Here is a 1153433-nt window from a genome sequence, read left to right on the forward strand (position 1 = left end):
AATAGATTTGAATTTTATAGCCTGCTTTTTGAAACATCTTCTCCAAAAAAGTGGCTTACAATTATATCCAAAGTCACATATATATTACAAAGTTATATATATATTGCAAATATATAAATAATCATCATTCCATAATTCATCTATCAGAAGAAAATCCACTTTCCGCCCCTCAGAATTTGCTGCCTGAGGCAGTTGCCTCATGGAAGGGCTGGTCCACCCAATATCATTATCAGTATCAAGGATAAGGGCATTTAGTACGTGGACAGAGGTCAGAGGGTAAGACCCAAAGAGATGGATTCAGGTAACAAGAATGGGGATTTCAACAAAAAACCAGGAAGAAAAATTTGACAGTAAGAGCTGTTCAACAGTAAAACAGACTCCCTTGGAAGGTGGGGAACTCTCATTCACCTGTAGTTTTTACGCCAAGGTTGGATGGCCATATGCCATGGATGCTTTAGTTGAGATTCCTACATTGGAGTTGGTTGGACTAGATGACCCTCAGGGTGCCTTCCAACTCTGCAGTTCTGTGGTTCTATGACTTTGAGAAAAGGGCTGTGATCTGCAAAGCTAACAGCAGGACCAGCTTCAGTCCCTCCAGTGGGGCTCCCTCTTGCGTTGAGGTTCTCCTCAAGCTTATTTGGCCGTGGCACTCCAAGGGTGGCTGATAACTGTCACTTCAATTCCCAACAATACCCTGGAGAACACAGTATACAGTGGTATCTCGGGTTACAGACGCTTCAGGTTACAGACGCTTCAGGTTACAGACTCCGCTAACCCAGAAATAGTACCTCGGGTTAAGAACTTTACCTCAGGATGAGAACAGAAATCGCGTGGCGGCAGCAGGAGGCCCCATTAGCTAAAGTGGTACCTCAGGTTAAGAACAGTTTCAGGTTAAGAAAGGACCTCCAGAACGAATTAAGTTCTTAACCCGAGGTACCACTGTAGCTCTCTGGGATATAGTAGGACATCAAAATGGAGTCCCAGCTGCCTGGCCTGGAGGGTTTGGGGCAAGGATCAATGTTGGTGGGTCCTCCTGGAATTGTGGGCCTCCTGCAGCTGCCTCAGGATGCCAGCTGCTGGTGCCAGGTCTCATAGACAGTGAATTTATACCTTTATTTCAACTGTGTTGTTATGTGAGTAATGGTTGGTCCCAATAAAGAGATTTTTATAACCCTCCACATGACGTTTATACACACTGTGGGTGGTTACTTTAGCAAAGAAAGATAACACCAAGTTCCCCCAAGACTGCAGTGTGATCAATTTTAAAAATAAAATAAAATGTGAAACTGAGGTTCAGAACAAAGGAATGATCAGTTCTCCCTTGGACAACTTACTGCAGTAATGGCTCCCTGCTGACAGAGTTGGCTGTTGGCAAGTTGGGCAAACCACTGCTGTTTGTTGAAAAAAGAAACTGTCTGGCTGCTCAGCAAAAGCAGCTTTCCCGCCTCTCTCCAGCAACTGTTGTCTGACCCAAACCAACTTGAAATATAATTGAAGCTAGACAATAAATATTGTGGGGATTTGTTTATTTATTTCATCTATTGTTATACAGTGTAATCACCAGAGTTTCTAAGCAGTGGACATAGATAATTTAAAAAAGCATACAATGGATAAAACTAATTCAAATTAATCACAAAACAGAAAATTTCATTAAAATGCTTGCTGAAACAAAAAGGTTTCCATCAAGCACTGCCTGACTGCCTGATCCCAGCCGGCCACAGAATCAGGCCCACAATAATATGGCGGATACAAGTGATGCAGCTGAGCCATGGGGGGGGGGGCAACTAACAGAAAATCCCCTGTAGATTTCAGCGATCATATTGGGATATGAGGAACTAAGTGGTCCTTAAGCAATCCTGGATCCAACTTGCTAAGGGCTTTGTAAATTAATACTGTAGAAGAATTTTGAACTTTTGAGCTACATATGGATAGCTAGTGCTAGATTTTGAATACAATATTTATGTTCTGGCTAGTCAGTGGGGTCAGGTTATCTCTTGTCCAAGAACAGCTGTAGTGGATGTACCAGCCACAGCTGGTTAGAAGACACTACCTGAGCCTCAGGGAACCAGGCAGAGGGCCTTCTCAGTAGTGGCACCCGCCCTGTGGAACATCCTCCCATCAGATGTCAAGGAAATAACCAACTACAGTGGTACCTCTGGTTACGAACTTACCATAATTTGTTCCGAAGGTCCGTTCTTAACCTGAAACCGTTCTTAACCTGAGGTACCATTCCATGTCTCCCAAATGGTCCCTGAGCTAACCAGAGCTGGAGTAGAACATTCTCTCCTATGAAATCAGTGGGTGGGAGATCAGGCTTAGGCAACATAGTCAAATGAGACAGAGTATAGATAATAAAATAATAATAATTATTATGCTAAAAGGGTGAAACTAAAGCCCCCTGGATGCAATGACTTGACAGGGCACTGTATGCGGTCATTGCTCTGCCATGCTCTGCCAGCATAGGATTGCTCTGTTGGTCCATGACGAAACCTCTGGTATGCTTTGCCACTTAAAGCATCTAGAACAGGGGTCACCAATGTGGTGCCCTCCAGATGTTGTAGGACTACAATTCCTATCACCCAGCACCGTTGGCCCTGCTGGCTGCAGCTGATTGAGAGAGAGAGTTGCCATAGTGAAGGAACTGTTTTGTGGATAAGCCTGCTGTTGTTTTTCTTAATTCACTACTGAAGGCTGGCTGCAGGACTCCTTTCAAAATGGCCCTTCCCAATAGAGAAAATATGATCCATTTTATAATCTAGCTCAGTCTGCTAGTGATTAGATGTATTGACTGCTTTACTGTTTCAAGACCAGCACTTTCCTTTCATACTCCACCTGTGCTTTTTTCATGAGTCAATAAATGTAGTACACAATTACTTGTTAGTGAGTGAGTTATTGCCTGTTCTATGGAAGTTTCAGATTGCACCCTTATCCCACAGAAGCAAAGGTGCAGTACAAAAATGGTAGTCACTTAATAGAGGAGGGGGGGAATGCCGTCTGCCAGATAAGAGGAATGATCCTGCAGAAGAGGATTTATATCAGTGGGAGGCTACTCGGTCAAGTTGACAATTGGGCATGGATGTGAGAAACCTAGGTTAAGAGCCCAGCTCAAACTTCAGTGTGGTGAGTGATCGTGTTACCTCTCAATCTCAGTTTTGCTTTTTGGTTTTCAATAAATAATATATGGAGGTTTATTATTTACAAGAGAGCCAGCGTGGTGTAGTGGTTAAGAGTGGTAGACTCGTAATCTGATGAACTGAGTTCGCTTCCCCACTCCTCCACATGCAGCTGCTGGGTGACCTTGGGCCAGTCACACTTTTCTGAAGTCTCTCAACCTCACTCACCTCACAAAGTGTTTGCTGCGGGGGCGGAAGGGAAAGGAGATTGTTAGCTGCTTTGAGACTCCTTAAGGAAGTGAAAGGCAGGATATCAAGTCCAAACTCCTCTTCCTCCTCCTCCTCCTCCTCCTCCTCCTCCTCCTCCTCTTCTTCTTCAACAAGGCACTTTTTGCCATGTAAAACTCTAGTAGGTTATTGATAATGACATCAGATTCAAAAAGAGGATGCAGACTTAAAAGCATCAGGTTGTTTAAGTAACCCTCAAGAGGGGACACACTAAATAAATTTGAGAGCTGAAATAAAGATTAAAAAGATAAGTTTTGAAAGCAATTATTTGTTTTATTTTTGAAATTTATATATTGCCCTTCATTCAAATGTGGATGGATAGACAGATTGTTTATAGACAGGTTCCATGACATGATATCCAAAGATTATGGCCTCCAAATTATGGCCTCTAAATTACTAAGGGGATTTGGGTAAGTGAATGTGTATAAAAACTAAAATTTCTAAGGCTCCTCCGAGGAAACCATAATTTAACGCAGTGTAAATTTGTATGTACAGTCTACTGCATTGCTACATTTTAACCAGCTAACCCAGCCCCTAACCTAAGGGTAGGAAGCTCAGGTCCAGGCAGGGACAGAGGAAGGGGGGTGCGGTAGGTGTGGACCGCCCTGGGTGTCACCACTAAAGGGGGTGAGAAAATGCCGGGCGGCACTCAACGCGGGGCCTGCAGCATGCCCGAGCCATGCGTCTCTCCTGGGAGAGATGCAGTGGCTTGCGTGTGCGCAGGCTCTGCGTTGCTCAAATGGTCCACCCACTGCCCCCCCCCCAGCTGTAGGGCGACTGAGTGGGATGAGGCACGCAGACCTGGAGGCCCTGCAGTGCGCCCCACCCCTATGGGCAGCTCAGGCCACCCCTGGGCACGCCGCCCCAGGCGCCCAAGTGGCTTACTTCACTGCTGGGCCCAGACACCAAATGCCACTCAAAAATCTAACCAGGCCACACCCACTCCCAAGGTTACTTCCCTCACCAACCTGACTTCACCAGCTTCAAATGTTTTGGCCTAGTTTGCATACTTGCATACTGATAACACCAAGAAGAAGAAGAAGAAGAAGAAGAAGAAGAAGAAGAAGAAGAAGAAGAAGAAGAAGAAGAAGAGTAGTAGTTTGGATTTGATATCCCACTTTATCACTACCCGAAGGAGTCTCAAAGCTGCTAACATTCTCCTTTCCCTTCCTCCCCCACAACAAACACTCTGTGAGGTGAGTGGGGCTGAGAGATTTCAGAGAAGTGTGACTGGCCCAAGGTCACCCAGCAGCTGCATGTGGAGGAGTGGGGAAGCGAACCCGGTTCCCCAGATTACGAGTCTATCGCTCTTAACCACTACACCACACTGGCTCGCAATGCATATTCCTGCATTGCAGGGGGTTGGACTTTGTGTCCGGATTTTCACCTTTTGAAATATGGCAGCCCTTGGATGCAGCTCATGTCTTTCTCATGCATGCTAAGTGGAAAGTCCATGATCTCCAATTGCCTCTTCCCTGTATGAACAGTGTACAATAATCCTGCACAATTTGTGTCCTTCCAAGTCAAACATTGCACAGCCCCCATATATCATGGTCTATCAGGGACCTCATCTAGGTTATGTTTGGTCTCTTGCCTGTCCTGTAAATAATGGGCTGATATGCTTTTAAGCTCCTGGCAAGGCATCATACATAAGTGATAGGTTTCGTAAGGATTACCAAATCACAAATTATGCAGGCCCACACTGTGAGATCATAACACATTTCATATTCCCTGCAATCCTCATATAAAGACTTACAACAGATGTGTGTTTGCCCAGCAATAGAGATTAAAGTATCTATATGCTTAAACACCAACTTAAAAATATTGAAGGAGCCTTTCTAGTCTGCAGCAAAACTATGACCAAAAAATCATTGCAAGTGTACCAAGGTGGGATGTTGTAAAGCCAGATTTGCATAGCAAAAGGGCTTTGTTTTCAGAATTCACTTCGATCTTTAGTTCCTTCCCTAAAGCCATTAGAGAAAGAAAGAAAGAGAAGTGCTTACTATACTGCCGCCACCACAAGGAGGAATCAAATTCTCTGGAGAGAATTTGACCTATGGAAGCCCTTGAGTTGGAAAGATAGAAAGGTATAAGTTAGTTCTAAGAAATTGAGACTCCCTATAAATAATCTGAAGCAGTACCAAAATCCCTTTTGTGAGCAAGAGAGAATGGGAGCAAGAAGAATGAACAAGGTAAGAACATTGAGAATGCGATTCATATAATCCACGCCCACGGGTTCACTGATAGGGCTGATGGTACTCTGAAAGCAGGAGGGAGAAAGCAGAGCATTGACTTAATAGCACAGAGATGGTTGATATCCAGCAACCAAGAACTGCAAACATTTCTCCCTACCAAATGGTAAAATCTGTACTTCTGTACTTCTGCTGTACTTCTTAGCTACAATATAGTTTTCCTAGGGATGTGTGGGATCTGTCCCTTTATTCATATGGAGCTTTTTATGGATATCCTTGGACTTTTTGAAAAATGTGCAAATGCAAACTAGGGACTGCTGCCCTTGCTCACATTGCTTGCCAGCGTCTTCAAGCCCCACATCTTCTCAACTCCTCTGTGTCCCTCCATCCCTGCTTCATTCAAACTCTAGCTGTTGTTTAATACTACCATTTACAAACCTGCCTTCTCTTTCGCTCCCCTCTTCCAATCTAAGTTCATGCAAATCCAGGACTGTGATATGGCACTATAAATCCTCCAATAAGGGCTGCACGATGACAGCCTTACATTTGTGTGTGTGTGTGTGTGTTTATCCCCTCACCCTCTGATTTGAATTTTTGTTTGTTTCCCCTTTTTCCACTGGTTGCTCAATGGTTATAGCTTTGGAGAAGCTACTTAGAGGTCAAATTGACTTGGGCACTACTCCAAATACCTAAAGAGGTGGAGAGATGGAGTTTGTTCAGTTCACTTCTGCTTTGTACAGCCTTGATCTATCAAACAAAGTTTATGGAAGGTGTTACACACCCAGCTGTGCAAAAAGAGCTTATATATGCAGCACCTACCTTTCAACTGGGACACGGTTGGTGCTGTGGGTTAAACAACGGAGCCTAGGACTTGCTGATCAAAAGGTCGGCGGTTCGAATCCCTGCGACAGGGTGAGCTCCCATTGCTCGGTCCCTGCTCCTGCCAACCTAGCAGTTCGAAAGCACATCAAAGTGCAAGTAGATATATAGGTACCATTCCAGCGGCAAGGTAAATGGCGTTTCCGTGCGCTGCTCTGGTTCGCCAGAAGTGGCTTAGTCATGCTGGCCACATGACCCAGAAGCTGTACGCCGGCTCCCTTGGCCAATAAAGCGAGATGAGCGCCGCAACCCCAGAGTCGGTCACGACTGGACCTAATGGTCAGGGGTCCCTTTACCTTTACTTACCTTTCAACTACCACCCACCCAAAAATTAAGCTGGAAAGAAGCAGTCAAAAGGATAACCTTTGATACTTGTCCATATCAGCAGAACTACAATATCCCACACAGAACTTGCTGTATTGCCACAGCGTCCTTAATATCACATAAGAAATATTTTACATATGTGCATTGCAGTGCTAGTAAAGGAGGAACTTCATAATAATTCCAGACTTTCTGTTATTACTGCATTTGCCCAGATAAAAGCCATGCCAAAATATAAGCCGCACATTTAAAATTGGCCACGCTCCTGGCGCTGTTTGCCCCACGCTCCTGGCTGCATACCGTAAGCTCACGACTATAAGCCGCACTTTAACTTTTCACAGTCGGAATTGGGGGGAGGGGGAGAGTGCAGCTTATATTTGGGCCAATATGATTGAGTCACGAACCCATGTATGTACTGATCAGGATGCAGCCAAAGCATTTTAATAAGGACATAAGTACATAAGAAGATCGCTGCTGGATCAGGCCAAAGGCCCATTTTGTCCTGCATCCTCTTCTCACAGCGGCCAACCAGATGCTTGTGTGAAGCACACAGACAGGAGCTGAGGACAACAGCACTCTCCCCTCCTGTCGTTTCCAGAAACTGGCATTCAGAGATATGCTGCCTCCAACAGTGAAGGTCTCTTTGATTTGCTGCTGTGCCAAAAACATATCTAGAAGGTGGTGGTTGTTTAACCATTCCACACCAACTTATGAGAAAAGAAACCGCCTACAAAAATTGTGAACAGGCTGAAACAACTTATGCAAGATTGATATGGGCTGGAAATAGACTGATGCCTCCATCCCTACTTACAGGTATGTTGATTTCCTGCTTACTACACAGTCACCTCAATCTTAGTATTTTCTGCACAGCTACATCACTTCTTTCCACTCTTATGCATCGCCTCTGGCCTTTTAATAGGGAGTTATGAAGCCAGCTGCTCCTCTAATGCAGGAATCATACAGCCAGTTCACTGTATGCGGCACTGTTTCAAATAGCTTGGAGGGATTACCATCATAAGTTAGGATTGTATTGATCTGGGAGGTATAGAGCAAGGAGCTCTTTGATTTCCATTTCAAGCTTCTGTGCAAAGACTTCCTTATTAGCGGAGAGGGCTCCAGACTGTTTCTCTTTATCAGGTTTAGAGATATAGAAGGTTAGAAAAAGGAAAGCTCGACAGGTGAAACAAGAAATGACCCTCTGGAGTGCAGTTTCTTCTGGCTGGGATCAGAAGCATTAGACCAGGATTATACTGGCACAGTGTTGTAATGAGAAAGTAGTATGGTTTAAATACAAATGCTAAGAAACCAGAGACTTGGCCAAAGACTGTCTGTTCACAGCTGCCTGCACATTTCATTTCTATATTTAATGATGAAATATTAAATAAGTCTGGGTGTAAGAGTTCACTTAGACTACTATGCTGTCTCCCTAGGTCATTTGAACTCAGGCACCCATCAGCCCCAGACAGCATGGCCTATGGTCAGAGGTGAAGGGAGTCGTAGTTCAATCACATCCCCAAGGGCCTCAGGTGCCCAACACCTGACCTTGGACTGTATGTATGCTGAACAAGGTAATCACATATCTTGCAGGTAGCATTGTGTACACGTGATCACGGGTTAAACAAATCTACCTGGCCACACGTGTGACTTCAAGCAAAGCTAAATTCTGATTTTATGTTTGTAAATTGCTTACTTGGTTTTATATACTTCGAAAGCAACAACTCTCAGTGGTTATCAGCTCTGTTGTAAATTGTTTGACTTACACTGTATGCATGTCAATTCCATTTCTGGATCGAGGACAGGGATGAGGTAAGACAGTGGTTGGCTGTTACACAAACACATACATAGTTGTCATTGAGGCAATACATCTGAATGATAATGATGCTGACAAGTCATCTTTGTTCTACAAGTGCAACAGGCAAGCATATCCATACATATCCAACACAGTCAGTCAAAGATGTTCCCTGAGACCCATTTATGTGAACCAAGGAATGGATAGTGGGTTGCTGAAAGTGACATATGTCTTAATTGCACTTGTTCACTTCATCACCACTGTGACATTACTGCATGGACTCACGGTGCATACGAAATGTGATTGGCCTGAAGCCTAATATGGATCGGCTTTTATTGCCATAGCAGTCAAAACACAACCCATCACTTCATTTGGGAAAACATGCTGAGCTGCTGATTTGCTCCACTTGCCAAAAGAAACCCCATTACTCCAAGAGGCCAACCATTCTGGCCTTTACCTATGTTTCTTGATCGTAGGCCAGACAGCTTGGAGAAAAGATGTACAATGTGAATGACGATCCCATCAAAAGGCAAGTATCCGCCATTCTGGAAAAGTAACTTCTGAAGTAGAGGTTTACTTTGGAAACTTGGAAATACATCACTGAGTGGTGGGAGTATGAGGGTCCTTCCCAGACAACAATTACACAGCTGGAAGAGTAACAATTGAGTAGGCTGATTACTGACCTTCCAAAATATCCCCAGGCTTCCTTGTATTCCTCCATCTCCTCAGAGTATTGCGAAAGAACGATGTCAATCAACATTTGATGATCTCCTTCTACCAGTCCACAATAGAAAGTGTCCTTTCATACTGCATCACAGTGTGGTATGCTGGTTTGACATCAACTCTTAGGAAGTGCCTACAGAGGGTGGTGAATACAGCACAAGATATTATGGGCTGTCCCATGAATCTGCTGGATGACATTGCGGAAGAATGTTGCCTCCGAAGAGTGAGGAAAATTCTCAGGGATGATTCACACCCTGGCTGGCACTTTCTTGATCTCCTGCCCTCGGGCAGAAAATATAGAAGCATGATTAGTCGCACCAACAGGGTAAAGAACAGCTTTTATCCGTGGGCTGTTAGGCTGCTGAATGAAAAGGTAACAACAGGGCAACTGACTTTTGGGTTTGGTGTGTGTGTGTCAGTAAACGAGGGGAATTAAGACTAAGAGAGCTGAGTGGGGGGTGCTGGTGTAATCTCACTGTATATAAGTTGTACAAATAACAATGAAGTATTTCAATTTCAATTATTAACTTGGCTATGTGGGAAGAAGCAATAGCAAAATAACAATGCTGATAAAGTTCTTGGTGTAGGGTTGAAATGAAAACTCTCCCACATGAAATGGGAACCCCTTCTAGTGGCACCCACCACCGCCATTTCTTGGAATCATAGGACTGTAAAGTTGGAAGGGACCCCGAGGATCATCTAGTCCACCCCCTGCAATGCAGGAATATGCAGCTGTCTCATACAGGGATCGAACCTGTGACCTCTGCATTATCAGCACCACACTCTTGTCAGCACCATGCTCCAACCAAGAAGCCAAAGTCCTCTCACCTTTGCATAGTGAGAAGTGCTCACAAAGCAGCTGGGCCTTCTCAAGTATGCAGCTTGAAAAGATGCTCTTGAGCAGACAAAATGACAGACCCCATCCTCTTAGTAGGTAATGATTGTCTCTAGGAGCACCTTGTCAAGCTCAGGAGTTAAGCAGACAGGTATATCTAGCGAGCACTTCCCAATTATGTTAAGCCATCCACTTTTGTAAAAGAAGGCTGCTTAGGGGTCCCCCCCCCCTTTGGGAAAACCCAAAAAAAATCCTCCAGTGGTTTGCATGTATTACTGCTGAGAGGTTTGGGATATTTAATAGGAATGCCTGCAATCCCCAATATACTTTTAAGCAGAGCTGAGGGGTGTTCATTTATCACTACAGGAAAGCAGCTCCCATGCTACTGAAGTAGCATAAGTTCCCTTTCCTTTATAATCACCTTAGAAATTATAAAGATGTGGGTGGCGCTGTGGACTAAATCACAGAGCCTAGGACTTGCCGATCAGAAGGTCAGCAGTTTGAATCCCTGCGACTGGGTGAGCGCCCATTGCTTGGTCCCTGCTCCTGCCAACCTAGCAGTTTAAAAGCACGTCAAAAGTGCAAGTAGATAAATAGGTACCACTCCAGCAGGAAGGTAAATGGTGGCCGCAACCCCAGAGTCGTCCGTGACTGGACCTAACAGTCAGGGGTCCCTTTACCTTTTACTAGCTGGGAAAGGGAGAATTCCACATACTATCCTACAGAAGGATAGGCAACAGGATATCTTGCAGATCTTGAGAAATACACATTCATCAACACTCACAGCATGGCCTTTGGCTAGGGATAGGTTTAGGTAAATCTGTCAATTTGGGTCTCTCTCTCATTTTCATTTTCCCACTCTTAAGTTCATTTCTCCATTTTTCCACTTCACTGTGTTTTAGAAGTGCTTGCTCACAAAAATTCATTGGCATTTTTGTGAGAATTTCTCCTAATATCACATTTTTGAAGGAACTTTGCCTAATACACTCTTTTTAGCAAAGCAATTTCCCCTAATATACTGCAAATTTGTAAGTTGTTTTCACTAATATATACCCTTTTCATTTCCACTTTACCATTGTGTATGCATTTCATTTGCATGCATTAGTTGGCTGGAAAACTCCACTGCAAAATTTGGAGGGTGCAAATCTTGAAGGATCACTGTGTTTCAGTTTGTTTACTGCTGTGTAAAGGGTGCATTCAGTAGGCTGACTTTTAAATGCAAATTGAATTGAATTACTCCCCTATCCCTTGTCAGAGAAGATGGGACTCCCTAGTCCACAGCATCTGGGGGCACCATGCGTGATAGTTTCACTGAAAGGGCAAATGGACAGAAATAGGGTTCTTCTTGTTTTGCAGCATCCCATGTTTGACGGTGGTTTGTCTCCTGGTTGCATTACAAAATCATTACTGCAGTAAGAAAAGGAACTTGGTACTAGAGGCACAACTGGCTGCAAAAGAACTGAAATGAAGGCATCTGATACCTAAATTAAAGTTTACATTTCCTGACTTAGGGGGGTCATCTCTGCCAGATTTCATGTTCAATGATGAAGAGAAACTTCATTATTATCACTATTCTGGAGGTGGTAATTCAGATAAGTCTTCAGCTCATAAGCTTCTGAAAAAGCTACATTTTTCAGAGCTTGTGAATTAGAACTCTAACAGCACTGAAATGGGAAGCAATGCAAAAGCCCTCTCTTGAATTTCTATCAGTTAAGCAAGATTCAAAGGAAAATTTAAAAAAACCCACCCTAATTTGCATGCTTTCCAGGATTCCATCCTATGTCATTTATGTTTCTGTCTTTCAAGTGTTTATGAAAAAACATAAATGTTTTTAATTTAGAATTTTTTATTGCTGGGGTATTTTCTGATACTTTCCTGAATTAATTATGGTATACAGTTCATCAGGCTAGGAGGCAACATCCTCTTTTATCTTCTTAATGGAAGGTAAACCTAATAAACCATGCCATTCTCCAGTATTTAAATAATATGTGGTTTATTTGACTTAGTTTTAATTTCTGGGGGATAACTGAGTAGTAACAAAAGGCTGACATTTCACAGGAATGTTCCTTTTTCTTGCAAAAAAATTGCCAATCTTCTTACTGTCCAGAAGCTTTCTAATTATCATTGATTAAGCACCCTTTTATATGAAAAGCTCAATACATTACAGAGTCCCTTGATTAAGTATTTTGTAATATGGATCATGGAAGAGTTTAACAGAGACATAAAAAATAATTAGCTCCCAAATCAAAGTTGTGAGATATAGGGAATCAACAAAGGGGGAACATGTGCTATGCATTCAAAAGGAATCAAAAGCTACATGGAACCTTTGGGTGAAGTCATATGGGCGTCTGGAAGATGGTGACATCAATATGCAGGTGACATTTCCCATTTTCATTAGAATCAGGTGTGGTGGTGATGTCCTTAAAACAATACAGAGAGGCAAAAGATGTGTGTTTGCATATTCCAGTTCCAATCAGAACCATGGCATGGGCAAAATTTAATCATCCTTCCCCTGAATTTCCTGATCCTCATGCCTCTTATTGGTTTTTATTTAAAAAAATAAACTACCCACAAAGGCCAAAGAACACGTGACAACCAGAAATGTGTACAAACAGAAATGCACATTGGGTAGCTAATCAGCTGCCAGGCTAGGTTCAATCTGCTGGCATTGGTGCACAAAACTTTGTACGTCTTGGAACCAGGATACCTAAAAGATTGTCTCATCTGTTACATACTCAACCAATCACTGCATTCTGCAGGAGAGGGCATTCCACATGATGCAGCGACTGGACCTTTAGTGCAGCTACACTATCCCTCTAGAGCTTCCTTACATTATATATCAGAGAAGGTATTTCACTATTGTCCTTTCCAACAAACCTTCTAAATGGAGTTTATCCCAGTTTCTATCTGTATTGAATTCGAACCGATTTTCTGTATGGGCTGTTCTTGTTTTAAACTGTTTCTATATTTCTAATTGTTTTTGAGAAACATTTTTTAATATATAATTTATATATATATATATGTCACTACTTTATACATGTGAGTGTACTGCACACCATTCTTCTTCAGCTTTTGGCTGATGGTCAGATGGGTGTTCTAGCGTGCAGCAAAACCAAAGCCATTGTACTACCAACACTACTGTACACTTGCAAAACAATGACCACTTATAAATGCCATGTCCAACTCCTCGAAAGATTCCAACAGTCTCCAAAAAATGTTACACATCACTTGGGAAGAGAGGTGAACTAATGTCAGTGTACTGGAAGAATCAAAGATCACCAGTGTCAAAGCAATGACTCTTCAACATCAACTTCCTTGGACTGGTCATGTTGTTTGGATGCCTGATTATCGTCTTCCAAAGCAACTACTCTATTCCAAACATTAAAATGGAAAGCGTAATGCTGGTGGTCAACAAAAGAGATTTAATGGCTCTTTCAAGGCAAATCTAAAAAAATGTAGTATAAACACCAACAACTGGGAAACACTGGCCTGTGAGCGCTCCAGTTGGAGAACAGCCTTTACCAAACGTGTCATGGGCTTTGAAGACACTCGAACTCAGGACGCAAGGGAGAAATGAGCAAAGAGGAAGGCACATTTGGCAAACCCTCACCATGGTCATCTCCTGCCCAGAAACCTATGTTCCCAATGTGGAAGGATGTGTGGATCCAGAATTGGCCTCCACAGTCACAGACTCACTATTAGGAAGACAATCTTACTTGGCTATGAGTGATTGCCAAAGAAGAATAACATGCAGCACCAGGATGCTACATTCAATAATATTTGATCCATGATAATCTAGGTTGCAGACTATGGATGTACTACTAGCTGTTGTCATTCTGGACAATCAGAGCTTCTATTTCCTGTGGCTATGCAAAGAGAGGCTATGAGCAATCCCTCCATTTTATCGTTTTTTTATTTAAAAAACCCAGAGCACTCTTCTGTGCATATGTAAATTTCCATTCGAAGAACAGCACAAACACCCTGTTGTTGTTTTTTTAAAAAAGATTTCAGTATTGCAACTCTGATAAACACATGTAAAATGTGAAGCTTCCGAATCACCCAGTCATAAATGCAGTGCTGGGCTAATGGCTATATTAACAGTAAATTGGGCATTTAATCTGTCAGATAAATAGTAGGCTGGAACACTCACCAGGCATCCCAGCTATTTTCTAGAAAGAAAGGGAAATGATGAAAAGTAACAGCAACAGAGAAAAAGCCCATAAGCTGTCCAAGATCACAAGCAAAGGGACATCATAACATTGTTGTTGGCTGGTGCTTTCAAACGATTGTTCTGAACTCCAGAGTACCAAAAAAGCTCCCTCTTTGGTTCTTCGTCAAAGTCTTGTTGTCTCTGTATTCCTTTGAATGATACCAGCAGTGCCCAGTTACACTAATTGAAAGAAAACATTTCTGTGGGGACTCACCTCTTGACTGTAAAATTCACAAGACAAATTTATTTACTGGCAAGTTAGAATGCCTCACAGCGAATGATCTGACGCAAAGCGATGAATCTACCCCAGTCCCTGTCTGCTATGTGTAGGCTGCAAATGCTTAATCCCTCGTGAAGGCCTTGTAAATTTGTGACTGCAAAGTCTGCAGGAACGGGTCAAGGGAACATGATTATTGAACCAGTGTTTCAAATCGGGACTGAATGGGGCGTGCTAAATAAGGAACCACTCATTTGATTGTTACTTGGTGTTCCTTTATTTGCTGGAAATATGTTGAACTGTCCTCGGGAGAATTGGCCCAGCACATTAGAGTTACTGTTTATCACTAGCATCAGCTTGGTTAGCAGAATGTTTTCAGCGGGCATTTATAAAAGGCCTTTGAAGAAGCAGAAGCAAAACCGAGTTGAAAATTGAGGGTAAGACCCTGAAACACTGCGCTGCCAACTTTCTTTTATCAGGAAGGTCAACGCAACCAGCCGCCACCACAGAGAAAATCCCAAGACAGTTATTTCTCAAGTGTCACCTAGTAATACGATTCTGTGCAGTCATTGTTTAAAAGAAAAATTGAAAGAAAGAAACAGTGAACCAGGGGGTAAAACGCAGGAGTCTAAGAATCCTGAAATATAAGCACCTCACATTTTTATGCAGACATCACAAACTACTGGTCTGGACATACAAAACATGAAGAACTGCAGCAAGTCATCTCACTATTTGTGGTCAGAAGTTGTGTTCTCTTTAAGAGTCTAACATGGGGCTCATCCATGATCCCATTTGCCCTTTACTTTCTAGGCATGGGGCGGAGAGGTTTTTCATTTACCCTCCAGGAAAACCTGCCGTTTACCACTGATTCGTAACAACCATTAATTGAGTTTTATTCAGATTGACATTTTTTCCCAAGTCAATAGAAAAACCTCTCAGACAAACATGGGACAAATAGAACAACTTCCACTTGTGCAATGGAACGTCTCCTAGCACCCCGCCCTATGTCCACAGTTGGTGTATTGCCAAAACAAACTTGAAGCACGGTCTTGAATCACATCCTCAAGGCACAGTTAAAACATCTGCTTAGCAATGACAATTCTCCCCAAGCAACAGGTGTATTTATCAGGGCATGTCTGGAGGAGAGTGGGTCAGTGGGTCTGCCATAATATGTGAAAGTCTGTGAGCCTGTCTCCAGCCAGATGGCTGAAGGGAGCAGAGATCTGTATATAGTTCTGTTTCTTATTTTATATGTAGACCACTAAGGTTATGCAACTTGTAATGTAAATAATAAAGACTTTAAGAGAAGAGCTGGATAGGTGAGGTGGTTATTCCTGTCATGGGAATTCACCAAGAGAGGACAGGACTACTGCTGCTGCTGCTGCTGCTGCTGCTGCTGTGAAAACTCAGGAAGACATTCCACGTAACTCTGCTGAGATGAATAAAGGAACCCCAAGAATTGGAGCTTATGCACTAACACCCACACCCCAAATATGCTTTAGAAGGTTGGATGAACTCCACAGCAGATTGGGAAGGGGAGAGGAGAGTGCAAATAAATAGTAGGCTGGAACACCCCCCAGGCAACCACCCCACTTCACCACTCCACTGAGCACTATTAAGTTACATCTAACACAGCCAGTGCAGTGTACTGGTCAGAGTGTCAGACTGGGATTGAGGAGAACAGGATTCATATACCAACTTGGGCATGAAGCTCACTGGGTGACCTTGTGTCAGGCACCCTGGACTCAGCTATACAGCTGCAAATAAAACGTATTAAATGTGTCATAAAGTGAAATATACAAATGTGACTCTAGATGGCGAGAGTGAGCTATGCCAAATCCAATGTATTTTTCAAAAGGTTTTTAAGAAAAGCATTTTCACAGCGTTTTTCTTAAATATGTGTGTGGATTCCACCTCTATCTCTGCCTATCTAAACCAACAGGGTTATTATGAGGTTGCTATGCAAAAGGGGAGAACTATGTGCTACTTCAGTTTATCAAGGCTTATCCCCAAATAGGTAGATGAGATGTCTGTGGTCAGTTGATCAATCTCTTGCTAAACCCAACTCCAGACCTGTTTCATATTCTATAGTTATTTTTTCTGCAGATCATACCAGGCCACCATGCAAAATTTGCCCATCTACCAAACAAAATGATTCTCTCCTCTCCTTTACAAGATGATTACATTTGCCTGTCAGAAAAAATTATTCATCTTTGGCAATAAGTGGATGGGTAGACTTCTCCAAGCCTGAGCAAATTAATCTAATTAAGTTAATCATGGTTTGAAGAGTTTCACAAAACAATCGTTGTCGGAGTGAGCTGAATCCAGCAGCATCTTTATATCATGTTATTGTGGTTAAGCTTAATTAACCATAGGGCTTAATTAGCAGACCCAAATCCTCACAGTCCTGGTCAACAGCTCTGAAGACCAGCCAGAGCTTACATCTGCCAAGGGGGGAAAGTGTCACCTTAAGAATGTGTGTCTGATGTATGTTTCCCACAAAGGCATCTTAAAGAGTTTATCCAAGTCCAATTGCATAAAATGAGTTGGCGAATGGTTCAACTTTATTTCAACAGAAACAAGGATGCACAGTTAAACAATGCAGCCCCATATCCCATCCTTGGCCCACACTTTAGTTACCGTATTTTTCGCACCATAGGGCGCACCGGACCATAGGGCGCACCCATTTTTTGGGGGGGAAATAAAGGGGAAAAAATTATTTCCCCCCCCCCCCAGGCGCGGGGCTGGGGCGGGGGAAGCTCGAGCTTCCCCCGACCCCAGCCCGCAAACAGGCAGCTCTCTGCAAGCCGTGGGAGCACTCCCGCTGCTTGCGGAGAGGTCCGCGAAGCCTGGGCACGCTGAGCTCAGCGCGCGCAGGCTTCGCCATGCTGGCAACTCTCCGCAAGGAGCCGGAGCGCTCCGGCTCCTTGCGGAGAGGTCTGCGAAGCCTGGGCGCGCTGAGCTCAGCGCGCGCAGGCTTCGGCATGCTGGCAACTCTCCGCAAGGAGCCGGAGTGCTCCCGCTCCTTGCGAAGAGGTCCGCGAAGCCTGGAGAGCGTGAGGGGTCGGTGCGCACCGACCCCTCTCACTCTCCAGGCTTCAGCGAAAGCCTGCATTCGCACCATAGGACGCACACACATTTCCCCTTCATTTTTGGAGGGGAAAAAGTGCGTCCTATGGTGCGAAAAATACGGTACATAGTGTGGTGCTTTACATTGGTCTTTGGCTTTCCCTTATCATAGAATCATAGAATTGTGGAGTTGGAAGGGACCCAAAGAGTCATCTGGTTGTAGTAGAAATGGGGAGAAATGGGGAGCAGGTCTACTCCACAGGCTATGCTGAGACACCGACTGTCTTTGGCTCAACTTGCTGTGAATCCATCACCTAAACAGTTTAAGGTAATCAGTAGAGCCCTGTTGGATCAGGCCAATAGCCCATCTGGCCCAGCATTCAGACAAGGGGCATTCCTAACCCTACCTGGAGATGCTGGGAATTGAAGCTGGGGTCTTCTGCCACTGAGCTGTGGCACTTCCTGACACACAAGGTTCAAGAAAAACAGCAACATCATTGTAACCAAAGGGAATAAAAACTGGCACAAGTCGTCGAAGAAAACTGGTTGAACACTTGTTTCTACTTAACAGAGAACACACCCTCACCTGCCTAATCTCAACAGGTAGCAATTTTGATATGGTGGGCACCACAACTGAAAAGACCACCCTCCAGGTCCCCACCAGACATCCCTAGGTGTTCATGCTTGCACCATGGAGCCCCTTGAATACAGGTCTATCTCTCTGCAAAATGAATGAATCAATAATTTCTGAGTTGTTTGGCAACCTCAATGAACTATGCCTAGGTCGCAAATGGAGACTGTATTCACATGACAGTTTGTTCTGTTTTCCTGATGTTTCCCTAACTATTGATTTCTGCATTACAGTGGAACCTTGGGTTGCGAATGTGATCCGTGTGGGAGGCACATTCGCAACCTGCAGCGGTCGCAACCTGCAGCGTTCGCAACCCGCAGCGCTGCGTCTGCGCACACGCAGGTCACAATTCGGCGCTTTTGCGCATACACAAAGCATGATTTAGTGCTTTTGTGCACGCGTGAGCGTCGAAACCTGGAAGTAACCCGTTCCGGTACTTCTGGGTTTGGTGTGGTGCGCAACCCGAAAACGCATAACCTGACGCGTCTGTAACCCAAGGTACCACTGTATATTTGAGCTTTCACATAACGTAAAAGCCACTTATAGAAATATGGTGAAATATAGTGCAGCTTTAGTGTTCATTTCTGTGTGTGTGTGTGTGTGTGTGTGTGTGTGTGTATTTCCCTGGAAGCAAGTATCACAGAAATGAAAACTTAACTTGTGCTATATTCTGCTATATTTCTGAAAGCCATTTCTACGTTGTGTGAAAATCAAAACAGAATGCAGAAATTAACAGTTAGGGAAACATTTTTTAAAAATGAAATTGTGGTAACTTTTGTGTGAATGCAGAGTGTTCCATCCCTTTGGTCACAGCATGCGGCATTTGCACTGGCAAAGACAGCAGAGTGAGCAGGGCAGGTGAATCTCAAGAGCCCATCTCGAATGCTTAGCAGGACCCTTCTCCATCTGGAACATTAGCAAAGGGCAAGGCACTTCCTTCTGAGTATCTGCAGAGTCTGTCCTGTTATCTTGAACTTGCTGGTCTTGGCTTGCCCATGGTATTTAAAGAGCCGGCTGCCCTACTCTGTGGGCAGTCTCAGTGGCCAGTCTGCTAGGTCTGCATTAAAATCAACTCCTGCAGAGCTCGGCTCAGCAGGAGCTGGCACACAGTGTGCTCTTTAAGTGCCTTTGCTACATACTTTCCAGTTCCCCAAGTTCATTGTTAGAGTCGCAAATTGTGAAATTTAAAGGTATAACAAAGGGGGGGGGGAAATATGATGATGAAGAGGTTTAGAATGCATTCTTTTTTATATGAAGCTACAAATAATTAGTCCTCAAACATCAATCTTTTTACTCCATTGGTTCATTGGTTTATGCATATACGAAACTGTCAGCTGTCATATTTTATACATGCACATGATGGCTTTGAATAAGGGGGGGAAAAAGAACTTTAGCATTAATCACTCACAGAGCAGATTTCAGCCTAACATTGTTGGTGGATTTGCCTGATGGAATACTGAACTTCCTGATTGTGATGTGACACTTATCAAAAAAGGAGTTTGCATATATTTCTTTTTTGTTGGCTTGCAATTGCCTTTCTTCACACATTCATATTTTAACCCTTGACTTTCAAATTCACAAATACTCAAAACCTGAATGCTGCTGCTTATTCAGTGTTGGTTCTTGGGAATCTAGAACTTGGTTAAATAACACGGAACCATTGTATAAATTGAAAACATGTATGGCTGTCAATTGGAACAACTGATTGGTTCAAATTGGGAAAGGAGTACAACAAGGCTGTATATTGTCTCCCTGCTTATTTAACTTATATGCAGAATTCATCATGCGAAAGGCTGGGCTGGATGAATCCCAAGACAGAATTAAGATTGCCGGAAGAAATATCAACAACCTCAGATATGCAGATGACACAACCTTGATAGCAGAAAATGAGGAGGAATTAAATAACCTTTTAATGGGGGTGAAAGAGGAGAGCGCAAAATATGGTTTGAAGCTCAACATGAAAAAAAAAAAAACGAAGATCATGCTCACTGGGCCCATCACCTCCTGGCAAATAGAAGGGGAAGAAATGGAGGCAGTGAGAGATGTTACTTTCTTGGGCTCCATGATCACTGCAGATGGTGACAGCAATCACGAAATTAAAAGACTCCTGTTTCTTGGGAGAAAAGCATTGACAAACCTAGACAGCATCTTGAGAAGTAGAGACATCACCTTGCCAACAAAGGTCCGTATAGTTAAAGCTATGGTTTTCCCAGTAGTGATGTATGGAAGTGAGAGCTGGACCATGAAGAAGGCTGTTCGCTGAAGAATTTATGCTTTTGAATTATGGTGCTGGAGGAGACTCTTGAGAGTCCCATGGACTGCAAGAAGATCAAACCTATCCATTCTTAAGGAAATCGGCCCTGAGTGCTCACTGGAAGGACAGATCATGAAGCTGAGGCTCCAATACTTTGGCCACCTCATGAGAAGAGAAGACTCCCTGGAAAAGAGCCTGATGTTGGGAAAGATGGAAGGCACAAGGAGAAGGGAACGACAGAGGACAAGATGGTTGGACAGTATTCTCCAAGATACCACAATAAGTTTGACCAAACTGTGGGAGGCAGTGGAAGACAGGAGTGCCTGGAGTGCTCTGGTCCATGGGGTCACGAAGAGTCGGACACGACTAAACGACTAAACAACAACATGGCTATGAATATATGCATTTGCAATTATGACATATATGTATGAATGTATGGAATAGTAATCCATTTCCCAACTGTCCTAGTATTAGGAGTATGGGGAGGGGATGTCAACTATTAGCGTGAATATTTCTGTCAAAAGTTAACTCAATAATTATGAAATAGAATGGATATGCTTTTTTTTTTAAAGCAAGAGTCATTAGTTCTCTAGCATAGTAGTTGTCAAACTGTTATTCCACAGACCACTTGAAAATTGCTGGGGGGCTTGGCAGATCACTTAGCGATTTTTTTGCAACAACACACTGACTGAGCACTGCCAGCTCAACTTATAAGGTATGTTCCCATGTATCAACATTATACATTCTCACAGTATATATGATATTCATTACCCAACTTTTGCATTTTTTTGCAAACAAAATAACAGTGCACAAAAGTATCTGCATATGCAACATTAAGTCTTCAATGTGGGTTTTAAATTGAGGAGACTAAGACTAATCTAAACCCAAGATCTGCCATGATGAGTGAGTTTGACTCTGGGCATAGTAGAACCAGTCTAGATACAATAGGTAGATGGGTTTTCCATAGAAATCCTCCATGTTTTGCTTATGGGTGGGGGAGAAAAATCAATTTTCTTTGCCTTTTTATGAGGTACGACCTAATGCACACTTTTCAAACCAATATGCCAACTGAAATTCAATTATTTTTCAACATTTGCCCTTTTCTGAAAGCTGTGATATAGTTCTCCGACCAAAACATTTCTTCAAAAGTGCATATATTAGGAGAAAGTGCGCAAGACAATGTACATGCTGGTGAAAATAGCATCAACAATGTACTTGCAAGAATGTGTATATTAGTCAAAAACTACATACAAAAACATATCTATTAGGAAAATGAAATTGATAGGTCTATTCATCTCTAGTTAGACTTTGAATCTGGAATTGAAAACAGCTTTCCACTGCAGTTGAGGGACCCAAATATGTGTTTGTACATCACAATGCACCATGGGATTTGAAGACTACATGGCTGGTTTTGTGCAGATGCTTGGGGAAAAAGTACTTTGGCACCAAATTGTTAGAATATCATGGCCAAGTTACGTGTTGGCATGGGAGACGGCAAACCACATATGGAAGAATACAATCACATTGTTTGTTACAATGTCCAACAGTCCAGAGATGAGGCCAGGAGATCATGTAGATTAAAAGTGATGAGTCTGTACCTAATAAACCTATATAGGGAAGGATGAATTCAGAAGGTCCCCCCCTTCTTTTTTAGTATGGAAAAAAATCAGCACAAAATCATGAACAGATGTTAATTCCATTTAAGATATAATTGCCAAAGCTTTGGATTAGAGTTCCTGAGCATTCATTCTCTCCTGGGGAAATGGATTTTTTAATCATACGTAAACTTTCCGTGATGGTCTGTAATTAAAGAAGAGCAGCATAGACTGCAGGTAAATCCTAAAGCTATGCAACTTCATCAGTTTGAACCTAATAACCCCAGATTCATGCATAAAGACCTTTAGCAGTGAAATTGTGTGTAGCATATAAATGAAAAATTTCCAAGCATCCTTATAAACAGCCACGTGGCTTGATGCAAATAGGGAGACTGTGGTTATGTTTGAAGTGAGCTGAAAATTTTGCCCAGGTTTTTTTTTTTTTAAGTATTCATTGGGTAGGGGGGGGGTGAAATAAAGAATACTGGCAGGTGTGAGTGTGTGGAAATTTCCCTGTCTTCTCTGTGAGGATCCCAGTAGTCTTCACTTTTTCTTGACTTTTTAAAAGCTGAAACGACCCGTGCCTCTCAAAGCAATGCAAAGGTGGTTTTTTTTCTGCACAGCTTTCTGCTGGCTGCATATCTTGAAATCCTTCAAGAGTGAGGGCATGTCACACCACACTACATTGCTCCTGAGGTATTCTGGGAAGTGCTGTTGACAGGAAACAGCACAAGGCTCTCCACACAGCCTCTTGCTGACCCTACTTCCTAGCAAGCCTTGGGAGCAATGCAACATGACTTGTGTTATGTTTCATCACTCACAATGCATCCCAGGAAATGCAGCTGGTGGACCATTAGGGAGAGAGCCATGCTGTGAGACAAGAAATAGAAATAAGTACTAGAGACCATGATCAGTGGTTTAGCTTTATTTAATACAATGGGGTCCACCCTAGACACACAGAACATTATGGACGCGTCTCCCAGGGGTAAATTGCATACCATAGGTGGAATTCAACATTGAGTTCTTCCAATCATTCCGTCAGCATTCAGCATTTCAGCTTGCTCAGTGGAACAATGAACCTCTCATCTCTGCCCCCAGAGCCAATTGGAGGGGGGCACATGATGGCAGGAGAAGGGGGACAGTACCATTGCGGCAACTGCCTCCTGCTAGCACACCTACTTAGTTCAATCCAGCCTCATAGTCATGATTTTATGAACCTATATCTAACTTATTTATATCATAAGCAGCACTTTAGTCTTATTCTTTTGCATGATTGGACCAATAAAATATGTAATGGATATTGGTATGAATTGCATGGGTGCTCTGTGTTGCATTCTCGTATTGTTATTCAATTTTATTATAAAAATTGAAATAAAAACATTTATTCTAAAATAAAATAAAAATGTCTGGTCACATCGTAAGGTATGAAGCAACCCCTCAAGATTTTACCCCCCAGGATATTTCTGCCCTCCTTCAGAAAGCAAAAGAAAATTCCCATTTTAGGATACTAGGATGAAAATTTCAGCCCAATTATAGATTATGTAAAGACTTGCTCAGCTAGCTTAACAAACAAGGGTTTACAAATCATATTATGGAACTACGGTCTTGATTTATTATGCAGAAGCTTTTCTGATCTAATGTGTGTGTATTTCAGAGTATTTTTTTGATGCATAACTGGCACACCCAAACTATTGGCAAACTTCTCCTTACAGCGTTTTCCTTTAATTGCCCTGCAAGCTTATCCATGAAAAACAGAGGACTGTAATCAGCATTTCCTTTTCCTCTTTCTTTTTGATGCCTGCATTTTCAACTTTTTCTCAAAAATAAAATTCCATGTTAGAACTTAAATCAGACACTATGCCTTTTAAAAATAAGAAGTATAAAGAAATATCATTACTTCTTCACTTTCCAGTGTCTCTGCAAAGCTTCCTTTCCAGCTATTCGCCTTCTCTTAGTCTGTAAAAAGTTGAAAACTATTGAACAGAATTACTCACATGAGTAGGATTCTGGTTCACCTGCCTTCATTTACAAAATCAGGTACAGTGGTGCCTCAGGTTACAAACGCTTCGGGTCGCAAACACTTCGGGTTACAGACTCCGCTAACCCGGAAGTAGTACCTCGGGTTAAGAACTTTACCTCAGGATAAGAACAGAAATCGCATAGTGGAAGCGGGAGGCCCCCTTAACTAAAGTGGTACCTCAGGCTAAGAACGGACCTCCGGAACAAATTAAGTTCATAACCTGAGGTACCACTGTATTCTCATTTACAAAATCAGGTAAGCTCTCTAAGGAGAATTCCTAAACCTTCATATTATACCATGTGAATTCTTCTCCTTGCTGGCTCTCCGTAAAGTAGGGCTACCAGCCACAGTACAGCGGTACCTCGGGTGAAGAACTTAATTCGTTCTGGAGGTCCATTCTTAACCTGAAACTGTTCTTAACCTGAGGTACCACTTTAGCTAATGGGGGCCTCCTGCTGCCGCCGCGCTGCCGCCGCGCGATTTCTGTTCTCATCCTGAAGCAAAGTTCTTAACCCAAGGTACTATTTCTGGGTTAGCGAAGTCTGTAACCTGAAGCGTCTGTAACCCGAGGTACCACTGTACATTGCTGAGAACACCACCTGCTTCCCCATCAATTCATGAGTCCCCTCCCCCACAGTCCAATAGAGAAGCCTGTGCTCAGAAACAAGCTGCAAAAGAATGGGTTGAGGGGGTTCTTGCAAGCTGGGTGGATTTTGAAAGGGACCATTCGCTCCTCTTCTTGAGAGAAAAGTAAGCAAAAGTGGATAAAAGCACATAAATGCACTCAGAACAAGTAATGCCCCGTAATGACTAAGCCGAACATCTACAAAATCACTTTGAGATTTATTATTTCCCACTTACATAAGACTCAGCAGGTGGGACAGGAGGGAACATAGGAACAAGGCAAAGAGAAAGGATTACATTAGCCCAATCTATAAACTGGTTGAGTACCCTATGGTAAAGACTTTATCAAGGGGGAGGAATGTAGCAAGGAGTGAACATCTATGAACACCTACTGAAGTAAGTCGTGGAAATGTAATCATGCAAGTGCAGGTTTAACCTAAATCAGCTTTTGTTGTTTAGTCGTTTAGTCGTTTAGTCGTGTCCGACTCTTTGTGATCCCAAGGACCAGAGCACGCCAGGCACTCCTGTCTTCCATGCTGGTAGCTTCGAGAACACTGTCCAACCATCTCGTCCTCTGTCGTCCCCTTCTCCTTGTGCCCTCCATCTTTCCCAACACCAAGGACTTTTCCAGGGAGTCTTCTCTTCTCATGATGTGGCCAAAGTATTGGAGTCTGAGCTTCAGGATCTGTCCTTCCAGTGAGCACTCAGGGCTGATTTCCTTAATAATGTATAGGTTTGATCTTCTTGCAGTCCATGGGACTCTCAAGAGTCTCCTCCAGCAACATAATTCAAAAGCAGCTTACATGCAGCAAATAACTGTGTCATGGACCGGTTTCATGAGTGGGATTAGTCCACATGCTTCCACCACTTTGCTCCAGCTGAAACCCTCACTTCAACCAACTTCAGATTATCCTTGGGACATCATGTCAGAGGATGACAGGTTCATGCTCAGGGTTCTCTGCTTAGTCTCAATCCCTTTCTCCATTGTGAAAACCCACATTGCTTGAGAGCGAGGGCAAAGAAAGTGGCTCTGTAAATGAAGCCAATCTTGTAGGTCTGCTTCTACCCATTTAGGATGCTGTTGGGAAGGAAGAAATTGAAAAATAAATATTAAAAACCTCACTTTACCTCATGATTGCTTTAGCCATATGGGCTTTTGATTCACATATTGCTTCAGGAAGTGTGAAATAGGTACGCATGGATTTCTTCCTCATCCCAACTTGTTCTCTGTTCATAACTAGATTCAACTGTTGGAAACTCCTTGAATTAAGGAAGCAGATGATGCATTAATGTTAGGAGAAATTTCCTAATGGGAAATGCTTTTTGACGGTGACACATACTGCCTTGGGACATGGTGGGCTTTTCTTCACTGGAGGTGTTTAAGCACATGCTGAGCTGCAGAGAGTTGGACTAGAAGACCTCTAAAACACTTTCAACTCTAAAAATCTATGATTCTATAATGATGCTAACAGGGGTTAAAATGGGGCAAATTTCACCTTTAGATTCAACTCTCCTCTTTTTGCCTGTATTATTCTTTCAGGAGGAGAAGAATCTTGCAGCATTTTTTGATGTATGGAAATATCTGATTCATTTTGACAAGTGTGTGAAGTGGGACTCCTACCATCCTGTTCCACACAACTTACTGAGTCCAGAGCTTGTTGTTTTCAGCACTGGTTGCCATTAATTTTGAGAGTTACCTTGTTCATATTTCTTTGGAGCAAAATCTATCAGAAGAGATGGGGGGTGAAAACCCCCAGATATGGTGGGTGGGATGTGTACAAATGCATTCTTTCAAGTAACAGCTGTCAAATGGGGGAACAATGAGATGTTGAAAGTGAAGATGTTTGATATGACAGGCCTAACCTTATGTGAAGCATCTGTTTCAAATGTCAAGTGCGGAAAACAAAGAAATCATTTTTCATGAAATCAGTAGGTGTATTAGCAGCAAAGGAAGATTGCAACCCACCCACTGATGTGTGGCCACTGTTGACACTATTCCCCATTGTTGCTACAGTTACTTGGTTAGATCCAGAATTTGGATTCTGCTGAAGCTGCAGAAAGGGGGCATAATTTTTGCAATTTCTCTCTTTCACCTGCAAACAACTGTGCCACCATCTGAGAAGCTAACTCAGATGGCTGGGGGACCCTAGGGATGGAGAGACAGGTAGTACTGGTTACTAGAGGAGAAAGGGGAATTAAGTGAAGGAGAAAGGAGGAATCTGTGAAAATCATCAACCTCTGCTGGATCCTGATTCGCTCCACAGATGGAAGCAGCATGTCTGGCTACAATCTATTGACATCATAGAATCATAGAGTTGGAAGAGACCACAAGGGCCATCGAGTCCAACCCCCTGCCAAGCAGGAAACAACCTCCAGATTGCAAGTTTCCAACAGGCATCTAGTTGGCCACTGTGAGAACCAGATGCTGGACTTGATGGGCTGTTAGCCAGACCTGGTTGGGCTATCTTTATGTTCTTAAGGACAACAGGTGAGCTCTGCTAAATCAGACCAGTTCAGTATCTTCTTTCCCACAGTGACCAACCAAATGCCCCAGAGAACCTAACACATAGGGTATAAAAGCAACTCCCCTGGCTGGTCCCACCAACGGATGAACTACCTGTGAATGTGGAGGTTCTGTTTGTCTACACAGCTAACAGCCATGGATAAATATGTCCTCTTTGAATATGAATAATCCCCTTTTAAAGTCATGATCCCTAGCACAACTTGAGCCTATCCAGCATCTGAGATCTTCAACAGAATCATTTTCTGCGTGCCCTTCCCTTTGGAACTGAGGCATCTGGGCACTGAGGGAAAAGGCCTTTCCTGTGGTCACACCCTGACTGCTGAATTACTTTGACAAGGGAGATTATTTGTATGCTGCCCCATAACATTCCCAGGGAGGTCCCAGGGTGGGAGCTTACAATATAAAGTAAGAAAACAATATAAATGCAAAATAGGACATAAACCCTGAAAATCAAAGGCTACAAAAACACATTGAAAACAAAGCCTACTGTCGTCCCCCCCCCCCCCCGATCCACAAAGTTAAAGCACAGATTTAAAAACTGAGAGGCCCAGATTACATATGTTATTTAAAAAGGAAAGAAAAAAGAAAAAAGCTTTCCGCTATCCACTTTCTCCATACCAAGCATAATCTTGTAAAAATGACCATGTACTGACTTTTAGTTTTTCTCTCTCTAAACTAATAAGTCCATATATTATATTTTTTCCTCATAGTGGAGTTGTTTCATTAGCTGCTATTTCCTGCACTTTGTCCAGCTCTGTCATATCCTCTTTGCGATGTTTCAGCTAGAATCAGACACAGTATTCTATGTGTGGTTGACTTATTCATATGTGCAGAGCTTTAATTTTTAATCCTTTCCTAGGGACTCCTAACATGGAATTCACCTTTTCACAGCTCCTACATGCTGAGTCAATGATTTCACTAAGTCAGTGTGCCTGCCTATATATTCTATGGCACCCCTGAAAATTTTCCATAAATATCCCCCCACAAAAGGCAATGCATGCGAGATTTGTTTGCTTTTCCTGCTCAGTTTCTGTTTCCATTGACTTATTCTCTCACATATTGCACATGGCTCTTCACACATTCCCACATTTTATTCTGAACAGAGGAGGGGTGCATAGAGTTCTGTAGGCGTGGCAAAGACCATTGTTGGTTCCTTTCCCCCATTGATCGGGGGGACATACCAAAACCATTTTGTGGAGCCGTCTCTTCTTCTGCACTTTTAAATGTGGCAGCCATTTTGTGTTCTGATATAAACAAACGGCAGCCATATTGTGACTGGTGCCCAACATTTTCTCCATATGTGTCCACTGGCCCCAAATGGTGGGTGATCACTGATGTGGGTGTTTGGGCAGGATATTTCAGTTTGAACAGATGGTGACAAAAGATGGCTAGGATAATTTAAGAGAGCTGAAGACTTTGGGGCAGCTCATGGTGCTATACTTTCAAGAGCGAAAGTCACATGAAGAACTTTAAGAACACCACCTTAAACCCTTGACGATCAAGCTGGGAAACACACTCAACAAAAATTGTCCTGAACATGAGGAACATACAGGACATTCTTAATTGTTATATTCAGGCTCTTTAAAAACACAGTTCCCTTAGCCAAACTCGTGAGAACAGTCCCATCTGCTTGATGAATTGCTTTCTCTTGTTTCTCAAGATGAACAAAGAGACTTTCACCGTTGGTCACATGGTTGGTACAGCCAGAGTCGATCATGGAGATGGAACTACTAAGTTGTGCCAGAAGCAGAAGGAAAGGAATCCTCTGCAGAGATCTGAGGACATAGCCACAGTCTTCAGGACGCATGTCAAGGTACCCCAAATACAAAACCACTGCTCCATTGAAAGTGTTTCAACACTGTATTTGTCCTTCTTTCCTTCCTTTTTAGGTCCTGCCTTCCCCTCTTTTTTAGAATGGACATCAAAGCAGAGGTGAAGCAACCTCCTCTGGTACCCGGAGTGGCCCTCATCCCAGGGGGCATGGCACACATCCCAGGGGGCGTTGTGTACCACACGCAGAGGGCATGGCGCACATCCTGGGGGGATTGGCGTGTGTCCTGGGGGTTTGCTGCATGTCCCGGGGGGTGCACGGCGAGTGGCGCACGCCCCGGGGATGCCGCCGATCAGGGGTTGGCATTTTGTCACCTCCCTTTGGAATGGTACCCGGAGTGGACCACCCCTCGTCCCTCCTTGGAATGCCCCTGCATCAAAGAACAGCTTCTCTTGTGTATCTTTTATTACATCATGGCAATGTCCTGTTGACTGGAACTGCTTGAGCAAGGCAGGGTGCTGTAGGGTTGAGATATGCCTCTTGGTGAAAAATAAGGCAAATCTCAAACATGTCTTTAGGCTAACGAGATATGAACATGGGAACTCATTATAGCATCCAGTAGTTTTCCTTTCTTCACCTCTCAGCCTGGCTGTGTTCAAAGCTATTACTGCAATTCATACCCAAAGACACAGTCCTGAAATGCCTACATGCTGCATAATAGCTAAGTCAGTGGGAGGCCCTTAATTTTCATTACTGGATGTGGTGGGATTGCCAGGAGAATCTTCATCATACCTCCTGGTAACAGCATGATGTAGTCACACTGTTGATCAAGTTGGTCAGCATTTCATGGTATCACAGAAGCTCAGCCAATATCCCAAGAGACTTGTAAGCACACAGTCCTTATTTAGCCTACTTTACACATCTGTGAAAATGCTGCATACTCTTGCATATACATAGCAGATGAGTGTAGCAGGAGCATCATGCTTGCTTGGCCCAAATAATGCCAACTCTTGATCAGAGGAAGAGTGTTTTTCTTTTAACTTTGTTAAAAGATCCACAACTTTGAGAAGTGCTAGAGCTTGATTTTGTCCTCCCCCTTTGCATCCCTTTTCTTCATGGGCCACGTATTCTGAGGTTGTAAACTGAGGTTAGGGACCACCATATTACTGGTTTTTGTAAGCTTCTCTGGGAACGTTTGCTAAAGGGTGAGTAACTGTCTTAAATAAGTAAATAAAACACTACATTGCCTGAATTTGGAGAGGGCCTAGTCAAATTGCTCTCTAAATAAAATATATAAGAACAGACTATTTAGTGCATCAACATATTTTCATGTTCACACACTTACTTAACAATTAAAAAAAAAAGAATTTTATTTTTAGTAGGATTCACATTGAGGCCATGACCTCATTTTAGACAAATCCATCTGAAAACTCATAAAAGTTTTTTAGTGGAGTGTGTGTGAACACATATTAATACATATTTCATGTTAGATTTTGGCTGCTGTAGCTTAGTGAGTTAAGAAATTGGAAGTCAGTATGTGCATGCATATATATATATATATATATATATGCAGGTTTTGGTGTCCTCGGGTGTCTTCCCGTGTAAAAGTTGGGGTGTCTAGGCGACGTTTCGACGAGGTCTCACTCGTCATCTTCAGGCTGGTGCTTTCGGCTTCTTGTTACTGGAACAGAGCAGGATCTCAGTGTTTGAGTTCCTATAAATACTGTTGAGGGGGTGTGGTGTATAGCCTCCAATGTTCTGGGCAGAGAGGAAGTTCCCAGGCTAGTGTGCCTTTTCTTCTTTTGTTCCTTAATTACTTGAGGGATATCTTGAGTGATTTCTTGAGTGATATCCTGAGTACCACTTAGGTGGGTCATTAGGTGTGGATTAGTTGCTAAAGTCTTTGTGTCTTGACCTCTTGAACTTTGTGAAGAGTTTTTCTGAGAAGATGGCTGTACTGCACTTAGTTGTGCTCTGGCTTGGCTTCGTGTATAGGGGCGAGCTGTGGTTTTGTGGCCTGTGTCAGCCAGATCTGTGTAGGGATTGCAGGGGGGTGCAGCATCCGGAGGTGCCACCATGGTTTGGCTACTGGATGGTGTCTGTAATTTATCTGTGGAGAGGGTCTGGGTTTGGGTCTGGTGTGGTTGATTGGTGATGGCGTTCTGTGTGCCTCTGGATCTGGTGTCAGTTTTTGTGGGGAGGGCTAATTTCCAGATGTCTGGCAAGCGGGATGTGTCGTCACGCTTGTTCATGTTGTGAGGGTGTTTCTCTATCTCGATGGCTTCCATGATTATTCTCGAAACGTCGCCTAGACACCCCAACTTTTACACGGGAAGACACCCGAGGACACCAAAACCTGCATTCCTGTACCCGTGAAAATCTACGAAAGCATATATATATATATATATATATATATATATATATATTGGTGTGATGTGTGAATAATTGCTATGTTGATATTTCCAAATTTGTTTCATTAGTGACGAATCTTATAAAAGGCCAGAAAAATGTGGCAGCAGCACTTTTTTGAATAAACTAATCAAATTTCAAAATAGATGAGCCAGTGAATTTTGTAGCATTTTTTGAGCATGTAAGCTCAGCTACAATGAAGCTTCCCAAACCAACTAAACATCCTACTAGAACAGGGATGGCCAGCTCCCAGGAGACTGTGATCTACTTTCAGAATTAAAATCTGGTAGTGATCAGTGATCTACCCCTAGTTTTTTTAGGCCTCCAGCTCAAAGTTGTTGAGCTTTCTTGGGGAGGAGGGGAGAGGATGGGGGAGAGGGTGGGGGGCTTCTTGAGGAAGGGGAGTTCTATTTTGGGGGGGGAGGAAGGCAAGGGAGCTAGGGGTTAAGTCACTCACAAAAATATCGCTATGAATGAAAACAGCCACACAGAGGGAGCTCCGTCTTCCCTTCCTGAGTTCAAACAACAATGGAGGGTGGGATGAGGGGGCCGGGCAGGAGTCAGATTTACCGACGTAGAGGAAAGGGAGCCAGAGATTGACTGCAATCTACCAAAACATTGTGGGGATCTACCAGTAGATAGTGATCGACCTGTTGGACATCCCTGTACTAGAACATCCCCAAGTCTTCATAAAAGTTGCCCGTACCCTGTTCAGCAGAAAGGCTGCCACTCTAGCTAAGATTGAGTCAGGCTTGAGGAATCCTCCCGCTCCCCCGATGGCACCAAGAAGCAGGGAGGAAACAAGAAAGTTCTTAGTTACAATTTATTCAGTTGTAACAGTGAAATACGAAGAAATCCAGTCATTCCTCAATGACAGTATTGCTCGCACTGAGCTCCTCTCTGCTTCCCTTCTAACAACACCACCTGCTTCTACAGCATCCGCCCGTGGTCAACTGTCGCTGTGCCCTTTGTTCTTGCACCCTTATTGAACATCGTGTTTTGGGAGAAGGGGGGTCGGTTATGCTGTCCGGTGAAGTGTCAGCCAGTTGCTCTGCCTCCCCTCCTCCTTCTCCCAACACCTCATAACTGCTGTTTGCCTGTCTGAGCTGCTATCTTCCTCAAAGCCCTGCTGAAATTCGAAACTGCATTCCTCTTCTATTGAAGCTACAGGAGAATGGGGGGAGGGTGATCTCTACCACTCCTCCTCCTCTTCAGTCCAGTCCAACAGCTTGGAAGAGGGAAAACCAGCCTTTAAAACAGTGTTCTGTACTGAATTGCCAAATCATGTGGCTGCACTGAACAGGCTCAGGATCCAGCCTAAGTCCCTCATCTCTGGTACCACCACATCCTAGAACACCCCTCTTTGGTGACATCTCTGGTTCTGATGCACCATTGGAATGCCCTTTTCTGGGGTTCTGCATTGACCTCAGCTCAGCTGGCTGAGATGGTATAAGCAAGTTACGCTGTTGGGGACTTAGCATTAGCTGACCTGGAAAACCATTTCATCTCAAGCTGCTCACACAGGCAGATATTGCCATAGCATTGCACCTTGGTCTCTTTATTCTATGTTTTATCTCCTATGGGAAAAATGAGGGACATGATTCTGAGCAGGGGCGGGGGGTGGGAAATGTTTAGAAATACAAGGGTAAAACAGCCATCACTCATCCACCCTCTGCTCACTCTGAAACCACCCACAGCTGGTTTACCTGATAAAAAGAAAGTCAGGGGGGTCATGGAACAACACATACAATATGGTCCTCCTATATTTCGATGGGCATTAGAAGCTCATTGGAGAAGCAGGCGGCAGAGAGCTTTCAGCACCTTGGACAGTTCTAAAGGGCCCTCCTATGGCAGCTCCAAGAGAAGTTGTCTCTTCAGAGAGCTAAAGTGGCTTAGTCATGCTGGCCACATGACCCAGAAGCTGTATGCCAGCTCCCTCGGCCAGTAAAGCGAGATGAGCGCCGCAACCCCAGAGTCGTCCATGACTGGACCTAACTGTCAGGGGTCCCTTTACCCTTTACCTTTATGGCAGCTCCAAGAGAAGTTGTCTCTTCAGAGTGCTAAAGCCAAATGATGCCTTATCTTGACTGACCAAGATTGGAGTATGGTAGGTTCTACCATCTCAGAGGAGCTGGTTTCCTGTTAAAAGGCATGCATATTGTTTTGTATACTTTGACTTCAGTGAGGTTGTGAAGAGACAGATAGTGCAGAAGGCTCATCATCTAAGTCAGAAAATGGTAAGAAAATGTCAGAAAATGTTAAAATGAAATTCAACCAAGGGGATTTGAGGAAGTCACTTAATAATGTTACCAAGATTTAAACAGGATGTATGTATGTATGTATGTTAGTTTGTCTGCATGTTTGCTTGTTTTGAATTTTTGAAAATAAATTTGAAAAATTTGAAAAAAAGAAAGAAAAAGAAAATGGTGACAGGATTCTGCTCTCTGGCTGGGAGGGCCCTGAATAAAGTGCTGGTTTTTCTCCACAAAGGACGTAGACTGAACCTCATCTGAAAAAAGGGATGAGGAAGGAAAAGTGGGGGGCAGGGGAGGGCAGTGACAGTAGTTACCAGAAAGAATGGGAAGGGCTAGACATTTAAATCAAACAAGCAGGTGGCGCTGTGGGTTAAACCACAGAGCCTAGGACTTGCCGATCAGAAGGATGGCGGTTCACATCCCCACAATGGGGTGAGCTCCCGTTGCTCGGTCCCTGCTCCTGCCAACCTAGCAGTTCGAAAGCACGTCAAAGTGCAAGTAGATAAATAGGTACCACTCCGGAGGGAAGGTAAACGGCGTTTCCGTGCGCTGCTCTGATTCGCCAGAAGCGGCTTAGTCATGCTGGCCACATGACCCAGAAGCTGTACGCCGGCTCCCACGGCCAATAAAGTGAGATGAGCGCCACAACCCCAGAGTCGGCCACGACTGGACCTAATGGTCAGGGGTCCCTTTACCTTTTAAAATAGGATATAAAAACTCAAATTCCTTTGGCAAGAGCCTCTTACTGTGAAAAGTTCTTAAAACTGTTCAAAATTCAACTTCTTACCTTCAGGCTGATTCAGCCACTCAGAATAGGAAAGCAATGATCAAAAATTGCAAGGTTTTATTGTTTTTGTTTTGTTTTTATAAAACAAGAGTTTTCAAGACTGCTTCCATGGAATGAGCAATCCAACTCTGTAATCATGAACTGTGAAAGGCGGCCTCCTGCCAGGCTGAGAATGCTAATAAATGTTAATAAATGTCTGTTAATAAATGTTGGGCAAGATCCACACAACACCTCTTCGCGCACAAATGTACTGGGAACACCTCTGAAGAAACAATTCCACAGCACTCACTGAGGATTTCTTTTCTGGCATGCTTTGGTAAGAACAACTTGCAGACTGGGACTCTGGAGAGGAGAGGGAGGGAGGGATTTTGTAGATCGGATACATACAGTCTTCAACCTAATCATGTGCCCTCCTTTAAGATCAATTGTGAGGAGTGTGGTGTACTGTAGAGGTCAGTGTGTCAAACTAGGGCCTGGGAGACTAAGGTTCGACTCGACACTGAGCCATAGAGCTCACTGGGTCAGTCCCCTAATCCACCTCACATGTTTGTTCTGGGGATATGAAGAGGGGGAGTATTCCTTGGAGGAAAGGTAGGAGAAATATGAAAATAAATCAATAAATCAATAAATAACGTTATTGATCAATAGAGATCAGGCCTTTTTAATAGTGATGCTTGTTGTTGTTGTTTAGTCATTTAGTCCTGTCCGACTCTTCATGACCCCATAGACCAGAGCACGCCAGGCACTCCTGTCTTCCACTGCCTCCCTCAGTTTGGTCAAACTCATGCTGGTAGCTTCAAGAACACTATCCAACCATCTCGTCCTCTGTCATCCCCTTCTCCAACATCAGGGTCTTTTCCAGGGAGCCTTCTCTTCTCAGCTTCAGCTTCACGATCTGTCCTTCCAGTGAGCACTCGGGCCTTCAGAAACGAGAGGTTTGATCTTCTTGCAGTCCATGGGACTCTCAAGAGTCTCCTCCAGCACCATAATTCAAAAGCATCAATTCTTTGGCGATCAGCCTTCTTTATGGTCCGGCTCTCACTTCCGTACATCACTAATACCCTATGGAATTACCCTCTGAAAGATATGTACCAGGCTACATTGGTTCAAGTATTCTGGAAAGTATTAAAAATTCATCTGTTTTTCCCTGGATTTCGATTGAAGATTTAATTGTAAATCCTGCAGCTGGACTTCTTAATTGCATTTTTTTTGCTCAGTCTCATTTAACTTTATTTACAGTTTAATGATCTTGGTTTGTTGTCCTGTATTACCCTTCTTCTTTTACATGATCGGCACACTGTCTTTATATCTTTTTGATGATGGAAGTATGAAGAAAGCATTTTAAATAAATCCTAGGATGTAAGCAGTGCCAAACATATTGCAGTAATATGCACCCATACATGCATATTTGTAGGCTAGCTGGAAAAGGAATTGGTGGGGAGGTATATGATGAGCTCCTCCTGTGATGGATTGTGCCCAGAGACATTATTTTTCCCAAATTCAATTTTGCCCTGAGGGCAGGCTTTATATCATTTCATGTGTGCTGCGTTTCAATATTCCCCTTTATTATGCAACAGAATGCCACTCTTTCAGTATAGGTAGGCTGCTGTTTCCTCACCCCCTTGTTATTATGAAAGCACATTGGATAAGGGATTCAAAATGGAATTCTAGCCAACAATCCCAATTCCTCCCTTTTATGCTGATTAAAGATGCCAGCTGGACGCCACTTCCTCCTGCATAAACTGAACATATGTTCATAGTCTTTTTCTGAGTGGGAGAAGGGTTACTGCAGAAAATTTACCAACAAATCCCTTGCTTTTCAGCTAGAAAACAGACACAACTGCATTGCAAGGCACTTAAAGCTTCTCCCATGAGTCAAATTGCAGTCATTATCATCATTTTTTTTAAAAAAGGGGATGCTGAGTTTTGCTGAGACTGTGGAGGAGGACAAAAGGTTTACACCCTGCATCCATGAATGCTGCAAGCCCAATCTGCACTGATGGCAAATGACACTTACCTTCAGTTCTATAATGCAGGGATAGCCACCGTAGTGTCCTTTAGAAATTTCAGGACCATAACTCTCACCATTCCTCACCATGTCCATGAAACATGCTGTGTTGTATATTATTTATCTGTGTCTCATTCATTCATCTACAGTATTCATTTATTAATAATGCATTTTAATTGCCTTTTAGATGGTCACAAACTTCTTTAATATTCACTGAGAATAAATAGTAATAGTAGTAATAATTGTAGTAATAATAATAATAATAATAATAATAATAATAATAATAATAATAATAATAATAATATACCACCTTTGGCCATGTCCTGTCAAGGAGAAAGATGGGATAATAATATGAGTAAGGCCATTGGCCCATTGAGTTTAGAGTTGCCTACTTTGACTGAAAGCAGCTCAGCAAGAGTTCAGGCAGAAATTTCCTTAGCTCTGTTACCAAAGTCCTATTGGAGCTACCAAGCTTTAACTGGAGTTATCAGGTGTGCCAGCAGGCCACGCTCACTCTCTTCCAAAGAGAGGTCCTTCCTCTCTTAAGGCATGTAGCTGTATACCAGGAAGACATTTTTAAAATGTTACATGCCTAGAATTAATCATCATCTGAATGCTTGCAATTTTACAGCTGGGACAAGCATCGGGCATGCAAAGAGAACTCACAATGATAAAGTTGATTCTGAAGGATGATGAAGTTGTTAATTCTATTTTTTTTGTAGTGGGCAGGGAGAATCCTGATTGTCCTGATTGACATGTTCCCATGGACCTAGTGACTGATGCTCGATGCCATAATCTCAGATAATTTATGTGACTATTTCTTTGTGACACCCTGGTAAACTTGGAACCCATTTCAGATGAGCTTATTCACGCTATCTGAATTCCATCAGTTTCTAAATTACATTCTAACAGGTCATTTTTAAGCTCAAGGGATTAAAACCAGCTGGCACTCTCTGGGGTCAGCCAGTCTTCTTGCTTGTATAAAACTAATAGGAAGAATTTTGAGCTGGTGGTGAATGGCTCTTATAACGTATCTCCAACTCTTGAGAGTCCCATGGACTGCAAGAAGATCCAACCTATCCATTCTGAAGGAAATCAACCCTAAGTGCTCACTGGAAGGACAGATCCTGAAGCTGAGGCTCCAATACTTTGGCCACCTCATGAGAAGAGAAGACTCCCTGGAAAAGACCCTGGTGTTGGGAAAGATGGAGGACACAAGGAGAAGGGGATGACAGAGGACGAGATGGTTGGATAGTGTTCTCGAAGCTACCAGCATGAGTTTGACCAAACTGTGGGAGGCAGTGGAAGACAGAAGTGCCTGGCGTGCTTTGGTCCATGGGGTCACGAAGTGTCAGACACGAATAAACGACTAAACAACAACAAAAGTTGAGCCATCATGGTAAAGGAAAGCAGAATAGGCAGGCTTTATATACATAAATATTCAATTCTCAATATTTTTATTTTTATAAAATCCACAGTGTTTACATCTGACACAATCAATATCTCTTTGCTACTTATTTCTGCACTGCCTGGTATATCATGCCTGTTCAATAGGTCTAGACAGTCAAATGAAATGGGCAATTCTTTTCAGAACAGCTAATTTTCACTATGTCTAGGATAGTTGTTGTCTCTTCAGTGACAGCATCATTGACTGACACCTCACCTGGACATCTTGCACAAATATTGCCTCTCTTAGAAATAGATACTTGAGAGGGGCATGTCTTATTGATTTTTATTTTTATTTTAGTTGCCACACACATCTACTTTTGTTATCTTCCCAGGGCAGACTGTGTCTCCTTCAAATCCCTCTTGTGCGCCTTCTTTCTTCAATGTAATGTTTGACAAAGAAGGCCAAATGAGTTTTAAGATCCTCTTTTAGAGCAAAATCAAACTTCTCCAAAGTCAGTTAATATGCCGCCAGTGCTTAAAGGACTAGTTGGATCTCCTTGTCTCGGTGTTCCCGCCCTCCGCCACCCCAAAAAATCAATTTCTTAATTAGCATAACCACTTTCTCTCCTGATGTCCCTTCAGGCTGAGCAAGTCTAAACTGGCCAGGTAGAAAACCAGCCTTTAAGATAGAATCCTTTTTACCATCTTAAGTTACTGGACTTTTAACCAGTATCAGGTGGGCATCTTCTGATTATAGGGCAGCAGTAGGTTTGCCTCTCTTTTTTCTAAATTATTTAGAGCTCATATGCCTAGTTTGGAAACAATCTCATATATGTGTTGATATATTCACACATTTTATTTCTAGTTTTAATGATTTGTATTACTAATCATGTTGGGTATCTTCTTTTGCCAGAATATTGTTCTGAAGCCTTGTGTTCAATAACTTATTTGTCACTCTTTTGCATTTAATCTTATGCTCTAAAGGGCATTGATCCATTTGTAAGTTATAGCTCTGCCTTCTATATAACGTTCACATTACCCAGGCATCATTCGACAATGAAAGAACAGATGAAACTCATCCATCACAAATTTACATTTATCAGATGTTTAAAAATAAAAGCGGCAGATGTTGCAATATATAAAAGGAGGGAGAACTAGGTAAAAATAAATGCACACATATGGAAACAGTTTTCCCGCCCAAAAAAACGAAGCAAAGGAATATTTCATTACCCCTTCACTTTGTGAATATATTCACAAACATTGAAAAAGAGAAACTGTCAGTTCCGTAGCATCAACATAGAAAGGCGGGGAATGTCTTTCCTTGATTCATTAATAAGTTATTGGCCACAAATTAGTAGGGCTGTGTGCTGGATTTGGCCAAGGTCCATAGCCTATGCCAAACTTGGTTTATTTGGAGGGTTTGCTGTAGATTGGGTAGGATGACCCAGAGTGATCAGGGCCTATCAAGGGGCGGGGCATCAGGCAGAAGGGAGGGACAAGCATTGGGTGGGAAAAACTCACAAAAGGCTAAGACCTATATGGCAAGAGAGGGTTGGAGGGTGATCAGGATAGGCGAGTATCCCCAGCAGGGGTGGCAGCCTCTAATCAGAGTATATTGGGGTAAAGCAAGCAGTGGCAGTACAGGTATCAATAATAATAATAATAATAATAATAATAATAATAATAATTTATTACTTATACCCTGCCCATCTGGATGGCTTTCCCCAGCAACTCTGGGCAGCTCCCAACAGAATATTAAAAACACGATAAAACATCACACATTAAAAACTTCCCTAAACAGGGTTGCCCTCAGATGTCTTCTAAAAGTCAGATAGTTGTTTATTTCTTTGACATCTGATGGGAGGGTGTTCCACAGGGCGGGCACCACTACTGAGAAGGCCCTGCTACAGAACAGAATAAAACAGTGTTGGAGGAAGAACTGTGAGGGGAGAGACTCCATCAGGCAAGGCCTCCTTCCAACTGCCTTGCCCCACCTTCTTGTCTCTGTTTCTCAATTTGTGTTCTTTTATTTTATGTTGTATTATTTGATTATAGTTTATTTATTGTAACTGTTGAGTGGATTTCTGTTTAACTTTTATATGTTATTATTATTTAATACTATTCTAATGATTGTTGAATGTTACTTTTTTGACGTCGGTTGCCTATTTTAAAGTTATGTTTTATTATCACATTTTTGTATTGCATTAGATTGTTATAAGATGTACATTTTTTGTTTCTTCAACTTTTAAACTGCCTTGAGTATTGTAAGAAAGAAAGACGGTATACAAATTAAAAATGATGGTGATGATGGTTCCCTGCAACCTCACTTCTTCGCAGTGAGGGAACCGCCAGAAGGCCCTCGGAGCTGGACCTCAGTGTCTGGGCTGAACAATGGGGGTGGAGATGCTCCTTCAGGTAGACTGGGCTGAAGCCGTTTAGGCCTTTAAAGGTCAGCACCAACACTTTGAAATGTGCTTGGAAATGTACTGGGAGCCAATGTAGGTCTTTCAAGACTGGTGTTATATGGTCCCGGCGGCCACTTCCAGTCACCAGTCTAGCTGCCACATTTTGGATTAATTGTAGTTTCTGGGTCACCTTCAAAGGTAGCCCCACGTAGAGTGCATTGCAATAGTCCAAGCGGAAGATAACCAGAGCATGCACCACTCTAGCAAGACATGGGCAGGTAGGGTCTCAGCCTGCATATCAGATGGAGCTGGTAGACAGCTGCCCTGGACACAGAATTGATTGTGTGAATCACTGTGGAGCAGGAGTGTTGGAGATGCTGTTAGAATCCCCTCCATGCCTCTGGTGTAGAGAAATGCTGGGTGAGAAACATTGCATACCCACCATACATTTAAAGCACTTATGTTTTTTGGCTCCAGGTACTGTAGTTTGTTAAGTGTGCTATATTTTAAAGAACGTTGTCTCTCCCAAATTCTCCAAATATCTTCTGCCTGCACCCTGCCACCCAGCAACCCAACATACAAAAGTATGAGATCTTCTGCATAGGGGTGGGGAAAGAATAGGGTTTGGTTCACATTTTCATGCCTTCCTACCTTATTCAGACTTCCTTGAAAAAATATGCTAATTTGAAACACAGCTATCCTTCATTATTTGCACTTCCCTGAACTAAGCAAAGTGGTTTCCCAACCAAAAATTGCATGCAAAAATGTGTATAGTCAGTGTGATACACATTAAAGTGCTGATGACTTTTCAAAAGGACTTCTTTTTTAAAAAATTAAATAAATAAATCACAAACTGACCAGGAAATGTGGCAAGTTGAACCCAAAATGGGAAGTTGAGAGAACATGAAATCAACAGATTTCTTCATCTCTCATTCTGTCTGTAATTAACCTTGGTTTCTTTAGGTTTTGGCATAACAAGGAACTGCTGTTACCGTATTTTTCCATGTACGAGACAAGGTTTTTTATTATTAAAAAATGATAAAAATTGGGGGTCATCTTAGACACAGATAGTGCAGAGGTGGGACGGGCGATTGGTGACTGCCATGAGCAGGAGATTGTCAGCGGCATTTGGGCGGGTGATTGGTGGCTGCGGCAAGGTCTGCTGGTGATTGGCTGCTGTGGCAATTGGGCGGGTGATTGGCAGCTGCTGGCGGCGAGCGGGGTGGGGGGGATTGGTGGCTTCTTCAATGCCTGAGATTGGCAGCTGTGGTCCGGCGGGTGAGTGATTGTCAGCATTTCTCACCAAGAAAAGCTCAACAACTCTGGGCAATCTCCCCCCATTTCCTCAATTTGGAATCCGCAAAAATAGGGGTCGTCTTATACACGGGGACGTGTTATACACGGAAAAATACAGTAGTTGGAAAAGGAAGCAAAAGCTTCCAATTTCCTCGTCACAGTTGTGTCACAGGAAGAGAGGGGAGCACATGAACCCCAGGCTCATGCGCATTATGTTCAAATATAGTACAACATTACATACAAAGCACCCCATGCTGGTGAGTTAACTTCAGGCACTTATTAATATGAAAATATATATAACCATGTTGAACCCAACCCCACTATGATTCAACCCAAATCATTAAATTGCTTCTCATGAAATTTGCTTTTTTTTGCCTTTGAGATTTTCCAAAGTACAGAAAAAGGGGGGGGGGAATTGTGGTTGCACCAAAATAAAATAAAATAAAAGCCTGCATGCATTGTCTTTAATAGAGTCCCTGTAAAGATTCATAAATGCATGAATGTCAGGCTGAAATATCACACTGATTATATATAATAGGAAATCACATTGTGGCAGCTTACAGATTTTTTTAAAAAGGTATCTAACACCATTGCACCTTGCTAATAACTCATTCCGACTCTTGAGTGTTACTTTAGCTATTGAATCCTGGTTCTCTGCCTGAATATTAAAGACTTGTTAAACAGACATTTACAGACAAAAGAAATTCACCATGTGTTTCTGCATTACCAAGCATGATATTAATATTCTACTGGTGAGCTACTGAATAAAAAGCAAGGCCTGTTAGGAGCTCAAAATGCTAAAACTATGTCTTCATTGACTGTAACTGCATACTAAAAGCCTTGCTCCATCATACAGGAGAGAGGAAAGTTCACAATCCATTACAATATGGCAACTGTTTGAATTTAAGGCAGTCGCGTCGAGTTCCTAAAATTAATTAAAATCTTGTGCGCGCTGGAGAAAGCAGCCGCGGCAACAACAACAACAAGAGTGCAACCACAGCTCCACCTACGTAGCCCTGTGGTGCTCTCTCTCTCATGAAATTAAAGTTTGCATTAGCTTTCAGATTTGATTAATCAGTTTTCAAAGGGTTTTATTTATGCAATGGCTGAAGAGATCAGGTTGAATTAAATTCAGAGGAGCTTTTCCAACTTTCTATTCTTCCCCGTGGCAACCTGGCCTTTACCCCTGTTATCAGCTGAGCCATAATGGTCAACTTTAGTTTTGTAATCGGACTACTTCACCTATTTTGCAGACAGTATAAATAAAAGGAGAAAGTACAATTGCCCCGGGAATGATTAGATAGTGGATGGTGATAGTTGCCTTATTATTCATTCTTACTTAGCAAATACCTATAGAAATACCTTTAGAAACCAGTTAGTATTGGTGTCTCAACTTTCACTCACCTTTCTGCTTTAATCTTCCCCTGTATTTTCACGTCATATCAGCTGCATAATAAGGGTGAAACAGGGGAAGAGACAAGAGTTTTGTGATCCAATTTCAATGTCTTTAAATTTCTTTAAAAACTAGTCATGGAGTAGCCAAATTGCATCCAGACCAGGGCTTTTCTTTAGCCAAAACTTGCCAGAACTCAGTGCTGGCACCTCTCAGGTGGGCACCATTGCCATGAGATTCAGGCACCTCCTTTTCTATAAAAATAGCATTGATCTAGACCATAGCAGTAGTGAGGTGGGTTGGGTAAGCCTTTCTCCATTTTCTTGATATAAATCTTTGCCTCCCACCCCACCCTGCCCACTAGGGAAAACGTGTTTATATTTATAATGAGGCAAATAGCTACTTGGGATGCCACATTTAGATGAGGAAAATGAGTAGGGATCTCATCCTCACAGCACTATGTCCAAACATAATCGCTTGGCTGGTTTTATAATACTTTGTTTAACTTAGCCCTAGCAGTCTTAAATTCTTAAATTTAGCATTCCTTTTCTATTTTCTCTGTGATCACAGTCTTGTAAACAATGCGCTCACAGTGTTGCTGTTGTTAGCTATGGAAAGAGAATCCTCTTAGTTTTCAATATTGTGGACTTCGTGAACAAATGATGATTTTAAAAGGAATCCCCACATGTTGTTGGGAGTGCAACAGAACGTATTGATTCACTCATTCTGCCTCTTTCCACTCTGACAATTCTATAATATCCATTGAATCCCATAGGTGGGGTGTCAACCCAGATCTATGTCTAAAACACTGCCAAGTACGTTGAATACTGTCTCTTACAAATATACATTCATTTTTAGACCTGAGCCAAAACTGTTCATCATTTTCAGCAAACCCTTTCAGCAGTGCCAAAAATAAAACATAATCTCAAACAAAAACAAAACCTCACATTTTTGTGAGGTGTTACTGCTTTCCAAATTCCCTGAGAAAATGTTAACATATTAGTTTAAACTACTCTCACTATTATTGGTTGGTAGTCAACTGACACTGGTCATGATTTTCTTTAGTGACATCATCACACCCTACATTTCATTACATCATTCCTAATTGGATATGGATTGAAACTAATTAAATATTGGCACTAACTAAATATTCACACCACACCCTCAACACCTTTTTTTAAAAAATATTAATACAATTCTGTTCCACTGTAATATCTAGTTTTCCCCAAACCTGAAACTGTAAAATATTTAGTACATCCTGACTCAGCCTTGCTTGAAAATCCCTACTGGACTTTGGTTGCTTCTCCAGTTCTGCAAGTCTATTACTGAGTTTGTATTACAGAACAAGATTTTAAAATGTCACATTTAGCTTTAATTTACAGTGGAAAACTTTAGTAGGCAGTCATTTTACACTGAAAATAGTAGCTAACAATGGACAAATGAAGTATATGACAGATTTTTTTCTCTCTCTGAAAAGACATAAAGTATAGAAAACATTATTTTAACTAAGATTCATATTTTTTCTTGAGAGAAAGTAATAAAACATGCTGATTTTAGCAATGACTCACTGACGTACCTCATTGTTGAGTACTGATGTCTATATTACTTTTTCATGCACAATGATTTGCAAACTTCTGCCTCAGTGAACCCTTTCTTCACTTACAACTCTGTCAACAAGCCCGTATATGTTGTTGGGTTAAAAGGAAAGCACGAATCAAGTGACTCTCTTCCTTGTCTACATAAGAGTAAGAGAAAAACAAAACAAAACAAACTGATCTTTGCTATTCAGAATGCCCTAGAATTATTTCCAGAAATGTAAAGCCATCTCTGATATCATCATTATAGGTGTGTGTGTGTGTTTTTTATAATAAGGTAGACATTCAGCCTGATATAAATAGCATATAATGGTTAGTATAAAGAGCTTCTACAGTTATAGGACCATACTTCTCAAGGGAACACTATTGCTGGAACAAAAGGCGAGAAGCTTGCCTTCTCGGCAAATTCAGCTATCCCTTAGCGGATGTTGGTTTTCAGCTTGTCCTCTTGTAGAGTTTTCATGATTGAAGTGCAGGTTAGTTTTTTGGCTACTGTTGATGAGAAAACACAGACATGTTTATGCATCGCTGTCTTCAGATGTGTACTGTTCTTGGAGGAATACGGCCAACGAAGCTGGGATGGAGCAGGAATGCATTGGTTCAGAGTCGCAGGGGCTTGAAGATCCATTCCTATTTCTGCAGCAAGGTCCTAGAATCTCACCAGTGAATCTCTATAGCAGTGCAGATACCTGAACTTGGGTTTCCCCACTCCGTAATATGCCATCTAACCGTTATGTCACATTCACTCTCTCCTTTAGATCAGAAACAAATGATCCATGGGATATCAATGGCAGATGTGTACATAATTTCTAAATGCTCCTTGAAGCAAAGCTCTTCTTTCCTTCTGCCTGGAAATGGGTAGGTGTAAGTAGGTAACGCTTGTGTGCTCCATAGTTCGGTAATGTAAAACATTCACAGATAGTTAAATCCATTTGAGACAACTGTCCCCGATACATCTTCTCACACTGGCATTCTATGCCATTCCCTGTCAGATTCTTTTAATCCTGTCTCTCTAGTTTGAGAAATCGTATGATTGGGTGCAGGGGGAGCGAAGGAAAAATAATAATCCTTATGCTGGCTCATGCTACATTTATTAAAGAGGATGAGAATTCTTTTAACACAGCCAAAGCATAAGGTGTTAAGTCATTGTCTTTGATCAATATTTTAAAACCCCACCACTGATAGAAAGGATGGAAAGCAATTATAGAGCATTACAGCCGAGGTGTTATTCAAGGTCCATCATGTTTTTAATTCCTTTTCTCCATTTTTCCAGCTCTAAAGAAGGGGCTGTGTGATATGCTGGCACAAGCAATCACATTTTATACCATGAAACTGGAAGGCTCTTTTCTTTCAATTAAAAATTATTGATAAAGGCATCTTGGCCACTCATTATACTACCCTGATTGGGTTTATAGTTCCCGTGAAGCTGCCTGTTATTTTATTTTCTTTTTTGCTTCAGGTCGTCTCTGTTGTAGACAATGTACAAATCTTTGGAACTTTAACTCCTACCAAGCTATTTATTCACCAAACTCTCTGGAAATGTCCTCGCTTCTACTGGAAGGGTCTGTCACTAACTGGAATGACCTTCTGTCCTTACTGGAGTCTGAAATCAAAACATACCTTTCAGGCATGGCAAAACTACTGGTTCCCAGCTAGCAAAAGTTTCAGTTTAAAAGACTGGAGTCAGTTCAGGTTTTATATTTATGGTGTGTTTTTTTTAAAGAAGAAGTTCAGATGCCTTCCTAAGTTTGCTCAAACTTTTCAGTTTAATGGATGCTAGGCTGAAAAAATGGGGAGAAAGATACCCAGAGGGCTTCAAGACAACCAGGTGCCAAGAAACCAATTGTAAGTATTGTAAGTATTGGTTCATAACTAAGTGGTAGAGCACCTGCTTTTTATGTTGAAAGTCAATGATTCAGTGCTTGGCAACTCCAAGTAGGGCTGTGAATGCCCCTTGTCTGAAACCCTTGTGAGCTGCTGGTGAATGCAATATGTAACTAGATGGAAAAATGGTATAAGGTAGCCTCCTATGTTACTAAGTATGATGAAAAAGAGAGAGAAGACCTGCAATGCTTTTAATCATATGCTGACATATTAATGCTAGGGGTGCCTGAAGACTTTGCATTCATTTGCATTTGTAAGTGAATCAAATTCCTCCACATACACCCAAACTAACATGCAGAACCTAGTGCAAGAATCAGTCAGGGAAACACAATTTTCTAAATTTTGTGATGTGGCTATCATTTAAAACAAAAGAATGCACAAGAATGTATAAAATAGTTGAGGAAAGGAACATCTTAAAAATGCACTCAGAATATTTACAAGGTCAACAATACACACAAGATATTCAAAAATGTGTTTTTATTCATATATGTGATAAATTTTAGTCGTTCTTTGCTACTTTGAGGGGGATGCAGGTGCCGCTGTGGGTTAAAGCCTCAGCGCCTAGGACTTGCCGATCGAAAGGTCGGCGGTTCGAATCCCTGCGGCGGGGTGCGCTCCCGCTGCTCGGTCCCAGCGCCTGCCAACCTAGCAGTTCGAAAGCACCTCCGGGTGCAAGTAGATAAATAGGGACCGCTTACCAGCAGGAAGGTAAACGGCGTTTCCATGTGCAGCTCTGGCTCGCCAGATGCAGCTTTGTCACGCTGGCCACGTGACCCGGAAGTGTCTCCGGACAGCGCTGGCCCCTGGCCTCTTAAGTGAGATGGGCGCACAACCCCAGAGTCTGTCAAGACTGGCCCGTACGGGCAGGGGTACCTTTACCTTTACCTTTGCTACTTTGGAAAACAGTATCTTAAAAAAGAAAAAAAAAATCTGCAGATACAAGAAATGGGATGAATTTGAACACTGAATGGGAAAAGTGAAAATAATTGTAACAGAGCTAAACTGCTCTGTCCATCCATAATTTACTAACTGAAAAGACAGCTACATGATATTTTCTCCAACACGCTCTTTTGATAACACACTTGCAAAATTGTTCTCATTTGTCTCTTACTCTCTTCAGCCACCCACCCATTCTGGGTGTTAGCTGTATACCAGTAATTACTGCACACCAGTGCCAGCCTAAGACATTTTGGTACTTGAGACAGACCCCGAACTGGTGCCCTCCTCCCCACCAGCAGTGGCGTAGGAAGGGGGGGTGCAGTGGGTGTGGTCCGCCCCGGGTGTCAGCACTGAGGGGTGTGTGTGACAAAATGGCAGAAATATGTGTTTTTAAAATTAGAAATTCCCATCAGGAAAGACAGTTTTATGTGCTTATGCTCACAATGTTAAGGAAAGAAACCAAAAAATCACACTTGCAACTGTAAATATCCTATGTGGGGGAGGGGTGACAAAAAAATTTCCACAACGGGTACCACCTGACCTTGCTACGCCACTGCCTGCCAGGGAAGAAGGGTTGAGGGAAGATCAACATCAGGGACAAGGGGTGGGGGAATAGATTGACATTTGGATCTGCTGCCCTGGTGGATCCTGCTGCCTGAGGGTATTGCCTCACCTTTCCTCATGGGTGGGCTGTCCCTGAATAAAGATCTACATCAGGCTTTGCTGCCGTTGTGGACTCTGCCACCTGAAGCGGTCAACTCACCTTGCCTCATGGGTGAGCTGGCCCTGACACCAGTTCAAGTACTGAGTCGATCTGCAGTGATGCAATGGTAGAGTAGCACACTCTGTGACCTATGCACAATCGTGGACAAGTTGATGGCGCTATTCATAGGATCAGGCCATTAGTGGACATTATAGCTTGGCTGGTGATTCTATTGGTCATCCAAAAAAAATGAAATCAGCCCAGGCTGACCAATTTAAAAGTTGACTGCTACAGCAGAAATCAACATCACTCTGTCCCTAATCATTAGCATTCTTCAATGAGAGCCAGTGCAGGTATGGGATAAAACCGTACCTCCTAGCCCAACCTAGTAGTGGCGCCTGCCTGTGGAACGTCCTCCCAGCAGATGTCAAGGCAATAAACAACTATTTTACTTTTAAAAGACAACTGAAGGCAGCCCTCTTTAGGGAAGTTTTTAATGTCTGATGCTGTACTGTTTTTAATATTCAGTTGGAAGCCGCCCAGAATGGCTGGGGAAACCCAGCCAGATGGGCGGGGTATAAATAATAATAATAATAATAATAATAATTCTTATTATTATTAACCTTGACACCATGTCTCTGGCTGGCTTAGTGCTCTGATCCCTGTGCATTCAGCAAAGGTTTGAAGGGAGCTGGAAATGCATGACTTTACTCATATGGTCCCCTCTGTTTAATCAAGAGCCCTGCACAACTAATGCTTTTGATTACATAGGGGACATTGCACAATAGCAGCAAGACGCCCCCTTAGTTGTTTGCTGAACAGAGAGGGAGAAGCTGGTTGTTGTGGAGATGGAAGCCGCAGGAGGTGTGGGTTCTGCAATGGTTTGGGGGGGGGGGGATTGGGATCGCCAAGTGCAGGATCCCTTACCCACCCATCCCCCACATTCACCCATCATTCAGAGGGGGGGGGGTGAGTGAACAGGGCTGAGTTCAGGCATGAAATACGGCTGCCGTTATAGTAAATCTATATAATCTGTTAGCCAAATGTTGGGCGATACTTTTGTCTAACACCTGCGTCCTTTTGCAAATGCAAATGCGGCATTCACTGATTCACACAAATTGTCAAACATGGACACAAAACACATGCGTGTGGCAGACGGTTGAAGACAGGTTTCCTTAAAAAAGGAAGAAACGGAAATGAAACATACTTTGAGTCAACCTTTAATTGTTTATGGGTGGCGTGGCAGCATTTCACCATCTGCATTAAAGGTTCCATAAAGAAAAAGGAAATGAATTACTCAAGTGGGGAGGGAAACTCCTGCAAATTAGGTTTGATGTCTCATGCAGTTTGCCTTTGTTTACAAGTTTACAAGCACACACACACACAAACTTAAAAACACACATATGGGAGAGGAAAAGATGTACTTCTGTTTTCAAGATGTTATATCCTGAGGGAATCGGAACTTCAGCATAAGATTTAGCCTACTGATTCTGTAAATATTGTAGGAAGTTCTGAGACAACAGCTGAAAATATCTGTGGGCAGAATCCGGAATGAGTAACTATGCATGTCTCTATTTTGGGCCCTTATCCAAAGCATAAGCTTCCATGCGTGTTGCAGAAGATTTAGAAACCTCAATTCCATCCCAGAAAGCCTGAACTAGCTCCCACATTATGTAACAGGTTTTTGTGAGCTGTGGCTACATGCACAGTAGACTCTCGTTTGATTCCTTGCTCATTGAGAGCCATTGTGATGTAGTGGTTAAGAGCGGTAGACTCGTAATCTGGGGAACCGGGTCCGCGTCTCCACTCCTCCACATGCAGCTGCTGGGTGACCTTGGGCCAGTCACACTTCTCTGAAGTCTCTCAGCCTCACTCACCTCACAGAGTGTTTGTTGTGGGGGAGGAAGGGAAAGGAGAATGTTAGCCACTTTGAGACTCCTTAAAGGGAGTGAAAGGTGGGATATCAAATCCAAACTACTACTCTTCTTCTTCTTCTTCTTCTTCTTCTTCTTCTTCTTCTTCTTCTTCTTCTTCTTCTTCTTCTTCTTCTTCTTCTTCTTCTTCTTCTTTCCAGTGCTCATATTATGGAGGGAAAACAAGGGGCTTATGAAAATCAAAAGCCAAACCTCATTACATCCTCCGACACTGCCATTTTTGGCCAGACCTCATGATTATTCATCAGTATTTTAGTGTGAATTTCTCCTAATATTCATGCTTTTGTATGTAACCTCACCAGCTATACATTTTTGCATTGTATTTTCCCTCATCTAACACCTTTTGGTATGTTATTTTCACCAATAAATACATCTTTATGCACATTTTACATCAGTACATGCACTTTTGCAGGGCCATCTTTTATGAAAAAAACTTTTTTATTCAAAATTAAAACAAAACATATTATCCAGAAACATATCATCCTTATTTTTCCCCCATTTTCCCTCCCTCCCTCCCCCCACCCTCCCATACAAAACCCACCCACCACCACCCCCCGGCTTCCCTCAGTTCCAGTCTTTGATTTCTCTAAGAATGCTGTTTTCTGCATGTTACACAGTTGTATAGATCCTCAAACATTTTAGCTGTTTATCATCAATAGAAAAGTTTGTGAATGTTTATTCAAAGCCAGCCAAGGAGTCCAGTTCACTTTGTTGTGTCTTCAAAAATTGTATTTTTTAAAAAGATATTTATTGCAATTTTTAAACAATATAACAAACTTCACAATCAAAACCAAAAAAAGAAAGAATAGAAAAAACATTATCACAATAAAATAAAAACAGAAAGATGCAGTACAAAACATAAAAAGTAGAAGAAAAAAGACCTAAAAAACCCCCATATAAATCCAGTTTCTTACTTATTATTTTCATATCCTTCTTTCCTGACTTCCTCACATCTCCCTTTTCTGTGTTCCCTTTTTACACAATCATATTCAGCAGTGCCTTACCCTTTTTCAGATCTTATTCTGTATTATACCTTTCAACTATTATGTCTCCAATTTTTCCCCTTATAACATTTTGTTTAAGTTTGACATATTGTTATTCTAACTTTTTCACCCTTATTTCTCATAAAACATTTTTACATATTCCTTTCAGCTATGTCACTAATGCCATATTGTCTTTATATCCTGCATCATTTTAACATTCAAACGTTTTGCAATGTTTTTGCAGGTAGTCTTTAAATTTCTTCCAATCCTCTTCCATTTGCTCTTCTTCCAGGTCTCGGATTCTGCCAGTCATTTCTGCCAATTCCATGTAGTCTATCACTTGCATCTGCCATTCAAATACTTTGTAAAGGGTTCCCATTCATCTTTAAAAGTTGCAGGGCCGTCTTAAGCATATCAGGCACCGGCGCCCCCATTTCCCAGAGTTTTTAAGGAAGGGCAGCGCTGGAGGAGGTGGACAGTGGTTGGAGGGTGGTTGCTCCAGTGGGGAAGAGGTGGAGGCTGGACACGGCGCCTCCCAGCTCAGCTGGACACTTCATGTCGCAGTTCCCATGGCAGACAGAGGCTCCGGGAGTGGCGCTGCTTTGGCACGGCATGGTGGAGGCGGGCGAGGGCGGCGAGCTGATGCTGGGAGGCGCTGCTTCCAGCCTCGGCCTCTTCCCTGGCTCCCTCCAGAACTTGGCACCCTGGCGCCCCGCATCACTAGCCTCTATGGGTAAGACGCCCCTGCACTTTTGTACCCATTACTTGGCTGGAGCAATGCACTGTGAGCTGAATAGTGAATGTGCATGGAGACTGACTCTTGTGCATGCTTGCCTGACATTGTGGAGAACTGCATGAAAGGACAACTTAGGCAGAGACTATGGCATACTTCCTCCCCAAAGTGCCTAGTCTAAAACATGCTAGTGAACAACTAACATTTATACAACTGAAACAGTATATTTCACATACTGCTTTTCCATTCTCCATTTACATGTATATGTCATTATTAGGCAATTACGTTCCCGACTTCCCACATTTAAGAGCAAGATGTAATGTAATACATTAATCGAACTCAGAAGAATGCATTTATTTCCATTGTCAAAGTGCATGAGCAGCCTGTGCGGGTAAAGTAAATGAAATTGAGAGATGACATTAAATATGTCCAAATCAGTTTTCAAAATGTGGGTCTGATGTAAATGCTTTGAAACAAGCTTAGCAGATAGGGTGTGTTTCTTTCACTCTATCTTTTTTTCTAGAAACAGTTCAAAATTTAAATTTAAATTTAAATTTAAATTTGGATGCTCGAATTAGAGGTGGTTTCTCCAATCTGATCCTAAGAGATATTCATAATTCCCCTTGGAAAACTACAATTAACCTCAAACTCCGCTCTCTTCTCAATCTGAATTGTAAAACTGTTCTTAACTTAGAGTGTATTAGCCCGGCGGCCCTACCTTCAATTAAAAAGAAGCTACAGCAACTTGACTTCTCTAACACAGCTTCCCATGCAAGAGGACCGTGTTCAGGCCTAGCCCTAGCTATTCCACCCCCTGAAGGGATCCCTCTATACTGCCTCACAATTTCTTCGGAGGCTAAGCGAAGGGCCTTTACCTGTGCCCGTCTTAACTGTTTTCCTACAGCAGTTCTGTCGGGTCGTTATTCTAGAGTTCCCATCGCAAATAGAACATGCACCTGTAATGACACGGCTCTGGAGACTATGGAACATGTAATGCTCTTCTGTCCCAACTGGACAGATGAAAGATCTCGGTTTCTAACTCCTCTCGTGAACAAGCTTCATCTCCCAATCCAGCCTTGGATAGTGTCCCTTCTTTTGCAGGATTCTGATTGTTGGATTACCGAGATGACAGCTAACTTCCTGCTTAGTGTGATGAAGAGGAAAGCGGCACCAACTTCTTCTTTAACACCACAGCTGCAGTCGATACGCCACACAATCGAACAAAGTAGCCTTATTGTACAAGGACAAGGAGCTAGGACAAATCTGAGGAGATGAAGGACCCCTTAGCGATCCTCCTCCAGCCTCAGCAGTTTTTTGTCTTTTTGTTTTTGTACTATCTGTCACTCGATGTTTTAAATCCCCTGTCACTTTTGTTATCCCCATTAATTTATTTTTTTAAGTATTCGCCCAGGATGATATCTACTTTTACCTCCCCACCCCCATTTTATGTTGTTATTTCTATGTATATCATGCTATGGCCACACGGCTAATGCAATAAAATCTATTCAATTCTTCAGAACCATTTCCTAAGCATCACTGAGATGCTTAACAGAATGCCTTTGGTCTGTTTGGTGAACAGCCCGTATCAACTGGTGGGGCAGCATGGAGCATTGCTTTCCTGGCTTCCCAGTCACTGCCAAATACCAAGAGGGACTGGAAGAGGAACAAGGCAGTGAGGATCTCAGCGTGGTGCAGCCACGACAGTGGGAGCATTCCCCCCCAATACTTTTTATTGCTTTTTTGTAACAACAACAAATAAAACAAATACTCTTACATTCAAAAATTTGTATGTCTTCTTATTTACCCTGCGCTTTATTGCGCCCGGACTTCCTTCCATCCCTTCAACGGTTTTCATGTCTCAAGTCTTTTCTTACAGTTTCTTATTTACACTTCATCCACATCACAAGATTTACATTAATCCTGCTACAGTTTTTAAATTCTTACCATTACTCCGTATATATTCAACAAATTTACTCCAATCCTTTTCGAACTTTGCTTCTTTTTGCTTCCAAATCTTGTAAGTCAATTTTGCCAATTCTATGTATTCAAACATTTTTGTCTGCCACTCCATTAAAATTGGAATTTCTTGGGATTTCCATTTCTGAGCCACTAAGATTCTAGCGGCGGTCATTGCGTACATGAATAGTTTGTAATCTTCCTTTTTTAATTCATTGCCTGTTATCCCTAGCAAAAATGCTTCTGGTTTCTTTGGGAAAGTGTATTTAAATAGTTTTTTCCCAACAGCGGGAGCATTGAATTGGGTCTGTACCTGTGCTCACACTGCACCCAACTTGGTAACTCAAAGCATTGGGGAACCAGATGAGCAATGCTGTCCCACCATCCATGACCGTGCACAATGCAGCTCCCATTCAGAATGGGCTCTCCCCATACCCATTTATTCAGTACAAAGTTCCTGTGATATGTGGGGAGGGAGGAAGGGAGGGAGAATATGGCTCAAAGTATGGATGGACAAATCTTTCAGTTTCAGTTACTCTCAGATTCTCATTTTTCCAGTCTCAAATTCTGTTCACCACATTTCAGCATCAGTTGATTAGTTTGGGTTGTGTTGTTGTTTTTTCAAAGCCCTTGAGAGAATTTTTCTAGCATTTTAGTGTGTAACTGGTAATATACATATTTCGGCATGCAATTTTGCCCACTTTTCCAATCCATCTTGTCTTGCAGGCATAATTCTTTGCCAGAAGTTTCTTGCAATTGTTATAAGTTACTTTTGCTACTATATGCATTTTAAATGCACACTCTCTCCTAATGTAAGAATACTTTTTTTTAATGCATTATTTGGTTGGAGTACTACACTGCAAAATTCAGAGAAATGTAATTTTCAAGAGATAGCTATGTTCCAGTGTGTGTTTTGCTTTGGAAAGCATGAATTGGGTAATTTCCCAATTTCCCAATTAAAAGGTGAACTGAACCAAATGTCTTCCCCATCCCTAGGCCATAGTCCCTGAGTAAGCTTCATAGTTGAATGTAGAACTGAAGCCAAGTCTCTTCAATTCTACACCAACACTGCAACATCTCATTGGCTGGTGTAATATTATAAACCAATGACCGTCAAAGTTATGATAAGGAGAAATGAGCAATTGCTAAGACAGCAGCAAGCTATTTTCAGAGCCAAAACTACGAAATTGGCATTAGAATGTGATGTCTGCATCCTCCACCTTATTCCCTTGTAACTGGAAAACGGTGGTTAGAATTCAACTGATTACTCTAGAATTCTGGACTACTAATTTTTAACAAGAAGACATCTTTCAAATAGATCCAATTCTATTTTTATTTAATTTTTTTTAAAAAAAAATTATTGTGTTTCCATTTTATAACAATTATGACACATCCTTATTATCCACCTTATACTTTTGCTCTTGTGAGCTTGTCGACTTCCCTCCCTCCCGCCTCTTAGTTTTCAACATTAATATTGTATATCATAGCATTTGTATATTTTCCAATTTACATTTCACTAAATCAAAAATCCTGACTTTTAAATAAATATAAAACAATTATCATTACAAGTCTTCTTACAACCCTGCTAATGTTGTTAGTTGTTTAAAATGCTCCTTCAAATATTGTATAAATTTACTCCAGTCTTTTTGGAACACTTGATCACATTTGTTTCAGATTTTCCCAGTCAGCTTCTCCAGTTCCTCAAAGTCTATCATCTTCATCTGCCACTCTTCTTTCATTGGTATTTATTGTTGCTTCCATTTTGGGGTTAAAAGAATTCTTGCTGCAGTTGTTGCATACATAAACAGTTTTTTGTTTCCTTTTGGTATTTCCTCTTCTACTAGACCTAATAAAAATGCTTCCGGTTTTTTAACAAACGTATTCTTATACCTCCTTCATGGAACACTGCCTTGTCATGGCGAAGGGTTGAATAACTCAGAGAAGCTATGCGCTATGTCATGCAGGGTCACCCAACACAGACAGGTCATAGTGGAGAGTTTTGACTAAATGTGATCCACCTGGAGCAGGAACCGGCAAGCCACTCAAGTAACCCTGCCAAGAAAAGCGATGACAAACCTAGACAGCATCTTAAAAAGCAGGACATCACCTTGCCAACAAAGGTTCGTTTAGTTAAAGCTATGGTTTTCCCAGTAGTGATGTATGGAAGTGAGAACTGGACCATAAAGAAGGCTGATCACCGAAGATTGATGCTTTTGAATTATGGTGCTGGAGGAGACTCTTGAGAGTCCCATGGACTGCAAGTAGATCAAACCTCACCATTCTTAAGGAAATCAGCCCTAAGTGCTCACTGGAAGGACAGATCCTGAAGCTGAGGCTCCAATACTTTGGCCACCTCATCAAAAGAGAAGACTCCCTGGAAAATACCCTGATGTTGGGAAAGATTAAGGGAACAAGGAGAAGGGGACGGCAGAGGACGAGATGGTTGGACAGTGTTCTCGAAGCTACCAGCATGAGTTTGACCAAACAGTGGGAGGCAGTGGAAGACAGGAGTGCCTAGCGTGCTCTGGTCCATGGGGTCACGAAGAGTCAGACATGACTAAGCAACTAAACAACAACAACATTCCTATATATTTTCTTTAACTTTTTCTACAGCATTTCCCAGTAGGCTTTTACCCTATTAAATGGATCCAATTCTAAAGGTACAGCAGAGTTTGCCTTGCCCGCTGGCTCCCACAGGAACCAAGACACAGACAATGTCCCTCCATGTTTCCTAATTGCTGTGACAGTTTCCTCTTTATGTGCCTGTGCATAAATGTCCATTTGCTTGCAATGTGGTCTAAGCTCCACAGCAAGGGAAGCATCCTGCCAGAACCTCTTTTGCTGTTTGCGTGGAGCAGAGTTAGTTATCGAATCAAAGAACTGTAGAGTTGGAAGGAACCACAATGTCAGGGAACTGCCATCGGAGCCAGAGGCGGAGGGAAGGCTCCAGAGGGATGCCGGAGAGGGTCCCAGTAGGGAGAGAGGCAGCCCATCTGCTGGGGAAGCAAATCAGCGTAACACCAGTGGTGAAGGGGGGCAGATGGGGGAATCGGAGAGGAGGCTCCAGGACTCTTCACCGGAGACCAGCGGGGAGAGCACGGGTACTCCGCTGCCCACACCCTCCCTGCGCAGAAGACTTCCGTGCAGGGAGAGTAGGAGGAGACTTGGCGTCAAAGAACTTCTTTGCTGGAAGAAGTCCAAGAAATGCCCACTGACGGATTCTGCCAACGACTGAGACAGCCACGGGTGAGAGGCTGTCCAGACAGAAAGGGTTCAACCAGGCAACCTAGCCAGGAGTGGCGGCAACTTACGCACGAGCAACCCCTAGAACCATTACACACAAGAACCATTTTGTCCAACCCCCTGCAATGCAGGAATCTTTCGCCCAACATTGGGCTCAAACCCACGACCCTGAGATTAAGAGTCTCATGCTCTACGTCTACTCACTGAGTTCAGGAGTTACAGAAACTGCATTTTACTTGGAACTCATCTCAGAAGAAAACATGGGAGAAAGGGGAATCCTTGGGATAAGAGGATATGCTACCAGACACTTGGGAAACCTTTCGAGCCCGATTTGACCTCCAGGCATTCAGTTACCTACCACTACACTTGCATGATATTTGAAATATTTATATTATGGAATCTGATTTAACTTATGTTCTGTTTTAGAGCTGTCCCACAGTTAAAGATAGCATAATATATCATATGAGTTTTAGATGATTCTTTAAGTGCACAAACATTTGAATAGGAGTAAAAAGTGTTCTGAAGCAAAATAAATATACCTTTTTATGATGAACACCTGTATGAGGGAGGCATCAGTTTGTGATTAGTGCTATAAGGAACATTTGTACCACATTTTTTACCATTCTCCATCAATTAATTAGGAAAGACATTATGACATTAATTAGGAAAGAAAATGATCAGAGGGGACAGAAAAAAATAGCAGGAATTCACATTGATGGGGGTGTTTGTGGCACTTACCTTACTTCTGAGATGATCAAGAGATACAAGCGTCATTTTTTTCATTCTAGATATTATTTCTCTAGTGGTTTGTGCTTTGCAGCATCCCTGGCTGGGTGTTTTTCCTGGGGAGGGGAAACTATGATGTCCTCAGCTGGGTGCAATCATTTTGAGCAATCTTAGTATCAAAATTCAGAGTTGTGATTTTGCAAAACTAAAAATAAATGTGCCCATTTCATTTACAAAATCCTCATAAGCACCTCGTGCTCCTTCTCAAACTTACTGGAAACTGTTCCACATCTTCCACTGCCTAGTTAATTAAAATTCCATCATTTCTAAAATGCCTTCATTCATTTCAGAATGTAGAAAAGTGACCTATAATTCTTATATGAGTTATTGCAACAATTACTATCTCCCCAAACTTGACTTTGTTGATTAATCAGCTAATCTTGTTAATTAGTTTACACAAACAAGAAAATTAATTCACATTTAATTATCCTTAAAGAAACAACTGCAATGTTATTGTTTAACAAAATGAAATCCTTAAAGCAATAATGATTCATTACATTTCATGGAATTTATCCACCAAAGTGGATTGCAACAGATTATATTGAACAGAACATCTGTGTGTCAGATTTTATGTTAGGGAACCTGTGACTTTCCAGATGTTATTGGATTCCAGTTCTCAAAAGCAACAAAGAGCGTGGGCAGTGGCCAAATATTATCAGAGTTGGGCTCATTTAAGTAACCCTAAGTAAATGATAGGGAAGCGGGTGGCGCTGTGGGTTAAACCACAGAGTCTAGGACTTGCCGATCAGAAGGTCAGCGGTTCGAATCCCCGTGATGGGGTGAACTCCCGTTGCTCGGTCCCTGTTCCTGCCAACCTAGCAGTTCGAAAGCACGTCAAAGTGCAAGTAGATAAATAGGTACCGCTCCAGCGGGAAGGTAAATGGTGTTTCCATGCGCTGCTCTGGTTCACCAGAAGCGGCTTAGTCATGGTGGCCACATGACCCGGAAGCTGTACGCCGGGTCCCTTGGCCAATAAAGCGAGATGAGCACCACAACCCCAGAGTCGGTCACGACTGGACCAGGGGTCCCTTTACCTTCAATTAAAGGATGCTAGAGGAATTTAAATTAAGTTACCTGTGTTCCAAACTCCATTCTGGCACAAGACTACAGTGGTACCTTGGTTTACAAACCTAATCTGTTCCTAAAGTCCATTCTTAAAACAAATCCGTTCTTAAACTGAGGCACACTTTCCCTAATGAGGCCTCCCACTGCCAGTGCCCTTCCACCGTTCGGCTTCCATTTGTAGACCAAAGTAAAGTTCGCAACCCAGAACACTACTTCCAGTTTTGCAGAGTTTGTAAACTGAATAGTTCATAAACAGGACTGTAAACCGAGGTACCACTGTACTGCCGTTTGAGCTGGCTCAAGCCCGAGGAAAGGAAAACAAACATTCAAAATAGACTTTAACTTACACCACTCCTTTTGGCAGTGCAACTTTTGCCAGGTTGCCAGGTCACAGGACTAAGCTGAAAGAAGTTTTGAATAGGTGCAAGTCTCTCTGGTTCTGCCCTGCCCCATCATGCTCCTTTGAGGGGTGACTTGTGCTAGTGTTGGTTCTGCCAGGTTAAGTTGGTGGAGCAGTAGTGGAGCCCGCATAGACTTGGCTCAGCCAAGTTGAGGAAGTTTTGCTGGCTGAGCTCAAACAGCCTGAGATCTGCCTATTCCAAACTAACTCATCCTGGGTTTGGATTGAGCTGTTAATCACCTAATAAGGCAGACTCTGTCTTGGTTAGTAAATAAAAATCATTTGGGACAGAATAAGATGTCAGACAGATAAACAACTATTTGACTTTTAGAAGGCATCTCAAGGCGGCCCTGTTCGGGAAAGTTTTTAACGGCTGATATTTTTACTGTGTTCTTAATATTTTGTTGGGAGCCACTCAGAGAGACTGAGGCAACTCAGTCAGAAGGGCGACAGATAAATAGTAACAATAAAAAATGTAGAAATTACTATTAGATATGCCAAATATAAGTTCATTGGCTTTGGGTGCCCCTTTGCTTTTTTGGTCGGTGGGGAGATGACATTTGCTGCTCCACCACATGCAGAAAAATCTCTTGGGCTGGTGTGTTGTTTACCTTCATGGAGAGTTCCAGTTTTCTTTAAATATTTGCTATCCTCTGTAGTCTTTCACCGAAAGCAATATAAAAGGTGGATGCACAGAGGATATGTGAAATATCTGAAGGAACAGCAGTTTAAGGAGTAAAGTATACATCAACAGGAGTTGTCAAATCTCCCAGGGTTTATTTGCACACCTCTAGGGCCCAGTGTAATGCAGGCAAAATATTTACATAATTGGAACACCAAGGACTCATTAATCCTCAGTTATGATTTCTGGATTCATAAGAGCTTTGATGTGGGGTTTGGGGTTTGTGGCATATGTTGTATGTGTATGTGTGTGTTTGCCTTTAAGCAGTATCACTGTTGACATACCTGGGTACAATCCCTTTATAATAAAGTGAAAAATGAAGATAGGATAACTTTCTCAAGAAAATCCCATGTTTTTCATATCAAAGACAACTCTTGGCAGATTAGGAAAAAGAGGATGTGACATCACTGAGTCTACTTGAGAAATTTAGAGCTCTGTGGTCCTTAACCCCTTCACTATTCTTTAGCAAATTAACACTTAACCCAAATAGCCTGGTACAGAACCAAAACTTGAACTACGTCCTTGATTTTTTTGACCGGGTTAGCTTAGAATCAGATATTAGCAACAAGAAAATGACATCATCCAATAGGACTCTATACTAAATGCAAATTGCAGCAATATAGAGAATGTTATTTTCCTTTTTAAAACAACCCCCCCCCCCTTATGTTATCAGTGATCCATTTTTAAACCAGGGGTGAGCAACCTTTATCAGTCCATTCTGTGCAACCTTCTGAGGGCAACATGCTGGTGGTAGGCAGCATCAGTGGACAGAGCACAGAAAGAAAATTTTTCATTTGTACAATAGACTAGCTTTGACACACTTATCCACACTCCTCACTAGCCTCCATCCAGGCAAGCGAGAGACATTATCAGAGTTCAATGACACATTCCAACCTGGCCAAAATAGTTGGGGTGAAAAGTAGGGGCAGTGTGAAGTGTGGCTTGAGGAGAAGTTCCAGGGCCAGACAGGCTTGGGGCCAAGGTCCTCCACCCCTATCCTGAACAAACATAGATGCCCACCTTCATCAATAGTTGTGAGTCAGACCTTACTCATCTGCTCTGTTCTTCTGCCTGAAATCATTGTGTGGAAGGGTGGGGAAAATACTTTTCTGGTTAAGAACTTCGCTTTCTTGTGAAAAAAAGAGCCACAGGATAATTCCCCCCTGATATACTCATGCTTCCATTTCAAAAGTCAGGTTTCTTGTTTCCAGTGATCATAAAAGAATCTCAGAGTTCATCTCGGTACAGGGTGCTGAGTATACCCTTACTTTATGGGCACCGTGCATGAAATTTAAATTTTCTGGAGGCGGGCAAGAGAAAGAGATTCAGCTGTTTGGGCTGAAAAATGCTGTTCTGGTGGCAGTGGGGGATGTAATAATAGACTTGGAGGAGAGAGTGGGAGGAGGTTACTGGGAGATCACAGAAAAGAGAAAATTGAGTGGAAGAAAGCAACTGAAGTAGAGACAGGAAGGTTCCGTACCTGTATGAAAGTTATTGGATTTTTATTTTTTAAAAAAATGCCGAGTCAGATGGAATTAAGGACATAAATACTTTGGGGAGAGAAGTTTTTCAAACTTGGGTTCCTTACACTTTAATTTTAAATAATGCTCCAACACCAGTGTGATATTTTCCCCCCTCTTTCTTTGTGATGACCTAGCTGTCCATCAATTCAACATCCTCACCTGATTGACCATCTTCCTCAACTGATGAATAGGTTGCAGCCTGGCACCAAAACTTCACTTTTTGATCAGGGATGGGAAATTTCCAGCTTGCAGAATAGATGCAGCTCATGGGACCTCCTCCTCAGGGGCAGAATCCCCTCCTCATCCCACTCTTCCAATAAGGCTTGGAAAAAAAGGCATCTAGTGTAGCCTCCAAGGTCCATCAAAGGGCCCTCCAAGCCCAATTGCTGTGGGGGAGGGTGAGAAAGAAAGACAGACTCGACTGTCCTTACCCCAGTCATGCCTTCACCCACCCAAAACACTTCCTTGCATAATAATTAAGCTTGTGAGTGACCTGCTGCTGGAGACAATAGCATTCCATTGGGTTTCGAGGAAAGCAAGAGTCATCAGGAGAAAACAAGGACAGCTTATTTATTTATTTTAAAATGCATACAGTAATATAACTTGATCTATAATTTGGATAAACATAAGCGGTGTGTCATATATGAGTGAATATAACACGGGGTGTGTGTGTACATTAACTCTGGTTTTCCTATTCCAATGCATTGTGAATAACACCCATTTTTCCACAAATGTATCTGATCTTGTTTCTTCTCCTAGAATACATTAGTGGGGGGTTAATAATGCTAGAGTTCATACCTGTTTAAATCAACATTTTAAAGACAGTAGTGGTATAGATTCCCAATAACGTGCAGTAAACATTTTTTTGGGGGGGGGGTCAGTTAGTAAAGAAGGGACGCGGGTGGCGCTGTGGGTAAAAGCCTCAGTGCCTAGGACTTGCCGATCAAAAGGTCGGCGGTTCAAATCCCTGCGGTGGGGTGCGCTCCCGTTGCCCGGTCCCAGCGCCTGCCAACCTAGCAGTTCGAAAGCACCTCCGGGTGCAAGTAGATAAATAGGGACCACTTACTAGCGGGAAGGTAAATGGCGTTCCGTGTGCTGCGCTGGCTCACCAGATGCAGCTTGTCACGCTGGCCACATGACCCGGAAGTGTCTGCGGACAGCGCTGGCTCCCAGCCTCTAGAGTGAGATGAGCGCACAACCCTAGAGTCTGTCAAGACAGGCCCGTACGGGCAGGGGTACCTTTACCTTTACCTTAGTTAGTAAAGAAGTAACTGGTTTGCGGTCTTCATGTTCAGTAATCATCATCATAACCATAATCACAATCACAACAACTTAGAAGTAAGAATTTGGGATCATCTTGGTGCTGGGCTGACAAATCATACCCTAGTTTCACAGAACCATTTATCCCTGCCAGCTCCAGGCTTCCTCGGGTCCCATCCATCTTCCATTCCACCCATTGTATGTGACAGCACTGGAGATAACAGTGGTGACCTACCACTCCATATGGCTCCACCATTGAGCGGCTGGGGTTAGGTTCAGCCCCTCAAGCCTTCATTTTCTGCCCTTTAATTTGTGTGGGGTGAATTCAGTTACACCTGCATTTTTTGTGGTGTAAGATATATGTTGTGGGTGGCATCAGCGGATGGAGGAGATTTAGGATACAGTGGTACCTCGGGTTAAGAACTTAATTCGTTCTGGAGGTCTGTTCTTAACCCAAACCTGTTCTTAACCTGAGGTTAAATTAGCACTTTTGCTAATGGGATCTCCCGCTGCTGCAGCAGCACTGCCATGTGATTTCTGTTCTCATCCTGAAGCAAAGTTCTTAACCCGAGGCAATATTTCTGAGTTAGCGGAGTCTGTAACCTGAAGCGTCTGTAACCTGAGGGACCACTGTATACCGTCTTTGCAGGGAACACTGGCAACTGTAGCTCTCTGAAGGAAATAGGGGTGTCTTAACAACTCTCTGAACCCTTAACAAACCACAGTTCCCAGTATTCTTTGGTGGAAGCTGTTTGTGTCATGATGCCTTAAATGTTTGGTGTGAATGCAAACCGAGTTGTCCATACTAGTTTAAGGCTGGCTCAGGTGGGATGAGTTAAGCTAACCCTCATCCTAATCTCTCCCAGATAACATATCTGGGTGTAAGAATCACACTGTAACTTTGCCTTTCCTGTCTCAAAAACAAAGGTAGCAAGATACAGTGTCACTCACTGACTAGATTGGCAGCCAGAACACTGTGTAAGGCAAGTGAAAGCTCACTGTGACAGTTTAGTCGACTGCTAAATTCCTGTCTTGTACAGTTTTCCTGTACTGCACTAAAGCTATAGCAAAGAGAGCAATTTTGCTAATGGGTTGCATTGAATGAACAAAGGCCCTGAATGTTAAATCTTATTTTATTTAACGGAAAAAAGGAGGCTCGTTAAATGAAGATAGAATTTTTTTTCCTTTTTGTCATATGAGTTTATTGTCAAGGAATAAGCACTCAAAGCTTTCTAAGCCTCATTCCACAACCTGTTACAGATTGCTAAAAAGCCTCATCTATCTGCAAAGGATTGTTTTTGCCTATGGCTATGGACATGTGAGTAGAATTGTTTGGGGAATCGTGTACAAAGAGAGGTGGGGGAGAGGAAAAGAGCTGAAAGCAGTTCCTCCTAATGATGACGGAAGGTAAAGAATCAAAGAAATGGCAAGAGATGTTAACCAGCAACTAGCTGAACATATGTTACAAGTGGATAATGTTTTGTTGAACTGCAGGAGGCAGCTTTAGATTTATAGAGCTGAGCAATAACAATGATTAGAGAAGATTTCTGCCGTGAAAAAGGAGATTTTAATGAAATCAATGCTGCACCACGGTGCTCTTGCTGTTGTGACTGAAGAGGCTGATGACAACCCAGTAATGGTCATTGAATGTTCTAAATTAGTATAATTTTAGGCTGTACAATTCCTAGACCAACTCAATGCCCCGTGAAATTGGCATAATTTCTTGATTGATTTATTCATTTAAGAGATTTCTCTCACACACACTTTTAACTGTAGTGGCGTATATGCTACAACAAATGCAACTTTATAAAATAATCGAATTGTCCTAACAGACATCTGTTTGCAGGTATATGCATGTATATATAATAACAATGCCTTGTAACTGCAGCTCAGCCTTATCCTTTTAACTGGTGGTGATGGGAAAACTGAGTCTTTCTACATGACAAGCATGTGCTTGTGGTCCTTACTCACAAGGACTAACACATCATCCTGATTATAGGAATCAAAAGTTGGGGGAGCAAAAAAAAAAACAGCACTAGAAAAAGATTTAAGCAATATGATTATGATGAGTAAATTAATTCTGTCAGCAAATATTAATATTACATTAATATTCAGACTGGCTAAATTAGTGCAATTTGCTGAAAGCTATTACAAATTATGTCTGTAACATTACCTTAATTCTGAAAACCCTTCTGAGATGTTGGCATTAATGACTCATGCCTCTTGTCCTATGCTGAAGCATCCCAAGCACACCTGTGTATCGTATGTAACCAGAGGCAATAAGGCAGCAGATTTATTGCAGGCTTCCCTAAGCAAAGATTTTGTCCCTGGAGTGGGTGGCTTCAAAAGCTGCTGCTAAGATGCCCTTACGTGGACATCCCACAAACCTAAACTACCTGAACAGTGGCTCATTTGGTGGGGTGGAGCTACCCAGGGGCAGATATCCTATGAAACTAAAGAAGATTAAGCTTCAGGGGCCCTACCATATTTTTCGCTCTATAAGATGCACCAGACCATAAGACTGGTTTTTGGAGGAGGAAAACAAGAAAAAAATATTCTGAATCTCAGAAGCCAGAACAAGAGGGATCGCTGCGCAGCGCAAGCAGTGATCCCTCTTGCTGTTCTGGCTTCTGGGATAGCTGCGCAGCCTGCATTCACTCCATAAGACGCACACACATTTTCCCTTACTTTTTAGGAGGGAAAAAGTGAGTCTTATACAGCAAAAAAAAATGGTAATTCCAGAGGGGCCCCCGAATTAACTTTAGTCCACATTGCTTAAAAACGTTGGGTCTAGTAGACCCAGTTTTAGTGTCATGACTCAACCTGATTAATTTTTTGTTGGATATAGTTGAACAATCCCAAAGTTTGACAGTCAGTAGCGCAGATATTGTAAAGGTGTGGTGATCTGTCACGGATCAACCCCGTTGAAGAAGATAACAGTGGTTACCCAGACCTTGTTGCTGGGCCCCCATGACAGTTCAAGCTTCAGGGCCCCCAAAATGTAGGTCTGCCATTGGAGCTGTGCTTTGGCTGGGACAGAGCCACTAAGCTAGCTTCCCAGCAGGCAGGTCAATGATACTTGCCAGGAGGAAGGAGAGACACGACAAGGAGGTTGCTGTGGTGCAAATGCACCAGCAGGAGAGCCAGATTGGCTCTGTTGGTATGTTTGCACCACAGTGGCCTCCCTGTGGCCTCACCTCTTTTACCTCCCAGCAAGCAACTTCTATCCACTAAGGTACTACTACTACAACTAATAGGGTCTTGTTTGTCACACAGTCTTGGAGTCAGGAAGAAATCAGGCATGGCTCGCCTTCACAGGCTTGAGTCTGCTTCTTCTAGCTTCTAGCTCACCTAACTCAACTTGCAGCTTTGGCCTTTTGTCTTTCTAACTACCAGCGAGTTGAAGAAGTGAGGCAGCAATGCTTCTGTATATAACTCTCTGGAAACCACAGGCGGGGAGTGTGCTCTTGTGCTCTGATCCCACTTGCAGTTTTCCCACAGGTATCAAATTGGCTGCTGTGAGAACAGGATGCCAGACCAGATAGGTCATTGGTCTGAGAGAGCAGTCTCGTTTTATGTAAATGAGAGGGAGGAACAAGGAATGAGTGAGTCTGGAGGGGGGAGAGGAAAAACAAGCTCCTTTTCATGCTACAAAACACCCAGGTGTACTCATTCCTGAGTGAGCCTTCAATCCTTAAAATTTACAGCCTCTAATTGTTGCGAAAGGCCTGGTACTTAAATTAACCCCAAAGAAAGGAACGAGGGAAATGACATTTTGATTCCTCAACATGCATGTATAATTAATAATCCTTGGAACATAAATGTTTTGTCAGAAACATGATTCCTCCGATAAGATGCCCTGATACCTTATCAGCCCAGCTGAAAAATCTCTGAAGCACAGTGCAAATAAAAGGAATGGCTTTCAAACGGGGCATTATTAGATCCGGCTAATACAAGAGGCATCAATAACTATCTTTCATGCTTCTAAGAGGCTGGAGAGGCCTTTGGGCAAGAGGAGCGAGTTATTTTCTAAGAGAGATAAAATGGGTAGATAGCCAGTGTCATGCTGATAAATGATATCTTAATGTGCTGTTCTTGTAGGTATAGACTTTGTACATACTGGGAGCCCAATAACAAAATCCTTAAAGTGAAGCCTCTTTATAATCACTGGAGTGTTTTCCCCCCTTCTTTTTTATGACCTCTCAGGACAAAAGACCTGGCAAACCATTTCAAACATATTTGTATGGGTTACAGCCCTCGGTATCTGTTATACTTCCAGTACTTAACTGTAACCTGTGGGAATTGCGACAAAAAGCTGCAGTGTGTCTCCACTTCTGCTGAAAAGTAATCCTGTCCAGAGTCCAGACACCCTGGTTTTGTAGTCCTGTTCAGACCTCATTGGGGAAGGGACGACATTTCTGAACCATCCTGGGGGCTGAACCTGCTCTGCTGCCTGTAGAAGTGCGAGTTATTTAAATTTATATTCTATTCTTCCAGAAATATCACTACATGGCTGGATGCTGCTCCAAACCTGAGCATCCATAGGAGCAAACTAAAATAAATAAAATATTTGAGGGGCTGGGTCCCTACAAAGTAGATGGACATTCCCATTCAAATGGTGGGTCTGCAGTACACCATGTGATCGATTATGTGGGGCGGAGCTTACCTGGGCCCCCACAATATTTTATTCAAGTTGGCACCCCTGTGAGCATCCTACAGCTAAATTGTGTGGGTAAAGGAGGGGAGAATGCAGGGTGTGTCTTTTCGCTTTTTCTTCCTCCAGAAACATTCCCATATTGACCGGGAAGATCAACTTCATGTTGAATATTTCCCAAATCTAACCCTCCCTCCCCTTTTAATACACTGTTAAAGGCTTCAGGGGGCAATTTCCCTATTCCAAATATCCTGGGAGCTCTCAGATCATTGTCTGTGAGCTTTTCAGGTTTTATTTAAGCTTATTGAAGTTTTATTTTTCTCTTAAGTTATACAGGCTTACATACTTCTACTGTGTTTATATAAGAAGTACCCCAGATATTTAGAAACCACTATGCTCTTTTTCAGTGACCTCATTTTGACTTCCAAACTGATAGGCAAATGACCATGTGTATCCTCACCCTTAAAAAGTAGAGACATCACCTTGCCAACAAAGGTCCGTATAGTTAAAGCCATGGTTTTCCCGTAGTGATGTATGGAAGTGAGTGCTGGATCATAAAGAAGGCTGATTGCCGAAGAATTGATCCTTTTGAATTATGGTGCTGTAGGAGACTCTTGAGAGTCCCATGGACTGCAAGAAGATCAAACGCATCCATTCTTAAAAGGAAATCAGCCCTGAGTGCTCACTGGAAGGACAGATCCTGAAGCTGAGGCTCCAATACTTTGGCCACCTCATGAGAAGAGAAGACTCCCTGGAAAAGACCCTAATGCTGGGAAAGATGGAGGGCACAAGGAGAAGGGGACGACAGAGGACGAGATGGTTGGACAGTGTTCTCGAAGCCACAAATATGAGTCTGACCAAACTGCGGGAGGCAGTGGAAAGACAGAAGTGCCTGGCATGCTCTGGTCCATGGGGTCATGAAGAGTCGGACACGACTAAACAACAACAACATCCTCACCCTCTTGGCAGGAGTGCTCCTATTCAGGGTTCCAGCCAGTCAACCACTTCTTCTTCCCTGATACTTCCCTGCAACAGTTGCTGGAAATCACAGGTGAGGAGAGTACTTTTGCACTCAGGTCCTGCTTGTGGGTTTCTTACAGGCATCTGCTTGGCCACTATGAGAACAGGATGTTGGAATACACGAGCCTTTGGCCTAATACAGCAGGTCTCTTATTTTAGGGTTGCTATACGCCAGGAATTTCCCAGACATTGCTAGGATTTGCCTTCGTTAACACTGTCTGGGCAGAAATTGCTGAAATGTCCTGGAAAATCCAGATGTATGGCAACCCATGTCGGAAGTGTAGATTTTGGTGAATTTCCTTAAAAATAGCTCAGAAACTGCAAAAGCTGAAAGAAACAAACTAAAACAATTTCAATTAAAAAGCTCAACAACTTTTGTGTCAGAGTTTTCCCTTTTTAAAATATGGCAACCCTAGACCCCACCTCTGTTATCACATTTTCCCCTTTCATTGCAGATGCCCCTATTGAAATATGGTGGCCACTGGGCCGGTAAGATACAATCTAAATCAAATCCCTTATGAATACACAGTGGAAATGAGGAACAGGTTTAAGGATTTAGATTTGCTGGACAGAGTGCCTGAAGAACTATGGATGGAGGCTCGCAACATTATACAGGAGGCAGCAACAAAAACCATCCCAATGAAAAGGAAATGCAAGAAAGCAAAGTGGCTGTCCAACGAGGCTTTACAAATAGTGGGGGAGAGAAGGCAAGAAAAATGTGAGGGAGATAGTGAAAGATACAGGAAATTTAATGTAGTTTTCCAAAAAATAGCAAGGAGAGACAAGAAGGGCTTCTTAAACAAGCAATGCAAAGAAATAGAGGAAAACAACAGAATGGGAAGAACCAGAGATCTGTTCAAGAAAACTGGAGATATGAAAGGAACATTTCATACAAAGATTACCTTAATAAAGGACAAAAGTGGTAAGGACCTAACAGAAGCAGAAGACATCAAGAAGAGGTGGCAAGAATACACAGAGGAACTATACCAGAAAGAAATGGATGTCTCGTATACCCCAGGTAGTGTGGTTGCTGACCTTGAGCCAGACATCCTGGAGAGTGAAGTCAAATGGGCCTTAGAAAGCACTGCAAATAACAAGGCCAGTGGAAGTGATGGTATTCCAGCTGAACTATTTAAAATTTTAAAAGATGATGCTGTTAAGGTGCTACACTCAATATGCCAGAAAGTTTGGAAAACTCAGCAGTGGCCAGAGGATTGGAGAAGATCAGTCTACATCCCAATCCCAAAGAAGGGCAGTGCCAAAGAATACTCCAACTACCACACAATTACACTCATTTCACACGCTAGCAAGGTTATGCTTAAAATTCTACAAGGTAGGCTCAAGCAGTATGTGGACCAAGAACTCCCAGAAGTGCAAGCTGGATTTAGAAGAGGCAGAGGAACCAGAGACTAAATTGCAAACATGTGCTGGATTATGGAGAAAGCTAGAGAGTTCCAGAAAGACATCTACTTCTGCTTCACTGACTACGCAAAATCCTTTGACTGTGTCGACCACAGCAAACTATGGCAAGTTCTTAAAGAAATGGGAGTGCCTGATCACCTCATCTGTCTCCTGAGAAATCTGTATGTGGGACAAGAAGCTACAGTTAGAACTGGGTATGGAACAACTGATTGGTTCAAAATTGGGAAAGGAGTACGACAAGGCTGTATATTGTCTCCCTGCTTATTTAACTTATATGGAGAATTCATCATGCGAAAGGCTAGGCTGGATGAATCCCTAGCCGGAATTAAGATTGCGGGAAGAAATATCAACAACCTCAGATATGCAGATGACACAACCTTGATGGCAGAAAGTGAGGAGGAATTAAAGAACCTTTTAATGAAGGTGAAAGAGGAGAGCGCAAAATATGGTTTGAAGCTCAACATCAAAAAAATGAAGATCATGGCCACTGGTCCCATCACCTCCAGGCAAATAGAAGGGGAAGAAATGGAGGCAGTGAGAGATGTTACTTTCTTGGGCTCCATGAACACAGCAGATGGTGACAGCGGACACGAAATTAAAAGACGCCTGCTTTTTGGGAGAAAAGCAATGACAAACCTAGACAGCATCTTAAAAAGCAGAGACATCACCTTGCCAACAAAGGTTCGTATAGTTAAAGCTATGGTTTTCCCAGTAGTGATGTATGGAAGTGAGAGCTGAACCATAAAGAAGGCTGTTCGTCAAAAAATTGATGCTTTTGAATTATGGTGCTGGAGGAGACTCTTGAAAGTCCCATGGACTGCAAGAAGATCAAACCTATCTATTCTTAAGGAAATCAGCCCTGAGTGCTCATAGGAAGGACAGATCGTGAAGCTGAGGCTCCAATACTTTGGCCACCTCGTGAGAAGAGAAGACTCCCTGGAAAAGACCCTGATGTTGGGAAAAATGGAGAGCACAATGAGAAGAGGACGACAGAGGACGAGATGGTTGGATAGTGTTCTCGAAGCTACCAGCATGAATTTGACCAAACTGCGGGAGGCAGTGGAAGACAGAAGTGCCTGGCGTGCTCTGGTCCATGGGGTCACAAAGAGTTGGACACGACTAAACGACTAAACAACAACATCTTATTTTATTACTCCGAGTTGCCAAATTTCAAGTACAATTCCTGTCCCACTTCCATTTAAAAAATGGACCTGCATGTTAGGGAGGATGCTTCCTGTAGCAATAGTAACTGACCAAATGCTTGCTCAGTTCCTCATCATTGCGGATGGCAAGTTGCAAATGGTAAAAGATGATTCTGATGTACTTGCTATCTCGGGCAATGTTGCCAACAAACTCCAGGACTGCGGCAGTCTAGGTTTCCTGGAACACAAAAGAGCTGGGGCTGGTTGCTACAAGTAAGTTTTAAGTTTTGAACATATATAACATCACAGACATTGACCAAAAGTCTATAGGATCTGAAGTATAAGGATTTTTTTAAAAAAAATTAGCTAACTAAAATGATCGGCAAGAAATCCCAAAAGTATACACGATGAGCATTTCATGGAAACATTTTTCAATCATGCTTTAACAGACATATTGTACATATCTTTTTTTACTCTCTTTCAAATGTTTGCGCTGTAGATTATTAATAGTGCCAATTTCATTTCTTTGTTTAAACCATTCCCCAAACCTCTGGAGACTGTAAAGATTAACATGTTAATATCTGACAGTTAAAAAGCAATATGCAATATTAGTGATTATCTCCAGCTGAACGTCGCTCACAAAAGATGTAAACAATTATAACAAGTTACAGCAAACAAGGACATACTGTGCAAAGCTATTCTGTCAAGTACATCAGATTTGAAATCTGTTCATTATGTACTAGTGGAAACTACAAGGGCTATAATTTGCTGTCAGAATGACACTTCTTATATTAAATTTAAAAGGAAAAAAAAATATGAAAGACACAACCTGGTAATCTTTAACAAGTTTGGTTACTTGATAAATGACATGTAGAAAATGCAAATGTTCTGTTTTCAGATCTGCATGTATGGATCTCTGCTGAGTCACTGAGCCAGGATAAACAGTTCTTGTGTCCCAGATATAAAGGAACAAACAAACAGCCACAAACAACTGATTGGCCAATGTAGGTTACCACTTCAGCTGAAGCTGGGTAGATCAGCTTGTCTTGTCGCCTCTACCTGCAACTTACTTTGTAGATCTTTGAACGTTCTGTGGCCAAGTCATGCTATAAACTTAGGTCAATAGCCAGACAAATATAAATATGATCACGAGAACTCATGGAAGCAAATATAAATTAGCTGAAAGTTAGGATTGTACTGTTATGAGTTGGTGGGTGCAAGACACCCTAAATCCCAGATCAAGCTAGTCTTACCAAGGCTTAGAGTGTTAAAGCTGTGCTAGACCCATGTGTGTATTTGAGCTGTATACTAGACACTTCTAACCCTCTGGAATTAACATGTGTCTATAGCTAATTAGTGGGACGCGGGTGGCGCTGTGGGTAAAACCTCAGCGCCTAGGACTTGCCGATCACATGGTCGGCGGTTCGAATCCCCGCCGCGGGGTGAGCTCCCATCGTTTGGTCCCAGCTCCTGCCCACCTAGCAGTTCGAAAGCACAATTAAGTGCAAGTAGATAAATAGGTACCGCTTTCTAGCGGGAAGGTAAACGGCGTTCCGTGTGCTGCTCTGGTGCCGGTTTGCTGGAGCAGCTTCGTCACGCTGGCCACGTGACCTGGAAGTGTCTGCGGACAGCGCTGGCTCCCAGCCTCTAGAGTGAGATGAGCACACAACCCTAGAGTCTGTCAAAGACTGGCCCGCACGGGCAGGGGTACCTTTACCTTTACCTATAGCTGATTAAGCTGGGAGTAGCCTTCTGCACGAGCCAATCGCCTTGGGGTAATGAGTGATTAGGACAAGATCAAGGGCAAATCTGATTTGCAAATCAGTGAGCTCCTTCAACTGAGTTAGTTTAAAAGACAATGCCAGAGTTTTAGGATAGCAGTTAGGAGTTAAGCAACGGAGTCAGTAAGCAGTGGACCGGACAGATGTTTGAGAGGACTGGTTGGGGTCTGCTTAAGTCCAAGGCTGCTGTGGCTATGGGAGAAGCCAGAAACTCTTGGAGTGTTAATGCTGTAGACTCTGGTTGTATATAGGGGGAAAGTGGGGCACATTGATGCACAGGGCACATTGATACACCAACAATATTTCAATATCAAGAAATGTTATTCATGTTGCAACATCACAAAAATGTGTCTATACATGTGTGAGTTCAACAGTTGCAACCACGCCACCCGCCAGTTAGCCGTTGGCGTTTGACGAGAGTAGGTTAGCACGGCCAACTAAAAAAATTACATGAAATGTAAAACTGTTCCAACACAGTTTTACGTTGTTTAGTTAAAATTTAAAAATACCAAAGGTAATTGCCTGCAAAAAGAGAGGAAAGGAAACAAAGACCACCACTCAATGCCTGGGAACGGTCTGTTAAGGGACAATAAGATTGCCGTACTGTGAATCCCGCTGTTCATGGAAATGCAACTTTTTGACAGCTAACTCTGCAAGAGAGATACTTTGATTCTGACTGGTCTCTCTGAACTGTAAATTGACTGGAACTGAAACTGTTGCTTATTTTGTTAAATGGGGGACTTGGAAAAGTTGGAAAAGTTACTTTAATGCAATACGTATTGACTGTTACTGTGTCCCCCTAGAGGAACTTTGAAATTGCTACAACTGGCCAGGGAATTTTCCACTCTAAACTGACCTAGGGAATTTTCCACTGCAAAACAAACTCTGGCCGTGGGATTGACCTTGATCCTCAGATAAAGTGTTATGGCAAACTTGCCAGAGGAAAAAACAACAAGATCGGGTAAAATTAGACAGCAGCGAAGAGCATCAGCATCTGGCCTTTCTGCACCACCAGGGGAAGTATCTGCTCAAGTCGGGCTAAAAGGAATGGCATCTGAAGAGGGTTTAGCTTCAGCATTAGGCAAAATTTATGAATCTTTGGAAAAATTAAGTAAACAAGTAGCTGAAGCAACAACTAAAATTGACCAAAACACTATAAGCATCAATAATTTGGGACTGAAGGTGAACTCAAATACAGAATCTATTGAGAAATTGCTGCAGGGATCTACTTTGAATCGGAAGACAGCTGAAGAAGCAAAGGAAAAAGCATTGGCTGTAGAGGAAAAGATACCACCGATATGTAGGCAACTTGAGGATCACAGGTCGATGCTGTCTATGATTGAATTGAAGGAAAGACAGACAAATTTAAGGATTAGGGCTGTACCTGAACTTGAGAAAGATAACCTAAGTGATTTTCTTATGCAGGAATTTGCAGACTTTTGGAACCTAGATCCAGATAAGCAAGACTTTAAGATAGTAAGTGCTTTCAGACTTGGAAGAGGGGGGAGAAAGAACAGGGTGAGAGACTGTTTGATCACCCTCCGAACAAAAGAGGAGAGAGATAAAATATTGAGTCTGCATTTTCAGAAGACCCTGGCAATACATCAATCAAGAGTGGAGATATTTAAGGACATCCCGAAATACCTTTTGGATCTTAGGTCTAACTACGGAGACCTGGTGGCCCTGTTGAGAGGAAACAGTTAGCCGTTGGCGTTTGACGAGAGTAGGTTAGCACGGCCAACTAAAAAAATTACATGAAATGTAAAACTGTTCCAACACAGTTTTACATTGTTTAGTTAAGATTTAAAAATACCAAAGGTAAGTTATTCAACTCAGTAATCAGGATTACACATGATTTTTAAATAAGTTCAGTGGTTGTATTAATAATGGTTAGTTTTTTTGAAAATGTCCATTGGGGCACTTTGATACACTAAGACACAGGGCACATTGATACATATAAAAGTGCCCCGCTAGTGTACAGTAGTGCCCCCAATATGCAAGTTTGCATGAAATCTCTAAACTCATTAAATTTGAAAAGAAAAAAACTGTTTACTAGGTGGCCAAAGTCATTTCTAAATATAATATGACCGATTATCAAGTGTCATATCTCAGGGGAAAAACAGGATCTTGTATGTTTGTCTTCCCCATTGTAGAATATAAGGTAAGTGCTGATTTCAAGGATGTTGTTTTGCCATTGCCAAAACCAAATTTCCCAAAGGCCACATCTCGAACATCATGACTTTATACTTTTCTATTGAGTTAAGTGGATATAATGTGCAATAGAAACTAAACGTTAAGTAATTATCTTATTTTTTATAAGCATTTTGTTTAAATTACTGTTTTTCCAAAGTTTTTTTTTAAAAAATGGGGAAATATTAATATAAGTTTTGATGTTTTGTTAAGAAAACCTGCCATAAAGTCTATGATATGTGTGAAACAATGTTAGTTTTGATACGTAATTTAGAGTTTAAGTAACAAATTGTAAGGCTGATTATGATCTCTCACAATAAAAAAAAAATTCATTAAATTTTTGCAAATAATTACCATTCTCATACAATTTACGCTTTGTATCAAAGTGCCCCGTCCAATTTATCAAAGTGCCCCGTAGATGGGGCAGAATGATACAACCCCCCCTTTTTTACTGAAGTCATTATATTCTCACTATCTTCTAACTTTAATGGTTCTTTTGATTGCTGATATAATATTGATTAGTTATGCCATGCATCAAGCAATTTTTTTATTATTTGACTCATTTTTGTTACATAAAATATGAGATTGATTTTTTTTCTGTATCAATCTTTCTCACTTCCCCCCCCCCATGGGTAAATAAATCATATACCGTACAGGTGCCACAGTCTCTGCTGTGCCTCAGTTTCCCAAAGGAAACATGAAGCCTCGGTAGCATGCCAGGAACTCCCTGGAATCTCTCGCTGCTTGGAGATTGGTGTGTAACAATACATTCATCTATATCTCATCTGCCTTTCCCACACTTGCTATTGACAAGGAGGGCCATGAGAACTTTGCTCCTATTAGAGGTGTATGCTTGGTGGTTTTCCTGAAGCTCTGTGGCATGTACAGTGGTACCTCAGGTTACAGACACTTCAGGTTATAGACGCTTCAGGTTACAGACTCCACTGTTGGTTTCTATTTCACTCACTGAGCAGCAACTGCGTGTCACAAGACATTGTTCACATTCCACAGTCAGAGTTACTGTTGGGTTCCCACGGGAATGGGAGACTGGATGTGACATACACTGGTTTCCTGTTTTTCACTGTTCTCTCGGTTTCTTTGTGTCGAGAAGAGTTGCTTCTCTGCTCTCACAGAGGCAGGATGTATGTTTGTATGCTCTCAGCAAAGAGTGTAAATAAACTTTAGCATGTAGCACAATTACCTGCTTATCCTTTCGTTGCTGGACTACACTCTGCTTGGGCTCAAGATAAGACGAGCCTGTATCAGCTCCAGATGGGCAGGAGCTGATCAAAATCTCACATCCACTAACCCAGAAATAGTACCTTGGGTTAAGAACTTTGCCCCAGGATGAGAACAGAAATCACACGGCGTTGGGAGGCCCCATTAGCTAAAGGGGTACCTCAGGTTAAGAACAGTTTCAGGTTAAGAACGGACCTCCAGAACAAATTACGTTCTTAACCCGAGGTACCACTGTACAGCTAGGTGGAAGGGTCTTTGCACAATAGGCACCTGTATGTTGAACACACAAGTCTACTCTGCATGTCTCGTGGTGGGTATAAGCTGTGTGAGCATGGTGGACGTACGCAAGAAAAGAGGAAATTTCTAGTGCCATTGGCAGATTGAGGACAGAGATGATGAGCGGTTGGGAGGCACAGTGCATCACCCAGTACCTACTTTCTGCAGGAAGAGCTACAGCTCTAGCCTTTCTTGGACCACATTCATACCATACATTGAAAGAACTATGATGCTACTGTTTAGTGATGGGTCCCCCTCCCCACAGAATTATGCGAGCTGTAGTTTGTTAAGGGTGCTGAGTGTTCTTAGAAAGACCCCCCCCCCTTTCTCCTCACAGAGTTACAATTCCCAGACTTCCCTGTGAATTGTAGCTCTCTGTTTTAGGAATGTTGATGTTGATATTATGCAATCCATGGCCATGATATTCTTTTCAAATGTTAGCGGTACGGTACGGAACGCTCTTGCAAATAAAAAATAAACACATCAAGCTGGAAGCATAGGCAATGAAGAATTCATGAGATTATTATTGTTTCTGTTTGTGAATTTATAATTTTGCCTTAGAGCAGGTCATCACACATGAATTTTCTTCTTAATTTACTTTCTGCTAATATAAAAATAGCTGGAATAATTTCTGTTAAGCATAGAAAAATGTATAAAATCATATAAACAGCTGATAAGCTCTTCAAATTGCAATTAGTTTATTTAGATTTGCACTCAGCTGCTTCATTTCGCAGGATGCAGCCCTTTCCCTCCTATCTCTGTTTTTTTTAAAATGGTAAATTTGTTAAAAGTTTGTGAGAAAATTATCTCTGCATTCTTACTCTAACTCAGCAACATAAGAAGCTGCCTTAAGTCTGAATGTGGCAAGTAAGGAGGCATGGCTAGAGCAAAGGCCAAAACTTCTTTTTCTCATGCTGGGCTGCAGTTCCTCGTGCCTTGTGTGCATAGGTTTCTGCTGAAATACTTGACTGCTGTAGTTCTGGAGTATGTTGCATGACCAGGCGGTGACAGCCCCAGCCCCCAGGGATCATAAGGAAGGAATAAAGACTCTGACAACGTTATATGGAATTAAAATTAGGCCACAACTTTATTAAACTTCCAAATGTAGAAAGACCTTGGCTTAGGCCTTGGGTGTGTATCCCTCCCAGCCCCCCAACCGGGGGGAACTGGGGCTCATCAGAGTAAATGGGATATGGGAGTGCTCTGTGAGACATAAGTGTAGCAGGCAGCTAAGCCCATATCCCCACATGCAGGGTAGTTCACTGATGACCTTTCAGCGTATGGCCAGTGACACCTATATATAACCCCTTTAGGAGGGGGACCCTGGAATCCCCGCCGCAGGGGGGTGAGTCACCACTTCATGCCCCCCCCCCCCCAATATAGGGAAGGAAAGGATTCCACCCAAGGCCATAACAGTCGCAGCCTATGAATTCTGGGAAGCATCTTTGCCCTGGAAATGCCAGTGGATGCACAATTTCCTTTGATATCCTGCTTTCAGGTGGTGGTGTATGCGTGTTTAAAGCAGGGAGGGCTCCTTTAATACAAAGGGAAATGAACACATAAAAGGCCCCCATTTCCTGGTATAGCTCTGCCCCCCCCCTGCTTTTTAGTTCAGGCAGGACACTCAAACATCCTTGAAAAAAATATGAAGACTGCTCAGTAGAATGTGCCAAGGCCCATGTATTGCAATTCAAACTGATGGATGCAATTTAACAAAACAAATCCCCAAAGTTACATCTGTGCAGGCATCTTGCCCATTAAAGCGGTTTTGCATATTAAGTTTTTGTTTGCTTGTTTGTTTGCCTCGAGCAATGCAGATTGACCAAAAATATCAAACATCAAAATGGAGGGCCTATAATGAGAATGCAGAGATAACTGCAACCATAAAAGCATTGGCAGTGCTGCTGAAATAAATTAATTAAAGATAATAGGCCTGTAGTTTTGCAAGATATGAGATTGCCCGAGATGAGATCGCCTTTATCATTCCCCACCCCCGGCATTGCTCTAAAGGAAAGAAACCATTGTCTGCATTTCTTGTGTTTTGCGCCCATTAACATTTAAGTAGCTGAACTAAATACCACTGAGCTTGGCAGGGCTAGGAAGACTGGATGGACTGACAAGTATTAAGGAAGCGCTTGGAGCATTTCAGAGATATTGGATAAGCAGCTGGGAGAAAATCACCTTTGACTGTCTCTTGAAGAAATGGAGCTGCATTGCAACACATGCGGGTCTGATTTTTCTTTTGACATTCTTGTTGGCAGTTACTATTCCGGAGTGGTGGCATCTCATGGCTGAAAAAAGTCCTAGCAAAAAGTGGATTGGCAATATTGGACCCATCTGGACCCTCCACATGGTTCCTTCGCCAACAGAAGTGTGGTTAGGATGAGTATCAAAGGAGGATGGGGTACCCAAAGCACATGTTCAGTTAGCGCAAGGATTTCCATTTGTGCAACTGGACTGCCCTTCCTTCTCCTTGCCCCATTCATGTCCAAAGTCCTCCTCAAATATGCTCCAGAGGATTGGGGAAACACCCAGATCAATCTAGTGGGAGAGGTGTGTTGGACCCCGGGGGGGGGGTACCATGAGGTGTGGTCAGAGTCCAGTCCTGGGTCGAGGGTCTGGAGACTGTCCACCAAGGGCAAAGCGGGGTCCAAAGCAAGAAGCCAGGCATGGTCGGGAACTTCGGGAAAACAGGTCTGGGTGCTGGCAGAAACAGGTTTCCAACGATGTTGCTCCCGCAACCTGGGACTGGGCTGACTGGCCTTTATCTCCTCTGGGGCCTAGGCAGTCCCGGCTCACAGATGACTCACCTCTCCTGGCCTTAAGGTGAGCATTCCTCCTGAGAGAACTTCGTTCCCTCCGCCTCTCTGCCCTGAGCCTCTGCAGCTCAGGAGAGGCTGAAGGGTTACTGGACCCAGAGGCAGCCTCACCTTCTCCTGACAGAGCTGGAAGAGGAGCACCTGCAGGCAATGGGCCCTCAATCACCTCCGGAGCCAGAGTGGATTCATCTGGTGTCTGCTCCTGAGGATCCCTGCCCCAGCTCAGCCGGCCCTGGAGGTGGGGGCTCCTGTGCAGGCTGAGATTCCTCCGGTTCAGCCTCTGAATCAGATTCCCAGGCCATTACAAGAGGAGAGGGAGAGAGAGTCCAATTGTGCAGTCAACAGTTCTTATGCTGATGGAATGAATACATTGAATACTGCTCAGGGGTTTTTTTTTTTTGCTGCAACTTTAACGCTCTAAGGAAAATTAATCTCAATTTAAATGTGTGTCTTAAGACCATTTTATTCCAGTGGACATTTTTAAGTTAGAATTTGTGTTGATATGTCTTCGTTTTAATATTGCCGATGATATGAGTTTATTATTACCATGCTGCCTGTTTCCCTTCTTAAAAGTAGAATTATTTTCAATTTGTTGTGAGACTCATTTTCCTTTCAACATGGAGGTATTGTAGGGGGTTGGACTCATAGAATCATAGAATCATACAGTTGGAAGAGACCACAAGGGCCATCGAGTCCAACCCCCTGCCAAGCAGGAAACACCATCAGAGCACTCCTGACATATGGTTGTCAAGCCTCTGCTTAAAGACCTCCAAAGAAGGAGACTCCACCACACTCCTTGGCAGCAAATTCCACTGTCGAACAGCTCTTACTGTCAGGAAGTTCTTCCTAATGTTTAGGTGGAATCCTCTTTCTTGTAGTTTGGATCCATTGCTCCGTGTCCGCTTCTCTGGAGCAGCAGAAAACAACCTTTCTCCCTCCTCTATGTGACATCCTTTTATATATTTGAACATGGCTATCATATCACCCCTTAACCTCCTCTTCTCCAGGCTAAACATGCCCAGCTCCCTTAGCCGTTCCTCATAAGGCATCGTTTCCAGGCCTTTGACCACTTTGGTTGCCCTCCTCTGGACACGTTCCAGTTTGTCAGTGTCCTTCTTGAACTGTGGTGCCCAGAACTGGACTCGATGGCCCTTGTGGTCTCTTCCAACTCTATGATTCTATGATTCTATGATCTTGTCTACCCCTCTGCTTGATGCAAGATAGCCAGAGTTAGAGCATTCCAATGGATAACAACCCAGCCTATATTTTTTCTATCTGCAACAGCCTATGCTTGAAGTCCACTAGTGAGGGAGAGCCTACCACCCCCTAGATAATTGGAGCAATTGCTGAACTGCTCTTTATTAAGAAGTTTCTCCAAAGTTTCAACTAAAATCTACCCTCCTGTAACTTAAGCTCTCCTGTTCTGTGTCCTCTAATGCAGGAGACAGCAAGCCTTTCTCCTTTTCTATGTGACAGGTCTTCAGATCCTGTTTGCAGCACTATGATGAAGGAACGGAGCGCTGGAGAAGCAGAATGCCCAGGTCCTCTGCCCTGCCCTCTCTCTCTGCCACCAACTTGGATTTAAAGTTTAAACGAATTTTGGAGCATAAGACTATCAGTGGATACTAGCCACAATGGCTGTTTTATCTCCACTGTCAGAGGCATTGTGCCTTTGTAGTAGTAGTAGTAATAACAACAACAATAGTAATAAAAATAATATTTTATTTAGATCCCACCCTCCCCAGCCGAAACCGGGCTCAGAGCGGCTAACAGCAATAAAAGTAACACAGCATTCTAAAACCAATTCATTCTAAAATCAATTCAAAATTAAATTAATGGCAACCATTGGGCTAGAGTTCTGTGAGGATTACCAAAGGAGGGGGAGGGGTCACACTGTGCCTTGGCCAAAGGCCTGGTGGAACAGCTCTGTCTTGTAGGCCCTGCAGAAAGATGTCAGATCCCACAGGGCCCTAGACTCTTGTGACAGAGTGTTCCACCAGATCAGGGCCACAGCTGAAAAAGCCCTGGCTCTGGTTGAGGCCTGCCTAACCTCCCGGTGGCCTGGGATTGCCAAGATGCTTTTGTTTGAAGACCGTAGGGTCCTCCATGGGACATTCCAGGACAGGCGGTCCCGTAGGTACGAGGGTCCTAGGCCGTATAGGGCTTTAAAGGTTAGTTCCTGGGAGTTGCTGGTGGGCAGAGTGCTGTTGTGCTCAGGTTCTGTTTGTGGGCTTTCCATGGGCATTCAATGGAACACTGTGAGAACAGGAAGCTACACTAGATGTGCCATTGGCCTGGTCCACCAAGGCTCTTCTTATGTTCTTAGCCTCTGAATTCCAAAAAATATCCAAGTTGTTCAATGCACTTTAACTTTCCATCACATGATTATCACCATGTGACAGTGCAGCTAATCAGCCATTCTCATGCACTCTGCAGAGATTCATCATTCCATCTTTCAATTCATCTACATTCAATGGCCAAAAGGGACATTGGAAATGGTGGTTTCTTTTCACATGCATATTTGCAGAATTATTATAATGTGCCCAATTGCTTTTCATAGCTATTTGGTTACTTATCTCTGGGCAGAGAGCTGTTTTAAAACTTTGTGAGTTCATACATAGCACTCCTTCTGTTTTGTAGAACCTGAAGAGCTATTTTTTTTATTAGAAAATTCTAACACATAAAATGCTTTTTCTATAGGAAGTAAACAACTCTGTACACAACAATTTTAAAACTGATTTCAGAAAGCATTTACAAAAAACAACAAAAACAACAACCGACAACAACCCACAGAGATAAAAAGCTTAGGACTACAAGCATGAATGTTATTTCCATCACCTTTTTGCAAAACAGATTTTGCATAAAAGCCAATTTTCTCCTAATATGCAGCCTGGAGTCAGGTTTCCTACCTACAGTTACCAGCCAGATGCTTATTGGAAGCCAAGGAAAAGGCATGGAAAAAAACAGCCCTGTTCTTCTGACCCAGTAACTGACATTTGTGATACGCTGCTTCTGAGCCTGTAAATTTTATGTAGCTATAGCTACCCGCTCCATTTTCACTAATGTATTTCTTTTTGTGCACATTCTTCTCTCACATACGCAAGTTGCATGAACACTGGTCGGATGGAAAACTGCTTTGCAAAATTCAAATAAGTGACATTTCAAAGAACAGGAAATTTCAAAATTTTGGGAAGTGAGGATCTGATCGATTTACATTTAAATGCTGACTGAACCAACCCCACCTCCCTACTTCCTAATCTCATCAGCCCCTAAGCACATAGCCAATGGTCAGGGCTGATAGAAATCGTGGTCAAGAAACACTCAGAGGGCCACGTTAGCCATCCCTGATATACTGAGTTAAACTTCTAGGTCAGTATTGTCTACAGTACACACCATACTAAGCAGCAGCTGCCTTTCAGAAAGGGGTCTTGAAGAAGAAGAAGAAGAAGAAGAAGAAGAAGAAGAAGAAGAAGAAGAAGAAGAAGAAGAAGAAGAAGAGGAAGAAGAGGTGGAGGAGGATGATTTTGGATTTGATATCCCGCTTTATCACTACCTGAAGGAGTCTCAAAGTAGCTAACAATCTCCTTTCCCTTCCTCCCCCACAACAAACACTCTGTGAGATGAGTGAGGCTGAGAGACTTCAGAGAAGAGAGACTAGCCCAAGGTCACCCAGCAGCTGCATGTGGAGGAGTGGGGAAGCGAACCCAGTTCACCAGATTATGAGTCCACCGCTCTTAACCACTACACCACGCTGGCTCGTGCCTTCTTGCCAATGCCAAAGACTGAACCTGACATCTGTTTGCATAGTATGAGCGATGGTCTCTGCTGAGGGGTGTGTCGCTCTTAAAAATGTAACTGATAATAAAGGGAAGAAAAAAAAATGTAACTGTGGGCCATACGTAGAAGGTAAAGAGGAAAGTAAGAACAAGTCTACAGGATTTTGCTGTTATTTTAAAATAAAGATGCCACTCTGCAGGGTGGGTTTGTTTGTTTTTTGTTTCGTTCTCGTTTTTATCATGTATTTTATATCTTTATTTTGTATTTTTATGTTGTGAACCACCCTGTGATCTACAGATGAAGGCTATATACAAATCTAATAAAGAAATAAAGAAATTTGTAAAACCCTCCTTTTTGTGAGATGCAGATGATTTAACATTTGCATACTTTTATATTACACATTCTTATGCCTAAATGGAAACACAACATAGGATTGTTCTCTCACTGCAGGAAGGCAACCTCTACATGAAAGGTTAGGCTGGCTCTAGACACATTAAAAAAAAAAGTTTCAGGAAAATGTGTTGTAAAGCTCATAATGGGAAATCACATTCCCGAAGGATTGGACTCTACAGCGCCATCTGGTGTCACAGTGTTATAACGGATTTAAAACACTTTCCCCCTTCTAATGTAGCTGAGTCCCCAGTGATCTCTTCTGTTTAGTTAAATACCACTTGTATTCTTCATAAAATTAATAGAATTTCTTTCTGGTGCTATTGACCGTTTTCGTTCACCTTTAGCTCTCCTAATAAAACCAATTCATCGTTTACATCTACATTCACTCTTGGATTAAATTACTTTGATGATTCTCTCTCACACACCCTAATCTTGTCCCCTGTGAAGTTCTGCATCTCAACGGATCCTTTGTAAATGTTGTTCCATTAAAATAAAAAATATTGAAGACATGGTTGCATATTAGGCATATCATTATCTCTACATACTAATCAAACTTCAAGAGGCTTATCTCAACATTCTGCTTTGTTCCTAGATTTCAGAGGATATTGGGCCATAAACTTGAATCAACACAGAAGGGAGAAAGAGCCAGCCTGAGATCTGGCGTAGCTCTTTCTAGGAAAAGCAACGGCTACTTCTTTGAAGCATTCTTAAAAAACCCTTGATTAATGGCTTATACATAAAAGAAATTAATTAACTGGCAATTGCTCTTCTTATGTACAAAGACGATAGTTAACCATTGTAATGAAGTAAGTTGGTGAATTTGTTTATGTGATGTCTAGGACCAGCCTTGTGAACCAATGATTACTTTGCTGTGAATATTACACTAGTACTGCTTTTTGACTAGGAAACAGGATATCAGCGATCCAGCTGCAGAAATTTGCACACGTCAACAGCATAGTTGTCAACTTACAGATTTGAAAATAAGGGACCAGCAGCCTTGAAAATAAGGGATCAGCAGCCAAAATAAGGGATTTTCCGGGCACAGGTATGTTCAAATTCTGAGCCCCTCTGAGCCAAAGGCAGAAAGCCCAGCCAGCAGCCAAATGAAGCCTCATCAATAAGGGACAGCAGCGGGACATGGCGCTGGGATAAGGGACTGTCCTGCCAAATAAGGGACACTTGACAGCTATGGTCAACAAACAACAGAATTTCCAGTCCCTGGCCACTAACTGTAGTTTCAAACATATCCACCCACAAATCATAGATGGTAGTTAACAGATACCTAGGTGTAATGCTTCTGTTAAATGCCTTGAAGACCTGTTTCCAGGACACACTAGTTGAACCACTGTCGTAGTAAAGTACAGTGCAGTACAGAAATTTACTTATGTGAATGCGGCTTTGGGCAGGTGGTGAGGAAATAAGTAATTATAATAACGTCCACTGCTTAACTGTTACTGCTGTTTTTATTTTATTCTTGAGATTGTATGTTTCATGCTGCTTTTAATATTGGCTTTTAAATCATTATAACTCACCCTAGCACTTCAGGGTGAAGGCCATGTAATAAATGAAGTCAGTAACAACAGCAGCTGTCTTACATCCAATATTTAATACTTATTTGGAGTTTTCTGTACACAACTCCAATATTCTTTAATGTGACGTACTGTATATACATGTACAGAAGATGGGTCAGATCCCTGAAGGCAAAATGTAACAAATGTTGGCGCTAAACACATCCAGTTGGATAGTGATAATTTAACTGTGAGCTCTGCTAGCACTTATGGAATAAGGTTTCTCTCTCTCTCTCTCTCTCTCTCTCTCTCTCTCTCTCTCTCTCTCTCTCTCTATATATATATATATATATATATATCATGACATGTCCCTGCCAAACCAGTCCTTATGGAAATAGCAGCCATTAATATGACAATATTTCATGCATTTAATATTTGTTGGGAAAACTTAACAAATTTGAAACTGCACATGTACATAAATTATGCAATCACAACTCGGAGACAATATGGCCATCTTGACCTCTCCAGTATTCTGCTGTAGGACCTTTACCATAACGTGTTCTGGGACTTGAATCAATTTAAATAAAATGCTAACTTGATCAAATAGGTTGAAACTGCAGCATACCATATGTCACCCATATGCATGGGATGGGTACTTTTCCCACCTGAGAGATGCACTTTGTTGTGGCTAAGGTTGTGGAGGCTGCATGCCAAAGGTGGATGTGGCCAGAGGAAAAAATGGGTGGAGCAATATGAGTGTGGTTCTTACCTTTGTACAGCTCAATACATTCCAACCACACAAAAGTCAGAGGTTTAGATAGAAGATGATAGATATTCATAGAGACAGATAGATGATAGATAGATAGATAGATAGATAGATAGATAGATAGATAGATGATAGATAGATAGATAGATAGATAGATAGATAGATAGATAGAGTGCTTTTTTCTGGGGGGACGCAGGGGGACACATACCGCTAAACATTTTGTGAATTGTTGTACTTTTGCCCATTTACTGTATTTATTTCCCCCGATTTGAACTATAACATGGTGATTTTCTTGAGTCAAAATGAGAGTACCCGTAAACATTTTTTTTAGAAAAAAGCACTGGATAGATAGATGATAGATAGATAGATAGATAGATAGATAGATAGATAGATGATAGATAGATAGATAGATGATAGATAGATAGATAGATAGATGATAGATGATAGATAGATAGATAGATATAGATGATAGATAGATGATAGATAGATAGATAGATAGATAGATAGATGATAGATAGATAGACAGACAGACAGACAGACAGAAAGACACAAACACATCTCTTCATTCACCATCCTTGTACTCTGTGCAGAGACATATAAATTGGTGTGTGGTGGCGGGGATTAAAAGTTTTTCAATCAATCAAACAAGCAGTCAAAACTTTGTGTGTTCACTGCTCTCCACAAGGAGTGGGACACAGAGTGTTAGTTGTAAAAGGAAAACTGGAAAACTGGAAGAGGGAGTGAAGTTGAGCCTTCCAGCATCCTGGAGAAAGACCTTGCTGGTTGTTGACACCTTGAATAGGAGATTTCTCATTAGAAGGTGAAGATGCACTGCAGTGCTTTGTTGCAGCCCCCCCAGGTACTATACCAGTTTCAAACCTCCGGCTAGATTTCCCTACAGACCTGAGTTTTTGAAAATCCTAATTTTTCAGATTCAGAAACCTGATCTTAAAAGGGGAAATGTATATAACATTTAAATTGAAACAATTGTGTTTCTGGTAAAGCATTATGGATACAAATCTAATACTATTTTCTTGGATTCCAGTGTCATAGAATTCACACGCTAGTTCCATCTTGGCAGTGGCTCTTCCTACCTGCTTTGTCAAATTCTTTTGTATTTTTCCTATATATTGTATTTGTTTGTTTCTTGTGTTTTAAGGTGTTTCATCTTAAGCCTAAACCACCTTGATAACACACACAGTAGGGGTGTATCACCAGAATAAGGCACATAAGATGGGGTTCTGTCACCAGAACGGCTGCATCTAGGATGGAACAGGAAACTGAAATTGTCAAATTTGCTGACCCCTAGCTGGCTGTTCTGTTGTTTCACATGTTCCCTGAAGCCTAAGCATGGCAGAGAAGAGGCACTTAGCATTCTCCTCATTTAATGCATTACTTAGAAATAAGCAACAAGTGTGGAGGTGCATGAACATTCAACTAAGAGAAGTGTTAGGAGTGGGGTTTTTGTAGTTTCCCCTTTTGCCAATGCAGCACAACCTGCCGGTTCTAAATTCTGGAGTTTCTTTGTGTGTTTTTTTTGGCTTGCAAAGGATAAATATATGTGGGGATTTCTGAACGCTCTGCTTGCTAGGCCACTTTTTGGCAGCACACAAATAAAAAGCAGCACAGCATCCAAGAGTATTATGAAGTCTACAAGCAAAACAAACCCTGCACCTGGAAGCCCTCTCTCTTAAACCTTTCAGCGAACAAAAATCATGGCATCCAAAGCAATATGGTGATGAACCTTCTAAAGCTCACGTAAGCTTGGAATCACAATCTCCATCTTGCAGTTTCAAAGTAATTGAATTTGAATGTCAGGTTCAGACAAACTGGCTCTCATTTACTGATGGAACAAAAAGCACGGTCATTTCATTGCCTGTACACAGGAGTGAAGCATATATAATGAAACACCACTCCAGATTATTCCTTTGGCGATGGTTCTCTCTCTCTCTCTTTCTCTCTCTCTCTCTTGTTTATCTTGCTGTTTAGAAGAACAGTTTTCACAAGCAGTTCCAGTCTAAATTTTCTCAAAGTTTATCAGGAGTAGGAGCCAGATATTCAGCCTTCTTCAACTTGGTGCACTCCAGATGGGATAGAACTTCCATCAGCCCCAGCCAGCTCTGACTATTTTATTTAAACTCATGCACACATTAGCCATGAGAAAAAGTCTACTGGAAATCTATGTTCTCAGCTGCTTGGTATCTAGAGATTTGTGTAAGACCTGAACTGGAGCTGCTCCAGGCCATGGTGAACTGGAAAACAGATAAAATATGTACCGGACTCCTTAACATTGCAAGCACCATGTTGGTTACCCCTGGACTATTCAAAAATAGATGCACTACATCACAAATATACAGTCATACCTTGGGTTACAGATGCTTCAGGTTGCGTTTTTTCGGGTTACAGACCGTCGAAAACCAGAAGTACTGGAACGGGTTACTTCCAGGTTTTGGTGGTCACACAGAAGTGTCAAATTGCAACGTGCATTCCGCACGGATCACGTTCACAACCCAAGCATCTACTGTAAAAACAAAGCAGAAATTCAAACTGGTGCGGGATAATTTTTTATATATATAAAGAATGAATAATAATTATTTTCAACAGAACAAAATACAACCCCAGCCAACATAAATTGTACAGTGAAGGGTAAGTAAAGTTTGTACTTTTTACAATACTCAGAAATATAATGTACATCATTTCACTTTTTCTTAGGAAACTGTGGCTTCCTTCCATAAAAAAGAAAAATCTCAGAAACCTTCTCAGAAAAATGCCTGAGAGGTTTTGGCTCAGCTCTAACATGTGCTGCATGCAGATATTATGGGTGTTCACAGCTCAGTATAAGTGACAAGAGTGACACAGGACTTCAAGGCCAATGGTGTAGGTAACAAAAGAAGTGTTTCCTGGCCATGTGTACAGGAGAAAGCCACCTTAAGGGTCTTGGTTGTCAGTCATACTGTCAATTATTACAATGTCCAAATGTGCACAAGCAACATCATCAGTATATTGGAGCCCAGGGGAATCTCAAAATGCATATATTTAGTTAACTAGAGAATACATATTTTTAAACAATGCAACATGTTATTTGCCTGTTAGGGAGATAAATTGCATCTTTCCCCAATGTAATTGTTATAAACGTTTTCCACCTATGGAAATTTCTTCTGGGAAGATGCACCTTAAGAATGAACCTCTGTAAGTAAAAACTTAATTTAATAGACGGCTTATATCAGTAGTTGCATACAGATAATTAGGGATATGAACAGGCATTGTAATTGGTAATATGAATATTTATACTGCTGCGGTACAATATTACGGTCAGGATAATGCATTGGATTTCTATAGGGAGACAAATGTTCTTGAATGTTTTCCAACCTTTTTTAAAACCAATTGTTTAAGACATCTGCTAGTTATGCAGAGTTAATAGAGCTCAGGAGATTGCTACTGGAGAGTTCTGACATTTTATCCTAAAGCAGTCTGTAGTTGTGCAATTGGGTGACTTACAAGAAATTGGCAGTGCAGGTGTTTGTGGTGCTTATTCCGTGTGACTAGGAAAAGATGGTTGCTGCTTTTTGACAGCACTTAGTACAGCATATCTTGGTTGCTGATATTTAGGGGGGAAAGCTCCTTATGTGAATAAACTTTAAAACAACATGTTGGATGGTTTCCCAGCACAAATATATCAAATTGATCATCATCATTTCGTTTCATGTCTCCGTAGCTAATCTTCCCCAAACCATTACCTTCCACATGTTGCTGAACTAGAATTCTCATCAGCTTCAAACAGCAAGGTGAGTGACCAGGAATGATGGGATTGAAGATCAGAACATCTGCAGGACACCTAGTTGGAAGAGGATTGCCCTAGCCTTTCTAAGCAGCTGGAATTTAATAGAAGTACCATGCCATGTGAGTTTCCTGCTATTATATTAAAATTCTTTTAGCTTCTTTCTGCATTCACAGATGTTTCCCAGCCCAACAAAAGCATTAGTACCCTGGATATTAATTTAGCTTATTTCTATCCTTTTGAAAATATTTATATACAGTGGTACCTTGGGTACCATTCTTAAGGAAATCAGCCCTGAGTGCTCACTGGAAGGACAGATCCTGAAGCTGAGACTCCAATACTTTGGCCACCTCATGAGAAGAGAAGACTCCCTGGAAAAGACCCTGATGTTGGGAAAGATGGAGGGCACAAGGAGAAGGGGATGACAGAGGGCGAGATGGTTGGACAGTGTTCTCGAAGCTACCAGCATGGGTTTGACTAAACTGCGGGAGGGAGTGGAAGACAGAAGTGCCTGGCGTGCTCTGGTCCATGGGGTCACGAAGAGTCAGACACAAATAAACAACAACACCTCGGGTTACAGATGCTTCAGGTTACAGATGCTTCAGGTTACAAACTCTGCTAACCAGGAAGTGGTTGCTCCAGGTTAAGAACTTTGCCCCAGGATAAGAATGGAAATCACGCGCCAGTGGTGCAGTGGCAGCAGGAGGCACCATTAGCTAAAGTGCTTCAGGTTAAGAACGATTTCAGGTTAAGAACGGACCTCTGGAACGAATTAAGTTCTTAACCCAAGGTACCACTGTACACCACTTTCTCAGAAATCCAAAGCAGTTTGCAACAGCAAAAATGCAATGCAACAATAACAAAGGGACAACCACAAAAAACAATATTAAAATCAATATTGGCAACCAAACCTTCCCTTGCCTCTCACACAAGCTACAAAACGATTGATCACTGTGGTTGCACTTCCAATGCTAGCAACAGCTTTGCCTGTCTTCAGACTTTGCAGGGGGTGTTTATTAGTTGTTATCATTCATTCATTCCCCACTCATCTGGTTGGGCTTCCCCAGCCACTCTGGGCGGCAACAGAATATTAAAACCACAATAAAACATCAATCATCAACCTAAGCAGGGTTGCCTTCAGATGTCTTCTAAAAGTCAGACAGTTGTTTATTTCCTTGACATCTGATGGAAGGGCATTCTACAGGGTGAGCACCACTACCAAAAAGGTCCTCTGCCTGGTCCCCTGTAACCTCACTTCTCACAGGGAGAGAACCACTAGAAGTGCCTTGGAGCTGGATCTTAGTGTCCGGGCTGAATGATGGGGGTGTAGACGCTCCTTCAGGGCCGAGGCCATTTAGGGCTTTAAAGGTCAGCACCAAAATTTTGAATTGTGCTCGGAAACATATTGGGAGCCAATGCAGGTCTTTCAGTCACCAGTCATCTGATCCACACTTGTGTAGCAACACACAGTTATCTGCAGCTATAGTAGGGATGGCACTAAAATAGATAAGTTTATTGTGGAGGTAAAAGGGGAAGTGGTCATAAGGTTCTTGGAGGCTGGAAGGAATTTTCAATCAAAATTAAAAAAAACAAATGAGAAGCATACGGAGTCCCAAGCTCACGTTGGAACTCATTTCAACATGGAGGTCAATAAAGCGCCACAATCAAGGTATCACTTGGAATAGCAGATGTTCTAAAACATTCTTTCTTATCTCTCTACTTTGACAAGTCACACGTGACCCTCTGTCACAGCTCATCAACCCTTTCTGTGATCAGCCACTGGCTATGGTCCTTCAGGCACACTATCTGGGAGGTCTACTGGGCCCATTGCCCACAGGCTGCCTTTCTTCGGCACATTGCAAACTCTATTAAAGGCACAGATGCAGGCAAGCATAAATATGCTAATGCAACCACTGGCTTAGCAATTATTATTACAGACCATCCTGCTACATTTATTTCATTATCCCAACTGACATTTTATTCACTCAGTCACAATTATAACATTTGGGAAATTGTAACTGCGCTAACATTACTTAGAAGAACGGAGGTTGGGGGGGGAGAGAGAATAGAACATTGTACACTTCCACCCATTAGCAATCAAGAGTTTAATTCACAAAATGTTAAATGCAAAATCTTCTAATTCCTAAATGGTATAATACGCTCAACCTTTGAAACACAGTGCATTTGCATTTTGAAAAGAATGAAACATGTAAGAATTATGACCTAGGCCTGGAATTCCAAATGTGACACACTGGAAGAAGGAGAGGTCAGGCATGAAGAAGGAAAAGCCGTGGAAATGCCTAGGTGGACATCCCAGGCCAGCTACATCTTTCTGGGAGGGGTGTGGGTGAAAGCCTTTGGGTGTGGGGTACTCCTTCACACGTGGTATTCCACTTTCTGGGCACAGCCTTATTAGGAACAACTTTGCTGAATCAGACCAGCCATCTGGTCTCCTACTGTTCTATATTTTTCTCAGCAGATGCAAATATTGACTTTTGGTTTTTACCAGCCATGGGAATTTGACCTAAATTGTTATTTGATTATCTTTGACTGTCATTCCGAATCCCCAGCTTCATGACTAATTCATATCAGCAGACTCAACAGTCATTACAGGTTTCTGAATGGTTGAGGCTTGAGCGCAACATCTTACTGGGCAGCTGTCAATCTAGACTGTATTTTCTTATACACTGCAAAAGCTAGAGTAGGCTTGTAGGATTGTTTAATGTATGTTTATGTAATCATTTGTGCATATAATAAAGGACACCATGCATCTTGCATCGCATTTTGCTTCAGGTGAAAATTGGCAGAAAATCTTAACACAGACTTCCAACACCTTTCAGTTCCAGTAAGGTACCTTCTCTATGGAATACTGAGGAATGCAGATGTCCAGCAGTTCCATGGAAAGGTCTTTTTCCCTGTACAAAGGGAGGAAAGAGAGAAAGGAAATGAACACTCTAAACAGCCAAGCTGTAGTTCAGCTGGAAAATTTAATCAGTGTCCTCTTGAGGAGTACAAGATATATCTGGCAAAGAAGTTGTCAGTTAGAAAAAGGACTCTCTCTTTCAGAAATGATGGTATATATTGTATTTGGATTCCACTGCTGCCAAAAGAATTTGAAAAGTCACAGAAAGATCATAGGTTTGAGGGTAAGAAACAGATACTACATCACACAAAGACTCTAATGGCTTCCTTTTAGAACAGCAATAACCCAGAACCGGTTCCTATCTAAGATGTTTCGACTGAGCAGATCCATCTCTCCTCTCACTTCAGCTGGTTCAGCCAAGCTGCTGTCACCTGCAACCAACAGTGTGAGCTTTCCCACCCAACCGCCAAAATGTTCTTCAAGAAAACCAGAAAGCTAGCAGTGAGGAGACTTGCCAAATCTCTGCTGGGAGGTTATTTCACAGCATAGTCCTGTCAAAACTAAATGCTCAACTTCTAGCTGTAACCAGCTGGAGTTCTGAAACATGGGTGGTGGAGCTCCTTCAACTTATGAATCTGTCTGTATCTTAACTCAGAATTATTTCTCCTGTTTCTCCTGAATTATTTCTTCCATTCTCTGAATTGAGCGTCTTGGGCTTGCCAATCAGAAGGTTGGTGGTTTGAATCCGAACAATGGAGCGAGCTCCTCTTGCTCTGTCCCAGCTCCTGCCTACCTAGCAGTTTGAAAGCATGCCAGTGCAAGTAGATAAATAGGTACTGCTGTGGCGGGAAGGTAAACGGCACTTCCGTGAACTCTGGTTTCCATCAAAGGGTTCTGTTGCACCAGAAGCAGTTTAGTAATGCTGGCCACATGACTCAGAAAGCTGTCTGTGGGCAAACGCCTGCTCCCTCAGCCTGAAAGTAAGATGAGTGCTGCAACCCCATAGTCGTCTTTGACGGGACTTAACTGTCCAGGGGTCCTTTACCTTTTACCTTTACCTGGGCACTTACCTTTCCACAAGGGCCAACATGGATGCCGAAATCCAGAATCGCCTGAGCTCTGAGAGTGCAGCTTTCTCCCAAATGAAGTGCAGTGTTTGAGAACCAGGACATATTCACAGAGAAACCAAAATGCTTGTTTACAAAGCTATTGTACTACCAACCTTGCTGTATGCTTGTGAAACATATAAACTTACAAACATCATTTCCAACTCCTCGAAAGATTCCATCAATGATGTCTTAGGAAGACAGGCGAACTAATGCCAGTGTACTTGAAGAAGCAAAGATCACCAGTGTCAAAGCAATGATTCTTCAACATCAACTTCGTTGGACTAGTCATGTTGTGCAGATGTCTTATTATCGTCTTCCAAATCAACTACTCTATTCCAAACTTAAAAATGGAAAGTGTAATGCTGGTGGTCAACAAAAGAGGTTTAAAGACACTTTCAAGGCAAATGTAAAAAAAAAATGTAGTATAAACATTGACAACTGGGAAACACTGGCCTGCAAGCGCTCCAGTTGGAGAACAGCCTTTATCAAAGGTGTCATGGAGGTGTCATTGAAGATGCTCGAACTCAGGACGAAAGGGAGAAACATGCTAAGAGGAGGGCAAGCTTGGCAAACCGTTACCCTGATCAACTCCCACCCAGAAATCTATGTCCCCACTGTGGAAAGATGTGTGGATCCAGAAATGGCCTCTGCAGTCACTTATGGACTCACTGTTAAAACCGTGTTTATGGAAGACAATCTTACTCGGCTATGAGTGATCGCCAAAGAAGAAGATGATTTTCCTGTTTGCTTTCTCTTAGTCATGTCAAATTAGCACAGGGGGGGTTCACAGAAAACAAGCTCGTCTTTTGTGCGCATGTGTGTGCACACCCACCCACCCACACCTTGAAGGTGAGATTTCTGCAGTTTCTCTCTTAATAAGTGCATGCAACATGGACATTATTTGGATGTACTTCTTGCATGTAAAGGCTACTACATGAATGGTGCAAGTGGGCTTGAGAGTACTACGCTTGTCCCCGTGGTCCCTTTGCCCATCATTCTCCAAAGTGAGGAGCTTTCTCTACTGATGAACATCCCCTCTGCGATTTATAATCACAGCTTTGCAAGCTTCTAAAGGGCTCAGTGAGCATCAGTGAGTAGAGAAGACTCCCTGCTTCAGACCTCACCTTCCAGTTTGTGGAAAGTGATGGGCATAGCGGTGTGTGAGGTGTGTGTGTGTGTGTGTGTGTGTGTGTGAGAGAGAGAGAGAGAGAGAGAGAGAGAGAGAGAGATCTCATCCCTGTTTGTTCAGCTCATGGAAGTCCTTTTGCACACATAACATGTCTGAATAGAGCTAGAGTCCTTATTTCAGCAAGTTCCAAATGCCCACAAACATGGCAGAAAGTAAAAGGAAATGAAAACTCTGCAGTGGAGGCTAAATCTGCTCCCTGCTCCTGTTCATAAAATCAAAGAATCTTAGAATTGTAGTCATCTAGTCGAACCCCCTGCCATGCAGGAATCTCAGATAAAACACATGGGAAGAGGAGCAGGTTTGGCCGCTTCAGGAATTCCATGGCAATCAAGAAAATGAAGCTTGCACAATTGTGTAGTAATTGAATCTATTCAGATCAACCCAAAGGAACATAGAATCATAGAACTGGAAGGGACTCCCAGGGTCGAGTCGCAAACAAGTTGGTAACAGGTTGGGTGCTTGTTTTTAAAACTTATTTTCTCAGATAGGATCAATCTGGATTATTATTTTTTTAGTGGCGGTGGGGTGGGGTAGGGGATACAGGCTAGCATTTTGATGACCGTGACATTTTGTGGATGCTGCATTTTAAAAAATGCAGGCACCAGGAGCACTGATCCCAGAATATATGCCTGTCTGGAAGTGGCCCCTCCCATGCAAGAGTGTGACAGAATGCTGAGAACAGATTGATGGGTGTGTTGATCTCCATTCATTCGTGAGTATATGACTTTTTTTAAAAAAAGCCCTTTGCCCTCTGAGAGCAATATAGCAACAAGCATACTTTGCAGTAATGCAGCATACTGTTCTACTATGAACAGTATACTGTGTTATTGCAAAAGGCAGCTGTTGTTATATTGGTCTCAGAGGTTGAGCAGCTTGTTTCTTTTTTAAAGAAGGAATATATCTTTTAATCTATCACTTGCTGTGGAGAACTGCAGACTCTCATCTGGTGCAGAAATCTTTTGTAAGGTTGATAACAAAGTCACCCTATGCCGACATCAAATTACTTATTGTTTGTCTATCTGGTGAATTGGCAGTCATAGTTATTAATACACGTAGCCCTCTTTATTGACTACAAAAGGAATGTTTTAAAAATTTGGGAATTTGCAAATAATCATAGCATCTATAAACATTATTTACTGTTATAAAATTAAGAGCAGGGTGTATTAGTGCAAAGATATCCTTTATTACAATAATTAGTGAATCATCTAATAACTAAACAGATAATCTACTTGAATGACTTCTCATTTTGGCAAACTCAGAGTTTAAATGATCAAAAGAGATTTGCCAAGCAAGAGTTTAAATAATCAAAAGAGATTTGCCAAGCAAGCTTGCTTTCTGCTGAGAGTATAAGGCAGCCATGTGGCAGAATTTCCACTGTGGTGGAATTTAAATGATGGCTTACCATTGGAATGGAGAACCTCTATTCTGCAGACTGGATCCAGCCTGTAGCCAAATTTAATGAAGACTTTGGTGTCCAGTACACTCTCATGTCCCATCCCAAATGGACTTTTCTTCTGCAGAAACTGGATGGCCATGAGTGATGGGCCCTGCCTGAAGGCACCCAATAATTCAATATTTTGTACATATATAGTAGAGATGATCATTTGTCACATTGCTAACAGTATATATTACACAGCATCGGGGTATTTAATTATTTAAATTCTTTGAATCATGAAGTATTTGTGCTTCTGTGCATTCACAGTGGTTTGGCCAGTCTGCTATTTATTACTTTGCAGTTTAATCTATTTCTACATTTGCAAATTGTCATTTTGTAAATTCAGCTTATGCAAATTTAGTTGCAGCCGTGAACACAAAATACCTGATTAGAGTTTAGCTAAAGGTGTCAAAGCCAATTTAAAGTAGCTTGGAAAATATTAAAAGGGATTGCGACCTCAATCCTAAACACACTGCTTAGGAAGTATATCTCACTCATTTATCTAAGAGGTGATATCAATCCATCCTCTTCCTTGTTCTTTTGTTGGAACCGGTAAAGAACAGGTCACATTTTCATTAATTCATTCCTCATCTCCTTCATTTCCAGGGTTCAGGCTGTGGATGCCATTGCTCGTTGTAAAAATGGTACCTATCCATGCAACCCCCCAACCCAGGTAGCAGTAGTAAGCTATGATGGGCAAAGATCATATGGTATAGTAAACTACAGAGCACTGAGTTAAACTATGGACCTCATTCCTACAAGAGGCAGTTTGAGAAGATTAGACAAATTCCTGGAGGACAAGGCTATCCACAGCTACTAATCCTGACAGCTACAGTATGTTCCACTTCCACTGGTGAAGGCAGTAGGCCTCTGAAGAGCAGTTGCTGGAAATTGCGGAAGTGGAAAGTGCTGTTGCACTCAGGATTCCCATGGGCATTTATTTCTATGGAATTCTAATCTGAGCACTGGTTAAAAATGAAATAGCATGGTCTTTAGTCCAGATTAGTCAATCTAGAATACATTTGTCTCTGGCTCCAACACTATTCAGCTTTGGCTTCAGTTTTACAGTCATGGATTCACCAGCAAGCATGCCCTGTACTCACCAGAGAAACGTATGGACACTTGGGGCCTCTATTGTTGTTGTTTAGTTGTTTAGTTCTGTCCGACTCTTCGTGACCCCATGGACCAGAGCACGTCAGGCACTCCTGTCTTCCACTGCCTCCCGCAGTTTGGTCAAACTCATGCTGGTAGCTTCGAGAACACTATCCAACCATCTCGCCCTCTGTCGTCCCCTTTCCTTGTGCCCTCCATCTTTCCCAACATCAGGGTCTTCTCCAGGGAGTCTTCTCTTCTCATGAGGTGGCCAAGGTTTTGGAGCCTCAGCTTCAGGATCTGTCCTTCCATTGAGCACTCAGGGCTGATTTTCTTAAGAATGGAGAGGTTTGATCTTCTTGCAGTCCATGGGGCTCACAAGAGTCTCCTCCAGCACCATAACTCAAAAGCATCAATTCTTCGGCAATCAGCCTTCTTTATGGTCCAGCTCTCACTTCTATACATCACTACTGGGAAAACCATAGCTTTAACTATACGGACCTTTGTTGGCAAGGTGATGTCTCTTCAACTGAGCGTCCTTTCGGCTTTGACCCAGCCGCTTCATCAGCTCTGAATCTACTTGTACTTGTCCTCCGCTCTTCCTCAGTAGCATGTTGGACGCCTTCTGACCTGAGGGGCTCATCTTCCAGCGTCATAACTTTTATATGCCTGTTGTCTTTTTCCATGGAGTTTTATTGGCAGGGATACTGGAGTGGCTTGCCGGTTCCTGCTCCAGGTGGATCACGTTTGGTTAAAACTCTCCACTATGACCTGTCCATCTTGGGTGGCCCTGCACGGCATAGCTTCTCTGAGTTATTCAAGCCCCTTTGCCATGGCAAGGCAGTGATCCATGAAGGGGTGGGGCCTCTATAGTTGGTAGGAATAAATGGGCAGAATCATATGGGTAAAGGTAGCCTTTTAGATAAGCTGGTTTCAAACCATATAGAGTAGACATAGGCAAACTCGGCCCTCCAGATGTTTTGGGACTACAACTCCCATCATCCATGACCACTTGTCCTTTTAGCTAGGGATGATGGGAATTGTAGTCCCAAAACATCTGGAGGGCCGAGTTTGCCTACGTCTGATATAGAGCTTTGGGGGTTAACCTAGAACTGAGCTTGGAGTTGATGCAGAATTGTTGAAATGCAATTGGACCTCCTGCCTCCATTCACATTCACACAGCTGTATTTTGCACCAACTGAAGACTCCAAAATCATCTTCAAAAGCAGTGTAACCCAGACCAGTCTACACAGAGTCCCAGTTGGTATGCCAGCATAACCTGGTAAAAAGCACTCTTGGCCACTGCGTATCAGCCAATACTATGGGATCTAGAAGCATAAGCAAAACTGCAAACTTAATTCTTTCAGAGAAGCACAAGCTCATCCAGGGTCAGGTTTATGTCAACATGGTGGCAAAAACCTGCTCCTCCCCCCCAAGCTTATTTCTCTAGCTATTTTAGAAATAGTAGAAGAACTTATGACATTCACAACTGCTGAGCTATGGACAGATTCGAGGATTTATTTAGTTATGATGCAGTCTTTCTAATTTTGAAAATCTTATTTGCATTTGTGTTACCATAAATCATGGAGCTAATGGGTTTCTGCAATTGTGACAATAAAGTTTTCTACATAATAAATAATTCTTTAATTGAGGAAAGGATTAAAATGCATTTTTAAAGCAAGGTAGAGCTTTTATTGTATTATTTGCTGATTAAAATGCATGTCTAATGCATCTGAGTGTTCGCATTCAGATCCTCTCATAATTTCATTTTGTAGCATTTGAAGAAAATGTCAGCATAATAAATAAATATCCACGGTGCATCATTCACATGTAATTGATTACAATTAAGGACATAGACAAAATTAACTATCCGGCCTTTTAAGTGGGGAAAACAACAGGAAACTCTCAAGGATCCTGCAGGTTCATGTTATAAGCTTGTGACTATTAACTTTAAGGGGGTGGGGGGTGGAATCTTGTTCTTGTTGGTACAGACATAAGCCTGAGTGTGTTCTGCCAAGATTTCTGTTGTGATCACAAGGCCAGACAGTTTTCTTGTGTTCCTTATCCTTCTTTTGATCATTTAAGCCCTGGAATTATACATTTCTCCAATCAATATAGCTTCTTTCCTTCCTTTGTCATTTTCTTATTTTGTTTCGCCATATTTTTCATTCAGGTAATAAAAGCTTATTCCTGTGGAATCACTGCAGCAAGTAACTTGCAAGTGATGTATGAAATAGGGTGGCGAGTGGGGGAGCCAGTCCAGAGAGGAGACAGAAATGTGCTGCATTTAGGCAATTTCTCAAGTAGGCCACGCTGCTTGTTGCTACAAAATTATGTGCAAATGCAGCTAGACAAAGCCTATATTGCACATAACAAGATAAAGGCTCCAGTCCTTGAGCGTTTTTGCTCTGGTATGAGCAGTTTGAGGACTGATTCCAAACTGGAAGAAGGGGAATAATGGCAAAATGCAGAGTATGCAAGAACTAATCTATATTCCATTGATTCAATGATGTCAAATTTAGTGGGCTCTGGAACATGTATCTATGCATGGAAATACAAGAAAATTAATGCATGCATTTTCACCACCTATGATGAATAGATGAGGGTCATGAAATATAAGTGAGCACTACATATATATTTGCTCATCCTGCTCAGTGATCTAAGGTAGATGGAGAAAATAGAAAGTGTCTTCTCTAAGGTGGTGCCCTACTTATGAAATGCCTTAGAATCATAGAATTGTAGAATGGGAAGGGACCCCAAGGGTCATCTAGCCCAGTCCCCAGCAATGCAGGAATCTCAGCTGAAGCATCCATGACAGATGGCCATCCAACCTCTTCTTAAAAACTTCCAATGAAGAAGTGTCTACCAGCTTCCGAGGTGTCACAGTCTGGTCTACGGGCAATCAAAGTCCCGGCTGAGGATGTCGGGACCAGGGGCAAGATGGCGGGGTGGGAGCAGGAACGAGAATCCAGAAGCCAGGGGTCCAAGGGTCAGGAAGCAGGGAGTCAGAAAGTCAAGGGTCCGAGGGTCAAGAAGCAAGGAGTCACAAAGTCAAGGGTCCAAGGGTTGAGAAGCAAGAAGTCAAGGAGCCGAGGTCCGAGGATCAGGAAGCAAGGAGCCAAACGCAGCAAGGCAGGAAACATGTTGCTGTGGCAAAGAGCCAAAGGGAAATGCTGACCTTATATCCCTTCCCGGCTCTTGTCACCAGGTGCAGTGAGTTACCAAGCAGCTTCACTTGTACAGCTGCACCTTGCCTCCACAGAACAAACTTAGGAAGGCCCCAGTCCTGTGAAGCCCTACTGGTCACAGGGCCTGGCTCCTGCACGCACTCTTGACATGAGGGAGTCTGCTCCATTATTCAACAGCTCTTACAATCAGAATGTTCTTCCTGAAGTTTGGTCAGAATCTCCTTTCCTGTAACTTGAAGATATTGGTTTGACTCCTACTCACTGGAGCAGGAGACAACAAGCTCATTTCCTCTTCCATGTGACAGCCCTTGAGATATTTGGCTATCATATCTCCTCTCAGTCTCCTCTTTCCCAGGCTTGACTTCATCCCCAAAGGTACACTCTTCCATTGTCTCCTGAGACAGATGGATGCCATCAACTACGTGAGTCTATGATGGAGGGGCTCACAGTATTAACACTCCAGAAAGTCTTGTTTCTGCCATAGTCACAGCTTTGGATTCCAGCAGAAATCCATCATGGCTCTGATTCTCTGGCTTCTGCCTTCTTCCTGTATCCATCTCTCTCTCACACACTACTCTGGCAAATGTCTTTCTCACTACTAGTCAGGTGAGGGAGGGACCACACCCATTAGTCTTCTGGCACAGAGCAACCTCCTCTATTATACTAAAGACCATACTTAATGTGCTACTCATTTGGCAAATATAACCCTTGTCTGGCTAATTCAACAATGGAATTGAATTCTCCATTGCTGGATCCAGGGGCTTAGCGGGGACTGAGGCATCAAACATCCTAAACCCGCTGCCCAAACTGACAACAGTATATATATTTATACCTTTGCTTTCTGTTTGAATGAAGGCAAAAATCAATATAATTAAATCCACAGTAGAGTGCTCATAAAACTCAAAAACATCAGTGAAAAAGAGGAAAGAATGCAGTCAACAGCAACCATAGGAATCTCAGGCCTCTCCATATGCCTCCTGTCTAATTTCCTCTGGAGTCTGTTTATACTGAATATATTCAAACTATTTTATACTGCTTTTCTGTGTGAGATTCTACTGGGTGTAAATATATATATCCCAGTTGGTATTGCTATTGGATTAGAAACTGATTTTATATATGTAACTGTCCTTATTTTTAATTGTTTTTATGTGATTGTTTTTAATTGTTTTTATAAGTGCAATAGTTTTAGCTGCTTTTCATACATGCAATTGCTTTATATCTGTTATGATTTTAAATTGCTTTGAGATGCCATACAGACCATTTAAAAGAAAATAAAACCAGCAAATGACAACTATAAAATAAGAAGAAACGCATGAGCTACTAAACATGTAGAGAAACAAGAAACATCCATTGAAGAAGGCAACAGTATGAACTTCCTACTGGAAACCACTGTCTGTGGCTACCATGAAGAAGGATTTGCATTCTTACGAAGTTTAATCTAACCTCCATGTACAATGGAACTTTAGCTACACCTTCATCTGAATACAGGGGTGGGGAACCCATGGATCCCCAAATGTTGCTAAACTACAATTCCCAACATGCCTCATCACCGGCCATGCTGGCAGGGGCTGATGGGTGTTGGACAGCAACATCTCAATGACCACAGGTGCCCCATCCCTGATCTAGTAAGGGCTACTGAAAGAATATGAAACTAGACCTCTCCCAGCAATCTCAGAAAGAGTCAGAAATGATTATTTGGGGGAGTTTATTTCAAGGGCCTAGACAGCTCTGAAAGCAGAAAAGAAAAGAAAAGAAAAGAAAAGAAAAGAAAAGAAAAGAAAAGAAGGGGGACCCCAACTACTAAGATGGTTATACTGTTACATTTTCAAATATTTGCTTTGCTGACAAAATAAATCAGACAATTTAAAGGTTTCCCAGCTTATTCTATATAGCACAGCAGGACACCCTGAGCCAAAAGCAAATGATAAAGGCTCAACTGACAATGAGCAGGATGATGTTGGTACAGGATACGGGACACAGTGGTAGCAGCTAAAGCCACACGTACCATATTTTTCACTCTATAAGACGCACCAGACCATAAGACGCACATAGTTTTTGGAGGAGGAAAACAAGAAAAAAAATATTCTGAATTCCAGAAGCCAGAACAGCAAGAGGGATCGAACAGCCGCGCGAAGCCTCTTCAGAGAGGGGGAGCGTTTTTCCTGCTGCCCTGAAGAGGCTTTGCGTTGCTATCCCAGAAGCCAGAACAGCCAGAAGGATTGCTGCACAGCAAAAGCAGCGATCCCTCTTGCTGTTCTGGCTTATGGGACAGCTGTGCGGCCTGCATTTGCTCCATAAGATGCACAAACATTTCCCCTTACTTTTTAGGAGGGAAAAGGTGTGTCTTATAGAGCAAAAAATACGGTATTTATGTTTTCCTGCTCTAGCCAAGCTAGGGAAGCTCTAAGAAATACGTGCTTTCAGTGAGACATACAGATTAAGCATTGCTGAAATAGCAACAGGGAGCTGCTATGGGAGAAAACCATGTCTGAAATCCTGCTATGGGAGAAAACCATGTCTGAAATCCTGGAGAGCTGCTGGCAGTCAGTGCAGACAATATTGAGCTGGAAGGACCAAAAAGGCACCTTCCTATGTCCCTACGTTTCTTGTTCCAGGTTCAGTTCTGGCAATGTATCCTCTTCCTCCTCTGTTGAGGGCTTGATCTTAATCATCACCATCACCATCATCATCATCCTTAATCTCCATGTTGCTTGCATATGTTAGCCTGCCATCTATAACTGGTGCATTTTTTATCACTGTCTGAAATGTATTCACTTTGGTTATATTACACACCTCCAACTCTTCCTCTGAAGCGTGTTGCAAATCCCCATGATGGCCAAAACTATTTTTTGTTTAAAAAATACTTTAAAAACCTCCAGAATTTCCATTATCATTTTTCCCATTGACTTCAACATTTGCCCAAATCAAATGTTTATGGCCTGCATGTACTTCCCTAAACCATTAAAAAAAATATTATTTCAGCTTGGTCTACATGGCTTAATTTGAATTCAACCCATAAACTTAAATTCATTGATTTAAGCATTCAGAGATGAATACAGATATAGTCAATATACTCTTCAGTTCTATAATCTTTTGATTTTTCAATATTTGATAAGCTGCAGCCGCAAAGCAAAAAGAAAAAGAAAAAGGGGGAAAAGAACCCTGCTTGTTTACTGAATGTGATACTGTCAGATTTCTCGCACATCAGATGTTGGATGTTTCAAAATTGGCAATGTTACCTACTTTAAAAATGTATGCCAGATCACTGAATGAGTGCCAAAGCATATCAGGAACAGCAAAGCCTCTGCTGTGCTGTAGCAGATCACTAAGCAATTGTGCCATAATTTAAGGGGAATGTTACAACTCTTAGGGTCAGAAACTGGTGGTGATGCATCATCATGCTACCATTCTTCAGAGCAGAAGAGTAATATCTGAAGCAAAAATAAATAAATAAATAATCAGACTGATGAAATATAGGTTGGCTTGAATATTTTTGAATGCTCAGGTCTGCCACAATATTATTGACATCAGTGATCAGAATAATCCCCTGGGGCTTTCTTCTGCAGAGTGAAATAGGGAAGGGTCCTAGCTCAGTAGCAGAGCACCTGGTTTGCACCCAGAATGCCCTAAATGCAATCCATGGCATCTAAAAGGTAGGACAAGAAGAACTATTGTCTGAAATCATGGAGAGTCACTAAAAGTCAATACTGACCAATATTGAAGAATGATCTAAATCAGTGCCAAAAAAGAAAAAGTACGGTTATGTTCCACAGGTGTGCTTGCATTGAGCTCTCACTCTCACTCACTCTGTGGTGTGTGTGTGTGTGTAAGGAGAAAGGGTTAAGACACGTGGTCCAGGCACCCTCTAACATGGTTTATATGTGGGGTGTGTATGTGAAGACTCAAGTCATACTCCAAGCTGTAACAGAGTTCACATCAGAGAAATGATTGGCTATACTTCCATGATTCCCCCCCCTCCAAATTTACTTCCAAGAGTATTTATTTTATTTATTTCTAGCATTCATATCCTGCCCTTCATTGTGTTTGTTCCAGCACAAATTAAAACAATGGATTTTTTTAATTAAAAAAGCAAACAAAAACAATAAATCAAAAGCAAATAACATATTTAACACCATTAAATGTAGTTATAGACAATAGAGCACAAACAGTGCCAGCTTTCACCATGAGCTCTCTTTCTGCTGTTGTGCAATTAATAATAATAATAATAATAATAATAATAATAATAATAATAATAATAATAATGTTGGCCTAGATGTGTTTCTGGCCTGATCCAGCAGGCTCTTCTTACGTTCTTCCATTCTTATGTTCTACCACTGGTCCTTTTCAACCTATGAGTCACATTCCCTTAGGGACATTCTTCCAGGAGCCACCTACCAGTGGTGGCAGGACCAGAAGCAAAAGTTGGTGGACTAGCAGATGTGTCTCTTTAGCAGGTCTGGATTAAGATCTTCAGATGCCCTAAGCACCAAAAATATTATGGTGCCCTCAAATGTAATTCAAAAGAAAAACAATTCTAAACCATAAATCAAAACGTCAAAAGCAAAGAAACAAAGATTCATTGCAGTACCTGACAGGGCCCGATTTCCTCATATTTCAATCTACATTAGTAGGGTAGTTCAGGCGGGGATAACTAATAAAATGAGAACTGAAAAAATGGTGGAAGAGTGTGCAGTGGAGTATAATGAAGTCTAACAAAATTATGATTGCCCCGTGATGCAATGCTTATAAAACAAATGTCAAATTCTTTTTAAAAAGCAAAACACATCCCGTCCCCCTCTCTGGTGCCCTGAGTATGACCTTAGTCTGCTTTTGGGTAGCCCAGCACTGTACTTTACCTTTGTATGGGACCATTCCAGCCAGGAAGAAATTAGAGGCTCCTTTTACACGCAGTCTTCCCATATAGGTGCCCACCCTCCATTCAGACAAGAAAATGGAACTGTCACAGTTCAAGGAAGAGAAGAAGAGGAGGAGTTTGGATTTGATATCCCGCTTTATCACTACCCGAAGGAGTCTCAAAGCGGCTAACATTCTCCTTTCCCTTCCTCCCCCACAACAAGCACTCTGTGAGGTGAGTGGGGCTGAGAGACTTCAGAGAAGTGTGACTAGCCCAAGGTCACCCAGCAGCTGCATGTGGAAGAGCAGGGACGCGAACCCGGTTCACAAGATTACGAGTCCACCGCTCTTAACCACTACATCACACTGGCTCTCAATCACTGGCTCTCAACTGGATACAATCAAGCCAGTCAAAAGCTCTCAAGGAGAGTGCAACTCAGGGATAATGGCAGGTGTGGCCTGGACAGAGTCCCGAGGGACTGGTGTAGAGACCTCAGAGGTTGAATTTGCCTTCCCTTCATCACCCCAACTTGAGTCCTTGATTTCTCATCACTAACAGAAATGCAGCCTATCTATATTGTACGTGCAACAAACTCTTGACACTTGTCACTTCATCCCTTTGCTTCACTCTCATCCCACTTTGCTTTGATGTCTCTCAAACTTGAGACTATGCACTTTTTCTTATTGTAAGGAGAAACCATCACTTTTAAATAAAAGATAAGATCTTTGATGGATAGGTAGTACAAAGAGATTGGAATTTTAGGGCACACATTAGTTCTCCCCCCCCCAAAAAAGAGGTCCCTTTGTACTTTGCTGAGACGCAATTTTGATGTGACAGGGCAGGGGATCTTCTCCTTTCCATTTTCTGGTTCTGCAAGCATTGTAAGAATTTAAAGACTCAATCCTGTGTGCAGATGCTTGAAACTATCAGCTCAGGTTAGTTTACCTTCACCACCTGTTTATTTTCTAAATAGTTGTTAGCTTTTCCTCTTGTTTCATAGAACTATTCTCCCTTCTTCCTCCCAGTTTTGGTTTATTTTCCAGTATATGATAAGTTAAATAAGGCTATAGTCCTGCAATTTACCAGGAAGTAACACACATTGACTTCAATGAGACTTACATTTGAGTAGACATGGGTTTGACTATACCGTAAGGCAGTTACTTCCAGGAGGTTGGTGAGAACAACATTCCCCTTCCCCTCCTTCCACTTCCAGCCCTGTATCACCTCCAATATTCCCCATCCCACATTGTAGAATCATATGGTGTACCAGGTCATGATGATCTTTGATGATCTCAGTAGCCACAATCGGTGCCTCAGCATGGTGACTCTGGGTAAGCAGTAAATTTCATACAGTAGCTTTTTCTTTGTCTCACTAAAACTTTTCATGTCTAGATAACTTGAGGTTATGGTTCTTCTTATCACATGTCCTACTCCTATAGAAGTTTTGGAAACAAGTCAGGATACGTTTAGCAGTGGTTACTCATCAGTAAATGCTACTATTCTTTTCTAATTACAAAAGACATTTTTGGAATCCAGCAGGATTTTCTATTATAATAGGGTTGCCATATTTTGATGAGCAAAAAAGAGGACGCTGTGATGGCCATTCAAAGCAAATAAATGCAATTTGTCTCAAATTTTATCCCTGAAAAAAAGGACGTTTTCTGGAAGAAGAAGACACATGGCAGCACTATGAGGAAGGACCATGGCTCAGTTGTACAGCACCTGCTTCACTTGAAAGATGTCCCAGATTCAAATTCTGATGTCTCCAGGTAGGACTGGAAAATACTCCTGCTTGAAACCTATTAGGAGAACCTTCCAGGTACAGTGGTACCTCGGTTTAAGAACAGTCCTGTTTACGAACGATTCGATTTACGAACTCCGCAAAACCAGAAGTAGTATCCCAGTTTGCGAACTTTACCTTGATCAAAGAATGCACTCCAAACAGTGGAAGGGCGCCGGTGGCGGGAGGCCTCATTAGGGAATGCACACCTCAGTTTAAGAGCAGTTTCAGTTTAAGAATGGACTTCTGGAACGGATTAAGTTTGTAAACCAAGGTACCACTGTAGTTTCAAAAATTCTAAATGGACCTTCTGATCCTGAAGCAAAAATGATGCTTGCTTTAGTATCCTGCAAGGTACATACCTGATCCTTCAGCACAGAAAAAATACCGGACTTATACTTTCTTCATAAAAAAAGTACTTGACCTATGCTTCTGTCTTGTTTTTCTGTATTCCCCCTTTGTCTCCACTTCTGTTGGCACTCATCACACGAATTTACTGTTAGAAAGAGTGATATTTCAATTCTGATTTTCTGTGCTGTGTTGAACCTTTCACAAGACTGGTGGAAACATTCTGACAAGAATGTGTGCACAGTCGTACCTCAAAAGTTGAACACATTGTGAGTGAAGGTTTTGGTTCCCAAACGCCGCAAACCCAGAAGTGATTGTTCCGGTTTGCAAACATTCTTTGGAACCTGACGCAGGTTGTATAGGTTTTGATGGGCTGCAAGAGCTTCCTGAAGCCAATCAGAAGCCGCACCTTGGTTTCCGAACGTTTTGGAAGTTGAACGGACTTCCGGAATGGGTTCCGTTCGACTTTCGAGGTATGACTGTATGGGGCTCTGCACCTTCAGGTTCGGGGGGGGGGGGAATTGCCTGTACATGCATGCAGAGAAGTATTTCCATAGGTTTGGAAACCCTAGAAAAGCAGTCTTTCTGGAAGCACAGACAGAGCCCACCTTGGATACAGCAGTGGATGCAACAGTCTTTTCACAATTTATAAAAAATCATGTAGGTCATGAGACAGAACTTGCTGCTGTATTGCTTTACCCTCCTGCCCACCTACTGTACATTCATTGCCCATGTTATAACATAAAAATGGGGTTGTGCAAATTACTGAAACTCCTTTTTTTTGTAATGTTAATGCAAATCTAGCCTCTGGTGACAGCATGTTTTATCTCTGTGATATGAAAATGCACTGCTTATGTCCTGATCATCTTGATGGAAAAGAATCACATACCTATTCAGGCGGCTTCCCTAATGTCTCCTAGCAACCAAGTCCCTAGATTCTCCTTGTTGTAAATATCCTTGGCCAGTACAGTCTTTTGCAGTACAACCCCAAACGTAGACACTGCAAGGAAGCAATCAAACAAAAGAGATGAACACTGGCCGAATCATGTGAGCATTGTGACATTAGACTAATTAAAATGGGAATTTGAAGTGCAAATGAATTTTTCTGCAGAACTTTCAGTTTGCAGCTCCAATGCAAGACAGAAGGCTGGATGAAGCAGTAGGTTCCAGTTGCCATGGAGTCAATGGGACATTGCCAATGGGGTTGAATGAAATATATGTACATTTGTTATCTGGAGATGTAGCAGATTAACTTCAGATTGGGGTTGCCAGTTTTTGAATGGGGATCCTTTGCAGCCATTTGACCTGCAGCAATTAGCAGGTGATAATGTGCCATGAGACAATTTGACTACTGATTCCTGCATATCAAGCAGCTTTGAAAGGTGCAAGAGCAGAGCAGGCTAGGCCATTTTGGCAACCATACCTTCCATTTGCAGACAAAGGGCAGTTTTAGTGACAACCCTGCCAGCTTTGTTGCTTTCCCAGACAGTCCCAATGCCAGAACTTTCCCCTCAAAGGCAGCAGAACTGACAAATATGGGCAAAAGTTTCGTGTCGCTTCTGCAGCTCAGAATTAAACACATAATGGGGATCAAAGCGATTCTAAGAGGGGCCAGACAGAAGCAAAATGGAATATCTCCAGCCATATTGATGACCCCCTTGGTCTCAGTCGGCCAGTACAAGATACTCTTTAATATTTGGAAACCATTAAAAGCCTGTGCCTTTTGTACTTCTATTATTTGTACTTGCCATACTACTATTATTTTTATTGTATCAATTTGCTTGATTTACACCTATAAGTCCAACTCATCAATAAGGCAGCTGAAGTTTCTTTGGTTTATTAACCAAGCAATGTGATCTGCTTTTAGCTGGAGCCTGTTCATAAGAAAACAAAGAATGGCTATGGCAAATGTCTTTCACACACACAAAAACTACTCAAGATTGTTAAGTTATATTAATGGGAAGAGGTCAACAGTGCAAGATATCAGACTAGCAAAGGACACCATAGGATACTTCATAAGGAAGGCACTTGGCATCTTCACTGATAACAAGTTTTCATCAGTAATCATAAGGGAAATTTGAAGCAAGACACCCAAAATGAAAACAGTATATTCCTAATCAACATAAGAATTAGCTTCTTTCCCCAAGCTGAGCAGAGAAAGTAAGATGAGACCTGTTTTAAGGAGGGGAAATGCAGTGGGTTATGGAGAAAAAAACTAAAGGATTGGAAGGCCTGTAAAAGTGACATAAAGAATGAGAATAAAAATCCATGTTTGAAGGCCATCACAACAAGTTGGCAATTGCTGATTCAGTGGAAGAGGCATTTAATGCAAAATCAAACCCTTGAGCCTAGACAGGGAAGCTTTTACAGTTCCATTGTATTACTTTATGTTATCATTTTATTATTAAAAAGATAAAACCATGCCACGTTGTGGAACAAAGACTTTTACTGTTTCATAATACAGAAAATTATGTGCAGAGTTGTATCCTACCGGTCATACTTCCTATTTCCCTGTACCAGTTTCCTGATTCTTTGCATGTCTGTTTATATTGAATGTTAACTAGAAAGCTAAAGTAGGTAGGGTCTAGTCCAGAAGTCGGCAACCTAAGGCCCATGGGCCACAAGCAGCCTATGGGGGTTCTTTAACTGGCCCATGGACCCCTGCTGCCCATAAGGGACCCTCACCACCCGCTCAGTTGGCTCCCATGCTCCACGCTAAACTGTCAAGGAGCAGAGTGTGGAATGCCTTCCGCGATGCTGGGTAGCTTCCCATTGGCTGCAGGAAGGTCCTGCAGTCAATGGGAAGCTGTGCATGCCTCCTCTGCACCAGAAGAATCTCTGGAAATAGTGTTTGCACATGCATGCGAATTCACTTTGGCCCACCGCGGCGTCTGGGGGACCATGAACTGGCCCAAGCCACAAAATTTTTGCCAACCCCTGGTCTAGTCAGCAAAATCAGTTGAGATCAAAGCTTAACCTGAGGCCTCTTGGCCCAAAGAGAAAGCATCTTTGCTATGCAGAAAATGTAGCGGGTACCTCCCCCATCATCATATTGGCCCCAAGGATAGCCTTCATTTTTCAATTGGGAGTACATACTTAATGATGATGATGATCTATTAAATTTGTATACTGCTCTTCATCCAAAGATCACAGCTGCCAAGACCCCAACTCAGCTCCAACCCCATCTATCTCCCACATTCCTCCATTCCTCACCTCCATGTTGACCAGAGGCAAAGAGAGGAAAGTCTTTGTTGCTGTTGGCAATGCCTTTTAGCTCGTGTGAGAGCATAGGATGAAAAAGAAAGGACATTCTGGGATCAATCCATAATGTCCCAGTCAAAACTAGATGGTTGCAGGTTATGAGCACGACTTGAAGAAAAGGATGCGAGACTCTTTCTGTCTCTGCTGTGGACCAGTTATGTAAATAGAAATCTCCCATTTCAAGAAAGCAGCATAAAATCAGCCTATAAGGGGACAATATTTTTAGGGAAACTGGTGGGGGAGTGATTTTGGCCTAGCCTTAGTTTTGGCCATAGTGCCACAAAGAGCAAGGAGGATGGAGAAACCAAGATGAGAGTTCCTCACAGATTGTACAAGTTGGACATTTCAGAACTAGAGGGATTTGGCAGGCAGGCTGAGAAATTCATTCTTGTGAAAAATTAAAGCGCAAAGTGTCTTCTTGGAACAAGTAAACTCAAATTACAAAACAGCACTGAGGGGAATGTGGATGAATCGAAAGGCATGCTGTAGGCTGGAGTTAAGTGAATTGAAGAGAAGGAAAGAGTTCTTAAATTACAGAGCAGCCATCCTCTCACCTATAAAACAAAAGAAGAATGCATCATCAACAACAAAAATATAGTATAGAGTGTCGATGATTTAAACGTTCTGCACTTGGTGGAATTTGCCAACTCATCATGAAAATCAATATGAGATACGAACCAAGGATCACTTAGGTTCATTTACCACTGAAGTGCCATTGGAAAGAGGATGTGAAAGAACAGGCTGCAAAGTGAGACAGCTGCTAAATGGCATACAACTTGCCCAACCATTGTCTCGGGGAAACATAACAAGTTCAGCAAGCAAGAAGAAGGGAGGCATTAAAAAAAAAAGATAGCCATCAACTGTTTGTGGGTAAGAAAGTAAGGTTTGTGATTATAAACAGATTCTGGGGCATTGTGGAAGTCAAGGAAGGCACAGCCCAAGGCCTCATCTACACTATACAGTATCTTACTGTAGTAGATACTGAAGCAGTATCTTACCACTTTAAACAATTGTGGTTTCCCTCAAGAAATTCAGGGAACTGTAGTTTGTTACATGTGCTCAGAGTTGTTAGGAGACCCCTGTTCCCCTTACAGTTCACAGATTGGTTTAACAACAGCAGCAGCAGCAACAACAACAGCAAGAACAACTTATTATTTATGCTATTTATGGGTTTCCCCAACCACTCTGGGCAACTTCCAACAAAAGAGTAAAAATACATTAAAACATCAGTCATTAAAAACTTCCCTAAACAGGGCTGCCTTCAGATGTCTTCTAAACGTCAGATAGTTGTTTATTTCTTTGACATCTGATAGGAGGGCGTTTCACAGGGTGGTCACCACTACCGAGAAGGCCTTCTGCCTGGTTCCTTGTAACTTCGCTTCTCACAGTGAGGGAACCACCAGAAGGCCCTCGGTGCTGACCTCAGAGTCTAGGCTGCACAATAGGGGTGGAGATGTTCCTTCAGGTATCCTGGGCCGAGGCAGTTTAGGGCTTTAAAGGTCAGCACCAAAACTTTGAATTGTGCTCGGAAACATACAATCAACTCCTCTTCCCATGGAACTCTGGGAATTGAAGCTCTGTGATGGAAATAGGGGTCTCTCAGCTCCCCAGAATTCTTGGGGGAATTTTTCTAAATTAGCACTTTAAACAATGACTGTTTAAAGTAGTATGATAGTGCTTTAAGCGTGCAGTACAGGTGGGGCTTCAGAAAGGACGTGAACATGAAGTGAAGTTGCAATCTGGAATTTGTTTGCCCAGAGGAGCTTTCCTGGTTTGAGTGTGGCATCTATGGGGAATGGTCATAGCTCAGTGGTATGCAGAGGGTCCACTAGCACCTCTGAAGCCCTGGAGAGTGACTGCCAGTCCATATAGACCAAGAGTACCCAATGTGGTGTCCTTCAGACAATGGTCTACAACTCTCATCAGTCCAAGGCAGCAAGTAACATCTGGACTTCACCAGATTGGCTTCCCCTAGGGAAGACTACAGTGCTCTAGATGGACCAATGCCTGGCATAACCCTGCTGAGTCACACGGCAATGTCTATACATAGAAAGCAACAACACAGAGACCTTAGTCAGCACAATGGGATTTGCAAAAAAATGAAGAAGTACTTGTATTCTTCTACACCATTTAGCCACACAACTGCCAGTGGTTTAGTTCTCTTAGAATAAAGGTAAAGGTAAAGGTACCCCTGCCCGTTTGGGCCAGTCTTGCCAGACTCTAGGGTTGTGCACTCATCTCACTCTAGAATAGCACACTTAGAATAGCACACTTCATTAAAAAAACCCATGCAGACACTTGCCTACGCTGGCATAGAAGCCAGTGTGTGACACATAGGGCAGAATCAAGAAAAGGAGTTAATTTGGATAATGTTCTTCTGTTTGCTTTGGATGCTCATTAAGCATAAATGGGTCACCCATTATTCTGTCCTAATCAAACCTGTGTACACCTTAACAGTAATTATGTGTAATTTCAAAGGCTATACTTAAGCCTCCACATTTACAAGTTGTCTTCATTGAAGTACTGAAACATACAGTGTTCCCCCCCCCCTCAGAGTGAAATAATCCTCCCCAACTAATTAGGGCTGCATATGGTGCTTTCTTTCCATGCGCTTTGGTGTGTGGTGTCACCCCCCCTCCCCCAAACTTATAAATTAGCACTGTCATTTTTACCAGCTTGTGCCTCAAGTTGCTCCAGGGAAGAAACATTTTATGGAAACGTGAGCTGAACATATCCCTGCCTGTTTCAAAAGTTTCAGTGGGTCTACTCAGAGTAAGACCTCACTGAATACAATACAGCATCTCTTTTATAGCTTTTACAGGCTGCCTTTCAATTGTAGCCAAGAATGTACATAGTAAGGTGTATAATAATCCCCACCAGTACCAGGAGAAATTTTGCTAGTCAAAATAATTTTGGTTTCATTCATAATCTCTTAGTTGCTTCACTAGAGGAGGAATTTTCAAGTTTGCTCTACGTTTTTGCTGTAACTGAAATCTTGAGGTGGCTCTGCAGCAGAGGAAATTTCTACATTTCCCTTTTTAGGAATCCTGTTTGTTTTCCTTTGCAGAAGTCTCTCTCTCTCTCTCTCTCTCTCTCTCTCACAAACACACACACACACACACACACACAGAATGTTGGATTGTTCACTACTGCTTGTTAGGAACTTAAGCATAGGCTTCATAAACACAATTAAGTCGCACTAAAATGACAATGCTGTCACACTGAACATTAAAAACACAATACATATAAAACATGGGTCTGCAAACTAAGGCCGGCAGGCCGGATCAGGCCCAATTGCCTTCTGGATCCGGCCTGCAGACGGTCCGGGAATCACCACATTGATTGCCAGCATACACATTCTTTCCCTCTCCCTCACACGGCGTCGGCATCAGTGCCTCCTCCCTCCCTCCTCCTGGCTTCTCTCTGCCCTGTCTAGAGAAGGAAGGGGGTTGGGCTTTGTTGGTGCCAGCAGCAGCAGCGCTTGAGCAGCTGCCATTTTAAGCAGCCCCTCTCTGGAGCGCTCATTGTCCCTCCGCCACTGCCACCACCGGCCCCTACCACTCGCAAGACACAGGTAAGCAGCCACCGGGACTCGTCTGGTGCTGTGGAGAAGGGAGGGGAGAGTCGTGGGGGGGATGGTTTATAGTCCGACACCCCACAAGGTCTGAAGGACAGTGGATCGGCCCCCTGCTGAAAAAGTGTGCTGACCCCCAATATAAAGTATATTTTAATTCAAATATAATGTTTATCGGGGTCATAAAATCTTTTTCTGCTGTTCTAAAAGATAATAATAATAATAATAATAATAATAATAATAATAATAATAATAATAATAATAATAATAATTTATTTATACTCCGATGGTATAAATGGATGCACAGGGCAAAATATTTTAGTATAAAAGAACTTGAGCTTACAAAGAGGCTACAATCATATAACCATATTCCGTTAAGCTAAATTGAACTCCTCAATAGACATGCACGATGTAAGTGCTCAAACTCAGACTGAGCCCTATAGAGTAGCATTCACTGCATTCCAGTAGCTAGCTACTCACTGGACCTCATTTAAAGGGTATCGGCACCCTTCTACTGTAAAGCAGTGTTGGTGGTACACTCTGGTCGAGAGGCATAGCGTGGGGAAGTCTGGAGGTGCCATTGCCCCAGGCACATTTTCTGGAGGGGGCGTGACCAGGCGCCCCCACAACAGCCTCCCATCGGAGCCTGGCTCCGGCATGCAAAGGACTATTGTCCTTTGTTCTCTCTCTTTGCTGTCTGATGCTAGAGAGAGAGAGAGGGAGCCATGTTGCAGTGCTCCGTGTGTGTTTATATGTAAATAAAGTAGATTAGCCAAAATGCTGAGTTGCTGAGGTCTGTCATGCAAGGTGCACAAACTCTGCAGATCTCTAAGAGTCGGTTGGCATCGGTCGCTGTGATATTTGGGCTGAAGAAAGCTTATGAAGCTCCTGAACGATCGACCAGGAGGGAGGGAACATGCCAGTCGGGCATGTGTCTCTGCCAGGGTCTTACTCGAGTGTAGGATGGGCTCCTAACAATTTCTACATCTTTGGCCCAGAGATGCACTGACGCCACAGGTCATTTGGTGGGCACTCTTGCAGCTCACCCTGCATAGCATTCTGTTTTTTATTCAGAATTCTCAGCCTCATCCCCTGAAGAAAGAGAATCTGACTCTAGGGCCATGGCACAGTGGGACAAACAGGTCCAACTGGTCAAGACAGATTTATTTTAGGACACCTTTTCTTTTAGGCAGCTGGCTGATTTTTTACTAATTTCTTTGTCACCGCTCATCTCTGTTCTGCAAGTTCTTATAGAATTGTTGGTGAGCTGACTTGTTTCAATGTCATTAAAATTGCTTAATTTGTTTGGATTATGCCATAAAACAAAATTATTGTTTTTGTTTCAGACACAATTTATCCTGGTGTTTGGGAATGTCAATACTATGAAAACAAAAATGTAACATTGCACCTTAAATACTAGCAAATTTATTGCGTCAAAAGCTTTTGTTGACTCAAGCATATTTCCGCATTGTAAAATAAATCATTCCATCCATTAGTTTGGATTGCAAATATAAATTTTAATTTGTTGATGGGGGAAGGGTGACAATTGACAATTCAGACTAGTCTCTTGAATAATCTTGGAAATTCTGTGCATTTATTTTACCAAAAGAAGAAACTGGAGATTTGTCACAAGTTAATGGTAGGGTACAAAAATCAATGCTTTGGTGTGTTCATATTTCTCCCCTTTTATGAAATATAGGAGGAATCATCCCACTTCATCATATAAATTATAGGGATGGATACGGATCTACCATAGCTCACACCTACACAAGGAAGTGTGAGCTTCACCAGCCTTCTAAGATTACAACACATCATGAAAAAAGCACCAAAGAAATAAGCACTTTGAGAAGAGATCAGATGATATGTCTTTTCAGTGAACCTGACTTAGTCACAAGTCTTCATTATGGACTGATTCACAAATCTGCCTGGTGTGAAGACCTTCTTCATTATTGCCCCTCCATGCTACACCCATAATACAATTTTCCCCCATTGCAAATTTGAGGACCAAAAATAATCTTTTTTTAAAAGAACATTTATAATACATCACCTAACAATTGCTGCCAATCTATGCAGTGATGCAGTTAGTTAAGTTTCACCTTTGAACTTGCAGATGGGTCTCACAGGGGGCCTCTTTTCAAAGATATTAGTTAAATTCCTGCCTTTGTAGCACCACAATGACTTTATGAACAGAATGCTCTGGTCAGAGGTCCATGTGTATAACAGCCTGATTGACATGGTCTTCAATACACATTCTATCATGTACATCATGCATGGGCAAACTCAGCTCTCCAGATGTTTTGGGACCATAATTCCCATCATCCCTGACCACTGGTCCTGTTAGCTGATGGGAGTTGTAGTCCCAAAAGATCTGGAGGGCCAAGTTTGCCCATGGCTGATGTACATGGAGGGAAGGGGCTGAATCCATCACATTGGGCTGGGTTCGCATGTGAGCTAGCTATTGAATCATGGCACGGATTATGCACGGAAACCTCTATTTCCATAATCATCTGGTTTCAAGAGGTAGAGGGACTGTTCCAGGTTACAGGAGGCATTGCTTGCCTCCTGTCACTTCTTTCAATCATTCTAGCTAAAGGACCTCTGTACATTTCTCTCTGTGTTATGGTTTTTAAGCGCTGGAAGGCAGTGCTATTCCTTTGTGGGGTTTTGGATTCCCAAAGGTCAATTCTTTCATGGTACTTTTCTTCTGATCTACTTGCCCCCAAGTAAAGTACCAACCTTGGTTGTTGTTGTTGTTGTTGTTGTTGTTGTTTATAACACATTGAGATAATTGAACTGTTTCCTTTTGTAACTTAAGGAGATTTTATTTTCTTATTTTCTTATTGATTTTATAATAAAGCTTGGAAACACTTTGCTGCATCAAAACTGGGGTCTATATGGAATTAGAAAAATTGAAGATGATTGTGAAAATCATGTGAAAATTAAATCCAAGGAAAACACATACCATTCAAATAGCCCAATTTTCTTGGGACATCTTGGGATTAGAAACGTTATCCCAGCTTCTGATTTTATCCAGGAATGTCCCATTTCCCCTGCACTTCAGTGAGTTCCAGATTAAAAAAAAGCCTTGCTAACATCCATAATTTGCACTTCCCAAAGCAAAACATGAACCAAAATGCAGCTATGCAGTCCTACCTGGAATCATTGAGTCATGGCCCTTCGCCAAACAGGACAATGATGACATGTTTCAGCAATGACTGTCTTCTACAATTTTTCATTCCATAAGTCCTGATGTGTTTTCCAACTTTGAGTAATCATGGACCTGTAGTCAGAAAGGTGAGTAATTCTTCAGATCAAAGATCTCCATTAGGCACTTCAGGCACCAAGAGTAACAATAACTGAGGCTTAAAGACGACAAGCTACCTCTAAACACCAGAAATGTTCTGCTGTATTCAACATCAAAATGCAGCCACTTTTGGACAACTCCATCAAAGGTAGAAAGATGTCTTCTGCTCACATTGACGCCAACACTCAGGTGACATTCCTAAAATCATGACATAGGTGGTATCAGACCCCAATGCAACAACTGGCATGCTATTATCTCTATCTATCTATCATCTATCTATCTATCATCTATCTATCTATCATCTATCTATCTATCATCTATCATCTATCTATCATCTCTCAAATCAGGGATGTAGAAGGGGCTTGGAGAAACTCTGACTTTTCCATTGTGCCCTATGGCAATGCCTACACACAAACGTTCTGTACCTGCAGGGCAGTATGTTATGTTCCCCTGTGTAATGATGCTTTCCCAAACAATAAACAAGCAAAAAAATCAATTACTTGTAAGGGTTTAATGGATCCCAATGGAGTCTTTCTTCCATGGTGACTAAAGCTCTTATTACACCTGGGATGTCAGCAGATGCTGCAACTTCTCAGGTAGCAACCCCTTTCACACACGAGCTAAAGTAAATTACAGAATCTTCCATCTGTGTGGATTACTTACCCTGCTGAGTCATCACCATGCTAATGAAATTCAAATTAATTGATCGTTTTAATAACTGCCTTAAAGTATTCATGTTGTAGGAAGAAATACAAGAGAAGCCAAGAAATGCACAATTAAGGTATATAAACAAACATACCATATGCCTTCCTTGCAATGATTATGATGGTGATAATAATAATAATAATATAATGATGATGATGATTATATCATAGTAATAATAATGATATCATAGTAATAATAATAATCTTTAAAGGATGCCCATTGCATCTGGAGTAGAAAAGGTATATAGAAGTTTCTTCAGCCTTATTATCATGTTATTTGATCAGGGAAGTTACAGATACCATCACAGTGCGAGGTTAAGAAAGGCATGCTTGTTTCAGCATGCTTGTTTGTATTTAATTTGTTTTTTTTTAAGTAGGCAACAAGATGGCAAGCAAAGTAACTCTTCAAATCATATTTTGCACCATTTAGTCCCATGGAAACAAAAGGGACTACTCTGAATAAAGAGAGCAGAAGAGTGCAGTCACTGTAACCTTCAAAGCCAGGAACAATGATATAGTTGCTTTGACTTTTAAGACTAGCATTCAGACTAGCCCATTGTTTCTTCTTAACAAATGGCAATCAGTGTTCATGGCACGCTGCATTGGAAAATGTGGTAGTATTGGATTATGACGAAGATGATTTCTAAACCACCATTCGAACAAAGCACTTAGGACAGCACACCAGAAATACAGTAAAATGCAAAATCAATTCAACAATAAAATCCAGAGATTATCCAACTCACAGATGTGCCAGTTGTAGAAGTCAAAATGGCGCCAACTGTAGAAGTCACAGTGGACAAAGACTGGCCAATCATCTTTTCGGTCTTCAAAGGCCAGCTAAAACAGATACGCCTTTACCTGATATCAAAAAGATATCAGTGAGTGAAACAAATGTACCTTTGACATGGAAGATTCCACATAGCCTATCTGGCTAAATAGCCACTGGCAGCCCCATCTCCATGGAGTACATTTTAAAACCGTCTAAACACTGCTATGGCCGTCACCATGTTTTGGGGCACTGGGAGAGAAGTAATACTTCAAGGCACAGGTCTTTGCTGGAGATCTACAAAGTTGTTGCCTGTAGTGTATAGAATCCTAATGAGGGAAATGGCATTTGTGGAACTGAATGAGTGGTGTTCAGTTCAGAAGATTTTTGAAACCTACAGGGTTAGACAGTTGTGCTGTAAATAATTTGAGCTGACTTTTTAAAATACTGTATCCTCATATTTCTGCTGGCTTTCATTTATTTATTTATTTAAGGCATGATCCATCCAATTTCCATTCCATGCTGGTGAAACCTACCATTCCTTATATCAATATGGGCAACCAAGAAAAAGGGATGGTCCAGTAACTCTGCAGCAATCAGTAAGGCTGCTGCCGAGGGTGAAGGCAGTTCAAGAGTTTCCTGTCAAGAGTATAGAGTGGTGCAGGCCTCAGTGGAGGCTGATGTTGATTATTCCCATCAATCGTGCAGCAGCGTTTGTGACTGTTGTGCAACAGCAGCTGGATTCAGCTGGTTCTCAACCCCAGATATGATTGTGACACAGCAGACAAGAACTGTAGATGGGGACTTTGCTACACCTTTACTGGCTATAACCGGCTATCAATCTAAATGAGTGCAAATAAAAATATTGATGATTGATTGGTGACTAATTATATTTCTACGCCACTTTTCATTCAAATGAATCCCAAAACGGCTTAAAAACAATAAATAATAGTAACATGACAGAATGTCATAGAACATCACACATACAGCATAAATCATATGGAATAATTAACAAATCATCAGTGAAACAATTACAGTCTATAAAGCACTGTTAAACAAAGCAAGAACCCAAAAAGTGAGCTAAACATCACATATAAAGCAAAAGTCATATTATATGACTAACAAATCAATGCAGCATTTTCAATCTATGAAACAAAATAAACATTAACAAAACAGCAGCCCAAAAATAAACTAAGTACTGTTAAAGTCATACACACATCAGTCTGGGGGACAGGGGTAGGATAGCACAGGTGAAACCTACCAAACTCTGATGGCTAACAGAGTCTATCTCCCTTCATCTTTCTTTGGAAATAGCTCCCTTATGAAGGCTCCCAGGGCTACAGGGTGGGGGCAAGGCAGGTGGTGAAAGCCATTATCTGCAGGCTGACACAGTCTTTTGGCCCTCTCCTCTCTTGTGATACCAAACATGCTTTATTCTAAATCTACCTCGCATTTTTGGCACAGAATCTTCATGCAATAATCCTGAATTATAAGTGCTTTACAAACATCTTTGAACATTTATATTTCACTCAACACTCAGTAATTTTGGATGAAGAATCAAGCCATAATTTAATTCCGGTGTAATTTCTAAATTACTACATGTTAACACCACTTATTGATATTAGAGCAAAGAGTCCCCAACAATCTTTTGTACTGATTCATCAAAGCTCACCATGGGACGTTCCACTTAGACATTAAATGGATGTCTGCTATAATCTGCATGTTTTGGTTTTTTATTAAAAAAAAACCTGAAACCTTCATACATTGTTACCAAGCTGACTGGAGGAAAACAATCCTTGATTTCTTAACAGTTCATTTCCTCTATTTGCATCCATAAATTTACTGTATGAGGCATCACAAATTGTTCTTGCAAGCCTTAGCCTTGAATTCATACTCAGTAAAACAAAGTATACGTCCTTTTCTTTCTAAGCAGTAATAATGTTGTCAATGGAGAGCTCTTCATACACCACTAAAATATTGTGCTTTTTTCCCATCCTCAATTAAATTGTCAGTGGAAGATCCTTCACTCCAGCAGCTGCCTAACACTTGGGTTTAATGGATGGACAAGGAGACAAAAACAAGTAAAACCCTCAAGGGCTCTTCCTCACATTATGTCTTCAGGAAACCCCAAACATGGCATGGGAAATCCACAGCAAAATTTCCCAGTTTCATTTATTTATTTACTTTGACAAAGATGCAGAGAACTCCAGATTGGATCAAAGGAGCAGTGCTGGTAGAATGGCGCTTAATTCTTTCTCAAACAAACTGCTTTCCTGATCAAGCCCTGCAGAGTACTTTTCCTCTGCAAGGAACAGCCGCCGCCTCAATTTATAGGCAGAAAAAGGGGGCTGGCTTAAACATTTCCTCCCTAATCTGATTTGGTGCCCTCTGCGCCTGTTTGAAAGTTTTAAAAGGAGATCCAATCATATAAAATTTCCCCCTAAAGTGTTGACATGTTCACCTAAAAACATGAATATGATCCAGACATGGGGGTGGGGAAAAATCCATGGAGATGAGCAGCTTATGATGTGGGGGATTTCTAGTTTTGCCAGTTGGATCCCTGTTCAGCTGGTGTGAACAGCCAAAGAAACCCCAACTTGCTCATCCTGACTGACCCAAAGCTGACTGAGTTGAGGCCAGTGTAAGTCCCTCAAAAGGGATATTCTAGGGATGTGATAGGGATGGGTTGATGAGTCTCAGAAGAAGCTCTACAGCACAACTGGATGCCTTCATGTGCCCCAGCTGCAACATAACATGTCTCTCCCGTATCAGTTTCTACAGCCACAGCTTGACCTTACCCCCAAAGGCGCATTCCTCCATTGTCTCCTGAGACAGACGGATGCCAACCATGGTAGGGGTGAAATCCGGGAGGAAGCCATAGTTGTCAAATTTTCCCTTTTCTCGCGAGGAATCCTATTTGGAATAAGGCAATTTCCCTTCCATAGTTGACAGCTATGGAAGGAGCCCTTAGACTGTGTTCTAAGTCTTTTCAGCTCAGTCATGCAACCTGGCAACCCAATACAGAACACTATTTTAAAGGATTATTCTCCCCTTTGTCAAACTTAGGTACAACAGCAGCAGTACAGTATCTGCACTGCCAAATGGAGTTTGGACCTGGTGTAACTTCGCCAGTTTAATGTACACTGGCTTGCTTTACACCAGCTTCTTGTACATAGGATTTCCATTTACTTTGGACCCAGTGCACTCCCATTGCTGATGCATGTGTGATGTTCACTGCAATCCATATCTATCCTAGTTTCTTGAGAAAATACTGCTGCTTGGTGCATTTCCCCTCAAACCAGCTTGCATCCACTTTGAAGATGGAAGCCATATTCACTCTGCAGTTAAGCTGAGGTATGTGCATTTCAGACAGCTATGGCGCATATGACTGCACATGAGCAGAATACGGTTTCATGAACAGAGGGCATGTGGAAGCCAAACAGGCAGTCACATCTCTGGTATGTACAGCAATGTGCAAGTGCTTTTTGTAAAAGGGGGGGGTGACCTTGCTGTGTTTCAAGCCACTCATGTGTGCATTCCCTAAATTAGCTGAATTTGATTCCAATGGAAATCAACAGGACTGTGGGTAAGTCATAGCTAATCTGACTTCAGTGGGACCTAAATTCAATTAGTCTGGATGAATTCTTACTTTACAGATAAATGTGGCAGGTACCATCTGTTCTGTTTTGAGAGCCAGTATGGTGTAGTGGTTAAGAGCGGTAGTCTCGTAATCTGGGGAACCGGGTTCGTGTCTCCACTCCTCCACATGCAGCTGCTGGGTGACCTTGGGCCAGTCACACTTCTCTGAAGTCTCTCAGCCCCACTCACCTCACAGAGTGTTTGTTGTGGGGGAGGAAGGGAAAGGAGAATGTTAGCCGCTTTGAGACTCCTTAAAGGGAGTGAAAGGCGGGATATCAAATCCAAACTTTTCTTCTTCTGTTTTGAGCAATCACCTCAGAAGTGTGGTTTTGAGGCAAGGCCTCAAAGTAATCCAGACAATTCCACAAAGGGCTCTGGCTGGAAACTCCATAAGAGCATTAGTATTTAGGCCAATATTTTTAGGATCAGAACCGACCCCACCCCCTACCAGGCTGGCTATTGGGCCCTCTTAAACAGGAAGGCTATAAAAGGCTTGCTGTTTAGCCTGGGATTTTGCCTGGGTAATGGTGGTCTTTCTGGCTCTGGTGCAGAGAGAAGCCATTGCACTTTTGTGGTGGATAAAAAGGAATCATTTAGTCTTCCCTAGTGTTTTGTGGGGAACTCGTCCGAAAATTGCAGACGTGAGATGGTGGTGGGGATGTGATATAGAGGTCAAAGGAGGCTCTCTCCATCTCATTCCATGAGGTGAAGAAGGTCTGAACAGACTTATCTTTAGTTATCCATATAGACTGTTTCATAATTCATGCGGATGAAGAAAATGTTCTGTTGGTGGTTTTTTGTTTTTGTTTTGGTTAGTAGCACCTCATGCACAGATAATACTTTTATGAATTATTCATACATGAATTCATTATCCATATGGAACCTTTGGATGTTTCTGCAAAGCAAAACTAAGGCTTGTCTAATCTGCCTGCTGATTAAACTAGTTCCTTGTGGATTTACCTGTTCTTCTGCTTCATGCAGTCAGGCTTTCCCTGAGGGGTGATGATCAAACCATGTTGATATATTAATCTGATCCACTGATTTGTGATGCCTTTTTGTACTTGTTTTATAATAAATTTATTGTTGACTTGATGCTTTTAATTGGCATAATATATATCTATTTAAAAATGTTGGTGATATGCACAATTTTTTAATTTTTTTGCAATAAATATATTAGTGAAGACCTCTGAACACCTCTCTTAATTTCTGGGAAATTTCTGATATGTATATATCCAACTGCAAAGTACCTATTTTCCTTCTGAATCAGCCTGGCCTAGAAGTCACTGGTGAGAGAAAAATCACGTAGAATCTTGGACAACATCAGTGATAGCCAACATGGTACCTCCCAAATGTGATTGGACTCAGTCTTTCATCAGCCTTTGCTGGTCGGGGCTGAAAGGAGTATGAGTACAACAACATCTAGCGGGTCCTTATCCGAGAGATGTTGTTTGCAGATGACTCTGCCTTGACAGCACTCTCCAAGGAAGTTCTACAGAGACTCATTAACCGTTTTGCCCAAGCCTGCAGGGAGCTTGGCCTTACCATCAGCCTGATGAAGAACAACATCCTGGGTCAGGATGTCACCAGCACTCCAGACATAAGCATTGGTGACCACATACTTGAAGTGGTAGATGATAGTCTAGGGTTGCCATATGTCCTCTTTTTTGCAGGACACGACCTCTTTTTTCAAAATGAGAGTCACCATAGCAATCCATGGTTAAAAGTAGAAGTGGCAGATGTGTCTTCTATTTTGCTCTTCAAAATATGGCAGCCCTATTATTATCTATCTATCTCCACCAGAACCAGCAAGTTTCTATCAGCGTTTAACTGGACAAGCATATTGACAAGGCAGCTATGGCAATGGTTTGCCTCTCCAAAAGGGTATGGGAGAATGTGATGCCAACGACCATACGAGCAATGCTTCAATGTCTTCCACATGAGGATTTTGGGTATCAAAAGGGACAGAGCTTCAAACAAATATGTGCTCTCCCAAGTCCACATTCCCAGCATGTTCACACTCCTGTCTCAGTGAAGTCTACAGTGGCTTGGTTATGTCCACAAAATGGAAGATGGCACAATACCCAAGGTTGTGTTTTATGGGGGCTTCGGCTACAAGGCCCATTGGCAGACCAAAGTTACAAAGATATCTGCAAATGTGAAGTGAAGGCTGGCAACATCAACCGGGCCATATGGGAACCCTTTGCAGACAACCAGGCCTGGAAATAGACAGGTCATGTATCTGCAGCAGTGACTAGAGGAGGAATGACTGCTGGGACAAGCACAGAGAGAAGAAATGCCATGGTGCATCTGCAGTAGCACAACCAGCCGCCTACATCTGCCCCAACTGCAACAAAACATGTCTCTCCTATATTGACATTTACAGTCACAGCAGGTGCTATAACTCTTTAATGCTTTGGATGGCAACAAGAGGCCACCAAGTTGGCAACTCCAAGTCTACGTAATATTCATCCTATTTATATGTTCCGTGGCCAAGAAGTGACCTGGTAAGAAGATGGTCAAAGCCATAGAATGACTGTTGCACATTTACTACTGTTTGTTAATCACCAGATAGCTGCCTCCATAGGCTGAAGGATCTGAAAGAGCACAGCCAAGAACCAGTGGGATGTATTCAACATAGCAGTAAAGATTTTTCTTTTCTATGCAACTTCCTTTCCCTCTTTTCCCCCTCAGCTCAATATATTCTGGGAGTTCCTCAACCCTTTGTAGTAGATTTGGGGATGGCGTGGGGGTGTGCAGTGGATGAAAGGGAGGAAAGTCCTGTTGCACTAACAGTAATCCTTGTACAACTATTTTGTTGAATACCACCCAATATATTTGATTGGTCCCAGCTCCTGCCAACCTAGCAGTTCGAAAGCACATCAGGAAGGTAAACAGCGTTTCCGTGCACTGCTCCGGTTCGCCAGAAGCGGCTTAGTCATGCTGGCCACATGACCCGGAAGCTGTATGCCAGCTCCCTCGGCCAATAAAGCGAGATGAGCGCCGCAACCCAAGAGTCAGCCATGACTGGACCTAATGGTCAAGAGTCCCTTTACCTTTTTAGGGTCACACCCAAGCCATAAATTTAAAGCACATGGCTTCATCCAAAAACTTTAAAGAATTGCAGTTCCTCCCTCACAAAGATACAATTCCCAGCACCCTTAACAAATGACAGTTCCCAGGAAACCCATGAGCTTTAAATATATGGTGCGGATGTGACCTAGATGTGCAAACACATTCCAATGCTCATGTGAGCCCTACTGAACCTGGATGCAGCTTTTGATGCAAATGAGGATGTGAACTAGTGCAATAAGTTGTTAATATGTGACTTGCTGACCAAGCTGAAGCTTGTCATGGAACCATAGCTGCTGTGCCGTTGGAGGGGGTGGAATCTATGGTGGGAAAGTGAGCTTACAAGCAAATTCCAAAGTTCAAATATCTTGAGAAGCACAACTTTACAGGCCTTTTTTAAACACCACAATTCGTTTTGAACGCTTCAGAATTTAGTGAGATGAAAGCAACCAACTTCCAAGGTTTATTTGTTATGCTTGATGGCAGAACAGCTTGACAACACTTTGCAAACTCTTTTCTACAATGATATTTATGTTTATTTTTATAGAACTCTCCTGGCACTCCTTGCCAAGGTAGTTCTGAAAAATGCAAATGCTACATTGCCTAGTAATTAACTTCATATAATACAGCACAGTCCATGAATCTATCGAGTGCCCAGAATAGAAGAGAGAAAATTATACATTATCAATTTGCAATAGAGCAACTATAGCAGCATAAAGAACACATATCGGTTTTTAAAACGGGGGGAAGCGCGTTTACAGCCAGTGTGTTAATTTGCTCTCTCTTTTTTATTATTATGAATCCGGTGATTATTGTGTGAAATGGAAGGCAAGCCTTTATTGCATCAGTCTTATCTAAAATGCACTAAAAGTAGCCAATCCAAGGTCCTCAGTTAATTCCAACCCACTAGAAATGAACAGTGTTTTGAAAAAGTAGCTGCCTCGATTCAGTTTCAACAGATATATCCTGCAGTTGTACTTGATTAGGGAGTGAAAGATGAGATTACTTCTATCAACACCTTTAAAAACCACTTCTTCATTCTTGACACAATTGGCATTATTACATATTGTATCGCTGCTGCATTCCACAACTCTTCCAGCTGAGTTGTTAAAAAGTGCTACAACTTGCGCTGAGGGGTCTCTGCACATCACTGGGTGCTTCATGTCTTTTGCCTTCTACCTCCTGGTGTTCTTTTCTCTGCCCCCAGCCTCCATATTCTTCTTTCAGCTTTTCTGTCAACCTACTGTAATCAAAGGGACACAGGTGGTGCTGTGGGTTAAACCACAGAGCCTAGGACTTGCCGATAAAAAGGTCGGCAGTTTGAATCCCCGCAACAGGGTGAGTTCCCATTGCACGGTCCCTGCTCCTGCCAGCCTAGCAGTTCGAAAGCATGTCAAAGTGCAAGTAGATAAATAGGTACCGCTCTGGCGGGAAGGTAAACGGCATTTCCGTGCGCTGCTCTGGTTTACCAGAAGCGGCTTAGTCATGCTGGCCACATGCCCCGGAAGCTGTACGCCAGCTCCCACGGCCAATAAAGTGTGATGAGCGCCGCAACCCCAGAGTTGGTCACAACTGGACCTAATGGTCAGGGGTCCCTTCACCTTTACCTTTACTGTAATCTAGCCTAGACACTTTCTCCCTCTTATCAGTTCATCTACATTATCTTCCCTTCTCTTTCTTTCTTCCTCATGGTAAAGAGGCCTAACATTTCCCTTCTTTCATTCTTTTCCAGGAAAGATTGTGGAAAATTACCAGAACCCCTCCACTACACAACCATTTATTTAGGAAACTAACACCTAAGAATGTCAATCTTTTCAGAATCCCGTATTTCTTCAGCGAGAGAGAATTATGTGATATACCACCTGTGATATGAATTTTATGCTTTAGAAACCCTCTAGCGTCCTTAGAAGGGCAGTCTCGATTTCTATGGGGGGGGGGTTGTACTTACTATACTGCAAATAGACTGATCTGGAATCAAATAAAATACACCTTTGCACATCCTTCATGGCGGATCCAAATCTTTTTGGACACAATCCACAGTGCTGGTCTCATAAGGCCTTAAGCAACTTGGGCTTCAATCTTGCACATAGTTAAACTGTGTAAATACCACTGAAGTGCACTGGATTTAAGCAGCTTAACTGTGAACAGAGTTTTGGATCCTTATTTTAAAGAGCATGTGTTGTCCCGTTGCATTTCCTGAGAGCTCTTTTTTTGAGTTTACCACTCATGTATCAAATTGAGGTGTCATAGTCATGTAGAGAGGCAGCAATAATCACAATAACTTCTCCAGTGAGCTGGAACCTTTCCACAGCCCTAGCCTCAGTATGTTTGGGAAGTGAAGAGCTGGATGAGGAATTAGGGAAAGCATTACAGCTTCCAATGTAAAATTCAGCTGAGAGGAATCTCCAAATCATAGGTGGGGAAAATGTGGGCTTTCTTTTTAATCCAGTCGAACACAATCTAAGACATTTGAAAATAATGAAGATAGTGTTAGAGAGTGAGTCTTTGAGGGGAAGGTGCCAGAACTAAACAAAAAGCGACAGGACATTGTGCTTTACAGTGTAAAGAATGACTTTTTTTCTATTTTGAAAACATGATTTTGGGCATTGAAAGGAAGTTTGTTTTTGTTTGTTTTTACATAATCATTTGAGAATTGTTTGTTTTTCTCTCTCCTTTCTTGATTTAGAAATGTCAGATGCATTTGACATTCCTGTAATGACAGTCCTGGAAGCCAAGTCTCTGTGTATAAACAGAACTCTTACTGGACAGGCATCTGTTGTTTGTGATAGACACAGCTTTGACATGGTGACTTGCAAATGTTAAACTGCGACCTAACTAGATCTTCCTGCAGTTCTTTAACTCCACACCAACCATGCACAGGAGCTGCCTCACCTTTTATTTTCATTTATTCATTTTTATATATAAATTATGACGCTTTTAGGCTGCAGCCTATCCAACACAGCTTATGATATAATAAAATCACATAAGTACAATGCTCCAGAATCATCAAATCAATAATGATCAGTTGATCAAAATTAACAAAGACAGCAGCATTAACCATCTTCTTTTTGCTTAAAGTCAGAAAAAAGACTGATTAAAAACAACTAAGTATGGCTGTATTTTTGTACTATAGCTCTGGAAGAAAAGAGAGACTTATAAAAATGGATTTTTAAGTCCCATTTAAAAATGCACCGCCCAGAAGCCATACACACCACTGACCAGAGAGATCGGTGGCTAGGAGCCACCACAGCAAAGGCAATGTCTCTCCTGTCAGCCAAGAAGATTTTTTTCACAGGTGAGGACACCAGCAGGGTCTCTGAAACAGATCTCAGTTACATGGTGAACTTAAAGGTACAGAGATAATTTTCACATTGCAACCTGGCAACCCTAGACCAAAATGGGGCTTACAATCCTATGCATGACTGTTCAATGAACTCTCTTTGAGGTTTACTCCCAGGTGACTATTTACAAGATTTCAGCCACACCCCTTGTTAATGTGAATAGGGATGTAGCCTATGGCTGCCATTCAGTAGCCAAGAATCTGCTTTGCATTGAAAAAGGTTCCAGATTCATTCTTCAACATCTCCAGGCAGGGCTTGGATTGTCCCCTGCCTAAAACCCTGGATAACTTGCCAGTGTAGAAAATACTGGGCTTGATGAGCAAAGGGCCTGACTCAATATAAGGCAGCTGCCTGTTTATGAAACACACATACTAGTGCATGCACTAGTGTGCATACAATGTAACTGAGCACATAGAAAGGTAAAGGAACCCCTGACCGTTAGGTTCAGTCGCAGATCATGTGGCCAGCATGACTAAGCCGCTTCTGGAGAACCAGAGCAGCATGTCGTTTACCTTCCCACTGGTGCGGTACCTATTTATCTACTTGCACTTGATTTGCTTTTGAACTGCTAGGTAGGCAGGAGCTGGGACCGAACAACGGGTGCTCACCCTGTCACGGGGATTCGAACCGCCGACCTTCTGATTGGCAAGCCCTAGGCTCGGTGGTTTAGACCACCGTGCCACCCGCGCCCCAACTGAGCGCATACTTGAGAATAAATGCTTAATAATAAACGTGCATACGGCTGTACTGCTAGAGCATGAGCTGTCCTAGTGGGATGTGAAAACACAACTCACCATCTGTGATATGGAGATAACCACATTGGCCTACCTCACAGGGTTGTTGAGATCATTCGTACTCAAAAAGTGTTAGACCTAAAGTAGGTCAAATGCTGAGCATTAATATTTGGACATCAGCAAGTCCTTTTTCCAAAGAGCTACCTATTAGAGGTTACCATCCACACACTTCTGCTGCGCTTTCCTGCTTGTGTGGGGGCACCTCAGTAAAACCTCGTCTTACTGTTTATAGCAGAGTTTTCCCCCGGAGGCAGAGGACAAGAACAGTAGTCATAGTCAAATTCCTCAGTCAAGAGCTTCTTTATTGCTTGACTAGTTGCACAAGCATTTCGGTTCCCAATATATACAAACTATTCACATTCTTTCTATATCTCTCCAGCATGGTATAAACTCAGTGTGTGTGTGTGTGTGTGTGTGTGTGTGTGTGTGTTTTCTTTGTGTGAAAATTTCAGCCTGCAATTTTCTCCCTTTATTTGCACCTCCAGCTGACACCAATCATGCCTAGGGTGCCACTCTTACACGTTAAAGAAAATTCTGGAACCCTCTTTAAAGCTTCCAGGAACTTTTATCTGATTCTTAAAGAATGTTTCCCTAACACTACCGTTTATCCAAATTCCTAATAAATGGGAACCAGTTAGCTAATCTGAATCTGGTACATCAAATGACATCTACCTAATAAAACTTGCATTTATTTCCGATAATGAAAAGTCTCAGCCTTTTTCTTTTCCTGCTGATTTGGATATTGTGTATTTGATGGTGAATGATATGAAAAGGTGTGACTGTGTATGATGCTCCAGCATTAAGTTTAATCTTGGGAACTTGCCTTGGGAGTGGGGAACAGGTGGTCAACAGCATGCACACTGCGCAATGAAGATTGTACCAATTTGTTTCCACTACTTCATGGTGAAGTCAACCCATTTACAAGTATAAAGACATCGGGGGAAAATGAGAAACAAATAGACTTACCTTATGGATCTACTGCTAATGGAAGTTAAATATATCTCCCCATTCTAGGCCAAATTCTGTCTGTGTGCCAGTTTATTTTCAATTTCTCTTGAAAAGATGGGCTTTTGTTGGCTTACATGCAATTTATAAATACAATTCATATTCCTTTCTTTCAGCTACATAGCTGCATCTAGTTATTGGGGTGGAGATTACTGAAAGACAGAACGGAACACAATCAAAGAAGAGGAGAAGGAGAAACAATTGTATTAAAGTGGAAGACAATGATTTCAAAAGTGCATAGCCCACTTTTATTCAGTGTCTCCATAGGGGTCACTGTATCATCTATGGCTGAGCAAAAATGCCCTCCTCATGCTGTTTGTGGGCAGCATTTTGATACATATTCATTGGGAGTGGAGGTAAAATTATCCACATTATTTTCTCAGGGAGTTTCTGAAAATTTGGCTCACCTGGTGTTGAATGGAACCTTGTTGATACTTCAGACTGGATGGGTGAGGCAGCAGTAGGCAAGGAGAAGAGGACAAGAAGAAATATGAGGAAAGCCAATTGATTCTTTCAACATTTTATTAAAATAATATTAAAACTGGATCCACAGCTGCACCCAAAATTCACAGATTGTGAAACTGGGGAGGCCATTATCGCCAAATATTCTCCAGGGCAGGATGTGAAATTCTCCAGGAGAGGCTTGTCAATTTATTTATTTTTTAAATCCCTCTTCCCAGGGAACTCTAAGAATTGCAGATCTGGGTGGAGATAGGAGTGTCCTAACAACTCACAGCAGCCTTTACAAACTACAGTTCCCAGATTTCTCATGGGGAAGTCATGAATGTTTGAAGCGGTTATCATAGTGCTTTAAATGTATGGTGTGAATGTGACCAGTAAGGCCATAGGGATGGGAGGGATTTTATTTCATTTGCATCTTAATACAAGCCTACAATACATGAAAAAAGCTCTCCTTCCAAATTTGCACCTCTGCGTGTTTTGCGATGCAGTTCTTCCCCATACCCACCCACAAAAGCGTATAAATTACAATACACTTACAATACACAATACAATTACAATACACAATAGGTATAAATTACAGGAAAGTGTGCATAAAACATATACATGAATGAAAATAACAAAAAACCCACTATAATTAAGGAGATTGCTTGCAAAAATGTGTGTATCAGGGGAAATGCATCCTAAAATGCTGGTGATTTTTGTGGAGTCTTCTTTTTTCCCCTTTTAAAGCAAATCACAAACTGGTGTAGAACTAAACTTAAGAGTGGGGAAACAAGAAATCAAGAGAAAATAACAACTGGCATATTCATTAATCCCTCTGAGGCAGGAACAATGGTTAAGTCCAAAAGACAAATTTTCCCTAGGGAGGTTAAGATTCCCCCCTTTGATTTTCTCAAATTCCAGCTGAAGAAGGTAGAAAGAAGCATGGGACAACGAAAGGACATAATTTGAGCACCACAGCAATTTGAGCACTTCTTCACAATCCAACCATTTACAAAACAGCAGTAAGCCCCCAGTGACAATCTCCCAAAAGGTGTGAGAGCAGCCGAATTGGCAGCCCTGAGTGTTTAAGGTGTTCTGCCTAGTGTCAACCTGCATATTTGTAAAAAGAAATATTGCAAAACACCAGTATATCTTCAGTAACCCTCTCTTGCATACCTGGAACTTCTTATCAATTGCAGTCAGCAGGAGGGTGGTGCTTACATGACCTCCCTTCAGGGGAGCTGTCCTCAGCACCACTTTGCCCTTCTCGCTCCTGGTGTCAGCATTGCCAAAAATGAGAGGTCAGATAAGCACTGCCGTCCTGCCCTATCAACCGTTGTTGCTCCTCATCAGTTCAAGAAACCAGACAAGCAAAACAATATTTTGTCTCTATCACATATACGAACAAATAGTCCCAGCCAGACCTATTTAACATCCTCGTTGGAATACATAGAAGTCCTTGCAGTAGCTTGAATAACTGTGTTTAAACACTTACACTCGTGTGATGACAGAGCCCTAGATGTTTAAACACTAGCTCCTCTATAAATTAGGTGTTTTGTTTCCCCCGCCTCAATCCCATTGTAATCATATGATGACTTGTTTTTAAGTAGCTTTCATTTACCCATTTAAATTACAAAACAGCATCTGCTCTGGCTATGTGACTCAGATTTCATTCATCAAAATGCTCAGGGATCATTATATTTGACTGGCAGCCCACTCAATCTATCACTCTTATGTCAGATGGTGGCTAGCAACTTTATACACCCAGAGATGCAAGGCACCCTTGCTTTCAAATATAATAACATTCTCCTTTGGAAACGCCCTTGTATTAAATTCATGCCCTGAAGCATGACTTTTCTCTATGTCATGGTGGAAGTTTGCTTTCATCCCATACAAAAACTTACTAAACTTTCCAGTTGCATACCTTAAAGACTGTCTCCCTCTCCGTGTCCCATCATTACTATTGTAGGACTCAGTGTAACTGCAGTGGCGTATAGGCTAGCTACTTTCCTACACTGGAGATATTGCATAAAACCAGCTGAGAATCCTAGGGTTATACCAGCACAATTGAAGTGGATTGTCAGATGTATTTGAACTGCCACTCTGCAGTTCTGGGCTGCAAGCATCCTTGTAGCTGCTTTTGTTTCCCGTATTTTTGTGATTAATCCATTTGAATATAAACTGATTCATCATTTAGGGGAAAAAATAGGTTTTTGTGCCACTTTATTGTTTCTCTGACATCGTTTTTGCCAGAGGCCATTTGGATGTCACAACAGAGACTATTTTCTCTTGAGTGGGATCATCTTCTTTAAAAAGGCAGAGAAACAGAGATCAACAATGGGACTCAAGATTGTAGCCTGTTTTCATTTCATTCTTATAATGGTTACAAAAATCTATAGTGACAGAAACCAGGCTCAAACCAGAAGTACATCTGACTGTTGTTAAAAAGAGGGCTTTTTACATTTTGTGCATGTGTGTGTATATATATACATAGAGGGAAATGTGACAGAAGGAAAACATCCAGAAAAAAGGAAAATATTGATAGAAAGAAGAGGGTCTTATTGACCAAATATAGTATATACTGTATTATAGGGCAGTAGGGTATATACATAGATCTTCCTCAACTTGATTTATCTATCACAACAGCTCTGCAAGGCTGGTTATGTGAAGTGATATATAGAAGTTTCCCCAAGGACATATGATGATTTGAACCCATCACCCTGGTTGTCATTTGGTATTCTAACTGGTTATCTGTGATGTTTGTATAGCTTAAAGTTAGCCTCTACAAATCACTTTCTCTTTCCTCCTTGAAGCTGAGGTGGGGGTCTTTCAGTGCAGACTTTGGGGCTGAGAGCATCCTTACTTTGCATGCAATTTCTCTAGGAGTTGGTGTTTGTCATGGAAGGCTTAGAGGACAAACTAGCTGGGAAGCTAGTTAAGAACTTTGCCTGTCTCTCAAAGGAAGAGAACAGCAACAGGAAACTCCTGTCGCCTTTTTTAACTGGCAACCATGCACAAAATGCAGTTGTTGAAAGAAGATGTGCCTTTAATGATAAAATAATAATAATAATAATAATAATAATAATAATAATAATAATGCCAGTAGCAATTTAAAAGAATCATTTTTTATTTGCAGGTACATGTTCTAGTTTACCTGTTACAGAAGTTTAGCGGTTAAATTACAGGTCTGTTGTGAAACCTTGAAGCCAATCCATCAGGCTAGGACTAGCTATTGTGCATTTCCTTCTACTACCTTTGTTTAAGTTCTCTTAGCAATATATATTCAGATTGGCAATCTTTCCTGAGGAAACTGAGTCTCTGTTGGGCCTTTCTGACCACCTGAGTTGTGTTGATTTTCCAAGTGAGGTCCTTACTAAGGTAAACTCCCAGGAATTTAAAGGAGGAGACTCTCTCCACAAAGCACCCCCTGATATACAATGGGTCAGGTTCCCCTCTCTTCCTCCGGAAGTCCAACACCATCTCCTTTGTCTTACTAATATTTGGGTGCAAGTTATTCTCTAAGCACCATGTAGCTACTTTTTTAATCTCCCCCCGTACGCTGTTTCATGTCTGCCTGCAATTAGGCCCATTTAGTGGTGTGGAAACCCCAATCCCCCACATTTTACATGTTTACGCCCTACACATGGGTAACATGTCAAGAGGGCTCAAATCTCAAAGCACATAACTGATGGGAGTTCCATTCTTTCCTTGGGACTCCCATTTCTAAGCCAAATAAACATGAATATTTAAACAATTCAAGATGCTGTCTAAAAACAACAACAACCATATGTGTGTGGTAACTCAATTTCTACCACATCCTTTTGCAACCCTTGTTTTCTCAAATGCTTACATGATACGCATGAAGCAAAATATATAAAAATTATAAAAACACGTACTTAGAAAACGATTCATTATGTCTCTAATTTGCCCATCATTCAAAGCACTCTCTGAGAAACAATGTACTGCTGAGTTCCAAGAAAAGAAAGCTATTAAGGCATACTGTTGGATAACAGTGAGAGTCCCTACGCCTCCTTCACCCTCCATTAATGAATTATGAAAGACCCAGACCAAAATTGGGAGAAGCATTGAGGAGAATGAAAGCAGATGGCAACACCAGCTTGCTTCCATCTCTGACCCCAGCAATCTGCAAAAGGCCTGGGTATCAGAGTATCTCAGACCTCAGGAGGCAATTGGCAAGCAAGAACTTCAGCTGATCAAAGAAGCATCTCATATGGCATGGTGGTTTTTCCCCCTCCCTGTGCCACTCTATTAAAAGTGCATATTAGCAAAGTTTGTTTATTCACATCATACAGTACCTTGGCCCTGGAGGAGTGTGATGTGTGGTGCAACCTTCTCTACCTGTTCTTTCAACATGTTGAGGGGATTGTGTGAACTCCCTTGGAGCCAGTGAATCTTTTTCATCCTGAGGTGATATTCCCTTCTGGGCAATTTTTCAGGGGCCGCATGCCACTGGGAAGCAGGGCCAAAGGCAGAAGTGAACAGACCAAGAAATGTGAATTTATATCTAGGCTAGCTTTGACACCCACCCACCCACACTCCTCTCTGTCATATAGCCAGACAAGCAAGAATTGTTACCAGAGTTCAAGGTCACATTCTAGTTGGGCAAAACTATCCAAGAAGGATGCAAGCAGGATGAAGAAGGGAGTATGTGCTTAAGACCCCTAAGCTCAAGATTTGCATCCCTTCCCTTGAGAGATTGCCAATCTGAATATATATTGCTAAGAGAACTTAAACAAAGGTAGTAGAAGTAAATGCACAATAGCTAGTCCAAGCCTGATGGGTTGGCTTCAAGGTTTCACAACAGACCTGTAATTTAACAGCTAAACTTTTATAACAGGTAAACTAGAACATGTACCTGCAAATAAAAAATGATTATTTTTATTTTTAAAAGCCTATAAAAGCAGAGACATCACTTTGCCAACAAAGGTCCATATAGTTTAAGCTATGGTTTTCCCAGTAGTGATGTATGGAAGTGAGAGCTGGACCATAAAGAAAGCTGATCGCCAAAGAATTGATGCTTTTGAGTTATGGTGCTGGAGGAGACACTTGAGAGTCCCATGGACTGCAAGAAGATCAAACCTATCCATTCTGAAGGAAATCAGCCCTGAGTGCTCACTGGAAGGACAGATCATGAAGCTGAGGCTCCAATACTTTGGCCACCTCATGAGAAGAGAAGACTCCCTGGAAAAGATCCTGATTCTGGGAAAGATGGAGGGCACAAGGAGAAGGGGACGACAGAGGACGAGATGGTTGGACAGTGTTGTCGAGGCTACTAGCATGAGTTTGACCAAGCTGTGGGAGGCCGTGGAAGACAGGGGTGCCTGGCATGCTCTGGTCCACGGGGTCATGAAGAGTTGGACACAACTAAACAACAAACAACAAATTTTGGGATATCAATGCACAATGGGATTTTGAGACACTGACAAAAAGCCAATGTCCCTACCCTGCCTTTCTGGCCCTCTGAGAGAAGCTCCTAATGTCATTAACTGGAAACAGACGTTGTTCATTGCCCAACAGCAAACTTGCATTTGTCAAGTGTGCATCATTGACAGGTGTGCTTCCAGGGAACTGCTGTTTGCCATATCCACAGTTAACATTTGAGGTACACACCTTATCTTCTGAAAGTGTGTGAAAGGTCTTTACAAAGATACCAAATGACTTTTTTTTAAAAAAGTTTGATTTCTCATGGGTATTTTGTACCCCTACAGAGCAATCAACTATTTATTTCCTTACTTCATTTTCTCAAGACAGAAGAGAAGTGCCTAAGACTGAGCAGATGAAAGGGCCCTTGGGTTGTTGTGATTTGCTGTTGTACCAGTGCAGCAAAACACCATTGAAATGCAGGTGCTCAGCACAGTGAAATAGCTGTGTACCAGGCCTGAAACAACCAAGCAACCAAACACACTCAATGTTTCTTTTGCTCCCTTGCGTATGGATGTTTAAAATGCTGCCTTTTCTAGCTCTTTGCTTTCCCCAATACAAACACATGAAGCTGCTTACACTGTGTCAGGCCACTGACCTAAATTGCACACTGCTATTTGCTGCAGCTGGTGAGAGCTAAACATCTTCTGAGGCAGGGATGCCCATCCATTGAAGATCTGTTTGGCTGGTCATGCCAGGAGCCTGTTAGAACCTTCAGCAGGAAAAGTCCTCCCAAACCCATCTGACTAAATTGCCCCAGCCACTCTGGCGGCTTCCAGCAGATGCAAAATCGTGATGAAACATTAAACATTAAAAACTTCCCTATACAGGACTGCCTTCAGATGTCTTCTATAAGTTGTATAGTTACTTATCTCCTTGACATCTGATGGGAAGGTGTTCAATAGGGTGGGTGCCACTACTGAGAAGGCCCTCTTCCTGGTTCCTGTAACTTCATTTCTTGAAGGGAGGGAACTGCCAGAAGACCCCCAGTGCTAGGCCTCAGTGTCTAGGCTGAATGTTGGGGGTGGAGATGCTCCTTCAGGTACACAGGGCCAAGACCATTTAGGGCTTTAAAGATCAGCACCAACACTTTGAATTGTGTTTGGAAATGTACTGGGTGCCAATGTAGGTCTTTCAGGACCGGTGTTAGTATATGGTCCCAGCGGCCGCTCCTAGTCACCCGTCTACATGCCACGTTCTAGAATACAACTCCCATCATGCCCAGATGGAATGGACAATAGTATACAAAGTTTTATTGGAGGGCACCAGGTTGGGGAATACTGTTCTAAGCTCTGCCCTTCCCAGTAACCCCCGCATCAACTCCCAAATAATTTTTATTTGCCCTTGCTGAAGTTTAACCCCTGTCCCTGTTTGCCACTAGGTTTCAGACGCTGAGAAAATGCATCTACTGTGATCTAAACCCAGGACAGACAATGAAACTCTATTTGGATAACCAAGCTTCAGAGTACCAAGTGCATCTTTAATAGTTTTTTGAATATCTGCAAGTAACTTTCCACAGATGGTGTGGCATAGCGTTCATCATAATATTCCAATAGGAAGGTGACAAAGACATGGGTAATTATGATAATGGAAAGTATTAATAGTGAATCAATCAGAAAGGTCAGGTGTTGGTTGCCAAGAATAAATGGATTCAGCAGTTCTCTGGTGGACAAGCAGAAGTAGATTGTGATCCAACAGTCAAACACACACACACACACACACACACTTCCAAACAACAAAATCTTCTAACCAACCATCTTCCAATTTGCTAGCAAGCACCGCAGAGCAAATTTACGCCTCAGTCATAAACATATTTACTCAGAAGAGGACACACTAATCACTTGATATGAAATAACTTGCATGTAAGTAGGCTTATTTATTTTATTTAGTTACTGCACTTTTACTCCACTTGTCATACTATTGTCTCCCCAATGAGGCGCACATCAGTTAAAAGAGAATGGGAGAGAAAAGTCCTGACATCAGGGTCACAAGACAAAACCTGAACAGGAAAACATCATGCTGCAACATTTTGTTGAGTGTCCCAGTGGCATTATCTAAAAACCTTCTGTTCCCATGAAGGAGTTTCTGTGTTAGTTCCATAGATGCTGACATGGAGTTTAGAAAATCATTAGACATTGGTGGACGCAGATCAAACCTGGCAAAACATTGTGAAAATCTCAGATTCAGATCAGATTTGGAAGTGTCCCTTTAGTTCTGTTAAAATATGCAAGTCAATGATAAGATAACTTTCTCTCTCCTAGCAAGAAACTACCCACCCATGATTCCTAGGGCAACATTGTGTGTGTGTGTGTGTGTGTGTGTGAGAGAGAGAGAGAGAGAGAGAGAGAGAGAGAGAGATTTTCCCCACCCCAGTCTTTCCTAAATATCCATGTGCTTTTTTCCACCACTCCTCCCCACATAGAAGAGTCTGCCGGACATTATTAACATTTCTTGGTGCAATTAGGCCTTTGGCATGGCTTGATGCAATATTGAGGAATGTATATGAATTTTCTTGCTGGAGGAGAAGGGATTTCCAGGATCTTTGCTCTAAAGCTTTTATGATAGAAAGGCAAGCTCTCTTTTTTCACAAATCATTTTTATTTGATTTTACAAAAATAAATTAATAACCATACCAAATACACATCCATGTAGACAGATTACTCTGAATCTCGAGACTTCCTCTCATCCCCTCCAGGGGTCCTGTTGTCAACATTTTAAACTGCGTATTATTTTGTAATCCATATTTTATGTCTATCCATATTGTCCATAGTGTTTGTTACATTACAAGTGAGATTAAAATCCTGCTAATGTTTTCATTTGCTTATGGTGGTCTCCTAAATAAATTATAAACTTTTCCCATTCTTTCTTGAATTTCTTGTCTTCTTGGTCAAGAAGTTTTCCAGTCAGTTTTGCCATTTCATAATAGTCTAACAGCTTAGTTTGCCATTCCTCTCTGGTAGGGACTCTTTCTTCTTTCCATCTCTTGGCTAGTAGCATCCGTGCTACTATTGTCACATACATAGTCTTTTCTGTTCCTTTGGAGAAAGCCTCTCCTCCTTGCAGAGGCGAGGAGTTGTGAGCAGGAGCCATTTCCCGCATTAGCAGGGGGCGTTTTGGCCCCTGCCCAGCCATCCCGGCTGCCGTGCCATGCCCCCAAGTAGCCAACTAACCAGGTGGCAGCTTGGGGGCAGGGTTTTGCTGCTCAAACACGGCCGTGGCAGTGCTTCCCATCCATTCTACTGCTGCCTTTCATCGGATCACCCACCCACCCTCCCTCTAGTTCATTGCTTGGTTCTTGGCATTGCTATGGACCTTTGGTTGGTTGCCTTAGTTGGCCAAGGGGCCTGGTAGGAATTTTTATCCAACTGGCCACTTGGTTTTTCACCCACCTCGTAGCAAATCATCACAACTTTTTGGTATTGGTGGTTAGGCATTGGAATATGTTTGTGTATTGGAGGGCAGGGTGTGGCCATCGCCTACCCCTCCACTTTATGGGTATTCCGGTAAAGGAATCCGGTGGTCGTGAATCCTGTCCGACGCCCTTGCTAGTGGCTAGGGCCATGGCATGAGCTTTCACTTGTATTTGCATCAACAGGCTCCTCCCACTGGTGGTTAACCCTTGATAGACTCACCCCTCCCTGAGGGGGTGGAGTCACTTGCTGTGGTTTATCCAATGCCTAAGCCAATACCTCTCACATGCTGTAATCAATAAAGTTGTGGCCTTTTTTAGCCCATTAACCTTATATACCATGTCCATGTGTCTTTCTTATCCTCAAGCGGCTGGCGGGTCCTTGAATCACAAAGGCAAGCTCTTTGACAACTGAAGCAACTTTCCAAGACAATCTGAGGACTAGCTAGAATGGGGGAGGTGGCAAACAAATGGAAAGGAAGCTGGAAAAGGCACAGAGAACAACACCCAAGTTTTTGCGGACTAACACAATGCTATATCTCAAAATATTGTCTAGCTTCTGAGGCCATTCCATCTTTGAATATAATGTTTAGAACCTGAGAACTTTTGTCACAAGAGCTTCTAAAATGTCATACAAAGAAGACTTTGAAGAAAAGTCTTAGCAACATCTGGTTCCAGAATAATATAGTATAATCCTAGCAGATAACATAGTATCTCCTGGGTTCAGCGGAGGTTGGTGAATCGAAATTGCATCATGTACACACTATGACATATTCCGTACAATGAACACACACATTTGGCCCCCAGTCAGAGCTTCCTACTGGTTTTGAGAGATAGCACTATGACTTGCCTGTATTTTGACATCGAGCTGCACATAGATGCAGACGCTTAAATGATCAGAATCATAACATATCATGTTGGACCTTTTTGCCTTGAAACACCATTTCCAGTCCTTCTTGATCTCTACCAGCAAAGAGATGAGTGCATGCCTCATGAGTCACCTCATGAGCAGATGAGCTGGCCCAACCCACTCCTGGCCTGATGGGGAGACTTGTGAAGTCTAAGGCTTAAAACAGCACAGTCATCAAGAGAGCTCATCCTCACACCTCTTCATTTTCTATTCCTGTCCTTAGTAATCAAGACCCTGACAAGTTGGGTTTTTAAGTAGCTGTCCATTTGCCATCTCAACCTTTATTTAAAACTCTGGAGAGTATTTAATCATGGTGATTGACTTAATGGTCCTTGCCAAGTCATTTGTATCCTTGACCTGTACCCAGGGGATCAATAGGCTTTTTGGTCATGCCAAAAGCAAGATGACAACAAATGCATCTGCCAAGTGTTGTAGAAAGATGCTTCGTGCCAGAATTTGCACCCAAAATCTCATAAGCAAAGATTGCTGGAGAAAAGCAAGAATATGAGAAATGTTCAAATGTCATGTGATGCATATACTCAAGGCTACACAGACAGACAAATAGAATGAAAGAAAAAACATTTAGTTTATTTTATTAATGTCTTGCAATCAAATGACAAACTCTTGATAAATTTGTGTGCACCCTTCTTTCATAAGGCCACACAATAAGAATACAAGTTTTGACCAACTAAATAAATACAGTAGCTTTCTGACACCAAATAAACTACATAAATCAGTCAGCTCCAAAATGCTACTGCTACAAAAGTTGTCCATGCATAATATATATACTGTCTCTGTGTGTAAAATCTTCTATAAGCCCTGATAACATATAATAAAAGGCCAGAATCATCTCATCAACCCAGATGCAGAGGATGAATCAAGAGTTTAGAAGGACATGGACCAAGCAAAAACGATGTTGTATAGACTTGCACTCAGAGAAGGTCACTTTGCTGCTGCTAATGCAGTGGTTTGACTTCACCCCTGGAGGTGCACTCCATTGTTTCTCAAGCAGATGGTTGCCAACAACAATGGCACTTATATTCCACCTTTCATTCAAGGAGCTCTAGGTGGTGTACATGGTTCTCTCCCTCTTTATTTAAGACCCACAACAACCATGTGAGGTAGGTGAGGCTGAGAGGCAGTGACTGGCCCCACCTCACCCAGTGAGCTTCATGGCTGTATGGGGATTTGAACCCTGGTCTCCCAGGCCCTAACTAGTGCACCACACTGGTTCTCTCAATAGATGCTGTGAACTATTTGTAAAACTGCACACCGTATTGTTTCTTTGCAAGGGAGGAAGATGAAGATAAAACCAAAACTTGACCAGGCCGCCATGACCTCCCCCTCTTGGGCTTGCTGATCAGAAGGTTGGTGGTTCGAATCCCTGCGACGTGGTGAGATCCCATTGCTCTGTCCCAGCTCCTGCCAACCTAGCAGTTTGAAAGTACACCAATGCAAGTAGATAAATAGGTACCACTGTGGCGGGAAGGTAAACAGCATTGCCATGCTCTCTGGTTTCTGTCACAGTGTTCCATTGCCATGGAAGCAATTTAATCATGCTGCCCACATGACCCGGAAAGCTGCCTGTGGACAAACACTGGCTCCCTCATCCTGAAAGCAAGATGAGTGCCACAACTCCATAGTCGCCTTTGACTGGACTTAACAGTCCAGGGGTCTTTTACCTTTACCTTACATTACCTTTGGCCTCCCCCATGGAAATATTCGAGGGGGCTGGGCCCCCCAAAGTTGATGGCCATTGCCATTCAAATGGTGTGTGTGCCATGTCATGTGATTGGTTATGTGGGCGGGGCTTCCCGTTTTATTCAATTTGGCACCCCAGATCTCCCAGCAGCCCCAACAGGTCCAGTGGGCACCAGCTGTCAGCCTGTCACTGAACGTTTCCCTCTCACATACCATACAAAATCTCACGCACCAAAGTAGACCTACATTCTGTGCCCAAGCACATCAGTGACTGCCGAATAAGCACAGCAGTCAGTAAACCCTGAAGACAGCATTGTGCTCTCTTTCAGGTACACACAGTCTCCTTTTATCTTGTTCACGATCCATTTCATTGCTCGTCGCGCAAGTCAAGGAGGACGCATGAGCCATGAACGTGTGTTTTTCTTTTTATTTTCCACCACGGGACACATCGGCTTCCCGCAATCACTTTTCACTCATTGTGCTCTCTGAGAGACAGCTTGCATGAAAAAGAGACCTTGATGATTGTTAAATAACCGCAGCAAAAAAATAAACAATAAAATAAAATGTTGCTTTCTCTGTAGCGGGAACACACGCCCCCCCCCCCGCCCGCCACCCGCACCCGCCCAGAGCGGCATCCCCGACCATACAAATACTAGAAAGAAGCCGGTGGTTCTTCGTCAGCCGGTAGATGGCAGAAGTGCTCTTTCTCTGCCTATCCTTAACCCTTGCGAGCCGAATTAGACTGAAGCTTTGCATTTTGCGAGTCGTCCCCCCCCCCCAACCGCCCGCCCGCCCGCCCCGCCATCCTTTCCACAATCTCTCTCTTCTCTCTCCTTTCCCTCTATTTACATATTTTGTTGGCCACTTGCAAAATTAAGACTACCGCTCCTCGGATCTTGGGACCTAGTCTTCTGGAAGGTGGAGAAAGGGGGCGTGGAAATAAAGGGGCAAATGCGGGTGTGTGGGGAGATAAGGGAGCCGAAAGCAAAAGCAGCCTTGTGGGGAAAGGGCAGTCAAGAGGCGCGAGGCTCTATTTGTATGTTTGCGCGCTGCGTAATTCACGCTGAGCCGCTTCGTCCCGCGCGCCCGTTTGCGCGCCTCGAGGCTTCTTTGCGCCCAGTTTCTTAAAACCCCATGCCCGACGTCTCCCGGAGGAACCTGCAAACTCCAAGAGCCACCAACATATGGGCTTGTGAATGGGGGTGGGGCGAAAGGAAAGGTGTCTACAGGAGCTCGCTCTTCCGCTCGTGTGCACGTGTGCGCGCGCGTGTGAATGCGCGCGTGCCGTTCGCGCAGTTACGCGTCGTGCGCTTCCACCAGGCTCGAACGCTTTGCGAGGCTGGCATCCTTCTGCAAAGCCCCGGCGCCTGCTTGCTCTTCGCTGTCGAAAAAGAGAGGAGAAAGAGAGATGGAGAAGCAGCTGAATTAGCTCCTGCTTGTTTGTTTCCTCGGGACTATTGTGGTTTGGTTTGGTTTGGTTTGGTTTGGTTTGGTTTACACACATATATATAGAAAAGCAACAACCAGGTGATTCTTTCTGACGACCAGCTTTTTTCCTAAGCCAAAATAACAACAAAAAAACATCAACAAGCATTCTCCCTTAAAAAAAAATCATCTGAAAGAGCGGGGAGAGAGAGAGAGTGAGAGAGAGAGGAGGAGGAGAGGAAAGACGAAACGAAGCCTCAATAGCCACCGAGCGGCTGTGGAGAGTTTGGAGGCTAAAGACCGCGCGTCTGGTCAATTTCGAGGCGCGCCTGGTCGATTTCGAAGCGCGCCGCAGCTCCTGAGATTTTTATAATATATATTGTATTGCTATTTTCTTTTTTATCGGCAGGAGGGGGCGGCTAGTGTTGGCCAGGCGCTCCAGGCAGCCCCGGGCTGCCTAGCATAGCTGAGCTGGCGGCAGGCGAGGAGCGGAGGCCCCCTTCCCTCGAGCTCGCCTGCGCCGAGAGCCTCGCTGCCCCCGTCGGAGAGATGGTTGAGTCCTCCTCGTCAAGGTTGCTGTGGTATCCCAGAAACACTGTTCACTCGGAGCTGTGACCGCGCACCATCAACACACACACTCACACAGCTGCGCGCAAACTCCGCCACTGCGCCTTGGACCGAGGCAGGGGAGGAGGAGGAGGAAGAAGAAGAGGAAGGAGAGAAGGAGGGAGGGGGGCGCGACGAAGGCGAGCGGGCAGGCAGCTCCGGATCCGGGGAGGAAGCTCGCTCCGCTCCTCGCCGAAGAAGAACATGCAAAGGGTCTGCTGCTGCTGCTGCAAAGGGGCCACCTGGCCGAGCCAAGCCGCCGCCGCCGCAGATCTGGGGCGAAGGGGATGTAGGAGATGCAGCCGCCCGGACTTGTGCATCTGGGGCAAGATCATGGGGATTAAAAGTGGATTTACCTTGGGGAACCTCGTCTTTTTCTGGATGCTCTCCTGTGTGAAAGGTAAGGGGCGCGGGGCAAAGAAAAAAAGGGAGCCCCCTTTTTGCCCATCGCCACCATCGATCGCCCAGTGAAGGGAAGAGAGGGGGTATTGAAATATATAAATAATCGTCGGTGGGGGGTTTGAGGAGAGAGAACTGTGTTTTTGCCAAGAAGGAGGGGTGTGTGTGTGTGTGTTGTGTGTGTGTGTGTGTGTGGTTATAGCTTTGTCCTTTCTCAAGGTTTCCCCATGATTACACTGATGGTTAGTCTTATGAATGTGGCTTTCTTGCTGGGGGTTGATGTTGCTGCTTTACAAAATAAATGATCTCTGGAGAAAGCGAGGTGAGGGAGGAGGGGAGGGAGGAGGGGGGTGGGGGTGTTTTTTAAATATATATATATATACCAGGCTCCCTCATCTGCGATAGGAAATGCAATTTGCTTGCCAAGGCTGGCGTTCAATGCAGTGACTGAAACTGGTGCCCAATAAATATTCTTGCAGTATGCTCAATCAGAGACGTGAGTTGGGTCCTACAGCCTCTTAAACGAGTGGATATTCCGACAGAATTACCGCTGGAGGATTCCTCTCCCCCTCTTTTTTTCCCTTTGCCTTGAGACTATTTTTTAGGAAGGGGGGGGGAGCGACAAATATACAGAGTGAAGGAGATTACTTGATGTTCTTGCTCCCCCCTTCTTCTTTTTCTTCTTCTTCTTTTTTAAAAATGTGGTTTCCTTCTAGACAAACAAACAGATTTTGGCTGAGAAGCACACAGACAAATGTGTACCCATTTGCCTTGAATGAGATTCTTTTCCTTAATGCCGATAAAGACCCATTTCATAAGGAAAGTTGAGAGAGAGATAGATAAGGGAGACAGATAAGGAAGACAGAAGGACTTTAGCCAACCATGACTATAGCTTGGCGTTTTGAAGGACTCACCTTCATTATTATTATTTAAAAAACAAAACCATAAAGCATCTTTGTGGGCAAGATCTGTCATGGAGTGCAAAGATTTAGCCTTTCCCCCTCCTCATTTTGATTTAATGAACGGAGGTGGGGTGCAGAAGGTTCTTGGGGTAAGCTTTTTGGGAGATGTAGCAGAAGGGCTAGGCGTGAGAAGGGAGAATGGCATCCCATAAATTAGACTAGGATGGATGAATCGGTACTTTGGAGAAAGGCATGCTTTCAAATTGGGGGAATCCTGATACAACCATTGCATGGCTAGAGGCAGATAGTGTATCTCTTCTTTGGAAATCCTTCTTGCAAGGAATGCATGCATCTCCCCTACAGAGAGAGAGAGAGAGAGAGAGAGAGAGAGAGAGAGAGAGAGAGAGAGAGAGAGAGAGAGAGAGAGAGAGAGAGATGAGGCTCCTTGGGAGTTTGAGGAATCTTCAGTTTGGAGTCTTCCATTCCCACTGGACAGTTTGGCTTGTTCTTTTCGGTTGAAAAGGAGCTTGCTTTCCCCCCCTCTTCTCCCCTCCTCTCCTCTCCCCACCCCCGAAATTGAGCTGGGTCTTTTTTATGAAACACTTGATTGTCTTGATTCGCAGCTGGTTCAGTCCCCATTTGCATGGAGGGAGGGGTGAAGGGGAGGAAGGACCAGGATCATTCAGGGTTGCCTAGGGCTGCTGATGCTGGGAGGTAAGGGATTTACCTCATCCCCCTCCCTCCCCGCTCCAGCCCAGGCTGGGGAGGGAACATGCCTGGAATTTTAATGCACCTTCTAATTACAGAAAGCTTGTCCGGGTTTGTGGCCATTGACGCAATCTGCTCCTCCACCATCCTTTGCCCAATTTCTTCTTCTTTGGAGAAATGGTTCAGTAGGGAGATCGAAGGACCGTTTATTTAGAAGGGGTGGGTGGGTTGATGTGTATATGTATGAATGTAGGTGTGTTGGGCTGATTAGAGGGGGGAAAAACCCTAATTAATAAACATTCTCCTATCTCTTTTGCCCTCCCATTTCCCTGTGCGTGACTTGCTTGCTTGAATAATACACAACAGAGATACACAACCCGTGTGTGATCTCTGGGGGCTGGGAGGAAACGCACACACTTCAGAGGATGGATATTCTGCTTAAATGGATGACACAGAGGAAGACCTGCCTTGTAACTATGGGTCGCATGGAGGCAGCATCCTACAGAAATTAATAGCACAGGTGGTTTTTCTGGTCTGTACTGCTAAGATATATATGCACACCAATGCCAGGGAGCAATGGTTGGTGAGCAATTTTCAGGCACTTGTTGAACCAAAGTGACACCTTTGGGAGAAGGTGGGGAAGGGAAACACCACTGGACGCTGCACCTGTTCAGTGGCAAACACAGGGCAGGTTTGCATATGCACAGTCATCACTTGATGACTGCCGCCTCAAGGGATGACTGGCAATGTGTGAATAAGACATCACAAATCCCGTACCACAGACAGTCAGGAACGAACACGTCACATGGTGTCAAACATCACACTTTTCAGTGGACTCATTTCACTTGCTACATGGGAAGTTCTCCATCACTGAGTAATGAGAAATTGTGTGAGGTGCATGAGTGCGTATTTATGAGTCCATGTGCAGCCTAGGTGGAGTCCTTTGTGGGATTACACCATCTCAAAGGAGATGGGGTGAGAAGGTTTTTGAAAATAGTCTTGAAAATGAAGTACAGAACGAAAGTTTGAAGGAATTGCTACTTTTAATTGACAGGTGGTGATGGTGGGAATATTTTGGTGTAATTAAGCAGAGAGCAAAGAAACAAGGGGAACAATTGGTTAGCACATCCAGTGAAAAGGACAAGCAGCAATAGGTTTAGGCTACAGGGAGGCACATATATCTGCTACTACTAGCACTACTAGCAGTAGTAGCAGCAGCAGGAGCAGTGTGAACAGTGATGCAGCTAGGTGATTTTAGACCCAGACAGGCAGCATGCTGGAGTGAGGCTTTAGATGTCCTTGTGTATTACATCAGTTTGTGAAGCACACAAAATTTATTTTATTTTTCCACCCTACCATTGCATGCTTCTGTATACCTGAGCAACAAAGAAACTTGAAGCGGTTAGCCAAACCTGATATCTATCTATCTATCATCTATCTATCTATCTAATCTGTCTATCATCTGTCTATCATCTATCCATCTACTAGAATGAAATGTAGGTTGTTTCTGCTGCCCTGGATGCTAAGCAGAAATGCATTTACCTTGTTATAAGCTCATTTTTTGTGACAGAAAAGAATCAAGTATATTTTAAAGTCAGAATGATACAGTGTGAGTCTCTGTAGCCACATATGTGCACAGCCAGCCATCTCCTGACTTTAAAATGTGTTTTGAAATAAGAAGGAAGGGATGTGGTAGTGACCAGAATGAATCTTGTTGGGCCCTGGAATGTCCATGCCAGCCCAGGCACTGATGCTGGGCCTGTTTGCTTTTCCCCCCATCACCCACTGCTTTCTTTGTGGAGCTACCTCAGCTGTAGAGCTTTGGGCTTCAGCCCTGAGGTCCAGCTTTAGTTTCATTTCAGTGGGATTGACTACTAGTAAGGAAGCATAAGATTGCAGTATGATTTCAATTCATTATACCATTAATATTTGAAGCAGAGTTCAATTCTTCACAAAAGAATAATGGTCAAGAGGCAGTCAGATAATGGTGCAAGGCTTTAATGAATGAAAGGTAGAGCAAAGCTGTGTGGCTGTAGAAAGGCTTTGTTAAATTAAGTAAATGGGTCTAACTCTGGTGTAGCTGTGACATGTGACTCTTTGATCCCATCCCACCCTGTGCTTTCTGAGTCCCATCCAGACACTGGCTTAAAATTCACTGTGCATACTGTTGTTGGCTTCAGCAGGAAGCAGATGGTACCCTAAAGGGTGCCCCCACAAGCACCTTATACTGTTTTGCTGGACTGTGTATGGATATGACTATTAAACATGGTTCTTTAGGCATGCCATCCCAACCCATTGAAGCTGTGATTGAGTTCTTTGTCTAGCCTTTGACGTACAGTCCCTGCAGTCAGAAAAAGATAACCTTTCATCAGTTTGATTTATGTACTTATTATGTAAAGAGGGTCTTCACCTACCTTTTGTGTTCCCTGATAATATAGGACAATGGAAAGGGAGACTGGGCATTTAAAACTGAAGGAGGTGAAGCAAAGGGGACTCCAAAGGCCTGTGCTTCATCATGTGGTTTCCCCCCGTAACCTTCTGCTTCCCTTCTACCTTGTTGGTCACATCTGTGGTCCCAATGAGCCCTCAATGGTCCCATTGGAACCATAGTTCCATTTTAGAACACATGATTTACATGCAGAAAAATCTAGTTCAATCTTTAGCATCTCCAGCTAATAGAATATCAGATAATAGGGGGAGGTCCACTTGAGAAGTTCATGAGCTACTGGTCTCCAGAAAGTGCAGAGTTAGATGGACCAGTATTCTGGCTGAGTATAGGGTTGCATCTTGGATTCAGTCTGCAAAAGTGATCTCATATTACAGATGGGAAATTTGCGGCCTTCCAAAATCTGCTAGACTTGTTTCCATCAGCTCCAGCTAGCATAACTTTAAAAGAGGATTAGACAAATTCATAGAGGATAAGGCTATAATGCCTACCAACCATAATGGCTATGCTCTGCCTCCATGGTTGAAGGCAGTATCTTTCTGAATTCCAGTTGCTTAAAACTACAGGAGAGGGGAGTGCTCTTGTGCTTGGGTCCTCCTAGTGGGATTCCTGCAGTCATCTGGTTGGCTACTGTGATAGCAGGAGGCTGGACTAGATGGACCATTGGCCTGATCTAGCAGGCTCATCTTATGTCCTTATGTTAGAATGGCCAATGGTCACATATGACAGACGTTCCAGTCGAGTAATGTTTGGGTATCCACCACCTTGCCCATATGTATATTTGTCAAACTAGAAACATCTTCTTTCTGACTGAACTGAAAGAAATGTCTTTTAACATGGTCACTGCATCCTACAGCTGAGCTGAAGAAAGTGGCAGATCTCTGCACTGCAGGCTAAATCTGGTTTAATAGTTCTGTATCCTTTTTCAGGGACTCTTAGCAGCTGCATTTCTGTGTGACCAAAGCTAAGGATCTCTAAGCAGCTGAGATAGCTCCGTCAGTGGAACATGCAGCTCTTAATATCAGGGTCATGGATTTGAGCCTCACGTTGGGCAAAAGATTCCATCTTTGCAAGGGGCCGGACTAGATGACCCTCATGGTCCCTCCCAACTCTACAATTCTATGATTCTAAAAGAAATTTCCAAGATTCCTTTGGAAATACCCTGACAGTTAAACTGATGCAAAACCAATTTGCTTTGTAGTAAAGATCTGTCCCAGTTCGGTTTTCAGAATACCAGTGTGTGGGATTTGCTATTTACGAATCTTTATTTCAGCTGGACTCTCATGTCTCCACAATTATCATTCCAAGCCTTTAGTTTTCCCAATTGGTAATAATGGTGATGTTTGGCGGCTGAAGATCCCAAATCCTTGTTAATTGTATTTCCTTCAAATGATGTGGCATTTGGGGGTGCCATCAAATCCATCAACTTCGTGATAATGGCTTGGAGCACCATTCAATGGTTTTTAGACCATGATTTTAACAAGTAGGAATCAATAACATTTAACAGTGGTGATGAAGTCTGTGTTTGCGGTTGGCCTTTATTGGTTGGCCTAAGCTCTAAAGCCTTAACACACTCCACAGGAGGACACTAGAAGAATTTTTCTGTGTGTCTATGGAAAGGCAGACATAACTACACAATGATATAGACAGTTCTGTATGCATATTTTATATCTCTCTTCATTGCCTTCAAGACTGCATCGCTTCAGCCCTGCTTCAATGGCACGACAGTGAGAAGGGCTGTTACCCAAAAATGTCAATCAGTGTGGGTGCAAGAGGATTAAAAAGAATATTAGATATGTCAGAAATGGTAAGAAAAGGGGGGAGAACATTGCAAGTGAATCACAGTATAGAGAAGGGGCAAACGAGCTTGCAAAATAGATATTCTTGTCCTTCAACAAATACAATGAAATCTTTCAGGAGAAGGCTTATGCAGGCAGTGATTTAGCTAGGCAACCTTTCCTGTCTGTCTATACTCCAAGAGGGGCATGGATGCTCCCCAAGGAATGTCTGGGAGCTCAGTATTACTGAATTGCTATTCATGATGTGGTAGACTCTGTATTTGCTATCAGTGTATGGTTATTTTCACCTGCCTTACAGCACTGAGAGCCTTCATATGGGAGCTGCTTCCAGGATTCTGTAAGAGTGATTCAGTTGCATAGTAGAACTTTTGGTTATTCACATTTAAAGTGGATTGAAGCACTCTGTTACTGTACAGTGGTACCTCGGGTTACATACTCTTCAGGTTACAGACTCCGCTAACCCATAAATATTACCTCGGGTTAAGAACTTTGCTTCAGGGTGAGAACAGAAATCGTGCAGCCGCGGCACAGGGCAGCAGGAGGCCCCATTAGCTAAAGTGGTGCTTCAGGTTAAGAACAGTTTTAGGTTAAGAACAGACCTCCAGAATGAATTAAGTTCTTAACCCGAGGTACCACTGTAGTGCAATAAATCTACTTTTTATTAAAAAGAAAGAAAAGAAAAGCACAGTCTTCTTGCATTTGGAAAATGACCGGGAAATGCATTGTAAAGTGTGGAATGAATGAATGACTAATGGGAAAACCCCACAAGCAAATCAGGACAAACACTCATTGTCGTATAACTGCCCAATAAATAAATCAGAATGAATGCTCAATAAAGACTGGATATAATCCAATCTCCATGCAAGCTTTGTGCAAGCAACCCAGTATGAAAGCTCAATAAACAGGTCATTGGCAGGGTCCTATGTATTTGCTATCAGAGGCTGGCTGTTTCTACCTGCCTTACCTGACTCCACAACCCTGGGAGCTTTGGTGGAGGGGATTGTCTGACATTTTGGGTTGTGGTATAAAATATAGGGGGGGGGGTTGCTAGGTCCTAATGATATCAGCTTTGGATATGAAGTAATTGGATATTGTTACTTGACATTTATACTTGCGAAATGTCAATGCATGTTACATTTGCTGTTGTTTATTTGTGTGTGTGTTTTGTTGCAATTATCCTATACTTTTTGCCATGCATAAGTATTTTCAACAACAAAAATGTAAACCACATTGCGCGCATACAGTAGATGCATTGACTATGACTATGTGCCTATGCACATGTTATGAAAAACCACTAGAGCATATGATTGGTTAGGAATAATTCCAGCTGAACTATGAAGAAGTATCTTATATTTTAATCCTGTTCAGTATACGAAAGAGAATGGTTGAATCAGGACTGTGAGGGTTAGGCAGAGGATGACATTTCTCCCAGTTGCTTTTTAACCAGGGAGGAGATGTCGTCGCAAGGTGTCATCACAATGTAGCATAATGCTAACAGGTCTGAAATTTCACATGGAATTGCCAGTGATTACATTTATGAGTCATTGCTTGCGTGTAGGATAGAGGCAATTTTACTATATGGTCACTGTAACTCAGTTGGTGCTTAAAATCTCTTTTTGGGGTTGGTTTTTTGTGATTGTTGGGATATTTTTAATAAAAAAATAAATCAGAAGTCTTTTGAGTTCTATCCATGTCCTCTTAAAAGTTGTCCTCTTTTTAGAAACAATTGAGTCGTCAAATTATTTTAGTCTCTCAGGTTCCTTTTGATTGGAGCCACTTTAGAGTCATGCGCCCTACTAGGAGTTTATTTTCAAAGTTACTATGCCAGGGACATTCAGTTTTTCTCCATTGAGAACAGGGAGCATCTAATAAAACTTCTAGTAATCAGATGAGACATGACTGAACTTTCCTTGCCAAAAGAATCCCCATTGTACATTATTGCAGCATCATGTTCCTTGACCATTTTCTGATTCATCAGTTAATGGTATTTGTGCATTACATCTGGTGCTGATTTTAAACATTTCCTTTTAAATGGCACACAGAGAGATACACAGTAAAATAATGATTTATTTGTTCATTTTCTGAATACATCCTATCTTTCAATGGCTAGTTGCTATTTTGAGATAAGCCAGGAATGACTGCCTCAGTCTGTTGCCTAAAATGACTGATACTTCCATACTGTTTCCTAGCAAGGCTGGAGACTTGTTACAGTTGTAATGGCACTAATTTCAACCCATGGTGATGTGAACAGGGAAATCAAATTGCCACGTATGTGGTGAAGATGTCACAGTGGCAAGATATGGCATCAATATGTATTTTACAATAATTTATAGGGACCAAAATTACTTCTAACTGCTGAGTCCATGAAAAAAAAAACTTCAAATTAAATGAATACAGATATCACCACCCTATAGATCTTAATGAGCGAATTGTTTAAGCACCATGGACAGCAGATCTTTTGTTACTGCTTGAGCCTGGACATCAGGCAGTGTCTGCCTTGAAAAAAATTATCTAATCTTTTGAAATGAAAACCAACTCAAGTAATGCTTGACATCCATTTCACCAAAGTAGCCTTCCCTCAAAAAGTGTGTTAGGACTTCTGCATTGCTGAGTATAACATTTGTGATTCTGGTTTCAGGGAAGCAAATTAAGTTCACTAAGTAAGCACTGCTGCTCTGCAACCATCAGGCAATCCCAAGAGGCACATATAAGCCCCATTTAAAAAGGATGGAGGTAACAGAACAGCAGTAGGTGCAGTCAAGAGCCATTAAACTTGAGTGGAGCTATGCTGTTGACTTTGGTGATCTACGGATTGTACATAGCTTGGTAAAGAAAGCATATAGCTGGCAATTAGAAACTATTATGCATTCCTATATCATGCACCTAAGCATGTGGAGAGAAGCTTATTAAATTTAATGCAATGGAAATAAAATAATGAAAACTTCTGTCTATAGGGCCACAGAGAGCCTGCACTTCTTTAAAAATTCTTGGCAGGACATGAGCAGTACTACTGCCAGGTTTCCACCTGTTTTCTTTTTTTAAAAAAAAAAGTTTTTGATTTTAAAAATGGTTCTGCAATAAAATGTCCTGTAGTAAGTAATGAAGCTGCTGTACTGTGAAGCTCCTTCAAGGCTTGTATTGAAACTGTTTTCCAAGTTTAATTACATTAATGGAATTCATTTCTTTTTCATATGAGCTGAAAGAGCCTGGAAAGGGGAATCTTGTAACAATATCAAGGAAAAAGCCTTAAAAAATGAATGGAGAGGAAAGGCAGAAGCCTGTTTGGGCCTATTCTTGTCAAAGCCCAGGGTGAACAAAATAGTCACATTGTGCAATACAACCACCCCATAATAGTCTTTGAGTCCATGTGAAGCCTTTACCTTGGATAGGGAAAGTTTTAGATGCAAATCCCCATTCAGCCTTGAGAGTTAAAAATGTTCAAATGCTCAGTTTCAGTACTTGGGAACATCACTGGGCCTTGTGGGTCCCTTGACTCATATGAGCTGTGTATGTGCCCTTCATAACCAACATTATTTCCCTGTGGTTAGAGAAATGGCAGGAGATCAGTAGGAGAAGGCAAATTAGCAAGGAATCCTTCCCATTATTAATGATCTCCTAGAGCAAAGGTAACTGCCTTCTACATAGTCAATTCCTTAGTGCACCCCATTCAGTATTGTATACAGAGTACTGGCAGTGGCTCTTTGGAGTTGCAGGCAAGAGACTTTCTCAGCCCTTACCTGGAGATGCCAGGGTTGAACCTGAAACTTCCTGGATGTATGTGCTCTGCCACTGAGATACAATCTCTGATACTACATCGACACACTGCAGGGGGCCAGAAGAGACTACTCCCAAATGCCCTGAGGAGCCATATTTTTCAATGTATAAGACATTTCTATTATTGTTTAAAAATGTAAAAAAATAAATAAATGGGGGTCATCTTATACACAGATAGTGCAGGGGAGGACAGGCAATTGGTGGCAGCTGCGAGCAGTAGATTGTCAGCAGTGATTGGGCGGGTGATTGGTGGCTGTGGCAAGGCCTGCTGGCGATTGGCTGCTGCTGCGGCAATTGGGCGGGAGATTGGTGACTGTGGCAAGGCCTGCTGGCAATTGGACAGGCGATTGGCAGTGGCTAGTGGCTGACGATTGGTGGCTTTGGCGAGGTGTGTGATTGGTGGCAGCGGTCAGGCAGGTGAGCGATTGGCAGCAACCCCCCCCCAAAAAAGCTTATCAACTTTGGGCAACCTCTCCCCATTTCCTTAATTTGGGGTCCCCCCAAATAGGGGCCGCCTTATACACAGGGGCGTGTTATATACAGAAATATATGGTATATTGCATGGATTTTAATTTCCCCACATGTGCTCTGTTCACAGGTCCTATGCATTATAGTGATGTTGTGGTTAGAGTGTTAAACTAAGGCTGTGGAGACCCATGGGAATCAAATCCCCATGTTGCTTTAAAACCCACATGGAGGCTTTAAGCCAGTCTGTTCAACCCTACCTCACAGGGTTGTTGTGAGAATAAAATATTGCTGAAGAGAATCAGCATTATTGATCACCTTAGAGAAAGTGAGGGTGCTACTTTGAGGACAGGGTGTTGAACTAGATGAGCCTTTGTTCTGATCCATCAGATCAGTGAGCAAGATATTGGTTCACCTGCCCAATGCACCTGTTTCTTCTTTAGAGAGCACAGTGGAAAAGGAATGGCGACTGGTGTAAGTTGAACTTTTCCCATTGACTGTAGTAGAGCTGAGATCTCACACAGCCGTGTACATGACTTATTAACATGGTTGGCAACTAGACAACTTCGCCAGGGCGAAGGGTCTGGGTGACAGCAAAGATGAAACATTTTCCTCTATGGCCTGCACAATGGACACTGATGTTTGTGTGTGTGTGTGTGTGTGTGTGTGTGTGTGTGTGTTGTAGCATTTATGTCTCCCTTTGACTCCACAAGCTAAATCCAAAAGAAGTGCAGCCAATCATAATATAACAGGGTTTGTTTCCAATACGTTGCCCTGTTTGTGCAACAACTTCTGCTTGTGCAATGGAACTCTCTTCCCACTGCACCATTATCTGTTCTGGGAGTATCCGCAACCCTCTGGAGAAACTTTGGGAAAGGGTGCAGAGAATACATGGGGAGAGGCGAGGAAGGGGAAGTTCCATTTTACAAGCAGAAGTTCCATTGGAACATGTTTTGCTACAGGAGCTTATTAGAAAGTGTTATGGACTTCCCATCACCTGTATGATGAAGATCCATTGCCATTCAGCTTTCATCTCCCAACACAACCCTTCAGTTAGGGCAGCAGGGTTATTTATGGTGCTCAATCCTTGCCTGGCCTCAATATGAACATGGGAGTTGCATGGCAATGTCAGGTTTCTTTTGCTCTACAACTGCTGAAAGGCATTCTGCAATGGTTAAGCCAACTCAGAGTTGGCCAGTGTTGAAGTAAGTCCCTACTGTCATCTGTTCACCAATAGCCCTATTTCCACTATATGGTTCCAAGCATCATCATACCACTTTTAACAGTCACAACATCCCCCAAAGAATCATAGGAACTGTTGATGATTAAGGTTGCTAACAGTTGTTAGGAGGTGCCTATTCCCCTCATGGACCTACAATTCCCAGAGTTCTCTGGAGAAAGGGATTGATTGTTAACCCACTTTGAGAATTGTAGCTCTTTGAGTGGAACAGAGGTCTCCAAACAACTCTCAGTACCCTTAACCAACTACAATTCCCAGGATTCTTTGGATTCTACGGTTCCCCGGGTTCTACAATTCCCAGTGACTCTTTGAAATGGTATGAAGATACTTTAAATGTATAGTGCAGATGGGGCTAAAATGTCTTAGGCCATCCCTGCTATTCAAAAATTCTTTTTCTCCCCATTTCAACAACAAAGTATGAGCTCTCTGTAATTGCTACACATTATTTTGTTAACACAAATTCAGACTAATTGCATCGTGATGCATTTATGACAGTAATGGTGGTGGGAGGAGGAATATAAAAAGGAATGAGATCAGTTTTTATTATTAAGCACTTACAGATAGTTGTACCTTGATGGAGAATTTGGCAGAATCCCATGGCAATGGCGGGGAACGGCGGTGGCGGGGGGAGGAGGAGATCCTAGAAGTTTAAGGTTTCTGGCTCATCTCTAAATCAGAAGCAGCTGAACAGATTTAAATATTTTGTGTAAACAAATTTGCATCCAGGCTGGTAATCTGTGTGCCAGCTTTCCATCTGACATTTTCTGAAATGATGGAAATACTAAGCCCCCAATGCTAAATGGAATTCATAATAGAAATGCTGACAGACCGTAATTACCTGTATTGTGATTCTGCTGAATGATTCTCTGTCTATCTCATCTTTTATGTTGAAGTGCAACATATAAATCCTTAGTATGGGCAAAATTTATGGTGGGAACATTATATATCGATGTATCATAGCAGTGCAATGGTCTAAAGGTCTTGTTCAAAGTGGACAGTTAGCAACAATGAAATGCATAGTCCTGAAACATATCTACATATTTCATAGTATTAGCTATGGGACAGCTTGCTTTTATGGGAACATCACCTCTCCTGATGAAAGAAGATAACTAAGTTGTTTTCTTTCCAGTCAGTGGAATTTAATAGAGTGGAGTCAATGGAATTGCTTGGAGAGTAGGATATTTTTTAAAAAGAGGGAAATCGTTTTTACTTAGTAGTCACAATTCAAGCTATATTGGTCTCCACTAGTACCAAACCTCTTTGGACATGTCTTGAAATAGCCCTGTAATGATCCCTGAGGTTCCCTGTTACAAGTGTTTGGGCTTTTTTTCAGCTGGAGCTCAGTTCTGGTACCTCTCAGGTGCCATTATAAGAGAACAAAGGAGTTCATGGTGAGTTCCGGCACCTGTTTTTCTATACTATCGTTATATACTACTTCATCAGTTAAAGGCAGTATGGTTCTGTATACTAGTTGCTGGGAATCAAGAGTGGGAGATTACTATTATATTCATGGATAGTCTTTGTTATTTCTTTTGGTCAACATTATCATCTCACTTTAGTTTGATGAAAAGGGAAAAAATAAAGGTGGCTACCATCAGTTTAGAAATGGCACTTCACTCTGCTTCTCCAGATGACCTCACATTGTGTTTTCAGAAGACGTAGTTAAGGACTGTATCCATTCCCAGGTTCTAGGTCATACCTGGATTTCAGTGCAATATAATAGCCCTTCATTTTGCTACACCACTGAAGTATTTTCTGCTTTCAACCATATCCTGTACGCAGATGTTGGGAAGATTTTTTTTTTTGAAAGGTAGTATAGAAAATGATGGAATAAATAAAATGAACAGTTGCTGGGCAGCCTGATGCTACCCATGTTCATACAAGTTCCCAAGTAGGTATGACAAATGGTTATCCCTTTTTTAAAAAGTAGAAGGATGACCACCCTTTTTTAAAAAGTAGAAGGATGACCACAATACACACACACACACACACACACATACCCTTTATTTAGCAAACATTGTTTTCTGATCATGAAATCATGAGTGGAGAAGTATCATTTCATTTCAGAATTCAGCCATACAGCCAACCCATTTCCCCAGCCACAGAATACCTTGCCTCAAGTGGAGTATCTCACTGCTGCAGTTGTCAAGCTTCAGATGAGATGTAGCTGACCATGTCTGGATATGAGAGATTCACTGGCACTTCTCATATGGCTATTGTTATCTGGCTCATTCTCCTGGCTAAAGTCCAGCTTGGGAAATTGCATTTCTTCCTATCTAAATTCCATAAGCTGCATATGCTGAAGAACATTCATTACTTCCAGTAGTAATCTTCAGAGGGGTGTTGCTTGCCTTCTTAAGTAGCTTTTGTGCTGTTTTCAGGTTCTAGCAGATGGCAGCATTTGAGTTGGGTTGGGAAAGATTCTTTTCATCCCCTGGTTGAGGTTATCTGGTATCTGGAAGAGATGATAGAATGTGGCTTGATTCACTTGCTTGAATTAGCACGAGCTATTTGCCCTGCAATCAGGTGACAAATAATATGGGGCATTCTGATATTGGGGTTTCCCCATATCACAACTCAGAACCTGCACTGAGAACCAGAGCTTAAAATGTTGAGTGCCAAGGCTGTGTAACTAGCATCTAGACCAGGAAAAGAGTAGAATAGAGATACACAAGGCAAATTTAAACCTCTCATACCAAATGCACTGGCTGCCAGTTCATTTCTGGGACCAATTCAGGGTATTTAAAGTTCAAAAGAATTAGGCCTCAAATATCTGAAAGGCCGCCTCCTCCTTACATACATATATTCATGGTAGTTCCAATGCCCTCAGAAGTTCAGGGGGTGGTGGGCCCAGGAGAGGACATTATCTCCCAAAGTTGTGGAATCCTTTCCCCATCTTCATTGTATAGAGTCTTTATTCTGGTTTTTGACACCTGAGATATATGCTTTTAGGGCTGATTCTATTCTTGGGTAGGTAAGAAAACTAAGGTGCTATTTTTTCATTGTACATCACTTTCCTGGCCCTGCCAGGTGTGCCCACTTCCCACACTATAAAACGAGCCTCATAGCTGTGCTTATTTGGAAATGCTACCATCTTGACAGCTACAGAGAGCTGTTAGGCTCTCAAAAAAGAGATGGCTGTCATGGAAAATGAAGGAGTGACATGGCTCTAATTTATTTTTAAAAAGTGCTCAACAGAAGGGACCCCTTGTTAGCAAAATCACTTAAGTAACACAGAGACCAGAGGAAAACTGAACTCTGGTGACACTTTACTGAGGAAACGGAACAGGCTGTGTGCATTGCAGGAAGATGTTGAACTAACCAGAGGTAAACTCTCTCAAAACTACACAGCCAATCATGACTTGGGTTACCTCAGCGAAGTTCGTGCCATTCTGCTTGGTTGCTAAGCAATGCCTCCACCTTGGTGCCCTTGGTTCAATGACTTACTGTTAACAGAATTATCCCTCAAGTTATAAGATGAAAGATTCCTGGTGTTGCACTTCCAACCGCCCCTCGCCCATCTTGAAAATGTAACTGAGGTAAGGAAAGCACCTACTCTACAGGGGTATTTTGAAAGGGAAAAAACTCCATAATTCCTGAATTGCCACAAAGAGATAGACCAAACAGCCTTTTGTTGCAGTCCAGCACTTTAAAAACCACATCAAATATGGGTAGATGAAATGGAGTGTTTCTTTTGACTGCATTTGCAGTTATACAAATCAAAAAGAGTGTATAATCATAATGTTCCCTCACATGGGCCTCACCTCTGTGAGGAGGCTTTCCAATTTATAGAAGGCAACTGGAAGCAAGGCCTCTGATGAATGCAGAACATGTTAGATCCACAGGGAATGTTTGCTGCAACAGTACAGAGTACAAAGCTTTCACGCAGAGTCAAAGACCCTCTGAACGAAAGCCTCTGCTCAGAAGCCTTCCTCCTTTCCTCCACCCCCCTGCCCAGAAATATGATAACGATCTCGCTGTAAGTCAAATGTTGAACCTCAAATGATAGAGCATCCCTTTTGTGAATGTTCAAGCATCTCCCTCTGCGTCTCCCTACGGTCACTGTCGTGTGGCCAATTAAGAGGACGCATTGCAAAATGCAGGGATATTAGAGACATCTCATTTGCTGGCACACCATTTACAGATTGTCATCGTTAGGCTTCATATATTTAGTGATCATGTTTATTGCAGCCTTATTAAAAGCTGAACATGTCATCCCTATCCCCTTATCGCTGTTTTCTTATGTTACTCGGTAGAAATGTTTCATGTAACATGCCATTTCCCCCCTCTGCTATAGTCAAGTTTCTGTACTCTAGTTGGAGACTCATCCATGCACAGGAGCTATAGTGCACCATTTTGCCACATGTTCTGCCCCATATTGTACAACACACCTGCATGTGATGTGGGGTGGAGTTTTCCTTACTGCGTTACTGCTTTATACAAACTCTTTCCTGAAGCTTATTTATTTATCAATCACAATTGTTTAGATCCTGCCTTTCAAGATACAAATCCTAACAAGGTGGAATATGCAAGTAACAATATTCTAAGCAGCAAGCCTAAATTGATTACATTATCAAAATCTTCCCCATAGACAGCTGGTGGTAGAACAAGCTAACTGGATCTGCTTGATTCAACATTCAGAGCAAGAGCAGTCTATGCTACCCAGAGGAGGCTGATCTATGAGAGCAAATGGGCGCAGCACCTACCCGCTTGCTTTATCACCAACATCCAGTCTTTGGGGTGGCACTGGCAGAGGCAGATTTAGGGCAGTGAGAGCAGTGTGGTTGTGCCAGGCATGCAGTCAAGGAAGGTGCCTTCTCAAAGCTTGGCAAGTGCTTGCCTGACTTGGGGTAGAAGGTGTTAGAGCTCTGAGAGGGTCTTTGAGACCTCTTGCCTCCTTCTCAAAGCTAGGCAAGGGTTTAACGTGCTTTGGGAAGGTGGTAGGAGGGCTCTAGGACCCTGCAAAAGCCTCCTGTGATGGCTGGGGGGGCATCAAATGACCTCACACAGTGGCATATTGGCAAGGTCCTCTCTGGCACTGGCTGTCAGATTCCTCCTCCTTTGTCTCAGTGTTGCCCTGCCTTGTGCCCTATCAATCTCAACAAGCACCAACCACCACACTGCCCTAAATCCAGCACTGCCAGGCAACCCCATAAAGTTGAGTAGGTAGGCCTTACTGCATCACCACTCCTCGGGTCCTCATAGCTCCAGGCAGATTGTGCAGGTTTTCCACAAAGGTGGGTGCAGTCCCACCCCAGGGTCTCTTAGCTCAGAGACTAAGCATCATGCCATGAAGTAAAAATCTCAATAACTCCCTACCTGATCTTGCATATCTCTGGTGTGTGCTAGGTTCCAATGACCTGCTTATGGTTTTTTTCTACTTCATCTCACCAAGGTCACAGAGTGACAGTGGCAGAACATCCATCTGAGCTCTGGCCATGGGCACCAAAGAGTGGAAACGTTCTATTTGGTTCCAGGATAGAGCATCAGCGAGGCTGTTGTCTGAACACCACTTCCCCGGTTATACATGCACAGATGCATACACTCAGGGCTGGATTGAGGTTTAATGAGGCCCTAAGCTACTGAAGGTCCTTTATATGTCCAGCTGTCCTTTGTCAACAACAGGTTGTCACTGTTTATTGTGTTGAATATATGCTATATGATGATTTATGGACCTAATAGGTATCTAAAGCCATTTTACTTGTTTTTTATCTTATATTTTGGAAATGTACTTCCAGTTTTTTTCCTTTAATTTTTTTTGGGCCCCCCAAGAGAGTGGGGCCCTAAGCTATAGCTTGCTTAGCTTATACGTAAATCCAGCACTGCATACTATACATATACCTATACATATACATATGTATACCTATACATATACATATGCAAAGAAGGCAAATGGATTCTCCTAGCCATGTGAATGTTCAGATTTTAATTCTTAGCAGGAATTACATGCAGTGGACTTTATTCCAGCAAGATGATGATAGCCATGGCAAAAGTGGTCCATGAGAACATCTTAATGCCACCCAGTACAGTCAGAATCAATCAAAAGCAATTTACACATGAACAGTTGGGTATATGACTCAACCTTTAGATTTGTTCAGAGGAGACTCCTTACTTTGTAATTGCCAGGCACTAAGCAGTGAGTCCAGCCACTCTGAAGACCAGGAGGAAGATGCATGGGAGGAAGTAAGTCACTTCATTGCATCTTAGGTATTGTGCATGACATTTATGGGGCTCTTTGATGGAACTCCAATTTACTCAAGGAATCAGTGCAGTTCACTCAAGCATATTTAGGAGTTGTGTTTTGAAGACCTGTTTTGTGCTAGCTAGGTGCCAGAGTTGTAAGGAAATAGTATCTCTTACACAATTGCCTGCTGTGTTTTCAGACAATGGACCACTGGGGTCTTATTTCCTTTTTTTAGGTTGTGCAAAGTGCTGCTGTCTTGACCCAGATGACTTCTGTTTAACAGAGCACAAAAACCAAATCATGCATGTCTTGATGTTTATAAATCTGGGACTATATCCTGTTCTGATTGGTTTCAGTGCAAGCATTGACACTTCATTCAAATGGGTGCAGGTAGAGACTTCAAATATTACACTTTTACTCACCTGGCCAAGCCCATGATTGATTAGTAGGTAGGTGATCAAAGTGCATTTCAAGATCATGATTCAGGAACTATCATGCAAGCTTAAAATTAGGACGACTCTGGGGTTGCGGCACTCATCTCGCTTTATTGGCCGAGGGAGCCAGCGTACAGCTTCCAGGTCATGTGGCCAGCATGACTAAGCTGCTTTTGGCGAACCAGAGCAGCACACGGAAACACCGTTTACCTTCCCACCAGAGCGGTACCTATTTATCTACTTGCACTTTGTGCTTTCGAACTGCTAGGTTGGCAGGAGCAGGGACCGAGCAATGGGAACTTACCCCATCATGGGGATTTGAACCTTCTGACTGGCAAGCCCTAGACTCTGTGGTTTAACCCACAGTGCAACCCTTCAGCAAAATGTTGCAGTGTAGTTTTCATTCATGGCTCCAGCCAGCCATGCCTTTTCTGTGATATTCCATTCCATTCCCCCTCCCATAGTTTTCAATTTACTCAAACAATAAACTTTCCATGTTTATTGAACTGATTTGGGTTTTAACCTATTAGGAGTTTGGGTCTTTAAAAGGGGGTGGGGGTGGGGTGGAGAACCAGTTCTTCAAACCTTTGAGTTCCACCAGGCCTGCCAATACTCACTTCTTGTGCATGAATAATTAGCTATTTTGACTAAATGTGGATCCATACTCACCTCAACATCAGGAACAGAGCGGAAACTATACCATTTGCATCAGGTGGAACAAATAGAAACCCATACACTGAGTTTCAAACCCATAAAGGTGGCTTGTTCCTTCAGTTATTGTCAGGAAATAATTTAAATCCAAGCTGTTAATTGTCATGGGCCAGGAGTCAGCTTTGCCTGCTGAAGGGGGAGAAGGCAAAGTGGCTCCACCTGCACCTGATGAACCTTCAAGGTCACAGAGCAGAAGGCACTGATGAGAACCAGCTGGCACTGATGAGAACCAGCTAGCCCCTGGCTTCTTGAACAGAGCTCTCAGCAGCAGTCAGACAACACCTGTGGTTCCTGGTCCTACCTTGCTGCTTCCTGATCTGCCTTTGGATTCTATGATTTCTAGATTTGACCCTTGGCTCTGTGATCAACTGGATTTCCAGACCTCTGGACTGTCTGACTTCAAATGTAGATTCTTCTCTCAGGCAAGTGTTCCCCAAAGACTCCTAGCTCCTGCTTGCTCAGCAATGGGACTTGGGCATGGCTAATCCTTTCACTGTGATGTTATTAAGAGGCCTGGTCCACCCATTATATTTTGTTGGATAAAGTAATCACAACAAGATTTTTCCATGTGAATTCTGGATGATGGTTAGTTGTCCCACCAAAGCAAACCAAATATTATTTGGTCTCAGAGCAGTGCCCCGGCAGTACTGGGGGAAAGGGTTAGTCTTGTATACTCCCATGCAGTGCCCTCAGTGTAAATCCTTTCCCCTGTGGTATCTGCGAGGGCCAGCCCAATGTCTTACATTGTCTGAAAAAGGTGGAGATCCTCCCTCATTCTGTGTGTAGAAATTGCCTAGACTAGCAGTTGACTCTTGTGTCAACACTGGCAATGAGAGCACATTAGCTATTGGGTGTATAGCAGGCCCACAGCACATATACCTTTGATCTCCAGCAAAGAGAAATACTTCATCAGGGGAGGCTTCAAGAGGAATAACTAGGGGGCTGCTGCTCCCCCAGCATTTGCTGATTAAGTTAATTTCCTCACTCTGCCTAATGGTAGGGGCAGCCCTGTTGTTTGTGTACAAAACCAAGTGAGTAAAAAATTATCCTGGTGTCTACTATAACTGCGGGATTTAGTATGTGAAGGGATGATCTAGAAGACAACCACACAACTGCCTTTGAGTAGGCTCAGGATGCTAGCAGGTAGCAGTCAATCAGAAAAATGTATATGAAAATAAGTGACTGACAGAGGCTTAACGTTCTTTGGGGAGACATTTCAGCTTCTGCCTCTGTCAGTTGTGCTTCAGACCAGGCACTGTAAAGTGAGGTGACAGTTGTAAGAAAGCTGAAGATAGAAGGTAGCATGTGTTCTTTAAAGAATTTGAAGAAAAGTGTTCCAGGTGTAAGTCTCAATATCCAAGAGTTTTTTGTTTATTCTAGCACCCCAAGATTTTATTTTATTCCCATGGGATGTGCAGTACTAAATTGAATCATCTTGTCACAAACTGCTCAAATTATTTTTTTGTGGTGATTTCTGAAACAAGTATGAAGGTCTGTTGTCCACTCAACCTCCTGTATTCACTGCTGTATTAGCAGGTGATATTTTGTTTAATGTAATAGGTGCTGCCATTCATTTTTTCTTGAGAGGTGACTTGCTATCCAAGACAGGGGGGGGGGGGAATCCAAATTCCTTTTTTTTTTTTTTTTTGGCATACAATTCCTCCTGAGACTCCGGTTAATAAAGTTAACTGTGACCCATTGGGCAGCACATCTTATAATAAGAGCTTCCCCTATCCAAAAAGGATTGGGATTAAGATGTCCAATTTGGGGTAGCCATCTTGCATTTTCTCTTCAGCATTTGAATTTGTTTTATTATTGTGTTTTAGTACTTGCATGTAAAATTATTAGAGAGCAGTCCTATCGTTCTAAGAATGGCATAGTGGGTCTTCTCCACAGGGAGAATTCTAGTGTGTTGCATTACCTGTAGTTTTATTTATTTTAAATGCAATCTCCAGAAGGCGAAAGTGGGACACCGATTTATCATGGACAAGCTGAAGAAAAGAGGGACTGCACATAGTATGCAGGGACAGTCAGAGCATATACTTAGTTTCATTTTTTTCAGGGAATGCTTCTTTTTCAGTATCCAAGTGTAGTCTTGCCATGACAAACATAAAACAGCATTGCCACTGCCCAGAGGGCCTTGCAATCTAGTTCAAACACAGGCAATCTAGTTAGGACACAATCAGTGCCATCGACAGAGCACTGCATTATTGATGAGAACAAAAGATGAAGAGAGAGAAAGAGAGAGGGAAGGAAGGGGGGAAGCACTGGCAGCCATTTCCACTTGCGGAAACTAATGTTCTGTGCTTTTCCTTCTCTTTAGATAGGCATAGGTGGCTTAAGACTTTTGCAAATGGGGAAGTCAATTTTTGTTGTTTGTTTTTGATGTTTGTGTTTGTCTTGTATTGTCATTAATATGTGTAAAAACTAATAAAAATATTTAAAAAAAAAGACTTTTGCAAATGTGGGGCTTTGGGGCTGGCAGGTTTCTGTGCTCCAGTGCCTTTCACAATCTGATTGTTCTGTTTGCTTCTGCATCTATACTGGAATTGTCTGTTTTTTAAGATGGTTTTATTGTGTTTATCGCTTGATGTTTTCCACCCTGGACTCCTTTTTAAGGTAGATCGAGATATAAATGTAGTAAATCAGTACATAAATGACAAATGCATGTCTGCCCCACAAATTCAGGTTTTGGGAGGGTGCAGATAGCATATCAGTGTGAGGCAAGATCCATAGGTTCAGGGACATTCTTTTGGATATATTCAAGTTGAGAGAGAGAGAGAGAGAGAGAGAGAGAGAGAGAGAGAGAGAGAGAGAGAGAGAGACTCATAATAAAAATTATCCTAATAAGAAAAATTAGAGCTCCTACTAAGGTATAATAACAGAATGGATCTGAAACCCCAGGGGAAGACTGCTCTCCCTATTCCCCCTCCCCCATGAACAGAAGCCTTGTCTGCCTACCCTAAGTCTCCTATCTAGCAGTATTACATCAAATACACCCTCCAATGCAGGCGGAACATGAAATTTTGCAGGCAGGCTGAGAATGTGCAGTCTTCTGCTCTGCAGACTGGTGAGCATTCTTTGGCAGAAGCAGGAGGTTTTTCCACATAGTCGTGTTGTTGCCTTTGATATCAGGGAATGACTGTAGCTCAATGGTGGAGAATCTGTGCCTTGCATGCAAAAGACCCCGCATTCAATCCCTGGCATGTCTGGGAGTGCTGCATCGAGTGTCCAGAGTTTTATCCCAGTCTGTATCTATATCATATATCATATATCATATATCAGGTTTCCTCAATCTTGGCCCTCCAGATGTTTTGAGACTACAATTCCCATCATCCCTGACCACTGGTCCTGCTAGCTAGGGATCATGGGAGTTGTAGGCCAAAAATATCTGGAGGGCCGAGGTTGAGGAAGCCTGTCATATATCACATATATCATATCATATCTATTAAGATAATTGTTTTTACTGCTGATGTTTTTAGTGTGAAATCACTTTGAGATACTTTATGGGAAGTGAATCATAAATGGAATCAAATGATTAACCTCTTAGTGAGCTTTTATGGCTTACTGAAAGTCGGAGGATCATCCCTTCCTTATTTGTATCTAATTGCTGCTGAAATATATATCGTTTTCTGGAAAGGGAAGGGTGAAGAATAACTTGTCAGGGATGGGGCTTCCCTCTGCTTGAAGCTTGATAACCAAAAAGGTTCCTCTGAATCCTCTAAAATAAATAAATAAACAGAAAAACAAACAGTGGGCCCAATCTATTGAAGGGTGGTATCTTACTTTGCCATGGACAGTCATCTATTTGAAGGTATCCTTTTCATGTCTGGTTTAAGAAGGGAGAACAGGGCCTTGAAGTGTCCCATCAGCACTTAGCACCAAGAGACCACATTGTAGAGGCACACAGAGCATCAGGTTATAGGCTTCTCCACTACGGTGAATGTGTTCTATTTCTTTTTAACTTATTGTAATTATTTATTGTAAACCTAAGAGGTTTTACTACAATCCAGCTGAGGATACATTTTATTAAATAAAAAAATATATAAATGTGTATCAACATATAAATTATCACATTCAAATTTCATGCAAACATGTATCCTCTTGTTGCTTATATACTTTGAGTTTGAAATAGAAATATTACTACCAAATGGCAGTTACATAGAGGACTTTGGGGAAGTGGTTGCTAAAACTTAATGTGACAAAGGCAGAACAAGTTCAAGCATACTGTCAGATTAGACAACTACCTGTGGCAGCTGTAACTTAAGGGTCACTTACGTTGAATGGAAAATTCATGCGTGAGAAGCTCACACATCTGGCTGGGGGAATTCGCAGAAGGCAAAAGAGGATTTATAGCAAGAGCATCTGGATCAGGTCAATCATCGGTGCTGCAACACCTCTGTACATCTGTTGCTTGCTAAGTAAGCCAGATGCAGACTAAGCAGGAACAGGTATAATGATGAAAACTGAATATTCTACCTGGTTTTGGCTTCTCAGACCCACACACATCCCGGAGCCTTTTCTCATTCCGCCCCCCCCCATGCCTGTGTGGCAGATATAGCCAAATAAATAAACCTAGGGATAGCTTGCAGAAGCTTCATCCATCTTCCGCAGAAACTGCTGCTTGCCTTCTATCACTGTGCCATTGAGAGCGTGCTCACTTATGGCTTATGTGTGTGGTACGGAAGCTGTACTACCCAGGTCAGGATGGGGTTGTGCAGAGTTAAGGCAGCAGAGAGCATTGTTGGCTGCCCACTCTCCACCTTAGAGCAGATTTATGCCACAAGGTGCCATAGGAAGGCACCGGACATAGTAAAAGATCCATCGCATCCTGGTCACTGTCTCTTCGAGCTCCTGCCGTCGGGATGGAGATACAGGACAATGAAGACAAGAACGAGCAGTCTTAAGAACAGCTTCTTCTCCAGAGCGATCTCGGCCCTGAATGGGAAGCCTGGACTTTGAAAGTCATCTAATCTTCCTTGCTGTATTATACTGTATTGTTTTAATTAGTGTTTCTATAGTTGTTTTGATTTTGTGTGGAGTGCCCTACCTGGGTGGATGGAGCAGCCAAGTAATTTCGTGGTCCCCGAGAGGGGGCAATGACAATAAAGATATTATTATTATTATTATTATTATTATTATTATTATTATTATTATACGTATGAGACTGGAAGGGTTTTCAGAATGGAGTCGAATCTATTACAGTGAGTTCTGCACAACTTTCTCAGTGCACCCCCTGTAGTACATGAGTCAAGGCATAAAGGATGGAGAGGAGGATGGTTGCTAGACTGGGGTTGCTAGGCTGGGGTCTAGTGCAGCCTGGTGACACCCTTGTTCCAAATGAGATGACTACTTTGCATGCCTGGAGGCTTCTAATATGTGCAATATCTGCTGCACCAACTGTGTAGTAGTTGTATGCTTTGTGATGTAATTTGACCATGGTGGGACCAAGAACACAAATGTATGAATGTTTGCTAAGTCATAAGAATGCCCAGCTGAATTCATTGTGACTTACTATTAAGTAAGTGTGTGTGTGTGTGTGTGTGTGTGTGTAGAATGTTTTTGAACAGAAGAAAATACTATCTAGCTGCTTTAACATAAGGGGGTGTGGACATGTTTTCATGATATAAAAGGGTAACATCCTGTTCTCAACAAAGCCAATCTGTTGTCTATGAGAAGCCCATAAGCAGGCTATGAATGCAATAGTAATCTCCCACTCTTGATCCTTACCAACTGGTATTCAGAACCTCTGTCTCTAACCGTGGTAGTAGTATATAACCATAATCACTAATGGCCACTGACAGTTTCGTCCTCCATGAATTTGCCTTTTGAAGAGCTCCAAGTTGATGATCATTCGGCCAACATTTGATCATCCCCACTATTCGTATTAAGATTCTGTTCAAACATAAATAAATACAGTGGTACCTTGGTTTAAGAACAGCTTAGTTTATGAACAACTTGGAACAAGAATGCTGCAAACCCGGAAGTAGGTTTTTTGGTTTGTGAACTTTGCCTTGGAATAAGAACATGTTCTGCTCCTTGTTGAGTGTGTTCCGTTTGTAAATTAAGTCCTCTGCTGCTAATCAGAGGCTTCCTGTTGAGTCTGTTGGCTGTTGAGTCCTGAGCGCCCACACAACACAGAGGTGATATTTTGAGCTTTTGTTTTTGCTATTATTTGTGTTTTTGTTTGTGTGGCTTTTTTATTTTTTTGACTGTCACTTGTTCTTCGTTTTATGGGACTGGCTTCTGACTCTGGCTTGTGACTTCGTTTTTGTGATTTATTTTTGTGACTGTGTGGAACCCAGTTCAGCTACTGGCTGATGGTGTGACTGCAGAAATGGATAAAAGCCCCCCATCCAAACAATGACTATCATCAGTGCACGTAAGAAAATAATAATAATTTTAATTTTTATCATCTACAATACTGTCTTATTTATTTTATAATACAGTACATTTATTATTGCCTTTATTTTATGGATCAATAGTCTTGTTAGATAGTAAAATTAATGTTAAATTGCTGTTTTAGGGGTTGTTTTTCATTGTCTTGAACAGATTAATCCATTTTCTCATTACAGTGGTACCTCGGGTTAAGTACTTAATTCGTTCTGGAGGTCCGTTCTTAACTTGAAACTGTTCTTAACCTGAAGCAGCACTTTATCTAATGGGGCCTCCTGTTGCTGCTGTGCTGCCGGAGCACGATTTCTGTTCTCATCCTGAAGCAAAGTTCTTAACCTGAAGCACTATTTCTGGGTTAGCGGAGTCTGTAACCTGAAGTGTATGTAACCTGAAGCATATGTAACCTGAAGCGTATGTAACCTGAGGTACCACTGTACTTTCTATGTGAAAGTACACCTTGGTTTAAAAATGCTTTGGTTTAAGAATGGAACAGATTAAGTTCATAAACAGAGGTAGCAGTGTACAGATGTTTGTGTATATATTTAAAGGTCTTGTGTGATGGTGTTTATTTTCCTTTTCTTTTTTTAAAGGAATCCTTAAAGCATTTATTTTTATTTTTGGCTACCGGGGGGGGAAATACTAATCATAGATTTTAATTCAAAGTTTCTCCTGTGGCTGACTAATGTTTACATAACATTGTAATGCTATCTATGGTTATTACTCAGCAAGCTGACTGTGGCGTGTTTTTGAACAAAACACCAAAGCAAGCTTTCTGGCAGGTCCTCTATTTTCTCCAGTTTGTAAAACCCTTCGTTTCATAAGTAATTCATTGGCTGCGCATGAAACCTCTATGTGTTTAGAAATAATAATAAAACCAGAAACTACTCTGTTTTCCCTAACTGTGTTCTTGCCAGTGAAAACCCTTTGTGTGATGAGGGATTAAGGGTTCTGTTTTGGGAAACGTTGTGTACAGAAAAACTTTGTGTTCCCACAGGAGCCTTCTTGATCATCCATACTAATGCAAAGAAAACTTCCCTTATTGCATTATGCTGCTGGAAATTAAAACAGCTGGAGTTGCATTTTCTCAAAAAAAAGACATGTTTGCAACCCTTGCATCAAAATTGGCGTGTTTTGTTTCCCCATGGCACTAACATCAATACATTTCCTTACTGCCAATTCTTTTGAACATGGAAACAAAATAAAACTCAATAGATTAAAATGCACAATTCACTAATACTCAACTTGCTGCATTGTTATCTTCCCCACATTTGTTTTTTCTACTTTAATCACTGCCCATGAAGGCCCTAAATGAATGAATGAATGAACGATCTATATGTGATGTTCTGAGGTGCAGCAAATGAGAAGGATGAACTTGGGGTTGTGCCTCAAATAGTACTTTTGTTATTCCCGCAGTCATGCCATTGTGAACTTTGTGCCTTCCAGATCCTTCAAAGTACAATTCCCATCAGCTCCATCCAGTCCAAAACCTCTGGAGAGTACCTGGCTGGGAAAGGTTGTATTAAGAGGATATCATAGCTAGAAACATAATAAGAAAATTCATCTCCCATTGAGGTTTTTTCTGGGCACTTCAAGAACAATTGTGATTGCAAAGGAGCACAGGCAGCTTGGGTTGGATCCACACTAAGTTAAATGGACACGGGTCCCACTGAAATCAACTGGACAAATTAGTCATAGATTCCCTTCTTATGTTCTTAACCATCTTGTTTCTCACAAGCAAAAGCAACCTTGGTGTGCTTTGTACTAGGGTTCTGCAACAGATTCGACTCAATCTTAAAATGAATTGCAACAATTTTAAAGGCAGGGAATTTGGGCTTCAGCTGAATTAGGTGGAGACAGTCCTGGATCACATTGGGTCAGGCTAGGTTTCCTGGAGCTACTGGAGGCAAGGTGTCTGGTCTGAAGGAGCTTGGGTTCTCTGCTTACCAAGGAACTCATAGTTGCACCTGGTGCTTGGAATTGTGGTGGGAGGAAAAGATTATATCAGCCAGGGGTAGACAGCAGTCTGGCTTGGCCATTATCCAGTCATGCTGCAGGCCAGACCCAAGCTCCAAGAGCCAATTGGCTAGGCCAGATTGCTCAGGGAGTCAGTGTTTTAGAGGGACTGGAGGGAGAACCACTCCCCTCTGGTCCATTCCTGGGCTATAAATTAGGGACCTGGCATGGGTCTCAGCATTATCATCACCAATTACCTTCCCACATTCCCTTATGTCATCAATGTCCCTCTCAAGGCCCATAAAAAGGTAAAGGGACCCCTGACCATTAGGTCTAGTCATGGCCGACTCTGGGGTTGCAGCGCTCATCTCGCTTTATTGGCCGAGGGAGCTGGCGTACAGCTTCCGGGTCATGTGGCCAGCATGACTAAGCCGCTTCTGGCGAACCAGAGCAGCGCACGGAAACGCCGTTTACCTTCCTGCCAGAGCGGTACCTATTTATCTACTTGTACTTTGATGTGCTTTCGAACTGCTAGATTGGCAGGAGCAGGGACCGAGCAATGGGAACTCACCCTGTCGCGGGGATTCGAACCACCGACCTTCTGATTGGCAAGCCCTAGTTTAACCCACAACACCACCCGCGTCCCTCTCAAGACCCATAGCTCAGTGGTGAACCCAATGGTGGACCTTGGTGTCTCAAATTTGCAGAACCAAATTCCAATGCCTAACCCACCTCTTGCTTTCCATTGGATTTTGTAGCGGTGATGACTGCTGCAGTGCCCCAGAGGCTCCACGCCTAGAGCTGCCTTTGGTAAACCATCTGCTTTGCATGTAGGATGTCTCAGGTTCAATCCCTGGCATCTCCAGGTAGGGCTGATCCCTGACTAGGAATGGGCCCTTTCTGAAACATTGGAGACACAGTTTTAGTTCATGTAGCCAACGCTGATTTGATGGTTCAGTGGTCTGACTAATTATAAGTCAGCTTTCCATTTTCCTATGACAGAACATAGCCATGGATTTGATGGGGCTAGGAAGGAATTGTACCCACATTTGACAATTGGGCTTCATCAATTTGTTTGTGGGGTGGAGGGTGTCCCAGCCTTCCCCATAGCAACTTTTTGTGGTTTGTTTAGTTAGGTCTTTCTGGCAGGCACTGGAGATATTGGGCAGGATTTATTCCTGGGGCTAAGCTGTTCATTTGGCAAGTGCCTGTGTTTGAATAGCAGATACGTTGAATGGCCATCCTGCCTGAAATGTAACAGTGTTTCCATTGAGATGAAATTTCACAAAAAGCAGGGGTGAGGAGGGAGAGAAAAACCAATGGACTACCTGTAATGATGCTTCAGTTACAACTGTCTTATGTTTTCATATAGTTCCATGCCTTACACTGATGCTTTGTCTTTAATTAGTCCTTTATCCACGCTAATAAAATTGCTAGTTATTCTAGCAATTAAATGGATGCAGCGTGTGAAATTTGAATCCTTTCCACATCTTGCAGGAGTGAAATGTATCTTTTACCCCAAACCCCCCCAATTCCTCAATTTAATTATCAGAATTTACTGAAATGCAAAACATGGGGTTAAAAATGTGTTTATTAGCTATCATAAGGACAAAGACACCAATTGTTTACTCCTTTTGCTCTTTTACTACTTACATATAAAGAGACAAATATGGTCATAAGCTTTGCCTATAAACTTCTGTGTTAGAACTGCCTGCTTTCTGTGTTTGTGTGTGTGTGTGTGTGTGTGTGTGTGTTCATTATGCCTTGCAGGCAGAACTTAATCAGGCATACCTTTCTCAATACACAGAATTGCAGAAGAGAGGACTATACCATGTGGCCACATCATAGCTGTCAACTTTTCCCTTTTCTTGCAAGGAATCCTATTCAGAATAAGGGAATTTCCCTTAAAAAAAGGGAAACATTGACAGCTATGGGGCACATAAACCCTCCACCAGGGGCGTACAAAGTGGGGGCGGAGGGAGTGGTCCGCCCCGGGTGTCACTCTGGGGGGGTGACAAGATGGCCCCTGCCTCCCCCCAGTTGTAGAGCGGCTAAGGGCATGCACAGTCAGTATGGGCGCTGCTCGCATGGCATCCGTATGGGCTGCTGCTCTCGCACGCTGTCCATACGGGCTGCCTCTCACAGGGCGACCATATGGGCTGCTGTGCGTGCACACTGTGTAAGGGATGCTGCACATGCGCAGTCTGTACAGGATGCCACTTGCGTTGTCGTGCAAGCGGCAGCCCGTATGGACGCCATATGTGAGCGCACTCCATATGGGATGCTGCACATGCGCAGTCGGCACGGACGTCATGTGTGCGCCACTGGGCAGTTCACCCCGCCCCTCTGCATCCTGCCCTGGGTGCTGAGGAGGGTTCCTCCACAATGACCCTCCACATGTTCTTTGAACATGTATGGATGTAATCCAAACCCCCTGTAATAAAGGAAACAACTAGACAGCTTGAAGGGGTAGTTCCGAAAAGGGTGAAGGCAACTGCGCTAAACATTATGTGCTTTAAGGGATACATGTTTAAATTAACTAAGCCAGCTAGGAATTTGTGTGAAGTCGGATCCAGCGAGGTGTTACCGTTGAGCACTGTGACTCAATATTTAGCATATGTTTAAAAACACTTTGCATCAATAAAAAGTGCTGCCCTGCGGAAAGTGTTTATTTGGGTGTTGCATAAAGTCTGACGTGTTTTCCCCTCACTTCCCCCTCAACATACCATGTGTAGTGTGGCTATACCCACCTCAATTAGTCTTACGTTGCTTTGCTTGCTTCCTTGTGTCTGTGCAATGTAATCTCGTTTGCACGTTCAAAATTACTGGGCCGTTTACTGGACAGGCAAAATGCAGGTCAATCATTTTCTCCAAATGTAAGAATAGCCCAAGGGATGTTGGAAGAATTATATTCGGAAGGGAGGAGGAAGAGATAAGAGATTTCCTGATTTGCCTCCTTTACAAAAATTATTCTGTTGCTTTCAGTGATCGTTTAGGCCTTTTCAAATCTTGTATTATCACATACCCTCCAAGTATCCTATTTTTCAGGGACAGTCTCAGAATTACAAAAGCCACCCTGGCTTCTGGTTTGATCCTGGAATGTCCCTATTTTTCCCGCCAGCCCTGCCACTGCAGAATAGTGGTGGCTGCAAGAGAGCATCCTGCTGCCTCTTCAAGGCCTCTCCGGGAGGGGGGGAGGCTGCCACTACTGAAGCCCACCCCTATGTGACACAACAGTTCTGATGTGCAGCCAGAAGGCTGGGCTGAGCAGGGTGTGTATTAAGTTGTGTACTGGACATGAATAATACCCTGGAATCCGCGACAACAGCTAATTAAGCCAGGCTAAGTTTGCTGTGTGAGGTGCTAGCCTAGGGGATGACCCATGAAGAAGAACAAAAGATCAAGAGACAAATAGATGGACCTTTCCTCCCCTTAACAGATAAAGCCAGAGTTTCAAAATACAGTGGTACCTCAGGTTACATACGCTTCAGGTTACAGACTCCGCTAACCCAGAAATAGTGCTTCGGGTTAAGAACTTTGCTTCAGCATGAGAACAGAAATCTTGCTCCGGTGGCGCGGCAGCAGCAGGAGGCCCCATTAGCTAAAGTAGTGCTTTAAGAACAGTTTCAGGTTAAGAAGGGACCTCCGGAACGAATTAAGTACTTAACCCGAGGTACCACTGTATTGGGACGCAGGTGGCGCTGTGGGTTAAAGCCTCAGCGCCTAGGACTTGCCAATCGAAAGGTCGGCAGTTCGAATCCCTGCGGCGGGGTGCGCTCCCGCTGCTCGGTCCCAGCGCCTGCCAACCTAGCAGTTCGAAAGCACCTCCGGGTGCAAGTAGATAAATAGGGACCGCTTACCAGCGGGAAGGTAAACGGCGTTTCCGTGTGCGGCTCTGGCTCGCCAGAGCAGCGATGTCACGCTGGCCACGTGACCCGGAAGTGTCTCCGGACAGCGCTGCCCCCTGGCCTCTTAAGTGAGATGGGCGCACAACCCCAGAGTCTGTCAAGACTGGCCCGTACGGGCAGGGGTACCTTTACCTTTACCTTACCACTGTATTAGAGTTGTTGTGATGTGAACTACAAAGGAGTTATGTGACCAGGAGACGCAAAACAGCAGACAGCATGTTGTTTGATGTCTGTTTGGATCCTAGGCTGTGCCTATAGGAGAAGCAAAACCTTAATTCTGTGAAACCTCCCCCTACCTGATTGTAGGGTCAGGTTGTATATATGTGTAAATAAAAGTTACATCATAAAGACACCACAGTCTCTGCTGTGCCTCATTTTCCAAAAGGAAACACAAACCCTGGTTAAGTAAGCCTGGAACCCGCTGGAATCTCTCACTGCTTGGGAGATTGGGGCGGTGCACAACAACATATGATTAATATGTATAGAGTTTTAAAAATAAAATAAAATCGTCCATCTGCACTCTGTTGTACCATTTACAAACAGGTTTACTATGTGGCCATCAGTTTGTGGAGCTATTAGGCCTCCTAGCTTGCAGGTAAGCGTGCTTAGAACGTCAATGCCTATCTTATCTATATCTATCTCTTTCTATCTATATCTATCTATCTATCTATCTATCTATCTATCTATCTATCTATCATCTATCATCTATATCTATCTATCATCTATCTATCTATTCTATCCCTAGTGTTCATTCTGTAGTTCATGTTCTTTTGCTAAGTGAGCTTTAAAGGGCAATTTTACACTCTGAGGAGGAAGACAAAATACACAACTTACATTTGCAAGCCTAATTTTCAATGAACGAAACTTGATTGCAAGGACAATTGAAGGCATGGCATTTTTGTTTTGGGAAAGTGAAGCTCCAGCAAGGTTAAAAACTGCAGAAATGAGCTCTCATCTCAAATGTCACCTTTGTACAACAGTTTTCTCCTCTTTAATCTGATACTGAATATTCTTCCTCTAATGATTGTGTTTAATCATTTGTAGCTCCGCACAAATAACTCAGGATCTCTGGCAGTTATTTTCAGATTCTTTAATAAACCATTTAATTCCCAGAAAGAAACAGCATCACTTTTCAAGGGGCTGACTTGTATTCCAGGGAGTGTTTTAATTATCATGGGCCATTCATCTGTATTCAGAACCGGCTTGTTCTGTAAAAGTCAGTGCTTCTTCAAGCACGATAGCTCTGGCTCTTTCATCCCTCTTGTGTCCCCTTCCTGTCTGAACGGCAATTTATTTATTAAAAGTGCCCTTGGCATCCATACCAATGGAATCTCAGCACCTCCCAGACTTTCCAATCAGACAGAGTAGATGTGAAAGCCTCTCTGGGATGAGGAAGCAAAGGCACAGCAATCATAAGTTGTTCATTGCTCTTGTGTAACAAAATGGACTGGCTTGGCACACTATATCGTGGGTCTACAAACACCCCCAACAAGGACCAAACCAACAGCAACAAAAAAACCCATCAGGTCACTGGGGTGAGCAAGTACCAGGCTCATACATTCCTCTGAAAGGCAGCAGGCTATGCTTGTCTTGAAAAACTGGAATGCTAAAAGCATCCTTCACCTGGGATATTTTGAGATGCAGTTCTAAACGCCACTGCACCAAGGCAACAGTTTGTAAGTTGTAACAGTTCCCACGCAATGATTATTGCCTGGCAGTGTGGAAGTGATGCCCTGGTGACAGGAGAAGGAACGCAGCCAGTCCTGGTGCTTTGCAGTAAGAGGTCGTACAAGATTGGGCCTCTGGGATTGTCTGACTCCCACCAGGAGACATGTCTGTAGGTCATAAATTTGGATCAGTGGCACCTGAAGCCAGGGATCACTTTGCTCTGGCTTCTAAGAAGAGCCTGGAGTTTTGCCCTGCATTGCATTTTGGAGCCCTGTGAGTGATATCAAGGAGTGCTTGCATATAAAGCTCTGAATAACTCCAAGCCAGGTTACCTGAAAATACCATCTTCTTTCTCCTCCCCTTCCCAGATCAAATATATGGAACCTGGTTGTGGTCTGATGATTAACAGCTTGTGTTAACAGAGTGACAGGCCTTTTCACTGTTAATACAAGTATTTGGGAATGCTAACCTACAAGAAGTCCCACTGGTATTGGCATTCCACCAGCTCTTGAAGATGCACCTGTTTGGACAAGCGTTCCCCTGACCCCCAGACCTGGACATCTGATCTAATAATTTCAATTGCTGCCTTAGTTGTTCTGCTGTTTTAATGCGTTTTCCCTTTATTCTGCATTTTAATCGTCAATGTTTAAATATTTTGATGCAATTTTTGTTCTTATTTTTTACTTTAGTTATGTGTGGGTATAATTGGTTTTACGCTTGGAAAACTCTTAGAAGCCATTTTGACAAGTAATTTGCCCCCAAACCCTGGGGGCAGTAGTCAAATGACCGGAGCTGAACACCAACCTTGCAAGGTAGCATCCTGACACCAGGATGTGGAACACAGGTGGAAGTAGTGTGAGTTGCAATGCCCTTTTTTAGCTGATTGCACAAAATCATCATCACCATCACCACCACCACTATTACTTAGATTTATTAGTTACCGGTACTTTGCTCACAAAAATGACTCAAAGTGACTTAGAAACACACCCTTAGAAAGAAAGAAGTTTGCTACACAAAACAAAAAACTGAAAATAATGGGTTGTATTTAAAGTAGCACTAAGCAGGAACTTCTTTGAGCATAACATCTTCCACTTGCAGTATGGGACTCCCCTGCCCAACCCTCCAAAGTTGATTTGGTGACAGTGCAGAGTTCTGGGATCAAGGGATGGATGACTATCTACCAGGGATTCTATAGCTGTGATTCTTGCATTGGGTGTGGTTGTGTGGATAGATGGCATTTTGGGTCCCTTTCAACTCTACAGTTCTATGATTCTAACACTGAAAAATAAAAGACATGGAAGCACAGACTGAGGGCTTAACTACATGTGAACATATGCAGGGACATGGGTGGTGCTGTAGTCTAAACCACTAAACCCTCTTGGGCTTGCTGATCGGAAGGTCGGCAGTTCAAATCTGTGTGACGGGCTGAGCTGCTGTTGCTCTGTCCCAGCTTCTGTCAACCTAGCAGTTAGAAAGTGCAAGGAGATAAATAGGTACCACTGCGGCGGGAAGGTAACCAGCATTTCCATGTACTCTGGCACACATCACAGTCTTCTTTGCACCAGAAGTGGTTTAGTCATGCTGGCCACATGACCCAGAAAGCTGTCTGTGAACAAACACTGACTACTTGGGCTGAAGCAAGATGAGTGCCACACCCCCATGTGTTGTTGTTTAGTCGTGTCCGACTCTTCGTGACCCCATGGACCAGAGCACGCCAGGCACTCCTGTCTTCCACCGCTTCCCGCAGTTTGGTCAAACTCATGTTGTTAGCTTCAAGAACACTGTCCAACCATCTCGTCCTCTGTCGTCCCCTTCTCCTTGTGCCCTCCATCTTTCCCAACATCAGGGTCTTTTCCAGGGAGTCTTCTCTTCTCATGAGGTGGCCAAAGTATTGGAGCCTCAGCTTCACAATCTGTCCTTCCAGTGAGCACTCAAGGTTGATTTCCTTAAGAATGGATAGGTTTGTTCTTCTTGCAGTCCGTGGGACTCTCAAGAGTCTTCTCCAGCACCAGAATTCAAAAGCATCAATTCTTTGGCGATCAGCCTTCTTTATGGTCCAGCTCTCACTTCCACACCCCATACTCACTTCTAACTGGACTTAACTGTCTAGGAGTCATATACTTTAACCTGTTTCCCTTAATATTTATGCATCTCTGCCTGTCACTTCAGTTTCTTGCTCGTTCAGTTTTAAGCCTGCTGCCCCCCTGCCCAACAACATGCCATAGGAAGGAAAGGTTTCATCCTTCTTTCCCTAGCTGCAACACCATAAAATTTGCCTTGATTCTCATGCGGCAACTGGTGGGTTGCCATCAAAAAAGAGGAAACACAGAACCAAATCAAGAGGGCAAAAGAAGACATCAATTTGTATATGTATAGAATCAAATTTAGAAATAATCACTATAATTTAAAAAGGAATACAATTGTGGGTAAGGCTGTGGCCATGTGTCCCGTGTGCCTGCTCAGTTTGCTGTCCAGCTGTTAATGATGATGGACAATGTCACGGTCTTCTCTCCGTTCTTATGGTTCTTTTATCTTCAAACTGGCCATGGCCTGACTAGCCTTTCATAGAGAGTACTGTATGCCTTCAAATAGAAGACTCTGCCCTGTGAAGTATGACATGTGGGCACCCTGTGCAATTTGCAATAGTAAAAAAAAACCTCCCATTTTTCTGTAGCTAATTGCAAGCCAGTGGGGGGCTATTCTTACGGAGATCACAGCTGGTGAGGAAAGGGCAAAACCTCTCCTCCCAATGTGCTGTGGTCCTGACAAGAATCAAAGGAATGCTCACTACTAAATAAACACTGTATTTTAAAAAGCCACCTTGTGTTGGCACTGATGCCCTGAGCATCATGGGTAGCAAGACCCCAAGTATATAATCAAAGCCAGCTGCTTTCTTCAGCTGATTTTTATGAACCACATAAAAACGGTTTGTGCCTGAATAGGTAGGTAAAGTTGCAAGGCCTCCCAAGCATTCATTGCTCACCTTTACTTCTTGGTTTGCTTTATGTGATACTAGTTTAATATTTGTCAGGAGGAAATGTCATAGAATCATAGAACTGTTAAGACTTTGATGAGGAAATGGAACAAAAACAGCATATAATTTGAGGAGGAAGGAACAGAGCTTTTGTCTTCCTTCCTTCCTTTAGGCCCAGGCAGGACTTTTTTTCTAGAAAAAATAGGTGCCAGTGTTGAAGTTGTTACTGTAAGTGCCACACTTTTTAACAACTAAAAAGGTATTCCCTAAAAAAAAAAAAAAGCACTGTGTAGCATGGAAATTTTGAACCAAACAAGTACAGAGATAAAACTCCCTCAGAACTGCACAGCCAATCAGAGCATATGCTACCTCACTAGAGATCATGCCACTCTGGTTAGTTCCTAAGCAATGCCTCCTCCTCCATCTCCACACCTGGTTTCCTGACTTACTGTTGACAGAATTAACCCTTAAGTTACAAACTGAATGATCCCTGCTGTTGCACTTCCAACATTGCTTCCCTGTGCTCTGCAGTCGGAGAAAATGGCTGTTACTGGGTATCAGTTGAAGGAGAGCCAAAGACAATAGGGCAAGTCAAAAACTGTAAGTCCCATTCACTATGGTAGCAGAAGCAATGCCTTCCACAAAGTGCTGTCCTAGGTTGCTATTTAGGTTGGCTAAATTTTAAGGTGGGGAGCAGCCCTCCCATGGGATGGAAAAGATTGCGCTATTATAGAACTTGGCTTCTGTGATTAATGATGCATTAGACATTCATCTTGACATTTTGTTTTTTCTTTGATCATTTTGTGATGAGCAGCTTTCTTGCTCTTCTGCTTTGACTATCCCTCTCCTTTTCACTGCTTTATAATTTCAAATGAAACGGAATGTGCATTGGAACTGTTCCACCCCGACCATTTATTTGGGTCCTCTGCAAAATAGGTGGACGGATTTACAGAATGCTTCTGATGAATTCAAAAGAATCATGTAATGTGGGATTGGCCTAAATGCAAGTGATTAAGGCATCCCTGCCAAAGTGAAAAGATGGTAGAGCAGCTTGAAATTCGCAAAAGCTAAAGAATAAATAAGTTGAGTCTTGTATGGAAGGGGGGAAAGGAGAGGTTTGACATAGTGCATTGTCTCTAGGGAGCAAAAAGAACTTCAATTTTGGCATCACCCAAAGCAGAGCTTTGAGCAATACTTCAGCTGGCAAACCAGCACCTATAATTTAGTTCATTATGTTTTCCTGGGGTTATATGTTTTGCACTTGGAAGGAAGAGAAATAAGGTGTGAAATTGAATAGCATTTGGGTTTTTTATTTTTTGAAGGATAAGAAAGAGAGTAAAAAATGGAACTAACACTGCTAAATTTGAAATAACATTCAGGCGAATGAAACATCTGTTAGAACTTTGAGGGACCTATTTCAAAGAGAGATTTCATGAGAGGCTCTTGAGCGATGAAGAACTTGTGATCTGTTAGGTGATGTTGTGTTACCACTCTGATCATTCCTGACAATTGCCATGCTGGCTGGAGCTGATGAGAATTGAAGTCCAAAAAATAATAATTCTGCTATGGCAGATTCTGTGCTCCTGCCTTGGAAGAATATGGGGACTTTGAAGGCTGGTGGCATTAATGAGAGGGGGAAAAGCAAGGCCTTCTTATTGAAGTTATTAATATTGCACATATGGAAGCAGTTGGATGAATGAAAACTTATCTCTTCTTTGAAATAAAAATCACCCAGTCCAAAAATATGGTTCAAAAGCTTCACTTACAGAACCTGACCCTAAAACTACTTGAAACAAATAACGTTACATTCAGTTAGATGCATAATTTCTTATACTGATTGCAGCATTGATTAAATATCTTAAATTACAACATATATTGCATCTTGAGCTAAAAATCAAAGCTCAGTCTCTTCTCCTTTTCAGCCTCCATTAGCCTGAGGTTGTTTTCAGGAGAAAGGAGATTAGCATGTCCATTCTCTTCAGTAGCTTGAGAACAAAGTCTTGCACGACCAAGGTGGATGCCCACAGATTAGCATATGCATAGACTTGCAATACAATCCTTTTCATGTGATTCTGAGCTGCTCATATTGTGAGTGAGCTACAAAGATACAGCCCCACTTAATGATTAACATTAGGCTCTTCCTCAGCTTCAATGGAAATTTCCATGCCATGTTTCACAGTATACATGCAGACACAATACAGAGTTATTTTCCATTTCACTGTTGTTGTTGTTGGCATCCATCTGTCTCAGGAGACAATGGAAAAGTCTTCCTTTGGTGGTGAAGTCAAAGTGTTGGAAGGTTCGAGCTCCTGCTGCGGCTGTAGAGACTGATACAGGAGATATTTGTTTTGATGCAGCTGGTTGTTCCTCCTCTGGTCACTGTTCAAAGTGTAGATGGAGACAGAGGCACAAATGCCAGCCCCAATCTCAGCAGCCTTGTGTGAGTAATCCCTGCCAGGCTGGTCCCTAAATGCCTATGATGTGTGAAGGAGGGTTTATATGCAAACTTGACTTGAAACCTTCACACAATTGAAGATTCTGATTAACAGTATCTGCAGTCAGGCAGAGGATTGATTGATTGATTGATTGATTGATTGATTTGCATTCAAGGGCACACAAGTAGAAGCCTCATACAAGCCTTTGCCACAATTCAGTAAAGATTGGCAACTCAAGCCAGGGGGAGAACAGTGTTTGGAGAATATTTGGTAGTCAGGATATGGTTTGCCCTTTTAGTTCATATTCATTCTCCATGGTTAATATATTTCTGTTCTGTCTTTGGCTTCTGTATTGTTTGATTGATTGTTTTTTAGTGCAGTGTTTCCCAAACTTTTTTGGGCAACGGCACACCTGTTTACTGAAAAAAAATCTCACGGCACACCACCATTAAAGCCCCGCCCCGTGACGTCAGTGCGCAGCGTCACGCCGGGAGGGACGCACGAAAGTGAAAGTTTTTTCCCTCCCCCTTGCCGGGGAACCTCCAAGCTTTGGGGGTGGGAGGAGGCAGCAGAGCGAGGGACTGAGGGACGGCGGCAACTGAGGCGGCGGCGGCTGTTGTGGTGGTGGCGGCGATAGCGGGCGGAGGAGGGGGCGGCGGCGGGGCTTGAGGAGCCGTCGCCGGGAGTTGCTGCTGCTGTTGTTGCTGCTGCTGCCCGGACATGCCGGCCTCCTCCTCCTCCGCTGTCTCGCGCTCCTCCCTTTTGCACGCGCTGCCCCGCCGCTCGGCACCACCACCGCGGAGCCGCCCCCGGCTCGACGCGGATCCTCGCCGCCGCCGCCTCTCACCGCCCGACTCGCCCGCCTCCCTCCCACGGCACACCAGCCAATGTCTGACGGCACAGTAGTGTGCCGCGGAACACCGGTTGGGAAACACTGTTTTAGTGTGTATTTTGTGTTTATATTTTTCAGAGTCAATGTTTCAATTGTATTTAATTCAACTACACACTGTCCACAGAACCCAGGTTATTGGGTGACAAGCAAACACTCTGTCAATAAAAGTTTGGTTCTGTATATATGTATTTAAAATATACAAATGAAACAACACATGGGCAAGAAACGCCTACAACATATATTGCAATATGGCACAGCTAAGCAGGCACCACTCATTAGCTCACTCTTATTACTCTGTGTTTTTCAAGTTGATTTATTGAATAATTCATCTTACTGGTAAGCACCTCATTATTATGTACTGTAAAATAATATATTTAGTATTTTACCCCATTGGTTGTTGGAATTCTGCCACGGTCATCAGAGGAATGTGCCCTTCTCAGCAGTAGGCACCGGCAGATATTCCTTGGCGACCTCCCCGCTTCTACACTGCTGATAAGCAGCCGAGGTCTCGGCAATTCTTCTCAGATGTCTGAGAGGAACACACCGTTCTTCCTCTCTCCCCTTTGGTGTCCCCCAGGGAGGGGAAAGATGCAGACAGAAATCTATTTACATCTTTTATTCCTGTCTTTCATATCAGTACAGAGAAAACATGTCTGCACTCAACAGCAGTAAGAATAAACTCCACCCATGTACTTCCAGTACGGGTCATATGATACACACACACTGAGCTAACATCCGGTGCTCAGTACAGAATGGACTGCCCCTTTGTTCCCATGGCAACAGTCACAAACATCCTGTCTGGCTTTCCAGCCACAAGCAGCTGACTTAGCTGCTAGAGCCTTTGCTTGCTGCAGCATTGGTGCTTTAAGATAACATTGGTGACCCTTTTTTTTGTTAGTCTTGTCATGCTTTATGATTTATGTATGTACAGCTTTGTAACACACACACACACACACACACACACACACACACACACATAAAATCATAGAGTTGAAATGGACCATGAGGTTCCCTGCAATGCAAGAGCCTTTTTGACCAATGTGGGTTTGGAACCCACAACCCTGAAATTGAGGCTCATGCTCTACCAACTGAGCTGTCCAAAGGTTGCCACACACACACACACACACACACACACACAACATACGCATTTGATTCTTTAAATTGATAGTGCAATCAACCTGTGTCAGTCTTCAGCTCCTTCCTCATTCCCTGTGAATTTAGCGTGTTCTTGAAATCTCCAGGCTATGGTTGTTGTCATAAAAGGTCTTACTAGGGAGAAATATTGAGCACATGCCAATGTCAGGTAAAATCCCTTTGGATTGACTTTGCTATGTAAAGTCTATTTTGCTGTCATCCATCAGTTTTGACCTCTGCCTTTCTGTCTTCCCCTCTCCTGTTTGTTTTTTGCTCTACTGTCAGGATTTAGACTTCAGCCTCTGGCTGAAAGGGAACCCTACCCCCTCTTTTCTTCCTTATATTATTTGCCAAACACCATGAAGATAGATTGCCCTGCAACGCTAAATCATGTTGTAAAAAACAAACCAAATGGGAGAATATCTATTTAGACATTATTACTACGATTTATAAGGTAAATAAATATAGACACCTAAACATCATGCATGCCCACTTTCTCACTTTGAATGGGCAGTTGTCATCCCTGGTGACAAACTCACCTCTCTTTCAAGGATCAAATTTGCACCCTACCCTGAAAGCACTCTTACACCACTTTCAACAGCCATGGCTTCGCCCAAACAATAATGGGAGCTGTTTCTTAAGGGTTTCCTGGCACCTCTCAGCACCCTTAACAAGCCACAGTTCCCAGGATTCTTTGGGAGGAGTGATGAGTGCTTACAGTGGTATACGGGTGCTTTAAATGTAGAGGGTAAAGGTAAAGGTAAAGGGACCCCTGACCATTAGGTCCAGTCGTGACCGACTCTGGGGTTGTGGTGCTCATCTCGCTTTATTGGCCGAGGGAGACGCCGTACAGCTTCCGGGTCATGTGGCCAGCCTGACTAAGCAGCTTCTGCCAAACCAGAGCAGTGCACGGAAATGCCATTTACCTTCCTGCTGGAGTGGTACCTATTTATCTACTTGCACTTTGACGTGCTTTCGGACTGCTAGGTTGGCAAGAGAAAATGTAAAGGGTAGAAGTGACCAAAGTGAAATAAGATGACTTCAAACTCCTACCAGTAGCAGATCTCAGGGTTTCACACCCTGTGTGATGCCAGAATCTAGCACACCCTACCTCTCACCTTCCATTCAACATCGTAGTTGTGGTGCCTCTGAAGCACCACTCGCAGTGTGACCAATCTGGTCACTGATGTTCACAGCTGCCATACCTACCACCACCGAAACATACAAATCAGCATTTGAAGAAGCTTTATGTGAATACTGCTGCACACATTGGGGTGAGCTATGGGGTGTAGCATTTTCCCCCTTTTTGTTAAAGCAGAGCAACATGGGGCTTTTATAAAACAGAATTGAACCATTTTTTTAAAGAACTTCTGCTATTACAAGATATCTAAAGGGCTGCCACATGGAAGACGGAGGAAGCTTGTTTTGTACTGTTTCAGAGAGCAGGACCCAATAGATTCAAATTACGCAAAAAGGAGATTCTGACTAAACATTAGGAAGAACTTACTGGCAGTAAGAACTGTTCAGTAGAATGGACTACCTTGGAAGATGTTGGACTTCATTGAACATTTTTAAACAGGTGGGATGGCAATCTGTCAATGATTCTTGAGTTGTGATTTCTGCATTGCAGGGGAAGTTGAATTAGATTACCCTTAGGGTCCCTTCCAACTCTATGATTCTATGAAAAACAATGACAATAACATCCAGAATAATAATAATAATAATAATAATAATAAATTCCTTCCAGTAACACCTTAGAGACCAACTAAGTTTGTTATTGGTATGAGCTTCTGTGTGCATGCACACTTCTTCAGATACTTCTGGATAACATCCAGAGTTCTTCAGCAGCATTTTGGTGAGCTCCACTGCTTTTTTATTTATGTTTTAGTTTAAGAAACCTAGAGTAAAATATAAAGCTGTCTATGGCACAGAAAAGCACAAGGCAACCCAAAAATTTGGCAGGTGGAGGTGGCATCTGACTCAGGAAGGTACTGACATCACACTTTTACTTGGGAAGGTAGGGAGATCCCAAGATGACTCTAGCTCACCTTATTATTTTGCTCTCACACAGAGCCAATGCACATAGCTAGTCTTTATAATCTCATTTTGCTGCATTATAGACTAGAGCTAAAAATAAAATCTTATTTAGTTTTTGAATCAGTCTGTAAACTATTGGTAAAGAATTGGCAAGGGACCTGAGGGTGAGAAGGTCACACTATATGGGCAGTGGTATTTAACCCAGTAGTGATGTATGGAAGTGAGAGCAGGACCATAAAGAAGGCTGATCGCCAAAGAATTGATGCTTTTGAATTCTGGTGCTTGAGGAGACTCTTGAGAGTCCCGTGGACTGCAAGAAGATCAAACCTATCGATTCTGAAGGAAATCAGCCCTGAGTGCTCACTGGAAGGACAGATCGTGAAGCTGAGGCTCCAATACTTTGGCCACCTCATGAGAAGAGAGGGTCCCTGGAAAAGACCCTGATGTTGGGAAAGATGGAGGGCGCAAGGAGAAGGGGACAACAGAAGATGAGATGGTTGGACAGTGTTCTCGAAGCTACCAGCATTAGTTTGACCAAACTGCAGGAGGCAGTGGAAGACAGGAGTGCCTGGCGTGCTCTGGTCCATGGGGTCACGAAGAGTCGGACATGACTAAACCACTAAACAACAACATTTAACTGAAATGGATACACTAGATCAAGGGGCCAATAGCAGCAGGTGTGAATTGCTCCCTTTATCCTCTGTTCCACACATTATTGTTCACAGGATTCTGAAGGAATACTGAAGGCTCAGTTCCCCTGTGAGCTGTCAAATACTAACCCCCCCTCCTCCAGTTTGCCCCCCTTGCAATTGTCATTAAATGCTACTCCATGAAATAACAAAAGAGGATAATACTCAGTGACTATCTGGGTCATCACAATTAACTTGTCTGGAAATAGATAAAAGGAAACCTAAAAGTATTTTGCTGCCTTCCTCTTTAGAGATTTCTCCCTCCAGGGCTTCAGGAAGATGAGGATCTTTAATCTTTTAATACAGACCCAGAGCTGAAAGAGTGACCCTAACTTTTTTCTTAAAAAGGAGGAAAACCCCCCACCAAGTTTTAATTCCATAAATTTGCAATGTGGAGCATCAGGAAATTTGATATCCATGGCAACTGAGTCAAAGAAGACCTCTTTTTCCTTGGGTGCATAAACAATTCTCACTGGGAAATATTCAGTTATCATTTGCATAAGTTTTCTTTTGTGTCCTGTTGTGAAACCATGCCATAATTGCTAGTGAGAATTGGTAGTGAGAAAGTGGAAATACAAAAATATTTTTTCTAGATGAACCCATTCCATCCCTCCAAGTACAGGGCTCTTCTCTCCCCCTTAGCTAGCGTAGCAAGTGAGGGAGAAACAGAGGACTTTTGCTTCCTCCTGCAAACTGAAACACAACTAGCTTTTGAAATTTGTACTTCTCTGAATTTTGCAGTGCAGTTCTCTAGCCAAGTAATATGCACAATAATGCATGCGCTAGGTTAGAGTGTGCATGGGCTAAAGTGTCCCAACTGGCCATTGGCACAGAGCATTCTTTATGGCACATGGAAACAGGGAGCAAGCTCATTGTAGATGCTGCTTTTCTGAGCAATGGATGTGGCCATGTTTCTCGGGGGGGGGTCTGGTGAGGCAGCCTCTCAGTAAGGGGTGAAGCTAGGCTTTATTTCACCCAGGTCAAAGACCCAGTTTGGCAACCCCCTTCCCACACACGCATTTGCGTACACACACACACACACACACAGTGTGGTGTAGTGGTTAAGAGCGGTAGACTCGTAATCTGGGGAACCGGGTTCACTTCCCCGCTCCTCCACATGCAGCCGCTGGGTGACCTTGGGCCAGTCACACTTCTTTGAAGTCTCTCAGCCTCACTCACCTCACAGAGTGTTTGTTGTGGGGGAGGAAGGGAAAGGAGAACATTAGTTGCTTTGAGACTCCTTCAGGTCTCAGATAAAGCAGGATATCAAATCCAAACTCCTCTTCTTCTCTTCTTCACACACACACACACACACACACACACACACACACACACGCTGGGAGCCTCAATTGCATCCCTCTGGAGTCTTCACCTGTGGTAAAAAAAAAAAAACCCAGCTAGCCCCCTGTAGCTACTGCTCTGCTCTCAGTTGCCTTATGTATTTGTTATAAGCTATATTTTGGAACTTTGAATAATAACTTTTTTCTTTTTTTAATGAAAAGTGGTGTCACTCGCTTTTCATTAAACGTTTTCCCCAATCCCTGCTACCTCTTTTTTGTGATCCTGGTGGGGACAGCAGTCATGTTCTTGGTTGCTAGTAAGCACTATCCTCCCCAGGGATGATAGGATAGGAAACACAATTATTTGACTGCTTGGCAATGCCACTTGGTATCATCATAGAGTAATGAGGGTGAAAGAGACGCTTCCTTTCCTTATTCTGGAGCTTTCAGGGTGGGGGGAAAAGGCAGCTGCCAACAGCTTGTTTATGCTTCTCCAAAGTTTCCATAATACCCCCTTAAATCCACATCCTATGAACAAGTTACTGAGATTAAGTAGGGGGCATTTCTACTTGGTCTCAGTTTATTTAGAGCAGGGGTCAACACTCTTTCTGGGGGTCAGTGGGCTCACTTGGAATTTGTGAGAATTCCTCATGGCCATCCGTCAAGAAATAGTTGCTATAGAGCTGGCATCCCCAAACTTAGCCCTCCATATGTTTTGGGACTACAACTCCCATCATCCCTAGCTAACAGGACCAGTGGTCAGGGATGATGGGAACTGTAGTCCCAAAACATCTGGAGGGCCAAGTTTGGGGATGCCTGCTATAGCGACATGGCACCACAAAATGGCCACAGTGGGAGTACGACCTAACACAAAATGGCTGTTGCATATCAAAGAGCATAAAAAGAGATCCGCAAAATGGTGTGGGCATCCCTTCTCTTAATCAGCCACCCCACAATGGGGGAAAGACATCTGCGTTAGCCAGTGTTGCACTCACTCACAGAGAGAAGCTCCTTTATTCGGAACAGAAAGGAGCCATCTTGGACTGCTGTCCAATCCTGGCATCTAGTGAAATGTAGGCCTCTTTAAGGAGATATGTTCAGTGAAGGAGAGACTGAGCCAGCGCAACAGGAAATGAGCTACAAGGGTGAACACTCCCTTATTCATATGTGTGTGTGTGTGAGAGAGAGAGAGACACACACACACACACTAGGATATATACTGAGTCCTTTTATGGGTACCTTAGGAAATACTGTGGACATCCTGACACCCCATGGGCCCCACACTGGCAAATTCTGATTTGGAGGCTCAATCACTTCCCTGAGCTCCTTGGCAGAAGGGCTGGCTCCTAATGCCACAAACAAACAAATGGAAAGACTGAACGTCATGCATTGTAGGTGCCAGTGATATCTAATACTGCCGTCAGTGCTTCCATTTATAGGGATAGTTTATTTAGCTCTGTATCGATGCACACCAAATTTAGCTGAAGTGAAATTTAACCTTGTGAACAAGATGCCAGATTGAGATCTCTTCATGCTTTCACTGATAAGGTAGAAAGCAGATGCTGCCAAACTGCCACATAAGGAGCTGTGAACGAAATACGTTGAAGGACAGCCTTTCCAAACTGCATTGCTTTCCAAATCCGCATGGGTCAAAAAACACAGTACAAAAGATTAGAACAAACGCATTAGTAATCTCATTAGAGATAATCCCATTTGTGGAGTCCTGCCAGCATTGTCCTTTCTGCCCATCCTGGAAGACTTAAGTTCCCATTCCACATTTTATGATTTAGCTTTGTACTGGTAACTGATGCCTTTTCTTTTTACTGACGTATTCCCTCCACCCCACTCAAGACTCCTGTAACCTATTTTCTTTTCTCTTCCTTCTTCTTGCACGGTCCTATAGATTGTACAAAATGGGATTGGCTCACAGATGCACCAAATAATGAGGTTCTGTGGGTGGAATTCAACGTCACACTCGCTCTGCAGCATGCCTGGTCGAATAATCACAACTCTCCTTCCCCTGTGCCCTATTCTGGGGGTTCTCTGCCCCCCAAGCCAATTGGGGGAGCATGTAGGCATGCATGGGGAAGAGAGGGGATTTCTCAGTGGAAGTTTTTGCATGGGGTTTCCTCCGGCAGAGCTGATTAGGTGAATCCTGCCCTATATATTTGTTCCCCTCTTTGAATAACACCAGCCGTTGTTTAGCTTCAGCATGGATTCTGCTTAGGCACTCTTTAAACAAGTCAAGGAGCTATTTATGCTCCTAATTAGGAAAGGATGGTGAACCAGTGTATTTCAGCAATGCAAATTTGCAGCATTCATAGTGAGGTATAGGCAAATTGATCCGGAGATCTCATTATCAAACTCATCTCAGCAACCATTTGAGCTAGCAGCAAGATTTTATTAGAGTTTCCCTACTGTATGCAGATTTTTCCCTTTGCTAAGAAAGAAGGCAGTAATGTTTTTCATCAGCCAATTCACTTCTGTCCGCATGATGCATTTGTGCATATATGAACCCAAGCTTGTACATTTGCATGCAAAGAATGGGCAGTTTGCTGCCACATTTAGTTCCTCCACTTCATTCATTCCCTGCTCTCTAACACACATTACTAATTTATGCTGCACACGTATTAGTTTATTCATCTTGATATACTTTTATGTATGATTGTCTCAAAATTCTTTTTTGTTTGGGGCTTTATATGCATGCAGAAACATTTGTAACAGTCCAAAAAAGAGAGCATCAAGATACAAAAATATGACCACATTAAGATGTGTTTGTTTTTGCAGTGTTTTATCTAGGTGCATTAACAATGTGTGTCTTTATGCATGCTTAGGTTAGAAATGGCAGCAATGTGTACATACAGCTAGAGATGAGATTGGGGACCCTACCTTTTGTAGGGTTTCAAATCATGCATAGAGAGCATAGCTACATACAACAAAATGTGCAAATGCTCTATTCATCTTCTGATGAATGCACAAAGATAGGATTTTACCCACTATTTCCATTCTAAGCCTAACTTCCCTTTATATTAATTTATTTAAAAGTGCAGTGCTTTATCCTTTCATGGGGCCAGAGAAGAAAAGCTCATCCCATAATATTCCCCCCTTCTCAGCCAGCTTCTCGTTGAATGCACTTGAGAATACATCCTTTTGATTTAAAATGGAATTGTACTCTAGAGTAAATATGTTTAGAACTGCTCACTCTTTGGCCAAGGATCATTATTACTTGTATATTTATCTAGCATTGTCTGGGGCCTTTGAACATTACCATAATGCAAATGATGTTAATTCATCATTTGGCACGACCCAAATAACCTTCTCCAACTATTCTTGTAAGGCGTATTGATTTAGTATTTCATTACAGTAGTTGCAACAGCAGATACATTGGTTTGACCGTCTCCTGGAATGCAATCATTCTAGTCTCATCTTTAGAAAGACTGCAGAGATTGCGGCTATTAATTATTGCACTGAGTTTGCATTGGGAGTGGTTTAGGAATATATAATCTAATTGAAGGAAAAGTGAAAAAGTAAATCACACGCTTACCAATTAGCCATTCTAATTGGAAACCATAGCAGTCTGCCAAGAAGAAAATCAGGTGAGCAACATTCAATATTGCACTATTCATTATATATAATTAAGTGATGGAAAGTGATTCATGAGTTTCATGCTTCTATGGGTCTAGTAAGTTTTTATACTCAAAGAAGCACATTCCCCACCCATCTCCATTTTTCTTTTCAAAACCATCCAAGATTCATCATGCAATTTCCTTATGTATAAAGCATGTCTTCTATAGCTGAAAGTAATTTGTTCCCCAAACCCACTTTCCTCTGCAAATGTGGATTCTGAATAGTCTCTGAACATTTTATATCTATATTTAACATCCAATGCTATTTGAAAACTGACATGTAATTGAATATTTATTTATTTATTAGCTATCTATAGTACTTATTAATGGCCCCTCCCCTTTAAATAAACAAATATTTCCAAATTGGCATTTGGAAGTTATTAAACAACAACAAAAATGTCAAAGTCTCAACACATTAAAACAGGGTCTTTGACAGTATTAGATGTTGCTGTGCAGTGGTATTTTGAACTGATAGTTAACAGTTTATGGGAGTTCATATATGAACCCACTTATAATCAAAGCAATTAAAAAATGGCAACACTTTTTAGAGTGTCATCGTTTGTACAGAAATAGGTCTCAACAGCTCTACCTTGGGCTTTGCTCCTGTAGAACCAGCTGCAAGAGATGGTTGCCCCATCTTGCCTTGTGAGTGGGCCACCCTGTCCTATTGGAATCAATGGTGAGAATTTATAGAATCACAGCCATAGAATTTTGAGATTAAAATGTCATGTTCAAAATGTACATACAGTGGTACCTTGGGTTACAGGCGCTTCAGGTTACAGGCGCTTCAGGTTACAGACTCCACTAACCCAGAAATAGTACCTTGGGTTAAGAACTTTGCTTCAGGATAAGAACAGAAATCACATAGCAGTGGTGCGGTGGCAGTGGGAGGCCCCATTAGCTGAAGTGGTACCTCAGGTTAAGAACAGTTTCAGATTAAGAACGGACCTCCAGAACGAATTAAGTTCTTAACCCGAGGTAACACTGTATTGTGATTATTTTGGTTTATTACCTGCACTTCACCCCAAGGCCCCAGAATAGGTCACAACAATTTAAAACACATCATCCAAAAGCAGCACAAAACAAATTACAATCACTAGAACTTGTGATTCATTCATTTATTATTTTCAATTTAAAAGTCCACACACAATACTGGTTGGCATTTCTTTGTAAACTTTCATTTCTGTTCCAGTATGTTAAAAGAGGGTTGGTTATACAACTTTGCTCTTCTGCCACTCACACTAACAACTTTACTGGGAAATAAGTATTATTGTTTTTTCATGGTCCCCATTCCTGGAAGATGACAAGAAGTTCAGGGCAGCTTTGGAATGGACTGTATCACAGCAGAAAAGCTCATAGCAATCTTTCAGGCAGATGCTATGGGACAGCAGCACAGAGATGGTATTGACAAGTTTCAGCAAAGCTCCATTTACAGTGCTGTCAGTTGGCCATTCTGTCAGATGCTACACATGACTGCAGTACCATACACAGGTGAATTGTAGGCAGACCAGGGCTATGGCAGGTCTAGACAGAGGTCAGAGGTCAGTGCCAGAGCATATATTACACACACCAAAGGAATCCTGCTGGAAATGTCCTCCCTGTCAGGAGTGATCTTTAGACATAATTTATTGAATGACTTACCATGTAGGTCCCAGCTGTTGTGTAATGAGTTTCTACCCATTCACTGGAAGATGTGAGGACCAAGAAGAACCCAAAGATTGCAACACTGGGTCTTTTGAGTTTTGAGAAAAGGTGGGGTAAGAGGTCACATGATAGACATTATGCATGGCAAGGAGAAAGTAGATAGAGAACAGCTTTGCATTTTTTTCTCATAACATTATACAGTGGTACCTCGGGTTACAGACGCTTCAGGTTACAGACACTTCAGGTTACAGACTCCGCTAATAGTACCTTGGGTTAAGAACTTTGCTTCAGGATGAGAACAGAAATTGTGCAGCAGCAGTGGGAGGCCCCATTAACTGAAGTGATAACTCAGCTTAAGAACAGGTTCAGGTTAAGAACAGACCTCCAGAACGAATTAAGTTCTTAACCCGAGGTACCACTGTAATTTGTAGTGATCCAGTTGTGCTGAATGTTGGAAGATTTAGGACAGATAAATGAAAACAGATAAACTATGGAACTTTCTCCCATAGGATGAAGTGATGTTCCACCAATCCAGATGGCTTTAAAAGAGAAGTAGCCCTCTCCTCCATAGATTTGTCTATTGATGGCTACTAGCCACAGCAGATAAGCTCTGCCTCCACAGTTGGGAAGATATTCATTGCTGAAAACATTTGAGAAATGTCTTTCAAGAGTAACACGCCATACTATCAAGGGGCCAATGGTCCCTGTTGCTTGCATTGGATGAGCCCTTTTAGGGCATGCCTAGTTTTCTGTTACATGTCTATATGGACTGACACTTTCGTTCTCAGGTTAACCTCTTTTGCCTTTGCTATTTCTGGCTTTCAGCAAGAGCATGTCACACTTGCTTGAAACTTCCCTTAACCTTAGGTGTGGAGAAGTAGCAGCTATCCTAGCTCACTCACCTTGACACATACAAGGGACCTTACATTCCATTAGGTATTTGACATATAAGCCCCATTAAGGGACTTATTATGGTAGTGTGTGAAAATATTTATTTTTTTCAAGAAATCACATGACTCTGATTGGGCATACCCCAAAAGATTGTCTTCAGTGCATGATTGAAATTAGAATGTTTGCAGTACTGACATAATTGAAACTCTTCTCCCTTGATAGCAATGCGAAGAGTTGACACAGCCAACAATCATTACTTCCAGGGCAAGTAATTACATTCATTGCCACTTTCTGTTTAGAGTAAATGGTTCTTAATGTAGTGACAGGACTTTCCAGACACGAGCAGACTATTTCCAGGAGGAGCTCAAGCTCAACCCTACACAGTCCCAGTTGTACACCCAAAGGACAATTCACAAAGCCATACTCACATTTGAATTGCTGCTATTAATATTTCTTATTAAATTTGTATACCGTCCTTCATCCATAGATCTCAGGACAGTTTACGATATAAAAATCACAAAATACATAATAAAAATAAGAACAAAAACAAACCAAGACTCCTCTCTCCCACAACACATTTAAAAGGGTATCAGATGTTAATCCGCCAAAGGCCTGGTTGAAGAGGAATGTGGCAGAAGGAATCAATGTTGTACACAAAGCATATCAAAGAATACCTACAATTAACCTGAATGTTTTGGCCACTTGACCACGACTCTCAGATGGAGATGGTGCTCTTGACTTGTATTAGAAATCAGTTTTATTTAAGCATTTGTTTAAGCGTAAGTGTTAAGAGGAAATGGGAACAAGCATATTTGCTCCACCCGCTTTGTCATGTTTCCAATTGTCCTCCGTGAGTTGGAGAGCAACCATCTGTAGCAGAGAACCTGTTATATTCATTTAGGGTTCCTGTGCATTTTAAACCATGCTTCTATCTCTATGCCTGTGTTCAGACATGAAGTTTATTGCATTAATTTTACTCATTACAAGCTTCTGTACCAATTTCTTACTCGCCTTTTACACTGCAGTGCCTTGTTGTGTTATGAAACTGTAGCTTTTGGATCAGTATACTGCAATTTCACACTAAATTTTAAATGGTGGGAAAGACCCATATACCGGTACCACTCCAAATTTCTCCAGTGCAAAACTCCAGTGATTTTGCAATGGTTGCAAATGGATTTTTTTTCTTGAAAACAAATAGCACAGAAATGAGTGCTAAATTTCTGCTATATTTCACTAGATTTGCAGAGGTGGCTTTTATGTTGTGTGGAAGATCGCAGAAAATGTGGTCGCAGAAAGATCGCAGAAAATGATCAGGTGAGGGAATGAAGTGAAGATGCAGTAAAATGCCATTTGAATGCAACTTATGTGATTAATATCACATGATAGAACAAATACTTTAATTGAACTACTGTAATGGGGAAGTAGTAGTCCTGTCAGTTTATGGGACTATATGAGTAGTAGTAATAATAATAATATCCCACCCTTCCTTCTGAAGGAGCCCGGGGTGGTGTTTTATAGATTAAAACCTGCACCTTAATTTGTCTGAAAAAGCTCAAGAAATAGGGAGGTTGTTTGATCTGCTTGAGAGATGACAATCCTTTATTAGTCCTCTGTTGGAAGAGCTGTCTGGTCCAAGTCCAGTGTAAAGATAAAGGAGGGCAGGGACTTTGAATTTGCCCACTCACAGTTTGCAGGTAAACCATAGACTGAGCATATCTTAAAATGAATCTATTATTGCAATGCTGGTGGCGCTGTGGGTTAAACCACAGAGCCTAGGACTTGCTGATCAGAAGGTCGGCGTTTGAAACCCTGCTACGGAATGAGCTCCCGTTGCTCGGTCCCTGCTCCTGCCAACCTAGCAGTTCAAAAGCACATCAAAGTGCAAGTAGATAAATAGGTACCACTCCAGCGGGAAGGTAAACGACATTTCCGTGTGCTGCTCTGGTTCGCCAGAAGCGGCTTAGTCATGCTGGCCACATAACCTGGAAGCTGTACACTGGCTCCCTCGGCCAATAAAGCGAGATGAGCGCCGCAACCCCAGAGTCGAACACGACTGGACCTAATGGTCCTTTACCTTTACCGTATTATTGCAACAGCAACAAAATGTTCTGACTAGCAGTACAGAAGGTAGACCAAACTCGATTTTGGGGGGAAATTATCTGAATTAGGAGAATTGTGTGCGCACATAAGTTGACTATTAAATGGACAGAATGAAAAAAATGCGGTCCTAAATTAAGATCTGATCTTCTATCGCCCCATGTCATCTCAACCCTTGCAAAGAGTTCTGGCAGCTTATAATGATCTATAGCAAGTGATGCAGCCTTTTAGAATTCTGTAATATAGTCCTGAGATAGCATCATTTAGTACAGTGGATTGTATTGCTGGTTCAGTGGCTGCAGCAATTGCATCTTGTTTTCATACATGGCACAACTTGACATATTTTAGACCAAAGGCCAGTGCCTATCCATTGGAGATGGTGGTAAAGAATAATGTTGCTTGGAGGTTCCTGTATGAGTAGAAAAGAAAGTGACATTATTGAACTCAGGCACTCCTCTAGATTGGTTTCAATAGGCTTCACCGCCACAATCTGGTCCTTAAATTAAATGCAGTATGACATTCAGTTCTCTTGCTGAATTTACAAACGGTTGACTCCAGGGCCTGAGGAGGTCAGAAGACTACGAGCATAGAGAATCTACTAGGTAAAAAACGCATGGTGCAGACCATGATGAGATAAAGAGAGATTTTACTAGGCCTGCCCTACCATTAGACACAGTGAGTCAGCTCCTTCAGGCAACAGATACTGGGTGGCAGTCAGCTGCCAGTCTGGTTAGCTTCTGTATGTGGATTGGAGGGGGCGCCATCTTGCCTTTCATTTCAGGCAACAAAATGTCTCAGGGCAGCCATGAGAGAAGCACAAACGTCTACATATGTTAAATGATGATGTATGATACAAGTTTTGATACAAGCCTTTTACAAGTTACACTATGAGACAGTAACATGGAGATTTTTGAAAACATTCCCCACCACCACCTTTGGTGTGTTATACAACAGAGACTTTGCCTAATGGTTTTCCAAATCTTGGGAAAGGTAGGTGCTTTGTCAAGAGCTTCTGTGCTACAAGTTCTGGTCCCTGGTGTCCAGGGATGTTCTATAACTTCTCCTAAAGTCTCACGGCTAAAAAAGGCCACATTTTTTGAAGCAACATAGAAAAGTGATTTACATAAAAAAATATGTGCAGAAGCCCATGGAAAAATATCAGTAAGCTCATTGAAATTCCAGAACATTGCTTCTAAATTCCTTGACAATTTGCTGCATGATACTGTGGTAATCAATGGATGTTTTAGCTGAAGACTTTGTGCATCTTATCAAAACTCTTTTATCATTGCATGAAATTCCTCAGAGGTTGGGCTATTTTCTTTTTTGAATGCAGAAGCTTCCAAATTTGCCTCCAATTTTGTTTTAGGCCAGCTTTGTGTGTCAGCGTGAATAGAATCCTTTAGAATAGATAGGTTTATGCCACTGAAAGTTGCCAAACACAGCAAAACAGAAGCAGTGCTCTTTCTTACAGTTTGACAGATTTTGGACTCAGCTATACAGCTGCAAATAAAATGTATTGAGTGTGTATTTAGTGCAATATAAAATGTGAGACTAGATGGCAGTGGTGAGCCTTATGGAAAATTCAATGTATTTTTTTTAAAAAAAACACACTTTAAAAAAGGCATTTTCAGAAGTTTTTTTTTAATGTGTGTGTAGATTTCACCCTTGTTTATCCATCTGCTTTTGGTTGCAGAGCTCTTGGTACTGGTTAGAAAACATTAAGAGAAACATGTTCTGTTTGGTGGCCTTTGAAAGGAAGGGTCTCGGTTGCTATGGTACTTTGCCATTTTCTTGAGTAGAATAAAATTGTAAACAGGACAGAATCAATACAGCTGGCTCCATCATGTAATCACAGTTTATGGCCCAAAACATCATAGCCAGCTAAGAAGACAAACCCCAGGTGATCACTCCTGCTGAAGAAAATGTACAGACAAAAACCCTACACCTGCCATTGTTTTCTTTTAGTGAAGAAATCACACTGCAACCTCAGGTACTTGAAGAATTAATCATGGAGAAACTCAAGTAAAGCTTTTGTTAATCTCAGAGAACAAGAAAGAGTCAGTACGGTGTGGTGGGCTTTGAGCTGGAAGAGTTTGTTTCAAAGCCACAGAGCTTCTTGGGTAGCCTTGGGCCAGCAGCTATCTCTCAGTGCAACCTATTATGGTTATTAATATTGCACTTTTGGAAGCAATAGGATGAATATGTCCAGTCTAAAAATACGGTTCTAAAGCTTTACTAACAGAACTTGCTTCCAAACAAATATAAAACAAATTCAGTTACATTCAGATAGTTGCCTACTATCATTGTGCTGGTTGCAGTACAATATCTTAGAAATGTGAATTTATTCTACCCAGGGCTAAAGACAAAGCTCTGCCTTTCCAAACACAGACACCATTAGCCTGAGGCTGTGTTCTCCTAGAGAGAGATCAAGTAGATGTCCCTTCTTCTCTGGTATTTCACAAAACAAAGACTACTAACGCACCCAAAATGAAGACCTGTGATGGAATAGGTCATGGGATCTAAGTTAAAACACCTTGTGAGAGCTACCAGATATGCATTTTCAGCTAATCATTAAATTGCTAGGCTAAATAAAAGCTCAATGGAACTTTCCATATGATACTTTCAGAAGTATACATACAAACATATACAGAGTTATTTTCCATTTCAATGTACAATTAAACAATTATACTTAACACAACCTACCTCACAGGATGGTTGTAAATGAAAGTGTATAGAACAACCATGCTTTTCACTCTGGGTTCCACAGAAAATGGACAGGATAAATATGTTACACAACCCCCCACCGACACATTCTTGCTTCTATTGCCAGACATTGTAAAGTCCACCTCAATCTTCTCTTGATCGGTTCCACACAATAACTATGGTTTTCCCAGTAGTGATGTATGGAAGTGAGAGCTGGACCATAAAGAAGGCTGATAGGTGAAGAATTGATGCTTTTGAATTATGGCGCTGGAGGAGACTCTTGAGAGTCCCATGGACTGCATGAAGATCAAACCTATCCATTCTGAAGGAAATCAGCCCTGAATGCTGAGTCCCTGAGTCCCTGAGTGCTTACTGGAAGGACAGATCGTGAAGCTGAGGCTCCAATACTTTGGCCACCTCATGAGAAGAGAAGACTCCCTGGAAAAGACCCTGATGTTGGGAAAGATGGTGGGCACAAGGAGAAGGGGATGACAGAGGACGAGATGGTTGGACAGTGTTCTTGAAGCTTCGAACATAAGTTTGACCAAGCTGTGGGAGGCCGTGAAAGACAGTAGTGCCTGGCGTGCTCTGGTTCATGGGGTCATGAAGAGTCGGACATGACTAAACGACTAAACAACAAAAGCCCTCTTGAGGCATTCAAGACTTGCACAATAAACAAGAGAGCAGGGCTGAAAGATCGCAATGTCAGCCCTGTATACCTGAAGGGGCATCTCTACCCACATCATTCATTCAGCCCAGACACTGAGGTCCAGCCTCCAAATGCCTTCTGGTGGTTCCCTCACTGTGAGATGTGAAAATACAGGGAACCAGGCAGAAGGCCTTTTTGGTAGTTGCACCCACCCTGAGGAATGCCCTCCCAGCAGATGTCAAAGAGTTAAGCAACTATATGTTTTTTTTGTAGACTTCTGAAGGCAGTCTTGTATCAGGAACCTTTTACTGTTTAATGTTGTATTTTTGTTGGAAGCCACCCAGAGTGGCTGAGGGAACCCGGTCAGATGGGTGTGGTACAATAAAAATATGACTATTATTATTATCATTGTATAGGGAGTCTAGAAGAGTACAGTAGGCTCCCCATTGAAGAATTCCCTTCCTAATACAGTGATTCCTCGGGTTATATATGCTTCAGGTTATAGACTCTGCTAACCCAGAAATAGTACCTCGGGTTAAGAACTTTGCTTCAGAATGAGAACAGAAATCGTGCGGCGGCGGTGGCAGCAGGAGGCCCCATTAGCTAAAGTGGTCTTCAGGTTAAGAACAGTTTCAGGTTAAGAACAGACCTCCGGAACGAATTAAGTACTTGACCCGAGGTACCACTGTACACAAAAAGCAACAAAATGGGCAATGGAGTGGTGGATTCATTAGAATTTTCACACTCCCCCCACCCTTGCATTATAGTAATTGTGAGAGGAGCAATAACTGAAGAGGGCTAGTAATGATAAATTATTTGTTTTGGCTGAGAGACAATATTCCAACAAATCATACCCAGTACAACAAAAAGTGACAAGCTTGAATGCTTCTCATTCCTGTTCCCTTCTCTGTCGTATGGTTGGGAGTTCAACGAAGACATTTGAAGCAGAAAACTGTGGTTTCACTGCAAACTTACTCTAAAATCTTGACCCAAGTCTCAGAATGTACATGCCCAGTTTTAAAACAGAGCCTTTTAGTTCTATATTTAGTGTGCAAAAAGTGATCTTCAAATTTGGGTGATGAGGGTTGACAGAAAACTGGTTTTGGAAACCCCTATAATGTTTCTGCCTTATAAAACCGTCACATGACTTATAGATTGGCATAGCACTTATATATTTTTGAGACCTTTATTGTAGAAAGAAAGAATAGATGCTTCCTCTTTTTTCTTTTTTTCTTTTAAAATATATTTTCAGGAAGAATTCTCAGATTTTCTAGAATAGGAATTTCAGCTGTCAATATTTTCTGGATATTGACTTTCTGTAAAATTCCATTGTAGCTCTGTTAATCTTTTCTCTTTTTTTTTGATCTGAGGAGCCAGACGTTTCTTCCAGATTTGAGCACAAAAGGGAGTTAGTAGTGTGTGATGCCAATGATAAACATTCAGAGAGTAGCAACTGCCTACTCTCTTTCCCACCCCTCACTTTCTACAATACTATTAATGGGAACAGAAGCATTTGTCATATTTTTTTTTTCTCTGCCCCTTGGAATGTTCACAGGTGCAAAATCAATTCAGAAAAAGCATTTCTCGGAATGTTTTCAACATAGTCCAAACAGAGAATGTGTAAGTGGTTCTTGAAACAATTTGTACTGCCTTCCACAGAAGGAAAGGCTGCCAGATGGATTCCAAGCCATGTGGGCGGCCACTAGAATTGCTTAAAAGTTACAAACTGGAAAGCAAAAATTGACTATTCCCCATCCGTATCCTTCAAAGGCATGGATGAGAGGCTGTGTGTGTGTGTGTGTATGTAGATATGTAGATTGATAGATGTAGATATATGGATCTAGATATAATGTATATTTTGCTCTAGGAGGCTTAGTTTGGTCAGAATAGTCTGAGTTATTGCTTTGGTCAGTTCCAGAGTTATTGCTAAATACATTACCTCTGGCAAATGAGCCACCATAGCCACTAGGGGGCCATGAAAATTCATGTCCTGGGCATTTTAGACTTGTCTAGCCATGTACTATCTGAAGCCAAAGGGGCTCATTTGTTGCCAGATATGATTTATACCCTCCCCCAGCTCTCCTACCCACCACTATAGTGAGCACTTCTCCAATTTACTGCCCTACAGAGGTTTTCCTGACCAGAGCTTATGGGAGTTGTGGTCCAAAACATCTGGAGGATGCCAGATGTGGGAAGGCAGGCTTCCTCAACCTCAGCCCTCCAGATGTTTTGAGACTACAATTCCCATCATCCCTGACCACTGGTCCTGCTAGCTAGGGATCATAGGAGTTGTAGGCCAAAAACATCTGGAGGGCTGAGGTTGAGGAAGCCTGGTTTAAGGGCACAGCTGGCGGTCAGTCCTGATGACATCAGCAAACCTACAGCCATACAAAGGCATCCATTCACTCACCAACAATGCACTTGGGCATTGCTGGCGGCAGAATCACTACAGCTTCCTTATGGAGACAAAAATAGGGTTCCTCCCTTCACCCCTCTCTCAACACATCGTGACCACTCATGTTTTTGCCTTGCCGACAATGTTGTTGTGTTCTACTGTTTAACTTACTTTCCCAGTTTATTTTTACTTTCTTTCTGATCAAGACTCGGAGACTCCCAGTCAAGACCCCTGACCTGAATTAATCTTTTGCTCTTTTGACTCGGATCTTTGACTGGATTTCTTTTCTGCATAATAATAACATTCCCAGCTCTTGATTTGCTGTGCTCTCAGTTTTTGATATAAATTGTTCTCTCATTTGCCTATATACTATTGCAGGGATGCCCAACCGAGTGATTTGGATCGACAGCTGTCCCTCCCCCCTCCATGGGTAGATCATGGCCAGTATTTTTATACTGGGAGTAGACTGCAGTCCCTTGGGAGTTGGACTTGCCTGTACTATTGCATGTGTGCCATGAAAGTCTATGACTTACGGCACAATATATATTTGCTTCAACAGTCAAAGATGGCTACCCTCTGTAATCTAAATTAAGCAAAGCTAATAACTGTATTATTATTATTAACTATTATTATAAAATTGCATAAATAACAATTTATTTTTTCTTTCTTTTTAAATAATCTTTATTAATTTAAATTACACATATACAAAGAATTTACAATCTGATACTACAAAAAGAAAATTAAAGAAAAACAATTAAGAAAAAAGAAAAGAAGCAACTACAGAAAAAAGAAAGAATAAAAAGCAGATTTAAGTGCATAAAAAATTAATCTTCCTAATTAATACTTAAATCGTTTTTATTTAAGTGTTTGTTTATTTTTCAAATGAAAGAAAATTCTACAATAAATTTGAAAGTCTCATTCCTTGAAGTGACATAGCAGATCCACAGGAATATATTGCTGGACAACGTAGAACAAAGGCATTTATATCTTTTTAAAGGCATGTCTCATAAGAACATAAAAAGTGTCCTTCTAGAACACATCAAAGGCACATCTAGCTCAGCATCATGTTCTCACATTGACCAACCAGATATCTGTGCAGGACCAGAGTGGAACAGCACTTTCCTTACTTGTGGTTCCCTGTGGGAAGCAACCCAGAATCTAGGATTTAAATATAAATGTGTTTTGAGCACCAATATTGAGTGGCTTTGGGTTGGCTTAAAATTGAAGAAAAATATGTCTGTCTATTTGTAAAATCAGTTCAAAACAACTCAGATGAAGCTGGAACATTGACAGCAAGAAAATGAAGATATTTTTTAACAAAGATGGAAGGCATGAATCGCGGCGATATTTTTAAGCACCACACCTGCATATTTAACATAGAAAAATACCTAATTGCATGTCTGCCTTAACTTTGAGGTATTTGCATATATAAGTACAGTAATTATGACTTATTTGAAAGTACCATTCTTTTAAGCTTTGGCTTACGGGCTCCTTGAGAAGAGCTTTATGAGAAGTAGCTGGAGCAGAAGGCTGTTTTCAACAGAGCTCCTGACTCAAGGCATCAATATCAGCCTGAGCCTATGCATGTTTACTTTGAAGTAAGTCCAGCTGGTGCTTTCGCCCATGTGTGCATACCCAGCTTTGCACTCCAGTGGAAATACTGTATAATAGAAATCATGCTCAATTGGATATAAATCCCATGAGATTCATGGGATTAGCTCTCTACTCAAGCCTTCTAGCAACAGAATGACAGCTCCCCACATTAAATAGGGGGCGCCCTTTGTGTGGTCGTGCGCAGCCCCCTGGACCCTATGCAGCACCATTAGCACAGGCTTGGCTTCGCCTTCCCTCAGGTGGGGTACCTGGAGGTCTCCGCCTACCTCAGCCAGTTGCCCAATCCCACCTGGGGAGGTGTTGCCAAGGTGATCAGGCCAGGTAGGGGGAGGGACCACCCTGCCCACACAATAGGGGGAGGATCTTACCTGGGAATCGTCAGTTGGCTCCAGAGCTTCTCCCACCCTACCCACCCTCAATTAAGACTTCCTTTTGTCCACAGGTACACGGGCACTGCTGAAGGGCCAGAAAGGTTTGCCTTTCCTGTAGCAAAACATCACAACTTTGGCGGTTTCCGGCCTTGGGCAGAATCCTTTAGTCTTTCTTCCCTAAATGGGGTGTGCATGTAGCGGTGACCCATGGCCCCCTACTCTTTGTGGTGGCAATACCAGGGTTCCCTGTTAAAGGGGTTGTTTTGAGGGGAGGCTTTGACCATACGCCTAGAGGTTGTCATTGCTCTCCCCTGCGACAGCGGCATAACGGAGGCAGGCTCTCTCTGCTTGAACATATGTTCTCCAGATCCAGCCCATCCCCCCCACACTCTGGATAACCCCAGATCCCCGGCAGGGGACTGGGAGGGATAAATGCCCAATGCTTGAGCCAAGGTCTACCAACATCTGAAACATAATAAAGTTGTGGCCAATTTTAATCCCATAGCACATTGTCCTGAGTGGTTATTCCACACGGGGGCCGCCCAGGGTTTGGGGGACTCCGCCTGTCCATGCAAAAGAGAATTTTGGTAGCTGCAACATTCCTCACAGCTGCATAACACGATGAACCTGCTGAAATTACCTCTTCTACACATTAAAATAATTATTAAAAGAATTCAAGACCTCTCTCATTCCCTTCTGTCTAATCTTGTTAGGAATTTCTCCCATTTGTTTATGTCTTGTAATAATAATAATTTTTAAAAATAATTTTATTATTTTTACCCCGCCCATCTGGCTGGGTAGACACAGCCACTCTGCGTGGCTTCCAACAAATACAAAAGCTTAATACAACATAAAGCATCAAAAACCTCCAGATACAGGGCTGCCTTCAGGTGTCTTCTAAAAGTTGTAAAGTTAGCTATCTCCTTGACATCTGATGGGAGGATGTTCCACAGGGTGGGTGTGACTACCGAGAAGGCCCCCTGCCTGGTCCCCTGTAACCGTAGTGAGGTAACCGCCAGAACGCCCTTGGAGCTAGATTATGGAAACTGTAGTTCCATGAAAGGGAAGACAATAAAAATGGTTCATTTGTAGTGCAGGCAGGGTCTGAAACACAATTGTGTGAAATCATAGCCTCCAACTGGCGTCTGTTCTCAGAGACAATCCCTGTTTTCTGCTTCTGATAAATCACTGTCTTCATGGGGTGCCTTGGTTTAAATTTTGTTTTGCTAGTTGCCATGTTTGCTATTGTTTGGAGTTCATTCCTCTCCCCTAGGCCTGTACAAGCTAAATCCCTGAGTTGAGGTAGGGGGTTGATGGAAATGCATCTTGATTCTAATGGCCATACATGTAAATCTACATGAAAAGCAGAATACAGTGTTGTGCACAAGCTAGTAAGGCTTGGATTGTTGATGGGCTGTAAGGCAGTCTGTTTTCCTAGTGTAGTGGATATTGAGCCAAAAAAAGCAAACCATTTCATAGCTATTACGAACAGGCTATTGCCGAATGTATGAACGGATGCAACAATCTACAGTTGTACCTCGGGTTAAGAACTTAATTCATTCTGGAGGTCCGTTCTTAACCTGAAACTGTTCTTAACCTGAGGTACCACTTTAGCTAATGGGGCCTCCTGCTGCCACCGCCGCCGCATGATTTCTGTTCTCATCCTGAAGCAAAGTTCTTAACCCGAGGTGCTATTTCTGGGTTAGCGGAGTCTGTAACCTGAAGTGTCTGTAACCCAAGGTACCACTGTACAGGCTTGAGTGGAGCTTTCAGTAATGGGCAATGAGGAGTAAGGAGAGCCAGCATGATGTACTGGTTAAGAGCAGTGGACTTGTAATCTGGGGAATCGGGTTTGTGTCTCCGCTCCTCCACATGCAGCTGCTGGGTGACCTTAGGCTAGTCACACTTCTCTGAAGTCTCTCAGCCTCACTCACCTCACAGAGTGTTTGTTGTGGGGGAGAAAGGGAAAGGAGATTGTGTGCCGCTTTGAGACTCCTTAAGGGGAGTGCAAGGTGGGATATCAAGTCCAAACTCCTCCTCCTCTTCCTCCTTTTCTTCTTCTTCTTCTTCTTCTTCTTCTTCTTCTTCTTCTTCTTCTTCTTCTTCTTCTTCTTCTTCTTCTTCTTCTTTTTCTTCTTCTTCTTCTTCTTCTCCTCCTCCTCCTCAGGACACTCAATCAGTGTTCCTTGGCATGCATATATGGGTATTATAAAATATCCTTATTTATAACTGTGAAATGCTGGAGGATCTGTAAATCAAGATGTTCAGAGCCATATTAATAGTTTCATATTAATCTGTCCAGCTAAACAATTTTGAGATGTAATCTTAAATACAAACCAGTTGGACATATTTCAACTTGACTTAGATCAACTTATTTCATGCAAAGTAAACCTTAAGTTTGTCAGCATCTGTGGCAAAGGTTTTGATAAACCCTTATATATGTGATGAATTTAGAAACAGACAGGTCTTCTTCTTCTTCTTCTTCTTCTTCTTCTTCTTCTTCTTCCTGTAATAGTGCTTGGGCCTGAACAAATTCTACTGGCACAGATTTTCTTTGTCAGTGCACCAATTTTCCATTGTTACAATGAGCTCTTAAAGTCCTTGTTTATGTACTGCAAATCATAGGGGGATAAGTGGTGATAGCAGGCATTGATGAGCACTTAATTGTGACAAGTTCTTTAAAAATCTGTGTTTTTTTGGTATGTGTTGTTGGACGCCTTGCTGAATGTTCAGCTAAGCATGGGGAAGGGAGCACAGACTTTTATTACAACTTCATTAAGCGCTTGGAAGATTGCACTTTGGAGAACGCTATCTATAAGCATGTGCAATTGCGCAAGTAATTGCATCTACACTCTTGGAATAAGCTGTCTAGAAAACTAGCTTTCTCAGAATACATGCATTGAAATCATCATCAAGGAACTGCTTGGTAGCAAAGGGCGATGTGCAGTTCTATATTTCGTGAGCATATAGATCTTAAATGGATCTGAGGTGATAATAGCTTAGTTTTTCATGAATATTTACAGCAGTGTCAAAAAAAAAATCATGATTTTTTTGGGTAGCCCTGTTCACCTATTTCATGGCTCTTGCTTATTCTTACTTCCAATTTGCTTCACTTGTTCTCCATGGATAATCAGATAGCCAATTCTAATTGGTTAGGCTAAAGGTATCCAACATGGTGCCATCCAGATGTTATTGAACTCTAACTCCCATCAGTCAGTAGTCAGGAGTGATGGGAGTTGTTATTACCAATATCTGGAATCAGATACTACATCAGATAATTCATAATAGGATCCCTGATTGGCCAGGCCACCCATGTGACTAATTTCAGCATTGCTGTCAAAGTTAGCCACAAATGCCTTCAGTAATGTCACAATGTAGCCAAGACATTTTGCTGCCCCAGAAGTTGGTGCCCCCTCCATTCCATGTACAAAGGCTGACTGGGCAGCCTGCTGAATCTTACTTCAGTACTGACGAAGGATAGCATCTTCCAGGTAACTGAGGATTGCAGGCAAGTTTATGGGGAGCATGACTGGGGAACACATAGCTTTGATTTCCAGCAGTGGAGAATAGCCAGGCTGCTCATGAGGAACAGCTTGAGGGCTGCCATTGTTACAATCTGTACCTGCCACCTGAGGTGATTGCTTCACTCTGTCTAATGGTAGGGCAGATCTGTAGGGAATACTGGCTAGCTAGATGAACAAATCAACTTCCTATGTCGATTCCATTATTTTTCCAACATCACCAACTGGATAAATGGGTCTCGGCCATGAGTGTCTATTTTATATTTATATTTTTATTTTATTTTTTGTAACTGCTGGTGTGTGTGTTTTTTTTTAAAAAAAAACTTTCTATTGTTTTTAATTGTACATTGCCTTGAGACAATTGTGCAGGAGGTGATTCACAAATCCATTTAAACAAATCTCTCTCTTCCAGGAAAAAAACAACAACCCAGACCTCCTCTGTTGAAACTAAATTTTAAAAATTAATATGCAGCAGAACAGTTATTCAAATACTGTATCTTGCCACACAACCTAAATGGCTTTGGCAAGATATATGGGACAGAAGAGAATAAATTTAACCTGAATGTCAGGTTAATTTGCTAACCTATTATAACATACATAGCTAAAATGGGCACTCAGAGTGATGCAGTATCTGTAAAGCAGTCAGGAACTGTTTCTTTACTACTAATAAAACATTGTAAGGTGTTATACTTCATTTTGGAAGGAAGATCGGGTTGCAGAAACAGTGTTATATATCCAGATTTGGTTTCTCGGTCTTCGTTCTTTTGAAAATGTCATTTAAATTAAATAAAGGAAAACATGGGAGTTCTGAGAGTTGAATAAACATGCTGTTCTTTCAAGCCTACTGGGGACATAACCTCTTTTGTTTCGGGACATAACCTCTTTTGTTGACTCTGTAAAGACAGGAATATTGAGAATCTGGCAGAACAGTTCTGAACAGATCTAATGGCAGAGCAGGCCCCTACTATGAGTCTAGGTGCCCTGACACAATCTAGTACCTAGGCAGGAGTTAGCACATACACCCTAACGTCATATTCATGGCAGATCCATTCCTTGACCCATACCAATTCTCTCAATTCTCTGGGTTAATCACGGACCAACATCCATCCAAAACTTTTGCATCTTTACTCAGAAGTAATGAGTTCAGTTGAACTTTTCTGTGCATAAGAGTAGAGCATGAGTAGGCAAACTAAGTCCTGGGGGCCAGATCCGGCCCAATCACCTTCTAAATCCGGCCCACGGATGGTCCGGGAATCAGCGTGTTTTTACATGAGTAGAATGTGTGCTTTTATTTAAAATGCATCTCTGGGTTATTTGTGGGGCATAGGAATCATTTTTATTTTTATTTTCCAAAATATAGTCCTGCCCCGCCACAAGGTCTGAGGGACAGTGGACTGACCCCTGGCTGAAAAAGTTTGCTGACCCCTGAGAGCCTTGCGGCTACAGAAACAATCCTGTCAAACCCTTTCAAAAGTCAGTGTAGAGGTTAGGATGTCAGGAGACCAGAGTTTTAAGGCATGAAATTACTATTCAGACATCATCCAGATCAGTCTAACCTACCTCATAGGGTTGTGGTGGGGATGAACACCTTCAGATTTCCTTAAGGTCCTCAGTGGAATGACAGCATGCGGCTCTTGCTGTTTTTACTGATGTTGATTTCAGTGAAGAAGTTAGGCCTGAGCTCCAGTCCCAGTGGAACGGAAAAGTGCTTGCTTTTAGCTGGATCATGTCCTGAATGTGCTTAGGCCTGAGTCTTTCATTACTTTGCCAATAAAATAGGAGGCCAGTTTCCTTTGCTGACACCTCCAAATCCTCCTGGGATAAAAGGGGGAAAATAACAATTCCACACTTGCAGCACAAGCTGCTTCAGGCATTTAAAACTTTCTTTCATTTGCCAAACTGATTTTTTGAGCAGAATGGAAGAATCCTGCTGGGCCTGAAGGCTTCACTAAAGCTGGAACAGGTGAATGTGCATTTTCCCCCAATCAAATAAACACTTAAAAATGCCTCTCTCCCTTGAGCACTAGAGGACATGACATTTGTTTGAAGCTGAATTTTGTATCTTTGTGCCTTGTCTGGGCAATGAAGTCTCTCTCACTCATTATAAAACCTACAACTCACTACAGGTAAACCTAGCTCCATGTAACTGACATAAATACATACTCTTTATGTGTTGACATTTGCCTCAGTCTCTCCTCCTCCCAATTCTCTGTTGTTACAGTCAAATTTAGGACTGTAAACCCCTTGGGGCACAGACCTGTCGTGCACTTTTGATTTCTTCATTTCCTCCTCTAAATTTATTTTGAGTTTGCAGAAAAACATGTTGTTGTTTAGTCATGTCCGACTCTTCGTGACCCCATGGACCAGAGCACGCCAGGCACTCCAGTCTTCCACTGCCTCTCGCAGTTTGGTCAAACTCATGCTGGTAGCTTTGAGAACACTGTCCAACCATCTCGTCCTCTGTCGTCCCCTTCTCCTTGTGCCCTCCATCTTTCCCAACATCAGGGTCTTTTCCAGGGAGTCTTCTCTTCTCATGAGGTGCCCAAAGTATTGGAGCCTCAGCTTCACGATCTATCCTTCCAGTGAACACTCAGGGCTGATTTCCTTAAGAATGGAGAGGCTTGATCTTCTTGCAGTCCATGGGACTCTCAAGAGTCTCCTCCAGCACCGTAATTCAAAAGCATCAATTTTTCGGCAATGTGGAAAAGAGTTCCTTTGGAATTAAGTGTAGTGTAGTGGTTAGAGCATGGTGTAGTTATTAGGGTGAGGACAAAACAGGTCAAACTCCATGGACAAAGACAACAGGCAGAACAACATATATATCAGTCAATCATGTATTCCAGTACACAGGGGAGGCTGATCTGTTAGGAAAAATAGGGCACTGCCCACCAACATCCATCTGACCACCAACATTCCGCACCTGTTCTGCCCTCACCCTAATAACTACACCGTGCTCTAACCACTACAGTACACTTAATTCCCAAGGAACTCTTTTCCACAGGCAAAGAGTTCTTATGATTCAGGACGTTCTCCTAAGCCCAAACCTGCTTTCCTGCAACTCATTAGTTCTAGTTCCATCTCAGTCGAAGCAGCACTCAAGGGACAGTGTATAAGTGTTTGGACTACAGCTGAGCCTCTTGGGCTTACCGATCAGAAGGCTGGTGGTGCAAATCCCCACAACAGAGTGAGCTCCCATTGCTCTGTCCCAGCTCTTGCCTACCTAGCAGTTCGAAAGCACGCCAGTGCAAGTAGATAAGTAGGTACCACTGTGGCGGGAAGGTAAACAGCGTTTCCATATGCTCTGGTTTCTGTCACGGTGTCCCGTTGCACCAGAAGCGGTTTAGTCATGCTGGCTACATGACCCGGAAAGCTGTCTGTAGACAAATGCTGGCTCCCTCAGCCTGAAAGCGAGATGAGCGCCACAGCCCTTTGACTGGACTTAACTGTTGAAGGGTCCTTTAGAGTTAGTAGATTGTAGGTTGAGTTCCCATGTCAAAAGCAGTATTTATTTGTACTGAATACAAACCAATGCTCATTTATTTCAAAAATTAAGAGGTACCTAATTGTCAGTACCTCCACATGGTTTGCATACATCAAACACACATTAAAACTGTCAATAAATTCTCATAGTGCAAAGCAGAGTGGAAGAGTACTTTTAATATTGTAAGTTCTCACGGAAGCCCTCAAGGTTTTGCAAGTATTCAAAGGCAACACTCACAAAACAGATCAATCATTTTGAGTCAAGCAGTGACATGTTTACCCATCCAGATTTGACCATCTATGAACTTGCTTTTTTATGCTAGCTGTTGTTATTATGGTGGTTGGGCTTCAAATATATTGTTGAAACTTTCCAAACAATTGCAATATTAGATAAACATTTATGTTTATATCCTTGATTATGTTTTAACCTTATTGCATTTTTAATGGCTGCTAACTCTTGTCAGAAGCACCAACATCACCACACCCCAGAGTGCTATTAGAGATAGTTATAGCTGTGGAGGCATTTGCATGTATTTATTTATTTTTTAAAAAAACTAAACTCATAGCCTACTTTCTCATTGTAGCACTAAAGTATCTCAGCGCTGCATTATCTTCAGCACTTCCATTTGTACGGCTATGGCACATGGTTTAAACTACAGAATTTGTTCCCACAAGATGTAGTGATGGCTTTAAAATACAATTAGACAAATTCATTGTGGATAAAGCCATTAGTGGTTACAAATGATGTGGCTGCTAACCATGAGGGCTTGTCTTCTACCTCTAGCACTGGAGGCAGCAGATGCTTTCTAGAAACTCCAGGACAGGCAAACTCGGCCCTCCTCCAGATGTTTTGAGACTACAACTCCCACCATCCCTAGTTAACAGAACCAGTGGTCAGGGATGATGGGAGTTGTAGTCCCAAAACATCTGGAGGAGGGCCGAGTTCACCTATGCCTGCTCTAGGAGGAAAGAAAGCTGTTGCACTCATATCCTGCTTGCAAACTTCCCATGGGCATCTGGTTGGCTGCTGTGAGAACAGGACAGAGAAACATTGACCTGGTCTAGCATGCTCTTCTTATGTTCTTAGGAACTTTTGCCACCTAAGGCAAAGGACAAGTTGGTGTCTCCCTCCAATCCCATGCACAAATACTGAGCAGGTTGGAAGTTAAAACTTACTCTGAGACTGTCAATGCCTCCGAGGGCAGGGCATGTGGCAGACACATCTCTTTCCACTCCTGGCAGAGCTTTCCATGTTGGCGACACACTTTTTAAACATGCATCATTTTGTGACACATTAATTCAGTTTTACGGGACGTGGGTGTTGCTGTGGGTTAAACCACAGAGCCTAGAACTCTCCGATCAGAAGGTCGGTGGTTTGAATCCCCGTGATGGGGTGAGCTTCCGTTGCTCAGCCCCTGCTGGGGCAGCTGTCTCACTCTACCTCATAGTAGGTCTGGCCCTGGTCCCTGCCATAGGGAAATCATGAGGGAAGTTTCATACCCTCCAACATTTCTCCAGTGAAAATAGGGACGTCCTAAGGTAGAGCTTTGCATGTTGGCGACGCACTTTTTAAACATGCATCATTTTGCGACACATTAATTCAGTTTTACGGGACGTGGGTGTTGCTGTGGGTTAAACCACAGAGCCTAGAACTTTCCTATCAGAAGGTCGGTAGTTTGAATCCCCACGATGGGGTGAGCTTCCATTCCTCAGCCCCTGCTCCTGCTCCTCCAGCAGCTCAAAAGCACGTCAAAGTGCAAGTAGATAAATAGGTACTGCTCCATCAGGAAGGTAAATGGTGTTTCCGTGCGCTGCTTTGGTTCGCCAGAAGTGGCTTAGTCATGCTGGCCACATGACCCAGAAGCTATATGATGACTCCCTCGGCCAATAAAGAGAGATGAGTGCCGCAACCCCAGAGTCGGTCACAACTGGACCTAATGATCAGGGTCCCTTTACCTTTAATTCAGTTTTACTAGCAAACTGGAGGTTAAACTAGCCCCTATCCAGCCCCTGGATGAGTGTGGGGAGCATTTATGCATCACGCCTACACACTGCAGCCAACACACTAACGTGTCGCAACGCACAGTTTGGAAAGCTCTGTCCTAAGGAAAAGCAGGACACTTCAGGATCAAGTCAGAAACTGGGATGTAGTGGAGAAAGGTGTGCAAATGCAGCCCATGGTGGGCACACAAGGTGTGCCCCCAAGGGAGGTGGGGTACTAAGCGTGGAGGGAGCCCGCTGTGGCTCCCCTCACAAAGCGCACCTAGGAGCAGAACTGCGACCAGGTGCAAAGAAGCTGCCTGTCAGCAATGACAGTTGCTTAAAGATTGTGCACAAACATTAGGTTACTTTTCTGGTGCCCTCCATGTGTGCTGGCTGGGGCTGATAGGAGCTGTAGCCCAAAACATCTGGAAGGTTGGTAAAGCTGCATTAGGTCTTCAAAACCACAGGTGCAAATGAGGCGGAGGGACCATGTGAGTAGACAGCTGCAAAAATAGTTCCAGACACTCAGAGTTGCCTTAAGGCAAAGAGTCTCCAAGGCACCCTTAAGGAAATGAAGAAAACCCCTTCTCTACATTCAGTGAGAGCTGTAATCTTGGATGAAGACCCTCAGGTCAGGCCCTTACTCTACCCCCAGATATCCCCAGGTAATGCTGTGAATTTAGAAAGCTGTTGGCTATTTATATATATTTTTTGGCTGAATATAATTGTGTGCGTCCGTGTGATGTTTCCCCTCCTCTTCCCGGTGAAAATGTCTGTCAAGAAGGAAGAGGCCTACTGCAGGTGTAAATAGAAAATTTATGAAGTGGGCCCAATGCATGGTACTTAAGGGATGGATTTAGTATCATCTCAATTGCTGGAACACTGTTAAGTGCCTGTATCTATTTAGGACGAACAAAGGCAAGCGACAAAATTTGTTATGGCGCTCTGTTCCACAGCCCATTCTGGCCTGCAGAGGAGCAAATGGACAGCTGTCAGGAGTCTGCTGCAAATTGCTGAGGCTTGATTAAATGGCATCTTACCACCAGTCCTGTCTTGCTGTGCTGACTATTCAATCTCAATTCCTATTATCCTTTGCCACCTTGTTGTTTCATTGTTTTCTTTTCTCCTGCTTTCTTAAAAAATAAAAAATAAAATCTTATCTAGGCTGACAATTCCTCTGACTTTCCTTTTACCCGTCTCTATCAATTAATAAGAGAAAGCAACAACACGTCATTTGAAAATTATCAAGGGAGGGAGAGAAACCAGGTTGCTTCTTATGTGTGGGGTGCAAGTAGGGATGTCAGAGAATTCTGACTAAATTGGAAATGAGAGCAAAAATCACTTATTCGGCCCATGTCCGAAACAGAAATCGATCCACTGAATACGATTGTTGTTCCCTGCCGTTGCTGCTTTCAGTATGCAAATGATACATAATCAATTGCATCCCTCCTCTAGTCTGCGTTGTATTTCTTTTGCATTGACAGGAATAGGGTGGAAGAATATAATAACAGTGTAATTTACATAATTATGCAAATTAATTAAGTTATGTGTTTTATCCACAGCCAGCAGTAGGATGTATAAGACAGTTTTGGGTGTAAGACAAACTGCAGTGGAACGGAAACAGTAATGAATACAGAGCAGAATGCAAAACCATAGAACCATAGAATCAAAACAATGCCTTCTTACACCTCTAGGTGCAGGGCTGTTGTGGTAGTGGTTTTTGTTCTCTTCATTCTGAAGTGGCTGAGGGATGTATGTGATTGTCCTTCATATGCACCTTCTCAGGTACACATGAATCAACTAAAGCTCAGGAGAGACATATTGAGGCAACTCCACCCATAGAGCTTTTTCAGTTCCAGAAGTGTGGGCAGTCAAGGAGGCTCTGGAGTGCTGGAGAAATGTATACAGGGGTGGAAGGAAAAAAACATGTCCCTGTCTCTTCCACCTTGCAATGATAAGGTGAGCTCGGAACCCCACATTCCCTAAAATACCTAACGAATTCTCAGGTGCCCTGAGCACGAGGCAGAAAAATGGAGCCCTCTTTCACAAAGGAAGGAAAGCCCCCTGAGAAACTGAGGGACAGTTTTTTGGCACAACGCTGTTCTTCAAACTCCTCTTGTGCCATGACTACTTTCTCAAACACACTTAGCAGAGTCCAACTAATTGCCACATGACCTCCGCAGCACTTCAGATGCCAGGAATAATTATGCATGATTATTCTGTAATGATGGGATGATAATTACTGCAGACTAAATGCTGACCTTTCATCTGCCAAGGCTAGTGTGTACAACCAGATACGTACCAACAGATTATTTCCCCATATAAACAGCAGGCTTCTTGGGGCACGGAGGGTGCTGCCCTTTACCTCAAACACTTTAGAGTTGCAATTTTTACACAACAGCAACAACTGCATTTTTAAAAAATGTATCAGTAGAGAAACAAATTTTGAAGGATGCAACAGTCTTGTATGAAGAAATGTGTCCCCTTCTCTATCCTTATTCTCTTATTTGAATGACCTCAAGTTTTAGGAAGAGGGAGAGCAAGCTTCTAATCTTAGGAGGTGCATAGTAAACAGAACTTTGCCCTTTCAACACCCCCTGCCATATTAGTAGTCTGGAATAACTCCCTCCCTCTGCTTCAGCCTACACTAAAAAGGTAAAGGACCCCTGGACGGTTAAGTCCAGTCAAAGGTGATTATGGGGTTGCGGCACTCATCTTGCTTTCAGGCTGAGGGAGCTGGCGTTTGTCCACAGACAGCTTTCCGGGTCATGTGGCCAGCATGACTAAACCGCTTCTGGTGCAACGGGACACTGTGACAGAAGCCAGAGCGCACAGAAATGCTGTTTACCTTCCCACCACAGTGGTACCTATTTATCTACTTGCACTGGCATGCTTTCGAACTGCTAGGTTGGCAGGAGCTGGGACAGAGCAACAGAAGTTCACTCTGTCATGGGGATTCGAACTGCCAACCTTCAAATCGGCAAGCCGAAGAGGCTCAGTGGTTTAGACCCCAGCGCCACCCATTTCTGTATTACACTATATGAACTTGGCCTGCTGATTTCACACAGGCATCTTAGTTGGCCACTATGAGAACATGATGCTGAACTGGGCGTGCCTTTGGTCTGATCCAGCAGGCTCTTCTTGTTTACAGTGATTATTAGAGACTTTAGTTGGAATCTCGAAACCGCTCAGGAGACAATAAACATTTTGGTTTACAAAATGCATCAACAACAGACCTTCGGCAAAACAGAGATATACCTCTTATGTCTAATTAATGTGACCTTTCTTTCCTCTCATCCGACATCTAAGATTTTTTTCTTTCAAGTAGGGTTAGGAGAGAAAATATTGTGATTTGGCTGAAGTTTCATTCAGAATAAATACACTGGGACTATTAGACGTGTCTCAAGGAACCTGTGCTTTTAGCTAAATGATAGAAATCTAGGTCTCTCTTCTGTTTTTTTTTTAAAAAAATATGTATATTTTTATATATCCATGGCTAAATATATTTTATTTATTATATTTATTCTCTAAGGTAGTGGAATTCAAGGGATGCCTCCATAGGGGGTGGCTTGAAGAAGTGGCTGTGGTGGCTTCTGGGTTCTCCACAAAATCTCACAAGATCCCCTCAAGATTACACAGAGGCATGCCTCATACAAACTTCTGAAGACCCCACCCCAATAAGTGAGACAAAGTGCTTCTCTTACCAGGGGTATCAGAAAAGTCACATGAGGGCTCTGGAGACCTTGATGCAATCTTGTGGTGCTCTTGCAATATCTTGCTGGAACCCAGAAGCCTCAGCTGTGCCCCTCTGGTAAGCAAGGTTTCAGCAACAGCAACGGCAGAAAGTGGAGGCAGGTGAAAAGAGAAGACTGAGAGGAGGTGTGATAGCCATCTCCAAATATCTCAAGGGCTGTCACATGGAGGATGGAGCAAGCTTGTTTTCTCCTGCTCTGGAGGGTAGGACTCAAACCAATGGGTCCAAGTTACAAGAAAGGAGACTCCGACTAAATATCATTAAGAAGGCTTTTAAGCAGAGGTTGGATGACCATCTGCCATGGATGCTTCAGTTGAGATTCCTGCATTGCAGGGGGTTGAAATAGATGACTCTTGGGGTCCCTTCCACCTCTACAATTCTATGATTCTAAGTGACTTTAACATAGCATTGCCCTAGATAGGAGCTTGAACACCCAGGTTTGTATTGTTTTTAAAGCTTATAGAAATTGTTTTGATTTTTTTTTAATTGATAATTTCTTTTATTTTTACTGTGTACAGTGCTTTGATGACCTCAGGCCATGATACGATTTATAAATTTGTTTTCTACAGATATTGGCAGCTTTGGCCCACTGCCAGTATGCAGCACCCAACCACCTTACCCCATGGAAAAGGCAACCATTACACAACTTTGGCTCAGATAGGGAGGACCCAGCCCTTTTGAGTTTGAACCATTTTATCATATTTCTAAAAGCAGCTTCATTGCTCTTGATTTTCAGCGTAAAGGCAGGTCTAGGCAAGCAGTACCGGCATGGAAGCACTGCTTTTGAATTGCTATTGTGTACTGTACTAACCTTATGTGGTCAAGGATGAGTTTGTATACAGCAACAATAGCTTGCTAAAGCCTTGCAACAATTCAGAACGTTGCTAAATATATTCAATTTGTTATGCCACCCATATTGTTGTGGAGGGTACTAAGGATAAAAGCTGACACTTTGTTGTGACTCCAGTTCAAGAAAAATAGCCTATTAAGTTTTTGCCTTTTAAAAAATCTACTGGCATTAGTCGTACAGTTGCATAATGAGTGGATTTTGAGGTTTGGCTGCTAGGGCAGATATTAAGCAAGAACTGTGCTTTTGCTGTGTACCTGAAATCCACCAGATGGAGCTTTCCAATTGCTAAGAGATCGTTATGCACACTGTCTGCCTCAAAATTTATGGGAGTATTCTACTTAATTGTGTAACATTTCACTGTGCAAGCAAATCTGTATAAAGTGTTCAGGACATGCTTTTGAGAATCATGGTAGTGATCACTGCGTATTTTGTTGCACAAAAGACTGGCCAAAAAAATCGTGCATCATAAGTAATATTGTGGCTAAACTTATTCCTGCAAATTCAGTTCATGCTAATCTTATCGGTGAACATAATGACATTATCGATTAGCATAATGACATAATGCAGCTGTCACACATACTTTTTACTCCTGTATTAATAAAAATAATAGTAGCATATTTTATATTAATAAAAATAGCACTAGCATGCAGTATTTTATATTTATATTTCAACCCTCCCTTCAGATGTGAAGGAAATAAGCAGCTATCCTATCTTTAAAAGACCTCTGAAGGCAGCCCTGTTCAGGGAAGTTTTTAATATTTAACACTGTATTGTTTTTAACACTTGATTGGGGGCCACCCAGAGTGGCTGGGGAAACTAAGCCAGATGGGCGGGGCATAAATAATAAATAATAATTATTATTATAACCAGTTTTCGTATAGTTGGACAGAATTACATTGCACTGATTCCAGAAGGATTACATTGGCTGCCTATTTACTTTCCTAGCCCAAACTGAGGTTCTGGGTGGGGAAAGGCTGCAGCACAGGGCCAGATATCTGCTCTGTGTGATGCAGAAGGCCCTAGGTTTGATCCCTGGCCTTCCAGGAAGGGCTGGGGGGGGGGAACCTCTCTGTCCTGATTCACCATTGGGCTCAGCTTGGATTGATAGGCTAAGGTAACTGAGGAGGATGAAGAAGTTGAGGTGGCTGTGATGCTGGAGCTGAGGCTGGAGGAAGGAAGTTCTTGTCCTTTCTCTAGATCCAGCAGTTTTGGATGGAGAGCCAAGAATCCCACATCTCCCTTCCTCCCCTTGGGGAGAGCAGGGCTGTCTTTAGCATATGCGCCACCGAGGTGCAAAGATTCGGCCAGAGCCTCCAAATTTAGTTTAGCCCCCAAATTAACTTTTATTATGTTTATGTCAGACACCACACTTTAAAAAAATGATTTCTCTAAATGAATTTGAACTGTTAGGGATGAAATTAGAACACAATTTGCAATGTTTCACTTGGGGTCAGCGGCACCTTTGACGCGACTAATTTCGCACGGCTTGCAGGGAGGCGGCGCAAGATCAGTCGTGTCAAAGGTGAGGCTCACCCCGCTGCCGCCTAGCAGCTCAGTACAATACAATACATAATATTTTGTAAGAGTTAATTTTGCTTGCACAGCGCCATTGAGAATGACAAGCGCAATCATTGACTCGTATGACAAGCACCACCGTTGTGAATGACAAGCGCTGCTGCTGTTGTGGTAAATGAGTGCACAGAGTCAAAAGTCCTTTAGTGAAACAGTAGGTATATATTTTTGGTAATACCTAGGGTGTGTGTGTGTGTTTGCGTGTGTGTGTATATATATATATATATATGCAGGTTTTGGTGTCCTCGGGTGTCTTCCCGTGTAAAAGTTGGGGTGTCTAGGCGACGTTTCGACGAGGTCTCACTCGTCATCTTCAGGCTGGTGCTTTCGGCTTCTTGTTACTGGAACAGAGCAGAATCTCAGTGTTTGAGTTCCTATAAATACTGTTGAGGGGGTGTGGTGTATAGCCTCCAATGTTCTGGGCAGAGAGGAAGTTCCCAGGCTAGTGTGCCTTTTCTTCTTTTGTTCCTTAATTACTTGAGGGATATCTTGAGTGATTTCTTGAGTGATATCCTGAGTACCACTTAGGTGGGTCATTAGGTGTGGATTAGTTGCTAAAGTCTTTGTGTCTTGACCTCTTGAACTTTGTGAAGAGTTTTTCTGAGAAGATGGCTGTACTGCACTTAGTTGTGCTCTGGCTTGGCTTCGTGTATAGGGGCGAGCTGTGGTTTTGTGGCCTGTGTCAGCCAGATCTGTGTAGGGATTGCAGGGGGGTGCAGCATCCGGAGGTGCCACCATGGTTTGGCTACTGGATGGTGTCTGTAATTTATCTGTGGAGAGGGTCTGGGTTTGGGTCTGGTGTGGTTGATTGGTGATGGCGTTCTGTGTGCCTCTGGATCTGGTGTCAGTTTTTGTGGGGAGGGCTAATTTCCAGATGTCTGGCAAGCGGGATGTGTCGTCACGCTTGTTCATGTTGTGAGGGTGTTTCTCTATCTCGATGGAGATAGAGAAACACACCTAATGACCCACCTAAGTGGTACTCAGGATATCACTCAAGAAATCACTCAAGATATCCCTCAAGTAATTAAGGAACAAAAGAAGAAAAGGCACACTAGCCTGGGAACTTCCTCTCTGCCCAGAACATTGGAGGCTATACACCACACCCCCTCAACAGTATTTATAGGAACTCAAACACTGAGATCCTGCTCTGTTCCAGTAACAAGAAGCCGAAAGCACCAGCCTGAAGATGACGAGTGAGACCTCGTCGAAACGTCGCCTAGACACCCCAACTTTTACACGGGAAGACACCCGAGGACACCAAAACCTGCATTCCTGTACCCGTGAAAATCTACGAAAGCATATATATATATATATATATATATATATATATATATATATATATATATATATATAGTTTTTCTAGCTTGATCAAAATTATTTATTATTTCATAGATGATGATAGATAGATAGATGATAGATAGATAGATTGTATATCATTCCCAACAATCATATAACATATTTTCTTATCTTCTACAATGTTTTGGACTTCCATCAACCGCATCTGAAGATTTTTCAATCTTTATCACTTAATTTATATTTCTTAATTTCCCTGTTACTTTTAATTGTCCTTAACTAATAACTCTCTTCATAATCGTCTCTGCAATATTTCACATAATCCTCCTCACAAAACTTCTTGCAGTCCTACTAGCGTAACAAAATTATTTATCATTTCATAACAGGTAGATAGTTAAGAGTTTAGGCAGCTTCAGCAGTGGGCACATGCCCCTCCCCGAATTTGGCCCCTGGTTGCCCCGCACCCCTTGCACCCCCGGAGAAAGACAGCCCAGGGGGAGAGGGTAGCTTCACTGGGAGCTGGGGGCATTGGCCAGCTGTTGGGGGGTAGATGAATGGGTGTCAGAAGGAAGTGCACAGCCTTGTTGCCTAGAACCTGAAGGTATATAATGAAGGTACCAGGCAAGCCTCCCTTGGGAGAGCATTCCACAAATAGGGAGCCACTGTAAAAAAGGCCCATTCTTGTGGCGCCACCCTCAGGACCTCTTGGGGAGAAAACCTCAGATTATGATTGCAAGATCCAAGTCAATTCATATGGAGAGGCAGTCCCTGAGTTATTGCGGTCCTGACCCTTATCAAAAGTAGGCATAGGCACCAACACTGGCACTGTGATCTGTGGCAGGCATCTGTGAACTGTTCACTATTTTAGTTACCTACAATGTCCTAGTATAGCGTTATTCCAAGGTGTTGTGGGGAATTGAAAATGGTGTGTGACCCAGATACTGCTCCCAGATAAACAGATAGATCAGAGAGGCCAAGTGTCAGCAATGTTTAACTCTTCCACAGTTAGGAGAACATGGGCCAAACATTAGCACCCATAGGCCCTGTTAAGACCTGTACCCCAGAAATTGCCTTAGGTTGCTGGTGGTATGTATTCAGCTGGGTGCTGATGCATTTCATTCTTGTATTTAAGTTTAACATTTTGTGTTATTTTCTCCTCCTCCTCCTCCTCCTCCTCCTCCTCCTCCTCCTCCTCCTCCTCCTCCTCTTGTTTTTATGTCTGTAAGAACAGTTGGATGGGCATTGCCTGAAAAAGCAGCCTATTTTTCCCCTCCCAAGTAAATAAACAAGAGCTTATTTCCTCTCCTTATTGATTACATTACCATAGATACTGAAATGTATGCAAAATAATTGCAACACATGCTTTTAAAATGCATTTATTTTGCAACTTATTATTTAATGCATGCAAAAGCAAACATTTACATCTAGCTGAGAATCAGCCCACTGAAATACCTTTGCATCTTTCCTATGAAATCTGAAGGGTTGCCCCCGACTGAGTCTTGAATAAAATTATTCTGAAGATGTGAAGGTGGTGTGATACACAATTGCAATGCTACATGCAAAACATTTCATGCCAAAATCAATAGCAAACCAACAGAGAGAGAAACAACACAGGGTTTGCTTGCAAAAAGAAAGAAAAGAATTGCACGAATTAAAAAAGAGCAAGTGCTTTGTTCCAGCCTCATGTCGGAAAAGTTCTTCATATATCCAGATGCACAGCGGGGTTTGCTGTTCACAAGTGTGTTACACTGTGCTGGATTGGCTCCACAGAGGAACCACAGGAGCTTGCAGAGGATTCTGTTTAGTGGCACAATTCTTTTAAGTACTCCCATGAGAATGTTGTGATGGAATCCAGCAGGTCTTCAGATTCCTAAGTGGATCCACATCTGGTGAACACATTGGTCTGGGCAAAGTGGATAAAGTGAGACCAACTTTGGAAGCTCAGTTGCCATATTTTTTGCTCTATAGGACGCACCCGACCATAGGACACACCTTGTTTTAGAGGGGGAGAACAAGGGAAAAAAATTCTCCCCCTCTCCGCTCAGCGCCCCTTCAGTGAAGCAGCAGGAGAAACAGAGCCCCTTCCATTTCTCCTCCCGCTTGGCTGAAGGGGCGCTGCACAGCTCTCCCTCTCTGCTGAAGCCAGGAGAGTCTTGCTCTCCCGGCTTCAGCAAAAGGAACTCGAAGCCTCCGGAGGCTATCCCTGAAGCCTGGAGAGTGAGAGGGGTCGGTGCGCACCAACCCCTCTCGCTCTCCAGTGAGAGCAACGCGAAGCCTCCGGAGCTCGGAGGGAGCGCTCCCTCTACGCTTCAGAGGCTTCGTGTTGCTTTAGCTGAAGCCAAGGAACCAGCATTTGCTCCATAGGATGCACACACATTTCCCCTTAATTTTTGGAGGGGAAAAAGTGTGTCCTATAGAGCCAAAAATACGGTAATCAAATTCCTCTTCTATGCCTAATTGCCAAAGGGGACAAGGTGCATCCACTCACTGCGTAAACAACAGCAGTCACAGCCTGAAAATTGGAAATATAGGGAATGATACCAGATCTATTCTTCTCCCATCTTCTACTTTATAGGATAGGCATAGCAGGTGATGTCACTGTGTGTGTGTGTTTGGATGGATGAACGAGCATACTTGCTTAGGGCTCAAACCTGAGGACTCTGAACGTGCATATAATAATACAAATGACCCTATTTCAAATAGAGGTGTCTTTAGAGACATGTGAACGTCTGGAAAAGGTTTGGAGGGGTTAGTGTGTAGAAAAAAGATAAGGAAACCTAGCCCAGAGGCTGAATTCACCCTTGCTGAAAAGCATGTTGGAGCAGTGGTAAAAAATTGTTGAGGAAAGCAAAACATTTACCAGAATCAAGTGGAATAAATCATAAATTATATAATAAAGTGCACTTGAATACTTTCTTATTTGGTGTAAATGCCTGGAGGCAGTGCAGAAGGCAAGAGAGATACTTCAGTAGTGCTGATGAAAGCAGCTCCCTCCTCTGAACTGGAGGGGAAAAACTAGAGGCAAAAGAAGTTTTAGTAAGTTGCTAACATGGAATATGTGCCTCATTCCCAAGCAAGTTGCAGTTCAGTTACATGCAGAGCATAAGAATTTTCTCATCAGATGTCCACCTCTCTGTGTTCAGAGTAGACTGAAACTCTATTGGTCCCCTGTTGAAGTGGGATAATAGACCTCTCTCATCCAGTATGTCACCTGTTTGTTTTAACCTGGATAATAACACAATTGGAGATCCATGTCTGGTGTTTGGAACAGCTTTTGATTTGAACGCTTAAAATCTGGAAATTGCTGGAAATGGGAACAGATTGGTTACTTAGGCAAATGATTTATCCTCTCTAACAAGGCTTTCCCTGATGTCATTTGACAGATCTCCAGCTTATATTGCTCAGCTCTGTTCAAGAGCCTGGGGCAGCAATATGCCCGAGAGAGAGAGAGAGAGAGAGAGAGAGAGAGAGAGAGAGAGAGAGAGAGAAATATACACAGGAAACAAGGGAACAGATTGGCTAGGGTATCATGATCCCTGGCTACCTCCACCCATGAAGGTAGTTCACCAGGTCTCATGCTGCTTCATGTGGAACCTCAAATATGTGGTCATAGTCTGAAAGCAAACCAGGCCAGCATGAGACCTTGATGAGTCATGTGACAGCAGTGGAAGGCAGACGGATGGGAAACACTGGCAAAACTAATCTTATTTATTTAGCTGTTTATTCAAGGAATTTATAACCCACCCATCACCACATGGTCTCAGAGTGTGGGATGAGTTTTGGATATGCCAAGATATGTGACGGAGGCCCTGATATTTACATGGCCATGTGCAGACCTACACACAGAGTTGGCAGATTTGTTTTTCTGAAGGGGGAAAACAAACTCCTTATTTGTGCTGGGGGAAGAGCAGCGAAAGCCCTGTGTGTTAAGGTCTAAAAATCGTGGCAGGGTTTTGATTGGTCTGGGTGGCAAATAGTAGGAGATAGTTATGGACGACTACTGGAAAAGGCCTTCTGTATGTGGTTTCCTCCATTTTCACTTTTTCGCATGATAACGTCAGCCCTCGTTTGATTGCTCTAAATGCATAAAGCTGTCCTCATGGGAACAGCTTATCACAGATCATTTGCTCATCTCTGCTGCTGTTAACCTTACAATGTTAGGTAAACCAGGAGGGGATTAGACACGTTTGCTATCACATAAACAGATTTTGTAAACTGGCTTGCTGATATATATTTGTACAGTGTTTGTACTGTTGCAAACCACCACTGGGAGATTACGGGCAACAGATCTAAAAGGCTAGCCGAACCATTCTCACCAAGGTCACAATCCCCTGGAAAATACTCTTGCTTAGTTTCCATTTAAATGACACACACAAAAACAACACGTATCTATTTAAAGCATTTCTCGATTTGATATAGATTATTGAAGATATTATTAGAGAATATTTAAGGTAGTATAATCTTGCAATTCGGCTGATTGAGCGGCAATTCGAATCCAAACCTGTTTGGCTTCTCTTGAAATTCCTCAGACGTTTCAGCTGAGGAAAGTTTTCCCAATCCATGCTAAGTTTACATGCTGCAGTTACCTAAGGCTGAGCAGAATCCCCCATTAACTTTGTTGCTACTTTTGTAAAAACCAATACAGTGGTACCTCGGGTTACAAACACTTCAGGCTACAGACTCTGCTAACCCAGAAGTAGTACCTCGGGTTAAGAGCTTTACCTCAGGATGAGAACAGAAATTGTGTGGCAGCAGCGGGAGGCCCCATTAGCTAGTGGTACCTCAGGTTAAGAATGGTTTCAGGTTAATTTCGTAACCAGAGGTACCACTGTATTGCTTCTAAGGAAGGGAAGATCTCCCAGGGTGAGATACTGGGGGTGGGGACGGGGGAGGAAAGCTCCCAGGTGATTGCTGGGAAGGTCCACCACTTTCTGTGACAGACAAAGGTACCTTTGAGAGAGGACTCTGCCTTTTCTTTTCTTTTTCTTTCTCTGTTTTTGTTTAGGTTAGCTTTCTTTATTTTATTGAATTATGAAAAAGCTTTAATAAAATCTCATTTAAAAAAGGACTGATGTTGCTTCTCTAGAATTCCTCTAAAACCTTTCTGCAGAAGAAATGCAGTCACCTTTTTACGGTGGTACCTCGGGTTACATATGCTTCAGGTTACATACAATTCAGGTTACAGACTCCACTAACCCAGAAATAGTACCTCGGGTTAAGAATTTTGCTTCAGGATGAGAACAGAAATCGTGCTCTGGTGGCACGGCGGCAGTAGGAGGCCCCATTAGCTAAAGTGGTGCTTCAGGTTAAGAACAGTTTCAGGTTAAGAACGGACCTCCGGAATGAATTAAGTACTTAACCCGAGGTACCACTGTATTCAGATGAACCTTTAGTGGCAACAATGCTTGTTGACTTGGAAATCTGTTCTACTGAGTTTGGTGGCATTTACTCTCACCGAAGGAGTGTGGTTTGCAGTCTAAATTGGATACTATCTCTTCTAACATATTCACACATTAATTTCTATAACGTTAATTGCATGCATAAGTTAAGCACATATTTTCTCCATTCTACACCCATATTCATATGAGGCAACCTTACTCTGCTAATCTATAGTATTTCAATTTAACTTTCGTTGTGCACCAAAATTGTTTTTAATCCAGTTCTATTGTATCTTTATTTCCCCCTGGCATTGATTAGCTATTAAAAACAAATAAATACATTCACTCATTTTCACAAACTAACCATGGCCAAGCAATACAACTGCTTCAAGAAGAGTAATTCCACTGCCATGTTTTAAATTAAACATTTAAATGAGGTTCAGTGTCACATTTAAAATTGTCTGAGAAGTCAATACTGAGTAATAATGTAGATGCAAGATGATCCTGGTGTTTTTAACAGCACTAGCTGCTCTTCCTAGGCTCAGAACTGGCTTTATACTGCCATCCAGTGGTGGATATATTCAGTATTCAAAGGAAGAAGCATTCCTGGTCAAGCCAAGTTTCAAAAGACGCAGATAGAGGCACCTTGTTTCATTTGCTCACATCTGGACAGGGTGAGCTAAGAGACTTGCCACAGATGCAACATTTACTGGAAAAGTCGTGAAAGGGCAACATTTTGTTTCATCTAATAGTTAAAGAAACACCATGATAAAACCTCAAGACGTGACCTTAAGTTCATAGCAAAGGATGGCCCTGTAAAACAGTGCAAACAACACAGCAAAGGGAATAGAATGACCTGTTGAGCTCTGGGAGTTATGTTTCCCCTTCACACACCTACATAATCTTTTTTTTTGGGGGGGGGGTGGGAATCATTGTAGCAGCCAGGAACAGGCGTAGGCTTATTACAGCCAGGAATATTTATTTTTTAAAAAATAAATAAATTGTAATGATGCACTTTAATTAGTCCAAGGATTTCCAGAACAGCTTACAGTGTAAACACAGAATTGTGTTTGCAGAATATAAGCTTCATTTGCGAACATACATACTGTACATATATTCATCATAACCAATTAATGGCTGTTTTTTTTGCTTGCATCAGATTCATTGTTGCCATCTGGCTAGCTCCTATTTACTTTCAGACAGCGCTGGAAATTTACAGACACAATAAATCTCTTTGCATGCAGCTGGGCTTCTTCTCTATCATTACCTCTAACTCAGTATGTTATGCTATGCAAACGGCAGAACCACAATGGTGTGGGTTGGGGTTGGAATTAGAATAGCATCTTGGTGGCGAATAGAAAGGCTACCGATTCTCACGTCCATTTCTGATGACGTCAAGGTGATGTATTTTGTGATTTCGACACTTGGAACTGAACTTGTAAAGGTGACTGATGCCAGACGTGGATTAAGAATAGATTTGGGGTGAAATGTGTGGTTTTCCAGTGGAACACTGAATGTCAGGTAGGCTTTATGCAATCTGTGTTGCACCTCTTGGAACTTTGGGCAAACAATTTCTGCATAAACAGCAGATTCATTTATTTCACAGGGCATCATGAACTTTGTACTCTTATGCTGCAGGCAAAATCCTCGCAAGCCCATGGTGCTGAGTGAAGGGAGTGCAAATTATGCAAGCAGAAACCTTCCAGAGACTGTTAATGAATTGCCAATATTCAAAATGCAGGAAGCGTGTCCATGCAAATGTAACCAACCAGAATTCAGCTTTTTTAGCAGCCTTTAGGGTAGAATTCCTCCTGATGGTTTCACACATTCATTGAAAATTATTGGTGTCTGGATGAAACATCAACATTAACCTTCTCAAGACTTACTAAACCATTTTATCCCCCTTATATTCAAAGCTTTCTGAACTAGTAGCTACAGTAAGTGTTGGAAACATCAGACCCCAGGGACCATATGCAGCCTTCGTTCTATCTGATTGTCAGGATTCTGTCAAATCAAGGCCTCCTTCCAAAACTTCTGCCTAGGCCATGGCCCTCACCACCCCGTTTTGCACACTCCTTAAGAACTTCTGGGTGGCTGGAATGTGTCATTGAACTGTGATAATGCCCCTTGCTTGTCTGGATGGAGGATAAATGTTTGCGGGGAGTTGGGATGAAGCTTATTCTACAGATATGAATTAATATTTTGGCTATAACTGTTGGAAGTTGCAGCTTGAAACATCTGCAGGGCAGCAAGTTGGGAAAGGCTGCTGTACTGTCTTTCAGAATCTGAGGAGTTTCCTGTCACTTTGAAGAGCGAGGGTTATACTCTGCTCTTTTCCATTTCGATGCATTTCAACATGTTTAAAGCAAGTAAATATTACGGGAAGGTTGCAGGAATTACATGACAGGCAGCTCATGTCTTCAGGATTGTTAGGCACCGGAGATTTATTAGGGGGCTGTCGGCAGATTTAGCTCCCAACTTCTAAAGGCAAACTGTCTCTAGCCACGCGACAAAATGCAATAACTCTCAGAAATGCAGAGCCTGGAGTATCTTTAGGCTACAATGAAATGGAAATGATTAAGAATAAATAAAAGGTCAGTGCAGAGCAATGCAATTCCTGTGTATAATTTTGTGAGGAGTAGGCTGGGGCTGGTATTTTTTAAAAAGGAAACCACTTCTGTAGTGTCCTCAAAGCTTCTTAAAGCCATGGCATAATGTCATTTGAAAGCAGGGGTGCCAATGTGAATGAAATATGGGGGGGAAGGCAGGTAAGCCCCACCCCGCAGGAATTGATGACAAGACGTCGTACACAACACACCATATGAATGGCAGTGCCCATTAACTGGGAGAGGAGCAGGCCACCTCAAATATTTTATAGGGAGGGGAAGGGACCTTGGCCCTTAGAAGTTGGCTCCTATATGTGAAAGGAATGTTAAGTTGGTAGCCTGACTCAAGAAAAAGGAATGGCTAACTGATGTGTGTGTATGTGTTTGTTGTATTTTTAAAAATGCTGGCCACTATTCTCCAAGTTTTATATTGTGTTGCCAGCAACCCTTGTTTCCTTATAGAGGGAGAATTCATCCACCACCAGTAGTCAGAATGAGGCAGCTGCATTATGGAGCAGATTTGGATATCATGAAAGGGCAGCAAATAGCTAGCTATTTCACCTCTTATTCTATTTTTGCAACTGGGTGGGGAGAGGTGATTGTGGGGTTTTTAGTCTCAGGTGCCAAATAACTTGACCTGCCTTGGGTACAACGCACCTGGGTTAGTGTGGGGCAGAATGTCCTGGGCTAGCAATGTCATTGTGGTGTTTTGCTTTTGATGAAAAAAATATGTGGTGGAGAAGCAGAGTGACTATAGCTGTGAAGCACAAAGCCCCTCCCCCCCATTTGAATCTTACACTTTCCCATGAACTCATAAGATAACACTGATGGGAGAAACTGCCTCACCATCTCAGCTACAATAATAAATAGGATGATTGGGCCTAGGAACTGGGAGAACAGGATCTCTGCTCAGTGATGAAGTTCACTGGCTGACCTTGGACCAGTCACAGTCTCTCAGCCTTACCTACCTCACAAGCAGGACAAAATGGGAGGTATTCTCTTTTTTGACAAATGATTCACTAGTACTGTCTATTTTAGGGTGAATCTTTGTCTGATTTATGAAGAACTAGTTATAACTGCTTTTCTGTTAGGTTAGGTAAAGGTAAAGGTACCCCTGCCGTACGGGCCAGTCTTGACAGACTCCAGGGTTGTGCGCTCATCTCACTCTACAGGCCGGGAGCCGACGCTGTCCACAGACACTTCCGGGTCACATGGCCAGTGTGACATCGCTGCTCTGGAGAGCCTGCACCAGCGCAGCACACAGAACGCCGTTTACCTTCCTGCTATAAAGCGGTACCTATTTATCTACTTGCACTTTAAGGGTGCTTTCGAACTGCTAGGTGGGCAGGAGCTGGTACCGAAAGACGGGAGCTCACCCTGCCATGGAGATTCAAACCGCCGACCATACGATCGGCAAGTCCTAGGCACTGTGGTTTTACCCGCAGCGCCACCCGTGTCCCCCTCTGTTAGGTTAGGATTCTCTAAAAATGCTGTGTTACTATCCAGACTTGAGGGAGAGTGATGTAAATCGAAACAGCAATATAATGATGGCAGAACCTATGGCCTTCCAGATGTTGGCCTACAGCTCCCATCAGCCCCAGCCAGCATGGTTAATAGTGAAGGATGATGGGATCTGTAGGCCAGCAACATCTGGGGAGCCAAAGGTTCTCCATCCCAGATATACTCCTTGTTCATAGGCAGCGCCAAATTTAGGTTGATGAGGCCCTAAGGTACTGAAGGTAATGGGGCCCTTAAATAACAGGCAGGGCCCATTACTTACATCATAGGGGCTTACACAACACAAAACACTGTTGCTGTATGTAGGTTTTATTTTATTTGTTTTTTTATCTTATATTTTGGAAATGTACATTCAGTGTGGTTTTTTTCCTTTAAAAGAGAGTGGGGACTTAAGCTATAGCTTGTTTAGCTTATACGTAAATCTGGCACTGTTCGTATGTTATTAGCAATGTATGATTTAGCTTGACTTGCAGATAAGAATATTTGCTCAAAATTTCCAATTTGGCATGCTTTTTAGATTAGTATGGATGCAATTTGCATTGGGTTCTTTGTGACCACTGATTCTGCAGATGTGTGAACTAGAACTGGTGTTTGCTCTAGCTGTAGACAGCTGTAGCGTGGGTGGAGGAGAAATGCACACAGCTGGTGGCGTTTTGGAAGTTTTTTAACAGCAGCTGTTCACATGGCTGAACAAGCTAGTTGGTTTAAAACAGGAAAGTGGTGTTGCAGTTTCACGAGGTGATTTTCCTTGGTTGTAACTTCAAAAATACATCCGGATGCTTCATATTACTGTGATGACTGTCTAATGTTGTATCAACAAGCTATGGAAATATAAATCACACTACAGTCATACTTCATGTTACCTTCTTTCAGGTTACGTCCCGCAGTGACCCGGAAGTACCAGAAAGGGTTACTTCCAGGTTTTGCCTCTTGCGCATGCGCAGACGCGCAAAATGATGTCACGCACATGCGCAGAAGCGCCAAATCGCAACCCGTGCGTGTGCAGACATGCCGCTGCGGGTTGCGCTCTTTTCATGTTGCAAATGGACCTCCAGAATGCATCCCGTTCGCAACCAGAGGTACCACTGTAATTTCAAACTCAGTGGGTTACTGTAGCTGGATTGTAGCCCCAACCAGACCTATGTGAAACAAGAGGGGTTTATTTAGCACACTTAAAGGAAACCCAGGGTTTGCAGAAGTACCCAAAATATGTTTTTCGGGGTGGGGAAAACAGTTTTTTCCCCTCTCCTCCCCTCAGGCAAAAATAGAAGTCCAATAAGGACTTAGCATTCTCAGTGACTACAAAAAACAGAAAACTGGAAGAGGAGAATGGAAGGCGTATCCTGAAAGATGGTATGACTATGATACTAAACAGGATCATCACACACTGCAACAGTTCGTTGCAGTCCAACTTGCCCTCCTCTAGTTCCTTATTTGTCTTCCTGTGTTAACACAAGTTATCGACAGACCTGTACCAATGTTCAGTGAACAAACAGAAGAGGAAGGAAATTGGGCCTACGCCATTGCTGATTGGATGTTCATTTCTGTTTCTCCATATGTCATCCAAGGATTTGCTAATTTGTCATGTGTCAGAAACATTAATCTTGCTCGCTGATTCTTTAGTACATTAACTGATGCTGCTTTCTATGCTAAGTTGCTCAGTGGTGTTTAAGATTCAGAGGGGTATGATCATATTTACCTGTAGTTTCACTTTAATTTTTCTGACATCCTGGGACTGGTAGGAATGCCAGTCATAGTTAAGTGTCCCCCTTTCTAGCAATCCTTAGGCATTTTTGCAGGTAGCCAGATGGAACATTCCAGAGTATTTCAATGTCTCCGTCTTCATCAACTGTAGCAGTTACTGAAAATCTGAGAAGAGGTTGGTAACTTTAATAGACAGTAAATCAAGCAGTGACTGTAAATGACAGTCACCGTATAGGACAAACCATCAACAGCCTACGACTGTGCTTGCTTTGACACAGGGGTGCTTCAGAAAATCAATCTTCGTGAACTGAATTCTGATGCAAACTGGGGCTGGATTGAGACACATCAAAGAAGCGATTCAGTTAAACATGTTGTAAACTTCATACAGGGAAATCCCGTTGGTGAAAGATGAGACTCCACAGCGCCTTCTGGTGTCACATTGTTATAACGCATAGAAAGCGCTTTAATGTAGCTGAGTCCTGACTGATCTTCACCTCCCATGTTAATGTGTGGATCCACCAGCATTTGCACATCCTGGATATTCCAACATCACTCTTGACACAAAAAAATTATCAAAATGCACTTTAAATGTGTCTTTTGAGATATGTATATTTTTAAGGGATTTTTTTTAAAAAATTAAATATGCACTTCATTGCAGATGGTCATTTTTCAGAAAAAAGATGTGGGAAGGGACTAACATCTCCTTTGTTGTCCTTTTAGTGGCAGGTGATGACTTTCTTATTCCAACAGACTTTTGAAATTAGGGTACGGAGGTCCCAATATATAAAGTTCCCTTTGAGCCTTCCCATGGCTGGAATCAACACAGGTCTCTGGTACCTTGATTCCCCATCTTGCTGAACTCCCTGGTATATTCACTTTGGACTTTTTCTTGACTTTGCTCATGTTTTGAACCTAGACTGACACTCTGTGCTTGACCTTGGCTTGTTGAGACCTTAGCCCCTGAGGGCACTCTGTGGAGCATGACAGATGGTTTGAAGGCAGGAAGGAGAGCTAACAACCAAACTTGTTTTGTTTTTGTTTTTAAATTGTGAAAATCTTTGTGGTGTGGTACAAATGATATTGACATATAAGGCGTTTCATAGCTTTGGAACACAGTGACTTCAGTAGCTTTCGGAAGCGATCAACACCTGTGACCTTTTCTGCTGATACCTGCTGAGATTATATATGCACTCTAAAGAAAACAGTTGCAGTTTATAAGCTAATGTTTTTTTCTTAAATATTTCAACAGTTCTGGCTATGCTGCCACATATTCCACAGAGACTGGAGCTTTTATCCTGAACCTTGTATTATGCTTAGTACCTTGATTTCTGTTTTCAGAAAATAATGTTTCTCATATCATAGAAAATTGGCATTAGACAGTATTTTTCACTTCCTGTGAGTGGTTTTTGTAATGAAGGTTTCTGACAATGAAATCTAAAAGTGAAAGCTCATACCAATAACAAACTTAGTTGGTCTCTAAGGTGCTACTGGAAGGATTTTTTTAAAAAATATTTTGTTTCAATAAAATTAATATACTGTACTAAAGGAGCTCTTTCCCTGTGATGCAATCTTCCACAGATAAAGAATGCACTGGAAGTACAAATCCAGCCAACATATTGGGCCTGTCCGGGGTTTTTGTTTCCCTCATTGCAACTGTATCAACTTTCTGGCAGATAAGACTTTGGGACTGGCTCCGTAAACTAGGCAGAGAGGGTGGGTGAGAGCCCTCCCCTTCCCCTTACACAATCCAAAGAGTGGGGTACTCTGGTAACGGGGTCCAGAAGGGGGGCTCTGTCCAAACATCCAGATGGGACTAGACAGGCCACAGACCCCCCCCACCCTCCTAATGGTGTCCTAAACGACCACCCTGATTTGATGCACATCATCTGAGATCGACCCTAATGTAACAATCAACCAGCAGACCGGTTGATTGATTCAAGATACAAATCCAAGGCCTAGAGCCAATACCTCCTGATATCTGTAATCAATAAAGTTGTGGCTAATTTTAACCCAAGTATCTTGTCCTGTCATTAGTATTTTGTGCATCGTCAACCTCGGTGCCCATGGTCTCACTGCTCCTGGGTCCACAATACACTCTTATGTCCCCTCATTGTTTGTATTTTGTGTTGGTATACTCTCTTAGCACACTTATACTTGCTGTGGTTGTCAAGAAATTAATGAGATATCAAATCTCATTAGATTGTAGTAGTCATGATAGAAAATGCTGAAAGAGGTAATGCGTGTCCGAAGAGCTTCTAATGAACCTTGCCTCTCCAAAGTTTAAAAGAAGTCCTTTTATGATGCAAGGATCTGTCTAGATCAGGGGTAGTCAACCTTTTTATACCTACTGCCCACTAATGCATCTTTCTTGATGGTAAAATTTCTTTACCGCCCACCAGTACTCGATGGAAGGAGGATTGAGCTTGTGCTGTAGAACCCCCTACCACCCACCTAGAATCCTGAAAGGGACCAGGCTGACAACCCATGGTCTAGATAAATAAAGCATAAGGTTATGAAATGCTGCCTTGTTCTGAATCAGCCAAATGCATCCTCTGTTCTAGTGATGTCTCTCTGACTGGCAGAAATTCTCCAGGGTCTCAGGAAGAAGTCTTTCACAGTTCTGTTCGCTGAGATTATTGTAAGAAAACCTGTCAGAGAGGTGAATCCAAACATACAAAGTGCTGTTTATTTGTGACCTTAGTTCCACCTTTCAAGAATCTCTTTACTTTTGGTCATAAAGGAACTGCAAGATATTATATATGAAGCACAGAAGATCTAAATTTGCAGGAATATACTGTTTTTGCCCATTACGGCCAAATCACCTGAACAGCAACCAGAAAACTGAGATAAACCTAGAGTGAAGACTCTCATATGTTTGTGGCATTTGGCTGTGAGAACAATGGTTTCAGTTGACTGAATTGAGGCCTTCCTAGTAATTGGTTTAGTTACTGAGTTCTCATGGAATGTTTATGAACATTCTAACTTGAAAGTTTGGAACAGTGCACAAGGCCTAAGGACAGAGGGCACTGTGCAATTTGGGCAGTGTGGAGTATTTCAGCAGGCGCATGCAGCCTTATCAATATGTTGGTCAGTGGCCTATTGGTACATATATAGCTCCATGATAGTGCTCAAATTAAAAATTAAATTAAAATATGCCTGCTTCTTGGGAAAAAAGTGATGACAAACCTAGACAGCATCTTAAAAAGCAGAGACATCACCTTGCCAACAAAGGTCCGTATAGTTAAAGATATGTTTTTCCCAGTAGTCATGTATGGAAGTGACAGCTGGACCATAAAGAAGGCTGATCGCCGAAGAATTGATGCTTTTGAATTATGGTGCTGGAGGAGACTCTTGAGAGTCCCATGGACTGCAAGAAGATCAAACCTATCCATTCTGAAGGAAATCAGCCCTGAGTGCTCACTGGAAGGACAGATCCTGAAGCTGAGGCTCCAATACTTTGGCCACCTCATGAGAAGAGAAGACTCCCTGGAAAAGACCCTGATGTTGGGAAAGATGGAGGGCACAAGGAGAAGGAGACGACAGAGGACGAAATGGTTGGACAGTGTTATCAAAGCTACCAACATGAGTTTGACCATGTTGTGGGAGGCAGTGGGAGACAGGAGTGCCTGGCATGCTCTGGTCCATGGGGTCACGAAGAGTCAGACATGACTAAACGACTAAACAATAACAACAAAAGTGGTCAAAAGAATGTGAGTGTAGGGTGAATGGGCATGCCGATGGTGGCCCCACCCTAATGTCTGTTCAGAAGTAAGCCCAACTGAGTTTTATGGGGCTTGCTCCCACACAAGCGTGCATAGAATTGTAGCCTAAATTAACGTCACAAGCTACTTATTAGCTGCTCCAGCAGCTATTCTAAGTCATTCATCCGTAATATTAATAAAGCCTCCCCTTTATTATACCACACTTCATATTATAGGACAAATTGCCTTTGCAATCTTAAGTAATGTGTTGTTTCTTTAACACCCAATTACAGCATCACACTTTTGTTTTAAAGCACGCAAATGATGTTTTTCTTCTTCTTCCATAAATCATTCACACTTTACTGCAGTAATTCAACAAAGTCAACACATCCTAAACACCAGTGATGAAAGTGTTGTTTTCTTGAAACTTCTTGGGCTCACTAAGCACTGGCTTCAGTTTAGAACACTACATTAATAACTTAAGTCAGGTCCCTTAAATTACCACTAGGTAATTAAATGAGAGACAGAATAGCATAATTAAAAAAAAAATTGTTTTCATTTGAATTTTCTATTATTTCCCTACAGGGTAATTTATTCATCCTTGGTGTGGATTTCATTTTCAGTTTACAGCACCAATAACAACACCATATATTCTTAATTATGCAGATAATAAATTTTAAAAAGGGAAATAGAGTCTCCTCTATTTCAAAATCCAAAATCCACTTAAAAAGAAATGCTTATGTGTGAGTCAGTTTAGCACAAAGCTGTAGCCCACTTCAGAGGAGCAGTATCATGGATGGTCTGCTGTAATTTATGGTGCGGCCTCCAAAATATTTTAGAATGGGGCATTGTGAATTACCACCTGTGCTCATTTTCCAGTGGAATTAGGTATTACCCACTAGTCCTATGCATGACTAGTTCTTCTTCATCTCCTCCATTGAAACATAATAGTAATGAAATGCATGATGCTAAGTCATCATGCCAAGAATATACCAACCTTACACCTGATGAGCATGGGCTGTGAGCACAGGCTGTGAAATACAGAGAACTGTGACATGTTTAATTACTACACATTATGGAGAAGAAGAGGGTAATTGGAAGGGCCAGCATGGTGCCGTAGGTAAAATGCTGGACTCGAACTGAGAAGAGCTAGGTTCAAATCTCTACTCAGTTATAAAACTCACTGGGTAATCTTGGAATAATTTCTTACTCCAACCCATTTCATACACTTGTTGTGAAGATGAAAGAAGGAATCAGGAGTGCCATCCTGCGCCCCCTGGGAAGAATGGTGAGAGAAATAATTATGACTTTTCTACCTTGCTCTACCCAGTTGCAACTCAGCATCTGAAGAAGCAGCTTGTCACTGACAAAAGCTAGTGCCTTTTTGTAACAAAAAGCTCATTAAAAGTTAGTCTCAGTGTGCCATCACACATATTCTTCTTTAGCTAATAAGTAAAGTAGATATGGTTTGGCTGCCTCTAATGCAGCCCTATTCATGTATTCATCTGTACAAGGGTGGAAGTGTGAACAGTCTTTATATATCTCATGACATGTGATTGTAGGCTGCCGTATCTGACAGATGAATGGGATGAGCATTGGAGAACAAGCAAGAGTTTCTCTCTTACTCTAGGCAAAGTGTGATGCTCTAGCACAGAACACGATGCCCAGTTTTACACGCCACACTTCAAGAACATGGATGTTAAGTCACAGCAACAATGTTAACAAGGGGTATCTGAAATAACTTGCTTAAAAAGGGGGAGAAAAACAATAATTGGCTTTAAATAACTGAAAGTGTTATATAAAAAGTAGGCAAACAAGAGAGGATAGGATTTATGTTGCAGCAGCAATTGTACTGTAAATGTTAAGGCACAAAATAGTTAAGATTAGACAAGGAAACAATTTTACTGGAAGCGTAGGAAAAGTCAACTGCAAATCTGCTGCTAATGAATCAAATGTAGGTGTCATAAAGGGTACTACTGAGAATGTATTTCAGGGAAACATGTCTCTTTGTTTGCCCAAACAGGCGCATTATATAACCCATGAGAGCAGCAAAATAAGCAGAATGTACAATGGTCATGAGACAAAATCAGGCCAAATCTTTATTGAAAGCAGCAGGCAGGGCAAGGGTTGGCATGACATTGGGTCCAGGATCAGTTCATCATTCCACAGGCCCCATGTTGATGGAATGGGTCTGCTGGGTTTGGAGCACCCCAAACCCGTTCAATGGGAGTCAGCCAGTGTTGAACCTTGCTGTGGTGCAAGCCAAGAGTGCAGGCTCCCATCAGGCAGACACCCCAAGACAAGTTTGGGAGTGCTGTGGTCAATCTTCCCTTCAGGCCCCTTTTGGGAACCCCCCATACAATGTTTATCTTGCCCAATGCCGTTTCCACCCTCATGCAAACAACTTCCGTTTGCCTAACAAAGGAAGACCATAATTTCACTGAGGGAAAGGCAGAAAACCCCCCAACCATATACCAATCTGGTTTTTTTGAGGGGGGGGATATTTCCCAGTCAGAGGGGCCTAGATAGTTCTACTTACCAAGCCCAATTGTAATGCTAAAGAAGATCAGCTACCGTTCCATATTCAGTGTCTGTGGTATGGGGATGTGATAGTTTTAGTATATGCTGTCAGGGCTAAAATAACCAATGTGCTCAATAAACTGCAAAGTCTTTGATCCCTTAAGGATCCCTTAAGGATCAGAGATATGTGGAACTCAGAAAGTGATTCAGTACAATGCGTCCTTGTCCTTTAACTCAACTCTAAAGGTGCTTACTGCCTTTGGGATACATAACTGAATGACAAGGTGCCATGGTATGAGCTGCCTTGTCAATCCTAGGAGTCTGACATTTCCAAAGATGTTAAATTAAGTGAAATTATTTTCTTGAGAGATGTTACAAGGGCTATATCTGCTTACTATTTCTTTCACGTTTAACTTGTTTGAAGTCTGATATATTTCACCAACTAGGTTGTACTCCTTTAATTCTGATATTTCTGGAATCGTGCTTCCATGTGGAACATTTAGCAGGGCCCATGGCAAGTAGCCATGCTTCGATGTATAAGGTCTCAAATTCCATTCTTAGCGTCTCCAGTTGAAGAACTCCAGTTATCATCAAGCTAGGAAATATTTCTGCTGATCAGTACATACAGTAATTAGTGGGCAAAATGCCTGATTCAGTGTAAAGCAGCTTCTTACAGCTACTTGTGATGGTTACCTGTAATTATTGCATCGTTTGTTGTATTCCCTATTGTCTTTTTTTAAAAAAATAATAATTCTATTTTCAATTGTGATGTTTAGGAAGATGAGTTTTGGGACACAGATTCTTAATGGTATAAGTTCCGTTGGAATGACCTGGGAAAGGGATAGTGTGTGGAATGTGGAGTTGTGAGTCGGGGCCCTGCCCCAAGATGAAATAAGACATGTGGACACCAGAAATTAAGGTTAATGGGCTAAAAATGGCCACAACTTTATTGGTTACAGAATGTGAGTGGTATTGGCTTAGGCACTGGATCTGAACCGACTATACTTGATTCCTGCCCGCCCTGCAGGGAGTCACCCAAGGGTTAACAACCTGTAGGGGGAGCTTGTTGATGCAAACCAACTGGAAGCTTTCCCTTAGAGTCACCAGAGGGTCATGCCATGCCCCTAGACACCACCTAGGCATCGGACAGGAACCACGACCACCGGATTCCTTTATACCCTTCAAGTGGAGAGGTAGGTGATGGCCACAACCCTCCCTCCAACACACAACACATTTTCCAATGCCTAACCACCAAACTTTACAAAGTTGTGATGATTTGCTACTGGTGCATGACTCAGGACTGGGACCTCCTGTGACGCAGGGGGCATAACTGTGCCCCCTGCGAAGGGCGGGAAAGTGCATCCCGCTCACAACCCCTCCCCTTAGGCAAGAGGAGAGGCTTTCTCAAAAGCAGTTTTGAACTAGCAGGAAATGTCATTGTTGTCACATGTGACTTTTAATATAAGTAACTATTGCATGAATGATGATGCCCATATTGACTTGGAAGTAAGGGCGGAAGAGATTTCTGTTCTGTTGGCACTTTTAAGTGAAATTACCTAATTTGCATCTCCTGGAATAATAACACACATTGGAGTGTAATCCACAACACCCACTTAGAGCCATCTTCCAGTTTTTGTAAGGAACCATTGGGCAATGACCACAAGTCAGTGGTTGAGCAGCTGCTTAGCAGGTAAAAGGTCCAAAATTCAATCCCCGGCATCTCCCGGTAGTTCTGGGAGAGAATGCTGTCTGAAACCCTAGAGAGCTGCTGCCAGTCAATTTTCACAATCCTGAGCTAGATGGACCAATGACCCAACTCACTGCAAGACAACTACCTATGGTTCTTATGTTCATATGAGTACTAGAATATGGTTTTCCATGTAGCTGTGAATCTATGGATGGTAGTGTCCTCTAACCTGCTAGATGATTAATTGATCAAGAGATAACATCTGGCAAGCTAGATGCTCCCAATTCATCAGGCAGCACATTTTCAAAAACACTGTTATTAACAGAAGTTCTTAAAAATGTAGGCAGTGGACAGCATATTAAAAAAGGCCTTCTTTCCCATCTCACGAGGGATGATTGCACTAATGGCATCATATATGAGGAACCTCGTCAAACAAAGAGTGGGTGCTTTTTTTCTCCTTCTGAACAATTATTTTACCCATTTGCAAGTTTAATCGATTCATGAATTGAGTAAAACTCATACAATGAATCAGCTAACAGCACAGTTTCATTTATTCATTTATTTAAAGTATTTCTATGCCCTCCTTCATTCTGTTTGGATATCAAGGCAGTGCACAGCAGAGTATATAATCTAATTTATAAACAACAACAACAATGTGTTGTGTAATCCTATAGAAGTCTATTCTGAAGAAAATCCTAGTGAGTTCAGTGGGACAGACTCCCAGTTAGTGTGCATCAGATTGCAGCATAATGAAAGTTGCGAGATGCAGAAGAGGACTGGGTTTCTGAATCTTTAATAGTTTTGTAGAAGAAGAGGATTGAGCAGGTGTGTTACCTGCTGAAATGCCCTCTTCTACAAAACTATTGTAGGTGTGTACATGCTGTCATCTTCTGCATCTGGTGACCCTAAACCCAATAGGACTGGAGCCTGAAGTTGGATTTGTTTTTTAAACTCATAATAGCCTTCATTGATTTGGACTGGTGCTTATTTCTCCTTCCTGCCCTTCCAGCCCCGGATATGAAATTGAGATGGCTGCTTTTCATTGTCAAGACTTTTTTTTCTGACTGCTTGCTTATTTGTTTCAAGGATTTATATATTGCTTTTCACTTAGCGTGACAAAGTGATGAACAGCGTAATTTACCAATTTCCTAAAGCTGCAGCAAAACAGACAAAATACAAAAGCACATAATAGAAATTATCGAAAATAAGTGACCCAGTGCAGAAATGCTTGAGCAAATGAGAATGCTTTTCATGTCTGGCAGAAACACATCACTGATGCCCTCCCCCCCCCCCCCCGTTAGATCTCCGACCTGCTTAGACCTACAGGTAACTGTACTTCTTTTTAGGAGTGTTGATAGTTTGGTAACTGATTGCAATGGAAAGAACTGCAAGGTACAGAGGAGTTAATCATACTGAGATTCTACCTCTTCCTTTTTTGCACAGTTATGATGACTGCTGCATGACATCTGAAGTGGTATCTTTACAGTGTTTCCCTGAACTGTTGAGTACCAAGATACTTAAGGTCTTTCTAATCTTGCTGAAACTTCCATGAAACCACCCACACTATTTGTTTGATCTTAGCTAACTTATACTTTACTATTTACTGGAACTTACTTTTGCTTTTGCTCCTTGTTTAATCTCAGTGCCTTTTTCAAAATCATGTAACTCCATGTCACTATGGAGGGGATTAAATACACCCCCCCCTTTTTCTAAAGGACAACCTCTGTCTTTTAAAATACATCCATTTACTACCAAAATTTACCGCTCTACATAATCCTATCACCTAGCAGCTGAACATTACTACTTTCGGATTCCGAAGAACCAGATTTGATGCATTTGGTGGTTGCTTTAGTAACTGAACTTCTCTGTAAATCTCATTAAAGATTTACATGCCAAAGTATTATGCAAAAGTTAAATAATAACAAGTGAATGAATTGCCAAGATTGTCACTTACTTCTTTAAGAATAAAATCCAGCATTGCACTTCCTTCTCAGGTCCTACATAACAACAGGTACATATGAAAGTGTTTATTAACAGTTACTGCTTACATCAACATATAAATTATATGCAAGTTGCTTAGGTTTCAGCTATACTTTTTGTAGCATCTTCAGAGCAAATCAAAATAATGCTTGATGGTGCTATTTCTTCAGAAAAAGAGGTGCCAGAACTCACCATGAAAGTCTTCCTTGTTCTCTTACAATGGCAATGGCACCCACCTGAGAGGTGCCAGAACTGAGTTCTGGTGAGTTCTGCCTGAAAAAGAGCCCTGATGCTTTATTTATCTGTGGACATCTCCCCACCTTAACATTAGGATGTGTCATCACAAAACTCTACAGCTAGTCAGCTTTTATAGGGCTGAGTAGGATTTTTTAGGTAGCCTCTGACTGATTCTCCTTTTCACCTACTTCACACTGTGTAGGGTGTTGATTTTTGTCTGTTCAGAATTCTGTCTGGACAGGGAAGGGAAAACTTAATGTCGCTGCAATCCTGAGTCATTATTGGGTATGGGGACGCTCTTGAGCCTGACAGCCTGAAGCTTATAGGTACCTGGGGTTGCCCTTAGGGGCTGGAATGTGCACCTTGGTTCACATACCCAAGGCTCACTCAGCAAGGAGGGAGAATCATTTCCCAGTCCTTGGCTGTATAGAGATAAGAAGGTGGTGGCCATATTGATTATTTAATTTCTATACCACTTAATACAGTATGTATTGTGCTATATTGTGTTTTTATCATTCGGTTGGGAGCCGTCCAGAGTGGCTGGGGAAACCCAGCCAGATGGGAGGGGTATAAATGATAAATTATTATTATTCAGTAAAAAAAATCTCTAAGTGGTGTACAAAAAACTGAAGCAACAACAGAGAAACTGAAACAAAATATTACACAAAATAAGAATAGTTCCCTCATGCACATGGATTTGCATCTCCCTGCCTGCACTTACTGATTTGGCTTATTTGCACATCCTCCACTCTGTTATATTTCCTCCACTATGGTGTGTTGAGTCTTCTTTCTGCTTAGTGCTGTGTGAAAATGTGTGCCAGCAGCAATGATGTAAAGGGACCAGTATATCATGTGATTTTTACATGCTACCTTATTCCAGGTTAGACTATTCATCCATCTAGTCTAGGATTAGAAGCATCATCTGCTATCTGATGCTTTTAAATGGAAATTGCTAGGAATTGAACCTGGAACTCTGCATGCTGTGTCTCTACCTCTCAACTTTTCCAGCCGTGATTAACAAATTGCAGCCATGTAATCAGCTTCTCTATGATGTAGCTTTATTTATTAGTGGGTTCATGGAATATCAATATTTGTGCTTAGCGGGGGAAATCCTCTTAACTGCTCAAGGGCAGAGTCATGTTTGCAGATCATTATAAGCAGCCAAAAGTGCAAATGCGAACTTAAAATGCTGGTATCTTTAAGGAACGTATTCATACTTTATTTATGGCTTGATGTGCTTTGACAAAAACGTGTGCATGATTCTGTTTCCAAGCTTGCATAAGTTTACATAAACCCTTTCTGGATGAACAGTATATGGTGATGAAAGCCCCGTAATTCCATTCATTATCACAGAGCACATCCAAATGATACCTTCTTGTGTGTTGGGTTTTGAAGTTTTATTGAGGCTTCCAGGGAACAAAATATATTTATACCAAGACTATGTGTCACAAGTAAAATTTTGGATAGGCAGAAGAGGTGGCAATGACCCTTATATTTCAGCCCACATATTTTTGGTATGTTTCAGGTTGCAATGAGATTTTTATAATAGCAAAAGAGTTAAGCACTGTTATTTCTGAAACAGGAAACATATTTAAGAACAAGCTTTTGATCCTTGCTGTAAATTCCCCTGTCCCACTAGTGAAATCACTATCTGGGTAGACGTTAGCCAAATTGCCGCTGATTTGGGGTGCTATGAAAAGGGCAGGAATAGTGTTGCTATTTTTTACTGTCTGGGGAGAGGTGCTTGTGGAATTTTCTGCTTCAGGTGGCAACCTAACTTTGGTGGTACTAAACTCCACGCCTTGGAGGGGTGGGGTGCAATTTGCTACTCTATTCCAGGCAGTAAGATATGTTGGCCCAGCCCTGTACTCTTCTCTCTGCCCCTCCCCAGCCACATACAAACTGCCACCGACAGAGACACTGAAACCTGAAATGGAACTCCCAGTACGTGTGCTCAGGATGATTTCTCTCTCATTGGCAATGCATAGGAATCTGAGACTTATAAAGCAAGGAAAGCCTAGAAATCGGTGCTAAAACACCCCGCATTATATTAAAAATAGAAAACGCTAAATCTGCTTTTAGAATGGATTATGCAAATCAAATGCATTTGCATATCATTGTTCAGCTTGCTTGCTCTGTTCTGGTTGCTTCGGCAGTGTTTTTTGAAAATATATTTTTGTTCTACGTATTTTATTTTTGCTTTCTCATGAACTGGATTAAAACCAAAAGTTGGAACTTCCTTCCATTAGAAAAGAAAGAAGTGGTTTAGACTGGAATTCTTCCCTAATGTGGTACGATCTCCCAGTGGCGTAGCGTGGGGGTTGCAGGGGGGGCCGGCCGCACTGGGCGCAACATCTGGGGGTTAGGGTTAGGGGGCGCAAATCCACGGGTTAGGGGGCGCAAATCCACGGGTTAGGGGGTGCAAATTACTTGCCTTGCCCCGGGTGCTGACAACCCACGCTACGCCACTGCGATCTCCCAATTGCTCAATAAACTAGTCAGTTTGGGATCACCTCACCCCATATATTACCACTTGACTAATTTTATCAGTGGAATTGGTACTCTTAGAAGTGTCACATAATGTCCATTCTGCTATTACTAAGAACTTAATCTTTTAGTGGTATCACTTATTCTCTGGAACTCTCTGTTTATTTTTGACAGCTGTTGAAACAAGCCTTTCCAGACATGTAATTTTATTGTGTTTATTTGTTTTTAAAACTGTTGATTTTATCTATATTTTGACAATTTTAGGGTGTCTACTTTCTGGGGTCTGTTTTTAGCCTATTTGAATGACTACTGTGTATTATCGTGTAAAGCACATTCATATTTTTCTGTTAAGAGTTATATGAATTATACTAAATAAATAAATGAAACTTAATACATAAAATCAGGGTCAGACACAAAATTGCAGTGGGGAGCAATTCTCTCTCCCTTACACATTTGCTGGACAGTCTGTCTGTTTTCTCAAGGAAAGACATTAATTTCTAACAAATTATTTGAGAATTTCTGCTCCAACCCTATGTTAAATATAAAGGGAAATGCCCCTCCGCATTTCATTCATAAATAGGGTAACAAATATCATACACTCCTTTGCATCCCAAGTTTATTATTGTTTAATATTACTTTAATATTGCTTAAAGAAGCAATGGCCATGATAAATTTTCTTTTTCAGACTGTTGGAGAATTCTACTTCTCTTCTCCCTGAGAATATTCTGAACCAATCTCCCTCTTTTAGCACCTTCAAATAAGGCGGAGAATTTGGGGAGGCCATTTTCTCTCAGCCCTACTTTGATCTGTCTCTAGTCCTGACAGGAACATGGATTTCCCTTGTAAGGCAAAGAGCAGTACAACATATAAAATGAACCTCCAGCTTTGCTGATAAAAAGACTATCATGTTTTCTTGCTTTTGGTGTTCTATGCTCCAAGTATTTTCTGATAATTTCCCCCCCTGAAGAAACAATACTATATATTTGTCTTCAGGGTTCTTTGGCTGGTGTGCAGGGGTTGTAAGATTTACCTCAGAACAGAGATATCCCTACAATTATTTGTCTTGTGTCTTCGATTTTGAAGACAGTAATGTTCAAAATGGGTAGTGTTGGGGGGGGGGTGTTCAGAAACTTTAACTACGGTAGCTTTAAACTGAGTGGTTTTGTAGACCCACATCTTGTATTCCCCAGTGGAAAATATGAAACAAACACTTGTGAGAAAGGTCACTGAGAGTGGAGTCCTTCAGCTTCCTGACAAAAACATGGAGTCCACTTGTCTCTGAAAAACAGAGAATTCCATCCAAGATCCCGAGGCACAGCCCATGTAAATAATTCAACATAACTCTTCATAAGTAATTCAAGTTTCATTCTGAAGAAGTGATATCGGAACTAAATGTATCCCAAAGGCTTTTACAAAGTTAACTAATGCAGTCAGAGTTAAATAATAAATAACAACAGATAATTTTTCAGATGGGATTTAAAAATAGATCATGAGTTGCTGAAGGCACCAAAGAGGGGAAATAAGAAATATTTTGGGTATGGAATTTTGGTAATAGACAACAGTGTGCAGGCCAGACTGAGAAGGTTATGGAATGATTGTTCTGAACTAGTTTGCAGGAACCAAGCCTATTGGCCTTAGACCATTGGTACATTGTAGGAACATGGAACATGTTGCGCTTCAGAAGTTCATTGACTACATCTCTGATCATTTCCTCGATCTTTTTTTTAAAGTTTTTTTAAATATAATTTTTATTAGTTTTTTTAACATATAATTTTCAACAGTAATTAACATACTTTTACATCTTATTTAAATTTTTGACTTCCATCAATCCTGTCTGAAAATTTTCCAATCTAATCTCTCAGTATGCATTTCTTATCCTCCTTATTACATTTCAAACTCATATCCAATATCTCTATCTTTTTATATTTTGTAACACTTCGTATATTTCTCCTTACAAAACTTCTTGTAATCCTACTAGTGTAATTTGTTGATTACAGTTGCTCTTCAAATAATTCATATACTTCTTCCAATCTTCTGTAAATCTCTGGTCCCGCAGGTTTCGAATCCTTCCTGTCATTTTGTCCAATTCTGCATAGTCCATTAATTTCGTCTGCCATTCTTCTTTCGTCAGAATTTCTTCTTGTTTCCATTTCTGGGCTAATAATACTCTTGCCGCAGTTGTTGCATATAAAAACAATTTAACATCTTGCCTATTAACTGATCATTTCCTCAATCAGTGGAACTGGCACTATTACAAGTGCCTCATAATAGCCATTCTGCATTTGTAAGAACTTTGTCATTTAAGAATGGCCTCACCTATACTGTACTTTGGAACTCCTTGCCTATCAAGCAAATACCTTCCGTGAATTGTTTTCAGTGCCTGCTAAAAACATGGTTTCGTAAAGCCTACCCAAATGCTTAGAAAATTTAAACTTCTTAGTATTTTAACCTTGTGTATGTTTTAATATATTTTTAATTTCCCCCCAATTTTATTGTTTTGTCTTTTTGAAAACCACTTTAAGATTTGGTTGTTGCTGCTTTTTACAATCAAACAGTGTATACATTTTATGTAATAAAATAAAATAAAATAAATAAATTCCTGTCCTTTGGTCATGCTGGCTGTGGCTGATGGGTGCTGGAATCCAACGAAACTGGGAAGTTAACAGCTTTGAGGGTTAAAATCAAATGAACAATGAAACATAAACAGTGTACAAATTTTATAAAACAAACAAACAAAATGAAATGAAACCTACAGCTGTGTTCTCAGCAGGCCTTAGGGTATAATTTTTATTAATTAGATCACCCAGCATTCACCATCAGGCTACAACAATTTAAATATTCAATATTTAAAACAATTAAACAAATCATACCCTCAGGAATAGAGTGGATCCCAAAAAACACACATTTCGGTTGTCAAGACCAAGATAAAGAGGTGCACTTTCAGCATACTGATGATTTGGATTTTTCAGCATCAAAGGTTCCCTCTGATTCATAGGTGGAATTACCTGTTAGTAAAATGTTCTATGATACATATTTTTGCGCTTTCTGTCTCACAGTTGAAAATATAGTGCTCAAGAGAATGTGAGGTGATTTGAAGCTCTGTCTTAATCCACACAATATGTTAACAAGTTTGCTATTCCACCATATTTTAATATTTTTAAGGGAGACGATGGGACAAGGAAGTAGGAACTGAGTTGTGAACTCTCCATGAAAGAGTGCAATCGTTTCCTTGTGTTAAGGGCTAATGATTACTTATTTTGACTGCAGCACTGTGTGAGGAAAAGGGCAATCTCTTTGGCAATCAGGTCTCAAACTCTTGGGGTTTTATGGCTTAATAGAAGCATTTTGAGAAACCTATTAGCATCCAGTGTCACTAGCATAATGTGTTCCACTTTCTAACTGGAAAACTCTACTTAGCAACTAGGCCAGAGCATTCTGCCCTAACCTGTGTTTTTGGAATGGACTTAAGATATAATACCTCCAGCAGAGCTCCACATACAAATAAAGGTTGAAGGAAATAGTTTTCATAATGTTAGTAAAAGAAAGGAAGCAGCACATTCATCTTGCTAGCTGTGAATGGAGAAGACCAAGGGATAGCTCATTTGACAAGAGCTTGAGACTCTTAATTTCCAAGTCATGGGTTTGAGCCCCACATTGGGCAAAATTAGGGTTTGGACTAGATGACTCTTGTTTGTCCCTTCCAAATCTACAGTTCTATGACTTGGAATATGAATTTCACAAGCAAATGACAAGCTAATAATATGACATCTTGATCCTAAATTCATCAACTTGGACATAATGTAAATTCCATAATCGAGGAGCTATCACAGAAAAGTCTACTTGATTTCAAGACCCATAGGGGACTGACATGCCAAAGATGTGTTTTACTATAGTTAGATAAATATCTGGCAGAGTTGGAGCAGAATATTTAACTGATCTATTAAGGTGAGGAAGAATTTGTTTCATTCAATAAGGTATGTGTGGTGATAATGAATTTACTCTTTTTTCTTATTCATTTTTTTTGCAGGATTTATTTATACATGTGGTGGAACATTAAAAGGACTTAATGGTACTATAGAAAGCCCCGGCTTCCCATATGGATATCCAAATGGCGCAAATTGTACGTGGGTAATAATTGCAGAAGAAAGAAACAGAATACAGATAGTATTTCAGTCTTTTGCTCTAGAAGAAGAATACGATTATTTATCATTATATGATGGGCATCCACATCCTACAAACTTCAGGACAAGGTAAATATTGTTGACATCCTATCAAAATATGGTTTGCTACAAATGAATACATTTTCTCAAAATGTATTTCCTGGCAATATTGGAACTGAAGTTGTTACATTTTTCAGCTATATTGCTCATCCTCTTTTCAATAGCAGATGCTAAAGTCAAATTACGGAAAGAGGTTCACCAAAGGAAAACATTGCCCATTCATTTTCAGATGACAGTTGACAATTCCTTTGACACAAATGCATTAGCTTTTGTACAAACCTTAAGTTTAGGTAATGGGAAAGCTTATAACTCATTGTATCATGTTTTTCTGAAAGCAGTTGTTACTTGGGTTACATTGTAGATCTTGTTGAAGCACATGGTAACTCAGTGGCACTTGAGCAGAAGGTTGCAGGATCAATTCGTGAGCACCACTAGTTTTCATTTTAATTATCTCATACAGAAAGGCTGGTAAACACTTCTGCCTGAAGCATTGACAGTATTCCCAATAGACAATATTGCATATGCACTAATTGTCCTTTTCCCCAGGGACATTCTTTATTCTCCAATTGCCCATATCTTTACATTTGAGTGATGAATCTTAGATTGTGTACATATATGCAAAGAGTTTGAAGGGGTCTCAAAGCAATATATTCTGCCTGAGGCCAATGCAGAAAATTCACTGCATCCCTGATATGTGGGGAATCCAGCCCCTCCTTAGAAGGTTTGTTCCTCTGCTGATCAGCTCATTCCATCAGAAAGCAAGAGATAACTAATCTTCAAGATTTTGTCTCTCTTTCACATGACCCTGCCATGTTCTTCTCTCTCTTGACCTGAAGATGGTTTGTTAGCCTATCATATAGTTACTGCCAGATATAATCAGCCTAAATGTCTGACTGGCCAAAAGAATCAGAACTGAAAACCATGTGGAGTGTATGTAGGCATGGGGGAGAAATCCATATAGTTTCATTTTAAAGAAAACTTCTCAAATTTGCACTTCCCAAACAACTGAAACACAACTCTTCTTTGAAAGTCACACTATTCTATACAATGAGACAAAGTTCCCTAACCAAAGAGTGCATACACAAAAAGTGCACATTAGTGAAAATACAAAATCCATGCTATTTGGGGGTGGGGGGAGATTGCTTGTAGAAATTATTATACTAGATAAAGGAAATGTACACAAAGATACATACATTGGGAGAAATTTCCACATAAATGCACACTAATTTTACTGCAGACTTTTAAAATATTGCAAAGGGGTGAACTGAAGTTAAGGTTGTGAAATTGAGAAATGGAGAAAAACTGAAATTGACACATGCATTCATCACTGGGTGTATGGGAGGGAAAACTAGGGTGGCCATGCTACACCTGCCCACTGAAGCTTGGGACAAGTGACTAACATGCCCTGTGTGTAGCTTGACACTTTTTAAAAAGAAAAATGAAGAGACTCAATGGTCTGGTGTATGGTTTTGGATTCATTTGTTGGCTACCTCATCAAGCTTAGCTGCACAAACCCCTACTTCCCCACTCGGTGTTGGAGGAGATGTGGGACATGTGGGGCACTGTTTCATTTATGATGTGAGGTCACATCAGCGAAAGACTTTGGGGTCTGCAAATTCCTCTATACTTAGGTAACTTATTAGATAAATGATTATGCCTGATCCTACTCTTTGCATTCCTTTCTGGTTTTTTGTTGGTAGACATCAGTACCTAGGTTCTGTTAACAGTTAATAACTAACTGCCAAACTTTAGTGGCATGGTATTGGAGGGGAATGGACAATCTTCCTGTTAAAACTTGGTATGAAAAGAGTCTGGCAATTGGCGCTTGATTAGACTCTTACCCAAGTATTCAAGGAAGCCAGAGGAGTGGCTCTGACAGATAAATTTGTTCAAACTCAGTACCCATTAATTTATTATGCCACTATCTTTCTGGAGGGACACTTTCCTGCCAACTTGGTTGCCAAAGTAAAATCCACTGTCATGTTGTATTGCAATAATGTATGACTATGGAGACGTTGTTTATCTTTTTATTGTTAATAGATTATTATTTTTTGCAATACCTTTAAAAAAATAAGTTGTTTTTTTTAATTAAAAAAATAATGTGCCACCTCCAGTGGCTGAAAGCTGAAGCATCTTGATAACCAGTACTGTACTCTCTTGGAAAGAATGCTTTGAAAAACAAGGGTCAGAGAAGTAGCTGTTGTCTCCCTATTCTTTGGAGGGCTTGTTGATCTTTGTGCTGTTTGCTTTATAAATACAGACCTCCTGTGTTTTTCAGGGTCCTTGGGGGCTCTGTCCAAAAACACGTATTCATTACTAGAGAGTCCAGGAAACTTAGTTTGCTCTGCACTGCTCCATCTCTGTCTCAGTTGACCAGCTGAGCAAAAGCAGTTCCGAAATGATTAAGCACAAATTAAGGGCTCAGCATTTTTGACGCAACTTTGAACTACAGAGCATAGGATCATTGATTTTCTTCAAACAGCCTCATGCAGTGCTGCAGCTTTGGCCACCACATAGATAGAAGCAGGAGGCACGGAAGAAAGCTAAGATTTACTGTGGGGATTCAGAGTTTGCAAGGAGGAATACAAGAAATAATGAGACTCCAAATGTCACCCATAGTCTCTTTATACAGGTGCAATGTGGCAGGTGGCTCTCGGAGATCAGATAATGTCAGTTAAGTAGAATTATCAAAGTTAACTGACCAGCACTCTATATGCATGGCAGGAAGAAAACGGGAAAAGGCAAATGGACAATGATGAGGATGGCTCAGCAATTTTAATCCTGCTGACCAATTTAACCAGAGAGCCAGTGTGGTGTAGTGGTTAAGAGTGGTAGTCACGTAATCTGGGGAACCGGGTTCGCGTCTCCGCTCCTCCACATGCAGCTGCTGGGTGACCTTGGGCCAGTCACACTTCATTGAAGTCTCTCAGCCCCACTCACTTCACAGAGTGTTTGTTGTGGGGGAGGAAGGGAAAGGAGATTGTTAGCCACTTTGAGACTCCTTAAAGGGAGTGAAAGGCGGGATATCAAATCCAAACTCTTCTTCTTCTTCTTCTTAACCTGTTTTTATAATGCCAGATTTAGTTTATTGAATTGCACCTATATTTTTATTCGCTTATTCCTTTATCAAACCACCTTGGCAATATGATGGTAGGGTGATGTAAAAAACAACAAACCTTTAACTGATTAATTGCTCAGTTAAAGCCACAAGAGCTGAACCTCCCTAAATCCACACTCGGTTCCCATAATGAAGCTGAGATGAGTGCAGCACCTGCATATGTTAAAAATGTGTTGAAATTTCCAGCAGCATCACTCAAATATTTAATGTTTAATGTTATTGTGTTCGGCACCTAAAAGTCAGGCACTGAGATTCAAATTCATCCTCTTTGTTCTGTATGCTTGATAATATTTATGTGAGCTGTACTGTTATTTTTCAGTCTGTAGGAAAACTACAGTTGTTAATTTAACAAATGTAATTAGATTGAGGTGAGTTTTATACAGCCAGGTCTCTTTTTTCTGCTTGATGCTCCTCACCCCTGCAGGGTGGGGAGACCATTTTCAGCCAGTGGTCCACATTTTCTCATGGGAAAATGCTCAGGTCCTATATGCCACTGGTGGCTGGGGTCAGATGCGAAAGTGGACAGAGCAATGAATGTGACTCTTCCAGCTATGCAAAAGTCAGAGACGTTTCCCCTCAAGCCATGAAAATGTACTCAAGAAGAGCAGGTGGGGAGGGTATTGGGGGGACAAATGGAGAAGCCTGGAGAGCTGTGTTTTGCCCCCTTTGTTTGACCTGAGGTCTCCCAGCCCTGGTACAGAACATCGAATATGAAGAGGAGAATGTCACAGCATGCTTCAGTGCAAAACGCAAGCAACAAATGGTGTGTTGCTAAGCATAGACATTAGCAAACTGATGTTAATGCATGCCAAGCTTTGCCGCAATTAAAAGCTGGTAGTTATGTCTCTTGAACCTTGACTATTATTTCCAGGCCCTCCCCCCACCCAACAGGTTTGGAAACTTATATGGTTTATTAGCAGGGTCTCCGCCACCCCCTCCAGTCCAGGCAGAGTTCTTAATGCAGGCCTGCAGCACAGTTTGTTCCAGGTTTATAAGTGGGTTTTGAAGACCCATTTATTTTCGACTTGCTTTTTCATAAATTATGTAGCTGTTGCTGTGGAAATGGTGCTGGGATTTGTTTTAGCCTGTTTTTAATGGTGTGTTACTTGCCTGCTGCAGTTGATATTGCTGTGCTTAGCAATGCTATTGTTATTTAGTTTTATTCGATCAAATTGTCTGTGGATGGTGTTTTATTCGGCGGTGGGGGTGGGATGAGTGCTTTCTTAATGAGTAGGTATATTGCATTTTTATGTTTTATGGAACACAACTTAGAAGAACTGTGCTTCAAAACAGGGGTGATAAACCTATGGCCCTCCAAATTTTGTTGGACTTCCCATCAAGCTCAAGTAACATGACAATGTTACAGATAGGTAGCCGTGTTGGTCTGCCATAGTCAAAACAAAAAAAATTCCTTCCAGTAGCACCTTAAAGACCAACTAAGTTAGTTCTTGGTATGAGCTTTCGTGTGCATGCACACTTCTTCAGATACACTGTCACACATGGCAATGGTTAGGGATGATGGAAGTTATAGACCAACAGGATTTGGAGGGCCATAGCTTCCCCATCTTCACCTGAAAGGTGACAGACATATACCTAAACATTATATATATAAAAAGGATCTGATTCATGCTTTATTTATTGCCTTTTAGAAGGTGGGATCAGTTAGTTTTCACTGACCTGTAGAGCAAAATTCTAGATAGCAAAAACTTGGTTGTTTTGAAAATCAAGATATAGAGCAAAGTGTTAAGTCTACTTTGACATTGGACAGCATCTCCTGTCTTAAAGCTTCAATGCTTTAGCAGATCGTGTGAGACAGATTTATGGCCTTAATAGTCTACAATTTTCTATTCATTATTTTTAGGTCAGGCAGGGAACTCAAATATTCATGAGGAGAGAAAATATGTTTTAAGGGGAAATTGTGTTTGTCCTCAAATGACAAAGAAACCACAATAGTTGGGAAAGTTAATTATTCACACATGTTAAATATTTTCTAAAGAAACAATGGTCCATTTTAAAACAAGTTCAGCTGACAGGGATAACTTTTATCAGCTGCCTTGTAAACAGCATAAATTATAGCTCTTATTTCTATTAATGTTATGTGTGTTTCCTTTTATCTTCTTTTGCATGGAAAGTTGCAATTTATTTCTTCTTTTTACTATTGCTCTACATTTTGTCTGTGCCTTGATTTCCCCATCATTAATTTTCATAGTGATATCATTCTTGTTCTGAAGTTCTATTCTTCTCATTGTATCTGTATTACTTGCTTTCTGTCAAGGGCAATCTATATGTTAAGGATGCTACAAGCATTTGAGGAAAAGTGCTTGCACAGGTGAATTCCCCTCCCAAAGCTTACAATAAGGAATAGAGTGAGCACAGCATGGTTTGCAACCTGCTGCAAGCTGGCCTTTGCTTGTCATAAGAACAGGGCACTGTATTGAAGTCTTTTTCTTCAGCAAGCAACCAGAATTAATCACCCATCCACGTGGTTGTTCTCCCATCAAGCCAATTCTTAGTTGTTCCAAAGCAATCTTCGGAGGTCTGTAATTTGGTTTTAAACTATTTTTGATATTGTATTTTTTAAATTACTGCGACCATCCCTGGTGAACAGCAGATAATAAATCAAATAAATGATAACAATTTAAGAAGAAATCTGTTGGATCAGGTCCAGGATCCTGTTCACAGTGACCAGCAAGATGCTTAAGAAAAGCCAGCAAATAGCACATGAGCCCATCAACATTTTCCACACATGTCCTCCCCAGTAGCTAGCATTCAGAGGTGTATCACATACAATAGTAGTCATTGGTACACTTTATCAAAGGCAAATCATATATTGAGCAGATGGAAAGCTCTTTAATCTAAGCAGGCTGGGCCCATAACCTGTTGTTGGGATACTGCCAGGGAGACATAGGCCATCACTGCCTCCACGCCGACTCTGGACGTCCATTGATCTCCCATAGATACAGTATCAGCAATTAGCGGCATGAGCTCCAGAAATAGATTGCCGCATTCCTGGGCTAATGCACACTCTATCAGCAGAATTCACACAGCGAAAGTTGCACAGCAGGAGAGCATATTTACAAGTTTATTCAGCGTTGGTCAGAACAAAGAAAAACATGACCGCCTGCTAGCGTGCTCAGGCACCGAGAGAGAGAAAACGAAAGCAATAACAAACATAAACATCCTGTGAACAGGAAATACGCAGACTCTGTGACTCACAAGCCTGCTCCCTTTTAAGGTGGAACGGAAATATCCTAACAAGGTTACCGTAACTTCCGTCATAGAGCTTCAGTACGTTGATGACAACGTAGTGTGCGCACACTCAGAGGATGACATCCAAACCATCCTAAATATCTTCTCAGCAGCTTATGAAAAACTTGGCCTATTGCTCAACATCCAAAAAACCAAAGTGCTGCACCAACAAGCACAAAACAATGCATCTGCAGTGCAACAAATGTTGGTCACTTCAGCTACCTGGGCAGTTATCTTTCCACAAGGGCAGACATTGATGCTGAAATCCAGCATTGCCTGAGCTCTGCGAGGACGGCTTCCTCCCGATTGAAGTGAAGAGTGTTTGAGGACCAGGACATTTGCAGGGAAACCAAAATGCGTGTTTACAAAGCTATTGTACTACCTACCTTGCTGTATGCTTGTGAAACATGGACCATGTATAAACACCATCTCTAACTCCTTGAAAGATTCCGTCAACAGTGTCTCCGAAATTTTTTACATATTACTTGGGAAGACAGGCAAACTAATGCCAGTGTACTGGAAGAAGCAAAGATCACCAGTGTCAAAGCAATGATTCTTCAACATCAGCTTTGTTGGACTGGTCATGTTGTGTGGATGTCTGATTATTATCTTCCAAAGCAACTACTCTATTCCAAACTTAAAAATGGTAAGTGTAATGCTGGTGGTCAACAAAAGAGGTTCAAAGGCTTTCTCAAGGCAAATCTTTAAAACTGTAGCATAAACACTGACAAACACTGGGAAACACTGGCCTGCGAGAGCTCCAATTGGAGAACAGCCTTTACTAAAGATGTCATGAGTTTTGAAGATGCTTGAACTCGGGTCAAAAGGGAGAAACATGCTAAGAGGAAGCCACGCTTGGCAAACCCTCACCATGATCAACTCTCACCCAGAAACCTATGTCCTCACTGTGGAAGGATGTGTGGGTCCAGAATTGGCCTCCAGAGTCACTTTTAAAACCATGTTTATGGAAGACAATCTTACTTGGCTACGAATGATCACCGAAGATAGATAGATAGATAATACTTTATTCGGCTATAAGCCCACAAGGTAAAAAACAATCAATAAATAAAATAGCATTTTACATTCTAAAATATCAACTAAAATATTTCAACGCATAATCTCCTTCACATTATATACAATCTCTAGATGTACCGTATTGTGGCCTTGAATATAAAGATGGTGCATAGAGTTTACTAGATTTTTAATAGTCATGTAGCACTCTGGTTTCTCTTCAGATCATATAAATCTTTCACCTTTTACTAAAGATCACCAAAGAATAAGAAGTAGTAATTGATAGCTTTATCCCTCGTGAATTTATCTAAACCCTTTTAAAGCTATCCAACAACCATTACTACATACTGTCGTAACAAGTTCCATAGTTTAACTACGTGATGAAGCACTTTCTTTTGTCTGTCTGTAATTTTTTAACATACAGGTTCATTTGATGGCTCCAAGCTCTAACATTATGAGAGAGGGAGAAAAAGTTCTTCCTACCCACTCCACGACCATTTAAAATCTTATATACCTTACATACCTCAATACCGTTTATCCCCTAAATTAAAAAGCTACAGATGCTATGACCTTTCATCACAGGGAAGCTGCTTCCAGCCCCTTGATCTCATTGGCTTATTTATTTAACATGAATTTATATACCACTCGAATATGTCTCTTAATCATCAAAACCTCTAAGTAGTTTACATAAACGTTTCTGAGTGCAATTCAGTGTTGGTGCTGACCTTTAAAGCCCTAAACGGCCTCGGTCCAATATACCTGAAGGAGCGTCTCCACCTCCATCGTTCTGCCCGGACACTGAGGTCCAGCACCGAGGGCCTTCTGGTGGTTCCCTCGCTGTGAGAAGTGAGGTTACAGGGAACCAGGCAGAGGGCCTTCTCAGTAGTGGCACCCGCCCTGTAGAAGGCCCTCCCACCAGATGTCAAAGAGACGAAGAACCACCAGACCTTTAGAAGACGTCTGAAGGCAGCCCTGTTTAGGGAAGCTTTTAATGTTTAATAGGTTATTGTATTTTAGTGTGTTGTTGGAAGCTGCCCAGAGTGGCTGGGGAAACCCAGCCAGATGGGCAGGGTATAAATAATAAATAAATTATTATTATTATTATTATTATTATTATTAAATATACATTAAAATTACCAATAAAATCATTTGCCATTTCTATGCAAGTACTGCTTGCTTGTCAAATGTGGGCTGGGAGGGAATCTCCTGTGAACTGACCCTTTGAATAATGAGGGGTGATGCACAGCCTCACAGTGCAAATCATGGACTGTACATTTTGTGTCGTTATGAGTATTATTATCTTCCATAATGAAAATTAAATTCTCTTTCTCCTGATGTGTTCTTTCATTTGTGTCACTTCTGGAAGACCTTGCAGAAGGAACAGTCCTGAACTCACATTGCAAAATAGTGGGGGTTGAGCTAAACTTCGTAGTTAAGGTTAAATGTAAGTATATATTTCTTCCCCACCCCCAATTCAAGGTGACTTGTTCTAGCTTTAAAGGCTATAATGGCCTCCCCTGGAAGCTTCTTACCTATAAGTGTGCTGATTACATTCCAAACAGGCCATGTTATTAGCTGAAGCAAATTTATGTCTGTGCTAAAAGGGCAGCTTCTTGGAGCCTATAATCTAACAGACCTTTTCATGATGGATTTTTCCTTAGCCGTATTTAGCAAAAATGTCACATCATAAATATGAGACAATAATATATAATGAAAAGGCAGCTCATGGCACTCCAGCATTAGAAGCATGTACAATGTTATGAACTTAGGGCTGCAAATGGCTTGTAAGCGTGTAATCACAACAGCATTCTAATGCTTCATTAGTGTCTGATGGTTATTAGAGTTCCAAAAGCTGTCTCTTTGTTCACTTTTACTTGTACAATCTGTTATCTTTGTGTCTTCAATGCCACGTTAAAAACATAACGGTGGCTGCATTTTGTGACATTTAAAAGAGAAATGCACAACACATGTGTCAGTCCAATCCTATGCATGCTTGCTCAGAAGCAAACTGCATTGAGTTTAAAGGACTTTACGCCTTTAAATTCCATAAACTCCATATAAAGGGTAGTACCTCTGGTAAGGGACACATTGTGCTCCTTCTGGGGTAGTTTGTTCACCTTTGGTCCCCACCCTGCACTCAGCTCTTGCCTGTCACGCGTAGAGGCTGCCAGCATGCAACAGTGGCCACTCCCGGGGAAACGGCTTTGACTGGCCAGCTACCAGGTGGGGGTAGCTGATGGGTCGCAAACCCTCAGTGAATTAGGGACTTCCTCTGCATGTGAAGACAGGCTGTGGCAGATTTAATGGACAAGACCAATAGTGGGTCCAACAGTCAAGAAGACAGTTACTGCATGGGCAGAAGGGCAGATGGTGCTTGTTAACATGGGAAGGTAGCCCATCTAGGACAAGGAAAACTCTGATTCTAAACCTCCACTGCCTTGTGGGGCATCTTCAGGAGAAGAAAAGGCTAAGGAGTAAAACCTACACAAATCAGAAGTGGAATCCCTAACATGGTTAGATGGCGCCTTATATAGTAATAGTAATACTAATACTAATATTAATTTATTATTTGTACTCCGCCCATCTGGCTGGGCTTCCCCAGCCACTCTGGGCAGCTTCCAACAAAGATTATAAGTACATTAAAATGTCACACATTAAAAACTTCCCTGAACAGGGCTGCCTTCAGATGTCTTCTAAATGTCAGGTAGTTGTTTATCTCTGACATCTGATGGGAGGACGTTCCACAGGACAGGTGCCACTGCCAAGAAGGCCCTCTGCCTGGTTCCCTGTAGCTTAGCTTTTTGCAGTGAGGGGAACCGCCAGAAGGCCCTTGGCACTGGACCTCAGTGTCCAGGCAGAACGATGGGGGTGGTGACGCTCCTTCAGGTATACTGGACCGAGGCTGTTTGGGCTTTAAAGGTCAACACCAACACTTTGGTGTTGTGCTTAGAAACGTACTGAGAGCCAATGTAGGTCTTTCAGGACCAGTGTTATATGGTCTCGGCTGCTGCCCCCAATCACCAGTCTAGCTGCTGCATTCTGGATTAGTTGTAGTTTCTGTTGTTTTTTTATAAAAGTTTTTTATTGATTTTTCCAACACATAATAAAAGACAAACACATTACAAAACAAAAACATACACCACATTAAACATATACTGACTTCCCCGTACCTCCCTTTCGCTGCATCCTTATTCCAAAGTTCTTTAGCAACCCTTTAATCAGTTTATCTATTGGTTCCCTTTCATTAAATTTCTTTAAACTTAATATTTACAGCTGTATTTCTCTACTTCTTACCCCTTGACATCTCAACACTCCTCAATTTTACAACAGTTTTTAAGATATAATTTAAACTTCTTCCAGTCCTCTTCCACTGTCTCTTTCCCCTGATCTCGGATTCTGCCGGTCATCTTTGCTAGTCCCATGAAGTCTGTCACCTTCGTCTGCCATTCTTCCAGAGTAGGTCGTTCTTGCATCTTCCAATACTTTGCCAGAAGAATTCTTGCTGCTGTGGTAGCATACATAAAAAAGGTTCTGTCCTTCTTTAGCACCAATTGGCCAACCATGCCCAGGAGAAAAGCCTCTGGTTTCTTAGGAAAAGTCCATTTAAGGACCTTCTTAATTTCATTATAGATCATTTCCCAGAAGGGTTTAATCTTTGGGCAGGTCCACCAAAGGTGGTAAAAGGTACCTTCAGTCTCATTACATTTCCAACATTTGTTATTGGGCAAATGGTATATTTTTGCTAGTTTGACTGGGGTCATGTACCACCTGTAAATCATTTTCATTATGTTCTCTTTTAAGACATTACATGCCGTGAATTTAACACCGGTGGTCCATAACTGTTCCCAGTCAGCAAACATAATGTCATGACCGATATCCTGTGCCCATTTAATCATAGCTGATTTCACTGTTTCATCCTGTGTATTCCATTTCAACAGCAAATTGTACATTCTAGACAAGTTCTTAGTATTGGGTTCTAACAGTTCTGTTTCTAACTTTGACCTCTCCTTCTGAAATCCTATTTTCCTGTCCTGCTTAAATGTCTCATTTATCTGACGGTAATGTAGCCAATCTCGAACTTTGGACTTTAGTCTCTCATAACTCTGAAGTTTAAACTTCTCACCATCTTGTTCTAGGATTTCACAGTATTTTGGCCATTTAGAATCCATATTAAGTTTTTTCACCGCCTTAGCTTCCATTGGTGACAACCACCTGGGGGTTTTACTTTCCAACAAATCTTTATATCGAATCCAAACGTTATATAGTGCTTTCCTAACAATATGGTTTTTAAAACTTTTATACACCTTTGCCTTGTCATACCATAAATATGCATGCCAACCGAAGTTATTATCATACCCTTCCAAATCCAAAATGTCTGTATCTGTATTCTCCAGCAGTGCTACCCAGCTCGCCTAGCCCAGTCGGGGCTGTAGTGCATGAGTCCAGTTGGTACACTGGCTCAAGGGCGATGCTGACACTTAGATGGTTGCAATTCGCTACTACTAACCACACTGCTTTTATCTGGTTGTGCGGAATTTAGGAATGAGTGGTGTCAGGGAACTTCCATCGGCTCAGAGGCGAGAAATAGAAGGGCAGTTGTGTTACAGGGAGCCTCCAAAAATGTTGCGAATCAGTTCCTCTTCCGGAGAGGAGGAAAGCCCCACCTCCAGTGGAGAAGAGGTGCAAGGACCAGAGGATGCTAGTGAGAGCCTTAACGCCGCTCCTGAGCAAGCCGTTGCCCATCATGCACAGTAGTCTGAGGTGCAGGGAGGGGTGAAAAAGGTTGGAGTTAATGAAACTTTTATGTTGGGGGAGGTACAAAAAAAGGCCACTCCCAGATTCTGTTAGCGATTGAGCCAGACATGAGCCTTGGGGCTCTTCATTGTAAACAGTTCGCACCAAAATAAAGCCTGTTAAACACAGGTCGGAGTCCTGCCTGCTTACTCTCGAGCAACCGCAACAGCACCTGACAAGTGGCTTTGTTCCATACATTTGGCATTTGTGAGGTATTTTGATATGCATGTTGAGAAGACCAAAATATCGTTTAAAATAAGGAAATGATCTAATGCTTCCACATTGATCCAGAACAATGGTTTGCACATCCATCTGCACTTCATCTAACAGTGAAGCAATCATATGTTGTACTGCCTGCATTTCCTTTGCCTTTAGCACCACTGTTGGAGTCTTTCCCTTGTCCCCCATTGTGTTCATTTATACATACCTGCCAACTTCCCAGACTGCTTTATACACCTGATGAAATAGCTCTAGCTCAGTGATTTCCAGACTTACAAGTGTGCACAAGAAGCAAATCAATTAAAGTATCGTATTAGTCTGAAACTCACACACAGAGGAGAGTTGCTCACTGCATTATCTGAACGCCCAGGTACTGCTAGTATCTATAAGGTTTTTTTTCTGGATAGGCCAAAAGGATTCATGCTTTAATAAGAGGCATGAGCTGTCTAGGAACAGTGTCTGGAAACTTCACTTGATTCAAAATACTTCTGGTTGGATTGAGCATTTTACTTGGTATTGGCCCACCTACCTTGGTTGTCAGTTTCCAGGTTCAATTCAGACTTGGTTACAAAGGCTTATTTTATTATTGTATTATCCCTTTTCTATTTCCAAGTTTCATATCAGAGCAGCAGAAGTAGTTGCCATTCTATTCCTGCAGTCATGATGGTGCTATGATTTATGTGAGTTTTTAAATTCAATTACTGGCAACTCCCCCATTTGTGCAGGGGTTGCATTCCAAGGTACCAAACATGTTGGTGGGGCATGTATAAAAACTGCCCCCCACCTTCTGGGGCTGAAAATGGTGTGTGCATCAGCAGTCCTTCGGGCCTCGAACGCACACAAAATGGGAGTTGTCTGTACTGCACATTTTCAGAGAGAGAAAAATTAAATCAGAGTCTGCAAAGGTTTTTTTGTTTGTTAGCTGGCTTGATAGGTTGTTTTCTCTCTCTAACACATCAGGAATGTAGAAGGAGTTTTGAAGCAAAGAGTTGTGGTGGTAGACAGAAGAGAAAAGTTAATTTTGCGCTTCACAACTGAAGTAATACACATGGCTATCTAAAGGGGAAAAGGGGATAACAATTATGTAGCAGCACAGCTCATTCAAAGTACTGATTCTTCCCTTTAAAGATCTAGCTTGGACCACATCACAGCAAACCCCACAGAAAACTATACAATCAACAATACAGCACAAGACTCTGAACCTCAGGGTTATGGGTCCGGGCCCCACATTGGACAAAAGAGTCCTAAATTGCAGGTGATTGGACTAGATGGCCCTTGTAGTCCCTTTCCAGCTCTACACTTCTATGATGCTATGAACATTGGAAACAAATTCATGCCACATGATTTCTGAAGATGCTCTTAAGAAGCCAGGTTTTTCCGATATGAGGGTCACTGTGGCCCAGGGAGGACATTCAATAAGGCTGTTTTAGTTTAAAAGACCCTGTCTCTTTTAGGCCCTTGAGGAAATTGAGAAGAAGGAGGATATTCATCAGACCACATGCCACACATATTAAAGTAGGCTGCACAGAGGTGTCTTGGTCCCAGGCCATTTAGAGCTTTAGAGGGTTGCTTGTTGGTAATTCTTGATTTAAATTGACTCTCTGTTTGATTTAAGGCTTGGCTTTAAAATGTCACTGGATATTCTAGAGACAGGACATGAGTGGGGAGCATTTTGCTGTTCCAGGGTCACATTACCACCTATGCAAACCATCCAGGGGGGAACTGACAGCGGCGGGTGAGATCAAAGGCAAAAATTAGCAGAGCAACAAATGCATTTTTTACCTTTGTACATTAGTCTAGTTTCTACATACCCTCACACCCTTCATGCAGGCAAGCAAGAGGCATTATCACTGTTCCATGAGAAATTTTAGTGGGGAGCAGGGAAGCACATGGGATGCGGGTGGCACTGTGGGTTAAGCAACAGAGCCTAGGGCTTGCCAATCAGAAGGTCAGCAGTTCGAATCCCCGGGGTGAGCTCCCGTTGCTCGGTCCCTTCTCCTGCCAACCTAGCAGTTCGAAAGCACGTCAAAGTGCAAGTAGATAAATAGGTACCACTCCGGTGGAAAGGTAAATGGCATTTCTGTGCACTGCTTGGGTTTGCCAGAAGCGGCTTAGTCATGCTGAGCTGTACACCGGCTCCCTCGGCCAATAAAGAGAGATGAGCGCCGCAACCCCAGAGTCGGCCACAACTGGACCAATGGTCAGGGGTCCCTTTTCCCTTTACCCTTTAGGGAAGCACATGGTTAGATGTGGGACAGGAAGGCGTGTGGTACTGGGAGAGGGGCATAGCCAGAGGAGAGTTCCAAGAGTCTTTCCACCTTCCCCCCTGAGTATCCCACCCTTCTTCAAAGACCATTCATTATCTCCCAGAATACTCTGTCTCACAGGGTTGCTGTTTTTGCTACTGCTGCTTAAAAATGGGATATCCCTATGTCTGCCACCTTGAGCTCCTTGAAGGAAGAGTGGGATAGAAACGTAACAAACGAACAGAAGGAAATCTAATTGTAGAAGTTCTGCCTCAGCTGGAGAACTCATCAGCTGTTTTCAACATGAGAAAATAAAATGAGCGGAACACGGTCCATATATTTCTCAGCAGGGCCACTACTGCTCTATGCAATTGCAAGGCAGCACGGCTCTCCTTTTAGAAGAAAGAAAATTCTTCACATCCTTCTTTCCAAATGTCACTAAAAGCTGTAGGTTCTTTGAGTCTAATTTTTTTTAGCCCACCCTTTGTATCTGGTGATATCTCCAATTGCCCAGTCCTATCGCACTCTTTCCCCCAATTTCTTTAGAGTTGGATCAGCAGGAATGATGCCATTGGCGGCTTGCCTCTGGATGCACTTCATAAATTCACAGAGTGCTTGGCAGAGATTCATATTGCTCTAATGGCCTCTGGCAATTGCACATGATGGCAGCAAGATCGTGCCACCTTTCCCTTCCATACGGTCCCTATAGGCGCAGCGTTGACATGGTTAGACTCACATTGTTCTGAATTACACTGCATGAAGGGCTTAATGATGAAAGAGCCTTGAAAGCAGGGTGCTGGGCCTAATCCGTTTTCTATACATAATAATAATAATTTTATTATTTATACCCCGCCCACCTGGCCAGGTTTCCCCAGCCACTCTGTGCGGCTCCCAACAGAATAGTAAAAACACGATAAAACATCAAAAACTCCCCTAAACAGTTTTTCCAGGTCATGTGGCCAGCATGACAAAGCCGTTTCTGGCACAACGGAACACCAAAACCAGAGCAGCACACAGAAACACCGTTTACCTTATCTACTTGCACTTTGGGACGTGTTTTTGAATGGCCAGGTTGGCAGGAGCTGGGACAGAGCAACGGGAGCAGGGATTCAAACTGCCAACCTTCTGATCAGCAAGCCCAAGAGGCTCATTGGTTTAATAGTATATAATAGGGACCAACCACGTCCCTATTATATTCTATTATATAGAGATAGGTAAATCCTGGTCTGTGTCACTTTCATGTTTTTTATTTAGCTATAACTCTGTTTGTGTTCCATTTCTGCACTGATGTGAGATTTTTCATCCTCTAAAATTTTTATTTAAATGCATGTTTTTTCTCTCAAAATACACATTTAAATCTGTATTTAATTGAATGGGCATTTTTTCTCTCAAAAGGCAGCTGCCAGGAGATGTGGCCTCTCTCCATCCTCTACTCATTTGTGTATGCGTAGAGGGAACTTCTGCAATAAGGACTTCTAATTATGCAAAATGAGTTTAAATAGGGTTGCTGCAATAATACAAATCATAATGGTCTTGCATGTATATATGCTACAAGCGTAAGTGGCTTGCCCAGTGAGGCAGAGCTGCAATTCAAACCTCCTGGCAGTGGGGATGCTTTCTGGAAGAATATAAGAACAGACTGCTGGATCAGGCCAATGGCCCGTCTAGTCCTGCATCTGGTTCTCAGGCTTGCCAATCAGATACCTATGGGAGAGTGAAGAGGCAGTGGGGAGAGGAACATGATCTAGACACAATGGCAGAGGCAATCTGGTCCTCTCAGAACTAGACCTCCCTGACAGACAGCTGGCATCTCCCTGCCTGGTCGTGGCTCCAGTAGTTCATTTTGTACTATTTACAGGCACTCTTCTAGGTATCACTGTTTCCTTTTTATCTGGAAATGATTCCACTTATCTCAATCCAATTCAAACTGCAATTTGTAATTTATCCCTATCAATTCTTTTCAGCTTGTTTGATTTCACAATTTCGATCCAACGTGAATAGTTGCCAAGCTATATCAAAGAGAAGCGTCGAACTGGATTTCTACATGAAATCTTTCTGGTGGTACAAGATTCTTCAGTAGTTAGTTACAGTGGTACCTCGGGTTACAGACGCTTCAGGTTACAGACTCCGCTAACCCAGAAATAGTACCTCGGGTTAAAAACTTTGCTTCAGGATGAGAACAGAAATCGTGCGGCAGCAGCGGGAGACCCCATTAGCTAAAGTGGTACCTCAGGTTAAGAACAGTTTCAGGTTAAGAACGGACCTCCAGAACGAATTAAGTTCTTAACCCAAGGTACCACGTTAGTTAGTTAGTTAGTTAGTTAGTTAGTTAGTTAGTTAGTAAGTATACCACCCTTCATCTGCAGATCTTAGGGAGGTTCCCAACATACAAATACAATGTAAAAGCAGAAAATGCAAGATAAAAGCAAGAACAAAAAAAACCCCAAACAAACAAACCAAAACACCCTCCCCACAGCGCCTCCCACAAACACTTTAAAAAGTGGTATAAGATATTAATAAGCCAAAGGCCTGATTGAAGAGGAGCATTTTTGTCTGGCAAAAATGGCTGGGGACCGGCCTCGGCTCAGCCATTTTTGGCTCAGCTAAGATGAGCAAGTTACGCTGGTGTATCTTCAGCTGAGCCAGAGCTGGAGACTTAATGCCAGCTGAGGCGGGAATCAGCCAATTGAGCCTGAGGTCCACTGCATCCTCAACTGCTTATCCTGGTGGATCATGCCAGATGAGTTTATTACTTGATGTAATTCAATGACTTCACTTACTGATTCTTGACTTACTCCATTGTTACGCTTGCGTTCGTTGTTTTCAGTTTATGTTAACTTGTATTCATTATACGCCTTGCTCTCCTTAACGTACAGTACAATTTACCCCATGTTCTGGTATCATTCAGCTATAGATTTCCAACTGCCGGATGCAAATGGTGCCAAGTGGAAATAAGGAAATGCATAGTGTAATAATGTCAGAATATGAGGCAAGTTCTGCCATAGTTCGGTGACACAACACTTGCTTTCCGCCAAGAAGTTGTGTTACAGATGAGAGAGAGGAACTTGGTACTTTATGAGAATTCATGGCCATTGCAATTTTAATGTTACAGTGGTACCTTGGGTTACATACGCTTCAGGCTACAGACTCCACTAACCCAGAAATAGTACCTCGGGTTAAGAACTTTGCTTCAGGGTGAGAACAGAAATCGTGTTCTGGCGGCATGGTGGCAGTGGGAGGCCCCATTAGCTAAAGTGGTGCTTCAGGTTAAGAACAGTTTCAGGTTAAGAACAGACCTCCAGAACGAATTAAGTACTTAACCTGAGGTACCACTGTACTTCCACCTTATGTATTGATCGGGCACTGCACAAAATTCCCTCTTTCTCCTATTTTTGTTGTGCATATTCCCCATGACTTTCTGTGAACATCCACTAGAATGTATGCACATTCCCCTTTCAACTTCTATTAACCCATATATAGCACACTTGTTTTTGCTAAAAGGAAGAAAAGGAGAAAATCAAAAGCACTGTAAATTAATTAAATTCAAAGTTGACAGATGTAGCATTATATAATGAAAATTTGAGTATCATAATGAGGCAGAGGCTGTTTTTTCTTAACCTATGTTTGATCAGGAATATAAATGATTGTACCAGGGGCTGACAAGTAATTACTTGTTTAATTCAAAGCTACTACTCAATTATAGAATGCTCTGCTTTGACCTATGATCATTATTTTTAAATAATGCATTAATTGATTCAATGGCTTCATATCTTGACAGGATAAAGATGGTAATTTAACACACACAAAATACAAAAAACAAAACTGATTCATAAATCATATCCTGATTGTTAATCCTAAAGAGCACACTCAGACAAAGAGAGAAACACCTAAATCTCATTCAAATAAATGTAATTAAAATACACTTGTATGCCTTTCAAATGCAGTTTATTTCAATGGTATTGTATTAGTCTGGCATAGTTGGCTGAGTATCCATGCAGATCTGTTCCAGCAATGTTAAAATTGCCTACATCTAAGATGACAGGAGCCAAAGGTAAATTCCAGGAAACAGGCTTCTATGATATTAGATGTGGGTTAGTTGAGATCCGTCTAAAATCCAAGACAGAGTATTCAGGAGAATTCCAATAGAAAACTTGTTCATGTAAAAAGAAGAAAAGGAAAAGTAGGTGTGCGTTTAAAAATGAAATAGTGAAGTCCGAACTTCATTCAAGTATAATTAAAGAATAAAGAAGCAGAGAAGGAAAGTGACCTATTAAAAATCAAATCTATTAAAAGCTGTCCATAGGTCAAAGACAGAAAATGCTATATCTGTAAAAATCACAAGGAACAGCTCTGATAAGGGAGAAGTAAAATCTCCCCTAAGTTTAATTGGAGCTGGACAAAAAGTAAGTGAAAAGCTCATAATCCCCTGTAAAACTATTGCAAGCAAAAATAATGAAATCTACAAGCAAGATTTTTATGTGTGTGGGGGTTTGCCTTCTACTGAAGAGGTAAGTTATGACAGCATGTATGTAGGCTGTGTTTTCAGTAACACTTTCCCCCACCCAAAATAATAGCTATTATGACAAACAGCATATAAAAACCTCAAACAGAAGATTGTCTCCACTTTAATTTGTGAGATATTGGAAGGTACCAAGTAGGGATGAGGAGAAATTCACTTTTGTTTTAATGAGAAACTACTTAATATGTACTTCAATGAAGAAGAAGAAGAAGAAGAAGAAGAAGAAGAAGAAGAAGAAGAAGAAGAAGAAGAAGAAGAAGAATTTATAATAATCATTTTATCACTTATACCCTGCCCTAGTGGCTGGGTTTCCCAAGCCATAATCATTCCAAAATATAGATGCCCTTTGAAATTCACACTTACGTAGATTTTGTGATGCAGTTCTGGAGAACTAAACAATGTTTGTTACAAATGAATATATTAGGAGAAAGTATTGTGTTAGTGAAGATAACACAACATTGTATTGCGGAAAATGGTTTTTCGCAAACAAGCACATTAGTCAAAATTACATACAAAATGGGGTTATTGGGAGAAAGTCACACTAAAATGCTGACAAAAAATGTAATGGGATAAGAACAACAACAACAACAACGGCTTGCAGAAATGTGGAGAACTGAATTTAAGGTAGGGAAAATGAGAGCCTAAGAGAACTGAATTTCTCTGGCTGCAGCTGCAAAAAGAGGAAGAAGAGGAGGCATAGCACCCAACTGATTAATTCTCAGTTACTGAGACAAGTGACATTCACAGAACTGGCCATTTCTGGTATGGAGTTACTGGTGTTCCAGAGTGACAGGGTGGAAATGTTTGTTTTTCAGCAGATGAGCTGAAATGGAGGCATAAGCAAGAATGGACTGACTGAAAATAGAAGTTGGGCTTTTCACTGTCAATGAGCGTGAACCGTACACAAATGTATAATTTTTCCTTGGCAGAGGATGTCAAGATACAGTCCTTGACCTTTTTAAAATGCTTACTTTATTAAGCAATCATATCTCCTGCCTGATACCTCAGTCATAAGAAAAAGCAAATGTCATTGTCTTGTATGTGCCAGGGATTGAAGCTATTGTGGAACAAAGATTTGACAGAGATCAGAAGGCCAAAATCAACTTAAATCTAGAATAGAATAGCAGGGAATATTAGCTAATAACAAGGGTTGCAGTGAACCCCAGCTGTTCCTGTCATAAAGAGAAGCAGTTCCCTCTGTGCTAAAGACATTTAAACTTTGGGAAATAGAAATTGTATTCAATAGAAAATGATTAAATAAAAGCTCTGGTTTAATCTAATCTGTATTTAAACTTCGGAAACCTATAACGTCACTATACATTTGCAAAAAAATGTTATATCTGGTCTGCAATTCTATACACACATTGGACTAAGAAAATAATCAGAGCCTGCTGGATTATGCCAACAGCATCCTTTTCTTACAGTGGCCAACCTATGGGAAGCCTTGAAGCAGGACCTGTGCTCAACAACACTCTCCCTACTTGTGATTCCCAACAACTAGCATTCAGAGATATAGTGCCTCTCACAGTGGAGATAGAACATACACATTGGTAGTATTATTCTCCATGAAATTGTTTAAGTCCTCTTCTGAAGCCACCCAAGTTGAACATCACTACTTCTTGTGGCAGCGGATTCCATAGTTCAGCTATGCACGCTATGAAGAAGTACCGTATTTTCCAGCATATAAGACGACTCCATGTATAAGATGACCCCTAATTTTTGAGCCCCAAATTAAAAAAGAAATAATTGCAACATTGCGTGTGTAAGACGACCTCCAATTCTAAACTTTACAAATTGGGGGGGAAATATAGTCATATAGACGGAAAAATACAGTATTTTCTTCTGTCTGTCCTGAATCTTCCAACATTCAGCTTCATTTGTTGACCACACATGTGTTATGACAGAGGTTGAAAGCTTTTCTCTACTTTCTCTAGGCTTTGCATAATTTTATATACTTCTATGATGTCTCCTGTTAACTCACATTTTATCTAAACTAAAAAGCCCCAAATGTTTTAACCTTTCTTCTTAGTTAAGTTGCTCCATCCCATCAATAATTTTGGTTGACCTTTTCTGAACCTTTTCCAGCTCTACATCTAGACATGCGTTCATTTATTTAAAGCCTTTTAAACCTGATATTCAGCTGAAAACACTTAGTGTCCCTGCATTCAGGTTTATAATTTAAAGGACATGGTAGAAAAGGAAAGGGGGAGAGGGAGGGAGGAGAAGCTGGACAGGCAGAAGCAAACTCAGCCAGTTCTTACGAAGTTCTAATAATGACTAACTGATAGGGAATCAGTTCACAAACCTGATGGAATAGCTACTGGTAAATAACAGATAAGGGAAATGAACCATAACTAATGTTTAAGCAGAACCAATGGACTAGCCCTGATTCCCTTTTTTCTCTCTGTTGCAGCTTGATGGATTGGCCGCCGCTGTTTTCACAGTTAGGGCCAGAGTCAGCCCATCTAAGATTGCGCTATCAGGGACAAGTGATATACTGACTGTACATGCTATCAAAAAGTTTGGCTACATCAGATTGGAGTGAGGCCTAACTTGAAATTGGATTCTACTACTATTACTACTGCTACAGAGCCCTTCTTGTCAGGGCTGCAGTTTTCAAACTACAAACTTCATGATTCCTGGCAAGAATATCCTCTTGGAAGTTCTCCTGCATGGGAGTAAGATAAGGCAGGGAAGAAAGACTATACACTTCACTAATTTGGGCTTTTCAAGTTTCACTTGAATGACTGAAAAATTATTTGAGAGTTGTGTGCCCCGCCCCCCCCCGAATTGTTTGGTTGGTAGAGGGGAGTGCTTATTGCAGATGTTAATATGGCACAGCTTGAAGCAACTGGGCGCATAAAAACTAACTCCTTTTGAAAATAAAACATTGTTAAGGCCCATTAGATATTATTCAAAACTTTACTTGTAGAACTTTCTTTTAAGCAAAACAAAAAAAATCAAAGATACATCCAAATAAGTTCATACATAAGTTCTTGTGCTGTCCAGCATTGGCTCAGCATCTTAGAAATAAAAGATAATTCCAAGCAAAGGTCTCACTCCTTACATCTTCCATTTTGCCTGGAGTTGTTTTCCTGTAGAGCCATTTACACATCCATGCTTCCACAGAGCTTGAGAACATTTCAAAATGGAAATTTGCAACCAAATACCTTTGTCACCTGATCTAAGGTTAAACACTCACATGTTAGCTAGCAGAAAGCAACAGTTGTTAATTATTAACCCATCAAGGAGTTCACTTCGTATACTTCAGTGGAATTTCCCCATGTTAAAGCTTTTTGTAACACACCTTTAGGCATTTCCCATTTTAGCGTCAAATAAACAATTATACTTAACAGAGCTCATGCCTCACTGGTTACTCATTCTAAACAAAAACAACACAAAAAAACCTACCTTGAACCACCAAAGCAAAAGCCAGTTTTCTTAAGTGCTTGAAACTCAACAGTACTGCCACAGCTGAAAAACCTATGCAAAACTCTTTAAATGCAAACATTTTCTTTCCAAGTATTTATCTATTTTGCTTTCAGCAGTTCAGACTTAGAATATGTCTCTTTTAAGAACACCAGAGAAGCAAATTAAAGTTATTTGTGTGGTAGATGAAAGCTTGAAATACAGTAAGTTGAGAAATTGCCTGTGTTGTGACCACTCTTCTTATCTTGTTTCTATTAATAGAAAAGCTTTTGTAAGTGGAGGGAAATGTTCTTTTCAATAAGATCCCAAGACCATCCTGCCCACATAATAGCAACTATACACATATGGGGAAAATTTAAAGGCATGCTCAATATCACATTTAGGCTGGAAATTAGCACCAGAGACTGTCTCTGGAGCAATAGGCTGATGTTGCCTACTTCAGCCATGCACCTAGTTGAATATACTTCCACCAAATTTTACAGAAACCACTGAAAAGAAACTCTATTCGCATTTGCAAAACCCCACCCATTTCATCTGTGCAATCTATTCCAGCTTCATTTTCTTGCTCACAGTAAAATGTGATGGCGCCTCAGTTACTGAAATCAAGATGCTGACCTTATTCCTCATCCATAGACAAAGGCCATTGTGTACCCAAATGAAGATAATTTTGGTGGTCAGTCTAAACCCCAGTAGAGTCAATAACACATATGTTTTCCCCAGTTTGTGTCCTACTCTATTGTGTCCTTTCCTATATTGTGTCCCCCAAACAGTCTAAAGTCTAAAGGTCAAACAATGCATGTCTCTTTATTTTCATATATTCATTACAGGTGCATAGAGGCCTGATTGTTAGCATGATTGCAGTGCATGGGCAAGGGAGATTTATACATTTGCTTATGGCACTTTTGTGAGGTATTATTGAGTTTTTGCTTTTATTTTTATTTTGTATACTGTGATCTTTTTATGTGAACCACCCTGAGACCTCTGGGTATAGGGCGGTACAGTATATAAATTCAAATAATAATAATAATAATAATATCTTAATCTTTCACATATTTAAAAATGTGTTCACGGTGGAAGGTTTTGTTTTCTATAGAGTATCTAAGAGTTCACTGTGCATATGGTGTTATATGAAATGCTAAGTTTGAAATACTAAGCATCTGTTGGTAGCTGTCAGGTGTCAGTTACTTAGTTGCAAAAAACTGGATTCAGAAGCTGGGTTCCTTTTATACTGTGTTAAAGGATTGTAAAAAATTCACTTCTGATGGGCTAGCTGGGTAGAAGTCTGCGAACTGCCCGGAGATCTTATGATGAACAGCATCATCATCATCAATTCTTGATCACTCATTGCAAAGGAGAAGTGGTCTGATGAGGTGAGAGAATTATATGCCACAAATCTAATTGATTGAAGGGTATTCTGGCTGGAACACAATACACCAGTTGAGCTACTTCTTTTAAGGGTCTGAAGATACTAACCTTTGAGAGAAGGTTGAAGCTGAGACAGGTGGTGGACTGGCAACAGGCTATTAGAGAGGCTAAGGAGAAGCCTGGATGTATTGTTCACCCCTTCAGCAGAAAATTGATATTGAAACTAACAGAGCAGCAAGGAAGAGTTCAACAAAGTGCTTCTCTGGAGCTGCACAGAAAGAACCTGCAAAAACAACGAAGAACAACAACTTGTAGATGCATTTGCTGTCTATGGGCAGTCCGGTCTCTGATTGTTCGTACTTGCACACAGCTTGTATGCACTTGTGTTCTGTGCAGAAGGCTAGATCATTGCATGGGTGTTGAGAGTACAGGCAGTGGGTGCAATAACGCTTTCCCCTCCCCCACCTTCACACATTCAATATACCGTACCTGAATTTTGAATGGCTAAGGAGGGCTATATTTTGTAATGCAAAACCCATCTCTACCCCACTGTGCTCAGTTTCAAAGGACCAAAATAATAAATTGTGATTTGACGTTCAACATGCGATGCTTTACTAGTAGTGAAAGTTCCTTTTCTTACAGCAGATGAATAGTGTTATATGTTTAGCAAGCTGCTTTAAAATGATCTGGCTTCACCCTATGTAATCAAGCTTCTATTTTACAAATACAGTACTTTACTTCAGAGTCCACAATTACCAGCTGCATTAGGGGCTGTCAGCTTATGTACATCATTCCACTCTAATGTCAACAATTTCTCTGGGAGCACTTTTGCTGTGACAAATCAGGACTGTTTCCCGTCATTTTGGCTTAGGAGTTTTGAAGCTATTGCTCTAATTTGATCTTGCAATTGAAAGTGCATCTTTCCTTAAGGGCTAATGAGTTTAGAGTCCAGTTTGGAAGCAGAATGCTCATTTGACATGCAATTAAATGTTTATCCTCATAACTTCAGTGCAGCTTTGAAAATAAATATTGATGAAAATGTGAGGCCTACAGGCCAAGGTGACCTGCCAATTAAGCAGCGGGGGGGGGGGGGGGATAAGGGAAGGGAAGGGAGGGAACATAGCATGTTTTACATAAAATTATACCAGTCCAAGAAAAACAATTCCCTCCCTTCCCCACTAGTCCTAGCAACTTCTTTGGTCTGCTCTAATTTCGTTAAAGTGACCACATAATGTTGCATGCAATTGATTTTCAGTGAATCATCTCCTAGAGCTTAAAAATAATCTATACTGGAGGGTCCTATTGAACTCAAGGTGTCTCAGTGGATATTGACTTAAAGTTCCTACGTTATGGAAGGATGCATTTAGCACCTAAGTCTACTGATGTCGATACAGTTTCTATGGTTGAAAAGCATATTATGATCATAGCCTAAGGATGAAATTCTGCAACGTCTAAGTTTAATCACTTTGCTGAAATTTCTGGCGGTAAGGGGATGGAATATTGCAAGTAGAGTTGCCACAGAAATTAGGCTGTCGGTGATGTTCAAATTGACTTGGGGGATTTCTTGTCAGGTGATGCTTTTTGAGAGAAAGGCAGAAGTGTTTTGAGGACACTAGCCAAATTTCTCAGAACCGCAGCATTTCCTAAGGTTTCACCAAATTCTGCTGAATTTTTTGTAAAAACAAAAACAAGACCTTAAACATGCAATGTATAACCATCTTCCTTAGAGGAAATGGGTCAGTCCTTTAATTAAGAGTTGAAAGTTCCTCATGATGAAAAATATGTTTTCTGGACAAAAGTGAATCGCATAAATGTAGAAGAGCAATTTCAGCCAGCTCATTATTTGATTTCAGTGATTGTAGATACATAAAAATACCTGACTCATGCCTAGTCATTTTTAATTGGCTATGCCCAGAAAAACCAATTGCTGCTAAGGTTTTTCTGGAGATTGTGAAACAGTATTTTTAGAAGTGCTGCTTACTAAATGTTACTTTGGGAATGATGAGAACATTTGAAAGTGATTATAAACATATAGGAAGCATTCATTCATCAGTAAAGCCCAGCTGTACTCCAGGAGGAGCAAAACAAATGTGAGTCTGCAATCAAGGAATATTTGAGAGCCAGCAAGGTATATTGGCTGGTGCCAGACTTTGACCAAGGATACTTAGCCTCAAATCTTCGCTCAGTTGCAAATCTTACTGCTTTGCCATTTTCCCCAAACCACATCCACCCACTCAACAGCTGTTTTGTTATGTATTTTGTGTTCTCATGTTGTATTTTTTTATGTTGTGAACCGCCCTGTGATCGTTGGATGAAGCATGGTATACAAATATGAAGAAGAAGGAGGAGGAGGAGGAGGAGGAGGAGGAGGAGGAGAAGGACTAGTAGTAGTTTTTACTTTCCTGGCCAGAACAGCCTCTTAAACAACGAGCAACCATTTTGCAGCCCCGAAACAAAACACAAATGATCTGGAATGATTTCATTCTGTAATTTTTTAGAATCTCATGATGTGATAATATCCATTATTTTTAAAATAAAATAAAAAAGAAGAGACAAATTTATGAAGGCTACATTTATCATTGGCTGTTAGCCATGCTTTGTAAATGAAACATCTGAGCATCATATGGTGAAAAACAACAGTGGATGGCCTTCATGCCCTGTTTGTGACCTTGCAGCGGCATCTCAGTAGTCACTGATGGGAGCATAAGGCTGGACTAGATGGAACTCTTGTGTGATCCAATGAGGCAAGCACCTGAGTTCTTATGATCACATTATTGTTTACCATCTTTATGAAAGGGCAGAGGAACAGAAGACTCCAACTGCAAAGGAGGAAGGCTTATGGCAGGCTACCAAAGCATCTGCTAACCATTATGTAAGATAGTTCTCCCATGATATGCTGCATGTGTCACGTGGTTCCTTTGTTGCCATGGCAATTACTTCTGGCATCTTTTGCTACCAGTGCCACCAGACTTTCACGAGTAGCTCTGTGCAGGTGAGACAGAAAGACTACGGGCACCCTGTCACACTGTTGTTTATTTAAAAAAGGAACAGAAATATATCATGAAAAAATAGGCCATCTTATATATATATTTGTTATAGATGAGGATTTCTTTTCTCTCTCTTTTTTAAAGCAGTTTGCAAGGGGCTTGCAATATGGTATCAGAGGACCATATGGAGTGCCAGTTATGTTATCTCTTGGTGCTTGGCTTTTTAAATCTCAACAGGTGCAAAACTGGAAGTCTTCCAGGACAGAGATGAGATTTTTGTCAAAGGAGAAATCATGGGATATGATGGAAGACACACACAATCACTGAAGGCTTATGCTTGCTGAAAGTTCTTTTTTTTTCACCATGCCAATTCAGTTTTTCATGCTGACTCTTAGTGAATGTTCCAATTGCCCATCAGGTGGTGATAGGCAGAGAAAATGTCTGTGGAGCTGTCAAAACGGCAGTGGGTAGAGACTCTGTGGGCACATATTTTCCTCTAAGTATGGCAGTTGACAACTCCCAGTATTATAGCCTTCAAATCTGAATGAAATTGAATTTCTTGGTTGAGATTGGTTTTGCTCTTATTCAGAACAAGGTGGTAGATTGAGAATTCTAGAGTGCACCACTTCAAACAACAGACAAGGAGGTCATGTTTCCAAATGCCCCCCACCCCCATGTAATATCTCCCTGCACAGAACAAACTAGCAAATCAAGGAGAGGGGAACACTAAGTCCCTTTCTGCAGGTATGCCTGTTTTTAACACACAAGGATGTATTTGAAAAACCCCACTACACATACCTGTACCCTGAAAGTACAATCCAGAATTGTGTCACTTGACTCATTTACTTAATATGTAGATGAACCAATGATTATGAGACTTCATTCTTATGGAGAAAAGTCCATTTTAAACTATGCAGCAATAATGCGGGAGGAATTTTCTCCACGCCAGTGCATTAAAAAAAATAAATGGAAATTTGTAAAAGCATGGAGGAATCACTGCATATGAGCGTTGATAATAACACTGATGAATTTGAGCCTCACTTTTCACTTAGCAACACCCCAAGTGCTTATATGTTAACGATAAAGTATATTTTGGCAGGCTTCAACTTTCCCATGCTAATGCACAGTTGGAGGGCTCTCAGTTGTGGATTCATTGGCTGCTATGTATCTACTGTTAGTTTCTGTTTGCCACTGTGCAGCTGCTTAGAGTCACAAGACTCTGTTTACATTCCAGACACATTCCATACTTTTGGAAGTCTCACGGGAGATGGATGTGACGTTACTGGTTTCCTGTTCCTTTGTTTGTTCAGTTGTTCTCTGCTTTCATAGAGAGAGGATGTATTTTTCTTTGCTGTCTGCGTAGTTAGAAATAAAACTCTTTAGCCATGTAGCCATAAATCTCATCACTTCTGTGTGCTGCTTTGATTCTCTGCTGGATGGGAATGTGCCTGAGGCCTCATCAAAGACTCAAGCCGTTAATCACGTCGGGAGACGATTCCGAAGGACTCGGCCAGAGGAAAATGAGCTTTATCAGCTTGGCCGAGCGGAGATCCCAACATTTACCTGCCCTACACTTGCCATTATATATGGTACAATGACCAGAGGTTCTGCATCCCTGCTCCAGTCTGATGTGCTGTCCAGAAATCTACCATCAGCCTTCCCCAATGTGGTGCCCTCCAGAAGTTTTGGACTACATTTGGAATCAACACCAGCCATTGTCCGTGCTGCACAAGTATTAACATTGGAAGAGGATTAGCATCATGGCTGTTGTAAATTTGGCCAGAAAAGCCAGAAAAGAAGCATTAGCAACCTGAGCTTCTTCTTCCCATGCGACTTCTGCACTGTGTGGTGTAGCACTTGCAAGAGTCGTCTGCTTGCTACAGGCAGACAAGCATATCTTAGGAAACTATAGGTGACTGAAGAGGTCTTAGTTTGTTTGACGTCACCACAAATGGTTTGCATACACCCCCATAAGGCTGATTCATAGTTTGACTTACTAAACCAAGAGATGATAATCCAGATTAGTCCACATGTGTGATTTGTGAACTATAGATTGTGTTTTGGGAACTCACATCTCATTGTGGCTGTCTGAAGAGGCTGGTAATGAAGACAACCACAAATCATCCACAATCCCCACCACACTTTTATATAATATATGAACTGTCTCCTAGACAAATTGTAGAATGGCTTTGAATTAAAAAAAAATTTCCAATGATATTCTGGGCCTGAAGGAGAAATGTTCAAGATAGGGTGTTGCTTTTTCACATTTCTAGCTTTAGGATACAATGAATCTTGTCATGTTAATGTTGTTTTGCTGCTTATTACAGGGACCTTTGTTTTTTTTCCTGGCATTACATTACATGCAGGATGCAACAGCAGCCAGTTCAGAGAATAACCCTCTCTCCATATGAGCCATTTCTTCAGTCAAGGCTAAAATTAAAATAGCACAGGGGTATTGGTTAAAGCACGAAGCAGATGGAAATGCCTGACTTTTATTGTATTTAACTCGTTAAATAAATCATTTGGAACAATTTTATGGTACAAGTCACTTGCTCATATAACTGTGAGAGTGCAAAATAGCTTTCTTTGTGCTCTCTCTTCCCTTTCTTCCCCTTCAGATTTTATTAGGCAGGGGCAGCAAGGTATTGGAGAGGGGTAGAGGATTATACATAAATCTTCTAGGTATATTCAAGATTAAAGTGCCACAATTGTGTATTGTTGTGGTTCCTTTTTAATACTTCCAAGTAACTTCTGTGATTTAACAATGAAAGTCAAAACAGATATTATATATATATATATATATATATATATATATATATATATATATGTGTGTGTGTGTGTGTGTGTATGTAAGGAAAGAATGGAATATTTCTAGCTTAGCATGCATAGTTTAACTAAACATCAGGGAAAACTTTCTGACAGTAAGAGGTGTTTGACAGTGCAACAATCTCCCTGGGGCGGTGGTGGGTTCTCCTTCCTTGGAGGTTTTTAAGCAGAGGTTGGATGGGATGCTTTAGCTGAGATTCCTGCAGTGCAGGGGGTTGGACAAGTTGATCCTCTTCCGACTCTACAATTCTATGATTCTATTATCAGCTCCTGCCATCACGGTCAGGGGTGATGAGGGTTGTAGCCCATCCATTCTAACATATGCTCATCTCCGTATTTAAATTACGTCATTTGGGCATTATAGCACATGCCTCCTGGTGGGAGAGGCGGCATAGTGAAGGCAAGGCTTTACCCCTTTCGTTGTTAATTCTGATGTACCCCAGTATGTCTCAACTAGGGCCAGGGCCTTTTCAGTACTGGCCCCGACTTGGTGGAACGCTCTGTCACAAGAGACTAGGGCCCTGCGGGACTTGACATCTTTCCACAAGGCCTGCAAGACAGAGCTGTTCCGCCGGGCCTTTGGTTTGGACTCAGTCTGACCCTTAAGTTTCCCTCCCCTTATGAACTATGGGCTACTATTAAAATGAGGCTGCATTTTAAATTGTATTTTAACCCGTATTTTAAATTGTTTCTCCCCCTCCCATATTATGTTTTTATTGTGATTTTACTGGTGTTAGCCGCCCTGAGCCTGGCTCTGGCTGGGGAGGGTGGGGTATAAATAAAGAGTTGTTGTTATTATTATTATTATTATTATTATTATTATTATTATTATTATTATTATTTCCAACTGTATGAGCCTCTCTTTATTCAGGAACCCAAAAAAGTAGGCTTGGTGATCCAGAGGCAGCTTAGCAGACAATTTATTTAGCCATGCATTCATTATTAAAATATTCATGCCCCATTGTTCTACATTTAAAACATCCAAGATAGCTAACAGGCTAAATGATAACAATCATTAAAACACAAATTGTCATCATCATTATCATGCAGGAAAAAAACAAACACAGCAGAACAGACTCTGCAAGCCCAACAGAGATAACTGCAGAATCACCATTAAACATAACTGAGAAAAAGATGAACAGGTTAGAGTTTGGGAATGTTTATCTCTCTCTCCCCCACACATACATCTATTCTCTCCTAGCTGCTTCTGCAGTTTGGGCTGGGAATGAGGCACTCAGACTGTTTCAAAACTCCCAGTGCTTTACAAACAGACATATGGTTGCTTCACATATCCCGTGGCTTTCAAATTTTTAAAATAAAAGAGTATTTTTCATATTTAGGTATCACCTAGGTACCACTTACCCTCCACGCATAAGCCATCCATGTGGACAGCTAACAAGAGGAGAGGTATTTGTACAACCAGTATGAATTTCTAGGCTTTCCTTAAAATATTTACAATGAACTACATTTTCTTCCTGCTTAATTGTATTTATCTTGGTTAGTAGGTCTCACCTGACTTTCCCAAGGAAACATTCATAGGTTTACATGGCTTCCCAGCAGGACATCCTTCTTTAAAATCTAAGCTGTATAATGTAATATTTTATACACAGCTCAAGATAAGAAAGTATGAAATAATCTGTTTTATTTATTTATTTATTTGTGGCAAAATTAATAAATGTTTTTTCCCCCTAGGTTAACGGGATTTCACCTCCCTCCACCTATTACCAGTACAAAATCTGTATTTTCGCTACGATTGACCAGTGACTTTGCAGTGAGTGCCCATGGATTTAAAGTATATTATGAAGGTAAGATAATACAATCAATACACATGCTAGAACTGCATCAGATACCCTTCAGTAAAAAAAAGGGGGGAAGTAATGTAGCAACTAGCAATTTTAGTGCAGTGCTTTGTCTCTCGGATTCAACAGAAGACAAGCAAGAGCAATTGTTTGGGCAAATGAGGGCAAATGACAGTAAGGGCAAATTTAAGACAACATTTTCTGTCTCAGTCATATGGATAACTGCACCCCATGCAGCTAACAAGCTCACAATCAGGGAAGAGAGTTTGAAAGCCTACACACACACTTTGATGAAACAGGGGATAGTATTTAACTAAGTTATACTCAGGGACGCGAGTGGCACTGTGGTCTAAACTACAAAGCCTAGGGCTTGCTGATCAGAAGGTTGGCGGTTCGATTCCCTGGGATGGGGTGAGCTCCCGTTGCTCGGTCCCTTCTCCTGCCAACCTAGCAGTTCGAAAGCACGTCAAAGTACAAGTAGATAAATAGGTACAGCTCCAGCAGGAAGGTAAACAGCGTTTCCGTGCGCTGCTCTGGCTCGCCAGAAGCGGCTTAGTCATGCTGGCCACATGACCCAGAAGCTGTATGCCGGATCCCTCGGCCAGTAAAGCAAGATGAGCACCACAACCCCAGAGTTGTCCGCGACTGGACCTAACAGTCAGGGGTCCATTTACGTTTACCTTTAAGTTATACTCAGACCATTGACATTAATTGACTTAATTTCCTATGCTGAAGAACCATTGACTCTTGGGGTATATGCCCTTCCTGAAGCAAAGGTCAAGATCTGGCCATTGCTGGGGTGGGAAACTGTCCAACATGCTGCTTGAATTCCAAACTGGAAGAGAGTCAGGATAATATATGTAATAAACAAACAAACAAAGGAGCTCTTTGGAAAGCCAAGTGCCTCTCATGCTTAAATCATTTTATTCTTTTAAGCTAACAGGTGATTACTGCACATATCCATCTATGAGACATGGCAGCTTGTCCACCCTATCCCTAGAAAGAGAATTTAGTCAGACATAATCCACTGTTCTTTACAGGACTCTTTCAAATTAGATTAGTTCTGGAATAGAGTGAAATTAATTTCACTTTGATCCATCTTTTCCACTTCTAGTAGTCTAGTGATATGCAATGCAGCTTAGTCAGCACATGTGTGTTCAAGAGAGATATTACTGCTCAGGAGGAGAGCAAAATAGCAGCTTATAACACGCAGCAGGAATCTCTGTGATTGCCATTCTATTTGGATAGTATGATATTCCTTTGTTCTTAGCGAGTCTGTTTCATTGTAATTAAACAGGTAGCAAGTACTGAATAGATTTCCATTTAACTTGTAAACAACTGTTCAACATTGTCAAGAAGCAGAGGAAATGACTTAAAGAGCAGTCCTGCTGTAGGTTTTGGGGTCTTGTTCCTTCAAGCAAGAGATAAGGCATAAAGCACAGCTTTAATGTGACATTGTTTTCAGAAACCGCATTTACTTATATACCTCATCAAAGGACACTGTGGTATTCCAGTGACACCATCTGTTTGTTTGCTGTAATTGTTCTGCAGCAGGGATGTGAGAGACTCCCCCTTAGAATTTCGCCCATCGTTTAAAACTCCCTTGAAATCCCACCATCAATGTCACTTTGAATTCCTCTTCAGGTGAAATGTCATTGGCAGTTCTAATTAGGAGCAATTTGCAGGGGTAGTTCTAATTGAAGGGTCACTTAATCACCTTGCTAAGGTTCAGTGCCACAGTGAAGGTTGCTAGCTTAGATGGCTATAAGACTCAAAATTTATGGAATATAGGTCTACCAATAGCTACACAGTAGGGAGGAACCTACTGTGCAAAGGCAAAATACCTCAGGACACTGGGGAGGAAACAACAGGGCAACAACTACGTGCCCTTTTAGATGCATTTGGCTGGACACCCTGAACAGAGGGTTGTGGTAAACCTCAGGGTGGGGAACTTCTGGCCCAGGAGGCAATTGTATCTCTCCAAATATGACCTTCAGGGATTTCCATACATAACATGCCATCCCCAGCCACATAACCTCTTCCTACCCCGCTCACCACCACTGTGAGTTGTTTATCTTCCTGGCTGGAATATATCTTTCAATTCTGCCTTGCCTGGATGAAGCTGGGGCGGGGGGGAGAGAAATTGCTGGCTGTACAAGGGGATAGATAGAGATAGATAGATGATAGATAGATAGATAGATAGATAGATAGATAGATAGATAGATGGAGATAGAGAGAGGGAGAGAGAGATATACCTTTGGCCACTTTTTGCCTCTGGCCATGCTCACTGCTAGCGCATGGCCTCTGGAAGATTACCCAGAAGGCAATGTAGCCCTCAGGCTTTAAAGGAGCCCCTGTGCCTGTACTAGATCGACCCTTGGTCTTATCTATGAAGCCAATTTTCATATAAAATGTGAATTCTCATATTCTCTATATCACTTTTTATAGATATAACACAAAATTGCCATAGAAGGAATAAAAAATGATGGGAAGAAACCTCATTGATTTGTTATTTATAGTGCTTTTTAGATATAGTGCATATGTAGTAAATGGCTTTTTGTTATTTTATTGTTCTTAGAAGGCCCTGAAATGGAGCCGGCAGGATTTGTGATGCTTTCTCTGCCGGTCAGAATTCTAGGCCATTGACAGAAGTTCATAGCTGCTTATGAGGCTGTAGAGAATGCAGTGATCATTTCGAATGTCTCTGTATCAAACAGTGTGTGCACAAATGAATTGATGAGGTTCAACAAGACTAGCAAATTTTCTCAAGGGGGCGGGGGTTCACATATCCCATTCCTTGGGGTTTTAACCAGAGCTTCTTGTCATAATAGTGCTACAACAATTTGAAGTAAGAGGTCGTCAGAGTGGGGTAGAGAACAAGCTTTGCATGCAGATGTGGCCAGGTTCAGTTGTTGGTCATCTAGTGAGGAAGAACCAATCCTTTGCTAAGTAGACCAGTGGCTGTTCTTAATCTAATGCAGCTTCATATATCCATATGCTTTTGGTGGGGAGAATGAAGGCAGAGGGTGTCTAAGATCTGTTGGAAATTTCTTAAGAAAATACCAGGAAAAGTTTCCCATAATGCTCTCCGAAATCTGCAATGCCATTGATTCTGTAATGTTATGAAGGATCTGAAGCTGCTGTAATGAACTACTGAAGCATGTTGATCAAACATTATTCATATAATTAAAATGTACCAGGATACATTTCCCAGCTAGATTTTTGTAAGTTGGCACTAAATATCCGAACAAATAGAGTCACTGAACTATGTTTTGACTGCCTATTAATGTTCAGAATTTAGCAAGAATAGAAAAAGCAAGTCTTAGAACAGTAGCCAGTTGTGCTTGACTATGTATACATGAGCAATGTAGCAATGTGAATCAATTTTTTGGAGTAAAGTCCTTGTGGGACAAAATGAGCACTCATATATTGTGGTAACCTAATGCAGGTAGTTCCTAGTAAATATTCAAGAACGAATCTGCTTCACAAATTACAATGGATGTGTATAGATGAAAGAGTGGGATCATTTCCAATTCATGCCTGGATGTTCAGAATTTATTTATGAATATCATTTATAGCGTTTTAAGTCCACTCTTCAATGGCCAACTGGCATTCGGAGAGGGCGATATAAGAGAACATTAAAATGGCAATAAAGCAATAGTATAAGACAACTCTTCAATTAATAAGAGAATGGAACACGTAGCTTGTCCATGGTGGTTAGACACAATAATTTTACCATTTCTTTGCACCTGATGACCTTATGCCCAGGCAAAAATTAGAAAATAATAATAATTAAAAGGTTGCTCAATAATTAAAGGGTTGCTCAGATGGACCAACGGATTGAGACAGCTTCCTATGTTCTTATGGCATTTAGTTTTCTGAATTAGAGGATAGGAAACAGTAATTTAGATCCTTTGTCTCCTCAGAAAAGGTGTGCTCCACTGTGGAGTAGTTTGTACTGATTGGCTTTGGGACTTTACCTAAGCTTGTTGCCATTTTTTATCATTCCTTTTGCAATCTGCATATTGTAAATGTATGCTTGCATGTATCATCTATCATCTATCTATCTATCATCTATCTATCTATCTATCTATCTATCTATCTATCTATCTATCTATCATCATCTATCTATCTATCTATCTATATTGTCAGGGAACTGCCATCTAAAGCGCCGGGGGCGCAAAGGCTCACTGAGGTTGAGAGAGGAGTAGCAGCGGAAGAGGGAACCAGTAGAGGGCGAGCAAGAACTCCAAGGGAAAGTGAGTCGGAGGGATGGCTCAGAGACACTTCCAGCGAAAACAGTGGGGAGGTCTCAGGACCTCCTATAGGGACACCCACACCTCGCCGGAAACTGTCACGCCGAGAGGCCAGACGACGTGTTTCCGTTAAAGAGCTTTTATGTTGGAAAAGATTCCGAAAGCAGCCACTTTCGGATTCTACTAGTGATTGACGCAGCCATGCTGGAGGGGCTCCGTCACAGGCAGAGGTTTGAAAACCTGATCAAACTCTGAGGGACTTGCATTTTACGCACAAGCAGCTCATCGTCCCATCACAGCAATCCGAAAGTCACCGAAAGCCAGCTTGTGCAGGGAGAAGCATCATGAGCAACCCAGCCGGAACCGGAGGAGCAGGAGCAGCTGGAGGGGGTCCAAGCCTGGAAGAAAGGTACAGGGCGTTGGAGATCCAGTTGGCGCTGCAAACGGCGAGGCTTGAGGAGAGGAGGGCTCAGGATGCAGAAAAGGGAAAGGAGAAAACCACCCCGCTCGCCAGAAAGGTACCAGGATTGGTGCAGAAATTCGGGGGGGATCCCAGGAACTATCATGCCTTTAGAACAGAGATGCAATACGCTCTAAACTTGCAGTTTGATGACTTCCCCGACGAGGAATCGCGAGTGGCTTTTGTGATTGGCCATCTCGAATCCGGGGCGAAAGATTGGGTTAGACCCCTGATGGCAGCGAATAATGAGATCCTAAAGGACACGAGGAAGTTTTTTCGTGCCATGGACCTGATGTTTTCCAGCGATATTGAGCAGGGGGTGGTGCGAAGGCAGTTAATGGCTTGCCAGCAAGGAAGCAGATCTGTCCGTGAGTACTGGACTGAATTTACTATGCTGATTCATAAATTGGGGTGGGACCTATCGGCGGAGCCCATCCAAATGCTTTTCGAAGAGGGGCTTTCTTCAACCGTCAAAGATGAGCTTTCCCGGGGGCCCAGGGCGGAGTCTATGGATCAGTTAACCAAATCTGCGCTGTCCATAGGAGCGCGCCAGGAGGCGAGGGCTTTGGAAAAGCGGGAAGGGAAAGGAGACCGTTGGAGGGAGTTCCGCATTCCAGACATTCCAGAGCCACCTTTCCCGCCGGCAGAGCCGATGGAAGTTGGAACAGCGCGGGCGCGCGCAGTTTCAAATCCCAGTGAAGGGCGGAAGAAGGAGGGAAAGAGCGCCAAGAGATGTTATCTCTGCCAACAGCCAGGGCACTTTGCCAGAGTCTGCCCACAAAGAAAGGAATGGCAAGGGATGGCAGGAGCTGTTGGGGGAAAGGAAGAGGAAGGCAAGGAGCAAGTAAAAGCCAACGCCTGGCTGCCACCGTCGGGGCACAGCAGCCAGGCCAAAGAGCAGTGAAAGTGCCCACGCCGGAACCTCCCAGACCCGCTTTAGTGATAGAGGTGTTACTAGAACTGCCAAACGGACACCCACTAAAGATCAAGGCGCTTTTGGATTCAGGCAGCTCCTGTAATTTCATGAGTAAGGAGTTTGCAGCTGAGCATCAGATACAGACCATCCCTTTAAGTAACCCCTTGCAGGTGACTACGATTGACGGCAGAGAGCTGTTGGGGGGAGAAGTTAGCCAACAGACTGTCCCGATGATAATGAGGGTGGCAAGGCACACCGAACAGATAGCGTTTAATGTGGCCATCCTGGGAGGAGCGCCCATCATTTTGGGGATGAGCTGGCTGGCGCTACACGATCCGCTAGTGGGCTGGCATCAGAGGGTGGTCTCCTTTGGGTCAGCGCATTGCCTAGAACACTGCAAGGAGGGGAAGGTTTCGGGAGGAGACAGAGTCACCCTAGCCGGGATGGAAGTAATGGACAAAGGGAAGGTGCCCCCGCAATACGCAGATCTGAGCAACGTATTCAGCGAAAGGGAAGCAGACAAACTGCCACCGCATAGACCCTTTGACTGTCAAATCAACCTACTCCCTGGGGCCCAACTCCCAGTAGGCAAGCTGTACGCCATGTCAGACAGGGAGATGCAGGAGCTGAGGGAGTTCATTGACAAAAACCTGAAGCGAGGTTTCATCAGAGAGTCCCGAGCGGTGGGGGGCAGCCCAGTGTTTTTTGTGGACAAAAAGAACACAGACAAACCGAGACTGGTGTGTGACTTTAGGGCCCTCAATGCAGTGTCGGAGCCCCTGGCTTTCCCTATGCCCCGAATTGATGACATTTTGACCAGAGTAAGGAAGGGAAAGATTTTTACAAAGCTGGACCTGCGGGGGGCGTACAATCTGATACGCATAAGGAAGGGAGATGAATGGAAGACCACCATGTTTACCCCTTTGGGAGCCTTTGAATACCTCGTTATGCCCTTCGGTCTACAAGGGGGCTCCGCGTGTTTTCAAGCTTTTATAAACCACGTTCTGGGACCTTTGCTCTACAAGAATTGTGTGGCCTTTTTAGACGACGTGTTGGTGTATTCGGAAGATGAGGAACAGCATGTGAGGGACGTTCGAGAAGTGTTGGGCAGGCTGCAAGCCAACCAGCTGTGGGTGAAACTGGAGAAGTGCCAGTTTCATACCAAGGAGGTGGAATTCCTGGGGTACCGCTTGTCAGACAAGGGATTGGCCATGGATCCAGGCAAGGTCCAAGCGGTACTGGAATGGAAGACACCGAAGACCAAGAAGGACGTGCAAAGATTCTTGGGGTTTGGGAACTTTTATCGGAAGTTCATCCAGAACTTTGCCCACTTGACGGCGCCCATCACCGACTGCCTCAGCAGCAAGAAGAAATTTGTTTGGACGGTAGAGGCGGATCGAGCCTTTGAAGAACTGAAAAGGGCTTTCGCCTCGGAAGAACAACTTCTGCATGTGGATTTACGAAAACCCATGAGAGTGGAAACCGATGCATCCGACCGGGCGGTAGGGGCGGTCCTTCTTCAACCGGGGAGGAGTGCGTCGGAGTGGAGACCGTGTGCCTTCTTCTCGCGGAAGCTGAATAAATCCGAGAGGAATTACACGGTGTATGACAGGGAACTACTTGCCATTCACGAAGCATTCCGGAGGTGGAGACATTTATTAATTGGGGCACAACACAAGGTGCAAGTGTGCACCGACCACAAGAATTTAGAGTATTGGAGAACAGCTCGAGTGCTCAACCAACGACAAGTGAGATGGGCACAGGAATTCTCCAAATTCAACTTTGAAATTTGTTATGTGCCAGGCCCAGAAAACGTCAGGGCGGACGCGCTCTCACGCAAACCAGAGTATTGGGAAGGGGAGGGGGTGATCGAAGAGAGACATGTCATCCCTGAGGACCGCTGGGTGTGTGGGGCGGCGCTGGTGGGGCAACGAGAACTGGTAGAGGAAACGGAAAATGATGAATATGCCCAGGATAAGCTCAGAGGTCTCAGGGGGGAGGGCGAGAGTCCCGGAGGTTTTGAGGAAAGAAATGGGGCATTGTATTACAAAGGGGCACTGTATATACCCGAAGGTGAATTGAGGGGGAGAGTACTCAAGCAGTTGCATGATAGCCCCACGGCGGGACATTTTGGACAACACAAGACCATGTGGTTGGTTACCAGGGAATTTTGGTGGCCTAAGGTGAGGGAAGATGTAAGGGAGTGTGTAAGAGGGTGTGACCAATGTCAGCGAGCCAAAGGGGAAAGAAGGGCGCCGGCAGGGTTATTAGAACCATTACCCACACCAGAACGGCCTTGGGAAGCGATATCAATAGATTTTATGACGGATCTGCCAAAGTCCAAGGGGAAAACAGCCATCATGGTAGTAGTAGACCTGTTAACTAAGATGTGCCACTTTGTAGCATGCTCACATGCAGTCACAGCGGAAGAAACAGCGAAGTTGTTTGTAGAACACATCTTTAGGTTGCACGGGGCTCCCTTGAGGGTGATCTCAGATCGCGGCAAACAATTTACTTCCAGGTTCTGGAGGAAGCTCATGAGCTTGCTGCACGTGGAAGTCAATTTTTCAACTGCCCGGCACCCTGAAACCAACGGGCAGGCGGAAAGAGCAAATGGCATTCTTCAACAATATCTGAGGTGTTATGTCAATGACAGAGAGAACGATTGGGTCGAAAAGTTGGCGTTGGCAGAATTTGCCTACAATAATGTGGAGAATGTGTCCACAGGGATGAGTCCCTTTTTGGCTAATTACGGGTGTCACCCCAGGGCATTTCCAGGGGAAGGAGGGGAGAGATGGAGCGTCCCAGCGGCTGAACATTTTGTAGAAGAGATGGAAGCGATCCATCATCAGCTCCAGCTCAACTTAGAAAGGGCTAAGGCACAATATAAGAAGCAGGCAGACAAGAACAGAAGGGAAGGTGAAACCATAAGGGTGGGGGATCAAGTGTGGTTGTCAACCCAAGGGTTGCCGTTCAAAGGGGGTTGTAAGAAATTGAGGCCCAGAAGATTGGGACCCTTTGAGGTCATTCAGCAGGTCAACCCGGTAGCTTTCAAACTCCGATTACCCAACCACATGAAATTGCACCCAGTGTTCCACAGGTCGTTACTGTCACCATACAGGGGGGGGACGTGAAGGGGAGTACGTCAGGGGACCAGCCTTGGAAGAGAGGGAACGCCGCAACCATGTAGCGGAAATCCTCGATTCCAGGTGGAAGGGAAATCAGGTGGAGTATTTGGTGGCGTGGGAAGGGGAACCGGAGTCAGAAAACACCTGGGTAAGTGCAGAGGAAGTCAATGACGAGGTTTTAACAGAAACGTTCCACCAAAGGTTCCCGAGGAAACCTCAGCCGATAGCAAGGTTTAGGAGGGAGTATTTCGGCACCACCGATGAGGAAGAGGAAATGGAAGGGTTCGCGGAGTCGGAGTTGGAAGAGGGAGTGGACTCCGATGACGAAGATTACCGAGAGAGTAGGAACAGCAACAAGTGGAGGGAAGTGTTCGCGACGTCGGAAGATGAGGGAGGTTCTTTCAGGGGTTTTACCTCCTCACCGCCAGTAGGGGAGGAGACGGGAGGGGGTGAAGGGGGCCCTGGAGGGGAGGTGGATGTCAGGGAACTGCCATCTAAAGCGCCGGGGGCGCAAAGGCTCACTGAGGTTGAGAGAGGAGTAGTAGCGGAAGAGGGAACCAGTAGAGGGCGAGCAAGAACTCCAAGGGAAAGTGAGTCGGAGGGATGGCTCAGAGACACTTCCAGCGAAAACAGTGGGGAGGTCTCAGGACCTCCTATAGGGACACCCACACCTCGCCGGAAACTGTCACGCCGAGAGGCCAGACGACGTGTTTCCGTTAAAGAGCTTTTATGTTGGAAAAGATTCCGAAAGCAGCCACTTTCGGATTCTACTAGTGATTGACGCAGCCATGCTGGAGGGGCTCCGTCACAGGCAGAGGTTTGAAAACCTGATCAAACTCTGAGGGACTTGCATTTTACGCACAAGCAGCTCATCGTCCCATCACATATATCTATCATCTATCATCTATCTATCTATATCTATCTATCTATCTATCTATCTATCTATCTATCTATCTATCTATCTATCCATCCAGTGCCGGATTTGCGTATAAACTAAACAAGCTATAGCTTGGGGCCCCACTCTGTTGGGAGCCTCAAAAAATTTAAAGGAAAAAAGAAACTAGTTGTACATTTCCAAAATATAAGATAAAAAAGAAATAAAATAAAACCTACAAAGAGCAACAGTGTTTTGTGTTTTGTAGGCTCCTATGATGTAAGTAATGGACCCCGCCTGCTAGCCTGTTCCCTAAAATATCACTGGTTTGCTCATTTCTATATATAGGGTGTCTACATTCTGCATGTGCAAATGGCTTTAGATACCTATTAGGTCCATAAATTACCATATAGCATATATTCAACACAAAAAGCAGAGACAATTTGTTGTTGACAAAGGACAGCTGGAAATATAAAGGGACCCATCAGTAGCTTAGGGCCTCATCAAACCTAAATCCGACCCTGTATCTATCTATCTATCTATCTATCTATCTATCTATCTACACACAGAGAGAGAAAGAAACTGAAAATCAAGTCCACCCTGTCACTCAAAAGAAACTAAATCTGCAATGCCAAAGCTAATTTTCTGCACCCAATGGGGAACTTTTTGTTGCTGTTGTTGTGCCTCAGAAAATCAATACCAGGTTTGGTACCAGGTCTGTGCTTTAGCAGATTGCTAACAGACCAGTCATGTAATCAAAATAATTCCTCAGTGCTTCTTCAGGGAAATAATTCTTTCGCTTTGGCAACATAAGGAGAATGGGGACAGCAAATGAGATGAAACTAGATGAAAAAGGATCAACTTCAGAGGGCTAAGACTACTAATGGGGGCTGAAAGCATCAATGGTGCTGTTATGAAGCAGCTGTAGGCAAAGTTCCCATTCATGGTTCCCTACCTGATTGGCATGTCTTGAAGGAAACACCATTCATCTGTAATTTTGGCATCTGGCCACAAAAATCCCACATACCTCATATGACACACTGCAGCCAAAAAATTAATTCAGCTAAGCTGCTTATCTGAGATCCTCACTGTGCACGTAGCGGCTGAAGTTGTCCAACTACTATTGATCTTATTTCCCAATGTTTTCTCTCCCCTGCCCCCATTATGAAAGTAGCTTTACTTTTTAGAAATAAAACATGGAAACAAAAATTCTCATTTAAAATAGTTTTCAAAGGGAGCAAACAGGGCAATGTATGGCCTTAATCTATCAGTTAAGGAATGCAATGTTCTTGGAAAACCCAGCATCTACATTTGTTCATGCTGCAGTTTATTTGTGTCCTATTTAACTTCCATTCTGCTACCTTGTCTTACTTTTATATTGCTAAACCTTGTTATGTAATGGTCTCAAGACTAGAACCAAAGAAATAAGTCTGATCTGATCTGATCTGTGAAGGAATGGTGGGCCAGTATATTTGAAAACACACAGAGTAATAAAGATGGGGAGCTCTCCACAGCTTTCCTTGGACTGATCCATAATTTTAGACTTGGGAGAATTTCCTGAGCCAATCCGAGAGTTTTGGGGGGAAATGGCCTCTTCTTTCATTCTATCTCCCAAGATCAGCTGAAAGAAATGGATTTATCAGGTATCCAGCATGATGAAGTGGTGGGACCCTGTCCCTTCTCTTTTCCTTGTGTGACTTCACTACTATTTCAACTTCTGACCCTGATTTAAGAGAAGGGGAAGTGAAGAATTTCAAGGTTGGCAAAGCTCACATCCCATTTTAAGATAGGTGCTTCAGGATTGCAAAAGTCACATCTCATTCTAAGACAGGTGTTCTGGCATATCTGCTGACTATACAATCCAGAGCAGCCTTCATCTTGTACTCTGTTATGGCCCAGGTTTGCAGATAACACTAAACCATGGCTTAGTGCTGAGTAATGTTTCAAAAGGATGTCCAGGAGCAAAGCTGCTGTGATTTTTACTGTCCCCACATTCTTGTGTGTTCATGCTTAGCTAAGGATTGGCTTAGCATTATGTGCAAAGTGGGCCATGTTCTGGGACAAATGGAGACTGAGAACAAACGCTGTAGGCAAAATGCCCTATGTTTTGCTGTACATGTAAATTCTGTTTAGTCTTGGCACTGAGCCAATCTTTGGTCTTTGGTGTATTTTCTTTTTCTCCCTGCAGTTGCTCAGTATAGAGTGTTCTTTTCTGATACTTCTCATGGTGTTGCCAATTTCATTAGTGCTTACTCAAGAGACCATGGTACGAATGTGCTGAATATTAAACATAATTGTTTAATGTTTTATACTCACTGTGCCTTTTGAATAATGTGTCTATGGCAAATCCAGACTGTGTTGCTATCCCACATGCAGCCATGACTAATATTGTAATATCAAAAACATAAGACTTAGCAGCAGATGTTGCTTTTCAAGATTTCTAACATCGCCATGTACAAGTCTTTAATTGTGATTTGTTCCCAATTGTGGGTATAAAGAGACAAGCCAACATATTTCAATCTATAAGTGATCTATAACTGCATTAAGCAGAAATGAGGAACTTGTGGCCCTCCAGCATCTGGTTGGACTACAATTCCCATAATCCCTCACCATTATGATGGGTGGGGCTGATGGAAGTTGTAGTCCAGCAACATCTGAAAGACCACAGTTTCCCCATCCTTGGGAAAAGGGAACTACAGCTAACAGGTGAATGCTCTCCCTTTCCCAGGATGAGTACATGGGCATCCACAAGGGGGAGAGACAAAGCATAATCTCCAGATTTCCTCACCCCTTAAAAACATTTCTAGCTTCCATAGAACCTGAGATACGAGGCAAAAAGTACAGAAACTATATTGTACCACACTTTGTCAGAGCTGCTGGTGGGTGAATAGAGGTTTACTATTAACTGGCAATTCAAATCTGTGGTGGTAACAGCAGGGAAACAGGGCATACAAATAATAATAATAATAATAATAATAATAATAATAATAATTTATTATTTATACCCCGCCCATCTGGCTGAGTTTCCCCAGCCACTCTGGGCGGCTCCCAATCAGTATTAAAAACAATACAGCATTACATATTAAAAACATCCCTAAACAGGGCTGCCTTAAGATGTCTTCTGAACGTCAGGTAATTCTTTATCTCTTTGACATCTGATGGGAGGGCGTTCCACAGGGCGGGCGCCACTACCGAGAAGGCCCTCTGTCTGGTTCCCTGTAACCTCACTTCTCGCAATGAGGGAACCGCCAGAAGGCCCTCGGCGCTGGATCTCAGTGTCCGGGCTGAACGCTGGGGGTGGAGACGCTCCTTCAGGTATACAGGACCGAGGCCGTTTAGGGCTTTAAAGGTCAGCACCAACACTTTGAATTGTGCTCGGAAACGTACTGGGAGCCAATGCAGATCTCTCAGAACCGGTGTTATGTGGTCCCGGCGGCCACTCCCAGTTACCAGTCTAGCTGCCGCATTCTGGATTAATTGCAGTTTCCGGGTCACCTTCAAAGGTAGCCCCACGTAGAGTGCATTGCAGTAGTCCAAGCGGGAGATAACTAAAGCATGCACCACTCTGGCGAGACAGTCTGCGGGGAGGTAGGGTCTAAGCCTGCGTACCAGGTGGAGCTGGTAGACAGCTGCCCTGGACACAGAGTTAATCTGCGCCTCCATGGACAGCTGTGAGTCCAAAATGACTCCCAGGCTGCGCACCTGGTCCTTCAGGGGCACAGTTACCCCATTCAGGACCAGGGAATCCTCCACACCTGCCCGCCTCCTGTCCCCCAAAAACAGTACTTCTGTCTTGTCAGGATTCAACCTCAATCTGTTAGCCGCCATCCAACCTCCAACCGCCTCCAGGCACTCACACAGGACCTTCACCGCCTTCACTGGTTCTGATTTAAAGGAGAGGTAGAGCTGGGTGTCATCTGCATACTGATGAACACCCAGTCCAAACCCCCTGATGATCTCTCCCAGTGGCTTCATATAGATATTAAAAAGCATGGGGGAGAGGACAGAACCCTGAGGCACCCCACAAGTGAGAGCCCAGGGGTCTGAACACTCACCCCCCACCACCACCTTCTGGACACGGCCCAGGAGGTAATTGGTGCAAGTGTTAAACTCGAGTGGGATATTAGTAGTCAATTCTAGATAAGCTGGTGACAGCAAGATGGAATTGTAGCAGTAGTAGCTACCAGAATCCTGAATATTGGGGGAGCCATGTGGAATAATAGAGGTTCATTGATACTGCCTCACTGACAGCACCTACAATCCTGTGCCCCAGGCCTATTAAATTTGGGTATATAGTTGAGCTAGGCAGGTTCAAGAATAATTTATATCTCTGGTCCCACAATAAATCCCTGGGAATGCTCAACCTAACTCTCACATTACCCATACAGTAGCTGCTCAGTCTCTGACCTGTTTAACTAAGTACACTATACTACCCACTGCCTTGTGGGACATCTTTAGGAAGAGAAAAAGCTAAGGAGTAAACCCTACTCAAATCTGGAGTCCCTAAGACGGTTGGATGGCACCTTGTGTGCCTCCATCCAATAACTCATGCAGCCAAGCTGGTGCCAAACGTATTGCTCTGATTTCCTTTGGAGCACATCAGCAAGGCCAAGAGGGAGGTATTGTCATCTGGGCAGCCCATGACCTCCACACACACTGCCCTGGCTTGGACATTGGAGAGGTCACTTCAGTGCTTCAAAAAAAGTACAGCAAAAACAACGCAGGAGTTATGAGTTACTGGTCTCTTCAGCCACAGCAGGCGCTGAGATTTCCCAGCAGTTTGGCACACTTCCAGAGAGGCACTCTCTCGAAACAGATGCTAACAACAACTATACTACCACTATTCAATCATGTTGTGAAATACTGGAGGCAATTTTTCCCTGGTGGCAGATGAAAGAGCCACGAGACTGGTGTAAAATACTCAAACAAGAGTTTTATTACGGCTATACAAACACAAAGCATGTGGGCATTTTCTTTCTGCAGGCAGTTGCAAACTGCAACTTCTTCTCTCTTTATACACATCACCAGCTGTGCCTAATTAGCCTGGAAAACCACACCCATAACTCTTAGAAAATGTCCTTAAAGTTATCTGCACCCTTTTATTGTTTCTTGATGAATGATACCTAACATGAGGGCTTGAACTGGGAAAGGAAACTGAGACTTGCACAGAAGCCCTTGCACACTTACCCCTGTGCTTTTGACCACTGAGGTGGAGTTCTTAAGCATAGTTAGCTGAATTCGCACATAATTTTGAAATCAGCAAACTTAATAAGACACTTCCAATCAAGGGGTGGGGGGCTTCAAAGCATGTTCAGCAGAATGAGCTTAGAATGTTCTTTCATGCCCTTGTGCTCAATGGGACACTGCGGTGGATCTTAAGGGGGCTACTCTACTTCCAGACACCTACCTCTGACACTTCTGAGGAAAACTGCATGTGGAAGATATGGGAGGCTATTTACCTTCTAAACATTGGGAACTTCAGAAAAAGACAAAATAAGGTGCATTGCCTTCCAAATTAAATTGTGCTTTAGCTAATTAGACAGACAAGTTTGGGTACCCATCCATAATCTTTAGTATCAGATATTACTTCTTTTACATGATTGATGGTGAATCTGTTAGCTATCTTCTCATTAGCCAGCGACACTAAGTTCAGAGTGGTATATCCTGCATTGCCAAAACCAAATGTGCAAATAACGCATGACCCTGAGAGGGCAAGGCCATTAGACAGAATTCTGAAGCAAATCAAAGAGTTTATTTCATGGCTTGAGGCATAATATTTTCCCAAGCCATTAGCTCATAAGTGACAACATGATAGATATAGTCAGTTTGTAACATTACACAGGGAATCAGAGGTGAGGAAAATGGGGAAAATAAGTTTATATATCATGTCAGAGTTCTTTTCTCTCTTAAAGTTTTCATTTTCTGTTTTGGAACACTTGGCCTAATAGATATTATATCCTGCTGGTACTGGGAATGCAAACTACATGGTTAATTGATTCATTAAAGCAGCAACCCTACTGTGTGGTCATTTTTAACCATGCCAGACACACACAACCCTCTCCTTGGTTTTGAGGAGTTCCTTCTGGTGTAGATAAAATTGGATTGAGCCACATTAATGAAGTAGCAAAAGGATCACTGGCAAACAACCAATACAGAATAAATTGAATATGACTGACAAAGTGAAGCAGGGGTGGCTAGTCTCTAGCCCTCCAATATGGCCAACATCCATGGGAGGTTGTAGACAAACAACATCTAAAATATCATCTGTGACATGAATGATTCCAAAGAACAGTCATCAGTGTCATCTGCCCAAGATCACACATTTCTTGTATCCTGCCTACAAACTGTTAGCACTCATCTTTCTTTGATTCCAACAGACCAGAATTCTCAGTAAGCTGTTGGATGGGTTTGAAGGAGGGTTAGACAAATTCATGGAGGAAAAAGCTACCAGTGGCAACTTGCTTTGTTGGCTCTGTTCAATCTCCATTAATGGAGGTAGCATGCCTCTATCTCAGTTGCTGAGAGTCACTATTCTGCAGAGACTGCTGTCACACTCTGGTCTTACTTGTGAGCCTCCTATAGGCATCTGGTTTGCCACTGTAGGCACAGAATATTGTACAAAAATAGGCTTTTGACGTGGTCCAGCAGGGCTCTTCTTACGTTCTTATCTTCCCAGCCAGACCAGTTTTCCTTTGTTCCTCTTTAGCACATGGTGAGTAAGAAAACCATATCTTAGACCATGGCAAATAGTGGGTGGTGGCCAGAATTGTTGTTCTGCTTGCACACTTGTACTTGCCCATCCTCTTCCCTCCCTAGCAGTGCCCTACCCTACCCTCCAAATCTGCTCCAGAATGTTAGGGAACCTTTTGGAGCCAATTGGGGACAGGAGGTAAAGAGGGGAAGGAGAAGAAAGAGGAGTCCCATTGTGAAAGCTGAACATCGTGCACACAGCCTTGGATAAAACTCTGGTCACTGAACACAAACAGTCTAAAATAAATGATCTTCTAAAAAGTTACTGTTCACACTATCACAAGAATATTTAAAGGTGCAAATGTATGGACTGGGGATTGTCAACTTTAGAATCGGCCCCTGAAGTTTGAGTAAAACCCAAATTCCTACACTGTTCACATGAGAATTACAGTGCTCTTTCTTTTCCTCGATTACCTTTGTCTAACATATCACTAGAGAGTGGTTCACACATCACACTGACCACAGGCAAAAACTCTTTGCACATATGCAAGTGTTTGTGTGAAAATCTTCTTTCCTGTTTGCTTTCCTTCCCCACCCTGACTTTTTGCAAATCCCAGATTGTGATGAGGCACTACAGATCCTCCAGTGGGGGCTGCACAATGACAGCCTTACGTTTTTATGTATATAGGAAGATAATATTTGTTGACAATATAATGAGATATAAGGACACAGGATATATTTTCCACCTTTTATGATTTAGCAAAAGTTATACTTAAGCAATTACAGTACGGATGCTACAGAAATAGATGTGTGAAAACAGGCCCACTTTTAAAGGAGAAAATATTTACTACATTTTTCTGGAAGCAGGAAAATACCTACAATGTTATCAAAAAATCCACATCTCTCTTTCAGGTAGATGCTTATAAAATCACTCAATGTATCTTTTTATGGTTGTTTACCAAAAAAGTACATTCTGTAGCCTTTTCATAGTCAAGGCTTTCTGATATTTTTCCTGTGTGTTGGGGGATGAATTCAGACTAGAACATTTGTAAAGACTTCGTCTTTTCTGGAACAAAAGCACACATTTCTGATGATGACTGCAGTTTTAAGTTGTTCCTACTAATATGGCGATGTTCCTTCATGGGAATTATTTCATCCAAAGACAAAGTTTGCAAGGGAAATGGTAACGATGCAATCCTAAATCCACTCCCTGCCATATCAATGGCTGCATGATGTTACAATGGTGCATATATATCTGTTTGCTAGTCTCTGCCGATGGAGAGCAACATTGCTGGTGGGGAAGGTCCCAAGCTATGCCCAGCTAGTGGGAAGCTGTCAACAGGTTTTCCTACCAACAATAGACTTTAAAATGAGGCATTTCATCAACTGGATTCTGAGAGGGACCTGATCCTTAGGCCCCTCAGCTTATGCCAACCTGAAACTACTTTGACAAAAACTTGTTACCAGAAAAATCCAAGGGCTCCCTTGGACAAAAAGTAAAGACACCAACCAGAGTAAATTGGAGCAAATCAGCAGCCTGTAGGCTTGGCCTTTATTGAACTGTTGCAACAGGGTGCTCCCCTCACTTGCAGGAGAGAGGAAAGACACAGAAAGATGGTGTGCAAGGCCTTATAAAAACTTTTGAAATTCCCACCCTGTAGATTAAGACCACCCCCAGAAACATCATACATACATCACAGAAAGGAGGGGTTGAAGGAGGGGTTGTGGTGGTAACCTGAGTGTCCTGTCACCTGGCTGGTTCCCTTCTCCCCCACCCCATGAGTCATTTTCAGAAGACAAAAGGTAGTCGCAGTTTCCTGCCCCCTGAGGGGGAATCCAATCACGGTTCTTTTGTTATAGTCCGTGTTGAATCCACTTGTGTATGCAGTGTTGATGGTCTTCTGTCTGAGACCATCAGGGTTGGCATAGCAACTGGGCAGGGCTCCTGTGTATGTACTGGTATGGTCAAGGATTATGGCTGCCCTGTATCAAACCTTCCCCATTTTGTAATCCTTCCTTCATGGAGTAAAATAAAAGTGGAACAGTGCAAATCCGATGTATGGTTGGTTTTCTATGAATTTATAAAGAAGCGTAGCGTATGTAGTGTGTGAGTGTGTGTGAAGTTTGTACAAACTGAATGATTGGGGGGGGGGGTTTCCTGCTACAAACTAAAATCTGCCTCCCCTTCCACTCTGGCTGGAATAAACTGACAGGGTTTGGAATGCAATGGGAGAGCCATGGCTTTGCACCTCCCTAGTCTCAGGTTCGGATTAGGATTGCTCTGAAAACTTCTCTGTTAAAGACATGTACATGTTTGATGGAGCCAGTTGTACTATCCCTGAATGATGCATACCAGTGTAAACGTCTCTTCAAATATGCCTTTGTATCCATCACACGTGGTGATTTAGTATATGTGCACCAAAAGACCTAGAGGTTAAACCAGGCAGACTAAAAAAATAATAATACCCCCAAACTCAAGAATATGAAACTAGTTTTTCACAGCTGGATCCTACAGCCTTTCCTAGTGATCTGCTACCGTGTGTGCTCAAGCTCAGAAACTGGAATGTATAATACCAGATCCTGCAATTCACAGGCAATATACAGTGTCTTTATTTGCCAGGCCTTGTGTAAATGGGAGGGCCACAGTCCATAGCACTTGCATGTACTCACATCACTCTTCCAGCAACTGAGTTTGAAATAGGAAGGAGGAAATGCTTCAGATTGGAAGGTGTTAAATGTGGGCCTCATCTAGTCCTTCACCCAAAGAACTGAGTCTCCATCTCTTCAAACATTATGAGCTGAATTGGGAAGGGCATAATGAAGAGTGTAGTGGTCTGTCTTGGGGAGAGCTGTGGTTACTGAGATCCTTGAAGAACTACTGAAATGGGTATACATGATGAGTATTGCAAGGAATAAATGCTAGGGATAAGACCTACTGGGGGTGTATAGTGACAGGGAGAAGGTGCCACCCTGCAAGCTGCCCTATATAAATTTAATAAATAATAATAATGAAACGAGCAAGACAGAATTTAAAAGAATATGAAGAGCACACTGCTGTGTGGCTGCTAACTATGTGAAGATTTGTCTATGTGCCTCGCAAGCAGCAGATGAAGTGGTAAACCTCTGTTTTGACTGTTCCATGGAAGCAGAGAAGCAAAAGGTGTCAGGTCAAGTGGAAGCCAAGTCTAGAATTCTCAACCCTAGCTTCTATTATTATTTTTACTTCCCATGGACAAGCATTCCATTATATGTACCTCACAGAAGAACTGGGATCAGAATCTGTTTCATTTGTGATAATTAGGCCTCTCTCTTTGGCTCATTGGTTGCACTTGTATTACATCCTAGATAAACACATGAGACAGTTGTTCAGGAGCTAATATATTAATACTGAATCTGTGATACATGTATTAAGTAGCCAGAAATGTAGAGTACAAGGTCTAGCATCCTCCTCACACCACCCACCTCTTTAAATCCACCACAGTTTGTCTGGGGCATTTTTCTGCCTTCCTTCTGTGGGTGGAACCCCAAGTCTGGGGGACCAATTACAGCCCCCGTCCCACTTTGTCTGGCCTCTTGCTCTCCCCAGTTCATGACTGTCACTAAACCTCCTCAAACAGTTTTTTCTTAGTTGAAATGTGTTAGAATGTTTCTTGCCTGCCGAGAGACAGAGAGAAACTTGCATAGCGGGAATACAGCCTATTATACCAAGATAAGAGTCCATATTTCTGCTCTGGTCCCACCCTCCTCTCTCATGTGCCCACCGGTAGGTTGTCCATGATGGAATGTTGCCTTTGGACTGTCAAGAATTTCCCACAGAAATCATGCTTTGCATTTGTTTGGACACAAATTACAGTGAACATAGGAGTCGTCAACCCTAAGCCACGGATTCTGTTGCTGTCCCCAGATATAATATAACATACTTCATGCATAAGAAGCCATCTCATCATGTTCCCAAAATGATAAGCAGTTAGTATTACAAAATCTCTATTTTGTAATACATATCAGTAGTTTGGGTGGCATTCCAAAAATTCCAAATCAGCCGTAGCTTAGGCCATAGTCTGCCCTGATTTCAAATGCAAAGTTCCTATTTACAGCAGTAGAAATATTTTTGATTTGAGGAGAGGGGTAAATATTGACCATATCAGTCCAAACACATGCTCCTTATCTAAATTCTGCTAGAATTAAACTTAGGAGTAGGGTACTGAATTGAATATAGCTAGTAGTATTGCCTCAATTTAGGAAAAGAGTCAAATTGCTCAGCAATACATTGCTTCACCTGGCAGGTAACTGAAATATTTTGGTGATGTTTAAATTGCTTCCTGAAACCAATATATCAATTTATGTAACGTCAGGGATGACATAAATTACATTTTATACTAGAGTTTTAGATCGGTGCCACAACCAGTATAGACGTAATTTATTGTTTTCCTTTATGATTCAGAGTGTCTCTTAAATGTTTTCTCTCAGGCATGCTTCCATTAAACACAATCCATATAAACAAACTAAACTGATATAATAATATGATCATCATCTGAGGCCTCATACTGTGGGAAACTAAAATGATGACGGCCTGTCACCACCAGTGAGAGGAATGCCAGCATAAATTCTAGGTAAACTCACTAAGGGAGGCAATGCACTAATGTAGGAAAAAATTACCAGAGCAGTATGTTAAGGGCTCTTACAAATCTGGAGGCATCCCTGATCCTGGGTGGGAAATTTGGTTCTCCATCCACATTTTTTTAATGTGTTAGTATTAGCCTTTCTCTGTTGTGGAGGTTTTCTCCACCCCCCCCCCCTTTTTAGTACAATGTAAATGAGAGTTATACTTTCTGTGAGTACAGTTTTCTGCAGGAAACTGTAACATGTAGGTTATCATTCTACTCAAGGATGTCATTTAAATGATGTTCAACAAAGAAGGGGGAGAATTATATCAAAATGATTGGAAATAATGAAATAAAAAGGAAAAAGTGGGTGGTACTGAGATTTGCTACCTCGGTGCTTTTAAGAAAAATCACTGTGTTGGTAAAATTAAGTCCCACTATTGCAGCAGCATGAAAACATATTGATATAAATCTCAGTGTCTGCCAATATGTGTGGAAAGATCTTCTGCCAGACATTGTTCTCTTCTTGTTAGGCTAGTCAAATGTTGAATTCACATTAATTGGTTTTAAGCGGTAAATGAAATGATCATGTTCTGGTCCACATTCACGACAGGTGTTTAAACACATGCAAACAATATCTATCAACACAGAGATAGGTTTTCATTTCACCATGGTCACAAATGGATTGTTTCACTCCATTAAAAAAAAAAGTTTCTGAACAGGTTATTTGCCATGACTAGTCTTTACAATTTCTTAGCACTAATTCTATGTCAATTCAGTTAAGTGTGCCCTGCATTTGTTAAACTCTAATGAGGACTGGATTTCATATCTTTAGGCTATGAAAACCCAGTATGCAAAGATTTTGTTAAGTCTGATGTTTGCATTCATTACAGGGATCTTTACTTAGAGCAAACAAATAGAATTTACAAAAACAAGTTCGTGTGTATATATATATAAATGTGCTTGAAAATCCTCAAACGTTATTTTCCAACTGTGAGATTTTATTTTTTTTGCACATTGAAGATATTTGCCGTTCAGTATTTGCATCCAAAGCAGTATAATAGATGACTATATCCAGTGAGAAACATTGCAGTAAACAATGGCATCTGTTAGCATCTAGGATCTGTTAGCATCTAGCCCATAAAAGATTATTGGTTATAATCAGGATGATGGGAGAAGGCAGAGAAAACCCTGTTATGTATTTATGTCTTCTAAAAGTGCATTGGATAATTGGATGTGTGTTGGACGACTGGATAATTGGATTTGTGTTAGATATGTGTTTAGGGTCATTAAAGCTTTTGAGACTCACTCCCATGCTGACTCTGCCCCCCAGACGATGTTCAAGCACTCAGCCAAAACAAAAACCAGATGCCAGTTCAATGCATCACAGCAAATATGTCCACAGAATATTGTGGCAGTGCATTAGTTTAAGATCCTAAGAAAATTTAAGACAGGCTGAGAGCATCCAGAGACTTGTGCAGTGACAGGGGACAAACTGATAACATGCAAATAGGGAAATAATGTTTGCATGGTGTAATGGTTCTAGGGGTTGCTCATCTGGCTAGGTTACCTGGGTGCCACACCTGGCTAGGTTACCTGGGTGAACCCTTTCTGACTGGACAGCCTCTCACCCATGGCTGTCTCAATCGCTGGCAGAATCCGTCAGTGGCCGTTTCTTGAACTTCTTCCAGCAAAAAGCTCTTTGACGCCTAGTCGTTGCCTACTCTCCCTGCGCGGAAGCCTTCTGCGCAGGGAGGGTGTGGGCAGCAGAGGACCCGTGCTCTCCCCGCTGGTCTCCGGCGAAGAGTCATGGAGCCACCTCACCGATTCCCCCATCTGCCCCCCTTCTCCACTGGTGCTACGCTGAATTCCTTCCCCTGCAGATGGGCTGCTTCTCTCCCTCCCAGGACGCTCTCCTGAACCCCTCTGGAGCCCTCCCTCTCCCTCTGGCTCCGATGGCAGTTCCCTGACACATGGGTACAGGAGACAGCTATACTAGCTCCATGAATATTCCAGGATCGATTAGGAAAATTATAGCCCAATAGCCCCCCCCCCATCTTTTTTTAAATGGCAAGTGCCAGGGTGAGTTAGTTGACACACTTTTTGGTTCAGTAAAGACACATACCTGAAGCGAAACAGCAAGATAGTCACATCTTTCCTGGCACCTGTAAGCTTCCTTAGAGATGGTCACCATTGATATAAGCATGAGCTGGATACCATGTTTGTATGTGATAATGGTTAAAGTCAGTTTGGTTTGGTAGGTGGAGGTACTGGCATGTAATGAGTACATGCACATTCCACGGTAACTCAGCAGGCTAGGCTCCTGATTCAAATCCTGAAGACCATTTCCCAATTCAATGTACTTCCTTGGAACTGTCTCATTCAGGAGTGGTGTGAGGGGTCTGCACACACCAACAAGGGGACCCAATGCAATCCCCGGGATTCCCCTAGCCTTATAGCTATTCTTGCCAGCATGAAATAGCAAGAGTCTCCTCTTGTTTTGCCCTATATTCCTCTGAGTGATGGTAAGGACTGAGCTTGCAGGGATAAGGTCACAAACATGAGTGGCAGTGGTGAGGATGAGCCCAGTCAGGGTGATTGCTCAATACTGAAAGTACCTATCTTGCTGTAGCTGGGATTGGACTTACTGAACCAGACTGAAAGCATATATAACCACAACAATTCTGCTCGGTCTGTTTAGATAAGACTAATAATTCAAATGATTTTGTCAAAATTTGATTCCTGTATCTAATGCAGCCCATTTTAAAGGCAATCTCAATATTCTTCCCATCGGATGGTGAGGTTTTTTAAAATCTTTTTTTTATCTTTTGAAATGTTTCCATAGTTGCATTTTTCTCCTTTTGAGATTGAATAAATTTATCACTTGTTCAGTCAATTCAGTTCTTTGTATTTAATACTGCAGTTGAAGAATAGCTGGCCTTGAAAGGATTTATTACACTATCATCACTGTTCACATTTGTTATGTAGCTATAAACATGGTTATTGATATTTTAGAAGAATACTTTCTTCACTCTTTCCATTAACACTACAGAAGATTTCATTTCTTTGACATTTCTTTGCCATCTAATGTCATTATTCTAAAATGTCTCTAGTTCGTCTTCCGCGGAAGGAAAAATTTGTTGGAAATTGAAAGCAAATGTTCTTACTCTGTTAGATCACTTCATAAATCAATGTTTTGACAAAGAACAAGAGAGATCCATAGTGACTACAATTACTAATATTTCCGCTCCCCCCTCTCTCTATATATATACACACACACACAAACACACTTATACAGCCCAGTCCTATCTAAATTTATTCACAAGACCAATAATATTCTTTAGGGTTTGATGTAAAGTAAGCATGAATAGGCCTGAGCCCTTGCTGTAATTCTCCTTATGTTGCGATTACAGATAGCAATGAAAGTAGAAATCTAAACATGAGTTTGAAATTTGGCTATTCCCCCAAATCTTAATTCAGCTCACAATATACAAGGGGAATTAAAATGGAGTGAGCAGCTAATTCTATCCCATTTTGTTCTTGCTGAAATTCGATCATAGGTTCATTCCATTCGGCCATGTTGCAATTCTGTCCTGTTGTTTGAATTAGGTCTGCACTTCTTATGTAAAAGATATACTTCTCAATTATTTTCAATGCGTTCTCCAGTAAAATATACATTTTACAGTGGTACCTCGGGTTGCATACGCTTCAGGTTACATACGCTTCAGGTTACACACTCCGCTTATCCAGAAATAGTGCTTCAGGTTAAAAACTTTGCTTTAGGATAAGTGCAGAAATCAGGCTTCGGCGGCACAGCAGCAGCAGGAGACCCCATTAGCTAAAGTGGTGCTTCAGGTTAAGAACAGTTTCAGGTTAAGTATGGACCTCCGGAACGAATTAAGTACTTAACCCGAGGTACCACTGTATAGGGATCTTTTATGTCAAATATGTATACTATTCCATGACTGCTAGCAGTACTAGTAGAATATATACAGTATATCTATTTCCTATGGACATGCATAGGATTGTGCTACACAGGAATTATTGGAGCAAACCTATGCTAGTGTAAAGCAACAGGATCCGAACCCCATTTGGCAGTGGAGCAGCTGTCTAAACTTGGCAGAGGGAAAACAAGGCTTTTAAATAGTGTTCTGTACAAGGTTACCATTTCACATTTTTATTTTTTTAAATGAGCTTTAAGTTGTAACTGAATAGTTAGACAATTATGCTTATTCTTTTAATAATCAGTTATCACCTTTCAATAGTAAATTTAATGCATAGATCCAGTGTGGAAAGCCCCTCTTTTTGCCCGCTGCAACAAATTAAATATCACAGGTAGGTAATTGCCTCCATAAATGTTTGCTTAGTCCCTTTCTGTCAATCTGCTTTCTTATTATCTATCTGCATTCCTTGACTACCCTTGGCCTGTCTCAGCAGTTGATGTATGAGCAGTTGGGGTGGGGGGATAAGAGCAAATTACTTAAATTTCACCACACAGAAGAGAGATGTAGAAGGCTGTATTATTAAAACTGTAGAATTGTTAGTCATTAAAATCCACAGCAGACATAGTTTTAACAGCTAATATTAAATGACTACAATGGGTGAATATTTTTAAGAGGAACATCCCATCATAATACATTCTTGTATAATTGTTCTTCACTTTTGGAATTCCATTAATTTCTGTCACTGAAAGCAGAGTCCATTTTACATTTCGTCTATTTGCATTTGTTTTGTTTTAATGGTTACCGTCATTTTTGGGTGATTCCTCCCATGCCTCCCTCTTTATGATTTCAGTAAACATTTTAAATCCTTCAAAAACAACTAAAGTCTTTGCATCCTTAAGTCATCCTTTTCATTTCATTTAGTTTCATTTTGTTTTGTTTTCAGAATTTATGCGACACTTGGAATATTTTCAACAGAAAAGCAATGCAAAATTTTATAAACAAATCCCAAATGTGGCACAGCCTCATTCGTGAGGCAGACCTACCTCTGTAAAGATATAACATAGAAATCAGGCATTAAGCATTCCAGTTCTTTAGGAAGAGTCTGAACACTTGGCGTGGGCGAAGATTAGATTTATTTAATCCAAAGCTGGCATCTCAGCACAGAGCATAAGGCATTATTTTAGTTCTATAAATAAAGATGCCACACATGTTGCAATCACAGAAGGAAAGTACAACAGTTATTTTTGTCTCCTTGCCTCCAAAATAAAGTGTCAGCGGTGAAATCCTGCTGGTGTATTTTGATGGGCTGAACCTACGGTACTTTAAAAGAATACTCCTTCCTCTCTGACACAAAAACACACAGAGACACAAATCCAATATCCCAGGGCACTCACCTCAGTTAATCAAACTGACAATTTCAAGGGAAGGGGATATATCCATGTTTACCAGGCACTCTTCCGTGTGTGTGTGTGTGTGTGTGTGTGTGTGTGTGTGTGTGTGTGTGTGTATGGATACATGTTAAAAGGAATGGAGAAATCTTTCAGTTTTGGTTTCTCTCATCTTCTCACTTTCTTAATCATAAATTCAGTTTGTCCCAGTGAAAAAAAGAAGAAGTCAGCCTGAAAATTTGCACATATTTCTATCCACATTTCCTCTAACATCCACTTTTTTGTTTGCATGGGGGTAGGAAAACTGCACCACAAAATTCAGAGAAGTGCACATTTCTGAGGATATTTGTATTTTCTCCTGCCTGTTGTTTTCAGAAATGTGGATTAGGTAGCTTTTCATAAAAATGTGAAGGAGACTGAATTCTCCTACCTGTTCTTCTTTTGTAATCACCATCCCCTGCCCCTTTGGGCCTTTAAGCAAATGTACTTCTAAATCTTTCTCAACCGCCCTTCATTGAAATGAATTTCAGGGCAGTGTACAATGGGTACGATTAAAACCATTTGTACTGGACACAAATACAAGAGAACAATAAAGCAACAGCATTTATAATGAGTTAGCAAACCAAGAGGTAGCACTGTAATTAATGGAGAGTAATCGTAACCATTTACAATGCCTGGGCAATTTTTCTTTTGCTTTTCATGTTTCAACATGGCACAGAAAAGATTCTAATGTCACCAATCAGCCATGCCTTTTTTTTGGGGGGGGGGGGAGCAGGATATTCCAGAATCAAGACACCATCCTAGATAAGCATGAGGACTGGGTCACTATGCACATGTCTCCATTTTCATCTGAGAAATTTTAAAACCACAAAAGAGGGAAAGCCTAGGATTCCTGGCAGAATATGAAATGTAGTTTCTTAACTGAACAGTAGAGAGCCCCCGTGAAGCAACTACGACCATTGAAATGCAGTAATGGTGCTGAATATAGAAGCAGTAATTAATGACAAGAGGGAGAGGGAACAAAACACGGTCTTGCACAGTTTTAGTAAGTGCTATGGATTTTCTCTCTGCTTCAGACCACTTTCTTCGCACTTTCACATTCCGAGGCCCGTACCCAGAACACATTGTTTTCATAAGTTTTTATGGAAAGCTTTTGGACTGAAAGCGCTGTAGAAAGTAAACATTGCAGTTAAATTTCAGGGGAGATAGGAAGTTGCCTTATACCACACCTCACTCAATGGGTCTACCTCACTCAATATTGTCTACACTGGCGGGCAGTGGCTCTGCACAGTTTCAAACAAAAGTCTCTCCTAGACCCGCATGGAGATTTTGGAGATTGAACCTGGGTCCCTCAGATGCTCTACCACTGAGCTATGGTCCTGTTCATCTCTCTCATTCTCTCTCTCTCTCTCTCTCTCTCTCTCTCTCTCTCTCTCTCACACACACACACACACACACACAGAGAGAGAGAGAGAGAGAGAGAGACAGAGACAGAGAGAGACACAGAGACAGAGAGAGACAGAATAGTAGAATTGTAGAGCGGGAAGAGATCCTAAGTACTCAAGTCCCAACCCTCTGCAATGCAGGAATATGTAGATTTCCCATATGGGGATTGAACCTGCACCCTTGGTCTTATCAGCCCGACACTGTAACCAGCTGAGCTATCCTTCAACATAAGTAGCAAACAATACCCCTTAACAGACACAACTGAGATACTAGATATTTCATAGTATATCTTTTGTGGATGATTCAGAGAAAAAGATAAGAATTTAAGAATGATACTGCTAGATCAGACCAAAGGTTCATCTGTTTATTTTATTTATTTATTATTTTATTCAATTTGTATATTGCCCTTCATCATAAGATCTCAGGGTGGTTCACAGAAAAATGAACGCAGCAGCCTTCCACACCCACTGAGGCATCCCAGGAAGCTGCATTCAACCATCATGACCAGCAGTCATTGATAGTTCCCATTCTCCATGAATTAATCTAACCTGCTATCTGAACTAGTGGCGTGTGCGATAACTTGTGACAGTAAAATCCATACCTTAATTAAACACTGTGAAGAAGTATGCCCATTTGGCTGCCCTTGATCACCTGCCAATCTCATTAGATCCATACTCTTCAACCTCATAGAATCAGAGAGTTGGAATGGACCCTGAAAATAATCTAATCTAACCCCCTATATTGCAGGAATATGCAGCTGTCCCATAGGAGTGCCAAACCTGCAACCTTGGCATTACCAGCACCACACTCTAACCAATTGAGCTCACTGGCTAGCTGGGGTTGATGGGAGTTGTAGTCCAACAACATCTGGGGATGTAAGTTTGAAGACCACTACAGTGGATGACCATGAGCTCTGGTATTATGAAAAGGGAAGGAATATCCCAACTATTAGTATATTTATAAACTTCCATAAATTTCCCACCCTACCCTACATAGATGCCTTTCCTCATAGGGGAAAATGTTTCATCACCTCTGAGCTTTCTTCTTGCCCTTTTCTTGCCCTTTTGGAGCTCTACAACTCTGCAAAAACTCAGAGTCTAATTAAGGAAAAATTTAAAAGAGATGCGGCCTGATTTTCAATTCCACTTTACAAGCAAGAACAGACAGGATAAAATTAGAGCATCAACATCAATTCCTATAAAGGGACCAAAGTTCATTACCCACTGTTGAGTATGGTATCTACCGCCATCCTTCTTCAAGAAATGTATCTTATTGGTAAGAAGACAGGTCTGCCCCAATATCCAAGATGCTAAAGTGTTTTTGTTTTTGTTTAGTCGTTTAGTCGTGTCTGTCTCTTCGTGACCCCATGGACCAGAGCATGCCAGGCACTCCTGTCTTCCACTGCCTCCTGCAGTTTGGTCAAACTCATGCTGGTAGCTTCGAAAACACTGTCCAACCATCTCGTCCTCTGTCGTCCCCTTCTCCTTGTGCCCTCCATCTTTCCCAACATCAGGGTCTTTTCCAGGGAGTCTTCTCTTCTCATGAGGTGGCCAAAGTATTGGAGCCTCAGCTTCAGGATCTGTGCTTTCAGTGAGCACTCAGGGCTGATTTCCTTCAGAATGGATAGGTTTGATCTTCTTGCAGTCCATGGGACTCTCAAGAGTCTCCTCCAGCACCATAATTCAAAAGCATCAATTCTTTGGAGATGCCTTCTTTAAGATCCTAAAGTAGCTCAATTAAAATTACATTTGTTTAGCCATCCTAAAAGAGGAGGCACTATCCCAAGCAACATCATCTTGCTTTGAGGAAGGATGTCACTCCTGACAGCAAGGCAGAATGGGAATGAAGATGTGCCACTGCCACATTAGCAGTAGTAAAACATTTCAAAGTTAAGGAAGGTGATTGCTGGCTGCGCCTCACCTCAAATGGTACCATTTCCTGCACCAACTCTGGAATAGTTCCACACTGTTTTGCTCATGCTCAAGCAGTCCCATGACAAAAGGGATATCTGTTCATAATGAAAGCCAGAATTGTGAACCCCCAGCCCCCAGTTAATTTGTATTCCTTGTATCATTGATTCTAGCCAGAGAAAATCTTTCCTCTGTTCATAGTTTCCATCTAAAAGTATAATTGTGAGAGGTAGTTAATTTGAATGGCTTTAATTAATATTTACAAATAGGGGAATTTTTGCTAATTAAATGTTCTAAGAACGTTTGCCCATCTCCGTTAAGGGGAACTCTCTGGAGCATATTTTTACACTAGATTTTAGCTCAAAACTCCCATTGACATTAACAAGAGTCTCCATGCAGAACGAGAACGGAATAAGAAATGCAGAAGCATGCCAGAAATTTTATATCAGCAATTTGCCCTCGGAGTTTTATTACTGAATGCTGAGATAGTGCAGCTTGTACATTTTTGACTTCCATATGAAATGTTTAGGGGAGATACTTTGTTTCAGCCCAAAATAAACAATGAATATGCTAATTCTCCCCATCTATTCAGGTTGTATATATGACATGTGGAGATGGAGAATTTTAATACTACAATGGGAAAAATATTTTTGTTTTTGTTTTCACAAACGGAAGGATAGCAACCTTTCCCCAATATGTTCACTTTCCACATGCAGATTAGTCAAGCAGATGTGTGCCCATTTGATTGGTTTGATCCACAGAATTATCTTTTTTACAATTGCCACATAATGTTTGTTCTGCACCATCATTTTGGAGCATGACATTTGTAGTAAAGGTCCCAGCCCCTCACCCCTCCCTCACCTGCCTTTGCCCTCCAGTTGGGTCAGGTTTCTGGAATGGAGGGCGGCAGCCTTTTACTTTTTTACAAAGCAAAATGCAACAGAGCTGGTAATGCTGCCACCACTCCCTCTTCTCGGGGTACCTGGAGACACAGTCCAAGGGAGAAGACTATGCTCCTTTGTTACGGGTTGCCCCACTCTACAAGTTGCTTCCACAAACTTGCAGGCAGAACTTTGTCAAGTATAGTGTAACCAATTAGTCAGGCGTTGGACGTAGCCTTTCCCTCAGATAGGCACATAGGACAAAAGAAACTTTCTTTTTTAAAATTTATTTTAAAAAACATAAAGTTAACATGCTTAAAAAGCAGGCACATCTTTTGTGGATTACCGTATTTTTTGCCCTATAGGACGCACTTTTCCCCCTCCAAAAATGAAGGGGAAATCTGGGTGCATCCTATGGGGTGCTCTCCAGGCTTCAGGAAGACACCCGCAGCCTAGGCAGCCAGCTGTCTAGGCTGCGGATAGTAGCCTGCTTCCCGGAGCACCGGATGCCCTGAAAGCAGAGTGCCCGGGGCTTCGGGAACACATCCGCAGCCTAGGCAGCCCTGCAGGGCTCCCCACGCTGCGGATAGCAGCCTGCCCCTGGCTCGCGGGGCACCCTGAAGCAGAGCGCCCCGTGCGCTGGACAGACATCCGCAGTGTGGGGAGCCCTGCAGGAGTTCCCCGCAGGGTTCCCCATGCTGCGGATAGCAGCCTGCCGCCCGGCAGGCAGGGCGCCCTGAAGCAGAGCGCCCCTCGCACCAGGCAGACATTGGCCAGCCCCACAAGCTCGGGGGACAGCAGGGAGGCAAAGCGCCGCCATCCCACTGTTCCTTGACCTGGTTCGGTTTCCCCGACCTGCTTTTGGTGCGTCCTATGGGACGGAGCGTCCTATGGGACAAAAAATACGGTACCTGCAAGAAAAATAAAGACATTGCTTAGTATAACTAACTAAGATACTCACTGCTAAACACAACGATAGAGATAAGACATTGCTTAGTATAACTAACTAAGATACTCACTGCTAAACACAACAATAGAGATAAGATAATTCAAAGTCCTTCAGTAGATCCACATTACAAAGTCAGCAGGAATCTCCATCACAAAGAGTCACTCAGAAGGACTGCTAGCAAGGTGGTATACTAACAGCCAGGCGGATTTGCAGGTTGCAGAGCACGCTTTTCTCAGCCATTCTTAGGATCTTTATTCACAAATCTCATGTGGAACCAGAACCCTGACCCAATCACAATTCTTGATTACATTCAAATTCACCAATGACCAGCTTATGGGCTAATAATTTTAACTTGTGACAGCTGAGCAAATTAAGTTCTCAGAACTTGGATCAAAGAGTTTCCTCCCTTCCGTGGATCTTATGCAGATACACATTCCTAGGCAATTAAAAGATAGATAACACCGCTGGTTGGGTATGAATAACTTAAACCCCAGGTGTCAAGCTCTCAAATCAACTGGAGAGGTTCCTTCCTGAGATAAGCCTTTCACACCCTAGGAACCTGTTGGTCTGCAAGGTTAAAGCAACAGGACCTCTTTCCCATAATTCTTGTGGCTTGCTGGCTTCCCACAAGACCTTGCTCTTTACTTGACCAAAGAACAGCTTATTGAAATTTCTACTTTACTACAACATTGGAAGCAGGAAGTTTGCTGTAGATGTGGAGGCTCCTCACACAGTTAACTAACATGTTGAAGACCAGAGTTTAGCTTGCCACTCAACCATGAAGCTCACTGGGTGTCCTTCACTCACCAACTCCCAGCCTAACCCACCTCACAGGGTTGTTGTGAGGACAAAATGGAAAAGAGAAAGAACCATGTGTGCCACCTTGAGCTCCTTGGAGGAAAAGTGGGGTATAAATGCATGCATAATTAAGAAATGAAGTTGCACAGAGAGCTATCATGCATAGAGCAGACTCTCGCTTCAGAAGCTGGTTTCTTAATTAGTTATTTAACAAAATTTATGTACTGTTTGATTAGGGGTGGGGCTGCTGGTTGATTTGTTTTTCTTGTTTTTTTATTATGCATTTTGTATTTTAAAGCTGTGAACAGCCCCGAGCTCTATGGATAAAGGGTAAAATGCAAATTTAATGAAGAAGAAACCCTCTAGGCTGATTACAAAAAAAAAAAAATCACATTTCTAATATAATGATTATGATAATAATTAACATAACAAGTTATGCCCCAGTATGGTAACAACGGGGTCAGGAGGACTTTGGAGGTAGAACTCAATGCAGAACCCCGGAGCCCCTTTCACCACAGTTTTCCATGCGCAGAGTTGGTCATTATGGTCCAAACTATAGGTTTCTCATGCCACATCATTAACCTCAAAAGATGGATGGACATTGTTGGCTCTAATGAGACCACTCCAATACATTTGTTACATGTGCCTGGTGAGAAAGTACAATATGTTTGATACATAAGTCAGTAAGTGCTCTGGTTTCAGGTTAAGTAATTTTGAATCTGTTGAGTTCATGTAGTTCTTTTTCCTGTAGTAGCTGCTAGGTTTAATTTGTTTCAGATAAGTTATGTACCAAATTATTTTATAAGTTGAAACATTTAGAGAGCTTTTTTTGGCAGATGCTAGAAGTATGGATTAATTAGTCAGTGGTTCAAATCTTATCTAATGTACCAAGGGACTCTAGATTTTTATCTACTGTTTTGTTGCAAAAAAGAAGTTATAGAATGCATTTACTCATTAGACTTAGAATTTTTTCATTATAGCAAAACTATATTTCCATGTCCATTGAAGGAAGGTTATTTATGGATCCACTAAGGAGTGGCATTGGGTTCACTTCATAAATTGCCTCTTAGGGAATGTTTTCATTTGACCAAAGGTTTTGTAAAATTACAGCTGTAAATCAGAGGCTCTTACTAAAGTTGAAAGGGAGAATCACGGGTGTTTTGTATTCAGTGGTCCGTGTTTTCCTGAGCTTGACTCTGAACTAAGGATTATGAGCCCCCGTGTTCTGCCTCAATACATGATATCCAATCACAGAGCATTTCAGGATTTCGACCACTGCCACTGGCCCTTAAACTCTGAGCAGCTTGGGAGTTTAGACAGCCAATCATGTTTTATTTATTTATTTATTTATTTATTTATTTACGGCTATTAGCCCATAAAATATGTGCAAACATAAAAGCACAGAAGCATAAAAACCAATACATCGAACGACAGAAGAGGAACACCACGATGCAAGAGTGGGACATTGAGCAGTGACAAATAACAGCTTGGGGCCCGGAAAGATCCGAGGGACGGTTCACAGAGAAAGGGGCCAATCATGTTGAGAGTGGGAGTGGCCCATGCCTTCATAAATGTATATAAGCAGTCGCTTTGCTCTTGTTGTCCAGTTCTGTTCAATAAAGGTTCTTGCTGTTATCACTGCATCTTGCTTCATGGGAACCCACCTACACTTCAATGAGAGTCTATGCTCTTCAAAACACTTGAGGTTCAATTGGACTCTGTAAGTTGCATCTATTTCTACCCTTCCATCCACAGAAGAGTATTTTATCAAATGAAGGCCTCTGCCAATAAAAGGAGTGGAAGGGACTTGCAGCATTTCCCCCTTCATACTGCAACTTCTTATGCCATCTTTGATTCTGTTCTGGAGAGTCCTCCTACCCTTTAGAGCACTTTTATTTGGGGGAGGGGATTTGGAGGACCACAATATGAAATTCACATACCCTGGAGAATTATGTTGGCACATGTGTCTTGAACAGCAGCTTTCCTTTCTTGTCAGGGAAAATTACTTCTGAAGAAGAAGAGAATGTCATAAGCAGAAAGTGTGATAGTGAGTGGTATGGGGGTCAGCTGCTTATTTTATTTTATTTATTTTAAAAAGAACCTTCACCAACATAAGTGAAAGACTTTAAAGACATGTCCAAAATAGCTCTTTGGAATCCAACTCCAAATTGCATTTAACAAAAAAAAAAAAAGTTTTATCACTGCTCTGTCTGTTGTGCTGGGGTCTTTCAGGAGGAAAGGCAGGATATAAATCAAATAAAAAAAGGATAAAAATAAAACTCTTACAAGAAATACAGATAGGCAGCTGACTTTCCTAAACATTTCCTGGAATGTTCACTATCAACACTTATTAAAACTTAATTTATGGGCTGGAAGGGATAAAAATTATGCTTTCAGAACTAGTCATACTTTAACTGTGTATAGTGTCTAATGAAGTAAGGGGATGGATTGATGAGGTTTGGGGAGATAAATTACTACATCTGCTAGATGCAATTAGAATTTACAGTACGTTCAAAGTCTCTGTACAAACACATTTAATTAATGGATTGAGTCTAATTATTTGTGCTTGGGGCTCAGTATTGTATCTCAGGTGAAAAGTAATTGGTGAAAAAAAGACTACAAGCTAGTCTCCTTTTCTCCATTCTAATTAGTTGTGGGAATTAATATTTTTAAGAACAAATAGAGAGTTTCACAATTCAGAGAAAGCTTTTGTGTTTGTGGCATGTGATTTTGAGTATGTCTGCACTATATAGTTGCCGTTGCTCATTGTACATAATGGAATTAGGCTTGCTATGTCTATGTTGTGATGCACAGCAGCTCTTCAATGGTGTGGTACCACCCACAATGACAAGATTTGGCATTATATTACTTTTGGCTTTTCAAAAGTTATGCAATATTATTGTTGTTGTCATTTAGTCGTGTCCGACTCTTCATGGACAACTCCTGTCTTCCACTGCCTCCCGCAGCTTGGTCAAACTCTTGCTCGCAGCTTAGAGAACACTGTCCAACCATCTCGTCCTCTGTGGTCCCCTTCTCCTTGTGCCCTCCATCTTTCCCAACAGCAGGGTCTTTTCCAGGGAGTCTTCTCTTCTCATGAGGTAGCCAAAGTATTGGAGCCTCAGCTTCAAGATCTGTCCTTCCAGTGAGCACTCAGGCCTGATTTCCTTAAGAATTGATAGGTTTGATCTTCTTGCAGTTCATGGGACTCTCAAGAGTCTCCACCAGCACCACAATTCAAAAGTATCAATTCTTTGCCGATCAGCCTTCTTTATGGTCCAGCTCTCACTTCCATACATCACTACTGGGAAAACCATAGCTTTAACTATACAGACATTTGTTGGCAAGATGATGTCTCTGCTTTTTAAGATGCTGTCTAGATTTGTCATCACTTCCAAGAAGCAGACGTCTTTTAATTTCATGACCACTGTCACCATCTGCAGTGATCATGGAGCCCAAGAAAGTAAAATCTCTCACTGCCTCCATTTCTTCTCCTTCTATTTGCCAGAAGGTGATGGGACCAGTGGTTATGATCTTAGTTTTTTTCAGGCCATATTTTGTGCTCTCCCTCTTTCACTCTCATTAAGAGGTTCTTTATTACATCGCACCAACTTCTCTTGCTTCTGCTGGTCCTGCTTGGACAGAAATCAAGCAAATCTGACCCTGTGCTTGGAATTCTTTTCCTTTGCTCTTCCAGAATTAGGAGTAAAAACTTCAGTTGGTTTACTTGGTACATTAATCAACTGCATTTGAGTATTACTATAATGGGGGAATGAAATGGAAGTTGGCCTGTCTTTCCAACAATATTCTAGTTTTGATGTCTTGCTTTCCAATCTCCAGTGCATAATATGGCAATTAGCTCCTCTCTTTCCCCCATTTGTGTTTTTACTCTCCCCCCCCCCCCACACCATTAGTGAAAAATAGTGATGAGCAAAAATTATTCCACATATACTCTAGGCTGGGTACTGCAGTAGGCCCACTTGCAGATGTGTTTTACCACCCCAATCAGGAGTTAGGGTTGGCATCTTGCTGATTGCTCTGTTTAGCCAATGCTTTTGATACATTACCACAGTATACTTCCTGACATGCTGCTTATTGGGGACGAAATCCCTATGGCTGCTGGGGCATGGTTCTCTCTCAGTTGCAATTCCAGCAGCCCTCAAAAGAACTCATTTCACAACAGCCTTTGTGGTGCACCTCCTAATGTACTGCTTATCATGGGGAGAAGGAAGAATGTCTCCTTTTGATGATCTCTGCACACCTGCGCATCTGAACCTGCCATTGTCTGGCTTGGAAGGGAAGTAGAAGGATGCAGCTTACCTTAGGGGTGGGGTTAGCAGGGATGAGGGCAGGTATTTTTCCAAGCTCCTAATTCTCAGGAATGATCCAAGGTCTTCCAGGTTTAAAAACGAAAACTGGTGTCAAAACAAGGAGAACCTGGGGGAAGTTACTAATCTCTCATTTTACTTTATTTGAATATGAGGCCAGTAAACCTCTGAAATGACAAAATAATGCCAGACCCATAGGTTTTTCTCAAAGGAATCCACATAACATATTCCTGCAATTAAAACAATTTTCACATTCCATGCACTTGGAAGTCTGCATTGGTGAGCCTCACTAGCAAGCAAAATATATAAAATATCTGCTACTTAGGGATAAAAGAAATTTTGTGAAAATCAGTGATATGCCAGCTGATATGCCAGCTAATTGTATGCCCAATAGACCAGAAGGAAATGGCTTCAACCATAGAAGTTGTTTCCCCTTATTTATATATCTGTAGTACTTACAGGAAAGGAAGTTTTCCCTGCTTTTATAGGTTAAATAAAATTGTTACTGGCATTTCTTACCGAAAGGTGGAGTCCAGAGTATATGGGGGGGGGGAATGAATACTGAGCTACCTACTAGCAAGAGTGAATGATTATGCAATCTGATATTCTCTGAATTAACGAGTAAATTCTTTTAAATATATTGGCAATTATGTTGACAGAGCCGTAATAAAACAGGGAGGAACCAGAGAATGAATGAAAATTAAATATTGTGAGCCAAGAATTCAGATAATGGAATCTAGTCTATTACATTGACTTCTGTGGAGCTAGGCCAAATGATTCCACCAACTTCATCACTTTTTTTTCCATTAGAGCCAGCAATCCATTGGCAATAAGCAATCAGATGTGGCAAAACCTCTAACGTGCTCACATATTATTTTGGAGAGCACAGTCAGGAGAGAAAGAAAGGAGAATGCTGTCAGCTGATGGTGGTTGAGATCAATGCAGCTACTTTAGATGTGCTTTGAGGGTATTCACTTGCCCTGAGTGAGTCCCCCTTTTTTTCTTTTACTTTAAGCAGGAGAACTTTGCTCCATGGCCTGCTTGTGTTTTAGAAATGCACCTCCAAAGTCCCCTTCTAGCAGGCAGAACTAGTTATAAATGACAGGATTCACCTAATGAGTCATGTACACTCATACTCCTTTATACTCCTAGTGCAAGCCCTTGGGCAGTGGGGCTTCCCGCTCTCCTTCCTCCATGCCCCATGGTGCCCCCAAAAGATGACTTGGTGTGTGGGAGAACCCCAAGAACAGTCCAGAGGAGCGTTCATCATAGCACAAAAATGAATTTTCACCTTTATACTCCTAGTCAATATCATTACTAAACCAATTTAAATTCTCTATGTCCAAGATGTAATCCTCATTGAACCAGGGTGCATTCCCAGCCCAGTGGGTACAGGATTGCACCTTTACAGCACAATTCTATATGTATCTATTCAGAATAAAGTACCATTGAACTCAGCGACGCAGCAGGTGGGCATAGGAGTGGGAACTTTCTTATTTACAATTGTGTTTTGAAAGTTACAAGGGTGTTTTTTTTATACTGCACTTTATCATGATTGTTTCCAAGGTGGTTTTCAACAACAGAAAAATGAAAACAAAATTTTAAATACAATATACTAAAACAGACCATAAATAAAAGCAGCAGGTGGAAAAATCAGGTACATGGCTGAGTGAATAGCAAGGTTATAGCCTGACATCTAAATGATAACAGCTTTGATTCCTTGGGGAGATAATTCCATAACTCTATCCATTGGTGACATCAGCCTTGCTGAAGCCTTTGGAGAAGGACATTTTCGGATGACCTTAGCTTTTGGACAGGTTGATATGGAAATAGGTTTTCCTTCAGTGTAATACCTCAGATTATAATTTATACAAGTACAAAAAACCAAAAGGATTAAAAGGTGTTAAAATCTTGCTGTTTAAATGTATGGCCATCATTGGACAAAAAGCAGCCACTGGTGTTATGTGGTTTATCGTTAAACTTGTGTGGTTGCTTTTTCTTCTTGGTGTAATTGGCTTGTTGGTCACTGCAGACTAAAAAAACAAAGTGTTGGTGTCTCAGTTTTCATTACTTGCTAATTACTTGTATCTCTGACCCTTATTTTTCTGGCTGCAGGGGAAAAAAGAGAAAATAGTTCAAAAGGTTAATTATTCTCAGTACACTTCTTTTATCTATCTTCAGTACTCAAGGTCCTGATTTATCTCCTGTGGGGCTTCTGTAGAGCTGGAATATTACTCCCTAAAATGCATCATAATTTCTTTAGCTAGTAGAAATTGACTCTACTTGATTGTTGCCCTGAACTCTTTTATGAAAGCTATAAAGGAATTGTTTAGATTACTTGTTTTGGTTTATTGAGTTGGCTTCACCAAATTTTTTTTACCACTGTCTATACTGTGACATTATGCATCATATCAGAGACCTTTCCCCCTAAGAACAGATTGTTACGTAGTCCAGGCAGCGACCATTTTAGGCACGTCCAACATGTCTGCGACCGCACATACATGCATTGCGCCGAACTTGAAAGTGACCCGAAAACATCACAAAAAGTGACAGAATGGGGCAGGGGCAAAACGGGGTGTTTGCAGGCTTTTTCAATGGTGTTTCAAATATATGTTATTTCACTTATGTTCCCTTGTAGTGATGATGATCCATTTCTTCTTTTACAGAATTACAGAGCAGTTCTTGTGGAAATCCTGGAGTCCCACCTAAAGGTGTCTTGTATGGTACAAGGTTTGATGTTGGTGACAAAATCCGCTACAGCTGTGTGACAGGATACATCTTGGATGGACACCCCCAGCTCACCTGTATAGCTAACTCAGTCAACACAGCATCCTGGGATTTTCCAGTTCCTATCTGCAGAGGTAAGATTAAAGAACAATTTCTATTCAAAGGGAAGCATTTCAAAGTACCACTGACTTCAGTGGAAGGAGACATGATTAACTCCACTGGAACCAGGAATAACAAGAAAGTGATTGACCTTGGTTGGATTGTATCCCTTATTTTTTTCATACAATGTACTTACTTTTGGTTACCATCTCACGAGCAGAAATAGCTGCTTCTAGAACACAACTGGGGAAAATTTGTCGTGAATGAAAAATTGTGTTTGTTTGTATTTCTGATCAGATTCCAGTACTTTCGTACACTCCTCTGAACTATAATGCCAGCATTTATTTATTCTAACTAAAAAAAGGGAAACATTCACTGCCATGTTTGATTTGACAAAATCAATCAATCATCATATTAAAATAGGTCCCTCACAGGCCAATGCATTTAAAGAATATTACTTAAGAGATGCATAAAACATAACAATGTGTCAGTTTTCGCCAACAGTTAGGCCAATAAAAATCATTTGTGGTGGTTAAAACCCATCAAAATAAATAGCTATTATAAAACAAAGCCATAAAGTCTCTTACACTCTTGAATAAAAACGCACATAAAAATATTTAAAAGCTTCATTTGCAACCAAGCTCACTTTCACTATCTGTTCCTGGGTTTTTACCAGCTATGTATGCAAAAGATAACAATAAAAAGTGACTGCTGAAGTGATTTGCATATGTGCTTCAATCATATGACCTCCTACCTCTTTTAAGCTAATATATTTGAAATTAGGGCTGCACACCTGACTTCCAATAAGACTTAAATAAGCTCAAGCCCAGCCACATGGGTTTTAGATCTGAATCCAATACTGATCAGATTCCAGCTTTTAATGACTGTTTAATGAGTGAAGCTCTATACTGATAGGCCTAAATTAGTAAGGGGGTTAACCATGTATGTGCTACAGCAGGGGTGGGTAATCTCTGTCCTGGGAGCTGATCCACCCCTGCTCCCAAGTGTATATTATAAAAAACTCTGCTCAGTTCAGCATCCTGATAGGGATGCAAATTCCCACTCGCCAGTCCCCAGTCATTTGATTGATCGATCAAGGAGAAGAAGCAAGAATCCTCTTCCTCAGCTGATTTACACAGACTGGCATGCAGACATTGGAGGGCTCACCGAGGGTGAATGCAGCCTTCATACTGAAAAAGTTAGCCACTCCTGTGTTAGGAAGAACTGTGCTTCATTTGCTGGATGGGAACAAGAAATTCAGTTTCAGGATGCAAATAGCTGCAACACAAGGTGGTATGGTAAAGATCTAGCAGAAACAACAGAGAGATATTGATAAGTAAGAGCCTAGAAACAAAGCAAAATTGTGTGAAAGTCATTTGAGAAATACTTATTATTAGTACAAGATATTTATGGATGTAAAGGTAAAGGACCCGTGACAGTTATGTCGCGAACAACTCTGGGGTTGCGGCGCTCATCTCGCTTTACTGGCCAAGAGAGCCAACATTTGTCCGCAGACAGTTTTTTCAGGTCATGTGGCCAGCATGACTAAGCCACTGCTGGCGAAGCCAGAGGAGTGCACAGAAACGCTGTTTACCTTCCCGCTGGAGCGGTACCTATTGATCTACTTGCACTTTGACGTGCTTTTTAACTGCTAGGTTGGCAGGAGCTGGGACCAAGCAACGGGAGCTGACCCCGTCGTGGGGATTTGAACCACTGACCTTCCAGTCGGGAAGCCCTAGGCTCAGTGGTTTAGACCACAGTGCCACCCGCGTCCCCCAATTCTCAAACCTGGGAGCCAGTGTAGATCCTTTAGGACTGGTGTTATATAGTCCCGGTGACCACTCCCAGTCACAAAATAGACCTACAGTGGTACCTCGAGTTAAGTACTTAATTTGTTCCGGGGGTCCATTCTTAACCTGAAACTGTTCTTAACCTGAAGCACCACTTTAGCTAATGGGGCCTGCTGCTGCCGCCGCACCGCTGGAGCATGATTTCTGTTCTCATCCTGAAGCAAAGTTCTTAACCAGAGGTACTATTTCTGGGTTAGCAGAGTCTGTAACCTGAAGTGTCTGTAACCTGAAGCGTATGTAACCCGAGGTACCACTGTAATACTATTTGTTCTAGACATACAGTGCTCTGACTAAAACTGTTTCTACTGGAATAGCTTATCTGTGGCTGAGCACGTTTATTTTACATACTTGTGAAAAAGCGGTTGCCCTTGGAAATTTGAGAAAACGTACTCACAGAACCAGTCTATCCTTTTATGACACGTAACATCTATCTGCATATATACCCACCTATCAAAAATGAGATGCTCACATGACAGAAACAAGGAACGCACCCTTGCAATAGGCTCACTAGGCAAGCTACATCTGCATATACCCTTAAACAGAATCAATTTTATCAGGCCTCTTGCCACTTAATAGCACACTGCTTTATTTATACAATGTGTGGCTTTGCTGGAGGTTATTGAGGGTGATTACTCTGTAATGAGCTCCTTATTACTTTCCTCCAGTTTCTGGTGAAGATCCTCCTTGATTAAATTATCATCCATAGGGAGTTTCATTTGTCAATGTCCTAAAACTCCCTATGAATGAACTTTTAATTAAGGAAGGAGCATCTTTGCTTTTTCATAATCTACGAACCTGTGTGTCTACTTGAGCCAAGTGTTGGTAGACCTGAGTTCAAGGAAAAGTTGATTAAATAATTGCAGGTGATTGGCAATCTCTCCTTCTGGTAAACAGTGTCCACTCCTTGCTTAAGGTTTATGAAGGAGGATGAAGAAGATACCATTCTCAGCTCCATACATTACATAAATTTAGTATGTTGTCGGAATGAACTCAATGCTCCAAACACTTTGCATGACTTATTCTGTAAAATAAACTGTAAGATAGTACGTATAATTGTCCAGTAGCACCTTAGAGACCAACTAAGTTTGTTCTGTGCATAAGCTTCCGTGTGCATGCACACATCTTCAGATACACAGGAAAGCTTATACGCAGAACAAACTTAGTTGGTCTCTAAGATGCTACTGGACAATTTATTTATTTATTTTGACCGCGTCAGACCAACACGGCTATCTACCTGAATGTAAGATATTATGTTGTTGTATTAATATGTGAGCTGTTGCTAGAGTGGGTAGGTGGGGGAACAGGTGAACTTCCAGAGATTGTTGGCCACCAGCTCCCATCAGACCAAGCCAACATGGTCAATGATCAAGTATGATGAGAGTGGCACTTCAGCAACATCTAACAGACCACATGTTCTCTACCCCTGATTAATAGGTTTAGAGATTACCTACTGAAAATGGTGTACTGCTTCTTAAAAAAAAAGTACTTTGGTCTGGTGGATATCCATATTCTGGTTGGCTGTGAAATGCAACATGCCCATTATCCTTTGGCTTTGCCTTATTTATTAAAAACATTCATAGGCTGTCATTAAGGGTTGAAACCTTCCAATAAAATATATAAGGTAAGTTATAAGAGAAGCAGCATTCAACCAACAAAATGTAACACTGAAATAACCTCAACAGAACCAGCCACAGTACTAAAAGAATAGACTATCCCATTCTGTAAACTTCCTGACTCCAATAAATAACCACTGCTCACTCTCAGTAAGCAGCCATTGGGAAGCCAGGTGAACAGTACTGTATAACCGGCAATGTTACAATGGACTCTTGAGGCTGGATCTGCACAGGGGATCGAAATATCAGATTTCCACTGCCCATAGACCACTGCTGCTGATCAATGTATGTGGAGAGGGGGTGAAGAGATCTCCTGGGCTAACCCCACCCAATATTATCACCACCCACTGCTGCCATCAGAGTGACTTTGGGGCAGTTGTGATCTATGAGCCTAACCTACTACACAGAGAGTTCTTGCAAGGTAAAATCGGGATAGCCTGATCCTGCCCTTGGGGAAAGGGTGGGATACAAATGTGAATGATGAATAAGGAGTTGGGATTTATTCTGTCCTGTTGCTGCTTGCTTTTAGTTCAGTATCCAAACAACCAATGGTAGCAAACAAATTCATTAACTCTCAATATTCTTGTCATGCAAGAACGGTAATAACTTTAAAAACTTCCACTTCTTACCAGATCTACTAGAACTGCCAGTGTTCATTAAAATAATGTAATTTTATTGGGTTTATTAGAAATGCAAAAAAAGGAGAGAGGTTTAATTGAAGGTAGAACGATTTAGATTTATTGTGTTGTGAAGTGGTCAATTACATTGTGCATCGCCCATGACCAGTTTTTAAATACATTTTTCTCTCCTGACATATTAATTTTGATTGGGGCATTTTTAACAGTGAAACATGACAGCAGCTTCATCATATCACCTTTTACTTTTGAGATAGTGTAGAAATTGCAGGCTGCAATGTGCTGCAGAGTGGTGGAAATGATTCACGGAAGGCTAATAAATAAGGTCATAGTTATATATAATATTGTCACTCTGCAAAGGTTATATTAATTAGATGGTTTGATAATCAGGGATAATATTCTGACTTTTATTTTTTAAAAGGTTGCTCTATTTATAGACAAAAGCAGCAGCTAGCTCATCAAATAATATTATATTGCCTTCATTTTGAAGAGGCATTTTAATTTTGATGCATTGTCAAAAGGCAGTTTGGCCCTGCTTCTTTCACTAAAAGACAGTGGACATGATCCAGCTATTTGTCTCAATGTTTAGGTCTTTCATTGGGATTTTTAAGATGCTTAGCTTCAACTTAATAATGTTCATAAGACTAAAAGAAGAGCCCTGTTAGATCAGTCCAAAGGCCTATCAAGCCCAGTGTTACATTCTTGCAGATGCCAACCAGATTCCTCAGATAAACCCACACCTAGGACAGAAAGTCAGAATTACCCTTGCAGTCAACTGGTATTCAGAACCATACTGTTTCTGATTCTGGACATTATACACAGCCATCATGACAAGTAGACATTGATATCCTTCTCCTCCATGAATTTGTTTGATCCTCTTCTGGAGCCAGATGGGCGGGGTATAAATAATAAATTATCATTATTATTAAAGTCATTACTGTATGCAGATTCCATAGTTTAATTATGCACCACATGAATAAAAAAAAAGTCCGCCTTGGACCTTCCAAGGTTTGTCTTCATTGGACGGCCCCAAAAAAGGCATGCTGTTTAGGGGAAATTGCTTGCAAAAAAAAAAGTGAATAGTATGCAGTATTGCATACAAATTGTTTATATTATGGAAAATGCATACCTTTTTTAAAAAAAAGGAGTGGACTTTTTATTTTTAAAAATCACAAACTGGTGAATAAATGTGGCAAACCTAAGGTTGAGAAAACAGAAAAACTAGGAGGAATGGTTAAAACAATATTGAAACCGTTTTAAGACCCGAAACACTTTGGCAAGAACTTCTGGGGTGTTTCCCAAATGGTGCACATATAATCCATTGAACAGCTTGAGAATCTGGTTGATATGCAAATAGTTTGAAGTCCTTTCCCTTATTGGTTGCTAGTACTCTCAAAAAATGCTACCCAGGCCACTTTGTTTCTCTGCTTCTATCAGTGCAAGGTGAAAAATGATTTCTGTTTTATGTCTTGCATTTCATAGCAGTATGTTATTTAGTATCTAGGGATTGTTTTATATTTTGTGACACTACACACACTTGATTCGCTTGCTCTTTATGTGGCAGACATTTTATAGCTGTAATAAAATGAAATTTAAATTCGTTCTACAATGGTAGCATATTGACAAACAAAAAATGCACTCTCTTGTTCTTTTTCTTCTTCCAGAAACTTTTCAAATATGGGAAAAGCAGAGCAAAAAAAGCTTTAATGTCAAAATGTTGCCTGGTTTGGGCCAGCTAGTTTATCATAAAGAATGCAGAGAAATGCCACTTTGTATCCCAACACTGAGCTGTTAATTTGGAGCAATGTGACACTTCCCTTCCATTAACCAATTGAAACTGAAGTCAAGTTGGACCTTTAACTCATACTCTTCCAAAGATCTTATACTTCAAAGCTTTGGCCAAAACTCTCTTTCCATGAATTAGTCTCTGGATTCTAGAGTTCCAAATCATCTGGAACTATGCTTGCAAAATAAAAGCAGAGCATTAGGAATTATCTGTTGTTTACCACGTCTTTGGGTTCCTACAGTTCTTTTATTGTCCATTTATAGTCTTCTATAGGCCATTTCCCATGTATACTGGTACAGTACAGCACAAAAATGAATATTGATGCCATCATAAGTAAGGATGGACCAAATGGTCTCTCTCATGGAGAGACCAGGAGGGCTGCATTTGGCCCCTGGGTCTGAGATTGTCCACGTCTGGTTAATAACCACCAGTTCTTGTTTATGGTTTTAGTCTTTTGTAGTCTTGTACACCTCCTTCTGGCAACTCCTGCAGCCAAGCTGGTGCCAAACATATTGTTCTGCTTTCCTTTGCTCTACATCAGTGAGGCGGAGAGAAAGGTCTTGTCATCTGGGCAGCCCAGGACCTCCATCCACACTGCCCAGGCTTGCACACCTTGAAAGGTCACTTAGGTGCTGCTAACGCATCAGTTTAGCTTCACCCCCAGAGGTGCGCTCCATTGTCTCTCAAGACAGTATACTTCTGTAGTTAGAAATTGTAATTTTTTATTATTAATAAAGAAAAGAATGGGTTTAACATGTACAAAACTCTTCAGGAAAGTTGTGCTACTCTTAAATAAACTATTTCTGTTTCTCATTAAATTCGTCATGTTTTACATGAGTGGAAACCTCATTTTAAAAAAAAAAAAAAAAATGATGTTTCGATTTGACTTCCTTGATAAGAAATATTTTAAATTGGACCAAAGAGCAACTTCATACCTTACAATATGTCACTACAGAAAACCAGGATTTGCGTTTTCTGGAATGTGCTCCTGTGTGAGTCACATGACCCATGCAAGATCATAGCCAAAAGGACACCTGCCAAGGCACCCAAAATACATGTTTTGGGATACTATGCTCTTGAGAGCACAGCCCCCAAAATGGGATGTCCCCATTTAATAAGGGCAGTTAAGGAGCATGCACTTTATACATTTGTTCTATTTGGGAATCAATTTACTGTATGTAGAATTGACTTCTGAATGTGCGATAATTTTCTGCAACTTGGAAAACTATATGTCGTTTTTAAAATGTTCCTTTTATACAGATGCTTCTAATTTTCTGACCCGATGTTACATTTTGTTCTTTGGCGAGGGAGTCAGTGAGCTTTACAGTTTCTTCTCTCCCTCCTCCCCCATTAGCGATAGAACCTTTCCCATTAATCCTATAAGCCCTGATAACCATGGGTGTTCCTTCCTCCATATCTTAATTTTGACTTTTTCTCAGCTGTTGTTTAAAGAATTCCAGTGGATTACAGGCTCCTTTAAGCTTAAGAAGGCCAAGGGGGCACAAATTATTTTGGCAAGGTTGAATTTTAGCATAGTTCTGTCATTTTAACTATTTATTGACTTTAAAGGCGTTGGAATTTGCAGAAGCTGCTCAGTTAGGGTTTCTTATGTGTTTGCCCGTTGTATTTTGGAAGTAGCAATCTTCCAGACTAGTTATTTTCTTGTCTTTGCTGCAAAGAATAATCTACTTTAAAATATTTTTAGTTTATGATTAACTCTGCCCTAGTTGTCATTTTAACCCACTTTAGTATTTAAAGCCCCAGAACTAAGCATATACTTTACTGGAGCATCTAGTTAGCTTATTTATTTGGAGTATGTAGCTTGTCAGTTAGAAAGGCTTGCAGGCCACTGTATTATAAAGGCTCAAGGTTGATAATGGCATTCTTGTTATGCTACCATATCAGCTTCAAATAAAGACATCTCCCAATGGACCTGGACCCTCAAGGTGCCCACTCTGAGGAAACTATGGAGGGTGGTAAGCCTTTTCAGCTGTGACACTCCATATGTAGAATTCTTTCCCTAACAAGATCCGTTTGGTGCCCTCATGAACATATTATTCGCAGCAGGTTAAAATCTGTGTGGCAGGTTTTGGATACAGCAGGAATAATACACATTTAAACAATGGTCTTGGGTGAAAACAAACCACAACCTTGATTATAGAGCAGGTAAGCAGGGTTAGCATAGCAGTCGGGCAAGGAAGAGATCATCATTCCACTCAGTGCTTGCTGTTGAAATGGAATTCTGCCTGATGGTTGGAAAACACCCAAGGTGCTTGGGGAATTGATCTGTGTCAGACCAATGAGTGGTGCAGATCAAACATCCACGACCCCCCTGTGCAACCATGAGAGGTGTTTAGGCAAGGCTAGGCCCCATCCGGTTAGGGTTGTGCCTTGACCTTATCCTCCCTCAGATGCCTTAAGCCTCCCTGTTATGTACTGAGTTGAATAGGATCCAAAATGCAGCAGTCTTGAGTGGTCCTAGAACAATAGGGTTCAGAATGCAGCAGTATGATTGGTCCTAGAACAATGCAGCAATATGATTGGTCCGCAGGAGCCACCCAATCCAGCTCCAGGTGGAAGTGAATACACAACCTGATTGTCCTACAGGAGAATCCCCGAATTAGCCAATCACATGGGGCCCATTGTGTAAATAATGTATATAAAGCAGATATTTTGGGGGAACTTTCATTCCTCTTCACCACTATGAGCTGAATAAAGAGCATGAAATCCACTCTCGACTCCGAGTATATTTCACTCCCCTACTGCTCAATGCCATTTCCACACAGTATTGTGACAAAATATTAAGCTCGCTTAACAGAGTGATACACTCATTGAAGGAAAAGGGTGGGGAACCTCCCAACTCAGAGCCAATTGAGGTTGGGAGTTAAAATTATTTTCCAGCCTGGTTAACTGGTGGTCCAGCTAATAAACTGAATGCATCTGAACACTGCTTTAGAGGCACAGGTTTGGGCAGCTCTCTAGGGAGAGTTTGAAATTTGCTTTTCTGTGCATCCTTGAGGTCCCAAGCTGGTTGGTTACTGGGCTTCAGAAACCTGATGAAAAATAGATCACAGGTAGAAGGACTATTGTGTCAAATTTCAATAGGAAAAGCTCTAATAGCAAAATGCCACCTGCTGAGAGGGAACATGCACAGCGCTGCTTCTGTGCTTCCTAGAGGCATCTGGTTCACCAAAAAGGGAATGTGCATTTATCTGATCTGTTGGGGACTCTTCTTATATCCTTCTGCACTTCAGTGTGATTGGAACTTGCCTTAAAAATCAAATATAGCTTGTCAAACCCACATCATGCATTTAAAGTACTCTTACAGCACTTCGACAATCAGAGAATTCTGGGAACAGCAGCTTGTTAAGGGTGCTGTGAATTGTAACTCTATGAGGGGGTCTCCTATCAATCCTCAGCACCCCCAAAAGCCTACAGCTCCCAGGATTCTTTGTAGGATGCCATGGTTGTGAAAGCAGCATATGTATGGTGCAGACACAACCATTTCCTTGTTTTCCCCTTCCCAAGTGGTTAAACATACTGTTTCCCAGTAGCCCTTTCCCTGTCTCACCAGGTCACTGTTTCTTTTACAGCCAAAAGTGGTGAACAGAGACAAAAACCCAGTGTTCTTGTGTGACATCGAGCTATCAGAGAGATTTCTTTCTCTAATTATGTCCATAGCAATAAAAAACAGTATTCTGCGATTTTGTTGGTTGGCTGTACATCAAGGGAGTGCCCTGGCCATTGAGACAATCCTGTTTTAACAAGCATAGCATTTCCCATAATTCGACAAAAGGAAGCCAACATGCAGGCTAGCTGCCATCTCCAATTTTGTCTCTAGAGAAAGAACTAATATTCCAGTTGGCCCACACTCTTCTGGAGCTGCTGAGCAAGATAAGCTGATCCTCAAGCAATGCTTGCCCTTTAGACTGGCATTTGTCAAGTTAGTGCCATTTCATTTTCCAGCTGTATCAACTCCCCATCTGCTCATACACCTCTTGTCCACAGAATAAACATCACTGTCAAGGTAAATACAACCTGCCAACCCTCCTCTTTGAAAGGTATCTGATCTATTCCTCTTCCATTCCCTTTTGAGCCACATTGACCCCTGCGTGAGCTGGCTTTCTGTCTTGCACAGCTACACCTCAAGCCAGACTGCCAATTCTAATCAATACCTGCATGTAGGTAGATAAATCTCACCTTCTAACAGCTAAGTACAGATTATTGAATCGTTTTGGTTGTAGCAGCTAAGGCCCACTCTCTACTCAGAGTAGACACACCCATAAATTAATTTCAGTGGGTCTGCTCTGAGCAAGAGTTATTTGGATGCAGCCGGTTATTTATTTATACATAATGTTATAGAATTTTCTGACTGCTTACACTTACTGCTTATTATATTGTATTGTACGAATTATTCCATTTATACCCCACCATTCCTCCAAGGAGCTCAAGGTAGTGTGCATAGTATTTCCCTCCATTTTATCATCAAAACAAGCCTGTGAGGTAGGTTGATCTGAAAGACTTTGGCTGGCCCAAGGTCATGCAGTGAGTTTCATGACTGGGTGGAGTCTACAACCTTGGTCTCGTCTCCGACATTCAAGGCTGACACTCCCCAGCAGGCAAGAGTTCAAATCCAAAGTTAGCAGCTATTAAGTCCAAAGTGCCAGAGACAGAAGAAATATATTTCTAATTTATTTATTGGGGGACAGGGGGATTTAGAGACTATAGCAGTGTACAACAACAACAATAATACAATAAATAAAACAGATGAAAACAACATTTCCAAAAGAAATGTGATACTGCCTATAAGTTCATTCATCTTTCTCTGAAGATCTATAGAAATAGGATAATTTTAGCACCTGACAAAACATGTACAATATCAGTGCCTGTCGAGCTTCAATGGGCAGTGTGTTCCACAAGACAGGGTTTTATATTAGGTAATCTAAAAACTAGGAGGCAAGGCAAAATGGTTCCAGAAGGTAGCAGTCCAGAAGCAAAATACCATACAGGATTCTCTAGAGCAGTGTTTCCCAACCTTGTGCCTCCAGCTGTTTTTGAACTACAACTCCCATCATCCCTGACTAGCAAGACCAGTGGCAAGGGATGATGGGAATTGTAGTCCAAAAACAGCTGGAGGCACAAGGTTGGGAAACACTGCTCTAGAGTAGCTTTCACCAGCCAGGTGCCCTGCCAGATGTTTTGGACTAAAATTCACATCAGCTCCAGCCAGCAACAGCTGGAGGGCACCAGGTTGCCAAAGGTTGCTCTAGAGTTGTAAGTCTGACATAGCAGTTATGTAAGTGTGTCATAATGGCTCTCCAGAGATTGTAGTCATCCCAGCTGTTCTAATAAGACACAGTACATTTCCCCAGGCAATTATCTGGGTGCTTCTGCAGAACAGCAGAGGTTCTTTCCCTCTGCCTGGCTGCTGCCCTGACATAGTGCAGAATAAGGACCCTAGTGCCTGCTGCTTGATTCCTTGGGATGAGGCCCTTCCAACCTTACAGGAATTCTTCCTGAGCAATCTGAAGTGTTTTGAGGTATTGAGCCTGAAAATCAGTTGTAGAATGATAATTTATTTCAACAGATGTGATCAGAGGGAGGGAGAAAACACAGCTCCAGGTAGCAATCTGTATCAATTCACAGTGTCCCAGAATTGGATTGGCTTCTCCAAGTGTAATTTGTATCCACATCAAAGAGCTTGGACATTAATTTACTTCTTGAGGTAGTGTACATTTTGTCCTTGTAATGTTCCTTCATGAGTTGAGCCAATCGACCATCTGCTGTAGAATTGTTTCTTAAAATAAAGCCCCTGCTGGGTAGACACCAACCCTTTTATCCTCAGAAAGAATGTGAAGCTCATGAAACACCTCCTCCCTGAATATTTTTGTTTACATTTTCTTAATGAGGGAACAAGCCCAGAACAGGGACTCATTCAGAGATGTGATGTGCAAACTCTTCTGAATTCAATTAACCGTTCAAAGCAACAATTGATTGGAAGAGCCCAACCATTAGGCGGAATGAGGCAGCTGCCTCAAGCAACAGCGACGGGGGTTACACAGCAGAGGCAAGTTGCTGGAGGGTGACAGGTGTTTGCCATACAGCCAACCCTGCACTTCCTCAGCTACCCTGCTGCCTTCAAGGTTGGTGGACGATACCACACCTGGCATAAGTGTTGGCATACAATTCAACTGCAAGTCTGGTTAGCTGCTGAACATGGAAACATCAGCTGTGTTCTGAAGTCCTAAGCCCAGTGTGTGTAGTGGGAGCACCATTTGGTCTCCATTGCAGGCAGCAAAGTCTTGGTCTGGTACAGAAAGAAGGCAAGGGAAATAGTATGAGTAGATAAAGAGGACAATTTTAGCACACGTTGTAATACACACCTGCATGTGAGGAGTAGTAACATCCTGATTTTGTTGTTGTTGTTTAGTCGTTTAGTCGTGTCCGACTCTTTGTGACCCCATGGATCAGAGCACGCCAGGCACTCCTTGTCTTCCACTGCCTCCCGCAGTTTGGTCAAACTCATGCTGGTTGCTGGTGGGTGGTCAGGATATTTTTCCCAGTAGTGATGTATGGAAGTGAGAGCTGGACCATAAAGATTGCCGAAGAATTGATGCTTTTGAATTATGGTGCTGGAGGAGACTCTTGAGAGTCCCATGGACTGCAAGAAGATCAAACCTATCCATTCTGAAGGAAATCAGCCCTGAGTGCTCACTGGAAGGACAGATCCTGAAGCTGAGGCTCCAATACTTTCGCCACCTCATGAGAAGAGAAGACTTCCTGGAAAAGACCCTGATGTTGGGAAAGATGGAGGGCACAAGGAGAAGGGGATGACAGAGGACGAGATGGTTGGATAGTGTTCTCGAAGCTACCACTACCCACCAGCAAAATGCAGATGACCAAGGGGTCCCTAAAACAGTTTGATTATGTATCTTTTCATATTACAAATATTTTTGTTCCACGCTCCAGTCATTTTTCTAGGCTGGTTACAACTACTAAGTGTTCCCAACAGGGTTATGAAATACCCAGAACATCCTAGCTATAAAGCACTATCAGTGGTAATTTAAAGAATAATTTTGTCCTGATAACATTGTGGATTTAATAACTTCTTTAGGTATTAGGTAAAAGAAAGCCCAGAGAAAATGTAGGCTTACATTTTATGGTCAGTTAAAAAAAAGCATACGAATTATCTGTTCAATTCCAATGAACCTGCAATATGATAGTTCGTTTTATGATTGTATTTGCAGTGGTGTTTACATGCCATCTGCAGTGAAGATGCCCTTTTAAAATATGGGGAAAAGGCACACCCATTCATCCAAATGCATTGAAAATGTAAGTACTAAAGGAGTGATGAGACTAGATTATTGTATAAAGTTGATTTCTTGGAAAGGAAAAGATTCCTGTGGTGACATAAATATATGCTACACAACAACACATTGAATAATGGAATGCTGGTGATAAACTGCTTGTGTCCACATTAAAATAGTTGTCTCTGCTACCTACAAAGATTTTACATTGCAGAGTTAACATTTCAGCTCACAGAATGAAAAACTAACACAACAGATGAAGACAAATGAACTGATTAAAGTCACAGCTGCCTCCAGTAGGTAAGAAAACAGGCAAATATTATCCTGCCATTTCAAAAGATACTACTTTAGAGCTTCTCTGATTGTGACATTTATTTTAAAATCACTTTTTAAAGATACAAAATGAGCTATACAATGCACATTGATTCAGTATTCCCAATGTTTCAAGTTGGTTACTATATCAAATTTCCAATTTTTGACATTTAAACCAAGATTATAACAGGTACAGAAATTCCAGGTTTGGCACATTCAGCATTCCCACCCACCCCAGAAGATGTTTTAACCTTACTGACAAAGTATTAACAAAAAACAGGATCATGCATGCAACCCACTGACATAAGGTAAGGGAAAAAGGGCTATGGAGGCAACATATACCAATTTAGGCTATTAAAATACCTATCCCATTACCATCCGTTGTGACTTGCAGCAACCAGCTATTTCATCACCTGATACCTGATCTCTTAGCCCAGGTGTGAAGAATCTGTAGACTAGGAATGGAGGAGAAATCCAATTCAGTTTCCATTTGAAAGCAAACTTAGTGAATTTGCACTTAGCAAAACAGCACACAAACCTGAATGTCACCATCCTTCAAAAGTTGTACTTGTCTGACTCTTGTAAGAAATAATAATAATCTGAATTTTGCAATGCAATTCTCCAGCCAGGTACAAGAATGCATATACCTGGGCAACATGCAAATAGTAATCCACATATTAGAGAAAATAATCTACAAAAAATGCATTATATTAGTGGGAAATGCTTTGCAAAAATGTGTATATTAGGAAAAGATGCACACAAAAATGTGTGTACTAAGATACATTTGCACTAAAATGCTAATGAATTTCCATGATGACTTTAAAAAAAATGAAAAGAAAACTGATGTGTAAATGCGGAAAACCAGGTTTAAGATTTGGAAAAATTAGGAATTGAGAGAAACTGAAATTGACAGATTCACCCATCGCTACTGTGGACCTCCAGGTATTCTTGGACTCCAGCTCAGATCAGCCAATTGGTCAGGGATGACTGAACTTGTAGTCCAGCAACATCAGGATGTCTGTAGGTTCTCCACTCTTGCCTTAGCTGGAGATGCTGTAAAGTGAACCTTGGAATTTTTGCATGCAAAGCTTTTTCTCTACCACTGAGTTTATGGTTCCCCACTGATGTTTTCGATGAAGCAATGCAGAAAATATACATGAATATCATTTCTGAAGACAAAAATTGTATTTCTGGAGTTGCAAATAAGTCAACAGAATATAACAATATCTTTCTCTGATTCATCTGTAAGAGGAGTTTGGTCCACAACTGAGTGGGGAACTTCAATGAGTTATATTCATACAAGGTCTGGTTATTCCAAAGGATTTTCACTGCCTGCCAATTGCAGGATCTGTTTGAATTTCCTTCAATGCTGAAAAGGGTTCTGAGATCTGAGATTGTGCACAGTCCTCAGCAGATCACCAGGCTAACTCCCAACCTCAATTGGGCAATGAGTTTTCTTATTAAAACCCTTAAGTCTCTAATGTAACAACTTCCTGTGAAGCCACTTGCCATTCCAGATGCAAGACGCTTAATTTGACTGTCAGTTAATCTTTCTAGCTTGCTAGCTCGTGAATTTCTTCATTCTTAATCGTTCTGTGTCATTACGCCAAGAACACTTCTCCATGCTCTATTCTTCTATGAGATTTAAAGACTCAGCATTATGTTCCTAAAGCTTTTATTCCCTAGTTGTGGTAACAATAGTCCAGGTGGCAGCCAGCCTCCTTGTTCTGTTTCTCCATTGTGCAATCAGTACTGCATCCCACAGAAATTGCCATTTCATGCAACGTGACCTCGGTTGACAACCAAAATAATATGATTTCTTTTGGATGTCTTTTTGCATGCCTTCTGCTTATTTTCATGTGCTGGAAATTTACAGAACCACAGATCACCCCTGTGCATATGTTAGATGATTCTAGGTCAGTATTGATCTTGCAAGTTCTCAGGCACTGAAACAACTCTTCTGCTGAAATTCTATAAATCTGTAACACTGAAAGCCAAAGTCTGATGTTGACTGGATGATCTGATAACAAAAATTATAGCAAACTTCTTGAACTTGGGTTACTTATCCTAGATTGCTTTCAGTTAAAGCCAGTAGCCATTGGTTACCATGTGCCTTTCCTATAAGGCAGCACTGCAGCCTGGGCAGCTATACTGCAGGCCAGGATACAAGCACTGCTACACTGTGAAATGTGTTGATAGGTTTTGCTACAGCTAATCATTTAGTGTGGGGGGGGGAGCTATTTTCCCATTTAATACCATTACACATTTTCCATGTCATCATGGACCTGGAATAGATTCTTCAAGGGACCCTGATAGGCTTCTGTAGCTCCATTTTAGCCATGCTGCAAAAATGGCTTTATTCACCTGGGCATTGTTTTTAACTACAGTTTCTTTGGGGAAATGTTCTGCATCATTTCTCTATTGCTGCTGGTTATATTCCTATATACTGTATTGGGACACGGGTGGTGCTGTGGGTTAAACCACACAGCCTAGGGCTTGCTGATCAGAAGGTCAGTGGTTAGAATCCCTGTGACCAGGTGAGCTCCCATTGCTCGGTTCCTGCTCCTGCCAACCTAGCAGTTCGAAAGCATGCAGTGCAAGTAGATAAATAGGTACCGCTCTGGCAGGAAGGTATACAGTGTTTTTGTGCGCTGCTCTGGTTTGGCAGAAGCGGCATAGCCATGCTGGCCACATGACCCGGAAGCTGTACACCGGCTCCCTCGGCCAGTAAAGCGAGATGAGCACCGCAACCCCAGAGTCATTCTCGACTGGACCTAATGGCCAGGGGTCCCTTTACCTTTACCTATATTCCTATATATCTTGAGGGGTATCATCTCATCCATGTTTTCCTCATTCTCTTAGCCAAGGTGGGGAATCTGCTGAGGGCCACATTTTGTCAGGCTTTATATGTTAGGGGCCACATGAGGTGAGGCTGATTGTTGGGGGCACCCCCTTTCTCTTTGCCACCAACTTTTATTTCCTCTGCCCTGCTCTCTGCTAACACTTCTCTCCCCCTCTTTCTTTCACCCCCTTTCTCATTTCAAATTACTTCAAGACTCTTTGTTGCTTGAGCTTCAAGAAACTTAAAACGGTATCCCTTTATAAGTCTTAGATCAGTTCAAAGCGCCATGTGTTGAATTGTGCTAATGTGTTTTTAAATATTATTCCAAGTTGCCTTGAGTACAGATTTCCAATTGAAAAGTAACTTTAAACAATAGCCAGTGAGTTGATAGTATATGGGTGCTGGACAAGCAAGTGGGAAGGGAAAAGAACGTTTATCAGTGAGAGCCAGATAACAGTGTCCAAGCCACTGAGTGACCAGGTCAGCAGCATAGAGGTGAAGCCTAATTGGTTGGTCATACATTTTATTTTTCTGGATTTATATATCCAAGTTATGTAATCAACCTTTGTTGCACAAAACAGTTACATAAATGCAATTCTTAGTGTACCTGAACATTTGCCCTTCTTCCTTCCTTCTCTCTTCATCACCTTCCCCTACTCCCATCCCACCCTCTTTCTCACGGATGGCATAAGGCCCATATCTTAAAATGAGTTCAGGTATTACTTGCACTATTTAACAAAATGCATTTTTCAGAATTATTATTTTTTTGTAAACAGATGATTACCCTGTTTGTGTGTGGCATTTTGAAAACGGAAAAGACGATCAATCATGATAGGTGTAATTAAAGCCTTTTCACAGCAACCAGAGGATCCATTTTTAATCCATTTTTTCAAGGTACTAAAATAGACATGTAAACCTGCTGCATTGCAGTTTTGAGGCTTTGCATTTATCAATATGAAATGACTTCACCTGGGGGGGAGAAAAGGAACACAAGGAAACAAACTCCAAAAGCAAGAGTGAAAATGCCGGCCTTTCTTCTGCACGGGTAATGTTCACCTTCGTTTAGTCTGGGTTTGGATCTGTGGATTTTGCCATAATGAGATGTATGAAGAGCTGAGGGTGCGTTCATTCAGGGGTGTTGGGAAGAGAAGACCCACATAAGCAGCTGGCATGTTGTGAGAAATAGGATCGATAAAGCCTTTCTGTGAAGCTACCAGATTGATGAAATAGAGGATCTGGCTGAGAATGCCAAACAGCTCCATTCAGGGCCCAGGGCACAGATTTCCTATTGCCTTCTTAACCACTGGACAAAGCAGGGAACGACAACCTGGGAATCATCATAATCAAACCCCACCATGGCACTGTTGGCTATAAGGCTCCCAGATTGCTTCACTGTTGCAGTCTCTGTCACTAAAGGAGACTACCAGGTTGTCATACTGCATGTGCTAACTGCTCAGGTCAACAGTTAAGTACCTGGCACTGGGAGAACACATTGGAGGATGGAAAGTAACTATCTGCTGGGGTCTGATGCTTGCCAATTAGTTGACAGGAACTGTGAACAAGGGTATTATTTGGAAGGTGGTCTTAGGTTCTTCTTCAACTGATCGCTGAAGAAAATATGACAGTCCTCTATGTAATGTGCAGAGGACCACACTTTGCCTTGGTTAGCCTGAAATAACTGCTACTTTTATCCAAAAGAACCCCCACTTCCCACTTTGAGAGCTATTGGGGTGTAGTGATTAAGAGCGGTGGAATCATAATCTGGGGAACCGGGTTCGCGTCTCCGCTCCTCCACATGCAGCTGCTGGGTGACCTTGGGCTAGTCACACTTCTCTGAAGTCTCTCAACCCCACTCACCTCACAGAGTGTTTGTTGTGGGGGAGGAAGGGAAAAGAGAATGTTAGCTCCTTTGAGACTCCTTCGGGTAGTGATAAAGCGGGATATCAAATCCAAACTCTTCTTCTTCTCTTCTTTTTGCTTAGAATCATTAATATGGATCAGTAACTTCTCACTTAGTCATATGCAGAAAGGGTGGGCAAATCTTACCTTCTTATCATTCATAAACAACCCTGATAGTAAGTACTAAATGGGTGCTGTTGTGCTGCTTATAGCTAATCTATGTTCACTGGGCTGTACACCACTGGGCTGTTAAGGTCAGCACAAAGGCAAAATGAAAACAAGATGTTTCTACCAGCAGTTTCTGGACATAGTATGAATTTATTCCATTCCCTAGACTAGTTGGTGGGACACCCATTCCCCCAGCCTTGTGTTTCTGATTAGTGTCCTAGCCATCCAATCTTCAGTTGCCCTCATTCTTTCATTCAGGTAATGGGGTCTCTTCCCATTCCAAAACCTGATGTATTGCACTCATTTCCATACTGTCAGTATGGTAAAGAATGCCACCATTTTGTATGCAGAGAGCTTTGTACAGAGTTATTGTTAGTAGCCGGCATGAAGGGAATGTGAAGGGTAAGTTAACTCACAAAGAGTAGGAATTTGTGATTTCTTTTTTTTGGGTGGGTGGGGGGAGAGAACTATTTTCATTTTTGAGAAATGTTTTGCCCGACCCAAATTGCTTTATGTGCCCTTTACAACTGGTGCAATAAATTACAGTTTATCATTACTCACCAAATCCAATTTGTAGTGATAAATCATTACAACGGTTAAGCAGAGGGCATACATGACTTAATCAATCTATATTTTAAAGAAAGCAAATGTGATTTTTATATACAATAATTTAAAGGCGGTGCTCTTGTGTTCACCTTTTAAATTAACCAGGCCAAAGTTTAGTGTGCTGATTGCAAATTAGAAATCATAAATTAAACTGTTCACCATCAGACTAAAGTAAACTAAGGGGTAATTTGCCCTGTTCTGTCTTAAAGAGGGAACACATATATTTACATTCTCCTGCCTGTTGGGAAACCTGAAAAAGTAAGTAGACTTCCATCAATGGACAAGACAGGCAAGAGGGTAGAGGGACTTGCAGGAGGGACTTAATTACACAAATTAACGATATTGACAAGCTGGGGTGTGTGCACAGGAGAGCAACTATGACGATCAAGGGTCTGGAAACCAAGCCTTATGAGGAACAGTTGAGGGAGTTGAGTATACAGATAGGTAGCCGTGTTGGTCTGCCATAGTCAAAACAAAAAAATTCCTTCCAGTAGCACCTTAAAGACCAACTAAGTTAGTTCTTGGTAACTAACTTAGTTGGTCTTTAAGGTGCTACTGGGAGTTGAGTATGTTTAGTACGGGAAAGAGGAGACTGAGAGGAGATATCATAGCCATCTTCAAATATCTAAAGGGCTGTCACATGGGTGATGGAGCAAGCTTGTGTTCTTCAGCTCCAGAGAGTAGGACCTGAACCAATTGTTTCTAGTTATAATAAATGTGATTCTGACTAAACATCAGGAGATGATAAGGTGGTAAGAGTTGTTCAACAGTGGAACAGATTCCCTCAGAAGGCAGTGAACCTTCATTGGAGGTTTTCAAGCAGAGGTTGGATGGCCATCTGACATGGATGCTTTAGTTGAGATTCCTGTGTTGCCGGGGGGTGGAGTAGATGTTCCTCAGGGTCCCTTCCAACTCTACAATTCTATGATTCTATAAAGTGGAACTTTGGCAGATACATTTTTGGCAGAAGTGGAAAAATAAAGAGCTGACCAAGCAATCACTGTAATTTGGCTGAAAGTCTATCCTGAATAGGTCAAGTCATATTTGTAGCTTCTGGGAGAAAGCGATAATCGGAAATCACATTCTGGAAGGCGGAATTTTAAATTCTCTAATTATGCTCACACAGAAGTGAAAGGAGACTGGAATCTTGAAAGTATTTTGTCATAAGAGACACTTTATCTTAAGATAAAAGCGAGGGCTTCTTTAACAGTAATGCCTAACCATTATGGGATTAAGAAGACAAGCAGTGTGCTGCTGAAATTTTGCTGTCCTCTTTCTTTTTACATTCGTGTCATGTGCAAAGTCTCTTATGAGATGAACTAATACAGCATGAACCACATCAAATACTAGATTTTACAATGTTCTTTGCTCATGTATTTTTTCCCAATTTTAAAACTGGCATTAATAGTTTAGTTTACTGTGTTTGCTGTTCTTAGAGCCATTGTTTTGAACTAGATGAAGAGACCTGGATTTAAATTAGTGTAGTCATTATCTATCAAGTTACTATTAAAAAATCACAAGCTAGGATTCCTGATATCCTGGTCCTAATAAATTTGGTATTAGACTATGTACTGCTGCTGGTATGTGAGGCTATGGATTTACCTTCCTGGCATGACTATGGGGGTATTATGATGATCTCCTGCACTTCAAAATTTACCATGGGCCTTTGGGAGTGGTGAGACTAGAAATGTAATGGATAAATAAGCGTGCTCAGAAATCATAACAACATGAGAACATCAGAAGAGCTTGCTGTATCAGGCCAATGGCTCATCTAGTCCACCATTTTTTCCTCACAGTGGCCAGCCTGAAGTCTGTGGGAAACCAGCAAGCAGAATTTGAACACAAGAATACTCTCCAGCTGGGGAAAGGGGGGCGGTTCGCCCCGGGTGCCATCATGGAGGGGGGTGACAAATTATCAAGGAATAATTACTGCCCTACTAGGGTGGTTCATAGGGATCCAGGTGGCACTGTGGGTTAAACCACAGAGCCTAGGACTTGCCGATCAGAAGGTTGGTGGTTCGAACCCCCGCAACGGGGTGAGCTCCCATTGCTCAGTCCCTGCTCCTGCCAACCTATCAGTTTGAAAGCACATCAAAGTGCACGTAGATAAATAGGTACTGCTCCGGTGGGAAGGTAAACGGTGTTTCCATGCGCTGCTCTGGTTCACCAGAAGCAGCTTAGTCATGCTCACCACATGACCCAGAAGCTGTACACCGGCTTCTTCAGCCAATAAATCGAGATGAGCGCCGCAACTCCAGAGTCGATCACAACTGGACCTAATGGTCAGGGGTCCCTTTACCTTTACTAAGGTGGTTCATTAAAAACTGTATTTTGAAAATGCCTGCTCCAAATGTCTTATCTTACTACACTAGGGATTATATAGCTACATATGAAATTCCATGCATATCAATTAATATCTTGACCCTCCTCCACAAAAATAGCTGTTTACTTGGCCGTTTTCCTATGTTGTGAAGGCTGAAATTTCAACAAAGCACATGCCTTTGCTAGACTCTTTTCGGGCACCTGCTAAAAGCATTCTTCTTTAGGCAAGCATACCTAGATGCTTAGGAAGTTGAAGTAATTTTAATCTTAATATTTTAGCTTTTGTATGTTTTAAAGTAGGATTGGTAATTTTTCTTGATTTTACTGTTGTGGTGTGTGTTTTTTTGTTTTTTGTTTTGGTAAACCACTTTGCAGGTTTTTTAAAATAAATTTTATTAAATAAACAAACAATAAATATAAATAAAATAACACAAACCAAAACACAATCCATCCTGTAGATTTAAGTATCTGTCCATCAATAGGAGTATAGCATCTAGATCAAGGGAAGTAATAGTGCCACTGTATTCTGCTCTGGTCAGACCTCACCTGGAGTACTGTGTCCAGTTCTGGGCACCACAGTTCAAGAAGGACACTGACAAACTGGAACGTGTCCAGAGGAGGGCAACCAAAATGGTCAAAGGCCTAGAAACGATGCCTTATGAGGAACGGCTAAGGGATCTGGGCATGTTTAGCCTGGAGAAGAGGAGGTTAAGGGGTGATATGATAGCCATGTTCAAATATATAAAAGGATGTCACATAGAGGAGGGAGAAAGGTTGTTTTCTGCTGCTCCAAAGAAGCGGACACGGAGCAATGGATCCAAACTGCAAGAAAGAAGATTCCACCTAAACATTAGGAAGAACTTCCTGACAGTAAGAGCTGTTCAACAGTGGAATTTGCTGCCAAGGAGTGTGGTGGAGTCTCCTTCTTTGGAGGTCTTTAAGCAGAGGCTTGACAACCATATGTCAGGAGTGCTCTGATGGTGTTTCCTGCTTGGCAGGGGGTTGGACTTGATGGCCCTTGTGGTCTCTTCCAACTCTATGATTCTATGATTCCATAGTCGCCTACTTGTTATCAGAGGCTCAGAATCCACATTCCTTTGTAAGAAAATATGAAATAACATAAAACCATTTTTGCAGACAAAAAAGAATGTGGGGTGACAAGAAATTTTCTGCTCTGGGTACCACCTGACCTTCCAACTCCTCTGCTCTCCAGTCCTGTGGTTTCCAGCAACTGGTATTCCGAAGCATTACTGCCTCCAACTGTGGTGGCAGAGCATAGCCATCGTGGCTAGTAGCCATCGATAGCCTTCGCCTCCATGAATTTGTCTAAATCCTCATTCAGAAATTCTCTTATGCAACTCCTCCTCTCCCCATCAAGGCACACGTGGCTTGGGACTTGGAGTTCCGATGTGCAGAAAACATGACATTTAGAGAGGCTTGCGCTCCCAGCATTTCACACTGTGGATATAAATCACCGGGGCCCAACAACAGCAATGCAATTATTTTCATATTTTAAATCTTTTCCTAGATTTACTTTTCAGAACTGGGACCCCAAGGGTCGTACAATAAAGAGCTGAGTGTAGTCTGGAGTCTCATCCTTGAATGTATTATAATGCAGAACATGTTTCTCAGAAAGAAGCACTTTATAGAGCCATCCTTTGAAATATGTGCCGTGTTGAAAAAACGTATCCTTTATTAAAATGGCTCTGTTGTAAAAAGCATGAGTACGGGAGTGCAAGGGACATGACATTCAAGATAATAACCGTAAACTATTCATCAGAACACTAGTAGATCAGAGTATCATATTTCTCAGGTGAGGAAGGGGCTGGCAAATGAAGGCTGACCTAATTTCTATTGTAATAAAAATTACAAGAGCAGGCCATTGCAACATGGGTTCCCAATAAGCCAAATGCCTGACAAAAGCCAAATCACCTGACAGCCTAAAGGGGTGAGGGAATGTTTTGTCAGTCTTAGGAATGGAGAAAATCAAGAGCTGATAATGATACCATTGGTTGGTTGCTGAGTGGCTGTTTTCAGAATGAAATTGATGGCAATTTGGGTAGGTTGCAGCAAGTTACTGCCCATTCACAAAAAAATGCCAACAAAACTCTGATATCCTTTGTGCTGGCAAGCTGATACTCTGCCCCAACACTCCTATACAGTGGTACCTCGGGTTAAGTACTTAATTCGTTCCGGAGGTCTGGTTTTAACCTGAAACTGTTCTTAACCTGAAGCCCCACTTTAGCTAATGGGGCCTCCTGCTGCTGCCGCACCGCCGGAGCACAATTTCTGTTCTTATCCTGAAGCAAAGTTCTTAACCTGAAGCACTATTTCTGGGTTAGCAGAGTCTGTAACCTGAAGCATATGTAACCTGAGGTACCACTGTACTGCCAAATTCTGCAAAATGATTGATATCTATCTTACCCATGCATTTAGTTTAGCATGAAACACCTGCTATGAATTACTGTCTTCTAACTTGTGCCTCCTTTTTGTTCTTTTCAACAGCGGAGGATGCATGTGGAGGGACAATGAGAGGATCCAGTGGCATCGTTTCTAGCCCAAATTTCCCTAATGAATACCACAATAATGCAGAGTGCACGTGGACCATTGTGGCCGAGCCTGGGGACACCATTTCACTCATTTTTACAGATTTTCAGATGGAAGAGAAATACGATTACCTGGAAATAGAAGGTTCTGAGCCACCAACAATATGGTGAGTGATTCATTGTTGTATATTAACTTCTGCAAAATTGCCTCTGAGAAAATGCTACAGATCTTACTGAAATGCCTCTAACTTCCCTTGAAACCCCTAATGGTGTTTCATTTGTGCAGAACTATTGCCTTGAATGCCGATTTGTTGTGTAAATTGGAACTGTGTGATCAATGCCACTCGGAGAAATTTGCTTACGCTTATTCAAATTAGCTAAATATTCCTAATAATAATAATAATAATAATTTTTTATTTATACTGCCCATCTGGCTGGGCTTCCCCAGCCACTCTGGGCGGCTTCCAACAAAATACTAAAATATAGTAATCTATCAAACATTAAATGCTTCCTTCAACAGGGCTGCGTTCAGATGTCTTCTAAAAGTCTGGTAGCTGTTCTCTTTGACATCTGGTGGGAGGCCATTACACAGGGCGGGTGCCACTACCTAGAAGGCCCTCTGCCTGGTTCCCTGTAACTTCTCGCAGTGAGGGAACCGCCAGAAGGCCCTCGGCTCTGAACCTCAGTGTCTGGGTAGAACGATGGGGGTGGAGACGCTCCTTCAACATTGTGTTACGAGTTTGTGGGTGCCAGACTTCTATAATCTCTGGATCCAGCTATTGTTAAAAGCTAATCAAGCCAGGCTAGCTTCCTGAACCCCTGAGTCCAGGAGTTGCCTTGGTGATGTGCCATTAAGAGAATTGAGGATTAAGGGGGCTCTGTGCAAGACAGCAAATGGGTGGGTCTCAAGAAGGAGAAAAGCCAGTGTTTTAGAGTTGAATTTGGCTATGGTGTTATCTAGAAGTAAAGTATCAATCTGGAAAGTCAGAGAGGCGGAGCACAGTGTTTGATTTTCATGGCAGCTACAGCTGGTGATGCATTCCTTGGAGATCATATTGCCTTCCCCTGTGCATCCTACCATTTGAGGTAGTAACATCATGTTGTCTCATGGGTGGGCCGGCCCTGTCTAGGCTGGTATCCTTTTGTTTTCCTTCAGCAGCTTGTCCTATTTGTGTGCATATGGGGCATTTTGCTCAAATCATCAAAACGAAGTTAAAGCAGAGGGGCAAAATAATTAAGGGTGTGTGAAGTTATTTGTTGCAGTGAAGATTCTTACCTTGCCCTATTTCTCCTTCTTTCTTGCATTAACCAAGCAAAAAACAACAGCAACATTTGCTTTGGTGTTGCAGTTGCAACACAAGAGCTCTGGCTGCTGTTATTCCTACTTGATAGGGACACTTTAGGATAGAGACATCCCATTGCAACTTACCATATTTTTCCATCTATAAGACACCCCCATGTATAAGACGACCCCTATTTTTCGAGTCCAAAATGAAGAAATGAAATTTTAAACATTCTGTGTATAAGACGACCCCCAATTTTAGCCTTTGAAAAATTAGGGGGGAATATAGTCTTATACATGGGAAAATATGGTATTTTTATTGATTTCAATATTGTAGTTTTATATTGTTGCAACCTACTCTGGAACCTTATGGTGAGTAAGAAATCACATAACAACAAATAAAGCTGCCGGCAGCCAAGTCTGCTGCTGCTGTATCACAGAAGTTGCCAGTAAAGGCACACACATACTGCAATTGTAAGCCCCTTCATTTCCCGAGTGGTTTTGCGGGTCGAATCGTGACTCCTGAAACAGATCTGAAACAGGTATCTGCCAAATTTCAGCCCACCTCTCATCAAAATGGTCAGTTACTCAAATACAACTCAGTGCACATTTTCTGTACGTGTGTGTTCAGCAATCCTGAGTTGTGGTTTTGGGGTGAACTGTTTTTATTACCATCAATCTAATGTATTACAGGATGCAAAACACCTCCATATGCTTGGCAAAATAACAAAACAAAAACAAAGCAACACCCCAACAGATTTCTAAAACTTAATTATCAGACAACTGCTAATGAGATTGACTTTCTCAATACTCTCTTATGCTGATCCAATGGAGCAAACAAGAATCACTTAAAATAAAAGATGCTAAGACTAGCTTGTTGGACACCAAAGGGGAGTGGTGGGGCAGAATCTGGTATCTTCCTCAACCACCCAAATAGCCAATCACATTTTAAAGAAGGGATGGGGAACCTCAGGCCTTCAGGCTAAAGGTGACCCCCCCGGCCTATGTAGTTGGGGGGTACCGTGGTATTTTCCTCAGGATATGTGCCTCCCAGCCCACACAAATCTTACTGTCCCTGCTCCACACTCTAAGTGCTTTTGCCTGGCTAGAATGTGTCACTGATTTATGATGGAGCCTCTTGTTAGCAAGGACAGAGGATGGTGGAGGTGTGTGCATATCCTTTTTATGGCTAGAATGTAATTGCTGTAAAAAGAGTTGATGATTCTGGTCTTGCCCACCACAGCATGATGTGGCCCCAAAAAAGGATGTCCAGGAAAAAATGGGACCCTTGAAGTGAAAAAAGTTTTCCCATCCTTGGTGTACAGCTTACTTTGTGTGTTCATGGTCTGAGGGTTTCTCAGAATGAGAATTGTTTTGTAATTCCCAAAATTCATGTGAGCAGTTTCTTAAAATTAAAATTCATGTGAGCAGTTTCTTAAAATGCTGCTATCGGAGCCTTTACTGTTTGCATCAGAGGCACATTTTAAAGACAGGAGATAAAATTAGACACCTACAAGTTCAGAAAGATATTTGCCTATATTTAGAAACATGTATGTATTGCTGATCAGTTTAGATTACCGAAACGGTATGCAAATGATAATACCGTACGATGAATAATAAAAACAGAAAGCAATACAATAAAATGCAGTCGTACTGCACACTGTCTAATCTCCACAGTGAAAAAGCAAGTGCACTAACCAATGTCAGCAATCTGGGGAATGCTTGTGTGAACAGGAAAGTCTTTAGCATATGCCAAAAACACAAAGCAGAGGGCAATGTACCGTATTTCTAAAAGGAGGCCACTCAACATGGCAGATGCTCCTACACTGAAAATGTACAATTTGTACTCGGCTATTGTATAGTTCAAGGTTGGATTCCTTTTCTTTCCCTTGCAGTGCTAAATACTTAGGACAGGTCTTAATTATGTCATTAACTCTAAAAGCACAATTAGATTGTCTCAGATCTGTGTCGAACATCTTCTCTAACTTGTTCCATGTGAGATGGTTGACAAAGGCTATGCAAGTCTTCTGTGTTTTTTTTTTTAGGGATTTATTTTTAAGATGAAATAATTATATCTTACACTCTGTGCCACATATATTACCCAGCTGTGGTAAACATTGGTTTCACTTCTCAAACAGGGAATATCAATTATGATTGATTATTCACCTGTGCTGTGTTTATCAATCTTCTGCTGGATTGCCTCCAGGAGTTGCAGAGGGGTTTCAATGTACCACTAGTTTTTCAAGGTGCTACATACAGAGTGGGATTTTAATAAATAATACAGTTGAAAAATAATTCAGAGGGAAACATGGGTTAAAAAGTGAGTCCATTGTCTCAGTGGCTGAGTGCATTTTTAAAAAACATGTCATAAGTAGCCAATCCAGTACATTTAATTATTCCTAATGACAATAGTAATATAAAAATAGTTCCATATCTCTACTACGAAAACCTCCAGGAATAATGAAAATTCATGTTAGTTTTAGTACGAAAAAATGTCCTTGGCTACACTATGAGTTATGCTCACTAGTTAGAGTTGCTATTGTCATTGGTGCTAAGACAGTTACGTACAGCACAGCCACTTTAAAATATAACTTTTTCTGATTTTTTTCTTTTCTTTTCCCCATACATAAAAAGGCTACTGTAGAATTTTCTTCAAAAATGATCCAACATTCTTTTGTGGCAGTCACCCCCTGCCCAGTGCCCTGAAATGACACTGGGGACTCAGCTAGATTGGTAAAGAAAAGGCATTTTATATGTGTTGTATGTGCGATACAACACTGTGACACCAGATGGTGCTGTAGAGTCCTGTCTTTCCCTACCGGATTTCCTTGTATGAGTTTACAATGCAGTTAACTGAAACAATTCATTGGTGTGTCTAGATCCAGCCTGGGCATTATTAAGAGTAGATGTACAGAAAATAACGGACCTAACTTAGTTGTGTTCATTAATTTCAATGGGTCAGCTCTGAATAAAGCATGGTTGAATCCTTGCCATGATGGCTGTATTCTATCTCCACTGAGAGAAGCTGTGAGCCTCTGAATAACTGTTGTTGGAAATCACAAGTGCAGACAGTGATATTGCATTCATATCCTGCTTGCAGGCTTTTCACAGGTGTCAGGTTGGCTGCTGTGACTAGATGGGCCATTAGTATGATCCAAGAGACTCTTCTTTTGTTCATATGCAGTGTGGAAGATGGTGGCACAGGGTTTCTGCTGTTAACTTCCAATAGCGGCAAAACATAATGTGTATGTGTGTGTGTGTGGAGGAAGTCTTGCTACAGCCTCTTCTAATATTTAGCCCCACTCCCAAGAAACTGTTGTAGAGGAGAGATTTTTTGCCCTCAGGTGAAATTTAGTGTAATAGTCCCTCCTTCTCTTCCCAGAAATGTGATGGAGAATGTTGAGAGGCCATCTGCACACAGCTCTGCATCAAAACACATTTCCTGAACTTTTCAAATTACAACACAGAATTTATGCCAGAAAGGGACAGACCTGTAGTTCAGTGGTATAGCCCATACGATGTTAGAATTCCTGCATCATGATTGCAGTCATGGGATTTTTGTCTTTCACATGACGGTATATGTTTTGACTTCACAGAGTGGGAAGCGACAGAGGCAAGATGTTTGTGTTACTGTGTTCTATGAAGTGGGACTATTATCCTTTGTTCTTTTTTCTCTTTGCTGTCTGATGCTAGAGAGAGAGGGAGCCATGTTGCAGTGCTCCGTGTGTGTTTCTATGTAAATAAAGTAGATTAGCCAAAATGCTGAGTTGCTGAGGTCAAACTCTGCGGATCCCTAAGTGTGCTGGTGTTGGTTGGCATTGGTCGCTGTGATGTTCGGGCAGAAGAAAGCTTTTGAAGCTCCTGGACAACAGACCAGAAGGGAGAGAACATTCCAGTCGGGCATGTGTCTCTGCCAGGGTCCTACTTGAATGTAGGCTGAACTCCTGACATACATATGGTCCCAGGTTAAACCTATTGCATCTCTAGTTTCAAAAGAATCTGATCTAGAAAGGCTGGAAAAGGCTGTTGACTGAGTCCTTGGAGAGCCATCATCAGTGAGTGGGCTGGGCCAATAAACTAACAGTTCCACTTTTTTTGTTCTTACCTATCACACCTCTCAATGACTTTCGGGTGAATTTTTCCTACTGGAAAGTATTAATTTTTGAGGTGATATCAACACTCTATCTGCAGTGCTTGATCTATAACTGTGCCACTCATTGCAAGACATCACTTGAATTTTCAGTCATTTAGCAGTGAACCTCCCCTTGTGAATTGGCTTGACATTTTTTTCTCTAATAAGTAACCTGAAGACCCACATTGTAAGAGCGAGTAAATTCACTGGAATCGTTCCAATGTAGATATAGATCATAGATGTTACAGCCATTGTACAGCTCAAGGTATTTTAAACTGTTTCAGTTTTAATGAGTGTGTACATCAATAATAATTTCTGCTACCACTTAAGTGAGTTAATTAGCAGCTATGAAAAGATTCAGATTTATCAGTGGTTGTTCATGCTGCTAAATTGCTTATACCTATCAGTAGTTTAATTCTTTTAATACTCGAATCCATTCCTGCCATTAATGGGATAACACAAATAACATAAAAACAATATTAATCAGTCAGATTACTAAATCTTCATTTGCCTTTCCTACAACAATTCTGTATAGTTAATCTCACATTTGGGGGGAAAAACCTACTCTTTGTTTTGCTCATTTCCCCCCTCCTCACTCTCAGATGGAAGAAGATTTATGTTTAAATAACTGAACAGAATAAACATACAAAGATGGAAATGCTTCTATTACCAAAGTGCAAACTACAATATAAAAGTAAAGAATTAAAATGCTAATTTAATAATTGCTAATTTCAAAGAGCAGATTGAAGAAGCATTCTTTTCCAAGCTTGTCACTCATATTGTGGAATTAGACTGATGTGCTTGGTTATGCCAAAGCACCTGTCCATATGCCAGGGAAAAATAGATCGACAAAACTTAATTAGCAGAGATTTGTTAATTAGATTCACCATGTTAATATTTTTTATCCCTTTATAATAGTATGGAGGTTCATCTCCTGAATGCTATGGTGATTATATATGCACAGGATACTCTATATCAAAGGCTAAAACCAATATTCTCACATGTTATTTCACTTTAGGAGACTGGTCCAATTAAAAAACAAATAATAAGGTTATGGAGTTTTGTTCAGACAATAATAGCTTTGAGCTTCTGTCTTAAACTTCATTTACATATTGCATATTCTGACTTAAAAGAATGGTGTTAGTTGAATATATATATATATATATATATATATATATATATATAGTCAACTAAGGAAGAAATTTCTTGAATAATAGAGATCAAAGACAATACTAAATCCAGCATAATGCCAGCCATGCTTAAATATTTGCACTTTATTCATTGTCAGCATTCGTGACTATTCTCCTGGCAAACCTTTTTCTTCTTCTTCTTCTTTTTTTTTTTGAATTACGCTCAGAATATTATCATGGGGAGCTGGTCACGTGACGAGTTGTTGAAAATGAACAATATGATTTTTGCACAGTATAATTGAACCCACTTCATGGGTTTCATGAAGTGTTTTCAACATCATCATGAGAAACCACTCTTACAATTGTATCACCATGCTTGTCTTTTGAACCAATATAAAATAAATAAATGAGTTCACCAGCATAACAAACTGCATGTGAAAATTCCTTAAAGTAGGATTAAAAAGGTAAAGGTACCCCTGCCCGTATGGGCCAGTCGTGTCTGACTCTAGGGTTGTGCGCCCATCTCACTTAAGAGGCCGGGAGCCAGCGCTGTCCGGAGACACTTCCGAGTCACGTGGCTAGCGTGACAAAGCTGCTATGGCGAGCCAGCACCAGCTCAGCACACGGAAATGTCGTTTACCTTCCCGCTATACAGCGGTACCTATTTATCTACTTGCACTTAGGGGTGCTTTTGAACTGCTAGGTGGGCAGGAGCTGGGACTGAAAGATTTTACCCACAGCACCACCCGTGTCCCAAAGTAGGATTAGCCCACCATTATTTTACTGACCTGACCAGCTGAAACATTTTTGTCAATTAGCCGGCCTGAAAAGCCATTAAACTCAAGATTCTGCTAGGCCCTGCCTAGAACCTTTAAGGTCCTGCCTCGGTTCCTCACACACCCTTAGGCAGCCCCCATGCACAAGATTTCCCTTGAGCGTGCTGATAATGTCACTTTTGTTTTTTTTCAGTGGCCCTATTTTGACTGCAATCCTACTGGCACTCTCCAGCTTGCGCTCACTATTAGAAAGTGTGGTCAATTAATTGAACATGAAGATGCTATGCTGTTCTTGTATGTCATTTGTGCTTGGCTTATAAGCTGGGGTAGATGGAAGGAGCTTAGTTCACTGGTAGAGCTTCTGCTTTGCATGCACAAGACCGCAAGTTCAATTCCTGGTTTTTCCAGATAGCAGACACAAAGGGGGGGGGGGGCGGGACTTTAACTTTTTACTCTTTGGCCTAAAAAAATAATAATTAAAAAAATAAAATCTTCCTCTGAAATTGCTGTTAGCATTAGAAAGAAGTCTCCTGTTGGCACCAGTTCCATACCTTGTAGAAATTTATTATAATTTTCAGTTTTCAGTCGAAACTAACTTTGCCATTGGGGGCAGAAGAAGAGGAGTTTGGATTTGATATCCCGCTTTATCACTACCTGAAGGAGTCTCAAAGCTGCTAACAATCTCCTTTCCCTTCCTCCCCCACAACAAACACTCTGTGAGGTGAGTGAGGCTGAGAGACTTCAAAGAAGTGTGACTGGCCCAAGGCCACACAGCAGCTGCATGCGGAGGAGCGGAGAAGCGAACCCGGTTCACCAGATTATGAGTCCACCGCTCTTAACCACTACACCACACTGGCAGCAGTTGCAAGACCATGCCCACAGAGCCCTAGCCATTTGGGGATGAGGTGTGCAATGGAGAAATAATGTCAAGACAGATGGCATGGGGATTGAATGATTGCAACTTTATTGATTACAGTAATCAATATCAGCAATCTTATAATAATTAGCAATAGTAATAGTAATTAATGTATTTATTAATATTAATAATAGTCAACATCCAGCCAGTATATATGCCCCAATCGTGCCCTTTATAAGGTAGATTGAACTTAAATTTTGCAGGCTTTTCCCATCATCCCACACAGCAGATGGAGGAGCCTCTTCATTCGTCGGCCAGGTGACAGCATCCACCTCCTGCATTGCCCGGTGCCACACTGGGCCAAAAGACCACCTCTCACTTGAAATCTGCATTTATTGGGCTATATGTGTGCCAGATTTCCACTGAAAGTGCACTTTGAAGGAATCACAGAGCGTTTCTCTCTCTGCCTAAATGCAAATATTGGTTGGTCACAGTTCCAGCTGGCATATATTTTGTGGTTTTTTGTGTTGTCCTTGGCATATTCCACTAAGTTCCAAAGTGTGGCTTAGGGCAGCTGCAGCTTTGATTGCTTACTTGCTGGTGCACCCAACAGTAGTTGATCCAATCCCATTATAAACATATGAAATTAAGATACTAGTAATGTTTAGCGTCTTGCAAAACTAGACAGACAGCTCCCGACCAATCTAACTTAATTACATTGTCTGGGGAGCCGTTCCCAGAATAGATGCAGCTGTTGCATTTTTTTTTCCTACAGAGAGATAATTATAATTAAGGGCAACTTTCTTAATAAGATGATAGAATTATAGTTCTGATGCAGGCATGAGAATAAAAACAAACGTCAACCCCTACAGAAGCATGACAAGGAATGATCACAACAGCTACAGTACAAAGTTTAAATATAATGGGTGGGGGGAAGGAATTCAGCTTTTCATATACAGATCCAAGGTCAGGAAGCTTAAAGGACTTAGGGCTCCTTCAGACAACCTGTTTATTGAGCATTTGTCCTGATTTACTTGCTTAAAGGTTATGCTATGGTTAGATTATATATGGTCTTCATTCAGCACCAGGCTTTCTTACTTATTTTGCACGGAGGTTATATGACAATAAGAATTCATTCAGATTTGTTTGGTGGGGTATTTGTGCGTCTTACTGTTAATAATTATTCATTCCACACTTTCCAATGCATTTCCAAGCCACTTTCCTAAATACAAAAAAAAAAAAAAATCTTTGAAGGGAATTTGTTGTGCTGGGGTGACATAGCACTTTAATTCACTCTAATTGCAAAAACCTAAATTCATGATATTCATGATTAGGAGGCAAAAACATTATTATTTAAAACTGACTATCATTCAACAGAATCATTTCAAGCACAAAGAGTTCATAAATACTACATAGAAACAAACACATATGGTCAGCAATCTGGTTACAGAGGTTTTTGTTTGTTATTGAGGGAAAAGGAATCCCTGATTCCTGTTCATTTCTTTGAAACTTTGTCTAGAAATGTGGCAGCATAAATTAAGAAGAGAGGCTGGTTATAGTCCTGCTTGTCTCCTTCCAGTGATCCTATCCTAGGGATAACTGAATCGTTCAAGCACTTAGACTGCAAACCTACAGCAGAATTATTCCAGCCTCAGCTGAGTCTGTTCTTTGCAAATTTGCTCTGGGCTTCTCTCATTCACATCAGGATGCATATTCAGACTAGTGACATCATTCAGAAACATGGGGTGGGCTGCTCTGAGGCAAGTATTTTTTACTCTCACATGGTAAACCTTTTGGTGTGCAAGAGTGAAGCTTGTCACAGAAAACTTAATCTGGAAATTTAAAAATGCAGCTATTAGGAGAAGTTGGAGAAACAGTTTTATGGAATCCAGACTTCAAATCAGTAATATTTCATTGTCTCAACACCACTGCCATTTCACAGATAAGGTATTTGGATTTAGAGTAAGTTGACTAGCCAGCTACATTGACTGGTCCTATATCTGACCTGCCATCTCCTAAGTCCAGGTGGACCTATAGCACTATAATGGATGATACTAGCAATCACATTATTTATTTCTAATCACTGCTTGCTGTTGGAGCTATTTCAAATTTTGAATAGATAGATAGATAGATAGATAGATAGATAGATAGATAGATGATAGATAATATGAGCTGCAGGTATTTTTCTGCCTAGTTAATAATGTCTCAGGTGTGTGTTTTTTTAAGCATTTGGTTTAATTTTCAATAGCACATCTACTAACAAGGAGTAGGGATTTTATTTCCTTTTTTTGAGAATTAAACTCTACATGATAGGCTTAGAGACACTCTGTTCCAATGCATGGAGAGGTTAAAATCCAGCAACATGGATCACTACATTGCAATCTGATTTATTGGGTAACCATCAACATCTCATGGTAATATCCCTGAACTGTTTCGTTGTTTTCAAGGGCAGCCCTTTCATTTTCAAAGGAAACCAAATGAATAAACTACAAAGAGATGCATGTCTAAGAATAAAATTTTCATTGGTAAAAAATAATAATGTTTGCACAGTGTGTGCTGAACAGACTTAGAATAATATTTAATCATCTGATGTTAAAAATTATAGACAACTATCTTCAGAATGCAGGTCAGCTTGTGCTTTCTAGTTAGGTTGTTGCATTAGGAACAAGGACAATAATATACTAGAATAGGGTGAGAGGATGAGGGTGAAACCTGTCTAGGGACTTGGAACATTGCATTGGGGAATGTCGGGAGAAGAGACTACCCCAGGCTCTGCTGCTCACTCCCTTCCATTTTGCTGACAGTGCTGTTACATAGGAAGCCGCTTAGTGTTGAGTCAGGTCATTGGTCTGTTTAGTTCAGTATTGTACGCTGTCTGACAGCAGTTCTCCAGGGCTTCAGGGTTCCAGTATTCCTCAGCCCTACCAGGATAGGTCAGGGATTGAGCTGAAACACTTCTTTGGCTTGGATTAAATTTACCTAGTTGGTATGATGATGGTTACAGAGTATGTAAGATCTTTACATTTGCCCTCCTGCTACTTGAGGAATGTTTAATGGGCAATGTTTTGCCTGCATGCAAATAGGAAGCATTTTCCCCCTGTTTATCAAATGCTGCAATGTTTTATGCTGAGATTTTTTATGTGATTTCATTTCACTGCTATTTGTATTACGCCTGTAATATCTAATTAAATTCTTGTCTACATATTCTTTTGCCGTTAGCTTAGTCATTTCATTCTCTGCAGATACTTTGTGGGCAGAGATCCTACATTTCCTCTTCTGGATCCATGCCTAGGACAAATGCAACATCTGTCCTATAAAGGGAGCAGTTCCGAGGCCAACACAAAATGGATTCTCTAATGAAAAAAGCATATAAGAAATAAACCCACACATTCGCTAAATCTTTATTATGCAACTCCATAATTATTTGCACTGCAAAATGAGGAATTGTAGGAATTGACACATACATTTTAGGTTATATTTCACACAAACATGGATGGAAGTACACAACACAAATTTTCATTCCCACATTGTTGTTGCTGTTGTTTAGTCGTTTAGTCATGTCCGACTCTTTGTGACACCATGGACCAGAGCACACCAGGTACTCCTGTCTTCCACCGCCTCATGCACTTTGGTCAAATTCATGCTGGTAGCTTTGAGAAGACTGTCCAACCATCTCGTTCTCTGTTGTCCCCTTCTCCTTGTGCCCTCAATCTTTCCCAGCATCTTTTCTAGAGAGTCTTCTCTTCTCATGAGGTGACCAAAGTCTTGGAGCCTCAGCTTCACGATCTGTCCTTCCAGTGAGCACTTCAGAATGGATAGGTTTGATCTTCTTGCAGTTCATGGGACTCTCAAGAGTCTCCTCCAGCACCATAATTCAAAAGCATCAATTCTTTGGTGATCAGCCTTCTTTATGGTCCAGCTCTCACTACTGGGAAAACCATAGCTTTCACTATATGGACCTTTGTTGGCAAGGTGATGTCTCTGCTATTTAAGATGCTGTCTAGGTTTGTCATCGCTTTTCTCCCAAGAAAAAGACATCTTTTAATTTCGTGATGTGGGGAACGGTCAGTCTGTTTACTTGCATGGATACATGCATGTCCCTGAGCTTTGGAACTTTGAATTCCTGGAGGACTAGCTCCCTGCCTTGCAAGCCTTTTCCACCTGGCCTGGGAGGGCAGAACCCTGGGTGGCTCCAGCTACAGAAGCTGAGGTGGCCAGAGATCACCCTCCTGTGAGACCTGGTGCCAGGCACATTGAGGTGACCGAACAGATTCCTGGGGTGGGATATTGAGTTTTTGTTGGGAGTTTCTGTTGCTGTTTTTATTGCCCTATTTAAAATGTTTGAAATTGTTTTGAACTGCTTTTGTGTGCTTTTAAATCTGTGGGTTTCGTTGTTTATTAAATTAACGGATGTAGGGTGTGTCCGGCAAGAGGGGAGCTTGGGATGGACACAATTGGAGCTGTTCAGGGTAGGAGGAGGTATAGTGCGGGAAGCCTGTGTAGCATGCTCATGACCCAGGCATTTAGTGACTGTGCTTTGTGCCAGCCCCACCTCCAACCTGGGGAATTGTGGTTGTCCTATCAGCCAGCCCTTGTGTCTGCGACTGCTGTTGCTGAATGCCAAGTTGATTCTGAGTAAGACCTCCCTCATACACGATCTGATTATGGATGAGGAGGCCAATCTGCTATCACTGAGACCTGGGTGTGTGTGTGAGCAGGGTGGAGTTGATCTCCCCTAGCTGCGACCATCTGTGTACTTGGATGTGGCAGAACAGACAATAGCTTGCTGTGACTTGTTTGCAAAGCATTTTGAGGATAAAATTGCTTTCATCCACCAGGAACTTGACTCTGCTGTTACAGCAGATGAATCTCAAAGGGCATCCAGAGCGCTGGCTATCCCTGTTGTGTTGCATAGGTTTTAGTCAGTAAGGCTCAAGGATGTGGGGAAGGTGGATTGGCCAGAGTGACCACTTGAGCTGTGGACCCTGCCTGTCTTGGCTAAAACGAAAACAACAACTAGCAGGAAGGGGATGACAGCCTGGGCCAGAGAGGTGATTAATGCTTCCCTGTGAGTGTGGGTGGTCCCTTCCTGCTTGAAGGAGGCAGTCATAAAACCACTCCTCAAGAAACTCTGCCTGAATTGGAAAATCTAAGAAACTACTGGCTAGTATCCAATCTCCCCTTCTTGAGCAAGGTCCTTGTATGTGTGGTTGCAAGCCAGGTCCAAGCACTCTTAGACGAAACTGATTTTCTAGATCCATTTCAACTGGGGTTTAGGCAGCATACAGATTAAATAAATAAAATTAAAATTTAAAAAGTTTTGACACAAGTAAAGGTAAAAAGGTAAAGGACCCCTGGATGGTTAAGTCCAGTCAAAGGCGACTATGAGGTTGTGGCACTCATCTCGCTTCAGGCCGAGAGAGCCAGTGTTTGTCTGCAGACAGCTTTCTGGGTCATGTGGCCAGCAGGACTAAACTGCTTCTGGCGCGATGGGACGCTGTGACAAGTGCCAGAGCGCACGGAAACACTGCTTACCTTCCCGCCACAGCAGTACCTATTTATATACTTGCGCTGGTATGCTTTTGAACTGCTGAGTTGGCAGAAGCTGGGACAGAGCAACAGAAGCTCCCCCCATCGCATGGATTCGAACTGCTACCCTTCCATTCGGCAAACCCAAGTGGCTCAGTGATTTTGACACAGAATCTCTGGGGAAACAGGTGATGTCACTGTGGAGAGCTGGATGTTTTGACCCTTCAAGTCACAGGTATACCTTTTGGAGAAGCCCCAGTGACATACAGTTTAATCTACTTAAGTATATAGAGCATTTGGGGTGAAACATCTACACTGTGTTGTTTCATTTTTGAAGGTGTACCATTTGCAAAATACAGATTGTGGAGGCATCTTCTGGAGAGATGGAGAGTAGTTGTAACGTCTAAGTGCAATATCTGGGAGTGTAGAAATTCCAGGTGCCTTTTAGAGCACACAGTTCTTACTACAGTGAATCACTGCTTCAGATTTTACATTGGATGGGATGTAGAAACAAAAGTCCCTTAAGCTTCTGAAATCCCTGCTTTTTTTTTTTAGAAAGTACAAACTGGAATGAGGCTGCTAGGTTAATTTCTACTACAAACAAGTTAGCAAGTACAAAGGAAAAAGGTGTAGCAATGAGTATGGATGCTGAATTCAATTTCCAAGCTAACAGCTCAGCAAATAAATAAATAAAAATAAAAATAAATAAAATAGCATCAACCAGTGGGTTTTAAAAAGTATCTCTTGCTTGAGTTATTTCTATAGCTCTGACTTCAATTTCTTCATAAACTGGGTCATAAAAAGCTGGAGGCAGCTTCCTCCTGACTGTCTGGTTGCTTATGCTCACCAAAATGTTAACTTTAGAAAACAGCAATGGTATCCTGGAAATGGTAGTGCTATTTTCTTTTTTCTATACCCTTCCTACCTAGAAAGAGCCATCCTTTGTTCCACATTTTAGATTAAATTAATCATCAAATTATGAAGCTCACTAATAAGCCAAAATTGCAATTAGACACAAATTTTTACAGATGTTAACTTATTCCTTCCCCAATTTAAATACTTTAGCAGAGCAAGCCTGTAAGACCTTTGATCCTGGAAGTCAGTTGTAACTTGCCAGCTGTCAGGTGTTTAGCAGGTTCCAGAAAGAGGAAGAGAAGCAGACATCAATAAGATCCAACTATTACTAGTCCAACATTGTCCAGAGGACCTTCGCTAACAAAGGTCACTTCCAGAATGCCTGTGTGTATTGAGTTGTTGTTGCTGCTGTTGCTGCTGTTGTTGTTGTTTCCCGCCCATCTGACTGCATTGCCCTTGCCACACTGGGTGGCTTCTAACAAAGTATTAAAGCACAAAAACCTTAAACATTAAAAACCTCCCTGTACAGGGCTGCCTTCAAATGTATTCTAAAAGTCAGATAGATGATGGGAGGGCGTTTCATAGGGTGGGTGCCACTGTCAAGGAGGCCCTCTTCCTGGTTCCCTGTAACCTCACTTCTCTCAATGAGAGAACCACCAGAAGGCCCTCAGAGCCGGATCTCAATGTCCAGGCTGAACGACAAGGGTGAGGATGCTCCTTCTGGTAAATTCCTCATGATTAGTTTGCACAAAGCTTGCAGGATGATTATATGGATTATGCTAAGTGTGTGAGGTCTGGATCATCTTAAATTGGCAGTGTCATCTTGCAAGGTATTGTATATGGCCTTGAACTTATTACACAATAGGCTACCTAATAGCTTTGGCAACTTTGAAGGACTGGTCACTAAGTCAACTAGCACACCCTTGCTACACTCCAATCCTTCCATCATCTTATTTTGACAAAACCCTCACCAGGGAAAGGTTTTATTTGAGATACTTTCAATCCTGCTTTTCAGTCAAAGAGGCCCTTAAAGAAGCTAGCACCAAAATAATAATAAAAAGATCTGGAGGCAGGGGCTCCGTTGGACTTCTCCTCTGAGGGGCAGCCAGCCGCATGCCCCTCAACAGAGAAGTTTAAATGAGCCATCTGCCTGTGCAGGCAATGTAACTTGCTCCTCCCTCAATTGTAATAATAATAATAATAAAAAAATTTATTTATATCCCGCCCTCCCCAGCCGGAGCTGGGCTCAGGGCGGCTAACAATCAAATAATCCGACATTCTAAAAACATTCATTATAAAAATTAAGTAAATCAAATTAAAATCAAATTAATGGCAACCATCAAGCAAATTCTGTGTAGATTGCCGATTGCCAGAGGAGGGGGGTCAGGCTGCGCCCTGACCGAAGGCCTGGTGGAACAGCTCTGTCTTGCAGGCCCTGCGGAAAGATGTCAGGTCCCGCAGGGCCCTAGTCTCTTGTGACAGAGCGTTCCACCAGATTGGAGCCGCGGCCGAGAAGGCCCTGGCTCTGGTTGAGGCCAGCCTAACCTCTCTGTGGCCTGGGATCTTTAGGATGTTTTTATTTGCAGACCGTAAATTTCTCTGTGGGACATACCAGGAGAGGCGGTCCCGTAGGTACGAGGGTCCTAGGCCGTATAGGGCTTTAAAGGTGAGAACCAGCACCTTAAACCTGATCCTGTACTCCACCGGGAGCCAGTGCAGCTGGTATAATACCGGATGGATATGATCTCGCAGCGAAGACCCCGTAAGGAGTCTCGCCGCGGCATTCTGCACCCGCTGGAGTTTCTGGGTCAGTCTCAAGGGCAGCCCCACGTAGAGCGAGTTACAATAATCCAGTCTGGAGGTGACCGTCGCGTGGATCACAGTGGCTAGGTCAGGGCGAGAGAGATAAGGAGCCAACTGCTTAGCTTGGCGGAGATGGAAAAATGCCGCCTTTGTTATAGCTGTAATCTGCGCCTCCATAGAGAGGGAGTTATTGAAGATTACACCCAAACTCTTAACGGACGATGTTGGCACTAATTGCACCCCCGCAAGAGATGGGAGTTGCCCCCTCAATCCCATATCGCTCCGTCCCAGCCAGAGGACCTCTGTCTTAGAAGGATTTAACTTCAACCGGCTCCCACGTAACCATCCAGCCACAGCTTCCAGACATCTGGTCAGTGTATCTGGGGCCGAGTCAGGATGGCCGTCCATCAACAGATAGAGTTGGGTGTCATCGGCATACTGATGGCAGCCCAGCCCAAAACTCCGGACAAGCTGGGCGAGGGGGCGCATAAAGATGTTAAAAAGCATCGGGGAGAGAATCGCACCCTGAGGCACTCCACACACCAAGGAGTGGCGCGATGACAATCCCCCCCCCAAGTGCCACCCTCTGTCCCCGACCAGAGAGAAACGAGCGCAGCCATTGAAGGACTGTGCCCTGGATTCCCACGTCGGCAAGGCGGTGGTCCAGGAGTTCATGATCGACCATGTCGAAGGCTGCTGACAGGTCCAGAAGAATCAGCAGCCCCGACCCGCCTCGATCCAGCTGCCTGCGGAGATCGTCTGTTAGGGCGACCAGAGCCGTCTCGGTCCCATGACCAGCACGGAAGCCGGACTGGAATGGATCGAGAGCCGATGTTTCATCCAGAAACCTACCAAGCTGTTCAGCAACCGCTCTCTCAATCACCTTACCCAGGAATGGGAGATTCGAAACCGGGCGGTAATTGGATAGATCTAAAGGGTCTAATGATGTTTTCTTTAAGAGCGGACGCACCACTGCCTCCTTCAGTTCCCCTGGGAATATCCCAGTGCCAAGGGACAAATTGATGATATCCCCCAGGGGGGCCCGCACCTCGTCTGGACACGCTCTAATCAGCCAAGATGGGCACGGGTCAAGGGGACAGGTGGTGGGCTTTCCAGCTTGGAGGAGTCTGTCCACATCGGCTGGGGATATCCGGTCAAAGTGGTCCAATACTGGACCCGAGGACAGTCGAGGGGCCTCCAGTTCCTTTATTGTATCCAAATTGGCAGGGAGGTCATGGCGGAGCAACAGGACCTTCTCCGCAAAGAAGCTCGCAAATGCCTCACAGCTGTGTGCCGAATTGTTATTTAAATTTGGCTGTCCTTCAAGGGACGTTAAAGACCTAATTATACTAAATAATTGCACCGGGCGAGAGCTAGCGGAGGCAATGGAGGCCGAGAAGTAGGACTTCTTAGCGGCCTTCACTGCCATCTCGTAGGTTTTCATAAAAACCCTATAAGATGTTCTTGAGGCTCCGTCACGGGCACCCCGCCATACTCGCTCTAGCCGTCTGAGGTCCCGCTTCATTTTCCGAAGCTCCTCGGTAAACCAGGGAGCCCGGTTTCTGCGGGGTCGCAGAGGGCGCCTAGGTGCGATCTCATCGATGGCTGCTAGGAGTTGGATATTCCAGCTCTCAACCAGCTCAGTCAATGAGTCGCCAGGGGGAGCAAGGTCCCGCAAGGCCTGACGGAATCTATCAGGGTCCATCAGCCTCTGCGGGCGAGCCCAGATTGGCTCGCCACCTAAGCAGGGTGGGGGTGGAAAATCAATCCTGGCTTTCAGTGCGTAGTGATCAGACCATGGCACCTTCATTGGAGGAGACATGATCACATCTATACCGGCGCCAAAGATCAAATCCAGCGTGTGGCCTGCTTGATGTGTGGGGCCCGACACAAACTGGGAGAGCCCTAGTGTCGCCATGGAAGACACCAGGTCCAGTGCCTGTGAGGAGGGAATGGCATCAGCATGGGTGTTGAAGTCCCCCAATACCAATAGGTTAGGGAACTCCAAGGCCCAGCCGGCCACCGCCTCCAGCAGGCCTGACAGGGTGGCTGCTGGTGCGCTAGGTGGCCGGTACACCAGCCAGACAGCCAAGCTCTCCTCGGAGCCCCACACTAGGCCAACACATTCAATGCCGGGGATCGATGGCGACGGTAGAGCCCTGGTAGCAGTTTCACCTGGTGGTATATTATTACTAAAACTGCCACTGCTCCCGAGTCCCTCTGCCACCAGTGTCCGGCTGCAGTTTGTTTCTCCCTAAGTGGTTTCACTTGTGATATATCAACAGGCGAAGCCGCCATTGTGGTCTGGCCCTCATACCAGTCCTGGGCAATGTATTAATACATCACCCTGGCCTAGAGGCGATTGAGAGGTGGGGGAAAGCAAGCATTCTGAGCTCTCGATCAGTGGTTCTATCGCAGACAGAAAAGAGGTCTTCACCGCAAAGCCTATGCCATGAAGACATGGTTCTTCTGCATGCCCTCCTTGCCAGAAAAAGGTGTGTTTATTCCCTTGGAGTCTGCCATTTGAAGTGAGACTTCCATGGTTACCTGTTACAGTTCATGAGTTAGCTGTGAGTTCTTCCACGAGTTGGTGCATATATAAACCTTCCCATGTTACAATATTTGTCCTGAGAATTAGGGACTATCCTCATAAGCACTTGAATACACAGCAGCTGTAGGAATAAGCCAATCTGTGTCAACTGCCAACAGCTGTTGTGTTACTGCCCGCAGCTTTTGGTACAGGCAGAGTGTCATGCGATGGCATGCTGATTTGGCATGCATTGGGAGAAGCTGGGATTAGTTGGCTCTTTCCTGCAGTGAACATATGCTGGTCGGGTTGTTGTTGATGTTGTTATACTTCTTCTCATTTATATGGTGCATTGAACATGTTCAAAGCACATCGTGTACATTATCTCAGAGGACAGGACCTGTGCTTACCTGTGGCTGGCAAGCAACCTGTTTGTTTCTCCTTGTTATGTAAATTATTGAGCATAATGTGGGATTTGAATATAGAAAGGAACATGGAAGCTGCTGGCAACAAAGGATGCACTAAGCACAAAGCCTATTTTGCTCTGGTTTTTTTTTTTCCTGCCCCCTCTCCCATCATTTAGATTTCTCCCGGAAATCTAATGCATCATAAATTTGGTTAATTGAAAGGAATGTGCTAGGTTTCGACTGAAAAACACATTCTTATTGTAGCATAACTTTAAACATGAAAGCCTAGTGCTTGTTCTGATTCATTTTACTGTCAATATGTCAAACGAATAACTGAAAAGGATGTAATTTGGTCAAGAAAAGCTAATGTTTTATGGATGGCTTTGGGGGCATGGAATGATTGATGGGGATTAAGCAGTGCACTTTCAGTTCTTTTGTTTCCATTGTCTGGATACACACATGAACATCTACTGCATGAACGTATGGAGAAAGATACTTAGATTTAAGCTCTATGCCCTCCGTAAGATGGAGTCTGTTTAGAACCTACATAATTACAATATTGCAATAATATTTGACAAACCTATATGTAACTGCCCACAGAAACTTCAGTAATTGAACTTGGAATCTTCTGGACTAAGGCTCAGATTTAGCCTGTTCATCCTTTCTAGAAAATGTGAACTCACATCTCAGGGCCACCTTCGGGCACAGAAGGGGATAGGAGTGTGTAACATGGGCCTTTGCAATTATCTAGCAGTATAGATCTTATGAATTGGCTAGGCATGGCACCAATGAGAGTTTAGGCTAGTAGTAGTTTTGAGTGAGTTGAGATTTTAATTACTACTGTAAGCGGTGGCCTGCCTATGAGGAGAGGTGAGGTGACCAAGTCAGGCTCCACCTGGGGCAATGGATCCAAATGTTGATCTTTCTTTCTCTGCATATCCCCACCTTGTTCCTGATGTATATGTACCCTGACCCCCTTCTTCCCTGGTGCAGAGAGAGGACATTTTGGGGTCCACTTCAGGTGCTGAAATGTATTGGTCTGGCTCTGATTACTGTGGTGTTTCAAGTGGTGTTAATTATCATTAAGAATCAAGTAGGAGCAGTTGGACTAGTTCCTCATGGTTCCTTCCAACTCTACAATTTTACGAAAACAACTAACTTGATTTAAACAAGCATTCTTTCAACTCCCTTCTGCGCTCTCTCTCTCTCTCTCTCTCTCTCTCTCTCTCTCTCTCTCTCTCTCTCTCTCCATTTTGTGTTGAGTCACTTTCTGGGAGATGTTCCCTTAACCTGGCTTCCATCTGTGTCACTTAAGTTTCTCTCCCTGACTGCTGTCCTAACCTTCATACCTGGTTTCACACATATTGATACATGTTGCAGGGCAGAAAAGGGCTAGCCCACATGTCACAGACCTGATCCTGATATCTCCCTTTGAGGGATAGAGGGGAAATTTGGTTCAAAAAGTACCTAATTCACAGTTCCCGGAACAATATGCAAACAAAAATGTAACTATGTATACATACTTTCTGTTCCCTGGAAATGGTTTATTAGGTGAGCATACAAATAACAAGCTGGCAATTTCCATTGAGTCCCATAGGAAAATTTCAATGCGTTCTACAGAATTTTGACCCACCCACCAAGCAAAAAGAAACCCCAGGGAAACCTTGCTAAAGTACAGATCACTACAGTTCCTCAGCCAACCAGCAAAAGACAAACAAGGAAGTAAAAAATGCTCTCTGTTTGGATAACTGAATCTGTGGTGTGTATAGTAACTTTTGGGTACTATGTGAATTTTCACACAGGGAGCGTTCAGAAAGCAAGACCTGTATGTAGATAGTTCATAGGTCTAGAGGTAGAATTTGTTAGAAAAACTTCCTATAGATGTGAGTAGAAGGAAGTCATTGTCAGCCTAAAGGCTTAGGAGTCCAGCATGGCTTGCTTTGCTCTGCTGTTCCTGTTTAAGTTTATCTGAAGTGCCTGGAGTTTCTTTCTAAGAAAGACAGCCCTGCTGGGCAACAAGAAAACAACTATCCTTTGAAATTTGTATTTCTTTGTATTTTGTGATGCAACAAATATTGTATGGAAATATATGCCATATCAAGGGTGAATGTATTGGCGAATATAACACAAAAATCCCTTACGGACAGTTGCTTACCAAATGTATATAGAAATGTATATATTAGGAGAAATGTTCAGTAAAATGCTGACAATTTTTAATGAGGACTTTAAAAAAAAAGAAAAGCAAAATGATGTGGAAATGTGCAGAAACTGCGGAGGGGATAACAGAGATAGCCAAACCATTTTAGAATAAATAAAAAAATATATATAGACAGAACTTTCATTGATGTGTTTAGCACCATATCTACTTTGGCCCTGAGAAGCCCTTTCTGTTTCTTAAAAAGAAAAGAAAATGTTGTTATAGATTTTCACAGTATTTACCATCTCTGAAACACAGAGTTACACCAGTTGTACTTCTTGAAAGCTACAATTTATTTCATTTGAAGCAAGGCATAAATAATTTCTGAAGCCCATGGAAATGGGATGAGTTGCATCTTTACATGTGCAATCATATTTATTCAAAAAGGCATTGAATAGATGGTGATACATTATTTGATGACAAGCTATGTCCCTGTGCTCTAACAGTACATTGCCCTGCAGAAACTCAAAATAAAGAACACCTGTCCTTCTAATTCAACGCTTTTGCACATGATTTATGTGGAAAACCATCTTGCTGAGTCAACTAAAACAAAAACAAAATGTTTAATACATTATTTATTGGACTTACAATCTTTCAGTTGTTAAAGACTCTAGCTGCGTAACAACCTTTATAAAACAAAAAATATAGATTACAGAACGATACAAGGCCAAAGCCGAAGATCTATTCATGCTCCAGGGTACTTGAATTTGTGTTTGTTAAAGAGCTATACTGCAGAGGAAAGCAAACTTGCACACCATAGTAGTGATTTATCCCAGTTTTAATGCGACCTTCTTCAGTCATTACCTTTTTCCGGTGGTAATTTGGAAAGCATTCTCGTATCTGAATATTCAGATAGTCATTTTAAATAATATTGTGGATTAAGCCCCAAACAAAATGAAGGGAGAACAAACGACATTTTCAGGCATAATAAAAAAAAAACCCTTTCCCCCTTCCTTCCTTCCTTCCTTCCTTCCTTCCTTCCTTCCTTCCTTCCTTCCTTCCTTCTTCTTCTTTGGAGAATGATACTCTTTTGATTTGGTCTGCTGTATTTAAATAGGAATAGAGAGAATAGATTACATCCCATAGGAAATTCTGTATCCTTATAAGAATTTTTCTAATTAGACACAGGGGTGAATAATTTTGATGTGACATCAGTGGAACTGAAATTGTATATAGAATGTGTCTGTACCAGGCTTTGCACTGCACTGCAAAATATGCTTTTCTATATAACACAAATATGAGAGTCATAAAATACAAATATACAAAGACACATTTTACAGGGCAATCTAAATTCCCCTTATGCTGTGTTTGTGCTGAGCAGTGGTCTCTCCCTTCACTTAGCTCTGTCGGCAGAGTTGCTCTCCTGCTGACTGCCATCGGTGAAGTGGAATTTCACTTTGTGGGCAACAACTTCCCACTTCAACCCTCTGAGTGTTTAGCTGGGCAGGAACCACCTGCTGGTGATTTATTCACTGTATCCTGATCTGGTCCCACAGCTGCCATTCAATGGAATCAGGCCAAAACTCCCCCCCCCCAACTTTTGCAGCCATTAGTAGGTGTGGCGATAGGTATGATACTCCAGAGTCCCAGAGGTGGGGAGTTTAGATTTCACTTACCGTTGATCTCTAGTTTGTGTTCTTTTGTTCTGTTTCTGATACTTGCAGAAACCCTGATTAGCATGTGAAAAACCTGCTAGAGAAAGCTACAGTTTTCAGTTTAGTTTCCTTATCTTTCTCAGCAAACATCTTTATCAGCAAAATCTTTGTCCATCTTGCATTTTTGTAGTACGTAAATATTACATACTCCCTGGGTGATCAGGTGAGGGAACATCAGATGCTGCAGACCAGAGACTGAAGTTGGAATCTTATGAATGCAAAACTACCACTGTGGTCTGTATGAACATGTTCCCTCTTTTGCCCTTCCCCTGAAAATATATATATAAGAGGAAGTTCATTTTTGAGGGGTATGTTTGATGAAATGATGTGTGTGACTACTAGTCAGAGCTTTCTAGTGATGGAACTCTGCTTTTGAATAGCCTCCCTAGAAAAGTTCATCTGGTGCCTTCTTTTTGTTCTTTTTGTTGTTAGGTATTTTGATAATTTGGTTTTAGGAACAGATAGGTAGCCGTGTTGGTCTGCCATAGTCAAAACAAAAAAAATTTCTTCCAGTAGCACCTTAAAGACCAACTACGTTAGTTCTTGGTATGAGCTTTCGTGTGCATGCACACTTCTTCAGTGTGTGCATCTGAAGAAGTGTGCATGCACACGAAAGCTCATACCAAGAACTAACTTAATTGGTCTTTAAGGTGCTACTGGAAGATTTTTTTTTTGTTTTGGTTTTAGGACTCTCTCTTCTGAGGATTTTTAATGCTCCAGTTGTGTTACTGATATGTTAAATATTGTATTCTATCATTTTATCTTTGGGAGTCACCCAGAAAACTGCTACAAATACTGTAAATATAATACAGCAGACTAGCAGGTTGTGTGCTTGTACAATCACAGCTCTACGCACTTGGCAACTGGCCAGTTTACATCACACAAATTAAACTCATGCAAGGTGGAGAGCTCAAAAGCTCCTTATATGCCAGATTTTCCTGGTGTGGAGCTTTTAAGCTCTCTTCCTTCCTTACTGGACCCTGGGAAGGTCTCGCTTGGGCTCTAGAAGCCTTCACAAGGTCTTGCAGGGCCATCCAACTTCTTGTGGGAGCCTCCCAGAACCCAGTAAGCTAGGCAGAGAGTTTAAAAGCTCTCCACCTTGTGTGAGAAGCAGCAAGGCCTGTTTGGTGTGTGCAGGTGGTTCTGGGATTGTCCTGTTTATTTGTGATTTGTGAGTTATGCACATAGCCAAATTCGGCCCTCCAGATATTTTGGGACTACAACACCCATGATCCCTAGCTAACAAGACGAGGCGTCAGGGATGATGGGAATTGTAGTCCCAAAACATCTGGAGGGCTGAGTTTGCCTATGCCTGTACTAAAATATCGAAACAGCAGCATAACTACAAGAACACATAATGGCAGTGGAGGAGGCACACAAAAAAATGGCCTCAGATGGTGATTGCAGGATCTGGGTCAGTTCTTATGGGGAGAGACGGTCCTTGAGGTATTGCAGTCCTAAGCTATTTAAGGCATTTTAAAGGTCAAAGCCAGCACTCTGAATTTGGCCCAGAAACTAATTGGCAGCCAGTGCAGTTGTGCTAGGATTGGTGTAATATGCTCAAAGCATCCTGCTCCAGTGAGCAACAGGGGCTGGATTTGACACATCAAAGAAGCACTTAAGAAAAAAATGCATTGTAACCTTTATAATGAGAAATCGTATTGGCAAAAATGGAACTCCACAGCACCATCTGGTGTCACAGTGTTATATCACATATAAAATGCTTTTGCTCTACCAATCTACCTGAGTCCATGGTCACCAAATTCTGTACCAGTTGAAGTTTCTGAACTGTCCTCAGAGGCAGCCCTACCTATAACACGTTGAACATACATATCTCATCTGTTTCTTCTAGACCAGTATAGAGAGGGGAGCAGCCAGGTACACTTGCCCCAGACTTCAAAGAGCTAAGCCAGCCAGAAAGCCCCTCCAGGAACCAGCTGTTTTTTCAGGAAACAATGTGTGGTCTTGAACCACACAATTGATATCCCACATATACTGCATTTTGCCGTGTATAAGACAAGGTTTTTCCCTAAAAAAGAATGTCAAAAATTAGGGGGCATCTTATACATGGATATAGCTCCCTCCATTTTCTTAAATCTGAGTCCCCCAAAATAGGGCGTCTTATACATGGGGGCGTCTTATAGATGGAAAAATACGGCCGTTAATGGTTTGATCATGTGATGTATTAGATGATATGTTTATAGGCCTTATGCAAAGATAATGTGTACCCATGGGTTGCTAGTTTTCCTGGATGTGTTATAGGCATGTTCTGTGAGCAGGTAGATGCTGTTTTGCTACATTTACAGCTTAGCAAGGTCATTCAAACTAGCTCAGAGTGAGTGCACTCTGCATGAATTAAATTTTGGCACTGCCCTGACCTATCTGACTCCAAGAGCATAAGCATAATGTGCATGCAGTATTTACAAAATACAGAGAGATCCTCAATTACCTATAGATAAGTTTGTTTCTTATAATTGAAACTTTACCTTTATCTTTTACACCATGCACATTGCTTGTGTAACCTTGATAGGAATGTGTGTGATGTTTTTTTTAATGGCTCCTTTCTATTATTTTACATTGTTTCTCCTCCTTGTTAAAAGCACCCAAAACCACAAATCTTTGTCACACAGCACTGGAAAAGCTGCATTATTTATTTGTCTTTCCTTTTTTATTCCAACCCTGCCACATATCTGAGGCTCAGATTAAAGGGGGAAACTTTTTAATGACTACGAAGTTTTAAAATATACATTTCTCTCTTATAATTCTAACCTAAGAGAACCACATCATGTTGTTAAAACAGAGAAACTTTGAAAACTTAATAAATATGAGAAGATGTTTGGGCTCTTCCTGTGGCAAACTTGCCAAGAAAGTGAGTTGATCCAACACCTTCCACACAAAATTCTTTTCCATTTCAATATTAACATTACAGTAAGATGGACACTGAGGTTCAGCGCCGAGGGCATTCTGGCGGTTCCCTCACTGCGAGAAGTGAGGCTGCAGGGAGCCAGGCAGAGGGCCTTCTCGGTAGTGGCGCCCGTTCTGTGGAAGGCCCTCCCACCAGATGTCAAGGAAATAAACAACTATCTTACTTTTAGAAGACACCTGAAAGCAGCCCTGTTTAGGGAAGTTTTTAATGTTTGAAGTTTTATTCTGTTTAATATTTTTTTTGGGAGCCGTCCAGAGTGGTTGGGGAAAGCCAGCCAGATGGGTGGGGTATAAATAACAAATTATATTATATTATATTATATTATATTATATTATATTATATTATATTATATTACACATTACATTACATTATATTATATTATATTTAAGATAGCAGCTTGTTCTAATACATTACTGTACCCAAATCTTTTGTGTTCTCTTTTGTTTGAATGGTGTAGGTTTCAAATTGTGCTCTGTGGAATGTTAGGGTACATTGCGGGGACGCTGGTGGCGCTGTGGGTTAAACCACAGAGCCTAGGACTTGCTGATCAGAAGGTTGGCGGTTCGAATCCCCACAAGGGGGTGAGCTCCCGTTGCTCGGTTCCTGCTCCTGCCCACCTAGCAGTTCGAAAGCACGTCAAAGTGCAAGTAGATAAATAGGTACCACTCTGGCGGGAAGGTAAACGGCATTTCTGTGCACTGCTCTGGTTCTCCAGAAGTGGCTAAGTCATGCTGCCCACATGACCCAGAAGCTGTACGCCAGCTTCCTGGGCCAGTAAAACGAGATGAGCGCCACAACCCCAGAGTCATCCGTGACTTGACCTAATGGTCAGGGGTCCCTTTACCTTTAGGGTACATTGGAAGCTTTTCAACTGGTCCTCTGCATCATGAGGAGATCAAACAAGCTTGCCCACCGCTACTGATCTTCCCTACAATGCACAGTTATGGGATCCAGGTGCTTTCTGATCTCACAGAGAATCATGCTCTGCATGAACTGCATCTTTATGCCATGCCTCATAACCTTCTACAACTCAGTGCAGAGTTTCTTGAAAGTAGCACAAATGAAAACCAATGTTTCCATACAACCTATTTCAGGCCTTAAAAAAACAACAACCACCTGGTTGGCTTTATTTTGTCAGCCTTGTCTAAATTTGCATGGTTATGAATGAGAGAGCTTGTCATGTACCTGTCACATAGGAAGAACAACACGCAGCCTGGGATAACATGTCTTGGTTTATTAGGCTGAGAGATTCACCATCCTCGCACCATCCTTTCCATGCCACAGTTCAAGAAATCCTGGGTTCAATCACAGTTCCTTCTCATGTCCATAGCAGTTATGAATCCTGTGACTTCAGATTCTGGTTCACTCAGATCTGTGGGACCGGAATTTCCTGCACTGGATAAAATGAGAAATTATTATCAATTCAGCCAGGAAGTCTTCTGTTGCAATACTGGAGAAGGGAGGATGGAAAGGGTGGCATAGGGATGTGTGAGCACAATGCTTATTCCTATCTTAGCTTAATAAGCATCGATATGCTATGTCTGAACAGGGCCATTGTGAAGCATACTGAGATCTGGGTGCATTGTGACCTGACCTCGGTCATATGCCCAGGCACTAACCACAAAAACAAGGTAGTGTGATCAAGGGAAGAACTATATGATTTGAAAGAGAACTCCAAAAATGGGCCCTGTGCCACAGCTGTTTTTTCCACTGCAATTCTAGACTACAGATGTGCTAAAATATATTTTCTTTAGAATTAAGGCATATAAGGTCAACATATAACCTACTGGGGGAGAGACATATCATTTCTTCTCTCCTTCCGATGGTTGTATAATTGAATAAAAAGCTCTCTGAACTTCACCGCAACAAATGAAACTTTTGAGTGGATTGGATAATTTAGTTAACTAAAAGCAGATATATGTTCACTCCAAGATTACAGCAGAGACAGATACGAGCGAAACACAAACAAAGCACCCAGCCTATTTTTGATCCCCAGAGTGCATTTAAATAGATTAATTTGCAGATCAGATGCTTTGGATTTAATCTAAGCTATTCAATGCTGATTTAATTTAAATAAAACTTTCTCTAGAGAGATTAACTCATCCTAAGATTGATCTCTATTAGACACATGCTTATGACATGAAAGTGAAGCCTGAGCTTCAGCAAGTAGGGGAGAGAATGTGCTCGGAATAATAACTGAGCAGAGACGGCACGCAGGCCTTTTTTATATGTGTGCCCAAGACGGACTGACTCCAGCATTTGTGTGTGGTGTTCTGCAGTTATTAGAAGAGGAAGTTTATTCTTTAATGCTGTTTTCCTATTTAAAACAGTGGCAGTTTTTTTTGTTTCTGGTATATTGCTTCTGAACTACACTGGCAGGCTGATAAATCAGATCACCAACCATACATAATTTATTTCAGTAGGTAACTGGCTGCGCAGCACAGAATACAAATATGTTTTGAACGCTGTTCTGCACACTGCATACTTGACCAGGTTTTAAACTTACCCAGTGTCGGAAGCATTTTCTTCACTCTATATCTGTCTGTCCAGTCGGCTGTGCTGTAGGTTCCCGTAATAAAAATGTACAGACTGCACATGCAGGCATAGGCTATATGAAATGGCAGGGGGTGGAAGTTTGGCAGTAGACGTGAATGCACTGCCTTGAAATTGTTGCTGGCAATAATGATGTTAGGGCTATAATCATCAACACTCTTACTTGGGAGTAAGCCCCACTGAACTCAATAGGACTGACTTCTGAATAGTAGTAGTAATAATAATAATAAATTTTATATATATCCCGCCCTCCCCAGCTGAAGCCAGACTCAGTAGACATGTATAGGATTGCACTGCAATCTACCGGTGAATATTGACCATCGTATTGCTTGGGCTCCCTTGGAATGAGGATCGCTGGAGACATGTGCCATTTTATGTGATAAAAGGCTATAAATGCAGGTGGATGAATGGGTTCGTGGTGCTAAGACTCCAGCAGATTCTGCTACTTTCTTAAATTTCTTGCCATGGGATAGATGTGGACTTTGGCAATATGGCAGCCTGAGCAAAGAGAAAATTTGATGCCCCCCCCCCAATATTGAGTAGGCACCAGTATAAATATAGGCTACATCACCACCACCACCATCAATTATTTTTATAATTGTGTGCCCTGTCATCTTGGCAACCCGTGCAGGGGAACCGCCTGCGCCACCCTAAATCTGAAGGGTAATAGAGCCACAACTTTGGATTCTGCACTTAGAACAAGACAAACTTCTCAGTCTCTCTCTCTGCTCCAGTTGTATGACTGTCCCCAAAATGCAGGCTAGTTTGACCCCTTATCCTGGCCAAGCAGAGGGCAATAGAATGAGTCATACCTTCACTTTCCTTGCCTTGTTATAAATATAACAGTTGAGTTGATAACCAGCAGTTAACATTGCTCTGAGAGAATATATCTTTCTAGACCCTGCTAGCAATTTTTGAAATCTTAAGCAGTTTAAAAAGGTAAAGGGACCCCTGACCATTAAGTCCAGTCACGGACGACTCTGGGGTTGCGGTGCTCATCTTGCTTTACTGGCTGAGGGAGCTGGCGTACAGCTTCCGGGTCATGTGGCCAGCATGACTAAGCAGCTTCTGGCGAACCAGAGCAGCGCATGGAAATGCCATTTACCTTCTCGCCAGAGCAGTACCTACTTATCTACTTGCACTGCGTGCTTTCGAACTGCTAGGTTGGCAGGAGCTGAGACCGAGCAACTTGACCTCACCCCATTCCAGGGATCCAAACCCCTGACCTTCTGATCAGCAAGCCCAAAGCTCAGTGGTTTAGACCACAGCACCACAAACAAACATACATACATACATCCTGGATATTTTACTATTAGATATATTACTATTAGTTGAGAGAATCCCCAAGGCTCACCACTCGTAGCCCATAACAATATTTAAATAGCTGTTTACAGTTGGCAGTGTATGTTGGTGCTTTCACAACATTTGTCTGGGATTATCAGTGTTTTTATGTACATGATAGGATTTGGGGCCTTTGCTATAATGTACACAGGACTCCAAAAACTTCTTTAAAAAAATAAAGGCAGTTAACCATCAGATACAGAATTTAATGAATTTTATTTGCGGCACCATTGGCCATAACAATAAAACAACAGTACGATATACAAAGAATAGACATAAAGTCAATTATATAAAATACATTTTAGGGTTTTGATCAGATACAGAATGTTGTTGCTATTTTAAATAAACAAATATTGGTAGGTAAGGTAGTCACAGAGGACTAAAAAATGAATGCATTTGTTTAATATCATGCAGACAATTCACATCTTGTCTTGCAGACCATAACACTATGATGAGAACTGGATTCTCTCCCTGACATTACACAAAATACATCCTTACTCTGCCATATGAATGACTTACATACTTACTTATTTAAGACATTTATAGACATCTTAATTATTCACATCTCTAAGCAGTGTACATAAAAACAAGCCACAGCAAATGAACAATAAAACAGACAAAAAAGATTGTAAAATGGAATTCAACCTTACAGTGCCTGCTGGAAATAAGTCATATGAAATATAGCTTGCAACTTTACTTACTTCTTGGCTGGGAAGCCACAAATGGTTTGGTCATTTACCAGCAGAGCACTGTAGGCAACATTATCATGTATCACCTCTCTGTAGTAGAGAGTCAGAGGTGTCCTCAGGCTTCAAGTAAGAACTGGCATTGCTACTTACTAATTGAACGTATCTGATTCTTTTAACACAAAACACAATGGAGGCCTAGAGCACGGTCTAACTACAGTTAGCCATATCATCAATAACATAAGCAACAAGGAATTCTTCTTCCTAGGTTGCTTCTGAAAGGCAGATTACGTCTCCCTTCAGTTATAAACTCTTCATTCACCAATACTGCAATACTGTTGGATACATTTCAGTTGGTAAGAGCATGAGACTCAAAGTTGTGGGTTCGAGCTCACTGTAGGGCTAATTCCCAAATATTTGAGCCTCCATTCTGCAGAACCGCAAATGACAACAATATTAAAGCCATGCAGCATAGCATGTGTGCTGAAATCATAGAATCATAAAGTTGGATGGGACCCTGAGGGTCATCTGCATTTATTTCTGAGCTACACTGATATAAAGCAATATGAAGGTTTTGTCTTTGGTGCTACATCAGCTGTTGGTGTTATATCACAGACAGGGCCAGATTTAGGTTTGATGAGCCCTAAGCTACTGAAGGTAATGGGGCCCTTTATATGTCCAGCTGTCCTTTGTCAACAACAAATTGTTGCTGTTTTTTGTGTTGAATATATGCTATATGGTAATATATGGGGAGCAGGCTAGCAGGCGGGGCCCGTTACTTACATCATAGGAGCCTACACAACACACAAAACTGTTGCTGTATGTAGGTTTTACCGTATTTTATTTGTTTTTTATTTTATATTTTGGAAATGTACATCCACTTTTTTCCCTTTAATTTTTTTTTGGGGGCCCCAGGGGCCCTAAGCTATAGCTTGCTTAGCTTATACGTAAATCCGGCGCTGGATAGATAGATGGATGGATGGATCACAGATAACCATCCCTTGATAATGCAATAACCTAGTGACAAATATGCAAATTGGAAGCAGACCAGAGAGACCAGCTCAATGAAATGCACTATATGCGTTGTGCTTCCTGGATTTTGCAGATCGGTGCACTCATCTTCCTTAGATATGTCTCTCTCTGAATAGTTTACCAGTTTATCTAGTCAAAATGCACAGCTCACTCCCTCTGGGTTGTATACACCCACTGTGGGTGGCTGGCTGGCTCTTAGCTACTCCAAGCCAGAGTGGAGAGGCATGGTTTTTGTGTATCCCTGGGCCTCCATACCATGCAGCAGCCAACCTGGTAAATTCCTAGGTATGCCCCTGCAGTCACTCCCGTCCATTGATTCTCCTCAACAAATCTCTTTACCCCAGCATTGGCATTGTAAGGCAAACATGTTCACTCATAACGTGGAAGCTGCCTTGGTGTTGTATATGATTTACAAATAACCTTTAGTATTATTTTATTTAAGAATCCAGAATGTAAACCATTGCCATGCTTCAAAGAGCACTTGTCATGCAGCTAAGAACGGACTGCCTCTGCATTATGATAATAGCGAACAGCTTTATAATTTGTGTGGAAGAGAAATTGACATGGGAAGAAAGGGTAGCTATACGATTAGAATAAGCAAAGATTTCACACCAGTAGCCATTGCAAATCCTGTCAGTTTGCAGAACTACTTACAGTAAAATAATCCCACAGAAATCATAGTCAGATTTAAAACACACACACACTCACAATGATTTTAATTAAAAAATTGCAGATATCAGCATGTGCTTAATTAGAACGATCTTCACCTTAGCCCAAAGCTGTCATGTCTAAAAAGTGATAATGAATAACTGCCTTGATTGGCAGACTTAACTAGATATTAGCAGTGTAAAGAAATGAAGCTGCTCCTTTTTCTCCATTTGTATTAGCAGGAAGCCATCATTTAAGTGCTAAAGATGTTTTCTGTAAAATGCATTTGTAATTTAATCTTTACACTGCACCTTTTGATAGAGAATAGGTACCTCAAACTTCAGCATGAGAATTTGTGGCTTAAATCTTTTCTGTATCTGTCATTTTGAGCTGAAGATTGTCATTGAATTTCAAGCAAACCTCCTCTGCTGGGAAGTAAGCCTCACTGAGTTCAGTGTGATTTTGGATTTGGTGAGGCAACTTATTAAGGACTTGCATTTCCATGAATTGTTGGAAGAGATTGGTGTACAAAGAACACCTGCCTTCTACTTGGATGTTAGGAGCTCCCTCTCACCATATATAACAAAAAGTGTTATATATAGAACAAATAGCTTTTCTTCTACTGTTACGGTAGGATGTTTCAGAGAGATACTCTTGGAGGAGCACTGGTGTCTGTATTGACAGTCAGGTGGAGGAATACTGCTGCAGTGTAGCCTGTGCAGTTGCACAAGACAGAAATTCTTAGCAACGTAGTTGGGCTTGGGGCAGAGAAAACATACTGGTCTTTCTGTTGACAAACCAGATCCTTAGCTGCATTCCTAGCTGCAGTTCTGCCCAATAAAAAGGAGTGGGCTGAAATACAATACAGTCAGGGGAAGAGGAGTCAGAGAACAGAGGGTCCCTAACCTTCGGTTACAGTATCGAGTAAAATAATGAATTGTAGCATTTCACTTCTTTGGCAACGTGTTACTTGTTATTAGTACCGCAGCAATATGGGAGGTGAGATGTTCTGTTTTGTTTTGACCATGTTCTCTGTGTTTTGCTTTTGTACAAATGAAGGCCTTTTGCTAAATAAACATTTGGTGCTATGAAGTTCAATGGGGCTTATTCCCAAGTAAATGTATATAGGATTGTAGCCTAATGCATCTTTTGGGACATAAAGGTCTTAAGTTTCAATTAAGTATTTGTTTCCTTGGCCTTTTGCATTTAATAATTGAATAGTGGAAAATGCTGTACATTTTTTATTTTATTCAAGAGTCTCTTTGCAGTATCATTACAATAGGAGCATGAATAAACAATATTTAGTCATTAGGATGAGAGGATCATGTTCAAATTCATTACCGTTTTGCTCTTCCACCATCACTTTCTGCCTCTGACATAGGTTTAGATGATTCCCCATGTTCCATTCCCCTTAAAATAATATGTTTTCTTGTCTGCTTCTTGGAACTAATAAATTGACCACCAAGAGGTGCTGTTTCCACAACTAAAAGGCAGGATGGTAGGTGCTTATAAGCCTTAACCTTGTTCTGGGTGTAGCTTCTCTTTAAAGGCAAAAGTTAGTCCTTCATAAATCAGAACCACCCACATATGTCAGGTTTCACAGCTGAATGAACAGAATTTAATGGCAACTGTTCCAGGCTACTGATGAAACAATACAATCACAATATTGGGACGTTGCTCTTTATTCATTTTAAGTAAGGTGACATCTACCACTTTGCAGCATCTTTGCTTTCTGCAGAACTGAAGCTAGACTCGTGGAAAAGAAAATGGATGAAATGAGGACTTTCTAAGCATCTAAGCTTAAATAAATAAATAAATAAATGCTATCCAAATTAATTTGACTCACGGGTAATTTAGGAAAAGCGAAAATTTACTTCAGAGATGTGTAATAAAATTTTTCCACTTGGTATCCATAGACAACAGCGACTCCTTTCCTCTGTATGTTCTTCATGATCCTTGTCTCTAGCATTTGCATAACAATATTTTGGATATGTTTTTAATATGCTATGCAAAGTTTGTCCTGATATGTTGTGCATTTTCATTATGGGCAATGTGACTGCCAATTTGGATCAAGCGTTAGACAACCCCAAGTTTCAAGTAGGCTCAAATTCAGCTTTATAACAAAAGAAAGGCCTTAACAGTTTGGGGCCAAGATGTCTGAAGGGACAGCTTTTCCCCTACCAATCTGCCCATGAGTAAGATCAGTGGGGGAGGCCCATTCTTGTGACTGCATTGCCAAAAGTGCATATTGTGACACCTTGTCTCTTCAATGTCCTACACTCAGAGATGTGTGTAGCCCTGAACTTACTCAAATACTGGCACCAATTAAAAGCACATAATTTGATCCAGACATTTGTAGGAGGTTAAACTGCTGTTGTGTGTCTGTGTTATTATTCTTGCATATGATTTATTCATTTATTTATTTGACTTAGTCACTCACTGTAAGAGTTTCTAAGCAGCCCTATGAATTGTTTTAAATGTCTATTGTAGTTGGTGTTAAAATGTATATGTATTAGTTGTAGCTTTCCCTGTGATCTGCATTATGAAAAGTGGATTTATAAATAACACTAAATGATTTAGATGTCCCTTTTATGAAGAGGCACATAGTGAGACGATTGATCCCTTGCTGGTGAGGCCCGCTGACCTCCCGGAAAAGCAAAAATTTGACCTTTTCCTGTTAGGCAAAGATTATACGACGACCCGGATGGTTGCCAGATTCTATATACAGATCTGTAGGTGCAGACCATCCCCCGACCCAAACTAGTTTGTTAAGAAAATCCCCAAACACGGTTCCATGGGTGACTCTGGGTCATCTCTCTGCGGCAGCTTCTCTTAAAGTTTTACATGACTATACGCTTATCACATTTATAAATTTTAAAATTATTGTTGTACATTGTTTTACATGTTTGTTTTCCTTCTAGGATTGTACCCCCAAGTGTGTTTTATAAGCTGGCCTCCGACCGTAATAAATTATCTGTTTATCTATCTAACACTAAATGAATGCAATTAACAAATATGCATGTTTTAAATGTTCACAAGTAGGGAGTAGAAAACCTTTAGAAAGGTGTGATGGTCTTTGTGAATGACTGAGGTTTCTGACCCATCAAATGTTTTTGTCTTATTTTTATTTTCTCTCTCAGGTTATCTGGAATGAATATACCACCCCCAATTATCAGCAACAAAAACTGGTTAAGACTCCATTTTGTAACAGACAGCAACCACCGATATCGTGGATTTAGTGCTCCCTATCAAGGTATATTTAATGGAAATCATGCTTTTTTCTTTTCAGATTAAGAAAGCGGTTTTACAGGTATAACTGTACTTTTCACTAAAAAGAAATAAAAAGAGAGCATTCTGATCCACTACAGTTGAACAGTTCAAGCATGAATAAACATCCATTCTCCTGCTACAAAAGCCACAAAATAGTTGTCAAATTACAGTGTAGATTAAAACATATTCTTGTTACACAGATTTCGAACATTTATGAAGAATTTGGATTTTAAAAAGAGTAACTTGCTGAAGTGCTTCTGAATATTGCTGAAGTGCCTCACTGATTATCAGAAACTTGAGAGCAAGTGTATGTTTGCAAAAACGGCACATGATGGTGGCATTACTAAAGAGAATCTTTGTCAAGTAGGGTTCATTTCATTGCATGCAGTAATTTCTTCTTATGTTACTAGTTAGGCTTCTTATCTACTTTTGTAAATGAATAGACAGCTGCTGAGAGAGAAATAAAATAAAACCTGAGAATCTGAGGCATATTAATTTGAGGCTGCATTGCTAGAATAGGTTTGCTTAATAAATAAATAAAAAGCCAGGGAAACTATTAATATATACTCTAGCAATATGATGCTTTTTTCAAAAGCCCTCATTTTTTGTAAATACATTTTTGTCTTTAATTGATAATATCCAGGGAACTGTTAAAGCTTCCCGACACAAAATGAATTTTGTTTATCTTTGCACACCATGTTCCCATAATATCTAGTTCAAGGACTTTTTTTTGAGGCATGTTTTCATATCAGTAGGACTTGATGATAGAAACAGCACCTGCTCTTCATGGATATCACATATGTGGACAACTGTGTTGCAGAATAATCATTAGCATGTTGCATACTAGATTGTCTATGGATATTAACTCTACTCCCGCCCATTCTTCAAAAGCAATTTAAAAAGGGATCTATTCTGTTTGTATAAAATACAGTAAATACAGTAATTTCAGAATGATACAAATCCAGAGAAGTAATTATAAGTCTTTTTAGGCAAGCAAGTACGTCCCTTGATAGTATTTTCAAGTTGGGATGAAGACATGAATGAGTTTGTTTTTTAGTTTACTACTGGTATATTTCTATAGTCGTGCACATTGATTTCCTCTAAGCTGTGGAATGAACTTGGGAATCAAGCCCACTGTAAATCATAGCACTTGACTGACTAGAAAGGGTGTCATATTCATTAGTGATGAATAAAGCTAAAATAGAGTGGAAAACATGCATCAATCAAAATATGTATAAGCTTCAGTTTTTTACCGGGAGAACAAAGGAAGAGTCTTGTCACACTTGAAAGTTGAATAAATTTATTATAGCATAAACATTCATGCCATGATAATCATTTGCGTGAAGTGTTATGCAGGGATGTATTCCATCTTTCAATTTTCTGTTTTCTGAACCCCTGATATGGTGCATGACGTTATTAGATCCTGTAATAGTGTTGTCACCAGGTGGGCATTTGGGTCTTCCACAGGGTTCTTTGCCTTTGTCCATATATCTTGCCTTTTGTTCATTTACCTGCCATCATCCACCTACAGTGCCCTTTTGTATTCTGCACAGTACAAACAGGCTAATTTCTATGCAAAAAATAAACAAATATTTGACATCAGAAATGGCAGGATTGAAACATGTGTGGAAGAATATTGCAAATTCCCAGGACATTCTGTATCTGACTAAGATAGTCATACTGAAACAGAGAAACTCCAAAGGGAGAATGTAGTTTGAAACTACTGAATTACAATTCATTAAATGGTTCAATGCTATTACATATGTGTTGAATCAACAAGGTGGATTTTTATCCATTACATTAAATTGCATTAAATGCATTAATTCATTTACCAATGCCAGGATTTCTGTGTTACATACATAAACTTTTTTTGTGAATGGCCACTGTTTATTAATTTATAAGAATATTTATATCCTAGTATTCATAAAAAATATCATTAATAATGTTTGAAATGTAATTATCACAACCTGTATTTTTCTGCATTTCCATTCCCTTTGACCTCACTATTTGACCTCCGCAATATGTAGATTAATATCCTCTTTATCTATGTCTGCAACTCAGGATAACAGTTCATTTATTTGATGAAGTGGATTGTATTCCACAAAAGCTATGCTATAATAAATTTGTTAGTCACAAGACTAAATCTGTAAGGTGCCACATGACTCTCTGTATTTGTTGCAAGAGAGTAGCATGGCTACTGCTTTGGAAAATGTTACCTGTGCAAACTCGATGCTTCTTTTGAATGTTTTCCTTAATTTGTCAACCCACGTGTAGCAAATTTCACAAAATATTTACAAATTCAAGTTTATTTAAGAGCATATATTACACTGCTACAGATAAGTTCACGTATTATGGTGAAAAAAAGTTACTGATGCGTTTTTTGAAACCTGTTAGGTGATAAGAGTTTAGGGGGAGGAATGAGTGCTGTAGAAGTTCCCTTTCCTTTTTCCAGAGCAGAGCTGTTCTTATGAAAGTATTTTATCTGTCCGAAATGTGGCCTAATAAGAAGTGAGTCGACTACAGAATCAGACCGATAGCCCATTACATTATTTTACATGAATGCTATGGACAGTGTGAGCAATGGTGCCCATAAGGCTCATAATATATCAAACTACAAGACAATTGAGGGATTCTTTCAGTGATGAGTCTCTTGAGAAATTCAATTCCTCAACCTCAAAGGAAATACAGTACATTATGGACATAATCAGCTGCAGACTTATTTGAGTTTATGCCCACTGATTTCAATGAGCTTAAGTACTTTCAACTCTCACTGGACTGTAGCCTGCAAACAGAGCTACAAGAAATAATTATTTCAGTTGTTAGATTAATTGGTAGGTTGACTTTACTTGATTGATTAGTAGGCTAATTTTTATCTTTAGGGTTTAAAGGTAAAATGTACTTGTTTATTTGATGTAGGGACTTCTTTCATTTTATCGTTACACTGAACTAAAAGGGATCTGCCTATTCAATAACAGGAAGTAGTTTTGGTTCATAATAAGCTGAGCTATTTCATAATTCATACAAGACCGCTAAAATGCATGTATTGGGGTTTTGGTAATATACATATATATTTACAATTAATTGTTTTAAAAGGTAGGTTATTGATAAAATTAATTATTAGCAGCTGATTCACTCTCAGAACATTATATAAATAGGAATGGTAGGGATATGTCAGTCCAAGCCTTTGGCCATGCCTATGTCCCCTTTGGATTCCTCTCCAAGTCTGGGAAAGAGCTGGCTGAAGTTCTTCCTGCATTCTAGGGCGTACATGCAGATTGCATTCACCTGCCATGCCATATCTTTCCCCCACCCGTGTCCTTGATCCTTTAGCCTCATTCACTTCCTTAAACCATCTCCCCGGGGGACAAGGGTATGCTTCCAGAGAACAGGCATGCCAACATTTGAAGTGTGTGATTGTCTTTGGCTAGTTTTGCTTGGCAGCATTTAGAGCAAATATTTAATTCTGCATAGTATATCCAGGCACTTGAGAAATGCCACTTCTGTAAGGAAAATAACATCACCTTGCTTGTTGCAACTTTCTGGTGAAAGAGGATACATGCAAACCATAGATTCAAAGCATACACACCCCTCCAAGAATCCTGGAAACTAATTTGTTAAGTGTAGTGGGAATTGCAGCTCTTTGAAGGGTAAACTAAAGTTCCCAAGATTCTTGGAAGGGGGAGAGTGCCCTGAACGTATGGTGTGTATGCACCCAAAGTATTCTTTTCTAAGCAAAACATTCTTTTCTAAGCAAAACATTCAAACTATGCTGTTAGAAGCTATCAGAGGCAGAAGATAGAAGCTATCTTCCTTTAGGAAATGGAAATGTTGTCCAAATTAGAACAAAAGGAACACGTACTCTGAAACAGATGCAAGCAGACAACAAAGGTTGATAAAAAGAGCACGTTGCTAAATGCATGGTGACCGATAAATAAATAAAATAATAGCAGGAGACTGGCTAGGGAGGCAGATGAATCTTTGTAAGATGACAGATTAACATCTCTTCTGGGAAAACTGGTGAGAAGTGTTGCAAAATATAGAATTGCCAAGCCTATGGAAGAACAAGTCTTCCTGAAGCAGAAGTGGTATGACTTCGCTGTCTCACTGACCTGTTAAGAGTTCTTGGAGAGTGTCACCAAGCACATAGATAAAGGTGATCCAGCTGACACTGTGTACTTGGCTTTGGAAAAAACAACAACTTCTTGACAAAGTACCTCACCAAAGACTCCTAAGTAAACATAGCAGTCATGGGAAAAGAGGAGCAGGACCCTTGTGCATCAGTAATTGTTCCTCACAATGGAGGGATGTAGACAGTGGAGCCCCCAAGAATTAGAATTGGGACCTGTACTTTTTCACTTGTACATAAGTTAACAAGGGGCAATGGGTTAGCAGTGTGGTAGCCAAGTTTGCTGATGATACCAGATTGTTTAGGGTGGTTAAAAAAGGGACCGTGAAGAGCTCCAAAAGCATCTCTCCGAACTGAGTGAATGGGCAGTAAAATGGGAAATACAATTTGATGTAAACAACTGTAAAGTAATGCACTGACCAGAAACATAAACCTAGTGTGTGACAGCTGTTAAAAGGGGGTAATTCTGTGCTATGGATCACCAAGAAAAGAATTGAAAATAAAAGTGCCAATATAGTAATGCCATAATAGAAATCTATGGTGCAACCACCCTTGGAATGCTTTGTACAGTTATTGCTGCCTCACCTCAAAAAGGAAACTGTAGATCTGGAAGAAGTTAAGAAAAAGGCAACCCAAATGATTTGGGGATGAAGGAACGCCCCTATGAGGAAAGGTTACAACATCTGGGGCTTCTTAGTTTAGAGGAAAGGTAAATAAGAGTAGACATGAAAGAGGAGCATACAATTATGCATTGTTGTGGAGAAAGAAGAGGAGGAGGAGGAGTTTGGATTTGATATCCCACTTTAGCACTACCCTAAGGAGTCTTAAAGCGGCCTTCCTCCCCCACAACAAACACTCTGTGAGGTGAGTGTGGCTGAGAGACTAGCCCAAGGTCTGAGAGAAGTGTCACCCAAGTGATTAGCCCAAGGTCACCCAGCAACTGCATGTGGAGGAGCAGGGAATCAAACCTGGTTCACCAGATTACGAGTCCACTGCTTTTAACCACTACACCACACTGGATCTCAGAAACTGGATAGAGAAGTTTTTTCTCTCCCATAACACTAGAGCTCAGGAACTTCCAGTGAAGCTGGATCTCAAAAGATTCAGCACAGGTAAAGCAACGGCCTAGTGGCATAGTTAAGCTATGGAATTCTCTCTCACAAAATGTAGTGGTGGCCACCAATTTGAACAGCTTTAAAGGGGGATTAGACAAATTCTTGGACAAAGTGGTCAGAAGCTACTGGTCCCATCATCTGTGTTCTGCCTCTACTGTCAGAGGCACTAAACCTCCGAATACTAGTTGCTGGGAATAAAAAAATGGGGAGAGTGTCGTGATGCTTAGGTCCTTGTTGGCTTCCCATAGACACCTGATTGCCCATTGCAAGTACAGAATGCTGGACTAGATGGGCCATTGGCTTAATCCAGCAGGCTCTTCTTATGTTCTTAAACTTTAGAATCTGAATACTTTGAAAAGAGAAGTCATTCAAAAGGGTGGAAGGCTTACATCATAGATTTTTTTTAAAAAAAAAAGTTTTGAAATGTAATATCAGCAACATATAAACTTAATATCGACAGTACTAAATGCATAGTGAAAGATTTTCTGAGGAGATGTATATAAGACTTCAAAAGCGTAACCCAGTTTGATAATGGGTTACTTCACTTTGTAAACCCTACTGGGAGGCATTATAAGATTGCAGTGTTTGTTCAGAAACTTCCATGAAACAGAGTGGAATGGCTATTTGTCAAGTTGAAACTGGTAAATTAAGTGGGTTAATACAAACAGATTAAAAGTGAAAATAAAATATTTTGAGCTAAGTGTGGAAAAGTTTGAATGGACAATCAAATTAATGACAAAACTACCAGGTGTTGATGACTGAAAGTTATTTTGAATAAGAATGGATCAGTAATGTAATTTAGCTTTTCAATGGGACATATTTGGCTACAGAAAACCCTTGTCTGTATAAATGACAGCTTTCTATTTTCTGGAAGAAATCAGTACAAGATTGGAACATGCTCAACCTTACCAAACTGAAAATCTGCAGACTAGCTAATGTTGGTGTAATTAAGGTACAACATTTGAAAGGGCATGACATTTCAAACAATTTTTGTTGTATGTAAACACATGCATCTCAAAACACACTCAAATAATACTTATGCATGATTAAGAACATAAGAACAGAGCTGCTGGATCAGACTGAAGGCCTATCTGGCCTAGCTTCTGGATTGCAGTGGTTAACCAAATGTCTATGGAAAGTTCATAAGCAGAACAGGAGGACAATAGCTCTCTGCTGCTCATGATCTCTAGCAACTCGTTATTATAAATAAAATGCATCAGTAGAAATGTTTGCCCACCACTACTTATTTGCAGCTTGATTAGTCGGGCTTGGGTGGGGACAGGTGAGGGGCAGGTGCAAAGGCATTGGAGTCTGAATGGGCTAGGTGGGAAAACAAAGGCTCCATTTGACACTAACACAATAGGGTTTTTCCCCCAGTGTAATGTTATTGTAAAGTCTGAACTCACCTGTTTCACTTCACCTTTTCTGTTGTGGTTTTCTTTATGCCTCCTTCCTATTTTTTAAATTGCAATTTACTACAGTGGTACCTCGGGTTACAAACACCTCGGGTTACAGATTCTGCTAATCCAGAAGTAGTACCTCGGGTTAAGAACTTTACCTCAGGATGAGAACAAAATTTGTGCGGCAGTGGGAGGCCCCCATTAGCTAAAGTGGTACCTCAGGTTAAGAATGGTTCCAGGTTAAGAACGGACCTCCAGAATGAATTAAGTTTGTAACCAGTGGTACCTCGGGTTAAGTACTTAATTCATTCCGGAGGTCCGTTCTTAACCTGAAACTGTTCTTAACCTGAAGCACCACTTTAGCTAATGGGGCCTCCTGCTGCCTCCGCGCCGCCGGAGCACGATTTCTGTTCTCATCCTGAAGCAAAGTTCTTATTTCTGGGTTAGCGGAGTCTGTAACCTGAAGCATATGTAACCTGAAGCGTATGTAACCCGAGGTACCACTGTATATACAGTGGTACCTCTGGTTACAAACTTAATTCATTCTGGAGGTCCACTCTTAACCTGTGTACCGCTTGGGAGAAGCCCCTCCCAAGGCATTCCTCGTCCGGACGCCCAGGAGACGCCAAGGCGCCTCTGCCCAACTGGTCCATTTTGGAGTTTCAAATAGTGAGCACCAGCTCAGCATCAGAAAGCTGAAAGTCCTGCAAAAGCAAGCCCCTGGGAGCCCTTCCCTGTGCTGACTCCAGCACAATTTCGCCCACACGCAGTGCACAAGAAAATGCTATTGAAAAAGCTGCTGCAAAAAGTCTCGCCTCATAAGTAGACCAGCAGACAAGTCTTAACTTGCTGTGCACTGAGAATAAAAATGTCAAATGTGACTGGCCTCCTACCTGGTGACTTGCCTCCTACCTGGCCCAACCAACAAGAGCCTTGCGCACTACAAACTTTGCACAAGGAACACTAGAATAAAAGGATTTACAGAAAATGGCAGAAGACTGAATTCTGATGGACTTCACAGCACGACCCCTATACCACAGTTGAGCCAAATACTGCAACACCTGATTTGTGGATGGTGACACTGTACTGTCGATTGTCCAATGCTGTGCTCTGAAAGCTAAAGAGTCCATCTAGGCCTTCTTATAAGACCTCAATGTGGAAGGAGAAACAGAAGCTACTACTCCCTGAAGGACTAGCTGCTGCCAAGGTTCCAAAGCTGAACTGAGAAATATTCCGGAAGCTTTTGGGCATCCGGAGCCAGGGATCTGAGGCACCACATCTGAAAACGGGATAGGGCATCAGCAACATCATTATTATTGCCAGCAATAAAATGGGCAGAAAACACAATTTTAAACCTGAGGCACCGCAGCACAAACGTGCGCAATAGGGCAGAGACTGCTGGAGTGTGACGACTGCCTTGCCAAAATGCTCACCACAGCCTGATTATTGGACCAGAAACAGACCCTCCAGTCCTTAAACTCCATGGTCCAGATGTGCACTGCTACTACAATGGGGGAAAACTCAAGAAACGTTAAATCACGGGTAATGTCTGTACCCTGCCAGTGCTCAGGCCACCACTGTGCTCACCAACGGCCACGGAAATAAAGCCCAAAACCCAAGGATCCAGCAGCGTGTGAATTGATCTGGAAATCAAATTGCAGATTCAAAGTATCCTGCCACAAGAATACACCATTGAACTCCCTCAGGAATTCAAGCCACATCTCGAGGTCTGCTCTGACCTTACTGGGCAATCACACCTGATGATGGGGTGACCGCAGGCCTGCAGAGAGTCTTGCTAAGCGTGCGTAAAAAGGGTGACCAGGGGCAATCACCCTGCATGCAAAATTCAAATGGCCCAACAGGGACTGAATCTGCCTCAAGGCAACCTTTTCCAGTGGCAAAAATTCCATAATGATGTCACACAGGGCCACCAATTTTCCTTCAGGCAAAGAGGAAGTTTGTGCCACAGTATCCAACTGGATTCCAAGGTAAGACAGCCTCATGACTGGGCCTTCAGTTTTATCAACCTGCCAAGGGAACACCCAACTCCCTAGTTAGGTCGTTAAATGCATGCAGTAATAGCAAGCATTCATCAGAATTGGCTGCAGAACTTCGTAAAAAGTCATTGAGGTAATGGGTCACGCCCCTTAAACCTGTCTTGGTGTGCAAGGCCCAGTTCAAAAATGTACTGAAGGCATCAAAAGCTGCACAAGATATAGAGCAGCCCATCGGCATGGCTTTATCCACATAATAAGCTCCATCCCAACAGGAAGCCAAGCAACTTAAAATCAAGTGGATGAACAGGAAGTAAGCAGAAAGCAGATTCCACATCACACTTTGCCAAAAGTGCACCCTTCCCAAAGCTCCTGATCAACTTGACCGCTTGGTCAAAGGTGGAGTACTTGACAGAACACAACCCAGGAGAGATAGCATCATTTACTGATGAACCATGTGAATAAGATAAATTGTGAATTAAGCGAAATTCCCCAGGGGCCTTTTTAGGCACCACACCCAAAGGGGAAAGGTGCAAATCTGGGTAAGGAGGGCCAGTGGCGTAGCGTGGGTTGTCAGCACCCGGGGCAAGGCAAGTAATTTGCGCCCCCTAACCCATGGATTTTAGCAGGGGGCAGAGAGCTGCGAGTGCGAGTGCGCGCACCCCCAGATGTTGCGCCCGGTGTGGCCGGCCCCCCCTGCACCCCCACGCTACGCCACTGAGGAGGGCACTCAAATAGTCCAGCCATCCTTCCCAATGCTAATTCCTTCCTGATCTTTTCCCCGGCTATATCAGGCATCTCTCTCACTGACTTTTTATTTTCAACTTTTGTGGCCTTGGGTGGGAACACCACTGGAATACGAAAGCCCTCTGAAAATCCCAGCCACAAATATGAAGCAGCTACCAAATTGGGGTAGATGCGCAGCCACGCCCTCAAGGCAGGCAACTTAATGGGAATGCGAGCTAGGGTCCATAAGCCATCATGTAACATCCCAGGCTGCTTGAGGAGAGGCTCCTTTCTGCTCCTGCGTAGGCTAATGAACTACAGGGGGTGGCACAGAATGCAGTGACTGAGAGGGACCTCTAATGACCCTCTTAGAAGGGAGAGCAGGACTGGGATTCCTTTTAAAAGGCATCACGGTCCTTTCTTCTTGCATAGGGGTACTGATTACAGTCACACAAAAGGACCCAGGCCTTGAAATGGCACTCCTGCCTCAGCAAGATGGCGCTCTTGCCAAGTCAAAATGGCGCTCCCGCCAAAAACTAGTCAGGAACGAACCTGTCCCTGCGACCTAAAATGGTTTTCCCCCCGCCCTTAACAAATACCCGACTAGGCTGGAACAAAAGGGGATACAATCAAAGCAAGGAGAGGGAATTCTCACTGCAATGAAACCAATAAAGGACTTAACAAGCGCTAATAGAGCGACTATCACAATTGCTCAAAGTCGCGTATTAAGCACAAGGCTGTTGCTGGAACACCAGCTGCTGCAATGTGAGGGAGTGATAAACGGGCAGTGGCAAGCTGCACTAGAAGGAAGGGAAAGGGAAGGAAAGGGGTAGAGGACAACTAAAAAAGGCAATAACGAAAAGGGGGAATAAAAAATGGAACGAAATCGCCAAGACGATCCGTCGAAGGTAAGTCTCTTGGCTGCACAGAGGACACACTGTTAGCTTGTTCCGAACGCACGAGCCAAAAGAGGAAGCTCTGGGTCACATGCATGGGTATATATAGGTCCCTCAATCCGTTTGGACTGTGCCCCATTGGCCAACAATGAGGGACCTACCAAACAGGTGTTATGGCTATTCAATCTCACTCACCCACAACACAGGAGGTCAGTCTCCAGGTCTCACTGCAACATGTGCCCTCTTTTAGGGAGGACACAATTTCTCTAAATACACGACACATATTCAATTAGTAAAGAAGGATTAATGGAAATTTGGAAATTTGCTTTTTTCACTCTTTTTACTGCTTGACTTTTTAAATCAACTATTCAGTCACATTAATCTTTTACTTATATCTGTTCTGTTTGATTTTTAATCAAAGCAGAAGGAAAGGAAAACAGAACCAAGCTGTATTTCAATTCCAGGAAGTCAACTTGAAATAGTTGTGCAAATTTATCTCGTTGCACATTACTAAGAAATGGGACTTGCACATTAGATGTGGCACGAAATTGCTCTGCAGAATTATACCATAATCTATTTCTTCTACTGTGTTCACAATAACAGCCAGTATCTGAGAAATTGTTATGAAAATCAATCATATCACCATACTACATTCTAATGTGTATAGCGATGTTCAAAGGGTGTATAGTTAAGTGCCAAACAGAATTTACAGTCAATTTCACTGTTATCCCCAAACATTAAAAGGAAAATGAAATGTAATGGAGGTTGTTAAATATAATTGCCCTGGAAACTGCGGAGTAAAAACATTATTTGACTTTTTTCATGTTGTCAGATAAGAGTGCTTTGCTGTTATATTTTAATTTGAATATTTCTTAATTTGTTTTGTATTTTTTTATTTGCATCCTGCTTTTCTTCCTAGGAGCTCAAACAAATACACACACACACACACACACACACACACACACACACACACAGAAAATCTGTGCAATACATTAATGTAAGAGACTGTGATATGACTAAACACAAGCCTGTTCAGGCATGGATTTTAATATGGTTTTTAGTTTATTATTTTATATTTTTAAAAGTTAACTTTTTTTTACTGATAATTATATTCTATTACTCTTTTTGTAAATTGCTTTGAGGTTTTATTATAATCAAATGGTATATAAATTTTGTGAAATAAATAAATGCCCAAGGTCACCACTGTTTGCCCTTAGTGATGAGGGAATCACTTTCCCAGGCTTCAGTTAACCAAAGTCTTTCTAATCTAAACTGTCAGAAAATAGCTCAGTTATTTTCATTTCTAATCCCAATTCTAGGCCCTTTCAAAGCCTGCTGCACTTTTAACAAATTGCAGCTTTCATGAACCCCGCCTCTAATTTGCTGTGAACCCCCATGTCTCCCCCAAAGTATCCATGAGCCCTCATCCCTTCTCCAGCTCCTCAACTATGCTTGCCTTGCTAAATACCGCTGGGATTTACTTTCAGGTATAGTGCCATTGAACACTAGGATGCACTCCTGAACAGACACAGAAATAACTGCATCTTTCCCCTATTGAAAAATTATTACAAACAGCTTGCTCCTAGCTGCTTTAAATTAAGGCCTTTTCCTTTTGCCTACTAACACCCCTTTTGCCCTTCTTCCACATTTTGGGTTTTGTTTGCTGATTAACTTCCAGTCTCATAACGGGTTTTGATGAACTTCAAAGGCTTGATTACCTCTTTGTGCATTTTAGTTTATCTTCCTTTTTCTTTTTTGAGTGTGCGTCATTTCTAACAGATCGATGCCTCTTCCGTCCTGAGACTTCTCTCTCAATCTGGATAGTATTCAACAAAACTCCACAAAAGATCTTAAACATGTATTTTATTGAAGTTCACAAGGCACATGGACTCACATTCCAGTAGGCTGCCCTTTTGGCTCTGAATAAATGTGGTTAGGAAGCTCTTTATAATAAAGTTCTCTATGGAGTTTTTGTAAGAACAAGTAAGTTGTTCTTCCAAGCTTGCAAGAACTCTAAACTAAACTAGGTTGCAAAGGAGAGGGAGGTTTTCCCTGCTCTGGGCAGAGCCAATAGAAACTAAAATATTACTGTGCCTCCATATCCCAGCCTGTCTTGAGATCTGGAAAGGGAAAAGGCGCTACCTTTTCTTAAAGGGGCGACATTAATATTCCTTCTACCTAATCCTAATACACTGATTTTCTATCACTAATTAAATGAACCCTGTGAGGGCAGAACAATGTCTCTTCCTGCAGGTTTTTTGGACTAGGAAATAACATATGTCAGCAATAAGCCACCAGGAGCAGGATATCTTGGTTATCAGCTCTCTGCTTGTTACTTTCTATAAACAATCCAGCTTCCAAAATAAAAATAAGCAAAAAAAAAAAATTATATCTGATAGGGAGTTCCAGCTGTTTCCTTATATTTCAACTATGGGCATGTTATTACTTGCTGCTGAACTTTCTGGCAAATGTTGTGTGTTTTAGTTAGCAAATGACTTGAGGTGGAGGAAGAAAGTTAGCTGAGAAGGCATGGGAAGAAACTACAGTAAAAAATTATAATTTATTCTTTGGAGATGCTATTTTATGTTCTTGGAAGATTCTGGGTTTTCCACTTCAATTTATTTGGGATTCTGCAGTGTTCCAGTTTACAATGCCAGATTATTTACCATCGTCTTTAGAAACTGCTCAGTTTAGTTAAATCTTCTCATAATTTTACATACCTAATGTAGCACCCTGCTTGTGGTTAACACTTAGCTGGAATGAAATATTCAACGCAGCAATAGAGAAATTAAAATAATAATTTATTTGTCAGACAAATAAATGATAGACACAGTGGTATATGGTTACCAAAGCTCTGCCCCTTCCAGCCCTGATGGCCAGCACTTATATTTCCTCAGCCCAGCCCCCTTGCTCCTCCTTTGGCTGCCTCTGTCCAATCAGCCTGGTTGAAATTCCTATTGGCTGTTTGCTAGAACCAATCATAAAAGATACACCCATTTCCTATTACCTTTTATGGGAGACAAAGAGCTATATTTCCTTCTATCCATAAATGGCAGACAAGTAGCCATATATCTTACATTTGCCTCGACAAGGCACCTTAATTACCAGATCACCTTTTGCCCCTGTTGCCCCTGCATTCCAGAACAAATGGCTAAAACAAATGGCTCGTGGTATTAAATTCTATCTAAACAGAGATCTTGGGCTCACATTCTCACACACCATCAATGAAATAAGAATCTAACATAAGAATCTAACATTTCTTACTTTCTAAATCCTTTGCCTAATTACATTAAGCCAACAAATCTCATACATAACATAGATAGCTTTTTAGAAGAAAAAGGCCTTTGCAAAGTAAAAAAGGAACTCAGTAAAAAACAACTTCAAAAGAAGCCTCTTCAGTTTACACCCCCCTTTTCCCAGCCAGCTGCTTTTCCCATTAGCTCTTCCCAAAATTTATTGCCCTTTAACTCTCTCAGTATACCTTAAACCTTAGGAAAAGAATGCAAGAATGCTAAATATGTGGGAGGACAGGGAGAGAGACATGTGAGATCAGTTGTTGAACAGGTGATAGTGGAAACTGCACTCATGAATGAGAGTAGAAAGAGAGCAAGGAAAGGGAAATGAAGATGATTCCCTGCCCACTCCTATATAGCAAGAACCAAGAGAAGACTTAATTTTGTTCATGTAGTGAGGAGTCAGGTAGTTCTGAACCAAAATGGAGGTTAGGGTAGATTTTTTTGGGGGGGGGAGGGTTAGGGTTTGCTGATAGGCAAATAAACTGGCAGATTGGCAAGTGCAGTAGTCAGAGAGCACTGGCCTGGTTGTCTGAGCAATAGGAAGACACTTCCCTTTCAGACTTCTTTGAAGAAATAACACCTTAGAGGATCAATCAAGCAAAATGGGAAAGGGGGGGGGTAGAATTGTTCAGCTCATACTGTGGAACAACAGTTTTAGCACAGGAATACATGAATCTCATGAAAACTTTCAACGCCACTAGAGTGAAGAAGGAAGGAATAATCAGCAGTGACACAAGGAGGAAGAAGATACCTCAAGAAGGAGAACAAACATTTTGACATGCCATTGGAAGTCTCAAAGTTAGTGGGGATGACAATTAACTAAAATATACCAGTTTCTATTGTGGCAAGAAGGCATTGGATTCCATTTTGACCCATGTTGGTTGCATGCAGTGCTGTTTCCGTTCCATTAAACTTTGGCTTCTGACAACAATTATGTTATTCATCTTGTTGTGTGCCGTGAGGGAATTTTTAATTAATTGTGCTATTAATTGGCATCATTATTATGTTATCCCACACCGCTCATGTCAATGTGAAGGCCATTCATTTCAATGCAAATGAAACACAATGAAATGGGGTGAGGAAAACACATCATCAGTTACATATCATGGACTGATTACATATTGTGGACTGATAGCAGCAGCAAATGCCAATCGTATTTGCTGGTTTGATTTCCATTATGGGCACTGGATGCATAAGCAAATGACAATTTCTGCTCCATTTTGTGTCTGAGTTATCTGATATCCCTACTGGTTTCTGCATTTTTGTAAATAACAATAATTGGATGCATTCAACTATAAAAATTCTTTGTAATTTATGCTTGCTTAACTTCTATGCACAGCTTACATGAAATACATTCCCCATCCAACAAAATATAAATACGAAAGTAACTGGACAGAATTTTACAGAATTGAATGTCCAAACTTTGGTGCATAGTAAGATGCATGCGCAAATGTTGGTAATTCTGCTTCACATGAAAAAGCTGGTAATCAAAGACACTAGGGAAAATATGGTGTTTCAGGGACTTGGCAATCAATAGTTGGTTTTCTATCAGTTATTTAGGGAGCCATACTATCGGTTCAGAGGAAGGGGCAAGGTTTTGAAAATAGGATGGGCTTGGTATCTCAGCATTCCTATGGAGGCCTATGGTACAAAGTGGAAAATCTGTTATATAGAATACACTTGAAAATGGGAAGAAAACTGCTTTGTACTGTATGCCTTGATTCCTCTCACCTGTCCTAAACCATCAATACTTTTTTGTATTGGAAGTTAGTGCTCAGTTCTGCGTAACATTATTCAATATGCCACGCTCTGCATGTTTGGGGATAGGATTTTGCAAATCAGGGCTTTCTCCTCCATGCTATGATAGCATTTATTGCACTTTAGCAATGTAAAAATGAATAGCAGGGCCATTTGCTATTCCAGCAAATGTTCCACTGTTAGGTTTTTTCCCTCCAGGAAATAATTCTTCTGGTCAATTTTTTGTTTTTTGTCTGTTGCCTTCCTGTTGATGGTTCAAGAACATTCATTTCATTTCACATTTCATGCAAAATAGATCCTCAACTGTGCATGTAAACACACTATCGGCTTAGAATTTCACTTGAAGATTGTGATGTTTCTGAAGAGCAGAAACACAGGTTTGGCTTCTGTGGAAAAACAATTTTGCTTCCAGGCCTTCCTACTGCAATTTCAGTTTGCTTTACCTGTAAAAAAAGCCTGCCAACCCTAGTCAGCAAATTAGGGTGCGCCATAGCTCCATAGCAGAACACAAATTTTTCATGCAAACCCCAGCATCTCCAGGTCGGGTGTGGAAAAAAACATTGGAGAACCACTGTCAGTCAGTTTAGAGAACATTGAGCTAAATCGACTAATTGTCTGGCTCAGAATAGTGTTCATATGTTCACATATAATCTATGTCTATATTCAGTATCATGTGATATCTTGACTATAATTTGCATTTCACTTAGTAATTTTTGGGACAGCACTGTGTTTCCACAATTGCCATTATTTGCCACTGTTTTATATCAATAAAGTTAGATTCAGTAGTGCAACATGACTTTTCCTATAGGGGCTTATTGCTTGAAAACCATTTCATAGAAATAAGCATCCCTTTGGGAAACATGCTGATCATACTATGAAAAGACCTATCACATTATGAAATATGTCTACTGCAATTCTTCTAAATCATACACATTCATAATTAATTTGCCCTGCTCTTTGGGGTAAAAGATTAGTAAGTTCTATGTGCATTCTGTGTATTTTTTTTGCAAACACTGCCAATAGAATGGCTTAATTTATAATAAGGGGATTTGCCATGAAGGTGGTGCTGTTCGGCGCTTGTACTGGGTTCTGTTTGACAAGGTCAGGGCAAAATGCCGTTGTGAAGTTTAGAAGTGCTGCAATTGGGAGCAGTGGTAAAGCCAAGGTCTCCACAGTTCATTATCAACATTCCAAGTCTATCTATAGTGACCTTACTCATTATCCATGTTGTGTAATTAATTATACTGCACTTTGACATTGTTCAGAACAAGACAGAAGAATATTCAGGCTTCTGGCCAATTGTTCCTTGGTGAATAAAACAGATGTTAGAGCCTTCTTGAGTTCCTTAACATACAGTGGATGTTCTATTATGGAGGGTTTCAACCCATTTTTGTAACCCAAAATGATCTTCTTTTTCAGTCACCCTGTGTTTCTTTTCTGTCCCTCCCCCCATTTCAATCATATACAGTCATTAATTTATGATCACTTAATTCAATCTAACATGCACCAAACTTCTACACAAAAGAAGATTAACCAAATTGAGTGCAGACCTTCAGCTATGAAGGGCACATGATTTACATCCAGAAGGTTCTTGGTCTAATCCCCAGCATCTCCAGTTAAAAGAATCAGACATTGAATAATACAGATACTCTCTCTGTCAAGACTCTGGAAAACTGCAGCTAATACAGAGCTGCGGGGGGGGGGGGGGGAATGTCTGAGCTAGTAGAAAACAGCTTCTGATGTTCCTAATATGGGCTGCAAGGTGCTGGGAAATCTGTCTGTTTTTGAAGTTCCCAGAAGACAGGATATGAAGGAAGATTATCCAGTGCATCCTTCCTTAACCTGGTACCCTTTAGATGTTTTAAACTACAACTGCCAAAGGTCTTCCTGTTATCGCCTGCCAAGTGCTAGATAAGCTACCCGTTTTTGCTGTTCCTGGCGAATTATTTGTTTAATGCCCATCATTCACACTAAGGCCTCGGGGTGAGTTGCAGCATTAAACCACAATACTAAAAAACAGTTTAATACAACACAAGAAGATAGTACAATAAGTTTATCTAATCCAGCCTTCCCCAACCTGGTACCTTGCAATAAGCAATAAGCAATAATAAACATTGATCACACTTTGGATTGACCTCAATGGCTATGATACTGCCACTTGTCAGCCTCAGTCAGTATGGTTGTGCTAGCTGAGGATTATGAAAATTGTACAGTAGTCCAAAAAACTTGGAGGATGCCAGGTTGTGGAATGCTCATCTAGTTACTGGTATGACACCATTCATGGTTGATGGACTATGCTCAGCTTTGTAGGTTAGAAGCTGAAGAGGCTTACGTTTGTGTTTTGGCAAACATGTTAATCAAGCATGGTTGCTGCAAAGTTGAGACTTTCAAATGAAAAGTTTTACATACCGCTCACGAGTTTCACCTTTCACCAGCAGGTATTAGACGATTTCTTTGGTGGGACCAAAGCAGATCTTGGGTCCAACATTTGCCTGTAAAGATAACACAACTAAACAACGAAACAACAACAACATAGCAAATTATATAACTTGGAAATAAAATGGACATTTCTGAAGTTCCCAAACAGTGCATTCTGCAGTTTCCCTTCTTTGTTTTCAAGTTTATAGAATATTATTTTAGTTGCACTCTTCGTAAAGCACTTTGTCTTGATTCTATTTTCAGTGTTTTCTTAGACTTTAGGAGAAAGCTACACATTCAGCAGCATATGAGGATAGCAGATTAGGACCAAGCATTGTAGAGATGATACGATACGATACAATACAATACAATATTTTTATTGTCATTATCCCGTGCAGGACAATGAAGTTGAAAAGGACTGACTTTGTCTGAAGCAGGAGCTCTAGTTAGCTGTATGTAGGTGTTGACTTGTATTACAAACAAGCCTGTTGCCATTATGAAGAAAAGTTAAATTGTAGTACATGCCTGAGAATATTATAGAAAATTATTTCTATGTATCAATATAGATGACCAGATTTTCTGGAGCCAATTAGAAGAAATGCTAGACAACACTGGAACAAACAACATTCATAAAACAGAAAGAGTCTTAGCATTAAACTCTGGGACTTGCAGTTTGTTTGTTTTACTTATTCAACAACATATATATATATATATATATATATGCTTTCGTAGATTTTCACGGGTACAGGAATGCAGGTTTTGGTGTCCTCGGGTGTCTTCCCGTGTAAAAGTTGGGGTGTCTAGGCGACGTTTCGACGAGGTCTCACTCGTCATCTTCAGGCTGGTGCTTTCGGCTTCTTGTTACTGGAACAGAGCAGGATCTCAGTGTTTGAGTTCCTATAAATACTGTTGAGGGGGTGTGGTGTATAGCCTCCAATGTTCTGGGCAGAGAGGAAGTTCCCAGGCTAGTGTGCCTTTTCTTCTTTTGTTCCTTAATTACTTGAGGGATATCTTGAGTGATTTCTTGAGTGATATCCTGAGTAACAAGAAGCCGAAAGCACCAGCCTGAAGATGACGAGTGAGACCTCGTCGAAACGTCGCCTAGACACCCCAACTTTTACACGGGAAGACACCCGAGGACACCAAAACCTGCATATATATATATATATATATATATATATATATATATATATATATGCTTTCGTAGATTTTCACGGGTACAGGAATGCAGGTTTTGGTGTCCTCGGGTGTCTTCCCGTGTAAAAGTTGGGGTGTCTGGGCGACGTTTCGACGAGGTCTCACTCGTCATCTTCAGGCTGGTGCTTTCGGCTTCTTGTTACTGGAACAGAGCAGGATCTCAGTGTTTGAGTTCCTATAAATACTGTTGAGGGGGTGTGGTGTATAGCCTCCAATGTTCTGGGCAGAGAGGAAGTTCCCAGGCTAGTGTGCCTTTTCTTCTTTTGTTCCTTAATTACTTGAGGGATATCTTGAGTGATTTCTTGAGTGATATCCTGAGTACCACTTAGGTGGGTCATTAGGTGTGGATTAGTTGCTAAAGTCTTTGTGTCTTGACCTCTTGAACTTTGTGAAGAGTTTTTCTGAGAAGATGGCTGTACTGCACTTAGTTGTGCTCTGGCTTGGCTTCGTGTATAGGGGCGAGCTGTGGTTTTGTGGCCTGTGTCAGCCAGATCTGTGTAGGGATTGCTGGGGGGTGCAGCATCCGGAGGTGCCACCATGGTTTGGCTACTGGATGGTGTCTGTAATTTATCTGTGGAGAGGGTCTGGGTTTGGGTCTGGTGTGGTTGATTGGTGATGGCGTTCTGTGTGCCTCTGGATCTGGTGTCAGTTTTTGTGGGGAGGGCTAATTTCCAGATGTCTGGCAAGCGGGATGTGTCGTCACGCTTGTTCATGTTGTGAGGGTGTTTCTCTATCTCGATGGCTTCCATGATTATTCTCTTGTGGTGATGTTCCATGTTAAAGAGCAATTTGGAATCTGCAAAATTAATTTCGTGTCCTGTTTCTTTCATGTGTTGGAAAAGAGAGGAAGTTTTTTCTTCTTTTTTGACGGCATTCTTGTGTTCTGCGATACGTGCATTTATTCGTCTGTTTGTTTGTCCAATGTACGTGGCTGGGCAGACTTTGCAGGGTATTTCATAGACCCCTTGGTTTTCCAACTGGATTTTATCCTTGGGGTTTCTGAGGATATTGGCTATTTTTTGGTTGGTGCAAAAGGCTGTTTTGATATTGTGTTTATGGAGGATTTTGCTAATTTTATCTGTAGTGCCCTTGATATAAGGAAGGAGGGCCATGCCATTGTTTTCTTCTGTGTCTTGGTTTTTGGGGGGTGTTTCTTTTTGGATTAGCTTCGTAACCCTGTTTTGCTGGTATCCATTGGCAATTAACACATTTGAGAGATTCTGTAACTCAGTTGTCAAGTGGTCTTTGTCAGCCAGGCGTTTGGTTCTGGAGATGAGAGTCTTGGCTACGGAGTTTATTTGTGCAGGGTGGTGGTGTGATTGTGCATGTAAGTAGCGGTTGGTGTGTGTTTTTTTCCGGTAGATAGTGTGTCCTAGGGAGCCATCAGGTTTTTTGTAGTACAGCCATCTTCTCAGAAAAACTCTTCACAAAGTTCAAGAGGTCAAGACACAAAGACTTTAGCAACTAATCCACACCTAATGACCCACCTAAGTGGTACTCAGGATATCACTCAAGAAATCACTCAAGATATCCCTCAAGTAATTAAGGAACAAAAGAAGAAAAGGCACACTAGCCTGGGAACTTCCTCTCTGCCCAGAACATTGGAGGCTATACACCACACCCCCTCAACAGTATTTATAGGAACTCAAACACTGAGATCCTGCTCTGTTCCAGTAACAAGAAGCCGAAAGCACCAGCCTGAAGATGACGAGTGAGACCTCGTCGAAACGTCGCCTAGACACCCCAACTTTTACACGGGAAGACACCCGAGGACACCAAAACCTGCATATATATATATATATATATATATATATATATATATATATATATATATATATTGTTTAATCATCCATAACTTCTGAGTGGTTTACACAAAATATGAAATGTTCCAATAAAAATATTGAGAACATTAAACATTAAAAGCAAGTTCACCTTAAACAAAGTATCAAAATATAAGTCAATCCAGCATCTGTTAAAATCGCACACAGAGAGAGAAACAAATTAAATTGCACATTAAAATTGCATGTCTGGGAAGGCTCGCCTATTTTTTAAAAAAGTATTTAGAAGCTGCCAAAAACAAAACAGGGAAGGTTCCAGCTTAATATCAATGAGTAGGGAGTTCCAGAGAATCAGTGCTGCCAAAAAGAATTGATTCAGTGCGAGTGTGGGGCAAACATTTTGTAGCATGTGTAAAACTGTCAAGTCGGCATATGTGGGTTAAAGTGATTCTTTAAGTAGAGAGAATAGCCCCAAGCTATTAAGAGTTTTATATACCAATAGTAGCACTTTGAATTTGACCTGGTACAAATCAGCAGCTAATGTAGATCTCTGAGCAGAGGATTAATATAATCTCCTGCACTAACTGCAGTTCCCTAACCAATAGCATGAGAAGTCCTGCATAGCTGGAGACGCAGGGAGAGATGACACATGACATGCTCACTGAATAAGTCTTAGAGTTACTGCTAGAATTCCCTGTGTAAAGACAAGATAAGTTAACAGCCATCTGATGGCTGCAGGAGGGATGGGCAATGAGCACAGTGAAAATGGGATGGTAAAAACTCTGGATGGATGTGAGGCAGTACTTCAGATATGTTTTGGAATATGGGAGTAAATGAGCTGGACCTCTAATCTCCATACTGCCTAGGTAGCCAACATGGTAACCCTTCAAATGTTGTTGGACTACAACTCCTATCATCTCTGATCACTGGCCATGCAGGCTGAGGCTAATGGAGTTGGAAGTCCCAACAACATTTTGAGGACACCACATGGTCTACCTCTGCTATAGTTCCCGGACAGGGAAGAGTGTCCAAAAGACTTGTGCAAAATTGTGTATAAATTATGCAATTTATAAATATATATCAGGTTACTAGAAGCATAAGAAGTGTACAACAACAACTTAAATAAGTGGAATGATATTAACCAAGCCTCCAATTTTTCAAAGTAGACAAGACATTTTAGTGGGAGATGGGGAAATATCTGACATTATGAGTTGGCATCAAGTCCACAGAAATTATGCCTTCCTTGGCACAGGATTCACATCTGGATATTTAAAAGGTATGGGATAGACTCAAATGGGAGAACATAGATTTGCAGAGTACTGTATTTCCACATCTCACATTTCTTCCCTATACTTGGCTCACTCAGCAATTTTTGGAACTCCTGTTTGTTGTGACTGGTGGTGGCAATACAGCCAACAGAGGCAAAATGTGACAGACTGCAGTCTCTGCGGAACATCTAATTTTGTTTTAAACACATACGGAATATCATGTTCTCCAAAAGGTTTCTAGAGCTAATTTTCTAAACATTCAATTGTTGAACCAAATGTTGCTTTCCATTCAAGCTTTTTGGTGATTTCTTTATTATTATTTTTTTACAAATGCATACAATGAATGACTCTTAAGAATCCAATTCAGCAAAATCAACACCTTGAACTGCAAAAGTAGAATAGAGCACTGATGTGACAGATTCCTCCAAACTGACCCCAGTAAGGAGGAAAAGCTCCAGCATGCTACACTAGCTCAATGCCTCCTCAAACGTTTGCTTCCCCTCCAAAAAAATAAGTTATTACATGCTCTGAAAAATAATTTGAGGGTGAGGTGAAGATTATGTATCACATGCAGACTATACACTTTGTATACCGGATCTACTTACATAAGAGGACTCTTTTGTCTTTAGACTACAGATCAGTCCTCATTTCTATTTTCTGCTGAGCAGCTTAAAGAGTTTTGTCAGAAGATGGGGATGCATGGTGCATAATCCTCATGAAGTGACTCCTGTAGCATTTCCAGAGCTGTTTACCCCTCGGTCATAGCATGGCTGCAAGCTCTTGACATTGCCGGCTTGCTTTAGTCCAGCCCTCTCATTTGCCCCACTGCCCTTAGGCACTCCCTAGGCAAGCACCCTTTGTATATATGCTGAGAAGAGTGGAAGGAATTAATATGAGTTGGTTGAGCCCTATGTGGATCCTTTCATGCCTTGGCTCACAGCAAAGGATTATACCCATAGTTTTATATGCATCGTTTTAAGTACAAAAAAGCTTTAGGTATGCAATTCTAAAAGGGGGACAGATAAGTTTACATTCAATTAATTATTTTTAAAGTAGCAGATACCAGTTCAGTTAAAATATGAGTACTGTTGTTCATTATTTTTTAGACCCCACTGGCTTTTATGTGTTATGTTGGTTTATCCATGTGTACTTAAATATATATATATGTATAATACTGTTTTCAGATGAATTTGACAGTGAGTGATAAAAGGCCAACCTGTTGCCGACCTACTGGTACCACTAATAAATGCTGCATTGTGTTCTTTTCTGGTCACCTTTTCCATTAAACTGTGCTTTGTGAGTGCTATGGTTGTAGGTACACACTGCTTACCGATGTGCAAATATGTTCTCTTGAGTACAGCAGATTTTATTTTAAATAAACAGCAATTGAGTTGCCTCTTGCCAGTGTCTTTAATGTGGCAAACAGAGGGACGTTTTATCTGATTAAACTGAGCAAAAAAAAAAAAAAAAGAAAGAAAAGAAAAGAATACACAATTCCAAAGAAAAAAGTTAGCATCCAGTGCTACTGTGTGTCCCACAGGTTCTTCTTCTTCCACTTTGACCCAAACTGCCTGCACTGGTGAGTTAGAGGAGGATATTGCGGCAACTGCTGGTGATATTACGGTTGCTAGCACATCTGATGATGTTACTGTATCCAGTGTTACTACTGTCACCAGCCCTAGAGTTTCCGAAGAGCAGCGAGTCCAAGCTGTGAATCTCAGAAAATCAGATCTGGAACTCACCACTTCCAAGGAGTCGCTCTCCCTTCAACCAGCAATTACCCAAAGTACAAGAAGACGACCAAGAAATGCTGAGCAGATAGAAAGACCTAAAGAGCTTGCAGTTGTTACGCATAGAGGTATTGGATGTTATTTTTCTTGTGCCCATTTAGTCTACAGCCATAGATGTGTTGCCTACACTAATTCTCCCCCACTCCTGTCCCCCGATTCCCTAAATGAAAGGGTAGGAAAGGGTAGGTTGTGAAAGAAAAATTGGAAGTGATGAGATCAGCATTCGGGGTCTAGGAAGTAGAGTACTAAATGCTACTGGGACTCTGGATCGGTGTCTAGAAATCCAGGTGTCCTTCTAAAAAGTAGGAGAGATGCTCATATTGGAGGAAGACAGCTTCCACATCAAGGCCACAGAAAATTAGCTTATTGTACAGATAAGCCACTGCCACGAAGTGGATGCCATATGACAGCCATGTTGGGGGAACTGACTCTGTTCAAGCAAATAGGGTCGATTTCAAATTATATAACGCTTTTGTAAATTTGGCAGAGTAAGAGAGATACTGAAATATAAATGGCAATAACATAGTGCTGTTCAGTTTGTCAGTTTTAACTTGCCCCGTTATGCTCCTTAATGAAGGAAGCAAAGAACAGACCATTAATTAATACAGCCTCAGAACTGAACATCTTCAGAAAATGCTTCCTTATTCTTAAGATTATTTCAAGAATCACAATATTAAAAATACTATGGAAGTGCAGCGCCATTTAAGTTAAATATGCATTACTTAATATGTAAAATAACAAAGGTAAAATATTTAATTTTTAACTAAAGGAAATGGTACAGCCTGATTTAAAAATAGGTTTTATGGGAATGGTCCCATAAATTGAAATCTTTTGTACGTATTTTTACCTTGTTTTTCAAAATAAATTGTTAGGGCAGCCTATAAAAGAAAGTAAAAATGCAACAACTGAGGAACATTCTAAAAGAATAGTTTACAAGCAGCATGAAGTCATTAGCAGAGATATAAACAGGTCAAATTAAAAGTCCTGAGAAATTTAAAACAAAAACCATTTGGCAGGCGCTGAAATTGAACCCAACACGCTTTCCTGGGAAATGCATACCATAGTCATGGCACTACTACTGAGAAGTCCCTTTCCCCAGTAGAATAATGCATATTTGAATGGGTTGGATCCAAAGTTAAACATGGGTAATGGAGCTGATGGAAGTTGATTCTGCCACTCTTTTTTCCCTACAACAGTCCCTCCTAGCCAACCAAAAATGCTCACTGGGTTCAGGGCACCCTGCTGGATGGGGTGCACTGTGGACTAGAGGGCATATAGGGAAAGGGGATGGCCCCAAATCATGCAGAGGCAATTTCCACTAGTAGAATTCCAACTTGTAGAAGTTGCCTTTGCCTGATTCTTGGGGGAACTAAATTCTTCCAGTTGCACAAACCACAAATGGGCCCCAGCCCTCCTGAAGAACAGTTTGGAGTCTGGAGGTCTGCCATGGGATTTAGTAGCAGGCAAATCAGCTTCCTTCAACCCCATTACTCATGCTTAACTCTGGATCCAACTCTATCAAAGTGGGATGGGTATGTATGTATATATGTAATAATCCCAAATATGGTAAATAGTGTACTATTCAAGGAGCAGATAGAGAACAGTTCTAGAGGATAGAGTTCTTCAATAGCAAATCATACCAAGGAAAAATGCTTGTGCAATGTGCCTTTTTTCTGACCATTAACTACTGCCATTTCTGTGCCTTTAATTTTAAGAAGTTTATGGCTTCCTGTCACCTCTGTCTAGACATTTGGCTTTGGTGATACCATATATTTGCAACTTTTCCTTTATCTTCTGTGGAATCTCTACATTCTTGCTCTCTTTTCTTTTCAAGATTCTTGTTTTAGCTGCTGCATCTTATGTGCTGATCTTACTGATTTAAAGTATTTAGCATTGTGTTGTTTTATAAAAGAAAAGTATGCAGATTTATAATATGAAAATGTTAGCATACATGTATTTAGAGACCTGGCTGCTGGACTTTGAGTGGGAGACATTGATTGTGTCATGCCCACAACTCTATGTTCATTCTTTTATAGTACAATATGCAGACACATCTTTGCGTCTGGTTTTTTTTTTTGGCTGCTGAGTTAATAATTCTGTTACACTGGTTCTGCTAAATTCCACTTTTAATGTTCTATTTCCCCCCCTCTCCCTTAACTTCTCTGTTAGCTTAATTCCTTAACAGATTTTTGCCACAGGGGTTTCCATCCCAGTGGATGCATGTCAATGATAGCTGGAACGTTCTCTCTGTGTAAGCATATGGTGGGTCCTGACTGTTGATCCCCGCACAGAGGACTTTCACAGTTGTCTTTCCTGGCAATGTAGGCACCTTCCAAACAATATCAAAGATTTTGTTTCATTATACCACATTCAAGTTTAAATGTAACACGCACACACATTTTCCAGTCCAATGTTGGGTGCCATTTGAAAAAATAATAATACATGCAGCCAAATGAAAAACAGAACAAAACACTCAATGACAATTCACAAACTTCTGAAGGGCTATTTTGTATCATTAGTATTATTTATTCAATTTATACACTGCCCTTTACAAAGCTATTTTTCTAGAAAAGGAGGTGCCGGAACTCGCCATGAATGCCTCCCTTGTTCTCTTATAATGGGCAGTGGCGTACCGTGGGGGGTGCAGGGGGGGCTGGCCGCACCGGGCGCAACATCTGGGGCTTAGGGTTAGGGGGCGCAAATCCACGGGTTAGGGGGCGCAAATTACTTGCCTTGCCCTGGGTGCTGACAACCCATGCTATGCCACTGATAATGGGTAACGGTGAGTTCTGGCTGGGTGGGGGGGAAAGCCCTGGTCCTTTATCAAAATATCCCAGGGCAGTGTACAACGTTAATATAGCTCTGCAGGATTGTATTTTCCCCATTCTCTTCAGTATTGGGAAGTATTTTTGAGGTGCCCTCCAAATGTTGTTGGACTCTGTCTCGCATCAGCCTCAGCCAGCATTTTCAATGGTCAGGAATGATGGGAGTTATAATCCAATGACATCCGAAGGACACCAAATTGGCTCTCCCTGCTCTGGGCCATAATCTGTGGACTTACAAATGCAGCATAGTTGGACCCTGAAGAAAGTAGGGAAATTATTTATATGATTATTAAGATGCTAAAGATGGGGAGGAGATGAAGGGTGAGTCCTGCTGTGCAAGACAACCATTCTGCTTACGCATGGACACCCCTGGGTACAACCCAAATTATTTATTTAATGTTTTTTATCATATAAAATTATAATGTAGCCTCAGAACACATTTGTGTTGTATGTTGGTTGTGCTGATACAGGCTGTGAGGCAAACTCACATACAAATACTGTGGGCATTTAGATCAGATTGTTTCGTTTGCATCCTTTCCATTCTGAAAAATGGCATAGATTGAAATTATTCCATTTTTAGCCTCACACCAATCCTGTGAAGCAGGTTAGCTTGCGGGAGAGTGATTGGCAAAACAGAGATTCAAGCTTGAGTTTCCTTGGTCCATCACTTTATCATATTGGCACCTGGTGCATAAACAAGCGATCAGAAACTAGTGACTGTTGGTTAGAATTACATAGAGCATTGCCACAGCATTTTACACACGTGTCATTAAGAAGTAAAGGATTTTCTAGGGATAACATGCATGTGTTAAGCAGTGATGGAGCGTTCCCTGCTAGTGCTTGGGTGGCTGGATGCAGCGCACTGTCGGAATGACCCCCAGGCACTGGAGCAATTTGGGGTCACACTCCACCAACTGGCCAACCGTGCAGTGGGGACCACAGTCAGCTGACTGCTTTGAGGGGCACACTATTGAAGTTTCGCAACTATAACCTGTTGCAGGATCTTAGCCAAACCCAGTTGAATATAGTAGAGCATACGCAGACTTCCAGAATCAATCAGTTGCAGACAGGAAGGATGAAATAGGAACAAGACGCTGCCACCAGTAACTTGGTTACTTATAGGTGTTTATTATTTACAGAAGTCTCTACAAGTTACTCTATACAGGATACAGACACGGATCTTAACTCTCTCACTGAACAAACGACTCTCAGAACATCACACTGACCAACCAATTATCCAGCAAAGAAGGTCATGAGTCGTCATGCCTAAGTGAGGACCTCGACCAATAGCAGAGTTGTATCCAAGGCTCCATATCTCTAGGCAGAATAACTCCCTCTGCTCAGTCTTCTTGGCGTTCGGCCAACTTCTTAATTGTTTTGTGGGAAGGTGCATCAAATAGCATGTAGTCAGAAATCCCAGCACACACTCACAGCACCCTGTGAGCCTAGCATCACTTTGTGAGACTTTTTATTTTTATTTTTATTTATGCGAGTTGTTGCATCCGTTTTACGGTGCCTTCCAGCTGGAGGGTGGTGTGAGAAGGACACAACAGGGCAGGGCTCAAAGCAGTGCTGGGCTTGCTGGGTGCCGAGATCTGGTGTGTCCTCCAGCTACAGAGCACCATGAGAAGGATGCAATAGCTCACAGGGCAGGGTGTTGTGAGGGATGTGTACCCTCCCCCCCAAAAAAACTGTGCCCAGGGCGATGGTCTCCCTACTCTGGTATGCCGCGTGGAGGACCTTAAGGTCCACAAATGACAACATTTTGGAGGTCCCAGGTCGCAAGGTGGTTAGTCGCAAGGTGGTTTTCAGTACTGGCTCCAACTTGGTGGAACGCTCTGTCACAAGAGACTAGGGCCTTGCGGGATTTGACATCTTTCCGGAGGGCCTGCAAGATGGAGCTGTTCTGCCTGGCCTTTGGTTTGGACTCAGTCTGACCCTTATGTTTCCCTCCCCTTATGGTTTTGATCTATGGGCTACTTTTAAAATGAGGCTGCATTTTAAATTTTAAATTGCATATTATTATTATTATTATTATTATTATTATTATTATTATTATTATTATTATTAATTTATTTATACCCCACCCATCTGGCTGGGCCTCCCCAGCCACTCTGGGCGGCTTCCAAAAAATATTAAAATACTGTAACACATCAAACATTAAAAGCTTCCCTTTTAACCTGTATTTTATTTTATTTTTTAATGTTTTTACTGTAATTTTAATGGTGTTAGCAGCCCTGAGCCAGGCTCTGGCCAGAGAGGGTGGGGTATAAATAAAATTTATTATTATTATTATTTATTTTTATTATTCCCCCCGCCCACTATGCCTCTGGTCTTTTGTAAGTCTTAAATATGAAACTGCAGCTGTATTCAACTGTAGTTCTTTTTCTCTCCCTCTAGAAATAGATAAAATTATAGAAACAAACACAGAGAAAACATTCATGCTCTGAGCAAGAAATCAACCACACGCTGATAGGATTAGGAAGAGAATTCTTGTGTGCAGAATTCTTGATAATTACATGTGTATAACCTTGCGTGGAGACAAAATAGGATTAAATGGACTGCTGAACTGGTGCGGCGTGACAAATGTGATGCCCTTCCATTTCTTTAAGAAAGATGACAAGCTAAGCAAGAGTTCTCTTTCTTCCCTCTTTTTGGTCTGTTTTATTGCTAGTCATTGATCAATTTCTTTCTGTATGGAATCAAGAAAGGAATGAGTGCTACTTACTGTACAAGGCAGTACAGTATAGTACTCTACTTACTGAAATATGTAACTGGTTGTTCATTTTTGGTGCCTTTTATTTCCTTGGCTGCTACTGTTCTTGAACCATTTTGCTTCTTCTCAGTCCTAACTTTCCTTAGCCTCATTTGCCCACACAACTATTTTGACATTCAGATTTCTACAAAAGTAATTACGTGGGGGGGGGGGCATGGAGACCATCATGTTTTCTCCATCTGTTTACTGTGTGTTTTTGTTGTTGTTGTTTTACTTATAGACTGCCCTTCACCACTTGGTCCTGGTGGAGGGAAGGTCTACAATCCAAAAAGACCTCAAAAATAGCAATCTTAATTTGAATTTAAAGCAAATATCCTGAGTAAAGAGGTGCATTTTTAATCACCAGTTTTTATCGAACATTTTCTGCATAAGATTCAATAAAAATTACACTAATCTAAAAGATAATAAGAAAATATAAGGAAAGGAAGGGAATAAAGAAGAAAAGAAAGAGGAAACGTATATTACAAAGTTCTATATCAATTTTAAATATGCTTGATTCATAAGAAGAGCTGAGTATTAGCCAAATCAGTATAGGGAGAAAAATAATAAATTTGTAGCATGATTCCAGCTGTATTAAACAGATTTGGATTAGTTTTCATCTGAGCCATGTTACTGAATATTTTGTGCATTATATTTAGAATGTTTATTTATTTATTTGCTATTTTTTTTTAAAAAAAAGTAATGGTAGAGATATAATTGGATCAATACATGGTCAAGCATTGTAATAGACTGCCCCGCAAAAATAAATTACGGATTGTAACAATATGATAATTTCAGGGATGTTATCATGTGGGGTACATGGCTTAATATTTTGTGATACTTACTTACTTACTTACTTACATACACACACACACACACACATACAAACACGGGGGGGGGGGGTGAGATCTATTTTAATAAGTTTTGCATATGGATTTTTCTGGCTCTGACCTAATCCAGCTTTGCCTGTCTCAAAATGCCTCTTGCATCAAGTGGCCACTTACATTCATGCCATTGTTGGGGTGTTTTCGTTTTTTTGGGGGGGGGGGGGGAAAGCCTAACTGTAGGCAAAATTAAACACTAAAATACATATATTATACGTATAATACACATTAGATTCAAGCCTCAGCAGGTGCTATATATCTGCAGTATTAACAGATAACTATTTTTAAACAGTTGTTCTATGTATATCATTATGTGCTAGTTACTTTACATATCCTGTATATTTGCATAATTTTATGCATATAGTAATGTGTATAATAATGGATAAAATATGTGAGAATTGTCCATCATTTTAGTGGAACTGGTATAAATCCTAGTTTTCTTGTTTATATAATAATTTATAACCATTTTTATACATCTTAAGTGCAAATAAAATCTCTATGAAATCTAAAAAATAAAGAAGTTAAATTAACCAAAATTAAAATAAGTCAAATGCAAGTATTGTTGATACCAAGGAGAGAGATGGGAATTAGGAAAAAAAAATCTGTTCAGCTAAACTTGACATGGAGATTTCAGAAAATCCATTCTCTCATTATTTTAAGTCTGCCTTGGATATTTTTAAAAAATCAGCACAAAATCCTGCATTTAGAAATCTATTTAAATGAATATTTTAAACATTTCCCCCCTCAAAACGTAAAGTATAAATATTTTAAAACAAAATAAATGAATAACCCAGTATGAAGCTTATTGTAATATTTACAGATGGAACTGGCAACAGAGGTTCAATGGGCTATTTGCATATGAGAAAGGGGTTGCTTCAAGGTAGATACAAAGGCGTTTGCTCATTTCTTTGATGTGCATCTCTGCTTTGGCCAAACTATTTATTTGCCAAACAAGAGCAATCAGTTATTGGAGTGTTGCTTCCAGAGTGATATTCAAGGATACCTTGTTGTTGTTAATGAAAATGTTATAATCATTTTCCAAGCATGTTATAATCATCTTTTTTACAAGCATCAGAGATAAGATCCAGTACTTCCCCACACAATGATGGCAGTTCAGGACCTTAGTAAAATAGAAGAAGAAAACAATCTAATATCCAAGGAATAAGGTGCTTCCTAGGAGTTCCATCCCTCCAAAGCAGATTTTGGTACAATATGGGGAGCTGGTTGGGGGGGGGGGAGAGAAGGTGGAATTCCATTGCACAAGAACAAGTCTGCTTGTGCAACATTGGATATGATCCTTGATATTAGAATTGTAGAATCACATTTTGGAAGGGACCCAACGGTCATCTAGTCCAACCCCCTGCAATGCAGGAATCTCAGCTAAAGCATCCATGACAGATGGCCACCCAACCTCTACTTAAAAACCTCCAATGAAGGAGAGTCCACAACCTTGTTAAACTTTTGGTATAACAGACCATGCACAGGGGGGAAACAGTATTGTCTTAAAGATCCAGCTTTGTATTGTCTAAGTAAGCATAGCTCTACTTAAATTATCCGTTCCTATAGTCGGACATACTTTCAGTTTCCTTTGTTGTTGTTGCTTTAAAAATCCATTTCAGTTTTTGTTTCTTTGAGTATGGGGGTTACATTTGGTGGGGTGGAAAGGAATCAGGTTAGTAATGATATACAGTGGTACTTTGGGTTACATACACTTCAGGTTAAATACACTTCAGGTTACAGACTCCGCTAACCCAGAAATATTACCTCAGGTTAAGAACTTTGCTTCAGGATGAGAACAGAAATCGTGCTCCGGCGGCGCGGCAGCAGCAGGAGGCCCTGTTAGCTAAAGTGGCGCTTCAGGTTAAGAACAGTTTCAGGTTAAGAACAGACCACCAGAAGAAATTAAGTACTTAACCCAAGGTAGCACTGCAATATTGTTAGATTTCTTGTTTGTTATTTTTAAAAAAGATTAATAAACTATTAAAGAACATGAGCAAATATTTTTTTCATAGTGCAGCAGAACATGATCAGGGCAAAAATAAGCTTGCAGCCGAATTCTGTAGTTTTCATTTCCATCCCTCTGTACCTCTTGCACTATATTTTCTGAAGTAGCTTTATGTGTTTCTGTTTGTGTTATATATGCTTTCATAGAATCATAGACTCATAGAACTGTAGAGTTGGAAGGGAACCTGCCACATAAGGAATCTTGCCCACAGCCATTTCTGCGTGGACAACCTTCTGGTTTACAGCCAGACACACTGACCCATTGTGTCACAGTGCATGCTTGGCCACAAATAAAATCCCATTGATTTCAGTGGTGGAGTTAAAACCTGCCTAAATCAATAAGTTCTTTATTGCAGTCCAAAGACTCACAAGACAAAATTCAGTGCATGTGAAATCCATTAAAAGCTCACAGACTGCTAGGACATATCATAAGACTATGTTTGTTTCTGACTTGTATCTAATACAGATTTATCTCTTATCCTGACCAGCTCAGACAAACTTGGCAACTCGCAGTCACACAGGGAATCTTATCATCTAGTAGGAGCTTGGCATAGAATTGGGCAGATTTGCCTGGAAGATTTGTCAATAGTGAATTATTCAAATGTTGTCGGCCCTGCTTATATAGTCTACAGGACAGGAGAATGTGCTTTGTGCATTATACTTCCTGGTTAGTACAAGGACATAATCTTGTGAAATAAAGGACCCCAGCAAATCTACCTTGGAGCATTTCAGAGGGAAACACATTATGTCTAGCCTTAGTAAAAAGTCTACAATAATTGGCAACTACCAAATTGCTTAAATATTCAGCTGTGTAAAATAACCTGATATACTCTATACTCATGGCACTTGGTGAACAGGTATAAGCAGGCCTGCAGATCGCAGAAGGCAATATCCCACAGTCTTTGTTTTACTGATTTAAGAGCAGGTCATAACCCATATGTGGGAGAAGGGCTCAGGAAAAACCAATTGAAGCAGCTTTGGGGGCATTAAGCTTGGACAGCAGCTGAAGTACTCATCCTGAGATGAGTGTAGGCGTAATCCTGTGCTCAGTTTAAAAAACACTGACCTTAAGTCCTTGTCAGTAGAGGGCATTTCCCAGTTTCTAACAGTATGACTGAATGTGGAACATCTGGGGATTTGGAGAAAGGCCCTGAAAAATTTAGCCTAGCTCAGATGTTGGTCCTCCACTCCAGATAGCGGAGGCATACAGGAATTGGGCAACTGTCTTGGCATTAAATACTTTAATGGCAGGTGGAACGCACTGCCCCCCTTTGGTGAAGATGTAACACAGAATGGCAGACAAACTGACTTGTGCTACCTGAAAGGCAGCAGATCTATGAGTGGTCCATGACATTGTACAATAGAATGTCAGCCCTAGGTGTTTTGAAAAATACTAATCTGTTCTAGAACATGACCATCTAGTGTCCATTTACATTGGGAGATAGATCATATCGTGTGCACATTGTAAGCCAGACCGAAAATATATTTATTCAAGCAGCCAATAGAGCTCAAGCAAAAAGTTATGTTAAACATATTGCCATGTAATGAAGCAATTTTGGTTGGAAAAAGTGCAGAACATATACTGTATGATGCGCAGCAAATCATATCTTCTTTTCCCTCTTATATTGCACACACATACAGTGGTACCTTGGTTCTCAAACGCCTTGGCACTCAAACAACTTGGAACCCAAACACTGCAAACCCAGAAGTAAGTGTTCCAGTTTGCAAAAAATAAAATAAAAATGGAAGCTGAATGTGCTCCATTTTGAGTGTTTCGCTTCCGATTTGAGTGCCACACTTCCATTTTGAGTGTCACACTGAGGTCTGCCTGTTTTTGCTATTTATTTTGCGTTTTTGCGGCTCTTTATTTGTGACTGTGTGGAACCCAGTTCAGCTACTGATTGAATGATTGTGTGACTGCAATACATTGTTTGTTGCTTTCATTTTATGGATCAATGGTCTCATTAGATAGTAAAATTCATGTTAAATTGCTGCTTTAGGGGTTGTTTTTAAAAGTCTGGAATGGATTAATCCATTTTGTGTGACTTTCTATGGGAAAGAGACCTTGGTTTTGGAATGCTTTGGTTTTGGAATGGACTTCTGGAATGGATTAAGTTTGAGAACCAAGGTTCCACAGTACTAGTGGGATTGATTCCAGTACTGTCTGTGGTAGAGCACATGCTTAGCATACCAATGTCCCCAGTTTCAATCCCAGGCATCTCCAGTTAGGCCTGGAAATGAGCTACTGTCTGAAACCCTTGAAGAGCAGCTGCCAGTCATTGTGGATTCTATGGGGTTAGATAAGCTAATGGTTTGAGACAGTGTAGCACAGCTTCCTTTGTAATTTAGTCTACATAAAATGTGTGTGTGTGTGTGTGTGTGTGTGTGGTGGATTGGCTGGACACAGAGGAATGGTGGAAGGAACAAGCTGGAGAACTCAGAGCCTGGGGATTTGTGGTGGAATGACAATCAGAGGCAGAAGAGGGAGAAGCCTGGGGGGAGCGTCAGAGGCTGAATAAGTAACAGGGCCTAGTGAGCAGGGAGAGTCTGTGGCAGAGCAGAATCCAAAATCAGCAGCAGCAGTGGAAGCAGGAGATGAGGGAGTCCAAGAAGCAGAAAGGAGTAAGGCTGGTGAAGAAGCCAGGTAGTCTCCCACTCCTGCCGTGACAAGTTCCCCAGAACCAGAAGAGGTATGAAGAGAGAGCAGCAAAGACAGGCAAATTAGATTGCTTAGGGAAGACCTGGGGGGAGGTGGAGACAGGCAGCTGTGGGAAGGCAGACCTTCAGACTCCACAACTTCCTCACAGGGGCAAGATCTCCTGGGTAAAGTTGCTGTGCTCATTAGACCTGGAACTTCTGAGTGGACTTTGTTTCATCTAATAAAGAGTTAACATCACTTACTCTGTGTGATTTATTGCTGACCCGCTCCAAACACCTGCTCCTGTCAGTGTGTGTGTGTGTGCGCGCGCACGTGTTAAATCCAGCAAACCCCAAGCCTTTTTTTTTTATGGACTACTGTACAAAACCATTAATGTCACTTAATATTTTCAATCAAAGCCTTCATCCACTTCCATACTTCCTTATTCTGCCCATGCTATCTCTACATAAAGCCACATGATTATCATCATTATACTCTGGAATTGCAGGGTGGGGGGTGAAATTTTATTATTTGGCTTTCTTTTATAACAGTTATGAACTGTCCATTTTCATAGGGCAGGGAGCTTTTGAAGTGTTTTGCCTTTGAAAACTAATTAACATGATCACCTTAAACTGTGAAATTACTCAAATGGTTCTGTTTCTTAAAATGTGAGGTCTTTCTTCAATTAGTTATTATTATATATTAAACACAACTGAAACATAGAAAAAGGTTTCCCCCCCTCCTACCTCATGAGACTTGAAAAATAATACTCATTGAACTATGCTTGGGGTTTTATGCATTCTCTGGGCTTCCTGCCACAATCTATTCTTTTTCTTTCTCCCATTTACTTCAAAACCAAACCTTACTCTACTATTTTAATCATACAGTGGTTTCATACAGCTATGTTCAATATGTAATTCTCTTTTTGTTTGCATTGTTGAATTCCAAATATTTACATATTATTGAAAGCAAATATGTGTAATCTAAACTTGGGGCATGATCCAACCAATGTCAAGCATTTATTGAACCACATTGATTTCAAGTGTGCTGCGGAATCCTACATATCTAATTGGTTGGAAGTAAATTTCCCTGTTCTCATTGGGATTTGCTCCAAAGTAAATGTACATAGAATTTCATTTTGGACACATACTTAATTCGCCAATCGAAATCAACTTGGCAGGTTTATGTCCATTTATATTAATAAGCGATCATCTCTACTATTTTTCTTCTGTCATTTTTATCTTTTTCTTCCCTTCCTGTGATCGTTTCATCTCTTTCTTTCATATTCTTTACACAATGCACAATGATATACTTAAAAAAAGAAAGAAAGAAAAATTGATAAAATAAATATATTATATGCAAAAAATATAGTAAAAGCAGGAATGTTTTGAGGAGAGTTTAGAAACTAAAACTAGCTATATTTCTAAACAGGTAAATAAAATGCAATTAGAAGCAGTGGAGAGTCACATTTTTAATGTTATTAGTTACTGATGTCATAATGATGCTTATCAGATGACAAATGGCACCTGGGAAGTCTGTTCTAATGAATGATATAACAGACTGTGAGTTAGCATTAAACATAGGCTGCCTTTATGACAGCGCCATGGTTATTTCTGTTGTGGTTTTGGGAATCCTGTGTATTCGTATGTGGAAGCATGCCCCATTAAACTCAGTAGGATTGGGCTGTTTGAAAAATAATTTGAAGCGCGTTGTAGTTTCTCTCTCTCTCTCTCTTCCAGCAATTACAAAATAGTGGGACATGTCCTATACTTAGAGAAAACTCTTCTAGAAAAATAACCATAGGGTGATTTTATGCCAATATTTCCACACAGTGACCTAAAACTCAAGATCCCCATATGTACGCAAGACTATCTGCCTACTGCTATGTTGTGTCATCACTAAATGTCATGCCTGTTTGAAGCTTTCCTCACAAAATAGCAGCCAGTGGTTTCTTAGGCAGAGTAACTAGACCTAGTATAGGAGCCCTGCAATTTTAATAGAAAAGACGGTTACACCTAGTTAATATACAGTGCAAGCATATTAAGGAAGAAAGTGCAGTTAGGACTGCAGTCTTACACGCCAATAGGTAAACAGAAAGGCCATCCCATCTGAGCTGATATCAGCTGAGGTTGACTTCATCACCTAATGAAACATCACTTGATGTGACATATCTTAGACCACATCTTACTGTATCCTCACTCATCCTTCCTGGGGGCAAATTTGCAAGGATGTGCTTATCTGAAATCTGGTAACATACAGGGACCATTCAGATAGTTCATTCTGTTACAAGTTACAATGTAAAAAATCAGATACAGTCTCCTTGGTTTTTTGGTCTACTGTGATAGACTTTTCAGAGTTTAATATACTGAAACTGATTGCCATACAGATAGGTTGGAAATAGGTTATCTTTCCATCCTTACATGATCTAACTTTGTGACCATATTGCTGATGATGCAGTTTTCTTTTTCTGGCCACAAAGTTGCTTTACAGATCTTAAATGTGCAGAAATAGACAGATTGGTGGAGGGCGGGGAGGAGAGAGAGAGAGGTAGATTAACTAACCTCATATTGATTCATTCAATATTGTCATTGCTTTACTCACACCACTGTCAGAAAATATTTTGGAGAATGATCATGGCTTTCTTGTATGTCCTCCTGAATGTATTTTGATCCCATACAAAACTGCTCCAGGATGGGAGGTGTTCCAATTTTGCGTTTTAAAGGCATAGAAAATATCACAGCAGATAATAAGGGAAATAAATACTCATTAAATGAGACAGGGATTTGGAAACACTATTGTGAACCTCTATTAAATTCTTGGCTTTCCAGGTTCCATAATGGTATAATAAAGTTACACAAAATCAGTTGTGGAACATGGAAACTGGAATATTTAAATTTGTTTTAGAATTTTGCATAAGAGGCATCATACACACACTACAGGAAAAAATAATAATGTTATGCCTATTTGTTTGTTCCTGTATACTTTTATATAATATAAATACTGCCTTTTGTGTAAAAACAAAAAAAATGAACTCTGTTCTTTTTCTCTCTCTATGGGTACACAATATTGTTGAAGGCAATTATGCTTAATTTGCACCTCCATGATAAAAAGAACTGTCAATTGAAATGAACTCTTGTTAGACTGTATTATCTGATATGTGTTTTTGTTTGTTTTCTTAACTAGTGAAAAAGGCCATAGATTTTAAATCTAGAGGATTTAAATTGTTTCCAGGGAAAGACAACAGCAACAAGTTTTCTATCTGTGAGTGTACTCCTTTTTGTTACTTTTTCTAGTGCAAGAGTGAAGTTTGTGCTGTCTGTGTTGTTTGTGTGTGTTTTCAATATTGTTCACATATATCTAAGCACTTAACTGTATTAAATATGTATTCTATAGTCTGCATGGTGAACGTGAAAGTGTAATTGTACTCTGAAGTGACTTTATGCAAATATGGCATCACTGCAGTGAATTTTCTTTGTGAATATTCCAAATTTAAATTTCGAAGTTCTACAAATGTCCCCCCCTCTTTTTCTAGCAGTAGGCTTTTACTTGAAGTTAAATTAATATGTGCACTCATCCATGCAATCCCTAAACATGTCTTCTCAGATAAACATGTATTATCAGTAGTAACCTCAACTAAATTTGTAGCGACTGATTCCCTAATGAGTGCTTAGGACAATGGTCTTTTAGAGTTGATTAAAAAGGGATAATGAAATTTTTTACTAATAAAATATTAATGCAGATTAATGCACAAAAGCTATAATAAACTAGATATAATAACCATTTATGTTCCATGGGGGGAGGATTGTGGGGGTTCTGGATTAGAGAATGAACTGGGTGTGACAACTAGTCAGAAACAGCTGCTTATTTTCTAGCCAGAAGAAGAAAATGGTAAAATATTATAAAATAAACTTTATACCTCCCTAAACTGATCCCCCCTACTCATAGTGCCAAAGTCCTTTATACTTTCAACAACACACGATGAACTACACATTAAAAAGTTGACCCAAATTGTGACCCCCACCTCAACTTCATCATTCTATCTGTAGGCTGCAGAGTTGGAAGAAATTTCAGCAATGGGGATGGGCTGCAAACAGGGAAGTATTTCTTTCCCACTAGCCTTCCTCACTCTGATTTGCCTTTGAGTTGATGCCATATAGCAAGAGATTAGGCTAAGTGATGGTGACTGGAGACAAATCAAAAGGGTTGCAAGATGCCCTAAGTCCAGCATCTCATGTGCCTGAAGAAGAAACAACAACAACAACTGGTATTCAGTAACCAGCATTGAGCTAGCAAAGGAGGCCTCTTGAACCCCCATTTCAAGCTGAACTATTTTTTCTTGGATTTTAAAAAAATGATTTCTACCAATGTACAAAAATGTAGTGCGGGGATTTATTGCAATGTTTCACCAGGCCCACGGACAATCTGTCTTTAGGTTGCTTCCAGGTCTTTCCTAATCTGCGCCAATCAGCAGCGATGATAGTAGGGGATCCACAAGCAACCTGGTGAATATGATTCATTGCTGGTGGCAAATGGTGTGATCACAATCTGCCATTTTTAGTCACTGCGTATTTTACAGGGCTAGCTCTGTTTAGCTTCAGTGACAGAATTGCATCCAAATACTTCCAGACCATTCTCTGAGCCACATGACTGATCAGTCCCTATTAAGGAAGTGCCATGCGAAGATTCAGGTTTGATTATGATGAAGTGACTTAGCCAGTCTGCTGGCCTTAAACAATGAGTTTCTGTAAGCACAGATACCTGCACATTAGGGATAAACCATGGCTCTACTTCTACCCTTACCAAGAGTAAAAGTAGACATAACATTAGCAGGTAAACATTCTGTGTCAAATGTGCTCAAAATTCTGAAGGTGAAAGGAAATATTTATCAATATATTTAATTTTAGCACCTGAAGCCAGCAGAGATTACTTGGGGAAAGCATAATATCAACTGTATGCCATTTTAAGTCACTTTTCAGAGTAGAACCACTTTTGAAACATTTAAGTATGATCTATATGCATAAAATGTGTGCACTGAGTTTCTTCTTCACTTCTCAGGCTTTTGACTAAGGTCAAGTGTTCTTCATTGATAAATTGACGTTTGTTGAATTTTGTGTGCGCCTCGGGCAGATTTTGTTTGTGTTGGTCATATGCAAAAACTGTATTGGAATTGGTTCCATGTACTTAGTATGGGGAGAACATTCAGGGAATTTCTGCATCAGGTATTCTACATAGCCAAGCCCATTCAACTTTTTGTTATAAAGGAAAAATAAAGTAGGCCTATTTTTTACTATGAACACCTGGAATTATTTTGAACAAATCAGATCAATGCTCCACATAGTTCATTATTTTCTGCCCTGACTGGTTGGAACTTTTTGTAATGTAGCCTTTCCCAACTTTCCCAATATTAATTTCAGACCTTGCACTTCAGTGGAGCCATAGGTTCTTTTCAAATCAATTTGTAGTACCGGTTATTTAATCTATAAAATACAGTTGTCTAAATGACCATTGGGCAGACTGGTTATCTATTTGGGGGAATGCAATAAACTGGGAGAAGAAATGAAGAAAGATGTAAAAATTGCAGAATGGTAGTGAGGAGGCAGAAAAAGTTTCACTCCTTGCTACTATTTGCTTCCTTTTGGTACATGGATGCAAATAGATACTGACTTTCAAGGTTCTGCATAACCAAAAGAGTTGGCTGAAACAATTTTGAAACATGAAATAGGATAATATAAACAAATTGTTTCTTTTTTACGAGGAAACAACAAATGAACTGAGAATGGGCTTGATCAACTTGTGTAACGTTTATTTTGCTACCAAAACTAAAGTCATGTTAATACAACATTTAACACTTTCACCTGATGCCATTGCTACTAACATCCATCCTTGATGTGCTGAACTGGATAAGGTCATTCATAACTACTGTTACTACTACTGTGATTAAGTACCTCCTTCTGCCTTTAATGTTAAGCATTTACTTGGTGCCAGTAGATTCCTAGGTACTGTTCAGAATGTAACAGTGAGATGGCACATTCTGCTTGCATTTTAAGCCAGAAATAACTATAGGCAGGCAATTCTAATTTTACCAGCAAATTAGCAACATATATAAACCTTCATGCAGAAAATTTATTTTAGTAAAATGCTGTACCATTTAATACTTTGTAAACAGTGATTAGTTAGCTATTCAGCGCCACATATGATAAATGGGCATTAACCATGCTTTAAAAAAGGGGGGGGATTAGTTTGAAACGTCTATGTACTTACAATTGCAAAGACCAAGGAAACGTTAATTTTAGCTCTAATTCAACATTTTGTCCAGTCAGCCATACCATTTTGTAAGGGTCATTCAGCATACTTGGATTCCAAACGGATGCAATTATTGTTGTCTGCAAACCTATGGGCAGCCCATTATTCAGAACTTGTGCTATACTGGTTGTAATAAACACTTGTGCGGTATATGTTTGTTAATTTGTAGAGCACCCTTATGTGGCAATAATATAAGCAAATAATATGGATGTTGGGCTGGTCAGAAGGAGAGAGATCCATGAGGAAAAGGGCATAGCATAGCGACATCCACATATAGGGGCTACTGAAAGCCTTGGAATTTGACGAGGTCATCAAGAATCTGTATTTCAGGGACTGTGTATCCTATCCACACTGACGCATAATCCAGAATAGCTAGCTAAAATGTGAAAGGGAAGAAAAATAAAGCCCAGAGATATTATCTTTGCTTTATCTACATGCTGTTGCTGTTTCTTTAACTAAGGGCTGCCCCTATCTCCTGTCCCTAGCACTAACCTAAAGCACAGAAAGGTGTTGGAATCTCTACCCCAATCAACCATGCTGTGCTTGCCTTGAAATGTTGTTTACTAGCACACACTAGTGCTGTGCCAAATGTTGGCCTCACATTTGTAGGCAGTCCTTCAACCCATGGGAAAGAAGAGCTGTTTTCCTGCCTGTCTCAGGATCATATTTTTACGTTGTCATTTTGTTTTTACTTTCTGTCCAAGAAGAACAGAACAGCAATGGGACAGCAATTTCTTATCCCATCCAGATACCTTCAAGCCCCGTGCCACTTAGTGATTTTATTTATTTACTATGAATTGTACGTAACCAGATCACACACAACATAGGCCCACTGAAATCAATGGGCATGACTAACCCGTGAGTATGACTCACTTCAATATCACTTTATATTTCTATGGCTGAACATGTGACCAAAAGTATATGTTCTCTGGCCAGATCACAAAAAAAGAATAAAATGAAATGTAAAAAAAAAAAATCAATTTCAAAATAAATAAAAACAACATTAAAAATATGTCTGACAGAAAACATGGGAGTCACACACTTGAGAAGCTCAACTAATTAGACAGTAGTTTTCTTTCAAAGGTCTGGGTGATTGGCTATTTTACCTTCTCAATAATTCTTCTTGAAGTTTAATACTGTTGGAAGGCCAGAGCCCTCAGGAATTGGAATACTGGTGAAAGCAGTTAGGTTGGTGAGTACCAGGGACAGAGCCTTCTAGGTGGTGGCCTCATATCTGGGATGACCTGTCCAAGAAGTTCCTATGGTCCTCTCTCTGTTTTCTTGTCGAAAATCCCTAAATACATTTTTCCTGTCTGCATTTGAGTGGTTTTATGGTTTGCTTGTTTTAAAGAATTAGTTCACCTGTTACTTCTTTAATGTTAGTTGTTTTGACTATTATTTTTTAATATTCAAATTGGATACAATGATCTTAATTGTAGAATTCTGCTGCTTGTGGAAAAGATGGGGCAGCTATTTATATCCAAACTTTAGGTGCACCATATAATCCTAGAATGGTAGAGCTGGAAGGAATCCCAAGGGTCATCTAGTCTAACCCCCTGCAATGCAGGACTCTCAGCTAAAGCATCCATGGCATATGGCCAGCCAATCTCTGCTTAAAAACCGTCAGGGAAGGAAAATCCACCACCTTATGAGGGAATCCATTCCACTGTCTTAGAGCTCTTGCTATAAGAAAGTTCTTCCTGATGTTTAGTCAGAATCTCCTTTCTTGTAACTTGAAATCATTGGTTTGGGTCCTAGCCTCTGGAGCAAGATAAAACTAGTTTGCGCCATCTTCCATGTGACAGCCCTTGAGATATCTGAAGATGACTACCATATCTCAGTCTCCTCTTTTCTAGGCTAAACCTGGAACTCAACTCCCTCAGCTGTTGGCTCATACGGCTTGGTTTCCAGACCCCTGATCATCTCCTTAAATTGTGGTGGCCAGAACTGGACACATTACTCTAGGCTAGCGAACCTTAAGATTTGCCCCCTTTCCAGGAACTGGACTACCTCAGAATCCAGAGGATCTTGAACACCCCACTTCCACCCCTGTCTCATTTTAGGGCCTTCCATCAGCAGTAGAATGACCAAGGTGTACTTTCTGTGGCCAAGGCAGTGGAAGTTGCTCACTGGTGGTGGACAGCAGACAGGGATATCTGCTGGATCCTAAACACCTCCAACAGTATGGATTCTGAGTTAGGATTGTAGCCTTAATATAAGTTATAGAATTGCTGTAACCTGCCTTTGGAGAGTATGTACTCCAAGAGGCAGCACAACATCCAGCAGCAACAACATTTTCCATGTCATTCAACTTTGGAACAGATGTTTGGAATGAGTGGTATAGCATATGGCTTGCATGAAAAAGGTCCCTTGACTGGAAGGGTGGAAGCGCTGGCAGTCAGTGCAGTCAATACTGAGCTGGTTGAGCCAATGGTTTGACTCAGTATAGGTCAGCTTCCTGTGTTTCTGTCTTCCCATTAGCAAGTCTTCTGCAATATATCCATTAGCTCTTAGTGGTGTTAACCTGCAGCATAGATGAGTCAGTCAAGATTCTCCTTGAACTCTGAAGTTTGTAGAAGTACAACAAATCTTTAAGAGAGGGAAGACTAAGAGATTGAACATCCACTTTGTTCATTTATGTCACATTGATTTCAGTAAGAAATTAAACATGTGCTAAATTCACTCCGATTGAAATTAGTGTGATTTAAACGTGCTAGTTCATACCATGGTTATATCATAAATATATTATATAATGCGTATGCTAGTATAAATAGCAACATAAATTATTTATGATTGTTTTCTATCCTCATCATGTATTTCATCCTACTTTTGATTTGGATATATCACCAATATACGAATGGACAAGTTAAGAATGTTTCACACATACTCTTCCATCTCGAGATACATAGGAGTACTGAATATTTATCAACTACATTTGCCTCAACTATTTTTTTAAAAAAAGAAATCAAATGTTGAGATACAGTAATTCAGTTTTTGTCACTTGAAAATAACCTCTATTACTGATGTAATCTGAAGGAATCTAACTTTAATTTCACCTCCACTTCAACTACAGATAGATGTCAAACATGGAGACATAAAAACTTAATGTGAGTCGTGCCCAGCCAGATTAGAAGAGGGATACGTCAATAGTAAAAAAATAAAATAAGTGGCTGAGAAAACAAAATGACCACATTACACTCTCTGTGAAGGATCAGTTACTGACAGAAAGTGTTTATTAATTTGTAAACCTGCAATGCTATGGACGTTTAGCTGGGAGTAAGTTCCATAGGACATTCTAGTGCTTACTTCTGAATAAATGTGTTCAGTGCACTGTAAATGACAACTAAATGGACACCCCCCTCAGCACATATATCATAGCCTTGGAATGGCCCATGCCTCCTAAGGAAGAATGAAGTCAGATCATAGGCAGGGAAACATGTACACAAGGGCTGAATGTATAGGGCTTCTGTAATATGTTTCTTCAAACTGATGGTGGGAGATCAGATATATAAATGTTTATTAGGAAACCTCCCTGCAGATCCAAAACCTAATTCAACCATCTCCTTCACTGTTCACATTTGAGTTTTGCATGTTCAGGAAGGAGAAATATTTTGCACGATGGAGCTTTTGAGCAGTGTGGATAAGTACTGCAGTTCAAAGTGGTATTATCCAATACAGTAACAGCCAAACTACATGAGGCTGATGAAAGTGTGCTTTTATTGAAAGGTGAGGCCGGATGAGAAACAACCTCCTTCTCATCCAAGTTCCCACATTCCTCAGGTGACAAAGGCATTAGGGCTCAGGAGAGAAACCCTGCTTGCTCCTTATGCAATGGAGATACTTATTTTATCTTAGGCATGCAAGATAGGCTGTATACTTCTTAGAAGATGAAGGGGAAATGAACCAAAGGAATTGCTGCATGGGATTGTAATTATCACAATGGCTGGTTAAGTTCACAATAAAACATGGTTTATACTGGAAAGAGAACAAGGGTTATGCTCAGACATTCCCAACTCCCCATCCCTTCTCCCATAGTTTCCCACAATGTATAACCTAGTGCAGTGTTTCCCAACCTTGTGCCTCCAGCTGTTTTTGAACTACAATTCCCATCATCCCTGACCACTGGTCTTGCTAGCTAGGGATGATGGGAGTTGTAGGCCAAAAACATCTGGAGGCACAAGGTTGGGAAACACTGACCTAGTGGTTCATGAAACAATTCTATACATGCCTACTCAGAAGTAGGTTTCACTGAATTCAATGGAATTTGCTCCTATGTAAGTCGGTACACCAAATACTTGCATACATTTCTTCTAGAAAACATTGGCTAGCAATGTTGAGTGCTTAACTTGTAGTAATCAAATAAATGGGTTGTGCATTTTTTACAATTCACTGAGCCTGTTCCCTGCTGAAGCGTCCTTCCTGCCATGTGGCACTAGCAGCAGGTAAGCTGCATGCTCAGAGCTGAAGAGCTGGGGAGGTTACAGGACTGCATTGTTACACCACCACTGTGAGCAACACAGCTGCATAAATGAAGCTGTTGTGCACTGCAACTGATGAACATAAAACAGAATGCATCACTTTCTAATGTGTTATTAATAGTAAACAAATCTATGAGTAAGAAGTTGATTATCAGGCTTCTTATTTTTTTCATCTGGTCTGTTTGTGATCCTTAAACATCATTATCCTTGATGTGCATGCTATATCATAATGGTTTAGGAGTACTTTAAATCAGTTTTCTCACTGAGTCTTAAGTTCTGGAAACATTTACTTTCCAGACCACAGACGGAAATTATGTTTGTGATTCAATTTGGTATTTCAAAGGCCACATGACCTTAAACTTTCAATATATAATTACCTATAGTTTGCTTACAATGGGGTTGTGCTTACATTTGTTTGGTTCTGTTTATAATGATGGCCTGTAATTTTATATATATATCTCCCAATCCTACCCATGTCTATTTACATGTAAGCACCATAGAGTTCAATGGGGCTTACTTAAAGGTAAGTGGTATAGGAATACGTCCTTATTCATGTTCCACGGAACAGTCTATTATCTGTTTTATATTTTATGGTATTTTCTAGATGTTGAAAATATATATCTCCAGCTCACATTGTTTTGTTTTTCTTCTGCAGTAAATGAAGGCGGTATTAAACAGGCATCCAATTTGTGTCCAGATCCTGGAGAACCTGAGAACGGAAAACGGATAGGCTCAGATTTTAGGTAACATTTGCAGTTCAGGGGGTGGAGGGAAGGCAACTACCCCTTTTTGGCCTAAATTAATGATATATAGACACACAACTATAAATCTATGTATCTGTCTATCACTGATACCCAACATGCATAGCCACAGACTCTTATAGAATTAATTAAACAGTTCTAATCTATATACTTTTTATTGGTATTGAATTTCATTTAGATGTTTAAGTAGCTGGGAACATACTTTAATACCTTTCCTATTTTAAATGTCACCCATCATTAAAAGATGGACTCCAGTATTAAAAGGTGGACATTCCAGTATTCAAGGCTAGACAATTTAAATTTCCCATTAGAGTACAATTATTAGCTTGATCACATGGCAGTTACAGTTGTAAATTGTTTTAGAGTGCCTCATGGGAAGCAATTCAGTAATGAAATAATACTAATACTACTAATACTAGCATGGTGTAGTGGTTAAGAGCGGTGGACTCATAATCTGGTGAACCGGGTTCGATTCCCCGCTCCTCCACATGCAGCTGCTGGGTGACCTTGGGCCAGTCACACTTCTTTGAAATCTCTCAGCCCCACTCACCTCACAGAGTGTTTGTTGTGGGGGAGGAAGGGAAAGGAGAATGTTAGCCGCTTTGAGACTCCTTAGGGTAGTGATAAAGCGGGATATCAAATCCAAACTCTTCTTCTTCTACTAACAATAGAAAGAATTGTTGGGGAGGGATTTCAGGGGACACTATAAATTACTGGGGGGATGCAGCCTTTGGAACATGAATTTACCACCTATGTTTTAAGTCACTGGCAAGGGAAACCAAAATTGAGGGTGTGTGATTTCCTATTTCATCTCAGTATTTACAGTAACCAATCATCATATGTAATGTTTTGATGTCTCCTAGTCCTATCTAAGACTTTAGGGGGTAGTTGCCGAAATCTAAGCCGTGTTGAAGCTCTCAATTAGATTGGTCATATCAATTAAATATTTTTTTGAAGCCATAGTTAAATGATATGCCAAGATGCCATTATAATATTGGACACAGATACAAGGCATGCTGGATATAGGCTTTCCTAAGTGCATTTTTGTGTGTCTGTGGACAATCCAGCTTGGCAGATGACAACCTAATACAAAGTAATTCACATGGAAGCCATATGAATGTAGCATCTGCTCTAGCTTTTGGCACCAAGCAGTTTGATGACCCAGACTAAATTGCTTTTGTTCTGTTTAGCACAGTTTGGAAGTCTGAAGAGATAGGAGTAGATGGTGCACAGTTGCCTGAGCACCAGCTTCTGCTCTTGAAAAACAGCAACGTAACCTTTGTGTGACCCCATTAGAATAGCTCTGTTACCAAGGTCCAAAGTTAAATGGCCCAATTTCTGACCCATGATCAGGTTTAATACAGTTTTGTGTACTTGGGAGTCTTCTTCTTCTTCTTTGGCGATCACTTGTAGCCGAGTAAGATTGTCTTCCATAAACACGGTTTTAACAATGAGTCTGTAAGTGACTGTGGAAGCCAATTCTGGATCCACACGTCCTTCCACAGTGGGGACATTGGTTTCCGGGCGGGAGTTGTTCATGGTGTGGATTTGCCAAGCGTGCCTTCCTCTTAGCACGTTTCTTCCTTGCGTCCTGAGTTTGAGTGTATTCAAAGCCCATGACACCTTTGGTAAAGGCTGGAGTCCTCGCAGGCCAGTGTTTCCCAGTTGTCAGTGTTTATACTACATTTCTTAAAGATTTGCCTTGAGACAGCCTTTAAACCCTTTTTGTTGACCACCAGCGTTATGCTTTCCATTTTTAAGTTTGGAATAGAGTGGTTGCTTTGGAAGACACTGTATGACTTACATCTGGCTCAACATGCATGATTGCACTGTAAGGCTGCAAGCATGCACTTAACCTAGAAATGAGCACCTTTAACCTCACTGGAGCTGGTTTCTTAATAGACATGCATAGGATTGCACTGTGAATTTTGTTTTATTTTTTTAATAGCAATAATTTGATTACTGGTCAACCAGTCTTATGAAATAAGATCATCAGCTAGCACAAAGAATTAAATTGCTTTATAAAACAAGATTCTAAATGTCAGGTTCCCATAGCTGGGGAAAACAGCTTTATTATGGACTGTCATCATTTGTAGAGGTGACCCTAGCAAAGCGACCTGCAACATTTGAGAAGAGTGGGTGTAGGAACTAGGGAAATACGATTAATAATAGGAAAATAAAATAATTTCAAACAGTTTCAGTCTTATATTCTGACCAATTGATGCTAAAAGTTATAGAAACTACGTGCAAAGCTGATTTCTACAGGTGTGCATGTGTAGGTATGTGGCACAGAGGTAGAAGGACCTGAATGTTCATCATTTTCCAAGCAACCATCGCTAGCCAAACTAGCAAAGAATGCAGAACAAACAGTAACAAGGTGTTGCATTGCTTCAACATGCCTTCTCCAGGGACTGGAAAGCCCCGGTAAAAACTTTCCCTCTGATATGAAGCTAGGCCTGTCAGTCACAAAAGAAGTCTGCTTCTCACTTCTCCTAATTTTGACATTTTCCTTACCTGACAAACTTTGGAAGAAACATTTCAATTTTTGCAGACACACTAGGTGAAGTGTTTCATTTTTTTTTAATGTGCACACCTGCGAAACAGCAAGTGACCAACTTTGCTTAGAATTCGAGAATTATCTGAACTCACAGCACACCCCTCTCCGCACAGTTTAGCAGCCGAATGGCAGTTCTCTGATTGATTTTATTTCTTTCCTAAAATTTATGAAATAAATTGTAAAAAAACAACAACCTCATAGCAGTTTACAAAAAGTTAAAATGAAGAAAAAAAATTACAGCCATACTTTAAAACATGAAAAAGTTAAAATACTAAAACAGATTAACATTACTTCATCTTTCATGTTTCTAGCAACCTTTTGACCCTTTTAATTAAAAGCCAAATTCACTTTTATGATGCTCACTTCCAAATTTGTACGACTGTATTATTTTGAAGTTTAAGCTACAATTTTAAGGTCCTCAAAATGAAGTGTTCATAAACACTGAGTTCTTGAAAATCTGGAAATCACCCAGAGGAAACATACTAATAAATAAATAAATCTGTGAATATAGTAAACATAAGAAGATGTTTCTGAAGGACTTTTAAATAATTGAAAAATACAAACACATATATTGGTAACATAAACATAATAATTTATTTATAGGTTAAAACTACCCTACAGTGCTTTAGATTTTGAATATATACATATGTGTATGCTATTTCATATATATATAGGACATTTTTGCAGAAACATAAGGATTTCATTACTCACTGGAGCTTCTTTCATCTTATTTGCATTTCTATTCCACAGTTAGTTGCCCCAAGTCTCTGCAGCTAGTTACCATATACATGTAAATATTATATATACATACTGGAGTGGAAAAGCTTCATGTGTTTAACTGCATTTCCATAATGATTTTAGACTTGCCTGTGAAACAGTAAGGCAAGCAGGTATATTTCAGTAGGTATACTGCTGACCTTGAGTATCACTTCAAATCTCAGTGTAACCAGTCTTATGCATAGCTGCTGGGTAGACCAGTGATTTAAACAGCCTGCACTTCATCTACTGAAATCAAATCTACTTAAATCAAGATTTAATCACCCAGAAGAAGGGAGGGGGGAATTTAATTGATATCCCTATCCCCCGCACCTTCAACTTGAAGTGCAAATAAAGGTCCCGTTCATTTCCATGGGACTTCCTTTTGCATTGGAAATTGCAGGCACTAGGACCCTGATATGGATCAGAATCCAAGCAGTGAGGTATTGCAGGCATGGCCAAACTCCCATGATCCCTAGCTAACAGGATGAGTGGTCAGGGATGATGGGAACTGTAGTCCCAAAACAGCTGGAGGGCCAAGTTTGGCCATAACTGGTTAAGCATCCCCTGGACTCCACCTGAGGGTAAAACTGTGCAAGGGATGTGGGTGGCGCTGTGGTCTAAACCACTGAGCCTCTTGGGCTTGCTCATTGGAAGGTTGGAAGTTCGAATCTGCAGATGGGGTGAGCTTCCGTTGCTCTGTCCCAGCTCCTGCCAATCTAGCAGTTTGAAAGCATGCCAGTGCAAGTAGATAAATAGGCACTGCTGTGGCGGGAAGGTAAATGGTGTTTCCGTGCACTCTGGTTTCCATCACGGTGTCCCATTGCACCAGAAGCAGTTAATCATGCAGGCCAAATGACCTGGAAAGCTGTTTGTGGACAAACGCCGACTCCCTTGGCCTGAAAGATGAGCACCACAACCCCATTATCGCCTTTGACTGGACTTAACCATCCAGGGGTCCTTTACCTTTTAGAACTGTGCAGTAAAAATCAAGTGCCGTTGACCCTTGCATGAAACCAAAAACTTCATCCCAACTACCCTTAATTGGAAATAGTACCGACAGAATAAATTAGAATTTACTTGTGAGTAGCCATGCATGATATAGGACTGTGAGATGTGCCCAGATATTCATGAGATTCATAAAAAGCTATAGATGCTTCCTTAAAGTAAAAAAAGCAAACTTGAAAGCTGTAGAGCCCTATGGGTGGGTGATTCTTATGCCCAATAAATTAGTCAATTTTCTGCTCTGGATAGGGTCACACTTACTCTGAAGGAGCAGGTACACAGCTTTGGAGTGCAGCTGCAGGAATGTCTGGGAGGCCTGCTGCTGGCTAATTAGGGATTTAAGAATGGGGATGTACATCCACATGCAAATCCAATTTAGGCTTGAAGTTCCTAAAGCGAGGATATTTGACAAACACTGCGGAATTTTGAAAGTATCTGAGAACATGGAATAGAAAATCAATGGAAATAAGGCAGAATTATGTGTATAACTTAGCAAACGATGGTGAATATTAATTGTGTGTCCCCCTTTTTATTGACACGCTCAATTTTAGCCTGGATGCGACAGTGCAGTTTTCTTGCGATGAAGATTATGTACTACAAGGGGCAAAAAGCATCACTTGTCAAAGAATAGCAGAGGTTTTTGCTGCATGGAGTGATCACAGACCAGTATGCAAAGGTAAAAAATATGATTAATTTGTACTACTAGCCAGTTTCCTTTTTAAAAAAAAAAGAACTTCTAATAACAATCACCTGAAAATATTGTTGAAATGCAAACTAGTGATTTCTGTTGTTTCCTTCTAATTGCTTTACGTTTACTTGTTAACAGATTTGGTTCACTGCATTTCCTTCTAAGTGTCACGCCACAATGTGATAGCAGGTTTACTTTACAAGAAACATTACTTTAAAAGAATGTAAGGCCTTTATATGCTTCTTTAGGTCATCCCTTTTGCTGCTTCCCCTCTAGATTAAAGAAAGAGAGAAAGCACTGTCCCCAAATCCTAACATGCCAAAGGCAAGCCTTGAACTACTTTCCCGTTATAGCTAGAGCCATGCCACACATTATTATTACTGAGGCTCTGTAGATCAGGACAGTAAAATGATAAGTGCTGTGAAGCTCCAGCCAGGCCACAGTATTTGGCTTATATGTTCAGTTTGGTTTACTAAGTCTCAAGTTGTTGAAGTGCTGATTGAAAGCATTTTGTAGACCCGGGAACTCATTTGGAAGTGCTGATTGGTTTAGTGCCACAAAGAATGAAACTAATTGCCTTACCAGGAGTCAGTGTTTCTCCCTTGCTTCTTCCCAGTTCCCCTGAACTGAGGAGCTTCATTTGTCCGCTGATCATTCATCTCTAAGGAAATGCCACCATTGAAAGAGGTTGGACTAGACACTATTCTTTGTCACGTTAGTTGTATGTCCTTCACTTTTTGCATTAAACTTTCTTACAATTAATGAGGATAATAAATTCTTTGGTAACATGGAATTCTGTTGTTTAATCTTGCTATTTATTTCTAGTAATGCGAACCTTTCTTCCCACACCATTCTCAGAGCCAGTTTTCGGCATGCTTTTGTAGCTTCATCCCTCGGGTTACAAACACCTCGGGTTACAAACACTCCAGGTTATAGACTCTGCTAACCTGGAACTAGTACTTCGGGTTAAGAACTTTACCTCAGGATGAGAACAGAAATTGCATGCCAGCGGTGTGGTGGCAGTAGGAGGCCCCATTAGCTAAAGTGGTACCTCAGGTTAAGAACGATTTCAGGTTAAGAACGGACCTCCGGAACGAATTAAGTCCGTAACCAGAGGTACCACTGTACTGCGTTGGCAGTTCTTTGAAAATCATAACCATTTCAATACGCTGTAAGGGTGGATCTACACTCATGGTTTATAACGTTAAGAACGTGTTATTATAATGTGACACCAGAGGGCGTCACCCGCAATAGGGAAACTGCATGTTAAATGTTATAGAGTGATAGATAGAAAGATAGATCATTCTAATAACATTTAAAAGATCAATGTAGATCCAGCCTAGATGTAGATCCAGTCTGGCTCATTATTGTTCTAAGCAATGTTGGCAAGAGTTTTTTGTTTTTTTTAAATAAACATACAAGATGATAAAAGATCTTGAAACCTATCCTTATTAGGAACGGTTGAGAGAATTGGGTCTGTTTAGCCTAGAAACGAGGAGACTGGGAGGAGATATGATAGCTATCTTCAGATATCTAAAGGCCTGTCCTATGGAGCGAACTTGTTTTCTCCTGTTTCAGAGGTTAGGAATCAAACCAGTGGCTTCAAAGCAGATTCCCACTAAACATCAGGAAGAACTTTTATGACTGTAAGAGCTGTTCTATAATGGAATAGACTTTCACGAGAGGTGGTAAACCCTCCTTCACTGTAAGTTTTAAAACAGACGTTGAATGTCCATCTCTCATGCATGATCTAGCTGAGTTTCCTGCATTTCAAGGGGTTGGACTGGATCACCTTTGGGGTCGCATCCAGCTCTACAATTCTATGATTCTAAGATTCTCTTTCTCCATTTTAACTGCTGTCCTGTTAATGAGTCTTTTTACAAAATCCGATCTCCTCAAACACATAGTTGAGCTGCAGTTTTAGTGAACTCAATTGTGCACAGCAGTTGTTCACAGATAAGTGTTTCCAAGCAGTGGATATACTGTCTGAAGAATAGCACAGATGTTAAAGGGAGAAGCAGAGGCACTACTTAAGGACTCCTACATGCCAGCTATTAAATCAGTTGTCTGCTATGCAGTAGGAACCAGTGTGGCTGGGGGGCACAGCTGTGGTGGCGTCCTCCTGACTCCAGCATCACTATAGCTTACCTGGACAGAACTATGATGGGGCAGGGCAGTGGCAAGTTGGTTATCTGTTCACTCTTTGTATATCCCTATGGAGATCAAACGGAAAGAAAAAATGCTTTTGGGGATGCAGTTTATTATTTCAGTTCCTATCCTATGCATGTTTATTTTGAAGCAGGTTATTCAGGTAAAGGAGAGCAAGCCTAGCCAAACACTGTGGGGGCTGCTTAAGAATTAACACTCATAGGGTTGGGCTGTGTGTGGCACACACATAAAATTTTGTATGTGGAAACTCCTACATGCATAGGCCAGAATCTCATGGTTAGTCATATGGGCTGCAGATTTATGAGGCAGATTTGGGGGCTTCCTGTGGACTGGCAGCCTGCCTCAGAGCTGAGTTGGGCCTCCCCTTGCTAGCAACCAGAATTGATCTAATCTGTGGCGCTGTGGCTTAAACCACAGAGCCTAGGACTTGCCAATCAGAAGGTCAGCGGTTCGAATCCCCGTAACGGGGTGAGCTCCCGTTGCTCGGTCCCTGCTCCTGCCCACCTAGCAGTTCGAAAGCATGTCAAAGTGCAAGTAGCTAAATAGGTACCGCTCCGGCGGGAAGGTAAACAGTATTTCCGTGCGCTGCTCTGGTTCGCCAGAAGCGGCTTAGTCATGCTGGCCACATGACCCGGAAGCTGTACACCGGCTCCCTTGGCCAATAAAGCGAGATGAGCGCCGCAACCCCAGAGTTTGGTCACGACTGGACCTAATGGTCAGGTGTCCCTTTACCTTTTTATTTGAGATACTGGCACAGGCTAAATGCCTTCGGGGATCATACTTTTATTAAGCTCTGTTGGTTAGAGCAATCAGGGACAAGGGGGCTGGGCACAAAAGTGCCAAGATAAGCTTAGGGCTTATAATCTTCAAACGGAGAACTACTTAGCCCTTAGCTCATGTGACCTTAGAAATTGGATTTCTGATTAGAATGCCAACCAAGACAGAGCATCCATCATTGCTGCCCATTACTCTATTTGGCACGCCCCCCCCCAAATTAAGACCAATCACTCAAGGCCCTGTTACCTTGAGACCTCTCCACAACTATGCATGGCCTTTGTAGAATGAAGATTCCAAGGTTAATGTTGTAAATTTCTTTTTATGTTGTAAACTGCTACAGGTTACATTGTATGATTTTATATGAAAGTTTCCTTTTAGTCTCTGTCGTCCATTATAAAGGCCTTTGGCTATGTACAATAAAATTGACTCTCTCCCCCTATCTCTGCAGCCCATGTTTGGGTGGGTGGGTTGGGGGGAGAGACCTTTGCAGCAGCATCTGAATTAGACTTTTGTCTTACTGGAGAAACGCTTCTTTGAAGTCAGTTCAGGGAAATGTTAAATATGGTTTTCTCCAGCTTGGATTTTTCCTTCTTTCTTAATCCTCTAAGCGCCAAGCAGCTGTATTAATACTGTTACTTTCAGGAGTGTGAGATTAAAGGATTTGTTAAGGGGTATGTGTATGTGTGTGTTTTGGTTCACACTGCTGTGTGAGCAGCAGGCAAGCCAACTGATTATTTGTGGCCTGGTAGTTTTTGGAGTTATTTTCAGTACTGAATCATTTGTTCAAAGATACAATCTGAACATGAGGAAACATTAATATATGGTAAATGTTTTATACCAGCTACCAACCCCCCCCCAAATCTCTTCTTGTATTGAATTCAACCTTCTAACATCTTTTATTTAATCTTTTCTTTCTTTAGTTCCTTCTTCCTCTAATCTCTATGTTTCTTCTCATCAGAATACTTTGGCCCCAGTTTTATATTTTATCATATTACAGTTTATTTTACTAATCCTTTCCCAATTTTATCTGACTTGCCCTTTTGAAAAGAACCCTATTCCTATTGAACTGTGTCCTTTCTTTCTCTCTCAATTACAACATTCATTTCTCTTTTCTCTTGTATTCTTTTCTTGATTGTTGCTACTTTCTGAACATAGTGCAGAAGGGTGGTCACTCAGAAGTAAGCCTCATTGTGTTCACAGACCCTCCAAGTGTCCCTGTTTTCCAGGGACATCCCTGATTTAAAGAAGGCACGCCGGGTTCTGATTTGATCCTGGAATGTCCCACTTTTCCTTAAGATGTCCCTATTTTCATTGGAGAAATGTTGGAGGGTATGGAGATACACTGGTGGAGGAATGGGAGTGTGGAGGGAGCAGACCGCCCCTGGCACCACTATTCCGGTAGGGTGCCATCGTGGTGGGCCCCCCGGACATGCGCCACCCCATGCGCTGGGAGTCATGCCCCCATGGGCGGCGCGCCATGCCCCCCAGAATGTGTGCCATGCTCCTGTGGACGGCGTGCCACACCCTCACAGGTGTCATATCATGCCCCCAGGATGTATGACAAGCTCAGACGGGCTGTATGCCATGCCCCCGGGGGGCACTGTGAAAATATCTGGCCCCTGAGCTGTCTGAAGGCAATTCTGTATAGGGAAGTTTGTTGTTGTTGTTGTTGTTGTTGTTGTTGTTGTTGTTGTTTACCAAGGGAGGTTCACAAAATAAAATCAGGATATAAAATGTTTTTCTGTATGTTGGAACAAGGGCCGGATTTAGGTTTGATGAGGCCCTAAGCCACTGAAGGTAAGGGGGCCCTTTATATGTCCAGCTGTCCTTTGTCGACAACAAATTGTCGCTGTTTTTGTGTGTTGAATATATGCTATATGGTGATTTATGGACATAACAAATAGGAGCCTACACAACACAAAACACTGTTTTGGAAATGTACAACCAGGTTTTTTTCCTTTAATTTTTTGGGGGGCCGCAAGAGAGTGGGGCCCTAAGCCAAAGCTAGTTTAGCTTATATGTAAATCTGGCATTGGTTGGAAGCTTCCCAAAATGGCTGGGGCAACCCAATAAGATGTGTGGGATATAAATAGTAAAATGATCGTTATGGAATGGGATGCCCCTATTTTCATCAGAGAAATGTTGGAGGGTATGTGTTCAATGAGACTCATAGGAAAGGAGCAGCCAGTCTACTTCAAGTGGCTTACTCAAAATACTATCTAGACACAGCATCCTCAACCACATTGTCCTGGCCCTTAATGCAGAAGTCATAGTCTTGTAGGACCAAGTTCCAGTGCATGAGCCTCTTTCTGATGGGTGCTCCTAGCAGCCAACAGAGGGAGAAGTGGTCAGTCTGAAGGAAAGCTTCTTCCCCCTAGGTATGACCAGAGCTGTTGTTGTTTTTCCCGGGCCCAATTTATCTGGGTATGTGTGTGGAAATTGCCACACCCTGGAGTGGCTCCAAGGCTCTCATTTGAAAACAGTTCCCTTCCCTTGATGCAGGACACATCTCACTCACCATTCCAGAGAGCTGTGGAATGCCTTGTTCCTGGAAGTCAGCTTGGCTGTTTAAACTGAGTGGAATCTTGGTGGAGAAAGCAAGTGCTTTCTCCCCGGAGAGAGTCAAATAAGCTGGGTGCTGTCTTGCAGTCCCTGAGTAAACACTTAGTTTTCTTGAGAACCTCAGAACCCCGACCCCAATCTGGGGGCTGTAGGTTTTTTAAGAGAGGGACAGCAGTTACCAGATAGTTGGCGATATGACTAGCGGTTGTGCAAGGAAGGGCATGAGCAGGCTTCCCATTGCAGGGCTTCTTCCTAGGCAAGTGTATAGAAAGTGATTGCAACTTTTAGCAGTTTAAGTGTGTGCAGGACTGTACTCATTTTTGAATAAAATGGACTTGAAAGAAACATACATTTCGGGAAGTTACATCTTCAAGACAGTGTGACTACCATTCTTATAAGAATTGGGCTTTCTAATTTGTATTTCTGTTTCCTCTCTTTTCTATATCTTGTCTTTTTTATTATAGCATCCATACATTGCTTTATTCATGCAGCTAGATCAGGCATGTCCAACTGGTTGATCGTGATCTACTGGTCAATTGGGGGGTATTTCTGGTTGAGCCTGGTTGATCACATGATCCTGATTGATAGCCCCCCCCCAAGCTCAACAACCCCAAAACAAGCTCAACAACTTTGGCTTCCTCCAAAAAGCTGAACAACCATGGCTCCCCCCAAAAAAATCTCAACAACTTTGGTCAATCCAATGGGTATATATATATATATATATATGCAGGTTTTGGTGTCCTCGGGTGTCTTCCCGTGTAAAAGTTGGGGTGTCTAGGCGACGTTTCGACGAGGTCTCACTCGTCATCTTCAGGCTGGTGCTTTCGGCTTCTTGTTACTGGAACAGAGCAGGATCTCAGTGTTTGAGTTCCTATAAATACTGTTGAGGGGGTGTGGTGTATAGCCTCCAATGTTCTGGGCAGAGAGGAAGTTCCCAGGCTAGTGTGCCTTTTCTTCTTTTGTTCCTTAATTACTTGAGGGATATCTTGAGTGATTTCTTGAGTGATATCCTGAGTACCACTTAGGTGGGTCATTAGGTGTGGATTAGTTGCTAAAGTCTTTGTGTCTTGACCTCTTGAACTTTGTGAAGAGTTTTTCTGAGAAGATGGCTGTACTGCACTTAGTTGTGCTCTGGCTTGGCTTCGTGTATAGGGGCGAGCTGTGGTTTTGTGGCCTGTGTCAGCCAGATCTGTGTAGGGATTGCAGGGGGGTGCAGCATCCGGAGGTGCCACCATGGTTTGGCTACTGGATGGTGTCTGTAATTTATCTGTGGAGAGGGTCTGGGTTTGGGTCTGGTGTGGTTGATTGGTGATGGCGTTCTGTGTGCCTCTGGATCTGGTGTCAGTTTTTGTGGGGAGGGCTAATTTCCAGATGTCTGGCAAGCGGGATGTGTCGTCACGCTTGTTCATGTTGTGAGGGTGTTTCTCTATCTCGATGGCTTCCATGATTATTCTCTTGTGGTGATGTTCCATGTTAAAGAGCAATTTGGAATCTGCAAAATTAATTTCGTGTCCTGTTTCTTTCATGTGTTGGAAAAGAGAGGAAGTTTTTTCTTCTTTTTTGACGGCATTCTTGTGTTCTGCGATACGTGCATTTATTCGTCTGTTTGTTTGTCCAATGTACGTGGCTGGGCAGACTTTGCAGGGTATTTCATAGACCCCTTGGTTTTCCAACTGGATTTTATCCTTGGGGTTTCTGAGGATATTGGCTATTTTTTTGGTTGGTGCAAAAGGCTGTTTTGATATTGTGTTTATGGAGGATTTTGCTAATTTTATCTGTAGTGCCCTTGATATAAGGAAGGAGGGCCATGCCATTGTTTTCTTCTGTGTCTTGGTTTTTTGGGGGTGTTTCTTTTTGGATTAGCTTCGTAACCCTGTTTTGCTGGTATCCATTGGCAATTAACACATTTGAGAGATTCTGTAACTCAGTTGTCAAGTGGTCTTTGTCAGCCAGGCGTTTGGTTCTGGAGATGAGAGTCTTGGCTACGGAGTTTATTTGTGCAGGGTGGTGGTGTGATTGTGCATGTAAGTAGCGGTTGGTGTGTGTTTTTTTCCGGTAGATAGTGGAAGATATCCCTCAAGTAATTAAGGAACAAAAGAAGAAAAGGCACACTAGCCTGGGAACTTCCTCTCTGCCCAGAACATTGGAGGCTATACACCACACCCCCTCAACAGTATTTATAGGAACTCAAACACTGAGATCCTGCTCTGTTCCAGTAACAAGAAGCCGAAAGCACCAGCCTGAAGATGACGAGTGAGACCTCGTCGAAACGTCGCCTAGACACCCCAACTTTTACACGGGAAGACACCCGAGGACACCAAAACCTGCATTCCTGTACCCGTGAAAATCTACGAAAGCATATATATATATATGCTTTCGTAGATTTTCACGGGTACAGGAATGCAGGTTTTGGTGTCCTCGGGTGTCTTCCCGTGTAAAAGTTGGGGTGTCTAGGCGACGTTTCGACGAGGTCTCACTCGTCATCCTCGTCGAAACGTCGCCTAGACACCCCAACTTTTACACGGGAAGACACCCGAGGACACCAAAACATGCATATATATATATATATATATATATATACACACATTGGGAGTAGATTGCACATGACTGAGCTAGATCTTTACATAAATTATAACAAAGAAACAAGGGACATTATATTTTAATTTGGGCTTTTTTGGTTGGAAGTATATATGAAATAATTATTAGATTACTATTATTATTATTTAAATGAAGACCAACCAGACACCTAAGAAATTCCAATCTGTTTATGTACATATTATTCACTGAAGCACACACTCCAGTTTTTCTATTAAAATATTGCATTTTATATCAGGATTCATCTTGCTTAAAAATAATTTACTTTGTTAACAGCATGCAGGTTTATTACAAACATGCTGTGTTCCTGACTTGATCAAATTCATTTAAAGCTGACTTTATTGTTCAGTAAAAATAGTTCTAATAAAATCTTATTGCTATATAATGCATTGCTCATAAATTACTTTTAAATGATATTAAAGCATTCTTTGAGCAATGACAGCAGATAATATTCTAAAGAAGATTTTCATTAAAAATAGAGAGGATTCCATCTAAGTGTTTGCTTTCAATTTAGCAAAGAAAGCTGTAGGAACTCCTGATTTACTATTGCTTGCTATGTGCCGCTGGAAGGTTGTAGTTTGTGATCTATAAGATAAGCCTCAGATTTTCTGTTACTGCCACACAGCTTGAGTAACTCACCAGCATAAACCACTTTTTTATGATATTCATTTTTTCTTCCGTGCCCCTGCAAGAAACATGACATTCTGTGGAGGTAGTGAGTTACTGTTTGCAATTCTGTTAAATATTTATCCCAGACCTTCCAAGTGTCCCTATTTTCCAGGGACGTCCCTGATTTAGAGAAACTGTGCCAGTTTCTGATTTGATCTTGGAATGTCCCACTTTTCTTTAGGTAAAGGTAAAGGGACCCCTGACCGTTAGGTCCATTCGTGGCCGACTCTGGGGTTGCGGTGCTCATCTTGCTTTATTGGCTGAGGGAACCGGCGTACAGCTTCTGGGTCATGTGGCCAGCATGACTAAGCCGCTTCTGGTGAACCAGAGCAGCGCACGGAAATGCCGTTTACCTTCCTACCAGAGTGGTACCTATTTATCTACTTGCACTTTGATGTGCTTTCGAACTGCTAGGTTGGCACGTCCCTATTTTCATTGGAGAAATGTTGGAAGGTATGGAGTTATCCAATCCTGAAGGCAATCCTGTGTAAGGAAGTTTTGTTGTTGTTGTTGTTTAATATTTTATTATGGGTTTTTTTTTTATGTTGGAAGCTGCCCAGATTGGCTGGGGCAACTCAGTAAGATGTGTGGGGTATACATAGTAAAAATATCATTATGGAATGGGATGTCCCTATTTTCATTGGAGAAATGTTACCCTCCTGGATTCCTATGTAATGACATGAGAGCATTCATCATAAACAGCTAGAAAATGTGTATGTAGAATAAGAGCAGATAATACAGTAATACAATAGTGAGGTTGCATATCTGTAATGCATTTATTTTGATGAAATACTTAAGTACTCAAAAAGGGATCAAAGGAATGCATGTGGGTGTAAAATGAAGAGCAGACTCCCCCATGCTTGATCCACTTCTGACTTGTGTGAAGGCAGATTCTAACCATGTTCAGTCAAATGCAGTTAAAACTCCCCTAGTGATCCAGTATCCTGCATAATCAGGGTTCCTGGTCAAAGGAAGGATTCTTACCACATGCAACTTAACCAGGGATGGGAGAGAAATATGGCAAAAGTGAATTCTGATGCAGAGACATTCATTTGCACTGTGCAGATTGGATTATGTGTCTGCTTGAGAATCTGCACCTAGCCTGATCTCCTAATTACCTTGCCGATCTTATAGGATATGGTCTGTAGGCAGCCCCTCTGACTTTTTTTGCTTGCTTCTTTAAAAACAACAACAGTGTACTGCTTCCTACAAATGGCTAGCTAGTAGACAGGAATTGTGGGTGCAGAGATACTTATTCCAGTACAATTCCCCCTGAGAGTGATGGCACTCCATCAAACTGTGTTGCTCCCAGGGATGTTTGCTTCTGTGTTTTCCATAGATATACTGGGGAAAGCCCTATGGGCTAGCTAACAACTTGTGAACAGCTGCAGTTACGTTTGTAAAACAAGCAAGAGAAGACAGAAAGGCAGCCATCAAGATCAGCTTGTTGTTCTTTTCAGCCAAGAAATTATATGCAGGTGTTGTTGGGGTTGGTTTGTTTGTTTTTGAATATGCATGAATTCATTCTAAAATATCTGCACAGAACTGGGACAGGGCAGACAGTACTCCAGTACCATGGGACCAGTTGAAATGGGTTCTTCAGCCTACCTCTAGAAATCCACACCCATAATAAAACACCACTCTGGAGAGGGCCATCTGGAGAGGGACGCGGGTGGCGCTGTGGGTTAAACCACAGAGCCTGGGACTTGCCGATCAGAAGGTCGGCGGTTCGAATCCCCGCGACAGGGTGAGCTCCCGTTGCTTGGTCCCTGCTCCTGCCAACCTAGCAGTTTGAAAGCACGTTAAAGTGCAAGTAGAGAAATAGGTACCGCTCTAGCGGGAAGGTAAATGGCGTTTCCAGAAGTGGCTTAGTCATGCTGGCCACATGACCCGGAAGCTGTATGCCGGCTCCCTCGGCCAATAAAGTGAGATGAGCACCGCAACCCCAGAGTCAGTCACAACTGGACCTAATGGTCAGGGGTCCCTTTACCTTTACTGGAGAGGACCCTAGTTATATTTAAAGCAGTTATGTGACGCAGCATGACAGCTGTAAGTTCAGGATCTGGAAGGCAATGAATTTGCCCATACAGCACAGTAATTCACCACCCTGTGTCGTGGAATAAGTTCTTATTTCCTTTCCCAAGGAGCAGGAGAGAAAAGAACAAAGACTGTGAGCACAGGGACAGCAATGTGCGAAAGGGTAGATGGTACAGGTTTCTTATGAAAGTCTTACAGGGCTGAAATAGCAAGCAAGCACTAATTTAAAACATACTGGAACAAAAAGGTGTGGGGTGCCATTCCTCTGGGACAAGGAGGCTGCTGGTAGCAGCAGCAGGAAAGGAACTGAACTCTGATTTTGGGTCTGGATACAGTCTGAGCCATTATAACTAATGTGTGCTTTTCCATTGACTAAAATAGGTTGTGGGTTAGAGCTTGCACTCTCTTCAATATAGTAATTCTCATTAGCACTTCAGATAATCAAAGGGATAATAAGCAAAGTTGTTTAATAACTCGTTCGATATTGCTGACTGGGTTTTGAAAAGAGACTACACTGAAGGGCAATCAGAGGGTCAAAGAGAACTAGGTCATATATGCAGTTTTCTTTATCAGTTCAAAAATATTGATTCTTCAGAGAACTGCACTGAGCATAAAGGACACATTTAAGGACTTCTTGGCTTCTGTTCCTTCCAGTTCTTCAGTAATTTCATACAATGCAGTAAAACAGTTCGATCTCTGAATTTTTTTTAAAAAATGAAATTTAACTTAACACTGCTTTTCAGATATACAAACTACTTGTGCAGTCCTATGGATGTCTGCTCAGAAATAATCCCCAGCAGCTAATCAGAAGCTGCTGCTAGAAAATGTATGATGGTTTTCGAACATTTTGGAAGTCTAACGGACTTCCAGAATGGATTTCGTTCGACTTCCAAGGTACGACTGTATAAGCAAAACTTTCACCTATAATAGTTATGTCTAGGCTGAATTTCTATGTAAACTTCCTCAAGAACACATCCTCTTTAAAGAAACATACTTACAATAAACATGCATGAGAACAGCCTATTAGCAAAGCAAAATATTATGTATGAGCACTTTAAACTGATGTTTTTAGTGGTGTACAGTAACATCAAGACTTAAATAATAAAATACAAAGTAGATTTAATCATAAATAATGAATTCCAGTTACAGCAATGTGTATGGCTCTATAACATCGGACAGACAGGGGAATGTTTCGGGAGAAACTCAGCCAACACAAAAGGATGAGACTCCCTTTGAACCCGAATTGGAATACAGAACTAGATATTAAAATTGCAAGGGCACAGAATAGCATTTCAAAGAGGCCAAAGCATTATAGGGTAAAACACACGTTTGAAAGTCATTTACAAACAGACACCATGTACAGGTGTTTTTGTACCAATGGTAGAAGTGTCTGAGCCAGGATTAGTTGAAAGATTCAGGAGAAGCAAAAGTAAGTACAGACGACTCTCAACTTACACCAGGATTACATTTTGGGGATAGCACCTAGAGCCCAAAATCTGGATAATCAAAACACATTGGGCTCAATGGTGGGTTGGATTGCCCAAGTCTTTTTTTCCTGGACACCTGCCCCCTTTCTGCTCCCTTCTTAAGTTTTAAAAATTCTTTTGCCAAGCGCATGAAGCTGAATGTGCACAAGTTAAATGTGCACAAATTGTGAGTTACCTTTACATAGGGCATAGTAAATCAATGGCCCTCGACTTGGATAGGTTTAAAAGGGCATTGGACGAATTCAAGGTGGATAAGGCTATTCATTGTTAGTAGCCACAATTGCTATGTTTTCCCTCCACTGTCGGAGGCAACATGCCTTTAAATAACAGGTGCTGGAAATTGCAAGTGGCGAGATTACTGCTGAGTTCATGCCCTACTTGTGGGTTTGCCTTGAGCATGTGGTTGGCAGTTGAGAGAACAGGATACTGGATGCAGAGCTCTTCTTAGTTCTTATGGTTAATTCCTTACTGGTAGATGCAAAAATTATATCCTTTCTAGGATCTCTAGAAAGATCCTAAGGTGCCAGATGTCTAAAACTGGCTTTTAAATTTTGGGATAATTTGGTTATGGGGAGGAGAGTTAGATTAAACATAGATTCTAAAATGCACAGAATTATCTTTCTGAAAGAACTTTATTTTGCTTCTGGGAGCACATAAAAAAACCCCATAGTTTTCAGAATTACATTACAGATGCTGGGAAATATTATTGTAACAAACCTTTGATTTTAAAATACAGTAGCTGTATTCTGTTGAATCTACTTAATGAGAAAATATTATGAGAGTAGGTGGTATAACCAATTGTAATCAACCATGGAAACGAATCAGTGAATAAGGCTTTGGTATGCAGGGTTAGAAATGCAGAAGAACATTTGCCCCAACACTTTTGGAGGAAAGGAGCTCTATGTAAAATGCATCTTAAAATAAATAATATAGGGTAAAGTAGTGTTAATGTTTCCCAAGCATAAAGCAGAAGGATAGAATGCTCAAAGTTTTTGCAACAAAGAGCCAGAGTTTGCCCATTATTTATCATTAGAGTTCATTTCAGTCCAGAGCAATGATGAAAAAAGAATATTGAAAGCACAGAGCCTGTGATGTACTTGGGAAAAAAATATTAATGCAAAACCAACAAAACTGCAGTGCCATTAGCAAGCTAAACATAATGATACTACTGGCAGCGAAATTGAACTCTTCAAGCATAGGAAGAGAATTTTATTTAAACTCATCCAACAAAAATGACTGTCCTCAAGAATTAAAACATGGATGAGGCTGGTGCCCTTGAAGCTTTCCGATTGTTACACTCTGAAAGTTCTAAGTCAGGGAGCCATGTTAGACTGCAGTCAAAAGAACTTTGGAAAGTGGTCGACATTGTAATAGTTTAAATAACATGCAATGTTGCAGGCTAATGGGGTAAAACCTGAGAAAACGTATTCCTCTTCGTAATGATACTGCTAAATGGATAATTGATGAAACTGCAGAGAGCTGGGAGGACAATGGGATATTGCTTTTTCACACCTCAAATCCTCCATGCTTTACATTTGCTGTGAAGCAACTGTTGCTAAAGAATGGTTACTGCTGCTACGGGTTTGATTGAGATTAGCGCAGAAAAACAAAAAACAGTTGTGAAATGTCTGTGTACATTGATTTGGTAATGATTCCGGATTTGTTGCTTATCAGTGACCTCCACAGAGTTTCATCTATATAGTCCTGAGTGGATCAGGAATGGATCCATATCCCATCACGTTCTCCAGTGGCCCCTTCTCTTGTTACTGTTGTGAAAAAGGAGCCATTTTAGGTAGCTCTTTAGCAACAGGCTACACAGGGGAAGAACCCAAACTGCAGTCCCTCTCCAGCCCTGTGTCTGCCTTAGTTCCCTGGGTCAATGCTGGTTTGGGAAGAAGCTACAACATGACCTTGTCCTATATGGCTTGGGGCTTTTTGTATTCCCATTACAGCTTATGTGATTCTGTGCCCAATTACTTTGGTGTAAATCCCATCGAATTCAATAGGACTTGTTTATTTATTTTCCCAGACACTTCTATATGGTCACATGCAATATATTAAAACAAACCGATTCATATTTCTAAAACCAATAAAAAATAACACAAAATAAACAGCATAATTTAAAAGAACAAAGATAAGGGGAACCATACACTTAATAGACTTAATGGTCTTTACTTCATAATCAACAAATTATACGTCTTCACTTCCCAAAGTCTTGTGGAAGAGGTATGTCTTTTTGTTCCTCCTAAAATGGTACAATGCCGAGGGGAGCGATGCCTCAGTGAGAAAAGCATTCCAAAGGTTTGGCACTGCCTCTGAAAAGGCCTGCTTCTGAGAATAGGATCGCAACTTACACAGATTTTACTTACGTAATTATAGTTTTATGTGCTTGTCCAAAAAAAAATTTAAAAAAAATTTGTGAAAGGCAGGCCGAGAGTGTGGGGAAAACTGTCCAGGGGCAGGAAAGCGGGAAAAGTCAATAATCACATGCACCATTTCCTTCACCTTACGAGAGTGATCAGAGGCACCAGCATAGTTTGCAGGTGCCCTCGCAAGAGCAAATGAAGGAGCACAGAGATTGTGTGAGTGGCCTAAAAAGGTTCTCAAAGGAGTAGCCTAGGGAGAGCAATAGAAGTACACATGGAGATTGCAAAGCATGGCCCTAAAATGCAAGGCAGCTTGTTCAACTGGTGGACAACCCAAGAAGCAAAGATGGGTTCCAACACCGGAAGAAAAAGTGGCTGTGCTGGACTACTTGAGGGATGGCATGTCTTGTATGCAGTGTGACACACAAAGATGTACAGCAGTTGTCATGAAGATTCAAGAGAAAGAAATCTATGTGGCTAAGGCAGCAAGTGCTCCAGAAACTGTGAATGTGATGAACCAGGTGTGTAGCCAGGCTTTGGTCAAGACTGAGAAGGCATTAAACTTATGGCTGGAAGATGTGAACTGCAAACATGTGTCTATTGAGGGTGTCACGTTGTGACAAAAGGCTCTCACACTCTATTCACAATCTATACCTTCCATCGAGGGTGGGCAGTCTGTGAAGCAATTCAAAGCCAGTCCTGGTTGGTTTAACAATTATAGGAATTGCTTCAGCCTCAGAAATGTGCACATACTGTAACTGGGCAATCTACAGCTGCAGACTAAGAGGTGTCAAAAGCCTATGTGGAGCAGTTAAAGAAGTTGTTAGATGACAAGGGATATCTTCCATGGCAAGTTTTTAATGCTGACAATATGGGGCTCTTCCGGAAGAAAATGCCTGACCTTATTTACAGCTCCAAAACTGAAAAAAGGCCTCTGGCTTCAAAGCAGCTAAACACCATGTGACTATGTTGTTCTGTGGCCAGGCTTGCTGTATACCTTTGAAAACGCCCACACCTTAAAAGGCAAGAACAAGAATCTCATTCCTGTTTTCTGGCAGTCCAATGAAAAGGCTTGGGTGACTACAGTGCTTTGTTCCAGAGGTGAAGTGCTGCATTGAAGAGAAACATGAAGACTTCAACATCAGGACTGTCAGGCTTTGGGGAAGTGGTTCCTTCCCTTTGGCCGTGGATAAAGGGAGGGAGCAAAAATAGTCTGTTATCATTTAAAGAGATTTTAATGATCACAGTGAAAGAACAAAGAGTCCATTCTCAGAGCAAAGGTCTCCCAATTAAGGTTCACACCCACTTCCCCCAAGTCACCTGAGTCACTTCCTTGTCTTGCAACCTGATCTTGCAACCACTGTGCTTTCTGTGCAGTCTGTTAACTCTCTCTCTCTTCCGGTTCTTCTTCTCCTATCTGTTCACCACCCAGTTCTTCCCAACTTTTGTCTTCTGAACTATGTCCCTCCGCAAACTGCTGCTCCAAATCTATACTGTCCTACTGCTTCTGGGAAGATTAAGGATCCTGATCATGAGCAGGGTGAGGGGGAAGGCTCCCACCATTCCTCATCTGTGCATCCCTCCTCAGCACGGTCCCTGACAAGGACTGCTTCTCATTGTGGACAATGCTCCTGGCCACTTTGAGGCTCTCCTCTTTGCACATAACAATGTTGAAGTTGAAGTCTTCTCCCCACCATATGACCTCCCTCATCCAACCTCTGGACCACAGTGTGATTCACTGCTGCAAGGTGATTTACAGGAAGCTCACTTTCTCATGGATACTAAATGCTATGGATGCTGATTCCAATCTTAATCTCATGGAATGCTGGAAGTCCTTCAACATTGCCAGTTGCATCACTTACCTCAAGCAGGCAATGGAGGTATTTGAGCCTGAAACAGTGATGCATGCTGGCAAAACATTTGGAAGCAATGCATGAGAGATTTTAAGGGTTTTCCAAGCACTGCAAACAAAGTGAACAATATAGACCAAAGCTGGAAGAACTAGTATTATTTTGTACAGAAGCAGAGGATGATTTAGGGGGCGTTTCTGCCCTGGGCTCTGAGCCAAGAGGGTGATACAGGGAGTGCTGGAATAGTGACAAACAACAGAAAGTGAGAGGTGGGGGACACCAAATTTAGGCATCGTACAGGGTGCTGCTGAAATTTTAAAGCCCAAAGTCTGCCACTGGCAGAAGATAAAACTGACAAAGAGGTGATGGTGACAGCAAGTTGGAACCTGCATAAATTTGCTCAACTCTTCCAAGCGATAAAGCATGTCGGTGATTTGATTGCTGAGTTTGATCCCTCCATGGAATGAAGCCTCAAAATTGCACGAAGGATTACAGACACTGTGAGACTCTACCAAGAAATGTTTGATTAGCCTAAGAGACAACAGCAGCAGTTACCGTGCTTCTCACAAAAAAATATCACCAGCCAACACAATCAACCTCTGAAGCTGAACCACAGCCAAGTACTTCATTTGAAGCAGGCTGTCAGTCACCCACACTTGTCCCCCTGGAACAACATCCATCTCAGAAGAGGAAGACTAAGCAACGCAGTTGCCATTCACTGGTAAGTGTTGTGCTAAGGTTTTTATGGTTTTAAAAGGGTTGTTCTGACTATACACGATTTTGCCTTCACGTGCTATTACCCTGGGATGTAACATCCATGTAAGACGTGATCCTACTGTAGACATGGTATTATTGGGCAGCAAGACACAATGAGTACTTCTTAAATGTTACTTTCCAGCCCAAAGTGCTGGCAACATTGTTTTTCCTTTTACTTTCTCCATCCTCCTACTAACCGCCAATCAACTGAGCTTCCCTGCTTTGAGTAGCATTATTGTATTATGTCCATTGATGTTGAGCTTTTTAACCGTTAGCTTGATCTCCAGCTCAGCTTGTTTGACTATCTGCTTAAACTCTTGACTCAGCTATCCTGATCAGCTTACCCAAAAGCCTTTTGCCTGAGTTCTCAAAGGCCCTTTTTATGTTGACAAATAATTTTTGTGCAGCAGAAAAGGGTCCATGCATTGATTATACATTGATATATAATCTGTTAAGTTTAAAGCTCACCAAAGACCTGGATCTGAATATGAGAAGTGTGTTTCCTCAGTGAGATAACACTATTCATTTTTTAAGTGGGGTGGGTGGGGAGTGTAAGATAAAAGGAAATATTGTGTGCATCACAATAAATTATTGACCCTGCAGAAAGGAGATTGTTAAAAAGAAGGTAATCCTATGGTGCAAAATAGATCAGAGGGACTTCAAAAGTTAGCTAGAAATTTATGCATATATTGCTGACTGTAGCTTGTGGTTAGTGAGAAGAGTGCTTAACTAAGAGTCTGGGGTTGGATGTTATGCTGCCAGAGCCAAAGCTTGGCTTAGCTCAGCATGGTGCAGGATCAAAAAGGTCTGGGGAGTAGCAAAGCGACTGCAAGCTCCGCTCTGGAAGTTGCACATTTGTGTGGTCCTGATAAGCTGTAGTTTGACTTGCTGTGCTGTGCAAAGCAGGCAAATGAGTCTTTGACAACAATTCACTCTTCTCTGTTTGTTTCTCGAATTAATGCAATAAAAACAGTGGACTTCTTTCATGAAATTACACAGTTTGGGTATGCAGTCACTGATGTTCATTGCACAGGATAAGCTTATTGTAGAACGGTTCTTTGCTTCCCTAAAAGCAATCACTGTTAACCAGTCATTATTCTCATGTTTGTCTGAATCTCATTTCACCTCAGTAGCTAAGCAGAGAAGCAAGGATAGGGACTTGCTACACACTTTGCTATCTTGAGTTCCCTGTTCTCACCTCACATTTTTTAAATAGAACCACACATTTACTTTACATTTAATAATGCAGCAGCATTAGAATAATTTATGCAAAGGCTTATACATAAATCTTGAGCTGTTTACCCTAACACAAATTTCATTACTATATTTTTGGAATCTAATCTCCGGATTTATAAGATGAATTTTTTTCTTTATTAGAAAACTGCAGTTTTTACATAGTTTAACAGATGGCAATGGCAAAAGTGACTGTGGGACATGCCTTCTGAATATATTAGTTTAAGTCATATAATATCTTAAAATCCTTTATAAATAGCAGCAGCTGTCAGACATAAATATGGGGGAAAGGCAGATCTTTAAAAAGAAACATTTGCTCTTTCATTTGTATATGAAGAAATGGAAATGTGGTTCAGAATCTGTTCAGAAGTATTTTTTGTCTAAATCACAACAATATTACTGTTCAAACAAACTGATTAGGCCAAAGGTGTTTATTGCATGCATCATTGAAGCAGAGAAGTAAAGAACATGCAAGATCTATTGTTCCCATTAGATTTCCTTCTCCTCTGGTAGATGACTTCCTACCTTTTAATAGCCAGAAGAAAGGGGGTGGGGAGCAGGAAAAGGTGGCACAGCTGTTAGTTTGTGAAGTATTCATTCTCTCCTTCATTTTCCATTCCAGTTTTGTATTAGTCCAGAACAGAGGTTGGCAACATGGTGCCCTTCAGCTGTTAGACTTCAGTTCCCATCGGAACCAGCCGGTGATAGGGATAATGGGATTTGTAGTTCAACAACATTTGAGAGGGCAGCATGCTGGCTAACCTGGTCTAGCAGCAACTTTAAAAATATAAAGAGTTCCATCCTTGGCATGAATTGGGACTTGGGGACTTCTAAAGGGGTACCTGGGATCAGTCCATCACCTAAATGAAGCCAAGGGATGCATTTTCAAATCTGGTATCTGAATCTCTTCTTCCTTCATTTTGGAATTCACCAGACTACTTTAAAGCATATGGAGGACTTCCTTGGAAACACTGGGAGTGACTATTAGCTGCAATTAGAATATAATGTGATGTTATTTGGGAACTGTAATGTTCGTTTCTTCTTTTACAGTCAAGACTTGTGGATCTAACCTTCAGGGTCCTGGTGGCACCTTCACGTCCCCCAACTTTCCATTTCAGTATGACAGTAACGCTCAGTGTGTTTGGGTTATCACAGCAATCAATCCAAATAAGGTAAGTTCAAATTTGATAATAATGTAAAGACCTAAAAGTTGTGATCAGAAGGATTAGCCAACCTTATATTATTTATATATTACATACATGCATAGCATACATGTGTATGTTAAACGAATCTCTGCAGGGTTGCAGTTATTGTGATGGGTGAAAGGATGGAGTTTGTTGCTGTTGGAGATGGGGAATGGAGCAAGAAATCATGTTTCTTTGCACTTCTCATTGTGTCAAAGTAGCAAACAATGTTGTTGATCACTAGGATATTAGGAGTTTGTGGGGGTGAGACACCTTAAATTCCTGGGTCTAATAAAAGTTAGACTTCATCAAGGTTTGGAGAGTTAAATGGTGCAAAACACTGAACCCCTGGGTTAAGCTTATGTTAACAAGCCAAGCCTGGTGATAACTAGTCTGAGTATTAGGGGGACAAAAATGAGTGATAACCTAACAAAAGAGGAGCCATCAGGACATTCAGTGCCAGACAGCAAGTGGAGGGGAGGGCCCCCTCCAGCTGTGCTTCCCCTCCAGCTGTGTGTTAGTGAGCAGAGACAAAAGCTTGTAGGATTTCCGTTTTGGATGATGTAAGCCCAGGAAACCATTTGCTTCAGCAGTGACAAGTGAGCAGGGGCAGAGGAGAATGCAGTTGGTTTTATGCAACAGAGAGGATTGGGCACAATCGGTCTCTTTGAATCTGATACTGTAGCAATGGAAGGAGCAGGGGCCCCTTAGCATGTGAATGCTCTGAACTCCCTCCATCTAGGCTCAGGTTGTATATATGTGTAAATAAGTCATATATCATAAAGTCATCTCCACTGTGCCTCATTGTTCAAAGGGAAACACAGACCTTGGTTAAAGTGCGCCTGCACTCCTGGAATCTCGCAGTGCTCATAGAGATCAGGGTGGCGTGTAACAAATTTAAATTAAGGTCAGTCTTAAATATGCACCTCTGTTCCATTCATAAATCACCATGGTAGTAAATCTTCAAGGAGAAAGGGAGATATCATGGATTTTGCTTCGGGGGTAGTCTTCCATCACTCACTAACTAGTTCTGCTTGGCATGTTCCAGAGGTGACATATTTGGCCTTGGGCATAGAAATAGATTTGAATGTACAAATAAGGTTGATACAAAGGCATTTTTAAATTCACCTTCATTCATCCTTCTTCTTTCCAAAAAGTCTGCCTCTCATGTTTAAATAATAGTTTATTTATGGCACAAGTGGATCATAAGAGGATACCCTGGTTTGGCTGTCCGAAATTATTATTATTTTAATTTTCTTGTAATTTTACGGAAGCACAATTTCACTTTTCTCCCTTTTGCATAGAATATGCCATAAAAGGTAAAGGTAAATGTACCCCCTGACTGTTAGGTCCAGTCCTGAACGACTCTGGGGTTGCGAGCTCATCTCACCTTCAGGCCAAAGGAGCCAGTGTTTGTCCACAGACAGCTTTCAGGTCATGTAGCCAGCATGACTAAGCCGCTTCTGGCAAACCAGAGCAGCGCACAGAAACACTGCTTACCTTTCCGCTGGAGCAATACCTATTTATCTTCTTGCACTTTGATGTTCTTTGGAACTGCTAGGTGGGTAGGAGCTGGGACCAAACAATGGGAGCTCACCCTGTCGCGGGGATTCGATCTGCCGAAAAGAGCATTTACAATACAGGGAAGGTGGGGAGGAGATACTGTACAACACAGGAGAGAGAGAGAGAGAGAGAGAGAGAGAGAGAGAGAGAGAGAGAGAGAGAGAGAGAGGGGCAGATATCGTATTGAAATGTGCTACTGCGAAAAATCACAGCAGCAGCAAAAAATTTACAGCAGAAACATGAATCTGTTTGCTTCTGTGTGTGGTTCTTACATAATAAGTTACTTTTACCATTTTTGTGACAGTCTCAGATCCTAATGAACAATTCTGCAATCAAACATACATCTGTGGGTTTTTACCATTTGCTCAATATATGGTAGTCAATAAACATTGTTCGTTCTAAATCTGTTTTCATAAATGATATTTTAAACATGATTATATAACAGCTTCTGTTATTTCATCATGCTAGCTTTAGGCATATCAAGTAATGGTGGGGCCACTTTTCTACCTGAAAACACTTGCATTCCTACACCCTGCTACATCTGGCTCGCGATCCCAGTCTACCCCAATCCTTTCTTACCTTGCATGAACTCAGCGGCCTGTGCCCCATTGACCTGCTACTACTTATGTATTGCCAGTAGGTTTACTTGATTAGTCACCTGATTTATTTCATGGCTGTAGAGATGCCGGGCAAATCTTTGTCAATGTATCAGCAACTATTAGGTGCTGGCTTCCTATTCTAAGTGGGAAAAGTGTATTCACCAATGCAGGCTGCCCAGGAAACAGGACACCAATATTCTATTAAAGATACAATAAAGTTATCAGAAGCATTGGCTTGATTTTCCTCGAGGTGAAGCATTTTACTGTGCCCAGTTCCATGCTTGTTTTTTTCCTTAGTAAGTGTATATAGGATTTCTGCCTTGAGCAGGCTAATTCTTCCATCATGGGATGAAGAAAATTCAATATCCGGTCAACCAACTCACACCTTATTGTCTTGCAAAAGTTCATTAAAATATATTATAGGCTTTTCATGAGTGATCAAATAAATTGGGGACAGGTAGTATACGCGAAATAAATAAATCTATAAGCCAAATATGCCTAATTCTGAAGAAAGTTACAGTGCCATTATGTAATGTCTACTCAGACATAGGCTCCTTTGTATAGGATAGCAGCTCAAAATGATCAGTATTGTGTTGTTCAGTTTTCTGTATTCTATATCTCCTGTTTCTCTGAAGTTAATAACAACTATTTTGCCTCTCTGGTTTCAAAAGGAAGAAAGGAAAACACTGCTTCTGGATTAGAGCCTGTGGCTTCAAACTAAGGATGCATTTAACAAAACCAGAATCTGGAATCAACTAATAATAATAATAATAATAATAATAATAATAATAATAGCAACAACAACAACAATAATAGTGTTTAGATCAATTTGTAAAATAATACTGTTTGCTAATATCCTTAAATATCCTTAAATATCCTTCCATACTGAAGGAAATCAACCCTGAGTGCTCACTGGAAGGACAGATTGTGAAGCTGAGGCTCCAGTACTTTGGCCACCTCACGAGAAGAGAAGACTCCCTGGAAAAGACCCTGATGTTGGGAAAGATGGAGGGCAGAAGGAGAAGGGGACGGCAGAGGACGAGATGGTTGGATAGTGTTTTCGAGGTTACCAGCATGAGTTTGACCAAACTGCGGGAGGCAGTGGAGGACAGAGGTGCCTGGCGTTCTCTGGTCCATGGGGTCACGAAGAGTCGGACACGACTAAACGACTAAACAACAACAACAACAATATCCTTAAAAATTGAACACAGCTGTGTTTCAATTAATTTTGTTGTTTACACAGGGGGTGATCTCCAGTATATCCTGGCACTGGAATTTTTTTTAGGGCACTCATTTATCTGGCATAATTGCCAATCTGTATGGACTTTTATTTTAATATATTTATGATAGCCTTTGGCTAAAGAGTAGTGCTTCAATCATTTAGCTATGGCAAGCGTTGCTTACAGCAATAGTCAGCTTGCCTGAAGAGCTTTGATTATTATTTTTCAAATAAATAAATCTGTGTATCGGGATTATTTACAGGAGTGAGATGGACTAGTTTTTAAAGAAACTACTAGGAAAACAAACACATCTGATTATTTTAGTTTCTGCTGCATAACTAACTATTCTATTGACTGTAGTGTTCATTCCATAAATACTGTTGGAATTGCTTCTGCAGACATCCTTATCTGTTTCATTGATAGTTCTGGTAACTGTGTGCTATGACCCCCAGAGCACAGTTGTATTAAATAAAAAAAATAGTTCACCCATTTCCTTCTCAGCCTCTTCACACTTAAGGTTAAATAAGGTTTGACATATCTTCTTACTGTCTTCATATTTTGAAACAAGTCATCCAAAATGACCCTAAGAACACAACAACTTTTACTTTCGACAGTGTTGTGTCACAAAAGGACTTCTGGTTAATTTGGGGTCTCAGGGATCTTAGAAGGTGAGAGTCAAGAAAGACATTGATCATTTCAGGTAGAAAAACAGTTTTTGGCCCCATAATAGCAGTCTATGGTAAAGCATCCTAATGAAAACTCACACACGCGCGCACACACACACACACACACACAATCCAGTTAGCCAGACTAGACATGGCGAGGGTAGAAGCCAGAGGCTTAGTGGGAGAACTTCGCTGCTTCAGTGGGGTCTGCTGTATTCTCCAACTCTTAAGTTCCTTCTGGGTTGGTTTTATAGGTTATTGTGAGTCTGAAAACATATGGGAAATGTGTATGGCAGTATATCACCAGAGACTGTGAACATGACTGACAGTGCGTCAGCAGATTTTGGGCTAACCAGTTGCCCTTATCTCAGTCCATTTTCCTGGCTTGCTTGGGTGGCCTTGGGTAACATCCTGATAAGTGTGGTTCATACTGCCTTGCTCTCATAATGGCTTCTGGTATTCTTCTACTCTGCTGAAGACTTCAAGCACTCAGCCATCTTTTATTTCCCATGGCTTCAGGCCTAATAACTAACATGGAATCCACTCATGCAAAAATCCACACACTTATCCCTCTATGTCTATCAAGTGTCAGACTAGGACTAGGAAGACCCAGGTTCAAAATCCTACACTCCCACCAAGCTTCTTCTTGTTGTTGATTAGTCGTTTAGTCGTGTCCGACTCTTCATGACCCCATGGACCAGAGCACGCCAGGCACTCCTGTCTTCCACTGCCTCCCGCAGTTTGATCAAACTCATGCTGGCAGCTTTGAGAACACTGTCTCCTCCTCTGTCGTCTCCTTCTCCTTGTGCCCTCCATCTTTCCCAACAGCAGGGTCTTTTCCAGGGAGTCTTCTCTTCTCATGAGGTGGCCAAAGTATTGGAGCCTCAGCTTCACAATCTGTCCTTCGAGTGAGCACTCAGGCCTGATTTCCTTCAGAATGGATAGGTTTGATCTTCTTGCAGTCCATGGGATTCTCAAGAGTCTCCTCCAGCACCATAATTCAAAAGCATAAATTCTTCGGCGATCAGCCTTCTTTATGTTCCAGCTCTCACTTCCCTACATCACTACTGGGAAAACCATAGCTTTTACTATATGGACCTTTGTTGGCAAGGTGATGTCTCTGCTTTTTAGGATGCTGTCTAGGTTTGTCATTGCTTTTCTCCCAAAAAGCAGGCGTCTTTTAATTTAATGACTGCTGTCACTATCTGCAGTGATCATGGAGCCCAAGAAAGTAAAATCTCTCACTGCCTCCATTTCTTCCCCTTCTATTTGCCAGGAGGTGATGGGACTAGTGGCCATGATTTTCGTTTTTTTGATGTTGAGCCTCAGACCATATTTTGTGCTCTCCTCTTTCACCCTCATTAAAAGGTTATTTAATTCCTCCTCACTTTTTGCCATCAAGGTTGTGTCATCTGCATATCTGAGGTTATTGATATTTCTTCTGGCAATCTTAATTCCGGTTTGGGATTCATCCACCTCAGCCCAGCTTACTTGGTGCCTTTGGACCAATCACCAACTCTCATCCAGTTGTGAGGATAAAATGAGGCAGCGGGGAGAACCTTCAGCTTCTTGGAGGAAAGATGTATTATGAATATAATTAAAATAACAAATAAGTTAGTACTACAAACTATAAGAAAACCACTTTATTGGAACCCATTAAAATGTCCTTAAGGAGAAAATGCATTTGAAAAATACATTTGGAGGCAGGTGAGAATATTTTACTCTTTGCAGCATGTTTCCCTTACCCTCCCCCCAAAAACCACCTCTCCCACTTACACACATGTCATGTAAAGTTCTGCAAATTAGATTGGGGGCTTTAAGCTGGCTAGTTCCTCATATAGTGAAAACAAGGAGCTGGAAAATGAAACAGTGGCACCAGCCATATTAATCTGTGATTTATTGCCGATAGGACAGAACTGCCCAGTTGTGCTACTACTTTTTATGAGTTCTCGTTTAAAGGCAGGCAATAAAATGGATACTAACACACACTCTCAGAACTTTTTATATTAATTTTTGGTACAGAATTCTACAGAGGCAGCAGGTTTTGGAGTTCTTTTTTTAAGTCTCAAGAACTAGTTTAGATGTTTTATTTATCTGGGGCTTCTCAGAGCATCTCAGTTGGTGTATCAGGATGGCACAACATTTTTGATGACTTCAGCAATGCTACAATGGAAGTAGGGTAATTCTTTGGTAACTCATCTTGGATTTCGACAAGTGTAATAAACATTTCAGATTGCAAAATGTTGATATACCTTTGCCTTTCACTCGTGTGAGGCTTGTAGTTACCTTCAAAGGGACCTTGTGTTCTAATAAACATTTATCAATTCAGCGACACATATAATGCACAATCTTTTGAAAAGCTACATATTACCCAGGAGGCTGCTTGAGATGTTCTAACAAAGCACCACGAGTGAAAGTTTTGTTTTTTTCCTCCCAGTTATACTTCTTCCTCTGTTACTGTTTCAGGCATTGGAAGGAGATGTGCTATCCCTTGTGGGGAAATGCATGTTCTGCCAAGGTACTGGGAGAAAACATATTGTTTTTCACTATCCAATATCCAAGTAGAGGGAGTTCTCAGGGGTTTCAGTTTATAACTATTTGGTTTCCTAGGAATGAAGGTCACTGGAGACTTATGGTGTCTTTGTGATATATGGTTTTATTTACGCATATGTACAGACTGAGCATAAGATGGAAAGCACATAGCAATAACTCTTCAACAGATAATTATCTAGGTTTCTAGGACCTCCCTAATGTCAAATACGCAGGATTCAACACAGTGTGAGGCAGGCCTATCTGTCACTTCTTAGCCCAGTTTTTAAGACATTTATCCTCCTCCATACAGATCCACACCTTGCTGACACCAGCTCTAGTTAAAGGAGAAGTAAGGCCTACTCCCATCTGCTCAAATTTCAGAATCTTCAGCTAGTGGTTTCTGTGGCACACTTTTGCCTGACCCTAACATAATGAAGTTGATACTAAATAGACTTGGGCAGAGCACACACACACCAAAAATGCAAAATGAACCACTCATCATAGAAACCAGTGGTAGAATGTGGGTGCCCTTCAGTGTTTTGAATTGTTATTTTAATCAGTGATAAAGTATAGATTTCTTTTCATGGTCCTTTTCATTTTCTACAAAGACTGTAAATGAAATATATAAGGAATTACGGCCATTACACTGAAAGCCTGTTCATGAAATATCAGTGTTCGAGACAAGTTACTATTACTGATAAAATTGCTTTTTAAAAAAACACACACCAGTATTCTTTTTTCAGATTCCTACAACTTGAATTACTGATTTCTGTATTTTTTAAAATTCTCAAAGCAAGAAGGCTGGAATAGTCATGATTGCATATGCAATAGAAGAAAATGTGAAATGGGTACCCAGAATGTTGTAGCAGGTGCCTTTCCTGTTCGAGCTTTCGAAAGCCTGTGTAGAACAGGGATTAGTATATTAGATGTGGCCAATAGTGGGAGGTGGGGTGAAGCCACAGAGCTTCCTTCTCAATACCCAGTGTCTCTACAGCTTACCCGAATAGCACAGGTGGGGGAATGCAATGACAAGTACACAGGTAGGAGCACCAGATGAGCTCCACTAATGTGTCTGTGTAGCCGTCCACTTGCCACCACTCTGGCCAAGTAAGCTATTGAAGCTTACTCAGCCATGAAGCTTACTTGGTGTTCTTGAGCCAGTCCCAATAGCTCAGTCCCAAACAACCTCAGAGGGTTGTTTTGAAGACAAAGCAGGATAAGTCTCAGTGTGGTGCCATAAGCTATTTGGAAGAAAGCTTCAAATATGATAGATAGATAAAAAAGGTAAAGGGACCCCTGACCATTACTTCCAGTCGCAGAATACTCTGGGGTTGTGGCACTTATCGCTTTACTGGCCAAGGGAGCCAGCGTCCAGCTTCCAGGTCATGTGGCCAGCATGACTAAGCCACTTCTGGCAAAGCAGAGCAGCGCACGGAAACACCTTTTAACTTCCCACCAGAGCGGTATTTATTTATCTACTTGCACTTCATGCTTTCGAATTGCTAGGTTGGCAGGAGCAGGGACTGAGTAAGATGATAGATGGATAGATAGATGATAGATAGATAGATAGATAGATGATAGATAGATAGATGATAGATAGATAGATGATATAATAAACAATAGCATCCTTAATAGCAGTAGCTACTGGTGTTGGCAGTTCTGGCAGGGCTGTGTTGCTCACTTGACTTTCTAACTTCGTGCTGTTGCTGTTTAAGAAAATGTGGAGGCAGACTCTCTGTTCAGGCAGACTCCCTGTTGCCCTGCCCCTCTCTCTCTTGGCACAGTAGTGTGTGGCACTGGGATGCCAGGTCAGCATCAACAGCACTGCCAGTGGTGCCCTGACAGTCACTACTGCTCTGTGGTGTAAGAGAAACTGCAGTGTGCTCTTTCTGCCTCTCTGTTTAGTTAGCCTCTCAGCAGAGACACACAACCCCCTTCACATCTTATGCCTCTCACATGATGAGCAGGACAATGTGCAGGCATATGCTAGCCTTGCTGTTTCTGTTGCATCTCTGTTGCACACCCCATAGCCCTCCACACATTGGAAGGTAAAAGTCAGTAGTGTGTTCATGTAGGCTCTCTGCCCTGATCTTCAAGGGTTTTAAATTGTGCAACCAGCCTACAGGAGCAGAAAACTTACCCTTCCAGTGGCTGAATGTCAGGCTTCGAGGAATCGGATCCCTCCCCCAGTGGCAGTAAATAAGCAGATCAAACGAAAGAAGCGTTCTTACCAGATAAGTTCTTTAATAATCACAGCAAGAGAGGAATGCGTATCTCTCTAAAAAACGGCATTGCTCCCAGTAAATGTTTGCCCCCTCCATACCCATTAATCTACATCACTCCTATGTCAGGTAATCTGAGCTTGTTGCTGTTGCACTTTCTGTTTTATCACTTTCAAAGCCCGTTTAGTCCTAGGCGAAGGAGGGGTCTGGAATGCTGTCTCTCTCCTGGTGTTCCCTCTTCTAGCTGTTCCTCACCCAGTATTTCCCAGCTTTTCCCCTCTGGACTGTGTCCCTCTGCAAACCACTGTTCTAAATCAATACTGTCCTTCTGCCCTTGGAAAGGTTCAGGAGAAGGGGGCAGCAGCTCCCACCATTCCTCCGCAGTCTAGTCCCCGACAGTAGAGGGCTGTGGGACTGCGATGGGAACATGGCAAAGGAGATGGGGCCATGGTCATTCCTTTCAGATGAGAAGAGAACACATGAAAAGGCCTTCTGTGTCAGGCAAAAGGCATGAAGGCAATGTTTCAAGCTTCCTGCTTTTACTGGTCACATCTGTGTAGCGTTTTTGTCATTTTGATTTATCAGTCTTGCTAATCTTCTTCCAGCTGCATTTTTTTAAAAAAATTGTCCTTTGTCTAAAAAGCAGTTCATATTCCAGAAAGAATGGGTTTGAGACACAGGCATTTACACACATTTTGTGTTTCCTCATAAATGCTATCACACCCCACCCTTGAATAGCCACTTACCCATATAAAGGTAAAGGTAAAGGGACCCCTGATAATTAGGTCCAGTCGTGACCGACTCTGGGATTGCGGCACTCATCTCGCTTTATTGGCCAAGGGAGCCGGTGTACAGCTTCCTGGTCATGTGGCCAGCATTACTAAGCCGCTTCTGCCAAACCAGAGCAGTGCTCGGAAATGCTGTTTACCTTCCCACCGGAGCAGTACCTATTTATCTACTTGCACTTTGATGGGATTTTGAACTGCTAGGTTGGCAGGAGCTGGGACCGAGCAACGGGAGCTCACCCCGTTGCAGGGATTCGAACCGCTGACCTTCTGATCAGCACGTCCTAGGCTCTGTGGTTTAACCCACAGCGCCACCTGCCTCCCTCCCTACCCATATAAGGAGACTGCATTTTTAATCTGTTCTGTGCTGAATTGTAAGGGATACCTCAAACCTTACATAAAATATAGTAGGCTGAGGTGAGGACATCAATGCATAAGCATGTCACATGTTCTCTGGCCCTAAGATTAAAATTCTCTTTCCTTGATACATGGCTTCAGTGAACATTTTTTGCCTTTTGAAAGTAATAATAGGGTGCTGTGTTGTTGCTTGCTTTTGAGGTGGCTGAAGGGTGATTGTAAATGCCCTTTTTATTATACAAATAATCTCCCAAGTGGTCTGCACTCTGCAACATTCTCAAATTCTCAGTTAAAACTCAGGGAAATACATTGTAAAGTGATTCCTGCCATGGGGCTTTTTCAGCTCAGGAAATGCAAGCAGCCAAGGAGGCTGCAGATTGCTGGAAAAATTGTTCACAGGAAAGAGAAAAATGCACAAACCACCCTCAGCGACCTCACAGTGATGAAGTAAGGTCAAATCCCTGCACCCACCAGAATTCTAAAGTGCCCCAAGAATGGGGAATATCTCTTTCTATCATAGGGAGAGAAAGCTCCAGATGAATAGGGTAGATTTCAGTGCAACACTAGTAATTATTTAAGGCAAGAAATAAGGCAAAAACAAGATATATATCTGCATACTGCAAACATCTAGTTTGGAACTAAGAGAAATGCAAATCTACTTATGCAGAAAGGAAATGAAAGGCTATGAGGGCTGCTTCCAATTTTCTTATGAGCCATGTTTTTATGTTCCATTTTCCCCTGTTTGCAGTGTGTTTCAAATGCCTGCTTCTAAGGCAATTTCTCAAGAAATATTCTGAGGTAGTAACAGCGTAAGGCATTATCGATCCCTTGGCAAATGCTTAAAGAATGGTTGGAGCGACTGTAGTGACTTTCATATCAGTTTCCTGTGTTGGGAAGCAAAGAAGTTAAATAAAAGCTAATTGTGGGGGAAGAATCATGTGGGTGGAAGTCAAATGCTAACTCTTATTGATTTCAAAGCAGAAAGTCACCAGATAACAATGAGAACAGCATCTTTTCACTGTTGCTTTGCAGAACCTTTGCATTAGCCCACTTGTTTGGGAAGTGGAAAATTTATCTTTGGTTAGGAAGAATAATGACTCTTGCACCATTTCTGCAGGTGTTTATGGCTGTGTATATCTGCAAGATGCTTCAGCACGCTTTTTGTCCCCAAACTAGTATACTGTATTTTATGCTATTGATTTGAAGAAAGCATTTTGGGTCACTTCAGATGCCCACTTTATTGAACGTTTATCCTGATTTTTTTTTTGGAGAAGGTTTGTGAGGAGTTTAGATGATGTCAGCTATTTACAGAGCATTCAGCCTGATTTGTTTGCAGGGAGGTTTGTAATGTCAAATAAACCAAGTACTATTCCACACTTTCCAATGCATTTTCCTGTTAGTTTTGTCTTATCACAGAAAGTTTGTGGGCTTTTTGGGGGCGGGGGGTGGGGGAGAGAGAGAGCTCCAAATCAACTTTAATTTGCCAGTCTGCAATTGAAATGGTAACAGTGAATTTCTTCCTTACAGTCTACATTGCTGTCCTTTCAGTACTTTTTTTTTGTCCCTCTCCATTTAGACCTGCTAACTTTTTAAAACAGACTTTGAATGATTCCAAACATATGATGAATAAAAATAAATCATTCAGTTGCATATGTAGATTAGGAACTGGTGACATAACACAAGGCATCCAGAGTCCCCAGCCACAGAAGGAAAGAGTGCAATTTGAAAGTGTGAGCCTTGGTTTCTCTGCTTGGAATATATCTGGAAGGGGTGGCAGGTGGTTGCTTTTGGCTGTGTGCACAGACATGCCTCCACACTAAGTTTCTGAGATTCCAATTCATATATTACAGCTGCTTTCCATAGTCTTCCTTGAACAACATATGTCTGCAATGCAATCAGAACTTTGGAAGATATTTATGTTCTGAGCAGATTCACCTCTGCAGGTTTGCAGAAGTCTAGCAAAAAAAAGGAAGCAGTACAAAGCATTCCAGCTGATACTCTAGTGGTATCCTGGTTGGTGTTAACCATGGTTTCCACAGTTACATATATCTGTAACAAGAAGTCGTGATTATTGCTAAGAAGATAAGCAGAAGGGACATGCTGGTAAGATAAATGGAAGAAGTGGAAGGAGAAGGAAAGTGCAGTCATTTCCCACCATGTTTTATAATGAGCCATTGCTTGCGGTGGCTCAAAGAGAGACAGACAAGAGAGAAACAATTCACCATTTTTTTTATTATTATTTTAAAATGGGGAAACGACCCTATACGCACTTTATTCCTCAAATCCACAGTAATATTTCTAGCAGAAGCTGTGTTATTTTGCAAGTGCAGAAGAGATCTTCAGTGACTTTTTCAGTATGCATAATTTAGACTGTTGATAATATTTTATAGCAAATTGAGAATACACCAAAGGAATTATTTATGCAGGGAAAAATATCCTGCTGTGTAAAGATAAATATTTTCTATAATTTATTAATAATTCCTATCATGACAAAAAAAGAGAGACAAGCCTCATGTATTAACACAAAGGCAATAAATCACTGTTAAGAAGCACAAAGTGGCCAAACTACTTGTTAAGCTCTTAGTGCTGAAAATATTTGCGGTGACACCCTGTAATTTCTAAGTCTTCTGCACATTAATTTTCTTCTTAACATTTTTGCTTGTATTTAAGCTCTGGCTCTACTTCTCATCCCTGCATTTCTTCAAGTGTTAAAGCAGCACATCAACTCTGACTATGTGAAGTGCATAAGTCTCTCAGTCCTACAATGGCAGGATTCAATGCAAGTCAAACATGGCACTGAAAACTGTGATCTGGAGTACTCAACTTCAGTGAGCCGCCATAGACTGTCCTCATATGCTGTCTAGCTGTCTGTGACATATAGTTAAATAACTGTTACCATTCTGTTCATAACAGCAGAGTGCCTGTTTTTGATATGAGACTCAGGAAGGTGGTCAAAGATGTCACAAGTAAGAGTTTCAAATACAGCATAAAGTGTCATTTCAGCGGGGGGGGGGGGAATGGACCAATCCCTTGCAGTGCCAAATATTTCATAGTATAGTTGTAGTGCCATGACAGAACATCTTTCTGGAATTGTCATTGGAAAGAACCCACATTGCTTTGCAGTAACAAAAATAGTCATTTTCACAGCAGTGGAGCTGAAATCTCAGCTTTGTTGGAGGAGTAGTGCTTCAGCATCTGGCCTTGAGCAAATCCTCTTGCTCTTTAATTTAGATAAATTATTTAGGGATCAATTAGATAGTAAATATTTCTAGAAAACAAGCTTCTCAGTTCCTTTCTTTATTTCAAGACAGTGGTTGCAGAGAACATCCAAGAAATATTACAATCTTTTTAATATTTTACAAACGTCATTTCTGTAAAGGCATTATTCACAAAAAGTTGTTGCGTCAGTAAGTTGGATCCAGAGAAATGCTGAGGATGGGGTATGGGTGGTGAAAGTTGCTTTTTCTGCCTGGTCTTCCCAAGGCATTTCTCTGAGGTGTCTGAAAAGATTTTTCCAAGTGGGATAGCCTGTGGCACAGGTGGAAGGGCTGATCTCTGAGAAATGGGGGAAGGAGTTTATAGGAGGCTCAGGGGACTGGATTTTTTCTTGGGGGGTGGGAAGCATTGGCTTCTGCCCACTCCTTTCCTCATGCATTTCTCCAAACCAATGTGACTAGTCAGGGTAGTAGATTATGGCTATAAACATCTAAACAAGGTTTACTTGTTAAATGTGTGTTTTAAACATGACAAACCTAGACAGCATCTTCAAAAGCAGAGACATCACCTTGCCAACAAAGGTCCGTATAGTAAAAGCTATGGTTTTCCCAGTAGTGATGTAGGGAAGTGAGAGCTGGATCATAAAGAAGGCTGATCGCCGAAGAATTGATGCTTTTGAATTGTGCTGTTGGAGGAGACTCTTGAGAGTCCCATGAACTGCAAGAAGATCTAACTTATCCATTCTGAAGGAAATCAGCCCTGAGTGCTCACTGGAAGGACAGATCCTGAAGCTGAGGCTCCAATACTTTGGCTACCTCATGAGAAGAGAAGACTCCCTGGAAAAGTCCCTGATGTAGGGAAAGATGGAGGGCACAAGGAGAAGGGGACGACAGAGGACGAGATGGTTGGATAGTATTCTCGAAGTTACCAGCATGAGTTTGACCAAACTGCGGGAGGCAATGGAAGACAGGAGTGCCTGGCGTGCTCTGGTCCATGGGGTCATGAAGAGTCGGACGCGAGTAAACGACTAAACAACAACAAAGTAACATGCATCTCATCTCTGCTGCAGTATGATATTCTGTTACAAAAGTGCTGGACCAGAGTACTGCTGGATTGTTGTTTTAAAATTCTTTATAAGTTTTGGTGCTTTGAAAATGGGTTCATACAGTAAGGTTTGATGGTTTGTTTCTTTGTCTTGCCTTGGGTGATACATTGCATCAGTACAAACTCAGCCCTGATATTCTTTCTGATGGGTGGGAAATCAGACTATTTAAAAAGAAAACATGGTCACTTTGAATGAATGCACAGTTGCTAGAATTAATCTGGAGTCAAAGGAAGCCCCTTCATTGTGAAGGTGTCTGCCAAGAGATTTGAATGTGTTTCTGTCAAGTCAAGCTTCTCAATCTCACCTTTTCAGTTGGATTAGATAATAAATATCATTGTGTTTAAACGGGTATAATTCTGTACAGTAACTGAAGAGAGCAGAAGTGATACTGACACCATAACTGTAGTAAGTCTGGGGAAGCTCCATTGCTGGGCGGAGATACTGACCCCTTGTTAACTAGAAGTAACATATCCATTGCTACTGTACAAATCTGCAAGATGGTTAATAATAATAGAGAGTAGGACTCATTCCAGCAAATAGTCTGCAGCAATTGTTAACATGCCAGCCAATTTTGTATTTATTGTAAACACTGAATAAATGCAGCTCAATCACACTAAAGTAATTTTTACTGAAGCTGATTACATCTGCAGCAGCACATCCAAAGAAACACACACAAAAAAGTAATTTTTACTGAAGCTGATTGCATCTGCAGCAGCACATTCATAGGAATTAAATTATCACCACTTCCGTTTATGGAATTATCATCATGAAAGTGTTTCACTCTCTTATAAATCTGATAAGGTTGCTTTCTGATGACATAGGCCCACTCTGCTGATTGCTTCCATAAATGCCTACTGCTGCTTGGTGTAGCTGAAATTACAAATATCAGAACATGGGTTGCTTCTACACAAACCTGTTTTCTCTGGGAATCACACTATTTTGTTGTTGCTGTGAAGTATTGTGAGGAATCAAGACAGTGTCCCTTCAATGCCTTACGGTCCATTGTTTCTCCTCTTACTCCCTAATTTTGGAGGTGATATTTTGGCCGTGCATAGAAATGCTGCGCCAATCACGAGTGGACTGGCAAAGTACAATTTGCTTAACTTACCATTATATGTCACTTTCTCCATTACACTTACAGCTCACTTCTATTTGCAGCTCTTCAGAAAAAAGTCCCACTGCTGCCATGCTTCAGAACTCTAGCAGAACACAGCACTGACATTTAAAATATGATTTTTTTATATATTACTGCACTTGTGCTTCATTGTGACAGGGAAAAAGTGGTGGGGATGCTGATGTGAGCTATAAGTGTAATGGGAGCAGAGTGGTAAATCTTTCCCTAAAAAGACAGTGTATCAAAATACCTTGTAACTATATTGTTAGTCCTTCCATGCTGCCCTACCTTACTGTTGTTGTTGTGGAAACAGATTCTTCTTCTGAATGGTAATACAGTATAACCATTAAAATCCTCAGGAATATTGGTAGCATGTTTGGTAAATAGCATTATATATACAGTGGTACCTCGGGTTACATACGCTTCAGGTTACATACGCTTCTGGTTACACACTCCGCTAACCCAGAAATAGTGCTTCAGTGCTTCAGGATAAGAACAGAAATCGTGTTTCGGCGGCACAGCAGCAGCAGGAGGCCCCATTAGCTAAAGTGCTGCTTCAGGTTAAGAACAGTTTCAGGTTAAGTACAGACCTCCGGAACGAATTAAGTACTTAACTCGAGGTACCACTGTATACTACAACTGCTTGGAGGAAATCGGCCTTAGATAATACTCAGTTGTTAGTTTTTCTTTAAGATTTTGTTTTCTCGTTTTGTATTTTTATGTTGTGAACCTCACTGTGATCTTTGGATGAAGGGCAGTATACTACTACTACTAATAATAATAATAATAAGTGCCTATAGATTTTTCCTCAAACAGCAACAGTCCCCAGAAACCCAGTATCATGATTTAGTAACCAGCATGTACTGGTAGTCATTAGGATGTATTGGATTGAGTGTGTACCAGATTTTAGTTTTGGTAGTGGCTTAGTTACAATCATGCATAAATTGCACATTCCCTATTTTGAAGGAAAGATGAATGCACAAATGCCATGTTTTATTTATTTTCCCAAATATTGGGAAAACTCCATGACCCCAGTGAGTGAAGGTCAAAGGGTTGTGAGAAGGGATAATTAATTTGTAATTTCACCAGTGTTACATTAAAACTATGTACACATCATTACAACATTATAAATTGCAAAGCTTTCTTCAAAAAAAATCATTTTTTTGTTATGAATAAATTTAGCCACAATCAGAAATGGTACTGTTGAGTATTAGGAAGTGCCTAATCTTCACAGTTTGAAATACTTGTAGTTATGATTGTATTTTAGATTCATAAAAGCCTAATAAAGCTTCACGGTCTGATGGCTCAGCTGCCTTGCAGTGGGAGGGAAACTTCAGACATAGATGTTCATCATTTGGTGATTGCGACATAATGTTATGACTTGCAGGTGTGAAGGAGCCATTACAGATATATCATGTCAGGCATAATGATTTTCTTTTTACATATATGCTATCAGCTGATGTACATACATGATTGTATAAAGTAACCCTGAGCCATACCTCTCTGATCAGAGCTGGATGCACATTTGATGGGGTCTCCATCAAAGTGCCATCTCATTCAACATCAATGATGCCTTCATTGTGCTTGGACAGCAGTATTGTAATCTGCCGTGAGGTGTCTGTGATGTTCCTGCCACTTTAAATTTGCCACCGTACTCCAAATGAAACATCACATAAGGTCTTTGGGGGGTGGGGCGGGAATCAGTAGCTGGTACCTTGGATACACCTGCAACACAAGGTTGAATCTGAGTTGACAATGAGTAGCCTGTTGAGCATGATTTAGGTTAGATGTAACCTCCCATGAATCCTCAATAGCTATCAGAATATGTCTGGATATGTCTGGTCCTGATGCTAGTTCTTGCTTTGATAGTTACCAGGTAATTTTAGCTGCTCAGAAGCTGTTACCCATTTTACAATTTGATTTTAAGATTTTTTTTGTGGTAACCGTAAGTAATGACCCCTGGACGGTTAAGTCCAGTCAAAGGCAACTATGGGGTTGAAGGGCTCATCTCGCTTTCAGGGTAAGGGAGCTGGCATTTGTCCACAGACAGCTTTCTGGGTCATGTGGCCAGCATGAGTAAACAGCTTATGGCACAATGGAACAGAGCCCATGGAAATGCTGTTTACCTTCCTGCCACAGCAGTACCCATTGATCTACTTGCACTGGTGTGCTTTCGAACTGCTAGGTTGGCAGAAGCTGGGACAGACAACAAGAGCTCACCCAGTTGCGGGGATTCGAACCACCAATCTTCTGATCGGGAAGCCCAAGAGGCTCAGTGGTTTAGACCACAGCGCCACCCGCGTCCCATAAGTAACTCTGTGAAGCTACAAACCTAAACTCACATGCCTGGAAGTGAATACCACAGAACAAGCATAACATGGATACTGATGCGTCAAGGCAGGCAGATAAATTGGTGCTGGTGTTTAAAGAGCTAACATGCTGTGGTGACTAGAATGCTGAGAAATATGTGTGTATCATGTTTAAAATGGGATTTTTGTGTATTTCCTCTCAATCAACTATAATTGCACAAGCTGAATTTGCCAGTATGTGACTGAATCACACATGGAAGTGCCCTGAGATGATAAGAAAACAAGTTAAGTTGCTCTCTGGTTATCTCTGTGTGTATTTCAACATAGGTTGGAAAAAAGTAATATGGGAAGTAAGCCCAGACTGGAAGTTATGTGAAAATAAACTTGGCCAAGGAAAGAGAAGTGAAGTTACGCAGGAAGTTATGCAGGAAATAAAGGGCAGGAGATTGAAATGGTAGGTTACAGGTGGGGAAATAAGAGCATACATGGAAGGCAAATTTCAGGGCAGGAAAAAATCATTTATAATTCCATATAGAGAGGGGAGGCACTTGTCTTGTTTTATTTCAGAGTATACATGTATAGGATTGCACTACAATTTATCTTGATGTCCTTTCCACCATGTTGTGTATGTATAGCATTAATGCATGTTCTGCAAATGCTTGGTGTCACAGCTGTATTTCTTGACTTCAGGTAAGCTATTTAAAGAAGGCTCTTGTCTACATAAAACGTTTTAGTTTTAAGGAAATCAATCATTCCAATCACAAATTCTAAATTGTCACCTAATCCTCTAATAAATAGATTCAGTATACCACCAGCTTAGAGCATTTTTAAAAATAATACTTGTGGTGAGTAATTGGCTATAATAAAGCACAACCGTTTTCGTTGTGGGATTTGCTTTCTAATAAATTGTAATGGAAGTGTAACCTGTCAATCTAACGACAGGATTTCATTAAAATGTATTATGTCATAAATATATTCTGTGTCTCCTTACCTGGGAGTAATCAGTCATTCTGATCCCAAATCAGTTGAAGTATATTAATATCAGCAACATAAGCAGGTCACATTTTCCTTCTTTGCGTTCTCGAATCCCTCTTCTCTTTCAAACTAGATGCATACCCAAGGACTATACAAAAAGTGAATTACAACTGATCCTAAGGCTCAGCTCTCCATTGCAAGCTCATCTAATGGTTGCACATTAAATAATAAGGGCTTCTAAATAGTGTCACATCACATTCATTTTTTTAAAATATTTTTATTAGTTTTTACACATATTAATGACAATACAAGACAAACACAAACATCGAAAAACAAACAACAAAAATTGACTTCCCCATGCCTTCCCTTCGCCACATCCTTGTTTTACCATTTTTCGAGCAACTCATCAATCAGTCTTTAGTTAAGTCCCTTTTGAATTTCCTTAAAGTTTAAGATTTACAGCTGTAGTTCTTTGTTTCCTACCCCTCAACATCTTATCAGTCCACAATTTTACAGTAATTTTTTAGATATGTTTTAAATTTCCCCCAGTCCTCTTCCACTGTCTCTTTCCTCTGGTCACGGATTCTGCCGGTCATCTCTGCCAGTCCCATATATTCCATCACCTTCGATTGCCATTCTTCCAGAGTAGGTAATTCTTGCATCTTCCAATACTTTGCCAACAGGATTCTTGCTGCCGTGGTTGCATACATAAAGAATGTCTTATCCTTCTTCGATACCGATTGGCCGACCATGCCCAAGAGAAAAGCCTCCAGTTTCTTTACAAATGTCCACTTAAGGACTTTCTTAATTTCATTATAGATCATTTCCCAGTAGGCCTTAATCTTTGGGCAGGTCCACCAAAGATGGTAAAAGGTACCTTCAGCCTCATTACATTTCCAACATTTGTTATTGGGCAGATGGTAAATCTTTGCAAGTTTGACTGGGGTCATGTACCACCTATAGATCATTTTCATTATATTCTCTTTCAGGGCATTACATGCCGTAAATTTAACACCGGTGGTCCATAACTGTTCCCAGTCGTCAAACATAATGTCATGACCAATATCCTGTGCCCATTTAATCATAGCTGATTTCACTGTTTCATCCTGTGTATTCCATTTCAGCAGCAAATTATACATTTTAGATAAGTTTTTAGTATTGGATTCTAACAGTTCTGTTTCTAACTTTGACCTCTCCTTCTGAAAACCAAGTTTCCTGTCCTGCTTAAACATCTCATTTATCTGACGGTAGTGTAACCAGTCTCGAACTTTATGCTTTAGCTTCTCAAAACTTTGTAGCTTCAGTCTTTCGCCATCATATTCTAAAATTTCACAATACTTAGGCCAATTAGAGTCCATGTTAATTTTTTTCACTGCTTTCGCTTCCATTGGTGACAACCACCTAGGGGTTTTACTTTCCAATAAATCCTTATATCTATTCCAAACATTATACAATGCTTTCCTGACAATATGGTTCTTAAAACTTTTATACACCTTTACCTTGTCATACCACAAATATGCATGCCAACCAAAACTATTGTCATATCCTTCCAGATCAAGAATGTCTGTGTCTTCAAGAAGTAGCCATTGCTTCAACCAGCAGAAAGCTGCTGATTCATAATAAAGTCTTAAGTCTGGCAGGGCAAAGCCCCCTCTATCTTTTGCATCGGTTAAGATCTTAAATTTTATTCTGGGCTTTTTGCCCTGCCAGACAAATTTAGATATATCTTTCTGCCACCTCTTGAAACAGTCCATTTTGTCTAGAATTTGTAACGTCTGAAATAAAAACAACATTCTTGGCAATACATTCATCTTGATAACAGCAATTCGGCCTAACAAGGAAAGTTTCAGCCTAGACCATATGTCTAAATCTTTCTTAACTTCTGTCCAACATTTTTCATAGTTGTCTTTAAATAGGTTCGCATTTTTTGATGTCAGATTTACCCCCAGGTACTTTACCTTTTTTTCTATTTCCAGCCCAGTTTCACTTTGAAACCTATCTTTCTCCTCTTTTGTTAGATTTTTTTCCAGCACCTTTGTTTTCTGTTTGTTCAATTTAAATCCTGCGACCTGGCCAAATATCTCCATTAATTCTAAAACTCTTTTGGTACTAGCTTCTGGCTGTTGCAAAGTTAGCACTAAATCGTCTGCAAATGCCCTTAACTTATATTGTTTGGATCCGACCTGTATTCCTTTTACCAGCTGGTCCTTCCTAATCATGTTTAATAAAACCTCCAGTACCGATATAAACAGTAAAGGGGATATAGGGCATCCCTGTCGTGTACCTTTCTCTATTGGTATCTCATCCATTACCACATTGTTCACAATTAATTTCGCTCTTTGTTCAGAATATATTGCACCTATACCGTTTTCAAACCCTTGGCCTACCCCCATCCCATGGAGATTCTTCTTCATAAATTTCCAAGAAATGTTGTCAAAGGCCTTCTCCGCGTCCACAAAGATCAGAACTGCCTTCCTATTTATGTCCACCTCTAGCATCTCCAAAATGTCTATAATGTTCCTCACATTTTCTGACATATGTCTCCCTGGGAGAAAGCCTGTTTGGTTCTTATGAATCTCCTCCATCAAAACCCTCTTAAATCTTTTTGCTAAAACATCTGCAAAAATTTTATAATCCACATTCAAGAGTGATATAGGGCGGTAGTTTTTAACTTGATGTTTCTCAGTTTCTGTCTTCGGTATAAGTGAGATAAATGCGTCTTTCCACGATTCAGGAGCCTTTTCCCCCTCTAATATCTCGTTGCATACTTCCTTCAATGGCTGTATTAGCCATTCTTTAAGATCTTTGTAGTATTTTGCAGTCAAACCATCTGGTCCTGGTGATTTCCCCAATTTCGTATTCTGGATGGCACCCTCTATTTCTTGTTCTGTAATTTTTTCATTCAAAATCCTTTTATTTTGTTCTGAAATCTTTGATAGTCCATATTTTTTAACGAATTCTTCTATTTCTTGTTCATTTGTAGGCCCTTGTGCGTAAAGTTTTTTGAAGAAACTTTGAAAACAATTGCTTATTTCATTTGGTTTGTTGATAATTTTCCCATCTATTTCCAGGGATGTCACCGTATTTAACTTTTGCCTCTTTTTCAGTTGCCATGACAGCAGTTTCCCACATTTATCTGCCGATTCAAATGTCCTTTGTCTCATTTGCTTTATCTTCCATTCTATTTCCTGATTCATCAATTCCATGTATTGCGTCTGATGGTACTTTATTTCTCTTAAAATCTCATGAGACTTCGGCTTAGATCTCAGTTTCTTTTCTCCTTCCTTTATCTGGTTCAAAATCTTTTCCTTCTTCTCATTTTGTTTCTTCCTTTTTATAGAATTTTGCTGAATTAGGAATCCACGCATCACGGCCTTACTTGCGTCCCATACTATTCTTTTTTCCACCTCAGTTCTCAAGTTTATCTCAAAGTAATCCTTCAATATTTTTTGGGCCTTATGATAAATTTCTTCATCTCTAAATAGGGTGTCATTCATTCTCCATCTGAAGGTTCCAGCCGTTGTTAATTTCATTTCCATCTTGACTGCATTATGGTCGGAGCAGGTTTTTGTGCAGATTTCTGTTTTTTTCACTCTTGGTGCCAGACTGCTAGAAATCCAAATTTGATCAATTCTAGTCCAGGTCATTTTTGCTTCCAAGAAGAAGGTTCCCTCTCTTTCCAGAGGGTTCCTAGTTCTCCAGATGTCGATCAAGTCCATGGTGTCAGTGAGTTCGAAAAAGGTCTTTGGTAGTCTCCCATCCTTGGATATTACTTGTCTTTGTGCCTTGTCCATGTTTGTGGAGACAACTCCGTTAAAATCTCCCATCATTATAATTTTAAAGTCCATAAAGTCCATTAAGGTCTCATGCAACTTCTTGAAGAACTCTGCCTTCCCCTCATTTGGTGCATAAACTCCAACAATTAAGATCTTTTCTCCTTGAATTTGAATTTCTACTGCCAGGTATCTTCCTTCCTCATCTTTAAAGATCATTTTTGGTTCCCACTTTTCCTTGGCATAAATCACGACCCCTCTTTTCTTAACTTTGTCTGAGGAAACAAATTCCAGACCTAATCTCTTATTTATCAAAAGTTTCCTGTGTATCCTGGCAATATGGGTTTCTTGCAAGCAAATTATATCTAGCTGTTCTTTCTTTAGTATGTGGAAAACTTGGTCTCTTTTTCGGGGATGGTTTAGACCATTGCAGTTCCAACTCAGAAGTTGCAGAGACATTTTTGTTATTGGGTATTTTTCCCACCCACTGCTCCAAGTTCTTGTTCCTCGTCAGTCGGTGCTGGGTTCAATCCAAACGATAGGTTTGTAATATCCAGTGTCTCCCTCTCTGCAGTTCCTTTCTGAAAGTCCTCAAAGTTTCTCTCCAAAAAGTGTTCTTTGTCTTGAATTGTTTTTATTTTGATTTTTTTCCCTTTGAAGTTGAAGGATAACCCTTGTGGGAATTCCCACCTGAATTGGATGTTGTTTTGTTTTAATAAGTCGACTAGGTCTTTAAATTGTGTTCTGACCTCCAAAAAGTATCTAGGAATATCCTTGAAGATCTGTATTTGGGAATTTTTGATAACCAATGCCCTCTGGAAATGTAGGTTCAATATTTTATCTCTTTCTTCCTTAGATCTGAGAGTTATTAAGCAATCCCTTGGCTTCTTACCTTGCTTTCTGCCAATCCGGAAGGCTGTAGTTATTGTAAAGTCCTCTTCCTCTTCCCCCAACTCTTCACCCCAAAATTCTTGGAACTTGTCTGTAAGGAATTCCCCGAGCTTGTCCTCCTCCTCCTCAGGTACCAGTCTCAATTTCAAATTCTTGCCTTTCCTCTCCAATTCCATGAGGGCCAGGGCTTCATCATGCTCATGTACCTTCTTTGCAATAGGAACAAATTTCCCTTTGGTTTCCTCGGCCGTGGTCCTCGCGCTTTCGGCTATTTTCCTCGTCTCTGTACTTTCCTGAATTAAACGATTTATAGAGTCTGTATTAGTCGATATTATTGTCGTGTTCAAATCCAATCTTGTTGTCAATTCAGTCAGTTTCTTGGAGTTCTCTGTAGATTGCCTAGTAAGTGATTCTAAAGATTCATTTATCCTGAGTAGAGCCTGTGTCATAGAATCCATTGATACCGTTGTTGTTCTTTCCTGTGTTGCTGTTGCTCCTGTCAAGGAGCCTCTTTTCTTTTGAGCCTGAGCCTGTTTTGCTTTGGATCTTGTTGATATTTCATCCAGTGGGCCGCTCATATCTCAAGGTCGTTCCCACAGGAACAGTTGCAGTTGGAAAATCCCACTGTTTCTACCTCAATGCAGCAGTCTCTCTTTTAAGCCTCTAGAGGGAGTACATTGTATCCAGTACGAAAACAAAGAAACAGGGAAAGAAATAGCCATGCAAAGTTCCAAAAGCGAAAGTCCAAGTAAAAACCCTACTTTGTAGCAATTTAAAAAGTTGCGGTTTTTGTCCACTAAAGCCCTGTTATTTTATATCAGATAAATCTTACTTTGTATCCTCAGTCAAATTTGACAGCTCACTTCAGGCGCTCACTGCTCCGGCAGCCTGGCCAGAGGTATCGGCAGTGGAAGGTTTCCCGTTCAAAACTCCTTTCTTATGCAGATAAAATTAAGTCAAATTTCTTCCCCCCCTCTCCTGCTCATTGGGGGGGGGGGGGAGGTCCTCTTCCGATGTCAGGTTTAACAGAGTTAAAGAGCATAAAAACGTCCCTTTTAAGCACAGCTTACTCTTTTCGTTGCTCAGTCAATCATGCAGTTCCGGGGGGCAGACTTCCTTAATTTTTGCCTCTCCCGTTTTCAGCCAAATCTTCTTAAATTTTAAAGTCCCGTTCCCTTTATTTGCTGTTCTTACTCACGGGTGTTGTTTCCAATCGGTAGTTTCAGGAAGGAATCGGCGCTCTCCGTCAATGGCGACGCGGCTTCGCTCCGTGAGCTGGGTTGCGATCCTCAGCACCGCGCTCACACCCGATGCCGCTCCGGAGCCTTTAAAAAGGCTCTTTCGCGATACCGGGGGGCGCAAAGGTGCCCACCGAATCTCCTTGTTCACAGGCTTCAGCGCCTGTGATTTTAGGGGTCCCCCGCTCGCCGTAGCGGGTCAGACCCGAACTCACGGAGCAGTCCTGCTTCGGAGCTCGAAGCAAGGACCGCCATTAACGCTGGCGCCGACCGGAAGTCCTCAGTGTCACATCACATTCAACACACTGCTTTCCAATGGAGACCATTCACATGCCCCACTGCAAGTCACTGGAAATAATGAGGGGTGTTGAGGTATATGTGTAGCTCCCATAAATGAACTTTAAATGTGAAATTTCAGATGAGTTAAAAGCTTTGTGCTGTATTCTGCATAGATAGAAATAGCCTTAAAATGTTTAACAACTATGTTCTAATTTAATGGCTTGGGCTTATAGAAGACACATTAAAAATGTTAATATATGCAAAGTTTTTAGAGAGTCTCAAACCACCATATTCCATGAAAGCCTGAATAATAAAAGCAATACATCCAACAATAATTTCAGCTTTCATAAAACAAAAAGTAATTGATTCATTTGGTTGTATAGAAATAATATATGCAAATTTGTTTATTTAACTAAAGGGGAGCACATTTTCTGTTTGCTGGATGATATATTTGCATTTTGTTTTTGTTGATTTCCCAATATGGATTCTATCTTGGTTTTCAATTAATCTGAGTAATTAATTAATTTTTGTTTATTTAAAGTGATGCTTATTTACATAAGTTCTATTGTTTAGAGAGTACATAAACGGCTACTGAGACTGATTTAATATCTCAACCTCACTTTTGTGAAAATATGTATAGAGTAGAAAGTAACTGGGATTGTGTATGATATGCAATAAACCTTAATATGAAAAGTTACTGGTTTTCTGAATACTGATTGAAAATTATTTATTTGGGTTCACTTGTAAAGCCCTGTGATGATTTAAACCTCTAGTGTGGTATGTTGCAACCCATGGCGCTGGTTGCCTTATAGCTTTCAGTTATTTCAGACATCACATTTCAGAGTACAATTTGCATCAATGTTCTGTAGGGAGTGAAACAATGACCTTTCTGCCCTTAATATCAGTTTGGGGCTTTGTCCAAGCTCAGATCTAATGTAGGTGCTTTTTATGCCCCTACATTACCAGACCAGATAATGAGGAAAAGATTTAGTGGTAGTAATATGTATCTCAGGAAACTGTGACATTCCAGATTTTAGTGGACTCCAACTCCCATCAGCTCCAGCCAACATGGCCAGTGGGTCAGGTATGGTGTGATCTGCACAAATAAAGAGCCACAGGCTTCCATCCCTGCTGTAGATTTTTATTATTATTATTATTTTCTGGGATTTCCATTAATGTGCAATGTGGAAAGTCTTGCAGCAATGATCTGTGGGTTGTTCCTTTCCCCTAATATAGGTAACATAACTTGACAAGGACGAAAGCCCTAGTCCATAAATACATACATACATACATACATACATACATACATACATAGTGTACATACAGAGATAGATTGTGTGCATTATCTCAAAATTGTTACAGGAATTATCAGGTCACAGTCAGCTGTCTCTAAGTTAACATTGATACCCTCCAACGACTTGAACAGTTGGCAAACCATTTCATTTTCAGTCTAACAACTGGCTACGTTTAGATTTTCAGGCAAGGGGGTAATTAAAAATTATGTTTTGTAACTTCAAAAATCATTTTAGGAATGCTGCCAGAGTTCTTTGTGCCACCATTTAGTGTTGTGAATTATTTGGCCCGGGTAATGGAGCAGCATGATGCTAGACATGTATATTATACCAATCTTATGGTCCTGAGGACTCTGCCCTTGGAGAGTGCTCTGATCGTGGTACCAGATGAGTTTTGTGGGTGGATGGATGCAAACTCTTCATATTTCCTCAGCATGCCCTTAGAAAAGAGATCTTGAGTATGGCAATCCCATTAGGACAAATGGGAGGGGAAATCTGGAAAAGAGAACTAGAAGAACACTGTTAATTAAAACAGACAAACAAACCTGCACACACACAAAAAATATTAAAATATTTATATACCACTTTTCTGGGCAACCCCCCAAGCTGTTTGCAACAATAAAAAAACAAGTATTAAAAAATCAATTATTACTAAAGCAGAGAATAAAATGGACTTAAAACTACACATTACTTAGGAGTCCTTTGAGACTTACAAGCTTTTGGATTTCGTTCCTCTTCCTCATGGAATTCTCACTCACCTGCCCACTTTGTGTTTGTCTCTCAGCTTGCTTTCTAATTTAGAAGTGTGTTCCAGGTACTCTCATAGGAATACTGGTCTCTGAACAAAACCAGAAAACTATCCTACTGTTTCTAAGTTGGCATCCTCATGCCTTTGAGGCTTCCTCATGCTATCCCTCTAGCATATGCAACTTCAAAGTGAAGCTCAGGTTCTTGTCATAGAAGTAAACCCTATTGAATTCAGTACTGTCAATTGTTTGATTTACTGTGAATAATGACAGGTTATAATTGCAGCTGTCATGTTATATCTGCATTTCTTTTTTTAAAAAGTGAGAATAAAACATCTCCCCCCCCCCCTTGCATCTATCTGTATGAATTCTCGATATGTTTCTACGTGCATTAGCTTCTGCAAACAAAGTATGCTTAAAAACAAAAAAAATGTTATAGTTTCCACTACTGATGCGTAATAAAATTCTTGACTCTGACACTTTCGTTTAACTTCAGGTTATTAAAAAGGTAAAACTTCTGCATTTAAATTGGAAAACTGGCCTTAGGGGTTCTATTGTATTGCAAGAAAGGGGTAAATTATTGCCCCATATACTTCCATTATTTTCTTTCTTGGACAAATGACTTGTTTATATAAATAAAATATGAGAGTCTGAAAAACATGTGGATTCCATGCTGATAAAGTAATATAAATGTAGATGCTTTAAGTACATGTTTTATTTTTCCCGCTAGGTTATCCAGATTAATTTTGAAGAATTTGATCTGGAGATTGGCTACGACACCCTAACAATTGGTGATGGAGGAGAAGTGGGTGATCCCAGAACTGTCCTTCAAGTGTAAGTCGCCTTAATTTACAACCCAATTTTTAAATATTTTGCTCATCTTCTATATACAAGGGAGTCACTTGTTGCAATGTATCAAATTAATTTCTGTTAAGCCGGTGTTAGCTACTCTACTTACCTTCCTGCCATTTCACATATATTTTAAGATTACGTCGTTTGTAGTACGTACCAAGAAGAAAAGCAGCAAAGATGGCACAGACCGGGGCATTAATCCAGTGATGGATTTTGTGTTGAGTAAAGTCTGGACAACATGTTAGTTTTTCTGCACCTCCTGTGCCAGATCACATTTTTTTGAAAAAGAGAAAATTCTAAAATACTAGTTGCTTTGTTTTGCTTTCTTTAAATAAATAAAATCAGGTGGTTCCCCCCCCCCCCCGTGGGATTGTGATATGGTACAATGGGAGACAATACTTTAAAAAATAATATGACTTAAAGAAAAATGCATACTTTATCTCCCTTCTTTGCTGATTCTGACACCACCACCCCTGGTCTCTGGTATGCTGTCTGTTGCTTCATATATCAAAAAAGTCAAGTGATTTTGGATGTAGGGTGGGAGCATGAAAGAGGTGAATAAATTTTTGTATGCTGTGGAGAAAGTAGATAGAAGTGTTTCTCCTCTCTCCAAATATGAGAACCAGGGGTCATCAAGTGAAACAAAATATTCAGGAGATCCAGGAAATGCAAAATGAAGTACAGTACTTTTCCATTTATAAGACTAGGCTTTTTTCTTTTAAAATTATGCTAAAAAGTGGGGGTTGTCTTATACATGGATAGTGCATAGGGTGGATGTTTGATTGGTTGCTGCCGTGGCTGTTAGCGGCTATTGGGCGTGCTATTGGTTGCGTCAATGGTAGGTGTTGACGCTGTGGCAATTTGGTGGGCAATTGGCAGCTTCTGCTGGTGAGGGGACAGACGAGAAGCGGATTTTGCAATGCAATCCCCCTAAAAAAGCTCAACAATCCTGGGCAATCCTCCGCAAAAAAGCTCATCAACCCTGTGTCATCTACCATTTTCTTAAATTTGAGTCTCCACAAAATAGGAGGCATCTTATACATGGGAAAATATGGTACTTACATAGCATAATCTTAAACAATGGCATTTGATGTCACAGGTTGTAGTGATGGCCACTGAGTTATACTGATGATGACCAACTGGGTGGCTTTAAAAGTGAACTAAGCAAGTTCATAGAAGATAAGGCTATGCATGACTGTTACTCATAATGGTCATTTACTACATCTATACAGTAGTGTATGCCTTTTTTTGCTACCAGTTGCTGGAGAGCATGGTTGAGGAGACTGCTGTTCTGCTCATGTGCTGCTTGTGGGTTTCCATCAGATACCTGGTTGGTAACCGTGGGAACAGGATGCTGGACCAAATGCACATTTGGTCTGATCTAACAGGGCTCTTCTTAGGTTCTCATGAATTTCATTTAGCTGATCTGTGACATCAGTACTTAATATCTTTTTTAAAAAAAGATTTTTATTAAATTTTCAAAAGTTATATAAAAACAAAACAAAACAATAATAAAGACAGACAAAAATAAAAGACAAGTATAATTTCAATCCCTTTTTTTCTTATAACTTACTTTCCCGACTTCCTCATACCTCCCCTCTCTGTATTCCAATTTCTATTTTATTAGTTCAGCAAATCCTTTCCCTTAATTTTCATTTAATTTTTGACCTTTCTTTTCTTTTTACTTATCCATTACAGCTGTAAACCACATAATTTCTAAATCAACGTCATTCTAACATTCATTAATTTTGCAATGTTTCTTGAGATAGTCCTTAAATTTCTTCCAATCTTCTTCCGCTGTCCATCAGTACTTAATATCTTGGGATTTAGGCAAAGAAGATTTCAGGATAAAGTTGTTAATGAATGACAGGTGGTATTGAAACATATCATTCACTTGACAATGGAATTAGAGTTTCGAACCACAATCCTAAATTCCACCAACTCCAATAGAACTTTCTCTTCTGTATTTAAGCATTTGGGATTTGATACTGTTAGTGAAGTGGGAAGATAAGCTACGATGCAGAACATTTTTTTTCTTCTTTAAGGATTCTGATTTGCTAAAAATGAGCTATTGATCACAGCATGCCAAGTGTTTGCTATGTTTAGTTCCTAGGGCTGGATTGAGGAGTTGTTAGAAATAAATGAGTGTTATTTAAGCCTTGGCTTTTTGAAGAAATCTTCTTCCGAGCTTGGTAATGTGCATGGCTTGTTTTTGACTGTTGTAGTTGAGTGTAGGTTATATTATAACTTTCAAATAAAGAAATTCCCTAAACTATATTATCTTTAAAATGGGGGTGTGGCACACAAAAATTATCTACAAAGGCTGCTTCCTATAGTCATGCCTTACAATTTTGAGAATTCTGTCTGTATGTTTGTTTATTTCTGGAATTTATTGTGCAGCTGTAACTCATATTTATTCTGTCCTGTTCCGTTCTAAATGCAAATGCAAATTTGTCTGTGTGTGCCTCCTTAACCTTTCCACATACACCCATTGTATGCCAACTGGAAATTTTACTGATGCTCATGAACTAGATATTGTTGACATCTTTTACAATTTCATAAGCGATAAAATGCATGTGGGGAACGTATTAGCTAATATTGTGGGAAAAGTCTAGATCAGGGTTGGAATGTGGCCCTTCAGACCTCTGTATGTATCCCTTAGGACTTTCCTTAGAGGACTTTCCTTCCTCTTCTCAGGCCATTCTCCTCACTGATATTGCTTTCGCCTGGCTGAAATGTGTTCTTGAACTATGATAACATCTCTTGCTTGCCTGAATGGAGAGTGGAGAGGGCTTTGTGTGTGTGTGCATGTCTGAAATGTAGCTTACTGTACAAATGTGAGAGTCACAATGGTTGCTCCATGTAGTTTTGTCTCTGGCCCTTCCCACTTTCTGTCTCTGGCCTCGCCCACCACTGGCACACAGCTCCTGGAAGGATGCTAAAGAAGGATTGCCGTCCTTGAACTGGGAGCTTCCCCAGCCCCTCTCTAGATCAATAAAATCAATTATCAATACAGCAAAGGTTTCCATATTTGTATGACCTCTTCTTGAAGTAGTTGTGAGAGTTGGTCAGTCTTCTATTGCTCAGGCTTAGTCTGTCTGTTCTGTCTATTGTGCATTTATCCTCTTTTACAATAAGGCTTAAAAGGGGGAAGCGTGACTATGCATAATTGGCTAAAGCTGTTCCTCTTCCTTTCTTTATTACTATCAAACTTTATTTCAGTCACAGACAAGCATAACTTTATTACATAAGAGTTCCTCTAATTTTCTATCAAAATTCTTAAAAGAAGATAATGGAAGTCAAATATTATGCTGCTGGTGTTTGTATTGCAACTATAGCAATATGTATATATAATTCTAGCATTATGCTTGTAGCAATAACTCTGTTTCCACGCTGGCTTTGTTTTCTGTATACGTGTAAGGTTTCCCTTTTTCTTCTTCTCTTTATAAACACTGCAAGGGTTCAGATTCTGATGGGGGAAAGGAAATGCCTCATTAATTATATTGTCCATCACCCCACCTTTTTCCCAGACTGGGGTGGAATCTAGACACATATAAAAAATCACTGAGAAATGCTTTTTTAAAAAATGTTTTGGAAAATATATTGAATTGGCCATAAGCTCACCATTGCCATCTAGTGTCACATTTTAATAATGCACTTAAAATGATCTTAAAACATTATATTTGCAGCTGTATAGCTGAGTCCTGGGTCTAAAGGCACATAAAAAATACTAAACATCGATAAAATACAAAAAGCTAAAAACACATAAAGAATTTAAAGGCAATTTAAATGTAATAGAACTAAAACACTATACAAATAATTTATTAAAATAAAGATAATAAAAACAAATGGAACTGCTTTTATGATTTCATATCCCAAAATGCATCAAGTTAAGCATATATATATAATCATAGTGTAAACTTGATCATTTCAGAATCAGTTTTGTCCTATTTACTGATTTCCCCTCCAGCCCTCACCCCCGAATATGAATCATTCCTCACATGTTTGGTCTACTTTAAGATTCTAATGTTTTGTAGCGACCCATCCGATGCTAGACAAACATTAAATAAGACTGATGAAATTACAGTGTTTTGTTACAAATGCAAATGAACACTCCATTATTTTCTCTTATCATCACATTACTTCAAGTTGTCAGGAGCTTCAGAGTAAAGTTACTACTACATTATAATAAAGACGATGTAGTGGGCGAAGATGTGCTAATAATTTGCTGAAAATCTTTTCCAATTTACACAGCTGTCAGCCTGAGCGTGATTGTCTCAAGAGTTATTTCTTGTTCAAATTGGCATCTTCAATCTGCTTTGCAATATTTATTCATTTATATATATATCTGTCTAATATGTGTTTGGATTCAGGCAAGTGTATTGACTAGGCCAGTGGTTCTTTAAAAAATATTTGATACACCAGCTATCTGCCAAATGGCAATGAAAGCAAGCTAATATGTCATCATCCAGGAAACAGCCATGACCCCCCTCCTCCAGGGAGATTCTCACACTTGATGTCTCTTCAGACAGACAAGACACTTCCTACCAGAGTGATAAGCAACCAGCTAAGTGATGATAATTTAAGAAAACCTCTGTCTCCATTGATTGCTACTGCTTTCGTGATCCATTTGCCTTTAGTAATTAACGAAACACATGGAACAACCAGCTTTAAAGAAAGAACAACTTTCTTATCAAATGCTTCCGAAGTTGCTTCGCTGCCAAGAATCATACAGCAAATGTTATGCCTCCCAAAGTGTCCTTTTCATAAATGTTTCATATGGTAAGGAAGTCAGAAAAGCACTCGCCCAGGGGGATAACTGCCTGTCTTGCGGCATCTAAGCTGTTTTCAGTCTGGGAAAGAGACTGTGCTATAGCACCAAGCTTAAGGACCCTTCCTGTGCCAAGAAAGATTGTCTATAATAATTATGTATAATTGGTTATTGCAATTAGGTGCTATCAGCTTGGTAATTTTGGTCATGCGGATGTGTGCTAATACATTCCAGCTCAGTAGTGGAACATCTGCTTTGCATGAAGAACATCCCACCCCGGTTCAGTCCTTGCGCTTCGAGGACCGCAGGTAACCCCCCCCCCCCCGAAATAAATTCACACAGACTCAAATTTTAGTTTAAAATTAATGGGCAAAATTTAGGCCACAACTTTATTGATTACACAATGTGAGCGGTATTGGCTTAGGCATTGACAAACTAAAACTGACCCCTGCCCGACCTGCAGGAGGTCTGGAAGGGTAAACCAAACGAGGGAGCTACATTGATGCAAATCGGTTGTAGCTCACCCTGGGGATCCTGGGGTTCTGGCATGACCCTAGCCCCTCAAGCGGACTTCGGACGAGATCCAGAACCCCCAGATTCCTTTAACGGAATACCCTTTTTTAAGGAGGGGCCGGTGATGACCACACCTCCCCTCCCCCAACCACAACTAAGTCAATGCCTAACTGCCAAACCTTACAAAGTTGTGACGATTCCTGGGAGGTAGGCGAAAACCAAATGGCCAGTGCCAATCTGCCAAGTGGACAAAATTCCTACCAGGCCCCTGCCACAAAGCAGGCGACCAACCGAAGTCCCAAGCAAGGCCAAAGCACAGAAACCAAAGAGGGCGGGTCGGCGGGTATTCAGCAGCACAAAGCAAGTGGTTCTGACGCATCGCGCTGCTGTTTATAAACCCTCCTCCTCCCCCAACCTAATTGGGTGCTGGAACTGGGGTGATCGAGAGACCGCCCCAGCAACGCCGGGCTAAGCCCTGCCTCCAGATGCCATGGGGCCTCCAAGGTCCTGAGCGCAAGCAGGACCCTCCTTGAAGAGGATCCTATTTAGAAGCAGGGCTGTCTCACCCATGAGGCAATCAGTGTGCCAGGATTCACAGGTGCAGGAGATCCAGCTCCCAATGAATACACTGATGGAATCTACATACATATTAAATATGTTGTGAAAATATTTTTTTTTAATAAAAAACCAACCGTTTTGAAAAATACATTGAATTCTGCATAGTTCACTGTTGCCATCTAGTGTCACAGTTGTATATTGCACTCTACAACACATTTAAAGGGTTTTATTTGCAGTTGTGTAGCTGTGTCCACTGTCCGCTGCAACAGCTGTGGCACACACCTTAGAAGCTGGACCAGATGCCTCCTCAGCAGTCCCCCCCCATGCTGCCTCTACAGCCAAAATGTCTTGGGACAGTCCTGACTGGAAGTTGGACCGAGAGAGACCACTGGAAAGCCAATGTCAATACTGAGCTCGATGGATCGATATTCTGACTCCCTATGAAGCAGCTTCTCATGTTCCAAACATGTGCTCTGGTGCTAGGAGCACTGTATTAATCTCTCAGCAACATGCTGCACCTGTGAAATGTTTCCTGCACTGTCAGAATAGCGAATTCACAATAGATGCTCTAATTAAACGAAAAATCACCGATCTACTATGAATATATAAGTGCAGGAAGCTTTTACTGTTTCCACCTGGGAATATGTATCAAGATTTTGAAAACAGAATATGTGAAATATATGAAATATATGAAATATATGAAAGAGAACCTAAGATGATCAGGGAAGCTCTGGAAGGCTTCAGCTGTGTTAATTCTGTTGTGCTCATAGTACTGAGAGCATAGATGAAGTCCACAGTACAGTCACAAAGCCCCCTCTCTTCCATAGATCGGAGCACTACCTTATTTTGTATTCCATTACTATAGTTGTAAGTCACCTTCTGTGCTTTGAAGAAAGGTGGGGTATAATTCATTATGAAAACTACAATAACAACGATGATGATGATGATGATAGGAAGAAAGCCAGAGGCACATCAGAACTCTTGCTTCTCATATTGTACAAAAGAAGTCTGAATTAAGATATTAACTACACTAGGAATGCATTGCCTTTCATTACAGTTCAGTGGTTGGCCTGGCCCTCTGGTAGTAGTGCAGAACAAGAATTTGGGTTGTGAGGATGTTTTAAGCAGCCACAACAGTCTGATGTCACAGGAATGGGCAAGGCATAGTCACAGCTACAAAGGAACAATGTGGAGCCTTCACATGGCAGCTAATTCTATTCCCCAATTTTCCTAGCTGCTGTTTTCATGGAGTAATTGTCAGAGGGACAGAAGTATGCATGTGTGGTAAGGGTGTGGCGGCAGCGATGTTGCCCAAATGGTGTTACTTGTTGTGTCACATCACACCCACTGGTATGAATGTAATTTAGCCTGACATGAGGGTATATTGGTCAAAAAGCCACATTTCCATAACAAAGCAGATACTCCTGTGATTCCTCATCCCTGCCCTGTGGAATGCATTTAGAAACCTTCCATCTGCTTTTGCTGGAAGTTTGAATCACAGAGCCATTTCAGATCATAGATAAAATTTGCTGTTCAATAAACATTTCTCTATTAGGGATTCTGTTCCTGTGTGAGTCAGATGATTCAGTGGCATCATGTTTGCTGCTTGACTATGTGTTCATTATCTTGACAGAACAACCCTTTAACTATAGGACTTCTTAAAAAACAAAAAAAACAAAATCATGGATTCAGTCTGAGGTTTAAGCAAAACAACAAATTGCATATATTTGTCTCCTGCTGTTCAGCTAGACTACCCTCTTGGAACAGCATCCTAGAAGACTTTTATTTATTTATTTCATACAATTTACACACAGTTTGATTGTAAAAAAAACACAACACAACAAAACAAAAAACCCTCAAAGGGGTTTACAAAATCATTTCCTTCATATATCTCTGCAAACCTTGCCCTTTTGATGAAACCTTTGGTGCAATCCTGTTTGGCTATTGTAAGATCCTGATGCCTGATTATGTGAATTTTCCCTCTCCAATCTCTGCCCCATAACATAGCCCCCACTGCCCAGGAGTTCAGTGGAGTGTTTTCATGGATAGTGAGAGCTGCAGAGAGGAGGGAAAGAGAGTTTGGCTTGGTGAGCTGCCTTCAGAAGTGGAGTTGAATCAAAGGGCTTTGTGAGATCAAACAAAGATGGTTTGCGTGTCGAGGTCCCCAAGCCACCCCCCAAATAACTCACAACGCACACTTAATTTTTGTTTAAGGTTTTGGCATAATTTTGGCCACAACTTTATTTAAATACAAAACCGTGAGTGGTTGTTTAGGCATTGGTTAAGACTATCTGTCCCCCCGCCTGGGGACAGAACTGACTTCCGGGCACCACCGAAAGACAGTGCAGGGGAAAGCAAGTCGGGGAGAAATGGAGCTGAGTCACAGACCCTCAATTCTCATCCGCATGCTCCCCGAAGGCTTGCCAGCCCTAGTCCCATTCCAGGGATTGGACGAAAAGATGGCAAGCCCCAGGATTCCTTTAATGGAATTCCCTTTCCGCAGCAACCATGGAGGGGCAGGCCCAGCCTATCCTAACCCCTCCTCCACCAATTTATAACCAATGCCTAACCACAACCTTACAAGTTGTGACGATTTGCTACGCAGTAGGCAAAAACCAAATGGCCCAGCCAATCATCCAGATGGACAAAATTCCTACCAGGCCCCTGCCCCAACGGCAGACGACCCCATGACAGGCATAGCAAGGTCAATGCAACAACCCCCTACTCAAGGGCGGGTGGGCGGGTGATCCGTTGCACACAGCAAAGAGAAAGCTCCAGGCTGCGTGCAGAGTATTTAAACATTTTACTCCTCCCACCAAAATTGCAACATAACTTTTACCCCAGCAACCCAGTGAACCAATCACTGCCCCAGGCCATCTTTAGAGACCCTGCCTGGTAACAGAGGGGTGGCTCAGCAGACCCCACCGCAACACGTGCTCTCCATGAAGGAGAACACGCTTAGTAGGAATGGGCAGGGACAGAGCCCAGAGGAGCACACTTGGCATGGTGGTGGCAGTTCCACATTCTGGGGCAGTTCCACCTTCCACCCTTGAGTATGTTGACCACCTTCAGGATGATAGCCCTCATAAGTTTGTCACCATCCTTCAGTGTTCAGTCTCATAAGAACTTAAGAACCTGGTGGAACAGGCCAATGCCTCATCTAACCCAGCATCCCATTCTCACAGTGGCCAACCAGATGTCTGTGGAAGCCTGCAAGCAGGACACAAGTGCAGTTTCCAGCAACTTGTTTGAGAACCTTCTGATTGTGGGGCTAGAACGTAGCCATTGTGGCTAGCAGTCCTCTGTGAATTTATCCAATCCTTTTTAAAGCCATCCAAGTTGGTGGCCATCACTGCTGCCTTGGGAAATGTACTTTCTTTTATCTATGCTGAATCTTGCCACGTTCAGCTTCATTGGGTGTACACATGTTCTAGCATTATGAGAATCTCTTGGGTAATATTATAACAATCTGAGAAAAATCCAGACACTACAATTTTATCATTAAAACTAGCTTTTACCTTTCAAACGGAACAGCTTTCTTTTTAACCCTAAGTGTCAATTGCAAGAATTAGATAAAAATTATTATCATGCTGTTACTTAGCTGTACAGAGCTGAAAGATTTTCAATTGGTAGCATCTCTCCTGATGACTTTTTGAAATGCTGTGATGTTCTAGTCCCTTAGCGTGCTGTAATCAAGATCTCTTTCTTGCCTTTTTAATATCTCTTTATTTGAAGACAATTTCCAGCTAATGGGATTTTTATTTTGTTTATGATTAGGTTAACGGGAAGCTTCGTACCAGATTTAATTGTCAGCATGAACAATCAGATGTGGCTTCATCTTCAAACTGATGAAAGTGTGGGCTCAATTGGCTTCAAAGTTAACTACAAAGGTAACTATAAGCTATCAAAGATGTTCCTAAAAGGACCTGAGTGTAATCCTTGGCTTTCAGTCTACAAAAGGAAAACTAAAGAAAATATTTCTACAGTCTGAGGTGAAACCAGAGTACACTAAAGAAAGAAAATTCGGGAAGGCCCATTTTGCTTTGTTTTTTGTGTGGAATTATACTTTATTATGTGTACATAATTTTCAAGGGCATCTTATTAAAAGTTGTTGGGAGTGGCTTTGTCTAATTTGACTATTCTGTCCGAAAGGCGTAGAAATGGGTCAGAATCTGAAAACTGTTGTCTGAAAAGGTTTTACTCTGGTGATCTCAAATGGCTGAAGCAATAATAATGTTGCTCCTTCATAATGTATAGTCATACTCTCCTTGGTTAGGGTTCCAACATCTGGATCAGGAGAAAACATTATTGCTACATCTTCAGTGTGACAGCCCTTTTGATATTTGAAGATGGCTATCATATCTCTTCTCAGTCTCCTCCTTTCCAGACCAAACATACCAACCCCTCAACTGGTCCACAGAAGATTTGGTTTCCAGCCCCTTGATCATCTTGGTCACCCTCCTCTGCACACATTACAGTTGACTTTTGTTAAGCTTGTGTTCTACTAATGCTTTTCACTTGTACTACTTGTGAAACCAGGTATCTCTCATCTTATATTTGTGTTGCTGGTTATTCCTATTTAAATTCATTTGGTTGGCTTTGGCCCGGTTCTCCAATCTGTTCTGAGTTCATATTGTTTTCTTGCCTGTAGTTGTTCAACCCTTTGACCTTCTTCCTCTGTCCCCCCTGCCCAAAATTAAACCAAAGGCAAGTTGACATCATAATTACAAGGATCTCCAGCTTTATCAAGATGTTCTTTATTGCCTTTTCTAGAAGACCCTGCCCTAACTATGCCAATTAATGTATTTTTGATCTGAAACTTCCAAGAAAGGTAGCTAACCACTTGAATTCTCAAAGGCAAAGATTGTTTGCAATAGCTGTCAATAGCTTTCAGCAGTTTAAGCAGAGCTAGCATTGATCCAGTCTCTCAATCATTCAGCTTACAATTGATTGTGTTAAAAATATAATACAAAGCTAACCAGTGTTTTTTTTCTTGGGGGGGGGGGATGCAGGAGGACGCATACCCCTAAACATTTTGTGAATCTAAGTTTGGCCTCATTGAAAAGCAGTATTTCAATATGAGTAGGAAAATGAGAGTACCCCTAAACATTTTTTTTAGAAAAAAAGCACTGAAGCTAACAAAAGCATAAATATAGAGAACTTAAGGTAAGCTGATGAGTACACAAGCATTTTCACAACAACATCAGATTCATTTTGCCAAATAATATCTGACTTACTATGGTGTGACAGCATCATAAACCTTTTAGACCTATCCACTTATTTTTGTGTAACAATAAGAGATCATCTATTTTACAACTGTGGGCATGATTAGGATATTTTTGAATGGTCTCTGATGTTTCAGAAACGTTCGGCAACCACTCTGTACTGTTTCATACTTGGGCTAATTGGATATTTTATTTTATTTTTATCAAGACTGAGCAGGTAATGTGATAGCTCAGCAAGCTATCAGGTGTCTGAGGCACCTGAAGGGTGATGACCACTAACCCAACCTGGCCACCTTGAAGTGGATGTTACCTTCTTCAGTAATGGCCCACTGGCTAAGGAATGGAGCTGTCGTGTTACGACTGGGAAGGTGATGAAAGGTGTAGATCAGCATGTTGCAGATCCAGTGTTGAGGACTGGCAGGTTCTTCCCAATAGTCTCCACAAGTCAGAAGTTGTCCACACTTGGCCTTTTTATATTAGGTTATGCTTGTGGAAGTTACCAGTGCCTAGCTAATAAAATTGTATTTTCAAGGTTGTAGCCAGCTAATTTCCACTTGTTGTAGACCCACTGAAATTAATGGACCCATGTTTGTTAGGTCTATCAATTCCAGTGGGCTTGCTCATTGAATGAATAACACGGGATACAACCCTCATTCTTTTTCTTTCTTTCTTTTTTGTTGCGGGGTTAAAAATGGTGTGAAAAGGAATGGTGTGTAAAGGACATGTGCAGAAATTCAGAGAGCATTTATTTTGTGCTGTGAGATAAGTAAGTTCCATACCAGGCCATGACATATACTGTTCTCTCCTAAAGAATGATCCATGAGCAGTGTGGTAAACATTATTTGAAATAAGACTATTGCTTCTCCACGGCATTTCTGTGAAGGCACTGAGAGAACAGTGGAAAGGGACATCAGGGATTTCCTTGTAAACGGCTATGTGAATTATTGATCCTGTCCAGTCTACCTGGTTATATTTCTCTCTCAGTTGCCAGAAGGTTATGGGTATAGAAATTTATCCTTTCTCAAAGTGTAAAAGCCATATGGATGACCGGTGACAAAATTTAAGTCAGGAACACAACTCTCAGAGCAGCCAGTCTTGAAAACAAGTTGGTGAATCAGGGGGACAATATTAAATACACTCCACTCCATCATTCCTTAAGAGAAGAAAGCTCTTTGTAGTTGTAAAGAAGGGATTGCTAGAGATGTGCTTGAACGCTCCTTCACTCCCACTGCTCTACTAAGATTAGAATTTGGCAGGCCCTGGCCTTGTGATTCTCAGCTCCTATTTTCGATCTGCAAAGACATAGATATGATTCATGATCCAAAAACTTTTCATGATAAATTAATGGAATTTTAATTAGTCTATACAGTGTTTTGTTACACCTCTTTCAGGATTTAAAATCATTTGTATGTGCTATTTTACCCCTATGCAAGGGACTGGTGTCAAATATATCAAACTGCTAGGAGTAAACAACAACAACAACAACAACAACAACAATGCAGAGCAGTGGACCAAAACCTATTTAAAGAATTCCAAGGGGAAAAGAGACTTGTTAGTGCTGCAAGAGCATTAGCTGCATCGATACACTGCAATTGATGTGATGAAAATAGACTGAACCTGGTTAAATTTCAACTTTGATCATTTTTCCTAGTTAACTTCTGGATACATTTTTTTTTTTTGGTCAACAATCCTGTCCCTGGGTGGGACAGAGCTGCTATGCTAGGTTCTGAGCAAATGGGTTAGTGCTGCTTAATGGGAGGGGGAGGAGTTGCGCAACAGGGCCTTGGGTGCAGTGCATACACACCAGTGGAACAAATCCATCATTCCTGCCAATGGGTAAATCGGTCCTTCTGTAATATTGTTGAAGAGTATAGCAGTACTATTTGTTTTCACTGAACATTTAAATCTAATACAGCACAAATACACCAGGTGGTAAGATCAGTGATTCCCTCTGCACTAGCTTCACATACACCTCACAAACATTTTTCATTACCAGTTTTGGTTTCAGATGTTGGAATAATCTGGATTCTAACACTGTTCATTTCACAGCACAAATGGTAAAACAGAAACCCAGTGGTAGAAAATGTTTCGGAATTGCTGATTAACAGATGCTGCGGATATTGAAAATATCCAATTGCCTGACGATGCAATCAAATTTAATCTGGGGATATCTTCCTAGTAGGGACGAGAGACTCAGTTCAGCAGCAGTTGCAAAGAATTCCTTGTGATGTTTAACGATTCACAAATTTTATTATTTAATTGATGTTCTAGAAAGTTGAATTGGAATAACTTGTTCCTTTATTCATTCTACAGCTATTTAATGCAGTTAGAAAGCAATGTAGCAGGTACAATATTTTCAGTTTGAAAATAAATAACTTGCCATAAAACAAAGTGTGACATGCTCTGGGTCTTCTCACTGAACAATTCTGAATCTTAAATATAGCATCATAAGAAACATGAATAAGCAAGTTAGCACCTGCAAACTATTTAACATTACTTAATTGCTAATCACAGTCATTGCAGAATTCTCACTTATTTTTTGATAGCCAGAAGATTTAATGGGTACTCATGGAGGTATGACAACTTTCTTACATATCAAGGGAAAGGAGAAATAAACATGATGAAATGATATTACATGGTAATGAAAATGATATTAAGGAGCTGAACTTAAATACAAGTAGGGTTAACAGGCTATTAAAACATCACAGAAACCTGCAAAATATGTGATTTCTGAAGCTACTTTATTTGAGGTACTTCAAAATGAATTTCATTATTTCTTATAGAATTCAGGCTTGTGTATGGCAAGGGGTATAAAATTCAGAGTGCGTCATTAGTATCGATAATTGGTCTAATGATCCGTAATAGCTCTGTTGCAAAATGATATGCCATGTTCCTTACAACAAACAACATTATTAGCAATTATAGTGTTCAATTCATTTAAGAAATATTATGCTAAAAAATTTGCACTGACCATGTTCAGCTGAATTTGGAGAAGCGTGGCCAACTGTCTATCCTCTTGATCCTTGCCCATCTTGGCTTCTTGGAGCTAGCCCAAGAGGACTGACTCAGGGGGTCAAGGGGTGATGAATGCTTCATTAGAAGGCAGGGTACTATCTGACTTGAAGGATGCCATGGTGCATCTTCTCTTCCTCTCCATGGGCCCAGAAGTGTTAAGCAACTATCCCCTTGTGTCAAATATCCTTTATTTGGCCAGGGTGCTTGAGACTGTGATAGCCCAGCTTCAGTTATGTTTGGAGGAAATGGATAATCTGGATCCATTTCAGTCCAGCTTCAGGCCAGGTCACCTTGATCACCCTGGGATATGTCAGGAGAATGATGGGAGTGTGGCCCTGCTATTGCTCCTTGACCTCTCAGCTACTTTCAATACCATTTACCATGGTATCCTCATAGAGCAACTGAGGATTGGAGTCACTGTACGTCTACTCCTACATCCAGGGTTGTTCCAGAAAATAGAAGACACATTGTTTGGTGCAGAGTTCCATCTTGACCCCCATGCTATTTAACACTGCACTAGAAGAGAAGAAGAGTTTGGACTTGATATCCAGCCTTTCACTCCCCTTTGTTAGCTCAAAGTGGCTAACAATCTCCTTTCCCTTTCTCCCCCACAACAAACACTCTGTGGGGTGAGTAAGGCTGAGAGAACCTCAGAGAAGTGTGACTAGCCCAGCAGCTGCATGTGGAGGAGCAGGGAAGTGAACCCTGTTCTCCAGATTACGAGTCCACCGCTCTTAACCACTACACCATGCTGGCTCCCACTGCTTGGTTGTATTATGGAATCAATATACAGTACTGCCACGTCACACTAAATTTTACACGATGTGAAAGAAATGTCTGCTGGTATACCATCACAAATTTCGTCCACACCAGTCTCCTGTGATTTTCTATGTTAATGGTGTTGCAATTTGATTTTTTTTTTCCCTTCTTGAAATGATTAACATGGAAATGAGCAAACTTATATTTCTAGAAATCTATTTTACACTGTGTGAAAGATCACATGATTATTATTTTTTTAGCAATGTCATGAAGAAGGAATAAAATGCTGTCTGAATTCAGCCTCAAAGTAGACTTGCTGAAATAAATAGACTGAAGTCAACTGATTTCATTGTGTCTGCTCTGAGTATTACTAATGTTGGGTGTCACCCACTGGTATTTTAATTATCACATTCATGTTGAAAAAATAGTGTTGAAATGTTAGAGCTTTTTCCTCCCCCCCATTGCTGTCTCCATTTTGAAATACAGGCAACCCTCTACTTGAGTGGGGGTTGTATTCCGGGTCATCGCACATGATGGTGCCGCACATATAAGCTCCCTCCTTCCATCCCATTTCTATTATTATTATTATTATTATTATTATTATTATTATTATTATTCCATTCCACCCTGTTCTGCCCCCTGTTAGAATTCCTGCTCCATGATTGCAGTCATGGGATTTTTGTCTCTCACATGACGGTATATGTTTTGACTCCACAGAGTGGGAAGTGACGGATTCGGATGTTTGTGTTATTGTGTTCCGTGAAGTGGGACTATTGTCCTTTGTTCTTTCTTTGCTGTCTGATGCTAACGAGAGAGGGAGCCATTTTGCAGTGCTCCGTGTGTGTTTATATGTAAATAAAGCAGATTAGCCAAAATGCTGAGTTGCTGAGGTCTGTTACGCAAGTTGCAAAGACTCTGCGGATCCCCAAGTGTGCCGGTGTCTGTTGGCATCGGTGGCTGTGATGTTCGGGCAGAAGAAAGCTTTAGAAGCTCCCACACGATCGACTAGGTGGGAGAGAACATGCCAGTCAGGCATGTGTCTCTGCCAGGGTCCTACTCGAGAGTAGGATGAGCTCCTGACATCCCCACCCTGCCCCCATTTCACCACCGCCAATTTTGTCCCCTTTTCCAGCTACTTCTGGGTCACCGCAATGCATGCATGTGTGGTCACTCAACAAGTAGACATACATAAATCAGTCGTGACCTGTAATGAATTGTTTATTCTAAAAATACCAAGCACATTTTTTACATTTCAGATTAGATTATCAGTTGTCATCTGCTGAAGGCAGATAGTGTCAGTGAGAATTCGTTGTAGCTGTGCTTATGAGACAGTGCTTTCTGAGCAACTATAAGAGCTTAGTTCCGTTTCAGGAAATACAAAGAGGTTTCATGAACGCAATAGTTTGACAAAGGACATCACAACAGTAGTACTGGAGTCATTAACCTGATTATAAAATAATTTAGATGGAAAATACATTCTGAAAGCTGTCAATTAAATGTAGAACCCTGATGTATGAATATATATTTTTTTCTTAGCTGGGAACAATGAGGGGTTATTTTGTTGTGGAATAGTACTCTGCATATATTTGATGGATTTGCAATGTTTTGTTATAGATTACACACATTAAATGTTACTTTCTATTTTATAAATATAAGGAATCTCAAACAGATAAATCATTTCATAATGGAGAATATTTCTCTAGCAGTGGGTTTCAAGGTTTTTTTTGTAGTTAGTCTATTTTTTTTATCATCTTTATCATAATTGCAAATGATGCTTTACAGAGTTTGAAAGGCAGTTGTAAAGAGTTTTGCATACAAATAACTACATTTAACTACAAATAGCTACTAATAAAACCCACATTTTCATGAGGAAGAAAACGGTGTCAAGAGAGTATGAGAAATATTGCTTCAGATCCCTCAAAATATTTTAAAAGGCACCCCCTCCTTTACAGCTGATCTGTTGCATATTCAGAGGAATCCCAAGTCTTTGTTCTTTTCTATAAACAGGGAAATGCTTTATAGATATGGAGAACTATTAAATGTTGACTTTGTAGAAAAGATAGGAAGCCCTTGCACATGGGCAGTTATGTGGGCAGATTGTTTTTTAATGCTGTAGTTTTTATTCAGTGTATCCTTGAGAGCCTTGGCTCGGCAAGAATGTCTTGTTGAAATCTGATCATGCTTCCTGGTAACCTGGGTTAAAGGCAGAAAGGCATGTGTGAGCATATCTAGAAAGTAGCCTACAGTAGAAAGGCAAAAGTTCTATTTATTATTCCATCCATTTGTGTGTATACCTCCTTCTCAGTAGCATGTGGCCTTTTTAAGTTTGCACAGAAGAGAATGTGACCCTCATTCTGAAAATAATCCCTGTTCATGCTGGGAAACATTTTAAGTGGTACTGTTCATGTGAAGGGGTTGGATTGGGTGAACTTGAATGTGCCTCGTATGTGCACCCTTGTTCTAGGACCAGTTGTCAGGGACCATGCTGAGGAGGCTGCACTGAGGAAGAATGGTGGGAGCCACCCCCTCCCCCTGATCTTGATCCTGAATCTTCCCAGGAGCAGGAGGACAGTATAGATTTGGAATAGTGGTTTCCATAGTTCAGAGGGCAGAATCTGGGAAATATTGGATAGGGAACAGCTAGGAGAAGAAACACTGGGAGAGAGAGGGTTAACAGATTCAGACTTTGGACAGCATTCCTCAACCGCCCTCCCCCAGGTCGAGAAGAGCTCAGAAAGTCTCAGAACTGAAATGCAGAGAGTACAAACTCAGATTAAAAAACGTAGGAATGACGTAGATTAATAGGGGCGGAGGGGGTGTGAGCCTTAATTGGGAGCACCGCCATTCTAGGTAAACACTTTCTTTTTTCCCTCACTGTGTTTATTAAAGTAACTAACTGGTAAGCATTTCCTTTCGTTTGATCTGCTTATTTACGGTCACAGGGGAGAAAGTCGATTTCCCGAAGGCTGACACCAGGTCAAAGTGAAACGAGTAAAATATGGAAAATTAGTCAAGGCTTAAGTATGAGCTACAACATATATTTCATTTCAATTAATAAACCTACATATTTAAAGCCACCTGGAGTGGCTGGCCAAATGGGTGGGGTAGAAATAAATAATAATAATAATAATAATAATAATAATAATAATAATAATAATAATAATAATAAAATACAACCATATCAATTGTGTCTGGCCTGGTGACAAATGCATTGGTGTACTCTGGAAGAGTTTCACTCAATTTTAAAAAATGGAACTATATTACAACTGAAATCCTGTTGATATAAATGAAATGTAAGTGTAACTCAAGCTCCAGGTTAGGGCCATGTAAGATTTGTTTTTGAATAAGAGGCACCCTGTGAATATAAAAGGAGAGAGTAAAGAAAAGTTTTAAAGTGAACAAGAAGACAAATTGGGGTGGCAGATTATGTTTCTTTCGCATCACAAGTAACTTTCTCACATTCCCCTTAAAGGCAACCTGATGTCTTTGCAGTCCTCCCCCAGGCTTTCAAAACAAAGCCACAATAAGGAGAGCAATAAGTAATAAATAACATTTGGTATGTCAGTATGGTGCATTGTTGCCTACCGAAGTAATGTGTTCATAATCCAGCACAGAGAAGACTTTAACCCTTGGGCATCATTTCTTTTCTCAAACTGCAACATGTTTGTAAAATGAAATAGTCACAAAGCTGTGAGGCAGCTTTTGTATAACTTAGTGAAAAGTGAATCGCTTGATAAGGCATAGCATATGTGTACCACACTGTACAAGGTGCCAAGTCAATTAAGTCACTAATTGACTGTTTTCAAAAGAGGCAGATGGTGGAGGAAATTTTATTCATCTGGAACTTTCTTAGGAATCACACCTATAGGGCGTTATAGCCACTCAAGAATTTAGGATATGTTTTAAGTGTCCTTTTCACTTTTGAGTCCATTTTTCTTCACTTCTGGTTCCTACAAACAGATGTGAGGTGAAATTTAAAGTTAATATTTTCCCCTGTGAAGTTTTTCAATGAATCCATGGTTTCTACTACATTAAATTGCATGAAGTGATGTGCAGAAACTCTGATTCTCTGATCTTTAGATCTTAAAATGTTCTTTTCAGCAGCAGAAATACTGTATGCATACTGTTACGGAATACCTGAAGGAATGTAGGTTCATATGAACAGTTGCTTTATCACTGGAATTTCTGAATATATGGATGCTCACTACAGACTATCAAACCAAAATCATCAGCATTATTAACTTTATCTGAGTTCTCTTGATTGTACAGAGGATAAAAATGAATACAGCTAAATTGAGAAGTATTAATTTTACACAAAGGGTGATTGTGAAGGTGGGAGGACTAATAAGAAGGGCCGCCACAGAAGAACTGAGCGCTCAGACAGGTTCCTATGTGAGAATGTGGTCCTTCAGATAGTCTAAGCCATATAGGGTTTATAAGTCATAACCATAGCAAAAGTCTTCATCAGTATTTATACATATTTCTGTGTTCATTTATCTTAAGACACATTCATAAACACATTTTTGGAAATGTATTCTATATTATTTTCACTGCTATGTCCATTTACGTTTCTCTAATATGTGTATTTTGGGGGGTACACTTTTTTATTGGATGACACCGTCACAAAATTCAGAGAAGTGCACATTTTGAAGATTATCTGTGTTTCACATATCTGTTCAGGAAGTGCAAATTATGTGGATTCGTACGGAAACTGAATAGAGTTCTTTCCTATTTCTAGCAGTACCTGAGAAAAACTGTGAACTAGCAATGTTGAAATTTATTTATTTACCTTTTGGTTTAACTTCCACTCACTGTATGCGATCTATAAATTCAACATGCCAGTGTGGTATGATCTGAAGCATAAACCTATGCATTTTTACTGATTCTAGCAAGACTTTCTGCCTAGTCAGAGTCCTTAGAATCTTTACTGCAGGCATGAGGTGCATACAGCAAATAGATTCCAATAACTGTCTTTGGTTCCTTTATGAAGATTAAAACTCAGAGTAGGTGGTTTCCTTGACATTGTGATTACAGTTGTTGTTGGGTGTCGAACAGTAATTGCCATTTAAAAGAGGCTGGTGGATAGAAATGTTGTTGGACATGCATTTGTTGAATGGGAGGGGAAAACCAATGAGTGTCCCATCTTACCCTTGTTCCTATGTTGTACACATGGACCTTCCCTTGCTCTGGTGTCTGGAATACAGGCCAACCATGAATGGTCATGTCAGTATGTCCATCAAGTGTCCAATTTGCAGCATTGGTAGGTAGAGTAGTGCCAGTCAAGCTGTCACTTGAAGCAGTGGCAAGGCTTTCAATCAAGCAAATAAACCTTGGCTACTTTGTATATGAAAGGGACGTGGGTAGCGCTGTGGGTTAAACCACAGAGCCTAGGACTTGCTGATCAGAAGGTCGGCAGTTCGAATCCCCGTGACAGGGTGAGCTCCCGTTGCTCGGTCCCTGCTCCTGCCAACCTAGGAGTTGGACGTCAGAGTGCAAGTAGATAAATAGGTACCGCTCCGGCGGGAAGGTAAATGGTGTTTCTGTGCACTGCTCTGGTTCGCCAGAAGCGGCTTAGTCATGCTGGCCACGTGACTTGGAAGCTGTACACCAGCTCCCTCAGCCAATAAAGCGAGATGAGCACCGCAAACCCAGAGTCGGTCACGACTGGACCTAATGGTCAGGGGTCCCTTTACCTTTACCTTTGTATATGAAGGTACCCTGCCACACAAAAATATTAGAATTTGTTCACCTGCCTCAGATTCACCACCCACTTCCCCTGCTTCATCTAAAGATGAACAGTCTTGCAAAAATGGAGACCATGGTCAGCCCAACTTTGATATCGTAATTTGGTTTTTGTTTGTATTAGAACATAAATCAAATAAACTAGGTTCTTGGGCCTTGGTTAAATGACTCCTGATAAACAGTCTGACTTTCCCCCCTTGTCTGTGTTAAATACTTTTCCCTCGCCACAGTAAACATTTCTTGTAACAAAAGCTGCCCCCTTTGCAAGATATGTCTGGTAGCTGTCTAAATAACTCCCAAGTTTTTTCCCTTCAAGGGCTATTTTGTTTACTTTCTTGTTTGCTCTGCCAGCTAAAGTCCTTTTATTTTATTCCTTTTCTTCCATATGTTCCTCTGGGTTTCTGTAAAGCCAGTTTGTCTTGAGTCTTTTTAGAAACAGTCCTTTCTCTTTGTAAACTAAATAGGGTTGATGCTCAGGTGCCCTTAGCCATAGCGAGATCAAGCGGCTGTCTCCATGTTAGGGTTGTAAACAGTCTTCCTTAGCTGTGGAATCTCTTGAGGATGTTCCATCAAAATGATACAGTCACAAGTGGATTTCATTCCTTTTCTTGTGGAGAAATGGCTAGGTGATGATGCTATCTTTCACAGAAATAGACTCAATTGAGAATCATGAGGAAATATCTATCAAATAGTTACACTGGAACAGAAAACAGAAGGCAGCACACTGGTACAGCTTCATAGCTAGAAACATCATACAGACCTCCTGCCTCACACATTAATATGGTAAGATAGAAAACTAGGATAAATTACTATACATAAGCAAATAAGATCAGTTTCGTTGGCCTATTTTAATGCTTTACAGTAACTGTTGTTAAGGGAACTTTGGCAAAACTGCCATATAGGTTGTTAGAGAAAGTGAGCCAACAAAATTGTGACATTAAGCTCATGCTATATATGGTTCATTAGCTGATCCATATAACTCCTGGAATCCATATCTTTCATTCTCTGCTTAATTACAAATTTGGTTTCCAGTGTGTCCAGTGACAGCACATAAGAAGACAGATGATAAGTGGGTTACAGAAGGCCATGTGTTAGTCTGGTGGATTGTAGGCATTGTTTCTTAGTTTGGGCAGATGGGGCTGCACCCACGCCCCAAAGAAAGTCTGGAACCAAAAAGCCCTTCTCTCTCTCAATCTCTCTGCCCCCACCTTCCCAATCAGTCATGACAAACAGATTGCCCAGTTTCTCTGGAGTCTATCTTCATCCTCTGCTGGCAAACGAGCTGCAAGCTTGCACATGCATACAATCAATCAATCAATCAATCAATCAGCAATCACTTCATGATGTGTGTTGCCAGGTCCTACCCAGTCTTGTGGGCCGGGGATTCCTTTCTTCATAGAGAGAGGCTTTAGCAATTCACATTGAAAACAGCCTGTTAGGCTTGCCAAAACCAACAACCATTTATTTGTCCAACTTTCCTTGTGATTAGCAACAACTGACCAATCAATAGTCCTTAGGGCACAGACTAGGACCAATAGTTACCTAATTTTGTATTGTGTAGGCTGATCGCCCATAACTAATAATAAGTAACCCACTGGGCTGCAAACAGAGATGAATCCACAATTCATATCTTTATTTCAGTTATTGTACATACTCCTTTATGTAAATCTCACTCTCTTCATCCTGTGGAACATATGGAAATAGAGGATTTTGAAAACCACATTTTATTATTGGTCTATCAAGAAATATTTACCCATGTAAGCAGTCTTCCATACTCATGGATATACATAATCCAACCTATGTCATGATGCTAAACCAACTCATTAAAGTGACTGGATGTGTCTTCTTATGCAAATGATGGTGCATGTTTTGGCTACTAATTGATACAGATGGCTGGTTGTCTTCAACAGCTGTTGAAACACATACAGAGGTTTCTTTTAAAATATAATTTTATAATAACTGTCATTTACAGGTATTTAGTTATAATTCTGGTGATGGGAAGTTCCCCATATTCTCCACACCCCTTTGATTTGCAGCAAGCTTTTTATTGCTGTTGTAACCAGTGCCAAATGATGTCCACAGTCTGACCTGTTTTCTTTAGACAGAAGGAACTAGATGGACAAGTTGCTTCTTGAGGGATTGAATCTAGTGATATTATGTCAAAACGCATTTGTATAGCAAATGACCATCCTGTTTCCCTGAAGCTTAAGTGTGTCACCTACACACTATGCATGACCTCTGAGATTAATACAAGTAGTTGAAGGGCAAAATAAAAATCCATTTTCCCCATGCCACTAAATTTTGAAATATTTTGATATAACTTGCCCTGTTATTTGCCTTTTACAGAGTTCTGTTTTTACTGAGAACATTTATTAGTGCCACTGTATCCATCAATCCCAGTATTGTCTATTTCGGAATGGATCAGAACCAAGGATAAGCTGTCTATACCATACAACTAAGTTTTGTCACATGTTATTCCAGTTATGCAAATACTTCTTACCGATGTAGGAGAAAGTTGCCTCCAAGTCAAAGAACAGGTTTAGTAGAATGGCAGTGTTACAAATAATTACAGTATTATTTATTGTGCTTTATAACCGGCAGAAGAATACTATTAAAACCAGTCAATTTGATAGTTTTTAAAAGGACTTCAGTAGGACATATCTGAGTAGACATGGTTAGGATTGTACTGTAATCTGCATACCAGACTATAGATCAGTATCTACATTTTCATGACTTTTCAAAAAAAGCCAAATGTTTAGTTTTTACTCCTGCTTTTATACAGTGCCATGAAAAAAAAAATTGTTTTCTATTTATCTCTTTTCATAAAAGTGTGTTTTTCAAATTACTTTAGCCATAAAATAAAGTTGTGGTCCTTCACTGCTACTTAAACCCAGGAGGAGCCTTGACTCAGTGGTAGGGCATCAACTCTGCATGTTGAAGGTCCCAGGTTCATTCCTCAGAATCTCCAGGTAGGGTTCAGATAGCCTCCTGCCTGAAATACCTGGATACTTGCTGTCAGTTGACAGTAGTGAACTAGATGGGCCAATCAGTGGTGGAGCATATGCCCATGCTGCCCAGGACGGGCATGCTCCCAAAGGGAGTGGGGCATGCTCCCGAGGGGGGCAGGGCACAGAGGGTGCCCTCCAAGGTGTGGGATAGCTGCTCGGGTGCATGGAGCAGTGCATGCACCCTACAGTTGGAGGTGGAGCAAGCTGCCCATGGGGGAGGAGCGAGCCACTGATAGCAGACATTCAGTGTGCTGCCCTCCTGTGACTCCCAAGCCTCCCCCAGCTGTCAAAACGAAGAAGGAAGGGGGGAATGCCACTGGCAAAGCGGCCCAGCTCCCCCCTTCCTTCCCCTGATGGCTCGGGGTAGGCTTGGGGGTTGCGGGCGGGTGGCGAGCCAAATGTCACCCCCCTCAGCAAAGACACCTGGGGCCGTCCGCCCCCACCGCACCCCCCTTCGTCTGACCCTGGGGCCAGTGGTCCAGCTCAGTATAAGGCAGCTTTCCATGTTCCTATCTTCCAAAGATAAATAATTTGAAAGAGAGTTACATTAGACATCAGTCATTCTCTGACCTACTGCGGGGCAATTTCCCAATGTTTCAAAGGGAACTGGTTCTATCGGAGGGAAAAAAAATGAAAAGTTGACAACTTTTTTCTTTATGGCGTAATGTGAAGAGATTTCCTAATACTTAATGTTCTTTGATTTAAGAAGATCACGAGGAGTGAAAGAGAAAAATGTGAGATCTCAAACTGTTTTGATTCAAAGGTTTCTGCTTCAAACGATTATTGAAGTTTAGACGCTTAGGGGGCTCACAAACTACAAGTTTAAAATGCAAATGCATGCAAAAGGCTCCTGATGCTGTTTGGTTTATTTATTTATTAATTTATTTAAAGATAAAACAGCTTTGGGAGGAGAATATTAGGAGTAGAGAATTGCCAGGAGATTTCGTAGGGCAGATAAGGTGCTTAACCCATTGTCTGCTTGAAATGTGACTATTTGAAATCTCCCTGGTCCCTGAATATATTTAGTTTTTGTTGTTCTAAACATAAATTGGATCACAACCATTTGGGTTATTATCAGGCCATATTAATGCATACTTACAGACAGAACTTTATTCTGCAGCAATACCTGGTAACCATTTTTTCATCTGATAAACTTTACATGATCATGTGGACTTGGTTTTAGTGTTTCAGTGACTTTTTTTTGGTGGAGGGGATTAAATTCTTTGTTCAGACATGAAGCTGACTAAATATCCTTCAACAAGTCTCACTCAAACAAAAGTCATTGGTTTGTTGCAAGGAAGTAAACATTGGGGTGTCATGCATTGGACATATATTCTATGCCATCCTTTGACAACACTGTGCTCCCCAAATATTTCGGAGTATAATTCCCATCTGGGTTAATAGAAGTTGCAGTCCAAAAACATTTGGACAGCACCAGGTTTACAAAGGCTGTTGTATAGCAATGGTGCATAATAGTAACTGGGTAATAAATAAGTCACAGTGCAATATATTTTAAACAATATTTTGGTCAAGGGTAATTTATATTTTCTTAGATCACTATTAATAGCCTAGTCATACTCACTCATCGAATGTGCTTGGGGGAAAAGACAGCCCATAACAGATACAGTCTATAGTGACGTGGTTTGTCTTGAGAAATCTGACACCGTATTTTGAAGTCAGTGTTAGCACTTTGCTTGAACCAAAAATCTGAGATTTTTGAAATTGACCCTGACCAAATCAAACAGATATCTATCTATGTATAGATTTAGTATGCTTCAATTAATGTAACAGTACTTTCCATATGAACAATTGTTTGAAAATTGTGTATATAAAAATATACTGGGAATTGGGAGTGGCTAAATCTTACTTTTTGTATAAAAGACTGAAACTTATTTCTCACATATTTGATGGTGTACCATTTAGAAATGAGAGAAATTTCATTAGCAATTCCTAGTTTATATATCAGTTTTCAGTTTATATTCTCACAGTCTTCCCACCACCCTTTTAGTCTTGGAGGAATGACTATTGACTATTTAATTTGCTTCTTAGGCAGTAAATTGTTTATCTGCTATTTCCACAGAGATTGAAAAAGAAAGCTGCGGAGATCCAGGAACTCCATTATATGGCATTAGAGAAGGGGATGGATTTTCCAATCGTGATGTGTTAAGGTTTGAGTGCCAGTTTGGATTTGAACTTATTGGAGAAAAATCTATTGTTTGTCAAGAAAATAACCAGTGGTCAGCAAACATACCCATCTGCATTTGTGAGTATAAACATATTTATTCCAAATATTTGAGGACAGCACATATTAATTTTTTTAAACCCTTTTTAATGATGATATACGCTTTTCCAATGCTATTAGCATTTATATTCTAAGTGCAAAGTTTTGTTCCAATAAAAGTAAATGTTGCCTGTCTTCAGCCAGAATGGGGGCTGCTGTTGGGTGCCTTCATGGTGCCATCTTGTAATTTCACACAAAAGAAGCATACTTTACATTTGCATTTTATCTTTCTTATGCTCTATTTTATAGGAATTTTTAGAAGCCTGTTACATTTCACGAAGATAGTAGTGGCTGAATTGCAATCAAGGGCATTTAAATTATTTACAGATCCTTCCCCCACACCATGAATTATATATGAATATCTTTTAATACATACATAATCATAGAGAGAGATATTTTGGCTGTCAAGTATTAATATTACGCAGAGCTAAATTCACCATTTATGTAATATATTGTATAGTGTATAGTTTGTATTTGTGTGTGTGTAAGAAAATACACATAAACACAAGATTATCAGTTACAGATAGGTAGCCGTGTTGGTCTGCCATAGTCAAAACAAAAAAATTCCTTCCAGTAGCACCTTAAAGACCAACTAAGTTAGTTCTTGGTATGAGCTTTCATGTGCATGCACACTTCCTCAGATACCGGTATCTGAAGAAGTGTGCATGCACACGAAAGCTCATACCAAGAACTAACTTAGTTGGTCTTTAAGGTGCTACTGGAAGGAATTTTTTTGTTTTGACAAGATTATCACTCAACTATGATTATAAATTACATTAGGGTTAGTAAAATAGCAGTATTATGTATGAAATACTGTCTGAGCCAACAAGGAAAGCTGAAAACTATTTTGGTCCTACTTCATTTCCTATACTTATTTGTAAGCTACAAATTATCATGGCAATATTGAGCTTTTGACTGTTAATGTGCTCAGTGTGGAATTGTTCATTTGAACAGTTCTCTAAAGGGGAAAATAAGTAGTACCAAATGATTAAGGCCTGCTGGACATGGATAACTCATGAGACCTACTGTGATTTCAGTATAATATAACTGTTCCATTTCCCTCTTGGGTCTGCTGTTGGGAGATATTCTCACAAATTGAAAAAATAGTAGAAAATAAAACAAACAATTTGCTACAGTTGTCCTTCTGTGGAAAGGGGTTTGTGCCTGAAAATCTATTCCAATGCAGGAGAAATAGTGTGGCTTGTGTACCAGGGTGGGTTGGGAGAATAGCCATCCAAATGTGCATCCATCAGAATTATCAAAAGGAAAAATTGCCTTGTTGCGTCTCTTCCCAAGTAAAGTTTATCTTGGCATTTTAAAGAATTACTTGCTAAGCAAGACATGAGCAGAAGTTGTGAATGGGTCTCATTCAGTGCAAAGGCTTCTGTAGCATCGATCTGCTATGGGAAAACTGTCCTTTATAGGTTCAATCGCTTTGGAATAACCCTGTGGCTCGGTGAGCACATAACCCTCTGGACTTTTTGTTGTTTTCATGATGAAGGTCATTTCTTCTTCCAGTGAGAAAATGAGCAGATAACAGAAATTTAAGGATGAGATTGGGATGTAGATTTGGAACTGCCTGTTTAAACTAGCTTCTGATATATCTTTTTCTAATTTCTTTCCTGGCTTTTGACAGTTCCTTGCCTCTCTAATTTCACGGCGCCAATGGGAACTGTCCTTTCTCCTGACTACCCAGAGGGATATGGAAATAATTTGAACTGCATATGGACAATCATCTCAGACCCGGGGAGCCGAATTCATCTTTCCTTTAATGACTTTGACTTGGAATCTCAGTTTGATTTCCTTGCAATTAAAGATGGCGACTCTCCTGATTCTCCAATACTGGGCACATTTACTGGGGCCGAAGTGCCATCCCATCTCACTAGCAATAGTCATATTTTGCGCCTGGAATTTCAAGCTGACCACTCCATGTCAGGTCGAGGATTCAACATCACATATAACAGTGAGTAGCATTTTAATTCACAATAAAAATTTGGATGCAAACCATTTCTATGCTACATGGTTTTTTTAAAAAAAGAATTTAGATGCTTTTTTTCACAAATGTTACTAGTCAGATGCAAAAAAAATAGTTCCATAAGTATGGGAAAAGAAATACTAGGGCCAATATTTTTTAACCTGTTCTTCTACTCTGTCAATGTTCCGACCCAGTAACTGATTGCACATTTTGCTTTTTTGTGCTTTGAAAGGAGAGGTTTGCTCAAGGATCTTGCCTCGCATCACTCTTGAACCAGATCTTTCTGTAGAGGAATAAGTTTATGAAGTTTATGGGTGAAGCATATAATGAATATTTCCTGATTATTTTAATTTGCTCTTCTCTGTTTCTTTGTAATGTGATTATTGTACGAAACAGAGTTGCTGCAAGATTATTAAGTGCTTAGTGTTTGGGGTGTTATTTCCGCTCCAGGGTTATGATATTTCATCTGTCCCTGATGAAGCTGGTATTTTAAGGTTTCAGTGCCTTGTAAATATGGCAAACAGGGTAGTTGTCTGCTTATATTGGCCTTTCTGAAAGAATATATGACTGCTGAGTGGTAGTTTTTTTTGTTTTTTTTTTAACTGAGCTTAAGCAATTAATTATAATATAGGTTTACTCATTTGCAGAAGTGACACTGGTGGCAAGTACTGTCACTAATAAGTTGTCAAAGTGTAATTGAAGAGCATTAAAGTTAAATTAGCTGTGACGTATGTCATAGCAGCTTGTAATTTAAAACTGCTTGTTTGCCGCTAGTAATTCTCCTCCTTTTTGCTTCCCACGTTTTGCCAGGTTTATCTGATTCTAAATGTAGACTCAAATTAAGACACAGCTCTTCTCTTCCCAGGGCACTTTATAAATTAATTTTCAGTAGGCCATCTTTGTTCTCAAGTTTCATTGAAGTTTGCATCTATACATGTTTTGAATCAGTTTACTTCTGAAAAATACAGCAAAATCTTCTGGAATTTGAAATGTGTTTTTTTTAAGAAGATTAACAGACTGGTCCTTTGCAGTTTTGTCTAGTTGTGAGTCCTCTATTGTATAAGTAAGCATTATGCAGGATTGCATACTCAGTTGTATTTATATTCACAGCTTTCATGAAAGGGAGAGAAAGTGCAGAATACAAGGTGTATCAGTCTATATGTTAGTTAATGGAGTATATATGTACCAATGGTACTGTGACTGGATCACAATGAGGAACAGTGTGACATTAGTTTATCCTAAGCAACAGTGCTCCTGGTTGAAGACACATAATATGATTATATAATGACCTTTATTTCTGTGCTGAATTTGCAGGGAGCCAACAGTGCACACACACACTGACCCAGAATAATTTATATTTCTTTAAATACACTGGCTTGATTTCAGCAGTGTCCTCCTGTTCACAGAAGAGCTTGAATCCAGTGGAGCCTACACAAATGGAGTTGGGCAAGGCAACTTTTTTTTTTTGCCAATTAGACCTTTCTCAACAGCTGTTTACACTACTTCTCATGCTCCCATGCTCCAGAACAGATCTGTGTGTGTATATGCAGGGAGCTGTAGGATGATGTGAGACCAGAGAACTCACTTTGTCAAATGTGGTGTAGCAAGTGGCTGTTAGGGAGGGGACCTTTTCAGTGGTGGCATCCTTTTTAGTGCAATCCCTCCCCACACCCCAGATAGGCTTGTCTGTGACATGGAAAGTCTACTCCAGGGGTCAGCAACCTTTTTCAGTCGTGGGCCGGTCCACCGTCCCTCAGAACATGTGGTGGGCCGGACTATATTTTGAAAAAAAAATATGAACAAATTCCCGTGCCCCACAAATAACCCAGAGATGCATTTTAAATAAAAGCACATATTCTACTCGTGCAAAAAAACCCACTGATTCCCGGACCGCCCGCGGTCCGGATTGAGAAGGCAATTGTGCTACATCTAGCCCACGGGCCTTAGGTTGCCTACCGCTGGTCCACTCAATATTGATCCAGAGTAGATTCCAATGTATAGTTATCAGAGTAACAACTTTCAGGATCCCCCCATAATAGACCAGAGGCAATTGTATTTCATCCAGCAGAGCTTTACTGCTACTGAAGGCAAATGAGCATACTGGTCACAAATCCAATACATTCAGGATTGGCACTGTCTATAAGAAATCCAGTTGCAGCAGACTTAACTTAAACTTACAATAATTTATAATAAGTCTAAACCATAACACTAAGCATACTATGTACAGAATACTACACCAGACAGAAAAGAGATAGAAAGAGAAAGTGTGAAGGCCAGGCATGCATGACCTTGACTGAAAGAGATAACAGAACCAGTTTAAACCAGCAGTGCTCGACTTCTCTGAAGGAATAACCCAAACATCATGAACCTTCTGCTTGTTTCTTTCACACAGAGAAGCATCCAGAACCCTCTTGAATTAAGTAGGAAAGATCTCTACACATCAGATCAATACATTCTGTACTAAGAAATGCAAACTGACAGTCTGACATTGTGGGCATTTTGGTACCAGGTCAAGACTTTTTTATTTTTAATTATTTTCTAGGCTTTTCCATTTTAAAATACTTTACTGCTTTTTTAAAAGTCTATCCATTAATGATGTCTCCTGTAATTATTTTTATTTCGGTTTTCAGTGATTGCTAAGTTTATTCTGTTTCAGACTTCATGTTTATATTTTTCTTCTTTTGTATTTTTTCTTATACTGTAAACAGCCCAGAGAGTCTTGGTTATTAGGTGGTATATAACTCTTATAAATAAATATTAAATATTCCATTCAGTGAACAAAACTCAGCTCATGGACCTTTGATTTCTGAATTCATTGTTTCCTATGCATCCACATAAAAAAAAACAAATCTAACCATACTTTTTACTCAGTAGTCAGTTGATACATTAATATGTATTTATTTGTACATTTTGCATAGTCTACATTGTTGCCATTTTTGTGTGGTGATGGTGACTTTTCTCACATTGTTTCTCCTTGGACTAGACTCCAGTACAACAATAACTTTACATTACTTTAGCTTATTAATTTTTTTGCCTTGGCGCCAGAAGAATCAGAGTATGTGGACGATGGCATACAATGCAGTCCCTCCCGCGTGCCTTTTCTGTCTATGGAAAATTTCCTATTAAAATCCTTATCTTGCTAGTGGTCTGACTTTTCTAAGAGACACTTTGAATTGTCAAAGGCTGAAGACAATTGCAAAAGCTTTCTTAAGCTGCCCACCATTGTTTTCTTTCTTTCCTTCTCAAGAGAGGTGAAGATGGTGCATTTTTTTGGGAAACAGGAATAGTCACTAGTTTAAAAAAGGATGAACTCTAGCAAAGACAGATTTTTTTAACAGCTTGTTACTGTCTGCAAGCCTCTTGACTTTATCAGCGAGTGACTTTCTCTATTATGTGCTCCGTCATATGAATCTGAGCACAGAGGAGCAGGGAAAAAATGTTAATGGAGGACATTTACTGAACTCTCTTTCAATAATCAAAAGGATTTGTTTCGAACCACAATGTACTGTCGCAAAATGCTAACCTATTTGTAAACAATTATAGGAATAATGAGTCATACTAAGTTAATGATATATACACTGCATATATGTTTCTATCTGAACTGCCTTCAGTTTTACTGCCATATCCAAAGACTAACAGGGCAGAAGTTAAGGTGGCGAGACAGTTTTTGTGTTCCATTTCTTTTTTTAAAATTGTATTTTCCCTCTCACCGGAAAGAATGAGGAGGGAGACTTAGATATGCTCAGGATCATTCTAAATTTATTCTATATCATTTTTGTTTGATGATATAGAAATGCAAAATACTTCCTTTCCATAGTTGCCATGCTTAGGGTTTGTCTAAACTTCGTATGTATTCCATATGTTCCAGTTACTCCATACTTTTGATATGACAGGTGCCCACTATTGGTAGTTTCCAGAAGCAATTGGAAACATTTTTGTTAAGACAATTTCCATCTGGATTAAAAGGTTATCATTTTGAATTATTTTTAAACTGATCTTTAGTTGTTATTTTGTACTGATTTGAAAATCATTTTGAGCTGTCCTTACGTTGTATTTGTAAATTCCTTTGAAACACCTATAAAAGTCATATATAATCATCATTCTAAAGAGATACTGACAAGGACTTTCCTTAATCTGGGAACTGGGAAAAAAAAAAGTTCAGTGGAACATGTAAGGTCTGAGCCGAATAGGGCTTCCTAATGTATCTGGAAATCTGAAAGGCTTATATGATACCCCTTTCCTCTTTGTTTCTATTTAAAGCCTTTGGACACAATGAGTGTCCGGATCCTGGTATACCAATCAATGCACGGCGCTTTGGTGACAACTTTCAATTGGGAAGTTCAATTTCTGTCATTTGTGAAGAAGGCTTTATTAAAACTCAAGGAACTGAAACAATCACTTGTGTATTGCTGGACGGGAAAGTTATGTGGAGTGGACCTATCCCTAAGTGCGGAGGTAGGATGGATATCTTGATTAAGTCCATTTAGTTTTATCATATATTTATAATTAATTATGTATATGTTGAGTTGATGGTCTATATCAGGCATCCCCAGACTCGGCCCTCCAGATGTTTTGGGACTACAACTCCCATCATCCCTAGCTAACAGGACCAGTGGTCAGGGATGATGAGAACTGTAGTCCCAAAACATCTGGAGGGCCGAGTTTGGGGATGTCTGGTCTATATGTTATATGTGTTTGTCTCAGTTATGTCTACCGTACTTGCTTCTCCCTTGCTCCTATTTATTCAAAATACAATTTACATCGTTAGATGGCATCCTTCAAGTATATAGATATTTAATGTTTATGCTAAGAGTTTTTTGTCATGTAATACTTTGTTGTCAATTGTAGCAACATTTTTCAAGTCCACTCAGTGCTACTATCATAGTATGTGTGGCTTACAGGCATTCATTGTGCAAGAAGCTTAATGCATGATGGACATTTTCATATGATAGCATTCCTTGTGGGTTAGAATTCTTTCAAAGTGAATTGACTTTCAGTTGTCTATCTTAACAGGTAAATGTTATTATAGAGTTTTTCAAGAAATGTGTGGAAAAACATTACATTTGCTTTATCAGAAAAAAATAAATCTAAAATATTGGTGATATTATCTTGATATTTTAACATCTATGTCATCTTGATATTTTACCACCATGATATTTTACTTTTTAGGGTGGTGGTGCTAGTTAAACAAACATCAAAAATATTGATTCCAATAGTTGGAACATGCCAATAATCGTACCTCTTGTTTTATTTTATATAGTTTTGAAGGCAAGCATTATCAATAGCTAATCATGCTTAGCCCCCTTCTCAATATGCTCTTTTGAGGCATCATTTGGATTAAGGACACATGTCATTAATCAGACTGTGTTCTTAGTAGTAGCTTTTATCCTCTCTCTCTTTAGGGTAATGCATTCCTTCTCTTTTGGTGTCGCACAAGTGTCCATCCTACATAGAGCTGTTTCCAATTATTTTATGACATTTCTGGACATTACAGTCCTTGAGAATATTGAGAATTTCTGATGCAGACAGCGGAAATAATCCATTTAACTTCAGCCCTGTGTTACAGAGTTTTTTCTACAAGGATACATATTTACCTGTACTTGTTCATAAATGGACCAAATTTACCATGTAGGTGGCACAAATCTCACCTATGCTTTAACTGCTATGTCTCTGATGGCACTTCAGGGGCATTAACACAAGCTAGGGCCATGAAGCACATTTCATAGATAGTTTAGATACATTATCTCAGCAGTCTTTATAATGACTTGTCAAAGCAGATCATTATCACAATCTCTGTATTGAAGAAAGGCATTGAGGCTGGAAGAGAATGGTTTATCTGAGGGCCAAACTGCACGCTACTTATGTATAATGATAGCTCATTGCTCCTTTTGGAATATGAAAGCCACTTCAGGAGGGGGAGACTGAAAACATGGATGGAGTAAGTAGGAGAAAGAATTAACCTTCCCAAGAACTAATTCTTCCCTTTTCAAAACCACTACTTACAAATGGCTTCGTATCTCTGCAGCATTTAAAATGTGTTTGCTTTCACAAACATGCAGTTTGAATCCCATAATGGAAAAGCTATGACAGAGTGCTATTTCAGAGCAGATAAATGGTATGCAAACAAGAAAAGGCTGCTGGATCAAACTCCATGACCCCTCTAATCCAGCATCCTGTTTTCACAGTAGCCAATGATGATGATGATGATGATGATGATGATGATGATGATGATGAATTAAATGAATATCCAAAGATCACAGGGCAATTCACAACACAAAACTACAAAATGCCAACACAAAATACATTATAAAGCACAGACAGATGCCTGTGGGAAATCAGCAAGCAGGATTTGAGTACAAAAATATTCTCCCTTCCCGCATCTTCCAGCCACTGACATTCAGAAGCATTGGTGCTTCTGACCACAATGGCAGAGCATATCCATCTTGACTAGTAACCATTGATAGCTTCTCTATGAATTTGTCCAATCCTATTTTAAAGCCATCCAGGTAAAGTGTCCACCACTGTGGAAGTGAGTTTCATAGCTTACTGGATGAAGCAGGTTAGGAAAAGGTTAAGTCTCTCTTCCTCCCCCCCCCCCATTTCATTTCTCTCATTTGCCTCCTCCTGAAGTCGCTTTTAATCACCGTTATACATTATCTAAGATGTAGTGTGGTCCTCAGTGTATCTAGTGGGTTAACAGAAGAGGTGAAATTTGAACAGAGGACTTATTAGTCCGCAGGGTAGTCTCTAAGGCTGTATGCTGCACAAATAAATATGTTATTTCAGTGTTTTAGCCTGTATTTTGTGAAAGCTCCAGATATGGACCACCAATATTCCTACAGCCACAGGGCTATTTTATACACTGACGTGCAAACACATTTGTTGTATCCTTTATTTCTGAATACTGTGTGAAAACTGCGGCAATTTCAGCCTGACAGCAAATACAAGTCTTTGTTTTCTTCTTTTCAGCTCCCTGTGGTGGGCATTTTTCTTCTCCCAGTGGAGTTATCCTTTCTCCAGGCTGGCCTGGGTATTATAAAGACTCCTTGAATTGTGAGTGGGTGATTGAAGCTGAACCAGGACACTCTATCAAAATTACATTTGAAAGGTCTTGACAAAAGCTTTTTCTCCTTATATTTCCACTTTTTACTGATAAACTGGAGATATTTGTTTCCACTGTCATATAAATAAAAAACTAACCTTCATTTGGCACGCACTATTTCCCCCCTTGCTTTTGTTTAAGTGAGAGTCTCTTGAATCTTTGAGGGGTATTGGAATGTAAGCCTGTTTCATCCCATTGCTTCAGTTGGTTGTAGAGTATTACTGGTGTTATCAGCAGGCTTCACCATTTTTTGATTTCAGTTTTCCCACCACTACTATATGTCCCAGAACCATAGTGGTAGAGCAGCCTTCCCCAGCATAGATATTTCAGGTTACAACTCCCATAGCCGCTGACCAATTGCCATGCTTACTGAGGCATCAGTTGCAGCTGTGTTGTCATTCTAGCCACCTTTTGCATCCTCAGCAATGTTCTGGACCCAGCATAGTAAGTTACAGGGCATTGTGTGTGCATGTGGGGGGTGGAAGGGACATTGGGAGGGAGGGTAGTGAGATGGTGGCTGCCACATACAAAAATTGCTAGGGAATATTTGGGGGCCATTCTGTGTAGTAGCCTGTTCCGTTGAGCGTCTGTTAAGGCTGCGACCAGTGGGACTGTTGTGGCGTCCAGCCCTCTTCCCTGCATCAACCTGCTTCTCCTGGCTACAGCAGAGTAACTTGTGCAGCGTGTGCCTGTGTGGAAGAATCTCAGCCATGCAGTAAAACACATGTACAGTAGCTTCTCTATTCTAAGAAGCGTTTATTGTACAGCAGCAAAACAAATCATCCAGGAGAGAGCGACGACATGATGCTTCTCCTGCTGCAGCAAAACAGAAAGTAAACGTTCACATAACAAAGACGTGAAAACACCCCCCCCCCCCAGTGACAGGACGTAACTTCCCAAGCTGTCAATCCCGTAAGCTCTGGGTATCCTCACTTAGCCATTTTTTTTTGGGGGGGGGTGATAAAACAATCAGAATTTTTCCTTTGAGAACTTTTAGCTGAGCACTAAAAGCTCAGCTAATAGCTGAGCACTGTTATGAATGAATTATGTCTGATGACCACCAATAGGGCCTTTACTGTGCCCGCTGAAGATACGGGCAGTCGTGATGCTGATGGTATTTCTTAGCAGCCAATGTAAACTCAGTAGCCAATGTAAACTCTCCCAAATGGGATATTGAGGTGGTGGAGCAGTGGCGGCAATGGATCTGCTGGATCCAAAGTTGGCCCAGTGCCAGGTGTGGAGCCTAATCCATGCCCCTCTGCTCCCAGAAATGCACCCGCCCAAACTCACCCCACCTCTTCTGAGCTGAACAGAAGAAAGTCAACAGGACACCGAATGAATCTGTGGCCTCTCTGCTCTGATTGTTCCCTGAGCAGGGTTCCTTGAGCATTTTTAAATGTGTTGGTTTTAATTATGTTAATTCTAAAATGCTGGTAATCTATGGGCCCCTTTGGCAAGAGGCATTCATTTTTGAGAATGAGATCACAGCTGTGGAGAAGCAGGGCAATGAAATGAATAAACAGAGCTGCATTAAGGAATCAAGATTGTGAAACTTGTAAATTATTGATCTGCCTAACTTTTAAGACATACTTGCATAATTACTTCAAAAGAAGAAAACAATGGTTTTTAAAAATAATATATTTCAAGCTGGAAGAGGAACAATATGTCTCTGAATAATACACCAGCTTCTTCTTCTTTATTAATTCTTTCGTAATGTACCTCATTGAAACTCCACCCCCCTCGACAAAACAGCAGGGTTACACAATCCTGTGGACATCAAAGCACAGAAAAGGCCCAAGGATGTACTTCCAAGTGAAGATGGTTCCATTTGCTAGTCTGGATTTCCACAGATCTGATTTAGAGAATGCAGTGTAAGGTTAAAAGCCAAGCACAGAACGTGACAGCAAATGTGGGGTAGAAGCAACTTCAAAAAAAGAAAACTACCCTGATATTAAAGAGCAGGCATGTGTAGGAAGTGTGGCAGACAGGTGTAGTTGCCCTGGATCTCAGAAGGCAAACCTGGCCAGAGGTCCCTGCTAGAGACCGGCTGCTTTTTTATTTTTTGTTTATAACTTTATTCTAACGAGACTCCCAAGTCAGGCCTCAGGCAGGCTTTGCACGGCCCTGCTAAAGAGCATTAAATAGATGTCTGAAAAGCTAAAAATGGAAGGAACCCACAAGGCCTCCAAGGGGAAGGGATGTCATAATCTCAGTGTCATCAAGGAATCTTAGTGCCACAGTTAAGGGCAGGACCACAATCAGAGCCTTAGTTGCTGATTTTCTTTAACTGGCAGGCAGGCTGGTATGTGAGCAGCTGGTTCGTGAGATAACCAAGCCCCAAGCCTTTTTAGGTGTTAGACGCTTAAACCAACACTTTAAATTGAGCCTGGAACCAATTTGGCAGCAACATCCCAAGAATCATTTTAGTGTAATTGAAAGACTGCTTGGTTGCGATGTCTAGTTGGCAGCTGTCATCAGCTAGCTCCTAAATCCACCTGCAGCTACACTGGTCACCTTCAACTAAAAGGAGGAATCTGTAACTAGGACTATATCAGTTGCCAGTGCAATATAGTATGTTGCAAAGCAGTGTCAAAGGGGCCCCCATTTTGTTGTTGTTCTCATCTTCAGAACTCTAGTTAATGGAAGCTGAGGCTGATTATATAGATGACTTGTCTTTAGACTGGGGTGTGTTTATCTGTATCTGTTATTAGGAACAAAGGAAGCAGCCTTATACCAAGTCAGGCAACTGAACCATCTGATTCTATACTGTCTATTGACTGGCTGTGACTCTTTAGCCATAACTGGAGATTCTACATGCAAAGCAGCAGCTTTTCCACTGAGCTATGGTTCTATACTGTGTTTTTGTCATCTTAAGATTTCTCATCTGTGTTCTTTTTCAGTTCTCTTAGAAGTCTCTTTCTCATCCTGTCTGCCATATTTCTTTCTCCTTCTTAAAAAAGAAAATATATTTCCTCCCGTTAGATTTCATCCCTCAACTCCTCCAAAAGGGAAGAGTGACAGAAATAAGATACATTTCTAAAAAAGAAACAATAACCAACTTTTATGAAGGAACCTTGACATTGGGATTGAGACTAAGTTAACAGACTTTTATCAGTGAGACTTGCCGTTTCTCATTTCTTTTAATGGAAACAAAGATCAACAAAGTCTTGATCCAATCCATGTTTTATAAAATATGCATCAACATTTTATATTCTAATCTAGCTTTCTGTCCTTAGTACCCATTTTTCTCTTGCATAGTGCCTATATTTTGCGAGCCTCCAGGAATTAACTGAGGGAACTTCTATATTTATTTATTTACTTAATTTTCTTTAAATGCCGTAAATAATAATAATATGCAGGTATAAAGTTCTAGTCCCTAACCTTGAGGAGAGCACAATATGTCCAACAGAGAACTCTCAGAACGAATAAATACACACAAATTGTGGTTTGTCAGTATTGTATGTGAAGAGACCCTTACTGAACCAGTGTTCAGACCTCCCAATATAATACAACCTATACATCTGAACAACAATATTTCTATACTACCTATGAATGGTCCCACCATCTAACTTCAGTTGTATGATTTGAATAGAGTCCCATAACGTGTCTAACAGGTAGGGTTTAAAATGGTAGTTTATTGGTTCCTGGTAGCTCTTAACTCATCAGTTTGTTTTGCCTTCTATAAGAAAGAGGCAGAGCTGACAGTACAGGTTAGCTACTCAGGCACAGGTCCTTCTCGATCAGCCTTCCCTAACCTGGTTCTCTCTAGATGTTTCAAAATACAACCCCAGCCAACATTTTCAGTGCCCAGGGATGATAGGAGTCATAGCCCAAGACATCTGGAGGGTGCTAGGTTGGGGAAGCCTGTTCTCAATAATCTTCCACACCAATCATTTCCTTTAAAGACTTCAGTTCTCAAACACTGCCACTCCTGCCAGAAACTCAGTTAAGGCAGCTGTTTTGTTAATCTGTTTAGTATTAAGTGGCTCTAAACTATTGTAGGCCTATCACTGTCTCTGATGTTAAGTAATTGGCTGAATTATCCAGATTAGCTGAGCTCTGAAAGCTTGCTAAGTAAGGGCTGATTTGCATTTTCATTAGTTTTCAGAACCTCTTTTCTGGTGGCATGAATCACACTTCTGATTCTCTTTCAGATCTATCATTCAAAATGAGGGCTCATGGTGCAAAACCTCAATGAGATTTGTAAACTCTGCAGGTCCAGGTCATGCTTATTCCCTCTGGTATGCCAGCAATAGCAATGACTAGATCTGTTGAATGTTGCAAACCCTCTTAGAGTCTGATCGGAAACAATTGCAGTGAGAAAAAAGAATTAGCACTTTTTTTCTTAATGTGATGTTGAAGACTAATTGTTACAGCATAAATGCAAGCAGTTAATCATCTCGTTGCTAAGTACTGCACCACACTAATGAGCTTAGACCTTGCACACCATATCGTTAATTTAAGTTATTTCCCAGTTTATATTTCAAATATGCTTATAGCTTGACTTCCTTCAGATATTTCCCTGTTGCTTGGAAAATGAATATTGCCTACTCATGAGAAGAAAATAAAATGGGCCTTATATTTCTCTATAATTAGTGAATAGTTAGCTCCCACACAAATTTCACAAATTGCACTCAAACGATTACCAGGTGTTAACAATTTGGTTGTAACCACTTTATGAATGGGTTATTTATGTAGTCTTGCCAAGTAGTAAGCATAATCTTACCAGACGGACATGTGTGGTAATGTCTGTAGTAAACTTCTTGTCTTTACCCATCCCTTGATTGATTATTCTGGGAGGAATTCAATGTAGTGCTGGACCAATCATTGCATCAACTCAAGCATTTCAGCTTGCCAGATGGAATGACCCTCCCTATCCTTTTGTTGTTCTGGGGCTTCTCCTGACTGCATCAGAGCCACTTTGGGTTTCTGTCAGCAGCACTATGGGAGAGAAGAGTGCAGAAACCGTATTAGTGGAAGTCCTTGTACAGGTATTAGTGGTAGTACCTGTGGAGACTTCCATTAGTAAGACTAATTAGTTGAATCTGATCCTATCATTTTAGCTATGTTGTTCATTGATTTGTTTGTTTCCGGGAAAGGGTTCACTCTTTAATCCTGAACCATTTAGTAATTTACCACAGTTAGTTTGGCAAAAACAAGTCATTCTCTCTCAGTGGTCTGTAAACCAGGTACAGACTTCAATCCTCTACACACACTTAGCAGGGACCGCTACAGTGATGCAACCACACTTGCTTTCATCTGGGGTTTTTTGTTGCTGCGCTTCAAAGGTGTTTAGGGTGGAAACAGTAAATAAGACATAATATTATGCATGATGTGGTGAAAGTGATAGAATTAAGCTTTTCTCTCTCTCTCATAATACTCAAGCATGCGTCATCTGGTGAACCTAATTGTGGGAGATTCAGGACAGAGAAAGGGAAGGTCTTCTTTGCAGGGCACTTAGTTTAACTGTGGGTTTCGCTTGCACAAGAAGTTGTGATGATCATCAGCTTAAACAGCTCTGAAAGTGGATTGTGCAAAGCCATGACCATAGCATGACTCCAAATGCCAGTTGATGGAGAATAACAGAGGGAAGAAGGTTATTGCCCTTATGGAGGCTGAACTAGATCAGCTTTTGGTCTCACCTAGCCAAGCTTTTCTTATGTTCTTTGATTGTTTGTTATGACACACTGGCATTTACTTAGCATAATGCCCTAAAGATGATGATAATAATAATAATAATAATAATAATAATAATAATAATAATAATAATAATAATTTATTATTTATACCCCACCAATCTGGCTGGCTTTCCCCAGCCACTCTGGGTGGCTTCCAATGAAATATTAAAACACAACAGTCTATTAAACATCAAAAGCTTCTCTTAATAGAGCTGCCTAGTGATGTCTTCTAAAAATCTGGTAGTTGTTCTCTTTGACATCTGGTGGGAGGGCATTCCACAGGGCAGGTGCCACAACTGAGAAGGCCCTCTGCCTGGTTCCCTGTAAGTTGGCTTCTCGCAGCAAGGGAACCACCAGAAGGCCCTTGGCGCTGGACCTCAGCATCTGGGCAGAACAATGGGGGTGGAGATGCTCCTTCAGGTATACTGGACCAAGGCTGTTTGGGGTTTAAAGGTCAGCACCAACACTTTGAACTGTGCCCGGAAACGTACTGGGAGCCAATGTATAAGATAAATATTGCTCAAAGTTGATAAAAGATTGCTCAAACTTAAGAATGGTGTACCATAATCAAAATATAATCATTCATCAGAAGACTAAGGAACAAATTGCCAGTCCAGCTAGGACATATGAGAGAGTATATATGCTTGGGAAGCACCCATTGTTCATGTAGTTATTTCCTTTGATAAATGGTTTCTGCTTAAGAAGTTCAGAACAGCATGACACTGTGTGTTATACAGTAGGATTGAATCTGCATCAAATGTGAACTGTTCCTCGAAGTACAGAACAAGAAACTTGTGCAAACCCTTGATCTCAGGATCACTTCTTATATTGCATTTTTGTGCAACCAGATGGGATTTTTCTGCATCAATATGTGCTTATTTTGTATAATGGAAGTGCATTCTGTTTTTGTAAAAAAAAAAATCTGACATATGTTAAGGAGGCTGCCCCGATCTAAAGCAACTGCATTGACTAGACCACTAATTTAATGTGAACGACATATATTTTTATATGCAGAGTTGTAATGCAGAGTGGTAATATTAGTAAAACATGAAAAGTATGTTATTCTTCTGTAGCAGTGTTGTATTCCTTCCAGAAAGAAGAAATATACAGTGGTATGCCATTTACTGAGCAAGTACAAGTATTCCTATGTCTTTCCCACCCCAGCGGGGCTGGGGAGGGAAGACTCCTGAGCTTGCTTTCAGATAGATAAACCTTGCTGATTTGATGGCAAAGATAGTGGCCTTTGGTGGAAAATAATAATTAAAATGTTGCTTTGTTTGGGGAGAAGGTGGGAAATGGATGGAATCAGGTGATTTCTAAAGATGTAGCATCATCTTAAAATATTGTCGCGCAGTTTTTAATAACATGCATATATGGTTGACACTATGGCTGTGTTGTAAACCACTAAAAGTTGTGGCTGGTTTCAAATGGAAATGGGTGTTTTTTATCCCCTCTGGTCACACAAGAGGACCAAGAGGAAAGCTTGGGGAGGAAGACCATGCATATAATGCTAAGCTATGGTTTAGTGTTATTTCAAAACAATGTCTAGGTGGGTCCAATGCAGATGTATAGTTTCACCATGTTTCCAGTTATACAGTGAAACCATGGTTAAGCTCTGCACCAGAGGCTCTGTATGTGGTGATACTAGCAGAAACCTGCCTTCCACCTAGAAACCAAAAGTTTGGATGATGTTGATTTTATATATTATTGATTTTGTACCCTCAGAAACTGTGTTTTCCTAATGCAGATAATAGTGTAATTATAATAAATTCAAACCATGCTTTGCAAATCTATTTTAAAGAATGGTTTCACAAAATAACTTGTAGCCACTTCTTAATCATTAGAAGTAATGCTTAATCATGTTTAAGAAAAACAAGCCATTTTAACTACTGCCTGGTTAGTGTTCCTTACATGTCTTTTTTAAAAAGTAAGATGAGCGAGTTGGACTCAAGGGATTCAAGATGGTGCATTTTTTTCCTACTCCACACCCTGTAGAGTTACAAAATAAGCCACCATTTTGAATTTGGAGATATTACAGAAGCTTCTCATTGTTAACTTGGGCATCACTTGGTGAATAACAAGTTTGCACTTTTACCACAAAGTGCATTTTTCTTTTTGTTAGTCTATTGTGTTCCAAGTTTTGTTTCTAAACTGGAAAAAGCATTTTTCGTTCTGAAAATAAAGCCATTAATAGCCTGCCATTCTGTTGTTCAAGACACAATTGCATTAGGACTTGCAAGCTGCTCTAGTTTCCTGTAAATTTATGATCAGTGTTCAATCTTTTGCTTTTGAAACCAAGTAAAACTCAATCTTGCTTTTGAACACAATGAATGAGTGGTCAGAAGGGATTGTTTTATCAATACTTTATAGTGTTAATGAATACATAATCTTTAGAATTGTGAGCTTTGGGCTACATTATTATGATCAGTGGTTTTGATAATGAATCAGATGTTTTCCACTATCTAAAACATAGGAAAATAAGGACTTCCAAGAATAGAATGACTTTTTTAAAAGAAATTATTTCTAATGGAAGTGACATCTTTGAATATATGCCTTGCCACTTTCCCCCTTCCTTCAGGAACTTAAATTAATATTTCTTTCAGGTTTATTTTGTAAGTGATCCAATACAAAAGTCATGAGGTTACTGTATATTGTGCTTTGACTGAAACAATGACTGTTCGAACATGGGTATTTACCAAGATGCTTCTCTATATCTTCATAACAAAAATAAATAAATCATTTTATGCCAATTCTGGTGGTATTAATGGAAGTAGAAGTGAGCAAGTAGTGCAAGGATTGCAGCATTAAAGATGTGCTAAGTTTCTATTGTCACTTAAATGAGGATGGATTGAAAAATGCAAGTATATGGTGCACATTTTAAAAATTTAGGGCTAACTTTTGTATGCTGCTTGCTTCTGCTTTGGCAAATGTTCAAGAACAGCTCTTCAGGGGACCAGGCTTAGCAGAGGAACCACAGGTTGCAAAACCTTATATGAGCTATGGGAGATCAGTGTAATTAAATATGATTTTGCTTGGTTAATATCCTTGCAATAGCATGGGTAGAGACAGTGATACAAATATTGTGGACACACCTATAAGAAATAGCAAATTAGCAATCTGTATATTCAGATACAATTTAAAGAGGGGCCATTTGCGCCACCACCGAGCATATGATATATCTGTTTAATCTGTAAATAAATAACTAATCATAAATAAACCTTTTCCCGGTTTAACGTCTTGAACAACTTCGGAAAAACCCTTTGCTCAGAGAGCAGTGGTAGAACAGACATGTTCCTTTCCTACACACACTTCTCTAAAAAAAAGTTCAGAAAAGGCCATTCACAGTAGAAGTGAAAGTGACAAGGAGCTGAACTAAAGCATCTGATGAGGTGTTTCATAAATTGGGGAGGAATATTGTTAGTTCCCCTCTCCCCAAGGCTTTGTGCATTATTCATTCTCTGCTGTGATAGTTGTAAAGAGCAGCGGTAAAACTGACAACTGAGCCCTGTCAGTATAGAAGTTAAACTGAGAAGTCCCTTTGTTGGGGCATTCAGGGATGCATATGTGCAAAACAGTTGGTATCTTTGATATCTGAGTCACCTCCAGAGTTACTGTGGATAACTGACACAGTGTGAGGGAGCATCATAAAACTCAATGGAAATAAAAGGACAAGGTTCACACATTCTTTGCCCTTAGGGAGTTTAATTTGAATAAGGATTTGATTACAAAATGCATGCTTCATCTAAATATTATATGTAGCCTATCAATTTTAACAGTGTTTCATTTGTATGATCTTTGGGTATATTTTACGTCTATATTATGTGTGTTTCTCCAACGTAGATTCCAGACAGAACTCAATTACGATGTTCTGGAAGTACATGATGGACCAAATCTTCTATCACCACTTCTAGGATCTTACAATGGTACACAAGTCCCCCAATTTCTGTTCAGTAGTACCAATTTCATTTACCTTCTGTTTACAACAGACAACAGTCGTTCTAACAATGGATTCAAAATCCACTATGAAAGTAAGTAGCTTTTGCTTTCCTTAGTATCTAAGGTTATTTTGTAGCATCAGACTTGTTTATTTTGTGTATGTGCATGCTTGCACGGACACACATTTCATACATTTTTCTTCTTTCTCTATGTGTATATCTGTTGTGTGTCAACGGCTGTATGGATTAACATGGCACCCATTTATGAAAAAGAACACATCGATCAGTTTTGGTTTCTCTTAGTTTCTCATTTTCCCCCCAGTTTTAAATTCATTTCTGCATCAGTTTGAATTTCTAAAAAAAAAAAACTATTCATGAAAATTCACGAGCATTTTATTGCAAATTATTCTGCAATAGCTTTTGTAACACCTGCAAATGGCCCGAATTTGCTAAGACTTTTAAATGAATAGTGGAAAGTTAACATGGGTTGCTCAGAACTTGAGAAACCAGTTTGACATTGTATTTGGTTCACTGATGTCATATTCTAGTTAAGTTATTGAGCAGCCCTACATAATTAGAAGTTTGGGCAATTCTTTAGGTAGGTGATGGGCTTCCCATCAAAACAGAGTGCCCAGGTTTTATGGAAAACAGTTGTTGATTTAATTTGGATTTATTCTCAACAGGTGTGAGATTAATTGACAACATTTATAGGAAGCAGTTCCCAGAACTGAATTACTTCACTTGTGCAGTCTGTGGCTTTTGTGTGCTTCCATGAGTTGGTTTTTTATGTCAGCATAGTGCTTCTTTCTTTCTTTCTTTCTTTCTTTCTTTCTTTCTTTCTTTCTTTCTTTCTTTCTTTCTTTCTTTCTTTCTTTCTTCCCTCCCTCCCTCCCTCCCTCCCTCCCTCCCTCCCTCCTAGCCATCCCTTCATATCCAGATTTATGCTCTCACTCACACTGTTCACAACACACGCGCATTTCACATAGCCTCATTTACATAGTATTTCCACAAACACCATTCACACGTGAAACAATTGACCAGTGTTAGAGAACCTTTCCTTTTTTTCCTTACTGCTTCCCACTACCAATATCCTCCCAGTTTCATTATGCATGGATATATTAATCAACTGTGTTAGACTATATTTCTCAGTCCTTTTTTCCCCATTTAATATTTGGAACATTTGTTCCCTTCCACTCCAGGTGTAACCGTAAACACCTATTCTTGCTTGGATCCTGGCATACCTGTTCATGGTCGTCGTTATGGGCACGACTTTTCTATTGGCTCAACAGTATCATTTGGGTGTGACCCAGGATATAGGCTCAGCCATGAAGAACCTTTGCTGTGTGAAAAGAACCACTGGTGGAGCCATCCACTCCCTACCTGTGATGGTAAGAATCAGTTCAAATTAGCACAAAATTGTTAGGATATTTCCGTTCCACCTTAAAAAGGGAACAGGCTGTTGTGTGTCACATGCCTGTTTACTTCTAGCTCGCTGAGAACTTCCGTTTTGCATTTAGCTTTTGTTCCGGCTGTTTTCCTGGACACGGAGGCAAGCAGTCATGTTTTTCCTTTGGTCTGATCTACATTGAGTAAAGCTGTAAATATGCTCTCCTGTTCATCCTTTCGTTGTGGAGACTCTGCTAACAGGGTGTGCACGGGTCTTGGAATGTCTCTGAGGCTCGTGTCGCTAATTGACTGATGCTGCTCCATGGGAGACCGGTGATCATCCGGAGATGATTAGGGGCCTGCCTGATGCCTCCGTCTCCCTGGCTATATCCCAACAAAAATATCATCTATGGCGTGTCCATCACACTGGCTTTCAGATTTATCAGTGCTAGCTTTGTGATAAGGAAGGAGAGAGGCTGGTCCTACTTTTGCAAACCTGATTCTTCTGTTTGTTTATGAACTAAAGAGTCCAGGTTGACTTGTTAATAAACTAAAGGATGATGAATATTGTAGGCCAACAACATCTGGAGGAAAATATGTTATCTTGCTCAATAATTTTGCTGAAGGAGCCTGCCTCCCCCTACACATTTGAAAGGCTGTAGAATATTAATCAGCCCAAGACCTCGTTGAAGTGGAACATTTACTCCTGGTGCCTAAAAGTGTATAAGGAAAGCCAAACTGCCCTGGGGAGAACAGTCCAAAAACAGGGAGCCACTGCATAAAAGGCCTCTTTTGAGGTACCAACCCTCTCATGGAAAAGAAGGGCCACAGTCCGGGTCTGTTTATAAGGGAAGAGGTAGAGAGCCAGCATGGTGCAGTGGTTAGAGTGTCAGACTAGGACCTGGGATGTTTATATGGGGAGAGAAGTGTTTTTGTTTTCATTTTGTTTTGAGTTATTGCAATCCTGAGCCATTTAAGGCTTTATAGGTCAAAACCAACACTTTGAATTGGGCCACGATTGGTGTAATATGCTCAAACATCTTGCCCCAGTGAGCAACCTGGCCACCGAATTCTGCAGCAGCTGAGGTTTCTGAACTGTCTTCAGAGGCAGCCCTATGTACAATGTGTTGCAGTAATCTAATTTTGATGTTGAGTCCCCATCTACTCTAGTCAGGTACAGTTACAGATTCCTGATCCCCATGCTCTAAGACAGGCATAGGCAAACTCAGCCCTCCAGATGTTTTGGGACTACAACTCCGATCATCCCTAGCTAACAGGACTGGTGGTCAGGGATGAGTTGTAGTCCCAAAACACCTGGAGGGCTGAATTTGCCTATGCCTGCTCTAAGAAATGTCCAGCGCAGTATAGACTTTTAAAAATTGCTGTAAAAGTATGAAATGTTCCACTTTTTCATTTGCTGAAATGCTTGGCAAGAGAAAAACTAGCTCTTCTTGAAGAAGCAAATATCAGGACACCTTCTCTGTCCTGATAACAGCTCTCTTGTAATAATAAAATTAATGATCTTCATAGGCTAGCAGGTAGTAAAATCCACTCCAACACTCCTACAAGGCTAATTATTCTGCCCATAAAAAAACTGGACCTGAACCCTGAGGTATCAGGTCTTCAATATTTGTTTCTTAATGATTCATACCTCATATGATACTCAGACTTTAGCACGGCTGTGCTGTGGCCATAATTTATTAGGTTGCAGCAATGATCTAAAAGCTGGTCTGCAAGCAGAAAGTGACTTTAACAATGTGAATGTTCCTGGCTTCACTGCAAAATCCTCTGCTTCAGTTGCTGCTTCGTTTTCCAGTCCCAATCTTCTCATTTTTCCAATCTTGTTTCCACTTAATTTTTGTATTCCTCCCCTCCCCCCATTTCTATTTCAATGTTACAAACTTTGTAACATTTTTTTTAAAAGCTGAGATCAGTTTAAAACGTCTCCCCCATGTTTCAGCCTGCTGAGAGTGCATGGCTCTACCCCTGACTTGACTCTTTTTGCTTTTCAAAGGTCCTGTTTCTCATTCTGTGCTGTTTCAGTTTTATGCTAACATGGAAACCAGATTTGGAAATTCCTTACACAACACTGAAACAGCATTTGTTTCCCCTGTTACATGTAATCCCAGCGAAGTAACATGTAGCTTCCCTGACACTCTTCCGTAAGTTAGAAGGCTGCCTTGGAGAGATCGCCATTGTGGGAAGGTTGAACATAGTTGTCAAGCCAGCTGTTCAAAGCTTTGCTACTCTAGCTGCAGAAAACCATTCTCCATACCTCACTTGCAATTGTCCATGGTGATGCTACTGTAGTTAGGATATGTATCAGGATCTCTTTACTGAATAGAATACACATAGAAGCAATGTTTTCTTATGCACCACATGCTTATAGTCTAAAAATAAACACTATTAAGGAGCTCTCTGTGAACAGTTTTCTCTACTGTGCAATAACATTACATATTGTGACAAATTTCTTCCTTGAGATGCTGAACTAGTGTGCAATTCATTAAGTAAATGAGATTATTTCCCCCCTTCTAAATGGCAATTGTCCACTGAATAAATATCCTCTAAAGGCAATATTGGGTATATTTATTCTAGCCCATTTATGGATTCATGGCTGAATTCATTTTAATTCCCTTACCCTATTGGTTCTTCCAGAGTAATGTTTTGGGGCTAGTTTGGAATTGACCACTGGAGAGAGGTCTGTCCCTTGTATGAACTCAGAGTTGGATCCATTCCACTCAATTGTTTCCTTTAGTTAGACACTAGTTTTCATAAAGTGAGAATGTTTCTCTGCCTTTTGGCTAAGAACAAGTATAGTTTTTCCTATAAGGCATGGAGGATTGCCAAGTCAAGGACAGTTTTGGAAGGAAATGTCTGGGTTTTGTAAACTCAGTGACTTTTAGAAAATAATTTCTCCCCAAGTGGTGGCAGTAGAGGTGGTAGAAAGTGGGCAGGGGTCCAGGGATTTGGTTTTCACTCAACTTGAAGCAGCAATAACAGGTTGCCTACCCCCAGTTTGACAGCACTGGACTACCTGGTAATTGGATGAGGTTGAATTCATGTTCCAAACTGGCTAATAAGCTTTTTATTTGCCTACTCCATACTACTGTAATGCCTTTGGATTTGGTTCAATTCACCAAGGTGTCTACCAGCTAAGTAGGTCACAATGGGGGAGGGTACAGTGTAGATTTGAATGGGTGAGAGTAATGTCGATGCACTGATGAGCATCACATGGCATCAAGTTACTCAATGGAGGTTTACCACAACAAACTTCTCATGGATTGCTGGCTTGAGCACATTTGACCCAAGGAATGCTTGTGATAAGCACGAACACATTGTGTTGCTGATCATTCAGAATTTGATAATTTAACAAGGTGAGGAGCAGAACAATGATATCAGCCAGCTCTCATCAGAGGAGTAAGGCTTCAGGCTAGTGAAGGTTGCAGTTAAATGGTTAATGATTATGCCATTTATGAATATAAGTCCGTAAAGTTCTTAAACCCTTTTGCAAGTTGTATAGTTGTGCAATGGCACATGGTTCAATGGATAGGTAAAGGTAAAGGTGCCCCTGCCCGTACAGGCCAGTCTTGACAGACTCTAGGGTTGTGCGCTCATCTCACTCTAGAGGCTGGGAGCCAGCGCTGTCCACAGACACTTCCGGGTCACGTGGCCAGCGTGACAAGCTGCGTCTGGCAAGCCAGCGCAGCACACGGAATGCTGTTTACCTTCCCGCTGGTAAGCGGTCCCTATTTATCTACTTGCACCCGGGGGTGCTTTCGAACTGCTAGGTTGGCAGGCGCTGGGACTGAACGATGGGAGCGCACCCCACCGCGGGGATTCGAACCGCCGGCCATGCGATCGGCAAGTCCTAGGCGCTGAGGTTTTACCCACAGCGCCACCCGCGTCCCGGTTCAATGGATAGCAGCTGACAATTGTTTGTGTCCTGTTTCTGTTCATTTGTATCCTTTTCTTGCTGTATTTCCAACACACATTTCACTTACCATCCTTTTTATATGATAGGATGGATTTTGTATTTGAAATCAGTTAGAATGTAACTTTAGACATTGAGTTTTTGGAACAGGAGTTGTTGAAATCTGATCCTTAGATTTGCTACACAAGCACAAATTATTTGGTTTGGATGGGGAGGGGACACATATACAAATGGCCCCACTAGTATTTTGCAACATATTTTTCTGCAGCGATGTAGCACTAGTAGGAAAATGCACATGATCTGAGTTATAAGTGCACTGAGCATCCAGATGGTATTCTGGCAATGTGCTTGAAAAATGGGTATGGCATTTTGCATAACTTAGCAAGTTTATATATATATATATATATATATATATATATATATATATATATATCACTGTAAAACAAGGTGAAATTCTCAGTCTTTATATAAAAGTTCATAGTCATTAGATTATGACCATATGCTATTAGTGTTGCTGGTCTAAAACAAGATGCAGTAATACCTCTAAAGTTCAAGCAGTCTAAACAGTATTGCCAAAGCCTTTGCGCTATGGAATACTGGTTGGTCCAAACATATGGAATTATTTTAATGTCTCTGCTATTTAGGTATAATAGACCAATACAGTTACTGTGCTTTATTTGAAAATAATAAATGGAGCTAGGATTTAGGAGCCAGCTAGGGATCTATATCAAAAATTGGACAAGAGAAGCAAATTCCAATTAAGGCAAAAGGGAATTATATTTTCAGTAAATGCTGTCATAGAAGATATTCTTTCAAAAAGTCCGTTCTCCAAGGCAGGAGCGTGGGCATTTGCATAGGCTTTGTGTTAGATGTGATGCATTAGAAATTCTTTAATCCATGAGAATGGGATGAGAGATGTGATGTGAGATGGGGGATGTAGATGAGCGGGGAAAAGTTGACATGGAAAGAATAAGAGAGTTTAGGAAATGAGTTACATAAAACGTACGTTTGTGTGGGGATGACTATTTATTTGTTTTTGTTTTTTTAAATACTTATCAGCTGCCTTTAAGGGTAAAACCCTCTCAAATAGTCTTACGAAATAAAATAAAAAACCTATGCAGATCCAACCTCTAATCCTAGCCAGTGTTCATAATCCAGCCCACAAATATTAAAATACGATACAACCTGCAGCTAAAAGGTGTACCAGAGGAAAGCAACTCAGAAGATTAAGGACCTTATGCAGAACGGTTGAGGGAGTTGGGTATGTTTATCCTTGAGAAGAGAAGACTGATGGGAGATATGATAGCCATCTTCAAATATCACATGGAGGCTGGAGCAAACCTGTTTCCTCCTGCTCCGGAAGGTAATGATCGAACCAATGGCTTCAAGTTACAAGAAAGAGATTCCAACTAAACATCAGGAAGAACTTTCTAATGGTAAGAGTGGTTCGACAGTAGAACGGACTGCCTCAGAAAGTGGTGGACTCTCCTTCCTTTGAGGTCTTTGAACTAGGGTACTTTCCAGTTCTACAGTTCTCTGGTTCCCTAGCTAATGTACCTTGGGATCTTGACTTCATGGCTTTGTGCTTGCTGCTATTAGACTGAATAAAGATACAGTGATACCTCAAGTTACATACGCTTCAGGTTACATACGCTTCAGGTTAAAGACTCCGCTAACCCAGAAATAGTGCTTCAGGTTAAGAACTTTGCTTCAGGATGAGAATAGAAATCGGGCTCCGGCGGCACGGCAGCAGCAGGAGGCCCCGTTAGCTAAAGTAGTGCTTCAAGTTAAGAACAGTTTCAGGACCTCCGGAATGAATTAAGTACTTAACCTGAGGTACCACTGTATATTGTTTACTTCCAAGTAAGTAAGTCATTGTCTGTGTGTTTTGATACACACCTATACTTTTTACTTTGTTTCAGAGACTTTAAAAACTGATTAGTGATATGGGACAAAAGAACCACATGTGCACAGCATGCAGAAGTACTCCCTCTTTCAAGCTATTTCCAGCTCTCTTTAATATATCTCCCTCAGTTGCACACCCCCTTCCTAGATAGACTTATATTGGTGTTTAGTATTCAGTGTGATTCTGAAATATAAATAATTTCCATTCTTATTATGGAAACATCCCCCCCGCCCCAACTAGGAATTTCTCAAATCAACCAGTATAATTAGCAATTCATTTTCTTAATACTTATTACCAAAGCTTCTCAACAATTAATTAATCATGTTTCCTTTCAGAGCACTTCGTGTAAATATTGGCTACAATTAGAGATTTGTCACCCAAGGGAACTGTTGGCACTCCCACATATAGGCTATTGTTTAAACAGAGATAATAGAATTTCAACTTGCTATTTCACATGCTTAGTTTTAATATGACTGCCTGCGTTTATGTGCCTACTACATTTCTCTCCCCACCCTTTTCAGCTTTGTGCGGCGGAGATGTTAGAGGACCAAGTGGGACTATTTTATCTCCAGGCTATCCTGAATTGTATCCCAATTCACTGAATTGCACATGGACTGTGGATGTTACTCATGGAAAAGGTATAGAATTACATTTTTCATAACCACAACACATTTTACATAATTTTCATTCTAGTTTTGAGTTTCTATTTTCTCATAAAGTTATTCAGCAGGATGATGGCTACAAATGACACCAAGTGCAAAAGTTGACTTAAAATGGGGCAGGAAACCACTTTCAGCCTGAGGGCCTCATAGCAGGTAGATCCAGAGCCAAAATGAAGAGGAACAATAGATGCAACTTATACTTTTGCACCATAGGCTAAATGTAAGCTGCATAAAAGCCAAAGTGTTTCTACACACCTTCTACAGGGTGAGTCCTTTAAATTAGGCCCTGTGGATACAGAGTACACATGTTCCATGGGGCCTCTTTTGAAAGACCACCCTGTATATCCACCATCAAGGAAAACAACAAGTTGAGAATACATTCCAGCTATTCAAAAGCACACTGGGCAAAGAGCAGGACAGGTGAGGGGCTTGACCTGTAGAAAGTCCCATGGGTTGGATAAAGAGACCTTATAAATTAACTCAGCCTCCTTAGAATCTATAGCTTCGTGTAATAATTTTATGTATCTGTAATTCCCAGTTTACCCTCAACATACTGTATTGCTGAGTCAAAAGAGCCTCCTCGCTTCTTCTGCCCCATTTTCACACTGTGAATGTGGGGAGGCTATTCTTGAAGTTTTTGATGATGGGCTGGCAAATAACTAGCATGCAGGTGGACTGCCACTTCAACCTTTATTCTGGAATTGCTCTGACACAAAAAGGACATTTGAGATCAAGGATTTGGGGTTGTTTACTAGAATCACTTTTTGTTTATATACATGGGGAATCCAATCAAAGGTTACCAAAATGCACTGTTCATACTTGCCTTGTGGTCATGTAGTGAGATTCATCCATCACTGCATTCCTGAGATAAATAACGCTGTGACTGATAATGTAGGGACCTTACACACTTTTCTGAACAGCTGGAAGTTGAAGATCACTTTCTGCATGGCAGCTGACAGAATGATTTAAAAAGTCCTTCCCCACAGAGATAAGCCATTCATTTCAGTGTCTCTGACCACTGCAGATCTATTCCAGTCAATGTAGTGATATACTAGTGGAGGTAAATCACGATAAATGTAAATTGCTAAGCATAGCAACCTGATATAATTTGCTGCCAGAGTGAAGAAAATACTTAGGTATGAAAAGGATAGAACCCAGAAGGTCCTAATGACAGAGGGGCACTTTTTAATATTATCACACTGAATAGGCAAAGTAGAAATGTAATAGTCTACCTTTAGTTTAGTTTTTAGTTACATGTCCTTTCCCTTTGGTGCACGATGTCCACGGCAGCTCACAATAAGCATTAAATAAATATCACAGTATTTTGGAGACAATTATAAGACATGCCAACAAATTCAAACAAAACTACAAGTAAACCAATTAATAATAACATAATGTCATCAAACATAAATCATCACCATCATCAGTGCTTTTTTTCTTAAAAAAAAAAGTTTAGGGGTATTCTCATTTTCCTACTCATATTGAAATCCTGCCCCTCAATGAGGCCAAACTTAGATTCACAAAATGTTTAGGGGTATGCGTACCCCTGCACCCCCCCAAAAAAGCACTGATAATGATTATTATTTCTTAAATTTCTATAACACCCTTCATCCAAGAATCACAGGGCAGTTTACAATATAAAAACATAAAGATACAGAACATAGTAACAAACAAAAATAATATCCCCCACAGTATAATGGTGATGGTGATAAATACATTATAAAGAGATACAACTCAGTAACTACGTAACTCACACTACGTAACTCACACGTAACTCACAATATAATGCAGTCAGAAGAATTCAGTCATAATTGACAGAAGAGATGAGGAAAAGCTGGATGTTGGAAGATTAATGAGTAAAGGAAGTACTTTTTTCACATGGCGCAAAACTAAATTGAGGAATTTTTTGGGCCACAGTGTGCAGAGTTGCTTTAATTGACTGGCTACCCTGGTCTTCTGATGCACTTGCACTGGCTCCTAGTGTTGGACTTGCTGCATTCAGGGTGCCATATGTGGTTAAGAGCCAGTGTGGTGTAGTGGTTAAGAGCGGTGAACCAGGTTCGCATCCCCACTCTTCCACATTCACCTTGGGCTAGTCACACTTCTCTGAAGTCTCTCAGAGTGTTTGTTGTGGGGGAGGAAGGGAAAAGGAGATTATTAGCCACTTTGAGACTCCTTAGGGTAGTGATAAAGTGGGGTATCAAATCCAAATTCTTCTTCTTCTTCTTTCTCCACTGTATCCTCAAAATAGCCTCAGGGTAGGATAAGACTGAGAAACACAGATCGGGTTAAATTAAGATCTGTGTGATGATTTGAATATGGATCACTCTGGCTTTCATCCAAATGGTATATCCAACTGTTTCTCTTCTATTGTTCAGTTCAGTGGAGGACTCCCATGGATGGAAGTAAATTAGTGTTTTATTGATTCCTCCTTTCCTTTTCAGCCCACCCCACCCCAAAAAGAAAAAAAAAACTGTCCCAGAGAACTGGGAGAGCCTTTGGAAGAGCAAAGGAGGCAATCCCAACTCTTTATCCATTGCACTAGATTTCAGTTGTTAACACAGTCCATCCACACACTATTGAAATATGAAGCTAAGCAACAGGACAAAATTAGATACAACCTCAACACTTTATCCATTACACCACATTACAACTGTGAGCACGTTCCATCAAGAGGCTATTGAAATACTGTACTTGGGAATTTTTTAATCAAGAAAAAGGTGTCTCTAGAACAATTGAGGCACCTTTTTCTTGATTAAAAAATTCCCAAGTATTTTAATAGTGTCTTGATGGAATGTGCTCATAATTGTAATGTGGTGTAATGGATAAAGCGTTGAGGTTGTAGCTAATTTTGTTCTTTTGCTTAGATTCATATTTCAGTATCATTCCTGACAATACTGTTTTTCTTTCTTTGCTTAATATAGATGATTACTGCATTGCAGTTTAATAATAAAACCTTTACAGGCATAGGCAAACTCGGCCCTCCAGATGTTTTGGGACTACAACTCCCATCATCCCTGACCGCTGGTCCTGTTAGCTAGGAATGATGGGAGTTGTAGTCCCAAAACATCTGGAGGGCCGAGTTTGCCTATGCCTGCTTTAGTACACCTCAGAACAAACTTGTCCTCAACTTGCATCTTTCACCAAATTCAAATGACACTGTTACAAAAAGCAATTTTAGTTTGGGAAGTTACATTTGATTGCCTTTAAAAAGGCAAACAAAACTCATTCATCACTTCTGTAAATGATGAGCAATGGCTTCAGTGTAAGCAATCTTCGCCCTCCTACCCAGTCACAAAATATAGATTAACACATAGAAATGCTATATATATATATATATATATATATATAATAAATCTTCCTTTTCCCCTACCTCACACAAAAAAAGCTGGGGGAATGAGAACAAGGATAATGTAAGTTGTGTTTAATTTTCTGAGTCTGTTTGTAATGAAATGTATGAGTTTAATCAGTGATATAATTGCTTTCATGTTAACTATGTGATATGTGAGTCTAATTTTATTTTTCTAATAGGAGTGCAGTTCACCTTTCACACCTTTCATTTGGAAGATCATCACGACTACTTACTAATCACGGAGAATCGCAGCTTCACTCAGCCTCTGGCACGCCTGACTGGCTCAGAACTTCCGTCAGCAATCAACGCTGGTCTCTATGGAAATTTCAGGGCTCAGTTGCGCTTTATTTCTGACTTTTCAATATCATATGAAGGATTTAATATTACTTTCTCTGGTAAGGCAGCAAAATGAGCTATTTGTATAAAGCGGAGGAACATTTGCTATTTCACTGGGCTTGATCTCGAAGAGGCAGAGGTGGTGGTGTTGGGAGAAAGCGACAGTCCAAATATATTTGTTATGACGAGTAACTTTTCTTACACTTCTTAAAAATAGACCTTACAATTGTTTTCGTTGTCGCTTCTGTAATAACAATCTCAGTTCATCTGCTGTGGCATTTTCAGTAGTGGACGCTGAAGAAAATGATAATAAACTGTAAAGCACATTATTCATTGGGAAAATCACACTGTATCAGAGTGATTTGAAGTCTAATTTCAAGAAGTGGGAGCCCATGAGGAAATTGGCCATGCTTTTATGCTGCACAGTTATTTTGGTTCATTTTATGTGTCAGACTCAGAGACATTTATAGCTCTTATAGGAATGGTAAGCACGCATCTCTCAGATGCTATGAGTGTTTATGGGCATGGTTTTTTAAATTGTAGCTGAATTGCCTATTTACTTATATGATCATTTATTCTGAAAATGTATCTGAAGGCTAAATTGTACCTGAGGCTCAGGTACAAATGTGTGCTTGTTATAATGCACAGGGTGGGTGATGAAGAAGCCTTTAATTCTTTTTGAAGCAATAATTTGATTTTTTTTTTTTGCCTCTGTAGAATATAATCTTGAACCTTGTGAGGATCCCGGGACTCCTCAGTTTGGAAGCAGAATAGGATTTAACTTTGGAGTTGGAGACACTCTAACGTTCTCCTGTTCTTCTGGATACCGCTTGGAAGGGGCTTCAGAGATTATCTGCCTCGGTGGAGGCCGAAGAGTGTGGAGTGCACCTCTGCCCAGGTGTGTGGGTACGTGGTCAGCTGCTTTCATTTGCTTGTATGTGTAGTCATTGTCCATGGAGTTGCAACTATACCGCATGGATAAGCATGATACCACTCCAATTAGTTCTGAAACAATATAGCCTTTGCATCTCCCATGTCTTTTCACCTTAATTTGTCAGGTTTCCTGGTTCTATTCGCAGGCGAATGTTCAGTGTTCAGAGTAGGGAGATAGATGCTTTTGATCATTTCCCCACATTACAAATAATGCATTTTAGGAGAGCTCCATCACAAAGACCTTTCACAACCCTTGGGATTTGCCTGGGCTAGAAGCTCCATAACAGTGTATGGGGATTATTTCATCTGGCAAAGTGTAATGCTTCTGCAGATACAACATTTGCCATTGTGCAATACTGAATCCTACCCTTCATTTTTAAATTTTAGCAAAAATGAATCCTAGATCTAAGTTATCCACATTTTTTTCCATTTGTTCTGGCACTGAAAGTACGACATACCTATTCTTTCTTTATTGGGATTATACCATTAAAACTCTCAAAAGAAGAGGGGGAATTGTCCTAATCTCTCAAAATAGCATCCCTTTGTTTGTAGTAATGAATGAGGTTCTTAGGAAATGGATTGTTGTGTTGTATAAAGATTTTTTTCTTTGAGTGGCTTAGAATTTAGAAGCAAATTAGAACATTATACATTGTGAAATCTTAATTTTGCCATACATTTTCCTAATTAAACCCCACATATACATTTTGCCCCTCCTTAATTTAAAATGTATTTAAAGCTGCTGAATAGAGAAGTGCACTTGATAAAAGAGATTGTGCTCTACTAAAAAATTCCCTAGGCGTGAGAAATGTCACCCTTGTACTGCAGTTTTATTTAGTATTAAGATGCCCATATGTTCCTGCAGCCTTCCTGCATCACTTAGCTTCTTCTATATGGGATATTGGAACAGGGCCAGCATTCTCAATAGTTTTTTGAAATTTCAAGTTGATGTGTCAACCAAATAACATGTTCATTTGAGTTTTTCCCCATGAGAAAATAGTGCATGCTCAAAATACTGCCATCTCTCCTTGCACTGCTGAATCTCTCTTACAGTAGAAATGTTTGGGGATTTTGAACAACAATTTATTATGCAGAAATTGCAAAAGAAAGAGATACTTTTGCAGACATACCCTGTCACTTCACCTACCCAACTTTCTGCCACTGTGATTGGTGGACAGGTGTTCCTCTTCCTTTCCTTCTTACCTAATAACACCCATCACCCGTTATTTCGCTCACTAAGTCTTTTTGAAAAGAGTGGAAGGGCAGTTCTTCTGCAGTCAATAAACCCGAGGGCTATGCCAACTGAGAAGCCCAGGCAGATGTCAAGTATTCCTCAAACAGCTTCTGCTCTTTTGGAGCCATTGACCTTCAAGCTATGAGTGTCCAGCACTTTAAGGACTGCAGGATATGTAAGTGGGGAGGGTGCTTTGGATTTTCACCCTTCTTCCGTTATGAGAACTAATCAAAGATATTTGAAATGTAGGGCTCAGTTTCAGTACTGGGACCTTTGTTTCAAGGAATCTATTGCGAGTTTTACACTCACATACAAGCACCTTGAGTCTTGAGATAATGTGGAAGCCACCAAAGAACCCAGGCATGGCACAAATGGAAATGCAGTTTGTCGTTGCAGTTGTCATTGCAATTTATGTATCTTGGGATTATTCAAATAAAATAAAATATAGACCACTCTGCGATATTGCACATTGTTGCAGCCGTATACGAAGGTGTTGCAAATGGTGCTTCTTTGTAGCTCTTACCAAATACGAAGATCTGGGATAGCGCTGTCAGTACAGCATGAAACTTGATCTCGGGGTCATGAGTTTGAGCCCCACATTGGGCGAAAAGATTCCAGCATTGCAGGAGGTTGGACTAGATGATCCTCATGCTCCCTTCCAACTCTACAGTTCTGGCTAGTTCCTTTTGTGCACCAGCCCACAGAGTGTAAGGAAGAAGGGGTACAATGTTTCACCCTCCAGTTAATCAGAGATTGTGCTGATTTATGACCTAGCTCTACATGTCTGCATATATATACATGATGAAAAAATGAGAGGGGGATCCAGGTTTAAATATTGGTGATGTGTTTTCATGTGCAAGGGGCAGTTGCTTGTTCTAGGATCATCGAAACATTATTTAATCAAAGTGACTTCCATGTAAATATGATTAGGATAGGGTTCCATGATTGGAGTAGATTAGGTGTTTCTGCCACAACATGATGTACTATTGTCACCCTGGGCTTTCTGATGAATGTAGATGAAATGACTTTTTTCATTCCAACTTTTTATTGCCTCTCATCATAATAAGATTATTAAAGGTGATAAAACTTGCCATCTTCCTTCCTTCCTTCCTTCCTTCCTTCCTTCCTTCCTTCCTTCCTTCCTTCCTTCCTCTATCTTTCTCTTTCCTTTAATTGTGGGTTAGACCATGCATATCACTTAGTTACACTACACTTGCAATGTGATTTCTTTGTTTTTAATAAAGTATTCACAACTTTCATTCAATCTTAATGCAGTTTCTGTATGGAACTTGTTTCCCTCTGTTATTTTATTAGGTAGAATTATTTTTGCTCCCTTTGATTACATTGATCACTTTTGAATAACTCTTGGTTTTCCATCGTTATTTATTCCACCCACGACTGTGCTTCATTTTATTGTATCAACACTGGAGATGATTTATTCTTCCAAAGATTGTATAAGTATTTCCCAAGGCATTGTTTCAGGTTTATTGCCCTGTTTTCAGAAATGTCTGGAAAAATGAATAGAGGTGATACAAGTGGAGCAACAAAATCAGAGATAAAGATTTCAGAACAGAAAGTTTAAATAATTAGTGTGACTAATAATGTACGGATATAACAATTAGTACATAAACATATAGAGACAAGGAAAATGTGTCTCATAGATCAGAATCAAACACTTATTTTTGTCACAGAACTTTAGTTAGCGGCAAATGTATATGATAGGCTATTTGATAGTATTTACACTTCCCACATAAGTGAAACGTTTGATGTTCTCTGTTGAGCTATACCTCGAATTCTGTTTTACTTACAGCTGAATGTGGAGCCTCTGCCACAAATAATGAAGGAATTTTGCTGTCCCCCAATTACCCACTCAACTATGAAAACAACCACGAATGTATCTACAGCATTCAAGTGCAGGCAGGAAAAGGAATCAACATATCTGCCAGAACATTCCATTTAGCACAAGCAGATGTCCTTAAGGTACATTGTGATTTTGGGCTGATGTATTTGTTATCTCAAAACATATATAATTCATCTGGTTATCCTACTGTATTAAAGGCAACCAAACATTTAACTAGACTGGATACTTAACTTCACATCACCACCATTATCATTACATGGACCATTACATACTTTTCTATAACCTTATGTTCACAGGAATTAGTTTATTGGTTTATTGATTTATTAAATTGCCAGTATTGATCCTGAAAACAGTTTTATATTTGTAGGCAAGTAATAGTAATCCGTATTTGTATTTTTGCATGTTTATTTGCAAATAAAGTTATTTGCAATTTGATGAATGTAAATTTAAAATAAATAATTGTACTAGTAAATAATAATAATAGTAGTAGTAATAAATTCTAGTGGGATTATAGTCAACTGATGTGTTAAATTAATACCTATGTAACATCTACCTGAATCTTCTTAAACATGTTTCATTACATCCATTGTAACAATATTTCAGAAACAATTTATCTTCTTCCTCCATTTAACAGATAGCCTTTATCAGCATTTCAATTAGCTTAATTCATGAATTAAGTTGATAAGCCAATTTAGTTTTTGTTGTCCGTTTGTTGTTAACTTAGTTATTTTCTTCTTTTCATTGGTAAGCTATAATGCTATTAGGCCACATCATTTTCATGTGTCCTAGAATAGTGCCACATATGTGTTTCACTCAAGAATGTCTCCTTCCATATCCTACTGAAACTCATAATGCAGTCTCAATTGCAGACAGTGAAAGGCTTTGCGGTGGGGCTCATTGCCCTTCCATTTTTATCGGAGTACAACTCTCTGCATAACTGAACAGAGGCTGGCTGGGGCTGACAGGAGTCAGAGTTCCATAACATTGGGAGGGTCACAGGTTCACTGTTATTTAAGTAATTACTGTAAGAACCCTGTTGGGTCAGGCTGAAAGACCATCTGGTCCATCATTCTGGTCCAAATATGTCCAAATAGAAACTTACAGAAAGCCCATGAGCAGGGAACAAGAGCAACAGCTCCAGGGTTTTCCACCTGTTGAAAGGAAACCAGTCTTCCTGGTGAGCATGGTGACTTTCGTAGGTTACCTGGGAAAATGACTCCACAGGCACCATTAGATAAGTGAGTGGGAAGGAAATGGGATTGATGGAGGGTGATTGCATCTGAGATGCATGCCAAGAATAGGAAGGGGGGCAGTTGCACTTATTTTGTAATTCAGCTGGGCACATAAAGATCAATTAGTTTCTGTTACATGCTAGGTAACCATAGCAAGTTTGGTGGCATCATTTGTTTCAGCCAATTGATATTCCTTCAGTTTGTGTGTGGTTTAGATCTCCACCTTGTGCATCACTTACTAACACTGAATCTCATTTTCCATTGTATTGCCCATTCAGCCAGTATAGAGAAATTCCTTTGAATCTCTTCATGGTCTAGTTGGTTTTTCACCAACCTGAATAATTTGGTGTCATCTGCAGGCTAGAAGACTAATGGTCTCATTTGGTGTTAGGCAGCTTCATGTGCTCATATGTTCAATGTAAAGGTGAAAACAAGGCTAATAATTCAGTCCTATGCATATCTGCTCAGAAGTAATTCCCATTGAGTTCAGTGGGTTTTACTTCCAGGTAAATGAGTATAGGAATGCAGCCTAAGATGTGTGGGGTTTTTTTTTTCTTATTCCAATATTTAAGAAATCATTTGATATAAAATAACATAAATATGAAGCATACCATATTAATTTTTAATGTTTTCAGTTCACACCATAAGGAGAAAAATACTTTTATGTTGATATAAGCTGATACCAAATGTTTGTTTTGTATTTTTTAAGTACAAGATAAACTTTTAATCCTTTGTGTTTTACTTTGTGTCAGAAATGAAATGTAGATTTTAGTCAAGTGCAAATATAAGTATTCCTTAAAGATTCTAAGCTTTAAATATAGCATCTATAGATAATCCAGCTGAAGTTTTAATTCTCCATAAACTCAAAATGGAACATGACAACTTCTGATCTGAAAACTGCATTTGAAACTGGCTGAACGCTATTAAATACAGATTGCGTCTTGAAATGTTTTTGTCATCAAAGTGTGGTTTCAAGCGTATCTGCAGGTGGAGAAAACCTGCTCAGGATAGGAAGTTGAATGAATGAATGAATATTTTTGGCTTCCAATTTATATATAGATTACGTTGTCCTTCCACCTTTCTTTTTTTTTTTTTATAAATATTTTATTAGGTTTTTAATAAACAAATTTCCACTTTCAAATACAAACTTCCATAGATCCAATGGACTCCCCCCATCTCCCGAGCACTGCATTCCCTGTGTAACCAAAACCTCAGCAATTTGTTAACTTATTTTATACATAACAATATATCTTCCATTTTATCGTGTTATCTGATGTAAACATTTCAGTACAATTGCATTAATTTTTAATTTCCACACAATAAAAATATTTCATTATCTCACTTCTGTCTTATAGTGTCTTATTTATCAATTCAGAAATTTGCCGATGCTGAAGCTATACCTTCCTAGAAAGGAGCATTTTTTAACATTCATACAACTTATAATGCTTTTTCAAGTAGTCCTTAAAATTTTCCCAAACTTCCTCCGTTTCTTCTTCTCCCGAGTCTCGAATTCTGCCAGTCATTTCAGCCAACTCCATATAGTCCATCAGCTGCGTCTGCCATTCTTCCATTGTGGGTAGATTTTGTGTCTTCCAGTGCTTTGCCAACAAAATCCTCGCTGCTGTAGTAGCGTACATAAAGAAAGTTCTATCTTTCTTGACCATCCTCTGGTCTACCATGCCCAGAAGGAAGGCCTCCGGTTTCTTAGGTAAGGTGAATCTCAGCACCTTTTTTAGTTCATTATGTATCATTTCCCAGAAGGCCTTCACTTTCGGGCAGGTCCACCAGAGGTGTAAAAATGTCCCTTCCTCTTCCTTACATTTCCAACATTTATTATCGGACAGGTGATATATCTTTGCAAGCTTGACTGGGGTCATGTACCACCGGTATATCATTTTCATAATGTTTTCCTTCAAGGCAGTACATGCCGTGAATTTCATTCCGGTGTTCCATAACCTTTCCCAGTCTTCAAACATAATGTTATGCCCCAAGTCCTGTGCCCACTTTATCATAGAGGATTTGACAATCTCATCCTGTGTGTTCCATTTAAGCAACAAGTTATACATTCTCGAAATTAGCTTAGATTTTGGCTCAAGCAACTCTGTTTCTAGTTTCGATTTTTCCTCCTGAAAACCCACTTTTTTGTCTGCTTTAAAAACTTCCTGGATTTGAGCATAATGCAACCAATCTCGCACCTTGTTTTTTAACTTTTCCATACTCTGTAGCCTCCATTTATCTCCAATTTTTTCGATTATTTCCCAATATTTAGGCCAGTGGGCCTCCATATTGAGTCTTTTACGTGCTTTGGCCTCCATCGGTGAGAGCCACCTCGGAGTTTTACTCTCCAATAAGTCTTTATATTTTGACCAGACCGTGAAAATTGCCCTTCTGACAATATGGTTTTTGAACAATTTATGAACTTTAACCTTGTCATACCACAGATATGCATGCCACCCAAAAGCATTATCAAATCCCTCCAGGTCAAGGACATCGGTGTTCTCCAATAAAATCCAATCCTTCAACCAGCAGAGGGCTGCTGCTTCATAATATAACCTCAAGTCCGGCAGGGCAAACCCCCCTCTTTCTTTCGCATCTGTTAGTATTTTAAACTTTATTCGGGGCTTTTTGCCCTGCCAGACAAATTTAGATAAATCCCTCTGCCATCTTCCAAAACATTCCACCTTGTCCACGATCTGGAGGGCCTGAAACAGAAATAACATTTTCGGCAATACATTCATCTTTATAGCAGCTATTCTGCCCAACAAGGAAAGTTTCAGTCTTGACCATGTTTCCAAGTCTCTTTTGATCTCTGACCAACATTTCTCATAATTGTCCTTAAACAAATTCAAATTTTTGGAGGTCAAGTGCACCCCTAGATACTTTACTTTTTTAACCACATTTAATTCCGTTTCTTTTCTGAACTCCTCTATTTCAGTAGTTGTCAAATTTTTTGCTAGAACTTTAGTTTTTTGTTTGTTCAGCTTAAATCCCGCCACCCGACCAAAGTCAGAAATTAATTCTAACGCTCTTTTAGTACTAGAGGCTGGCTCCTGTAGTGTTAATACCAAGTCATCTGCAAATGCTTTCAGTTTATATTGTTTCTCTCCGACCACAATTCCCTGTGCCAACCGGTCATTTCTGATCATGTTCAATAGCACCTCCAGGACAGAAATAAACAACAGAGGAGATAGAGGGCACCCCTGTCGTGTTCCTTTTTCAATTTTAAACTCCTCTGTCACCACGTTGTTTACTATCAATTTAGCTTTTTGTTCTGAATAAATTGCTTCTATTCCATTTCAAACCCCCGCCCTACTCCCATCCTTTCCAAATTTTTCTTCATAAACAGCCAAGAAATGTTGTCAAAGGCCTTCTCCGCATCAATAAAAATCAACACCGCTCTTGTGTTTGAATTAATCTGTAAAAACTCCAAAATGTCGATGATGTTTCTTGTGTTGTCAAATAAATGCCTACCAGGGAGAAAGCCTGCTTGGTCCTTATGAATCACTTCATTTAAAACTTTCTTAAACCTACTTGCCAAAATATCTGCAAAAATTTTGTAATCCACATTTAGGAGTGAGATAGGACGGTAGTTTTTAAGTTGAGTTTTTTCAGATTCTAGTTTTGGGATCAACGTGATGAAAGCTTCTTTCCACGTTTCCGGTGCCTTCCTCCCCTCCATAATCTGGTTGCAAACTTCCAGCAATGGTTGTATCAATGAATCCTTCAATACCTTATAATATTTGGAAGTAAGTCCATCAGGTCCCGGAGATTTGCCCAGTTGAAGGTTCTGAATGGCGCATTCAATTTCTTGAGTTGTAATATTACAGTTCAGGATTGCTCTCATTTCCTGGGGTATTTTTTGTAATCCATTAGTTATAACAAATTGGTCCACCTCTGAGCTTTTTTGTGGCCTTTGAGAATAAAGTTCTTTGAAATATCTCTGGAAGGACTTTCTAATTTCATCGGGTTTCTGAACCATTCTCCCTTCGATCTCTAGATTTGTAACTGTGTTAAGTTTTTGTCTCTTTTTCAACTGCCAAGCCAACAATTTTCCACATTTGTTAGCAGATTCAAAGGATCTTTGTTTCATTTGTTTAATTTTCCATTCCACCTCTTGATTTATCAGTTTCGAATATTGTGCCTGGAAAAACTTCACTTCTCTCAATACTTCCTTTGATTTAGGCCTGGATCTCAGTTTTCTCTCTCCTTCTCTTATTCTCTCCAAGATCTTCTCCTTCTTTTCATTCCAGAGTCTTTTTTTAATCGTGTTCTGTTGTATTAGAAACCCTCTTATAACTGCTTTGCTTGCGTCCCAGATTATTCTTTTTTCCACATTTGTCTTTAAGTTTATTTCAAAATAGTCCTTTAAAACTTTTTGGGCCTTCTTAACAATCTCCTGATCTCTTAACAAAGCGTCATTCATTCTCCATCTGAACGATCCGGTTGTATTTAGTCTCAGTTCCATTCTCAAGGCGTTGTGGTCGGAGCAGGTTTTTGGGCAGATTTCCACTTTTCTGGTCTTAGGTGCCAGCCCTCTAGTTATCCATATTTGGTCGATTCGCGTCCATGTCATATGGGCCTCAGAAAAAAAAGTTCCTTCTTTCCCTAGAGGGTTCTTGATCCTCCATATGTCAATCAAATCCAAATTGTCAGTCATTTCAAAAAAGGTTTTTGGTAGTCTGCCATCTTTCGTTATATTAGCACTTTGTGACTTATCCATATTCACTGAGGCGACACCGTTCATGTCTCCCAACATGATAATGTTATTGTAGTCCAAATAGTCCAGCATAATCTCGTGCAGCTTCTTAAAAAATTCCGATTTTCCATCATTTGGGGCGTAGATTCCTAGAATTAAAAACTTTTCTCCTTGTGTCTGGATTTCAATTGCCAAGATTCTGCCCTGTTCATCTTTAAATACAAATTTTGGGGACAAGTTCTCCTTTGCATAAATCACCACTCCTCTTTTCTTAACTTTATCCGATGAAATAAATTCTTGGCCTAACCTTTTATTGATTAACACTTTTCTGTGGAGTCTTGTCACATGCGTTTCTTGCAGGCAAATAATGTCCAATTGTTCTTTTTTCAAAATATGAAATACTTTTCTGCGTTTTTCTGGAGAATTCCCGCCATTTATATTCCAACTAAGAAGCTGTAGAGACATCCCGGCCTACTTCTTGGGTATCACAGTTGGGTATCTAGTTTGTCGTCCTTTTCCGGAAGCTGTGGTGCCGGGCCGCCTCCAGATGGTATAGATCCTGGTGGCAATCCCGGTGGTGGAGGCCAGGAATCTGTAGCTCTCTTTTGGAGGTCCTCCTCGTTGTCGTGTAGGAACTTCTGGTGGTCTTCTGGTGTTTTAATTCTTACCTTCTTTCCTCTATAGGTGAATGACAGACCTTGAGGAAATTCCCACCTATAAGGGATTGCGTTGTATCTTAACAATTTGGCCAAGTCTGTGTATGTGGCTCTAAGGTCCAACAGATATTTAGGAATGTCTCTATAAATTTCTGCCCTTTTGCCTTCAACTTCCAGGGATTTTTTAAAATGTTGGCCTAATATCTTGTCTCTTTCCTCTCTTGTTCTCAAACAAACCAAACAGTCTCTGGACTTATCTTTCTTAACCGATCTTCCCAGTCTGAAGGCCGTCACAATCCTGAAATCTTTATCTTCTTCAACCCCCCAAAATTTAGAGAACAACTCCGTCAAGAATTTCTCTAGGTTGCCCTGTTCCAACTCTGGGACAGCCCTCAGCCTAAGATTACATTCCTTACTTTTCAGTTCCACCATTGATAGGTAGGCTTGCTGTTCTCCTACCTGTCTTTTCAAAGGTCTTACTTCCCCTTTGATCTCTTCCACCTTCTTGCACGCTTGCTCAGCTTTTTGATTGGCTTCCGCAGCTAGTTTGTAATTCTCCGCCGTAGCTCCTTGCAGTTTCTCAATAGCCTGAGTGTGCTGCGAAACCTGATCTGTTAACTTGCTGATAGTAGATGTAGCTCTATCAATTTTAGATGACTGATCGTCCACCTTCTTATTCAGAAGTGCCAGTTGTTCCAAAATTTGTTTCAAGACTGGATCAGTTCCTCCAGCTGCCATTTCTTCTGTAGCAGGCGTTTCAACTTCTTCCTCCTGCGCCGTCAGCACAGTTGGCACCGAGGATCTACGATGATGAATCAAGGTTGTTTGGACAAGCTGCCCAGCTCTCTTATCTTTTTTCTTTTCTTTAGCTTCCTCAGCTAAAGCTTCCTTAGCTTTAGCTGCTCTTGTTTTCGCTGGGCCACTCATTCCCCAGCTGCTGTTCAAGGTCAAATAGTCTTTCAATCCATGAGAAAGGCAAGCCCAGAGTATAAACAATTAAACCACAAAAAATCCCAATAGGATACAGTTCCCAGACCTCAATGCCTCCGCAAATCCACTAGGGGGGGTTTTCATAGGAAAGAAAGTTTCTTTTCCACCATCAAAGCTCCTATTTCAACTGAAGTCCCCAAGTTCAGAAAGGAGGCTTTCAGAAAGTTCTGTTTCAAATTAGTGCCACAAGGTAACGGAGAGGTTTCAATGACAGTATTAAAGCGATAGTGTATCCATCAATGCAACAGTTTATGTTAAGGAAAAAGTTTCAGCAGCCTGACAGTACTCCTTTACAACACTGGCAGTCCAATAACTCGGTTATCCCCTTCAATTCCACATCTCTTCACAGTAGGAGGAGGATTCTCTAACACAATGAACCAAAAAAATTTACTTCTTCACTCTTTTCAATTTCTAAAAACACACAGTCTAATGCCCCTTCTTACTTCTTTCAAAATCTCTTTTTAGCGCTTCAGCCCGCATCGGGTTCTTTTGCTTTGCTCTGATTAGCAGGACCGGAAGGCGGACTTCCTGTTACTCGCCTCCCGTTTTCAGCCGAAATAGACAAATTTAAATTAATCCTTAATCAGTTCTTTGATGCCCCTTACTCACGGGTAGATTGCAGCCAATTTCGATGTTTTTCAAGAAGAAAGGTCGGCGCTCATCAGCAACAGCAGCGCGGCTTCACTTCCGCGAAAAGAGCGATGAACTCACAGCGCCGCTCCCCCGTTCACGATCCGGAGCCTCTTACGAGGTCCCTTCCTCGCTTCTGGGGGGGCTTCTGGCACCCGCTGAGTCCCACGGCCACAGGCTCGCTCTGCCTGCGGTTTGTCTGAATGGGTCTCCGCTTCGCCGTAGCGGACGACCCTTTTTCGCGGAGCCCCTCTTCACTGAGTAAAGAGGACCGCCATTGCCGTTTTGCGCCGCCTCCGGAAGTCCGTTGTCCTTCCACCTTTCAACCAGTTAATCTGTTTGTTCCATTGTGATCTTTTTTGTTTGCTTTCAATATCAATCTGCAAAACTCCTTATTTAGTGAAATTCTTCAGTGGCTGCTTTCATATCACAACTGGAAAGAGATTGCAGTTATTTATTTATTTATTTGTTTGTTTGCTTGTTTGTTTCATGATGTGGAAATGAGTATACCAAATTATCACTTACTGTGTATGGATGCTAACATTAAAATATTGGCAGTGGCAAAGCAAGTGCAGGAATTAAACAAACAAGCAAACTCTGTGCTGAAATGGAAACCCTGTTCCTGGCTACTCCTGTGCAGGTTTTGGGTTTTTCTTTCTGTTTGAATTGACTTAGCTTAAAAAGAAGACAATGTTTAGAAAATATCCTGTGCCCAACATGTAATAAGGAAATGCAACAGCCTAGATCTGTTTCCTAATTGAAATATGGGACTTACTTTGCTGCTTCTCCGTTATGCCTATTTAAATTATGCAAGGCCAATTTGTTTTACAGATATATGATGGGAGGGATAATACAGCACACTTGCTAGGTGCATTCACTGGTGCTTCCCTGAGAGGATTGACACTGAGCAGTACTTCAAATCACCTTTGGCTTGAGTTTAATTCAGATTCTGAGGGAACAGATGAAGGTTTTCAGCTTGTTTATACCAGTAAGTATTTCAGAAAGTAGAACAAGGGATAGGGTACGGAAAAGCCATGACCACTCTGTTCCTCATCCTGAGAATGGGGCATGCAAGCTCATTTTGAATGGATAACAGACACTTCTACATTGTTGTTTTGGGGTGGGATTCAGTCACATACTGTCAAATACAAATTGCACAATGATGGTTGATTTGGAGCGCATGTGCAGCAAACCCACTTTATCTGTAACTCAGGTTTTTTTGGGGGGGGTGGGGGGATAATAAGGAAAGTGATGGGAAGATGCACGGGAAGTGTGAGACAACATTTTCAGGACACAACATTGCCTAATGCCCCCACAAACAGATCAGACTGAATGCAGAACAATTTGTACTTCAGCTTTGAATGTTCTTTTTGTTGGCATGTTCATGGCACAGAAATTAAATAATTTAGGTTTAAATACACACACATACACCCCTCTAAAATGAATGATGAATCATGTTCCAGCAAACTTCCTAGTTTGGTGACACTACCATTTTCTCCTCTTTCACAGGTTTTGAACTTTCTCATTGTGAGGATCCAGGTGTGCCACAATTTGGGTACAAGATAAGTGATCAAGGCCACTTTGCCGGCAGCACCATCATTTATGGATGCAATCCTGGTTACACACTCCATGGAAGCAGCCTTCTTAAGTGCATGACTGGAGAAAGAAGGGCATGGGACTATCCTTTGCCATCTTGTATCGGTACTAGATTTCTCTTTAGCTTTAACATTTGCCTTTATCCCGGTCCAGTGTCACCAAGCAAGCTTTGTGGTTGAGCAGAGATTTGATCCTGGATTACTGCATATCTGGAGAGGACTGTCCTTCAGGGACAACTGCGGACATGAAACCAAGCCTAACAAGGAAGTGCTCTGACCATAACAAAGGAGTTATGTCAACCTCCCCCTATTTTCAAATTATCCTACCTAAGCCCTGGGGCAAAGACCAAATTGAGGAATACTTTGCTCTGTCAATAATAAGTAAAGAGAGCACCATAACTGTCAGGGAAGCCATGAAGTCCAAAGATAGATCACTATGGTGTAGATGCTAAATTCTCCAGAATGGTTTTCCTGGAGTTCGCCAATACCATACTCAGCCAGTTTGGTTAGGGTAGCTTCTGGGCAGTAGCTATTTTTATTACCGGCATGAAGAGGGAGGTTTGTTTCTAGAAATGCATCCTGTGGGAGGGAAAGTTTACCTATTACTTTCCCACCCCTGAATGGAATGGAAATTGCTCCTGTCACTAAGATCCTTCATCTCTTTGGTGACAGTTTCATTCCCAGTAGCAGTTTCCAACTCCCTAAATTGCGCCACAGATTAAAGTTGCCAACTAAAAGATAGAATTCCTACTCTGTTTTTACTCTTCCTCTGAGAGGGGATCTAAGATAAACAGATGACACAATGAGCATGATTTACCTGGTGATCTGGGCGACAGGAAGACAGGTCACAGTTTATGATACGGATAATGCAAAATGGACAGAAATGACAAACTTTTTAAAGGTTTAGAAATGGGGGCGAGGGGAGATGCCCCTCTACCAACTTGTTCATGAGTATGGCAAACCAACCCTTAAACCTCAAGAAATTTCACTGAAATTTTGTATCCCCTCAAAGAAAACAGCAGAAATCCCTTCTTCGTTTTCACACAATGGAAATGTTTCCACACTAATGGGAATGAATGTTTGGCTCATCACTTATACAGACATTTTGGCTGATAGACAACCTTTCTCTTCCTTCTAATGCCAAAGAGAAAGTATCCGATTCTATGCAGATAATGGTTGAATTATGATAATCATTTTTTAAAATAATAAAAATCATGCCATTAGGAATTTGACGTCACATTTGATCTCATAACATTAGGACAAGAGTATTTTTGACTAGTATCCAGCTCTCTAACATAATATAATTGGTCATGAACTGTGAAATAAAGAAATAATTTGTTATAAACGAAAGGTAGAACAGAAATATTAATAGAAACTTTATCAGAAATAATTTTCTAATTTGTTTTTACTAGCTGAGTGTGGAGGTCGTTTTAAAGGAGAATCCTCAGGAAGAATCTTATCTCCAGGCTATCCTTTTCCTTATGACAATAATCTGCGGTGTATGTGGATGATTGAAGTTGATCCAGGAAACATTGTCAGGTACTTCAATGTGATCTTATTTTGTGGAGAACCAAAGTTTCAAAATAAGAAACGTGGCCTGTAAAATTTTCATTGGCATTCCAAGGGCTCTTTTCTTTTCTTTTCTTTTCTTTTCTTTTCTTTTCTTTTCTTTTTTAACTTTCAATTTTGCTCAGTATTTAAGTAACAGCCTGAGTTCTGAGAGCAGCTATATGCACTTACAGAAGCAAACATATAAAGATGACCTAGATGTACATTGGACAAGTGGGCCTTTGTCCTGGGCAAAGAGAATTCAGTAGTATCCATTAATCAGTTTAACTTAGATTCCACACTATCCCATGTAAGCAGAGCAGCCTGCATCAATTTTTCTATGTGTTAATAATTCTGTCTCCAAGGCACTTCCAAGCTAAAGCAGTTGAATAGTTTGGAAGCTAAAGGAGAACATCTTTAAAACAACAACAACAACACACCTTTGTAATTGTAGATCTATTTTTAAACAAAACACACTTCACATTATAATTAACGAGTCCAAAGAGCAGTTCCAAAAAAATATTGTTTGCAGGCAGTCACCTTCTAAAAACCTGATGTTAAAGAAGTATAGAAGAGTTAACTGGGGTGTCTGATAGGTTTTATTGAGCTCTGTGCTGGTGGGAAATAGATCTTCATGCCCTGAAAGTAGAATGTCTCTCTGCTCCAGCAACAGTGTCAACTCTCCTTGGGAATCGTGGGAAAAGATGCTGCTGTGGGATATTGCTGGGAGGGGATCAGAGCTCACTTTCATTTGACATGTGATGTGACGGTATGTCTGGAATGCTGTCCTTCCATTGCATAGTAATGTTTCATGCAGATCCCAACAATTTATCACATTGTCCAGGAATAACTGCCATGATAAAAATGAAGAACTGAAGTCAAGGTCTAAATGCACTTAATATATTTATTTAATGCATGTATGCAATAATATGAAACTATAAAAGGTAAAGGGACGCCTTACAATTAAGTCCAGTTGCGAACGACTCTGGGGTTGTGGCGCTCATCTCGCTTTACAGGCTGAGGGAGCCGGTGTTTGTCCGCTTCTGCAGAGAGTTTTTCCGGGTCATGTGGCTAGCATGACTAAGCCGCTTCTGGCGAAACCAGAGCAACACACGGAAACGCTATTTACCTTCCCGCCAGGGCAGTACCTATTTATCTACTTGCACTGTGTGCTTTCAAACTGCTAGATTGTCAGGAGCTGGGACTGAACAATGGGAGCTCACCCCATTGCGGGGATTCGAACTGCCAACCATTCCATTGGCATGCCCAAGCGACACAGTGGTTTAACCCACAGTGCCACCCACGTCCCATATATGAAACTATATTCAAATACAATATCCAGCCGGTAGTCAATAGACTATGCAGTAATAGCTGAATAACCTTGTATGGTTTTACAACATTTTATGGTTTGTATGGTTTTACATACATAGTGTATTATCCTTACGGGGTCTTCGCTGCGAGCACATTCATCCGGTGCTATACCAGCTGCACTGGCTCCTGGTGGAGTACAGGATCAGGTTTAAGGTGCTGGTTTTAACCTTCAAAGCCCTATACGGCCTAGGACCCTCGTACCTATGGGACCGCCTCTCCTGGTATGGCCCACAGAGGAACTTACGGTCTTCAAATAAAAACATCTTGAAGGTTCCAGGCCACAGAGAGGTTAGGATGGCCTCAACTAGAGCCAGGGCTTTTTCGGCTGCGGCTCCAACCTGGTGGAACACTCTGTCACAAGAGACAAGGGCCCTGCAGGACTTGACATCTTTCTGCAGGGCCTGCAAGACAGAGCTGTTCCACCAGGCCTTTGGTCAGGGCGCAGCCTGACTCCCTTCTTTGGCAATCTTTACAAAACTTTAGTTTATGGTTGCCATCAATTTTGATTTTAATTAATTTTTATAATGTTTTTATAATGTTGCACTGTTTTAGTGTTGTTACCGTCCTGAGCCCGGCTTCGGCTGGGGAGGGCGGGATATAAATAAAATTTATTATTATTATTATTATTATTATTATTATTATTATTATTATTATTATTATTATCTTGCATGCTCTCAAAATAGATGGCACTGAGAAAGACTCTTCAGAGTCAAAACACATTTGGCAAGGCATTAGAAATGCAGCCTCTGTAATCATTGTGTTGCAAGGCTTTGGACAGTTAACATCTTTGTTCATTAATTTGCTTTGAATTATTGCATATATGTGTTAAAAAATAAATTAAGTGCAATTAGACCTTGACATCAATGGTTTATTTGTAGTCAAAGGTTACACTGCCTAAGCTTTAACTTTTGGGAACATAAATTTTGGCTGCAGTCCTATAGCTGCTCACCTGGGAGCGAGCCCTATTCAGCTCATTGGGAAATTTTAAGTAGGCATGTAGAGAAGTGCACCATTTGTTGCAACGATTTTCTTGCAATTATAAGTTATGCGGATTGTTAAACCACTGATGTTGTTAACAGCCTCCAGTTTCTAGCATTTGATACTGAAGCATCACATGATATTCTACGTGTCTGGGATGGTCCACCTGAAAACGATATGCTGTTAAAAGAAATTAGTGGCTCTCTTATTCCAGAAGGCATCCACAGCACTCTCAACATAGTTACAATCCAGTTTGACACAGACTTCTATATCAGCAAATCTGGATTTGCCATTCAGTTTTCAAGTAAGTTCATATATGTATATTACTGTAGAATGGTTCTCATTTGACTAGATTTTGTTTCTTCCCATTTTGAAGTCAATGGTAGAAGCTGATATAGAGTAATCCACAGGTTAGTAGATGTTGTCTTTCATTTTTTTGGACTGTGACAGACGCAATCATATTTATGAACAAATGCATAACCATTTATATTTTTTGAAAATAGAAGATGAGGTGGACAGCTAAAGAACAATGCTCTCCCATGTCATTGTTTGTCCTCTCTTTTTATTTATATCTCTATATATTTGTAGATTTTTTATTATTACTTAACAATGTTAAGTGATACCTGGACATGTCTCAATTCTATAAGGCCTTGAGTTCAATGTCTGTACAAATTTTTGTTTTGTCCTACATAAGCCTTTGTGATTAGATTGAAAAGTTCTGCTGCATAGTTTCTTGGACATTAATATGTATTTAAATATAACTGTCATATAATATGTATTTAAATAAGTGACTGAAGCTTTATCTGGGATTTAAGGTTATTTCACGGCAACATTACCATATATTGAGATTTGCTTTGAAGGCCGTCTTGCAGGTACACCTACTACCTAAGGCAGTTTTTCCTCAAACTTGGGTACCCAGCTGCTGTTGGACTACAACTCACATCATCCCTAGCTAGCAGGACTAGTAGTCAGGGATGATGGGAGTTGTAGTCCAACAACAGCTCGGGACCCAAGTTTGAGAAACACAGACCAAAGGTGAGGCAGGTAACTACTTGAGAGAGGACTTTTTCAGTTGTGATACCTTCTTGAGGAATTTGCTCTCCAGGAAAGCTTACTTGGTGTTCTTTCTGTTGTCTTTTAAGTACTAGTTGACAAATTTATTATTTCTCCATGCGTTTTAATAGTGCTTTTAAAATCTTTGCTGGTTTTTTCCCCAAGGGAAAGGATTGCTCTGAAAATCCTTTGTGCGCACACAGAATGTCACAGGGAGTACACTACTTCCTGAAATATAATATGTCATAGAATCCGATCTGTGATTTTAAATAAATTAGAGATCTCTACTGCTACAACAGTAAAAGCTCAACATAATTTTATAGTGGGTTTTCTTGGCTGCTTTAGCTGCCACAGATCTTGAGTACTTTATCTTTAATCTGTGGCTGGTAGCTGAGCAGATTCCTAATAGTTTTTTACTGATGTGGAGATATCTGTATATTTGCAACGCTCTTGCTGTGAATGTCAATTTTTAAATTGTAAGCTGCCTTCTCTCTTAAATATGAAATGCAGTCATTTATTTTCAAATGTCTGCTTCTCATGAAGAAAAGGGCTACTGAGAGCCCAAGAAGATCTTGGTGTGTCGGGGGTGGGGGATGACACCCAATAGGTTTGGGTTCCTCTAAGGCAAGGACACACAACAATTGTCAGCACTCTCTGTTCAGTGTTTTAATTCTAAATGAGGAGAGGAACAAAACATGCCCTTTAAAAAAAGTCATATCCATTTTCTCGGATGCAAAACAAATGACCTTTTGCCAGACAGACAATATTGTATTGTTCCTTCCCCACACAATTTCCCGCATAAATGTATATGGCAGGAGTGAGACTAATGTAGACTGTTGTTCTCAAACTAGAATTTTGCCTTCTTTCTTCTTCTTCTTTTTTTAATGAACAATTGTTCCTCAGCGTAGTTGGTTGACTTGCTGCTCTGATTACTGTATAAAATGCAGTGCCCTGGTTGTAATACCCTTGTCACTCTTAGTGACCAGTTCCTTTCTCCAAAATGTTTGTTGTTTGTGAAGTGTTTTTGGTTTTTGATTATATATGTTGCTATAAAACAGAGGAAGGCAGTCACAGGATCATACAATTGTAGCATTGGAAAGGACCCTGACGATCACCTAGCTTCCCTTGCAATGCAGGAATCTCAACTGAAGCATCCACGACAAGTGGCCATCCTACTTCTGCTTAAAACATCCAATGAAGGAGAGTCCACCACCTTCTAAGAGAGTCCATCCCACTTTCTAACAGCTCTTACCATCAGAAAGTTTATTTGAAGTGTCCTTTCTTGTAACCATAAAGAAGGCTGATTGCCGAAGAATTGATGCTTTTGAATTATGGTGCTGGAGGAGACTCTTGAGAGTCCCATGGACTGTAAGAAGATCAAACCTATCCATTCTGAAGGAAATCAGCCCTGATTTTTCACTGGAAGGACAGATCCTGAAGCTAAGGCTCCAATACTTTGGCCACCTCATGAGAAGAGAAGACTCCCTAGAAAAGACCCTGATGTTGGGGAAGATTGAGGGCACAAGGAGAAGGGGACGACAGAGGATGAAATGATTGGACAGTGTTCTTGAAGCTACCAACATGAGTCTGACCAAACTGCAGGAGGCAGTGGAAGACAGGAGTGCCTGGCGTGCTCTGGTCCATGGGGTCATGAAGAGTCAGACACGACTAAATGACTAAAAAAAAAAACAAATTCTTGTAACTTGAAGCCATTATTCAAGTCTTACCCAAGCTTGCTCCATCTTCCATGTGACAATTCTTTAGATATTTGAAGAGGGTTGTTATATCACCTCTTATTCAGGCTAAACCTACTCCCTCAGCCGTTCCTCAGAAGGCTCGCCCATTTTAGTTGCCCTCTGCACATATTCCAGCTTGCCAATATCCTTTTTAAACTGTGGCACCTGGAACTGGACAGACTACTCCATATCAATGGCCCAAGAATCACATGTGTATCCCATGTCCTAATTTCATGCCAAATTTGTCTTAATTTCAGGTGGGTGGCAAGGTGGGTAAAATGAGAGACAAGGGGGTGGCAGAAATATCGAAAGGGAGAAGGGTAATGCAGAGATATATAAAGAAAGCATATGGAAAGAGAATAAGGGGATGCCCCACCCACCTTTGATGTCAGCCCCATTCACTGCTGGAATGTGGACCTCAACAGACTACTTTGGCCATTGATTGAAAAGAAGGTTCCCCATGCCTACTATAAAAAGTTCCATTTTTGCTACTACAGTACTGGAGCATTCAGGCAGTGCCAGTTTTTCAGATGAAACCAAGCAATGTCATTTTGCTTTATAGTGAGTGTTTCACATCAAAATGAATGTAACAATTGGTTTATATAAGGTCAGCGCTGGCAATGTCTTTGTTCCCTTGACAATTTTCTGAGTGGTGGCTTTAAAAGCCAAATCCTAATGCTGAGTGTATGAACTAGCTGTTCTCGGAGTCAGATAAATTTGCTAGTGGTCTTATTAAAGAAATATAAAAATATATACCACATCTCTGAGATTATTATTTTTTCCACTTTCAAGATAAAATTAGTCAGTCTGATATATTAGTTGGCCTTTTCATACCATCAAATTGAAATCACTCTAGATCCTCACACTTCTTTTTGATGACGCGAAACTATATTTTATTAAACCACAAAAAAATGCTTTTTATCTGACCCAAATGCAGAATCACAATATCAAAGGGTGGAAATACTCGTACACTCAATTTCTGAGAGATTCTCTTTATCTTTCTCATTAATCCTTTCTCTTTCGTTAATCTTCTCTCTTTCATTAAATTCTTTTAAAGTTGACATCTGATCTAAATGGCATGCAAGATAGTCAGAATGTCACCGTAGTAATCATTGGTAAGATTCAATGGCTTTGAATTGTTGACAGTCAAAATTCTTTGAAGATTTGGATTACTGCATGTATCCTAGTTTCCCTTTGCTGGTATATATATATCTACCCATGCGATCCTAGCTGTACAGCAGTTTTTCACCAAGAAAGCAGATCCCAGATTCATGGTACCAATTGTTGAGCGGTTTCAGGCTTTCTAGGTAAACAAAGTTCCAGTTACAGATAGGTAGCCGTGTTGGTCTGCCATAGTCAAAACTGGAAGGTACCAATTGTTGAGCGGTTTCAGGCTTTCTAGGTAAACAAAGTTCCAGTTACAGATAGGTAGCCGTGTTGGTCTGCCATAGTCAAAACTGGAAGGATTTTTTTTGTTTTAGGTAAACAAAGGGTCTCTTTCCCTGATAGGTTAGCCAAAGCCCCAGGTCACATTGGGCAATTAAAGACACCTTGTGCAAATGTGTCAATACTTGAACTTCATTTAGCAAGTCAAGAGTCTCCATGGTCTTTATATTCCTTACAACTTTTCTGACTGAGCCTTTTAGAACATAAGAAAAGCCCCAGGTAATCAGACAGAATGTTCTTCTAGTCACTTTTGCAGAGAGGCCAAGCAAATCCCTCTAGAAAACCCATGAGCAGCGAAGTATCCAAGTTACTTTTGCAGCAGCTTGATTTCAGTGACATGTTGCTTCTGAAGACTGAGGTTCTGCTCACTTGGCTTTATTAGATTCATTACTTTTGCTTTTAACAGATGCTTGCATACAGATCCCCCCCCCAGTTTGACTTGTGCTGTTCCTTGCACACAAGGACCTCTGACAAGCCCCAAATCCCTCTGAGGCACTCCCATTTTGGCTCAGGATTTATCCAGACCTGACGTACATCATTAGCTAGTAGTGCAAAATGAACTAGGGAGATGGATAGATATATACTGAACTTGGTTTCTATCATTGTACTTCATTGGAAAGCAAGTGGCTTTATATGAACTAGAGAGGCAGATGTGTGCATCTGTGTTTGTGAGTATGAGTGTGAGAAAGGGGAGAGTGACGGATAAATATTATGGCCTACCTATCTAAGGGATGTGGGTGGTGCTGTGGGTTAAACCACAGAGCCTAGGACTTGCCGATCAGAAGGTCGGTGGTTCGAATCCCCACGACTGGGTGAGCTCCTGTTGCTCGGTCCCTGCTCCTGCCAACCTAGCAGTTTGAAAGCATGCCAAAGTGCAAGTAGATAAATAGGTACTGCTCTGGTGGGATGGTAAACGGCATTTCCGTGCGCTGCTCTGGTTCGCCAGAAGTGGCTTAGTCATGCTGGCCACATGACCCGGAAGCTGTACGCCGGCTCCCTCGGCCAATAAAGTGAGATGAGCACCACAACCTCAGAGTCGGTCATGACTGGACCTAATGGTCAGGGGTCCCTTTACCTTTACCTTTTACCTATCTAAAATGAAGTTTCCTTGAGGATTAAAGTAGATTTGATATAGTATGGCCCAATCTGGGCTATTCAGAATATAAGGGAATGGAGGGTTAAATTGCAGTCTGGGTGGATATAAGGGAGAAGATTACTCTCCCCTCCCTTTTGCCCCTGAAAATGTTTTTTAAAAGTATTTCCCACCCAATTGGAGCTGCTTCTTTTCAGAGCTCAGGAAGAAGTTAAACTAGTAAGAAGAAATGGAGGACTGATTTAGATTCCTTCTCTCAACCATTCTAACTGCATGGGTACTTAATAAGGATTCAGTGTTGACCCAGTCAGGTCTCCCATATTCCTGCCGCTGTTCCATCCAGATTGGTACTGGGACCAGTACAAGTATAAGCTCTCAAGCATGTTGAGGATTTTAACCGCAGTAGCTAGAAAATATTAAAATAGGGTGGGGGTGGGGATCATAAAATGAAAAATTCACTGAGAGCAAGAAATGGTGCTGAAGCAAACTGCAGAACATTTACAAGTGGAATGATTGTAAATTAGTCTTGGGAAACATTTAATTTAATATTTCCATTTAATGACCTTGGCAATGGATAAAGGAATGAATTCATGAAAATTGCTAATGGTACAAAGTTGGGAGGCATTGGTGAAACAGAGAGGATAGAAAAATTCAGCCGTACTATATAACTTCACGGAATGCAGTAATTGAAAAGGAATGAAACTAGATAGTACAAAGTATAGGAAAAATGCATTTGGAGACTAATATGAAGCTAACACCGCCGGTCTGCTTGAAACAGACATTTTGAAGATGGTAGAAGAGAGGGACCTGGTGATTTATTCATCACAGAATGATGATGAATCATGAATGTGAAATAGCTACAAGGAAAGCAAATGTGCTTCTAAGATGTATTAGGTGAGGCAACCCAAGAAAATGCAGGGAATTATTAATTCCACTGTGGAAAAGCATTTTGAATACCTTTTGCAGTTATTCTGACTGAAAGTAAACAAATCAAAACTAGAAGTGCAAACTAGATACAGACTAGGAAAGAAAAAGGACAAGTTTGCTTAGCTTTTAAATTTAAAGGAATTGTGTATTTTTAAACTTGCCACAATACTTGAACTATTCTGCTGGATGTGCACCATTTTAATCTTGATGTTTTAATTGTTAGTCTTGTTAACACTTATAGGTAATCATGTAAGAAGGCAGGAATAGTGGTTTTAGCCAAGGTGAAACCTGATGATTCTGTAGGGACCGAGTTTCCCTTGAAAACGTATTTCTCCAGTAAGAACCTAGATGGAATCATGATGGATCAGGCCTTAAGGCCAGCTAGTCCAGCATCCTCTGACCCACACATTAGTCCAAGAGATATTGTCCATTTATAGGGTTGCTGTATTTCAAGAGGTAAAAATCCGGGCACAAAAAGTTGTTGAGCCTGATATCCAGAAAAGTCTGGTTACATTCCAAAATTTACAAGTGGCTCTTTACTACTTGCATTTGTCTTAATTTTGGCAACTTCTTTGACTGGGAAGTGTTTCCATTTTGACTATAATCTGTGCAATACAACCAGAGAACTAGGATTCCGGTGCTGGCCTCTTGAAGAGAAATCACACATATACTGTACTTTGAACTTTAGCCACTTCATCTCGAGATGAGACACAATAGGACTCCTATCTTCTAATCTTGTAGAGAAGCACAAAGTAGAAGACAGCGAGGACAGCTTCCATTGAGCAAGTTGCTCTGAGAAGCAACACAATTAACAGGAAACTAAAATATTATCTTAAAGATTTCAAAATAGAACATGTTTGTTCATGGAAATCATTCCATAATTGAGAGCAGAGATCTTCGGTGCCAGGGAGCAGGAAATATAATCTTTGAGATAACCATGTTTAGATAACAAGCTCTGTGTCAATTTATAGGCACCCTAGTATACATCAAAAAAGTTAGCTGAATGATAGCTTAAGTATTTCAATAACAAGTTATAATGCAATACAATATCAGGCACACATATGCACATTTATAAAGGGTTGTGTTTTCTGAGCTTTGTAGCTTTATTTCAAGACTTCATTGCAGGTCTCATTGCAAGGTTATAAGAGACTTTATCTGTTGAAATTTGTGCATACTGTACCAATTTTCATGGAAAGAATGAAAGAGGTGTTTTAGATAACTAATAGAAACTAATAGAAACAATGGGATGCAACCCACATTCCAGTATGAATTTAGGTTATTGGACACAAAATAGGAACTCAGGAAGGCTAGATAGGAGAGAGAATGAGAACAATACAATGCAAAACTATGAAACATGAGGAGAACGGGAAGATTAAAGCAAGATCTAATATTTTGTTGGAGAACAGTAATTTTGAAAGGAGGGGAAATGTAGTTAAATATAGCAGAAAACCAGCTTTGAGCAACTGAACAGGGAAAACAATTGTTCTAAGTCTTGTGTACAGTAGTGTCAATAATCTGTTAGTTTTTAACATTAGTCTCATGTTCTCCTGGAAACACCATGTGCTCAGTTAGCACCAGTATGATCTCTATAATATTTGGCTAGTCCACAAAGAAGGCTTTTGTCTTGGTAAAAGAATTTTTGGTAAAAGTGTTTATGGAAAGTGTTCCTGATTATAGGCCATTTTGCTCTTGTCTCATTTGTTCAATGACACAGAAGAAACCAAACTTATGTTACCTTTTCTTATTTAAAATAATGTAGACGCCACCTTTATTTTGCAAAGAAATAGCAAAATAGTTCATGAACAAATAAAACCAGAATGTCACAATACAATCAGTTCCATAAAAGAAATATACTAATCAAATTAATCAGGAACTCTGGGAATTAATGCCCAGGAAAACAAGTATATTTTCAGCTGTCAACTGAAAAATTCCAAATTTGGAGTCTGCCTTATCTCTATAAGAGATATTTCCACAATGTAGGCACATTTTGTGGAGGGTAGGTTCAGACTATGGAATGTTTCCACAGACAACTGCAAATGTACCAAATACTGGTACAGTGGTACCTTGAGTTACATACGCTTCAGGTTACATACGCTTCAGGTTACAGACACTGCTAACCCAGAAATAGTACCTCGGGTTAAGAACTTTGCTTCAGGATGAGAACAGAAATCGTGCTCCGGCGGTGCGGTGGCAGTGGGAGACCCCATTAGCTAAAGTGGTGCTTCAGGTTAAGAACAGTTTCAGGTTAAGAGCGGACCTCTGGAACGAATTAAGTACTTAACCCGAGGTACCACTGTATTCATGGTCAGGCAAATGCCTGGGTATACACCCAGGCATTTGCCTGACCATGAATACCAGTATTTGGAAGAACTATGTTTAGGATTCTAGTCTCCTGAATGCAATGAAAAGAATATTTTCCAAACTGCCTGTCAAGTGATCTTGCCCAAAGTCTAATTTAGTTAATTCTTTGTTCGAGTTCTTTTTTTGTGAGCTCATATTCAGTTTGAGTTACTGTTTTGCCTTTTCTTTTGCCAGCTCTGGCTTTTTCCTGGGAAACAAACAAGTAAACAAGTGGCTGATGGCTAAATCCTTTTTTTGGTCAGTATTGACAGGTTCTAAGTGAAAAGTGCAAGCATGCTGATTCAATGAAAAGAAAATGTATAATGCAATTTAATCTGTCAAGTTTTCTTCCAAGGGAAGCAGAAATCTTTGTATTTGAATGCTTACAGAATATTTTAATCATAAGCTTTGGCTCAGAGTAAAATGTCAAAGTTACTGCTGAATCCTACTAAGTCTCTTTTGCTGCTGGGATGCATGGCTCTTAATCCCCTTGGGTTATTTCCAACAAACTCATCCCACTAGCACAAAAACTTTCACATTGGTAATGGAACTTCCTCTGCTGTCTTGTCCCTGCACACACTCTATGCCCTCCCTAAATGTGCTCTAGAAGGTTTGGGAAAGCCTCAGAAAATATTAGCAGAGTGGGAAAGGCATGGGGAGAAGAGAAAAAAGTTATTTTGCACAAGCAGAAGTCATTGCACTAACTGACAACTTGTTGGATAAAACACATTAATTCAGAATAGGCATTGTTGAAATGATGAATTATCTATGAGTTTGTTCCAAGCTATATGAAAGGGGCGGGGAGGTAAACCACTTCACCCATCATGGGCTATCATGTGGCAATTTTTGGTACACCTGGTTAAGTAAAATGTCATCAATTTAACTTGCATTATTTCAGTTCCTTCTTTGATTTTTATCTTTTTAAAAACAAATAAAAGCACACAAGTTAGTGTAACTAGTTCATCAGATCTCTTTTACTGGCATATTTCATTCTATGCATTGAAATGCTACATTAAGTCTGATGAAACGTGATTACAGTCAGTAATCAAAACAGATGGCAAATAAAAGAAATAATTGCATATAATAATCATTTTAGTGGACAATATATTTCCCTGAAGAAAAGAGGCCTAAACATCTCATTGGCTTGCATGAGCCATTAAATAGTCTTTTCTTAAAACATCTGTACAGTGCAACTTGTTATGAATCAAAAAGTGATATTTTTGCCTTCCTCCTAGGTTCTGTAGCCACAGCATGCCGTGATCCTGGAGTCCCCATGAATGGAACCCGAAATGGGGATGGAAGAGAACCTGGAGACACCGTCATTTTTCAGTGTGACCCTGGCTATGAGTTGCAAGGAGATGAAAGAATAACCTGCATTCAGGTAGAAAATCGGTACTTCTGGCAGCCCAACCCACCAGTCTGTATAGGTATGCAGAAACCAAGGGAAGACGCAACTGCTTTTCTGACTTTGGAAACATGTTATAGTTACACAGCCACAAAGCCAAAAGTCAATAGCTTATTGTTAACGTTGAATTAAACACAGATACCAGGGCAGCTTAGTAGTCCTCAATAGGACGGTGTTTTACCTTTTAAAGAGGATAGATTTCTTGCAGGAGGAAAGGAAAGAGGACAGCACCACAAAGAGACCAAAGAGGAGAATCTCAATAGGTGCTGAAGAAAATTGTAGGTTTGTCATAAAAGCACTCCCAATTATAGTCATTACACCTAATGTGTTTTCAGTGTAGCTAGTCTTGATCAGAAGCAGAATTTCTTCTTTGTCTCCTGAGTTAAGGAGTCTCTTTGTCTTTTAGGAGACACAGAAAGAGCTATTGATTCCAATGAAGAGTGGCTAGACTGGAAGTGTGTTAGGGGCAATTACTCCAGTTGGAGTAATCTGCAATGTTTCTACAATGGAAGGATGCTGTATAATTTTTCATGAAGGACTAAAAAAATCACATTTTTTTCACCTTTTGACACTTTTTTTGAGGAGGCGGAGGGGAAGAGTGACAAAATGGCAGAATGTTTTCATAGTCTTAACAGGCAGTTCACAAAGTTTGGTCTATTGCCAAATCCCACAAATAAGGCAGGTCAGGAGTTTCAGGCCCACATATAGTTTCAAGCAGGCAACTTACTCCATGAAGGTTGAGAGCAAACTAAACCTTTTTCAACTTCTGCCCCTAGTCTACCTCTCCCAGGCTCCTCTAGAGACCCTGCCTAGCATATTTCCTGTGTTGTTAGGCTTGCAACAGCCTGAAGGTGGCATATGGTTCCTCAATCTCAAGAGAAGGTTCCTGTGAGGATCTAGGTCAGGGGTAGACAACTTAAGGCTCAGGGGCCAGATCCAGCCCAATCTCCTTCTCAATCTGGCCCACGGACTGTCCGGCAATCAGCGTGTTTTTCATGAGTAGAATGTGTCCTTTTATTTAAAATGCATCTCTGGGTTATTTGTGGGGCCTGCCTGGTGTTTTTACAGGAGTAGAATGTGTGTTTTTATTTAAAATGCATCTCTGGGTTATTTGTGGTGCATAGGAATTCGTTCATATATATTTTTCAAAATATAGTCCAGCCTGCCACATGGTCTGAGGGACGGTGGACCAGCCCACAGCTAAAAAAGGTTGCTGACCCCTGATCTAGGTTCTCACCTGCTCATGTTCATCAGCTTTAGTCTCCTGACCTCCAGCAGCAGACTGGAAATGGACTGACTCCTTAGCTAGAGAGACTGCAGCTTCAAATCTTGGTTGCTGCTGCACTCTGGGATCATGACAAAAACAGTTTTAGGAATGCCATGAAGTCTTCTAGTTGGGAAGGGACATCCTGAGAGCTCTGGTGCATGTGCTTTCATGCCCATGTCTCTTTGGATCTTAAAAACAATGGAAGCTTGTAATGTTTTTTTTTAACAGAGAAAAATGTATTTTAAAGATGTTCATTCTTAGTACCAGTTTTTTTCACCCACTAAAATATTTCTGCAAAGTCTCTTTCTTGTAGAGCTTTGTTGTTGTTGTTGTTGTTGTTTTCATACTGATGGAATTATACAGATAATCATTTGCAAAAGGAGCTGGTTTGTTAGTTGCTGAAACACAGATCTTTATAAAAAACGTTTTTAGTGAAAATTGATCATTTTGCCTTATTAGAATTTCTGTGAGAGGAATTCGTTGTGACGTTTTTTGTAAATATTTAATATGGGAGATCAGATTGTTCTGGGATGGGCAAACATCTAACAGCTTTGTTTTCTGTGAAGAGCTGGAAAATATGATTACCCCCAGATGTGTTTAAAAACAACACCAACACACAACAAAGACTTTAATGGAACTCTGCTTTTTTTTCTTTGGGTTTTATTACGTAAAAAAAAGACATTAAACTAAAATAATTAAATCAAAGACACCCAGAAATTCACATCATGTTCTGCCAGTTAAAATTAAAATGCATGAGTGCTTTACTCCATTCTATGTATTTCCACCAGGCTATCTCATTTTAATCCGTTTGAACAATGGATTTGCAGCATCTGTTTAGATTCATGTTTTTATGAAACAGTGTGTTGGCGCAGTATTTTAGCCACTTCATCCCAAACATTTATTTGGTAATATTGAAGCTTTAGGATTGGTCAAATCCTTTTAAAAAAAGCAAACAGCCTTTGAATATATAAAAGTATTTTTTGAATTTTGTGGGTGGTAATTATTCAGTACATGTTCAAACTACAATAGTACAACTTAAAATATGCACCTGTGAAAATCAAAGGCTGCTGAAGCATAGGGATGCCACTTTATTATATTATACTTTCAAATTGATCAGTGCAATGTAGGTGCAAATAGGCTTGCCATATTCCCCAAACTAGCTTTTTTATGGAGGGGGGGGTCCACCACCACCGATCCCGCTGATCCCACTCTCACACAGGAACAAGATTCCTCATTCTCAGTTACACAAACACACGGCCACCCAGACACCACACACACACACGGCCACCCAGACTGGAGGTTGGGGGCAATTGCCTCTGGTGGCAGCAATTTGTATAATTTAGCTATGTGCTGTGTGAAGAAGTACTTCCTGATTCTCCTAACACTCAGTTTCCTTGGATGGCCACAAGTTCTATGGGAGATGGAGTAAAAGAAATTCTCTATCCACTTTCTCCATTTTGTTGTTGTTTAGTCGTTTAGTCGTGTCCGACTCTTCGTGACCCCATGGACCAGAGCACGCCAGGCACTCCTGTCTTCCACTGCCTCCCGCAGTTTGGTCAGACTCATGTTCGTAGCTTTGAGAACACTGTCCAACCATCTCGTCCTCTGTCGTCCCCTTCTCCTTGTGCCCTCCATCTTTCCCAACATCAGGGTCTTTTCCAGGGAGTCTTCTCTTCTCATGCCAAAGTATTGGAGCCTCAGCTTCAGGATCTGTCCTTCCAGTGAGCACTCAGGGCTGATTTCCTTAAGAATGGATAGGTTTGATCTTCTTGCAGTCCATGGGACTCCTCCAGTACCATAATTCAAAAGCATCAATTCTTTGGTGATCAGCCTTTTTATGGTCCAGCTCTCACTTTCTCCATACCATGAGTCATTTTATACACTTCGCTCCTGTCCCCAAATACTGTAAACCTGCTTCTTAGGGGAACATCTCCATCCCCTTGTCATTTTGGTTGCCCTTTTCTGGAACTTTCCCCAACTCTACAATATCCATTTTCAGGTGATGTGACCAGAACTGTATACAATGTTCCAAATATAGTTGCACTATCTATTTGTATACTGGAACTATGGTATCATTAGTTTTACTTTTTAATTCATTTCATAATGATCCCTAGCGTAGAATTTGCCTTCTCCAAGGTTGCCACACACTAGGTCCGCATCTTTATTAAGCTCTCTACTATGACCCCAATGTCTCATTCCTTGTTAGTCACGAGTTCAGACCCTATGATCTTATATGTGAAATTAGGATTATTATTATTGTTTTGTTTCTGCAGGTATCAATTCACACTTGTTTCCACTGAATTGCATTTGCTATTTTGCTGCCCGTTAACTCGGCCTGGACAGGTCTTTTGGAGCTCTTCACAATCCCTTTTTGTTCTGATGACCCTGAACAATTTAATATTGTCAGCAAACTTGGCCACCTCATTGCTCACCCCTAACTCTACATTGTTTATGAACAGCTTTAAAAGCACAGTTCCCAGTACTGATCCTCAGGGGACTCCTCTTTCTACATCCCTCCATTGGGAGAACTATTCATTTATTCCTACTTCCTGCTGCTTAACCAATTGCTGATCCTCAGTATAACATCTCTTCATGTTCTATGACTGCTAAACTTAAGAGTCTACGGTGAGGCATGTGACATTAATTGTGTTAAGTGGTGCCCATTGAGATATGAACAGCAGCTTCAGCACTTATTCTTGGAACCATGTTAGGGACAGAAAGAGTTAAACTTACTTTGTGGAAGTGTTAATAATAATAATAATAATAATAATAATAATAATAATAATAATAATAATTTATTTTTACCCCGCCCATCTGACTGAGTTTCCCCAGCCACTCTGGGCAGCTTCCAACAAAACACTAAAATACAATAACCTATTAAAACATTAAAAGCTTCCCTAAACAGGGCTGCCTTTAGATGTCTTCTAAAAGTTTGGTAGTTATTTTTCTCTTTGACATCTGGTGGGAGGGCGTTCCACAGGGCGGGCACCAATACCGAGAAGGCCCTCTGCCTGGTTCCCTGTAACTTGGCTTCTCGCAGTGAGGGAACCGCCAGAAGGCCCTCGGCGCTGGACCTCAGCGTCAGGGCTAACCGATGGAGGTGGAGATGCTCCTTCAGGTATACAGGACCGAGGCCATTTAGGGCTTTAAAGGTCAGCACCAACACTTTGAATTGTGCTCAGAAACTGGGGGCCAGTGTAGGACTTTTAAGACCAGTGTTATATGGTCTCAGCGGCCACTCCCAGTCACCAGTCTAGCTGCCTCATTCTGGATTAGTTGTAGTTTCCGGGTCACCTTCAAAGGTAGCCCCACATAGAGTGCATTGCAGGAATCCAAGCGAGAGATAACCAGAGCATACACCACTCTGGTGAGACAGTCTATGGGCAGGTAGGGTCTCAGCCTGCGTACCACATGGAGCTGATAAACAGCTGCCCTGGACACAGATTTGACCTGTGCCTCCATGGACAGCTGTGAGTCCAGAATGACTCCCAGGCTGCACACCTGGTCCTTCAGGGGCACAGTTACCCCATTTAGGACCCTGGAGTCCTCCACTCCTGCTGTCTCCTGTCCCCCCAAAACAGTACTTCTGTATTGTCAGGATTCAACCTCAATCTGTTAGCCACCATCCATCCTCCAGCTCCCTCCAGACACTCACACAGGACCTTCACCGCCTTCACTGGTTCGATTTGAAAGAGAGGTAGAGCTGGGTATCATCCGCATACTGATGAACACCCAGCCCAAACCCCCTGATGATCTCTCCCAGAGGCTGCATGTAGACCTGTTCACGTTTACCCATGGCTGTAATTATATGTGTTAATTACAGACACACAACTAATGTCATATATGCATTTTCTCTAAGGCTATTTTATAAACCTGTATTTAATATACTTCTGCAGAATTGTAATAAGAGGTGGACATATGATTTGGGCGACAAAGGCCACAACATTATTGAAATAACTATAATTAGCAGTAAGTATCAGGACCATCAATGAGCAGGGATAGTTAACACCTACAGGGGAACTCACAAATCTTTCCTGCTACTCTCTGGCATCCTAGCATATAAAGGCTAGTGATGAAACCTGAACTGGTAGCTTTTATACAGGTCACCAAATATTAGCTGACCTTACCCCTTTATTGTAATTCACCAATTGGTCCATATATTCATTATCTCTCATTCATATATATATATATATATATATATATATATATATATATATATGACATATTTTTTGCTATTAGATTTTGCTTGTTTGTTTTGATTTCTTGTTTGTCTTTTGGTTACCCCATTTTCACTTTAAATGATTATTACAGTGGTACCTTGGGTTAAGTACTTAATTCGTTCCGGAGGTCTGTTCTTAACCTGAAACTGTTCTTAACCTGAAGCACCACTTGAGCTAATGGGGCCTCCTGCTGCCGCCGTGCTGTCGGAGCCCGATTTTTGTTCTCATCCTGAAGCAAAGTTCTTAACCTGAGGTACTATTTCTGGGTTAGCAGAGTCTGTAACCTGAAGCGTCTGTAACCTGAATCGTATGTAACCCGAGGTACCACTGTATAACAAATATATAATCCTTAACATTTTAAAATATGTATTGGTTTCAGTGTTTCAATGTGTAGCTAATAATATGTTTTATTAGTGACTGATTATTTTTTAATATACTTCATTTTTTTAAAAAACAGAGATATACCTGTAAAAGAAGAAGCTTATTTGACTGGCATTGACCTAGCATTCTTGGGGTGGTACTAGTCTCATTGCAGTCACCCCGCCCCTTTACCCAGAGTTTGACGGTGGCACACTGGCTGATAAACTTCAGGTTACTTGTTCAAGATCTGATATAGCCTTGAGTTCTTGCATTGTGTAGGGGAGATGCTGTTTAGCAAATGAAACTGGGTGTTCAAAACCTGTCTGCACACACACACACACACACACACACAGGTCACTAGATTGGGACTTTTTGTTCTTAGTTAAATATCCATACTTCATGTTCTATACAAAGTGTCCATAAAAATGAACAAGTACTATGCTAATTCCTGTCCCATTAAACTTTAATTAGTTTAATGTAAATGCCCAGTGCACTTCCTTCTTTAAAAGTCTCACCACGGCAGAGGATTTCGCGCAGCAGCTAAGAAGGGCAGGAGAGGCAGCATCTTCCCAAAAAGGAGTCCTGGAGCATGCGGTTTGTAAATCAAAAAAAAAGGTTTATTTACAAAACACCAAAAAACAATCCTGGCGACGAATCACACATCTCAGCAAAACACACACCCAAAGGGAGAAGGGGGAGAACAAACAAACAGGGGGACTATTTATACAGACTCATGTTCCTGGAAGCCTAATGACCTCCAGCTGCTCAGTGATTAGAGCGTTTCTGCTACTCTTTTAACCCTTTGATAGCAACACCCCCTCTCGCTCGTAACACTGAGCTGTACCAACCTTAATACAAATTTAAACCTGAACAGAAACATTTATGAGATTGCGGACTCAAAGCTTTTGTAAAACCGTCTGCGAGATTTTCTTGGCTTGGACAATACTTTAGTTCAATTAAACCTTGTTTTACACTTTGGCATACATTTTGATAACGGATATCCAAGTGTTTTGTGTGCGCCTTGAATTGACCTGATTTAGCTAGTTTAATACAAGGTTGATTGTCTTCCCACACTCTGATAGGTAGGGAACATTCTCCAAACAATTCTTGTACCAGTTGCTTATAAAATTCCAGTTCTCTACATATATCTGATAACGCATTGAACTCAGATTCAGTTGAACTTAAAGCTATAAGTGATTGTTTTCTTGATCTCCAACCAATTAGTGCATTTCCAAATTTTATCGCCATTCCTGACACTGATTTTCTATCTGGTCCAGCATCTGCCCAACTGCTGTCGGCCCAACATTCAAGTTGTGTGCTGCCCTCTGCTGATAGTTTTAAGCGAAAGCTTTTGGTAGTTTGGAGATACCTTAAAACTCTTTTTACTCCTTGCCAAGCATGCATTGATGGTTTTTCAGCTTGTCTACACAGCATGTTGACAGCATATGTTATATCGGGCCGAGTCCACTGTGCAATGTGGAGTAGACTGCCTATCGCTGACTGGTAAACCCCGGGATTACAGAACTCTGCCTTTTGCTCAGTTTGAGCATCCTTTGGGTAACTTAACTCCATTGGGGTTTTAACACCAGCACAGTTGTTCATTTTAAACCTTTCCAGCAACTGCTGGATTTTAGCTTCTTGGCTAAGCCAATAGTTACCATTTTCATCTTGCTGAATTTTAACTCCTAGATAAACAGATACATTGCCTAGTGATTTTATCTGAAACCTTTCTCCAAGCTTTGTGGCAAATTGTTGTGCAAGTTTATCATCCTTTCCACTGTATAATAAATCGTCAACAAATATCAAAACTGCTTCTTGTTCACATCCCGAGCCTTTTAGATAAAGACACGCATCTGCTGCGCTCTTTCTGAACCCCATGCTCTCTAGAGCATCGTTTAAGCAGGAATTCCAATTACGGGCGGACTGTTTCAACCCATAAATGGATTTGTGTAGGCGCCAGACCTGGTTTGGCTTGTCTCCTTCAAAACCTGGTGGTGGTGTCATATAGACTTCCTCCTGTAAGTCTGCATTTAAATAAGCCACATTGACATCAAAATGAAACAGCTTATTACCCTTCTTAGCTGAAGAGGCTAGAAGCATTCTTAATGACTCCGATCTTGAAGTAGGGGCATAGATTTGAGAATAGTGAACACCTTTGCGCTGCGAAAACCCTTTTGCAACTAGCCGGGCTTTATATTGCAACTCTTCAGTAGTTGTGGGCTTTAAACGATATACCCATCGACAACCTACAGCTTGTTGCCCTTTCGGAAGCTCTGTACTTGTAAACACACCGAGAGACTTCATTGAAGCCATCTCTTTTTCCATTGCTTCCTGCCACTTTACGGCTTCTGAGCTTGGAAGCTGTTGTACTTCCATATAGCTTTCTGGCTCACACTGTGCCATATTTACGTATACACTTGTCACCTTAAACCGCTCTGGCGGCTTGCCCTTCGTTGCACGACTTGACCTGCGCAATTGCTCCTCTTGTGCCCCCTCTGACCGTTGGCTGTCAGAATCTGTCTCAGACTTTATGTCTGGACGTGCCTCTAGGGATAAAGACCTCCGTTTAGATACCTCCCTTGGGCTTGGTGTTGCAGGTGACCTGCTTTGCTTTTGCTGTCTGCTAGGCCTACTGACTGGCGAAGTTGGAGCACTCCGAGATTCTGGCTTTTCTACCTTAGGAGAAGAACCTCGTGCGTGATCAGAATCTGCATCTGCACCATCCCCTTCTGGCTCACCACTCTCTGGACTTTCTTTCTCAGCATGAATGCCTAAATCATCTCTCAAAATGTCAGGGTTAGCGTGTAAGTGAGTCCATCCGGACTGCTCACAAAAATCAGCGCTCCTACTGAGGACCACTCTTGTAGTATCCCCACCTGGGTCCACAAACCTCCAAGATTTGGCATGTGGTTCGTACCCGCAAAAGATGAGTTTCCTAGCCCTTGGACTTCCCTTTTTCCTTAACGCTTTTGGGATAAGTACATAGGCTTGAGATCCAAACACCCGAAAGTAATTAACTTTGGGCTTCTTCCCATATAAAGCAAAATAAGGCGTAGTATCAATTACCGAATTATATACTCGGTTCAGAATATGAGTAGCCGCCTGCCAGGCTTCCGCCCAGTAACTCTGAGGAAGTTTAGCATCAAACAACATAGAGTTTGCCAACTCTTGCAGAACCCTATTTTTACGTTCGGCCACGCCTCCTTCTTGGGGGGAATAAGGTGTAGACAGACGATGCTTAATTCCCTTTTTCTTAAAGAAATTCTGCAACACAGACCCGGTAAATTCTGACCCTCTGTCTGTCTGAAAAGCAAGTACTCTAGTACCGAATTCAAGTTCTACCGCATGAACCCAATTTTTAACTGTTTCTGCAGTATCTGCTTTTGTTTTGAGAGGAAAAAACCATGTAACCTTTGTTTTGTCATCCGAGAGACACAGTGCATACTTCGAACCTCCCATGCTAGCAACAGGCATTGGGCCACATAGGTCCATATGCACAAGTTGGAATACTTTGTCAGATTTCCTATCTGAACTGGGATAGCTGCATCTATGAACCTTCGCACTTTTGCATGCAGTACAATCCAAATACTTAGTACATTTGTTCAATTTGCACCCTTCTGATAATTCAGGTTGCCTTTTAACATACTGAAAATTAATATGCCCTAAACGGCGGTGCCATAAATGAACACAAGAATTATGGGTAGGCGTGTTCACACAACCAGCATGAACCTGTTCAACTTCATCTGGACTTGTCTCAAAATAATATAACCCATTTCTGCATTCCACCTGCAAAAGAGATACGTTATTCTTTGAAATAGTGCAAACCCCATTTTCAAACACAGTTTTAAACCCATTTCTATCAAGTTCTGACACAGACAAAATACACCCCTTCAGTCCCTTTAGCACGTAGGCATCAATTTCTGTTTGCAAACAATTCAAGAACACTGTGCCTACAGTCTCTAAGGAACGTTTAGTTGAATCTGCCATTGTCACAACTTTAGGGGTTTGCAAATGTCTGCAATTCTGCAAACGGACACTAGATGGCGCCACCAGGTGGTGAGATGCACCACTGTCGATCAACCAGCGTAGATTGCTGCCTTGGCCACGCCCTTGCATCAACGCCATTGCTGAAGCCATGTGCTGTGTGCTGTGGGAGTAGCCACGACCTCCTCCTCTTCTTCGACGTCCCCTGGAACTCCTTGTCTGGTAACTAGGGGTAACGGCCTTGTTGCTGTCTTGACCAGGTTCACGTGGACAATTCCTGATTAGGTGGGAAGGGGAACCACAGCGAAAACAGTGTCTAGCTGCAAAAGCATTTACTGTGTGCTCAAACTCAGCATCAACACTCTTAGGCACAGCATAACTCCCCTTTAAAGACAAACCTCTTTCTCTTTGCCTTTTATCCTGTTCATCCGCAAGCCGAGAAGAAATGTATTCAAGGGTTAATTCAGTTGAAGGCATAGCTTCCAAAGTTAGAGCTAGAGTCTCATAGCTTTTATCAAGAGAAGACAACAATATGTATGACTGCTGCTCCATAGAGAAAGGAATGCCCAGCTGTCTTAGTTGATTAAAGGCAGACACCATTTTGGCAATATGTTCTTTCACACACGCTCCCGGTTGGAGACGTAAATCAAACAAACATCTTGTAGCATGGATCTTGGCCCCCGCAGTGTTTCTGGAATTTAACCGCTGCAGAACCGTCCAGACCTCATGCGTGTTCTTTAACTCAGAAACATAAGGCATTTGCTCTGGTCCCACTGCCAAAACTAGTAGACCTTGGGCTTTCCTGTCGCGTTTCTGTGAAGCTGCTGCTGCTGCTTTGGCTTCTGCAGACGCGTCTGCAGCTGCCTGTAAAGGCGGTGCTTCAGTACAGCTCCACAACTCTTTTGCTTGCAACCAAACCCTTACTCTAGCCTTCCAATCTTGCCAATTTTTCCCATTGAGTCGCGTAAACGGGACAGTAAAACTTTCCTGGGACTCTGCCATCCTCCCTGGGGCTTAGGAACGATACTCACACACCTGTAGACCGTCTCCCAGCTGCTGAGGTGGCTCCTTGAGGAATCAGACGTCTTCCAGCGAGTACAAACTGTGCAGTGCCTCTTTAAAACTTTTCTAGGCACGTTGCAGGACTCAAGCTGCTTTGGAGGCTTTCGTTGTCGGCAACCGCTTCTGTCTTCACTCCAGTCCTTGCATAAATCACTCTGAACTGCTCTCCTTATCTCCTTCTTGACGTACAAACATCCATAACCTGTCCCATTAAACTTTAATTAGTTTAATGTAAATGCCCAGTGCACTTCCTTCTTTAAAAGTCTCACCACGGCAGAGGATTTCGCGCAGCAGCTAAGAAGGGCAGGAGAGGCAGCATCTTCCCAAAAAGGAGTCCTGGAGCATGCGGTTTGTAAATCAAAAATAAGGTTTATTTACAAAACACCAAAAAACAATCCTGGCGACGAATCACACATCTCAGCAAAACACACACCCAAAGGGAGAAGGGGGAGAACAAACAAACAGGGGGACTATTTATACAGACTCATGTTCCTGGAAGCCTAATGACCTCCAGCTGCTCAGTGATTAGAGCGTTTCTGCTACTCTTTTAACCCTTTGATAGCAACAATTCCAATATAACATATTTGTTTCTGATGAGTTTGCATCAATCTTACAATTGTCTTATACACAGCTATAATTATATTGATTTACTTGCAGCTTGCTTGTCATGCATATGCCATTTCTTGTGTGAAAGATTTGTTGTGTTTGTTTTATACAATAATACTGTGATCACAAATCACCAGTAATAGATCTTTCGTGTGCCTACACATATAAACACCCCGTTCTGTTCATTTTGGTTGAGTGGGCTTCCAAGGAACACTGTGGGATAGGGTTTACCTCTTCTTTTGACATTTGTTTTTGAATAAACTGGCACAAAACTTTGAAGGAAATTGTTTGGCCTTTTTCTGCTTTTCACCATTGGTGCAACAGTCATTTCAAGTTCCATACTCTTCATATCTAGTACTAGTACTTAACACTCACAACCTGCTTCCCAGAGATACCTTTGGAAAAACTATAAATGAAATCTACAGTCATTGATATAATATTAGATTCAACTTGTTCCAGAAGAAGTAACTGGGACAAAACCTGCTACCCTACCCATGTCTGTGGGTCCATTGTCTCCCCATGAAAAGGAAATCATGTAAACATGAGAAGTAATGCAAACATGGACCACTTGATGACACTAACATTCAGTTAAGAAGTTGGCTCATTATGGGGTTTCCAGTGGTGACCCTAAGGGTCTGGAATTCCTGCCCACGGAAGTGGATTCTTCTGTAAGGTTGCATGCATGTGTTCAAGCACTGATTACACCGTAAGAAATAATTATTAATTATGAATAGGATTTCATGATATCTCTGTGTGCATTTTAACTTTAACAATTTTAAAGGTATTATTCTTATTAGGTGACATGATCAAAAGCAATGATAAAAATAAATATTTCCACAAATAAAATTATATCTGATAGGATCCTCTTCAGTAGAATCACAGTTTCAGAACCTTTATCATTATTATAAAACTGGAACTCATGCTAGTTTCTTGCTGAGTCAAAAAAATAATACCGATTGGCTTGACATGAGTTGCGGCAGAATTTGTATAAAATAGGACAGGACACCCTAGCTGTGCTCACCGATGTTCTGCCTTGTTGTTTGGTTTTATTTTTAAGATAATGGCATGCACATTTTCTATTAGATGCTCTCATGTCAGCTTGTTCTGATAACAGCCATCATTAAAATCCTTTTTACAGGAAATACCACATGTCTTATGCATAGTCATATTTCCAACAAAGAAAAGTTCAACCAACATTAGCATAGCTCAGACGTGTACATGTGTTTTTAAAAGCCTTTCCCAGCCATTTCTGTGACCAAAATACTTTCTTGTCCAGACCTACTTGAAAATCACTTTAAATAAAATCTGTTCCTGGAGGATATATTAGAATAATGATGGGTTCACTGGTCCAACTTGGAGGTAATATCCCTCCCCCCATTTGATTATTGCCTGTGGTTCATACTCGGTTAAAATGTGATGGAATCGTGTTGGGATTCACTTGATATCATTTTTCTTTGATTCATTCACAGCACCTTGTGGAGGCAACCTGACAGGCTCATCGGGTTTTATTCTTTCACCAAATTTCCCTCATCCTTATCCTCATAGCAGAGACTGTGACTGGACTATCACTGTTAATAATGACTATGTCATATCCTTAGCATTTATCAGGTAAGTGACTGGTTGACTCAAACCTGAAACAATGAACTAATCCCTGGTCCCTGGGAATATTAACTGCTAAACGTGGCAAGTGTATTGTTTTTCAAAGCCCAGTACATCTGGCTTACAGAATAATGAGCTTGAAGAGGGGTGTTAGAGTAGAGCAATCAGGAACTTACTCAACTACATTCAGAGTTGCTCGTGATATTAAAACATCTGGATGCTTGCTTGCAGCTCACATGAGAGAAGAATCACTAGGTTGAATAGCAGGGCAATGTTGTGTACTTGCTTTCTTCACTTGTTTAATTTCTGCCAATTTCTGTGATCCCTCAGTGGGGATATCCTAAATATCCTAAATAACTATAAGGAAGCAGAAAGCAAAGACATAAAAAGTCCATGTGTTTTCAAAAACAGCCTGATTACTCTAAAAAGAGTATATTTTTATTTTATTTTTTAAAACTTACAAAAGTTGCATCTATGAGTTTATTTATTAGGTTGGTTGGTGGGTTGGTTGGTTGGTTGATTGCCCTTTAGCCTATCACCATCAGCTCCCACAGCAACATATGGATAAATAAATGAAGCAATACAATAAAATTCAATTTTTTAAAAAACAAAAGCCAGAGGAACCAAAAATGCTAATCAATAAAAGCCAGGTGAACCCATAAAACCAATGGTTATGAGATGTTTGTACTACTGGGCAATTTAAAAAGTATTTATCTGGGCAACTGTTCATTTACTAGCCACCAAAGGCTTAGGCTAATGTGATCCAATTTGCCTTGTGCCTAAAAGATAATAAGGTAACTCCAAGCAACTATCTTTAGAGAAGCGATCCATCATCCAGCAAAAAAAGGCCCTCCCACATGTACCCACTGGCTCAACATCTGAAGATGGGACACTAGGAGAAGAGCAGCCAAGGAAGCTTTCAGTTGATTGACAGGCTCAAGTGGTAGAAAGAGGTTATGAGGTTATATTGCAAGATTTACAATGCAGGTTATATTGCCAAGATGAAAACGAGCTACTTGGTCATTTCTGGGTAGAATCTGTGTTGTCTTCAATTCTAAGAAATTAGAAACACTTCACTGCTATAATCAACTCCAAACTATTGTACATAGCTGTTTCATGTTTGACTGTATTATTTACATTGCATATGCCTGGAATGGGGATATATTGAGATATATTGATATTGTTTGTTATAAGTGTTTTCATAAACTGAAATAGAAAGTTAAAGAAAAAAGATAAGAAGAAATTAGAGTACTTGCATGCTAGCTGGCAAATATTGTAGAACAACATGAAGCAGCAGCAATCATCTCCTTTGAGACAATATAATATAACAATATAAGCGATAGTTTGTGAAAACAAATCCAATGATAAATCAATACTAAACACTTCTGTGATATTATGTTTTTCAAGATTTCTTTTAAGTAATTTAATGGATAGTACTGAAAATTTCTTATGTCTGTTAGTACTTAGCATTGTACTTGTTTTAAAATTCATTTGTGTTTGTGAGGCTCGTGCAATAAATTTATGTTGGCCCATGACCCAAGAAATATGCACCAAATGTAGTAACGAGAATAATTTGTTGGAGCACTTTTATCACTGAAAATGCTAATGTGGAAACTGGGGATAATCAGGTGACACAATCAAGCTCATCTCAGAGTGTTATTGTGTTAGTGTTCTTCTCATAGACATTTTGATAGCCGCTGCAAACACAATACTGGACTAAATGGGCCTTTGTTCTGATTCAATAGGCCTCTTCTTCTGCTCTTATGTCCATTAAAGTTTTCTAATGGATAACATTGTCAATATGTAGACACAAAACTAAAACATTCGTGATCCAGGCTAATAGTTTTCCAGCTTTAATAGGAGATGTATGCATTACAGCTTTTATAGGAGATTAAAGGAAAATGTCATACCCATATTAACGACCCATTTTATAAGCCAAATATTTACATAATAATAAGGCTCAGGTGAGAGATGCTCTCCTGGTTATTAAATAATGTTTGTTCAAATTCTCTACCACAATTCAGTACCTAAAATGATGTCACAGATTAAACAAAGCAAATCTATTGTCAGTACCGCATTTCTGACCTATAAAGGATAATAACATGGACAAGAGTATTTGTGAAAGTAAATGCAAACAAAAAGTTCAGAGCGAATCAGATATCGGGAGATAGGCAAACACAATGCTTAAAAGATGCACGGAATTATAGTAATCCGTAAGAAAATGTTTTACATGTGTATGTACTACCTAAAATATTAGGCATTCTATCATACAAGAGAGGGACGCGGGTGGCGCTATGGGTTAAACCACAGAGCCTAGGACTTGCTGATCAGAAGGTCGGTGGTTCGAATCGCCATGATGGGGTGAGCTCCCGTTGCTTGGCCCCTGCTCCTGCCAACCTAGCAGTTCGAAAGCATGTCAAAGTGCAAGTAGATAAATAGGTACTGCTTTGGCGGGAAGGTAAATGGCGTTTCTGTGCACAGCTCCGGTTCACCAGAAGTGGCTTAGTCATGCTGGTCACATGACCCGGAAGCTGTACGCCAGCTCCTTCGGCCAATAAAGCAAGATGAGCGCCACAACCCCAGAGTCGGTCATGACTGGACCTAATGGTCAGGGGTCCCTTTACCTTTTTATCATACAAGAAGGTACGATTCAACTTGGAAGAGCGCCTCCACCAAAAGAAGTAAATTTGACCCCCAAAGTATTGCAACACTTCCTTATATGCGCTGGTTTTACCAGTTAGCAGGACGTATTAGGATAATATTACTGGAAAAGGCATGTTCTATCTATCATATTTCTCTATCTGTCTTTTTCAGCTTCAGTATAGAACCAAACTATGACTTTCTTTATATCTATGATGGGCCAGACAGCAATAGTCCACTAATTGGAAGTTTTCAAGATAGCAAATTACCTGAGAGGATCGAAAGTAGTTCCAACTCCATGCACTTGGCTTTTCGGAGTGATGGATCAGTTAGTTTTACGGGTTTCCACTTGGAGTATAAAGGTAAGTTAATGTAACTGTATTGCAAATTTTGGACACTCTACTACTCAAGATTGTGCTGCTTTTTAATATTCTTACACACACACATACACACACACACACACACACACACAAAAGATTTGTATCAATTTGTTCATTTAGTCATTGGCATATCCTATTGATGTCATAATTTGTACTTTAGCAAAAAAGATTACATCTAGTTCTGTTTCACTGTGCTACTGATATAGTCAGACAATATCGTCAATGCACTGTGTTTTATGAAGTGTGTGAAACTATCAAAGATCATCAAGCAAAATCACTATCTAAGCGTTATATAGTTTAGAGAAACTCACATGGGTGCAATTGTATGGGGAAAAGACACATTAAGACAGATTTGTATTTGTAGGTAGAGAAATTCTTGTAACTAAAACTGCCTACTTCATCTTACTACAGCCAAACTGCGTGAGTCCTGCTTCGATCCTGGGAATATAATGAATGGCACAAGGCTTGGAATGGATTATAAACTGGGGTCAACAGTCACATATTATTGTGATGCTGGTTATGTTCTTCAAGGATACTCTACACTCACTTGTATTATGGGAGATGATGGGAGACCTGGATGGAACAGAGCCTTACCAAGCTGTCATGGTGAGTTTGGGGGCATGGAGTTAGGGGGATCAATCTAATTCCTGATTTGGAGGAAGAAGTATTTAATGTTTATATTTATTTTCATAACTTATGGTTCCCCCGACTTACTGGTGAATCTCAATCTGTGGGGCTGCATAACACTGGGGAGCAACAGTGGGTGTCACCCCTGTGGCAGTGGGTATTTGGTACGCATCGCACAGCTGCAGAGGTAGGGTGGGTGTTCTCTCTACCCTGTGATCCAATTGGGGTTGGCGCTTCAGAGTACTTCATTTTTGGGGTCTGATCCCAAGATTTAAAAGGAGGCCTGTGCCTGCTCTCCCCTTTCATTGTCAATGCTTACCCACCCAACCAACCACTCCTGTACTTTGTGTTGGTCGAAGTGGATTTCCTTGCTTGCAGAAATTCCACTAGCTTTGCTATGGACAGTTGTATGTTGCTGTTTTCAGGCCGAGAATTTTATTTATTTATTTTACATACTCATGTTGGACTGGCTATAGTTTATTTTATTTTTAAAATTTGTATACCATCCTTTATTCTCTGGGTGGTTCACAAGATAAGAACACAAAAGGCATAATAAAAACAAGAACAAGAACAAAACAATAACCCTCACTCTCCCCAAAAAACACATTTAAAAGGGTATAGGGTAGTAATCAGCCAAAGGCCTGGTTGAAGAGGAACATTTTTGTCTGGTGCCTCAAGGTGCCTGCTGAACCTCCATGGGAAAACATTCCAGAAATGGGAAGCCTCTGCTGAAAAGGCCTGTTCTCGTATTGCCATCCTCCAGACCTCTTGTGGAGGAGGCACACAGTGATTGCATATGACTATATATTTCCTACAATCATGTTTGGGCCATCTCCCAGTTTGTTTTCTCGCCCTAAATTCTGGGTTTATGAGGGCACAGAGCAGGCTCCATGATGTGGGAGAAAGCACTCAAGGGCGATGGTGTCAACAGCTTGAGCCGTTCAGATGTTCAACAGGAGCTCCAGTCATAACAGCCAGAAAATCCCCCAGAAACGTCTGGAAGCTTCATAGGTCATCCCACCACTGCAGAGGAGAAAAGATGCTGAAAGCCTAAATCTCAACAGAAAATGACCTGGCCATAAGGGACCGATGTCAATACACCCCACATTTAGGTCGCCCTTTTCCTGCCTAGTTGAGAAAACAAGGTCCAGAGTGTGGCCTGCCAGTGACTTGTTGGGACATCCCCATGGTCAACATTGGCAGCCATGAAGTCCTGAGCCGCCCCAGAAACATTCGCCTCAGAATGGATGTTGAAGTACCCCAGAACCAAGAGTTTGGGAGTCCTTAACATGGCCTCCAAGACCAGCTCTGTTGCTGTCTTCTCTGTCAGAGAGACTGCTGGGCAGCGAGGTGAGCAGTAAACAGAATCCCTAATCTGTCCTGATGTCAGGAAACACAGACTCTAGACTCCACCCCCCAAAACATAATCTGGAGAGAAAGCCTGGAAAGGGAGAGGGAAAGAATACCTTTATAGTCTACATTGGTTTGACTGCTACACTCTGGAACAGTGGAAAACAAGTCTCCATTTCGCATGAGACAGCTGTTCAGTTATTTGAAGATGGTTATCGTATCACCTCTCAGTCTTCTTTTCTCCAAGCTAAACATTCTCACTCCTTGAACCATTCCTTATAAGTCATGATTTCCAGAACCTTTATCATCTTGATCAACCTCTTCTGCATACGTTCTAGCTTGTCAATAGCCTTCTTAAACTGTTCTGCCCAAAACTGGACATTTTCTTTCTTTTCTTTGGCCATTGCTGTTCCAAGTGCAATCTGATGAAGGCAGAATAGATGTCAGGTAATGGGCAGGAGGGTTTGGCCTGGAGGAAAGATGTATTATGGGCCAGATTAGCAACAACCACAGTTGTTGTTCAGCAGTATCTGGAGAACAGGTTCCCCATTCCTATACATTGTAACTTTGTGTGATTTGATGTCTATACAATAACCCCAAAGAGTCTTTACTTCATTTTCATATCCTAACATAAGTTTTTAACAAGATTCAATAAAATTTTACTTTCTTCTTTTTTAATTAAGCTAATGGAAGAGGGAAAGAAAGCTATATACATTTCTCCAATGCCTCTCTGTATTAAGTGTGACTTGCCTTTGGCTAATATCCTTATTTCAAATGTCCTTGAAGCCTCTCTAATAATTGCAGGATGTGAACCAAGTCCACAATCTCACTCTCATATGAATGAATGCAAAGATTAACCAGGATAATACACTAAGCCATTTGGCATTTGATGATAGCTCTTAAAAGCAGAATATAATTAAGGTGTGCAGATTAAACTTTTCATATGACAACGGATAATAAGTAATGATTTTTGTCAACTTCAGCAAGTGCATTTCCTTCTAACAATACTACCTAAGATTTACCTTTCATGTAACAAATATCTGTTGTTTACAAGATAGCACTTTATTGCTCAGTATTGTGGAAAACCCCATTTCATGCTGAGAAGGATCCAAATCATAATTACCATCCTATCTGAGACCAAGAGCAAAAGCTTTTTACATTTCCTCCTTAAAAACAAAACAGGAAACTACTATGTGTTACTTGCATGGGGGTGGGGATCACCCATGTTAGACTAATGTTCACAGAAGGGTAATTTGATGGCCCTTGTGGTCTCTTCCAACTCTATGATTCGTAATTCATTATATTTACAAATGCATACAGCACACGAACACAATATATTCCACGATTAATTCATAAAGAGTATATCTTTTCAGTTTGCATCCCAGAGCCTAAAGTGTCAATGTTGGGGCAAGGAATAACCTCAGGCTAAGCACTCGCTCCTTCAAGGAAAAAACAATGCCCGCTAGTGGAACGGGCTGTCCACTCATTGCCAGAACATGTGAACCATCTACAAACACTGCCTTTTCAGGATTCAGTCTCAGCTTGTTGACTCTCATCCAACGCATTACTGACTCCAGACACTGGCCTACACATCCATACCCGATTCAGATGGAATGGAGAGATAGAGTTGGGTGTCTTCCGCATATTGGTGACACCATAGAATTATTATTATTATTATTATTATTATTATTATTATTATTATTATTATTTATTAATTATACCTTGCCCATCTGGCTGGGCTTCCCCAGCCACTCTGGGCGGCTTCCAAAAGAATATTAAAATACTGTGATACATCAAACATTAAAAGCTTCCCTAAACAGGGCTGCCTTCAGATGTCTTCTAAAAGTCTGGTAGTTGTTGTTCTCTTTGACATCTGGTGGGAGGGCGTTCCACAGGGAGGGTGCCACTACTGAGAAGGCCCTCTGCCTGGTTCCCTGTAACCTGGCTTCTCGCAGTGAGGGAACCGCCAGAAGGCCCTCGGTGCTGGACCTCAGTGTCCGGGTAGAACGATGGGGGTGGAGACGCTCCTTCAGGTATACTGGACCGAGGCCATTTAGGGCTTTAAAGGTCAGCACCAACACTTTGAATTGTGCTCGGAAACGTACTGGGAGCCAATGTAGGTCTTTCAAGACCGGTGTTATATGGTCTTGGCGGCCGCTCCCAGTCACCAGTCTGGCTGCTGTGTTCTGGATTAGTTGTAGTTTCCTGGTCACCTTCAAAGGTAGCCCCACGTAGAGCACATTGCAGTAGTCCAAGTGGGAGATAACCAGAGCATGCACCACTCAGCCGAGGCAGTCTGCAGGCAGATAGGGTCTCAGCCTGCGTACCAGATGGAGCTGGTACACAGCTGCCCTGGACACGGATTTAACCTGTGCCTCCATGGACAGCTGTAAGTCCAAAATGACTCCCAGGCTGCACACCTGGTCCTTCAGGGGCACAGTTACCCCATTCAGGACCAGGGAATCCTCCACACCTGCCCGCCTCCTGTCCCCCAGAAACAGTACTTCTGTCTTGGCAGGATTCAATCTCATTTTCTTCTTTTTAAAAACCCATCTCTATAGGTTTGTTGGTTGTGAAATAATGGAATACCACACACAGAGTAGTGCACAGTAGGGGGTATAAAGGTAAAGGACCCCTGGCCACTTAAGTCCAGTCAAAGGCGACTATGGGGTGCAGCACTTATCTCGCTTTTCAAGCTGAAGGAGCCAGCATTTGCCCACAGACAGCTTTCTGAGTCATGTGGCCAACATGTCCTCATGCTAAACTGCTTCTGGTGCAATGGGACACTGTGACAAGTGCCAGAGCGCACGGAAACACTGTTTGCCTTCCTCTCCACAGCAGTACCTGTTTATCTACTTGCACTAGTGTGCTTTTGTACTGCTAGGTTGGCAGAACCTAGGACAGAGCAATGGGAGCTCACTAACGTCATGTGGATTAGAACCGCCGACCTTCCGATCAAGCAAGCCCAAGACGCTTAGTGGTTTAGACCACAGCGCCACCCGTGTCCCAATACGGTAGGGGTGTAGAACGAGCCAGTGAGTCAAGCAACTATTTCCACACTTTCATAGTCTTGTGTAAAATGTAAATCTTACCTCTTCCCTTAGATATGTGACAGGTTGAATTGACAAGTGTGCCCATACTAAATCATTAGTAGGCTTTTCAGCCCAATCTACATTGGCCATTTTGGGTTTGAAGTCAGCTTGTTTTGAAAGTATCCCTAGTTAGTCTTAAATCACAATTCCTGGCTTGGTTGAAATGACAAGCATCAACTAAAAGTGGAAATTGGAAAAGGCTAGGCTTATTCATGTAGTACAAAACCACATTTTAGCGGTATGCCTAGGTGTGTCTGGTTCTCAACCCCTTCTCATCTCTTGAAGTGTGCCTTTAATCTTTGCTTCTTTAACAGAAATGACCGTATATATTGCATTTTGAGACTGACTGAATAGTGCTATTAGGTGACCAGTGAAGTTATTCTGCTGCAATTATTTGATTTGCATCTTTAGATCATAACAGAATGTAATATTATACATGTTGTGACTCATTAACATTGGCAGAACTTTCCTGTGATACTTAGATATAGCATAAGCTTGTGTGAAATAAGCATTATGCTAAAATACCTCTGAGCTCAATTTTACTTGAAATGGATACTTACAGATGAGATTGAGTCTCCAGATAATGTAATTAAATCTTTAATAATGCTCAACATTATTGCAAATTCCATATGTAATTTGACACTTAGTTTCACTGCTGATAGGTTTTGCTGAAGAAATAGAACAGAATTTGCATATAAGATTTACCTCATTTGAGAATTAATGCTTTTGTGAAAAGATATTTCTTTCCACACTTTCTTCCTCATTTTACATGCCAAAGAAAAGCGCTTTGAATGTACTAAATGCTAAACCAGAACTTTTCATTCAATGTTTGTTTAGTTTTAAGGGGGAGGGGTACACAAGAGCTTAGGGCTGTATCTAAGATTAGTCATACTCAGAGGAGAACCATTGAAATGAATGGACCTTAATTATTTCCTCTAATTTTAATTGTCTGCTGCTCTGAGTATGACTAGCATTAGATACAATATTTAGTCTTGTACACACCAGAAACTGAACTGTGAATCCATTGACTTCTGTTGTGATTTTTAAGCAACCATACATTGCACTGCTACATGTATAATATGCTTGAGTGTTCCAATGTTGTATAGCAATAAAATATCCAAAAATGGTTCTACTAAATCATCAGATTTGGAAATGATAGCACAGGCCACCCATACGAACACAAAAAGAGCCTGGTATATCAGCCCCAAGGCCTAACTCATCAAGTATTCAGTTCTCAGGGATCAATCAGATATTAGAAATTTCAGCTCCGGTCGTCCGAGCTGATATGGCTCATCTTCCTTTGAGCCCAGCAGAGCATTAAACAACAAAGTCCACAACGGAAGGATGAGGCAGGTATGGTGCTACATTGCTATGCTTTATTACTAAGCTATGCGGAGAGCAAAGAAATATACATGTTCTCTCTATGAGAAGCAGAGAGCAACTGAACAAAGAAACGAAAGAACAAAGGAAATAGGAAACCAGTAAACGTCACATCCCGTCTCCCTTTCCCATGAGAATCCAACAGTTACCATGATTTCAGCTGCCAGTTATGCTGAAAGAGGATAGGACTATACCAGCAGAACTTTTAAATATTTTAATTTTGAAAACATTTTTGTCTCTCACGTATTTGTGTTAAAAACTGGGCTGCTGAGCAACTGAGAAATGAGCAGCCACACAACACCCACAGCATCTCTTTAGGTTGTTCCCCAGTTTAGGGCAATGGATTTGGATGGCTCTCCCTCTCAAGACCAGTTGCTGCATGGATCATGTGGGCAATTGATATAATGCCCTGCTTTTTGAGTTTCCTGTAGGTATCTGATGTTAGTTTCTGTTTCCTCACTGAGCAGCTGCTTGCAGTCACAGGACTGTTTACATTCCGCAGTCCAGATATTCTGCCCACACCCCACACCCCACACCCCTGTTGGCTGGGCGTTTTATTTTAATTTGTGGTTTTTGTTTTAGTGCATGATTCGCGAGTATTAGGGATTATTTCAACCAGATATGCTAATTGTTGTATAGATTAGTTTCTCAGAACTGCTAGTCTTTGTCAAATTTTCTTGCTCTGGCAAAAAACATTATTATTATCACAGTTTTGAATGGATTTTGCATTACAGATAGTGGAATAAAATTTAATACACATAAATTCGCTGGCATCTTGTACAATTAATTAGAGGGCATTTGATAAGCTAAGCCCTGCAACTGTCTTGTGTAGAGCCAGCTGCACTTCTGAAGGTGTCTTGGGGGACACAGAAGGCAATTAAGAATACATCTTTCCATAATAGCTAGTTAATGGTTTCTGATTTTATAGCAGTATATAAATATTTATATATACAGAGAGAGAGAGAGAGAGAGAGAGAGAGAGAGAGAGAGAGAGAGAGAGAGAGAGAGAGCACAGTATTAGTATTTTTTGATATGCTTAAGTTTGCACAGTAAAAAGATTGGCCCAAAAGGCCAGTCACTTTTTTCCTATTAAAGAGGAAGGGGAAATCCAGGTGGTTGACATAAGATTCATAATAGAAGGACATAAAGATTCTTCTTCCACTCTCAAAGCACTAGAACTTGTGGAAGATTCAGGACAGATAAAATAAATACTTCTTTAGTGCTTACTTAAACTATGGCTCTGATAGCCACAAACATTGAATGATTTTAAACAAGGATGAAGCAAATTCATGGTGGGTGAATCCAGCGGCGGAGCAAACCGATCAGGCGCCTGGGGCGTCGCCTGTGCCCTGCACCCAGGGGTGGGGCCAGCTGTCTGTGGCGCTGGGCCAGCTGGGGCAAGATGCTCCGTGGGGCCTCCGAGGAGTCTGCCTGCTTCCTCCCACTCAGCCACCCTACAGCTGGAGGGGAGGAGGCAGTGGGCGGACCATTTGGGGCAGCACGGAGACTGCGGGCGCCCAAGCCACTGTGTCACTCCCAGGAGAGATGAGTGGGTCGGGTGAGTGCCACCTGGCATTTTGTCACCCCCCTCAGTGGTGAAACCTGGGGCAGCTCGCACCCCCCTTCTTCTGCCCCTGGGTAACTCTACCTGTCAGGGGACTGCCATCAGAACAGGGGAGGGAGGCAGCGCGATACAGAGAGCGTCCAACGCTTATGAGGAGCAGCTGAGGAAAGCCACGCCTCCAGTGGAGAAGAGAGGGAAGGGGGCAGCCAAGCGAAGGGAGGGCTCGAAGATGCTCCTGAGAGCCCAAGTGCCTCACCTAGCCCGGCTGGCCAGGAGGCACACATGCTGTTTCTGTCACCCAGCTTGTGCAGAGGGGTGAAACATAAGGAGGGGAGGTGGAGATTTGGGATGTCTAAGTTCTTATGTTGGGGGAGAAACCGGAAGAGGCCACTCTCGGAATCTGCAAGTGACTAAGACGGACATGAACTTTGTGGCTATGCACTGTAAATAGTTTGCACCAATAAAACCTGTAAAAGACAGGTCGGAGTCCTGCCTAGTTACTCACGAGCAACCACCACCAGCACCTGACACTACCCATAGTTGAAAGCAGTCTGCTCCTGAGTGTAAGTTGGTGGAAACCACAGCAGGAGGGAATGGTCTTGTAATCATGCCCTGCTTGTACGTTTCCCATGGGCAGTTGGTTGGTCACTATGAAAACAATGAGAACAAGATGCTGGACTAGATCTTTTTATTCTAGGGAACAAATTATTCCATTGGGACATGTTTTACCACCAATTCTCACTGATTTTTATGGGGTATTATAGCCACTAGGATAATTAATTACTAAAAATTGCTGCTAAAACATGCCCCTTGGGAGGATTTATTTTGTCAGGTCTGGAATAAATATTAGGCCAAGCATCTGGAGTCACCACCCCCCATTTTTCTTTCCTATTAACATGTTTTAGCCACAAAGCAGCACCAGTGGAATTGCAACAATTATAAAGTTTTATTCATTTGGAAAGCAAGCGAGGGGGGGGGAAGTGCAATAAAATTGTGCTAGGCATTTGTATTTAATAAATTTATATTCTGCTCTTCCTCCCAAAGGAGTCCAGGATGACAAACATACAAAATATAAAACAACAACATTTCAAAACAATCTCAGTACACATGCAGACTAAAGTACATTTACATTGCCAGACCCTCCAAGTGTCCCTATTTTCCAGGACCATCCCTGATTTAGAAAAGCCACCCAGGTTTCTGATTTGATCCCAGAATGTCCCACTTGTCCTTAGGATGTCCTTATTTTCATTGGAGAAATGTTGGAGGGTTTGGAGGTATTTAATGTTGTGTGTGTGTGCGTGCGCGCGCGCTGGAAGTTGCCTGGAGTAGCTGGGGCAACTCAGTAAGATATGTGGGGTATACCGGTAAATAGTAAAATTATCATTATGGAATGGGACATCCGTATTTCCATCAGAGAAATGTTGGGGGGTATGCATTGCCTATTTTATTTTTTCAGTACCATATTGTTAAAATACATTGCATTGTTACTTCCTAGCACCTTGTGGAAGTCGTTCTACAGGCTCTGAAGGCACAGTTTTATCCCCAAACTACCCTAAAAACTACAGCATAGGACATAACTGCATTTACTCCATTGCTGTCCCAAAGGAATTCGGTGAGTAATATGTCTTTAATTTGTCTTTTACTTGTTAGTTTTACAATTATTGCTCTCCTAGCTTTACACGGACATTGTAATTATTATATCCGGCAATCTCAGTTTAGCATCAATAACTGCATATTGGAAAAAAATATGGGGATGCTTTCATAAAAGATGCTGTGATCTGTTTATCCAATTATTTTAATTACAAATTTTTTGATGGGTGTGTGTCTCACTCAGAAATGTTATATTGGTTGCTTAAACTTTATTATTGCAAGCAGGTGGAACAACTTTAGGTGCGTCCATATGACATGTTATTGCTGGTGTGCAGGTCCTTTTGGACCCAGAAGAGGGAATAATGGGGCCGTAACAGGGACATAAGGGGGCATTAAGAGGGGCGCCAGTTGGGAACCACTGATAAGATTTTGAATATCATCATATATTTCCTAATGGTGAAGAAGTGTAGCAGTGCTTGTATGTCATGCACATTGGAATGTATGGAAGACATCAGCTAGGTGAACAGTTCATTGAGTGTGTGAAATACATTTTCCATATATTGAAGAAAATCATCTGCTGAGGAACAGGAAGATCCATCTAATTTTATGATAAGGATGTTTATGGCTTACAGCCAGGCATGCAGTAGGTTTGCAAATAGGTTGAAATGGCTGTGTTTTAGACTGCTGTCTGCTTCATTGGCCACAGAATTGATGTAAAATGTATGGCTGTGTTTTGCCACGGACTGAGAGATCATTTATATTTCTTGCAATAATTTATATTTCTGGATATTGCTAACGTACCAAAGACCACTTTTGGAATTGATGATTTCCTGCACAGATGTTTACATTTATTTCAATAATTTATAGCTCCCCACCATGCTAATGTATTAAAGGCCAGGAATTAATGCTTCCTTGAACAGATGTTTTTAGCCTATTTATCATGGATGGCACATAATAGTTTTCCTGGCATTTTTTTTTATTCTGTTTCATAGACTACCGAGATTGCCCACATGTCTATAAGAAATAACAACTGCAATGCTGTACAGAAATGCCATAAAATGAGCCCCACTGAACATAGTGGGCTTGTATCTAAGCAGATGTGCAAATGAGTATACTGTATCATATTTAATCTACAATCCTATAGCCACTTTCCTGGGAGTAAGGTTCATTCGAATCAATGTAATTTGATTACTCAGAAGTCACATTATTAACCTTGGCAAGACTAAGTTTAAGATTACAGGCCATTCTTGTGAAATCAGGACCACTAGGCAAATTCAGCAGTAGGATTTGACACAAAATTCAGAAGATAGCAACTGAAAGGTGTTAAGACTGTATGAGAGGGCAGGGCGGGGAGATGTTTTAATATCAAAACCAGTGTTGACACTATGGTTAGGCAGCCTTACAAGGTTTGACTAAAACGATATCCTGGGTGTTATCTGGAAAGTGCAACAAGATCCAAGTTAGTTAAAGATGGTCTTAAATTGTTCAAGGTTTCTGATCCACTTCACTCATTGCTGAGTTGCTATGATTTGGACTCTTGCTGCTGCTAGCCAGTAGAAAATATTCCCATTTATATATTATCCTTTGGCCTGAAGCTATTAGATTATCTATGCACATTTGAAGAGGTAAGGCAAAAATATGATCCAATTTATTTATTTGAAGCATTTTGCCCCACTCTCCCAGGCTCACATGAGATTAATATAAACTGAGAAGCCCAATTTAAAAGACACAACAAAATGGGAAAATGGGTGGGGAGGAAAGAAGAAAATTAGCCTGTGTTATATACAGAACAATCAATTAAAATCTTTGGGTGTTCTTGTTTTTTAAAGGAGCAACTGAATATGATCACAGGCCCATAATATGGATCTGATTTGGAATGACTTTAACAAAGTGTCTCTGTGTGTTCTTGTTCTACCTGTTATATGTATCTGGCATTATAAAATTTTGTTCCAGTCAAAAACTGACTTACTGCAGAGTGTTGGAGGAGGTGATCCTTGAAATCTCTTCCAACTCCATAATTCTGTAAAATTTTGAAATGGTACAGCTCTTTCACTTTCATGTTTGTGGCTTATTTCACAATCTTGAGTTAGCTTCTACCTAGAAGGGCTCAAATGTGACTCCGTCATGCAGTAAATTAGTATTATATTTCTATTTTCCAAGCCAGTGTGGCCTTTACTGTAAGTGTGTATTTCTAAAGCTATGTGGGGTCACAAGCTATTTAACATGGCCTCCAAAAATGAAAAGTCAGCACTTCAAGTTGTGAAGTGTGCTTGTTGTTGAAAAAAAAACAAATTTGGGTATCTCAAAGACACAACCCTAATCAATAGCAACCTGTGTGTTTATTAAAGCATTTATATACAAAGTGCCACTCAGGGTGGCTAACATCATTTATAAATTACAGTTTTGTAAAAGCGCAGCTCAAAAACCAGCAACAATGATATACAAATTAAATGCAAAACAAAACATAAACAGATAATCATAATTTAACTATTAGGCTAATGAACATTTCATGGAGTAGGAATAAAAGCAATTTTACATTCAGGTATTCAACTTTTCATGGCTGACTCTGTGAAAAAATCACAGCACTGTAGCCCTTTTTCAATGTTTCATTATTCTGTCATGCAGAATCACAGCTTCAATATTTCATGCTATGACGGGTTTAAGCTAGAAGATAAATGATTCACAAAAGCACACAGCATGCTATAGGCAGAATCTTCTGTAAACATGGAAGACTCATCATCTTTGACACTTTCCCACTGATCCTGCAGAAGGGCGCAATGATCACTAATTGTTTAACACTGTGGTCCTCCACTGATTAAAATTACTATGCTGTTGCTTAATTTTAATCTCTCTCTCGCTCTCTTTTTTGCTGATTCACTAGTTGTAATTGATGTTTAGCAATACAACATGCAAGGGGAAACCCATGGAAATTAGCAGAAGATTTGATGGCTCTGTATTCAGCTCACTCCTTTGTGAGGTGGGGTGTAGCTTAATAATGATCCTGTGTCTTCCACTTACCAGCTGGTTTCTTTTTTTTATTTTTATAAATATTTTTATTGATTTTTTACACAAATGAAAGACAATACAAAACAAAACACACACATCAAAAACATACAACAAAAATTTGACTTCCCCATGCCTTCCTTTCACCACATCCTTATTTTATCATATTTTCAAGCAACCCTTCAGTCAATTTTAATCAGGTCTCTTTTAAATTTACTTAAGATTTAACATTTACAGCTGTAATTCTTTGTTTCTCACCCCTTGACATCTTATCAGTCCACAATTTTACAATAGTTTTTAAGATATATTTTAAATTTTCTCCAGTCCTCTTCCACTGTCTCTTTCCTCTGGTCACGGATTCTGCCGGTCATCTCTGCCAGTCCCATGTATTCAGTCACCTTCGTCTGCCATTCTTCCAGAGAGGGTAGTTCTTGCATCTTCCAATACTTTCCCAACAGGATTCTTGCTGCTGTAGTTGCATACATAAAGAATGTCCTATCTTTCTTTGGTACCAATTGGCCGACCATGCCCAAGAGGAAAGCCTCTGGTTTCTTTGCAAATGTCCACTTAAGGATTTTCTTAATTTCATTATAGATCATTTCCCAGTAGGCCTTAATCTTTGGGCAGGTCCACCAAAGATGGTAAAAAGTGCCTTCAGTCTCATTACACTTCCAACATTTGTTATTGGGCAAATGGTAGATCTTTGCAAGCTTGACTGGGGTCATGTACCACCTATAGATCATTTTCATTATATTCTCTTTCAAGGCAGTACATGCCGTAAATTTAATTCTGGTGGTCCATAACTGTTCCCAGTCAGCAAACATAATATCATGACCAATATCCTGTGCCCATTTAATCATAGCTGATTTCACCGTTTCATCCTGTGTATTCCATTTCAGCAGCAAATTATACATTTTAGATAGATTCTTAGTATTGGATTCTAGCAATTCTGTTTCTAACTTTGACCTCTCCTTCTGAAAGCCAAGTTTCCTGTCCTGCTGAAATGTCTCATTTATCTGACGATAATGTAACCAATCTCGAACTTTATGCTTTAGCTTCTCAAAACTTTGAAGCTTCAACTTTTCACCATCTTGTTCTAAAATTTCACAGTATTTGGGCCAATTAGAGTCCATGTTAAGTTTTTTCACTGCCTTTGCTTCCATTGGTGACAACCACCTGGGGGTTTTACTTTCCAATAAATCCTTATATCTATTCCAAACATTATACAGTGCTTTCCTTACAATATGGTTTTTGAAACTTTTATACACCTTTACCTTGTCATACCACAAATATGCATGCCAACCAAAACTATTGTCATATCCTTCCAAGTCCAAAATGTCTGTGTCCTCCAGAAGTAGCCATTGCTTCAGCCAGCAAAATGCTGCTGATTCATAATAAAGTCTTAGGTCTGGCAGGGCAAAGCCCCCTCTATCTTTCGCATCAGTTAAAATCTTAAATTTTATCCTGGGCTTTTTGCCCTGCCAGACAAATTTAGATATATCCTTCTGCCACTTCTTGAAGCAGTCCATTTTGTCTAGGATCTGCAACGTCTGGAACAAAAACAGCATTCTCGGCAATACATTCATCTTGATAACAGCAATTCGGCCTAACAAGGAAAGTTTCAGCCTAGACCATATATCTAGATCCTTTTTTACTTCTGACCAACATTTTTCATAGTTATCTTTAAATAAGTTCACATTTTTAGATGTTAAATTTACCCCCAGGTATTTAACCTTTTTTTGCTATTTCCAACCCAGTTTCACTTTGAAACCTATCTTTTTCTTCATTTGTTAAGTTTTTTCCAGCACCTTTGTTTTCTGTTTGTTTAGTTTAAATCCTGCTACCTGGCCGAATATCTCAATTAATTCTAAGACTCTTTTGGTACTAGCTTCTGGCTGTTGCAAAGTTAGCACTAAATCATCTGCAAATGCCCTTAATTTGTATTGTTTGGCTCCGACCTGTATTCCTTTAACCAGCTGGTCCTTTCTTATCATATTTAACAAAACCTCCAGGACAGATATAAAAAGTAGAGGAGATATAGGACATCCCTGTCGTGTCCCTTTCTCTATTGGTATTTCATCCATTACCACATTGTTCACAATTAGTTTAGCTCTTTGTTCAAAGTATACTGCACCTATACCATTTTCAAACCCTTGGCCTACCCCCATCCCATGGAGATTCTTCTTCATAAAATTCCAAGAAATGTTGTCAAAGGCTTTCTCCGCGTCCACGAATATTAAAACTGCCTTTCTGTTAATGTCCACCTCCAGCAACTCCAAAATGTCTATAATGTTCCTCACATTATCTGACATGTGTCTCCCTGGGAGAAAGCCTGTTTGATTCTTATGAATCTCCTCCACCATAACTCTCTTAAATCTTTTCGCCAAAACGTCTGCAAAGATTTTATAATCCACGTTCAAGAGTGATATAGGGCGGTAGTTCTTAACTTGATGTTTCTCAGTTTCTGTCTTCGGTATAAGTGAGATGAATGCTTCTTTCCACGATTCGGGAGCCTTTTTCCCCTCTAATATTTGATTGCATACTTCCTTCAATGGTTGTATTAACCATTCCTTAAGAGCTTTGTAGTATTTCGCAGTCAGACCGTCCGGTCCTGCTGATTTCCCCAATTTCATATTCTGGATGGCACCCTCTATTTCTTGTCACTTACCAGCTGGTTTCGGCCTCAATCCTATCTACTTGCACACTCACTCCTGAACTGACAGAGATGGGCACCTGGCATTATTTAGAAATTTGTTTCTGACAGGTGTTTGGATTTACCCTCTTAACATACCGTTTACTTATATCTTTTATGCCACTGGAGCATGGCTGGGAGCCAACATGACAGGTTTAGCTTTCCCCCCTTTCTATCTGCCCTACTCACCTTGGAATTCTGAAATGCTGCTTTAAGTATGAATCCCCAGAGCAATAAAGTGAAGTCAGAGCTGCCTTCTAGCTGCCCTTGTGGGATATTTAATATTCTGTGAACCCATGCAGTAGGTGGGTAGGATTTGGGGAATTTAATGTGTCTGCATATGCATGTGCTGTGATACATCTGTATGTTGTGCAATTTCATTTAAGCCATAGGTAGGCAAACTAAGGCCCAGGGGCCAGATCCGGCCCAATCACCTTCTAAATCTGGCCCACGGACAGTCCAGGAATCAGCGTGTTTTTACATGAGTAGAATGTGTGCTTTTATTTAAAATGCATCTCTGGATTATTTGTGGGGCCTGCCTAGTCTTTTTACATGAGTAGAATGTGTGCTTTTATTTAAAATGCATCTCTGGGTTATTTGTGGGTCATAGGAATTTGTTCATATATTTTTTTCCAAAATATAGTCCGGCCCTCCACAAAGTCTGAGGGACAGTAGACCGGCCCCCTGCTGAAAAAGTTTGCTGACTCCTGATTTAAGCCATTAAACTTTTTCTATATTGCACACACACACACACACAACCAACAACAACAACAACATGGCAATTTATTGTTCAGTATATATCAGGAAAAACCCTTAACAATCCATGTGTTCTCTTTCCCTTCAATACCATGTCTGCCCCCATTTCCCATTCCTACTCCATTCTGTTACTGTCATCATTCACGCATAAAGTCTGCTCATAGATGCTCACATATAGACACCTTCAAGCACAATTTATACCTCCTATCCATCCACATATAATGTTTATTCATTCACAGACCGCATGACCCATTCACACATACACACACTCAAGACTCAATAGTCATCATTATTGCGGTTACCCTCCTATTGCGGTTACTATCAAAATGTTACCGTTGCAGAACTTTCACAACATTTAGATTACAATACTAACCCACAAAGCCAGATTGACAAGCTGCTTTGGAAGATGACTAGCATTCGAAGGATTCTTGATCCTCGGTATCCCCGTTCTACTTTGTTACACGGACAGCATGCTTAAATGGGTGCTATTGGTTGAATGTGATATCATATGCGGTGTTTTAGATAGATACAGTGATTTGTTTTAGGATGCTGAGTTGCATGGTACAGTGGGATAGATAGATAGATGATAGATAGATAGATAGATAGATAGATAGATAGATAGATAGATAGATAGATATAGATAGATAGATAGATAGATAGATAGATAGATAGATGATAGATAGATAGATAGATAGATAGATAGATAGATAGATGATAGATAGATAGATAGATAGATAGATAGATAATACTTTATTCGGCTATAAGCCCACAAGGTAGGAGGGTGAGCATGGACCATTAAAAGTCTTAAGTTTCTGTTTCCATGCCATTTTGGTATTCTTTTTTTTAAATATAATTTTTTAAATTATTTTTGTATTCTTGCATGATTTTTAGACATTAAACCATTTGGTTTTGTTGATAATGTTCACTTCTGATTGATTTCAATATGACAATCTCTTGCTCCACCTACATGTGTCATATTGTCTTCAGTACCTATTCCTAGAGCCACACATGATGTGATCATGACATATTTTAGATTTCCCATAGGAACCACTGCTTTCTTAATAATAATAATAATAATAGTAATAATAATGAAATCTGCAGCCACTCTCATTTTTCACATTTGAACTATTTTCTCATGCATTTTTAAGCAATTTTGAAAGTAACATAAAAAAGAATTGTATAAAAGGAGTAAAACTGACAGGCCACTAACAATTTGTTGGTGAATGGTCCATAAAAGATTGACTATTGCAAAGTCCCCCCCCCTCAAAAAAAAAGCAAGCACAAAATCTGTTCTGCCAGCTGAGCAAAAGCAACCAAACAATGTTGTCAACACACATTATCTCTTTTAGAGTGTTCACTGAGTGTGGAATCTACAGACAGTTTAAAAGCCATGTCATTCCACAGTTACTTCGGCAATGTCACTTTTGCTTTAAAATGCATCTTGCATTTCAAAAATCACGAAGATTTATTTTGTAGTGGCAGGAAGGTGTTATCTCAGAGGCTTAAATTATGAGAGACAAGTTCTCTCAACTGAATTGGATGCTAACAGAATGATATTGGGGGGGTGAACTTTACTAGTAGGCCAACCTAAGGTTGCATTACAAATTGGAGAAGGGAAGGGTTGTGTATCCAGGTGCCTCTTCAGTTCAGTAAGATCACAGGGGAAAGGAGGATATGCTAAAATAAAGCAACGTCAGGGATGTGAGGAGCATCAGGGGGACATTTGAGACAGCCTGGGCAGCCGACAGCCTATTGCATCTCAGATAGCCAAGTCTCAAGTATGAGGACAGGAACTTATTTTAAAAGTGGTGAAAATGGAATGGAATGGAGATCATGCCTGATGTTTGAAGCTGTCAAGTTGGAAGTTCTGATACTTGGGATGTAGAAGAAAGAAATGCTTTGTTTTGTTTTTCACATGAGCCTGCCTATTCATTGAAGTGATTTGGGGAAAGCATTCTCTGCATAGCCAGACCTTCTGAGGTGTCTTGACTTTGAAATGTTCTCCCCCAGGGAGACTTACCTGGAAACTACTTTACTGCCTTTCTGCACCTGCCTATTTCCTTAGGTCTTTTAATATATATATATTTAACCTATTCTCTTGTTATGTGCTTGGACCTTTTGCTACTTTAGGGGACGATTCAACAGTCCCATCGAGTTTACTGGGGATAACCTAAGTTATCTAAGTGTGTCTAAGTGTGTATAAAGGATTGCAGCCTTACAAAGCAAGCCTATTGTTGGGCCAGGGGTCTGAAGCTGTGAACCTTCCAAAGCTCATTTGAATATAGGCGGCAGCCATTTTAGGCATGTCCAATTGACATATGATTGTTGATGCACAGGGAATTTGGGACCCGGAAGACAGCAGAACGGGAATGGAACTGGGCAGAACAGGGACAGGGGGGCACATACGCTCTCTGCCGACACATGTAGGGGTTGCCTGTATCTAGGAGAGCCTACTCTATCTACTAAAAAAAAACAAAAACCAAAAAAACCCACACAGTTTTCTCCCATTGTTTTCAATGGGATGCCATGCTGAAATATATCTGCACCGTGATGTAAGTTCCAGTCCTTATTTATGGGGCCTTGGTATGGCACTGATCATGGCAGTTCTGCTGCAGCTTTAAGTGGTAGAAAAACTTTTGTGTTTTTTAAGAAAAGAAAACCTTATGCTGCTTTGTGTCCTGAAGATAATTTCATGACCCCTGAAAATAGACAATATGTGCCTTTTTCTGAAATGATTACCAATATTCACTCACACTCTTTCACACACAAATGCTGAAAAAGGCTGGGTCATATAATTTGGCCCTGCAGCACTAATATTTCTCCCCTAGCTCATGCAAGGCTTTGTGCATCTGGTCATCAGTAGTGATTCTGAGACAAAAAGCAACATCAGGATAATTGCTGAGTCTAAGAGAAAAAACTGTCATTGCTGAGACTAAGAAAGCAACAGTATCTAGATCACAGTATCCCCAGCCAGCAAGTATCTGACAGATCACAAAACAAATTGGTGTTTTTTCCACCCACATATTCAGTTAGATTCTTCAAACTCCACGGAGGCTCCTTCTCAGCATATCAGTTAGTGAAGATGCATAGCAGAATTAATTGCAAACAATTGAATGAATATCTCATGATCAGAGAAGGGAATGAGAATTTTGTATTTTGTGTTTCCCTCCCAGCTTTCTGATTTGCACTTCCATCAAGGGCTGTGACTATTTCGGAAGCATCCAGGTGATTAAAAACCCCATTCACCATTTAAAGGAATATTTTAGTCAGGGTTGTTCATTTGTTTTTGTTTGGCAACTTCTAAACAGTGTTTATTTATTACAAAATTCATATCAACACTTTAAGGCTGCAACCTTAGGGTTCTGAGACGAGTCATGGGATTGTAGGGATCTACTTCTCCATAAATCAAGTGGGAGGTCCACCCTTGGAGAAAGAGGCCCAGTCACAGAGGTCCAATCCACCACTGGTGCTCTGAGATGGAGAGGGTAAAAAGGAGGTGTGTTGGGGAGTGGATCTAGGCTTTGGTTCATATGGTTTGGCTACCACCATCCCTTCCTTTCATTGTAGAAAAGACTCTGTTCTGCACAACATATTATAGTAGATTGGATGGGACGCAGGTGGCGCTGTGGGTTAAAGCCTCAGCGCCTAGGACTTGCCGATCGAAAGGTCGGCGGTTCGAATCCCTGCGGCGGGGTGCGCTCCTGCTGCTCGGTCCCAGCGCCTGCCAACCTAGCAGTTCGAAAGCACCTCCGGGTGCAAGTAGATAAATAGGGACCGCTTACCAGCGGGAAGGTAAACGGCGTTTCCGTGTGCGGCTCTGGCTCACCAGAGCAGCGATGTCACGCTGGCCACGTGACCCGGAAGTGTCTCCGGACAGCGCTGGCCCCTGGCCTCTTAAGTGAGATGGGCGCACAACCCCAGAGTCTGTCAAGACTGGCCCGTACGGGCAGGGGTACCTTTACCTTTACCTTTATTTATGTTCTGAACACCAGAAGCAAGTTGCCTTACGTATATCAGTTTACATACCTAGGGTAAAGATGTGATAGCTGTTCCCCATTTTTTGAACACAAAAATCAGTAACCTTTGCTTTTTAATAAGCAAATATACCTGTTCTCCACAGACTGCAGATTTGCTGGACTTGTGGGCCATGTAAAGGGAAGCAATCCACAGGAGGGAATAAGTTATGTTGATAAACAACAATTCTTTGCCACATTATACTTTTATCCAGGAGCCTATCTGAGAAAACCAAGGACATTTTTGCTATAAAGTGTGTTGACTGGCGCACTGGAAACTCTTGTATATGAATACCCTTAGAGTTGTTTAGAATTCAGTTTTGCTTCATTCTCTTATTGCTATTCTATAAAACTCAACATAAATCCAGTTGGAGACTGTTGTAAGCAAAGGATGAAGCAAACTTTCACAAACACACAAAATGTATCTTGCAGCTCACCTGGGACTGTACCACTTCAAAATTCAGGTGGTGGAATCTACACACACTTTTAAGCCTTTAACACTTTCATTCTGCCCACTCTCAAGTGAGAGCACTATACACATTGTTAATTTCAGCCCTACCTTGAATACAAGATTTGGGTTGTCTTTTAAAGTAGCTATTTCAAATTCATTGCCGATCACTGACGTCCATAGTTGTCCTTTTTAAAATGTCTTTTTACCTTACATTCATTTTTTACACTTTTCCCACTCTCTCCTCACTGTTCAGATATATTTATCTGAGCTCCACTAAAGTGTTTAATATTAATAGGAAATAAATAAAAACTGAGTAAGAAAGGGTGCTGGGAGTACAGTTCTTATACTTTACCAAAGACCTCACCATCTCATTAAAATAAGATATAGTCCGCCACAACATAGCACAATGCATAGAACTCATTTGTAGGTCTTAAAAGTAGCAGCAGAAGTTACCTCTTTTTTATTATCTTATGAAGCTCATTAACTGCAGAATGCTTTTTTTCTGGCAGTGTGCCTGAAAATCTTTTCAGAATGGTGGTCCATGGCTGTTTACATTTCTATTTGTTTCACTGAATTCTATCAAGCTGCTGTTGAGAACTAGAATAAAAATGCTGTGTTATACGAGAGGTAAGAATGTGCAGATAATGAAACAGGAGGCAGTATAGGGCTAGCTCACACAAAGGTGTTAAATCCAAGAGAGAGCTTACTACATCAGGCTGCAGGTGGGGGACTTGCGTGATTGAATACAACTCCATACATAAAGATTTTCTCTACCTAGAAGACTAGCTAGGTTGCAACTCTTTCCTTTGAAATCATTTTCCCCCTGTGAGAACCTTCTACTGCCATCCAACATCTTTTCGCAGGGACTGCAAGACAGAGCTGTTCCGCCTGGCCTTTGGTTTGGACTCAGTCTGACCCTTATGTTTCCCTCCCCTTATGGTTTTGATCTATGGGCTACTATTAAAAATGAGGCTGCTTTTTAAATTGTATTTTAGCCTGTATTTTAAATTGTCCCCCCTCCATCATGTTTTATTGTAATTTTACTGGCGTTAGCCGCCCTGAGCCCGGCTCTGGCCAGGGAGGGCGGGGTATAAAAAAAAATGTTATTATTATTGATAGATTCAGATTCACTAGCTCACTGAGAATTAGGCTGCAGAAGTCCAAAAGGGGTGATAGTATGGCTAATGGGACAAACCAAATATGACAGATGTTTGTGGATTTGAACAATGGGGTTGTGTGTGTGTGTGTGTGTGTGTGTGTGTTTGTTGCAGGGTGCCAGATCATTAAGTTGACTTCCAGCAGTTTGCCTGTTAACTGGAGTAATTAGAAGAATGGAAAGCTGTGATTTGATATCAACTTTGCAGCCAGAGTCAGAGGGTTGAATCCATCTGTCACTGTGAGTTTAATGACTTCTAATCATGAGACAGAACTTCCTCTCCCTGTTCATCCCAAGCACATCCCCACACTCTTCCCAAATCTGCTCCAGAGGGTTGGAGCAGGTTGGAGGACACTGCCAGAGGGGCGGGGAGTTCTGTCATGTGAGCATAAGTCATTCTGCTCACACAATTATTTTGTTGGATTTGGATACAACTCAGGGGCTACAATGTTCCATACCTAGGGTTTAATGGGGGTTGTCTTTGCCCTAGACAATATTGTTTATAATCTAAACAGATTTGTTACACCTAAAGCAGCACCTTTTGCCCTGGCTGCAAGAATGACTGCTCCCCGCTTAAAACGGGGAGCGCCCTTTGCGTGGACGCGTGCAGGCCCTGGATCTGGAGCGGCTCCATCAGCACAGGCTTGGCTTTGCCTTCCCTCAGGTGGGATACCTGGAGGTCTCCGCCTACCTCAGTCAGTTGCCCAATCCCACCTGGGGGAAGCGTTGCCAAGGAGACCAGACGAGGTAGGGGAGGGATTACCTGCCCACACAATAGAGGGAGGATCTTACCTGGGAATCCTCACTTGGCTCCAGAGCTTCTCCCACCCTACCCACCCTCAGTTAATGTCTTATTTTGCAGGTTAACTTTTCTTCACAGGTTTTGCAGGTTAACTTTTCTTCACAGGTATGCAGGCGCTGCTACGTTAAGGTCGCTGTTAAAGGGCTGGAAAGGAATTTCCCTGCATCGGCAGGTTTCGCCTTTCCCGTAGCAAAACGTCACAACTTTGGCGGTATCAGGCCTTGAGCAGAATCCTTTAGTCCATCTTCCTCTTTGCAGTGGCGATACCAGGGTCCCCCAGTAAAGGGGTTTCTGAAGGGAGGCTTTGACCGTACGCTGAAAGGTCATCATTGCTCTTCCCTGTGGCGGCGGCAGCGGCGTAATGGGGGCAGCTATCTCTGTTTGAACATATGTTCTCCAGAGCTGGCCCATCCCCCCCCCACACTGGATAACCCTGATGCTCCCTAGGTCCCCAGCTGGGGACTGGGGAGGGAGAACGCCCAATGCCTGAGCCAAGGTCTACCCACATTTGAAATTTAATAAAGTTGTGGCCAATTTAATCCCATAGCACGTTGTCTTGAGTTGTTATTCCACATGATGGGGGGGGGCGCTCGGGATCTGGGGACTCCGCCTGTCCACGCAAAGATAAGAGATAGACAATATCACAACAAGTTAAGCTTGGTTTGAGATGATAGATGACACTTATGAACTCCAACACCCTTTCTTTAAACCCATAATGCCTTGTGTTATGTAGTTGTTGTTGTATGCTGAATGTTATGGTTTGTAGTTTGGCAAATTCTAATGAAATTACTGTGTCTGTCCCAGCAATAAAACGAAAGAAACCTTTGAATACCATTTTTTCCTAGATATTAGTTATTAGTTGATTGTGTTACATGTTTCATTAGATCTGTATTAGACACTTCAGTGATATATTCTCTCCTGCCCCCACTTTAAGTTCAGTGTCAACATTGCATCTTTTCGATACTGAGTGCTTAATACAAAGTCCTTTTTGCATCACCTTCAAATCTCAGGTTTATAGGAGAAAGAGTTGGCAATTGTTATGCCAGCAGATCATAGCTCACAGCTGGGAGGTAGTTCATTCACCAGTTCAGTGCTTTGCGTGCTTGCCAAGTGAGCAGATGCTTAGGAAGAAGTTAGCATGAGGTGACTTTTGGAAGAGATTATTCAGTTTTTATAAATAAAATTTAGAGTAAAGGCTTGGAATATAGATCCAAATCTATCAAATTGTGTGTGTGTGTGTGTGTGTGTTTTGCCTTGCTAATAGTCCACAACTTTTAGTTTGAAATCCATTGCTTTATTGTAACCTACTCTGTTTGCAATAATGAAAGATTTTCATCAAGGGTCAACACCTAACGAATGCAGAGATCTATGACCCATAGAGATGTACATACAAGTAATTTGTGATTCAGCCTTGTTTATTGTTGTTGTTGTTTAGTCGTTTAGTCATGTCCGACTCTTCGTGACCCCATGGACCAGAGCACGCCAGGCATTCCTATCTTCCACTGCCTCCTGCAGTTTGGTCAAACTCATGCTGGTAGCTTCGAGAACACTGTCCAACCATCTTGTCCTCTGTCGTCCCCTTCTCCTTGTGCCCTCAATCTTTCCCAACATCAGGGTCTTTCCCAGGGAGTCTTCTCTTCTCATGAGGTGGCCAAAGTATTGGAGCCTCAGCTTCAGGATTTGTCCTTCCAGTGAGCACTCAGGGCTGATTTCCTTTAGAATGGAGAAGTTTGATCTGGGACTCTCAAGAGTCTTCTCCAACACCATAATTCAAAAGCATCAATTCTTCAGAGATCAGCCTTCTTTATGGTCCAGCTCTCACTTCCATACATCACTACTGGGTGATATATAAACCATATAGACACTACTTGTTTATTACAGGTGCACAAAGAGGCTCACCCCATTGTGCTGATGTATTCTTTGTTAAATTTGTATTCCATCTTTCCACCCAATATAAATTTCTGAGACTGCTTCCAGAAATGAAGTGGAAAGAGTATAATTCCTTCCAGGGCAAGCAGCTGACTTTCCCAAAATGGGAGCCAGCCACAGTTTAGGATGATTTGTATCAGTGGCCCCCTACATCTCATCATTCCACAGCAAGATGAGGGCCTTAGCAGGACCACCAGGTCTATCCACTGGAAAATCTCTCAGGTTATTCAGGAATCCATTAGTATCTTGGGGTTGAGCATCCTAACTGGTTCCCCATCCTTGGTGCAACAAATGAACAATAAAAGTTCAGCCCAAGCTACACCAGGAAGTTTTCTTACTATGATAATGATCAAAGACATCATGGCAACGAAGTCAAAGAAACTCTTGTTTGCTTGCCAGCCTTACTCTCAGGCGAAAATCCCCAAATATAACCCAAAAAAAGTTTATTCCCAACCCACCAAAATATTATACAGCAAATAAAACAATATCATAAAATAACAAAACTTGTCAGAGCTGAACTACAGAGGAAATCCTGTCACAGATCTGTTTTTCCTCCCCGAGTTTTGAAAACCTGGTAACAGCAAAATCAAAGCTTGTAGAACATGTCAGTGGCAGTCTAGTATTTTGAATGCATCTTTGCAGCCCAAATTAACCTGCCAGGAAGGGTTTGTTAATCTGCTGTCTGTGTATGTGCATGAAATGGCACAGAAAAGCTCCCTGATGTTGGACCAGATGTTCTCTCATTAGAACAAAATAATGACCATATGTTTCTATTATTACAATGGTCAGAGCACATGTGGACAGACTTGGCTTCTTCTACTCCTGGTGATTAGACATTTTGGCCCCCTGGGGTGAAAAAAAAGAGAGAGCAAGGGGTTTCTTGTGGTAATGCATTCCTATTTCATAGAGGCACAGAAGCAATTTAGGTTGCCTACAAAGATTCTTGCACCTTGCTTGTACATGAGCCTTTCAGGTTTATCCTTTTCTCTTCTTTTTTAAATTCTAAAACATGTCTAGCTCTTTTATATAGCTGATGATTAGATGGCAGGTTCTTCAAGGACCTGTGGAATTCTTTGTATAATCACCCTTGCCCCCTTGGAACAGAAATATAAAATAAATGGTGGGCTTATGAGTACATATCTTTTCAATATGATAATATCACCATCTGTCACCATGCTTTTAGTGTGGCTGTGATGTTTCCTTTATAGATAGACGGTTTGGTAGTTATTTCAGGATTTATAAATGTTATATGAGATACAATTCTCCCTTTCTAAAGATACCATGAACACCACAACCCTCTATAGCAGAAGAGGGATGGCAATGGAGATTTCTATGGCTGTAATAAAGATCCCATGTATGTAAACTGCAAAGAGGGAGTTCTTCAAAATACTATAGCCCCTGGGACATCTTTCTGAGTCTACAGGGTTGTGCTCCAAATTTTGAATACACACCCACCCACCACGTTTCAAGGGTCAAAGGTTGCATATTTACACTGTAGCTGTCTGCATTTGATTCTGATATGAACTCTGAGAAGTGAATTAAACTTGAAAGATAACAATCCAACGTTACCTAGTGGTTTTCATACCTGAAGGGAATTTCAACCTATGACTCCTGGTGCCAAATTCAAAATGTTCTTCACTGAAATACCCTGCTTTTCAAGCTCTTTTATTTTAGTACAGGGGTCAGCAAACTTTTTCAGCTGTGGGCCGGTCCACTGTACTTCAGACCATGTGGGGGGCCGGACTATATTTTGAAAAAAATAATGAACAAATTACTATGCCCCACAAATAACCCAGAGATGCATTTTAAATAACAGCACAAATTCTACTCATGTAAAAACACCAGGCAGGCCCCACAAATAACCCAGAGATGCATTTTAAATAAAAGGACACATTCTATTCATGTAAAAACAGGCTGATTCCTGGACCATCCGCGGGCCAGATTAAGAAGGCGATTGGGCCGCATCCGGCCCACGGGCCTTAGGTTGCCTACCCCTGTTTTAGTATATTTTAGATACCCTCTAGCACTCTGGTCTTGTAACATTTACCTATTTTAACTGCTGTATCACAATCAAGAAATTTTGACAATAGAAGTTACAAACAAATATTACCCTTCTCTTAGGCTCAGTTATATTATTTTGAGTTCCTTATTTCCAAAAATAGTGAGTAATTCCAGGTTTCCTTTGGAATGAAGTTCCTTTGGAAAGAGAGATTTCTGTGGTTTTATGGCATTTTGTAATACTGGGTTTATTTACAAACATACAAAGGTGGTGGCAGAAAATATAGCACTCCTAAAACAGCAGATTAACAGCACAGCATGAGATCAACAGAGCAGAGCAGAGCTGAGCTGAAATTTCTCAGAATGCATTTTTCTCTGAGAAAAGTTACATCCCCCCACTGCCATGGAAATACACCACTTTTACGTTACCCGCCATTTTGTTGAGTTAGTGGTGGCCATCATTGCCAGTGAAAGATACAAAATGGTGGGCAGGTTGCCAATACAGTTGCTACTTGCAGCACCAGCAAAAATAACTGCCGCCACCTTAGGGAAAAATAGAAAAGGTGTTACTGCTAATTGTGAACCCTACATCTGATGAACAGATGGAAAAATTCTGCTCCTCTACATGGATAAATTTGATTAAATAGTCTTCCCTACTTCACTGTTCTCCAATATGTTAGAGATAAGGCCCACTATATTCTATCTGTCTGGCAGCAGCTCTCAAAAATGGGAACTCTGTTCCAGCCCTGAAAAATCCTTTGCCTGAGGATCTGAGACTGCATCAAATCACACACTCCACCACTGAGCTTGACTCCATCCACTGTAATACAAAATACCCTCTTTCCATTAATGCTTGTTCTGCTTCTTGCAGGAAAAAATAAAGAACTTTTGATCACAGAGCAGGCTCATTTTGCCTTGAGCATTAGTGGAGAAGTTTGCATTTACAAATCCCTGGCTGATATTTTCAGACATGAGCAGCTAGTCTGCATTATAATATTCTTTTAAAAGAAAGAAAGAAATGATATAAAGAAATGTATTGTGTACACACAGCTATATACTGCAAGACTAAGCATATTTATGCAGAGTAAGCCCCACTACACTCAATGGGATGTACTGCCATGTAAGTTCACCTTGTTTTGTTTTGGAGGCCCAGATTTAAATTCAACACAAAAAGTGCAGACAGTGTTTTGGAAAAGCTCACGCTTATGAAATGAAGTTTATGAGGCTTTATCGACAGAGACTTGTTTGTGGATTAGAGTATGCCTTTGGAAGATTAATCTCTGATAGAAAGGTGGGCTGCAGAACCACTCAGCTCTATCCAGAATGGAATGCAAATATTTAGTCACTGATTATCTGATCCTTTTTTGTAAATAGCTGCAACTTCCTTAATAGGGCAGCCAGTAGCAGTCCTTTGCTCCTTCCCCTCAACTAAAGATATTGTAATCTAAGTGTGAAAAGAACAATATAGTGGTTAGGGATACAGAAGGCTTCTAGATGATCTGTTTATTGAGCATTTATCCTGTTTTGTTTGCAAGGAGATTAGACCGCATTTCAATAAATAAATAAGCATTCATTTTTTATTTGCTTGCAGGGAGGCTAGGTGAGCAGTGCAGCAAAGTGAGTGTTATCCCACTCTGTGGCATCCCATTGGTTTGGGAAAGGTACTCACTGTTTGAAGAAACCTTCAATCACCTAATCCCAGAAAGCAGCGGGGGTCAGGATAACTTTAATGTTTTTATTGATTTATGAATATCAAAACAGCAACTCAACACATCAGCTAGGACTTGCTACCCAGACAAGACTAAGACTCCAACTAGTTCCCAACTCAACTATGAAGGGAGCAATACAGTGACTGGGGGAGAGGATTGTTCTGTTATAGACCAGGCAAGTCTCATAAAGAGATAGGGTTCTTTATTCCCTATTCCCTATTCCCTATTGCAAAACACTCCACCTTTAAAGGAAGTGGGTTTCTAGTGCAAGAACTCCGAATCAGCTTTAATTGTGAATTTGAATCCCACCAGAAAATTGTATCAGTCTGGAATTCCCAGAGACATAGAACTGAGTTTGGGATCTGTTAGCTGACATTATTTTTTGTGTGCTGGCTGTTTCTCTCTCATATCAGATATGGAAGGAGTAGACTTTGGCTTTGCATGTTGAGGGTATGTTTCCTTCTGGACTCAACTGTATTTTTGTAATTAAAGTGGAATATTTTAAAGCACGAAAATCCTCCTGTGATATGCTTCCTAAGTAAACTAAGTTCAGGCAAGTGCTACATGCCTGAACCTTCTTACCTATTAGAGAAGCCGAAGGAGCATTTCCAAATGCTGAATGGCAGCCACACTGACTAAAATCCACTTTTTTTCTTGCCCATTGAGGACTTGATGGGGAACAATCAATAAATATTTACTTGAGTGGAATTCATAGGCTGAGAAGAGGTTTTTGGGATTCCAGCCAAGAGGAAAGAAAAATATATTTCAGAAAATATTTACCTCCCCATCTATGTTGTTTTCAGACAGGTATGCAATGATGACAGCTTAAGAGCTTTGCATTATCTTGTGTTTTTCCAAGGTAAAGGGTGTGTATGAGAGCCTTAAATTGCTTCTAAATCACCAATTGTTGAAGACATCAAAGCCCACTCAGCCAAGTCGATTTCTGTCATACTGAGCATGCAGATGCCAGCACGCAGCAAAAGGCAAATATAGTATAGTTAGATGCTTGTCTCTAAATAGTGTTCTTGAGTTTTTTCAACCTGCTAGGGAAAGAAGGATGCCCAGTGAATAAACTTGAGCTCATTTCAATGTGTATTTTAGCTTTGGAGAATAATATCATGGCAGTCATAGTTTCCCCCGATTCTCTTGTTGCGTGTCTAGGTCCCCAGGGCCACCCCAATAACTCACACATCACACCAAATTTTTTGTTTAAGGTTTTTGGCATAATTTTGGCCACAACTTTATTAAAATACAAAAATGTGAGTGGTTGCTTAGGAATTAGTTGCGACTATCTGCCCCCACCGTGGGGGACAGACTGACATTCCGTACACCTGCGAAAGTCAGAAAAGGGGAATACATTTGGGGGTAGCGACGGAGCAGGGAACCTGCCCTCAGCCCACCCCAAATGCAGCCAGGAGCTCTTGCAGTGGCCCGAGCCCCTTTGACAGGGTGGACAAGCAATAGTAAGCCCCCGATTCCTTTAACGGAATCCCTTGCATTGGCAGCATTAAAGGGGCAGGCACAGCCAATCCATGCCCCTCAACCAACCAAACCATAAACCAATGCCTAACCGCAACCTTACAAGTTGTGACGATTTGCTACTCAGTAGGCAAAATCCAAATGGCCCCAGCCAATCAGCCAGATGGACAAAATTCCTACCGGGCCCCTGACCCAAGAGCAGACCGACGCCATGACAGGCATAGCAAGGTCAAAGCGAACAACCCTAAATATAGGGAGGGGGACGGGCAATCCTATGCACGGGGTGAAAAGAGGAAGGCGTAGCATCATGCAAGGAGTTTTAGCATTTCTGGCTGTCAATCAACAAATGGCAACATTAACTTCTTCCCAACAACAAGGAAAGCCCAATCTCATCAGTGGCCAACGATCAATTAGCCCGCCCCACAACTTTGGAGTGTCTTGGCGGCCCCCACCACAACACGTGCTTTCCATGAAGGAGCACGCGCTTTGCTGTTGTTGTCAGTGAAGATATGAATAGACATTAAACATCTTTGGGGTGATCTCAGATAATTCCCCCACCCCACCCCCACATTCTACGGTTTCCACAGTTTCCTGCAAATACATAATATGTGTCTAAAAGAGTAATGTTGTGTTTTTTGTTTTTTTTAAAAAAAGACTGTGAGGGGAAAGCGGGAATAAACTAGAGTGGAATATAATTATATATATATACTCCTAATGCTTCTTTCTAGATAACATCTGCACTAGCATCAGTCTGAGTGGCATCTGTTGACTTCATATAATGTTCTTTAAGCATTGTAAAAAGATCTTTAGATATTGTGTGCCACTTTTAACATATGCTATTACAAAAGTTGTTTTTATTGAAGCACAGTAAATGACACCTGAGATCTTCTGACAGATCACTTTTTGTGGTCCCCTATGTCCCTATACCAGAGACTGCGCATGTAGTGAGGCAAGCCCTACCCTGTGGAACTCCTTGCCAATAGAAGTCCCTTGGGAGTCTTCCCTGCTTTCTTTTATATGCCTTTTAAAAACTGGGCTGTTCAGATAGGCCTTTGGAATTCATCCTTTTTATTTTTATTTTTTAAAAAACACCAACACTTTTGAATGACATTTCATTGTTTTTACTGACGTTATTATTATTGTATTATGTATTTATGTGGTACAACCCTTTGCTATATTTCCTACAGAATTGTGGGTTTATAAATATTTAAATAACGAAATAAATAAGCTCTGAGATAAATTCCACACACACTGGCATTTATGAATTTGAATTGTTCATGGGCATTTTAAATATTTGATTTGTGCTGGTTGTAGGCTGAGCTAAAGATTGAATTCTAAGTTGTTTGCTTTAGTTTATAAGGCTCGCCTTAGGGGGAAAAACAACAGAGTAATGGTGTTTCTGTGGGTGTTCATGAACAAACATATCCATCAGGTCAATTCAATACAAGCCTGTGAAGATTGAGGCCTTGAAGTGAATTTGGTATGCAAAGTGTAACCAATCAACAGGCTATGCAGTAGTGACGATATATATTCCTCATGGCTTCATAAGGACTAACCTGAGCAACTGGGGGTGATACTAAAGTGTGGAGATAGAAGTCCTTATTTGTGGTGGAGACAAATAATTGATGCTGCAATTATATAAGATCCAACTTAGTCGTTTCTGATAATTAAAAATCATCTTAAGTTACTTCGTTAAGAAGTCTTAACAAGTATTTTTCATCGTCTCTCCTAAAATGAATAAAAATGGGGAGGCTGGAGGATCTATAGTGCAGAGATGGTTTTATATATGGTGCCAACCCCCAATTATTTCATGTGTTGGTGTTTGATAGGTTAGAATATGTGATACAGTAATCGCCTACATACTTGGGAGAGGGCAAGGCAGTGGTCAAAGTAAGGAGCAGGACCCATTTGAGTATACATGGGAACAGGCAGACCTTGTTATTGTTATTGTATTTTAATAGTTTGCTGGAAGCCACCCAGAGTGGCTGCGGAAACCCAGCCAGGTGGGTGGGGTATTTATTATTATTATTATTATTATTATTATTATTATTATTATTATCGTCATCATCATCATCATCATCGTCTACCTGTCACAAGAAAAAAGGAGAGGGAGGATTATCCTTCCCATGAGGCTGGACTAGGGATTATCTGGGGTACCCAAGTGTTCTAAATGTATATTGTGGATGTGGCTATATTATCCAGTGGCATGTGGTCAGTGGACTAGGTTAGTCCCCTTAATGTTCACACTGAATTATGGTACTAACTCTGGTTCCTCCTTCCCAAAGCCCGGGAAGCTTCCGCCTGACTTAGGGAGGGAGGCGCGATGCTCACATGTGTGATTTCAGGACATCACAATGTTCCTTGCACAATGTCATACACACCCCATCACCCTTGCAGGCTGGCGCCTCTGGCCCTAACTGTTCCCCTGCAAAAAAAATTCACTGTGCACCATTGATATTATCACATCATCCTATTCTCTATCAAAATCCCCCTTGGTGATAATATAGTAACATATTTCCTAGAAAACATTGTCCCCGCAACCGAAGACATCATCAGACGATATGCTTCTTCTGATTTCTTCATTTGCATTCTAGTATGGACCGGGAAGATTTTCACCATTCATTTCTTCTTTATATATGATGTATTTTGAAATCTAGAGCAGCCGAACCACATTCTCATGATGCCAGTGAGACCATTTGTGAGAGCCTTATGACAGCTAGAAAAGGTTATCAAATTATAAGGGTAACTCTCTTTAGAAACTGAAGGGAGATTCTCATCAATTTGATTCCCCCCCACATTCAGCTTTGTAACAGCAACTGATGAAAATATCTGCTGAGTGGCTGAGAGCAATCAAGCAAAATAGAATATTTATAAGAATGAAATGGAGAAATAATGGAAAGGAAATTGTCTTGGAAACCACGACAATTCCAACAGAGAATCAAACAATGCAATGTAAATATAATGCCGCTCTCGTTATTCAAGATATTGTTGAACGGGAAGGAGAAAAAAGGAGAAGCATGTGTATGACTACAATTATGTTGGTTCATAGGAGAGCAATGAAGAAGGGCCTTTGTAGTAAAAAAAAGGAACAACTAGAGACCTACCAAAGCTAGCATTCACTATAATCTTACAAGCTTTAAGATACCCTTTAAGAACAAAGGGAATATGTTGTGCTCTAAAGATTCTCGTCTTCACTGTAGACAAAAAAAATGTTGTCTTCAATACAGTCCAGTATATAGAGCTGTAGAACCTACATGGAAATTAATATGCTACACTTGAATATTAATATTAACATGTGGGCTAGACTTTGCATGGATAATACAAGAGAATTCTCTTCTTATATGTAGCGTTTAATTAAGTGTTCAGGAATGAAATGGCGTGCTATGACAAAGCTATAAAATCATCCTCAGGCTGTTCTCTCTCTCTCTGTGTGTGTGTTTCTTTGACAAACTCCTGACATGTATTCAGAGTACAGAAAAGAGTCCTGAGACCAATAACATTCTTGCTATTACTCTTTCTGTAACTATTTCCCCACCACCACCACCACCACACACACACTTCATTTGTAAAATCTGAACTTTTGACTTTTTTAATTAAATCAGCGTCCCTGAATTTCTGGTGTCTACTAGATTTTCCAGTCCTGGGAGATGGCATTCCTGCTCATTGTAGGAACATTCCCAAGAAGTCTATCCAAATGGTGAACTGCTCACACCGGCTTCCAGTTTAGAACTATGTTTTCAGAGTCGTAAGATCACTGACACTTCTCTCCCACCTCCAAAAGCTCCATGAAGTTCAGAAGACTTTTGAAATTCAGGCTGTTTGTTGTAGCTTGGAAGCATTAAAACTTGTTGCAGGATAGGACCTAACTTCAGGTGAATGTTTATCAACCTTTCATTATAACAGGTGTAGAAAAATCAGCGCAACCATTTATTTACTTTGTGAGTAAAGCTGGTCTTTGATGCTTGTTTCCCCTGAGGCAATAATATTCTGGGCATGTAAATAACTAATAACAGATGTTCAGGGTGGGAAGATGTACAGAATGGAGAGAAAAAGAAACTCAATATCAATAGTCCTTTTCAGCTTTCATATTGGGGCTTCAATGAACATGTGAGAATTGAAGAGTATGCACAAGCATTCTATTTAGATTTTTGCTGCTCTGTACAGAGTCCAAGGGTGACTGTCACTAGCTGGGAAGCTACAGTTTTGTCTTGAACTCGCAAGTTCAAGGGCAATGGGGCAAGAAGTTTCCTTTTACTAATGGAAACATTGGTGTTCCTGCATTCTCCCTAAATCTGTTCTGGGGTTTCTCCCAACCAGTCAGAGCTAGCAAAGTGGTTCACATAATTTTTCTTTTCTTCTCCTGCCGCCTCCTGTTTGATCCCTTGCATTCTCATCATGAGACTCTCAGATAAAAGAGGGCTTGGAAATTGATTCAGGGTCCAAATGCACAGTCTTGATGAAAATATTAATCACACTGAAGTTAATTAAACTTCCAATAGACTAATCAGCTATAAATTAATGCTTTTGTATCCAACTTGCTAAGGGCATGAGGTGGTAGATGTTTCTATGAAAGACTTCTTCTTCTTTACTTTTTTAAAAAATTTCTTGTTTACATTTGGCTCTTGTTGGGCAGAACAGCAAAGGTCAGGCTCTCCAAATGAATCTTTGTCTCCAAAGCAATCTGGTGGTCATGGTTAGAGTTGTGGTTGTAGCGGTACTTTGATGACATCCTCCTTCTCTCTGCACACACTTCTGTGGTCCTTTCCAATAGACTCATTCCCCACAGATTGGTTGGCCTGCTCCGGTAGGATCTGCAGACTTCTATCAATATAAGAAGCTGGACTTCCGGGTCGGCGCCATCGCCGAATGGCGGGCTCCCTCCGAGCTCCGGAGGGAGCCTGCTCGGCAGGGGCTGGGTCCTACCGCACCGGCGATGCGGGGACCCTTAAAAACCACGGCCACGGAGGCCGTGGACATGGAGACTCGGCTGGCACCGTCAGCGCCCTCTCGATTCGTGAAGGAGCCTTTTTAAAGGCTACGGATCGGGTGCCGGGGAGGAGCGTGGTGCTTTGAGTCCTCTGCTATCCCTGCCGAGCGCAGCCGCATGCCATCCGGCGGAGAGCGCTGACTTCTTCTATTGAAAATTTGGACCTAAAAGAAGAACCCGTGAGTAATTGGAATATGGACTAAAAAGAGGGATAAATTTTTAGAATTTGGAGCGAATGGGGGAGGTGGAAAAAAGGAAGTCAGCCCCCCCCCAAATTGTAGAAGAGCCAAAACAAAGGACTGGATAACTAAGATCGAGAAGAACCTTATCTTGCCGAACTAGCAACTTCGCGAGGGAAATTTATAAGATTGAGCTGGAGGAGAAAAGTGGAATTTGTATTAAAAAGTAACCCCCCCGGAATCCCTGGAGCGATTCGTGAAAATGCCTGGAGAAGAACAACGGAGGTTTTGACAGCTGTCAAAGAGCTGTCAAAACGGAAGAATGAAATTGAGACTTTGTTATGAGGACTTTGCCGGCTACATTTGTTATAAATTGGAGATAAATTGTTTCAAATAAGGATTTATAAGTTATTTGGACTGGCGGATGTGATCTGGAAGGGAACTTTGTTATTGTAATCCACCTAGAGGAGCTGAGGGACATTGCATGTGTTTTCGACGGGAAACTTGAACAGTTGGATAGAACTTTTAATCTCCTGGGAAACTGCAGAAATGGAACATTATTTTGTCTACAGAGGCCTACACTTTACTGGAAACAATGGATTAATCTGTTGAAAAATGAAAGGAACATGATGTAATGTTTTGCTCCTGAATAACAAGCCTCTGTAGAGACACTAGAAGCCTTTGGAAAAAGAACATCTCTGTGAGGGAACAGGGAAGTAAAAAGGAGGAGAGTGATTGACAAGAACAAGGAAACAACAAGAACTGGACAGAATTGGAGTGGGAACATTTGGGATATCCAGATTTGACAAGCTTATGGATATAAAATTGGAGTTTATACTCCTGGATATAAAAATCTGGATAGAAGAAATGGGCCCCCTTTGATAGACTCCTTCTATGATTGGACATCTGTAATTTAAAAAATGCCAGAAGTTTAATATATGCCATTTTTTAAAAAAAAAGACCGGTAAAGAACCAGAGGGATGTGGGTTTAGTGAAAGGTGGGTTCATCAGGAAGACACTAGAAGTGGAGGGATAGGGGGAACGCAACAGGGAAAGAGGGGAGGGAAACTTGGAATCCAAAGGTTGTAAAATTATTGTTTGTTTTTATTCTATTTTCATCTGTATTATATTTGAAAGGGGGGAACTCGTGGAAGGGAATAGGTCGACCTTAGGGGATGGAAATTTGGATAAATTGAGTTATTGATGATGAGTGTATTTTGGGAATAAGAATTTGTTGAATATTATTGCTTTTTTGGAAGATTTGGAACACAAGAGGGGGTGGGGAGGGGAAGTCCTGGATATTGGAAAAAGTTTATGAATTGGATTTTATTTGTTTTAATTTGGAAAACCTTAATAAAAATTATTTATCAATATAAGAAGCTGCCCAACAGAACCAACATGACAGCTGGATCAGAAGAAACAATGGTTCATTACACTTAGGTTATTGTATGAAAATGGTAACTGCTATCAGAGTATCACTTAGCTGTATGCATGGTATTAAAAATGAACAATAACTTTCTTTCAATTTAATTTCCTACTTTTCTTTTTATCTTTCCTTTAGTGGTTTTTGGCCAGTTTGTATTTTTCCAGACATCACTCCATGACGTGGTTGAGGTATATGATGGCCCAACTCAACAGTCGTCTTTATTATCTTCTCTTTCAGGATCTCATTCAGGTATATCACCGTAGAACAACCATGCATTCCTTGTTTGTTGGATAAAGATTTGTGCCAGATATTCTGGTGGATAGATGGTTGATATTGATTTTTGTTCTTAATGTGGGTGGGTTAAAATTCCAAAGTATTTTCTTATACAAATAAATTACAATGAGATCAGTTGAAAGGAGGTGTTTCTGTATGATTCAAGCCACATGTAATCATTCCTCAGAAGTGAGAAAAATCTTGGATATACATGCTTAAGCCACTGATATCTTTGCTAAAAAGATGAATAGAGGAGTGGCTATGTTAGCAAAATATCCCCTCTCCGAAACACCACTTGTAAAATGTAACTAATCAACTGTGATACTTTATGTCTAGGTCAATCAATATGAACCTGACATAATATTAAGTTAGACCAAAAGGACCCTAACACTGAGATTAGGATTTAAAATAACATGTTTGCCAGATGTAATGCAAACAGTATTTTAGGATTATTGGCAAAAAACCCACCAACGTGTTGCTGAGATACAATGCTTGTTGTCTTGAATAGGAGAATCCCTTCCCTTGAGCTCAGGGAACCAGATTACCATCCGGTTTACTTCAGTTGGACCCATAACAGCTAAAGGATTTCACTTTGTTTATCAAGGTATGAAACATGAGTGCTTCAAATGTGCTTCACTTAAACCTTTGTGCTAGTCTTTCACATTTCCTTTCATTTCTAAGACCTTTCTTTAAAACACACACACATTTTTAAACCCCCAACTCCAGTCAGTTTGAAACTATATCCAACACAACAGAGATTAAGAAGTATAAAATATTGATAGAGAAAACACTATCTGGTTGATATATCCAGTGCTTTTTTCTGGGGGTGCGCAGTGGTACACATACCCCTAAACATTTTGTGAATCTTTGTACTTTTGTCCATTTACTGTATTTATTTTCCCCGATTTGAACTATAAAATGGTGATTTTCTTGGGTCAAAATGAGAGTACCCATAAACATTTTTTTAAGGAAAAAAGCACTGGATATATCAGATTTCCTTATGTTTTTTGAATCCCTGTGGTTATTATTAGCATGTTTAAGAAGAATAAACATTCATGAAACTTAAATCTGTAGAAAAGCTATGAAGGGTTTGCAAACTTGAAGTGAGACTGGGAGACTCCCTTTTTTCCATTTTGCTTATTATCTGATCTGTTTATATTCAACCTTGCCTGCCACTCAAATACATATTTCAGTATCATTGTGGATTTAGACAGTGTATTACCCTGAGCTAAATCAATAATTTTGCTATTAATTATTAAGTCATTTCACTTCATTTACTTTATTTACCATGTTATGGCTCAGGCACTTAAAATGACTGCATGTCAACATTTGCTACTGTAATTCAGTCTTTTATAAAATTTGAATACTGATCTGACAAACAGATCATATATTCATAAAACCATAGCCAATACATTTAAATATCTATCCATCACAACAATATGAACTTCATAAATTAGTTCAATAATGCATCACAGTTTGTTTGTTCTCTATCCAACTAATGTACAGTACAGTCCCAGCGTCATTTTTCAAAGGGCTCGTGGGGACAGCTCTTTTATCTAATCAGAACTGTTGTTTTACTTAACGTTTATAAGTATAGGCCTCGTTATATAAGATAAAACTGATATATACATTCAGGAACTGCATCATTGTGATTTTTTAAAAGCCCTAATTTTAAATGTATTTTAAATGTTTGCGCAGGCTAAAAAAATATTTTTGCACTATGAATCAGTACATTCCATTTCTTGTGGGTTTCTAGCGGTTCCAAGAACAAGTGCAACCCAGTGCAGTTCGGTGCCGGAGCCACGATTTGGAAAAAGAATTGGAAATGAGTTTGCGGTTGGTTCATTGGTTCTTTTTGAGTGTAATCCAGGTTACATACTCTATGGATCAATAGCAATTAGATGTGACACAGTGCCCAATGCGTTGGCACAGTGGAATGATTCCCTTCCTACATGTGTTGGTGAGTAGTTAAAAGTTGTATTTTTGTAAAGGTCTAGTTACTGTCTAATGAAGTATTGTATCAAGTACTGACACATTTGTTCCTGTACTGTTGCCAGCACCCATGCCTTACTGGCCTTCTGTTATATGCAGAATTATACAAAGTTATCACTAAAGAGAACCAGGAATCTCACCCTTTCTTTTCTGTAGATGTTAATATTTTTCTCCCTTACATTAGAAAATACCGTTTACACAGAATCACTAAACTCACAGGATTCTGAAAATGTCACATCATTTTCACACATTTCCAGGGAAACGTTGCAATTCCTCTAAATAGTGCGTTCAACCCACACACTTGTTTACCCTTTTGCTCTATTATTCCTGTCTATGGCACTTACATTTTCCAAGATTTTGCTGGGTTACATCTAATGGTGTCAATGCACAAGGGAAGTGGGCTTCTCTGCACACAGCAGGACTTCCATTTCATCCTGCAGCTCCCAACATACTCAAAACTCTGCTTCAGAGACACCATACCTAAGATATTGACTGCTGAACTCTGCTACCGTGTTCATTCCATCATCACTTCTAAGAATAGGAGAGCAAATTCTTTCTACATTCCTGTACCATTGCTCATAGTTTCTCGGTATCTTGTATTCTGCCTTAAGCTGCTTTGACCTGTTTAAACTCTTCTTTTTTTATGAGTATGCAACATTTGAAAGTTTGCTTTTTTTCTTCATGATGACAATTCTTCTTAGCTGATTTATTTTTTTAAAAAAATAACCAGATAATCAATAGGGAGGAGGGAGGGTCTTATATAAGGGTTTTTATGATCTCAAAGGCTGGTTTTAGTATTTTTAAAATTTAAACCCATCCCATAAGACCTTAGTATCCGTACCTACCCATGTGTTGATATCATTGGCTGAGGTACTCTTCAGGTGCCTTAATCAAATTAAGCGCAATGGGTGGCTACAAAAGAAAGAGACTTTCCAGCAGTAGCATCTCTGTTGTGGAAGTCCATCCCCAAGGAGGCCCATCAGGTCATTTAAATACTTACATGTCTTTTCAGCATCAAACACCATTTCATTTTTCCAGATGTTCTAGGCTACTCTTTACCAACTTGGTCACTCCAAATGTTTGGACCACAACTCCCATCAGCCTCAGCCAACCTGCTTGATGGGTCTGATGGGAGTTTTAGTCCAAAACATCTGCACCAGCTTTATTATGCAGTGCCCTGATATTATTTTTAGCTCTATGGTGTTAGTTTTGTTTTGTTTTTGCATTTCTTTCCCTTGCTTTAATTCTTTTGGGCTGTGCTGTTTAATATCTTCATCTCTATTTTAAGGATGTTTGTCTTGTTTGTGTTTTTGCAGAATTTTTAAAAATGACCGTGCGATTTTAATCTTGGAGCCAATTTTACTTGCATGCTGCCCCCAGAACGATTGTTATAGGATGGCTTATAAATTGAATAAATAAAATAAATTACAAAAGTTAATTTGACCCAAGGAAGGTAGTTGCTCTTCATTAGTGCACATCACTCTTCTCATCTAGGTCATAAATATGCATGAGCTTAAAACTGCTCTGAAGAAAATCAGGTTAATAATTGAAATGCTAGCCATGACCATTTTAAATTGCCGTAGCTCTGTAGCAACTGCCTCAATGTTTCCTTACAGATATCAGCTATCAGTCATTCTGTCTGCTCCTGCTTTTACCAGTAATTATTTAAACTGTTTAAGTGACACTGACCTTTAGTTTATTCATGTAGTCCCTGACAGATTCTATCAGTTATATGCACTACAAAATGTAGCTCCTACATTCATTACTCAGATAAGTTTCCTTCTTCTACATATTCTTCAAGTCCTCATTTTTGTATCTAATGAAATGAGCTCAAGGACTTGATAATGTTGTTCCACCGGAGTGATGCATGGGCTGCTAATGGTACTGATAAAACTTCTCATCAATCATTTCTCCAAGCCATTATAATACCAGCAGAATATCTGTATTTAGATGACAGTCTAATGTGGTTATATTAGAATGTCTAGTTTCTTGACCACAAGTATCATTCATGTTTAGCATCAAATATCAGTGTGGTGCCCTTATGAGTTCTTTCTGTTTATGTCTGTTATTACTGTCATTATTTATTTTGTTTGTTACACAAATGTGGGCTTTACTGTTTTGACAAAAGTAACATTGGACTGCTTTTTTAAAAAAATGGAGCTGCTTTGCGACAGAAAAAAAATAGGCTATATTTTATTTAAGCCCTGAGGGCTCATTACATCTCTAAGAAGCCCTTTTTGACACTGCCCTACTGCCTTTTAATCTCAGATTGAATTCTCAGACTGAAACCTGCATCATAAATGGGTTCAAAGCTGAACAAGAAAGGCTAAAATTCCCCAGGCCTAATCTGTTAAAATAAAATGTCCTAGCTAATCAGAGTTCTATTCTGTATTCCATGCTGTAGATCATATTAAGGCTGTGAACCTATACAAGCAAAACTGGGTCTAAGTCACATTGCACTCAGCAGGTCTTACTTCTGAGTAGACATGCTTAGAGCTCTGCTGTAAGTCCATGTATTAAACTATATTAAGTGAGGGCAGATCCACACTGTGCTTTTAAAGCATATCCAATGAACTTCCCTCCCCAAATAAATATGCAGTTTATTAAAGGATGCTAGGACTTGGAGCTCTCAGATGGGGAAACAATGGTTCCAGGTTTCGTAAGGGAAATTAATATGCTTTCATAGAATTCTAAGGATCATCTAGTCTAACCCGCCCCCATGCAGGAATTACAGCTAAAAAATCCCTGGAAGATGGTCATACATTATTATTATTAGTAGTAGTAGTAGCAGTAGCAGTAGTATTCAGGCATAGGTAAACTCAGCCTTCCAGATGTTTTTTTGCCTACAACTCCCATGAACCCTAGCTAGCAGGACCCATGGTCAGGGATGATGGGAATTGTAGTCCCAAAACATCTGGAGGGCCGAGTTTGCCTATGCCTGATTATTAGTGTTGTTATTATTGATATTGTTGTTGTTGACTTGGAGAAGTACACTAATGATTCACTAGCATTTCTGGGTCATGGGTTTTATTTACAAAGAAAATAATATCAGCAACAACATTATTTGTTCATCCATTCTTATTTCTCACAATTACCAGCTTTTTAGTGGGTCAATAAAAGTTGTGCTTCTTTTTTCCTTAGGAGTCTGCTTAGACAACCTCAGAACATAAATTTATAATGACGATGTGGCATATAGATTATGTAAATAAATAAAATATGGACTGATTGATTCATTTCCTCTCAGATAATGATTAGCTTCTCTCAGCTAGGTGTTGCAAATGGGGACGCAGCTTGGGGAAGACACAAGCCCTTCTTCAAGTCTGCTCCCCTTGGTGTTTTTGCTCCTTCATCCTTTTATAGGGCTGTAGACTACACTCTTCCAAGGCAGAGAGTTGTCTCAGGGATTCAGTACACCTTCTAAGTAGCAGGGTGACTGTAATGAACAGCTGATCTTTCAAACATACTTACTTCTCCTTAGCAAGCAGTATCAGATCCTTGGGGATGTCCCCCATTCCAATTGGGAGTGTCCACTGCAACCCTAACCCCGTGAATAAGCCCAGTTGCATTGAATAGGACTAATTTCTGAGTAGTTCTGGTTAAGCTTGCATTGCTAACTCTGGAGAGAGCCTTGCCTTGCAATAGACAGTACATTTTACCATTCCTTAATCCTATTCTCATTGAGTCCACATACAGAACCTGAATGACTACAGAATGTATTATTCAGCAGAAGTGGATGATACTTGTTGAGTGTAAATGCCAGATTCAGCCATTGTGTGTATATATCAGATGTGTTAGAACAGCTTAAGAGTCTTACAATATCATCCAAGCCAGGATGGGTGGGTGTAATGCTGTGTTTTCTTTTCCTGAGGCCATCTTGAACTATAGGATCATACTGTAAAACTGTTCAGATCAATCATGTTTGTAATTCTGTAAGGTTTTGTTACAACCTATCCCCTGCTGTGATGAATGAAATACAGGGGAACCTCTTCCCACATTTTATGCCTTTGTTTCCAGTGCCCTGTGGAGGAATTTTAACTAAGCGCAAAGGGACCATTTTGTCCCCTGGCTATCCTGAGCCTTATGACAACAATCTGAATTGTATTTGGAAGATCACAGTGCCTGAAGGAGCTGGAATTCAAGTAAGAACACATAGAATTTTCTTCTGATATCAGTATAGGCTCTCATCTCTGGAAGAACTAAGGGCATGAAGAGTTCAAACCAAACCAGGCAATTAACAACTGTCACAATAGATATAAACCTTTTTCCTGGAGCAATTTACTGTGAGAGACATTCCTGTTGAGAAATATTACTTCTACCATATCAAGATTAAAATTTTAACAATTTTAACAGTTTTTATAACTATAATATATGAAAGGTAATTTAAGGTGCTGGAACTAATGACATTTTAGCTGCATGATCTAAAACCCTGCCAGGCTCCAACTGGCAGCATGGAGGTGAGGAGCACTCTTGAACACTTCCATTCGTTTACTAGCTACAAGTGGTAAAATTACCTCTTCTGCAAATACTGTCAAGGCTGCAGGAGTTCTGACCTCTTTTTCACCTGGTGACCCTACACCCTTGTGCAAATTAATTGAAACAAAGCATGTTTTCTATCTTACTCGTAATCCTGTACTCAAAACAAACATGAAAAGTCAGTTGATCATTATGCTGTTGGAAGCCTGCAGCCAATAGAAGGAATGATGCGCTCGCCACAATATATTGAAGTTCTATGATCATACAGAGGCCAAAAGCGGTTGTATGTTTCGACAGCAGAAACAATTACTTGCTCTGTTTGTCTGTTACTGTTAGTAGGTGGTGAGGGAGATTCAAGCTTTGACTGCTTTACTCTTGGAGGCGAACAACCATTCTCAGCAGATCTTGGTCGCTTGCCATGACCCATTTGTCACTGTCTCACTGACTACAGAGGTTAAAAGTAGAGATAAACGGAGATAAAAAGAGAACTTATCTTTTGTGGACACAACTCCTCTGCTACTCCTCCTCCGCTGCTCAGCATAACCCGGTCTTCAAGGCGGCGTTTCTAATCAGCAGCAGGTTTTCTTAGCAGAAGTTTTGAGTATCCTTGTTAATACGTATATTGGCCACGACTGGCCAACAGTAGAGATAAAATGGTTAAAAACTTCTAACAGAGGTAAAATAATTAAAAGTCTAATAAAACAGCTATAAAAACGGCTATAAAAGGCTGTAAAAGGCTATAAAAGGTTTGTAAACCAGGAGGGTTCACGGAGGAGAAGTTGTTACAGCCGCCATCTTGGTCCTCCTACTGTTCCTCCTCTATGAAAGATAATTATTCCAGAGCTGGAAAAGAGGTATCCTGACGGTACTGGGATATTGCAGCAGGACCTAGGCCCCTGTCACACATTGAAAGTGGTGAAGAAATTCATGACAGAGTAGCAAATACAGGTACTTGATTGGCCGGGGAATTCCCTGGACACAAATCCCATTGAGAATTTGTGGGCTACATGCAAAAGTTGCCTCCGTGCTGTAGACTGAAGAAGCTCATTCAGGCACTGATTCAAGTGTGGTACAGGGATCCAAAAATCAACAGTGACTGTTTGAAACTAGTAGACTCCATGCCAAACCATGTTCAAATTCTGCTTAAAAATAGTGGAGGTCATATCCATTACTAATGTACGTATATTTGAGTTTTGTACAGGTATATGTGAGTTTTGTACAATAAACTACATTGTTTGTTTCAATGAATTTGCACAAGGGTGTAAGAAGTTCCCAGTTTTGATCTCTTCTTTCTCTGAAAAGAAAGAAAAAAGTGTCAGGTATCAAGACTGTGAAGTACCCTGGCCAGAGAGCTTCTGCCATTATAGTACCAGATCAGATGTGCCAATAGTATGATTCATTATAAGGCAGTTTCATATTTAGAACTGGGGGTGACCATCCTCAGCTTCTTTATGCAGTATATTTCACACAGCAGAATCTCTATGTAATTAAGTTATATGAAGACCTGACAAACCCTCCCACCCACTCTATTTTCAGAAAGCTAACATTTTTCCCCCTAGTTTGTTAACAGTGAGAAATACCCAATTAACTGGAAACACTATTTTTTCCCCTTATCCCAGAACTCAGGATATAGGAACAAGCATAGTTTAGAGAACTTCGTTGGCCTTTATGGTGTCTGTTAGTTGTAAGAATGGAGGAGGAATCTTTTCAAAATGGATTTCTACACATAATTTGGTAGTGCAGGCCCAGTTTGCCCATGCTGAACCACCTCAAGAGTTGAATGACCACATATGTCCTGGTTACACCAGTGTGGTGTAGTGGTTAAGAGCGGTAGACTCCTAATCTGGGGAACCGGGTTCGTGTCTCTGCTCCTCCACCTGCAGCTGCTGGGTGACCTTGGGCCAGTCACGCTTCTTTGAAGTCTCTCAGCCCCACTCACCTCACAGAGTGTTTGTTGTGGGGGAGGAAGGGAAAGGAGATTGTTAGCCGCTTTGAGACTCCTGAAAGGGAGTGAAAGGCGGGATATCAAATCCAAACTCTTCTTCTTCTTCTTCATTGTTGCATTTTGTTTCGTTTTTAAAAGCCCGGCTAATTGTATGCAAAAATTATACAGAAAAAGCTTATAGAGTCCAGGGGTGTGTGTAACCATTATTTGAAGTTGTTTCTATTATTTTATGTTTATTACCTACTGAGACTTGGCCCAATTTCATTACTCTGGGTAGAAGCAGACATTCAGCAAGGAAGAGAGGATTCCAAATCATGTTTGCCATTGATGTGCAAATTGGTAATAGGAGAGCATTTGGAGACCAAAAGGAGGATGGTTTAACCTTCCTCATTGCCTTTTCCCCCCACCCTTCTTTTCCTGGTGGTTCCAGACATGTCATCTAGTCTAGTGGTGAAAGCGTCCATGGACAATGGTTGATTTGGAAAAATATCTGAACAAGGGATGACTGAAGTACCCCTTCTTCCCACTACTTCACCCATACATGTGTCCCAACTTTATTTATTGGCAATGAACATGTGGTTGGAAATGTCATTGTTACCATACATCTAGCTCTCCTTTCATGCAGGGTAAAACTTTTTGGGTGTCCACCATTATTAGGTAAGCATTGCTAACTTCTGTCAGCAAGCACAAATACCAGTACTTTGTAGAACAGGTGGATGTTACAATGTCAGAAGAAATGGACATAACTGAGGACAGTATTAGATGTTATACAAGGGAATCACCTTGCATGCCTAGTTGAACCTAGTTTTCATTGCAAGCCTTCACTACTTGCAAAAAGTATAGCTGCTGAAAATATACTTTTTATGATAGTTGTGAACCTGGGGAAATTGTAGAATTTGGAATTCTCTCATAATTTTGCCATTAACTTTTTCTTCTTCATAGGTACAGGTTATAAGTTTTGCAACTGAGCATAACTGGGACTCTTTGGATTTTTATGATGGTGCTGATAATAATGCTCCGAGGCTTGGAAGCTATTCAGGTGAATGGAAAGAATGACTACATTTCTGGTACTCCCTTTTATGATAAACAATCAACCTGTGCCACTTCTGAAGATGCCAGCTATAAAGATATGGAATTGGGTTCACGTAATACATAATACATCTTCTGGAACGAGTTAGAGAGTCAAAGCTGCATGCCAGATTTCTGGGGTTTCATTACCTAGTGCTACCATATATTGATGTCTGCATTAAAACATATTGTATTGCCATTTGCTGCTATACATCACATATATTGTGAGTGCAGGGTGGTGTGAATTATATTTCCAATATCTGTCATCTAGAGCAGATCCTGTTTACCAATACTAGACTTCAAAAAAACAATTGGCTCTTAATGGATTTTGTACTATGCAACCTGGATGGAAGTTGAATACAAATAACACAATATCCAGGATCCACTGAAATGTCTAAATCTAAGATTCTTCTGCATACAAAACCATTCATGTGTCTGTGAACCACAGTCACCAATGCATCCTCTATTTCCTTGCCCCATTACTAGCTATATCATTATTCTCATTCCTTTCCTCTTCCAAACTAGCCCAAGAACCCTAGGAACCTATTTCTTTGGCTTGTTCAGTTGATCAAGCTGCTGTTTCATCATCTATTTTCCCTTCAGGGCTTCCTTAGTCCTCTTGTGTAGATGGAAGGCATAAGGTCTGAATTGCCGCCTCTTTGAATGTGATGCCTGGTTGAACAGCTTGGATTACTGAAGTGTTCCAGTCATGGTTCGGCCACTCCTTTGATATACTATAAGTAATAAATAGCATACAGTTCAAACTCTCAACAGTATTTACTGTCCTCTGGAACATGTAGCCTTTCTGAATTTTCAATACTCTAGCCTTTTTCTGCTTTACTAATACCCAGTCTTATTTGTTTTTCTCCTGCTAACTTAGGCCCATCATCAGTGGTCAGCTAGTGTGGGCACTGGTGCAGAGTCCCAGGAGCTAAAAAGGCCCCTCTAAGAATTTAATTTTAGAAACTTTTAAATTTGGTACCAGACTTTTAACCTAGAGGTTCCTACATAACTTCCCTGTCGCTTTTTACCTGGTCTGTGCAGCTTTTGGTCAGCTGCTAGGCTTATGATGCAAACAGAACAAATGAGGTTATCGTCCATCACCAAGAGTTTTATTTGAAGGATACATGCACAAAATTTCACACAAGCATATAAAGAAGAGAAAACACTTCTTACATTCTCAGGGTAGTAGTGATTAAAGGTGGCAATGATGATCAGTCGGCCCAGGATCACATACTCTCCAGCTCATAACTCAGAGGCAGAGGAACAGTCAAAGAGAATTCACAGCTGTGTCCTGACATGTCTCTATTCCTTCTTATACAGTTGTTTGTCTCTTCACTCCTTTCTCTTTCATTCATGATGGCCTTTGACCATGTGTACACCCAAATGTCCTCCACATCTGCTGTCTGTGACTCATATCCCTAGATGTTAACTTCCCATTTTTCATATATGTGTGTTTCCCTAGAATGTGGGCATGTGCAGAGTACCTCTGGCCTTTGTTCTGCTTGTTCCCTTTTTTCCATTCTTGCTCAAGCCTAACCACAACCTATATTTCCTGCTCTAGTACAGGCAGATATTAAAGCGAGTGTGAAGTAGAAATAGGACTTGAAGCTGAGCCCCAGTGCCATGCAAGAGACATAATTTATGGCTCTAAATTTCTCCTTCCCCCACTCACTTTCTTACCTGACTGTGCCAACACTCATGGCTCTCTGTGCTTGGGATCTCATATGCTCATATTAGCTATGGTGGGTGAGTGCCACTTTTGAATGGAAGCCAAGTTCAGCTTCAAACAGTAGTGGTTATCCAGTATCTTAATGTACCTAAAATGCAACGCCCTGGCCTGTAGGGCTATCAATTTGATAGGGTCTGGTGGAGAGGGTGCTGAGTGGTGCTGTTGTTGCTGCTCCTGTAACTGGAACAGTGGAAGGCAAAGGAAAAATGCTGGGCAGTCGCATTGTTGGGCATGGCATATGTACCAGTGGTCCACTGGCAGCCTTTTGCAAAGGAGCTGCTGAAATTGGATGCTTGCCCTGAACCATTGCCAAACAGTCTTGCCGCTATTTTTTTTTTTTTTTTTGTAATTATAGCAAAATTTCAGAAGATACAATAGAGTTAAACCAATCATGTTGAGATAACTCAGTCGGTGGAGCGTGAGACTCTTAATATCAGGGTTGTGGGTTTGAGATTGCACAATTCTATAATTCTGTGATTTTACTGTTACCTTATAGTGGTAAGATGGAGTCATTCTACAAACTGGAGAATGTTTGATTTTTGTGTGTGCGTGCAAGATTTCATACATTTAAAGACAAAATCCAAGGAGCGTAATTACTCACTGTACTAACATGATTTTTTCTATTTTCATTTCCCCCAGGAACTACAATACCACCACTTCTCAACAGTACATCCAACAACTTGTACCTAAACTTTCAGTCAGATATTAGTGTGTCAGCTGCTGGATTCCATTTGGAGTATACAGGTAATGTACATATGATATATGTTACGCTTGTGTAAGCCAGGATAGTTTTGGACACACAAAGGATTGCCTTCAAAGCATTCAGGCCTTGATCTAGTTGACAGAGTTAGCATAACAGGACTGGGTGTCAATTTGCCTTTTAAAAATTATTATTGTCATTATTTCTGGCTTACCCTGTGCTCCTCTTGCTGCCACACATAATGTTATTCAGTCTTTAAAGTGGAATGACCTATTGCAAATAGAATTCTGTCAACAATTTAAAGATTATTCCCCTATAAAATATTGTAGATCTGTGGTTACTTTGGAATTGTCCTATAACAGATTGCAACTACTGAACTGTATTAATGATCAAAATGGGAGAACCAAAAGGGCATCGCCTCACCCACCACAGTGTAATGGTTATATGGGGTTGCTCGTGCGTAAGTTGCCGCCACTCCTGGTTAGGTAGCCTGGTTAAACCTTTCCTGGCTGGACAGCCCTTCACTTTGTGGCTATTCAGTCACTCGCAGAATCCGTCAGTGGGCGTTTCTTGAACTTCTTCCAGCAAAGAAGTTCTTTGACGCCAAGTCTACGCCTACTTTCCCTGCGCGGAAGTCTTCTGCACAGGGTGGGTGTGGGTAGCGGAGGACCTATGCTCTCCCCACTGGTCTCCAGTGAAGAGTCCTGGAGCCCCCTCTCCGATTCCCCCATCCACCCCCCATTTATCCCTGGTGTTACGCTGATTTCCTTCCCCAGCCGATGAGTTCCCTCTCTCCCTGCTTGGCCCTTCTCCGGCATCGCTTGGGAGCCCTGCCTCCACTTCTGGCTCCGATGTCAGTTCCCTGACACACAGTTTCCATTTCTTTCTTTTCCAAATGTCAGTCTTCATTCTATCTCTACTGAACATGCTGAACAAAGGTGGCTCTAGAGGGTGCACTTGGTGTAGCTTCTGGGGCACCAGAGCAGTTCCACCACCAATGGAAGGTGAAGAGGTGCCAGATTTTGGCATCACCCAGGACACCACTGAAATTTGAACACCAAGGTTCACCACTGTGCTGGAACTTCATTGGGATGTTTTTGTGGGATTGCTGTCTTAGGTTTTAACAGAGTATTTCTTCTACTGCAGACCTCAGGGTTACCTCAAGCATGCTGACACTTCCCTATTGTTTCTCAGAAGTACCATTTTGACCTCAGTCCTGTTAGGACTTGCCACCTTTCTCAGCTTTTAGAAGGATGGTTGTGGGAAAATATAGATGGAAGAAAGTGTTAGATGACATGTTTCAGGTTCTTTGGACGTCGATGTAAAAGTTTTTGTATCTTTTAAAAAATAAGTAAATAAATTCAGGAAGACCAGAGCCACAAACTGAAGTGTTGTTATCAGTATATCTGACTGATTTTTGTTTACTACCTGTTCAGTCCTCAACCATTTTGCAATGTAACCAGAAAGTGTTGAATTTTGGATGTTCGATAGCAGTAGTTATGATAGAGATGTGTATTTGTATTTGTTTCATCTGCTGTCATGTAATCCTTTTCTTCCACCTTGCATTTTACTGCCTTGCTGTCGTGTTTCCAAAGATATCGGAGTAATTGGTTGTTTTAAAGCTAGGAGGAGAGGAAAAGAGTGCTGAGATTTCAGGGAGTTGTCACCATTATGTATTGATCTCAGTAACTGTTCCAGTCACTGCACCTGGAATATATCTTGTAGGTGCCTAGAGTACTCATTTGCATACCTATGATTGACAGCTGAACAATTGATAGTAAATAGAATGGAAACAATTTCACTCCTCTGCACATTTCACAGACTGATTCCATCTATGTCACAACTGTGGACAAAGCCCAAACTGTTGTTTTAGAACACAATATGGTGGAAGACCACAGCTCAGCACTAGAGCAGTTGCGTTGCATATTCAATCCATAGCATCTCCAGTTAAACAAAGATCAGATGACCAGTAATGTGAATGAAGATTCTCTGCCTGACACCTTGATCACTGCAGAGCTAGATAGATCTAGTATAAGGCTACCTCCTTAGGAAAGACATGGGCAGTCAGCTGATGCATGAGATCTGATTAGGAAGTAAAGGAGTGGAACAGAGATGGGAAACCTGCCCTTCAAGTTGCTGCTGGAGTCCAGACTCCCATCAGCCCTAGTCAGCATGGTTAATGCTAAAGACTGATAGAAGTTCCAGTCTCTCAACATTCCAAGGGCCATATATTCTCCTTTACAGGGACTGGTATGGATAATATCGAGAGACATTTAGCTAGTGATCCTGTGAGTATGTGTCAGGTGATTTCAGAGGTAGTCCACAGCTCTGTGGTCATGGTAAATGACAATAAAAAAACCTTTAGACAATGAAGAATGATAAACCAGTTGGGTTTTTGTTTTTGTTTTTTTGAAGTATGGAAACATATATACATATATGTAATCATGCACTAAGCCTGATCATGACAACCACAATCTCCCACGTTATGGTATTGCAAGAGTCTTCTTATAATACATGGAGTCAATTTTATACAAGCAAATTCAAGGAAGATTTTAAGGAACTCTCTCACATTGTGGTATGTCATAAATGTTGCTGTCCAAGATGGCCTGATCCATAGATTTTTCTCTGAAACATGTGGGGTGGGGGGAGGTTGACACATTTATTTCTTCGTCAGCTGCCCGCAGTTTTTTTCCTTTTTAATTAATTGGTTACAGGTGGAGAATTGGAATAGCAGGATAGTATTCTGAGATTTATTGGGTGCTCAATTGCATTAATATCCCTGTATCTACTATGTGCTCTTCTGATTATCTATTCAGACAAAAATGTACATGAATTCTGTGTGTGCGCTACAAACTAGATAATATCTGTCACTTTAACAATCAGTAACTGACAAAAAAAATCCATATAAATGGAGATGATGACTAAAAAAAATGGAAGAGTAAGCAATTGCTTAAAGAAATATGTAGCCTAACTATGCTTTCCTCCAGTTTCATTTGGGATTACTCATTTTAAAAGGCTATATTAATAATTAAAAGGGTATTTGTGAACAATTAACTTCAGAAAAGGAGAGCAGGTGAAAAAAGCAGCCATAACTCAGCACTATGTAATGTTTGTCTATAGACTTTGAGAATTCTTGGAGAAATAGTGAGGTTCCTGCAGACTGGAGATGGGAAAATGGTTCCTCATCTTCAAAAAAAGGGGAGGGGGAGAGAGACCCAGGCAACTACAGACTAGTGAGCTTGATGTTGAAACCAGGAAAAGTCGGAGAATTGAAAATTAAACAGTCAGTCTATGAGCACTTAGAAAATGTTGCTGTGGAAAATAAGACCCCAGCATGGGTTTCTCAAAAACAACTCGTGCCAGATGAATCACACATATATATATATATAGAAAGGCTTTTGACAAAGTCCCCCAAGATATTCTTGTGGAGAAGCTGGTAAAATGCACATATACTTTGGTATATGTGGCATGGAACATGTTGCTTGAGTACACAGATTTTATTTTTATTTTTCAGAAATAGCAGCTGTGGGGCCCAATCAAGATCAGTACCCTGGTATGGAGCAATAGAAGTTTGAGGGCCTTTAGACTTCACACACACACGGCCTGCAAGTTCACTTCCAATCCACACCTGCAATTTGCTTGCCAGTAATATAATAATTTCTCGAAGCTACAAACATGAGTCTGACCAAACTGAGGGAGGTAGTGGAAGATAGCAGTGCCTGGCGTGCTCTGGTCCATGGGGTCACGAAGAATCGGACATGACTAAACAACTAAACAACAAATAAATAATAATAATAATAATAATAATAATAATAATAATAATAATAATAATAATAAAAAATTTTATTTATATCCCACCCTCCCCAGCCGAAGCTGGGCTCAGGGCGGCTAACAACAATAAAACAGTACAAAAGTACAACACAACACTCTAAAATCATTCATTATAAAATTAATTCAAATCAAGCCATTGGGCCAGAGCTCCGTGAAGATTGCCGAGGGAGGGAGTCAGGCTGTGTCCTGGCCAAACGCCTAGTGGAACAGCTCTGTCTTGCAGGCCCTGCGGAAAGATGTCAAGTCTTGCATTGGAGCAAATTGGAGTGCTGGTGCTTACCCTTAAACCAGGGAAGAAGAAGATTCTTGTTCTCTCTCTCTCTCTCTCTCTCTCTCTCTCTCTCTCTCTTTTCCCCCTCTCTCTCTCTGGCCTCATATTCCCAGACCTAATCTATGGGGTACATATGAGGTAGCCAGAGCCAGAGGCAAAGTGTTCTATGTAAACTAAGCATGAATACCCTGGACCACAGCTTGCCCACCTGGGTTTTAAAACCTTCATGACCTGGGAGCAATGTACCTTAGAGATTGTATGAGTCCTTGCCACACTTGTAGTTGATCAGGCCCTGCTTTGCACTAGAAAGAGCAAAGCTTTTACGTAATTCCTCCAAGGCTTTGGAATCAGCCCCCTAATAACAGTTAAAGACTGTTTATCCTCTTGTGATCTTCTAGGGATGTTGTGAGATCTATGTATTTTTGAAGGCTTTCAACTGTTGAAGCAATTTGTAGGCTGCTCAGACTTTCTTCAGTGTCTGCCTTAGGATTTTTTGTTTGTATTCGATGTTTAATTATTGTTTTTAAAAGGTGGAATTGTGTTTAATTACATTTGGATGCAGACTGCATCGAGTATGGGAAAACTGATATGTAGATCTTTAAATTGATATATAGATTATTATTATTTTTGAAATGCATTAAAATGTTGCTGTGTAGTATTTGGAGGCCGAAGTTATTTGAAAGGGAAGCAGAGAATACCTGCTAAAATCTGAGGCATAGCTGTCAACGTTTCCCTTTTTTAAAGGGAAATCCCCTTATTCCGAATAGGATTCCTCGCAAGAAAAGGGAAAAGTTGACAGCTATAATCTGAGGTGCTTGAGTTTTTCTTTTATCCTGGGTGCAGAGTCATAGCCATCCTTCCTCCTCAGTTGAGACAGTCACTTTTCAAAGTTGGGCTTCAAAGGAATGGCTGGAGAAGTGTATCCATAACCAATGAAAACAGATTTGTATAACCCTGTTTCTGTGCCATGGTGGGAAATCATTTTTTTTAAATGGAAGCTGACATGTCACAGTTTTATACATGCTGCATTTCATAGTATTGTTAGGTGGGGTAGTGTACACACGGAACATCACCATGACCCTAGCTAGAATAAGAGACTTTTGTTCGATATTCAGAGATGAGTAGAGTTACTGGATGTCCTTATCAGAGGTGGCTTTAGGGTAGCATTACCAGCTTGGGGTGGCACAACCATGTTGTAGAATGAAGCTAGAGAGATTGGGGGGCACCAAATTTTAGTGTTGCACAAGTTGCCACTGAAATTTGAGAGTCCAAACTTTGCCACTCACTTTATGAGAGACCCATACATTACCAGAGGAGGATGAGGGCAGGTGAGTGTCACGAATTCTTTGCGGCGCTTTATCAGAAATGCTCAGAGTTCCAGGTTCTTCAGTGCAGTATTATTTATTGTGAGCTATACAGTGGTACCTCGGGTTAAGTACTTGATTCGTTCCGGAGGTCCGTACTTAACCTGAAACTGTTCTTAACCTGAGGCACCACTTTAGCTAATGGGACCTCCTGCTGCTGCCGCGCCACCAGAGCACAATTTCTGTTCTCATCCTGAAGCAAAGTTCTTAACCTGAAGCACTATTTCTGGGTTAGCGGAGTCTAACCTGAAGTGTACGTAACCTGAAGCGTATTTAACCCGAGCTACCACTGTATATATACAAATATCTACAGAAGCAGTTCATACAGTCAGACAGAGTACCTGGCTGCACCTTAAGGCAAATAGGAAGACCCTTTCTCTCTGACCACACTCCTCTACACCACCACCTTACTGCTGGACAGGTTTCCCTTTTAAACCAATGGCAGCCAATCAACTGTCAGCACATTACAGCTGAGTCATTCTGACCCAGCACCTCCATAGAAAGTATTGCATCAGCCTCTTGCATCAACTAGCAAACTCAAGCCTGCAGACTTATTATCTTACACAGCATTTTGTGAATCCCAACAGTGAGATGGTGGTGCTTATTTCCAATAGTTTTGGAAAGAGAGAGGATTCAAAATTGCCATGTAGATCCAAGCCCTTGTAAGTCTCCCTTGTGACTGCAGTTGGGGGTGGGCATGCAGGTTACATTTATTTTCTGCCTACTCCTGTGCTCGTCCCGGGGGGTTACCGTGCAGCATGGTCCAAGTCCAGTCCGAGGTCAAGGGTGTGGTATGGAGGCTGTCCGTCAAGGCTGAAGCGGGGTCCAAGGCAAAGAATCGGGTATGGTCAGGAACTCTGGCAAAAGAACACGACAGGATGCCGGCAGGAACAGGTTAGCAACAATGTTGCTCCCGCAACCTGGGACTGGGCTGGCTGGCTTTTATCTGCCCCGACGCATAGAGCGGCCCCGGTCCACAGGTGACTCGCCTCTCCTGGCATGGAGGCAAACACTCCTTCTGCAAGAACTTAGTTCCCTCCGCCTCTCCCCCCTGAGCCTCTGTAGCTCAGGAGAGGCTGGAGGGTTACCGGACCCAGAGGCAACCTCCTCTTCCCCTGACGGGGCTGAGAGTGGAGCATCTGCAGGCAATGGGTCCTCGATCACTTCCAGATCCAGAGCAGACTCAGCTGGTGTCTGCTCCTGAGGATCCGGCACAGGTGAGGACCCTTCAGGTACAAGCCCCAGCCCCGGCTCAGCTGGTCCTGGAGGCGGGGACTCCTGTGCAGGCTGGGATTCCTCAGGTTCAGCCTCTGAGTCCGAATCCCAGGCCATCACACTCTAAGGATTTGCAGTTATACATTTATTTAATTATATCTTCACACTTGTGCTGTGAGATCGGTTCAGCTAAGATTTAGTGAAATGTGCTAGGCCGTTTGCCAAATAATGATTTAAATGTGCATATCCCATGTGCCTGCGAATAGTGATTAACCTTATAGAGGCTGCAGATGGGTTATGGATTGTAACTTTGTTGAACCATGGAATAAATTCCTATGTGATTTCAACAAGCAGCAAGTTTAAATGGTTAAGTAATTAGTGCTGCACAATAAATAGCGTGGTTTCATCAGAATTTATCATACTGTTATTCTGCGCAAGGCCACAAATGGTCCTCCGATTAAGCTGAATATACATCTAAACAAGGTTTTTATTAAGTGAACACAGTAGATTGTTACTTTCAGTTGTTTAGGTTCCATTAACAGCTGTGCTAAGTCTCCAAAACAGCATTAAGATAAATAGTTTCAAAGAACCCCCAAGCAATTTCCCTAGTCCAGAGCCGCAGAAGTTCAAATAGTTACAAGTAATTTTCACTATGTGAGCTGTAATTTGAAAAGGCTTTTTATTTTATTTTTAATTGGCATATCTGACTTGGCTGAATGTTACTTTACAAGCAAGCTTTTCAGACATGGGCAACGTGGGAACCCTTTTGTAAGTGATGCCTATTCAGTTTTAAGCCAATTTTAATGCTGGCCTTACAACCAGAAGCAAGTCCTTCACGTTGAATATTTAAACATCATGCTTAATTTTTAAACACTTGAGATCTTTATGATTATTAAACTTGTGGTTGAAGCACTTTTGGAATCTTGTCTCCTGAAAGGAACTCATACTCTCCTTTCTGCTCACAGGGGTTTCTGTGGATATGCTGCAGAATGCTGTTTCAGTTCTTTCAAATCACCCTCCCCAAATTGGTTTGCTTGCCATTGATACCTAGACAATTATTAGACATCAGAGGTTCCTAAATAAAAATAACAAATGCTCCCCAATGAGAAGATGAATAATGGTGGATATGCTTTCCTAAAAGACACACATACCACACACCATCAATCCCCTGCAATTTGTAACTGTAAAGAAGTATTTAATATTCTGGACTATGTTCTCATTTCATCTGGTTTTGTTGCATAATAATAATAATAATAATTATTATTATTATTATTATTTTTACACTGTCCCTCTGGCTGGGTTTCCCCAGCTACTCTGGGCGGCTTCCAGCAAAAGATTAAAAGTACATGAAAACATCCATCATTAAAAACTACACTAAACAGGGCTGCCTTCAGAGATCTAAACATCAGGTAGTTATTTATTTCATTGACATCTGATGGGAGGGCATTCCACAGGGCGGGCGCCACTACCAAGAAGGCCCTCTGCCTGAGTTAGAGTTTTATTTATTTATTTATTTATTTATTTATTTATTTATTTAATTTCTATACCGCCCTGTATCCGAATCCAAGCCCCCAACAGTCTATGCTCCTTTTTATTATTAGGCTTGCTCCACTATGCTTTGTCCCCTTGCTTGCCACTAAACCTTTCAATCACTCCTGTTTCTCTCTTCTTCTTGGTCTCTGTTCCTTTACCAGTTGCTGGAAACACAAATGGGGAAAGTGGTTTTGCACTTCTCTCATGTTTGCTGGGTTCCCATTGGCGTCTGGTGAGAACAAGACACTAGACTAGATGGGACTTTGGACTGATCCAACCAGGATCTTCTTATGTCCTTAGTCTATATTTGCATCTGGCCGGCACTTTCTTGATCTCCTGCCCTTGGGAAGAAGATATAGAAGCATGATTAGTCGCACCAACAGGGCAAAGAACAGCTTCTATCCGTGGGCTGTTAGGCTGCTGAATGAAAAAATAACAACAGGGCAACTGACTTTTGGGTTTGGTGGGTGTGCATCAGTAAATGAGGGGAATTAACACTAAGAGAGCTGAGTGGGGGGTGCTCGAGTAATCTCACTGTATACAAGTTGTACAAGTGACAATAAAGTATTTCAATTTCAATTTATTTCAATCTGACTCTTTCCTTTTGCTGCGAGGCTACGCTGTTTAGCTTCCCACTCCTCCCAGTTACAACTGTGAATCACTCTGAGGCTCTAGCTGAGTAGCTCCAAGAACTGGCCACATAATCCTAATATAGCTTCTGGTGTCTGTGTTTGAGATTCTCTTTACTTGGCTGCAGAGGGAGGAGATGGAAGCACTGTACCAGACTGTGAATGCTGGAGACTTACATGCATATGCAGTCTGGTCCCTGAAGCATAGTTGGCAATTGGCTCCTTTACCGTCCTTTTGTACCAGGTGCTATTTTGATCCGGCAAGGCTATCCTAAAACACTTCCCAGAACCCTCTGAAATATTCAGGAGCTCCCTGCCGTGCAGGATGATGAGGAAAGCATTCTTTGAGGTTCTGAAAAGCACCACTTAATAGCTGCAATTCTTCTGTCATAAATCTCAGTGTGTACTTGCTTGACAAATTGAGCAACTGTGTGCTGCATATGTCTGGGGATCTGTTTCTATAATGGAGGAAATTTATTTTGTCATTGTTAAGTTTTTTAACTTTTCACAGCTATAGGTTTGGACTCTTGCCCTGAACCTCAGACCCCCAACAGTGGAATTAAAGTTGGAGACAGATACATGGTTGGCGATGTGGTTTCTTTCCAGTGTGATCAAGGATATTCTCTCCAGGTAGATTTTACTTAGCGTGCATGTGTATAATTTGATTTGTTTATAAGTAAGCATTCACATAATGCGTCTGCAATATAAAATGTATAGTAATGAGCTTCAGCTTTGTGATTTGAACCATATAATTGCCATTTCCAGTAGAGCACACCTAGCTTTAAAAAAATGAGGTACTTGTGGTTTATTATTCAGATGTCCAAGCCCATGAACCTGATTAGTCAATTCCAATGTCCAGGGCCTGATATGCTTTCTCCCTAATACTTCCTTTTGTAGGAAGTGAGCTAGGAAACAACATTGTAATGATCAGTCATGACAGTACAGAACTGCATTGGTAGACTGCTAAATTTGAAAACATTTATCTTGTCATTACAGGGGCATTCACATATAACCTGCATGCCTGGACCAGTAAGAAGATGGAATTATCCCATTCCAATTTGCTTAGGTATGTCTTTTGTGCAACACTGTAATTCCAAAGATGAAAGAACAGCAGACAATGAAACATTTAAGATAAAGCACAGGTGGAACCTGCAACAATATTTTACTTGTATCATTTTAATTGTATTGTTTTTAGACACCCAGGGCTCCTTTGGAAGGGGGGGGGGGTTAGAAATGAAATCAATCAAGCAATCCCACCGCCCCTCATTTTTCATTTCTCTCCCCTCCCAACAGATGCCTAGCATTCTATGGCCACTGAACATCCTCTATTCTCCCACTGGATTTTGTTTTTATTTGCTGGGGGTGGGGATGGGTTTCACCTCTTTAGATTTCTCTCTCTCTCTCTCTCTCTCTCTCTCTCTCTCTCTCTCACACACACACACACACACACCCTGTTAATCTTGGGGTACCCGGCAGCATGCCAACACCTCAATGCTTGTCGTTAGCCTTGGGGTGCCCCTTTGGCAACCCCCTGAGTTCTGTTAGAGGCCATGTTCTTCATCACATAAAATAATATTCAAATTTTGATTTTTAAAAAGTCACATATTTAGCAAACTGAGAAGGCACGCTTAACTTTTAAATGTTATTTTAATCTTGTTTTGCATTATGTCTTTATATTTCTCTCTCCTTTTGTAGCACAGTGTGGTGGTTCTATGTCAGACTTCAGCGGAGTTATCCTCAGCCCAGGATTTCCTGGGAACTATCCTAGCAGTCTGGACTGTACATGGACTATAAAACTTCCCATTGGTTTTGGTATGTATTAATCCAGTGTGACTTTTTGTTATTATCACTGTACTCTTGCTCTTGTAAGTGCTTTTATATATAAATATATACCTTACTTTTGAATGGTATCTCTCCTCTATTAACATATAAGCTTTTGGAGTTTGTTATTTTAAGAACAGAGGAAGCTGTGTTTATATTGAGTCAGATCACCAGTCCAACTTGCCTACTATTATTTACACTGGGTGGTAGTCACCTAAGTTTTACTTAGAGTAGACCCACTGAAATCAATGGTCCTAACTGAGGGGCAATCCTATGCAAGATCAGCCAGGATGAGTAGGTTAGGACGCAGTGGATTTCCATCTCAGCTGAAGTTACATAATGTACTTTTAATGCTAGTGGAATGCATTCATTTAATCATTTTCAATGAGATATAAATTCACAGCTTTCTGAGGTGTGTATCCAATGAATGGAAACTGTTTGGTTCTTACTGTAATTTGCAGTAAATTTCTCTTATAAGGTATCAAAATTATTAATTGATGTAAAAATATTTTGTAAATCTATTTTCTTGCCACATGGAATAGTCCCTCAAAAGGTCCCAAAATAATTAACTTTATTTCATACATTTGTTCAACTGATTCTACCCCAGAGACTCAGAGCAAATGGGATGAATTATATACACGTTTAGAGCTAAAATAAAATCTTTCCTTGGAAATGCAATAGGGTAAGTATTGTATGGAGGCAAAATTGCACAGCAAGAAGCAAAGGGAATGTTACTTTCCAATTTAACTGAAATCTGCGTATCAATTTTTAAAAGAAAGGGGGAAAGGGTAATGATAAAACTTGATCTAGAAGTTGTTTTCAGTACTCGGATGAGTCAGAATGAATGTTTTAAATTATGTTTATATAACTTATGTGATGATGAATGTGTTTAGAGATTGAGGGAGCAATGCTATACAAAAGAAGCTGGCATAAGGTTAAGCTGTTAAAATAGTTTTTGAGTTACGCCACTCTTTTTGATATATGAACTTTTGCTGGGTTGCCAGGTACTGAGCCAGGATCCAACCTAAGTCCCACCCCTGCCACACCCTCCGAAATCCCATTTTTTTTCTGGGCTTACGTCAGCTTAAGATCCATCATGCTCAGCCCAGCCGACTGAGTCCCTGGGATGGGGGAAGGTATGCTATAGGATTGCTCTCTGAGTGACTTAAGTAAAATGTGGTCACCTAATGAAAACATCAGAATCAGATTGCATGTCATTCCAGTAATATGACATCCTCATGATTGCTGTTGCTGTTTTTACAGAATTTATAGGTGATAGCTAAGTCATGCTAAGAGAAAGCCCATTAAAATCAATAGTAAAGGTAAAGGTACCCCTGCCCGTACGGGCCAATCTTGCCAGACTCTAGGGTTGTGCGCTCATCTCACTCTATAGGCCCGGAGCCAGCGCTGTCCGCAGACACTTCCGGGTCACGTGGCCAGCGTGACAAGCTGCATCTGGCGAGCCAGCGCAGCACACAGAACGCTGTTTACCTTCCCGCTGGTAAGCGGTCCCTATTTATCTACTTGCACCCGAGGGTGCTTTCGAACTGCTAGGTTGGCAGGCGCTGGGACTGAACGACGGGAGCGCACCCCGCCGCGGGGATTCGAACCGCCGACCATGTGGTCGGCAAGTCCTAGGCGCTGAGGTTTTACCCACAGCGCCACCCGCGTCCCTACAAACAAAAAAAACCAATAGACTTTCATTTAAATACATTTATTTCAGTAGGTCTACTCCGAGCATGACTATGGATTATTACTACCCCAAAGGTTGATATATTTCATCATACTTGTTTATCAAAAATTGCTTTTCAGGTGTTCATCTGCAATTTGCCAATTTTTCAACGGAGACGATCCATGATTATTTGGAAGTAAGAAGTGGATCAACAGATATTAGTACTGTCATTGGGAGACTCAGTGGCCCTCAAATACCAGCTTCTCTCTTCAGTACAACCCATGAAACTAGCTTATATTTTCACAGTGACTATTCTCAGAACAAACAAGGGTTTCATATAGTATATCAAGGTGAGTGATTTCAAGTAGTTATTTTAGAAACTTGTAAAATATGTGGTTTTATCCAGAGGATGAGAAAAAGCTAGACAGAAAGCAAAGGGGTCAGTGTGAAGGGCACAAGGTAATGACCAAGGTTTGTGGGAAGAAGGAGAGACCAGTGAAGAAAACCAAACTCCACCTGTAGGTTATTGCTTTAGCATGACTGGAAGTATTTGTAACGTCCACCAGCTTCCTAAGGAAGTAGGAGCACCATGAGCCTTTGTGGCTTGATGAGAGCCACATCCTGGGTGCAAGAGCAGTTGGTGAAAAGAAGCCATACACTCAGGATAGTGGAGCCAATCCTGTGGAACTGAGATTAGACAGGCATCTCAATGTACTTCAGGTGTATGACTAAGGGTTCGTCCACAATTCTGCTTCTCCTGCCACTTTCCCCATGGAAAGCCCACTCTTTATCTCTGAATCAGAACAAACGTCAATCAGATTTTGCTCCGATTCAGCAGTAAAGAGCATATTTTCCTAGGGAAAGTGGCCACAGGGCAAATGGAAAACCGCAGGACAAGCAAAGTATGGACAAAATGGTAAGACGTTATAGTTCCAGCAGTGCTTGGGTTTAGGATAATTTTATTGTTTTGTTTCATTTTCTGTGGTTTGTTTTTATGTAGACCACATTATAGCAGGCACTTCCGATTCTCTAGCAACTGTGATCTACTCCCAGTATAATACAACTGGCAGTGATCTACCCGTTGCCATTGCCAAAATTCTGGAGCTTTTTAAAGGGGGGAATAAGCAGAGTTTTTGAGCTTTTTGGGGGAACTATTGCATAAAATCGATAACTCAACACTCAGCTGACCTCTTTCCTTCACACACTCAGCCACCAATGCAGCGAATACAACCTTTCAAAGCAGCACCAGCAGTGGAGATGGGAAATAGCGCCGGGGTCACTAATGAGAAACAGGGCAATCAGTTTTTTAACTCCTGTGATCGACCTGGAACACCATGATGATCCACTTCTCGGTCGTAGTCGACCGGTTGGACATTGCTGACATATAGGGCTGCCATATGCCCTCTTTTTCCAGGACACATCCTCTTTTTCATGATGAGAATCTCCATAGAGATCCATAGTTAAAAGTTGAAATCAGCAAATGTATCCTCTTTTTTGCAACCCTAAAAATATGAATGCATAAGCTGTATATAAATAATAAATTTAATAAATCTGAAAGCATAATTCTGTGTATTCAAGCCTGCCATCTGTACTCTTTAGATATTTTTGCACATGGTAGCAGATTAGACATATTGGGTTTTGTCCAGTGATGCGAAAGCAGAGATCTACTCACAGAATGACAACTCCATTTCCTCTCGAATCCTCTTCTGCCCATCTGCTCCAGAGAACCTCCCAACCTTCTGGAGCTGATTTTGAAGACTGGAGGGAACAGGAGCGAAAGGGAAAGTTCAATTGTACACAAAGGCAACTGTTGTGCTGGCAGAACCACAGCATTTAGTTCCCTTTGAGCAGAACAGGGTCTTCCAACACTTTCTTGGGAAGTGGGGTATATAATCCTTTCATTTCTGTGGCTTTTTATTTTAGTAAATAAAACAAGAAGAACCAGTGATAGTATGCATATTTCAAGTGTGTGTGGAAAAATGTTAGGGAAACTGGGTTCATTGTTGTGACTCATCAGAGTATACCCAGCATCATAACATATTGGAAGAGTTTATAAGGTCTTTTATTTTAAACATTTTTAAAAAGAAAAATATCTGTACAAAGACTTTCTGTTCTGGTGCATAGAAAATATCCTTACTATTTCATTTCAGCATATCAGTTGCAAAGCTGTCCTGACCCACGGCCCTTTCGCAATGGTTTTGTCATCGGAACTGACTTCACTGTTGGGCAGACTGTTTCATTTGAGTGTTTTGCTGGGTACACTCTAATTGGCCATTCAGCACTTACATGCCTTCATGGGATAAGTCGTAATTGGAACCATCCTCTGCCAAGGTGTGAAGGTATGTTTTCAGTAGAAAAGTACTAGTTCATGGAAACTTTCTCTTTATTAACTGTATTCCAATTAAGGCTGTTGACAAATTTGAGCTGAATCAGAAATGGTCTTCTTGAGAGAGTGGGATGGTTAGTGGGCTGCAACATCACATGGTAGTTAAGGGTGCTGGAGAATAGAGAAACGATGGAATTTGTGCACATAATCACTTTTATTGGTGATCTGTTTGGTTTTGTTTGTTTTCACAGCTCTTTGTGGAGGAAATATTACAGCAATGAATGGCACAATATACTCTCCCAGCTATCCCGATGAATACCCAAACTTCCAAGACTGTTTTTGGCTTGTAAGAGTACCACCAGGGAATGGAATTTATATAAATTTTACAGTCCTTCAAACGGAGCCAATATATGATTTCATAACTGTCTGGTAAGCAGAAATTAACATTATTCATTTATTTTATAATCTGGCATGCTTAGGAACACAAATGTTTAAAAGATGCATCCTCTTGATTTGCCTTGCTTTGGTGAGGCAAGGTAGTGTTTTTGCCTGGTGCCTAAAGATATGTAACAAAGGTACAAGGAAAGCTTTCCTGAGGAGAACATTCCACAAACTGGGAACCGCTGCAGAAAAGGTCTGCTCTCGTGTTGCCATGCTCTGGACCTCTCAAGGAGGAGGAGGCACATGAAGACAGACCTCAGATAATGATTGCAGGGTCTGCGTTGGTTCATATGGGGAGAGGCCGTCATTGAGGCATTGCAGTCCTGAGCCATTTAAGCTTTATAGGTCAAAAGTAGCACTTTGAATTGGGCCCTAAAACTAATTGTCAGCCAGTTCAGTAAGGCCAGGGTTGGTGAATTTCCCAAACTGTCTTCAGCGGCAGCCCTCATATAACACACATTGTGGTAATCTAACCGCAGTACATCTCAAAATACTAGCTACAGGAGAAATAATGCATTTATTTATGTGTTTATCTGTTGCTATATCTGTATTGTCCCTGTTATACCTAATTGCAAATTCAAATGTATCCCTATCATGTTTTATGACTTCCTTGGAAGTGGCTGGAACTGATCTGTGACCGAAATAATAAATTTCCTTTTTCAATTTCCTCCCCAAGGAGTCCAAGGAGGGAACACAAAAAAAAATAGTAAAAATGTATTTATATTTTTTAAAACAACAACAACAGAAACAACTCCAATACAGATGTGGACTGGGAAAGTGGGCTATTCCCATCATGTCCTGCTAGTCCTGCTTCCCAGGGACATCTCGTTAACCACTGTGAACAACAGGATGCTGGAGTAGATGGGCTGAAGTGTCTATCCAAGAAGGCTGTCATGTTCTTTTGAATCCATCCAGCATGTTTTACATTTATGCTATTTATCCAATTCAAATTTCAAGCAATGTTGATAGCATCCTGTGAAATAACTAGCCACTTGGTACAAATCAAGAAATAGATTGAAAAATAACCAACAGTTGAAGAGCACCTCTATAAGTTTGATTTTAAAACAAAAATTCAGAATGAAGAAAAAGAGCAGGATGAGATGCAGACTTTTTGCCCTGTATTGCGTTGGTTAAAAATCTGCAAGAATGTTAGGGGCCACATAATTTTAAATGGCCTGTTATTTTTACGTTCTTTCAAATGTCAGTGTTTCACTGTCTGAATATGACCACATATCACATGAATGTGACCAAATGCTAAGAGCTGCAGCCACAATGAATTTCACCTGCACATTAGGGGGAGATATAGATTGCTCCATAAACATTGTTTTCAGAACATTAAATACCTGTAAAATACACTTGACAGAAATCTTATGGACACTAAAAGTGTGGTGTGCACATATTCCATGGTTGTTTCACACCATAGTAAAGGATGGGAACAGTCCAAAATACTATAAGCACCACTCTTGGAACAGCAGAGTCTCCTTCCTATCTTCAAGTTTAGAGACTTGAAGGTGAGGATGACACAGACTGATATTATCCCAACTCCTCCAAGTGTGTCAAGGTTCATAAAACAAAATAGGGATGGTGGAATTGGGGGCTTGAAAGGGTGTGAATGTATGTGCATTTCTGTTCATTTTTCAGAATGCACACAAACATATTCAACAGAAGTTCCACTGAAATTGGGACCAGGTGCTCTCTGAACTTTGCTCATTATAGCTTACATAATTGCCTATTTTCCCACTCTTCCTCATTTGCACTTCTTTTCGGCACGCTTTGAATTCTTTACTAGAGTGTGTGGCAAAGGCATAAATTTAATTTATAGTGTTGTTTTTTGCCTATGTTTCTTTTAGGGATGGTCCTGACCAAAGTTCTCCTCAGATTGGACAGTTTAGTGGCAACACTGCATTGGAATCGGTCTATAGCACTTCGAATCAGATACTGATAAAATTCCACAGTGACTTCACAACGAGTGGCTTCTTTGTGCTTAGTTACCACGGTTGGTGTTGCATATCTTTATACTGATTGCCTCCCAATTGGTGTTTTGTTTAGCCGTTCACTTTCAGATTGACTGCACATTGTAGAGCAGTAATATGGCTGGTTGTAGGGGAATTGAAATACTGGTAGCCTGCATTGCATAGGAATATGGATGGCCATAGGATTTGTAAAGAGAAGAGCAGGACATGGGTAATGGGATTACATCGGTGCTGAAACTACTCCAACATATTATCTGTGAACTACTGACCATCCTAGACAGTGATGTTTTCATTTCACTGACTCACAGTCCTTCATTGGAAGGCCTGTCCTTGCATACTGAAAGCCCATTCATCCTCTTAAACTAAAAAAGCAACAACAGATCACATAACAGTGGCACAAACACAGGGACCAAGCCGCAATGAATTACTCAAGAGAAAGGGACAAGAAATTCCCCTAGTCCTCATTTGTTGGATTATTATTATTGTTATCATCTCTCATTTTACAGATGACTCTGGGCAATTTACAAACATACAATAAAAACAGCTTAAAATGGCTTTTAAAAACCATTTTAAAAACAAAAACCAACTAGAGATCCACAGTACAAAATGAACACCTAAGGCAGAGACCTTTTCATCAAGTCTTCAATTTTTTGAGACAGCGCAGATAGGGGGTGCCTTATCTCAACAGGGATGCTGCTGGAAAAACAAAACACTCTCTCAGATTTGGTGGGATGAAAGAAATGTCCGAAGGGCAGAAAAGAAGCAAGTCCACCATAAGGTTTCTTGAGTATCCTCAAAGAGTGGTTGAATACATGCCAAAAGTAATGCTACCACAAGTTAGGAACTGTTTCTAGGGGCTGCTGTTTGCACTGAGCGTTACAACAAGGGGTAGTGTTATATCAAATGTTCTTCTGATCAGTTGGACATTAGAGGAAGCTGTATGGTTATGCCATAGTCATTTATAAGATTGTTATTCAAAGTGAGCAAAGGAGTTGGTACAGTATTCTTTCTTTCTTCTTTTTTTTGCCCACAAACTTGTAGTATTGCCTTCACCAGGTTCCCCAACATATGTGATAATTGGACAATCCCCATTGGGAATAAATGTGAGGCGTTTTCTTAACATTCCAAGTCCTGTTGAATCAGGGTAGTTTGCTTTTAGATGTTGATACTTTCAAGAGAAGGCTATAAAAGTTGTTCTCCTATGAAACAGAGCAACAAATTAATCATTGTGTCTTATGCATTTCATAGCATATCAGCTTCGAGTGTGCCAGCCTCCACCTGCTATACCGAATGCTGAAATTCTGACTGAGGATGATGAATTTGAAATAGGTAAAGTCAATCTAAGCCTAAATAACATATATTTCCTCCCATAAAGAAAACTGCTGAATGTGCACAGACAAGCACTGTGGTGTTTAAGCTCTGTATCAGTATGGGCAAACGTGAAAATTTCATCTGGCTTTGCATGCTAGAACAGCCTACAATTTAACTGAACTAAAGACCCTTGAGAATTTGTAAAATATCTAGATAATCAGAGGTTCAGACAACTGGAAGGTGCAACTACATAGGCTTATGATTTCTAGCAGCAGTTTGGTGGAAGGTGACAATTAAAATATAAGGAGATTATGATCAGTGAAAGGGCTTTCTACCATCGTTAACAAAGCCCATTTTCTATATTCTGTTGCTGTTGTATTATCTAAATATGAAAACAAGAATTATCTCCATGGCATTCTTGTTTGCCAGGGTTGCCATATTTCATAGGAGAGTTCTTGATACTTTATTTTATTTTTGCAAAATTTAAAGAAGCATGAGGTTTTTGGCCAAAGTTGTTGGAAATCTCAAAAAAAGAGAATGAAGTTGTGAGCTACTTTTAAGGAAATTTACCAACATCTACATTTCTGACATGGATTGCCATAAGTCCAGATTTTCCCGGACTTTTAGCAGTTCTCCAACAGCTGAATCCCAGCGGTTTTGTGGCTAATCCACTTGTATGCAAGATGTATCCCTATTTCCAAGATAGTGACACTTCTTAGCTCAATCTGGGAAATGGTACAGTCCCACTGAGACTTTTCAGCTGACTGGTGTAAAGCCTTCTTTACTCTGTGGCACTAATCATCTGGCCAGCAGGGTTTGGCTGCAATCCTAGACAGCAAGATGTGCAGATCTGTGAGAAAGGTGCATGCAGCCAGATGCAATTGGAGAGGCTTTACTGCAGCCAATTACCTGGCTGAATGGACAAGACCCTTTTATCTTTAAGACCTGTTTGCTTGTTCAGCTGGATGATCACCTGCTGTAAAAACCATTTTTTTTAAAAAAAAAAACCACACCATCCAACTGCAAGTGCTGAGCCTACATATATGACTATTCAGCATTGTGTCTTTTCTGGGGATGGTGAAGGTAAATTAAAGTGTCACACGGAGATATTGACTGGTCCTTTTAAAATTGATTGACACTTGTCATTGAAATCTGTTCTATTTATTGGCTTGTACTTATGATGTTTCATGTGTTTTGAACCTTTTTAGTTTTGTTTTGTAAACCACCTTGTGAAGTCATTGTCAGGTTAGAAATCCATTTAACAAATAAACAAGTATGAATAATACAATGTTATGAAACCCATTGGGTGCCGGCTCTAGAGTGTTAAAAATAATAGTTAAGTTTTTTCAAAAGTTGTTTTTGAATCTTTTCCTTTGCAGTTTTAATTTCAAAAAGCCATGTACTAACCACAATGTATATTATGTCTGAGGAGGGACAGCGGGAATAAGGGGACTTGATGGCTTCCTCTTAATTACTGTCAAGACTACTAAAAAAAATGCAAAGCTTTTAAAACTCCACCATTCTGCTGCATTGCTTCGCAGAGTAACAAGCATCCGAATGTGTGAGTCATGCTAATAGTAGAGCTGGCAAGAAATGATAAATGTGTCTGCTCATTTGCCACAACATTTCCTGTGTCTAATCAAAGCTATTTGCGCCAGTGGTCATTTGCAAAGTATATATGTTGGGAAAGGTACTTCATTACTCAGTGTGACTATCAGTGCCAAAAGTCCCCATTAATTGTTGTTTAACCACAGCTTTCTCCTTTTTTTTATCAAATAGGGGACATAATAAGGTACCAGTGTCTACCAGGCTTTACATTAGTTGGTAATGAGATTCTGACATGTAGACTGGGAGAGAGGCTACAGATGGATGGAGCACCACCTAGTTGCCAAGGTTTTCTGCTTCAATATCTTTTGTTTAGATGTGTTTGCATATTGTGATATGTTTTCAGAGGTTTCAGAGATTTCCTTCTAACAGACACATTGAACTTTAGAGCGCTCAAAGGGCACTGGTTGCAACTCTTTTGGCAATCCTGTATTTCTGTTGCCATGTTGCAAATGAGTGAAGGGGGAGCTGAGACTGAGAGGAAGTCGGCTTCCCAAAGACAAAGCGACTTCATGGCAGAGGTGAAACTGAAATCAGGAATTTTCTGATTTCTACTTCAGTTTCTTAGCTACGTCGATCCTCATTTATCCAGGTTCTCTGCAACTCACCTACCCCGATCCTCTGTGCATTCATCATCATCATCATAGACTTTTATTGCACTAGCTATAGGTCATGGCATCATTCAGAAAAATAACAAAAGGGAAAACAGCAATAACCATAAAAATCATCAGGCACCACACATACAGTATAAACCATGGTCACAACTACTAAGATTGTTGCATAAAATAGAATAGCAGAGGATTCTCTAGTAAAATGTGCCAAATTAAATATCTACCTATTCTAGAATTTTCAGTCCTTGAGGGTTAACTTTCTTGTCCATGGAAGTGCAAGTAAAGGGGAAACTGTCATCCAGATCTATCCCTCGTGGCATTAGTCTTCTTTCTGAGCCATCCCCGATGTAGGCATTAAAGTCCCCGCATAATAGGATTTGAGCAGCTGGGCTTTTCACATTTTCTGCTCTTTAAGACTCGTTAGGTCGGTCCAAATCTTAACCACCATGTCTAGGGTGCGTACTGGTGGGAGGTAAGTGTTAATACAGAAAACTGGACCTCCTGCCACTGCACTAAACTGTAGTGGCAAGAAAGATTCACAACCTCTGTGTATTCGGAGCAGAATATACTGGCAACATATGTTGTTCCAGTCATATTATACATGTGTACAATTGGTAACATGCACCCTTTAGAGATTCTTCTGATTCAGCAGCCTATAAATGTTTTGAAATAAATAAATAAATAAATAAAATATCAGATAAGGGACATAAATTGATTACCTACTGCCACAGGACCCCTTTCACCCTGAACAGAATCCATCTAACCCTCCAGTAAACACCATTCAGAAGGAAAGGTCTGTTCAGAAAGGCCTTCTGTATCGGCTTCCTATGGGCAATTCTGTTGGCTACCTTGGTAAATAACCCATCAAGCAGTTGCAGCTGCTCAAACTCTTATAATGCCAATGAAACTCCCATGGCATTTTAAATTAGTGGAAGTCATGTTGTAGCATAAACACTCTGCTCCTGGGTCAATGGTTATGTGCCTGCACACACAAACACATACACACAAATTTCAGTTAATTGGCGTCTGTAGAAAGCAGAAACAAATGATTAAAGTGATAGCCTGGAACAGAAGCAATGTAATTTTTCTCTAATACAGAATCAGAGGAACACAGTTCCTTCACATTGCAGAAAGCCAGTGCAGGAACAACAAGAATGAAAAGAAACCAAATGAGTTAATTAAGCTTAAATGGTCCCAAATGTCTCTCAAGGACCATAGACTCTACTCCAGTGTTGGTGTAAAGTGTTTGCTTTCAAGTTCCCCACTGGTGGTGATAGGAAGGGGGGGTACCCTCCCACCATGCTAGGGACCAGAGATCCGAAAAGTACCTACTAGGAATGAAGGAGGAAATTGATTGCTGCTTAAATTGCACTTCCTGCTGGCAGTTTGTTAACACGCAGGAACCATTGTTAGGCCCCAAACTGAGGCATTATGAGGCAAGGGTTGGACAGAGCCCCCTGGATCCAATACCCCTTTGTCAGAGAGGCAACTGTAAGGAAAAGCTTGGCATCTTTCATTATTTAATTCATAAATGTTTTTACCAGAAAAGGAACATTTGGGTCACTTAACAAAGGGGAGAGGAGAACAAATGCAAAAACTATAAAGCATTATTCTTAAAATTTAAAAAACCTGTACTGATTTTTATCTGCTCTATGTTAATAGAAATGAAATTATTGATGCACACGTTTAAAATGTAGAAAAAAATAAGACTTCTGTCATGCAGTTTTCCAGCTATCGAAACATTTATAGCAATTCCTCTCTTTTGCAGTTCTTTGTCCTGCAAATGAATTGCGTCTGGATTCAACCGGAGTGATACTGAGCCCTGGCTACCCAGATAGCTATCCAAACCTCCAGATGTGTGCATGGACCATTACAGTGGAAAAGGGTTATAATATCAGCCTTTACTTTGAATTCTTCCAGACAGAAAAGGAATTTGATATACTTGAGGTGTTTGATGGTAACTATAGGACACACAACCTCGGATGATTTAGTATACATTGTTTTTAGCCAGTAACTTTTAAGTTGTGTATTTTATCATGCATGCGGTTTCAGTGTTATTGTTGCTTTTCATTTTAGATCGCACCCTGTTATTAAAAATTCCCTATATATGCCATTAATGATATGGCTACAATGTATTGCATTAATTTACTTACTACTTGTTTAGGAATCTCTTTTAGTGTATCTCTAATTTTAGTTTTCTTTCTTTTCTTCTCTCTGCCTTGCTACCTCTTCCAACATCATCAAGGATCAAATAGTCACAGTCCGTTACTAATCTCCCTAAGTGGAGATTATTCCTCATCTCTAAACATAACTAGCAGTGGCCATGAAGTTTTTCTCCGGTGGTCTGCAGACCATGGCACAAACAAAAAAGGTTTCAGGATACGATATATAGGTAAGTCAATCAAATCTTTCTCTTTTCTATCTTTTCTACCTTTCAAATACACCAGCAAGCTCAACTTTCAGCTGTCATAGTCAGCGTTGGAAAGATCCAGCCAGCATCATGCTGTAATGGAATTTTCCCTTCCTTCTCTATCCTGTCCCACATCACATTCCCCCCAATCTTCTCCACAGGGTTTCCCAACCCCCTGGAGCACATTGTGCTGGCACATGGATAGAAGAGGAAGGAGAAATCCCATTTGCATGTGCAAAAGTATTTTGCTCAAAAAGGACATCCCAGTTGGACATTGATCTGTGTGTACAAATGGGGCAAATGGACCATGGAGGATATTCTAGATATTCTGGACCATCTGCAAGATCTGTTCTGTTGGTAGCAAGTCTAATCAACATGGACATTCTATAACACTAGGCTTAGCTGATGAGAAACCCACAAATTTGCTTTCAGTTTCAATTTAGAAAAGGTTTAGGTAACATCTTCATGACTGAACTAGACCAATTGTTTCAGGTATGTGTAGTGGGAACAATTTTTAGAAGAGATGCAAGAGGCATGCTTCTGTACACATTTGGTGAAGTTGTGACTGAGCCAAAAAAAAAAAAGAAGAATGTCAATTTAGTATCACATTATCCAAATGTTTGTGTCATCTTTTCTTTTGTTTCCTTTTTTGTGGGGCAGTATGTATGCAGACCAAACAAGCACAGAGTCTTAGTTTGATGATTGGGTTGAGGGTTTTGACATTACTGCCCCAATGTATTTTTTAAAAAATCCTAGTATTCTGCATATCTAAGAGATATATAATTGTAGGAGGGTTTACCTAATCCAGACTTCCTCAATCTCGGTCCTCCGGATGTTTTTGGCCTACAACTCCCATGATCCCTAGCTAGCAGGACCAGTGGTCAGGGATGATGGGACTTGTAGTCTCAAAACATCTGGAGGGCCGAGGTTGAGGAAGCCTGACCTAATCCTATGGTCAAAAAAGCTTCTCTCCAGCTTCTTTAGTGCCCTTTAGCCAATTAATTGCCTTTTGATAATTAACCATGTGAGCTGGAAAGTCAGGAAACTCCCTGGACAGGACAACTTCTGGAACCCAAGACAAAACAATAATAAAAGTGTGTGTGTGTGTGTGTGTGTGTGTGTGTGTGTGTGTGTGTCTCACCTAAGTCATGCTAGAGAAAAGAAAGAAAGCACAAAATACTGATATTCATTGCTAGAGAGCTAATCTTAGAGGTGTTCATTGAGTTAATTTGCAGACAAAAGTTACAGACTGGACTATCCTCAATGATCTTTTTAAAGAATACAAACCCAATTTGCCTCTGAAAAAAGATATCAAAGAAGCAGACAACAGTATTTCAAACAGAAGCGTGGGGAGGGTGCATGGGGGTGGGTGGGGGTGTACACTATGCAAGACCCATCTTGAACCAGAAGTTCTCTTGAAAAGAAAAAATAAAGTAATAGTCATTTCCATCTGTTCAATGTGTCAAAGTTCTCCCTGTCCTCTACCTCATGCCTGGTGTATCCATATTCTTTTCATGCTGCAGATGCCATCTTTCATGATCTTCCTACCCATATTAATTACCCTAGATACATGTTAAAACAAGTATCAATTACATTATGCAGAAACTTCAGATAAAAATTTGAACTTGGATGTTGACACAATCTAAGTAGATTACATTTGTAATTAACACATGCAAATGTGATCAGATGGGAAGAAATAAGATTAATAAACAAGGTTTGTACATAGGAAAAAGAATCATAATGTATGTCCTAACTGGTGAAGTCATTTATGCCCTATTAAAAAATATGCAATACAGATATTTTACAAGAGATTATGAGTTTGGATATGTTGATTGTGAATTCTGCTTATCTATGCAACCCAGAGATCAATCTTCCTTACCTAAATGTTTGTTCAGTTTTTTCTCAAGCCAAAAGCCAAGTGTAAACAGGTGAAACAACCACAGTTATCATTAGCCTAAGGCCAGACCTTCACTACTTTTCCCACTGGGGCATATAGGTGACAACCAGGCTGCCCCATTTTCAAAGTACTATGAAGCCCCTTTTGTCCCTGCTTGCTATTGCCCCCTCCCCAAAGTGTGCTGAAACATGGGCAGTGTCAGAATACCGCCTTATTATCCCCCCTTTCCTTGGGGTCTTCACCACTGCTGCTAAAGGGGTCAAGGCTACAAAGTTTGCAATCCCCACAGGAAAATGCCTACGGTTAAATAAGGTGATATGTGGGGAAGAAATACATGCACTGATTGCTTTTTTCTTTTGTTTTTAAAGCCCTTTACTGCAGCACCCCAGAGTCACCTCCTCATGGGTTCATTGTTAGTCAGACAGGTGGGCAGCTGAACAGTGTGGTTCGCTGGGCTTGCGACCGAGGATTCCGCCTCGTCGGAAAAAGCAACGCTTTGTGCAGGAAATCTCCCAATGGATATCATGCATGGGATGCACCTGTGCCGGCATGTCAAGGTAATCAGCTTTTCCTTACAGAATTGGATTTGCACACTTTGATTCCATTCCAAATATCCATGGATGCTCTAGTGCACCGGTAGCGCTGCTAACTCCAGTTAATGCAAAAAAAAAAAAAAGAGCTCCATTTTTATTTGACTTATTTAAGCTAGGGAATCTTTGAGCCATTATTCACAACAACAAGCTCCAGGGCATCATGCAATTAACCAAGTGGCATGAAGCAAAACATTCGACAGTAAAGCAATATAATATGAATAGCTGGCAGTCTGCATTGAATTGCACGCGTTAGGGTAAAGCGTGCACATTTTCAGCACCAGGGGTGCCAATTCAGTCATTGGGACACATGCAGTTGTCACTTAAATGATATGTTTGGAATAGCCCCCCATAAGTGCCCTTAAGGTACGCGGGTGGCGCTGTGGGTTAAACCACAGAGCCTAGGACTTGCCGATCAGAAGGTTGGCAGTTCAAATCCCCGCAATGGGGTGAGCTCCCATTGCTTGGTCCCTGCTCCTGCCAACCTAGCAGTTTGAAAGCACATCAAAGTGCAAGTAGATAAATAGGTACCACTCCGGCGGGAAGGTAAATGGCGTTTCCGTGTGCTGCTCTGGTTCGCCAGAAGCGGCTTAGTCATGCTGGCCACATGACCCGGAAGCTGTATGCCGGCACCCTCGGCCAATAAAGCGAGATGAGCACCGCAACCCCAGAGTCGGCCATGACTGGATCTAATGGTCAGGGGTCCCTTTACCTTTCTTTACCTTAAGTGCCCTTAAATTCATGGAATCAAGAGCTAGAAAGTGGAGCTGAATGTCTGTGTAGTTTCCCAAGTAGGATTCCCCCAGGTTTGTGGGTTCTCAGGCAGGCAGTAGCACTTGTAATGGTGCCAAAATGTATAGAACCGACACCATGCTTAAGCTGTAATATATATACTCAATTTAGCCCCAAAATATTTTACTGTGGTTTGCCTTTTTTATTAATAGTTTTTGCCTCCAAGGCAAATCCTGTGTCACAATAGCCTCTACAAGTGAGAATTTCCTTCATTGCGTTATCTTTATCCAAACCAGAACAATCCCTTTCTTTTCCTTTCAGCGTTATCAAATCATTTTTATCTGGTCTACATTCAATTGATGGGCCTGTGAAAAATTTAGAACCATAAAATAGAGGCAGAAGAATGTCCCAAACGCAGCGACCTCAGCTTTCAGTTTGCATTTTTCCATGTAGTCTACTGCATCAGTTCATATTTATGGAAAAAATATCTAGAGGGAAACAATATCTGGCAAATATTAGTTTGCTAGGATAGCCAGGGAAGGAAATAGGAGGTGATGTGGTTATTGGAGGAAAGAAAAGGTACAGTGGCTTTATTAGAACAAGCAAAAGTAAACTGTGTGCAAAAGGACGAAGCGCAGAAGAGCCTTTGATATACTATATCTGCCTCCATTAGAGCCACTGCTGCTCCTTTGATTTAGTTGTTGTTGTTTCTGCTGCTGCTGTTTACATTTACATCCCATATTTTTCCCAAAAACCTGATGGTTCTTCCCCTTCCCATTTTATCCTCACAAGATCCCTGTGAGGTAGGTTAGGCTGAAATACAGTGTTTGACGAGTTTTAGTCTAACCTAGGGGTGTCCAAAACTTTTTCAAAGAAGGCCAGATTTTATGAAGTGAACATGCAGCATGCGGGCCGACCAAAGTTGTTAACCTTTTTTTAGAACCATGGGGAGGAATTGCCTGTGGGGGCTGCTGGATTAAACCGACTGGCGGGCTGGATTAAGCCCCTAAAACAGACTTTGGGCGTGCCTGGTCTAACCAGTTCACCACACTGTATCTCAATGATGGTGAGGATAATAGTGAAGGTAATGACTATCACTATGATCTGGGCTGCTCCTACTGTTTTGCAGTGTGAGGCGGCTGCTTTAGGTAGCAGATCCTCCGGGACGGAGACAGCAGTGGCAGCTGCTCAGACTGTTCCTCTGGAGGTCTCCTAGCCAATCATCTATTTTGGATGATAGAGATGTGTGTCATGTGCCCTGCCCTCCATCCCCCTAAGGTCACCTGCTGCTTTCAGGTGCACAAGAAGCCTTTGCCCCATCAACAGTGTTCAGTTAAGATACACCTGTTAGTCTGGAATGGCAGTTCAGGGCCATTGCAGCAACAGTCAAGATATGTGCATGAGTTAATTTGGTTTGATCCTATTTACTTTGAAGTAAGTCTACTGTATTCATTGGGACTTATTCTTGATGGTTAACCTGTGAAAGGTCGAGTAAGAACATAAAAAATAGTAGAAAAGCCCTGTTGGGTCAAGTCAAAGGCTCATCTAGTCCAGCATCCTGTTCTCAGAGTGGCCAACCAGTTGCCAATAGGAAGCCAGCAAACAAGACCTGAATACAGCAGTTCTATACATTGTACAGTTGAATACTGAAACAGCGGAGACCATCTGGAATGAATGAGCGATTGCAAAGAGCAAGTGAGAGTGCTGTCGCTTGCTGTGTTCCAGCCTAAGAATGGATTTAAAATAAATCTTCCTTGATAATATTTTATATGTTTTCCTAATCCTTCCTTCCTTCCTTCCTCTCTCTCTATATATACTTAGATACATAAACATATATGTTTCTGAACTTCAAAGATATGATAAGCAGATTAAGACAAGGCAGTATGATGATATTGTGTCTAACTGTGTGTTTGTTTCAAACCTGCAGCTATCTCTTGTGGCATTCCCAAAGCCCCAGTGAATGGTGGGATATTAACTACAGATTATTTGGTAGGCACACGGGTTACTTATTTTTGCAATGATGGGTACAGGCTATCATCCAAGGAACTTACTACAGCAGCATGTCAGCCAGATGGCACGTGGAGCAACCATAATAAAACACCTCGTTGCGTAGGTAAGGGCAATCTAGATGTACTTTTCCAGCTGAATTTCTTTTGCTATTTTTGTTGTCATCAACTTTCATTTTCAAGTGAACAGTTGCTAGCCCAAAGCTGCCCAATAATTCTACAACCAGTGCATCTGCCATTGGGGTTAGAATGCAAACTAGAAGAAGCGAAGAAACTACTTGGTTAATGAAAATAGCAGAGGAACAGAAAGGTTTGGTAAACATTATGGGGTTATTTAGATCATAGTTGCAGGCATAGGTTCATGAAAGCGCATCAAAAGCTGTGAAATTCTCCAAGTGTTGGACATCTCCCTAAAGGCATGTATGGAGTAACACAAGGGAGGGAGGATATGTTGTGTTGAGTTAAAAGAATTGACTCATGGACCTCAATTTTTAAAATAGCTGTAAGTGAATCACTGGTTATTTGCAAATATATCTTGATCTGCAGAGCTTTGTTGTTATTTTAAATCTTGCATAGCACTTACTCAGGATAAACACACTATAAAAGTAAGATAGTATTGTGATTGTAAAGTTTTGTTACTAAGCTGAGAGTTTTGAGTTTCCCCTCTCCCCCATGCAACCAAATGATAATATCAAGGGAAATGACTTTTGTAAACCATAACATGATCCATTTCTGGAGCAGGGGTAGTTTTGCTAGAGGGGGAATGAAAGCAGGAATTCTCATTGTGTCAGTGAAAGTTGAAGATGACTGAGGGGGTTGGGGGAGATTGCCCGTAATCTGGAAGTGCTTTAAAACTGTGATACACTATCCATTAAATAATTTGTTTGAGCAGTAAAATAATACTCACCCTCCAGATCTAAGGAGGAAAAAAATGAAATACAGGGTATTCATATTCATAAAATGAATATAGCTTGACTCCCCAAATTAGCCTGTAGATTATTGTGCAGCTGTTTAAATTGGCTGGGGCAAGCTGGCCAGATGGATGGGGCATGATGATGATGATGATGATGATGATGATGATGATGTAAATGTATATAACTTCATATTCACAAATTTACTCCTTGGACTTCAAGACAAATTTTCCTCCCTCCTCTCTCTAGTTGTTACATGCCCAAGCATCAATTCTTTCACCTTGGAACATGGAAGGTGGCGTATAGTGAATGGTTCTCACTATGAGTACAAAACAAAAGTTGTCTTCAGCTGTGATCCAGGATATCATGGATTGGGACCAGAATCCATTGAATGTCTTCCCAATGGAACTTGGAGTTGGAGGAATGAGAGACCGTACTGCCAAAGTGAGTACCGGCCAAAATTGTCCGGCCCAAACCTATTAAATTCTCAATATTTCTGCAGACAAGTCCATCATGATGGCTTACTCAGAAGATAGGTCTGCATCTGAAACAACTCATATTCATCCTGACTTATACTAATCACATTCAGGGGCAGCTTCATACATTTCAGAAAGCAAGGAGTGAGATTAAAGTGAGGGTTTTTTTTGGTAACTATTTATAAAGCAGCCATAAAAGTCATTAATTTATTCTATGACATTAGTATTATTTAACAATTTTTTTGATAGTATGAACATTTTTTATAATATAATGTTCAGGTTTGTTATTTGCAGTCATCTATCACTCTACATTCACCCTAAGATATAGCATTTTAATCACCTTCACTGAAAAACGAGCACTGAATGCTTACATGTGGATTTTGTGTGTGCAACATATTTCTCCTTTTAACTTTTAAAGTTATTTCCTGCGGCGAGCTTCCTATACCTCCAAATGGGAATAAGATTGGAACTCAGATCACCTATGGCTCAACAGCTATCTTCACTTGTGACTTAGGATTCATGTTGGTGGGCTCAGCAGTAAGGGAATGTCTCTCTTCCGGACTATGGAGTGGAACGGAAACAAGATGCTTAGGTAAGGAATTAGTTTCCCTATGTGCCAATTGTAAATTTACAGCCCTACTGTGTGGTCATGTGATCATATGTGCTGACTTGAGCATCCATTTCCTGTCAACAAATTTATTTCTGTTGCATTCAAGAGAAACTTTCCTTACTGAAATATCTTTCCAATTGTGTTTAAGGCAGTGATAGCATTCTGAAGTTGTCATTATAGTTCCATTATCATTTATCATCACAATGGCAGAGTGCAAGGCAATGCAATGCAATGGCACATGGTAATATAACTTTACTTTTAGGATTTCAACCTGCAGGGGTAATGTTCACTCTTCCTTTGCTCAGCCTTCCGCCCCAACCTGTATGTTTTCATTTTTATTTATACTAGTAATTTAGTTATGGTTCTGTGGTTCCACTTTTTTTCCATGGTTAGCCTTCCAAAACCAAAATGGCAGAGCCACTTGAGCTAAAAGTATTTGGCAGAGATTAGCTTTCTACATGTGTGTAGATCTGAAGTGTTGACACAGGAACACTTCTACATCTCCAACTAGGGTCCATCCATATCACTTTTGCATGTGTTTGTTGATAAATATGTTTCATCCCATTACAACAGTAACCTGAAATGTTTAAAGTGGGAACCTCCATCAAAATGTGTATTTAAACACACACACACACAAATAATAATATGTATTTTGAATGTATTTTCATACATTCCATACATCTCTAAAGATATTTTGTCTCAAAATATATGTTTTAAAAACCAATCTGGCAGTTCCTAACTCCCCAAAATGTAACACAAAATTCAGAGCAGCGCAAAAGCTGGACGTTAACCTTCTTCTGCTTTGCACATTAACCCAGGAGGAATCAGGTCAGCTCATACTGGAACTGGGGAAGGGCATGAGTTTTTTTTCAAGCATCCCTACTGCCAGTCTCCAGGTGTTAACAAGTACCTGGAGTCTACGCAAGTACAAACAGTATATGGGGCCTGTGTACACAGAAAAAATCAACTTGTGAAAAATAGCAGGAGTGGGTCAGTAGAGAATGGAGATTGTGTCCAGTCCACTCACATTCTGAACATTGTTAAAGGGCTATTGTTTTAACAGATGTTCCATGGAGGACAGCTTAACTACTCCTCTTTGTCTTGCCAAGGGAATTCTTTGTCATAGGGAAATAAGCGAGGCTCTGACTGCTTGACAACTAGTTATATTTATTTCCCCTTAGACCTTAAAAGAAATGGTAAAGGAAACCAATTAGAAACTAAGAACTGCAAGAAACCACTACATGAGCAGAATCCAATTCTCCTGAACTTTTACCATAAACAATTACCGGCTTGCTCACTATAAGGTCACAGTTGTTTGATGCCTGTGCAGAACTGAATGTTTCCGCTTCCTGGGGAATCATTAGTCTGAAAGGATAAAAATAAAGGAATACAAACTTGTAAAAAAGCTTGGATTGTTGCTTTCTCATAGTTCTCAAATCAAATTATTTGACATTTAAAAGATACAGAAGCTTGCCAAGGGAGGTGGCATTTCCAATTTATCTTTTAATGTACCATTTTTGTACTTTTCCCCATGGAAAACCTAGAGATTAGAAATAAAACATGGAAATATTAACAGTTATTAGTTAAGGAAATTAAAGAAATTGTGGCTAATATGCAGCCCTCCTGGCTTATAAAATCTAGCAGAGGGGAGTTGATTGGTTGGGTCCAGAGTGTGGTTAACATTTCATTGCATAAAGAGGTGGTCCCTGCTGCCTTGAAAGAGTGATAGATGATGACTCCTAAAGAACCATCCATGGACCCTTTGGACTGGAATCAATTGGGGAAGATGTTGGAGAGGGTTGAGGTGGGGCAGCTGCAAACATTATTGAATGACATGGGTTATTTAGACCCATTCCAATCTGAATCCAGGCCTGGCCATAGGACTGAGTCAGCTTGAGTCACCCTGGTGAATGACCTTTACAGACAGTGAGACAAGGGGAGTATGACCTTTCCACTCCTTCTCAGTCTCTCTGTAGCTTTCAATACCATTGGCCATGGCATTTTCCTGGACCGGCTTTGTGCAGTGGGAATTGGGGGGCACTGTGATACAAAAGTCCTTGTCCTACCAACAGGACCGAGTGCATTGAGTTGCATTGAGAGAGTGCTTCTCAAGCCACGGTTGTGCAGTAGGGTGCCACAGGGCACTATTTTGTTTCCAGTGCTATTTAATATCTACGCAAAGCCACTGAGAGTGGTCATTGGGTGTTTGGGAGCAAGGTGCCTTCAGTATGATGATGATGCTTAGCTCTGTATCTCCATAACATATCATTCAGGAGAATTGTTTATTGCAGATCCATTTCAGCATGGACCCATGACAACAGAATGAAGACATGTTCGTATAACAATAAAATTATGCAAAACAGCATATAGTCATTTACCTTAAATGATAAAATATTTAGTGTAGCATAGTGAGCGTCTCCATCCCCATCATTCTGCCCGGACACTGAGGTCCAGTGCTGAGGGCCTTCTGGTGGTTCCCTCCCTGCAAGAAGCCAAGTTACAGGGAACCAGGCAGAGGGCCTTCTCGGTAGTGGCACCCGCCCTGTGGAACGCCCTCCCACCAGAAGTCAAAGAGAAAAACAACCACCAGATTTTTAGAAGACATCTGAAGGCAGCCCTGTTTAGGGAAGCTTTTAATGTTTAATAGATTATTGTATTTTAATATTCTGTTGGAAGCCACCCAGAGTGGGTAGGGAAACCCAGCCAGATGGGCGGGGTATAAATAATACATTATTATTATTATTATTATTATTATTATTATTATTATTATTGGCTTTGGTGACCCAGAGCATATCATCTGAATTGGGTTGCTGCAACAGACTAGCCTAGGTGGTTCTCATGAATTATTTTATTGAGATAGAAAATTTACCATGCAGCACATTCTACAGCCAAAGATGAAAGCTTTCACCAACACGGTTAGCATCCAACCCCCATGTCAGTTATTTCCCTTTTTGGGGGAATTATGCTGCCCTTGGCTCATCCAGCCGAGCCTGGAATGAGCAAGTTAGACTGACATCTTTGGAAGAACTTAATTGGGGACTTGAGTTGGGATCCAGCAAGCTGTGCTGGATTTCCACCATATCCTAACCCACTCATCTTGAGGGATCTTTGTTTAGGACTGTCCCTTAAGTGCTGTTAAGCAACCTGACATGTTTATTACCCCAAAAATCAGTTAATAGAAATGAATCTTGATTATGGATTAAACAGAAGGAATATAGTGGCATATTGGTCCCATTCCAGAATGTTGTGTGTTATCAGAAGTGGCATGTTTGTAACAAAATAGCCAAAAGAAAAAGAAAAAGTTAATTCATATATTTTGATAATACTGAATGAAGCAATTTGTTCTTTTCTCTGAAATATTGGGAAGGGGGACTTAGTCAGAAACATAATGTAAGAGCTGGGGGGGGATCATTGTGAAGTAAAGGAGCATGGAAAAAGTTTCTGTCCTACAAAGAAATGATCAAGAGTGATTATATTTTAAATTGAATCATAGTTGAATAAGTTGAATAACTTTTTTTCTTTTTTCCCAAATGGCCAGATAGATTGGTTTCGAACTTTGGAAAAGTGAATGTTTTTGCTCCCTCTCTTTCATCTGGCCCAGAGCACTGAAATGGTTTAAAATGGAAGCACCATAAGACCATTAACAAGAAAAGGAGCCGTAAAATGTATAGCGTGCAGCAAGGTTTTTACAGTGGCAGGTGTTCTCTCATTCTTGACTGTGTCAAATAGGCACTCTTGAAATTCTTTTCATCACAGACATTTTAGAAGCAAAAAAGGGAACGGGAGGGGGGAATCTACTCCGACTCATTGAAACTGAAGGGGAATTAAACAAGCCATGCTGGAATGGCTATGCAGTAAACAGTCACCAATTATTTGTAATAATAGCACTATTGCCATTGTTTGAAGCCCTTGTGCACCTCCTTTTTCATGGCATAACGAGACAGCCATTCCCCAAGATGTGCAGACAAAAAAAGCGTGGTTTCCTTGGTGATGGAAATGACTATAAATGAGAGCTTTCACAATATCCCTTCCCTTTCAGCAATGCATCCCTTCACACTTCCACAGTTCATATATTACTGTCTTCAGATGGAGAATATTTACCTCCATCACCATTCATTTTTATGTGTGATATGCAACTAAGTTTTATTCAGTGGACCTATTGAAATGAATGGACCTAACTTAATCATAGTCATTAATTTAAGTGGGTCTACTCTGGGTAAAATTTAGTTGACTGCCACTGCACATCTGTTTAATTATGAGGAGAATGGCATTTTTCAAATATATACAGTCTATAAGTGTGTGTGTGTGTGTGTGTGTGTGTGTTGATGCTTCAGGGCAGATTGAGTCTGTATAATTGGGAACTCTCTGAAATAGCATTAACAAGCTTTGGTTTTGTACAGCAGGTAACACATAAGTAGATATGTTCCCAAATTTGCGGGGAAATAAATTTCTATGGAACCCACTTTTTTCATATAAGAATGTACAGAATGTATTCACTTCACAAAATGACAGGTGATTATTATACAAGGTATGCATTTAAATAAAACCAGCCATCATTTGGCATTGTGTGGTTGATTTATCAATTAACACCTGCACTATGCTCTGAGGGGGCGGAGTGGGACCCCCAGGTGGTCTTGAACTTCTATTTAGAACTTTGTAAACATTATTTCAGCAAAATAAATATATCCATTATATCTGGACAAATAAGATGGTATCCAACTAAACAGACCTGCTATCATAAAGTCTTTTGCCTGTAGGAAGGATGTCCCCCTCCATCTTCTCTACCCATGCCCTCCTAAATCTGTTCTGGCTTTCCCAGCCCTTTGGAACAGCTTTGGGGAGGGTACACAGGGAGAGGAGAGGAAGGGGACATTCCATTGGACAAGTGGAAATCCTTGCACTAGCAGACCTATTTAGTTGGATACCATTTACAATTTAGTTATTATTAATTTAATGTATTCACAGCCCACCTTTCTCTCAAATTGCGATTTAAGGTGGCTTACAACATTTAAAATCATCATTATGAAATGCAGAGCAATAAAACTGACTAATTGAAAACAATAGTTAAAATACACACTTAAAACCAGAACGAAAATACAGTTCGCCCACTGGTCAGCATTATCTGCATCTTAGTTTTCAAATGCCCATCTAAATAAGAAGTTCCTAGCCTGCCAGCAGAAGGATATGGGAGGGGATTCCCCAATTATTTTACAGTTCTGTGTATACTGCTTAGATATATTTTTTTTTCATTAAGCAGTTTTATATTCCATGATTCCCTGGTGTCTTATTGGGCAACCTGCATGGGAATTACACCATTTAGCCCTAACAATGACATTATGAAGCATTTTAGACTAAGACAGAGCGACTGGAATAAGGTTGCCCCGGCTTATTCATGGCTGAGCAGGGATTCGAAGCTATTTATTTAAATCAAGCACTCTAGCCACTGCACTATGTTGGCTGTGGCAATTTTTATTCAAGACCATGCTTCAAATCTCCCTTCAGTCATTAAAGACACTGGGTCATTCACTACTTCTTGGGCTAACCTACCAACAGGGTTGTGGTAAGTTTTATGTGCAGAAGTGTTATATGTTGTATCCGGTATTGCATGAAGGAAATGCAATGGTGAAATATAAATATTAGAACTAAAATACAAACAATAATGGTGGATGAGAAATAAAAGTGTTGTTCCTGTTTGTAAACCACCATAATTGTATCTTTTTGTAGCTGGGCACTGTGGTATTCCAGACCTTATAGTCAATGGCCAAGTAATTGGAGAGAATTATGGCTACAGAGACACTGTCGTATATCAGTGCAGTCCTGGCTTTCGACTCATCGGCTCTTCTGTGCGAATATGCCAGCAGGATCACAACTGGTCTGGTCAGCTTCCATCCTGTGTGCGTAAGTAAGCATGGCAGAGGTTATAGTGTCTTGCATAATTAACATCCCCCCCATCTGATGGGGCTAAAATGAGCAGCTTTCATACTGCCTGCGAGACCATTGAAGCATGAAGTTGTTTCTAATAAAGAATAAATGAATTATATCATTGGAAGGGAAATGGCACATAGCATCTGGCCCAGAGATATCTCATCATTTTGGGGCTAAGGTCTATCATTGCTCGTGGTCAACCCTCCAGAGATTTCATGCCAGTAGTGGCTGTGGCTAAAAGTAGGTGAGGCCATTCCACAATCTTGCAGGCCACACACCCTCCCAGGATACACACTTTCTAACACACACACATACAAAAGGACATTCACACACATCCAGCTGATCCATGCAGATGATCTGAGGATGGTTGTTATCACAACAATTGTTTTCCGTCTGATAATCAGGGAACTAGCAGTTTGCATCCGTATCAAACTTCTCCATCCACTCCAGTGATGTATTTCTCTTTTTTTTTTTTTTTTTTTTTTGCTGCTGCTGCCAAAATGGACAATCTTGTGCAGTGTGTGTGTGTGTGTGTGTGTGTGGAGAGAGAGAGAGAGAGAGAGAGAGAGAGAGAGAGAGAGAGAGAGAGAGAGAGAGAGAGAGAGAGAGATATTTTTACTGGGGTGCAGATCAGGTCCTGGCATGGCAATTAGCCATCCCTGGTCTAGCCCAACCCTATGCTCAATTCAGGATGCAAGTACATAATCTTTGGGAAATGGTTGACCAATTTAAACAGGCAAAGGAAAGCCCACCACCTCCAGAGGCAGTCTGCTTCACAGCTCTTAACAATGAAAATGTTCCTCCTGATTTTTATCTGAAATATATTCCCTGCAATTTCCATCCACGGCTGAACTCCTTCTTCATCTGTAAACTAAATTGTAGTGGGGATGAAAACAGCCATTTCCCCATCTCAGTTATTTTAGAAAACTGCATTCTTTTGAAAACATTTCCTTCAATAAATAACTAATCCTGTTATTCCCCCCTCCCACGAGACTTAGAATAGGCTGAACTATTTCTTTTATATTGGTCAAAAGTTAAGGAACATAATCTACACTTCTTCAGGTAGTGATGGTTATAGTTATTATTACAGTGCCATCAATGTACATGGTGCTTTACAGGATTTCATAAGCAAAGGCAGAGAGGACTCTGGCCCCAAACAGCTTGCAATCTATAGTTGGCAATGGGAAGACAGCAGAAGATGTGGAGGGAGAATAACTGAAGGAAAGAGTGAATGGGAAAAAATTCTGTGAAACATTTTTATTTTTATTTTCCAAATCCTCAGCATGGAATGATACTGAAGTGTGTGAAAAACAGTAAATGCCATGTTCTGTCCAGGTTAGGATGTCATGTTAAAGTATGGTTTAGCACTTCTGCCTTCACCGCCAGGCAGAAATTATTTCATCGATATTCTAGACTGAGACACAAATATATTGCTGTGTTTACATCCAGGATAGAACACACAATAAATAGCCCTAGGTCATGTGCAGCAGCACCAGAGATGGCTTCCTTCAACAACAACAGAAGGACTGCTTGACTGAACAAAGTAGAGTTTTCTGCCATGCAGGTTTTTCAGGAAATGGTTGGAATAAAGGTTAAAATAACGGGGTATGTCACAGGAGAGATAGTAACCACCACTCATTGCCTTATAATACATATCTGGAAGCTCTGCAGTATATTGCAGTATGTCAATGAAAACAGAAATAAAAATTCTGATCCCTGTAGCAGTTTCTGATTTTATTTTTTTTTACCTATATTTAAGTACCAGGTGCAATTTCATTATAGTTTTTTCTTTTCTTTTCATAATAACATTGTGTTCAGATGTATAGCCAGATCCATTAAGCACTACATTGTGAATACATGATTGCACTGAAAGCCAGCAAAAGCTTTTTGTAGATCAGAACACTTTGGAACCTCCTGCCTCAACTGGGATACCTTCTCTTACAGAAGGTGGTCATTTGCACTTTCACGAAGATTTCAAAAGTAAGGAGGCAAGAAAATATTCAAAATAATTGTATCTGCTTGGTGGTGTAGCAGTAAAACTGCTAGCACATTTGCAAAGCTAAGCAGGGTCCAGTACGGTTTCAAATTGGATGGGGTTTGGACTAGACGCCCATTGAGGTTCTGTCCAACTCTACTATTCTGTAATTGTTTTAAAGTCTTCATTATAGGTTACAGTGAAAAGTGATAACTGTATGCTTTCTCTTTCACTCACTTCTGATGTTAGCTGTTAGCTGTGGTCATCCTGGTAGTCCAATTTATGGAAGAACAAGTGGGAATGGTTTCAACTTCAATGATGTTGTGACATTTTCCTGTAACACTGGTTATGTTATGCAAGGACCAACAAAAGCCCAATGTCAGGCAAACAGACAATGGAGTCATCCACCACCCATATGCAAAGGTAAGGCTGAAAAAAAAATGTTGTAAAAATGGGAAGGGATGTCTGCTTGTTTTGCACACAAGGATGATGTCCAAGTCTGTGTCTGTATTATGCACCATTTGAGGGCGGGGGGCTGTGATTTGAGATGGGCAGAAAGCCTTTTAGGGTTTAAAATACTTTTCTCAGCTTCAAATATAACATAATTCCCAAAAGATCCTATTTTTGTCCATCAGACAGCCCCTGTAGGTGAGTTTTAAGGCGGCACAGAATGTAAAGCCATTTAAATGGTATTTTCATTCATTTTGCTTTATCTCAAAAAGAAGGGTGATTGTGTTTCACCTTTTCTGCTGGAAGCTATAGCTGAAATGCCAAGCCCTTCAGAAAGTTTATCTTACAGGTGCTTTATTTGTTTGACCTCCTCAAACTCATAGGGTTTTGGTTTACTTAGCAATGATTACTTATTTTGGTGCAGTGGACAATAGCATATAATATTATAAACATTTTTGCCCTAAGTGGTCAGAGGCACAAGGTGTGTGCTGATTTGACTGCACATGCTTTTGGAATGCTTAGATAGCCTTGAATTTTTTTGCCATATTTTTAAAGTAGGTTTGGACAACCTAGTTGATAATGAGCATCAAATCCATATCCTTTGGAATTGTATTTCCCCCAAGGGAAAAAACAAAAGCCGTGTTCTCACTTTGAAGACTATGACATTTACATCGATTAATGTTGAAATTAATCAAGACTTGCTGTTGCCTGGTAGAAACTGGTAAACTTTTCAACTAACTGCAAGCTTGCAAGTTGTTTCATATCAAGCTAAACTAATGTATCCCCTCTAGTAAGTTCCTGTCACAGGGACAGGAAAAAACATAGCAGCATTCATAATGAGAAAAATTACTCATAGAACTACACCCCCCCCCAAAAGAAAATCATGCTCAAGGCTGTTGTGTAACCCACCATTTTGCTCCATTTCTCTTTTATAGCATTCTACTTGTTTCTGACACACATATTTATTTTCCTTGACTTTCATTTCCTCATTTCTTCCCCTTTTCAGTTTATAAATAATATCATATCCCCACCCCATAAGCTGAAGAACTGATAGATAGTCCACTGGACGCAGCTCACTGATTAAGTGCTGTGTTTTAGAGCCAAACAACATCCCACAAAACGTACACATTTTACCATAATTTCCTGAGGTGGAGAAGAAAATCCTGCCACTGCTTGAGTTTGTGATGACCTTCAGGACCACCTTGGATATGAGGTGGATATTTGGGTCTACCACATGTGCTGATTGGTTATTTATTAGGAGTTGAGGTTGTGCGGCAACATGAATGTTACAATTATGTTGTTGGGAGTGTGTGGATGGAAGCATAACTTCTAGAGCAGTGGTTTTCAACCAGTGTGTCATGGCACCCTGGGGTGCCTTGAATGACGGTCAGGGGTGCCGCGGGCAACACTGGCCTCTGTCCCTCCTTCCTCCCCTCTCTCCTCTGATGCCCTCTCTGCCTCCCAAGAAGCTCCACAGGCAAATGGTGCCTCTGGAGGTGGTCAGTGGGGCTGGTTGACAGGAGCTGAGGCAGAAATGGAGTAAGCAAGCAAGCAAGTAAGCGGGTGAGGGAGCCCAGCCAGCCCGTCTGCCAGCCCCTCTGCCAGCCCTTGCTGTTGGGAATGGACAGACAAGCCCCAGGCCTCTGTGGGGCAGTGTGAGGAGGCACTTCTCTTTGGGGTGGTGGGTAGCAGCTCAGAGACTAGGGGTGGCAGCAGTGGCTGCCCAGAGGACTCCCAAGGAGAGGGGAGAGGAGAGGATGCTGTGGGAACACTCCACAAGGGAGGGTGTTTGAAAAAGTGTGAGAGGCTGCTAGCTCTACAGGCAAGGGGTGACATAACTGGGTGCCGCAGAAAGCATGTAGTTTGTCAAGGGAGCCATAAACTCAAAAAGGTTGAAAACCTCAGTCCTAGAAGTGAGAACGGGTTCTGATATAGAACCGGGTCCCAAGTAGCTGTGGGACATAAGACTTATAGGGATCTAGAATTGAAGAGAGCATCTTTCATGTTTATAATACTAATACTAATTTATTTATACCCTGCCCATCTGGCTGAGTTTCCCTAGTCACTCTTAGCGTCTCCCAATCAAGTGCTAAAAACAATACAGCATGAAATATTAAAAACTTCCCTAAACAGAGCTGCCTTCAGATGTCTTTTAAAGATAAGATAGCTGCTTATTTCCTTGACATCTGATGGGAGGGCGTTCCACAGGGCGGGCGCCACTACCAAGAAGGCCCTCTGGCTGGTTTATGCTTGGCAGCGATTCTTTGTATGTGGTTATTATTTTTTTAACCATGGATTGAGAGTTGTCAAACTATACAAAAAATAGCTACCATAAAGTGAGGGCAGCATTCTGCCTGTGCCTATGCCTATTTTTATTACTGGTTTAAAGAATAGCTTTGTGCAAATTGCTGCTTACACTGTTATTCGTTTTATTCTCTGCATATTATTTTTCACCTGAAGACCTGTGGGAAACTTGCACATTAAAAAAATGTAAAATTCACACATAATTAGTTTTTTTTTTGGGGGGGGGATCTTGTTTGTTTGTTTATAATCAAGCAGTATATCCATTTTATGAAGTAAATAAATGAAATGTTTACTGTTTTCTGTTTAGTGGTCAACTGTTCTGATCCGGGAATCCCTGCAAATTCCATACGAGAAAGCAAAATTGAACATGGGAATTTCACCTATGGCACAGTTGTCTTTTATGATTGTAACCCTGGATATTTTTTATTTGGATCTTCAGTTTTAGTCTGCCAGCCAAATGGTCACTGGGATAAACCTTTGCCAGAATGCATTAGTAAGTATCTTAGAATAAATATCATTATTCATAGTAAATTATTATTAGTAGACTGCAGCCTTAGTTACCTTTCTGAAGTTTGTTTGCTTATTATTGTTTTGTTTGCAAATTCATTGTATATACACATTATTTCTGAGCATATCCACAGCCAATTTCCTTTTACAGTGAACATGAAAGGTCATCGGTTTTGAATAAAAGGTGTCTAATTATTGTCTGTGTTCTTGAATTTGTTGCTTGTTTATTTCACATTACTGCATAGTTTTCTTATCCATTCCTTAAATGATTCTATTTTCCATTCTCTGTTTATACAGTCCAATACAATCTTTGCTGCTCAAATCTATTTTATTTATTTTATTTGACAAGATTTACCACTTAGGCTACGAAAACCTCCAAGTGGTTTATATAAAACAATATAAAATAGTCATTAAAATATGTATAGAATTAAGCATTAAAACATATTGACATAAAATTTATCAATATAAAAATAGAAATGGGTTTTAAAACAATTATACATACCAATATTACATTTTAAAATTGCATTATTTGGTAGGCTTTACTGGAGGGAGGAGAAGAGTTTTTAGCCAAAAATATCACAGTGAAGGACCCTACATAATGATGGGTAGGATCAATTCCTTGCAAAAGCAAAATGAATATTATGTGGCACTTGTAAAAGGATTTCCTATTAGCAATTATGATGCAACATTCCACAGTAAGTGCAGCATCTTAAAAAGCAGAAACATCACCTTGCGAACAAAGGTCCGTATAGTTAAAGTTATGGTATTCCCAGTAGTGATGTATGGAAGTGAGAGCTGGACCATAAAGAAGGCTGATTGCCGAAGAATTGATGCTTTTGAATTATTTAGAGTCCCATGGACTCTTGAGAGTCCTATGGACTGCAAGAAGATCAAACCTATCCATTCTGAAGGAAATCAGCCCTGAGTGCTCACTGGAAGGACAGATCATGAAGCTGAGGCTCCAATACTTTGGCCACCTCATGAAAAGAGAAGACTCCCTGGAAAAGAGCCTGATGTTGGGAAAGATGGAGGGCACAAGGAGAAGGGGACGACAGAGGACGAGATGGTTGCAGTGTTCTCGAAGCTACCAGCATGAGTTTGACCAAACTGTGGGAGGCAGTGGTAGACAGGAGTACCTGGAGTGCTCTGGTCCATGGGGTCATGAAGAGTCGGACATGACTAAACGACTAAACAACAACAACATCAAGTACAAGCCTCATATAGGCAGTTTTGTGGTAATTCAAGCTTGAAGTTACCATTTTCTGAACCACTGTGGTCAAACCATCCCTCTCCTCAAGGAACTAATAATTATACATTGTGGCACTTGTAAAAGGATTTCCTATTAGCAATTATACATAATTATACATGATTATACATTATTATTCTCAGTGGCTTTTGATGTCATTGGTCATGGTATTTTCCTGATCCAGCTCTGAGAGATGAGTATTGGTCCCACTCCTACTTACAGAGTCATATGCAGAGAGGAGCACTGGGGAACTGTTTTGGCTTCATAGCCATTATACTGTGCTGTACCACAGGGTGTAGTATTGTCTTCAATACTGTTTACTGTCTAAATTTAGCCATTTAAATTCAGAGCAGTTGTTCAGAACTTTGGGGTGAAGTCAGGGCCGCCTTAAGCATATCCGGCGCCATGGTGCAAATATCATGAATCTAATGAAGCAGTCTATGATATATCAAGCTGGAATGAGATGTGAAAGCCCTCTTTTGTAACTCAAAAGGTTTTATATTAATAGCCATTTTAATTTTGGGGGATATCTCATTCCTTGGGACCAATAGCCCAATGGTTCCTGCTGCTTTTATAGCTGCTACCTGTTGAGTCTTCCTCAAGTAATTAGCAAAAACAAACAAACAAAAACCACATGGAAATACAAGGGTATTGTCGTCATCAATTTATTTCAAATATTATAATTTCAATTTATTAGTCACCAGACCTTCTTTCATTTTTTTTCTTTAAATGCTATAAATGCTAGGGAGCCCTTGAACATTTTTTCAGATTTAGTGAGAATAGAGATCTAGAAGTTAGTGGGGACATCGAAACAGCTCAGTGACTTTTGCTTTTACTATATACTTAATTACAAGCTGTAGCATTCAAATTCTTATAACATAACATATTCATATATAATGTATTCAGAAGAATGTATTTGCCCCAGGGCAAAGTTTTACATTTTCCTTAAGTGTGTTAGTGGTCTACGTATAATGGCCCCTCTCTTTCAGTAGTTCCCCCCCCTTTATACTTTCTGGCAGCAAAATTTCTCTTGTATATTACTGATAATCTGTGAAAAGCTTGTAGCCTGACACACAAAGCCAAATTCAATTAAATATTGCTTTAAAATTGTGTCTCCTAGCTTATCTTGACAACCTTTTTTTGCTCCTTTTCAGTACTATGGGTGGGTGGGCGGATGGAGGAAGCAATTTCTTTTCCAAGGCATCCATTATCAGTGTGGATAATGTTCTACACAATGGAGTAAGGGATCTGTACTCTTATTTCTTTTGTTCTCGTTGAATAGGTGCCTGTTGGCCTAAACAGTTAAGCATTGTCATTAGTTTTGTAGGGCTCACTCATTACTTACAATATGTATATATAAGCACTTTGCCAAAGGCCCTTGAATGCTAAAGAAAAAGAAAAAAAGCAGCGCTGCCCAGTTTTACAATGTATTTCTTCCACGCACAGCTAGGTTACTTCCATTCCTGCTCACTTTTGCAAAATATATAATATTCTGTCTCCAGCAGAATTGGATTCAGGTGCATTTAAGAGCCAAGAAAAGAAATAATCAATCAGCATGACATGCAGGAAACTGCTTTCTTGCCTTTATATTCTGTTCTTTTAAATCTGTTTTAAATTTTCTGCATGGTTGCATCCAGAGGTTGATAGCAGATTGCATGTGAAATTGCAAACAAAACCACACATTGGTGGAATCTAGGATGGAAAATTCTGATTTCCTTTGGGTTTCCTTTTCTAAATTAGAAAAGTGAACTCTGTTTTGAAGGAAACATGTTGAAAAGTCCTAGAGCCAATTCTGACCTTATTGTCCATTTTTGTTTTATTCAAATGTACAACTAAAAATGTAATATGCAAATGAAAGCGGCATGTGTTTGCAAGGATGTATCAAATATTAGGCAGGACTGGATGTGCCTCCCTGTTGAAACTATACTTGGTGGCAAACCCAAGTTTTCTAGAATAACCCCACTTAAATGACTTTGGTACATTTCTGAAAAAGATAGTTCAACAGAGCCCTTTGTTTGGTGGCTGATCATAATTATTCCATTGTTTGTTGTTGTTTAGTCATTTAGTCATGACTGACTCTTCATGACCCCATGGACCAGAGCACACCAGACAATCCTGTCTTCCACTGCCTCCCGCAGTTTGGTCAAACTCATGTTCGTAGCTTTGAGAACACTGTCCAACCATTTCGTCCTCTTTCGTCCCCTTCTCCTTGTGTCCTCAATCTTCCCCAACATCAGGGTCTTTTCCAGGGAGTCTTCTCTTCTCGTGAGGTGGCCAAAGTATTGGAGCCTTAGCTTCAGGATCTGCACTTCCAGTTAGCACTCAGGGCTTATTTCCTTCAGAATGGAGAGGTTTGATCTTCTTGCAGTCCACGGGACTCTCAAGAGTCTCCTCCAGCACCATAATTCAAAAGCATCAATTTTTCGGCGATCAGCCTTCTTTATGGTCCAGCTCTCACTTCCATACATCACTACTGGGAAAACCATAGCTTTAACTATACAGACCTTTGATGGCAAGGTGATGTCTTTGCTTTTTAAGATGCTGTCTAGGTTTGTCATTGCTTTCTCCCAAGAAGCATGCATCTTTTAATTTCATGGCTGCTGTCACAATCTGCGGTGATCATGGAACCCAAGAAAGTAAAATCTCTCCCTGCCTCCATTTCTTCCCCTTCTATTTGCCAGGAGGTAATGGGACCAGTGGCCATAATCTTAGGGCGTTTTTTTATGTTGAGCTTCAGACCATATTTTGCGCTGTCCTTTTTGACCCTCATTAAAAGGTTCTTTAATTCCTCCTCACTTTCTGCCATCAAGGTTGTGTCATCTGCATATCTGAGCCTGTTGATATTTCTTCCGGCTATCTTAATTCTGTCTTGGGATTCATGCAGTCCAGCCTTTCGCATGATGAAGTCTGCATATAAGTTCCATAGTGACTGACAAATGTTCTGCAAACTTTCTTCTCTTTTTTCAAGGAGAAGTATTTTTGAGTGCTCCTCTCTGGTCCTGCCACTGCCATACCTCCATAACACCCATTTTGGGGGACTAACTGCAGGCATGGCAAAGCTGACTGAGCCCTGGCTGAACTGGGATGTGCAAATTATTACATTGTTGTATCCTCAACTGAACACATTAGGGACTTGATGCCTGCTGAGCCTGGGTAGGCCAGGAATCAGTAGCTGAGCCAGAGAACCTGAGCTGCTCATCCACGTGGATCTTGCTGTATGATGGCCCCAAACTTGCAAGACATAGTAATGGTGGTGAAGGCAAATTGAATTGCATAGGTTGGTGATTATAACGTAATTTTTATCTCCAATATTTATGCATCATAGTGATTGACTGTGGGCATCCTGGTATTCCCCCAAATGCGATCCTATCTGGAGAGAAATACACATTTGGATCTACTGTTCGGTACTCTTGTACAGGAAGACGGTCACTAATAGGCCAGTCATCTCGGACATGTCAATTGAATGGACATTGGAGTGGATCTATGCCTCATTGCTCAGGTACCACTTTTGAAGTATGTGAATGTGCTTTTGCAACCAATTCTATGCTTGTATTAGTTTTGGCTGGAACTTGCTTGCCTTTCAGGAAATTGAAAATCAAAGCCAAATGTCAGTCACAAGATATAGCTGCAGCCAAAGCTAAGTTCCACCATATGAGTATAATGAGTACTGAGAGGAGAAATGGAAAGTTTCTAATTATCTTTAACATGAAGAATAAATGGTCAGTGAAATAAGGCAGTTGGCCAGTTGGTGATGAATAATTATATTCTATTACTGAGAATGGTGTTGAATTCCATATCAAGTGTTTTTGCATCAGTGTCTTGATTTGCTTTTGACTAATATAGTGACAAGTTTAAACCACTTACATAAGGGGATGGTTGCCACTAATACTTAATAGAGCAATGTCGACAATGACATTGGTCATGCTGGCTGAAATGGCTGGGAGTGATAGTCCAAATTATCTGGAGGGCACCGGGTTGGCAAAGACTGCTGTAGAGAACTGTGATGGTCTGCAGAGAGGGGCAGTGTGTCTCAATGTGTGGAGCATGGCACATATGTAGTGTAGTCATGAGGGTCCCTGCAATGGCAAAGAACCCAGCCCCTCCCCACTGTCAGTAGGAGGAATCTGATGGTATCCAGGATAGGAAAGACTTGGTGCAGAAAACATCAAAGGCACTCAAGCAACCATCCCACCAGAGACTTACTGGTAAATGGAAATGAAGCTCTAAAGGCAGTAATGCTTTCATCCTGTCTTCCTGAGAATCTAACCTTGTAAAGTAGCCTCTAGAACTCAGCATATTTTCACAGACTTATATGTGCTCATTTGGACATGCCATTTCCCTACTAATCACATCACAAAAGCAAGATACAGTAATTTCTGTTAACATATTTTATTTTTTAAAAAAAAATTACTTCCAAAATGCTGCCTTGATCCTCTAATTTTGATCCACTAATTTTCCAAACTCAAGGAATATTAAATTTAATTGATGATCTGCATTATCAAAATTTCTGAATTTCAAACTCATAATTAAATTTTGATGGGAGTGTTTTGCATATTAAATTCAAGTTTCTGTTTTATGAACAAAATAATAGGATATGTGTCCCTGAAAAGCAAGAGTCCTATGTTGTCCTTTCAAAATATTCCCTTTATGCGCTTTGATCTACAGCATAGCTGCAAAAAGACATAAATCTGTTCATTAAAAATTACTAGCAGAAAGACGTTTTGCAATGTAAAATGATTGATTATCACTTCAGAGATTCCATGGCAGGCAATAACCCTTCTGACCACTACATGGAGGCCTCCTTTGGATCTGTAATTGAGCCAGTTTTCCTTCTGCTATAGCTTCACTGTGGACAGCATTACTATATAGGTAGAAAATCCTGCCTTCTCCTATTCACATTCTGAGCAGTTGCACAGTTGTTTGGGAAGATCAGTAATAGTAGTAATTGTAAAAAGGTGGTATACAATGTAGAGCTCACCCTGACCCAGTGCAGACAGGAAACTGTTGGCATGGTGAAAAGATCAGCATTGAACCATTTGTTCCTTTGATGACCAACAACCTGCCTCTCTTGATGGTCATTTGGGGGACTACCTTGGCTGTGGAGCCTGGACTTCAGCTCTGAAGTGCACCCTTTGCTGCACCATTGAAAATGTTGGCAAGTGTGTGAATATTTGCTGATGATTTTTTTTTCTTGGTTTGTATGAGTGTTTGCAAGATCTTCATGCTCAGAATCTCACTGGAGCTTAGAAAGCCATTTCTCCACTTTTCTATATTATGTTTTTAATGGATCACTTGACTGAAGCATCCCGATAACTTTCACTTTACTCTTTCTTTTAAGACTATTGCATAGCATACTTTACTTGAGTGATGCATGTTAATGTATTACAAATTGATGAACAGTGACTGTCCTTTAAATTATTGGCCATGAATCACTTGAAATTTCTATCAAACTCAATTATGTGCTGTCAAGAATCTCTGAATAAAATCAAAGCACATTAAATGGGTACGGGTTCTGCATACTGTTTTAGTATACAGATGACTCTCAACCGATGTACATTTAACGTGCATGATTTCAACTTTACGCACTTGGTGGCCAGCCATTGAAATAGCACAAATTTAATGCACAGAAAGCAGAGAGCTTAAAAGCTCTTTCCCGGTGCAAAAAAAGAGAAAGTTTTTAGGTTGTTTGCCTTGCTTAGGATTGGGGTAAGGCCCATTCAGCACACTGGCTATGGAAGGTAATATTGCTCATGGGGGGACAGTTCTGGTAATAGTTTTGACTATACATGATTATGGCTTTACACACCATTCCTGAAACGTAGTTCCCATGTAAGATGTAAGTGAACTGTATTTTGATATTTGCATTGATTATAAATTGTCTTCTATTGTTATGCCACTTGGATACTTATGTACTGTTCCCCATCCGTTTCAGTTACTATATCAGCTCTGAAAACAGAAGCAGCAGTTTAATACATCACCTTTTTTGTGTATTCCCTCTGAAATAATCTTTGTACCGCAAATTCTAGGTGACAATGCGGGATCCTGTGGAGATCCTGGAATCCCAGGTCATGGTTCTAGAGAACAAAGCAACTTTAGAATTAAAAGTGTTGTGCAATTCTCTTGTGAGCTCGGATACACCCTTCATGGATCGGTGGAAAGAACATGTCTGGCGAATGGAAGTTGGACAGGAAAGCAGCCGGAATGTAAAGGTAAATCTCATTGATGATTGGAATATAATACAACCCAGTATTAGTAAAAAGATGTGCTCAGCACAACAGTGCTTGAATGTCAAAGAGCTTAAGTGACCATTTTGTTTTAAATAAGCCCAGATACTTTGAATTAATTTGTGGAATGCTGTCCCCAAAGAGGCCTTCATTACATAACTTTAGGTGCCAGATAAAAAACATTCCACTTCTTCCAAGCCTTTCATTAATTAAATAAGTCATGACCTTATAAACCATTGAGGGGCGTAGTACAGTAATGATTTTTGTAACTATGTTATGTATTTTTTTATGTTTTTCTATTGTAAACCTCCCTGTGGTCCTTGAATGAATGGCGGTATAGAAATTTGTAATATCAATAGTCATTCATTATCACTCAGGGTGTTATCCCTGCCTCACTGTACCCTTGCCCTATTTGGGCCATCTTAAGCACTTAGGGACACAGGTGGCGCTGTGGGTTAAAGCCTCAGCGCCTAGGACTTGCTGATCAAAAGGTCGGCGGTTCGAATCCCTGCTGCGGGGTGCGCTCCCGCTGCTCGGTCCCAGCGCCTGCCAACCTAGCAGTTCAAAAGCACCTCCGGGTGCAAGTAGATAAATAGGGACTGCTTACCAGCGGGAAGGTAAACGGTGTTTCCGTGTGCAGCTCTGGCTCGCCAGAGCAGCGATGTCACACTGGCCATGTGACCCGGAAGTGTCTCCGGACAGCGCTGGCCCCTGGCCTCTTAAGTGAGATGGGCGCACAACCCCAGAGTCTGTCAAGACTGGCCCGTACGGGCAGGGGTACCTTTACCTTTACCTTTAAGTACTTTCACCCTGATCCTTTTGGGCTGATATATCTTGATCCAGATTCGCATGAGCTCCTGCCAGCTTTCCCCTTGTAATCAGTTTGGTTCAGGATGCTTTGGGAAGATTATGTTTTAGCTGACAAGCTCTGAATTTGTCTGAAGTAACCCACTTCAATGCAAGAATGATCAGAATCTGATGTATATACGCCTACAAAGTGCTGAAGGACAGGACTTGCACATCTGAGCAGCATCATATGAACATTGCACTGCATGAACATAACAAGAATCTGCTGGGTCAAGCCAATGCTTCATGCAGTCCCAGCATCTTATTATTACAGTGGTCAACCAGATGCTTATGGGAGGCCTGTAAGCTTGACCTGAGTGCAGCAGCACTTTATCCACTTTTGATTCCCAACTGATGTACAAAAGTACACTGCCTCGGGCAGTAGTGGTAGAACAAAGCTGTGGTTTCTAGTGGTCCTTGACAGCCTTATTCTCCATGAATTTGTCTAGTCCTTTTTTAAAGCCACCCAAATTGATAGTCATCATTGCATCTTGAGGGAACAAATTCCATAGTTTAGTTTCATTTGCCTTACAACATTTCAATAATAATAATAATAATAATAATAATAATAATAATAATAATAATAATTTATTTATACCCCATCCATCTGGCTGAGTTTCCCCAGCCACTCTGGGCGGCTTCCAATCAAGTGTTAAAAACAATACAGCATTAAATATTAAAAACTTCCCTAAACAGGGCTGCCTTCAGATGTCTTTTAAAGAGAAGATAGCTGCTTATTTCCTTCACATCTGAAGGGAGAGCGTTCCACAGGGCGGGTGCCACTACTGAGAAGGCCCTCTGTCTGGTTCCCTGTAACCTCACTTCTCAGAATGAGGGAACCGCCAGAAGGTCCTTGGTGCTGGATCTCAGCATCCAGGCTGAACGATGGGGGTGGAGACGCTCCTTCAGGTATACAGGACCGAGGCCGTTTAGAGCTTTAAAGGTCAGCAGCAACACTTTGAATTGTGCTCAGAAATGTACTGGGAGTGCTCATTGGATATACCCCTGAGTTCTAATGTTATGTAGGGTTGCCGTATTTCAAAAAATGAAAATCTCAACACCAAAAATCTTCAAAAAATGAGGGGTTTTTTTGAGCTATTTTATATGAAATTTGCCAAAATCTACACTACTGACATGAGCTGCCACAATCTGGATTTTCCCGGACATTTCAGCAAATTTTGCTTGGACGCTGTTTACAAGGGCTGAATACCAGCTGTGTCTGGGAAATTCTGGGTCTATGACAACCCTAATATTATGAGAAAGGGAAGGGGGGAAAAGAACTTTATTCATACCATGCATTTTTTAATGACATCTGAAATAATAACACAAGAAGATACACTGTTCTGTCATTCTAGGTTGCTGCATAGGCACATAAAGCAATGGAAATCTTAAGGACAAGAGTAATAAAGGGTTGTCTATACATGAATGTGATTGCAAAATTGAGTTGAAAAACAGAGTCAGTGTTAACGGTTTTAGTTTGCAACAGTAACATCATCACATCAATGAACTGTCTATACAATATTGATTTACATCTGGGCTGTAGGTTAACATTAGCAGAAGCAAAAGACAATAACCTTAGATCACTTCAAATGATTTGAAAATGCTGAAATGCCATGAAGAAAACAAATTAGAAGAGACCTGCTTTTTCATGGCATAAATTTTATGTTGTGCATTGAACTTTCAAGACGGCTGTGATGTCATAAAATATAATAATTCTATCAACAAAAGCAAAGAGAAAAGAAAGAGATCTTCCTTTTCCCAATAACATTGATCAAAACTGAATAATGTGAGTGGGTTAATTACATTTAAATAGAATTATTTGCAGGAGAGGAGCACTGGGAAGTAGGTATCCTTTAATATAATGCATCCTAATCTTTCATAGCCTTTTGTTGTGCCCAGAGGCTACAGTGTTGAGTAATTACCATTGAGAGTAGTATTTTTTCTCAGGAGGTGCAAAATATCAGAGAACACATTCTATGGCAAAATTGGATACAATGATAAAACTAATAAAAATTCAAATATTTGGTTTACTCAACATGCTACACAAATATATAATTATAGCATGGTTCCCTTAGAAATGTAAGAATCTGCCTTATACCATGTCATATCACTGACCCCTATAGCTCAGTGTTGTCTACATTTATTAGCAGAAGCTCTCCGGGGCTTCAGGAATTAAGTTTCCTACTTGACAACGATAGCCGGGGGTCGAACATGAGACCTTTGGCCTGCAAAGCAGGTGCTCCAACACTCACTTCTCACCAACATTTCATCTGAAGCTTAAGTGTCAGCATTTTGTGAAGGGGTAGCTCTTCCTCGGGTGAAACACTTGTGGAATTGCTAAGGAGGTCGGAGAGTCCTGGTTGGACGTGTGAAATCTCACAGCAGAAGAGATTTTGGGATGTTGCCAGCAGGTTCCAAATAAAGCTAATATCAATGCAGATGTAGTAGTTTCTCCTCAAGTGAAACCTACGAACGTTTGCGAGTGCAACAAAGGATATCTAGGCAAGACTAGGATGATTAATTGCCAGGGGATGTACACTGAATTATGTTCAGTTTATTCTAATTGCTCATTGATTGATTTGATTATTTGGAACAATTTGTAGATCAGGCATCCCCAAACTCGGCCCTCCAGCTGTTTTGGGACTACAGTTCCCATCATCATTGACCACTGGTCCTGTTAGCTAGGAATGATGGGAGTTGTAGTCCCAAAACAGCTGAAGGGTCGAGTTTGGGATGCCTGGTGTAGATCTTCAGTGTTTGTTGTTGCTTCCATCTTGCACCTTATTCCTGCATTTCCCACATTTGAATTTCCAGCTGTCCAATGTGGTAATCCTGGGACAACAGCTAATGGGAAGGTGTTTCGAATCGATGGCACAACATTCTCTAGTTCTGTAATTTATTCCTGCATGGAAGGCTATATATTGTCTGGACCTTCCGTAAGACAGTGCACTGCGAATGGAACGTGGTCTGGCTCCTTGCCAAATTGCACAAGTAAGTACCCTTTTATTATTTAAGATGTTGCAAGTTTATAATGAACTAAGTTACAACAGGGTGGTGGTAGATTAGGCAAGAGGGTTCTCTGCAAAAGATGGGCTTTTCAAATTGTGCTGTTTCCTCTGCTGCCGCTGGTTCCATCCATGCTGCTCTCCACTTCTGGGTCCTACTCCAGCTGGGTTCTACTAGTCTTGCACGGTTCTCTGCTTCTGGCTCCTATTCGCCGCTCCTCTCTGTCCAATATACAGCTACCTGACTGTGCTACTGGCAGCTGCTGCAGCCAGCTTAAATACCCCGAGGTGGACCAGAGCAAAGCCTTGATTCCTCAGGTCTGCCACAAAAGCATGGCCCCACACCCTGTCCACCCCAGGCCACTTTGAATGTAAAATTTGGGGGTATCCCGTTGCCCCCAGTGGCAGGCTGAAGCTGAAGCAAATGGCCAACTGCAAGGGATAAACATCTCCCCCCCCCCCAGCATCTCTCAAGGGGCTCTCCTGGACCATAACTGCTGCATCCCTGGAGGTAAAGTGTTCCTTCTCTACAAGGGTTGGGTTTTTCAAGAGTGCAGACCTTTGAAGCAGCCCCCATGCAAAACTGTGTTGCCATAGGTAGGGATTGGGGGCAGTTTGATTCAGGGTGCATTCAAAGGCCCACTTTCTCAAAGAACACAAGAGCCAAACATAGGCACCCTTCAAAATTCACACTTCTCTGAACTTTGCAATGCAGCTCTCCAGCCAAGTACCATGTACAAAAATGTATATAGTAAAGTATGTATATGAATACATAAATTGGAGAAAATAACTTTCTGTGCCAAAAAGTATGTATGTATACAAAATCACATGCAAATATGTGTGTACTAGGAAAAATATGCAAAAGCATGCTGACAAATTTTAGTTGCCACCTTACTGATTTTGCCTGGTAAGTGTTGTAAAGGGCTGCCTTCAAGATTTATTTTAACAATTAATGTAACCCAGTATTTCTCCCCGTATGTCATTTGTTTTCCTTATGTAAATTTTGCAACTTTAATGAAAATCACAGAAAACCTCTTGGCAAAATCATATTCTTTAATATATTTAGTTCATTGTTGCTGTTTTGACCATCATGGTCATATCAACCACAGAAAAACAGTATTAATAATATATAAATTAATAAAATATTGAAGAACAACATCAACCAAAATATGTCTTAACATTGAAATATACCAAAATACTACTACTAATAGTAATAATATGCATTATACATGTTATTTAATAAGAAATCTGGAAATTCGATGTTTGGAAGACTACTTGCTTTTTCTGTATTTTTGACATATTGTTCTCAAGCTCTAGGTGCAATGAAAATATTTGAAATCTATTCTCAGATGTCTCTAGCAGAATCCTGAAGTTGAACTTCAGCCAATAGAAGCCTCTAGGGACAACACTGCAAAGAAAACTATATGCAGCAAGAGTTGGAAAATGAAATGAGCTAGAAATAGGATATGCCCTGACTAGTCCTTTACTGCAGCTAGAAAAAAAATAATTAACAGTTACTAGTCACTCTCCAGCCACCAAATTCATGCCTTAAAATTTAACTGGATTATAATTCTTATTTATTGTAGCTTTTTGAAGAGCAAGCAAAAACCTAGCTTGGATTTGAAACATTGAACAATGAATTACAAGGTGTGTTGTTACCAGGGGTATAGGAAGGAGGGCAGTGGGGGCAGTTCACCCCAGGTGTCATCCCAGAGGGGGGTGACAAAATCCCTCCTGGGCGGATCATCGCTGCGTGGATCACCCCTTGTGTGGATCGCCATGGCGCCCCGCCCCTCCATGTCCCAGAGCAGCTAACTACGCCCCTGGTTATTATGTGTCCTGCGCAACAGAGCTTCTATAGTGTTGTATGCTCCCCACTTCTGAGCCGTAATAATTTTCAGGAGTAGTGCTCACAGGGTTTTCTTCCATTTACATATGATAACACTGAAGATGGTGGGTAGTATCCAACCAATACATTTCAGTGCAAGACTTTACAATTGAACAAGAGACCCCCTCCTGCATTGCTCTCCCCAGATCTGTTCTGGAGGGTTGGTGGAACTCCTCAGACAGATTTACAGACCTTCCAATTGCTTACTGAATATTTTTATTATTATGATTCCAGCAGCATTTCAATTGAATCTCATTTTATAAGTTTTAACTTTTTTTTTTAATCTCTCTCTTTTGGTATAGTATTTCTTGTGAGCCACACAGAGATGATTGCAGTTGAGTGGTATTTAAATTGTTGAAATAAATAAATAAATAAATAAATGGGGGGAGGGGACACACAAGCAGAAAGGATAGAGTTCTGTTGCAAAGCAGAGATCCTTTCATTGATGGGATCCATTATTTGGATACCACCTGGTATCTTTATAATATTTCTTTCATAGTGAGGGTGGACAGCTGACTGAACCTGTCCTAAAGATATTTGATAGTAAATTGCTTACTCAAATACTCTATGGCGTTGAAATCTGGAGTTCTGATTTGAACTCCATTAAAATTTTGGAAACTCTGCAAAAAAATTCAGAAGCTGTACTCTCTACCATCAGCAGCTCTTCTTTGTACAGAATCCAGGTGGCCAACAATTAAGGCAAGCACAGACTGTGCTCAGTTAAAGTATATATTTTTAAATTGCTACTATTCCTATTGAGCGTTTTCTTGCTCTGTGGTCTATGGAATTGGGTGATAAACAACTCTGAAAGCAGCTTGTCAATATGTTTTAGACTATTACTATTTTCCAGAACTGAGCTCTGCTTTGACCTTGAATAAGGGATTAGCTCTTCTGGATAGAATCCAAAAGGGACCTGCAACTAATGAGAAACACCCAATTTCCCCTTTGGTATCCACTCTTGAAAACAGAGCATTTTAGAGCTAGTTTTCTGACCAAACTCTCCCCAGCTTCCTTAGGAAATGCTTTCATTGAGCTGCCTTTGCAAGTGATTCCCACTGCAGTCTTGGATGGCTGATACAACAAGGTCATGTACGCAGGCAGACTTTGCATTTGTGGTCAATCTCAGGTGGAAGACATCACTCATTATCTGTTAGCCTGCCCCTTATAATAGAGTCCCAAGAGATTGCTTTCTGAAGCCTTTCGTCACACCAGCAAGCAGGTACTCCTCTACAGAAATGGTTTCGTTTCTTTTCAGGGGCAATAATAACTTCACAACACATAGAGTGGCTCTTCATATACTGGCTTGAGGTGGGGGGGAATCAGGAATAAGGAGTTAGATAAAATCACTATAAATTGTTTTTGTGATTGAGAGGTTCAACTAAGCTAGATTTGAGTTTGTTGGTGTCTCTAGCAACCTCATGGATGTTGGCTCATATTATGGATGTAGGATCTGTATTGTTTTATTGATAATGTTGCTGCAGGTTTGTCATGGCCTTGGCTAGAACAATAAATTTATACTGAATTGTTGTTGAATGTTTGCTTCCTACTCCCAAGTAAATGAGACCTACAACAAAATATTGCAGTGTTGCGTGCTATACAGTGGTCCCTACTGCATAGTCAGTTCAGCAGCACAGCTCTTGCTAGCTGAGGCAGCCTAAGCCTAGCAGAGGAAAAATAAGCCTTTAATATAGAGCTTATTTGCACTATTCTATTTGCCAACATAAATTCCACCAGGTTGGCAGGTCGTGTGAGCTGAATGGGGTTAGAATCCGGCACAAGTCTCCCTGCCCAGTCCCTCCACCACTACTCCCCTAGAAAGCTGATTTTTTGGGGATACTTACATCACCGTAGGGACGCAGGTGGCGCTGTGGGTTAAAGCCTCAGCACCTAGGACTTGCCGATCGAAAGGTCGGCGGTTCGAATCCCTGTGGTGGGGTGCGCTCCCGCAGCTCGGTCCTAGCGCCTGCCAACCTAGCAGTTCGAAAGCACCTCCGGGTGCAAGTAGATAAATAGGGACCGCTTACCAGCGGGAAGGTAAACGGCGTTTCCGTGTGCGGCTCTGGCTCGCCAGAGCAGCGATGTCACGCTGGCCACGTGACCCGGAAGTGTCTCCGGACAGCGCTGGCCCCTGGACTCTTAAGTGAGATGGGCGCACAACCCCAGAGTCTGTCAAGACTGGCCCGTAAGGGCAGGGGTACCTTTACCTTTACCTTTTTACATCACCGTAAGCTCCACTGCTCAACTGGCTGTGTCCTATCTCTGGCAGGATGAGGAGATTTTACTGGCATATCACCATCTGAGCTGGAATGTGGGTCTTGTGTCAGTATAGCCCAGATGCATCAGGTACCAGCCAGCTGAACCAAGGATCCATCAGATCCTAACTCCCAGCAGATTTTGGGTTTCGATCGTTCCCTTAATAATTGATTGATTTTACCATTCCACCGTCCTCCAAAAAGAAATATTTCCATCTGCATTCCTTGCCCCTATATTATCTGTTCTTTAACTCATTTTCTCACAGTAATCAGTTGTGGGGATCCAGGTATACCAGCCAATGGACTGAGATATGGTGATGATAACGTTGTTGGACAAAACGTTACCTATATGTGCCAGCCTGGGTACACCATGGAATCCAACAGCTCCCAGATTCGTACTTGCACCACTAATGGCACATGGAGTGGAATGCTCCCAGCATGTAAAGGTATCATTTTTTCTTTGCAGAATGTTTCTTGTGCAATTTTCTCTAATGGTTCATTTTGGTACAGCATACTTGTTCAGTAAACCGGCTGTGTACTGCGATTTGCACAATCTCCTCCTTTCTGCAGTCCCAGGCATCAACCAAAAGTACAAAACAAAATATCCATTGCTGGTGAGTAGGCATGAGATGGATTTTGAGACAGTTGGAATCAGGACTGGAGTTATAGTTTCCAATAGGGTTGAAGTGTTTCTGAAGAAGCCACTGGACGTACCACTTTCTAGCAGGTTCTGGACCCATTTCTATGTCCTAGCAGGTTCTGGACCCATTTCTATGTCCCATTTCTATACAACAAGGACATGCAATCAGAATTTTAGTTCCTTATTGGTAAAGCACTTGATTACATCAGCTACTCAAAATGCCTCTCCAAAAGATTAAGGGACCCTCCTGAGCAAAGTTTGATGACACATTGAAGGTGGGCAGAATCACCCAAATGAAGGTGAAATTCCACCCAATTTGCATCAGTTCTCCTTCTCCCTCCACACCAGTATTGTTCAGGAGGACATCCTTACCCTTCAAAGAGGCTTATTGATGATCTAGGCTGCTGCATGGGGCCCTGGAACACTTTCCTTCTGTGAACTCCGTTAACTTACCTTAGGATCTAAGCCTCTGCTGACATGGTAGCTAAAAACAATTAATAATTTTGAAAGGTCATTTCCTTTTAAAGAAAGAAAGCAAAGAAGAGATTTATGAAATGCAGCACTGAGTTATGCAGTGAATTCAAATGTGTGGAGTTTTGTATGTGTGTGTGACAGATCCTTAATTTCGTTTCTTTAACACCTTTCCAAATTACCTTTTGTTGTCAAGATTCATCACTCAGCATCACATATATTAAGCTATGAGAAGGAGTAAGCAAGGTGTTTCATGAAATAACTCGCAAGGAAATGTGGTTATTCCAGTAGTGATACTACCCAAAAAAATTATACTGTGTTCCAAAAATGTTAAATTGGCACATATGGTTCTCCTACTAACTAAAGACACTGGGGACATTTGCAGGTGCTGTTCCTAATGACTCTAAATGTTTTTACAGCTGTTACCTGTCCAACTCCACCCCAGATTTCTAATGGAAGGCAAGAAGGGACAAATTTTGACTGGGGATTTAGTATTAGCTATGTCTGCTCTCCTGGCTATGAACTATCTTTTCCGGCTGTTTTGACCTGTGTTGGGAATGGAACATGGAGTGGAGAAGTACCTCAGTGCTTACGTAAGTAGCTCTTTAATTATTACATTTTATTGTGAGAGTTATGCCAATTTAAAAAATCTCTCTCTCTCTTTTTTAACCAACACATTTTGATAATGTGCCAGAAGGTAAATAAATGCATAGATAAGGGATGGGGACCTTCCGGCCCTCCAGATGTTGAACTGCAACCTCCTTGACCTCTGACCTTTGACTGTGCTGACTGAAACTGATAGGAATTGGAGTTCAGAAACATCTGGAGGAACAGAGGTCCCTCATCCCAGATCCACAATGTGTTCTTCCGCCAAATGAATCTGTCCTTCTCCTGAGCCCAGCAGGTATAGCTCTTTTGTTCATGCCCTTGCCTTCTGAGAAATGGTTGATACTAAAGCCTCTATCCCTCGTGGAAGCATTACATATGTGGACTTCACTGCCCTGAGAGCTTCAATAAGCTCCTTTCTCATTCATGTTTCACTGGTGGCTTAAAGCTTACCTCTTCCAACAAACTGTCTCCACCCACTGGCGGAGGAAGAGGAGTGCGGGGGGAGCGCACCACCCATGGCAGCATGATGCTAGTAGGGTGCCATCACTGCTGCCCCCTACCCGCACTGCATGCAGCATGCCCTGCCTCAGGACATGCACCAGCCCCCCCCCGCCTGCTCTCTGCCCCTTGTTGCCAGAGCATGAAGCTCTGCCATTGTCCCCACCCCTCTACCCCCATTTCTGTTTTTGAGCTCATTCAAAGCCCAGTATCCTCCAAGATGAGTGAATTTGAATAGATGACTCATGTGCTGAGCTAGAGCTATGCTGACTCAACCACTGGAATGTGAACCAACAGAATTTACAGTGGCATAAATTCCAGAAGGGATATTTGGGGGACAGACCAGGACAAAGTCCACCTAAATGTCCACCTGTTTCAACCCTCTTTCAGCTGAGTCATGTGATCTGGCAACACAGTGGGACTTGTACTAGCCCCAAGTGTGGGGTATGTCAGATAAAGGTAAAAGGTAAAGCATCCTTGGATGGTTAAGTCCAGTTGAATTTGACTATGGGGTGCAGCACTCATCTCTGCTTTCAGGCCAAGGGAGCTGGCATTTGGGCATGGACACCTTTCCAGGTCATGTGGCCAGCATGACTAAACCGCTCTGGTGCACGGAATCCCGAGATGAGTGCCAGAGCTCATGGAAATGCCATTTACCTTCCCGCTGGAGCGGTACCTGTTTATCTACTTGCACTGGTATGCTTTCAAACTGCTAGGCTGACAGGGGCTGGGGCAGAGCAATGGGAGCTCACCCTGTCAGGCGGATTTGAACCCTCAACCTTATGATCTGCAAGCTCAAGAGGCTTGGTGGTTTGGAACACAGCACCACCTGCGTCCCAATCAATGTCAAACTCCATTTTAAATACTTGTTTTTCCTCTACCAGACTCAGGCCAGCTCAGAGTTTGAGATGGGCAACTCTGCTGGCTTCCTAAACTTAGGACTGCTTTTTAAGTTGTTTGTTTGGGATCTCTGGTTTCCTTTCTTTTTTCTTTTTTTCCATTTCACTGCTTTTACCTCGGTCATGTCTTTATTTATACAGTGGTACCTTGGGTTACAGATGCTTCAGGTTACAGACGTTTCAGGTTACAAGCTATGCTAACCCAGAAATAGTACCTCAGGTTAAGAACTTTGCTTCAGGATGAGAACAGAAATCATGTGGCAGCGGTGCGGCAGCAGCGCGAGGCCTCATTAGCTAAAGTGGTACCTCAGGTTAAGAACAGTTTCAGGTTAAGAACAGACCTCCAGAACGAATTAAGTTCTTAACCAGTGGTACTTTGGTTACACACTCCGCTAACCCACAAATAGTGCTTCAGGTTAAGAACTTTGCTTCAGGATAAGAACAGAAATCGTGCTCCGGCAGTGCGGCGGCAGCAGGAGGCCCCATTAGCTAAAGTGGTGCTTCAGGTTAAGAACAGTTTCAGGTTAAGTACCGACCTCCGGGACGAATTAAGTACTTAACCCGAGGTACCACTGTATATATTTTTATTGGACTCCACTAGGTGACTAAGTGGTACCGTTTATGTTGTATCATTTCTGGGACAGTGCTCTATGTTGGGTAATTGAATAAAGTCTAAGTGGTGTCTCCATCAGTGACTCTAAGCTTGCCGGAGTGACCTATGGAATCATACGTGTTCCACCGCTGGGACCTTTGCCAAGGGCTATAACCTGAAGCTGGCCCTGGCTGGTGGAAGACAGCTGACTCAGAATGATGTTTTTTCTGCGTTAGCTTGAGACAAAAACATCTTTACCTCTTAGGGTCCTTGTTTCTGTAAACAAGTGAGTATTCCAGTTTCCAAGGAGAACATAGACACAGAAGAGGAATCAATGACAGTGTTTTGTCTCATATTTTGCACTGGTAAAGCAATCTTGTCAAATATGACAAAAGTGCCACCAGAAGCAAGTTTGAACCAGCACTCTACTCAGGCAACACTCTGGCTGACATCAATAAGGACTGGGCTTGCCAGGAGTACAGAAGAGACTTCAGGCTTTGTCTCTGACAATTGGACTTTTTGTTCCAATATTATATTAAATTACCTGTTTTATACAGAAATTTTTATTATCCTAAAATTGCTGACATTGATGGATTTTGCACTGCTGCAGATTTCATTACAATAACAAATGTATGCTGGCTCTTTACACTAGATTTTTCTTCTTTTTTAAAAAAATAACAACACACCACTAACCTTTTTTTTTAAAAAAAAAAAAAACCCCACACAAAATAACTGCAGTGGATTTGATTACCTGAGAAATGTAGCTCTCTATGTATTGTGCCAGCGAAAGAACATTGCAAATGCTCTCTATGTATTGTGCCAGGGAAAGTACTAATAGGACCATATGGGCAACCTGATGTGACTCAGCCAAGACTTTGAGGCTATTTGGTACATATTTGGAGTGCTGCACTGATGGATCCTATACATCTTCCCTGAAAAGCAGAGTCCCACTGAATTCATTACACCCAATGATTCGTGCAAGTTATGTTGGAATCCCAAGCTATTTAACCCAGAAGTAGTCTCCTGGTAAAAGTGAGATCATGAACCCCACAGTGCTGTCAAGACTGGGCTTGTGTTGGCAAGGCCTTGATGAAGGAGGAGAAAGATGTGGAGGGGAGGCTGATTGGTGGGAACCAGAGCTGGAGAAATCAGAGTGGGGACTCTTCCTGCCTCAGCTTCAGCCAGTTCAGAAGGTGGAGGTGAGATGCTGGCTCCAAACCCCACCCTCCGCAACCTCCTAACAGAGCAGAGAGTCTCAGGGGAGCCTGGGGTGGGCTAGGGGTAGCCAAGGTGTGGAAAGGAAACTCTAGAGCAGTGGTTCTCAAACTGTGGGTCCCCAGATGTTGTTGGACTACAACTCCCATCATTCCTAGCCAGCATGACCAGTGGTCAGGGATGATGGGAGTTGTAGTCCAACAACATCTGGGGATCCACAAGTTGAGAACCACTGCTCTAGAGGCAGCAGCAAGAGATCAGTAGCCTGAACAAGAGGGTGAAGGAGCCTAGAACCAGGTGCTGCTTCCACAGACTCAAACACCTCCGAGGTGTTACAACCCCAACATTCTTAAAAAGCAAGCAAGTAAGAGTGTCATGCCTCATCTTCCAAAGTTTGACAGGCAGAGCATAAAAACTATTGAGCAGTGGCAGATCTTGGGGTCTTGAGCGGTGCCCTATGTGATGCCAAGATTCAGCAACAGACACCCACACCCCGCATCTTTCTCTCAATTATAAATAATATTTGTGGCACCCCCAAGGCTCTGTGCCTGGTGTGACCAAACCAGTCATGTTCCACTAAATCTGCCTTTGTGTTGAGACATCTTTATCGCTCCTGTCCAGTTCTGAATGTCTTGCCTGAATACTGATCTCCTGAATTATGATTCCCAAACTCTGTGTCTGCTGCCAAGACAATACAGGCAGTGACCATTTTGTTTGTGTCCAATTGATGTCCAACCGCCAACCTGCAGGACCTTTGGGACCTGGAGGAGAAGAGAACAGGGGTGGAATGGGGCAGGCTTATGCCAGGAATGGAACCCCCACACAAAAGGGTCCCCCCCCCTAGGGTTATTGGCTTGAATAAATATCTGTTTCTTATTTACACATAAGAGCCTCTGTCTCTGTGTGTTGGGCAGGAAGAGGGGCAAATGGGACTGCTCTGCTTCTTAGACTGCAATCTTAGGCTAGAATCCCTAATCAATTTTTGCACATATTCCCACAATAACCAGTATGCAAGTTGCCTTCTTAGAATATTCAGGGGAAACCTCTACATGAGGCCAATGCATTTATGTGAAAGTGGTCCTAATATTGCATGGAAGCCTTCTCACAGGAGCTCTGTGAATTGACTCCTAACCTCTGCTTTCACTAGTTACTGATTCACAAGGGGTCTGGTCCTCTTATCACATTACTCTTAAACTTACTTAGGAATCTTTGGGGAAGGATATCTTGCATTACACGAAGTCTCTAAGGATGCAGTTCATTATATTGTTGTATCAAGTGGTTAGCTTGTAACTTTACTCTTCAATAAAGATTTTGCAGGCATCTATTCAGAACTTACTTCTATATGCAGTGCTTTTTTCGGGGGGTACGCAGGGGTACGCGTACCCCTAAACATTTTATGAATCTAAGTTTGGCCTCATTGAGGGACAGGATTTCAATATGAGTAAGAAAATGAGAGTAGCCCTAAACATTCTTTTTTAAGAAAAAAAATCACTGGCTATATGTCTTGCTTTTTATTTGCCTAATGATATAGCAATATCAGAGATGCTTGCTTTGAGCAGGCACAATTGCTCAAGAATCAATCAAAGTGGGAAACAGTAGCTTGTCTAACTTGTGACTACTTGTCACACAATTCAGCACTTCCTAATTACCCAGCTCACTGTCTTATTATAGGATTAAAGGATTATGTTCTGTATTGAGTCAGACCATTGGTCTGTCTAGTTCAGAACTGAACTACCCTGATGGGTAGCAAGGCTTCAGAGTTTCAGATGGGTGACTTCTCTGTCCTACCTCAAGATGGAGGGGATTGAATTTGGGAGCTTTTGCATGTAAAGCACGTGGTCTACCAAGCAGCTATAATTATTGTTCTAGTTCCCAGTTTTATTCCAATGGAACAATTTATATATATCTATAAATCTACTGTTACATATCCTCAGCCTTTCAGCTATGGTAAAGCTGTACATTCAAGCACACAAATAAAAGTCCTCAACTTTTCTTCCAAGTCTGTCTGCATAATATTATGGGTGAGAAGTCAAAAGTGAAGGTGCATTTGTGTTCTCAATAGCCAAGCTGGGTGTCCAGCATTATGGAGAGAGGTGATGTCTTAACCTTTCAAATCCACAGATACTAGCGGCAACCTATGGTGATTCATGTGAATGTGATGGTATATTTTTCAGCCCTCCCCGTCATGCAGATTGCTGCTGTGACTTAATGGCTGCATCCATGGGCATGCCATGTTAGACATTATGTCATTCATGTGGCTGCATCCCTGGGGCTACTCTGCATGGAATAATCTGAAACAAACCAGTGTATTTTCAGTAGTCTCCTATTTTCGCATCCTTGGCTTCCTTTGAGTTGAAGAATTATTTCCTGTCGCTCAACTATATCCCTGCATCAGAGAGGATATCTACCATGGTTTGGTTGCATTCCGTACTGCCTCCCCAGATAATTGCGGCATAAGATAGAAGTGTTATTAATTATCACTTTCACACATGGTCAGGTTGCTTTGGTAATTAGTGAAGTGCAAACTTCTGTTGGGGAAAAGAGAAAAAAAAACCAGAACTTGGTCTGCTACAAATGGTAATGTTTCTTTTGCATACCTCCGTATTCTAGGGAAAAATAAGAGTGATGTGAATTGCTATGGTGTCTAGTTTCCATGGTTACCTATTCAGACAGGGAGTTACTAAGCATCCAACAATAGCATATAGCTGGGGAAAGGCTGAAGGAGAGAGAGGAAAGATGAATGATGTTCCTCCACAAATTCTTCCTACAAAAAATAACCCAACTCCCAGAATGCTATGAATTAGATTATTTATTTGTGTGAGGAATGTTTCAAAATTTGTTTTTGAAGGTTTGGGTTCTTATTAATACAAAGGAGCAGTAATAAATAAAAAGCACAGCAACTTTGAACCCTCTGCATAATAACTACACATACTTAGTAGCTCTTGACATCCAGATATGAAGCGCACATGAGTCTAACTCTTTGCTTTCCGTGTGTACATGCACATGAATAGAGGATTTACCCCAGCAAATTATTTGTCAAAATCACAAATACCTAAATACAGATAGTCATTTACCCTCGCTAGATTCAACGTGCTGCCATCTGCCTTATTGCAGGGCAGATTCGAGGGTAAACCATATGTGGAACGAGTCTGCCCCTGCGGCTTGATGGAGGTAGAAACTGTCTCTCGTGCCTTGTTACACTGCCGTTTCTGCAGGGATATAAGCTCTATATTTATTACCCCTGCTATGCAAAAATCTCCAAATGTATCCGAACTTCAATGTCTAAAATCCCTGATAGAGGACAAGGATCCTGAGATCACATTAAGGGGAACCAAATTCTGTGTGATTGCCATAAATCTTAGGGAACAAGCTGTGCTATCATAATGATTAAGGCCTTAAATGATAATTTTAGGTTATATGTTAGTGACTAAGTTTTAATTTATATATTTTTAAACTGTTGCTATATCTGCATTGTCCCTGTTATGCCTGATTGCAAATTCAAATGTATCCCTGTCATGTTTTATGACTTCCTTGATATTGTATGTGGGCTGGAACTGGTCTGTGATCAAAATAATAAAATTCATGCACATGAATAGTGGGCTAAAATATGTTATTGTTAGGTGGATTTGCTGTTTTTCTAGAAAAAGAGGTGCAGGAACTCACCATGAACGCCTCCCTTGTTCTTTTATAAGGGCAATGGTGCGCAACTGAGAGGTGCCAGAACTGAGATCCAGTGAGTTGTAGCTGAAAAAATCCCCAGGATTTGTAAATAGTTAACTGTGCTAACCAATGGTCCCTCATTAGCCTGAGGAAACAGTAACAAGCGGAGTGCTGCAAAGTTATGACCTGGGTTCAACATTTATGACTTGGATAAAGGCATTTAGGGGATGTTCATCAAGTATGCATATGACAGGAAGCTGGAACGGGTAGCTAATACTTCAGAAATTAGAATGAGGATTGAAGATGACCTTAACATTTTGCAGAACTGGGTCTTAACAGATGTTGGGGATTTTATAGCTGTCAGTGATTCTATAGCTGTCATTCCTTCATTACAGGGGATTGGGTTCAATAAACCTTATGGTCATTTTCAACTCTGCAGTTCTATGATCCTGCTCTCTAAAATTCCACATCACATAATGGAGCAGTGAAGGAGACAGAGTAGGAAACCTTGTGTTGCCATTCTACATCTCCAAACAAATTAATCCAATGGGTTTGGAAGCAATAACTATCAACATATTTTCCATGTATTTCTCTTTTTTTCTCCACAGCAAAGTTTTGTGGTGACCCAGGAGTACCTGGTCAAGGCAAACGGGAAGGCAAGAGTTTCATTTATCAGTCAGAAGTCTCTTTCAGCTGTAATCTCCCATTTGTGCTGGTTGGTTCTAGTACTCGGATATGTCAAGCAGATGGTACATGGAGTGGATCATCTCCTCGTTGCATAGGTACAGTGGGATCTGCCCAAATTTGTTGCATGCTCTTCTCCTTTCTTTGCACTTTTAACTCATGGACCTATTTTCACCGGGCACAATCCACAACATCTACTTGTGTAGCAAAGGGTGTTGATTCCTGCAGACTGGCTCCCAAGGGTAGAGTACCGAATATTTGCTTGGATATGCCTCTGTATACTACCATTTCAGTTGCATTAATCAGGTTTGAGAATAGTATTTGAGCACCTCAGTTTAAATGCGGACAGTTTTGAAAATAGTTTGCATGAATTTGGTTGCAAACCATTATGAATTTAACAAGTCCTTTACTTTTACAATTTTCTCATTGACTTAGAACCCACCCGTACAGCCTGTGATAACCCTGGAGTACCCCGTCATGGATCACAAAACAATACATTTGGCTATCAGGTAGGAGTGCTCATTGAATTTACATTTCACTCAACAACTGTGGTCTGTTGAGAACCATTCCTGCTTTACCAAACGTTTGTCAGCAATGTCTGAGAAGTTGTTAGTTGTGCCTTGCTGATTCTCGTCCCTTTCTTAAAATGCTACAATATTTTATTTCTTTTTGTTTTGTCGCCACATAAGCATAATGAGTCTGGGAAAATGAGCAAGGATGGCTCTACTGTGGTCTTAAACTAATCAGTTATGTGAAAGTCTGGAAATCTTTGAGCCCAGAGCTTTATCATTTTAGTGAGTTTTATATATCATTCAATTTTTATTTTATTTTCTCTCTAAATTTTATTGACATTATTAACAACCCAAAAGTGCAGTAGTGGGAGTATGGATCCTCCAACCCTGTGGAAACTCACAATTTATATGAGGTTCCCCCCCATTGATTTATTATGTTGGTATGTTATTACTTCTGATGAGCTATGGGTTTCAATATATCATGCTCAAATCTATGTGACTGAATGGCAATTTCAGTTTATAGGAACTTTTACTGTCACCCATACTTTTTCAAATTTTAAGTTTAAACAAATATTTTCTTAACACGTTTGTGACCCATTTTTAGAGTAGAATACTTTGCCCCCGTTTAATAGAAATACAACGGTAGCCAGTCTCATGCTGTTTGGAAACATACTGTAGAAGTTTTCTTTTTAGATGTGTAAATGAAAAAAAAATCCCATTAAACATAAAAGACCTCCATATTTGTTCACAGAAATAAAATCTCATAAAGAGAGATTCTAATTGCTCTGGAGCTAAACTGATATAATGCAAACATGTCACCATGCTATCAGTAAGTATAGAAAAATCCAAGGCCCCGTGGTTCTGGCAGAATTTGCATTGATTTGTACTATATTGTAATGCATTAAATTCTGTATTAGAAAGTGCACATAAAGGCTTGGATAAAATGACAGTAATGCCTTGGGAGCTTCCAAAACACAGCGAGCATCTGTGTTTGCAAATATTCGGCACAAATTTTAAAGATAGTTCAGTGTTTAAGGCTGCAATCCCAAGCACAGTTACTAGGGACTATGCCCCACTGAACACACTCATGACTTACTTTTCAAATAAACATGCATGAAATTGTACTGTAAGCGCATCTGCCACTTAAAAAGCCTTCTGGCAGAATTTGTAGGACGCAACTTGAAAGAGTGAAGAAGACAGTAGTGCTGAGCCTGGAGGAAATGAAAGGGATGAATAGTAGGGATAGATATTCAGTAAATACAGTAGGAAAGATATAGTAGCCAAGGGAGAAGAGAAAGGAGCTTTGCAAGGCAGTAAAGGAGATTCAGAGCTTTGGGAATTGAGCAAGGATGACCCGTATATTTTCAAGCTTTTCTCCACAGCCACAAAGGATCAGGAGCTTCTATTTTTAAAGAAGCAGGTCTGGGTGAGATACTATGTTCTGCCTCCATGGTCAAAGACACACTGCTTCTGAATGCCAGTTGCTAGGGAGCCAGTGTGGTGTAGTGGTTAAGAGCGGCAGACTCGTAATCTGGTGAACCAGGTTCGCGTCTCCGCTCCTCCACATGAATCTGCTGGGTGACCTTGGGCCAGTCACACTTCTTTGAAGTCTCTCGGCCCCACTCACCTCACAGAGTGTTTGTTGTGGGGGAGGAAGGGAAAGGAGAATGTTAGCTGCTTTGAGACTCCTTAAAGGGAGTCTTCTTCTTCTATAGACCACAAAAGGGGAGAGTGCTCTTGTGCTCAGGTCTTACTCATAAACTTCCCATAGGCATCTGGTTTGCCACTGTGCAAACATATTGTTACACAAGTTGGGTGCTCTCTATGCCAAACAGTAGCAAGAGTCCATGGGGTTGCAGGCACTTCCCCAGGGTCAGTATTCCTTTGGAGAATCGAGAGATGGCAGAAAATGTTGTAGCTTTAAGAAATATGGTTTATTCAACTATTTATACCTACAGCCTGCATGGAGAGAATCCAGATCTTACGGCATGGTCATTTCAAGATGAGCTTGTCCCCCACAGCAGTGCTGCCAGCTTTCAGCCATCCTGCCCAAGATGGATCCCAGTCTGTCTTTCCCCTTCTTCTTCCCAACAACCCTTGCTCAAGATTCACTTTGCCTGTCACATCACACCCTTCCAACCTTGGCAACCAGTCTCTGTTCACACCTCAGGGCAAGGGGGGTAGTTCTCTTGCATTGCCAATAGCTCTCAATGGCCCTGTATGGTTTCTTAATGGCCCTAGCTTGGCCAGGTCATTTTGCAAAGGTTATCCCATGAATTATTCTGCAGCTGATATTCCTCACTTCACATCCCAAATCATCAAAATCCTACATGTATTAATTTCTAGGGTTTAGGGGTCCCCCCCCACAAATCTGCAACGATAGAACAAATCTATAACAATTGCCCAGACCCAGCAGGGCTCTTATTATGTTTTTATCCCTGCTCAGTTGTAATGAATAGCACCGGAAACCATTGACCCCTATGTTTTTGTTAAACTCATACACAAGTTTAACTTCTCCAAAGCCTTCCAGACTTCTGCAAAAAAATGACACTGACCTCATATCTGAAATAAACAAGCACCTCTCTGCTTTCAAAGATTAGTATTAGACGATTTCCAGAATAAGGTCCCTAGGGTAAAACCCTACAAAACATCCAATCATATGCTGTATATATATGTATTTCATTTCTAATACTCTATGGTTCTGATTTCTCCACAATTTCACAAGCACACTTGCTGGGCTTGGCTTCGTTTTCGAGAAGAGCTCACTGGGGGCATGGTATTTTTTTGTAATATTTGGTTTAACTTGCAAATATATATATAGACAAAGCTTTCACCAATCTGGTACCCTTCAGATGTTGCTAGAGCTGGCTGTTGGCCATGATTCTTGGGACTGATGGGAGTTTAAGGCCAACAACATCTAGAGGATACCAGTTTTTGAAAAGTTGAAACGGAGCATAAGTAGAGGAAGCAGTGATACACACTGTCCCTGATGCTTTCAGAGCTCACAGCTGCCTCTTTTCTCTCTTTCTGTCTCCCCCTACTGTACTCCTCCCCAGACTGTTGTTTTCCTCATTCAGGCATTTAGTTTAAATCCTCCTCCTCTCCTTAGCTCAGAGAGAGGGAGTGTCGCCTTCCAGTGGTCTCTTCCATTGAAAACCCTCAAGAAACCTTTCCATCTGTTTCTCTACCATTAGCTCATGAAAGAAATCTACCAGCCATTTTATGGCATTAGCAAACAACTTGGCTGACATAGGTATGGCAGCGATATCTGGCCAGCATTCGTAACAACGCCTAGTTTCTTTCCTTGCTCCTTTTTTTCTTTTCTTTTATAAAACACAGCCACAGGATCATAAGTACGTAAAGGCACCACTAGACGACACTTTTCCCCAAGCAATTTTGCACCCAAATGGGAAAAGATATGTGTGTTTGTATGTACTTTCCCACTCCAAAGGGATTTTATACAGAACAAAATCCAGTGCAAAGGGTGTACAAGCCCCAAGATGTCCTACACCAGCCTTCAGCTAGAAATTGCAGCCTACATTTTTTTAAAAGGAAAACAAAACTCTGGGATGAGGGGGTGAGGATGACTCCACATGTCTGAACAGTTTTTGCATCTGATATTTGTTTCTGTAGCTGTCCATTGTCACCAATGTGGATACTAATAAAACTGCTGATATGCATGCAGATGTATGCCTCTTTAGCCCTACTTTGAATCTCATCTGAGGCATGTAAATGAACCTGTAACATAACATGAACAATAATTCTGTACATTTAGTGTCTGTGCCAACCTGCCCAGCACTTTGTTGTACTGTTGATATTTTCTGAACAGCTGAACAGATTGTACAAATGCAAAATATATTTTGGGTGTCAGATTTTACCAACTTCATCTGCGAGCTTCCAAAACAAATTGCTTCCATGAAATGAACTGTGGGCTTGAAATATTTGTGTAAAGGTACTGCTGGTAACATAGGAAATTGTTTATAGCGCTCTGACGACAAGCTATTACAGGACAACACGGCACTGAGCTGAAATAACTTGGATTTATTTGGATAAATCTGTCACGTATGCAATACTTTTAAGCTCAATTCTTTCCCCCCCAATTTATTTTTTGTGTGTGTCTGTACGTGTGTGTAAATTCAGCAACTTCCTTTTTATTAAACCTGAAAGGATCCAAGGCACAATCTGAATTTAGAAAGAAAAATAGATCCATTACGCTAGTGGTAGCCTTCTATTAGTTTTTGGGTCAGTTTTATGAATATCAGTATGAAACTCAGCATGGAGATAAGGAGCAACTTAGAAAGTCATTCTTTCCTGTGAATTTAATGCTTATGAAATGTAGGAAAGTGATAGCACAGGAAGATGAGTTTGTTTAGCAACAGAAAAGTGCAGTGTTAGATACAAAACAGAAATGAAAGGGTTTCCCCATTTCTTTTACTTTATTTTGTTTTGTTCTGTGGCTTCTACTTTTCCTGTATTCTTCTCCTTCCTATTTCCTGTCTGACAATAGCCCTCTTCAGTTTAGACATTCAGTCTGAACTCACAAAGGGCGATCAGGGAAGCACCAGGCATCCTTTGTGGGGTGGAATAACAAAATGACAATTTAATTTACTTAATATATGTAATAAATATTGTAAATTATGTAAAGTTATGCTATTTTGCCACAGCCAATGAAATGAAAACCACAGTTTTTAGTGGAAGGTGAACTGCAGCAGACTGTAAACAGTGCTGCAATGCCTTCTTATGTATATACTTACAAGTATATATAAAATGAATTCCAGAGGTGAAGCATGCAGTTTGCTGCAGCTTTCAGTTTGTTTAGTGTATTTGCATCTTCCCCTTCCAAGTGTAACCAATGACCACGTATGCTTTGATAAAATACCTGGAATATTAAGACATTTATACATAACGTCAGTCCAAGATTGTGTGTTTTGTGGTATTATATCAGTTATAACTTCAGTAATGTGGGGAAAGGGGAAAGTCACAAATGAGATAAAGTGTGTGTGTGTTTGTGTGTGTGTGTTTTAATAGGTGGTTTTTCATCACCCTGTTTTAACTGGAGATACCAGGAATTGAAGCTGAAAGCTTCAGCATGTAGAACATGTACTCTACTGCTGAGCTACAGCTCCTGTAAAATTATTGAACATGGGCACCTTAACATTAAATTTTTCCCAGCCCTAATTGAAGTCACAATGATTGGAACCTGAAACCTTTTGCATACAAAGCATTTGTTTCACCAATGAGCAAAAAAAGAGGAAAAATCTGATGTCTAGTTTTAATAAAACAGATGCTTAACTTGCCTTTAGCAATCAGATTTGATCAGATTTAAAAACATAAAACTAAAAAATTAAGAGCAAGCAAGGGATGAAATTTTAATCTACCCCACACCTGCCTCAGTACTGATGAAAATCCTTCACTCTGTAGCTGCTCATAGCCCCAGAAGGAAAACACCCATTGTCACCAAGGGGAATGTTCCACTTGGAGCTATTGGAGGCTGTGAGTGGGTGAGTGCCATTTTTTTTTCAGGCCCATGAGGAGCAAAGAAAATATTCAATTCCCTTCTATTAATTTAACCCCCCAAAAAACCATTGTATGATTGTGAAGACAATTAGCACCCCATCTGGTATAGCTCTTAGAGTCTTATTGGGTGACTGGGTGGCATGCAATTGGGCAATTAACTTCTGCTGGATGACTCTCTGGCAGAATGGGGGCAGGTGGGGTCTTCAGGAATGAAGAATTCTGATGTCATGCCAGTGGGTTTTGCAGTGTTCTAGGAGTCCTGTCACAAGGGCTCACTTGCTTCCTCTCTTCCAAGGTAGAACATGCTGATAGGCATTTGTTTACCTCTTTAATAGTCAACAATTGTCACCACATTAATTATTTTTAAAATCTGGAGATGTGGAGTCCAGATCTTGGAGCTGTTATGTACTGAGTTGAATAGGATCCAAACTGCAGCAGTCTGATTGGTCCTAGAACAATAGGATTCAGAATGCAGCAGTCTGATTGGTCCTAGAACAATGCAGCAGTATGATTGGTCAGCAGGAGCCACCCAATCCAGCTCCAGATAGAAGTGAATCCACAACCTGATTGGCCTACAAGAGAATTCCGGAATGCAGCCCATTGTGTAAATAATGTATATAAAGCAGATACTTTGAGGGGACATTCATTCCCTCCTCACCACTATGAGCTGAATAAAGAGCATGAAATCCACTCTCGATTCTGAGTATATTTCAGAGCAGTGGGTAACAGACCTTCCAGCACCTTCTATGTGAGCAGGCAGCTTGAGGCTTGTGCGAAAAAACCAGTTGCAACTATAGTTAATGATCAACTAGAGGCTTCTACGTCAAGTTACAGAAGCAGAATGAATCAGAAACTGCATTAAAAATAAAGCAAGCAATAAAGTCTAACAAATCTTACAAGGTAGAAGGCTTTGTTGTTGTTGTTGTTTAGTCGTTTAGTCGTATCCGACTCTTCGTTACCCCATAGATCAGAGCACGCCAGGCACTCCTGTCTTCCACTGCCTCCTGCAGTTTGGTCAAACTCATGTTGATAGCTTCGAGAACACTATCCAACCATCTCGTCCTCTGTCGTCCCCTTCTCCTTGTGCCCTCAACCTTTCCCAACATCAGGGTCTTTTCCAGGGAGTCTTCTCTTCTCATCAGAACTCCCCGGAAGCCTGAAAAAAACAAGCAGTGATGGGGATTATGCTTTTATGTTGTGTGTCAGGAACACATTGAAAGATGGTTGTGGGGCAACAATCCAGTCAAAAGAGACACTGGAGGTGTGTGATGTCAGCACATAGGCTGAATCCCAAGGAGATGGGGGATTAGCTCTTGATATTTCTAGGAACTGGGGCAAGAGAGGTGTACATAGTGGGACTCCTTTTGGGTTCCTGTGAAATGGGTTTATCAAAAAGGGGAAAACAATATTGTGTGTATTCAAGCGGTCACAGAGACTATGGGCATTCTTCAGCTTGTCCTCCTAAAAGAGAAAGAGAATTGGAACTGGTTTTTATGGTTTTGTTTTTGTTTTTTTTACAAGTCCTTTTACTGCCCCGAGAGAAAAGAGAATATGAAACCTATGCTAGGCTATTGTTGAAATGCTGGTATTTGAAATGACCGTAAACTTATTTGCAATTAGCTGAGCAAATTGAAGTCTGATTGGCTACATGGTGTGTTTATTCTGAAAAGAAACAATGCCATGTGAATATTGCAATATGAATATTGGAAAATTAACAACAGCTTCGCATTCATTGTGGTGCCCTTTTGTGTGCTTAGGAGCTCCTGTGCCCCAAACATACCCTTACTCCCTTTTCTGCATTATGCCTAGCCATGTGGTTATTCTAGAACCAGCTTAGAGAAAAGGTATAATTTGAGACATTTCAGAAGATTGTTAATTCATGCTATCACTGAAACACTCATGTTGCAGCCTGATTGTCTGAAGCTTTCATAACGGTTATTCATCGCTTTTAATTTTCTAGTATCTGTTGTGTTCAAGGGCAATAATGCTTCCATATGATAAACCTATCCGCAGTTGAATGAGTTTTAATTAACAGGTCATTCGAAGCCACTGTTGTCCCTGGCAGCAGAAGGAACTAAGAATTGTTTGTTGGGTGCGGCCAGGAAATAAAATGTTTTTCATAGTGCTACTTAAGTGCTTGCAACAAATAGCAATAATGGTTCCAATAATTATTCAATGAGCTTGGCTTTTCAGATGCTAATAGCCAAGAATTGTTGACTGTATAGACTTTGTCTGTCATCTTATTGCAATATCCCCATTGTTCATAGATCCCTTCAAGCAGCAGGTAGCAAAAAACTCCCACAGTTACATCTGAAAAGAAATAGGTATTATTAAAATCAGAGCTGGGGAAGGCGTAGAGATATTTTGTGTCATATTCACCATTTAATTTAGTCTTGACCAAATCAATATAATGTTTTCATAGGTGGGGAATGTCGTACAGTTTCACTGCAGAAAAGGCTACCTTATTCAAGGCTCTACAACACGCACCTGTCTTCCTGATCTTACCTGGAGTGGTATTCAGCCAGAATGCATACGTAAGTCCATAAGACACATCTTCTTGTGGCATTCAGTGTGTTTTAGTGGATTGTTTTAAGTTGTTATGTTGGATGCCATCCTGGTAATTTCTAGTTTAAATGTGGTGCATGGAATAAATGGATTGATTGATTTTATATATTGCCTTGCCTCCAAAAGAAACCCGAGGTGGCAAAAAACAAGTAATAAACATATTTAAAAAGAATACAAGGGCAGACCTCTGGTCCTTGATCTCAGTGGGTGTTTTGCTAGTGACTTTTGCTGGGTCATTATCTGCATCAAGGTTTGTTTTCCACAATATCCTAATGATATAGCACTGATGTAAACAATTTAAATATCATGAATCAGGCTATTTCAAAATAATGTGAAGCACATCCAGACCTGTGTGCCTTTGCTAATTATATGGGGGCACGAGGCAGGAAGGTTCAACCCCCTTTCCCTTTTGTGTCAACCACCTTCGCTTCTGTTTTTAGAAAGCTACAGGAGTGGGCACAATTTGGTTTACATTAGAGGGTCTTAGGATGGAGTTTGTGGCTTTTGTTAAGGGTCCTCTTGCCTCTTCGTGTATAATTCAAGCACTGATCATATCTGCCTTTCAATGCCATGGTTTATTTCTGTTAGTTTACATTGTCATATTTATTCTTTTACCTTCCTCTCCAAAAGGAGCCCAGGGCAGCTTAAAACATTAAAAAAAACAACCCTGCAGAAAATATATATCTTAATACTTAGAAAATCCATAGTCTTTATTTTATTCTTTAAGCATCAGCTAATATCCACAGTGTAAACAGCTTAGCATAGTTCTTACCCCTCCCCCCCAAAGCCTTGAGGAATGAGTGTGTTTTGACATTTTGTCGAAAAATAGCCAGTGTGGGGGACATCTAATTTTGTCTGGGAGGGAGATCCATACATGGGGAACTATGATTTAAATTTTGTCTTGTGTTTTGTCACATATGTGATGAGTTATGGCTTCCTTTTTAGCTCACAACTGCAAACAGCCAGAATCGCCAGCTCACACGAATGTTGCAGGGATGGATCTTCCCTCACTTGGTTATACCCTGATATACAACTGCCAACCAGGGTTCTTTCTAGCAGGAGGTTCGGAACACAGAGTCTGCAGATCTGATGGCACTTGGACAGGGAAAGTGCCTGTATGCGAAGGTAATTTCTTGCATCTCCTGTTTAGTTATTAAGGGCAGAACTGGATAGGATGGGAGACAGAAGACTGCCCTCACTCTCAGTCTCTCTTTATAGTCTCTCCCCCCCCCCCTTATAATTTGATATTCCATGCCACGTATCTTCTCATCCCAACCAATCTGTGGTGTGAGAAAGGGGTCAGAGGATGCACACAGTGATTATGTCACATTACACATGGACCCACTTTAGATAATCATTTTAACTGGGGTAGCCAGTTTGATGACATCCATGTGTTATTTGACTAGAGGTCTCATCAGCCAGCTATTGTAGTTCAGCAATGTCTGGAAGATACCACACCGGCTACCCCGGTCAGCAGCAGCAGGGTGGGGCGAGAGTGGGGTGCACTGCGGGGCCCCCGGAGTCTGCCTGCCTCCTCCCACTCAGCCACCCTATAGCTGAGGGGGAGGAGGCAGCGGGTGGACCCTTTGGGCAGCATGGAGCCTGTGTGCGCCCAAGTCACTGTGTCTTTTCCAGGAGAGATGCGTGGCTCGGGTGCGCTGCAGGCCCCGCAGTGAGTACCGCCCGGCATTTTGTCACCCCCCCAGTGGTGACACCCGGGGCAACCTGCACCCACCACATACCCCTTCCTCCGCCCCTGCGCCTGTTTACCTGGCCACCATGGTTTAGGTATGTGTGTATGTGATTACATTTGTCTGTTAAGAGTTTATGATTGTATGGTGCAGTGTGTAATGTTAAGTTCAGAAAAAGCAACTGACCCTAGTGATAATTGTGGATGAGATGAGGTTTAAACCTTCGGTTCCAGGTTTAGCATTCTATACAAAACACTGGCTTATTGTAAATTCTCTCCCAAACCCCCCCCCCACACACAGAGGGTTCAAGATTTTGTCCAGCATTATTTTCTAGGTGTACAGAAGTTCATCTAAAAGTGTCATATCCTTTAAGAACAGAGAGATGAAGAGTAGGTAGATAAGCTGTTGGCATCTTTCTTTAAATACTCTTTTCCCTTTACATCTCTGCTGCTTCTCCACCCAGTTTCATTATTTTCTTGCGGGGGGCGGGGAGAATAAAGTTTCATGTTTGTAAAATAAGTTAACTGGAGTGCAAATAGTATGAAAGACCAGGCTGGTGTCATTTAGTTCAGTAGTGCAAGTCATTCCACAGGACAGCCTGCTTCAAAAAGGGTGTTCTGGCACAAACTTGTGGAGCCTTTTTGATCTTATTGATACATGCAGAAAACCTGAAGGAGCCTATTTCAAATGGGAAGGTCATTAGGAGAAAAAGCAGGATGTTCCCTTGTCCTCTGTTGTTGCTGATGAAAATAGTCTTCACAAAAATGACTGCACTGGTGACTTTAAAGGAATAAAGAATTGTGTGGCTTTCATCTGTCTCGTAGCGATTCAAGTTACAGAAGACATCACAGGAATAAGGACACATGTGGCAGCTGCAAAGTTGGTCTGCCTTTATCACCCAAACTTCTCTTTCCTTTCATAGATCCTTTGCAATTTTTGTGCAACCCTGACCTATAAGGAATGCGTGACTTTGGCTTGAGAAGATAAAACTGGTGTCATTTTCCAAACCCTTTTAAGAATATAGATTAGTGCTTAGGACCTTTTAAAATGCTTGGCAGCCCCACAAGATTTCCTGCAAGGTGCATGGGGATGACAATGGGTTTGTGACAAGGTTCCATTGACTTAGGAAACTCCCCTCCCCTCAGACAGACAGACAGACTATACGTTGATTTTTCATTTGTTGGCTTATCTGATTCTTATTTAGGTAAGTAGCTGTGTTGGTCTGACACAGTCGAGATTATATATATATATATATATATATATATATGCAGGTTTTGGTGTCCTCGGGTGTCTTCCCGTGTAAAAGTTGGGGTGTCTGCTGGAAGGTTTCCTCCCCGTAGAGGTGAGATATTTGCTTTCGTAGATTTTCACGGGTACAGGAATGCAGGTTTTGGTGTCCTCGGGTGTCTTCCCGTGTAAAAGTTGGGGTGTTTTACACGGGAAGACACCCGAGGACACCAAAACCTGCATTCCTGTACCCGTGAAAATCTACGAAAGCATATATATATATATATATATATGCAGGTTTTGGTGTCCTCGGGTGTCTTCCCGTGTAAAAGTTGGGGTGTCTAGGCGACGTTTCGACGAGGTCTCACTCGTCATCTTCAGGCTGGTGCTTTCGGCTTCTTGTTACTGGAACAGAGCAGGATCTCAGTGTTTGAGTTCCTATAAATACTGTTGAGTAGCCAAACCATGGTGGCACCTCCGGATGCTGCACCCCCCTGCAATCCCTACACAGATCTGGCTGACACAAGCCACAAAACCACAGCTCGCCCCTATACACGAAGCCAAGCCAGAGCACAACTAAGTGCAGTACAGCCATCTTCTCAGAAAAACTCTTCACAAAGTTCAAGAGGTCAAGACACAAAGACTTTAGCAACTAATCCACACCTAATGACCCACCTAAGTGGTACTCAGGATATCACTCAAGAAATCACTCAGGATATCCCTCAAGTAATTAAGGAACAAAAGAAGAAAAGGCACACTAGCCTGGGAACTTCCTCTCTGCCCAGAACATTGGAGGCTATACACCACACCCCCTCAACAGTATTTAGAGGAACTCAAACACTGAGATCCTGCTCTGTTCCAGTAACAAGAAGCCGAAAGCACCAGCCTGAAGATGACGAGTGAGACCTCGTCGAAACGTCGCCTAGACACCCCAACTTTTACACGGGAAGACACCCGAGGACACCAAAACCTGCATTCCTGTACCCGTGAAAATCTACGAAAGCAAATATATATATATATATTGTCCAGCAGCACCTCAGAGACCAACTAAGTTTGTTTTTGGTATAAGCTTTTGTGTGCATGTATCTGAAGAAGTGTGCATGCACACGAAAGCTTATACCAAAAACAAACTTAGTTGGTCTGTAAGGTGCTACTGGACAATTTTTTTATTTTGTATATATATATTGACTGATTCTTATTTGTTGGCTCTCTGATTCTTGAAATTTTACTTAATTTTGTTCACTGAACTCGTCTTAGAATGCATGAGGCGGTTATCAGTTATGTACATGGAGGCCCTACACACTGGCCCAACAAGTGGATCATGTGGTGTCCAGAGTAGCCCTCCATATTCTTTCAAAACACACACACACACACACACAGAGAGAGAGAGAGAGAGAGAGAACTTTCAAATAAATTAGTGTTGAAAGTATTTCCTTTTTTAAAAAACAATATCCACAAGTGCACTAATCTCAAGTGCCTGGTAGCTAGACTTTATGGCTTCTTACACATCAATTAAGGTTCAGAGGAGGAAAATTTTCCCCTTTTGGGTTCTTCATATCAGGAAGCGTGAAGAGCTAGGGAGGCTGCAGGGAGCTGGAGAAATGATTAATGGAAAGGAAAGCACACTCACTGCCCATAACCAGCACACTATGATAAGGTCAGCTGAACTCCACACCATCCAAAATCTTGAAGTAATTCTAAAGTACCTTGCAAATGAAGCAGAAGAGCAAATGCCTCTTCCACAGGGGGTAAAAAAATCTTTGAGAAATCTGGGGCATTGGCTTCAGCAGATCACTAACTAAAATAGGGGTTCTTTTGTGGGGGACTATATAAATGGATGGGACATGGGTGGCGCTGTGGGTAAAACCTCAGCGCCTAGGACTTGCCAATCGCATGGTCGGCGGTTCGAATCCCCGCGGCGGGGTGCACTCCCGTCGTTCGGTCCCAGCGCCTGCCCACCTAGCTGTTTGAAAGCACCCCTAAGTGCAAGTAGATAAATAGGGACCGCTTACCAGCGGGAAGGTAAACGGCGTTCCGTGTGCTGCGCTGGCTCACCAGAGGCAGCTTGTCACGCTGGTCACGTGACCCGGAAGTGTCTGCGGACAGCGCTGGCTCCCGGCCTCTAGAGTGAGATGAGCACACAACCCTAGAGTCTGGCAAGACTGGCCCGTATGGGCAGGGGTACCTTTACCTTTACCTTTACCTTTACCTTTATATATATGGATGCATTGTAGGAATCGGCGCCTCTGAGTGCATACATGCAGCTGCTGCAATTTAAGTAAGTGCATCTACCCTTATTTTAAAGTCATGTGAATCACAGAAACGGCCCCCCATTTCATCATGCAATTGATTCTTCCACAAATCCCCAATGGCAGCCCCATGAATTTCTGCAGGCAAATGTGTAGGTACTGCCAGACAATGTTCATCAAGCTGTAACATCCAGTAACTTACTGGGATTTGATCCCGCACAAGGCCAGAGCTGCAGCCAAAGCTTCAACCAGCTGTAAAGCACTATCAGTGCACGGCACTCCTGCAAAAGGAGCTGTGTAAAATGCAATGCTGAGACAAGGTAGGAGGCCTCCAAAAGAGTTTTCAGCAACTTCATAACAATGCAATTCATATTTAGGGAAAGAAATGATGTTAAAATACTGTGTTGCTTTTGTAAAGCACATACAGCCTACACTATATTTGGACTGAAATCTATGGAAGTAATCTTGATTCATAGAACCCCTGGGAATTGTGATAGAACTATCGAGTGAACTAAAACAAGACAGTCTGCATCTGTGTTGCAAGATGATGTCAGTTGAATTGAGCTCCCACCAGATTTGTCTTTCGGATTTATGTTGGTTTCCAATATAGATACGTGAGAAATGTCTCGCCTCTTTGCTTATTTGCAATTTAATGACAATGGTATTTCATCTTTGATATATTTGTGTCTATTTCTACATTTAATGTATCACAACCAGCATAGATGTAATAATAACTTGTTTTGTATTACTTATATCAACAGCTGGTTCAAAAATATTGGTGAAAGACCCTAGGCCAGCTTTGGGGACACCAAGTCCTAAATTAAATGGTGAGTAACTTACTTTATTCATTTATTTATTTATAAAAATCCTTACTGACTAGGCAGTTCAGAAACAGAACAGAAAAGATTTGCACAACATATTAGCATTGCAGCCTACGAGGATGTTAGCTTGCTGTTGATATTTCATTGCCGAATAAGCACGAGACAAAAACATGAGATATTTTGTCAGAAAGGAATGATGCAGTGTCGGAATAATTCTGTTTTTGCTCTTCACATAAATGGCAGCCTCCCAGTTTAATAGGATGTGTTCAGCTACCATTCATCTATCTTTTCCAAGATGTGGTGCTGCATGGGTTGCAAAGTCATTTCTCAGCTGCCTCAAAACAACAGTGCTCTAATAAAAATCATTTTAAAAAACAACAACAAAACAACAGTGCTCTTCAGAACTATATACATAAGTTCTGTTGATAGCAGAACTCGTACTACTTTCAAACTATTCCATTGATAAATCAGCAGCTGAATTTGTCCATAGTATGTATCAATATCGCACTGCCGCAGTCTGTAGATTAAGGAGAGGGAAGACAGTATTTTGGAAGAATCAGGCTTAGTGTCTCCTCCCGCCTCCCCCCCCCCCCCCGCTTCAATCCATTCAAATATTACTGCATTAAACCTAAATTCAGATAAAAAGTCTCCTTGTTTCTTCCTTTTGGGAAAACAGCCTCATTATCCACTGTTGTCAAATGTGATCCTGCAATACATGTTTGCAAACTTTAGTAGTGTTGAAGGCAATTAAGTTAAGGAATAAAATCCACTCCTCTATTCCAGGGTTTTTCCATATGTGCATTTTTGCAAATTTCGAGGATATGATGTATGCTTTCTCGATATAGTAAAAAAAAAACACATAAGGAAAATATATATAGCATATGGATTATAAAGACAATTTTTGAAGCTTTATTGAACTACTGTTACAAAGCTTTCAGTAAAACAAAACATTAGAAGAAGAAATCAGTGCATGGCAGTTTCTGCAAACCCCCTTCTAGCCCAGCCGTGTCCTTACCTGCCCAACACCTGATGTCATGTATGATGCCAGATGAAGAGCAGGCCGCCATGGGTTTGGCCAAAATGGTACTGCAGGCCAAATGTGAAGATGCAACAGGCCTAATTAGGCCCATATGCCAGAAGGGCCCAGGAGCCATGGGCCCAGGAGCAGTGAGTCCACCAGCGGCAGGGGCCCAGATATGAGAGAGGCAGTAAAACACAGGACAAACATACTGACTTTTGATTAGAGGCCTCCTGAGAACTGGGTTTACTTGAAATGAGAGTCCTGAATCCAACGGCAAAACCTACCCAGAGGTAGTGGGAGGCTAATTGGCTAGGGTATAGTTGGTGGAGATGTTATAGGGCCCCTAACCTATAGGGGTTGAGGAACACAATGAGTTATTTGTAGGGATGGAGGTATTGGCATCCTTACATGGGGAGCTCTAGGAGCCTTGAATGTCTTGTTGCATGAGGTGCAAGGATGAGGCCTGAGGCAGTGCTCACACTCGTGTGTCTCTGCACTGTCCTCTGGCATGATCCCTGGTTGCATTCCCAGCACACCCTATGACAAGGATTGCATTTGGGTGACTGAGCATTTAGGAGTGGTATATTACAGGGCTATAAGTAGCCTAGCGGTGGGCTGAGCCAAGCCACAAGGAAAGTTGAGCTGTCTTTCCCCACTGCTGCTACAGAGATCAGAGTCTGAGGGTTGCTTCTCACATTGCCTGATCCAGAAAGGTGAATCCATGCCTTTCATGCAAATCACATAATGAAGGACAAATAAGCCTTAACAAGGGGAAATTGCTGCCCAAAGAGCAGCAGATCAGGGCAGGGGACAGTGCCTGCAACACGCCCCCAGGTCCTATCAGAGGTAGTGAGGTTGGACCATCAATTTTACATCAAAATATGTAACCATTCATTGTTACCCTAGACTCAATTACATTATAAGATGTGTCTACACAATGAATAGTGCATCTGTATCTCATTCTCCCTCACACATGCATGCACACAAAATCTTCATTTGTGTATATGACCTAGCCAACAGCAAGCATCTTTAAATCCCATGTAAGCATGATCTCAAGTCATGCTACGGAAATCAGAGGAAACTAAAAGTAGTTAACATTGTCTTTACAAAATTGAGAAGGGTTAATTATACATTTTGAGTACGCAGTTGGCAGGGTCACTACTGCTCAGCTTGATGAATTATGTACATATAACATATAATGCAATAACCTGTCATTTAGCTAGTGATTTTGGTCCAAGCATTGACATTCAGAAGCATTAGACAGCAATTGAAGAAATCAAGGAAGACAGACCCTCAAAACAGTGATGGGACAGGTAGGAGCTAGACATTGCTAACAGTTGTATGGCATCACGCACAAACCTGTGCATTTATTTATTTTGCCTGTGTATATGGAGTGCAACAGTTGTGATACAGTGTTCTTTCATTAGTGTTGCTACTATAAATTAATCATAAGTGTGAGGATGGCAAATAGAGTAAATGGGATGGGATGGGATGGTGTAGGGAGGACAAAATGTGCTGTTAACCTGTAACACCTCCTGGATATATCTTAGAAAGACGAATCGCTGAAAAACTGATGGATAGGAAATTGATTCACAGAATAATAGGATTGTAGTGTTGGAAGGGACCCTCAAGGGTTATCTAGTCTGCGATGGCTCCTCCCCCTTTGTGGAATGCTCTCCCCAGAGAAACTCGCCTGGTGCTTTCATTATGTGTCTTTAGGCACCAGGTGAAAATGCAGTCGTACCTTTGTTTTTGAACAGCTTAGTTCTCAAACGTTTTGGCTCCTGAATGCCGCAAACCCAGAAGTGAGTGTTCTGGTTTGCGAACTATTTTTGGAAGCCGAACGTCCAATGGAGTTTCCTGCAGCCAATCAGAAGCCGCGCTTTAGTTTCCGAATTTTTTGGAAGTGGAATGGACTTCCCGAACGGATTCCGTTTGACTACCGAGGTACAACTGTACTCCTCTTTTGGGACTATCCCCCCCCCCCGTGATAGTTTTAGTAGTAGTAGTAGTAGTAGTAGTAGTAGTAGTAGTAGTAAATTGTGTTTCTAATTTTGTACACTGCCCTGAGATCTTTGGATAAAGGGTGGTATGTAAACTGAAATCATCATCATTACCATCATCATCCAACCTGCTGCAACGCAGGAATTCAGGATTCCTGATAGCTTCTAAGAGCCACCAGATGTTGAAGAAAGTGACAATTTTCCAGCTGAGGGGGCATTTGTATGTGTATGTGGTTGTGAAAATAACTGTACTAGAGTGAGCTGGAGGGAAAGCTCAGAGTTCGCTGAAGAGGAGGCAGCTAAGTTTGCAGGCCATTTTCTGACAACACCTGGTGTACTATGGTGGTTTGGTTGTGTTGTACAAATGCATCTTTATTTCCACTTATGATTTACTTAGGCACATATATTTTTAATCTACCTTACCTTTCTGCCATTCCAAAGAGCCCTGGTCCCTTCCCACAGAATGCTGTTCCTCTGAGGGAGGCATTCTGGATTTCATTACAGATTTTTAAAGCCCAAATCAACTAAATTTGGACATACGTACTTAAAAATGAAGTGAAGTACCCTCACTGCAGTCAAACATAAAATATGTAACATTGTTTTACTCTTTAGATTTTTTTTTCCTTATTCTGCATAGTTATTGGTGTGCCCCCAACAATTTTTAATGCTTCACAGTCCTGAGATTCCCCATCTTCAAATCCAGGTGTGAGATTATATTCTCCTGTTGAAATTTAAAATCCTACCTTAGTGAAATGAGTGAATCCATTGATTCTGCATTGCATTAGAGCTTAGCTCAACATTCTGCACCTCCATCTATAATAATCAACATTCATTTATTCCAAAAGGATTCCTTGGTAAGCGAAATGACTAGAATGCACTTTAAAAAGCCTTACTTAAGGAACATTTGTGTGTGGTATACCCCAAAGAGTAAGTTAAAAACCATTATGAAGTTTTAACTCTGTTCTAAGTGGTCCTAAATAATTCAAGTACTTTAAATACAGCAAAGTTGCAAACCTATGGACACCTAGAATGCTTGGAATAAGTTGCATTGAAGTAGGCTGAAGCAAGAGAGTCTAGGCCAGAAAGCATACATATTGTTATGAGTTGGGGTGGTGGTGGTAGTGCTGCTAGGCTATATGTATGTCTAAGCCCCTTCTAATTCCTGGATGTAACAGGATTCAATTCCTGGAATGGCCAGGCTAGCTTCCTGGTGAGGTAATGGTCCTCTAGGTATGGGCCATTAAAATAACAAAGGAAGTGGCTCTGTGCCAGACAGAAAATGGACTCGCTGGTAGTTAGAAAGACAAAGGCAGTGTTGGGAGCTCAGTGATGTGAAGATGGAAGCTGGTAGGCTAGGGAGCTGGAAGACAGAGCTATGCCTGATTTCTAGTCAAAACTCCCACTTTCCTTGGGGGCTGCTGACAACCTGTGTGTCCTGAGCTTGTGCCAGGTAGCACATATACCATCCGCTCCCAGTTGGCATGAGAAGACTCTGTCTGTTTTTGTTTTGTATAATGTATTTGTTGTAGTGTTTAAATTGTAAACCACATTGTATGCCTTGGCAGGAAGGTGAAGTATAAATGAATAAGTGAGTAAGTGAATAAGTGAGTAAGTATAGGATCGCAACGTAACTTGTGTAAAAGCTGAATTCAGCAAGACTTGCTTCAAGGAAAGCAGGAACAGGTTGAGCTGCACCTGATTTTTTTAAAAACTAGCTTTTAAGTTTTAAAATACAGGATCATAAGCTCAGTTGGTTAGAGCACGTTGCTGTTAAGACAAAGGTTGCGGGTTCGATCCCAGTATGGGACACCTGCATATTTCTGTTAGAATTCCTGATCTATGATTGCAGTCATGGGATTTTTGTCTATCACATGACGGTGTATGTTTTGACTCCACAGAGTGGGAAGTGATGAAGACAGGATGTTTGTGTTACTGTGTTCCGTGAAGTGGGACTATTGTCCTTTGTTCTTTTTTTCTCTTTGTTGTCTGATGCTAGAGAGAGGGAGCCATGTTGCAGTGCTCTGTGTTTATATGTAAATAAAGTAGATTAGCCAAAATGCTGAGTTTCTGAAGTCTGTCACATGCATGCTGGGCAAACTCTGAGGATCCCTAAGTGTGCCAGTGTCGGTTGGCATCGGTCGCTATGATGTTCGGGCTGAAGAAAGCTTTTGAAGCTCCCGAATGGTTGACCAGGAGGGATAGAACATGCCAGTTGGGCATGTGTCTCTGCCAGGGTCCTACTCGAGTGTAGGCTGAACTCCTGACAATTTCTGCATTGTAGGGAGTTGGACCACATGATCCTCAGTGTCCCTTCCAACTCTATGATTCTAAGTAATGAGCTACCACTGAGATCAGGATGCTATATGAGATTATGAAATAAGCTCCATGAACTAGGGATTGCTTCAGTCCACATTTTAATGCAGACCTACCTTATTCAGTCTTCCTAAGCTATGCATGAACTGAAACACAGCTAACCCTTCAAAACTGGCCCTTCTCCAAATTTTGCAATGCTGTTCTCCAACCCACAAAAGGGTGCACAAAAATGTGTATATTACAGGAACATATGTGTAACAATGCATATATTAGTGAAAATAACATCGTATATGGGGAAATTGCTTGTAAAACATAGGAGAAATTTGTGGGACAAACTGGAGATGGAGGAAGGGGTCAGCTTTCTTCATTTGCACAAATAACCCCATGGTCTTGGAATAAGCCAACAGGTGCAAAGTCAGCCAAGACCGTTGCTATGGCAACATCGCAGTGCCATTTATATAAGTGATTAAGGCACGTCAGCTCATTAGAGTCTTGAGAAGTGAGTCAGAGTCTGTGTTACATCTTCAATTGCTGGGGCAACAGAAATTTGTGATTCGAGGACCCGCCACCCGCTTGAGGATAAGAAAGTTACATGGACACGGTATATTAGGGTAATGGGCTAAAAAAGGCCACAACTTTATTATTACAGCATGTGAGAGGTATTGGCTTAGGCATTGGATAAAACAACAGAGCGTGACTCCACCCCCTCAGGGAGGGGTGAGTCTATCAAGGGTTAACCAAGGGTTAACCACCAGTGGGAGGGTCTATCAAGGGGTCTATCAAGGGTTAACCACCAGTGGGAGGAGCCTGTTGATGCAAATACAACTGAAAGCTCCCCCTGATGTCACCAGGGGTCATGCCATGGCCCTAGCCCCCAGCAAGGGCATCGGACAGGATCCATGACCGCCGGATTCCTTTACACCTATAAAATGGAGGGGTAGGCAATGGCCACGCCCTGCCCTCCAACACACAACCATATTCCAATGCCTAACCGCCAATACCCAAAAGTTGTGACGATTTGCTACGAGGTAGGCGAAAAACCAAGTGGCCAGTGCCAATTTGCCAGTTGGATAAAAATTCCTACCAGGCCCCTTGGCCAACCAAGGTGACCAACCACAATGTCAAGAACCAAGCAATGAACTAAGGGAGGGTGGGAAGGTGATCCGACGAGAAGTATGTCAACTCATTAGAGTCTTGAGAAGTGAGTCGGAGTCTGTGTTACATCTTCAATTGCTGGGGCAACAGAAATACTTCATACTTCGTATATCTGTATGTGCATAGCTTACAGCTGTGAGTATATATCAACATCCAAAACTGTATTACTGAAGCCTTTATCTTCTGCAACAGTAAACCATTTGGACCTTAAGCTGCCTCTGTGTGGTGACTGGAACTGGGGGCAACTTCCCCTGCATGGGTTTCTTACCACAGATTCCCAACAAAATCTGCACTGAAATTGTGACAAGTTTTTCATGAGGACTTTAAAAAATGAATCACTGGTTAGACTGGAAAAATGAGAAACTGAAACTGACATGTTTAGCAACTCTACCACGAGTTTAATACTCACTCAATATTCCAAAAACATATATGTTTAAAGGTATAGCATCACATGTATACTCATTCTTGTCGTTTTTTGTAATACATGCGAAGGGAAATCAGTTAAGCAGTCACTGATCAGTGATCAATGTGGTATTTAGTATGCCCTTTCAGGTGAGGCATAAATGCTCAGAATATCTCTCTGTGAATGTTGGACATACGGAATCCCATAGAATCGTATTTTGGCTTCTAAAATTTCTCCTTAAATTTCTTCCCACATGTTAATAATTCTGTGATTTGTGAATAATTAATTGAGAAACAATGCTCTCTTTTCTTCTTTATGGTTTCTGTGAAGTCCCCTATATGACCTGAGCATGCACATGTCACAACTTTTGCACCCTACAAGGACAGGGGTGTCTCTGCAGCTACATTTGGTAATGGGATTTCACACTGTATAAGAAATGGAATATGTCTGTAAACTACCTAGAGCAAATTTTGGGTGGGGGCACTGCTGGGGAGAAGAACAATTTCTGATGAATAGATTCTGTTAGTAGAATGACACCCGCTGGATTTCATCCTCTCTATATAATTTGTCTACATGCAGGCATAAAAATTTGGTTAAAATCTTGTCTTTTGACTGCATCATTTCAATATGCACGTAACATTATTATTTTTCCATTAGGACAGGTGCAGTTAAGGCTAGCTCACAGATGCTTTTTCAAGCACCATTGCTGTGCATTATGTATATATGGGCTACGTTCTGTGACGATCATAAATATAATTTCCAATAACAAAAAATAATTGAAGAGGAGAGAATGAGCATCTATTCTCATTTTAACCTGAGCTATTGCAATCCAAGTATGGCTATGTTCATTAACATTTTGGATGTTTTCCCCGCTACAGTTCCTGATGATGTGTTTGCCCAGAATTATATATGGAAAGGCTCCTACAATTACAAAGGCAAAAAGCAACCCATGACCTTGACAGTTACAAATTTCAATGCAACGTCAGGGAGAGTGAACGCGACACTCACCAACAGCAACATGGAGCTGCTACTTTCAGGTAAGGTCATGGAAATAAGCAATGGCCTCATATTTCTCAATCCAGACCCCGCTTGCGAATTTAGTGAAGCTTACTTCTGAGTAGGTGCATACAGGAGTGTGCTATCGAGTATGGCTGAACTGTACCCAGTATTTTTCAAAACAAAATCACAATAAATAAAAAAAATGTCCTTTATGGAGTGATATAGAGGAAGAGAGACAAGTATATTAGTCAATGAGTTGCTTCAGATTATATTTTGGTTTTTTGCAGCAATAATAGAACACACAGATGTTCCAGTCACGTGGAAGTTAGGATGGCCTGATTTGGCTCTACCTTGATCACAGAGATCCTCTTGTGGGGCACATCCCTGTTCGTTGGATGTTAATAGGGACTGAGGAACTCCATGCCAGTAGCGTTTTGGCAGGAACTGCCCGGCGTTCATTCAGATGTATTATGAAAACTGCATTGTTTGCTTTTTTAAAAAAACTAGCTAGTATTGACATTAATTATTTAAAGTATATTTTTATTGATGCTTTCTTAATTTTATTATGATTTTTGTATGTTGTATATACCACCTAGATATACTTTTATGAAGCACAGTCTATAAACATTTCAGTCAATCAATAAATATATGTGGGTAGCTGCTCACATATAGGTTTTTTACTGCACAGACATCTCTGCCAATCCAGTGCTATGCAGAATGCAAGGTTTGTGCTAGAGGTGCTATCCTCCTTGCCTGCTCTTATATGTGGAGAATGACAGAATAGGGCTTATATTAATGTAAATTTGCAGGGAGCAACAGTGGCTGGCTCCTTATAAGAGTCCATTTACTCCTAGCCATCCTTGCTAGAGTCTGCAGTGGCACTCCATCATAATTTGCCAGGCAAAGTAATCCAAGGAATTTATCAGAGAAGATAATTCATTCATCATGCTAAAACCTGTCAGTTTAACTTCAGCTTTTAATATTTTTGTGAGCCCAGTAATTCTTTGGCAGCGAAAAGAGACATCTGGCAATAGCTGGGTGTGTGCTGCCTCTTGGCTGATCAGGCTTAGACACGGATAATAATTTAAACCATTGGAACACAATGTAGACTTAAGGCCTGACTAACTTTTCACATTGATTTCAGTGGGACATAAAATGTACCTTAACTTAATCTGGATCCAGCCCAGAGTGTATTCTCTGTCACTCGTTGCCCAAACGTTTGCTAGCCTTTGGATAATAGAGCAGAGGGAAAGAGCAATGAGGAGCAATGAGCAATCAGGGCAGGCTTGTCCTGGTTTCTGCCCAGACCACAATCATAGATGTTCTTTCTTGAGATCTTTACTGAGGCAGAGAACAGATGGTGAGTGTACAAATGGTCATAGCATTGGGGAGAAGCTGTCTGCTCCCAGAGATAAGAGCGCTACTGGAGACCAGGCTGTGCACGTCCCCCAGTACCAGCAATGAGCTGGTACCCTCTCCAAATTCCATTGCTGTGTTGCATGCCATGGCACCCGGAATGTATTGTTCCCAGGAGAACAATAAATCACACTGATATGGAGTATTTTGGTTTATGGGTTCAAATAGGCCACAGCTTTATTGGTTACAGATGGGAGCGGTTTGGCTTAGGCATTGGGGTGAAGCCATTATTGACTCTTGCCTGCCTGCAGGGAGTCCACGGAAGGGTAAACTACAGATAGGGGGTACCCTATAACTTACATCAGATAATGGCACCACCCCGAGGGGCTCTGACATGGCCCTAGCCCATGCCCAGGCTTCAGACAGTATTCACACCCCGGATCCCTTTAACAGGATACCTTTATTAAGGAGGGGGAGGTGAAGACAACAACCTCCCCTCCAACCAAATGAAGGCTTACCCAATGCCTAACCTCACAAAAGTTGTGACGATTGCTACTAGATAGGCAAAAACCCAATGACCGGTGCCAATTTGCTGAGGGACAACAATTCCCACCTGATCCCAACAACATGGTGACCAACAACTGCCATAGCAAGGTCGTATCAGAGCAAAGCATGAGAAGAGGGTGGGTGGGTAGGGGGATCCGACAAAGAGGCAAGGAATAATAATAATAATAATAATAATAATAATAATAATAATAATAATAATTTATTATTTATACCCCGCTGGTTTCCCCAGCCACTTTGGGCGGCTTCCAACAGAACACTAAAATACAATAACCTATTAAACATTAAAAGGTTCCCTAAACAGGGCTGCCTTCAGATGTCTTCTGAAAGTTTGGTTGTTATTTTTCTCTTTGACATCTGGTGGGAGGGCGTTCCACAGGGCGGGTGCCACTACCGAGAAGGCCCTCTGCCTGGTTCCCTGTAACTTGGCTTCTCACAGTGAGGGAACTGCCAGAAGGCCCTCGGCGCTGGACCGCAGTGTCCGGGCAGAACGATGGAGGTGGAAATGCTCCTTCAGGTATACTGGACCGAGGCCATTTAGGGAAGAAGGAGCTGGCCGACTACACTGAGATGAAATGGCCTGTGGCCACACACACCCTGGCAGTAGATATGCTGGGGCTGTCCCCAGCACAGATGACGTGGCCAGCCATGATGCTGGGGGAGGGAAGTAGCATACCTCCCCCTATGCCGGAAAACTGTTGAGGTTTGGCTGACTGGTGAACAGGCTTCCTTTCCCTGGCAAGAAAAAGAGGAGCCATCTCCTGAGTGGGGGAAGTGAACACCTACAGCCTCAGTTTCCTAATATCAGCCCCCTCCCCCATTATCTTGTTCCTCGCTGTCATCTTCCTCCTTTGTCTGCATTTCGGCCTGCTTGTCCTCTCCTGAGCCCAGCAATCCCTCAGGACTCATGGCAGGGATGAATAGATAGATGGCCAACATTCCACACTGCTAATCTGAATGTGTAATTACTCTAACAGATATTTCTTCTAGTCCATTGTTAACTATCTGAGCAAAATGTAAATCGTTGACCTTCACACCTTGCCTGTGTGATTGTAAGGACTTCCTGTGGGAAACTTGAAGGTATTTTTCTTAGCTCAAATTACTTACAAGTGGCACAGATCAACTACTTTTATATTTTACAGGGGTGTATAAAAGCCAAGAAGCCCGTTTAATGCTCCATATCTATCTCATTAAAGCACCATCCCATACTTCTGTGAACAAACTGAAGGAGGAAAAATGGGCTATGGATGGCTTTGTGAGTATAGTTCCAGCAAAATCCAATACTTTCTTAATAGAAAATGATGGCTTGTGCATGAGACCAGAAAAAAGACATTTTAGAAATGAAAGTTTAATTAGCAATGCTGAAAAATGGGATCATACAGATAGATGCTGACAGGGCAAGAACAAACGTTGGTGCTAGAATGTAGTGGCATTCTGAAAGGTCTGGAGAAATGCCACTGACTGGTTTCAAAGGTAGAATTATTCTTAAATAGTACTTACAGTTTGAGCAGGCACTTGTTCGTTTCTTTGAAAAACACGTCTGCATCAACACTTTATTGTAAGAGCATGAGATGCTTTCCTATTCATTCGCTTTGCATTTTTACACTGAAAGTAAGCTGCTTGATCCATAGCAGCCCAATGGAGTAAGTGTTTTGTAGGAATACAGACCGATCCTGTTGCCTGGAACTTAACTTCAGGAAGGGCAAAGGCACAACCCAGAATTAGGCATTGTGTTGCATGAGCGCCATGGGCCAGAATCAGCAATAGCATCATAGTCTGTGGTGGCAGAAGATGTCAAAAGTGTTGCATGGCGTGCAGTGATGCTTCATGGGACCCTTGAGGAAGCCGCCTTATATCAAGTCAGATAACTGGTCCATGTACTTCAGTATTGGCATCACTAACTGGCAGTGACTTTCCAGCTGTCGGGAGCACAAATTGTTCCTTCTACAATGGGTGAAATATATTCTATCTATAAGGACAAAACCTAGATTTGTTACAATGGCAACACTCTGGTTCAGTATGGACAGCAAGCAAAAACCTGCATCTTCTAGTTTTTTCAATCTGAAATCAACATGGCGGCATTTCTAGGTATACATTAGCACAAGAAAATACATAGGTTTTTTTTTTTTAGCAGCAGTGTAGCTAAGCTAAGCAAAGGTGTGATATCATGGTTTTCCTGCCCCTATTCTAGTAGACCCAAAACAATGGACTCATGTTACACAAAAAAAGGGGAGATTCCGACTAAATATTGGGAAGAACTTTCTGAAAGTAAAAGCTGTTCAACAGTGGAACAGACTCCCTCAGACTGGAATTTCTGACATCTTTTTATATTACAAAGGGGGGTGGGCACAATTTGGACTGTAGTAGTGGCACTGGGACAGAGAGGCTCTATACATTTGCACCTGCACTGATTCCCCAATTTTAATCTTTGGTAAATGGAACCAGTTTTTCCCTATCAATTATGGGGAACATGTGGCCCTCCAGATGTTGTTGGACTCCATCAGACACAGCCAGTATGGCCAATGGCCAGGGCTTAGGAGAGTTCAGCTATATCTGGTGGGCCACACATTCTCCATCCCTGCTTTAAGGAATGGCCTGGGTGGGTGAGACTAAAAACCAGATCACATGAAGACATCAGTGAGCAGCCGTCACTGAAAAGCAGGCAGTTACAATGCTAGCAGTGTACAGTGTACATTGAAAGCAATTGTTTAGCTGCTGTTGTGCACTGCTCTGTGCACAGTGGGTTGCAATGGAAGTTACTGGATTGCAATGGATGTAAAAGCCAATGATGGCTTATAAATGTGGCATGCTGAAGTCCAACTGGTGCAAAAGTCATTGCCCATGGCAGTTATGCACCACCAGGTCCTTTTCCATCATCAAGCACCTGTTGACACCTACTTAAATCCCTTTTAGTAATAACTGTGCACTAGGTGCTTTGAAAGATAACCATGTGTGTCCCTCTGTGTGTGTGTGTACTAAAATCAATTTTAGATAACACATCGACTAGTTTTTTGTGGGGGCTTTAGATAATTTTTTTATAAATTGTTGGTGGTAGTTCTTTGTGACAAATGTACATAGCAACCACACACTGAAATAAATATTTTTCCCCTAGTCTCTTTTACTGATAGTAATCTCAGATTTTAATAAAATAACAACACATTTTAAGGCAATTCAGACACAAAGATTTATAACGGCCCACATATTCTCTTAGCTCAACTACCTCCTGCTTGGAAAATCTATTTCCAAGGAGCTGAATGGTTTAAGTGCCCAAACCTAATCTCCTTCTTAATGTTTAACCAATGTATATATATCCACTTTACTTCTCTTCTTTTTAAAAAATCCCTTTAGGTTTCCGCCGAGCCTGATGGTGCTACCTATGTTTTTCAAGGATTTATCCAGGGTAAAGATTATGGGCAATTTGGACTTCAAAGACTAGGTAACCAGTATGCATTAATATTAAAACCTGGGATTCATTTGGGATTCATATGTGAAGTGTAGAGCGGGACCCCAGGTTTCATGGATCAATTGGCTCTGTGTGCATAAGGCTGCATGATCGAGAACCCCGTAAAAATCCATGTTCCCTGATTTCAGGGTGAGAATGTGCATGTCTGCATTTACATGTTTGTAGATTCTATGCGCACATAGCCTATCGACATGTGGAGTCTGGTGGTGGTGGTGGGGAATGGTGGCAAGATCCTGGTCTCTTTTTGCACATCAACTACACAGGGATTCCGAATGACTGAATATGGCTCTAGTTCTGTTGTTTTTCGATAAAAAAATAATTGCATCTGCTGGAGTGCTGAAATATGACTTTAAATTATGTGAATGAAGCATTCTAAATATAGCTAATACTGGGCATGTCTACAGTCTCCTTAGTACATGGCCACAGGAAGCTTGGACTATGCTGATTTTAACTGCTGCCAGCCTCTGGTGTGTACATGTGCAGATTTTAGTCCTGGGCGCACCATCTTTACAAATCATTCTAATTTTGGTTAGAGATAGCATGCCAACAAAAGCCAAATCCTAGATAACTGGTTCACCATAGGCTATGGGCAGCTAAAGTAAAGAAACTGTTCCCCACCCTTCATCCCACATTGTCTCTATGCACTAAGTTGGTTGGGAGAGGGGGCCCTGAACAACTTAGGACCAGGATATCTAAGGGACTTCCCTACCTGACATCCTCAGTTGGGGCACTTCTGACAATAGCATATGCCCCAGAGGTATGCCTAGCTTGTACAATAAACTAGACCTTTAGTGTTGCACCTCCAGTTCTCTGGAATCAATTTCCAACCAAAATCGGCCAGACACCTTGGGTAATGATCTTCATGCACCCACTGAAGACATTTTGTTTAGGAAGGCTTTCCTTAAGGCAGTGGTGACCAAACTTGGCCCTCCAGATGTTTTGAGATTACAACTCCCATCATCCCTAGCTAACAGAACCAGTGGTCAGGGATGATGGAAACTGGAGTCCCAAAACATCTGGAGGGCCGAGTTGGGCCATCACTGCCTTCAGGTGTAACCCAGTCATTTACAGAAGAGCATCATTGTATTTGATGAAATTGATGTTGTTTTTAGAGTTTGCATTGATGGTTTTACTGCTTTAGTTTGTTGACCCGATTTCATTATCCTTAGGGTACTGTGTTTCTGTGGCTTGTTCTGTTTTAACCATGTGAACATCAATGGCTTCTTGCTGCAACAGAGTATATAAATTTGTAAATAAGTAAATTTCTCATATTTAAAAATGGTATTCTCATCAAAGGGTACCACAGGATATAAGTCACATCTAGCTGGGTTGGATCAGCATCCAGTTTCCAACAGTTGCTTAACAGAAAAAATCCAAGTTTGCATTTGAAACCTGGCATTGATTGATGGCTCTTTTTAAATTTTGGAGGTGCAAAGCGGAAGGTAATACTGCAACTAGCCAATTTCCTACAAACAGCCTCTGAATTAGTGTACAGTGGTACCTCTGGATGAGAACAAGATCCGTTCCAGAGCCCCATTCACATCCTGAAGTGAACGCAACCCACATCTGCACATGCGCGGGTTGTGATTCGCCACTTCCGCGCATGCGCGTAACGTCATTTTGAGGATCTGCGCATGTGCGAGCGGCAAACCCGGAAGTAACACACTCCGTTACTTCCGGGTTGCCGCAGAGCATAACTTGTAAATGCTCAACCTGAAGCACATTTAACCTGAGGTATGACTGTAATTTAAAGTACCGTGGCTTAACATGCAGACATCCTGATTTCTTGGTATCACTTTTGAGGAGGACTGGAGAGGTGGGGAGTTTGAGATTCAGACATGTTGCTTTTTGCTCTATGCCTGTTGCTTTGTTTGCCTATCGTTTCTTCCAAATTTCATGCCCCTAACAAAATATTAATAATTGAATCCACGATCATATAAAAAAGACAAAAATGTTAGGTAGCTAAGAGAAAATATTAAGCTGTTAATTATTGCAGCCCATCTTTAGAGTACTGCAGTGTTTTTTCCCTTAGACAGAAGCTGGTATATCATTAAATGTTTTCCCTTTTTGGGCAGTAGAATTCCATTTAGACCAACCTGTGCAGTTTTACAAGAGGAATTAGCTGCTGTAATCCCTTTTAAGTAGCTTGGTCACTTTCTACTATGATAATTTTATCTGGAGGTGAAAATATGTTCTTATAGTTCCCAGGGACAATCAATTTCTCATTTTTATTGTCAATATAAAGAGGATGAATAACTTCTCAAATATAAGTTGAGGCAATTTATTTAGTCTTGTAAATATTAAAGAACTGGGTTGGACAGCTCTCTATCCTAAAGATATTTCTACACCAGCTTGTTTGTATCTGATCCAACCTTAAAAAGGAAGGAGGAAAAACAGTGAGACATTCCTTACCCACTTCCTTTCCCTATTTCAGATTTGTTTTTAACTTCCTGGTTGCTTCCACTAGTGAGTTAACACATGAGCCAGTCACTGTTAAGGAGCCTATATAATAAGGACAGGCATTTCTTTCACATTGTTGGGAAGAGGAACACTATGTTTACAGCAGGAACTGGTGTTTATGCCTAGCAACATTTCATGTGCTGTTGTAATAATAATAATAATAATAGTAGTAGTAGTAGTAGTAGTAATAATAATAATAATAATAATAATAATAATAATAATAATTTGTATCCTGCCCTCCCCTGCCAGTGCTGGGCTCAGAGCAGCTAACATCATATTAATAACACAATATACATAAAAACAAGCAAGTAATCGATTAAAATGCATCCCAAAATTAATTTGAATAACTTATAATTAAAAATAAACTAAACAAATGGCAGTCCTCAGGTTAAATTGAAAGCGGTTAATTCTCACCAGGACCAGCTGTTTCCACTGATATTATAAGGACCTGTGAGTGGGCTGGGAAACCTCCTTCATGCTTGTTCTTATACAAAGAGAAAATGAGTCAGACTGAACCCTGGCCAAAGGCTCGGCGGAACAGCTCCATCTGGCAGGCCCTGCAAAAAGATGTCAAATCTCGCAGGGCCCTGGTCTCTTGTGAGAGTGTGTTCCACCAGGCCGGGGCCACGACTGAAAAGGCCCTGGCTCTGGTTAAGGCAAGTCTGACCTCCCTGGGGCCCGGGATCTTCAGGGTGTTGTTATTAGCAGACCGTAGCTGTAGAACTCACGAACATCAGCTTCTCTTGTTTTTACTGTCTTATTCCATGGTAGAGTGAATTTTTGGAATGAGAAGCATGACAGTGGGTAACAGAAATAATTGTGCCTCTGTGTTTCCTTCCAGGACTCAACATGTCTGAAGGTTCAAATTCGTCAAATCAACCACATGGTACAAACAGCAGTTCAGTGGCTATTGCTATTCTTGTGCCTTTCTTTGCCCTTATATTAGCAGGATTTGGGTTTTACCTTTATAAACAAAGGTGAGTATGAATGTAAACTCTCTCTTTGTGTGTGTGTTTGCTGTATGAAGTTTAGAGCTGGATGTTTAAGGCAGATTCCACTATGTAGGTCTCAGTGCTTACCTGGAAGATGGGAAGATGAATAAGGGGAAGGTGAGCAAGAGATGTGTTAATAGGACAATTCCACTCTACATGCTTTTAGTTTAATGGTCCTAAGCTGGGCGTTCATTATATCTTCTTCCCATTTCAAGACTTGCCCCCAGTCTACTGTTCTCTAACACATACCAATGGGGAGAGGAAAATACTGCCCCCTTTAGCTGTTTAACAACTCTTATCATCAGTAAATGCTTCCTGATGTTTAGTTAGAATATCCTTTCTTGTAACTTGAAGCCATTGGTCCAAGTCCTACCTTCAGGAGCAGGAGAAAACAAGCTTGCTCCATCTTCCATGTGACAGCCCTTTAGATATTTGAAGATGACTCTCATATCTCCTCTCAGTTTCCTCTTATTCAGGCTAAACATACCCAACTCCCTCAGCTGTTCCTCATACAGCACACATTCCACCTCGTCAGTGTCATTAAATTCTGGTGCCTGGAATTGGACACAGTACTGGCCTGATCAAGGTGGAATAGAGCGGTTCCATTATGTTCCATGATTGTGACACAATACAGCCTAGAATAGCTTTAGATTTTTTTTTTTGCTGATGTATCACTGTTGATTCATTTTAAGCTTGTGGTCTACTAAGATACACTACATCCACAGCATTCCCCACCAAGCTTATAACACTGTTAAAAAAAGAAATGAGATTCATCTGGCATGCCTTGTTCTTGAGAAACCCATGCTGGGTCTTAGTTATCACAGCATCCTTTTCTAAATGCTCAAAGACCAACTGTTCAGTTATCTGTTTTAGGGCCTTTAATGGTATTGACGAAACAAATCTTTGTGATGAGACCCAGTTTCAAAACCTTGGTATTCCTACCCAACCAGAAAAAGAGGCCTTGAGGAAATCAAAAGCAGTAGCAATATTTGCCCTGGATAGCTTTGGCCCATCTTCACTATTATCATTAAATTGAATTATTTAGTGCCTGTAGGCCCCATTATTCTATTCAAGATAAATTAAGAGCTCTCTTGAAAAACATTCAGTCTAGTGCATGCATATACTAACCTCATTTAAGAACTGTCAGGGATGCTTGATAGGCAAGGTTATTGTCTTACATTATACCTTTACTTGCTCTGTTTAAATTGTTGTTGTAAATTATTCTCTCGAAGAGAGGAACAAGGTTATTCAAATTTCTCGGCAACTCAGGACAGAGCAATAAAAAGGGGATGCTGTGTACTTCACATATTGCCTATATTTTGCTTTTGACATTTACAGTATTGTGACTCATATTTCTTCTATAATTTATCTTACATCCCACATAGTTTACCAGCTTGTAAGTGCTTAGAAAAGTCCTATGCCCGTTATATTTTATTATGGAGAGTTGCTCCACAGTTGTCATTGACAATTTACTCATTATCAAGTTATGCTGACAATTGTACTCTTCTTTCAGACACCCAGTCTGTTGCCCTCTGTTGAATTTACACCTCGCCTCGAAAAAAGTTATAAATTATTTCATTACACAAATAATTTTGTTTTCTTTATTGTCTGCCTTCCTCAACAGAACTGCACCTAAAACACAGTACACAGGATGCTCTGTACATGAAAATAACAATGGGCAAGCTGCTTTTGAAAACCCCATGTATGACACGAATGCAAAGTCCGTCGAGGGGAAGGCTGTACGATTTGATCCCAACTTGAACACAGTCTGCACAATGGTATAACATTGCGACGGCTTGACTTCAGAGATGTGAAAATTGAAACACAACACCACAGTGCACACATCGTTCACTGGTGTAAAACAAAAACAAAAATGAAATTAAAGCACACTTTTCAGGATTTCCGGGGTCACCTTCTCCTGAGGACGAGACAGAGAGACAAGAGAGGATTTCTTTTTTTCCTTTTCTTTTTTCTTTCATAAACTGGAAAAAAAAACTATATTGACTTCATGGTTACCGTGGAGTGTTTTACAGAAAATGTGCTGCACTCTAGGAGTGCTTACTCACAGTTTATTTGCTTTTTTTAAAAAAGGAGATTATTCTAAAAAAAATAAAATTAAAAAATAAATAAAACATATTTGCATATATTGGAGGAGCATCCACTATCAGTACTTCTGTGCTTTATAAACTATGCTAGAGGGACTGGGTTTAAAAGAACAAAACAAATGATATATGGTAGAAATTAAGAGTTATATTTACAGGAAGGAGCAAGAGTCATGAGCTACATCATTCCCTCAACAGTTAGAATTGGGTCCCATTCTCTCAATTGTACCTCCCTTTAAAGAACAAGGCTCACACCCTGTACCTTTGAATTTCTAAGATTATGTCACGGCCATTAATCGGCTTGAGTTTGCTAGTGCAACCTATTATTTCTGTGCCACGGTGGGATAATTAAGTGTCACGTTCTCAGGTTCTTTTGTTTCATGGATTTAAATTCCTTGCTCCATTTCTGCCTTCATTGTTCTTCATGCTAACATCTCCTGCTACAGCGGGCTACAAGGAGCTGCTGCATTTTTCTTCCTCTTCACAGGTTGACATTTCCTTTCCCAGCAGCCACCAATCCGACAGCAGTATAAAAAGAGTTGGGACACACTGTACTACTTAACAATCTAGGATCCGTAATGCTGCAGTACTCGTCGTTTCAGAGGACAATTTGTGAAAATATCCAATTAACACGCTTTTTGCCCTAGCAATCCCAGTTTCTCCTTTTTTGAAATTTTCACACAAGACGAACAACAGATTACAACACCGCACGCCCAAATGATAAAGGATATTAAGCATTAAAATTCAGATCCTTTGAAATTGTGAGTTTCAGCAGTGTTACAGGTCCTGCTTCCACTCTGTGTTAAATGCTAAACACAGGCCAGTAAATCTGCAGCGACTACAAGATGCACTTTGATCCATTAATGTCTTTATCGCTTTGATGCACCAAAGGAGCAATCTTGTTCTCTGGGTCTTCCCAATACAGGAGGGCACAATGTTGTGCATGGATCTGTCCTCTCATTGAAAATAAAGGGATATCCTACAAGAGCAGAATCCACATGTCTGCTCCACTCCATTCTGTTGATTGGGATCATTTTGCGGTACATTATTTGTTTCATTGTAGTATGCTGTGCCAATAAATAATGTGTTTGGGCGGGTGTATACTAAAAGCTTTGCCAAAGCCGTGCCAGGCATTTCTGTGTCTTCAAATGGTTATGCCAGCACAAATGTTTAAAATGCAGATTATGTAAAACAATTCACATAGCAAAAATACTGGGATTGAAATTGGCCCTTCAGATTTCCGTTTGTGTGATTCCAATTTCTTTGTGACCATTAATTTGCAGCACACTGGTAGAAGTTTCCTACTGAATTCAACAGGTTTTGGTTTTAAGTCCCAACAAAACCTGCCTCATTCTAATTTGGGAATTTTGTGTTTGTTTTGGAATATAAATCAGTATTCATGTTTGAGAGACAAATCCTATTCAGTTACGATTTGTTCTGTTGCAACAGTGCAATGTAAATAAGGGTACAGGAAGCAAAATAATCAGTTCCTTCAAATCCTACTTTCTTCTAAGTTGGGTTTAAGTCATCACAAGCCTATTTCACTCTCATAGAAGGAATGCGATTTTTGTTTTGATTATAGTTTTGTAACTGAATTATGAAATGACAGTCTGAGTAATTCCCATGTCATAGTTCATTGTCTTCCTTTTATAGCATGAAACCATATGGGAGTCATCAATGCTGTACATTAGCTGGTGTTAATTATTTGGTACTATTGTCTCTTCCCAGACATGAATAACTCTGTGAAAAATCAAAGTGTTTTTTTTTTTAAATCAACATTATAGAGAGTGCCTACCAAAAACAAACAAATCATCTCCCCTCCTGCCCCAAATCCATCATTGTACCCCGGATTGCTGCTTGAATTTCTATGGTGTTTGATGAATTTCTTATAAACCATTTTACAGCCTTTTTGTTTTCAGAATTCATACAGTTTTGTCCAGAAACTGTCTTCTACTAAAAGAATGCCATTTTTATATTTTATACCATCACTTTGTTATTTATTCTTGTTTATTCAAATGATTGCAATAATGATGATTCACTCATTAATGTTAAGGTTAATACATTTGAGATCTTGTTTAAAATCTTGTTTCTTCTGCAACTGGCTACTCCTCTTATATTAATGCATACACTTTTGTAAAGAAGTCTATTTTTATGAAAAAAAAGGGGATTTGTAAAAGTATGATGTAAATTTTCAGTGCAATGTAAACAAAATAAAAATGGATAATTGCTTTTGTAACACTGAGTATCCTTTACAATAGAAGATTTGGAATCATTGCAGGCTTGGAGAATAATGGGATTCCACATGCAAATTTTACAATTTTGCATTCCCCCCCCAAAGGTTCAAGCTGTGCAGTTCATAAGCATGGAAGGAAAGCAAAGATAACAGACGTAAGTTCAAAGTAGTTAGAATGATGCAGTTATCCACCTTTGATTTAAACTAACCACTTTGTCCTAGTTAGGAGGACACAGCAAACCACTCTTAGTTGAAAGTGGAAGCTTGTGCATACAATTTTGCAGCTTTGCTGGAGTAACAGAGGCAGGGGGGGACCCCAAGCACTCATTCAGCCAGCACTATGCCTAATTCAAGAAAGTGAATAGGTTATTTTCAAAGCAGAAAAGCAGAACCAAATTGAAAGCCTTACTCACAAAACCTCATGGTCAATCTTGCCTCTGGCTAATCCAACATGTCCATTCTGCTTTGTATTGTTGACAACCCTCCAGTGTTCAGTCAGAGTCTCTCAACCTTACCTGGAAGTGCCAGGAATTAAAGCAGTGTTTCCCCACTGTGCCATGGCCCTGGCCTTGCCATGGGGTTCTTTTTTAATTCAGCTTGGCAATAAAATAAAAGTCAAACATGCACCTTAACAGGCTTCATCTGCTAAAATGAGAATACACAGCTCACATAATAGAGAATTAGAAATCTTGTGGCCCATTTTTTTAAGTTGCTGGGAAATCCACTCCTGGGCAATGGAGACACTCCTTACAGTGACTTAAGATGATGTCCCCAAACTTTCCCTCTTTGTGACTGATGATTACAAAGCCAGCACATGACTTCAAAGGATTGGCTAAGAGCCAAGGGAGATAGCTCCCATGCTAACCTCGTGGACCTAAGTTGCGTGGCAGCTGTCCAGTGTCATAACTTTCTGGCATAGACATTGACTGCTAGGAGCTGAGGCACTTTTGGCCTCCTAAATGTATTTTTAATGGGCTGGGGCGGCTCAGTTTTAAGAGCGTGTTCAGCTCCGCCCCTGACTAATACATTTCTATGCACAGTTAGCAAAAGGATTCTAATGTTAGTTATTAAGCTATTCTAGGCCCCACATAAGTGATAACCTGCTGAATGCCATCTGTCACCTCATGAAACAAAATCTTTCAGTGTGTTTCAGATACAGACCCGTCCCCCACTGTGTTGCAGTGGTATAATGTATTTATCTATATTTTTTCAGTGTAAGTTGCTTGGAGACTCTTTGGGTGACAAGCATCTAATAAGTTTAAAAAACAACTATGCAGCTTGGCTCAACTGTAACAGGGTAAGAGAGAGGGATTCTACTAAGTTTTATTCAAAGTAAACGCACTGAAATCAGTGGACTTAACTCAGCCATGCTTAGTTGAATACCGCCCCTTGTGTTTTAATTGGACACCCAAAAGCTACTTGTTTTGAATAGTTGTGATGCTTTAAAACAGGCAGCGATTGCGCAGATTATGATGCATGTAGTAATATTTTAGCCAGTCAGTACTCAACACAGATTGAAGGGGGAGAGGTGTTGCTTTGCTTTTAATTCTCAAAAAGAATAATTGTAGAAGTAGTTGATATCATTTCATCAAAAAATGGGTCCTAGAACTATACATTTCATTGTTTTAGACTGCACCACTGTTAGCGTGTATTGATCCATAATTGAGGCAATACCTTTTGCAGAGAACTGCAACCCACAAATGTTTCTAGCAATGAACGTATCTGTAGGAGTCAGAACACCCGGTGTTCAGCGCTAAAAGATTATGGAGCTGAAGGATGAATTTTAAGTAGTATTAAGTTCATTGTGGATGAGCTATAGTTGTCCATAAAAAGAATGTATTTTTTTATTGCACAGCCAAGAAGAAATCAGGCCTAGAAAATGCAGACATTGTAAAGGTCACCCAAGGGGAGGAGGGGAGAAAGAAGCCATCAAAACTGCTAAGCAGTATTTCTTTAAAATGGCAATTTTTCTCTCTCCTAGAATATTTGAGCGAGACAGCCCAATAAATTGCTATGAACATTCTAACCTTTTTTTTGCTGCCAAGATTGATTATTGACAATTGTTATACTGTTTTCCCAGGCTGCAGTCCAAAAAACTAAATGTGGATTTGTTAATGAAATGGACAGAACACCATTCTGTGGCTGACACGTCCAAGCATGTGTGTGTGTGTGTGTGTGTGTGTGTGTGTGTGTGGATATGGTTGGCACAGTGGGTTGCACTGTAGGTAAGAAATAACCACACCAGATTTACATAAACTACATTTCAGGGACCCAAGTTTTGCTGAATTCATTTTTAGTAATGATATAGACTTGATATAGCATAGGGCCTCTCAGTCTTGAGCCTCAGAATGTGAGGAGGTGCAGGAAAAAACAGCTCTACAAGTCATTCTCCTCCCCTCCCCTATGCCACACAGTTGTCTCATGAAAAAGGCTTGGAAGTGGGTGGCAGGGAGCACAACAAAATTGTAAGAAATGAAAGGAGTTTGGAGAAAATAAGCAACGCATCCCTCATGGGGTCCTGCTCCTCTGTCTACGTTTGCTTCTTTCTTCCCAGCTCAAGAGCATCTACTCTCCTTTTGCAGATTTGATAAGAATCAACATCCTGCACCTCCAGTAAATGCTGTACAGTACTACTTGAATCAATTGCTTGGGGAGAAAGTTGTGCTGTAACATGTTACTTGCTTGAAAGGCCTTTTACTATAATCATTGACCCCCCCCCAAAAAAAAATCCTTTGTGCACACTTTGGTGTTGGCATGTGTGTGTGTGTGTGTTTAAAAGCTGGGCTGAAATTCCCTAGAAAAACCATTTGCTGGTCAACATTCTTCAAACAGACTTTTTGAGGCTCTCCTTGAATTTCCTCCCTAGAATAATATTTGGCGAATTGGCCCTGCCCTAGCTCAAGTTCCCATGAGGAATGTTGAGTGTGGCTGTGGGTCCAGTTTTTCTGCTAAATAGTATGTTAAAACCATTGAGGGAAGCAATAGATGTGGCCTCTAACTCATTCAGTCCTCTTTTTAACACCGCTGCTTCCTTTATTCACTGGTAAATACCAAGAATCTTAATAGTTTCTGTCAGAGCTGCCCAAGGTCCCAGCTCACAAAGGACCAACGCCAGTTCGTTACTATTTACAAAAGTCTTTATTGAAGTTCAGTTTCGATTTCAAAGCCGCGGCGCGCAGCTCTACGTCTCAAACTCTAGACCGCTGAAGCTCCGTCTGAATCTCCTCCCCCCAGACACCAGTTTAAGACTCTAGCCTTGCTCCACCTCTTCCTTTGCTCTCTTCTCCTCTGGGCCCGCCTGTCCGCTGGGGTCTCGCCTCTTCTAGACTCTTCTGATGCTGAGGAGTCCCCTGAGTCTTCCCCCTCTCTCCGGCGGGCTTTAGGACCTGGTTCCCAATCCGGGTTTCCTGCTGTGCCGCGCGCCTGTACATTCGAACTTGGCACGTGCGCCCAGCCGGCAACCTTCCTCCTGACCGTTACACTGCTCCTGTCACTGCTTCCCCCTTCGGAGAGGCTAGCTGAACCTGACTTCCCCTCTGTTCCCTCACTCTGCGATGGAGGCGTGGCCAGCCCTGACTCCTCTCCTCTCCCTGCTGGAGGGGAAGCTGGCCCTGATACGTGTGACTCTTCCCCCTCACTACGCTCTGGTGGAGGAGCTGGTCCTGACCTCCCGCTTCTGCTTTGGGAGTCCCCGCTGGCCCCTTGCTTCTGGTGTGTGTCCCCTGGGACCCCCCCTGCCCTGGCCATCGGCGCCCCCCTCTGGGAATCTTCTGATTCGCTGGAGAGACTCATGGAATCTCTCGGGCCACTTTCATACTCCCCTACGCTGCCCTCAGATTCTTCCCCTTCGCTCTCCATCTCCTCTCTCCCCTGTGCCTCTGCTCCTGAGCCCCTGACAGTTTCATTCAGTAATAACTGAGCTGAAACTTCATTTGAGTAATGCTCTGAGGAGTGCAACCACACACCCCAATTATTAGAGCACCCCAGCTCTGCAACTGGAAATATTTTAAAGGCCACTTAGTGCCATTTTCCTAACTTTCTTCAGTCTTTAATGGTTTAATTCATCACAGACCTGTTGTCCTCACATCCTGAGGACCAAGACTGTGAGAGTAGTGTGATTATTTGTGAGGCTTGATTTACAGCCTGGAGGATGATGATGACAGGAACTCAAATTGCTGTTTGACATTGCTCGTTTTAAACAACAACAGGCTTGTATTTTCTTGTGCATTTTTATCTGGAGGCCACTTTGGTCGTCCATCTGGCTATGAAAAGTAGACTATAAATGTGCTCGCCAAAAAAAGAATGCTATAATATTTGGCCCAGTTTTGCGACTTAGGTGGCTCTGTAGTGACCCTTGCAACCAGCACTTGTACCAAAGGACGGCAGGGTTGGGGGTATTTGTCAAGAGAAGTTCACTGTTAACCCCTGAAGCCCTTAGCTATACTACTTTCCTTCCAAGACGTTGCTCCTCTTTTAAAATCTCTCTCTCTGACCAAGGAGAAGTAGAAACCTTATCCTCTAGCTCTGAACCATGGTTCTTTCCTCTCCATTTTGTCCTTACAACAACCCTGTGAGGTAGGTTAGGCTGAGAGAAGGTGACTTAAGCAAGGTCACTCAGTGAGCTTCATAAATAACTGGGGGATTGAACCCAGGTCTCCCAAGCTTGTCTATGTTTAACCACTACACTGTTCCCTACTAGATTCCCTATTTATTGTACATTGCCATGAGGAACTTTAGGTTATGCAACATAAATGTACATGCTGTCAGCAGGGCTGCCTTAAGCATATGCGGCACTGAGGTGCAAAGATCTGCCCGGTGCCCCCCCCCCAGGTTGCCCAGTCCCAGGCATGCAGGAGGGCGGAGCCGGCTGGTTGCCTCAGAGTCTCGCTGGCTTGGTCTCCCCTGAACTCACGGCAAAGAGCCCCCTGCAGCAGAAGAGCCCACTGTGGCGCTCCAACTGACAGGCGGGCTCTTCCCTGGACTCAACTCTTGGGCCCTGGACTCTCGGCCTGGCACCTGGGTGCCCCGCACCCCTAGCACCGATGGGTAAGATGGCCCTGTCTGTCAGTAACTAAACAGACAAACAAACCTTTTTGTGGTAATGCTGCTGAGCACACGTACTGTATTTTATAGTAAACCCTTCTGATAATATAAGCCTCCATTTTATACTTCCATGAGGTCTTGAAAAAGGATTCTGTGTTCTCTCATTTGTTTGCATTGATTTGCCTGGTCCTGGTTACACATTTTAAAGGGTGTTTCAAATAGCTCAGGAATGAACACTGGAATAATTTCGAGGGTTATTTGGAGGTTGCCCATTAACAGGGCACTTTCTGGGCAGAACATATTTCCCAAAAGCCTCTATAAACTGGGAAGTGATTCATGCCATTAACCAGCTGTTTTCAACCACAGGAGACATCCCAGTATCTTATAAGCAGATAGACTGGTGGGTTTGCAGCGGCCTGGGCTGTATGTAGCTGAATTCACAGAGAGCAAATCTGGGACAGGAGGTGGAAGGAAAACTGGGACAGTTCCACAGAAGCATTGATTCCCAGCCAGAATCAACTGCAGGCCAGGAAAGTAAGAAGCTAAAGGGCAAGCAAGTAAACACCAAAGGCAGTAGAAGAACCATCAGACCAACAGATATCAGAGCAAAACTAGGGATCATTGTGAGTAAGACCAGAGCCTGACTCTTGCCCAGGTAAAATTCCAGGCCTGACCCAGGAGCATTTATAGCCACAGGCCAGGTAAAGAAGTGTCTACCTGGTGAATGTGGGTGCATGCATGCATTCTGCATGGTTTGCATGTGTCCACTGTGTACGTGACCAGTCTGAAGATGTGCATCAATGTATGGCCAAAGAAGTTCCTGGTTAAGTGGTCAAGATACAGTACAGTTAAATGAAAACACCAAATTGGGAAGCATCACAAAGCAGAAACCATCAGAAATCCAACAAATGCAGGATACAAATGGATTGGCTGTATTTATTGCTAAATGACTAATTCTTTCATAAGCCACTTTGGGTTTAAACTCTGACAAAGGGAAAGAAAGATATAATTTTACTAAATAAATAAATAAGACAACAGTGTGTTTCTTAAGAATAATTTTTTATTAACCGACCAATCAAATCAAAGCAAATTACATAAATTCCAAATTACACAGCCGAATTTTAATTTTTTGTTGGGGGTACCCATATTTCAAGTTCCGAAGGGATCCAATCAACTTCTTGCTTCTTACTGCTGTTTTAATGTCCACAAATCTAACCTTATGATGTTCACAGTACTATCCAGTCCTTTCTTATTATTTTTCCACATCTTGTTGTTATTTTCATATATTTTTCCTTTCTCTTTGTGACCTCTGATAGTCTCCGCAAGCTTATTAGAACCGTTTGTAATCCTGCATGGATATTATTTTTTTTATCCAATAGCCATATCCAGACGTTTTCCATGTAACATCACTTCCATACATCAAAACAGTCTTAGCGTCATTAATCTTCACCAATCTGCCTCCTTTCTCAAAACTTCTGAGGAGATTCACTAGGAATGCAGTCTGAAAACAAATCCGTTCTTCCTCCCGGCTATAAATCCTTTGGCAAGATGGCGACTCCAAATTAATTGCTGTGCCATTCCCAAAAGCTCTTACTGCTTCTTGGTCTCCATAAAGCATACTTTTGGTTAAAGTTTATCTCCACACAGACCTTAATCATCCTGCTTGGGTCAGTTTAACTGACGATTCTAATGAGGAGGGGTTCTTGTAAATCACATAGAAGGAAAGTAAAAAAGGCCCCCCCCCCAATTCAGCCCCGTTGTCAACATACCCTGCCTTTGGTGTATCTTCATCATAAAATATTCCTGTTTCTACAGCCCGTCGTCTTCTTTCGCAGAGGTCACTTAAATTAGCAGACTTCACTCCCCTTCTTCACTTGAAATATGTGCATTTGCTTCTTTTGTAATTAATTATTCCAAATTGCTGCAACTAGTGCGCGATCAGAGACAGCGTCCAGGAGAGCCGAGGTCCACACGGGCGCATTCTGCCTAGGGCCCTCACCCCCTTCTTTCGAATTAGGGGGTGATTTATGGGCACAGCAGGCAAGGGCAGTGTTCCCCATTTCCTTGGGGCAACAAGGGAGGCTGCCTACTCCCATAACAGTCTCTTAATTACCCCGTGTGGGTCGGAGAGATGGTATTGTCGGCCATCTTCCAATGCGCCCCCTAGTGGCCCCCGACGTCAATGTGTTTCAGGTGATTTATCTCCTCAGCAGCTAATGGTTGGAAGATGGAATGGCTCACAACAGTTGCATCTTCTTATATGGTTCTCTCCAAAAGCAGCCCCTAACCTACAGACTCTTCAGTTAGCTGCTACTATAGAAGTCAGCAGGATGGTGCTTCTGGGCCTAGTCGGCACCAGCAAGTAGCATCCCTGGGCAGCTGTCAGGGCCCCAGCATCCCAGTAGCAGCCATTGCTGTGCAGATAACTCCCTGGATCTCTCCCACTAGGTGGCTAGGTCTGTGTGCTCCTATTTTAATTTTCAACAATGATTGGAGTACATAGGTGGCATTGTGGGAAATTAAAACAGCTCCAATCACAGCACTGCTCAATCCAGATAAACCCACTGTGGTTTACCAGTAGGTAGGGACAGGGGTCCCACCAGGGCTGGCTCAAGACATTTGGTACCCGAGGCGAACCACAAAATAGTGCCTCACCAGGAAAGAAGGGGTGAGTGAAGATCTATTTTAGTAAAAAGGGATGAATGAAATCAACTTTACCCAACGGTTGAAGTGGGAATCAGAGGCCACTGCAGTGGTGAAAGGGCACACTCTGAATCACATCGGGGGGCACAGAGCCCAGGACACCTCAGAAAGCAGCCCCTGCCATTTCCTCCCTGGGGTGGGAGGAAAGCATTTGTCCTAGCAAGTGTGCTTTCATACGAAAATTTGCCTTGTGTTAACATTTTGCAATGTATTTTCAGCAATGTACACGTGCACTCTTTCTCCTAGTTCATCAACACATTTCTATGCATACCTTTTTGTGTTGGACAACAACATTGCAAAAGTTGGACCATGACTAATTCTGAAAGATAGCTATGTGTTTTGGGTTTGTGAATTGTTTTTGGAACTGCAAATTGGGCAGGTCTGTTTCTGAATGTGAACTGAACCATAATTCTCCCCTCTCCTTAGCACCTACTGGATTTCTGGCTGTTTCATCTGCCAAAATTATGCCAAACTAGATGCTCACAACATTACAAGATAAGTAGAATAACTGGAATCAGCTGCAGAGAATAAGGAAAAGCTTACTGTTAACACTTGCAAAATCTTAAAGCAAAAGATTTAGTTGCCTTGCAAAGATTGACACAGAGATCTCAGTAGGACTGGATCAGTGTGATGTGACATAATTAACTTTCATATATGTATGATGTAAAACACAATAAAATCTCAGCTTTCTCCAGGGAACCACTTTCCAGTGGCAGCAAGTAGTCTTTTATTATACAGGAGAAAATGCTTAGAAATGTGGTACTCTTTGATTTACATAATTGATACAACACTAGGGGAGAAATATTATATACTTCTTCCAATGTGAGCCTTAAATGCCTTATTTTATGAGCCCCTGCTGAATATTTTTACTTGTTCCACAAATGTTCAAAAGCCTTTGCAATAAAAGACTTTAATTATCTCATCCCTTGTAAACCTTCCTGGAGAAGAACATGCAGTTAAGTTTCAGTAATAAGTTTCTTTATAGCATTTTCAGAGCAAGCAAAGATTCCCTTGATGGTGCCTTTACATTCTGAAATTGTTTAGCTCTGACTCTGCATGTGGGTCAAATCATTTGACCAGCCAAGCTACCAACAGCTTGCGAGGCATTTATTCACCCCCTCACCCCAATAAATTACCAGAAATATGCTGAACTGTCTACTTCAAATGCATATGTTTCCAGAAATGAAAGCTGTTCTTCAGCATGGTAGTGGTTGAAGAGTATCTCTCAAAGGCATCTACCTTCCCCTAAGTTGCAGTTTCATAATGCAACTGTTTTGGCAACTGCCTAAATGAGTTTACACAGGATTCTAAATAGCTGAAGGTCCAATCTGCCTCTCCTATTCAAGTATCATTAAAATAAAATGTAGTTGCGTATGATCAGTGCTACCAAAATCCCAATGTGGCACCTTTCTGAGCACCTTTGGAGAGCTCAGTGGTGCTCCCCTTAAATACACTTCCAAGGTCCTCCCATTGGAACTACCAAAGGTGATTTGGCCCATGGCATGACAGAATAATGTATTACCATAGGTATTCAGGGCATACATATCTAAACATGCCTATTCACTGCACCCCTAGCAGAACATGAACGACGGCAGGAATTTAGCTTGAATGTAGTACTGGGGTACCGCTTCCCACTGCAACGCTGACTCTGTACTGAAAAACAGACTGCTGTCGGTCAGGTTGAGCTGGCCCAAAACCTGTACCCCATCCACAAATATTTAGGGTGGGAAACCAAAGACCGCTTAGAAATCTCTAAGCAACGTACGCAATAAATAAAATAGTCATCAATAAGATACAGACAAAAGCAGCAAAGCTTTTGAAAACAAACACACACAACTAAATTATAAGTCTGGGTAAGCTTGATGAAAGAAAAAGGGGTTTCAGCAGGCATATAAAACAATATAGCAAGGACGCCTGGTTTAGATCACTAGTGAAAGAACCAGGTGTGGATAATGTTTATATTGCTTCAAGTATGTAAAAGACCTCATGTGGTAGGTGCTCAATGGAACAACAGAGTTCAGGTATTTGTTGGGGAAATACAAACATTTAACCACTAAAGGTAGCTTCCTGGGAACTCACAGTTTTGGAGGGGGAAGGTTTAGAAAGGGGAAAAACAAAACTCCAAGGCTTGTGGTGGAAGGGAGGGAACCCAAAGGAGAAAAAGAAGGAATTGCTCTCTCTCTCTCTCTCTCTCTCTCTCTCTCTCTCTCTCTCTCTCTCTCTCTCTCTGAGTGCGGGATTTGCCAGATGAGTGATTGTGTGTGCGGGTGTGTGTGCATGTATACTCCTTAATCCCTCTTAAAAGAATAAAGACACAAGTGGGTTGTTCTAGAAGGGCAAGCTCCAAGTGTGTACCACAAAGAAGCTACCTATATGATTGCCTCTCCTGCTATGCCCCGCGGAGGACCTTGAGGTCCACAAATGATAAAATTTTGGAGGTCCCAGGTCACACGGTGGTTAGATTGGTCACAACTAGGGCCAGGGCCTTTTCAGTACTGGCCCTGACTTGGTGGAACACTCTGTCACAAGAGACTAGGGCCCTGCGGGACTTGACATCTTTCTGCAGGTTTGGACTCAGTCTGACCCTTATGTTTCCCTCCCTTTATGGTTTTGATGAGGCTACATTTTAAATTGCATTTTAACCTGTATTTTAAATTGTTTTTTCCCCCCTATTATGTTTTTACTGTAATTTTACTGTTGTTAGCCGCCCTGAACCTGGCTCTGGCCAGGGAGGGTGGGGTATAAATAAAAATTATTATTATTATTATTATTATTATTATTATTATTATTATTATTATTATTAAAAGCTGTTTATGTTGCACTGGGATTTATAGCATGCCTGGAGGAGGGTTGGACTAGATGACTCTCAGGGTCCCTTCCAACTCTACAATTCTATGATTCTATTTTTATTAAATACCACGTTTTGCACACCCAATGAATATGGGTGCAATGAGACTAACTGCCAGCCTGTTCAGCACAAAAAGGCTTCCACAGCTGCTTGCACAGATAAAGACCAGCTACCATATACATGTATATGTGTGCGTTACATTTACATACCACCTTTTCTTCCAAGAAGCTCAAGGTGCTGTCCATGGTGCTACTCCTCTCCATTTCATCACAACAAAAATTCTGTAAGGTAGGTGTCAGGGAACTGACATCAGAGCGAGAGGCGGAGGCAGGGCTCCAGAGCGATGCCGGAGAGGGGACCAGCGGGGGGAAGGAATTCAGCGTAACACCAATAGAGAAGAGAGGGAGATGGAGGAATTGGTGACAGGGCTCCCAGACCCTTCACCCGAAACTAGTGGAGAGAGCGCTGGCACGCCCCTGCCTTCCCCTTACTTGCGCAGACGTGTTCTGCGCAGGGAACATAGGAGGAGACTTGGGGTCAAACAGCTTTTATGCTGGAAGAGGTTCAAGAAACGCCCACTGACGGATTCTGCAAGTGACTAACAGGTCACGGAGGGTGAGCTCTGACCCTAAGCATGGTTGGGCAAGCAATCTAACTAAACCGAAGGCAATTTACGCACAAGTAACCCCTCACAACCATTACAGTAGGTTAAGCCGAGAGATGGTGAGTGGCTCAAGGCCACCCAGTGAGCTTCATGGCAGAGTAGGGATTCAATCCCTGGTCTCTAAGGTCCGAAGTTTTTGCCTGGTGCATAAAAGTTACTGGAGTAGACTTCTTGGAGTAAAAGATATTAATGCCCAGGCAGGCTGACGTTGGAAATGGTTGGAGAGGATCATCATTGGCTTTGCTGATAAGCCAGCCGTATGATGCCTCTCCACCTACTAATTGTCACCTGGCAGCCTCCGTTACACCAACCTGTAGCCAAGGACCCATTCATCGGCTCAACTGAGAGATCAGCGACTGTACGTCCACCCGCCCTGTGCAACGTCCTCCCACCAGATGTCAAAGAGAACAACAACTACCAGACTTTTAAAAGACATCTGAAGGCAGCCCTGTTTAGGGAAGCTTTTAATGTTTGATGGACTACTGTATTTTAATATTTTTGGAAGCTGCCCAGAGTGGCTGGGGAAACACAGCCAGATGGGCAGGGTATAAATAAATTATTATTATTATTATTATTATTATTATTATTATTATTATTATTATAGCTCCTCAATACATATAACCCAAGAGAAAACCACTGCTCTCTACGTTACAAGCAATTTGATGTCAGTGCAAGAGCCATCTGCCACAGCTTGGAGGCAAATGCACTTATACCTAGGACATGCACTAGCCAGTTTCACGGGTTTAAAAGGGGATTTTCCCTAGTGCAGCCGAAATCAAACAGTACTCCAAAAGACAACCGAGTTATCTCTGCCTTGAAGCACATCTCCTTCTAACGCAAATGCCACCCTTCTGAGGCAATCCACTTAGCGCCAATTAAAGTCCTTCCTAACACCCCTAAGACAGAAGCTACCATTTAAAAACTAAACAAGTTAAAAGGCTAAAATAACGAGGGTTAAGTAATTAATTAATTAATTAAAGTCTATCATATGGGCATTATTTGCTTATTAAACTTAACACACCAAATAACTAGTCTGTTGTGGGGAATGTGAGAATAAAGTGTCTGCGATGAAGGCAGCCTTTATGTAGTTGGCGCCCTGATGATGGTGGCGATAAAGCTATTATTAGCATGAGCTCGGCTTCTTTTGCTATCTTTATCTATTTAATCCCAAAGTGTTATTGAACAGCAGTGGTCCGTGCAGCAGAGCTAACTGTCTGTTTGACGGTGCGCAGAAGTGCCACAATCCAGCAAGCAGAAATGAGTGCAGATGGAGTGCTGTGCCAAACCATTGTCATCGTTACCCACCCTTTGCCAGCAGGTTGCAATGATTTAAAATTTAGTATTAAAAATAGGGACAAGGTCTCACAAGAATACAGTAGGTGTAGAAAAAGTGTCAAAGGCCTTAGGTGTCAAAGGTTGGAGGAAAGATCTTCAGCATTTACCAAAAACTGTATTTATTTTGTGGGGTGGGAATTCCACAACTTAGGGGCTGCCACAGAATGCCCTCTTCTGGGCCACCATCTTCCGAGGTTCAGAGCGTGGCAGAACTGCCAAAAGGGACCCCTACTACTCATCTCAACACCCAAGAGTATCTGTAAGTAAGGAAACAGTATCTCAGATGTGTTTCCCTAGACCAGGGGTAGTTAGCCCAGAGTCCATTTTGCCAGAACTCTTGTTGCAAAAAATGCAATCATAAAGGATAAGGTTGTTTTCTGATAGCCATCCATTATGATAGCTACCTTCTAAACAACTGACTTGAGGAGATTTGCACACAAGCCTATATAGACATTTAGATGAGCCCACCCACATGTTTAGAAAATTGATGTGAACCTTAGTTTGTGTTTAGTCCATTGTTAACTTTTAAAATGTATTAAATACAGTAATTGCTGTTAATTTTTCTTAGTGATAATTTGATGGCTTTTTTTGAAAACTGCTTTGAGGTGTTTTGCTTTTGCTTTGTTTTGTTGTTGTTGTTGCTTTTACAATGAAACGGTGAGCTCTGGGTCTAAAATAAAACTCCCAGGTCTGCTGCAGCTTGTTACTAAGGTATGCCATTAAGTTCTCTTTTTGAACCAACAGACTAATAGTCTTCAGCCTGCTATTTGCTTGTTTCAATTCAGCTGCCTGGTTTTTGCCTACCTGCCTGAACGGGGCAAGGTCATCTAACAAGGACAGAAGTTTGGCACATTCCGTGTTGCATCCAACTAAGCCATAATCAGAATAGACCAATTTGGCTTAATGTAAATGGGCTTAACTTTGTCATGTCCTTTGATTTCAATGGGTCGACTCTGAGTAAGTTGGCTGCCTGTTTAGAGCTGCCATTAGATGTTGCAGCATGAGCCTTACGTTGCTAAAACAGGTTGGAGGGAGCGTGCAGGAGAATGTAGACCTATGCATCCTTCAAAATGATGGGCTGTTATGAAAAATTAAGCATTCCATATGTAATGCATCTTCTTCCTTGAGGTATTCCCAATCACTGAAGCTATATATTGGCTTATTTCAGTAGTTAAAATCCCTGAAGTTGGAGAGACAGATGGCTAACTGGTGGGCAGATGGGTAAAAATGATGAATAGCTATAGACAGGGTTACTAATAGTACATTTGTCCACTGTATTGGTGCAATCTGCTTCTGCCTGGAATACACCCGGAACTGTTGAGCAAGCTAACAACGAAGAGCATATTTTTTTAATCACTCATATTTTATCTAAAAGAACACTTGTCAACATCACTCACTTTGGCTCATGCCATGAGCCACTTTTTACATTGATAAAGTGTGGTGGATGATTTGGCATGCATTAACTATATGGCTTGTGCAACATCTGTTATTTAACACTGCAGCCTGTTTTATGCCTTCCTGGATTTTTGCTTGGTTTTTGTCACTAATGTCTCCAGTCACCTCAACACCCTTGAATGTCTCCAGTAAGGCTGGAACATTCATATGTTCTTATAGTAAGACCCTCATGTCTTATGCTTCAACTATTCAAAACGCCCATACCTTTGACTTTGCTTCTTGATGGAAACAGAGATGATGGCCTGCGTCTGGGAGGCCTTTATCAGATCATTTCCTGTTGAGCATAAGACTTATCAATGGCCATTTCCCTCTACACAGAATAGCCGCCTACCAGAAGATTATGGAATCTGTTGCATTCCAGGTCCCTTGGGAAGTTTCTGGTTGGCATGGCTGGAGCAGAATACAGAGATGACTCAGGCCAGTGATGCAATGGCTTCCAAGCATTTCTCCACTAAGCAGAGCCCACTCAAAGCAGAGATCTTTGGGTTCATGAGGGGCTGCAAAGGGGTGGTGGGTTCAGATGCCCCTATTCTATCCACTACCTATCACTTAAATACAACAGACTTGTAAAAGCAGTTCACAAGGCTATAACACAAAAAAGTAAAGATCAGTTAAAACTATAAAATCAACAACAACGATAATCATCTGCTTACTAGGAAGGATCCACATCTGGATGGCAGAACCCATGTTCTGCATGCAGAAGCCACCAAGTTATAGATCTGGTTCCTCCAGTTAAAAATATGAGGAAGCAGGACTCGGAAAAATCTCTGCACAAGTGCTGAACTGCTGCCTGCTAGTCAGAATATCATACCTTTCAACGTGATCAGTCCCCAAACCAGGACTTGTGTGCTTCCCGCTCGTGCTTCTGTGTGAATCACATGACCCACATGAGATCACGGAGCCCAAAAGATGCTCTTTTTCGGGGCTGTGACCTCATGGCACCCAAAAATACATGTTTTGGAGTGCTGCACGAAACCGTAGCCCCCCAAAAGTGCTTTTTTAAAGTGAGATCTTGTGCAAAATCACACAAGATCGCAAGTTCCCCAAGCGGCCACTGTGCTCTCATGGGGGGGAAAATGGGATGTCCTGGGGTTTTTCCCAGGACACTTGCAAGTTATGGACTATGCATCACCTGGCTAAAAGGGTTAATAGTTCATCTTTGATGGACCAATAGTCCATCAAGCATCTTAGAAGGTAGATTCCTATGAGGCAGCCTCATATGTTCAGACATTTATGATGGATTCTGTCTGAGCCTGACTTTTGGGTCACTGGGGAAAAACAAACAAACATGCATGTATGATGACTATAACTGCCATGGAATGGCCTTCTTATTATGTTAGAGAATGGGGAGGGACTTTAGGCCTGAGTGCTAAATGCACTCTCTAGCCAGCCCTTGGGATTCTACTGAGGCCAATGCCCCCTCCCCAAGGCACATTACTCACTAGCTCTGCTCTCTGCCCTCCTGGTGTCTGGCTCTCTGGAACATTGGCCACAAGAAAATATGTCCCCCGAGCCGAAAAAGGTCCACCAACCCTGCAAAAGAGGAAAGAGCTTTTCTTCTGATGAATACAGATGCAGTTTCATTGTTGAAATCTAATAGAATGTCCAGCAGTAAAAATGCTGTTTGGAGAAATGTCATGATTCTACTCCTGTTCATCAGTCTTCGCAAAACCTACTGAAACCAATGTATACTAAGTTGCACATGACCTAAATTTAGCTGGGGTAGGGCCCTTAAGTGAATTGAAATCCAACTAAAATACTTTGGGACGGCAGCCAAAATGGAGAGTAGAAAAGCAAGCAACTGCTTGGTGATTTACCAATTTTGCAGAAATCAATATTATTAAGTTGATATTTAGGGATATTTATACTCCACTAAATTTAAAAGTATCTAATTCACTTTAAAAGGTCCACCATCTTATGATTATTTATAGACCCCGGGTTTGTTAACAATTCATGCCTAAGCAGTAAACGAATTCATCATGAAAATAAGGCTTTATTATTGCTCTATGAATATGCATGGAATTAATCCTCATCATTCACAAATTCTGAATAAAAGATGGAGACAAATAAAGTGTGTGGGAAGTGTTCTTTTCATAAAGGGTCCATCAATAGCTCAGTGCCTACACACTAATTCTAGAATGATAATAGAAAGCCCCTGCCTTGTTAATATTGGCATTGTCGCCTTACCCACCATTTCCCTGCTCTAAAATACTCCCCCGGTAGCCTTACTACAACATTTGTCCTCTCAAGCATGCAGTTGAAACTAGAGCTGCACTGAAAATTTTCCCTGACCAACTATAATGAGAAAAGAAAAAAGAAATTGGAAAACTCTCAAAGGGGAAGAACATTTTGGTAAAATCTTGAGATGTGGGGATGCAACAATTTTGTTGTGCTTACCAGAATTGGCTTCCCATTTTCAACTTTTGGCTGAAATTAACCTTCTATCCAACCGGCTTTAAAAAAAATGCTTAGCTGTTCATGAACACCTATGCTAATTTCCTGATCAATCAATCACATGATAAATAGCTATATCTGTGGTCCTTTTGAAGGTAGTCCCACAAGTAACTGCATCGCCACCATCTTGCAATCAGGGGTTACACGGTTCTTTAAAATATCTGTCAACATTAATTGGGTCCACTTTCCCATAGCAATCTCCAGATGTCATAACTTGGTTAAAAGCTTATCTGTCAGGGTAAGCTTCCAATGTACTGGAAACAATTCTAAAACAAAAGTTCTTATTAAAAGGGTTATCTGAAAGAACAAGGACACCGGTTATTACATTTGGAGAAGCTTCTGTCATTGTGGAAGACTTCTGCTGAAATGCACTGGGAATTTGATAGCCCTTGTTTTTCAGGAGTATCCTAGTGTTCCATCTTCCAGTGTTCCCCACAACTAGTATTCGGCTTCTTAACAGGTTGCTTTGATGCCCCCCATCACAAATATGTACCCTGGCCTTGGTGAGTGGCCATTCAAATCTGATCCATACAAGCAAAACAAGACGGAGCCCCACATACTCGAGCCAGTGCTGTAATAAAAGTGTTGGTTAAACTGAATGTGAATGATTTGGACAGCAAACTAGGTAGCAAATTTGTCACAGTGGACAGAACATGAATCAGGCTCCAGGCACCTGGAGATAGATCTGATTTACTACATTGTTCACAACCCAGAATAGTTCTGCTGGATGCAACATTTTGCAGACAGTATGGTGAGCAAAAAGAAAGATTTGCCCACTTGCCGTGACTACTATGGCATTTTTTTCTTCTTAAGTCATACATAAAAATTGATCAACGTCTCAAAAAGAGCATTTGAATTACAGCTACCATCCCCCCCCTTTCAGCAGTGACAGATTCCTAGGAAACTAGATATTTGAGGTGATGTAGGGGAGAAATTCAGTTTGCTTCCCACTTTAATGGGAACCTAACTGATTTGCATTTCCCAAATCAATTAGCAAACAAAAATGCATCTATCCTTTGAAATTCATACTCCTGTTGTCATGTAGTTCTCCAGACACAACGCGAATACAAAAATGTATATATTAGGAGAGAAAGTCTGCATATAAATGCATATATTTGTAAAAAAAAGACCATACAAAATGGCATTATCTTATGAGAAATTGCTTGCAAATATGTGCATACAAAAAAAATTATATTTGGATACGGGTTCACCAAAATACCTTTTTTTGGAAGATTTTTAATCGTCATCATCACTAACTGATGCGGAGAAGTTGCAAACAAACAAACTTAACCAAACTGGCATAGCTGAAAATTTGTCCATTCCTAATCACAGGTAGTGGGAGTGCCCTTGGGGAAAGCAAGGGAAGAGAAAGGAGGTTGTGGCTACAGACAGAGGATGCTCAAGCACCTGTGGATGTTTGGCAAGTGTTTGCTTGGATTGCTCAGGACTGATATCCTTTGCACACAGTCACTTGGATAATCCTTTTCAGGGTGAACACAGAGCACCACTAGCAACAATGTGACCTATGCTATAAAACTGATAAGGGAGGATGCCTGGACTCAGCAATATTTCAGACACAGGCAGCAGACAAAGCAGTACTCATGCCAAGATAGAGAAGCCAGCATGGGGCCAACAAGACTGTGGGCAGCAAGCTCAAAAGAGTGGCTTACTGGGCAGGGGCGAGTCTTGTACAACCCAGACTGAATATGCCACATGTATGAAAGGGAACTAAAAGTGGATCCATGCAGATGGTTCCAGATGTCAAAAGCAACAGAGTAAGGTATATGGCTTTTTCTGCAGGAGAGGAGCTGTAGATCAGTAGGACAACAGCTATTTGAATACAGTTAGGGCTGTCTGAAACTCTGACAATCTACTGCCAGCCAGTGTAGACAATACTGAACTAGACAGACCAATGCTCTAGTTCCATATAGGGCTTCAGCATTATTGAATGCATATTATTAGCTCCATTTTACAGCCAAGGAATACTGAAACACAGCAAACAGTGCATTGCCTAAAACCAGCCAGCAATTTCAAAGCCCAAATTCTTAAGTAGAAATAATCATTAAGCTATTCAAAGTGCATTCCCTTCACCAGTGAGAAATTGCAGCCTTGATACTGTGGGATGTAATCCATTGGTACAGTCAAATGCAATATTCCTTATTTCTCTAGAGTGGGCACAGGCAAAGGGCATCCAGTCCTTCCTGTAGCCATTTTGTTCTTTTAATGTAATGTTGCTGTCTGCTGGCTCTCAGCCAGCAGCACATGAGTTCAGTCTCCCTATGAGATGAACTCACAGTTTATTATGTAACTACCAAGTAAAGCCTGCCTTTCAAGAATCATATCGTGAACTGAAATGTGAGTAAACTTTTTGTTACTTTACTCAGAAAGACACTTGTGTCTTTATTATTTTAAGAGGGATCAAGGGGGACACCAGGAAATTCAAGAGATTCAAATGAATCTGCAAGCTAGCTTCTAGCTACATTGAAGGGAATTTGCTCTGCTACATCACTTACTAGCGTGAGTGAAGGAGGGTTATTTTTATTCAATATATCCTTTCCTACTATCCTTAGCAAACGCTAAGGATACCTCTCACAGATACCTTTCACACACTAAAAATTAGGAAATGGGATACACAGATGGATCTTTCAATAGGTTGAAACACCAATTCCACCTCTATTGCCCCTAAATTCTATGAAGAATATATAATTCCATTTCCTCCCATACACACCTCCTTTTCTTCATCCATCCAACAACTATTCACACATCCCACAACGTCCTTTTTCTCCCACAATGTCCCTCCCCAGTCTCTCTTCCTACAGGAAAATCTCCGGGACAATCCCCTCCCCTGATGTATCTTAAATGTACGGTAAGCCTAACAAAACCTAGCATGCTACCCACGGACGTTTCATGGAAGATTTTGAATTTCTTTTCACATTAATGGATGGAGAATGTTCAGGGGGTGAAATACAGGAGAAAATTTCTGCACAGCATTAGTTCTGGATGCACTGTTCTGTTGGATACTACTGAGAAAGGTTTGGAAAGCGGCATGGATCGAAAGCTCAAAAATGGGCTGTGCAGTCTGCAGTGGCTTCTACAAACCTCTCCAGGGATGTAGAAGGAGAAGTTGGTGACGAGAGAGAGAGAGAGAGAGAGAGAGAGAGAGAGAGAGAGAGAGAGAGAGAGAGAGAGAGAGAGAGAGAGAGACTCTCTTGTGTTCCATGAGCCTTCATGATAGTCAGGTCCATGAATAAACAGCTCGTTTGAGCAGGAGAATGACATCTCTTTTCCACCAGTTTTGCTAATCCTGTATGAAATTTGGCAATCATTCAAAGCTCCTCTTAGGAAGGTTTCCTCCTTCCCCCTCACCAAGCCTTGTACACTTTTAAATAAACATGAGAGGAAGATAAAGCAATCACTGGCCAATCTACCCGCAACTTCTGAAGTGAGTAAGTATGTCATACAAATCAAGATGTAGTAAGAAGTGCTAACAGGTTGCCTAGCTTCCAGTTTGAGATCTGTACAGGACTGGATTATAAACTAGCAGCCACGTTAAATGCAGTTTATCTTGGGCATATGCCATATTAAAATCTATAATGGATTTTGCCTCACCCCCGCACTGTGGTACTTTGAAAATTTGTCTCTTTTTTGTTATTTTTATTTTTTTGTTTTAACAAAGCAATAATAATAAATACCATAAAATAAAAATAAAAATGTGCACCCCACCCCAGAGACCATTCCATTGTAAGTACCCAACCTCCCAAAATTTCAACACCTCTTGCAATGGTTTGACCCCTTTCCATTTTAACAGTACAACTTCTACAAATACCTTCCGTATCTCTTCAAAATCATTTATCCTGCATATTTCCTGTCTTACCTTAATAGCACATGTTAATTTATCATTAATAGCTATATCCTATTTCTTGTTATGGTTTTACTGGGGGAAGCAATATTTCACTGTGTGTCAAAACACAGGGTAATGACATTATTCAGTAAAACGAACTGCTAGTTTGTCACAGAACCATTTCAAAGATGCACATCTGTTCTCAGCTGGAAGGAGCAAGCCCTATAGGCTATTACTCCACTAAGTGCGTTTCCAAGCAGCCAACATGACCTAAATGTTAGAGCCTGCCCTTCATGTTTCCAAATATAAAAATAATAAGACTGTCCTTCCTTTGAAATGATGGCGAGTCTCCTTGGGCAGCGCAAATTCCACCTTTCAATAATATCGTGGAACTTCGCAGGCAATTTGTCCCTGTATTTTAGTACCCATCTCAGCAGCCCATTGGCAAGATTGCTTATTTGTACATATGCACCATCAGAATAAATAAACCAGCTTACTGGATAAATATCATGGCAAGGAAACAGATGTATCTTTGGCAATTGGGATATCAAGTCTAGCCAGAAGAGTATCTAATACAAGTGCTGTTATTAGCAATGGCCGATTTCAGCCACCCTCCCACCCACAGAGCACAAAGAAACATCTCAACTTATTTTGAATTAATTAGCTTTACATTTTCGGAAAGCCTAAAAAGCCTAAGAGTTAAATGCAAATTAGTTGTTTTACTATGATCTATGCTTCTCCCAGGTCCATTGCCATGAATGTTTGAAAACCGGAAGTAGGGTTTCCCCTCCCCTATTTTCCTCTTCTAAGGGAAGGTTTCCTTTCATCCTCAACACACATGCTAATACCCAAATGTACTGATAAACTTCAAGAGGCAGATTTTGCAAAACGAATAAAAAAAGACCTTCAGCTGGCCTATTAAAAGGCATAATTTTGTCTGTTGGAATAAGTTAAGGGAAATGCGGTAGAGAGGAAAGGAAGAATGGGTTTTTGTGTGCCGTTAAAGAATTGTGGGTGTTAAGTTGTGGGTGAACATATCAGACAACACAGCGATTCTTCAAACAGCTCTTGTTTATTCACAGGCCAGAACAGAACTGAACTGAAGGGTTCAGCCAGCCTGCTTATACAGAGCTCCACTACAACGCAACAGTAACAACTTTCTGTAACTATCCAATCACTGAACGTCACTTTCAATTCCATATTTGCATATGTGGACCTGAGTGAAAACTATCTACAGTATCCCCCTGCTTGTCCAGGGTGAGAATTTCAGTACATAACAGTGGGGTTATCCCCTAATAACAGGAATGTGAAACGTGTGACCCTCCAGATATTGTTGAACTCCAACTCCCACCCCCTCCCATGCCAACATGATCCCAGAAATGGTGGGAGTTTTAATCCAACAATGAGGTCTAAAGGTTCCACATTCCTGCATAGTGAAAAATCCCTGATTTGCTCAGAGGCAGTCTGCTCCTGAATTTTAAGTGTGTGGCAAGCCTGGAGGTTGCAATTACTCAGTGGTGAGGGAAAGCTACTGTGAATATCCTCAAGCGAGTTCTGTGAAGTAATTGTTTTAGTGTACTGTAAGGAAGAGGTAAGGAACCTGTACATGCAGCCTTCAGACTAATTTCATGTAAGTGGTATGAACAGGTGAACAGGGGAAAAAAATACCAGAGTGGTTTAACAATTAATTCCTGGGGAATTCTGGAAATTGTGGCTGTGTGAAGGGGTCTCCTAACAACTAATTCCCAGGCACACTTAACAAACAACAGTGCCCAGAACAGCCATGACTGTTAACGTGGTATAATACTGCTTTAAATTAATTGTTTGAATGTGGCCTCAGTTTCTCATTCCCCCTCCCCAAATCTTAAGTTCTGTTCTTCAGTTCTCCACATTTACACAGGTTTTTTTTTTTAAAGTACTCATGATAGTTCATCATCACCTTAGTGCAACTTTATCCTAACAAACACATATTTTGTCTGCAATTCCTCCTTATATAATGCAATTTGCACATATGTTTCACAAATATATGCATTTTATATGCACATTTCCCCCTGGCATATGCATATTTGTACACATTACTTGGCTGAAGCACTGCACTGCAAGATTTGGAGGAATATATGAATTTCTAAAGATGGCCGTCTTTCGGTCCATGTAGTGTTTCGAAAAGTGCAAATTATAGGTAGGTTCGTCTTTAAAAATGTGAACTAGATCAAATTTCTCCCTCATCCATACCCTTGGCAGTCATGGCGCCTGACAGGTTACTCCTAAGAGAATGTGGTCCAGAAGAAAACAATTTTGACTGCCACTGTTGTAAGGTATGTTTTAAAACTCTTAATTTGTAGGGTTTGGCTCTGTAGTTCGCTGCCCTTTTGAGCTCTTCAGCAAGAAGGCGGGATATGCTCTCTCACAAACAAATTCATTTCATCCAGATTTTGGGCAGGCTGGTGATTTTCTTTACTAAGGCTCAGATTCAGTTTTGGAATATCCAGTGAGAGAAAATGTTCATACCCGTTAGCAGTTTGGAATAAGGAGCACTTTCCTCTCCAAATCTACTGCGGGGGGAATCCTTTAAAATTTCCCAGAAGGCAGGAAAGTTGAGGGGCTAGAATAATGAAAATGTAACAATAATATGTGAGCGCGGATAGAGGGCTTCATCTATACACTGGAAATGCAATAATGTTTTTAATTTGTGCTGTTAGTTAACAGCTCTAATTTGCAGGGTGATTAACTCCTGGGACTGGGAAGTCATTGAGCAGAAGCACATCAATTATGTGGAATCCAACATGAGCCAACCTAATGTAATTGAACTAAAAGCCTCCAAACGGGATGAATTGGCCAAGCTTATTGCAATATACTTCTTGTATGGTCTTGTTCCTCTCCGACTTCTGGAAACAAAGGGCACGCTTTTTATTGGAAGTCCCCAGTTGTCTCTGCATACGTGCAAGCTTAAGGAGGCTTCTAACAATATTTTGACCAAGGAAGAATTAAACTGCAGTACTTATGCTGACCTTTTTGGGGGTGGAGGTGGTTAATTCAATGGAACTTACTTCTGAGGAAGCATGCTCAGAACTGCCCTGTTAACTGTCCATTGAAAGCACCAAAACGAAGAAGAAGAGGAGTTTGGATTTGATATCCCGCTTTATCACTACCCGAAGGAGTCTCAAAGCGGCTAACATTCTCCTTTCCCTTCCTCCTCCACAACAAACACTCTGTGAGGTGAGTGGGGCTGAGAGACTTCAGAGAAGTGTGACTGGCCCAAGGTCACCCAGCAGCTGCATGTGGAGGAGCGGAGACGCGAACCCGGTTCACCAGATTACAAGTCTACCACTCTTAACCACTACACCACACTGGCTCCCAAGACCTTGTTCAACGTTCCTGGATCACGTCACCTATTTCCAGAGATGGGCAAGCTTCCAAACGCTTTCCTCAAATTAATTTGGAATTTATCAAAGCTCCTGGGGCAAAGGGAGAATCACTCAAGTCCTTGTTCTCAGTCAAGCTGAGGTCTCATGTCAGGTGCCTGCTCCACACTCCCAATGGAACTAACGGAAATCATGAGAAAAACATTTCAGGGTGATACTGGGACTGGGGTGTGTGTGTCAAAATCCCTCACTCCTGATTTCACCTTACATGTTTCTGCTGCATGCCCCTATATGGATTATTGGATCTGTGGGGTGGGGGAAATGCTGCAGAGATAAATAGAGGGCTAAAAGCCTGTTCCCCAAAGATGGATTCCTCTTCCCCCATAAACCTCTGTGAACTTCTATATACCAGTTGCTGAAAACTGCAGGAAGGGAGAGTGCTCTTGCGCTTGGGTCCTTCTTGTGGGTTTCTGACAGGCATCTGGTTGGCCACTATGAGAACAGGATGTTGGACTGGATAGACCATTGGGCTAACCCTGCAGGCTCTGCTTATGGTCTCATAGTTGTGAAACAACAGGGTAAAATGGCCTGGGAGGCTAGGTATGGAGAGTGCCTGACCTGCATTAAGGTCTATCATCCATCTCTCTTATGCTCACCTTGCCCACCTAAGTGCAAATTAATGGCACTCCTTTGCTCCATCAGCTTGTATGGGAAGTAGGCAAAAACCCATAGGAGAAATGGTGTGGTGGGAATGGTGTGGTGGGAAAGAGAAAAGGAGGGTGGGAATGAGAGAGATTATATTTACTTTTCTGCATTAAAGCTATGCATTAAATTAGGCTGAAGGGTACATGTGGCTATACACTCTTAGCTAGGGGGAAGCCCCATTGAACACAATGCATCTTGGTTCCGAGTACATGCACCGTGAGGAACAACAAAGATGCATGAACATTCACATCTTAAAATTGTTTTGGGAAATGTAATAGCCTGCTTTATATATTGCTCTAAAAGAAGAGGCGCAGAAATATGTGGAACTGCTGCCTTTTATTTCTTCACCATTTATAAATATGCATTGCACTTAAGTACTTTGATTTAATTTCAAAGTAGAAAGACAGAGAAAAGAAGTTCCTAACCAGAGCATGTCACTTACAGGAATTCAGTTCTTGATTTAAAGACTCAAAGCGGTGGGTAGTTTACTTCATCTCTTGTGAATCAGTGTCTGTGGTTAATTAGCATGTCCATTAAAACATGAACCCTGTTTGAACTTTGCTGGCTTCGATTTCAAACCTATGCGATACATTATGTCTCTCCCCCCGCCTGGCACACATTTGAGAACTCTCTTATAGTAAATACTTTACTAATTGTTGGACATGTTGAATGGTATAACCAAACAGGAAGCAGCTAATAGGCTGTTCTGGTGTTGACAGTGTTTAGCATTCAATACTAGGAATCCATGAAACTGCTTCCAGCAATATAGTCAATACAGATAATAACTTCTCATAAATAATAATAACAGCAACAACAATAACAACAACAAGAACAATAAATTATTTCTACTCCGCCCATTTGGCTGGGTTTCCACAGCCACTCTGGGCGGCTTCCAACAAAATATTAAAATACAATAGCCTGTCAAACATTAAAAACTTCCCTAATCAGGGCTGCCTTCAGATGTCTTCTAGACATCTTCTGTCTAGATGGTCCTCAGGGTTCTCCCTGGGTCACATCCGTCCCTGGATAGATGATAGAGTGAGGTGTGTATAAACCAGCCAAGTGTGCAAAGGTAAAATTTGCATTCATTGCTCCACCTATTTTTGCCTCTGTCCATGCCCACTTATGAGCATGTGACCCTAGAAAGATTGCCCCATAGGGGATGTGGGCTTTGGGTGCAACATACACTGCTGGTGTAGGGAGCGGAATAGAAAATGCCAAAAGCAACTGCATGAATAGGGTGATTCCTGAAGGGTGGAGCTAAACATGTTCTTGAGTGAACATATGACATTGCCCTAAATAGTAATACACAAATACAATTCAGGTCAACTGATTAGGCATTTCTGTACGGGTCTCTCTCATCTCCACACCCTCTTTTCTTTCTTCCCAAGAGATGTACATATATAACATGAAGCAATGAAACAAAGCACCTTCTTCCTGAAGTTCCATACCCTCCAAAATTTATCTGATGAAAATAGGGACTTCCTATTCCATAATAATAGTATTTATTATTCATACCCCACCCATCTCACTGGGCTGTTCCAGCCACTCTGGGTGGCTTCCAACATATATATAAAAATATTAAAAAAATATTCATTTTTTTAAAAAAATTCTTATACAGGGCTGCCTTCAGATGTCTTCTGAAGGTTGCATAGTTACTTATCTCCTTTGACTCGGGGGTCACATAACTCCATACCCCTCAACATTTCTCCAGTGAAAATAGGGACATACTAAGGAAAAGTGGTACATTCCAGGATCAAATCAGAAACTGGGATGGTTTCTGTAAACCCAGGGCAGTCCCAGGAAAGTAGGGACACTTAGAGGGTCTGAAGTTCTGTCTCTTTGGTTGTCACCACAGAAACTCTCTGCTGGATGACTATCAACACTTTCTCTTCCTGAAGTCAAGTTTTACTGCTGGCCACACAGTGGGGTAGGAATAAATGTATTTGTTCATTTGCTTCAGCTCCACACCAGCCTTTTCAAAATGGTAGCCCATACCCATAACTCAGGAAAATGAAATTTGCAGGCCCTTTATAACATAAAACAACATATACAGGCACGAAACTTAACAGATTTGGTGGAAGTTCGTAACACATTTTAAGTTTTTAAGGGAAAGCTCACTACTAACCATTTCTTGAGTGTTTGAGGCCTTATAGAGAAGAGATAGCCAAGCATAATACAAATTGCATTGAGGTAATGCAGGTTAACAGCCCGTAATGGTGCCTGCTCCCTGCTTCAACTCTGAGCATGTGCAGAATTATTCAAAGTAATGTACACCTATGGGTTACACTCCATTAAAACCAATCTCATTAACTTCAATAGGAGCAGAAATTCACCCACTGACATTATTAATCTCTGTTTGGCTTAATATGTGAAGCTGTACCATATGCTGAACAAAGTAGATACATTATTGGTATGACTTTCCTAGCACAGTCTGGGATCTTTGTACTGCTAATACTCATCCATTTTGCTGTTTTCTCTTTCCCTCCCCACCCCACCTTTTCATTTCCTTTGTAGGTTTCCATGGAAATTCTTTTAAAGTGTTCTTTCTTTAATACTGGATATTGTCCAGCAATTTAATTTGAAAGCATATCAGCATTATTCCAGTTGATTAAAATTAACATAAATTCATAGTTTTATATGAAAAGGTATTCATAATCTCATTTGTGGTAATAGTGCATTGCCTCTACTGTACACAAAAAAGGTGGCAAATCTCTTACGCCTGTTATCGATATAAAGAGTGTAGAACTCAAGAAAGGTTTCAAAAAGACATTACAGCTCATAAATTATACTTGAAGTAATATGGCATTGTGTATCTAGAAGCTCTCTTCTTAATAAATCACTGAATACCAGCACTGAAATTCTTATGGAGAAGGACAGAATTATTATTTTTTTGCAGGGGGGAATTGAGGAATAACTCACATTCATATGACCTAATTTCATTTAATTTACTAGAAGGAGTTATTTCGTTGCGGGATATAATCTAAAGTATCCTATAAAGAATGCCTAAAGTAATGGAGGGAAATTATATCATGTTATTCTTAATGTAATTTCAAATAGAACTTCTCATTTTCTTATTGCTTAAAGAATATCTCAAGGTGACCTTCATTCCTTCATGGGCCCAGTCTCACAAGACCTAATGTTCCTGTTAAACTTCTGCTAAAGTAAAAAATGAGGAACCAGGTCTTCAATGAATTATCTTTAAAAAGAGAGAAAAAGTAAGAAGCAGAATGTTCTGTCCTGACTGTGTATGTGGGCTATGAATGTAAAATAATGATGGATGGACAAGAAGCCTTCCCTATAAGTTGAACATGATTTAAATTGAAATGACTTCAGGAGCTGGTCCCGCTCAGTAAAGACAGGGTGTGGGGTGAAGGGGCAGATTTGTTGCTTTCATTACAATGGGGTTCCAAACCAAAGAATGTTATTTTTCCATAAAGCAATGAATTACAGCCATTTAAGTAAGAGGTCACTATGAACAATTATTATCCTACATGTGAGGATATACATCACAGTTTCACTGGACAGCCACTTTTCCATCTACATGGTAGCTTGAGTGTAGAGGGGTGCTTTTAATTGGGAAAGACAGTATGGTAGAAAGGGTTAATTCATAATCATCTGGGGTTCCAAAAATAAAAATAAAAATGGAATATTCTCAGAGTGCAGTCCTACGTGCATTTAACCAGATAGTAAGACCCATTGAACTTAATGGGACTTGTTTCTGAGCAGATTCATATTGGGTTACACTGGGAGTCTGTTATTTGCAAGATAGCTAGCATAGCAATGCCAATCTTTGGCACAGATTTATTTTCTGCCTTCTTTGTAATATAAACAAATTAGTCGTGCTGGAAACAAGGAAATCATCAGGTGGTGTGTTTTTTTAAAAAAAGTGGTGCAACTAAGAGTCATTTATTTGTTTATAAAAGTATTTTATAAACAAATAAATGACCCATAGCCATAAAATATCAAGTTAAAGCATAAACCACCACTTTTACACAAACAAAAAATAATTGTTAAGGTGACTGAGTCAAAGGAAAAGATAGCTGCAAAGGCCTGTCAGTATATATATATATTTTTAAAAAGTCTTCCAAAGTTGCCTCAAAGTCAAAAGCAAGGAGTCCGACCAAATCTCTGCTGGAAGAGTGTTCCACAGCGTGGGATGAACAACACTAAATACCTGAGTTTTAGTTGAGGCCTGCTGGGCCTCTGTAACATGGGGAAGACCTAACAGTGCTCCCCTGGAGGATCTCAATACTTATAGAAACATATTAAAGAGGCTTAAACTGGAACCTGTCTTTCAACCCTAACTTTGGGGCACCTGTTAAGACTACCATAATACTAAAGGCCAATCTATCCTTTATCTTTAAATGCATGTTTTTAATATAACATGCAGGGCTGCTGCTGTTGGGGATAAGCAGTGTCCAGTGCACAGCGGAATGATGAAAAGTATGAGCCAACATGCTCTATACTACTTTATTTACAGTTCAAAGCTGGTAAGTTACAGAAAAACATTTTCCCTCTGCCGGAGCAGAGAAAGCGTCATCTCTCCTCTGAAGCACGGAGAGAATCACAAACAGAAACTGCAAAGAGCAGTGAAAAACAGGAAACCAGTGTACGTCACATCCAGTCTCCCATTCCCGTGGGAACCCAACAGTACAGACTCTGTGGAATGTAAACAACCTGTCTCGTGACAAGCACTTCTGCTGCTCAGTGAGGGAAGCAGAAACCAACATCCTCCCCCTTTCTGTGAACATCACTGGGCAGCGTGTTCGTACAATATCAGTACAAACCCAACTTCTGCACATAGGTACAGTGTTGATCCCTTGATACAATCTTGGACAATACATCAGCAGGAATTTCATTACCTGGCATATAGGACACTGTTACGAGTCCCTTCTGAATACGTTCCCTAGCATGTTGCACCTTCAATTGCAAGTGCTTCGTGCTTTGCTTACAACCTTCAGAATTTAGCAAAGCCAAACATGCTTTGTTGTCCTGGTAAACCTGGATTGGACATTTGACAGGAATTTTCATGTCTTTGCACAATTGTAACAACCATTCACAATCCTTAAGTGAATAAGACAGTGCATTCAGTTCAGCTTCACAAGTACTTAAGCTAACTGTTGTTTGCTTCTTGCATGACCAATCAAATAGACCCTGATTGTACTTATAGCAAACTCCAGACGTACTTTTCCTGTCTGTAGTGTCACTTCCAAAACTTGCATCTGCAAATATCTCAAGACCACCAGACTTCTGATTGTTAAATCTCAGTCTGTAATGCATAGTGCCTTTCAAATACCGCGCTATGCGTTTCAGAGCTTTCCAATCCTTAACAGTAGGATTGTTGACTTGTCTGCTTAGCAAATTACAGCTTACAGCAATGTCTGGTCTTGAACATCTGGCAATAAAGTTTAGTTTGCCTAGTACACTTCTGTACAGTGTAGTGTCAGAAAATGCTTCTTCAGTGTCATCTACCTGATAACCTGTTGTCATCGGTGTGTCTACAGGGTTAGCATCCATCAGGTTTAGTTTGCTTAACACATCAGCAATTTTCCGTGACTGGTGTACTAGAATGTTACCATCTTGATCTCTCTCTATTTCCAGAGATAGGTAGTTGTTTACCTCACCAAGATCTTTCATGTCAAAGTGCTCTTTCAGTTGAGCTAGGGCGTTATTGTACATTGTGACATCTTTCCAAAAGAATAAAAGATCATCAACATAAAACAAACAATACAGTTTCTTTTGCCCCTCCTCTTTGACAAATACACATGGATCAGATTTCCCTTGCTTAAAACCTAGAGAAAACAACACTTCAGTGAGTTTTGTGTGCCAACACCGTGCACTTTGTTTGAGACCATAAATTGACTTTTTCAGAGCACAAACAAATCCCTGTTTTACCTGTACGCCATCAGGTGGAAGCATATAAAGTGATTCATTTAGAGATCCGTACAGAAAAGCTGTATTCACATCATGGTGACTAATGTGTAGATTTTCTTCTGCAGCTAGCTTGAGCATAAGCCTAATGCTCTCATACCTCACTGTAGGTGAGTAGGTCTCGTGATAGTCTTCACCTGGTACCTGTGCAAATCCTCTGGCTACCAATCTGGCTTTGTGTCTGACTATCTTGCCATTTTGATCAGTCTTCGCTTTGAAGACCCATTTGCTTCCAAGCAATTTCATTCCTGGAACTACTGGAACTAGCTCCCATGTTTTGTTCCTTTCCAAGGAATCAAGCTCAGCCTTCATGGCATTTAACCATGGCTCAGCTTCCTTTGAATCCAAATCCTGGATTTCTTGGAAACTTGAAGGTTCAAAAACCTTCTTGGAGCTTTTAACAGCTGTTACTGCAATCTTAGCAAACTCATCAGCAAATCTCTTTGGAGGTCTGCCTTTTGTGGCTCTCTGTGACCTACGAATTAGCCTTAGGTCTTCAACACTCTCCTCTTCCTTCTTAGGAGAAAAGTGACCTATTGTGAACAATGGTTCCTCCAATTCCTGATCAGAGCTTTCAGAGGGTCGCATAGAGGCTTTCGCACTCTTGAAATCCTCTGAATCACCCGATTCAGTTTCAGTTTCAGACTCAGAATCAGAACCTTCATCAGTGGGTGTGGGTTGTTGCGGTTGCTTTTGCTGTTGACTATCCTCAGTCTCATCACTGTCATCAGGATAACATTGGAAAATTCCCACATTCTCCCCCCACTTGGCATTGTACTCAACACTTCTTGTGAGCTTAATCTCCTTAGAGTCAGTCATCATTATTCTGTAAGACCCTTTCTGATAACCTAGAAAGATACCATGCAATCCACGCTTGTCTAACTTGGAGTTTTGTGGTGAGTGAACCCACATGTCCGAACCAAAAATTTTCATGTGTTTGATGTATGGCTTCTTGCCAAACATCTTCTCATAGGGGGTACAACCAATCGCTGAAGATAACCTGCGATTATAACTGTAAGTGAAACATGAGAGAGCTTCGGCCCAATAACTCTCTGGAAGATTTGCATCATGCAGCAAGGTTTTTAACCCTTGAAGCAATGTCTGATTTGCTCGTTCCGCAAGCCCATTCTGCCATGGCGAGCGAGGACTAGACAAATCGTGTTGAATTCCTTTCTCAGCCAGAAAAGCTTCAAACTGCTGAGAAGTGAACTCTCCCCCCCGGTCGGTGAAAAGAATCTTAATCTTCTTACCATGCACATTTCCCAACCAAGCACAGAATTCCTTGAACCTAGGAAAAGCCTCTGATTTCTGCTTGAGATTGTACACATAAATATACCTGGAAAATGCATCAATGAGAACCATGAAGTACCTATTCCCACCCAAAGAGGGCGCTAGTGGTCCAACCAAATCAGCATGAATAATTTGGTATGGTTCTGTAGCTTGCCTACTAGACACCTTACCTTTCGCAGCCATTTTCACCTTGTTTGCTGCGCATGCCTTGCACTTCATGTGGTACCTGCAGGGTTTAATAGTCATACCTTCAACCAAGGCAGGCATTTTAGATACTGCCTCAAAATGCAAATGACCAAATTTTCGATGAAAATCGTGAATACATTCTGCATGCAAACTTTTGTTAGAACCTGCAATGCAACAAGTGTCATCCTGCACAACATCATCATAATACAAAAGAAACAAACGATCAACAAATTCAGCATACAATTGATAATCATTTTTCTTAGTGATGATGCATCTATTGTTCTTAAAGGAAACGTCAATCTTCTTCTCAATCAGCTGTCCAACGCTGAGCAGATTATGTTTCGCGTCCGGCACATAAAGAACATCCTGTATCGATAAGTCCAAACTGTGAAGAACAACAGTTCCGTAGCCTTTACTGGGGATTGTGTGGTCATCCGCCTGGTGAATCGCACCTTCCTGCGGTGTAAAAGACACGAACAGTCGCTTATCGTTGCACATGTGATGCGTTGCAGCTGAATCAACAACGAAGAAAGATCTAGATGTCTTCTGGACCTCTGCAACCTCCGCAGCCTTTGGAGCGAAGCGTGAGACCATTGCCTTGTGTTGCGTTGTCCTGGACACCGGACCTTTGCCTTTGCTCTGACCTTTTCCACGCGATGAGCTTTCGCTGCGCTGCTCTGTCTTGGCCCTGGGATATTTGCATTCCCTCTTCATATGGCCTAGACGTCCACACGAGTAGCATTTCACTGCCTTCAAAGCTTTGGCGCCATCTGGTGGTTCCACTGCACTGCGGGATGACGACTGTGAAGTCTCCCCCTTGTTGATGCAGCTAGCACCGCGGCGATCCGCTTCATTCAATATCACGGCAGTAACATAGTTCACTGTCAGCTGAGCAGTTGGCTGTATAGCAATCTGAGTCGCAACAGACTCCCAACCTGAACCCAAAGATTGTAGTATCATGAAGGAATACACAGCCTCTGGAAAGTTGAGTCCTCTCTGTTGCAGCTCATGTCTCAGATTCTGCATCTCCATCAGATGTATACGCACATCTCCACCTTCAGCAAGAGCCATATTATGCAGCTTGTTGAAGTAAAACATAGTGGACCCAGCTTCTGTCCTCAAGTGAGCCTCTTTCAAAGCATCCCAAATTTCTTTGGCTGAGGTCTTATCACGCAATAGACAGAGCTCTTCTGGGGATACTATCAATGTAAGAGTTCCCCTTGCCTTAGAATCCTTAGCTTTCCATTCATCTGTAATTGGAGCTGGGGGGTTGTCTGTAATCACCTCAAACAGACCCTCTTTCCGCAGAATTGCCTCTGCATACAAAACCCAGTCCGCATAATTTTTCTTATTGAGCTTAGGAATCCCAAAAGCATCAGCTAGCTTTGCAGTCGCCATTTCTGCTTGTCTGCTGCTGCTTTAAATCAAGCTGCTTTAATCCAAAGGCAATTTCAAAACAGCCTCTGCCTTTGAGCCTGCGCCTTTCGGTATGCTGCGTTGCTTATCTGCAGCTGTTTCAAACTGCATTCCAAAAGCAAGCTCAAAAGTGAAAGTCCCCAAGTGCTTTCTCTATGCTGTGCTAAATTCTTGCTGCGTCATAGAGCTGCAGCTGCACTTTACTTTCGTTTTCCCCCAGCATAGCGTCCCTTTGAGCCATTTGCCTGTGCCGCGGCAAAACCGGCTATAAAAGTTCAAAGTCCAGCCATAAAGCCATTAATTAGAAGCTGGCAGGCTGCCCAGAGCAGTAGCACATACCTTCATCAATCATTTTGACGCGCAGAGCAGATACCTTGCGATCCGTGCCTCTGCCGCTGTTCCGATCCTCTTTGCTCCTTTATTCCTTTGCCAGGAGCCCGACTTCTGAAGCCCATCCTCAAAACACTGCATTTTTCTGGGCCCATAACCAAATGTTGGGGATAAGCAGTGTCCAGTGCACAGCGGAATGATGAAAAGTATGAGCCAACATGCTCTATACTACTTTATTTACAGTTCAAAGCTGGTAAGTTACAGAAAAACATTTTCCCTCTGCCGGAGCAGAGAAAGCGTCATCTCTCCTCTGAAGCACGGAGAGAATCACAAACAGAAACTGCAAAGAGCAGTGAAAAACAGGAAACCAGTGTACGTCACATCCAGTCTCCCATTCCCGTGGGAACCCAACAGTACAGACTCTGTGGAATGTAAACAACCTGTCTCGTGACAAGCACTTCTGCTGCTCAGTGAGGGAAGCAGAAACCAACAGCTGCTGCTGTTGTTGTTTTTAAAAAAGCAAGTAACATCAGGTGTAGAAGATTGCAGCAGTCATAAGGAGGAAATTTGGATCCTTACCTTCTTTGTTGCAGTCTTGGGAAAATCCACTTTTCTGAAGGGCAGGTTTACAATGGAATGAAAGCTCTGATTGGTACCTTTGCTGCTCTCTGCTCCTCTCAGGGAAATACCAGCTTCAGTAAAAGGATTTCAGTTGACTGCAGCAGGAGAGAACAGGGCTAATTTTGCTCTCCACACCTGTTCTGATCCCAGTAATTGTCATCTCCTCTCCAGCTGATTCAGTTTGCATTTAGATAAACCTACACATTAGATGCAAAGAAATATTGAATGTGATTTCTGATTTGGCCTTAAGTTTCTCCAACCAAAAAACATCCTTCAGTGTAGATGAATGGGCACCAGTTTTCAAAGAAAATGTGTTCTCCCCAGCAGAGAGTGCGTGTTGCGGTGGGGGATACAAGCCACCCCATTGTTGCTGGGCGGATTGGTAGAGGGACCAAGGCAGTGAATTGGTTAATCGGGTCACTGGGGAGAACTGCTTGTTGCCAATTTTGAAGGAGGGGGTCAGAGGTTTTAAATACTGGTTGCCCAACGTTGAGCGTTCTCTTGGCTGCTTGCACCGGATCACCCACCCAACCTCCCTGAAAAGGGGTGTGTGTGTTCGCTTGACCTTGCTATGCCTGTCATGGGGTCGTCTGCTTTGAGGCAGGGGCCTGGTAGGAATTTGTTCATCTGGCTGATTGGCTGGTGCCATTTGGTTTTGCCTACTGCATAGCAAATCGTCACAACTTGTAAGGTTGGCGGTTAGGCATTGGTTCAAATTGGTTGGTGGAGGGGTAAGTGCCTACCTCTCCAATGGTGGTGCGGAAAGGGAATTCCATTAAAGGAATCCAGGGGCTTGCCATTCTTTTCGTCCTTGTCCCTGGCATTGGACTTGGGCCATGCAAGCCACCAGGAGCATGAGGGTTAGGGTTAGGGACTGAGGCCCAGCTTCATTTTCTCCCCAAAATTTGTTTCCCTGACTGGCTTCCACTGGAATCCGGAAGTCAGTCCTGTCCCCTGGGCAAGGACAGATAGTCGGAACCAATGCCTAAGCAACCACTCACTTGGATGTATTTAAATAAAGTTGTGGCCAAAATAGTGCCAAAAACCCAAACCAAAATTGATGTGTGATGTGTGAGTTATTGGGGGGTGGCTTGGGGACCTCGACACGCAACAGAAGTTGCTTGAAAAGAACAGGTAAAGTTTTGTTTTGAGCACAGTCAAACCTTCTTGACATGGTATATTCCACTTCAGATATAGCCCTGATGTCTAAGGAACCACCACATGTGCCCTCTTAAAAATAAAACCTTCCACAAGCCCTGATGCCAAACCTGTCCCCAAACCTATTTGAGCATTATTAGAAAAGGGAATCGTAATAGGGTTGCCATACGCCTGGAATTTCCTGGACATGTATGGAACACTGCAGCTGCAAGCCGTGTCCAGGCGGAAATTGGATAAATGTCTGGGAAAATCCAGACACATGACAGCCCATGTCAGCAGTGTTGTTTTTGCCGATTTCCCTTAGAAATAGCTCAAAAACATCCCCAAACCCCCCACTTTTCTTTCCAGATTTTTACTTTTTGAAATATGGCAACCCTAGTATACTATCAGTCAAGGCTTCATTCACCGGCACACACGTGTGATTTCATCGCTTGACAATGCTGCCCTTCTATTGTGTTTACAGGACAAACAGGATGCTTGGTCAATAACTTGGAATGAGAGTAAACGGAGGAAAAAAAGACAGACATACCAACAAGAGGGTGGCGGTTGGTGAATGCTGCTATTTGAAGTTATGAATGAGTTTGGAATTCCTTAAAATAAAAAATAAAAACAGAAGTGCTGACAAGTAATCACACAAATCTAAGATGTACACAAAAATATAATTGAAAGTACTCTTCCTTTGTTATTGGTTCATCTGAGGGCAAAGATGTGAGCTAGACATGATTAAATTGAGTGTGCAAAATTCTGTAAATGGTGCTCAATTAGTCAGAAAATTGTCCCATTTTTCCATTGTTCTTATACAGGATGATAACTTAGACTGCAATTCTAACCCTACTTAGCTGGTAATAAGCCCCACTGAACTCAGTAGGATGTACTTCTGAGTAAACATGTCGGGGATTGTGCTATTAGCCATTGATGCACATATATTCCCACTCTTTACTATACAGTGGTACCTCGGGTTACATACGCTTCAGGTTACAGACTCCGCTAACCCAGAAATAGTGCTTCATCTTAAGAACTTTGCTTCAGGATAAGAACAGAAATTGTGCTCCAGCAGTGTGGCAGCAGCAGGAGGCCCCATTAGCTAAAGTGGTGCTTCAGGTTAAGAACAGTTTCAGGTTAAGTACAGACCTCCGGAACGAATTAAGTACTTAACCTGAGGTACCACTGTACACGCCTTTGTGTAACATAGTTTAGGTAGCTTAGTCCATAGTAGCAGCTACGATTTATATGACTACCACCTGCTCTTTATGTATAAGGTCTTTTGTAAATGTTAATGAGAAAAGTAATGTATTGAGTCTCAGAATTCAACCTCGTCTATTTACAATTAGGGTTATTTTGGTCTTTTCCCAGTATTTCTTTGTATACATTTAGAACATTTTGGCTAATTAGGAGCTGACCAAAAACATTTCTCACATTCAGACAGGACTTTTAATTAGTCTGTCCCCAGTAAAGGTAAAGGTACCCCTGCCCATACGGGCCAGTCTTGACAGACTCTAGGGTTGTGCGCCCATCTCACTTAAAAGGCTAAGGGCCAGTGCTGTCCAGAGACACTTCCGGGTCACGTGGCCAGCGTGACAAAGCTGCATCTGGCAAGCCAGCACAGCACACGGAAACACTGTTTACCTTCCCACCAGTAAGCGGTCCCTATTTATCTACTTGCACCCGAGGGTGCTTTCAAACTGCTAGGTTGGCAGGCGCTGGGGCCGAGCAATGGGAGCGCACCCCGCCGTTGGGATTCGAACCGCCGACCTTTCAATCAGCAAGCCCTAGGTGCTGAGGCTTTTACTCACAGCGCCACCCACGTCCCGCCTGTCCCCAGTACCCCCAGCCCAAACACGGCTACCCATTTCCCTTTCCCATTGAAGTCTACCTTGTGGCAGTTATGGCAGTGGGGGAACTAGGACCTAGATACTGCACCAGTATTGAGAATCCAAATGAATGTATTTTCCCAGGGCTTCTGGATAATGCTAGGATCTTACTGAGGATCTAAAAGACCTGGGAACTACACATCTAAGAAATTTTTGGGTTTCTTTAAAAGGGTCCAATCAAGACTGTAGCTGCAAGTCTTCTTGTTGATACTCCTAGGTGCACATTCAGCAATAATAATAATAATAATAATAATAATAATAATAATAATAATGTGACTGCATGGGAAGCTCATGAAAGGGCTGTAACAATGTCATCACCCAAGTAGCATGATATCTTCTGGAGCTCAGAATGGGCATGAAACTCTAGAATCTAAACTCTAAAACTCTAGAGTAGGGTTTCCCAAATTTGGGTCTCCAGCTATTTTTGAACTACAATTCCCATCATCCCTGACCACTGGTGCTGCTAAATAGGGATGATGGGAGTTGTAGTACAAAAGCATCTGGAGACCCAGGATGGGAAACCCTGCTCTAGAGCAAGGGTTGGGAAACTGTGACCCTCCAGTTGTTGTTCTCCTACAACTCCCATCATCCCTCACCATTGGCCATGCTCTATGGGCTTGATGGGAGTGTTAAGATTTCTGCTCTGCGATTGCAGTCATGGGATTGTTGTCTATCACATGACGGTGTATGATTTGACTCCACAGAGTGGGAAGTGATGGAAACAGGATGTTTTGTATTGCTGTGTTCCATGAAGTGGGACTATTGCCCTTGGTTCTTTCTCTTTGCTGTCTGATGAGAAAGAGGAAGGAGCTAAGTCAGAATGCTCCGAGTATTTTATATGTAAATAAACATAGATTAGCCAAATGCTGAGCTACTGAGTTCTGTTACGCGGGCTGCGCAAACTCTGCGGATCCCTAAGTGTGCTGATATCTGTTGGCATCAGTCACTGTGATGTTCGGGCTAAAGAAAGCTTTTGAAGCTCCCGAACAATCGACCAGGAGGGAGCGAACATGCCAGTTGGGCATGTGTCTCTACCATGGTCCTACTCGTGTGTAGGACGATCCTGAAAGGGAGCTGGAGTCTAACAGCACCTGGAGGGCTACAGGTTCTTTACTCCTGATCTGGAGGATTTCACTAATATCCCCCTTTTGACAAGGGGGATCTCACAGTCTTAAAATAACATTCCTGATGATTTGAAAAGAAGAAGATACATTTAAATTAATGTCAACACTGCTTGTGTCACCTTTTGGTAAACTGGGAGACTACAATGCAAATGTGCAAATTGCTTCCAATTAATTTTTTTTTAAAAAAATCTAAACATTATTTTCCTTATCTTCACATTAATACATGCTGAAAGGAGATGATAGGGAGGCAAAGCTAATAATAAACTGCTGTTTATTTAAAACATTTCAAGTTGCCACAGTTTAAAATAAGCTATTTGATATTATACTTTGCATTTTGCAAAAAAGACTTAGCATTCAAATTAGCCACAGCAACATGGAAAGGCAGGGTGGGAAAAAGAGAGACGTACTTGCAAGTACAAGGAATTCATTCCACTAAGCTCCATTATAATGTAATGAGTCATGTTGGCTTTATAGTTAAAATGATTTTTTTCCTTCTTTTTTTTGCATTTCTAATGCAGGATGGATTAATACTAGTGGTAGTCAGAAAGCTTTTCCAGATGCATGAGTTATACGGCAGATGTCTGGTGTCTTGTAGATTTACATACCGTAGAGTGGATTGTTCCAGTTCTGTCTCAGTTTGCTTTTAATAAAAGGGAGGGGGGATTTAAGACGAGAGAGAGAGATCCATGCCTGCGCTTCCTTCTTGGAAAGATTTACAAGGCCTGTTCAGTTGTTTGGGGACTTATTCAGTATTTATGATAATCTTTGTGGTCTTGGTTTTGCAGTGAAATATGCTTGCTTTTTTAATCCTTTTCTCTCAGGAAGTAATTTCATTCAATATCACACATATTCCCTCTTTCCTGTTTTGTCTCATCACACTCTGGTCTCCTCAATTACCTAGATATTGATGGTGCAGCCACTTACAGAGAACCACTCATGCTCGTAATCTTAAGTGCATATGGATGTCTATGCAGGATTAGCATCATAATCAGTATCTTCTATCCGTTTGAATGTTGCATTCATTCCTTTGGGGGAAAGCCAATGAATGTGAGGACATTTCCATTGCCTTTTTTTTTTTAATTAGAAGATAAATTCATAGGAACAAATACAAAGGCAGACCATTGGTCTATCTAGATCAGTATTGTCTTTGCTTGTTGGAATGATGTACTTAGGGATGGGTGAATCTCCCAATTTCACTTTTTCTAAGTTTCACTTTTTTCACTTTTAAGTTCAGCTCTCCACATATGCATATCAGTTTGCAATTAAAAAAGAAGTCCTCATGAAAATTCAGTAGCATTTTCAGTGCAAATTTATCATAATATATCTATGTTTGTATGCAATTTTGCTTGATATGCAGTGGAACCTTGGTTCTTGAATTTGATCCATTCCAGAATTACGTTTGACTTCCGTAACCATTTGAAAACCAAAGTGCAGCTTCTGATTGGCTACAGGAGCTTCCTGCACTCAAGTAGAAGCCATGTCGGACGTTCGGCTTCCGAAAAAAGTTCGAAAACCAGAACACTTACTTCCGTGTTTTCGGCATTCTGGAGCCGATTTGTTTGTCAACTAAGCCGTTCGGGAACCAAGGTTTGACTGTAAATGGTTTTTTCCCCATATAATGCATTTTGTAGGCTATTTTCACTAGCATACACAGTTTGCCCTAGTATATGTCTTTTGCACACGTTGCTTGTCTGAATAATTGCATCACAAAATTCAGAGAAGTGCACATTTCTCTGGCCTATAAATGTGAAACTGAATCAAATTCCCCCTACATTTCTGGATGGCTATTATCCAGTCCCATCACACATAGGGCAATGTGCAGCCCTGCTCTCTTCCTCTCTTTCTTTTAGTATTATTTATGGATTTTTGGATGTAAGTCATTTTGGGTTGTCTTGGGCAAGATAAATCAACTAACTAACTAACTAACTAACTAACTACCGTATTTTTTGCTCTATAAGACGCACTTTTCCCCTCCTAAAAAGTAAGGGGAAATGTGTGTGCGTCTTATCGAGCGAATGCAGGCTGCGCAGCTATCGCTGAAGCCAGGAGAGGAAGAGGGATCGGTGCACACATGACCACTTGGTGTGCACAGTTTCAGAAAACAAAACAAGTCTGCTGTGCTTAAGATTACAGAGACAGAAGAGGGAAATTGTTGTCTTTTTCACTTTGATTCCCCACAGGCAACAACGATTCAATGAGCTCTTACAGGTTTTAGAAAGTATTAATGAATAGAGACATAAAAATTGGGAATTTGTTTTAATGTCTGTTGGAACTATTTTATGTCAAAAGGGCCAGGACAAAGCAAAAATGCTTGTGCAGCAAATTGAATCCTGTTCCTGGAGTATTCCCTAAAACCTTCTCCCAAATATATAGTATGGCTTGAAAACAGTCTGAATTTCAAGGAATTGATTTTGTTTTGAACTCTCAGTATTATAATGTCTAGTGAACTTTTAAAGTGATTTTGTGGATTTGTTGTGGATTTAATAACCATCAACTTAAAGCTGAAGAAAAATAAAGAAAAATTGAAAAGGCAGCCCGCTCAGATTCTTTTACAACTTCATTCGGGGGTGAGAATTCTGGGAAGGAATTCACCTGCATGTTGACCTGCAAGGTGCAGATCAGATGCTGGAAACCACAGGAAGGGAGAGTACTATTGTGCTCAAATCCTGCTTCTAAGTTCCCCCAAGCTTCACTTCATGAGTTGTTCTGTGCACAAATTATAGTCCTGGCTTTTCATTGATTAAAGCCCTTGCCTTTCTGCAACATCTGCAGCATCACAACATAACAGACTTAACAGATATTTTGCCTGATTGGAAACCAAGATGGACCTTTTCGATTGTCCCCTGAATAAATTAACTAGGATGTTTTCGGTGGGTAAAGTTTGATGCATGTAACTAAGCAATCCAATAAACTTGGGTCCACTTTCTGGATTTGTTAGGGTTAATTGGTGCCAGGCATCTCTGACTAATGAGACCAGATCAGCTGCATTTGCTTTCAGTGACAAAGCCCAGAGAGTTACAGATGGTGTTGCAGAACAGAAGTCTGCCCCAGATTTGTGGCTGTCGGTTGGTGCCAATTAGAACACACAGCAAGGGAGTATGCTGCGTCTTCTTCCTCTTCCTGTGCCTGGGGCAACAAGTGGTGCTTCCAGAGGTTTAAAAGGACAGAGCAATCCCTGCCAATAGTTATGTTCTGTTGGGTATTATAACAGCAAAAGTCACTGTATCACAAGACATAATACGAGCTGCAAAGGTTACATTAGCAATAAGTTAGATGATGCAAATTTAATATGGGTGTGAGGACTTCTATTTGCTACATTTAATGCCCAGTTCAATATTACACACTTTCTTTTGAAAAGTTAAACTCATTGCAATGGTATGTTGTTAACTCAGGATATCAGCTTGGGTTGGAGCAGGGGTCATCTGACTTTCTATGCCCATGGGCACGTTTGGAAATGAAAGAAACTTATCATGGGCACCATTCTATTGTTTGTTAATTTCATTGGTCGCTTTTTGCCATGGCAACTCAAAGTGACTTACAATATTTTAAGCAAACGAACACATGCGTACAATAAAACCAGCACTAAAAAGAATTCTACAAACTTTTATATTTTTAAAAAGCTAAATTAAAACATTCCATCCCCATGAAAAGGCTATAGATAATTAAGATCTGAAGGCCTAATAGAAAGGGAATGTTTTTGCCTGGTGCCTAAAGATACGTAACAATGCCACCAGGCCAGCCAGAGCATTCTGCAAATGGGGGGCCACCACAGAAAAGGCCCCTTCTTATGCTGCCATAAAAAAAAAGATAAAAGATCTTGGGAATGGCTGAGAAGGCGCGCTCTGCAATCCGCAAACCGCCCGGCTGCTGATGTTCCAACCAGTAGCCGTCCTTTCATCCTTTGTGATGAAGAATCGGAAAAGACTCTGAATGCGGAACTTTGGAAGGACTTTAACCATTCTATCTGTCTCTTAGTTGTGAGTATGTAAGCCAGTTAGATTTTACAATGTTCTTGTTTTCTTGCTTGTAACTTACTAAAGATGTGCCTGCTATTTTAGCATGTTTTCTTATGTTCTTTTAAAATAAATTTTAAAAGAAGAAACTGTTTGGGTTTGTGTGCCTTTCCGGGGGAATAGCTAATTCCTAGCCTTACGCTTGGTTACGCTCTACCGTGTGATTTCTGTCTGCAAGTCTGTGGATACAACTTGTGGAGTGGGGATAACCAGCGATAATTGGTCACAGCCTTCTCCCTGGGTTGTGGTTCTGGGTCCCCTGGAACAGAGGGAGTGGTGGCAGCCCTACCGGGTTTATTTGGTCTTGTTTCTGTATAATGTAAACGCGCCTGCCAGCCCTGCTCAAGAAACCTGGTCTGGTCGGAGAACAAAGACAGGTGAGGGAGGGGCGAGCGGCTGGGGGCGGAAGTTTACCACACAGCCTCTGAGGTCTTGGAGTCTTAAGCAGCATAAGACTTTATAGGTTAAAACCAGCATTTTGAATTTGGCCCAGAAACTAATTAGTAGCCATTTCAGCTGGGCCAAGATTGGTGTGGTGGACTCATACTATCTTGTGCAACCTGGCTGCTGAATTCTGCACCAGCTGGAGTTTCTGAACTGTATTCAATGACTGTTGCACATATAATACATTACAGTAATCTCACCTATAGGTTTCCAGAGCATAGACAATAGACGTTAGGCTATTACTGTCCAGATAGGGGCCTAGCTGGACCACCAGCCAAAGCTGATGCAATGCACTCTGCACCACTGAGGCCTCTTGAGCCTCAAGAGACAGCAATGGATCCCGAAGTAATAGACTGCTTCTTTCTAGTCTGATTTCAGTCAGAGGAGAGAGAACCTTATGGGCAGAAGGAAGTGCACTTTTGGGCACCTCTGAGCATATGTGTCCTTGTGGGCACCATGTTGGCAAGCTCTGGGTGATAACTACAGTTAGGGCTACAGTCACCACCACCAAAATTTAGATCCAAGTCATATTTGGATTTTTTGTTTGTTTATATAGTTTTGGCATGCAATTCTCTTCGAAAATACTGTTATGGGTTTGGGGGTGCTAGGCCTCTCTAAATTCCTGGATCCAGTAAGTCTTGGAATTTAATCAAGGAAACATGAACCCTGCATAAGCATCTGGAACTCCTGGAATCAAAGTTTGTTGCAGGGTGTGTGTGTGTGTGTGTGTGTGTGTGTGTGTGTGTGTGTGTGTGCAACAATACATATAAGTGGAAACCTGTCAATGTCTACTTACAAATAAATGTCATTGAATTCTATGGGACGTCTACTGTGTAAGTGTACATTGAGTTGGAGCTCTATAAATAAAGAGTGTGAAGTCAAATAAAACTGTAGTAATTAGGAATGAACATCTCTACTTATCTAGCTATCTAAAATTTCTAAACCACCCTTCATCAAGGAGAGCCCAGGGCAGTTTGCATATTTGGCAATCTACTTATTTGCTTCATCTGCTCTTTTAGAAACAAATGTCAAAAGTGTTGTCTAAGCCACACTTGGATCGATATCTGCAAATCTCTGCATTAAATGAAAATTTAATTATCAGATGTACATGCATTAGTGAAGCATTTACAAGAAATTGAAAAGCAAGTATCTTGACTATAATTGTATGCAAACATAATGTCCGTGCTGCATGTGTACCCAGAAACAAATAAAATGTTTTGAAGAGAAACAGGGGCAGGAGGAAAATAAATTAGCATTACTCTACAATAATGGCTCTCACATCGATTCACATTTTGTTTGCCCAGTGCAATTGACAATCTCAGTGATGTCTATTATGGTAAGGAGAGTGTCTTCAGATAATTGTAAGGACTCGGATGATGGTAAAATACTGCTAGATACTTGTCATCTATTGAAATACCCACCCTGTGTAGGAGGACTTCTGAGTTTTAAAGTATGCACAAGTTATTTTGCCTTTTGAAAGCCCTTAAGTGTAAGCGATTTCATTGTCATCATGTGATGGAGTGCAATCCAGACTGACACCCTGTTGTGGAGTTTGGAATGGGGAAGTAAATTAGAATCAGTTCACATTAAAGGCAAAGCTACATAGACCACACTTTCTGGGGAAGACGGAGAGAAGAGAAAACTGAGATGATATGATAGTCATCTTCAGATGTCTTACAGGCTGTCACATAGAAGATGGAGCAAGGTTGTTTTCTGCTGTTCCCGACTGTAGGACTTCAACCAATGGATTCAAATTACAAGAAAATTGGAGACTTCCGGAGGCGGCGCAAAACGGCAATGGCGGTCCTCTTTACCCAGTGAAGAGGGGCTCCGCGAAAAAGGGTCGTCCGCTACGGCAAAGCGGAGACCCATTAAGATAAACCGCAGGCAGAGCGAGCCTGCGGCCGTGGGACTCGGCCGGTGCCAGAAGCCCCCCCAGAAGCGAGGAAGGGACCTCGTAAGAGGCTCCGGAACGTGAAAGGGGGAGCGGCGCTGTGAGTTCATCGCTCTTTTCGCGGAAGTGAAGCCGCGCTGCTGCTGATGATGAGCGTCGACCTTTCTTCTTGAAAAGTATCGGAATTGGCTGCAATTTACCCGTGAGTAAGGGGTACTAAAGATTGACTTAAAATTATTTAATTCGGCTGAAAACGGGAGGCGAGTAACAGGAAGTCCGTCTCCCGACCCTGCTAATCAGAGCAAAGCAAAGAATTTGATGTGGGCTGAAGCGCTTAAAAAGAGACTTTGAAAATAGTATGAAAGGGCATTAATAGACTGTGTTTTTAGAAATTAAAAGGAATGAAGGATTAAATCATTTGGTTTATTTTGCTACGGAACCTTCCCCCTATTGCGGAGTGACGTGGAGTTAAAGGGGACAACCGAGCTGTCGGGCTGCCAGTGTTGCAAAGGAGAACTGTCAGGCTGCTGAAACTTCTTCTGAAGTATAAATTGTTGCATGGATGGATACATTATCGCTTTAATATTGATACTGGAACCTTTCTGTCACCTTGTGGCACTATTTTGAAACAGAACTATCTGGAAACCTCCTTTTTGAACTTGGGGATTATAAAAGTTGATAGGAACTTTGATGGCGGAAAAGAAACTTTCCTTCTCATGAAACACCCCCCCCCTGGTGGATTTGCAGAGGTATAGAGGCCTGGGAACTGTATTATATCGAGATTTTTTGTGGTTTAATTGTTTACATTCTGGACTTGCCTTTCTCATGGATTGAAAGACTACTTGACCTTGAACAGAGGCAGCTGGGGAATGAGCGGCCCAGGGAAAACAAGAGCAGCCAAAGCTAAGGAAGCTAAGGAAGCTAAAGAAAAAGATAAGAGAGCTGGGCAGCTTGTTCAAACAACGTTAACACATCAACGTAGATCCTCTGTACCAACTGTGCTGACGGCACAGGAGGGAGAAGTTGAAACGCTTGCTACAGAAGAAATGGCAACTGGAGGAACTGATCCAGTCTTGAAACAAATCTTGGAACAATTGGCACTTTTGAATAAGAAGGTGGACGATCAGTCATCTAAAATTGATAGAGCTACATCTACTATCAGTAAGTTATCAGATCAGGTTTCCCAGCATACTCAGGCTATTGAGAAATTGCAAGGAGCTACGGCTGAGAACTATAAATTAGCTGCGGAAGCCAATCAAAAAGCTGAGCAAGCGTGCAAAAAGGTTGAGGAGATCAAAGGGGAAGTAAGACCTCTGAAAAGACAGGTAGGAGAACAGCAAGCCTACCTGTCAATGGTGGAACTGAAAAGTAAGGAATGCAATCTTAGGCTGAGGGCCGTCCCAGAACTGGAGCAGGGCAACCTAGAGGAATTTTTGACGCAGTTATTTTCTAAATTTTGGGGGGTTGAGGAAGACAAAGATTTCAAAATTGTGACGGCCTTCAGATTGGGAAGATCGGCTAAGAAAGACAAGTCCAGAGACTGTTTGGTTTGCTTGAGAACAAGAGAGGAAAGAGACAAGATACTAGGCCAACATTTTAAAAAATCTCTGGAAGTTGAAGGCAAAAGAGCAGAAATTTATAGAGACATTCCCAAATATCTGTTGGACCTTAGAGCCTCATATACAGACTTGGCCAAACTGTTAAGGTACAACGCAATTCCTTACAGGTGGGAATTCCCTCAAGGTTTATCATTCACCTATAAAGGAAAGAAGGTAAGAATTAAAACACTAGAGGACCAGCAGAAGTTCCTGTACGACAACGAGGAGGACCTCCAAAAGAGAGCCGCAGATTCTTGGCCTCCACCACCGGGATTACCACCAGGACACGTACCATCTGGAGGCGGACCGGCACCACATCCTTCGGGAACGGAGGATAACATAGATACCCAACTGTGATACTCAAGTACTAGACCAGGATGTCTCTACAGCTTCTTAGTTGGAATATAAATGGCGGGAACTCTCCAGAAAAAAGGAGAAAAGTATTTCATATTTTGAAAAAAGAACAATTGGACATTATTTGCTTGCAAGAAACACATGTGACAAGACTCCACAGAAAAGTGTTAATTAATAAAAGGTTAGGCCAAGAATTTATTTCATCGGACAAAGTCAAGAAAAGAGGAGTGGTGATATATGCAAAGGAGAACTTGTCACCAAAATTTGTATTTAAAGATGAACAGGGCAGAATTTTGGCGGTTGAAATTCAGACACAAGGAGAAAAGTTTTTAATTTTAGGAATTTACGCCCCAAATGAAGGGAAATCGGAATTTTTCAAGAGGCTGCATGAGACTATGCTGGACTATTTGGATTACAACAACATTATCATGTTGGGAGATATGAACGGAGTCGTCTCAGTGAATATGGATAAGTCGCAAAGTGCTAACATAACGAAAGACGGCAGACTACCAAAAACTTTTTTTGAAATGACTGACAATTTGGACTTGACTGATATATGGAGGATCAAGAACCCTCTAGGGAAAGAAGGAACTTTCTTTTCTGAGGCCCACATGACATGGACGCGAATCGACCAAATATGGATAACTAGAGGACTGGCACCTAAGACTAGAAAAGTGGAAATCTGCCCAAAAACCTGCTCCGACCACAATGCTCTGAGAATGGAACTGAGATTAAACACAACCGGATCTTTCAGATGGAAAATGAATGACGCTTTGTTAAGAGATCAGGAGATTGTTAAGAAGGCCCAAAAAGTTTTAAAGGATTATTTTGAAATAAATTTAAAGACAACTGTGGAGAAAAGAACAATCTGGGACGCAAGTAAAGCAGTTATGAGAGGGTTTCTAATACAGCAGAACACGATCAAAAAAAGGCTCTGGAATGAAAAGAAGGAGAAGATTTTGGAGAAAATAAGAGAAGGAGAGAAAAAACTGAGATCCAGGCCTAAATCGAAGGAAGTGTTGAGAGAAGTGAAGTTTTTCCAGGCACAATATTCGAAATTGATAAATCAAGAGGTGGAATGGAAAATTAAACAAATGAAACAAAGATCCTTTGAATCAGCTAATAAGTGTGGGAAGCTGTTGGCTTGGCAGTTGAAAAAGAGACAAAAGCTTAATACAGTTACAAATCTAGAGATTGAAGGGAGAATGGTTCAGAAACCTGAGGAAATTAGAAAGTGTTTCCAGAGATATTTCAGAGAACTTTATTCACAAAGGCCACAAAAAGATTCGGAGGTGGATCAATTTCTTATAACTAATGGATTACAAAGAATACCTCAGGAAATGAGAGCAACCCTGAACTGTAACATTACGCTCCAAGAAATTGAATGCGCCATTCAGAATCTTCAACTAGGCAAGTCTCCAGGACCAGATGGACTCACTTCCAAATACTATAAGGTATTGAAGGACTCTTTGATACAACCACTGTTGGAAGTTTGCAACCAGATTATGGAGGGGAGGAAGGCACCGGAAACGTGGAAAGAAGCTTTCATCACGTTGATACCAAAATTAGAAACTGAAAAAACTCAACTTAAAAACTACCGTCCTATCTCACTCCTAAATGTGGATTACAAAATCTTTGCAGACATTTTGGCAAGTAGGTTTAAGAAAGTATTAAATGAAGTGATCCATAAGGACCAAGCAGGCTTTCTCCCTGGTAGGCATTTATTTGACAACACAAGAAACATCATTGATATTCTGGAATTTTTACAGACAAATTCAAATACAAGAGCGGTGTTGATCTTTATTGATGCGGAGAAAGCCTTTGACAACATTTCTTGGATGTTTATGAAGAAAAATTTGGAAAGGATGGGAGTAGGGCGGGGGTTTGAAAATGGAATAGAAGCAATCTATTCAGAACAAAAAGCTAAATTAATAGTGAACAACGTGGTGACAGAGGAGTTCAAAATTGAAAAAGGGACACGACAGGGGTGCCCTCTGTCTCCTCTGTTGTTTATCTCAGTCCTGGAGGTGCTATTGAACAAGATTAGAAATGACCGGTTGGCACAGGGAATTGTGGTCGGAGAGAAACAATATAAACTGAAAGCATTTGCAGATGACTTGGTATTAACACTACAGGAGCCAGCCTCTAGTACTAAAAGAGCGTTAGAATTAATTTCTGATTTTGGTCGGGTGGCGGGATTCAAGCTGAATAAACAGAAACGGAATTAAATGTGGTTAAAAAAGTAAAGTATTTGGGGGTGCACTTGACCTCCAAAAACTTGAATTTGTTTAAGGACAATTATGAGAAATGTTGGTCAGAGATCAAAAGAGATTTGGAAACATGGTCAAGACTGAAACTTTCCTTGTTGGGTAGAATAGCTGCTATAAAGATGAATGTATTGCCGAAAATGCTATTTTTGTTTCAGGCCCTCCAGATCGTGGACAAGGTGGAATGTTTTGGAAAATGGCAGAGGGATATTTCTAAATTTGTCTGGCAGGGCAAAAAGCCCCGAATTAAGTTTAAAATACTAACGGATGCGAAAGAAAGAGGGGGGTTTGCCCTGCCGGACTTGAGGTTATATTATGAATCTGCAGCCCTCTGCTGGTTGAAAGATTGGATTTTATTGGAGAACACCGATGTCCTCGACCTGGAAGGATTTGATAATGCTTTTGGGTGGCATGCATATTTGTGGTATGACAAGGTTAAAGTTCATAGATCATTCAAAAACCATATTGTCAGAAGGGCAATTTTTATGGTCTGGTCAAAATATAAAGACTTATTGGAGAGTAAAACTCCGAGGTGGCTCTCACCGATGGAGGCCAAAGCACGGAAAAGACTCAATATGGAGGCCCACTGGCCTAAATATTGGGAAATAATTGAAAAAATTGGAGATAATTGGAGGTTGCAGAGTATGGAAAAGTTAAAAAACAAGGTGCGAGATTGGTTACATTATGCTCAAATTCAGGAAGTTTTTAAAGCGGACAAAAAAGTGGGTTTCCAGGAGGAAAAGTCGAAATTAGAGACAGAGTTGCTTGAGCCAAAATCTAAGTTAATTTCGAGAATGTACAACTTGTTGCTTAAATGGAATACACAGGATGAGATTGTTAAATCCTCCATGATAAAGTGGGCGCAGGATTTGGGGCACAACATTATGTTTGAAGACTGGGAAAGGTTATGGAACACCGGAATGAAATTTACGGCATGTAGTGCCCTGAAGGAAAATATTATGAAAATGACATACCGGTGGTACATGACCCCAATCAAGCTTGCAAAGATATATCACCTGTCTGACAACAAATGTTGGAAATGTAAAGAGGAGGAAGGGACATTCTTACACCTCTGGTGGACCTGCCCGAAGGTGAAGGCCTTCTGGGAGATGATACATAATGAACTAAAAAAGGTGCTTAGATTTACCTTACCCAAGAAACCGGAGGCCTTCCTCCTGGGCATGGTGGACCAGAGGGTGGTAAAGAAAGATAGAATTTTCTTTATGTACGCTACTACAGCAGCAAGGATCTTGATGGCAAAGCACTGGAAGACACAAAATCTACCCACATTGGAAGAATGGCAGACGCAGCTGATGGACTATATGGAACTGGCTGAAATGACTGGCAGAATCCGAGACTCGGGAGAAGAAGAAACGGAGGAAGTTTGGGAAAAGTTCAAGGATTATTTGAAAAAGCATTATAAGTTGTATGAATGTTAAAAAATGCTCCTTTTTAGGAAACTACAGCTTCAGCATCGGTTAATTTTTTGAATTGGAAAATAAGGAACAACAAGACAGAAGTGGTGTAATGAAATAATTTTATTGTGTTGAAACTAAAACAATGGAATTAGACTGAAATGTTTAGAGACCAGATATCACGATAAAATGGAAGATATATTATTATGTTTAAAATAAGTTAACAATTTGCTGAGGTTTTAAATTTACAGAGAATGCAGTGTTCGGAAGATGGGGGGAGTCCACTAGATTTATGGAAATAAGTGTTTGGAAGTTGGATTTTGTATACTATAAACTTAATAAAAATTATATTAAAAAAAAAACAAATTACAAGAAAATTGATTCTGACTAAACATTAGGAAGAACTTTCTGATGGTAGGAGCTGCTTGACAGTGGAACAGACCTGCCTTGGAATGTGGTGGACACTCCTTCATGGGAAGTTTTTAAGCAGAGGTTGGATGGTCATATGTCAGGGATTCTTGCATTGCAGAGGGTTGGACTAGATTACTCTTGTGGTCCCTTCCAGCACTACAATTCTGTGATTCTATGGGTATCACCAGGTCCCATGCCCTTAGTGGCAAGTCTCAGCATTAGCCCATCACTGGCTTAGAAGGTGCTGAAGGGGTTCACCTAGCCAGGGGCAGAGCTACCTTCCCTGACACCTGGAGCGGTGTGGGGGCGGGGCTAGCTGGCCAACAGGGCGGGGCTAGCCGCCTGCAGCCCATGCAGCAAGCATGAGGGGGCACTGCTAGCCACCCGCACAGGGAACGTCCCTAGCCGCCTGCTGCCTGTGCAACAAGTGTCTGGGGAGAGGGCATCGCTAGCCGCCTGTGGCAGCATCGTCCCTAGCGGCCCACTGCCCATGCAGCAAGCATCTGGGGGCACCGCCCATGCAGCGAGCAGGGGTGGGAGGCGCAGGGATGTCACCTGCCCTCACGCCTGACACCCGGTGTGCATCGCACCCCCCGCACTCGCCTTCCTTCGCCAGTGCACCTAGCTAAACTTAATTGTTCCTCTTCCCGCACATTACCACCAAAGTAACCAAATACACCTATTTAAGCGTAGTGGGCCAACTAGCTGCATAATTCACCTGCTACACAGTGTGGAGTAGTCAAAAAACCCTATCCGCAAGTGCATAGCTGTCAACATTTCCCTTTTTTTAAGGGAAATTCCCTTATTCCGAATAGGATTCCTCGTGAGAAACGGGAAAAGTTGACAGCTATGCAAGTGGCATGTGACATTAAGTGGGTAGGCAAAAAAATCCTACTAGGTCCTGAGTGACCAAACTGTTCACATTATAAGCCATGTTTTTTTTTAATAGTTTCAGCTTGCAATAGCTAGGCATGTTTTGGAGGAAGAAGCTAAAAAGCTGAGATATCAGCTTGATCAGACTGAATGCACCACTGTGGCTTCTCTTTAGTGCAGTGCCTCCAGCAAAGGAACAACCATCTATTGACTTGGACGGATTTGGAGAATTTGATTCAGGGGAGGTCATCCTGATTGAACGCCAGCAGCCAAGAGGCTTTTGCACAACAGCTCTGGAGAATGCTATTATACCCTGGAAAATCTGGGCAGTGACAACTTGACATTTCAGCAGCTTTCCCCTGAAAAGGCCACAAACATTAGCGACATGAGAGCACAAGAAGTTGCCTTCTGCAAATCAGGCCATTGGTCCATCTAGCTCAATATTGTCTACACTGACTGGCAGACGTTCCCCAGGGTTTCAGACAGAAGACATTCCCAGGCCTGCATGGTGCTGATAATGCCAAGGCTGCAGGTTCAATCCCCACATGGGATCCACCAGGGCAGTAAAGATGTCAATCTTTTCTTCCTGCTTGTTTCTGATGTATCTCTTCTCTCACGTCTTCTTTGCTGATGGGGAAGGGGTACTATTTTCAGGTCAGCTTCAGGTGCAGAAAGCCTTGGGCCAGCCCTGGGCTGCAGCATAAGAACATAACATATGAAGATTCTATGTAGCCCGGCCTGCTGTTCTCACAGTGGCCAACCAGATTCCTTGCCTGTAGGAAACCCACAAGCAGGACCTGAGCACAGGAGCACTCTCCCCTCCTGTGGTTTCCAGCATCAGAGGCATTATTGCTGTTGTGCCAAAAGCATAACCCCACTGCTTCTTTCTGCACTCTCACCCTATGCAAATAATGCAAGAAGGGGGCTTCCATTATAGGTCTCTGCTTGCTTCATGACTGTACTTCCTGTTAAAAGCAATGTTTGATGCACTGTACAGCAGCAATAGCAGAGTGTGGATCGTGTCCAGTTGAGCTGATCTCCTTGACTTTTGGCCATGGCCCCGATTTAAAATTTACCAGCTTTATGTCTGATTTTTTTAAAAGAAAGAAAATGTGGACCAGCTGGAGTCTATGCTGTCCTCTAAATCCTGAATTGTAGTGGGTTGGGCTAGATGACCCTTGGATCCCTTCCACCTATAAGATTTTATGATTCTGTGACTAATTCCTACAATGAACGGTTCTTTAGGCTTTTAAAGTGAAACAACAGTTGTTTGATTAGGACATTGATTGCCACAAATAAAACTCTTTGGAACAAAGTGCTCAAAAACGGTTTAAGCAGGAGCATCAGATAAGCCACCAGTATAATGGTGTGTGTGTGTGTGTGTGTGTGTGTGTGTGTGTGTGTGTGTGTGAAGGAGAGGAGCCAGGGGCACTTTGGGAAAAGCCAAATGAGCTGCCCAAGCCACTTGCCAAGCCACCAGATGCTGCTGGAGGGGGAAAATCTCCTTCCCAGATTGGCATCTGGGTTAGCATTAGTTGACTGACGAGCAGAATGTCTGGCACCTCCTTCTCAAAACTGTTTGCACAGGAGCAGGTCCAACTGAATGGCATGTGGCTTCCTCCCAAGCCAGTGCAATCAGAGCTGTGAAATGAGGACGCTTCTGTGGTGGGGTAAGACAGTAGAGCATTTCCATCGAGTCGCAATTGCCCCTATTAAAGGCCGCCTTGAAAAAATCTGTTTTCGAGTGCCTGTAACAAATGCACGTTTGAGTAAATGCTTCTAATACCACGAGTATTCATTATCCTTGAGATGAATGGCAGTCGCAGATGAAATCATACCCTATTTTATCCCTTAAAAGGAACAGCAGGTTTCTCCCTTTTATTGCTGGGAGTAACCTTCTATATATTTCTGAGGATAGATGAGGATATTAGTAACTTTCCTCCAACCGAGCCCAGATAGGGTTCTGTGTGGGGGCGGGGAAAACACACATTTATTTGGTTTACAGCTCTCCATTTTGTGCTCCTTAGCCTACAAATTTTCACAGTATTTCTCCCAGTTTAGTAGCACAGCCTTCGGTAACTTCTTGGATTAGTGCAATGTACTTTGCGTAGGGTAACACTTAAGGCTTGTCCAAAGATGGTGTTGAATGCTGTAGAGAGGTTGTTGAAGGGGGTGTCATTTCAATAACATGCAACACCACAGCTGGGACAACTGTACTGGCTGCCAACATACAAAGCTAAGTGGAAGGTCCTGATAATAGCACGTTTATCTGATTCAAGATTATCTTTGGGACCACCTTACCTCCCATACCCCTTGTCCAGTCATGTTGGGAGAAACGCTGGATTCAGACATGCCGTTTACTGTGTTAGTTTTAGTGGTTAGAATGACAGCACTTCTGTCCTGATTTATAGCATTCCTTTTGCATTATGGAACAGAGGCTTTTTGATCGACACACCACCACAATGTGGTAAATTTTGCATGGTGGTAAAGAACGGCATGTCAGGGTACCATTGCATTCCTCCCCCCCCCCCACATGAACTTACAACTCCCATGATTTTTTTGGAGTGGTTGCAAATGGATTTCTTCAGCTGCTGAAATAGCCACTAATCTTCCATTTGATTTCCAGCAGCGGCTTTGATGCTGTGTGAAAGATCACATAAAAGATGGAGATGATCAGTTAAGGAAGCATCAGGAAAATGAAATGAAGTGCTGTCTGAATGAAGGCTTAGTAGTGCTGCGTGTGTCCAAGGCTTGTCTAGTACCCACAAAGAACAGGGCTTTCAGTGTGGTGGCACCTGCCCCTTGGAATGCACTTCAGTGCCGTCCTCCAGTGTTGGCATTTATGCACCTGCTTAAAACACATTCGCTTACCAATCATTTCCTGAGTGGTGATCCAGTCAAGTAGGAGCTGTTTGACAGTGAAATAGACTACCTTGGAAGGTGTTGGACTCTCCATCATTGAAGGTTTTTAAATAGAGGCTGGATGGCCATCTGTCAGATATTCTTGACCTGTGATTCACCCTCAGAGTCACTTCCAAGTCTAAAATTCTATTATTCTAAGTTGAGTATTTATCTGTTTTATTGATGTGATTTACTTTTCAGTGATGTATTTTTTATATTGTTCAGCACCTTGCTACTGTACATACATGTTAAAAATAATGTTTGGAAGTATAGAAATATTTTTTTATTTAAAAAATCCAAGCAATGCCCACAACCACGAGGGGTAAAAGTAAGAATTAAATAAAATGATGTGTCTTGGGGGGGGGGGCTATGGAGGGCGTTCTGTTTTGTTTCCTATCTCCCAGAAAAGAATCCCTGAATCTTATTTTTCAGATATTGCCTGAAGGAAATGTTTGGAACAAAATCTGTTGCTTGCTCTCTAACCAGGATAGATTTCTTACATACAAAATTTTCTTTGGCTGAAGTGGCTGCCCAGAGATGTTAAGGTACATTTACCTTAAGGACATACAGTGGTACCTCAGGTTACATACGCTTCAGGTTACATATGCTTCAGGTTACAGACTCTGCTAACCCAGAAATAGTGCTTCAGGATGAGAACAGAAATTGTGCTCCGGCGGTGCAGCGGCAACGGGAGGCCCCATTAGCTAAAATGGTGCTTCAGGTTAAGAACAGTTTCAGGTTAAGAATGGACCTCTGGAACGAATTACATACTTAACCTGAGGTACCACTGTAGTGAACACATGTGATGTGGACTCTCAGCTATGAATAGTAGATGTGAGGGATTTTAATTTTTCCAGTGCCTTTGTTGAACAAATATGGAAGAGGAAGAGTGATGGAATTGCAAGGCTGTTCCATCTGCTCTGCTGAAAGATAAGGTCCACCAGGCTCCTCCCTCAACTGTCAGCAGCCATTCTATCAGGCTGCAGGGGAGGGAGAGAGCAGGGCCTCTAATTTCTTAGTGGGGAGGATACATTGTACAACCAATAGGTCCACAGTGAGCTCCAGTGGAAAATGAATCTGGAATGGTACTTTATCTTGCACATTGCAACTAAAAATATTTTTAAAATGTCTGGTGCATGCACAGTTAGTCTTCTTCTTTGGCGATCACTCATAGCTGAGTAAGATTGTCTTCCATGAACATGGTTTTAACAGTGAGTCTGTAAGTGACTGTGGGCACTAATTCTGAAGCCACATGTCCTTCCACATTGGGGACATTAGGTTTCCAGGTGGAAGTTGATCATGGTGAGGGTTTGCCAAACGTGCCTTCCTCTTTTCTCCCTTTCGTCCTGAGTTTGAGGGTCTTCAAAGCCCATGACACCTTTGGAAGGCTGTTCTCCAATAGGAGCACTCGCAGGCCAGTGTTTCCCAGTTGTCGGTGTTTATACTACATTTTTAAAGATTTTCCTTGTACTACATTTTTAAAAAAGATTTGCCTTGTGCTAGCATACCCACACAGTTCTGCCATGCAACAAAATGTGTCAAATTTTCATTTGTGCATGAAACACATATCTTTCTTTCCCGCTTTTTTAGAGTTCTGGATTTCTAGAACAGCTCCAAATGTGTTAGCAATTTGTTAGCTTCCCATTTCTGAACTTTGTAGAGACCACCACACATGTGTAGTTTACCACAGCTCCAAGTTCCTGCAATTCATTTTCGTCACCCCTTCAAACCATGCTGTTGATGGACAATGAAGCACACACACACAGAGAAAATAAATCTCGGTGGGGCCACCAATATTCTTTTTGTAGTATGCTTCATCAATGGTCCCAGGCACTTGTGTGCATCAGAAACCTAGACTAAAGGGAAAGATTGTGGAATGAACAAAACTAAGTGAAATCAGCAGCAAATGTTCCCTGTACTGCTTTCTAATAATAATAATAACAATAATAATAATAATAATAATAATAATAATAATAATAATAATAATAATATAAAAAAATAAATTTTATTTGTATCCCGCTCTCCCCAGCCAAAGCCAGGCTCAGAGCGGCTAACATCATATAAATAAGACAATATGCACAATACAATATACAATATGCAAATAAAATAACATTCAACATTCATTAAAACAATATAGAATAATATTAAATATCAGCATTTCAAAATTAAACAGAAATCCACTCAAGAGTTACAAGAAGAAGAAGAAGAAGAAGAGTTTGGATTTGATATCCCGCCTTTCACTCCCTTTAAGGAGTCTCAAAGCGGCTAACAATCTCCTTTCCCTTCCTCCCCCACAACAAACACTCTGTGAGGTGAGTGGGGCCGAGAGACTTCAGAGTAGTGTGACTGGCCCAAGGTCATCCAGCAGCTGCAGGTGGAGGAGCGGAGACGCGAACCCGGTTCCCCAGATTACAAGACTACCGCTCTCAACCACTACACCACACTGGTAATTTCTAAACTCCAATCAATAAAACAACAGCAAACCACAGTGCACAACATAATACAATACAAAATGAGAAGGAGAGACTGGAGGGTGGGGCAAGGCAGGTGGAAGGAGGCTTTGCCTGATGGAGTCTCTCCCCTCACAGTTCTTCATAATAATATAATAATTTATTATTTGTACCCCGCTCATCTGGCTGGGTTTCCCCAGCAACTCTGGGCGGCTTCCCAAAAAAATATTAAAATACTGTAATACATCAAACATTAAAATCTTCCCTAAACAGGGCTGCCTTCAGATGTCTTCTAAAACTCTGGTAGTTGTTTTTCTCTTTGAAATCTGGTGGGAGGGCATTCCACAGGGCGGGTGCCACTACCGAGAAGGCCCTCTGCCTGGTTCCCTGTAGCTTTGCTTCTCGCAATGAGGGAACCGCCAGAAGGCCCTCGGCGCTGGACCTCAGTGTTTTAGAATTAACTGTAGAAATTCTGTTTTAAAGTGGAAATAGTGGAACATGGGGAAGAGTAGAACCTATGGTGCAAAATGGTGCAAAAAGGAACAAAATTGAGGAAATCCCATCATTCCTTCTTTTCATTGCTGCAGAAACAGCAACACAACACAACACATACGGGAAATTGCTTATAGACTATGAGAAAGACTATGCTGCACAGTTACAAGATTTTCAGCTAGATGTTTACAAGGCTTTCTTTCTTTTGCAGGGACCAAGGGATTTCAAGGATAAGCCAGCTCAATCTTAGCGTCTCTATCCTTCATGGTTTAATAAACTTAAGGTTATTTCATCCAACCCACTTTTTGCTTGTGTGATGACAGCAGTGCGGCACTTAGAGATTTGGCAAATGCACGTAAAGACTTGGAAGGGAATCCATCAACTTACAACACTGAACATCTAATAATGTCTTGGGGCCTAGGAAATTTCCCAAATGACAAGGTTTCTATGAAGAAAAATATCACTTGCTAGTAGGATCTGTCTCCTTAGAACACAATGCCGCTCTGTTTCATTACAAACTGTAAAGCACCAATTGGATACCTCAAAAACACTGTAATTGATTCTGGAATAATTGGCGCAAAGAATTCAAGGGCAATATATCAAGTGAATACTGGTAACAACCAAAAACAATTTTTGAGCCAAAATGTTGAAAGTTATGACTGGGTCTCTGCACTCGTGAGATTGCGGAAGGGAATAGGGTACTAGTTTAAAAATTGTCACTCTCCCCCCCCCCCAAAATAGTATCAAAGGGTTTTGGGGGGAAGCATAATGAGTGTTTACATTGCAATCAAAAGACATATAAATGACATTCATTAAAATTAATAATGATAAATGTCTCTCTTTGCATGAAACGGAAATGTGTAATTGGAGAGAATTAAAGCACTCTGAATTAATTAGTTCACCAGACTAGGAGATGGTGGGGATGCCAAACAGATGCAAGTAAACAAATGGTTGAATGAATAGTACACTATCAATTTGTATGGAGCTTGTTCTGCAATAGACACAAGAGTCTCTTTCAGCTCCGCAGGGGAATAATTTAAAAAGTTAAGCTGACAAATTATTTTCCTTCTGTTTCTAGAAGACTGTCATTGCAAAGGCACCCCACCAGTCCTTTGTGTGAGTGGGTTGGCCAAAAGTTTCTGGATGTCAGAGAAGGAAGTCAGAAGCAGGACAGGGGAGATTGCAGCTCTTGGCTACATGTCCTTTTTAGGTCCAGCGGAGTTAAATTTAGAATAATTTGAATCCTGGGGGTGACCTTCTGTTCTTCTCACTTCCTTTTCCCTCTCTGTTAACAGTTATATTTACTATAGCGTTTCAATTGCAAGATTCAGAGTGGATGAACTAGAGGAGTGTAGCAACCGAGTGACTCACCAAGCTTAGCATGGACTCTTCAAATTATTATTATTATTATTATTATTATTATTATTATTATTATTATTATATACACGGCTTCCACAAATACCAAAAATACACTAATATGTCATACATTAAAAACTTCCCTTAAGGTGTCTTCTGAATGTCAGGTACTTGTTTATCTTTTTGACATCTGATGGGAGGGCATTCCACAGGGCGGGCGCCACTACCAAGAAGGCCCTCTGCCTGGTTCCCTGTAGCTTTGCTTCTCGAAATGAGGGAACCGCCAGAAGGCCCTCGGCACTGGACCTCAGCGTCCGGGCAGAACGATGGGGGTGGAGACGCTCCTTCAGGTATACTGGGCCGAGGCCGTTTAGGGCTTTAAAGGTCAACACCAACACTTTGAATTGTGCTCAGAGACGTACTGGGAGCCAGTGTAGGTCTTTCAAGACTGGTGTTATGTGGTCTCGGTGGCTGCCCCGAGTCACCAGTCTAGCTGCCGCATTCTGGATTAGTTGTAGTTTCTGGGTCACCTTCAAAGGTAGCCCCATGTAGAGAGCATTGCAGTAGTCAAAGCGGGATATAACTAGAGCATGCACCACTCTGGCGAGACAGTCTGCGGGCAGGTAGGGTCTCAGCCACACACTGTGGATTGTCAGGTGTTTAAAAGGCCACTTTTGCAGTCCTAGTGGCAAAGAAAAGGTAGTTCCTTTCTCCATACATCCTCCATGAAAGCCATGTTCCCACTCCACAGTCAGAGGCAGTATGTCTCTGGATACCAGTTGCCAAGAATCACAAGTGGAGAGTGTGAGGTTGCACTCAGATCCTCCTTGTGAGTTTCCCAAATGCATATGTCTGGTCACTGTGAGAAGTGGATGATGAACTAGATGGCCTCTTGGGCTGATCCAGCAGGGCTCTTCCCACTTGCAACACATGCAGGCCCATGTTAAATTATGAGGCTATATGGGAAGAGAGGGAAGAGCATGGAAGCAACTTCCCAGCCCGGCCGAGGACCAGAAAGAGGTGGAGCCTCCATCACTTACATAAGCTCCCATTCTGAGCTGCTTCATTGCTGATGCAGTAGCTATGCTCCAGCCTTCATGGGCGGGTAAGCAATTAGAAAATATCACATAGATTTACAGCTGGCTTCTACAAGCCATAATTTTATTTATTTATTTCACTGAAGAGGAAAATATCAATGTAGGCCCTACAATTTGTTTTGAAAATTGGCAAGGCTTTGTGGCATTTGTCCTGTGAAGATATCTTTCTTCATTCATGCTCAAGGCCATTTTTCTATAAAAGCAGACATGCTGTTTTCACAATGCGGATCTGCATAATTGTGTGTCATTCACGTGACTGCACTTCTGCTAGCTTCACATTACAGCCATGTAGTGCAGCGCCATACACATTGCTTTATGCATGTAGGCCAATGTCATGCAAGTGGGAATCTTGATTGGCCCAGCATCCTCCTCACATGGGGGAATTCTATGTTGCATATCATAGTCCCTTTTTAAAGGCACAGACATGTCTATATGGCTGTGTACACACCATGCATCTGAAGCACATCCCCTCCAAAGAATTCAAGGACCTGTAGTTTACCCTAGGGTTACAATTCCTAGCACCCTTTGCAATCTACAGTTCTAGGGATTCTTTGAAAGGTCCTGTGTGTTTTAAATGTATAGTGTGTACCTAGTCTAATCAGCATAATGCAGGACAAAATGGCATGTGTCATTTGACTTAATTGTGTAATAGTTTGCAAGACTCCCCCACTCCTTGTGGACCATAAAACAATTTTCTCAGACTTGCTGCCTGTTCAGAACAGTTATCCATAACACCATAGAAGTGGCTTTGGTACTGAATATTGGAAAATCAGTGATATTTGTAGCAACCCCAAAAACCACACCCATCACAGAAATTGAGGTAGTCCTCAGTGCAGTGTTCTCTACAGTGGATTGCAGTACTATCTGAAGAGCTGCGAGCGAGTTGCACATCAGACACATCAGAGTGACAATTTATTCGGTCATTAACGTAGGCATGGCTATTCTACCCATATAAAATATGAGTTTATGTCGCACTTTTACCAGATGCAAGAAGATTAGATGACTAATAAAATGCAGTCAGAGGAATTAAAACCCTCCACAACATTGTCACATAGATTTACAGCTGGCTTCTACAAGCCATAATTTTATTTATTTATTTCACTGAAGAGTACAAGTGATACAGGACAAAAATATTATTTACAAGGGAGACATTTTGAAAGAAAGGTCTGAAGGAAAACGTGCTTGTCTTCTCAGAGAGCTTGTGTGTGCTTCTATGTACATACAGTGGGGGAAGCCAAGGCAAATTTTATATTCCTGAATAATTTGATTTATGTTTAAATAAATTGATACATAAGCCTTCTTTATCTTCAGAACCTGAGGGAACAAAACACCATTTATAGCTCTATCCCAAAAGCTATTCCTGCTGCTGTTATTCCCTTTGCTGGGAAGGAGGTCACGACAGTGGAACCTTGGTTCTCGAACACCTTGGTACATGAACATTCTGCTCCCGAATGCCGAAAACCCGGAGGTAAGTGTCCTGGTTTTCAAATGTTTTTTTGGAAGCCAAATGTCTGATGCAGCTGTCGGCTGTTGTTTCTGGTGCGCCTGCGCCAATTGGAAGCCGCACCTTGGTTTCCAAATGTTTTAGAAGTCGGACGGACTTCTAGAACCGATTACAATCGAGAACCAAGGTACCACTGTACTTCCATAGCTTGGGTTGTTCTAGCAGCTGTGGGACTTGTGACTGGTCAGTGCAGACCCACCTTGGTAGCCCAGTCGCCTCCCTTTTATACTCCATCTATAGCTCTCAGCCTTTTCCTAAGGACAGGACAGATGGAGGTAGCCAAGACTAGAAATGAAGGGCAATGGAGATTCTGTTAATTTTGCATTTAAAGGTGAGCTGACCTCATTTGCAGCCCCAAAAACATTACATGAATGAAAATTCTGCCACCTTTCATAATTCACATTTCTCTGAATTTTGCAATGCAGTTTTCTGGTCAAGTAATATATAACAACAACAACAACAAATGGAAGTGTTCATCAAATTGCATACATTAATGAATGCAACATAACAAAATGCATTATATTGGGGAAAATTGCTCAAGAAATGTGTTTGTTAGGTAAGATGCCATTTAATGTGATTAGAGAAATTCACATTAAAATGCTGGTGAATTTTCATGAAAACTTATCTCCCCTCCTAAATAAATAAATGCAAACTGATACAGAAATGTGAAGAACTGAGCTTGAGATCGGAAAAGTGAGAAACAGAGAGATGCTGAAACTGAAACAATTCATCATCCCCAATCAAGCATTGATTGAGGCAGAAACCACCACTCACTCCTACTGCTTCTGGGTGGACCATGGTAGATCCAAGTCAGGGCTGATGGAGATGGTCCTTTCATTTGTGGTCATCTGCAGTAAAAACATTGTAGTCACCAATCTGGCCAATGCTTTTTTCCCCCTTCCAATTTGTTGTAGAACCAAGTTTTCACACTTTTCTCTACCTCTTATGCTCTCTATGTCTTTCCTTTCCTGCTTTTGCTTTTGCTTTCCAAGCCTTTTTCAAGGTGCCTTGACTTATTGGCAAAGTACCAATTTATCAAACTCTATATGACAGTCCTCTAATCCTCTATTTCACAGAGATATTCTTTAAAGCACCTGGTGCCTCTTGACAATAGCTTCCAGCTGATATACAGCCCTGAAAAGTGAATTGGCCCTGGAGATGTGGAGTGGAAAGTTTGTTTTTGAGAGAACAGAGGGGTGCCTTCACTATACAGCTATCAACATCACCCCCCGATCTTTTCCCCTGTGCAAGAAAATTTAAGATGAAGCCAGCACACCTACTTGCAATTTTCAGAGTTTTAGTATGGTTTTCTTCTAACAAAACATTGAAAATGTGTGTTATATAATGTCCTGTTGGAGCTTTGATTATCTCAGCACTGTATGTTGGCAGGCAGCTGTGGTAGTCTCCTCTGTAAGGAACTTGCTCTTCCTATTATAACTTTCCCATTTTCTTTCCATTTGAAGGTTCCTGAGCATGTGTATTTTGGCCCCACAGGTTGGATGATATTGCAACTCAGAGATGAATCACACCAACTGTGATGCCACATTATGGTGAGGTACTGGTACAAGCCATTGGTTTTTGTTCATTTTCATTCACACACACACACACACACACACAGAGAGAGAGAGAGAGAGACACACACTAATATAGAACCTGTGTCAGTGCATGCAACCCTAAAAGAATAGTGAAGACCCAGCAGTAGAGTAGGAAAATTTCAGGTTAAAATGTTGCCTTGGTCCTACTGGGGACCACACATGGAGTTAGGATTCCACTTGCTTTAAGCTGGGTTATTCTTTTGTAGAATATCTTTTCAATGAGTTGCAATGTCAGAGAACATTCCTTGGTGAGAGGAAAGAGTCCAACAGCTTCTGGAGGCTATCACTTTCGTTACCCCTGGTGTAAGCCAGCGGGTTTTCTTCTTAAATGCAAGACCGGGTCTACCATTTTCCTCCCAATGTTACTGGAGTGCAACTCTGGTCATTCCTGACTATTGGCTGTGCTGGCTGGGACTGATGGGGCAAGACACAAGAAACATTCACAGAATTTACCATAAAGATTATAAGTCCATATTCTTATGAGGCTTTATTATTATTATTCTGAAAGGAGTGGAATAGTTTCTAGATATCTTAGAAGAACTATAGTTGCAGTTACCGTAAAGGAAAATTGCATAGCACCAGCAAAATGAATTTCACAGAGGTTTTGTACAACGGGAGAATATTAAAACTGCATCGAGGAAACTGCACTTTGGACTTGGGTGTTCAGTGCTTTAAATACGATAAAATATGAAGCATGAAAAATGTAACAGTAAGCTTTGTTGCAACCTGAATGTAATCCATCTGGTTAGAGGAAACAATTTCAAAACATAGCAAATAGTGTAGTGGTTCAGAGACACTTACCTGACCTCCAGGCAGGTGAATTGCTGCTGTGTACCAGGATGAGGAGGGGGGCCTCTGGTCAGGAATGATGGGAGTTGTAGTCCAGCAACATCTGCAGTGCTACAGGTTCCCCACGCATAGCCTAGGACTTGGGCAAAAAAATATAAAGGGAAGAAATTGCAAGGGGATACAAAACAAAAAGTAACATTTCTTTGAGCTCAGAACGGAAAGCGCACTCATTTCTCACATATTGTGGGTGACAAAATTCCAAATTTAAAGCAGGTCTTCCGAGGCATATATTTTTCAGCAAGCAACTTAAACATAAGAGGAAACCTGAACTATCATTAATCCATGGCAAACATTTCTCTTAGGTGTGAGCATCAATCCTGCACTTCAAGTCCTGTTCCTACAATAAATGCAGATTGTCCCATTTGTCAGTCGTCCTACTGCTTAAAATTTTGTGGTCTGACGGAAATAGATTTACGGTTCCTGTCTTGCTTTTTCCTAGTAAAGAATTGCATTTTGTCATAACTTTTTCCTTTTTTTTTTTAAAGTGCTTGCTAGAGAGATAAAATATTGTCTTGCTAGCAGGCTTGCAGGCTTTTGCAAGAAACTAGTTTCCAGGAATGAAATCCATAACCAATAAATGTTATGAAGGGATGATGAATTTAATTCATCAGAAATAATAGGGATATTGAGTGGGTTAAAAAAAAAAGCACACAGCTAGTTTTAAGATCAGAGATAAGACTATTTCATATTTGCTCAAGCTCCAGAATGTCAGGAAACTGGAACCTAAGGTTCATCCCTTAACAGACATGCTCCATGAGAAGCAATAATGTGCAATGTCACAAATTGTGCTTACTCACAACTTATTCTCTAGGCACCTGCACCATTCCTTGCCCTTTCAAGACCACATCCAGATGGGAAGGATAGAGACAGTAGAAACGGCCCACTTTCTCATTTGGGGTTGGACTAGATGTCCCTCTGGATCCCCTCCAACTCTACAATTCTGTGATTCCCCTGTGTTTTGTTTGGTTTTTACTGCTTTATGGCACAATAAAAATGCAGCAATGCCTTATGCAGCAATAAGAACACAAATCCTTACTGTATTGCAAGAGGAACCTGTGAGTTGCCCTACACCTGATTTTTGCTTACAACAGTGGCTGGCTTGCTTAGTACTGATACTGTAAGCATGCAGTACTTCCAGTTTGCGGAATTATTCTGGGGGAAAAAACAGCAGAATATGAGCAAGTAATCAGGAGTGACTGACATAGTGGAGGCAGTACTGCAAAGCCAAACTCCTCACAAGGGCACTTACCCAGAAGGTGTAGAGACAAGGCAGTGTGGCAGCAGGGTCAGGGATTTGCACAAGTGCACTGGTGGGAGGTCTGGATTGGCTTGGTCAGCATGCTGGCCCAGCTCAGCTCTTGGTGCCTCAGCCCAGTATACCTGAAGGAGTATCTCCACCCCCAGCGTTCAGCCCAAACACTGAGGTCCAGCTCTAACGGTGCTGCAAGAAGTGATGTTATAGGGAACCTGGCAGAGGGCCTTTTCATTAGTGGTGCCCGCCTTGTGTAACGCCCTCCCATCAGATGTCAAGGAAATAAACAACTTTCTGACTTTTAGAAGACATCTGAAGGCAGCCCTGTCTAGGGAAGTTTTTAATGTTTGAAATTTTGTTCTGTTTTTAGTGTTCTGTTGGGAGCCGCCCAGAGTGGCTAGGGAAACCCAGCCAGATGGGCGGGGTATAAATAAAATAATAATAATAATAATAGCCACTGCCCGCTTAAAACGGGGGGCACCCTTTGCGTGGACGCACGCAGCCCCTAGATCTGGAGCGGCTCCATCAGCATAGGCTTGGCTTTGCCTTCCCTCAGGTGGGATACCTGGAGGTCTCCGCCTACCTCAGTCAGTTGTCCAATTCCACCTGGGGGAAGCGTTGCCAAGGAGGCCAGGCCAGGTAGGGGAGGGATTACCTGCCCACACAATAGAGGGAGGATCTTACCTGGGAATCCTCACTTGGCTCCAGAGCTTCTCCCACCCTACCCACCCTCAGCTAATGTCTTATTTTGCAGGTTAACTTTTCTTCATAGGTTTTGCAGGTTAACTTTTATTCACAGGTATGCGGGCGCTGCTACGTTAAGGTCGCTGTTAAAGGGCCGGAAAGGAATTTCCCTGCATTGGCAGGTTTTCCTTTCCCGTAGCAAAACGTCACAACTTTGGCGGTATCAGGCCTTGGGCGGAATCCTTTAGTCCATCTTCCTCTTTGTGGCGGCGATACCAGGGTCCCCCATTAAAGGGGTTTCTGAAGGGAGGCTTTGACCGTACGCCGAAAGGTTGTCATTGCTCTCCCCTGCGGGGGCGGCGTAACGGGGGCGGCTATCTCTGCTTGAACATATGTTCTCCAGAGTCAGCCCATCCCCCCCCACACACACTGGATAACCCTGATGCTACGTAGGTCCCCGGCTGGGGACTGGGGAGGGAGAACGCCCAATGCCTGAGCCAAGGTCTACCCACATTTGAAATTTAATAAAGTTGTGGCCAATTTAATCCCATAGCACGTTGTCTTGAGTCGTTATTCCACATGACGGGGGGGGGGGTACCGCTCGGGATCTGGGGACTCCGCCTGTCCACGTAATAATAATAATAATAATATCCAGCAAGAATGCTGGTGTTCCAAAGGTGGAACCACCCCATTGTGCTGACTGTTCCTGGAAATCATTAGATGCATAAATATGTACATGTGAATAGACATAGTCCACTGTACTGTGTTTAGAAAGGTTTACTTCTGAGGAAACCTGCACAGAATTGGATTATACCTTCCTCTCCATTAATGATCTCTGTCAGGCAGGCAGCCCTCAAAATCACCTAGTTCTTGCCTGAGTTGACTATTTCCTTCTGTCCATTCTCTGAGAAAATCATTATGTTATGTATGAAAACTAAGTTTCTTTCAGTTTGGTTAGGAAATGCACGTGGAAAACAACAAACGAAAACAGCATTTAGTCAAATGCTAACGTGTTAGTTACAGAATCCTATTATTAAAGTCTAATTAAATCCTTTTGTCTTGTTCTTATTTTACTTTCTCTCTCTTCAAAATTAAAACTGGATAGATTAGATTCCAAAGATGTTTCATGTCTACGGCTCAGTGAGAAATATTGCTTGTCTCAAAATCTAGCACTGGCAACTGGCAATAGTCACCTCCAGAGGTTCCTCATGCTGGCATGGTCCTTGTGCTTCTGGGAAGACATAAAGACTTGAATATTACTGTTGGTGTTTTGCCTGCTCGTATAAACTTGAGCATTGCTTATTTGATAATACAGTGCAATGGCACAAGCGAGCTAGTGAGCCTTGGAGCTACTCCATTAATCAGTTTAATGATGGGGCTGGTTGACTTCTGAGCCACATGGTCAGCTATTTTGGATGAGTAGTAAACAGATAATTATCAAGGCCTGGCTTTTGGGGACAATGCAAAAACAAAAACAAACAAAAACCCACCTATTTGCAACAGCTAGACAGGTGACTGGGAGCGGCCGCCGAGACCATATAACACCGGTCTTGAAAGACCTACACTGGCTCCCAGTATGTTTCCGAGCACAATTCAAAGTGTTGGTGCTGACCTTTAAAGCCCTAAACGGCCTTGGTCCAGTATACCTGAAGGAGCGTCTCCACCTCCATCATTCTGCCCGGACACTGAGCTCCAGTGCCGAGGGCCTTCTGGTTGTTCCCTCACTGCGAGAAGCCAAGTTACAGGGAACCAGGCAGAGGGCCTTCTCGGTAGTGGCACCCGCCCTGTGGAACACCCTCCCATCAGATGTCAAAGAGAAAAATAACTACCAAACTTTTAGAAGACATCTGAAGGCAGCCCTGTTTAGGAAAGCTTTTAATGTTTAATAGGCTATTGTATCTTAGTGTTTTGTTGGAAGCTGCCCAGAGTAGCTGGGGAAACGCACCCAGATGGGCGGGGTATGAATAAATTACTGTTGTTGTTGTTAAATCCCTCCCGTCTGAAATTTCGTCAAGTACAGAGTGGTGGCACTACTGCTTCCTCACAGGGCAATGGGAGTTGTGGTCTAGGAGGCACCAGATTAGCAAAGCCTGGGATAAGGCACAGAGAACCTGTAGGGATGGCACAATCTAGGTAGCATAACCATAGTTACATGATTTCAGGAGGACTATAGGGCCATGCACTCCACCTCACTGGAGCTTCTCCACTTACTGTGCCCTGTTTTGCATTGCATCAGCATCAGCTGTAAGCCATGAGGTTCCCTCTTAACTATGGTAGCAGCCTCAGATCCAGGTTTCAAATCATGGTTGAAAGGGATTCTGAGTATTACTTATGTCCCTTTGGGAGTTATTTTTATACAGGGCTGAACAGAAAGAGCAGGTCCCATTTTTGCCTGAACCAAAGGTTGGTTTCAGGAAGCCCCGATGACCTTTATGGCTTGGCTAAAGTCTGGAGGAGTGGAAAAGAAACTAGCCAAACATCCATGAATACATGGATCATTGTTCCTACCATAAAATATATTTGAGATGAACACAGTGATGAATCTCGTATCTTCCTTTAAAGATGGGTGTCTTCGCTGGTTGACAGCTCTTTAATAGTAGCACCGGAAGGACCTCTAGATGAGAGAATCCTGGCCACTCTCTGTTCTAATTAAAAACATGAAAAGGGGGAGAATTTATCTTTGTGACTGATTCATGCCTGTGCTGAAACAACACAGACTTTTTATTTAATTGGAAATGAAATGTCCTATTGCTTTGATTCATTGATATATTGGGGAACCTTTGATTCTACACATTTTCTGTTGAGAGTTCAGAGTTTACCGATGTTTCTGTTGGATTAAACTGGGAACTAGCTGTTCATAGAAAAGCATCCCAATTATAAACTACACTAGATGGGTGAATGGGAGATCTTAAATTTGACCTGGGACCTTTAAGATTGAGGTGAGTGATGTCTTCTTCTGCTAGTTGATTATCCTAGTGTGTTCCTTTCTGTTATGCTCAGTGATACATATCCATCTCTTAGAATGCCCATAGTTGGTTGTGAAAAAAGCAGATCACCTTTAATAAATATACAGCTACTAATCTAGTACTGGTCCAGGTGAAACATTTTGGGTGTTTTATAAAGTAGATATTCCTGTTGGATAGTTTTATTGTTTTGAGCTTGGCACCTGTATGTTTATTACATTACAGCAGGTTGGGAGTTCCTTTTCAGCCTAAGGGCCACATTCTCTTCTACTCATTTTTCTGGGGGCCACATGGCAGTATTGCGCAGGACCAGAAGCAACAGTGGGTGGAGCAATGAATCCAAATGTTATATTTGTATAGCAGGCTAGTTTGGCTGTACATTTACACATCTCTTCCTTACTTCCCACCAGTCAATGAAGGGTGACTTCATTGAGTTCAAGGATACATTTTCATCAGGGAAAAAACACTAAAGAAGGATGTGAATTGGGACTGGCGATAGATAGATAGCCTTCCCTCTCTCAACAGCCCCAGACCAGTATAGTGGTACCTCTGGATGCAAACGGGATCCGTTCTGGAGCCCTGTTTGCAACCTGAAGAGAATGTAAGACGCGACTGCACATCTGCACATGCGCGGGTCGCGTTTCGCCACTTCTGCGCATGCACATGACATCATTTTGAGCATCTGCACATGCGCGAGCGATGAAACCCGGAAGTAACGTGCTCCGTTACTTCCGGGTCGCCGTGGAGCACAACCCAAAAATATTTAAGCTGAAGTGTATTCATTCCGAGGGATGACTGTATGATAGTATGCTGGTCTGGGGACTTCGAGAGATGGAGAGTCAGTCTCCCCTGTTTATTTACTCATTATCCCCCAAAGTCAGTCATTCTCAATATTAGGAATATAAATATATATCCTGCACCTCATCTACTCTCTCAAACATAAGTACCATATTTTTTGCTCTATAAGACACACCAGACCATAAGACGCACCAAAGTTTCAGAGGAGGAGAACAGGAAAAAAAAAATTCTCTCCCTCTCTGTACAGCGCCTCTTCAGCACTATGCGTTGCTTTCACTGAAGCCAGGAGAGTGAGAGGGATTGGTGTGCACCGATCCCTCTTGCTCTCCTGGCTTAGATAGCTGCGCAGCCTGCATTCGCTCCATAAGATGCACACACATTTCCCCTTACTTTTTAGGATGGAAAAAGTGCGTCTTATAGAGCAAAAAATTCACTCTCTCTATTGTTTTAGTATATGGCATCTATGGCTCTATAATTTGGTGAATCAGTCTTACTGCTTTTGCTTTGAAGTTTGCTGGACTGGAGAGAGAGTGTGTGTTAGAAATATTGCTTTCTTATATTTCACTTCTCAGCCAATGCAAACAGATTTTTATATCTCTCTTTTAGTGCTTGTAATAGTCCCGTCGTAATGTTTCACGTACTGAAATAATTTCTATGCAATATATTTTTTATCAAGTTCTCATTTTTCAAAATGAATGTTTCCATTTGTTTCACCATTGTTGAGGTTTTCTATGACTTTCTTTTTGGTGTGGTTCTGGCTGTTTGATCACTATCGATGTGCCCACTGAAGCAAATCAATATTAACAGTGGATAACCTGTTTTTCACCTGGCAGGACAAATTGAAGCTAGCGGTGGGTTGGAGAGTTCAGTCCCACAGCTCCCTTTCTTCTGTTATGTGATCTGCTTTTAAAACTGCTGTTTCTTTGTTCTAAGCTGCTGCTGGTCAAATCATTGATCTGCATCATATATGCATCTTCCCAAATGCAAGGGCACTTTAGTAAGTGCAAGTAGAGGTAATCATTAATTTGTATAAGCAGCTCCCTATACTGGTTTGCAATAAATTCCAGATTTCGCCAAATGGTAAAATCTGGACTGTAACTAAAACTTTAAGTTTCTTAAGTTAGGGTATTGAAGCATAGTTAGGACTAACTGCCCAAGGAGACCATGAAATCTCCTTCACGGTAAACATGAAGGTTAACACCAAATATGCACATTTATAAATTATCCCATTTTAAGAAATTTGCCTGGTCTAGATTATCTTTTATTTCTCCCTATCATGATTGATGTACCGGTATATGAGAAAACTCCCACATGGTTGGGCATTTTTATGTAACTTCAGTCTGAAACTATTGACTTTTGGGGGGACAGATGCCTAAAATCCATCCCCTAAACCCTTAAAATCTATTCCCTAAACCAGGAATTTGCTGCAGCATTCACACAAACAGGATTGTAAACCTATCCACATGAGAATCTGCATATAGGAATGGGGTGAAGGATTCCATGAATTCTCAGCATGCAGGAAGGAGAAGATTAAGGTAAAGGTAAAGGGACCCCTGGCAGTTAAGTCCAGTCATGAGTGACTCTGGGGTTGCGGCACTCCACAGTAAGAAGACGACACTTGAATGGTGCTTAAGACTTATGCCAGTCCACAAATCTGTCAGAGAGTTAGTCAGTCTGTTCCATTTCCCAAGGCATCCACCACATTGGTAGATAAGTGCTTTGGGTTACTTTTCTGCCTGCTTTAGGAATCCTTTGACGTTGATATCTTACAGCTTCCCTCTTTCTCTATTTTTGTCTTTCAGGTTCATCAGGGACAACATTGTTTGAATGGCTTCGGCAGCTATCTCAGCCAGCAATTCAGAGAGGTTTATTCTTGGTGTCAATGTTCTGAGTCAGTTGAATGATTGACTTTTATACCTGAAAGGCATTTACGTTTAATTTCCTCAAGGCCAGTCATTTATCCTGCCAAGATTTTCTATCACCAACGCCAGATAAATCACTGAACAGCTTTTAGAATGTCTCGTTCCTTAACACACTGTTATTTGAAGCATTAAAAGGACACAAGTTGGCAGCTTCCAAGAAATTCCCCGTGATTTACTTACAGAATCCAAGTATGGGCTCTGTGTTAAGGTCAGAAAATGAAATGCTTGAAATGAAAGCAACACAGAGTGTCTCAGACATAACCCTCCCTGTCACAGATCTCATCTACCCCATACATCTAAATTACATGGCTCCCTCCACCAAGAGAGAGAGAGAGAGAGAGAGAGAGAGAGAGAATGAATCCTGGGAACTGTAATTTGTTAAGGATACTGGGAATTGTAGAACTGTGATGGGCAAGCTTCAGCTCCCAGGATTCTTTGGGGTACGTTAATATACTTTAAATGTATGATGTGGATCTGACCAATTTCTTGTTAGGACATGTTGGGTGGAAATACACTTGGGTTAGTAGTTTCAGAGGGAGAAGCCACTTAAGGAAAGGATCATAGAGGGCCCAGGGAAAACAAGAGCAAAAATTGAAGGAAGACAAAGTAGAAAATATCTTAGAATTTCTCATGTGAACAAAAGTTGTCAGGCACAAAGACATTATGGAATTTTTTTTAAAAAAAAAGGCAAAAAAAATTGAGATGGACCCAGGGTTGTCTGCAGCTCCCAGACAGATTTTATCTTATTTATTTTTATTTAAGAAATGTATGCTCCATTTTTCACTATGTGGCCACATCCATCCCGTACATTTAAAGCACATCACCTTTTCAAAACTGGAGGTTCCAGGGATTTAACCTACAACTTCCTGTACGTAAAGTGTATGCACTACCACTGAGCAATGAATCTTCCCCATCATATCATGCCACGGTTTCAGTAACTCTGTAAGATCAATTATGTTACAAAGTCAATTTTATCCATCATTGTTCTACCTAGAAGACAAACCCTTCCACACACAATAAAATTAGATCCATCTTTTGAACTGTTTTTTTTTTTTACACCCAAGAATACCCACTTCCTCCCCCCCCCAAAAAAAACCCCTACCAAATGCTGGTTTCTTTTTTCTGTTTTAATTTATGTATTGAAACATTTTAAAACCCCATTTTCATAAAAGTATATCGAGGCGGTACGTACATACAAAATACAATGAAATCAGTCAAAGCATCCATCAAAATATAATTGAAAACACCAAGTTCATTGGTACAGGACTAAAATGAGCCTTAGGAAGAGGTCACAATGAAGGTTCATTCTTTGCAGTGCTAGCACTGAATTTTCTACAGCATAATGGTTCCATAGAACCATTAGCAATTTATTCACCCATTCAGTAGGTAACCTATGCCAAATGCTATTGGCAGGGGTAGCAAACATGGTGTCCTTCATAAGTTCTTAGACTCCTGACTCTTATCAACTCCACTCACCATGGCCAGTGGTCTAGGAGGAGGAGGAGGATGAGAGTTGTAATCCACCAACTTCTGGATGGTACCAAATTGGCTACCAAGTAGGCTATGCCTGACAGGCAAGCAGGTGTAGTGGTTCCTTTATCCTGCCAATCCATACTTTCTTCTTCCCAACTATGCCTTCTGCAGCTAAAAGCATTATTATGAGTCAATCTCTTACTACTTCCTTTCATTTTGCAGTGACCCAATGTTATGCTACAGACTGTTTTAGCCTCATTGAATAGCTTACCCAGATTGCTCCGCCATTTCTTCTTCTGGGTCACCTTGCAAAGATTTGACTTAAGCTTACTTTCTCTGGAGGGATTTGCACAAGCAAGCTGTGCAGCTACGTTCTCAGGAGGCAAACCCCCAGCCATAGAGATTTGTCACTCAACGATATATGCTCAACAGGCACAAGCCATAATAATTGTCCAGATTTTGTCAGAGCATGTGTAATAAGAATGAACAGAAATAGAGACATCTTAAGGGATAATAGATTCCTCCCCTCTCCCTTCCAGACAGCAAAGCCTATGACACAGAGCTCCTATAAAGAATATGAATTAAACCCAATCAAACAGATCGAGTTCCCAAAGCATTTTCTTTTTCAGACCTTTGACCAAATAATTGACCTTGTTCACACATTCGTATGTTTGATTTGGATCTCACGCACAATTATTGCACACTTGATAGCTGACAGCTGTCTGAGTAAACAGATTCTGTTGAAAAGCTGTGCATCTGAGGTGGTGTGAGAACAAAGCACGGCAGTTTCTATCTCTGATGTTATGCCTGTATCCAGGGATGACTTGTATATGAATAATCTTATTCTGTTGGTGTTCAGTTTCTCCGAGATCCCCTGTGATTTATTGCTTGTCCTCTGATTCATTCCCTGGAAGAAAAAAAATGATGGTGTGAGATCAATATGATTCATCCATTATTTTTATGTAGGCGTCTCATCCAGTTGCTTTGTTTTATTTGCATGGAACTTCTGATCAGCAAATGCCTCTTGGAAAAACTGGCAAAGTCCAAAAGCAGGGTGCGGGTAGCGCAAACTGGATCCCAGCCAAGTATCATAAGTTTGAAATTTTCTGATAATTATGTCTTTTATGTGGAAAAAAATGCCTGATTCATTCTTGGCTCTCTATACTATCTGTCCTTCCAGTTCTCCTTCCTTGTCATTTTTTATGCTTTTATATGTGTGGGGTTTTTTTTAAAAAAAAAATGAATAAACATAGCTTCCATTCTACTCCCCAAAAATATAAAATTATTAAAATATATGGAGTCATTTGAGATAACTTCTAGATATGCCAATGCCAACAATCTAAGGTAAGACCTGAGCTCCTTAATTCATCCAGTGCCTTGGAGTCAAGGGGGGAAAATGCATTATTGAAATGTATTAATATGCCAGTGCTCACTTCTTCTGAAGATTCTAGGCTGTATCCAGCTAAGTTGCAGTTCAAGCAGGCTTGATGAAATGAGCACGCCTAGGTTATCCTGTCCATAAATTTCAATGGATCTGCTCTGAGTTGGACTAACATTGGATTCAATCCTAAGGGCTGGATCCAACTCACCCACCCAGTAATGGACAAAAGTGCAAGGACTCCTGGTAGTGCAGTCCAGGGTTGCAGTCAATGCACCAAACATTGTTTGGGGCTAGTGATGTCCTAACTGATTCCTAGTAAGACTTTCTTCATAAACACTAGAATCCTAAATTTGGAGAGCACCTCAACTCCCCCCCCCCCCGCCCGCCAAGGCAGGCTATTTTGCCCTAAAGCTGGAGTGGGGGAACCTTAGGACCTTGAGCCAAATGTAGACCTCGAAACCTCTTTATGTGGCCACCTGTATCTCAACACTGGGTTCCCAGATGAGTTTGAATTACAACTCCCATCATCCCTGACTACTAGCCATGCTGACTAGGAATGATGGGAGCTGTAGCCCAACAACATCCAGGGACCCAAGGTTGAGAAAGGCTGCTCCAAAAGCTTGCCTAGAAGGGAATATGGCCTCTTGGGTTGAAAAGGTTTGAGCTCCTCTGAATGAATACATTGAAACCAGTCAACTGCTCTACAACCCTTTGCAAAATATACAATTTATTCAGCAAGAAGGACAACTCCCCCCCCCCGTACCTTTTAGAATTAATATATATTAATCTGATACTACCAGGTTATCCTCTCCTGCCAGGGAAATATGACAGGAACAAATGTTTCAACCATTGTGTCTTCAGGTGCATGAATTTGTCTCCCATTTGCCTCATAAAAATAAGTCTCTTGTGCATGAATCTAAAAAAGCTTTAGTGCCAAATAGTTAGGCCTCTCTGTGTGTGGAAAGTTTATTTTTCTTCCATTCTCAAAGGGTAGGTCACTCACTCTGATTAATTCAGTAGCTGTGTTCTCACTGTATCTTTTTCACAACATGGCTCCCACAGGAAAGATATACAGGGCAGTCACCTGAAAAGCATGGAAAATAAATTCAATGTGCAGGGATGTGTATCTAGGAGTCTGCGAAAGGCTTAGGAAATCATTGATGCAGAGGTTGATATTAGAAATCCTCTCATTCTGTAAGCCACCTGGTGAAATTTTCCGACTTCTACCTAACAATGCTGAAAGGGGCAAAAGCATATTATTCATCTCCTAAAATTTAACCTGCTGAAGGAGAGAACAAAGTCATTTTTCAAGCATGATGTTGAAAGGAAGTGGTGTCATGCACAACTGTTGTTTTCAACAAGATTTTGATGTGTGCATGTGGACAGAGGGCTAGCCTACTTTCTCAGGTTGAGGGAGAGTCATGGGTCTGGGAACTATACAGGGGGAGGTGGTGTGGTATTGACCATTTGTGGTCACCTGATGTGCCAGGAGCAGGGTGATTCTAGACAACGGTTATCATTATCTCTCAAACTGTCTGCATTTCCCTTCTCTGACCAACAACTCCAGTAGTTCAGGAAGCAGGCAACTAGTGCCTGACCTTGGAACCTTGTCCAGCCATGGATAACTGCCATTTTCTGTGCTAGATGGGAAGGAGCCAAAATAAGTGAAGGGTGCTTTGCTGCCATTTCCAAAATGTAAATGAAATATACTCAGAGTCGCAAAGTGATTTCATGCTCTTTATTCAGCTCATAGTGGTGAGGAGGAATGAATGAAAGTCCCCTCAAAGTATCTGCTTTATATACATTATTTACACAATGGGCTGCACATAATTGGCAAATTCTGGAATTCTACTGCAAGCCAATCAGGTTGTGGATTCACTTCTATCTGGAGCATGATTGGGTGGTTCGTGCCAACCAATCATACTGCTGCATTGTTCTAAGACCAATCAGACTGCTGCATTCTGAATCCTATTGTTCTAGGACCAATCAGACTGCTGCAGATTGGATCCTATTCAACTCAGTACATAACAGTAAAGTACTCTTTTGTGAGAAGATAATTGTTGAGGTGGATGAGGGGATTACCTAAGAGCACTGGCTGGCGGTGGCTAGAGCTGCCATTTTCTCTTCCCCCAATGCATCATGTTTGGATGGGCATCCATGATACACCCAAATATTCTCAGGTTCTTCAGGCCCCTTACACTAACACCAGGGTTTTGGAACCACACAGAAGGTATGGGGGAGTCTAGAACCTTTCCGTACAATACGGGGAGACAGGACAATCATACTGAAAGGGCAGAACCCACCCCCCCTAAAATAGTGTTTAGGGTCTCTGGCCCCCAAAACTAAAATGGCGTTTAGCAGCCATACAGAAGGTCAGAGGGACTCAAACCCCTTCCACAAAGTCAGGGCCTGTATCCAGGACTCGGCCTGATCCAGCAGGCTGTTTTTATGTTCTGTCTTGAACTCAATTGGGTGTAAATTCTCAACTCCCACCCTGAGAGGAATTGGTGCCATGTGCATTCCTAACCCCGATTGCTTGTGATTCAGTATTCATTGTTAGGGACCAGGCCATGAAACAATATAGCAATATGGCTCATGCTAGTATATTATTTATCCTAGTGTTTCTCTGACTTACTAGCTCTAAAACTGAAGCTTTATTTTGTATTGAAAAGCAGGTTGCTTCTTTGGGGCCTGTGCTCACCTTCACTTCCAGATGGAGAAAAATGTGTTCACTGATCATGCTGTAAGAACTGAACAAATTCAACCTTTATCCATGAATATCTCATTTCCCTATCACTTTGTTTTGTCACATCCCCGTCTGAACCAAATCAGTTAGCTCCTGGCTGGAACCTTCTGTTGTTTCTGCTTGATTACGTAGTATCGCTCTTGCTTTGTGGGAAAATCCTTGCAAATGGATAAGGTAATTATGTGAACTTTTGAACCACTGTTTAAATATTTTGACAATTTCACTGTATGCATTCCGATCCCCAAATGTTCCATTAAACACCAGTTAATATAATTACACACATTTCTCTCCTGTTTCTCGGCAGCGAAACAATAGAAAATTACTGCTCAGAGACATGGAGGAAGAGTAAAATCAATCCAGTATAGTCTGACAATAAAATGAGATCTTACTGTTTGTGTTGAAATATTGAATGGTTTCTTATGTCCTGAAGAGTGAGTGAGGGAGCGCTGGGAACGTTTTGAACCCTATGAGCGACAACAAGCAATTCATTTGCAACACTCTTTTTAAAAAATAACCTGTAGGATTTGATGGACCCAAGAACACTGTCCATTTTTGTTGTTGTTGTTGGGAAACTGCAGGGGCAGCTAAAATAGATATTGATGTCTAAATCTAAAGTCCAAGTCATGCTATAAAACAAATATAAATAAACATAAAATGGTTATTGTGCTAGTTCTCATAAATAACAGCAATTTAAGCTTTGGCAAATGGTTGATTTCCATTATGAAACAACAGCTGATCAAGGGATAGGATGGTATGGAAATAGAAAGGGCAATGCAGTTGGTCCCCTTTAGCACAGCAGTGAGCCTGGATAGCTGAGTTGGTTGGTTAAATGCACTCGAAACATTTGTTTTTTGAATGTGAGCGTTCCTTTAAACAATTAATGGATGTAGCACAAATTAGGTCCTGCTGACAGAAGACTTGATGAGAGGATTTAGTAAGTTTGTGTTACCTTGCATTCCACTCCTCATGAATTCTTGTTTAACTAGAAAAATGGCTGACCATTCTACTCACCTCAAAATTGGAAGCTTGCCTCCAATATTTTTTGAGGTCAAGGTTAAATTCTTTCACGGAGAAGCAAATCAAAGCAGCTGCCATTTTGTTTTACCAAGGAAGGTGGATTTTTGCATATAAATAAAAAGATAATTCTGAAGGAAACACATACCTTCTTTATATTTAGCGATGCACCGCCAAGTCATAGCTGACATCATCCTGGGTATGAGAAGATAATGTCAGAAGAATGGAGTAGATTTAGTTGATCGTTGCATTAAAAAACTTTTCTTTAATCAATCTGCCACTTCATTAATTGGGACCACAGATTGAATGCATAAAAAGCTAGCTGACAAATTAACTAATAGATTAATTTATCTGATTAACTGATTAAATGCGGAAGATCTATTAATGGGTAGAACATAAGAACACAAGAAAAAGGCTTCTACATCAGATCAAATGCCTATTAAGTCCAAGGTCTTGTTTCCCACAGTGGCCAAACCGATGCTTATATGAAGCCCACAAGTGGAACATAAGCACATTAGTACTCCCCAATGTGTTTTCCAGCAACTGGTGTTATGCCACTCATAGGCTTAAGCTCCATCAATTTGTCCAATCCCCATTTAAAGCATCACTACATATTGTGGTAGTGAATTGTGGTAGAATCATGTCCCAACTGCCCTGGTGTATATATTGCATCAAATCTTTGCAATATTGGATCTTTGCAGTATTGGATTCTTGCAATTTTCTTGGCAAAATGGCCACTGCAGCAGCAGCAGCGAGGGGGAGTCGTACAGGAAAGATGGGCAGAATCGAATTACTTTTGTGATTCAGTTTCTTGACTGGCACCCACTGACAGATGGGCAACGGGATGCTGGTGGAACTCAGTATTTATTGACTAGTAAACCTGCCACAGCTTGGAACTTTGTTCTCAAGACATCTGTGCTGATGGAAACCTCATTGATTTTAAACAGCCACTTGTACCTGTTACGTTTAGGGCAGGAAAAGCAAAACAAAACTGTAGTGAGGTAGGACTTTGATTCTACTGTACTTCGCATTTTCTGAATTTAGCTTTATTCAGTGCCTCTCCCCACTGGCTGACTTTGGTGCTGTGCTCTCTCTCTCTGTGTAGGAGACTTAAACTATGCCTGTTGGCCTTTTGTTTCTTTCTGCTACTTCATTCACCTGATGGAATGACCCTTCCAAGACCTAAGAAGATTTCATTACATCTTTCTTTTTTACACTTCTTTTTTTGGAACATCATTTTTTTTAAGGCTCTTCATTCCATGGTACCACCTGCTAATCTCTTCCCTCCCTTCATATTGAGAGCAAAGAGTCGACTTGTCTCCCATCCTTATCAAATTGCTGCTTTGTTCTATTCCCGTATCTCCAGGTTATTACATTTTATTCGCATAGTCTGCCTTTCTGCTCTGATTTTCATCTCATTTCATCTTAAAGCAGCCCTGTAGTCATGTCAGGCCTCTCGTGTTCACAGTACATCTTTTATCTCACTGGCATAAGAGTCCTATTTGCGTTGCAGTCCTGCACATCACCTGCTCAGCCACTAAGCCCTATTGAGTTCAGTGTGGCTTACAACTCAGGAAAGTAGCTAGAGCATTGTAGCAAATGATAGCCTCCTCATCTACCCCACATACCACAGTGTCAAAAAAAGAAGAAAATATCTACAGTTGTAATCTTGTGGACCTGGGAGTATACCTCATTGATCATAGTAAGACTTACTTCTGAGTAAATACACAAAGAATTGGGCTTTAAACCTTTGTTGTTTTGCTGTCCAGGCAAGTTCATCTTAAATGACCTTGATTTCAATGTGGTATTTCCTCATGAAGCTATAAAAATTGGATTGGATCCAGACTTAGTTGTGTCTAGGAATTTGGTTGCCAGTTAGTTTCTGAGCCTAATTCAAAGTGACCTCATCACCAGATTTTATTGGTCCACTAAAAACAGGTTATAGTCATAAGCAATACCTCAGGACCACAATACCCCAAGGACTGTCTCTCGCCATATGAACCAACTCAGACCCTGAGGTCATCATCTGAGGCCATTTCTTTGTGTGCCTTCTCTACAAGAGGCCAGGAGGGGAGAATTTTCTCCCCAGGGAGGCTTGTCTGGCACCTTCGTTACATACTTTTAGATTCCTGGCAAAAACACTCCTATTCTCCTAGGACTTTGGTTAATTAAACAATCTATGGTATATTAAACTGTATGGTTTTTATCTTTGTTTGTTATTATAGTACAGTGGTACCTCGGGTTACAAATGCTTCAGGTTACAGACTCTGCTAACCCAGAAGTAGTACCTCAGGTTAAGAACTTTACCTCAGGATGAGAACAGAAATCATGTGGCAGCAGCAGTGGGAGGCCTCATTAGCTAAAGTGGTACCTCAGGTTAAGAACAGTTTCAGGTTAAGAATGGACCTCTGGAATGAATTAAGTTCTTAACCAAAGGTACCACTGTATGTATTTTTGTGATTTTATATTGTAAACCATCCAGAGAGCTGCAAACTTTGAGGGTTAGCTGTGTTTCAGATTGCATATTCAAAAGTGAAAAAAAATGTTTTTTTCCTCATCAAAAACTGAATTGAACCACATCTATCCCCCATTCCTAATCATGTTTAGAGTAGACCTATTGAAATCAGTTGAACTAAAGTGGTCCTTAGATGTTGGGACTATAGCTTCCATCAGTCCTGACTATTGACCATTCTGACTGGGGCTGATGCAAGCTGGAGTCAGACAACAGCTGGGGAGACACATCTTTCCCACCCCTGTGTTGGATTGTTAGACTAGGGAGTCCTAGGTTAAACTGCCCTTTCAGACACAGAGGACATTGGGCAACATTGGGTAGTCACCATTTCACAGCCTAACTTATCCTATCATATGGAGTTTTTGGGAGGAGGAAAAGAGGAGAAATATGGTGAGGGTAGGAGCTATTTTTCAGTAGCATATACCTTGGATGCAGAAGGTCCCTGTGGTAACTGTTATCTCTAGTTAAAAGTATTCCAGGTAGCAAAAATGAGAATGACCTCTGCCTGAAGCAGAGAACAGTGGCTAGGTGAAGTAAACCACACCAGCAAAATGGCCCAACAGTGTAATGAAGGATAACCATATCCTATCATTGCAAAGCCTTTCTGCCTAACTTCCTTAGTGCCTTAGCGTCTTCCTAACTGCCTTAGTTTTCTCCATATTATGTTCATCAGATGGGAAAAGGCCTCAGATTAATGATGTTCAGAAGATGTTCCTGAACTAAAAGGTGGAACAGGGTGATTTGGCTGAGAATGTCTTTTTTAAATTAAGTACGCTTGGTCTTTCCATCAGCCATTTTAAATTATTTGGGAAACACTGACTGGATTCCAACATTTCATGCTGAATCACCAGTCCTTTCATTGATGGTTGGGAGCTATGCCATGTAATTCTTATTAAATATTTGATCTTTAGCCCACTCATATTAAATAAAGGGAAATGATTCCAGTTGTAGGTCATCATTTGTCCAATGTGCTTGAAGGAGTGGCTGGGCAAGCAGTTGCTGAGCTGCACACTAAAGCAGTTTGCAATTGTGTGCAAGGACATAAGAATGCAGAAAAGATCCCTGCTGGATCAGGCCAATGGTCCGTCTAGTTCAGCATCCTGTTATCATAGTGGTCAACCAGATGCCTATGGGAATCCCTCAGTGCAACATCACTCTCCCCTCCTGTGGTTTCCAGCAGCTGGTATTTAGAAGCATTCTGCCTCTGACCATAAAGGAAGAGCATTGCCATCATGGCTGGTAGCCATGGAAAGTCTTCTCCTCCATGAATTTATCTAATTCTCCTCTAAAGCCTACTACATCAAGCCCCACCTCCCACCAGCAAAAATACCTCCCAGAATTTGATACTGATCTTGCTGCTAGGCAAAGAGCATGGGGACTAGAATGGCTTTGCGGTTTTGAGGTTTTGTGGAAAGAGTGGCCATTTGTAACACTGCTGTAGTTCTGGCCCATAGAGCAAGTTCAATCCCTGGCATCTCCAGGTAGGACTGGGAAACAACACAATCTGAAATCTTGGTGTACTGCTGCTCGTCAGTGTGGGCAATCCTGAGCAAGATGGAGCAACTGCCTGACTCCACTATAATATACAGAACAATAATTATGCACACTTTATCAACCTTCTGAGAAAAATACAAATCAATCTCTTAAACTTAAGCTAAGAAAGAGTATTCTCTAGAAGATTGAATAGCAATATATGTATCAAGACTTTGAGATTAGACCACTGAAGAAGCCCGGAAAACTATCTTGGGAGTGTGCTACCTGCAAGCCCCTGTTAAAGGGCCTCTTGATTACTTGGTCTGCCAGGGCGAAACAGGTGCAAAATGCCGGCACCCTGTCGTCTACAACTTCATTAACATCTATGTACAACTCTACTAGCATCTCTCGGTATTGTGAATATCACCAAACTTACCTTTTGTTGGTAACTTCATGAACTTATCTAAAAGACTGAGTTAAGCATTTGAAAAATCTATTGAAACCAGGCATTATAAGTTCATTTTAGGCTGGGTAGTTCGCAAGTCTTTGTGGCTTTGTTTAATGTTTTGTATTTTCCCCAGAAGGTTGATAAAGTATGTATAATTATTGTTCTGTGTATATTAATCGCCAACGTGTTGCATGAGTCACACTACTTCTATCAGCAGCAGAGGTTGCATTTTTCTAGTATGACTCCACTTTGCTGTTTAGTTGTTTAGTCGTGTCCGACTCTTCGTGACCCCATGGACCAGAGCACACCAGGCACTCCTGTCTTCCACTGCCTCCCGCAGTTTGGTCAAACTCATGCTGGTAGCTTCAAGAACACTGTCCAACCATCTCCTCCTCTGTCGTCCCCTTCTCCTTGTGCCCTCCATCTTTCCCAACATCAGGGTCTTTTCCAGGGAGTCTTCTCTTCTCATGAGGTGGCCAAAGTATTGGAGCCTCAGATTCAGGATCTGTCCTTCCAGTGAGCACTCAGGGCTGATTTCCTTCAGAATGGATAGGTTTGATCTTCTTGCAGTCCATGGGACTCTCAAGAGTCTCCTCCAGCACCATAATAACTCGACTATAAGGCAGCTATCTATGTTTCTGTGGTTTTTTCTTGCAACTACTTCCCAAGCCTGCCAGATTCCACCCCACATGGGCGGGAGGTGGTGGCAAATGCACATGATGTCACATGACAGGAAGAGGCCCGACAGAGCCTGTCATGCCCTCCAAAATGCCCAACAGGGCCTAGTCTCAGCTATGGGAGGGCCCAATGGGACCCACCTGGCTGTGGAATATTGAGGAGGCTCTGCCCCCATGGCCCCACATAGATAGTGTGCCTGCTACCTCCTAAGTTCTCTTTCCTGGGACTTTCCATTCACCCCATCTTCTTTATTACCCTGTGTACAATTGATCCGGGAGGGATGAGTGTCTGCTTTTAACATGGAAATGTCAAGAAGACTATGTGACTGGTTTAGCACAGACCAGTGTAAATGTGGAGTAAATATGACCACAACATGACCAGCACCATTTGTAGTGAGTGCATTGCTTGGAATGAGGGAGAGCAGCTGCCAACAGTATCTCTTTATTTATATGAACTCTCCAAATTAGTTTCAATAGCCTTGTTTGTGAAATAGTGGGTATATTATGAATGGCTGTCATCATGCAGAGATTCAAAGTGGCTGGAGGACTCTGAGCAAAGGATAATTATATACAGCAATGTTTCCATTCAGGAAGAGAAAGCAAGTGTCAGGCAAAAGTATTACAGTACAGGGGTCAGTGGTAGGTGCCAACTTCCATAATAGCTTAATTTACGATATAGAAGAAGAGGGCAAAAAGTGTATTACAATTTTCAAACTTTGCCAGTGGAGAGATTTTTTATTTATTATTATTATTAAAGGCAGCAGTGAGGGTACAAACCAGAATGAAAATTAACAAGTCAAGATGAAGGAATTAAAGCTGGAACATCGGATCAAAGGGAAGCTATGAGAAATTCAGAAAGTCGTAACAAAAAAAAATTCCTTCCAGTAGCACCTTAAAGACCAACTAAGTTAGTTCTTGGTATGAGCTTTCGTGTGCATGCACACTTCTTCAGATACACAGAAGAAGAAGTGTGCATGCACACGAAAGCTCATACCAAGAACTAACTTAGTTGGTCTTTAAGGTGCTACTGGAAGGAATTTTTTTTGTTTTGACTATGGCAGACCAACACGGCTACCTATCTGTATCAGAAAGTCGTAGAGATGGTTGACACTTTGGTAAGATTGTGGTTCTCATGCACTTTCTCCCAACCTTTCAAAGCCCATCAAATGTTGTATGCCAGTCCTCCGAAACTTCAGTTTGGATTGTGTCATTGTGTGTTATAATTTTAGACATAATTCACATAATTTAAGATATTCAGTGCTTTCAAGTAAGCTGCAGTTCCCATTATGTGAAATGAATTTGATTGCACTATAAAACCATGGACTAAGTAATTATGTGTGGTGCAAGCTCACTCCATCCATAGCTACAATATCTGAGAACTTTTTCTATTGCTACCTGTTGTTGCCACTGTTGCTGATTTGCAGGTTGTTGAGTTGCACGCCCTATTACTTCCTGAAAAATCGCTTCAGGCGTGTCCAGTGTTGTTTGTGTCCATGAATGCACCCAGGGTTGTGGATACCTAATGGATGGGGGTTTATTCATTCATTCAATTGCTTGTTTATATTCATGTCAAAATGTGCTTTTCAACCAACATATATGATGAACAGTTGTCCTGCTGGTGACATTCTCTCTCAAAAGTTGGAGGAAAAGGGGGATAAGTTATTCTTGACCTGATCTTAATGAATAGGAAAGAGTTGCTCGATGAGATGAAAATTCATTGATATTTGGTGGAAAGTGACCATGTGAAGCTGAAATGAATGACCTTTTAAAAATCAAGATTTATTTATTTTATTTATTTATTTCATAAAATTTATACATTGCTTGTTTGTGTAATAGTCTCAGGCAGGCAAACAAGCCCAAATAAGAATTATTGAGTCCCTGGCAGTTTTATGGTGTGCTTATTTACAATTAACATCCAGAGCGCGGCCTGCCGCTCTTAGCTACGAGTTGGTCACTCTGAGCCTCCGTCCCTTTTGCAGAATGAAGGGCACCAAAGTCCAGTCCTTCCTCTCTGTTACTTCCATTGCATTTTAACCCTCTCAGCTCTTCTGGTTTGGGGAGAAGGTGGGTGAACCCCCCGCTATCAAAGATCCCTCCCAGTTGCATAGCAACCCCCTCAATGTCATCCATCTCCTGCCCTCCCTCTGCCTGCAAGCTTTCCGAGTCTGCTGCTCTATCTGAGTCTGGGAACTCTTGATGAAGGGGGGCCGAAGTAACCCACTCCTGCTCTGTCTGTGGCTGCAATCCCTCGTCTACAGAGTCAGACTCTGGCTCCCTCTGTACTGACATTCCTTCATCTCCAGAGTCAGACTATTCTCAGGCGTTTGATTCAACCACGTCCCTGATAGAATGTAGAAAAGAAAAGGTGCTGACACACTAAACGATCAAGTTATTACAAATGCTGAACCTATACTGATGCAAGTGATAGGGACCTTTCCCCAGATGTCAATGGGCAAGTATCATTTTTTGAATGTGTGTGTTTGATGTTTTATCGTGTTTTTACTATTCTGCTGGGAGCTGCCCAGCAAAATAATGTTTTAATTTTGTTTACATACTCCCATACTGTAGTATATTTTACTCATTTTAAAACCACCCTAGCTCTTTTTTCTACGTAGGGATTCCAGTGAATCAGTTCTACTAATATCTCCAGCATCCCCATAAAATTAATTCACAAAATTAATTCAGAAGTCCTGTGCTCTGGAGCTATTTTACATCCTTGTCATCAAACAGAGTATAAATGCTCACCCAAGGTAGCGACATGTGATGTCTGGCCCATGTAAAGGTAGGCTGATGTCATTGCTGAGGTCACTGTGGAGTACATGTCCAATTATTAGATGTGGGAAGAGGAAGCAATGGGGTAGATCAAAGGGTAACAGAGTGCCATCTGAAGTGGGTGCAGAATTCTGTAAACACTTATTAAAATGTATTGCCTGAGTGGGCAAATGTGATTTATTAATGCAATGAAATAACATCATAGAATTATTTAAGCCAACCTGATTATGCAGAAGGTGAATGTGAAAATCAAAGCAATGTGGCACCTATTACACTGTTGCCCAGGAGCATTCAGCTGCGTATTTGGGGGGTATTGCTAGAAATTGCTCAAACTGGAAAGAGGCTCCAGTACATTTTCTTCAAGGCCATATGACATCATTGGCCCAAGTACTGAGAAAGAACACATGGGACCTATTGAGAATATAATAACACGAGAAGAGTCCTACTCGATGAGGCCAAAGGTCTACCCAGTCCAGCACCCTATTCTCAGAGTGGTCAATCAGATGCCTATGGGAAGCAGAATCAGACCCCTACACTGCTTTCCCTGTCTGTGATTTCCAGCAACTGGTGTTCAGAGGCAGAACATCACCATGATGGCTAGAATCCATTGCTAACCTTGGGAGCTCTCAAGGCTAACAAGACTTTATAATTCTTTATAGTAGGGATGGGAAAACTGTGGCCCCTCTAGATGTTGCTGGATTCCAGTTCTCATCAGCCCCAGCCAGTATGGCCAATGGGCAGGGATGATGTGAAGGTCACAGGTTCACCATACCACCACCACCACCACCACCACCTCCTCCTCCTTTTCCTCCCCCTCCTCCTCCTCCCCCTCCTCCTCCTCCTCCTCCAACAGAATTAATCTGAGGAAAGCCCATAGAGCTGAAAGAGGAAATGGGAAAGAGTCACTTCCTGTTTATCTCTTTGTATTTTTCAAGAGAGAAAAAAGCTAAGCACCCCTACCAGCTCAGGACCAAAGGGGTAATGGGTGGGGGCTTGTGGGCACCAAAGGACCTCAAGGACGCAATTGTGCCCACAGGGCCCAGAATGGGAAACGTGTTCGAGTCAGATTCTTAATTTCTTGCTATACTTTCTACTACAGTAATTATTCTTCTATTTTTCAGTGTAGCAAATGCTTGCTTCTTCTTTTTGGGCTTGATGAAATGACTAACCTTCCCTGAAAGCATCAGGCAGGACGGTCAGCCTTTATTCTTTTCTCCCCGTAAATAATTTTCATACTAGCTTGCTTGATTTCCCCCCTTTTTCATTTTATGCATATCCTGTGTGAGAGTGTGTACCCTATATTAGAAAATTATCACCTGAATAACAGCTGTTCACTTCATCTGTAATAAAAGGTTAGTAGCTAAAAATAACCTCCAAGCACTCAGCTCACCTTAGCACAGAAATGAAGCAATGGAGGTAATTTTGTTTTTCGCTTCCTTTCCAAATAATTGAAATCTAAGGACAAACTGTTCTGATGGAGCTGCCACCTTCTTTCTTGTTTTCCTGGTGTGACGAGCTCTCTTAGTGTGACTCTAAGAGCCAGGCACAGCTGGGGACAACATCACGCTTCAACATCTATAGCTCTTATCATCATGGGACATACCCTGCCCAATTATTCTCGCCATATCCTACCCCAGGCCAACACTGAGCGAGGAACATGTCTAACCTCAGAAGTCCTCAAAAACTTCCTGGTCCTGCTCTCTTTTCTCATGCTGAGAGATAAATGGCCTGTTAACCCTTGTTGTTGTTTAGTCGTTTAGTCATGTCCAACTCTTCGTGACCCCATGGATCAGAGCACGCCAGGCACTCCTGTCTTCCACTGCCTCCCGCAGTTTGGTCAAATTCATGCTGGTAGCTTCGAGAACACTATCCAATCATCTCGTCCTCTGTTGTCCCCTTCTCCTTGTGCCCTCCATCTTTTCCAACATCAGGGTCTTTTCCAGGGAGTCTTCTCTTCTCATGAGGTGGCCAAAGTATTGGAGCCTCAGCTTCATGATCTGTCCTTCCAGTGAGTACTCAGGGCTGATTTCCTTAAGAATGGATAGGTTTGATCTTCTTGCAGTCCATGGGACTCTCAAGAGTCTCCTCCAGCACCATAATTCAAAAGCATCAATTCTTCGGCGATCAGCCTTCTTTATGATCCAGCTCTCACTTCCATACATCACTACTGGGAAAACCATAGCTTTAACTATATGGACCTATGACGGTAAGGTGATGTCTCTGCTTTTTAAGATGCTGTCTAGGTTTGTCATTGCTTTTCTCCCAAGAAGCAGGCATCTTTTAATTTCGTGGCTGCTGTCACCATCTGCAGTGATCATGGAGCCCAACAAAGTAAAATCTCTTACTGCCTCCATTTCTTCCCCTTCTGTTTTCCAGGAGGTGATGGGCCCAGTGGCCATGATCTTGTTGTTGTTTTTTTGATGTTGAGCTTCAGTTTGCGCTCTCCTCTTTCACCCTCATTAAAAGGTTCTTAATTCCTCCTCACTTTTCACTCAAGATTGTGTCATCTGCATATCTGAAGTTGTTGATATTTCTTCTAGCAATCTGTTAACCCTTAGCTGGGCTAAATTCTCTTCATCTCTCCTGATCACAATAAAGAAATAAATGGCCTAAGTAAATACAATAAAAGGGGGGGGGGTGTATGTAAGTGCAGAAACTGTCTTACCATACCAAAGTTCAAATATACATTAATTGCTTGGCTTAATTTTGCCTTGGTCCTGCCCGCTACCATGTGGCCTTCAGAAGATCATCCAGCAGGGAATCTGGACCTCAGACTGAGAAATGTCCACAGCCCCTGATGCATATGAACATTAAGGCCCTTGTCCTGTTTCCTCCTAGTTTGGGGGAGATTCTAGTGAAGGCATTCAAAAAAGCTTCTTACTGTGCAGAGGTGTGTACTAGGTTCATTTCCATGCTCAGTGATCACCTCTATCCAGATAACAAACATTGCTGAACATGCTTGTGTTCCAAATATTCTATAACAGCATCATTAAACATGGATACTTGGTCGGTTCACCAAGAACTCAGGTAAAGGTAAAGGTAAAGGGACCCCTGACCATTAGGTCCAGTCGTGACCGAGTCTGGGGTTGCTGCGCTCATCTCGCTTTATTAGCCAAGGGAGCCTGCGTACAGCTTCCAGGTCATGTGGCCAGCATGACTAAGCCGCTTCTGGCGAACCAGAGCAGCACACGGAAATGCTGTTTACCTTCCTGCTGGAGCAGTATCTATTTATATACTTGCACTTTGACGTGCTTTCGAACTGCTAGGTTGGCAGGAGCAGGACCTGAGCAATGGGAGCTCACCCTGTCGCGGGGATTCAAACCGCCGACCTTCCAATAGGCAATCCCTAGGCTCTGTGGTTTAGACTACAGCGCCACCCAAGAACTCAGCTGCACAGCTGCAAATAAAAGGTTTTAAATGTGTTGTAAAGTGCAATATGCAAATGTGAGACTAGATGGCGGCAGTGAGCTATGCAAAATTCAATGTATTTTTCAAAACTTTTTTTTAAAAAAGCATTTTCACAGTATTTTTTATTTGTGTGTAGATTCCACCTAACTTATGTTTTGGAAGTCCAGTACAGGGCTGGCTACTTCAGAGTATATGAGTACATCATATAGCAGGCACAGAAAAAGCCTTTGAGGGGAATGTACAGCAGACTGCCTGCTCAGAGAGCAATGCTTGTTGGGTAAATACAAAATAGGGACATTGCAAGCATATACATGACTGCTCTGATTTTCATCTCTGAAACATTGGAGGGTATGATAAGTTCAGGCTGTAAATCTTCTTAAATCAAGTTAATTAGCCATAACTGGCTGTAGTTTGTGTTTCCTTACCTTCCAATCTGATTTATTGGACTTATTTGTTTTGATACCATCCCGCTCTGCCTGGTCTTTAATTCTCTTCTGCTCAGTTTATGATGGGTTATTTCCGAGATTTCTTATTTGACTTTCCTATGATCATTTTGTAGTTGTTCATTTCCAGGGTATAATTCTATACAGGCAGCTATATTTTATAGTTTAGTACCGCTAGGTAGTTAAGGTGGGATATTTATGATGATATTGATTTCTTGTGAGTGTTCTTGTTATGAATATGATGCATCAGGACATTTTGGAAATCTTTCCAGAATCTTCAGAGATAGTTTATCTCTCTGTTTACTTAGACTTCAGCACCATCCTAACCAGTGGGGTGTTGTTTCGGTTTTCTTTTGAGCACCTAATAACAACATTTTCTGCAAGTAAATCAGCATGAAGGGAATTACTGCTGCCTTCCATGTTTTGACAAATACATTTCTCACTTTCACCATGATATGCACACATAAACTGACACATTGTTCCATTAAGGTGTTCTGGGGAAATATATCAAAGGGCGGGGGAGGATGTGGACGGGTAATAATATTTAAAAAGTGACATAGTGGATCAGCCTGGTGGTCTATAAATTCCTTTAATGGCTCAGTATCCCTTCAGAACCAGGGAGGTTGATTATCAGATCTCTCACATGAAAGGAGAAAACATTTAATGTAAAACTTACAGAGGGTTATCTGCCCACGACGTTAAATATGTGCACTTAAGCATTATACTCATGGCTAGGAAATATGTCTGAAGCTTTACAAAGATGCCCTCAGTTTGGAATGTGCAACTCATTTACCTTGCATGGATGGCGATTGCATTAGTCCTATCAATCTCAACAGGCCTACTTTGGAGTGACTTGTGGATTGAAGCCACAGTTCATAAATACAGGACAACGTAATGTCTGCAGCATTTTTCAGCAGCCATGGAGAGAAGGAAATATCAAGAGCATACAGGCTATTCATTGTACATAAGGTTCTAATCTGTCTTTCTCAGGCATGCTTAGAAACTGAGCATGCAACCTCCAAGCTCTTATCATGTCGGTTTCAGTGCAATTGCTCTTTCCCACCCCCTATTTGAATCATGGTGCTGGAGGAGACTCTTGAGAGTCCCATGGACTGCAAGAATATCAAATCTATCCGTTCTTAAGGAAATCAGCCCTGAGGAAATCTGTCTGGAAGGACAGATCCTGAATCTGAGGCTCCAATACTTTGGCCACCTCATGAGAAGAGAAGACTCCCTGGAAAAGACCCTGATGTTGGGAAAGATTGAGGGCACAAGGAGAAGGGGATGACAGAGGACGAGATGGTTGGACAGTGTTCTTGAAGCTACCAGCATGAGTTTGACCAAACTGTGGGAGGCAGTGGAAGACAGAAGTGCCTGGCGTGCTCTGGTCCATGGGGTCACAAAGAATCAGACACGACTAAACGACTAAACAACAACAACCCCCTATTCTCCAGCCATTGGTTTCTGTTTGTGTCTATTTATGGTGAAATGTATGGCCTGTTCAGCTGGTTAAGGAACCCCTGATTCTTCAGTCCCAGCAAGGTTGAAAAAGTGGGTGGGGATGTTGTGACTTGCTTGATATGCCACCATAAATGGCAGGAGGGCAGATAGGCAATGCTTGGCTTGATGGATCACATGTTGAGCTGGGAAGGCCCCATAGCAGAGAACACGTTTTGCTTCCAGAAGGTCAACCCCTTGGATGTTCACTTAAAGGATCAGCTAGCCGGTTATTGAAAGAGCATCTACCAAAGATTGGTGATGGATGTGCCAGTGTATTTCCATCCTGTGCCATTTTCATTCATTTACAAGCACTCTAGAGTTCATCTCTTAGGAACAGTGGTGCTGTTTGTTAAAGATGGAAGGATCTGCCAGTTTTGAGTCTCCCAATTCCTTATTTTTCCAATCTTAAATTTAGCTCTACAAATATAATATAAACACAGTTTTCTTGTATGCAGTTTTTACTACTGTACACATTTTTGAATGCAATTTCTGCTAATACAATCCTTTTTTGAATGTTGGCTACACTCTTCAATTGATTCCTAGGCACATTCCTCTATGAGATATGCATTTTTGTAAGCGCTGCTTGGTTGGAAAACTGCATCACAAAATTTGGGTTAAGAGCAAATTTTGAAGAATGGCTATGTTTAGGTTCTCACATTGATTTTGAAAGTGTGAATTTTATAAATTCAGCCTTAAATGATAACTGAATTGAAGTTCTCCTTCAACCCTAGTTGTTGGGAAGGAGAGTTAGGGGAAAACTAAAAATAAATAAATCTACCTAGCTTTTTTTTTTATAAAGTACTTTGAAGGTGGTCTGAGGGTTCCTTTTAACATTTCATACCTTCTTAGAGCAACTCTGTGGCCACATGGTAAAATATATATATTTAAACTCTGCCTTACCTACTGGTAGAACATGTAACTCCCTCTGCGATTCTGGAAAATCCTTACACCATCCCCTCCCCTTTAAAGGGAACACAGAAAAAGGAAATCAGAATCAGTCAATAATACTTTCTTGAGGATTAACCTAAATGTCTCAAAATAGTGAACTAGTGATTCATTAGGCAATCTCATTATAGCATTTTATTGCACTTGGGCAGAAACATCTTCCTGACTCCTCCTGCTCACCCCCTTGTAGGCATAGCTGAAACTTTTTTTAAAAAGAAAACAAACCTGCATTTCACAAATTCTGTTCAGTAAACAGAAATCTCCTCTCCTCCCTAGTGCTCTCAGCAGGTTACCATTGGGAGACTCAGAGAAGGACTTGTGCTTTTATTTGTTTATTTAAAAAAAAATGGGGTTGTTTGGGGGATGAAATGGAAAGGAGAGAGAACCACACATGTCACCTTGGGCTGCTTGAAGGAAAGGTGTGATAGAAATGCAATAAATAAATAAAAAGGCATGATTATCTTTTTTTTTTAGAAATGGGGAAAAAAGGGAATGGAAAAATAAACAGAGAAGCTACGTTATGTTGCATCTCAGTCATCAAAAGGAATGGCACATGGTTTGATTTGGTAGGTGGCACACTGGCTAAAATAGTAACGGCTATTATTTATGCTTTATGAGCATACAGTGGTACCTCAGGTTAAGAACTTAATTCGTTATGGAGGTCCGTTCTTAACCTGAAACTGTTCTTAACCTGAGGTACCACTTTAGCTAATGGGGCCTCCCGCTGCCGCCGTGTGATTTCTGTTCTCATCCTGAGGTAAAGTTCTTAACCCGAGATACTATTTCTGGGTTAGCGGAGTCTGTAACCTGAAGCGTCTGTAACCTGAAGTGTCTGTAACCCAAGGTACCACTGTATATTAAAGCCACTGTGGGATATCTCTTACTGTTGATAATGCAGAGAGAGGGGGAAGAAAAGAAAAGAGCAGGAGCAGCTTGACTTTAAAATCTTGATCTAAGTCTGAAGATCAGCAGCTGGGAGGAAAGAAAGGGCTTCTGTGCATACTTGAGCTGAATGCAGCTTTGTTTTGCAGAAACTAACAAGCTGTGCTCTACTCTTGTCCAGAATAGAATATGTTTAAAATTGGGGCTGGGAGAATCATTTAGCTGGCTTGAACTCAACTTGACCACAGGCAAATGGGGACCCTGAAGCTGCCTGGAGATGGTTATTGTTGTTGTTTAAAATAATGCTTATTGGGTTTTCCAGAATAAGTAAATACATAAGCAGAGGAAGTCATCTGTGCAACAAAGTACGTTGATACAAGTGTGGGTGGCTATCTATCACTGTTATTATTTAACCAAGAATGTCCCTGGTGACTAATGATGCTCAACACATAGCATTGCTCTCACTGGGCCTCTCTTAATGTGGAATGTTGCCATGCTGCTAGTGCTGCTCATTACAGCTCTGCCACTCCTTTGAAGTGGTTGCAATTCTTTTCGAAAACAGTTTAAGAAAGTCCAATTCCACCTCTGCTATCTCGTATCAATCTCTTATGGAAAGCCCCCCTGCTGATATTTTTTAAGAGAGAATTTTCTCCCACTCCCTGAAGACTTTTTAAAAAGGGGGTTGCCATATACAACAAACCCAGGGACTAACAACCCTTTCTAAAAGTACTTTCCAGATGGGTTTGGGCTTAGCTAATCAGGAGGGTAATTCTGAAATTCATCAGCATCACTAATTGCAACACATGCATGTATATTTTCATTAAAACCCCTGTGATCTTAGAACTAGAGGGAACCATATTCTGCCTATAGATATGTTTAGGCAAGGAAGTTTCACTTGTGATTTCTTGCCCTTATTTCCATATTTTCAGCACGAATCTCCCTGTGTTTTTTTTAAAATCTGAAGTTTGCCAAAGACAGAGTGTCTGGTGAGCGCTCCTTTTGATCTACATGCGTTTTGACACCCACAACTGTTCGTAATGGGTTTCCTATGCACTCACTGGTAAACCTTCTGCCTTCTTGGCAGATCGCACCTACTATGTAAAATAAGCCTCTCTCGCCTCCCCTAGTCCACATAATTCAACAAACAAAAAATTACCCAGCCAAAAGACAGAATAAGAACAGGCAGCATCCTATCAAACTGAGATTCTTGTTAGATATTTGAGATATGCTGTGGACTATTATGCAAGCAGGCCTTCAGAAATCACAGACTCTGGCAAATATTCCCTGAGCTGAATGGAAATCACGTCTTATGGGCAGGCGTAATGCCGCTCAAAAAGATGGACACAGATTTCAACAGCCAAGAGACCAGCCACAACTGTGGCGTAGATTTGCTGATGGCAGGAAGCTATGCCAATAATATCCAACTGGCTAACCACCCCGAGTCTGCTAAGGACAATATGCTGTTACTAATGAAGCTCTTCTACATTTCCCATGGCTAAGTATCTGATGTAAGGCGAGCTTAGCCCTGCTTATGCAGCCATCATATGCGTAGTTAACTGGAAGTAAGTCCCTTTGAGGTCAGTGAACCTGCTAAATGCTGCGTTAAGCTGTTGGCCCATCTAGACCAAATAGTCTATGCTGCAAGTAACAGAAGTCTGTTCCTGGCTTTAGTCACCATTGGCATGCGGCCCTTGGAAGGTGGCACATGTAGCCCTTGGGTTGAGAAAGGCTCACTATGCCTGCACTATTGGCACATGGCCACTAACACATTACTTCTGAGGAAGTTTAGCTTTTGGGTAGATGGAAGGTCCACCACCCCTGACCTTTGGGAATCAACATTAGTAGGAACGCTCAGTGCAATCTATGGTATGACTAACCCGGTCCAAGTTATTAGCATAGTATCAGTTCACACATTGTTCATGGTGTAAATATTGCTTTTACCTCCACCACTTCACAACTCGGCCACCGTCAACTGTGGCTTGGGAAGTTTTAATGGCATCATGAACAATGCCAATCGAATTCTGAATGGAATACATGTTGAAGCAAGTACATGTTCACTGTGGCAGCTACTGAGGTGTTACCATGGTTTCCTGCTTGATTCTCCCCAGCCAGAGCCCAGTATCTTGCCAGCCCAGTCATGACTGGTAGTAGTAGGCCTGGACTGTTTCCTTGGGAAGAGGTTGTGACAGGACCTGGCAGGGAAAGAGGTAGAATTCTGCCGGGCACTTTTTTGCCAGCTCATTTTGGGAAGAAGCACTTGCACCCCACAGTATCAAATCCTTTGCTTGCCAACTTTGTTCTTCTGGTGTGCTGATTTGCAAGCTGCTTGCCTGAGAGGAAGGGGTTTCTGAAAGAGCACCCAAAGGATCACATTCTGCAAGGGTTTACAGTCTTTCTGATAGATGCCCCACCCCCAAATAACCCAGATAACTGAGGTGGCCCAAACTAACTCAGGGAGATCCAAGACTGTCATCAACTGACTTGTCCAAATCCTGGATTCCCTAAATTGGCCCAACTCAGTTTGGGGCTTGGCCGAACCTGGTGCACAACCCTAGTGCTTAATACAACTGGGCTACCTGATGCTTTGCCACTGGAACTGGGGCTCTCTCAAGCTTTTTAGACCTGGATCTCAAAAAAGTATAGGTAAAGGTAAAGGTACCCCTGCCCGTACGGGCCAGTCTTGCCAGACTCTAGGGTTGTGCGCTCATCTCACTCTAGAGGCCGGGAGCCAGCGCTGTCCGCAGACACTTCCGGGTCACATGGCCAGCGTGACAAGCTGCATCTGGCGAGCCAGCGCAGCACACGGAACGCCCTTTACCTTCCCGCTGGTAAGCGGTCCCTATTTATCTACTTGCACCCAGGGGTGCTTTCGAACTGCTAGGTTGGCAGGCGCTGGGACCGAACAACGGAAGCGCACCCCGCCGCGGGGATTCGAACCGCCGACCATGCGACTGGCAAGTCCTAGGCACTGAGGTTTTACCCACAGCACCACCCACGTCCCTTACTCGAAAAAGTAGTTTCCCTTAAATGCAGACAAAATATTTCATCATAAGATCCCTGGTTTTGAAGAGTCAACATATTTTGCACTCAAGTAGCAAATGCCTCCCAAGCAATTTTTTTTTTATGTAAATGGGATGTTATGGAAGAAGCATCTCCAGCACTTGACAAAGCATAAGCAAGTAGTTAATGACAAAGCTCTCATGCTTTGAAAGACAGTACAAAAGAAAATGGCAGTGGGTGACAGGAGTAACAAAATATTTGAACACAGAGCAGTAGTGTGAAACCTTAGCCCATTAGCTACAGCAATCATAAATCACCACCTGCCTGGCTTTGACTGGATGCAGAGTTTGGGAATGCAAAAAGGAGACGTGACTTTTAAAAGAGGTATGTCAGGGAACAAAAGAGGTGGCTTGAAAGATTATAATGGATGATCTCGTCAGGCTTGCAGAGCAGCAATGGGGGGGGGGAGCACAAAAGCATTTGTGCAAGTCTTGGGTGACAAGGAAGGGATGTCATTAGAACTGTGGTGGGTGTTGACTTGCAATAAGATAATGGGATGGGGGAAAGTGGAAGGATTAGATAATTAAGATGATGGCAACATCTGTGTCTGGGAGATTATTTTAGGAACAGCATTTATGAATAAAGTCAAGAAGGCTTTCAAATAGAACAGATGATAATGAAGGCTGGATAGTTTGCATGGCAAATTTCAAAATTTTTGTGAAGACATCTGTGCACTCTCTGGAGCAAGGTATTCGAAGCTTGATCAGTGCCTGATCCTAAACACATTTGGTCTATGCACACTTACTATGATACAAGCCCCATTTAATTTAGAAGGGACTTAACTTCTCAGTACTGTATGTGCATCGGATTGTGGTGCAGGAAAATAGGATGAAGTCATATAATGCAGCCCTACTGCTGAAGCAAGGTAGATTTGTCCCTGTAATGTTCATCCCATTCAGTGAATGGAAGGGCTCCTTCCATCTTTGAAAGGAGCTGAGTTCCAGGGGAATTTCCCCCCAGAGCAGGGGTGGCCAACACAATAGCCTCCACATGTTTTGGACTACAACTCCTGTAAGTCCTGACGAGACATTCAAGCAGGATGCATGTATGAAAAGTTGGGATAAGATTGTGCCTCCCAGACCTTCTCCTGGTATCCATAAGGCAGAGAGTCTACATATGTACATCCAACATAGGATCTGAGAGGGGATGGTGAGCTCTGAGAAGAAAAGAAACTGAAGCAATTGGTGTAGCCTGTATTTGGCCTTGAGTGGAAATAGATTAAAGATACAGATACTAAATAACTACCAGTGGTAAGACATAATATATAAATACTTGATTTGAAGAACATTATATATCTAAATTCTGGAACCACCCTTCAATCTCAAACATGGACCCTAGATTTTGTTTTAATACTTAGCACTACCAAACTTCATATATTGTTGTTTTTCAACTGCTTACCACCTTGGTTTAAATCAGAAACTTTACAGTGTCAAGATAACTTGCGGGGGGGGGGCATTTTCTCCAAGATAGCAGGATTAAGTTCCTGGAGGAAATTAGTGTTTTTAATGGATTTTCAGCAGAATTCGCTTCTCCCTTAAACTGGGAGATAATATTTAAAATATTGATTTCAGTTGTTAAACATTGGGACTAGATAGTACAGATTTATAGACCCCTGCTAGTTGTAGCCCAAAGGAGAAAATGTATATAGTATCGGGGGTGGGGAGTGGAGGCCATAGGAGTGGTCTAATCACAATTAGATGTAAGGAAGACAAAACAACAACAACAACTGAGCTGAATAGGTTGACTGTATCCTAGAATAGTGTGCAGGTTTCTGGAGCTGGTCTTTGAGAAATGCTCAACACTTCCAGTCTCTTAAACATGGCCAGGTGTTCTGAACATCCAGGGGAGACTTGTAAGCATCTGTAGAAGACATGCCTTCCATGATATCCCACCAAGTAAAGCATCTTTCTGGTGGATCTCCCCAGAGATGCAGCTCCAAACAGCTGGATAGGCATGTACCTGTCATGACTGCAGTGCAATTTATACACCTGAACATTAATACATAACCATAGTTTTTAGGGGCAACATATTCAAAATTCCCTCGATATATATTTACACGTATGGAGGACTCTCCAATCTGTTTTCCACACATCTAGGTCAGGGGTATCCAATATGGTACTCTCCGAATGCTGTTGGACTCATCTAGTCAGGACACGTCCACCACTGCAAATTGTTGTGGAAGATGGTAATTGTAGTCCCACAACATCTACGAGGTCACCACATTAGGAACTGTGGTCTAGATTGATTATAGGTGCTTTTTCATGAGTTTTCACTGCAATAAACATTTCTGCAGGAGAGAAATACAATTCTTTTTCTACCTGTTATTTGTAATCATGCAAATTGCAACCTTTCAACTATTGTCTAGAGTGTGACAGTACTCCCAAGATGCCTTTATAAGATATACCAAACTTAATAAAGGGGAAGAAAAGTGGGGGTGAAGCAGAGCTTGTTTTTCTGCTTGTGACCTTCACCAACTTATGATTGTCTAATTCTAGAGTACTTGAAAGCATTTCATTCCTAAGCAGGTTTCACTGCCATAGTAATAAATAAATGCTGGGATCTTATTTCAAAAGTCTATAGTTTGGCAGGTAAAGAACAGCTGCTTCTAGCATTTAAATCTTCAGCTGAAAACATAAATCTGAATTTCCTGGACTGTATGACACCAGATAAATCAGCCAGCAAAACTCTTTTTTCTCTGTATCATACACAGATCTGCTTCCTTCACTTTTAACTAGAGCTGATATCCTACAGTGATCTAAAGTGTGTCTAGATTGTAGCTGATTTTGTCTATTAGTAGTTTTGGAGACTAACAACTGGACTTCTTCACTTTTATTGCCCCCCTCAAGTTCCACTGATAAGCCCAATAAAAATGATTTATTGAGAAACCTTTCTTTTCTCCTACATGGCTAAATTTACTTCCTGAAAATACACTGGGTTACTGAAAGATAGTGGAACGGCAAGAAATTCCATAAGGTAAGTAAAGGGAACATTCTGCCTTTTTAAAGGCAAATCAAGAGCTTTTTAATTTGGGGGCCTTATCTGACTGTCAAAAATAATCCCTAGAACCAAATATTTGTCTTGGCAGCATCCAGGACTTATATCTTACTCCAGGTGCCAACTAGCAAGATACCTAAGAGTGCAGACGATATGATGCAATTTCTGTGTGGTGTACATAGTCTGCTCAATTGTTGGAAGTACAACAGCAGAGATCATTCCATTTGCAACCTAACAGTTAATTCTATTAGTGTTAAAGTCAACTAGCTGGAGTTGTGGTGCTGGAGGTGTTTCTTAGCAATCATTCATAGTGGTGTGATCTTTGCTGAGGTACTGTGCCTTGGTTGGCTGTGTAGTTCTGAGGGAATTTTTCACCTGTACAGTGGTACCTCTGGTTACATACTTAATTTGTTCCGGAGGTCCGTTCTTAACCTGAAACTGTTCTTAACCTGAAGCACCACTTTAGCTAATGGGGCCTCCTGCTGCCGCTGCGCCACCAGAGCACGATTTCTGTTCTCATCCTGAAGCAAAGTTCTTAACCCAAGGTACTATTTCTGGGTTAGCAGAGTCTGTAACCTGAAGTGTATGTAACCCGAGGTACCACTGTATGCTTGGTTGTATGTCTCCCTACTATATACAAGGCCTGAAGTAAGAAAGACAAAACCTCTCTGCTCATTTCTCTTCGAATTACACTTTTTTCAGTTTCCTCAGTAAAGTAAATTGTTACTAGTTTCCCTCTGGACTATTTAAATGATTTTGTTAACAAGTATATTGTTTAACTTTGCATTGTAATAAAAGCAACTTCATACAAATACTCAGGAAGTTGTGTTCTATGATATACAAAAAATAGTTCCAATACTTCTCTCTCTCTCTCTCTCTCTCTCTCTCTCTCTCTCTCTCTCTCTCTCTCACACACACACACACACACACACACACACAGAGAGAGAGAGAGAGAGAGAGAGAGAGAGAGAGAGAGAGAGGAGGGAGGGAGGGAGAGGGAGAGGGAGAGGTTTTAAAGATTCTAATACACACTGTTGTTGTTTTTGAGTGAAAATACAGTTCTCAATGTCCTGACTGACCATGATTCCCATCCCCATGCTGGAAATCCTATATGTGAAGAAGGAAGTGCTCTTCAAGGTGAAAGTGATCATGCATCACCATAGGATTGTGCCCAGTGCACACAGCATCACCATAGGAAGAGAGGTTTTGCCCTACATGTTCCTGCTTATGCCGACAGGCATTCAACTTGAATGCCTAAAGAAGGCTTCTGTTCTTCTACATAGTTGTAATGTAAGAAACATCTATGCTGGCTCAAGCCAACAAGCCATGTCATCTAGCCCACTGTCTCCAGTGGTCACATGCTGAGGGAAATTGGAGAAAACTATTTCCTTTTGCCTGCTCCCAGCGTCTCATACTTAGAAGTCTATGGCCTCAAAATGGTTGCATTTGACTGTCATGGCTGATAATCACCATCTTTATTCTCTACAATTTGCTCCGCATCCTGGTGTCCTGCAGATGTTGTTGGACTCCAACTTCCATCAGCCCCAGGGAGCCTGGCAAATAGTCAGCACTGATGAGAGTTGTCCAAAATGTCTGAAAGGTACCAGGTTAGGGAAGATTGCACCAATATTATGGCTATTTGTTTCCTGAAAGCTTGTGGCATCACATAGCATATTGTCATGATGAATTCTATCATTTATCAATGCTCTATGCGAAGTGGAGCTTTTCTTGTCTCAGCCCTGAATCTACTGTCAATTTCATTGCCTGGCTTGGTTACTTTTATGAGAAAAAACTGGCCTCTCTGTTCACTCGATCCGCAACCATTTCAGAAGCCTCTGTCACGTTCCCACTTAGCTGACTTTCCCCCTGTACTATAAAGCTCCAACCTTCTTAACCTCTCCACTTATGGAAGGTGCTCCAAACCCTTCACCATTTCAGCTGGACTTCTCTTTTCATTCATTCTGGTATCCTTTTTGACACAGGGCGAGTAAACAGCAGGCAGTACGAAATATGGCCATTCCAAATACTTATATATAGGAGAGATTGCCACCAAATCTCACTTAGCATAAAACATTCCCTCATAAAATAAAGCTCTTCTAGGTTAAAGGTACAGGAATAGTCTGGAAAAGTGGATGTCCCCCATTCTATCTGTCTTAACCGCATGCAAACCCCTCCTTTGCAAGCTTGAGTGGTCCCCAAACTTCCAACCATGTGTGCACAAATATGCTGTGAAAGAGAAGTTAAAGATATATTTTAAATATGTGAAATGTATTAAATGCATGATCCAAGCTGCAGATCTAAACTGCAGGGGAGCTTGCATTTACAGCCCTGCTTTATTTCACAGGTTTACATAGTGGAAAGATAAGGAATGGGTTTATTTTATTTCTTTTTTAAATTTTTTTTTTACTAATTTCTATACCTCTTAACTCCAATTGTCTCTAAGCAGTGTACAATAAATACAATGCAAAAAAGTAAAAATCGGTTAAAACTGTAAAATCAGACCTGTTTAAATGCCTGCTGTTCAGAAAATCTCAATTTTTAGTTTATCTGCATAGTTCCCCACCCCAACTCCTGCCATTCTTGCTTCTCTCCATAATCTCAACAAGAAGCAAGTCCTCTCCCTATAAACTCAAGGTTTCATAAGATAAGAACAACACATAAATAGAACAGTGTGTGTGTGTGTGTGTGTGTGTGTGTAATGGACTAATAAAATTATGTTGCAGAACTATAGTACAGCATAGGGCTTGACACTTTTATACATATATTTTTTTTTACATCTATAATTTCTACATAACTTTTCATATATTTAGTCAGGCTTCTTGTTAAACTACAATGTACAAGTGGTTTTGACATAAGCTGGTGGTTGACACAAGAGGGGTTCAAATGAGATCAAAGCTTACTTTCATCAGAACCATCTAATTCTGTATTTAAATCTATTGAAAATGGATTTCTCCGCCATTCCTAATGGGTGTGAGGTGGGCAGGGGAGAAACCCATGCTGCCATTGGGACACTGTAAAACAATAAGGTTAGCTCAACCCTGCGCCCACCAAAATTAAAAGGAAACTCCAAAGTGACATGCAAATAAGGTTGAAAAAAATATTTTGTGGTAGAAGAAAACTTCTGAGAAATTGGAGGGAACATTTTGGCACAGTACCTAATTTTCATACATAGGGAAGTGTTGGTTTTGTAGCTTCAAACCTTCTTTGATATGTAATTCGACAATCTACCTTCACCCTGCAATATGTCAGAACTGTCGAAAGTAACATAATTATTTTCCTGAATAAATGCAAGGCTTTAACTAATCAAAAATGACATGCATATGCTACAGTTCAGGATGAGGAAAGACAGCAGAGTGTAATAAAATAGTGAGATAAAAGTCATTAAAAGAAAAAAGAAGCCCATGCAAAGCTTAAGCTTTCCTGACTATTACATTCAAAAGCATAACCCATATTGTGAAAAATGCAAGGTGTCTCACATAAATAATAAACAGAAACGCAAAAACAACAACAACAACAAAAAAAACCCTGCCCCCAAAAGAACCAAATTCTTTTTGGAAAGGAAACATAAAATGCATTGCTTTAAAAATAAATTTCATTTGTGTCTTATGGATACCAATACTACATTATTAAACTTATACACTGCCAAGACGACAAAGTTGTTTGTTCTGCTGTTCATTTTCATATTTCATTTTAAGGGTCATTCAGCCCTGAGAATCTGATGAGGCTGAGTGGGATATTGTCTTCATTTCTAATTTATGGCTCAATATAAATATAGCACTGTCATGATTCCTGTCAGCTGAGAAGACGTAAGAAAAACTGAGCATCTTCCTAGCATTATCTCCAATGGCATCTCCTCCCTCCCATTTGCAAGCAATACAGCAGAAATACATTTAATTCAGTAGGATTTTAACGCCGGGTAAACATGCTTGGCTTGCAGTCTACTTCTCACCCCTACCCCAAGTGATGCTAAAGACCCCTTGAGGGGCACAGACTGTCTTTGCATAGATATATATCAGAGCCCCACAATTCTTAACAGACATTCACTTCTGTCAGCGGGAAGGGCTGTGGCTCAGTGGTAGAGAACCTTTGTGTCTCTAGAGAGGACTGGGCATTGCCTCTGTCTGATACCTTGGAGAGCTGCTGTCAATCAGCATTGATAGACAATACTGTAATGAACTAGCTGGACCAACATTTTGACTTGCCACGAGACTCCTTTCTCTGCTCTGATCTCTCTCCCCCCCCCATTCCCCCCAGCAGTTGCATAAACAGTGCACTAGGATATATTAATTAGGATATATCAATTAGAATATATCTATTCACCTCCCATACCCAAGCCTCCTCTGTACACTTTCATGTCCTGTCATTTATTTAGTCTGCAAGACCTTTCTCATCTCTCTCCAAAATGACATGCAGAAATCAGTCAAACCCATGTGCCCAATAGGGATGCAAATGACATGGAGTGGCAGGAACATTTGATCAGGTTTTTGCCTTTTGTTGATGTTGTTCTCTGAGCAACATAGTTTGGTCTACAACAGTGTGCATCATAATCAGATCTCTTGTCTATCATGCCACAAGTGGTGTCTCAAGGAACCCTGCAAGTTCCCTCGGATGTTTCTGAGTGGTACTTCAATGAGAGCAGCAGTAGTGTTAGGCAAACTTTAAAAATTAATAATAATAATAAAAATTTATTATTTATACCCCACCCATCTGGCTGGGTTTCCCCAGCCACTCTGGGCAACTTCCAACAAAATATTAAAATACAACAGTCTGTCAAACATTAAAAGCTTCCCTAAACAGGGTTGCCTCCAGGTGTCTTCTAAAAGTCTGGTAGTGGTTTTTCTCTTTGACATCTGGTGGGAGGGTGTTCCATAGGGCAGGTGCCACTACCGAGAAGGCCCTCTGCCTGGTTCCCTGTAACTTTGCTTCTCGCAGCGAGGAAACTGCCAGCGAGGGAACTAATGCACCAGTTGCCACCAATATTTTGTGAAGGGGAATATAGAGCATGTACACACGAAGCAGAGGAGCAGTTCACAGGTATGCCCAGTGACCCATAGAACTTGAATGTGACCAAGAACTGCTCTGTGGGAAATAACATGTTTCCTGGAAATGTAAAGGTTGGAAACTGAAGTGTAGGTGGGTTCCCACAAGGCAAGACATAGTGGTAACAGCAAGAACCTTTATTGAACTAACAGAACTAGACAACAGGGGCATAGCAACTGCTTATACACATTTGTGAAGGCCTGGGCCACTCCCACTCCCAACGGGATTGGCTATCTAAACTTCCAAGCTACGAATCATAACTCAGAGTTTAAAGGCCAATGACAGAGACCCAAATCTTGAATTGTTCTGTGATTGGATATCATGTATCGAATCAGAAGCCTTAGTCCAGACTCAAGCTCAGGCAAACACAGACCACTTAATACATAACAGAAGCCACTGTCCCAATTACCGCAATGAAGTGTCAGACTCCCTCCTCCTCCTCTCTCTGTGTGTCATTCCAGAGACTAGTAAATTTCATCATTTAGAAAAAACCACAAGACCTCTCCCTGGAATCTTCAATAAAATATTGGGGGAACAGGAGAGCTGATCAAGCAAAAAAACTGAGGCCTAATGATCTTAAGTACGAAGGAAGCGAAGAGTCAATGTAACAGATGGACAGTGGCAGTGGGTAGCGAGCGGAAAAACATGAACAAGACAAAAATAGGAGGTACAATCCTTAGTTTGAAGACAATACCATGGGGAAGAGGAACTTGTTGCCCTCCAGATGTTGTTAGACTCAAAGTTATATCATCCCTGGCTATTGGTTTTGCTAGCTAAGTCTGAGGAGAGTTGGTATCAACAACTTTTAGAGGTCCACAGTTTCTCCAGCCCTGAAATATCATATTTATAAAAATGAGTGGAGATATTTTACATAAATAAGGGACAAGAAAGGCTGCTAGCAGGAAGAGTGTGGGCAGTCAAGGAAACTTTGGTGGCTGTGAGCCAGGACACAGAGAGACTAGCAAGGACAAAAAGGCAGTGAATGGGATTGGGATGGAACATCATATTCCACATGCTGTTTTGAAATAACTTCCATGTCATTGACTGCAGGTCTCTGTTGTTAGTCAGATGTGTCCTTTGTTTAAAAGAGCAGCGTAATTTACACTTTGAATGGAGACAGTTCAACCACCATGAGTTAGCTGGAACAAGAGATTTAAATCATTATATGCATACTTAAGCATAAGAGACTAGAGAGGGGTTTCCCCCCCCCCCTTTATTTATATAGCTGTGTTTATATAGAGATGGAATCATGTTAGCTCTATCTAGTGGATGTTTGCAAAACTGCACACTGGCCTCAAGCTATTTTCTTCCATTTATCCAGAAGTATCTGGAAGTGTGATCAATGCACTCATAATTTTAGTCAGCAATAAGCTCTGAAAACAAGAAAGAGAATTTTTGCTCATGAGTACAGGACTGATTGAGAATGACAATAACTCAATTTCTTATCCACGGATAGTGTTCAATCTGTATAGGGCTGCAAGATGGTCAATGGGAGCCTCTCTCAAAAAGAAAGAAGGAAGGAAGGAGCATGCAATTGCAGAATTGGCTGCTATTCATTAAATTTCATGAGAATCTGAGTAACTGGATCTTTCCTCATATTCAGTCCTTTAATTAGTTCCAATATGCTCTGTTCAAGGCAGGGGTGATGTCTGCTGAGCTATCAGGTAAATATTCTTGGTGTATTGGTGGGATTGTGGCCTGTCAAAGGTAAGTGCTGCATTGCATCTTGACCACATGGGGAGATGGACATACTGCTAGGGGTGTTCTGAGTGTGCTGGTGGTGGATGGTTCCTCTTCTACATGGACTCCTGTTCATGAACTCCAAGTTGAGAACCACCATAGATCACCTTCCCCAACCTGATGTTTTGGACTACAGTGTCCATCACAATAATAATAATAATAATAATAATAATAATAATAATAATAATAATAATTTGTTTATACTCTCCATCTGACTGAGTTGCCCCAGCCACTCTGGGATGCTTCCGACACACATAAAAATAATAACAAAACATCAAATATTAATAGTAACAATCAGGTCTTATATAAAAAGTCAAAATAACTTTTAAATAAACAACTTATATCAAATAAGGCAATATTCAATAATCCATTAGAATCCAGTAGTAAACAGTAAAATTAAACATCACCATATAATAATTAAACAGTTTACACTTATCAATTATAATAAAGAATTACTAATCTATAATCATTAAAATAACAAATCACAATGCATAAAATACCACAAAGCATGCAAAACCATGTAAAATGATCAAATTGAGAAACAAGGACATGCTGTTGTTGTTTAGTCGTTTAGTCGTGTCCGACTCTTCGTGACCCCATGGACCAGAGCACGCCAGGCACCCCTGTCTTCCACTGCCTCCCGCAACTTGATCAGACTCATGTTTGTCGCTTCAAGAACACTGTCCAACCATCTCATCCTCTGTCATCCCCTTCTCCTTGTGCCCTCCATCTTTCCCAACATCAGGGTCTTTTCCAGGGAGTCTTCTCTTCTATGGGGTGGCCAAAGTATTGGAGCCTCAGCTTCTATCAATTCTTCAGCGATCAGCCTTCTTGATGGTCCAGCTCTCACTTCCATACATTACTACTGGGAAAACCATGGCTTTAACTATACAGACCTTTGTTGGCAATGTGACGTCTCTGCTTTTTAATATGCTGTCTAGGTTTGCCATCGCCTTTCTCCCAAGGAGCAGGCATCTTTTAATTTTGTGGCTGCTGTCACCATCTGCAGTGATCATGGAGCTCACGAAAGTAAAATCTCTCACTGCCTCCAATTCCTCCCCTTCTATTTGCCAGGAGGTGATGGGACCAGTGGCCATGATCTTCATTTTTTTGATGTTGAGCTTCAGACCATATTTTGTGCTCTCCTCTTTCACCCTCATTAAAAGATTCTTTAATTCCTCCTCACTTTCCGCCATCAAGGTTGTGTCTTCTGCATATCTGAGGTTGTTGATATTTCTTCCGGCGATCTTAATTCCAGCTTGGGATTCATCCAGCCTAGCCCAAGGACATACAACATATAAAATTGTTTGTTTGATGGTTTGTTTTTTAAAAATATCCCTGAACTCCTCTCTTTCCATCTGCTTCTGCTGTTCTCAAAGTCATGGTCTCGGAAAGGTTCGTGGGGCTGAAGGACAGGGCAAGGCAGGTGGAAAAGCCATTGCCTGATGACCAGCAGAAGGTCTCTTTCCCCTCAGTTCTCTCTCCCCTTACGGGACTTTCTCATAAACAAGTATGCCTATGTAATTTTCCTCTGACATGGTTGTTTAAAATCCATTATACTTTCACTGTTATGGGAAAATGGACCAATTCAAAATGGATCCACACAAATCTATGAGGCAATTCACACTGCAAAATTACGTCTTATTTCCTCCTGTGGTTTGTTTGGCATTATGTGTTCCTGGACTGCTTGCTTGCATTGCCTACAATATTTCCATTATCCTTCATCAGATCCTTGTTTTCAGGGTGAATACTAACATGCTTTGTTTTCCAAGGACAAAAGACATTTCTCTCCTTTTTTTTTTTTGGTCAAGTTTCTCAATTCCTTTTTCCAGTCAAAACAAAATATAATCTTGTCAATGTTCTGATTTCTTCTTCCCACCCCAAGTTATTTGTCGAGTTATGCGATTCTATTTTCTTATTTGCAACATCATACTATTGTAGGAATAAATGCTCACATGGGATCTTTCTTCTCTTAGGACATTGGTTTCCAAACGTTCCCCTCCACAAACCACTTGAAAATTGCTTGGGGTCTTTGCAAACTGCTTAATGATTTTTCTGCCTGTCAGAACAATTATAAAGGCATATTTACACCAGTGGCGTAGCGTAGGGGGTGCAGGGGGGCCGGCCGCACCGGGCGCAACATCTGGGGGTTAGGGGACACAAATCCATGGGTTAGGAGGCACAAATCCACGGGTTAGGGGGCACAAATTACTTGCCTTGCCCTGGGTGCTGACGACCCACACTACGCCACTGATTTACACTATACATAGGGCATGCCCTCTTTACAAGGTACCCCAGAAATAATAGACACTGTACCAACTCCAGGGGGGCCTGGGAGCTTGAACACCCACAAAATGTTTGCCGTGAGTGCCTGGCCTCCACTTGGAGAATTCCAAGCCAAATCATGGTTCCTGCTGCTCATTCAAGGAAAATTCATGGTTTGTTTCTAAGCTTTGAGTGGCTGCTGTTGAAAACATGATGATTGACCAGATGGGCCCTTGCTCTGATCCAGAAAGGTATTTCTTAAGTTGCTATGTATTGTTATGTGTTAGCTTGAATATATTATCACTGGTTAACAACATAACAATATAATCTAACCATGCTTTGTGATTGACGGGATGGTAAAGGTTATGCAACATAGGTTCCAACTTTTTAAAGTTCAGCATCCAGATGAATGGTGTCAACACAATAATGAGGCACAAATTCAAGTTTCTATACTGCAAAGAAAACAGCAAAAATGTTTGAAAAGAGAAAAAAAATGAGTCGGGCATAAATTTCATCATGTGAGCAGACTGCCTATGATCACACTCTAGAGCCTCATATCTAGATACATAGCACACTGTAAAGGGCAAAAAGGCATATATATTTGTCAAGGAGTTAATTTTGCCTCCAGCAATAAATATGTGCAAAGAGAATTGTTTGGGGACTTAGTTGCAAAACACCTAAGAACAATTCCTCTCCTAACTTTATGATACAAAGCAGAATCAATGGGATGTCAGCAGGCATAAAATGGCAAATAATTGTGTGGATGAAATATAGGAAGTGTTTGCTGCATTATGAGTTGGGGCAATTTGTGAAGGTACCAGACAGCAAAACTGGGTGGTTTATGTAAGTCGCACTGGCTCTACTGATTGCATTTATTACTTAATGGTTGCTATACAGAATGGAAACCCCCTAGGCAGTTATTCTATCTTATTTAAGTAGAAAGCAAGAGTTATTGATACACTTCAGGAAGCACCCTTTCAAACTCAGAAGTTTAGGGAGCTTGAGAATCTAAGATCTGCACAGGTTTGCCATATTCAATGGTAATACTTAAAAGAAAGAAAGAAAGCATTTGCATACCACCAGCCCAAATGTGGAAAGAAAAGCATGCAGGGCACATAGATACAAGACAACTGATACGAACACATGAAGTTCCTTTTTATGGAATCAGACCCAAGGTGAGGTACTTGTGACGCTCCAAATGCTTCTGGACTGTAACTGTCATCATCCCTGATTATCAGCCATGCTGCTGGGGCTAATAGGATTTAGAGTTCAAGCTCATCTGGAGGGCCACAGGTTCCCCATCACCTGACCTACCCACATTGTGTCTATTCTGATTGGCAACAGATCTTCTAGGTCGTCAGGGACACTTTTCTCAAATCTGCCATGTGAGATCCTTTATACCATAAATGTCAGGCAATCATTAGTGTGGTATGGGGTCACAAATGGATATGAGGAAGCTCCAGATGTGAATTATCTCACCTTATTACAAGTTGGGACCCCCAGGCCCTTCTAAATTCATGACTAGTTTATTTTGTTGTTGTTGTTTAGTCATTTAGTCGTGTCCGACTCTTCATGACCCCATGGACCAGAGCACGCCAGGCACTCCTGTCTTCCACTGCCTCCCGCAGTTTGATCAAACTCATGCTAGTAGCTGTGAGAACACTGTCCAACCATCTTATCCTCTGTTGTCCCCTTCTCCTTGTGCTCTCAATCTTTCCCAACATCAGGGTCTTTTCCAGAGAGTCTTCTCTTCTCATGATGTGGCCAAAGTATTGGAGCCTCAGCTTCAGGATCTGTCCTTCCAGTGAGCACTCAGGACTGATTTCCTTAAGAATGGATAGGTTTGTTCTTCTTGCAGTCCATGGGACTCTCAAGAGTCTCCTCCAGCACCATAATTCAAAAGCATCAATTCTTCGGCAATCAGCCTTCTTTACGGTCCAGCTCTCACTTCCATACATCACTACTGGGAAAACCATAGCTTTAACTATACAGGTCTTTGTTGGTGATGTCTCTGCTTTTTAACATGCTGTGTGGTTTATCATCGCTTTTCTCCCAAGAAGCAGGCTCTTTTAGATCACCAAATAATCCAGTACAGTAGCCTTCTAGCTGTAACCAAGCATGCATCTACCATCTGCCATTATTTTTCTAGCTATGGTGCTAGCTATTAGAGTTTTCAGTTTACAGTACCAACTTTGTGGGATTCAGTATATACACATATATATTATTAAACATATATAATGGGCACGGAGGCTTCACTGGGGCTGTCTTAAGTATCAAATCTCTGCTTTAAACCCCTGGTTCAGAATTCTTTTCCAAGTGCAAAGCAATGGAGTGTCATTGCTGTCAACAATGACTTTCAGGTGCAAGTCATTCCCACAGCTCTTTAGATGAGTCTTAAGATCTGTAAGCTAGTCACAGTACAAGGCAGAAAGATAATTCATGTATCCACTGCTGATGCCATCGTATAGATGTGCCAGTTGGGAAAGGAAGGGCATTTTCGTGGACTATAAAATAACTTCCTCCTTGCCTAGCTGCCTGCTGGATTTCTTTATGGGAAAAGAAACAGACTAACTTAAAAAGAAAACTGCAACATTGCTACCATAAATAATGGGGTCAGCTACTCCCCTCCTCACCGCAACAAAATATACATTTCTGAAACAGAGCCTGAAAGAAGTGTTCATGGTCAAATAAGCATGTTTTTCTATCAAGGCTGAGTTCAAGTATACTCAGAGTAAGCACAAAAACAATCTAAATTTGTAACCATTACAGGAAATGCCCGTGTTGATCTGGGCATTTATCTAGCTGTCTGATAATAGTCTTGCCTCTTGAGAGAGACATCAGCGACAGGTTGACAGACCTCATCCAGGTTGATACAGTAGCTGGTTCGTATCAGAATCTTTCAGATGACATGAAAGAGCTCAGAAACTGTTGTGTTTAAGACTCAGGCAGTTGCTATACCCTTCTGTGCTCGAGAAGATGCGCCAGTCATTCATTTTTAAGGACAGGAAGCACTAAGCAGGCAATAGAAAAGAAAGATCAAGGTCTTATGTTGTTTGAATACAGCTGAATGAAGTGCCTCAAATAACATTGTGATAATGCTTGCGGAAGCTGATGCTGTCTAAACACACTCAGACTGAGTACCCAAGGTGTTTATATAAGCTCACATGCTCATGCAGAGTTCAAAAGTTCTCCAGATTCCTCGGCTATAATAGCCCTTTGCAGGCAAAACCCACAGCATGATGTCTGCCAAACCCTCAAGTTTACCACAACTTTGGCTGGCAGATACTACTCCAGAAGATGTCATTGCTTTTGCTATGAAAAGGTACCCTTCTGCATTCCTGGCTCCACTATACCAGTCGTGACAATGGCAGGTGTGGATATTTCCACCAGATATCCTTTCTGCCAGAGAGCCAGTGTGGTGTAGTGGTTAAGAGCGATAGACTCATAATCTGGGGAACCGGGTTCACGTCTCCGCTCCTCTACATGCAGCTACTGGGTGACCTTGGGCCAGTCATGCTTCTCTGAAGTCTCTCAGCCTCACTCACCTCACAGAGTGTTTGTTGTGGGGGAGGAAGGGAAAGGAGAAAGTTAGCCGCTTTGAAACTCCTTGGGGTAATGATAAAGCGGGATATCAAATCTAAACTACTCTTCTTCTTCTTCTTCTTCTTCTTCTTCTTCTTCTTCTTCTTCTTCTTCTTCTTCTTCTGACACACATCTTCAGCCTGCACTTCAGCCCAGCTTCAGGCTCTGAACATTGAAGCAAACAGGAAACCTTTCCTATTAACTCTGTCCACAAACCCGTCAGAGTACGCTGCACTAGTAATTAACAACGTCCCTCAAACACACAAATGAAGATTTGATATATCTCCCCACATCTTCCAATATGCTTCAGAGGAGCTGCCGCACCATGCTTTAATTATTAGTTTTAAAAAAGGACTTGATTCTATAAGTCAGCTGACAAAATTGGAAGCAATATTGCCCTCCATCAGGGTGATAATTACCTTGGAATAAGAAGTTTCCAAGTCATTGCCTTTATGATTTAGTCCTTGAAATTCTGAATTGCTTGTTTCATCATTTTCGATTTTTTTTAAGGGAAAAAAACCCATCACCCTCACAGTTCCCATCCCTTGCTCAGTACTCCTTGGAACATATCGTAATTCATCAAACCCTTGGTGTAATGATTCAGTGCTAAATTGAATTACTTCTCGAAGGTGCTGAAGGCCAAGAATGAAATGAAATCCCAGGGCAATGGCTGCAGAAGAGGTGGAATAGGGGCCAGCTTGTACTTTTAAACTCTCATCCAATATGTTGAGGTAAAAAACTTCCATTGATTTTATTGGGACTTGGATGGGTTCCCTAGGCTACTATTTATGGGCACAATCTAGCCAACGTTAAGCCTTCTGGAAATTATCTCTCAATGTGAGAGAGTGAAATGAGACTTCTTATATATGCTGTTTGCACTTTGACCCATCTAGGCCTACATGGCCAAAGAGGAAGCATGGACATTTACACCTCATTTATTTATTTTTTAAATAAAGTATATTGATATCTTACATTTTCCCCACAAAACCCAATGTCAGAGGTAGGAAACCTCAGGCCAAGGGGCCAAATGTGATCCCCTGGGACTCTCTATCTGGCCCTTGGGATTCTCCCCTCCTCAGTAACACCCTAACTAGTCCTTGTTCACATACTCCTTCAGTGCTTTCGTCCAGCTGGAACTTGCCCCTATTAGCTTCCTGTACAAAGGTAAAATTTGCAGCCATTTCTCTACTGCTGATATGTGGCACCTGAGAGGATCCCTATAAGGGAAATTGACCCTCGGTCTTGAAAAAGGTTCCTCACCCCTGCTCTAGAGTTCCAAGGCAGTTTGCCATCCAGGCACTGGCCAAACCCAGATCTGCTGAATCCAAACAAAGCTGCTTCATCATGTGCCTTCAGATCACGGACTCCTTTTCACCTGCTTCTACAGAACATAAGAAGAGCCTGCTGGAGCAGACCAGTGGACCATCTAGTCCAGTGTTCTGTTCTCACAGTGACCTACGGTAAGCCCTAAAGCAGGAACAGCCAACTTCCGATTCCCAGCAATAGGCATTCAGAGGTATATTGCATCCAACCAGACCTGGGAAGTGGAACTAAGTGGCCTCTTCTCAGCTTCAACCCAAAATGTCTCTCAGAAAAATAACGTCAAATGTGCCTCATACAAAATGGAATACATTGGCAGGAACAAATGTGAATGCTACGCTGTTTGTGCTCTGCAGGGTAGAGAAGGATCAAGGAATTGTGTTTTGGGATATAAAAGACAAAAGCTGTATGAATAAATACAGACAAATCTTGATTTGACATCTTTCCGCAGGGCCTGCAAGATGGAGCTGTTCCGCCAGGCCTTTGGCCAGAGGGCAGTCTGACCTATTTTCCTTCGTATTAGAACAAGCATGAAGGAGGCCTCCCAGCCTGTTCACAGGTCCTTCTACAATCAGTGAAAACAGTTGGTCCTGGCAAGTATTAACCACTCTCAGTCTTAAACTGATAACTGCCATTTGTCCAGATTTTAATTTGTCTGAATTAATTTTAAGGTGTATTTTAATTAATTAATGCCTGTTTTTATGTATACTGTGTTATTTGTATGATATTAGCCTCTCTGAGCCTGGCTTTGGCTGGTGAGGGTGGGGTACAAATAAAATTTATGATGATGATGTATTTATTCCTATGTTTCTGATTGATGTATTTTAAGTGTGTGTTCTTTGTTACTTCATAGTTTTTGTATTTTTATTCTCCGCCCCCCCCCTTGCCGGCAGTGTTTTTGACCAAATTAACAATGCAATCCATCATACTTTTAAAGCATCTCAAACTGTGGATGTGAAAGAAATGTCCCTTCTTCTCCTTATTGTTTCCCTTTTTTATTTCCGCAATTTATTTTCCTATTTCCCAATTGGATGGAGTTTAATTAGATCAATGTTTGCTCTCTCCATATCAGAAAAAACCTTCAATTTTCTTTCTACTTCCAAGCCACAGTGATCAATTTATTTTCTTAATATTATTGCCTGGCATTTGGTATGTAGTCCTTTAAAAATTCCCAACCTACTCCTTTGGTTTAATTTTATATTTTGTAGACCCAATAAAGAAAACCTTAATGTTGCAATTAAATAGGTGCCAGGTTGATTCACAAACAAACTACTTTTTCCCATCGTATTCTAACACTTAAGTGGTTAGCCCGACACATTCCCTTGAAATTAAACTATTAATTTCATTTTATTGTGCAAAGACTTTCACAACATTTTCATCATAATTTATACTGGGAAGCTTAAAAATCCAGTCCCAAAAGTATTTTTTTTTTTTTTTGCATCGTTCATTTTTTTCCCCAAATGGAAATTTCTCCATATGAGATGAATTATAGACCTTAGCCTTAATGACCATTTATCACACAATCCTTGGAACACTGCAGCCAAATCAGCAAGGCTCTTTCTTATGCCATTCAGATAATGTTAGGGACATGGTCTGGGAGGGTGTGGCTTGAGAAGAGTGCTCTGAGTTAGATAGAGTTGACTGGAGGGCCACAATTGGCTCCCAGGCTAGATATTCCCCATCCATGCCAGCATTACACCAGTATACTATTGTGGGGAGGAGATACGTCAGGGCTAATATCAGAGGATGGTATCATTGAACAGTTGCCCCACAGGGTCCCAACTGCTGGCTCCAGACCCTCACAATTCTCCTTCACCTACAGACTAGCCCCAGAGTGGTGTGGGGAAAGCAAATGGGCAGTAGTGACAGCTCACTCAGGAAAGAGGCCTCCATGAGAGCGCCCAATATCTGCAACACATGCTACAGGCACCTGGAGGCTTCTCACATTGCTCAAACAAGTGAAAGAAGTTGCTACTTTTCAGTGATTTCCATGCTGCAAGGATAAACTGGGATGGAGTCCTTAGTGAACACATATATTACTGCTCCTCCAAAACCTATCCTCCAATTTCTCAGAAGGGCTCCCTGCCTTTCAAAACAGGTTCCTCACACATTATCCATGTACTGTAAGGCAGCATTAATTTATATTGTGACCTGACATGCAGCACTATTTCCATTCTGCTGCGGTTTGGCTTTCAACAAAAACTACATTATTCAACTCCGGGTTTGTCGCGACAGAATTTTACATTTATTATTATGTTATTCCACACCATTCATTTCAATACAAAGGAAACAGAATGCAAATCTGGAGGGGGATGGGAATGCCGTCAATTAAGTTTACAAACAGCAAATACTAATCATATTTGCTGGATTGATTTAGGTCATAGACATGGAATTAATATCAACAATTTCTGCTCCCATATTGGTTGGAATTCTCTGACATCCCTATGGAAGCGGCTGCATGTGATTAATAGCTAGTAGGAACGCTCTGCTGTCTTGCTCCTGATGTTGCAGCCACTCAATCAGCTCCACCTCCAACCTTTGTGCATTCAGTAAAGGTCTGAAAGGAGACCCCTGCACTACGAGAGCTCCCTGTTAAGGATTCCCCTTCAAACCTTTACTCAGTCTGTGGAATTGGGGTAGACAGAAACGAGCAAACAGGTGCAATATCAGGGGTGGACCCAATGGTGCACCCTCTCTACCCTTTAGTAGCAATCTTTATCAGTATTGGACCTGAAATTGCTTTTATGTATGAAATATGAAGTTTTGGTAACTGATTTCATTGTTGCTGATTTCATTGTTAAATCTCTTTTGAGGATTATCTTAGGAAGTGATTCACAAATGGAAGAAAATAATAAATAAATGTACAACTTCATCACACGGCTAATTCATGAAAGTGGGGTGATGATAATCCCCAACAGAGGCCATGCTTTATAATCTGCTATGATGCTGTTGCTAGGCAAATTAATCACTCCCACAGCAAACTCCAGACTAATCCTGATCCATGGCATAATGCTCTTCTAAACTTTAGCAAAGTAATAGACTATGTGTTTGATAAAGTTGGCCATACAGTTCCACAACATTGCCATCTGGAGATAAACAAGAGGAGCAAAATACTAGGAGAGGGCATTGTTTACCGCTCTGTGCAACACTAATGAGGAATCATTAAAAACTTTACCAACTTGGACAAGGCACACACATTATATATCAGTTTTGGGGAGGTTTACCTTATGAGCTTCCCAGTTGCTGCACTAAGCAGTATGTCTGCAGCTTTCTTTTAAAGTAATACATGTGCCAAGCATAAAGAGAAGAATTTGTTCTCTGTTAGTATCTATATAAAGAGATTAATCTCTCCTCTTTGATTTTTAGATAAAATTGTAGAAGGTTGCATTTGTTTTGGCACCAGTCTCTTCCTCCTCCACACTTTGGTGTGTGTGTGTGTGTGTGTTTATTTGCTTGGCACAAATCTCATGGAGTTAATCATTTGGATACAGCATAGCAAGAAAGGGAGAAGTAATGAATAAGAAAAATGCAGACTCAAGAAATTCAAGTTTTGTTTGAATATAAAAGCATGAACTCCATGAAATGCATTCTTCCCCCTCCTTTTTTTTTTTTGTCAGAAAACTGCAAAGCACAATACTTCACTGTCTCTCCTGGCAAAAAAAGAGAGAAAGATCCTGAGTCAACAGATGGATGCTCACAAGGATTCCCAACTCATCAAGCATGCCTCTCAAATGATAAAGATTTCATTAATCTTTCATTTCACAGTGCCAGGACAATAATAATTGGATTACATGGTTTCTATGCAGAGAAAAATGCTACATTATTACACTTTTTGTAGTTTCTCCCACACCAGGGGTAGCCTGCACCATGCTCTCCAGATGTTGGTGGACTCCAACTCCTATCAGCCCAAGCCAGCATGCCAGTAATTAGGAATATTGGGAGTTTTAGTTCAACAATATCTGAAAGGCACCATGTTCGCTATCCTTGCACTATGATTCAGAATATACTTTAAACCTCTTTTTGCCAGTAATATAAGCCTGCATATGATCATGAACTTATTAGTGATGTTTCTATATTGGACAAACAGGCCAGACCTTACGCCAAAGAATAAACGGACATAAGTCGGACATCAGGAATCACAAGACAGAGAAACCAGTAGGAGAACACTTCAATCTCCCAGGACATTCTATACAAGATCTCAAAGTAGCTGTTTTACTACAAAGGAATTTCAGAAATAGACTGGAAAGAGAAGCTGCTGAATTGCAACTTATCACCAAACTTAAAACCATGGAGAGACCTGGTCTGAACAAAGATCTTGGATTCTTATCTCATTATACATGACAAAGCCATTTTTCACCTTTTCACCCCTTGCTTTTTCCTGTAAGACCGGTTGCAGTCGTTAAGAGTCGTCAACAGGCTCATCACAGCTATCTGCCAATCACCCATTCCCACCACCCTTCTGAGTAATACCCCTCCCCACCTTCTCACTATATAGAAGGGTCTGGAAACTTCTGTTTCAGTGTATCTGAAGAAGTGTGCATGCACACGAAAGCTCATACCAAGAACTGACTTAGTTGGTCTTTAAGGTGCTACTGGAAGGAATTTTTTTTGTTTTTATTAGTGATGGGTGAATTTGCTTTGCTCAATCCAAAATTGGGTTCAACCTGTTGTTTTTTTATAAAAAAACAGGAAATAGCTAGGTTCCTTCCCACCCCAATATCTTTCCACAATTTGGACCCCATTTCATTGCCAGTGACAACATAAACAGCACAACAAGATCCAAATACCTCTCCCACCATGAAGCTGATAAGATGTGTCAGTGGCCACCAGCCCTCAGATGTCATCAAGCAATCATCTTTGGCCAGCAAGCTATGCAAAAGTCTAGAGAGAAGATCATTTCGTGCGTCCGAAAACCATGCTTGCAACAGTACCACTAAGATCCTGAAAGTTGTAGGTCTAAGATGTGAGAGTTCCTAGTCACCTAACATTGCTCAAGCACATATTGATTGATAACCAGTGTAAGATTCAGGACAGACAAAAGAAAGTACTTGTTCATGTGGCCCATAGTTAAACTATGGCACTTTTTCTCACAGATGCCACTGAAAACCAACAATTTGGATGGCTTTTAAGGGGGATTAGAAAAGTTGATGGAGGAGAAAGCTATCTCTAGCTACTAGCTACTATGGTCAAAGATACCATGCTTCTGAATGCCAGTTGCTGGAAACCACAGAAGTTTAGAGTGCTCTTGTGCTTAGGTTCTTTTTGTGGGTTTCCCACAAGTGGCTGGTTGGCCAATGTGAGAACAGGATGCTGGCTAAATGAGCCATTGGCCTGATCAGCAGAAGAGGATCAACCACCCATCAAGTCATAACTAATTATGTTCCTTGGCTTAGCGACTCCTCAGCTGATTCTAAACTTGAGCATCAATTCTTGAGGCATACTAATTCTGTTTTGTTTTTCCCCAAAAAAGGGGAGGAGTAGAATTTTATAATGTCCTATTTTGATTTGTCTTCTTGTTTCCTCCCAACATGTCTTATTTTGCTTTTAAGGGAATTCAAGGTTACATTCTCAATTATACTCATGTCTTTGTTGAGCTCGATTTGTGAGCCGCACAGGAAGCCGGAGTGTAGTCAAGCCGAACGGATGAGACAATATCGACAGCATATTTCAAATAATCTTAAAAAAGCAGGAGACATGATGTCAGCATAGCTGGCTTGTCAGCAGGTGACCAAGGAACAGAAGGATGTGTCAAATATTTTTAGTACTGTCAGAGGAAGCCAAAGACAGAGCTTAAGTTAAATAAAAAGATCTCTCAAGGCACTAAATGTAAATCATGGGCTACAACAAGGCTTCAGAAGGAAGGGGACATCTGATCGATGAAGATTGGTCAGCAGTACGGACAGAGTAAGATACACACAGAGAGATGTCATAAATCTTAAATGATTAGTTGACAGTAGGGAAGGGAGAGAGATTTGATCCAGTTTGCACTTGAAGGCCAACCTACCTAATTTGCACTTTCTGGAGCAGTAGGTAGGGGGGTAAACAGCCCATGTTTAGCCCAGCACAGGCCCCAGTTTGGTCCACAAGGCTAATTTCCCCAACCTACATACACCAGCCATATGTGATGTCAAGTGTCAGGTGGTTAGAAACATGACTGGATTGGTTCCATGACCCTATTCTCCCTGGGGAACTCAATTGTGCAGCCTATCCCTGAAGAAAGACTTTACAAATCTGGTTTGTTTGTTTTTTTATCTCAGTTTCTCATATTTTCCATACTTAAGTACAGTTTGCAAAATTTCAAAATCAGTTTGTGATTTCTTAAAGTTCTGACAAAAAAGAATTGGCATTCATCTGCATATTTTCCCTTATGTACACATTTTTCTATGTCATTTGTCTAATATCAACATTTTTGTATGCTATTTTCATTTATAGACATTTTTATGCATGCATTTTCCTAATATACACATTTTTGTACACATTACTTAGTTGGGGAACTGCAACATTCTTTTTAGAGAGATGTGCTCATCCTGTAGCACTGATGTGTTACAGTTCACAAATTGTTTTGAAACGTGAGTATTAGGTGGGTTTGCATTAAATTTAAATCTGAACTGAACTTTTTCTCCCCTCATTCCTACAGGAGACAAGTACTGACTGCAAGAGGCTAGCAAGAGCTTCCAATAAAACTGTTCCAAGAATATTATTGAAATCATCAAACAGATCTGACAAAATGACATGTTAACATTTCCTGAGAAACTTGTACTCTGTGTTTCTCCTTCCCAGAAGTAGATTTGCCTTCTGGAAAGAAGCAAGGGGTAGGGGCACAGAGGAGTGTGTGTGTCGAGATCATCGTAGAAGTCAAAAATAGTCAGAAGCTAAAACAGGCAAAGGCTCAAATCTTTGAATGCCTCTGTGCTGGACTGATGTCAAAATAGATTGTCAGATGCAGCTCAAGGGAAGCTCAGAGGGAAAATGTGATATTGCCATTGCTGCTACAGATGAACATCAGAGAAGGTAAGTCAGAAACTCAGCTCCAGTGAAACAAAAGGGAATGTTTTTGGCAAGCAAAGAAATGATAGTGAAAGGAAGCTTATGGAATTCTTCCAGAAATCATGTTACACAAGGACTGCACACCTTGTAACTTACCAGGCTGAAGCTAGCTCACTCAACATGTGTTGTGGCAGGCCAGCTGTTTGATGAATCCCCTTCATTTTGCAATTGGAGGCACATGAAAAGTCTCCCCCTACAACTTTATGAAGTCCCTGGTGGGCTCCCATACATAACAAGCAGGTTTCAACTGACTTTAAAAGTTGGGCAGTTCTACTTGATGGGCAGTTCTACATGTTCAAGAACAGCAAAGCACTGTCTAGCCCGGGAGTTTATTTTGTGATTCCTCTTGGATGTGCTGTAGCTGAGGACCCCAAAGTGGTTTCCCATTAAAGATCTTCTCCCCCAGGATTCATACCAAGATGTGTCATTTGCCCCTTAGATTCAGAATGCCTAGTGTGTGTATGCCTCCCTACAGGCCTATAATATTCTTAGCTTGTGGGCATATAAAGATTCAAACTGGTTTAACCATTATTCTCTCTCTCCAGGAAATTCTGAAAGTAGTAGTGCTGTGAATAAAAAATAGGGACCACTCTGAGATGATGCACAGCAACTAATCAAACCCTGATTCCCTAGATTCTTGGGTAGAGAACAATTCAAAGTGATATAAAACCAAATAAGGGTTTGTAGTATCAATACAAACTACATTTGCCAAAACTCTATTTCATCCTGATTCTCCTGGCAAACAGCTGGCGATTATAGGGTGTGGTTCAGAAAGATTATTTTTATTACAATTTTTACTCTATCTGGAGACAGCTATGATTAAGCTCTATACAAATTGTTGAAATAAATGAAATTAAATAATAATAATTAATTGCATTTCTGCAGGTGGTGGCTGGTGCCCATTGGGGCTGGCAAGGTGGACACTACGCCAATAATAGGTGGAGCCAGAACCAATGACAGGTGAAGCCAACTAATTCTTGTTTCTGCCAACTTCTTCCTCTGTAAACTTCTACAAAGGCAATACTGGGACTGAGAAGGAAAGCTGACAGCCAGTTCTTTATCCCTGCCCCCCAGCTAAATGTACTGTAAGTAAGAAAGCAAGCAGATGGGAGCTAGCTGATGGCAGACTGAATTTGATGGGGCAGTGCCCCATTTGTCCTAATGGACCAGCTTCCGCTGATTTCTTTCCCACCCTTCCCTGCAAAACAGCCCAAAACAATACACTTAAAAATGAGATAAAAACATGCTCAAAAGCTTTAAGAGCATCTAAAAGCATCCTAATTTTGCAAGCATCTCCACCGAAGGAAAGATCAAGAATATTTCACACAACGTTGGAAGTGCTTTCGAGAACTAAAAACAAAATGAATCAGCACAGCACACATGTACGCCGTTTTGTGAAAATGAGCAATCAAATGTCAGCCAGTTGGAATTTAATGAGACGAATTTCTGCCCACAAAGATGCAGCCATCTGATTAGCCTGCAGCAGCTGATGACCAACAGCCCGAACAAATTGTTAACAGGTTATCTGTTCTTTTTTTCACCCTTCTAATCATCAACTGATGCATGCATGCTTTTTTTACTTCTGTTTGGTGAATGTACCCCTCAGAGGATCAACAGCTTGAATGTTATGAAATCCAGGTGTCTGCTCATCTTTCCCCCTTCTTGCTCATCAAATCTAGACATGTTTGGGATGGAATTTGATATTGTATGCTTCAAGCACCATCACCTACAGCAGACTGAAAGAGAGCCCATGGCCAACCGGCATGCATGGTTAATTGAACTGTAATGCATTCAATAAAATGCATTACATGCTTGATGCTCTCTGCTACTTATGGCAAATATCACAATGTACAAGTGGAAAATTCCGATACATACTATAATGGAGGAGGAGAACAAAGGAAACACCACCAGTGTCAAACAGGTTATAAAGGAGATAACTGAGATAAATAATGATGCCACATAAGATTATCCATAGTGTGGTTTCTTTTTGCTAGGACATCCCAGGCCCTCCTTGGCTCCAACTTTCCTTTATTTATTTTTTTTTGCTTTCCTATAGTGCGTAGACGATGTCACACCACCACTGCCACCATCTCCTTGGCCACTCTGCTCCCTGGCACACTCACTGCTCCCGTTCTCTACATTCCTTCTTTTTCACCACCTCCTTTCCTTACAGGTTTACAAGGTGGCAGTTAAAATATGTGTGGAAGGCAGCCAGGAACACTGCAAAGCAGATCGCCAGCAGATGTTCAAGCCACCAACCATCTCCATTTCCTCACATGGGCCCAGAGCCACTTTGGGGAAATTAAGTTGGTGGGTGGATGCAACTTCTATTACCAATGCCATGGGCAGTGCACCATGGTTTCCGTGTAAATCTGTTTTTTAAAAAATATTGGAAGGAACAGGAAGTTGGAGGTAGAGAGGGTAGAGAGCCTCTTGGACAGGCATAGGCAAACTTGGCCCTCCAGATGTTTTGGGACTACAACTCCCATCATCCCTGACCACAGGTCATGTTAGCTGGGGATGATGGGAGTTGTAGTCCCTAAACATCTGGAGGGCCAAGTTTGCCTATGCCTGCTCTTGGATATAACAGAAGGTTTCAGTGGAAGACACTGGTCAATATTATAAAATTGCTTAATAATGATGTCAGAAGGAAGCCACGTCGAGTGGCAGATAAGGGATTGGGTGGAATCCTAGTCCATTAAAGGGTTTGAGGTGAAATGGTGCATCGCCCCAACCTATAGCAGGTACAATCACAGTGTACCCTGTTAGAGGGGTCTAAATGGGAGCCTCTGTTCAGAAGTCAAGTGTGGGGCAGGCAGGCCATTGGACTTCCAGTGGCAGCCAGGTAGTGGCGGAGCTTCATGCTCCGGCACCGGGGAGCGAAGAGCAGGCGGGGGCGAGGCTGGCACGTATCCCAGGGGCACCACCCGCAGGAGCATGATGTATGTCCTGGAGGCGTGGTGCATCGCCTGCTGGGGCGTGGCGCCCAGCACAGGCGGGGGGGGGGGACCATGATGGCATCCCACCGGGATCACGCTGCCGGGGACAATGCACTCCGCTTGCACTCCTCTTCTTCCACGAGTGCAGCCAGGATTGAGCCATGTCAGTTGACCTGTATCTTGAAGTGGTCCACACCCCAGGCCGATCCTGCTTAAGCTTCATCTCCGCAGGAGGCTGAAATAGATAGATTCTGAGCCGAAGCCTACCTACATCAATCAAGTTGTGGCCAATTTTTAATCCCAGGTCATTGTTTTGTCGAGTTAGTTCCATCACACTATTCCTATTGACTTTGCCGCTGGAATGGAGCACTGTGATTGGGTCCACAATACAAAATTGCTTAATAATATTGCATTAACAAAGATGGACAACTTATAATTTTGTTTTCTATGCTTGACTTTCTATAGCACATTACTGTTTTCTGCTTTGTTTCGTATTATTTTATTTATTTTATATATTGGAACAAAATTTATTACTGAATATTGGTCACTGACTGTAACAAAGAGATTGATAATAAAGAAGGTCTCCGTGATTTTTAAAATGTACGTTTCTGGGACAATAGCCAAACTTATGCAAAATTTCCTGTACTTTGTTTCTCTCGAGCTTAAGTTGAGTCTTTTCTTTGATGTATTTATGTCGAAATGATATGTACTGAACTAAACAAAACAAAACACATAACGTCAACATCTGACATTCTAATTTGGAACCAAAACAGATGTGACACTTTCTCTTTTCAGTCAATGCATGAATGAAGTCAATATAAAATGTAGTATATCACTTTGCACATCGTTTATCAGATGTTGTCCAATAACAGTTGCTACATGATACTGCCAAAATATTGACTGCTGCTGCACGCAATACTGGATTTTCCAGAGAAGCAAACAAATCAATAAACCATTAATTGCTCTGCATCGACTGTTAAAAATCAGTGATTAATTCCTTTTATCTACTGTCTTTGGCACCAGCTCTAATTAATATTAGCTGCAAGGAAAATGTGTGAGAGAACAGTTTTGATTTTGAGTTTTTAAACAGCTGAAACAATATAAATTTAATGAGGTGACCTGTGGTTTTCAACCATCTGTTAATTGTGCTAACATGCATTTATTCTGGAACTCCAGATTGCTAGGATCAAGTTCTGTTCAGATTTATACTCCAAGCAAATGTCAAACGATGGTGTAAAAGGCCCTGAATTAAGAAACCTCCCAGTTTCTTGCTCCATTCTTTTCCATAAATGGATCTTTGTATTGTTTCCCACCATCACATCTATACAATTATGGACAACTTCTCGATCTTATCAACTTCAATGGATCTTTGTATTGTTTCCCACCATCACATCTATACAATTATGGACAACTTCTCGATCTTATCGATTTATTTTGTAAACTTTATTAATAGGTCAAATGCAAATTATGGCCCTCCAGCAACTCACAGCTCCCAATGTAGAGGCAGTTTTATTTCCCCCTGAAATAATAGATTTTTCTCTATTATGGCTGGTGATGTTTTTCTTTAATGTCAACACTCTTTTCTTGGTCACTGCTCCTGTGTTACCTCTTAACTGTTGCAATATATATTTATATATATACAGAGAGAATTAATGATGTATACAGGATACAACTCAACACCAAATTAATTGTGAAGAAAATCTGCAGGTCAATAGTAGAGCACATGCTTTGGATACAGAATAACTCAGGTTAAAACCCTTTAGCAACTTGTTCCTGAAGCTAATTATATGTAATTATGTAATATGCCCAAGTAGAGTTGCATCGAGTATTGTAGAATATTTGCACTTGGTGAAAGGAGACAATATATCTCAGTCAAGTCCACCTCATCCATGAGGCAAGGAGAGGTGATGTCTTCAGGCGGCAGAGTCCACCAGGCAGATCCCAGTGTCAATCTTTCTTCCTCCACATGCTTCTGATATAGATCTTCCCTCCCCTCTTCTTCTCTGGCAGGGAGATGGACCTTTTGGTGGGGGCAGCCCTGATCTCAGTGCCTGGAAAACCCACATCAACATTGGTTGCATTGTTAATAGCAGCCTAGCAGGTTAGCTAAGCTAACCTAGTGAGTGGGAAAGGGCCATGACTCAGTGGTAGAACACCTTCTTTGCATATAGATGGTTGCAGGTTCAATCCCAGCTTCTGCAGGTAGGGCTGAAAAAGGACATTCTGATACTGTAGAGAACTGTTGGCAGTCAGTGTAGACAATACTGAGCTAGATGAACCAATGGTTTGACATGATATAAAACAGGGGTGGGGAATGTCTAGCCTATAGGCCAATCAAGGCCTGCCAAAAAGTTTAATTCGGCCCAACAAGCCCTTTTCTCCAAACTACATCCACCTGCCCATCAGCTCACATCACTAGTAATTACACTTTTTTTGCTCAATATGCACATTTATGTAAAACAATTTGATACATTTATGGTGCATTATTTTCACTAATATATACATTTTTATGTGCACTTTACCCTAGTACATGCATTTTGTAAATATTACGTGGCTGGAAACTGCATTGCAAAATTGGGAGAAGTGCAAATTTCAAACAATGGCTGTTTTTCAGTTCATATCTTGCTTCAGAAAGTGCAAATTTTCTGCCTTTAAATGTGAATTCTCTTTAAATGTGAATTGAATTGAATTTCTCCCTGATCCTGAGTTACATACCTCTTCTACATTATGTGCAAGAGGCTGGTGACATCCCTGGGTTGGATCTAACGTTAGACATCCTCAGAGCAGACCCAATGAAATTAGGGGACATGATACAGAAAGAAATTCTAAGTAAATTAAACCAGTGTAAAGTTATACCTAATCCCAATACTGTTCAGCAGTGGAGGAAGTATTCAAAATCATGTGAGTGAGCTGAATAGGTTTAGGATCCAGCCTAAGTCCCCCTTCTCTGGTTCTGCCCCCAGAACACTTTTGGGGGACTCACACTTTTCTCAGCTCAGCCAGCTTTCACTCAGCTGACTGAGTTCCAGATAAGCCAGGAAGTGTAAGTTACACCAAGGTATCGTTTGGGTAAAACTTAGTTGGAGACAACCTCTCATATGCCACACTCACTGTACCTACAGAGTACTGTAGGAATCATGATTTGCTTAATTCCGTTTAATGTAGGCAACTTTCTTTCCTCTTCAGTAGCAGTGCATATTTTCCCCCTTCCATATAAAAATTAATTTACGGAGTTTACTTACATTTGCAATTTATTATAATTAGCAGAACGTTATTTTCTTCTCTCCCTAATTTTGCCAGCCTCCCTGATTTTCATGAAATCACACAGACTCATTAATCATAAAGTAATTCACCCTTCAGTAACATACTTTCCTTTTGTGCAAATCACCCCTCACTCCTTCTCAGGCAGATTAGCTAAAACGTGGGACATACATGAAACAAGTAGTTTCTTCCTTAAACTTTAGTTGGAAATTAGGAGCATCCTTAGCTCTATCCATCATGTTAATAGTTTTTGTCATAAAATGATGAAGTGAATTTGTGCCCCCATGAAAATGGCTCTGGTTACATAGAATTCCTCCATCTGGCCCATTCAATCTCCGTTCACAGCTGGAGTTTCTTGTTATGCCAATAGACTTCAGGGATCCAGTTTTTCACTTTATACTGTTATCAACACTTCCTGCCCTTCTGGTTAGCAGCATTTCTGCAAGAGAACAGTGAAATAGAACCTAGCAAAGAAAGGATTCAAATGCTACTATTTCAAATTAACCAAGACACAGTGTTTTGGCAAGGGAGGAGGATGAGGAGAAAGCCAGACCTCCATGATTCCACCCATGTGATTGGGATACAGTGGTACCTTGGGTTACATACGCTTCAGGTTACATACGCTTCAGGTTACAGACTCTGCTAACCCAGAGATATTACCTCGGGTTAAGAACTTTGCTTCAGGATGAGAACAGAAATGGTGCTACGGCGGCACGGCAGCAGTGAGAGGCCCCATTAGCTAAAGTGGTGCTTCAGGTTAAGAACAGTTTCAGGTTAAGAACAGACCTCCGGAACAAATCAAGTACTTAACCAGAGGTACCACTGTACATGTACTACTGGCAAGCCAGGTGTCCCCCATCATCATCATCATCATCATCATTATCATCATTTATTATACCCTGCCCATCTGGCTGGGTTTCCCCAGCCACTCTGGGTGGCTTCCAACAAAATATTAAAAATACAAGAAAACATCAAACATTAAAAACTTCTCTAAACAGGGCTGCCTTCATATGTCTTCTAAAAGTCAGATAATTGCTTATTTCCTTGACATCTGGTGGGAGAGCATTCCACAGGGTAGGCGCCACAACTGAGAAGGCCCTCTGCCTGGTTGCCTGTAACCTCACTTCTCGCAGTGAGGGAACTGCCAGAAGGCCCTCAGAGCTTGACCTCAGTGTCCGGGCTGAACGATGGGGGTGGAGACGCTCCTTCAGCTATACTGGGCCAAGGCCGTTTAGGGCTTTAAAGGTAAGGTCAGCACAAACAGTTTGAATTGTGTTTGGAAACATACTGGTTGTTCCTACCTAAGTGCAGAAACTTGCATATGTCCCTATAGAAATTCATTTTGTTACTTTGGACCTGGTTCTCTAGTCTGTTAAGGTCATCTTGCAAACTCATTCTGTTTCTGTGCATTATTATGTGATAGAAGTCACATTATTATCCAGCTGCTCCATTCAGCAACCTGGCAACCAACTTGCCTGCCTTGTTCTCTTAGGCCTGTCACATGCATCAGTATGACAAAAGGCAGAACTAATTAAAATAATTAAAATAGCTTGGGTGATAGTTCTGCATTCAACATTAGAGAACACCACTATTTTCAGGAGCAAGTTGCTGTGTTAGGATAATTAGCTGGTACTTTCCTCTTTAGTGTGTAAAATAAGATCTCTCCCTGACGGAAGATAGAGCTCCAAACAGTGAACAATTTGAGGTATGCTTTGCTTTGCTTTTTTACTTTATGGGCTTCCTCTGTATAATTTCAAAGAAATGAAAGCTTATTTTCTCAATGGAATGTATTTGTATTAATAAATTTGTATACTGCTTTGCAAAAAATAAAATGATCTCCCAGAAAATATATATGCAACGTTGTCCCTGCATTGGTAACCTCATGGTTGGATAACTGCAGTATCCTCTTGAGGTTGGTCCTGAGGCTGCAGCTGATGAATGCAGCAGCTAGGTTGTTTGTGGGGGTGTAGCACCACCATATAACACCCTGTTTGCAATTAGAATTGGCTGTCCATATGCTACTGATTTTACTTTCTTGGGCTCCATGGTCACTGCAGATGGTGACAGCAGCCACAAAATTAAAAGACCCCTGCTTCTTGGGAGAAAAGCAATGACAAACCTACACAGCATCTTAAAAAGCAGAGACATCACCTTGCCAACAAAGGTCCGTATAGTAAAAGCCATGGTTTTCCCAGTAGTGATGTATGGAAGTGAAAGCTGGACTATAAAGAAGGCTGATCGCTGAAGAATGGATGCATTTGAACTATGGTGCTGGAGGAGACTCTTGAGAGTCCCATGGACTGCAAGAAGATAAAACCTCTCTATTCTGAGGGAAATTGGCCCTGAGTGCTCACTGGAAGGACAGATCCTGAAGCTGAGGCTCCAATACTTTGGCCACCTCATGAGAAGAGAAGACTCCCTGGAAAAGACGCTGGTGTTGGGAAAGATGGAGGGCACAAGGAGAAGGGGACAACAGAGGACAAGATGGTTGGATAGTGTTTGCGAAGCTACCAGCATGAGTTTGACCAAACTGCGGGAGGCAGTGGAAGACAGGAGTGCCTGTCATGCTCTGGTCCATGGGGTCACGAAGAGTCCGACACGACTAAACGACTAAACAACAACAAATGCTACTGGCACTGACATATAAGGCCCTATACAGCTCAGGACCAGATTACATGAGAGACCAGTGTCAGAGACCAGAGGACAAGATTACCTTAGGCACCTAGTAGATCGCTGCTGTCTGTGGGAGACTCTCGCCTGCAAGTTGCAAAGATCTCAGAAACCCACTCCTCAGTAACTCACAGCAAGGCTTTTTAGTGTAGCTGCCCGTGTTCTGTGGAATAACAATTCTGTTGAGATACAATAGGCATTTTCCCCTGTACTTTCTGGAAACAATTGAAGGCATTTTTATCCCAACAGGCTTTCACAGCTGGAAAAAATGGTTCTTTACCATGAGCATCTACTTTCTATGGTTTTAGTCAAGCTTCAAATCTATGTGTTGTTTCTGTGTTATTTATTATCTTTGTTTAGATGGTGATAAATAAATGAATGTGGGGACTTTAAGCACATATATGTTGTGCCTGAGTAGGATAAGTGATATTTGTGTTCAGCAAGGTTTGGATTCAGCTCCGATCTGGATTTCCTTTGTGTTTTTTTCCCTATCCTTATGTAATTCTCTGTTTAATGCAAGTGGTATTGGTTTTGGAATGGGTGGGGTGGCATATACTGAATATACATGGCATGATGGAGTCTCAAACAGAGATGGTCTCTCCCCGGCCCACATTCCCCGCATGTTTGCACTCCTGTCTCAGTGGCATCTACACTGGTTCGATCATCTCCAATGGAAGATGGCAGGATCCCCAGGGATATGCTCTTTGGGAGCTGGCTTCAGACACTAATCCCACTGGCAGACCAACTCTGCATTAAACAGATGTCTGCAAATGAAGGCTAGCAACCTTAACTCTGCTGTGTGGGAATCCCTTGCAGACAACCACAGTGCCTGGAGACAGCCAGGTCATATATCCACATATGAGGAATGACCACTAGGAGGATCACAGAGAGAAGAAGCACCACGGTGCATCTATAGCAGCATAACTGGGCACCTTCATTTGCCCCAGCTGCAACAAAACATTTTCTTCTATAGTCACAGCAGGTGCTATAAGTCTCCAATGGTCTGACTTCATAACAGTGATTTTAGGGCCGCATACCATTTATAAGATGCTGGTGGCAAAAACAAGGAATGCATAGATTTCAGGAGTGGGATTTTGCAATGAATATTGACTTTGAAATATCCATCCTTTGAATCCATTATCGACTTTAAGTGCTGTCCAGTTCATTTTGCTGCTCCTTATATTTTTTACCACAGTGATGAGGACAGAGCAAATCATTTTTCATCATGCAGTACAAGAAGATGTCAACGACATCCTCTTGAAATGTAGGTGCCTTAATGATTTTGCAATAGCCTTGTATATCTGAAGATAAATAGGATAGAAGAGAAAACGCAGGGCAATTCCACAGTTTTAAAGAAAATCATATTGCAAGCTACAATCGTTTTTATTTTTTTTCCCCTTTGCCATTTTCTGGAAAGAGACATGCCAAATTTGTTCTCAAAGCTCCTTTGGGTTCCTTAGCATGAGTTGAAATGAGTTTCTACTCCTTTTTTTGTGTGGGGGGAATGGATGCAAGAAATGAAACCCTCTTTCATAGAGCACCACACTTCTAATTATACCAGTGTTGAGACTTTCTTGCATAGCCACTAATTAAAAATATCCTGTGCCAACTATTCTTGGCACACCTCAAGTTGACAGGCATATATTTCTCTCCATTTATGCTGTCATGGACTTAGAAGCTTGATGAGGCAGGATATCATACAACTAAGCTTCATGCAGGCCAGTGCTAACATTGTAAACTTTAACTACTAAAATACTGATTGTATTTTCTTTCATCTGGCAGGTCTGGGCAGCATCGTCGCAAACACTTATGAAGCTTACACTTATGAAGCTTATGAGAGCCAGTGTGGTGTAGTGGTTAAGAGCAGTAGTCTTTGTTGTGCCTTATACAGTGGTACCTCAGGTTAAGTACTTAATTCGCTCCGGACGTCCGTACTTAACCTGAAACTGTTCTTAACCTGAAGCACCACTTTAGCTAATGGGGCCTCCCACTGCTGCTATGCCGCCAGAACCCGATTTCTGTTCTCACCCTGAAGTAAAGTTCTTAACCTGAAGCACTATTTCTGGGTTAGCGGAGTCTGTAACCTGAAGCGTATGTAACCTGAAGCGTATGTAACCTGAGGTACCACTGTATTGACAACTGGGTTGTGTTGCCTTTGATATTTTGTTTGTTTCAAAACATGGAGGTATGATGTATTTTTTTGATGAATGAATGGAAATAGCAACATCATGTTATGACTCCATTTGGACTAAAGCTGAACTCAGCAATGGAAAATCCTACACTGGATTCCTTATGCCCAACTTGTTTCCCATCCCCTATAGTTATAATCTGTGGGTTGCCATCTGATTTTATTCCGCTCCAAATTTGATTTTAAGATGTATTTTAATCGATTGTTTGATTTATGTTTTTAATGTCTTTGATGTTAGCCGCCCTGATGCCTGGTCCTGGTTGGGGAGGGCAGGGCATAAATAAAATTCATTATTATTATTATTATTATTATTATTATTATTATTATTATTATTACTTCAAACAAACTTGACTGTGGCAGGAGATCAGATAAATCATTGGGAAACCTTGTGTATCATGCTATGACTGGATTTAATAGAGACATTTCCCTTGACGTTTCCAACCTCAATTTTACTTACAGAACCCTAATTAGAGGTTTGTAATTGAAAACTGAAAACAGAGAGCGAAAAATAAAATATACATCAGAAACTGGAAAGATTCTTCTGTTGACAAAGCCTGCTAAATAACAGGCATGTCAAAGGGTGAAAAAAGGTAATTCATCTCAGTTGCTTCAAATTATTGTTTATTATCCAAGCTATATTTGTCATGTTAACAGAGAGAAGAAAGCCAATGAAGGAGCCTGTTATGTTTCCCGCCTTCCCTGTGGAATGCTGTATCTAATTTCTGAATTTTATTCGATAATATAATGAAAACTAGGTGCTGGGACTTCAACCTCAGCTCATAATTAGTAATTTTATTATATTAAAATGTCAGTTAAAACAACAGCAGCAGCCAGACATTATGTGTTATAGAAAGGGATACAGACATCATTAGTTTATAAGAAGGCATGAATATGCCATGTGCATATTTAAACAGCAGAAATGCAAAATGCTTTGAGATCATGATTACTTTGTTTTGTATGGTATGAGGCCATTTCCCTTTATTTTTAATAGGACTTTTCTGTTAAAAGATCAAAATTCATTGTCAACACACAGCACAAACAGCTAGTTGTGCAACTACTTCCTTTAAGCACCCTCACGTTATGTTATCCATGTTTTATGAATCTCACAAACAACTCCCATGCTAGATACTGAAGAAACAATGAAAGGTAGACCTTAACATGTAAATAATCGGCAATCTCTAACTACTGTAGGTCAGGCTACATCTGTTGTTTTGATCTTTTACATGGCTTTGTGTGTATTTTATGCATTGTGACTTGCGGTTATTTTTATTCATGATAGCTTAGTAATTATCTATTAAAACTGATAGATAATTTTATTGTGTACTATTATATTTGAATTGATTATTGAATAATAGTTTATTTAATATGGGTGATTTTAAAGTTATGTTTTTTTTATTTTGACTTTTCTGTATAGGATCAGATTGTTATAAGGTGTGTGAGATCTTTGTTGTATATTTGGTTTTTTCTTCAGCTTGTAAACTGCCTTATGTATAGTAAAATCTGGAGATGTTGGACCACAATGCCTATCCTCCCTGACAATTTGCCATGCTGGCTGGGACTGATGAGGATTGGAGACCAACAATATCTGCAGGGCATCACATTGGCTACTCATAATAAGTTACCCCTGAAATCTGACAGAATATTAGAAGTGCTTTCTGATATGACACAAGTACAGTGGTACCTCGGGTTAAGAACTTCATTCGTTCCGGAGGTCCGTTCTTAAGCTGAAACTGTTCTTAACCTGAGGTACCACTTTAGCCAATGGGGCCTCCCACTGCCACCACGCCGCTGCCACACAATCTCTGTTCTCATCCTGAAGCAAAGTTCTTAACTCGAGGTTAGCGGAGTCTGTAATCTGAAGTGTCTGTAACCTGAAGCGTCTGTAACCCAAGGTACCACTGTAACTGCTAAACTAGGGGACCTATGTGGTCTTAAGGGCATCTTTGGACCATGTCCAAAGATCTTGGGAGGATGTTGAAAGCTCATTAAAATGATACTGCAAACTACTTTTTTATGGGAAAGTGGTTCCTTCGTGGAACCAGAATGAAAAAACAGAGACATGGAGTTGATAATGCTCGGTGAAATTGATGGATTTCCCTCACCCTACCTTACTATTGAAAGAGAAAGCAGCAGATGGTAACTTCTCAGAGACTATGTTCATTCCTTCAGGGGGGAATGAAATGTTGCAACATTTTAACCGTTGCACTGGAGCAGATAATTAGGCAATCAGAATTATTAGAAGCTGACAAAAGGACAAGAATTCAATGAACTTTCTCCTTTTGCTTTGTTATGATGGCAGCTGTGATGATTTTAAGTAGTGAACATCATGCCCAATCAGTCCAGCAGCCTTAATGAGTTTGGAAATTTCTGTTTAGAATGCCTTTCAATGAGTGCAATGTTCACTTTATGATCTGAAGGAAGGCTCAGGGTTGCGTTCAAAAAACTGTTACTCAGACACATTGAAATCAATGGAACCAAGTTAGCCATAGCCCTTAATCACACAGAGTAACGAAGGATAACAACAGGAAGATTTAAAGAAGGAACTATTGGAAACTCAAGGCAGTAGAAACATAAGATGATTGGAACCCCACTGAACTTGAAGCATGGGAAGCCCCAACCAAAAAGTATAATTTGGCAGAATATTTAGATTATATGATGTGTATTTGTATAATTTGGAATACTTAATGTGATTTGGTTGGATAGTTAAAATGGAAAATTTAATAAAAATTATTTTAAAAATAATAATAATTACCCAGAGTAACAGTTAGTTGACTTCAACTTTAACATACACACACACACACATATTAACATGAGAAATCAGTTGAAATATGTGATTCAGAAAGCTGGGCTGAAGAACAAAGAAAAATTGAGGCCAATAAGCTCAAGAACACTGATTAAGAAATTGGTTATTAGATTTCCCATCACATTTCAAACATCTGTGTTCTTTCTGGGGAGAAATTGTTCAACAGTGAAGCAGTCATAAAGTAACTGCTCTCTTCAGAATACTCAATGCAACAATTCCCTCCAGGGAAGGAGAAAATAGATTTCAGAAACATCTCAAGAGATCTGAGAGCCATTTGGTTAATGCATCTTCTCACACCTATTGGCTTTGTTCTTCTGCTGTGTGATCAGGGTGGCCATAGGTTCTACTTCAATGAGGATAATCCATTATTATTATTATTATTATTATTATTATTATTATCATCATCATCATCATCATCATGACCTTCTGCACAATCATATCAAGGTGATGCACAAGAAAGCAGCTAACACTTTAAAATTAAAATAAAACAATACAAAATAGGCACTTTGGGCCAATTTATTCATGTGGGGAAACCTGCCAGAACAAAAAAATGTATTTGGTTGTTTCCAGAAAGTGCAGACACTGTGTTGCCTGCCTGTTGTATCTCAGCAGGAATGCTACCCCACAGAGAAGGGCAGCCACATTAAAAGTCCTCCTGTGAGTTATTGCAAAGCGGGCTTCTGATTTTTGGAACTTGCAGGATAAACTCTTCTGCAGACTGGAGTGATCTACTGGGTGTGTATCAGGGGTAAGGCTGCCTCTCACATAACCTGGTCCTGGGCTGCACAGGGCCTAACATGTTAGTACCACCACCTTGGACTTGGCTCAGTAGCAGATTAAGAGACAGTGCAAATTTCTGGCCCATACGAAAGGCCAGGGCCAACCACCCATAAGGCAAGGTGATGAAACCACCTCAGGCAGCAAGAACCATAGGGGCAGCAGATCTTGATGTCGATCTTCCTTTTCCCACTTTTTCTTCATTCCTTCTTCCCTGGCAGGGAGCAGGGATGACATTTGGGGTGCACCTCAGGTGCCAAAATGTACTGGGCTGGCCCTGCATGAGGCCAAACCTTTCTTGTGGCAGGCCCCACCCTGTGGAACTCCTTGGGAGTAAGTGCTTAAAAGGATTCATCCCTGCTTGCTTTTAGATGTCTTCTAAAAGCTGTATCGTTCCGGCAGACCTTTCAAACCTGACAAGCCTTTCTAATCAGCTTTTACTGCTGCGTTTGACATTCTGAAATTGTTTCACTGCTGTGCTTTTTAGGTCATATACTGCCTTGTGGTATATTTTGATGAAAGGGAAATATATATCTATAAGCAAACGCATGTTACAGTGCTCACACAGTAGGTGGTTTATCTGCTGGGGATATCGATTATCCCTTTGGCAAACCGTTTCACTCTTCTTTCACAAGGAAGTGGACTGTGTGTTTACCACATCATTCAAATATGTCCCTGTCTGCATGTTTGATAGTTGGTGTTTTCATTCATATATATATATATATATATTCTGTTTTACAATTTAAAGTACTTGTTTTTACTCAAGATATCAATGACTTCCATTCTTCTCTTTCCATGGTTCATTTTACATATCATAAATCCCTGCATATTTTACAGAAACTATACCATTCAGCATTCCATTATTTACACCGTGGAATTTATCTTAATGCTGCCAGCATTTTCAGCTGTACACAGTTATTTCCCATATATACAATAAACCTTTTCCAATCTTCTCTAAATGTATGTTCTTCCTGTTCTCTTTCTTATTCTATATGTAAAGTCTGCAAGCTGCATATATTCTGTCGACTTAAGTTGCCGCTCTTTAGTTGGGTCCTTGCTCTTTTTCCATTTTTGGGCTAACAAAACATGGGCTGCTGTAGTGGCATACAAAAATAACCTTTCTTTTGACACCTGGGAATTTCAGTCTGAATTATTCCCAACAGAAAGGACTCTGTTTTTTTTTTTTGGGGGGGGAGTACTTTTAAACATTGTTTTCAATTCATTATGGATGATAATTGGTGTTTTTTTAGTTCCTGCATTGTTTGTTCAGGCAATCCATTTTTAGAAGTGTGTTTCTTGCAAGATCAGAACAGTCATAAGGATGTTCATATTATTTAACCCAGAGAAGCCATCAGTCATCAGGATTAGTGGATCTTCTAGTCATTTCAAAGCATTCCCATGTAGATGCAGCAACAACTCCCCCCTCCCTGAGTAACACTAGCCAATTCCAGTCACCTCTGATTCTCAAATAGCTGTAATAAAACAGGTGGAACATGGGTGGGCTACGTAATGGAGTACAAATGAGGCAAGTTTCAGATGCACAAATCTAGTGAGAAGTCAGCCCTTGGCAACTCAGAAAAAAATAGTTACAGAAATTGAGAGCACTAAATGTATAAACCAGAAGTTTGGATTTGAGGAGGGAAATGATTATAATCTGGTTCAGAATGTTACTTTTATACTGCACTGGAGATTAGAAAGGCACGTGTGATGTTAAAAAGATGTTAAAAGCAAACAGAACCATCAAACTTTGTTCTAACATATTCAAAGTCAATTGACTTAAAAAAAAAAAAGAATGCCAATGAAATAAAAAGCTGCTGGCCTATTATACTATGAGTGACATGCAACATCTGTGACACAATACAATAGGAGTAAAATTATTTCTACCCACATGTAGGAGACATAATGGATGTGGAAGCAGTGCAATCACGGCAAGGAAAATCTTGAGCTGATTGAAACTAAGTAAGTAATTTTAAAGATAGCAAACTGAGTGGTAGAATTGTACATTTTATCATGAGCCGGACAGCTTTATGCTTCATAGAATTTAAGGCATATTTAACATGTCTTGAAGAATAGTCTGTTCACTGAGCACATGCTTAAAAATAAAGATGTGTAAAACTGCTCCTCATCATTTTTGATGATGTACTACAACAGCTGATATTGTCATGTGTCAGCAGAGAGGAAGGCAAGCATAGCATTAAAGAAACGACGAAACACGAAAAACCAATACACAATATGCTATAATATCAAGGTTCTTCATTTGCTATTCAGTATATACACTTGAGGGACGCGGGTGGCGCTGTGGGTAAAAGCCTCAGCGCCTAGGGCTTGCTGATCGAAAGGTCAGCGGTTCGAATCCCCGCGGCGGGGTGCGCTCCCGTTGCTCGGTCCCAGCGCCTGCCAACCTAACAGTTCGAAAGCACCCTCGGGTGCAAGTAGATAAATAGGGACCGCTTTCTAGCGGGAAGCTAAACGGCGTTTCCGTGTGCAGCTCTGGCTCGCCAGAGCAGCGATGTCACGCTGGCCACGTGACCCGGAAGTGTCTGCGGACAGCGCTGGCCCCTGGCCTCTTGAGTGAGATGGGCGCACAACCCCAGAGTCTGGCAAGACTGGCCGGTACGGGCAGGGGTACCTTTACCTTTACCTTTTATATACACTCTACAATTATACAGCTGTAGAGTTGGAAAGTACGATACCTCAAAGGTCATTTAGTCCATGGAATCACAGCTAAAGAATCATTGACAGATGGCCATCCAATTTCTCTTTTAAAATCTTCAATGAAGGAGAGCACCACCATCTCTTGCATTAAGGTTTTTCAATGTGAGCCACAGTGAGCAAAGCAAAAATCAGGGCTTTTTCCAGCCAGAATTTGCCTGAGCTCAGTTCTGGTACCTCTCAGGTGGGCACCATTGCCATTCTAAGAGAATGAGGGAGGTATTCATGGTGAGTTCCGGAACCTCTTTTTCTAGAAAAACGGCCCTGGTAATAGCCAAGAATCATAAGGACTAGAGTTATTGAGTGGCAAGGCCTCAAACCAGCCCCTCGTTAGAATAAAATTCACACTGACACAGAATTTTGGTTGAAGGTAATTGGCGAATTTTAGGCCTCAACTTTATTGATTACAGAAATGTGAGCGGTATTGGCTTAGGCATTGGCAAAGACTATATCCGATTCCTGCCCCCTATGCAGTAAGTCAGTAAGGGTAAACCACCCAAAGAGGAAGCCACTTTGGGGGAACCCGCCTGTAGCTCTCCTCGGTGTTCCCAGAGGCCTGACATGGCCCTAGCTGCTCAAGCGGACTTCGGACAGGAACCAGGCCCTGGCTTCCTTTAACGGAATACCCTTGGTCAATGGAGGGGCAGGCGATGGCTGACCTCCCCTCCTCCACAAATCAATGAGCCAATGCCTAACCGCCAAACCTTACAAAGTCTTCACAAAGACTTATCCAGCCTGTAAACGTCCTGGGAAATTCTTCTTTCTCACAGATAGGTGCATCATGTGATGTCAACAATCTGGCTGTCTGCAGCGGTGATGTTTCCATATACTGACAGGAGGGTCAGGCGATGGCTGACCTCCCCTCCTCCACAAATCAATGAGCCAATGCCTAAATGCCAAACCTTACAAAGTTGGGACGATTGCTAAGAGGTAGGCGAAAACCAAGTGACCAGTGCCAATCTGCCAAATGGAAATATTCCTACCTGGTCTCCGTCCCAAGACAGGTGACCAACCAAAGTCCAAAGCAAGGCCAGAGGACATCTAAAATAAAGGGTGGGCGGGCAGGTGTTCAGCAGTGTGAAGCAGGTGCCTGACATGTGTCACACTGCCACTTTTATATCCCCCACACAAAAGTGATTGGCCAAGAAGCTGGGGTGATCGTGGTGTCAGCTCGGCATGACAGCATTACTCTGCCCATGTGAAAGGGAGGAGGAACCAGCCTGGGGACCTGCCCGCAACCAGGACCATCCTTAAAGATGATCCCACTTCTCATTTGTTTTTGTCATCTCAATATAATACTCAAAAACCTCTTTGGAAGTTTATGATGGAGATATTTGTTATTTAGGGAATTATAATAATAGTAATCCCCACTCCCACAATTTGGCTTAACCTTTCTAGAAGCTTAATAGAATCTCCTGTTGTGACTCCAACAATCCCCAGAAGAGATTTTGACATGAGGCTAGCAGATAATACTACAGTGCCTGTTCCAGCCATGCATCGCAGGATTGCTCTTTCACGCATTATTTCAAACCAGTAATCAAAACCACAATATGCTGCCATTGAAGCTGATTGATTTACATTTTATCCAAGGCAACATCATTTTCTTATTAGTGCCATTAAAGAAATGACATTTTAATTATTAGGTGCCAAAGCAATTTTAAAATATTTCTAAATACAATACTGTATTTAAAAAATATATTGTATAAAAGTGGGGGGAAACACAGAAACGCTAGTGCCTCCACTCATTCGGTGTCTGTTATTCAGAATACTTTTGGAGCTGTGGCAGAACTCGACATTGGCCCCTTTTGCAAAATGGGTGCTTTGCACAGAGCTTGTTTTGTTTCCACAAGTGAGATCATCTTTAAAGCCCCCAGCCCGGTTCCTCCTCCCACCCTGGCATGGGCGGAACAGCGCTTTCATGCCAGGGTGGCATCACAATCACCCCAGGCCTATTGGCCAATTATTTTGAGCGGCGGGATCGTGGGGAGTTTAAAAGCGGCAGCACGATGTGGGCCGTGCACCTGCTTCACGCTGCTGAACACCCACTGACCCACCCTGAATTTTTATGTGTTCTGTGGCCTTCCTTTGGACGTTGTTTGGTCACCTGCCTTGGGTCAGGGGCCAGGTAGGAATTTTTCCATTTGGCAAATTGGCAAAGGCCACTTGGTTTTCGCCTACCTCTTAGGAATTGTCCCAACTTTGTAAGGTTTGGCGGTTAGGCATTGGCTCATTGATTTGTGGGGGAGCGGAGGCCAGCCATCGCCTGCCCCTCCATTGACCAAGGGTATTCCATTAAAGGAAGCCAGGGCCTGGTTCCTGTCCAAAGTCCGCTTGAGGGGCTAGGGACATGCCAGGCCTCTGGGGACACCGAGGAGAGCTACAGGTGGGTTCCCTTGATGTGGCTTCCTATTGGGGTGGTTTTCCCTTATTAACTACCTGCAAAGTGGGCAGGAGTCCGATATAGTCTATGCCAATGCCTAAGCCAATACTGCTCACATTTCTGTACAGTGGTACCTCAGGTTAAGTACTTAATTCGTTCTGGAGGTCCGTTCTTAACCTGAAACTGTTCTTAACCTGAAGCACCATTTAAGCTAATGGGGCCTCCTGCTGCTGTCACGCCGTTGAAGCCTGATTTCTGTTCTCATCCTGAAGCAAAGTTCTATACCTGAAGCACTATTTCTGGGTTAGCAGAGTCTATAACCTGAAGCGTATGTAACCTGAACCATATGTAACCTGAGGTACCACTGTAATTCAATAAAGTTGTGGCCTAAAATTCACCAATAACCTTAAGCTAAATATTCTGTGTCCGTGTGAATTTATTTTAACAAGGGGCTGGTCTGGGGGCCTTGTCATGCAAATGGTATCTGTTTATGCAGCATACTTGTTCATACCATGTGGAACATGTTGGTTGCCAGTTGGTGTCTTGTAATAGTTTCTTGTAACGTTGCAAGAACTCTGCATGTTTACTCCTGTGAACAGAGAAATCTGGGGCTTAGGTCCACCACTCTGCTAGTGACAACCATCCAGCTCTAAGGTAGTAGTGATGCTTGAACTAATCATAGCCTAAGATACCATACTATATCTCTATCATCTAAATAACAAGTGTCCCTTACCAGCTGAACTTCCCTGGCAGTTTGGAGCTTGAGTGGGCGTGGAAAGCCCTTAACACAACATGTGACTTACTTCTGAGTAGACATTGTTGGGATTGTGCTGTAAGTCCCCTTCTACCTTTTAAAAGTCAGAACAGAGGTAGATGGGCAGGGTACAAATGATGATGATGATGACGATGTTCAACCAAAAGGGTTAGTTGAGTTAATTTATATCCTGCCTTTCTTAAGTACATTCAAGGCAGTTTACAAGAAGGAAAATAAGACAAAGGGTAAATGGTAAAAACAACAACAACATAAAAACAAGGATGCAGGATAGAAACTAACACTTCACAGAACCAATTATTTTAAGAAAAGTATAAACACTTGCAGAAATAAGGATTCTGGAAGGATTCCGCTGGCGCCTGTTGAATGAAGGAGTTCTAAAAGTAGATTGCCCTCTGGAATCAGACCAATTTCCATCAGTTCCAAGACCTCTGACGGCAAGATGGCCTTTCAAGGCGAAATCAAAAATATCAACAAATGTGATATAAAAGTGGGCGCTATATCAGCCTCCCCCACCCTGGCAAAATTCTCCAAGATAAAATGCATTATTTTAAATGTAATTGTTGGCTTTCTTTGATCTGAATTTTTCTCCCAGCAGCCTCCGGGTGAAATGCAAATTGTGTTGAACACACAGCATTCTGCAAGTAATGCAGCTGACACAGGAACTTCTCTGGATTGGGCTTGTGGGAAAGGTGACTTTGCAGCCTCCCCAGTAAGGAATAGACCACTTCAGAGTTTGGCCAGGGCAGGGCACCAAGCTGAAAAGAGACAACAGATGTAATATTCAGATGTAATAATCATCTGGAAAGTCCACGTGTGAGGGGAAACCAAAGAGATGAGCACAGCCAGGGAGCTTTTCTAACTTTCCCCATATGTACAACTTCTTAAGTTGGTTTTCTGCTCTAATAAGTCATGCCAGGTGAAACTGAGGTATTTCCCCTCCTTCCAAGTGGTAATCTTATGTTGAAAGTTGTGTTTTAATCAACAGCTTGCCTTCCCTACTTTTTCTTTAAGATTTTTGGACCTTATGTTCAAATTTCTATTCTAAGTATCACTTGTGTGTTTTGAAAGATGTAAATATTTGCAAGTGTTTTGATGTGTTTTTAAAAGCTTCACTAAATATTTTGCTTTTTAAACTAACAATATCTCTGAACTGCATGTGAAGGGACTGCGTGGGATATACTTATTTATGATGGAACTTGATCTCAGTATGTGCATGAGGACATGTGTATTCCACACACAAAATAGGAAATAAAATTCAGTTGTAGGGGAGGCTATGTAACCAAACATCACTGTGCATATCAATGGGAGCGAAATTTCAGGACTTAACAGAATAGAGTGTCAAATCTACCACTGGATCTGCATCCTTGCCACTCATTTTTATCATGGGTTGGTGCAGGCATTGGGCCCTCATTCAGCCTGGAAGTGAGACTAAATTGGGATTTAGTACACTGGCATCATTCCGTGGACGGAGGGGAAGCTCCACCCAACCCACCAGTTGAAAAGGGGATTTGCAGTGCTTTTTTTCTAAAAAAATGTTTAGGGGTACAGTGGTACCTCAGGTTACATACACTTCATGTTACATACACTTCAGGTTACAGACTCCACTAACCCAGAAATAGTGCTTCAGATTAAGAACTTTACTTCAGGATGAGTACAGAAATTGTGCTCTGGCGGTGCGGCGGCAGCAGGAGGCCCCATTAGCTAAAGTGGTGCTTCAGGTTAAGAACAGTTTCAGGTTAAGAACGGACCTCCAGAACGAATTAAGTACTTAACCCGAGGTACCACTGTACTCTCATTTTGATTCAAGAAATTCAATACAGGGAAAAATAAATACAGTAAATGGACAAAAGTACAAAGATTCACAAAATGTTTAGGTGTATGAGTCTCCCCAGAAAAAAAAACACTGGGGAATTTGGATAGTGGTATTAGTCTTGTTCAGGATTCTGCCCTGTTTCAGTTTTTCCATCAGTGCATCTTCACTGGTGGAGCAGCTCTGCTGAAGAAGTGTTCCACATAGGAATGTATGAGAACCATTTTTTTTGTCTGCTTTCCAATGGATCAATCCAATCCAATACTCATTCAATGGTCCTAGTGAGATTACACAGTTACAGTGGTACCGCAGGTTAAGTACTTAATTCGTTCCGGAGGTCTGTTCTTAACCTGAAACTGTTCTTAACCTGAAGCACCACGTTAGCTAATGGGGCCTCCTGCTGTTGCTGCGCTGCCGGAGCACGATTTCTGTTCTGATCCTGAAGCAAAGTTCTTAACCCGAGGTACTATTTCTGGGTTAGCGGAGTCTGTAACCTGAAGCGTATGTAACCTGAAACGTATGTAACTTGAGGTACCACTGTAACAGCTAAGCAGGCAGGTCTCAACCTAGTGAGTGGGAAAGGGCCATGACTCAGTGGCAGAACACCTTCTTTGCATATAGATAGTTGCAGGTTCAATCCCAGCTTCTGCAGGTAGGGCTGAAAAAGGACATTCTGATACTGTAGAGAACTCTTGCCAGTCAGTGTAGACAGTACTGGGCTAGATGAATCAATGGTTTGACCTGATATAAAACAGGGGTAATTTGCAATGGAGTTTCAGTGTGCAAAAAGTAAACACATAAATATAAACATCAAAAGATGGGTACTAAATGACAGTAGGCTATTTGGTTAATGCATGGTTCACCGGTATATTTGTCTTGGTGGTGGCATATCCTGTATTCCGTCAGTCCTATAGTTCCTCAGTCAGGTGACTTTCAGTATAAGATTGCATCTTTTACTTATGTGTCGTATTCTTTTTTTGCAGTGTCGAACTGCTTCATTTTTATTCAGTTTTATATTGGCCTATGAAATAGGTGCCATCAATTCCATAACTTTATTACCAGTTGGAATTGCATACCAGCAATTCTATGCACAGTTTCGTTCAATGTGTTCTTTGAACCCTGGTTGTCTTTAACAGAACCCCCCATTAAAGAAAAAATTGATTCCCTTTATTCTCTAATTATATTTAAGTACGCTTGCTGAGTATATTATCAGCCCAAATATCTGTTCGAAAACCTCTCATTTTTTAAGCTCTTCCTATAATTTTTCATGATAGTGTCATGTATTTGCACGCCTACAATAAACTATTCTGGATACAATATTCTAGCAGCCTTTTCTATGAACATTAATGGAATCATTAGAAACTGTAATGGAAAGAACAATGTTTGCTAAATTCTATATTGTTAACTAGCTGCAATCTTTTCATATACGTAGGTCAAATCCATGCCACAGTTAATGCTTTCACAATCTGATGGCATCCATTGGGATGAGCCGCTTAGGATACAGTAGATCTCTGGCTTAGCCAGCTCATTCCTGGCTCAGCCAGCATTAAGTCCTCAGTGATATGCAACATAATATGCTCAAACACTGTTAAAGGCCTTTCTTGTCTGCATTTCCTGCATTTACCTTTTAGGAAGCCCATAAGATATATCTTATATCTACTACTACTAGTAGTAGTTTATACATTTATACCCCTCTCATCTGGCTGGGTTTCCCTAGCCACTCTGGGCAGCTCCCAACAGAATATTAATAATAAATAAATAAATAAATGATAAAACATCAAACATTAAAAACAGGGCTGCCTTCAGATGTCTTCTAAAAGTCAGATGTTTATTTCCTTGACATTTGATGGGAGGGCGTTCCACAGGGTGGGTGCCACTACCGAGAAGGCCCTCTGCCTGTAGAACAGATATGTTGGTAGTTATTCTTTGCGCTTTCTTCTTTCATATTTTTCTTACGGTAATAATCTGACTCTGCATCTCTCAATGTTCTGTGGCCATAGCACCTTCATGTGCATTTACTACTAACTTGTTTACTCTGATCTTTCCACTCTCTCCCCCTTCTGATACATGTTGTTAATTATTTGATCTATCTAACTTTGCTTTGTGGCACCTCTGTACTCTGAAACATGGTCTCTTCTCTGAATATTGGATGGTGTTGGTGGCAAGCCAGAGGTTTTTGATTGAAAACTGAACTGCAAGGTCAATCTGTTGTCATTGCAAATGAAACAACCTGAAAGGTGTTGCATAATAAATGGGAAAAAAATATGTTATTTGTGGCTTTGGTAAGCCCTGCATGTTAAAACATTTTTTTTTCCAAAGAAGTGACACATAATTTTGAATTAAATGGGATTGTGTCATCTAACTTGCTAATGCATTTTTGAAAACAAAGATCTATCCAAATCATCAATAAAAAGTCCTATGTCTTCAAAAATACCATCTGTTATGAACAGCCTGCAGAAGATAAAAGACCAGTTTAGACATTCTACTTATGTGTTAAGTCACCATACAAGGGTAAAACATGTCTGCACTAAATAACATTATTCTCATATTAGACATGCAATGTAGCCTACGCAGTGGTGACATATCCCATTTGTACAGCAGAAAAAGATGCAGGAATGGTAGGGGCAAAGGCTCCATTGCAAGCTGAAACCCTGCATGATTGGGATTCCATGTTTCATGGAAGCTTTGGGCACATCTGAAAGCCTCCACCCTGAAGACATTTTTGCTCTGTGTGCATGGATGCCAGGAGAAGTGACTACTACATGTAGAGCCACTACATGTAGAATACTGCATGTAGACTACCACATGTAGAGCCACTACATGTAGAGCACAGGGGTACTCAGCACAGCCCCTCTCCCACTCATATGTTGATTTCACATGTAAGTAAGAAAGGTAAAAGGTAAAGGACCCCTAGACGGTTAAGTCCAGTCAGAGGCGACCATGGGGTTGCGGTGCTCATCTCACATTCAGGCCAAGGGAGCTGGTATTTGTCCACAGACAGTTTTCCGGGTCATGTGACCAGCATGACTAAAACCTTACTAGTGCACGGAGGACCGTGTCAGGTGCCAGAGCACACGGAAATACCATTTACCTTCCCGCCGCAGCGGTATCTATCTGCTTGCACTGGCATGCTTTCGAACTGCTAGGTTGGCAGGAGCTTAGTAGTGCTGTGGTCTAAGCCACTGAGCCTTTTGGGCTTGCTGATCAGAAGATCGGTGGTTCATACCCATGGCAGGATGAGCTCCCGTTGCATTTCACATGTTAGCTGAACAGCTGAATAGGGACAACATGCACCCAGGTTGTAATATATGTGTGCACCATGTGAGACGCTTAGTGCCTGGCTGTTCAACTTATGATCCCTCAAACTGTACACAGACCACTAACTCATACCCTCCTATCAAAATCGAGATGCTCATTATTTGGCCCTGAGCTCTCGCTGGAGCCAGGTGACTCACACAAGAACCAGAGACCAAAACAACAACAACCCGAAATGTCTTTCAGCCCAGGCTGATTCACACCAGAATGCCAGCCCAAAGAAATAGAACATTCCGTGCTCTAATAATAATAATAAAAATAAAAATAAAAATTTATTATTTATACCCCGCCCATCTGGCTGGGTTTCCCCAGCCACTCTGGGTGGCTTCCAACAGAATATTAAAATACAATAATCTATTAAACATTAAAAGCTTCCCTAAACAGGGTTGCCTTCAGATGTCTTCTAAAAGTCTGGTAGTTGTTTTCTCTTTGACATCTGGTGGGAGGGCGTTCCACAGGGCGGGCACCACTACTGAGAAGGCCCTCTGCCTGGTTCCCTGTAACCTCACTTCTCTCAGTGAGGGATCCACCAGAAGGCCCTCAGCTCTGGACCTCAGTGTCCGGGTAGAACGATGGGGGTGGAGATGCTCCTTCAAGTATACTGGACCGAGGCCGTTTAGGGCTTTAAAGGTCAGCACCAGGATGGTTTCTGTAATTCCAGGACACCCCACTTAAATAAGGACGGTTGAGTGGTATGATAATACGATAAGGTTGTTAGTGGGTTCAAGGAAGTATGAAACCTTCCTGGGACTGCAGACAAAGGGCAATTGCTATACTCCTGGAAGGTCAAAAGGGAGGAGTAGGAAATCTCTGCCCTAGGGGTCCAAAGGTCACCCTCCAGCCCTCATCTCCAGTCTTCAGGAATGATCTCCAGGCCACTACACTCCTCACTGGCCCTGGCGATGTCAATCACATTAAGGCATATCCCTACATTCAGAAGATCTGGGACAAATAAAATGAAGTACTGTAGCAAATAGTTAAACTATGGCACTTACTCCCACAGATGGCAGTGGTGGCAACCATCTTGGATTCAAAGTGGATTAGACAAATTCATGGAGGAGAAGGGTATCGATGGGGACTCCTGTTGGAGGCAATAGTGTTTCTGAAAACCAGGCTGCTGGAAACTATGGGAGGGTAGAATGTACATGTGCTTGAATCCTGCTTGCATTTTCCCCACAGGTAAACTGGTTGACTACTTTGAGAATAGGATGCTGGAGTAGATGAGCCTTTGGCCTGATCCAGCCAGCTCTTCTTATGTTCTTAAGGGTCAGATGAAAGGGACAACCACAAATGGTAGTCAAAATCAGGATGCATTGTCCAAATTACAAACTGTTGTTTTAAATATTTCTCAGTTTTATTTTTTAACTTTTTGTAAACCTCCTTGAGGTTTTTAACCTTTTTTTTAAACCATCAAGCGGTGTATACATTTACATATCAAGCAATCATTTCACAGATGATAGCCATCTAGTATGTAAGTTAAAGCCATGGTTTTCCCAGTAGTGGTGTATGGAAGTAAGAGCTGGACCATAAAGAAGGCTGATCACCGAAGAATTGATGCTTTTGAATTATGGTGCTGGAGGAGACTCTTGAGAGTCCCATGGACTGCAAGAAGATCAAACCTATCCATTCTTAAGAAAATCAGCCCTGAGTGCTCACTGGAAGGACAGATCGTGAAGCTGAGGCTCCGATACTTTGGCCACCTCATGAGAAGAGAAGACTCCCTGGAAAAGACGCTGATGTTGTGAAAGATTGAGGGCACAAGGAGAAGGGGACGACAGAGGACGAGATGGTTGGACAGTGTTCTTGAAGCTACCAGCAAGAGTCTGACCAAACTGCGGGAGGCAGTGGAAGACAGGAGTGCCTGGCATGCTCTGGTCCATGGGGTCACGAAGAGTCGGACATGACTAATCGACTAAACAACAACAACATGTAAGTTGGGGAGAGATCTCAGGTTCGGGGGCCGAAATATGACCTACCAGGCATCTCCATCTAAGCTTTTGGATTCTGCCCAGTCACAAACCCTTATTGGCTCTGACCACTTCAACTGCTTTTGCAGGGATGAGATATTCTCCTGCATCTCTGCTTTAGAAAAAAATGACTGTGCACCCATCGAGTAGCTCCCTCAGGGCATGCCTGTCTTGCTTGGTCCTAATCACAGCTCACCTGCACCCATTGCTCCTTGATAATGAAAATGATACATTTGCCTTATTGTGTTATTTTCTTTTTAGTGGAGGCTATTAAAGACTTATTGCTGCCTAGTTTGATTCTTGCACAGCATTATCCAAGGAAACCAAGTGTTTTCTTTTTACCATAATGTGTTAATTATTTTGAGAAATCCAGCTTGCCAGCAAGCCATCACATTTTACGATGTGTTTTATTGGAAACAATATTCAGTTAATTTTATTCTAGGCAGAAATGAAAGTGGACACAAATCAATATAAATCCAGCTGTTTGGCAAACATTTTATTTTAACTGTGAATGTTCACGATGTGATAAAAGTGTTCTAATAAATTATGAAACTAACAGGCTGCATTGAGGGGAGGCAACATAAAGCCTAGCCACTCATGCTTTTTGCACATTCTTCACTTTCTCCTTCATAATAATGACCACATTAATTGATTTCTTGAAACAATATCCCAATGACTTTGTTTTGGACAGTGGCAGATCACACCAGTCAGGAAACGAGACAAGAACTTTATTACCTCTCCCCAACAAGAACAGAATAGCAACAGGAAATTCTCTACTCTGCCTAGATACAATTAAGACTAGTGCCACCTAGTGACTCAACTGTATAATGGCATTTTAAGTTAAACAAATACCATATTTTTTGCTCTATAAGACTCACTTTTTCCCTCCTAAAAAGTAAGGGGAAATGTGTGTGCATCTTATGGAGCGAATGCAGGCTGCACAGCTATCCCAGAAGCCCGAACAGCAAGAGGGATTGCTGCTTTCACTGCGCAGTGATCCCTCTTGCTGTTCTGGCTTCTGAGATTCAGAATATATTTTTTTTCTTGTATTCCTCCTCCAAAAACTAGGTGCGTCTTGTGGTCTGGTGCGTCTTATAAAGCGAAAAATACAGTACATCTGTTGAAACATTAGATAACTCAGATATTCCATATCTAAACCTCAGAGGCTTCTGATCAATTCAACTTCACATGTGACAATGAGATGACTTATGAGACGGCCACTGCAGAATCTCAGTAGATAAATTTGGGTTGCTAGCAACCCAGCCAGATGGATGAGGTATAAATAATAAAATAGTTGTTGTGGTTGTTAGTTGAGCATTTGGTGATGTGATGGATTGGCTCCTGACAGGTGATTACATCTCTTCAGGAATATGAAGATGTTGTCAATTTCTGTTTAATATTACACATGAAGTCTCAACAGAATATGACTGGGGTGGTTCATTCCCTCACCCACCCTGTTCAATACCTAGAAATATGCTGTCTGTTTCCTGCATCGGGTCTGATATAAATCTCTTTACCTCTCTCTATTCCAAGCATTGTAGTCCTTACTGGTTACAGAAAACATCACAATTTCTTGCAGTACAATAATCTGACAAGGCAACATTTCCCAGCTGAGGTCACATTGGAACGAGACTGAAGTCTGAATGGGTGCTCTGATTTGTCTTTCCATTAGTGATTCTCCTGGCTTATTTCCCCATAGCATAGCATAGCTAAAAGGAGTGGACTTCTGCTATTCCTTCCTTTTTGCAGCAAGACAAAAAGCCCGAAAATCTTTGTTTACATTCAGGAAACATGTTTCACATTGATTTTAATATTGTGTTTATAGCCTAGTAGGCTGTCTTTTATAATTAAAGGGCAGGAAATACTACTACTACTACTAATAATAATAATAGAAGCTGAAGGTTTCAGGTACTGGAATCTGTTCCATTTTTTATCTTTAGTCAGAAACCTGTGGCTTCTAACACTATCCCACTACTGAAAATCTGGGGTTCTTCTATGGAGAACCTCTATGGCTTCATTAGTGAGTAAATAAAATGACACAAGGGCCTCCAAAATGTACTTTGTTCCTCCTAGTTTACTATTGTGTGTTTGTGAGGTACACTTGAAGTAGTGAGGACAAAACCTTGATTTTTGGAGCACCAGCTTTTTATCTTTACAATTCCTGAATCATAAATTTCCTCAAGAAAGCATTTCTCATTATCGGTTTGAAGTTTGTTTCCTGCTTGCAGGAAGCGACAACCAGGTCTTTCTGACAGACACAATTGTTGTTGGGTGTTGGAGGGTTTTTGGAAATAATTTTTATTTGATTTTACAAGTGATATTATTTGATTCTACAATTGTGACAGACACAATTATAAGGGGGTCAGGATCTTAGCTATTCTTTCCAGGTCACATATGAGATTGGAACTTGTACCAGGGTCACATATTGGAGTATATTTTATACAAAATGTATGCCAGCTCTACAAATGCCCTAATCTTGTAAATAAACCTTATAAACAATACAGACTCACACCCATTGTTACACAGCTTGTACCTGTGCTCAGTGTAATAATTTTATTGCATCACTTGCTTGAGATCTTCTGGTCCTCTGTCTCCTTTAGCCTCACATCTTCACCAGATGGAATAAAATGTACACATTTGCTTTACAGCTAACAGCTAATGTAGAGCATTTGTCTCTCTTAAATTATACAAACCAGGTGCTGTGCGTGTAATCAGATTAGGACTTCCAGAATAACACCCTCCTTAGAAACTCTCAGCAAGCAAAATTGTTACCTTATCAGCTTCCTATTAACACTGATTGAGGCAGGTCACCTCAGAGTTATCTTCACTTTGCTTCCACTTTTTTGGCATGGTGGTTTAAACTCCTCACTTCTGGCTTTTGGCAGTTGCACTGATTAATTGCTACACTCTAATTAAACATGATTTGTTTGAGTGTTGTGTTTGAACCAGTATAAAACATTGTGAACGCATTCATTACTGTACAACTCCAATGTATTAGACTTTAGCTCAATTAGACTCATTCCCGAACAACTGCAATGCATTAGACTTTAGTTCCCTTACATCTCCCGGCAAATAAAGGGATGGATCAAGTAGGAATGGATGAATCTGTCAATTTCAGTTTCTCATTTTTCTTGTCTTAAATTCAGTTGTTCATATTTCTACAGCATTTTGCAAGGTGGGTTTTTTTTTTGTAACATTCTCATGAAAATTAATGAGCATTTCAGTGCAAAGTTATCCTATTAAACACACTTTTGCATTCAGTTTTGATGAATATTTGTATTTTTGTGAGCAATTTTACATAATATAATCCATTTTTGTATATTGTATTCACTAACTTGAGAAGCACATTGCTAAGATCTTTAAGACCAACAACAAAAGCATTAGTATCATGATTCCTTGCTCTAGTTTATGCACTTTATGCACATGACCTGCCTGGAGACAAGCATTACAAAATTTGGAGAAGTGTGAATTTCAAGGGGTAGCTTATTCTTCTATATGGTGGGTTATTTCCTCATCAACAATACTTTCCACTAGTTTTCCTAGGACACACATTAAACTTACTGGTCTTTAATTTCCACCTTGGGTCCCTTTTTAAAAATGGGTTTAACATTGTCTACGTTCCAGTCCTCAGGCTTGGAGACTAATCTGAAGGGACAAGTTACACATGTTTGTTAGAAGTTCAGCAATTTCACATCTCAGTTCTTTCACATCTCTCAGGTGGATGCCATCCAGACCTGGTGAATTCCAGTTTTTAATTTTGTTGTGATACAAAGAATCACACATGCAAACAATTCATTATCCTCCTTTAGCACACTTTTGACGCCTTTGTCACCCAAGGGTCCAACTGCCTCCCTAGATGGTCTCCTGCTACTGATGGTCTTCTTGTTGGTCTTAATGTTCTTAGCAATGTGCTTCTCAAATTCTTTTTAGCATCCCTTACTGCAGGCATAGGCAAACTCGGCCCTCCAGATGTTTTGAGACTACAATTCCCATCATCCCTGACCACTGGTCCTGTTAGCTAGGGATGATAGGAGTTGTAGTCCCAAAACATCTGGAGGGCCGTTTGCCTATGGCTGCCTTACTGTCTGCTCGCACTTTTGTTTTGCTTTATATTTTTGCCAAAGTTTGTGCTCCTTTTTGTTCTCTTAATTTGGACAAGACTTCCATTTTTTGAAGACTTGCATTTATCAGCTTATTTGACTTCTTTGTTAACCACTTTGACATTCTCTTGGCCCTCATTGTGTTTTTTATTGATTTTTGATATACAATACAGTTGAGTTTCTCATAATGTGTTTTTAAACAACTCCCAAGAATTTTGAAGTGATTTGACTCTCTTGGCTTTGCCTTTCATCTTCATTTAAACACACACAGAAACACAAACACACCAGTCTCCTCATTTTGGAGAAGTTTTCTCTTTTTGACTCAAATGTGACTGTGCTGGATTTTCTTGGCAAATGGGTATTTACATGTATATTTAATTTAATAGCACTATGGCCACAGATCCCAATTGGCTTGACAATAGATGGGCTCATTCTACTAATAATTCCAACTCTGGTCCACAATTAAGATTCAAAGCTCATTTCAGGGGTTTCAGACATCTGAATACTGTGGATCTATTGTCCTTATTCCATTAACGTGTTACTTAATTAGACGTTTTTGTACCTGGCGTTCACTGTGCTCCTACCAGGAGATGGAACTTTCTCCACTTGTTGCTATTATAGCTTAAGAGCTATAAAACATTATACCATAAAGACAACAATAGACTGTGACAATTACCTACAGAGAAACTGCTTTTATTTCAAAGCAGATATGCATGTGCTTCGATGTCACTGAAGAGAAAGATTTCAAACATGCACTTATTCCTGTAAATTGATTCCTGGGGCACAACTAAATGAGCATGCAGTTAGCCAGTTATTTTTCTGACCACTCAGATTTCATTTTGGAAGTCTTGTATTGCTTTTATATAACTTCATAGAAAAATACTCTCCACCTAAGCTTGGTAATTAGGTTTAGAAAAACAAACAAACCACATTGGTACCCATGCCAAGTTTCACACTTGGAGAGGGTTGATTTTAAATGATGACCCTGAGAAAAGAGAATCTTTGTGGCCATCTTCAGGTGTTCAGTCCAAACACACAAGAGCACAAAGTGTGCTTCCCATGTTCTTATGCATTCCAGGTGTGCCAATTCCAACCCTAAGCTTCCAACACTGAAGGGGAAGGTGGCTTCTAAGTGAGTCTAGCTGTGTGTTCAGACCCACTTTGGACTCCCATGTGAAACATGCAAAGTTGTGAGTGCAGTAGGAAGGACTGGAATTCGCAAAGTGACTACTGAGGATGCAACTGCCCATGACAAGAAACTGGTGTGGAGACTGGAGATAAAGCCAGAATCAGAGCGTAGTAAGGGAGATCTTAAGCAAAGGAACTGCAAATTAATTTACACCACAAATAACTCATAACCTGCCTACTTTCAGCAGCCAGAAACACCATAACCAGACACTGGAGAGACCTGTCAGGAGTAAGCATGGACCAATGGTACCAAATAGTATGGGAAACAGCCCTACTAGAAAAATTAACCAATAAATTGAAACTGACACAGGGACAAACAGAAGAAGACACCTTTATCCCGGTATGGCCCCCCTTTATCACATACACAGCCCAACAAGACAATGACAATAATCCACCAACAGCATACAAATCAATATGGCTAACCCGATCCAAAACACCCACTCACACATGAAAACAAAGACCACCACAGCCAACCACAAACAAACAACCACACCCTAGGCCAACCCCAACCTCTCTCACCACCAAAGAACACAAGTGAACAGCACAAGCAACGCTGACACCAAACCCTACATACATTAAGCATAACAGAAACATCGCCACCCGACCCCACCCCCATCCATCTTCCCTCCCTCCACCCCTTCTCTCTTTTTTTCTTCCCCTAATGTCTCAACAAATGAAATGGATTTGTAAAAACGTTACATGGAAAAAATATGAGAGACATTACACTTACTTCTGTAAAACAAGAAAATCTTTAATAAAAAAAGGAAGCTGTTAACCTAGCAAAGGCCTGCAGGAAACTGAGAAACTTATATAGTCACTGACCATTGCCTGCAGCTGGCTTTGTCTTTCTCCTGAGTAGAACCGTAGCAAGAGATCCACCTGAGAGCCAAAGGGTACTTCTCTGGTAACTAGGATTTCCACTGGGCCTGCGGCTGCTTTCATTCCAGATGCCTGGGAGGTGATGGTGAGAGTCAAGGGGGTGTGGGATGGAGTCAAGTGAATTTTTGGGGGGACAAAGCATCAGAGGGGCACAAAGCATCACAGAGATGAGCCTGGAATTTTGCAGGTTTCTCTGGATTTTTAGCTGCATTAGGGCTCTCTGTGGAGCCACAAACCTCTCCAGGGTATGAACTGGATGAAATCCCCCACTTACAATTGCAGAAACACAATGCACATTAATCATTGGAAGCAAACAGCCCAAGAAAACAGAAGAGGTAGAAGACAGCAGATGGAAATCCCTGTGTCAGGCTTTCTGTTTTTCCTATGTGGGAATATCCTTCGCTTTCTTGTTAGCTTCTCAAAAAAGGATATCTGTCCCATCAGCAATGGAGCCAAAATCAAATGAGCAGTCGATAGACACAATAGTGGGGAACTTGTGGCTCTTCAAACATCACTGGACCATAATTCCCAGACCCCAGGCTGTGTTGGCTGTGTTGGCAGTGATTGACTTAAGTCACAGCCCATCAAAATCCAAAGGTATGCAGATTGCTATAGAGGGCCACAGACTGCCTGTGTGACTCAAATGTCCTTATTTCCCTTCCTTCTAAACTTAAAGGGTTCATATACTAGGTTCATAAAAGCTGAATTTCTGCAAACACCTGCATGTTGAGAACATGAAAGTTAATTCGGCTCTCCTGCCCCAATCCCAGTCAGTGAGGTTCTGCCTTGTTTTTCTTTTTCTAAAACGACTATCTCTATTTCTGTCTATCACTATCGTATCCCCAGATGAAGTATTAAACTATAGAATAACACAAAGAGAACACCCAGCATTTCTTTATTTATATTTAGATTATATGCTGCTTTTTTGCCATCAAGGACGTTCAAACTTGCTCTCAATCAATGATTTAAAACATAATAACAGCTTCAGAAGATATAATAAAACATATTTAAAACCCATTAGATTCAAGATCATAAAAACCTAAAATAGCAGCTAATACAATTACATCAATCAATAAGCTTCGCATTCCCAGGGGGTGAGGTTTGACTCTCTGATTTTGCTCCACAGGGAGTTGTATAAGTAAATGGAGCTCCCAAAGCTAACCTAAACCTAAATATTTCAGAGGTTTATTTATTTAGATATTTTAGTGCCTCTTTTCGGGATCAAGTGCCTTTCCAAAGCATCTCGCAATAAGGGACTTATAGGCAAAAACACTCCAACACCACAAATATATTCCACACATAAATCCAGAATGCATATTATACTTGGAATAAGCCCCATTGAGCTCAATGGAACAAAACTGAGAGTAGCTATGTTTAGGGTTGCACTGTCACCCTGGGCTCCTTTGGGTGGAAGTGTGGAAAATAAATTTAATTTAATAGTGGCAATGATGATGATTAAAATATAAATAAATGTCAGAAAACCCAAGAAAGTAAAAACATACCTCTTCAAATTAAAGAGGCATACCTTAACCAAAATCATACTCAGAAAAAATAAGGTCTGCCTAAAATATACCAATGAGTGGGGTGATTATGACACATAACTTTTGGGGAAGGGAGTTCCATAGGCAAAGTGATACCAGTAGCTTGTTCCCAAACCATTAAGGGCTTAAATTAAGGTTACAAGGAGCATTTTGAATTTGGTTTGGAAGCAAACAGGCAGCCAGTGTTTGCTTCCAAACACTGGAAGCAAAAGGGGGGTCATTTTGGAAGCTTCAGCTACTGTACTTGGATCACATTATTCCAATATTGTGACAATATTGGAATAATGTGATCCAAGTACAGTAGCTGAAGCTTCCAAAATGTTTTCTAAGGCAGCCCCACATAAAGCACAGTAGACTCATCCAGATGTAACCAGGGTATGAAGAATTGAGGCAAGGTCTCACGTTCCCAGTTAGGGCTGCAGCTGTCACATCAGCATGGACTGAGGAAAGGCACTCCTCGTCACCACTGCCCCCTGTGTTTATATAAATCAGGGGTCAGCTACCTAAGGCCCATGGGCCACAAGCGGCCCACAGGGGTCATTTAACTGGCCCACAAGCCGCCCCCAAACCGAGCTGCCATGGAAGCCAGTCTCTGCCGCGAGCTTGTGGGCCAGTTAAACTCAAATTGTGTATGCGATTACACAGATGCTGGAAATTGCAGGGGCACGCACAATCTAGCCCACAGAGGGATCTCCGCTGGAGTGAACCAGCCCAGGCGAGGTAAACTTTGCCGACCCTCATATAGATGGTCTGAAGCAGTAGAGGAGGCCCAAGCAAGCAACTTCTCTGGAGTAGCCCTAGAAGCCAATCCTCAGCAGCTGACTCACCTTCTTTCACTCTGATTGACTCCAATCAGAAAACAGTGAGAAGACTTCTTTGGGGCTAAAGAGCTCCGTTTGTGCTGATTGGCTGGCTCTAGCACACTGGAGACAGAGACCCCGCTACAGAAAGAGTAATAGATCTATGGCCCTGGATCACTACACCTCTGCATACAACCCATAAAGATGTTCCTCTCTGGTCATCAAGCTGCTTTTTTGGGGGGGGCTGCCCCTCCCCCCGCCAGCACAAAAGCTTCTAGTTCAGTTGAGCTTTGGTCATACCACAATATTGGAATCACTTGGTTTGCTGGACCACAGGTATTTGACCTACTTTGATCTCCCCTAGTCTCATAATTCCTTTGTCAATGGTCACCCCTTCACATTGACTGCCTTTGAAGCAATATTTGTGCCTGACTTCTTTAGAGTACAGTGGTACCTCTGGAGGCGAACAGGATCCATTCCGGAGCCCCGATTGCATCCTGAAGTGAACGCAACCCACGTCTGTGCGTGCGTGGGTCATGATTCACCGCTTCCGTGCATGCGTGTGACGTCATTTTGAGTGTCTGCGCATGCGCGAGCGGCGAAACCTGGAAGTAACGTGTTCCATTACTTCTGGGTCACCGCGGAGCGCCACCCGAAAATGCTCAACCCAAAGCTACTTCGACCTGAGGTATGACTGTACTGCATCACACTACTGTCACTAAATAAATGTTAAGTGATACCAGTACGCCCTCAGGCCGTACATGTTTTATTGAATTCGTCTTGTGAATACGTACCCCCCTGCCCATTTGAATCCATCTACTTGTTAAAATTCAGCCGGAAAAGGCTACTAACATGGTTTATGGGTCAAACTGCAATGACAAGCTGGTGGTGTGTGATCTGTGCAGCATTCATTAATTACTTCCACCTTTCATGTTTTATGATGAGCAGTGCCACCAGAAGTCATTATCTTCCCAGAAATATTAGCTTGCAGATGTACTTGGCTTATGTTATCACTTCACCTTATGGCAAGACAGCACAATAGTTAACTTGTTCTTGTTTGATAGCTCATGTGCTTTGTCAAGAATATAAAATTGCCTCACACGTGCATAGAAAACAAGCAACCCCCCATCAATAAAGACAACAACTACGATGTTTATAAAATTAACGATATGCTGTCTTTTTGGACTTAGCATACACAAGGTAGCTCACAGTGCCATAAAAATAAATACAATGATCTAAAATAATCAAAATTAATGAAGACAGCAGCATTAATGATTATTAAAAGAGTTAGTAAAAAGGTTACTATTAATATGTGGCATATATGGCTGATTGGCAGTCCATGTGACCAATCTTGAGCAATTTGATGCTTGGTAGGCTTAGGAAATTGTAATTAAGTAAACAGATCATCCTTACTTTTGCTTGGAAAGAAATATTTGCCCAAATGGTAAAAAGTCACACTATTTTTACACCTCTCTTTGGTTTTTTGCACATTACATGGATGTAATGGTGTAATGTTGGATGCCACCTCCTTTAGTATTTGACATCAATTGATATACAATGGTACCTCAGGTTAAGTACTTAATTCGTTCCGGAGGTCCGTACTTAACCTGAAACTGTTCTTAACCTGAAGCACCACTTTAGCTAATGGGGCATCCTGCTGCTGCCGCACTGCCGGAGCCCGATTTCTGTTCTCATCTTGAAACAAAGTTCTTAACCTGAAGCACTATTTCTGGGTTAGTGGAGTCTTTAACCTGAAGCGTATGTAAGCTGAAGCGTATGTAACCTGAGGTACCACTGTAACAGTATTCTGGGCCCCAAACCATGGTTTAAATAACAGAGACCCATGAAATCACTGGCACTGGCCAGCCATAGTTATGTAGCCCAGTTCTGCAGACTGAAGCTGAAAAGGCACGGAAAGTATATAACAAATAGCAAAATAAGGCTGTAGAAGCATAATGGATATCTGCATGGATCTAAGCAGTGCTGGGTTGAAGATGTCGGCAAATGTGCCCAAGATATTTTCTTGGACTGGAGGCTGGTCCATTAGGTTGAATTGAGCACTGCCCCACCAACCGCTGTCTGCCTTCAGCCAGCCCCCACCTGCCTACCTGTCTACTTACAACCATTCTAGGTAATTGCATTGTCCGCCTCTTCCTTTTCCTTAGTCTCAGTATTTCCCTTTGTAAAACTCAGCAGGCAGAAAGATGGGGACAAAGCTTGAATTAGTTGGCTCTGTCTAATATTGGCTCTGGCTTCAGCTACTCTTGGACATCTTGTCTTCTGCCCCCCACTAGTCCCAATGGGTGCTAGACACCACTGTTTTCTAGGGTGTGTTTATAAGGTACACATCTTTTCACAATGAATTTTAGGGTTAAACCACAGAGCCTAGGACTTGCTGATCAGAAGGTCGGCGGTTCAAATCCCCGCAACGGGGTGAGCTCCCGTTGCTCAGTCCCTGCTCCTGCCAACCTAGCAGTTCGAAAGCACGTCAAAGTGCAAGTAGATAAATAGGTACCGCTCCAGCAGGAAGGTAAACGGCGCTTCCGTGCACTGCTCTGGTTCACCAGAAGCGACTTAGTCATGCTGGCCATATGTTTGGAAGCAGGATGTCCAGCCATGCTCCCTGGTTATCTAGAACTAGACAAGCAGTTATTTCACTCCTGCCAACAGTATTTTATTAGAGCTAAAGGCTGCCAGTGTTGTTGCCGATGTTGTAAACTGTATTCTACACTTGGGTCAATCCAAGCATTTTAAATTATTCAACCAATAAATGTTTTGCCTGCTATATTTAGCCAGGAGAAGTATTTTTTTTTATTAAATATCACTCGTATAGCAACACTGCAAATGTTAATCAATAAGATAATTGTTTTAAAAGCATAGCACTCCAGAGAGTAAAAAAAAAACAAAAACTTTTGAATTTAGTCAACAACCCTAGAAGGCACCAGTCTAATCCATGTACAGGAAATGATCCATTTAGCACTCTTTTTCAAAGGTGCTCACCATGCTTCCACATTTATGCTATTTTATATTAGGATTTGTTTGTTTGGGGGAAATGACAAGTGGAAATTTTGGAAATTATTTACAAATGTGTGTGTGTGTGTGTCTATTTCCCATCTGGCTTACTGGTAGTTATGGGTAAACTGTCTTTGGTTCAGATTTGAAAGTGGTTCATAAACATTCACAGGCAATATGCAAAGAAACTTCCCCCAAAGATCTCTCCCAGCTCATCATCTAGGTGCAGCATTTTCAGATTGCTTTCACATTTTTTTCCATTGTCCAAAAGCAGCTCCATATTCTGCAAGCCTTCAAGTGTGGACCAAACATTTCATCTATTATTTGGTCCAAGACTTGGAAGCTAAGCACTACTGAGTGCAGGGCTGACCCCAACAGAGTCAGAGTGAGGAGGGTCACCTTAAGTGGCAAATGATGGAGGCAGGGTTATGGTGGTGGTTCCTGAGTTCCTCTTCCTTACTTCTCCTCCTTCTAAGACAGTGCTCTGGATGCAGTGATTGTTTCCTTGTTGCTAATCTGGCCTGCCTGCCTTGTGGGCTTTCCTACTTCCAACATGTCACAGACAACATAGAGGCTCCTGAGAGCAACTAATCCTAAGCATCACACATGCAATACTTTATTTGCATGGCACATGATGTCATTGCTGCAATGTAACATCTAGTTGACCAGGCAGCAAGCAGATACTAGGCTGAGAGGTGAGTGAGAGCCAGTGAAGATTTATAGAACAGAGCTGTGTGTGTCTCATGACGTTCCCCTTTGCTATTCTAAGGTAGCCTGCTGCTACCTTAGATGGAGGGAACTGTCCTTTCACTAGTGCTGAAGATTCAACTGCCTGGGTCCTTAATCACAAGATGATCTTGATTGAGTAGAAAAGGCTCTCTGCTGCAGTTTACATTAGATCATGGGGAAGGAAGATGGAGCTGCATGGTGACAAGGGCAAGGTGAAATGTGAAACCTGACAACCCTTTTTTCTATTTGCGATGTCCTTTTAGGGCTGTAATGCTTGAAGTGGCCTTTTGTTAGAGAGGTATATTAACAGCACCTGTGGTAGAGTGTGAATAACTATAAGAGAGTAGAGGGAGGGAGGTAATGAACACAAAAAGATCATATTACACCAATATAAAATAATTATGTGAATGTATATTATTATTATTATTATTATTATTATTATTATTATTATTATTAATATAACATCCTATACCCAGAGGTCTCAGGGTGGTTCACAGAAAATCAGGGCGGTATAAAGGTATGCAGTGGTACCTCGTTTGTTGAATGTAATCCATTCTGGAAAACCGTCCAACTTCCGAAATGTTTAACAACCAAGGCGCAATGGGCGGTCAGCAAATTACATTGAGAAAATGGATAAATGCCCCTCGGAAGCTGTTCAACTTCCAAGGTGTGTTTGAAAATGGAAGCATTCTCTTACTGGTTTTCGGCCTTTGAAAACCAAAACATTCGGCTTCCAAAGCATTTGACAACCGAGGTTCAAGGGTATACAAATTTCCATTGGTCTAAACAAAAGTCCAAATACTCTAGTTCAGCTGGCTTGTGAATAAAGCTTCCTCTTTTCTGTCTATAACTGAGTTCTGCTTCCTTTTCTCAAGAGCTGAGTAACCCTTCGAGAAAGTCGCATCACCCTTTGGAATGCATCAGTAAAACTATATGTGCCGATCCGACGTCAATTTCCACTTGATGTAAAGTTTTCAATTATTTAATTTGGAAACTTGTAAGCTGTTCCCCTCCAAAGCTGAATATAGTTTATTCCCTAACAGGAGCAAGATTTTAGTGTTTAGAGTCTTTGGTAAGCCAAGAACTTCAGACTCTGAAAATTCTGGATGGCCTGGAGCTGTTATCTCAGCAAGACAAGTAATTATTTCCTTAGCTCCAGTATACTGAGCATGATAGCATCCATTTACAATGGCTCATTGTCTTTAATTTTGTTTTTGCAATTCAGTAAAGTTGAATTGTCTTGCTGGATAGGACTAAAGGAATACAATGCTATATTATATGATACTTCCATAATGCAAATATGAGGCAGCTTGCCTTTGCTTCACTTGACTGTTCACAGATCCTATAAGCATTCACAGATATTTATATTCAGGCATGCACAACTTGAGACACACTGATTCAAATGCAACCTACCAGCCATGTATAGTGCAGTCATACCTCGGTTTATAGATGCTTCAGGCTGCATGTTTTTGGGTACCGGATGCACCGAAACCCAGAAGTACCAGAACGGGTCACGTTCACAACCCAAGCGTCCACTGTATACCAGTGTGCAGTATAGTAGTATATTGGTTACAGTGGGAATGGACAACTTGTGTCCCTAGAATGGAATGCCGCCCTTGGCTTAATCTCATGCAGCTCTCTCATCTGAATTTCAAAAGCCTTTTGGGTGATCAGTTCCGTACTGCAACAAAAACAATATGTCCCTCCCTGGAAGTCCACTGTGTTGGGGAGGCAGAAAGAGCGCAGAGAGATAGATAAATAGATGGATGGATACATATAAGGTGGACCCACCCCCTTCTGGCTTCAGCCCCACATACCACCGCCATGTGGCCTTCAATCAGTTACCCCAAGCAAATGAAGTTGTTGTTTTATTTAAGATATTTATATTCCACCTAATCTTTAGCATCTCTAAGTTACGTACACAAAAGCAAAGCATACAGAAAACAAAACAACAAAATATTATCAGAAAACACTACCTTAAATATGACTGCTGGAATAGGGCCCACCGCAATGAATGCATGGCTTTGAATTCACAACCTATGCACAGTGGTGGGAAACCAGCCACATATATACAATTATTCCTGCTGCTTACTACAAAATTTGTGGTATATTAAACATTAAATGAACACTTATTCCCTAAAATGTGTTCTGTCGGTCAGCTCCTTTCATCTCTCCATTATTATTAATTCAGTATCTGATTTGCTTGCTTGCTTTACCTTGCTCTAAAAGTATTTTAGAAAATTTAGCATTTATGCTGTAATTTCATTTAATGAACTGCATGGCGTTCAGGAGTGAAAAGCATAGCCTTGTCTAGGCTTTCCATTTATTAACTCTATACTTGAGTAAACGAAATCTACTTAATTTATTCTAATGGTCTGCTTTGATTAAGGGATCTATATCTTTCTTGCAAACTCCCCAGTGACATCTTGTGTTCAGTTTAAGATATTTATCTACTGGATTTTTCCTCCCCCAGTCTGCAAGGAATATGAAGGAATGCCTCAAAATAAAGCACAGTCTGGACAATATGTAAAACATGCATGACAGAGATGAAGGAAGGTGAAAATGTTTCATTTATTTCTGAAATTTAAGAAATTCCTCCAACTTTAACCAGATATTTGGCTGATTGACATCCAATGCCCTTATAAAATGTGTTGGGGGGTTATTGGGCCATTTTGGTTTTTATTTTGATTATGTATTTTGTGTTTTTATATTGTGATTTTATCTTGTGAGCCACCATGAGACCTGTGGGTATAGGGTGGTATACAAATTTAATATACTACTACTACTACTACTACTACTACTACTACTACTACTAAAAATAAATATTTGCAGAAAGCCTGTGCTTGCTAATTCATATGTCTAGATGCAGATTTCGAAATAATTTATGCCATTCAGGTACATAAAAGAATATTCCATGGCGGGAAAGTGTGTGACCAGCATAATCTACTCTGCACTTGCAAATTTAATCTGCTTCTGCCAAAAGAGGAACAAAGCTATAGCCATCTAAAGATTCCCCACCAAAGTGAATGCAGAATGCAGAGTTTCATTTCCTACAGAACAGCTTGGAACCTAAATTACATTTCAAAATGCTCAGAGCATTTTGTGGACCAGGAACAGATAGGATTATTTTTTTAAGCACAGGTACTCACCTGTGGCACCATATATCTGCTTCGAACAGAACACATCTAGTAAAGCATCTTAAGTGAGTGGGAAGGAGAAATGGAAGAGGAGGATCGAAAGCTCTGCAGGTCTCCATGGCGAGACAGACCTTTGCATGAGCAGGGCATAAGAACAATGCTTTTATTCTTCACCTCTCTTACATGAATTCTATTTTCAGGAGGAATGAATAGGCAGGATTAAAGTCGTGCCATTTTCAAGTTAACCAAAGGTAAGTTTATTCAGTTAACGCATAATAGGTTATATCAAATTTCACATTATTTCACACCCACTTTTTCTTTCAGAAATTTCTTTTTTTTTTATTGGACTGCTTTTAAGGGCTGGAGAACTGAGTAGGTTATGGAAGGATTAGAGACCGGGGAAGGTTGTGTTGCTTTGGGATATATGTTAATTATTTAAGTAACGTTTCTGGACCACCTAATGACTAGGAAGTCCCAGTTGTCCAATAAGAACACAGATGAAAATGAGGAAGCGGGGAGTGATTATGGAATATACAGAATTCACTTGCTGAAATGTCATGGAATAAAAAGAATAGACAAGACGTACTTGGTCAAGTGCTAATTTGTTATTTCTGCAGCTTTGCCATTCATTCCCCCCCCCCACCTGAAGTTTTCATTTTCAGGTCTTGTTTGTTAAAGGGACTGGGAGTTGTGAGGAGATCCCTATTTCCCTCACAGAGCTACAATGTCCATAGCGCCATGGGAAGAGGGATTGACTGTTAATGGTAGTACTCTGAGAGGAATAGTGGTTTCATCACAACTCTGAGCACCCTTAGCAAACTACAGTTACCAGGTGTAATGCTGCTTTAAATATATAGTGTGGATGAGGCCCCAGAAGTATCTGGTTGGCCACTGTGGGAGTATTTGGTCTGATGCCTCTGGACTCTTCCTATGTTCTTATTGCCCTACTAAATCTGCTCCCTTTCCAAACCACTAGCAGATGCTGAGTGTCCAGATCAAAGCTGCTAAGCAGTTCTTCAGGTCTAATTCTCTGAAGCTGAAAACTCTTAAGCAGCATAGGTGTTTTATGAAAACATCTGAGCCCCAATTTGGCCTAAAGAGCAACTGGACCAGAGTGATGGTATGGAAGCCAGATAATTTGCCTCAATCATTAGCATCTGTGGATCATTTTCTAAAACCTTCTGGTCTCACAGCTCTGAGACATAAGCCCCAAACCAAAAAAGGCTGTCTTAATCTTTCTTCTTCTCATCATCACTGTTATCCTTAAGTCAATTATAGTACGTCTAGCTTTTAGACATTCCAATAATACACAATTAACATTATTACAAAGTAATTGTAATTTGAGGCTTTCCTGACTCAGTAATAATTATATATTCTTCTAATATACACTTTTGGCCTTGGAGATTATTAGCTTTGAATATGGTTATTACCTCGTAAACAAGAAGCACCATCAAATTATCATAATAAACTCTGTCACTTTGTCAAGTCAAATGTTAAAGGCACTCACTTTACTGCCTAAATTGTGTTTTGCTTTCCATTTTGTGGCCTGCCCCGTGGTTCTGTTCTTCCCTGCCTGTGACAAACACAAATCTGTGCGCCAACAACCAATTTGTTGGAGCATTGCTAATTTACATATCTCATTTTTAAGCTGTGCTAATTATCATTGAAAATGTCCAGCTTGTTTATTGCTTAGTTTTCTTATTTTCCTGAAGGAAGAACATACCAAATTGGCATTCAATATGCATTTTCCACCACTGGAGAAATATCACTATGTGTGATTTCAGGAAGGCTGAAATTTCCAAAATATTCTGTAATGAAATTATATACTTAAGCAAACATACACCTTCTCACTGCTTTTCCTGTTGGCGGGGGGGGGGGGGGAAGCAACACTTTTAGTCACCTTATAAGCCAACTGGCATTCGTTATCAGCTGGGTCCTGGGCTGTCCGTCATGGCTGTCACTGAGAATGTGGCTGGTTTCTAGACTGTGGGGTCACAGGAATAGTGCAACACAGGAAAATATAGCTTACACGGGACATTCACATCACTGTTCACAGTTCACAGGAACAAGTATGTGTTCCACTCTTAAGGAGGGTGCAAAGCATGAATGGTGAGGGTTGTGATGTGGCTAGAAAGGCTAAGGCTGGACACATTAAAGAAATGATTCAGTTAAATGTGTTGTAAACTTCATACAGTGAAGTTCCATTGGCAAAAAAATGAGACTTCACAGCTCCATCTGGTGTTATAGTGTTATGATACATATCAAGCGGTTTATCTTTGTAAATGTAGGTAAAGGGTACCCCTGCCCGTACGGGCCAGTCATGTCCGACTCTATAATAATAATAATAATAATAATATTAATTTATTATTTATATCCCGCCCATCTGGCTGGGTTTCCCCAGCCACTCTGGGCGGCTTCCAACTGAATATTAAAAACAGTACAGCATCAGACATTAAAAACTTCCCTAAAGAGGGCTGCCTTCAGTTGTTTTTCAAAAGTAAAATAGTTGTTTATTGCTTTGATATCTGCTGGGAGGGCGTTCCACAGGGCAGGCGCCACTACCGAGAAGGCCCTCTGCCCGGTTCCCTGTAACCTTACTTCTCGCAATGAGGGAACCGCCAGAAGGCCCTCAGCGCTGGATCTCAGTGTCCGGGCTAAACGATGGGGGGTGGAGATGCTCCTTCAGGTATACAGGACCGAGGCTGTTTAGGGCTTTAAAGGTCAGCACCAACACTTTGAATTGTGCTCGGAAACGTAGGGGTTGTGCGCTCATCTCACTTAAGAGGCCGGGAGCCAGTGCTGTCCGCAGACACTTCCGGGTCACGTGGCCAGCGTGACGAGCTGCTCTGGCGAGCCAGCACCAGCGCAGCACACGGAAATGCCATTTACCTTCCCGCTATAAAGCGGTACCTATTTATCTACTTGCACTTAGGGGTGCTTTCGAACTGCTAGGTGGGCAGGAGCTGGGACCGAAAGATGGGAGCTCACCCCGCCGCGGGGATTTGAACCGCCGACCATATGATCGGCAAGTCCTCGGCACTGAGGTTTTACCCACAGCGCCACCCGTGTCCCTGCAAATGTAGCTGAGTCCTAAATCTATTATCACCCCAAAATTACAGGTTAATGCTAGAGTCCTTAATACATCAATGTAAACATCCAGAGTTTCATCAGCACTTTGCTTGGGTATACAGTATTCACCCAGTACCTTGAATAACTCCTTCAGAGTACTGCCAGTGCATAGGCCAAGAGACTTGCATACTTCAATATGGTAATATAGCAACTTTATGCTATGCTTCTCCTCCTCTCCCTTCAAAGCAAAACCCAGATAGAGTTCAAACTTTCTCAGGATTCACGAAAAGCTTAACCACATGAAATATGAAGCCCTAATGCCAACAGTTCCATTGTTATTCAATGAGCATGAAATTTAACACACACAAAAACTTGCTTTGAAAAGGTTATTTTATATTTCTAATGCATTTTTTTCATTTTCCATTTTTTTAAAGGAAAGGTTGCGGAATATGGATTTTTCCTTTGCATATCATTTGATTTCAGTGGCGGGAGTTGACTTTTTCCTCAGTTTATTTATTTATTTATTTTTACTATAAAGCATATATAGATGCACAACCACACACATCACACCAAACAAATTCTATGCTAACTGATGGCAGAGCTAGACTTCAAACTTAAATAAAAGCAGAAGGTCTAATATTTGCTCCCTCCAGAGGAACTGCTGTACTTTGAAAGGTCATTTACCAATTTACTAAGGTTGCGTGTCGAGGTCCCCAAGCCACCCCTCAAATAACTCATAACACACACTTAATTTTTGTTTAAGGTTTTTGGCATAATTTTGGCCACAACTTTATTTAAATACAAAACCGTGAGTGGTTGTTTAGGCATTGGTTAAGACTATCTGTCCCCCCGCCTGGGGACAGAACTGACTTCCGGGCACCACCGAAAGACAGTGCAGGGGAAAGCAAGTTGGGGAGAAATGGAGCTGAGTCACAGACCCTCAATTCTCATCCGCATGCTCCCTGAAGGCTTGCCGGCCCTAGTCCCATTCCAGGGATTGGACAAAAAGATGGCAAGCCCCAGGATTCCTTTAACGGAATTCCCTTTCCGCAGCAACCATGGAGGGGCAGGCCCAGCCTATCCTAACCCCTCCTCCACCAATTTATAACCAATGCCTAACTGCAACCTTACAAGTTGTAACAATTTGCTACGCAGTAGGCAAAAACCAAATGGCCCAGCCAATCAGCCAGATGGACAAAATTCCTACCAGGCCCCTGCCCCATCGGCAGACGACCCCATGACAGGCATAGCAAGGTCAATGCAACAACCCCTTACTCAAGGGCGGGTGGGCGGGTGATCCATTGCACGCAGCAAAGAGAAAGCTCCAGGCTGTGTGCAGAGTATTTAAACATTTTACCCCTCCCATCAAAATTGCAACATAACTTTTACCCCTGCAACCCAGTGAACCAATCACTGCCCCAGGCCATCTTTAGAGACCCTGCCTGGTAACAGAGGGGTGGCTCAGCAGACCCCACCGCAACACATGCTCTCCATGAAGGAGAACACGCTTTACAATCCTCTGTCCACTTACATGGGAGTAAGCCCTAATGAACTTAGTGCAACTTACTTCTGAGCAGACGTGTATAGGATTGTGCTGCAAAGAGACTTTCTACTCTTCAGCAGCGACAAAGTGGGGGGGGGGCTTTTAGGGGGTGGAGTCCATATCTTTGCTCTCATGTGCTGCCATTATTTGTAAGGGAGAAACAATTGATGCAGAGTTTCTGTAAACAAGCTATTTCGGCTTCTACTCGAAAAGCATAAATCAAAATAAGCACAAAGTGAAATGAAATGGGTGAATTATAACTAAATGCTCCCTCCAAGCAATACCTCTTCTCTTTTGTATGCTTAACATATGAGAGACGATTCCTTTTCCCTACTTGCCTGCATATAATGGTGGCATGGATGTTAGCAATTATGGAAGTGGTCTCTTAGATTTTACATATTTCACACAGTACAGTATATAGAATTCTGAATAAGGGAAGGGTCATGACAAGGAAAGTGCAGTAGCTGAGTGGCCAGAGTGCATGCTTAGCATGAAAAACGATGCAGTATATTGATTCAACTGTTGGACTATGACCCGGAAGAGCAGGGTTCGAATCCCCCACTCAGCCACAAAGCTCACTGCGTGACCTTAGGCCAGTCGCCATCTCTCAGCCTAACCTACCTGCCAGGGTTGTTGTGAGGTTAAAATGGAGGGTGGAGAACCATGCATGCCACTTACTTAGGCTTTTACAGCCAGCACCTTGAATTGCTTCTGGAAGCGCATCATTATAATCAAGTCACTATTAGTATAATATTCTTTCTTTCCTCATCAGGCTGCATAATTCTTTTTAAGCACAAATCCCAAGAGGACAAATGAGTGATGAAAGTGGAAGAAAGGTTTAAAGAATTAAGGGGAACTGTGTCAATTCTAAAAGTGCTTACTGGGATGGTTAGCCACATTCCTGCAAACTGGCATGCATGTGATTTTTAAGAAAAGTTGCTGACACAACATGTTCTTGTTTATATGGCTTTGAGGCTGAGGTACATTGATATCTCCAAGGCTGCTTCCTGTATTTGTGATGGGCAATGGCATATATCCCTTACAGTTTTGAACCACGTTCCCACCAGTTTCAGTTTCTTCTTCTTCTTCTTCTTCTTCTTCTTCTTCTTCTTCTTCTTCTTCTTCTTCTTCTTCTGCTATAAATTGTCTCCTAGCATCTCTCCAGAAGCAACATAAAGGTGAGGGGAGCCTTTTTATTCTAGGCAGTTATTGAATAGATTAAAGTGTCTCTCGAATGATAAAAATTAAAGCTTGAAACTGACAACCTGAACAATGCATTATGGATTAAGTATCTGTAACAACAAGGCTTATACATACAGCACAGTCTTTGCCAGCTGTAATAATGGTAAGGTATTAGTGGATCTTTTACTTGAAAATTACATCCCCCCCCTGTTGAAATAAAAACATCTTCTTTTTTCGCATTGCACAGCACTTTCCCTCAGGGGTCAGCTTTGCCACCGACCTTTCTGGCTCCATTCCAACTACAAACAATATCCTATCCTGCTCTAAGCCTGCCAAAGTACCCCTTAGAAAACACATCACTTTTTTATTTGGCTTTTGATAACAGACATTATTCACCTAATACATTTAACGATTTGACAGGTTGCCTCTATTCCTGCTAAGAAAAACTATTTTCTTAACCTGAGGGGGGGGGGTGTACATATTTCCTCAGCCTTCCAATTCTACAAAGTATTTTGAAGCTTCACAGCCTGAGTGGGATTCCAGAAGAATTTGCCACCCATGTTGCAGCATGTTTTAATTGCTTTGTATTGACGGAGGCCCTTGTAAGTAAGCAAGAGATCTTTATAATGGTACTGGCTAAGCAACCGACGCAGGGCTGAAAAGTTATGATTCAGGAGTACATGAGAAGGGCAAGGAGCTCGGAACTGGATGGAAAGGGTGATGGTACATGGTACTATCTGTGGGATTGAGTGGGGGGTATGCATGAACATTTTTAAGGATTGTATGAAATGTATGTTTGTATATTCGTAACATGTGTGTATCAATGCTGAAAGAATAAAAAGAATAATAAAAGAAAAAGGAAAGGATGATGGTGTCCTTGGCTAAATCAGAGATCTGCTACATCCCAGACTGCTTATCCCTGAGGATGTTGCCATAGGATTGCCGCCTATATGAGGGGAAAAATATGGGCTGATGTGCTAAACCTGTTGTGAGGATGGTGCACTAAAGGTTCCTGCATGCAGAACACCCATCCCACAATAAAGACCTCAAGTCTATTGAACTCTGCCTGTCTGCTTTTTTGGCCATACTGAAGTGTCTTCATGAAAGATGCTGTTCTGCCACCCTTTCTTCTTATCAGTGTTTGCTTTGGGCCAAATCCACCCCCAGGTTCAGACCTTGGATTTTGCAAGACCATACAAATCTCTCTAAAAATGCATGCTTTCTGTTTTTGAACAATGCAGATCCCTGAACCCCTGTTAACTGGTGTGCCGAGATATGTTCTGCACAATACTTAACTTGGATAGCATCCTATGACTTGTCTTCATTCCAACAACTAATGCAAAGCTCCCCAATCACAGATATACTTTAATTCTTACTCTGTGAAATAAGCCACTAAGCGAACACTTGGCAAAGCACCCCATTCTCGCTTAAATATATATATTTTAAATCACAGTAGTGTCTGTGTAGCTCAAAAAATATAAGGAGGATTAAAATACTTCATGGCTAGGATCCAACGAACTGTGAAACTACTTCCAAGAGCCAAAGAGGGGCTTTTGATTTACTCAAAGAGCAGCCTCCTTTGCTGCACCGCAAATAGTTCAAGGTAAACTAAGGAGAATTTCAAAAGCAGGTATATATATCGAGGCTAGTTTGCTCAAGAAAAGACATTAACCATCCCATTAGATTGGTGTGTGAGCCTTTAGTAGCTCCTTGGATCCTGGCCAGTATTTCAAAAACACACAACCAATCTTAATAACATTTTTTGGAGTGGATGGGCAGAGTTCCTTGGATTTTTCAATTTTCTAAACAGTGTTAGTTTAATACCAAAGCCACCATCACCTTTCAAAGTACCCCCCAACTTTTTCTTTTAATAAAAAAGAATAGGCTCTGAAACCTCAGAGGGGATGTGTCTGGCCTATTGCTGGCATGAACTGCAATTTCAAGTTGTGTGTGTATGTGTGTGTCTGATAGAACTGGTGTCACTATGTCTTCTAATGCCATTGTACAATGGATAGTTTTACATGGAAAATGTAAAATGAGGATTTGTTCTTCATGTCAAAAATAATGGATTATATCCCATTGCATACTAAAGCTGGGAATATTAGATTAGCAAAATTCAAAGGGTAACTTGACAAATTCAGGCATCAAAATGCAAAGGAACACCAAGAAGACCCTCTTTTGTGTCCTCACCAAACACACCTATGAGAAAAAAGCCTTTCTTGAAGATGTCAAACCCTAGGCAGGCAAGATTTCAGACTCATAGAGGGAGATACGGTGAGCTCCCGTTGCTCTGTCTCAGCTCCTGCCAACCTAGCAGGTCGAAAGCACACCAGTGCAAGTAGATAAATAGCTGCTGCTGCGGTAGGAAGGTAAATGGCGTTTCTGTGCGCTCGGGTTTTCGTCACAGTGTCCTGTTGCACCAGAAGTGGTTTAGTCGTGCTGGCCACATGACCCAGAAAGCTGCCTGTGGACAAACGCCAGCTCCCTTGGCTTGAAAGCAACCCCATAGTTGCTTTTGACTGGACTTAACTGTCCAAGGGTTCTTTACCTTTTTTTTTTTTTTACCTTATGGTCCTTCAGATGACCTAGAAGACCCAAGCTATTTTGGGCTTATAGATCATAACCAGCACTTTGTGTCCATGGTTGTAACAAGTACCCCCCTCACCTGCCCCAGCTAGAGAAGCTCACCTGGGATTGTATCCAACAGAGTTGTCTCATAAGTGCAAGGAGTGCAACAGGACTTCCTCTCCCTCCCTGTCTTCTCCTCTTCCTGCCTGTACCCTGAAATCCCAGTCTGCTCCAGAGTATGGGAGGCCTTATTGTACAAGTGGAAGTCCTTGTGCTAATGGGACAACATTGTTAGATAAAAACCTCAGGGCCCACACTGATATCTTTCAGGCACCAGGCAGAAAACTTTTCATATAATGTAGGCTATGATCCTACACACTAGGGGTGGGGAATAGTAGGCCTAAGGACCCAATGTTGCCCTTCAGGACTCTGTACCTAGTTCTGATGACTCCCCAGGCCATACACCCTCCCTGAGCTACATCTCTCATTGGTTCTGCTCCTAACACATTTTTTCCCCCTGGCTGAATTGTATCCATGAATTGTAACCATGATTTCCTAGATGGAGAAATTGTATTATAGAAACATCTGTGTGGCTGGACTGTACCCTACTTTACAAAGATACGGGTCACATCTGTTTCCTCCACCAACCACTGGCATGTGACCATTGAGCTGAAAAAGGTCCCCACTTGCCCAGGTCCAAGTCCCATTGAACTAAATGGGATTGTCCCCTGAATAGATCTGTACAGGGTTGTATTATTAATGTCATTGAAGTTATTAATATCAGCCATATTTATTAACTGGTTATTAGGTTCTGCTATTATGTTGGATGGGTGGTGCATATAAGCCCTTTAAGATTGCTCTCGCTATGGTCTGATGGCATACTTATAGTTGGATTTTGCTGGGAATTTGCTGGGTTTTCGTGCTGATATGATTGTATTTTACAATTGTGTTTTAAATTATATTGTCCAGAGAACATACAATATGGAGCAAGTTGCATACAGAACAAAGAAAGAAGCAAACAAACTTTAAATGTTACTGCTGCCATGTGGGAGCCCATAGAAATTGCTTCAACTCATGATCCATTGGCCAGGAGGACATAATCCCATAGAATTGCACAGATTTCCACTCATGCAGTGCAACTTGCCTTCTTCTCCCTTGGAGACTATCCTGCATTCACTCTCAATAGCTCCCTGCTCAGCGCAGATGGATTGAAATTCTGCCGGTGAGATCCTGGCCAGTGGGATCCCTGCCAGTAGCAGCTTTCAGAAAGCCAAGTAACGGTGTGTTCTGGGGCTCATCCACCAGATCCTGATTAGGCCTGATCACTTTGCCAGCACCAAGGGAAAAGGGACACGTTGTGGGTATGTGGTAGCCACTGGAGAGTTTTGCACTTGGTGGTTCCCTGCATACAACAGCCAGCTTTATTTATAATAATAAATGCTTATTCATATAAGTTAAGGGAAGTGTAAATTGAATGGTTAATAAGCATAACAACTGACCACTGTGCACATTGACCAGCCTCATGGAGAATGTGCATACAAATATAATGCAGCCATGAAGAGAGCACTTTAACCAGCAAGGCCTGCAATCAAGGATGATGGGAACTGCAAACCACTAGATCTGGAGGGCATTCCTTTAGCTGCCTCTGGTATAGTGCAGCAGCTGGTCTAGCAAAGTTATTTAGTAAACAGATTCCTTTTAACTTAACAAAACACCTGAAGAAGCATGGAGAATGGCCTTAACTTTATTTGAATGAGTGGTGCTACTGCAACAGCAATTACTTCTCTTTCCCAATTAGGCAAATTAATTAACAATGCTAAAGCAATGATTCCATAATGAAGCTAATTAACACAATGCCTTGTGTTCCCTTCTCGAACAGAAATTCATCTCCAGGTACTCTTATTAAGGCAACACAGGCTGGGTTTCCATTCCAAATGTTAACCATTTGGATGAGATGAACGCTTCTCAAAACATGTGTACCAGGCAATTAATTGTCAACATAAGGGCTCTTTCCTGCCACAGACCATACCTTCTGCAGAAGAAAACTACTTCAGATGGCCAGGCTTTCATGCCTTTGAACCACATTGTCCTTGTTGAGCCAACTTCAGTGAACCAAAGCGAAATGAAGTACCGGGATATTGGCTCAAGAGGCTTATAGCTGGCACTCATTGTGTGTCATCCTCTTTGGGAAGTTTGGGTTCTGTCAGAGTGATTGTATTAATACTGCTAAGCCATCAGTCACAGTCAGTTCCAACTCAAACATCTTGAAAAGAGACGTGATACAAAACATAAAATACTGCCTGAACCTTCATTAGCCACTGGTAGCCGCCGGTATAGTTTTCCTCTGACGTGCAAACTTTCTTCAGATCATCTCCATGTTATACACTAAACATGTGAACAGCAGACCCTCCAAGTCTCCCTATTTTCCAGAGACAGTCCTGGATTTACAGAAGCCATCCCAGTTTCTGACTTGATCCTGGAATGCCCCACTTAGGCTGTCCCTATTTTCATCAGAGAACTGCTGGAAGGTATGGAGTCATGTGAGCCCCCTCCCCAAGCCAAGGAAATAAGCAACCTTTAGTAGACATCTGAAGGCAGCCCTGTATAGGTAAATTTTCTTAATGTTTAATGTTTTATTATGCTTTTATATATTAAGGAAGCCAAAGTGGCTGGGGCAACCCAGTCTGAGGGGTGGGGTAATACTACTACTACTACTACTACTACTACTACTAATAATAATAATAATAAAGTTGGAAGACATGGAAGACTGTGTCCCTGGCAGCACATGTACCGCTGGCCCTGCCATATTGATGCATACATGTTCAAGGTGTACATGCATATAGATCAGGCCATTTGGATCCCTGTGTGATTGGGAGACGTTATTGTATGACATGCATCAGCCTCCCTTTACAGATGTTGTGCTAAATCAGCAGTAGCCGATGTGGTGCTCTCCTGTTCTTTTGGATTACCATTCCCACCATCCCTGAGCATGATATCTGTAGCAGACGGGAGTGACCTAGAATCAGTTGCTGCCTCTTGGCCTAATCTACTTCATAGGGTTGTTGTGGGATTAAATGAGAAGAACCACCACATATGCTATCTTGAGCTCCTCGGAGACAAAGGCAAGACACAAATGCAATAAAATAATAATAATAATAATAATAATAATAATAATAATAATAATAATAATAATAAGAAGAAGAAGAAGAAGAAGAAGAAGAAGAAGAAGAAGAAGAAGAAGAAGAAGAAGTTTTATTTATATCCCGCCCTCCCCAGCCGAAGCCGGGCTCAGGGCGGCTAACAACATTAAAACAGTACAACATTATAAAACATTATAAAAATGAATTAAAATCAAAATTGATGGCAACCATAAACTAAAGTTTTGTAAAGATTGCCAAAGGAGGGAGTCAGGCTGCGCCCTGACCAAAGGCCAGGTGGAACAGCTCTGTCTTGCAGGCCCTGCGGAAAGATGTCAAGTCCTGGAGGGCCCTTGTCTCTTGGGACAGAGCGTTCCACCAGGTTGGAGCCGCAGCCGAAAAAGCCCTGGCTCTAGTTGAGGCCAGCCTAACCTCTCTGTGGCTTGGGACCTTCAAGGTGTTTTTATTTGAAGACCGTAGGTTCCTCTGTGGGGCATACCAGGAGAGGCGGTCCCGTAGGTACGAGGGCCCTAGGCCGTATAGGGCTTTGAAGGTTAAAACCAGCACCTTAAACCTGATCCTGTACTCCACCGGGAGCCAGTGCAGCTGGTATAGCACCGGATGAATGTGATCTCTAAGCGAAGACCCCGTAAGGAGTCTCGCTGCGGCATTCTGCACCCGCTGGAGTTTCTGGGTCAGTCTCAAGGGCAGCCCCACGTAGAGCGAGTTACAATAATCCAGTCTGGAGGTGACCGTCGCGTGGATCACAGTGGCTAGGTCAGGGCGAGAGAGGTAAGGAGCCAACTGCTTAGCTTGGCGGAGATGAAAAAATGCCGCCTTTGTTATAGCTGCAATCTGCGCCTCCATGGAGAGGGAGGTATCGAAGATTACACCCAAACTCTTAACGGACGGTGCTGGCACTAATTGCACCCCCACAAGAGATGGGAGTTGCCCCCTCAGTCCCATGTCGTCCCGTCCCAGCCAGAGGACCTCTGTCTTTGAAGGATTTAACTTCAACCGGCTCCCACGTAACCATCCAGCCACAGCCTCCAAGCATCTGATCAGTGTGTCTGGGGCCGAGTCTGGGTGGCCGTCCATCAACAGATAGAGTTGGGTGTCATCAGCATACTGATGGCAGCCCAGCCCAAAACTCAGTACAAGCTGGGCGAGGGGGCGCATAAAGATGTTAAAAAGCATCGGGGAGAGTATTGCACCCTGGGGCACACCACACACCAAGGAGTGGCGGGATGACAATTCCCCCCCAAGCGCCACCCTCTGTCCCCGACCAGAGAGAAACGAGCGCAGCCATTGAAGGACTGTGCCCTGGATCCCCACGTCGGCAAGGCGGTGGTCCAGGAGTTCGTGATCGACCATCTCGAAGGCTGCTGACAGGTCTAGAAGAATCAGCAGCCCCGACCCGCTGCTGATTAAAACCAGCTCCCCACCCATGATTAAAACCAGCTCCCCACCCATGGAGAATTTCCCCATTTCCCCATCTTTTAATAAATTTTAAATACATTCCGCTCCTCATTTATTGATGGGGAATGTTTGAAAAGATGTGGAGGCAATTTTTCACATAGTCCTTGTTGATGGGCCTCATTCAAGTAGGATTGGGAAGGCCTTCAAATCAACAGATAAACAAGGTTGGCAAGATAGACTAATGATCTAATTCAGCATTTTAGCTCTTGTTGTAAGCTGCCTTGAGCATTTAAATGGAAAGACAGGGCACAAACACTTTCTAACATATAAATAAATCAGGCAGTTATATGTTCACACAGCTTTTGAAATGTAGGCTGGGATTGTTATATAATTGCATTTTTTTAAGGGATCAACCTTCACAACTCATGCCCATTATAATAATGCTTAACGATAGCTTTACAAGTACTTATAATGTTGCCATCAGCAATGAGTGAGCTCCCTTAGGCGCACCTCATAATTAATTCAGGTTTTTTTCCTGAGTTTACTTAGGTAATTCTTGGAGAATTCCACAATATCTTAGGGGGAAGGCAAAACCCAAACATTGGGTAAATTGTCCCCTAGTCATTCTTCTGAAGCAAACATGTCCCTATCAAGGTGGTGGAACAGATGAAGGGGAGAGGATCACTGTAGACACCCTGAAGACATTAGCCTAAAACAGTGGTGGCTCATGAGGTGAGAGTAAGCACAGTGATGTCCTCCCAGGGGAAGCTGCAGACCTAGAGCATCCTTCCCATTGCTGCTCCCCACCCCTTTCCCAGATAGGTACCTCTCCACTGGAAGGATGTCACCTGAGCTAGTCCCATCAGTCTTAAAATATAAGCTGTAGATTGATTATACAGATTCATCCTAATGCATCGGCAAGCATAAGCATGCTACCATGCATCAATAATATAGGTGGAAGACTTCAACTTCCTACAATTGCTTCAGGAGCAATCTTCAAATAGCCCCAATATAAATTATGAATCCTGCAATTATTCAACGCTGTAAGAAAAGGTGCCCTGTTTAAAAAAATCTCACAGGGTCTGTGTTCGTTATGATTAACTAGAAATGCCACGAACATTAATTTATTATTTAATGGGCCATATTTAAACTGCCAGCAGAAGATCTGAGTTAAACACCTTATCAATCTGTCACTTCCCTTAACCCTCAAACTTCAGCACAGTGCTGAAAAAGCATGCACATCGAGACTACTTTATCCAGGCATAGTGTGGGATGTGTTAGTGCTTCTGCACCCCCCCCCCCATAGGCTTGCATCGGGGTGGGGAAGCTTTTTCAGCTGAAGGGGTGAATCACCTTGGGAGAAACTTTCCAGAGGTTTTATACCAGTGGTGAGAGGGGCAAGATGCAAAGTGTGAGGAACAACCAACATGACCTTTACACAGTAGGCTGCATCCCAACATGCAAAAGTCAGGTGTTCCTACACACATACGCTCACACACATCTTCAGCAAGGTAAGTGAGAGGCATCATCACTGTTCAAGAACACATTACATCTAGGTGAAGGCACCCAAGGAGGGCATTGCCTAAGGAGAGTCTCAAGGACTGGATAGAAAACTTGCATATCCTCCAACATTTCTTTGATGAAAATAGGTACGTCCTAAGGAAATGCGGGGCATCCAGAATCAAATCAGAAACCGGGATGGCTTCTGTAAAATGGGACTGTCCCTGGAAAATAGGGGCACTTGGAGGGTCTGAACTTGGCCCATGGACCACAGGCTCCCCCTCCTGGTTTACGCATATGGTGATGTGTAGTTGTACTGTAGCCTTATTAGACTTTACCAATTGGTGGGCTCTGCATTGCTCCCGGACAGGAGGAAGGAAGTCAGATGACACCGAGGGTTGGTTCAGAGAAAGAGTTCTTTATTTCTGCTCTCTGGAACAGCAGAAAGGCACCTGCGTGGTGTGTCCACAGCAAGTCCAAAGAAATGAGAAATTTCATGCAGTATATATATCCTCCAGGCACCCTCTCCCCCCTTCCCCAGGAATCCAACCACGTCAGCCTATACACGCAGGTTGACATCACATATGTTCCTGCTCCGGTATTCTTAACCATAAAAGGGTATTCCTTCCTGTACTTCTGACCATAAAAGGCTAATCCTGTTCCTACTCTTATCTTGGAGCAAGAGGTCACCAACTCCAAGAACACACTTTGGCGCTGTTCCCAGACTAGGTCTGTGTGTCAGAGTGTGTCCAGGACGTAAGATAAGACCTAGATGTGTCATCCCTGTTCTACTGGAACAGTCAAGGCCATCCTTGCCGTCATGAACTGATAAAGGAGAGGGCTCTGAGCACTTGTTTATTCAGTTGGGTTTTTGTTTATACATTGACTCAGAGCTCAAGTTAATGGATTTTAGCTAAGGAAAAATAGGGATTTTGGTGCCTGTTTCAAACTGCCTGCACAGTCAGTTTGGGGTTTGGGAAACCCATTCCTTCAGTACATGTGATTGTGTAAAGTGATTTCTGCAACGTGCTTGTGGAATTGTGGGTTTGTGTTTGTGTGAAACAACAGTGCACTGTTTATGGGTTGTGTGAAGGGCTTGTTGAGTTGTGCATGTGAGCAGGTTTGTGAGAATTTCCCATTAGAGTGCATAGCTGGTTATGGCCAGATATGCATAGATGTGACTATACTGCACACATTCATGCAAGAGTTTGCACATTGGGGCTTATTGTCACACAATTGCTGGCAGTGCATGGTTGATTGAGGGAGGAGATGCAACATTTCAAGTAAACATGAGTGAAAGGATCAAGGATATTAGTTTGGCAATAATTCATTTAGTACCCACCCCTCTCAAACTGCAGCAGTTGCTTAGCTCTCATCTTATCTTGCATAGCTCTCATGGGTGTGGCAGGGTATAAGCCCCCTTTTCTCCCTTTGTCAACAATGAATCCATGTTTATCACTCATTCATGATTCTGCATTGCTCACTTCAGTGCCCAAATAACAACTTCACATTGCAAGGAGAAAGTTCTATTCAGATGTCTAACTGCAAGAAGAACAATGTTATAAGTGAATGATTATGAATTCTCCCAACAAGCCATAAAACAGTTTTGGCAAAGGTACGTCATAGCCAAGGGCAACCTGAGCGACTTTTACAGAATCACCAGAGGCCATTTATCTGCTGCAAAGTATGCCACCTTAGCAGAAACAAATATCATTCTCGTTGTAATCAGAACTCTTACTAATTGCATTTCATGCTAGATTGCTTGGAAATACAGATTTTGTCACCCTTGAGCTAGGGGCAAGGAGGTCTACAATCACTGGTCGTTTGTATCCCGTCACTTCTGAGAATGCAATTTCTCTCCTGATCAAATTATATAGTTCGGCAAAATTTGAACATCCATAATCTCCATGCTGCAGAGAGATATTTACCAGAAGCTCTGTCAAACATTGCCTGGCAAAGTTTTAAATCAAGAGCAGGAAAGCCCACATCTATACTCCTTTGTGGCTTGTTAAAGCTACTATTTTTCTTGCTCATCATTCTACATTGCCTGTGTTTTAAAATTTCCATTATAACAGCATTTAATGCACCCATTGAAAAGAGAATGGACATTTACTGTTAATTGTTCCTTGCTTCACTAATGGCTGGATACTATAGTCCTCTTCAGGGGTTCACATTTAGAGTTAGCTAACCATCATACCTGAAGGAGCGTCTCCACCCCCATCGTTCTGCCCGGACTCTGAGGTCCAGCACCAAGGGCCTTCTGGCAGTTCCCTCATTGTGAGAAGCAAAACTACAGGGAACCAGGCAGAGGGCCTTCTCGGTAGTGGCGCCCGCCCTGTGGAACGCCCTCCCATCAGATGTCCTCCCATCAGATGTCAAAGCAATAAACAACTACCTGACATTCAGAAGACATCTTAAGGCAGCCCTGTTCAGGGAAGTTTTTAATGTGTGATATTTTAGTGTATATTTGGTTTCTATGGAAGCCGCCCAGAGTGGCTGGGGAAACCCAGTCAGATGGGCGGGGTACAAATAATAAATTATTATTATTATATTATCATAACCCGTTGCTCAGTCCCTGTTCCTGCCAACCTAGCAGTTCAAAAGCATGTTAAAGTGCAAGTTGATAAATAAGTACTGCTCCGGCGGGAAGGTAAACAGGGTTTCCGTGCGCTGCTCTGGTTCGCCAGAAGCAGCTTAGTTATGCTGGCCACATGACCCAAAAGCTGTACGCTGGCTCCCTCAGCCAGTAAAGCGAGATGAGCGCTACAACCCCAGAGTCGTTTGCGACTGGAGCTAATGGTCAGGGGTCCCTTTACCTAACCATCATAACCATTTCAACAGAACAAACTTTGACATATTATATGTGCTGCACTGTGGGACTAAGAGCTCATTTCTGTTCCTAGGATGGGATTTAGGATCCTGACAGTGGGAATGAAGAACTAGTGACTCAAACTGGATCCCGATAATCGGGTCCCTCCTCACTATTAGCATAGCTTTGGTCCCAGTGTCAACTATTACACACAGCACAGTTTTGACTTCTAATTGTCTCTTTGTCATTCTGATAAAGTCAGATGCAAAGCAAAAATGGGAAACAGAGGAGTGAAAATACTTTCAGCTCCTGTGTCCCTCTGACATATTCTAGTGCATTTGCTGAGCATTTGGTCTTTAATTGGCCTTGCATGATATGTTAGTACCCTGGCCTGTTGTTGTGTTCTTCTATTAGTAGAGTGGGGTACTAAATAGTGTGTTGTGTTGTTCATCTTTTTGTGGATTGGGCTATAATTAGTCCTTTTAAAATAATGTCACAAGATGTGCACTGTTAGGAAATAATGTTGTTTTATTATTTTGATGTTGTTTCAAATGCTTGTATTTGATTTGGTAGGTTGGCTGCCAATAACACAGATGATCTCCTACTTAACTTAACATTTCGTAGCACAATGGTTTATCACTACTCAGAGCCTGCTTGCATCCCAACCCACTTTGGAGTTGTGTACAACTTCTTCTTCTTCTTCTTCTTCTTCTTCTTCTTCTTCTTCTTCTTCTTCTTCTTCTTCTTCGATTAGAACCCTTAGATTCGTTGAACATGCCTTCTCTGGCAACCATGAGGAAAGAAAAACATTTTAAAGGAAAAAGAAAGAAAGGCGCTCAGCTATACTTAGATGGTTGTTCAGTAAAGTCACCTGGTAGAACCAAGTTGTTACTGAAGTACATAGAAAGGTAGGCCCAGCTTATGTGACATTTAGAAGGTCGAAGAGTACAAGTTCGCTTTGTCACATATTTTCCTGCCATGAAGAATGCACGCAATAAGTGTTCACAAAGCGGCTTGCTATCTTTTAGGTAGCACCGAATTCTTCCTCAGGATAGATTTTAAAATAGCAAACAGTTGGTGAAATTTCTGAGACTATAAAGCGTGTTCTCTTAAAGAGAGAGCACGTGTTGCGGATGGGGCCGAGCAAAACCCAGTTAGTGACCAAGCCATTGATGGCAATGGCTTGGAGCAGATTGGATGAAGCTGTTACTGGGGTAAATTGGATGTTGCCAATTTAGGGGGTGGGATCAATGCCCTTATATATGCAAGGTCCACAGCTTTCTCTTTCTCTTTCGCTGTGGACATCGGATCTGCACCGAGTGAATTCAGCGAGAGTGTGGTTGTATAACCTTTGGCTTCTCTTTCACCCCTTTTGCTAATTTCCTTCACCCCTTTTCTCATTTTAGCATTGCCTTTCTGTTATTTTACTTCTTTGGTTCTTGTTGTTTCTTTTCTTTTGTGTGGTTTTTTGTTTTGTTTTTTGTTTCCATACCCCTTTCTGTTAGAGAGAGCCCTTAGCTTCGTTGTTCCCTTTAGAGAGGGGGGGAACGAGGCTCCTTGGCCCCGGGTGGCTTACGGCCCGGTTCTCGGCCGAGCCGGTGGGCCCGGGCCAGGTGGGCAAGGGCCTTTTCCTCCTCCGAGGGCCCCTTTTATTCCTGTTACCATCTACACTGGTACTCGGCTTTTGCAGGCCTCTGTTGAGGCCTAGTTCCTGCGCGCGGGCCTGCGGGCGCCGCGGCTCCGCCGAGGCCTAGTCGGCCGGCTGAGGTCCGTTCTCCACCCGCTCGCCCCCCTCCAGTTGTTATCGGGCCTTTGGGGGCACCGGGGGAGGCCTCGATCCCCGGACGCGCATCGCGCGCGGGGCCGCCGCGGGGCTGCGCCGCGCCGGGCAACGACCGCCTGTCGCGCGTGGGCCTGCGGCCGCCGCGGTTCCGCCGCGGCCTGGTCGGCCCGTTCGGCGCCTGTCCTCCCCCGCCTCACCTGCCCCCATTTCCCTCGGGCCGCGGGAGCCCCTTGGGAGGCCCGGATCCCGGCGCGCGGAGCGTGTCCGCCGTGACTGGCGGGCCGCGTTGCGCTGTGCGTTGCGGCCCGTTCCGGGGGCTTCCGGGTGCTGCGGCTCGGCCGCGGCCTAGTCGGCCCGGCTTGGGGGAGCCGTCCTCTGCCCGCCTGTCCCCCCCCTCACAGCGTTATCGGGCCTTCCCGGGCCCTGGTGGAGGCCCCGATCCGCGGGCGCGGGTGCGGTGGGCCGCCCCGCGCTGGGAGTCTCTGGCCCTGTGGGTGGGCCTGCGGCCTCGCCTGCTGTGGCCTAGTCGGCCCGGCCGGGGTCGTACCTTCCTCCCCCTTATTTCGGGGGCCTTTTGGAGTGTCACGGGGGTATTTGCAGCTTGGAGTCTCACCTCAACTCAGGGTAAATTCCCCTGGTTGCCTTCGTCCGTTTCTAGGCATTTTGCGGGAGCGCCTCTTCTCTCGTAGTTGGGATGTTCTGTGGTCAGGCCCTGTAATAGCAGGGCCTGCCAGGAGAGTGGCGGACTCTAGTGGCTGCTAGGTACATTGCAGGGAAAATTTTCCTTTAATAAGTGGCGGCCCCTAGTGGATGTTGATATATTGCGTGGGCCGAATTGCCTCCTGTTTCCTGGTGTCTTCTGTTATTGCCAGGCCTCTTTAAGTGCCGCTACGCCATTGAAGTGGGCCTGTTGGGTTGTCGGCTGCTGCTGGGTATCCAACTAAATTTGGTTTTAGTTGTTTTAACGTTAGTTTACAATAATATTTGTTATTAATTTTATTTTATTTTGTGAATTTTAATTTCTATTTTATTTGGTTTAGTTTCCCTTTCTTTTACACCAGCAGTAGGAATGGCCCCAAAGAAGGCAACAAGGAAGTCGGGTCCCGCCCCCTCGGCAAAGCGGCCTATAAGAGGCCCGTCGCAGGCCTTACGTTCTCCTGAACCTGGCCGGTCGTTGACACGCCTCCAATCCATGGCCTCTAGTTTGGCTGGCGACCCGGTGGCCCTGGCAGGGATGGAGGCGGAGTTGGATGGTGTGATGCGTCGCTGCTCAACCCCGTCGACCTCTTCTGCTATGCCGGCTCCCCTGGTGGGCGCTTCATCCTCACCATCATCATCCAGTGAGGAGGAGAGAGGGCCTTTGCCAGCTGGTGGCTACTTACCTGACGTGCAACAGGCTCGGTCTCCGGTTCGATCTGTGTCCCAGGTTGCTACCCCATGGGGTCGGGCTCCGTCGGCCAGGAGGAGGGCTTCAGCCCGGGGTCGTGTTGCGCGGGATTCACCTGCGCAGCCCCCGGTTGCGGGGAGTTCGATCCCTGGTCATTCACAGGTTGTGTCTTTCCAGTCACTTCCAGCCACTCCGCAGCAGGGCGATGTATCAGAGTCGTCGGTGGAGGACAGCCTCCCTCTCCCTCCGAGGACCTCGTCGGGCGGGCACCGCCGCCGCAAGAAAAGCTCCAGGAGGCGTGCCAAGAGGAGACGTAGAGGCACCTCGTCCTCTTCATCAGGTACTTCTTCCCAGAGTTCCAGTAGTGACGAGGAAGCGCCCCTTAAGCTATACTGGGGTTTCGGCGAAACCTCGGGGCTTCCAAAATGGGTTTGGGAACGGAGGGCCAATTCCCATAGGGCTAGGTATGGGGCGGTGCAAGACTGCCTCGAAGGGGTACTGGTGCCCGACGTCAAAGTCTCCACCAACTCGGCCAGGGATATTATTCCGGGGGCTCACCTGTCAGCTAAACTGCGTTCTAGGATATTGGATGGCCGCTACGTTGATATATTCAGCCTAGCCCCTCCGTTGGAAGGCCAGGAGCCCCTGGATAGGGGCCCGCCTGTTACAAAAAAGCGGACGGTTGTAGCAAAGGCAGATAGGACTTTTGAGCGATGGTTGGATAGTTTCCAGGTTTTTGCTGGAGTTGTGGCGGCGGCTTATCCTAGGAGATCCTTGCATCTATGGGTGTATCTATCCATAGTCTGTTCCGCTTTCACAATGGCGGGAGAGGCTGCTGCGCTAGCTTACGACCAGAATTTTAGGCGTAGGGCGGCCAAGATCCCCACGGCCCGGTGGGATCGGAAGGACTTGGATGTTTGGACCACTTATGTGGCCCCCCGTATTGATAAGAAGGTCCCTGATACCCAGAAATTTAAGGTGGCCCCGACAAGGTTGGGCCGTAAGCCGTCCTGCTGGGATTTCAATAAGGGCACTTGTACACGGCAATCCTGTAAATACGCGCACACGTGTGACAAGTGTTCAGGGAACCATTCCGCATCGGTGTGCATGGGAGGCCGCCGCCCCTTTCGGAAGGGAGGGGGCTCGCAGCAGCCCCCAAAAGCCGCTTCCCAAGCCCCTGCCGCGGGAGCAGGAAAGTAGTATGCTTTCCTCCTTGGCCTATACCCCGGTAAGGTTGCAGCCGCTATTATCGTTGTTGATGTTATACCCTGATGCCAAATCGGCGTCCTATTTGCGTGATGGTTTTTCTTTAGGTTTTAGAATCCCGGTGGTCTCTACCCCGGTTGCCAAGAAACCGGCGAACCAAAAATCGATAAGGGAGATGCCAGAGGTGGCGCGTAAGAAAATTGGAAAAGAATTAGCGTTACGCCGCATGGCTGGTCCTTTCGCGGCCCCCACTTTTCCCAATTTGCACATTTCACCTCTGGGTATAGTTCCCAAAAAAGCTCCGGGGGAATTTCGCCTAATTCATAATCTTTCACATCCTAGAGGCACATCAGTAAATGATGTGATTCCCCCGGAGCTCTGTTCTGTTAAGTACGCTTCTCTTGATCACGCGATCAAGATGATTCGGAAATTTGGACCGGGCGCCTTATTGGCAAAATGCGACATAGAATCAGCATTTCGGCTGCTGCCTATTCATCCGGATGATTTTGGGCTGCTGGGTTTTCATTTCGAAGGTGGATTCTACTTCGACAAGGCTATGCCCATGGGCTGCTCAGTTGCCTGTGCGGCTTTTGAGTGTTTTAGCTCATTTTTGGAGTGGGCTTTGCGTGAAAAGACTGGCCTGAGTGGCGTCACGCATTATCTCGATGATTTTTTGGTCGCCTCGGCTGGCGATACTGGGGACTGCGTAGTGTTATTACAGGCCTTCGCTTCCTTAACGGAAGATTTGGGTGTCCCGTTAGCTGAGGGCAAGACCGAGGGTCCTTCTACGCAGCTGACTTATCTGGGTATCTTGTTAGATACCGTAGCTCAAACCTCCAGCCTGCCACCTGAGAAAATAAGCAATTTGAGAAAGGTTATCGAAGATATGATTCCCTTAAAGAAGGTCTCTTTGCGGCAACTTCAGTCGTTGCTGGGCCATTTGAATTTCGCTTGCAGGGTGGTTTCCCCTGGGCGACCATTTTGCTCCCGCTTGGCCAGGTTGACCTCGGGTTTACAGGCCCCGCATCACAGGGTGCGCCTTCCTGCTCAGGTAAGGGCTGACCTGGCTATTTGGTTGGAATTCTTGGAGGAATTCAATGGGGTGTCATTGTGGCAGGGCACTTTGAACCTCCACAATGACTTCCAGGTGCATTCCGATGCTGCGGGGTCCTTGGGGTTCGGCTTGTACTGGGACGGCAGGTGGTGTGCCGAACGCTGGCCCCTTTCTTGGCGGGGGCAGGCTATAACTCGGGACCTAACTTTTCTTGAGTTTTTTCCCATTGTAGTGGCAGTGCACTTATGGGTCGAGCATTTCAAGGATCATCGTGTTTGTTTCTGGACCGATAACCAGGCGGTGGTGAATGTGCTGGCCAAGCAGTCTTCACGATCCCCTAGGGTGTCCGCCCTTCTTCGGGCCTTTGTTTTGCATTGCTTGCGTTTTAACATTGTGTTTTCTGCCCGTTTTGTCCCGGGAATTTCTAACGAAATTGCTGATGCTCTGTCCCGTTTTCAGATGGAGCGTTTCAGGTCCCTGGTGCCAGTGGCTCGAGACCGTCCGGAAATTTTCCCGGATCATCTCTGGAACATTGGCAGAACTTAGTCTTACAGGGAGTAGCTGCATCTGTTGCACCTTCTACCTTGAGGTCCTATGAGAAGGCCTGGGCGGATTTTTTATCATTTAATGGGCAGTCTGCAGGGGAAGTTACCACCTCCCATTCCACCTCTCAGGTACTCCGGTATCTGGCGCATCTGTTCCAGATGCGTCGGGCAGCTAGGACCCTACGTCTGCACTCCGCGGCAATTTCCTTTTTCAATAAGTCTTATTTTAACAAAGATCCGTGTGGCAGGTTTGTAGTACGGAGGGCCCTGGAGGGATGGGGGCGACTTACCCCTTCCAGGCCCATATCCAGACGACCTATTACATTCGATTTACTGGCGCAGATGCGGGCTAAGCTGCGGAGCATCTGTTGGTCGAAATTTGAGGCTCGGTTATTTTCAGCGGCCTTTTCGTTAGCCTTCTTTGGGGCCCTCAGAGTCGGGGAGGTGGTCCTTGAGCCCAAACGGGATGGAGGTTCAAGGGGGTTGCTATTGCAGGATGTTAGTGTGTCTTCAAGGGACTTGCAGGTTAATGTCCGGAATTCGAAGACAGATCAACTAGGCAGGGGTGCGGTTATTACGCTCCCTGCGACTGGTCAAAGTGGCCCTTGCCCAGTAAAAGACCTTACGAGGTATTTGGCCTTGCGTCCTGGCGGGGAAGGGCCCTTGTTCATTCATGAAAATGGCCGCCCGTTGGGGAGACAACAGTTTACTGGCGTGCTGCGTAAAGCTGTGGCGGCGTGTGGCCTTCCGGCTTCTGAGTTTGCCCCTCATTCTTTTAGGATTGGTGCGGCTACAACTGCTGCCCACTGGGGTTTGTCAGTAAAGAGAATTAAGGACCTGGGTCGGTGGAGGTCGGATGCATTCAGAGTTTACGTGCGGAAATAATGTGTTGTTGTACTTACATATGTGTGTTTTAACCCTAGGTTGGGCTGCTATCCGTATTTGGATAGTAGGGCACAGCATTGTGCACTGGGCTGCAGACAGAGCTCGCCAGTCTGGACTGGGTGATGGCCTGGGATTTCCGCAGCACGTACAAGTGTCCTGGATCTCCAGAAGGGGGATGCTGTGGAGGGAATTCTTACCTCTCATGCGAAGGCCTGTCTTCCAGTTTGGCCCTCCTTCAGCGATCGTGGTGCAGCTCGGGGAGAACGATATGGTATCCTCCTCCTGCTACGGGCTGCGTGCTGCCATATTACAGGACCTTGGGGAACTGGCGGCACTGGTGCCGTCTACTAAGCTAATCTGGTCACAGCTATTGCAACGCCGCATTTGGCGAGGTAGTCCTTGCCCAGTTGCCACCGAACGTGTGAGGAAGCGGATTAATTCCGCAGCAAGCAAGCTGGTGGTGAATTTGGGTGGATCTGTGATCCCTCACCCTCTGATTTCATTCAAGGCGATTGAGTTTTATAGGGATGACGGGGTTCATCTCTCGCCAGTTGGGAATGATGTGTGGTTGGATGCTATGGTGTCCAGGTTGAGGGTGTGGTTTAATTTGTGAGTGGTTGGCGGCGAGCTTAAGAGCTCGAATGGCGGTTAGGCATTGGTTAAAATTGGTTGGTGGAGGGGTATGGATTGGCTGTGCCTGCCCCTCCAATGCTGCTGCTGACGGGTATTCCGTTAAAGGAATTCTGAAGCTTACCATCCCCTTTGTCCAAACCCTGACGGCAGGGTGCGGGCCGGGTAAGCTTCAAGGAGCATGCGCGGAGTAGCTGAGGGTCTGTGACGCAGCCCCAGCTGACTCTGTCCCGTGTTCCTCCGAGACTGACTAGGGAGTCAGTGCTGTCCCCCATGGCGGGGGGTGACAGATAGTCATAACCAATGCCTAAGCAACCACTCTCAATTTGTATGCAAATAAAGTTGTGGCCAAAATTATGCCAAAAACCTTAAACAAAAATTATGTGTGATGTCTGAGTTATTGGGTAGGGGTTTTGAGGGACCTCAGCACGCAAAGCGTGTTCTCTTAAAGAGAGAGCACGTGTTGCGGATGGGGCCGAGCAAAACCCAGTTAGTGACCAAGCCATTGATGGCAATGGCTTGGAGCAGATTGGATGAAGCTGTTACTGGGGTAAATTGGATGTTGCCAATTTAGGGGGTGGGATCAATGCCCTTATATATGCAAGGTCCACAGCTTTCTCTTTCTCTTTCGCTGTGGACATCGGATCTCCCGCCCGCCCTCCCTTGATTGGGCTTCCGCTTGACCTTGCTCTGCCTGTCATGGGGTCGTTCGCATTGGTGCGGGGGCCCAGTAGGAATTTACCAATTGGCTGATTAGTGCGTGCCTTTTGGGTTTTGCCTACTGCTTAGCAAATCGTCACAACTTGTAAGGTTGGCGGTTAGGCATTGGTTAAAATTGGTTGGTGGAGGGGTATGGATTGGCTGTGCCTGCCCCTCCAATGCTGCTGCTGACGGGTATTCCGTTAAAGGAATTCTGAAGCTTACCATCCCCTTCGTCCAAACCCTGACGGCAGGGTGCGGGCCGGGTAAGCTTCAAGGAGCATGCGCGGAGTAGCTGAGGGTCTGTGACGCAGCCCCAGCTGACTCTGTCCCGTGTTCCTCCGAGACTGACTAGGGAGTCAGTGCTGTCCCCCATGGCGGGGGGTGACAGATAGTCATAACCAATGCCTAAGCAACCACTCTCAATTTGTATGCAAATAAAGTTGTGGCCAAATTTTGCCAAAAACCTTAAACAAAAATTATGTGTGATGTCTGAGTTATTGGGTAGGGGTTTTGAGGGACCTCAGCACGCAAAAAGAGTCCTGCTGGACAATAGGGTAGTCGAGGCCTTCCTGCAATGTATTCATAGGAAAGGGCCATAGCTCAGCAGTAGAGCATCTGCCCTGAATGCAGTAGTTCCCAAGTTCAATCTTTGACATGGCCAGGTAGGGCTGGAAAGGACCTCTGGAAAGCTGCTGCCATTAATCGTAGTCGATACTGAGCTAAATGTAAAGGTAAAGGGACCTCTGACCATTAGGTCCAGTTGTGACCGACTCTGGGGTTGCGGCCCTCATCTCGCTTTACTGGCCGAACCAGAGCAGCGCACGGAAACGCCGTTTTCCTTCCCACCTATTTATCTACTTGCACTTTGATGTGCTTTCAAAGAGAGTCAGTATGGTGTAGTGGTTAAGAGTGGTAGTCTCGTTATCTGGGGAACCGGGTTCGTGTCTCTGCTCCTCCACATGCAGCTGCTGGGTGACCTTGGGCTAGTCACACTTCTTTGAAGTCTCTCAGCCCCACTCACCTCACAGAGTGTTTGTTGTGGGGGAGGAAGGGAAAGGAGAATGTTAGCCGCTTTGAGATTCCTTAAAGGGAATGAAAGGCGGGATATCAAATCCAAACTCTTCTTCTTCTTCTTCTGCTAGGTGGGCAGGAGCTGGGACAGAGCAATGGGAGTTCACCCCATTGCGGGGATTCAAACCGTCGACATTCTGATCGGCAAGTCCTAGGATCTGTGGTTTAACCCACAGCGCCACCCACGTCCCATAATACTGAGCTAGCTGGTCTGAATTTTGGACAGCCAAGGGGCTGAACTGTGCTCTTCCTTGGGGGAAAGAGGAGATCAGAACCAAGATAGCTCTAAGAAATATATTCCTTTGGAATGACTGGAAGTTGCTCAGAAACCCATAAGTGGCAGTAGGATATTTTTTGTGTGACCTAGGCATTTCCTCTTTTATTGGTATTCACAGAATTAGGGAATTTGATCGGATCACTTTAAGCAGACCACGATCTAAAGAAACCAAAGGATTTTATTCCAACATCCAAACTTAGGCTGACAGCGAGTCTATTTTTTTCTGTGGTTATAAAGCTCGAGACACCACAGTCCCTTAATTTTTCCTTCTCTACCTAGCCTATAATTTCACACATGAACACGGCACTTCTATTTGGATGTAAGAGTGAAAAGTGATTTTCTCTGCAATCTTCACAGAGAGAAACAGGGCTCCCCAGTGGTTTCCATTTGAGCATAAGTGATGAACAATTTTGAAATAACAGTACATAGAAGACAAGTCCTGTTAGAAATGTGTTTCATAGACTTCTCTATAAACTCTTTTATAGTGTGTGGAGGGGACGACGACACATGGTTGTCAATAAAACAAGACAAAGTCCGTCAAAATAAGCTGTAAGATGCTTGGAGGATTGTGAAGCACCTTTTTAAACATCTTGTTCTGTGTTTTATGTACACATTCTGCCTTTAAGCCTTTTTTTTTTTTTTTTTGCTATTGGTTACCTGTGTTTTAAAAAATCTGGAGAAAAACAACCAGTGTTTGAGAAGGAAAATCAAAAGAGGAAAATGTCTTATGACCAGGGATGTCAGAGAATTCAACAGCCTGGCTGATTTAATCTGGGAGAGAGAGAGTTCCACAGACATGGAGGCTCACAGATTATCCATCTATCCCTGTTTGAAACCCATGGCCAGATGTTCCACCAAAAAAGGCACATGTCTGCTGTCCAACTTCTCTTCAGGAAAATTATAAATGAGCTCTCTCTTTCTTTAGAGTATGCGAAAAGCAAAGCAAATAACAGAAAATGTCTTGAAAGATACATTTATCTTTTGGGTATAATTCAACATTTCTTTATTTTCCTTTGAAAAGGATTCTCTCCTGATTCCACTCTATAGCACTTGTTCTTCCATCACTGTCAGCTTGCCATGGAAATACATCAGCTCAGAACAGTGACTGGGAGATTAATTTATAAACACAAGGCTGGATTTTTCTTGTACCAATCAATTTTTATTTTTCCTTTAGGGGTCTCCTGAGAAATTACAGTAAAATTTAAAGCTTAATGAAGTCAATGAAAGAGATTCTGTTGATCACATTCTTATTTTTCCTGTCTTAAATTCAGTTTGGGATCTTTTGAGAAAGGGCAGTATATGAATTGAATAAATAAATTGAGTTTTCCACATTGTTTTGCCATGTGTTTTTTTAAAAAAAAACATGAAAATTTGTCAGCCTTTTGCTATGCACATTTTGGGGCAAAATTTTCCACAAAACTTGGAAAAGTGCCCATTTTGAACGATGGCGACATCTTGCTCCACACATTATTTCAGGCACTGTGAATTAGATAGCTTCACATTAAAATGTGACCCGAAGCAAATTTCTCTACCATTCCAATTTAGCAGTATGCCTCTTAAACTCAATGTGGCTTTCTTCTGAGTAGGCATGCAGGGAACTGTCCTGCAAGTGCAGTTGCAATTGTAACCTTCTCAGAAAGCGTGTTCTCATTAAAAGAGAACACGTGTTGCGGTTGGGGCCAGGCAAGACACCCCGCAGTTGCCAGGCAGTTTAGGATAGTTGGGGCCTAGCAAAGATTGGTTGCTCATGTTGCTGGGGTAAAGTTGATGTTGCCAATTTGGGGGTGGGAACCGAGATTACTTAAGCAGTGCTCACAGCGATCTGCTTTCTCTTTCGCTGTGGGCACCAGATCACCCGCCCTCCCTCCCTAGTTTTTGGCTTGTGCTTTGACCTTGCTATGCCTTTCATGGGGTCATCTGCCTTTGGGGCAGGGGCCTGGTAGGAATTTTGTCCATCTGGCTGATTGGCTGGTGCCATTTGGTTTTTGCCTACTGCGTAGCAAATCGTCACAACTTGTAAGGTTTCAGTTAGGCATTGGTTAAAATTGGTTGGAGGAGGGGTAAGGATTGGCTGGGCCTGCCCCTGCAATGCTGGTGCTGCAAGGAAATTCTGTTAAAGGAATTCAGGGGCTTGCCATCCTTTCATCCAAACCCCTGGAATCAGGTTTCGGGCGTGTAAGCCCCTGGGAGCATGCGTGAAGAAGCTGAGGGCCTGTGTCGCAGCTCCAGTTCTCCCCAATATTGTTTCCCCTCACTGACTTTCACTGGAATCCAGGAGTCAGTTCTGTCCCCAAGGCTGGAGGACAGACAGTCATAACCAATGCCTAAGCAACCCACTCAGATCTTTGTATGTTAATAAAATTGTGGCCAAAATTATGCCAAAAACCTTAAAACTTCTGTGTGATGTGTGAGTTATTGGGGTAGGGGTGTTTTGGGGGGCTTCAGCACACAATACTGACTGGTGCTTTACCACGGGAGAGTATTAAATTGGGTAGCAGCAGTGTAATAAACATGGCCGCATATGGGGCCAGATGCTCAGATTACCCTACATTATCCAGTTCTGTTCATTCTGCTGCAGAATGCATTGATGTGCTGGAAGTGATGCTTTCGCACACTGAGTGCTGCTGTGTCGTGTAAAACCTGGTAATAAAATTGTTGTCTTAAAAAAAGCATACAGTGGTTTGTTCTTCCTTCCAGCTGCTGTGGCTATACTCATATATTGTTATCTCAGTTTTATTTGCCACTATGTTCCCAAAATATCCCCAAACTCAGAGCTAATCTTTTTAAAAAATGAGACACAAGGGCAGCTAGGAGAAGCTGAAGTGTCCTTTTTATTAATCTAGAGCATTTCATGTTTCCATAAATAACAGCGACTTCAGATTTCTCCGGCATGTGATTCCGGGAATCTCCCTGCCAAATGAAATGAATAAAGTGGCCACACTGTGTGCGCGCGCTGAGATACATATGCAGATATTAAAGGAATACTGAAACATGAAATGGAGAGAAAAAAATCACCTCTCATACAAGCATCATGGTTCCCACATTTTTGCCTGTGTGAAAGTAATAGATGAGCTACAGATAGACAACATGCTTAAGAGAAAAAAGCAAACAATTTTTTATAAAAAAAATGTACATTATGGGAGCAAACCTATGCAAAAGGAGCTGGAGCAAAGCAAGCTGGTGTAAATTCAGCTGGCATACATTTACAGCAGATCCAAATTCTTACCAGCCGTGGGGCTGCTACTGCTGCTGTGCCTAAGTCAGGCAGAGGGAAACAAGCCTTTAAAATGGGACTCTGTTCCAGGTTGCCAGTCATGTAAGTGAGCTGAATTGGCTTAGGATCCAGCCTAGGTCCCCGCTCTCTGGTCCCACCCAGTCCACACACACACCCAACACTGTTTTTTGGGATTTACATCAGCCTTGGCTCAGCCAGGGAAACAGTGGCTGAGCTAGGATGAGCAAGTTATGCTGGCATAACTGAACCAGAGCTGGCAATTTAGCACCAACTGATCCCATCTCAGGCAGGGAGCACCTGGCTGAGCCAGATATACACTGCATCCCAAGATGCTCATCCCAGCAGATCTTCTCATAGGATCACCCCCTTTCAATACTCAATCTCTCTATTCTCAATCTCTCTTTTCTCAGTGCAGTAATGGTGCAAGGATGAAGTTGCTTTCTCTAGCCCCAATAACTGATTTGATACGTGGCTAACTTGCAGCACCTGGGATTGAACTGCATTAGGAGAGGGCAGAGACTGCTGGGAGACAGAAGATCCATCTCCACTTCCGTCTTCCGTTCTTGTGTGTTTGGGTGTTGCAGTATCCAACACACTAGTATAAGGGTAGAAATAACCTTATTCAGCCTAAGGGATGCATTCGGTTCTGGAGAAAGAGGATATAGCTTGGGGAGCTCTCTAAGGGACAGATAGCCAGGAGGGTCCTTTCAGAATAGGATCGTAAATCATCTCTCTGTATTACGATGAGGAGAAGAGACAGAGTTTATTTTGCAAATGTTTACATTTGGAGTTGGATTGCATCATTAACAATGTGTGCCAAGGCAGAGTAGGGCCCCACTCAACTTCCAAGTTGCTCTGTGGCCTCAGTTCTCCTCAGACATAAACACATGAGCTTTAACAGAACAGATTTGGGCATTAATAATCCATCAAATCAAAGCCACACAGAGTGGACCTAAAGCAGATTAAGTTCCAAACTCTACAGACACTGGGTGACTTTTTTGATCACTGCACACCCTTATATATATAAAAAGATTCTTTGGTACGATACTCCTGGGGGGGGGGGAATCTTTAGTGGTGAAGGGTCATTGATGAGAAGGATTTAGGAACTGAGGAAGGTAGTCAGGAACATTTCTTCCTTCGAAAAGTATCAATGTGCAGAAGGACAAAGGAATACAAAATATCTAGTGCTTTCCTTCCTCTTCTGTTCATCCCACCCACATACTGAATATTGCATTGCCTATAAACAATAAACAACAATAAAATTCATTTAGGGTAAACTGAATTATAAAAGTGAGAGCTGGACCATAAAGAAGGCTGATCGCCGAAGAATTGATGCTTTTGAATTATGGTGCTGGAGGAGACTCTTGAGAGTCCCATGGACTGCAAGAAGATCAAACCTATCCATTCTGAAGGAAATCAGACCTGAGTGCTCACTGGAAGGACAGATCGTGAAGTTGAGGCTCCAATACTTTGGCCACCTCATGAGAAGAGAAGACTCCCTGGAAAAGACCCTGATGTTGGGAAAGATGGAGGGCACAAGGAGAAGGGGACGACAGAGGATGAGATGGTTGGATAGTGTTCTCGAAGCTACAAACATGAGCCTGACCAAACTGCGGGAGGCGGTGGAAGACAGGAGTGCCTGGCGTGCTCTGGTCCATGGGGTCACGAAGAGTCGGACACGACTAAACAACGAATTATAAAAAAGTGGAGAGAGTTAAGGAATATGAGATATGGATCCTTTAAAAGAGGTAAAGGTTATCAATGACTACAAGGGATAATGGCCATGCTTCTTCTACATTCAGAGACAGTATATTTCTGAGTGAATTGCTTGAAACTGCAGAAGGGGAAAGTGCTCTTGAACTTGGGCCCTCCTTGCTGGACCACATGGACCATTGGCCTGATCCATCAGACTCATCTTCTGTTCATCTTCTCATTCTTATTCTAATAATATAGAATACAAAGAACTCTCCCCATCTGCCACAATGTGGAGCCAGCATCTTGGGAGCACTTGTTTCCATCCTTGTGGCTAGGCAGGGTATAAATAGCAAATAGGCATTTTATATTTTATCTCATATCAGAAAACAAAGAATCTCTGACAGGCGAGCAAGGGAAGAGATAGATATGTTGGTCACTTATTACTGCCTCTTGGCAACATATATTAGAGCAGCAGGACCACTTAAGTTATTTAAACCTATGTGACACGAGTGTACATTCCCTAGGCAGTCTGCTTGCAAGCAATCTATGACAGACAATAGCACTATGAGATAAAGCGGAGATGACAGAATCCATAAAACAAACAGTGCAATTGCCGGAAGACTTGGACAGTCAAACAAAGGGCTGTAATAGAGAACAGTTAAATGTAAAGGATTTCACCTTACATGTTTTTCAAATGAGTCAGACACTTCTAGAAAGTGTTCGGGGGTGTTGTCTTTTGGCACATAGTTCTAGAGAAGAGGGCGTCCTCTTTTTCTACAAAAGGAGAGAGAAATGGATCTCGTTCTCTTCACTGGGCAAATGGGATGTTTCTGTACCAGTACAAAAGAGCAAGAACTACTGGCCTTTCGGGTACTGAGGACTCACTGGGATTTTTTTATATAAAAAACCCCATGTATTTATTTATTATTTCATATTTATAACCCACCCAAATGGAGCCCAAATACAAGAATAAAAGTACATGACAATCATTTAAAATGACACTGTATCACAATGCAGAGCACACTATAGTAGAGGCTGCTTGAGGTGGTAGCTCTGCTAGACCAGTGCTTGGAACTGGAGATGAGTTGGAGATGGGCCAATAAATTAAAGCTGAATCCTTAAAAGACAGAGGTGTTATGTGTTCCAAGCTCTTGAGTCTGGGAGGTGGGGAGATGGCCTTTCCTGGACATTTTTACACTTTTGTAGAAGGAATGGGGGTGCTCTGTAGCTTGGGACTGCTCCTGGATCTAAAGCTGAGTAGCTCAGATGGCTACAGTGGTCTCTTCTGGCTCTTCTGAGAGCCAGTGTGGTATAGTGGTTAAGAGCAGTAGATTCGTAATCTGGGGAACCGGGTTCGCATCTCCGCTCCTCCACATGCAGCTGCTGGATGACCTTGGGCCAGTCACACTACTCTGAAGTCTCTCAGCCCCACTCACCTCACAGAATGTTTGTTGTGGGGGAGGAAGGGAAATGAGAATGTTAGCCACTTTGAGACTCCTTTGGGTAGTGATAAAGCAGGATATCAAATCCAAACTCTTCTTCTTCTTCTGCAGCTATTTCATCAGCTATGGTTCTTGGCCACTGTATTCCACTCACTGGTCCCTTCCAGATTAGACTATTCCAATGTACTCTACATGGAATTTGGAAACTTTAACTGGTTTAGAAATGTAACAGCCAGATTATTAGCCAGGATTCCATTGGAGTTCATTTAACCCTTGCTTTAAAACAACAACACTGATTTCCATGATTTTGTGGGGGATGATTTCTGTGAGAAATGGCATCTTGAGATCCAACCCCATGTGATTGCTCTTTGTAGTAAAAATAAGTCGCTAGTGGGTTGTTGTTTTTAAAGTGTGTTTAACGTAACATCGCTTCCTCAGCACAGCTGTATCCATGGGATTCTTCATGTGGAGAGTTTTAAAGCATTTGAGCAAGCCTTGTGAGATGAAAAGAAGTGGTTGCTGCGGCTCAGAACCCATGCCCTTGGCACTGAAAAAGGAAAACTTTTTCATGGCTCATATATCTGAACCAAATATGATGACAAAAGACATATTGGGGCAGCGCCAATGAACATCTAGGAGACATGCCTTAGTATTCTAAGCGTTGCATGCTTTGTGAAGCTCCAGGAAACTTTTCTGCCAAACACAGAAAATATAGCACATGGAAATCACTACTTTTAAGGAAATTGTGTACCAAAGCATTTACCCAAAATAAGAAATGCACATACCTATTTATTGGAAAGAGTTGCCCATACGTAGAAAAATAGAATTACAGCGGTACCTCGGTTTAAGAACAGCTTAGTTTATGAACAACTTGGATTAAGAATGCTACAAACTCGGAAGTAGGTGTTCTGGTTTGTGAACTTTGCCTTGGAAAGAGAACATGTTCTGCTTCCTGTTGAGTGTGCTCCATTTGTAAATTGAGTCCCCCGCTGCTATGGGAAAGCATGCCTTGGTTTAAGAACGCTTTGGTTTAAGAACGGACTTCTGGAACAGAATAAGTTTGTAAACTAAGGTACCGCTGTACAGAATTGTAGAGAATCTGTATAGAGTTGCCAAAGACCCGAAGAGTCATCTAGTCCAACCCGTTTCAGTGCAGGAATCCTGCCCATAGCCATCCTGGATGGACTCAAACCAGCAACCTTCTGGTTAACAGCTTAGATGCAATGACCCATTGTTGACAATACTGACCCATTGTTGACTCAATACTGACTTGAGAAAGTGCTCTAACTTTGTATAAGGCAGCTTCTTATGTTCCTCCCATTTCCTTTGCATGTGTGAGACAATCATCATAAGTGTGATCATAATATACAAATATATTATAATATACAAAAATGGTTTTAAAATCCAAAGGGAATGTTAGTGACAAATTCGAGGATAGTAGTCACCACCATCATCATCCTGTTGAACCTGAAAGACTGGAACAGACCAGAGCCAACATCATAATATACTATGGATGCTGAAGAATTAGGTGAGTTAGAATTCTGAAGTAGGGATGTTTGTGTGCAAGTGGGATTTGATTCATTTAAATGTGCATTTACCTAATTCACAACCAAAACATGTCTGTTGTTTGAAAATCACCAGTCTTTGTTTTTGAATTTTGTAATGCTGTTTTCCCAGCAAATAAGGTGTTGCAAATGCATACATAAAGTGTGCATAAGAATGCATATGTTAGTTACAATTACATGCAAAAATGCATTATATTAGGGAGCACTGCTTTGCAAAAATGTGAATATTAGACAAATGGCATACAAAAATATGTATATTGGGAGAAATTCGCAATAAATGCCAACAATTTTTTATGAGGACATTTTTTTTTAAAAAAAAGCAAACAACAATGGGAATGTGGGTAACTGAACTTAAGTTTGGAAAAATGAGAAAATGATAGCAACCAAAACTGACAGAACCACCTATCCCTATTCCAAACTGGATTAATCTAATCTGTAATTGATAGAGTAGTGTGCAGATCAGACATGAATCTTCAGTGGAATCCATATCCCTATTAGTTTCCATAATGAAGTGGAAGCTTATTAATATTTTTAGAAAGGTAGTAGCCACCTGGAGTTGCTAAAAAGTGTGGCTTTTTACACTCACATTGAAAATTGGATAACAGTTTCCCCTAAGAATTTCCAGACATGATAAAATCCTGTCACTTTCAGGGCAATTGTATGGGTAAAACCTTGCTTTTTCCTGTGGATGCTTAATTTCCTCTTCCTACACTCCCAATGCCTTCTTCACCTGTCACTTTTCTTGTTAAATTTAGATTTCAGGCTAGGACTTCTTTATTGTTTGCTTGAGTTTTACTGAGCAGTAATTTTTATTTCATTTGCTAAGCACTATTTTTTGCTGGATGCCTATTCGGTGTTATATTTGACACTTGATGTTACTATTTGTTATTGCATGAATCTGCTTCTATTTTTCCACTGCTGAAATTTTATTTGATTTTATTACTTGCTTGTCTTTTAAATGTGTTCTTGGTTGTTGTTTTTAAATTTAATAGTCAGTTATTGTACGCGAGCCTCTTCAGATTTTATCTATAAAACGATTCTGTCCAATAAGTAAAAATAAATAAATGCAGTATTTGCAACTATCAAAGCTCCAATGTTGATGGAGTTTCATTGTTGTTGTTGTTTCGTAATATAATTTTTTATGATGGCGTTTCATTGTTGACTTCATTGGGAAAACTCCAGAATCAGAAGGGGATAAGTTCAATCCACATAACAGCTGTTGCCCTTATTATTATTTTTCAAGGTACATGTTGGTTAAGCATAACAACTGCCACCTGGAGTAGAATTGGATCACTTTGCTTATACCAGCTAGTTTCTGAGAACTGTTTCATGATTGCCAATGGCACAAATATATGCAGACGCAAAGTGTGTTTCTGACAAGATGGAGCCTGGACATTTACAGCACCCTAATCTATCAGTAGGAGATGAAAAACAAGTAGGGCTTGGATAAGACCCCAAAGTATGCCCATTAGTGATGTGCCAAACGTTTCTCCCACTTTTAAAAGTGTTCTCTGTTAATTAAAAATAATGAATGAATTGCATTCTAAAGTGATCAAAGCAGAGAGGAAAACTCTAGTGAAATTCTCATGCATTGAATGTAGATTTCTGTTGATCTCAGCTTGTTTTTGAGCTGGCTGATGAGTTTTACGAGTGCATTTTCATTCTGAGGTGGTCTCTTTTGAAGATATTAATATTGCATAGCTTGAAGTACTAGGATGCCTAAAAACTGACTCCTCTGGGAATGAAAATTGTCCAGACCCATAAATAGGATTCAAAAGCAGGATCTTCCTCAAAACATAAGACAATCAAGGATACATCCAAATAATTCAAAAATTATTTGGAATTATATTAAATTATATGCTTGTCAAAGCATAGTTCATCTTAGTAATATTAGATTACTCCAAACAGACCTAAAATGTAAGATCTCTCTACATTAGCCTGGAGATGTTTTCTCTCCTGGAGAGACTCAGTTGCACATCTTTCTTCCACTATTCCTGGGAACAAAAGACCAACAAAAGGCAACTCCATCCAAAAGGCAATTTGCAACTAAATACCTTACTCACATGACCTAAACTTAAACACCACGTGAAAGAGCAGAGAATACAAACAGCCCATTTAGAAGCTTAGAGAGCAATTCCTAGCTTTAGATATACCCCAGTGGAATTTTCCAATGTTAAACCCTTAAACACATACAGGCATTTTTAATTACAGTCTCAATTAAACAATTATGCTTAGCAGTCTCTGCCACATTCTTGGGTGTCCATCCTTCCTGGGGGGAAAACCACATGACATTCTCTACTGGTTCTTCCTGTAAATGTGGGAAGCAAGAAAGTCTGTCCACCATGCACCTTCTTACTGTTTGTTGTTATTTGTTTAAGTTTGGTGTTTCTTTTAAATAAATCTGTGCTTCTTTTAAATAAATGTGTTTCTTTTAAATAAATAAATCTGTGCTCAAATGTTCTTTTTTTGCAGAATTTGTTTGTTTTGTAAAAACAAAAACCAGGAAGTGTGCCATTCTCAGAGGCCTCTTTGGCCAACTTATTTCTTCAATTAATGCCCAAGGGAAGACTTACGAACAAATTCCTTCTGTGGGACTTTATTCAGATCAGGAAGCATGGGCAGCTGAGGAGCCTGTAGAATGCAGGAGAGAAGTTAAATGGAAAGGTGAAGCATTCACCACCCTGACTCACTTCACAACAATAATTTAATCCCTGCATGCCCTGAAGTTACAAAGAAATAACAAATAAATTCCAAAGCACCATGGGAATGAGGTAGAAGAGGAGAAGCCTTTTTAAATGGGGGAATATTATTTTTTATTTTTTGAGAAATTGGAAGGCAAGTTCCAGCACATATGCAGCACAGTTTCCAAAGTTATTTGAGACTCCTAGGATTTAATTCCTTTTCAAGATGTCTCATTTCACTCACTTGACACATTCAGCACAGTCTCAGAGCTCCAAACTATTCCCCCCCCCCCACTATTGTGAATAATTTCTATAGCACGTCTTCGAATCCACCAAAAGTACCTAGAAGCATGTAGCTCTTACAACAGTGATTCAATGGCAGTGAATTTTCCCTTTTCTTCCTGAGGGGTTGCCATATTTCTTTAGGGAAAAAGATTAATGCCTTTAACTTTAGGTATTGATTCCATAGGCAGGTTCCCCTTCATTAGATAGCAGGGATGGGAAAGAAACTCAGTTCACTCCACATTTAAAAGGCAAACCTACCTAACCCACACATTCCGAAATAATACGAAAACTCTAACAGCCCTCTTTCAAGATTCACACTTGTTCAACTTTTGCAATGCAGTTTCCCAGCCAAGTGGTGTGTACAAAAATGTGTACACTGGAATAAAATGTGCCTAGGAATGTATATATTGATGAAAATAACGTGAAATACATTAGGGGAAATGGCTTTGCAGAAATGTCTGTGAGCCAAAATTATATATAAGCCTGAGCAAATTAGGAGAAATAGGCATCTAAATACCGATGCATTTCTTTGGGGAGTTAGAAAAAAAATATGCAAACTGATTTGGGAATGTAGAGAACTAAACTTAAAATAGAGAGAGAGAGAGAGAGAGAAAGAGAGAGAGAGACTCTAAAATTGACAAATTCACCTATCCCAAATAGAGAATGCCAATCCAAAGATGGCATTGTTACAATTATATTATGGAGGTTACATGACAAATTGCAACCTGTGTGTAATGCTGTGACGGGAATTTTTTATTTTAAAAGTGAACTGATTAATTAATCATATACTGACATAATCTAAGTTCATGCAATAGATCACATCTAACCCTCTGATGTGGGAGACAAAGTTTGAGCTGATGCTGGATTCTTCCTATCTGATGGCAGTGTTTCCTCTCTACTGCCCTGGCTCAAGTGACTTTGGAGCTATGATACTGCATCAGTAGCATTGAAAAGGAGGAAATCTGGGGTCATTGCAGGATGCCCTCCCCTGACATGTCCTCAGCTGGGAAGTGAAATGTAGATACCCCTCTCACAGGGAAGGGAAATTACAAGTTATTTTATCCCTTGATAAGATGAAGATGGATAATTAGAGTTTTGAAATTGGAACCAACAAGCAAGAAAGCACAACATAAATAAAAGGCATTACCTCTAGAAACCAGAACACGGGGAGTCCCTGGAAATTAATTTAAATTAAGTTAATTTGGAACATATAATTGGTGATAATGTATATGATTTAATTTGTTAATAATTGGAGGATTTTTATTGGAAAATGAATAAAAAAATTTACAAAAAAATAAATAAAAGTTATTTTATTCCTAAACTTGCTTGATTTCTCCTAGCCTGTTATGAACATATCAAATCTGTTACATATTTGTTCTGTAGTCCCCCCCGGGGGGGGGAATATGCTACCCAGTTCTGACAACCTTTGTGTATTAGAAACCTCTGAAATAGGCCTCTACAGAGGGGCTGAAATGAACGGAGGGGCTGTTGGGTGTGTTTTGTGAAGTGTGACAATGGTTGGATTGAGAATCTCTCTCTCTCTCTCTCTCTCTCTCTCTCTCTCTCTCTCTCTCTCTCCTACCTTGGAACACTCAATTGTTGGACAGATGTTTCTCAGAGGTAATGTTATGGAGTTCAGGAAAAAAATTGAACAGTGGGATGGATACTGTGCTTGTTTTATGAAGTAATAAAGGGGCAATTATATCTCTTTTTTGGCTCAGAGTTGATAATGAAATTGATGGATTTGTTTCAGCCTTCCACAGTTAATTAATCCTGGTGCTTTCAATATTACGATATTGACACCAAAGGAAAGCAAAGCAAATAAAAGAGAATAAATCATCAGATCAATTTAGTGATTCAGACCATTCAGATTGAATTAGGTACAGAATGATGATTCTAATAATTAGATTTTTAAAAATTTATTTGTAAAAAGAAAAGAACTTTCCCGGGTCCCTCTCCTTCTAGGCTGGCTTGCCATGATTTTCTTTGCGCAAAGATGAATTTTGGTGATAGAAATCAGCCACACACACCCCAGCAGTTTCTCCTCAGCATTCTGCATCATGAAATTGAGGTGTTTCCCTCCCTTCTCAGCAGAGTCATCAAGCATTTTCCTCACTTCATTACCCACCAAATAGTTTGTTAACGGTCGCTAAACTTTCTTCTCCTGTCATGCAGTGGGCGGTCATTATGCCATTACCAGCATGAGGTAGATTCATGGTTATACAGATTCTTATGCTTTTGAACTGTTTTAGTATTTGTACAACTGAACATTCAGCCTGGCAACCATTTCGTCAGTGTCAACTCCCATGGTTCTCTCAGTGCGGACTGGAGTCAAAGGGCACTTTCCAGACTGTTGTATTTTTGGAAGGGATCCAGTCACATACCATTGAATTATCATTTAAAGTTGATTTGGCCCTTTTCTGCAACTAATCCACTTCACCTCCAAGAGCCAAACTTTTTGCTACAAGGAAAGCAATGGAGAGATGCACTGGAAAGTGTGAGATAACAGTTGTGTGAAGCTGCTCCGGGTTCCTTTGGGAAGGAGGGAGGGTGGAGTATAAAATTATTTAATTGATACATAACAATACAGTGGTACCTCGGGTTACAGATGCTTCAGGTTACAGATGCTTCAGGTTACAGATGCTTCAGGTTACAGACTCCGCTAACCCAGAAATAGTGCTTCAGGTTAAGAACTTTGCTTCAGGATGAGAACAGAAATCGGGCTCCGGTGACGAGGCAGCCGCAGGAGGCCTCATTAGCTAAAGTGGTGCTTCAGGTAAAGAACAGTTTCAGGTTAAGAACGGACCTCCAGAATGAATGAAGTTATTAACCCAAGGTACCACTGTACATTTAATAAATAAATATAACCTCCCTGCAAACAGATAAAAATAAATGCTGAATAAAATAGCCAATGTCATTCCAACCTCCTCACAAAAAATCAAGATGAATGCTTGATACCCTCAAGAGTACCCTCACTGTAATGGAAGAGAAAATGGAGGGGGGGGGCGGCTTTCCAGACAGTATTATGCTGACACAAGAAACTCAAATCAACAAGTTGCTGGACCAGAAGCAGCATCTGTTGATATCTAGAGTTTACGATTTTTTAAAACTTTTGATTAAAAACAAACTAAAACACCAGCAGTAATAGCAAATCAAATAGATTCTTAAGATTTATTTCTCACGCTCCAACAATGGCCTCCTGTGTACTCTGTATCCAGTTGTGTGGTTTTTAAAATAAATAAATAAATACTTAAAAATAAAAACTTGCTGGTACTCACCATGAAGTTGTTAAAGTGCCACACGTTTTGGCTTGGGAGGGAAGTGCCGGTACTGCATACCATTGATTACCCCCCCCCAAAAAAAAACCACTGACTTTATCCAATGGGGGCTCTGAGCAGTAGAAAAGGCTCCCTCACGCTCAATGGGCACCCATTTTTTGCATCCTTTGGACTGAATTCTGCAAAGGCTTGCGAGATCTTCCAAAGCAGTATAAAATATGGTCAGGCAGTGGCTGCAGCAGGCAGGAGAGAGGATTGCTGAAATCTGAAATATTGGGAGAAATTCACTCTAAACTGCTTATATTCTTGAGGGCTTAAAAGATAGTGGTACCTGCGCTATGTACTGGCCCTCCCATCAGTTGTCAATGAGATAAACAGCTATATGACATTCAGAAGACTTCCTAAGGCAGCCCTGTATAGAGAAGCTTTTAATGTTCAATGTTTTACCGTGTTCTTATATTTTATTGGAAGCTGCCCACAGTGGCTGGGGAAACCCAATCAGAAGTGTTGTTGTTGTTGTTCTGTTGTGGGAATGTGACAAACTGAAGATGAGATTTGGGGAAAAAAACAAGAAGCAGAGAGACACTGCAATGGACAAATTTGCCCATCCTGTTATATGGCACATCATCAAAGAATCCACAATAGTGGAAAGACCCAAGTGCCTGTTGTTGGAACTCTGCTGTAGCTTAGGAACTTCCCTCATCACCCCAGGACCTAAAACAGCAGGGGCAATGATGGACCAGACCAGGTTGAAGCTCAGGTCTGGCAATACAGGGCTCATGATAGGTAGGTTTGTTTAAATAAGCTCTCTGTTTCCTAATATTTTTGTTCTGAATGAATGAATGGACTTTCCATTCCTGGGCAATGATAGACGTGCCATTTTCCAGTGACTGGTTTTAAGCCTTTGACTTAAGCACTGAATGGCATCAATAACATCAGATTTAGATGCCTGTCAGAAACTGCACCATATAAGACAAGGGCTGCAGACAGGAAAGGATGACCAGGGAGGATTGTGTTGACTTGCAATGAGCCCTCAAGATGGAAAGCTTATTCAAAAGCAATTCCAAAGCATGGCTCAGGCATCTAATAAGAAAGCAGAGAAATTGTGCTAACTGGTCATTTGAGGTTTAGGTGCCTGTCTGGGAAATAAGAGAGAGAGAGAATTTAACAGATGGCGCCATCTGTTAAAAAGTAAAATACCATTGGTTAGATATGGAGTTTGAAATCAAGATGCCCTTTCATAGTTCATTGGGCCTCCTCTGAAAAAGATTATTTGTATCTTTTAATTTGGAAAATGCTGGCACTCAAAATAATGGGGCAGAGGGTTCTTAATAACTGTCTTAAAATTGTCAGTGTGATCATTAGGAAGAAAACAATTAGGATTGAGTGGAACTGGGTAAAGGATGTGGTGGAGGGGAGAATCTACAGGAAGAGCATATGAGGACCTCATTAACCAAGAGCTCAAAGTATTTTGTCACCCTGAGCAAGGAAAATATCCCGCCTTCCCATGCTGCCAGCAGCATAACATTGAATCATGAAATTTATCAAGAATAATGAGGATTTTTTTTGTCCTTGGGAAGCAACAATATAACTAAATGAAAATGAAAATAACAAACTGCATAGAAACTAGAAGCTCAGCAATGCTCAATGGGCTTGGCCTCAGCAATGAACTTTGAGAGTTCATCACAGAAGGGTGGGTGGGTGGGGGTGGGGAAGGACTGCTGAACTGTGTTGTGGTACCCATAATGGCCTTCATTGGCACCCCTGGGTAGGGACCTCAGCTTCCTTCCTTCCTTCCTTCCTTCCTTCCTTCCTTCCTTCCTTCCTTCCTTCCTTTTGTAAGTCTATAGCCCTCCTAGAAGTCAGGAAGTCAGGAAGCAAAATGTGCACCTACGTCACTGTGGAATGAGCCAAACTGGCTGCTCCTGTCTGTGAGTATTTTTTAGCCAGTGAGTGAAGTCAGAGTTGTGATTCATCAATGAGTTGTTTGGACTCCTGGCAGCAGGAATCTCTGGGGTCCCAGCAGCCAGACTGAGCAGCTGACAAACCTGCATTGACTGCGAGTGCCTGCTTGTGCAGCCAAGGCAAGTCCAGACCCTGCCCTCCACTGAGAGTGGTGTCAGCTGAATAACAGGCAGGTGTGGTTGTGGGAAATGGCCTCACCGACCAATTTGGATCCCCTAGTGAACCAAGATTGGCCTGTGGACCAGAGGTTCCTCACCCCTATGCTGTGTCTCAGGGTACTATTCTATCACAAATGCTATTTAGTATCTACATGAAGCTACTGCTTCAAGGTGTCTTCTGTATGCTGATAACACTCAACATTATTTCTCTATAACATCTGAATCAGGAGAGGCTGTGTGGGTCCAGAACTGGTTCCTGGATGCAGGAGTGAGATGGATGAGGTAAATTATGATCTTGAATCCTGGCATGGTGAATGAGTAGAAATTGGTCACCTGCCTGTTCTGGACAGGACTGCACTTCCCCTGAAGGAGCAGGTATGCAGTTTAGGAGATCCAAACTGAGATCCAGCTATGTCACCTGAGGCCCAGATAACCTCGGTGGCTAGAATTGTAGTAAGAAATATATTGATATAAAATTGGGGAAAAAATGAGGATAGGGGAATGAACAGAATATGTAGTAGAAAAGAGTTAATAAAATGAACCATGGATTTGCGGGGGGAAGGGAAGTCAACAATAAAGGTGTGGTTTGTATTTGGTCTTAAAGTTATTAGTTTAGATATGTAGAAATAAATAAACTGAAAATGATTTATTTATTTTTAAAAATAGAATTGCCTTCTACCAGCTGTGATTGGTGCAACTTATCTCCTCCCCCTCACATGATGATAATCGCATGTGTGACAGGATCCCATTTAATCAGTGGAGGCAATTCCGTTAGGATGAATGGGGCACTGCTCCACCAGCCTCAGTCTGCCATCAGCCAGGCTCCATCTATTTGCCTTCTTATTTACTAACGGTCAAAGAGCTGCCAGCCAGCTTCCTCTTCCTCCATATCAGTGTGACCCTTGTAGGACTTAGCAGGGGAGACAGTGGTGACGAAATGGGAATGAGTTGGTTCTACTTGTCACTGGCTGTGGCTCCACTTACTTTTGTCCTTCCACCTGAGTAGCCCCAATAGGCATCAGCCAATGCTGCCTTGAATTTGCAAAATGTGCAGCTTTGTTACTCAGATCACAAAGAACACCAAGATCATGGCACCTAAATATAGCGAGCTGATAATAATTTTTTTTATTATCGACTGTATAAGATCACAGACAGCATGAGACAATAAATTCCCTGAGGAGTCTTTGTGCTCAACCATCTGTATTCCAAAGAACATCTTTTCCCCAAGAGCACATCCTAATTAGTAACCACGGAAGAAAACAGACACTTAAAATGTTCTTTACTCCAACCACTTGAGACTATCCTCTTCACATCCGAAGAAACCATATTTAACGCCATGTACCACATAGCTACCTTGTGACACCTACTGGGAGAAAGAAGAGCATCATATTCCAAAATAAATAGCTCTATAATCCTTAGAAAACTCTGGCTAAGGTAGGCTAGAATAACTATCCATTTATTAAGAGATAGAAATGGGAGATCAGAGACGGTGAAACAGTGGCTTATCTCAGGACACCTAAAGAGGTCATGGCTAGGGTTTTTAGCCAAAACTGGGCTGGCTCCAAATTTGGAGAAGGTTCAGCATGCAAATCTCAGCTACTCTCTCTCCCGCTACAGTGGGAGGACTTTATTAATCCTTCCTCCCCACAGAAGCATGGGAAGCTGAGTCAGACCATTGGTCCATCTATCTCCATGTTAGATGACCCTACCTGCAGATGCTGTGGGTTGACCTGGGATCTTCTGCATGCAAAACTGAGCTCTACCACTCAAATTCAATCCTTCAAACACACACCCTATATTTCCGCTGAGCATTGAGGTAGGAGAGCAGACTACCGGTGAAAGGTGTCAATTATACTGGTGGAGGACAATGACACTTGCTTTATGGGCACCAGGTGAGTACTCTTGTAATAATCCACAATGTCCTGGAGCAACACAGTGGTGCATAGAGACACTGTGGATAATTACAGTGGTGGTTATCTGGCATGTACTGAAGCACTATTAGAGGAGTCCATCATAGTAGGGTTAGCAGCAGTGGGACCTTGGAAGCAGTACAAAAATGCTCCTTGATTATGCCAGGCCTGAACTCACCTCCATAGTCGCTTGTTCTCTGTCTTGGAAAGGAGTGTCAAATTGGCAAAATAACTTGCTTTGCATAACATACACACCAGCTTTCTTTCTTGAGCTGTTTGCAACTGTTTGCTCTTTTGGCCCAGTTTTGGGACACAGTGTGGCTGTGTTACACCGGGAGGATGGTAGCCGTATCCTGTTTTCCTTTGTGAATGTGCTTATATTAGATGTCTTTCAGAACCTTCTTGTGCTGGTCCAGGGGGGAGGTTACCGTGGGGCGAGGTCCAGGACCTGAGTTGAGGGTCGGCAGACAGTCCTCCATGGGTGAAGTGGGGTCCACAGCGAGAAGCCGGGCAAGGACAGGAACTCTGGGGGAACAGGACTGGATGCTGGCTGAAACAGCTCTTTGACGACGTTGCTCCCGCAACCTGGGACTGGGCTGACTGGCCTTTATCTTCTCTGAGGCCAGGGGCGGTCCTGGCTCCCAGGAGACCCGCCTCTCCTGGCCTTAAGGCGAGCACTCCTCCTGGGAGAAACCAGTTCCCTTCGCCTCTCTGCCCTGAGCCTCTGCAGTTCAGGAGAGGCTGAAGGGTTACTGGACCCAGGGGGAGACTCACCTGTAGGCACTGAGTCCTCAACCACCTCCGGAGCCAGAGTGGATTCACCTGGTGCCTGCTCCTGAGGATCCGGCACAGGTGTAGGCACTTCAGAATCAAGGCCCTGCCCCAGCTCAGCCGGCCCTGGAGGCGGGGACTCCTGTGCAGGCTGGGATTCCTCCAGTTCAGCCTCTGAATTGGATTCCCAGGCCATCACACTTCTCATAAATGAATGGCTCACACTGCTAAACTCCTCTCCTCAATGATGTACGCAGATGAATCTGATCTGCATCTTTGCAATTACAAATCTTAGCCATGTCAGCATTTTTTTTATCCTTGTCTGTGATAGTCATCGTCATCTCTTGCATAGTTCTGCTACTGCTAAAGGCATTTTGGGGCAAATGGGGAGTTAAATGCAAGTCTTCATGGGAATGGCCCATGACTGTGGACCTCTAGGGTTTATTATGACTCTGTTTCCCCACAATAACTCCTAGAGGAGAATGGCAGAACTCTAAGAAAACTCAAAGAGAAATAACAAGCTATATCAAATCAGCTGGATTTATTGTCAGATAAGTTTATGGGGTTAAATAGAAGAGTGGGAAAGAACTTGATCTGATCACCCTTCCTTTCCTGTAAATCATGTGGAAATGCATCATACTAAATTTGTCATGGACATATAATTTTTTTTCAGAAGTTTGCCAAATCTCTTAATGTATTTTGGCACTGTTGCTCTAGAAAACTGACCTGTAGCAAATTTTCCAATTTGAGAATTCAGGATTTATGAGCCTGGAGATGATATCTGACCTGTAAAATCTGGGTACCATGATATGAATTCTTTGTTTAATAGTACTCCAAGGAGTAGTGAATATAGAATTATTGTTTTATTGCCCTGCGTGTTGCTTCTGTGACTGCTGATGTTTGTGATGCAGAACTTTTTGAAGAGTAGGGATTTGCTTTTGAAAATATTTAACAATAAGCTACACCAAGGCAAAAATGTAAAAGGGACATGATTGATATACCGTATTTTTCACCCTATAGGACGCACTTTTCCCCCTCCAAAAATGAAGGGGAAGTGTGTGTGTGTCCTATGGGGCGAATGCAGGAAGCTATCCGCAAGCCTGCAAGCCCGGCGGGAGTTCCCGCGGGCTCGCAAGGCTTGTGGGCAGCAGCCTGCAGCCCGAAGCATGGGGCGCCCTCTGCAGGACTTCCCCAGCCCTGTGGCTGGGGGGGGGGAATATTTTTTTTATTCATTTCCCCCCCAAAATACAAGATGCGTCCTATGGGCCAGTGTGCCCTATAGGGCGAAAAATACGGTAGCTTGCAAAGGAAACGTTGAAATTCCAGGACTTTTCATTCTGCAGCAGCTTCCACTGCTCACTAAAACACAAATGTTCAGGTTTTTCTTTTTAATAAGCATAGTATGTGGGGTTATCAATACTTTTCTTTTGACCCACTCTTTCCAGGCACAGCACCACATGTCCTTTTTTTCCTACCCTGGAGCTTTATTCACAAAAACCCTCTCTTTAAAGCTGATGAGCAACAATTGGCAATTTGGGTTTTCCGCAGCTTGCCATTTGTTCTGATTCAGCTTTAAAAAATGATTTTTCATCCTTTAAAAAAAGGGGGGTCACATGGATGTGGAACTTTAAAGCATGGACCATGCGCGGAAAGCATGAAGGAAAAGTATGTATAAGCCCCTCTGCCTATAAAAATCCTGAATATATGGTAGATCCAATGCATATTTCATTCAGTCAGACTCATAAGTCAACTTCTTCATCAACTGAGGGTCATGATGAGATGACTTGATAAAGAGTAGGGGAAGCTCCCCAAAATGGAACATTTTCTGGAAGGATTTTGGTGTTCATCTGATTCAAGCCCCTGCTGCAGTTTTATCATCCCAGGCTAATGGTTGTCCAGTCTGTGGTTTAAAAATATCCAGTGAATGTTAACCCATCACCTCCTAAGGCAGTCTGTCCCACAGGAAAGGGTCTATGGTGGAGCACATGCTTTGCATACAATCTTCTCTTGACCAGGCTAAACATACCCAGCTCTTTCAACAGTTCTTCTGACAAATGACAATGTACATTTGAAGGCTCTGGGTCAGTTGTAATAGTCCAGGCCAGGAAACAACAGGAGAAGATAGAATACTTATTATTCATATGTGAAGGGCAACTGACCAAAGGAACACTCTTAAAATTGTTCAGTGCACAGTGTGACTTTCAACAACCTTTAGAAAGAGCTTGGTCATGTAAAACAACCTGGGTGGATGTGACCTGAATGAGAAATCCAGGTAATTGATCACTTAAATGCCAAGGAACCGCATCTACTGGAATGTGGTTTTCCATTCACTAGGGAAACAATTGCCAGGAATCCTGCACAACATTAATGAGAAAGTCCACCAAGCAAACATTGGCACTCACGCTGTGTTCTCTCCGGAGGATAACATCGTTGAATACTCAACACATCTGACAACCTGTGACAGGTACAGATCAGCTTCCATATGGCTCAAGCAAAAAACCATAAGGAAAAATGTCTCTGTTCTTCACATCATCCCGCCAAGGCAAATGTCAAAGAAAATCCTCTTCTCAGCAGGAAGATAACGGATGACCTTGTTGGAAATAGTGCATTGTCACGGTTTATTTATTCCTTGCCAAACAGGAATATTGGCAGACAGATATGGTAGGCATCAACATGAGGAAGACAAACCAGAATCCACACATGTCACACTAATATTTTTCTTCCACCATTGTTCCATCAGTAGCTCAGTGGTACAGCATCTGTTTTGCATGCCAAAGGTTCAATGCCTGGCTTCTCCAGGTACGCCTGGGAGACTTTCCTGCATGAAATCCTGCCGGTTAATGTTAGACCATACTGAACTAGATGGACCAACGATCTGACTCCTGTGTTTATTCAAGTCCCATATGCAAACTCTTTTTGATGTTCTGTTATATGCTTCTTTGGAGCTTTGCTTCTCATTGAAGTTGATTATACAAACTGAGACTCTAGCAGTGTTCAGCTGTGAAGGGTCCTGCTTCAGAACAAGAGGCAATTGCAAACGGCTTTGTAATTCTCGTTCCATTTTGCCATTTTATTTTCAAAGAGGGGTACTGATTTTCTTTGCCATTCTGATCAATGGCAAGAACATTGAAGTTAAAAGAGGCTGTTAAAAGAAAGCGGGCTTTTAAGAGACTCCTTCGCTCAAGTGTTTTCCCCCTTCCAGTGTGTTATGTTTCTTCTGTGAAGTGTACACTTCTATGCATACGTACTACTTGAAATAAGCCTCACTGTGTTGAAGGGGACCTGCTGCCAAGAAAGTGTGCATGTTCTTGCTGCCTTTGTTATTTATCTTGGGTGGAATCTGATTGGTACCCTTGGATTCATGGAAGGCCTTTAGATCCAGCAGATGCCTCCTCTAATATCAGAGATGAAGATTCTTCTCCTTCTCCTCCCTTTGCAGGCCCTGATGGCACCTTCCAGTCAGTTGGGATGGGTCCCTGAAAATTTGGGCTGATTTTTGAGGAGCACTGGAGGCTTCGAGGTGAGGGGAAATTGCCAAAATAATAATAATAAATGTCCCTATTTCTTTCCCCTTAGTGGAGTCATCTCTTGGATCCAAAGCCTTTTTGTGAGTCCAAATACATCAATTGGATTTCTATTTACAGTTGTCTTTATAAGTAGCTATTTATCAATAAGAGCCTCTACCTTGCATTGCAGAAGGTTGTGGGTCCAATCCCTGGCATCTCCAGGTAGGGCTAAAAAATATTTCAGCCTGAAACCCTGGAATGCTGCTACCAGTCAGTGTAGACAATACTGAGCTATATGGACCAATGGTGCGACTTTGTATAAGGCAGCTTTCTCTGATCCTATTTTAGCTTGGGGCTCATCCATGTTTCCTTTTGTATCATGCTTTCCAGACACAGGTCTGGGATTTCTAGGTCCATGTCCGAGTGTTTTGTTTCTTTTGTTCCACTGCTTTCCCCAGAAAAACCCACAATCAGGTTAACAAACAGCAATCAGGTTAATTTATATCCTGCTTCATATTATTTCAACATAAATCTCTAATTAGTTGACAAAACCTAACAAAAGAAAACCATCCATACAATGTGAATTACACTTTCAAAACCAAAGAATACTTCTACCACCAATAATCAATTCTACATTTTAAATAATGTAATTAAATAAGCAATATACATGTACAAGTAGAGCAACGAAAACAAATCATATAGAAAACATCAGGATATATTAAAATCCACCTCTGTTTCTTGTTCAGAGCAAAGTTTCCTCTACCCACAATTTGCCTCATCTGTGCTGTCCTCAGTATATATCATTTCTAGCACATCACTTATGCCCAAATAGAGAACCACTGGTTAGTGGCTGATTTGATATCTGTTACTGGTAACAGGAGAGCAAACTCCTGGAAAGAATGACTGGCTTTCCTAATTACCCTCAGCAATACCACCCAATAGTCCTAATTAACAATCACTCCACGAAGCAATTTAATTGTGCAACAAAATCTGTGACATCTTAAATTTAGGAGCATTGTAGCAACTTAACTATCCTTGTTCTCTTGTCTATTTCCTAGTATTGTTCTATTATTATCTATTTAAAAACCCTGCAACATTTGCAAAATCCGAAGCAGAACCTCTGCTACCAATTAACCCCACAATTCACTGCCCCCTGCACACCCAATTTTAACTTACTTTCGAACTGCACTTTTGATTGCTGCAGAGGGAGTAGTGGGAAAGTTTTTTTATTATTATTTAAAATTATCATTTGTAAATACTGTCTATTAGATGACTGATAAAGGGTTTGTTATAGAGAAGGGAGTGTGGTTGATTTGAGATACAGGCATACTCGTACCATATATTTAAACCACTGTTATACCACTTTAACAGTCATGGCTGCTCCTAAAGAATCCTTGGAATTGTAATCAAGTACGCTAAGAGTAGTTCGGAGGCCCCTATCCCCAGAGTGTTTAACAATCAATCCCTCTTCCCAGGGAACTCTGAGAATTATAGCTCTGTGAGCGGAATAAAGGTAAAGGGACCCCTGACCATTAGGTCCAGTTGTAGATAACTCTAGGGTTGCGGCGCTCATCTCACTTTATTGGCTGAGGGAGCCAGCGTACAGCTTCTGGGTCATGTGGCTAGCATGACTAAGCCACTTCTGGCGAACCAGAGCAGCACACGGAAACGCCGTTTACCTTCCTGCCAGAGCGGTACCTATTTATCTACTTGCACTTTGATGTACTTTCAAACTGCTAGGTGGGCAGGAGCAGGACCGAGCAACGGGAGCTCACCCCATCACAGGGATTTGAACCGATGACCTTCTGATCGGCATCTGCGGAGTCTCCTAACAAACTAAAAATCCCATGATCCCAAATTCTTTGAGTGAAGCCATGATTCCTGCTGATACATGAACACAAACAGTATAAGAGGATCCAGCAGCCCCAGGCCAGTGGCCCATCTAGTCCAGCATTCTGCAGGAAACAAGCAGGCAGGACCTAAGGACAACAGTCTCACCCCCTGCATTCCCACCCACCCTTCTCTCTGTGTAATATTTCTGTTTTACAATTTAAAATACTCATTTTGCATCCTTAAAATATCAATGACTTCCCTTCTTCTCTTTCCATGGTTCATTTTACATATCATAAATCCCTATTTTGCAAAAACTATACCATTCATTATTCCATTATTGCATCAATCAAAACTTGTTTACACTTTTGAATTTATCTTAATGCTGCCAGCGCTTTCAGCTGTACACAGTTATTTCCCATATATTCAATAAATGTTTTCCAATCTTCTTTAAACATATGTTTTCTTCTTGTTCTCATATTCTATATGTTAACTCTGCAAGCTGTGCATATTCCATCAGCTTAAGTTGCCATTCTTCTTTAGTTGGGACCTCACTCGTTTTCCATTTTGGGGCTAAGAAAACACGGGCCGCAGTAGTAGCAAACATAAATAGCATTTTTTGACACCTGGGATTCCACCCTCTGCATTTCCCAGCAAAATTCAGAAGCATATTGTGTACAATAGTGGAGGTCGAACAAATCTATTAAGGTTAGTTGCTATTGACAGCCTTATCACCCAGGATGAGTTTGAAGCAAATCACCTTCTATGTGGGGAATCTCATACTGCCCCATGTTTTCAGATCAAAACCCGGGACGTGCATCTTCCAGGATGCTCTCACAGGCAAGTCACTTGACCCGTGCCGCAATCTCACTCTGAAAAAGTGTTGGGGGTGGGTGAGATTGCAGCATGAGAGCATGTGAGATTGTAGCAGCTAAAATGGTCATTGTGATCACATGCCAAAAAATGGGATGAACTTAGCCATAGGTCCCAGCACACAATTGGAACCAAACAGCAGAAAAGCACTAATGTATATCAGGTACTTTGAACACTTAAAATTTTGTATCAAAAAATAAGTTCTGATTAGAAATTAAATTAGATCCAGGCTGGCATCCAATATGGAGACAGACATGTTTAAGTCTATTGATTTCATTGCAGCTAAGCATGCTTGCTTCTGCATTGGATTTTGGCCATAGACTCAGGTCCCATCATCATTTCCCTATAAATATTGATTCCCTATAAAACTTGGAAAGCTGCTGGGAAACGACAACAAAGTTTTAGCTGCTATGAATTGCTCATTGTTTAGTTTGTCCCTATGTTCAGGACAATGCAAAAGATGCTCAGGACAGCAGTTTTTCATTTCTTCCTTATTCAACAATAGCCCAACACTGGGTCTTCCAATTAAAATGGTTTCATACCTATCACAAGAGGATACCTCACTTGTGCTTACTGCTGCCTTGGCACTTTTCAAATCATAATAATGTGGCGGTGTATGCTACAATGACACATTCTCTCTTCTAGAAAGATGACATGGGAAGACTAAGAAAAAGTGACCCGCACACTTTCTTTTAAATGATGAGTTATATAAAAAAAATTGGGTGGAAGGGAAACATTTCTGACTTACAGTCTTATCATATAATATTGCTCACTTAGATGTGACTCTTATAGATTTCAGTAGGATTTCTCACCAGGTAGGTAGTCAAATGGCAGTGTAGACACAAGCTTCTATACGGTCATGACTAAGGAATATCCAAGGAATTCCAATGGATGGAAGATGTGTAGATATGTCCACCTAGTGATGCGGGATGAATTCAGTTCGGTTCACATTTGAAAGTGGTCCTCTCTAAGCAGCACAAACTGAAACCAAACATCCTTCGAAATCTGCACCTCTTCAAATTTTGCAGTGCAAGTAATGCATACAAGCAATGTGTATAAAAATTCACATACTAATGTGTGCCTATTATGCATATATTAGCAAAAATAACACCCAGGGATGCATTGTGTTAAGGAAGATTGCTTTGCGTAAGTGCAGGCAAAATTGCATGCAAAATGTGCATGCAGTCATACCTCATGTTACATTTGCTTCATGTTACATTTTTTCAGGTTGCATCCCACGCGATCCAGAAGTACCGGAAAGGGTTACTTCTGGGTTTCACCACTCGTACATGTACAATAGTGCTAAATCACACTTCGCGCATGCGTACAAGCACCAAATCGTGATGCACACCTGTGCAGATATGGCACTTAAGGTTGCGGGCTTTTCACTTTGCAAACGGGCCTCCGGAATGGATCCTGTCCACAACCAGAGGTACCACTATTTTAGGAGAAATTTGCACAAAAATGCTCATGAATTTTCATAAGGACTTTTCTTCTTTTAACTGCGAACTGTTTGGAAATGTGGGGGAGTGAATTGAAGAAGAAGAAGAAGAAGAAGAAGAGTGCCTTGCCCATCTGATTGTGTAGCTTCTAAGATAATATAAGAAAACATAATGAGAAACCAAACATTAAAAGCTTCCTGGCATAGGGCTGCCTTCAGATGTCGACAGAAGGTCGTATAATGTATCTCTTTGACCTCTACTGGGAGGACATTCCATAGGGTGGGTGCAACTACCAAGAAGGCCCTCTGCCTGGTTCCCTGTAGCCTCACTTTTCACAATAAGGGAGGTGCTAGAAGGCCCTTGGAACTGGATCTCTGTGTCCAGGCTGAACGATGAGGGTGGAGATGCTCCTTCAGGTCATAATTTTGGGGAAATGACAAACTGAGAAAAAGCAAAATGGACAGTGTGGTCCATCCTTTGCGCCACTTAAACTGTTACACTAGGCACCCCACCCTTGAAGAACTGAAGATCATAAGAATAGCCTTGCTGGATCTATATCACTCAAACAGCAGCATTCTAGATTATTTTATCAGCTGACCCATCCACAGTCCACTAGCTTGGGCCAATGAATCTCATATGTAGCACCAGTATTATAGGATATCTGCAAGGAAGCTGGCTGTTATGCTCACACAGATGCCTAGCTGAATGGAGAGCATTTGAGTACACTTGCCATTGAAGAAGTTTCTCAGTGGTTGAAGGGGGTGGGGTGTACATATTCCAAAGTGGCCACTGAGTTTCATCTAGGGATGTGCAAAAACATTCTGAAACTATTTTTGGCTTTGATCCACAGTCATTGTTACGGCAGCCATTCCAAATCAATTTCAATGTTAAATCTGTCATGAAGGAAAATGGTGGTAATTCTTTTCTTGCTGATTGCTAGTCCTTACACAGTTTAATAAGGCACTCTTGATCCTTTTATTGCTCTGTTGGAATGGTAAGGCAGGTAACAGCAGAGAACATGAAAAGATGCGAAGAAGCTGAGAAGTCTGACAATGCACGACTCTGTCTGAGTGCCACAGCTCAATCTTGCTTCTCCTTAGATCTTTTCATTGTGCTTCACTTCCCTGGCAAATGTATTGCTTTTCTTCAAGCTTAAAGCAATCTCTGCAGCTACGCGGCTGCTCCAGGTTCTCTTTTCATGCTCTTTAGTGATTTTCGGACTTCGCAACTCTCGTTACTAATAAAGACCACAAGGTTTTACGGAGCCATCTGCAAAACTATTTTAAAATCCACTTCCAGCCAGAATCTGCATGAGCAGATGTGCTTTAAATTGTTCAGTAATAATGTTGGCATTTGCCTGCAAAATGTAGTGGTGACTACTGACCTCAAATTAGCAAACACTAAACCAAAACTGAAAATAAGAAAGGAGGCAAGGGAAGAGAAACGCTGCAACTCTGTTTTTGAATTTTGCATGACAAACAGCTGCTAGAGTAAAATCAAGAGCCATATTCTGACAAACAGTTTAGTAAAGGATGCATATTGTGTGGTGCTTTCTATTTAATATGGGTGTGTACTTACTATGGGTGTGCATCACATCTGGGAGAGGGCTAAATAATGAGACAAATTGGGATGCTTCCCTGGGTCAAAGCATGATGGTCAGTAACCCCTGAGTTGCATCAGGGCCCCAGAAAGCCTAGGTACACTCTGCACTTGTATATGTTGGTGGCATCACAGGAAAAATCCTCTGCTCAGACCCTCATCCTGGATAAACAACCAGCTGGAGCTTGCAGCAAACACTAATTTTCTTCAGCATTGTACTATATGACATTTTTCAAGTGTCCTTTGTTTTATGTTCTTGGGCAGATTAGATTTATCATAATTGGTTTTAAGATCTTTATAACTTTAGTGATCTGCAGTTCAAGGAGGCCAGATTCCAGGGGACACACACACACACACACACATCTCTTCAAAACTTTGTCAGATTTTTTTTTTAAAAAAACCTTTCTCACTAAAAGCTAAATAAAAAACTAAGAAAGTATGGTGTGTCGGAAGGAGCTAAGGAAGGGGTAGGTGGTTTGGAACTATGCAATCAGCTCCTGCACTTCAGGCCTTCCCTATCTTACATTGCTTTTTCATTCACTTAGAAAAATAATAGTCACTAGAAATTCTATGGAAATGTGTAATATCAGATGCAGAGAAGATTTCCATCTCATCCATTGTACTAATGGATAGTTTAAACATGTATATGAATCACCTTACTTCCATAGACAACTAGAGCTCATTTCCTACAGTATCTGCATGGCTATGTGTGCAAAAGCATTGTTTGGGGAAGGGCTAAAGCTCAGTGGTAGAACATGTGTCTTGCATGCAGAAGGTCCCGAATTCAACCCTCAGCATCTCCATGTAGGGCTGGGAGAGACTTCTGCCTGATACATTGGAGAGCCAGTCAGTGTAGGAAATACTGAGCTAGATGAACCAATGGATGGGCTCAATATAAGGCAGCTTCCTACTTGAGCATTGGGATTGTGTGAGTTGGCTTCACCCATTCTATGGCACAACATCTGTGTTAGCCAGATACATTCCAGCTGAGCAATGAGGAGGAAGGATTAGTGTGCATATCAGATTCTGATAAATGGATCAAGCTGTACCTGCAAAGGGAAAAAATACGCCTTTGGGCCAACTGATAGCTTTGGGACATCAGGTGATTGACAGGTGGGCAGCCATGATGCCAAAATGGCCCGTGGAAGGTTGGGGAGCTCAGGATCAGGCCTGGCAATTGGATCTGCTCCCCATCCTGTCCTAGCAGGGATAATAAGATCATTCACCTGAATTGGAAACGTTTCATTAGAAAGGCTTCATTGTGGAACTTGAAGGACTTTTCTATATGTATTATTTGTCCAACATCATGGGAGGGCTGTTTCTAGACCAAGACAAAACTGCCAAGTTCCCTAGTTACTTATGCTATTGTCAGAAGCCGCATTGTTGTAATATTTACAGTACTGAAATGCTATATTTGCTATCATGTTGCTTTATCATGCCCTTGTGAAGTTGTCCTAGCAGTGATTGGTTTCGAGATGTATTCCTCTTTGCTGTAAGCCACTTTGAGCATGATTCTTTTTGTGGAAAAGCAGCATTGAATAAAATTATGAATGAATGAATTGAAGAATCTTCATTTGCAATGCTCTGTCTTCCATTTGTGCTTTGGTGAATTTTCACAAGATGGAGGACACCTCATAGATTTGTTAAGCCCTTCTTCAGATTGCTTGTACCTCGAAGATCAAAATGCTTAAAGTACTGAGGATGTCACCTTTATTATGCCACCTCCATTACTTCATATTCATTTATTCTTCTGCAGGGATTCCTCCTTAATAAGCAGAGGATTACAAGAATGTAATCTGTGATCATATTAATTTGATTATGCCACTTAGAATCCCAGCAGATTCACCAAAAAATAATATTGGGAATGCTGCTATAAAAATGGTGTGGATTAGAAAGTTCTAAATGGAGCCATTGTTCATTAGTTATGGCCTTATTTCTCCTGGCTCTAAAAATGGATAGAAAATGAATTCAGCCAAATTAACTAACGGTGATGCTATTAAGAGAAACAATAGAGAATGCAAAATTATTCGCTTAAATGTGCTTTCATCTATATCCACTCAATGTTGGTGAGTGAAACCTAAGTAAGAATATAGATGTTGAATATAGATACTTTGACTAGCACTAATAGTAGTCATACTTTGTCTAGGAAGCATGCCATATAAATCCCTAAAGATATTGTCTTGAAATATAATTGAGACCCTGCCTGCCTACCCACTGTCTTGCCTGAGTGGCACATGCTCTGATTATTTTCCACTTAGACTATCGCATTGTGCTCTCTGTGGGGTTACATTTGAAGGTCACTTGGAAACTACAATTTCTCCTGAATGTGGCTGCTAGACTGGTGACGGGGAGTGGCCGCTGGGCCATAGGAGTCCTAGGAGATCTATATTGCCCCCCAGTACATTTATGAACACAATTCAAAGTGTTGGTGTTGACCTTTATTTTATTTTATTTGTGTCAGTTTCATTATCCCCCCCCCCCCAATTTTTTATTATACTTTTCAAGTTTATACATTTCAATAGTTTTATACATTTCACTAATTTTACAATCATTTTGACATTTCAAAACTTGACTTTCTTCCCCCTCTTTCAACGGTTCCTTAATTCATTTTTAATATCCTCTACATATCCAAATTAACTTAATTTTCTCATTTATTCATCTACTTTAAATATACAGTCTTATAAAACTGCAGGTTATTACAATAATCCTGCCAATGATCTTATCTGTTTACAATTTATTTGTAAATATTCAATAAACCATTTCCATTCTTTTATAAAAAGTTTGTTATCTTATTCTTCTGGTAAGTTTTGCCATTTCTGCATATTCCATAAGTTTTTGTATCCATTCTTCCTTTGCCAAAAGAAAAGTTTCTGATTATTATTATTATTATTATTATTATTATTATTATTATTATTATGTTATTTTAAACATCCTTTTCATTTAATTATATATCATTTCCCAGTTGACCTTTAAAGTCCTAAATGGCTTCAGCCCTGTAAACCTGAAGGAACATCTCCACCCCCATCGTTCAGCCTGGACACTCAGGGAGAGAGGGCTGTGTATGCCATCATGAACCACTAGAGGAAAAGTGGGGTGTAGATGTAATACTGTGGTACCTTGGTTCTCAAACTTAATCCGTTCCAGAAGTCCTTTCCAAAACCAAAGTGCTCTAAAACCAAGGCACGCTTTCCCATAGAAAGTAATGCAAAATGGATTAATCCGTTCCAGACTTTTAAAAACAACCCCTTAAACATCAGTTTAACATGAATTTTACTATCTAACAAGACCATTGATCCATAAAATGAAAGCAATAAAAAATGTAAATCCATAAAATGAAAGCAATAAACAATGTCACACAATCAATCAATCAATCAATCAATCAGTAGCTGAACTGGATCCCACACAGTCACAAAAACAAAACAAAAAGAGCCGCAAAAACAAAAACGCAAAATAAATAGCAAAAACAGATAGACCTCAGTGTAACACTCAAAACCGAAGTGTGGCACTCAAAATGGAAGCGCAACACTCAAAACGGAGGAAACCAGAACACTTACTTGCAGGTTTGCAGTGCTTGGGTTCCAAGTTGTTTGAGTACCAAAGAGTTTGAGAACCAAGGTACCACTGTAAATAAAAACAGGGGGTTGGATTCACTCAAGGAGTCCCATCAGTGAAAGCCTTGTGCAAAGACTTCTACTTGCACAACGGGGCTTTCCTCCATCTTCTCTCCCCCCCCCCAATGCACCATGGCCTAAAAGTTTATTATGTTCTTATAGAACCCGGAGGGATGGTGGAGCCCAAGGGGTCCTTATAGGCAGTGTTCCTTCAGTTAAATGATCAGAATTGCTGCCATGGAAGGATCACCGGCATTCCCTCTTGTTCGCTCAGTGTCCCACCACAATGTCTTAATAGAAAACAATCATCCGAGGGTGTTTTGCCCCCCTTCCCCTAGTACAGGCTATAAATATTTTATTTTGTCTGCTGCATTAGAGCCTCTTTATGTTTTGTAAGCATGATAGATGTCATGTATAGTAAATTTGTTCAGGACATCATCAAAGTAAAAGAAAAGTCAATTACAAGCAATGTGCTGTTCAGCTAATGAAAACTTATCTCTCTTGATTCCCACAAGATGGCTGGAATGCAAGCAATTAATTCAGAAAGAGAATTAAATTTGGGGGGGCGAGAATGCAATAGGCAAGACATTCACGTACACATATATGTCTAAATGCTAATGAAAATGTGTACTTCTCTTTTGTATACTGTGAACTCAATTAATTTATTGAATCTAAATGTAATCGAAGTCTCAAAGCAGTATTATTTCAGTTGCTCATGAAATATGCAATCTTGTAAGGAGCAGACGTACTCCCCACCGCCCCCCCTTTGTTGGCTTGCCTCAAAAGAGGAGAGCGGAATAGAAATTGTAAGAGATTTTTAGCCATCAAGCTTGAATTAAAGGATTTATAGGAATGACAGATTTTCCCATTTACAGCTGACATCACTCATTGTTTCTTGGTCACTATGAAATGTGACAGCAGCAGATTTGAAACAGAAATTTACAGCCCCCAATGCACATATCTTTTTTTTTTAAAAAAATATGATTCAAATTGTTTCCAATTTTATGTGCAAAACCACCACTGACTTTAATTCAAGCTTCCAGTACTAGAACAAATGCTGGACATTTGTTAGCCTTGTTAATTTAGGTGAGGAAAGAAAGACACCATTACAGAATGTAACTTGTTGGATTAGAATGCAGTCCATCTACGCTGGCATTCTGTTCCCAATACTGACTCACCAGATGCCTCTGGGCACTCACTAGCAGGACATGAAAGCTATGGCCTGTCCCTTTTGCTTTCCCCCACCATCTGGTTTTATATTGCCTCTATATATGGAGCTTCCATTTAGTTAGCATGGCTAACGGCTGTTGCATCATGGCTAATCTACACTCCACAAATTTGTCCTTTCCTTCTTTTAAAAGCATCACTACATCCTCTGGCCCTGAATTCCTTAGGCTAGTGGCATGTAGATTCAGGGGATCTCAGCAGTGCCAAATTAAACCCTGTGGAGGCCTCTAGGCAGTCGATTATCTTGGGGCCCCGCTCACAAATTATCTGGAGTTGGCAGGAATAATAATAATAATAATAATAATAATAATAATAATAATAATAATTTATTTGTACCACGCCCATCTGGCTGGGTTTCCCCAGCCACTCTGGGTGGCTTCCACAGAGACCAAAAATACACTAAAATGTCACACATTAAAAACTTCCCTGAACAGGGCTGCCTTAAGATGTCTTCTGAATGTCACATAGTTGTTTATTGCTTTGACATCTGATGGGAGGGCGTTCCACAGGGTGGGTGCAACCACCGAGAAGGCCCTCTGCCTGGTTCCCTTCTCGCAATGAGGGAACCGCCAGAAGGCCCTCGGCGCTGGACCTCAGTGTCCGGGCAGAACGATGGGGGTGGAGACGCTCCTTCAGGTATATGACAAGCTTCATGAGGTCTCTTGTGTGCATAACATTGAACTAAGAAAGCTTGATTGCAATTTTCTTTCAAGATCAAATCAATATTATTCTGTCCATTTGGTAATCTGGCACTGGATCTCAGTGGTTTGTGAGCAGAGGACTGAGTTCCAGCAGTTTGCAGCACCTTATTTTATATATATTTATATATGTTTCAAGCAAAGCAGGGATACTCAAAAGCATGGCTTGAAATTTCATCCTCTAAGACTTGCGGTGATGACGATAATTATGATCACAATAATTATACAGGTAGGAGTCTGCTGTGATCTGATGACATTAGCGTTGCATGAAAGCATGCTCAGCATGCAGATTATTTACCTGCAACGAGTTACTGTGCTGTAATTTTCATGAAAGAAAGGGAGAGAAGAAGAAAACAAAACCTAAACCCGCCCCCCATCTCAAAAGTTCTCGCTTCATGTGTGATTAGTAATATTCACATGATTTTCTTAGACACTGATTAGGTGTTTGTCAGCCAATCCTACAGCCATTTATCCTGTGCAGTATTGGTTTGTTTGATCAAGGTTGCAAAATTAGGAGAAATTCCAACGGCAAGATCCACTGAGATGAGCAGTTTATGATTCTTCTAATCTTCGGCACCAAAAGTGGCTCAGCCAAAGATATGCTTGTGAAATTTGCTCATCCTGGCTCAGCCATCTGAGCCAAAGTTGGCTGAATTGATGGTATTCTGGAGGTGTGGGCAGACACCGGACCAGTGTGGGAATTTTTTGGCTGGATCCTAAGCCTGTTCAGCCTAGACACATGACCTGGCAATTGGGCATAAAACACTATTTGGTTCCAATGGGTTTCCAGGTGACTCTGAGGGATTTTCCAGCTGATATGACTACCACTCCAGTCAAAGCCCTGGCTGACCTCTGGAACATACAAATGGCTTGGACCATTGATTCTCCCACTTTGTGGAGCCTGTTTGGCTCTCTTGCATACTCCAGAGCTTAGAGCAAGAGAACAAGCTGAGATGGTTGAAACGTGAGTGGAAGAAAACTCCAGTAGAATTCAATAAAACACTGGTGAGGGCTCCTCATCAAGTCTACCTAGTGGCCACGAAGGCCTCTATTGCATCTGCATTGTGCCGTTTGAAAGAACTTTTGCGTGTTCAGACCCAGAAACTTCCCCCCTAAATAAATTCACACTTGACTCAAATTTTGGTTTTGGTTTTTGGCAGAATTTAGGCCACAACTTTATTGATTACAGAACGTGAATGGTTGCATAGGCTCCGGTTCGATTACCTCCCTACCATGCAGGTAGTGCTGACCCAGGTCAGCCAAGGGTGAACACATGGATAAGTGGAAAGCCGGGAACAGGCTATCTCCACCACCCAAATATCCCCCTGAACTCAGGCACGGGCACAACCCCCTCACAGCGGTTGACCAAACCATCAAGTCCTTGGATTCCTTTAATAGAATACCCTTCATATAGGGATGGTGAGAGCATTCTTCCATCCCTATCACCTGAACCAGAACCTGTCCGCAACCTTACAAGTTGTGACGATTTGCTATGTGGCCGGTGAAACCCAAATGGCAACAGCCAATTAGCCAAGTGAGGGAAATTCCTGCCGTGCCCCTGTCCCAACGACAGATGACATGACGGCATAGCAAGGTCAAACACAGAGCCCTAAAAGTAGGGAGAGGTGGGCAGGTGTTCCGAATGCACTAGCTGAAAAAGGAAGCTCTGGGTCACATGCATGGGTATAAATAGGTCCTTCAAACCGTTTGGGCTGCATTCCATTGGCCAGATTGCACCCAGCTATGAGGGACCCACCAATTGGGTGTTGTGGCTGACCAATCATACCCACCCACAACACAGGATGTCAGTTTCCAGGTCTCACCACAATACATGCCCTCTTTAAGGGAGGACCTGATTTCCAGGTAGTAAGGAACGTTTTACAGTCTGGCCTAAAGGAAGTGGCAGAATTGATGGCAGCTTTCTGTGACTCATTTGCAAATCATTTTGAGGATTAAATTGCTTCTTGTGCATAGGATTTCTCCTTTACTTGGGAGACACTCCTATTTAACTAACCGGGGTTTACTTCTGAGAAAACATATGTAGAGCTGTACTGACAGATACTTTGGAGTGGAGATCAAATTCTATGAGATGTGAAGGACTTTTTTCCCTGCCCACACCCTTTGCAGCCTTCTGCTTCAACTACAATCTCAATTTTTAAAAAAAATGCTTTAGAGAGGGAAAATCCCTTTCTTTCCATTTTCTTTAATTAAAGCCAATCAATTGCATCTGAATCAAAATTACCAGCTCACATAAACAGTAAAACTTTGCAGCTGGGAGATAATTTCTGCTAGCAGCAGGCAAAAAGGAAAAGGCGGGAGCATAGGTTTTGCTTTCAGATATTTTTGCAATGTGCTTTCTTTTACAGGTATTCCTCTGCAGGAAGAAAAGGAGGTGGGGGAGAACACTGGAATCAGCCTTATGGCTGTGTCTGCACCCTCCATTAGCACCACTGCAGTCTAGCAGAAAATGGAAGAAAAAGACCCGAAGGTACCTTGAACTTCTCAAGGCAATGATATTATGGCTCAGGAACCAGCAGCACAGGCATTGCTTCTGCTCCTGTGCCGACTGTGGCACAATAATCGGGTAAGTCTCTGTTGTGCCTCCTGCAGCTTGCTTGCTCATAAATGTATTGGCCATGATGCACACACCTTGATTTTTGCATAGGCATGCCACCAGGTTTAAAGTAACATGAGGATTTGCAATGATGCACCTGTTTCATAGAATTGCAGGGTTTAGGGGAGCGTGACTGGTTTGGTTGCACTAGGCACAGAGCCTTGGGGATGCTGCCAGGAACACCACAAATTCAGCTAAAGGGGGCTGAATTTTGGTACTGCACAGGGTTCACTGAAGCTTAAGACCCCAATATCCACCACTGTTGGAAAGGATCGTGAGTGTCATCTATTCCAACCCACATTTCTCATTTTAACGGCTGCATTCTTTTAAACAGGATTATTTTATCCTGTGTTTGAATTATGCAAGCTCCTCTTTTAGTGTTTGCACAAGTGGTATTTTACACTTTGTAAATTTCTGATAAGTCTGTTTTTTGCATTGAGCACTAAATAAAACATAAGAGCATAGGAAGAGCTTGCTGGATGAGGCCAATGGCCCATGTGGTCTAGCATCCTGTTGTCACAGTGGCCAACCAGATTTCTGTGGAAAGCCTGCAAGCTGGACATGAGCGCAAGAACACTCTTCCTTCCTTAACGTCCCATGGCACCCTGTCTGATGTGCTCCCTGCATCAGGTTCCTCAGACTTAGGAAAAGGCACTTGTGGGGATCTTAGCTTTGGGTCTATAGGCCCTGGTGCTATGGGTGGATGTTCTATGGGCTCCTGTCTCATACCCTCCAAGGTCCTGATTTTGCAGGGACAGTCCCGGGATTACAAAAGCTACCCCAGTGTCTAATTTGATCCCAGAATGTCCCTATTTTCTCCGGCGGTGTTGCCGCCACCAAGTTCAGGGAGGGGGATGAGCCGGCACTTGTCCCGAGTGGCAGCTGCAGTTTCAAGGGAGAATCCTGTTGCCTCTCCATGGCTGCTACTCCATGGCTGTTAGAATTGCTGCTCCAGGATTGCAGTCATGGGATTGTTGCCTTTCACATGATGGTATATGTTCTGACCCTTATGGGAAGGGATGGAGACAGGATATTTGTGTTACTGTGTTTCGTGAAGTGGGACTATTGTCCTTTGTTCTTTCCCTTTGCTGTCTGATGCTAGAGAGAGAGGGAGCCATGTTGCAGTGCTCGGTGTGTGTTTCTATGTAAATAAAGTAGATTAGCCAAAATGCTGAATTGCTGAGGTCTGTTACGCGAACGGCACAGACTCTGTGGATCTCTAAGTGTGCTGGTGCCTGTTGGCATCAGTCACTGTGGTGTTCAGGCTGAAGAAAGCTTTTGAAGCTCCCAAACGATCGACTAGGAGGGAGAGAACATGCCAGTCGGGCATGTGTCTCTGCCAGGGGCCTACTCAAGTGTAGGCTGAGCTCCTGACAGCTACTGTCAGCCTCTTCCTTTGCACAGCTAATAGCAGCTGCTGGAGAGCAGGTGAGGCAGAGGAGAGACTGCACGAGGAGTCTTGATTTTATTTTATTTTTAAATGCATTGTGTTGGTATGTGCTTTTCTGTTTGTTTCTCTACCAAAGAATAAATTAAACTAAACAGGGATTAAGGGGTTTTCTCAGGACAGTAGAGGACATGTGTGCTGTGTACTGTCCCATTGGTGTCATGGTGGTGGCACTTATTCTGATAGGAAATGCTCTGTGGGTGGGTGGGCGACAGGTACAAAAGTGGAGAGTCAAGGAGGGTCAGTTAGAGGGAGTGAGAAATGTCCCGATTTTCATCTGAGGAATGTTGGAGGGTATGCTAGCCCCAGACTCGGTGGTCTCTCAGTATCCAGCATCAAGCTCAAAGGCCTGTGCTTGATGTGGCTCCTTAGCCAGAAGCTCGGCACTCTTTGACTCTGTATCATGATCACCGCTGGGGTTGTATTAGTTCTTTGATGACTCGATGGCATTATTTTGAAATTGTATGTGTGTGTTGTAGACTGCTTTGAACCATGGGGGAAAAAACAGTATAGAAATAATTTAATAACACACAAATATTCAAAGGAATTAAATTGTTGGTTTTGGATGTGTTCTAAATGCCTTTGCCAGAATTTTCTTATCTCTAAAACAAGATTGAATAACTATCATGGGCAAATGGGATATATGTAAACTTAATTAACCAGAAAATGCTTAATGGAAAGCAGTCCAAGCCCAGCTAATTCTATACACTCTCACACATATATGCATATACAGTATGTACATTTGGGTAAGAGGCAAACATTTGATTAAATACTTTTCACATAAAAAGAATGCAATTGCCTTGTCGTACAAAGCTTTCCAGTACCTGGGATTCCTGTCAGATGGAGACAGCAAACCATTAAATACTAATTTGTTTATAAAAGTAGAAATTGCTTTCCTGAATCTGATTTAAGGAGAGTTTCTGAATTTCATCAAATTATACCTTTTCAAGAACAATGCTGCTACGCAATAATAAACTAATTGTTGCAGGCAGAAAGGGAACCACAGGAGTAAAGCTTGTAGCTTGTCGAAGTTATAGTTAGGCTTTTGATTTCAGACATTCGTTTGGTCAAATACATTTAAAATGTCTTGATCGGGTCAATGGTGTTTTTATGTCCAATATATACAGAGAACTGCAGCATTATTTGTCAGTTATCCTTTTTTTCATAGCATAAAAATAATGTAGAGCTTCTCACAACATTGACGTTAACCAATGGGCACATTTGGAATTTTGGGTGACAATCACAAAATGGTTCCCATGGGTCTGTGGCGTAACACAAAATGCCTGCCACATCTAACAGAGCAGAAAGGAGACAGGTCCTCCCTATGGACTTCCCATGGGTCAGGTTATTGTTTGTGTTTACATGGATCTTTGTGGATGTAATCCCCTTTTTGGCCATGCTGTGTCTTGACCAGCATGATCTCACATATGACACCATCCTGGCGTCTGCCTAGTCTGCTCCCCTAGCCAGCCAGAGTGTATCTATTTTCCCTGCATCATTCTGAGAGTTTCTTTTTCTTGGGCTGCATTTACATAGCAGTTTATTACATTTCCTCAGTGTTTCCTTAACTGTTAATTTCCACATTTTATATCTGAGCTTTCAGCAAGTTCCAGATGGAATACATCACATGTCTCATTTCCATAGATAATTAGCATTTCCATTTTACAGATGGGGAACTGAGGTTGAAAGCGAATGACTTGTTCAAGGACGTCGTGAGCCATCCATTTTTCATGACTACACATTGTTCACTCTTTGGACAGAAGATTATGTTCCTGTACTTCAATATTTTAACATGTCATCAGCTTCATCTTAATACTTTTGAATTTCCCTAAAGGTCTGTCAAGATGCATTCATCTTGCATGGAGACATCCTTCAGTTATGCCTCAAGTTCAAAAGCCAAATTGTCATAAAATAAAGCATTGTCCAAACTTGGATAAGCATGCATGGATGGCTTGTTTGGCCAAAGATGGTTTCAGAATTTCTTACTTGAAAACAAATGCAAAGTAAAAGACTACAGAAGGACACTTGTGGCTAGGAATGACTAGAGGAAAGAAGCTTATTCATACAAATGTTTGTTACTTCCATAGGAAGATGCTAGACAGAACCGTGCTTTTGGCCTGTTGTGAAGACTCTGCCATTACCATCCCATTGTAGGGCAAGTGGCCAAATGTCAGAGAAAGCCCCAAAATAGATTACACCAAGCTGCTTCTGAAGGACAACTGCCCCATGGTTCTACTTACAGGTAGGTAGCCATGTTGGTCTGCCGTAGTCGAAACAAAATAAAAAAATTTCTTCCAGTAGCACCTACTTCTTCAGATGCCCCATGGTTGTCCTGGCAAGAGAGATAGCATTTTGGCTAGAAATGGTTGATCTGGACACAAGGTGATAAGAAATTGCCCTGCTGCTGCGGTGGCTGTCTTGCCAAATTCAGGAGATTGATTGGGATCCTTGCCGGACAGGTGGAAATATTAAGTAAAGGAGCTTTCTGCCATCCAGAAGAAATAAAAATAAGAGGGCTGCAGGTGAAGAACGCCCCTTTCCTCACTGTATGAGGCTTCAGGAAGTTGGGTAGATGACAATCAGAGGGAGAGAGAAGCCTGAGCCACCTATTCTCATGGACTTTTGGACGGTGCCAATAGTTTGATTCTTCAACTGTTTAAGCCTAGCCAGACATGTAAAGGTGATGTGCATTTTAATCAATATTCTTAGTGTAAAATGTATACATTTAGTTGTTGGTTTTATTCAATTTGCTTTTTTAGTGACAATTATATTTTTGCAAACCACATAAAGGTTTTTAATTAATTAACTGGTATTTGTCAAATACAATGAAATAAAATGTTGTAGGTGGCAATTTAATCACTGTTTGCTTGTTCTTAAAAGAAACTCCCATAGGTTTGAAACTCCATGTTAAAGAAACTCAGGCTTACAGAAAAGGATGACATGGAGGATTATTATTTTTTATGGTACATGTGACTAGGGAAAGGTGGGGGAGATACCATCCCTCTGTATAAACACAGACACACAGACACACACACAATTAGGACATAAATCAAAGTGTCTTGCCAAGAAGAAGCTAGCAATCATGCATCATAATGACGTCCACTTCTTTCACGTTCCTCTTTTAGAGCGTGCAAAGGGGGGGGGGAGACATACATGCAAATAATATTTGTACTCATTTGTGGGAAAATTCTGTTTTGTCTGCTAATTAAATTCTGCCACTGAACCAGATATGATGGATTGTTACTTACATCTGTTTCTGGCAAATCCGCCTTCAAATAGCTGCTCCAGTGTGGTAAGCATCCTGACACTTTTTAAGTCACTGTCGACAACAGAAACAGACAACCGCTGAAAATTTAATCTTAACAAGACTTCCAGTGAACTCATGGGGATACTAGTTTTAATTAGAAAGAGAACGCCAGGCTTAGAGAAGATTGTTTAGCAAAGTTCACCAAGTTACATCTGATTAAAAGACATAAGGTGGACAGCTTTATTTTCCCTCTAGGAAACTCTTAAGTTTTGGAGTCACTGAATCCCTTCCTAATATACATTCCTTTATCAAAGCAGCAGGGATGTCACATCTTCTAGTGAAGCTTGTGGTTTTCTCCTCATCGCTTACACTATTTGGAATGAGGAAATGCACTTTTCTAATAATGGTTGTAGTCAGATTGCACAGAGCAGCTAAAGTCCAAGTAGCAAGGTGGAGAAGCTACTAGGAGAGTTCTATTGCATGTCGAGGTCCCCAGGTCCACCCCAATAACTCACACACCACACAGAAATTTTTGTTTAAGATTTTTGGCATAATTTTGGCCACAACTTTATTAAAATACAAATTTGTGAGTGGTTGCGTAGGCATTGGTTGTGACTATCTGCCCCCACCATGGGGGACAGACTGACATTCCGCACGATGCGAAAGTCAGAATGGGGGAATACACTTGGGGGTTACGCGGAGCAGGGAACCTGCCCTCACCCCAAATGCAACCAGGAGCTCATTGCTATGGCCCGAGCCCCCTTGACAGAGTGGACAAGCAATAGTTAGCCCCCAATTCCTTTAAGGGTATCCCTTGCAGCAGCAGCATTAGAGGGGCAGGCACAGCCAACCCATGCCCCTCAACCAACCAAACCATAAACCAATGCCTAACCGCGAACCTTACAAGTTGTGATGATTTGCTACGCAGTAGGCAAAAACCAAATGGCCCCAGCCAATCAGCCAGATGGACAAAATTCCTACCAGGCCCCCGCTCCAAAGCAGACGACCCCATGACAGGCATAGCAAGGTCAAAGCGAACAACCCTATTCTAGGGAGGGAGGGACGGGCAATCCACTGCACGGGCGAAAAGAGGAAGCCCTAGCCTCATGCAAGGAGTTTTACTATTTCTGGCTGTCAATCAATAAATGGCAACATTAACTTCTTCCCAACAACAAGGGAAGCCCCAATCGCATCAGTGGCCAACAATCAATTAGCCCGCCCTCCAACTTTGGAGTGTCCTGGCAGCCCCCACCGCAACACGTGCTCTCCATGAAGGAGAACACGCTTTCTCAATCTTCTGTTCCCTGAAAGTCCATAGAAAATCCCGTGCAGCTCTTGAAATTCCCCAGGATTTAATTAATGTACTCTATCTCATTAAAAGCCCCAAATGCTACCGAGTTTGCAATATTTGCTCCAAGAGGCACAGAAAATTTGCTCTCCACCCCATCCCCAGATTTGCCACTGCTACAGTACCTGCAACCATTTTTCGCTAAAGCCCATGCTCAGATATTCTAGAGGACTAGCTCTTCACTCTCCAACCATTCCCCTTAAGTTTGCTGGATCAGGAGTATCCCAGATCCTGAGATTTCAGTACCCAAACTTGAGACCTAGGGATAGCTCATGGTGATGTCACAGAGCAAGCACTGGAGATTGTGATTAATTGGGAGAGGGGAGCAGAGAATAGCAGATGCCCCAGACTGTCTATACTATAATTTGCAGCAAGCTCTTGATGTTCTGAAGCTTGGAAGCTGCATGCACAGTCTTCTTATATTTTTACCATTATTATTAAAGGCACTCTCATCCACCTGGAGCGGCCAGCCAAACATGGAGACTTCAGCTCAGACCTGGAGGTCTGGCAACCCTAATTTCCATGGTTGGCATGCATCTGTCTCAGGAGACAATGGAGTGTCCCTTTAGGAATGAAACCAAACCACTAGAGAATCACAACACCTGATTTTATTTTATTTTTGCATTTTTTTTTTTGTCTGGAATCCCAAAAGCACATCATCTTACGGTAAAACTACATATTACATAATTTACACCAGTGGTATTGACCTGTGATCAACCTCTGAGATGCCAAAGTGTGTGTGACCCATTTTTTATTTTCTTTTTTAAAAGAATAAATTTTGAGGGTTTTTTTAGGGAGTCACAAACATTTTAGCATCAAAAAATCACGGTGCAGAAGTAGGTGTGTGTGCAGGTGTGTGTGTATCTCTGTGTGTGCAATGATTAAAAATGGGTAAAAAATAGAGAGTTAAGTGATCATGAAAAACTTTTGAGGGTAATAGCATCACAGTGGGAGAGCAGCACCTTTTTTTTTTTAAATTGGCTGGCAGTGGCTGCAGTATTAGTATTCTCAGCAGTGCCAGGAAGGAAAGTTAAGCTGCCATTTTAATTCCCCACCATGACCCGGAACAATGGGTAGCATTGTGAGAAATTAAACTGTTGGATGGACTTGGGCCATCCAACACTGCTTCGGCCACCAAACTGGAACTTTGGTTTTAAAAGAAAGGTGTGGGGCAGACATCAGGATTGGGCCCTGCTTGGGAACCATAGCAGTTGCACAGGCTGCTGAGTGATGATGCAGACCCTCCATATCATCTTTGTTCATTTAGGTTATCCATTTTATATTGTTTGCGTTTTTCAGAAAAACTGGTGATCTACATAGACCTTACGGGTTAAGGCCTCCTGTTTCATTTCCTCTCAATAACTCAAGGGCATTTAATTTTGAAGAAGGTGATGTCCCCTTTTTATATGGCTTTATAACTTTTGGCTACATATTGACATTTTTAAATGACTTTTTTAAAAAATAATAATAATTGTGGATTCAAATTAGCCCTCTGCATCATTATAATAGAACAGCCTCCTAAAGTTTTTTACTTTCCTCCCAAGTTTTAAATTTTATTCTAAAAGGTACAGTCACTCAATAAAGTCTCTTTCTTCTCTCTTCCATCTGAACAAATTCCCCACAGATATAAAGGTAGCAAGTGTGTCCTTGAAGACTGTCCTCTGGTGTTTGGGGATATTTCCCCCTACTTTTTCCCATAAGGGAAAGGATACTGGAGAAAAGGAAAGGTCAGAACTGATGTCCTAAAAATACAACATGGTTGAACCACACAAGAACCTTTTATGTATTTTACATGAGAGCCCAATTTCATCCAAGGTAATATTAGAAGAATATGAAGTACTCACTGAAAAATTGAACACACTCAACATGGGTCCTTTTTTTTTAAAATTCATGAGTTGGCTTCAAAATACAATGTTACCTCTGAAGTATTTTTGGTCTGTGGGAATTTCAAAGCTCAATATGAATTGATTTTCCTTTTCAGATGCGAGCTTGTCTAGCTCCCCATAGAAGGCCGGAGAGTCCTACATTACTTGGTTCCCTAGGCAACAAGTGTCATTCTCAGTCTTGGGACTGTTATCTGCTATTTTCACCAGGCCAAAGTTAGTGAACTAAACCAGTCACCTATTTCTGCCATTCCTTCCCTAGAAAGGATGTCTTTCTTTAGTTCAGTGATGTGCATGAATGGAAGAAGCAGGATAAGCCAAGTGTGTCTGCAAACAAGCAGAGAAAATGGCGTGTGTTTTAAGCTGTGGTAGTGCAGCAATGCCTAATGCATTCTTATGGAACCCTTGTCTTTAGCCACCAAGCTCCAGTTAACATTTTTTAATGCTAGGAAGATCTTTTCATGCTGTTCAGTAAAGTTCCAAGTCTTTTGCGCCATCTGGGTTTTCTCCATGAACAACACAACAAACAGCAATGAGGGAAATATTAAATGTTCTTCTCTGAGAAACCGACAATCCCTGGACAGCTACTCTTCTTGGTTTTACTTCCCTTTAAGATTTAATAGCTACACACTTATCATATTGCACACAAAAGTTCCAGGATCAGTCCCTGGGATCTCCCAGGTAGGGCTAGGAAATGATTGTCTGAAATTATGGACAGCTGCTTCCAATCAGTGAAGACTAGCCAGATGGACCATAGGGTCATTGATATCCATTGGCCAGTAATCTACATGTTGGATGACTGCAATGTACTCTATGTGGGACTGCCCTTGAGGTTGACCCAGAAGCTACAGGGCATCTCAGGTGCCCAGAGCACTGCTTAATCCTGTTTCATTGGATGATTTTCAGTTATGCAGCCTGAGAATGTGGACAAAGTGCCTGGATCAATTTGGGCAGTTACCTGAGCTCTGGACCCTTGCCCCTCTTGGCTGATAAAATACAAAACAGCTATCTGGGTCTGGGAGGTGGTCAATTCCTCTTTATGAGAGGGGTGGTTCCTGCCTGTTTGAAGGAGACAGTGATAAGGCTGCTTCTTAAGAAACCATCCCTAGAATTTGAGAACCTAAGTAATTACCAGACAGTTGCCAACCTCCCTTTTGGGGGCAAGGTTCTTGAGCAGGTGGTGACTGACCAGATTCAGGCACTCTTGGAGGAGACTGGTTTTCTAGATCCATTTCAATCAGAGTCGGCCTGGCTTTGACACAGAAACTGCCCTGGTCACCTTCTATGACGATCTCTGTCAAGAAAGAGGTTCTCTAGTCACAAGAGAAGTATTTTGTATACCACCTAAAACCTCCTCGAGATAACAATGGTCTTCCATTATATTCCACCAGGAGCTGACTGCTTACCAAAGCAGTACCTAAAATATGAGCTGCAAAGACCAACAACCTGACTCTGTATAAGACAGCTTCCTATGAAATATAATACTATTCGGCTGAGAAGTGCAGTGGGGTCTCTCGTCACCTCTCTGCATATTTGAAACAAACACTGTTGCATGAAAACTCTCTTCTCTTCGTAAGAGGCTTCTTAGTTGCCTGGCACATCTTTGTCCTCCAGAGAAATCATTTTGTATTGCATGGTGATAACAAGAAGACAGGAGTTGAAAGTCAAGGGACAACATTTTTCTGCTGAAGCCCTAGAAACCTATCATTGAAAAGCTGATAACGAGATGGAACAGAAAAGTGTACAGAGATAATACCAAAGACACATTCATTTAAAAGACTGCTCCACAGATGGCCCACTTGCCTGTGGGACACATAAGAACACTTTAGACTTGGACATTGTAGCATTACCTCTGACTCAAAGTCCTTTTACATCACAAGTGTTTCAGAATGCACATTTTACTGAAGGTCAAACTAAGTTAGAATACTCACTAATGGCATTTTCAGAGCTGACATGGGTGCTCTGGGAAATACAGGAAATGCATTCCTCATTTTGGGGAACTAATTTAATTTCCAGGGATATTTTCTTGGATGGATCAGGTATTAACCCTCTGCATCTGAGGTAAGACAAAGGTTTTGGTTCTAGGCTATTGGGCTGGATTTGCTGCTGGGTTTTCTCATGCTAACCTAGGAATTTCTTATTGCAACTGAGAAACCCCCACAACCATTTAAATTAACCTAGGAGTTGATTATGGGCTTCTCACTGGTGGCACCAGAGTTGTGGAATGCTCTTCTGGCTGAAATATAGCAGGCCCCATCAATATAGCCATTCTGCTGGCTCAAAGATACACCTGTTTAGATGAGGATTCTCTTGGTCTCCTGACTTAAACCTCCTGTTTTCATTGTTCTTTTAATGGCCTGGTCCGAATGCACATTTTAGTATATATTTTAATATTTAGTATATATTTTAATATTTATTCTTTTCACATTGGGTTTTCTGAGTATTCTGAGTGCAACAAAACACGTCTCTCCCATATTAGTCTCTAGAGCCCTAGCAGGCTCTACAGCTCTCAAAAGGTTTGACTTCACCCCTGAAGTCTTCTATTGTCTCCCGAGACAGACAGATGCCAGCCAAATTTATATGTTTGCAATTGGTTTTATACTCGTAAGTCGCTTTGAAGCCACTTGTCAATTCTGGATTATATATAAATTAAACTATTATCAGTGGTTTATCCTTCATAATAATAATGCATTGTCCCATTTCATTTGCTTCACCTCAGCACAAGGGGACTATAAGTTCCAGCAAAAATTATGGTGGCTTCTCAACTTCAACTTCAGATAACATTGCTGCCATAAAGGATATGTTGGTGCTGCTGTTCAGTGATGCTGGAAAACATTCCACCTGTACGGTGTTTCTGCCAGGTACTATCGTTTGGCCTTTGGATCCTCGAAGCAGCTCACAAAAATAATGTAAGAGAATAAAAAGCGAGGGTACAGATAATAAAATATATAAAAAGCGAAACGTATTCCAAACCTTCAGTCGGAATAATACCATTACAATGAAAGGCATCAACGGCATGCTGAAACAACTATTTCCTCAGCCACAAAAGGGTTGGCGGACAGGAATAACTTCCAACAGGCTCTTGGAAACAGGAAAGGAGTGAGCATGCCTGACTACACTGAGGGGATGCATGCCAAAGAATGGGGGCCACCAATGAAAGACTGATAATCTGCTCACTGATAGCAGTGGCACTTAAATAATTAGCTCCCTTGAGCTACATCATTTTTTGCAACACCAGTACTGAAAAACATTCCAGATTCTGATGGTTTCCATAGTTTTCTCACTTTAAAAGCTGTGGACAGAAGGGCAGTCATAATTATGTTATTCTCCCTTGGGTTTTCTATGGGAAAAAAGACCTCATTATGATGGGCATACTTATCCATCATATCACATCTAAGAATCTGAAGGCTTCTTTTAAATAAATAAATAAACAAACAAACAAACACCAGCTAATTAAATCTGATGATGAGTTTCTCTGAAGAAAGCACACACACACACACACACACACACACACACACACACACACTGATATCCCTCATCAAAATGCTGCCTTATGCTGGAGTGTTGAGTGGGAAGTGGAAATTTCCCCTAATTAATCTTATTTCATTTTCCACCACCTTTTTTTTATTTTAAAAAATAATCTGTTCAAAGCACTACGAGACTCTCCTTGTAACATTAGCCGCTCATCGCATACCAAAAAGGATTTTTGGAGCATCTCTTCAGTACTTCCAGGGATAATTCCTCAGAGGAATATGTGCTCATTTTCTTTCTTGAATATATTTGCAAAAACTTCTTTAAAATCCTCTGCACTGATTTATTTGAATCTCTAGCCCACCGCATTGCAAGAGCTCACTATACAGACATGCAGACAGACATACTTTAAAAAGGCTGTCTTATAAACAATTAGAGATATATGCCATTTCTTGACTAAAGGTTTGGCAACTGCATCACCATTATTTTATTAGTTACCGTATTTTTCGCTCTATAAGACGCACCAGACCATAAGACGCACCTAGTTTTTGGAGGAGGAAAACAAGAAGAAAAATATTCTGAATCCCAGAAGCCAGAACAGCAAGAGGGATATAGTTGCGCAGCGATCCCTCTCGCTGTTCTGGCTTCTGGGATAGCCACCCAGCCTCTTCAGGGCAGTGGGATGAAGGCACCCCCTGCCCAGAAGAGGCTGCATGCGGCTAGGCCAGAAGCTAGAACAGCGAGAGGGAGCGCTGCACAGCGATCCCTCTCGCTGTTCTGGCTTCTAGGATAGCTGCGCAGCCTGCAGTCGCTCCATAAGATGCACACACATTTTCCCTTACTTTTTAGGAGGGGAAAGTGTGTCTTATAGAGCGAAAAATACGGTATATGCCACCTATCTCACTAGGTTGCCCCAGCCACTCTGGGTGGCTACCAACAACGTATTAAAACAAAAAAAATCTCAAACATTAAAAACTTTTCTGTACAAGGCTGCCTTCAGGTGTCTTCTAAATGTCAGATAGATGTCTATTTCCTTGGCATGTGATGGGAGAGTGCTCCACAGGGCTGGTGCCACTACTGAAAGGGCCCTCTTCCTGTAAACCCACTTCTCGCAATGAAGGAAGCACCAGAAAGCCCTTGGAGCTGGACCTCAGTGTCCAGTGCATGGCTCATCTGTACCTGCAAGTTGTTATTCACAAGTTCTTGTCATAAACGCATAGCATGCTGCATAATTTAGTCCATACATTCTGGATCAGGCCAGTGACCCATTTAGTCCAGCATCCTGTTCTCACAGTGACCAACTCGATGCCTATTATTATTATTTATTGAATTTATATACCGCCGGGGGTCTCAGGGTGGCTCACAGAATAAAAGCAAGATATAAAACCACAAAATACCTAATAAATATAAAAACAAACAACCCAATAGCCCTCCCCCCAAAAAAAACACATTTTAAAAGGGCATAGGATATAAATCGGATCAACCAAAGGCTGATGTTTTTGTTTTTGCCTGGTGCCTAAAGGTGTATGTTGAAGGCGCCAGGCAAACCTCCCTGGGGAGACCATTCCACAGATGGGGAGCCACTGCAGAGAAGGCCTGTTCTTGTGTTGCCACCCTCCAGACCTCTCGAGGAGGGGGTGCACAAAGGAGGGCCTCAGAAGATGATTTTAGGGTCTGGGTAGTAGCGCTGTGGGTTAAACCACAGAGCCTAGGACTTGCTGATCAGAAGGTCAGTGGTTCGAATCCCCACGATGGGGTGAGCTCCTGTTGCTCGGTCCCTGCTCCTGCCTCGCAGTTCAAAAGCACGTCAAAGTATAAGTAGATAAATAGCAGTAAACGGTGTTTCCGTGCGCTGCTCTGGTTTGCCAGAAGTGGCTTAGTCATGCTGGCCACATGACCCGGAAGCTGTACCCTGACTTCCTCGGCCAATAAAGCGAGATGAGCGCCACAACCCCAGAGTCGGCCACGACTGGACCTAATGCTCAGGGGTCCCTTTACCTAGGTTCATATGGAGGTTCATAAGTAGGACCTCCCTTCCTCTGATTTCCTTCCTCTGGTTTCCAGCAACTGGTATTTAGAATCATGCGGTCTCTGACCATGGAGATAGAACTGAACCATCAGGATCAGGAGCCACTGACGGCCTTTATGTCCAGGAATCTGCCTAAACCTCTTTTGAGGCCATCCTTCATGGAGGGAATTCCATAGTTCAAATATGTGCAGCATGAAGAAATATTTTGCTTCCAACATTCAGTTTCATTGGCTGTCTCAGAGCTGCAGTGTTATAAGTAGGGGATAAAAAATATATATTTCTGGCCATTTTCTCCATACAATACATAATTTTATTCAAATGTCACCTGTTGCTTGCTGTTCAACCCAAATGCTGTAACCCTGAGTGGCAGGGCCAGCCCAGGAGGTCATTGCCTCAGGTGGCAGAAGACCCTGAGGCCTTCCCCTGTGGGTGCCTTGCCTGCCCCTCTGCCTCCTCTAATTTTGGACAAGAACACTTCCAGTTGGGGAGAGATCTTACCCCAAGTCAAGATCTTCTACAAAAAACTGGAGGTGGTGCAGATGTGGCTGGGTATGCGGAGGGAGGCAGTAGAGTGGGCAGTCCTACAAAAGTCCTACAAATTTTATCCCAACTAACCGGTGAAGAGTCATAGCTTGGTGTAGGAGTAAAACAAATAATTTCGCAGGACTTTAGAGGTGTTTCGGAGAAATTAATTGGCTGACTTACTGTGAAAGGGGTGTTTAGTTTGCAACATAAATAATGGGATAAAAGCAATAGATTTGATTTTGGGGGATTTGACTCTCTCATCTGTCTTATACACAGTGCTTTGGGCAACTTTTGTCTCCTTTGTAATTCTCTCTTTCTCTCTCAGATACACACCCCAAGGGTGCTGACTCCCCCCCACACACACATTGCGTGGGTGCATCACATGACACGTTATGTGATGCACCCACCCACCCACCCACCCACCTAGCACACGTGTGCTCTCGCGCCAAGCCAGGATGCACGGTTGTCCCGCTGCCTCAATGTTGGTGCTCGCATGCCAGGTGGGGAATGGGGGACATGGAGCTGGGTTCCCTGTTTGGCCCCCTCCTCCCTGTGCAACATTGGCGGGGAGGAGGAGGCAGAGTGGGGCCACATGATATTGGGGCGCCCAGCCCCTTATTTGAAATATTGGGAAGATGAAGATCCCTCAGCCCCACCACCTCACACACACACACACACACACACACACAATGGAATTGAGGGGAGGGCCTGAGGAGGACCCCGAAAATCCCATTGACAACCTGAGTAAAATCACAGTAGTTACTATTAAATCTAAGTGGATGAGCAGTTTGGAAGTAGAATACTGAATGAACTTTTTTGCAGTATGATGACAAAAGGTACCTGGGTGGAGACTTTTAATATTTCCTTTTATCCAAATTGCTAAATCAAAATGACTGGATTCTTGCTGGGCATGTTTCCCTTGTGACATCAATCTATACAATGCAGAGTTGCTTGAACTGAATTATAAATGATTTTAATTTAAATTGTGATAATCCGCTGCAAAGTGATTTATTGTCGTTAGTGGCATACATTCTTCTGTGAGGTACAACAATTTTCCAGTTCATTGCCGCCATTTGGAAGGGACATAAAACCTGGGCTCGCTTATAAAAACCTTCCTATTAATGATTTATTGTCGTACTTGCTCTGACTGGACAGCCTTGCCTCTGAATTTGGGAAAACAATTTAACCCAAGCACACAGGAACATAAGGAGAACCCTGCAGTATCAGCCCAAAGGATGATCTAGTCCAGCATCCTGTTCTTATAGTGGCTGACTAATTGCCTCTTCTGGCAAGCTCGCAAGTAGAACTTGGCCATGCAATTATTGCTGTGCCTGGCACAGAGTGGCTGGGGAAACCCAGCCAGATGGGCGGGGTATAAATAAATGATGATGATGATGATGATGATGATGTTTGGTTCTGTGGTTTCCATAACTCCTAAACTAATTTCTCACTGTGACCTTCTTGGTTAGTCTGGGGCTCCTGTAAGTACTTTGCAGGTAATGCTATCCAGTAGTAAGCAAGGACACCATCTCCTAGGGGCTGAGCCCTTTTTGGGCCGCAAATATTTTGGGAGGAGGGGACTGGGGCCTCCCAAAGTTACAAAGTGAGTGGAGGAGACCAAGCATGGAGCTGAGCATGGCGTGGCTTCAGGGGCCAGCTCCTCCTCCCCCTCCTCCTTCCATGGAGGGGAAGGAGTGGTAAAGCAGCCCCTGGCCAGTGGCAGTGGTGGCAGGAGGAAGAGCCGCCAGCCACTGAAGTCACACTGTTGCCGTGTCTGGCTTCGCCCTCTGGTTCCCCTGACATCCTGACATCACACATGAGACTTCACCCTCAAAGACTTGCCAACTTATCTGCCACATCATCCGTCTTCACACCTGGAAAACAGCATACCTCCAGGAACATCCTGTTACATCCATACACTGCTGCGTCTGTCTCCATCCGTAGGGCGTCACCTACCACTACAACACATATCTTCCTCCTCCGGGGAGCTGCAGGAACCATTCTGAACACTGTACCTTCCTTGGTGTGTTCTGTGGTCTGCAACTGCTGAACTTGCTCCTCTGGGCCAGAATTGGTGGCCGAGAGAAGGGCATGGAATCAATTTTGCAGCTCCAGTGACACAGCATGACAGTTCTGGTTCTGTGTGTCACATTCCTCCAGAAGTTTGTCTCCTGCAATGGGTGAACTTCTTCCTTCCCTAGGGACACCCCACCTGTGTCGCTGTTCCAGGACAGTCCAGTCTGCTCTATTGAGAAATTCCTCATCTTGCCCAGTAGCTCAGAGTGTTGATAGGTAGGTCTCAAGTTCCCGTACCTTCTCATCCAGCAAGGAAACCAGCTTCCCTTTGCTGCATGCTTCACATTCTCAAGCAGGAAGGTAAACATGGCACAGGTGTTTCAGGTAACTGCAACAGCTTCATCACACCCCCCCCCCCATGTCTCTTGGTCCTACATACACTGTGAGACAGCACTCCAGTTTGCAAAATGCCCTTGCAAACACCCCCTTTTACAAGTCTTGGTCACAAGCTCCCAGAGGATGCAATCAGGTAAACAGAACGTCAATATCAGTCTACAATTTCCATCGTCCCCAGGCAGAATTATGCTAAATTATCAACCTTTACGTAAGCCCTCTGCTGTGAGTTCCAGATGCTGTTGGCAGGGGGAATTTCTAATTCTATCCAGAAGAGTATGGGAAAAGAATCCTCTTGTGCAATGAAATAATTCTAATAATTCACATTTGCAAGTATTGCTGCCTATGGAATTTAGACAGGTTATAAGTTGGGACATGCAAACCCTAAGGAAACTTATTAATAAATTAAAAAAAGCAGCCCTGATTTGAGCATTCGTTCCAATAAGTGATGCATTTTATGCTAATGAATATTGCATTAAAACGAAGAGTAAAATATATATTAAATGTGAAGCTTGTGTCACATAAGATCACATGCCTCTTTTATTCACAGCAGTGTGACAAGAGGTAGCCGAGTATCTCATAGCCTAGAGAAATCGCAAGATAGGCCTCCTTCATTATACATTTTCTCACTGGAGAAAAGCCTACAAAATGTACTTTTTAGAAATAAAAAATAAAGAGTGGAAGAAGCGATAGTATTTTGGGCCATGGAAACTTAATAATGAGAAGGACCATTTCACTCATGACACTGCCTTCTGCGCTGGATCCTTCATCATTATACACTTTCTCACAATAGTAAATATACATAGGCATACCATCCTGGGAATATGGCCTGCTGAACACAGCAAAGCTGTAAACATGCATACAAAACTATCTTGCATGCAAAAGGTCCCAGGTTCTGTCCCAATTAGGGCTGGTAAGGTCCTCTGTCTGAAAGCCTAGTGAGCCTCTGCCAGTCAGTGTGGATCATTATGAGCTAAGGAGACCATCCGTCTGACTTTGCAGAGGACTGGCTTTCTTTTTGTTTTGTTTTTTCCTAAATCATTTTTTACTCAAATTTTCAACATGAATTACAATAAAAACCACACGGTTCTAGAAGAGAAAAATGGTGGGGGGAGCAAGAATAAAGAAATGAAGAAAATAAAGAAGAGAACAGGAAAAGGAGATTGCAAAGGCCTGTATCAGAATTAATTCTTTATTCCACAGAGTGGAATAAGCTCCCAGCTCCCCCTCCCGGGAGCTTTCCTGGCCTCCCAACTTGGGAGAGCCTCTCTATCATGTCCCTCACACAGGGCCTTTCATCTTCAATCCAAACCATAGGTGAGACATTGCCTTCTCATTATCAGGCCATGAGGTGAATTTTGGTGGCAGTAATGGCAGCCTAATTAGATTTGTTAAGGAAATCAGCCCTGAGTGCTCATTTCCTGAAGGACAGATCCTGAAGCTGAGGCTCCATGATTTTGGCCACCTCATGAGAAGAGAAGACTTCCTGGAAAAGACCCTGATGTTGGGAAAGATTGAGGGCACAAGGAGAAGGGGACGACAGAGGACAAAAGCAAAGCTACCAGCATGAGTTTGACCAAAGTGCAGGAGGCAGTGGAAAACAGAAGTGCCTGGCGTGCTCTGGTCCATGGGGTCACAAAGAGTTGGGCATGACTAAACGACTAAACAACAACAATAATTAGATTTGTTGGAGCAGCAGTGTGCAGGGGCTGTACTTACTGCACATGCAGAGTAGCTGAGGAAGGGATTATCAACCCTCCCTGCTCATTAAATGATTGATCTGATGGCGAGGTTGCATACACATTAGGGTACCAGAGTTTAATTCTCTCTGCTCACCACAACGTTGTGTCTCTGCTTAAAAAATAAAATAAATCCTTTTGAGATCTTAGGAGGCTGTAATGGATGACCCTGCTTCGAAAGCGTAGTCAAGAGTGGAAGGTTCAGAAATTCAAGCAAGACCAGTTTCCATAAAACCATGCACAAACTTTATGAAAACAAGACTCTACTAGAGAGAGAAACTTCGAATAATTGCACAGTTTAAAACTGCTCAGAGGCTAAAAATAACAAAAGCTGCCTTATCTAGCTAGTTAACATAAATCTTAGCAGCCTGAGTGAGGAAGCAAGATATCTTCAAAGGTCCAAGTAGGCGTTGGCATGACTTCCAAGAGTCCCCTCCAATCCAGGTTTTAAGGGAACGCTGACCATGGGCGTTGACCCCTTCCACCCAGCAAAATCAACGCCGGCCCTTTTGACAGTGGCCTTGAAGGATTAACGGGAGACAGCTGTGCATAGGCTCATTATTTTAGGAATTCTAGCAAATTCCCTCACAGCCCGCAAACCAATCTTAAAGGGACGATATCACCACAGAGGCCAGGATTCTCGTTAAGAATATAAGATGAGTCTTCTGGTTCAGGCCAATGGCCCATCTAGTCCGGCATCCTGTTCTCACAGTGGCGGATCAGATACCTGTGGGGAAACACTCAAATAGGACTGGAAAACAAGAGCACTCTCCCCTTCCATGGTTTCCACTAACTGATATTCATCAGCATTACAGTAGTACCTCAGGTTACAGATGCTTCAGGTTACAGATGCTTCAGGTTACAGACTCCGCTAACCCAGAAATAGTACCTTGGGTTAAGAACTTTGCTTCAGGATGAGAACAGAAATCGTGCAGCGGCAGTGGGAGGCCCCATTAGCTAAAGTGGAACCTCAGGTTAAGAACAGTTTCAGGTTAAGAATGGACCTCCAGAACGAATTAAGTTCTTAACCTGAGGTACCACTGTATTGCCTCCTTTGTTGGGGTGGAAGGACAGCAGCAGGCCTCCAAATAGGGGGTTGGCCATCCCTAGTGTATTAATTGCCCTAAATTTGTATCTCACCTTTCTCCTCTTTTGGAACTAAAGGTAGAATCTAGCAATTCTGGATACTTGCATATTTAAGAATGGGTATGCCTGATGGAGGGAGGGAGGCAGGTGGCGCTGAAGGGAGGTGGGTGGCGCTGTGGGTAAAAGCCTCAGCGCCTAGGGCTTGCCAATCGAAAGGTCGGCGGTTCGAATCCCTGCGGCGGGGTGCGCTCCCGCTGCTCGGTCCCAGTGCCTGCCAACCTAGCAGTTCGAAAGCACCCCCGGGTGCAAGTAGATAAATAGGGACCGCTTACTGGCGGGAAGGTAAACGGCGTTTCCGTGTGCTGTGCTGGCTTGCCAGATGCAGCTTTGTCACGCTGGCCATGTGACCCGAAAGTGTCTCCGGACAGCGCTGGCCCCCGGCCTCTTGAGTGAGATGGGCGCACAACCCCAGAGTCTGTCAAGACTGGCCCGTACGGGCAGGGGTACCTTTACCTTTACCTATGCCTGATGGAGGTGATATTTTGTGAAAAAATAATTTCTATTTAATTTGTTGGGCCTGCTTGCTTATTGATTAATTGAATTGACTGGATTTCTATCAATCAATAGATTGATCCTTCCGAAGGAGAGAGATTGTCCCCTCTGTGATCAACTAGATAGTGGCTGCTCACCACTGATTATCATGTAGTCTGAGATTACCCAAAAGCAAACACCAGATAAAGTGACCTGAAATGCCATCAGGTACTTACACCATATGATACAAGACACTTCATTATAAGAGGTCTAAGTCCTTAGAATTTTGTACACAGCGAAGCTGCCTGCCGATTATCTGAGAAACTTGGAGCTGATTAAATTAATCTAAAAAGCTTTTTATGCTATAAATCAAATAGGCTTCACGGTGTTATGAGCGAATTAACCTTATTTAAGAAGTTGGATATGATCTCATAGAAAAAGCTACCTAGAGGGCTATGGCGCTCCTGTCTCCTTCAGATACAGTTTGTGATTAATGAATATGCAAAAAGAAAGAAAATTTAGGGCTTTATGCTTTCTAATGTGTAAGCCATGAGACAAGGTAGCAAAATTGCTGCTGGTTACTCCAAATTCAATCAGGCACTCATTCATGTTTTAGCTACCCAAATGCCCATCTTTTTCCAGGTTAAAGCTGCAACGCCAAAGTTGCTCTTAGTTTTATTGAGATTGATTATACCAGAGGGGAGACAATATTGTACCATATTGTATGGCTTCTTGCAAGTGCTGAAGACATACCTCTTTACCCAGGGTTTTGGTACTTGAGGTGTATATTTTGGGGGACTCACATTCTTTTTCAGATTGTAAGTTGTTTTACACTGTTTTTAATACAGTGTTTTAATGTTGCAACCCACCCTGGGACCTTAGTGTGAAGGGTGGGTAGTTAATAATAATGATAAAAATGAAAGAGCCACCTGAGCCTAATATGTGTGTCACAAAGATGGAAAATGGGTGTGGACTAGGGGGTGGTAGGGCTCCTCCCACTTTTGACACCAGCCTCATCCACCACTGGCATGTGATTCCCAACAGAATAAGCCCTGAGGGAATGCAGCCCAGAATAGAAAAAAAGGTTAGATATCCCTAATGGCCAGGACTAGAGTTGGTCAATCTTTCCTTTAGATTGACTGAAAGCCCTTTAGCTTTCCTACAAAACCACAAGTGTGTGTGTGTGTGTGTGTGTGTGTGTTGTTTTGTTTTCTAAAACCATTTCCTAACCATTAAAATAAAAGTGGGGCATTTTTAATAGGGGCATATTCCAGTTATCTCAAATTGCAAATGGCACATGAATTATCAGTGGTATCTTTTGATTAGGAGTTCGTAATTGGCTCACTTTTGTTGTTGTTGTTGTTGTTGTTGTTGTTACTCATAATCATAATTGATTTGCTCCATGTGCATAGGTGCTCCTTATGATAAGGGCTCAATATTGTGTAAAGTTGTGATTGCAATGTATGCCCTTTTTTTTCTTAATTTTTGTGAAGTAGCACTGTGGGCACTGGAGTAGGTCCATTGGCACATAATGTATTGGGATAGGGCCAGCAAATGCAGTCCCCTCCATATGTTTAATCATTGCATGGCACACAAAAAATCTGTAAAAGACCTCCATCAATTCTATAAGCTGCATCAGCAACTGGGAACCTGTCACCCAACTTCCATCATCCTTAGCCACTACCCATGTAGGCTGTGACCGATGTGAGTTGAATCCAACATTTGGAGGTCAACTGGTTCCCCATTTCTGTTCTACACATTTGACTGCTAACAGCATTTTCTGGGTCTGGTAACCTCATTAGTATTCACCCTCTCCCCATTTGTTGTCTGCAGGTTATATCTAGTAACTACCCTTCAAGAATCATAGCTCCTTCATTCACAGTTTGCCACGATATCATTATGGATGATCACAACATTTTTCATCAGGCTGTCTCCTCCCATAATGTGCAACACAAGAAGAAATAAATATTAAGTGAGATTTCTCTTCTGGCATGTGATTAGAATAAAAATATATCCCTTGTGGTTCCCGGCCACTCGCTTTGGGGCAGGGATCATCAACCTTCCTTGGTCCAGTGGGCACATTGAGACTACAGAAGGAACTGTGGGAAAGGACTACTATGGCATGTTTGGCATACCACAAAATGATGCTGTTGGCATGGCATGGCATGCCACATGTACAACAGCACTAAAAGAGATAGGACCATCTTTGCCCATCAATTGCATGGCAAGACCCTCAAGCCAACCCCCCATTAGCATAAAGAAATTCACAGAGACCCAGAATTTTTGTTTAAGGTAATAGGCATATTTTTTGGGCACAACTTTATTGATTACAGGAAATGAGAGTGGTATTGGCTTAGGCACTGCCAAAAGACTATATATGACTCCTGCCCCCTTTGCAGGAAGTCTGTAGGGTAAACCACCCAAAGGGAAACTGCTTTGGGGGAACCCGCCTGCATCTCCCCTGGTGTTCCCAGAGGCCTGGCATGGCCCTAGCCCCTCAAACAGACTTCGGACAAGATCCAGGCCCTGGATTCCTTTAACAGAATACCCTTGAACAATGGAGGTTCAGGCGATGGCCGACTTCCCCTCCCCCACTCAACAATAAGCCAATGCCTAACCGCCAAACCTTACAAAGTTGTGACGATTGCTAAGAGGTAAGCAAAAACCAAGTTGTTGTTGTTGTTGTGCTGTTGTTGTTTAGTCGCTTAGTCGTGTCCAACTCTTCGTGTCCCCATGGACCAGAGCACGCCAGGCACTCCTGTCTTCCACCGCCTCCCGCAGTTTGGTCAAACAAAACCCAAAGTGGCCTGTGCCAATTCGCCAACTGGAAAAATTCCTACCCGGTCCCCAACCCAACCAACCAAAGTCCAAAGCCAGGCCAAAGGACACTTAAATTAAAGGGAGGGTCGACGGGTGTTCGGCAGCATGAAGCAGGTGCTTGGCACACGTCGCGCTGCCACTTTTATACATTCCCCCACAATCACCCATTCAAATTGATTGGGCAATAGCCCTGGGTGATCATGGTGCGACCCTGGCGTGATGGTGATGGCTCCACCCACACCAGGGTGGGGGGAACTGGGTTGAGGGCCTGTTCTCAGCTTGAAGCCTGTTCTCAGCTTGAAGCAAAGTTCTTAACCTGAGGTAATATTTCTGGTTACAGAAAGGTAGCCGTGTTGGTCTGCCATAGTCAAAACAAAAAAATTCCTTCCAGTAGCACCTTAAAGACCAACTAAGTTAGTTCTTGGTATGAGCTTTCATGTGCATGCACACTTCTTCAGATAACTTCAGGTATTCTTCAGGTATTCTTCGGGTATCTGAAGAAGTGTGCATGCACACGAAAGCTCATACCAAGAACTAACTTAGTTGGTCTTTAAGGTGCTACTGGAAGGAATTTTTTTGTTTTAATATTTCTGGGTTAGCGGAGTCTGTAACCTGAAGCATATGTAACCTGAAGTGTATGTAACCCGAGGTAGCACTGTATGTTCAAAGAGTGAAGGGTGCTCCGTGTAGCAGAGGTTGAGCCAGTGCGGACAGGAACTGAGAGGGAAGAGCAAGAAGTCTTTCGTGCATTGTGGATTTTTGAGGGGATTTATATTGAGTCTTTTCATGGGTATTGTAATAGATATTGGTAGACTAACTGGTGTCTCTGGGCACCGCAGGGTGGCTCCTGTTTGGGGGTCTCACAATAGATTCACATAGACACATGCCTGTTTGTGGTCTTGCCTACATTCAAAATGATTCTAGTTAGAGTTTTTCTGGGGAGTGAAGACCAAATATATGGTACTGATGCCATTCAGCATCTGCACCCATTTTTTTTAATGTTAAAGGTAAGCTAGTGCTCCTTGCCCTGTCATTTACACCAAAGCACCCCCCCCTTAATATTCATCATGTAAATTGCGTGACTTGAATCTTATTAATATATTATGCTATTAATGGCCTTTATAGACATGTTGGTGCCAGCAGCAATCAATGGGTGAATCAAGTTAAATTGCATCTACATAAAGTAAATGTGGGGAGATGCTGCAGTTTAAATCAACTCAAAGTCAACACATTGTGAAGGCTGGGTGCAGCGCAAGACAGTTTGCTACCATGGCTGTTGTCAGAGGATGGAAGCCTACACACACTCTCTCTCACACACACACACACACACATGAGAGAGAGAGAGAGAGAGAAGAGAGAGAGAGAGAGAGAGAGAGAGAGAGAGAGAGAGAGAGAGAGAGAGAGAGAGAGAAACAGATGCACAAGTAATCAGGTATGTCACTTTATTGATGCATTCTTGATTATCCCTTAATGATGCAAAATCATTAAGGAGAAGTATCTCTCCCTAATGAATGTTTCTTCAGGTGCCAGGTTTGTTTGGCTTAGACACCTGCCTCCTTTCCTTGGTTTAATAGAGTTAATAGTTACATACCAGAACCATTGGAAAGAGCATAATTTCTTTTAGAAAAGTGCAGCAGCACCAAAAACATAATTCATAATCCCTACTAGAGATGTTGGGAGAGTTCTCAGTTAAGGACTTCAATTTAAGAGGGAGAGGGAGGGTGGAGGAATTACATTGTTGTTAATTCCCAAGAGTAGAGATAGGACTTCACTGCATTTAGTTAAGAGATCTACCCATGATGATGGTGATAATAGGTACATCAAAAGCTTATCTACAGTTTCACTTCTATAAAGTTGATACTAATAGTACATTAGGAATGTATAACAACTGGATATTTCATATAAGTGTGTAGCAATATAAGAAAAAAAATCAAAAGGAAACTCCACAGCTAGGCTAGGCTTTGTTTGAGATGGCATCTGATCTTGTTGCTAAAGCCATGGAGTTTTTTGTGGGAATGTTCAGGGAGGCAGGAGAGGATATATTGTTTAATAATATCCTTCCCAACTTGCGTTAGCAAGTCCCTTTACATAGCAGAGTGCTTTCCCCTTTTTAATTCACAGTGGTTTGCCTGTTGCAAGCTTGTTTGAGCTTCTAAATATAGGATTCCTGGTAAGATCCCTTCTTGTCCCTCTTAAAAAGAAGAAACATGGCAATCTTATTAAAGTCAATATAAAAGTAGTTTACTCACAATCATTCAGTTCACAGTTAGATCCCTGAAGGCAGACTTAGGTTACAAAAGTATGGATACATGTGGAACTATCCCATAAGGGAGTTAGTCCCAAGTGACTGTGACTGAGCAGTCACTTCTGCTCACACATGGAGAAAGAACAAAATGGAGAAGAGAGGAGCAAAAGAAGAGCGTGTGCTCCCCTAGCCAGATCAGGCCATGCCTACACTTAGTCACACGCAGAGAGGAAGTCTGTCCCAGCTCAGGAAAAAACAGGAAGTTTTCTCCTGGCTGGTACAAAGCATCCCCTAGCATGTCCATTCTAGGAATGTTGTACTTGATTGCTGTGTTTCACATCCCACACCTTTTTCCTCTGGTCTGCTCACTAAACCACCCCCTACAATTTGCCCATGAGATTGCAACTGCAGGAGAGCCCCAGTGCAGCCAGCAGAGGAGGAAAGGTGGGTGAGACTCATATGCAAAGTCTGGAACATCCTATACACTTAGAACTTGGCAACACTTGCAGAGGGCCCATAACTTTATCAAAAATATGGAAATGCCAGATGAGGTTATTAGGGAATCCAAGCAGGGGTATCAACAGTATGCTGATGATTTCAGCTTTTCTTCTTCTTCTTCAATCCATCTTCTTTCCCCTCTTTGAGATTTCACACCTCCACCATTCCACAGCCACTTTGGAGAGTTTGTCATTAAATGAACCGAAGTGATTAGTGGCTAATGGACACAGCAGATGGCTTTACAATTAAGCTCTTGACATTTTAAGTAAATACAATTTTAAGTACAGAGGTACCACATTTGCCAAACAAATTTAGTTTGAGTAAATCATTGGTTGGCTAGTACTCTGATTATTTTTCAATGGCAAGAAAATGTGTTATTCCTGCACTAAACATAAGGTCTCTCTGATTTTGATTTTGCAAAGTGGGTCAACTCAAACAAGTTGGAAAATTATTGCACATTTTTTTTCTGGAGTAACGAATGAATACTGATCAAACAGTTGCTGCATCTTTTTGGTAGGGCTGATCTACTGCTGTTATTGAAATAAAAGAAAGAGGGTATTTACTTGGGACCCAAACTCACCTAGAGAGCCAGTGTAGTGTAGTGGTTAAGAGCGATAGACTCGTAATCTGGGGAACCGGGTTTGCGTCTCCGCTCCTCCACATGTAGCTGCTGGGTGACCTTGGGCCAGTCACACTTCTTTGAAGTCTCTCAGCCCCACTCACCTCACAGAGTGTTTGTTGTGGGGGAGGAAGGGAAAGGAGAATGTTAGCTGCTTTGAGACTCCTTTGAGTAGTGATAAATTGGGATATCTAATCCAAACTCCTCCACCTGACTCATAGAAAGGTCCAATCTGCACTATATATTTAAAGTGGTATCATACCACTTTAAACAGTAATGGCTTTCCCCATAGAATCCTTGCAACTGTAGTTTGTGTGCTGAGAGTGGGTGCTGAGAGTTTTTCCCTTCACAGAGCTACGCTTTTCCATAGCAGTTTGACAACCAATATCTTTCCCCAGGAAACTTTGGAAACTGTAGTTCTGAGTGTGAAATGAGAGTCTCCTAACAACTCTCAGCATATCTTCTTTGTGGGAAGCCATTATGGTTTAAAGTGGGATGATACTGTGTTAAATGTATAGTGCAGATGGAAACATAGACACAAAGAGTGAGAGAATAGACCAAAATACAACCCCTTCCTTCGAGGCTTCTACATTGTTTGAAGAGAAGCCTTGCACAATTTAAGTTTCCCCCACAATAGATTCTGTTGATCCTGGAACAATTTATCCTGGTCTGATTTTATGCAGTTTCAAAATCGGTAGCATCCGTGAATAACTTGTAAACAACATCCCTAAAATTATAACGACGTGGTGTTATTGCTCTGCTTCGAAGCAGGCAGGGGGGAAAAACTGAAGAGTAAGCCTTTGGCAAATACAGAGCGAGGATGATTGATGAAAATACATATACCATGGTAGAAAAATTGTACATGCTCCTCTCCACCAGATCCTCCATGCAAAATTATTATCTGAATCTCTTTTTCTAAAAAAAAAAAAAAAAAGGGTGGTGGTGGAAGGATATGCTCATATGGTTTTTATGCAACTCCTTATATTGTACCTACTTTATCTTGTGATCACATTCCTATGGTGAAGTTACCTGAGGCGAAATGTCTTTTTTAAGATAAGAGGAGGCCTGCTAGATTAGGACATTGGTCTATCTAGTCTAGAATCCTGCTCTTGCAGTGGCCAACCAGATGTCTATAGGAATCTTGAAAGCAGAACCTGAGTACAGCAGCACTCTTATGTTTCCCAGCAGCTGGCAGCCATGCTACCTTTCACACTGTGATGGCATTGCTCAGTGCATTACTATTATTATTATTATTATTATTATTATTATTATTATTATTATTATCAAAGAAATCCAGACCAGCCAACTTTCCAGTTCATTTATTTGTGAGACCTAAGACAGCAAGGGCATCTATATGTATGCTAGACACTGAGAGGACAAAGTAACAGTTTGATAGGAAAATGTCTCACACCAGATGAGGTTATTTGTACATCTAACCCAGAATACTTCCTTCTGATTGGCAGCAGCTTTCCAGGGTGTCAGACAGAAGTCTCTTACTCAGGAGTCAGCAAACCTTTTCAGCAGGGGGCCGGTCCACTGTCCCTCAGACCTTGTGGGGGGCCAGACTATATTTTGAAAAATAAAAAAAATATGAATTCCTATGCTCCACAGATAACCCAGATTTTAAATAAAACACAGATTCTACTTGTGTAAAAACACTAGGCAGGCCCCACAAATAACCCAGAGATTCATTTTAAATAAAAGGACACATTTTACTCATGTAAAAACACACTCAGGCCTTAGTTTGCCTACCCATGTCTTACATCATCTGCTATCTGCCTTTTTTGAAAATGGAGATGACGTTGATTGAACCTGGAAACATCCGGCTGCACAGCATGTATAGCGGTACCTCGGGTTACATATGCTTCACATTACATACTCTTCAGGTTACAGACTCTGCTAACCCAGAATAGTGCTTCAGGAATCAGCGTGTTTTTACATGAGTAGAATGTGTGCTTTTATTTAAAATGCATCTCTGGGTTATTTGTGGGGCATAGGAATTCGTTCTTTTTTCTTTCTTTCTTCAAAATATAGTCTGGTCTGAGGGACACTGGGCTGGCTCCCTGCTGAAAAAGTTTGCTGACCCCTGATCTAACACATTACTGTACTTTTCCGTCTATAAGACGCGCCCATGTATTAGACACCCCTATTTTGGGGGGGCTCAAATTTTAGAAAATGAACAATTTGGGGGGATGCCAAACCAAATATCACTCACCCAACTGGAGCATGCTAACAATCATAAGCAACGCAAGCCAAATTGCCGAAGCAGCAGCCAATCCAAAGCAGCCCTTGACGCAGACACCATTCACCCACCCAATGGCTAGTTCCTGCTCACGGAGGCAACCAATCGCCTGTCCCCCCTCTGCACTACCTATGTATAAGACCCCTCTCCATTATTTAATTTATTTTGGAGTAAAAAACCCTCGTCTAATACATGGAAAAGTATGGTACTCTACTACTGAGCTATGGCCTTTCTTGCACAAGCTGATAAGCATACAGAGAATTATTTGTGCGGAGCTGTTCCTAAATGAATGGATATACTGGCTAGCTGGCTGAGGAGCTCCAGGTGCAAATTTTAAATGCTTTATTGATTTCAAATGCTGCATGAAACCACACTTTTACTGTTGTCCATGGATAAGGAATTAAACTTCCCCCCCTTACAATTGTGTGATAATTAGAAGGTGTTCAGTAGGCATGGATTGGTTTCATGGAGGGCTGGGTTCAGTGGACAGTTTTTCTTCATTAGCAATGCTAAACAGTATAGAAACAAACTGACTGATAGGTCAGATTACCTTTTTTTTAAAAAAAGGTGGAGGAGACAGCAATTGAATCCAGACCTTCTGTCTTGCCTCTCTAAGCTATTATCACTCCCTTGAGGTAATGGCTATGTCCGAAATGGTGGTCTATAAATGAACAAATGCAGGGCCAACAGTCATTTAAAAGAGCTGTGTCACATTGTGATACAGAAACTCATGTACGTTGAATTTAATGTAGGCCCACACCTACCATAAGGTGTGAGGCAGCCATATTTTATGATGGACATTTCACTGAGCAATATTATCTCTCTCTTGTGGAGTAAGGAAGCTCTAAAAATGTTCTCCCACCTCTAGCAATGATAGTTATTGCATTTCTTGTTCTGAAATTCAAAATACCCTATTCTTTTCATTAAAAAAAATATGCTTATACTATCCGCCAGTCATTCATGTCTACCTTGCCTGCATCGCTGTTATGATTCATTGAAGCACTAGAATCCAAAGAACGATGATCTTGAGATGAAACATTGCACTAATACATTACGAGCCCAACAATAAGTTGATGATGTATTGCTGTAATACATCTGAATGATGCCAGCTGCAGAATCTAGTAGACTGATAAGCAAAGATAACTTTATAATGAAGAGAGGAAACGCAGGCAAAGCGAGCGAGAGAAAGGCACACACAGAGAGATAGAGGTCATTCTAAATTCCTTAAATAGCAAATCTATCTACAACATCACCCAAGGGGGAAAAAAGTAACTTACTAAATAAAAAACAGCATTTCCTTGTATCAACTGTTAGGAATGGGGCTGTAAAGGGTGGTAGAGTATGACTGATGAATGCAGAACTCTCCAAATATCTCTAGTTAGAGGAACTATAGGTACCAGCAGGTCTGAGAAAGACCTCAACTGGATGGGTAATTGATCCTAAAAAAAAAAAAAAAAAAATTGTGACAAAACTTTTCAAAACATTGTGAATGAATGCAAAACTGGATGAAACCCATTAAAGGTGAAGTGATTTGCCTTCTCACTTTGGAGTGACTAGAGGAGGAATGACCCCTGGGAGGAGCACAGAGGGAAGAAATAGTACATGTCCAGCAGCACAACTGGGCAGCTTCATCTGCCCCATCTGCAACAAAACATGTCTCTCCTGTATCGGTTTCTGCAGCCACAGCAGGTGCTGTAATTTTCCAACAGTTTGACTTCACCCCCAAAGCTGCACTCCTCCGTTGTCTCTCAAGAAAGACAGATGGCAACCATACAGAGAGAGACTGAACAACAGAGCCTAACATGGCACAATACTAATTTATCAGGATAAGATAACAATAAAATAATATGTTTTGTTCTCTCTCTCTCTTTCTCACTCTCTCTCTCTCTCTCTCACACACACACATCACCTTTTTATTACCATCTGTGAGCTATAAGTTCTTGTATTTTTTACTGTCCTCTCCTAGCAGGTGTGGCTTTGTATACTGTCTTGATGAGCTCCTGAACTTCGAAATTTGCTACTACACTACTTGTGAAGATTATTCTTTATATGGCCTCTTCTACAATCACCAGAAATCTGACCTTAGTTTGCTAACCCTGCAAAATGGCTTGTTTCTCTTGAAAAATATCCAACCATCTATAGGTAGTTGTAGAAGAATTAGGCTGTCATCATTCTGAGAAAACATCTTAGAATAATGCCATTGAATAGATTAATATGGGAGTCCCATTGGTGGAGCCAAAGCCTGGTTACAGAAAGTCAATATGTTTTTTGTGTGTAAAATCTAGCTGAAATTCTTCAGGAAAAGATGCAGGTTATTGAAATGCTATTTAAGCCATTTCTGTTTCCTTGAGAGCATATTAATTGAAACCAGAACTAAAATTAACCTAGAGTGGCATATTGCACTACTGCAACTTCCAAAACAAAACGAACAGTTTTATAAACACCCCAGGCCGAATGTGCCAATATTAAGAAGTATTTATGCTGAAACCAGAAGGTGCTAGCTAATGCCTTGGCAGAAATCCATAGGACTGATTAAAGAGACTGCTGAGTATCTAACATTTTCTATAGTTTCAGTTGAATAAGATATTCATGACAGGATGTATTGTTCGGCTGCTTCATTGTTCAATAACTAAATAGTACATATCAGGTGTTAGGCACTCAGATTGTCTACGTTATCACTTCATTATAGTTAAGATTTCATAATTGTTGTGTTTTCTTTTTATTTATTTTCTCATTCTTTTTTCCCTTTTCTTTTTTATGGACTTTTTTCTTTTTGTATTGGTTAACGTATGTACAGTGGTACCTCGGGTTACATATGTTTCAGGTTACATACGCTTCAGGTTATACACTCTGCTAACCCAGAAATAGTGCTTCAGGTTAAGAACTTTGCTTCAGGATAAGAACAGAAATCGGGCTCCGGCGGTGCGGCAGCAGCGGGAGGCTCCATTAGCTAAAGTGGTGCTTCAGGCTAAGAACAGTTTCAGGTTAAGTATGGACCTCTGGAACAAATTAAGTACTTAACCTGAGGTACCACTGTATTTGCTAACTATGTATTTAAATATGTTTTTGCTAATAATAATAAAAAACTTTCTTGATCTGCTTTCTCCTTCCCTTGCCTAATTTTATACACCCCTATCGTGCCATCGCTTTTTCCTAAATAAAAAAATCCCAGGACAATATTTTCACCGGCTTGGATTATAAATATCCAAGCTGGAAAAGAACTATCATCGCTGTGGGGGAGAACGGCCTTGTTTAGAATAAACTCACAAGATAATCAAATTCTGGACCAGGTAATTCTGAGGTTTAGTGAAATCTCTGTTGTGGAGAGGACAATCCATGCAGAGTCCATACAGCTGCTTCAGAATCCCAAATCAAGCATGATCCTGATTATGTGATCAGGAGTGTCCTTGGAGATTGGATTTCTTGGGGCATGCTGGGTTATTTTCAGCACTGATCAGGATGACATCCTCCAGAGTTTAGGGGATTTGCAGAATATCCAGATTCAACTGAGGCATCTGGCAGCATCCACTACTAAATCAATCACTTTTTATAGCTCTTTCTGGAACCAAGTGTTGGGCAGGGTCCACCCATTACCAATTCTTACAATTTATTATCATTATTTAAAATTTATTATCATTAACTTTATTATTTATTATCTTGAGAGTCCCATGGACTGCAAGAAGATAAAACCTATCCATTCTGAAGGAAATCAGCCCTGAGTGCTCCCTGGAAGGACAGATCTTGAAGCTGAGGCTCCAATACTTTGGCCACCTCATGAGAAGAGAAGACTCCCTGGAAAAAACCCTGATGTTGGGAAAGATGGAGGGCACAAGGAGAAGGGGACGACAGAGGATAAGATGGTTGGACAGTGTTCTCAAAGCTACCAGCATGAGTTTGACCAAACTGCGGGAGGCAGTGGAAGACAGGAGTGCCTGGCGGGCTCTGGTCCATGGGGTCACGAAGAGTCGGACACGACTAAATGACTAAACAACAACAACAATCATTAACTGTTATAAACTCAGCTGCAAGAATGATTACCAGTATTATTTATATATATATTTATATTTATATAAATTTAAACATGTGTTATTATAATATTGAGCCTCATACCAGTAGGATTCCTAATTGTTTCCTGTGTCTGAGGCAGTACGTTCTATTTTTAATTCTGCCACCATCACAGTTTAGCCTGCAACTCTCAGAGCTTTCTCTTTTATATTCATCACATGCCGTCTCAAAGTTGACAGACTTACTGTATGCCAGTACTTCATCATCTCTCTCTTCCCAGAAATGAGATTATTACCACATTACTATCAGTGCAGCATGTATGTGCAATCACTATGACTTAGTCAGCGTGTCCTGAAGATCACATACTCTCCTAGAAATACAGCCAGAGAATAATGCCTGTTCCTGATCAGAGAGTATTAGTACCCCCACTACTGTATGAATGGGACGCGGGTGGCGCTGTGGGTTAAACCACAGAACCTAGGACTTGCTGATCAGAAGGTCAGCAGTTCGAATCCCCATGACGGGGTGAGCTCCTGTTGCTCGGTCCCTGCTTCTGCCAACCTAGCAGTTCGAAAGCACCTCAAAGTGCAAGTAGATCAATAGGTACCACTCCGGCAGGAAGGTAAATGGCGTTTCCGTGTGCTTCTCTGGTTCGCCAGAAGCGGCTTAGTCATGCTGGCCACATGACCCAGAAGCTGTCTGCGGACAAACGCCGGCTCCCTTGGCCCATAGAGCGAAATGAGCGCCGCAACCCCAGAGTCGGTCATGACTGGACCTAATGGTCAGGAGTACCTTTACCTTTACTGTATAAATAGAAATGACTAAAAAAAATTCATTTGGTCCACCCCCTCCCAAATTAAGAATAAACTGCACATTTGGCAAATCTTTTGTCATTTTCTGAAAAACTCCTCCTAAGTAACATATGTCGCAGTAACACAATCTGGCCGCAGTTATCTGTAATCTGCTAAACTCCTGATTGGACTACTGCAATGAGTTATACATGGAGCTGCCTTTGAAGGTGGCTCAGAAGCTACAGTTACAGCTTAAAATGACTGATCAGATTCTAACTGGGACAGGTCACTCAGATAATATCTATTGAATATTAAAAGAGCATCAATGGTTTGCTGTCTGCTTCTGAACTCTGTCCAAAGTGCTGGTCCAGTAAACTGAGCCTCAAAGCTAATAGGTAGCCAATGCAAATAATATTGGACCTGAAATGATACACTCTTATCGCTGAGCTCCGAACGGCAATCTGGCCGCTACATTCTGAACCAAATGATGTTTCTGAATTGTCTTTGAAAGCAGCTCCACTTAGAAAGCACTGCAGTAATCCAGCCTGGAAGTTGCTTGTGGAACGATAGCCAAGGCCATGTCTGTTTTTCTCCATATAATGCTGCAGCTGTTGTATCAGCCATTGCCGTGGAAGGATTGAGGTTATGTTCCTGAAGTTACATTTTCAGGCTACTTTCTCAAGAACTACTCTGAAGCCCTAATAGAAAAGAATGAGATTGCTTTCATAAGTCATCTCCGTGTTAGAAGTCATCAATAAACACAGGCAAGCTAGTGCAGAACAGTCTCTGTTTACTCAACAAGGGAAGAGACAGAAAACAACAACAACCCCGACATATCTCTGTCTCCTTTAAGAAGCCAAGTTACATTACTGTCCAAATTCTCTGGCGGTCTTGTTGAAGTCCGTTTCATCTGGACTTCCTTTTTGCAGTTTGTTTTGGCAGAAATAGATGCTGATCTTGGATGCCACTAAGAAATCCCGACTCTCTATAGAATACTATGGCCCAGCATGGTTCGAAAGGTTGCACTGCTCAGTGGCAGGGAACATCCTTTGCATATAAATGACCTCACATTCAGTCTCCAGGTAAATGGTAGCAGGACCTGCTTAAGGCTGCATTCACATGGCAGTTTATTCCAATTCTCTGATGTTTCACTAACTGTTGTTATATCTGAGCTTTCAGTAATGTAAATGCAACTTCTGGAAAACTAATGGGCTATAGCACATGTTTGGTCTCATTTCTACGGTAATTGATTTTGTTATTTATTTAGTTAGTTTTAGAAAAATCTCTTTACAGCTCCCTTGACCTGAAAAATCATGGGGGTAAAGTGATGAAATTTGGGGTGGTATTCAGGCATATAGCTCTTCCTTGCTGTTTTCATGGTATAATCGCAGGGGAATAGGACCATGCATGTGCAGAATGGGTGGGGAAACAGCGATGTTGTCCAGTTATTGTTGCATTACACCATGTCCACTAGAACGAATAAAATTTAGCATGATATGCTTGTATATTGGTCCAAAAGCCACAATTCCATAACACAACAGGTACTACAGTATGAAAGGAACACTAGAAAACAGGACAGAACCACTAGTATTGTACGCAGGAAAACGAACGCAATGTTCCCCACATCTGAATAAGTCTCCAGAAAAAGTGCTATTGCTAGCTGGTTTGGATTGTTGTTGTACCAAGATATTCTCTTTTCTTTCTCCATGTTTGCCACAATGAACGATATCACCAGCCAGCTCTCTTCAGTTATCCCTGAGGATCCTGTTCTTTCCAGTTCCACTGGTGAGACCCGACAGCAAAATATTGGCTTAAAACAGCACAGACTTCTTGTTTTGCACATCACAAAGCTCTGGGAAACAGAACTGAGAGAATATGTTTTCCTTGTTTCTTTTCCTTCCTTTCTTGCTCCCCCCTCCTCTGCTTTGTCTGTAATGTTTTTCAGGCTCCATAGCCAGTGCCAGCTCTAATCTAATCAGCAAAAAGAAAGATGTGAAATTCTATTCAGCCATTTTAAAGAATAAGATTTTCCTTTTACTAGAGGGAACAGAAGGAGAAAAGATCAATGTTGTTTTTCTTAAGATTTTAGAACAAATGTCTACATTGTTGTCCAATTTTCATTTCCAAGGCTGCAATCTAACACAGTTAAGTTCACATAAGTGCACTGAGTTCAATAAACATACCATTTTTATTTTTATTTTATTTTTGCTGGATTGCAGCCAATACATTCTTTTTGTCTGGAGCTAAACCCCAATTCAATTAAAAACAGTACCACTTGCCAGAACAGTTATTCACCAAGTTATGTTTACATACTAATTGAAAAATAGTGTGTGTTTTTATTAGTTCCATTCCATTTCATTTCATTCTTCAGACAAACATTAATTGTAGCATCTCAGATTGGTAATGTGATAATCAGAAGGACGGCTGAGATTGTCTTATGCACTCCTGTGGTCCCTTGCCAAAATCAAGAAGTTGTTTGTTAAATATTGTAAATACATCTTTTGCTAGACAGTATCAGGGCACAGCCTAAGGCATCAAAATGTTGAGTGACTCATTTTTCTATTCATACATACTTAGGATGAGAGGGGTGGACATTTCCCAGTTGCCTGGATAAATATTTACCATCATATGATGCATGTTGTTTATGAATTTGCTTATGTAACCAGTGTAAAAAGTAGGCTGGGTGTTACCTAAAAGGACACTTAAAACTAAGTTTGAAATTTTGAGGGTGGGAGAACCTCACTACCTTGGTTGTAACCCTTGGTTCAAAAAATGTGACTTACTCCATGGCCACAGGTAACATCAAGTGATGATTTGAATATATCTGCCATTACGATTGATAACAGATGATAATTTAAAGCTATAATATGTTAAGATATAGAATTAAGATTAAAAACAAAGAGGGAAAGGATTTGCTGAATTAACCATGTGAACTGGAATACAAAAAAGGGAGGTGTGAGGAGGTCAGGGAAATAAGTAAATGAAATATAAGTCATGAAAAGATTGATTTGTTTTTAACTGTTTTCTATTTTTTTGTATTTTGTATTTTTTCTCTGTATTTTTGTATTCCTTTTTTCTTTTTTATTATGTAACTTCTTTCTTTTTGTAAAACTCTAATAAATATCTTTTTTAAAAAATGAATATATCTGCCATTACATAAATTAAGCACCATGGACAGAACTTTTATATCATCTGCAGATAGTTCATATTTATTGTGAAGAGCTGGTTCAAATATTGCTAGATCTGGCTGTTAAGCACAGCAGTTCACATGAGGCTGAACAAATGAACCAGTGCAAAGTACTGAAAAGGAGCTTCTGTGATCTGGGTATGAAGGAAACAGAAACTGTCTTTCTACTGAAGAAGCTGCTTTGATACTCCATAAGACCCCCCACATGTGAGAAGTTATTTATGCTTAATAATCAAATTCTTAAAAAATCTGAGCTGGCAATTATCAAGCAATAATCACCAAAGACTAAATCAGTCATGTGATTTAGCACAAAAGATAGGGCCTTAAACACTAAGAGTCTATCGAAGCACAGGCTCTTGTAAACTGGAGATTACTGCCTCAGATAAAGCAAATCATAGTAAAGGTGTTGGCTGTATCTCTACCTATACTTACACACAGTTCCTGGGTATAAATCAGTCTTTAAGGTGCCATTGTCTTTTTGGCAATAGAGTAAAGCAACTACTCTTCTGGTTACCTAGCAATTCCAAGGGATAGGGATATTGTATTTCTCCAGCCAAAATACTTACAATGCTTCCCCAAAACTACCCATTTCTGAAAATAAGGTAGGACTGTTGCTCAGTGATAGAATCTTACTTTGCATGAACTGGTATAAATGATCTTCCTATGTTCAAGGTTCAAACTTCCATGAATCTGCCTCAGTCAAGTCCAGCTTATTCTGTATCTCCTAAGCTGATTGACAGGGGCTCTTCAGAGTTTTAGGCAACAACGTTTACCAATGGTATTCGGAAATTGTAACAACTCAACTTGTGACTTGCGGCATGCAATGCAGATGAGCTACAGTATTTCCTCTTGAGCTCTGTGTATGGCAGTTAAATTATTTGGAGAAGAAAATATTGAGCTAGTCTGAACATGTTGATCTTGGCTGCTAAGCTACAGCCCAGGGGCACACCTGCCAGGCTGCCACCTTGTTGGTGATCTTTCTGGCATCCCATGAAGACCTTTTACTTCACTGGGACATTTAAAATAACTACAGTATCTGGCCTGTTGCTTTTATCTTTGCGAGAGTGTGGTGAGTTCAAGTTTATTGCATTTATATATTCTCCCTTTTTAATTACTATTATCATTATTATATATTTATCCATACTCTGCTTTCCCCCTCTATGGGACTCAAGGCACCTTACAGATAAAAACAAGACCCAATAGAAACACAATAATTAAAAACAATTAAACATGGATATAATTAAAATGATATACATATACAAAATCTGTTTAAAGCACACAAATAATTATAATAAAATAGTATGCAACCAGTCCTTTTATAAAAAGCAGTGAATTCCCAAAAGTATGATGGAACGAGAAGGACTTCACCTGTCAACAGAAGAGTTTGGATTTGGATTTGATATCCCGCCTTTCACTCCCTTTAAGGAGTCTCAAAGCGGCTAACATTCTCCTTTCCCTTCCTCCCCCACAACAAACACTCTGTGAGGTGAATGGGGCTGAGAGACTTCAGAGAAGTGTGACTAGCCCAAGGTCACCCAGCAGCTGCATGTGGAGGAGCGGAGACGCGAACCTGGTTCCCCAGATTACGAGACTACCGCTCTTAACCACTACACCACACTGGCTCACAAAGAAGTCTAGCTACTCCAGAGAGTGAATTCCAGAGTCTGGGAGCAGCCACCAAGAAGGCTCTTCCCCATGTCTCCACCGGGTATGCCTGTGAGGTTGGTGAGGACTGAGAAAAAGGGCCTTCCCATAAGATCTCAAAACCCAGGCAGATTCATATAAGGAAACACAGTTTTTTAGTTAGCTTGTACTTCAGCCATTCACATACAACTGCCTAACGGCATCAATGTCACCCAGGAGACCGCAACTGCAGAAATAAGAAAAGAAGTGTTGCTCCATTGTCTGGAGAGGTCACTTCCAGGTTCCGATGGAGAAGGAGCCCAGAGACCGAAGAGTACAGCTATACTGAGGCAGCTCCAGGTACTGAAAGTTTATGTTCTTAATAGTTTTGTGCTCAGGGCAACTGCCTCTGTGCCCCCCCCCCCCAAGCTACTCCATTGCTCTTCACAACAGTCTGCCTCTTTTCCATTACTATTAGCAGTGGTTCCTGTGGCTACTGCTTGGTGGAGAAAATGCAGTGACAAAATGGAAGGGGAGAAATACCCAGAGGTCACTTGGGAGAGGCATCGTGATGCGAAATGCAGATAGGCTGCTATGTCCCATGGATCTCGGTTCCTTTCATGAAGGCAGGAAGGAGAGTTGGGTTTAGGTCATGTCCCAGAGTGGAGCTCCAGCATGGAACATGTAACTTCTAATGGAATTTGTTCTGAACAGTGCCCATCACACAAATCACCAAACAAGACACATAGCATCAAGTTTTATTAAGATCAACCTGTCATTTGGACTTGCACATGATGACAAGTTACTTAGGAAAGTTATTAAAGAGGAAAAGAGCTGGAAAATGACTTGATTTCTTTTTGCCCTATATTAGAAAGATGTGAGAGAAAAATAGGTAAGATAAGCTTCCACTTTTTTTTTATTGATTGGCAACAGATATCCAAGGGAATAAATATTATACCATCTCCAATAAAATAAGCAAACAATGGTTATTTCCTAGGGATGCCAAACTGCACAGCGGCAATGCGAACATCCACAGTAAAAGTGGCAGAAGAGCTTTTAAGATAAAAATTATTTTCCCAGTGGCTTCTAATTGTCTCTCCATGTAGGGAGAAGTAAATTGGCTTAGAAAGCTAATGGTGGTAGAGAAGTGGGGAAAGAGGATGGGGAAAAGTCCCTTCATAATATATTAGTAAGCTTTCATTGTAATGGGAAATTCTCTTAATGATATTAGCTCCAAATCACAGGATAGAATATTAGCATTTTTTCCCTACCTAATATAATAGACCACTGTAATTGTGTTAGTGCCTTTCACATCATATTAAGGGAGGGAAATACTAACACAGTGTGAAAGAAAATAGAAAGTTTGTAGGAGAATGTGTTACAGAAGTTTTACTTGGAAGGTTTCATTTTTGCCTTTTTGGTTTGCTCTCTTTATGGAGTCTGCAAAGGGTCTCAGGTATATATTTAGAACAACTGTGCAATGCTAAACCAAAATCTAAACAGGGATTTGAGTAGCCACATGAGATGTCTAGATACTGGAGAAAGGTTTGTCTGAACTAGTGGTGGGCCAAAAACACCTCTCTTTTTTTGTAAAGCCATTCATCCTCCCTGCCCCATGAAAATGGAGGGGGGAATTGCTAGCTTTTGCATGGGATGGGGGATAATGTGTAAGAAATTTTCAGGGAGAAAGTTTGAACTTATTTATTTGTTTATATTACAAAATTTCTAAACTATTATATTACTATAATACATAACTGTTATCATCCCTTCCAAGTTGCAGCTGTCAGGATGCTGTCAGTGATTCCTGGCTGGTTGCCCAGGAAAGCATAAAGACAAGGAGAAGTTTCTTACAGTCCTTTTTTATTTCAAACTTTACAGAGGCTATACAGTGGTACATCAGGTTAAGTTCTTAATTTGTTCTGGAGGTCCGTTATTAACCGGAAACTGTTCTTAACCCGAGGTACCACTTTAGCTAATGGGGCCTCCTGCTGCCGCCGTGCCTCTGGAACACGATTTCTGTTCTCATCCTGAAGCAAAGTTCTTAACCCAAGGTACTATTTCTGGGTTAGCAGAGTCTGTAACCTGAAGAGTATGTGACCTGAAGTGTATGTAACCTGGGGTACGACTGTAGAACCCAACCTCTTGGATAATGGTGTTGTCCCGAGTGAATCTCCACCTCCCCCATCTCTCCCACATCCTCATTCATCATCACCTCCTGTTCAAACTCTTTGCTCTGCTACTTTTAAGGCTCGCCTGGTTCTGGTAGATGGGGGGTCTGGAATGCTTTCTAATGACAGCGTGTCAGCCAGGTGTTGTTCTGGCTCTCCCATTATTTCCCAATTACCCTCCTCATCCGCCTCTGAGCTGTGACCTCCTGCAACCCCCTATTGTACATCTATACTGTCTTCTTCCTCCTCCCTGGAAGGGTCATGATGGGGGAGGCAGTCTCCACCATTCCTCCTCTGCCCAGTCCCTGACATCAGCCCAAGCTATAGAAATTGAAAGCTTTTGATCTTACCACCACATCCACATGCAGGCTCTTGTGAGGTGTACAACAACACAATGTCAGCTGCAACATCATTGGTTTAGTTTCAGTTGATGCAACCTGATGACATGGGTCAGGTTCCTGCAATGATGTGGCCAGAAACATGTTCCCTTGACTTATTAAAGCTTGCTGAGGGGATATGACTGGGTGGATCCATGGTGTGGCCAATGCCTTCCTGTAGGGATGGACTAATCCTGACCATTTTGAGAGGCAGTGATCCAAGCCCATCCTGGAACTTTTGGTTTGTGACATCCTGTTGGAGGAAAGTGATTGAGATGGTTATGGTGTGACAGTTGCAAGTACTCTTGGATGAAACAAGCTATTATAATTTGGGTTTAGGCCTGGTTATGGGACTGGCTCAGCCAGGGTCAGCCTGATGGATGACCTTTATGGAGAACGATTGGGTTGAGTACAACCTGTTATTCTTGCTTGATCTATTTGAAGTTTTTGATACCAGTGATCACACTATGTTCCTGAGATGGGCATAGGGGCCTTGTTTTACAATGTTTTGGTCCTGTCTCTGATCACATAGAACAACATTGGGTAGATGTCTCTTGGCCCTCTGGTAGCTGTGTTGTGGGGTGCTACAGGGTATCACCCTGTCCTATCTGGTCCTGCCAAACACACACAACTTCTCCAATAGATCCTTACCACATGCTTTGTTGACTAGTTTTAGATGCCAGGCCTGCTTCTGCAACCCCTCTTTGATGTGTTTGTAAAATAATCCATTAATTACTCCCCCCACCCCTCGTGAACTTTCAACAGAAATAATGTTTCATCTAAATTTGTGGGACTTCATATCTATCACTTCCGAGGCCATGATAGATCTCAGTAGGTTTGGCTTATACAGAAAGCACCAGTTCCACCACATGAGACAGGCTGAATTCAGAAGGAAGATTTGGAGCATTAAAAAAAAAAAAAATGGCAGACGAAAACTCTCTATGTGTCAGCTTTGAAAGGAACAAGGCAGAAGGGTGCACCTGCAATGGTGGCCATTTGATAGTACTACAGAGAAAATGGACAACCCCCTTTCAAATACAGGATTGCTTGCCTTTATTTATTGCAAGCCTCTCACAGAAGTTTATGTTATGGGACATCATAGAAATGTCATAAATAAATAAATGTTGGTTATCATCATTTGACTTACATATGCTGTAAAGAATACTTTCTGCCCATCTGATCTTCTTTCCTGGTTTTATTCTTTTTTCTTCCTACCCTTAAACTTGGAATGACAATGAATACATTGCTGCCCATCTTTGCTTTGCTTTAATTAATCTTGGGCAGGCTGAAACACACACACAAAGTCTGAGATCCCCTTTGATTAAATTAGTGTTGACATTTCCTACATTTTTTGCCAGCTTCTCTTAATCATGTGCATTTATAATGACTCTACACTTGGTCCTTTCGGATGATCTAACAATGAAAACTAAACTTACATTAATTTGAGGTGGTTGCCTATTAAATGTGAGCTCTGGGGTTTCATGAAAATGAGCTTTTGGCTGTTCACATACCAAAAAAAGGATAACTTGATTTGAGCTTGCGGGAAGGGGTCAGTTGCTCAGGGCTGGAGCACACAACTTTCCATCAGGGGTCGCAAACCTTTATGGGCCAGGGCGCATAGCTGAATTTTTTGAGAACACGCTATGGGTGCCAGTCACAAAATGGCTGCTCTGAGAGTGTGGCATAATACAAAATGGCTCCTTTGTGGAAAGGCTGTGCCAGTGCAAACAGGAGCTGAGCAGGAAGGACAAACAGTCTCTCATGCACTGTGAATTTTTGAGGGGATATTTACTATGAACTCTCACAGGTGCCATAAAAGGTGCTGACAGGCACATTGGTTCCTCTGCGCTTCACACTGGTGACTACTGCTTTACATGTATATGCTCCCATGTTTTGTCGTTGGCATTTCCAGTTAGAATGGTAAGAAACGTTTTTCTGCCTATGATTTTGGAGAGCTGCTACCTGCCAGAACAGACAGTACTAAGCTGGGTGGACCAATGATCTGACTCAAAATGTGCCTATGTCCTACTATAGAACAAGACAATTTTAAAGACATGATACAGTAGATGACAGATATAGATAGATAGAGATAGATAGATAGATGATAGATAGATAGATAGATAGATAGATAGATAGATAGATGATAGATAGATAGATGATAGATGATAGATAGATAATAGATAGATATAGATAGATGATAGATAGATAGATAGATGATAGATAGATGATAGATAGATAGATAGATAGATGATAGATAGATGATAGATAGATGATTGATAGATAGATAGATAGATAGATAGATAGATGATAGATAGATAGATAGATAGATAGATAGATGATAGATAGATAGATAGATGATAGATAGATAGATAGATGATAGATAGATAGATGATAGATAGATAGATAGATGATGATAGATATAGATAGATGATAGATAGATAGATGATAGTGTGTCCAAAGTATAACATACCACATTACCTTTCCATGAAATATGACTCTCCAGTGGTTATCTCAGCCAGCATCAAGTCCTCAACCATCAAACTGAAGCTGCCTGAGCAAAGGCTGGTGCAAGCCCCCCCCCGGGGTTTTCTAGGGGTATCTTGGGTATCAGACTTAGATTTGACCTGTACCCTGGCCTTTGAAACCTGGGAAGTGTGTTTTCAGGGCCCATCCTATTCCTGTTATTGTAATTTGTTTCTAACTGTTTGTAATCTTGAATGGTTGTCACCCACGCTGGGAATTGCCGGAGAATGATGACTAATAAATTTATCATCAACAATAACAACATGCACAACAGTATGAATAGTAGTAGCAATACCAAACACATTCAGTTCGATCACATGACCTGGCAAGCCAGCATAGCTCACTAGTTTAAAGGCTTAGGCAGAGCTGCAGAAGCAGCCCTGCTGCTGATTGGGGTTTGGATTTGATGTAACTTTAATTCACACCATCTTGCTTTACGCCAGGTTCTTCTGCATAGAATTGCTCCTGAAATATCAGGTGAAAAAGGCCAGTGTGTAGAGGTGTGTGTACAGCATATGATGATGGTGGCAGATGCAATTCCACAATTTAGGGAACTTTTCCCAAGCCACCACTGCCACAAACCTCCAACGATGGAGGAACTACCAAGAATGTCCCCCTCTGCCAATCTTAACACCCATGCAGCTTTAGAACACACAACTTTCAAAAAAGATTATCCATGCAACTTTCCCCAGGGACCATCCTATGAACAGGTTCCAATCCTGCAAGTGAGAACATTCTTCTCCAGGCTGGCTGGACATGTTAGCTTGCTTGGCTGAACAGGGTTTTCAAGTACTCTGAAAGATGGGTTTTAAGACTTAAATTAAAACCTTCTCATCCTGTGGCACAAATCACTGAAATGTGTGACAAGTGGCCAAATGTAAAGGCTCCAGAGTTTTTTGTGTAATGCTCCATGAAACATCTCATGGTTGTTTTTGAGCATCCAGATTGTTCTGAAAACTCTCTAGAATTTATGGTGCAAACCCAGGGCTGGAGATGATCATCCCGACACTCACAATAATATAACATAGATAGTGTTTTAAAATGTTTGAAGTGTTTTGCATACCTTCTTCCAGAAATCCTCGTAACACTCCTGCGCAGTAGACTAGTGTTATCATGCCCATCTTGCAGAAGGAGGATCGAGAGATAACGGCGTGCCTCGGGCCACTTACTAAATCGATAGCTGATTTTATGTTATTCCATCTATCAGTGAAGTTGGGTGATCAAATGGCTATCAGTTCAAAAATGAAGTAGAAAATGAAATGGAGCCAGCCCAAAACAAGGGGCTGACTTCTAGATACTTGGGAACTTTCTAGGAGTGCATAAATAAGTGTATGTGTGTAGTAAAGGTAAAGGGACCTCTGACCATTAGGTCCAGTCATGACTGACTCTGGGGTTGTGGCGCTCATCTCGCTTTATTGCCCGAGGGAGCCGGCGTACAACTTCCGGGTCATGTGGCCAGCATGACTAAGCCACTTCTGGCGAACCAGAGCAGTGCACAGAAACACCATTTACCTTCATGCCGGAGCGGTACCTATTGATCTGCTTGCACTTTGACTTGCTTTCCAACTGCTAGGTGGGCAGGAGCTGGGACCAAGCAATGGGAGCTCACCCCGTTGCAGGGATTCGAACCGCCAACCTTCTGATTGGCAAGCCCTAGGCTCTGTGGTTTAACCCACAGTGCCACCCACGTCCCTGTGTGTGTGTGTGTGTGTAATGTTTTGTGAGTTTGCAGAATGGTGATAGCAATTAAGAGCTCTTTCAAAAGATGGGACTTTATTCCATTTCCCCAATATGATATGATACGATACGATAATCATATCGGGGAAATGGAATGAAGGGATGTTTTATTCCATTAATTTTTGTGCTTCATGGCTACAATACCCAGAACTTTCAAAGCTGTAGCTCTGTGAGGGGATAGGTAAAACTAACACAATAAACCACACATCTGAATGCAGTTCTAATCAAACAGAAATGCATTGTTCTTTCATAGATTAAGGGGAAATCCCCAATATCCAATGATCATTCCCTCCCCTTTCTTTCTTTTCTGAATCTCGTTCCTTTGAACCCAGTTGCAATGCCATCTTGGCAGTGATAGCTTGGCTTCACTTGTCTGTGCTTCAGATTAGACTACTTCAGTGGAATGTACCATTAGCCACTAGTTATGGAGGCAGGAATGCTTCTAAATACTAGTTGCTGGAGAGCATAGGAGCACAGAGGGCTTTTGGCTCAGATTCTGTATGAGAGCTTCCCACAGGTTGCCAGTGTGAGAAAATGTTGGTAAACTAGGTGGCCATTGGCCTGATCAAGCAGACTCTTATTATGTTCTTATGCTCTTAGGTACTTGGGACTGCCACTGTTTTCATTCTGATTGTGTTTCTAATATGCTTATAGCTTTTTATTACTATATTACTGTATTTTATTTTCCTTTGGGGGCATTTTGTTGTATCAAGCAATTCATAAATTCAATAAAGTAACTAGCCGACTAACTAAATTTTATCATTTCACATCTATTACAGAGGAAGATTTCTGGGGGTGGTAGGTAATATTCTGTGGTATTGGACATGCTCAGTTTATATATTTAAATTTTGGGTGAAGCAGGTGGGCTGCAGTGTTACTGCTCAGTGAATCATCTCCTTTTGCAATAACCGAGGTGCATGGATAATTTTTCAGGAAGATAAATAAGGCATAATATCTCAGCAGAACACATTCCACTGAACCAACAGTTCTTTAGTGAAGTGTGGGAGCTGCAGCGAAAAAATATTGTGTTGAAAAAGGAGGGGGGTGGAATTGAAAGAGCCAAACAGCAAGTTCTTTGTTTTTCAATCTAAGTTGTAAATGGTGGCAACAGTGAATGGAAGAACATTTCAGCATACTTTACATTTAGAAGAATGAGTGCAATATTGTCTGCCTGGGTATTTAATGAGTCAGTAAAACTGAGTTCTCCTTCCAAGTCTTAAAAATGCATACAATGTTCATTGCCTCTCAGAAGGATAAACACAGAAGGGGGGCATCTCGATTTTTGTTCCAAGCCTCTTCCTCAAAATCTGAATCATACTTTTTTCCCCTGTTGGCTTTGGATACAGATTACTCAAATTTTATAGACTGAACAAATAAAAGGCTAAATGAATAAAACTGTAGCTCTGGGCAGAGGTTTCCAGAGTTCCTTGCAGTGGAAAATTGCTGCCGGCATAGGAGCCAATTCCTAGGGGCCAAGGTACCTTCCGCCCCCCCCCAAAAAAAATTTGAGGGGACTGTCCCCCACCCAAGTTGATGGGCATTGTCATTGTGTGTGTGCTGTGTCTTGTGATCCATTATGTTCTATTCAAGATGGCACCCCTGACTTCTGATAAGTGTTTAAAGCAAGGATGCAGACCCTCTCCCCATATCTCAAGAGTAATGTTCCCTGAGAAGTAACCTGACAGGGGCTGAACCCAGCAGTGGGTGAAGCCAGTGCCAAAAATGGGTGGATCTGACCTTCCTGTCTCTATGGCACATACCAAACCTCTGTCTTCTTCCCCACTGCTTTGAGGAGGCAGGGTGAAAATATGATTTGTTCACACCAGACTCTGAACTGAGAGAGCTTTCCCCTCTCATTCTCCATCCCTCCATCTGTTTCAGCTTCCCCCTCACCACTATCTGGGGTCTATCGTTGTGCTAGGGAAGTGGAAATAACTATGGAAGGAGACATCTTGGAATTCACTGGGAAGGGCATATTTTAAAGTTTTCACAGTCTGTATTTACATGCCCTTCTTTGCTGCTATTTGGCTATGTTGAATCTCTACTGGTGCTCTCTCACCAAAGCATACTTGTCCCCAAACTTGGGTCTTAGCTTCCAGGATTCCAACAGATGGAACCTCTGGTGGTACACAAGTTGTGTGGAGCACCTCTAAAAATTACACAACACCAATTCTGTACACAGCAATCTTTCATTTCAAGTATGTATGTGGGTGTATGCATTGTTTCAGTTTGGAAATGCAAAGTGCAGGTAGAAGGTCAATGATTAATTTGTGGTAGAAAAGAGTGCTATATATTTCAAAGAAAATATCCATTGTAGGGGTGGAGATGAGGTCTCTCATCCTGGAAAGAATAAAGAGGTATATCTGAAAACACAGATGTCACAGACATTAATCTTTTCATTAACTCACTTAGCATGTATTTATAATCTATCTGACATTTTAAGTAAGGCTTGCAGTGCATCTGAAATAAATTTGTTCTGGTGGCAAAATTATTTACTCTTGTTATGTTCTAATGAATCATATTAGCTTGATATGACTTGAGCTGGTAGTTAATTGAGATCAGGGATTCATCTCTAGTAATGCTTTTACAAATGAGCTCTCTGTTTGTATTCAGGACTGATTCACAGCTCCTAGCAACATCAGGTCTTTGCTAATAGATCCTTATCAACAGAAGTCACTAGACTATATCACGGGATGTGATTTTTCTTTATTCTTTAAAAAAGAAACATCTTTTTAAGTATGATAATTAACAAGTAGAAACACAATTCCTCTTTTCTTGGTCACCTGGCACACATTATATATTCACCTTAGCTAATATATTGCTTTTAAAAATAATGATGATAATAATAATGATGTCTTTTGATTTCTGTTTCTTCCTGGCATAGCTTACCAGTCACTGTATGCTTAATTCATGACAGAGTCACTTGCTTTGGAACTGATTGAAGATATTGTGCACGAATCAATAATTCCAGTTGGCAGTTTACATGTACATGCTCAATGTAGTTACCTGCTGAGGAACAATTTATTATTATTTGTTGCTGTTGCATTTATATCCCACCTTTCATCCAAGGAGATCAAGGGGGCATACATGGTTTTCCCCCTCTCCATTTTATCATCACAGTCTTGTAAGGAAGATTTGCCTGAGAAGCAGTGACTATTGGCTGAAACATTTGGAGTGTAATATCTTACTCATCTATATGCTGTGTGCAGATGTACAGTAATTTTCTGATGCTTATATCTTGCCTTTCTTTTGCCACTGAACACAAAGCAGCATATATGTGGTTCTCAGGCTGTCTCTCATCCAGATCTGCTTAGCTTCAGCAAAGCAGTGGCCTCATGGACCTTCAGACCACATGCATATGGATATTGGGTTTCATCCAAGTAAGTTTTACTCAGAGAAGACCCACTGAAATACATGGTTCTTAAGGGCACTTAACTGGGAATATGTACAGGCAGAACTACTGAATATTCTTACAGTCTTGAAGGGAACTCTGTATAGAGTGGTAGCAAATATTAACCTGTCTTGTAAAAACCTGGGGATTCACCCCAGAACGAAAGCGTGAGTGGTTGATGGCAGACATTATAAGTATAGGGAGAGCAGCACTCCACAAAACAGCTCTTTCTGATAGAACTACAGGACTACAGGACCGGACACCCTTATGCATGGGAACTCTTTTGTTACACCAAGTGCTGAAAGGAACTCAATTTTTGCTAACATTTTCATTGGCATTGTAAGCCTCATCTTCCTTCCAGCAATCATGGAGGAACTGATATAAAGGGAGATTGAAGTGTTTTTCTTCTCAGGAGTATCTCTCTTACTCTGAATAAGCTTTGTTTGCCCTCACTGACATCAGTGCATAGCCAACTCCAATTGCTTACATCATTTTATGATGTCATCATCTTCACTATGTCATCTGTGATGGTGTTATATATGATTGCATGGGATCACCCAGTAGTCCAGGGAGATTTCCTTCACTCTAAAGCCCTTCACATATGTTCAAGGTGAGAACAATGCATGTGCATAGAATGTGCAAGTGGCAGGCTCTGCTGCTGACATAGTCACCTGTAGCGTAAAGCATGCAGGAACTTTCTACACACGGTTGTGATAATTGTAGCCATCTGAATGCCTGAAAAGGGTTGCGTGGGAGACATCAGCATATAGCCAAATGGTGCCATCAAATTCAGTACATCAGATTTTGCAAACCTGGTCCCCGTCAGTCCCAGGGTAGCCATAGTCCAAACTATCCAGAGCCATGAATTATATGATCCCTAATAAGTTGTGATCACTCTGAGAGAAGTGGGTGGGGAAGGCACCAAAGTAGAAACAAGATCACCAAAGAGTTTTTAAAAATGTGAACATTTGCACACAAGTCCCCCCCCCCCCCGTCGCCCCAGGAAAGCACTGGAACAGATGAATGTTTCAGTAGCCTTCCTTGGCCCTTAGTAAACAGCTGAAGTAGCTGGCGAGACAGGAATGCCTAAGGCAGGAGTGACAAGGCAAGTTGGAAGCTATCTTCCGGTTCTTTATTGTTATAAGCTGGTGCCTTGAATCGTAGCAGCTGAACACTCCACTTGAGCATGCAAAATTACAAATGTTATCATTGATCATTTCAAAATTATCCAGCTGCTATTTTAATCCAGCCACTTCTGATGAAATGAATTTCACAGTTCAATTACATTCTGTACAAACCTATCAGCCATTAGCGGTGGTCGACACACCGCTGAATTGCTCTGCTAGCTTGCTTGATTATAAGCCATGAATGATGCTAAGGTGAGACATGTTTATAGGGCATTGTGGTGAAGGGTGATTTTTTAATTATTTTTTAGCTGTGGATGTTTTATAGCACAAAATCAGTTCCATCCTATACTCAACATCTTTTGAAATAAAATCATAAATGCCTGCAGATCCTGGGTTAAAGCTTGGATCTAGTTGATGACCTTTTTATTTCCAAGTTGGTGCTCACTGTATATTAACCTTTGGAAAAATAATTTAAGGTGGGTTTTAAAGACTGTTGTAGAAGGATTTTGATGTTGATTGTATTGATTTTCTTGTTCAAGCTTTTGATAATTGTACACACACACACACACACACACAATTATTTTTGTATATGTGTCAAACTGCTCAGAGGACCTGGTTGATGGGCAGTTAATAATTGTCAGCCCAGAAACTGAAAATGGAGTCCTTTTTCACAAATGTAAATAAATAGTATATTTCTCTTAAATCACTAATATTCTGTCTTGGATTTCCAGTTGCTGCACTGTAGCTCCCATGATACTTGAGCATTCAGCTCCTTTGAGATCCTTGAGTTGGATGAAGATATGGCAGTTATAGTTCAACAACATCTGAAGACCAAAGCTGAAGAACACTGTCCTAAATACTGCTTGCAACCCACATTGTTTTAAAGAATAAAGAGTATTTTCACTTAAGAATAAAGTAGGCTTGGACAACTCATAACAGCAACCCTAAGCAACTAGAGAAATAACTTGTTGGCATTTATTTAGATCAACTTTTTTGATGCCCATCTACATCATACAGTAAGTCAAGTCTACTGTTGTAAACCTTCAGAGCTACTTTGACTCTTTGACAGGAGATTTGTCACCACCAAATCGTTTTTATGTCTGAAAATAAAGCTTTTACTGCAGACTCTTAAAGAAAGGAAACTGGTAGTTTACTCCATCTGCCATTTATTTGCTACAAGAATTAGGTTTGTTTCCCATTCTTCATCATGACACACGGAATAAGGCCCTCCTGAAAATGAAACTCTTTGCTCTTCTCACTAAATAGCATCACGTAGCACCATGTTCTGTCACATCAGCTTAGGCTGTGTCCCCTCATTTTCCAGTAGGACCCTGGAGGCTATTACTCTATAATGTACCAAGTCCACTAGCACTTTGCCATAAAGAAGAAGAAAAAAAGAAACCCCTAAAACCCACTTAGGTTTGGCTGGGGATCTATCATCATTTCAGTCTGTAAAGTACCTCATCAGAATTTACTGCAGGAGGTAAAAGCTGAAGTAAAGTTAAAATGTTCCTGTTTGTGGAGCAGCAAGTAGCTTGATGTAATGCACAAAAGACACTTAAGGCCATTTTTGTCATCGTTATGACTATAGAACATCCTTCAAATGATTAAATCAGCCTTTTGCCCTTCTCTTTTCTTATTTTTGGTCTTTTGAAGTTTTGGCTTGGTGCTGTGCAAAAAAGCACACATATACTCTAGAACAGTGGTTCTCAACCTTTGGGTCCCCAGATGTTGTTGGACTACAACTCCCATCATCCCTGAGCTCTGGCCTTGCAAGCTAGGGGTGATGGGAGTTGTAGTTCAACAACATCTGGGGACTCACAGGTTGAGAAAGGCTGCTCTAGAACAACAGTAGGGAAACTGCAGTGGCCCCTGGCATAATTTCATGTGGCCCTCTGTAGGTTGCAGGCCAGCTCTTGGTCTCCAGATCAGCCCTCTGGGAATTGCTTCCTCTTCTATGTTATGTTCGTGTGTGTGTGTGTGTGTGTGTGTGTGTGTGTGCGAGAGAGAGAGAGAGGACAGCGCCATTGAGAGCAAGTCTCAATTAGCTTTAAAACAAAGAGGTGTGCATACAAAACCCAACTTCCATTCCCACTTGGTTTTAAGATTGTTACTCATTGGTTATTAGTGTGGCTGCTCCCGTTCAGTGGAGTAGCATTCCTACTGAGACATAACAAGCTACCACTATCTGCACTTTCCAGAAACAGTTGAAGACGTTTATATTCTGACAGGCATTTTAATGGGTCTTTATGACACGTCCTGTTTTAAATGCATTTGCTGTTTTTGTGTTTTTAACAGCTTTTAACTATCTTGCGTGTAAATCAGCTTGAGATGGTGGTTTAGAAGGTGAGCCATGAATTAATTGTTATAATAATAATAATACTGTCCATAGTTCAGAAGCTCTGGCCATATGCATGGAGTGAATTTTGTTTTGTTGAGCGAATTATGTGTATTTTCTGTGAATAACCATGGGTCTGGGCAAACTTCAATCCGTGATGCCTCCAGTTTAAAAAAATGTGTTTGTGTGTTTGTGGGGGAGAAAGGGCTTTGTTGTATTACTGAGTTCTTGCTGTGAAGGGTCTGGAGTTGAGATCCCTTCCAACTCTACAATTCTATGATTCTATGAGATAAAGCAAGTTTCCAGTCCTTACAGTGTTAAAAGCTGAGGGCCAAACAGGTTGAACTGACTCATGCTAACCATTCCATTAAATGGTTAGATCATAAGGGCAACTGGAAGGATGTTTAGTACATTCTGGTGGCTGAGGCATTGCAGATGATTGGACTAGATGGAAGCTTTCCAACTCTCACCATGTGATTTGTGTAGGCTACCAAGATATAATGGGCACGACTTCCCTGTTTTACAACTCTGTTTTTCATTTATTTTTAAACTGCTGCATAATACTCACGATTATACTTTGTTTCAAGAAGCTGCTTCTACTTCTGCTTCTTTTGAGGCCTTACTAGAATGTTGAATGGCTTGCCTGCCCATAATTTAGTGAAAACCTGTAACCTTAGCTCCATTTTGCTCCACCTTCTTTCCCCTGGGTTCTGCTTTCTCCCTCTTGTTGTCTCTCATAAACAGAAAAGGGCAAAAGTGCTACAGTGCCTTATAATTCAGGCATTTCTGTCTCAGAAGGGAAAATGTTCATAACAAACTTGTGGTCTTGTGATGAACTCGTATATTAATTCACAGGATGTTCCCAACTGAATGAGGAAAGGGTATGCTTGCTTCTCTAGGACTTGGCAGACAGGCAGTATATAATGATGAAACCAATGTTTTAATTTTGGCAGTGAAGACTGGCACATTAGCGTGAATGGGGCACTGCCCGACCAACCCGAGACTGCCCTCAGTTGGCCCCTTCCTGCTTGCCATCTTACTTAAATTGAGAACCAGTCGAGGGTGTGGTACTGGCCATCAGATTCCTCCCTCTGTGTCTCAGGATGCCCTACAGGGAAAAGGATGGGGACAAAAGTAGAATAAGTCAATGGTTCTGGGTTCTCTTTGTCTGCCTTCTGCCCTACCAATCCAAATAGATGCAAGCCTTCACTGGATTTTGGGAGTTCAGAGTATGAACTTCCCTAGTTTAGGCATTCCGTATAATTTGAAACTGAGTTTGACACTTTCCAAACTATATGCTTATATCATAATTAGTTTCACCCTGAACACCATTGCAGTAATGGAAAAGGAAGGCAACAAGAGTGGACTATTGAGGAGACTGGGATCATGGAGGCCTACAAGACTCTTCAGGTTTCCAAGTGAAACGGGTTTCCTGAGGAAGTTGGTGTGGAGGAAGGCATCAATAACTCATGATATCCCCAGGTCACATAATTGGGTGTGTAATGAGAACTATAGCTTGAGTTTTAAACCAGCTAGTAACCCTAGTAGCTTGAGGGATGCGGGTGGCGCTGTGGTCTAAACCACAGAGTCTAAGGCTTGCTGATCAGAAGGTCAGCAGTTCAAATCCCCAAGACTGTGTGAGCTCCCGTTGCTCAGTCCCAGCTCCTGCCAACCTAGCAGTTCGAAAGCACATCAAAGTGCAAGTAGATAAATAGGTACCGCTCTGGTGGGAAGGTAAACAGCGTTTTCGTGCGCTGCTCTGGATTGCCAGAAGTGGCTTAGTCATGCTGGCCACATGAACTGGAAGCTGTATGCCAGCTCCCTCGGCCAATAAAGCGAGATGAGCTTCGCAACCCCAGAGTCGTTCACGACTGGACCTACCTTTAACCCTTAGCTTGAGTTTTAAACCAGGTAGTTCAGACTTGGGCAAGACTGAGCTCAATTTAGCTAATTTTAGACAAGCCAATTCCAAACAGAGACTGGGACATCTTGACCAAATATGAAGTGAGTCTCTTACGCTAATCAAACCCAACAATTTCATTATACAGTGCCAATTCCTTCTCACCCTCCCCATTTATATGACTTTCTTTTATAAAGAGAATCTGTGTGTTTGCTTTAGCTTTGCATCATATAGCATAGCATGCGTGATTATAGCTAAAGTACAATTCAGTGCCCAACAAGCTTAGTCAGTCACACACCTGCCTTCCATCTTATTGCACTGAATTGCCAGTGCAGATTTGCAGGAGGAGCAGATGCAGTATGAGGCAGCCAGAGTGGACCCATTGGGATTTATAATCTCTAATTCCTCAATTTATTGAATGAACTGATACATCACTGTGGAAAAAAAGTTTAAGAGATTTGGCCACAAGTACATGGGTGGCGCTGTGGGTTAAACCACAGAGCCTAGGACTTGCCGATCAGAAGGTCGGCGGTTCAAATCCCCGTGACGGGGTGAGCTCCTGTTGCTCAGTCCCTGCTCCTGCCAACCTAGCAGTTCAAAAGCACATCAAAGTGCAAGTAGATAAATAGGTACCCCTCTGGCGGGAAGGTAAATGGCATTTCGGTGTGCTGCTCTGGTTTGCCAGAAGTGGCTTAGTCATGCTGGCCACATGACCCGGAAGCTGTACGCCAGCTCCCTTGGCCAATAAAGCGAGATGAACGCCGCAACCCCAGAGTCGGCCACGACTGGACCTAATGGTCAGGGGTCCCTTTACCTTTACCTTGCTACCACAGCCATTACTTGGTGCTGGTGAATGAATTGGATGCTTTGCATACCCTTCCTTCCCTTCTCTGGACTTATGGATGTAGTGTAGTTCATTCTCAAGAGCAGTTTCTGCAGTGCCTCATTTTCCCAAAGGACGCTCTAAATGTGTTTAGTTGCCAAGACGCCTGGAATCTCGCATCACTTGGCAAAGATTGGGGTAACATGTAATAACACTGAGCTGGATGCAGCACTGTTCTGACTCTTTGCAAAGCAGCTTCCAATGTCTCAGGGCTTCGAGACCTGACTGCCACCGTCATGCCTGGGCGTCCTTTGAAGCTGCCTGCTTTCCATTCTGGCTGCTTCTGTCACGGCTGTATATTCAAAATGGGCACTGAAGTGGAAATGGAGAGGGCAGGACACATCTGGTTAATAAGAAACCCACTGATGTCACAGACCTTATCAATGCTCAAGGCAAGGAAATACTAGCGCAATCCCTCGTTTGCACACTAACACACTCACAGCGACGTCTAATTTTGGAACACAGCTGAATCTGACCTGACTTTAAATAACCCCCAAGTTACAGCTCCTCAAATTAATGGTATAATATCGAATACAACATCGGGGCAGAGATTCTTAAGCACCCCTAAGTCAGGATATTCACAAGCTAAAAACACACACACCAAAACCCCGCTGTCAACAGTATTAACAACATGACCCCAAACTATTGATGTACTCGCATGGATGCTTTTCTCCCTCCGTGAAATGATTTTTAAACTGGGTTTTCTTTGCAAGTGTACCATTCACAGACTTTTTAAATATATAAAGCTGTCAAACTACAAAACAGTGCCAGTCATTTTAACCAAGTCTCTGGAAAACTAACAGCACAGCCATGGCAACACAGCCAAAGTCAGTGTAGTAAGTGAGCTAGTTGCTACTTTCTACTGAAGCAGGTCCCATCTTTGTACTGAAGTCTTCAGTTCCTGCTTCCTGGCTTCCCAGAGGCTTATGGTTGGCCACTGGGATAGATCTGATGGGCTTATGTTCTTATATATAAAACCATTTTTCTCAACTGCCTGACACTGGCCATTGCTTACTTAAGCAATTGTCTCTCTCCACCCACTTCAGAGCATATAAATAACGGAGGATTTGTCTGGTTTTTCTTTATTATGCTTATAATATTCTGCATATCCAAGTATGGGGACCATGGTTTCAGAATGCTGGGCTTTGCTTTTATTTTTCCTGGCTGTAAAACATTTTTTTAAAAATCTATCTCATTCCAAGAGCAGACTTCCGCCTCTCCAAAAACAATACATTCTTAGCAGAACCCATAGATGCTGTTCACTGAGATTAACTAGGCATGTTAATCCTGTTTGACTTCTGGACAAATCCCACAGCAGGTCGTGAGGATCATCTATGGAACCATATCTGAGACAATTAACAGATTATGAAACATGATATGGTTTGAGGATAACAAGCAGCATACAAACAAAAAACTTCAGTTCATTTGTTCAAGAAGGGGAAAAAAAGATTCCTGGCATTATTTCCCAGGGAAAAATATACCAATGGCAGCCAGATTTCATTAATTTGTATTATTTGAATTTCAAAGGGAGTGGGGATTAAAAATAAATTGGACTGAACTAACATAGCACTTTAAATTCAAATACCAAGAGTTCACCCCAGGGGCCCAGTGATCTACCTAATACTTAATTACACTAGATATGAAACTGACAGAGGCTTCCAAGGTGATAAAGACCATCCATTATGATTTATATTATTTATGCTGCAGTAGCATGTACAGTTCCCAGTTTTAGATCAGGCCCCCACTGCGCTGAGCAATCTACAAATGACTGTAGCAGTGGTTGTCAAACTTTGTACTCCGTTATTACTTAAGACTAACTGATTAGACATGCTTAGTTGTAACTTTGTTGAGCAAACTGTACAAACTCTTCCACCCTAGATTCTGGGTTCCTTTGCTTTTCCTTGTAGTTCTCACTTCTTTCTCCCAAAGTGACAGGTCACTATCTGCAGCATATCTCTCTATAGCACACAGTTACCCAGGTCATATGTCATGATCTCAGTCCAATAATTCATGGTTTGTCAAACTGGGAATAAGCTTCCTATCAGTATGATCACTCCAGTATAAGGAGCTGCAAGATGGAGAAGCTGCAAGATGGAGAAGCTGAAGGAGTTCAAACAAAGACAGAAAAGATATGATGGCCATCTTCAAATATCTAAAGGGCTGTCACATGGAGGATGGAGCAAGCTTGTTTTCTCCTGCTCTGAATCAATGGCTTCAAGCTACAAGAAAGGAGATTCTGGCTAAACATCAGAAAGAACTTTCTGACAGATCGTGTCCTCCCTAAAAGAGGGCACGTGTTGAGGTGAGACCTGGAGACTGACCTCTTGGTTGTGGGTGGGTCTATTGGATAGCCACAACACCCAATTGGTAGGTCCCTCGTTGCTGGGTTTAATCTGGCCAATGGGATGCAATCTAAACGGGTCGAGGGACCTATATATGCTTATGCACGTGTCTCAGAGCTTCCTCTTTCAGCTCATGCATCAGAACACCGCCCACCTCTCCCTAATTTTAGGGCATTTTGCAATTGACCTTGCTACGCCGTTGTGTGTTGTCTGTTGTTGGGACAGAGGCATGGCAGGAATTTCCCCCACTTGGCTGATTAGCTGTAGCCATTTGGGTTTCGCCTGCCACGTAGCAATTCGTCACAACTGGTAAGGTTGCGGATAGGCACTGGTTCATGTGATAGGGATGGGAGAATGGTCTCGCCATCCCATGTGAAGGGTATTCCGTTACAGGAATCCAGGGACTCAACTTGGTTTGGTCACCCCCCATGCCTGAGTCCAGAGGAGCATCTGGGGAGTGAACAGAGACTGTTCCCAGGCTTTCACCTGCCTCAGGTGTTCACCCTTGGCTGACCTATGATTGAGCTCTGGGTCAGCGCTACCTGCAAGGGTGTAGGGAGCTTGTTGAACCAGAGCCTATGCAAACACTCAGTTTTCTGTAATCAATAAAGTTGTGGCCTAAATTCTGCCAAAAACCAAAACTAAAATTTGAGTCAAATGTGTTTTTATTTAAGGGAAGGTCTCTGGGTCTGAACACACAATAAGAGCTGTTCAACAGTGGAAAGGACTTCCCTGAGAGTTGGAGGTCTTCCTTGGAGGTCTTTAAGCAGCTGTCTTGTATGATTTAGTTGAGATTCCTGCACTGTGCAGGGTTGGAGTAGATGACCCTTGAGACACCCCCCCCCCCGACTCTGCATTGTACTCAGTTACATCATTTAACTCAATTACATTGAGACACACATGCAAAAGGCAATTCATAAACAAATAATATACTGCACAGTATCAAAAGTTTTCTGGGCAAATTATAAGTAAAATGTCAATGGAAAGGATTGTATCCCATGTTATTGTTCTGTTCAGAGCTCTCTCACTGAAGTTAATGGACATGATCATCTTGGGTCCATTGGGCATTATTCAGTGAAACTGCAAGGATTAACACTAGCCTATCAGACTTTCCCCATTTCCTCCCCCATATGCTCCCCTATCCCCAAATCTGCTTTGTTAGGCTGGGAAAAACCCCAGAACAGATATGTGGGATGCATGGTAGGAGAAGAGGGAGAGGACATTATTTAACACAAGGAAAAATCCTTGCACTGATGGAAACTTGGCCTAAAACAAATAACACCTATTCATTCCAATGGGTCTGAGTAGAACTTAGCTGAATGCATCTCAAAATCCTGAAGAAAAAAAAATACCAGGGCAAAATAAAATAAAATGTAAAATAAAACCGGCAACAGAATAAAAGCACCAGTGTAAAATAACATCAGTACAGCAGTTCTAAATAGTACTAAAAGTATTTAAGATAGAAAAGCCTGAGGAAAAAACAAAACAAGCCATCACCAGGCACTGAAAGAATCATAATGTAAGCGCCAAGTGAGTTTGTCTGGGGAGGACATTCTGCAACTGAGCTGCAAATACTAAAAAGGGCTTCTATTGGTAACAACCTGTTAGACCTCATTTAGCAGGACTACCTGGGAAACGGCCTTGGAAGGTGATCTTAGAGGCCAAGTAGGTATGGGAGTGGGGAGGACATGGGTGTCAGGAGTGTGTGCAGGAGGCAGGCCCTGTGACCAGTAGGGCTTTAAAGGCCTGGAGCCTTCCTAAGTTTGTTCGGGAGAGGCAAGGCGTGGCCGCACAGGTGAGGCTGCTTGGTGACTCGCTGCATCTGGTGGCAAGAGCCAGGAAGCGATATAAGGTCAGCATTTCCCTTCGGCTCTTCGCCACAGCAACACGTTTCCTGCCTTCCTGCGTTTGGCTTCTTGCTTCCTGATCCTCAGATCTCATGTTCTTGACTCCTGGCTTCTCGACCCTCAGACCCTTGACTTTGTGACTCCCTGCTTCCTGACCCTCAGACCCCTGGCTTCTGGACTCTCATTCCTGCTCCCACCCCGCCATCTTGCCCCCAGTCCCGACGTCCTCAGCTGGGACTTTGATCACCCGTAGACTGGGCCATGACAGTGGGATGCTACCAGACTGAAGGGTTATTAGTGCTGCCTGGTCTTTGTTCTTCCACTGTAAGCTACATAACTTTCCATGCTTCAGCAGATACATTCCCTCTATCTACAGAACAGAGAGTGGGAAATCCACGTTAAAACACCGGTTGTGGAAGTACCTGTATAAAACAGAATTAGCTGGCCACACAGGTAGTTTTATCAACTTCTTTGGGCTTCTCCACACCTCTGTTTGCCTCACCACTTTCTCCTGGGGAAACCTGATCTTTAGCGTGGAATCGGAGCAAATGGCAGTTTGGTTTTCCCTAGTTTGCTGTATGTTCCAAACCTGCAAAAGAGCAGATTTTCCAGGGGGAAAACAGCAGGACAAAGGCAAAACCACTCAGACTCATGTCTAGAAAGAACATATTTTGGTCGACTTGCTTAATATCCAGGACAAAGTGTCTGGACGTCAATTCCGCCTTTGAAGCTCTGGTAATGTCTGAGGAAATCTGGACATATGGCTGTGCTACCCTATGTTTTCTAGGCTCAGGATAAGTGGAAGTGTGGACAAGCCCTTAATTATCATTAAATTATTATAATTTAGTATACAAGAACATTTGCCCTAGCTTTTCATGAAAACTGAACACCAGTATCCTTAGCAAATCTCTTTAGTGTTTGAATTGCTAAATCATCTAATATATGTGATATTTTTAGCTTCACTGTTTCCTAACGGGCATTTTGAGCACTTAGTGTGAATGCATAGGAGAACAATGGTACAGATATTATTGAGAGTCCACTTTCAGGCTATCCCTCATGTGAGACAGCAAAGTCATTGAAAAAGAAAAATACTGGACCGGATTAGCAATGAGGGAGACATATACATAATAAACCCTTTAATGGCTGTGGGATTCCTTTGCACATTTTGCTCTATTTTCAGTCACTATAAAATGCTGCCACCTAATGGACATTGAATCAACCCTTCTTTGAAGATCTGCCCAAATAGAAGATCAATTACGGTACTCTTCAAACGGGTTGGAGAAGTGAGGTGATATTGCTAGGATTTCATGGTAATTTAGAAGACCACTCTTATGCCCAGCCAATCTGCATTGAATGCTTACAGATCTGCAGATATGCACACACACAAGGGAGAGAGAGAGAGAGAGAACAATGAAGATGTAGAGAAGAAGAAAAAACCCAACCTTTTCACTCTCAATTTTTCATTCTTTTTAACAGAAAAATACTGTAAGTTTAAATAACACGTCTGTCATCTTTATTAGGACATTATTTCAGGCAGGTTAAAATTCAATTTCTTTGGGATTGAAACACGTAGAACTGTATTGGATCTAAGTGTGGTAAGCCTGAAATCTAGGTAAAGGTAAAGGGACCCCTGACCATTAGGTCCAGTCATGGCCGACTCTGGGGTTGCGGTGCTCATCTCGCTTTATTGGCCGAGGGAGCCGGCATAAGACTTCTGGGTCATGTGGCCAGCATGACTAAGCCGCTTCTGGTGAACCAGTGCAGTGCACAGAAATGCTGTTTACCTTCCCACCGGAGCGGTACCTATTTATCTACTTGCACTCTGATGTGCTTTTGAACTGCTAGGTTGGCGGGAGTAGGGACCAAGCAATGGGAGCTCACGCCATCGTGAGGATTCGAACCGCCGACCTTCTGATCAGCAAGCCCTAGGCTCTGAGGTTTAACCCACAGCGCCACCCAAGTCCCTAGCCTGCAATCTACATGGGCATTATTGTTCCAGGGACAAGAATGTCGGCATGTAGAGGGCCAGGAGGCCAGCTGGCTAGCCGCGGCTGGGCCGTCTCCTTCCAGCAGCCCAGTGCAAAAACCATCACCTCTGCTCCAACATAAATCAGTGACTCGGGCTTACTCAGCCAGGGCACACTATCAGCAGATCAAACTGCACACACAGAATAGGCGTGAGGCTTGTGGAAGCATACTACAACTACAGATGCCCTTAAGGTGGAATAGAAATATCAACAAAGAAATGGGGTCAATGGCAGGAATGATTGCCAAAGTCCTTTTTACTTGCGTGCCCTCCCCCTTTACAACCCCTGCATCATCTTCATGATGATGATGATGATGATGATGCCAAGTGCACAAAGCCACATGCAGATAAGTTAAGTGTGCATAAGTTGTGGGCTTACCGTAGTTCAACCTGAGGAAACACCAACAGAGTTTTTAAGTTTTGTAAAACACAATAAAACAGTAGCTAATCTACATCATCATCAAATGATGATGGGGCATTATTTGGGGCATCAGTGGCAGAAGTACAGGCATCAGTGGGCACAACTCATCCCAATCCACACACACACGAGACAAAGGCTCTCTTTGTCCAAGCTGCCAGCTTATAAACTTCTGTGATGTCACAGCAGGCCAGTGTTAGTCTGAGGGTGTGTACCGCTTCCTGCTCACCAAACTACCTTGTAGCATCACAGCAGATCTGCTAATTATTATTATCATTCATTCCATTTCTATACTACTTTCCAAAAAAGGGGGGAAACCCACATCATTAAAGGAAGTCAAATATAAAAGGCACATTTAAAACAGAATAATTAACAAGAGACTAAAATAGAACATATTTGTTGCTGTTGCTGCCAATTCTGCCAATGGTGGTTCATAGTGGGTGGTGGCTGTGGAAGCTCAAGCTTAGTGACCTGGGTCTGCATTAAGAAGCAGACAAGATGGTCTCTGGCTTTTCCAGCAGCCTCAGCTTCTGTAGCTGAAGTCATTCAAGGCCCTGTCATCCCAAGCCAGGTGGAAAAATGCCTTTGAGACAAGGAGAAGGTCTTCCAGGACTCACAGCCAAGCTGGTCCTGCCAATGGCATCAAAGTGTGATGGTGGAAGCAGAGAAATCAGAGGCTGAGGAGATTAAAGTTCAGAGGATGAACAGGGAGGTAAAGGATCCTTGTGGAGTCTACTTGCTAAGATGCTCTAATGTATTTTAGCTATTTGTACTTGTGAGCAGTATGGAGTCATCTGTAACTGGTTCACAGGAAATGGATCTCAGTGACAATCGGTGGACTGCAAACCCACTAGAAGATGTTATCTATGGACTCCAAGCTTTTCTACTTTCTTACCGTATGTTAAAATATGGCTATCATTTTCTATAAATAATTACCAACTAAGTAATGAAAAGGTCAATGAAGCAAGGGGTTATTATTAAGATCTACAGTCTAAAATTAATATTATACAGTAAATGGAAGACTTATTGACTTCACTAGCATTTGGATTAGGGCCAAGATCCTTCTTCAACCCCTTAGACAGTACTAGCAGATTTAAGTTAGGATGGGTCAGTAATTACTCTTCTTCCATCCCAAGGGGCGCTGATTTTATTGTCTCCTTTAATGTAAACCAACGTTATACTACAGGTATTCTGCAAGTATTATTAGCAGCAGCCTGAACAAAGTGCCAGAACAAAACAAGGGAATAAATAGAATGAATATTAGTCCAGTTTTAACCCATATACATCTACTTTAGCAAATTACTCAAACATTCCACTCTTTTATTTATTTAACGCCATTTGTAGTCTGCTTTTCCACTAATAAAATAAAGTAATAAAAATAATATTTATGGTGCAATCCTATGTACATTTATGTTGAAGTAAATGTGAATGGAACTCAATGAGAATTTCTTAGGAACATAGAAAGCTGCCTTAGACTGTTAGAGACCTGGTTCATCTAGCACAAGATAGTTTACTCTGGCTGGCAGCAATTCTCCAGGGTTTCCAGCAGGGGGTCTCTCCCAGCCCTACCTGCAGATGCCAGGAATTGGACCTGGGACCCTCTAAATGCAACGCAGGGGCTCCATCATTGAGCTACAGCCCTTTCCCAACCTATGGGTTCCATGCATTGTTAAGCGCTAAGCCCATGATGGTTTACTTATTGGGATAGAATGTTTGTCAGTTTCATTTCTCTCATTTTTCTGTTTCTCAAACTGTAGCAATGTGTGTGTGTGTGTTTTAAAAAACCTATTGAAAATCCATTAGCACTTTCCCCAATACATTTCTGAACACAATTCAAAGTGTTGGTGCTGACCTAATCACCCTTGGTCCAGTATACCCGAAGGAGCATCTCCACTCCTATCGTTCAGCTCGGACACTGAGGTCCTCCTCCGAGGGCCTTCTGGTGGTCCCGTCCTGAGAGAAGTGAGGTTACTGGGAACCAGGTAGAGGGCCTTCTCGGTAGTGGCACCCGCCCTGTGGAATGCCCTCCCATCAGATGTCAAGGAAATAAACAACTATCTGACTTTTAGAAGACAACTGAAGGTAGACCTGTTTAGGGAAATTTTAATGTTTGATGTTTTATCATTTTTTTATTGTGCTTTTAATATTCTGTTGGAAGCTTCCCAGAGTGGCTGGGGAGTTGCGGCCAGATGGGTGGGGTATAAGTATGATGAAGAAGAAGAAGAAGAAGAAGAAGAAGAAGAAGAAGAAGAAGAAGAAGAGTGAATTTCTTCTTCATTTTGCAGTTTTGCCTAACATACACATTCCTGCAAGCATCCCCCCAATATAATGCATTTTGCATGCTATTTTTACTTATTTATTATTATTTTGCACACACTTTCCCCAAATACGTTCATTTTTGTGAACATTGTTTGGTACAGCAACTAAAAATTCAGGTAAGTACAAATTTCAAAGGTTATCACTCAGAATGCAACTTCTCCCACTGTGGGGCAGTTTGTTTTTATAAAATGAGGATGCACATAGGCTGCTCTGATTAAATTGGCTGGACAGAAAGAGGTGTCATTATCAGTGGTTTCTGGTGTCTGTTGGGATTGGTGGGTTGGGAGATAGAGAGACTAATGCCACAGCCAATGACAGAGAGAGCCATCCCCAAACTGATTGTAATAAAGATGGCAGGCAGATGAGAGCTAGTCAAGGGCAGATCAAGGTTAATGGGTCTTTGCTTTGTTTGCCCAAATGTGCCAGCCTCACAGTGGCTATTATATCACCGATATAATATGACTGTTTCTGAACCTGGGTTCTCAAATCTGTTACAGATGGAGCTTGGCTCAGTGTAGATGGGCTTCAGCAGATGGAAATACAGCTTTAAATGTATTATTTATTGCCCAACCAAGGGAAGAATAAATTAAACATAACAGGTCAGTGCTTTCTCATAGCATTCCTAAATTTTTGGTTCTTATTAAACAGCTAATCCTTTTTTAAAAGCTTATATAAAAGACTTTTAAAATTCCTAACCAGCTATATACAAGCTTGTATAAAAGACCTTAAAATTTCTTAACTGGCTACATTTTGAATTTGATTGAAATAGCTGGCACTCCATTCACCTAATGCACCATTTAACTTCTATTACAAAGTGGATTTCAGGGAGCATTCAAAAGTTGTCCAGTTAATGGGGGGGGGGCAGGGAGCTACAAACATTTTAATTTGCAAGCTGTTAGATAAGTTGTTATTCCATGGAACATGCAGTAAAATCCCATAGATGTTTACTGAGAATGGCAGCCCTAGTGAGTTCAATCAGATTTACACCCAGGTAGATCCAGAATCCTTGCAGAGGTAGGTTACCTGGTCCTCGAAATTTCAGCAGCCCCTGTCAGCATAATCAGTGGTCAAGCCTGATAGGAGTTGTAGTCCACCAACAGATTCCCACCCCTGGAAGAACTGCTGCCCAAACAAAGCTAGGGACACATTTATCAGCAATGTATCATATCTCTTTACTGAGATCTGATCTAGTCATTGGAGAATGTTGCCAAGGATCTCAAAAACTTCCACGGTCACAATGAACAATTGATATATTTGCATTTGAAGTGAAAATGAAGACCCATTAGCTTGCTATTTCTTAAAGTAAATATAAATTGGTCTCTGTAGCTTTGTCATTTTATTTTGCAGCCACGTACATTTGCCAGGTAGGGTTCTCATTTGAAACAAGCTGTGGCTGCTCCTTTCCAAAAGCCATACCTGGAAAATTAGGATTGTCCTCAATGTTAGTTACACTCAGAGTAGACTCACTGAAATGAATGGATATAACTAAGCTGGGTTTATTAATTTCAATGGTTGTACTTTGAGTAAAATGTTATTGGTTGAAACCCATAGTTATCAAGAAAATTACCAGTGAGTCAGTCTCTCTCTCTCTCTCTCTCTCTCTCTCTCTCTCTCTCACACACACACACACACACACACAAATGAACAAGTTTGTCATCTCCTCTAGCACTCAAAATGATTTATTGGCATGAGGAGTAGTAGGACTGTCAAAAATAACTGGAAGGAAGAAGCAGCAGCAGAATATTTGGTTAACTGGTGGATTATAATTTGGAAAGGAACATAAATACACCATTTCTGTATGTAAAAACAAAACAGAGTGTCCTTCTGCACTCTCTAGACTATTGCTGAACCTTATGATAGATGAAAAAGGTCAAGCAATGGCACCTCATTTGAGAACTTTTGTCTCAATCCTACGCAAAAGGTGACAAACTGCCAAGTAGGCAAACCAGCAGCTCAAAGGAACAGGAAACCCCTGCTGGGTCTGAGTTCCAGCCAGCCAGCCAGCTGTAGCTCAAACTGGCAGTCATATTTCCATATACACTTCCATCATTTGGTGAGCCATGAGCTAGATTTATGCCATACCATCGTAATTTAGACTGCAAGCTTCAAATCCCCAAACCACCATTGGTGTTAAGGGTTTCAGTGGGAAAACTGGATAAATAACTGGAGAAGAATTGATTGAGAGGCATGTGGTTTCGGAATTTCCATGCTAATAAATTAATGAACTTTATGGGTGAATGGACTTCAGTGAGGCTCCCTCTACTCTCACTAATCTCCCATTTAAGATGCATATAAATCTGCTGAAGGGACATACAGTTCTCCTAGTGATAAATGGGAATGTCTGGAGTGAAAGCCGTGTCCTTGGGGGTATAATAAGGACAGGTGTTAGCTTTAGTCTTATTTAATATCTTCATTAATGATCTAGGGGAAAGAGGTAAACAGAACATTAATTAATTTAATTAACAGATTATGCTAAATCAGAAGGTGCTACAAGCACTAGCAAGGATGGAGAGAACTGAGAAATACCACTAGGAATTAACTAATTGAGAAATAATTCATGCTTGGGATGGAGGGAGTTATAGAGATGTCAAATATATATCTGTGTGTATGTGTGTGTATGGATTAAGAATAGTCTTTCATATACTATTTCCACCATTCCATTCATTGATATGATGGGGGGGGTTTATTGCATTGTCTGAGGTGATGTTTAACCTACAAACATGATTAGATATGAGCTGTAGTGATGAGTTGGGAAATAAAAGTAAGTGAACTAGTAACAGCCACCCAGAGTGTTGGGGCAACCCAGTCAGATGGGCAGAAACAGAATAATAATAATAATAATAATAATAATAATAATAATAATAATAATAATAATAATAATAATTTATATTGCCCCACCCCACACCCCATTGGCTCTTCCTGGCAGGTAGAAGATCCTCAATCCAAAGAAAGCTGGGATCAATGACTTTGATTTAGTAGAGCCATTCTGTTTGTGGAAACAGTCCTTTCAATCATAGGAAGGATGCTTTGTTTTGTCGAAAGGGTGTGAATGCAGCTGAAAGTCCATGGCACCAGAGTTGTGAGCGTGTTTGTGGTTATTTTCACAGATGCCCCCTTCCTTCTGCAATAGTGTAGTTCAGTAATTTTATACCCCACACTTAATGCTCTTATCTCCACTCCCTTTTATAGAGAGTAACATGTTTGCTTTCTTGAAAATCAAGCTGTACTATATTTGAGGGTCTTCCTGCTCATACTGCTGAGAGGGAAGTACAGTGGTACCTTGGATTAAGAACTTAATTCTGGAGGTCTGTTCTTAACCTGAAACTGTTCTTAACCTGAAGCACCACTTTAACTAATGGGGCCTCCCACTGCCGCCGTGCCCCTACTGTGCAATTTTTGTTCTCATCCTGAAGCAAAGTTCTTAACCCGAGGTACTATTTCTGAGTCTGTGACCTGAAGCATCCGTAACCCGAGGTACTACTGTATACTTCTGCCCCAAATATTTGTATACTACCTTCATGGAAGTTGCTAGGAAGCTGTAGGGGCAAGAATGCTTCCTTCGCAATGAAGAGATACAAATTTAGGATGTCTTAGATCATGGAATCAATCAATCATTCTCTTTTATTTGCATAGAAAAGGTCCATTGTATACATAGATCAGAACACAACAGTTAATGAAACACAGAAGGAGATACTTTAGTCTAAAACTGTCCAGACATTGTGAGGTAAGAAAATAGCTCTTTGGACCTATGGTGATGCAATTTTATGGCTATACTAAATCCTGCCACATTCTCCACAACAATTATTCAGCAGATAATTCTTCCTGGAAGTATCAGTACGATAAATCCCCTCCTTCAATAAGGGGGCCAAATACTTATATATTTTTGCATAAAATCATAGAATTATAGAATAATCAAATCGTAGCATTGCAGATTTGCAAGGGACCAGAAGAGTCACCTAGGGTGGCCATAATTCTGGACGCCAGCGAAATTGTTCCATTAATACACCTGGCATGTGGCAGGAAACTTTTGCCCAACATGGGGCTTGAATCTATGACCCTGAGATTAAGAGTTTCATGCTCTACTAACTAAACCATCTCAAAATAAAATAAAATAAAGCATGGGGTTAGAAGTCAGTGATGAAGAACCTGGATGGACCAAATTCTCAAAGCTAATGAAAGATATGGCCTGAGACCCTCTTGAGACATGCCAATGTTTGGTCCATAGGTGACAACTCCAGGGGTCCTCCTTCAACATACCTGTGGATATGTGACTGAAGAGGCAGGAGCAATTATAGGAACTGCTCCCAGGCTCAGAGCCAGGAAAAGGTTCACAATTCCGAGGCGACCCTAGTGAAGGATTGGAGTCATAAGCCCACATTAGCGGTTTGTAAGCATTTAATAATGTTGCAGCCCTTGTTCAGGTTCTGTCTCTTGTCTCATTCTTAGACAAAGCACATTGAGTAGATTTGAATGCCAATTTATGATAGTTCAGTTAAAGAAGATATAAAGATTTCATGATTGCTAATTTTCATTGGATTTTCAGGACACAGGTTTCTTTTCCACATCCACTCCAAATGTTGATGATTGCCAAATTTGGGCAAGCTTTATAATCCTTTGGGCAGATGTTCTTCTTAGAGATCCAAAATGTGTGAGTAAAAAGAAGCCCCATTTGTCTTTGTACATTCTCATTTCCTTGACTTATCTTCTGCTCATTTATATTAATGAATTAATCCTGCCTTTTAGGCTTGTGTCATCATCACCCCCAGTTTTACAGAGCAATTAAGGAGCTTTCCAGGGGATGGAAATAAACAGAATTGGTTTGCAGCTAAGCCAGGAACAGAACTCAAAACTCCACTAAATCTTTAGACTACAAACTTTCCCCCTTTCTGTCACAATCTTCAATACTTCCATTAATGCATCACTCATCCATAATCTAGTTTGTTTGTTTGTTTGCTTGCTTTTTAAAATGTGCCCACTTGGCTACATCCTCATTCTATAGCACAAACATTGGGGGCCTGGAGACACATTTGAAAGCCTAAGGAACTGTTGTGGCTACCACAACTACCCATTTCTCAGAAGACAAACTGGTGATGCTCAAGATGCAGTCACCCCCTCAGAAGGCAAAATACTATTGCTTTCCCCAGAACCCCACAGATTAAAAAAAGACAACAACCTACACATCTTCCCCCAAACATGCAAAACTTTCTCCCATCAGTGGCTATGTTCTATGTCCAGTGTCAGAGGTATGCTTCTGAATACCACTGGGCAGAATTTGTGGCATTTATGTCCAGATTGCAGGCTTCCCTCAGGAATCTGGTTGGCCACTGTGAGAACAAGATTCTGGGCTCAATGGGTCATTGGCCTGGTGTCCTTATGTTTTTAACACCTCCAAACAGCTCTTTAAAATAAATGGGAGAGGCAGAGGATCTTAACAGAGGGGAGTATCTGATGGTGCTGTGACACTCCTGGGCACCATTTGGGGAACGCCAGCTGGAACGTATCCTAACAGCAAATTCAAACCTACTAAAATGCATGCATTTTGCACAATACAATGAGAAAGAGAGAGAAAATGAGCAATTATTAGCTACTGTTTAAAAAGCCGGTTTCCCTTAGTGTGCTTGACTTTGTAGAGACAAATGAGTCAGCAAAGGGAGGGAAGGATTAATGATGCTGTTGATGATTATATGGTAATTTATGTCCAATTGTGGCAGGCAGGCATCACCTTTCCACTGGTAAATGTACAAAAACAAATGATTATTTTGTCTTAACACACAATGGAAATCAATTGCTCCACATTAAAGGAAGGCAGTGCCAGAGAGGAACAAGAGGAACAGGGCTTGACTCATCCATCAATAATGCACTAAAACAGCTGTGATAATCAAAGGGACACTGATACTCCACCGCTGTTCCCCTTTGATTGCTCCTGAGTCCTCTAAGGCATGTTGAGGTGTATCTCACCTGCTGAGCTGCTGGACTTTCTGAGTACTTTTCACTATCCCATTTACTCCAGGGGAGAATAAATGAAAGAAAAGGAGCGCAGCAGGAATGGGGGAGAGGAGGGCCACCAGCAAAAGGATTCCAGCCATGGAAATTACATTCAACTGACTCCCGTGGAGGGTTCAGGGATGTATCAGTTCCAGCAGACTGACTAACCTGTCAGAAATAATAAACTGCCCACAAAAGTAACTGGTGCACAGAGATGATATTTCCCCCCGACAGACGGCACTTATTAAAGCAAGAACCAATCTGATATTGAATGAAGAAAAGAAAGGCCATTCTAAACTCATATGCCTGTATGTTTAACTATTGGTAAAGGGCATGCTGAATCAATTTCAGATTTCTTTAATTAAAAAAAAATGCTGTCACAATCTCTTTCTCTCTCTTCTTGAATCTACTCTGAAATCTATTCTGAAATTTACCACCATCAAAGAAGTTTGTTCTATGATGGTGGTAAATTTCAGAGTAAGGTTCCTTTTGGGTGAGAGAATGAGTGTAGTCAAATTACCCTCGAGGGTTCATGTCTTACCCAAACCTTTTGTGCTGTATTCATGTCCAAACATTTTCTCCTTTTTGCCACTCTCTCCCTCTCTCTTATTATTTTGAAAGCTTTGTTGGCTTTCTTCATTATTTTTAAACCTTTATTTAACTTTATGAAATAATCCTCTTTCTGTGCTCAATAAGCATGGGACGCCTTTGCCCAGTGGCGCTATGGCCCATAGATTGCAGCAAAATTCTGGGCAAGGTATTGCCCAGTATCTTCTCTGTGTAATGGGCTCATGGGAAAAAGCTGTCCCAAGAGCCCTTGCTTCAGAAAGGAGGGGGAAGCCTATATAAAGCTGCTTTCCCTGGATCTCACAACCACCCTTCACTGAGCAATTTTGGGTCGTTGGTTGACAGGGTTAGAAATAATATTTCCCCCTCTCAACCTGATTGGCACTTGGTTGGGTCCCCCCCCCCCGCCTTTCTCTCAGTGAAATTATGGCTTTCCTTTGTTAGGCGGAAGAACACTGTTTGTATGAGGGTAGAAACAGCATTGGGCAGGATCGACATAGTTTAGGGGGCCTCCATAAGGGGCCTGAATGGAGGATTGACCATGGCAAACACAAGCCTGGTTGGAATCTGCACCCTGGTCCCTCAGTGAGACCTTGCTTGCTTGGCTTGCACCACAACATGGTTCAACACTGGCTGACTATAAATCGGGTCCTCCCTTAAAGAGAGCGCATATTGCGGTGAGACCTGGACAACCAACACCCTGTGTTGTGGGTGGGTACAATTGGTTAGCCACAACACCTGATTGGCAGGTCCCTTGAAGCTGGCTACAATCTGGCCAATGGGACGCAGTCTAAACGGTTCGAGGGACCCATTTATGCCCATGCACGTAACCCAGAGCGTCCTCTTTCAGCACGTGCATTCAGAACACCCACCCACATCTCCCTACTTTTAGGGCTTTGCACTCGACCTTGCTATACCATCGTGTGTCATCTGCCATTGGAACAGGGGCACGGCAGGAATTTTCCCCACTTGGCTGATTGGCTGGTGCCATTTGGGTTTTGCCTGCCGCGTAGCAATTCGTCACAACTTGTAAGGTTGTGGATAGGCTCTGGTTCAGGTGATAGGGATGGGAGAACACTCTTGCTATCCCTATGTGAAGGGTATTTCGTTAAAGGAATCCAGGGTTCAACTGGTTTGGTCAACCCCTGTGAGGGGGTTGTGCCCCTGCCTGAGTCCAGGGGGACATTTGGGTGGCAGAGTTAGCCTGTGCCCTGCTTTCCACTTATCCAGGTGTTCACCCTTGGCTGACCTATGCTTGTGCCCCGGGTCAGCTTGTGCATGGCAAGGAGCTAGTCGAAGCAGAGCCTATGCAACCAGTCACTTTCTGTAATCAATAAAGTTGTGGCCTAAATTCTGCCAAAAACCAAAAAATTGAGTCAAGTGTGAATTTATTTAGGGGGGATGTTTCTGGGTCTGAACATGCAAAAATATATTTATAAAGGCACTTTCTTTACATTTTGTTTTTCACTACATTTCCATCAAAAATTTTATTTTGCCAATTCTCCTTCCATATTTCTTGCTGAGCATTCTGATATATTGAGAGGGAATGGACTTGTCATGTACTAATGACATCATCTTCTGAGTAAACCATTTATGATTTACATTGCTCCAGAGAACCCACATGCTCTAGAGCAGCCTTCACTAACCTCTTGCCATCCAGATGTTTTATACCACAAAACCCATCAGGCCCAGTCAGCATGGTAAATCTCAGAAATAGTGTGTGGCATAAAACTGAAAAGCTGACAATAACAATTACCAAAGGTGACAGAAAACATGGGCTGTAGCATCCAGTATTAAGAGACAGTTGTCAAATACCTCAGAAACCAAGGAGGACTTTTTCAGGAGTGAATGCATTACTAGCTCCTTCAATGAAGCAAACACTGTTCCATCATGCAAAGATGAATTAGCTGATTCCTAGATCCATCTAGTTAATCTTTCCACAGCTAGTTTGAATAAGCCATGAGGGGCAAGGATTAAGCTATTATTTCAGGCCAAACAGGGGCAAACATCTTGTTCACATCCACAGGCCTCAATAACTTGAAACGAACTCACAAAACTGGATAATGATAGGACCTCTTGACTGAACTTCTGCCCTTAAGTTTTTCAGTCACTATATATATATAAAAAGAAATGAAGCGTTCTCATGTTGAAACCATATCTACCACACTGTAAAATGTCTTCTATTTTCATCTTTACCCTAAGTAAGATATTCCGAAGTGCGGTAGAAGTGATTACAACAGATGTTCACTTCATTCCAAGGCATTTGTGTTCAGGGCAGCAAATGAATGTGTGTTCAAACAACCACACTAGAATGTAAGCCTGTCTGCCATACTTAGAAGGCTACATTTTGTTAAACATTCTAATTTATAAGGAGACACAGATAGTATGCCTCACATACAGATATGCATTTACTTAAAAGCAAAGGCAGATGCCAGTTGTTCCCTTCAGGTATTAAACATCTGTGGAAAAGAATCTGGAATGAAAGGGAAGAATACATATGATCTGATAATGAGCAGCTAGGAGAGAAGCATTTCAAACAGGGAGAGGAAATAATGAGAAATCTAGCAGCCTAGTTCTTGAAACAAACAACACAGAACACCAAAATCTACTACCAGAATTCAATTAACAGGCAAAGAATGGATGTTAGCCTTAACCTTTTTTCGCCCCCTCTCATTGACTTTATTGAGGGGATGACTAAAGTCTGCTTATTTAAGAACACAAGAAAATTATTGCTGGATCAGGCCAAAGGCCCTTCTAATCCAACATCCTATTCTCACAGTGGCCCAAACAGATGCCTATAGGAAGCCTGAAGACTTTGACAGATGGAAAAAAAAGGATTGTGGATCACCTCTTATGTAAATAATTCTTCTTCTTCTTCTTCTTCTTCTTCTTCTTCTTATTATTATTATTATTATTATTATTATTATTATTATTATTACCCTGCACATCCACTCTGGGCGGCTTCCAACAGAGGACTAAAAACAGAATAAAATTTCAAACATTAAAAACTTCCCTAAACAGGACTGCCTTCAGATGTCTCCCAAAGGTCAGATAGTTGTTTATTTCCTTGACATCTGATGGGAGGGCATTCCACAGGGCGGGCGCCACTACTGAGAAGGCCCTCTGCCTGGTTCCCTGTAACCTCACTTCTCTCAGGGAGGGAACCGCCAGAAGGCCCTCGGTGCTGGACCTCAATGGTTGGAGATCATGTGCTTATTTTAGGCGGGAAATTGTAAAAGCTCAGAAATGCAACCAGTTAGTAGCCTCATTGTCGATGTTCCTAGGGATTCGATACTAGCACATCTGCATATTGAGGGTTGCTAGCTACAATGGTTACTAGATTTGCCTGTCTTTTAAGAGAAAGTAAGGTGGCTGCCTCAAGTCCCAGCTGCTGCTCTCTGTTGTGACATGGCATGTCCTTGAGCCCCTAAACTGGCCAGCTACCACAGCTATGGTGGAGGATGCTTCCCCATTCGATTCAGCTGCCAGTCCACTTAGCTTCCATATATATGTGGATGTGGTGGGGACAGGATTTACCATCTTGTCCTTTGTCTCAGGAAATAAATTGTTTTGGGCCTGCACTGCCAACAACATCCAAAGCAATCCCTCTCCTAATGAATCCAGTTACCTAGATAGGTAGTGGACTCTCCCTTCCTGGAGGTCTTCAAAACAGAGGCTGACAACTTCTGGGGCTGCTCAACGTTTGGCTTTCCAGCACTGAGTAGGGTGTGAAGACTAGATGGTGACCAGCTATGTGATACTATCCATTTTTCTACGGGCAAGGTAGGGATTGCTTTTTTGATTAGGATTTAGCCTATAATTCCACCGATGCACAATTATCAACTCACAGCTTATCTCCCAGTGAAAGGGAGTGATCTGTGTCGGTTTATCTACTGCAAAATCAGGTTGCAGCTGACATTATCCAGTTGCAAGCAGAGGCTCATTCTTAGCACTGAGGGATACACCGTAATTGGCAGGCTGAGATAACCAGGTGCTAAGCTGCATGTGTTGACAGGAAGGTGTCATCTGTGACAATGGGCTGAGATGACAGTGGTACCTTGAGAGACACGTCTGTTTTAAAATTTATTATAAGCTTTTCCATACTGTCCTTCAATTATATGCCCGGGATGGTTTCCAAAAGGAAGGAAACAATGAAAACAACAACAACAATCAGTAAATAATCTAAAAGTCACAGAATTATAAAGCAGCCTTAAAACAGAATTAAAGTTGGGCAAGCAGAAGTAAACAAGGAATAATAATGTGGTTGTTTCAGTTGCATGGGCTTCCACTTAGTTATAGAATGAGTTTAAGGGGGGGGGGATCCACCTGAGAATTGCATTATGTTCTGGGGAATGCCTTCCAAGGATGATGTATCAGCAAAAGTGAGCAGAGCAATAAATGCAAATTTTGTTTTTGTATAGTAGTCTGGTTTCTACACACACCTCTATCTTCCATCGAGGCCTATGGTTCTTTGGAAAATTGAGACATGGCAGAAACTGCCGTGGCTTTAAGAAATATGGTTTATTCGACTATTTACACCTTCAGTCTGCATGGAGGGAGTCCAGCTCTTGCAGCACGGTCATTTCAAGAGGGGTTTGTTCCCCCCCATAGCCATGCAACCAGATGCATAGATGATACCTATGAAAATCTAGCCAAAGCATCAGACTCAGAATGGACATGTTTTTTGTTGCTTAATTGTTTAACACTTCACTAACTTCTCACAAATTAAAATTAAATCTAGAGGAAATGTCCCTAATCATTTTCTTTCAATGAACACTGACACCATTCTTTTATGCAGTAGTACAATTGCGGGGGGGGGGGGGATTTATTTTATGTCTAACCAGTTTTTCAAGCTTAACAAGATTTTACTAATAGCCCTTTCATGCAAAAATTACTTCACTCAGGATATAACCTTTGATTGTAGATGTAAAACAATTGATTCCTAGGTATCGTATTTCATGTTGGAAGAGAAAATGGCTTTCATCAGTCTAAATGCACCCCCCTCCCCCACAACTCCCCATAGTGGTGAACTAATAATTGTGATTGTATTTTATGTTTTCATGCTTGGGTTGTTTTATTTCGGCATCCCTCAAAGAAGTGGGTTCCTTATTTGCAGGGCGTCTAATTTTTATCAATCCAAGAAAGGCTTTTGCCGCCACTGATTAACTCTGTGCCAAGTTCTGACAGAGTATATGATCCTTGTAGTAAGGGAACATATCTTGATTTTGAAAGGATCCATTTGACTGCTAAATTAATCCATCTTTTTTAATATGACGAAGGTCATTTCTTTCTACATAAATCACTCTGAAAGCACACGATCAGATGTGTGGCAGTTGGTATTGTGCCTCTCCATGCCTTTAATGAGCAAATTAATTCCCCTCTCTCTTTATGAGCAAACCCCCCATACTTGAAAGAGAACGCTTTCCAGGGTGGCTTTTCTAAATGTTGTACTAATTGCCCCCTGCAACCCTTTGATGCTTAAAACACACACACACCTTAAAGCTAGCCACAAATGAACAAGGAGGATCCCATGCTACGATTCCCTGAATAAACTGCAATTTAGAATTTCAACATAGGGAAACTGGAATTTGCCAATACTGAGTCAGGCTACTGACCAGTCTAATTCAGTGTTGCCTGCACCAGTGGTCCCCAAACTCCATCCCCACACTGGCCACTTTGGATATGTCAGGTGATCGTCTCCCAAGGCTTTTATATACCGTATTTTTTGCTCCATAAGACACACTAAGGGGAAATGTCTGTGTGTCTTATGGAGCGAATGTGTGGTCGGTCGCTGGCTCCCTTTCCGTCCCTGGCCCCTATAAAACAGAATTTCCCCCCTTTGCAAAGTAAGTTCAATAACTGTGAGCTGGTCCTCAAAAAAGGGGGGCTTTTCCCCTTTGCAAAAGAAGCTGCACAACTGTGAGCTGATCCCCCCCCCCAAAAAAACAGGGCTTTCCCCCTTTCCTCCTCTAAAAACTAAGTGCGTCTTATGGTCAGGTGCATCTTATGGAGTGAAAAATCCGTAGGTCTTGCTTCTTAATGACCTCTGCTGGTTGTTGGGTACTCAAAGAGACAGAAATTTATGGCACACTTTACTTGCCAGTGTCAAACCAGGCAAATATGGTCTGTATCAGCCATGGAAGGGTGATGGTGTTTCTTTGCAGATGACTGATAAATGTTATTTATCATTTGTTTGTTTGTTTGTGTATTGCATTTGAATTCCACCTTTCCTGTAAGCAGCTCAAGGTAGCATACATATTTCTCTTTCCCCTCCAAGAATACAGAGCAGGTAATTAGTAGGTAGGCTAAAAGGGTTAGGAGTAGTAGTTTTTGGGATAGAGATGCAATAATAAATATTCATCCAAGGTGGGCGATGGATGAAAATGCTATGATTTTCCATAGTTGGGTTTGGTTTAAGCCAGATCAACCTCCAGCTAGGGTTAAGGTGATGGCTAGTAAGAATAGAATTGTTGTTGGAAGTTGGAAGTTAGTTGGCAGTGAGGTAGAATAAAGATACTGGTGATGATTTTGGTCAAATTGTAATGATTAAAGCTCTTGTTATGGTGGTCCCTTGTATAATTTCTGGAAATCAGCAGTGTATTGGGGCTAGTCCCAGTTTTATAGCTAGGCCAATTGTTAGTGTAATAGGGGTTGGGTGTGTGGTAAGTTGAGTAATGCCTCAGATTCCTGTGTGTCAGGCATTAAGGGTGGCTGAGAATAGGATAGTAGCTGAGGCTGTTGCTTGAATAATCAAGTATTAAGTCATGACTTCAGTAGCTCGTGGGTGATGTTGTTTGGCTAAAATTGGGGTGATGGCAAGGTGTTTAGTTCTAGTCCAATTCAGGCTAGAAGTCAGTGGTAGCTGGCATTGGTAATGATTGCTCCAAGGCCCAGGTTGGAGATTATAACAGATATAATTAGAAGGTTCATTAGTAAAGGAGGGGTTCAGCCAATATTTTTGGGTATGGGCCCAAGAGCTTTATTAGCTGACTTTACTAGTAGATAGGATAGTGGGAATAGAGAGGATTTTGAAGTCTCAGGTGTAGGTTTGAACCCCGTTTTTCTAGAGGAGGTGAGGGTTTAATAAGCCCCTGTTGTTTACTCTATCAAAGTAACCCCTAGTCACTTGCGCACACATCCTAGGGTTGTACTAGTCTAGTGGTGGAAGACCAGATAGTATGCCAGATAAGGCATATTTTAAATTTGATGCTCAGCCGGACCATTAAATTGTATATACTTGAGAGGGCTCCTATTCCTATAGCCCCATGATGTAGCTTTGGCTATGATTCTTAAGTGAAGGCCCAAGGCAGGTGTTGATCATGATGTGAGCTGCGCACAGGTGGTCTGAAGCGAGCGAGCTACCACCATTCCTGTGGAGCCTCTTTTTATTGAGACAAATATGCAAGCCAGGCAAATACATTTTTGGGCTGTGACCTTTACACATCTTCCGTCCCGAAATCGTGGGGTGGTACAAAGTTATTTTGGCACCTGTTCCACAGCGTCATTTTCCCCCTTGCTCAATGTATGATGTAGGAGACAAAAGGTCTCTAAGGAAAATGTTACAGACAGGACACTGCTGACTTCTGAGACCGCAAAAGGTCAGACATGGGTGGAACGATGTACAGACAGCTGTGGCTTGTCGGGGGGGGGGGTTGCCCCTGCACCCCAAGGTCACGCATGCAGGCAGATTGTGGCTGCCTGCTGGTGGGGAAGTGTGCTCCTTCCGGACCCCACTCCCCACTCCGCGATATCCCTACAATTCTCCCAAGATAACCCAGCGAGTTTCATGGTCAGGTAGGGACTAGAACCTGGTCTCCCAGATCCTAGGGAGGCATTTTAACCACTACAGCCACATTGGTTCTCTTTTGGAGCTACAAGACCATACTTTTGCTTTGCTTGGACACTTGCTTATTTTTTTGCCCAGTCAATGTGTGTCACTGTTGATAAACATAGGACTGAATCCAGTTCCACTCATGCGACTGTGAAAGGATGTGGGAGGAGGCAAATTCTGAAAGCTTGTCCTACCTATGCTATCCTGTTATGTCCCATAAATGTTTTATGGAGGGTTGTGGTGGCATGCGGAGGTGATGGGGTGGCACAGGAGGCAGGGCGTCTCAGCAAAAGCCACCTCCCTCTCTTTCCTCCAGCAGCAGCCTTCACTAGATTGCAGGTCTATCCATGAATTAAAAGGAAAGGGCCTTTATACAGCCCTTAGTGCAAAACAGCATAAACACTCTCTCTTCATACATTAACCAAGCCTCCTAGCAGTCCATGGAATGTTTGCCATTCAGAAATGTGGGGATTGCAAAGCAGCATGCAAAACTACACCCACCCAAGGCGTTAGAATAAGCCAAATAAAATAGAAATGGGGGGGGAGGGGGGCAACCCAACCATTTTGGAAAGAAATCTGAACTTACTGTTAAATTCACTTGTTCTTGTTTTTATGAGGTAGTTTGTGTTTTTATCTTTTATATTTTAATGTTGTGAACTACCCTGAGATCTATGGATGAAGGGAGATATACAAATTTAATAAACATAAATAAATAAAATATATTTCTGTGATTTTTCTCTGAGAAAAGCAGTGAAGAAACTGTAATATTCAAAACCGCCAGCAGTAGGAATTATTTCTTTCCTACTGAAAAATCATTGCACTGATTAATGCCATTAGCATGCATTACTTAGTATCTGAGCATTCTTATTCTTATTATTAACCTCATGGCTGGGAATGCTGAAATTGCACCATTACTGTCAAAGTCAAAAGGGACAAAAATCAATAAAATATTGCTTAAATTGCAGCGCCTCATAAAAATAATCTTTTAGCATACTTCTTGGAACGTCTTCTCGTAAAGGTTGTTTTCAATCCTAATAGGCTATAGCAACAAATGAACGCTGTTATCAATACAGTCAGTGCCGTGCTTGCTCCTACAAAATAAACATTTACCTAACTTACTTTTGTTGTCATTAAAACGATTGGACTGCAATTTTTCAAATGTATGTCAGAAGACTGGAAGCCTCCCAGATATAGAACGATTTGATGCTCTGATTTTAAAAACACCAAACATTATTACCACTGGGATGCCAGTGGACTATATATTTAAGACCCTCCAAGTGTCTCTATTTTCCAGGGATGTCCCTGATTTAGAGAAGCCATCCCAGTTTCTGATTTGATCCCGGAATGTCCTAATTTTCCTTAGGATGTCCCTATTTTCATTGGAGAAATGTTGGCGGGTATAGAGTTATCCAACCTCTGAGCCATTTGAAGGAAATCCTGTATAGGAGAAGTTTTTTTTAAAAATGTTTAATATGAGGCAACTCCATAAGACATGTGGGGTATAAATAGTAAAATTATCATTATGGAATGAAACGTCTCTATTTTCATCAGGTTGAAGGGTATGATATTTTGAACTTTGGCTCCTAAAGCAGCCTTGTCAACCTGGTACCCAGAGTTATTTTGACTCATATTTGTCATGTTGGCTGGAGCTGAGGGGAATTGGAGTCCAAAATGTCTGGAGGGTACCTGATTGGCCAGGCTATCTTAAAGAATAAAACCGCACAAGCCACATTAAAATGAATGTGGTGCTTGGCTGATGGTTCCCTCAGTCTGCCAAGCAATCAAAGGCCACAACTCTGATTTAAAGGCAGAAGGTCACTTTTGCATTGTTACTGGGAGGGAGGGCTGAGGAAGTAACCACAGTACAATCACACTGGCTGAGCCAATGCAGGCTCCTCTCAGTGTGTTCACATTGTACCTATCAGCTCATGGCCACTGCCCCTCCAATAATCAATATCATTATTTATTATTATCATTGATTTATTAATTGCTTTCAACACTATTATGTACTGAGCTTGGGTCCTAAAACAACAGGCAAGTAGGATTCTAGAAGGCAGCAACTTAATAGGCCTGCAGGAGCCGCCCAATCAGGCCACAGTAGGAAGTGAATCAGCCTATCACTAGAACAATAGGCAGGTAGGATACTTGAATGCTGCATCCAATTGGCCTGCAGGATCAGTAGCAGCCCAATCAGGCTCCAGGAGGACAGCAGAATCAACCAATCACCTGGGACTCATTGTGTAAATATAAATCCAGAGGGGTGTGTGTGTGTGTGTGTGTGTGTGTTTGTTTGGTTGGGTCAATTACTGTTCCTATGAGCTGAAATAAAGAGCATGAAATCACTACTCAACTATGAGTATATTTCAGATACAATCCTTTCAAGGCAATAAAAACAGTGAAAAGGGTTAAAGAACACAAAGGAACAGCAGACATACTTAAAACAATAGGCACTGATCATGCCAAGGTTGCAGGTTCAATCCCTGTAATGCATATTCCTGCATTGCAGGGAGCTGGTTTATATGATTCTCAAGGTCCCTTCCAACTATGCAATTCCACGATTCTAAAACAATACAGAAAAGACACTTGTGACAAATACCTATTCACCCAGCAGGGAATGTCTTTTGGAAGAAAACTGTCTTCAGTTGTTTCCAGGAAGTACAGAAAGTGGGCCCCTATCATATCAACAACCCACAGACAGGAAGTTAACATAACCTAGCCAGATGGGCGGGGTACAAATAAATAATAATAATAATTATTATTATTATTATTATGGCTCTGCCACACCCAGGGAGGTACTTCTGAGTAAAAATGATGGGACTCCCAGACTTCAGGATTCACTGGTGAATGGAAGACACCTTCCCATTGTGTCTGTTATCGAGAAGACCATTTTTTACCTCCCATTTGAACTCTATCAAATATTAACTTTATATAACATTGCTGTGGCCTGAAAGGCTAACAGAAGGCAAGGAAAACATTCCAGTGCAGGCCTGCCCATGACAGTTTAGCTAACCGAATTAACAGCAAAAAAATAAAATCCAGAAGCTCCCCCACACCCCTGCTGATCTAAAATAAAAGTTAGTTTCTAGAAAATCAATAAAGATCGCTGATCTTAAGTGAGGGCTCTTTCCATGCCACATTTCACCCGTCAACAACTAGCAATTTTAGCTGCAGGTTTTGTTGTTGTTTTGTAAACTGCAAAGCTTTAATCATGAGTCAGTTCACTCCCCCCTCCCGTTTCTTAAGCTCTCAAATAATTTGGGTGGTGCATTGTTCCAAGCAGTGACAAGAAGAAACCAGATGTTTGGTTCAAGTATTATATCGAATGCAAGTCCCAGCAGCACACAATGGTCCAGTTTGAATATAGTGATAAACCATAGTTCAGTACACCATGAATGAGCCTCAACAGGAGATTGGGGACAACTACTTCCTGGTTTAAACTTAACCCAGATATAATCAGTGCTTTTTTCTAAATAATAATAATAATATATGCTTAGGGGTATTCTCATCTTGACTCAAGAAATTTTATAGTTCAAATTGGGAAAAATTAATACAGTAAATGGACAAAAGTACAAAGATTCACAAAATGTTTAGTGGTATGCGTACCCCCAGAAAAAAAGCACTGACTATAATGTGTCGTTATATCTGAACCAGAAAATGACCAAATCAAACTAGGAGTCATTGGAACAAACCAAATTCAGAAATGATTGGTTTGCTTGGCTTGCTTTGTGGTAAAAACATAGTTTTTACAGCAACCTTTCTGAAAGTGTCCTCGGACGGCGCCGGCTCACGGCCTCTAGAGCGAGATGAGCACGCAACCCTAGAGTCGGACACGACTGGCCCGTACGGGCAGGGGTACCTTTACCTTTCTGAACCTTAGTGTTGACAGGAGCTACAGCTTTTATGTTTTTTAGTGGTTTCAAATAGCTTATAACTTTTTAAGCTGCTTTTGTATTCACCTGGCTCCTGCTTCATTCAGTTCATCAACACTCTGGATCTCTTTTATGAAAGAAAAGCAGACTATAATCCTTCCAAGAAATAAGTGACTCTGATCATAGGCAAGTCTACTCAGAAGTAAATCCAAATGAGTTATCTGGGGACAATTCCCCTGGAGGGAATATAGGGCTGCAGCCTCAAGATTTTGTGGCAGATGTATGACTTCCCAGAAGGCTTGGCATCCTAGCCACTTTCATTTTATTTTTATTTTCTTAAGTAAGCACTGTTGTTTCTCCCTGATCAACAAAGTTATCACTATTCATGTGATACTACACTTCTGGATGCAGCAAGATGTCCTGGGTCAGTTCAATGCCTTAAAAAGCCTCTTAAAGCGGCAATGTATGAGACTCCTGAGAAATTCATGTAAATTGCACATAAAATCGTGAGAAGCTTTGATTGGGACATTAAGTTATGAGATGTGAGTTTGCACTGGGCATGCGGCCAGCCCTACCCAAAAGCCAGCACTGCAGCTCCCTGTCATTTTCATATTTAACAATAACAGGCTTTTTACGCTGACAGGTTTGAACCTTCTCATTTAAGCTTCAATCTCTGGTGGCATTTGACCATTCAGCTACCTTTTAAAACCAGCTATAAAGCCATAATCACACATCATGGGACTCTTCAAAATACGCAGGTAGCAGTTGTGGGAGAAGCAAAGACCTGGCGCTTACCAGCTTAGTTCTTGCTTTCTTTAGTTGTTCTTTTTCTGCTTTTATAAAATATTTGGCTTCATATATATGGTAGAGAGAAAAAGCTCCCCCCAGCTCCTCAACTCATTTACTGACCACCCTCTTTTTGTAGGGATGTGTATAGATGATAGAAGAGGGTGTATTAAAACATTTTAAAAGAAGGGGAGTTGGAACAGGGTGGGCATATCCTTAGGAAACCACCAACAGTGGTTATCTTTGATGTAAAAATGAATGCAAAGGTGCTTTCTTATATTTAAAGAGATTAATACAGGGGTGTGGGGAATTCCATACTGATCCGGATTGCTGCTGCAAAAAAGAGCAGCTGTTGGTTGAATTATGATACAATGTTAGGCTCTGCAAACAGCAGAAAATAACCAATGAAAGGTTCAATGTTTCAAACTCATACTACACAAAGTCTGTGATATGGACAACGTACAGCTATGGATAAATCCTATCTCATTCTCAATGAGATGATCAGGAATGTGTCCAAGCTTTGCCTGAGCTTTTAAATTGGGTTTGGGATCATTCTGATGTACAGTGGTACCTCGGGTTAAGTACTTAATTCGTTCCGGAGGTCCGTTCTTGACCTGAAACTGTTCTTAACCTGAAGCACCGCTTTAGCTAATGGGGCCTCCTGCTGCCACCATGCCACCGGAGTACGATTTCTGTTCTCATCCTGAAGCAAAGTTCTTAACCCGAGGTACTATTTCTGAGTTAGCAGAGTCTGTAACCTTATGAGTCTGAAACGATGCCTTATGAGGAACGGCTAAGGGAGCTGGGCATGTTTAGCTTGGAGAAGAGGAGGTTAAGGGGTGATATGATAGCCATGTTCAAATATATAAAAGGATGTCACATAGAGGAGGGAGAAAGGTTGTTTTCTGCTGCTCCAGAGAAGCGGACACGGAGCAATGGATCCAAACTACAAGAAAGAAGATTCCACCTAAACATTAGGAAGAACTTCCTGACAGTAAGAGCTGTTCGACAGTTGAATTTGCTGCCAAGGAGTGTGGTGGAGTCTCCTTCTTTGGAGGTCTTTAAGCAGAGGTTTGACAGCCATATGTCAGGAGTGCTCTGATGGTGTTTCCTGCTTGGCAGGGGGTTGGACTCGATGGCCCTTGTGGTCTCTTCCAACACTATGATTCTATGATTCTATGAACCTGAAGCATATGTGACCTGAAGCGTATGTAACCCGAGGTACCACTGTAGTTCAGTTTTCAAAGCCCCTTCTGAGACTGACCAGAAACATTTACTGACCTCCAATATCAACCTGCTTAGCTCTTTCAAAACTGAGAATGGAATTGCATGTGGTGTGTTTCATTGCTGGCCCTTCCTCATTTGCTGTTAGTCAGCTTTCTGAACTCGAATGGTTTTCTGCGTTTGTTTTTAGACTCATCAATAATTATCAATAATCAGTTTAAACAATTAAAACACCTGTTGCTAGCTCTTATAAGAGAGAAAGAGACATAGTATTAAATTTATTAAGAAACTCAACTTGTACCCTGCAGTCCAGACATTACCATGGAGTGTATTGCTTATATATAAAAAAAGAAACTATTTTTTTCTCATTTACAAAAAATAAATACATTTGCTTTAACCATGAGTTTGCTACTGCAAAATGAATATTGTTGAAGGAAAATACTCTATTGAAACATTTGTCAGCAGCAGCTGAAGACTTTGTTGCAGCAATTAGCCAAGAGGAAGGATTGCAGCAGCACTTTTCTTTAAGAGCTCACTAAAGGAGTTGATAAAAGGATTTGATACCTGTATTTCAAAGATATAGTTACAATATAGATATAGTTGCAGTATATATATTGCAGCTTATGCAGAATTCTTCCCTCAAAATTCTTCAGCATTTGCATTTTTTAAATAAAATTCCAAATATATGTTTAATGAATATGTGCAATTGACTGGAAATGTGCAACTGAATGTATGAAAAAGGCCCATAAAGCAGCCACAGATACAAATAAGAATGATTAAAACTCATTATCTGAAGCTGAATAGGTGCTGCAACATGGACCCTTGAAGATGCCAAAGGCCAAGGGAGATTATTGTTATTGTTTTATTATGCATTGGGTACTTTGTGTTCTTATTTTGTATTTTTATGTTGCTAACTGCCCTGTGATCTTTGGGTGAAGGGCAGTATACAATTTTAATAATTAAATAAATAAATCTGTGGCCTTCAGGGTCAGGTGTATCTGTCAGTTTCTTTTTCTTTCCATTTCTCCTAATTTCTAGTCTTAAATTCAGTTCTCCACATTTCCACGTGTGGAATTTTTGTTTTTAAGTCCTCGTGAAAATTTATCAATGTTTTCATGCAAATTTCTAATGACGTGCACATCTTTGCATGCTGTTTTGGCTACTATGCACAACTTTGCAAAGCAATTTGCAGTCATATAAAGCATTATTGTAGGTGATAGTGCTATCGCAAGGGAAAGACAGGGGATGGTGGCAGCAGCAGGCACCACCAACCACTGAGCTGCACTGTGCCCAGCTCTGCGTTCGCTCTCTTAAAAACAGGGGGGGCTGCTCCCTTTTTTAAAAAAAGCTTTCAATGGCCCAAAGGGCCTCAGCCCCTGGGATTTTTCGACTATGGTTTCCCCATTTCCTGAGTCACAAGCCCTCTTCAAAATTCCACACACATGTGAATGCATCCCACGTACCCATGGGACCGCCTCTCCTGGTATGCCCCATGGAGGACCTTAAGGTCCACAAATGACAACATTTTGGAGGTCCCAGGTTGCAAGGTGGTTAGATTGGTCTCAACTAGAGCCAGGGCCTTTTCAGTACTGGCTCCAACTTGGTGGAACGCTCTGTCACAAGAGACTAGGGCCTTGAGGGACTTGACATCTTTCCGCAGGGCCTGCAAGACAGGGCTGTTCTGCCTGGCCTTTGGTTTGGACTCAGTCTGACTCTTATGTTTCCCTCCCCTTGTGGTCTTGATTTATCGGCTACTTTAAAATGAGGCTGCATTTTAACCTGTATTTTAAATTGGTTTCTCTCTCTCTCTCTCTCTTTTCCCCCTATTATGTTTCTACTGTGATTTTATTGGTGTTAGCCGCCCTGAGCCTGGCTCTGGCCGGGGAGGGTGGGGTATTAGTATTAGTATTAGTATTAGATAAGAGGGACAAGCCCCTCAACCCTGTCCCCTCTATTGCTTTCTTGTCAATCAGCTCTGGAACCTCCCATGTGTTGTGTGGGACGGGGTGTTGAACTACTGCTGCAGGAAACCTTCTCTGCTCCCTCCAGCTTCCCTTAATATTTTGGACCCTGCAGCCCACCATCTGCAAGAGTTGTCTTTCCAATCTGGAGTTAGGCTAAAGGCCTTGTCTCAACTTTTTCCCAGTTGTGCAGTTCTAGTTCTACATGGGTGCGAGGGACATAGTCTTCTGCTACATTGCAGCACTGAGAAACCACCTTTGCATTAACAGGAGTTTCTCAGAAGCATAAATGGGGTTTTTTTCCTTGCTGGCTTTGCCCCCCAGCTTCCATGCGTTGATTTGAACTTGTGCATAGCGGACGACATTCTCTGCATGCGCTGCACGTTCAGAGCCTCTGCATAGCGGAGTGTACATGATCAAGCCGCTCTGCACAGGCTTTGATGAACACATGAAGGTCAGGGCTGAGGCCAGCAGTTATGATTCTGATTCCCCTTCCAAGTATTCATTTCTGTACCATATGACTGTCTGCTTAGGTCTGGAGCCACAAGCAGGATTAAAGGTTTGTCCACAGTGAGTGATGATAACAGCATTATGCTAGTCACACTGTTTTCATTGGAGCTGTCATTACATCAGGCCAGAGCATTAATGCAGCTTAGCTGTATCCTGCTTAGGAAAGAGCAAAAACATTCTCCTTCCATAAGCATGAGGAGATGATGATGATGGGGAGGTGGGTGTTTACTATACTTTTCGAGATCATTTTGGGGTCATCTCTTAACTTGAGATTTTATCTCCTAATCAAGCATCTATTTTGTACTTTAATTAAATCATTTCTTTCTTTCTCTCTTTCTCTCTCTCTCTCTGGTATCATGGTATCTTTGAATTACTTTCTAAATTCATAAAGATGCCGGCTTTTCCATTCATCTAGTCTATTTGGAAGAAGTCAATTTTAATTTGCAGAGAACAGATCTCTGATAATGAGATTCTCCTCTACATGTCTTCTGCTTTCCCTATAGTACTGTAGAGCCTGACAAGGATATTTTTTGTAATTATGATTTAATTAAGCATGCCCAGAAGAACTGGTGTATATAGAGCTGCCACTGTAGCAACTGTCTTTCCTTAAAAAGGTGGGGAGGGGAGCTTTCAGTTTTAGGGTGAAATTATATAGACCTGCTCTTACTCAACCCACTGAAAGAAAAGAAAAATGCAACCCACATGTTCTGCCAAGATGGAAGCAAGGTTCCTTCAAACCCTCAAATCAGTCTGTTGTGCTCAGGGGCTGATCTGCCATAGACATAGAATCAAAGAGCTGGAAGGATCATCTAAGTCCAACCCTTGAAGTGCAGGAATTTCAACAAGTTGTCCCCCATCCAATAAGAAGCAATGCCTGACCCCGCTTAGCTTAACAAATGTGCTAACAGTTTCATTGCTTCACCAACCTTCCACAGACTTCACTGAAACCCACTATTATTTGAATAGGCAAGGATCGTCAGCACAAAGCATAGCAGTGTTCACCCCTCAGACAATCACAGTTGAATGAAAATCCACTGCCACCTTATTTATTCAGGCCTTATTTATTCAAATTAATAAGCCTAGTATGGGTTATGATATAACACCCAGCAATAATAAAAAAAACATGCAATGCATCATATTAAAAAAATAAAAATAAAAACCATAATTAAAACTACACAATCCTGGTAACAGTGCAGAAGGACAGTGAATTATTTCCACTGGTGACTAGTCTCTGTTATATCCAGCCAATAAAAAGTCCCAAGCAGAGAGGTGTGTCCTCAGCTGCTAACAGCACTGGCATGAGTCATGCCTCAGAGGGGTGTGCATTCCACAGTTGGGGTGCCACCACAGAAAAAATCCCATCCCACATTCCTGCAAAGTGTACTTCACCCAATGGTAGGTCAGTGAAAAGGCCAGACTCTTCTGCAGATCTTGATGCTGGAATGGAAGCTCTGAAGAAGGAGGCCCTCTCAAGGTATGTTGGCTCCCTATTGCAGCCAACCAGCTAAAGCTATAAAGACATGGAGGCAGAAACACCTCAGTCGGGAGGGTGTTCCATGTGAGAGGAGCTTCCACTGAGACGTCTGCCCTTTCCCAGGCTGCCCTCTGGAGTCTCCTGGGCTCTTCACCCACCTGGCATGATTCAGCGTGGCCCCCTTCCCCCACCCCCTTGATAATCTGTGATTCCCACTTCAGCCATTGGGTGAGATTGATTTGATTCATCCCATTGTTCCCAGTGTAGATCTTTATTCTCCCTTTGTTCCTGATGTAGATTCTTCACTCACCCCCTTCTTCCCTGGTGCAGGAGGGGCACCATTTTGTTGTTTGCCTCAGATGCCAAAAAGTCTTGGGCTGGCCCTGGTACCTAGCAACTGCTTAACAGAAGCAGTAGCTTCTTTCAGTCAGCTCTGACCCTCTGTAGTAGTTTATGATTCCATTTTTAAAGATTTAAGGTCAGAGCTGATGCTCCACTATAATTGACACCCCACATAAAAGATGAAAGCCAGCCCAGTAAAGTGTTGTTATGAGGTATGAGTTGTTCATGGGAAGATGTGTTCAATCTGGCAGGTGCCTTGTATCTGTCATTTGGGATTACCATCATAATAAATACATTCTTTCTGAGGGAAGTACTATATGGCACTATTTAGAGATAAAGCTTCAGCCATCTGAGATGCAGAAAGTGATGTATGTCTCTGGCACTTTACCCTAGACTTTTACTTTGTTTTCCCTTCCTCACTGGGTGTTTTTAATCAGATGTACATAGGAAGCTGCCATTTACTGAGCCAGGCCTTCAGTCCATCTTGCTTAAAGGTAAAGGAACCCGTGACCATTAGGTCCAGTCTTGGCTGATTCTGGGGTTGCGGCGCTCTTCTCGCTTTATTGGCCAAGGGAGCCGGCGTACAGCTTCCGGGTCATGTGGCCAGCATGACTAAGCCGCTTCTGGCGAACCAGAGCAGCGCATGGAAACGCCGTTTACCTTCCCGCCGGAGCAGTACCTATTTATCTACTTGCACTTCGACATGCTTTCGAACTGCTAGGTTGGCAGGAGCAGGGACTGAGCAATGGGAGCTCACCCCATCGCGGGGATTTGAACCGCTGACCTTATGATCGGCAAGTCCTAGGATCTGTGGTTTAACCCACAGCGCCACCCGCGTCCCAGTCCATCTTGCTTAGGATTATCTAAACCAGGGTGTGGAAGATCTGGGGCCAAATGCATCCTTCTTTGTATGACCCTCTCCCTGGGTCATGTAGTTACATCCTCTACTGGTGTTGCTTCACACCCTTTAGTTACAAACAGCTCTCTGGGGTTTGATATACGGGGTCTTCTCTCACAATGAACCTGAAACCTTTTGTATGCAAAACATATGTTGTACACAGGGCCTTGCCAACCATGATGTGGACTGAAGCAGCCACCTAAGGTGGCAGAATCCTGCAGGGCAGTGCCCTCACAGGCAACCCATCCACCCCAGTTGCCACCAAAGTGAGGAGATGTGACTTCCAGCAAGATCTCGCGAGATCTCACCAGAAGCTGTCACTGCCACATAACTGTGGTAAGCCAGGCCTTGGTGGTACGGTGCGGTATGGGGACTCGACAGCTTCCTGTTTCGCCTCAGGCAGCAAAACAGGATGGGCTGCCCCTGGTTCTACCACTGACCTATGCCCCTCCAACCAACCACATGGTATCTGATTGTGAAAAGGCAAGTAAAGTTAATATGGATCAGAACCTTGTTGCTTGCTCATGTCAGCTAAGATGATGAGGGAATATGAGAATATATTTCAAGAATGGGGAACATGTTGTTCTCCAAATGCAGTTGGACTACAGCTTCCACTATTGGCTCTGCTAGATGATGGAAGTCCAATGAGAGTCAAATGAAAGAGAGGTAAAAAAATAAATGCTTGAATTACTTAAATAAATTGAGCTTTACCAATTCTATGAATTAAATATTATAGCATATATTTAATGTTGCAATATAAAACAACATAAAAGAATAATGGCATATGTCCCTGGGTTCCTCTGCTCAACAATGTCCTGACTACAGTAAGTAGAATAAGTAGGCATTAAATTATTTATTTATGCATTATTTTTGTTTTAAATCAGGCATAGGCAAACTCAGCCCTCCAGATGTTTTGGGACTACAACTCCCATCATCCCTGACCACTGGTCCTGTTAGCTAGGGATGAGAAGATGGGAGTTGTAGTCCCAAAAACATCTGGAGGGCCGAGTTTGCCTATGCTTGTTTTAAATGAAATCAAACCTCAGATTACAAAATGTGGTATTAAAGGCTGGAATTTCTCCTATGGCACAGAGCAAGGCTGACACCATAACAATTTTGGGGTGAGAGTCTCAGTTCCAATGCAGTTGTGAATAATGCCTGCTGTGGATCAGTAAAGACAAACTGCAATACTTGGCAGGTCACAATACATGGTTGGTGGGTAGCATTCACTTGGGTGAGTCACAGCTTGTTCAAGCCCAATCTGCAGGACATGGACCCATATCTCATTGATCTCCCAAAAGCACTTACAAATCACTACATGTTCGCAAAGGTCTCAATGAGATTTGGATAAACACCTTCTAACTGAGCAAGAACAAAAGCTAGCAAAAAAGGACCAATTTCAGTATCACTAATGTGCCTCCAGTGTGCCACGCCGTGAGGCTAGAGAATCCCCAATATAGCCTCAACATGTTAAATTAATCCCGATCAAAACATGGCATTTAAATCTCTTGGAAGTTGTGTAGATAGTGTGAATCAAATACAAATGCAAAGAAAGGGGAATGAAAATGATAAAACTGTAAAATTGGCTGCTGTATCACATACCTTCCCCCCATCATAATCTCTTTTTCAGAAATGTTATTACTTTTATGCATGATACGAGGATTTAATGGGGACACACTGGAGATGTTTGGCCTGAAGCATTTAATTTGTAGGAATGCTTAGGTGCATCCGTATAAAACTCTGTGCCAGATCTTCCCCAGCTGGTAGAAAATAAGACGTATTTACATTCCCTTCAATGGAACCATGATTTAATCCAGTTAGATGTGGCTCTCTTGTTTTACTTTGCTTCTGAATCAGTGGGCATGGTCATCGTCTATGTTGTTACCTGAGGTAATGAGTTGGTACCAAATTGCTGTATGGAACTGCAAATGCCAACTGTATAAAAAGGGCACTTTTATTTTTACCGGCCAATTGCAAAGCAGAAGAAAATGCTCAGATAGGACAAGTCTTTAATAACAGGGCCATTGTGTCTGTTCATTCATTCATTCAAACAAAAATGTCTTACACACAGAGTCACACACCGAGACAGAAGTGGGAAAAGCAAATGCAGTCTAAAAATAAATGTAATACAGGTAACAAAACATCAGGGATGCAACAGCTTTGGAAGGATATTTTTTAACATTTCTATTTTTGACCCATAAATTTATTTACTGTAATTGGCCAGATTTTTCAGAAGGTCAAATTTGCAGAAAGTTTTTTTTGCTTTGCATTGTTTGTAAATGCTTGTTTGAATAACTACATATCCCATGATATTTGTGTAGTACATTAAAGGCATATAATTAGGGAGTTTTGCTGTCTAGAGCAGAACAGTAGTGCCCTCCAAATGGCTGGGGCTGATAGGAGTTGTAGTCCAGAAAATCTGGAGGCCACCAGGTTGGTGAAGCCTGCTTCATTGGAGCTGCTACTTGGCAGCTTGTCAAAACATGGAACTGTTGGTCTGCTGTCTGCTATAAATGCACTACAAGCCCAAATGTAACCATCTAGAAAGAGGGTTTATGAACACATCAGATGTCCGGTGACAGAGGGTAATATAGTTGGTGGACTACAGCTCCAATCATCTCTGACCATTGGCCATGCTGGCTGGGGCTGATGGGATTTGAAGTCCAACAACATATGGAGGGCCACAGGTTTCCCATACCTGATATAACTACTTTGGTAGGTCAGTGTATTATTGTAAATAAACAGGGCTTAAATTTAGATTATATTCTGTAGATGTGTAATAACTCAAACCAAGCTGAATCATTCAAACTTGACCCTTTTCTTGGTTCAGCCATTATGTATTCTCTCACCTGTTAGCAAAGACTCATTGAAAGCATAAAGTCTGTCTCCTTACACTAGTTTTGCAAAAGTGAAGACAGAACTCTGTTAATTTCCCTTGTTTTGAAAGTGGAGAAAGCGATTTATTCTGAATCTGTTTTGAAATTATTTTGCAACATAGGAGGACTTACTCAACATGCAGCATAGTACCTTAACATTAGTTCATCTCTCTCTGTTTTACAATTGTTTTACGCACGACCTGTTCTTGTTTCATTGCCAATTGTATTTTTACTGATGCCTCCAGTTTACGATTTTTATTATTGTTACGGTGCAGAAGATGCTGCTAATAAATTTCTTGCCTAAGTCCTTTCCTATTACTCTGTACATCACTTGTGATGTACAGTTCTGCAAAGTTATAACACAATCTTTGAAAACCAATATACAGAAGGCTGGCGCTTTGATTATAAGTGGCTGATATGGTTGCTTCCCCATCGCAAGTGCTCTTACGTAGGAGTGGAAATGGAAATACTCTCAGAGTAACTTTGCACATTATTTACCTGAATGTGTCAATGCAAGATAAAATTGTGCTTTTTATAGTGCTAAGTGATCTCTGCTCTTCTTATTTCAGCTTTGCAGAATGGCTACCCGCATCCAAATCACACAAGTGGCAAAGAAGGTTACCTTCAGGTAATATTCACTAGTAGATCTACTCAGACTCACTGAAATCAATAGACATGTAATTCAAGCCCATTAATTTAAATGAGCCCACCTTAAGTAGCGCTTGGTTAGTGACCACCTGTGGTTTAGTGTTGTGTGTATACCTTCCTGCTTCCCAGTGATAGCAACTGCTGGCACCTCCCTGCAAAGAGGATCAGGGCCATTCTGGATGGGGAGGGGTTAACCCTTCCCCACCAATGAAATTGCACAAACCAAGGTGATATTTGACAAATGAAGGAAGGAGATATTGCATGGCGGAGAATAAAAGCTTCCTTCCTTCAGCAGAGATGGAGAGCAGCAGAAGCAGAAAAAGGAAGTGGTTGGGTGGGAGGGCAACTAGATGGACACCCCTGCTTTGACCATGGCAGCAGCAGTAACTTCTGCTGAGGGCAAATCAGTCATTTTGCTCCTCTCTTCCCCCCTCGCTAAAATCATAGTCTGACTGTGCAGAAAGTAGGAACGCTGCAGCCTTGGGGGATCTTACAACCAGGTGAATCTTTCAGTCCTGCCAACAACATTCTTAAATCTGAACCTATCATAGAGTTGGACAAATCTTTCCATTTTGTTATCTTTTCATTTATCATTTCCCCCCAATATTAAGATTAGTTCTGTACATTTCCACATCAGTTTACTTTTTAAAAAAGAGTAATCATGAAAATTCAGAGAATTTCTCCTAATACACATGTTTGTATGCATTTATGCCTAATATATACCATTTTGTAAAGTATTTTCCCCAATATCATTTATATAAATATTATTTTCCCCTCATATATGCATTTCTATGCATAGTTTAGCTCATTACATGCATGTTTGTACACATTACTTTGCTGCAGAACTGCATTGCAAAATTCTGAGATGTGCGAATTTTGAAGAATTTTGAATTTTGTTTCGGTTCATATATTTTTTTGGAAAGGGCAAACTAGATAAGTTTATTTGTAAGTGGCATTTCTTCTTCATGTGTAATCAGGATAGAATTAACTGGATGTCAGAGTCCCAGAACAATCCCAGAACAGAATTGTATTATTTTGTTATCCCTGAAAATGATCACAATAATATCAAGAGAACTATTTGGAGGTGTTTTATCAACTTTTTTTATCAACTGGGTGGGTTAGCCTTTTGGGTGAAAGCCTAGGATGTTCTCGTCAACAGCAAGGATTTCACAATCAAATTGCTGTTAGAGGGATGGACCATGGGGCAGCTTCCCCTTGCTTGATTTACATCAGCCAGTTTCTCCAGGGATTTTGGTTGGTCTGAATGGGGCAGTGAAGGAAGTTTGCACTCAATGCATCTTGAAGCACTGCTATTTCATGCTACAGCCTTCTCTGGAACATTTAAAAGAAGGAAGAGCTGAGTGTGGTGTCACCCATAAGGCACAAGAGCTATATGTCATCAGCTTTGTGAGGAGTCATATCCAGTTTCAATGGTCCAATGCAGACCAGCAGCACAGAGATGCAACAGTCATGCTCATAGCCTGATTAGCTGAGGAGCTCTGCAACTGAGGGCATTGAAAACCTCACACCCCCCCCCCATATATATAGGGTAACCAGATAAGAGTTTTACTTTGACATCAGCCTGGGCTTCCTCTAACCAGGCTTAGGCCAGGCTTAGGCCAATTAAGAGCATAGTGTTACTGGGGCTGAGCCCCATATCTCCAGGGATGCAGTTTCCTCAGTCCATTTCCCAAGGCAGGATATCATCTGGGCAATCCAGCAGGTTGAAATAATTTTCTCTCTTTTTAAAAAACCTATTGACAAACTCCCCCTGCATCTCATTAAATACACAGACAGTTCTCTTTTCTAGTCGCCAACTGAATGTTTGTCTATCAACAGAGAAAATGGCATTTTCTATTCTCCCTCCCTTCTGTGCTGGTAGGTTGAATCTCTTTTTTAACTATCCTATTCAGCAACGGAACATTATTTTTAAAGCACTCTTTGTGGTGTGCAGGTGGTGTGTGTGTGTGTGTGTTCATGCCAGGAAGTTTAATGCTTGATACAGGAAATCTATCAATTGACCAAAGAAAAGACTGAACTTGTGGGTGGATATAGCCAGGATAACACCCCTTCGCCCCCATATATGTAGTTCACAGCAGCACATATGCTCGGCACCGATCCTGGGTGCATCCATCTGTCAAGGTGGAGCTCAGCCACTTCATAGCAACCAGTAGGATCTTTGGCTGTGATGCTGTTTGCCGTGATCCTTGGCTTGAGGAAAGCGTAGGCTAGAATTGCAGGTCCTCCAGGAGACATGCACTGGCAAAGACTGAATTTATGATTATTATTTTTAAAGGAACAATTGAAATATTACATTTCAACTTCATATCATATAAGGCATTAAGAGAAAAAGGGAAGTACATACACATATATGCTACTTTACAACTGTGCTATCGTATCCAATATTATAGCCTTCTCTGACTCTAACATAGTAGACATCTACCAAACTATCTATTCAAAGTTATCCATATCCCATGTTTCATCCTTTAAAAAGATTAAAGCAATTCATACGAAAAATAGTGGATTCTGATGCCTGGACTGTTAGCTGTTGTTTAATGTAGCTGATGATGACGTTCCTGCTGTGTTGTTGACTTGCTCCTCAATCCCTCCTGCTGTTTTTTAGTTGTATGTAGGCACTGTTGTAAAAATATTTTGAAAACAGATAAATAAAACAATATAAACAGGGTATAGTAAAATGACAAAACTTATGCAAGCTAAAGTATATAGGAGGGCTCAAAAGCCTAATTACAAAGTTTTAACTCCCTCTAAATATGAGCATGCTGGGGGAGACTCTTGAGAGTCCCATGGACTGCAAGAAGATCAAACCTCTCCATTCTGAAGGAAATCAGCCCTGAGTGCTCACTGGAAGGACAGATCCTGAAGCTGAGGCTCCAATACTTTGGCCACCTCATGAGAAGAGAAGACTCCCTGGAAAAGTCCCTGATGTTGGGAAAGATGGAGGGCACAAGGAGAAGGGGACGACAGAGGACGAGATGGCTGGACAGTGTTCTCGAAGCTACAAAAACATGAGTCTGACCAAGCTGCGGGAGGCAGTGGAAGACAGGAGTGCCTGGCGTGCTCTGGTCCATGGGGTCACGAAGAGTCGGACACGACTAAATGACTAAACAACAAATATGAGTAGTTGTTCTCAGGTCCTGCTTGTGCGATTCTCACATAGGCTGGCTACTGTGAAGACAATTTGGTGTTCTAGATGGGCCACTGGCCTGAACCAGCAGGGCTCTTCACACACACACACACACACACACAATTTTCAATTATATACATTTCAATAGTTTTACAATCATTCTAACATTTCAAAACTTGACTTCCTTCCTCCACTTTCTGCAGTTCCTTAAATTATTTTTTTTTACATTTCCTGCATATTCTTAATTAACTTAACTTACTCATTTATTTATCTACTTTAAATATATAATCTTATAAAACTGCAGGTTCTCCTGCCAGTGTTCTTATCTGTTTACAGTTTGTTTGTAGATATTCAATAAACCATTTCCATTCTTTTATAAAAAGTTTGTTATCTTGATTTCTCATTTTTCCAATAAGTTTTGCCATTTCTGCATATTCCATAAGCAGGATTCTTCATATATTCTTAAGGAGTCATAAAGACGTCAAATAATTAGCCACAACCACCTGACGAATGAGCCTCCAGTTCCAATAATCAATACCGTGCAAACTGATTAAACCTTTCATCTTCCACTTTTATATAACAGGTAAGCTTAGCTATTAGTGCATATTCACATATTTTTGCCTTCCATTATGCTATGAATGGGAATTGAATATATTTTCAGAATACTGTATGGCATTCTTAATGACAGACAGAAGGTGACTTTGGTTGTTTTCTGGGTGACTTTTACACATGCACACCTTCTAATTCCAGGCTTCTGCTATGCTGTGTATAATATATATAAGGAAACGTGCCAGAACTCAGATTTCCATGATTTCCCACCATCTGCTTGGAAATAATCCTTCCATCTTGCCTAATGTGATATGTGAGAACTACTGAAATCAAGGCATTCTGAATATAGTCTTGAGATTCCTTCATGCTTTTCTTCTTTGACATCCTCCTAGTTGCCTTGGGATTATTCTTTTGAGGGGGTGGGGTGGGTGTCCTCCACAAATGTTCTAATATATTTTACTATGAAAGTCTATCTATTTAATTCCTGTTTTGTCTTTGGTTTAAGCTAGATGTCATTAAATATACGGTACTCTGCCCAGGTTCAAAGATACAGTGGTACCTCAGGTTACATACGCTTCAGGTTACAGACTCCACTAACCTAGAAATAATACCTCGGGTTAAGAACTTTGCTTCAGGATGAGAACAGAAATCGTACTCCGGTGGTGTGGTGGCAGCAGGAGGCCCCATTAGCTAAAGAGGTGCTTCAGGTTAAGAACAGTTTCAGGTTAAGAATGGACCTCCAGAATGAATTAAGTACTTAACCCGAGGTACCACTGTACTTTATTTTAAACAATATTTGTTGCTGGGATGTCTAAAAAGTTTTAATTTCTGAAACCAAAGTCTTTAAGGCTCAAGTTTCCCAACATGCCACGAGAACTGTAGATTGTTAAGGATGCTGAGAGTTTATGAGAGACAGAGCTGCAATTCTTACCACACTGGGACTGTTGATCTGTGAGGAGAATATGGATCTCCTAACAAGTCTCAGCACCTTTAACAAACTACAGTTTCTATGATTTTGGGAGTGTCTTAAGTGCTATAATTGCACTTTAACTGAATGGTGTAAATGAAGCCCAAATGTCTTTTGGATAGTTACTGATAAAAAAGAGACGTTTTATTGCACTAGAGCCTCTGCAGCAGTAGGAACTTATCCAACATATTTGGGAGGCAGACACACCTCTGCCATGAACTTACGGCTTCTGTGGTAGAGATGCACATGGTGTTTATACATTGAAAGTGAATTTCCTTATGCAATGTGAAGGCACCATAATTTCTTGGGAATATTCCCCAGCTGCAAAATATGACAAGGCTTCCAGATCCAGCAACCAAAGTGTTAATTTTACAATTTGTCCCCCAAAGTTGCAATTCTGCCTATTGAGTAGTTCAGATTCCTGGCTTCTGCTTCTATTGCGTGACCAGGCAGCGACAGCCCCAGCCCTTGGGATCATAAAGCAGGAATAAAGACTCTGACAATGTTATATGGAATTAAAATTAGGCCACAACTTTATTAAACTCCCGAATGTAGGAAGACCTTGGCTTAGGCCTTGGGCGTGTATCCATCCCAGCCCCCCAACTGGGGGGAACTGGGGCTTGTCAGGGTAAATGGGACATGGCGGTGCTCTGCAATATGTAAATATAGCAGGCAGCCCACCCCATATCCCCACACACAGGGTAGTTCACTGACGACCTTTCAGTGTATGGCCAGTGACACCCACATATATAACCGTGGGGGGGTGAGTCACCACACCCATCCACTCCATATAGGGAAGAAAAGACTAAAGGATTTCACCCAAAGCCATAACCGCCAAAGTTATGATGAATTGCTACAGGGAAGACAAAACCTGCCAATGCAGGAAAATTTCTTCCCAGTCCCAACCAGTCAAAGACCATAGCAGCGCCTGCTAAACAGGAAGAAAAGGTTAACTTGCAAACAAGAAACACTAAGCAAAGGGAGGGTGAATCTCCAGAGCCGACTACCTGGCTATTATCGGCTCCACCTCCTATTTATAAATGGGGCTGGCCCCACCTCCCAGCAAGAAACTTGGTTACTGAGGCTGGGCGTGAACCTCCAAAAATTAACACTGAGAGGCAACCAGCCCCTGTTTGCCAGTAAGCTCAATGGGAACTGTTGCACCACGTGTGATCCCGCAAACGGCACCCACAGTGTAAAGTGTGAGTGCTCATTGTCATTTAATCTTTACCTGATGGCATTTCTCAAAAGAAGCCACTTTTAATATCCCCTTTATCCCATTACCCTGTTTCTTGGAAGAAAAAAAATGGTTGTGGCTGGAACTGTGGGCCATACAACCTACATATTTATGTCCTTATTTTCAACTGTAAAAAAAAAAGTTAGGTCTAGTATGGCTTGCTTAAAGTTCTACATCTATAGAACTTTGCTTTGCAAACATCTCTCTCTGTTTTTCCTCAGAAAAGAGGTACTATGGATTAGCTGAAAAGCTTTGTGGTCACTATGACTGAGCAAGGTAGCAGACCATTTCAGCACAGAAAGCAGCTCAGAGCAGCTTAGAGATAGAGCGATAAAACTTTATTTTCATTAGCCAATGGCCATAGCAACAGTAAAACATTACAGTATACGTAGAAAAGGAAATTTGATATAAAAGCAGAATTTAAAGTCCTGAATCAGCAGTCAGTTAGTGGCCCCTACTATGAACCTAGCAACCTTTGCTGTTATCTGCTTATTTTGATCTGATAGAAGAAAGGACATTGTGGCAGTGGTTGAGCACCCTGGGGTGGTTAGTATGAGTGGGATGATGATCTCGTTCCTCAGGTCTTTGTAGAGAGTACAGGACAGGAGGACAGAGCAGCTTTTCTGTTTTTATTCACAGTTTTGCTCAGTCATCTAAGGTCTAGAGCAGGGGTCAGCAAACTTTTTCAGCAGGGGGCTGGTCCACTGTCCCTCAGACCTTGTGGGGGGCCGGAATATATTCTGAAGGGGGAAAAATGAATGAATTCCTATGCCCCACAAATAACCCAGAGATACACTTTAAATAAAAGCACACATTCTACTCATGTAAAAACACCAGGCAAGCCCCACAAATAACCCAGAAATGCATTTTAAATAAAAGGACACATCCTACTCGTGTAAAAACACGCTGGTTCCTGGACCGTCCGTGGGCCAGACTGAGAAGGTGATTGGGCCGGATCTGGCCCCCGGGCCTTAGTTTGCCTACCCATGGTCTTGACTACATTTTGTGTCACTTTAAGCATGCAAATATTACAGCAATATTATACAGCTCCAAGTACAATCCCTGCCCCTCCACTGCCCAAATTTCTTTTTTATTATAAATATTTTTTATTAAATTTTCTTTTGCAAATTACCGTAGTCAACACAACCATATTCTCAAATTTCCAATTTTTGAACTTCCACCAACTCCTCCATCAATCATTCATATTTTCTATTTGTTATGCATTTTCAATATATTATATTGCCAGTTAATAATATCCTTTCATCTCTTTCTTTTTACAATACACCTTTGACATCACAAAGCCTCTTTCCGCTGCCCAAATTTCAAGACCTTTCAGCCATGATAACAAGAGTTGAAACAAGAAGCCTATCTCCCATTCTCCTGCATCTTCTCTATGGTTTGATAGGGAGATTTGCCTCTGACACCAGATTCAAGGGGCTGATCCTGCTCACCTATAAAGCACTAAATAGCTTGAGGCCCAAATACCTGAAGGCAGAAGCTGACAGCACAGTGAAGTACCTGCCAACTGCTGGTGCAGGTCTTATTGCACTCATTAGGTGGCTGACTGCTGTCTATTCTTGCTTATAACCAATTTTTATAATAGCTTCAAGCCTACTTAGAGAAAGCCACAGCAAGTCAATCTTCAGGGAGCTTTCCAAAAAGCGTGGCTGACCAAGAAGCAGCCTGCAGAGTACTGAAGAGCTCTGGAGATTTTTTATTTTTTAAAAAATGTATTTAAAGAGAACAACAGAATTCCCCAGTGCACTTCAGAACTCTGCAGGCCACACTTCTCAGAAAGCTCCCTGGAGAATGACTGGCTGCAGCTTCCTCTAAGCTGGTTTCTAGGAAGCCGGGAGGCAGAAAAGCCGTTTCCAATCAATGGATAAATAAATAAATTAATGGCTAAAAGCAAGAGTAGACGATACTCAATATCATGAGCCACCTCATAACGATTTTAAGGAAGGCAAAACCACGTGCGTGTATGCACATCGAAAAATCATTCCTTTCATGCCCTCCTCAGAAAATAGGGGAATTAGTTTGCCTTCAGCACAGTAGCTTTAGTTGCTTCCACAGCACAGTGGCTTTAGTTGCTTCCACTGTCTTGCTGAGGTGTTTTATTGTTGTGGGTTGTAATATTTTATTTATTTATTGTGTTATTATGCCTCCCTGGTATTTGTGCAGATGAAGGGCAGGTCATACATTTTTTAAAAATAAAACAAAATAACTATTTCTTGCCTGTGAATGAACACAGGGTTAACTCTGGAGCTGATACATGTGTCATCCTTTAAGATAAGTAATTGCTAACAGTATTCCGTTCTGTTAGGTTTTTCCTGAAGTTATGTTCATCTTCAGTGAGTTGTCCCCCCCCCCCCCATTTGGGTTCTTGATGGAGTAGTCATTGAAAAAAACATATAAACATATAAATCTATATACCCCTTCACTTTGTTTTTGCTGAGGGTTGAACTCCAGCACGTTCAGCTGAAATCCAATTATTTTAAAGTGGAAACCAGCAATCAGAAACACCTGGCTGAAGAACCCTTTTCTATTTCTTCAGATATTTATGTTTTCTTTCTTTCATGCATGACAATATCTGAGAGTATTAAGAGGTGGAGACACCCCCTCGATGAACTCATCTGTGTAAACAACAGCGTCTGCTCCACGGAGAAAAGGCTCTATCTCATCTTCTTCAGGGCACAGAGATTCATATGCTTATTTCAGAATGCTGATGAGCTTCAATTTGAATTTAGTGGCCGTGGTGGGATGGCAACAAGGTTTTCTGTTGTGTATAGATTGTTTAAGAGACAACCCTTCCCTACAAAATCTTCCAGAGGAAATGTATTAACTTATCAGAGTTAGGGGTATCTTGAATAGAATGCCTATGGTGATTATCAATGAGGGGGTGGCAACATGCTTAAACCTCATTTTGCTATTCACCACTGGCCTGATCCAGATGAGGAGACGCTGTAAGTATAAGAGACCCTACAGACTGGTCTATTAGGGTGACTGGGAAACTGCCCTACCGACCCCTGTCTTCCTTCGTACAGTGGTACCTCGAGTTACATATGCTTCAGGTTACATACTATTCAGGTTACAGACTCCGCTAACCCAGAAATAGTACCTCAGGTTAAGAACTTTGATTCAGGATGAGACCAGAAATCGTGCTCCAGCGGCACGGCGGCAGTAGGAGGCCCCATTAGCTAAAGTGGTGCTTCAGGTTAAGAACAGTTTCAGGTTAAGAACGGACCTCTGGAATGAATTAAGTACTTAACCCGAGGTACCACTGTACTTAGAAGCAGACCAGGCGGGAGCACTGGCTATCAGTTTTCTCCTCATTGCTCCTTATATAACTCAGCAGGGAGCAAGGGCTCCAGCTTTATGGGGCCAAAAGCTTTATGAGGGGGTGGAGGAGACCAAGCGTGGAGCACAGTGAGACATGGCTTCAGCGGCCAGCTCCTCCTGAGCATGAGAGAGGAGGAGCTGGTAACCATTGAAGCCACACCATGCTGGGCTCCACACTCGTCCTCGTCCTGACAATGTGACTCATGCACGTGACGTGCACATAACGTCACATGTGTACGACGCGCCCCGGGTGCATGATGTCACACACACACGGCTTGTGCCAGGCCCCTTCAATTTTGGGAGCAAATCGGCACCTCTGGCCAGGGAGCAGGATGAGGGACAAAACTAGACTAGTTGGCTGCAGCTACCATTGTCTCTGGCTCCACCTGTTGTTGTTGTTTAGTCATTTAGTTGTGTCCAACTCTTCATGACCCCATGGACCAGAGCACGCCAGGCACTCCTGTCTTCCACTGCCTCCCACAGTTTGGTCAAACTCATGATGGTAGCTTCGAGAACACTGTCCAACCATCTCATCCTCTGTCGTCCCCTTCTCCTTGTGCCCTCAATCTTTCCCAACATCAGGGTCTTTTCCAGGGATTCTCCTCTTCTCATGAGGTGGCTAAAGTATTGGAGCCTCAGCTTCAGGATCTGACCTTCCAGTGAGCACTCAGGGCTGATATCCTTAAGAATGGATAGGTTTGATCTTCTTGCAGTCCATGGGACTCTCAAGAGTCTCCTCCAGCACCATAATTCAAAAGCATCAATTCTTCGGCGATCAGCCTTCTTTATGGTCCAGCTCTCACTTCCATACATCACCACTGGGAAAACCATAGCTGTTAGTCTCCTGGTTTTCTGCCTTGTCAGTCCCAGTAGACACCAGCTACAAGTGAAAGGGAGCTTAGCTCTCAGTAGCTGGCTGTAGGCAAACCACTATTTATTAGCCTCAACTTCTCCATCTTCAGTACTTGGATAGTTATCCTGTTGGGATTAAGGAACCAGATCCCAGGTGTAGAAGGGATTTCTCAACGTTAAGGAAAAGTTCGGAAGCACCCCAGGGGCTGAAAACTAGAAAATCATCGTTTTAAGTCTTTTTATCACTCACAGTAGATCACTGGTATCTTCCCTTCCTTTCCTGTCTTGTCCATCTCATGTTTACTGTAATTTTACTGGGCCACGTCTGTTTTGCCCAAGGACTTTGTCATTTTTTTAGCTCTGTAAAGACCTACCACACTGTCAGCACTATATAATGTTAATAATAGTGATAAAAGGAGCAATAGTAATTGAATTTGCTTGGAAACATAACACTTTAACAGATGCTTCTTGGACTTCTTGGACCCTTGGAAATTATGGTACTGTGCTTATATACTGTAAAGTTATAGGCATATCATCCAACAAGTGTAATCATGCTATGATGTTATATATCTGCCTGCAGCTCTGATTAGTGTCCCTACAGAGCTCATATAACATAATGGCTGGTGATTTTGTAGTGGTGCAACTACTGATATATGCCCATCCTAACTGTTTTTTTTGCAGGTGAATCAAGGAGTAGCTCTATACTGACATACGATTTATGCCAAAAATTCACACATTTGGGATGGGGAGGACTCACCTAGCAGAAAGTTAAAATTATTTCTGTTTGTGATGCAAGCATTACCTCCCTTTCTCATTTATGATCACTAGTCAATCTTCCAAAATATCAGATGGTTGGCATCCTAAGTGCTCTGAATGAGGCATGATCACATGAGGCATGGTTGCAGGTGGGTTGTTTATGACTTCCGGAAGTCCCATGCTACCTGAACAAATAGTGAGTCCACTCCCTTGTCCATTTCGATTGTTTATGTACCTATGTCCAATATATCCTTTTGACTAGTGCTGTACTACATTTTCTTGCAAAATGGAGGCTTTTTGAATCAGTTTGAAAACACTCAAAATGTCAGGGGCATCTTCCCTTTGGGCAACCGGGCATTGGTGCCAGTGGAAAGGAGCCCACTCAGGAATTGGAACCGAGTGAGAGCCTTTTACCCAAACCTGAAGCCAATACCTTTGTCACCAAATTTAATTGAGAGCCACCACTGCCCCCAGCTCTCACTATCAGTTTTCTAGCATACTTAATGAGGAGATAATAATAATAATGACCCAGCTTATAGGTATATCGGATGTAAAAATGCTGAGACAGCATATATCCTGGGCACTTAACAAAACACACATTCAAATGGAGATTGTAACAAAACAGTCAGTTTGCAAGGAAACTGTCACACACACACACACACACACACACACACACACACGTGCTGACTCCTAGGGGGTGAGGCAGTTTCAACCCTCTGAATATATATTTTTGAAAGGGCCAGGACCCCTCAATTTTCAGAGAGCATTTGGCTCTTCAAGATGTTGTGCACACAATGTCAGGGTACCACACAGCATTGCATTGTCCCATCGATTCCTGACACATCTGCATACACATATACATGTGTATGCCTGAGAGCCAGTGTGGTGTAGTGGTTAAGAGCGGTAGACCCGTAATCTGGTGAACCAGATTTGTGTCTCCGCTCCTCCACATGCAGCTGATGGGTGACCTTGGGCTAGTCACACTTCTTTGAAGTCTCTCAGCTCCACTCATCTCACAGAGTGTTTGTTGTGGGGGAGGAAGGGAAATGAGATTGCGAGCCGCTTTGAGACTCCTTCGGGTAGTGATAAAGTGGGGTATCAAATCCAAACTACTACTACTACTACTACTACTACTACTACTACTCCACTTCTTCTTCTTCTTCTTCTTCTTCTTCTTCTTCTTCTTCTTCTTCTTCTTCTTCTTCTTCTTCTTCAAACCTCTGTAAGCCCCACCTGCTTTCCAAAGCCCTCCTCTTTCCTATATGTTTCCTCCACCTCCCACTTCCCATATATCTTGCCAAATTTTCAACCCTGACCTTTACAGATCACCCAACCCCCGCCACCTACTTTCTTTACAGCTTGCACAAACCCTGAACCTCCTCTCCTCTCCTCATGCAGTCCTCCCTTCCTCCTGCTCATACTGCACAACTCACGCCAACAGCACTGCTTGGGCCTCAGCTGCCCTGAGGGTGAGGAGGAAGAAACTGGCAAGCAGCAATGGCAGAGCAGGTCATGTATACGGAGCTGCTCAGCCTGTACTGACTGTTCCTCAGAATCTCATCCAAGGTGCCTACCTGCCTCCACTTCCCTCCTCCTCGTCCCCAATGCCACTGAGTGTGAAAACAGCATCAACAATGTGAGGTGACTAGTGGCTTCAGAGCAAGTCAGTCACTGGGGAGCTGTCCCGGCCTGTCTTGGCTGTTCCTCTGCAGTTCACCTGGGCCAGTCACCTGCTTGCTCACCTGCCTGCTTGAGCCACCCATCTGCTTCCTTATCTGGGCTGCTCAGTCACTTGCCTGCTCACCTGGGCTGCCTGCCTTCCTGCTTCCCTGAACAAGGCCACATGGAGTCCAGAAACAGGAAGGCATTCTTGTGTGTATGCACTCCAGATTAACAGAAGGCAAGTTTGCTTTCAGTGTCTACAGTGCTAGAATAAGAAGAGTGTTCCCAAAGCAACTGTCAGAAAGGCAAAGCCATCTAGAATATTCTACAAAGCAATTCATCATGCATCTCTTTGCTTTGGATGTTCATGTCATAGGGTCTTTGGGACTTTCCTCATCCCCACATCTCCATCTCCATTAAAACTACATTTGAGAAGTTTCTAAGAGTGAAATATTTAATTTAATAAAGCACTATCTCTGAGGAAAAGATGAAGTGAAGAGGAGATCACTAACAAGCTGTACAAAATATAAAACACCCCAACGAGTCATTAAGATATCATTTGAAATTGAAACTTGATTCCTGCAGACCAGAAATATAGAACTTCAGAGCTACAGAGTCCCATATTCTATTTAGGCTGTTTCCTGTATATTTTATTTTATTTGCACACTGGAGTATGTGGTACAGTTGTGAGGGTATGTTTGTGAGGAAGCTAATCAACTCTGATTTGAAGAAAAAATGGCATTTGAAGATGCTTCATAAACTCCTTTTTTCTCGCATCTTTGACATTGCCTTTATGTTTCTCAAAGCACCAATTTTAATCAGAATTTTGATCAAGGGTTTTATTGTTTGCGATCATGCTCATTTGTCTCTTCCTGTCATAAATCAATCTGCAACAATGTGCCTAAGATGCAATATTTTTAAAAAAGAAAAGCTGCAAATAATTAAGAGTGGATGTGTAGTAAAGCTGTCCACCAATGCTAACAGCATAAAGGTTGGTTTCCCCCAATAATTAATACATTTAAATTTTATAAGGTTTGAAGCAGTCTTGCAAACCACATTCAATATACCCAGGAAACACATTACAAGGAAGACACAGTCAATTCTAGTCAGCAATTAGCTAGATAATTATACTTCATCAAGGAGTGAAAGAAGCTATTTCCCAAGGATATTGAAACCACCTCCCACTACTGTTAATATAGGCATAGGCTGTTCAAAGTCACAGTTTATCTCAACTTGCGACTAGTACGCCCAGATAGTAGTCAGTGAAAACCAGTGCTTCAAATGAACTAGTTTGATCTAGCAAAGTTCACCAAATTACTTAAAAATCTCAGCTACACTCCAAAGTAGTTCCCATACTTGACAAATGAACAGAACATGAATTAAATTCATTTGGTGGTAGAACTTTGAGTGATTTCTAGGTCATCTTCATTTTCTTACATTTGTTTTTCCTCTTTAGGCTCTTTGGGCCTTAACATGTCACTGTGTGTGTTTGTTGTTGCTTAGTTGTCTAAGGTATATTTTATACTTCAGCACAACAACTTACAACATTCTGAATACTGAAAAACTAATTCCAAGGATCATTTGAGTGAAGTTGAACTGCAAACTTAGCATGAACTGGTTTGTTTGCAAAAGGATGGATGTGAGTTGGAATTAGTTTCTTTGTGGACATAAAATCATAGAATCATAGAGCTGTAGAGTTAGAAGGGACTTCAAGGGTCATTTAGTCCAACCCCCTGCAATGCAGGAATCTCAACTAAAACATCCATGTCAGATGCCCATCAAACCTCTGCCGAGAAACCTCCATTAAAGCAGAGTCTACAACCTCCCAAGGGAGTCTATTCCACTGCCAAACTTACATGTCAAACTAGAACTAGTCGCTTTTTAAAAACGAATTTTCTAAGCTCTGTTTAAGAGACACAATTTCTGTGGCTGACCATACTCCAACATTGCTTGGCGGCCATAACTTCTGCTTCCAAATAGGGACATACCTTGTAATTTGTTTTCTTAAGTGCCTTTGACTTTTCTTGCAATTCCTCAGATGTTTCCTCTGAGAAGGAAATTCTGTGTGTATTTCATATTTTGCTTCGGCAAACCTTTGGAGATCATTCTGCACTGAACCACTGAAGGGATCCTTATGCAAACTCAGGGATCACAGCCTGAACTGGAGGCAACTATCTCGTATTACAGCAAATGTTGCTTCACGGAATGGAGGGAGTAAAGGTATTTTACCACTACCTCTTTGACTTATTCAGGGGCTATTTATTCAGAAGGAAAGAATATCATTTGAAGATACAGCCTCAGTGGCAGAACTTCACATGACAAAATATTGTGGTATAATCCCCTACATCTTCAGGTAAGGCTAGGAGAGAGTCCTGCTTGATACCTGAGAACCACTCCCAGTCAATGTTAACAGTACTATGTTAGATGGACCAGTGGTCTCGCTTTGTTTCAAACAGCTTCCTTTGCCCCAGTGACATAATACAATGAGTTTCCCATTACACCTGCTCATTGAAAAATGAGAATCACCACTTATCCAAAATCAATACATTCAGGCAACACACCCAGAGCACATTCCTAGTAAACGTGGGCATGTCAAAACCCTTCAGGCTTTTCTGTGTAAGATCCCCATCTCTCCTAGTTTTGACAGGTATTCATACATTTCCTCTACTCCTCCTGCCACACAACTCACATTTTTGTATGTGTGTGTCAATCATCCTTTCATTCAGCTTAACCACACTTGCAACTCTGACACAGCCTGTACTTACACAGACCGAGGCTAACAAGTGAATCTTATCAAACCCTGTCCTTTCTCGGTGCCTTATAGAAAAGTTGAACTCTGGCCCTTTTATCAAAGCAAACTTTTCAAGTGCTTTGAAGTTCAGCATCCTCAGGGGCTCCAGTATCAGATCTGACAGGGCGCCAAACAGACATTATCGCTAGGCCTTCTTTCTGCCTGAGTGCGGTGGAGGGGGAGGGGAGAAATGCTTGCATGAGACAAATCGGACAATATTCCAAGACATTATTATTCTGTTTCTTAGATGTGCAGTGAAAAAGGTCTACAGAGACTAGAAAACTCACACTGCTCCTAAGGATGCCCTTGAATGATGTTCCTTGAATGAACAATGAAATAGATACGGTGGCATTTTAATGAATTAAAGTAAGAGAATTGTTTTAAACTTTACTGGGGCTGTGATAAGGCTGTATCTCAGGTTCCAAAGTATTACCCCCATCTAAAATGAATTGTGGTAAGATGATTGTTTTAAAACCATACTGCAGAGTTGAGTTGTTGTTTTTTTTATTATTATTATTATTATTATTATTATTATTATTATTATTATTATTATTATTATTATTTATTGAATTTATATACCGCCCTATACCCGGAGGTCTTAGGGTGGTTCGCAGAACAAAATCAAAACATAAAACCACAAAATATATAATCAAAATAAAAACAACAACCCAATAACACACACACCCCCACAGGCCTGGGGCCAAATGTGACCTTCCCTTACAATGCCCACCTCCCCATTCCTGCTCTGTGTCCTCTTTGAATGATTTTGGTTACTTGGAAGTGTCCTTGAACTGTGTGTGTTGCCAAGGGGCAAGGTGTTCTTTTTGAGGTAGGCAATCAAATAAATATCAATTTGTACTTCAACAAGAAGTTGTCTTCAGCAAGACAATGCTAGAAAGGAAAGTATAAGGAAACAAAGCTCTTGCTGGGAAAACTCCTCCAGAAGTGCAGCATATCCTGCCTGCCTTTCAGTCTAACACACTGGGATCTCTCCAAGCACTGCTGGAACTTATATACTATATCCCTCTGGTCAGCCAAGGGCATCGTCTCAGGTACATCAAAGGGTTGACATGCTGTCTTCTATTATTAGTGCAAGAAACACCAATCCAAGTCATTCTCATGGAATTGATTCTACGAACCAATGATCACCTATCATTCTAGGCAATCAGTCCAGATTGACCCATGTCTTGATAAGGTAAGGTTATTTCACTGCCTTATCTCTATAGTCTAAAAATAAGCTCACATTCCATTAATCCAGCCTCACATCTGTATATCAAATTAACTCCTCAAAAGGATGATTAATATTAACTCAGCAGATTCAGGCTTCTACACAGGAGAGATGGAGTTCAAAATCTAAGCAGCTGACCCAACTGAACCAGGGGATTTTAGAGGTAAAGGTGGATCCTGGGTTAATTTAGAAACCAGAACAACATCAAGTGAATGCTCTCATTTTTTTTAATATAGACATATATTTTTTTTGCAATAGAAAACTCTACAGATGATAATTTATGTGTGGTCTGCTCCTCACAGCAGAAGACCAGAAAACTTATGAGAAAGTCAGAAAAGCTTTTGATAACAATTTCATAGGAAAAGAAAATGCTATAGATGAAAGAGCAATATTTAACAGAAGGTCCCAGGAGTAGCGGGAAACAGTGGGAACTTTTATCATTGCTGTATACACCCTGACCAAGCATAAATCATGAAACAATCAAAGAGACAGGATCGTTGTGATCATAATAGAGGCAAAATTGTCAGCTCAAGTTCAGTTGGATCCTGATCTCATATTGTTGCTGTTGTTTAGGCGTTTAGTTGTGTTCGACTCTTCTTGACCCCATGGACCAGAGCATGGCAGGCACTTCTGTCTTCCACTGCCTCCCGCAGTTTGGTCAAACTCATGCTGGTAGCTTCTAGAACACTATCCAACCATCTCGTCCTCTGTCGTCCCCTTCTCCTTGTGCCCTCCATCTTTCCCAACATCAGGGTCTTTTCCAGGGAGTCTTCTCTTCTCATGAGGTGGCCAAAGTATTGGAGCCTCAGCTTCATGATCTGTCCTTCCAGTGAGCACTCAGGGCTGATTTCCTTAAGAATGGATAAGTTTGATCTTCTTGCAGTCCATGGGACTCTCAAGAGTCTCCTCCAGCACCATAATTCAAAAGCATCAATTTTTCGGCGATCAGCCTCCTTCTCATATTAGCCACCCCAATAGCAAAAGTGGGACTGCATGAAGCCATAATGAAACAACATCACAGAAAACAAGCTCAGGGTTCCTGAAATAGAATCCAGAACGTTTACAAGTTCAAGCAAAATATCAGGATAGTATGAGATAAAGTTGATGCCATCAGCCACACCATTTGCCTTGACAGAACCACACTGAGGCCCAATCCCTTTCTTTGTAAGACAAAGTGGAACAGGAATTAGCCAGAATGGAAATTATGGGAGTCATCTATCCAGTGCATGAACCTATTGGATGTTGTGCATGAATGTCTGTTGATACATTCAGATATAGATCCTGGGAGGGTAAGATTTAAAGTTAAGAAAGAGAGGTGTGATGTGTTCTTTATGTGCTAAAGTGTGATTAGGAAGGAGAGGTGGAGTTCAATAAAAGAGGGGCACCTCAATTTCTACCTCAATATGGCTGCTGACTTTTGTTCTGTTTTTTCTTACAGCAGGGTCTGCAAACAATTTGCAGTTAAAAAGTATTGGCTCTACATAAAGTGCAAAGTTATTTATTCCATGTTAAAAAAAAAATGTGACAAAAGTGTCCCAGCATAGAGGTGGGTGGGTATGTAGAATATTTGGTGTGTTCCTCAGTAGACTGCAGTTTGAAATACTTGCTGACAGTTCAAATACATAACAAAGTAGTCCTTGAAGTGCCAGGGACTGTTTTGCCCTGTATCCTACTAGTGAGTAGGGCTGGGGAGCAAAAAATTCAATTCAATTTACCTGTTCGTACTTTGCAAAACATTACGCCATCCAAAACAGAGGGATCCGCCGGCATTTGCATTTTTCCAAATTTTGCAATGCCATTCTCCAATAATGTGTACATAATTGCACATACTAGGGTAAAGTGTGTATTCAAATGCATATATTGGTGAACGTAATCTGCAAAAAATGCCTCATAATAGGAAAATAGCTTTGCATATTAGGGAAAACTGCCAACAAACTTGTACGTTTGAATCAATTTGACTAAAATGCTGGTGCAGCTTCCTGAGAACTCTCAGGCTTATGTTGTAGCCATATACACTACTTGTATATAAGAATCAGACTCCTGGGATTATAGAGGCTGCTGTTACTACCAATAGGTGTACCTTCAGGGGTGAAGTTAAACGCTGGAGAGTAATAGTTTTATTATCACCTACTAGTAAGTATTCTTAGTAGCCATGTATTTGCATATAATGTCAATCGTGTATTAGGTACTGTACAAAACAGAGGAATAGTTTGAAGGACTTACTGATGCTAGAGGAAGTCAAGTACATACATCGACGCCATTGGAATAAAATGGGAATGGAGCAGAAAATAAAAGTGAATTATTGATTAATTGAGCCACAACAACAACTGGTGGCACTGCATTCCTAACATCTTTATTTATAGGAATGTTGTTTGGTTTTAACAAGTTGCTTTGCGTTTCCTTGCAAACATTCAGGGAATAATTAACATTAATTAGGCAGATGGCTGATAAGTTATTGGACAGGTTTTGCTTTTCAATGCAACCAGACAGCCTAGGTTGAACTAAATAGGAATTCTGGGCAGGTTTATGCCATTATGCCAACTAAAATAAATGAGGCAGTCTATTTTGCTAAGGAAATGCAATGAAAATAGTCACTAACAATTACAAATGAGTATATTTTTTTAAAAGAAAAGTTTTCCTGTCCTGAAAAAGAAACCCATAAAGATTTCATTACACAGAAGTATACTAGAGACAGAGACATTTTGTGGCCTGAAGCCTAGTAAGAGATGGTGCAACCTTATCACCCCAACACTAAGGTAAATGTTTCAGGTATAGAAAAATCTGTTGATTTTGTTTCTCCCCATTTCTCAAATTTCCAATCTTAAATTCAGTTTTCCACATTTTTGCAGCAATTTGTGGATTTTGTTCTAATCCAGCTAATGCTCTTTTAAGGACTAGGCATGATGGCCATGTTTTGTAGAAAGTGTATATTTATTACAATTTCTTAAGCATGCTCATCTTTCAAGATAGACAGATGCCACCAACTACAGTCACCTTTAATGTGAGCCTTTACCATTCTTCACAGTACAGTGGCAGAAGCTATATAGGGTTGCATGAAAGGAGGTTTTCCTCAGAGTAGACCTTATGAAATTAATGGGTGTAAATAAGCCATGTTCATTTATTTCAGTGTGGGCCTACTTTGAGTAGAAGTAACATTAGATACAGCCTACAGTATCTGTACTGGAAAGTCTATTTCTTGTATAAGTAAAGGAGTGAATAGTGGAGAAGAAAGAAAGAAAGAAAGAAAGAAAGAAAGAAAGAAAGAAAGAAAGAAAGGAAGGAAGGAAGGAAGGAAGGAAGGAAGGAAGGAAGGAAGGAAGGAAATTACAAATTGATTAACACTGTATTAATAGCTTGAATGAGCTCACCTTTGTTTGGACAACTGTGAGTAAATATTTGCCCTAGCACACAAACTTTAGTAGCTACAGAAGGTGAAAAACTTATGATGGAATTAGACATTCAAAGCAGAGCTGGAGACATTACGTCAAAGTAATGCAAAGTAAATCTATGGGGATGCTTTGTGGTATCAGTCCACTGACATAGACACACTGTTGCTAGGCACTTTGATATCAGCCAGAGTAATGCTGAGAAAATTAATTAGAGAAAATCATTACAGAAGACATAATGTCACTGATCTTCATTACCCATCTTCCAAAAAAAGGGACACACTTAATTTGACAAATTTTACCATTAATATGGAAACATAGGTGTATATTTGCATTATAAAGATGAATTCCAGCAGAAACTGTCAGCTTCCTGAAGAATAGTCATTACATACTGGAAGTCCAGGGCATTAGGGTGATTGCAATTACCTAAATTAAGCTGATTTGCAATGAAAAGACAACATGCTAGTTTCCCACCTTTTGCTCTATTCGCCCACTTTTCTTCACGTACTAATATCTGATCAAAATGTTTTCTGTATACATATTTATTTGTATTTGATTTGTTTGCTTCTTTCTTTTCTTAGATTCCTCCACCCACCCTTCATTGCAAGTTCTAACGAGAAAATATACAACAATTAATCAGTTACAACCACAAAACAAGTGTAAATTGAAAACAGTTCCATATATGAAACAAAAATTAGTCCTGGGGATGCCAGGGATACAGCCAGGGACTTTCTGCATGCAAAGCAAATCTTTTGCCACTGAGCTATGACCCTTCCCCATGGCTGTCATTTTTCTGAAGAACTGGTTGATGTTAATAACCCATCATCCAGCCTCTTTGTTGTTTAGTTGTTTAGCCATGTCCGACTCTTCGTGTCCCCATGGACCAGAGCACGCCAGGCACTCCTGTCTTCCACTGCCTCCTGCAGTTTGGTCAAACTCATGCTGGTAACTTTGAGAACACTATCCAACCATCTCATCCTCTGTCGTCCCCTTCTCCTTGTGCCCTCCATCTTTCCCAACATCAGGGTCTTTTCCAGGGAGTCTTCTCTTCTCATGAGGTGGCCAAAGTATTGGAGCCTCAGCTTCATGATCTGTCCTTCCAGTGAGCACTCAGGGCTGATTTCCTTAAGAATGGATAGGTTTGATCTTCTTGCAGTCCATGGGACTCTCAAGAGTCTCCTCCAGCACCATAATTCAAGCCATGAAGCACCCTTCATGGATCGCTGGGGCGAAGGGGTTTGAATAACTCAGAGAAGCTATGAGCTATGCCGTGCAGGGCCACCCAAGATGAACAGGTCATAGTGGAAAGTTTTGACCAAACGTGATCCACCTGGAGGAGGAACCGGCAAGCCACTTCAGTATCTCTGTCAAGAAAACTTTATGGACAAAGACAACATGCCAGCCTCTTTACTTAAGCTCAATCTAACCCACCCATCAATTCAACTTCACCCATACAAGTGGGTTGGAATTGATTTGATTTGAAGGATGAGGATGATGATTTTTCATGCTCCTTCTATACATAGCTCAGTTGGTTAGAACATAGTGCTGAGAATGCCAAGGTTGCAGGTTTGATCCCCATATAGGACAGCTGCTTATTCCTGCATTGCAGGGGGTTGGACGAGATGATCCTTAGGGTCCCTTCGAACTCTACAATTCTGCAACTCTATGATAAATATACTTGAGAGCAGAGTCATTATCCCACCTTTAACAAAGCAAATCCTTCAGAAGTGGCTTAGAAGTTTAAAGCACAACAATCAAATCACAATCTGGCAATAATGGCACATAACCCCACCAGGATCAGAATCAGGGCCATGACTTCTTGTGAAAGGTAGATCTTGACATTATTGAGAAAAAACAGATGCTGATTTCCTGACTGTTAATTATTAGTTTCCATATTTTATCCTTCTCCATACGGCTGGGGGTTTGAGTGTTACGCCTCGCCATCTGCTAAGTCACATGGGCTCATTTTCCTAAGTAAGACATTAAGCTTTAGTGTCAATAAGTTAAGTGGCATAAAGCAAAAACATTCCTCTAAGTAGCCAGAGGCCATATGTTTCCAGAGATCTGTAAGGCTGAAAAGATTCATAGCCTGCCTGATCCATAGGTTCATAAAGAAGCACAGGAATGTTTGCATACTTCCCTGCTTTCCCCACTCTGAACATGGACAACATTTGCAACATACATTTAAAGCACTCTTATAACACTGTAACAGTCATGATGTCTTCCCCCGAAGAATGCTGGGAACTGTAGTTTGTTAAGGGTGCTGAGTGTTGCTAGGAGACCTTTATTCAGGCATAGGCAAACTCGGCCCTCCAGATGTTTTGGGACTACAACTCCCATCATCCCTAAACAACAGGACCAGTGGTGAGGGATGATGGGAGTTGTAGTCCCCAAACATCTGGAGGGCCGAGTTTGCCTATGCCTGCCTTGAGAGAGTGGTTTAACAACCAATCCCTCTTCCAAGGAAACTCTGGGAACTCTGGGAACTGTAATTCTGTGAAGGGAATAGAGGTCTCCTATCAAACCTCAGTACCCTTCAAAATGACAGTTCCCAAGATTCTTTGGGAAGGGCATGATGATTAAAGTGATATAGTAGTGCTTTAAATGTGTGGTGTGGATGTAGCCATGGCTGCAGAGACAAAGGATGAAGGTTTGGATTGTGGCTTATTTTATTGGCAGTAGCATGGGCTCCATCAATGCACAACCTCATTTGGCATGTCCATCACCCATCAGAGAATGTGGAGCCTTTTGCTGCAACATTTAACAGGAGTGGTCCTAAATGCAAAGAAAAGAAAAGAAAAGAAAAGAAAAGAAAAGAAAAGAAAAGGACTTGTGGACTTGTATTTTCTGTCGTCACACTCAGGGTGAGACAATGCAGTGTTCCTGTGTTCCTGTACAGTGCTCCTGTAATTTTAAGGGTAAATAAAAAGAAAGTATTTTGGCAGACAACTGTTGATCAGAAACAAAGGAAAAAAATAAATGTAAAGGAGCCCCTGATCTCGTTTGAAAGTGACCGCCACAGGTAGGATTGAATGAATTTGACACCTACTGATTTTGGAGTGTTATTTATTGATATCATTATTTTCATAGCTGTCAACTTACAGATTTGAAAATAAGGGACCAGCAGCATTGAAAATAAGGGACCAGCAGCCAAACTAAGGGACCTGCAGCATCACCTGTTCCAGGCACTCCAGTCTTCCTGTCGTCCTGCAGTCTGGTCAAACTCATGCTGATAGCTTCGAGAACACTGCCCAACCAACTTTGTAACCAGAGGTTCAACTGAATAGAATCTGAATCACGTGCACCACAAGGCCTATGCAGCCTCAACTTAAGATGGCTCCCAAGCCTGGCTTTGCACTGCAAAGTTTGCAGCAGCACGTGCAACAAAATGGCACCCAGCATTCAAAAAACCCCTCAGCTTGCATTAACTAGCCACACACACACAGCCTCCCCCCTCCCACGAGATCTCCTTTCCTTTCCCCCCACCATGTGCCCCCGCTCCTGACAGATCTTTTCACCGGCAAGGGTGAGTGGGCTTTCGATGACGTATCCATCCGGTTCCGATCCGAGCACTCAGCACAGGTATGTTCAACTTCTGAGCCCCTCTGAGCCAAAGGCAGAAAGCCCAGCCAGCAGCCAAATGAAGCTTCAAGGAAAAGCACCGTCACCTCTCTGCTGGGAAGCGCTTAGCAAAGGCGAGTCCCCAGGGAACACCGCTGATTTGATCAGCACAAGGCATGCAAGCTCCACCCCCCAGTTGTTCTTAGACTTCTTATTGGGTGAGCAACACAGCCAAGCAACACAGTTGGAGCCTCCCTTCTCCCTGGCCGGCAGGAAAGAAGGGAGAGGAGGTGCTTCCTTTGAAATTTAAGGGACATCATTTAAGGGACATTTAAGGGACATCCATCAATAAGGGACAGCAGCGGGACATGGCGCTGGAATAAGGGACTGTCCCTTCAAATAAGGGACACTTGACAGCTATGTATTTTACAAGCAATCTAATGTGTTCTGCGGTGTGTGCATGTTTTCCTTAAAGCTGCCAGGTTGATTCAGGGGTACATATTTTCTGCAGCAGGTTATGAGGCTGAAGTGTATATATAAGTGCATGATAACGGTAATACTATCCATATTTATATTTTTAACATCCTTCCTCAGAGAGACTTAGGGTGACTTAACACATTTTGCCATCACAATCAGCCCCGCAACAGAGGTTGCACTGGAAGTGCATGGGGATTGGACACATGACTCTCCAGTCGTAGTCTGACACTCTTAAGGTAGGAGTTGTGAAGATGGTGCCCATTGGTGCTACAACACAATCAAAGTCTTCCCCTGACACCTACGAAGCCTCTAAACCAGGCTTCCTCAACCTCGGCCCTCCAGAAGTTTTTGGCCTACAACTCCCATGATCCCTAGCTAGCAGGACCAGTGGTCAGGGATGATGGGAATTGTAGTCTCAAAGCATCTGGAGGGCCAAGGTTGAGGAAGCCTGCTCTAAACCTCACCCTACTCACTGCCCTTGTGGTCAGAAGGAGGTTACATTTTTTTCTCCCCTGAAAAGTACATAAAACTGAAAGAGGAAGTTGGAAGACTAATACTCTCCCCACTTCCTGTTTCAGCTATGTGTGTTTTCAAGGCTCCACTAGGTTCTACTGGATTTGACTTTCACCAGATCCCTTGAAAGTGTGCACACTTTTTCTTTCCTTTCAGTGGAATGGGTGGCTGATCTGGGAGAGGTGAGAAAGAAATTATTAGAAGATGGGGTGTCCAGAACATTCACTAAAAACCCCAAATTTGGTAATGGGCCTAAAATGTTTGGTAATCCTTCTATGCACTACACCATTCTGATCCTCAAACATTTTTTCTTTAAGTTGAAATATTAATGAATAATGTTTGTTTTGTTTACTCGGCACCTTTGTCAACAGAAATGATGAAATATTGGCAGTTGCAATGTAGTCTGATGGATTGGTCAGGATGGAAGCTGACAGATGCAAAGGGTAGAAAACATCAGGTACATGAAGTATTTTATTGCCAAGCTGATTCCTCATGCAATTGGAATGTGAGATTTCTTTTCTCTGGGTGGGGAGGGGATATAAACTATGAAAGCAACATTTTACTATGATTTAATCTCTTCTGCAGAAGTGGATAGATTTGTTTCATAACTGCAAGTGTAAGAAAGAATAACAACGTGCTATTCACAATAAGGCATTTCAAATTTTTTTGCATATTCCACTCCCCAGTGTGAGAATCCTTCGGAGGAGAAGAGCTTTTTCTCTGTATGTAAGAAATGGGGACGTGGGGTCTGTATTGCCCAAGGTATAAATGAAGGGAAAATATGGTTTGTTTGTTTTCTGGCTTTCCACCTGCTGTTGGATGTGTACATGGGTATTGTTGACATGTTGAATGCCTGTGCATACTGAATGCTTGAGTGCCTTATTGAACTGGGTGCAGGCACTAGGGTTGCCATATTTCAATCAGTTGTTAAAAGCCTTTTTTGGGGAAACTTAACCCCCCCAAAAAAATGTGATTTAAAGCGTTTTGAGCTGTTTCTGCTGCTTTTCCCATCGTGTTGCCATACACCCGGGTTTTCCCTGACATTTTGCCAATTCAGTACCTAAAAACCAGGAGATGTCAGGAATTTTCCTGATGTACGGCAAGCCTAGCGTGGCCTAGCATGGACTGGAGTGTGTGATTGTTGAGTGGTAGCCTCTAACAGTGTGGTTTCTGGATTCTTCATTTGTATTATTACACATCCAGATGCATTTTTGTTTGTGATATTTATGAGAGAGATATTGAAACTATGTTGTACTCTGATGCTGTATTTCGATGTATTTGCTGTTTTTATATTATCCACTTTTGTTTGTTTTTTGGTGTAGATAGATTTATTTATGTTATTTATAATGTGGAATGTCATTATTTGTAGCAGTTGTAGTTGTATACAATGTGGAATTGGCATACTTATGTAATATGCATTGATTATTGTTGAGATGTAAATTGCACAGAGATTCATTGGAATGTACAGTGGTACACAAGATAATAATAATAATAACAACAACAATAACAATAATAATAATGTGTGGTGAGGAGTAGGATTGCAGACAACCATCACCCCCACCAACATGTGTTTGAAAGTCCAAAGATGCACTGAGATTAACAGATGCCCTGAGATTAACAGAAATAAGTTAGTTGGGTCAATTAAGTCCAATGGATCTAACATTGCCCAATGTTTCTTGCTCGCCCCTGCAAAAAGGCCGATCAGATAAAAAATATAGAACTGTTGGCTGCACCTAGGTTTTCCAGAAGTGGCATTAGTTTCCATCTTAGCTTGGCTGAGAAAGCAGCAACATCATCTTTCCAGTTGAGCCCTCTCCATATTGGTTCATCTCTTTGTCATCTTCACACAATATTATGGATGTAATGAGTGAGTTTGCAATGTGGCAAAGAGTTAATTTAACATCATTACTTTCAGCGAGCCTGACACAACTGTGCTTATAAAACTGCAGTACTTTCCAACTGTTTTTGAATTAAGTTCAAGGCTTTGATTGAATCAACTCTTTTCCACTGAGGTAATGAAGCAGTGATGAGTAAAGGGGGAATTAAAGCTAAAGAACAGAAAAGCTCATACCTGATGTGACTACTTTAATGCTTTTGGATGGACAAACTTAGGTCCAGAACCCCATTGCCTCACCTTATGACATTTTCTGAGTCTTGCGCTCCTCTCTGTTTTCCCCCCTTTCTTTAAAACCATATCATTGAGCATTATACCCACAATCCGATGTCTTGCAGGTGGCTTGATCTGAAACTCCCATCAATCCCAACAAGCATAATCAATAGCCAGTATCATTGAAGTCTAACAGCACCAGGTCACAGAAGTTTGCTTGGGATTTGGATTTGTTCAGAACATAACAAGAGCCTACTGGATCAGGCCAATGATCAAGTAGCTCAAAATCATGTTCTCACATTGTTACATGTGTGTGTGTGTGTGTGTGTGTGTGTGTGTGTCTAAAGGGACCCTGACCATTAGGTCCAGTCGTGACTGACTCTGGGGTTGCGACGTTCATCTCGCTTTATTGGCCAAGCCGGCGTACAGGTTCCAGGTCATGTGGCCAGCATGACTAAGCCGCTTCTGGTGAACCAGAGCAGTGCACGGAAACGCCATTTACCTTCCCGCTGGAGTGGTACCTATTTATCTACTTGCACTTTGACGTGCTTTCGAACTGCTAGCTTGGCAGGAGCTGGGACCGAGAAACGGGAGCTCACCCCGTCACGGGGATTCGAACGGCCTGCCATCTGATTGGCAAGTCCTAGGCTCTGTGGTTTAACCCACAGCTCCACCCGCATCCCATATATATATAGGGATATGTGTGTGTGTGTGTGTGTGTGTGTGTGTGTATGTATGTATAGATAGATAGATGATAGATAGATGATAGATAGATAGATGATAGATAGATGATAGATAGATAGATAGATAGATAGATAGATAGATAGATAGATAGATAGATGATAGATAGATAGATGATAGATGATAGATAGATAGATAGATAGATAGATAGATAGATAGATAGATAGATAGATAGATGATAGATTAGATAGATGATAGATAGATAGATAGATAGATAGATAGATAGATAGATAGATAGATAGATAGATAGATGATAGATACACACACACACACACACACACACACACACACGATTTTCCCAACTGGTTAAAATCCTGTATTAAAATGAAATGTTTGCTAACATCAGTCTTTTGTTTCTACATTCTGTGAAACAAGCTCAAACTTTTGGAAAGAATCAATGCTTAAAAGCAATTCTAAACTCTCGACAGATGAATTCAACAGCTAGCAATGCCTGATAGCAGACCCAGTGTGATTGAAAATGTGCTGTAGCAACATATTCAGCTCTCTGATGCTTTTGTTTTGATCTATTGGGGGGGAGCATAAAGATGAACTTTCCCCCTATGTCTACACTTTCTTTATCACTGCCTTCAGCGGTATCATTTTGTAGCTCCTCTCACTACCTTAAGGGTCTTAGATTATCCATCAGTTGGTGATCTGTTCTGAAGGGCTATGAAAACATGATGAAATGATGCATGCCATCTTTCTAACACACCTCAGGAAAATATTCACGGGGAGATATATCAAAGTGGAACATGCTACTTAGAAATAATGAGATACATATCTGTAAGAGTTTAGAAGGGGGAAATCCATCTAAAATATGCTGCCCTTGATATTCCATCAGTTGTGATTTCAGGGCAGCCTTTGAAGGTCGTTCATTCTTTACTACTCATTACTGGGATCACTATCTTATCGCTGCTTCTGGCTATTGCCACCTCTAGAGACAACAGCTCAGAAATTTCTAATGAAGTGATTTGGTCTGAGAAGAACTACTACTTCATACAGTTGGGAGGTGCCTTCATTGCATCTGCAAAACCTCAGCATTCAGAGAAATCAATGACCACACACACGCACACACAAATCCCTTTTTTCCAAGGTTGAGATTGGTGGTTTCCTTATGGTCTCCTAGTTCATTTGTGGATTATTTGAGATTCAAAAAGTTGATTAGCCTGCATGTCTTAGATTGTTTTTATAACTAAGGCAGGCATTAAGAAGTGTAATTTGGATTGGGACCATGGTAGTGGTGAAGTGGGCTTGTTAGACGTTTTCTGTGCTATTTCCCATGTTGAAATCCTTCCCAAAGGGGCTATTTCCTATGCATGGCAAAACAAAACATACAGGAACCCTTCATTCACCCACTAATGCTCGTGCTTATTTTACAATAGACCACAGCCATCATTTTTCCCATTTATTTTCTATATCAGACATGCAAGTTTTTTTTTTTCCAGTTTCCCCAAAGTGAGAGCATTTGCATTATACAAGAATGTGACAATCCAGTGCAATTTCCCACAATGTATGACATACTTCTCGTCTCTCACAGCATTAAATGGATATGCTAAGTCTGGAAAAGAAGAGACTGAGAGGAGATATGATAGCCATCTTCAAATATCTAAAGGGCTTTCACATGGAAGATGGAGCAAGCTTGTTTTCTCCTGCTCAGGAGAGTAGGACACAAACCAATGGTTCCAAGTTCCAAGAAAGGAGATCTGACTAAACATCAGGAAGAGCTTTCTAGTGGTAAGAGCTGTTCTACAGTGGAATGGACTCCCTCAGAAGGTGGTGGACTCTCCTTCCTAGAAGTTTTTAAGCAGAGGTTGGATAGACATCTGACATGTATGCTTTAGTTGAGATTCCTGCACTGCAGGGGGTTGGACTAGATGACCATAAGGATCTTTTCAAAATCTACAGTTCTGTGATTCTATGATCCTTTCCCTCCTTTCCTATGATGGTCAATATACCCCAAGTAAAGCTTGCTTAGCAAATGAGAAGCCATTAATTCAAACAAGCATTCACCATTTACTCAATGTCAGACATTTGGGAAAAGATTCTTCTTATTTGATAGATAATTTCAGTTCTTTTCAGTTCCTATCCTAGGGTAATTCGGTTCATTAACTTCAATAGGTCTACTTTGAGTAAAACTACCTCCCATTTTTTGTTACCAAATGTCAGCACATTAAAGTTCAAGCATTTCCTTTGCTGTTCTTGCTTTTACATTGAGTTATTTGGCTGGAATATATAAACTTTTAGCCAACATAGTTGATGAGAATTTAATGCCACTTGCCCACGTTCCCATCATTAGATGAGAAGAGAATTTTTATAGTCTCTTCCATTTCAGATATCTCCCCAAGCCATCAATTAGATATTGAAACTGAAGCTACTGTATTACAATAGGCAGCAACTGTTGGATCAGTCACACTTATGCTTCAGTTTCATAAATATCTGAAAAACATGCCTCCTTCCCTAAAGATCCACTTAGGTATTAAGATTCATAGAGTGGGCTCTCTTGTTAGTTTTACTATTTACAAAAGTTCAGGGGACAATAGCTCAGGAGAGGTCATTTTCCGTGACAGCCCCTAAACTATGGAATCCCCTTCCCCCATAGAAGTCTAGAATCTTCATTGTATGGCTTTTGTCATATGCCAATGCTCTTCTTTTGATTGCAATTTCAACCTTGTATTTTTATATTGTTGTAACCCACCCTGAGACCTTATTGCAAAGGGTGGATAAGAAATCCAATAAATCATATTTTTTTAGAAAGCTTAGGCTTAAAAGTCTGGAGGTTTAGCCTGATTTCTTCAGTCTATTCAGCTTTGTTCAAAATAGAAAATCTCACATTGTCTGAAAAATATGGACAGGCCACACACCACCTGATAATTTCTCCAAATGGTTTTATAATCTTTTTTTAAGAAAAGTTCATGCACACAATTGGAATTTCTCCCCACTGCCCACAGGTAAGACAGAAAGGGAGAAACCATACACAACATTTCACTTTTATGGGGAATCTGAGTAAAAGCTGGAATGAATCTGAACCTTGAAAAACACATAGAACTGAAAGAGGAAGTGGGAAAGAGCTCCACCCTTGCAACTTCCTCTTTGAGTGCTGTGTGTAGTTTGCCCAGGAGAAAAAGGTAACCATTCTCACCACCTCATGACCAAGAAGATAGAACCAGGGGCAGACCAGCTGCCTCATCCAAGGTCCTGGCAGTGTGGAATTGAGAGTGAAATAGTGCCTCTAGATCTCAGTGTCTTTTCAGTAAACATTTTTTCTCCTATTTGCAACAATGGAGGACAATCCATTTCCCCAGCTCCAGGACTGACCTAGATTTCTCCCATCTGCGCTGAGTGAATGGGATCATTCAGATCTATGACTTACCCCAAATCCACCTCCAGTATAGGGATTGTTGAATCTGTTGATTTATGTTTTTCTCCGTTTCACATTTTTTCAATCTTAAATTCAATTCTCTACATTTCCACATCTGTTTGTGGATGTGTAGCACCCTGCTTGTGGTTAACGCTTAGCTGGAATGAAATATTCAACGCAGCAATAGAGAAATTAAAATAATAATTTATTTGTCAGACAAATAAATGAGAGGCACAGTGGTATATGGTTACCAAGCTCTGGCCTGGGCTCCTGCCATTATGGCCAGCACTTATATTCCCTCAGCCCAGCCTCCTTGCTCCTCCTTTGGCTGCCTCTGTCCAATCAGCCTGGTTGAAATTCCCATTGGCTGTTTGCTAGAACCAATCACAAAAGATACACCCATTTCATATTACCTTTTATGGGAGACAAAAGCTATATATTCTTCTATCTATAAATGACAAAAAAGTAGTCATTTATCTTACATTTATCTCAACAAGGAACCTTAATTACCAGCTCACCTCTTGCCCTCCTTGCCCTATTGCCCTCCAAAACAGATCGTTAATAGTTTTAAATTTTTATCTTAAACAGATGTCAAGGATCTTGAGTTTATCATTGAAAGATCTCCTTCTTTTGGAGGTCTTTAAACAAAAGGCCTGACAACCATATATCAGGAGTGCTCGATGGCATCTCCTGTCTGGCAGGGGGCTGGGCTCATTTGCCCCTCTGGTCTCCTACAGCCATGATTCTATGAAATAAGAATTTAACATTTCTTTCTTTCTAGATCCTTTGCATAATTACATTTAAGCTAATATATTTCATACATTATCATAGGTAGCCTTTTAAAAGAATAAACCTTCTCAAAGTAAAAAGGAACAGTTTACAGCCTCAAAATAAAATAGGAAAAAAGCCTCTTCTTCTGTTTACACCCCATTCTCCAGCCAGTTGCTTTCTTTTCCATTTGCTCTTGGCCTTTTTAACCTTAGGAAGAAGATATGGCTCATTTTACTATTTGTCAAAGCTTAATTTGTAGGGTCAGTGTAACCTTGCTCTTAGCCTGTAATTCCCTTTTTACGACTTTGAGAATTGTTTTCTGCTATAAATCAAGGGGCCCCTTGTCCAGGAGAATAAACCTCTTGCCAAGGTTCTTAGGCAGCTGGTCTTCTGCCTGGCATGAAACATTTGAAAATCTTTAAGCTCAATTTAAAATACAGATCCTGATTAATATATAAGCCTTGATAAAAATGCAGGCTATGATTAGATGCCTCAGATGTACATGTACATTCCTCATTAAATGTTTTCAGGAAATTTATCCTAAAATACAGTTTTGCATGCAATTTTGTCTAATACAAACATTTTCATTAATATATGCATTTTTATGTACTTATAACATTGAAATTCTACCTTTTCTCCAAAGAGCTCAAGTTGTTTCCCCCTTCCCTTTCTATCCTAACAAAAACCCTGCGAGGTGAATCCTGGGAATTCTTTACTACAAAACATTTCAGGGATTTTGAAGGAAGACTCAACTGTTTTGATAAAGTTACTTTCTTTTGAAATCATTTCAAACATTTTTTAAAAAGTTCTTAAAATGAAAAAAGCAATTAAAAGCATAGAGAAATGTTAACAAATACATAACCTACAATAAACACATCAAAAAAGAGAATATTTAAATGGAGTACTAATTAATTATATGGATCATTGATTTTAATCATTCATGGAGATTAACATAAATGCAATTCAATCCAACCCATGTTTGGGGGTTTTAAATTACAAAACCCATAGGCCAAACCCCATAAGAGAAAGTAAAAATGAAAACCAGCTCACAGAGTAAAAAGTGGGGGGCAGGGAAGGGAAAAGTTAAGACTGGAAAAAAATGTTTGTTTTTAAATCTAACACAAGGGCACTATCATTCTTACAAGATAACCATATTAGCTATCTTCTCCCTCAGAACAATCATTTCAGCTGTTCATTTTTCCTACATTAAATTGATTTTAACGCAAGGCACTTTGGGTCGGATGTGAGAAAAGTATCTCACAACAGTAATATAGTTGCTGCGCCCCTCAACCATCCCTTGATAGCTGGAATTGGAAGGAAGTGATCTGTACATCTTTAGTGTGAATGACTTTCAGGAGGGATGAACAGTCTGTTGCACAAAGGATGCATGGCTCTTGGCCTCTATGTGGGTGAAGGAATCCCTGTGGGAGAAAGTAAGAGAAGAGGGAAATGGGAAGAAGGTTGAAGTGTATAGAGTGATGGAAGGAAGTGAGTGAGCCCTCTGTAAGTTATCAGTTATCAGGTACAAGAAAAATAAGAAAATGGGTGTCAGAAAGACTGTGAGAGAATGAGAAAGCCCCAATACTGGTTTGGAATCTGGTTCTATCCACCACTGTCTCTGGCCTTGGTCTGCCACCAGCATGTGACCCTGAAAATATTATCCCAAATATTATCCCAACAATAACAAATGTTTCCCATCCCTGTATTCACACTACGTTTATTTTACTTATACAGTGATACCTCGGGTTAAGTACTTAATTCGTTCCGGAGGTCCGTTCTTAACCTGAAACTTTTCTTAACCTGAAGCACCACTTTAGCTAATGGGGCCTCCCACTGCTACCGCACTGCCGGAGCATGGTTTCTGGTCTTATCCTGAAGCAAAGTTCTTAACCTGAGGTACTATTTCTGGGTTAGTGGAGTCAGTAACCTGAAGTGTATGTAACCTGAAGCGTATGTAACCCGAGGCACCACTGTATAGGTATTAACAGTGGATCATGAGGCAGTTTACTGCAGACACAGAGTCAATACAGATGATGGGTTCTCAGCTGTTTTCATGCCCACCCTGAGCTCTCCTGGTCCCGTGAAGCTGCTGTTTTAATTCCCTACAATGATGTGGTTTCCACCCAGGTTTGCAGGCAGGAATCACCCCAAGATATTGGGGGAGATTAAAACGGTGGCTTCAAGCTGCTTTGAGCTTATCAAAGTGCTTCTGCTGCCTTCTCCTGCCACTGCCCAGTAAGCCTACCATTGCAGAACGTAGCACAGTGGAATACCCTCAAATGAAGTCCTGATTTGGATCCACATTACCAAGGCTAATCCATGGCTAGCAGTGCCCAATATGAGTGTGGGCCATGAAGCCAGAGACCTCTGTTGGGTGGTCATCCACTCAGCATCCATAGTTCTGAGGCAGCAGCTACACATCTCCTTTGTCATTTCCCACCACTTTCTAGTCCAGCCTTTCTCAACCTGTTGGTCCCCAGATGTTGTTGAACTACAACTCCCATCATCCCTAGCTAGCAAGGCCAGAGCTCAGGGATGATGGGAGTTGTAGTCCAACAACATCTGGAGACCCACAGGTTGAGAACCACTGTTCTAGTGAATGTGATGTGTTTCCCCACTGTCCACCACAACATGCAAGGGCACTCTGTAGCAGATGTTGGTAGGCTTTCAGCGAGCCAACTCAAAAGTAGGGATTTGATTCATTTTGCACTTAAAGGCAAACTTACCAAACACACAGTTTCCAAAAGAAGACACAAACTGAAGCAGAACCATGCTTCAAATTTCATACTTCTCTGAATTTTGCAATACAGTTCACTAGCTAAGTAATGTGTGCACAAATGCATATACATGTAAAGTTGGCAACATCTGAACACATGTAAAGTGTGCATTTAAATGCATATTTTAGTGGGAGAAATAACTTTGCAATATATATGCATATTTTAGTGGGGGAAATAACTTTGCAATGTATATTGAGCAAAACTGCATACAAAAAATATATTAAAAAGACTGGGGGGAAATTGATAAAACCCCAAATTGGTATATTCATTAATCCCTACTCACAAGTCACTGCTGAACAAAAATCTGCCTGTACTAAAAAGTTAAACTCAGAAGCTTGTAATGATGAACAGAGGAGCCTGGCACAACTAAACTGCAGAACAGCCTCAGACTGGACTGCCAATATTAACGAGATACATGTTTCAATTAACCTTCCCTACTCTTGAATGTGATATTTGGCCCCATACAACTGGCGGCATTCTTGGATTTTCTGTAATATTTATGTTGCAATGTGGAATAGCTTCGGGACTAATGTTTAAGCCTAGATTTCTTAGCAAGAGCCCAATCAATTATTTAAACGTAATAACACAGTCAGAATTCATTAGAGTATTGTGCAATCATTTGCATTGTCATACACACTTCCTGACTGGTCAATTCCACCGAGCTGGTGAACTGATGATGAGGTTAATGAAGTTATCACACTATAATCAAAAACTTTTAAAAATGCTAATAAAGAAATTCCACTAGGAAATTATTCTGAGGGTTAAATAACCGGATCTAGAATGAGAGCTGGTTAAGCTCTTTGCCTGTGGGAGGTGAAAATGTTCAATGTTTTATAAGGCTTAGGTTCAAAGGAAAGCAGAAGGCAAGCAAAGTAGCCTAAATTTTTAGCTCTTCCCCATCTTCCCCACTGACTGCACAGAATGCTGAAGATGCAAAATATGAATTTGCTCCAAAGGCATTATGAGATTCATTTAGCATGCCATACTTTGCATGGAACCCACCTCCAATTAGCAGAAAATCCACATGTTCTCCATCACATCCCTTTGCTAAGGTCATGTCAAGACAGTTACTACAGTTTAATAAAGCCTTAATGTTTGTAATACCTTCATGAGGTTTAATAAATAATTGAGCTGCACGTTAAACTCAACATATGGGCATCTTCATTTATAAGTGACAGTTACATTGAGAGTTGCCCTATCCCTTCCCCAAATCAGTGTTGTAATGTTTAACTCCAATATTAGAGACATGTCTCTGGAGACCAGACGCTCAGGAACCAAAGTGTAGGCGTGTTTTGTTCTTATGTCCTGCTGGTGGTTTTTCCACAGGCATCTGGTTGGTCACTGTTTTTGTTGTTTAGTTGTTTAGTCATGTCTGACTCTTCGTGACCCCATGGACCAGAGCACACCAGGCACTCCTGTTTTCCACTGCCTCCCGCAGTTTGGTCAAACTCATGCTGGTAGCTTCAAGAACACTGTCCAACCATCTCGTCCTCTGTCATCCCCTTCTCCTTGTGCCCTCCATCTTTCCCAACATCAGGGTCTTTTCCAGGGAGTCTTCTCTTCTCATGAGGTGGCCAATGTATTGGAGCCTCAGCTTCAAGATCTGTCCTTCCAGTGAGCATTCAGGACTGATTTCCTTAAGAATGGAGAAGTTTGATCATCTTGCAGTCCATAGGACTCTCAAGAGTCTCCTCCAGCACCATTATTCAAAAGCATCAATTCTTGGGCGATCAGCCTTCTTTATGGTCCAGCTCTCACTTCCATACATCACTACTGGGAAAACCATAGCTTTAACTATACGGATTTTTGTTGGCAAGGTGATGTCTCTGCTTTTTAAGATGCTGTCTAGGTTTGTCATTGCTTTTCTCCCAAGAAGCAGGCATCTTTTAATTTCGTGACTGCTGTCACCATCTGCAGTGATCATTGAGCCCAAGAAAGTAAAATCTCTCACTGCCTCCATTTCTTCCCCTTCTATTTGCCAGGAGGTGATGGGCCCAGGGGCCATGATCTTAGTTATTTGATGTTGAGCTTCAGACCATAATTTGTGCTCACTGTAGGAAATAGGAAACAGGACTATCTGGTCCTTCCAGCAGGATTCTTCTTATAGTTTGACTTTTTCATGAGACTTATAGGGGATTGGAGGGAGGCAGGAATATAGTCTAGTTTTTAATTGTTCAATTTGTACGTTAGAGGAAAGAAAAAATTTCCGAAGGAGATATTCCTGAATAACCCATACATTGTTGGTGATAGAAAAGTACTAAATGATAAGTTTATTCAGAATGGAAATCTATATTTGTAAAGAAAAGTTTAGTGGTGACAACTCAGCTACAGAAAGACAAAAAACCAAGTGGGTAAGCCACAGTAGCACAGTATGTGGACCTACTATTGAGACTGTTCCAGAGGCTGTAAATAGGTTACATGGGGCAAACTACTCCCCACATGCTGGCAGGATCTGCACTAGCTGTCAATCTGCTGCAATGCCAAGCTCAATTTTTAGTACAAACTTATAAAACCCTATACAGCTCAGGACCAGGTTACGTAAGAGATCACTTTATTCCTTATATATTAAGTAGGTTACTACGTTCTTCAGGAGAGCTTCTCTTTTAAGTCCTTAAAACACTGGAAACATCTCTTCGAAGTCCCTAAAATATCACAGTAGTTTGGAGCAGGGTTTTCAGTGTCACTGCCCTTGTTTTGTGGAATAGCATCCCTATTGGGATACAACAGGCACTCATATCAGTACTTTCCAGGAACAACTGAAAACATTTTCATTTCAACAAGCTTTCCCAACTGGGTGAAAAGGTCTTTGTCTTAGCTGTTCATCTTGCCTTGCTTTCAAACCTATATTTAGCTGTCTTTTTCGACTGTTGTAAAAACTATTTGTAGCTGTTTTTAATGGTGTGTTGGAAAAATCACTTTGAGATGCATGTGAACGGTGATTCATTAACGGAATACGACTGGTAATGAGAATGATAGCAAATGAAGTGGTAAAATGAACTGTGCCACTTCAGACTGCAGGTGGGTATAACTTTTTTAGTGCTCCTTTATGTGAGGTGGGGGATCCTTTCAGGTAGAAAATTAGAAGGAGAGGAATGGACGCAGGTGGCGCTGTGGGTTAAACCACAGAGCCTCTTGGGCTTGCTGATCAGAAGGTCGGCGGTTCGAATCCCCGTGACGGGGTGAGCTCCTGTTACTCGGTCCCAGCTCCTGCCAACCTAGCAGTTCGAAAGCATGACAGTGCAAGTAGATAAATAGGTACCACTGCGGCAGGAAGGTAAATTACATTTCCATGTGCTCTGGTTTCCGTCATGGTGTCCCGTTGTGCCAGAAGCGGTTTAGGCATGCTGGCCACATGACCCAGAAAGCTGTCTGTGGACAAATGCCGGCTCCCTTGGCCTGAAAGCGAGATGAGCGCCGCAACCCCATAGTCACCTTTGACTGGACATAACTGACCAAAGGTCCTTTATCTTTTTTACCTTTTTTATGATATTTGTTAATACTTGGAACTTATGGGGAGGGACCGCTAGGGGCGCATTGGAAGATGGCCGACAATAGCATCTCTCCGGCTCACACGAGGTAATTAAGAGGCTGATATGGGAGTATGCAGCCTCCCTTGTTGCCCCAAGGAAGTGGGGAACACTGCCTTGCCTGCTGTGGCCATAAATTACCCCCGGATTCGAAAGAAGGGGGTGAGGGCACTAGGCACAAAGCCCTTGTGTGGGTCTGGCTCTCCCGGATGCTGTCTCTGATCAGGCACTGGCTGCAGTAGCTCGAAATAAACAATTAGAAAGAAGCAAATGCACATACTTCAAGTGAAGATCAGGAGTAAAGACTGCTAATTAAAGGGATCTCTGTGAAGTGGAAGCGATGGGCTGGATTTAACATTAAATTAAGAAGAAAATTCATCAAAGGATCGGTATGTAGCGGAACTGAAAAGGGGGGGGGACTTCTTCTTTTTTGTCATATGTGAGTACCTAACAACCCCCCCCCCAAGAAAGAATCATTGCAATTACTGATCACAAGCAGGAGGATTGAAGAACTGTGTGGAAATAAATTACTAATCAAAGACATGGCTGGTGGGAAGATTGGGAAGGAATGAAAGTCCTTTGTGACGCAGCAATAAAAAGAGATTTATTACGGCAGGCCTGCCTACAGGAGGACGAGGGGGAGGAGGACCATGGCTTGTTACTATATTGGAATGTGAGTTTGACCTGGTAGGGCCCCCTGAGAAAATTGATGAGAGACTGGCAGGCCTGTGGAAATCAACGGAAAGACTGTGGGAATGTTTTGTACGGAGGTGTGGTAATGGCGTCTGTTTGTTTTGATATGGTTCTTGGAGGAGTGTAAAATCCACACAGGATATAACAATGTTTGTTTTCAACCAGCTTGTGGGATCACAAAGAAAGGAATATATGATAACAACAAGAAGATGAGGAAAACAACAAAGAGAAGGTACATCAAAGCAGCAGCAAGAGAGATGTTTGGATCCCTTTCGGAGCATGAAGTATGGGTACCCCCAACAAAAAATTAAAAATTTGGCTGTGTAATTTGGAACTAATGTGATTTGGAATTAATGTGATTTGATTGGTCTGTTAATAAAAATTATTTTAAAAAAATAATACTTGGAACTTATGAACATTTCCCCTGCCTTCCATCCTCAGTTAGGAAGGGGAAAAAGCAATGTTCGAAGTTGCAATATATATAGCTTGCCTTTTTTGTTCTTGTTTCCAGAATGGAAACAACTCCTTATTCATGACAATTGTGAAGGGCACTGCAAAGGTTATATAAATCTCACAATGCATGGACCACTTGACACAACTGAATACACTGAACTGAATTCGACTAAACAATTGTAAGAACTGACCTTGTCTGTTTATGTTTTATGGGAGCTGCTATAATTATTCCTGAAAAAACCAGGCACCTGGAAATCGCGGCTTCATGTTGTGTACTGGGAGAAGGCTTCTTATTTTTATTTTCTGGATTGTGATGCTTGCCTTGGCATAATAAGTGTTCCTGCTGAGTTTTACTCCCACCTTCCAACCTGAATCTATATTTGGTTTCAAGTAGGGTTAAGAATATCCATTAGCAGTGTCCTCATAAATCATTCCCAGTTAATATTGCAAAAATATCTCAGGACGGCATGGTTCTTTTAAAGGTACTAAAGAAGATCAAAGAAAGACAGATGCATATACAGTGATACTTCGGGTTAAGAATTTAATTCATTCTGGAGGTCTGTTCTTAACCTGAAACTGTTCTTAACCTGAGGTACCACTTTAGCTGATGGGGCCTCCCGCTGCCGCCACCATGCGATTTCTGTTCTCATCCTGAAGCAAAGTTCTTAACCCGAGGTACTATTTCTGGGTTAGCGGAGTCTGTAACCTGAAGCGTCTGTAACCTGAAGCATCCGTAAGCCGAGGTACCACTGTACAGGAAACAGCCACAATCAAAATAGCTCAAACAACCACCACCAGATGAAAGATGCATACTCACAAAGAAAACAATAGGAAAAGAGCCTCATCCTTACCTGGCAATGGAGCTGTTGTGAATGCTTCTTTGCATCAATTCCTGCTGTGGAGCATGGGATTTGAAATTTCCTATGCCTCCCAAATTGAATAGTTAGGAAGAGGAAAGTATATTCCTATGCTTGCTGGACAGAAAATAATGTTTGCAATTAAAGAGAGCCAGTGTGGTGTAGTGGTTAAGAGCGGTAGTCTCCTAATCTGGGGAACCGGGTTCGCGTCTCCGCTCCTCCACATGCAGCTGCTGGGTGACCTTGGGCCAGTCACACTTCTGTGAAGTCTCTCAGCCCCACTCACCTCACAGAGTGTTTGTTGTGGGGGAGGAAGGGAAAGGAGAATGTTAGCCGCTTTGAGACTCCTGAAGGGGAGTGAAAGGCAGGATATCAAATCCAAACTCTTCTTCTTCTTCTTCTAAAGATTGCAAGTGCAATCCTATTTCTAGGGACCCTTCCCAGCCACTGGTTACTTGCTCTCCTTCTCAAAGGTAAGAAGAGGTTTTTATTTTATTGGAATTTTTTAGCTTTGGAAGGGTGTGTACTGGCAGGGAGCAATGGCTCGTGGCAGGGACTGGATGCATTTGATTAAGATATAGACCCAAATTCTGGGTATTAGAACAGCAGGAAAGTCTGATCAGTAGGAAACTGTGCATTATATCCAAAGTAGGGCTAAGCCAATACATTCCACTGAATTTGTGCTTGTGCAACAGAACTTTCCATCCACTACTCCCAAATGTGCCTCCTAAATTTGAGCTAGTGTCTGCATTACCCTTGAAAGCAGATTTCAGGAGAGCATGGGGCACATGTGTGGTGAGGAGACAGGGGAGGTTCTATGGCACAAATGTAATAACGCTAATAGAACAAGGGTATTTGATTCTGCTCAATGGGCTCAGCTTACATTCACGGTGCGATCGGTGCTTCGCTGGGGTCATCCATGAGACTAAGCCACTCAAGACTGGAAGCACTAAGCAGGTGAAAGAACAAAACGGAAGCAATGAATAATAATAATAATAATAATAATAATAATAATAATAATAATAATAATAATAATATATTATTTATACCCCGCCCATCTGGCTGGGCCTCCCCAGCCACTCTGGGCGGCTTCCATAGAAACCAAAAATACAGTAAAATATCACATGTTAAAAACTTCCCTGAACCAAAAAAATACCAAAAAAAAAAACCAAAAAAAATTATACCAAAAAAATTATACCAAACAGCTGGAAAAATCTGTCCGTCCGTCCCTGAGCAGATTTTGGTTGTCGATGAAGTCGATGAAACATTTAATTCCACATGATAACCAATTATTATTATTGTTGTTGTTATTATTATTATTATTATTATTTTCAAAGAATTTATATATTTATTCATTTTAGATAATTTATATACTGTATCCCCTTTGCATAAGCCACAGGGAAGGTTACAACAAAATCAAATAAATAAATAAATCCTAAAACAGCGCCATCCTTTAGAACACACAACAACAAATCCTTAAATGCAAATCAATAATGGCAGCAGCAATCATATCACTTTGCCAAGCTGCTATCAAAAAGATGCCTCCTAAAGAGTTGGGGCCAGACAGACCTCAGTATGGAAGGGGTTCTACAGTAAGAAGGGAGCCACTACTGAAAAGGCCCTTCAGCATACTTCATCCTGTGTGAAGGTCACCAGGATGGCTTCATCGGCTGATTTTGGCTCAGGATTGCAGCCAAAATGCAGGTTAGTATTTTGCAGATAGTTGGTTCCCAATATTACGGGTTTAAATGTCAAAGCGCCTTTAAAACATTTGCTGGAACTTATACAGTAAGTTGATGTCAGGTTCTTGATGTCAGGTCTGAAACCTCTGAGAACAAGCAGTGTTGGATGGGGAAATGTGTAATCTACCTTTCCAAAATAAGGTTCTATGGTAGTCCCACCATTTTTTCTTGGATTTCATTGAATTCTTCTCGGATCAGGAATATAGTATTCTAATTCACTTTCAGCTTATGTATAACTTTGGTTAAATGTGAATCTACATGCTATTGTATGATTTGGATTTCAGACCAAAATGGTTGCCCATATCCGATCACAGATCTAGTCTATACTTTTAACCTTGTCTCATAAAATGGGAAACTTTCACAAAGGGAGTCGGATTTCCAAAAAAAATTAGACGGGTGCATCTACAGTGCATTCAGCTTTGGAAATTTGCCTGAGACTAATTTCCGCGGAAGCAAACCTGTCCATTGCTTTTCAGTCAAACTGGGTTATAATTCCAGACAAATGTTATCCTGCCTTCATTGTACTGTGCAGCAGATGGATGAGGCTGTATGGAGTCTTGTCTCCTGTCCAAAACATGAGGGTTTCCTTTCTTTCATCTCATTCAGCCCTGAGATTTTCTCATTCCTTTAAAAATAAGCCATTTTGACTTCATTTTCATGGGTACAATCCTCTGCTGTGGACATTTGCATGTGTGTGTGCATAGCTTGTACATCAGAGGAGAAGAGTACATTCCCATTTATTTATTTATGAATTTAAATATTTATAGACATACTTTTCATAAAAATACACCAAGGGCGTATAAAACATATAAAATTACAATAAGATGAATGAAAACATTAATAAAAGGTGCTTGGGAAAAATAAGAGAACAGCTTGGGTGCTGATAATTGTGCTAATGTTTTTTGTTATTGTTGTTGTTGTAGTAGTAATAATAATAATAATAATAATAATAATAATTTACTATTTATGCCCCACCCTTCTGCTGGGTTTCCCCAGCCACTCTGGGCGGCTTCCAACAAAACACTAAAATACAATAACTTATTAAACATTAAAAGCTTCCCTAAACAGGGCTGCCTTCAGTCTTCTAAAAGTTTGGAAGTTGTTGTTCTCTTTGACATCTGGTGGGAGGGCGTTCCACAGGGCGGGTGCCACTATCGAGAAGGCCCTCTGCCTGATTCCCTGTAGCTTGGCTTCTTGCAGTGAGGGAACCACCAGAAGGCCCTCAGTGCTGGACCTCTGTGTCCAGGCAGAACGATGGAGGTGGAGACGCTCCTTCAGGTATACAGGACCGAGGCCGTTTAGGGCTTTAAAGGTCTGGACCAACACTTTGAATTGTGCTCAGAAACGTACTGGGAGCCAGTGTAGGTCTTTCAAGACTGGTGTTGTATGGTCTCGGGGGCCACTCCCAGTCATCAGTCTAGCTGCAGCATTCTGGATTAGTTGTAGTTTCTGGGTCACCTTCAAAGGTAGCCCCACATAGAGCGCATTGCAGTAGTCCAAGCGAGAAATAACCAGAGCATGCACCACTCTGGCGAGACAGTCCGCGGGCAGATAGGGTTTCAGCCTGCGTACCATATGGAGCTGGTAGACAGCTGCCCTGGACACAGAATTGACCTGTGCCTGCCTGGACAGCTGTGAGTCCAGAATGACTCCCAAGCTGCGCACCTGGTCCTTCAGGGGCACAGTTACCCCATTCAGGACCAGGGAGTCCTCCACACCCACCCGCCTCCTGTCCCCCCAAAACAGTACTTCTGTCTTATCAGGATTCAACCTCAAACTGTTAGCTACCATCTATCCTTCAACCGCCTCCAGACACTCACACAGGACCTTCACCACCTTCACTGGTTCTGATTTGAAAGAGAGGTAGAGCTGGGTAGTTGTGGTTGCTGTTGTAGCTATTGTTGTTGTTGGGAAAGGAGACAATTCTTCAGAATAGGTAAGAGGAGAAGGCACAGAATTGGAGTGTGCAAGATCCAGATCAGAACAGGAGGCAGGAATGGGGGTGAAAGTAGAAGGTGAAACCAGAGGTGCAGAATAGAAGGAAGAAACTAGGATGATTTCTTGATTGGGCAGACAATTCAGCAAACCAATTGTCTTATGGAGGAATCAATGGGGGGTTGGTGAGCAGAGCAACAATATATATTCAGAAATATTCAATATGTATATTGAAGCAAGCATTATTGATCTAAGAAACAAAGCTGCTGGCTGCAAGCTTACAGACTTGGAAACTTCCCATTGAATATGAACCTGAGCCTCTGTGCTTAAACAATACTCTGAAAACATAGTTCTGAATGTGAAACCGGGAGGAGAAACATCCCACAAGTGGTAAAAAAAATACAAAAAATGCAGCATATTGCCCTCTGATTTTATGCTAAACAGATTCTTGGTTTTCATTTGAAATGCAGTGGGAACATCTGACCTTGTAATCCCTATCCATTAATTACAAAAGCTTTTATATTTTGCCAACTGAAAGCCATTATTTCTCTCTGATTAATATTTTCAGTCATGAGCACAGATGATGATATAGCTTTCTCCCCGCAAACTGAACAAGTACTCTGGGGAGCTCTTTATGTCCAAAGTAAGCAACATGAATGTGTAATATGGGACACAGACAAAGTGAATGCCTGAAGGGACAGCTTTGCCATTTGAGATGAGACAGAATGATAATACCTAGAAATCTTGGTGTATTCCCTCCCCTGCACATACACCCCTTGAAAATAAAACTATTTTGAAATGCATGAATAATCCACAATGCTATAGATCAATGCCTACATCTGTTTTCTATAAGCATATGGCAGGGCAGTGGGAAATAAAATTTCATCAGTATCTGAAAACGGCAGCTGATGCAGCAATGCGGTCCAGAACCCATGTAAAGAAATGAGTCATTACGAGAGTCCATGCCATCCGACTTCTACATCAATTTGCTTTTTCAATAAAAGAAATAAAACCTAGACATTCTCAAACTCACATCTAAACATGCATTCAAATATTTGTTGTCTATTCTATCATAAAAACACACGCTTCTAAATGCACTTTTTCTCATAAGACACATTTCTAAACCTGAATTATCTTAACAAATGCATTTCAAAGCACATTTTGAGCTGAGAACTGCACTGCAAAATCCAGAGGGGGGTGAAATCTGAAAGATAACCATTTTCCAATCTACATATTAGTCTGGGAGTTGTGATCAGGTCAGGCCAGGAGGCACAGAATGCCCCAACGTTGATGGGGTCCCTCTTACAGATTAAAACGTATCTCTTCTCCCAGGCATTTCTTAATTGAAATTTAGTCTCTTTAGGCTCCTAGCATCTGCCCAGTTGCTGACATCTGTGATGGTTTTAATTGACTGATAATTTTAGTTGTTTTCCAGTTGGTTTGGATACATTGCATTATAGTATTTTGGGGAGTTATTCTGTGGGTTGCATCCGAATGCATTGTTCCATTTACAAGGATTTTTGCCATGGAACTTCCCTTCCCTCTTCATTCCATGTGTATCCCCACAAAAGTATGCTGCGGGTGGGGGGGGGGAGGCAGAACAGATCTGAAGGGTACCTGGGTGGGACTTCTGTTGCCTGAGTGGAAGGCTGAGCGCAAATTAAATGACTTCAGTGGCTACAACCCTGAAATTCTTTTGCAACAAAGAGCAGCTTAAAAGTTTAAAAGAATAAATAAACTAAATACGAGAATTCACAAAGAAGAAACTCTTCATGCAACCGTTGCCACGAAAAGCAATTTATCGTATGGTGCTAGAATATGTTGGTAAAAACAAAGCCCCGTTGGCCATGTATAAAATAGTTCAATGTAGCCGATCAAGTTTACAAAAATGACTTGAGGCACAATTCAGTCAAAGTTAAGCCCCCTCTGAAGAAAGTCTCATTTAATAAGACGGTCATTATTCATCTGCTTAAATATTTCAACAAGCCTTTTTAGGTAGAGCTCTTTTGCAGTCTGCATCTGTGCTGGAGTTGTTTGTGCTTTAATTCCTTTATCACTTGTGTTTACACTGCCTCAAGGTACTTTGGAAGAAAGGGTTCAATAAGCATAATCATAATAATAGGTAGTATTCAACTCAATTCTAATCAGAGTAAAACCACTGGAATTAATTAACATGACTAGGTTATGCCCATTGACTGCAATGGGTTTACTCTGAGTAAAATACCACCCACTGAATACCACCCATTAGCTTTTCCATTCTGTATTCAGATGCAGTGAATTTAATGTATGCACCATCTCCTTTCTTACAGCCTAGTCTCCAGATTCTCCATCCCATCCTTCCCTCAGCTAAGAGGAAATCTGCCGCAGGCCTATGTTCATAGAGCCATGCCAGGGTGATGCATAGATAGGACCCCACTGATAAAGCAGCTAAGTATTCAACAGTAGTATGGAGCCTGGATTCCATAGTCCAGATTCAATAGGCAATACCCCTCCCATTCACTTTAGAATTTAAAAGCACCGTGGCTGTTTAGTTTATGTGTCTCATGTGCTGAAGGAACCTGGTGCACCTTGATTTCTCCTGCTTTTTGCTTGTAGCATGCTGTAACTGATAGAACTGATTGCAGTTCTATATATGACTGTAATGGCTGTGTGTAAGTGCACCTGCTTGTTTTCATTGCTCATTTGGAAGTGGTTTTTTGTTTTGTTTTTTTACTGTGATTTTTCTGCCCCACTTTCTCTCTCTCCATTCCCCTGCTCCCATTTTTTTTAAATGCTTAGTACAAGTTCAGCACCTATCTGTAATATTTATCTTTGTAAGCCACCAAATACATTCGTATCTACATGTACACAGTAACATGGATTAATTAAGGTGCATTAATGCAATAAGATAAAACATCCCTTTTGCATTTTTAAAAAAGAAATGGGGATTAAGCACTTTGGCAGACGTAAGCCTAGATAGGTGGAAGGAAAGACTGAAAGGCAGTGCAGAAAGTTATCTTGGGAGCTGGGCTGATGCAGGAATTTCAATGGCTGGCTCTTTCGCAAATATTGTGTTATCAACATTTGATAATTCTGGATTCTAGAAAACATTGTTAGAGAGGAGTGAGCCTCCGCTCTAGTAAAACTAGGTTTTAAAAGAGCTTTTGACTTTCACAACCCTTTTGCTGGTGTAACTGCTGCTGGTTGCCAAGTCGCACAGCCAAGCAGAACAGACTTAGAATTCAGTGTATGTTTAAGTCTGGCATAAATTCCACTGGGGTGGGATCTTATGCTGGTGTATCTCCAACTGAGCTGGAGATCCACCAAATAGAAATGCAGATCAGCATACAGTTGTTCATTCTCCAAAGTAAGGGGGGGGAGGAACCTATGAACAAACATGCATATTTAACCATGATATGCTGGAAATCATATTTTTCCATGCCTGTCTCTATGGTCAGTAAAATTGGCTAGGATTAGGGAAATGGATTTCCCCCCTAGTGGCCAGCCCACAACATTGAAATTATTTGTCAGATAACCTCAATAAAGCTACGACACTTCAGGCCTTATGAATAGGCCACCACTGATCAAACAGCTGAGCTGTGCACTAGAGAAAACCAAAGCCCACATTCCATACCAACTCTTGCTAGTGAGCGGACGGTCCTGCAGTTGGGTCCTTCTTCTCCTACTGCCCACCTAACTGTATTTTAATTAGGCTTAAAAACCTAATTAAACATTAGGGGTCGTCGCAAATTGATATGGAGTCTATATCCAGGTTGGGTTGGCCCTGGATTAGCCCAGATTGGCTGTATCTGGGTTTATCCAAAATGTTGGATCAGGCCCCAGATTGGATTGGGTGTGCAGAGCCCTGACAAATGGAGCTTTTATACAATCAGGGAATATATTTTCCAAAAAGCCTAAATGCATTCAGTGGACAAGGTGCATTGAGCTGCCCGTCATTTGGTGTTGAATTATCAAGTGATGCACATGCATGTGTGAATTCACTCCAAAATGACTTAAGACTACCCTGGCTACATTTCTAACCAGCAATATAATCATGCTAATGTCTTCCATAATGCATATTTGCATATGTCTGTGTTTGACAGCCATTGCAATCCAACTGGAAATAATAATAAAAAATTGTAAAAATAACCCCTTTAGCTAAACTACTTATTTTGTATCCATTCTCGTGGCTTAATGCTATAATTGATTCCTATCAGCCTGGCAGACTTGTGTATGGTATAATTTTTCACCCCCACCTTACTCTGGAAAGCAGAAATTTCTAACTGAACGATGCCCTTTTATTTTGTTTACTTGAGAACCTGGCATGGTGTTTAAGCTTGGGAACTTTGCATATTCATGAGTCACTAAATACCCTCAAAAAGACAGCAAAATCAATGTCATTTTGGAGTTTGGTGTGCTTGAGCATGCTTTCTAAATTCATTATTTCCGTTTCAAATATTGCAGCCTGCTTTATTTTAATTGCTGAGTACTCTGACCCAAATCCGGTGGGGCAGTTCTCTGAATGTAATAGATGTCTCATTAAGAACTGTGCTTTACAATTAAGCATATGCTTTGAGGGCTATTATTTGCTTCGCAGTGACTTGCTTTGTTCTTTCCAGAACACTGAAATTCTCATTTCTGTATTCAAAGATTTATAATGCCATGGATCAGACATCTGGCCACCTTTCCACAGCAGAACTCAGCTTCCTTCGGCTGAGTCCTTGACTCCTTCAGTGCCAGGGCTTGCTAACTTGAGTGCCACTGAACATGTGAAGAGGGCCTTTCCCATTGCTAAGTACCCACAATACCAAATCTGAAATCAGGGATAAGGATTTCCACAAAAAGGGATGCTGGATCCCTGTGATGCTTTTCCATCAGGATAGGAACACTGAGGGAACACAATGAGTCATACTGAAGGTGGATCTTCCAACCCCACTATTCCTTAAGTTGCAATTCACTATGGGAATGTTAGATGCAGGGCTGCCATCATCCCCTCTGCTTGCTAGGATCGCAGGGATGGGGACATGTGAACCACTTGCGCAGCTCCACATTTCACATGGAAACTCCCTGAGCAATAGAACCTTAAGCTGGTATGCAGGAAGCTGGCCCGGCAGCAGCTTTGTTGGGACTTTTTAGGGTTTCTGGCCAGCGTTGGCCCTGTAAATTTACACATCATGGTGGCAACACAAGGCAGGGCATTTTGCCCAAGTGGGGGCTGGGGGCTAGCAAGCAATAACTCAATACCTCTCGCCCATATTTCCATAACAATATTTTCCTTGAAAGCCTTGCTAAAAGGTTATCTAGATGGGTCAGTGGTTTTTTGCTTGTGGGAAGGGTTTTCCCAAGGTTTGTGATTCCTCTGGCTTTTCAGCCAGTGGCTCAGAATACAGCAACTCAAAAGCCATTCAGAGAGCTACCTGTGGTAGCAAGTAAGAAGGTTAGGAAGCAGCTTTCATTGGGACGTATGGTGGGATCCCCTTGATTCTCCTTCTATTCCTGATTTTCATTGATCCCCATTTGGGGATCGTCCCTAAGAAAGCCCCATATAATCCATATTTATTGCATCCCAAAGGCACCTCAGTGAATGACTCTCCGGAATTGTTCCGTGAAATATGCATCTTTGGATCAGGCAGTTGAGCTTACCAGCCCCATATAATTCCATCTGATCCATATTTATCGCATCCCAAAGGCACCTCAGTGAATGACGCTAGGGAATTGTTCGTGAAATATGCATCTTTGGATCAGGCAGTTGAGCTTACCAACAAATTGGAAGAGGTGCCTTGTTGGCATTATGCAATATTGAATTGGCTGTTAGGCTGCTGCCGGTTCACCCTCAAGATTATAAGTAGTTGGGCTTTAATTGGATGGTCCTTATATTGATAAGGCGATGCCAATGGGTTGCGCTATAGGCTGTGCAGTATTCGAGTCCTTTAGCGTCTTTCTGGATTGAACATTGCGAGTCAAGACTCGTTTAACTGGGGGTACCATTATTTGGATTATCTCACTGGCTGGTTCATGTGACACCAGCCCCTGCTTAGGCTTACTGGACACCCCTTTTATTCCCTGAGGAGCCGGGTGTTCCGTTGGCAGTGGATAGGACAGTGGCTCCTTCTGCCCCTTTTAACGTATTTGGGGACTAGCTGGATACTGTTGCTCATACCTCTGCTTGCTTGTGGAAAAGCTGTTTGCCGTGAAGGACGTTATTCTTGTAATACTTCCTCTGATAGCAAATGTTGCTTTGTCAGATTCTATCATTGCTAGGTCACTTAAAAATTGGCATGCAGGATGGTTGCTCCAGGCTGCCCCTTCCATTGCTGCTTGGCCAGGTGGTCTCATGGCCCGGGGTCCCTTCATCATCCTGTACAGTGGCCTTGAGCCTGGCAGGGCAAGGCAATCACATGTGACCTAACTTTTCTTGAGTATTCCCCATTGTAGTGCAGCGCACATCTGGACTGAGGAGTACAGGGACCGTCGGGTCTGTCTTGGTCTGATAACCAGGCAGTGTGAGGGTCCTGGCAGAATGGTCCTCATGCTTCAGCAGAGTCTCCGCCCCCTTTTATGTGCTTTCCAGCTGCACTGCTTAAGGTTTAATATTGCGTTTCTGCTCGCTTTATTACGGGATCATCTAATGTTTTTGCTGTCACTCTATCCCGTTTTCAGTTGGAGAGCTTCAGATCCTGGGCTCTGGACGCCAAGCTATAGCCGGATTTTCTGGAGCTCCTGTGGCGCTTTGGCAACAATTGATAATTATGAGTAGTCATTTACATTTCCCCTTCTGCTTTCAGGTCTGATGAGAAGGCCTGGACTGATTTCTTAGCGTTTAGCTGGCAGTCCTCGGCCATTCAGAGGAACTTGCCTGCATCCTCTGAGCAGGACCTGCAGTAATTGGCTTACCTGCTGCAGATCAGATGCATTGTTAAAACTATCAGAATTCAGTCCGCTGCAATGTCTGCTAGAGTAAAGCTTTAATTTTTCAGAGACCCTTCTAAAAGTGTGTCGTGCGCAGGGTCTCGGAAGGCTGGAATAGGCTCCAGCCTTCACAGGACTGCAGGCAAGAAGCCGGTCAATCTTGACCTATTCAGTATCCGCAACAAGTTAAGACTTGTCTCCTGGTTCTAGATATAGATAAGACTTCTTTCAGTATTCCATTGTAATTTTGGTGTACTGAGGGTTGGGGAAATTGTGTTGGATCCAGCACAGGGCTGAGAGTTTGGAGGCTTATTGCCTCTGGATTTTTCTTTATCTGCTTTGGAGCTTGTCATAAGTGTCTGGAGCTCTAAGTCAGACCTAGTGAGCAGGGTTGCCATCATCAGGCTTCCAGTCACAGGTAAGGTGGGCCCTTGCCCTGTTATTGGATACCAGAAATATTTGGCTTTTCGTTCCCCTGGGGGCTGGCTTGATCCTAGAAGTTGCTGGTTCTCGTGGGTTGCTCCTTCAGGATATATGCGTTCCCCTTTTGGAGTTGAGACTTGTAGTGCGCAACTCCAAAACTGACCAGCTGGGTCGGGGGGAGGTTGTCCGCCTCTCAGCGACTGGGGAGGTGGGCCCGTGCCCAGTCAAGGATGTAAGGAAGTACTTGGCCTTGAGACCTCCTGAGGACGGCCCCCTACTCAAGCATGTAAATGGTCACCCTTTGGTGCAACACCAGTTCACAAAAGTCATGTGTAAGGCCATCTCTGCTTGTGGGATCTCGGCCTCTGGTTTCGCCCCTCATTCCTTTCGCATAGGTGCAGCGACTATGGCGGCCCATTGGGGCTTCTCAGCCGCCAGGATCAAGGATTTGGGGAGATGGATATTGGATGCTTTCAAGGGTTATGTGCGAAACAAATGCTGAGTTTGGTATTAATGCTTGTTTGTTTCAAACCTTGTAGATCCCACGCTGGTCCGCGTCTGTATAGTAGGACACAGCATCGTTCATTGGGCTGGCAGCAGAGCGAGGCAGTCTGCAAGAGGAGCGTGTCTCAGCCTCCCACAGCACGTGCAAGTGTCGTGGTTTTCCAGACGCGGAATGTCATGGGGAGAGTTTATGCTGCTGATTGGTCGCTGGCTGCTCTCGGACCCCCCCACCCTATGGCCATAGTGGTGCAGCTGGGGGAAAATGATGTGGCAACTATTGATTGCCTTGCTTTGCGCTCCCACCTCAATCCAAAAGGGATTTAGAGACATTGGCAGCCTTATTACCTTCAGTGAGAATAATTTGGTCTCACCTGTTGCAGAGGCACACCTGGCACGGTGTTTCCCGCCTGGAGGCCGCTAAAAGGGCGAGGAAGCGCATTAACTCTGCTGTTTGTGGGAAGGTATTGGAGCTTGGTGGTTTGGTGATTCCCCACCCTAGGCAGCAAAATTTTGGCACCAAAATTTTGGATTGATTTTTTTTCTGAATATCAAATAAAATTAAGCTTCCTCAAAACTTGCCCTTCTGAATTTGTGGGATGATCGTTCATTTTCCAATCTAAGGAACTTCTTGAATGGATGCTGGCTGCAGCAGGAAGTTATCTGGCACAGAAACAGAAGACAGTACAAAAATATGTGGACTGCGATTACTGCAGAGAAAAAAGTAACAAATTTTGAGTTTCTAAGGGTAAGGAAGACCCAGAACATTTCAGCGCCATTTGGTGGGATTTTCTTTCCCTTTTGTGTCAAATTCAGATATACAAAAAAATCTCTTTCCTCACCAAATTGTGAAAATTGGCTTTCATGATGTATTTTGCAGCATTTCTTTTTCTACATTATTTGCTTTCTATTTTTTCACATTATTTGCAGCATTGATTTTTTAAAAGATTTTATTGAAATAAATCAAGCAATTTGATACAATAAAAACAATAGACGTACAACAAAAGCAAAACATTATATCTGGAAGAGATTTAATGTTAGATTGGTAAGGTACTAAAGACAATCATGAAAGCATGATTAGGGCAACTGAGGTTCTGTTTTGCAGATTCTTTTGGTTTGTTTGCATTTTTTATTTTACATTGGAAATTTATTTATTTATTTATTTATTTAAAAAAAAAGCTGGATCCATCGGTGCACCTAAAATTCAGGGCAGGTGAAGTGCCATTTTGCTAAATATTATTTAGGAGAAGGCAGTTCAGGAGTGCTTGAAAAAGAACATTTTCATACATTTGCCAGGGAAGTATTTTCTAAGAAATATCAGCTCACACCTAGAATTTTGACTCTTATTTGTAGGAAATATATCTTCTTCTTTGGTGATCACTCGTAGCCGAGTAAGATTGTCTTCCATAAACACGGTTTTAACAATGAGTCTGTAAGTGACTGTGGAGGCCAATTCTGGAGCCACACATCGTTCCACAGTGGGGACATTGGTTTCTGGGCAGGAGTTGACCACGGTGTGGATTTTCCAAGCGTGCCTAAATATATAAATATACATGCACACTGTGTATGAAGCTAAGCCAAGTTATTCACAGATTTCTGAAAGAGCTACTTGAACAGTATAAGTGTATTCATAATTGAAAATTATATATTTACATATAAATAGAAAAAGAGAATTAGCTGCCTTTTTCCAAATATGTTTATCCACCCCAAGATAGACAAAAGTCCATCTAGATCCAATGCAAGTTAAACATAAAATAGCACTAATACATGATTTTGGGACGTATCCACTTATTCATGTGTTAATAGCTATGATTTCTAAAAGACCCTGATTTTGTTCATTTTTTATTTTTTTTCAAAAAGCAAATAAAAATTAAGACTTATTTATATGGAAGGAGGTGCATCCAAGTATTACACTGACCTCAATTTTGTGAGGATTAACCTTTCTAGTGCTAGCTAACTAGTTATTGACTTATATTAGTAGCAAACATTAGCAGTTAAGCTTGTGGAAAATTACTGATACTATTTATTACATGAGAAAAAAATCTTTCTGTAATATCCTTTAGTTGGTCCCCTTTTAAATGGAATACATTGTGACATAAATATCCTGTTCTTATAACATTGAGACTAGTGGAAAACGGAGCATTAATTCGTTTCCAGCAATAGATGTGCAATGCACAGATAGCCTTCATGTAAGCACCCAGGTTATTCACAGATTTCTTCAAGAGCTCAGAAGAGCTGTGCACAGCCACCCAACATGATTTTGTGGGGCCCAATCAGCCCGAGACAACCCACAGGACACCAGGCTTGGGAAGGAGCCAGCCAGCCCTGAATCAATTTGAGGACAGGGTTCATGTCAGAACATAAAGATGCAGAGCACCCCATACATATATATTATTATTGCGCTTCTGCTGACCTCCAAAAGGGTCTTCTGTAGGCACAAGGAAGAAGCCACTACCCCCTCCCATAATTCCCTAGGAAGGCACAGAACATCATGGTGAAGGGCCAGCACTAAGAATAACCAATGCAGTGTCCTCCAGATGTTGTTGGACTCCGAATCTCAGCAGCCTCAGGTAGTATACCCAGTGCTCAGGGATAATGGGAGTTGTAGTCAAACAACCACTGAAGGGCATCCCATTGGCTACACCTGCATAAATACATACAAGTTCTCTGTGTAGGCAAGCAAGATGAATCTGGGCCCTGGGCCAGAGGTTGCCCACCCCTGTTCTAAGAATACTTAGGGATCTGAAAGTCACCGACTTCACTAATTCATTGATAATTCGATGAATGGGTCAGGCTTTTAAAAACTTGCTTTGATTTCTTACAGAAGGTTTTACATGTTCACTGACTTTGGGTTCTGCTTTATACAAAGTCAAAGCACTGGGGCATCTAGCGCAGTGCTGTCTACACTAACCAGCAGTAACTTTCCAGGGTTTGGCGTAGTGGTCTTCACTAGCCCTAACTAGATATGCTGAGCGAAGACCCTTGACATCTACTGACCTAGTGCTGTATCTTTGGACAGCAGAGCCCAGTGACACAAGAGTGGCTGTTTCTGAGACCTTCTGTTGTCTGACGATAGCATATATGATATCCACATTCTCCAAACAATCTATCTGTTGTCTGACAATAGCATATATGATATCCACATTCTCCAAACAAGGAACATTCAAAGCAGATGGTGACTCCACTCCTAACTAAAAGTCACCACATTGCCAAATCAAAAATGAACGTGGGGACTCACCAAACATGGTACGGAGGAAACCTAAATACATGACTGTGATGTCTGCAAAAAGTACTGTTCTGTGGGACAAAATGGCTGTGTGAATGGATCATATTGGTGTGTGGATAAAGCACCTAAAAAAATAATAATCAGAAAACAATATCACTTTTCACAGCAATTTAATGATGAAGGACATTGTGCTGCCCATGAAACCATTTGTCCATCAAGTTCTTGTGTTTATTCTAAGGATATGTTTGCAAAGCTAAACATGCTAATCCCTTTGTCCTAGATAAATTACCCAGCAAGACAATTATATCATGATAATGCTTGTTTTAATGTCCTCTTCTCTCCACCCACTTTTCCAGTCAAATTAATAAGGTTATGAATAGGACAAGAGTATAAACTTACTGCTACTCCTTGACAATGTAAACCTTCCTATGAGAAAATTCATTTAGTGGCTGGCAAAGAAATCTGAAGCCTCCAGGCTAAATTCTTCACTATTGTTTCCACCAGTGGCTACACCTTGTTTGAACTGGACCAAATTATACTGCAAGGGTAGTCAACATGGTGCTCAATAGATGTCACTGGACTCTCCGACTCCCAACAGCCTAAGCCAGCATAGCTAATGGTCAGGGATGATGGAAGTTGTAGTCCACAACTGGGGATAGGGGTGGCAAATGTACTGAATGGGATGATTCATCAGGGCAGTAGTTTCCATAGTAATTACATCTACAATGTTTATGTATGTATAGCGTGTTCTCCTTCATGGAGAGCACGTGTTGCGGTGGGGTCTGCTGAGTCACCCCTCTGTTACCAGGCAGGGTCTCTAAAGATGGCCTGGGGCAGTGATTGGTTCACTGGGTTGCTGGGATAAAAGTTATGTTGCAATTTTGGTGGGAGGGGTAAAATGTTTAAATACTCTGCACGCAGCCTGGAGCTTTCTCTTTGCTGCGTGCAATGGATCACCCGCCCACCCGCCCTTGAGTAAGGGGTTGTTGCATTGACCTTGCTATGCCTGTCATGGGGTCGTCTGCCGTTGGGGCAGGGGCCTGGTAGGAATTTTGTCCATCTGGCTGATTGGCTGGGCCATTTGGTTTTTGCCTACTGCGTAGCAAATCGTCACAACTTGTAAGGTTGCGGTTAGGCATTGGTTATAAATTGGTGGAGAAGGGGTTAGGATAGGCTGGGCCTGCCCCTCCATGGTTGCTGCGGAAAGGGAATTCTATTAAAGGAATCCTGGGGCTTGCCATCTTTTTGTCCAATCCCTGGAATGGGACTAGGGCCAGCAAGCCTTCGGGGAGCATGCGGATGAAAATTGAGGGTCTGTGACTCAGTTCCATTTCTCCCCGACTTGCTTTCCACCGCACTGTCTTTCGGTGGTGCCTGGAAGTCAGTTCTGTCCCCAGGCGGGGGGACAGATAGTCTTAACCAATGCCTAAACTCACGGTTATGTATTTAAATAAAGTTGTGGCCAAAATTATGCCAAAAACCTTAAACAAAAATTAAGTGTGCGTTGTGAGCTATTTGGGGGCTGGCTTGGGGACCTCGACACGCAATCACCCACCAAAAGAAAATCTAGTTGACTGCCTGTAATGCTATTATGTTTATGCATGAACTCACCTGTTTGACCTTCTAGTGGATGCAAAATGATCCCTAGGTGTCATTTTAATATACTTTGTCAATAAACAACACCCAAACTCCATTCATTCCCCTTATTGTCTTGTTTTTCTTTCAAAGTTATTTGTTTAGCTATTTGCTTAGTACTGTGGTGTTTGCAAATAAAAACCAAAAATCAATTAATAAAGAAGTATATTAATTCAGGATTTCATGCACACCGTTTTCTGTTGCTTTCAGTTCCTCCCATCCAACCATACAGCATGAGGCTGGGCAGCAATAATTATGTGATCATATGTATAATTACATTCAGATCCATTTTTGTTCTGCGCTTTTCTGAGATGCACATGTAGGTCAAATGTTATACAGAAACAATCCTGATTCAACCATATTGATAATTTTAATGTTTTTACTTCAAGAAAGGCAGGGGGATTTTTTTTTTTTGCGGGAGGGTGGGTTAATGTGCAAGTCTGTGTATGGCAGAGGAAAATCAGACATGACTGAGCTGAAGAAAAGCTGCCATGAAAAGGACAGGTTCAGCATTCTGGGGGAAAATCAGACATAAAAGGTTTTGGGTATGGAATGCATATCTTGGTACCAAAAAAAGCAGAACGGTTCCTCAGGCTGCCTGTTATCCATGCCTAACATGTGTTAACTGCAAACACAAAGTAGAAACCAACAGTTATCCAGTAAAGTCATACCTTGGGTTAAGAACTTAATTTGTTCTGGAGGTCCGTTCTGAAACTGTTCTTAACCTGAAGCACCACTTTAGCTAATGGGGCCTCCCGCTGTCGCTGCACGATTTCTGTTCTCATCCTGAAGCAAAGTTCTTAACCCAAGGTACTATTTCTGGGTTAGTGGAGTTTGTAACCTGAAGCGTCTGTAACCTGCAGTGTCTGTAACCCGAGGTACCACTGTATAGACCGTTGTCCAAAGAATTCAGATCCCATCAGCAATATACATTTAAAGCAGTATCATACCACTTTAACAGTTAAGGCTGCCCCCAAAGAATTCTGAGATCAAATGATAAGCCACTCTGGAAGTTGTGTGTTGAGTTCCACAGTACCGCCCCCCAAATAATTTCACACTTCAGATATTAATTTTTGTTTAAGGTTTTTGGCATAATTTTGGCCACAACTTTATTCAAATACAAAAATTGTGAGTGGTTGCTTAGGCATTGGTTCCGACTATCTGTCCTGGCCCTCAAGGACAGAGCTGGACCTTCCGGACTCCACCGGAAGCCAGCGTGGGAAACAAGTATTGGATGAGAAGGGAGGCCGGGAAACAGACCCTCACTTCTCACCCTCATGTTCCGGTGGGGCTTGCACGGCCCAAGTCCGGCTCCACGGACAAGGACGAATAGAATGGCAAGCCCCTGGATTCCTTTAACGGAATTCCCTTTCCGCATCATTTGGAGGGGTAGGCACTTACCCCTCCAAGCACCAATTAACCAATGCCTAACCGCCAACCTTACAAGTTGTGACGATTTGCTACGCAGTAGGCAAAAACCAAATGGCAACAGCCAATCAGCCAGATGGCAAAATTCCTACCAGGCCCCCGCACAAAGGCGAGCGACCCCATGACAGGCATAGCAAGGTCAAGCGATCACTTAAATAAAAAACCCCCCTATTAAAGGGAGGGAGGGCGGGTGATCCGATGCAAAACAGCCAAGAGGACGTCCCCACGTCCGTTGCTACTATTTATAGCTTCTGACTCCTCCTCCAAATTAGTAACAATCAAATTTCCCCAGCAACCCATTTAACCCTTAAGGCTAGGGTTGCAGAATAATTTGCCTAGTCATGGCAGGGCGGCCTGTTCCCCAACCGCAACACGTGCTCTCTGTTAGGGAGAACACGCTTTGTAGCTCTGTGAGGGGAGTAGGGGGTCTCTGAAAAACTCTCAGCACCCTTTACAAAATACAGTTCACAGGATACTTTGTGAGAGTCAAAGAATCCCTTTCCAGACCAGAGTAGAGCCCAGCTATTTTTCTCAATGTTTTTTTTCTTTTTTACATAGAAAAACAAAGAAACCCCAAGATAGTTCTATATTTTCAGTATCAACTTTGTTTTATATCTCATGATAAAATATTTTCTGTGCAATCCCAGGTGCTCATGGGGAAAAAAATGAGAAACTCTGAGTGTTTCAACTGCCCATAACTGCAATAAAGCAGAATAACAAGTGTGAGAGGTTTCTAAAAGTCCTCAAGATCTCACAGTCTAACAAAGAGCTAGATAATTTACAATGGGGAAAAATAATCTGTGCAAGAAAAGCACATTCTTTTTGCAAATGTTTAGTCTATAGCTCTTTATTTGCATTGAATATGTTCTTGCCATAAAGCTCAGCATTATAGATTTTTATGGCCATTTCTCCCTCTTTATTGTTGCTTTCTTCCATTTCCAGTTCTCCAGGTTCAGTGGCTAACTGCACAAAAATGTATACTCAAACAAATGGATTGTGCATATACTACAAATGCTTATCTAACATGCTCGGTTTATCTTATGTGGTCTTGAATAGCTAGAGTAAGATAGGATTGAATATAAATTATATACATAAATTCCAGACCATTATGCATGGTTGTTTATGGGGGTGGTTTTTTTGTTTGTTTTTTTTAAACACAATAAAGGTGAGTTGAAGTTCATTTATAATAGTGATCCAGTCTCCACAGTAACTATTGCAGGGATGGCGGGAGGACTGTATTGTAAATTCTGGAGAAGTGTGGATTTCGAAGGATAGCTGTGTTTCGGTATGTTCATTTTTTTCAGAAAATGTGAATTAGTCACTTTTGCCTTTAAATCCAAACTCAGTCCAGCTGTTCCTCCCTCCCTTGTTGCAGGTCTATCAAATCTCCCTTCAGCTTCTTGACACCTTCAGGTGCTAACCACATATTCTCTCTCTCTGCCATTCATCTGCCAGTTTTAGCCAAGTAAACCTATCTCATCAGCATCATGTTATGACTCACAACTTAGAAACCTTGCAGTCTACAACTCACTGAAGAAAGTCCACTGCAGTACTGCTATCTCCCCAGACACATGGAAGCCAAATATTTCAAAATAAGGTGATAGTGAAGCATATAAGAGTCCAGTGTAGAAAAATAGACTCAAGTCTTAATGTTGTCCCAACATTCACAACAGTCCTCAGGTGCTCATCATCACTTTGGTTGAACCTGGATAGATAGATGGTAATTAGACAGATACAGTGGTACCTCAGGTTAAGAACTTATTTCGTTCTGGAGGTCCGTTCTTAACCTGAAACTGTTCTTAACCTGAAGCACCACTTTAGCTAATGGGGCCTCCTGCTGCTGTGCCGCTGGAGCACGATTTCTGTTCTCATCCTGAAGCAAAATTCTTAACCTGAAGCACTATTTCTGGGTTAGCGGAGTCTGTAACCTGATGCATATGTAACCTGAAGCGTATATAACCCGAGGTACCACTGTAGTTGCCACAAGTGATTTAGATATTTGAATGTTCTTGTCATCAACATTGCAAAACCTCTGGGTATATATGGATTGCTTTAATTTGTTGAATTGATTGTATTTTAGAGCTTGTGTTTTATTCGGTATTTAAATAATGGCTTTATGCCATGAAGCAGCTTATAAATTAGGTTGTTATTGTTAATGATATTATTGTTGCTGCTGCTGCTGCTGCTGTTATTAAAAGCGAGTGGGGAAATCCTACTTGCTTACTTGTCCCTTTGTGTAAAGTTGTTTGTGTAAAGTTCTAAGCAATTGCTGTGCCTTGATATTCCCCCCTCTTCTGCACGATGTGAATTTTGCAGGTAACATTTACCCTCTTGACTCTTCTTTCGTGCTATTATTGCTGTGTCAGTGGAGATCTGTGTTTAAGGTTGATACGGCTTTTCTACAATCAACCCCAATTAGAAGACTTCAGAGATCGCAGCCATTTCAAGTTCCATAAGCTTGAAACTGGATAAATGAGCTGCCTGCTTACATGCACTTGGCTAGCAAAAACAGGTCTAAAAATCAATAGGGCATTTTGGCTTTTTCCTGAGATAAAAGAAGAATTCACAAACTGAAACCGGAAACCAGTAATTGGAGGTGTTATTTTTGGATCCCCTTTTCTTTCTTTCTTTTTTTAAAAAACATCCTGTTTGTTTAGAAATGTCATACAAAGTTTAAAGGCAATACTTTATCGCCACGTCCTAGTAATTTGAACAGAAAAGATGTTTGGAGAATATAGATGATTCCAACACTGACCATTTCGGAATGGCTTCAGTAGAAAGGAGGTGTCTCTTAAAATAAGAGAGGCCATTTCGAGCAGTACTCCTTTTCTGCTACAGCCCTGTGCCCACACACTCCCAGTGCCATCTTCTGTGCTGTTCTCAAGGGTTATCCAGTGGTCTAGAAACCTGGTCTTCAAGCGTTGGGTCAGGACCACCCAAGGATGGTTGCACCAGGAGCACTACTGCCATGCAAATAGATGGGAAAATGTTGTTGTTGTTTTAACAACAACAACAACAATCTTTATTACAGTCCAGAGACCCAACGAATCGTTACAAAGCAGTACACAATTCATACAGCCTACCTCCAGGTTAAACAAGCATTTTGTTCAGAATATAGGGATCATTGGTTCTTGCAACCACCAATAAAAACTTTGCCACTGCTAATAAATAAATAAAAATGGTCCCCTAATGCATGTCTGTGTTAAAAGTGGGTCATGGGTCTGAAGAGGTTGAAGGTACCATAATAGGTGTTGGATGCTTTTTAAGTCTGAGAGCCACATTCCCTTCGGGGGGGGGGGTGTCAGGTGGGGAAATATGTGGAGAATTCCAGAATTCCAGGGCACATTCCAGACTTACAGAAATATTCAAGGAGGATGCAAAGCAAGGCCAGTGAGAAGGGTGAACTGGGGAGAGGGTTTAGTGCAGGAATAGTACTGAGAGTCGGATAGAAAAATTTGGAGGGCCATGTTTGAGCCTAAGGTTCCCCACCCTTGTTCTGAAACAGATTTTCAGGGGTGCACATTTTGAAATTGTCACAGGGGACCACAATAACACTGCCTCACTGAAACCCAACATGCACTCTTCCTCTACTGTGAATGACCACCTGTATAGATGGCTTTGAAAAGGGAGTTACAGGTAGGTAGCCATGTTGGTCTGCCATAATCGAAACAAAATAAAAATAAAAAATCCTTCCAGTAGCACCTTAGAGACCAACTAAGTTTGTTATTGGCATGAGCTTTCGTGTGCATGCACACTTCTTCAGATCCTTTTTTATTTTGAAAAGGGATTTAGACAAATTCATAAGGATGAGGCTATCAATTGTTTTAAGTCATGATAGTTGTATATGGCATCCAGGATCAAAGGTACCATGTATCTGAATATCACCTGCTGGGGAACAACAGCAGGAGAAGCCCATTGACCCCTTTGAGATGCAGGATGCTAAACTACATGTGATCCATCTACTTCAACAGGACCCTTCTTATGCTATAGCCCTACATTCAGGAAATACATATGGTTGGGGATTGACTGTTGTGTATGTGCTTGTGTAAGAGAGGGGAAATTTTAGTTTTCTTTACACCCTGATGATCTAAGGTCAGCAAGGCCATAGGGTGAAGGCCTGGCTTTGTGGACATCTAGAGGGTACACATGACCTTTTCCATGCACTGATTGAACATGTGGGGATGGACATGAGTGCATATAGGGTAACCCACTACCACTATTACTGCACACTGCTGCCACACTCCCCTGATGCACATCCATTTGACATGCGTCAGAAAGAGCTACCCAGCCATCAAATGGATGTTTGTCAGGAGGCATGTATGGCAGTGACAGTGCGTAGGACCAGAATGCATGGTCCCTGCCATGCATTCATTCACTGCAGGGAAGGGGTTGAGCATACGAATCTGTGTGAGAGACGGGGGTGGGGGGGAGAGAGAATGATGGAATTGTTTTAGACGTACCATCCTTACTGAGTTTTTAAAAATATGTTTAGAACTAAGGTGAAGAAAGAAACAAATAGAAAGTGTGGGTCGTAGCCAAAGTCAAAAGTCTAGGACCATTCATCACTTTCACATTGCCATAATGGAAGAAAACTCAATCTGGTTCCCTTGCTCCAGCTTGTAAATGAATATTTCATGAGAACTTCTCAGGCTGCATGAAGCCTTTGTGGGCTCCATTGACAGATACATTGTTTTGAAAATGGTCCTTATGGTTTAATCCTGTTGATCATTCTTAGCTTCATAAAAAGACTTTTCCCCCCCTCTCTCCATCCCTTCCCCTCTTTTTTACAGCAAGAAAGATTGAGAATTTAATAAAGGTTTTGAGATCAGTTCAGTGTGGCATGCTGTAAGAGAATATTTGTCTATTTTTCAAAATGGATAGTGAGAAAAGAAGAATAAAAAGGTAAAATATGGACACAGGAATGTTATGAATGTCCATAAACCATTCCGAGACACCATTAAATCCCAAGCAGACTGCTAAAAGGAATAAGCCTTGGAAGAAAATTAAACCGGGGGCAATAGTATTTGAAACTTGCTAGTACCAGTATAAACTTTCTTCCCAGTACTCCAGTACTCCTGTCTGATTAACAATGCTTTGTTACAGATTTGAGGGTGCCCTCAAAGCTGCTCCAGAATGTTGAGGGAAGCCCTAGAACAGATTTAAGGGGCACATGGGGCAGAGGGGGACTCCCACTGCGCATGCAGAAGTCATTCAACTTGGGAAAGGAGCTATTTAGCAGTATTCTGAATACAACTCATAGTGAACTATCATGAGTATTTAAACTAGAAAAACTGTGCTTTAGAATGGGGGACTATGAAAACTGAAACCTGAATTGCATTGTGCAAACAGCTCTGAAACTGCCAACAATTTCATACCAGTTTTGGGGCAAAAGTTTGCAAATATGGAGTCTTGATGCTTGAGAATTCTGAACTATCAAGTGAAATTAATTAAAAGTTTTTGCACAACTTTTTGCCACCTGCAGTTGTACTATGGTTTGATTTTAGCCTATGGGCCATGTTTTAGAGAATCACTTGTTTAACAGCATGACTTCCAACTTTTTTTCTGATGCAAAATTGGGACATATGACTTCCAGGACACACTCCTGGGCGAGTCATGTAACCCACACCTTATTCTGGCCCTGGAAAAGCACTTTTGGCAAATGGTCACCGAGATCTTGCGTGAAAAAAATGGAATGTCCCCTTGGGGGGGCACTTGGAAGGTATATAACACACATGTCAACTCAGAAGAAACTTCCAGTGAAGTCAATTGGACCTACTCTCAACTAAGTGACATAGAGGATTTCAGCCTAAATTAATAAGTAATAATAAAAATATAAGATGTGGTGGAACTCCAGTTTAAATTGGTGTTTTTAAAAAAGTCATGTCCATTCTGCTGACATGTTTAGAGTAAAACCAGGGTCAGAAAGTTGATGGCAAACTCCTATATAATGTTACTGAAGTTGGAAATGAAATCTGCAGACTGTTGTCCTGCCAAGGGAAATTTTGGAAACCTCTTAACTTTCTACCCTCTGGCAATTGGGGAGGGGGAATCACTGATGTGCTGTCGATACTCCACAAGGGAGGACAGAGTTGTTGAAAACTTTAGTCTTCAGTGCAGCAGAAAAACACCTACAGAGAAATCTCAAAGTATTGCCCCAAGTCTGCTAAGTGACATAAGCCTACCCTTTCTCTTGAGCATTTCTCTTAATCTAATCACATTTATAAGAAACAGGCTGTGTGGACTGCAGCTGTGAACGTTTACAGACATAACCCTACATACATTTAAGTGCCAAGTTCCACAGGCCAAGAATTGTATTCCTTTACATTTCCCACATTGAAAAACACAGTGCTGAGCTTCAGCTAGGATCTTCAGCTGGGCTGGTGGGGAGATGTCCCCCAGATAATTATGGCCACTGAATTATCATAGGAACAAAAAATAGTAAGTTTAGAGAATAGGGAGGCCCGGTTCTTTTGAATGTAAATTGTTTTAACTGATTTTAGTATTGCATTTTTACCACTTTAAACAATCAAAGCTTCCCCCAAATGATGCTGGGGCCTATAGCTTAAGGTGCTGAGGGTTGTTAGCTAAAATCCCCAGAGTAGTTTAATGATCAATCCCTCTTTCACAGAGAATTGTAGCTCTGTGAGGGCATAGGGGCCTCTCAACAATTCTCAGGACTTTTAATGAACTGCAGCTACCAGAATTCTTTGGGGAAACCATGACAGTTTCAAGTGGTATCACAGTGCTTTAAATGTATGCCTTTAATGTGGCCTACTTTATATTCAGAATAGACCCACGTCCCTCAAATCTATGAACTTTCATTTATCATGCTCATTGATTTCAGTGGGTCTACTCTGTGTATCTTCCTTGGAGAGAACCCAATGCAATTATGTTTCAAACTAAAACATTTATTCAAATTTGGTATATTAAAAAACAACGCTTGTCCCTCTATCTCAGGAAATGGAAATGGAAACCATTACCAAGTGTAACTTTTCTATACAGAGTGTCATTTCCTACCCCTTCATTTGCAAGTCTGATTGTGGACGAGGGCTGAGGGCCACTTTCATTTCTTTCAATCATTTTCCCCCCTATGCATTTCAGTGGGCTGTGGCAACTGAACATAAAAAAAAACCAAGAATATATCTTTTTTAAAAAAATACTCAAAGGTCTGCTTGTCAGATGTGTTTCCTTGACATCTCTGTTCAATTGTTTATAATAATCTCTTTTCAGTGATCATGGGCTGCTCCTGAGGGAAATATGACTTGATTGTTTTGTTTTAAAATGTGGCTCAAGTTGCCTTGCCAAGACTCGTCTTTTCCCTAGCACTTTAATTATTCATTTGTCTGTGGAAAGTCTGAGAGCTTTTGTCTGCCGGCAAATAAAACGCAAATGTGTCTCTTTCATTTTTCTAATTAGGTTTTATATTGGTTTTCATGGGACACGCAGATGCGGTACCTGATATCTGGCAGCACCCTGATTAAGCACGGTTCAGCAATAATGTCTTTCCAAATAATTGTCTCACTGGCTTTACAGCCCGATCCTATGCATGTTTACTTGCAACCCAACCACACGGAGCCAATTGGAGCTTATTCCAAATGCCACATAAGTGGGTCTACAGGCTGGAGCCTGTGCTTGTTGACTCAGAAGTTATCCCCACTATATTTAGAGGGATTTGCTCTTAGGTAGGAATGAACATAGGGAACTGCCTGATGTAGAGTCGGACCATTAGTACTTCTAGCTCTGTACTGTCTGCACCAGGGTTTCCTGATCTTGGGTCTTCAGCTGTTTTGGGACTACAGTTCCCATCATGTAATGACTGGTCCTGCTAGCTAATGATGATGGGAGTTGTCCAACGACAGCTGAAGAGCCAAGATTGGGAAACCCTGGTATACACTGATGGGTAGTGGATCTTGAGGGGTTTCAGGCAGGAGTCTCTCCCAGCCCTGGAGATGCTGGGGATTCACACATTCCTAGCAGGGAGGGAGGTCCACCCTGGTTTGGGATGGGAAGTTGTTGAAACTGCAGGAACCTCTCTAGCCTTCTTTGCCATCCAGCCGACTCTGTCCTCACATACAGACACCAAAAAGTTTTCTCCCACCGTCCACCACCTTCCCACAATTGGATTGCTCTGTTAGCTTGTCAGATATGCTTCCTTAAGTGCAGGGTACTTGGGAGGCTTAGAAAGCTTTTGCCTTAGGCTGATGGTTTATACATTACTTTCATCATGTTTTGTGTGATGGCTCTCCCTGCCATGCCCATAATGTGCATCATTTTTCTACACTTTCTCATTCCTCAATGCCAGCACAATCATGGCGGTAATAGTAAGGAATGCTGTTTATTCATTGAATTCACCTATTTATCTGCCATCCAAAACACAGGCTTCATACTATATAGCTGTGAGGATATTTGCTTCCCCATGGCTCCAGCAATCCTCATATCCCATCCACCATTCTCATTTCTTCTTTAAACAAATGTTATCTATTTCAGTAGAAAAATCACAGGGTCCCCAATGCCTACTGTAATCTCATTGTTTTTTTATTCACATAGGGCTCTTTAATTCGGCCCAGACTTGTGGTTAAACCTGTGGTTCAATCAGGAGCATATGCATATAGCTGTGAAACTTTTGGAGAACGGTCCTCTGTTCAATTGCGTTGTCGTGTTAGATTAGGTCGTTTCTTTGGGGTTTTGTTGTTGTTGAGCGCCATCGGATAAGAAACAATGGAAATGTGCATTTACCTGTGAGAGCACATGTTACTTCCAGGGTGGCTGAAGCAGGTTGTAGTTGACACCTGTTGTCATTGGACCATAACTGAAAAACACTACTATCATTACAAGCTTCTCTGGGGACAAGGCAACTGCTTTTGCGGCTGCTGGTGTGACATTGTGCCCACAATTGTATTTCAGATACAGCTTTGCCGATGTCATTCAGAATTAGGCTGTGCCAGAGGAATGAAGCCTCTCTTTTTTTTCACCACAGTGCATTGCTTATTCTGCTTGTATTCTGTAACAAAACATGTGTCACACGGAGTTGGGAGCTGTCATTCACAGGATGCTGTTTTATGCTTTGTTATGTTATTTTTAAAGACAGCCATGCAGGCGTTAGTGCTACGCAGAATGAAGGCAGAGCTAAAGAATCTTACCCATGTGCAAGCACATAAAGAAGAGTGTGCATTGTTTGAATACAAGACATGTTTGATGTTAAGCTCTACATCATCTACCAGAGCATCCGCAGAACTGCACGGACATGCGGCAGCAATCTTATGGCGCACACAGAAAATTGGCTGGGTCAGGCTTGGAAACAGATATAATGCCATGCACTAGGATAACCAACATGCACTGGGAAAACACACTGCTGTCAGCAGTGTGCTGATGACACATACCTCTACTTCGCCTTTACATCTGCAGGTGGGGCAGTGGATATGCTGGACCAGTGTCTGGCCTCGGTAATGGATTGGAAGAGAGCCAGTAAACTGAAGCTCAAACCAGATAAGACAGAGGCACCATTAGTGCGTGGTTCCATAGACCAGATGGGTGGGAGACTTCCTGCTCTTGAGGGTGCTACACACCCTCTTGAGGAGCAGGTCCATAGCTTGAGAGTGTTCCTGGATCTTTTGCTGTTGCTTGAGGCCCAGGTGGCCGTAGTGGCATGGAGTCCCTTCTGACATCTTTGTAATATGTGAGCAAGTCTACTGAAATTGCCTGTGCTCCTAGAAATTTGCATTTGTTTGGGGAACACATAAGGTAAGGTTGGCTAAATTTGGATGTTCATCGTAATGTTGCGTACAATCTGGAGCAATTTGTGCCAGAAGAAGAGATGTAATGAGATCAAAGTGTTTCACATCAAGGTGACTGTAGAACACTATTGAGTATAAACACGCACCCAGAGTATCACATTACAATGGGCATGGAGAAAGGTGCACATTGTTGGGCTAGCTGTGGATACAAAAAGTAGCCACTGGAAGAGCCCAATAATTGGCCAGATTAGGAACTCACATCTGACTGGTACCTGACCATCATTAGCAGGAGGAACACAGATGAAAGCTGTCTTCTAAAGGTCAAATGTACATTAAACAGTTTGGAGATATATGTGTGGTGTGTGTGTACAAATGATTGTGAAGTCAAAATGCAAGGAAGGTTATCTCTTCACTCCTGCATTGTCATTGGGAGAAAAAGATTCCCCCAAAGACCTAGGAACCTTTGACAAAAAGAGAGAGAAAAGAAGGTTCTCATTGGCCCATCTTTGTTCCGTTCATGTTGGGGAAGTAAAAATTGGGCTCTGGTAAGGTTGCTCAGACATGAATGTAGCCCTTTGTGGTGCAAAAACCCTATATGGTGAGAGACAATTCATGTACAAATATTTTATTATTCATTTGTGGTCAACAAATACCAAAGTCATCCCCCTACCAATAGCATTCCCTCCAAATTTTAAGTGACCTGATGAATTTATAAGCAAAAACAAAAGAAGAAGAAAATAATTATGTATTTTTTACTCTGATGAATGATCATCTTCATTATAGTTCCTTTGTAGTGATCTACTTTGGGCATATTTATGAGTGAAAGCAGAATGATAACAATCACATCTGCAAAATGAGGATCTATGCAGCAGTACTATTACTTGCCATTAGCCTACTTTAAAAGTAATGTAGGCCGAGTCCCACCAGGTAAGAATACCTACAATTCTGTTGAGCATTCAAGGAAGAACATAATAGGGAAATCCAGAGGCAGATAAGCACACTTCATCTTTCACTCTTCTCCAAATGTCTGAATCAATCCCATCAAAAAGTCCTGCCTGTGACGGGTGCTAGCCTACCCACTTTCTACGAGGAAGGAAAAAGACAGCCAGACTTTTAAGGAGAGGAAATTATTATTCCTTAAAATAGAAAATTCTACATAGTAGAATTCTTTATGACAGCTGATTGTCAAATTATAGTGAGGGACAAAAGAGGGAGGAAGAGGGAGGTTCATGGGGAGATTCATAATGAGGCAAGCCTTTGTTTCAACTTTTTGAATAAACCACAAATGTTTGCGGCACATTTTTGTGTGTAGCCTTGAAAATGGCTTCCCGTCTCTTTAAGAGCCATGACCAACATTTGGTTGCTGAATTGCAAATAAGATTTTACTTTCTTTAAAATGGGGCGCGCGCGCGCACACACACACACACACTGAACTACCTAATGATGAATGTAGTGGCTGGAATTAGGTCAAGACATTGGTAGCACCTGGGATGGTGTGCTGGTTGGGGCTGGTTTTCACTCGATCTGTTGTGAGGTGAGAGTAGGTGTGTGGCAAACTTGTTTGTTTGTTTCATAGCATGTATACACCACTTAATTGTAAAAATCATCCAAGCAGTATATATATACTATGTACTAGAGAGAGAGAGAGAGAGAGAGAGAGAGAGAGAGAGAGAGAGAGAGAGAGACATCACCTTGCCAACAAAGGTCCGTATAGTTAAAGCCATGGTTTTCCCAGTAGTGATGTATGGAAGTGAGAGCTGGACCATAAAGAAGGCTGATCGCTAAAGAATTGATGCTTTTGAATGATGGTGCTGGAGGAGACTCTTGAGAGTCCCATGGACTGTAAGAAGATCAAACGTATCCATTCTTAAGGAAATCAGCCGAGTGCTCACTGGAAGGACAGATTGTGAAGCTGAAGCTCCAATACTTTGGCCACCTCATGAGAAGAGGAGACTCCCTGGAAAAGACCCTGATGTTGGGAAAGATGGAGGGCACAAGGAGAAGGGGACGACAGAGGACAAGATGTTTGGACAGTGTTCTCGAAGCTACAAACATGAGTTTGACCAAACTGCGGGAGGCAGTGGAAGACAGGAGTGCCTGGTGTGCTCTGGTCCATGGGGTCATGAAGAGTCAGACATGACTAAACATGAACAACTTGGCCATGCCCTGTGACCTCTCATTTGAGGTAATTTTAATCTGTTGTGCATGGTTGTGAATGTTTCTCTCATTCATATATATATATATATATATATATATATATATATATATATATATATATATGCTTTCGTAGATTTTCACGGGTACAGGAATGCAGGTTTTGGTGTCCTCGGGTGTCTTCCCGTGTAAAAGTTGGGGTGTCTAGGCGACGTTTCGACGAGGTCTCACTCGTCATCTTCAGGCTGGTGCTTTCGGCTTCTTGTTACTGGAACAGAGCAGGAGGCTATACACCACACCCCCTCAACAGTATTTATAGGAACTCAAACACTGAGATCCTGCTCTGTTCCAGTAACAAGAAGCCGAAAGCACCAGCCTGAAGATGACGAGTGAGACCTCGTCGAAACGTCGCCTAGACACCCCAACTTTTACACGGGAAGACACCCGAGGACACCAAAACCTGCATATATATATATATATATATATATATATATATATATATATATATGAGAGGATCTATGCAGCGGTACTATTACTTGCCATTAGCCTACTTTAAAAGTAATGTAGGCTGAGTCCCACCATGTAAGAATACCTACAATTCTGTTGAGCATTCAGGGAAGAACATAATTGGGCAACTATATATATATATTTGTTGTTTAGTCGTGTCTGACTCTTTGTGACCCCATGGTCTCCCCCTGCAGCCTCCTTGCCATCTAAGACCATCTTCTGCCACTTTTCTCCAGTGGATTTTAGCCCTTTCAGCAATTGAAAGGAGTCCTACTATTAATGGAAGGCCAAGTTTGGTTCCAACCTGGATCATCATCATCTTCCTGAGTAGCACTACATTCCTGGCACCATTATTTTAGCATCCTGCCATTTGTGCAGAGGATTTTGGCAACAAAGTGTAATTAACTTGAAAATGTGAAGACAATTGATTTAATGCTGCAGTACTATAATACTGTCCTACTATTTACAGTTCATTATGGAATAAGCCTTCTGGGGATGTTCTCTTATGTATGAATTCTGTGGTTTCTTCTTCTTATCAACAAAAACAAAAACAAAACAAAACTCTCTTTCAGCTTTCATAAAACCTGAAGATGACGTGAAATGCATAGTAGAGGACAAGGAAATTCAGTTCATGCAGATAACATCCAATGGAAAGGGTACTGCAGGAAGGAAAAACAAATGTTGTTTATTGAAAATAAAATGGTGGCGGAACTGCTAGAATGATCCACCTTAAGTGAGGGTTTGCTAAAGTTTCAGCCATTATTAGGGATGGTCAAAAGCCATTATTAGGGATGGTAAATTTAGGTAAATTTGTTTTTCTTTCTCATTTTTACAATATTAACTTTAATTTGTCATATTTACATATCAGTTTGCAATTTTATTTCCTATTTCGGGGGGAAATTCAATCTGAAAATTCATCAGCATTTTAGTGTGAAGTTCTCCTAATCCACACATTTGGCATGAAATTTTGCTTGACACATACATTTTTGCAAATCAGTTTTCCCCAATATAATGTATTTTGCATGTTGTTTTCTGTCATATATGCATTTTTATGCACATCTTACCTACGTAGATGCACTTTTCTGTATACCTAGCTAGACAACCGTATTGCAAAATTCAGAGATGCAAGAATATTGGAGAAGGGCTTTCTTTCGTTTTGCACATTGCTTTGGAAAGCGTGATTTAGGTAGCTCTACCTTTAAATGCAAACAGAATCAAATTTCTCCCCTACCTTTCCCCTGTTTTATTTTCCTTTACATTGTATACATTCATTTAGTTATTTTACAGTTTTTAAAAAGTCTATGGGCAAGTTCTGGCCACAACTACCATTATTTTGCTTTATGGCTACTTTTCACTCATTCTGTAGAAGCCATGAAAGCATGGATTAGTTTCACTTCCTCTCCTCAGATTTCTGGTTCCAAAGGAAGAAACAGCGAAGTGCGTATTTTGTTTTTCTCTCTCTCCTCCATTCATTTCCCCCTTTTGCATGATATTCAGATACGTGGGAAGTGAAAGCTACACTTTCACAGTTTCTATGGAGCCAACTGGCTATGCTATAGCCGAAAAAATTATTTAAAAGCTTCCCCATATTTATGTTCTGACACCTTTTGTTTCTGAGGTTGTCTCTGAAGTCTAAACTACTATAGTGTATTTTCTATGGGGCAATCCTTGGAGGCTTCAGTGTGCAGAGCACAAGGTTGTTGTTTTTAGATGAATCAAAGCGGTGTTAAACATCCAATACCTTTCATGGGAACTGACTGTGTTCCTCTGTGTGTATACGATGGGGGGCAGAAGTCACCTTCAGACACAGAGAAAACCACAGCTGGAGACATGGTAGTTGCACATCTGACTGCTTGTTCTTCGACAATTATATGAAAAAGCTGCTTCCATTATTTTGCTGGCAATTGTGAAATGACTGCCTTTGCTGCATACCAAATAACGGCGCTTTGTTGTGTTGATCAAAAGCTTAAAAGAAAAAGCAATTACAACTCTGAGAGATTACAATTAAAAGTCATTAAGGATGGTTTTTTACTGAAATGAGTGACATAATCGTGACTCATTACTTAATGATGCAATGACAGTTTTGTTCAGATGATGGAGGGGGGGGGACTTTACTCTCTCTCTTAATCAATAGAATTTTCTTGTGTCTCTCAATTTTAGCAGAACGGTCTGAACTTGGAGTTGTTGGGGAGATAAAAGATGATGGTTCCCTTCTAGTCAGGCACAGTACTTCAACCAGTCTTTAGAACTCCATGGTGGTTTTCTCTCTCAAACAGCCTGTTTTTAGGTGTGCTGAGATGAGTACATGCATCTCAGCACAGGCATTTTTCTAAAATATCTCCTACACAAGGGAAGCTGATTTGGGGCAGGTGGTAGTTCTGTAGTAAAACTAAAAACTTTCCAGAAAAGGGAATTGTAGAGGTAATAAGGGATATAAATATTTGCAAGGTTTATGTGTGTAAGAGACAGTATAAATAGTAGAAGTGGACACAGCACTGGCTTTAAATCCTTATAGCTCACTCATGTCTCTCAGAGAAGTGACATGAAGATATATTGAGATAAACCATCGATGTTAGCACTAGCATGGAGTGCTGTGCCAAAACCTGCTCTCCCATTTTCTCAAAGGGTTTCTCCCTCTGGAAAGTAGCATCTATTTTTCAGCCTCATTCTCAGGGCACTTTAGAATTTATTTAGAATTTTGATGGGTGTGTGTGAAGTTTATCCTATTGTTGTGTGGTGGCTAAGGTTGGCCGGGTGTATGTTTTATTCCCATTAAACATTTATGTAATGCTTTGCAGCCTCCCTAGCTGCCAGCACCTCCTTGTTGGAGAAAGTCCAATGGGAGAAATTGTCTCATTATATGTTCCTCCTGGCTTTCCCCTGATGGGCACCCAGGAAGGCTGCAGAGCGAACACCACTAGTGAGATTATCTGTAAAATAATGAAAGGACACTCACCTCAATCACCTGAAAAGTAAGCACCCTTGTACCTCACCCATGAAGATTTCACTGAAATTCTCTCTTCCCTTTGATAATTTCGAATGTGATTTTTTGGCCTCATTAATTGACAGCAAATGGTGGGCGGGTCGGGGAGGAGATGCAGGAGAGATTTTCGACATAACACCAGAGAGGATAGGTTGGAAATACAATGGTGCTGATTTGAAGATTTTCTAAAAAGTTTTTATTTCCTGTGAAATTATGATGGATGGGATGAGGAAACGATGAAATTATGGTTAATGGATTCTTTCTGATTTTTGCAGTGGTTTTGTTTCACTGCTTTCATATAAAGCAGCAGTGATGTTCCAATGTTCCTTTCCCCTGGAACAAGCAGTCTTGGAGGAGGTACCCAATTTTGATCAACTACAATACTATGGAAGAGGTGCCATTTCCCTGATCTAAACTGCTCCCCAAAGCAGAGAAGCATGATACAGATGCTATATATATTTTCTCCTGTAGGGCTGATATCAGCTTGAGCTGTGTCTGTGATTGAGATCTGGAAGATGCCTTCAATTTTTTTAGAGGGGTGATTGGGATGTGGAATATGGTGCTGATCAAAATAACAGCTCCCCTCCTCAGTGGTTGCTCTACTGAAAAAGAAAATGGACAGGTGTCATATTTGATAACAGATCTCCTGTATTAAGTTTGATTTGGCCCAAAGACTGTAAGCTGCCCCACAAAACCACAGGGGCACATCCACTGCAGCCAGAATGACAACACATAAATGCACTTTTAGATCTGCTTTCTTTTCTCCATTTTTCTAAAGCAATTGAAATGTAACTTGTCACCATCAAAACCCAGGAATTCAATTTGTCTCTTTGATTTGGCTCAAGATACTGAAGATCAAATCTATATGCATTTATGTCATTGGAAAGAGTTACACTGACTTTGGAAGATTTTGAGTCAGACTCTGCAGGGTAAAGCAAAAGGCATGATCTCCTAAGCCTATTTGTTTGTTTGTTTGTTTAAATAACCACAGACTGACTTCTTTGCCCTGAAGCAATACCTGAAACCATGGACAGGTCAGAAATACTAAGCATCCAAAAGAATAAAAATGCCTAAACAATCTGTGTGTTACAAACAAAGAAATGAAATACAAATACTTAAAATTAAAGGCTAGCAATAAGAATTGTCATTATCATATTGCTTAAGTCAGTCATATTAACATTCTGTAATGAGTCAATCATATTAAGCAAATTAAGTCAGCTAACAGAAAAAGCTTCCTAAAATGAAATGGTGATTTTACTTGGCAACCAAATGCTATTAGCAAAGGACCATATATTCTCTAGGAAAAGAATATAGATTTTTAAGTATTGCCTGACTGCCATATGTAAGAGCTTTCCCAGAGGCAGTGGGGTTGGGTTGTAAATACCTAAAGCACCTTGATAGACTTAAACCAAAGAGGTTGGGTGCCAAAGAAGAACCATCACTTTTTTCCCATTCCAGAATGTGTCCTATATCCATGACAATCAATATATCACAATGATATTCAAAATACATCCAAAATCAGTTCAGAGGGACAGAGCAATCTTAACATTCATATCTGCTGGCTAGAGGAAGTTAGGACTCCATTTTCTCTGTGGAGGCCATTGCTGCACCTATGAAAGGCTTAGCTCCACCACCAACACTAGTCTCACCACTGGTAGCTGTTGTTAAGCATCCAAACCAGGTGTTCTGGGAGCAGAACCAGAGATGGGACAGAACAGATATTGGATCTGCTGGATCAAAGACACCTTCATTCTCCAATGTTTCCTTACTGAAAGTGGGGGGGGGATTTTTAGGGTGGCTGTATGGTGGGTAAACACTGGCTAAGCTCCCCCCCAATACCTCCTGAATAATAATAATAATAATAATAATAATAATAATAATAATAATAATAATTAATAATAAAATGTTTAGTGCAAATCAGCAGGACTTTGGAAGTGGCAGTAGATCCACCAATGATGCTCTTTTGGAGCTAGATAAAAGCCTGCTTTAAAAGCTACCATTCCAGGATAACATGATTAAAGATGTGTTGCTGTATAACATCTTTACAGTTTTCCTTATTCTGGGGCTTCTGTGACTCTGTACAATGCTAAAATTATTTCTTTATTTCTGCATCTGTTTTCATTTGCATTCTACCCTGAGCATTGTGTCACATTGATTGACTGATTTATTAATTAATTAAGTGACAGCACAGAACATGAGACTCCTTTTGAAGAAGGAAGGAGATGTGGATGATGCTTCTGCACATAAAGAGCACATTTGTGTGTGTGTGTGTGTGTTGCCTCCTTAATAATGTCTGCAAGAATATAAAACCATTTGTTCCTTTGTTCTTAAGAACATAGCCACAAATGTTGTGTTATATAACAGAAGCCATTTTGCACCCTGGACACTCAACAAGGTGGGAGCGGCAGAAATGCACACAGAAGCATTGTTGCTACTCCTGAAGGCTTTTTGAACAGCGGAGAGCAGGGAACATTAAATGACCTGACCTGCATTACAGCCACCACAGGATATAGCACATCCATCGCAGCCCATCTTTTCAGCTACATAACAGTCTTTAAAGCCTCCTACCTCTAGCTTTCAATCTCTATTGTGGCACGATTTTGGCAGGCATCCTTCTTTCACTTCCAAACCTGAGCATAGCTGGAGGCTCAGAGTGTATTTCCATTGCCAAGTTGTAGGATCAAAAGCAGCTTCGTTTCCGGCACCGCAATGCTACATGCAATTAGTCTTTGAAAGAGACTAATCCTCCTTTGGTAGTTTTCAAAAGGAAGCATTTATGGCTGTTTGATATGAGCAACATGCTAATCGTTTCAGTTTGGAAGTCAAAGAGAAATGAGCTAGCAAGCTTGGACCATTTTTATTTTTTTTACTTTGAGGACTGAGAAGGGTGCTACCATTTTGTATTAAAAGCACTTCCTTTCAATGGCCTAGAAAAGGCAGTGAACCAGAACTCATTCCTGGAAAAAAAATCTGGCTCCATCATTTCTTTGGGCTGCTATTTATTCCTTAATCATTCATTGCTCCAGGTTGACCACAGTTCCATGGGCAGGGCATTCCAGAGTCTGGTGTGCGTGTGTGTGTTTACAACAGAGAAGATGCTCCTGTACGTCACTATATGATAGGTCATGCATCTGCATCCACCTGAGCTTCAAAGGACTGAAATACAGTGGTACCTCAGGTTAAGTACTCAATTCATTCCGGAGGTCCGTACTTAACTTGAAACGGTTCTTAACCTGAAGCACCACTTTAGCTAATGGGGCCTCCCACTGCTGCCGCGCTGCTGGAGCACGATTGCTGTTCTCATCCTGAAGCAAAGTTCTGAACCTGAAGCACTATTTCTGGGTTAGCGGAGTCTGTAACCTGAAGCGTATGTAACCTGAAGCGTATGTAACCTGAAGCGTATGTAACCTGAGGTACCACTGTAATGCAAACTGTGCTCAAAGAGCTGTGCTCAAAGTTTCTCTTGAAATTATCCACCCTATTTATGGGCAGAGAAACTGGGAGGACTAACAAGACCTGGAGGGTGCTGGCCGCTGCATTTTGAACCAGTTGATGTTTCCAAATAATCTTCAAAGGCGGCTCCATGTAGAGCAAATTGCAATAGTCCAACATGTGGATTACCAGAGCAGGGAGCATAGTGGCCAAGGAATCTTTCTCCCAGAGAGCTAGCTGTGGGTTAACCAGAAAGGGGTTAGTGAAATACATTGTTTGGCATGCTGTAATAGCCATTTAAAAGTTGTTTAGCTGGAATGGTGTTAGAGCAGGGACAGTCAATGTGGTGCTCTCCAGACATGGATGTCAGCTCCTAAAGACCAAGGCACTTTAAGCCCCCCTTTTTTAAGGGACGGGCCCCCTCAATGCTGCACCCCCTGGCTGCTTATGTCATTGAGTGTGTGAAGTCAGGATATCATATTGGGGCCCCTTCAATCATCTTAAGAAGCTGGCGCCTCTGTCTCCAGATGAACTATAATGTTCATCTTTGTGGGCCATTGGCCATACTGACTGGGACTGATCAAAGTAGAAGTCTATCAACTGGAGGGCAGCACTTTGGTTACCCTTGGGTTAGGAGGGTCCAGTTTCTTTAATCTGGTTTTTCCCATGCTCTGTTCCAGCTCCCAAGAAATTGAAAGGGCTTTCTGTGGATTCATTTCTTCTTTCAATGGGTTGTCCTCTTTCTCTTTTCTTTTTCTTTTAAAAATAATCTTCAGTATATATCATCCAATGAAGAAGTAATTCTCAAGGATGTCCTTGTTTTATTACCAAGAAGCTAAACTACCTCTTTTCCGTTTTAATCCTCTTCATTGCTGGCTGTTTGAGAAGGATAATAAGCACCTTAAAGGGAGATTTATGCATCTGTTGTGTCTCCCCTCCCCCTTCTCTTTTCAGGATAACAATTCACCAAGCTATGAGAAATAACAGGCAGTCACACAAGACATCAAAAGGAGCCCACATTTCAGAAGACTGATGACCAATCACTTGGTTGTCAAAGCTGTGTTTAAAATGAAGCCTAATTGAAGGTATTCAGTAATGGTTTAGCAATCGCAGACAATGCTATAACTCTTAGGTACAATTATTTGATTCTGTTATTGAAAGTACTGTACTATGAAACAATTATGTTATTTAAATTGTGCCTCTTTTCAGAGCAATCCACCCAAAATAGGTCCTGTTGAGTGGGATAAGTGTGCTTAGGTTTGATGCTTTTAGTCTCTTAAGACCTTAAAGCATGGATGAGGAATTTATGAACCCCCAAATGCTGAATTACAATTTGCATCATCCTTAATCATTAGCCATGTTGGTCAAGCTGATGACCAACAACTTCTGGAGGGCTGCAGGGTTCACATCCCTGCCTTACAGGTGGTTGCTTGAGGAAGGTGAGTAAACTTTTCCACATCTAGTTGAATGTTGATGGTTGTCTTGATTGCAACAGGTGTTGCTCTGTTGAAATAAGGGAGTTCTGGAGAACCATCTTATTTTGCCACTGCATAATGCAAAGGCAGTGAAAATGTTCCGTGCATGTTTACTCAGAGCTATGTTTTTATAAGAGTTCAGCGGGACATTTCCAAATGAATGTGAATGGGACTGAAGTCTCTCATTTCTAGGAAATCGGGTTATTTGGAAGACTTTGGATGTCTATAGAAGACCACACCAAGTATGGATTGTGAGTTCTGCAAAACTGCACTAAAACTGTGTCCTTCACAACCTGAAACCCCATGAAATTATGGATCAGCTTAGGCTCTGAAGCAAATAAATTATTATTATTAATAATAATATTAAAGGTATCAGCAGCACATTCTGGATACACTGCAAAGACAGCTTCATCCTGAATGGCAGAATGAGATCTATTGGTTCACATGTTTTCACACACACTTTTAAATACTTGCTCATGTGGAGAGTCAACAGGAGTTGAAGGGCATTTGGTTGGAAATGTGCCATCCCTAGGGTATGAGAATGAAAATGTGTGATCTGGTTCAGTATAAGGCAGCTTCCAATTTTCCTTTGACTTGGTGGGTCACAAGGCTTAGGCAATGAAGTAGCTTCTTATTTTTCAAATTGTTGTGCACCTCAATAAACACATTGACTTGCCTAGGCTGGAGCTTACTTTGAAGGAAGTGTGTTTGAAATATTGATTTAAAGATTTGTTAGCACAAATGTGTCCCAAGTGATTTTTTTTTAAAAAAAGAATTTTTATTAAAGTTTCAACAAATTTTTATCATAACAAAACAAAACAACACAATAACAGACAAAACACAGTATAAAACATAAAAAACAGAAAGAAATATATAAATTCAAATCTTAATTTCTTTTGGCTTACTTTCCCGACTTCCTCACACCTCCCCTTTCTGTATTCCAATTTCTAATTTATTTTCAGCAAATCCTTCCTCTATTTTGACTAATTTTAATATTGCTTATTTTCTTTTAAATTAACCATTACCGCTGATTTTATCTCACTATTGAAACTATAGATTTATCTCAAAGGCCTGAATGGTGGGAGGACATTATCTGAAACAATTACGTAGGTGCAAACTTTGATTTTCCAAATCATTTATCCAATATTGTTTCTCCCCTACAAACACTCCATATTCTTCATTTCAGTCTACTTTAGTGATTTTACATTTTTTCAAATCTTCAGTACCTTTGTTATTAAGTACTTACCAGCCTACGATGATTTGTTTTCTGAAGCAAGAAAAAACTTTTTAAAGAGCCCTCTTGGTTCTCTTATGTGAAGAATTAACAATTAAAAATGATCCAACTAAGATAAGCAAGCTTGCTAGTATGAAATAATTTCTTTTATCATTTTTTGGGGTTTTCTTTAGGCTGAAGTGTCTCAGTTTGGGGGAAATGGAAACTTGGCACTTTATATTTGGTGCAGATTGAATGTTGCTCTGAAGCACAGCATGCATTTCTGTGGAACAGTACTGTTGGTGTCTGTGAATAGAGGCCAGAAAGTGACCACTAGTTTAATGTAAGTTCACTCAAAAGGTATGATCATGAGTCTGTAACACAAAGTAAGAGGTTGGCTTACTCTGAGCACCTTCTCTTGGTCCCACCAACAACAGAGGCACTGTTGATGGTTGCATGAGAAAGAGCCTACTCCGTGACTGCTCCTGTATTGTGGAATTCCCTTCCAATGAAGATTAGGTTGGCTCCCAACTTGTTAACTTTCTGCCAGCAGGTCAAGACCTTCCTAATCAGGTTTGATAAAGTGCTAGTCACGCGTGGCTCCTGTGTGTGCCCTAACAAAAAATGGCTGCCACAGGGACATGGCATCTAATGGAATCCAGTGAAATTTATCTTAAGGGTGTGTGCCCATGAGTTTGAGTGAGTGCAAACAGAAAACGAGGAGGAAGAGCAAACTGTTTATCCTACATTATGTGTGTGTGGAGAGGGAGAGATTATGAGGTCTTTTATGAGTGCCATAGGAGCTAATGATGGATACAATGTTGGCAACCCTTGTATACAGAAACTGACTGGAGAAAGAGTGTTGAAATTGTTTGTGGCTGCTACACTGTTTATTACACCCTTGGAAAAAATACAAAGCTCTTGCAATTGTCTCAAATTTCAACCAGATAGGTTATGCGATTGAAAACCCGCTCAGGCAAATAGCTCTTTGCATGCCACATACATGCCCAGCACACAGTTCAACATCTTTTCTTAAAAAGCACCTCTTCATTTGAGATATTTCTTTCCCTTGACTATCCATATGCTCCTCACTCATTAAAAACATTAATTGCTCCTGATCCGTGCTTACCTATCAAAAGATGACCGGTCATCGGTGCCACACTGGGCATTTTCTATTTATATGCAAAGTAAGAAGTGTATATCCTCCTTTAAAAGTATGGGAGTTCATAAAGAATTCCTTTCACTCTCTGATGCACAGTATGCTAATAGAAAGAGAAGTCACTGGTTCTGCACACGAAGGGGAAAAAATCCAATCATTTAAGGAGCAACTTACTGTTGCCATTCTGCAGACTTGGTGCCTATCCATCTGAAAAGGCCCCTCTGTCTATTACAATGCAGTGATTATAAGCTGCAAAACATTGTGCTTAAATTCATAACTTTTTCATTAACTGAATGGTTAGGTCTTTAAACTTACATTATAAGAGAACTTTTGCATTTGTATGCTGAGCAGAGGAAAATAGATCCAAAAATGCGCCTGCAAATAATCTTGTTTGTATAGGCTCGTTGTTTACTGTCACTCCTTCCATTATTAAGAAAAAAAAAGACCCATGCCTTTTTGTTGCTTAGAGGAAGCACTAAGAAAGAAGAAATTAAATACTAGTTTGTGTCTTACATAAGCTCTGGTGGATGCTGCCTTCACATTCCATGGACGCTGCAGACAAATGACTTTCGTTATTGGATGCTTTTGTAAATCCTTTACTTAGATTTTAACTAACAATTTTCATGGCAGTCTGTAACTCCGTGCTTAACCACATTGCCACCACCAAAATGTACAATTAAGAAAAATGCAAAATAAGAGGAAATTTTTCATAGCAAAGGGCCATTAGTCCAGCATCCTTACAATGGCCAACTGGATACCACCAGGAAGCTCAAATGCTGGGCATGGAGGGCCAATGCATTATCCCATTTGCTTCTCTCCAATAGTTGTATTCACAATGAATTTGACAAATCCCCTTTTTAAAGCTACCACAGGGAGTTGCAGGGCAGTTCCACACCAACTATTTGAAACACATTCAGCACACATTTAAAGCACATGACTTCTCAGAGAGAATCCTGTCAACTATCGTTTGTTAATGGTACTGGGCAGGGCCGGATTTAGGTTTGATGAGGTCCTTAGCTACTGAAGGTAATGGGTCCCTTTATATGTCCAGCTGTCTTTTGTCAACAACAAATTGCCACTGTTTTTTGCGTTGAATATATGCTATATGGTAATTTATGGACCTAATAGGTATCTAAAGCCATCTGCACACGCAGAATGTAGGCACCCTATATATGGAAATGAGCAAACCAGTGATATTTTAGGGAGCAGGCTAGCAGGCGGGGCCCATTACTTACATCATAGGAGCCTACACAACACAAAACACTGTTGCTGTATGTAGGTTTTATTTTATTTGTTTTTTATCTTGTATTTTGGAAATGTACATCCAGTTGTTTTTGTTACTTTAATTTTTTTTTCGGGGGGTGGGCAAGAGAGTGGGGCCCTAAGCTATAGCCTGTTTAGCTTATACGTAAATCCAGCACTGGTGCTGGGAACTATAGCTCTGAAATTGCAGATCCCATGATTCTTTGGGGGAAGTGATGTGTTTTTAATGTGTACAGGCTGTGCTGCGCTGGAACATTCTGGTTCCTTTAAAACTGTACTTCACCAGTGGATCTTTTCTGCACAGGAGTTCATCTCAGCATGTCAGTCAACTACTTGAAGCCCTTATTTTAAATTATGATCTCACCTCTCGGATATGATTCAACATGAAACACAAACTCCTTCCACTGTTTAGCTACATAATTTCACCAGAGAACATTATTCATTCCAAAGCTGTCAAATTAAGAAACATATTAGCCTGTCGATTTTCAAAGCAATTGCACACAGTCATCACATTTCTAAGCCCCTCACTGATTTTCTTAATGAGTTCAAAGTTCATTAGTGTTTCAGCTTCATTTTCCTTGTAATTAATTCCCAGACTTACTTGTTTCTGTGCTGTAGCAATATGATATAAGCAGAAGGTTATTTAGGAAAGGAAAAAGGAAATACGCATCTTCTTCTGCCTGGTGTTCCTAAAAAAACCAAAAAAACTACCCCAAACTCGATGCTCTTTATTTAAGAAATTAAAATACCACCTTCCATAAAATGGTCACAGATCTCCTTGCAACATAGTAACATAATAAACAGCATAATATACATGCATAACAAAACAACCATAAAAAACAAAAAAGTTGTATTAATACAACTCATAATAATAGTAAATTCAAAGTGCATATTAATCATAAAATCATGGAATTGTAGAGTTGGGATGGACCTTAAGAGTCATCTAGACCAACCCTCTGCACTTCAGGAGTCTCCACTAATGCATCCATGACAGATGGCCATCCAAACTCTGCTTAAAAACCTCCAAGGAAGGAGAGTCCATGATTTCCTGAGGGAGACCGCTCTACTGTTGAACAGCTCTTATGGAAGGAAAGTTCCTTCTGAAGTTTAGTGGAAATCTTCTTTCTTGGAACTTAAATTCATTGGTTTGAGTCCTCTGGATCCAAAGCTTCTTGCTGGATAAGGCTAAACATTTAAATTCATTTACATTTAAACACAGCTTCTAGTTGCCATGGCAAAGCAGCAGTCATGCATGTCTTATCCCAGACACCATATTCAGAATATGGCCCTGAGAAAGGGCCACCTTGGTCTTTTCTTCCACCATGACATTGTGGATGAGAGGGGAGTATCTTTGAAGGGTGGCAGCAGCAATAAGGAGTGGTGCCACGGGGGAGGTATTTGCCAGCCCCATGATCCCACTGAAACAATTGTGTGGGTCATGTATGGGCAAGCCCTGAGGTCACCTGGTTGTGGATGGCTGATTTATAGCATCCTGGAAAAGGGCCTTGTAAAAACACAAAATGCAAAAAGCACCTGCCTGTTTGCTGCTCTCTTAGATATAAATATTGTATTTAGATTTAGCCATTGGAGGGAAACCCCTTTAAAATATGTTTTCTGTGTATCCGTGCTATCCTCTTCTCTTTATTGTGAAGAGGGAGCTGCTTGTGAGATTCCTCCGCCCCCCCAAAAAGTATATCTAAAAATACAGGTATAAACGATGCAGTTTCCATAGCAACAAAGCCCCTAGGTGCTCCTTCAAAGCAGCTGTACCTGTTGTGACTAGAAAGGGAGAGGACAAAACTACTGTTGCACTATAGCCTGGTGTGTGTTTTAAAATCAAAGTTGTATTTAATACATAGTTTAAAAGAAATAAGCCTATCTCCTCCTATTTCTTAGTGGAGTGAGAAAATTTGGTCCATAGTAAATATAATTAGGCTAACCTATTACAAAACAATACATATAAACCAACCTAACAGGTTTATGGAACAATAGGTATTTTTGGGTAAAGTTTCAGAACAGCAAGTCCAATGATAATGTCCAATCTTATGTTGCTTTCAACCTGCTGTAACAATATCCCTTTAAGTTCATTACCTTTGGTTTATTTTGTTTAATAATGAAATAGAATTTATTTAAAAACACACATACACTTACTTAAAGATCTGTTCTCAGTCAAGGATGTATAAACTCTTCAGAGCTTTCACCTCCAGCAAAAGGCTCCAGGATATACTCACAACTTACGTATTCGGCTTTAGTTTATATCAAAATTTGAAAACTGCCTTGGAGTATTATGAGAAAGTGTTGAAGGAAGCACAGGCCATGCATTTTCCTTTCTTTTTGTGTTTCCATGATAGCACTGGAAGAGAAAATGGAGGGTCACACTGAATTTTCAATAGCAAAGCTAGTCATTTGAATATTGGGGAGCTGCTTTAGAGTGGCAGCAGCATTCTAGACAGATTTAACTGATATCCAACCTATCACGGACATTTGATAACCACCAAGTACATATTTATAGGGTGCACCATATATAAATGTATGTTATTTTTAAAACTGTGAAGTTTGGTCAGTCCTTCTGCCTTCCTAAGCATCAGATGGAGCCCCCAAGCCCAATTCAACTGTGTCTGGCAGACCTTTAGTCCTCTGAGGGGGGTGAGGCATGTTTGCCTTTATAGCGAATATCTGCTTGGCTTGTGTGCACAGGATTGAGGCTGAAATGCTGACCCTTTTCCTGGAAGTAATCCCATTGAATTCCATGGAACATACTGACAGTGTGGGATTGTAGCATTCAATATCTAACAGTGTGATAAATTGCATTTATTATAATAAAGTCATAACATCATCATCATGCTGTCATAGCCAGTAATTCAAAACAACAGGGGCATTGCAATGGGTCTTAGTAGCACAGGCTGCAGTCCTAAACATACTTATTCAATGGTGCTTACTTCAAGGAAAGGGGTCAGGATTGCAGCATCAATCCTTTGCACATTTGTTCAGAGGTAAGTCCTGCTGTGTTTCATGTGGCTTACTCTGCATTCAAGAAGCCTACCCAGATGCTTAGGAAGTTGAGTTAATTTTAACCTGTTTTAGTACTTTAACTTATCTATGTTGCATTTCCCCCCTTGATTTTATTGTTTCATCTTTTTGTAAACCACTTTGAGGTCTGTGCCCCCCCCCCACTTAACTGTGTGAACAGCAGGAATCTCCACGCTCATTTCCATCCCTATCTGAATCCTCTGACATCCTTGACAGGGCAGGAGCCTGGTCTCACCGCAACCGAAAGGGAGTCCCCCCCAAAAGTGGCTCACAATTCTGAATGCATAGCTCCTGCTGGATATGAGTTGTGCATTTGAGTCGCGGGGGACCATGAATAATGACTTTCCTCAGGGAGAGGAAAGTTTGAAAGAAAAGATGAGTTCAGTGTTGGTCACATTGAGTTTATTATTGTTCTTGCCCTTTAATTTGCAGGATTTTTTGTGTTTATTATATAAGGCAGCAGTGTGATTTCTTTCTTCATGGCCTTTCACCCAGGCTGCCAATTATTTGCCTGAGCTGAGGGGAGAGGTAGGATGACAATTATCTGGACAAAAGCTGGCAGCTGTGATGAGCCTGGCTCAGTGCTCCATTTGGTTTCATTTCATACGGAGAGAGCACACAGCAGGACAGAAAGAGACTGGAAAGAGGCAGGTGCCTGCTGCAGCTATGAGGCACCACTTTGGAGTGATCCGACATTTCTCTTAGCTGAATCTCCCCTTTTGACAAACCTGGAAAAAACTCAGTAGGCATCCTATGGCACATCTGTTTCATGCTAAATATGTAGTGGTTGCGTTTTCACACCACCCCCTCTATTAGACTGTGAATAATAAATTCTATTTGAACTTTTAAAAAGTTTTTATTTATCCAAGTCTTACTTGGAGTAGACCCACTGAAATGAATGAGCATGACTAAATGAGGTCCATTAAGTTATCTTTTTTTAATCATCTTTATTGAATTGAAATACAAATACACACACACACACACACACAAAGATAAAAAAGAAAAGATTAAGAAAAGAAAGAGGAAAACAAAACAAAACATACAAACCAAGAATTTGCATTATTATACAATCATTAATTGAATTTCTAAATAAAAGGTCCATTAAGTTCAATAGGTCTCTTAGTGTCATGAACTGGCAGGACAATGGAGAGGAAAATGAGGATCCCGGCGAAGGGTGTAGCAAGAGCAGAGAAAACAAGGTACAGTAGAGTCCTTTTTAATGAATTTATTCAATCATGAGAGAGAGAGAGAGAGAGAGAGAGAGAGAGAGAGAGAGAGAAGAACGCAGCCAGCCTTAGCAATGGTGTTGCTCCAAACTGGGCTCCTTCTCCCCACCTTCCTAGCAACAGCACCTCCCCTTACAGTAGCCACTCGTGGTCAAATGCTGCTGATTCCTTTGTTCCTGCACTCTTAACAAACACCACATTCTGGGAGAAGGGGGATTAGAAATGCTCTCCAGTGAGAGCGTGTCATCTGGCTGCCCTGCCGCAGTTCCCCTCCTTCTTCTAACACCACCCAACTCTTCTGTTCATCTGTCTCTGAGTTGTGACTTCCCTCAAAGCCCTGCTGTAGTTCAAGACTGTGTTCTCCTGCAGCATCAGGAGTAGGGTGTGTGTGTGTAATCTCCACCATTCCTCCTTCTCTTCCATCTCGCCCTCTTGAGTCCAATCCCTGACACCGGGAGTAGGACACACTGGGGAACAAGTCAGTGCACAGTGACCAGAGCAGCAGGAACCCTCACCAGAGCCAGCTCCCCACCATCTCTACAAACATGGCAGGCTCTGAGACGTAGGGAGCAGCTGTGATGGCGTGGGACTGGGGCTCGGACTCGGAGCCAGAGGAGTCTTAGTCTGCACCAGATCCTTTGCCTCAGGTGGCAGCTGAACCAAGTCTGGGCCCTGATTCTGAAGAGCCCCAGTCTGCACAGGTTCCCCTGCAACAAGCACCAGCTGGGCCGAGTCAGGGGCCTGAGCCTGCCCTGGCTCCAGATGCAGGGATTACCTCGTTGCCTCTAGATGGGCAATCACTTACAGCTGCTCCACTACCAGTCGGGTCAGGTGAGGCTGAGGTGGCCTCTGGGTCTAGTAACCCACCGACATCTCCCGAGCTGCAGAGACTGAGGTCTGAGAGAAGGAGAGACCTGAGTACTCGCAGGAGGAGTGCTTGCCTTTGGGCGAGACAGGGAGGTGAGTCACTGGGGGATCAGGACCGGCCATTATCCTGGCAGAGATAAAAGGCTGCTGGACCCCACCTCAGGTTGCAGGAGCAACGTTGTTGTTTGCCAGAACCTGCCTATGATTCTGTGCCTGACCTTGCCTGGCTTCCTGCCTCGTGTCCTACCTTGGACCTGTCGGACTGACTCCTCGCGGAACCCTTGGATTTGGGACCGGACTTGGACCGCATTACTTGGGTACCCCTGGGCCCAGCACAGCAGTGGGCAGGGCACTCCAGGAGGCTTAGGCAGGCAAGGGCCCACAACCCAGCTCCCTTGCAGGCCAGGTGGGGCTCAATAGTTCTAGGAGGAGGTGGAGTAGGCTTAGAACAGGTGAGGGTCACAAGCCTTGTCCAGACCAGATGCTGCAATCAGCTTGCAAGGTATAAAGAGGCAGCAGAGCTGAGGTGCTGTGTTTGCCCATGTTGAATGTGTGCTCCAGGATCTCTGTGGGACACGTGGATTGACCCCAGATCAGGGACTTGACATACTGACTTGCTGCCAGGGGTTCAGGACACTTAGCTGAACACCACCCATAATATTATGGTATACTTTTCTCCTCTGTTTGAACCTTCAGATATTCACAGACCAACATATACAGAGCCAAGACAGTCTCCACCACTATTTCAGTGGAGCAGGGGTTGCCAAGATGGCTCTTTCCAGGCATTGTTGTACTAGAATTCCCATCATCCTTAACAAGTGGCACCACTGGCTGGGACTGATGGAAGGTGTAGGATAGCAACATCTGGAAGGAACCACATTGGCCACCTCTGCAATAGAAAGTGCTTCCTGTCTCCATTGTTAGGCTTCTCCAGCAAATATTTCCAGAGAAAATGGAAACATTTGAGCCAAGGTGACTCAAAATGGAAGTGAGCCAATGCTCTCTGGCAACAATATGCTCAAAGATTTATTGGGGGTTTGGAAACATTTTAGGACTTAGCAGTGCTATGATCTTTGCTCCTCTCTGATTTAATTGGGTTACTTTGTTATGCTTCTCAGGTGTTCAGCTGGATTGCAGCTAATTTTCGGAATTGTTCCCTGACATATAATTAGCATTTATCAAAAACTTTAATTGTAAAGTGATTTGAATCTCCATATGGAAATGTATCTTCTCAACAATTATTAGGGATGTTAAGTAGTTAGGATGAGTTCCAAACATGTACACTGTACAGACATTTCATGGGGGAAATCACAATAGTGTGGATGTTTTTTACCCACCTGATTACATGTAGCTGTGCTATGTTGCAGAGCTGCAGCCTTCAGCCCTTGAATGCTTGGATTGGCCTTAACTGCTTCATGGCATCTGTTTCAACACACATACCAGACCAGCTTTTAACTAAAAATGAGCCTCCCACATAAAGAATGCACTTTGGGTTTCTGGATTTTTGCACCAGTTTCCAGAATAGATCAGTTTGAATCAAGAAATGGGGAATGTTCAGTAATCCAGATGTTGAACTTCAGTTTCCATCCATCATGGCCAATGATCAGGGTGATGGAAAGAATCATTCAACAACAGCAACAGTTTCTCCATCTATGCTTTAAAGTGGGATACATTCCGGAATATCTGAAGAAGTGTGCATGCACATGAAAGCTCATACCAAGAACTAACTTAGTTGGTCTTTAAGGTGCTACTGGAAGGAATTTTTTTTGTTTTGACTATGGCAGACCAACACGGCTACCTATCTGTAACATTCCGGAATGTATCTAAGAAGGAAGCGCTTTTGATTTGAGCCAAAGGCACCTTCTACAGGCTTGGATCTCCTTTCTAACTGCCCTTGCTAAAGGCTTCTCCTTCCCTTAACCACCACGGTTGACTGTGGGTAAGTGCAAACATTGTGGCTGCTGCTGCTTTTTCTTACTATTGCAATTTTTAAGCTTTCCCTATCTTGGTCCAAGGAAATGTGCAGGTGAGTGAGTGTGAAATAGTTCCAGGAGGAACAGCTGCAAACTGGAATTGGGTAGTCCCAGCTGAAGCAACAGCCAGCTTAGTGTTGATCATGCCTTGACCTATCAAGTTCCTTTATCACAAGGTATTTAATGGTGGCGATGATTTAATTTACCGGTATATACCACTAAATGCTTCAGAGTGGTTTGCAAGTATAAAAGCCAATGACAAAAACATTAATGTATACAATAAAACAATCCCATTAAAACAGCACAGAAATTACAGCAGGAGACTCTGGTCAAGAGAGCAAGGGCAAGCCTTTAGAAACAAGTAATTGGACTTGCACATGGCTGCCACATGAGAGAATGGTGCTCTACCCAATGTAGTAGCAGGCTCTGTAGGTGTGCTTCCTCTATTGCTGCCTTACCTCCTTTCCCAACTTTCTCCAGGGAGAGTTTCATTTTAGTGTAACAACTCTTTGGTTTCTCATGTTGCCAGTTAAGGAATCTGCCTCGGGAGACAGTTGGCTTTCTGTAAGATTCCCTTTCCCAACTATGACATCTCTCTACAGAGGTGCAGTTTTGTTTTGTGTTTTTGCCTAGAGAGGGAGGGATGGAGGGAGAGATGTAACTGTCAATTCTTTCTTGAAAGCAGATCCAATGGGAGGAGTGTCCTGCCTTCAGCTGTTTAGCTGTAAGATACAATCACATTTGAGATGCTAATTGGCAAATGCGTAGGTTGACGCCATGGGTCCTGTTTTGTAAATGTGCATTAGGGGACACAAGCTCAAATTCTCATTGAGCCATTGTCTTCTATGTGACCTACCTACAGTAAAATGAGATGTTTTTATAACATAAAATAATGAGATAGGATGCAATAAGGCAGTGCTTCCTATCCTGCCCTTTATTTTTGCATGCAGCACTGTTTCCATCCCATTGAATTTCACCTTTTGCCAAAAGCTACATTATTCATCCTACTGTTGACTGTGAGGAAATTATGTAACATATGTCATTTACATAAGTTGTGCATGTTATTGCACCACATGCATTTCAATGCAAAGGAAACACAAAGCAATTGTGGGGAGGGAGCATAATTAGTTATGTATTGTTTGTAGGATGAACGTAAGAGCAAAAAATAAAAATCACATTTGCTAGATTTATTTCCATTCTGCATATGCAGCAAATAAATGAACATCAGCAATTTTTGTTCTTGTTTTGTCAGAATTCTGACATTCCTACTGCTGGTATTAAAAAAAACCACCCCTCTTTAATAAAACATTTATTGAAATTAGAACTAGGACATTTTTGTGGTTTCTATTTTTATGGTTCAGATTTGCATTTTTGATAGGACAGGAATTATTCATTGGCTCAGTCATCCAATAACACCCGCCCAAAAATCTATCAACCCCCCCCCCAATGCTTTCCTCTAGCAATGGTTTTCAGAAATAAGATCACACAGGTCTACACACTCTAACAGAGAACCACCTGGCAAATGTGATACATTAAGGGATGTAATTGCGAAAGTTTAGTAGATGAAATCATGTGGGTCAACAGTCAATCATCATCACATATGACACACACCAGCTTTGTTTTTCTTTAACTGTGTTCTATCTCATTAGGAACCTGTGTGTTTTGCTTAAAACTAGTGACAGATCTGGGTAATTACTAGATTTTATATTTTAAAAATATGAAGTATTGGCCTTTTATCCCTTTCCCCAACTTGGATTAATGATGCAGTAGGTAATGGTAAAAGGTAAAGGACCCCTGGATGGTTAGGTCCAGTCAAAGGCAACTATGAGGTGTGGTGCTCATATCACTTCAGGTTGAGGGAGCAGGTGTTTGTCCACAGACAGCTTTCCGGGTCATGTGGCCAGCATGACTACACCACTCCTGGTGCACAGAGGATCATGACAGAAACCAGAGTGCACAGAAATGTCATTTACCTTCCCACCACAGCAGTACCTATTTATCTACTTGCACTGGTGTGCTTTCGAACTGCTAGGTAGGCAGTACTTAAGGCTGCAATACATAAACTTGGGCGAAAGAAAGAAAGAAGACCTCAGTTTATTAATTTTAAACAAGAACCTTTAGATAGGCTATAACAAACAAGGATAGGTGTAATAAGCATCAAACTTGCTTGATTAGATAACCAAAGTGTTGCAAAATAGTGAGCAAATTTTTTAAGTCTCCAGAACTTTTTAAGAGGCTGGATGTTCATTTAAATAACTCCAAACCATTTAATATAGTAACTGGGTTCTGCTTCCCCAGTGGGGAACAAGTTTGGATTTCTGCCTCTTTGTCTTCAAAAATTTAGACATTTTGGCCCCAAATATTCTGTAGCAGTGAAAAGGCAAATTCAGTGTTAGGAATTATTACAAATAAAATAAACCTCCAAGTATCATAAAGATAGTGTATAAATCTATGCTATGCTCCCCATCCTTGTACTAACATGAGTTTTATCTGATCTAGTGAGGCAATTCTTACATTCTTATGAAGCTACATGATGAGAACTGGAGATCTGAAATTGCAAACTCAGAGCGCTAAATTAGAGGTCTCTGGACATTTCCAAAGATGCTACCTGTAACCTCTACCTTTTATTGTACGCTTTGTCAGTTGAAAACTGCCTCTTGCCATATGTTTGCAATCTGATACAATACAGTTCCAAACTTGCTTTTATAAGACCTCTAGTTTCCACAGTACTAGAAATAACCTATCAGTTATTACAGCCCTTGGCATATTGCAGCCTATAGCATATTTATGTGACGAGATGTTGAGATGAAATGGCACTTGATGAGAACAGACCATTTCTACAAGACAAGGGCTCCTTGTGCTAAGCTGTCTCGATGCTTTTGCAAAATGATCTTTTTTATGTTGTCATTTCCAGCAGCAAAACCTGTCCTGCTGTTTTTTTACAAATATAAGTAAAACCTTAACATTTCTGTTTTATTTAAAAGATTATAGCAAATGAAATTAAAAAAAAATGTGCTTGAATTAAAGCACTGGTGGAGGAACGGGAGTGCGGAGGGAGCGGACCGCCCCCGACACCACTATTCCAGTAGGGTGCCACCGCGGCAGCCCCCCAGATACGCGCTGTGTTCCCCTGGGCGTGCCGGGCGCCAAGTCCCCACAGGCAGAGCGTCAGGCCCCCAGAATGTGTGCCACACCCTCGTGGGCAGTGTACCATGCCCCCAGGATGTGCATCACGCCCCATGGGGGTGCCAGCCACGCCCCCGCCTGCTCTCCGCCCCTGGTAGTGGAGCATGCAGCTTCACCACTGAATTAAAGTACAGCTTTGTGCTAAGGCTGTAGGGACTTGGGAGATGGATCTTCTCACTGGTGGACCTCCATTAATCAATGGAGTTTTGTTTTTTTTTAATGAGAAATTTTCTGTGCAGCACTAGTCAGAACTGATAACTGCTACAGTCACCAGAGACTTATAATCATGTGGCTTCTCAATTTTTAGACTCCTGTGTGATCCAACTACTTTATTGATTTGCTGACATAAAAAGAACTTGGTCAGTGGAATCAAACCATCTTGCTCCATTTACTATTAAAGCAAATGTTGGAATAATTTTCACAAATGCTACTCCACCCATTTCCATCCTCCAGTGGTGATACACACACACACACACACACACACCATTAGGTCCAGTCACGGACAACTCTGAGGTTGCGTGCTCATCTCACTCTATAGGCCAAGGGAGCCAGCGTTTGTCTGCAGACAGCTTCTGGGTCATGTGGCTAAGCCGCTTTTGATTAAGCCGCTTCTGGCGAACCAGAGCAGCGCATGGAAATGCCGTTTACCTTCCTGCTCGAGCGGGAACTGCCAGGTGGGCAGGAGCTGGGACCGAACAACGGGAGCTCACCCCATCACAGGGATTCGAACTGCCGACCTTCCGATCAGCAAGCCCTAGGCTCAGTGACTTTGACCACAGCATCACCTGCATCACACACACACACACAGATTTCATTCATGTTTATCCAGTAGTCCTACTGCATTCAGTGTGACTTACTCCTAAATAAATGCTCATAATTTTGCAGTCTGAATTACTCATCATATTATAACAAGTTGAGACACCATGAATCAAACTGAAATTTTAATTTAGTTATTTTGTGCTAATGCATATTTATGTAAATTGATACTGATTAATTATGTTTCTAAAATTGCAGAGCTCATTACTTGGTTGAAGGAATGTTGTGGTTTTGCTGAGCTGGTTCACGTAATTGGAGGTCTTTATTACTGGTTCCATTTACAATAAATGTACCCATTAACTGTGTGAGATACATATTATGCAAGTTATTAAGGGCTCACACACAATGCATTGTTGATCATGCCCATCTATATAAACATCTCAGAACTGATCTATCAGCATAATATAAAGATGGAGAATAACTAGGATATCTTTCATACTGTAAGAACATAGGAAGAGCTTCCTGGATCAAACCAGCATCATACTCCCACAATGACCAACCTGATGTCTATGGGAAGCTTGAAAGCAGGACCTGAGTGCAACCACACTCTCCCCATTCCCATCATCTCTGACCATTGGTCATTCTGACTGGGACTAATGACAGCTCAACAACTTCCAAAGAACCACAGGTTCCCTGGCCATGCTCTAACTTAACCCACGACTAGGTCTAACCAGGCACAACTGAAATAACTGCATTTCCCCTTTCTGTCAACTCTTGCTTCTTCTCTACCCTTCCTCTGTTGTTTTCTATGTGTTCAGTTTGTGATTATAAACTCATTGGGGCAGGGGCCTGTTCTCTTGTCCTTTTCTAAGTGCTATGCACTCTGATGGCACTGTGAATATAAAATCTAACTGGAAACAATCTGCAGTGAAGCTATCTTTTGCCCACAGATTTCTCTTGTTGAGAAATCTGAAACAGCCGGGTTCTTCTCTATTGGCTTGTCTTCAAAGTACATCTTCTCCCACCTGAACAAATAATAAAGCTACAAACCAATAGAGAGAGAAAACCCCTCAGTGGTACTTACCTCTGAGTTGGCAAGTACAGGAATGCACTGTTAGCAGCCATATAGAATGTTATACAGTTACAGTTACAGATAGGTAGCCGCGTTGGTCTGCCATAGTCAAAACAAAAAAAATTCCTTCCAGTAGCACCTTAAAGACCAACTAAGTTAGTTCTTGGTATGAGCTTTCGTGTGCATGCACACTTCTTCAGATACAAGAAGAAGTGTGCATGCACACGAAAGCTCATACCAAGAACTAACTTAGTTGGTCTTTAAGGTGCTACTGGAAGGAAATTTTTTTGTTATACAGTTACTCTGTATTTTCTTTGGGAAAGTATGCATATTTTGGGAAGGGGCTATAGAAGGAGAGAAGAAGGGAGGGACGGAGGGAGGGAGGGAGGGGAGAGAGAGAGAGAGAGAGAGAGAGAGAGAGAGAGAGAGAGAGAGAGAGAGAGAGAGAGAGAGAAGTTTATACAGCACAGTCATTTCAGCAAAATCTCCACATACTCTGTAATGCCTTGTTCCAAACATAGTGATCCACCAAACGCTATGCTGAGTTCACCACCGCCACAATATCTAGGAGGCAATTTTATGGCAAGATCCATTAGGATGAACAGCTTAGGATGCAGCAGATCTCCAGCTCAGACAGCTAGTACCTGGCTCATGTGGGCTCATGTGGTGCTAAGTCCCCAACCCCAGTACAGCCCAAAATATGCCAGCATAATTTAATCAGCTCAGCTTAGTCAGGCCTGAACCAAAGCTAGCTGAGTAGAAGCCATTGCAAGTCCCCCAAAAGGGGAATTCTGCCTGTGGGACCAAAGAAGGGGCAATTAGGCTGGATCCAACTAATTCAAGTCAGCCATGTGATCTGGTGACCTGACATAGAACAATGTTTTCAAAGCTCATTTCCCCTCTGCCAGGCTTAGGTAGAGCAGCAGCAGCCGCCTCTCTGCTGAATGGTGTTTGGATCTCGTTTAACTTTATACCAATTTAATTTACGTTGGGTTGCTCTGTGCCAGCTTCTTGTGTGTAGGATCACACTCGTAGACTGGGATTTTTCAGACTTATATTTAGCCCTTGTATTATAGTTTTTCCCCTTATAGCAGTGTTCTAAAATAAGGTGGGAGATATTTTCTCAACAGTATTCCATCTTGTTACTTCCACGACCTTAATGCTGAAATCATTTTCAAGCAATCACACTACCATGCAGAACGTAAGCTGCTTCTAATACTGCAAATGAGCTTCAGTGAAGTTCAGATTATTCGTTCTTTATCATGTCCTTGCTCTGGAGTTAGGAATTTTTGAATTGGGGTCAGATGTCACTACTTGAAAAGCATCGTTGCTGTCAATAGATAAACATAAAAAGAACAAAAGAACAGAAAGGGGGGGAATCTAATATCTGTTCTCAGTGAATACTGTTGGCTGCAAGGAATTGTTGTATTGCTGATTACTTGAGAAAAAATGAGCTGCAAGAGAATATTGGAGTCTAGATTGCAACATCCAGGAGCTTCCAGTTGGCATCAGAAGGAGTTTGCTTACTGGCAGAATGATATGTATGCAGAATTCAGATCCTTTCTTGTTAGTTGAGGCACAAACATTTGGCTCCTCATCAGCTCCCAGGATGAACATTTGTTTTAAGAGCTGCAGAGTATAAGCAGGTGAATTTACACACACACACACACACACGGCACTTTAAGTCAATTATGCTCTTCCGTTGCCTTGTGAAAAGGTTGCCATTTTGCAAAGGGCTTTAGTATAGGGCATTTTAAGGCACTTTATGATTTCAATATGATTTAATGGTTTTATTTAAAAAAATAAACTCATTTTATAAATATTCTTATAAACCTAAATAATACATAAAGTATTTGCCCCCCAAAAAGTGAACCTGAATGGAGTTTAAAGGGCTCCACTGAATGAATCATTTGGCTCTGCATGGATGAACACTAGCAACAGCCTAACCCCATACTGCAAATTCCCATTGTGGTTTGCGACAGGAGGCGAAATACCATTTGGAGAAATGCTCTCTGGAGCCAGAGATGGGCCTCCCTCGAAAGACCACCCACTGCTCTGCTCTTTTTAGCCAGCATGACCTGTCAAAATGGCCACGTTGGTCCTTCATCCCCAAAGAGGGAGGTTGGGGCAAACTGGCCCCCTGCCCTAAGCTACTAGTTTAGGATGCCTCAGAGGAAGAAATTTGTACATGAAATATTATTTGGAGATGTGCAGTAGAATTATAAAATGCCCAGAGTTCACCTTGTCTAGAGTGCTAATACTGAACTTTTCTAGACTTGCACAGAACAGTGGAATAATGACTGGGAGATGATTTACTGTATATGTTTCCTCATGGAAGCTGCACTCTTGTGGCTGTCTCTCGTTGTTGTTGTTTAGTCTTTTAGTCATGTCCGACTCTTTGTGACCCCATGGACCAGAGCATGCCAGGCACTCCTTTCTTCCACTGCCTCCTGGAGTTTGGTCCAACTCATGTTGGTAGCTGTGAGAATACTGTCCAACCATCTCGTCCTCTGTCATCCCCTTCTGCTAGTGCCCTCAATCTTTCCCATCATCAGGTTCTTTTCCAGGGAGTCTTCTCTTCTCATGAGGTGGCCAAAGTATTGGAGCCTCAGCTTCACGATCTGTCCTTCCAGTGAGCACTCAGGGCTGATTTCCTTCAGAATGAGTGTCTCTCATTACACTCTGATAAAAGCATGGAGTCAGTAACTGTGTAGGTTGGGAGTATTATGTGCCCTTTCCCCCATATAAATGTGGTTATCCTATGGATTGGGAGGAGAAAACAAATATAAAGATTGAAAAGCACCCTTGAAAGTTCTATTAAAACCACTGATTATGTGTGACTAATAAGATTGAGATATAAACCAGATTCTTGAGTATAGGATTGCTCCCATAGGGATTCAAATTATTTCCTCCCCACCCTGCCCCCTGCCTTGAGTATTGTATATCAATGTAAAAGAGTGAATATGACCTTCATAATTATTAAATAAATATTCATCTGTTAAATAAAAGTCAATATTATACAAAATTCAGATATAACAAAAGAGCCTGATTTTAAAGCTTTTCATGACAACGTTCACATCTATTATCTTCCCTCTTTCCTTTCATTCTTATTTTAAGTTGCTTTCTTTTCTCTCAAATTGCCTACTTTTAACAACTTTGAAATTTGAAAATCGTTGCGCGCCATCAAAGCACAATGAATGCATTTTCCAGGTCTTTGGATCCGTGACATGCATAAAAGATAAAAGCGTTTCACACAGCAAGAGACTTCCTTTCAGCATCTGCTCTTTACTTTGCCATGGAACATATTGTTGCACATCACCTCAGTCTCTGAGCTGTGAGAGATTCCAGGAGTTTCAAGTTTTGTGTTTCCTTTTGGGATGAGGCACAGCGGACACTGTGGTGTCTTTATGATATATGGTTTACTTACACATATATACAGCCTGAGCCTACACTGGAAGGGTTCACAGCATTAACACCCAGGAGGATCTTGCTTCTTCCACAGCCACAGGCTCACAACCTTGGATTTCCATAGAAGTCAGGCATGGCTCTGTGTCTCTGGCTTTCCAGCTTGCTTCCAGCTTCTAGCTTATACACCTACAACTCAGCTCTGGCCTTTGACTCTTCTAACTAACTACAAGCAACTAGCACCCAGGCCACAGCTTACCTAAACCTGCTCCAAACACTTCTATGCTTCATTTACAAAAATTCCCAGGGTGGCAGAAACCATAACAATCACAAAATAATCAGGATAATCCATAACATTAAACTAATAACCTTGTAATAAATACCAACCATAGCAAATAAGAAGCAAACTTTTGGTTCAAATGCAGATCATATGACATGCTGGAAGGCCTTGGGCTTGACGGCTCTTTGGCTGTTGCCAAAAAGACATCAACTTTGGTGTCAGGAGGAACTTTCCAAGAAAGACATTACACATACAGATGAAAACTTACAAGTTGCCTAACTTCAGAAGGCAGAGGACCCAGAGGAGGACTTTTGATGCTGTTCATAGGTAGGTCCTTATAGAGATCCAGGGCCTAATCCATAATTCACAAACCATTTTTTTCACCAAGAAATGAGGTCTAACAATCATCACATGATAGACGGCTGTTATGATTTGGTCATAACAGGCCATACAGTTTCTATTAATCTTTTATAAAGGAAATTTTGAAAATTTCAAAAGCCACATATGTGGCGCTGCATAGACACTTGAAAATGGATGCACATGGTGGTTATCCATGCATTTTAACTCTTGTGTGCAGAGACTCATGTTTCATTAGACAACAGCCCATCCATGAAGTCTCCATACACTGTGAATAGGAATATTAGGTGACGCTTTGGAGACAACCATGTGGTGGCTGATGGATCATGGCAGATTAGTCCACCATGTGCAGAAACCACAACACAGATTTGGTTTCTAGTACTCTCTGCAGGATTTGGGATTAGTGCGTAGTTGTTCATACAGTTGTTCACTATGTGGGATAGGTTGTATGCAACTAAGACCATGCTCAACAAACTCTCTCTGTGTATGTGGTGAATCATCTTATTTCCATTTACTTTTAAGATCCCCACCCCAGTTATCACCATTCTTCCCTTCTGTTGCATGTGCACACACAGATCATACATTCAGGTGCAAATTTTGAGGAAGTACAAAGGGATCTAGAAGTCAGGTGGGGTAGGAAACCAAAGCCATATATATGAATTCAAACCACTGTTGTTAAAACATGTTGGTTGCATTGTTTCTACCTCCACTGTCAGAGGAATCATGTCTCTGGATACCAGTTGGGAATTGTGGTTGGGCAGAGTGTTTCTGCACTCATGTCCAACTTTCAGGCTTCTCACAGGCATCTGGTCAACCACTGTGAGAACAGGATGCTGACTAGATGGGACATTGGCGTGATTTAGCAGGTTCATCTTACGTTCTTTTGTTCTTCACCTGACACTGCATGTTGACTCTCCTTCTTCTACCATTCTCTGCCAAGGGCACAAACAACTGCTCAAGCCAAGTATGTAGGACCATATTATCACTTTTGAAGGGAAAATAGTATAAAGTTCTCTCTGTGTTTTTTTTCCTTTAGATTAAAAAGCAACAACACAGAAACAAAACACAAGACTTGCACATACTCAGCGTCAACAGTTTACACTTCGTGACGATGACAGCTCCACTGCTATTCCTATTCAGGTGATTAATAGAACAGCAGGCTGTTAAATGATATAAATGAACCGAGATGAACATACATAAAATACGTTACCAATAATAGAATCCAATTAATTATCATGACAGAAAACTATGCAATTGCACCTCAGTTTATCTAAGCTCAGCTTGTTTTGCATTTGTTTGTTGGGATTGATTTCGTGCGGATTTTGGGTTTTAAAAGCTTTGGTAGATATTCTTAAACAACCCATTCAAGGAAAGGGAGGGGGGAAATCAACTTCTTTGAAAACACCCTTTGTGTGTTACCAGCACTTGTATGCATGAAACTACCTTGTAGAATTTAATTTAGAATATTTTTTTCTCTCTGCTTTTCCATTCAGTAGTGCAGCATTGGGGAACCTGTGGTCCTCCCTGATCCATAGCCATGTTTTACTTTTACTTTTATTTTATTGCTGAATTTATAGTCCACCTTTCCATCAAGGAGCTCAATATGGTGTACATAGTTTTCCTGTTCACTATTTTGATCATCACAAAACCCTGTGAGGTAGGCAAGACTAAGAGACCATGAGTGACCCAAAGTTGCCCAGCGAGTTTCATGACTGAGCAGGGATTTGAACCCTAGTCTCCGAGGGTCCAGCACTCTAATCACTATGCCATGTTGGCTAGAGTTGATGGGAGTCCTACAACATTTGGAAGGCCACAGGTAGGAATGGGGGTGAAATTCGATTCAGTTTGCATTCAAAGGTAAACTTGTGGAATTTGAAATGAACAGATTGGTCTGACTTGATGTAAGGCAGTTTCCCATGTTCCTAAAATACAGAGGTGGAAGATGAGGATGGATGGAGCCAGTGAAGAGTTGCTGAAGGTACAAGGTATCCATGCTGGATATTTGTATGATTTCCTTCCTGCACCCAGCTGTTAGGGAGTGTATTTAATCAGCTTTACATTTCAGTCATTCTTCTCAACAGAGTTTTAATTTGTAGGTAGGTAGATAGGTACTAAGCTAAATGATCTAGCTGCATTTTTAGAGCATTCCAGCGCAACCTGAGAAGCATTTTATTTTAATCTGATACTCTCATAAGAATTCTTCCACCAAGATTATGTCATAAATATGCACAGTGTGACAGATGCCCGAGCTCTTGAATTCATATAAATATTCATCAACTTATGGAATCCTCAACTACCCACAGAGAACGTTTACATTTGAACAGAAAAATCAAAACAGTATGCTTACATGCTTAAAAACATAATTCACATTTTGAAAAGTCATTTGCACATGAGAGAACGCTTTATGGTCATTAAACTATTAATCCTTTTGGAAAGCATTAGTATTCACTTTCTAATTAAACAAGCAGAAGCTGCTGGAAACAAATGTAGAAATTTCTTTGTTCTAAATCTAGCCTCCTTACCTTCAATTGTCATCATACATAAGGGAAAAATGTCCCTGTGATTGTCTCTGAAGCCTGCCTTATATTTCACTCTGTGTTGGTGAGGTAGGTCAAGAAAAGTCACATGATACCAGGTGTGGTGGAAGTGCCCAATTTTTGGCAACATTTTTGGGAAAGATCTTGGGTGAGTGCAGTCAGATCACTGCGTATGATGTTTTGCCAACACTGACATTGACATTCCTAAATGTTTGGGATGGTATAAACATAGAGGCTACGGATAAAAAGCTTAACTTCCTTGTTTACAGCAGCAAGAATGGTTGTGACTTGCTTTTGGGAGCATTTTTAGGGAGCCTATAGTGAAAGCTGGTTTGGTTCCTAGTTATGGCCCCATCTGCATTATTTAAAGCCAGTTTAAATAATCATGGCTTCCCCCAAAGAACTGTAGTTTGTAAAGGTACTGAGAGTTGTTAGAAGACCCTATTTCTGCTCACAGAACTACATTTCCAACTCTGGGAAATAGGGGTCTCCTAACCTCTCTCATCACTCTTAACAAACTACCATCTCCAGAATCCTTTGCAGGAAGCCATGACTATTCACAGTGGCATGCGGCTGTTTTAAACATATAGTGCAGATGGGGCCTGAGGTAGTTGAATTGTGGTTCCCATTGAAATCAATATGGCAAATTAGCTGCAAGCTGACATAAGTTCCATTGATTTCATGTTCAGCTTGAGGGTTCCTTACAATGCTAAGAGACCCCTATTGCCCTCCCCAACAGAGTTACAATTCCCAGACCTCCCTGGGAAGAGGGAATAGTTGATAAACCAGAGAAGCTGACACAAAAGGTTTGCTTGCTTAAGGCTCAAATAAAACAAGACACATTCTACACAGTAAAGTTTAATTTTATTCAGTTAACATCAGGACAGGAGCAGTGTCACATGCTCGTTTGCAGAATAGATAGCACAGCCAGTTCCTTATTATGTAGGAAGCATAAATGTCATATCTGGTAAATATGACCCCATGGACATACCAGATGAATAATAATTGGGTTGGGGTTTTTTTGCTTTGTGTATTAACCTTTCGCTATTTTTTTTAAAAAAAACATTTCTTCTATTTCTGCATTTTTTACTTTTTAAAAATAAAAAGACGTCTTCTTACACAATTAAGAATATAGGGTTTTCAATAATGTGGAGAGCCTATCTGAGTAGACCAGGCTCCCTGCTGCAGGCATTCAGCCCCAAGCAGGTTCCAGCAACCACGTGCAACAGGAATCGACCAGTGGGTTGAGTTCTACTCACCTTGCATGTGAGGAGGTAGGAAAATGAGTGGCTTCCTCCACAGACTTCTGGGAGCTGTAGCTTGCTATTTATTATTATTAAACGGGACCCTGTGAGTCATCCAATCCTCTGCAGTGCAGGAATCTCAGATAAAACACATGGGAAGAGGAGCAGGTTTGGCCTCTTCAGGAATTCCATGGAAATCAAGAAAATGAAGCTTCTACAACTGTGTAGTAAATGAATCTATCCAGATCAACCCTAAGGAACGCAGAATCATAGAACTGGGTCATATAGTCCAACCTCTTGCAATGCAGGAATCTCCACTAAAGCATCCATGACAGATGGGCATCCAACATCTGCTTCAAAACCTCCAAGGAAGGAGAGTCCACCACTTTCTGAGGGAGCCTGTTCTGCTGTCAAACAGCTTTTACCACCAGAAAATTCATCCTGAAGTTTAGTCAGAATCTCCTTTCATGTAACTTGAAGCTGTTGGTCTGAGTCCTACCTTCCAGAGCAGGAGAAACCTAGCCTGCTCCATCTTCCATGTGAAGCACTTCAGATACTTGAAGGTGGCTATCATATCTCTTCTCAGTATTTGGAACCCATGTTATTTAAATTCTAGGGTGGGCAACTTGAATTACCCAGAAACAAAGCGGCAACTAATGCCGCTATTCTAAGATAGTGGTTACGTGGATTCAAAATTGAAGCCAGCCACTAATGTGGCGGCTACATTTTAGACCAGCTGAAGTTTCTGAATCACCTTCAAGGGCAGTCCTAACTAGCTGCCATTTTTCCTACAAGATTTGCTGAAGTATATGCCGCAGAACTTATTGGAAGTTTTGAGCTGAATCTCATTTGGTAATGTACCACTTCTCTTCCTAATCCTACTCAATTCTGTCATGCTTGGTCTCTGTCCTGCTGGTCCCTGCCTCATCTCCCAATTTACCATCCTCTGTGGATTTTGTGAAGTGCTATTAAAACAATTTTACAGATCATTAAAGAGGTTATGAAATAAAATAAAATAAATAAATAGAAAAGTGTCACCTTTACAATCCTTACCAAACGGCAGCAGAATAGTAATCTGATTATTTTTTTAACTGAAATATCCTCTGCTTGCATTAATCTACAGTACTTGAAGTTCCATTGAAGTGTTTTCCTGTAAGGATAAATTGTGGAATACAAACTTGGGAAAACAATGGATGTTTCCATTTAAACATTGTGGAACTGCACAGGCTCTGGTTTCTGGAATTAATTTTGGACACTTTCCTAGTTAAAAGTGGCATTCAGGACAAGTGGAAAATCAGGGCAGGGTGAACCAGAGGGGAAATAAAGAAATGAAAGTGGATATTTTCATTCCTACTTGCAAATACTCACTTAATTGGGCGCCTGTAGCAAATATAAATTGGCAAGAGGCAAAAGGTACATTACTGTTTGTTAATAAGAATATAACTGAAGGGTTTTGGCCACTGAGGTGGCAAAGCAGATGAATATAGTTTTGCATTGGTTAGTCTAAACCATATTTTTCTGTTCTTTTTTGTAAGCCAATATAATTTTGCACTTGCTTTCAGGCTAACATTAGAATACAGGAAAAGTTCTGATGGATCAGGCCCATGGCATAGATATCCAGCTCCATATCCTCCCCAAAATGTCCAACAAGATGCTCTCTCCTGGGAAGGGGAAGAAAATTGTTTTTGTTTGCATTTTAATGAAAATCCACCCAAGTCACACTTCTCAGTCCAATATTCAAACCAAAACACAGCTATCCTTCAAAATTCACACATCTCTGATTTTTGCAATGCAGTTCTCCAACCAGCCAATGTGTACCAAAATGCATCTATTGGAGGAAGCACCCATAAAAATGCATATATTAGTGAAAATAAAAAGTATATATAGAAACATATGTATAATATTGAAATGAACATGCAAAGATGGATTGTATTAAAGTGCTTGCAAAAAAGCTGCAGACAAAAATGTGTTTGTCAGGAGAAATTCACACTAAAACACTGACATCTTTCCATGAGGATTTTTTTTAATGTAAAAAAAATCACAAATTGCTGTGAAAGAAAAATAGAAAATTGAATTCAAGGTTGGAAAAATGAGGAAGCAAAACTGATAGATTTGCCTGTGCCTATCCACTCCCGGTGGTGATCGTCAGTTGCTGGCCTTCAAAACAAACTGATAATTTAAAGTCATTTATTTGTTAGCACATGATTCCCCTTAAAACTTACTATTGTTCTTTTCTTGCCTCATATGGCAATCTCTCTCCACATGTTTAGATTGCATTGCCTGTTCTTTATCCATTGCAATATATTAGTCCCATATGCAATTTGCACAGCTGCCTTAAATACTATTATTTAAGTCCTCAGATAATTCTTACTAATGGAGAAGTCTCAAAATGATATCAGAGTTCTGGAGCTGCTAATTTGCCTCCAAGCTCTTCTCTATCTATAGCACAGCAGTAGATGAATAGGCAGTCGGGACTTAATTCTATGTCCCAGTACTCTATATTTGCATCTTGGTTCCTCTCTTGGTCTTGGGCCATCCAGCACTCACTCTCCCAAGCAGTGAGAAGTTCCTGGAGCAATGGCATAGAGTTTAATTTCCTTGGATGGAAAAGAGACTTACTCCTACATTTGCAATGTTTTATTTAGAAATACACTTGTTCAAAATAAGACCTATTTGTAGCTTGCCCTAAAGAGGAAGCTTTTTCCCCTCCAGGAATTGCCAGTTCAAATGAACCAATCAGGGTAGGTACTTTAATATTGGATACAGAGGATTTTATTCCATTGCCCACGCTATAGTCCTATCATCCTGATACAGACCTACTATTTGCATAAGGAAAAAAAGCCCTGATTGTGTGAATAGGGACACTTGGAGGGTCTGTCCATGTCCTTGGAGTATAGGACTAAAAAAGGGACTAAAACATGGAATATAGGATATCATCATCATATATTTATACCCCTCTCATCTGGCTGGGTTTCCCCAACCACTCTGGGCGGCTCCCAACAGAATGATAAAAACACAATAAAAAATCAAGCATTAAAAACTTCCCTAAACAAGGTTGCATTCAGATGTCTTCTAAAAGTCAGATAGTTTATTTCCTTGACATCTGATGGGAGGGTATTCCACAGGGGAGGGGCCACTGCCGAGAAGGCCCTCTGCCTGGTTCCTTGCAACTTCGATTTTTGCAGTGAGGGAACTGCCAGAAGGCCCTTGGCGCTGGACCTCAATGTCCGGGCTGAACGATGGTGGTGGAGACTCTCCTTCAGGGATACAGGACTGAGGCTGTTTAGGGCTTTAAAGGTCAGTACCAACACTTTGAATTGTGCTCGGAAACGTACTGGGAGCCAATGTAGGTCTTTTAGGACCGGTGTTATGTGGTCTCAGCGGCCACTCCCAGTCACCAGTCTAGCTGCTGCATTCTGGATTAATTGCAGTTTCCGGGTCACCTTCAAAAGTAGCCCCACGTAGGGCACATTGCAGTAGTCCAAGCAGGAGATAACCAGAGCATGCACCAGTCTTGCAAGACAGTCCATGGGCAGGTAGGAACTCAGCCTGCGTACCAGATGGAGCTGGTAGACAGCTGCCCCGGACACAGAATTGACCTGTGCCTCCATGGATAGCTGTGAGTCCAAAATGACTCCCAGGATGCGCACCTGGTCCTTCAGAGGCACAGTTACCCCATTCAGGACCAGGGAATCCTCCACACCTGTCTACCCCCTGCCCCCAGAAACAGTACTTCTGTCTTGTCAGAATTCAACCTTAATCTGTTAGCCGCCATCCATCCTCCAACCACCTCCAGACACTCACACAGGACCTTCACCACCTTCACTGGTTCGATTTAAAAGAGAGGTAGAGCTGGGTATCATCCACATACTGATGAACACCCAGCCCAAACCCCCTGATGATCTCTCCCGGTGGCTTCATGTGGATGTTAACAAGCAAGGGGAGAGGGTGGAACCCTGAGGCACCCCACAAGTGAGAGCCCCAGGGTCTGAACACTCATCTCCCAATACCACTTTCTGGACATGGCCCAGGAGGAAGGAGCGGAACCACCATATAACAGTGCCCCCTTTCAAGTCTACAATTGTATGATTCTAAGAGGAGGTGCATTATACCTTTAAAGGTAAAGGTAAAGGACTCCTGGACAGTTAAGTTCAGTCAAAGGCAACTATGGGGTTGTGGAGTTCATCTCACTATCAGGCCGAGGGAGCCAGCATTTGTCCACAGGCAGCTTTCCGGGTCATGTGGCCAGCAGGAAGAAATTGCTTATGGTGCAACGGAACACCATGACGGAAACCAGAGCCAGAACACACGGAAACACTTCCTGCTGCAGTGGTACATATTTATCTACTTACACATGCATGCTTTTGAACAGCTAGGTTGGCAGGAGCTGGGACAGAGCAATGGGAGCTCACTCCATCATGGGGATTTGAACCACCAACCTTCTGATCGGCAAACCCAAGAGGCTCAATGGTTTAGACCACAGCGCCACCCGCGTCCCTTTATCTCACTGCAAAATTTAACTGAAAAGAGGCAGACATGAGCACACTATATCTATTTCATTTCTGTATATCATACTTTTCAGAATACAAATCATTCCAAGCTGACTTGTAAGTA

The 1153433-nt window shown here is 41.5% G+C and overlaps 1 protein-coding gene and 1 long non-coding RNA gene across 6 annotated transcripts; both read left to right on the forward strand.

The window, feature by feature from the left end:
* Window positions 1–144354: 144354 nt before the first annotated feature.
* On the forward strand, window positions 144355–728530 carry CSMD3 (CUB and Sushi multiple domains 3). Of its 5 annotated transcripts, XM_081918582.1 has the most exons (71): window positions 144355–145101; window positions 249418–249640; window positions 281066–281178; window positions 320405–320599; window positions 344410–344617; window positions 379926–380038; window positions 403568–403885; window positions 418107–418184; window positions 426360–426447; window positions 431335–431459; window positions 451023–451144; window positions 478768–478871; window positions 488509–488621; window positions 504561–504743; window positions 506398–506724; window positions 510997–511191; window positions 513706–513844; window positions 523357–523544; window positions 524651–524839; window positions 531196–531312; window positions 534868–535083; window positions 535742–535930; window positions 538999–539168; window positions 548085–548241; window positions 548763–548954; window positions 550261–550387; window positions 552847–553049; window positions 562576–562767; window positions 575714–575852; window positions 578658–578845; window positions 579275–579469; window positions 588372–588488; window positions 615182–615295; window positions 615828–615923; window positions 617076–617279; window positions 621326–621450; window positions 624672–624768; window positions 627169–627273; window positions 636584–636702; window positions 637069–637138; window positions 637768–637884; window positions 639706–639915; window positions 641716–641904; window positions 642143–642320; window positions 644183–644328; window positions 645554–645634; window positions 647396–647509; window positions 649601–649789; window positions 650078–650224; window positions 652508–652696; window positions 655389–655574; window positions 656628–656822; window positions 657273–657446; window positions 663189–663362; window positions 665614–665787; window positions 668426–668611; window positions 673197–673370; window positions 675898–676080; window positions 679756–679932; window positions 684353–684532; window positions 685617–685790; window positions 693279–693452; window positions 693790–693863; window positions 701806–701917; window positions 702894–703073; window positions 707877–707942; window positions 715710–715868; window positions 718893–719005; window positions 721099–721186; window positions 724515–724650; window positions 726290–728530. In XM_081918582.1, the coding sequence occupies exons 1-71, from the start codon at window positions 144906–144908 to the stop codon at window positions 726447–726449; spliced, it is 11148 nt and encodes a 3715-aa protein (XP_081774708.1). In that variant the 5' UTR covers window positions 144355–144905; the 3' UTR covers window positions 726450–728530. The 5 variants fall into 5 exon arrangements, 4 of the variants coding, with proteins under 4 accessions (XP_081774708.1, XP_081774709.1, XP_081774710.1 ...); XM_081918583.1 differs by lacking the exon at window positions 418107–418184; XM_081918584.1 differs by lacking the exon at window positions 403568–403885.
* LOC309374261 lies at window positions 208585–215148 on the forward strand. The gene is made up of 2 exons (XR_014170466.1): window positions 208585–208610; window positions 215011–215148. It is a non-coding gene; the product is annotated as an uncharacterized lncRNA (long non-coding RNA).
* Window positions 728531–1153433: the final 424903 nt, after the last annotated feature.

The sequence above is a fragment of the Podarcis melisellensis genome (assembly GCF_964234715.1).
Source record: "Podarcis melisellensis genome assembly, chromosome: 7".
Classification (NCBI taxonomy): domain Eukaryota; kingdom Metazoa; phylum Chordata; class Lepidosauria; order Squamata; family Lacertidae; genus Podarcis; species Podarcis melisellensis.

Coding starts and splice junctions, on each gene's coding strand:
- CSMD3 (XM_081918582.1), top strand. CDS start 144,906: ATGCAAAGGGTCTGCTGCTGCTGCTGCAAAGGGGCCACCTGGCCGAGC. Junction 701,918..702,893: donor TATTCAGCCAGAATGCATAC/GTAAGTCCATAA, acceptor CTTCCTTTTTAG/CTCACAACTGCAAACAGCCA. Junction 707,943..715,709: donor ACCAAGTCCTAAATTAAATG/GTGAGTAACTTA, acceptor TCCCCGCTACAG/TTCCTGATGATGTGTTTGCC.